General features: G+C 42.0%; 10 protein-coding genes, 1 long non-coding RNA gene, 1 other non-coding gene and 1 pseudogene across 42 annotated transcripts in view; 7 read left to right on the top strand and 6 right to left on the bottom strand.

Moving 5' to 3' along the window:
- LOC140478693 (U2 snRNP-associated SURP motif-containing protein-like) overlaps nt 1-65,079 on the bottom strand; it is an 83,622-nt gene extending 18,543 nt beyond the window's left edge. The window contains exons 1-22 of one of the 6 annotated variants that reach the window (XM_072571989.1): nt 64,967-65,079; nt 63,682-63,746; nt 60,798-60,931; nt 48,466-48,562; nt 44,378-44,492; nt 40,840-40,961; nt 38,758-38,825; nt 38,533-38,648; nt 36,792-36,824; nt 36,626-36,708; nt 35,523-35,688; nt 32,663-32,871; nt 28,891-28,934; nt 18,014-18,118; nt 17,831-17,897; nt 17,583-17,740; nt 15,231-15,393; nt 11,677-11,756; nt 9,294-9,381; nt 8,232-8,366; nt 8,049-8,105; nt 4,290-4,449 (exon numbers count right to left, since the gene is read on the bottom strand). In XM_072571989.1, the coding sequence (XP_072428090.1) occupies nt 4,290-4,449; nt 8,049-8,105; nt 8,232-8,366; nt 9,294-9,381; nt 11,677-11,756; nt 15,231-15,393; nt 17,583-17,740; nt 17,831-17,897; nt 18,014-18,118; nt 28,891-28,934; nt 32,663-32,871; nt 35,523-35,688; nt 36,626-36,708; nt 36,792-36,824; nt 38,533-38,648; nt 38,758-38,825; nt 40,840-40,961; nt 44,378-44,492; nt 48,466-48,522 (2,026 nt within the window). In that variant the 5' untranslated portion in view covers nt 48,523-48,562; nt 60,798-60,931; nt 63,682-63,746; nt 64,967-65,079. Of the gene's footprint in view, nt 1-4,289; nt 4,450-8,048; nt 8,106-8,231; nt 8,367-9,293; nt 9,382-11,676; nt 11,757-15,230; nt 15,394-17,582; nt 17,741-17,830; nt 17,898-18,013; nt 18,119-28,890; nt 28,935-32,662; nt 32,872-35,522; nt 35,689-36,625; nt 36,709-36,791; nt 36,825-38,532; nt 38,649-38,757; nt 38,826-40,839; nt 40,962-44,377; nt 44,493-48,465; nt 48,563-53,807; nt 53,827-60,797; nt 60,932-63,681; nt 63,747-64,966 lie in introns of those variants that run through there. The other 5 variants (XM_072571992.1, XM_072571988.1, XM_072571993.1 and 2 more) reach the window with 5 other exon arrangements.
- Nucleotides 65,080-65,089: 10 nt separating this feature from the next.
- Nucleotides 65,090-162,499, top strand: LOC140478694 (procollagen C-endopeptidase enhancer 2-like). Of its 4 annotated transcripts, XM_072571995.1 has the most exons (14): nt 65,090-65,319; nt 74,675-74,792; nt 95,361-95,533; nt 97,576-97,732; nt 99,631-99,697; nt 117,741-117,978; nt 119,655-119,760; nt 134,685-134,940; nt 138,460-138,584; nt 145,132-145,268; nt 148,390-148,538; nt 156,133-156,216; nt 158,328-158,495; nt 161,898-162,499. In XM_072571995.1, exons 6-14 carry the CDS (start codon nt 117,902-117,904, stop codon nt 162,026-162,028), a joined length of 1,233 nt encoding a protein of 410 aa, XP_072428096.1. In that variant the 5' UTR covers nt 65,090-65,319; nt 74,675-74,792; nt 95,361-95,533; nt 97,576-97,732; nt 99,631-99,697; nt 117,741-117,901; the 3' UTR covers nt 162,029-162,499. The 4 variants fall into 4 exon arrangements, with proteins under 4 accessions (XP_072428096.1, XP_072428095.1, XP_072428097.1 ...); XM_072571994.1 differs by lacking the exons at nt 74,675-74,792; nt 99,631-99,697; XM_072571996.1 differs by lacking the exons at nt 74,675-74,792; nt 95,361-95,533; nt 97,576-97,732; nt 99,631-99,697.
- LOC140478696 (large ribosomal subunit protein uL5-like) lies at nt 69,674-70,390 on the bottom strand (annotated as a pseudogene).
- A 3,938-nt stretch (nt 162,500-166,437) lies between the features above and the next one.
- trpc1 (transient receptor potential cation channel, subfamily C, member 1) lies at nt 166,438-261,037 on the bottom strand. Of its 7 annotated transcripts, XM_072571976.1 has the most exons (15): nt 260,833-261,037; nt 247,221-247,372; nt 247,027-247,128; nt 245,898-245,999; nt 239,994-240,196; nt 229,927-230,058; nt 220,220-220,415; nt 218,240-218,576; nt 215,924-216,025; nt 204,246-204,385; nt 195,299-195,442; nt 180,932-181,107; nt 179,725-179,926; nt 172,682-172,876; nt 166,438-168,716 (listed from the first exon to the last, which is right to left on the bottom strand). In XM_072571976.1, exons 1-15 carry the CDS (start codon nt 260,957-260,959, stop codon nt 168,489-168,491), a joined length of 2,538 nt encoding a protein of 845 aa, XP_072428077.1. In that variant the 5' UTR covers nt 260,960-261,037; the 3' UTR covers nt 166,438-168,488. The 7 variants fall into 7 exon arrangements, with proteins under 7 accessions (XP_072428077.1, XP_072428079.1, XP_072428080.1 ...); XM_072571978.1 differs by lacking the exon at nt 215,924-216,025; XM_072571979.1 differs by lacking the exon at nt 245,898-245,999.
- On the top strand, nt 260,801-342,037 carry LOC140478692 (uncharacterized). 3 transcript variants are annotated; one of them, XR_011960844.1, is made up of 3 exons: nt 260,801-260,911; nt 318,454-318,678; nt 321,400-322,951. It is a non-coding gene; the product is annotated as an uncharacterized lncRNA (long non-coding RNA). The 3 variants fall into 3 exon arrangements; XR_011960843.1 differs by lacking the exons at nt 260,801-260,911; nt 321,400-322,951 and adding exons at nt 261,001-261,425; nt 341,831-342,037; XR_011960842.1 differs by lacking the exon at nt 260,801-260,911 and adding an exon at nt 261,001-261,425.
- On the bottom strand, nt 307,454-487,278 carry LOC140478691 (plastin-1-like). Of its 3 annotated transcripts, none has more exons than XM_072571986.1 (16): nt 487,075-487,278; nt 391,349-391,457; nt 387,546-387,709; nt 380,404-380,533; nt 357,306-357,438; nt 355,744-355,825; nt 354,553-354,718; nt 353,607-353,749; nt 346,032-346,124; nt 342,311-342,503; nt 328,435-328,513; nt 318,183-318,297; nt 314,506-314,639; nt 312,266-312,389; nt 309,732-309,856; nt 307,454-308,400 (listed from the first exon to the last, which is right to left on the bottom strand). In XM_072571986.1, the coding sequence occupies exons 2-16, from the start codon at nt 391,416-391,418 to the stop codon at nt 308,268-308,270; spliced, it is 1,884 nt and encodes a 627-aa protein (XP_072428087.1). In that variant the 5' UTR covers nt 391,419-391,457; nt 487,075-487,278; the 3' UTR covers nt 307,454-308,267. The 3 variants fall into 3 exon arrangements, with proteins under 3 accessions (XP_072428087.1, XP_072428086.1, XP_072428085.1); XM_072571985.1 differs by lacking the exon at nt 487,075-487,278 and adding an exon at nt 465,828-465,922; XM_072571984.1 differs by lacking the exon at nt 487,075-487,278 and adding an exon at nt 465,643-465,821.
- On the bottom strand, nt 433,567-433,638 carry trnag-ucc (transfer RNA glycine (anticodon UCC)). The gene has a single exon. It is a non-coding gene; the product is annotated as a tRNA-Gly (tRNA).
- paqr9 (progestin and adipoQ receptor family member 9) lies at nt 476,095-477,105 on the top strand. The gene has a single exon (XM_072571806.1). The coding sequence runs from the start codon at nt 476,095-476,097 to the stop codon at nt 477,103-477,105; it is 1,011 nt and encodes a 336-aa protein (XP_072427907.1).
- A 725-nt stretch (nt 487,279-488,003) lies between the features above and the next one.
- On the top strand, nt 488,004-574,703 carry atr (ATR serine/threonine kinase). Of its 2 annotated transcripts, XM_072571974.1 has the most exons (47): nt 488,004-488,168; nt 493,712-493,803; nt 496,581-496,748; nt 498,285-499,186; nt 501,392-501,588; nt 502,920-503,111; nt 504,342-504,553; nt 507,224-507,379; nt 508,509-508,704; nt 509,924-510,186; nt 511,770-511,963; nt 512,297-512,397; nt 512,908-513,079; nt 518,117-518,287; nt 520,528-520,722; nt 521,819-522,004; nt 524,135-524,227; nt 524,309-524,439; nt 528,890-529,033; nt 531,191-531,284; nt 531,778-531,903; nt 532,197-532,403; nt 534,913-535,026; nt 536,278-536,393; nt 536,811-536,931; nt 537,504-537,641; nt 538,379-538,586; nt 540,409-540,587; nt 542,020-542,184; nt 542,985-543,076; nt 543,996-544,087; nt 545,775-545,952; nt 546,040-546,225; nt 546,965-547,124; nt 550,447-550,629; nt 551,280-551,422; nt 555,386-555,483; nt 555,577-555,815; nt 560,875-561,009; nt 561,663-561,863; nt 565,923-566,066; nt 566,964-567,114; nt 569,685-569,841; nt 570,324-570,477; nt 572,049-572,200; nt 572,356-572,461; nt 573,199-574,703. In XM_072571974.1, exons 1-47 carry the CDS (start codon nt 488,110-488,112, stop codon nt 573,370-573,372), a joined length of 8,037 nt encoding a protein of 2,678 aa, XP_072428075.1. In that variant the 5' UTR covers nt 488,004-488,109; the 3' UTR covers nt 573,373-574,703. The 2 variants fall into 2 exon arrangements, with proteins under 2 accessions (XP_072428075.1, XP_072428076.1); XM_072571975.1 differs by lacking the exons at nt 488,004-488,168; nt 493,712-493,803; nt 496,581-496,748; nt 498,285-499,186 and having other exon boundaries at nt 501,455-501,583; nt 573,199-574,701.
- Nucleotides 574,704-585,432: 10,729 nt separating this feature from the next.
- Nucleotides 585,433-708,135, top strand: xrn1 (5'-3' exoribonuclease 1). Of its 5 annotated transcripts, none has more exons than XM_072571971.1 (45): nt 585,433-585,558; nt 587,974-588,056; nt 597,287-597,519; nt 603,603-603,700; nt 608,908-609,017; nt 610,124-610,234; nt 611,007-611,092; nt 611,484-611,571; nt 614,032-614,200; nt 614,300-614,367; nt 615,042-615,173; nt 620,026-620,116; nt 620,713-620,833; nt 621,880-621,969; nt 623,500-623,656; nt 627,536-627,655; nt 628,348-628,517; nt 628,645-628,765; nt 633,727-633,816; nt 634,213-634,316; nt 640,738-640,869; nt 641,875-642,037; nt 644,335-644,448; nt 646,436-646,534; nt 647,724-647,839; nt 648,385-648,531; nt 653,379-653,468; nt 654,019-654,154; nt 655,023-655,079; nt 657,287-657,419; nt 663,819-663,888; nt 665,185-665,407; nt 666,712-666,840; nt 667,455-667,583; nt 669,079-669,220; nt 672,949-673,046; nt 673,345-673,461; nt 675,036-675,173; nt 686,323-686,491; nt 691,651-691,814; nt 698,031-698,144; nt 698,296-698,407; nt 699,383-699,540; nt 701,793-702,109; nt 707,420-708,135. In XM_072571971.1, the coding sequence occupies exons 2-44, from the start codon at nt 587,982-587,984 to the stop codon at nt 702,102-702,104; spliced, it is 5,496 nt and encodes a 1,831-aa protein (XP_072428072.1). In that variant the 5' UTR covers nt 585,433-585,558; nt 587,974-587,981; the 3' UTR covers nt 702,105-702,109; nt 707,420-708,135. The 5 variants fall into 5 exon arrangements, with proteins under 5 accessions (XP_072428072.1, XP_072428070.1, XP_072428074.1 ...); XM_072571969.1 differs by having other exon boundaries at nt 666,709-666,840; XM_072571970.1 differs by lacking the exon at nt 585,433-585,558 and adding an exon at nt 586,984-587,108 and having other exon boundaries at nt 666,709-666,840.
- A 4,088-nt stretch (nt 708,136-712,223) lies between these two features.
- On the top strand, nt 712,224-813,340 carry gk5 (glycerol kinase 5). 3 transcript variants are annotated; one of them, XM_072571965.1, is made up of 16 exons: nt 712,226-712,780; nt 728,635-728,728; nt 737,317-737,392; nt 750,751-750,844; nt 757,590-757,721; nt 763,338-763,413; nt 766,340-766,401; nt 766,605-766,678; nt 768,984-769,044; nt 770,659-770,785; nt 772,282-772,386; nt 789,403-789,497; nt 802,337-802,440; nt 809,466-809,525; nt 809,717-809,850; nt 810,892-813,340. In XM_072571965.1, exons 1-16 carry the CDS (start codon nt 712,652-712,654, stop codon nt 811,047-811,049), a joined length of 1,581 nt encoding a protein of 526 aa, XP_072428066.1. In that variant the 5' UTR covers nt 712,226-712,651; the 3' UTR covers nt 811,050-813,340. The 3 variants fall into 3 exon arrangements, with proteins under 3 accessions (XP_072428068.1, XP_072428067.1, XP_072428066.1); XM_072571967.1 differs by lacking the exon at nt 809,717-809,850 and having other exon boundaries at nt 712,224-712,780; XM_072571966.1 differs by lacking the exons at nt 728,635-728,728; nt 737,317-737,392 and having other exon boundaries at nt 712,224-712,780.
- Nucleotides 813,341-819,590: 6,250 nt separating this feature from the next.
- LOC140478686 (transcription factor Dp-2-like) lies at nt 819,591-1,021,547 on the top strand. 6 transcript variants are annotated; one of them, XM_072571960.1, is made up of 13 exons: nt 819,591-820,355; nt 855,935-856,055; nt 866,918-866,984; nt 942,713-942,816; nt 960,397-960,518; nt 970,127-970,174; nt 985,731-985,893; nt 988,828-988,971; nt 999,092-999,160; nt 1,002,298-1,002,449; nt 1,003,737-1,003,903; nt 1,015,882-1,015,981; nt 1,019,394-1,021,547. In XM_072571960.1, exons 2-13 carry the CDS (start codon nt 856,044-856,046, stop codon nt 1,019,587-1,019,589), a joined length of 1,344 nt encoding a protein of 447 aa, XP_072428061.1. In that variant the 5' UTR covers nt 819,591-820,355; nt 855,935-856,043; the 3' UTR covers nt 1,019,590-1,021,547. The 6 variants fall into 6 exon arrangements, with proteins under 6 accessions (XP_072428061.1, XP_072428060.1, XP_072428062.1 ...); XM_072571959.1 differs by having other exon boundaries at nt 819,594-820,355; nt 988,825-988,971; XM_072571961.1 differs by lacking the exon at nt 970,127-970,174 and having other exon boundaries at nt 819,600-820,355; nt 988,825-988,971.
- An 18,179-nt stretch (nt 1,021,548-1,039,726) lies between these two features.
- Nucleotides 1,039,727-1,109,498, bottom strand: atp1b3a (ATPase Na+/K+ transporting subunit beta 3a). Its single transcript, XM_072571957.1, has 7 exons — nt 1,109,095-1,109,498; nt 1,088,571-1,088,699; nt 1,072,541-1,072,648; nt 1,072,266-1,072,459; nt 1,072,125-1,072,181; nt 1,041,319-1,041,396; nt 1,039,727-1,040,443 (listed from the first exon to the last, which is right to left on the bottom strand). Exons 1-7 carry the CDS (start codon nt 1,109,204-1,109,206, stop codon nt 1,040,276-1,040,278), a joined length of 846 nt encoding a protein of 281 aa, XP_072428058.1. The 5' UTR covers nt 1,109,207-1,109,498; the 3' UTR covers nt 1,039,727-1,040,275.
- Between the last annotated feature and the right edge of the window lie 13,109 nt (nt 1,109,499-1,122,607).

Genomic DNA, 1,122,607 nt, shown 5'->3' with positions numbered 1-1,122,607 from the left:
AGGCAGGGAGGGAGGGAGCGAGAGGGGCGGGGAGGGAGGCAGGGAGCGAGGGGGCGGGGAGGGAGGCAGGGAGCGAGGGGGCGGGGAGGGAGGGAGGGAGCGAGGGGGCGGGGAGGGAGGGAGGGAGCGAGAGGGGCGGGGAGGGAGGGAGCGAGAGGGGCGGGGAGGGAGGGAGGGAGCGAGAGGGGCGGGGAGGGAGGGAGCGAGAGGGGCGGGGAGGGAGGGAGCGAGAGGGGCGGGGAGGGAGGGAGCGAGAGGGGCGGGGAGGGAGGGAGGGAGGGAGAGGGGCTGGGAGGGAGGGAGCGAGAGGGGCGGGGAGGGAGGGAGCGAGAGGGGCGGGGAGGGAGGGAGGGAGGGAGGGAGAGAGGGGCGGGAGGGAGCGAGAGGGGCGGGGAGTGAGGGAGCAAGAGGGGCGGGGAGGGAGGGAGGGAGGGAAGGGAGGGAGGGAGCGAGAGGGGCAGGGAGGGAGCGAGAGGGGCGGGGAGGGAGGGAGGGAGGGAGCGAGCGAGAGGGGCGGGGAGGGAGGGAGCGAGCGAGAGGGGCGGGGAGGGAGGGAGCGAGCGAGAGGGGCAGGGAGGGAGGGAGCGAGCGAGAGGGGCAGGGAGGGAGGGAGCGAGCGAGAGGGGCAGGGAGGGAGGGAGCGAGCGAGAGGGGCAGGGAGGGAGGGAGGGAGGGAGCGAGCGAGAGGGGCGGGGAGGGAGGGAGGGAGGGAGCGAGCGAGAGGGGCGTGGAGGGAGGGAGGGAGGGAGCGAGTGAGAGGGGCGTGGAGGGAGGGAGGGAGGGAGCGAGCGAGAGGGGCGTGGAGGGAGGGAGGGAGGGAGGGAACGAGAGGGGCGTGGAGGGAGGGAGGGAGGGAGGGAGCGAGAGGGGCGTGGAGGGAGGGAGGGAGGGAGGGAGCGAGAGGGGCGTGGAGGGAGGGAGGGAGGGAGGGAGCGAGAGGGGCGGGGAGGGAAGGAGGGGAGGGAGGGAGAGGGGCGGGAGGGAGGGAGAGGGGCGGGGAGGGAAGGAGGGGAGGGAGGGAGAGGGGCGGGAGGGAGGGAGGGAGGGAGAGGGGCGGGAGGGAGGGAGGGAGGGAGAGGGGCGGTAGGGAGGGAGTGGGGCGGTAGGGAGGGAGTGGGGCGGTAGGGAGGGAGTGGGGCGGGAGGGAGGGAGTGGGGCGGGAGGGAGGAGTGGGGCGGGAGGGAGGGAGTGGGGCGGGAGGGAGGGAGTGGGGCGGGAGGGAGGAGTGGGGCGGGAGGAGGGAGGGAGGGACAGGGAGGGCGAGACGGACAAGGAGGGAGAAAGAAAGAAAGAAAGAAAGAAAGCAAAGAAAGAAAGAGAGAAAGGAAGAGAGAGAAAGGAAGAGAGAGAAAGGAAGAGAGAGAAAGGAAGAGAGAGAAAGGAAGAGAGAGAAAGGAAGAGAGAGAGAGAGAGAGAGAGAGAGAGAGAGAGAGAGAGAGAGAGAGAGAAGGGGGTATAGAGAGAGAGAGAGAGAGAGAGAGAGAGAGAGAGAGAGAGAGAGAGAGAGAGAGATAGAGAGAGAAGGGGGTATAGAGTGAGAGAGAGAGAGAGAGAGAGAGAGAGAGAGAGAGAGGGGGAGAGGGAGAGGGAGAGACAGACAGACAGAGACAGGAGGGGAGAGACAGACAGACAGACGGAGGGGCAGGGAAAGAGAGAGAGCACGCGTGTGTGTCAGGGGGAGAGAGAGCACAACAGGAGGAGAGACAGCGTGACAGGGAGAGAGACCCAAGAGACAGCCACAGACAAGACACAAACAGAGCACAAGTGTGAGAGAATGGGCGAGCGTGCCAAGTTTATTTGTACAGATGCATGGCCTGTAGCATTATTTACTCGCTATCCCCACAGAAGGATGGTTAGAATCTAAATCTGCAGAATTTAAGGGCAAGTGGGAACATCGATATCAAATTAGCTTAATGACAGGGACTGGTATGGTAGTTAGGCAACTATCAGACTGGATGGTCATTTATAATATGTCCTGCAAGGTCAATTGTGGGTCCATTATTGCAAACAATTTTGGACTTGAAAGCAGCATTATAAAGTTTGAAAATGCTATGAATCACTAGCTTGCCCAGTTGGAGTTGCATCCAATTTTAGATATCACACCTTAGGAAGGAGGGAAAAGTTACAGGGATGACAGATTATAGTTCCCTGTGTCGACAGAGTAAGCCAAGCTTGGTTTCCTCACAGCAGAGGAGGCTGAAAGGAGATTTGATAAGTGTTTAAAATCATGGAGGACGTGAACAAACAGAAACAAATTGTTTCTAATGGCAAAGTGCTGTTACTCAGAAGGCAGAGTTAGAAAAACTGGCAAAAGAACTAAACAAGATAAGCAACAGAAATCTTTTACAGAACACGTGGCTGGGATTTGAACTGCACTGAATGATGGGATGGCAGATAAAATGGTGACCCCTCCATTAGAATCTGGCTAAATATATGGAGAAAAACAATTTAGAGGGTAACGAAGACATAGTAGAGAAGTGGAACCAACTGGATTGCTCGTACAAAGAGCTGTTGCACAACAACTGGTCAAATAGAGTCTGACCCAAGCCATTTTCTTTGCTCAGAAACTATGCAAGATAACAGACTTTATGAGGAAAGACAATCTGCTGAAATGGACAGCAGTATGACAAATGCTGAAATGGACTGTAGCACGGCATATGGAGTTCAATCCAGAGCAGTAAGAAATAATGCTTTGAGGGGGCTAATATGGAAAGCTGGCATACTATGAGGGGCACAATTTTGATTTGTAAAAACACCTGCATATATACATCTCAAACAGTTACAGGATAAATTGATGAAATGGTTAAAAGTATATGTAAATTACTCGAGCTTAACAACATCGAGTTAGAATACAAGAGTGACAAAATCACACCACAATTTTATAAAATCACTGGTTAGGCCTCAGCTGGACTTGGCACAATTCTGGGCATCACATTTCATGATGTAAAGTCTAGGAGAAGTTGGCACCATGTAGGAGGGACATTTTTAAAAGTTCATCTGGTCAACTTGTTTAGATTAGATTAGATTAGATTAGATTCCCTACAGTGTGGAAACAGGCCCTTCGGACAACAAGTCCACACCGACCCTCTGAAGAGTAACCCACCCAGACCCATTTCTCTCTAATGCAGCTAACACTCTGGGCAATTTAGCACAGCCAATTCACCTAACCTGCACATCTTTGGACAGTGGAAGGAAACTGGAGCACCCGGAGGAAACCCACACAGACACAGGGAGAATGTGCAAACTCCACACAGTCACCCAAGGCTGGAATCGAACCTGGGACCCTGGTACTGTGAGTCAGCAGTGCTAACCACTGAACTACTGTGCCACCCCTTGTTTGTCGTTCATCCTTAACTTCCCTTGAAATGTGCAGCTTGCTAAACCATTTCGGAGACATGAGGAGCCAAACCACATTGCTGTGGGTCTGGAGTCAAGTGTGAACCAGACCAGGTAAAGATGGCACTTTCCTTCCCTAAAAGACATTAGTAAACTAGATGGGTACTTAGGACAATGGTCGCCATTAGACTAGCTTTTCAATTCTACATGTTTTTAAATTTAAAACTCACCACTGCCATGGCAGTATTCAACCCATGTACCCAAAACTCTAATCTGGGACTCTGCATAACAAGTCCACCACTATGCTGTAACCTCCCCTCAAGCATCAGTTATGAGGAGAGGTTGGAATGGTTAGGACTACATTCCTTGAAGAAATTATGGTTACGAAGTGGCCTAATAGAGAGATGTTAAAGATGAGAGGTTGATGCTCCTCATGCAAATGAGCAGGTCAATAACCAGAGGTTATAGGTCGAAAATCTTTAACAAAAGGTTCAGAAGGGAGTAAAGATACTTCTCCTGAACTGAGTTGTCAAAATCTGGAGTGCTCTACCTGAAAAGGTGATGGAAGTTGATTCCATTTAATAATTTTGTTGGGAAGTTGACAAGGCACTTAAGGATACGTTACGAACAATCAACAGGAAATGTGACTAAACAAGTCTGTTATTTCTAAGGACCAAGACAGGCAATATGGGTCAAATGGCATCCTTTTGTACAATAGATCCTATGATGCAATGGAGGTGATGTCTCTTTGGTACTCCTTCACAATTAGCTGATCAAAATCCTGGAATCACAGGCAAAATCCCTCAATTGTTAATTTAAAACTTAATTGAAATTGCTGTGTCCTCATCTCCTTTAAACCAATATGGGACACAGTACAGCCAAGGGAGCTGAATGGAATTGTATTCACTGTTGTATATATAAATAAAGCAGCAGTCTTGACCAAATACACTTACTGGGAACACCGTCAAGGTCATCATCTAGCATCTTCATAGGAACACCGTCGAGATCATCTAGACCAGAGCCTAGATCAATTGGAACTCCATCTACATCCTCCAATGGGGCACCATCAAGTTCATCCTCAACAGGTACTCCATCTAGTTCTTCAGACTCTGGCTACCAAACATATAATCCACATTATTACCATTACTGCCCCTTAGTCAGGACACATTAGAATTGTAACAGTGTTGTACAGTACAATAGATTTGCAATGATTGATTTCAGAGACAATGCAAAATCTTGTGAAATGGAACAACTATTGAACAATATAAATGGTGTCAGGAAATATGACAAGGTTACAGCTGTAATTTATTTGAAATCTTCACATATCATGATTTGCAAGAGTAGGTTATGATTATCAATAGTTGTTGTACTGATTTTGTAACTTCCTTACAGTATCTTCACAGAATATTAAAAATCACAACACCAGGTTATAGACCAACAGGTTTAATTGGAAGCACACTAGCTTTCGGAGTGACGCTCCTTCGTCAGGTGATAGCCTGATGAAGGAGCAACGCTCCGAAAGCTAGTGTGCTTCCAATTAAACCTGTTGGTCTATAACCTGGTGTTGTGTAATTTTAACTTAGTATACCCCAGTCCAACACCGTCATCTCCAAATCAATCTTCACAGAATATGTAAACCAACTCAAAAACTTCAAATAGAACATTATACACAGCATGATCACATGAATTTGCTTATAAACAGTACCGGAAGAAAGGAAAGTATTACGAGAATACACTTGTACAAGCCTACAACTGAGCAGTGCTGGCTGCTATGTATTGAACTACATAAAATATCACAATGCAAAATTTGGCTGCAGGCTAAAATTCCACAAATGGCCAAAAAAGTTTCAGAAGGGGCAAGTTTCCGCAAGGGGAATATGTTGAGGTAGCACAAGTAATTCTGTTCAAGTTAAAAATTTAGTTTTCTGTATTTGTTAAATTTTCATCTTTTTAAAAAGGAATGTTGAATGGAGGTGAACAATAAAAATTGTCATCAAGAGATCTTTAAAAATAATCTGGGGTGATAGTGAACCCCAATCTGAGTGATCAAGTGTGAGAGTAACTACTTACATTTATGTAACTTACATTGCTTCCTCAGACTGATAAAAGTGTCACATACAAAAACTAACTTGAAAGTGAAGTTACTAAGTCCGGCAATCTGCCAGACAACTACTGGTGAACAAACCTCCCACACCACCGGGTTAATATAAATATACCAACCATCTGATGAGACACTCTCATTTATTAAACCAGAGGTGAATATCCAAAACGTAAACATATAAGTAAAGGAACTTTGTCATCTAGCCCTGTCTGAACGGAAGTAGGTTTTTCCACACGTGGCTTAGACAATTCATAGATGACCAGGAAAAGAAGCAGCTTGCCTTAGACAGAACGTGTGTTCAACTAAAATGTAAATAGCATGAAAATGAGATGATTCACATTTGTTGTGATAAGAAATGCAAAGCCATCAAGGAAAATCTGACACCAACTTGTGCTATCTGAATTTACTCATTTGCAAAAGGAAATCTAAAAGTGTCAGAGAAAAGTCAGCTCTTTCACAGGTCCATTTCTGCTGTCCTCACTAAGATTTGGCACTGAAAACACTAATGGCAAAAACCTAGCACATTTTAAACAACAGTGACACACTATAACACCCTAAAAAGTCAGAGGTAGCACTTTCGGCAGCAAGTCAACTATTAACTGTTTGATAAAGTGAATGGGTTATCCAACACTGGGTCGTGTGGAATCTCACACCTTAAGAAAATTCATGCTGCATAACTTTAATTTTGGTCCATCTTAACCTCCTCTCCATTTCATAATCTTTACTTTGCTTCTTGCAGATGATTTTAACATAAAGTTTCTCACTTCCTGGTTTAAAGCCTGTATGTACCAGTGAGGATATCTGAATGGCTGACAAACTTCACTGCTCTTCACTCTTTTGAGACACCACAAATCTCCCAGAGATGACAGGCAGAAATCCAAGGCGAGAAGCTTGGCAATTGTACATCATTGTTTTCAATTAAACAATTTTGTTTTATAATAAATGGTTTATTTTGAGTTAAAGCAGCCCAGTGGAAGTCTCTTTTATTCTAGATAGCAACATCAAACAGAAACTGGCCATTTTTGTATTTGTACTAATTGTTTGACTCATGGAACAGTGAAGCCTGATTGCCAGCACATTCCTTCCGCTACAGAGGTAAGACGGCACACATAGCTATTCCAGAACTCGTGCAAGTGGGTTGTACTTCTTCAACAAACAAACTCACACCTGAACACTTCTCTTAATTCTACACTGTGTAATGAACTCAGAAAAAATAAATCTTAAATTAGATTTAGATTTTCTTTTAGCCCTTTCTAGCCATAAGAGTCAGGCATAAATTACATCTCTCCATGAACTAGAAAAGCATAAAAAAGATTTGCTGTCATTTCAGTAGCACGGAACTGAAAATAGGAAAGCAACATTTAACTTATATAGAAATATTGGTAGGTCACAGAGTTAGGAATAATGCAGGAGAAAGTGAGGACTGCAGATGCTGGAGATCAGAGCTGAAAATGTGTTGCTGGAAAAGTGCAGCAGGTCAGGCAGCATCCAAGGAGCAGGAGAATCGACGTTTCGGGTATGAGCCCTTCTTCAGGAATGAGGAAAGTGCGCCAAGCAGGCTAAGATAAAAGGTAGGGAGGAGGGACTTGGGGGAGGGGCATTGGAAACACGATAGGTGGAAGGAGGTTAAAATGAGGGTGATAGGCCAGAGTGGGGGTGGGGGTGGAGAGGTCAGGAAGAAGATTGCAGGTTAGGAAGGTGGTGCTGAGTTCGAGGGTTGGGACTGAGACAAGGTGGGGGGAGGGGAAATGAGGAAACTGGAGAAATCTGAGTTCATCCCTTGTGGTTGGAGGGTTCCTACACGGGAACCCTCAGTCCCAACCCTCGAACTCAGCACCACCTTCCTAACCTGCAATCTTCTTCCTGACCTCTCCGTGCCCACCCCCACTCCGGCCTATCACCCTCACCTTAACCTCCTTCCACCTATCGTGTTTCCAATGCCCCTCCCCCAAGTCCCTCCTCCCTACCTTTTATCTTAGTCTGCTTGGCACACTTTCCTCATTTCTGAAGAAGGGCTCATGCCAGAAACGTTGATTCTCCTGTTCCTTAGATGCTGCCTGACCTGCTGCGCTTTTTAGGAATAATGTAAACAGCTTTGTCCCATGCTATAGAAAGAATGTAGACATACTAGAGCAGGTCTAAAGATTTATTAGAATCATAACAATGCTGAGATTATATGCATCAGGAAAGGCTGAATAGGCTGAGGCTCCCTTCTCTTGAAAAGAGAAAATGGAGTGTTCTGATTGACATCTTCAAAATTCTGAAAAGCTAGACAAATAAATTATGTCCACTTGAAGGAAAGATCAGAATTATGGGCTATAAATATTAAAAAACCTCACTGATAATAATAACAAGGAATTCAGGTGAAATTTCTTTAACCAGTAATTAAAACATGGAGCCTTTTTCTTAACCAATAATCGTTGAAGTGAATAGCAAAGGTGAATTCATGAAGCTAGAAAAGCAAATGAGAGAGAAGGAAGGGCAAGCATAAGCTGATAGGGTCAAATGACACGGTCAAATGAGAGGTGCGGAAAATAAAAATCAGGCAAATGAGCTCTGGAAGTCATCAAGAACACAGTTAAAATGAATGGATTATCAAGTAGTTAGCTACCTGGCGTTTAGAAACTTCTTTTATTTCTTCAACATCCACAAGTCCAAGGTAGATATTCTAGAAATTAATAATAAACGGTGTCAACAGAAATGAAAAGAACATTTACACATTTTAATGTGAGCCCTGGTCAACAGCACACCAACTAGTGTAATAAATAGAAGTCCAGTAGGCAAAAATAAGTACCTGAGGTTTGCAGACTTCTTTATTTTCTTCCTCAAGATCTACAAGTCCAAGAAAGATATTTTGGAGTTTAATGAGGAATGGGTCAGGGTAAACTGTCCAATCTTCCCATGCTCTAAAGCAACCCATCACTCTTTGCTGTAAAACAAATGGGAATACTTCAACATATTACTATCAATTGCAGTGCCTAAAAGTCTTTCCGGTAGCTTAAGACAAAAACGATCAAAAATGTTAAAATTCACACTTGTAAAATCGACAGTCTTTCTCAGAGAATGAAAACTTAAATACCATTCGCTGCATTTATATTTGCCACACCCCAAAACCTGTCTTCTTTGAATCATTCAAAAAGATCACAACTCTCACTTCAATTTATATTTACTCAACATGTGTACTTCAGATTGTGTTCATCTTCTGTCTGTTTCATTTAATTTCCTTTGCTGGAAATAATTCTCTTTATTCAATATCATCTTGTTTCTCCTGTTTCTGTTGTCTCCACTGAAATGTTAGTTACTTCAGTGTCATTAACAAGTAAAGATTTGACATTCCTAATACCTTTAGAAGATTGTTATGATTGTTTACTTCCCCAAATAGTGCTCTGCAAGCATTTCTTTCTCTACATCCTCAATTAGCCTTTTTCCCCATCTTTCAGCTTGGAGTAGTATCAGTAAAGCAGCAATAGCTCATTTAATCTTTGGGCATATAACTATGCAATACTTTTCCATTATCCTACATCTACACACTCAACTCTCCAGCATTGGTCACTGATTTGCAAATGGAAGCAGGAATGCTCAGAAACTGCTCAAAAAGCAATCTTAAACTTTACGTAAAATAAATCAAGACCAAGTTGATAAAACGTTTTAACCTCCTAGAGAAAATCAAACTGCAGTTTTAATGTAGAGCATTAGAAATTGTTAAGCTGTGTGTACAATTAAACAGAGTTAAAAAAAAGGTAGATTAAAAAGGTCCAAAAGGAGGAGCAGAGCAGCAATCCATTTGGAAACCGATTTTGCAACCTAATCATTTGTAACATTTTGAAATGAGTATGACCAAATGAAAAATCATTACCTTAAAATTTTCAGACTGCAAGTGACCTTGTATTGACTTGTAGGTTGCATTAAGATTTGCAAATATCTGGCACAACTTAGATTCAAAACTGTAAGAGAAGCAGAAGTAGTAATGTTTGCTAAATCAAAAATTAATCAAACATTTGATCCCTGTGAACTTGAGCCCATTCTCAAGTAGAAAATAATTTATACTATAGACTATTAATATATTAAAATGTCACAGGCAGTTCATGAGACCCTTACGAATAAAATTTCACATGAAGCAACATGAGATTGATAGTCAAAAGATTGGCTAAAGACAAACAGCGTTTTGAAGGAGGAAAGGGAGGTGAATGGGTGCACAGACCAAAATGGTAAAAACAAGCACTTCAGATGCTGGAAACCAGAGTCTAGATTAGAGTGGTGCTGGAAAAGCACAGCAGGTCAGGCAGCATCTGATTTTTCCTGCTCCTCAGATGCTGCCTGACCTGCTGTGCTTTTCCAGTACCACTCTAATCTAGGCACAGACCAAAATTCAGAGTTCAGTACCCAGACAACGAAAGGCATGTCCACCAATGGTGATGCAATTAAAATCAGTGATGCTCAAGAGATTAGAAATAGATGAGTATACAGTTCTTAGGGTTGTGGGACTGAAAGAGATTACAGAGATTGGGAGGACCAAGGTGAGGTGAAAACAAGGATGAGAATATTAAAGTGGGGGTCGATTCTCAAGAACCACTATAGGCGACCAAATATGTTGTTGATTAGTGAACGTGTATTGATACAAATAAGATATGAACTGAAGATGTTTGGATAACCTTAAATATAATTGTTGATGTAACTACAAGTGAAATGTAAAAATCACCATCATCTACTTTCATTCAACATTTTCACATTGTACCTAGTACCTTATCACAATAAATATGGTCACAATGGCATGCATAAATTTGTGCATTAAAAACTCTGCACAAAGCAAAAAAAAATCAGAAAATAGTTCCACCACAGCATAAAACACAGATCATCTAAGTCCAATCATTAAGTTGCATGAACAAAATGTGACACTTGTACCATTATAATATGCGAAGTCAAGGCAGATTACAGGATTATCTAAAATAGATGTAAGTTTGTTTGCTGAACAGGAAGGTCTGTGAGCAAACTTACATCCAGAACCTGAACCTGAGCTATAAATCTTCTCTAAACTCGCTATAATCTAAGATAATTTAAGTATCAATTTAAACTTCTTTTGCTATTGTAGCCAAGTTAATATTTTTCCAGCATTCATTAGAAGTTGATCAGTTATGAATGCTGCTATGCTCACATCCTTCGAAACCCTTCTTAAATACCTTTTCAATGAAGCAAACATCTATTCTTTGCTACCACTCTTCTTTCGTTTACTTTTTACCTTTCCTGTGAAGCAGTTTAGAATCTTTTTCTACTTTTAAGCACAGGTGATAATTGCCAGCTATTCCATCTGTTTCCCACTAAACCTTTTACTTTTAGCATCTGGTTCCTTGATTTCAATAACTAATCTGAAAACTAAACAGACTGAAAACCCCCAAAACACTTAGCAGCCATGATGTGGGATTTTGACTCAATATACCACAGCTATAGAAACATCATAACAGTTGCTGCTGATAAAATCAGTCTGGGTCATAAATGGGATTCATCACATTGATATTGTTGGATATTCCATAACGCATTACAGAATTCACATCAAATATCTGAAGTGCAATGCAAAATTTTATTAAAACATGTTTGAGCACCTATGAAAAAGTCTTCTTTCAATATGAAAATTTGAACACTGCATTAAACTTCCTGTGGGTGAAAGATACACAAGAACAAGAACTATTCAACAGATGGTCCTGACTTAACAATATTCCCACCCACAGATCTTCATAAAATATACGTACGGAACCTACTCTCTAAATCACCATGCTTACCCAATCCTTCTCCAATTTCAAAAGCAATCCAAACGTGATTTTTAAAGAAATTATACTTTAGCAACTCTTTGTTTTGTGTGTTTTTCCCCTGATTTGGTAACCATTTTCCCCCCATTGTTCCACAGAGTTCTTAACTGTCTTCTGAGCGTTGCAACACTCAGTAAAGGCAAGACAGCACTGCAATATTTTGAAGAGGGCAAGTCATGACAACAACAACACCACAAAAAAAAACTGCAGATGCTGGAGGTCTAAAATCAAATAAAGTGCTGGAGAAACTCAGCAGGTCTGGTAGCATCTGTGGAAACAAAGAGTTAACTTTCAATTACAAAATGAATTGTTTAGAACTCATGACAAAGCAAATCATTACAATATACCTGGAAAGAATAATTTCCTATTTAATTATTCATGATGTCAAATAAGATAGTTAGAGGTGAAATATTCAGTTAAGACAATACAAATACTTACAACTTTCTGTAGTACGAGGCATTTGCGACTTTGGCGGAAGAATTGTACAATACATCTGACACCAAATAAAGTCTGGCAATCTGGAATTAAAAGAATCTGATTTTACTTTAGAATGCACTGTTTGGATTGAAGTACACTGCTGTGGCACAAATCTTGACAGAAGTGCCAACTAATACCTGCTTTCAATTGTCATAAACAGCTGAAGGAAAAGCACTAGAGGGCAGGACCAGAGCGGTGTTCTACTCAATTGTGATTTTTCTGGAACTGTTTAAAGCATAATCTAATAATCATCAATACGTGCAGGAAGCAACCTACCTTATGGACTGTATTCAGTCGCTTAATCTCTTCAGATAAAGTTAATAAAGAACCAACTTGCTAAACAAGTAAGACTCAAGCTCACTTTGGTTCCCAAACACAAAATAGTGTTAACTTTCCCAAACCATAGTTTTGGAGGCCAATTATGAACTCTACATCCTCTTTTAGAGTTGTCACATTTAACACCGTTTCATCATGATTCGTCCCACTGTCAAGTGGCTGTTCCTGCTTTTGACCTCTCCAATTTGAGGTTGCTTCCTAGAGATAGGTTGCAATCCGTCACCTCTCCCCATGCCTGAACTTTTGATTAGTGGCCTCCCCCCAGAGTGGAGCTTAAGGCATTAGTGCCCAAGAAAATGTAGGGGGTGATAGATTCTCAGGGGAATGTAGCACGAACAGCCAAGTTTCAGGTATCGAGACTGACTCTAATGAAATGAGGGGTACGTCAGGTTTCAAGAGATTGATTGTGTGAGGGACTCTCTAGTCCAAGGCACAGACAGAAGTTTCTGTGGTCAGCAGTGAAAAATCAAAATGGTGTGTTGCCTCCCTGGTGCCAAGCTCAAGAATATCTGAAAGGGTGCAGAATGTTCTCAAGGTGGAAGAGGGCCCAGCAGGAGGTCATTGTATACATTGGAACCAACGACATAGGAAGGGAAAAGATGAGATTCTGAAAGGACAATATAGAAAGTTAGGCGGGAATTTAAAAAGGAGGTCCTCAAGAGTGGTAATATCTGGATTACTCCAGGTGCTACCAGCTAGTGAGGACAGGAATAGGAGGATACAGCAAATGAATGCATGGCTGAGGAGTTGGTGTATGGGAGAAGGATTCACACTTTTTGATCATTGGAATCTCTTCTGGGGAAGAAGTGACTTGTACAAGAAGGACAGATTGCACCTGAATTGGAAGGGGGACTAATATACTGGCAGAGGCATTTGCTAGACCTGCTCGGGAGGATTTAAACTAGTAAGGTGGCAGGGGCGGTTACCCAGGCAGTTGGTGAGGAAAGAGATCAATCTGAGACTGGTACAGAGCGAGTCAAACAGTCAGGGCAGGCAGGGACAAAGCAGGGAACAAGTTCAGACTGATAAATTGAATTGCATTTATTTCAATGCAAGAGGTCAAACAGGGAAGGCAGATGAACTCAGGGCAATGGTTAGGAACATGGGACTGGAATATCACAGCAGTTACATAAACATGGCTCAGGCATGGATAGGACTGGCAGCTTAATGTTCCAGGATACAAATGCTACAGGAAGGACAGAAAAGGAGGCGAGAGAGAAGGGGAATGGCATTTTTGATAAGAGATAGCATTACAGCTGTACTGAGGGAGGATATTCCTGGAAACATATCCAGGGAAATTATTTGGGAAAAATCAGAAAGGGATGATCACCTTACTGGGATTGATCACCTAGTAGTCATACAAATTTGCTTCTCAACTTCCGTAAGGATATCTCTGTTATCTGTGAGAATAATAGGGTGGTTATGGTAGGGGATTTTAACTTTCCAGACATAGACTGCGACTGCCATAGTGTTATGGGTTTAGATGGAGGCATTTGTTAAGTATGTACAAGAAAATTTTCTGATTCAGTACGTGGATGTACCTACTAGAGATGGTGCAAAACTTGACCTACTCTTGGGAAATAAGGTTGAGCAGGTGACTGAAGTGTCAGTGGGGGAACACTTTGGGCCTGCTACCATAATTCTGTTAGAATATTAGAGACCTTGGAGAGCAGGTTCATAGCTTCTTGAAAGTAGAGTTGCAGGTAGATAGGATAATGAAGGCGGCATTTGGTATGCTTTCCTTTATTGGTCAGAGTATTGAATACAGGATAAAAACAATGACTGCAGATGCTGAAAACCAAATACTGGATTAGTGGTGCTGGAAGAGCACAGCAGTTCAGGCAGCATCCAACGAGCAGCGAAATCAACGTTTCGGGCAAAAGCCCTTCATCAGGAATACAGGAGTTGGGAGGTCATGTTGCAGCTGTACAGGACATTGGTTAGGCCACTGTTGGAATATTGTGCGCAATTCTGGTCTCCTTCCTATCGGAAGGATGTTGTGAAACTTGAAAGGGTTCAGAAAAGATTTAAAAGAGTGTTGCCAGGGTTGGTGGATTTGAGCTACAGGGAGAGGCTGAATATGCTGGGGCTGTTTTCCCTCCAGCGTCGTGACCCTATAGAGTTTCATAAAATCATGATGGGCATGGATAAGGTAAATAGACAAGGCCTTTTCTCTGGGGTGGGGGAGTCCAGAACTGAGGGGAAAAATATAAGAGAGACCCAAGGGGCAACATTTTCACGCAGAGGGTGGTGCATGTGTGGAATGGGCTGCCAGAGGACGTGGTGGAGGCTAGTACAATTACAGCATTTAATAGGCATCTGGATGAGTATATGAATAGGAAGGGTTTTGAGGGATATGGGGCAGGTGCTGGCAGATGGGACTAGATTGAGTTGGGATATCTGGTCGGCATGGACAGGTTGGACTGAAAGGTCTGTTTCTGTGCTGTACATCTCTAGGACTCCAAGGTCTGAGCTGGGCAGTTTTAATGATCAAACTCTAGAAACTCGTCTTAAGCTGCCATTTATGGAGAGGCAATGGTCTAGAGATATTACCAGTGAACTGTTAATCCAGAGATCCAGGTAATGTTCTGGAGACCTGGCTTTGAATCTTGCCATGGCAGATGGTGGAATTTGAATTTTGAATTTAAAAATCTGGAATTAAGAGTCTTTTCCTAAAAGAAAGTTTGGTTTTAAAGCGAGAAACCACTGTATCATAAAGTAGTTGCTCTTTTATCCACCAATCTCCAATATACATTCAGGAGCGAAGTAAACCCATGCATGAAAAGTGAAACAAAAACAGAAATTGCTGAAGAAATTCACCAGGTCTGGCAGCATCTGCGGAGAGAGAGCAGGGTTAACATGAGGAGTTCATCTTCAAAACATTTCAAGTAGAGTCACTGGACTCAATATGGTAACTCTGCTTTTTCTCCGCAGATACTGCTATAACTGCAGAGTTTCTCCACCAATTTCTATTTTTGTTTCATATCTTCAGTGTCTGCAATTCTTTGTTTTATTTACATGCACAAAAAGTGTCTGATGAAGCAGCCAGAGAGATTTATAGTTAGCACTGCAAAAAACTCCATATCCTGGTGGACAAAAATATTTGCTAAATTAAAAAGTGGATTTCACAAAAGCACTTCAAAGTAATGTCATATCTATTACAATTAGAGGGAACAAACCTTTTTAGGTAATGGAGTCTTCAATATGGACAAAGATTCTGCAATACATTCCACAATTTCTTCAGCAGCCTCCGCATGATTCAGACAAAACACCATAGCATCACCAATGTCATTTTTACGTGGAGTCAGTCCTCGCAAGAGTTCCTCTAATTTATCCCTCTGACTTAAATAAAACATTAAACATCTTAACAATTATAAGGTAATCTTCTGTAATTTCCACTTAACTATTCATTTCACCACTTTAAATAAAACTGACATGCCAAGTCGACAGACAATTGTCAAAAATCAATGGTTATTTTCAGCCCATTGAAACTGAAGAATCAACATATTTTGATGGTCAATATCTTTGGCTTTATTAGAGCACAGTAAAGAACTAAGCAGCTGCTTCAGCATTCCAGGGAAATTGCAATCTATACATTTCAAGATACTGCTTCTCCAAGCCAGCTATGTATCAACTTGATATAATTTGACAGGCAGCAAACAGCTGGTAAAGTCTAGCCTTAATTCAACTGCTTGATTAAAGTTACCAGACAGTTCAATTTAAGCAATAAATTCTCACTTTGATATAGCTCTTGTTGCTCAAATGATTTAATACTTTCAAGCCATACAAAGCAAAAGTATTCTAAGAGGTACATCACATTGGCTTTAACTCAATAATACCCGAAAGATAAACGTTTCCCCACTGGGCTAATTGATTCTCCAAATTGCTAGTCACAGGCTGAGGAGGAGATTGGCAATGCTTCCAGAAAAATCAAATGAAGGCAGGTATAGATGTAAGCTTGCTCACTGAGCGAGAAGGTTTGTTTTCAGATGTTTCGTCACCATACTAGGTAATATCAACAGTGAGCCTTTGGTGAAGCGCTGATGGTCTGCTCTGCTTTCTATTTGTGTGTTTAGGTTTCTTTGGGTGGGCGTAGGAATGAAATGACCAAAGAAACCTAAAAACACAAATAGAAAGCAGGATATACCACCAGCGCTTCACCAGAGGCTCACTGATATTATCCAGCATGCTGACGAAATGTCCGAAAACATACCTTCCCACTCGGTGAACAAAGTTACATCCAGAACCTCAACGTGAGCTACAAATCGTTTCAAAAACTGCAAAGGCAGGTATGTAAAAAGGCTTGAAAATGGGAAGGATACAATGGATCAATGAGCTCAAGGTTGAACCCTAGAAGGCAGCTGAGTGAGCATCATGTCAGCATGCATCCCAGGGAAACAAAAGACAGAATCCACACTATTGGCACAACTTGGCACGAGCCAGCAGGGGCTAGAACATTAGAAAACTACCATAAGTGTCAGAGATCCGAAATAAAAACATATAATACTGGAAAACATTCAGCAGATCAAGTGGCATCCAATGTGAAATTTCTGGTCAATAACTTTTTTCTCACACATGGAACAGATTTACCATCTTATAGACAATTACAAAGTCAGGTAAGGGATGGCAGCAGAAGGGGAAAGAACAAAGCAAAGATTTGAGTGGAGTGGAGGATGAAAGTAATTAAATGATAGATAGTGGCACAAGGCAAACAGGATGGTAATGCACAAGTAAAGAAACGAGATGGGTATAGAACATGACCACTTTCTTTCTGCTTTGCACCAATAATCCTTCTCGTCACTTGATGAGCCCTACCCTCCACCTTATTACAAACCCTCATTTTGGTTCCTGCCTCTCTTCTCCCTAACTCTGAGACTTGGTTATAAACAGTTAGATTTCAAAATTCTTCTAACAGCAGAAAGTGAAGCATCAGCTCAGGACCTGCATACACTGATGCTGCTTGACAGGCTAAGTTCCAGTAGCATTTTACGTTTTTATTTTTAAAAGGGCAGTAAATTGATGAGAGAGACACGATGGATGACTGCAGGTCAGGCCCCAGGCAACCCGAATACAAAACAAAGTAATCAAGAGCCTCCGTGGGAGGACTGTAGGAGCCAGGCTAGTATATTCAAGCTAGGTCACTGCAATGCAGAGGCAGCAGAACTGGAATGTAGTCTTGCGTAGCAAACAACCTGGGAACAATCTAGTAGTGAATTATGAGCTGCAATTACCTGATTGGTCCATTCAGTGACAGTAGACACAAGCCAGTCTAAAAATATCACACTGATATACAACAAACTGTAAACTACAAGAAACAATAGCAAAGGATCAAGTAGTGAAAGAATATAAGTAAAATCTTAACAATCGTTGCTTGCTACAGCAGTAAAGATATTTCTAAAATTCAATTGTTAGTTATATTCTCTCATCCTTTTCTAAAACTTGAACTTAATCTGTGGCTTTGCAACATAGTAAATTAATCACAGAACTTTTCTCAAAATTATTAAATATTACAGAGTATTTGCATAACTTACTCTTCCTTCAACTGCCCCTTTTTCACATTCTCCTCAGCACGTGATTCGGTTTCTTCTAATATTTCTTGTAAGTATGGGTTCAGAGGTGGCGGTCGCCAAAATGACCCATTCTTGAACATACGGAAATCCAGAGTTCGCCACTTGGTTGGTGAATCACCCTGTTAAACAGGTAGCATTTTACACAGATCAGTATGATAGAATCTTATCTTGTAAATATTTATTATTTCTGAATTAATAAAGTAGTATACCTGCAGTATTGAATACAATTTCCATCTGTAATAGACATGGGCTGGGCTTTGATTTTCAAAAAGGAATCTGAAAAATATAACAGTATTTCATACAAAGCTCAGGCATACAAAAATTGATTAATAATTCAAGATTTTTGTAGGTAATGGATAAAAAAAACAATCCACTGTTACTGAAATATAAACCTGAACATGGGGTTGCTAATTTCTCTGTTCATAATCATGGCTTCGAACATTGGTCCTTCACGCACCACAAATTCGATCATCCGATGAATAACACACAATAAGTTCCTAAACAAAACAAAATCAAGATACACCTTTCACAAAGTGATCACCATCTTAACAAGCTAAAGAATTAATCCATATGATAAACAATTTTCTAAAACATAGGATGTACTTTCAATAACAAATCTAGTAAACAAGCAGCATTTTAATTGGTTTTGGCAACCATCTGGGAAGCAAAATGACTAATGTTTTCCAGTAAGAAAAATTTTAATTTGCAAAGGCAAAATGCATCCGTTTCCCCAGTCTGAATTTGTTCTTGAAATACATTTTTTTTTCTGCCAGTTATGCCCACAGCCTACTCTTTAAAAACTTACAATAGTATTGATTTGACAGTTAATTACGCATCTTTCTAGGAAATAAATGTTAAAAGTTATTTTTGAACATTTAACTGTACCAGCAGTGGCTCGAATGAAGGGCTTTGCACCAAAACATTTTCAGCTCTCCAGAATATATTGAATAGAGAAGTTAATGGGATCAAGTTTCATATACTGTATTTCATTAATCACTTATATTTTGTATGCATTACTTTCTAGACTTTGAAAACAAGTGAAAGATGGAACACATTAAAGAAAAGTACGATAATATTCCAACACAAGCACGTTTTAAAACTTGTAACTAGATTTCTGAACAGGTTGTAGCCTTGGCTAACAATTTTCATTTGTTAAATCCAAGTTTAAATTTTATTTTTTGTGATAACACTATTCATTTAATTTTAGTGCTCAACTTAGTGGAGAAGGGATATCGATGAAATAAGATACTATTCAACTGCAGTTATCCTGGTGTTTCATTGAAGGAATTATATTATAGTTGCTTTGACAATATTAACTTATTTTGCAGTTTCTAAACAATTTTCAAAATAGGTTTTTCACCATCAGGCCATTTTCAAGTATAGAGCCTACTTAAAATATTAGTTATTGCCGACTTTAAATTCCTATTCCAAGAAGTGAACATCAGCATTAATCAATCTGATTACCAATCAGTTGTTTGCAAGCTCAAGTGTTGAACCAGTTTTAGATGGCAGTCACTGATCATACTTTTGTAGAACTGAACAATAGTAGCGTATGGGACTGGAGAGACAATGTGTGTATTGGAAACGAGACTGCAGTCTTAAAATACTGGAAGAGATTATGTCTGCCTCATGGAGAGCATTTTAGTTTGTATCTTAATTTTATCACTTATTGCAGCTATCTTCCATAGCAAATATAAATCTGGACAATAATCAGAACTTAGGCATAACTTTTTTTAAAAATCAGAAATTACAGGAGGCCATTCAACCCATCATGCCTAGACTCGTACTTCAACCTGAGCTTTCTACTCAAAATTTCCTGATATCTTTTTAAACTATTAAAATTCTTCCACTTTCAAGTCTAACTGTGTTTACCTCAATGGTAAATTGTACCAAAGCATCCTACATTTTAAGAACTCGTGTGAAGATATTTTATTCCACCTTCCTCAGCCAGTATTCTATGACTACTCTTCTGTTAAAGGATAAAATGCTGAAATTTAAAACAAAATTTGGTTGCTGTTCAGGTTAAGTAGGTATTTTAAGCAACCAGTTTAGTCAATACTCAAAATGTTAGCTTGCGCTCTCGTCATTGATGCTGTCTGACTCGCTGTGATCTCAGCACTGGATTTTTGAGTAAAGATGCATGTTCATTCTTACAAATAGAACTTCCCATATGCAGATTATTTTGATCTTGGTCATAACTTTCAGGAGAGGAAATATTACCAACACAATTAAGAGCAGGTTCAGTCCAAGGACAGGGTTTAAAGGCTACAAATTAAAAGCCAGTTTTCTAGAGATAACTTCATCTTTGAACTTCTTAATGCTACAGAACAGCAAATATTAGCAAGAAAACACTCAACATCAGCCACGACGTGTCTAGAAATAGTCAACTGTACACTTCTGTAAAAAGATATGGAAAATCGCGTCCCATTTTATAGATGGTAGAATGATCAGGTGCTGAAGAAATTAATAAAATAAAAGTTACTGCCTACTTACATAAATGCAATTGCTGAGGTCACAGGGAACACAAAGGCCTGTAAAATGTGAGTGACGGAAATAAAAGGTTATGTTTCTCACCTATTCTAATCCCACGCTGACAATACCACTTGCTACCTTTCATAATTGTGCTACGGAATCAATTTTTATTCCATTTGCTAGTAACACAGTTCCATGACCAGTTTGAGAACTGTGGACGCTGGAAATCTGAAACAAAACCAGAAAGAGCTGGAGAAACCCAGCACCGCTAGCAGTATTTGTGGACAGAAAACTGAGACAACATTTTGTGTCCAGTAAACCCTTTACCAGGAATATGGAGAGGGAAGGGCACTGAGAGATAAATAGGGGTGTGGGGTGGTGCTGGGAGAAAGGTAGGTGGAATGCAATAGGTGGATACAGGTAGGAGGTGATTGTGATAGGCCAGTGGGGAGCGGATAGGACAGAAGGAAGTTGGAAGGTAGGACAGTGCCAAGTTGGAGGGTTGGATCTGGAATAGGATTTACAAACTAGTGAAGTCAATGTTGTTGTGTGGCTGTAGTTTTGTAGGGTGGAAGAACAGCTCATCTTCCACCTTGGGACCCTCCAAACACACAGCATCAACATCGTCTTCACTAGTTTCTGAATCTCCCCTCCGCTCACCTCATCCCAGATCCAATTCTCCCAACTAGGCACCACCCTCTTGACCTCATCTACCTATCCATCTTCCTTCACATCTATCTGCTCCACCCTGCCTACCGACCTATCACAATCACCTCATACCTGCATCCACCCATTGCCATTCTTCCTACCTTCTCTCCCCCCATTTCCCCTCCCCCCGACCCCGCTATTTATCTCTCAGCTCCCTTCCCTCCCCACATTCCTGATGACAGGCTTACGTCCAAAATGTCAGCTCCCCTGCTCCTCAGATGCTGCCTGTCCTGCTGTGCTTTTTCCGGCACCACACTCCCGACTCTGATTCTCCAGCATCTGCAGTCCTCATTTTCTCTTGGTAGACAGTAGACGAAGGAGATTGGTAGAGATGGAGCCAAGAGAGACAAACAGCAGTTGGGCATAAAACAAAAGGACGGATAATAGTGAATTGGGGAGAAAGAAAAATTGATTAAAGGGACCATTAGTGGGTGAAAATGGTTTGGCTGTGATAAAAGCAGCCCATGTAACGATAGGGCCAGAGGTGTGGGGATGGGTAAAGGACATGGAAGATGGTTTTCACACCCTAAATTTGCTGAACTCTATATTGAATTCTGAAGGCTACAGAGTCCCCAAGCAGAAAATTAGATGCTGTCCTTCCAGCTTGCACAGAAACTCGCTAGAACAATGCAACAGGCCCAAGACAGAAACGTTGGCCAGGGAACACGGCAGTAACACAGTTCCTCCCACCGCCCCCACAACCATCTTCAGCATATATACCACCTTTTCCCAGATGCAACCAGTTCTGAAGAAGCGTCTCCAAACCCAAAATGTTGTCTCTGCTTTCTGTCCACAGATGCTGCCAGACCTACAGTGTTTCTCCAGCTACTTCTGTTTTTGTTCCACTACTAGTTTATTAATTCAGCTGAATCCAACAGGGAAGAACTACAGCTTCTTTCCACAATGCAATGCTTCACAGAGGCACGAGCCAACCTGGTGGGTGAGCTCTTGCTAAGGAAAAATGTCACAAGACTGGCAAACCTGACAAACACACTGCTGCAAACTCCTGAACACTTACATCTATCATTTAATAATGACTGCAAAAATGGTAACAGAAATATATATTTAAAACACTTGGAAGACACAAGGCGACCATGCAGCACTAGGCAAGCCCCTCAAAGTAAATTTTGTACTATTTTATCAGTTCCATTTATATGAAGAAACTTGATATTTACTGCATAATCAAGGAAGAATGCTCCCTCCTCTTTTTAAAAATATATTTCTTCAACAGCAGGATGATTAAATCAGTCTGATAAGACCACATTCCTCTCTGATGAAGAACATATGGAGAATATAACTGGTCTCTGTCAGCTGTGAGGAGAAAGTGAGGACTGCAGATGCTGGAGATCAGAGCTGAAAATGTGTTGCTGGAAAAGCGCAGCAGGTTGGGCAGCATCCAAGGAACAGGAAAATCGACGTTGCGGGCAGCAGCCCTTCCTGAAGAAGGGCTGATGCCCGAAACGTCGATTCTCCTGCTCCTTGGATGCTGCCTGACCTGCTGCGCTTTTCCAGCAACACATTTTCAGCTCTGTCAGCTGTGAGCTCAGTTAAGGGGCGTGGGACGGTTTGTACATCTTCATTTACCACACGTCAAGTACAGAGCTGAACTCAAGTTTATCCAGAGCTAATAAATTTTTAAAAAACTTCCACAGAATCAGCAAAGATCTGTCCAACCCTTGCATTATTAGCAGACTACACATCCTGATCAAACTGAGAGCTCCTGCTATCTGGCCAGTTTCTGACAACATTTCAGTCTAATGTTGGAGAGGATCCATGAGAAACTAAAGGGGAAATTTGACCTCAATCCTTTACAGAAAAAAAAATGATAAACCAGGTATAATTTAATAACTTGTTTAAAGAAAAATCAGCACGTACTACCAGTGTACACATTTTAGATATATTATTTGTATAAGTGAAATAATATTTTAGTCTACTTTAGTTATAAGCATAACTTTTAGACTGAGTAACACCACAGTTCACACAGATTCAATAATTAGGTGAATCGAGTCACAATCACTGAAATCTAAGACAATAAAGTAAACAATACCAAACTTTTTCAACAGGATGGCAGCTGGTGACTCATGGAGTTTTGCAAGGTTGGGACCACAACTATTCATGTTATGCTTTAACAAGGTGGACAAAGGAACTGAAGACATTGTTGCAATGTTTGCAGGTGACACAAAGATAGGTGGAGGGACAAGTAATATCGAGGAAGTGAGAAGTTGAAGGAGTCCAACAGGCTAGGAGATGGGATGAAGTAGCAGCAGATGGAAAACAATGTGGGAGTGTGAGATGTTATATATCTTCATAGGTAGAACAGAGGTGCAACTTATTTTCTAAGTGAGGAAAGGTCTTAGAAATCTGAAGCACAAAGGGACTTGGAAGTCCTAGTTCTAGATCCTCTTGAAGTTAACATGCAGGTTCATCTGGCAGTTAGGAAGGCAAATGGAATGTTAGCATTCATTTTGAGAGAACTAAAATACAACAGCAAGGATACATTGCTAAAGATGTATAATCATAGTATTCCTACAGTGTGGAAGCAGGCTATTCAGCCCATCGAGTCCACACCAACTTCTGAAGAGCACCTTACCCGAACCTACCCACTACTCTATCCCTGTAACCCTGCATTTCTGCTAACTCACCTGATCTGCACATCCCTGGTCACAATGGCCAATTTAGCATGGCAAGTCACCTAATCTGTACATCTTTAGATTCTGGTCACAGTGCATTTAGAATATTGTGAGCAATATTGGGCCCCATGGGGTTATGCTGGCATTAGATGGAGTCCAGAGGAGGTTTGCAAGAATGCTCCCAAGGATGAAGGACTTGTCATTTGAGGAGTGGTTGAGGTATCGACGAAGTAAGATTTTTTAGGTGGTGATGGTGTGTCCATTTGAGAGTTACAAAATATAGAGGACTGGATCGAGTGGATGTGAAGAATATGGTTCCACTGGTAGGACAGATTAGGACCACAGGTCACAGCCCAGTGAAGGACAACCCTTTAGAATGGAGATTAGGATGAATTTCACCAGTCAGAGGGTGGTAAATCTGTCAAACGCATTACCACAGAAGGTTTCTGAGGTCATGTCATTTGAGTGTATTTAAGACAGAGATAGATAGGTTCTTGATTAGGAAAGGGATCAAAGGCAGGAGAATAGGGTAGAGAAACATATTAGCCATAATCAAATGGCAGAGCAGTCTTAGATTAGATTACTTACAGTGTGGAAATAGGCCCTTCAGCTCAACAAGTCCACACCAACCCAGCAAAGCGCAAACCACCCAGACCCATTCCCCTACATTTACCCCTTCAGCTAACACTATGGGCAATTTAGCGTGGCCAATCCACCTAACCTGCATATTTTTGGATTGTGGGAGGAAACTGGAGCACCCGGAGGAAACCCACGCAGACACAGGGAGAAGGTGCAAACTCCACACAGAGAGTCGCCTGAGGCGGGATGGTCAAATGCTCTAATTTTACTCTTTGGCCCAACACAAAAGTGAGTCAGACATTATAAAAATTGATTCATTCCTATCATTAGAAAGCAATGATCGTAATACAAAAAAAAACTTTGCGTTTATGGATTATATCTAATTCTCACCTCAAAATATTACCACTTTTGTTTGCCCCTGCTCACATGCATCAAACACAGGAGTCCCAATCTAATATTTGCAAGCAAACACTTTTCATCAACCTCCTAACATTTTTTAGTCCTTTATCTTCTGTTCCCTCTCATCAAGCCAGACATTATGTCCCAAGTGAAATGTTTAGAAAATCTACACCAAGCTATATGAATACAGGGGAATCTCTATTATCCAAAAACCAGATTATCAGATTATCTGAAGGAGACCTTGAGGTCCCAACAGAAACCTTACATCAAAGAGCTGTGTCCAACACTGATCGCGACTTTTGTTTAGTGATTAAAAGTGCCGCCGAGAACAGTCCTGGACTGGTGGGAACGCAGGCACCATCTCTAAATGACTGACCTCCCACCCCCCCTCTTTTTCTCTCTCTCTCTCTCACTCCACACTTTCCCTGGAGTTCGACACAGACGTGTACCTTAAATTCCACTCTTCTCCACTTAATCTCCTAAACATTGTGCAATACAGGGCAATGTGGAAGCTGGCAAAAAGTTGCAGTAAAAAGGTGTGCATGTACGTGTACGTGCGCTATTTGGAGACTCCCCCCCCCCCCACCACCAAAAAAGCCGGAATCAGTCTTGTTGTTGGTGTCCAATCCAGCTGCCCCAGAGCGGGAGCAAGGGCGGAAGGGGGTGGGATTGGAGGCAAGGGCAGACAGGGGTCACACAGGGGGTGGGTGTGGGCGGGGTGGACAAGGTTGGGTGCAACAGCGAGTGCGGTGTTGGAGAGGTGGGAGGGCAGGTTTGGAGGTGGGGCTGGACAGGATGGGATTGGGGCAGGAGGGCGGGGTTAGGGAGGTGAGAGGGCAGGTTTGGACAGAGTGGGGGGTGGGGGGGTTGGGCAAGGGCTCACACGCGCGCTGTGCTGCTGCTAGTCTCCTGAATGCAGAGCAAACATAATAGAAAACTCCAAGTGCCGGTGGAAAGGCATTGAATCGATTAACCAAATAATCAAATATCCAAATGAAATAGTGCCCAGCCATCTCGTTCGGATAATTGAAGTTCCTCTGTATTAGCCATCATTTGTGAGCATCTGATGAATGCCAACAGCTTGATGATTCTGCCACCAATTTTCCATCCTATATACAAGTTCAGGCTCTATTATTGTCATGTCCTGGTGCTGTTTCTTGTCCCCATATGGACTTGGCAAGTGAAAATCCACGTCATACCACTGTGGAGCTACTACAACACTCAAAGTCATGCTGAAAATAAATTAGGGACATTACATAAATTTGTTTGGCAGTATAGCACTTGAGTAATGCCAAAGTTTTTCACTTTGCACCCACCAGGTGGGTTGACACTGATTGGTCACACTGTATTATTTCAAATTGAACAAAATGGGTGACAGCCAGTCCTAGGTCATGTCTCAAGACAATGTCAAGCTCAAAAATGTCAATCTGTCTGGTTTAAATTTAACCAAAGCTTGACAGTGACTGTCAGTCATCACCTTACTGGTGTGTTCTGCATGGCATGCCTTCACCAAAGTCCAATTGCTAAATCAGGACTTTCTTTTCATACAGTGTAAAGACATTGCTCTCCCTTTACACTGGGATTTCTTGTAAAGTGTCCTAATGACTGCAAGGTGCAAAGCTTTTTTTTTCCACCAATACTAAAATTTAAATAAAAACATTAATGCATTGAATTTTACAGCCAGTTTCTCCTTTACTTGTTAGGAACCATTCCACTACATAAAGCATTGCAGCTGTGATGGGAACTAACCTGGTAAACAAAAAGACGATTTCTTTTGCAAATTAATTTTGTTTACTATCCTTAGAATTGGCTGATTTGAGAGAGCACATCAGTTTAAGTATCTGATACTCAAAAATTTTTAATTCTTGTTCCTCTAACATATAATTTGCAAATTCAGTGTGATCTAGGAATTTAAACTTAAATCTTGTTCATGACCCATGTTGGTTGCCATTATTTTAAAACATTCTTATTCAAACCCTGTTCTCAAAACCAGATATATTTACTCAGCTAATGGTTGTGAAGCAATTAATGACGTAACTTATCCACCCAGGCATTATATTTTACGTAGCCACTTTTGAAATGATAAATGCAAAAACATTTACATATTAACGTTCCTCTGAAATATTTGATAGAATGTATTTACTACAGTTTTGACTGGATTTTCTTTGGTGGGTGTTCCGGGGGTGGGGTGCATAATTGTGCTGAAGTGACATTTCTATTGGCAGTGAGGGAAAACACAGATTTGATAAACCCAGTAATTTTGTACAAACTCACTTCCATTACACAATGCCTAAAGTTGACTCAGTGAAACATAAAACTATGAACTGCCAAAATTACTCTGAAAAGCAGTCAGCATAAAGGAAACAAATATCAAACCACTTTCACCCAGTGATACTTTCTTAATACTTGCAGATCAGCATCCAATTCTTGTTGGCCATGAAAAAAATTCAATATTATATCATATAATGTCTTGAGTTTTTCAAAGATAGAGCATCATTTTTAAAATGCAACAGAAATGTGCGGCTAGTTTTCTAATCAGCTGAGAAACATCCAGTACCCTCAGATTTTTCAAGTCAGTAATTTTCACTAACAAAAATCACCAACAGGTAGTGAAGGCAAGTGGATGCATGGGAAACTAAGTATTCATCTCCATTCATAAAAGGCCAAAAATTCATTGAAAACTACAATTTAATTGAACAAGATAGTGACAAGACCATAAAATGTGATAATATCAGATCCAATATAATTGGCAGATTTCCTGAAGCAACTATTCAAGGCCGAAAGTTGTCAAAAGGTACATTGTGTGGATCTCATTGGTCTAAAACTAAAATCTTAATTGTGGTAGCCAACAAATAAAGGATCTTTAATTTAGAAAGTGATTCAACTAGAGTCAATAAATCTGGTCGTACAATGACTCTTCAAAATCTGAATACTTTCCCAATCGATTCTGTGGTGCTTTGCTCGGGTCCCTCGCTGCAACAGGCAGTTCAGCTTGTGCTGTTCACCACGGCCAAGGTCAAACGTCATGAAGAGTTTATTTAAAAGATCAATGCCGATCACACTGTCAAATTCTGGTGATGGTCTTCACTAAGAATTTTGATGAATGCACACTGCATGGCAAAGTTCTGATTCAGCTGAGCAAGGGAACACCGCTACAGGTTCGTTTTACCATCCTCCACCCCATAAATATAGTTCGAAACATAGCACATACAGCTAATCCTGTGATCTGAAGACAATGAGGTTGCACCAAAAAAAAAAGAGATGCAAAGGATATTCTGCAATCAAAATAACCTCCAACCTTCAACTTGCATATTTCAAGAAGGACCCATATCTTATACGATGCAATGGACAAAGACTGTTTCCACCTAGCTTCTCAGCTTTGCAAATAATACCACATTCAGTCTTTTGAGATAATTGTTCTATAGACCAATCACAATTGATTTGAAATAGTTTTGAACTGTCAATGGTTACAATAAACTTATTGCAATTTTACTGAAACTGTTAGAAAAATAGCAAGATGTTAAAAGCTCAATTACAAAACGTTAGACTAAAAACACTGCCATCTAAATTAAATTCAACTATACAATTAATTTTGAAACTTGGTTGTTAAGTGGGAACCATCAGTAAATTCAGTTTCACTTCCCATCAAGACAGTGATCCAAATGAACTTGATGCAGCAACAAACGCCATGCAGTTTGCACCACAGTAACCAAGTTTGTTCCAATTTTGACTTGATTTAGACATTATATTTAAAGCCAGTTAGCAGGGCCTAAAAATGACAAGTCAATTGAAATACCTCAAAGTATGTAAAATGAAATGAATATGGAGACATCTCATTGAAGTTACTTAGTAATTCCTAACAAACGTTTAAATTATATTTACCAGCAGCTTGCAAACACCTTGATTAAAATATAAATAAAATATAGGTTTCAGAGCTTAATAGTGAAAACTTCAAACTAAAACAGGGCTTTTGCATGCAACCTTTTGATGAATTCAATCTAACCAGATCCAACTGTTGTCATTCTCAGTTGCAAATTGTACAGTGAACCCAAATCCATGTAGCTCTGTTCTAACTGTACATTCAACATGCTTAGAAAAGAGGGAGATATATTTTACAGGGAAACCAGTGTTTTTAACCAAAAAGAAATTGTGGCTAATTTGGCTTCAGCATGGATACCTGCAACCAACCAAAATGCAAATAAATGTTGTACACACTCTGTAGCTTATGGAAGTTATTGAAGATGCCAATATTACAATGATGCGCTGCAAACTGACAGAATGAGCCCTGTAACGCGAGTTCCCATGATAATGAATCCTGCAAGCAAATGCTAAACGTATGTACCCAGCCCCAAACATTCAAGGGAACCATTGCTCAGCTATCCAGAAACTTAGCCCAAAGCATTTGATTCATGTGAGAAGTCAATTTAAACAAGGGATATTTTCCACTAACAGCAATGAAAAATGAATGAAGAAATGTGTACCTTTCTGTTGGGATAACCACTTTGACTATGGCGTGCGACAGAGTCTGTATATGAAGTCATATCAGATAATAAAGATAGGATATATGAGTATTGGCAACTTAAGCAGCAAGTATACAAAAATATAAATACAAATGCATTTTAAAATCCTTCAAGAACCTAACATTTATGTTATGACTCTTAAGTTAAAAAGGTACAAAATGTACTTAAGACAACTGAAATGAGTTAATATTGAAAAACAGGGATAGAAATAACTGTAGATATTTGTCTTGACTATAGAAATGGCATTAGAGCTAGGACAAATCACAGATCAGGAACTTGTAAATAAGAACCAGTCCAGATGCTTTTAAAGAGAAGTTATATTTTATATCAAATCCAAATACCACTAAGTGGTGAGGTACATTCATTTATTTTGATGGGTCACAGGCATAACACATGCTTGAGTTATTACTTTACCATGTTGACATATGAACATTAATTGCTCAACTTGGAAATAGTTAGATACACAAAATTCAATTTGTGACATCAAGAAGCATGCAATCCATTCACTGAAAGCTTATAGGTTACATCTTCTTGAAAACGGTCACATCCTACATAGCTTATTTCTATATTTTCTTTCTCAAGCACCACTTTCAAATTATAGGACAATCTAATATTATTTATACAATAAAAATAATAAATTTGAAATTAAGCTTATTTATGGGGTCAACAAAAAAATACTGAAAACCTTAAATGCCAATTAGTAATCTCAGACGCTGTCCCAGACCTAATGCACAAAGTTAGTCAAAAGAAAATATCTAAACAGCTGGTCAAATATTTCTAAAAATGTATAAAGTCATCATGAGAAAACTTCAGGCAACTAATATACAAATTTCTCAGACGTTGTTTGATATTAATTTCTTCGATGAATTAATTCAATGATTTTAACGTTAAAAATTTTCCATGTTAAAATAGATCTTCCAATTAAATGCCTGGAATAGGGTCACCTATTTATTACTAAATTACAATGCAAATAAGTCTTTAGATTTTGTGGACAGAGGTAGAAGTTCAGAAAAAGTAAGTACAACTGCATAAGTTGAAGCATTAAACTAACACCCCTTCTCACATTTGCAGCCTCTTCTTTGCTAATAAGAGCAAATTCTAGAGTTTTGCTTCTTGTCTAACCACCTATGCAAAACCAGCCCCATAAAAGACAGGCAAGCTTTTTTTATTAACAACCCCTCACAGCATTGAAGGAGTTACTCCCAATGATAAATGATTTCAGAGGAACCTCGATTATTCGATTATCAGTTATCGGAATTTCAGATTATCTGGAGATCTCAGGTCCTGATAGAAACATTACATCAAAGAGGTGTTTTCAACACTGATCGCATCTTTTGTTTAGGATGATTAACAATGAACTCGGGTTACTGAAATGCTGCCAAGAACATTCCTGGACATCGATGGGAGCCCAGGCACCGTCTCCAAATGACTGAGTGCCCACTCTCTCTCTCTCTCTCTCTCTCCCAACACTTTCCCTGGAGTTCTACACAGGGGTGACCCCCCCCCATCCCAGATAATTTGCCCAACATTATCCTGTACAGGGCAAAGGTGAAATTTGTCAAAAGGTTTCAGTAAAAGGATAGGGGTAGGGGTATGTGTGTGAGGGAGGGGGGAGGGGGAGATTTGGAGACTCACTCCCTAAAGGCAGCAGCAGTCTTACTGTGGGTATCCAGTATGGCTGCACCAGAGGAGGTGGGAGTGCACAGTGGTGGGAGGGGTGGGGACATGGACGGTGTGGGTGGAATGTGGGTGGGAGCAGGGATGGATGGGGGGCGCATAGTTAGACGGGTTTGGGAGGGTTGGACGGGGGCATGGGGCAGACTGGGCGGCATGGTTGGGGGCGGATGGGGGGCTGAGGTTGGACAGGGGCAGGATTGGGGGTGCGGACGGGAGGGGCGGAGTGGGTTGGGGTGTCGGGTTAGGGTTGTTGGATGGGGTGGGGGATTGGGGGTGTGGATGTGGGCTCCTGCGTGTTGTGCTGCTGCCTAGTCTCCTGAACGGGGAGAGGACTTGGCAACACATTGCTGTGTCAATCCCATTGAACCAATTGGGGGTGGGAGGCTTCAGCAATGCAGGTCTCTTACACACGTGTGTCTGCTCAGAAACAAACCCTGAGAGAGAGAGGGGGAACAAGGCAGGCAGAGCAAAAGAAAAAGGAGAAAGTGAGGACTGCAGATGCTGGAGATCTGAGCTGAAAATGCGTTGCTGGAAAAGTGCAGCAGGTTAGGCTGAAAAGCGCAGCAGGTCAGGCAGCATCCAAGGCGCAGGAGAATCGACATTTCGGGTATGAGCCCTTCTTCAGGAATGAGGAAAGTGTGCCAAGCAGGCTAAGATAAAAGGTAGGGAGGAGGGACTTGGGGGAGGGGCATTGGAAATGCGATAGGTGGAAGGAGGTTAACCTCCTTCCACCTATCGCATTTCCAATGCCCCTCCCCCAAGTCCCTCCTCCCTACCTTTTATCTTAGCCTGCTTGTCACACTTTCCTCATTCCTGAAGAAGGGCTCTTACCCGAAACGTCGATTCTCCTGCTCCTTGAATGCTGCCTGACCTGCTGCGCTTTTCCAGCAACACATTTTCAGAGCGAGGAAAAAGTTAACTTCAGAAATCTGAGTCCCAGAGAAGAGGCATTGAATCAATTAACCGAATGATCAATTATCTGAATGAAATACTGCACGCCCATCTCGTTCAGATAATCGAGGTTCTTCTATATATCATTGACTATCTGTACTCCAAGTCAAAAACTAGGAACACCGTACTGTAGTAGCGCATTTCATTAGAAAACGGAGTATTTAGGAATAACTTTTAAAATCAGCTAATGCATGTCAAACTCAAACTGGAGAAATCATCAGCAGCTTTTTCGAAGAAAAAGGCTAGCTGATGGAAGTAAACATCTACCAGATATTTTACGCAGAAATGGGATTTGGGGTCTGGGGTAAGTAATGAAAATTACTAAAAGCTAAATGCAAGATTTCTATCTCAAGAGAGGATTTCAAACAGAAATAAAAAATAAAAAGCAAGGGTTTAAACAACTCGCCCTCCCTTACTGGAGGATACATTTAAAATGTCACTATTTTGCACAGATATATTTTACAGAGACTATGATGGTCTCAAAGTTCGCTTAATAAGGTTTTGGGATTAGATATTTGCAGAGTTGTCTTTTCTCGAGTAGAAACTTTGCTAAGCTCCCTCAGGTGAATGGGCAGAATCCCATAGACGTAAATTGTGTATGACTTGTGGAAAGAATGGGCTTGATGAGTTGAATGGTCTTTTTCTCATTCCCTGTTAAAGTGATCATATTCTCTTGCACTTTAAAAAAAATTCAGGTGTTATATAAATACAAATTTATTCTTTCATACCTTTCATTGGACAAGGGAGGTTTAATTAAAAATTAAGGGTCTCTGGGTGTTAATATTTGTATCAGAAATCTATTTAGCTAGTCTACAGGTTCTAACCACTATTACCGAGCTCTAACAACCACTCTCCCATTTTAAAAGCTTTGCAGAAATTCATTCGTTTAGACCCAAAATATAAAAGTTGATTTCTATCCCTGAATGCTAGCAAATTGTGCTAACTAATGCAGAAGACAAATTGAATAAAACTTTATCATGCTGTTCATTATCATTTATTTTACTTTTATTTAGAACTCTGTCCTAAAACCATGATTGGCAAACACACAGTTCAATTGCAGTAACAACTATTCCAACAGTGTCCTCACCTAGACTTTTCAAATTACCTTTTCAAAATCATCTTGATTTTTCGGTGGCATCACTGGAGTTGTAGGATTCTTTAGCCTCTCCCGTGGTTGGGCATTGAAAGGTAATCCAGAGGGGGGTGGTGGTAGAGTCAATTCCCTCATAGCAGGTGGAATATAAATTGGGTGAGGAGGAATAGGCACAGCCTTACCCCAACCCAGCTTCATTTCAAATTCCATAATGATCTTCCCTAAAAGAGAACAAACTTTGTAAACTGAAGTATGGATGCAGAGTTAGGTGCTACTTAAAACTATCAATGCACAGCATTTTGGTTTATTTTGAAGATATGTCTAATCTAATTTTAAGCAACATGTCACTATTCTACCTCTGTATTCTGATCCTAAATGCACAGTTGAAAAGGAACGAGGACAAATAGGTTTTTAATTCAATCAATACTCTCATACCAGTTCTTAGGAAGTAAGATTACCAGAGGAATTTTGACTTTCTTCAGCTGGTTAAGAGTCAGCCTCCAAGCATTACATGCTTTATCGCCACATTTGCTTTACACAAAGAGTTCTTCCACCTGTGGTGTTAAATCACCTGTGGAACCTGGGACTATACCAGTACCAAGGTGTGACAATACCGTAACTATTGAGCCCCTGGAAATAACTCTGATTAATTACAAGTCCCATTTTGATTTCACTTTTTCAAAACTACCATCTGCACTTCCATCACTGCTGCCTTTCTTACTTCTTTCCATTTTGGTCTCTTCACAATTTGTGTGGCCTTCATCCTACAACATTTTTTTTCCCCCTCTGCCCATCCAGTATTTATTTCAAGTTTTTGTTTAACCCTGCAACCATAAAGGACGACTTAGGAAAGCATGTTAAAAGCCACAGCAGTGACCAACACATCTGGAATGAAATGGGGTAAGAATTGCTTTGCTGTGGCTGCTCAAAGGTGACAGATGGAGCTTTCTGCACCCCACTGGTTGCTACCAGTGTATGCCTGTTTGAACCTTCTCAATCACTGCACTGGATTGTTCCCAATAGTTAAGGTGTTCCAAGGTCAGATAAGCCTGAGGAGAAACACCTCTTACATTTCAATTAGTAAGGAATATTCCAAATGCGAAGCTAGCATTTGTGATTCACCAGAAATTATAAAGACAGTATCAAATGAAGAGAAACATGTTTTATATAGAGAGACAGGTCACAATATTGCCTTTTTTTCCCCATTCTGTCCAAAGAATGACTAAGAACATTAATAAAGAGGGAAAGGTTAGAGTATGCAAGAAAGCTAGCCAGAAATATAAAAAGAGAGTTTCTATAAATAACTAAATATGGCAAAAGTTAAAGTGAGCATTAATCCTATAGAAAGCAAGACTGAAGAATTCATAATGGAAAATAAGAGAGTGACAGATGAACTAAACAAGCATTTTTCATCAGTCTTGATTAGAGAGGAGAAAATTAACACCCCAGAAATAACAATAAATCGGGAAATGGAAAAGAGAGAGAAACCCTGGAAAATGCCAATCATCAAACATGTCATACTGAGTGAATTGTTGGTGACGTATGCTGACAAACCTCCAGGTCCTGACAGACTTCATCTTAGGGCCTTAAAAGAAGTGGCGTGCAAAATAGTTGAAGCATTAGCTTTAATTTTCCAAATCTCCCTCGATTCAGAGTCCGTCCCATTAGATTATAAGGTAGCAAATGTAACTTTCTTATTCAAAATTGAGACAGAAAGCAGGAAGGTACTAGCAGTCAGCTTATCATCTATTACAGTGAAAATGTTAAAAGATGTTACTAATGTAGTTATAGTCAAGCACTTGGATAAGTTCATGGTAATCAAGCAGAGTCAATGTATTTTTTGAAAGGGAGTTCATGTTTGACCAATCTGATGAAATTCTTTGAGTAGGTAAAACCGGTTTGAAAGGGGAATAGTGGATATACAGTATGTTGATTTTAAGAAGGCATTGGATATGGTGACACAAAGGCTTTGCAAAAGATAAAAGCTAAATGGTGTAGGGGGAAGCATAATTGCATAAACAGAAGATTGACTGGCTAACAGGAAACAAAGTAGGCATAAATGGGTTTTTGATTGGAAGATCAAGATCCTGCAGAGTCTTCACAGATGGATGTGGAGAACCTAGTCTAGGAGTCACTCTTTAAAAATCAAGATCACCCATTTGAAACTGTGATTCCGTAATTTTTTCTCACTTGGATGGTCATGAGTCTTTGGAATTCTTTCCGAAAAGGTGGGAGAAGCAGAATCTTTAAAGATTTTTCAGACAGAGGTATATAAATTCAGCAAGGGATGAAAATATTATCAAGAGTAGGCAGGAATGCAGAGTTGAGGTCATAATCTGATCAACCTTGATCTTTCTGAATGGTAAAATAAACTTGAAAGGCTGATTGGATGACTCTTGTTTTTAATTCATACGTTCACCTGTTACCTCCCTTAAAGACTGTAATTAGTGAGGAAAGTGTATAATGAAAGCAGTCAACTTTAAAACAACCTGCTAACAGAAATTGATATTTTGCCAGACAATGGAATTTAAAAACATAGTAATACTTCAGTCAACAGATCAAAATGCCACCAAATCCATCCAATTACACAAAGCAGAGAGCATAACGAGTATATGACACAACAGGAACAAGAGTAAAGAGGAGCAGCCAACAATGCATCACAGCAACTGTGAACAAAGTCAAAATTTTAGCACAAGGGTACAAAAGTGAGACAGACAGATACATGTAAAATTGTAGCCAGTGCAGAATACATAAAGAATTGATCATTTTCTGAAATTCAACCTGATAATTACACAAAACACATTTTGCAAAAATAATACTTCTCACATGATTACACATTGATAAGACAGCAAGTTCATTTCTAACATCTCACCATTCAGATTTTTCAAAGCTCGTTCAGCGTCTCTCCTGTTCATATAAGCTACAAATCCGCAATTTCTCTCCCTGGCTCTTTCTTCTTCTGTTCTGGGCCACATAATTTTAACACTAGCCAAGGGACCAAAGCGTCCAAACTCTTGACACAGCATTTCTTCATTCATCTGTGTGTAAGAATGAAACATTTTATGTAAACCAACTAAATTTAGTGATTAGATGAAATAATTTGCTACAAAGCAGCAAAATAACTTCTCACCAGTATAAACCGTTCAGACCTATAAATTTAAATTAATTTATATTCATGCTCTGTGAGAATACAAGTATGTCATGCTAGATGTATTAAGTAGCTTCAAATAAACATTAAAGCTCCTTTGAAAGAATTCAGTAGTGTTCTTAAAATTAATTTGTCATTAACTCTTTTTAAAATGTACCGTTTCGTGAACTTGGACACAACTACTGTATTCTAGCAAAATTGTATATTCTTCAAGTTTATTCACCATCCCATGATTTTAGATAAAAAAAATTCATAAATGCTGGCTTGGTCAGAATTTGTTGCCATCCCTAAACATCCCATGTGGAGCTGTCCCAATGACCAAGAGTCTTTGCAGAGAGCACGTAAATAACCACATTGTTGTAGGTCTGGACTCAAACATGGGCCAGACCTCATATGGTTTATTCTTACTTGATTGAAGTTTCTGTTAGTAGTTTTTTAAAAATGAAATGCACTAGATACACATTACAATTACTAGTTTTTCATTTATTTATTTTAGTCAACATTTTAAATGTAAAGGCAGGCCCAATCCCAAGAAATGGAGCTCAAAGCAGGTGGACAGGCAGCAAACGGGGATAAATCAGCAGCAACAAGAGCTAACAAACCAAATGCAAGTGTTACACCCAACTGATGCAAATAAACATAACTGTACGTTTAGCACAGACCACTCAAATTCCAGAGAACCAGACTAAATCAATGGACAGGTTATATCAATACAGGTCTGACATGACTGTTTATTTTACCACACTAATATAATTTACTTCAGAATTCCCATTTAAAACTGTGCTTGACTCTTTGACAGGGTAACTAAGAACATTTTTTTTAATTACCTTCGGATTAATGTTACCAATATATAAATTAGTAGTAGTTGGATCGCCTGCATCATGAGAACCAGGAGTAAATTCCTCAAGTGCTAAAAGACAAAACAAATTAGTAAAATAAGATTGTATAAGAAAGAACGTTTAACACTTTGAAAAACGCTGTAGCAATAGTTACCATTTGTTTGCCTGTTTCTCCTCGAAGATTCAGCTGGAAAGAGACATAATATTTTGTTCAGTGTGTTTACTTTCAAAAAGGGCAAGACTTAAGGTACAAAACGTACTACAGCCACAAATCAACAGTACCTACCCCAAGATCAGGAAAACTATTTCATGCAAATATAAAGGAGACCCAAAACAGAATTCCAATGAACCAAACCACTTCCTCTTTATTCCTATGAACCAAACAACACTTGGATAAAATTCCACAGGCAAGTATAAACTGTGTTACAGTTTTTCCTGTGCTTGCTACACAATGTTATTCCACTGCCAAATGCATCAGCCAACTGACATTTGTATCATTGTATGTACACAAGTTTTAAAAATAACAGGAAGTATAATATTTTCTCACCAGCAAGTAAAAATGAACAAGATACAATTGACAAGTGAAGGCCACTAAAGTGACCATCAAGACAGCAAAAGAATTAATGTTATGCATGATAAATCGATAGGTAGGTGGAAATGTGGAAAAGAGTCCAAAACATTTATTAGGTTCAATGGCCTGTAACTATTCATAAATATTCTCCAATCAGAGAATCTGAATTGAAAACCAGGAGCTGTGGATTATTACACATAATCCAGCTGTGGATTATTACACTGCTTGCAGTGTTATATAATTTAAGATTATGTGTTCTTCTTGACTTTACACAGCACACTTGCCAAAGATATTTTGGAACACTTCAAATTTAGAATTAAAAATGAAATGAACTATTCATCAACAATTGGATATGAAGGTACTCTTTCATGTGTAAAAATTTGTGTCCACTAACCCTTTTGGCAGAATTTCAATAGGGTATGTTGAACAAAAAAAATCACAATCTTAAGGGATACTCAGAAGAGCTGCTCAACACTTAAGGTAGTAGCATTTTAAACTGCTCTCATGCACCTCCTAGTGTTTCAGTATAGAATGGCATTCAAAATAAAATACTATAATATTAAAGTAACTCAATGCTTCAATCAGCAAATCAAAGATAGCTACAAACGGACTTTTATTAAAAAGGGAGAATATGCCAATTTGCCAGAATGTACCACCATCAGACAAAATTTTCTTTCTGCTCCAGCACTTTCTTCATTAACTTCTTGGCATTATGTACTCAACTGTTATTTGTAAAATAAAAAAGTGGAATGTTATGTGGGACACTAAAGGAACAGTGTAAACTTTGATTAAAGTCTGATTTTTTTCTTAAAACATGCACTATCGTGGGGAGAATCTTTGTTTCCTGAATACTCACTAGAACATTTTCCAAGCTTAGTTTTAAATCACAATGGTTACTAGACAGTGGGAAAACAATTATAAAGTTAATTCAGATGTCATGTGACAACTTGGGAGAGTTAGCAACACTAAAAGGTAAAGTCACCACAGTTTTATCAATGGTGGGTGGTTGAACTGGAGGGTCACCACACCTCAGGTGAGAGAGAGAGAGAGAGATTGGGAAGAACAGTCCTTCATGGCAACTTCAGCCTATACAGGAATTGAACACATGCTGTTGATGCCACTCTGCATCACAAACCAACCATCCAGCCAACTGAGCTAAACCAACCCCCATCAACAACAATTAAACTGCATTGCTCCTGATTCACAGGCTTATATACTTATGGAACATAAAAAGATTGCAAGTCTGACTTAAAAGGACCCAAACCATTATTAAAAATCAGCCTTTTTAGATTGGCTTACAGTTCTGGTACAAGATTTTACTCACAAGAGCGGCGATTTTGTGTCGACTCTTCCGATGGCAGAGGCTCAAATCGACTAGGTCTGAAAGGAGCATCCTTACCCACTTTTGTTTTCTGCCGTTCATCACGTTCTTCTTGAATTCTAAAACCATATCCAAAGTATATTTTCCAAATAATGCTAATAGATTTAACTCTTCATTTAAGAAAGGATATCAAAACATCTTTTTTGAAATTGGCTAATGCTGACTTACTGTTTTAATTCCTCTTTGAATAACTCCAAGTTACTTTTTTTCTTCTCCTTTTCGCCCTTCTTTAAAGGCTAAAAGAATTCAAATAGTATTATTGAAATTGATTGAAAAATTCAATTGTAATTCAGAAGTCAGGAAATACATCTGCCTGCACGGGGTGATAAAATATGAAATACACAAAATGCATTAGATGCCAGCTAAATTAATTTTGATCCAGAGCTTGGTTGTTCAGAAAAGAGTATAACAAGACCTAGATTCAAGGAAAATGGAAGAAATTAAGGTATTAATCAGCAATGCTATCATGAAACGGCGAAACAGGTATGAGAGGCTGAATGTTTTCACCTGTTTGCAAGTGTGTTAGTCACAACTGAAAAAATACCACACTTTCTGAACAGTAAATGGGATCTTTTGCAACACCTATAGTAACCTAGCAGTGCCATACTACTAAACTTTCAGGTTCGCTCACGCATTCAATTTCTGAGGTAGGGTTTGAACCCACAACTTTTGAATTAATCCTAACTGGGAGATGGCAAAACCCTTTAACCACTGAATAAAGAATCAGTCTCTGCTTGTTTTAAAGATCAAAATAACATGTTTAAAGTGCTCCATGTTCAATGAATGACTTTCCACACAGAGGGATGTGGACAGGTTAATAGTGTGGGTAAAAACTTAGCAGATGGAATATGTGGGAAAATATAAGGTTATGCATTTTGACATGAAGAAATAGGGAAGTTGCATAATTACTGAAATGGAGAAATGTACAGCACAAAGAAATTTAGAAATCCTTGTGCATAAAACACAAAAAGCTAGCATACAAGTCCAGCAGGTAATAGTGCAGGCAAATGGACCGGTGGTCTTCATTCCAAAGGGAATGAAGCATAAAAATAGGAATGTTCTGCTAAAGTTATACAGGACATTAGTTACACCAAATTGAGCATACTGGTGAACAGTTTTGGTCCACTCATCTAAAGGAAAGATATACAGACATTGGCGTCTGTCCAGATAAGTTTTATTTGGCTGATACGCTGGCATGGAGAAATTTTCATATGAGATGAAATCATGTAGATTGGACAGTTGGGCCTGTACTCATTGGAATTTAGAATAATGAGGTGCAACCTTATTGAAACAAAGATGATTCTTATGGAGCTAGACAGGTTAGATGCAGAGAGGTTGTTTTCTAATGAGGGAGGCCAGGACCGAAGGGAAATTATCACATAATAGGGGTCACCCATTTAAGACAGTGATGAGAAGGAATTTCTTCTCAGGAGGGCAGTGAGTGATTCTGTGGTATTATTTATTGCAGCGTGATGCTGAGATTGGGTGTTAAGAATATTGAAGGCTGACATAGACAAGTTTTTGATTAGTATGGGAATCAAGGGTTATCAAAAAGGCAGTAAAGTGGAGTTGAAAATTATCAGCTCAGCCATGGTCTAATTAAATGGCAGAGCAGAACAGATGGACCAAGTGACCTATTCCTGTTCCTAAATCTTACGTCTTCTAAATGGACACTTTTGTCAGTTAGACGAGTTGAGAACACATGCACTTCAAACAGTGGTCAGTAAACATCCTGAATGATTTACTGCACTAACCAAGATAAATTAATCGAGTCAATACAGTAATCCAAGAAAGTCATTAAGTACATTTTGATTAACACTTTTAGTTTTTAAAGTTTCAGTTTAACTTGAGGGATTAGGCTAAAGATTTACTTCCAACCCCTCAACTAATACTGTCGTTTGAGGAAAGATTAGAAAGCATGTGGCAACATATCAAATCCAATAAATTTACACTTTTTAATTCCCATGAAAACTGTCTAACTTCTCCACCCTCCCTTAAAAAAAAAGCATCTTGTCTGCACTGGCCAACTGCAGAATGGTTGGATGAAAACTTGATGCAGGGACTAGTTTATAAATTATCTCTGTATAGGAGAATTCCAGTGTGATGACCCAGTTTATAGCATTATTGTAGTGTCATACAATCTGTAAAGATTATCTGGAGCTATGCACAGTTCCACATTCTGCAAACTTAGAAAAAAAATTAACTTATCAGGATTCATTAATTATACAATGATCAATATCAGATACTTACTGGCTTCTTGGGGTCTGATGTGAAAGATGGTGAAGATGATTTCTCTGGTACTAAACTCTTTACCTCTGGAACCCGTGTGGAAGGTTTATACAATTTTCCTTTCTGTTCCTCCAATCGTTCTTCTAAGTGTGAAAACAAAACCTTATGAAATAATTGCTAAGTTCAAATGTGGCACTGAATACAACTGCATCAGTTGATGATTGCCAGCTAACAAACTAGCATAAGTCATGATTATTTCATTTATTCATTTAGCAAATATAGAATTGCTGAACCAAACCTCATTTGTTGAGTTTAAGGTGATTAATCCACTGTTCAACCAGTAGGAGGGAAGGTCATCAATAACTGAAACATTGTTTGTGGGTCTCTCCACATGTGCATAATGTGCTTTTGACTGAAGCTACAACAATGGAGGTTGGCTACACAGAGGTCCTGTCATTTCATAAACCATGGTAGTTCAAAGTCTGCCATTTGACAAAGGGGATTTATCACAAGGAGCATGTCAGTGACTTTGTGTTTTCTGATTCCTTGGTCCAAAAATTATTTGCTGATAGGTTTAAAGGAAAGTTACTCTGCACTGGGTGTGGAGGTAGAAGGCAGACAACAGATGGACTGCACAGGTGATCATGGAGTCTGTCATTATCAAGTCCTGAGAAAAGGCTCTGTTGCCAGTAATAAGCCTGAGCAGGCAGAGTCTGTATATAAATAAGTGAATAAAAGCTGTGGGGAGGAATGAGAAATTTTTGTTGCTAGTTGTAGCATGTTGTGTCAGAATTTCATGACATACTACAGGTCATACATCACCTGGCTGGAGCATCTTAAAAAAACTGACCACAGCTCCTGACGAGACTCTAGTAATTTCAAACTTCAATTAAGTCAACATACATAATGCTTTTTAGAATTGTTGGAGGAGTAAGACAACTTGATAATTTGAGATTCCAAATGATTGAGAATTTTTTGTTTGTCTTTTCATAGGATGACTGGTACCCAGGTTTCCATCCTGATCAACTTGTACAAGGCAAGTCAACACAGAGCTCCAACAAATTAAATTTCCAGATCATCTTTTAACAGACAACTTGCCATACACTTTCTTTCTTACTGCACCTCCATTTTGTTCAGCTTGAACATGGATCACTAACAGGCTTCAATAGGAATAGAAGAACTTTAAAACAGGCAAATTTCAGATTACCCGCACAATCAGATAACAAATTATATCGTGCACTTCTCAGAGTCATTAAATCTTCAAAATCAGGGAGCTATGGACTTGAACCCCAAGATCCCTTTGTACATTAGTGCTGTCAGGATCCTGCCATTAACTGTATGCCAAGCATCGCAAGAACTAGAAACACAAGAGAAGTAGTAGTCCGTTCAACTTGTTGAGCCTTCCCTGCCATTTGATATGATCAAGACTGAGTAAACATCAATGCTTTTCACCCAGTTCATTCCCATCATCGTTCATGCCAATGGTAATCAGAGGTCTAACAACGTCTACCTTCCACATACACAAAGACTGACCTTCCGCAGCCCTCTAGGATAGATACTCCCAAAGGTTTATAACCCTGTGTGTAAATAAATCCCTCATCTCAGACACAAGCATTATAGGGCTATCTTTAAATTGGCCCTGCCCTGGTTCTAAACTTCCCAACCAGATGAAACATCTTACCTGCAACTAACCTGTATATTACTTTAGGTTTCAATGAGATCAACGACCATTTTTCAAACCTCCAGTGGATACAGCCCCAGTTTGCCCAACCTCACTTCAGAGGACAGTTTTACCAAACTGGGAACAAGTCTGGTAAACTTTTGTTGCACTCCGTCTATGGCAATATCGTCTTTCCTAGAATGAGGAGACACAGTACTCCAGGTGCAGTCTAACCAATTTCATATACAAACGAAGCAAAATTTCACTACTCCTATACTTTAATCCCCTTGCAAGAAATGATAATGTTCATTGGCCTTCCCAATAGTGTGCTGCACCTGCATGTTAGCCTTCATTGATTTATCAACAAGGTCACCATGGTCCCTTTCCACATTGACACTTTGCAACCTCCTTTATTTTAAGAAATACTCTGTATAACTGCTCCTCCTCCGAAGTGTCAATTATCTTAGTGTTTTAGAACCCAGGTCGAACATCACATACACACCTTACTGTCAACTAACTGCTAAATTCAGATTCCGCAGAGCAGCTTTGTGAAGCAGCTCCATGAAACTATGTGCCTCTCTCTCTCTCCAGGATGCAAGTTATTAAGTCTGGCTGGAGATATCCCTTCTCCTTGAAACTCTATTGATTATTAATTGGGATTTCTTTTAAAGATTATAAAATTGGTTAGAAGTTAAAATAAACTTGCAAACAACATCATAAACATTTCCAAAGCAAAGCTGGAATTAAATATCAGAAGAGTGAAAAGATCCTAAAACTCTTTGAACCCATTGAATGATCACATAAACCAAAACCACATTGTCTTTATCGGAATAAATTCTTACCTATATGGAAAAAAATTGGAGTTTTACCAGGGAAAAGAAGTTCAAGCCTTGACATCTGCATCGCAAAATAACCTACCCTAATTAGAGTCATAGAGATGTACAGCGTGGAAACAGACCCTTCAGTCCAACCCGTCCATGCCGACCAGATATCCCAACCCAATCTAGTCCCACCTGCCAGCACCCGGCCCATATCCCTCCAAACCCTTCCTATTCATATACCCATCCAAATGCCTTTTAAATGTTGCAATTATACCAGCCTCCACCACATCCTCTGGCAGCTCATTCCATACACGTACCACCCTCTGTGTGAAAAAGCTGCCCTTTAGGTCTCTTTTATATCTTTCCCCTCTCACCCTAAACCTATGCCCTCTAGTTCTGGAATCCCCAGGGAAAAGGCCTTGTCTATTTATCCTATCCATGCACCTCATAATTTTGTAAACCTCTATAAGGTCACCCCTCAGCCTCCGATGCTTCAGGGAAAACAGCCCCAGCCTGTTCAGCCTCTCCCCAAAGCTCAAATCCTCCAACCCTGGCAACATCCTTGGAAATCTTTTCTGAACCCTTTCAAGTTTCACAACATCTTTCCGATCGGAAGGAGACCAGAAATGCACACAATATTCCAATAGTGGTCTAACCAATGTCCTGCACAGCCGCAACATGACCTCCCAACCCCTGTACTCAATACTCTGATCAATAAAGGAAAGCATACCAAACGCCGCCTTCACTATCCTATCTACCTGCAACTCCACTTTCAAGGAGCTTTGAACTTGCACTCCAAGGTCTCTTTGTTCAGCAACACTCCCTAGGACCTTACCATTGAGTGTATAAGTCCTGCTAAGATTTACTTTGCCAAAATGCAGCACTTCGCATTTATCTGAATTAAACTCCATCTGCCACTTCTCAGCCCATTAGCCCATCTGATCAAGATCCTGTTGCAATCTAAGGTAGATCCTGTTGTAATCTGACTGTGAAAGGACTTCTTATATAGCCAATTTTAATAAAGTTGTATTTCACCTAAATCATTGAAAAACAATTTGCAGACAGTTCCTATACTCACCTCTTGTCGCATTTACGATGCCACCTCTAACAAACGCTTTTACTTTACTGGAGTCAGCACCCTCAAAGGAGGCCAAAAATTCCTCATATATTTCAGCAGCTGCCTTTTCATCTTCCTGAAGGAAAGTATTTAAGATTAGTCTCTTACATTTGTGACCTTATTTTTATTCACTGTTTCACAAAAAGTACACTTAAGATTATATAGCCAATAAGAAACATGCACTATTGGTTTCAATATTGGTATTTGACAGTGAATAGAATGAAATTCCTGAGGAAGTTGTGATGTGGGTACAATTACAACATTTAAAAGACATTTGGATAGGTACATAAATAGGAAACATTGGAGGGATATGGGCCAGGAGCAGGCAGGTGGGACTAGTTTAGTTTGGGATTAAGTTCCTCATTGGACTGGTCGGACCAAAGGGTCTGTTTGCATGCTGTATGATTCTACATATGCACATATACTTAAAACATGCAAAAATTAATGTAAAACAGAGAAAGAGGAAATCTAAAGATTTGTTTGAAAATGAAGAAAAAAGTACATGCATCATTTATTACATTATCCTTGCTATTAATACTATGAATACTTCTTTTAGATATCTAAAAAATTAGAAAGAGTCAAGAGTAGGCATTGGACCACTGGAAAACAAGGCTGCAGAAGCAGTAATGGGGAACAAAGAAATGACAGAGGAACTGAATAGATACTGTGCATCAGTTTTCACAGTGGAAGACACTAGCAACATACCAGAACTTCAAGACAGTCGGGCACAGGGGTGAGTCTACGTGTCACTAAGGAGAAGGTGCTGGGGAACTGAAGGTGGACTATACCTGTGACAATACTATGATGTATTTTGTCCTTTTTTTTGAAAAAGAAGAGAAATTGAGACAGAGATGCCGATCAGTTGCCCCAAAGCTAATAGACAACTTGCGAGGCCTTCGGCTTTGTTTTTAAAGTTGGAACAATAGAAGCAGCCTGAATGGGTTTCTATAGAACAGGATTTTTTTCAGTTTCAGCCTTCAGTAGCAGTTACTGTGGTCGTGAAACTGCATGTGGAAGCTCTTATTCCTCACTGCTACAGCTAAAAGCTGAGTTTCTCTTCCTGCCAGAATTGTATGTGAGACAATCTATTTTACTGAATTTGCCTTTGCCAAAGGCATGATATGGTATGTTACTAGATTGGAACAGTTAATTAGCAGTGATTAACATATATTATTTTGTTAAGCATCGATAATTAAAGTTAAGCCAATTCTTTTATTTTGTCTGTATTTTACATATAGTGTAAGAATAAAGCATGTTTTGTTTCAAGCCTAGTAGTCTGGCCAATCAAACTGCATTTGAAACACAATGCCTTACACTTACCTCTAAAATGAGAAAAGATTAGGGTCTAGGCTATCTTCTTACGATATTTCGAGGGGCTTTGCACTGTTCCATAACACACCCCAGAGTTCGGAGGGAGATAGCTGAGGAGATTGTAAAGGTGGTGATCTTTCAGGAATTACTGCAGTCAGGGTGGATCCCAGAGGACTGCAAAATGGTTAATGTAACACTTCCGTTTAAGAAGGGAGGGAGACAGAAGATAGGACACTGGAGGCCAGTTAGCCTGACCTCAGTTGTTGGTAAGATTTTAGAGTCCATTATTCAGGAAGGAGATTGCAGACTACTTGGAAGTGCATGGTAAAATAGGACTGAGTCAGCACAGCTTTGTCACGGGAAGGTCATACCTGACAAATCTGTTAGAATTCTTTGAAGAGATAATGACCAAATTAGACAAAGGAGAGCCAGGGACATGATCTAATTGAATTTCCGGAAAATCTTCACTAAGAGGCTGCATAGGAGGCTGCTAAATAAGGTCAGAGTCCATGGTTTTAGGGTTAAGGTACTGGCATGGATAGATGATAGGCTAACAAGCAAAAGACAGAGTAGGAAAAAAATGGGTCTTTTTCAGGATGGCAGCCAGTGGGTAATGGAGTTTTGCAGGGGTCTGTATTGGGATCACAACTATTCACTGTATGCATTGACAATCTGGATGAAGGAAGTCAGGGCGTTGTCGCTATGTTTTGCAGATGACACATAGATGGAGGGACAGTAATATTAAGGAAGTGGGAAGGCTGCAGAAGGACTTGGACAGGGTCAAAGAGCGAGCAGATGGAACACAATATGGGAAAATTAAGGTTATGCACCTTTGTAGAAACAATAGAAGTGTAGACTATTTTCTAAACAGGAAAAGGTTTTGGAAATCAGGAAGCACAAAAGGATATTGAAGTCCTTTTTCAGAATTCTCTTAAGGTGCACATGCAGATTCAGTTGGCAGGTGACAAATGCGAATGGAACTTTCATTTCAAGAGGGCTAGAATACAAGAGCAAGGATGTACTGCTGAGGCTGTACAAGTCTCAAATCAGATGCATTTGGAATACTATGAGTGGTTTTGGACCCTTGATCTAAGGAATGATGCGCTGGCCTTGGACAGGGTCCAGAGGAGGTCTGCATCAATGATGCCGGGCATGAAAGGGGCTTCTCATACGAATGGCGGTTGAGGACTATGGGTCGGTACTTAATGGAGTTTAGAAGGATGAGGGGGTATCTGATTGAAACTTACAGAATACTGACAGGCCAGGATAGAGTTTCATTTGCTTTGATTTACCATTGTCACATGTACAGAGATTCAGTGAAAAGTATTGTTTCTATACTGTATAGACAAATCACACCTTACATACATACATGAGGGTAATAGAATAGAATGCAGAATATATTTTACAGCTACAGAGAAGGTGCAGAGAAAGGTCAACTCTCATGTATGAGAGGTCCACTCAGAAGTCAGAGAACTGCAGGGAAGAAACTGCTCTTGAATCTGTTTGCACATATTTTGGTACGACAGAGTGTACATGGAGAAGATGTTTCCACTTGTAAAGGGACTGGGACCAGAGGGCACAGCCTCAGAGTGAAGGGATGACCCTTTAGGTGTGAGTTGAGGAGCAGTTTCTTCATTCAGCTAGAGGGAGGTGAATCTGTGAAACTCATGGCCTCCACTACCTTCTGTGGCAAAGTCATTGAGGGCACTTAAGGCAGAGCTAGATAACTTCTTGGTTAGTAAAGGGATGAAGGGTTACAGGGAAAAAGCAGGTGAATGGAGTTGAGAAACACGTCAGTCACAATCGAATGGCAGAGCAGACTCGATGAGCCAAATGGTCTAATTTTGCATCAATATCTTATAATCTTATGCTTGTTCCTTAACAGCGAACTAAAAAAATACAACAACTGGAGCCATGTAGACCTAAGTACCCAGACCTGTGCCTAATTAGATGATCCTGGTTTGAATGGAGTTTTGGTGAAAAAAAATATTTTCCATCAACTTGTTTGGACACATTATGACAATCCTAGACTTCCAAACTAGATGCAGGGACACAACTACAATGCTCACAGACTGATTTGTTTCTGCAAACTCCTTGCTTACAGATTTATTTATCAGGATTGTGGAGGTTTGAACAAAAAAAAGTACAATCACTGATCACCAGTGATCCTTGTCATAAAATGCAGAATATCAGACATTGGATTAGGAAAAGATAGCTAAATCACGACAGCATCCTCGCTTCCCTCCAAAGTCAGTGAACAATCAATGCAGGAAATAAAGAACATTTGTTTAAAATAACTCTTTATTGAATCAGTCCCTCAAGAAAAGTTCAAAGAAATCTGGAAAACAGAGAAAAAGATATTCTTCAGGATATTGAATGTACAATCAATAATGAGGGAATTCTGTTCCCAGTATAAAGTTGTTTTTTTTAAAAAAAACTGCAAACTAAATATCTGACCAGGTTGATAAGCAACTCAAGTATGGGAGGTAAAATATGACACACTTGCTAAATATTTATAACTAATATGAAAAATATGAAAAACCAAAGCTGCTGAAAAGGAATTTGATTCATTGAGAAAAGTTTAGACCATTTGGCAAAACTATTTTTTCTGTTTTCAGATCTAACATACCCACTGTACGTTTTCAGAACATCTTTCACAACTCAGATTTGTAGTATTTTCCTTTTTTTTAAGTATTTTCCCCCTGATCTGCCTTCCATATATTCTAGAGATTTCATACCTTCTTTTTAATTTCCTCCTGCTCCTTTTTACTGAGAGTCCTCTTTGGGGCAGTCATTTTGTCAGGGCTCTAGTTTAGTTAATTAATCAGAAACACACTGGGGAAGAGAAAACAAGATGATCTTCATCACTGACGACTAGTAAATATCTAGAATGAAATCCTCATGAATTCTGAACTTTACACAGAATTAAACATGCAAGTAATGCTAGTAGCTAAATTCATAAAATAGACATTAACTTTATCCACAGAAACTACAGGTATTACATAGATTTGCAGTACCATACAAGTTAACAGTTAGAAATAAGAAAAATAAAAGAAGTTTTCTGTTAACGACAAAACAGGTCAATTTTTGATAAAAACCCTTCATCAGAATCCAGTTCAGACGAAAAATACACCCCATATTTTTCTTTGCAGAAGATGAGAGCCATGCTGTGCAATTCTAACATTTATATTCGCTACTTACCTCCACCAGAATTCAGTTTTTTTTTAACAGCAATGTGGCTCAAAATTACATAAAAATATAGAAGTATGATCAACAACTGACAAATAACAATGGTCCATAATTTTATTTTCTAAAAGTAGTGTTTAACAAAATCTCTCCTGTTTGGTTCAGATCTACCGCACCCAGTACGAGAGTGTGGGGTGCTGGAAAAGCACAGCAGGTCATGCAGCATCCAAGGAGCAGGAGAATCGACGTTTCAGGCTGGAAGCCTTAATCAGGAATGAGGCTGGGAGCCGCAGGGGTGGAGAGATAAATGGGAGGGAGGGGGGTGGGGCTGGAGAGAAGGTAGCTGAGAGTGCAATAGGTGGATGGAAGTGGGGGTGAAGGTGATCGGTCGGAGAGGAGGGTGGGGCAGATAGGTGGGAAGGAAGACTGACAGGTGGGACAGGGCTGAGCTGGAAGGTTGGAACTGGGGTAAGGGAAATGAGGAAGCTGGTGAAGTCCACATTGATGCCCTGGGGTTGAAGGTTCCCGAGGCATAAGATGAGGCATTCTTCCTCCAGGCGTTGGGTGGTGACGGAGTGGTGATGGAGGCAGCACAGGACCTGCATGTCCTCAGCAGAGTTGGGGGGGGGGGGGGGGGGGGAAAAGAGTTGAAATATTGGGCCATGGTGAGTGGGGTTGATTGGTGCGGGTGTCCCGGAGATGTTCTCTGAAGCACTCTGCGAGAAGGTGTCCAGTCTCCCCAATGTAGAGGAGACCGAATGGGAGCATCGGAAACAATAAATGACGCGTGGAAGTGCAGGTGAAACCTTGATGAATGTCGAAGGCTCCTTTGGGGCCTTGGGTGGAGGTGAGAGGGGAGGTGTGGGCACAGGTTTTGCAATTCCTGCGGTAGCAGGGGAAGGTGGGTTCTAAGGGGGCATGGACCTGACCAGGTAGTCGGGGAGGAATTGGTCTTTGCTGAAAGTGGTGGGGAGAGAAATAATTCCCTGGTGGTGAGGTCCATTTGTTGGTGGTGGAAATATCGGTGAATGATGCAATCTAGGCGGAGGTTGGTAGGTTAGAAGGTGAAGGCCGGGGCGGGGTTCGGTCCTTGCTGCAGTTGGATGGGTGGGGTTAGAGGGTGAGGTGCAGGACGTAGATGAGATACTTTGGAGTGCATCCTCAACCACATGGGAGGGTAAATTTTGGTCTTTAATGAAGGAGGCCATCTGGTGTGTTCTGTGGTGTAACTGGTCCTCCTGGGAGGAAATGTGGCGGAGAAATTGGGAATACGGGATAGCACTTTTGCCGGAGGTAGCTGTGGGAGTCGGTGGTTTGTAAAAAATGTCAGTGTTAAGTCGGTCATCGTTGATAGAGACAGAGGTCCAGGAAAGGGAGGGAATAGTCAGAAATGGTCCAGGTGAATTTAAACCAAAAGAGAAAATGCTGGAAAATCTCAGCAGGTCTGGCAGCATCTGGAAGGAGAGAAAACAGCTGACGTTTCGTGTCTAACTGACCCTTTGTCAAAGCGGTCAGTTAGACTCGAAACATCAGCTCTTTTCTCTCCTTACAGATTCTGCCAGACCTACTGAGATTTTCCAGCATTTTCTCTTTTGGTTTCAAATTCCAGCATCCGCAGTAATTTGCTTTTACCAGGTGAATTTAAAGTCAGAGTGGAATGTGTTGGTGAAGTTGATGAATTGTTTGACCTCCTCAAAGGAGCACAAGGTGGCGCCGATGCAGTCATAGGAGGAGGTGTCTTCAAGTTGGCGCCTGGCTTCAGCTGGGTAGAGGTTGGTGCACCAAACTACCACTGCATCCCCTTTGTCTGCGTGTTTGATGGTGAGGTTGGGATTGGAGGGAGAGGAGGGCTGCCTGTTGTGAGGGCGAAAGGTTGGAGTGGGTGAGGCGGTTGGAGGTTGAGATGGTCGATGTCATGGCGGCAGTTTGAAATGAAGAGGTCAAGGGCGGGTAGCAGGCCAGCACGGGGTGTCCAGGTGGAGGGGGTGTGTTGGAGGCAGGAGGAGGGGTCCTCAGTGGGTGGGCGGGTGTCTTGGTTAAAAAAGTGGGCACGGAGGCGGAGGCAGAGGAAGAAACGTTTAAGGTGGCAGCGGGTGTTGAATTCATTCATCTGGGACCATAGAGGGATAAAAAGTGAGGCCTTTACTGAGGACTAAATGTTTCTTCTCAGTGAGGGGGAGGTCTGGGGGAATGGTGAAGACAGGGCAGGGATGGGAGCTCGGACTTGGAGTGCAGCTGGAGTTCGAGGTGGAATGGGAGCTAAACACGTCCTCCTACCGCCCCCTTGACCATGACCCCACTCCCCCCATCACCAAACCATCATCGACCAGACCATTCACAATCTCATCACCTCAGGAGATCTCCCACCCACAGCTTCCAACCTCATAGTTCAGAACCTCCACACTGCCCAATTCTACCTCCTACTCAAGATCCACAAGCCTGACTATCCCGGCCGACCTACTATCTCAGCCTGCTCCTGATCCACCGAATTGATCTCCACCTACTTCGATCCTGTCCTATCCCCCCTGGCCCAGGAACCCTGCACATACATTCAGGACACCACGCACGCCCTCCACCTCCTCCAAGACATCAATTTCCCCGACCCCCAAAGCCTCATCTTCACCATGGACATCCAAACCCTCTACACTTCCATTCGCCATGACCATGGCCTACAAGCCCTCCGTTTCTTCCTCTCCCGATGTCCCCACCAGTACCGTTTCACTGACACTCATTCATTTGACTGAACTGGTCCTCACCTTCAACAATTTCTCCTCTGAATCCTCAGACTTCCTCCAGACGAAAGGGGTAGCCATAGGCACCTGCAAGGGCCCCAGCTATGCCTGGCTCTTTGTCGGCTACATAGAACAGTCCATCTTTCAGAGTTACATCAGCACCACTCCCCACCTATTCCTCTGTTACATTGATGACTGCATTGGCACCACCTCGTGCTCCCACGAGGAGGTTGAACAGTTCATCAACTTCACCAACACATTCCACCCCGACCTTAAATTCACCTAGACCATCTCTGACACCTGCCTTCCTTTCCTGGACCTCTCCATCTCCATCTCCATCAATGATGACCAACGCAACACTGACATTTTTTACAAACCCACCGATTCCCACAGCTACCTGGATTACACCTCCTCCCATCCTACCTCCGGCAAAAATGCTATCCCGTATTCCCAATTCCTCCACCTCCACTGCATCTGCTCCGAGGAGGACCAGTTCCACCACAGAACACACCAGATGGCCTCCTTCGTTAAAGACCGAAATTTCCCCTTCCACGTGGTTGAAGATGCGCTCCAATGCATCTCATCCAAGTCCCACACCTCCACTCTCGAACCCCACCCCTCCAACCGCAACAAGTACAGAATCCCCTGGTTCTCACCTTCCACCACACCAACCTCCGCATAAATTGCATCATCCATCGACATTTCTGCCACCTACAAATGGACCCCACCACCAGGAATATATTTCCCTCCCCATCCCATCCGCTTTCTGCAAAGACCGTTCCCTCCGTGACTCCCTCGTCAGGTCCACGTACCCTAACAACCCATCCTCTCCTCCTGATACTTTCCCCTGCCACTACAGGAATTCCAGAACCTGTGCCCACACCTCTCCTCTCACCTCCATCCAAGGCCCCAAAGGAGCCTTCCACATCCATCAAAGTTTCACCTGTACTTCCACACGTCATTTATTGTATCAATTGCTCCTGATTCGGTCTCCTCAACATTGGGGAGACTGGACGCCTTCTCGCAGAGTGCTTCAGAGAACATCTCCGGGACACCCGCACCAATCAACCCCACCACCCCATGGTTGAACATTTCAACTTCACCTCCCACTTTGACGAGAATATGCAGGTCCTGAGCCGCCTCCATCGCCGCTCCCTCACCACCTGACGCCTGGAGGAAGAACACCACGGGACCCTTCAACCCCAGGGCATCAACGTGGACTCCACCAGTTTCCTCATTTCCCCTCCCCCCCCCCCACCTTACCCCAGTTCCAACCTTCCAGCTCAGCCCTGTGCCCATGACTAGTCCCACCTGTCAATCTTCCTTCCCATCTATCTGCTCCACTCGTCTCACCTTCACCCCCAGTTCTATCCACCTATTGCACTCTCAGCTACCTTCTCCCCAGCCTCACCCCATCCCATTTAACTCACCACCCAGAGGCTCCCAGCCTCATTCCTGATGAAGAGCCACTGCCTAAAACGGCTATTCCCCTTCTCCTCGGATGCTGCATGACCTGCTGTGCTTTTCCAGCACCACACACTCTCGACTCTGATCTCCAGCCCTCACTTTCTCCTAGTTGACTGCACCCAGTATGCACAGAGTTTTATTGGGGGTTCTTTGGAAAGAACACAAGTAACTCCGCAGCTGTGCAGAGGCCAATAAGCTACAGTTACCAATAATATAGTTAGACCAATAATATCGCTAATCCTACTGGTACCTATAATTGGCAATGTATTAATTTTCTGTTAATTGTAAGTCCCACGATATTTCATTCATCTAGTTTCCAAAACAGAAAACGCCTGGGAAGGTCAATAACTTCAGCAACTGCACTAAAATACCATCTCAGTCAAGAAAACATTGTAATTGGCACTGAAACCCCTCATACGCACGATGAAATGATCTTCAGCAATATTTGCAAGTAAGGGATTCAAATTTCACAGCTGCATACTCTAGTAATAGAATGGAAAAACAAACTCGGCTTCCTCTGCTGTCCTCACATTTTCTAGTACATCTCCAAATTAGATGTTTTTCGATATTCATGTTTCTCAGTTTGGTAAATACAAAATACCATTGTACCTATCAAAGTAACACAAACATGCAAAGTAGAAAACCCAACAAAATGTACAAACAAATCACTGTCATGCATGCTTGAAGTTACTTACTGTAATACACAACTGCTTTGGTTTCTGGCATCTTTCAGAAAAGAGGTTTTGCCCAACTCCAGCTTTCAGAAATTTTCCAAAACAGTTGATATATTATTCCTGTAGTTAAGGACTGTGTAATGATATCTGGAGATAATGAGCAATGCCTTTAAACTAGCTTCCATCCATACTTCTATCCTCCCCCAAAGTGAGCAGAGAAACCGAAAACCTCAGATGCCAGCATCTACTTCACAGACCATCTTGACTTCCCCTGCTCTGGCCTCTCAAAACATATGGTTAGGAATAGCAAGCAAGGCCGCTCCATTCAATGTGCCACTAATCCTAATTTCTGCAGACCTCCAGTACAGGAAATTCTAGAATAGTACTTACAGGTCGACATAAATGTTCTAATGACAAAACTTTTGAACCAGTAAGATGAGGTAGGTAATGAAGGGATTTACAAGAAATGAAATGTATCAAAATAGAAACTGGAGCAAGAAAATAAACAAACTGCCAGGGAATACAAGTGGTTAAAAATAAAGCTAAAAGAATAACCAAAAATAAGCTAAAATGACGCACAAAGTTTGTCCAGTCTGTAAGGTTTGTACTTCGCATGGTTGTCATAAAAGAGGAACTTTGAGGCAATAAAATATTGCATGGCATCAAGACATGGCAGAAATTACAGAGATACGGCTACAGAAAAGTCAGAACTGCTAAACATGATAGGTTATAATATCTTAAAAAAGATAGATGAGAGGAAATGGTTTTAGTCTTCCCAATATTTAGTTGGAAGAATTTTGCGTTCATACAGCACTGGATGTCAGACAAGAGAAAAATTTGTGAAGATGTTGTAAGACGTGATGTAGTCAGGTATTGTCAAGTAACGTGAAAGCTTACAATGCATTTTGAAAAGTTGATGCTGAGAGGCAACATGTAGACCAGAAGCAGAAGGGGACAAAGTTACAACCTGGGGGACAACGTTAGAACTTAAGAGGACAGAGGTTAACAGCTAATAGCAAGAAGAGAACCCAACGAAGGTTACTATTTTAAAAGTAAAATTAATTTATTCATTATTTTACAATATGCATTGAATGGTAAGGTCCTGCGTAGTGTTGCTGAACAAAGAAACCTGGGTGCAGGTTCATAGCTCCTTGGAAGTGGAGTCGCAGGTAGACAGAGTGGTGAAGTGGTATTTGGTATGCTTGCCTTTATAGGTCAGTGTAATGAATATTGGGGTTAGGAGCTCATGTTGTGGCTGGACAGGACATTGGTTAGTCCACTTTTGAAATATGGCATTCAATTCTGGTCTCTCTGCTATAGGAAAGATGGTGTGACATTTTAAGTGGCTCAGAAAAAAATTTACAAGGATATTGTCAGGGTTGGACAGTTTGAGCTAAAGGGAGAGGCTGTATCGGTGAAGTATTTTGCCTGGAGCGTTGGAGGCAGAGGGGTGAACTCAGAGGATTATAAAATCATGAGTGGCGTGGATAGAGTGAATAGCCAAGGTCTTTTTACTTGGTTAGCGAGTCCAAAACTAGAGGGCATTGGTTTAAGGTGAGAGGGGAAAGATTTTCAAGGGACCCAAGTGGCAACTTTTTTGCAGAAGGTGGTTTGTGTATGGAATAGCTGCCAGAAGGGGTGGAGGTTAGTACAATTACAACATTCAAAAGGCATCTGGATGGGTATATGAATTGAAACGGTTTAGAGGATATGGACCAAATGCTGGCAAATAGGACGAGATTAATTTAGGATATAGAACATAGAACGTGGAACATAGAAATATACAGCGCAGTACAGGCCCTTCGGCCCTCGATGTTGCGCCGACCGAAGCCTACCTAACCTACACTAGCCCAATAACCTCCATATGCTTGTCCAATGCCCGCTTAAATGACCATAAAGAGGGAGAGTCCACCACTGATACTGGTAGGGCATTCCATGAACTCACAACCCGCTGAGTAAAAAATCTACCGCTAACATCTGTCCTATACCTACCACCCCTTAATTTAAAGCTGTGTCCCCTAGTAACAGCTGACTTCATTAGCGGAAAAAGGTTCTCACTGTCAACCCTATCTAAACCCCTAATCATCTTGTACACCTCTATCAAATCTCCCCTAAACCACCTTTTCTCCAATGAGAAAAGCCCCAAGTGCCTCAGCCTTTCCTCATACGATCTTCCTACCATACCAGGCAACATCCTGGTAAACCTCCTCTGCACTCGTTCCAATGCCTCCACATCCTTTCTATAATATGGCGACCAAAACTGCACACAATACTCCAGATGAGGCCGCAGAGTCTTATAAAACTGCAACATGACCTCAGGACTCCGGAACTCAATTCCTCTACCAATAAAGCCCAGTACACCATATGCCTTCTTCACAGCACTATTTACCTGAGTGGTAACTTTCAAAGATATCTGGTCAGCGTGGACAAGTTGGACTGAAGGGTCTCTTTCCATGCTGTACATTTCTGTGACTCTATGACTATGATGTTGCAGGTTAACACTGGTTACAACTGGATGGATAAAAGTGCAATGAGCAAATTCAGGAAAGAAAGGCTGGATAGGGGGGCAATTGGTGGCATGGATAGAAGGTTTTTTTTGAAGAGAAGCTGAAAATAGACTTGAAGAGGATGTCACCACCCAACAAGAAAATATGATTCACAATATTGTTAAAATTGCAGCAGGGAAAGTAAGTTTGATGGTCAGCAAATCAATATTAACAGGTTCAAGGAAACAAGAGGTGGGTCTGATGAATAAGATGAGCTCATGAAAGGGAAAGAAGATACAATAGAAAGACAAGTTAGGCACGAGGAAATCAAAGTTGTGATTGGTGGGTTAGAAAGGAGGTACTGGAGGATTGAAAAACTGCCAATGTGACACCCATACTCAAAAAAGGGAGGCAAAAAGTAAAAAAAATGGGTCAATTGGCCTAACATCTGTTGTTGGATTCAATTAAGGTAGTCATAGTAGGACATTTGGAAAATTGTAATCTAACCAAGGAGAGTCAGCATGGCTTCGTGAAAGTGAAGTTGTTTAGTTTATTAGAGTTTTTCAAGGAAGTTTCCAACAGAGTGGGAAGTGGTGAGACAGTAGATGTATTTGGACTTCTAGAAGGCATACAACAAAGCATCTTATAAAAAGGTTAAGTCTTACACTAACAGCCAACAGTGTTAGACGTAGTCTTTGACATGGATAGAGAATTGGCTAATGGGCAGGAAATTGCCATTGGGGATAAGGGGTTCTTTTTCAGGTTGGCAACCCGTAACCAATGGAGTTCCACAGCTTTCCAATACATATTAATGACTTGGAGGAAGGAAGCAAATATACTCCAGGAGGAAGTGAGGACTGCAGATGCTGGAGATCAGAGCTGAAAAATGTGTTGCTGGAAAAGCGCAGGTCAGGCAGCATCCAAGGAGCAGGAGAATCGACGTTTCGGCCATAAGCCCTTCTTCAGGAATGAGGAAGGAGTGCCAAGCAGGCTAAGATAAAAGGTAGGGAGGAGGGACTTGGGGGAAGGGGCGTTGGGAATGTGATAGTTGGAAGGAGGTTAAGGTGAGGGTGATAGGCCAGAGACTGGGTGGGGGGGCGGAGAGGTCGAGAAGAAGGTTGCAGGTCAAGAAGGCGGTGCCGAGTCCGAGGGTTGGGACTGAGATAAGGTGGGGGGGGGGGGGGGGGGGGGGGGGGGGAGGGAGGGGAGGAGGGGAAATGAGGAAGCTGGAGAAATCTGCATTCATCCCTTGTGGTTGGAGGGTTCCTAGGCGGAAGGTGAGGTGCTCTTCCTCCAGCCAAGTTTGCGGACTACAGCAAAATAGGTGGAAAGACAAGTTGCTCTGGGAATACAAACAATTTAGAGAGAGATACTAATAATTAAGTGGACAAAACATTGACAAATGGAGTATAATTGAGGAAGACGTGAGTTCGTTTATTTTGGAAGGGAGAACAAAAAATATTATTTAAACGGAGAAAAGCTACAACACGAAATGTCTTGAGGATAGTCATGCACAAGATACACAAAGCTAGCACACAGGTGCAGCATGTAATCAAGGCGGCTAATGGAATCTTATTTCATGGGGTTGGAATATGAGAGTAGGGAAGTGCAACTGTACAAGGTACTAGTGAGACCACATCTGGAATACTTCGAACTGTTTTGGGTCCTCTTATTTAAGATATTGTTTCATTGGGAACAGCTCAGAGCGATTTCCAAGAATTATCCCCGGTATAGTGGGATCGTCCTATGAGCAAAGGCTAAACAGATTGGGGCTTTACTCACTCGAGTTTAGAAGACTGAGAGGTAAACTCATTGAAACATATAAGATTCTCAAGGGGCTTGAAAGGGTAAATACTGAGGAGGATGTTTCCGAAATAGACGAATCTAGGACCAGAGGACAAAGGACACCAATTCCAGATGGGATGAGGAAGAATTTCTTCTCTCAGGTGATCATCTTTATAACTCCCTGCCAGAGAGAAATGTGTGAACAGATTCCTTGCATATATTTAAGGTTGAGATGGATAGATTATTGATCAGTACTTGAATCCAGGGTTACAAGAAAAATGCAGGAAGTGGATGTAAGGAATATCAGATCAAAGTCCAGTTGAATGGCAGAACAAGCTCCAAGGGTCCAATGGGCAAAAGTGAGGAGTGCAGAGTCTATATTAGAGTGGTGCTGGAAAAGCACAGCAGGTCAGGCAGCATCCGAGGAGCAGGAAAATCGACATTTCGGGCAAAAGACCTTCATCAGGACTGAAGGCAGGGAGCCTTCAGGGTGCAGAGTAAATGGGAGAGGGTTGGGGGTGGGGAGAAGGCAGTAAAGAGAACAATAGGTGAAATGGAGGTGGGAATAAAGCTGCCTGACCTGCTGTGCTTTTCCAGCACCCCTCTAATCTAGACTCCAAGGGTCCAAAGGCCTACTCCTATTCCTAATGGAAATATATCACTGTTCCTTTATTGTTGCTGAGTCAAAATTCTGGACTCCTTCCTTAATGGCTATGCGGATCTACCTACAGCACGTGGTTCAAGGCGGCCACTTACCACCAACTTCTCAAGGGCAACTCAGGGTGGGCAATAAATTCTGGCCAACCAGCAACACTCACTTCCCAGGAGAGAATAAATTAAAAGCTGCTATTTGCACAAGAGAGCTCTAAGTTTAGACTACCATGTGCTTGAATAAATCCTTCCTAAAATCAATCCTGAAAGATCTGGCTTTAATTTTTAAACTATGCCCTCCATTTCAAGTCATTGGGGAAAGATTGAGAGGGGAAAGATTTAAAAGGGACCTAAGGGGCATTTGTTTTAACACAGGGTGGTGCATGTATGGAATGAGATGCCAGAGGGAGTGGAGGAGGCTGGTATAGCTCTATCATTCTATGACTTTCAACCAGCAGCAATAATCTTGCCCTGTATGTTCCACCTAACATCTTTAACCTTGATTAAATCAGCTTATTATCACCTAAATTCATAGGAACGTAACCCGAAGTGTTGTTGTGCTCCATTGTAATAACGTGGGAGGGCAGCCCAGACAATAGAATGTAAGAGAGGCAGTGAATTAAAATGATTGAAAGTGGACGGCACGGTGGCACAGTGCCAGAGACCCAGGTTCAATTCCCGCCTCAGGCGACTGACTGTGTGGAGTTTGCACATTCTCCCTGTGTCTGCGTGGGTTTCCTCTGGGTGCTCCGTTTCCTCCCACATTCCAAAGATGCGCAGGTCAGGTGAATTGGCCATGCTAAATTGCCCGTAGTGTTAGGTGAAGGGGTAAGTGTAGGGGTATGGGTGGGTTGCGCTTCTGCAGGTCAGTGTGGACTTGTTGGGCTGAAGGGCCTGTTTCCACACTGTAGGTAATCTAATCTTCATATATTGCCCTTCAGTTCCACACACTTCCAGTGTGAACTGGACATCACTGCAAAGGGACTGTCTCCTCCACATCATCCTGACCCATCCACAACCACGTGCTCCAATTCTCAAAACAAGTGTCTGAAAATGCACAGAAGCAACAGTACCCCCCCTTTTAACAGACGAACAAGGGAATATCGGAACAGGATCAGGTATGTATTTCATCAAGCCTTGTCCACAGTCTAATGTGATTATGGCTGACCAAACACTTCAATGTTTTTTACCCACAGTCGCCCCACAGCCCTTCACTCCATAAGTAATCAGAAATCTAGGAGAGAGTTCAGAACAGATTTACCAGGATGTTGCTGGGCATGGAAGCTTTCAGTTATAAAGAAAGGCTGGATTGAGTCATAAATTCAAAGAGATGTACAGCACTGAAACAGTCCTGTCGTCCAACTCACCCATACCAACCAGATATCCCAACCTAATCTAGTCCCATTTGCCAGAACCTGGCCCATATCCCTCTAAACTCCTCCTATTCATATACCCATCCAGATGCCTTTTAAATGCTGTAATTGTACCAGCCCTCCCACCACTTCCTCTGGCAACTTATTCCATACAGGCACTACTCTCTGCATGAAAAAGTTGCCCCTTAGGTCCATTTTAAATCATTCCCCTCTCATCTTAAACCCATGCTCTCCCTACCTCACCTCAGGGAAAAGACCTTGTCTATTTACCCTACCCATGCCCCTTATGATTTAATAAATCTCTATAAGGTCACCCCTCAGCCTCTGACGCTCCAAGGAAAACAGCTCCAGCCTATTCATCCTCTCCCATAGCTCAAAATGTCCAACCCTGGCAAAATGCTTGTAAATCTTTTCTGAACTCTTTCAGGTTTCACAATATCATTCCTACAAGGAAGGAGATCAGAACAGCACACAATCTTCTAAAAGTGGTTTCAATATGAATGTCGCTTTCAAATTAAATGTAAAACACTATCATATTATAATCACTTTTTTAAACAGTGCTTTTCTAGCAAGGTTTATTTATTAGCTCTTTCTCATTATCCCTACTAAGCCTAAAAAACCTGACCCTTAATTGGTCACTCCATGTACTGCTCCAAAAACAAGTCCTACACACTCCAGGAATTCATTTCCACAACACCAGTGCTAATCAGCTTTACCCAGTTCTGGATGTAGGTTTGCTCACTGAGCTAGATGGTTCGTTTTCAGATGTTTTGCCACCATTCCAGGTAACATCATCAGAGAGCCTCCAGTGAAGTGCCGGTGAGTTGATTTGGACCCCATCTACCATCCTCTGAGAAAAAGAGCCAGAAATTACATCACCAACCCAAGGAAACGCAAAACACAAATAGAAAGCAGGACATAACACCAGCTCACTGATGATGTTAACTAGAATGGTGATAAAACGTCTGAAAACGAACCTTCCAGCTTAGCGAGCAAACTTACATCCAGAACCTCAACCTGAGCTACAGATCCTCTCAAAACTCGCTAGCTTTACCCAGTCTTTATGCAAATTGAAGTCACCCACTATTACTGCGCTATTATCTGTATTATATGTTCTAATATCCAATTATCAAGCTCAACATTAACAACACAGTTTGGCAGTATCTACCTAAAAAGAATCTGTTCAAAAGTCTTTTTGCACTCGAAATATTGGGTGCTTCTCTCTCCAGATGCTGTCACATCTAATTTTTTTCAGGATTTTCTGTTTTTATTTTCAGATCTCCAACATCCACAACATTTTGGTTTTGTTACCAGTATAGTTTTGTAGTTGATTAAAATCTCCCAGTATTTGCTGCTCACACAGTTTCTCAATTCAATTCAAACTATCACTGTAACAGTTCTAAATTTCAAAAAACAATTCTATTCATTGATAGCTGAATCTACACCATGAATAACAACAGATCAGGATTTACCTAAATATGAACGCAAACGTATACCAGTCTTTTAGACTATTGCATGGACTTCAAACTTTGACAAAGCTTGACTCATTCTTTGAGGAATGATTCTTATCTTAAAAGTATACTTTTTCCCAAATTTCCCACACCACTTGATTAACCAATGAATGTATGATTCCTGGCAAACTCAATATAATTAGAAATCCTATAGAAATACAAGTTGACAGAAATTCTGCTAAAAAACACACTCTAAAAACCACTCTAGAGTGGTGCTGGAAAAGTACAGCAGTTCAGGCAGCATCCAAGGAGCAGGAAAATCGACGTTTCGAGCAAAAGCCCTTCATCAGGAATAGAGGCAGAGTGCTTGCAGGGTGGAGAGATAAAGGAGAGGAGGGTGGGGGTGGGGAGAAAGTGGCATAGAGTACAATCGCTGAATGGGGTGGGGATGGAGGTGAGAGGTCAGGGAGGGGGGTGGGGGAAGTTCCCACCCTACCTCTTGCAAAAATGCCATCCCGTATTCCCAATTACTCCGCCACTGCTGTATCTGTTCCCAGGAGGGCCAGTTCCACCACAGAACATACCAGATGGCCTCCTTCTTTAGAGACCGCAATTTCCCTTCCCACGTGGATGAAGATGCCCTCCAACGCATCTCGTCCACATCCCGCACATCTGCCCTCAGACCCCACCCCTCCAACAGTAACAAGGACAGAGCCCCCCTGGTGCTCACCTTCCACCCTACCAACATCTCCGAGACACCCGCACCAATCAACCAAACTGCCCCGTGGCCCAACATTTCAACTCCCCCTCCCACTCTGCCAAGGACATGGAGGTCCTGGGCCTCCTTCACCGCCGCTCCCTCGCCACCAGACGCCTGGAGGAAGAATGCCTCATCTTCTGCCTCAGAACACTTCAACCCCAGGGCATCAATGTGGACTTCAACAGTTTCCTCATTTCCTCTTCCCCCACCTCACTCCAGTTCCAAACTCCCAGCTCAGCAGTGTCCCCATGACTTGTCCTACCTGCCTATCTTCCTTTCCACCTATCCACTCCACCCTCCTCCCTGACCTATCACATTCACCCCCACCCTCATTCACCCATCGTACTCTTTGCTACCTTCCCCCACCCTCCTCCCTGACCTATCACCTCCATTCCCACCCCCACCCCCATTCACCCATCCTACTCTTTGCTACCTTCCCCCACCCTCCTCCCTGACCTATCACTTCCTTCCCCACCCCCATTCACCTATTGTACTCTATGCTACTTTCTCCCCACTCCCACCCTCCTCATTTATCTCTCCACCCTGCCTCTATTCCTGAAAAAGGGCTTTTGCCCGAAACATTGATTTTCCTGCTCCTCGGATGCTGCTTGAACTGCTGTGCTTTTCCAGCACCATTCTAATCTAGAATCTGGTTTCCAGCATCTGGACTCCTTGTTTTTACTTAACAACACAAGTCCAATCATAACAGATCCAAATCTTAAATAATTAAAGCATAAACCACTCATCTCTTTTCCTTTCATTTACTGTTGCACAAAATTATTACTACACAGAGCCTTCCCAACCCTGGCCATATTTCCACAAAATACAAAGGTACCGAAACTTTCCTTATGATTCTCAATAATTTTTTTGTTTTGGTGCAACTTCAGAATGATTCCTTTCAATGCAACATAAAAGTTTAATATAAACAAAATTTAAAAATAATCACTTACACAGCTTTAAAACAAATCACATTGACAACTTCTATTTCAGATATGTTCCTCCTAACTGTACAAAACTAGTCCAAATGTATGATTTCCATACCGCATTTTATACATGCAAAAAAAACTCAGCCCAAGCCAGTTCTTTGATCAACTTTTCAGATATTTATGAACCATTGAAGATTTTAGACTAATTGCATGTAAACTCCTTGATTCAAATGCACTCAAGCATCCAAATATTAAACTAATGAAGATATAAGAACTACTCAATATATTTCTGATCAAAGATTCTCAGAAAAACAACTTCTGAAGTAAGCATGGCACACATTAAATCAACAGAAACTGAGGACAATTTGCTGTATAATATTCATAGCAGTGTTCAAATTCCAAGCATGATATATCTATTGAAAGCTATTTGGAATTTAAAACATCTCACATGAATAGTTCCTACCTTTTTATAACATACAAGCTCATATAAGTTTGCAGTCGGAAAGCTCAGCAATGCATCACTTGCACCTGTGGGGAAATATCAAATATCTTAAATAAATATAAAAAATGGCAAGCAATCTACTTTCTAAGCAACTAAACTACCTTAATTCACGAAGTACTGGTATGTTGAGTGTAAATATGTGGAATATTGGGATATGAGACCTCCAATCTTAATTCTTTCCCAACTACTGTGCAATCAAACTTTGCCAGATCAGTCTGAAAGTTCAAGAACAGCAATCACACTAACGAATGAGGCAAAAGAAAAGTAAGAGCTACAGTTCACTTCTGAAAAGCTGTTACTGTTGCTGCAATAAACAAATCTGAAACATTTATTGAACGATGCCTATCAGATCACTAAATCATTATGCAAAAGGCACGAGACTTTCTGGAACAAAAAGACAGACTTCAAAACGTACCAAACTTGAAGATGGCATGAATGAGTCTAAATTAAACTTAATGGTTGAACCATTTCAACAGAAACATCTGAAGCACTGAGGTACCCTTTTCAAAAAGTTACCTAGCCATGTATAGGAATCCAGAAAAAGTGCAATGACAGAACATGCATTCCCTTCTGTCCTGGAGTGACCCTAATAGCATTATTTCTGAATTTTAAAATATTCAAACTGACTAGCTTTATAAGTGGAAAGTGTAGTATCGAAGCTCAATATTTATTTTTGGCACTGCAACCAAGCATGTTCTTGTAGAAGTGTGACAGAGTTTCAGAAGTAACTGGAGCAGTGCAGTAGGCCTGATCCGTGCGACCCCGGGAGTTGTAAGAGATGGGCGCGGACAGTCGCCTTGTGCTTATATTCTCACGTCGGTATAAAGAAATACCGAACAATAAAAGGGGTGTGAGTGGGTTGGGGAGACATTTCTCTACAAATCGAGAGTTTGGAGATGCGGCTGCTGCAGGAGGCGGGCATCTTGGCCCTGGCCCTGCCCCTGCCCCGGGACTGAATGACGGCGGCAGAATCAAGAGTGTGGTGTGTGTCCCACAAAACGGGGGCAGAGGAGTCGCTGGCCCGTCCATCCCCAGACACACACACACACACTACCAGCTCAGGCCGGAGGGCCCAGGCCTCCTCGCGTGTACCAGCCGTTGGGCCTGACCTCGACACCGGACCGGACCTCCTAGGCTTCCACCAACAACAGGATGAGAAAGCACCCCCCCAACCCCAGGACGCGAAGGCCGGGTGTGTGTGTGAGTATAAGAGAGTGCGGCTTCTCACGGGTCCCCGGTCGCCCACCTCACAGCCGCTGCACACACCGCGTCTCTCCGAGCTCCGCACTGTTTTGTCCGCCATTTTCCTTGCCCGCCGCCGGATCAATCGAGCTCCGAGCGCAGACAGGCATCGATTGGGGAGGCGCCCACGTGACCCGCCACACAGCGCGCACGCGCGCAGCTCGAGCGGTAAGGGAGATAACCGTCGCCGTTGGCGCCATCGGGGACCTGTCTCTCGGTCACCTTTCTCGTCAGGATGTGTCCCCCCCCCCCCTCAGGGCTGCAGCAGGAGCTCCCAGGAAAGAGACGAGGCTGCGTCCGGACTACACCGGCCTCCAGCACCGTAGGATATTCTCTTTGACAGGCCCCCCGGGACAGGTAAGGCTGAGGGGGAATTTGACTGACGCCGGGCTCAGGGAGATGTACAGCCCGGACACAGGAGCCGGTGTTGGATTGGGGTGTACAAAGTTAGAGATCATATAATAGCAGATGATGGAGGAGCAGCGCTCCGAAAGCGAGTGGTTCCAATTAAACCTGTTGGACTGTAACCTGGTGTTGTGTGATTTTTAAACTTAGCACGGAAACAGATCTTGCTGCTTGTCCACTCCAATCTAAACAGCTTACTTATGGTGGGTAAAGACTACTTCTGCTATTCAAGGTTAACTTTTACAAATGTGTAGCTATATTCCTTCATTTTTTTTAACTAGAGTCACTGAGCTGCACAGCATGGAAACAGACCCTTCAGTTCAACCCGTCCTTTCTAACCAGATATCCCAGCCTAATCTAATCCTATTTGCCAGCACCTGGCTCATATCCCTCCAAACCCTTCCTATTCATATACTCATCCAGATGCCTTTTAAATCCTGTAATTGTAGCAGCTTCCACCACTTGCTCTGGCAGCTCATTCCATGCGTGTACGACCCTCTGAAAGAATTGCCCCTTAGGTCTCTTTTAAATGTTTTCCCTCTCACCCTAAACCGATTCTGTCTCTAGATCTGGACTGCCTCACTCCAGTGAAAAGACCATGATTATTTACGCTATCTGTGCCCTCATGATTTTATAAACCTCTATAAGGTCACCCTGTTTCCTGAAATAACTGGGCCAAAACTGTTCACATTACTGCAGGTCTGGTCTCACCAGTGCTTTACAGAGTTGCCCTAAGACACATGTGCTAAAGTCTTATACTGCAAACACCTTGAATTAGAGTCGATAAAAAGTGGAGCTGGAAAGGCCTCTGATCCTGCAGGGAAAACAGCCCCAGCCAATTCAGCCTCTCCCTGTAGCTCAAACCCTCCAACCCTGGCGACATCCTTGTAAATCTTTTCTGAATTCTTTCAAGTTTTGCGTTGTACAAAGTTAAAAATCACACAACAACAGGTTATAGTCCAACATGTTTAATTGGAAGCACTAGCTTTTGGAGCGCCGCTCCTTCATCAGGTGGATCACTTTTGCAACTTACTTCCTCCAGCATGGAGACCAGAATTGCACACACTATTTCAAAAGTGGCCTAATCAATGTCCTGTACAGCAGCATCATGACCTCCCAAATCCTATACTCAGTGCTCTGACCAATAAAGGAAAGCATTCTAAATACCTTCTTCACTATCCTATCTGCCTAAGATTCCACTTTCAAGGAACTAGGAGCCTGCACTCCAAGGTCTCTTTGTTCAGCAACACTCCCCAGGACCTACCCATTAAGTGTATAAGTCCTGCCCTGATTTGCCTTTCCAAAATGCAGCACCTCTACGTTTATCTAAATTAGATACCATCTGCCACTCCTCGGCTCATTGGTTCATCTGATCAAGATCCCATCATGCTCTGAGGTAATCGTCATTGGCCACTACAGTTTTTATTTGAAGCAAAGAACGCTAAGAGGCAAATGATTGAGATTGTGTTCCTACATAAGGATAATACTGAAGGTGTTCTGATTGAGTGAAAGCAAAAAAAAAGCTGAAGCTCCGATGAAGAGTCATCTAGACTTGAAATGTTGACTTGCTGTCTCTCCATGGATGCTGTGTGATCCGCTATGATCTCCAGCATTTGTTGTTTTCAGTTCAGATTCCAATCTCTGCAGTAATTTGCTCCTGCATTGTGATCTGATTGAGGCCAAGTTGTTTTCCTAGCTGCAGAGAAAACTGAGGGTGATCTGATCTGAGGACAGCATGGTGGCTCAATGGCGATCACTGCTGCCTCACAGTGCTAGGAACCCAGTGTTGAGTCCAGCCTTGGGTGCAAAAGCAGAAGTCGCTGGAAAGGCACAACAGATAGAAGGTGAGGACTGCAGATGCTGGAGATCAGAGTTGAGTGTAGTGCTGGAAAAGCTCAGCACGTCTGACAGCATCTGTGAAGAGAAATCAGTTAACTTTTCAAGGTCTTCAGGGTCACTGGACCTGAAATGTTAACCCTGATTTCTCTTCACAGATGCTGCCATACCTGCTGAGTTTTTCCAGCAACTTCTGTTTTTTGTTTCTAACTTATAGCATCCACAGTTCTTTCCATTTTTATCCAGCCTCGGGTGACTGTATGTGGAGTGTGCACGTTTTCCCCGTGTCTGCGTGGGTTTCCCCCAGGTGCTCCAGTTTCCTCCCACAGTCCAAAGATGTGCACATTAGGTGGATTGACCATGCTAAATTGCCCATAGAGTCCAAGAATGTGCAGGTTTGGTGGATTTGTATTTAGGGTTACAAGGATGCTTTTTGGAGGGTCAGTGCAGATATAATTGGTCTCTTTCCTTGATGTAAGGATTTTATGATTGAAGTTGGGGTGGTGGGGGGTAGCATGGATCTGATTGAGGCCAGGAATGCTCTCCATAGTGTCGCGAAAGTTGAAGGGAGATCTGTTTGAGGTCAGGATTGTTTTCTTTATAACTGAGAGGGTTGAGGGGGGCTTGATTGAGGTTATTTTGCTTGGTGTTGAGAGTGTGGTGCCGGAAAAGCACAGCAGGTCAGACAGCATCCGAGGAGCAGGAAAATTGACATTTTGGGCAAAAGCCCTTTATCAGGAAGCCTTTTCCTGGTGAAGGGCTTTTGCCCAAAATGTCGATTTTTCTTGCTCCTCGGATGTTGCCTAACCTGTTATGCTTTTCCAGCACCACTCTAATCTAGACTCTGATTTCCAGCATCTGCACTCCTCACTTTTACCTGGTTAACCTTTTCATGTAGAGGGTGGTGTATACATGGAAGTGGTAGAGGTGGGTACAATTACAACATTAAAAGGTATCTGGGTGGGTATATGAATGAGAATGGTTTAGAGGGATATAGGTGAAATGCTGACGAATGGGACTAGGTCAGATTGGGATGCCTGGTCAGTGAGGACAAATTGGACTTATGGTTCTGTTTCTGTGCTGTACGACTCTATAACAGTGGAATTAAGTTCACAATCAGATCAGCCATGACTTCATTAAATGGTGAAGGCTGAATGACTTACTGCCACTCCTGTTTTATGAGATTGTGCATCTTTCCCACACCAGTTCAAACAAAGTATCTGTTCCAGAGATGAGTGCACTACCACTGCACAACAAAGCCCTGCAGTGCCTGGAATGAGCTGTCCATATAGAGTATAACAACCAGGGTAATAGAGTCTATAATTAAAGATAAGACCTCGAAAATATTCAGCTGATAGAGAAAAGCAGCATGGATATGTAAAGAAAAGGTCACTGCTTACAAAAATGATTGTACTTTTAAAAGGTCACTAAAGTTTTTAGTACTGAAGTTTTTATATTTTTACATGTTCCTAAACTTGGCATTGAAGACAAAACTGCAAATGATCTAAAGCAGCAACAAACACTTCTGAGGAAGAGACACTGGACCCAAAATGTTAACTCTGATCTCTCTTCACAGATACTGCCAGACCTGCTAAGCTTTTCCGGGCACTTCTGGTTTTGTTATTGAAGACAAACTGTTCGCTCAGAAATTAACTGAGCAGAAGGAAACAGATAGTAGAGAAAGAGGGCATGTACTCTCATTAGTTGGATGTGATTAGTGGTATCATAAAAGAATCTGTACCAAGTTCTCAGCTATTTCTTGTGCACGTTAACAAGTTAAATGATGAAATATGAAGCTACATATCTGCATTTTCCAAAGACATAAGGATAAAGGGTAGGGCAAAGTTGTAATACTCTTACTAGACCGTAGGGTTGCTCTGTCATTAGAGAGAGGTGACTGGTGGTAGTTTAACCTGAGCGTCGTCATGCCTCAGACATGGGGGCGATTGAGAAGAAGAGTCCTTCATCATGACTTCAGTTGGTGTGGGAATTGAGCCCATAGTGTTGATGTCACTCTGCATCACAAAATAGCCATTGAGCAACTGAGCTAACCAGTCCAAAGAGACTTGTCCAAGTACATTATTTTATGTTAGTAATCTATTAAAAAGGCTAATTAAATTATTTGAATCTAAAGGAACAGAATAGAAGGGGTAGAAGTTATGTTTCAGCCTCACAAAGCCCTGATTGAACTACATTAGGGTACTATGAACAATACAGCTTAGAAAGGATATATTAAGAGAGCATACTGCATGAATTTGGTACTTGGACTCCAGAAGTTAAACTGAGAGATTCTTGGAATTTAGAAAATTAAATGTTGATGAGATTAAGATTTCTCAGGTATTAACGGAAATAGATAGGGAGAAACTATTTCCACGTTAGGGAGTTAAATGACTGAGTCAAAAGATTAGAGACAGAATTTCCAGGAGTAAAAATGTAGAAATACACTTCACAAACAAGTTGGAATTCTCATCTGTAAATTGCAGTTGAAATTTTACATTTATTCATGGGATGTGGGCACCGCTGATTAAGCCAGCATTTGTTGCCCATCCCTCTTTGCTCATGAGAAGCTGGTGGCGAGCTGCCTTTTGTTTTCTCACGTGTTACGAATTGATTTTATTTCTTTTTCATGTTCTCTTCAAATTACTTTCCAGTCAGGAGGATGCCATCATATTTTTGCTGAAACCACTTCATCGATTTTTCCTTGGGAACCTTGGTGTTTTGAACCCTTTCTACCTTTTTTCCAGAAATGCCAAAACCAGGTCATCCATGACCACCTAGAAATCCACACTGTAAATTCCAATACTAGGATCATACTTGATGCCCAGATCAACATGCTTCTGGATACCAAAGCCAAAGTTTCCCGTTTTCCAGAAGTTACTCTACTTTAGTTCATATTCCCAAACCTTTAGATTTTTCTCTAGAATTTCCTCAGCTTTGGGTCCTCAGATTGTGCAATGAACAGCAATCTTCTCATTTCTTCTAATACCAAATGTTCACATAATTTAGCAAGCTTTGGCAAATAGAGATCTAGCTGGTGAGTCACTCCAGGACTTTAGCAGCTCTGGTGAGTCTGTCACCACTTACACCTAAGCAGATTTTCAAACATAGGCTCCTTTTGTGGAGCTCACGCATAGGATTTTCCTTCTTTGCACCCTCCAGTCCCGCAGCAGCTCAACAGTGAAAGTGTGAACAGCCTGTAGAAACGATGAAAATAACAATATATTTACAAGTCTGGATTCTGAGTGGATGTGGTATCTGTCAAGTGGGCTGCCTGTCTTCAATGATATCAAGCTTTTTGAGTGTTGTTGGAGAGACAATCATCCAGGCAAGTGCGGCTGTATTCCATCACACTCCTGACTTGTGCCTTGCTGATGGTGGGCAGGCTTTGGGAGTCAGGGAGTTATCCGATGCAGGATTCCTGACTCATATATAGAATACTATATATTTCAATGAGATTGCTTTTCATTCTTCTAAACTCCATTGAGTAGTTCCAGCCTGTTTAGCCTTTGTTATAAGACAGTCCCTCAATATCAGGGATCATCCTAGTGAACCTTCTCTAAACGGCCTCCAATTAAATGATATCTTTCCTTCGATAACTGTGCTAAAACTGCTCACAATACTCCAGATATGGTCTCCAGTTGCAGTAAGACTTAGCGTCATAGAGTCTTTTACTTTAACCCCCTTGAAATAAGTGTCAATATTCCATTAGCCATTTAAATAATATTTGGGTGTGTTCTAGTTGAAATAGCGTATCTTTCTTTACCTTGTCAAATTGTTCATAACTCTTAATACCTCAATGAGATCACCTCTTAATCTCTTCTGCTCCAAAGAAAATAAGCTCCATTTCTCTAACCTTTCATTGTATCTAAAATTCCTCATTCTTCGAGGAAATCTCCCTCGCACTCTCTCCAGGATTTTAACATCCTTTCTTTTAATATGTTCAGTCTGACCAATGATTTGTAGATGTGTAGCATCACTTTCTAGCTTTTATACTCTATGCGTGTATTTATAAATCTCAGGATTCTATAAGCCTTCTTAATAGCTGTTTCATTTGCCTGGATACCTTCAGAGAATTATGCATTTGAATCCAGAGGCTGTATTGTCTCTCCATGTTTCGTCTACTAAAATGTGTTACCTCACATTTCTTGTTGTTGAAATTCATCTGTCAGGTTTTAGCCCATTTGGCCAACTTGTCAAATATTGCGGCACAGTGTCTCCGTGGTTAGCACTGCTGCCTCACAGCACCAGGGACCCAGGTTCGATTCTAGCCTTGGGTGACTGTCTATGTGGAGTTTGCACATTCTCCCTGTGTTTGTGTGGGTTTCCACCCACAGTCCAAAAATGTGCAGGTTAGGTGAATTGGCCATGCTAAATTGCCCGTATTGTTAGGTGAAGGGTTAAATGTAAGGTTGCTCTTTGGAGGATCGGTGTGGACTTGTTGGGCCGAAGGGCCTGTTTCCATACTGTAAGTAATCTAATCTAATCTAATCCCTTTGAAGTTGCTCTGCACATCCTCACAAATCACTATTCTCCGTAGTTTTGTATCATCTTCAAATTTAGAGGTTTGGCCCTCAACACCCATCTCCCAAATTGTTTATATAAATCAGAAAAAGCAAGAGTCTCAACACCAATCCCTGGGCAACAACACTTTCAACACATCACTAGTCTGACAAATGCCCATCTATTGTTACCCTGGTCACTGTCTTTTAGCCAACATCTAATCCATGCTGCCGAGGACCCATCGTTTCCGAAGACTTTTTGATTTGCTATACAAACTGCCATGTAGCAGCTGAAAATTCAAATACACAATATCCATAGCACTGCCCTCATTCATTCTGTCTCATCTCATCAAATACAGGTCATTTTGGTATAATTCAATTGTTGCATTCCTCTGCAACCTCATGCTGTAGAAATTCGCGCTATGAAAATCTGATAGAGAAGATCACGGTGTAAAAGATTGCCTTAGTGAGCCCCAAAGGAATAAGCAGGGCAAGCTGCTCACTGAAGCAAAGGTATGATAAAGGTACGAAAGGAGTACTTTGCTTCTGTCTTTATCAAGTTAGAAAGTGGTGATACTGGTGAAGTTGAAAATGTGGGTGTTGAGCGACTAAGCGGTAGTAAAAGATAAAGTGATATACAGAGGTGCTAATAAGGCTGGCAGCACTCCAGGTAGAAAAGTCACCAAGCCTGGGTGGGACGCATCCTAGTTTGCTAGGTAACGAAGCAAATTGTGCACCTGTTGACAGAAAATTTTCAGGCCTTGCTGAATACAGGATTAGGCCTAGAAGACTGGAGGACTGTAAATGTGACACTGTTGTTTCAGCAAGGGACAAAGGATAATCCAGGAAGCTGCAGACCTGTCAGCTTGACATCAATAATGGGAAAACTGATGAAAATCATAATATAGGATAAGATAAATACACTCTTAGAGAAAAATAAGTGAATACTAGACAGTCAACATGGCTTTGATAAGGACAGGTCATGTCTAAAAAATTTGGTTGAGTTACAAGTTGTTCTGGTGTAACACACATTTTATCAAAACAGATTGGCTTTAATGTGATTGACGAATAGCGGACACTGTTTGGATAATGCAAACTTTGTACTGAATGAGCTATTCAAACTTATGAGCAAATAAAGAACCACCAAAACTTTACAAGGGTTAGAAATACAACTTCAATATCAGACAAGGTTTCTGGAAAATGCATCAGCTCAGATCACACTGTCATTACTTTTCATGGTATTACATTGCAAAGGGTAGAAACCAGGTCAAACCAATGTAAAACATCCCAAACATGCAGGAAGATACTGAAGAGGAACATTCTAACATTGAAGATTATGCAGTGATGTTGAGTGATAACAACCAAATTGTAAAGCAAATGCAACTAGAAACAACCTGTGCCTCTCTGGAGGGAATACAATCAGCAGGTCAGGACAAGTTGCCAAACTTCCAAAGCATATGTTGAAGCTTGAAATGTTAATTTTGTAAACTCTGTATAATCTGTTTTTATATTTGACATAGTGATAAAAATACATCTTTGTACAACCACGTGTTTCTGTTTGCGACATGATTTGGAGATGCTGGTGTTGGACTGGGGTGTACAAAATTTAAAAGTCACACAACACCAGGTTATAGGCCAACAGGTTTAATTGGAAGCACTAGCTTTCGGAGCGTCGCTCCTTATCAGGTGGTTGTGGAGGACACCGTTGTAAGACACAGATTTTATAGCAAAAGTTTTACAGTGTGATGTAACTGAAATTATACATTGAAAAATACCTTGATTGTTTGTTGAGTCTTTCACTTGTTCAAATACCATGGTAGTTTCACTTCTTTCATGCGTAAATCACGACATTTTTTAAAAAGTTGCATTCTCAGGTTAACTGTAACAATTGGTGTTAGCTAGACAATATGTTGAAGGTTCTGGATTAGTGGTGCTGGAAGAGCACGGCAGTTCAGGCAGCATCCGAGGAGCAGTAAATCGACGTTTTGGGCAAAAGCCCTTCATCAGGAATATGTTGAAAGTGTTAGCCCCCTGTGTTCTGTGCCATAATGTTTAGACTGATTCTAATCTAAAAAGTGAAATAACAGAGTCTTACATGAATTCATGCAGTTTTTGAGCAAAGTACAATGTAATTCTGCACATAATCACCCCACAAATGTATATGTATATGTGTGCATGTGGGTCTTTGTGTGTGTGTGTCTGTCTGTCTGGGTTGTGAGTGTGAGAGATTGTGTGTATGTGAGTGTAGAGTATCTTATGCCTGTGAGGGGGTCCATGTGTATGTGTGTGTGTCTGTAGGAGTGTGTCTGGGGTGGGGGGCGTTGAGAGTGTATATTTATGTTTGTGTGAGTGTAGAGTGGTCTAAGTCTGTGAGAGGATGCATGTGTGAGTGTGTGTCTATGTAGGTAGTGCAATGCTGGTCACCTGTAGTGTGACATGAACCCAAGGTCCCAGTTGAGGCCCTCCCTATGGGAGCGGCACTTAGCTTATCAGCCTCTGCTCGGCTACTTTTCACTGCTACCTATCCCGAAGTCTGCCTTGAAGGATGGTCACCCGAAAGTCTGAGGTAGAATGTCCTGGACCAATGAAGTGTTCCCCAACTGGGAGGGAACACTCCTGTCTGTTGTTGTGCAGTGCCCATTTATCCATTGCCATAGCCTTTGCTTGGTTTCTCCATACCTCAGGGCATCCTTACATGCAACGTATAAGATAGACAATGTAGGCTGAGTCACATGAGTACTTGGCGCAAACATGGTGGGAGGTGTCCCCACGTGTAATGGTGGTATCCATGTCCACACTCTGGCATGTCTTGCAGCGCCTACCGTGACAAGGTTGTATTGAGGTGTCCTGAAAGCCAGACAGTTTGTTACGAACAGTGATCTGTTTGAGGTTTGACATTATTTAAAGGCAAGCAGTGGAGGTATGGGGAAGGTCTTGGCGAGGTGCTCATTCTCCTTGATAATGTGTTGCAGGTCACAAAGAACATGGCGTAGTTTTTCAGCTTCTGGGAAGTACTGGACAATGAATGGTACCCTATCAGTTGCAGCACGTGTCTGTCTCCTGTGGAGGTCACTACGGTTCCTTGCTGTGGTATGTCGGAACTGGCGGTCAATGAGTTGAGCATCGTATCCCATTCTTATGAGGGTATCCCTGAGTGCTTCCAGGTGCTGATCACGTTCCTCCTCATCTGAACAGACCCGGTGTACACGTAGGGCTTGTCCATAGGGGATGGCTGTTTTAATATGATTTGGGTGGAAGCTGGAGAAGCATTGTGAGGTTGTTTGAGGTAGAGTGTGGTGCTGAGGTGTCCATCCTTGATGGAGATGCACGTGTCCAAGAATGAGACAGATAGTCGAGAGTAGTCCATGGTGTGTTTGGTGGAATGAGACTTGTTGATATCACTGTGTAGTTTCATCAGTGACTCCTTGCATGGGTCTTTCTGGTTGGTGCAGATGAGTTGGACCAAAGGATCTGTTTCTGTGCTGTATGACTCTTATGTTCCATGTAACAAACAATCCTATTGGAAGGATGTTATGAAACTTGAAAGGGTTTAGAAAAGAGTTACAAGGGTGTTGCCAGGGTTGGAGGGTTTGAGCTATAGGGAGAGACTAAATAGTCTGGGGCTGTTTTACGGGTGGCACAGTGGTTAGCACTGCTGCCTCACAGCGCCAGAGACCCGGGTTCAATTCCCGCTCGGGCAACTGCTGTATGGAGTTTGCACATTCTCCCTGTGTCTGTGTGGGTTTCCTTCGGGTGCTCCGGTTTCCCCTCTCAGCCCAAAGATGTGCAGGTTAGGTGAACTGGCCATGCTAAATTGCCAGTAGCGTTAGGTGAAGGGGTAAATGTAGGGGAACGGGTCTGGGTGGGCTCTCTTCGGAGGGTCGATGTGGACTTGTTGGGCCTAAGGGCCTGTTTCCACACTAAGTAATCTAATTTCTGTGGAGTGTCAGAGGCTGAGGTTTTAGAGGCTTATAAAATCATGAGGGGCATGAAGAGGGTAAAATACAAGACCTTTTCCCTGAGGTGGGGGAGTCTAGAACGAGAGGGTATAGGTATAGGGTGAGAGGGGAAAGATTTAAAAGAGACCTAACAGGCGATGTTTTCAAGCAGAGGGTGGTGCGTATATGGATTGAGTTGCCAGAAGAAGTAATAGAGGCTGTTACAATTACAATATTTTAAAAAAGCAATGGATGGGTTTATGAATGGGAAGAGTTTAGAGGGATTTGGGCCAAGTGCTGGCACATAGGACTAATTAGATTAGGATACTGGTCGGCATGGACAAGTTGGACCAGAGTCTGTTTCCATGCTGTACATCTCAATGACTACATTTTTTTAGGCCTTAATAGATGACACATTTGAAAGGAGAAGTGAATGAAATGATAATATTTTAGACTCTAAGAATATTATTACTTTAAATTAAGTTCTTGATACACCTGAAGCAATTAAGACAAAAAGAATGAACCAGAGAGTAGCTGCTGGTGCCAGCCGAATGCTATGAGGGTTCAAATGACGAATTGCACCATTATCCAAAACCTTATGCCATTCAAGTGCAGCTCTCCATCCCTTTCCATCGTTCTGTGTCCCTAATGCCCAATCACTCTTTAGTCTAAGTAGGTCACTTGGAGGGGAGGCCTGGAACCTTTCTGGGACAATGTCCAAGTTCTCTATCTCTTTAATGGTTTTTCTTGTTATTAGAACGTCATCCAGGTAAATGGTGACCTAAGTGAATTTCTAATTAAATAACCAGAAGTCTTCCAGGAAGGTCTCAGGACTATCAGAAGAGTTAAAGCCACCTTGCAAACTGCCGAGAAGCAATTTCATGAATCCCATCTGGTACCCTTTGCCTTACAGGTAAATGTAGAGGCAGAAATCAGAAGGCTGGTAAATGAAGGAATCACCAAACCAGTTCTATTTGTGAAATTGGCAGCACCGGGTGTATCAATTTTAGGGAACATCTCCGAGACACCCGCACCAATCAACCAAACTGCCCCGTGGCCCAACATTTCAACTCCCCCTCCCACTCTGCCGAGGACATGGAGGTCCTGGGCCTCCTTCACCGCCGCTCCCTCGCCACCAGACGCCTGGAGGAAGAACGCCTCATCTTCCGCCTCGGAACACTTCAACCCCAGGGCATCAATGTGGACTTCAACAGCTTCCTCATTTCCCCTTCCCCCACCTCATCCTAGTTTCAAACTTCCAGCTCAGCACACTCTCCTTGACTGGTCTGGAATTGTCAAACCTGCCTATCTCCTTTTCCACCTATCCACTCCACCCTCTCCTCCTTGACCTATCACCTTCATCCCCTCCCCCACTCACCCACTGCACTCTATGCTACTCTCTCCCCACCCCCACCCTCCTCTAGCTTATCTCTCCATGCTTCAGGCTCACTGCCTTTATTCCTCATGAAGGGCTTTTGCCCGAAACGTCGATTTCGCTGCTCGTTGGATGCTGCCTGAACTGCTGTGCTCTTCCAGCACCACTAATCCAGTAGTATCAATTTTGAAGCCCAATGGGTCAGTTTACCTTTTGTGGGAATTTTAAACAAGCTGTAAACTGCTTTTGTGTAGTAACTTCATAGAGGCCGGTATTCCAGAGGGTATTCAGGAGAGTTCATACACTGGAAAATCCACCAAGTCTGGTTTGGAACAGTTAAATTGCTGAGAAAAATCAAAATAACCAATCAAAAGCAAACATCTGGTTAAATGGTCATCTGGCTCTAATGGAGGTCGATACCGGCGCAGCCATATCAGTGATTGCAGAACCAGGTTTTAACATAATTTACTCTCAACTCGCAGCCCTTAAGTTTAAACAAGACCTCAGCAAAGCTGAGAATCTATACTGGGGAGCCTTTACAGATTAAGGGTACAACTTTGGTTCTGATGTCTTATGAAAAGCAGCTGGTTCAGTAACCACTGATTGTGATAAAAGGCTTGGGCCCAAGCTTGATATGGTGAAGTTGGTTGTGAGAAATTCACCTAGATTGGCTCAACATTTTCCAAATAGAAAATAGTTGCCTGAGTGAAGCATGATTTGGAGATGCTGGTGTTGGACTGGGGTGTACAAAGTTAAAAATCGCACAACACCACCAGGTTATCATTCAACAGGTTAAACTGGAAGCACACGAGCTTTCGGAGCATCGCTCCTTCATCAGGTGGTAGTGGAGGGCTCAATCAGAACACACAGAATTTATAGCAAAAATTTACAGTGTGATGTAACTGAAATTATACATTGAAAAATTGATTGTCTGTTAAGTCTTTCATCTGTTTGAATGCCATGATTGTTTCATTTCTTTCATGTGTAAATCACAAAAGCTTTTTTAAGAAGTTGCATTCTCAGGTTAGCTGTTAACAATGGTGATAGCTAGACAATATGTTGAAGGTGTTAGCCCCCTGTGTTCTCTGTCTAAGCCATGATGTTTAAATTGATTCTAATCTAAAAAGTGAGATAATGGAGTTTTACATTAATTCATGCAGTTTTTGACCAAAGTATAATGTAACCCTGCAAGGACTATAACCTGGTGTTGTGAGATTTTTAACTGAGTGAAGCATGTTCCTGAAGGAACTTGCTTGCACTAGTTATCTTTTGAGTTGGAATAATAAATTCCCCCACTGTGTTTCTGACTGGGAAGCTTGGTTCCTTTGACCCTGCCGTTCAGGACTGGGCCCAGTATGTGGAAAGAATGTGTTACTTTTTCTGGACAAATGACATTCTGCCAGACAAAAAGTAACGAGTAATTCTGCTGACAGCCTTTGCAGCTGCAGCTTAGTCTGTTAGGAGCCTAACTTTCCCTGAGGAACCAGATACTAAAACCTTTCAAGAATTGACAGATAGAACAAAGAACAGTACAGCCTTCGATGTTGCGTCACCCTGTGAACTAATCTAAGCTCATCCCCCTTCACTATCCCATCACCATCTATGTGCTTATCCAAGGATTGTTTAAATCTCCCTAATCTGGCTGAGTTAACTCATGCAGTTAAGGAATGTCATGACCCCGAACCTCCTCTAATTTTGAGATGTTTTCATTTTTACTTGGCAATTCAAGAACTAGGAGAATCCATATCAGGATTTTTGATTCGGTTAAGACGACTGGCAGAAGTTTGTGACTTAGTTTAACCCTTAATGAGATGCTTAGGGACCATTTGGTTTGTGGGATTAACAATGTAACTATGCAAAAACGCCTACTAACTGAAGCCCAACTGGATTTCAAACTGGCGCTACCACAGGCTTTATCAGTAGAAATATGGAAAGTGGAGCACGTGAGTTGCAGGGAATTCTGATGTAAGTGGATATACTCGCCAGAATTGCACAGCCTAATTCAGGACATATCCTGATCAGAGGGGCTCCAGGTCGGTCCACAGCAAAACTCCAAAACAAAGCCAAGCGTTGTCCAAATAAAAGTTTCTTTATGATCCGGGTCAGCAAGCCATTGTAACAATTCTAACAATTGAGGAAAAAGAGTTCTACATCCAAAGTGAGTAAGATCATTCATAGCCAGTATCCAGGAGAGTTCATACCCTGGAAAGTCCACCCGAATCTAGTCTGGAGCAGTTAAATTGCTCAGCAACATCAAAATCGGAACTAATCAAAATAAACCTGGTTAAACGGTCATCTGGTTTGCCTTTGTGGGGATTTTAAACGAATGGAAAGCACGTTTCACAATTGGATAAATACCCAATCTCATTCTCATCATCACTGACACCAACTCCACAGAGGCCAGTATCCCGTCACCAAGTCATCCTTTATTTAACCATGGACTATTCTTGACTCTAGTGTTGCACTCTGATAGCTGATTTCGAAGAATAGAAAATACTTTTTTTAAAACCATGGATTGTGTTGCCCCTTTTCCAGTACTTCAACTTTGTGGATTATTTTATAAAACTTATACTTTCATCCTTTTATATTCTCATTTTTTTAAAAAACTGCTAACAAAAGGGAACACTTCCTAACGCATGATCCATGGGAATAGGCTTTCATCCATTCTGTGCTGTTATTTTGAAGTGTTTTTAATTGGTTTAATTCAAATGAATTACATTGGACTTTCATACAGTACTTTAGGAATATTTTTGTGATTTTACAAGGTCATTGTTAAAAAATTTTAATAGGGCAATACATCAATACAGTGGAAGACCCATAGTTTTCTTTTGCAACAAAGTTAAAAATAGGAGATGTCAAAAACCCTACAGAGTAGACACTCAAGATAAAGAAAAGAACCAATCAAAATAAACATCAGGTTAAATGGTTGTCTGGTTCTAGTAGAGGTTGATACTTATGCAATCATATCAGTGATTACGGAACCATTTTAAAAAAAACTACAGATGTTTGAAATCTGAAACAAAAACTAGAAGGAATGCAAAGTTTGGGAGAAGGCTTTGCAGCACTGCAGCAGAGATAAATTGAGGGACAAGGTAATTGTTGACCCTAAGGATATCAGTCAATCAAGATTACAAGACAATAAATTATTTTAAGATTTTTAACAGCACCGCAGTGAAAAAAGCAAATGATGTTTACAGCTCTGGAAACAGAAGTATATTGACTTCAATATTCGCTATCTTCTTGAGATCATTTGACCAGCCAACATTTTAAATAACCTGCTTATTTTCACCAGTGCTATGGAGTAACTGGCATATGAGTTGTAACCTTTAAAAATTCTGAACAAGTCGTTGACTATTTTTCTGGGATCACTGCGCAGGCTCTCCCTGCCATTTCTAGTGCTGAATTATAATCCCAATGATTATAAACTGAAGTATATTCCAACTGTTATGTCACGGGGTAAACCTGCCTGCTTAATTTAAACCAGCAACACAGAAAAGATTTATCCTGTGCAGTAATCTGTGAAACTTCAAGAAGCCAAGAATGATTTAAAGTAAAAATTAACAACTAAATAGCAAGTATAACAGTAATTAACTAACAACTATTTACAACTATAACCTTCCTCTAACCTATCTTTTACTTTCCCTTCTGTAATACCAGTGCAATAAAACCCCCAATTAAGATTGACCAAAAAATTCAAATTTTCAAAACCAGCCAGATGTCGAATCTTCTCTTTATATCTTCCTCCATCATCTTCTCAGAGATTTCTGTTTTCCAGGTTACAGATCGATAAAGGCATCTTTAAGAGAGCTATTCTCTGGGCAGTCTGCAGATGCTGATGGCTTGGCAGTTCTCCTTCAACTGTTCAATCTTCCCCAATCTTATACCCCCAATGTGCCATTGGCTTTCAAGATTGTCAATATACTAAATTCAAACTTGATTGGAGATTGATATTTTTCAGGCTATAATTTAAACTGATTGGCCTAATTCAAAATTTGTTTTTATCTCCAGGCAACCAGCTACCCTGTCTTCTGGACCACATGTTACATTGTACCTTATTCAGAACACTTGGTGCTATCAGATAGTTCTGCTAGCTTTTAACTCTCTCAAAGGTACATTTCACCCACACCTTCATAACACTTCACCCTTAAGAAAAAAATAAATCATCATCATAAAAAGATGGCTTCATTTATTTTTTTATTTTTAAAATACACTACCCTAACATACCAATAACTTTTACGTTCACCTTAACTTCTTCCCATATAACTGTATGTAACACTAAATAAGTACAAATCTCAACTTTATCAGTTAAATCCACAATAACACATCTACGATTACATTCTTACAACCCACAGCATACATGATGTTTAAAAGTCTAACATAAGACTCTATCAAAATAGTTTCATATTATCTTTAAAGCATTTGAAGAATATAAACTGATTGTGATCTGTGTACATAACCGTCTCTGACACATTGGTCGTGACATATATGTTAAAATATTGTAAGGCCAGTACCAAACTCAATAGTTCTTTATTGATCGTAGATTATTGCCTTTGGTGGATGTTGATATTCTTCAAAAAGTAACCAACTGGCAGTTCAATCCCATCCTCATCTTCCTGTAGGAGTACAGCTCCAACTCCTACGTCACCAGCAGGTTTTGAAAAATTTGGTGCAGCTAAAACTGGTTTGGTGGTCAGTATCGATTTGAAATGGTAAAATGCCTTCTGGTATTGTTCTGTCCACTGAAACATTTTGTTCGCCTTCAGCAAATCGGTTAATGGTGCCACAACACTGCTAAAGTTTGGAACAAACTTATGATAGAATCTGCTGAGTCCTAAGAATCAAGGCACCTCTTTCTTCAGGGTTGGTTGGGGAAATTCCTCAATGCCCTTCTTTTTTGCATGGGGTCAACCTTCCATGACTGATGATATGCCCAAAGAATATTACTTCTGTTTTTACAAATTCAGTTTTATTTAAGTTTATCACCAGTTTTGCTTCTTGTAGTCATTCAAAGAGCTCTGCCAACTGTACCATGTGATCTTTCCAGGACTAAAGATTACTATATCATCCAAATAGACTGCATAGTTTGTTAACCCAGCCACAGCTCTGTTCATGAGTCTTTGGAATGTGGCACATGAGTTCTTCATTCCAAAGGGCATCACTTTTTAAACTGATTTAACCCATTTGGGGTTACAAACACAGAAATTTATTTTGCCGTCTCTGATAAAGGTACCTGCTGATAACCACATATTAAGTACAACTTTGGTGATATAACTGACTTGTCCGACTTTCTCGATACAGTCCCCCAATCTAGGAATTGGATAGGAGTCTGATCTTGTAACAGTATTGACCTTATGATTATCCATGCACAATTGTTGAGTCCCGTCCGGTTTGAGAACTAAGACGATCAGTGAACACCACTCGCTCTGGCTTGGTTCGATGATGTCCTCGTTGAGCATGGCCTCCACCTCCACCTGGACCTGTCTGGCTTCGAAAGGATTAAGCCAATAAGGGGTGTTTTATTGAAGTAGTATTCCCTACATTTACTTTATGTACAATAGCATAAGTCCTCCTCATCTGATTCTTACATATGTCCTTATACGACAGTAACAAATCTTTCAACTGCATTCTATGCTCCTGAGACAGATAGCTTACTAACCTGTCTCACTCTGCAAGGATTTCTTCATTTTTTTAATCTATTCTGAAGCACATCAAAATCCACATCATTTGGATTTGATTCCTCATGCTGTGGGGTAGTAAATAACACCTGTTTCTCCTGTTCTTTCTCTTTGGTATGATACAGTTTCAACATGTTCGTAACAGCCGATATCTTTTATTTCTATCTGTCATTTTAACTAGATAGTTCACCTGACTCAATGTTTTCTCAAATTGATAAGAGACCACTAAACCTGGCCTTTGAAGGGATCTCCTACCACTGGTAACAGTACTAACTTCCCTCAGGAAAACATCCAAATATCGGAGCTTTTATCTGCCACCTGCTTCATTCTATACTGCACCCTCTTTATGTGCTGTTTAGTTAACTCCCCTACTTGATTTAGTCTCTCCCTCACCTCCAATACATAATCTAAGTGTGAGAGCTCCAACTTTGGTCCTGTCAATTTTTCTTTAATTAATTTCAAAGGCCTCTCCCTTCATTTCTGAATATTAAATCGAAGGCAGTGAACTGAGTAGATTCATTTGGGGCATCTCTAATGGCAAACAATACGAATGGGATACCTTTATCCCAATCATTCGGGTAATCCTGACAATATACTCTCAACATGGTCTTCAAGATCTGATGCCAACTTTCTAAAGCTCCCTGGGATTCAGGATGATTATACACTGGATTTAAAGTGCTGTATACCTCAGCTATCCATAACCTCCTTTAACAGTCTAGCAGTAAAATTTGATCCTTGGTCTGACTGAATCTCTCTGGGTGGCAATTTTAAGAGCCATTTCTCTCTCTTTTAATTTGATCAGCCACAAGTCACCAAAATTAAACAAATTGACTCACCTATGTTTTATTTAAAGATCTAGGACACTAACCTGCAAGCGTTTAAATCTGCGGGGATTTTTCGTACCCCCAAATCTATTCAAGTCTGTCTAAACCAGTTCAAATCCCAGGTGAGCCCCCAAAGTATTACGACACAGGGTAACCCCTCCTGCTTAATTTATACCAGCAATACAGAAAAGATTTATCCCGTGCAGTAATCTGTGAAAATTCGAGTGGCCAAGAAGTATTTAAAGTAAAAATGAACAAATCTATTTCTTAAAGTATAACAGAATAATTAACTAATAACTATTTACAACTCTTTCCTCTAACCTATCTTTTATTTTACCTTCGATAATACTAGTTGATAAAATTTCCTGATTACGATTTACCAAAAATTCAAATGTTCAAAACCAGCCAGATGTTGAATCTTCTATTTGGACCTTCCAGTGACTTCTTTTCTTCTTAGGGACCATGCTTCACAGGTCACAGATTGATAAAGGTAACTTTAAGAGAGCTATTTTTCAGGCAGTCTCTACATGCTTGGCAGTTCTCCACCCAACTGTTCAATTTTCACCGGTCATGTACCCCCCAGAGCATCGGATTGTGTCATTGGCTTTTAAGATTATTAATATACTAAATTCAAACGTAATTGGAATTTGGTATTTTTCAGGGTATGATTTAAACCGATAGGCCTAATTCAAATCTATTTAGTCATTTCCAGGCAACCAGCTAATCTAGCTTTCAACCAAGTGTTACATTGTTACCGTATTCAGAACACTTAGTGCTGTGTCAGGTAGTTCTGCTAGCTTTTAGCTTTCTTAAAGATACAATACACCACCATCTCCATAACAGTATCACTACTTTCTCTCTTAATCTCCATCCTGTTAACTTGACTTTGCTGACTAAGTCGTAACTTCTCAGGTTCAAATTCTCTCTCCTTCCGTCCTTCCGTCCTTCCGTCCTTCCATCCATCCATCCATCCATCCATCCTTCCCTCCCTCCCTCCCTCCCTCCGCCGCAAATACACCAAAGCGTGTGAGCAATCCCACTACAATACCAGCTGTTCGTCCGTCCCTGGTTTAAACCCAAACCGAAGCCCCCCACCGACCTCAAAAGTAAGGCCCCATCCTTTCCGTCTAAACGTCCTTGGCAAACCTGAGAACCAGCTTCAAATCCCAGAACCTCTTTAGCAATGTTAAGAATTATTTCTCTCACTTTTAATTTAACCAACCACAAGTCACTGAAATTAAACAACTTCTCCCACCTTCGTTGTAATGAAAGATCTAGGACAGTAACCTGCAAGTGTTTAAGTCTGCTGGGATTTTTCATACCCCCAAATCTATTCAAACCTGTCTAAACCAGTTTAAATACCAACAATGAGCCCCCAAAATGGTAAATCCTCCTGCATAATTGAAACTAGCAACACAGAAAAGATGTATCCCATGCAGTAATCTGTGAAAATTTATAATTAACTAACAACTATTTACAACTCCTTCGTCTAACCTATTTTTTACTTCTGTTTCTATTTTACTAGTGTGATAAAACCCCCAATTAAGATTTACCAAAAATTCAACTTTTCAAAACCAGCCAGATATCAAATCTTCTCTTTATAACTTCCTTGGTCGTCGTCTTCTTCGGGATTTCTATTTTACAGGTTACTAATTGATAAAGGCACCTTTAAGAGAGCTATTCTCTGGGCAGTCTGCAGATGCTAGTGGCTAGGCAGTTATAACATCATAAAAATGTACAGCACGGAAACAGATCCGTCAGTCCAACCCGTCCATGCCGACCAGCTATCCCAACCCAATCTAGTCCCACCTGCCAGCACCCGGCCCATATCCCTCCAAACCCTTCCAATTCATATACCCATCCAAATGCCTCTTAAATGTTGCAATTGTATCAGCCTCCACCACATCTTCTGGCAGCTCATTCCATACATGTACCACCCTCTGTGTGAAAAAGTTGCCCCTTAGGGTCTCTTTTATATCTTTCCCCTCTCACCCTAAACCTATGCCCTCTAGTTCTGGGCTCCCCGATCCCAGGGAAAAGACTTTGTCTATTTATCCTAACCATTCCCCTCATAATTTTGTAAACCTCTATAAGGTCACCCCTCAGCCTCTGACGCTCCAGGGAAAACAGCCCCAGCCTATTCAGCCTCTCCCTATAACTCAAATCCTCCAACCCTGGCAAGATCCTTGTAAATCTTTTCTGAACCCTTTCAAGTTTCACAACATCTTTCTGATAGGAAGGAGACCAGAATTGCATGCAACATTCCAACAATAGCCTAACCAATGTCCTGTACAGCCACAACGTGATCTCCCAACTCATGTACTCAATACTTTGACCAATAAAGGAAAGCATACCAAACGCCTTCTTCATTATCCTATCTACCTGTGACTCCACTTTCAAGGAGCTAGGAACCTGCACACCAAGGCCTCTCTGTTCAGCAACACTCTCTAGGACCTTACCATTAAGTGTACAAGTCCTGCTAAGATTTCCTTTCCCTAAATGCAGCACAACAAGGAAGTTTTTACAATTAGGTGCGCACAACAAGGAAGTTTTTACAATTAGGTGCGCACAACAAGGAAGTTTTTACAATTAGGTGCGCACAACAAGGAAGTTTTTACAATTAGGTGCGCACAACAAGGAAGTTTTTACAATTGGGGGAAGGGAAATTACGATACTGTAAGACAGGATTTGGGGAGCATACGTTGGGAGCATAGGCTGTCAGGGAAGGATGTGGTGGAAATGTGGGACTTTTTCAAGGAGCAGATACGACGTGTCCTTGATATGTATGTACCGATCAGGCAGGAAAGAAATGGTCGTGTGAGGGAGCCTTGGTTGACGAGGGAGGTGGAATGTCTAGTAAAGAGGAAGAAGGAGGCTTACATAAGGTTGAGGAAACAAGGTTCAGACAGAGCAGTGGAGGGATACAGGATAGCCAGAAGGGACCTGAAGAAAGGGATTAGGAGAGCTAAGAGAGGGCATGAAAAATCCCTGGCGGATAGGATCAAGGATAACCCCAAGGCATTCTATGCGTATGTGAGAAACCTGAGAATGACGAGAACGAGGGTAGGTCCGATCAAGGACAGTGGTGGGAGACTGTGTATTGAGTCGGAAGAGATAGGAGAGGTCTTGAACAAGTACTTCTCTTCAGTATTTACGAACGAGAGGGACCGTATTGTTGAAGAGGAGAGTGTGAAACGGACTGATAAGCTAGAAGAGATACCTGTTAGGAAGGAAGATGTGTTGGACATTTTGAACAACTTGAGGATAGACAAGTCCCCCAGGCCTGACGGGATATATCCTAGGATTATGTGGGAAGCAAGAGAGGGAATTGCAGTACCGTTGGCAATGATCTTCTCGTCTTCACTGGCAACTGGGGTGGTACCAGGGGACTGGAGAGTAGCGAATGTTGTGCCCCTGTTCAAAAAAGGGAATAGGGATAACCCCGGGAATTACAGGCCAGTTAGTCTTACTTCTGTGGTAGGCAAAGTAATGGAAAGGGTACTGAGGGATAGGATTTACGAGTATCTGGAAAGACACTGCTTGATTAGGGACAGCCAGCACGGATTTGTGAAGGGTAGGTCTTGCCTTACAAGTCTTATTGAATTCTTCGAGGAGGTGACCAAGCATGTGGATGAGGGTAGAGCAGTGGATGTAGTGTACATGGATTTTAGTAAGGCATTTGATAAGGTTCCCCATGGTAGGCTTATGCGGAAAGTCAGGAGGCATGGGATAGAGGGAAATTTGGCCAATTGGATAGAAAACTGGCTAACCGGTCGAAGTCAGAGAGTGGTGGTAGATGGTAAATATTCAGCATGGAGTCCAGTTACAAGTGGAGTTCCGCAGGGATCAGTTCTGGGTCCTCTGCTGTTTGTAATTTTTATTAATGACTTAGAGGAGGGAGTCGAAGGGTGGGTCAGTAAATTTGCAGATGATACAAAGATAGGTGGAGTTGTGGACAGTGAGGAGGGCTGTTGTCGGCTGCAGAGGGACTTAGATATGATGCAGAGCTGGGCTGAGGAGTGGCAGATGGAGTTCAACCCTGCCAAGTGTGAGGTTGTCCATTTTGGAAGAACAAATAAGAATGCGGAATACAGGGTTAATGGTAGGGTTCTTGGTCAGGTGGAGGAACAGAGGGATCTTGGGGTCTATGTACATAGATCTTTGAAGGTTGCCACTCAGGTGGATAGAGTTTGTAAGAAGGCCTATGGAGTATTATCGTTCATTAGCAGAGGGATTGAATTCAAGAGTCGTGAGGTGATGTTGCAGCTGTACAGGACTTTGGTTAGGCCACATTTGGAGTACTGTGTGCAGTTCTGGTCGCCTCACTTTAGGAAAGATGTGGAAGCTTTGGAGAGGGTGCAGAGAAGATTTACCAGGATGTTGCCTGGAATGGAGAGTAGGTCGTACGAGGATAGGTTGAGAGTTCCCGGCCTTTTCTCGTTGGAACGGCGAAGGATGAGCGGTGACTTGATAGAGGTTTATAAGATGATCAGAGGAATAGATAGAGTAGACAGTCAGAAACTTTTTCCCCGGGTACAACAGAGTGTTACAAGGGGACATAAATTTAAGGTGAAGGGTGGAAGGTATAGGGGAGATGTCAGGGGTGGGTTCTTTACCCAGAGAGTGGTGGGGGCATGGAATGCGCTGCCCGAGGGAGTGGTAGAGTCAGATTCATTGGCGACCTTTAAGCGGCATTTGGATAGGTACATGGATGGGTGCTTAATCTAGGATAGAAGTTCGGCACAACATCGTGGGCCGAAGGGCCTGTTCTGTGCTGTATTGTTCTATGTTCTACCTCACATTTATCTGAATTAAACTCCATCTGCCACTTCTCAGACCATCGGCCCATCTGGTCCAGATCCTGTTGTAATCTGAGGTAACCCTCTTCGCTGTTCACTACACCTCCAAGTTTGGTGTCATCTGCAAACTTACTAACTGTACCTCTTACGCTCACACCCAAATCATTTATGTAAATGACAAAAAGTAGAGGATCCAGCACTGATCTTTGGGGCACTCCACTGGTCACAGGCCTCCAGTCTGAAAAACAACCCTCCACCACCACCCTCTGTCTTCTACCTTTGAACCCGTTCTGTATCCAAATGGCTAGTTCTCCCTTCATTCCATGAGATCTAACCTTGCTAAACGCCTTACTGAAGTCCATATAGATCACATCTACTGCTCTGTCCTCATCAATCTTCTTTGTTACTTCTTCAAAAAACTCAATCAAGTTTGTGAGACATGATTTCCCACACACAAACCCATGTTGACTATCCCTAATCAGTCCTTGCCTTTCCAAATACATGTACTTCCGGTCTCTCAGGATTCCCTCCAACAACTTGCCCACCACTGAGGTCAGGCTCACCGGTCTATAGTTCCTTCGCTTGTCTTTACTGCCCTTCTTAAACAGTGGCACCACGTTTGCCAACCTCCAGTCTTCCGGCACCTCACCTGTGACTATCGATGATACAAATATCTCAGCAAAAGGCCTCCTTCAACTGTTGAATTTTCCCCAGTCTTTTACCCCCGAAGCATTGAATTGTGTCATTGGCTTTTAAGATTGTTAATATACTAAATTCAAACTTGATTGGAGTTTGGTATTTTTCGGGCTATAATTTAAATTGATTGGCCGAATTTGAATTTTGTTTTGTCTCTCGGCAACCAGCTACCCTGGCTGCTGGACTACATGTTACATTGTATCTTGTTCAGAACACTTGGTGCTATCAGGTCTGCTAGCCTTTAGCTCTTAAAGGTACAGTACACCCACATCTTCATAAAACTACTATAAAGGTGACTATCTACGTTTAATGGCATCACCAGTGTCTGACTTGGCCCTTACCTAACTGACAAGCTGGTAGAAAGAATATGTGTGAGACTAACAATTTGTCAATAATAACCAAACGAGGCACATATTACCATTTCAGTCTCCATTTTGATCCCAGCAAAATCCAGGGGTTCCAGTCGAGCTTCCAAACTCATGCCAGTTTCTGCTTATGTTGAAATTATCTCGGAGTTTGCGGGAGAGAAAATAGAGAAACAAAGAGACACCATCTTAACATTCACAGTTCAATTCAGAAACAATTCTTTACAGAAGAATTAACAAGGTCGACGAAATGTTGGCCTTTTTCTGAAGAGTGCTGGCATATAAAGAAGTGGAATTTATGTATAGTTGTACAGAGGTCAGATCAAACTCCATCTGGCATAACTGCATTCAGTTCCAGGTTTTGCACCTCAGGAAGGTTATATTGATCTCAGACTTAACAACTCCACTGCTCATGAGCCTGTAGTCTGCGTTTGGTTGGACTTGACTGGCAAGACTTATTGTGGCCTGAACTGCAAGGACAGAGTTCTCTGGACTCTGGCAGGACTAAGAACCTGACTTATTGTGGCCAATCCACTTGACTGGAATCGGACGAGTCCCTTGTGATGGTATCCCCTGGATGACTGCAGTTGACCTTGACCCCAATGAAGACTTCTCCCCTTTGACGTTCAGACATGGTCATTTTCTTGGCAACTTGCTTGGGAACATTAGCAGTAAACACCAATTGTTGTGACAATCCATTCATACTACCTGCTTCTGTGACAAGTGACCCCACCGCACTACCACCATTCCAAGCATGGCATTCTGGAAGTACAGGGAATGAGGCCATTCATCATTTTCTGCATGTCCTTGGCGGAGTGGGAGTGGGAGGGGGAATTATAGTGTTCAGCCACAGGCAGTGGGTTGGTCATTGTGTGTGTCCCAGAAATGTTCACTTAAACAATCTGCAAGTTAGCGTCCAGTCTCTCCGATATACAGGAGACCACATCAGATGCAACGGATGAAGAAGATGATGTGTGTGGAAGTACAGGTAAATGTCTGTCCGATGTGGAAGGATCCTTTGGGGCCTTAGATGGAGGTTATGTGGTGGGGTGGTGTGTGGGCACAGGCTTTGCACTTCTTGCAATGGCAGGGAGGATTGGTTGGTGGGGGACGTGAACCTGACAAGGGAGTCATGGAGGAAATGGTCTCTCTGAAATGTAGATGGGGTGGGGAGGGAAATATATCTCTGGTTGTGGGGGTCTGTCTGTAGGTGGCAGAAATAGCAGAGGATAATGCAATATATTTGGAGGTTGGTGGGGTAGAAGGTGAGGATTGGGGGGCTTCAGTCCTTGTTGGAACTGGAGGGGTGGGATTCAAGGGCAGAGGTGCGGGAAGTGGAGGTGATGCGCTGAGGGCATTGTTGATCATGTGGGAGGAGAATTTCTGTTCTTTGAAGATGGAGGCCATCTGGGATGTTCTATGGTGGAATTGGTCCTCCGGGGAGCAGATTTGACTGAGGCGGAGGATTTGGGAATAAGGGATAGTGTTTTTACAGAAGGCACGATGGGAGGTTTAGTCCAGGTAGCTGTGGGAGTCAGTGGGTTTGTAGTTAATGTCCATGTTGAGTTGGTCGCTGGAAATGGAATGGAGAGGTCCAGTAAGGGGAGAGAGGTGTCTGAGATGGTCCAGGTGAACGTGAGGTCAGGGTGGAAGATGTTGTTGAAATTGAACTGTTCAAACTCCTTGTGGGAGCATGAGGTAGCGCCAATATCAGTCATCGATGTAGCGGAGGAAAAGGTGTGTACTCGTGTAGATGCAGTGTAGATGCACCTTGTGTCTGTACAACTAACTCCCCCTCCCATTCTGCCAAGGACATGGAGATCCTGGGTGTCAAACATCACCAAACCCTAACCACCTGACGTCCGGAGGAAAAATGTTTCATCTTCAGCGTTGAGGCCCTCCAACCACATGGGATCAATGTGGATTTCACCAGTTTCCCCATTTCCCCACCTCCCACCTTATCCCAGTCCCAACCTTCCAACTTGCCACCATCCTCTTGAAAGGTATATCTGTCCATCTTCTTTCCCACCTATCTGCTCCACCCTCCTCTCTGACCTATCACTTTCACCCCCACCTTCATCTACCTATCACATTCCCAGCCACCTCTTTCCTCGCCCCCCAGCCCCACCTTCCTCCCATTTATCTCTCAGTCCCCTTGGCCCACAAGCCTCATTCCTGATGAAGGGCCTATGCCTTAAACGTCTATTCTCCTTCTCGGATGCTACGTGGATCGCTGTGCTTTTCCAGCACCACACTCTTTGACTCTCCTCTCTAGCATCTGTAGTCTTCACTTTGTCCCACAGTATCCCACAGTTCTTGATAGATCAGTTATGGAATAAAATCTGACACTGAGCCACAGAGGAAGATATTAGTGTAGATTTGGTAAGTTTTCAGGTGCCAATTAAAGGAGAACAGAGAGGTAGCAAGGTGGAGAGCTTTAGGGAGAGAATTATAAAGATTTGGCTCTCAGCAATTGAAGGCAGTAATGCTAAAGTGATTAAGGTTGGGAATACTCAAGAGACCAGGATTAAAGGAGCACAGAAACCTCAAAACATTATAGGATGGAGGACAAGGAGACATGCCACTGTGAAGGGGTTTCAAAATAAGGATGGGAAACCTTAAAACTGACCTAAAATGAAAAACAGAAATTGCTGCAAAATTCAGCAGGTCTGGCACCAAGTATGGGGAGAAAGCAGAGTTAACATTTCAAGTCCAATGACTCTGATGAAGTTCTGTTCATTCTACTATTTCTACTTTAATTGATATATATGAGAAGGATACAAGTGTATAAATACTTGAGAGTTGTCTCACAAACTTGATTTGAGTTTTTTTGAAGAAGTAACAAAGAGGATTAATGAGGGTAGAGCAGTAGATGTAAGGTGTTTGACAAGGTTCTCCATGGGAGATTGGTTAGCAAGGTTAGATCTCACTGAATACAGGGAGAACTAGCCATTTGGATACAGAACTGGCTCAAAGGTAGAAGACAGAGGGTGGTGGTGGAGGGTTGTCTTTCAGACTGAAGACCTGTGACCAGTGGAGTGCCCCAAGGATCAATGCTGGGTCCTCTACTTTTTGTCATTTATTTAAATGATTTGGATGTGAGCGTAGGAGGTACAGTTAGTAAGTTTGTAGATGGCACTAAAATTAGAGGTGTAGTGGACAGCGAAAAGGGTTACCTCAGATTACAACAGGATCTTGTGAGATGGGCCAATGGTCTGAGAAGTGGCAGGTGGAGTTTAATCCGAGGTGCTGCATTTTAGGAAAGCAAATCTGAGCAGCACTTATACATTTAATGGTAAGGAGCAAGGGAGTGTTTCTGATCTTGGAGTGCAGGTTCACAGCTTCTTGAAAGTGGAGTCGCAGGTAGATAGGATAGTGAAGAAGGCGTTTGGTATGCTTTCCTTTATTGGTCAGAGTATTGAGTACAGGAGTTGGGAGAAAGTGATGACTTAAGAAGGGCTTATGCCCGAAACGTTGATTCTCCTGTTCCTTGAATGCTGCCTGACCTGCTGCGCTTTTCCACCAACACAGGAGTTGGGAGGTCATGTTGCATCTGTACAGGACATTGGTTAGGCCACGAATATTGGAATATTGTGTGCAATTCTGGTCTCCTTTCAATTGGAAAGATGTTGTGAAACTTTAAAGGGTTCAGAAAAGATTTACAAGGATGTTGCCAGTGTTGGAGTATTTGAGCTATAGGGAGAGGCTGAATAGGTTGGAGCTGTTTTCCCTGGAGCGCTGGAGGCTGAGGGGTGACTTTATAGAGGTTTATAAAATCCTGGGGGCATATATAAGGTAAATAGACAAAGTCTTTTCCCCGGGGTGGGAAAGTCCAGAACTAGAGGGCATAGGTTTAGGATGAGAGGGGAAAGATATAAAAGTGAACTAAGGGGCAACCTTTTCACGCAGAGGGTGGTTCGTGTATGGAATGAGCTGCCACAGGAAATGGTGGAGGCTGGTACAATTGCAACATTTAAAAGGCATCTGGATGGGTATATGAATAGGAAGGGTTTGGAGGGATATGGGCCAAGTGCTGGCAGTTGGGACTAGATTGGGTTGGGATATATGGTTGACATGGAGGGGTTGGACTGAATGTTTCCGTGCTGTACATCTCTATGACTCTACGTACCTTACCATATGAAGAATGAAATTAATCACATTATGCAAACTAAATCAGAGATATTTCAAGTTGCTAACATTATTTTAATGACAAAGTATCATTAACTAAAAAAAATGCCTCCTCAATCAGTAGTGATGCCCATGCTGCATTTTTAACAGTTGTGTGTATTACTGCCCATCTCAACATGTCCACTAGATGGCAGACGAACACCTTGCCATCATTTCCCATCTCTTTTATACTATTAGTGGGAAAATCAATGTAAAATGCTGATGAATCATCCAATAATGACAGGGGAAAACTACCAGTATCCATCCATAATTAGAGGACTTTTGTGATATTAAATCTCAGAATCACAGAAATGTGATGGCTTGAAGGAGACCATTCAGCCCATCATGTCTGCACAGGCTCTTTAAGTGAGCATCATTATTTATCAATCTCCTGATTTTATCCCATACCCCTGTATACTATTTTTATCCAAATAATCACCCATTTCTCTCTTTTTATCATAAGTCTGTTGTGTGGCACTGCATCAAAGGCATTCTGGAGGTCAACCACCCTCAAAAAACTCCGGCAAAATAGTTAAACATGATTTCCTCTTTAAAAATCCACGCCGATTCTTCCTAGTCAACCCACCTTTTTCCATGCAATTGCTAATTCTGTACCAATTAATTGTTTTTAGAAGCTTCCCCACCACTAAAGTTAAACTGACATTGGGTTTTAATTATTGGGCTTATCCTTACAACCTTTCTTTTTTTATATATAAATATTTTTATTATAAATTTAACATTTTTACAAGTTTACAAAAATAAACAAAACTCTCAAGTACAAACATTGATATACAATTAAATCTTAAATATATAATAACCAAATTTTAACACAAGAAAAATACCGAGAAAAAAAAAACTCAACTAACTACTAATCTAACCTACAACTAACCAGAGTGTATAATGAAGTCTCTTACATTATTCAAATAAGAGAAAGAAAAAAAACCCAACAGATAACACAGAAATTGGGTAGTGAGATACATGCTCGGAATGTGTTAACATCAAATGTAACAAAACCCGTATTCGTGTGGGATTCCTCTCCCAAGGTGCCCGGACCAGCCAGGTTTGTAATCTCAATTAAATAAAAGCCCTTGTTAGGATAGCCGAAATATCTGTATTCAAAAAATTCAAGAAGGGCTGCCATATTTTATGAAATAATTTGGTCTTTCGGTGCACCATATTTGTAAGGAAGTCAAGGGGAATACATTCCATAATTAATCTGTGCCAGGGGGGCCCACAGCCACCCAGTTTACCAAAATATTTTTCCTTGCACAGAAAGAAAGAATAGAAAATAGTCTCTTCCCGTGCATATCCAGGGAGGGTAAGTTCGAAAAGCCCAAAAGGAGAGATACAGGGTCCACTTTAATTTCCATTCCTAAAATTTCTGTCAGAGTACTTGCTACTTTAGTCCAGTATCTACGGATCTTATGACAGGTCCATAGGCAATGTACAAGAGTGCTCATCTCTATTTTACATTTGGGACACATTGGAGATGCTCCTGCCTTAAATTTTGCCAAATGATCCGGTGCTATATGGGCCCTATGAAATATCTTCAGCTGGATAGCCTGGGTTCTGTTACAGATGGTGATTCTTCTGGCGTTTTCCCAAATGTCATTCCACGTTTCTAGAGATTTCTAGTCCCAAATCCTGATCCCATGTTTTAAGCAGATTGTCCATATCTCCTGATACTTCATTATGTAGTAAATGATAAATAGTACTGACGGAAGATACCCCCATTGGTCGTAGTACTCTACATTCTCTATCTGATTTATAAAGACTATCTAATAATGTCTTCTTCTGTATATAATCTCGAATTTGGAAGTATCGAAAGAGGTCTCCATTGGGTAATCCGAATTTCTGATGCAGCTGTTCAAAGGACATCACGACCCCCGAGACATGAGATACCTCTGGACCTCCAGAGTTTAAAAGTGGCATCTGTAAACGCCGGTTGGAATCCCCATGCTGCCACTATCGCCGCATCGGGGGATGTTTTATGTGAGTTGCCCTCATTTTGCCGCATTATATTCCAAGCTTTAATTGTGTTTAGTATTACAGGGTTTTTACAGTGATAACCGGAATGATTTTCCTCTTGTCTGAAAATAAAAGGTTAACAAGTGGACATTTTACTTGAGAAGCCTCGATGTCCAACCAGATTGATTGCGGATCAGACAAGACCCAATCAGCTATGTAACTTAACAGGGAATTTAACTGATATTTCTTAAAATCTGGGAAGTCCAATCTTCCCCTTGCCTGTCAAAGCTGTAGCTTCTTCAGCTTAATGAGGGGCCGTCTATGATTCCAGATAAAGGAACCCAACTAGCCATATAATTTACATAGTGCCAGCTCGGCAGCGTCACCGGAAGCATTCTCATAGGGTATAGGAGACTGGGCAGGACATTCATTTTAATTAGTGCTATTCTACCCAGCCAGGAAATTGGAAGGTCTCCCTATCACTGGAGGTCCTGCCTTATCCTTTCCAGTAAATGCACAAAGTTAGCCTTGTATAACTGACCAAATATTTAGGCATTTTTATTACCTCAGTATAAGAAACCCTCCAGGGACCACCGAAAGGGAAAGTGGGATCCGTCCACTCAGTGGGGTATCATAGCAAGGCCACCCATTGGCATAGCCTCTGATTTTGAGAAGTTAATTTTATAGCCTGAGAATGCGATAAATGTATTAATAACTTGGATTAAGCAAGGTACAGACATCAGAGGATTATTAAGGAATAGAAGAACATCATCTGCATAAAGGGTAATTTTATGTTTACCTGTACCAATCCTCGGGGCTGTTATATTAGGATCAACCCGTATAGCTTCTGCTAGTGGTTCAATTATTAGTGTAAATAACAATGGCGAGAGAGGACATCCCTGATGGCAGCCCCTACCCACACTGAAGCTATCCGAACCTAATCCATTGGTAACCACAACTGCTTTGGGATCACTATACAATGTTGAGACCCATTTGGTAAACACCTTTCCAATGTGTAAAACAAATATGACCATTCAACCCTATCGAATGCCTTTTCCGCATCTACTCCTGGTATCTTTCCCTGAATCACATTCAAAACCCTTCTAATATTATTGGATGAGCTATGGCCCTTAATAAACCCTGTCTGATCCTCCTTTATGATATGTGGCAATACCCTTTCTAGTCTCAGTGCTAACGTTTTAGAAAGGATTTTAAAATCTACATTTAGCAAGGATATTGGTCTGTATGACACACAATCTTCTGGATCCTTTCCTTTTTTAAGGATAAGAGAGATATTTGCCTCTTTCAGCGAAGGCGGGAGACAGCCCTGACTGTATGCATAGTTATACATGTCCATAAGTGGACCAGTCCATATTCCTGTAAATTCTTTATAGAATTCAGCTTGAAAACCATCTGGGCCAGGTGCCTTACCACTCTGAAGTTGCCTGATTGCGTCAAGTATTTCTTGGACTGTTAGGGGAGCATTTAAGACCTGTTCTGGAGTTAGGTCCGGAAAGGTCAAATTTTTAAAAAATGATTGCATCCTCCTAGTCCTGTCTTCACAATCCTGCGATTTATATAAATCAGAATAAAGTTTTCTAAAGATTGCATTCATCCTTTTATGATCATGAGTCAAAATACCCGTACTTTCCTTGATAAACGTGATAGTTTGAGGGGCCTTTTTTCTCTTTGCAAGAAATGCTAAGTATCTACCCGGTTTGTCGCCAAATTCATATAACCTTTGTTTGCAAATAATATTTCCCTCTTAGCCGTTTGGGTAAGCATGGTGTTTAGAGCTGTCCTAAGGGCCGTAATCCTTTGCAATTTAATAATAGAAGGTCTATCAGCGTATGCTGTCTCAGCTGCTTTTAAGCGTCTTCGAGCAGACGCTGTTGTTCTCCCTTTAATTTTTTCTGGGTCGCTGAGTAGGAGATGATCAAACCTCGCGCGTAAGCTTTGATGGTCTCCCACATCATTGATGGGTTGCTAGCCGTACCTGAATTAATTTCTAAAAAAGTTTTAAATTCTTGAGAGAAGTACTTAACAAATTTACTATCTTTCATCAGGAAGGGGTCCATATGCCAATGCCAAGGGGATGTCCCATTGTTCCTCGCTTTGATTTCCATATATACAACAGCATGGTCGGAAATTGCTATACTACCTATTTTACAGGATGATATGGAATTTTAAAAAGTCGAGGGGGCAAAAAACATATCAATTCTGGTAAGACATTTATGTGGATTGGAGTAAAAAGAAAAATCTCTGCCCTGTGGATGAAGACATCTCCATACTAATCCTAATTCTTTGTTCAGATCCACCAATTGTCTAGATCTGGGAGATACTCCTGCATTACTCTTGGGAATCCTATCTATTTCTGGATCCATAATACAATTAAAGTCTCCCCCTATAATTGTATGACGGGCACCAAGAGCCATCAATTTTGAGAAGGCTTCCGTTATAAATTTAAAGGGGTGTGCCGGGGGGCAGTACAAATTTAAAATCCCATATTCCTCTCCATTTATAAGGGCTTTAATCAGAATATATTGTCCAGATTCGTCTTTTATCTGATTTAGGATCTTGAAAGGGAAATTCTTCCGAATAAGAATAACAACTCCCCTACTTTTTGAGCTAGAAGAAGAAAAAAAGGCCTGATCAAATCCACCCTGTCGTAATTCAAGTGTTCTTTATCCAACAGGTGTGTCTCCTGTAGGAGAGCTATATCAACTCTTTCTTTCTTGAGATTTGATATTATTTTCTTCCTTTTGACTGGCGAATTACTCCCCTTGACATTCCAGGTGCATCATTTAACCGACTGATCAACCATAATCGTCCGGGCAAATCCGAGACCCCTCGGGAGGGGAAACCCTGTCCAAAACATCCCGAGCATAGAGCATATAAAATTCACAAAAATAAAGGCTCTCTAATACACCCACAACAGTATAACAAAAAACTATTTCTAAATAATAAAAAACGTATTTAAATGGAGATTTTCCCCCTTGTTCCCAGGAGATGTCACTTCCTTTCCAAAGGTCCATTGTATCCTCTCCCAACCAAAGCCGCACCCTTGACCCAGGCGCTCCTCAATAGGATGAGGAGAATTCAAATATACTACAAAGCTAGAGTTAACAGTGAGCACCCTACCTCCAATCCCCCACCCACACCAACACCTGGATATATTTGGTAATGTTAATACCATGTATAAACATATGTAACTATAAAATTACAACCTCAACAAATAATAATTAAATATAATAATACAAAATAACAAGGGAAAACAACCCCGCTCCTAGAGACAGAGGTAAAATAGAATAAGGTAACCACTTCCCCCCACCAACATATATATAGAATAATTTAAAAAAACCCGGGGGGGGGAGAAAATCGTTAAATAGAGAACAAATAAATAAATCCCTCTCTCCACCCCCCCAAGATAATATTCAACAGTAAGGTTAAAAAAAAAGAAAAGGGGGGGATATAAACCGGAGTGGGGGGAAGGCAAACCAACATGCATTATCTCTTACAATTTATCTAAGAGAGTCCAAAAATTCCTTAGCCTTTACCGGCGATCCGAAGTTATACATGGATCCTTCATAGTTAAAGCGTAGCGTCGCTAGGTAGCGTAAGAAGTACTGAATATTTAAGTCCCTTAAACACTTCTTTGCTTCATCGAATGCCTTCCTCTTTTGGACCAGAGCTGGGGAAAAGTGCTGGAATAACATGATCTTGGATCCTTTATAGATCATGGCTTGAGAATCTTTTCCAAGATTTCTAGAGGCTTCTAGAAGTGGGTGGCATGGTGGCACAGTGGTTAGCACTGCTGCCTCACAGCGCCAGAGGCCCGGGTTCATTTCCCGCCTCAGGCGACTGACTGTGTGGAGTTTACACATTCTCCCTGTGTCTGTGTGGGTTTCCTCCGGGTGCTCCGGTTTCCTCCCACAGTCCAAAGATGTGCCAGTCAGGTGAATTGGCCATGCTAAATTGCCTGTAGTGTTAGGTAAGGGGTAAATGTAGGGGTATGGGTGGGTTGCGCTTCGGCAGGTCGGTGTGGACTTGTTGGGCCGAAGGGCCTGTTTCCACACTGTAAGTAATCTAATCTAATCTAATCTATCTGCCTCTCCTTCCAGCTCTGCAGCCGGAACAGGACCAGGCGGGGACTCTGGGCTCGAGCCGGGCCCGTGTATTGCAACCTGGGTAGGCCCATTCTTCCCTTACCTGGCCTGATCCAGCCTCCAGATTTAACAGCTGTGGCAACCACTGTTCGAGAAACGCTGTAAACTGGCCTTCCTCTTCCCGTTCGGGAAGGCCCAGCAAACGAATATTTTTTCGACGACCTCGATTATCGAGGTCATCAATATGATTCTCTAAGGTCCGGACTCTTAGAGAATCATATTGATGACCTGATCCACGGCCGATTGCACTATAGTTTCGGAGGTCGTGGCCTTTAGCTCTGCCCCTCTGACTCGGCGCTCGATTTCCTTAATGTCTCGGTCGTGCTTTTGCAGCGCGGTTGAGAGTGAGTCCCATCGATTTTGGGATTCTTCAATAAAAGCGTCGAGCTTCGCATCCAGTTTGGAGATTATTTCCGTGAGGCTCGCCACTGTAGGTAAGTCCCCCGGGGCGGCTGTGGACGCCTCAGCTGCAGCTGGAGAGGGTGGGGGAGGGGTTCCTGCTTGCTGAGAGCTGCGGGCTCCCTTCCCTTTAGTCATTTTTACTGAAGATTAGATTGTTTAAATTTAATACTAAGCAACTAATTAGATTAAACAGCTATTTTAAATGATTTGGTGAGTGTGATGGGGGCGGGTGACCCACTTTGCCCAAGTCTTGGGAGGAGCACTGTCGACTCAGACTTGCTGGGTCGCCGCCATCTTGGATCCCCCCTACAACCTTTCTTAAAAAAGGTGATAATGTTTACAATTCTCCAGTCTTCTGGCACCTCCCACAACTCCAGGGAAGACTTAAAGATTATGGCCAATGTCTCTGCAGTTTCCATTCTCACCTCCTTCAATATAAATGGATGCATCTCATCCAGTCCCAGTGCTTTGTCACGTTTAAATCTGACCAACACCCTTACTAATTTTAGACCTTTCTAATGATATAATTTCCTCCTCTGTCACCATGGTTTAAGTAGCAACTCCTTCTTTGGTAAAGACAGAAGCAAAGTATTTATTTGACATTTCAACCATGCCAACAGCCTCAATGCTTAACCCCTTTCTGCTCCCTAATCAACCATGCTCCTCTGATTACCAGTATTTTGCTATTTATATTCTGGTAAAAGATTTTTGGATATCCCTTCACAAACTGTGATTTACAGAATTAGGGTTATGAAAAAAAATTATCTCATTTATAATCTCACTCGATTAAAGACCTCTGAAATGGTAACCTAAAATTTTATCTTACTACAATGTGGAGTGGGGAAGTGGTTAACTCATTTGGCTGGATGGCTGTTCTGTGATTCAGCATAAGACTAGCAAAAATGTAGCAGCACTTACTTTGGGTATCATCCATACTTAGAAGACCTTTGTGACATTGAATTGTAAAATCACAGAAATACTATGGCTAGGAGGAGGCCATTCAGTCCGTCATGTCTGCACTGATTCTTCAAGTGAGCATCATTACCTTGTGTCAATCTCCTACTTTCTCTCCACTTCCTTGCACACTGTGGGGTTCAGTTTCTGCACTGGCTGAGGTTACCAGGAACGATTCTCTTTCTCTTTCTCAACCTTTCTCCTGAGGTTAAAAGACCACCAATTATCTCTCTCTCTCTGATGAGAATGCAGTGCTACGGTCTGGCAAGACTATGATGACCTTATCTTCCATGAGCATAAGTGACTTAAGTTATGATCAGGATGAAAATATTTTGCTGACACATCAGCTAAAGGCTGTACATCTGATTCTAAAGCCCATCTGCTAAAAGAATCAGTATAACATTGTTTTTGAGATGCAGGAGGCCACTTGAAAATAGCACACATTGATAGGATATTCATTTTGTCAGATTAACATACCAGATAACATACCAGTAAGTCTCTGGCAGAAATTTTCACCAAACCCTTAAGCAGAAACTGGATAACTTGGACAAGCTGAGAAAATAACTTGCATAAGAGTTCCCGCTGTGAGTCTCAAACCCAACACAGGCAAGCACACTGGATGACACTGAATACCACGGAAAAAAAAGTAACATTGCAACATCTCTGCCAGCAGGTTTCCCTTTGTTTAAAAAAAGGCTTTATGCATTGAAAGGCTCTGTATTCTTTGGCAGCTGGTGAGGAAAATAATGAATGTAAAAGATTCCTGTCAAAAGAATGAGCTGATGAATTCATAGGGCACACTGGTGTCTAGGCATCTGGGAAAAATCATCTGAATTAAAATTAGTTAAACGTGGTTACCAAAAAAATTAAAGCAGCTAGATTTTTAAAATTCTTTCATGGCATGTGAAACTTCTGGAAAAAGCAGCATCTGTTGCCTGTTCTGAAATGCACTTGAGAGGGTGAATGTGAGCTGCCTTCTTGAACTGCTCCAGTCCATCCAGAATAAAGGCGAAATATTACAACTGCTAGAAATCTGAAACCAACAAAAAGAAATTTTGAGAAACTCAACAAATCTGGCAGCATCTGTGGAGAGAGAAACCGTGTTAATGCTCTGAGTCCAATGTGACTCTTCTGCAGCACTCAACTTATTCAGGTAAGTCATATCAAACCTGAAACATTAACTCTGTTTCTCTCTCTCTCCAGATGCTGCCAGATCTGTGGAGATTCTTAAGCATTCTCTTTGCTATTTCAGTACATGAAGTTTAAGATACCCACAGTGCGATTAAGTAGAGCATTCTAAGGCCCGTAGACTGTGAAGGAATGGTGATATAATTCCAAGCCAGGATGGTATGTGGTTTGGAGTTGAATTTGCAGGTTTCCATGCATCTGATAGTCTTGTCCTTCTTGATGACAGAGGTCGCAAGTTGAAAGGTACTGTTGAAGAAGCTTTGCTGAGTTGCTGCCATGCTGCTTGTAAATGGCACACACATCTGCAACAGTGCAAACAGTGGAAGGAATGAATGTTGAAGGAGATGAATTGGATGCCAGCCAAGTGGGTCATTTTTCCCAATTGGTGATGAGTTTTATGAGTGTTGTTGGAAATGCAGCCATTAGGCAAGTGGGCAGCACTCCAACACATTCCAGACTTATATCTTGCAGACGGTGGACAGGCTTCGAGGAGTCAGGAAGTGGGTTAATCACAGAATTCCCAGACTTTGACCTGCTCTTGTAACCACTGTATTTATATGAGTGGTACAGTTCAAGTTTTGGTCAAAAGTGAATCCTAAGATGTTGATGATGAGTATTTCACCAAACACAATACTGTAGAAATGATCAGATTTTTACCTTGTTAAAGGTAGTCTCGGCTTGTCATTTCCCTAGCTCATAACTGCTGCTTATCAACCCAAACCTGAAATTTATCCAGGTCTTGCTGCATATTGGCATGGACTACCTCAGAATCTGAACAATGTATGATCAGAAAACATTCCCACATCAGACCTTAATTTGGAGGTGAAGTCATTGATGGGGCACATGGGATGGTTAGTATAATATAGGGAAACTCCTGGAGAGATGGTTTGGTGGTAAGTCTCGGGTCATTCTCATTCATTAAACTCATGAAAAATGCAGATATGCACAGGAAATTAAACACAACTGAAGAAACAATTTGATCTGGCTTGAGCACACTAAAAGAATAAAAAACAGAAACTGCAGGAGCAGTTGATAGATTATCAACAGATATGAATAAATATGATTGAGCTACTGACATGTGGATGTCATCACGTAAGGGATTACTGTATACATCTACTTTCTACTAATCAACAGTACTTCTCTTAGCATTTCCTCGCACACATTTTTTTCTCCCCTTTTGGGGAATTGCTGGAAGGATTGTTGGTGGGTGATTATTAACCCAGTGAATCTATCATAGAGTCAGAGTCATACAGCATGGATACAGACCCTTCAAGGTTTTGGAGTGCAGGTTCATAGCTCCTTGAAAGTGTAGTTGCAGATAGACAGGATAATGAAATAGGCGTTTGGCATGCTTGCCTTTATTGGTCAGTGCATTGAGTACAGGAGTTGGGAGGTCATGTTGCAGCTGTATAGGACATTGGTTAGGCCACTTTTGGAAAAGTGCATTCAATTCGGGTCTCCCTATTACAGGAAGAATGTTGTGAAATTTGAAAGGGTTCAGAAAAGATTTACAAAGATGTTGCCAGGGTTGGAGGTTTCGTAGGCTGAATGGGCTGGAGCTATTTTCCCTGGAGCACGGAGGTTAAGGGGTGACCTCTATAGGGGTTTATAAAATCAAGAGGAACATGAATAGGGTGAATGGACAAGGTCTTATCCCTGGAGTAGGTAGTCCATACCTAGAAGACTGAGAGGAGAAAGATTTAAAAGGAGTCTAAGAGGCAACATTTTCATGCAGTGGATGGTACGTGTCTGGATCGAGCTGCCAGAGGAAGTGGTGGAGGCTGGTACAATTGCAACATTTAAAAGGCATCTGGATGGGAATATGAATAGGAAGGGTTTGGAGGGATATGAGCCAAATGCTGGCAAATGGGACTAGATTTATTTAGGATATCTGGTCGGCCCATGAACGAGTTGGACTGAAGAGTCTGTTTCCCTGCTGCACGTCTGTGTCACCAGTCCATGCTGACCATGTTCCCAAACCAAACTAGTCCCACCTGCCTGCACTTGGCCCATATCCCCCTGAACCTTTCCTATTCATGTATTTGTCCAAATGTCTTTTAAATGTTGCAACTGTACCTGTATCTAACACTTTCTCTGGCAGTTCATTTCACACACAAAACACACTCTTGTGTAAAAACGTTTCCCCTCATATCCTTTGTAAATCTTTTGTCTCTCACCTTAAAGCTATGCCCCCTAGTTTTGAACTCTTCCTAAGGAAATGACCCTTGTCATTCACCTTATCTATGCCCCTCCATGATGTTATAAACCTCAATAACGTCACCCTTCAACCTCCTACACTCCAGTGAAAAAAGTCCTCGTCTTTCCAGTCTATTTTTATATCTCAAGCCCTGCATTCCTGACAACATCCTGATCAATCTTTTATAAACCCCTTCCAGTGTAATAATATCCTCCCTATAAAAGGGCAACCAGAACTGTACACTGTACTCCAGAAAAGGCCTCATCAACGTCCTGTACAACCTCAACATCACATCCCAACTTTTATATTCAAAGGTCTGAGCAATGAAAGTAAGGATGCTAAATGCCATCTTAACCACCCTCTGCAGCACCTGCTCCCAGGAGGACCAGTTCCACAACAGAACATACCAGATAGCCTCCGTCTTCAAAGACTGCAATTTCCCCTCCCACATGGTCGATGATGCCTTACAACAAATCTCCTCCACTTCCCACACCTCCGCTCTCGATCCCCACCCCCTCCAATCACAACAAGGACAGAACCCCCACAACCCAGTCCTCACCTTCCACGACACCAACCTCCACATACATCGCATTATACTCCGCCGTTTCCACTACCTACAAACAGACCCACCACCAGGGATATTTTTCCCTCCCTACCACTATCTGCTTTCCGTAAAGACCATTCCCTCTGTGACTCCCTTGTTAGGTCTATGCCCTCCACCAACCCACCCTCCCCTCCCGGCATCTTCCACAGCCACTGCGAGAATTACAAAATCTACACCCATACAGTCCCCCTTACCTCCGTCCAAGGCCACAAAGGAGCCTTCCACATCCGTCAGAGATTTACCTGCACTTCCACACATGTCATCGACTGTATCCGTTGCTCCCAATGTGGTCTTCTCTACATTGGGGAGATGCTTGTGGAACACTTCAGAGAACATCTCTGGGACACCCGCATGAAACAACCCCACATTCCCCCTCCCACTCCGCAGGACATGCAGGTCCTGGGCCTCCTCCACTGCCAAACTATTACCACCAAATGCCTGGAGGAAGAACGCCTCACCTTTCGCCTTGGGACCCTCCAATCACACGGGATCAGTTTGCTCATTTCCCCTCCCCCATCTTATCCTTGATCCAACCTTCCAACTTGGCACCGCCCTCTTGACCTGCCCTACCTGTCCATCTTCCTTCCCACCTAACCACTCCACTCTATAACCTTCACCCCCTACTTCATCTCCCTATCACATTCTCAACTACCTTCCTTCCAGCCCCACCTACCCCCTCCCATTTATCTCTCTGCCCCCTTGGGCCACCCCTTCATTCCTGATGAAGAATTTATGCTCGAAATGTCAATTGTCCTGCTCCTCAGATGCTGCCCTGACTGGCTGTGCTATTCCAGCACCACACTTTGACTGATCTCTAGCATTTGCGGTGCTCACTTTCTCCCTTCTTAACCACCCTGTCTACCTGTGATGCAAATTTCAAAGAATTCTGTACCTGAACTCCTAGATCTCTCTGTTCTACACCCCAACCCATTGCACTACCATTCATTGTATAAGTCCTGTCCTTGTCCATATTTCCAAAATCTTGTATCATCAATTCATCTTCTGTGATCCATGGCACTGATGAAATGCATAGCCATCATGATATTCCTTCAGTTGAGATGAATGATTTTCATTTGGTAAGAGCATTTCTTTTTGGATTCTGCATTAAGTTGTCATATGGTTAGCATTTTCATTGGCTTCAATATATTCTTGGCTATTTAAAAGTTTAGCCCTCTTGAATTTCCCTCTCAAAGAAACTGTTTGTCTAGAATTCAAAGCCCTCTATGGTCACAGATCAGACATGACCCAAAGCTGCATTTTGGAGTTGGTTAATTCAGTTGGCTGGATGGCTGGTTTGTGATGTAGAGTGATGCCTACATCGTGGGTTCAATTCCTGCACTGGCTGACGTTACCAAAAAGAACTCTCCTTCGCAATCTCTCCCCTCACCTGAGGTAGGTGTGGTGATCGTCAGGTTAAACAACCACCACTGCCTCTCTAATGAGTCTCTCCTATGGTCTGGTAAGACTGTGTTGAGTTTAGCTTTTTATTCAAGCATGGAGGGAAGCAAGTACTTCAGTCAACGTGAAATTTAAGCTCCCAGAATAGAATACAAAGATTTTTATATGAGCAAGTTATTAGTAGTTACATATACTTGCAAATAGCACCTAAATAGTTAACACTGTTTAAACAATCACCTCAGTATTTGAGAGTACACAAACCCTGAATGCCTCAAGGGCACAATCAATACTGTATCAAATTACTGAATCTTAAACTGTTACCATCAGGGTAAAAACTATGACGGCAGATGCTGGAAACGACATTCTGGATTAGTGATGCTGGAAGAGCACAGCAGTTCAGGATTTTACTGCTCCTCGGATGCTGCCTGTTACCATCAGGGACCTTGCACAGATTCCTGGGCTCATTTTCACAATTCTGATAAGGCTTAGTTACATTCAGGCTTGTACACATTTAGACTTGCTGATTTTTACATTCATGAGAATTCTTGTGGTTACCAAATCTTATGATTTGGAGATGCCGATGTTGGACTGGGGTGTACAAAGTTAAAAATCACACAACACCAGGTTATAGTCCAACAGGTGTAATTGGAAGCACTAGCTTTCGGAGCGACGCCCCTTCATCAGGTGACAGTGACCATCACCTGAAGGAGCGTCGCTCCGAAAGCTAGTGTGCTTCCAATTAAACCTGTTGGACTATAACCTGGTGTTGTGTGATTTTTAACCAAATCTTATATTACACTCTTTACTCAATCTTTTAAAGTTTATTCACCTCTGCCCTCCTTCCCTGAGGGTGCTGGAGTACAGTTCCAGGGATTCTGAAGTTTACAACTGAATATCTATCTATTAGAATTCTCTAATTTTCACATGTAATCACAAAAAAGTGCTTAATTGCACAAGGATCCAAATACATGTAGTTCTCTCCTAAAATATGGAAACGAATGGATACATTGACACTAAAGCAGCTATAACACAATCCATCATTACACTAAGCTGCAGTGCCCAAATGTAGTTTTATGGCTGCAAATGTCCACATGATCAATTCCTAATTTTGTGTGGGTTCACACAATTCATGTAAAGATCCAAATAAGATCATAAGACCATAAGAAATACAAACAGGAGTAGGCTATTTGGCTCCCCTAATCTGATATTCCTCACATCAAATTGCCTGCACCTCCCCATAATCCTTGATTCCCCTACCGACTAAGAATTTATTTATCCATCTTGCCCTCAAACATACACTCTGACCACATAGATGTCTGTTGCGAGGAGTTCCAAAGACTCAGCTCACACAATTTCTTCTGAGAGAAGAAATACCTCCTATCTCAGTCTTAAATTGGGGTCCCATTATTCTGAAACTATACCCTCTGGTCCAAGACTCTTACATGACAGGAAATATCCTCTCAGCATTTACCCTCTCTTTAAGAATCCTACATGTTTCAATGAGATCACCCCTCATTCTTCTAAACTCCAATGAGGAGAGTCTCAATCCATTTAGCCTTTGCTCATAAGATAATCCCCCCATACCAGGGATCATCCCGGTGAACCTTCTCTGAACTGTTTCCAATGAAATAATATCTTTCCTTAAATAATCATCAACTCCATAATGGCTCAGAAACACCAATGTACATATGTAATAATATCTGCACATTTTGTTTCCATTCAAGTGGAATAGTGCAGAGGTGGTCAATGAACTCACAAAGCAGGAGAAATGAAATAAATGTATTATAGCTTTATAATAACTGGAGATTGTTGCCATGCTAAGAATTCTAGGATTAGATATACCAATAAAAAGACTGATCCAGAATCTAATGATATGAATAGATTGTGTTGAACCTCGTATATCTAAATGGTTGGCAAATCGTCTTGTACGCTTCTTATCCATCCCTGTTAGATCTCATATTTTCAATAATAGTCCAAGTTGTGGAGCAGATTCCGTTGATCTTTTCTGTGAAACACAGCTCAGTTACAGCACACAGCCTAAAAGGCACACAAAACACTTCAGAATGTCTTATACAGTTCAAACTTCGAGCACACGTCTCCCTTTGATTACTGTTGGTCAGAGGCACCAAGTTATCCCTCTGATATTGGTTCACTGGTACAGCATTTTACAGAGCAACCTCAATTATCCAAACAACACAGGTGGGAAGTATTTTTTCGGATAATCAAATGTTCAGATAACCAAGGGTGTACTGTACACAGTTCAAGCTTGCCTCAATGTATTTAATCATATCACTGAACAACAAAGAGGTGGACAGGCTTGTGGTCCACCCCGATGCTTCATGATGTTTTCCCAGACTTTCTTATCTTTCTTCTTGAGGCTTTTCACAATGGATAGTGTATTCATAAAACATGGAACATAGAACAATACTGCACACTACAGGCCCTCAATGTTGCGCCGATCTGTGAATTATTCTCAGCTCGTCCCCCTACACTATCCCAAAATCATCCATGTGCTTATCCAAGGATTGTTTAAATCTCCCTAATGTGACTGAGTTAACTACATTGGCAGGTAGGGCATTCCACGCCCTTATCACTCTCTGAGTAAAGAACCTGCTTCTGACATCTGTCTTAAATCTATCACCCCTCAATTTGTAGTTATGCCCCCTTGTACAAGCTGACATCATCATCCTAGGAAAAAGACTTTCACTGTCTACCCTATCTAATTCTCTGATCATATTGTATATCTCTATCAAATCCCCCCTTAGCTTTCTTCTTTCCAATGAGAACAGACCCAAGTCTCTCATCCTTTCCTCATAAAACCTTCCCTCCAGACCAGGCAATATCCTGGGAAATCTCCTCTGCACCTTTTCCAATGCTTCCACATCCTTCCCGAAATATGGAGACCAGAACTGTACACAATATTCCAAATGTGGCTGCACTAGCGTTTTTTATAGTTGCAGTATGATATTGCGGCTCCGGAATTCAATCCCTCTACCAATGAAACTTAACACACCGTATGCCTTCTTAACAGCACTATCAAGCTGGGTGACAACTTTCAGGGATCTATGTACATGGACTCCAAGATCCCTTTGCACATTCACACTACCGAGAATCTTTCCATTGATCCAGTACTCTGCCTTCTTGTCATTCTTCCCAAAGTGCATCACCTCACATTTAGCTGCATTGAATTCCATTTGCCACCTCTCAGCCCAATTCTGCAGTTTATCCAAGTCCCCCTGCAACCTGTAACATTCTTCCAAACTATACACTACTCCACCGACTTTAGTGTCATCTGCAAATTTACTAATCCATCCACCTATGCCTGCGTCTTAAGTCATTTATAAAAATGACAAACAGCAGTGGTCCCAAAACAGATCCTTGTGACAGAACATTCAAGTAACATTTGCCAACGGCAGCATGTTAACTGCTAATTAATTAGATACTTGCCTATCACTCCAGGAACTTTTAAATTTCTCATTACAGGGAATACAAAGTTTTGTGATTACACCTGAAGTTAGAATTCTTTAGCTAACAAGTTGTGTCTTAATGTGTTCATTCAATCTACATTTCAATGTCTGCTAATCTGTACTCTTTCCTCCCTGTAGTGATAAAGGGGAGGGGAATCACTTTTACTGTCTGAAACTGGTTTAAATCTCTTCCTCTAATGCTTTTAGTGATTTGTTTGTACATATATGGTTCTATAACTACTTTGCAATCTATATCAATGATTATCAATATTGTAAAAGATGGATTAAATAATTCAAGATGAACAACTAATTAGTGTGAAACCGCAGTTGCACATTCTATCTCATTTAAGTTATCTTAATTATACAGAGTTACTATTGTTCTACTTGTGAAGACAATATGAAGCAAATATTTTCCCATATGCTCCAACTACTGTCTTGGTACCTCAGGAATTTAAATTCAGTTAATAAATGAATTTGGAATAAACCAAGAAATAAACCAAGTGTCGGAAAAGCCCTAATGTCCTATAGGGCCCTTGTGGAGCAGTGGTAATGTCCCTCTAAGTCTGAAGACCTGGGTTCAAGTCCCACCTGATCCAAAGATGTTTCATAACATCTATGAACAGGTTTATTTAAAAAAAACCTTCACTCTCTCTACCCTTCCCATACCTTTGGTGTCATTGATTCCTGACTCTTCTATGAAATGGCCTCGTGGATCTTTCGATTACGATGCAAAAATACAACAAAAATAAAACTGGAGAAACCAGCTGGCATCAGTCAAGGCTCAGACACACCAGCCCTCTGTCAATCCTCCAACCTAATATCTGGGACTTATGTTAAAAATGGTAGAGCTGTCCAGACTAGTCAAGCAACAACTTGGTATAATCAAATAATACATCATAGACAATGTCCCAGACACAAACATAACTATTCTGGGTACATCCAGTGCCAGGACAGGACATAACCAGCAGAAATGGCAGCATAGTGGTATATAGTCAGGAGGGAGTTGGCTCTGGATACCATAAGGTCTCACGATGTCACGTCAATATGGGCAAGGAAACCTCCTAATGATTAACCATCATTTAGTTGATGAATTGTTTGGAAGTATTTGTTGTTGACTTTGACTGAGCTGGAGATTTTCAATTATGATAAGAGATTGGACAGAAGTGAGGAATTTTCCTTAGAGCAGATGAGACTGAGGGGGGTGGGATGACATGATTATGATGTATAAAATTATGAAGTGCATAGATAGATAGGAAAAAAAACTGATCCCCTTTTGGAAGGGTCAAGAGATTTAGGTGATGTGAAGGAGGTTTAGAAGAGATAGGAAAAACTTTTTCACCCAGAATGTGGACCTTGCTGCATGTAGGGGTGGTAGAGGCAGAAACCATCATAACATTCAAGACGTATTTAGATACACACATGCAAGACATACAAAGTTGGAAAACGGGATTAGACAGTTATAGGGTCATAGAGTTACACAGCATGGAAATAGACCCTTCAGTCCAACTCGTCCGCACAGACCAGATATCCTAAACTAATCTAGTTGCATTTGCCAGCATTTAGCCCATATCCCTTTAAGGAGAAAGTGAGGACTGCAGATGCTGGAGATCAGAGTCAAGAGTGTGGTGCTGGAAAAGCACAGCAGGTAAGGCAGCATCTGAGGAGCAGGAGAATCGACATTTTGGGAATTCCTGATGAAGGGCTTATGCCCGAAATGTTGATTCTCCTGTCCCTCAGATGCTGCCTGACCTACTGTGCTTTTCAAGCACCACACTCAACCCATATCCCTCTAAATCCTTCTTATTCATGTACCCATCCAGATGCCTTTTAAAGGTTGTAATTACACCCAGCAGATACAACTATTCCTCTGGTAGCTCATTCCATACTTGCACCACCCTCTATGTGAAAAGGTTGCCCCTCGGGTGCCTTTTAAATCTTTTCCCTCTCACCTTGAATCTATGGTTTGGACCCTCTGGTTTGGACTCCCCCACCCTAGGAAAAAATACCTTGATTTTGACTGGCACAGACTCGTTGAGCCAAAGGGCCTTTTTCTATGCTGCAGATCTCTGTAATTCTAAGTATTGAGGATAGCAAGGGCACAGAATGTAGCCTGAAGAGGTAATTCAATCTCTTTCAGCAAGTCTGGCTCAGTAGCACGATAACTGTCTGGGCCAACTAAGTTCTGAACGGCACAGTTACCAGATTTGCCTTGCAATAGGGTGGTGAAGTAACTAACATGATGGCACATTGATTTGACCTCATCCTCACTAATCTATTTATCGCTGATGCACCTGATGAGAGTATTGATGGGAGTGACCATCGCACTGTCCTTGTGGAAGTAAAGGGCATACTCCATCATATTTGTAACACCACCATCTGTTAAATCAGATACATTCAGAACACATCTAACAGCTCAAAACTGGGAGTCCATGAAGTGCAGGAACTGAATTGCAATTTATCGTGAGCCTCCATATGTAATCTTGAGCCTCCAAATGTAAACTTGAGCCTCCATATCTCTTAACCCTGGTTCAATGAGAAGTGCAGGGGAGAATATTAGGAGAAACAAAAAGGCAGGCAAAAAATAAGGAGCCAACCTGGTGAAGCTACACAAAAAGAATACATATACTTCTTTCCACCCCAGTACTCCCTCCACACTTCACATCAACTCTGATTAAGAGTCATTTTAAGGGCAGCACGGTGGCACAGTGGTTAGCACTGCTGCCTCACAGCGCCAGAGACCCGGGTTCAATTCCAGCCTCAGGCAACTGTCTATGTGGAGTTTGCACATTCTCCCCGTGTCTGCGTGGGTTTCCTCCGGGTGCTCTAGTTTCCTCCCACAGTCCAAAGATGTGCTGGTCAGGTGAATTGGCCATGTTAAATTCGCCATAGTGTTAGGTAAGGGGTAAATGTAGGGGTATGGTGGGTTGCGCTTCGGCAGGTCGGTGTGGACTTGTTGGGCCGAAGGGCCTGTTTCCACACTGTAAGTAATCTAATCTAATCTAGACTTGAAATGTTGGCTTGCTTTCTCTCCATGGATGCTGCCTGACCTGCTATGACATAGAAATATACTGTAGTTCTTTCACTGTCACTGAATAAAATTCTGAAATTCCCTGCCTAACTACAGGAGACAGTGTGAATGTCTTATCAAGGGCAGTTAGCAATGGGCAATATATGTTGCTGGCAAACCCTAAAGTTCATGAATGAATAATTTAAAAATTTACAATATCCTCAAGGCCTTCAAAACATTTCAGAGCCAATAAAGTACAGCTGAAGCACTGTAATTTAGGTAAATTGATCAAAATACATGTAAAATACCTTGTGGCTATAACAGTTTTATTGCTTGACTGGGAAGATGTTTTGTCTTTATTCAGAATGTGTAACAAAATTCTGTAAATATAAGTCAAAATTAATATACACCTATTCATGCTTCCAACCATCTCTGAAGTGTCTTGGGCCTTATTACTCCATATTTATTACAAGGGTGAAGATTAGAGTGGTGCTGGAAAAGCACAGGAGGTCAGGCAGCATCCGGGGAACAGGAAAATCGACATTTCGGGCCAAAGCCCTTCATCAGGAAGGGCTCATTCCTAATCTAATCTTGACTCTGATCTCCAGCATCTGCAGAACACACTTTCACCTTATTACCAGGGCGGTCTTGTGTCACTGTTCATGATCTGGGGCATTGGAAATTTGAGGAACTAAACTAAGAAACGGCAATAACATTAGAAAATAATAGAAGAACCAAGTGAGAGAACAGCTTAATATTTTCATTTCATACTAATATCTCATGTTAAATAAGAATGAAAGGGATAGAATTCTAACGGATATCAAAACTGGATAAATCAGATCCCAGAGTGAAGTATGCCTTGATTAACCCTAACTTTCGCAGTAACTTTACTTGAACAAATTCACAACATTGTGCCAGTGTACTTTGAACAGAAAGAATAAAATGTTTATTAAATAACAAAAACACATCAACTATATTACACTAGACAAAAAAAGTTGGAAACGTTTCACTACAAACAGAAGAAAATGGTTTTAACTCATAATGTTCCTTTCATCCCGGCAAAACCCTTGCAAAAACCAAACCCCTATGTTCAAACACTATCTCCACATTAAGGATCTTTGTGCAAGCTGGCACAGCTGCAATTGGTTTCCTTCCTTTGAGATACTTCAAACAGACTCAATAGTACCTAAACCTCAGAGCAAACATGAGTTCTCTAAGCTCAATCTCCAGAAATATTACAGGATTTCTTACTAGAGAATTTATCCCTCCTGCCTCCACTCTCTGGCACACTCACACACACTCTGTGATTGCCTGAATACTTCTGGATTTTAAAAAATCTCTGTATTCTTGGACCCCTCTTGTTCGCAACACCACAGTATTTTCTACCTTTGTTTCTAATCCACTAAATTAGCAAGATTCATCTCTTCATTTCAAGGGTTGGAAAACATGTACTCAAACAGGCTTTATACTTACAGGCACTAAGCTCACAAAAATAACTTTTAAAACAAACTAAAGCCATGTCCCTCCTTCTTAACACACAAAATACGCATTGAATTTAAATTTCTCCACTGTTCCTCACAGATAGGAATCAAAGGAGATAGATACAGTTCAGATTCTTCAGGTTTAAGAGATCAAAGTGTACGAAAAGAACGTAGGAATGGGGGACTAGATTGATTATATTGAATGGTGGAGCAGCTCAAAGGACTGAAACGCCTACCCCTGTTCCTGTGTTCTCATAGGATAAGGCCAATCAGATAACCCTATTCATTTTATCATCGAGATCCTGCTTTAGGAAGGAGTCCATTCTGATCTAAACAGAATTTCTCTACTTCATGCTTTATATTTACATCTTCTAATTCTTTCTGATTTTGCATAAAACATTTAATGTTTTCATTGATGCACCACTCAAAAGAATCTTCCTCTAACAATTGCTTTTTGAAAGATTGTAGAGGCTTCCCTCATCTTGCTCGTGATTATAATTGGGAACCACTAAATTCACTAGATGTGACAAATATTTTGATGCCTGAATTTTGTTAAAGCAGATATCTTTCTGCACTGATCAATTTGCCCTGCACATTTATTAAATATTTCCTTTTGTGTGAAACAAATTCTGCTTTCTTAGAGCCAATTGCAATCACAAATACAGACTCCATGTTTAAGTGTTTTTAATCCACTTGTGGGATGAGAATGTTGTTGACTGGCCAACACTTATTGCAAGTCATGGTGCTGGAAAAGCACAGCCGGTCAGGCAGCATCCGAGGAACAGAAGAATTGATGTTTCGGGCATAAGCCCTTCATTACTTTCTCCAACATTTATTGCATGTCCTAGCTGCTCATGAGAAAGTGAGCTGCCTTCTTAAATCACCGCAGATCACGAACTGTAGGTAGACCTACAATAATTTTAGAAAGGCAATTCTGGGATTTTGACTGAGTGATAATGAAGGAATGGAGATTTGGTTCCAAGTTAGGATGGTGAGTGTTCTGGAAGGAAACTTGTAGGGAATGGTGTTCCCATGTATCTGCTGCTGTTGTCCTTAGAAGTGGTCATGGGTTTGGAATGTGCTGTGTAAGGATCTTTGGTGAATATCTGCTGTGCAGTAGATAGTACACACTGCTGCTACTCATTGTTGGTGGTGGAGGGAGTGGATGCTTGTGGAATATTGCCTGCAATTCTGGTCTCCTTCTTATTGGAAAGATGTTGTGAAACTTGAAAGGGTTCAGAAAAGATTTACACGGATGTTGCCAGGGTTGGAGGATTTGAGCTATAGGGAGAGGCTGAACAGGCTGTGCCTGTTTTCTCTGGAGCGCAGAGGCTGAGGGGTGACCTTATAGAGGTTTGCAAAATTATGAGGGGCATGGATAGAATAAATAGGCAAAGTCTTTTCCCTGAGGTCAGGGAGTCCAGAACTAGAGGGCATAGGTTTAGGGTGAGAGGGGAAAGATATAAAAGAGACCTAAGAGGCAACTTTTTCACACAGAGGGTGGTATGTGTCTGGAATGAGCTGCCAGAGGAAGTGGTGGAGACTGGTACAATTACAACATTTAAGAGGCATTTGGATGGGTATATGAATAGGAAGGGTTTGGAGGGATATAGGCCGGGTGCTGGCAGGTAGGACTAGATTGGGTTGGGATATCTGGTCGGCATGGACGGGTTGGACCGAAGGGTCTGTTTCCATGCTGTACATCTCTATAACTCTAAGAAAAGAGTCATAGATTGGTGCAGTAGCAGATAGTGAAGGGGACTGTAATTGGGGATTGGAAAGTTGGGCAGAGAAATGGCAGATGGAGTTCAATCCAGGCAAATGCAAGGTGATGTTCTTTGGAAGATCTAATTTAAGAACAAACCATACGGTAAATGGAATTGATGTACAGAGAGATCTGGGTATTCAGGTCCATTGTAACCTGAAGGTGGCAATGTAGGTTGATAGAGTGGTCAAGATGGTATATGGTATGCTTTTCGATTAGTCAGTGTCATGAGTTCAAGGTGAGAGGGGAAAAGTTTGAGGGAGCTATGTATGGAAAGTTCTTTACTCAGAGAGTGTGGTTGCCTGGAACGTGGTAGAGGCAGGCACAATAGTATCATTTAAAATGTATCTAGACAGATACATGAATGGCCAGGAAGCATGGGGATACAGATCCTTAGAAAATAGGTGGCAGGTTTAGGTAGAGGATCTGGATTGGCACTGGCTTGGAGGGTGAAAATGGGTACTGCAGATGCTGGGGATTAGAGTCAAGATTAGAGTGGTGCTGGAAAAGCACAGCAGGTCAGGCAGGAACATCCTGTCGATTTTCCTGCTCCTCGGATGCTGCCTGATCTGCTGTGCATTTCCAGCACCACTTTAATCTTGATAGGCTTGGAGGGCCGAAGGGTCTGTTCATGTGCTGTAATTGTTTTTGTTCTTTGAGTCTGCACCAATCAAAAAACATCGAGTCTGCTTTTCCAGCGCCACACTTTTCAACACCAATCAAAAACGACCTAAATATTCTAATCCCATTATATTTAGTTCCGTCGTCTAAATCAAAGAATGTATTATAAATAGCTGCGGTCCAAGTACTGATCTGTGCAGTAAACCACTTGTCCCTCCATGCCTTTCAGAAAAAGACCCGTTTATTCCTACTCTTTGTTTAGTGTCTGCCACCCAGTTTTCTATGTCAGTACACCACCCCCAATCCCATGCACTTTAACTTTACATACTAATATCTTAAATGGGACCTTATCCAATGCGAAAGTAAACCACATCTAATGGTTCTCTCTTATCAACTCTATTAGATACATCGTTGAAATATTCCAATGTAAATATATATTATCTTTATCCAATCCTGCACCGTCTTGCAAGTGCTCTGCTGTTAAGTCTTTTATAACGAATTCAAAGCATGATCGATTTTGAAAGGGGTACAACTAAGTTTTTTTGGAAGGAAGAAAATGTTATTACAGTTGTCCATTTCAGTCAGCACGGCGCCTTTATAAAGATCCTCGATTAATTTTCGCCAGTTCTGCAGAAACCCCTATGGGGATTGAAGGGACTACTCCGCCCCGATTCCCGTTTCAGTTTGGGTGTGAGCCAAAGTGACCTTCAGTGTACACAGGGCTGTCTCTAAAAGGGAAATGGAAAAACACGGAACTTAGCAAGTCAAAGTCAACAGACGGTATAAAAGTCCCTGGTTTGGTTAATCTCTCGCCCTCTTCTGTTGAGTAAGGAGCTTTTCTTTTCCATTGTGAATCAGAGTACATCCTTGAGATTTTCCCTCTGAAATTTCGATGTAGAGTTTTTTTAAAAGTGGGAGATCCCAATTGAACCTGTATGTGTTTTCAAAATTATATTATTTGAGTGAGGGCTTTTTTTTTAGGGCAAAGGAGAAGGCACTGTCTCCTCCTCTGAAGAGACGCAGTTTACTTTGGAGCCGGCGAGCTGCTTGATTCGTTCAGGAAAGGCGCAAGAGGAGAGGGGCAAGAGGCAGCACCAAGACCCGACCCCCCATCTCTCTCCCCCGGCCCCACAGTGATCACCATGAAAGCCGCCGCCTTCCCTTACCTCGGGCTGTTGTGCGCCACGCTCGTCTCATGTCAGGTCCCGCCAGGAAAAAGGTAAAGAAGTTTTTTTCAGCAACAACAAAAAGTTCGTAAACCTTTAGCCCAACCTCGGTGATTTTGTTGTTTGGTAAATGTCTGGAGTCGCCCGATCTATATTTGTACTGGAAATGAAGTTTGTTTTTCCAAAAAAAAATCATTATCTTAACTGTGTTTCACATCGTCGACATTTCTCTGTCATCCCGGTTTTAAGAAACTTGTCGCAGGATTGGTTTAAGGTTGGTGGTCTCAGTTCTAAGTGAAACCTGATGATTGTTTGTTTTAAAGACGCGATTAATGCAATGTGGCTTCAACTCATCCTCTGTTCCCTCACACTGGACTCTCAGTTCCTGGACTTTACTTGCCTCCTGGGAGTTTTACTTGCTGACACCATAGATTGTTGTTATGGGGTAGAGGTAAGCAAGCATACAAAAACAAGATGTCAGAAATTGTACGTGAGAATTAAAGAAAGTTTGAGAAAGCGACTTAACAGAGTCAGGTGGCACCCACTGCTCGCTCCGTATCCATACACCTGAATACTGGGAGTGCAACAATATTGGGAGAGAAAGCTGAAAACATTTGATTTTGTGACATACTGTAATGAATGTATAAAATCAGACATATAACTTCCTTATACTGCCTGTTGTTTTAATACATGTATAGGATGTAGGCATTGCTGGCAGAGCCAGCTTTTATTGCCCAACCTTAGTTCCCCTTGAGAAAATGAAGATCTAACATCTTGAACCTCTGCAGTCCATGTGCTATATATAGGTAGATCCACAACGCTACACTTGCAGGTATCTGCTGCCTTAATGCAATGTAATATGTCCAGGGCAAAAAAAGAGTTCTGTTAATGAAGTGGTTTATTTTTATGCAGACTTGGTATAACTATGTCACCATAATGAATTATATGTAAGATGTGAAGTATGCTGATAGTGAACATCCATGTTGCTGATTTGCTAGACCAAGGAAACCTCATGCAAATTTGAAAAACTATATTGTAAAAGAAATACTAACAGGTATGGTGACTTGGCTTTAAGACAGACTTGGAATACACTTCAGAGAATAGATATCAAAAAATCTAATTACTTCTTGAGCTTAACTGAGCTCCTGCAAAAAATCTGAAACAGATACAGAAAATGCTGGAGAAACTCAGTAGGTCTGGCAACATCTGTGCAGAGAAAACAATGATTATTTTGAGGCCTGTCAGCCTTCTTCAGAACCGAAAACAGCGAGAGAAAGATGATATTTATGCTGATCAGCATAAGGATCACTGGAGTAGAAGCATTAACACTCTTTTCTCTCCACAGATCCTGCCAAAGCTGTTGAGTTTCTCTAACAATTTCTGTTTTGTTTGTCAGATGTCCAGCATCTGCAGTTCATTGCTTCATTTATCAAAAAGGTCTAATTGTTTTTGATGTTAACAGAACCCTGGCATTTAGATTACTAGCTTGTTATGTCTGCAAGGAGATCAAGGTGGAATATAATGGTGTCTGATACCATCGAGTGCATCATGATTTGCAGCAAATTCCTTGCTTAGTTTAATAGCAAATAGAGGAATTTGATAGGGATGTGTTGGATTCATAGTGGTAGTAAGTAGCATCATTCTCAGGCTTATATCTTCTGAAAAACAGCATAAATAAAGCATAAAATTCAGTTATTTGCAAATTTGATGTCTTTTGTTGCCTTTCCAGGAACTTTAAATGTGGAGGAGTACGAAGTGGACAGTCAGGTTTCATCGGAAGTGAGGGATTCCCTCGACTTTACCCACCCAACAGTAAATGCACTTGGAAAATCACGGTATGAATTGGGACTGTCATGAATACAAGCATATATTCGATTGCAAAACATGCTTTTAAATTACTCAAAAATGAATATATTTAATGGAACTGGACATAGTAGAATGTGGCTAAACCAAATTCATTTAAGAAACCATTATAATATTACAGCAAATAAAATATATCTAACATTTTCTAATTGTATATTAGCAATAATCTATCTGTTAGCATAGAGTCATAGAGATGTACAGCACAGAAACAGACCCTTCGGTCCAACCCATCCATGCCGACCAGATATCCCAACCCAGTCCAGTCCCACCTGCCAGCACCTGGCCCATATCCCTCCAAACCCTTTCTATTCAAATACCCATCCAGATGCCTTTTAAATGTTGCAATTGTACTAGCCTCCGCCACTTCCTCTGGCAGCTCATTCCAGACACATACCATCCTCTGTGTGATAAAGTTGCCCCTTGGGTCTCTTGTATATTTTTCCCCTCTCACCCTAAACCTATGCCCTTTAGTTCTGGACTCCTTCACCCTAGTGAAGAGACTTTGTCTACTTATCCTATCCATGCCCGTCTGATTTTATAAATTTCTATAAGATCACCCCTCAGCCTCCGATACTCCAGGGAAAACAGCCCCAGCCTATTCAGCCTCTCTCTATAGCTCAAATCCTCCAACCCTGGCAACATCCTTGTAAATCTTTTCTGAACCCTTTCAAGTTTCACAACATTCTTCCAATTGGAAGGAGACCAGAATTGCATGCAGTATTCCAACAGTGGCCTAACGAATGTCCTGTACAGCCTCAACATGACCTCCCAACTCCTGTACTCAATACTCTGACCAATAAAGGAAAGCATACCAAGCACCTTCTTCACGATCCTATCTACCTGCGACTCCACTTTCAAGGAGCTATTAACCTGCACTCCAAGGTCTTTGTTCACCAACACTCCCTAGGACCTTAACATTAAGTGTATAAGTCCTGCTAAGATTTGCTTTCCCAAAATGCAGCACCTCGTATTTATCTGAATTAAACTCCATCTGCCTCTCCTCAGCTCATTGGCCCATCTGACCAAGTTTGTAATCTGAGGTAACTTCTTCGCTGTCCACTACACCTCCCATTTTGGTGTTTGAAGGAGTTGTGTTATTTTGCTGATGAGTTTTCCAGGGGGCTCAATGTCTGGAGTAAAGGCACAGGCAATAGTGGCTCGAGGATGATCGAAAACGATGAAGCCATTTGGCTGCAAGTCAGTGCCGGTCTAGCCTTTCAGCCAAAACTATTTATGATCATCCCAAAAGCCTGCTCCTTCCCATAACTACTTATTGTCTTCCTTTTCAAATATCCCTTTCAGTCATGTTGTAGTTTGTCTCAATTACAACTTGACCTCCGCATTTTAATGATTCCATATCTGCCAATATTCTTCTAATTCCTCCTGTTGGTTTTCTTGTGATCATCCATATTTTGTATCTCTTGTTTCTGATCCATCAATGTGGAGAAAAATTCTCATTTATCCTTTAAAATATTTCATCATTTTGAAAATCTTTTCAGATCATACTTTAAGCTTCTTTGTTCCACTAAGAAAAATTGTTCTAGGAATGAATTTGTGGGGAACATTTGCTATGGGTGTCATCTAATTTCAGTCTTTTTCTCACATTGACAGTGATCTTGATGTAAGAGCATGTGACAATCCAATTCTTTTTCCACCAGCCCCAGCTATGCCTAAGTGCACTGTATAGCCCAGACCAGTGTTCATTCGGTTCCTGAGCTTAATAAGGTGACGGTGGAACTTAGTTGCCAATCTCCTGCTCTGTCTGGGTATGAGGAACACAGCTACTGAAACTATTTGAGCAAAAACAATTTCTACAGAATCACAGAATCCCTACAGTGTGGAAGCAGGCTATTCGGCCCATCAGGTCCACAGCATCCCATCCATCTATACTCTACCCTTGCCAGGTAATCCTGCATTTCCCATGGTTAATCCACCTAACCTGCACATCCCTGGACTCTATGGGCAATTTAACCTGGCCAATCCACATAATCTGCATATCTTTAAACTGTGGGAGTCAGTTGCCTGAGGCTGGAATTGAACATGGGTCCTTGGCTCTGAGGCAGCAATACTAACAACTGAACCACCGTGCTTCCCCAATTTGTTTTAACTGGAAGTGTATTAAATCTTCACAAAAGGGCCATTCTTCCCTCCCTCACTGCTGACCATAACCACACAATGAGCCTCAAAACGCATGCATGGCATTTGCTTTCATTTTCTTTCTTCCCCTTCCCTTTGCATTTTAAAACATTTAATTTTCTCCCTTTATAGGTTCTTCCACACCATGTACCATTCCAAGCCAAAAGAGTGGGCAGGAGGCCTGTTCCTGTTCTCTGCCAAAGCCGCTTTTGATCAGCTAGGAGGTATGCAAAAGTGGCCTGCAGTGTTTTCCCACTAACCTTCTCTCCCTCTGAACAATTATCAGACATTTATTCAGCACCTACTTGTCAGCAGAGTTGAAGTGGAAAATTTACCCACTCCGTGTACCAGTGGTTGTCATTCTTGGTAAACACTTTTACACTGGGGTCATGACAAGCACTGTCCTCCTGCCTTTGGTCACACTGCTTAATATAAAACAATCTGGTTTCCATTCTTGTGGCAAGGTCTTAGGTCTGAAATGTCGATGGCCAGCTTCAGTTTCACCACACAGATGCTGCCTAGTCTGTTGAGTATTTCCAGTCATTTCTGTCTTTGCTATTCTGTCCAGTTTGCATGAGTTCAAAGAGCTGAGGTCAGAGTTTAGAAAACAAATGTCGCCATCTGTTTCAGCCAGGAACTGTGGTACAGGTCACAGCAAAAAGGCACCAGTGCTCCAAAACCATAAGTGACATATTCCTAGAGCCAAAGTAGCATTGTACAAGTGGTTCAAAGTATATTTGAGTGTACTTTATTTTGAATGTACTCTCTGCTACAAAGTGGTTCTGGGTCATACAAAACTAGAAATTTCTGGAAATATAAAGTAGAATGAATGATAATCATCAGAAAGCAAAGAGTTCAAGCTTTGGGATGTCATTTAATCAGGAAGATAGGTTAATATCACACCTAGGGGTGGTGAAAGAACATAGAACATTACAGAGCGTACAGGTGCTTCGGCCTTTGATGTTGCACCGACGTGTGCAACCAATCTGAAGCCCATCTAACCTACACTATTCCATTTTTATCCATATGTTTATCCAATGACCATTTAAATGCACTTAAAGTTGGCGAGTCTCCTACTGTTGTAGGCAGTGCGTTCCACACCCCTATTAGTAAAGAAACTAGCTCTGACATAAATCCTATATCTGTCACCCCTCAATTTAAAGCTATGTCCCCTCGTGCTAGCCATCACCATCCAAGGAAAAAGGCTCTCACTGTCCATCCTATCTAAACCTCTGATTATCTTATGTCTCAATTAAATCACCTCTCAATTCTTCTTCTCTCTAACAAAAACAGCCTCAAGTCCCTCAGACTTTCTCCATAAGACCTTCCCTCTACACCAGACAACATCTTAGTAAATCTCCTCTGAACCCTTTCCAAAGCTTCCACATCCTTCCCATAACATGGTGACCAGAACTGTACACAATACTCCAAGTGTGGCTGCACCAGGGTTTTGTACAGCTGCAGCAAGACTTTGTGGCTCCAAAACTCAATCCCCTTACCAATAAAAGCTAACACACTGTAAGTCTCCTTAACGCTATCAACCTGGATGGCAACTTTCAGGGATCTATGTAAATGGACACAGATCTCTCTGCTCATCCACACTACCGAGAATCATTCCATTGATCCAGTACTCTGCCTTCTTGTCATTCTTCCCAAAGCGCATCACCTCACATTTAGCTGCATTGAATTTCATTTGCCACCTCTCAGCCCAATTCTGCAGTTTATCCAAGTCCCCATGCAACCAAACTGTCCAAACATTCTTCCAAACTGTCCACTACTCCACCGACTTTAGTGTCATCTGCAAATTTACTAATCCATCCTCTATGCCCTCATTTTGGTCATTGTAAAAATGACAAACAGCAGTGGCCCCAAAACAGATCCTTGCAGTACACCACTAGTAACTGAATTCCAGGATGAATATTTCCCATCAACCATCACTCTGTTTTCTTTCAGCTAGCCAATTTCTGATCCAAACCGCTAAATCTCGCTCAATCCCATGCCTCCATATTTTGTGCAATAGCCTACCGTGGAGAACCTTATCAAAACACCTTACTAAAATCCATATATACCACATCAACTGCTTTATCCTCATCCATCTGTTTCATCACCTTCTCAAAGAACTCAATAAGGTTTGTGAGGCACGACCTTCACAAAACTATGTTGACTGTCCTGTCCTTAATGAACTTATTCCTCTCTAGATGATAATAAATTCCCTGTCTTATAACCTTTTCCAACACTTTACCCACAATAGAAGTAAGGCTCACTGGTCTATAATTACCACGGTTGTCTTTACTCCCCTTCTTGAACAAGGGGACAACATTAGGTATCCTCCAGTCTTCTGGCATTATTCCTGTAGACAGGAATGGCCTTGTGGTATTATCGCCGGAATATTCGTCCAGAAACTCAGCTAATGTCCTGAAGACCTGGGTTTGATTGCCACACGGCACGTGATGGAATTTGAAGTCACTTTTTAAAAATCTGGAATTAAGAATCTACTGATGACAATTATGGGGGTGAAAAGAAACATTGAAATTAAATGAAATGAAACAGGACAGATCACCTGGCATTGACTTAGGTACTAGAAAAGACAATGGTAGAAACAGCCCTGTCAGCCCGGCAAACTACTCCTTACTATTATCTCAGAACTAGTGCCAAAATTGGGTGAGCTGTCTTATAGACTTGTCAAGCAACAACCTGACAGTCATACTGACAGAGTCATGCCTTACACACAATGTCCAAGACACCACCACCACCATCCCTGAAAGCCTCCTGTCTGACCAGCAAGGAAAGACCTAGCAGAAGCGGTGCCATAGTCAGAAAGCAGTTGACCTGGGAGTCTTCAAATTTCAGTCAGAATTCCATGAAATCTCTTGGCTTCAGATTAAATATGGGCAAGGAAACCTCCTGCTCAGAGTCAATTACTGTCCCATCCATCTACTCTCAATCATCAGTAAAATGATGGAAGTTGTCATCAACAAGGCTATCAAGCAGCAACTGCTCAGCAATAACCTGCTGACTGTTACCTAGTTTGGGTTCTGCCAGGGCCACTCAGCTCCTGACCTTGGTTCAAAGACAGACAACAGCTGAATTTCAGAGGTGAAGTGGACTGACAGCCCTTGACATTAAATCTATATTAGACCGAGTGGCATTAAGGAGCTGCAGTAAAACTGGAATCGGTGGGCATCAGGACAAATCCTCTGCTGGTTGGAGTCATAACTGGAATAAAAGAAGATGGTTGTAGTTGTTAGAGGTCACTCATCTCAGCTCCAGGACATTGCTGCAGGAGTTCCTCAGGGTAGTGTCTTACGCCCAGACATCTTTGTTGCTTCATCAATGACCTTTCCTCCCTCATAAGGTCAGAAGGGGGGATGTTTGCCGATGATTGTACAATGTTCAGCATCATTCATGTTTCCTCAGATAACAAAGCAGTCCATGTTCAAATGTAACAAGATCTGGACAATATCCATATATGGCTGACAAGTGACAAGCAACTTGCACACTACACAAATGCAAGGCAATGACCAACTCAATAAGATACAATCTAGACACTGCCCCTTGACATTCGATTGTGTTACTATAACCAAATCCCCCCACTATCAAATATCTGGGGATTACCATTGATCAGAAACTCAATTGGACTCACCCTGCAAACACAAGTCCAGGCTATAAAAGCAGGTCAGAGACTAGGAATAGAGAAGCAATTAACTCACTTCCTGAAGGCCTCCCTCCCCAAAAAACGAAAGGCCTATCCATCATCTAAAAGCTGCACACTCCCCATTTGCCTGTTTGAGTGCAGCTCCAACAATACTTAAGTTTGACACCATCCAGGACAATGCAGCCTTTATGATTGGCACCACATCCATGACCATCCACTCCCTTCACCACTGGTGCTCAGTGCACACTGCAGAAATTCACCAAAGAGTCTTAGACAGCACCTTCCTAACCCACAACTACTTCCAACTAGAAGGGCAATGACAGCAGATTCTTGGGAACACCACACACTGCAAGATCCCCTCTAAGCACTCACCATCCTAATTTGGAAGTATATCGCCGTTCCCTCACTGTGTCACTGGGTCAAAATCGTGGAATTCCCTCCCTAAGGGCATTGTGGGTTTACTTGCAGCACACTGACTGCAGCAGTTCTAAAGGGCAGCTCACCACCACCTTCTCAAGGGCAACTAGGGACAGGCAATAAATGCTGATCCAGCAAGTGACATCCAAGTCCCAAGAGTGAATAAAAATATAGCACAGAACACAACTTTTACCTTCTAATGGTAATGTGCTGTGTATTTCCAAGATTTTTTCTGTTTAAAGGAGATTCTCACATTCAGGGGATTTTCTTTTTTGTTAGTGTTCAGGTGTTATTTTTCACTAGCTTGGAGTCTTTGCAAATAGCATCAAATATCAGCCAAAGTGTAGAATGAATGTCACTTGAAAATATGTGTGGCAAATGGGGAAGATCTAAGATTCCAGATATCCACAGGAAATTACAGCTATGGAGAACTATAGGCTTAAACATACAACCAAATACTTTGTGACAGTGTCAATATTTCAGTGCAATTTTTCATTCTGTTTTCACCATTACGTGTTAGATATGGTATTTTCTTTTCCATGAAGGAAGTTAGCAAATAGACTTGCTGCTCTCCAACATTTTTTCTCAAGCAATGACTCATGTTGAAGTTTAGTTCCAAGGACACCCACACTCCTCTGGTTCCTTGCCCATGCAATATTTCTTTAATAACTCACTGATGATCTTTACAGAACTTCAATAATCTAAGCAAAAAAAATTCCCCAAAAGCAAATTTTTCTCCTTTTTATTCCTTGATTCTATCAGCATTTGTTGTTTTGAATAAAAACCCCTTTAAAAAATTATAGAATTGAAGAATATCAGAATTTTACAAAATTATGCTTAAGCAATTAAGATGATCTAAGAAACTGGATGCAATATCGGCAACTTATTTATGTAGCACCTTTTACTGTGTTAATATGACCCAAGGTGCCACACAGGAGCATTATAAAACAAAGTATGTCACACCAGGCTATGTAAGGTGATATTAAGTCAAATCTCCAAAAGGTCAAATGGTCAAAGAGGTGTTAAGAGGCATCTTAAAAGAGGAATGCAAGGGAGAAAGGTGGAGATTTGATGGAAATAATTTTGGAACTTAGTGCCTCACCAACTGAGGTTCAATATTAGTTGAGAAATGGGAAAATTGAGGGGATTGAAGGCTGATGAATCCCCAGGGCCTGATAATCTACATCCTAGAGTACTTAAGGAAGTGGTTCCAAAAATAATAGATACATTGGTGGTCACCTTCCAGGATTCTATAGACTCTGGTACAGTCTCTGCAAATTGGAAAGTAGCTAATGTCACTCCTGTATTCAAAAACGGAGGTTGAAAGAAACCAGGGAACTACAGCCTAGTAAGTCTAATCTCAGTAGTGAGGAAAGTTCTGAAATCTATTATCAAGGACTTTTATAGTGGAGCATTTAGAAAACAGTGACAGGATCAGACAGAGTCAGCATGGATTGTTGCAGGGGATATCATGCTTAATAAATTTGTTGGAATTCTACGAAGATGTAACGAGTAGAGTTGACAAGGGGGAGCCAGTCAGTCAATGTGGTATATTTGACATTCAGAAAGCATTTGACAGAGTCCCGCATTAGAGAATATTGTGCAAGATTAAAGCATGTGTGATTTGGGGAAGTATTTTGAGGTAGATAGAAAACTGGTTGGCAGAGAGAAACAAAGAGTAGGAATTAATGGGTCCTTTTCAAATTGGCCAGCAGTAACTAGTGGGGTGCCACAGGGATCAGTGCTGAGACCCCAGCTATTCATAATATACATTAATGATTTGGATGAACGAACAAAATGTTACATCTCAAAGTTTGCAGATGATACCAAGTTGGGTTGGGGTGGTGTGGTGGTGGGGGGGGGTGGGTAGTCAACTGTGAAGAGGATGCAGAGATCCTTCAGCATGCTCTGGACAGGTTGGGTGAGTGGGCAAATCAATGGCAGATGCAGTATAATTTGGTATAAATATGAGGTTGTTCACTTAAGAAGCAAAAATAAGAAGGCACATTCCAACCTGAATGGCTGTAAGTTGGGAGAGGGGAGTGTGCAGTGGGACCTGGGTGTCCTTGTGCACCAGTCCCTGAAGATAAGCATGCAGGTGCAGCAGGTGGTAAAAAAGACAAATGGGATGTTGGCCTTCATTGTGAGAGGTTTTGAGTACAGGAGCAGGGATGTGTCATTGCAATGACACAGGGCCTGGGTGAGGTCACACCTAGAATATTGCATGCAATTTTAGCCTCCTTTTCTGAGGAGGGATACACTTGCTGTCAAGGGAGTGCAGCAAAGGTTTACCAGGCTGATTCCAGGGATGGCAGGACTGAGGAAAGATCAACTAGAACATAGAACGTTACAGCGCAGTACAGCCCTTTGGCCCTTGATGTTATGCTACCTGTGAAACCAGTCTGAAGCCTATCTAACCTACACTATTCCATTTTCATCCATATATTTATCCAATGGCCAGTTAAATGCCCTTAAAGTTGGTGAGTCTACTACTGTTGCAGGCAGCGCATTCCACAACCCTACAACTTTGAGTAAAGAAACTACCTCTGACATCTGTCCTATATCTATCACCACTCAATTTAAAGCTATGTCCCCTCATGCTAGCTCTCAAAAAGGCTCTCACTGTCCACCCTATCTAACCCTCTGATTATCTTATATGTCAGAATTAAGTCACTTTTCAACCTTCTCCTCTCTAACGAAAACAGCCTCAAGTCCCTCAGCCTTTTCTCATAAGACCATGCCTCCACACCAGGCAACACTCTAGTAAATATCCTCCGAACCTTTTTCAAAGCTTCCACATCCCTCCTATAATGACCAGAACTGGTTCTGGTGACCAGAACTGCACGCAATACTCCAAGTGCTGCTGCACCGGAGTTTTGTACAGCTGCAGCATAACCTTGTGGTTCCGAAACTCAATCCCTCTACCAATAAAAAGCTAACACACCGTATGCCTTCTTAACAACCCTATCAACCTGGGTGGCAACTTTCAGGGATCAACGTAAATGGACACTGAGATCTCTCTGCTCATCCACACTACCAAGAATCTTACCATTAGCCCAGTACACTGTATTCCATTACTCCTTCCAAAGTGAATCACCTCACACTTTTCTGCATTAAACTCCATTTGCCACCTCTCAGCTTATCTATGTCTCTCTGTCACCTGCAACATCCTTCCGCACTATCCACAACCCCATCGGTCTTGTGGTCATCAGCAAATTTGTTGTGGTTCTGTTCGCCGAGCTGGGAATTTGTCTTGCAAACATTTCGTCCCCTGTCTAGGTGACATCCTCAGTGCTTGGGAGCCTCCTGTGAAGCGCTTCACAGGAGGCTCCCAAGCACTGAGGATGTCACCTAGACAGGGGACGAAACGTTTGCAAGACAAATTCCCAGCTCGGCGAACAGAACCACAACAACGAGCACCCGAGCTACAAATCTTCTCCCAAACTTTGATCAGCAAATTTACTAACCCATCCTTCTATGCCCTCATCTAGGTTATTTATAAAAATGATAAATAGCAGTGGCCCCAAAATAGATCCTTGCAGTACACCACTAGTAACTGAACTCCAAGATGAACATTTCCCATCAACCACCACCCTCTGTCTTCTTTCAGCTCGCCAATTTCTGATCCAAACCACTAAATCTCACTCAGTCCCATGTTTCAGTATTTCATGCAATAATCTACCGTGGAGAACCTTATCAAAACGCCTTATTGAAATCCATATGTACCAAATCATGCTTTATCCTCATCCATCTGTTTGGTCACCATCTCAAAGACCTCAGTAAGGTTTGTGAGGCATGACCTACCCTTCACAAAACTTTGTTGACTATCCCTAATCAACATATTTCTCTCCAAATGATGATAATTTCCTATCTCTTATAACCTTTTCGAACACTTTACCACAACCGAAGACTCATTGATTTATAATTACCAGGGTTATCTCTACTCACCTTGAACAAGAGGACAACATTTGCTTTCCTTGAGTCTTCTGGCACTATTCCTGTAGTCAAAGACAATTTAAAGATCAAAGCCAAATGCTCTGCAACCTCCTCCCTGAATTCCTAGACAATCCTAGCATCCATCATAGGGGACTTATCTATTCTCACACTTCCCAGAATTGCTAACACCACCTCCTTGTGAACCTCAATCCTGTCTAGTCTAGCCTGAATCTCAGTATTCTCCTCTAAAACATTGTCTTTTTCCAGTGTGAATACTGACAAAAAAAATTCATTTAGCACTTCCCCTATCTCATTGAACTCCACCCACAACTTCCCACTACTGTCCTTGATTGGCCCTAATCTTACTCTAGTCATTCTTTTATTCTTGATACACCTGTAGAAGGCTTTAGGGTTTTCCTTTATCCTACCTGCCAACGATTTCTCATGTCCGCTCCTGGCTCTTCTTAGCTCTCTCTTTAGGTCTTTGCTGGCTAACTTGTAACGGTCAAGGTTAGGACTGGGTTAGGATTGTTTCGCTGAAGTTCAGACAAATGAGGGGGGATCTCAGAGACGTATAAAATTCTAACAGGACCTGACAGGGTAGATGCAGGGAGGATATTCCAGATGGTGGGTGTGTCCAGAACCAGGGGTCACAGTCTGAGGATTTGGGGTGGACCATTTAGGACAGAGATGAGACATTTCTTCATCCAAACAGTGGTGAGCCTGTGGAATTCATTACCACAGGAAGTAATTAATGTCAAAACATTGAATGTATTCAAGAGGCAGCTAGATAGAGCACTTGGGGCAAATGAGGTTAAAGGTTATGGGGAGAAAGCAGAATTAGGCTATTGAGTTGGATGATCAGCCATGATTGTGATGAATGGTAGTTCAGGCCTGAAGGGCCGAATGGCCCCTGCCCTGATCTTCCATGTTTCTATGAAACATAGCCACCAGTGGCAAGAGTGATTTTAAAATCAGAGATGCTCAAGAATTGAGTATTCGGTACCTTGGATGGTTAAGATGGTTGAGACCAAGGAGGAACTTAAAAACAAGAATGAGAAGTTTAAAACCTGCTTTACGAAGTGACCGTGCAGTAGTCAGCTGTAAATATAGGACTGCTTAAGTTACTGAATATGGACACTGATGGTGGTCCCGGCATTTAGATCTTAATGGAGGAATGCATTTAATCAGTTTCAAAGAGCTGCTTGCAAGAGGTAATGGAGAAATTTAAAGAGAGAGGGCTTAATTCAATTTCCTCCTAATGTCAAACCTTATAATTCTCCCTCTGTCTTCAATATTGTCACTCATTTATGTTCTATGAGCACCACTTTTTAATCAGAACTTAGGAATTCCTTATTTGTTCCCTGAATGTTTCAAAGAGTTTATGCAATGAATAACTCAGCTGTGCTGACCAAAAGGTCCGATTGTGGTGAATCCATTGTGCTGAAGTGGTGATGGTGGGAATGCTATAATTGGAATCAGTTCCTCTGTATTAAAAAGGAGAAAATGTAGTCCTTTTCCCATTTGCATCAAGAACTGTCTGCTCATAAATATTGGGAGAGGACAGAATAAGCTTGGCTATGGCCCCTCACATAGTAAAATAGCCCACAAATGTTCATTGTAAAAGCTCCCACATGGAAGTCTACTTGAAGCTGCTTTTAAAAAAGATTCATTTAAAAAAGTATCTTTCAAGACCTCAAGACATCCCAAAAAGCTTTACAGCCAATTAAAACCATAGTCAGTGTTGTAATGTAACTACCAGAAGGTACAACAGAAGTACTGTTTTGTACAATGGTACTTCTGTCTTTATTGCCTGAAGTACTTTTCTGTACAGGTCACATTGGACCACTGGGTAACTGTAGATGTGGTTGTCCAAGTCCTGCTGTTTAATGATATGTTTCTGTAAAGGTGTTGGCCTGCAGCAAGCTTCTCTCCCAGTTATTACCCAATACTGTTTCCCAGTTAACAGTATAAGCTTTTCTCTCTGCTTTTGCTTTAATTCACTAATGGGTTGTGAGTATTGCTGGCAAAGGAAATATTTATTACCCATACCTAGTTGCCCTTGAAAAGGCTGTGGTGTGCCACTCTTGAATGACTGTATTGACACCCACAGTGCTGAGAATGAAGGGATTTCCAGAATGTTGACCCAGTAGGTTATTAACTACTGAGCTCAGCATGGTGTGTGACTTACAGGAGAATTTGTAGTGGCACTGTTCCAATACAACTGCTGCCCTTGTTCTTCTAAGTGGTAGAGATTGTGGATTTTGGAAAGAACTGCCAAACTGGACTTGGTGACTTGCTGCATTGCACACACTGCTGCCACTGTGTGCTGCTTGTGGAAAGAGTAAGTGTTTAAGTGGTGGATGGGGTGCTGTCAGGTGTGTGCCTTGTCCTGGATGATGATAAATTTGTTGAGAGTTAGAACTGCACTCATCCAGGCATGTAGAGAGTATTCTATTAAATTCCTGACTTGTAAGTGATAGACAGGCTTTCTGATGTCAGATGGTGAGTTATGCACCACAGAATTCCCAGACTCTGACCTGCTCCTGTACTTGAATTTTTAAATGTCATAATCAGTTCAGTTTTTGCTCAATGTGATATCCTCCCTGAAAGGAGAATTCCCAATAGTGATTCAGCAGTGGGAATGCTACTGCTTTTGAAGGGGAGGTGGTTGGGTTATCTCTTTTTGGAATAGTCATTGACTGGGACTTGTGTGATGTGAACATTGCTCGTGTTACATCCATCTGTTAATTAAACTAAACACCCAGAAAAGCTCACCTTGCCTTGTAATCTGTTAAAATATGAGTGACAGAAGTCCCAAATTCCAGTATTTGAAGAAAGTAATATCAATTTATTCATTAACTCTAAAAGTGAACATTAAAGAACAACTATTCACAACTCTAAGCCGGCCTTTCTCTTAACTGCTTATTACCTGCCTCCAACTCTAACAATATACTGTTCCAATAAAACACTTATTAAAATTACATCAACTTGATTGTGAGGTTTAAAAGAACCTTGGATTGCCTCATTAGAGGAGAGAGAGCTGACAGGAGGTCACAGCGAAGGTTGTCATGACTATGAAGAGTTTTTAGAAGGCAAATAAGAAATATGTTTTTACGTATTGGTGTGTCAGTAACTAGAAGGTCGAATCCAAGATCAACACGACAAGCAAAGGAAATAAAGAACCACAACAGCCCAGATATCCTGATCTTTAAATAGTTTAAATAGAGACCGGACATATCCCCAGAGGTATGAGTCAGGACATTTGGAAGTCCTGGCATAGTGACACGTGGGAATTATCTGGGTGGCTTAAACTTCCAGTGGGGAATTACCCTGCATTCAGATACCTCCGATTAAACTCAGATATAGATTTTGTAACTTTGGAAGGTTCTGATTCATTTACCTGGATAGTTACTCAGGAAATGTCAGATAGATAAAATCCAGTTTTTGTCAGTCTTAAGGGCCAAACAGAACAGGTTTGGAGTCGATTGAGAGTCGGCAAGACCTTGGTTCAGGTCCCACCTTCTCCAGAGTTATTTTCTAATTAACCTGTTATCACATCTCAAGAGCAGCATTCCAAGGGTCTTTTGCAATGGCAGTGTCTTTGCCTGTGGGCCAGGAGGCCCACGTTCAAATCCCAACCTCTCCAGGAATGTGTCATAACATGTCCCAACACCTTGACTAAAATAATAGGAGTAGTGTTCCTACCATCAGGCAGTGGAGATTCCCAGTGGAGGGCTCTCTACCCAGGACTACTTCCATTTTCCATTGGTCTCCTTGGGTGGTGGTGTTTGGATGTAGCAGTTCCATGCAATTGTAGTATGGGTGGTTCTTGGATTCCTGGCCCAGGGGTTCATTTTACAGGCCTGTGGAGTCCATGGACCAAGTATATGTTGGCTGTGGGAGACAATATACCCCTGTTTAATTACTTAAAGAATCTTTTGTTATTTTTATTGTTTGCGCTTCAACCCAGTGCTCCTGATCTTTGGGTACCCATTGCAGTGCTGAGGGAGTTCAACATACCACCTCATAAGCCTGCTCCTGCCCTCCATAATCCCGTCTGACTACTCCATCCCTGCAACTCCCCCTGACTCAAATTCACCATCTCCCAGTCACTCTAATATGCTGCCACTTCAACTACACTGCCAATCTAACCACTGACCTCATTCTCACTCATCCACTCATAGACTGGAAAGTTTTTTTCAATATCCCAAAACTTTTGAGAGTGTTAATGAATGTAACTGAATACAGCAGCCAGGAGACCTGGTTTGGATTCCCCTGACTAGCCAGCTATACAAAGAATGAGCCCAAAAGTAGGTCCGTTCCACATTTCTGAAGAGGCCTGGTAGGGAAGTTTAAACTCAAAATGCATGTCGTGAAAAACAGTAGTAAAGTAGCAATCGAAAAGTGATGGTCACAGCACAGGAGTTTTGAGTCTATAATCATGGGAAGAGAATTATTAATATCTTTTTAAAAAGAATTTAAATAAAAGTACCTTTTAAAACAAAGCAAAGTATTAATGTGGAAGTGCAAGGCAATAGGGCTAAATAGAGTTTGAGTTTTGAGTTTTTTATCTGCTCGTGTGTCACTGGCAAGGCCAGTAGTTATTGCTAAATGACTTGAGGTTATTTCGGAGGGCAGTTAAGAGTCACTGTCTCTTTGTATGTTTTTTTCCTAGTTGACCCTTATGACCTCTCACTGTATTTGAGTGACAGCTATCAATGATTCAAGTTTTAATGTCATTACCTGCAGGTACCAAAAGGCCGAGTGGTAGCTCTGAATTTTCGCTTCCTCGATCTGGAACGGGACACACTCTGCAGATACGATTACATTGATGTCTACAATGGACACGTCAATGGCCAGCGGTTGGGCAGGTTTTGTGGTACATCAAAACCTGGAGCCATCATTTCAACTGGCAACAAGATGATGGTACAGATGGTAACTGATGCCAACACTGCAGGAAATGGTTTTGTTGCTATGTACTCAGCAACTCGGCCAAACCAGAGAAGTAAGGTTATTTCATTCCTGCTGACAGAATAAGCATTATAAATTCATGGCTAATGTAGAAATGTCAGTATAAAATATAAATTGCCTCAATGGTGGCAGACCCGTCTCTGAGGCAAAGGTTGTTGCTTCAAGCCTGGCTTTTAAGACTTAAGAACGCCATCTAGTCCAGCTCTTCTGTGCAGTCCTTTCAGCTGAAATGTTAAAGCTTAGAAGTTAAAGGTCATGATGTCACTATTTGAGGAAGAGCAAGGGGTTTATCCTAACCAATGTTTATCATTTAACCAAATCACTGAATTCTCCTTACAGTTTGTGCACAAATTGCCTATGTTTCCTTATTATGCAATAGTGTTACAACATGGGGTAAACTCTCCTGCTTAATTTAAAACCAGCAACACAGAAAAACTTTATCCCGTGCAGTAATCTGTAAAAATCTGAGTGCCAAGAACTATGTAAAGTAAAAATTAACAACTTTATTTCTTAAAGTATAACAGCGAATAATTAACTAACCACTATTTACAATTTCTTTCTCTAACCTATCTTTTACCTTCCCTTCTATAATACTAGTCCAATAAAACTCCCAATTAAGATTTACAAAATTAACACTTTATATCTCAAAACCAGGCAGCAGTAGATTCTTGTTTTCAGATCTTCTTGTGTTTTCTTTTCTCCTTGTTAGGAATTTCTGCATTCCAAGTTACTAATTGAAAGCATATTTTTAAGAGATTTTTTTTCAAGCAGTCTGTTACATGCTAAGCCTTGGCAGTTCTCCTCTCAACTGTTCAATATTCCCCTGGTCTTATACCCCAGAGCTTTGGATTATATCATTGGCTTTAAGATTGTCAATATACTCAATTCAAACTTGATTGGAAATTGATATTTCCTTTGGGGTATAATTTAAACTGATTGGCCGAATTCGAATTTGTTTTTGTCTCCAGGCAACGAACTAATCGAGTTGTTCGACCCAATGTTACGTTGTTGCTTTATTGAGAACGCTTGGTACTGTGTCTGGTAGTTCTGCTGCTTTTAACTCTCTTAAAAGTACACCCGCATCTTCATAACAATAGTGACTAGTTTTCAAAGGTATTTTCTTGGCCCTGAATGAAGTTTCCATGGTATTAGAAGTCAGGCAAAATGTAAAAAAGACCCTGAATTGGCTGTCACCTTCTTTAGACAATTATAGTGTAGAGGTCTTATAAATGCTGCTTTAATTTTACTAATTGCTGTGGACTATATATATGTGTGAGAGAGAGTGAGGACCAAAATACAGACAACTTCTTCTGATACTCACCAGTAGAACCTACTTAATGAACAACCCAAATTAAAGTGCCCTTTTACGTAGACATTGAGAGCAGAAAGCACTGTCACACAAAACTGACAATGAATAAATTGGTTACTTTAGCATCTCTCTTTATGGAGCTTTCTTTAATGTTTCACCCAAGTTGCTGCTGTTGATGTGTTTTGATGTATAATATTGTCAAAATATGCAACAACAGGGAAGGATGGGAATAGAAACCACAGCTGAGCTTAATCTTTTCCTTGTTTGGTGAACATTGCACCTATAGTTCCAGCAAACGTGATGAATGATGGCAGGAAGAACTCTGCTCCATTTTATTCTTCTGATCCCAAGACCAATTACTCAGTTCAATTAAAATGCCCTTTCCAATGATCCAACTGAAATAAATGAACACCAAATACTTGGATTTGCTAAACTCACCTCTTCATTATCTAGTCTATGTTCCCTCAGCCTTCCAGACTCGCTTGCGTGCATGTTCACTCATAATTCCATCTCAGCTTCTCTACCCTCTGAATTGCTTGTAAGGATTCTATTCCCCTGCCAATCTAGTTTAAATCCATCCAAACACAATAACATAACCTCCCCATGAGACTGTTGGTCTGAATCCTGTTCAGATATAACCTGTCCAACTTGTACAAGTCCCACCTCCCCCAGAAATGGTCCTAACGCTTCAGAAATCCAAAGTCGTCCCTCCTGCACCTTCTCTCTGACCAAACATTGATTTGTTCTATCCTTAATCTCACTACTGCATGGCACCAGGAATAATCGAGAGATTACTACTTTTGAAGTCCTGCTTTTTAATTTCCTGACCTGGAGTGCTTAATGTCTGAAATACTAAGCATGCAATGTCACATCCATTAGTAACCATTAACACCATCCAGGACAAAGCAGCCCCACATCCACAAGCATCCACTCCCTCAACCACTCTCACTCGGTAGCAGCAGTGTGTACAATCTACAAGGTTGACTGCAGAAATTCCTCAAAGTTCCTTACATAGCATCTTCCAAACCCACACTTCCATCTAGAAGGGCAAGGGCAGCAAATACATGGGAACACCACCACTTGCATGTGCCTCTCCAAGCCACTCACTATCCTGACTTGGAAATATGTCTCAGTTCCCTCAGTATCACTGGGTCAGAATCTTGGAATTCCCTCCCGAGGGTGTTGTGGGTTTACCTATAACATATGGACTGCAGTGGTTCAAGAAGCTCACCATCACCTTCTCAAGGGCAACTACGATGGGCAGTGATGTCTGTGTCCCATGGGTGAATGAAAAAAATATATGCTGCCAAGCTTACTGAGTACCTCCAGCACTTTGTTTCTTGTTAAAACACTACCTTGATTGTCTTGATTTGTGCAAAAATTGAGGTGAAAAGGCAAATTTTAAACACGGTCTAATTGATATCTGAACATCAGTGTTTTTCAATTACCTCTGTAACTCCCTAAAGTTTGCTTTCAGGACTTCATTTCTTCTTCTTCCTATGTCACTGGTCCCAAAGTGGGCTGTGACCTTCGGCTGTTTGCTGTCCCACTTCAGAATGCACTGCAGCTGTTCCATGAAATTGTTGACCCTGGCATCTGGTGGGCAAATTACTATCTTGGAGTCGTATCTATGACAACAGATGTGCCTGTTTATCTGCTCTCTAATAAAATCCCCAACAAGTATTGCCCTTCCACACTTATTCCTCCTCCTCCCTGAGTAACTGAACCATCCACAGTGGCATAAAATGTATACCAACTCTATAAACCCCACACGGGGGAGACAACACATTGGGATAAAATAGTACTTAGACCTCTATACTAAATAATGTTCGACAGGAATGTAATGCTTAATTTAAATAGGCATAGTTGCTAAAAGCAGTTTAATACCAGCTAATGCATCAACTCTAAGAACAGTCCTGTTGGTTTTGATATTAGTGGGATGATTAAAATAAATACGCATGTGCTAGCTTAAGCTCATTTTAGAGTAGTTACTGTTTTGTTGGTGATTGGGACGACTCTTGTACAATGGAGAGCACCTTATTAGGCGCTGCAGAGCTGGCATCAGCAGAAAGCACCAAATATCAAAGGGCTGTAAATTGACTTGAGGGTGCTGAAGTATAAGGTGTTAGAACGATGATTTTGCCACATGCTAAAAAATTCTGCAATACAAGTACAATGATTTTTTTACTTTGAGTGCTCATTGTTGAATGGATAGTTTGTAACATTTTTATCTAATCCCTACAGATGATCAGTTTTGTGGTGGTCATTTGGAAAAATCACCTGGCTCCTTCAAAACACCCAACTGGCCAGACCATGATTACCCAGCCGGAGTCTCCTGCTCATGGCACATAGTGGCACCCAAACATCAGGTAATGGTGACTAAATATGTAACAATGCCTTATCTCATGATCTAAACCAATCATATGACTCCTTCCACAAAGTCTTAGGGGAAAAAGAGCAGCTTGGATATGGGGAATGAGTAAGGACATAAAGATGAATTGGACAACCTTTGTCGAAGAGCTGGCACAAGCATATGATGGGTTGAATGACCTCCTTCAGCCCTGTATAATTCTATGATTAATGAATTGATTAGCTAAGTGAACGATTTGTTTTTCTGTGGGCTGTATGATCTTAGTCAAGACCAGTAAAAATTTTTTATTTAAAAAAAATCTGAATTCACAGTTTCCAGTTCTCAATCACTTTTTGGTTTGGAATCGCAGGTTCATGGATGGAGATTAGCCATTTAAGGAGAAAGTGAGGACTGCAGATACTGGAGATCAGAGCTGAAAATGTGTTGCTGGAAAAGCGCAGCAGGTCAGGCAACATCCAAGGAACAGGAGAATCGACGTTTCGGGTATAAGCCCTTCTTCAGGAATGAGGAAAATGTGTCCAGCAGGCTAAGATAAAAGGTAGGGAGGAGGGACTTGGAAGAGGGGCGTTGGAAATGTGATAGGTGGAAGGAGGTCAAGGTGAGGGTGATAGGCCAGAGTGGGGTGGGGGCGGAGAGGTCAGGAAGAAGATTGCAGGTTAGGAAGGCGGTGCTGAGTTCGAGGGATTTGACTAAGACAAGGTGGGGGAGGGGAAATGAGGAAACTGGAGAAATCTGAGTTCATCCCTTGTGGTTGGAGGGTTCCCAGGCGGAAGATGAGGCGCTCTTCCTCCAGCCGTCGTGTTGCCATGGTCTGGCAATGGAGGAGTCCAAGGACCTGCATGTCCTTGGTGGAGTGGGAGGGGGAGTTGAAGTGTTGAGCCACGGGGTGGTTGGGTTGGTTGGTCCGGGTGTCCCAGAAGTGTTCTCCGAAACGTTCCACAAGTAGGCGGCCTGTCTCCCCAATATAGAGGAGGCCACGTCGGGTGCAGCGGATGCAGTAAATGATGTGTGTGGAGGTGCAGGTGAATTTGTGGCGGATATGGAAGGATCCCTTGGGGCCTTGGAGGGAAGTAAGGGGGAGAGGTGTGGGCGCAAGTTTTGCATTTCTTGCAGTTGCAGGGGAAGGTGCCGGGAGTGGAGGTTGGGTTGGTGGGGGGTGTGGACCTGACGAGGGAGTCACGGAGGGAGTGGTCTTTTCGGAATGCTGATAGGGGAGGGGAGGGAAATATATCCCTGATGGTGGGGTCCGTTTGGAGGTGGCGGAAATGACGGCGGATGATACGATGTATATGGAGGTTGGTGGGGTGGCAGGCATCAGCCATCATTTCCGCCCCTCACCCACGACCCCACCAACCTCCATATACAGCGTATCATCCGCCGTCATTTCCGCCACCTCCAAACGGACCCCACCACCAAGGATATATTTCCCTCCCCTCCCCTATCAGCGTTCCGAAAAGACCACTCCCTCCGTGACTCCCTCGTCAGGTCCACACCCCCCACCAACCCAACCTCCACTCCCGGCACCTTCCCCTGCAACCGCAAGAAATGCAAAACTTGCGCCCACACCTCCCCCCTTACTTCCCTCCAAGGCCCCAAGGGATCCTTCCATATCCGCCACAAATTCACCTGCACCTCCACACACATCATTTACTGCATCCGCTGCACCCAATGTGGCCTCCTCTTTATTGGGGAGACAGGCCGCCTACTTGCGGAACGTTTCAGAGAACACCTCTGGGACACCCGGACCAACCAACCCAACCACCCCGTGGCTCAACACTTCAACTCCCCCTCCCACTCCACCAAGGACATGCAGGTCCTTGGAATCCTCCATTGCCACACCATAGCAACACGACGGTTGGAGGAAGAGCACCTCATCTTCTAACCACAAGGGATGAACTCAGATTTCTCCAGTTTCCTCATTTCCCCTCCCCCCACCTTGTCTCAGTCAAATCCCTCGAACTCAGCACCACCTTCCTAACCTGCAATCTTCTTCCTGACCTCTCCGCCCCCACCCCACTCCGGCCTATCACCCTCACCTTAACCTCCTTCCACCTATCCCATTTCTAACGCCCCTCCCCCAAGTCCCTCCTCCCTACCTTTTATCTTAGCCTGCTGGACACACTTTCCTCATTCCTGAAGGAGGGCTTATGCCCGAAACGTTGATTCTCCTGCTCCTTGGATGCTGCCTGACCTGCTGCGCTTTTCCACCTGCACAGATTAATCGGACAAGCTGTAGTTTATTTCTTTTGGATATGGCAGGCGTTGCAATCTCAGGCAAGACCTGTAACTTTTTATGTAAAAAACATTGTGAAATTCCAGTTATTTGTTCGAAGAATGAAACCCTCCAAGAATTCACGATTTAAAGCAAAATAATGTTTTTAACGTGACACAGTAAAAACAACGCAGACCCTAAATAATATATTGGATAACCATGTATACTTGCAGACTCAGAATCAATATAAGTTAAACCTGAATTAAAAGCCAAATTATGGTTAATTTAAAATGGAAAATATACATTAAATGGCAGAGGCAACTAATCACATGCATTGGCTTGGTAACTCATTCATCATGTTTTCCAATAGTCTCAGTCACAGATTCCTTCAACAGGCTTGTCTTCATCACTAGGAATTTCAGCTTCTCTTCCAATAAGATTTGGCCTGATTCCCAGCCAACACAAGTACACAATCAACCTGGGTTCCAAAAGTATCGGTTTCACAAAAATGGTATGTGTCTGCAGAATCTCCTCCTTCTGGATACTATAAAACCACCAGCTGTATCTTCAAATGCCTTCGTTTAGTCTATGCTCAGCTCCTGGAGCTAGCCTTAGCTATCCCACATCACTGGGACCATCATCTGAAGCTGGATTGTTCTGTGTTCTTTCATATGGTTTCAACCAGGTTTGGTCAACCCAAATAAAAACGTGAAGGAGGAACTCAACTGGTCTGGCAGCATTTGTAAAGAGAAAATGTTTCAAGTCCAGTGACCCTTCTTCATAACATTTCTTGAATTTGTTCAATAAGAGAGTCATGAATCTTGGAATTCTGTACCCATAGTTCAGCCAGAGATTGCCGAGCAGAGATTGATATATTTATAGATATTAAAACCATCCAGTAATATTGTGGGCAAATGACATTGAAATCAGCTGTTAACTAGTTGATTAGATTAGATTAGATTACTTACAGTGTGGAAACAGGCCCTTCGGCCCAACAAGTCCACACCGCCCCGCCGAAGCGCAACTCATCCATGCCCCTACATTTATCCCTTTTTACCTAACACTATGGACAATTTAGCATGGCCAATTCACCTGACCTGCACATCTTTGGACTGTGGGAGGAAACCGGAGCACCTGGAGGAAACCCGCACAGACACGGGGAGAATGTGCAAACTCCACACACTCAGTCGCCTGAGTCGGGAATTGAACCCAGGTCTCTGGCGCTGTGAGGCAGCAGTGCTAACCACTTGTAGAACAGAATGGAGGGCCTGATTGGCCCAATTGGCCTATCTTAGTTTTATTTCCTGTGTCTTCCTTTGTGTTCCTTTTCAATTAGGAGATGGGCATATTAGAAATGTGGAGCTTTATCAAGGAAGAGCTCCTGTGTGCCCTAGATAAGTATGTACCTGTCAGGCAGGGAGGAAGCTGTAGAGCGCGGGAGCCGTGGTTTATGAAGGAAGTGGAATCTCTGGTCAAGAGGAAAAAGGCTTATGTTAGGATGAGATGTGAAGGCTCAATTACAAGGGTTGAGGGTTACAAGGTAGCCAGGAAAGACCTAAATAAAGAGCTCAGAAGAGCCAGGAGGAGATATGAGAAGTTGTTGGTGGATAGGATCAGGGTAAACCCTAAGGCTTTCTATGGGTATTTAAGGAATAAAAGAATGACGAGAGTAAGATTAGGGTCAATCAAGGATAGTAGTGGGAAGTTATGTGTGGTGTCAGAGGAGATAGGGGAAGCACTAAATGAATATTTTTCAACAGTATTCACTCTAGAAAATGACAATGTTGTCGAGGAGAATACTGAGATACAGGCTACTAGACTAGGTGGGATTGAGGTTCACAGGAAGAGGTATTAGAAATCCTGCAGAGTGTGAAAATAGATAAGTCCCCTGGGCCAGATGGAATTTATCCTAGAATCCTCTGGGAAGCCAGGGAGGAGATTGCCGAGCCTGTGGCATTGATCTTTAAATCGTCATTGTCCATAGGAATAGTGCCAGAAGACTGGAGGATAGCAAATGTGGTTCCCCTGTTTAAGAAGGGGAGTAGAGACAACTCTGGTAATTATACACCAGTGAGCCTTACTTCAGTTGTTGTTAAAGTGTTGGAAAAGGTTATAAGAGATAGGATTTATAATCATCTAGGAAAGAATAATTTGATTAGGGATAGTCAGCACGGTTTTGTGAAGGGGAGGTTGTGCCTCACAAACCTTATTGAGTTCTTTGAGAAGGTGACCAAACAGGTAGATGAGAGTAAACCGGTTGATGTGGTGTATATGGATTTCAGCAAGGCGTTTGATAAGGTTTCCCACAGTAGGCTATTGTACAAAATGTGGAGGAATGGGATTGTGGGAGGTATATCAGTTTAGATCAGTAATTGGCTTGCTGAAAGAAGATAGAGGGTGTTGGTTGATGGGAAATGTTCATCCTGGAGTCCAGTTACTAGTGATATACCGCAAGGGTTGTTGTTGGGTCCACTGCTGTTAGTCATTTTTATAAACGACCAGGATGAGGGCGTAGAAGGCTGGGTTAGTAAATTTGCAGACAACACTAAAGTTATGGATAGTGACCAAGGATGTTGTAGGTTACAGAGAGACATAGATAAGCTGCAGAGCTGGGCTGAGAGGTGGCAAATGGAGTTTAATGCGGATAAGTGTGAGGTGATTCACTTTGGTCGGAGTAACCGGAATGCAAACTAAAATTCTTGGTAGTGTAGATGGGCAGAGAGATCTCGGTGTTCATGTACACAGCTCCTTGAAAGTTACCATCCAGGTTGACAGGGTTGTTAAGAAGGCTTACAGTGTTTTAGCTTGTATTAATATAGGGATCGAGTTCTGGAACCATGAGGTTATGCTGCAACTGTACAAAACTCTGGTGTGGTTGCACTTGGAGTATTGTGTACAGTTCTGGTCACCGCATTATAAGAAGGATGTGGAAGCTTTGGAAAGGGTGCAGAGGGGGTTTACTAGGATGTTGCCTGGTATGGAGGGAAGGTCTTACAAGGATTGAGGCTGTTTTTGTTAGAGAGAAGAAAGTTGAGAGATGACTTAATAGAGACATATAAGATAATCATAGGGTTAGATAGGGTGGACAGGGAAAACCTTTTTCCAAGTATGGTGACGGTGAGCATGAGGGGACATAGCTTTAAATTGAGGGGTGATAGATAAAGGACAGATGTCAGAGGTAGTTTCTTTACTCAGAGAGTAGTAACGGTATGGAATGCTTTGCCTGCAACGGTAGTAGATTTGCCAACTTTAAGTACATTTAAGTCGTCATTGGACAAGCATATGGACGTACATGGAATAGTGTAGGTTAGATGGGCTTCAGATTGGTATGACAGGGCAGCGCAACATCGAGGGCTGAAGGGCCTGTACTGCGCTGAAATGTTCTATGTTCTAATTAGGTTTTATCTCAAAGCCTTAAAATGATGAATTCCAACAGAATAGTAGTAGTAGGGAGTTTGTATCAGCACTATGACACATGGAGTCCTGCAGAAAGGAAGCATGCCCAAAGAGTCGAGAGACGTTGAGAGCTTTACTGTGTACTGTGCTGAATCTGTCTTTGGAGCGCTTGATGGTGACAGTGTGGAGAGAGCCTTGCTTTCAGTTTAAAAGAGTAGAGACATTTATTGTCTTAATGTGCCCTTTTGTAATCAATATCATGCAGTTTTACAAGTATCTTGCTCGCTCATTGTGTAGCTTGATTGTGATCATTGCATCATGTACATTCTGATTACACAAAAAGAGAATACCATGGATGCTGGAATCACTCTACAATCAGGGAGCATCTATGGAAAAGAGAAACAGTTGTTGTTTTAGGTCAACGACCTATCAACTGAACTTAATCTTTTGCTTTCCTGGCACCTACTGCCATATCTTTACCACAGTCTGAGCAACAAGATAATTTTCTCAATTATGTGGTGGCTTAACCAATGACCCTTAAAGGGAATGTTGGGGCAAAAAAAATGCTGGAGTCCACAAATGTTACATAAGTTTAAACATGTTCACTTTTGAAAACTAACTTTGATGCAGAGTCAGGACAATTTCATTATCTAAATCACTGTTGGCATTATGTATCTTTTAGCAAGATGTCTGTTGATTTAATAATACTAGTTCACAGTGAATTGTATTAGGGGTAATGGGTGTTTGCATATCAATGACTTGCATTCTATTGAAAGTTAATAATGCATTGTCTGAATAAATAATGAACGAGATAATGTTGCAAGTTTGAGTTCAGTAAGCAATGAAGATCTCCATATAAAAATAATGACACTGCAGTTGACCTGTGTGCAGAACTGGTATTCAAAATTTGATATTCATTACTTTCCATCTTTAACAGATAATTGAGTTAAAGTTCGAGAAGTTTGATGTTGAAAGAGATAGCTACTGTCGATACGATTATGTTTCCGTATTTAATGGTGGTGAAAATGATGAAGCAAAACGAATTGGAAAATACTGCGGCGACAGTCCTCCAGCGTAAGTGATCTTACATTAGTTTTGCACGTATTAGTGTTTACTTTGTCATAGAATCATGGAATACTATGGCACAGAAGCAGGTATATGGTCTGTATCAGTTCTCTCCAGCCTGTCCCCTCCCCTGTTCTTTTCCCATAACACTTCAAATTTTATATCTTTATCCAATTCCATTTTAAATCTTCCTCCACCACACTCTTATGCAGTCAATTCCAAATACAAACATTTTACCTTTGATTTTTAAAAAATTCATTCATGTTAAATCTGTGGTCTCTAGACTTGTATCCTCCAACAAAGGGAACAGTTTCTTCCTATCTACTTTTGGATTATTCATCATTTTAAACATTTTTCTCAAATCTTGTCTCCACTTCTCGAAAGAGAACAATCCAGGTGGGATGGTGGTGTAGTGGTAATATCTCTGGACTTGTAATTCAGAGGGCCAGGCTAATATTCTCAGAACCTCGGTCCAAATCCCACCAGCTGTTGTCGTGTAACAACATTGCCCCTTCCTGTTGACTCATCACTTGCTTGACCCCACTTCTGCAAGATTTGGGAATGCAAACCTATCAGTAGGGCAAGTGATTCTTAAAATCATATTCTTTCAAGAAATAGCTGAGTACATTGGATACTGCAAAGGCTTTAACCCCTGGGTCCTGACAGCATTTCAGCAATGGTACTGAAGATTTATGTGGTACTGAAGATTAATGTTCCAAAAGAAGCCATGCACCTAGTTAACCTATTCTGATGCATTCTTAATGCTGACATCTAACTCAATAATGTGAAAAATTGCTCAGTTATATTTTGACCATATAAAGCAGAGTAAAATCCACACAGCCAATTACCACCCCATCAAAGGGTTATCAACAGCAGAATCAGGTGGCAATAACCTTTTCATTAATGTTCTGTTTGTGTTTCACCACATTGTGTTTCCACATGGCTCATGACCTCATTCCAGCTTTTGTCGACATGTGAATGAAAGAGCTGAGCTCACTAGGGGAAGTGAGGGTTACTGTCCTTCCCATCAGGGCAGAATTTTACCAAGCATATCTTCAAAAGCTCTGGCAATGGAAGTTGGGGGAAGATAGTTGTAGTTATTGGAGGCTCAGCATCACAGTCCCAGGACATACCTGCAGGAGTTCCTCACGGTAGTGTCCTTGGCCCAGCTGTCTTTAGCTGCTTCATCAATGACCTTTCCTTCTTCATAAGGTTAGAAGTTGGCATGTTCACTCAGTTGCAAAATGTTCAATACCATTTGTGATGACTCCAATACTGAAGGAGTCCAAGTCTAAATACAATAAAACCTGAACAGTATCCAGGCTTGGGTTGAACAGTGGAAAGCAATATTCCTGCTAAACAAGTGCCAGGTAATGGGTATCTGCAACAATATCCTTTGTTATTAGATGGTGTTACTATCACTGAATTCCACCCCCCCCCCCCCGCATCAATGTCCTGGGGTTATCATTGAAAATAAACTGAACTGGATAAGCAATACAAGTACAGTGGTTACAAGAGCAGATCAGGCCAAGAAAAATTGTATTGAGTAACTTGCCTCTTGACTCCCCTTCATCTACGTGGCACAAGTTGGAGTATGTTGGAGTGTTTCCCCATTTGCCTGGGTGAGTGTTGTTCTAACAACACTTAAGAAACTCAACACTGTCTAGTCCACTTGATTGGCACTTGTTTAAGACATTTAAGTATTTGATCCTTCGACCACTGATGCAAAGAAAGACCCTCAGCATCTTCCAAATCCGTGACTTCTGCCATCTAAAAGGATAGGGCCAGGAGATACATAAGAACACCACCACCTGCAAATTCATTTCCAAGCCACTCACTATCCTGACATGGAAATATATTGCCCATTCTTTCACTGTCACTCCCAAGACACTGTGGGTTTACCTATTTTGTGTGGGCATGCTGTGATTCAAGAAGGCAGCTGACCACCGCCTTCTCAAGGGCAACATGGGATGGAAAATAAATACTGGCAATGCCTGCAATGTTCACAGAGTGAATAAATTAAAGATTCCGATCTGATCCCTAAGAACCCTAGAATGTTTTATGCAACATTACAGTCTTCAGCTCTCTTGCTCTTTTATATCACTTACCCTTCAGTGGGTAACTAAAGCTCCAAACCTGTCACCTGACAGTCTGACATGTGCATTATCTTCTTATTGATACTGTTTTGTTATGACTGAATTATATTGGAAGTGTGAAGAAAATTTACGTCTGGAGAGATGACAATTGATAGATTTTCTAACAGTACAGTGCTCGTGTGTTCATGTCTAGAACTGTGCACATAGTGAGCCCCTGATCCTGGCTCTGATCATTAGGAGAGAGGAGGAGAGTAATTCAAATATCTAAAGGAAGAAAACTGTCAGGGGTCCATCATCAGGATATCTATTTTGGCCAGGGAATCATGCATGGCACTCAGGAATTTGAATAAGTCCCTTCATATAAATTGGAGTATGGCAATCAGAGTTGTCTTCTGGTGCAATTGAAGGACTTGGGGTCCTGGGCTGAGGGAAGTTTTGGGTTCTGATGCTTGTTTGGAGTGGAGGAAATGGGAGCCTTTGAAGCTAATCATAGGGTGGGTGTATGGGAAGGGGGAAGTTTTAATTTGACCATGGTGAAGTCTGAAGCATTTTGAGAACTACAGTTGTGTGTGAAAGGCCACGTGGGGCAGAGGGTAAGAAAAATGAGGGGGAAGTCAGCATCTGGGGTGAGGATGAGGGTTTGTCGCACAGCTCATAAATGAACCAAGTTCTCATTTGAATGTAACTGTTGGACTTCCTGAAGTTCTTTAAACCCTGGTCACCAGAGTTAAATCATGACCATGGGATTGGAAATCATGGCCATATTTAAAGCATTAACCCACCCCCTCCAGAATGAGAGAGTCACCCAACTACCTCCTGCCTCAATACAGCCAGAAAATGTGTGGAGATGGGGGTGTGGGAGACAGGTTTAGCCTGATTTTTCAGAGTTTAACCTGACCCAAATCCACCTGCGTTTTTTTTTGAATGGCTCAAACCTTTCTGCAGTTATCATGATAGTAAGTTATTGCTTAACCAGTCACCTTACGTTACAAACTCCATTAATTGTGCTTCTCTTTTTCTTTGCTGTGGTCTAGGCCAGTTCTGTCCCAGGAAAATGAAATTGTCGTGCAGTTTCTTTCGGATCTTAGTGTCACCGCTGATGGATTTCTGGCTCATTACAAATTCCGGTCAAAAAAGTTTCTCAGCACAACAACTTCTCCGGTCACAGCTGCAGTGACAACCAGTAAGTAGCCAGCTAAGTTATTCCTAAACATTCACAGACCTCAATGTGGGAAGTGTTTAAGTGTTTTGGGATCATGTTATACACTAAGCATAAATAGAATATGCATTGCCCTTTCACTGACAAAATGTTCAATAAAGCCCCGAGCTTCAGCAAAACAGTCAGCAAGTTGCATGTTGATTTTGGGTCACATACCTGGAATATTCACGAGTAGCTGAAGCTGCCACAATGTTTACTGGAGTACCTTTCTGCGCATTGATTTACTTCACTATGAAAGAGACAAAATTTATACAATGTTTTCCAATGTAGCTTGTTTCTTCCTCAATTATGCCCATCAAGGAAAAATCCATACACAATCTAATGTATTCAAAAAGAATATGTACCCAATGAACACAAGCCACTGATTTCTCAGCAACAAACCCAAACGAGCAGACAAAACACCTCCAGAAACCCTAGTCACTCTCCACTACATCAAAGACATCTCGGAAATGACTGCCGGACTACTCAGACCCCTTGGCATCATGGTAGGCCACAAACCCTATTCCCCACTCCCCCCACCCCGGTTTGCACCTTGCCTACTCCCCCCTCCCCCCTACCCCCCCACCTCAGTCTGCACCTCCCCCACTCTTCCCCCCCACTTAGGCTGCACCTCCCAAACTCTCCGCCCCCCCCTTGGGCTGCAACTCCCCCTGGGCTGCACCTTCCCCATTTCCCCCCTCCTCGGGCTGCAACTCCTTCCCCCCAGGCTGCACCTTCCCCCTCCTCCCTGCCCCCACCCCCTGTCAGGCTGCACCTCCCCCACTCTTTTCCCCCCCCCCACCCCCCTCCTTGGGCTGCACCTCCCCCACTCTCCCCAACCTCCCCCATCACCTCGGCTGCACTTTCTCCCCTCCTCAGGCTGCAGATAGTGTTTTTTTTAAATTTAATTTAGTTTCATATTTGATATGATTTGGAGCTGGAGTACACCAATCAGTCCCTTGATCTGCTCCACTATTCAATAAGATCATGGCTGGTCCTGCTTATCCCCAATAACCTTTGACTCCCCACCTTCATCAAGAATCCATCTATCTCCACCTTAAATATATTCAAAGGCTCGGCTTCCACTTTTGATGAAGAAAGTTGCAAAGACTCATCCCTCTGTAAGAAAACAATTCTCCTTATTTCATGGATAGTTGCATTGCTGAAATTTATACATGGTAGTACACTTGCCACTGCTGGTTCAGTTATGTCGGCCAGGTAAAATGTCAGCTTTGTCCGTGTCAAATTACAATAGTTGCCTTGCATTATTAATATACCAATGCAAGGTGTCGCTGACCAACTGTATGCAGTTAATTTAGCAGTTGTTAGCAGAGTTCAAACAATTTGGTTAAGACTGTATCTTTTATTCTTGTGTATTTTTGATTTTGAACTGAAATTTTAAAAAATGACTTTTTAAAACCCAACGATTGTGGAAGGCATAGTTGTCTTCCTAAAAGAAGTTACAAACACTCGCTAAAAGCACTGTTTATACTGCTGCTTTACTCAGCCAATGAGGGAGAAGCAGGTTGCACATGAGCTGGCATTGAGGGATGTCTACAAAGTGAGATTCAGCCAGCAGCAGGTAGCTGATTGGTTTGTGTGACCATCTGCTTACCAACAACAATGTGATTAGCTCTTGGCTATGACAATATTGCCAGAAGTTTTTGGAAGGGAAGGTGCTATCTCTCTCTAAAACATATCTGAAGTCTGAAGAAAGCCAGTCTTCCCCTACCAGTTGCTGATTACTTTTAACAAATAAATTACTTTATAATTTGTGAACCAGTCACTCATGCAAGAAGTAAAAGAAACCTGGAGAAGAGATTGAGGAACAGCAAGTCCTGGGTAAGCAAGTGATTACCTCAATGAAGCCTGTGGACAGGGACCACTGAAATTTTTTTTTCTCCTTCACCCATCAGTGTTTTTATCTGTCTGTATATGTTGTGTGTAAGAGGAGATTTATAAGAGGTTTATAAAATCATGACGGGCATGGATAGGATAAATAGGCAAAGTCTTTTCCCTGGGGTGGGGGAGTCCAGAACTTGGAACAGGTTTAGGGTGAGAGGGGAAAGATATAAAAGGGACATAATGGGCAACTTCTTTCATGCAGAGGGTGGTGCGTTTATGGAATGAGCTGTCAGAGGAAGTGGTAGAGGCTGGTGCAATTGCAACATTTAAGAGGCATCTGTATGGGTACATGAGGGATATGGATGAAATACTGGCAAATGGGACTAGAATAGGTTGGGATATCTGGTTGGTATGGACTAGTTGGACCAAAAGGTCTGTTTCTGTGCTGCACATTTCTTTGAATCTATGTACTCAAGGATGCCCTCATAAGAACGGGGTACGATCCTCAACTCATCGACCGCCAGTCCCGATGTGCCACAGAGAGGAACGATATTGACCTCCTTCGGAGACAAACACAACCTGCAACTGACAGGGTGCCCTTCATTGTCCAGTACTTCCCAGGAGCCGAAAAACTATACCATGTTATTCGCAGCCTACAACACATTATCAATGAGGGTGAACACCTCGCCAAGACCTTCCCCACATATCCACTTCTTGCCTTTAAACAACCACCAAACCTCAAACAGATCATTGTTCATAGCAAACTGCCCAGCTTTCAGGACAATGCCATACAACCTTGTCACAGTAGACGCTGCAAGACGTGTCCGATGTCGACACGATACTACCATTATGTGTGGGGACACCTCCCACCATGTACATGACAGATACTCATGCTACTCAGCCAACGTTGTCTCTCATACGCTGCGGGCAAGGATGGCCTATGGCATGGTATATTGGTAAGACCAAGCAGAGGCTACGGCAATGGATGAATAGATACCGCACAACAATCAGCAGACAGGAGTGTTCCCTCCCAGTCGGAGAACACTTCAGCGGTCTGTGACATTTGACCTCGGACCTTCGGGTGACCAACCTCCAAGACGGACTTCGGGACAGGCAACAATGAAAAGTGGCCGAGCAGAGGCTGATAGCCAAGTTCACTACCCAGGGGATGGCATCAACTGGGACCTTGGGTTCATGTCACATGACAGGTGACCCCATTTGCACTACACACACACACAGATGCACACACTCTCCTACAGACCCAGAAACTAATGCAGACCTTCTCTCATATGCTCACACATACACTCCCACTGTCACAAACTTATATCTCTTTACACTAACACACACACTCACAGATACTCAACCCTGTCCCTCCACGCACACACCCACATACAAGTTTGTGGGGTGAATTTGTACTTACAGAATTACATTTTACTTTGTTCAAGAACTGCATGAATCCATGTAAGATTCTGTAAATCTGTTTTTTAGATGAGAATCAGTCTGCCCATTGTGGTACAGACAGTCTCACACAAGGCACCTCACACCTTCAATGCATTATCTGGGCCGACATGACACCAACTGTTAAAGTTTACTTGAGAATGTAACTTTTGAAAATGTTTTGCGATTTACGTATGAAAGAACTGAAACCAACATGGTCATGCTAAAAATGTGAGACTTAAATAATCCAGGTCTTTTTCAGTATATAATTTTGGTTACATCACACTGTAAAAGTTTGCTATAAATTCTGTCTTACAATCTAATACTCCACAACCACCTGATGAAGGAGCAGCTTTCCAAAAGCTTGTGCTTCCAAATAAATCTGTTGGACTAAAACCTGGTGTTGTGTGGTTTTTTTTAAATTTTGTACACCCCAGTCCAACACCAGCATCTCCAAATCATGACTCTAATAGTGTTAGAGTTTTAAATGGTAGCATTATGTGTCAACAGCTCATTGTAGTTTACCTGTAGCTAAAATCTATTTTTTTAATAATAAATAGTAGTTCTTGTTAAGTACTGAAATCTGGTCTGTGATTTCTGTTTGCTTGGATCTAAAAGACCAAATAATTTGCAAACTTGTGCATGAGAATCTTTTAAAGATAAAACCTTTTATAAGAATTCTGTGCTTGATTTTCAGTGTGTTATCACAGTGAGGTGTGACAATCTCTATGTATGTCCTTCAGAATTCAGTAACAGGACTTTTGTTCTAACTCCTCTGTCAAGCTTGGTTTTTATTTTGTAGTTTTCTTTGGGCAAATGGTATCAGTTGTGGCAAAAGCTTCTAGCTGTCTGACTTCATCCACACAATGTGTTCCATTCCCATTTTGGAAAGCCTGTTTACCCTCTGGTTAGATGTTGTTCCACTTGTTTAGAGCCTGTCTTGCTGTAAATTTCAAGTACTAGCTTACCCCTTGGTGTTGTTGCCACTACTACATCTGTCTTATGTTTGATTGTGCTCTGTTTTAGCATCTGGTGGCATCTTTGGAGCCAGATTCCTTGCACAGGTTCAATGCCCTTTCATGTTACATGCTTTGAACACATCTTGGAAATTAGGATAACTTTGTGGTGGGTGCAAAAGACTGCATTTGCCACAGTTTGCTTGCTTTTTGGGTCCTAACTTCAGTGTTAATGCTGTTAGCTATAATGGTGCTTGCAGGTATTGTTTCCTGGCTAAAAGAGCTTTTGTGCATTCTGCTGTGTGCTAGCAGTGAATCAATGCTGTGACTTTCTTTTTTTGTTTTTTTTCTTCTTTTTTTCCCCCCAGCGCCCATGTCGTGTGAATGCAGGTGTTTGAATCTAGGACACAATGAAGAACAACGAGTGCATAAATCTTTATTTATATTCCACCACTAGGAAGAAAGGAAACACCAGAGTGGCCTGTAACAAACAGTGCCCTTCTCAACAAAGGGCAATACTAAGTGAAAAAAAAATGAAAGGGAGGGCAGGGATTAAATCAAAATAGAGTCTGAGGGGGAAATAAAACACTCCACACCCTGCGGTGCTCACCTCTTCCTGAAAGTCTCAAGGGTGTTGGTAAACACCATGGGCTCCTTCTCCAGGGACACCTGGACCTGAACGTAACTGCGGAAGAGGGGCGGGAACTGGCCATAATGACCCACTCCATGACCTGCTGCCTGTAAGAGTTTATGGCCAAGCCCAGGAGCAAACCCACGAGGAGATTGCTGTGACGTTTGATTTGTTTTAAAAAGACATTTTTGAGACACTGATAAGTGTTGAAGCAATTGCCAAATCCATGAACTGCTCCAAAACTTTTCTGAGAAGCTGTAATTGCTGCTCTTGTGGGGGCATCTACTGACAAAGTGTTCCATTGAAACCTGTGGCTGTTGCTGGTATGATATCAATTCCAGGTGATGAATTCTAAAGTTGACCCTTAAGTGCAGCTGATGAACTAGCATTTTCCATTGATTTGCAGATCTTTCTGGTCCTGTTCGATAAGCCTGAGGTAATAGCTCTATGTAACCCCTCATAACGGACTGCTATTAGTATTTTCATGGCCTGTTTAACCAGCTCTGAAGTGCTTGGTCTATGAAGTTTAGCTGCATTCTTGGTTTAGAGTTTGAATTGAGATAGGGTATTGGCCGACTTCCAGTTCATGGTGGGGCATTTGGCATCCATCCTTCTGTTTGTTTACTTTATCCAGACACAATTGAGATGCAGCAACATTTCAGTAATCCAATTGCAATGGGGACACTCTGCATGTACCCTCAGCAGCGTTTCTGCTGTCCTCTCTGCTTTCGGCTTTTCTATTTTTTAAAATTTACTTTGTATGCACTCCTTGTGTGTCTTAGCACTGCATTTAATTTTTTTTTCTATTTTTGGCTTGAAACTTGTTTTAGGTATGTTTTATTGACTTGCACTCTTTCCAAATGCAGCATGTTTTTTTTTCTTTGTTTAGACTATGGGACTAACTCCCAAAATTTTGATTAGTAACTAGATACTAGTGCAACTGTGAACCAGCTGGCTGTATGTATGGATTAGGCCAATTTTAGGTACTCTGTTTGTGAAGAAGCCTTTATTGTATTATATGGAATGAGCTGCCAGAGGAAGTGGTGGAGGCTGGTACAAGTGCAACTTTTAAAAAGCATTTAGATGGGTATATGAGGGAAGCAAGGGTTTGGAGGGATATGGGCCAGGTGCTGGTAGGTGGGACTAGATTGGGTTGGGATACCTGGTCAGTATGAACAAGTTGAACTGAAGGGTCTGTTTCCATGCTGTACATCTCTATGACTCTATGACCCTCTTCCTGCCTTTTAAGGTAGCACTGATATGTTCTCTCCTTATGGACTCTGGTAATTGATTCTACTTTAATGACTGGCTCCACTGTCCCTAAACTGTGTGCTGATCCTTAATTTTTGGTAACCACACTATAAGCCTGACCACTTCCTACTTTAGACACCACTCTTCAGTGTGTCAGATTACTTAGTTTGAACGGATCTAAAAAGACAATGTACCTCGCTCTCCTGCAAGTCAAAAGAAATATTAGTAATAAAAACAGCTAAACATAGATTGCCAGAGTGTTCAGAGTTTACCAAAAACAGGAGATTTGTCAGCTTATTATGGACCCCCTCCAAACCATTACAAGAAACGAGCCCGGAACCTAACTTGCTAGTTGTTTAAAACAGTTGTAAAGTAGATATTCCAGGATTAATGCAGCTGGTCAAACCACTTAGTTTTAAACAAAACACAATTTATTTACAACATTACTGAATGAAACACAAATGAAAGAGAACAGAGTACAGAATAATGTAACGTATATTAAAACCATGTAGATTACCCCAACTTAATGATGCTGTTCCAAATACTTGCTACAATCCCCATAAACACCCCTTGGCACAAAAAAAAATCAAACACAGGGTCTTAGAGGAGAGATGTCAGAGAGAGGGAGGATCAACATGGATCTGCTTCTTTGGGTCCAGCAGCTTCAAGACAACTATACGCTTGCAGTTAACAGCCAAACCAAACCAGAGAAAAGCTCAGCTGGGAGAACTGGCCACTCCTCTTTCATTGTACAAGTATTTATTTTAAAAACTTTAAAGCCTTTTGCAAGTAGATCAACCCCAGACATTTCAGAGCGTGTGTCTTTATGATCTCCTGAAAAAACATTGATAACCTAAACCTTGTTAAAGAAGCGAGTTGTATTTAATTGGGGAGGCTGCAATAAATCTTATGAACTACTGTTAAATTGATCCAAAGTGATCTATTTTGAATATCTGAGGCTCTTGTTGATAAGCGATGAGTTTCTACCTTGCTTACCCTTCCATCAATATAACCAGGATCTGTTTTACAACTTCCAGGGTTCTCTGAGCTCACTTAATGTTTCGTCCACCAGCAAGCGCCACAAAATCCAGCCTCTAAGTTATTAAGCAGGATGTGAAAAAATCTGTAATATTGTTTTGTTTTACAATGTTTGAGCTACTCATCTTAATCATCATTACCATATAATCCATGGAATACTGTGTATACAGTTTTTGAGGTGAAATGTTTGATCAAAGATGTGTATACATTGATTTTCACAGCTTTTACTATATTTTCCTTGAAGTAGGAGACATTTTGACTTTGAGACTTAAACTGTAGTTACAATAATGGTGACAGCATAATAAAGCTTATTTTATCTTCTTCTGAAAAATAAACATATTCTAAACTTGTGTCATGAGGAGAAATAGTTTCTGATTATCAGTGCCTGACAAACTGAAAGTTGTTTTTTTTTGTTCTTTAGCAGTGAAACCTACCATACCCCCATGCCAACTGAAGTGTAAAAAAACTGGAACATTGCACAGTAATTACTGTGCTAGTGACTTTGGTAAGCCAAATATTTTCCCTTGCTAGTAAGAACATTCTTGCCTGTGTATCTGTGAATGGAATAGTTAGTGTTTTTCTCCCATATACAATCTTCAACTCAGTCATTTCTATATTCCAGTCTCAGGGGCTTTACATAAATCCTTTCTAGTGAAATAGGGAATTATGTTTACAAAAAGAATGGATTCACAGTATAAAAACAACACACCAAACATGGAGTGAACTGTCAGTGTGAACACTGACAGTTTACAGAGAGGTGTTTATTCATTTACAACCTTTGGCACATTGAACCATTCCCTCTGCCTAAGGTACAATGGTGCATTTGTCATTTTGCGATCACAGCTTAGATTGCAAACTGAGTCAAATAAAATGACTTAATATTTTCAGGCCCAAAAATTACGATTTTTCATACACTTGGCATAGCCCTATTCACCCAAGATACATTATACGGACAGGAGTTGTCACACTCGATTTCTCACCTCTACTAACAGACATTTTTCTTCATTTATAACTGGGGGCAATGGATTAAAGGAAGCGATACAGAGCTGTTCTGCAAAGAACTTGTTGGGGGGGGGGGGGGGGGGGAGGGCGCGCAGTTGCAGACAGAAGCATCCAAGTCAAGTCTTTGAAGCCTGTCATTCTAGTTGTATTATCAGGTCATGTGGCACTGTATTAGCACAGGCCGGGAGATTCCAATGTAATTTGCTGCTCTCAGCTAGTGCAGCAACGTTTGAAAGAGGTTGTTGTGAGGATGTTGGTAAAACAACATGTATTACCTTGAGAAGATGAAGGGTGTACCTTCTTCATGGCTAATAATTATATTTCTACTAGAATGGCTCACCAAACTACTTCTAAAGGCATTAAGACAGTCATTTGATGTAAGTTTGACTTACACTTAGACCAAACATGGAGTGAACTGTCAGTGTGAGAGAGGTGTTTATTCATTTACAACCTTTGGCACATTGAACCATTCCCTCTGCCTAAGGTACAATGGTGCATTTGTCATTTTGTGTTCACAGTTTAAATTGCAAACCAGATTTACTTCAAAACTAAGATTTCTGTAAATAATAAACCTAACCCAGCATCAAATCACCAGATTTGCCAAATTAAATTTGTTTGATTTCGTGGTATTTGAACACTCAACTTGTGGTTCCTAATCATATCACCATGCTCCTTGTAGGTGCTACAACAGACCTCAGCATCACTGTCCGCATCCTTTTCTACTTGTAAACTGAGGGATGTGCACCAGATTAAATCTGTTGGGGATGGGGTGTATACCAATATTGCATGCTGGCTGACTGCTCAAAAGATAAATGTGTAAGAAGCAGGTTCTACCAGAAGTGCTCCATGTAGTTGGTTGTTTTCATGTTAGCCCCTCATTATCATGGGAGATGCGGACAAGAGAAAAATCTTTACAAAAGGATCCCTATTCCCAACTGCTCTGTAGTACCACTGTTAGTAAATTTAATTGGGCCAAATGTAGAAGTAAGTTTGAATGTGATGTTTACATCAAGTCAGGCAGTCAAATCACCATAGTCCCACCAGACCATAGGGCTGCTCTCTCATTAGAGACACAGCAGGAGGTGAGTTAACCTGAGGGCCACCATACCTCAGACAAGGGCAGAGGTTGAGAAGGAGAGTCCTTCATGGTAACCTCAGCTAGTGATGGAAATTGAACCCACACTGTTGGCATCACACTGCTTCACAACCAATTAACAAACTATTCAGCCAACTGAGCTATACCAACCCCAATTAGTTAGTGTCACACCACAAAGTGAATCACTATTTGCCTGAGGTATCAGAGATTAAAAAAAAGGAGAAAATTAGAGATAAAGAAATTCACTCTTTTCAGAAGAAATACTTCCACAAATTTGTCTTAAGCCATGTTCTTGTCATGTCCAACACTGCTAAATGAAGCTAGTTTTTCCATCAGGATTTGTTTGTGGATAATGAAGTGCTGTTTGTTTTACCCATACTCTTACATTGATAATTAAAACTGAATAAAACATGACATTAAAAATCATGGTTTCAAAATCTTATTATCCTGAGGTGGTTGGAAGAGCAAACTTTCACTCGATTTTCATTTTAATTTTAGGTATTTTTTCTTTCTTTCAGTGTTAACTGGCACAGTTATAACTGCTATAACACGCAACGGCAGTATTCACACCACCATATCCGTTATTAATATTTTCAAAGAAGGGAGAATGGCAATTCAGCAAGCAGGGAAAAACATGAGCGTCAAAATAATTTCAGTCTGTAAAAAGTGTCCAATTATTAAACGAGGTAAGTTTCCCAGTTGGAAAGCTCATATTTGTTCTATTATGCTTAATGATTAGCCTAAATTGGTGAACACCTCAGTTAAAGGAAGATTGTCAAATAGAAGCCTTAAACATTTATGCTAATATTGTCAAAGAAGAAAAGATTAAATAAATTGAAAAACTGGTGGCTAGGTGAATCTTGGTATTTGGCTGCAGAAGGAAGGGAAGAAATAGTGACAAAAGCAGTTTCTTTCCAGGGAAATAAATGCTTTAACCCTGCAACCAGTTGCCTTCACTAGTTGTGTTATTTTCAGATACTTCTTCAGGCAACAACACCAGCTTTTAATAATGTGAATTAAAATAGCATAATTCAGAACCAATTAACAATCACTTGGCGTTTAATGATAGTGCAAATCATTTGCTACAGTAATCCTCCTGCTGTTCTCTTCTAGCTTTATCTTTTCTGTTGGAATTTGTTCTGTTTTGTTTTTTTTCTCCTTTAAAAGATTAGATTAGATTCCCTACAGTATGCAAACAGGCCATTTGGCCCAACAAGTCCACACCAACCTCTGAAGGGTAACCCACCCAGACCCATTCCTCTACCCTATATTTACCCCTGACTAATGCACCTAATACTATGGGCAATTTAGCATGACTAATCAACCAGTACATCTTTGGACTGTGGGAGGAAACTGGATCACCCGGAGGAAAGCAATGCAAACATGGGAAGAATGTGCAAACTCCACACAGACATTCACCTGAGGTAGGAATCAAACCCAGGTCCCAGCGCTGTGAGGCAGCAGGTCTAACCATTAAGCCACTGTGCTGCCTGGATCTCTGCCTCAAGCACGTCCTGTTGTGAAGTAATCCATGTTCTTAACAACGCTACAGTTTTTCCCAGACATCTGACTGCTTTCTTTAAATGTTCTACATGTATTAAGCCTTTCATTCATTCTGAAGAGAAAATGACATTTCCTCTATTTGCCTATTTTTGAAATAAACAAACTAATCTTTCGAATCTTCTTTTGCCTTGGTGCAAAAGATCCTGGAATACTGTGTACATGTTACATAATTTGGAATCTGGAGTGAAAACTGCTAGAATCAGGCTCATCGGTTGACAAAGTCACAGAATGAAATGTTAACAGTATCAGGATTTTGCATATGTCACAGCTGTAGTTTCCAATATCTGGTTTGATCCAGGTTAATCTGCAAACTCTGTGGTTTTAATGATCTTTCAGCAACTAAAGTACACTAGATCTTAGCAATATTTTGTGTTTTTATCACTATTTCTTTATTCTTAAATAGTATTTGTCTTTTTATAAAGCCATGAAATAAATTTGATGTTTTATGTATCTGCATTTATAATTCTTGGAATATTGAATCCCTAAACCTGGTCATTCATCCATACCCTTCATTCCTTTTCATTCAGCATCCATTCCAATGCCAAAATTTATTACTTCTCACTTATGTCAACTTGGATCCATCACCCGTCTGCTCACTCTATAATTTATCCATGTTTCCCTGAAGTAGTTTACAGATATTACCATTTACTTTCTGCATTCGTACCATCAAACAAGCCTCAAAATTGTATTTTCTCTATATCCAGGTTCAAATCATAGAACCTTACAGTGCAGAAAGAGGCAGTTCAGCCCATCAACTCTCCAAAAAGCAGCCCATCCAAATCCAGCCCTTACCCTCGCACTGCACCCCTGCATATAGCAAGGTCAATCCATCTAACCTGCGTACTTTTTGACAGTGGGAGGAAACCGGGAAACCCGGAAGAAACCCAAACTGACAGGGGGAGAATGTGCAAACTCCAAACTCAAGGCTGGAATGAGGCAGCAATACTAACCACTGAGCCACATTTATTTTTATAAATCATCTATGTATAAATAATTAAAGCAGATTTAACTCAATCAGCTGTACTGAATTTTTAATTTTAAGATACAAGATTTCACTACTGCACCACTGTTCAACTGCACTTTCTATACTCCTTATAATTAGTAATATTAGGAAGTATATGCAAGTGCAAGGATTGTGAACGGTATACCTGACAAAACCCTTGTTACTACACAGAATATGTGTTTATTCTTTTTTTGTTATAGATCACAAATCTCCTGCTGATCCATCAGATAACTTCTCAGCCAAACCAATTTGAGTTCGATTACTGTTTCTTTCACTGAATGTTGCCTTATTTTTTCAGTCCAACTTTTGACTTCTTCATTAAACATTTTTTTAAATTGAAAATAATTGTGGTCCCAATTGTTCACCTACTCTCCTGTCTGTGCTTATTTCATTTTCCAAAACAGAATCATGAAATACTTCTTTCATTGGACTAGAGGTATATCGAATGCAACAGTAATGACAAATTGCATTTATATACTGCATCTAACATAGAAAGAAATCTCCAGGTATTTCATAAACCTCTTCCCAATGGGCTTAGGTCTGTCCTCTTCTGAGGCACAGTCCACCTTCTATTCCTTTAATCATATCGATCTGTCTGGTAGCTGCATTGATGATTCTTGAGACACAGTGGTATTCTCCCCTTCTTTTGAGCTAGGAGACCTGGGATCCAGTCCCACCTGTTTGAGAACTGTGTCATAACAGCTCTGAACAGATTGATAAGGAAAATATCTTCAGAAAAGTAGTGCCACGTTAATGCAAAGAGCTGCAAAATAGATAGTTACATTGACACAGGATTTGTTGGATATTACATTGAGATACAGATTATCCCATGTGTCTTAAGTTGTCTATCTCTGTCTCATTTTGAGTGGTGCTGGAAAAGCACAACAGGTCAGGCAGCATCCGAGGAGCAGGTAATTGATGTTTCGGGCAGAAGCCCTTCATCAGGATGTTCCTGATGAAGGGCTCCAGCCTGAAACGTCGATTTTCCAGCTCCTCCAGCCTTCTGACTCATGGCAGTCACATTCGGAATAATACAATGCAGAAATCTTTCATCCTGCCTGATGCTACAAAATTCTAGTCACTTGTTGTCTAACAGTAGAGATCTCCTGCCAAAGTGGAACAAATGAATTAGTCCTGGCCATGTTGAGATCCACGATGAACAACATATCACAACAAGATCCCTTGCATAGCCATTCTTTTATGTGTCATTTAAAAATGCAGATAAAGTTCACCTGAATTTCCACTTGTATCAAACTCTCAAAGAATCAATAATTTCTTTCGACTCACTTTGCACAGATAATGATTAAAAGGAAGAAAAAGTTCCATTTAACCTCAAAAATTAAATTCCCTCCAAGATTAATCTCAAAATTCTAGAGTCTTTCTGTTTGAGATGTCCCACTCAAATAAAAATACTATTCAGAACATCTAACGACATATCTTATAATAATTAATTACCTTGTATTGTCAAAAATTCATTCAATGATAAAGTTCTGCTTATTAATGTATTTTCACTATCTTGCAGGACTGAATTACATCTTCATGGGTCACGTAGATGAAGCAGGCAGAGGTCAAGTGTTTCCTAATAGCTTTGTCATGCCCTACAGATCAAAGAACCAAAGGTTTCTGAACAACGTAAAGAACAGACGATGCTAAACACACAGTAACAGCAAAGACTTTATTTTCCATTTATGGTGCTGGTAATCGATACAGATAGTTTTCTTTAATTGATTACAAACTGCACTTCTTAACAAGTGGTTTTCTGCTGGCAAATAGAAGCATTGAAATGTAAAGTTGGTGAAATGTGTCCAACCAAAGTGCTGACAAGAATTTGGATGCCTGTTACGAATATACCAATCCTTGTACTAGCAAAAATAAAGTCTGCACAGAATGATTAGCCCCAAAATCATGTTGCATTTGGAACTGTCTCCTTATTTATAACAATGCTGACAGAGATTGAGTCAAATGTTTATCTTATATACTTATATATTGTAATAGATTATTATATAGGACTTAAGTGCAATAATGAAATACAAAGATGACTGATGATGTTTTATAACTGATTTGTTTGAAATTGGTGTTTGTTTTTGATTTTGTCTTTCTCAGTCACTCTTTACATTATGTATCTGCTGCTTAATAAAAACATTTGTTTTGAACTGCTGAATTTCCAAAAGTTGCCATTTCAATAACAATGTCAGATTATTGTATCTTGTGTACAATAAGATGAACAACCTAAGGGTCTTCAAGGCTTTGGTTATCTGGAAGGTCAGAAGTTATGCTGACCCTTACTATGTTAAACCAGTCTTACCTCCCTGTCTGCAGTTAATTCTGAGACTTCAAGCAGATAGAAAACAAACTGATGAAATAGATAGAGACCTGGTAGTTCAAATTTAATGAAAATAAATATGAAGAGATACAGTTTGGCAGTTGGAATGAGCAAAGCCTAGTTAACTTATGTTCATTCAAAGGGGGTGCAGAAACTAAGAAACTGGCAAGTTTGAACACTCAAATTTTTAAAGCTGCTCTGACAAGATGAGAAATCTGTAAAGAAAAATGCATGTGTAATCCTTGACTTTATTAATACAGGCAAAATACAAAAGGAAATTGTATCAAGTTGTTGTTCAGCAAGTTTTAAGCCTTGCCTGTAAGTTCTTTGCCCCCATTCTGGACTCCAGATTTCAGTGAGGGTATCAACACCTTGCTGCAACTGTAGAAAAAAAGTTATGAAAGTGATCCCAGGGATGAGGACCTTCTGTTAAGTGGAGAGAATGGAGAAGCTGGATTTGTTCAGTTTTGAGTATATTTCAGAGAATCAAACAAGTATATAGCATGAAAACGGGCCTTTTGGTCTAACTTGTCCAAGCTGACCAGTTTTCCTAAACTAATCCCATTTGCCTGTGTTTGGCCCATATCCCTGTCAGTCTTTCCTATTCATGTACCTGTCCAGATGCCTGTTAAAATGTTGTAATTGTACCCAGCTTTATCACTTCCTCTGGCAGGTTGTTCCATGTATGCACCACCCTCTGTGTGAAAAAGTTGCCCCTCCAAACCCTTTTAAATCCTTTCCCTCTCACCTTAAACTAATGCCCTCTGGTTTTGGACTTTCCTCGGCTGGGGAAAAGACCTTAGCTATTCACCTAATCTATGCTCCTTGTGATTTTATAAACCTTGATTATCCCTCAGCCTCCTACAAGCCAGGGAAAATAGGTCCCAGCCTAGTCAGCTTCTCCTTACAACTCAAAACCTGCTACTCTCAGTAACAGAGTAATATGGAAACAGGCTCTTCAGCCCAAACTAGTCCATGCTGACTATGGTGCCTACTCAGCTAGCTCCAATTGCCCAGATTTGGTCTATTTCCCTATAAACCGTTCCCATCCATGTACATCCAAATGCTTTTAAAATTTTGCTCCCTCAACCACTTTCTTTGGCAGCCCATTCCATATCCGCACAACTCTCTGCAAGAAGAAATTGCCCCTCAAATCTTTTATCCTTCTTAAATCTTTTCCTCCTCACCTTCAACTATGCCCTATAGTTTTCAAATCCCCATTCCTGGGAAAAAGAGAATATGATTTCATCCTAGCTATGCCCTTCATGATTTTACACATCTCAATAAGGTCACCCTCATTCTCCTACGTTCCAATGAATAAAGTGCTATCCTGGCCAACTTCTCCCAATAACTCAGGCCTACTAATCCTGGCAACATCCTCGCAAATCTCCTTTACACTCTTTGCAGTTTAACTATGCCTTTCCTATACAGGGTGATTAAAACCAGACACAATACTCCAAGTGCAGCCTCACCAACAACTGTAACAAAATGTTCCAACTCCTATACTTAATGCCTTGACCAATGAAGGCCTTCTTCACTGTCCTGTCTACCTGTGACACTGCTTTCAAAGAACTATGTACTTGTACTCCTAAGTCCCTCTGTTCCTAACACTCAACAGGACTTTTACCATTTACTGTATAAGTCCTACCTTGGTTTGACTTTCCAATGTGCAACATCTCACACTTATCTGTATTGAATTGCATTTGCCAATCCTCAGCCCACAGAGGGGAATATGATTAAGAACTCACTGTAATTTTTGATAACCTTCCTCACTATCAATGATAGCTCAATTTTGTATTATCCGCAAACTTACTAATCATGCCTTGTACATTCACATCCAGATCATTTATGTAAATAAGAAATAACAGAGGTCCTATCACCAACAGCTGTGACACACCATTAGTAACAGGCCTCCAGTTCCGAAACAACCTTCAACCAGCACCCTCTGCTTCTCACCATTCAGCTAATTTTGAATCCAATTATCTAGGTCTCCCTGGATCCCATTCTTGTAAAATTTCTTAGCACCCTTTCCAGTTTAATAAAATCTGCTCTGTAGCAGGGTGACCAGAATTGTAAGCAGTACTCCAAATTTTGTAGGAATTTACAAAATCATAAATAGCTTTGATGGAGTAAATGAGAAACATTTTTCAGTAGCAGAAAGGTCAGTCATCAGGGAACTTAGGTTTAAGGCACAGAGAACTACTTATGTCATGACTTTTAAAAAATTTATTTCCATCACAAACTGTTGTTAGGTTTAGCGTATTTATAAACATTGTTGTGATTTGTAAAGTACTGTCTGAAGGGATGTTGAAAGCAAGTTCAACAGTAACCTTCAAAGAGAAATTGGATAAATTCTTCAAGGAAAAGAAAATACAGTATTGTGAGGAAAAAAGTAGGGAGTGGATGGCTCTTTCAAACAGCTAGCATAGACAATGGGAAGAATGGTCTCCCTTTCATACTGCATTACTTAGTGATTTTAATAATGACCATGTAGGATGAGTGAAATACACAGGAGGCAAGTATAATTGGAGAGATATTTGAATTCCTATCCCTAGAAAATGAATACAATCTCCAGTTATGTGGTATAGAAATTCTGCTGAAGTATTTCATTATCTTCAAGTACTTTAATTAAAATCGCGTTATTTATAAAATTTTATGATGTGGCGGTGTAGACGAGGGTGGACAAAGTCAGAAGTCACACAACACCATATTATAGTCCAACACCATATTATGTTATAATATCACCAGCCCCGAAAGCTTGTGATTCCAAATACACCTGGTTGTAAGTTTGCTCGCTGAGCTGGAAAATTTGTTTTCAGATGTTTCATCATCAAATTAGGTAATATCATCAATAAGCCTCCAGTGAAACACTGGTGGTATGGCCTGCTTTTTATTTATTTAGGTTTCCGTGGGTTGGTGATGTCATTTCCTGTGGTGATTTAATTTCCTGTTCTTTTTCTCAGGGGGTGATAAATGGGATCCAAGTCAATGTGTTTGTTGATAGAGTTCCGGTTGGAATGCCATGCTTCTAGAAATTCTTGTGCATGTCTCTGGCTTGTCCTAGGACGGATGTGTTGTCCCAATCGAAGTGGTGTCCTTACTCATCTGTATGTAAGGATACTAGTGAGAGTGGGTCATTTCTTTTTGTGGTTAGTTGATGTTCATGTATCCCGGTGGCAAGTTTTCTGCCTGTTTGTCCAATGTCATGCTTGTAACAGTTCCTGCAAGGTATTTTGTAAATGACATTAGTTTTGCTTGTTGTCTCGATAGGGTATTTCAAGTTCATAAGCTGCTGTTTTAGTGTGTTGGTGGGTTTGTGGACTACCGTGATGCCAAGAGGTCTGAGCAGTGGCAGGACCTCTTGGCATCATGTAGTCCACAAACCCACCAACACACTAAAACAGCAGTTAATAAACTAGAAGGACCCTATCCAGACAACAAGCAAAACTAATGTCATCTACAAAATACCTTGCAGGAACTGTTACAAGCATGACACTGGACAAACAGGCAGAAAACTAGCCACCAGGATACATGAACATCAACTAACCACATAAAGACATGACCCACTCTCACTAGTATCCTTACATACAGATGAGGAAGGACACCACTTCGACTGGGACAACACATCCATCCTAGGACAAGTCAATCAAGAGGCACGCATGAGAATACCGAGAAGCATGGCATTCATTCCAGCTGGAACCCTATCAACAAACACATTAACTTGGATCTCATTTACCACCACCTGAGAAAAAGAACCGGAAATTACATAACAACAGGAAATGACATCACCAACCCAAGGAAACCTAAACATATAAATAAAAAGTGGGTCATACCACCAGTGTTTCACCGGAGGCTCACTAATGATGTTACCTAGTATGGTGACAAAATGTCTGCAAACAAACCTTTCAGCTCAGCGAGCAAACTTACATCCAGAATCTCAACCTGAGCTATAAATCTCAAAACTCGCTAAAACAAACCTGTTGGACTATAACCTGGTATCACGTGACTTCTGACTTTATAAAATGTTACTAAGTGGCAACCCAAATCTTATCCATAATTTTACATCTTTCAATTTAAAGATATTGGCATTTCAAATGCAATTCTTTGCAAATTTATCACACATTCTAATGTGATCGTAACTCCTAATTTCACTGTAATTAAAAAAACATTTGAAGAATAATGTGTTCCCACATTAATACATATACATTTACTTATATTAGTGAAGGAAGGAACCCCTAGAAGGTTAGAGATTTGAATTCTTCAGTTGGAAAAATTATAATTTGCATTCATTAAATGTCAACACTGAAATGTATCAGAGTGTATAATTTTGCCAATGAAGGCAATGTACTCTTTGGAATATAGGAACAGAAGTAGGCCATTCAACCCCTCCAGCCTGCTCCACATTCAATCAAATTGTAGCTGAAATTTCGAGAGGACCAAGAAGAAAGATGAGGTCTACGTGATGTCTTCAAAAAATCTTCTAACCCTGTTGAACTAACACCTCAACGCAGAGCTTCTGCTCTGTTCTAGTCTTAGCCTTGAATCATAAGTAACCTTTCATAAGGTCTCATAGTACATTCATACCCTATTATAACCCTATTTTGGAAATAGGGAGAGGCTTCAGAAATCTGAAGCACTAAAGAGACTGAGGAGTCCTAGTTCAGGATTCTCTTAAGATTAATATGCAGGTTCAGTTAGCAGTTAGGAAGGCAAATGCAATGTTAGCATTCATTTCAGGAGGGTTAGAATAGAAGGAATACTGCGGAGGCTGTGAAAGGTTCTGTTAAGACTGCATTTGGAATACTGAGAGTAGTTTCAGGATCCATATATACAGAAGGATGTACTGACATTGGAGGGGGTCCAGAGGAAGTTTATAAGTATGATCCTGGGAATGAACAGCTTGTCATATGGGGAGTGGTTGATGACTCGGGGTCTGTATTTGATGGAGTTTAGAAGAATGAAGTGGGGAGGGAGGATACTCAGCATCTGTGCCCATTATATTCTTATTGGATCACCTCCAAAAATTCAGTTACTGAATTATTATGATCACATAAAAAGCTTCCTATGAGAATGCACATTTTAGCAGAGCTGACATTCTTCACCCCAAGAGAATTGTGAAAAATATATTTTCAATCTTCGTTAAATACAAGCTGACACAATACACCATAGATATTACTGCATGCAAATATGCAACACTGCTGTATTATCTCTGAACAGAGTTGAAATTGCTCATGCTTGATATTTAATGAAAGCCTTCATATGATCATTTGAAATTTCTTTGCAATTTTAATGGAAACGTTTAAGTCAAATGGACAGTTCCCTTTGTTAAAATAACTTATATAAGAATGAATGGGAACTTGTTAATGCTTTCATTATGAATGTAAAGCATGTTTTCACATCCTGTGTCTTTGATCTGCCTTGTGGGTTTCTGAAGCATTTTTGGAACATCCAGCATAACCACTGATGAGTCAGCAGTAGGGTCGGGAAAACAAAATTTCTTAAAGGGAAATAAATACCAGGAGCATTCTCCTAAATAACAAAATGGCAGTATCTACTTAAATTATTGACAATCATTTGTGCGGCAATATCATCCAAATTAGAAACTCCATATGTATAGTAACTATATATTTCAGCTTGAAAATTTACGAAAATAGATCACATTAAATCAAATATTGAACAAACCATAACTATCTGATGATGACAGTTGATGACAAAGACATCCTTTCACTTAGTTTCATACTTACAACATGAATGAAACACACGTCAGCATCTAGTGCCTTCAAATGCTTTTTAGTTCCGTGAATAGAACATGGCATATTTTGCTGTCCTGAAGCCAAGAAGGTCTCTCATTTCATTGCGAAACTTGGAAAGGTCCTGGCGCAGTTCATTCAGATTCTCTTCAGTCGCTTGGTCTGTGCTATGCATCTTTTGCCTCATTGCAGTAAGGTAACGATGGACCAAGCAACACATTACTTTTTGGTAATTTTGATCTCGTTTATGCTTGAGAGTCTTCCATTCCTTGTTCGACAGAAAAAAAGAAGAGTGTATCTTACGGTTGAGACCAGCATTTATCATATGGAGGAACTTAATTAAGATGCTTCAGAGCATTTGCTGTGTTATAGGCACTATATAATTGCAAATTATGATTGTGACAATAAAAATGTTAGTTACAAGTATGAACCGGTATAGATTTACATGTTTCTAGATTCTTCCTTGCCATGTATTATACTCCAGCTAATGAAGCTCAATTACTAAAAGCCTGTGGTGAATTAACTATTAATGCATTAGAATGACTCTCCCTGAAGGTTTGACATCTTCCACATTAGCCCTGCTGAGAATGTAAACCTAATTTGTTTGAAGCAGAGCAAGATTAATAAAAAATGCACAGCCCAGTGATACCAAAAGTAGTCAATAAATTCAATCAACTGCATAATAGAATTCCCAGTTAAAAGGTGGAAATAAGAAACATTCCCAACATCAATAATTACAATTAATTTGTATCCTAACATATTTATCATTACCATTGCAACACTCTAGTGATGTAAAACTCACAATATTTTGTCCAAGATATATCATTTAGATGGCCGCTGTTCTTACCAGGGAAGATGAACAACTGAATACTATACCTCTCATCATCTTCACACCTTAGTCCTGCTCTCAATTAATAACTTATGCTCTAGGAATACAGGGGGGTCATTTATAATGTACAGTTGGTGACATGGTGGTAGGTAAGTCAAATGGCAAGTCAGATATCACAAGTCACAAATCAATAATCATCCTGTCTAAGTAAATGCTTAGTCTTCATTCAACATTTGAAAAACCAGACAATCCATTCATTACCACATTGCTGTTAGGGAGATCTAGCTCTATACAAAGTGACTGCTGCACTTTACAACTGTGAGTAAACTTCAAAAGTAATTATTGAACTGTAAATTTCTTTGAGAAGAATGGAGGTTATTAAATGTGCTTATATAAAGTATTGTTTTCTTTTATTTATAGACTTCCCTATAAAACTATAGGAATGAATGTCAGACCATAGGATGTGTACGTGGTGTACTCTGGAGCTTCAAGACATTATCTACTCTTTCAAACTGAAAGTAATGGTTCCTTGACTTATCCCCATCAAACACTACCAGGTCGAATACAGCACAGGGTTAGATACAAGATAAAACTCCTTCTACTCTTTTAAACTTAAAGTGAAGTACCTTCCCCATCACAGTGACACACTGGCGTTGCAGTGAGGGATTGCCAAACTGTCGGAAGACCAAGTTGCATTCTGGCTGTTTAGTAGATATAAGAACAGCCTTGCATTAGATTAATTCCCCTATTATCCTTGTCAGCTGAAATAACTCCAAAGAGGCCTGTATCCCGTCACCAAGTCACCCTTTATTTACACATGGACTGTCACTGACACTGATCTAGCTCTCTCAGAGCCTGTTCTCAGAGTGAACAGAGCCTCTGACACTCCTGTCAACCAGGGCTCTCTGATTGGGGCTGTGAAGCTGGTCAAATCAGGGAACTCATACAGAACACACTAGATGGCCTCCTTATTCAAAGACCGCAAATTCCCATCCCATGTTGTCAATGATACTCTCCAGCACATCTCATCCACTTCCCACACCTTTGCCCTCGAACCTCACTCCTCCAACAGCAATAAGGACATAATACCTCTGGTTCTCACTTTCCACCCCACTAACCTCCAGATAGACTGCATTATCCTCCGCCATTTTCACAAACGGACCACATCAGAGATATATTTCCCTTCCAACCCCATCTGCTTTCTGTAAAGACCATTCCCTCCGTGACTCTCTTGTGAGGTCCATGTCCCGCACCAACCCACCCTTCCCTCCTGGAACCTTCCCTTGCCACTGCAAGGAATTGCAAAGCCTGTGCCCACACCTCCTTCACTTCCATCCAAGGCCCCAAAGGAGCCTCCACATGCATTAGAGTTCTATGTGCACTCCCACACATGTTATTTACTGAATCCATTGCTACATTGGGGAGACAGGATGCCTCCTTGCAGGACGCTTCAGACAACATCTCCAGGTCACCCGCACCAACCAACCCCACCACTCCATGGCCAAATATTTCAACTCCCCCTTCCAGTCCGCCAAGAACATGCAGATGTTGGGCCTCCTCCATTGCCACATCCTAACTACCCGATGCCAGGAGGAAGAATGCCTCATCTTCCACCTTGGGACCTTCCAAACATGGCATCAATGTGGATTTCACCAGTCTCCTCTTTTCCCTTCCCCCAGATTATCCCAGATCCAACCTTCCAACTCAGCACTGCCCTCATGACCTGTCCATCTTCCTTCCCACCTATCTGCTCCACCCTGATCTCCAACCTATCACCATTACCCCGACTTCCAACAACCTATTGCACTCGCAGCTACCTTCTCCCCAGCGCCACCCCCCTCCCATTTATCTCAACACCCCCAAGCCCACAAGGCTCATTCCTGATGCCCGAAACGTCAATTCTCCTGTTCCTTGGATGCTGCCTGAGCTGCTGTGCTTTTCCAGCACCACACTCTCGAGTCATATTCTATGATGTCCATCTGGCTGACCTTGTTACAATCACTGTAGCAGCATTCATCCTTCAACAAGTATCATCAAATGGTCTACTTTCTTCATTACTATCATCTGTTATTTATGCAATGTTGTATTAGATTAGATTCCCTACAATGTGAAAATAGGCCCTTCAGCCCAACAAGTCCACACTGACCCTCCGAACAGCAGCCCACCCAGACCCATTCCCCTATATTTACCCTTGACTAATGCACCTAACACTTTGGGCCAATTCACCTAACCTGCACATCTTTGGACTGTGGGAGGAAACCGGAGCACCTGGAGAAAACCCATGCAGACACGTGGAGAATGTACAAGCTCTACACAGACAGTTGCCCAAGGTGGGAACTGAACCCCGGTACCTGGTGCTGTGAGGCAGCAGTGCTAACCACTGAGCCACCGTGCAACTGCCTAGGAACAAAAGGAATCCAAAAGCTGCAATCTGTCTTGGGATATCCTTAGCACATAAATACTCTTATATACATGCATGTCTTTTTCATTGAGGTATGGCCTTTTAGAACAAAGAACACTACAGCATAGGAACAGGTACTTCGACCCACCAAGACTGCACTAACACATGATGTCTTTCTAAACAAAATACCTTTTGCCTCTACGCAGTCCATATCCCTCTATTCCCTGCCTATTCACATACCTGTCAAAATGCCTCTTATACATTGCTATTCTATCCACTTCCACCTCCAGCAGCACATTCCAGACACATACTACCCTGTGTGTAAAAAACCTGCCTCTCACATCTCCTTTAAACATATCCCCTTTTACCTTAAACCTAATAAATGTCCCCTAATAAATGACATTTATATCCTGCGAAAAAGACTCCAACTATCCATTCTAACCATGTCTCTCATAATTTTGTAATTTTACTTGGAATGTAATGTGATTCACATGATTACCTAATAGGTAGACATAAGCCTTGAATAAATTAAATTTACAGTCACTTATTAACATCCAAAGTTAAAAGTGGTTCACCTAATGAAGGAGCAGCGCTCCGAAAGCTAGTGCTTCCAATTAAATCTTTTGGACTATAACCTAGTATTGTGTGATTTTTAACTTTGTACACCCCAGTCCAACACAGGCATCTCCAAATCATTATTAATATCCAGTATACAACACGTGGACAATCAGAAACTGACACACACAGCTCATTATACAAGATTGAAGCAAGCTGGCTGTTAACTAATGTGGAGAATGTTGTGCATTTTTTGTATTATTGTTCAAAATTAAGAAAGGATAGATTTAACATTACAGATGTGTTTCTGTCTCTCAGCACTTGTTTTTCACAAAGGAGATCAGATTATTTGGTGAGTTTAATGACTGATCACATTTTCCTCAGATTCTATAAATTCTCTGTCATTGAACACTCTATGACTGACACATTGGATTTGCAGTTTTCTTACTTTAAGGCTATTCTGACGTTTCACTTTTCCAGCGCTGGTGTGAGAGCAGATCCATTTGTTAAGACTTGTGAAGAGATAGCAAATGGTTTTCGGGGAAGGAATGATATTGAATGGTGGCGGTAAAGTACATTTGTCATCAAAGTAGCTCAGCCACAGTTTTGCTCGGGCAAACTTCCATTCCTTGTCTTCATGATTCTTGAAAAAAATATTTTAAAAAAAACAATGTTAATTCATTGTTAAAGTATTGTTTAAAATATTTTAATAGGCTCTAGCCAAGCTATTCTAGTACAGCAACATTAATGGCATCTGCACAGCAATGTAGAAAATTGACCAGATTTGTCACACCCTCAAAAAGCAGGATAAATCTAAACTGGCCATAACCATCACATCAGTGTTCTCTCACTTATTAGGAAAGAAATGGAAGGTGTTATTGACAGTGCTCTCTGCCAGCACTACTCAACAGTAACCAGCTTACTGAAGCTCAGTCTGAGTTCCATTAAGCCTACTCAACTTTTGACTTGATTACAGCCTCTGTTTAAACATGGACAAAAGAGCTGAAGTCAATTCATCAGTGGTAGAGATCATTGACTGGACCAGCATTTATTGCCGATCCCTAGTTCCCCTCAAGATGCTGGTGGTGTGCAAACTCTACACATAGTCGCCCGAGGCTGGAATCGAACCTGGGTCCCTGCTGCTGTGAAACTGCAGTGCTAACCCCTGAGCCATCATGCCACCTTATTAGGGTCATTGAGCAAAGAAACAGACCTCTCAATCCAACTCGTCCATGCTGACCAAGTTTCCCAAACTAAACTAGTTCCACTTTCCTGTGTTTGGTCCATATCCCTCTAAACCTTTCCTATTCATGTACCTGCCCAAATGTCTTTTACGTGTTCTAACTTTACCTGCATTGATCACTTCCTCTGGCAGTTCATTACACATGTGCACCACCCTGTGTGTGAAAAAGTTGCCCGTCAGGTCTCTTTTAAATCTTTCTCCTCTCACCTTAAACATTTGCCCCTTAGTTTTTGAACTCCCCTACTCTAGGGAAAGGACCTGATATTTTACCTTATCTATGCCCCTCATAATCACTGCTGCAGTCCATGTGCTGCAGGTAGTGTCACCAATGTTGTTAGGAAGAGTGTTTCAGGATTTTGACCCATTGATGCTTAAGGAACAATGATTTTTCTAAATCAGGATGAGGAGTGACTTGGAAAGACATTTGCTGATGATGCTGCCCTTCGATTCCAGTTCTGGGTCTGGAAGGTGCTGTCTAAACAGACAGTAGCAGAAACAACAGCACTGTTCCTCAGGGGCCAGGACTGGAGGGTACATCTCGGGCCAAAAGCTAGGGCTTGTGGCTCTATGGGGCTCACTATGCTCAAGCTGGAGGCTAAAAGCAAGGTCTGAGATTTCTGCTTGCCCTGCTACTGTCACCATCAAAGCTACAATTGATCGAGTGAATTATCAAAGAGTTCTAGCAAAACTGGAATCAATGGGAATTGGGGGAAAACTCTCTGGTGACGAGAGTCACACCTAGCACAAAAGAAAATGGTTGCGGTTGTTGGAAGTCAATTATCTCAGTTCCAGGAGATCAAGAGTTCCTCAGGGCAGAAATCAAACTATTAACAGATGTTATTAAACACCTCTGGAGCAGGTGGGACTTGAAACCAGAACTCATGCTCAGAGGAAGGGACACTACTACTGTAATACAAGAACCCCTAGTGCCTCAGAGTATTCCCCATCCTCAAATAGATATTCCTCAACATTTCTGTCTTAAATATGCTTTTAATCTGAGATTATACCTACTCTGGTCCAAGACTCTTCCACAGAGGGAGCAACTATCTGCAGCTACCCTGCCAAGTACCTCAAAACTCTTCTACGTTTCAATAAGGTTGCCTCTCATTCTTCTAAATTCCGATGAGTCCAGATCCAACCTACTCAATCTCTCCTGAAAAGACAGTCTGGGCATACTTGGAATCAGCCAAGTGAACCTGCTGTGGAATGCCTCCATGCCAGGATATCTTTTCTTAGTAAAGGACCCAAAACTGATCACAGTTTTCTTGTTATGATCTGACTTGTGTAGTTTTAGCAAATCCTCCCTACTTTTATACTCCATTCCCTTTGAAATAAAGGAGTAGAAAGTGAGGACTGCAGATGCTAGAGATCAGAGTCTGGTGCTGGAAAAGCACAGCAGGTCAGGTAGTATCCGAGGAGCAGGAGAATCGACGTTTCAGGCATGAGCCCTTCATCAGAAATCCTGATGAAGGGTTCATGCCTGAAACATTGATTCTCCTACCCCTTGGATGCTGCCTAACCTCCTTTGAAATAAAGGCCAACATTCCATTTGCCTTCCCTATTACCTACTGCCTTGGATACCAGCTTTTTGTGAATCATATATGAGGTTTCCCAAATCCCTATTCTGAATCTTTCTGCAGTCTTTCTCCATTCAAATAACATTCAGCTCCTCAATTCTTCCTGCCAAAGACCATAACTTCACATTTCCCCACATCATATTCCATCTGCCATGTATTTGCCCACTTAATTAACCTGTCTACATCCTGCTGCATACTCTAAATTGTCCTCATCACTTGTCTTCCCAGTTCTTTTTGTGTCACCCACAAATCTGGCTACAGTACATTCACGTTCTTCACTCAATTATATCCATTAAAATATATTGGAAGTAACTACTGCCTTCTCCAAGATAGCTAGGGACAATTAATGCTGGCCTAGCCAATGATGCCTGCATACCATGAATAAATGGTAAGATATCAAAAATATTTCCATTCATGCTTCCCATGAAGATGACAAATTCAGAGCCAAGAAGACTGGAGTCATGTCAAACTTCTTTCTTTCAATGCCACTTTTTCTCCAAGCCAGACGTGACAGCAAATGGTCTCAGGTGGTTGATTTTACTAGAATCATAGAATCCCTACAATGTGGAAACAGGCCCTTCAGCCCAACAAGTCCACACTGACCCTCTGAAGTTTAACCCACCCAGACTCATTCCCCTACCCTATTGTCCTCTATTTACGCCTGACCAATGCACCTAACCTACACATCCCTGAATACTATGGGTAATTTACCTTGGCCAATCCACCTGACCGGCACATCTTTGAATTGTGCGAGGAAACCGGAGCACCTGGAGGAAACTCACGCAGACACGGGGAGAATGTGCAAACTCCACACAGTCACCCGAAGTTAGAATTGAACCTGGGTTCCTGGCGCTGTAAGGAAGCAGTGTTAACCACTGAGCCACCGTGCTGCCACTAAACAATACTCCATATTTGACCTGAGTCTGGTGGTCCAATGGGAGATAAAAAACCCCAGATGCAGCGAGAATGCAGGAAGAAAAATGTACCAGACATGCTTTGCAACAGTAAATTGATGTGCTTAAACTCCTAACCATAATCTTAAAATATCAGTCATGTTACTTACAGTTCATGGGTGGGCGTTGATGCATCACAAGATAATAACCAAGTTATGCCATTTATAGGATCCAAAACACAATTATCTGCTTAAGAGGGGAATGAGTAAGCAGAGACAGAGATAATAAACCCTCAATTGAACAACTTAGCAACAGTTTGGCTGACATTATTTGGATGCCATCTGTAGAATGAAATAGATCATAGTGGAGTAAAAATAATGCTGATTACAGCTTTCAGCTGAGATTATGGAGGGTTTGTTAAATTTCTGGAAATAAATTCCAGAAAGCTTTCTCTTCTTAGAATTCTTTTTCTCTCAGGAGAACAATTACATTAGCGTGCCAATAACAGCCAAAATTTAACAATTTCTAGTGGAGTCAATAAATCTTTTACAGATTCTCTCTTTCAATGCACATTTTTTAATTCATAAGTGAGTTCAGTTTCTGAACAAACTGTGAATAAACTTGAGTCTTTTTTTTGACAATCTTTTGAATTATTTACAATGTGGAGTTGATAAATAAATGTTTAAATGATAAATGTACATTCCAATCCAAAGATGATAATATCCTGGATGCCCATAATAGTGAAGTATACAAGTGAATACGTACAGAACACTTGGTTCACACGATCTCTTGGCTTAGTTTTAATCACATAAATGGCACTGAAATTTAGAAGAATGAGGGGCAACCTTATTGAAACATGCAAGATTCTTCAGGGATTTGAAAGGATAGATGCAGAGACATTATTTCTGCATGTTGGAGTATCTAGGATCAAAGACCATAATCTCAAATAAGGAGTTATACGTTTAAGACAAAGAAAAGGAGGAATTTCTACTTGCGGAGGGGAGTAAATCTGTGGAATTATTTGCTAGACAGCATTGTCTAGGCTAGCTCATTAAGTATACACAAGGCTGAGCTAGACTTTTAAACAGTAAGTGAATCAAGAGATATGGGGAAAAGACAGGAAAAAGTGTCGAGGATTATCAGATCAGCCATGATCCCTTGTGTGCCAAAGCAGACTCCATGGGCTGAATGGCCTACTTATGCTCCTACATTTCATGGTCTTATCAATTTTCAAAAACAGAATTTCTGACTGTTGTTTCAATGTTTTCATACATCACTCCAGAAGTTACAGGATTCCTTCCAGAGTGGCAGCAGTACAATATTTGCAGTTATGATAAAACATTGAGGTTCAAGGCAATTGTAATGGACCGTTTGCCCTGTTTCTGGCAGTGAAGTTTGTGTGCTCATTTGACAGTATGATGCAGACAATCACAGATACCAACTTTTGTTACGCAAAATGGGGTGTTTTCTGACTGAATTTGTTTTAAGAATATCAGGAAGTAACTGCTCAGAAAAATGTCGGAACATAATTTAAGGAACAACTGGTGGAAGGGTTTTTTGAAATAATCTTTCATGGGGTGTAAGTCATCACAAGCAAAACCAGCATTTGATCACTTACCATTGAACAACACTGAGCTGCTCGATTACAGAATCATAGAGTCATTACAGCACGGAAACAGACCTTTCAGTCTGATCAGTCTATGCTGACCATAATCCCAAACTAAACTTGTCCTACTTGCCTGCCATTGGCCCAATTCCCTCCAAATATTTCTTATTCATGAACTAATCCAAATATCTGAAACACTGTAATTGCATCCACATCCAACATGTCCTCTGGCAGTTCATTCCACACAATATCTGAAACACTGTAATTGCATCCACATCCAACATGTCCTCTGGCAGTTCATTCCACACAATATCTGAAACACTGTAATTGCATCCACATCCAACATGTCCTCTGGCAGTTCATTCCACACAATATCTGAAACACTGTAATTGCATCCACATCCAACATGTCCTCTGGCAGTTCATTCCACACAATATCTGAAACACTGTAATTGCATCCACATCCAACATGTCCTCTGGCAGTTCATTCCACACAATATCTGATACACTGTAATTGCATCCACATCCAACATGTCCTCTGGCAGTTCATTCCACACAATATCTGATACACTGTAATTGCATCCACATCCAACATGTCCTCTGGCAGTTCATTCCACACAATATCTGATACACTGTAATTGCATCCACATCCAACATGTCCTCTGGCAGTTCATTCCACACAATATCTGAAACACTGTAATTGCATCCACATCCAACATGTCCTCTGGCAGTTCATTCCACACAATATCTGAAACACTGTAATTGCATCCACATCCAACATGTCCTCTGGCAGTTCATTCCACACAATATCTGAAACACTGTAATTGCATCCACATCCAACATGTCCTCTGGCAGTTCATTCCACACAATATCTGAAACACTGTAATTGCATCCACATCCAACATGTCCTCTGGCAGTTCATTCCACACAATATCTGAAACACTGTAATTGCATCCACATCCAACATGTCCTCAGGCAGTTCATTCCACACAATATCTGAAACACTGTAATTGCATCCACATCCAACATGTCCTCAGGCAGTTCATTCCACACAATATCTGAAACACTGTAATTGCATCCACATCCAACATGTCCTCTGGCAGCTCATTCCACACAATATCTGAAACACTGTAATTGCATCCACATCCAACATGTCCTCTGGCAGCTCATTCCACACAATATCTGAAACACTGTAATTGCATCCACATCCAACATGTCCTCTGGCAGCTCATTCCACACAATATCTGAAACACTGTAATTGCATCCACATCCAACATGTCCTCTGGCAGCTCATTCCACACAATATCTGAAACACTGTAATTGCATCCACATCCAACATGTCCTCTGGCAGCTCATTCCACACAATATCTGAAACACTGTAATTGCATCCACATCCAACATGTCCTCTGGCAGCTCATTCCACACAATATCTGAAACACTGTAATTGCATCCACATCCAACATGTCCTCTGGCAGCTCATTCCACACAATATCTGAAACACTGTAATTGCATCCACATCCAACATGTCCTCTGGCAGCTCATTCCACACAATATCTGAAACACTGTAATTGCATCCACATCCAACATGTCCTCTGGCAGCTCATTCCACACAATATCTGAAACACTGTAATTGCATCCACATCCAACATGTCCTCTGGCAGCTCATTCCACACAATATCTGAAACACTGTAATTGCATCCACATCCAACATGTCCTCTGGCAGTTCATTCCACACAATATCTGAAACACTGTAATTGCATCCACATCCAACATGTCCTCTGGCAGCTCATTCCACACAATATCTGAAACACTGTAATTGCATCCACATCCAACATGTCCTCTGGCAGTTCATTCCACACAATATCTGAAACACTGTAATTGCATCCACATCCAACATGTCCTCTGGCAGTTCATTCCACACAATAAGCATTTACTTGCTGGCAATATCTTTCTAAACAAAGATACTTCCCTCCTCTTCATTTTTGACCATCATTTTCATTCCTTTTCAGGATTAGCAAAAAGTTCAAATGCACTTCAGCTTTTTCAAAAAAATTATGTCTCTCTACTCTGACATTTGGTACAAATTTCAGACAAAGAAAAGTGAAGGCAGCTTACATAACAGCATAGAGCCACTGGGATGAATGGCCTGATATAAATTCTATAAACAACTTACAGCAATCATCTGGAAGCTTTTGTGTAGCATTGCCACCAGCAGTTTAGTCAGGACAATCACAACCACCACGTTGTATGTGCCAATGATGAGTGCTCCAACAAAAGATTGCAGGTCATCAGTGTAACTGAATCTTGTGACAAACAGTGCCACATGTGCCAGGGAGAAAATATACCAAAATAGGGCATAGCAGGTCCCAACAAACCTGGAGGAATAAGACACAGTGAATTAATGACTGCCTTGCCATACTGAAAAACAGAAGACGAAAAATTAAAGTGGACTCCATCTAGATATTGAACACCCCGCTTCAGAATTTCCACTAGACACAACAGGACTTACATTAGCAGATTAGCTGAGGCAGGTCTACCTGAATTGGCATTTGAAGTCTTTCCCTGGGCACCGATACAGGAGGATGAGAAGAGGGACACTGATCAACATGATGGTTAGAGCACCAAAACCGGCAAAGTACAATATTTTTCACTTTGTGCATGGCATAAACTATCTGTAGTTGGGACAGCAGTTTTTTTATCAATGCCATTGGCACTACCATAAGAATGGCATAAAGATGACTCCTTATGGTACTGCATCCTTTCTCTGTGGGGAAGTAGTTAACCTTTGCCAGGTCTTTGGAGTGACACATGGAGAGTATAAACCAAGCTTATGAGAAATTGCATATCTAACCATGAAAGTGTAGCTCTAAACCATCCAAGCATGATTATTTTATAGTACAATTCCTTCCTGTTTTGTAAAACAGTCTGCAATATGATATATTAGAGGTAGCCTGACATTTGTAGATTAACCAGAACATAATTTGATGTAGTAATTCCAGCATTTGTAACAAAATGCTTAATTTCTTCCCATTCTCCTCCCCTCACCTTCCTCTCTTCTCACCCACTCAGTGGAGTCTGAATGCTATTAAAGCTTGAGAAACAGTTGAAACAAGAGACATGGGGAATTAAAACTTCTGAAGCTTCTCCTTCCCAATCCGTTGAAAACTCAATGTGAAAAATAAAACAACGGCTGTACATTAGGAGACCAGCAAGTAAAGATAGATGCAATTACCAGGAAAATCTTGTTTTCTAATTTGTAAATTAGTGCTTGAAAAAAAATGTAAAGTGAAAAATACCATGTCGTAACACGCTATTGCAAAGACCTGAACGACAAATAAAACATGAAACAACGCTGGTCACTAAATTCTACTTAAACTTACGAATGGAAGGCTACGTTGCTCTGTTGCTCACAGAAGATTCCAGAACAATCCTTGCCTTCCACCATCGAAAACTCCTTATCGTACAACTGAGTAAGGCCGATGGTGAAAGAGATCAGAACAAGCAGAAACATTCCCAAGAACTTTCCAAAATCTTGCAACATTTGTCCCATGGAAATCTGATCAAAAATATTGGTTACAGATTAGTAAATGATATGGATATTAAAAAACAAAAAAGAGTTTTGTTCAGAGAATAATGGCACTCATCAAAATGTTTTAAAAGGGTTCAAATGTAATAAAACCTTGAGAAATATGATCCTGAACCCTGTGCTCAATTTATAATGGGCACAGGGGGACAAAGCACAAACTGATTCAGAAGTTAATGCTAAGGGAAAGATGGAACAAGAAAATAATTACTACTGGTATTCACAGGTCTTCTGAGATTGAGCTAAATCTTTACATTTCATCCATGTATTGTTAACATGATTTGAAATAAGTGCCAAAAATTGAAATACTTTAGCTATAAATCCAAAAATTGAACAATGTTGATAAATGGGAGCAATTTCAGGGCAGTAACCCTTAGTGTCCTCAAAAGCGTTTTTCCAGCTTTCAACCTTTAAATTGATAAACCAGTTGTAATAATGAGATTAGATATCACATGTCTACCACCACTAATACTCAATAGTAGCAGTGTGTACATGTATAAGATGCACTGCAGCAATTCACGGATGATCCTTCCAAACCTACGACCACTGCTATCCTGAAGGACAAGGGCAGCAGGTATATGGGAGCAGTACCACCTGCAAGATCTCCTCCAAGCCACTCGCCCTTCTGACTTGAAAACGTATTGCTATTCCTTCAATACCACTAGGACTCATAACAGCACACAAACCAACAGCCACTCTCAGACAACAACTCACCAGGACGAAGGACCCGATACCCAGCATGAGCAAAACCAATGTAGTGTACAAAATCCCATGCAAGGACTGCACAAAACACTACATAGGACAAACAGGAAGACAGCTAACGATCCACATCTATGAACACCAACTAGCCACGAAACGACATGACCAGCTATCCTTAGTAGCCACACACGCAGATGACAAGCAACATGAGTTCGACTGGGACAACATTACTTTTATAGGACAAGCCAAACAGAGAACAGCCAGGGAATTCCTAGAGGCATGGCACTCATCCACAGATCCAATCAATAAGCACATCGACCTGGACCCAATATACCGGCCACTGCAGCAGACAGCTGGAACTGACAACTGGAAGCGGCAGATACAAATCACTATATATGCCGGAGGAAACATCACAGAAGCGCTTCACAGGAGGCTCCCAAGCACTGAGGATGTCACCTAGACAGGGGATGAAACGTCTGCAACACAAATTCCCAGCTCGAACAGAACCACAACAACAATTAAAATGGATGGCAATTTAAGGAAATAGAGTGTTAAAGGGAGGGGTGGGAGTAGGAAGGAGTTCAATAGCAATGGCATAGGGCTGGTAAGCTGCATCCTTCCTGTTTCTGTGGACAATTTGGTATCTGGATCAGGAATAGTGCTGAAAAACAACGGACAATTTTTCCCATTCGCGGGGGAAGATACTACGTGACCTTCCCAGATGGCAAATAGCTACCACACCACAGCAGTGGTGGTATGTAGCCCTCACACGACCCTTTAAGTATCCACTAAGGGCCTTAACAAGCCTGCAGGTGGGAGACCATCCTTAAGCTTTGCCTTGCATTAATTATTGGAAGGCTGGAAGGTGACAGGATCTCCACCACACACTCACTCACTCTCTCTCTCTCTCTCTCTCTCTGAATCACAGCACTTCGCAGCTCTAAATTCCACTCTGCATATCCTGTAGCATTGCCATTTCGTTTGACTTTGGTTTTTCTGTTGGTGATTTAATTGCCTCAACTCAAGCGGTTTGGGCATTCACTCTGCTTACCTCTTTATATTTGCTCAAAAAAACCCTATCTTTCATCATGTCATAACAGTCTGCATTAACTTAATTTCTAAGTTAAATGACTTTTGATAAGACGTTTTTCCTCAATATAATGTTATGTCCAGTACAGCTGTAACATGACCTCCCAACTCCTGTACTCAATATTCTGACCAATAAAGGAAAGCATACCAAACGCCGCCTTCACTACCCTATCTACCTGCGACTCCACTTCCAAGGAGCTATGAACCTGCACTCCAAGGTCTCTTTGTTCAGCAACACTCCCTGGGACCTTACCATTAAGTGTTCAAGTCCTGCTAAGATTTGCTCTCCCAAAATGCAGCACCTCACATTTATCTGAATTAAACTCCATCTGCCACTTCTCAGCCCATTGACCCATCTGGTCAAGGTCCTGTTGTAATCAGAGGTAACCCTCTTCGCTGTCCACTACACCTCCAATTTTGGTGTCATCTGCAAACTTACTAACTCTAACTCTTATGCTCACATCCAAATTATTTATGTAAATGACAATAAGTAGAGGACCCAGCACCGATCCTTGTGGCACTCCACTGGTCACAGGCCTCCAGTCTGAAAAACAACCCTCCACCACCACCCTCTATCTTCTACCTTTGAGCCAGTTCTGTATCCAAATGGCTAGTTCTCCCTGTATTCCGTGAGATCTAACCTTGCTAATCAGACTCCCATGGGGTACCTTGTCGAACGCCTTACTGAAGTCCATATAGATCACATTTACCGCTCTGCCTTCATCAATCCTCTTTGTTACTTCTTCAAAAAACTTAATCAAGTTTGTGAGACATGACTTCCCACGCACAAAGCCATGTTGACTATCCCTAATCAGTCCTTGCCTTTCCAAATACATGTACATCCTGTCCCTCAGGATTTGCTCCAACAACTTGCCCACCACCGATGGCAGGCTTACTGATCTATAGTTCCCTGCTTGTCCTTACCACCCTTTTTAAACAATGGCACCACGTTAGCCAACCTCCAGTCTTCCGACACCTCACCTGTGACTATCGATGATACAAATATCTCAGCAAGAGGCCCAGCAATCACTTCTCTAGCTTCCCACTGAGTTCTAGGGCACACCTGATCAGGTCCTGGGTATTTATCCACTTTTATACATTTCAAGACATCCAGCACGTCTTCCTCTGTAATATGGACATTCTGCAAGATGTCACCATCTATTTCCCTACAGTCTATATCGTCCATATCCTTTTCCACAGTAAATACTGATGCAAAATACTCATTTAGTATCTCCCCCATTTTCTGCGGCTCCACACAAAGGCCGCTTTGCTGATCTTTGAGGGGCCCTATTCTCTCCCTAGTTACCCTTTTGTCCTTAATGTATTTATAAAAACTCTGGATTCTCCTTAATTCTATTTGCCAAAGCTCTCATGTCCCCTTTTTTGCCCTCCTGATTTCCCTGTTAAGTATACTCCTACTTCCTTTATAGTCTTCTAAGGATTCACTCGATCCATCCGGTCTATACCTTACATCTGCTTCCTTTTTCTTAACCAAACCCTCAATTTCTTTAATCATCCATCATTTCCTATACCTACCAGCCTTTCCTTTCACCCTAACAGGAATATACTTTCTCTGGATTCTCGTTATCGCATTTCTGAAGGCTTCCCATTTTCAAGCCGTCCCTTTGCCTGCCCCCAATCAGCGTTCGAAAGTTCTTGTCTAATACCATCAAAATTGGCCTTTCTCCAATTTAAAACTTCAACTTTCAGATCTGGTCTATCCTTTTCCATTATTATATTAAATCTAATAGAATTATGGTCACTCGCCCCAAAGTGTTCCCCCACTGATACCTCAGTCACCTGCCCTGCCTTATTTCCCAACAGTAAGTCATTATTACTAAATTATGAATAAACTGCTACACCAGGGTGACATTAACCTTTTAGAATTGAGATTCAAAGACTTCACCAACTCAGATCTGGTTAAGGCTCAAACTGCACAAATCCAGCACAGTATTTGGGCATAATTCTGTCAAATCAACTTGTCTTTGGGACTCTTTATATCATCAGCAGAATTGATGTGTAAATGCAGTTCATGGAGGAGAGAGGCATCAATGTACATTTGATTTTCTTTCTCAAAGACAATTATTAAAAACCCCTCATTCACCATTAATTATTGATACTGGCGAAATTGGCTTAATAGAATCCCAAATGACACTTTAAATGAATCAATGGTGAAATATGAATGTGTACTCCTACTTTCTTATAGTGGCCTCCTGGTTGTTTGTACACTTTTGACAGTGTTGACTTTTTAAAAAATATTCCCTTAATAGCAGTCCTATTTAATTAATAACATCTCAAAAGGGATGTTTTGACTGTGAAAGAAATCGCTTGAAATCATAAAACACTCAGGTCTGTGACTTTTTTTTTACAAGTTCCTAGTCCTACTGGAACACAACCAGTACTTATCTGGTGCCTGCTTATTTTTAGAATTCCAAAAGCCGCAAATATCGTGTGGGCTAGTGTGCTTGGTGCTTCATTACGAGCTGTACTGCTGGAGATTTGAGTCTTCATGAAGGATAAATGCATCAAAACATTACAGGAATCTTATTCGATCTCGGTGTAGGAGTGTGCTGAATCTTCATTTTACATAATCTAACAGAAACGCTTAAACATTGAAGTTACTGAATATTAATCATAACAATGCTGACAAAATAATTTTTCTACAAAATTAAAAGGGAGACGCAAGGTTGAGTGATAGAACACATCAAATGCATGATTTGCTCCCCTGCATTACATCGGCTTCCTCCAAGTACTTATTTCTATTAGATTTATACCATTTCTTGTTCCCTATTACCCACAAGTTCTCAGTTGATAGTTATAGAGTTATACAGCATGGAAACAGACTCTTTGGTCCAACTCATCCATGCCTTTCAGATATCTTAAACTAATCCACTCCCATTTTACCAGCATTTGGCCCATATCCCTCTAAACCCTTCCTTTTCATGTACCCATCCAGATGCCTTTTACATATTGTAAGTGAACATAGCTCCATCACTTCCTCCGCCAACTCGTCCCATACATGCAACACTAGCTGTGGGACAAAGTTGCCCCTCAGGTCCCTTTTAAATCTTTTCCACTCACCTGAAACCAATGCCCTCCAGTTTTGGACTCCCCTACCCTGGGCTATTCACCCTATCCATGCACCTCATGTTCCAGAGAAGAGAGCCCCAATCTATCTTTCCTGAATTCTTTCAAGTCTATCAACATTCTTCCTTCAGAAGGGAGACCAGAATTGAACACAGTATTCTAAAAGTGGCTTTTCCAATGTCCTATGCAGCCACAATATGACATCCTAACTCTTACGCTCTACGCACTGAACAATGAAGGCAAGCATACCAAATGCCTTCTTCACCATCTTATCTATCTGCGACTCTACTGTGGTGCCGTAATTTACATTCATGAGCCTTGCCAATGTTGCCCATGTTAGATTTGGTGTTAGTTATTCTTATTCTTCACTTCAAAGGCACTGTTGTTGTTGGCATCCTTCCCTCTTGGTAAGATGGTGGGGATGGGGTTCTTTCATATGACACTCCAACGTTGATGGCTGAAGAGACCAATATGTGGAAAACAGATTCAACTATAAAATGCCACATGTAATGTTTATCAGATGCCATTGTGGGACATCATTTTTGTGTTATTCCCTGTTGCCAAACTGTTGTAGCCAATGATCATCAGGGCAGCACATGCTAGCCCACAGGTGATGTCATCATTTCTTATGTTGCTAACTGGTACCTCCCAAGCATGTGAGAGAAACAATTTTTAGGGCCTTTGTGTTGCACTTGGAAACATCCTTGAAATGAAGCTCTGGGCATCATGCTGGCAATATAGCTCTATCTACTCCAACACACAGAAAATGCTCACTATGTGATTTTCTTCTTTTCCTGTGAACAACTGAAATCACTTCTGCTTGACAAATATCAATATACTTGCAAGATTTGGCTTCCAGAGGATTGTCACATTCTTCATTTTGTTCTTCCAAAAGGTTCTCAGAATACTTCATAAACAGTGAAGATGAAAATTGTTTTGCTTCCTTTTTTGATAGATTTAATTTTTTTTGCTTAATTAATTCACAGGATATGGGTGTCACTGGCTGGACCAGCATTTATTGTCCATTTCTAATTGCTCAAGAAGGCAGTAAGAGTCGACCACATTGCTGTGGGTCTGGAGTCACATGTACGCCAAACCAGGTAAGGATGGCAGACTTCTTTCCCTGAAGGACATTAGTGAACCAGATGGGTTTTTCCTACAATCAACAATTATTTCATGGTTGTGATTAGACTCTTTAGTCCAGATTTTTTCAAAGTTTGGGAGAAGATTTGTAGCTCGGGTGCTCGTTGTTGTGGTTCTGTTTGCCGAGCTGGGAATTTGTCTTGCAAACATTTCGTCCCCTGTCTGGGTGACATCCTCAGTGCTTGGGAGCCTCCTGTGAAGCGCTTCTGTGCTGTTTCTTCCGTCATTTATAGTGGCCTGTCTCTGCCGCTTCCGGTTGTCAGTTCGAGCTGTCCGCTGTAGTGGCTGGTATATTGGGTCCAGGTCGATGTGTTTGTTGATAGAGTCTGTGGATGAGTGCCACTCAAACCAGGGTCTTGATAACTGGCAGCTTGACATTATTCCACACAATTCTGTGAATCAATCAATGGCGATAAGCTACTTTTTCCATGCGTGAAATGATTTCTACATCTAACCATTTCCAGCCAGGTCTTTTTAGCATGATCAAAGTCAGAGATGTGACCACAGTCTTGGTTTTCTTCACACTTATAATTCAGCAGAACAAGTTACATGCACCAGCCTTTGTGGCAGATTTCCATGTAGCTCTATCAGCATTGTCACAGAGTCATCCAGCATGGAAACAGACCCTTTGGTCAAACTCATTAATGCCGACCTGTTATCCTAAATTAATCTAATCCCAATTGCCAGCATCTGGCCCATATCCATCTACACCCCTCCTATTCAGGTATCCATTCAGATGCCTTTTAAATGCTGTAATTGTTTTAGTCTCCACCACTTCCTCTGGCAGCTCATTCCATATACACACGACCCTCTCTGTGAAAAAAGTTGTTCCTTAGGTCCCTATTAAATCTTTCCCCGCTCACCTTAAACCTCTGCCCTCACGGTTTGGACTCCCTTACCCTGGGGAAAAAGACCTTGGCTATTCACCCCATCTATGCCCCTTATGATTTTATTAACTGCTACAAGGTCACCCCTCAGCCTCCAACGCTCCAGAGAAAGTAGCCCCAGCCTATTCAGTCTCTCCCCATAGGTCAAATCCTCCAACCCTGGCAACATACTTGTAAATCTTTTCTGAACCTTTTCAAGTTTCACAACATCCTTTCTTTAACAGGGAGACCAGAATTGAATGCAGTATTCCAAAAGTGACCTAACCAATGTCCTGTACAGCCGCAACATGACCTCTCAACTCCTATCTCAATAAACTGACCAATAACGCCAAGCATACCAAATTCCTTCTTCACTATCCTGCCTAGTTGTGACTCTACTTTCAAGGAACTACGAGCTTGCACTTTGTTCAACAACACTCTCCAGCACCTTACCATTTAGTGTACAAGTCCTACCCTGATTTGCCTTTCCAAAATGCAGACACCTTGGTTTTATCTAATTAAACTCTATCTGCCACTCCTCGACCCACCGGCCCATCTGATCAAGGTATTCTCTAATCACGATGTATTGTGCTTTTGTCTTCTCTTTCAGTCTGGACAGACTGTAGAGGCCGTCCTTGGACCCGGAGTACAGGTAAGTTCTTTTCACACCTGCAAGACGACAAACGCCACGGGTGTGAAGGGGAAAATACCAAATAAAGTAGGAGCTAAGACACAGGCCTGTTTCATTCCATTCTATACTCAGGAATTGTCAGAGGTGTTGCCATCGAAATATATATATTACACTGAATTTTGTCCTGGAAAGAATGAACAGGTAATTTCCACAACATCTTGGAGACTCCTGCTATGCTGTCAGTGTCAGAAAAGTAAGGTAAATAGGTATATTAAAAAAATTCTAATCAACCAGAGATGTTATGATACACCTGTGGCGCAGAACCCTGGGTATCCTGGCCAGCAACAGGGACTACCAAGGCAACACAACAGTTCCTCACATCACTACCTGCCTTCGTGGGGTTTGAATCCACATCCTCAGAACATTAGCTTGGGGGTCTAGTTACTAGCTCTGTGACATTACCAACACACCTCTGCCCACATCCTATTCTCTCTTTCTTCTTCAGCAGTTCCTCAGGATGGATGATGATTTGCTTCCACGCTGGTTTGACAGTTTCTAGACTGACCAATAAGTTAAACGCAGGACAGGTGGTGCTTGTAGGTTCAGGTAGATTAGTCTTTGTGTTACGACATGGGGAAGCACACCTCCCCCCTCCCCCACTAATTTAAGCCTGCAATACAGAAATTATTTAAACCTTGCTGTAATCTGTTAAAATTCGAAAGGCAAAGAACTATCCCAAAAGTAAAAATTAACTACTTTTTAACAAGTCTAACAGAGAATAATTAATTAACAACTATTTACAACTCATTTATCTAAACCTATCTTTTACCTCCCCACCACCCTCCCCACCCCACAATACTAGTCCGATAAAACTGCCGATTAAGATTTACAGAAAAATCCAAATTTCATAACCAACCAGCTGTCAAATCTTGTCTTGGTATCTTCCTCTGTAGATTTGCTCTCCAGGTCGGTGCTGATGTATTTTCCCTGCGCGAACTCCTTCTCCACGCAGGTACCTCTCAGAGAGTTCTTAATAGTAACCTACATCTATTGGTCTTTTGGCAGTTCTCCTCCAACTGTTCAATTTTTTTCTCAGTTTTATACCCCAAAGCATCGGATTGTTTCATTGGTGTTAATATTGTCAAAATACTAAGTTCAAATTTGATTGGAGTTTGGTATTTTGGGGCATAATTTAAACTGATTGGCTGAATTTGAATTTTTTTTTGTCTCCACGCAACTCAGCTAATCTAGCTGTTTGACCAAATGTTACATTGCCACCTTGGTGCTGTGAGAGATAGTTCTGCTAACTTTTAACTCAAAGGTACAGTACCCCTTACACCTTCAAAACATTTGAAGGTTCATGAGTCTTCTCCAATTCCTCTACTTTGCCTCTGCTTGCTCACAACGAAGTCTCATTCCCCACTATTCCCCAAAGGCAAGAAGAGGGTCTGTTTGATGATATGTTTCAAAAGAAACTGTTAATCGGATTTCTCAAATGCTCCAGCAGATACTTGGTCCTACACTTGACTTTCTGTTGGCGCATGGAGATAAGGTCCACTGTACCTCCGGCAGGACAGAAATCATAGGTCTGTGCATCTGTATATACTCCATCTAAACGTAGATGACTCTTTTAAGCAAGATCCGAGGTCAAGTGTTCCCAGTGTTGCAAAGAAATGCGACATCCCCAGCATATGCTCCCATCTCCTTTAATCTTTTTTGCACAAGATCATTTTTGCATCACATATGTCCTGTGGGATGGATCCGACCTACCATCAGTATAAGAGATCCTGAAAGCATGACAGGAGATGTGACTTTGTAAACTTCAGCAGTTTGGCTGGGATTTCATCCTTGATGAAGGAGGGGCTCCTGCTTTGTAAGCAGTCAGTGGCCTTTTCAAGTTCAAAAGTCCGGGCACTTTGCCTAACTCAAGCATGACAGGAACCATAAAAAGACAAATGTATTTTGTGAGGCATCAGCATTCTCTTATTTTCTTCCCAGCACTGTTGAAAGAAAACCATTGAGTACAAGGCCTATTTACTTTCTCCTTCTCTCTGTGGATATTGACTGTCTAATACAGTTTCCCACAGTGGCCTGAACTGCAACCATGTGCTCAAAATGTGAGGAAACTTGGGCTTTGTTACTATAGCATTCAGAAGAGGAATCTCTCAGTATCATTTTGATTGGGATTGTGGCGCCTGACAGGAGCTTCAGGAGTAGTTGCTGTATTTGCCACGTTTCTGCTTTTACACAGGTTTTCAGAGGCAGTACTAAAGCAAATCTTTTCTCAAACGATGAGATGGAAGGTAAAAAATATTTGCAAGAGGAATCAAAACAACTAAAACCAAACCAGAAGTCTGAGTTTGAAACTCAATTCTGGACATTTTGGTTGGAGGAAATCTTTTGCTTTTTGTGAAGACGTATCAGGTCAGTCATGGGGAATGGGCATTTCTAGGTCAGATCAGGGAATGGAGAATTTATGGAAAGTATATAAGTACATCATTTGTGTTAAAGGGTTGAATCTCTGGCCCTACAGGTCAGGAACTCTGGTATACTTCAATAGTTACATAAAGTCGAATGGAGTGCTTTGGAGCCTCTAGAAAATTGCACTTTGTTCCTTTCTAACGTGTCAGACATTCACCCTCCAATTTCTTGCTTATTAGAAGGTATAGGTCATAGTCAGAGCCATGACTCCCAATCAGTCTCTACGTCCACCTAGTCTGAAGACTGATCTCCCTGTTTTCCTTGAATGACCAAGTCTCTGAAAGGCTAATATGTGCTCATGTACAGTAATGTACATTCTGGTATAACGCAACAATTGTGTTCCTTTTCAACCCCGCACTATAGAAAATCGTGCTGGAGAAGACTGCTATTGAAAATTGCTATACCTGTTCAGTAGAGAGTTCATGTTATCCAAACAGCGCCCGCAGTTCATCGATTGCATTATAGTCAATTTGTGTTGTTTTGAAGATATGCCAGGTCAGTCATGGGAATGGGCATTTCTGGGTCAGATCAGGGAAATGATTAGTCCAGAATTTGAGGAAAGTACTTAAGTATATCAGTTGTGTTAGATTTCTGGCACCTCACTGCCCATCAGGAAGTCCAGTACGGTTGAACAGTTATGAAAAACAGAATAGAGTGCTTAGGAGCCTTGGCATGGCTTTTTATGGAGGGGGGGGGGGGGAAGAGGAGGGAGAGCATGACAGTAGAGAATAAATGGTAGGTGGAGGTAGAGCTCAAAGAAAAAAAAAAGATGAACAAAATCGGAAGTTACCGAAAAAGCTCAGCAGGTTTGGAAGTACCAGTGAAGAGAAATCAAAGTTAATGTTTCCAGCACGGTGACCCTTCCTCAGAATGGGTCACCAGACCAGAAACGTTAACTTTGATTTCTCTTCATACATGGTCTCAATCCTGTGAGCTTTTCTAGCAACTTCTATTTTTGTTTCTGATTTACAGCATCCACAGTTCTTATGGTTTTTATTTGAAAGAGAAGAAAAGTTGGACAAACGAATGGATTACAATTTGTAACAATCAGCCTAAATGAATGAATAGCTGCTAATGGGGACTATTAGTGGTTAACAATGGGTTGTGTGTAATAGCAGACCTTGTGATAACAGAGGAGTTGGGCTAAGGACATGGGAGAAGATGCGTGTGGGGGATGGGCTAAGGACATGGGAGAAGATGCGTGTGGGGGATGGGCTAAGGACATGGGAGAAGATGCGTGTGGGGGATGGGCTAAGGACATGGGAGAAGATGCGTGTGGGGGATGGGCTAAGGATATGGGAGAAGATGCGTGTGGGGGATGGGCTAAGGACATGGGAGAAGATGCCTCAAGCCTGAAAATTGTTGAACCAATATTGAATCCAGAAGGCAGTAGAGTTCCCAAGCTGAAAATTTTAGTAGTTATTCATTCGCCCAGGATGATTGTTATCCACTCCTTTTGTCTGTCCAATTGTTCTCTGTCCCTTTGGGCTCTATCTCCACCTATTGTTTACTCTTTACCCATTCCTCCCCACCCTATCTTCTGCATAAAAAAATTTTTTCCTAATTTGGTCAGTTCTGAGGAAGTGTTACTGAATCCAAAATGTTACTTCTGATTTCTCTCCACAGATGCTACCAGATCTATTAACATTTCCAGCAATTTCTGTTTCCAATTTCCAACATCCACTGTTCTTACATAGCCCTAGCATCGGAATGGCCTATCATCTTATTCTAATGGTATATTTACTTATTTGCATTTGATCTTTGAAAGTTACTTTTAAACGGAGACAGCTAATTTATTATTTTTTTTAACATTGTGCGCTAGAATGTATTGAGATTTCTATCCTTACATGATATATCCTATAGCAAGTTTTGGTTGTGAAAGTTTATCATTTTAATTTCTTAATTTATGCCTGCTAAAACTGAGCCAAAATACAGAACTTTCATTCACATAATTCCTCAATTTGAGGACATCCCAAAGTGATTCACAGTCAATAAAGATTTGCAGTTAGTAAAGTACTTTGGGACTACAGTCACTGCTGCCATTTATGGGAGCTGCAGCCAATTTGCATCCAACAAGGCTTTACAAATAGAAAAGGAATAAAAAAAGTCAGATAAATCTGCTTTTGCGACATTGGTTGAATGAAAAACATTTGCCTATGAACGAGCAAAACCTCTCTGTCCTTCTTCAAATAAGATAAAAAAAATCACACGATACCAGGTTATGGTCCAACGCATTTATTTAAAGCGCTACCTTTCGGAGTGCTCTGAAAGCTAGTGTTTTCATATAAACCCATTATATCAAAACTTGGTGTCATGTGATTTTTGACCTTGTCCAACCCAGTCCAACATTAGCACCTCCACATCATGACTTCTTCAAATAGTCATGGTCCATTTATACGCATCTGAGAGGGTAGTCAGATTCTCCATTAAGAGTCTTACTTGATTTTTTAAAAATCGCCTCCAACGGTGCAAGGCTTCACTCTTTCGTTATAGACCTCCTTTTATCTGAGAACATTCCTCCTTCCCATGCAGGTACAATCAACAATTATTTTAATAAATGATTGATAAAATTATTGGAAGGAAGATATGTATCTTCCTCAAATGTAGTTCACTGAATAAAAACTAATTACCTGGGACTACCTTGCCCCCTCACATTTTTTTTTGATGTTTTGTTGGCATGTGGCTTAAAGGCTACACAGTCTAAAAGGTGTTTACTTCTGTGGCTGTTATGATCAATTGAATTGAAAAACATCATTCAAAACAAATGCAGCCAGAAATTAGTCAGCAGCTCCAAAAAGGAATGTGATGTGGAAACAGCACAATGTAGATGAAACTATAACACAAATGACAGCAATGTCAAAGCTTAAAACACACACACTGCAACATGCCCTCTGCTCCTTCAACAAAAAAGAGTTGTCCCTTTATTTTAGCAGTTACTTACTAAGATATAGACTGTCTAATTTATGAGCCAAAACTTTATAGAAAGTCACATATATAGTAACACAGCTACAAAAACTCCTTAGACAGAAAAGTGGTCATGCTCACAAAAAAACCCACAAAATCATTGAAACTTTAGGTGTGAAGTTTAGCCAGGGTCAAAATATTTGCAGTGCAAATATTTTTAGTATAACAGTACTTGCTATATAAACTGTTGATTTCAAACTGACTAAAGGTGATGGCAGGAATAGACAATGCCCATACTGTTTCTGTTTGAGATTTAGAATTCAGGTCAGGCCGGTGCTCGAAATGGCAAACTGAAGCACATAAGGCTAAATGGTATTATCTCAAGGCCTGTATACAAAGTTTGTATCTTTTATTCTACAGGCTTCCTTATCACTGCAATGTCATGAACGCAAGATGCACAGGAGATTTCAAGATAGGAGGGAAGAAAGGACAAATCAGAGTGCAGGCCAACTTTTCAGATTTCCTGGCAGCTGGTTATCCAGAAGAATTGATGGACAAGTCAGATCAGGACCCCTTTGTGGGACAGTCTAGGACCAGACATAAATTCTCAGATGAAAGAGTCTCACAATTGAGATAGAGATGAGGAATTTCTTCTCTCAAAGTTGTGAATCTATCGAATTCTTTGCAACACAGAGTGTTAAGGCTGAGATAGACAGATTCTTAATCAGAAAGGGAATTAAGGACAATGGGGAAAAAGCAGGAAAGTGGAGTTGAAGATTATCAGATCAGCCATGATCTCACTGAATGGCAAAGTAGACTCTGCAGGCTGAATAGCCTATTTCTGCTCCTATGTCTTATGGCCTTGGTCCACAATGTGTGTTAAAGAGAAGGAAAAGTGACAAAACAAATCTTTTAAAAAAAATTCTTTGATTATGTAAGATAAAGAGAGAGGGGAAAATAATAAACAATGTTCAGAAAATGAAGAAGCAAAAATGCTAACACACACAATAGTGAGGTGTTGCAAATGGGTACAACATATACAGGATCTCAACTGTGTGTGGGATGAGCAAGAAAGGTAGTGCATGCACTGGCCTCGATAGACAGAAGATAAATTAAGAGAGAACAAATCAAGCAAGGACAATTGGTTATTTATTTCACTGACTGGTTCAGAAGTACTGTTATCATAAACCTAATTATCTACCCACAACTTCGAGCACTGTGTATTATGCAGGGTGCAAATAATTAGATAACATGAACACAATACCTGCAATGGTCCAAGGATGGAACTAGTCGTGTACATAAAGAAAAGCCGTAGGTAACTGAGAATGTTGCCAAAAGCAAACAGACCCTCTGCCACTAAAGTGGGATGGAACGCATCCCAATCCTTCCTGTCTCCAATCGCATGGAACTAGAGAGACATTGGAAAATTTCACAGTTTGCACAAGAAATAATGTGACTTAGAGATTACATTTCCTTTTCAAAAATAAACATGCAATTATTAATCCAAAAATATAACCATCATCCAACTGTAACCACAATACTTTCCTTGCATATTTATGAAGGATATTCAATTCTATCTAGTTATGATACTGTGTTTCATGGTCAATGTCACAATTTCCACTGTAGTCCAGGCAACCAGCTAATATCTGAATGCTTCTGTAGAAGCTTGGTAAATAGGCAAAGGGACTTGCAGTTGTTGCATTTTCAAAAACCGCTGTCACCAGTGCATGATGTTCTGGTTTGGCTAATTTGTGACCACAAATCCTCCTTTATTGCAAGAAAGAATAGGGAGCTTTTGCATTAACTAGCTAGCCATAATTACCAATGAGTCTCGAGAATATTTATGTTCTCTTCAGGCAGTACTCCACAGTCTCCACTTAGAGACTGCATGACGTGATCAGACTGGGGGGAGTGCCATGTAACATGAAAATTAACTAACTTCTTTAGAGTATCATCTCACACAATATCTGCCCCAAACCTTATTCCCCTCACCCAGAGTTAATCATTATATATTCACTGGAATTCAATGTTAAGCAAGAGTGAGATTATCCATTTTGGGCTGAAAAGGAATAGATCAGGGTACTTTCCAGATAGTATGAAGTTAAATACAGTGGATGTCCAAACAGACTTGAAGGTTCAGGTGCACAGACCTATAAAATGTTACGAACAGGTGCAGAAAGTAATCAAGAAAGCTAATGGAATGTTGACCATTATATCTAAAGGACTCGTGCATAAGGTTGCAGAAGTGATGCTGCAGTTATACAAAACCCTGGTTAGACCCTACTTGGAGTGAACAGATTATTATCTTCCCCTCTCTCTTTACCTTACATAACAGATCTGGGCATCACACCTAAGTAAGGTTGGATTGGAGGGGATACAATGTACGTTTACAAGAATGATACCTGGATTTCAGGGGTTACCTTATGAGGAGGGAGTATATAAATTAGGCCTGCTTTCTCTAGAATTTAGAAGGTTAAGGGATGATCCTATTGAAGTCTCCAAGATATTAACAGGAGAGTGTAGATAAAAATGAACTATTTCCACTATTTGGAGCTCCTAGAACTCAGGATCATAGTCTAAAAATTAAGGTCAGACCATACAGAGAGAGGTTAGAAAGCATTTTTACACATAAAGGATGGTAGAAGTTTGGAAGTCTTTTCCAGAAAAGGCAGTGGATGCTCGATCAGTTGTTAATATTTAAATTTGAGATAGATACATTTTTGATAAGCAAGGCTATTAAGGGATATGGGCCAAAGGTAAATATATGGAGATAAGCCACAGATCAGCCTTGATCACACTGAATGGAGGATCAGACCGGAGGGTCTGAAAGGCCTACTCCTGATCCTATATATTACAATTACCACTACCAGGCTCCCCAAAGGTCATTGACTTTACAAATGCAGGAGACTTCACAGTCTTCCTAAAAAGCACTCTCTTCAGACATGAAAGAATGACAGCTCTTCTCTTGGACCACTGTTCACTTTGATTCTAATTCTTCTGACCAAGATTCTTGATTTTGGTAGATGCTTAATCTCTTGGATATCCTTTAGAGAGGATGTTGCTCTGGTAGACCAAGTTATTGGGCCACTACCGTAAATGGAGTATCTTTAATCTCCTGAATTCCCTTTGCAAAAAAAAAACCACGTTGACTCAACCATTTGCTCCTTTAATCTCATTAATGTTCATCAGAAGATTATAGCTGCTTTATTTAAACAAGTAGTTTTGTGTTTGCAATGATCTTGACTTCTGGACCATGCAATTCACTTTTAATTAAAACAGGCAAATGTTTCACAGTGTCATGGATCTTCAGGCCAGGAGGTAACAACTTATTTTTGATGAGGTCCTAATTCTTTGGAAACTGGATTGGCTTCCAAGGACTCATATGCAGCTCAACTCTACTTTGTTCAAGCAAATCTAGAGGGCATAGGTTTACGGTGAGAGGGGAAAGATATAAAAGGGACCTAAGAGGCAACTTTTTCGCGCAAAGGGTGGTGCATGTGTGGAATGAGCTGCCAGAGGAAGTGGTGGAGGCTGGTACAATTACAACATTTAAAAGGCATCTGGATGGGTACATGAATAAGAAGAGTTGAGAGAGATATGGGCCAAGTGCTGGCAAATGGGACTGGATTAATTTGGGATATCTGGTCAGCATGGTCGAGTTGGATCAAAGGGTCTGTTTCCGTGTTGTACATCTCTATGATTCTATAACCTTTTGAAGCCATTCTCTTACGCCCTTATCAGTAATTTCATCAGATTCTGTCTTCAGTTTGGGTTCTGCTATAAGTATAGGAAGCATAATGAAGTCTTTGACTGTTTGCTCCTTGTCTGATTGGTTGGTTTCTGAAGCAGTTGTTCTCTTGTCTCTAGTTAAATTACTCCAAGGATGTTGAGGTCAGGGCATATTTGTAGGTTCAAAAATGAAGAGTGCGAACTGTGAATCATAGAGCTAGCCAGAGACCTTTCCCCAGGGTAGGATTGACTGGTACGAGAAGTCATAGTTTGAAGATATTAGGAGGAAGGTATAAAGGAGAAATCAGAGGTAGGTTCTTTACACAGAGTTGTGAATGCATGGAATGCATTGCCTGTTGAGGTGATGGAAGCGAAGTCATTGGGGACATTTAAGCGACTGCTGGACATGCACATGGATAGAAGTGAGTTGAGGGGTGTGTAGGTTGAGTTACTATATTTTACATTAGGATTAAGTTTCGGCACAATATCGTGGGCCTAAGGGCCTGTTCTGTGCTGTACCTTTCTATGCTCTATGTATTTTCAACTCTTGTACACTGTTTGTTTTGTTCTTGTAGCATACCTTTAACCTTAGGAGTTGTTTCACCTGGACCATATAGTTTTATTCTCGTAGATTGTAACCTTAGCTTCGTCAGCCATGGTATCTGATTTCACGGTTGTTCCAGTATCAAGCTTTAAATTGACAAGATATTCATTGACATAAATAAGGTCCATGAAAGTTAACTTGATTAAATTAGTACTTTCATTCAAAACAGCACGTTCGTTGAGAAATACCTCTGGCATCTTTTCTAATGGAAGTATGTCACCTGATGAGGGCAACTTTTCTTTGAATAGTAATGGGTGCTCTACTCTGTATACGAGTGTATGTGAGACCAGCGTTTCTGCTGTCCTGAAACTGTCTTATGTCTGTGTAACGTCTGGGAGCAATCTAAAGCTTTACAGACACAGCATTCGTTTTCCATGGCTGGACATTGTCTTTGCCTGTGTCGCCTTTTTGTCTCACAGAGCTGACAATGACTCTTAGCACCTGCTGTTTGGCTTACTCTTCATGTTGGTTTGTCACATGCATCTTTAGAGTACCTATACTTTATAAAATCAACAGACACTGTTGCTCTCCTGAGGTAAGGATCTTCTTCTCTTAGGATCCCACATTATTTGGACAGTCTGCTTCAAAATTAAATCTACCACTGAGTGCATGAAGTCAAAGTTTCATCAAGCGTTTCAACAAATCTGTCTCTTATGAATTCTCATTTTGAAGCTCATTGTTCAATATTTTCCACTAACCTGTAAATACTTTTTATCAAATTATCCACAGATTATCCTAGAAGTTGAATGCTTCTGCAAAATCTTGTTCATTCAATGATGCTATTTGCTCTTGGACTGAAGTAAATATCAAAACTTTCAGGTCATTGTCATAAATATAAGCTCTCTTTAGTATTCTAGAAATTAATAGCATCATATGCTATAGGACCTATAAACACAATATTGCATTAACTTGTTCAGCTTCAAATGTAGCGTTTAAGGCAACTCTGTACCTTATGAACGGTCTCCTCCAAAATGCAATTTTACAAGTTCTGAAGAATGGTCACTGGACCCAAAATGTTAACTCTGCTTGTTCTCCATAGATACTGCCAGACCTGATGAATTTCTCCAGGAATTTCTGTTTTCATATCCCATTTTATGTTCTTTCTGGTCCATCTCTGACTTTGAATCTTTGTAGAAGTGATATTTCTCTTTGTTTTTCCCTCAGTGCACTTCGAAATTCTTATTACAATGAAGCGGTTTTAAATCTGCAGCGTTTTAATACCACTTGTTCTGCTGTTCTTTGAGACTAAATGATTTTGTTTAATCAATGTTGTTTGACTTCAGTTGTAAACATTGATAGATACTGTATTACAACAATATTGTAATGTGTCGACTTGTCTACTGCAATTAAAACAAACCAAATTCTTTAATAGATCTCTAAAAATTCAGTTAAATTATGTTTTGTGGTAACTTGCTGCTTCCATGCTTTTAAATTCTATTTCACTGTAATACCTTCTCAAACATTCACTGTGTTTGCCCACTTTCTGTAGCCAAGGTGCAGTTTTCCCACTTCCTTAGAGGCTGAATGAACACTATCCTGACTTTCACAACTGAAAACACAATACACTTTCTTCAGAAAACTTTTTAAAATTCTCTGGCTTTAGCCTTTATAAATCTTCCTGTTGAAAATGTGGTTTAATTATTCAGTGCTGGTTCTTTGAAATCTAAAATTTCTTCTGACATCCTCCTCTGCCTTAACGTTTCCTCAAATGTCCCTAAACCCTTCCTTTACTGGCTAAAATAAAATTTTTGAGTATTCCAGATATTGTAGCCCTGGTAGAAATTACTTTTCCGGCATTTTACTGTCCCGTCCAGCTTTGCCTTGACAAGTCTTCTCGTAATGACATTTAAGTTTGCATTTGAGAGGTGAAAACTGCAGTTGTTATTTAAAAACTCTTTTGCTTTCTCTTTCTGGTCTTTGTATTGTTTTTGTAAAGATTGCCCCCTTTCTCTCAGGAATTTGTAAATTTAGTTGTGGTGCCTTCCTTGTTTCCTGCAGACCTCTAAAGAGTTATGGGGAATGAGTAGGAAAGTGGAGTTGAGGCGTAGATGAAATGAGCCATGCTCATATTTAATGGTGGAGCAAGCTTGAGCAGCTGAACTGCTTACATCTGCTTCTATTTCTAAAGTTCCCATTTACCAAGGCCTCTGTCTTTTTCTCCGTGTGGCTGGCATTTTCTCTTCCTCTAGCCAACTCAAATATCTTAGCTCTCCCACAAACCTCTTGGTGAAGATTTGACTATGGAGTGCTGAAGCTCCCCTGTTGCTACTATCAGTTTTCATTTTTCAGTTGACTGTGCATTCTTAGAGCAGGAACATTCTTAAAGTGGTAATTCAATTTTCTTCAAAAATCTTCCTCTTCTTTCTTCAGAGTCAAATAAATTAAACCTAAGCTGACCACCATATTGTGATCACACAATGTCTTATTTTCAGACACCACTTCCACCCGCATTTGGTATTCTGTTTGGATACAGTAGTGAGCAAAGATCTTGATTTAGTGACCTAATCGTTTGTGAGCATTTGTTAAATAGTGATCATAACATGATCGAGATCCACGTAATGCTTGTAAGAGACAAGCAAAGATCAGATTCTAGAATTTTGGATTTAAGTAAGCAGATTTTAATGGGATGAGGCAGAGACTGTCCACAGCAAACTGGGAGGCTCTGCTAAATGGCAAAACAACCCAGGAACAGTGGAGGATGTTCACAGAAACACTTATTGCTATTCAGAAACAGCCATGGACATCTGAGGTGGTAAGGGACAGCATAAAATTAAAAGGAAAGGCTTACACATACATAAACAATAGTACAGATCCCACAGAACAGGACAAATACAAAGATTAATAAGGACCGCAAAGCGAGTGGCTAAAAAAGGAGTATAAAAAGGAAACTTGAGAGGAGCATAAAAGACAATAAGAAGACATTTTATAATTATATGACGGAAAAGCAATAGTGAAGAGTACTATTGGCCCACTAAAGGCTTAGAGTGGGGATATTATTAATGGTCAAGGGGAAATGACAGACAGAGTCATAGGGATGTACAGCATGTAAACAGACCCTTCGGTCCAACCCGTCCCTGCCGACCAGATATCCCAACCCAATCTAGTCCCACCTGCCAGCACCTGGCCCATACCCTTCAAACCCTTCCTATTTATATACCCATCCAAATGCCTCTTAAGTGTTGCAATTGTACCAGCCTCCACCACTTCCTCTGGCAGCTCATTCCATACACGTACCACCCTCTGCATGAAAAAGTTGCCCCTTAGGTCTCTTTTATATCTTTCCCCTCTCACCCTAAACCTATGCCCTCTAGTTCTGGACTCCCCAACCCCAGGGAAAAGACTTTGCCTATTTACTCTATCCATGCCCCTCATAATTTTGTAAACCTCTATAACGTCACCCCTCAGCCTTCGACATTCCAGGGAAAACAGCCCCAGCCTGTTCAGCCTCTCCCTGTAGCTCAGATTCTCCAACCCTGGCAACATCCTTGTAAATTTTTTCTGAACCCTTTCAAGTTTCACAACAGATTGTTTTGTTTTGCAATCACAGCAGAAAAGGTTGTTATTGCTTGTTGCAAATCCCAAAGAAATTAACAGAGGATTAGGACAGGGTTCAATAAAATTAACTGAAGTGGATCATGAATAATGGTAAAGTTAATGGAAGAAAGAATGCCAAATTTCCAAGATCTGATGGTTTCCATCCACAAGTATCAAAGGAGCAAGGACAGCATAATAAAAGATTATGGTCGGGGCACTGATAAGGTTCCTGCATTCAGGAGTGCTACCTCTGGACTGGAAATCTGTTTATGCCACTCTGCTCTTTAAGAAAGGTGATAGAGGGAATCCAGGGAATTACAGACCAGTTAGCCTGAGATCTGTGTTAGGAAACTTTTAAGAGTCTATAATCAATGACAGGGTAACTGATCACTCAAAAAATTACAGACAATCTGGGTGAGTCAGCATGGATTCAGGAAGGGTAAGGCATGCCTGACAAACCTCTCAGCGTTTTCTGTGAAGTGGTGACAAAGGTAAGTTGACGGATGCTATTTATATGGACTTCCAGAAGGCTTTGACAAAGTCCCACCCAAGTGACTGTTAGCTAGTGTCCAAACCCAAAGAATTGATGGCAAATTATTAAAATAGGAAATTGATTGAGTGGCAGGAAATAGAGATGGAATAATGGATAAGTACTCAGTTGGCAAGATGTGACTTGTGATATCCCACATGTATCTGTGTTAGTGCTTCAATTATTCAAAGTATTTATAACGACTTGAATAATGGCATAAAAAGTCAAATATCCAAATTTGCTGACAACATAAAATCGGGCAGCATCGTAGATGATGAGTTCAAAATAACAACAGGATATTGAAAGATTAGGAGAATTGACAAAGCTGCGGCAGATGGATTTTAATATAAGCATGTGGGAGGTTAACCATTTTAGACCAAAAAAGGATATATCAGGATATTTTTTATTTTTAAGAGGGCACAAAATTAAATACAATGGATGTCTTTGGGAGTTCAGGTGCATGGTTCTTTAAAATGCCGTGAACAAGTGCAGAAAATCATCAAGAAAGCTAATGGAATGCTGGCCATCATATCTAAAAGGGATGAAAAATGTGTTGCTGGAAAAGCGCAGCAGGCCAGGCAGCATCCAAGGAGCAGGAGAGTAGATGTTTCGGGCATAAGCCCTTCTTCAGGAACCTTTAAAGGGCTGGAGCATAAGGATGCAGACATTATGCTGTAGTTATACAAAGCCCTAGTTAGATCTCTCTTGGAGCACTGTGAGCAGATCTTGGCACCACAACTTAGGAGGGACGTTGTGATCCAGGAAGGAGTTCAATGCAAGTTTAATAGAATGATACCTGGACTTCGGGCGTTCAGTGATGAGGAGAGATTAAACAAATTCGGCTTTCATTCTCGAGAATTTAGAAGGTTAAGGGGTCCTCCCCAGAGCTGCCTCCCCATCAGTGCCCCCTGCTGGTGCCCATCAGCCAGCTCAGATGATACAGATCCAAAATCCTGTGGATGCTGGAAACCTCAACCATAAACAGAGAGAGTTGGAGAAACTCAGCAAGTCTGGCAGCACTGGAGGGGAGAGAAACAGAGTTCTCTGAAATAGAACAGAATAGAATCTCTACAGTGCAGAGAGGGATCATTCAGCCCATTGAGTCTTCACTGATCCTCTGAAGAGTATCCCTTCCAGACCCAACTCCCCAACTCATACCACATCACCCCACATTTAGCATGGCCAATCTACCCAACTTGCACATCTTCAAACTCAGCAAAAACCTACACAGACATGACAAGAACATAGTAACCCCACACAGACAGGCATCCAAGACTGGAATCAAACCTAGGACCCTGGAACAATAAAACAGCAGTGCTGACCAATATGTCATCATGCCGCCCCAAGGAAAATAAACTCCCCAAATGTGGACTGCCATTCTGACCTGTGAGCAAATGTCTAAACGAAAACCATGCTCGCATTTTCTGCACAATCTCCGCTGGCAGCATTGTGTAGCATTAGTAACAAGATTACATGCTGACTGTTGAGTAAGGTGTGTAATGAGAGGAAACAGAAGTGGCAGGGAACAGTTGAAGAAAAGGACAAAGCAAGATACTTAAAAGCGGGGGAAATAACATAATTAAAATTATTGACTGGAATTCTCACAAGGCAAATTAAAGTATAACATTTCCTTTTGTCCATCAGTAAGTAGGATACAGACTATTTAATACTTGCAATGGGCAGTGATCTTGTGCAGGTAACTTCATAATCAGATTCTCCTCTATTTATTTAATTTTTGCAACATCTCCTTTCAGTCAATGAGTAAGCAGTTCTCACATCCAAACAGAACCAGACTCACCCTTCTCCCTTGTTTACCTTATTATGAGCCACAATTTTGAGAGCAAATGTTGCTAAATACAACGAGTTCATGACAAAACTGAGTTGATTTCGAGATTCCTCCATAAAATCTTCAAGTCCATCATACCACAGTCTCTTCACGTCTGACCACACCATTCCTAGAGATAAATTGTACATTAGCACATTCCAGAAGTGAAATGATACATTCAAACTACTGAGTCAACAACATCTGAGTTTACAAACTGCATGCAGAGAATAATGAGTGCGTTAAAAGGAATCCCTAGTGTGGAAACAGGCCATTCGACCCATTAATTCCACACCAACCCCTCTTAAGAGTATCCCACGCAGATCCCCCCTGCAATCCTTGTAACCCCGCATTTCCAATGGTTAATCATTTAACCTGCACATCCCCGGACACTAGAGGCAATTTAGCATGACCACTGTGCCGCCCATCCTTTCAGCTTTTCATCTCTTATGGAGTTTTTCTTTTGCTTAGATTAGATTCCCTAAAGTGTGGAAACAGGCTCTTTGGCCCAATAACCCACCTAGACCCATTTCCTTCTGACTGATGCACCTAATACTATGGACACCTGACCTGCACATCTTTGGACTGTGGGAGGGAAGCAGAGCACCCAAAGGAAACCCACGCATACACGGGGAGAATGTGCAAACTCCACACAGACGGTCGCCCGGGGCTGGAATCGAATTTGGGTCCCTGGCGCTGTGAGGCAGCAGTGCTAATCACTGAGCCACCGTGCTGCCTGCACACGCAGAGTCAACAATAATAATTTATATAACACCTTTGATGTGGTGAAAACGTCCCAAAGTCCTTAACTAGAACTTTTACCAAACCTATTTGACAGAAAGGTACAAATTAGGACCATGTGACCAAAAACCTGGTCAAATGGAACAGTTTTAAGGAGCAGAGCAAGAAGGGCTTAGGGAATCAAGACTGAGCATAATCATTAGGTGTAATTAGAGTGCAGAATATGCAGATGTAATTAGAGCTATTTTAATGTCAAACATTCTTGCCTTATGATGCTTCAATTAAACATTTACACCCACACTTGCCATTTGAGAGTTAAATCCTGCTACTCACGGTGGCAACTTCAGCATCTTGAGAGTTCAGGAGAATGTAAACAACTTAAGTCGGAAGCTGCCATTATGAATATTGATGTTTAAACTGATACAAGAACAGCTAGGACAAAGTGTATACGGACAAATTAATTTTTAAGAATCACTATGATGAAATTATTTTTAATCAGATGGCTAGTTTTTGGCCTCATTCACAGAAAAGACATTTTGCGTCAACAATGTTGCATTTTGCTTATGCAGTGTACAGGATTCAATATTCTTTTTAAAAGTAACTCCACATCTCTAGGGGTTCATAACCAGCATGCGCCAAGGTCTATACTCCTAACATTCAAACACAAGTAACAGTGTTCTGTTTGTACTCATTTCAAGGTGTACCTAATGAGAATTGAGTACCTGGTTTATAGAAATATACATCAAATCCCTACAGTGTGGAAACAGGCCATTTGGTCCAACAAGTCCACACCGACCTTCCAAAGAGTATCCCACCATACCCACTCCCTGATCCTATTACTTTACATTACCCTTGACTGACACACCGAACTTACACATCCCTGGACACTAAGGGCAATTTAGCGTCACCAAATCACCTAACCTGCACATCTTTGGAGCACCCAGAGGAAACCCATGCAGACACAGGGAGAATGTGCAAATTCCACACAGTCACCTGAGTCTGGAATCGAACCCGCATCCCTGGCGCCGTGAGGCAGCACTGCTAACCACTGAGCCAGCATGCCGTCCCTTTCTCAGTGTTAATACAGTAATACTTGCCAGTATTCAATCATTGCAATGCAGCGCTTCTCATTTTTAAAAACTGCATTATTTTAATGAAGAAACATACTGAGAGCAAAGATAATGTTTTTGAAACAGTAAAACATCTGGATAACTTATTCTGTAGGGTTCATGCAAATTAGATAGCATTTAACTGGAATTAAAACTGAACTTTATTTCTAATCAACCTGTTCAGGGATGTTATTACACACCTCTGGGATCTGAGCCTGGGACTCCCAGTCCAGGGATGTGTGCTCTACCACGGTGCCACAAGATGGCCCTTTACATCTACTGACTATATCTTATTCACTGATTGAATTATACTAAACTACTGAATATTCTAATTTTAAATTTACATATCACATTTAGATGCATGGATTAATACTATTTTCCTAATAAAAGCATAATACTGCTGGAAATAACACTGGAAATCTGAAATAAGATCAGCAGTCCTTGAAAAGCTCAGCTTTTGATCAAAACTGTGGGCAGAAAAATAGTTTACATTTTGAGTCCACTGTGACTCTTCTTTGGAAGACTATTTTTCTGCTTTGCTCAACATCCAGAAACGCTTCAGTACTGCCCTGCCCAAAAACAGCTGATCTGAAAGAGTATCCACACCATTTTGAGGCTTAACTCCAAGTTCTCAAACTTCTTCCAACTACATGATTTTCTTCTCTTAATGATCCTTGCCTGGTCACACACCATTGGCAGTTGTTGAGAATGTTTTGCTTGAAAAGCACAGCAAGTCAGTCAGCATTCGAAAAGCAAGAAAATCGACTTTTTGGTGCGGAGCCCTTCATCAGGAATGAGGAATTGGCATTGGCAGCCAAGTGGCAGCTCTGATATTACGCTTCTTACTTTCAAAGTGTCTGAAAAAAAATCTCTTCTAGGCTCTACTCTTAGGTTTCCTTAAAGAGTCTCCCTTTATGTTCTCCCTCTATGAAGTCTCTTTCCACATCAAATACTTTCAGACATTCACTTATATGAAGGGTTCAACAAAATGTAAGTGTTGCCACACCTTCCTCCTCTCTCAGACTCCTGGAGAGGTAAAACGTCAGTCCTGTGAATGCTCCATAGTCAACATTCTCCCCATACTCCTGGAGTGTTTTTGGTCCTCAGTATGATATCTCTTCAAATCAGCACATTCAAAACACAGGGAAGGAGTTAAAACTGTGCCCCATCAAAGATGGTTTTGCAATCCATATGGTCACTCTGAAAACAGCAAGTCTGGTTTACAATACCCTTTCTGATTACTTACCAATTTTAATATAAAACTAATAATTTGAAAGAGAAACAAAATTAAGAATCTTTTCTAATCATTGTAGCTCATATTGAGACAGCTTTTCTATTAACAGCACTTATCTCTAGGAGTGATAACTCTTCATAAATTCTAAATCTATTATATCAAATGAGATTTTCAAAATGCTCAATTAAAATCTTTCATAGTGAGGTTAAAGTCATTTCATGTAAAGACTTAGGAGGCAGAAACATAAAACATAGCAGCAGGCCATTCAACATGATCATGGCTAATTCTCTATCTCAACATCACATTGTTGTTTTCTTCACATACCCCCTCAGCACCTTTAGCATCCAGAAATCAACATCTTCCTTAAATATATTCAGTAAACACTTCCATAGCCCTCTGTGGTAGAGAACTGTACAGATTCACCACCCTCTAAGTGAAACTATTACTCCTCATCTTAGTGCTAAACCAAATCATCTGCTGACATTTCTGCCACCTCCAAAAAGACCCCACCACCAGGGATATATTTCCCTCCCCACCCCTTTCCGCCTTCCGCAAAGACCGTTCCTTCCGTGACTACCTGGTCAGGTCCACACACCCCTACGACCCACCCTCCCATTCTGGCACTTTCCCCTGCCACCGCAGGAACTGTAAAACCTGCGCCCACACCTCCTCCCTCACCTCTATCCAAGGCCCTAAAGGAGCCTTCCACATCCATCAAAGTTTTACCTGCACATCCACTAATATCATTTATTGTATCCGTTGCTCCCAATGTGGTCTCCTCTACATTGGGGAGACTGGGCACCTCCTAGCAGAGCGCTTTAGGGAACATCTCCGGGACACCCGCACCAATCAACCAAACCGCCCTGTGGCCCAACATTTCAACTCCCCCTCCCACTCTGCCGAGGACATGGAGGTCGTGGGCCTCCTTCACCGCCACTCCCTCACCACCAGATGCCTGGAGGAAGAATGTCTCATCTTCCGCCTCAGAACACTTCAACCCCAGGGCATCAATGTGGACTTCAACAGCTTCCTCATTTCCCCTTCCCTCACCTCATCCTAGTTTCAAACATCCAGTTCAGTACTGTCCCCTTGACTTGTCCGGCCTGCCTAGCTCCTTTTCCACCTATCCACTCCACCCTCCCCTCCCCTCCCTGACCTATCACCTTCATCCCCTCCCCCACTCACCCATTGTACTCTATGCTACTCTCTCCCCACCCTCCTCTAGCTTATCTCTCCATGCTTCAGACTCACTGCCTTTATTCCTGATGAAGGGCTTTTGCCCGAAACGTCGATTTCGCTGCTCGTTGGATGCTGCCTGAACTGCTGTGCTCTTCCAGCACCACTAATCCAGAATTTGATTTCCAGCATCTGCAGTTATTGTTTTTACCTTAGTGCTAAATGGTCTCCCCAGTATCCTCAGACCACAATCCAGTGTTCTGGAATTACCCCCAACCCTAATCCCAAACCTGCCCAGAAGAAACATGCAATTGGTAGATTTCTGTCAGAAGTTTATAAGTTTTGCTGAAATCTCCTCTCATTCTTCTAAACCTTAGTGAATATAGGTCCAAGTAACTCATTCTCTCCTTGCATGACAATCCTGCCATCCCCAAAGTCAGTCTGAGATTCTTCACTGCAGTTCCTCTATGACAAGTATATCTTCTGTTAGGCAAGGAAAGCAAAACTGCACACAATACTCTTCGTGTGGTCTCACCAAGGCCCTGTTCACTCGCAGTAAGAATCCCTGCTCCTGTACTTAAACCCTCTTGCATTAATGGCCAACATTTAAGATGCCTTCCTAAGTGTTTGCTGCCGCTACATGCTTGGTTTCAGTGTCTGGTGTATAAGCAGACCCAGGTTCCTCTGACATTAGCCTTTCCCAGACTGCCACCTGTTTTTCATACCAAAGTGGACAACCTCACATTCTTCTATGTTATACTGAATCTGTTACAGATGTCCCATTTGTATGACTTGTCTAAATAGCTCTGAAGTCTCTTTTCATCCTCCTCACCCTGCCTGTGTCATCAGCAAACTTAGAAATATTACAGTCGAGAGTGTGGTGCCAGAAAAGCACTGCAGGTCAGGCAACATCCAAGAAGCAAGGGAATTGACATTTCGGGCATAAGCCCTTACTCATTCCTGATGCTGCCTGACCTGCTGTGCTTTTCCAGCACCACACTCTCGACTCTGATCTCCAGTTCCTGTAGCCCTCACTTTCTCCTCAGAAATATTACACTCAATTCCCTAATCCAAATACATATTGTGAATAGCACTGATCCAAGCACTGGAACCTGTGATACGCCACTCAATGACCCACTTACTCCTATTCTTCTTCCTGTCTGCCAGCCATCTCTCAATCCATGGCCAACAAGAACGAAGAACAGTACAGCACAGGAACAGACCCTAGACCAGCATTTGATATCTTTCTAATCTAAAAACCTTTTGCCTCGATGCAGTCAGCATCCCTCTATTCCCTGACTATTCATGTACCTGTCAAGATGCCTCTTAAACATTGCTATTGTATCCGCCTCCACCACCTCCTCTGGTAGTACATTCCAGGCACTTACCACCCTCTGTGTAAAAGAAACTTGCTTCTCACATCTCCTTTTACTTTAAACCTATGTCCCCTCTTCATGGACAGTTCTACCCTGGGGAAAAAAAACTCCAATCATCCATTCTATCCATTCCTCTAATCTTGTAAACTTCCTTCAGGTCACCCCTCAGCTTTGAACATTCAAGTGAAAACAAACCAAGTTCGTCCAATCTCTCGTCATAGTTAATACCTTCCCAACCAGGTAATATCCTAGTAAACTATTTCCATATCCTTTCCAAATCCTCCACATATCCTTCTGTAGTGTGGTGACCAGAACTATATCCAAATTTCCAAATGCTGGCATATTACTCCCAAATCCATGCCCTTTGATTTTGCAATTGAAGTATTGAAGGGAGTTTCTCAAAATGGAGAAAGGTGACCAGTGCTGTTCCACAGGGATCAGTGCTGGGGCCACTGTTGTTTATGATATACATAAAAGACCCGGAAGAGGGCATTGGTGGTCTGATCGGTAAGTTTGCAGATGACACTAAGATTGGTGAAGTAGCAGAAAACATATGGGACCGTCAAAGAATACAGGAGAATATAGATAGACTGCAGAGTTTGGTGGAGAAGTGGCAGATGGAGTTCGATCTGGGCAAACGTGAGGTGATGCATTTTGTAAGGTCTAATTCTAAAATGAACTATACTGTAAGTGGAAGAGCCTTGGGAAAAGTTGATGAGCAGAGCAATTTGGGAGTGCAGGTCCACTGTACCCTGAAGGTGGCTGCACACACGGATAGAGTGATAAAGAAGGCCTATGGTATGCTTGCCTTCATCGGACAGGATATTGAGCATAAGAGCTGGCAGGTCATGTTAAAATTGTTAAAATGCGGTTCGGCTGCGTTTAGAATACTGTGTACAGTTCTGGTCACCAGATTACCAAAAGGATGTAGAGACTTTGGAGAGGGTGCACAGAAGCCTTACAAGGACGTTGCCTGGTACAGAAGGTGCTAGCTATGAAGAGAGGTTGAGTAGGTTAGGATTCTTTTCATTAGAGATAAGGAGATTGGGGGGGTGGAGGGGTGGGGGGCATTTGATTGAGGTCTACAAAATCATCAAGGGTATAGACATGGTGGATAGAGATAAGCTTTTTCCCAGGGTGAGGGATTCAATAATGAGAGGTCACGCGTTCAAAGTGAGAGGTGAAAAGTTTAAAGGGGATACATGCGAAAAGTACTTTACACAGAGGGTGGTAGGTGCCTGGAACGTGCTGCCAGCAGAGGTAGTACAGGCAGGCAAGGTAGACTCATTTAAGATGCGTCTGGAAAGATGCATGACTAGGTGAGGAGCAGAGGGATACAGATCCTTAGAATGTGGGCAATAGGTTTAGACAGTGAATTTGGATCGGCACAGGCTTGGGAGGGCCAATTGGCCTGTTCCTGGGCTGTAAAGTTTCTTTGTTCTTTGTACAAAGAGATCTTGATCAATTGGGTCAATGGGTTGAGGAGTTCAATTTGGATAAATGCGAGGCATTACATTTTGGTAAAATAAAGAAGGGCAGAACTTATACAATTAAAAGTATAGCCTTGTAGAATAGAGCTCAGGTACATAATCGTTTGAAGTTTGCATCACATGGAGACAGGTGGTTACAAGGCATTTAGCACACTTGCCTTCATTGCTCAGACCTTTGAATACAGGAGCTGAGACCACATGTTGAGGTTGTACAGGACATTAGGGAGGTTTCTTCTGGAACACTGACCAGTTCTTTTCACCCTGTTATAGGAAGGATATTATTAAGCTGAAGAGGGTTCAGAAAAGCTTTACCAAGATGTTGCTGGAAGTGGAGGGTTTGAGTTATGAAGAGAGGCTGGATAGGCCTTTGTTTAGATTTGAATGTTCGCCTGGCTTTTTGTGCCCAATCTCCTGAACCTCTAAACTCACAGCGAGAGTGCTTACACTACAGTCAAGGCTAACTGCATTAACAGTACAACCAATAGTGGATTACAAAGTAACAGTAAAATGAAAAATCCATATTAATCTAATACTCAAATTACAAACTAAAAGCACAACATTACATTTAGTTAAATATGCTACATCACAGTGTTAGTTTCTTTCAAGATACAATGTATTAACACAACTTTTCAGTTACTGCTTACTGCTCAAATTAGCATTTCCTATGTAAACAGCAATACCAAGAAATTATGTTTAAGAACATATGCAAACAAACATAAAAGTAGGCCTCTTAAAAAAAAAACTTCATTCATAAAGTGCCAAACCCTTGAAACCTGTGTTGACTGTTACCCTGTTACGTCTGCCCTTTCCATCTTGTGTCATACTTTAATGGTACTCCTCTTTCACAAGACAGCAAATGCCTTCCATATCTACATTGTGAATGATGCAGAAAAAAACTACGACATAAAAGATCATCACCAGGACATATTTCTATTGCACAAACAATGGTTCAAATATATCTGCTTAATAACATTCCTGAAATATGCACCTTTTCAGGGTTTTTTAAATGTGGTACAATGGCAGCATGCCAGTGCCAGGAGCTATAGTTCAAGGAGATAGTCTTTACTTCACGGGACTCAAATATTCAATACAAGTCCCCGACAAGGAAGACACAGGAATAGGAGGAGGCTCGTTCAATGCCTTGAGTCTATTCCCATTCCCTATTATATCACAACTGAACTGTACACAACCTCAATACCCATCGATACTGTGCAACCTTTCATAATATTGTCTAGTATAAATGTATTAATTTATTTTTGAAGGCTTCAACGTACCACCAGTTCCACTAACAAGTGTGAAGAGGTGTTTCCTGATTTCACTCTTGAATAGCCTAGCTTTTATGGTCTTATTGTCAAGTTCTGTTTATTCCCCCCGAGGTAATAAATTCACTGTATCTAGCTTATCAATTTTTATTTTCATCATTATCAGTTCCTCAATATCATTTCTCAGTCTTCTATACTCAAGGACGCAGAAAACAAATTTATGCTGCCAGACCTCAATGCAACTTTTAAGTCCCAGTATCATTCTAGTGAATGTGCATTGCATCCAATCAAAGCCAACGTATTATTCCTGAGGTACTGTGTCCATAATTCAACACAATGCTCCAGGCAGAATCTGACCAAGGCTGTCTACTCTGAAACAATAATTACCTCACCCTTTGTACTCTAGCCTCCATGAAAGAAAGGCCAATATTTGATTTGTTGCTGATTACATCTTGTGCCTATCTCTTTACTCTTCCACAGTTTGTTTCTCATAATTTGTAAAATACCTGATTCTTCTTTCTTAGATCCCATTTCTTCATCAGCCATTTTGGCTAGACATTTATATGGTCTAATCTGCACCTTGGATTCTCCAAGGATATCATTTTCAAAAAAATTGATCTTTTTTCTTGTCGATGACTGTTTAGATCTACATTTAGAGGTATATGCTCTGTTAATGTCATGGGATGTTGCACAGGTGATCAAATGGACATAGAATATAGACAATTTCTGACACACGATACTTTTGGAATGTCATACTTTCATAATACACTGTGAGCTTCCTATACTGCACATCAGTACACTCAATTTAAAGCATTCGCCAGTATTTTAAGGCAGGGCATCTGTTGCAGCAGTTATGCAAGAATGAACCACAAACTGACTGCTTTCGGTTGGAACCAAACATTGTCTCTTCTCATGTTCTCTCCAACAAATTAAATCATTTTTAGCAGGGGTCTCTAACCAATTATCACATATACCCTCTCTTTGAGTCGATATATTTAGGACAATTGCAGGGCATTCATCTTTGTCCAGGTGAAAATCTGCCAAGCACATACTCTGGACCTTGCTCAAGGCCAAGCTTGAGCAATCTTCATATTCACATACAAACGTATATAAGGGAAAATTGCAGTGGTTTGTGAAGGGGTAAAGTCACCCATAGTCTTACCAGACACAGGGTTGCTCTCTCATTAGATAGAGACAACTGGTGGTGGATTAATCTGAAGGTCGCCATGCCTCAAGTGAGGGGAGAGGTTGAGAAGGACAGTCCTTCATGATAACCTCAATCAGGTAGGAATTGAACCCACACAATTCACATCAAACCAGCTGAACTTCTTTTTAAAAATGGAGTGTGACTATTTAATTACCAGAAGTTTGACAAATTATAATTTAATAACTATAACCTGTGCAACAGAAGACTTAAAATGCTAATAATTTTCCAGTGGGCAGTACGGTGGCTCAGTGGTTAGCACTGCTGCCTCACAGTGCCAGGGACCTGGGTTCGATTCCCACCTTGGGCGACTGTCTGTGTGGAGTTTGCACATTCTCCCTGTGTCTGTATGGGTTTCCTCCAGGTGCTCAGATTTCAGGTCAGGTGAATTGGTCATGCTAAATTGCCCAAAGTGTTAGGTGCATGACTCAGGGGTAAATGTAGGGGGTCGGGGAATGGATCTGGGTGAGTTACTCTTTGGAGGGTCGGTGTGGACTTGTTGGGCCAATGATCTGTTTCCCCATTCTGTATGGAATCTAATCTTATCCCTTAAATGATTTCAAAGATTGTACTTCAAGTTTTATATTTGTTCCATAAAACAAAAAAATCAAATAGTTTGTCCATGCTTTGAAAATGCTGAGAGAATGTTTCCACTCATGGGAGAGTCTTGGACCACAGGGCATAGTTTCAGAATAAAGGAGCACCAATGTAAGACTGAAATAAGGAGGAGTTTCTCCTCTCAGAGAGTTGAATGTGGAACTCCTCACCACAGAGAGCTGTGGGGGCAAAGTCCTTGGGTATATTTAAGCGGAGATAGATGCTTGATAAGTAGGGGAATCAAGGGTTATGGAGTAAAAGCAGGAAAGTGGATGTGAAGAGTATCAGAATAGTCATGATCCTACTAAATGGCAGAGCAGAGTAGGCTCAAAAGACCAAATGGTCTACTCTTGTTCTTATTTCTTGTGGTCTTATGTTCATTCTTGGGAACTAATAATAGAGCCGTGAAATAGTTCACTACAGTGGAATCTTGACATGATTTCAGAATGTGAAGTTTAGCGGTCAGTACAGATTTTTCTAAAGGGAATTTGAATGATTCAATGCCTCCAGTATTCCCTTGTTATAACGTTAAAACCTTGCAGCCACAATTAGATAGATATCATAATCCCATTCCTGTAATGTGTATGAATCTACATTGAGAGCTGAAGGACCTGTACTGTGTTGTTCTGTTCTATGTTTTAAAATCTACCATTTATCTAAGAACTACAAAAGTTTACAGTCAGCCTGGATGAATTATCTGTGTGGTTCCATCCTCCTGTCCATTTCCCACAAGCTTAAAAGATTTGTTTAACACTATTTAACCAGTTCAGTTTACAAAAACTTTCAATTGAATTCTGACATTGAGTCTGAAGAACGAAATCAAAGTTCACCGAAAGTAAATTTGACTTCGGGCAATAGCATTATCGTTCCTATATGATACATCGCTTGTAATTTTTATTCTCCATAAAGTCAGTGGACATTTCTGAAAGGAATAATATACTTTGATATTTTCTCCATTTGTGAGTTATGTGTTTACAGCAACAATATGCAATGCAGCATCTCAGCACGGTTCCTTTAACCGCATCTTCTAAATGTGCAATCTCTACACCTAGAGGGACAAGGGCAGCAGATGTATGGGACGATTGTCACTGCAAACACTCTTTCACATCACACACAATCTTGACTTGGAACTATATCATCCTGTCTCAGGATTAAAATCCTGGAACTTGCTAACAGCACTGTGGTTGCATGTACACCACATGGACTGCAGCGGTGCAAAAAAGCAGTTTATCACTAACTTCTCAAAGGTAATTAGGGTAGATAATAAATACTGGCCTAACCTGTGATACCCACATCCCACAAACAAATAAACTCAGGCCTTATCTGCCTGTTCAAACGAACATAACCCAACCCATAATGCTTAGTTGAAAAAGGGAACTTATTTATTCTAGCTCAAAATTATCCTTCGAGCAACATCAGTGAAAATATATCAATTGCTTATTCATCCTCTTGCAATGTACAAATTGGCTCCTGTTTTCTCACTTAACTTGACTGCACTTGCAGTGTTATCTATTTGACTGTAAAATGTTTTGGGATGTTGCAGACATATGATAAGCCACTGAATAGATGTGGATTCTTTGTTTTCTGAAACGATAAAGGAAACAGAAGGTAATATTTGAACATTAAGAGCTGTATATAAAAAGAAAAACTGTTGGTTTAAAATGATGGGCTGCAAGTTGTGAAGTGTACTGGAGCATATGCAAATTTTTAAGATGTCCATTAATATGTTTATATTAATTGTTTGATTGAGAAAATATGTATAACAGCAAGAAATAGAAAGACACTGGATACAGAGAAGACATAACAAAGAATTATACAACCACAAAAAAGAATGCTTATATCAAACGGTCAAATGTTCAATTATAAATAAAATGGTGGAAGTCCCTGCTATGTTACTAAGCCATATTAAATGTATTTATGTATATAACTGCGGTATGAGTGGAACTAATAACATTTACTTATCTATCTGCAGTGGATTAAGAAAAACAGTATTTATTTATTTTCCTGGAAGCCAGGAAAAAACACTTCACTCTTTCCAGGTACACCTCTCAATAGTGTTTTAACAAATTCTTTCAGCAGCTGTGAGCAACTCCACTGCTCTATCACAAACTCCCCCGCAATAGCGAAATCACCAATCCACCATCAGGACGACAAGCAGTACTTTGCAAAAAGTAATACACCCCAGCTGCTAGCATCCAAATGTTAATTACCTGCTAGTATATGCTGCTCTTTAGAATTATAATATTTCTGCATGCATTCAGATAATAGGTTAAAAAAAAAGCTAATTGACTAATACTGGTCCATTATGGAGATAAATTTCATAATGCTATTGCCTGTGTGGTACATTCCTCTATACACTTAAATCCTGTATCAAAATCAGTTTTGTGTTATTATGGAATCATACAGTATAAGAGGTTGTCATTTGGTTCATTGTGCCTGAACCTCATCTTTGAAATTTATCAATTATCCCACTTCCCTGCTTTTTCCCCCCCCACAGCCCTTCAAAATACTTCCTTTCCATGTTTGTATTTTATTACCGATTGAAGATTACTATTAGAACTTTTTTTTAATCAAGCTCTGAATACAAACTTTGCATTCAACAGGAAATAACAATCAATCCTTAAATATGAAAACCCACCAAAACTAAATGCTTGTTAGTGAGATTGAAGTACTGAGGCATTGCTGGAAATTGTCAGTATTATCTCATTGTTTCAGTTTCTCTCCTGTAGAATTAAAGAATTATCTTATTCTGAAGCAAAGCAGTTTCAACTATAAATTGATACAAACTCAGTGAAAAACATGGGTATGAATTTCGAGAATTGAACTGAGCTATTCATTGTTGCAGATAGATTAGATAGTGAAGGCGGCATTTGGTATGCTTTCCTTTATTGATCAGAGTATTGAGTACAGGAGTTGGGAGGTCATGTTGCAGCTGTACAGGACATTGGTTAGGCCACTGTTGGAATATTGCGTGCAATTCTGGTCCACTTCCTATCGGAAAGATGTTGTGAAACTTGAAAGGGTTCAGAAAAGAATTACAAGGATGTTTCCAGGGTTGGAGGATTTGAGCGATAGGAAGAGGCTGAACAGACTGGGGCTGTTTTCCCTGCAGTGTCAGAGGCTGAGGGGTGACCTTATAGAGGTCCACAAAATTATGAGGGGCATGGATAGGATAAATAGTTGTTTCCCTGGGGTCGGGGAGTCCAGAACTAGGCATAGGTTTAGGGTGAGAGGGGGAAGATATTAAAAAGACCTAAGGGGCAACCTTTTCACACAGAGGGTGGTACGTGTATAGAATGAGCTGCCAGAGGAAGTGGTACAATTACAACATTTAAAAGGCATTTGGAAGGGCATGTGAATAGGAAGGGTTTGGAGGGATATGGGCCGGGCGCTGGCAGGTGGGACTAGATTGGGCTGGGATATCTGGTTGGCATGGACGGTTTGGACCGAAGGGTCTGTTTCCATGCTGTACATCTCTATGACTCTAAAACTCAATTCAAGGAGGTGCAAGCACATTTATGTAAAACTTCTCTTTTACCTCCCAACAGGTGATGCAGAGTAAAACAAATAAGATACACTACTCCCTATCAGTGTCAAATTAGTTCACGTACTATTAAACTGTCCTGAGTTTAAAACTATAACAAATTAATTGAGTTAAAGTCGTACTCACTGACAACTATCTAATCTATGGGCAGGTAGAGTGAAAGAGAAAGCAAGACATCGATGTGACACAGCCAGTGAGAGACAGCAAGCAACATCAAGTGAAACAACAAACTAGATCCATTATAACTTGATTACCAGTTATCCATGTAATCAGGAGGTAGTCGATCATCTCTAGTGCTGGGCCCATCGTGTTTTTTTTGTCTTCGTTGTACACCAGTGAGTATAAGTTCAATAACAGTAGAAATGTAAAGTATGATGCACTGTGAATGATGAATTTCATAAAAGGAGTGTGAATAATTCGTCCTACTCGAGACTTTGGTGCTAGCAGGTAAAAAAGGGACAACACTGGCCACAGGGTGGCAACTGAAAGAACAGTCAGAATCTTCTTACAGGTGTGCTTCCGCCTGTAGCCTGCCATCTGCCCAAACCAGACTGTGTTCAGAAACTGCTGGCAATTGGACTGAGCCACAAACTGTAGGATATATAGAAAAATGGAACTCAGTACAGTCAACTGTAGACTTAGAAGCTTACACTATAATTCTCCACCTCATACAGTACATTTACTGGACATTACTTCTTAACATGAATTCATTTATGAAAACAGTATTTCTCTTGGAAATAGAGCAAGAAGTGAGGCAATTTGGTTGGACGCAGATGCTGAGAGTCCTTGGGTAGGTCCAGTTTAGGGCATAAACCCCTATCCGCGACTCATGGTGTTGGGAAGGTTCGGGCGGGAAGAGTGGGATTCCCACAGTGGGACATTCCCATCCCTGATAGCATCATCAATAGGATGGAGTAACATAAATATACAAAGGGCTGATAGCATCCACAAAAACATTCTGTACCGCTGGCTCCCCTTTTCCATCTCTCCTTTTGTTGGCCAATATCCAAGATGCAAAATGCCTTTTGGCATTTTTAGAATAACATAATCTACCCATGACTCTTGATTCTTCTACTAGGTCACCTATCCAGGTCACCAGCAAAGGGTGCCCTGTATGAAAGCTGCTTGAGAGGTTCTGTCCACTTCTTTATATTGATGCATTTCTTTTCATTCTTCAATGGAATGTAGGCATTATCAGTCAGACAAGCATTTGTTATCCACCCCTAATTGAACCAGACAGGTTAATAGGGTATTTAAGAACGCATACGGGATATTTATGAGTCAATGGACAGATTATAAAAACAGAGCATTAATGCTGGAGCAGTACAGAACTTTGGTTAGGCCACAGCTGGAGTATTGTGTGCAGTTCTGATCACCGCACTACAGGATGGATCGGATTGCTTTAGAGAGGCTACAAAGAAGATTCACCAGGATGTTGCCCGGAAAGGAGCATTTCAGCAATGAAGAGAGGCATATAAGCTCAGGTTGTTTTCTTTGGAGCAGAGAAGACGGAGAGGGGACTTGATTAAGGTAATATATGATTATGAGGGGCATGGACAAGGTGGATAGGAAGCAATTGGTCCCCTTAGATGAAAAGTCAATAACAAGAGGGTAGAAGATTTCAAGGGGATTTGTGGAAACTGTTTTTCACCCAGAGGATGATGAGAATTGGAGAATGCCTTGCCTGACAGAGTAGTAGAGGATGGAAACTTAATAACCTTCAAAAAGTAACGGGATCAGCATTTGAAAGATCACAATAGTCAACTCTATCGGTTAAGTGCAGGAAAGTGGGATTTACATTGATAGGCTGGTGCAGACTCGATGGGCCAAAAAGCCTTTTCTGTCCCGTATGATTCTATGAATGTAGTGGCTTACTAGGCCATTTCAGAGAGAAGTTAAGTGTCAACCACATTGCAGTAGGCTTGGAGTCACATGGCCAGGCCAAGTAAGGATATTACACACCTCTGGAGCAGGTGGTCAAGCCTCCTGGCACACAGGTAGTGAGAATACCACTGCACCACAACAGCCCTAAGGAGAGCTTTTCAATTAGCTGAATTTAACTTCAACCAACTGCCATGATGGGATTTGAACCCCTATTGCCAGAATGTGGGTCTCTGGACTATTAGTTCAGTAACATTATCATCACACTACTGTCTCTCCAATATTATTTACATACTTTTAATTCTCTGCACAACTGAGTAGCAACGCTGCTATACAGATTTTAGAATATATACCTCTTTTTGGTTGTACTTAATTGCTAGTTTAAGTCGGCTTAGGTTCATCCTCTCCTCAAGCAATCCTCTCTTGTCAATAGGTTCATCGCTGGATGTATGATTTAAGATAACCTCCAATTCACGGGAATTCCGTGCCTGTGCTAGGAGATCTTTTGCAAAGGTCTTACACTGCTGTGCTAGCTCCTCATAGTCATTCCTGAAAATATTTACAAACAAATTGGTTTAAACATATTTCAGTCACATTAATCATTAAAGGAATGTTCAATGTGTCAGAAGAGAGAAAACACTTGAATTTAAATAGACTTTTTGCATCTGCAGGATATTGTAAAGCATGTTATCTAATGAATTATTTACAAAGTTTAATGTCTGCTGATTTGAAGACAAATGCAGCAGCCGAGTTTGGTATAGCAAGAACTCTGAACTAGAAGCAGGAGTAGGCCATCTGGCCCCTCGAGCCTGCTCTGCCATCCAGTAAGATCGTGGCTGATCTTCATGGCCTCAGCTCCACTTACCTGACCTCCCACCATAATCCTTAATTCCTCTACTGTCCAAAAATCATCTGTCTTAGCTTTAAAAACATTTACTTAGGAAGCCTCATCTACTCCACTGGGCAGGGAATTCCATAGATTCAGGGCTTAAAGGTTAGATATTACAGTTGAGAGAGGAATGCTGGCTACAGAGTTCCAGAAGAACTCCCAGTTCTCATTCAAATAACTCAATGAGTATTTTACATCGAACCAGACAAGAAAATGGTGTTTGAATATCAATGTTGTGCGTCTAAATCCCACTCCAGTAATGTGAGCACATTATCACTGACTGCTAAATCACTGCAATGCTAAGGGTGGGATGCATTGGTGCAGAATGCCAATTTTTAAGACAAGATCTTTATATTGATACAAAGTGCGCTCTCTCAGGGCATAGGTAGTGACAATACTAGGAGAACTGCAAGAAAGTTATTCTGCTGTTAAAGCCAACATTCATCCTTCAAATAACCATTGGAAAAAATAACAAATTATCTGGTCACTTATCTTACTGCTGTTGGTGTGGTTGCTGCAGGGACAATAATTTAAAAGTATTTTTACAGACAATGGATATTTTGGGATATTCCAAAAGCGCAAAAGACATTTCATAAAATACTAATTCTTGCTATACCAGATAACCCCTGGCACTACGAGCTAGTGAGGCAGGAATAGGAGGATAGAGCAGATGAATGCATGGCTGAGGAGCTGGTGTATGGGAGAAGGATTCACATTTTTGGATCATTAGAAGCTTGTTTGGGGTAGAAGTGCCTTGCATAAGAAGGACGGATTGCACCTAAATTGGAAGAGGACTAATATGCTGGCAGGGAAATTTGCTAGAGCTGCTTGGGAGGATTTAACCTAGTAAAGTGGCGGGGGGGGAGTGGAATTTTTGATAAGGGATACTAGTACAGCTGTGCTGAGGGAGGATATTCCTGGAAATACATCCAGGGAAGTTATTTGGGTGGAACTGAGAAATAAGAAAGGGATAATCACTTACTGGGATTGGATTATAGACCCCCCAGTAGTCAGAGGGAAATTGAGATACAAACTTGTAAGGAAATCTCAGCTATCTGTAAGAATAATAGGGTGGCTATAATAGGGTACTTTGACTTTCCAAACATAGACTGGGACTACCATAGTGTTAAGGGTTTAGATGGAGAGGAATTTATTAACTGAGTACAAGACAATTTTCTGATTCAGTATGTGGATGTACCTACAAGAGAAGGTGCAAAACCTAACCTATTCTTGGGAAATAAGGCAGGGCAGGTGACTGTGGTGTCAGTGGGGGAGCACTTTGGGGCCAGCGACCATAACTCTATTAGATTTGAAATAGTAATGGAAAAGGATAGACCAGATCCAAAAGTCGAAGTTTTAAATTGGAGAAAGGCCAATTTTGATGGTATGAGGTAAGAACTTTCAAAAGTTGATTGGAGGCAGATGTTCACAGGTAAAGTTCGGCTGGAAAATGGGAAGCCTTCAGAAATGTGATAACGAGAATCCAGAGAAAGTATATTCCTGTTAGGGTTAAAGGAAAGGCTGGTAGGGAAAGCTGGATGACTAAAGAAATTGAGGGTTTGGTTAAGAAAAAGAAGGAAGCATATGTCAGGTATAAACAGGATAGATCGAGTGAATCCTTACAAGAGTATAAACGAAGTAGGAGCATATTTAAGAGGGAAATCAGGAGGGCAAAAAGGGGACATGAGATAGCTTTGGCAAATAGAACTAAAGAGAATCCAAAGAGTTCTTACAATACATTAAGGACAAAAGGGTAACTAGTGAGAGAATAGGGCCCCTCAAGGATCAGCATGTCGGCCTTTGTGTGGAGCCGCAGAAAATGGGGGAGATACCAAATGAGTACTTTGCATAAGTATTTACTGTGGAAAAGGATATGGAAGATATAAACTGTCGGGAAATAGATGGTGACATCTTACAAAATGTCCAGATTACAGATGCAGAAGTGCTGGATGTCTTGAAATGGGTAAAGGTGGATACATCCCCAGGACCTGATCAGGTGTACCCCAGAACTCTGTGGGAAGCTAGAGAAGTGATTGCTGGGCCGCTTGCTGAGATATTTGTATCATCAATAGCCACAGGTGAGGTGCCGGAAGACTGGAGGTTGGCTAACGTGGTGCCATTATTTAAGAAGGGTGGTAGGGACAGCCAGGGAACCATAGACCAGTGAGCCTGACCTCGGTGGTGGGCAAGTTGTTGCAGGGAATCCTGAGGGACAGGATTTACATGTATTTGGAAAGGCAAGGATTGAGTATGGATAGTCAACATGGCTTTGTGCGTGGGAAATCATGTCTCACAAACTTGATTAAGTTTTTTGAGGAAGTAACAAAGAGGATTGATGAGGGCAGAGCAGTAGATGTGATTTATACGGACTTCAGTAAGGCGTTCGACAAGGTACCCCATGGGAGACTGCAAGGTTAGATCTCATGGAATACAGGGAGAACTAGCCATTTGGATATAGAAGTGGCTTAATGGTAGAAGGCAGAGGGTGGTGGTGGAGGGTTGTTTTTCAGGCTGAAGGCCTGTGACCAGTGGAGTGCCACAAGGATCGGTTCTGGGTCCTCTATTTTTTTGTCATTTACATAAATGATTTGGATGCGAGCATAACAGGGACAGTTAGTAAGTTTGCAGATGACATCAAAATTGGAGGTGTAGTGGACAGCGAAGAGGGTTACCTCAGATTACAACAGGATCTGGACCAGATGGGCCAATGGGCTGAGAAGTGACAGATGGAGTTTAATTAAGATAAATGCGAAGTGCTGCATTTTGGGAGAGCAAATCTTAGCAGGACTTATACACTTAATGGTAAGGTCCTAGGGAGTGTTGCTGAACAAAGAGACCTTGGAGTGCAGACTCATAGCTCCTTGAAAGTGGAGTCGCAGGTAGATAGGATAGTGAAGAAGGCGTTTGGTAAACTTTCCTTTATTGGTCAGAGTATTGAGCACATAGGTTGGGAGGACATGTTGCGGCTATACAGGACATTGGTTAGGCCACTGTTGGAATATTGTGTGCAATTCTGGTCTCCATCCTATCAGAAGGATGTTGTGAAACTTGAAAGGGTTCAGAAAAGAATTACAAGGATGTTGCCAGGGTTGGAGAATTTGAGCTATAGGGAGAGGCTGAACAGGCTGGGGCTGTTTTCCCTGGAACGTCGGAGGCTGAGGGGTGACCTTATAGAGGTTTACAAAATTATGAGTGGCATGGATAGGATAAATAGACAAAGTCTTTTCCCTGGGGTCGGGAAGTCCAAAACTAGAGGGCATAGGTTTAGAGAGGGGAAAGATATAAAAGAAAGCTACAGGGCAACTTTTTCACACAGAGGGTGGTATGTGTATGGAATGAGCTGCCAAAGGAAGTAATGGAGGCTGGTACAATTGCAACACTTAAGAGGCATTTAGATCGGTATATGAATAGGAAGGGTTTAGAGGGATATGGGCCAGGTGCTGGAAGGTGGGACAAGATTGGGTTGGAATATCTGGTCAGCATGGATGGATTGGGCTGAAGGGTCTGTTTCCAAGGTATACATCTCTATGACTGTATAACTCTGGATGGTGGGCAGGACCACAACATTATGGTCAATAAATTTTCAAAATTGTTTTTTTAATATGAATATTTCTGACATTTGCTCAGTGTTTTGAGAGATTGCACTCTGCAGAGCTGTTCCACAAAACCAGAGGTCAGCGGCCTCAGCTATGCGATTAATAAAGAGTTTACCAAAAAAAGCCCTCAATGGAAGCCCTCATAATCTGTGATTGTAAAAAAAATGGTGGCAGTGGGAGTGTGGGGGGAAAGAGTCATAATTAGTTTCAATAAATCAAAGGAATTGATCATAGAACAAACAGGGTACACATTAGTGACGAAGACAAATTTCTACTTCAATGAGTAATTGGAGTTACAGAGGTCAACCTCACTGGTGGTTTGTTTTTATGCAAACCATAGTTTCATTTTTGTCTTACCACAATCTGATTATTATATATCCTACATTATCTAAATAAAGGCTCCCACTATAGTAGAATGTGTATGCCTCACGATGGATGAGTTTCTACAACATCATAAATTGGAATTTATGGTGAAGGGACTGTTTCCACACTGTAGGGAATCTAATCTAATCAAAATTGTTAGAGAAGACAAGCTCATGTACCATATGGCGAGAGTGAAACTTTGATGTCAGTAACAAAGTACAGCCAAACTTAACAACAACAGAACAGGTGCTTCCTGGTAGCACCAGGAGACCTTTATGGGATATGGACAAGGTCAGCATTTGTTACCTATCTAATTGGCCTTGAACTGAGCATCTTGATAGGGCCATTTCAGAGGGCAGTAAAGAGTTAATCACGTTCTTATGGGACTGAAGTCACATGTAAATCAGATTGGGAGAGGATGGTAGATTTCCCTCCCTAAAGGACAACAGTTAACCAACAATCAATGATTGCTTAATAATCATTCCCTATACAAATTCCACCAGCTACCATGGTAGGATTTGAATCCACATCCCCAGAACATTAGCCAGGGCCTCTGAAATATCAGTACAGTCAGGTGACAACTGTTCCACTATCTCTCCAAGGAAGTCAAACTGTACTAGCAGCAATAGATTTTCTTGGCAATATTAAGGAGATTTTTATTAGCAATATTCACAGAAGACCTTGATTCATGTCCAGTATGTTGGGGTCACTGCTGAAGATGATCTTTCACTGTGGTTCTTTAAGTATATTAAAGGAAAAAGAATAACTAGAGAGAGGATAGGATCCCTCCCAAGGACCAAAGCAGACATGTATGAGTAGAACCGCAGGAGATGGACGAGGTCCTCAATGAATATTTTTCCTCCATGTTTACTGTGGACAAAGATATGAAAACTTGGGAAAAGTTAGTGGTCATATCTTGGGAACAAATTATATCACAGTAGAGGTGGTGTTGGATGTATCAGTATGCATGAAGGTGGATAAATCTCTTGGTCCTGACCAGATATATCCAAGAACACTGCTAGAGGCTAGAGAAAAAATTGCAGGGTCCTTGGGCTGATATTTTTATATCATCGTTAGCCACGGGTGAGGCCACAGAAGTCTGGAGGGTAGTGAATGTTGTGCCCTTTTTCAACAAGGGCTACAAAGAAAACCCTGGGAACTAGAGACCAATAAGCCTAACATTTGTGGTGGGTAAGTTCCTTGAGAAAATTCCGAGAGATAAGATATTTGGAAAAACAGGAGAAAGTGAGGACTGCAGGTGCTGGAGATAAGAGTCAAAGAGTATGGTGCTGGAAAAGCACAGCCAGTCAGGCAGCAATCGAGGAGCAGGAGAGTTGACGTTTCGGATTCCCATGTGGTCAATGATGCCCTCCAGTGCATCGCCTCCACTTCCCATACCTCCGCCCTCGAATACCACCCCATCAATTGCAACAAAGATAAAACCCCCCCGGTCCTCACCTTCCACCCTACCAAACTCCAAATACACCACATCATCCTCCGCCATTTCCACCACCTACAAACAGACCCCACCACCAGAGATATATTTCTCTCCCCACCCCTACCTGCATTCCGCAGAGACCATTACCTCCAGTTCCACGACCCCACCAACTCACCCTACCCTCCTGGCACCTTCCCCTGACATCGTGAGAAGTGCAAAACCTGCACCAACACCTCCCCCTTCACCTCCATCCAAGACCCCGAAGGATCCTTCCAAATCCAACAGAAATTTACCTGTATTCTGAGAAGAGTATCAAGAAGATGAAAGCCAACACAGTATCAGGTGGTCACAACAAAATTCGGAAAACACTTGACAAGACACGTTTCAGCATCTTGCCACCAAAACCATTCAGGTAGGTCAAATATTTGAGTCACATGAATTTAGAATGAACTTTTCATTAATGGCTGAATATCTTTCTGAAACAACCCAGTTACAACCAATTCTAATTATTAATCTCCATGATTTGAAACACATACAGGACAAATAATGGAATCAAGACTATCCAAATTGATGCCACTGCATTAGATCCCACTGCATTAGATCCCATCTAAGTCATTGGTAAAAATTTAAAATATTGAGAACCTAGCACAGACCGTTTATAGGGCACCACTCTTCACACCCGGCTAATCTGAATAAGGAAGACCGATTTAGATATACAATGGTTGGCTGGCAGAAAACCACCTTCTATCCAGGCTGCTATATCACTCTGCACAATATGAGCTCCTGATATGGGCCGTGTGCTGGCAGGTGGGACGAGATTGGTTGGGATATCTGGTCGGCATGGATGGGTTGGACCGAAGGGTCTATTTCCATGCTGTACTTCTCTATGACTATGACTCAATGACTTCCTCACACGTCATCCACTGCATCCATTGCGCCAAAGTGGTCTCCTCTACATTGGGGAGACAACTTGCAGATCGTTTCTGGGACACTCTCACCGACCAACCCTACCGTCCTGTGGCTGAACACTTCAATTCCCCTTCCCACTCTGCCAAGGACGTGCAAGTCCTGGGCATCCTCCATCACCAAACAGTAACCACCCAACACCTGGAGGAAGAACGCCTCATTTTCCACCTTGGAACTCTCCAACACATGGGATCAATGCGATTTCACCAGGTTCTCCATTTCCCCTCCCCCCACCTTATACGAATCCCAACCTTCCAATTTGGCATCACCCTCTTGAATGTCCATCTTGCTTCCCATCTAATGTGCTCCCCCCTCCTCTCTGACCTATCACATTCACCCCCACCTTCATCAACCTATCACATTTCCAGCTACCTGCCACACGCACCCCCCCCCCCCCCCCACCCCAGCCCTACCCCCTCCCATTTATCTCTTAGCCCCCTTGGCCCACAAGCCTCATTCCTGATAATGCCCGAAACATTGACTCTCCTGCTCCTTGGATGCTGCCTGACCAGCTGTGTCTTTTTAGCACCACACTCTTTAATTTGGAAAGACAGGGTTTGATTAGGAGCAGTCAGCATGGCTTTGTGCATGGGAGATCGTGCTTCACAAATTTTTTAGAGTTCTTTGATGAAGCGACCAGGAAAGTTGACGAGGACAGAGTGGTAGATAGACATAGTCCATGTGGATTTCAGTAGGGCCTTTGATAAGGTTCCACAGGGTAGGCTATTCTGGAAAGTTAGATCAGAATGAATCCAGGGACAGCTGGTAAATTGTATACACAATTGGCTTGATGATAGGAAGCACAGGGTAGTAGTGGAAGGATACTTGTCAGACTGGAAGCCTGTGACTAGCAGACTGCCTCAAGGGTCAGTGTGGGGCCCATTACTGTTTGTTATCTATATCAATGATTTGGATGAGAATGGACAAGGCATGATTAGTAAGTTTGCAAATGACACTAAAATAGGCAGTATTGTGGACAGTAAGGAAGGTTGTCAGAAATTGCAGCAGGTCCTTGATCAGCTGGGGAAGTGGGCTAAAAAATGGCAAATGGAGTTTAATATAGGTAAGTTTGAGGTCTTGAATTTTGGAAAGTCAAATCAAGGTAGGAGTTTCATGGTGAATGTTAGGGCATTAGGGAGTGTAGTGGAACAGAGGAATCTTGGAATTCAGGTGCATGGTTCTCGGAAGGTGGAGTCACAGATAGACAGGACAATGAAGTCGGCTTTTGGCATACTGGCCTTCATCAGTTAGGGCACCAAGTATCAAAGTTTGGAAGTTATGCTGCAGTTGTACAGTAGGCTGGTGAGGTCGCACTTGGAGAATTGTTTATGTGCAGGTGCTGCTGTTGGATTGGAGTGGACAAAGTTAAAAAAACACACATCACCAGGTCATTGTCCAACAGATTTATTTGGAAGTACACGCTTTCAGAGCACTGCCCCTTCATCATAGCTACCTGACGAAGGAGCAGCGCTTCAAAAGCTTGTACATCCAAAGAAACCTGTTGGACTATAACCTGGTGATGTGCAATTTTTAATTTAGAGAATTGTGTTCAGTTTTGGTTACCTTGTTATAGGAAGAATGTTATTAAGCTGGAAAGAGTGCAGACGAAATTTACAAGAATATTGCTAGGACTCAACGGTCTGTGTTATAGGGAGAGGTTGGTCAAGCTAGCACATTTTCTTAAGAGCGTAGGAGCCTGGGGGGGGAGCTCTTATAGCAGGATAAGTGGATAGGGTAAGTGCACTCAGCCTTCTTCCCAGGGTTGGGGAATCATGGAGTAGAGAGCATCAGTTTAAGGTTAGAGGGGAAAGAATAAAAGGGAACCTGAGGGGCAACTTTTTTTTACATGGAGGATGGTATGCCCATGGAATGAGCTGCCAGCAGAAGTTGTTGAGGCTGGTACATTAACAACATTTATGGACAAATACATGGATAGGTGAGATTTAGAGGGATATGGGCCAAGTGCAGGGAGATGGTGTTAGCATAGGTGGACATTTTGGTCGGCATGGACTAGTTTGGGCCAAAGGGCCTGTCTCTGTGCTGTAGGATTCTATGACTGTGCGCCAAAAATGGAGGGGGAGAGGCAGTGAAATAAGCAATCTCTCTAAGTAGATAATAGAACTAAGTACAGCTGTTAAAATTGGATTAAAAAATGCAGCGAAAATTGAAGCATCATAATGGACAGCAGGTGCTGGGGAGGCACAAATGATCAAGAAAGAAACATAAAAGGTGCATAAGCACAATCAATAAGATAAACACAGGATGCAAAAGTTACTGAAAGAGAAAAATATGAGAAAAAATACAGATGAAGTCAAGAAAAAGTATCAAGAAGCAGACTTTAAATGTTTGAGGTGTTAAATGCAAGGTACAACAGGTTAATTGTTAAGCCATTGTGGTCTCTGTCATGTGCCTGCAAGAACACAGCAGTGTCAGTTTTGATGCACAGTAGGGAAACTAAATAAAGATTTTGTGCTTCCTTGCAGTTGTACAATTTGTATGAAATTTTCTGATGTGTTAATAATTTTCTTCATTTGCTTGTGGTCAGCTTCCTTGATATTTTCTTTGAATGATCCAGGCAAAATACAGACAAAGAGTCAAAGTTTTGACACAGTAGGGAATATGGAGCCCAGATTTAATAAATCACATTAGACGTAATATTGAGGGATAGGAGAAGGGAAAAGTATATCCGTTTATATATGAATCCACACAACTATCCTGTGTTTGTTATATATTTGTTGATTTCACTATGATTGAATGTTAATGCTTATATTTTGGGTATTTTACATCACTTCTCTCTAACATTTGTACCTAAATTCCACCTCCACGAGGCTCAGTTCCTTCAAATCTGCGCTGAGTTCAAAAGCTCTTAGTATAGGATCCTCCTCTGTCAGCATGATCAACGATGGACTAGACAGGCAGCGGTAGATATCAAGACGGAACCTACAAAAAAAAAAATTCTGTACTTCACTGCATTCTGCATATTGTTTATTCCCAAACATTATTCCAATTTTGAACATCTGATATTTACAGCTTCATGAGACTTTGTCACTTGCAAAGTATTTTTCACAACGCCAATGCACGGCAAACACTGTATATAATTATCATGCAGGTTCATTTAGAGTCATAGAGATGTACAGCACAGAAACAGACCTTTCAGTCCAACTCATCCATGCCAACCAGATATCCTAAATTAATCTAGTCCCATTTGCCAGCACTTAGCCCATATCCCTCTAAACCCTGCCTATTCATATACCCACCCAGATGCCTTTTAAATGCTGTAATTGTACCAGCCTCCACCACTTCCTCTGGGAAACTCATTCCATACGCACACCATCCTTTGTATGAAAACATTGCCCCTTAGGTCTCTTAAATCTTTCCACTCTCACCTTGAACAATGCCCCCGAGCTCTGGACTCCTCCAACCCAACGAAAAGAACTTGTCTATTTACCCTATCTATGCCCCTCATGATTTTATAAGGTTACTCCTCAGCCTTGAGGACCGCTCCCAGGAACACAGCCCTAGCCTATTCATGATGTGGAAGTGCTGGTATTAGACTGGGGTAGACCAAGTTAAAAATCACACAACACCAGGTTATAGTCTAACAGGATTATCCCAGCTCCCAGCCCTGCCGAGTTTTCACCATCCCTCCAGACCGCCTCCTCATTGAGGACAAACGGTCAGTCCTCAGCAAAGGACTCACCTCCATCCCCCTGCGTCCACGCATCAATGAATTTAATACACGCCGTTATGTTGAACAATTCTTCCGTCGCCTCCACCTCCGAGCTTACTTTCACAATCAGGATTCCCGCCCACCTTCCGGGGACCCCTTCGCCCACCTCCAACACGCTGCATCCACCTGGACACCCCGTGCTGGCCTATTACCTGCCCTCGACCTCTTCATTTCCAACTGCCGCCGGGACATTAACCGCCTCAACCTGTCGTCCCCCCTCCCCTACTCCAACCTCTCACTCTCACAACGTGCAGCCCTCCAATCCCTCTGCTCCAATCCCAACCTCACCATCAAGCCAGCGGATAAAGGGGGCGCAGTGATAGTCTGGTGCACTGACCTCTACGCCGCTGAAGCCAAACGTCAACTCGAGGACACCTCTTCCTACTGCCCCCTCGACCATGACCCCACCCCCCATCACCAAACCACCATCTCCCAGACCATACAGAACCTCATCACCTCAGGAGATCTCCCACCCACAGCTTCCAACCTTATAGACCGGGAACCCCGCACTGCCCGGTTCTACCTCCTTCCCAAGATCCACAAGCCTGACCACCCTGGCCAACCCATTGTCTCAGCATGCTCCTGGCCCACTGAACTCATCTCTACCTACCTCGACACTGTCCTATCCCCCCTAGTCCGGGAACTCCCCACATACGTTCAAGACACCATCCACCTCCTCCAAGACTTCCGTTTCCCCGGCCCCCAACGCCTCATCTTCACCATGGATATCCAATCCTCTACACCTCCATCCGCCATGACCAGGGCCTCCAAGCCCTCCGTTTTTTCCTCTCCAGACATCCCTAACAGTACCCTTCCACCGACACTCTCATTCGTTTGGCTGAACTGGTCCTCACCCTTAACAATTTCTCCTTCAAATCCACCCACTTCCTCCAGACCAAAGGGGGAGCCATGGGCACACGTATGGGCCCCAGCTATGCCTGTCTCTTTGTTGGCTACGTAGAACAGTTAATCTTTCGTAATTACACCGGCACCACTCCCCACCTCTTCCTCCGCTACACTGATGACTGCATTGGCGCCACCTCGTGCTCCTGCGAGGAGGTTGAGCAATTCATCAACTTCATCAACACATTCCACCCTGACCTTAAATTTACCTGGACCATCTCTGACACCTCCCTCCCCTTCCTGGACCTCTCCATCTCCAGTAATGACGATCGACTTGACACAGACATTTTTTTTTTTTACAAACCCACCGACTCGCACAGCTACCTGAATTACACCTCTTCCCACCCTACCTCTTGCAAAAATGCCATCCCGTATTCCCAATTCCTCCGCCACATCTGCTCCCAGGAGGACCAGTTCCACCATAGAACACACCAGATGGCCTCCTTCTTTAGAGATCGCAATTTCTCTTCCCACATGGTTAAAGATGCCCTCCAACGCATCTCGTCCATTTCCCGCACCTCCGCCCTCAGACCCCACCCCTCCAACTGTAACAAGGACAGAACGCTCCTGGTGCTCACCTTCCACCCTACCAACTTTTGCATAAATCAAATCATCCGCCGACATTTCCGCCACCTCCAAAAAGACCCCACCACCAGGGATATATTTCCCTCCCCACCGCTTTCCGCAAAGACCGTTCCCTCCGTGACTACCTGGTCAGGTCCACGCCCCCCCTACAACCCACCCTCCCATCCTGGCACCTTCCCCTGCAACCACAGGAACTGTAAAACCTGTGCTCACACCTCCTCCCTCACCTCTATCCAAGGCCCTAAAGGAGCCTTCCACATCCAAAGTTTTACCTGCATATCCACTAATATCATTTATAGTATCCGTTGCTCCCAATGTGGTCTCCTCTACATTAGGGAGACTGGGCGCTTCCTAGCAAAGTGCTTTAAGGAACATCTCCGAGACACCCGCACCAATCAACCACACCGCCCCGTGGCCCAACATTTCAACTCCCCCTCCCACTCTGCCGAGGACATGGAGGTCCTGGGCCTCCTCCACCTCCGCTCCCTCACCACCAGACGCCTAGAGGAAGAACGCCTCATCTTCCGCCTTGGAACACTTCAACCCCAGGCCATCAATGTGGACTTCAACAGTTTCCTCATTTCCCCTTCCCCCACCTCACCCTAGTTCTAAACTTCCAGCTCAGCACTGTCCCCATGACTTGTCCTACCTGCCTATCTCCTTTTCCACCTATCCGCTCCACCCTCTCCTCCCTGACCTATCACCTTCATCCCCTCCCCCACTCACCCATTGCACTCTATGCTACTTTCTCCCCACCCCGACCCTCCTCTAGCTTATCTCTCCACGCTTCAGGCTCACTGCCTTTATTCCTGATGAAGGGCTTTTGCCTGAAACGTAGATTTCGCTGCTGCTTGGATGCTGCCTGAACTCTGTGCTCTTCCAGCACCACTAATCCAGAATCTGGTTTCCAGCATCTGCAGTCATTGTTTTTACCTCCAGGATTATTTGGAGGTACAAACTTGCAGAGCGCAGCTTCTTCATCAGCTAGCTAGTGGGGCAGGGTCATAGAACACAGAATTTGTAATAAAAGTTCAAAGTGCCACACAACTGATCCGATGTATGAACAAACCTAGATTGTTGTTAAGTCTTTAAACACTTAGAAAGGGGATGCAGGTTTAAATTGATTAATATGTAAATCGCGGAACTCTTTTTAAGTCACAGTCCCAAGACAAAGGTTTTATAAAAGAAAAGGTGACATCTCAGCTCAGACATGCATGAAAGGTGTAAGGTTAGAGTCTGTATCCCAACCTTCAGTCAGACTGGCTCTAATTCCAAAGTAGGAATTTATTGAACAGACGATGCTCAACTCATCGATCGCCAGTTCCGATGTGCCACAGCGAGAAACCGTATTGACCATTTCAGGAGACAGACACAGAATACGACTGATAGGATACTCTTCATCGTCCAGTACTTCCTAGGAGCGGAGAAACAACGCCATGTTCTTTATCACATGAACTGACTGCCTACTGATTGTGTACTTTTTGAACAAAGTAGAATGTATCTGCAAATACAAATTTACCCCATAGACATGTGTGTGTGTGTGTGTGTGTGCACACGCGCCCATATGTGGGAGAGAGAGAGAGAGAGAGAGAGAGAGAGAGAAAGTGTGTGATTGCACATGTAAGAGTGCGTGCGCACATGCTTGACAGTGCATGCATACGAGTGTGATGGAGTATATGCCTGAGAGGGTGTGTGTGAGTATATGTATGTGTTTGAGAGAGAGCATGTGTATGAGAGGCTCTGGGATCATGTGTGAGTGTGATCACGTGTGTATGAGTGCTTGTGTGAGAGTGTACAGTGTGGAGGGGTCACCTGTAGTGTGACATGAACCCAAGATCGCAGTTGAGGCCATTCTCATGGGTACTGAACATGACTATCAGCCTCTGCTCGGCCACTCTACATTTCTGTGTATCCCAAAGTCCACCTTGGAGGACGGTCACCAGAAGATCCAAAGCCAAATATCCCTGACCGCTGAAGTGTTCCATGACTGGGAGGGAACATCCTTGTCAAGGCGACTGTTGCACCGCGTCCATTCATCCGTTGTCGTAGCATCTGCTTGGTCTTGCCAATATACCATGACTCGGGGCATCCTTGGCTGCAGCGTATGAGATATACAACGTCGGCTGTGTTGTGAGTACCTGCCGCGCTCGTAGAGGGTGGTGTCCCCATGTGTAATGGTAGTATCCATGTCAACACTCTGACATGTCTTGCAGTGGTTGCTATGACAGTGTTGTATGGTGCTGTGATCAATGTTGTCCTGAAAGCTGGGCATTTTGCTGCGAACAATGATCTGTTTACGGTTTGGTGGTTGTGTAAAGGCGAGAAGTGGAGGTGTAAGGGAAGATCTTGGTGAGTGCTCATCCTCATTGATAATGCAAAGAGCATGGCATCATTTCTCCGCTCCCAATACTGGACAATGAAGGATATCCTATTGGTCGTATCCTCTGTCTGTCTCCTGAGGTGGTCACAATGGTTTCTCACTGTGGCACGTCGGAACTGGTGATCGATGAGTTGAGCATCGTTTGTTCAATACATTGCATTAGCTGTATGACATTAAGATCTTTTACTCTAAATACTGTATCCTATGATCCTGCCCCCCTAGCTACCTGATGAAGGAGCAGCACTCTGAAAGCTTGTACCTCCAAATAAACCTGTTGGGACTGTAATCTGGTATTGTGTGATTTTTTTACTTTTCCAGCCTATTCAACCTCTCCCTATAGTTCAAATCCTCCAACCCTGCCAACATCCTTGTAAATCTTTTCTGAATCCTTTAGTTTTACAACATCCTTCCTATAGTAGGGAGTCCAGAATTGTACACAATATTCCAACAGTGGCCTAACCAATGTCCTGTACAGCTGCAACATGACCTCCCAACTCCTACACTCAATACTCTGACCAATAAAGGAAAGCACACTAAATGCCTTCTTCACCAACCTATTTACCCGAGACCTTACTTTCAAGGAACTATGAACCTGCACTCCAAGGTCCTTTCATTCAACAACACTCCCCAGGACCTCATCATTAAGTGTATAAGTTCGATCCTGATTTGCCTTTCCAAAATGCAGCACCTGACATTTATCTAAATTAAACTCCTCGGCTCATTGACCCATCTGATCATGATCCCATTGTACTCTGAGGTAACTTTCTTCACCGTCCACATTTCTATTTTAAGACGTGGAATAGTAGATAAATTATTAACATTCAGCACTGTGATCATATGCAGTAAACCTGGATAACTTTGATAAATGGCAATTTACATTTACACCACACAATGCCAGGCAATGACCACCTCAAAGACAGAACCTCCTATATCCCTTGACATTCAATGGTGTAGCCATCACCAAATCCCCCAATACCAACATCCTGGTGGATGTTGGTATTGACCAGAAATTGAAATGGAGCAAGACAAGAGCAGGTCAGAGACTTGGAATTCTTTCCTGTAAATCACCTCCTGACTCCCCAAAGCATGTCCCACCATCTACAAGGCACAAGGCAGGAACGTGATGGAATACTCTCCACTTGCCTGGATGGATACTACTGCAACAATATTAAAGAGGTTTGATGCCATTTGGGACAAAGCAGCCCACTTCATTGACACCACATCTACAAACATTCACTCCCTCCACCCAGACTCGATGGCAGCAGTGTGTGCCATTTTCAAGATACACAGCAGAAATTCAGCAAGATTTCTTAGACAGCACTTTTCAAATCCACAACCACTACCACCTAGAGGTTCAGGGGCAGCAGACTGATTCAGGAACAAATTTGTTGCAAGTTCCTCTCTCAGACATACAGTATCCAACTGGGAGCCATATCACTATTCTTTCAATGTCACTGAGTCAACAAGTTCAAATTCTTTTGCTAACAGCATGGTATGTATCCTTATATCTCAAGAACTGCAGTGGCTCAAGGATTTAACTCACCACCACTTGCTCCAGGGCAATTAGGAATGGGAAATAAACTCTGGCTTGGCCAGAAATGCCCACATCCCATGAACAGACTTTTATAAACTTAACTAGATATTGGGCCCTATATTTCAGATTTTTCAAATCCAAGTGGTCTAATGCTGAACAAATTACAATCTGGCCAAGTATTTGTCTTAATATCTTCTTTTCCCTTTCTGTGCAGAAACAAACTTTGGAGATTCTAGCTGACTATACTGATCCACACATTATGGTTTATTCCTACACTATTATAGAAAATTTTGTTTGAAATACTGGTCTCCACATCTAGCAGAACCTCAGTGAAGCCCTCTACACAAATACCTTTATGAAACCATGTACTTAATCTTCCACAGTGAAACTTTGAAAGTCAAATGCAGTTTTCAGAATTCAAAGACACCTCATGAAGGACAAATGAAGAAGATCCCTAGCTTCAATCTCCCACAATGCTTTGACTTCAACACAGGGGCATGATTAAGAAGTTTGCAGCTGATACTAAAATTGGTAAAAACTGGTCCCACACCATTCTGACTTGGAAAAATATTGCCATTCCTTCACATTGCTGGGTCAGAACCCTGGAATTCACTCCTTAATAGCACTGTGGGTCTACCTACAGCATGTGAATTACAGCGGTTCCAGTGATTGTAGCTCACCACAACCTTCTCAAGGATTACCAGGGATGGGCAATAAATGCTGGCCAGTACCAAAGTCCATGTCCCAGAAAATCACAGAAATTGAGAATTTTAGCCATGAGGAAATGTGGGATAGGCTGGAGTTGTTTACTTTGAATAGAGGAGGCTGAAGGGAAATCTGACTGTGCATTACACTATTGAATGTCAACCCTATCCACAACCATAGTTACATGATTCGCCAGAACACTGGCCCCAGCATAGCCTAAATAAAGGGGTCTAGATTAGAGTGGTGCTGGAAAAGCACAGCAGGTCAGGCAGCATCCGAGGAGCAGGAAAATCGATGTTTTGGGCAAAAGCCCTTCACCAGGAATAGAGGCAGGGTGCCTGCAAAAAACAGTATTGCCTCACTATACTTTTCCCAATTAATACTATATTTTTCTTTTCTCCAACTCAACTCAAAGGTAGAAGACAGAAGGTGGTGGTGGAGGGTTGTTTGTGGAGTGTTCTGGATCCTCTACTTTTTGTCATTTACATAAATGATTTGGATGCGAGCATAAGAGGACAGTTAGTAAGTTTGCAGATGACACCAAAATTGGAGGTGTAGCAGACAGCAAAGAGGGTTACCTCAGAATCTGGACCAGATGGGCCAATGGGCTGAGAAGTAGCAGATGGAGTTTAATTCAGATAAATACGAGGTGCTGTATTTTGGGAAAGCAAATCTTAGCAGGACTTATACACTTAATGGTAAGGTCCTAGGGAGTGTTGCTGAACAAAGAGACCTTGGAGTGCAGATTCCTAGCTCCTTGAAAGAGGAGTCGCAGGTAGATAGGATAGTGAAGGCGGCGTTTGGTATGCTTTCCTTTATTGGTCAGAGTATTGAGTACAGCAGTTGGGAGGTCATGTTGCGGCTGTACAGGACATTGGTTAGGCCACTGTTGGAATACTGCGTACAATTCTGGTCTCCTTCCTATCGGAACGATGTTGTGAAACTTGAAAGGGTTCAGAAAAGATTTACAAGGATGTTGCCAGGGTTGGAGGATCTGAGCTACAGGGAGAGGCTGAACAGGCTGGGGCTGTTTTCCCTGCAGTGTTGGAGGCGGAGGAGTGACCTTATAGAGGCTTACAAAATTATAAGGGGCATGGATAGGATAAATTGACAAAGTCTTTTCCTTGGGGTCGGGTAGTCCAGAACTAGAGGGCATAGGTTTAGGGTGAGAGGGGAAAGATATAAAAGAGACCTAAGAGGCAACATTTTCACGCAGAGGGTGGTACGTGTATGGAATGAGCTGCCAGAGGATGTGGTGGAGGTTGGTACAATTGCAACATTTAAGAGGCATTTGGATGGATATATGAATAGGAAGGGTTTGGTGGGATATGGGATGGGCGCTGGCAGGTGGGACTAGATTGGGTTGGGATATCTGGTCAGCGTGGACGGGTTGGACCGAAGGGTCTGTTTCCATGCTGTACATCTCCATGACTCTAACTTAAGATCACCTCTCATTCTTCTAAATACAAATATAGTCACAACCTGCTCAACAATTCCATTCAAGAAAACTCTTTATTCCACAAAGCTTTTCTGAACTGCTTCCAGCGCAATTTTATCCCTCCTTAAATAAACAGAGCAGAAAGATTCATTGTACGGAGAATAGGATCTCATTAACATCTTGTACAGTTTTGAGAAAACTTGCCTACTTTTGTGTTCTATTTCCTTTCTAATAAAAGCCAAAATTCCATTTGTCTTTCTAATTATTTGCTCCATCGCAATTCAGTTCCAAAAACATGACATAATCATAGATCACGTGGGAAACTGCCAATTTCCCAATTCATAGCACTCATTATAGGGATCAGTTAACTGAACAACTCGTTTGTGATGCAGAGTGAAGCCAACAGTATGGGTTCAATTCCCAGCTGAGGTTACCATGAAGGATTCTCCTTCTCAACCTCTCCCCTCAAGTGAGGCATGGGAACCCTCAGGTTAAACCCCACTAGTGTCTCTGCAATGAGAAAGAAGCCCTATGGTCTAATTAGACTGTGGCAATTTTACTTTTTTCTAACACTCTATTAAGAAACAATATTACAAACCTCTTCTAACTTACATTAATTCTGTGGCTTTAAAGATGGCCTGATGGAGAGCAAACACAAATTATGAATATAGATCCTTACAATTCGGAAGGATGACATTCAGCCAATTATGCCTGTGCCAGCTCTTTAAAAGAGGATCCAATTACTGCTGCACTTAATGAATATTACTTCACAGAATGTGTACATTCTTGGCAAAGCTCGAATGAGTTGGCCATTCTTAGTTGCCCTTGAACTACTTAAAACCAAATGGTTAAGGTATTCCACAATAATGCAGAATGGGATGGTGACGGCCTAGTGGTATTATCACTGCACTGTTAATCCAGAGACTAGGTAATGTTCTGGAGACCCAGGCCTGAATCCCACCATGGCAGATAATGGATTTTGAATTCAATTTTTAAAAATCTAGAATTAAGAGTCCAATAATGACCATTGTCAATTGTCAGGAAACCCCTATCTGGTTCTCTAATGCCCTTTAAGGAAGCAAACTGTCATCCTCACCTGGTCCAGCTTACATGTGACTCCAGACCCACAGCAATAGGATTGACTCATAATTTCCCTTTGGACAGTTAGGCAGGGGCAATAAATGCTGGCCTAACTAGTGACTCCTTTATCCCGTGAAGGAAGAAACAAACAAAATGTTAGATAGGAAGTTCCAGGATTTTGACCCAATGACATGTCAGGAGGATATGCAACTTGGAAGGAAACTTGAAGCTGTTTTATCACCTGTTACCATGTTTGTGAGGTGTTGTCAAGAAGCCTTTGGGAATTGTCTCCTCCTTCTCCATATCTGTTTTCATTCTACAAGTATTTATCCAATTATCTTTTTGAAGTGATTACTGATTCTGCTTCTTCCACTTACCCAAGAAGTGCATACTTCAGATTTGCTTTTAACTGTGTCCAAATTACTTCTACATACACGTGAAATTTAAAATATGTATCTAATATAACTGTGACAATTAGAAATCTAAACACATTCGTTATATCTTAATATGTTTTACTAACCTAGAATGGCGTAGGCTATCCTTCTTGTTCTTTGCATTACACAGTGTGCATTCACATCCTACTGCATGTGGTCTTGGTAGTGAGAGGTCCTGTTTGAGTAACATGGTCAGGATCTCATAGTTATTACGATGAGCAGCAAGGATAACAGGAGCCACATCCATTGTAGTTGAGTATTCGGGATTCTGAATTCTCTGCATTAATTTCTATTTGGACAAGTTCCAACAAAAGACAGAGAGCAAAATTAATAAAGTGCATAATTGTAAACGAGTACATAACAGTCAAGGATTTATTATGTTTAATGGATTTTGTGATCAACTGAATTGTCTGAAATATAACAAGAACAGGTTAGAAGCCTTGATTAACTTCTTGACAGAGAAAGATTAGAACACTGAGCTTTGAAAGAGTGAAATGCACAACAGGACAGGACTGTAGCTGATGCTTTTAAATTGGAAAATGTTAAATGTCAAACATTTGTATCTGCTTTAATCATAAATGTTGCTGAATAAAGTACTTGAAAAAATTGTGCAATTTACTATCGCATATTTAACAATAATCTAATGATAAGAAAAATCTTTTTAAATAAACTATGTTCAAACATACACACTTTTCATTTTTGTCACAGTTTTTAATCAAGAAATCTCCAATTTATTTGCAAGCACTACTTTCTATCTCTATTAATAATAGTCTTGAGAACCAAAATGAAGAAGGTAAAAACAATGACTGCAGATGCTGGAAACCAGATTCCGGATTAGTGGTGCTGGAAGAGCACAGCAGTTCAGGCAGCAACCGAGGAGCAGTAAAATTCCTGATGAAGGTTTTTGCCCGAAACGTCGATTTTACTGCTCCTCGGATGCTGCCTGAACTGCTGCGCTCTTCCAGCATCACTAACCCAGAACCAAAATGAATAAGCAGGCAAGTTTGCAATATATTGTTTAACATTGTAAAACATGCAATCAAAAGATTTCAACCTTTTCAAATTATTTATTAAAATATTTCTCATTAATAAAGGTTTTATTTTTAAAATTCTATTTGCAAACGGCAGTGATTAACAATTATGTCAGTGTCATAATTCATTTTGGAAAAAGGAGAATCCAACATTTAGGAGGCTGCATTTTGCAGCTAGAAGGGCCTTTATTCAACACAGGATCTTCATGCACATTCTTTAGGGCCAGTAGGTGGGTCTCCAGGATGAGTAAATGTGTCAGGCTCAACATGACATTAAAATGGAACAGTATAGCACAGGAATAGGCCCTTCAGCCCACCATGTTTGTGCGAATCATGATGGCACTTTACATTAATCCCATCTGTCTGCACATGGTCTGTATTCCTTTATTCCCTACCTGCTCATTTGTCTGTTTAAACGTCTCTTAAGCATCGCTAACTACCATCTCCCCTGGCAGTACATTCCAGGCACAGACCACCCTCTGTGTAAAAAAAACTTACCTCGCACATCTCCTTTAAATATTCTCCCTCTCACCATAAACCTATGCTCCCTGGTTTTGGATATTTCCACCCTAGGAAAAAGACTCAATCTATCCACCCTATCCATGGCTCTCATAACTTCTCACTTCTATCAGGTCTCCCTTCAGCCTCGGATACTCGAGCAAAAACAAACCAAGTTTGTCCAACCTCTCCTTATAGCTAATATACTCCAATCCAGGCAACATCTTGGTAAACCTCTTTTGCACCTTCTCCCTAAAGTGAGGTGACCAGACTGCACAGAATACTCCAAATGTAGCATTACTAAAGTCTTATACAGGTGCAACATGATTTACCATCATGTATACTCAATGCTCCAACCAATGAAGGCAAGCATGCCATACGCTTTCTTTATCAACTTATCAACTTGCTTTGCCACTTTCACGGACAAAACTTCCAGTGCAGATCACAAAAGAAACTGTGAAATGATATTTGTGATGTCTAACCATTTTCATTGCTTGAAATGAGCAGATGAAAAGTTAAGTTTCTTGGCAAGTGTAATTCTTTAGATTTTTCTCAGACAAACATGTGCACATAGTTATAACCGCATTTACTTTCGGATAGATATACCATCCACAGTGACGTGATTTTAAAGATAATTTATCTTTAACACCTAAATGAGGTACACAAGGTGCTAATGGGGACTGATGAAGTAGTTATAGAGTGGACGTTTCCTCTTATGGGGCAATCTACAACAAAGATCACAGTTTTAGACCAAGGGGAGGTGGGCAGATTTAAAACAGAGATGGGGAGGAACTACTTCTCCCAAAGAACTGTGAATCTATGAGTTCACTACCCAAGATTGCAGTGGATGCCAGCACACTGAATAAATTTAAGGAGGAGATAGACATATTTTAATTAGTGAGAGAAAGTGAGGACTGCAGATGCTGGAGATCAGAGTCAAAAAATGTGGCGTTGGAAAAGCACAGCAGGTCAGGCAGCATTCGAGGAGCAGGAGGATCAGAAATGCGATGAAGGGCTAACGCCCGAAATGTCGATTCTCCAGCTCCTCCAATGCTGCCTGACCTGCTGTGCTTTACCAGAGTCATATTTTAATTAGTAATGTGTTAAAGGGCTATGAGGAGCAGGCACGAAAGTCGAGTTAAGAGCAAGATGAGGTCTGCTATGATTGTAATAAATGGTGGAGCAAACACAATGGGCTGAATGGCCTATTCCTGCTCCTAGTTCTTATGTAATTCAACCTATGATAGCACTGCAGCAGCAGACACAATGCAGTTTATGGAAGGGATCTTTCAAACCTCCTTAAAATTAAGATACTGTCACACTTAATAAAGGGTACGTTTGAATGGTCAAAACATAGCATAGGAAAACAATGGTCTGAAGTCACATTCTGAAATTATGACCAACACATATTTTAAGTCAGAATTGTACATATTTATCAAGTTTCTTTGCTTGAAAATGTACAATAAATCTCACAGTTTTATGGGAAAATTGGTTAAAAAGCACAAAGGACTGCTACTAATAAAAAGATACACTTCTTGACAAGGTTTTGTGGAACGTACCAGTATAAGATCTTCCATCGCCAAAGGCAGACCCAAAACACTGCATCACAATCTCCACCACATGATTTGGAGATAAGTCAAGGAGGCATATTCAAGATCTACTCCAACTGGAACAAGGATGAATCCCCATGCTGTTGGCACCAATCTGATCCTGAATATCCGTCCAGCAATTTCCAAACTGCACACCCCAAGGTGTCCAAGTTGCTATGGCAACATGTACTTTTACAAGCATAGAGTCATTGAGATGTACAGCGTGGAAACAGACCCTTCGGTTCAAGCCATCCATGCCGACCAGATATTCTAATCCAATCTAGTCCCACCTGCCAGGACCCTGCCCATATCCCTCCAAACCCTTCTCATTCATATGCCCATCCAAATGCCTCTTAAATGTTGCAAATGTACCAGCCTCCACCACTTCCTCTGGCAGCTCATTCTGAAGTTTAATCTGAATACTGATTACAGATGCTCCAATACTTTTCCTATCACACGGTTTTTCAGGAATAATCTTCCCTGCTGTTACCCACTTGCCACCAGTGTATGTTGAAAGGATGTGCAGATTGATATTCGACCTGTTTGGCATTATTATGAATGTGCGTTCCTTGCACATGGTATTGGGGGCAAAGTACTAACTTGGATTGAAAGTTGGTTGGCTGATAGGAAACAAAGAGTAGTGATAAACGGCTCCATTTCAGAATGACAGGCAGTGACCAGTGGGGTACTGCAGGGATCAGTACTGGAACCGCAGCTTTTTACAATATATGTTAATGATATAGAAGATGGTATCAGCAATAACATTAGCAAATTTGCTGATGATACTAAGCTGGGTGGCAGGGTGAAATGTGATGAGGATGTTAGGAGATTACAGGGTGACCTGGACAAGTTGGGCGAGTGGTCAGATACATGGCAGATGCCGTTTAATGTGGACAAATGTATGGTTATCCACTTTGGTGGCAAGAACAGGAAGGCAGATTACTACCTAAATGGAATCAATTTAGTTAGAGGGGCAGTACACAGAGATCTGGGTATTCTTGTACACCAGTCAATGAAGGTAAGCATGCAGGTGCAGCAGGTAGTGAAGAAGGTTAATAGCATGCTGGCCTTCATAACAAGAGGAATTGAGTATAGAAGCAAAGAGGTTCTTCTGCAGCTGTACAGGGCCCTGGTGAGACCTCACCTGGAGTACTGTGTGCAGTTCTGGTCTCCAAATTTGAGGAAAGACATTCTGGCTATTGAGGGAGTGCAGCGTAAGTTCACGAGGTCAATTCCTGGAATGGCGAGATTACCTTACACTGAAAGACGGGAGCGACTGGGCTTGTATACCCTTGAGTTTAGAAGACTGAGAGGGGATATGATTGAGACATATAAGATTATTAAAGGATTGGACACTCTGGAGGCAGGAAACATGTTTCCGCTGATGGGCGAGTGCCGAACCAGAGGACACAGCTTAAAAATACGGGGTAGACCATTTAGGACAGAGATGAGGAGAAATTTCTTCACCCAGAGAGTGGTGGCTGTGTGGAATGCTCTGCCCCAGAGGGCAGTGGAGGCCCAGTCTCTGGATTCATTTAAGAAAGAGTTGGATAGAGCTCTCAAGGATTGTGGAATCAAGGGTTATGGAGGTAAGGCAGGAAGAGGATACTGATTAGGGATGATCAGCCATGATCATATTGAATGGTGGTACAGGCTCGAAGGGCAGAATGGCCTACTCCTGCACCTATTGTCTATTGACTATTAGGTCACAGAGCTTTCGGGAGCCTTGACAATACCCATTGCACCCAAAAGCCTCTAGCACAAGAAACTTGTCCTAAAAGGATGAATCAATCTACTGCTGGAGTAGCAATTATTGAGTGAGGCAAGGATTAAAGCAGTAATATCATAACTGATCACGCACCTTTTTGAAGCTGTCACTTTGCAGTGAAAGTTCATAAATAGGCTAGGGCTGTTTTCCCTGGAGCATCGGATGTTAAGAAGTGATCTTACAGAGGTTTATAAAATCATGAGGGGCATGGATAGGGTAAATAGACAAGGTCTTTTCCGTGGGGTGGGGAGTCCAGAACTAGAGGGCACAGGTTTAGGGGGAGAGGGGAAAGATATAAAAGAAACTTAAGGGGCAACTTTTTCATACAGAGGGTGGTGCTTGTGTGGAAAGGGCTGCCAGAGGAATTGGTAGAGGCTAGCACAATTGCAATATTTAAAAAGCATGTGGATTGGTATATGAATCGGAATGATTTGGAGGGATATGGGCTGGGTACTGGCAGGTGGGACTAGACTGGGTTGGGATATCTGGTCGGCATGGATGAGTTGAACCAAAGGATTTGTTTCCATGCTGTACATCTCTATGGCTCTATAACAGAATTAGACCATTTGGCCCATCAAGTTTTCTCCGCCATTTGATCATGGCTGAAATGTTTCTCAACATTGTTACCATAGCTCCAGAGGACCATACCTCTCTTATTAGCCACAAATAGTTAATTAATGCTCAGTTTAACCTGAGGGTCACCACAGCTCAGGCAAGGGACACTGGTACAAGATTTGAACCAAGTATTGGTTTCATTTTGCATTGCAAAACAGCCATTCAGCCAACTGAGCTCAGTGACTCCCCCCCGACACCCCTACCCTTAGTCCCTGCTAACTCACTGGGACACAGTTACTACCAAACAAATGACACGACATGGAACTGTGGAGTCCCTGTTTATTGAGAAAAAATGGCTGCACAAGCAACAGAGACAGTTGTTTTGGAAAAACACCAATGTAGGTTTACTGGTGTAATTAATTGTACAGGATTTCTGTTTAGTCAACATGGCAAGTAGCAGAAACAGTACTTGTTATGTAACTGTCCAAGACCCTGTTTATTCAGCAGAGTAAGGGTTCAAGAGCTAGAGATAGTATTTGTTGTACTAACTGTATAGTGTTGCTGTTCAATCCAAAGGGAAGGATCAATCAATGGTCTGTATTTGCTGGTGTTACACAAAATCGACATTGATTCTTCTGTAAACATCTGGAACTTGAGCCAAATTAAATAAGTCAGATTTTTCCATGAATTCTACCTCATTTTTATTTATGTTGTAATCCACAAGAAAGTGATGTTAAAAAACTTGCCATTTCAGATAAACCTTTTGCTATTTGTTAATTTAGTTGCAAGTGCTTTATTAGCCATTTAGTTCACTGCAGTGCAGCCTAAGACAGAGATGAAGGTTTCCCCTTTTAGTTTGAAGCCAGTTTCAAAAACTGGCAAGTGCCATTTCCTTTGACAAGTGATGTTCTTTTTTAGAAGGACTTACTTTTCTACAGTACAGTACGCCTTTGATTGAGCACTAATAAATATAGCAAAAGCTTTTACTTTTCTTTTTAAAAAAAAGTCCAGCAGTCTGCCCTCCCAAATGACACACCACCCTCAATCAAGACGATAAAACGGCAACATCTGCCCATTGAGTTAGACCGAAGGATCTGATTCTGTGTGACTCTATGACTATGTGTACCCTTTTGTTATTTAAATCGCCATTAAGAAGCTTACAAAACAGACAGAAAACCAGTACTCAGACCACTGAAGTGCTGTTTCCTCTCTGCTTCATGCTTCCACAAAATACCTTGCTGTATCCACCCACTAACTTTGTGTGATTAGTGCACAAGTAACCCAATGCCCTCTGGATCTTTCACATTTTGAAACAAATTCCAATTTCCATTCATCGTACCAAAATGAATAAACCCATATTTCTGCACATTATATTCCACTCAGTCACCATCTCGCCTAATCACATAACCAAGTCTATACCTCTTTGTAACCTTCTGTGTCCTCCTCACAGTTTACTCTACCACCCAGCTTTGTATGGTCAACAAACCTGGCTGGAATACATTCTATTGTCTCATCAATGTCAATCACATAAATTATAAGTAGTGGATATCAACAGTAATTCTTGTGAAATGCTAAGGGATATCACTTGGCCACCTGCGAGCAGGAGAAGGGATCAATCATTTGGCAAAACATGCAATGGAAATTACACAAAGTATATAAGTAATCATAATTCACTAACTGCTATAGTTGGCTTTGATGAACGTCGGGGACGATGATTGAGAAGAATATCAACTGCACCAACAACCTCAGAGTTAATTGCCACAAGCAGAGCATCCGTGGTCTAGAATGAATGAAAATGTTACTCAACGTTTTAAAATTTATGTTTAAAACAATTACTGTAAAACACATTTAAGCAACAATAAATATTGGAACCTGGCAGCCATGGTCCAAGAGAAGCTGCAGGATATCCAGATTCTCATTTTCAATGGCAATGGTAACTGCATTTCTCCCCAGAACATCGACACAATTTATATTCAGCTCGCTGAATTTCTCATCAAGCAGCTTTTTGACCATGTAATTATCTCCTGAAGTGTACAAAAGTCACAAATGTTAAAAATTTATATAGTAAATAAACTCTGTATAGCACTAAAATAAAACATAGGCATTGCCTGGTGGTATAATCGCGAGACTATTAATCCCGGACCGAGGAAATGTTTTGGCAACCTGGATTCAAATCCTGCCATGACAAACAGTGGAATCTGAATTCAAAAATAATCTGGAAATAGGAAGTTAATGATGACCAGGAAACCACTAATGATTGCCTGCAGAAAAAAAAACCTCACCTGGTTCACTAATATCCTTTTGGAAAGGATGTCTGCCATCCTTAACTGGTTTGGCCTTCTCCAGACTCACAGCAATGTGGTTGACTGTTAACTGCCCTCTGGGTAATAAATGCTAGTCCAGCCACTGATGGCCACATCCCATGAATGAATTTTTTAAAAACAAAAAATAGGAGACATAGGCCTACCAGTCTGCACCACATTCAGTATCAGCAGTCACAATTTCTGACTTCACCTAATGAAGTCAGAATGCTCCAAAGCTTGTGATTTCAAATAAACTTGTTGGACTATAACCTGTGACTTCTGACTTTGCCCACCCCAGTCCAACACCAGCACCTCCCCATCATGGCTACCATCAATACAAACTGATGGGTCAAAGTGGAGGATCTTCAAAAAGATCATGCATATCGACGACCTCTTCCAACGAAGGTCCAGCCCTCCGAAAGTTTGCGATTTCAAATAAACCTGGTGGACTATAACCTAGTGTCATGTGACTTCTGACTTTGTCCATCCCAGTCCAACACCAGCACCTCCATATCACCCCAGTCGAATACCATAACCTCCACATCACATTCAGTATGATTACGGCTGATCATCCAACTCAGTGTCCAGCTCCTGTCTTCTCCCACTGTATTTTCAATAATTTTGGATGATGCTAAGGGCAGATAATGAGACATAACAGTGCTACAGAGTGGAATATAAAACTGTTATGTTTGAAAACTGCATCTAAAAATTAAAGTAACATTAAAGGGTCACATGACCTGTTCCAAAGTCTGCCCGATTACCCACTACCTGCTTCCACTTATTGCCTTCCCACCTACCTTCCCCCCAGCCCCATTCCCCACCCATCTATTTATCTCTCAACCCCTTCCCCTCCACATTCCTGAAGAAGAGCTTATGCCCAAAACATCAATGTTCCTGCTCTTCGGATGCTGCCCGACCTGCTGTGCTTTTCTACCACCACATTTTTTGACTCTGACTCTCCAGCATCTGCAGTCCTCACTTTCTCCTGACAGCAAGTCTGGATGAGCTGATTATTAGAGATTAAATGCAACGCAGATTTTTTTCACTGGGAATAAAGTGCAAGGTGCTTATACTTAACACTTAGTGGCAGCAACCAGTCTTCACTTGGGGGCATCACAGTAGCTCAGTGGTTAACACTGTTGCCTCACAGCACCAGTGACCTAAGTTCAATTCCAGCCTCAGACGACTGTCTATGTGGGACTTAGACATTCTCCCTGTGCCAATTCTCCCACAATCTAAAAGATGTGCAGGTTAGGGGGACTGGCTGTGCTACATTGTCCATAGTATCCATGGATGTGCATGCTAGGTGGATTAGCCATGGAAAATGGAGTTACAGGGATAGGGTAATGCTCTTCAGAGGGTAGGTGTGGGCTCAATGGGCTGCTTCCACACTGCAGAGATTCTATGAACTGTGTGCTTCAAAGTGTCCATTTACCAGCAAATTTGAAAGGAAGTTGGAGTCCCTGAGATAGCTAATCAGCATCTCTACCTGGATACAAGGCCCATGTGAATCACAGTTCAAGTGATAGGCTTTGACATGGGAAGGGTATTGAGAAAGTCATTGTGATAGTAGGTTCCTGAACTTTCTAAAGTAACACATGCAATCCAGTCTGGCAGGATGGCGGGGAGAGAGATAGAAAGAGAAAGAAAGAGAGAAAAGGTAGAAGCCAAAGATGTCCAAGATTCATAGCTGAAATGTAGGTGGAAACTCATCTCCAGATTGAAATCACCAGTTTTGCTCTGTTAAAACAAAGCTGGAAGATTTACCTAACTAGTGGTAGACAGAGAAGCTCAAGTCGTTCTCTCACCATAAAGGGCAGTTTTGGAGTTCGAAGTTACCAGACTGAGAAAGAAAGGGACATAAACCTTCAGGTGATAAGAATCATTTTGTTCTGGTTCTGGGAGAATCAAATGCCTACTTATAGAGTCATAGAGATGTACAGCATGGAAAAAGACCCTTTGGTCCAACCTGTCCACACCGACCAGATATCCCAACCCAATCTAAGGACAGTGTAGCACATATCTGTGAAGTGTGTTTTCTTGGTGTGTCAAATATAAAAAGGGGATATTCCACTGCATGATTTCAACTATAAGTTGCATACAAAGATTATATTTTGCTGGAGTGATTTTTATCTTGCTATCAGAACGGTGTTAACACATGAAACCTTGTTTCGTCTTGCTTCTAGCTATCAACTGGAAATTTGAATTTCTTAAAAGTTTCCAGTCTCTGGAGTTTGAACTAACACATTCCAATTAATGGAATCCTTCATGGATATTCCTTCTTTCAAACATTTTGCCACATCAAAAGGCTTGCAATAAATGCAAGCTGTTGTTAGTTTGCATGCATGAAGTTTGAATCCAAATATTCCAGCTCCATGACTAACTCATGAGACTATAATCCATGTAAGATGGTGACATTTTCAATACTTTATTACAATCCAGTTACGTACAATTAGCTTTACCTTTAAAGAGGAATACAAACTCATTTTAGCCACAAAACTTCACATTCTTAAAAAAAAACTTTATTGGATATTGAACAAATTAAATAAAGGGAGTACAGTTCAGTTAACAATCCAGCTTATGCAGAGATATGCTCTACCACTAGGTTTACTTCTTACCTCCCCAGAGAATTCTCTTTTATGATACATCACCTAACAATTTATTTACTTCAATAGAAAACATTCATATCCCTTTGAAAACATTTTTTTCTAAGTTCCTGAGAATAGCTCGAGCTGAGGGGAGGTAAAACTCTACCACGCCATCTCTCAACTGTGAATGCCTCACTCCCTTCTGTTCTGGTTAGTTTTCAATATTTCCAAGCAAACCTGTTGGCTCATTTTGCTGCCACAAGACTCAGTGAGGGCTATTGTACATACTTCCATTAGTTTCAAAGTTACCAATCTTCAAACTTCTGTTCCCTCACAAACTTCTAACTGAGATGAAGTCTCACATATATTCCATGTGATGAACAATGATTTTTTTTTGTTTGATTTACAGTGGAGGCCTAGTGAATGGTCATTTATTTTGGCTATTTCTTAGTGAGCCACATAAGGTCTAACTGCAGCTATTGAGATCAGATGGTTATGTGTCCCTTTATATAGCTTCAAAAAAACAGATGCTGGAAGTCAGAGTCGATAATATGTTAGCTGGAAAGGCAAAGCAGGTCAGGCAGCATCAGGGGAGTAGGAAAGTCAACATTTCAGGTAGAGACCATTCATTGGGACTAAGCTATATTTTTGATTTTTTACAAAGTGGGAGGGCCTTTTTAAAAATATTTTCCCTTTCATTTTGTTTTCAATTAGGTAATGCATTGTTTCTTGCCCTCCCTGTCTCTTATTCTGACTTTTAAGTGTCAAAAATATTAGCTGGCCCTTGGATGAAGAATAACACATATTCAGGGGTGGAGATTTCAGTTACGCACTTTCATGAGACAAAATACATCAACTCCAGAGCCACAGATGTCTTTGATATATAGAGGTCAGGACATCCATGAGGTACTGGCATCTAGGGTGTAGGAGTGGTCTTATTTCCTTTCCGTCTCTGCTACTGCACTGCTTCATTATTAAAGGGTTTGGATCAAAGCTCGATGCAGTTTGAACGGCTGGTAGGTAACTCTTCCCAGTCACGAATGTAAATGTGGCATTCTTCTAGGAGGGCTTTAGAATAACTTTAGCATTTTCACTGTCCTCCCCAGAAAACACTATATTTAATATTAAAAATCACACAACACCAGGTTATATAGTCCAATAGGTTTAATTGGAAGCACTAGCTTTGATTGCTGATCTTTCATCAGGTGATTGTGGAGTATAAAATTGTAAGACACAGAATTTATAGCAAAAGTTTACACATCTAGCAGTGTCTACTGTGACAGAGTTGTATGGAGTTGTCCTGAAAGCCAGGCAGTTTGCTACAAATAATGATCTATTTGATTAAATTAGATTACTTACAGTGTGGAAACAGGCCCTTCCGCCCAACAAGTCCACACCGACCCATTCCCCTACATTTACCCCTTCACCTGTTTGAGGTTTGGTAGTTCTTTAAAGACGAGCAACAACTGACAATTTCTGAGCACCGTCCTACAACTCATCCGTTTTATCCTCAATTACAAGGTCTTCACCTTTGACAACAGGTTCTTCATCCAGACACACGGTTCAACCACGGAGACCAATATGCCAACATCTTCAGGCACAAATCTGAACAAGACGACTTCTCTACGCAGGACCTCCAACCAAAACTATACACCAGGTACATCAATGACATTTTCTTCCTCTGGACCCATGGCAAGGAGTCACTGATATCAACAAGTTTCATCCCACCAAACTCACAACGGACTACTCTCTACCATCTCATTCTTGGACTCCTGTATCTCCATCAAGGATGGGCACCTCACTCTACCGCAAACCCACGGATAACCCCACAATGGACAAGCCCTACGCATCCACAGAATCTGTTCAGATGAGGAGGAACGTGACTAGCACCTGGTGTACTCAGGGGTGCTGTCATAAGAACGCGGTATGATGTGCAACTCATCAACCGCCAGTTCCGACGTGCCACAGCGAGGAACCGCAATGACCTCCTCAGGAGATAGACACGTGCTGCAACTAACAGGATGCCCTTTGTCGTGAGGTACGTCCCAGGAGCCGAAAAACTTTGCCATGTTCTTCACAGCCTGCAACGCATCATCAATGAGGATGAGCACCTTGTCAAGACCCTCCCCACGCTTCCACTTTTCGCATTTAAACAATGACCAAACCTCAAATAGTTTGCCACGTACAATGATCTATCTCATATGCTGCAGATAAGGATGCCCTGAGGCATGGTACATAGCGGAAACTGAGCAGAAGTTATGGCAATGGATGAATGGGCACCGCATAACAATGAACAGACAGGAGCGTTCTCTCCCAGTTGGAGGGCACTTCAGTGGCCAAGGACATTCGACCTCGGACCTTTGGGTGACCATCCTCCAAGGCGGACTTCAGGACAGGCAGCAGCGATAGCAGAGACTGATAGCTAAATCCGGTACCCATAGGGATGGCTTCAACCTGGACGTTGGGTTCATGTCACACTACAAGTGACCCCATTGCACTCCACCCACATACACACAATACAAGTTTGTGGGGTGAATTTGTACTTGCACAGTTACATTGTACTTTGCTCATAAACTGTATGAATCCATGTAAGATTCTGTTAATTCATTTTTTAGATTAGAATCAGTCTAAACATTATGGCACAGACAGCAGCACAGATCGGTGCTAATACCCAATACATTGTCTAGGCTGACACCAATTGTTAAAGTTCACTTGAGAATGTAACTTTTTTAAAAAGGTTTTGTGATTTACATATGAAAGAAGTGAAACTAACATGGTCATTCTAACAGATGAGAGACTTAACAAACAATCAAGGTATTTTTTCAATGTATAATGTCAGTTACATCACACTGTAAACTTTTGCTATAAATTCTGTGTCTTACAATCTTATACTCCATAACCACCTGATGAAGGTGCAGCCCTCTAAAAGCTAGTATTTCCAATTAACCTGGTGTTGTGTGATTTTTAACTTTGTACACCCTAGTCCAACTTTGGCATCTCTATATCATGACTATATTTAAGAGTTGAGATGCAGCGGAGGAGATACTTTTCAGCCATCCAAACAGAGTATTTATCACAGCTGATTTTCTTTGTATGTTTGTCAAGCTGGCTCTCCCACTGAACTCAGAGAACAAAGTGGAGGCAATGCCTGTATAATCTCTTTAGGGCTGTCATATGTTACTGTTAGCCCATGTCTCATTGCAGTATAGGAGTAATTAGATAGGGGAGACAGTGAAAGACTTTTTCCTAGGATGATGACATCAGCTTGTAGAAGAGGGCATAACTACAAATTGAGGGGTGATAGATTTAAGACAGATGTCAGAGGTAGGTTCTTTACGCAGAGAGTGGTAAGGGCGTGGAATGCCCTACCTGTTAATATAGTCAACTCAGCCACATTAGGGAGATTTAAACAATCCTTAGATAAGCACATGGATGATTTTGGGATAGTGTAGGGGGACGAGATGAGAATAGTTCACAGGTCAGTGCAACATCGAGAGCCAAAGGGCCTGTTCTGCGCTGTATCGTTCTATGTTCTATGAGTACTGTTAGAATGGCCACTTGGGCTTTTGTTGACCCAGAAAGAATGTTGTTGTCAAATGCTCAATGCAATAGTTTGTAAAAGGCAGGTGATCCAGCGTTGGATCCCATGGTTAATTTTGAGCGAGGTAGCTAGCAAGTCATAGGAAGATTGCAACATATTCTCTTTCAATATAAATGTGAGGACGAAGTTTTGATTGACCAGGACTGGGCTGATAGGATTCCAACTGTTTTGAGTTGGTGATTTGAAACAGACACTTTAAAAAATCTGAACTAGTGTCAAGAATGGCTGTGTGATTGCCCTCCTATGATTGAGGGTGTGTGTGTGCGTATATACGTGCACAGCAGGCTGCAAATACCCTGACTTAAATACAGGCAAAGGATTTCCAGTAGATAAGTTAAGACATGTGACTTCCAAGCATCCTAATGACGTTTCAAGTTCAGAAACCACTCATTTCTTTTCAAATGAACCAATATCCACGATCCTTTCAATATATTCTCAAAATGTTGGCAGTTTACAATATGTCTTAACATTTTATTAATAAATTTACTATTCATTTTGTGAATGATATTTTATCTAATAGGAATAGGCCATTCAACTCACACTTGCTGCTTCTAATTATTGAAGTCTGCATTCAGCACTAATTTTATTCAAGCATCACATTTAATTCCTGCGCATTTTCCAAGTCACACTTTGCAGAAAATAAAGAGTACCCTTTTAGCAGGAGTCATGTTAGGGACAAGGGCTAATATCTATAAATAAATGAACAACTAAATAGTTAAAGTAATGAATTACTGGTGGGAATATAGAGCTCGTTGTACCAGAATGACAGAGAGAGAGAGAGAAAGAGAGAGAGAGACACAGAGAGAGAAAAAGAGAGAGAGAGAAAAAGCTACTTAGGTTATTATCGTTTTTTTGAGCCAACTCATTTGTATACCCAAGTGTGACACCTGAAAAACTGCTACAGCTTTTCTCTTGAATAGCCTCTGAATTCTTAACGATTTCTGAATCAACTGCATCTGCAAAGGTTCCAGTGACACCACACGTGTTAGTGATGTGTGTGTGTCCACACACCACACCAGGACGCCAAATGAAAGCCATCTTGAACATCTGAAACTTTATCCTTCTATTGTCTCTTTCCCCACCCCAGCAAGAACTTTAATAAAGAAACTTGATTGATTTTTAACTTTTTCTAAACTCAATATAAGTATATACACTTGGTCACAATGCTAAGTGAATAAAGCGTTTAAATTCATGTTGCAACTAGTAGAATGGTGGAAAAAGAGAGACAGTGATTGCAACAAAATAAAAGTAGAATGCACAGAAACAACCAACAAATGATGAGGAAATGGTACCAAACAGAGTGCTAAATTAATCACTCCAAATAGTCCTCACAGATTCTTTCAGCTGCAATCTTGAATTCTACTATTACTGATACACAAATTACTGGAAAAAAATCTAAATAAAAATAATGATAAATAAGACACAAGATAAACATAGCACTGAAACAGCCATTATGTGTCTTAAAGATTTCCTTTTGAAGACCTGGTGTCACACTTAGGAAAATAGAATGAGATTCTGGGCTTTATCACTCTTCATTGAAGAAAAACAAGATGACAATTTTGATAGTTCACAGTCCACATTTATGCCTCAGTGCATGAGTTGCAAGGCGGATGCAGAGATGTTGCAGTGTGATTTGGACAGGCCGATTGAGTAGGCAAATGCATGTGGATAAATGTGACGTTATCTATCTTGGTAGAAAAAATAAGAAGGCAGATAATTATTTGAATGGCTGTAAATTGAGAGACAAGAATATTCAATGAGATGTGGGTGTTCTCATGCAAAGTTTACTGGAAGTATGCCTGCAAGTGCAGCAGGTAAACTGTATGTTGGCCTTCATAGTGAGAAAATTTGAGTACAGGAACAATTATTCAGGGCATTGGTAAGGCCACTCCGAGAAAGGTGTGCAGTTTCTGGTCTCCCTATCTGAAGAACGAAGTTCTTCCTAAAGAGGGAGTGCAGTGAAGATTTACCAGATTGACTTCTGGGATGGCAGGACTGACTTATGAGGAGAGCGCAAATTGGTTAGGATTGCATATATTGGAGTTTAGAAGAATGAGGGGTATCTTGTAGAAACATACAAAATTCTAACTGAATAGACATATTGAAAGATCTCCAGACAACAGGTCATAGTTAAGGATAATAGGTAATAATTTTCCGACTGAGGTGAGGGAAAAAATCTTCACCAAGAAAGTTCCGAGACTGAGGAATTCACTGTTACAGAAAGTGGTAGAGGCCAAAACGTTGTGTTTTCAAGGAGGAGGTAGTTTTAGCTCTTGTGGCTAAACTGACCTCAGTGGTGGGCAAGTTGTTGGAGGGAATCCTGAGGGACAGGATGTACATATATTTGGAAAGGCAAGGACTGATTAGGGATAGTCAACATGGCTTTGTGCGTGGGAAATCATATCTCACAAACTTGATTAAGTTTTTTGAAGTAGTAACAGAAGATTGATGAGGGCAGAGCACTGGATGTGATCCATATGGACTTCAGTAAGGCGTGCGACAAGGTTCCCCATGGGAGACTGATTAGCAAGGTTAGCTATCATGGAATACAGGGAGAACTAGCCATTTGGATACAGAACTGGCTCAAAGGTAGAAGATAGAGGGTGGTGGTGGAGGGTTGTTTTTCTAGACTGGAGGCCTGTGACCAGTGGAGTACCACAAGGATCGGTGCTGGGTCCTCTACTTTTTGTCATTTACATAAATGATTTGGATGTGAGCATATGAGGTACAGTTAGTAAGTTTGCAGATGACACCAAAATTGGAGGTGCAGTGGACAGCAAAGAAGGTTACCTCAGATTACAACAGGATCTGGACCAGATGGGCCAATGGGCTGAGAAGTGGCAGATGGAGTTTAATTCAGATGAATGTGAGGTGCTGCATTTTGGGAAAGCAAATCTTAGCAGGATTTATACACTTAATGGTAAGGTCCTAGGGAGTGTTGCTGAACAAAGAGACCTTGGAGTGCAGGTTCATAGCTCCTTGAAAGTGGAGTCGCAGGTAGATAGGATAGTGAAGGCGGCATTTGGTATGCTTTCCTTTATTGGTCAGAATATTGAGTACAGGAGTTGGGAGGTCATGTTGCGGCTGTACAGGACATTGGTTAGGCCACTGTTGGAATACTGCGTGCAATTCTGGTCTCCTTCCTATCGGAAAGATGTGGAAGTCCAGAACTAGACGGCACAGGTTTAGGGTGAGGGGGAAAGATATAAAAGAGGCCTAAGGGGCAACTTTTTCACGCAGAGGGTGGTACGTGTATGGAATGAGCTTCCAGAGGATGTGGTGTAGGCTGGTACAATTGCAACATTTAAGAGGCATTTGGACGGGTACATGAATAGGAAGGGTTTGGAGGGATATGGGCCGGGTGCTGTCAGGTGGGACTAGATTGGGTTGGGATATCTGGTCAGCATGGACAGGTTGGACCGAAGGGTCTGTTTCTATGCTGTACATCTAGGACTCTATGAGCAAGGGATTATGGGGGGGGAAGAATTGGATTAGGGTAATGAGCTCAATGATCAGCCATGATTATGTTGAATAGCAGGGCATGCTCAAGGGGTCAAATGGCTGACGTCTGCTCCTACCTTCTGTGTTTCTATGTAAGCCCAGAGTTTGGCAAATTAAGGACCTCATAGCCTATATTTTAAAAATTTGCAGATGTCTCCAGCATTAATGGAACTTCCACTCACCTAAGTTTTAATCTCTTGACCACAGTTAAAAAAAATCTAAATTGACATTAATAACACAGGGAACATACTTATACTACCACAACAGCTACCAGCTACAAGGACAATGAGGTAGATTACACTGACAAGATCCCTTCCAAGCCACACATCATTTTGACTTGGAACTACAACACACTGGTTCTTCACTGTGGCGGAGCAATACTCTGCAATTTTTTACCCACAGCATGTGGGTGTAGCTACAGCAAGTGAACTACAGTGGGTAGAGAAAACAGCTCACCACCACTTATTAAGGCCAATTAGAGATAGGCAACAAATATTGGCTTAGTCACCAACACTCACATCCAATGAAAGTATAAGAAAAAATACAATCTTCTTGGATCATCACATAATTGAAAACCTACAATAAGGAAACGTTATTTATTTTCTCATTAAAAATTGTGGTAAGCTATACCCAGAGATACTAGGTCAAATCACGCCACTGTAATTAAGAACCTGCAAGATCAAAAGAAAGTCAGCAATTCACCATCTGCATAATCTGATTAATATTGTTGGCTCCCTATGAATAACAGGGAACCGAAATTCATTTGCTGACCATTTAAAGTTCTTTTGGTAGGGTGTGTTTTTTCACAATGCATTCAACCAGCTGGGTGATTTCTGAAGTCAGAAAGAAAATACTGTGGATACAGGGAATCCAAAATAAAAACAGAAAAGTGTTGGTCTGGCAGCGCCAGTATACACAGATTTAGACCTAATGAATCTTCTTCAGAGTCATTCCTCTTTAGACAGCACTGTGGATCTACCTACAGCAAATGGATTGGAGTAGTTCTAGAAGGCAGCACACCAGCACCTTCTCAAGGTGGAATGGACAAGTGCTGGCCCAACCAGCAAAACTCCCATCCTGTGAAGGAATAAAGAAAGAACAAAATTTCTGAAGTCAGCTATGAATTAATGGATTTGGAAGATATATATATACTGACAGATATCCTTCCCAAGAAAACATTAATGAACCAAATTATCAATCGTTTAACTGATATAATTGCAATACGGAGGTTAATTTTACATTCCAGATTTACATTCCATGACAGGATTTGAGCCCAGTGCAATACCAATGAAATTCCAAGTTCAGTGGACATTGCCATTTCTAGACACAAAGCGTGGTAGAGGTTTAAAACTCTTCTACAAACGGCAATGGACGCTAGATCGTTTGTTAATAAAAAAAATTATCTATCTCTGATTTAAAATTAAGTTAAGGCATTAAGGGGTTTGGGTCAAAGGCATGCAACGTAGAGATAGGCCTCAGATCTGGATGGTGAAACAGACCTGAGAGTCTGAACAGCCCATTCTTCCTATATCTCTAATAAAACAGTGAGATTCCAAGTTCAGTGACATTGCCAACCTTCCACCATCTTCCCACAATGATAAACCATAAATTTATTTATTAAGTCATCTGTACCATTCAGTTGGAAGACTGTTGGGTCATATGGTCTTTATGATTCAGTTACTGCAAACAAAAACAGTCCTAAAATGCACATAACTCATACACTGCCCTTGCATAAACATTGGCAGAAAATATTCTCTCCCGCCCACTATTCTCTATGTTAAATGCACAATTCATCATTGGAAATGACTTCTGACTATAAACAATTCTGGTGGTTGCAGAATTTCCAAAAAGCTTTTATCTTTGGCCTTGATGTGTGTGCGCGCGCCTTGTTTACCATCTCCAATTTTGTCACATTCTATGGCAGCAGGAAGTGGCTGGGGTTGTGGTCAAAGTTTATCAGAATGAAAAATAAAACAGAAACAATTGTTTTTTTCCCTCTTGACCAATCTCTTAGAAATTGGAAAAGTGGAAACCACAGGTCAGTGCTCTTTAATGAGTGAGTAAATCACACTTTCACCAACATTTTCCTGAGACAAGGAATTTGATGTCCTCCCTTGGAATCCCACATCCCCCCAAGAGGACAGCTCCCCGCGTGGGTCAAGGAGGACAGAGAGCATTGAGAGTTGGGGTAGTGAGGGAGTGAGAGAGCAGGAATGGGGAGTGAGAGCAGGAAGGGTGACTGAGGGGGTGCGAAGGGGTGAATGTGGGGTTGGGGTTGGGGTTGGGGTAGGGGACAGGAGTGGGTGGGGTGCAGGCAGTAAAAGAAGTGCGTGAGTGAGAGTTGATTAGTTGGAGGGATTGGAGTAGGTTGGAGTTCGGCGTTTGAAGGTTTTGGGGACAGTGATGTTTGGGGGGGTGGCAAGTTTGAAGCGTTCGGGATGGTGGTGAGGGTGAAGCTTTCGGGGGAGGGGCGGCGAAGTTGAAGGGTTCGGGGCTCGGGGGCAGGGGCTCACGGGGACGGCGAGGGTGAAGGGCTCAGGGGTGGGGATGGTGAAGGCTACAGGGGAGGGGATGGTGAAGGCTACAGGGGAGGGGCGGCGAGGGTGAAGCGGAAGAGGGTGAAGGTATTAGGGTGCCGGGGGTAAAGAGTTGGGGTATGAAGGATTGGGGGAGGGGAGTTGAGTGAAGAGAAGAATTTGGAAGGGTGGAGTGGGTGAGAGATAGGGGGTTTGGGGGGTGAACGGTAATCAGGTTTTGGGTAAAGGGGTTTGGAGTGAAGGGTAAGGGGACTGGGAGTGAAAGTTGGGGGGTAGGGGAGGTGAAGGTTTTAGGGGATGAAGGAGTTGGGTAATGATGGGTTGGGGGGGTGAAGTATAAATGGGTTTGCGGGGTGAAGTGTGGAAGGCAGGGGAGGTGATGAGGTTGGGGGGGGGGGGAGGTGATGAGGTGGGGGGGGAGGTGATGAGGTTGGGGGGGGGGGGAGGTGATGAGGTGGGGGGGGAGGTGATGAGGTTGGGGGGGGGGGGAGGTGATGAGGTTGGGGGGGGGGGAGGTGATGAGGTGGGGGGGGGGGGGGAGGTGATGAGGTTGGGGGGGGGGAGGTGATGAGGTTGGGGGGGGGGGGAGGTGATGAGGTTGGGGGGGGGGGGAGGTGATGAGGTTGGGGGGGGGGGGAGGTGATGAGGTTGGGGGGGGGGGGAGGTGATGAGGTTGGGGGGGGGGGAGGTGATGAGGTTGGGGGGGGGGGAGGTGATGAGGTTGGGGGGGGGGGGAGGTGATGAGGTTGGGGGGGGGGGGGGGAGGTGATGAGGTTGGGGGGGGGGGGGGAGGTGATGAGGTTGGGGGGGGGGGGGGGAGGTGATGAGGTTGGGGGGGGGGGGGGGGGGAGGTGATGAGGTTGGGGGGGGGGGGGGGGGGGAGGTGATGAGGTTAAGGGGGAATCTGCCGGTTGTTGATACGGCGAGCGTGCCCCGTTCCCAAGCGGGCCTTACCTTTCTCACACGCCAGAAGGAAGAGCTTCTCATCGATGGTGGTCTCCTCCTTGACCTGCCGCACATCCTTCAGTGTCAGGTATTTGTTGGGTGAGGAGGACTCGGTGCTTTGGTAGAGACTGGCCATTGTTCACCCCCCCTCCTCCCGCCTCTCGGGGCGGCCAGTACGAGCGGCGGAAAACCGCCCCTCCGCCCGCGCGCCCACTGACCCGGCTCTGACCCTCCCCCCCCCCCGGGCCCCGGCTCGCGCCGCTGCCGTGCGCCCGTCACATTCACCGCCTTCTGTCCCTTTGGTTCGTGCCCGAGCCCCTGGGAGAAGATGTCTCCCGGTTTTATAAAAAAAAACTGAAAAGCAATTTATTATTTTTATCATCGGAGCAAAGCGCCGACGAGACTGCTGCGCGCATGTGCATTCCCGCTATCCCAGTGTCTTCTTTCCGTCGTCGTACTGTTAATTTTTCCACAAAAAAATGAAGGGGGGAATCTCCAGAGAAACCTGTAAAATTCCGACAGGACTAGTCAGGGTAAATGATGTTCCCAATGACCAGGGGGTCACCGTGCAAGGACGTGGACTTCGAACATTTCAGACTGAGGTGAGGAGCCATGTCTTCACCCAGAGTGGTGAGCCTGTGGAATTCTCTACCACCGAAAGCCATTGAGGCCAAAATGTTGACTGTTTTAAAGGAGTGAGGTATAGGTCTCACGGTAAAAGGGATCAAAGGATATGGGGAGAAAGTGGAAGCAGGGGACCGAGTGGGAGGATCATTCATCATCATCATCATCATCATTAAAGTAAATCCATAGAGGCCAGTATGCCATCAACCAGCCACCCTTTATTTACACAAACATAGTACTTGAAACTGGAAGATTTCCTTGGAGCTTGTCCCCAACTTGAGAAGAATCCCTGAGACTCCTGTTGATATCATTGGCGCTGGTTAACAACCCCAATTGGAAACTCATACTCAACAAGATTCATCTGGCCAACCTCATTCCAATCACTACAATCATACTAAATGGTACAGCAAATTTGAAGGGCCAAATTGTCGACTTTTTTTTCCTACTTTTTTTTCTGTTTCGTTTTTTCTCTCACACTTTTCTTACTTCCTCTTTACTCATGGGTTTTTTAATTCTATCTGTGTCTCTGTTTCAGTGCAGACGCAATGAGCTGAATGGTCTCCTTCTGTACCATAACAATTGTGTGATCGTCTTGCATGTCATCTGTCACTCCGTGACTGTTTTTTGCCTGTCTCTCTCTCTCTCTTTTTTAAAGAATTTCCACGTTCCATCTCTTTCTGTACTCCCTGTAATTTCACACTTTCAGTTTTGTGCAGGTGAAAACCTAGATGTTTCCCTTAGGTTATTGAAAGGTCTCCTTTATTCTTTGAAATTTTGTTCTTACAATATGAGGAAGGTAGTGAGCTGTGACTGAGGAGGAATCTAGGAAGACTTGGCTGGCTCGTCACAACTGAAAAAGGGATTGTGGAGAACCCTGAGTTCAACAGGAACAGCATCTAACCATTTTGGGAGTGGCCATTTTGGATAGGGGCTGTGAAGTCAAAGTGTGAATTTTGATGAGCATCAGGTTTTGCTGAGCAGGACAAGCAGCATCAAGGTATGTAAAGATAAGATTTTTCATTTTCTTTCAGAGTCATAGAGATGTACAGCATGGAAACAGACCCTTCTGTTCATGCCAACCAGATATCCCAACCCAATCTAGTCCCACCTGCCAGCACCCGGCCCATATCCCTCCAAACAATTCCTATTCATATACTTATTCAAATGTCTTTTAAGTGTTGCAATTGTACCAGCCTCCACCACTTCCTCTGGCAGCTTATTCCATACACGTACCACCCTCTGTGAAAATGTTGCCCCTTAGGTCTCTTTTATATCTTTCCCCTCTCACCCTAAACCAATGCCCTCTAGTTCTGGACTCCCCAACCCCAGGGAAAAGACCTTCTCTATTCACCCTATCCATGCCCCTCATAATTTGTAAACTTCTATAAAATCACCCCTCAGCCTCCAACACTCCAGGGAACACAGCCCCAGCCGGTTCAGCATCTCCCTATAGCTCAAATTCTCCAACCTGGCAACATCCTTGTAAATCTTTTCTGAACCCTTTCAAGTTTCACAACACCTTTCTGATAGGAAGGAGACCAGAATTGCATGCAGTATTCCAACAGTGGCCGAACCAATGTCCTGTATAGCCACAACATGACCTCCCAACTTCTGTACTCAATACTCTGATAAAGGAAAGCATACCAAACGTCTTTTTCACGATTCTATCTTCCTGCGACTCCACTTTCAAGGAGCTATGAACCTCCACTCCAAGGTCTCTTTGTTCAGCAACACCTTACCATTTAGTGTATAAGTCTTGCTAAGATTTGCTTTCCCAAAATGCAGCACCTCACATTTATCTGAGTTAGAAATTCCATCTGCCACTTCTCAGCCCATTGGCCCATCTGATCAGGATTCTGTTGTAATCTGAGGTAACCTTCTTCGCTGTCCAGTACACCTCCAATTTTGGTGTCATCTGCAAACTTACTAACTATACCTCTCATGCTCGCATTCAAATCATTTATATAAATGACGAAAAGTAGAGGACCCAGCACCGATCCTTGTGGCACTCTGTTGGTCACACGCCTCCAGTCTGAAAAACAACCCTCCAACCCCACCCTCTATCTTCTACCTTTGAGCCAGTTCTGTATCCAAATGGCTAATTCCCCCTGTATACCGTGAGATCTAACCTGGCTCACCGGTCTCCCATGGGGAACCCTGTCAAACGCCTTACTGAGGTCCATATCGATCACATCTACTGCTCTGCCCTCATCAATCCTCTTTGTTACTTCTTCAAAAAATTCAATTAAGTTTGTGAGACATGATTTCCCACGCACAAAGCCATGTTGACTATCCCTAATCACACCTTGCCTTTCCAAATATATGTACATCCTGTCCCTCAGGATTCCTTCCAATAACTTGCCCACCACCGACGTCAGGCTCACTGGTCTATAGTTCCCTGGCTTGTCCTTACTACCCTTCTTCAACAGTGGCAACATGTTAGCCAACCTCCAGTCTTGAGGCACCTCACCTGTGACTATCGTTGATACAAATATCTCAGCAAGAGGCCCAGCAATCACTTCCCTAGCTTCCCACAGAGTTAGGGTACACTTGATCAGGTCCTGGGGATTTATCCACCTTTATGCATTTCAAAACATCCAGCACTTCCTCCTCTGTAATATGGACATTTTTCAAGATATCACCATCTATTTCTCTACATTCTATATCTTCCATGTCCTTTTCCACAGTAAATACTGATGCAAAATATTCATTTAGTATTTCCCCCATCTCCTGCAGCTCCACACAAAGGCAGCCTTGCTGATCTTTGAGGGGTCCTATTCTCTCCCTACTTACCCTTTTGTCCTTAATGTATTTGTAAAAACCCTTTAAATTCTCCTTAACTCTATTTGCCAAAGGTCCATGTCCCTTTTTGCCCTCCTGATTTCCCTCTTAAGTGTATTCCTACTGCCTTTGTACTCTTCTAAGGATTCACTCGATCTATCCTGTCTATTCCTGACATATGCTTCCTTCTTTTTCTTAACCAAATCCTCAATTTTTTTAGTCATCCAGCATTCCCTATACCTACCAGTCTTTCCTTTAACCCTAACAGGAATACACTTTCTCTGGATTCCTGTTATCTCATTTCTGAAGGCTTCCCATTTTCCAGCCATCCCTTTACCTGTGAACATCTGCCCCCAATCTGCTTTGGGAAGTTCTTGCCTAATATCGTCAAAATTGGCCTTTCTCCCATTTAGAGCTTCAACTTTTAGATCTGGTCTATCCTTTTCCATCACTATTTTTACTTTATTAGATTTATTCTAATCGTTACTAGAGGGCGGTTGCATGCTCCTCCTGTGAGATGTAGGAGATCAGGGAGAATTCAATTGTCCCTGACAACTGTGTCTGCAGGAAGTATGTCCGCTTGCAGCTCCTCGCAGAGTGCGTTGTAGGTTGGCAGTAGGTTGCAGCAGTGGTTTTATAGATTGGAGCTTCAGGGATGTGGCCACACCAAAGGTTCAGCCAGATAGATGGGTGACCATCAAGAGAAGCAGGCAGGTACTGCAGGAATTACCTTTGGCCATTCCAGTCTCAAACAAGTATTTTGTTTTGGATAATGTTGCGGCGACGGTGGAAGGGAGGTGGTGGGGGAGGGTGTGGCTTCTCAGGGGAAAGCGCCAGCAGCAGCCAGACCAGTGGCACCACAATTGGTTCTGTTGTACAGCAGGGAGGGTCAAAGTGTAAGCAAGCAGTAGTGATAGGGGATTCTATAGTCAGGGGCACAGATTGGCATTTCTTTGGCTGCTAGCAAGACTCCAGGATGGTGTGTTGACTCCTTGGTGCCAGGGTCAAGGATGGCTCTGAGTGTGCACAGGACATTCCAAAGAGCAGTAGGTCAGCATGTGGAGTTAATTTTTTTTTTTTTTCTTTCTCTTTCTTTTCTTTTCTTTTTTTTTCTTCTTTTTTTTTTTCTTTTTTTTTCTTTTTTGTGGCCAGTCACAACTCCAGGGTGTTGGTGGACACCGCGTGCTCCTTCTCCAAGGACACCCGGGGCATGTGGAGTTATTGAGGAGTAGGAACAAGTTTTGTCAAATAAGTCCAATCAGAAGAACAGACAGGGGCATCCAATCAGAAGAACAGACAGGGGCAGGTTAATATGAGCTGACAGTTTGAAGTGTATTTATTTAAATGCAAGGAATATAACAGGTGAGGCAGTTGAGTTTAAAGTCTCAACTAACAACTACAATGTTCTAGCCATTTTAGAAGCTTGGCTGGGAGAAGGACGGGACTAGCAGTTCAACTTTCCAGAGTTTTGATTTTTCAGGCCTGATGGAGATGGATGTAAAAGGGTGGAGGAGCTGCATTACTGATTAAGGAAAATGTCACAGTTGCATGAAGAGAGAACATCTAATCACCATGAAGAACAAATATGAAAGAAGATGTAAAGATGTAAAAACATCAGAGTTGTCATAGTCACAAAAACAGAAAGTGCTGGAAAACCTCAGCAGGTCTAGCAGCATCTGTGGAGAGAAATCAGAGTTAACTTTGTGAGTCTGGTGAGCCTTCTTCAAAGCCGATGGTGGCTTGAAAAAAGTCAGTTTTTAAGTAAAAGATAGATTGGGGAGAGGGGGGTAAGGAGTAAATTATAAGTGGAGAGAGAGCCCTCCTCGGATGCTGCCTGAACTGCTGTGCTTTTCCAGCACCACTAATCCAGAATCTGGTTTCTAGCATCTGCACTCATTGTTTTTACCTAAGAAAGAAAAACAGTTAGACAGACAAAGGAGTGGGTAAAGGTCAGCCTAGGCAAACGAATGAATAGCTGCTAATGGGGACTCGTAGTGGCTAACAATGGGTTGTGTGTAATACCAGACTATGTGATAACAAGGCCTGGTATGTTAGGAATGGGGTTAGGACATGGGAGAAGATGCCTCAAGCCTTAAAATTATTGAACTCAATGTTAAAACCAGAAATCTGTAGAGTTCCCAAGTGATAAAAGAGATGCTGTTCTTCCTGCTTGCCCTGAGCTTCACTGGAGCACTGCAGCAAGTCTGAGACAGAGAGGTTGGCCAGGGAATAAGGCAGTGTGTTAAACTGTCAGACCACTGGAAGCTCAGGGTCCTTTTTGTGAACAGAATGTAGGTGTTCTGCAAAGCGGTCGCCTAGTCTATGCTTCATTTACCCAATGTAGAGGAGATTATATTGTGAGCAGCGAATACAGTGGACCAGATTGAGTGAAGTGCAGGTAAAGCCTGGACACTATGGGGCAATTCAGCATCGCTAATCCATCTAATCTTCACATCTTTGGACTATGGGAGGAAACCGGAACACCCAGAGGAAACCCATGCAGACACGAGAAAAATATGCAAAGTCCACAGGCTTGAGACAATGTTGAGTCATTATTCAAGGATGGATGATTTGCTGGTGAAGAGTGCACTCCTGATTTTAGACTAGATCATTGATGATCCAGCTTAAGATGTTTTGGCGAAGATGACCCCATCCTGAGGAACAACTGCATCCATACCTTGGAGGATAATCATTGTAGCTTTAAGAACCGCAACTATCTTCTATGTATCAGTATGATCCCAATGACTGGAGGTTACTTTCCCTTGTTTTGTGGTATTCCTGGATACCATGCTGAATTAAAGGATACTTTAGTGCAAAAGATTCTTGCTTCATCTCTATGGAGTGAATGCGTGTCATTCATAGAGTCACAAAGATGCACAGCACGGAAATAGACCCTTTGGTCCAACGCGTCCATGCCAACCACATATCCTAATCTAATCCCATTTGCCAGCATTTGGCCCATATCCGTCTAAACCCTTCCTATTCATATACCCATCCAGATGCCATTTAAATGTTGCAATTCTACCAGCCTCATCACTTCCTGTGGCAAAAACGAGGTTAAAAACAATGACTGCAAATGCTGGAAACCAGATTCTGGATTAGTGGTGCAGTTCAGGCAGCATCCAAGGAGCTTCGAAATCGATGTTTCAGGCAAAAGCCCTTCATCAGGAAAAACTCCACACATGCACCACTCTCTGTGTGAAAAGGTTTTCTTTAGGGTCATTTTAACTTTATCCCCTCTCACCCTAAACCTATGCCCTCCAGTTCTGGACTCACCCACCCATGCAAAAGACCTTGTTTATTTACCCTATCCATGCCCCTCATGATTTTATAAACTTCTATAAGGTCACCCCTCAGCCTCCGATGCTCCAGGGAAACAATGTAATAATTTTGAGATTGGAAGAATGTAATTTTTTGTTGGGGAAATAATTAAATGTCAGAATTCAACTTTGACAGATAAACTCTTATTTATAGCCTTTGCTTTTCTTCCATTAAGATATTTTCATCATTACGTGTTTTGAGGATGGCCTAGTGATATTAACACGAGACTATTATTCCAACAACTCAGACAAAGTTTTGGGGACCTGGGTTCAAATCCCACCATGACAGATGGTGGAATTTGAATATGATAGAAAAATGGAATTAAGAGTCTAATGCTGACCATTGACGATTGTTAGGAAAAACCATTATTTAACTAATGTCCCCTAGGAAAGGAAATCTACCTACATGTGACTCCAGACCCACACCATTGTGGTCGACGCTCAAATCCCTCTGGGCAATTAGGGATGGGCAAGAAATACTGGCCTAGCCTGTAATGCTTACAGCTTATAAATGAATTTTTAAAAATTTGTCCATCATTAAAATATATTTGTGGGACATCTCTGCTCAGTGGATGATCCTAGATGTCACCAAGCGCAGCCTCATGTTTCAGAGAAATAAAGACTATTTTGTTAAAGTTCTCTGATTTGCAGGCATTTTGGGACCTCAGACTTTATCTCCCACTGTCATATTTTTTTATGACACTTTTATCTTAATAATTCAAAAGTCCACATTCAGATGGAGATGCAGTTCAACACTAATAAGTGTGAGATGATCCATTTAGGGACGTCAAACCGTAAAAGGGAATACACAATAAATGGATATATACTGAGATGGGTAGATGAAGTGAGAGAACTTGCGATGCAAGTGTACAGGTCCATAAAGGTAGCAGTATTAGAGGCATAGAGTTGTACAGCATGGAAACAGACCCTTCAGTCCAATGCATCCGTGCCGAACATACATTTCAATCTGACCGAGACCAATTTGTCAGCATTTGGTTCACATCTCTCTGAACCCTTCCTATTCATATACCCATCCTGATGCCTTTTAACTGTTGCAATTGTGCCTGCCTCCACTAAATCTGCAGTTTCTTTGTCCCCACCACTTCCTCTGGAAGCTTGTTCCATGCAAGCACCACCATCTGCATGAAAAAGTTACCCTTCATTTCCTTTTTAAATCTTTCCCCTCTCACCTTAAAACCTATGTCCTCTAGATTTGGACTCCCCCAACCCAGGAAAAAGACCTTGGCTACTCCTGCTATCCATGCCCCTCCTTGATTTTATAAACCTCTCAGCCTCCGACACTCCAGGGAAAAAAGCCCAGACTATTCAGCCTCTCTCTCAACCTCAAACTCCCCAGATCTGGCAACATCTTTGTAAATTTTCTCTGCACTCTCTAAAATTTAACAACATTCTTCTAATAGAAGAGCAACCAGAATTGTACACTGTATTCTAAAAGTACCCTCACCAATGTTAGGGTGAGGGTACTTATGTACAGTTCTAACCCTAACCCTAACCCTAACCCTCACCAATGTCCTATACAAGCACAGCATGACCTCCCAGAGTACTCAATGCTCTGACCAATGCTTTTTTCACCAAATAGGACTGCAGATGCTGGAGATCAGACCTGAAAATCTGTTGCTGGAAAAGCGCAGCAGGTCAGGCAGCATCCAAGGAACAGGAGAATCAACGTTTTGGGCATAAGCTCCTGAAGAAGGGCTTATGCCCGAAACGTCGATTCTCCTGCTCCTTGGATGCTGCCTGACCTGCTGTGTTTTTCCAGCAACACATTTTCAGCTTTCTTCACCAAATAACCTGAGTAACGACATGGTGCACATTCCTTATATTTACAATCTACACTGTAATGTAGTTAAACCATTATAATTTCTATTATAAATATTATACCATGATGTCAGGGAGTTAGAAATTGAAAAGCACTAATTTAAGATGACAACAAAGAGGGAGAGGTTTTGAGTTTGCTAGTATAGTGGCTGCTAAAACGTTGAAACAATCCCACAAAGAATCCCACAAAGAAGTGGAATTCACACACTAAAGAAAAAGTGGATAAACGGCTTAAAATGAAAAGGCTATGGGATAGAAAGTGGGGATGTATCTAAATAGCCAACTCTTTCAGATGGTTCCCATAAATATGATAGCCCTCTTCTGTGGTTCTACTGTTCTCACTTTAACCATATTCCGCTGTGTAGCATAATTGCAATTGGTTACTATATATTAGCCCTTGTTATTATTAACTATTGGGTGTCAGTTAGCTCAGTTGCCTGGGTAGCTAATGTCTTTTAAAATTATGCCAATAGCATTGGTTCAATTCCTGTTTCAGCTGAGGTAGACTTTGAAACTGTTTCTTTGCTCTTCCTCCATGAAAGGAAGATTGTAAAGAAGGCATGTGGCATGCTCTCTTTCATTGACAGAGGTACAGAATACAAAGGAGGGATATAATGATGAAACTGTATAAGACACTGGTGAGGGAACAACTGGAGTATTATGTACAGTTCTAACCCTAACCCTAACCCGAACCCTAATTGGGGAAGAGGAAACTATGGTGTGATTAGACATGAGTTAGGAAGCATGGATTGGGAGCAATTATTCCATGGTAAAGGCACTATAGACATGTGGAGACTGTTTAAGGAACAGTTGTTGTAAGTGATGAATAAATAAGTCCCTCTGAGACAGGCAAGAAATGGTAAGATAAAGGAACCGTGGATGACGAGAGTGGTGGAGCTTCTCGTCAAAAGGAAAAAGGTAGCTTACATAAGGTGGAGGAAGCTAGGGTCAAGCTCAGCTCTAGAGGATTACAGGCAGGCGAGGAAGGAGCTCAAAAATGGTCTGAGGAGAGCCAGGAGGAGGCACAAGAAAGGCTTTGGATTAGGGAGAACACAAAGGCATTTTACACTTATGAGAGGAATAAGAGAATGGTCAAAGAAAGAGTAGGGCCGATCAGGGATCGCATAGGGAATTTGTGTGTGGAGTCTGAGGAGGTAGGGGAAGCTCTAAATGAGGTTTTTGCTTCTGTCTTTACGAAAGAAACGAACTTTGTAGTGAATGAAACCTTTGAAGAACAGGTGTGCATGCTGGAATAGATAGAGATAGAGGAAGCTGATGTGCTGAAAATTTTGTCAAACATTAAGATTGACAAGTCGCCAGGCCCGGACCAGATTTGTCCTCGGCTGCTTTGGGAAATGAGAAATGCAATTGCTTCGCCACTTGCGAAGATCTTTGCATCCTCGCTCTCCACTGGAGTCGTACCTGAAGACTGAAGAGAGGCAAATGTAATTCCTTTCTTCAAGAAGGGAAATAGGGAAATCCCCGGCAATTACAGACCAGTAAGTCTCACGTCTGTCGTCTGCAAGGTGTTAGAAAGGATTCTGAGGGATAGGATTTATGACCATCTGGAAAAGCATGGCTTGATTAAATTCAGTCAACATGGCTTTGTGAGGGGCAGGTCATGCCTCACAAACCTTATCGAGTTCTTTGAGGATGTGCCTAGAAAAGTTGATGAAGATCGAGCAGTGGATGTGGTGTATATGGACTTCAGCAAGGCATTTGATAAGGTTCCCCATGGTAGGCTCATTCAGAAGGTCAGGAGGAATGGGATACAGGGGAACTTAGCTGTCTGGATACAGAATTGGCTGGCCAACAGAAGACAGCGAGTGGTAGTAGAAGGAAAATATTCTGCCTGGAAGTCTGTGGTGAGAAGTGTTCCACAGGGCTCTGTCCTTGGGCCTCTACTGTTTGTAATTTTTATTAATGACTTGGATGAGGGGATTGAAGGATGGGTCAGCAAGTTTGCAGACGACACAAAGGTTGGAGGTGTCATTGACAGTATAGAGGGCTGTTGTAGACTGCAGCGGGACACTGACAGGATGCAGAGATGGGCTGAGAGGTGGCAGATGGAGTTCAACCTGGATAAATGCGAGGTGATGCATTTTGGAAGGTTGAATTTGAAAGCTGAGTACAGGATTAAGGATAGGATTCTTGGCAGTGTGGAGGAACAGAGGGATCTTGGTGTGCAGGTACATAGATCCCTTAAAATGGCCACCCAAGTGGACAGGGTTGTTAAGAAAGCATATGGTGTTTTGGCTTTCATTAACAGGGGATTGAGTTTAAGAGTCGTGAGATCTTATTGCAGCTCTATAAAACTTTGGTTAGACCGCACTTGGAACACTGCGTCCAGTTCTGGTCGCCCTATTATAGAAAGATGTGGATGCTTTGGAGAGGGTTCAAAGGAGGTTTACCAGGATGTTGCCTGGACTGGAAGGCTTATCTTATGAAGCGAGGTTGACTGAGCTCTGACTTTTTTCATTGGAGAAAAGGAGGATGAGCGGGGACCTAATTGAGGTATACAAGGTAATGAGAGGCATAGATAGAGTCGATAGCCAGAGACTATTTCCCAGGGCAGAAATGACTAACACGAGGGGTCATAGTTTTAAGCTGGTTGGAGGAAAGTATAGAGGGGATGTCAGAGGTGGGTTCTTTTCACAGAGAGAGCATGGAATGCATTGCCAGTAGCAGTTGTGGAAGCAAGGTCATTGGGGACATTTAAGAGACTACTGGACGTGCATATGGTCACAGAAATTTGAGGGTGCATACATGAGGATCAGTGGTTGGCACAACATCATGGGCTGAAGGGCCTGTTCTGTGCTGTACTGTTCTATGTTCTCTATGTTCTAATTAAACTGCATTCAAATGCAGTCTGACCAGAGCCTCATACAGCCTAAGCAGTACATCTCTGCTGTTGTATTCTAGCCCTCTCTAAATGAACTAACATTGCATTTGCTTTCTAACTGAACCTTATAACCCTCCAATCCCAGTAATATCCTCGTAAATCCTTTCTGCTCCCTCTCCAATTTAATAATATCCTTCCTGAAGCAGGGTGACCAGAACAGTACACAGTACTCTAAAAATGGTCTCTTGTACTACCTCAACATGAAATCCCAACTCCAGCACTCAAATGGTCTGAGTAATGAAGGCAAGCATGCCAAGAGCCTTCTTTATCAACCTGTCTACCAGAGATGCAACTTTTAAAAAATGATGTACCTGAACTCCTTGGTCTCTCTATATGACAACACTCTCCAGGGCCCTACCAGGTAACTATATAAGTCCAACTCTTGTTTGTCTTACCAAATTGCAACACCTCGCATTTATCCAAATTAAACTCCATCTGCCATTCCTCAGGCTATTGGCCCAAGTCACCTGCAAACCTAGCCATTGAAGGTTTTGAAAACAAGGATCGAATTTTTTAATTGAGCCGTTGTTTAACTGGTTAGCCAGTGTGGATTAGGGAGCATAGGACTGATAGGAGAACAACGTGATGAGAATGAAGATGAAAGCAGCAGAATTGAGAGTGTGGTGCAAGAAAAGCACAGAAGGTCAGGCAGCATCCAAGGAGCAGGAGAATCGACATTTCGGGCAAAAACCCTTCCTCATTCCTGATGAAGGGCTTATGCCCAAAATGTTGATTCTCCTGCTTCTTGGATGCTGCCTGACCTGCTGTGCTTTTCCAGCACCACACTCTCAACTCTGATCTCCAGCATCTGCAGTCCTCACTTTCTCTGATGTAAGCAACAGAATTTGAATGAGTTTTATGAAGGGTAAAATGTTGGAGACAGCCTAGAACATGTTGAAATGGTAAAATCTAGAGGTAATGATTGAATGTTTCAACAGCAGACAGGTTGTTTCAAGGGTGACTGAGTATTTTATGAAGATGGTAATTGGCAACAACAGTAATTAGAGAAAGATGTCATTAGAGACTAAAGTATGACATCAGTATTGTGAACAATGTTTTCAACCTCAATCAGTTACCTGGCAGAAGAACATTGTCAGTGGCTAAGGAACAGAATTTATCAAAGGGGTCAAAGATGATGGCATTCACATAAATCTTTAGTTGGAGGAAATTTCTGCTCAAGTTAGTCAAATAGTTTGACAATTTAGAGATGGGGTTGAAGTGGGTAATGATCAGGTGTGGGAGGGGCTAGATTCTAATTAGAAGGATTCAAGATTCGAGTTCCAGAAAAGATAGGCTTGGATTTTGGAGGGCAAAAAATTGTTATTGGGCTTTGGATAGGGATGGGAGATGAATTGTTGCTTGCAAGGGCAAAAATATCAAAGGTTGGAAAAGGTTTTAAGAAAAGTGATGACAACAGATTTGAAGGAGACAGTTACTGAAGAGAGAGGGAGAGAGAAGTGAGTACTATTTAGTCAAATAACTCATTGTGTTTAGCTTTTAAAATATTCTGCTTGGATGGTTTTTTCAAAGATATTGGAAGAAAGGATAGAGTTAGAAATTCAAAACCTTTTTAAATGCTCTGCACAAAAAGGAGAGGAAACAAATTTAATAATTTATGAAAGGGAAGCAGATAAATAATTGAAAAACATAGGTAAAGAGCAGGTGAATGAAAATCAGTGAACAGGTTTCTTTCAGCAAGTTGTCACAAGTGTAATGTATTCTATACCTTCCATTTCACTGCATCACATAAAGGTCTGTTTATTTTTCATTGGAGAATATCAGGAAGACATTTAGCACTTAACATTATTACAGAGAAAAATAGACACACCTGTCGTTATTGTTGCATGCTCTTGTAAAGCAGAAATCCCAAAGTTGACAACTGCTCCATTAGGTGTTACAATAGATCTCGCCTAAAGATTCACCATTGAAAGATTTGTAATATGAACTTATGAAGTAAAAGTTACTCAGTCAGCCCCTCTGCCATTCAATACGATCATGGCTGATGTGATTATAAACTCAAATCCACTTTGACTCCCTTGTCAGTCAAGAATCTCTCTAGCTCTGCCTAAAAATAATCATGATGTGGAGGTGCTGGTGTTGAACTGGAGTGGACAAAGTTTAAAAAAAATCACACAACACCAGGTTACAAAGACTATAACACATAGTAGAAGACTCACGCCACTCCACTCCACCCAAGAATTCCTGAACACCATCAAAGACCCCAAGATAGAAGAGGATGAAATAATGGTCTCCTTTGACGTAACAGCCCTGTTTACATCCATCAACATCAACCTGGCCAACAGACTACACTATTAGAAGAACCAAAGACACATACACCTTACACCAGCAACTTCATCAGCAAGGGCAACATTGTCAATGTGGCGGACCTATGCCTTACTACCCACTTCAAGACAAACCAATGGAACACCCATGGAATCTCCGATATCATGGGTTCTTAGCAGAGGTAGTAATGCAGAGACTTGAACAAACAACTCTGTCAACCATCCAATCCAAACCCCGCTACATGGATGACACCTTTGTCATCACTAAACAAAACAAATTAGAGGAAACCTTCAAGAACATCAATAATACCCTTAATGGCATAAATTTCACAAAAGAGGAGGAAAGCAACAACAAACTGCCATTCCTAGATGTTGCAGTAGAGCGAATAGCCAATGGGGAACTTCAAACCAGCGTCTACAGGAAAACAACACATGCCAAATACTGAACTACAGAAGCAATCATCCCAACACCCACAAACAAAGCTGCATTAGAACATTATATCAAGGAGCCACTACACACGGCAGCACAGGGAAAATACAAAGAGCAGAGGAAAATTACCAATACAGGGGTACATCAATTATCCAAATACCAATTATCTGAAAATCGGATTATCTGAAGGAGATCTCGAGGTCCTGACAAAGACGTGTCCAACACTGATCGCGTCTTTTGTTTACAGTGATTAAAAGTGCTGTTGAGAACAGTCCTGGACTGATGGGAACACAGGCACCCTCTCTAAATGACTTACCTCCCACCGCATCTCTCTCTCCCTCCACACTTTCCCTGGAGTTCTATACAGGCGTGTACCCTAAACCCCTCCTTCCCCAGATAATCTCTCTAATGTTGTCCTGTACAGGGCAAAGGTGGAACCTGTCAAAAAGTTGTGTGTGTGTGTGCGTGCTATTTGGAGACTCACCCCCCGGGGGAGGGCAGGGGGCGGGTTTGGGGGTGAGCGGGGGGGGGGGGGGGGGTGTTGGGGGCAGGGGGTGGTGTGGTTGGGGGTCAGATGGGGCGTGGGCAGGGCACGGGTGATGTTGGGGGCGGTTTTGGGGTGGATGGGGGGCCAGCAGGCAGGCAGGCAGACGGTGATCAGGGTGGGCGAGGGCTTGCACGCAGTGTGGTTGAGCTAGTCTCCTGAATGGGGAGCAGACTTAATACAAAACTCCGAGCCCCAGAGGAAAGGCATTGACTCGATTAACCGAATAATCAATTATCAAAATGAAATAGTGCCAGCCCATCTCATTTGAGGTTCCTCTGTATAGTGTATTCAAAAAGAGCAGTGCTCAATGAATACAGTCCACTTAATACTCAACAACAAATCCAAACAAGCAGACAAAACTCACCCAGAATCCCTAGCAACTCTTCCCTTCATCAAAGACATCTCAGAAATGTCTGCCAGACTACTCAGACCTCTTGGCATCATGGTAGCCCACAAACCCACCAATACACGAAAACAGCAGCTAATGAACCTAAAAGGCCCTATACAGATAACAAGCAAAATGAATGTCATTTACAAAGTACCCATCATTAACTGTAACAATCACTACATTGGACAAACAGGCAGAAAACTAGCCACCAGGATACACGAACATCAGCTAGCCACAAAAAGACTTGACTCACTACCACTAGATAGGAAGGACACCACTTTGACTGGGCCGACACTTCGATCCTACGACAAGCCAAACAGAGACATGCATGAGAATTCCTAGAAGCATGGCATTCCAACCAGAACTCTATCAACGAAGACATAGATTTGGAAACCATTTACCACCCTCTGAGAAAAAGAACATGAAATGACATCACCAACCCAAGGATACCTAAATACATAAGTAGAAAGTGGGACATAATACCAGTGCTTCACCAGAGGCTCTGATGATGTTAACTAGTATGGTGACAAAACATCTGAAAACTAACCTTCCAGCTCAGCGAGCAAATTTATATCCACACCAGGTAAGAGTCCAACAGGTTTATTTGGAAGTACTAGCTTTTGGAGCACTGCTCTTTCATCAGATAGCTGTGGAGCAGGATCATAAGACACAGAATTTATAGCAAAAGATTACAGTGTCATCCAACTGAAATGATATATTGACGGCACGGTGGCACAGTGTTTAGCACTGCTGCCTCACAGCGCCTGAGACCCGGGTTCAATTCCCGCCTCAGGCGACTGACTGTGTGGAGTTTGCACGTTCTCCCCGTGTCTGCGTGGGTTTCCTCCGGGTGCTCCGGTTTCCTCCCACATTCCAAAGATGTGCAGGTCAGGTGAACTGGCCATGCTAAATTGCCCGTAGTGTTAGGTAAGGGGTAGATGTAGATGTAGGGGTATGGGTGGGTTACGCTTCGGCGGGGCGGTGTGGACTTGTTGGGCCGAAGGGCCTGTTTCCACACTGTAAGTAATCTAATCTAATCTAAACCTAGATTGCTGTTAAATCTTTCACCTTTTAGAATAGGTTGCAGGTTTCAGTTCATTGATCTGCAAATCCCAGAACTTCTTTCCAGTCACATTCTCGAGTTAACTTAAGGTTTTATAAAAAAAAGGTGACATCTTAGCTCAGACAATGCATTAAAGGTGTGACGTTAGAGTCTGCCCGTATCCCAATCTTGAGCCAGATGGGTTCTATTTCCAAAGTAGGAATTTATAAAATATTACATCGATTACAAAACAGAATATATCTGCAATTACAATTCTGCAAATGCAAATTCACCCCATAGACTTGTATGTGTGTGCATGCACGCAAGGGAGTGAGGGAGAGTGTGAGTGTGCGTGTGAGAGTGTGTGTTTGTTTATGTGTGTGCTTGGTAGAGTGTGTGCGTGAATGTGATGGAGTATAAGGCTGTGAGAGGATGTGCGTATGGGTGTGAGTATGGCAGGTGTTTGCATGTGTGTCTGAGAGAGAGCGTGTGAATGAGTGAGGGCTTGTGTAAGTGTGTGTATATGTGTTCTTGTGTGTGTCTGTGAGCGTAGAGTGGTGGGGTCACTTGTAGTGTGACATGAACCCATGGTCCCAATTGAGGCCATCCTCATGGGTACTGAACTTGGCTGTCAGCCTCTGCTCGGCCACTCTGCATTGTTGCTTTTCCTGAAGTCTGCTTTGGAGGATGTTCAACCAAAAATCTGAGACTGAATGTCCCTGACCGCTGAAGTGTTCCCCAACTGGGAGGGAACGTCCCTGTCTGGCAATTGTTGCACAGTGTCCATTCATTCGTTGCCGTAGCGTCTGCTTGGTCTCGCGAATGTACTATGCCTCGGGGCATCCTTGCCTGCAGCATACGAGATAGACAATTTTGGCCGAGTCATATGAGTACCTGCCGCGTACATGTTGGGTGGTGTCCCCATGTGGAATGATGGTATCCATGTCGACACTCTGATACGTCTTGCAGTGATTGCCATGACAGATTTGTACAGTGTTGTGGTCAATGTTGAGGGCTGGGAGAAAGTGAGGAGATGCTGGAGATCAGAGCTGAAAAATGTGTTGCTGGAAAAGTGCAGCGGGTCAGGCGGCATCCAAGGAGCAGGAGAATCGACGTTTCGGGCATAAGCCCTTCTTCAGGAATTCCTGAAGAAGGCCTTATGCCCGAAACGTCGATTCTCCTGCTCCTTGGATGCCGCCTGACCTGTTGCACTTTTCCAGCAACACATTTTTCAGATGTTGAAGGCAGGACAGCTTGCTGCGAACAATGGTGACCCCACTACTCTATACACATACACACACATTCTTACGTACACACACTCATGCAGACGCCCTCTCATTCACATGCTCTGTCTCACACACACACACACACACTCACAGACTTATACTCCATCACACTCATGCACACACACTCACATGCTCACACTCTCTCTCCCTCACATACACGCACATGCACGTATAAATCGATGGGGTGAATTTGCATTTGCAGAATTGTAATTGCAGATACATTCTATTTTGTTCAAAAAGCACACAAACTGCAGGCAATCAATGTAAGCAGTCAATCCATTTAACATTTTATAAATTCCTACTTTGGAAATAGAACCAGTCTGGCTCAAGATTAGGATACAGACAGACTCTAACCTCACACCTTTAAAGGTGAGACGTCACCTTTCTTTTATAAAACTTTTAAGTTATCTCGAGAATGTCACTGGAAAGATGTTTTGAGATTTACATATGAGAAAACCAAACCCTGCAACCCATTCTAAAAGATTAAATACTTAACAGCAATCTAGGTTTGTTCAATATATCATTTCAGTTACATGACACAGATCTTTTGCTGTAAATTCTGTGTCTCATGATCCTGCTCCACAGTTACCTAAAGGAGCAGAGCTCCGAAAGCTAGTATTTCCAAATAAATTTGTTGGACTATAACCCTGTGTTGTGTGATTTTTACAAATACTCAATGGGCTTGTCTCCACAGATGATTTGGTTTATGCGAAGGTTGGTAGGGTGGAAGGTGAGCACCAGGGGCGTTCTGTCCTTGTTACGGTTGGAGTGGTGGGGTCTGAGGGCGGAGGTAAGCGAATCATCCACCGACATTTCCGCCACCTCCAAACAGACCCCACTACCAGGGATATATTTCCCTCCCCACCCCTTTCCGTCTTCCGCAAAGACCGTTCCCTCCGCGACTACCTGGTCAGGTCCACGCCCCCAAACAATCTACCCTCCCATTCTGGCACTTTCCCCTGCCACCGCAGGAACTGTAAAACCTGCGCCCACACCTCCTCCCTCACCTCTATCCAAGGCCCTAAAGGACCCTTCCACATCCATCAAAGTTTTACTTGCACATCCACTAATATCATTTATTGTATCCGTTGCTCCCGATGTGGTCTCCTCTACATTGTGGAGACTGGGATCCTCCTAGCAGAGCGCTTTAGGGAACATCTCCGGGACACCCGCGCCAAACAACCAAACCGCCCCGTGGCCCAACATTTCAACTCACCCTCCCACACTGCCAAGGACATGGAGGTCCCGGGCCTCCTTCACCGCCGCTCCCTCACCACCAGACGCCTGGAGGAAGAACGCCTCATCTTCCGCCTCGGAACACTTCAACCCCAAGGCATCAATGTGGACTTCAACAGTTTCCTCAACTCCCCTTCCCCCACCTCACCCTAGTTCTAAACTTCCAGCTCAGTAACTGTCTCCATGACCTTGTCCGGACTTGTCCTACCTGCCTATCTTCTTTTCCACCTATCCACTCCACCCTCTCCTCCTTGACCTATCACCTTCATCCCCTCCCCCACTCACCCATTGTACTCTATGCTACTTTCTCCCCACCCCCACCCTCTTCTAGCTTATCTCTCCACGCTTCAGGCTCACTGCCTTTATTCCTGATGAAGGGCTTTTGCCCAAAACGTCGATTTTGAAGCTACTTGGATGCTGCCTGAACTGCTGTATTCTTCCAGCACCACTAATCCAGAATCTGGTTTCCAGCATCTGCAGTCATTGTTTTTACCTTGAACTGGCCTCCTGTTGGCCCATTATCTCAACTTAGGATAGAATGTGGCTGGCAAATAGACAAAGGTAATTTCATCGTATTCCTAAAATGTCCAACTGTCCTTGTCATCAACCTTTATTTGTTTTTCATATTTTGGGAAATACCATCATTTCTCCTCCTTAAGTAGTAAACTCACCCAAATAATTTATCCAAATTATATTTAATTTTCCATGTTCTTGTCCAGTCACTATCTGAATCCTCTTGAAGCCTCTTTTCATCTTCCTCGTAGTGCATATTCTCAACTAATATGTTACCAACAATCTTGGAAATACTATATTTCATCCCCACATTCAAATTACTTGTGTGAACTGTGACCAGCTGGGGCCCAAGCACTGAATCTTGCTGTACCCTGGTCACAGTCTGCCAATGGGCGGCACGGTGGCACAGTGGTTAGCACTGCTGCCTCACAGCGCCAGAGACCCGGGTTCAATTCCCGCCTCAGGCGACTGACTGTGTGGAGTTTGCACGTTCTCCCCGTGTCTGCGTGGGTTTCCCCTGGGTGCTCCGGTTTCCTCCCACAGTCCAAAGATGTGCAGGTCAGGTGAATTGGCCATGCTAAATTGTCCATAGTGTTAGGTAAGGGGTAGATGTGGATGTAGATGTACATGTAGGGGTATGGGTGGGTTACACTTCGGCGGGGCGGTGTGGACTTGTTGGGCCGAAGGGCCTGTTTCCACACTGTAAGTAATCTAATCTAATCTGAGAATAGCCCATTTATTGCTACTCAGTTAACAAATTTTCAGTTCATGCTAGTGTATTACCCAATGCCATGTACTCTAATTAGGTTTACTAACCTCCTTAGGACCTCATTGAAAGCCTTCTGAAAACCTAAATACACTGTATCCACTGGTTCCCCTTGTCTATTCTGTTGATGACATTCTGTCACAAAGCTAGTCCCTTTTTTTCAAAAACTGTTCCTTGGCTCAAGGACACTCAGTTCTTGATTGTTTTTTCCAGAGGGCCATTAAACCGGGCCAGACTTTGATCAGTCTGGTTTGGTGCAGAGATGAAAAGGATTTTGAGAGGCCTCTTGTTTATATATAAACAGATGAGACTTCAGGCCAAAGTTGCCATGCTTTAAAAGTGACCTGTATAATGAAAGGGGAGTGGTCAGCTCTCTGACTGAGCTGAGCTGTTTTTAGTTCAGTCCTGAACTGGAAACTCTATCTTTTCTGCCCTTCAACCTGTCAGCATATGTTCCATTTATACTGGTTTTTAAAGGGAGTTTGCTTATTGGCTCTGTTGTGTGTATTCGGAACAGCATATTTAAGTCTAGTTGGATAGGCTGAGTTCTGTAGGGGTTCTTTATCCTGTTCTTCGTGTTTCATTGTGTACTGTTGTGAATAAATTTTTTGTCTGTTTTAAAATCTAGTAGTCAACCGAGCTATCTTCCTCCAGGTAGTTTTCACTGTACACTTAACAAAATAAATTGCAAAGTTAGGTCTAGGGCTGCCTGCTTAAAAATGTTTTGAGTGGTCTGGCCTAGTCCACAACAATTCTCAAAAAACTCTTCTCAAAAGTTTGTGAAACATATTTGCCTTTCATTAATCCATGTTGACTCTGCCCAAATAGATCAGTATGTTCTAAGTATCCAATTATTTAGTCATTTATAATAGATGCTAATACTTTCCCTACTACTGACATCAGGCCAACAAAGTCACTACATTGATTCCAGAGATGAGGGGTTTGTCCTATCAAGGGAGATTAACTCTTTAGGCCTGTACTCTGTGATGAATGAAAGGAAATCTAATTGAGATATAGAGTCATAGAGATGTACAGCACGGAAACAGACCCTTCAGTCCAACCTGTTCATACCGACCAGATATCCCAACCCAATCTAGTCTCATCTGCCAGCACTTGGCCCATATCCTTCTAAACGCTTCCTATTTATATACCCATCCAAATGCCTTTTAAATGTTGCAATTGTACTAGCCTCCACCACTTCCTCTGGCAGCTCATTCCATACACGTACCACCCTCAGTGTGAAAAAGTTGCCCCTTAGGTCTCTTTCCCCTCTCACCCTAAACCTATGCCCTCTAGTTCTGGATTTCCCCCACCCCTGGGAAAAGACTTTGTCTATTTATCCTATCCATGCCCCTCATAATTTTATAAACCTCTATAAGGTCATCCCTCAGCCTCCAACCCTCCAGGGAAAACAGCCCCAGCCTGTTCAGCCTCTCCTCCAATCCTGGCAACATCCTTGTAAATCTTTTCTGACCCCTTTCAAGTTTCACAACATCTTTCCGATAGGAAGTGGACCAGAATTGCATGCAATATTTCAACAGCAGTCTAACCAATGTCCTGTACAACTGCAACATGACCACCCAACCCCTGTACTCAATACTCTGATAAAGGAAAGCATACCAAATGCCTTCTTCACTATCTACCTGCGACTCCACTTTCAAGGAGCTATGAACCTACACTCCAAGGTCTCTTCTGTTGAGCAGCACTAAACGGGATTGACAAAGTAAACATGGAGAGAATGTTTCCTCATGTGGGGCAATCTAGAAAGAGAGGTCATAATTTTAAGGTATAGGGTAGCCGATTCTCAAAAGGTCATGTATCTGTGGAATTCACTACACCAGAGTGTGATGGGTGTTAGGACAATGAATACATTTAAGGAGGAAATAGACATATTTTTAGTTAGTACTGGATTGAAGTGTTAAGGAGAGCAGGCAGGAAAATGAGGAAGCTGAGATGAGATCAGCCAGGATCATATTCAATGGTGAGCAAGTTTGAGGGGCTCAATTGCTTTCTTCTCATGGTTCTTATGTTTTTTTCCCATTTTTTCTGTCTCCATTCTTAAACAGTGGAGTTAAACTTGTATATTCCAGAATCTAAGTCTTTTAGGGCTTTTCAGGAAAAGGATAAGATGGCCTTTGCCTATTTGACAACCACCTTCAATCTTAAGTCAGGATAATGTACTGAATGGATGCTGGTTCAACTGAGGCATGCAAGAGAACATGGATGAGATTGGGATTGATGGGTCTTTAGTACTGTGGATTAGAAGTTGGCTAAAAAGTAGGAAACAGAAGGTAGATATACGTGGTAATTTCTCAATCTGAAGACAAGTTCAAAGTGGTGTTCCCAAAGTTCGATGTTGGGATCCTTGCTTTTTTTGATTTATATAATTGATTTCGAGAGAGGCGTTAAGGGAAAAATCTCTAAGTTTGCAGCTGATGCTAAGAATACTACAGAGAGTAGTGAATTGTCAGGCTGACAAGGAGCAACTTCAGAAGGACATTGATAAGTTGGCCAAATGAATTTCATTACAGAGAAATGTGAGGTAATGCATTTTGATGGATGAAACACGGAGAGACAATACAGGTTCAATGGTCCAACTTTGAGGGGAGTACAGGAGCAGAGGGACCTCGGGGTTCAAACCTTCATGATTCTCTAAGGTGTCCTGGCAAATTGAAACAGTTGTTAAGAAGGCTTATAGGACCCTGGGATTTATAAATAGAGGCAGAGTAAAAAAGCAAATAAGTGATGCTACATCTCTATATTATCAATGGTCAGACCACATTTAGAGGTTTGTGATCTGGGTACCTTATTTAAGGAAGGATGTTAAAGCTCTGGAGAAATTGTAAAGGAGATTTACTAGAATGATACCAGGAATGAGGGATTTCAGATACAAGGAAAGATTAGAGAAACTGGGCTTATTTTCTTTGGAGCAGAGAAAATTAATTCATTGAGGTGTTCAGAATTATGAACAGTTTTGGCAGGGTAAAGGAGTTGGTATCTCAGTAGCTAATGGTCACAATTTCAAGACTGACAGCAGGAGAGCTAGGAGTGAGATGAGGAGAAATATCTTTACTCTGAGTTGTCAGGATTTGGAATGCGCAAAGAATTATATCACTAATTGTTGTATTCACCGTGACAACGCCTTTCCCACTCGGAGATCACTTGCTAAACAATCAGCGCTCCTCCTCTCATAACAGTTTAAAAGTTGTTTTGGTAATTCTCGTGCAGTGTGTTGATGAGTGCAAGGTGGAAAGTTTTTTAAAAAATTTTTCAGCAATATCTACACCCCTCCAAATTAGGTGGCTCATTTTTCCAATAATAATTGCTTCACCATTCGTGGCTGTACCTTCAGTTGCTTAGTCGCCAGGTTTGTGAATTTTGTTCCTACATTTTTGTCCCTCATGTTCCTCATTTGCAAATCGCTTCAACACATCCCTCATTAGCCATATCTTTGGTCATAGAGATGTACATCATAGAAACAGACACTTCAGTCCAACTCGGTCATCTGACTTAATGTATCCTTAGGTAGCTCAGTATCATACTATGTTTTACGATGCTTCTGCTAAATGCAGCATGTAAATTGCTGTCGTGATTACACTTGATATTATCTCTTTGCTGTGATGTAACCTGGCTATCGCGAAAAACCAACATCAATGCAAGCTGTTTATTTGTTAGGGTCACATATTAGCAAATATGCTTTCATTAGACTTCTAATAACATCAGCAACCAAAAAGAACCAAACATTAAAACCTGTAAAAATGTGTGCCCTGAACTAACAGTTTGCAAAGTTTTTTTTTCTGCAATGTGAAAATAACTCAAGATTCATGATATTGAGTAAGTTGCAGAAGTCAGCAAATGTAAACAATACAGATTGCGGCAAATGCCATGTAATATCACCAAGACCAGCACATCAAATTGTTGTAAATGAAATTTGCCTCCATGAGGCCCAGGAGTTCTGATCCAAGATCTATTGGCACAGACCCCAATGGAACCAAGCAGCTTGCAAATCTGGTATTGCCATCTCAGTTCAGGATTGTGGTTTGGGGCCAAGTAGTTTCCATAAGTCGGCTGCCTCTGCATTCAGGCCTCTTCAAACAGCTTTGTGTAGATGCCATATGGTGCAATTAGTCACCTGTTTTAAAAGGTAGTCTGTCCCCTCTTAAAAGGAAGCTGCACTGAATAGCAGTAGACTTCCTAATGCTGGTTCTTCCATTTTAAAGAAGGAAAACAGAACACAAATATTCACAGCAGGTCTCAGGGCCACAACTGTAGTGCTAGATATGCACAGGAGAGACACAATGGCTCTTTAGGGGCGAGGAAGGTAATGGAGCTTAGAGATCTGTTCCGAGAGTTCAGACCCAAGGATCCCTTAAGTGGTGCCACAAGAAGTAAAATGATGGAGTCAGAGGTTTACAGCACGGAAGCAGGCCCTTCGGCCCAACTTGTCTATGCCATCCAATTTTCACGATTAATCTAGTCCCATTTTCCTACATTTGGTTCACATCCCTACAGACCTATCCCATCCACGTGACTGTTTCTTAAATGACAAAATTGTACTCAGCTCCAGTGCATTCCAGACCGTAACTACTCGATGTGTGGAAAAAAAATCCGTCCTCACTCTTGCTTCATTCGCAGAACACATCCAAGCAAATTTCATCTTTGATTAGTATTAGTCACTCCCGTGTCGAAGATTTTTAAAAGCTATTTTTAAAGCATGTGCTTTTCACATAATACATGCTGGTACTGTTATCTCACCTGATGGTCCACATCAGCAAATGCATCTTCACATGACATGTCCTAACCATCACAGCCTGAACCTGACCTGAGTCAGGTCCAAACCCCAGATACACAACGACACCAATGTTGTTAGTCTCACAGCTTTTAATTACTTCCTCTGTATGATTCCAGTTTTGCAGCTTTGGCAGACACAGTGCAGAACAATCACTTATATTCTGCTTTGTCTCTTGAAAGACATATGCCTGAACCATGCATATGTCTGACTGATCTTCTCAATATGTGCATCATGTTATCGGTATGCATTGACACAAAACACACCTCCTTGATGATGGAGGGCAGAATCAGCAAGTTGGTGCCACAAGCCAAAATTCACACTCTTAGTGTCATTTTGTTTTCAAATTTTGAATTATAGTTTTTCTAGCTGAGAGCAGAAATATAGAATCCTGATGAGTTAGAGGCTTGGATAGCTAAGTCATCATACTTGAGGGTTTAAAAGGATTAAAGATACAATTAATGCCTTACAGAAAGGTCAAACCAATGATCAAAGTTAGTACAGAATATTCCAAACCAAATCAGGTATCAATGGACTGGAGGATGGCTCATGTTGTGCCTTTATTTAAGAAAGGCTGTAAGGAGAAGCTTGGAAACTATAGACCTGTGAGTGTGACATTAGTGGTGGGTAAGGTGTTGGAGGTATTTCTGGAAGATATGATTTGCATGCTTTTGGAGAGGCAAGGACTGTGACCAGCAGTGTACCACAGGGATCAGGAGGGAGTCCACTTTTGTTTGTCACTTATATAAATAATTTGGATGAGAATATAGGAGGCATGGTTTGTGAGTTTGCAGATGACACCAAAATTGGCGGTATAGTAGACCGTGAAGAAGGTTATTTAAGATTTTAAAGGGATCTTGATCATTGGTTAATGGGCTGTGGAGTGGCAAACAAAGTGTAATGTGGATAAATGTGAGGTATTGCATTTTGGTGGAACAAACAAGAGCAGGACTTACACAATTAATGTTAGGGCCCTGGGTGGTATTGTAAAACAGAGAGACCTCCGGGATCAGGTTCATAATTCTTTGAAAGTTGAGTCACAGGTAGATGGGTTGTTTAAGAAGGAGTTTAGCATGCTGGCCTTCATTGCTCAGACCTTTGAGTGTAAGAGTTGGGATGTCATAGAGTCATCGAGATGTATAGCATGGAAACAGACCCTTCAGTCCAAACCGTCTATGCCGACCAGATATCCCAGCCCAATCTAGTCCCACCTGCCAGCATCCGCCCCATTTGCCTCCAAACCCTTCCTATGCATATACTCCTCCAAATGCCTTTTAAAGGTTGCAACTGTACTAGCCTCCACCATTTTGTCTGGAAGCTCATTCCATTCACGTACCACCCTCTGCCTGAAAAAGTTGCCCCTTAGATCTCTTTTATATCTTCCCCCTCTCACCTTAAGCCTATGCCCTCTCGTTCCGGACTCCCTCACCCAAGACTTTGTCTATTTCTCCTATCCATGCACCTCATAATTTTGTAAACCTCTATAAGGTCACCCCTATAGCACAAATCCTCCAACCTTGGCAACATCCTTGTAAATCTTTACTGAATCCTTTCAAGTTTCACAACATTTTTCTGATAGGAAGGAGACCAGATGTGCATGCAATATTTCAATGCAACCACAATATGACCTCTCAACTCCTGTACTCAATACTCTGACCAATAAAGGAAAACATACCAAATGCCTTCTTCATTATCCTATCTACCGGTGACTCCACTTGTACAGGTCACTTCTACCCCAAAAGAGATTCCAATGATCCAAAAATGTGAATCCTTCTCCTATGCACCAGCTCCTCAGCCATGCATTCATCTGCTCTATCCTCCTATTCCTGCCCTCATTAGCTTGTAGCACTGGGAGTAATCCAGATATTACTACTCTCAAGGACCTCCTTTTAAAATTCCTGCCTAACTTTCTGTAATCTCCCTTCAGAATCTCAACCTTTTCCCTTCCTACCCCTAACACAATTGATCTCTTGGAACCCGACGTACCCCTCATTGCATTAGAGCCAGTCTCAATACCAGAAACTTGACTGTTCATGCTATGTTCCCCTGTGAATCGATCACCCCCTACATTTTCCAAAACAGCATACTTGTTTGAAACAGGGATAGCCACAGAAGACTCCTGCACTAACCGCCTACCTCTCTTACCTTTCCTGGAGTTAACCCTTCTCCGTGACTGTATCTGTGACTTTTCCCCCTTCCTATAACTGCCATCCATCACATACCCGTGCTGTTGTAAATTCCTCATTGCCTCCAACTGTCTCTCCTACTAATCCCTTCGATCTGATAATATTTGCAACCAATGGCACTTATTGCAGATATCATCCACAGTAACACGTAAACTCTCCTTAAACTCCCACATCTGACAAGAAGAGCATATCACACTACTAAAGGCCATTTTTGTTCCTTCACTATCTACAGACCCAGAAAATAACACTGTCTTATTCCTCTACAAAACACCGATCCAGGTTAAAATGAATATTTTATTCATTTATATTTTAAGTTTAATCAAAAACTGTCAGCCCAAAAAAACAAATAATCAAGAAAGAACCCACTCTACTCACAATGCAGACTTTCTGTAGGCCACACTTAAAAATATTCACTTATCTGATTCTGTTCTATGAACTTTACCCAACAGTTTCTCCAAGATCAGTTGGGAATTTCACTGTTTGTTAATCTTCCCAGATGCATTCTGATGTCCAGCGATACATGAATTCAAACAGCAAAGGCAGTAACTGTCCAGGTTCACTGTGGTATCAGTTTCTTTCTTTTTCTTTTTCTTTTTTTCTTTCTTTCTCTCTCTCTCTCTCTCTCTCTTGCACTGACTTCACCATGTGCTTCCTTTGTCTGTACCTCTCCCTTTTAAAATTGCTGTTGTTTTGACTTATTTTCTCCAAACTATTGCAACTTTTTCACTGGAAAATAACGAAATCACTTCCTGTGATCTATTTAATTTCATTTCCCACTAATAAAGCAACACTGTGCACTCTGCCCATCCTTTCAAGAGGATATGTATCCTTGAACATTTAGTTCCCAGCCCTCATTTCCTTGCAGCCATGTCTCTTGAATATCCACAACGTTGTCCTTGCCAATTTCAATTTGGGCTACAAGCTCATTTAACTTTCTTGTATACTCCGTGCACTTAAGTACAATAATCTGCTTTGCAGATATAGAAGTGTACTGTACCCTTAAGAGAGTTGAAAAGCTAGCAAGGACTGACAAAGCACAGAGTCCTGAACAAGGATCCAATGTAACATTTGATCGAAATCAAATCAAACCAACATCTGGGTTGCTATGAAACAAAAAAAACAAATTCAATTTTGGCCAGTCAGTTTAACATATGACTCAAAATACCAAAATCCAATCAAATTTGAATTGAGCATTTTGATAACATTAAAACCAATGAAATGATCCAATGTTTTGGGGTTATAAAACTGGACATTTTGAACAATCAGGGGGAGAACTGTCAAAGATCGACAAATGTAGACTGCCAGCTGAAGAGCTCTCTGAAAGGTCTTTGTCTGTGGTGAGTCTGCTCAGCAGAACATCAAGGCTGATCTAGAGAGAATCTACAGAGGAAATTCTATAAAGGAGAATCAGCAAAGCTGACTGGTCTTGAAACGTGATTTTTTTTTTGTAAACCTTAATCAGGATTTTTTTATCAGACTAATATTGTAGAGTGGGAGGTAAAAGATAGGTTTAAGAGTAAGGAGTTGTAGATAGTTGAAGGTTTTAATAATCTTTGTTGGACTTACCAAAGTTGTTTATGTTTACTTTAAATAGTAACGTCTGGGATAGTTCTTTGCCTCTCAATTTTAACAGATTACAGCACGAGGTGAATGTTTTCTGGTGTGGCTGGTTTAAATTAGCAGAGGGGTTTACCTCAGTCCTATATTGGCTGTCCCACTTCACATAGTTACCCCATAACAGCTTTGCTGGATGTCAGATTCCTGACCCTTTCCATGCTCTCTGTCCTATTATTTGTTCTGCAAACATCTGCAATCACTGCTAAGCCCTCCCCACCGTTAAAATCTTCTACAATTTTCTATGTAACTGAACCCCCTCTACCATTCAGTATTATGATGTTGAAGGCACTTACTGTACCTTTAAGAGGGAGTGAATGCTGGTCTGCACTGAGAACTGATAAGAGCAGTCTCAGAATGTACTGGAAAATTGAAAATACGGAACATTTGGCTATGAAATGGATAACTGAGTTGTAGTTGCTGTTTTGACAACAATTCAAATTTAACCAGTTTAAATTATGTCCCAAAATACTAAAACCCAATCGAGTTTGAACTTATTGCTTTGTCAACATTGAACCAGTGAGACAATCCAATGTTGGGGATTTTAAAAAGGCAGGCATTTTGAAAATCAGACAGAGTAAATGCTATTGAGATAGACCCAAGACATTGAAACACTCTCTCTCAAAAGATACTTTTTCATATGAAACATATTCATAATAAAAGGAAGCTGGCAACCCAGGGAGATCTTCAGTCGGAAGACAAAACACAACAAAGACAACAATCGCTGTCTGGTTTTGAAATTAAGTTGATGTAATTTTGTTAAGTGTTTTACTGGAACATATATTATTATAGAGTTGGAGACATAATAAGCAGTTAAGAGAAGGGGGGGGCTTAGAAATGTGAATAGTTGTTGTTTAATCTTCACTTTTAGAGTGAAAGAATAAATTGATATTATTTTCTTTTAGTAGTGGAATTTGGGAGTTCTCTGTCACTAATATATTTTAATAGATTACAAGGCAAGGTAAGCCTTTCTGGGTGTTTAATTTAATTAACAGAGGGGTTCACCGCCATGTTGTAACAGTTTGGGGGTTTGGGTCCAAGATTTGGCAGGTTTAGATAGATCCAATCTGAGATTTGGATAGATATGAACAGATTTAGGGTACAAAAAAATCCCAGCAGATTTAAACACTTGCCGATTAGTGTCCCAGATCATTGAATAAAACGTAGGTGAGACAATTTGTTTAATTTCGATTACTTGTAGTTGGTTAAATTAAAAGTGAGAGAAATGGCTCTTAAGATTGCTAAAAAGGTTCTGAGGTGTGAAGATGATTCCCAAAATTGCCAAGACAGTTTAGAAATACAGAGGAAGGACATACTTTTAGAATTAGCAAATAGGTTAGAATTGGGTTTAACCAGAGACAAAAGGAAAGCTGAAATTGTAATGGAGTTGGTCAAGCATTTAGGATTATCAGAGAAACAAACAAGTTTGTTTGTCCGGGTGCTCTGGTTTCCTCCCACAATCCAAAAAATGTGCAGTTTAGGCGAATCGACCATGCTAAATTGCCTGTAGTGTTGGGTGAAGGGGTAAATATAGGGGAATGGGTCTGGGTGGGTTACGCTTCGGCGGGTCGGTGTGGACTTGTTGAGCCGAAGGGCCTGTTTCCACACAGTAAGTAATCTAAATCTAATCTAAGTGGAGTAGAGTTAGAAAAACCTAAATTGCAAATGAGGCAGATGGAGTTAGAAGATAAAGACACAGATTGAGAGAAAGAGAGAGAGAAAATGAAAGAGAGAGAAGATTCTTAGCTGAGCAAAGAGAAGAAAGAGAAAAACTGAGAGAAAAAGAGAAACAAGAAAGAGTAAGGGAGAGAGAATTTGAACTTCAGAATTTACAAATTAGTCAGGACAATTAAGTTAACAGGATGAAAATGAAGACAAAAGTAGTGATGTATACAAATATGTTAAAAACATTGCTACATTTTGAGGAGAAAGATGTTAAAGCCGTTATTTCATTTGAAAAATCGGCTAGGCGGATGGAGTGGTCAGAGGACTTATAGGTAAGTTCAGACTAAGCTGGAAGGCAGAGCAAGTGATGAATTTGCAGTGCTGTCAGATGAAGGGTCAAGAGATTTTGCAGATGTCAAAAAGGTTACTTTGAGTGCTTATGAATTGATACCAGTAGCGTATAGACATGGTTCAGAAACATATAGAAGGAACCAGGTCAGACTTTTGTTGAGATTAAAAGAATTAAACATGGTAATTTTGATAATTAGGGGAGGGCCTTAAAAATAGATAAGACCCATGAGGTTCTGAGTGAGGTTATTCTGCTGGAGGAGTTTAAAAACTCACTTCCAGAAATGATAAGAATTCTTGTGAATGAACAGGAAGTGTGAAGAGCAGCACAGATGGCAGATGCATTGGTGCATAAGGCAAAGTTTAGCTTCTTGGAAAAAGTGAGGAACCCTCCAACCACAAGGGATGAACTCAGATTTCTCCAGTTTCCCCTCCCCCTACCTTGTCTCAGTCCCAACCCTCGAACTCAGCACCACCTTCCTAACCTGCAATCTTCTTCCTGACCTCTCCGCCCCCACCCCGGCCTATCATCCTCACCTTAACCTCCTTCCACCTATCGCATTTCCAATGTCCCTCCTCCCTACCTTTTATCTTAGCCTGCTTGGCACACTTTCCTCATTCCTGAAGAAGGGCTCATGCCCGAAACGTCAATTCTCCTGCTCCTTGGATGCTGCCTGACCTGCTGCGCTTTTCCAGCAACACGTTTTCAAAATTTAGCTTCTGGCAAGAATTTCATCCCAAGAGGGATGTAAATTGGGAGAAGGGGAGATTCTACACTGTAAAACAAAGATTACAGCACACTGGTAATAGCTTACCACAGTGGAAAAAAAAAAGTCCTAAGAGGGTGAAAAGGAGTGTTTTCACTGTGGTAAAGTGAGGCACGTAAAGTCACAGTGCTGATCATTAAAGAAAGGCACTATGAGAAAAGATGTGGTAAAAGAGGCTAAGCTAGTGGCATTAGTGAAAGTAGTAAAGGAAACCCCCCCCAAAAAAGTTGAGGAGCTGCAGGAGAGTTCACAGCCTAGGGAGGGAATGGGTTTTGAGTTAGCGCCTGATCTCTATAAAGACTTTCCTTCTGTGGGTAAAGTTTACTCAGGAAGAACAGGGGAAGAAACGAAAGAAATTTTAATTTTGAGCGATACGGGATATAAACAGTTTCTAGTAGTACGCGATGAACATATTTGCACTCTTTCTGACATGTTATCCCAGAGAGTGGTAATTTGTGGGATAAATGGACAGAAATGCAGCATTCCCCTATGTAAGATCAGATTTGAGTGCCAAATGAAGACTGGGGAAGTAACAGTGGGAGTGATTGACCGAGTGAAGGAGAAAGTGAGGACTGCAGATGCTGGAGATCAGAGCTTAAAAATGTGTTGCTGAAAAAGTGCAGCAGGTCAGGCAGCATCAAAGGAGCAGGAGAATCGACATTCAGGCATAAGCCCTTCTTCAGGAAACTTATGACCGAAACGTCGATTCTCCTGTTCCTTTGATGCTGATTGACAGAGTGTCAGTTCCAGGAATACAGTTTGTTCTTGGGAATGACTGATCAGGATCCAAAGTGGGAGTGACAGCCCTTACTGTGGAGAAGCCAAAGGAAGCCCAGGAAACTGAGGAGTTAAAAGAAAAAGAGTTTACCCAGACGATGTAGTAACAAGACCCACTATCATAAGTCACAGCAAGAAGCAAAATCTAACGAGAAAGATAAAGGAATCAGAATGTACTCCTGAGGGTTATTATCTTAAAGATAGAATCCTAAGACAAAAATGGAGACCATGGCAGGATAATGCAGAGGAGAAATGGGCAGAAGTGCACCAGTTTATGCTGCTGATAGCATACAGACAGGAAGTGTTATGAGTAGCACATGAATTACCGGTAGGAGGTCACGCAGGTGTAAGGAAGACACAGGCTAAAGGACAAAAGCATTTCTGTTGGCCTGACTGCACAAGGATGTAGTTAAATTTTAATGTACATGTCATACATGCTAAATGGTAGGTAAGCCAGAGGCAGTAATAAAACCTGCACCTTTGTTGCTGATTCCCACATTCAAAGAACCTTTCACATGTGTTATGATTGATTGTGTAGGTTCCCTTCCTAAAGTTACTAACCATAATGGATACATCTACCAGATTTACAGAGGCAATTCCATTATGGAGTGTTAAGGCAAAAACAGGCGGTAGAGGAGTTAGTAGCTTTGTTCACGCGGTATGGGCTGCCGAGATTTAGTCAGACCTAGGGTCTAATTTTACTGCTAGGCTGCTTAAGGAAGTCATGGTTAGCCTAGGCATACAGCACTTCAAATCAAGTGCGTATCATCCTGAATCCCAGGGAGCTTTGGAAAGATGGCATCAGACCCTGAAGACCATATTAAGAGTATGATTGGGATAAAGGTATCCCGTTCTTATTGTTTACCATTAGAGATGCTCCAAACAAATTGACTCAAGTTTACTCCCTTTGAGTTAATATTCGGACATGAAGTGAGAGAGCCTTTGAAATTAATTAAAGAAAATATGACAGGACCAAAGTCAGATATCAATTGTGTATCGGAGGTGAGGGAGTGATGAAATTGGGTAGGTCAGTTAGCTAAACAGCACCTGAAGAGGGCACAACATAGAACGAAGCAGATGGCAGATAAAAACTCTAAACTTTGGACGTTTTCTAATGATGTATTAGTATCATTACCAGTGGCAGGAGAATCCTTCAAAGCTGGGTTTAATGGTCCCTATCAAATTGAGAAAAAGTCGTCAGCTAAACAATCTGGTAAAGGTGCTGGATAGAAAAAAGCTGTATTGGGTATGTCATGTGAATATGTTGAAACCTTATTATAATAGAGACAAGGAGCTGGAGAAACAGGTATTAGTTACTGCCCCACAGCGTGAGGAATCAAATCTATATGTTGTGGAGTTTGATGTGCCTCAAAATACGTTAAACAATGAGGAAGTCCTTGAAGAGTGGGATAGGTTAGTGAACTATCTGTCTCAGGAGCAAAGAATCCAGTTGTCAGGTTTTCTTGGAGCAAGATGAGGACATATGCAGGAATAAGATGGGGAGGACTAATACTATTGTGTATGAGATAGAAGTAGGGAATGCCGTTCCGATAAAACAACACCACTATAGACTTAATCCTTTCAAAGCCACACAGGTTCAAAAGGAAGTGGATTCGATGCTCAATGAAGATATCATCGAATCAAGTAGAGTTCACCGATCGTGTTAGTTCCCAAACCTGATAGGACACAATGATTTAGTGAGGAGTATTGGAATATCAAGGCCATAACATAATTGAACTCATACACAACACCAAGATTGGAGGACTGTATAGAAGAAGTTGGACAAGCCAGTTACATCACAAAGTTGGTCTTACTGTGTAGCTATTGACAGGTACCTTTATCAGAGAAAGCGGTAAAAGTTTCTGCATTTATAACCCTAAACGGCCTATACCAATTCAAAGTGATGCCTTTTGGAATTAAGAATGCACCAGCCACATTCCGAAGACTCGTGAACAGAGCTGTGGCTGGATTAACAAATTCTACAGGTTATCTGGCTGATGTAGTGGTCTTCAATGAGTAATGGAAAGATCACATGGTACAATTGGCAGAGCTTTTTGAACCATTAAGAGATGCAAACTGATAATAAACTTAAAGAAAACAGACTTCACAGGTGACGTTCCTGGGACATAACGTCGTTCGTGGAAGGCTGTCATGACCCAAGGAACTCCAAGATGAAAGCCATCAAGGTATTTTCATGACCAGTATCACACCAGAAAGAGGTACTTCAATTTTTGGAACTAAGCAGATTCTATCTGTTCCACTAACAGATTTACTAAAGAAGAATACAAAATTTCAGTGGACAGAACAATGCCAGGAGGCATTTGAGAATTTAAAGCAGTGTGCCAGTTTTAGCTACACCAATTTTTTTGAAAACCTTCAAAGTTACAATCGATGCTAGTGATATAAGAGTTGGAGCTGTACTGCTACAGCGAGGTGATGATGGATTTTGTACAGAACATCGGTAAGGCCTCTTCTGGAGCATTGTGTCCAGTTCCAGTCACCATTATACGAAGGATATTATTAAACTTCGAGGGCTCAGAAAAGATTTACCAGGATGTTGATGGGAATGGAGGATTTGAGTTATAAAAATAGGCTGGGACTTTTTTTTTACTGGACCATAGGAAGTTGAAGGGTGACCTTACAGAAGTTTACAAAATCATGAGGGACACAGATCAGGTAAATAGCAATGATCTATTCACTAAGATGGGGGAATTCAAAACTAGGAGGCATTTTTTTTTAAGATGAGAAGAGAAAGATTTAGAAAGGACATGAGGGCCAACTTTTTGTTTTACACACAGAGTGGTTAGTGTGTGGAATGAATTGCCAGAGGAAGGATGCAGTAAAGTTACAACATTTAAAAAGACATTTGAATAAGTACATGACTAGGAAAGGTTTGGAGGAATATAGCCCAAATGCAGGCAGGTGGGACTAGTTTAGTTTGGATACATGGTCGGAACATGGTTTGGTTGGACAGATGACTCTAGATTGGGCAGCATCTGTAGAGAGAAAGCAGAGTTAACGCTTCAGATTCAGTGACCCTTCTTCAGAACAATTTTTAAATAGCTGCTAATGGGGATCATTAGTGGCGGACAATGGGCTGTTTGTGGTGGCAGTCTAAGGCCTAGTGTGTGGTGTTTGGGGTAAGGACATGGGAGGTGGTGCTCAGGCCCTAAAATTTTTGAACTCAATACTAAGTCCAGAAGGCAGGGTTCCAAGTGGAAAATGAGGTGTTGTTCTTCCAGTTTGCTCAGAGCTTCACTGGAACACAGTAGTAGGCCCAATACAGAAATGTGGGCCAGGTGGTATGTTAAAATGACCAGCAACCAAAAGCTTAGGGTCATTTTTGTGGGCAAAATGTAGGTCTTCTGCAAAGCAGTTAACCAGTTTGCACTTCATCTTTCCAGTGTAGAGGAAACCACATTGTGAGCAGCGAATGCAGTAGACTAGACTGAACGAAGTGCAGGTAAATTGGTGCTTCACTTAGAAGGTGTGTCTAGTACTTGGACACTGAGGAGTGAGGAAGTAAAAAGGCAAGTGTTACATCTTCTGCGATGACATTGGAAGATGAAGAGCAAGGAGATAGGGTAGTGGCCCAAGGCATCCTGGAAGGAACGATCCCTAGGGAATGCTAACAAGGGAGGAGAGGCGAATACCGTACATACTTGAGTAATAGTCGATCTCATATAAAAGTCCTATTTTTGGACAAAATAATTTGGAATTTTCCATATATCGTATGTAAAAGTTGACCCTAGTTCTTCACAGACAACAGATCAACATCCTGCTCCAGTTTTCCAGCCTGTTGGTTGTTCTGCTCTGTTCCCGGTCTTCCAGTCCGCTGGCTGTTGTGTTCTGCTCCGGGTTTTCAGAATTACCATAATTATTTTTGACCCCTTTATTCATTTAGGGATCAATTGGGCTTCTGCTAATGATATGGTATGAATTTCAGCCCATCAAAAGTTGTATCCATGTAATAGTCAACTCCATAAATTTAATCTTAAAAAGTAGTCAAAAAAATTCAACTATTACTCAAGCATATACAGTATATGTGTGGCATGGCATTCAGCTGGAGGTGATGGAAAAGGCCGCTAATGATCCTTTGGATGTGAATAATGGTGGGATGGTAAGTGAGAACAAAGGGGATGCTATCACTGTTGTGTGGGGGAAGACAGGAGTGAGTGAAGTAGTGTGGGAGGTGGATTGGACATGACAGACGGCTCTGTCAACCACAGTGGTGGAAAAAGGTAGACATTTTGAAGGTCTCCTCGTCAAAATTGGTATCATTAGAACAGATGTGATGGAGACATAGGAACTGGCAGAATAGGAGAGAGTCTTTATAGGAAGCAGAACATGAAGATGTATAGTCGAGATAACTGTGGGAGTCATGGGTTTGTAGCGGTCTATTCCCAGAAATGGAAACAGATATCAAGGAAGAGAAGGGAGGAGTCTGAGATGGACCAGATGAAGGTGAGAACAGGGTGGAAATCGGAAGGAAAATTGATTAATATTTCCAATTCTTGACATGTTCCGGACAGAATATTCTAAGTGTCATTAGTAATGATAGAGATGTAACTGCTTATATTATGTTTTGTGCTTGAACTCAAAATAAAAGAAAAGGTTCTCTGAAGAAGCTGGTTTCAGTGGTGTTCCCATAAATGTTATGAGGGATTTATATGTTCAAATACTATATGCATCAGTCTCTAGAGTAGTTCTAGCTAACAGATCTAGTTAACTATTTTTGTTTTGCACTGAAATGTATTCTCATTTGCAACTTCAATTTCTTAGTGGTGTATAGCTGAAAAGATTTTGTTGAAGCTTTTCAACAAAACATAGGTTTTAATACCATATGAACAGAAGTAGGTCCTTTTGCCAATCAAGTCAGCTCCATCATTCAACAAGATCATGGCTGATTTTAATCAAATTAGATTATTAGATTGGCAGAAAAAACTTGGCAGCTGTCAATCATCATTAACTGCTGCATTATTCATGGAAATACAGCTGCTAGAGTCTAATTGCTACAGCAGGATATTTAAATACTTTACATTATCAATACCATTACAGTAGCAACATAACATTGTTCATTCTTTCACAGGATGTATCATCACTGACCAGTGATGATACATCACTTATTACCCATCTCTTATTACTCAGAGGGTAGTTGGGAGTCAACCACATTGCTGTGGGTCTGGGGTCATATGTAGGCCAGACCTGGTAAAGGCAGCAGTTTCCTTCCCTAAGTAAAGTTAATCAATGATATTTTAATATTCAGGGTAGATGTTCAACATCCCAACCAGGTATAGTCACTATCGATCAGTTGCAGTTAAGACTTTCATTAAGCCTGGGGTGGAAATTGTACAACTAGGAGAAAGTGAGGACTGCAGATGCTGGAGATCAGAGCTGAAAATGTGTTGCTGGAAAAGCGCAGCAGGTCAGGCAGCATCCAAGGAGCAGGAGAATCAACGTTTCGGGCATGAGCCCTTCTTCTGAAGAAGGGCTCATGCCAGAAACGTTGATTCTCCTGCTCCTTGGATGCTGCCTGACCTGCTGCGCTTTTCCAGCAACACATTTTCAGTTCTGGGAATTGTACAACAGCAATTTCATGCTTGAGTAACATGTTGCAAATCATAGCTCCATGTCTCCATGTCACCTGTGTATTTGAGAGATAGTGTGAAGACAATGATTGCAATATTTTTATTTTCTATATGATATATTACAGCTGGCAAATATTGGATTGGTTGACAGTGAGGTAGAAGGTGTTGGATTACAGGGGGATACAAATGCATTGGTCCAAACAGGCAGATCTGTGTCAGATGGAATCTAACCATGTCAATGTGACATGATGCACTTTGGAAGAAGGAATAAGACAAGGGACTACTCAAATAAATGGCAGGACACTAGGAAGTTTAGAGGAACAAAGGAATCTTGGGTGCTTGTCTACATATCCCTGAAGGCTAATAGGGTAGTTAGGAGTGTTCCATATGCCTTCCTATCAGTCATGGCATTGATTAAGAGCAAAAGGTTATGTTGGAGCTAATCAGAACTTTGGTCGGGCCACAGCTGAAAGGACTCTAGTTCTGGTCACCATACTATAGGAAGGGCATGATTGCACGGGGTGTGGGGAGGGAAACAAAGGAGATTCACCAGGATGTTGCCTGGAATGGAGCATTTCAGCTATGAAGACAGGCTAGATAAGCTCAGGTTTTCTTTGGAGCAGATAAGTTGAGAGGGAACCAGATTTACATAGACAGTGAATAGAAAGCAGCTGTTCCACTTAATCAAAGGATCAATAATAAGGGGACATAATTTTAAAGTGAAAGGCAGGAGGGTGGTGGTAGTCTGGAATGGACTGCCGGAGAGGGTAGTTGAGGCAGGGAACTTCAAAATTTTTAAAAAAGTACTTGGAGGAACACTTGAAGTATCATAACATTCAAGGCTTTGGGTTAAGGTTTGAAAATGGGGATTAGTGTAGGTAGTAGAGTACATTTGGCAGTACAGACTTGATGGATCTCTTCTGTCCTGTACGATTGAGTAAAAATTTGGTTTTCCTTTTATGATGGTGTATCTTGCGAATTGTTCTGATGAGTGAAAGATGAATAGCTTCAACAAAATGTGTCTTTTCAAGCAATACACCAGTACTGTACTGTCAAATGACAATTTCCTAGTTGATGATTTGTGGAGTTTACAATTATTTGGACAGTATGTGCACTAGATATTTAGACTTTAAGAGGCTTCCTAACTATAGGATGAAGATCATGAATGCTCAAGATCTGAAAGTTTCTTTCTGGGACAAAAACCATAATATCTATAACAGAATGTAACAAAGATGTCAATGTCTGGGATAATGCTGAAAGACAATAGACTTACAGAAGAAACCCAGCAGACCATCAGACAGACAGTAGCAGCAACACCAAGCAGGAAGAAAGAAGGGAACACCCTCAAAACACAGGAAAGGAAAGCCCTAGAAGGATTCAGAAAAGATAAAAATATTGTAATCCTACCTGCAAACAAAGGACGAATGACCATCATCCTAAACAGAACACAGTACATTGAAAAAGAGAATTTTTTTTCACTCTACTCACAAATACCAACATCTACCAGCAGATGGAGATGGACCAGATTCCACAGCTAGAAAACCGTAACACAGCAGAACTGAAGAAACTCCACAAATCACGTGAAATTAACAAGGCGGACCTCCAAAGAATAAAACCTGATGGATCCAATACACCCCACTTCTACGGATTACCTAAGATACACAAACCAGGGGCCCCCATCAGAACCACAGTCTCACTTCCTGGCATACCAACATAGAGACTAGCAAAGGAACTGAAATACCTAGTTGTAAACGGAAATACCTAGAAGACAACTCATGCCACTCCAATAACTCCATTCAAGAATTCCTGAACAAAGACACCAAGATAGCAGAGGACAAAGTCATGATCTCCTTTGCATTTACGGCCATATTCACATCAATTAATGTCAACCTGGCCAAAGAAACACGGACTTCACTACTAGACAAACCAAGGACACAAACATCAGACAGCATCAACTCCATGCAAGGACAGCATCCTCAAACTAGTAGACCTGTGCCTCACTACCCACTTCACCTTAAAACAACAAGACCTACAAACAAATCACCGGGACACCCATGGGATCACCAATATCAGGATTCTTAGCAGAAGCAGTAATGCAGAGATTTGAATGAACAGCCCTCCTCACAATCAAACCCAAGCTTTGGGTCCGCTATGTCATCATGAAATGGAACAAATTGGAGGAAACCTACAATATCATTAACAACATCCTTATTGGCATAAATTTCACCAAAGAGGAAGAGAACAACAACAGACTTCCCTTCCGAGATGTCACAGTGGAATGAACAGTCAAATGGAGAACTACAGACTAGCGTATACAGGAAAGCAACACACACAGACCAGATATTCAACTACTGGAGCAATCATCCCAACATTAGAGCTTCATCAAGACATTATTTAAATGGGCTACAACACACTGCACCACCTAGGAACTACAAGCACAAGAAAAATACCTATACAGCATGTTCAAGAACAACGGATACCCAATAAACAAAGTCCACCAATTCTTAAACAACAAGCCCAAACAAAAAGACACAACATGTCCAGAGATTCTAGCCACACTACCATACAATGACGTCTCAGAGATGACTACCAGACTACTCAGACCCCTTGGCCCTTGACAGAAGCCCACAAACCTACCAACACACTGGAACAGCTACAGATGAACCTAAAGGACCCCGTATCAACAACCAGCAAAATGAATTTAATTTACATAATACCCTGCAAGGATTGCAACAAAGTCTACATCGGACAGACAGGCGAAAACTAGCCACCAAGATACATGGGCACCAACTAGCCACCAAAAGATATGACCAGCTATCATCAGTATCCTTACATACAACGAAGAAGGACACTGCTTTGACTGGAACAACACATCCATCCTAGTACAAGGTAAACAGAGGCACATACAGGAATTCCTAGAGGCCTGGCATTCAAACCAGAACTCAAATCAATAAACACATCGTTTTGGACCCCATTTACCAACCTCTGAGAAAAAGAACTGAAAATGATATTACCCACCTTAACAAACCAAGACACAGAAATAGAAAGCGGGACAGAACCCCAGTGTTTCAATAGAGGCTCACTGATGTTACCTAGTATGGCGACAAAATATTGGAGAACAAACCTACGAGCTCAGCAAGCAAACTTACAACCTGAATCATAAAAGCTGTTTACTCAGCCTGATTTTAATCAAGCACATGTATTAAATTCTCCATCAGACAGTTAGATAACAAACTTTAATTTCCAGCACTGAAATGGAGCTTTCACTAAAGTGTAGCTTTTTCCATGCTATTTGATCAGAATAATCGTTTTTATTCCAGATTTCCAGCATCTGCAATTCTTTGTTTTATTTTTATGTTCTCAGCAGGTTTTCAAACAATGTATTGAAAACTTTTCAATTATCTGATCAGAATAAGGTAATTCTGCCACTTCCACCCAATAATGACCTCTCGCAGCTCATATTGCCAGCTTTAATGCATCAGCCAAGATTTGTATGTTACCTAAGCATAAAATTGATGTTGCGCAAGATATATAAATATCTGTAAAGATATACACCTCATAGAGAAACCACCCAAGTCAGAATTTAAAAAGGTGAAGGATAATCTGACCGAAACCTTCACGATATTAACAATAGATAGATAAACTATTTCCACTGATTGGAGATTCTAGAACTGGGGGCATAGCCTGAGAATTAGGGCTAGGCGGTTTAGGAAGCATGTCTACACACAAAGGGTGGGAGAGGTTTGGAATACTTTTCCAAAACAGCAGTGGATGCTAGATCAGTTGTTAATTTCAAACCTGACAGTTCAAGTTTTGTTCAGCAAATGTGTTAAAGGATATGGATTAAAGGCAAGTACATGGAGTTACAGAACAGCGATGATATCATTTAATGGTAGAACAGGATCATGGGGCTGAATGGCCTACTCCTGTTCCTATGAAAATCAAACTAGAGGGCAAGTTGAACATCTACCCTGAATATTAAAGTAACACTGATTATTGATTCTACACTGCACTGTGATCTCTATTAGGGCCATTGAAAAGGTGAATAAGAAGGGTATTGTTCCTAGGATGGCGAGTTCAAATCTAGAGGGTATATTTTTAAGGTGAGAGGAGAAAATTTTAAAAAGGACATGATGGCAACATTTTTATATAGAGTTGTTAGTGTGTGGAGTGAACTGCCAGAGGAAGTGGCGAATGCAGATGCAACATTTTAAAAACATTTGGATATGTACATGAATACTAAAGATTTGGAGGGATATGGGCCAAACACAGGCAAGTGGGACTAATTTAGTTTGAGAACAGGGTCAGAACATGAACTAGTTGGATCAAAGGGTCGGTTTCCATGCTGTTGGACTTGATGATTCTATTTAAGCAGCTTGCTGTAAATTGCATTTTGAACATTTTGCAATAACATCTCCAAAATAAAAATGGTAAAATCTCATCAAAAGCAATGGAGTGTGCAAAAAAGCTAAACCAGTCAAACTATAAACATTTTTCATTAAGCTATTGAGACCGTTAGAATGATCCTCAGGGGAAGTTGCTGAATCCAGACATTTCGGCTCAGAGATAGGAATGTTATCATTGCACCATTTGAGTCCTAGGCTGTGCACCATAATTTGAATCAAATTTCCAAACCAGTTACACTCCTAATAGGAGCCACAAAAAACAATACATTATATTTGGATGTAGTTACTCCAGTTCATGAATTGGTATTGTACGCAGAGCACAATACTACAGTGTTAGCAACTGCTGAGAGTACACTTCCTGCATTCAAAAGTAAGTTGATCCAAACAAATTTTAGAGGAGAAAGTGAGGACTGCAGATGCTGGAGATCAGAGCTGAAAATGTGTTGCTGGAAAAGCGCAGCAGGTCAGGCAGCATCCAAGGAGCAGGAGAATCGACGTTTTGGGCATGAGCCCTTCTTCAGGGATGAGGAAAGTGTGCCAAGCTGGCTAAGATAAAAGGTAGGGAGGAGGGACTTGGGGGAGGGGCGTTGGGAATGCGATAGGTGGAGGGAGGTCAAGGTGAGGGTGATAGGCCGGAGTGGGGTGGGGGCGGAGAGGTCAGGAAGATTGCAGGTTAGGAAGGCGGTGCTGAGTTCGAGGGATTTGACTGAGACAAGGTGGGGGGAGGGGAAATGAGGAAACTGGAGAAATCGGAGTTCATCCCTTGTGGTTGGAGGGTTCCCAGGCGGAAGATGAGGCGCTCTTCCTCCAACCGTCGTGTTGCCATGGTCTGGCAATGGAGGAGTCCAAGGACCTGCATGTCCGTGGTGGAGTGGGAGGGGGACTTGAAGTGTTGGGTTATGGGTTGGTTGGTCCGGGTGTCCCAGAGGTGTTCTCTGAAATGTTCCGCAAGTAGGCGGCCTGTCTCCCCAATATAGAGGAGGCCACATCGGGTGCAGCGGGTGTGTGTGGAGGTGCAGGTGAATTTGTGGCGGATATGGAAGTGTCCCTTGGGGCCTTGGAGGGAGGTAAGGGGGGAGGTGTGGGCGCAAGTTTTGCATTTCTTGCGGTTGCAGGGGAAGGTGCCGAGAGTGGAGGTTGGGGTGGAAAGTGTTGGTAAAGTGGATGAACTGTTCAACCTCCTCGTGGGAGCACGAGGCAGCGCAGATACAGTCATCGATGTAGCGGAGGAAAAGGTGGTTGGTGGTGTCAGTGTAGCTGCGGAAGATGGACTGTCCCACATATCCTATGAAGAGGCAGGCATAGCTGGGGCCCATGTGGGTTCCCATGGCTACGCCTTTGGTTTGGAGGAAGTGGGAGGATTGGAAAGAGAAGTTGTTCAGGGTGAGGACCAGTTCAGTCAGTCGAAGGAGGGTGTCAGTGGAAGGGTACTGGTTGGTATGGCGGGAAAGGAAGCAGCGGAGGGCTTTGAGTCCTTCGTGATGGGGGATGGAGGTGTACAGGGACTGGATGTCCATGGTGAAGATAAGGCGTTGGGGACTGGGGAAGTGAAAATCATGGAGGAGGTGGAGGGTGTGGGTGGTGTCCCAAATGTAGGTGGAGAGTTCTTGGACTAAGGGGAACAGGACCGTGTCGAGGTATGCAGAGATGAGTTCGGTGGGGCAGGAGCAGGCTGAGACAATGGGTCGGCCAGGGTGGTCAGGTTTGTGGATTTTGGGCAGGAGGTAGAAACGGGCGGTGCGGGGTTGTGGGACTATGAGGTTGGAGGCGGTGGATGGGAGAACCCCTGAGGTGATGAGGTTATGGATGGTCTGGGAGATGATGGTTTGGTGGTGGGAGGTGGGGTCATGGTCAAGGGGGCAGTAGGAGGAGGTGTCTGCGAGCTGGCGTTTAGCCTCAGCGGTGTAAAGGTCGGTGCGCCAAACTACTACCGCGCCTCCCTTGTCTACCGGTTTGATGGTGAGGTTGGGGTTGGAACGGAGGGAGTGGAGGGCTGCACGTTCCAAGGGTGAGAGGTTGGAGTGGGCGAGAGGGGTGGAGAAGTTGAGGCGGTTAATGTCGCGGCGGCAGTTGGCTATGAAGAGATCGAGGGCGGGTAAGAGGCCAGCACGGGGTGTCCAGGTGGATGGGGTGTGTTGGAGGCGGGAGAAAGGGTCGTCAGAGGGTGGGTGAGAATCTTGGTTGGAGAAGTAGGCACGGAGGTGAAGGCAGCGGAAGAATTGTTCGATGTCATGCCGCGTGTTGAACTCGTTAATCCGGGAGAGTAGGGGAATGAAGGTGAAGCCTCTGCTGAGGACTGATCTTTCATCCTCAGAGGGGTAGATCTGGAGGGATGGTGAAAACACGGCAGGACTGGGAGCTAGGACCTGGTGTGGGGCTGGAGCTGGGAGTGGGGGTGGGGTTGGGCCTGGGGGCGGTATCAATCAATATACCCAAAACATTTTCTAATCATTCATTGCTTACAATTCCTGCTACAAAGAACAAAACAACACATGAACATAAAATCCAAGTCTCACTGAACACAAAATGTACAAAGACGAGCAAGAGTAAGCCAATCAGCCCTTAGCATCTGCTCCACCACTCAATATCATCATAGCCGATTGTCCAATTTATCAGTCTATCCCTGTTTATCCCCATCTCCTTTAATGACTTTAACTAAGTGCCATATCCAACTCCTTGAAATCAAATAATGTTTTGGCTTCAACTCTTTTCTGTGGCAGAGAATTCCATATACTCAACTTTCTGGGTTAAGAAATTTATCCTCATCTCAGTCCTAAATAATCAATCCCATATCCACAAAATCTGACCTCTGGTTCTAGACTACCCCACCATCGGGAATATCTTTCCTGCAAATATCAGGTTTGGTTCTGTCAGAGTTTTATAGGTTTCTATGAGATTTAGATTAGATTAGATTCCCTACAGCGTGGAAACAGGTCCTTAGGCCCAACCAGTCCAAACCGACCCTCCGAAGAGTAACCCACCCAGACCCATTTCCCTCTGACTAATGTGCCTAACACAATGGCCAATTAGCACAGCCAATTCACCTAGCCTGCACATCTTTGGACTGTGGGAGGAAACCGGAGCACCCGGAGAAAACCCACGCAGACACAGGGAGAATGTGCAAACTCCACACAGTCGTCCGAGGATAGAATCGAACCTGGGACCCTGGTGCTGTGAGGCAGCAGTGCTAACCACTGAGCCACTGTGTTTCCTTCTCATTATTCCAGGAATCAGTCCAGTCAACCTTCTCTGCAGTGCCTCTATCACAAGAGCATCCTTCCTCAGAGACCAAAACTGCACGCAATATTCCAGGTGTGGTCTCAGAAAAGCCCTGTATAATTGCAGCAAGACATCTTCGTTCCAGTTCTCAAATCCACTCGTTACAAAGATCAACATTTCCTTCTTTACTGCCTGTTGCACCTGTGTGCTTACTTTCAGCCACTGCTGTATCAGAACACTCTGGTCTTGTAGCACATTCCCCTCTCTCAATTTATAGCCAGCCAATAAACTGCTTTCCTGCTGTGCTACCAAAGTGGATAACCTCACACTTATCCTAATTTAGAACCGTATGAGTTTTTAAAAGATCAAAAAACCATAAGAAATAGGAACAGGAATAGGCCATTAGGCCCTTAAAGCCAGCTCCACCATTTAATAGGATCATGGCTGAGAAGAAATTCTTCCTTATCGGTCTTAAGTTGGCATCCTTTTATTCTGAGCTTATGTCCTCTGGTCCTTGACACCCATAAGGAGAAACATGCTCTCAGCATTTATGTTGTCAAGTCCCTTAAGAATCCTACATGTTTCAATGAGATCACCTCTCATACTTCTGAACTCCGTGAGTAGGCAGTCTCAACCTGGTTGTTTGGATTAGTGGTGCTGGAAGAGCACAGCAGTTCAGGCAGCATCCGGGAAGCAACAAATTCGACGTTTCGGGCAAACGCTCTTCATCAGGAATCCTGATGAAGGGCTTTTGCCTGAAACGTTGATTTCGAAGCTCCTCGGATGCTGCCTGAACTGCTGTGCTCTTCCAGCACCACTAATCCAAAATCTGGTTTCCAGCATCTGCAGTCATTGTTTTTAAACCTCGTCTCAACCTGTTTAACCATTGCTGATAAGGCAATCCCTCCAGACCAGAGATCATCCTAGTGAACTTTCTCTGAACTGCTTCCAATTAATTATATATTTCTTTAAATAAGTGGACCAAAACTGCTCACAGTACTCCAGATGTGGTCTCACCAGCATCTTGTCCAGTTGCACTTCCCGGTGATAATCCAAGCCCCTTGATAGGAGGGCCAACATTCCATTAGCCTTCCCGATTCCTTGCTACACCTGTGTGCTAGCTTTTGGTGTTTCATGTAAAAGTCCCACAAGCATATAATGTAGGCAATTTTTCCCCCCAAATTTCACCAAGGAGCAAAGTGAATTTTAGAAGTGTTTTCACTCTGGTGAAAGAAAATAGTTTAATTATCACAAATCATGAATAAAAGACTGTGATGTAAAGTGCCGCAATTCATAGAAATGCTGATTCATGCATGTAATCTCTTATCAAATGTGTTATAGATTTATTAGGATTAAAAGATTTTTAGTCACATACGAATTCTACATCATTCAGCTTTGTGGAGATCGTGACCAATGTTGTACAAGTTTGTGAACACTGCGACATGACTACTTGAAGCCATGTGCTCGGTTGGCACCACTGTACCTCCTCAATAACACAGCATACCTGCACATGTCTAAATAGCAACTATATACTTATCATAGGGCAGAAATGATGGCAGAAGTTAAAAGTTGCAATTCAATCTCAGGACACTGCATATACTCAAACTGGTTAAACCAAAAAATAGATTGTGTTACTCCAAGAGAACCACAGACTGAATTACAACTCTGATTCTACCACAAAACCAATTGTACATATTTAAATATTTGCAAATTTGATCATAATAGAAGTCATTTACAAAACAGCAGCTATTTTCAAAAAGCAGGTCAATCATGAATATGCTCAAGTACAAGAACTTTGTATACATGTTTTACATTGTAAGCATTACAGGACATAACACAATTGTCTGGTGAATGATGCACTATAAATAACAAACAGAAGTAAGAGTTTTAATCTTAACAGCAACCTGGAAAATTAAATACAGGAACATTTAAAATACACAAATAATAATTTAGTGCTCAAAAATGAAAATGATTTCTAGTTAGTGTTTTGCTTCTGAAATTGTTCCCAATGATATTCTCTGCTGAAAACAGATCAAAAATAAAATAACAGATAATTGTATGAATTACAGGATGCTGAATTGGTTTGATATGGCAGACAGGATCAATGTGAACAAGGTTCTCAGCTCTCTTCACACCTTTTTCAATCCCTTTCCCATTAAGCAAGCAAAGACAGTCATAACCATCTTTGGCTTCACTTCCACCAGATCTTCAGGCAATGCATATACACGAGTGCCTATCTTTCGTGCTACTGAAATGGCATATCTGAAAGAGATAAGCACATCATAATTGAATACTCTTTTATGAAGCGAAGTGCTACTTCAAGACAGACTGTCTTTTGTTGCTCATCCCTGCATTTCAGCTTCCAAGTTTTGCCTACTCCACATTTTGTGCAGTGCTCCTTGTTTATAATTATATGCATTGCTTTCAAGTGGGAAATAAAATAATGGAGAGTTTCCCACCTGTGTTACTGATTCCTTGAACATTTTAATAATTGTTTTCCACACTTAATAAAATCTTTTCTGATATTTCAGTTCAGAACTAATTACCACTACAAAAGTTAATGCAAAAACCAGTAACTCCTACTCAACCTTAAGCAACGAAATCAAATTGTAAATCTTAAAACAGTAAAAACAATTGAAAATAAAATGTCTGTCTGCCTCATCATTCACACTAAATTGACTTTGGGAGATGGGGTGAGAAGAGATGGTAATTGCATTTCAAGCAGCCTTTTCTCCTGTTTACGGATCAGTAGAAAGACTGAGTGAAATACATAAATTCTGTTGAATTTTGTTTTAGTTTAATACAAGCAAATCTGGTGGATAAAAATACAAAGAATCAAAAGGACACCTAATAGCTATTAGGTGCTGTTTTCCAGATGAGACTTTAATCTGAGGCTGCGTATACCCTCTCAGGAAGATGTAAAAGATCCCATAACACAAGAGTCGGTTCTGCTATAATGAGTGTTTCTTCAACACAAATTGGCTATAATGCAATTGAAGAATTTAGACCATTATTTGCAGAACACAAACTTTCCTTACTTGTATTGCCAAAACCAATTCCAGTTCCATTGGTTTAAATGGTGCTGCTATTGCGCGATTTTCTTATAACGCAGGATTGCACAGGAACGGAATTGTCGTGTTATATCAGAACAAACTGTATTCCAAAGAGGAGTAGTGGAGAGTGGAGTTGTCTCTCTCTCTCTCTGCTGCCCATTTCCCTCCACTACACACCCCACCACCACCTCCAGCCAAAATTTATTCCTCAAAAATAGATTATCTGGTGAGTGTATTTTCATGGGAGCTTGCAGAGCGCGAATTGGCTCTTTCCTATACTGCAAATAGTGATGACACTTCAAAAGTATTTCACAAGCTGGGAGGCCCTCTAGCATGTAGAGTGATCCTGAAAGAAGCTGTATAAATGAAAGTCATTTTTAAAAAAAATTGTATAAACCAGATCTATCTTAACCAGAATTTGCCTAGTTTTACCATTATCCAACAAAATAGTCTCAAAGCAGTTGAAATTCAACACAGAATCTATTTAAAGTAACTGTAATGGAGTAAAGCAGAAGGAATTACTATTCATGATCAACTTACTTAGCGTTGTTTAACTTGTCAATATCAGAGAAGTCAGTCTGTTTCACCAGCTCGTAGCGAATTGTATTAGGTGCAATAGCATCGATCAAGTCTATAACAGGCAAACTGGTGCAAATGCACTTATCCTGGAGGATAAACAACATCAAAAAAACATCAAAGTAGATGATACAGTGGAACCAGTTTAATTGTAACCAGTCAAGACAATCTTGCAAATTATGATAAAACAATAGTTTCAATAAAATTGAATACAACAAAAAGGTGGCCCAATAATAACAAGCTTCATTTATCTACAAACACTTACATTGTACACGAATGATGAATACGGATAACACCTTGAAATAGAAAATTAGATGCCCATATTGGATCAAGTTTCATTTATGTTGTAAAGACCTGTGATTTTTAAAAAATGGGCATTGATCAAAAGGCTTCAAATTCTACACACATTCTTCCAGTCCAAAACAAGCATCAAACCTTTCACCACCTCTTCGCTCAATGAATCAACACAGAGTGTAGAGTGCACAGCATACCTTCCTAACTTTGTGAATTTCTAGTTCTAGTGGGTCTTATACGAAGAATGAAGCACTGTGTCAAGTCATCCATGAAATGAAAGTATAAAACTCTGCCTCATTCAAACAGTCAAGAACCCATTCCTCATCATCCTCAACTTCTTCTGAAGTAAAGTTTTCTTTGCTCTGTATCTGGTTCCCTTTGTCCTTATCCACTGATCCAGGTTGATCCCAGTTCCATAAACACTTAAATCATTTCCCTCCCTTCAAAACACTTCTTGTATTAACACTTTCTATCTTTGTAATGTCCTCCAGTCCTACAACTCCCAGAGAATTTTTGGTCTTGTCATCTCCACCTTCCTTCATCCCGCCATGAGCAGCAGTACTTTCAACCATCCAGCCTCAAGCTCTGATCCTCTTATAATCATTACAGAGGCATGGCTGTAAGATCATTTCGTTAATTCATCTACGTTGAAAACATCGTATTCAGGATAAAATAGATAAGTAAACTGCACAAATACAGGTTAATGAGCATGATCTTAAAGCCATTGAAGAGACATGGTTGGAAGGAAATCAAAGCTAGGAATGAAGTATTCAGAGGTATGTAACTTTTCAAAATGACTGTCAGGAAGGAAGGGATGGCGAGGTAGAATGGTTAGTTCTGAATGGAATAAGTATGAAGCAAGAACTTATTGTGGATCAGAACCCATGTGGGTGGAGGTAAGAAACAGACAAGGGAAGAAGGCACTGATAAGAGTATCCTTTAGGGCCCCTAACTGTAGCTATGTGATGAATCAGATAATGAGGGCATTTCATAAAGGCAACATATTAATCATGGGTAACTTTAATGTTCTTTAGATTGGGATAATCAGATTAGCAGAGGAAGCCACTGGGAAGATTTCTTTGCGTATTTGGGACAGTTTCCTAGAATTTAGTGTTATGGATCGAATGAGGGATCAGGTTATTTTGGATCTGGTGAAATGTCATGAGGCAGGCTTAATAAATGATGTCAGTGCAAAAGCTTCTCTCAGAAATAGTGACCAGAGCATGGTAGAATTTAGCATTCAGTTTGAGGGAGAGGAATTTGGGTCAGAAACAACTGCTAAACCTATATAAGGGTAATTACAAAAGAATGCAGGCAGAACCGGCTGGAATGGACTGGGCAAGGAGATTAGCAACAAAGACACTTGAGAAACAATGGCAGACACAGCAAAGACATATCCCAGTGAGAAAGAAGGAATCTACAATGGAGATTTGATGGATGAAAGGCCTCTTCTTCACTATGATTCTATGATACAATAGCCGAGTATTCAGAAATGCATAATGTGATCAAGCAGGAGTCAGCATGGCTTTATGAAGGGGAAATCATGCCTGATGAATTTATTAGAATTCTTTTTGAGGCAACAAGCAGGACAGATAAAAGGGCAGCAGTGGATTTAATATATTTGGATTTTCAGAAGGTGTCACACATTAGTCTATTTAAGACGACATTATACTGCCAGCAGTTTTATTCTCCTTATTTAAGGAAAGGTGGAAGTAATTCAGAGGAGGTTTACTAGGAGTTATACCTGGAATGAGTGGATTGTCTTTTGAGGAAGGGAGGGCTTGTTTCTATAGAGTTTAGAAGAGCGAGAGGTGACTTGATTGAAGTGTGTAAGATCCTGAATGGTCTTGATAAGATTGATGTGAAAAGGATGCCTACAATTGTGGGGAAGAGTCCAGAGCTAGGGACACTGGTTTAAAATTAAGGATCACCTTTTTACAGCAGAGACGAGGGGGATTATTTCTGAGAATTGTGCAACTTTGGAAATGTTTTTAAGGCAGATTGATATTTTTGTTAGGCCACAGAATTGAAAGATTTTTAGGGATATAGAGATTGTGAATTTCTAAACATAAAACAGATCAGCCATTATCTTATTAAATGGCAGAACAGGCTTGAGGCACCGAATGGTCAACATCTGATTCTAATTTCATACGTTCATATAAAGCCAAATTTATAAACGTAAGTACCTTATAGTTTGCACTTACCTTGAAGCTAGTAATTGAGCTTCTTTTCTTTGCTTTTGCTAAAGTTTCATTTACCCATTTTATAATAATTTCATCTGTCACCTTGGACCCATCTCCAAGTTCTGATAGCACCTTCAGAGTGTACCTGAAACAATAAAATTGAAAAGTCAAAGATTAACCATTTCAGCCACACAAAAAAAAGGAAACTTTTACGGTGTATCCCTCTTATAATTTTCATTAGAAGAAAAGCAATTATGATTTCCGTAATCCAACAAACCAGAAATAAGAATCTAATAACTATTCGAGTGCTGTGTACAGTTCTGGTCACTCTGTTATGGGAAATATATCATTAAACTGGAGAGGCTTTAGAAAGATTTACCAGGATGTTGTTGGGAATAGAGGGTTTGAGATAGAAAAATAGTTTGGGACTTTTTTCACTTGAGTGTAAGAAGTTGAAGGATGACCTTATTGACTTTATAAAATCAAGAGAGGTATAGCAAAGGTGAATGACAAGGGTCTTTTTCCTAGGGTGGAGAAGTTCAAAATTAAGGGGCATATTTTTAAGGTGAGAGGAGAAAGATATAAAAAGGACATGAAGGTGAACCTTTATTTTAAAATGCACAGAGTGTAATTTGTGTATGCAATGAACTGCACAAGGAAGTGGTGGATGCAGGTACAATTATAACATTTAAAAGGCATCTGGGTAGGTATATGAATAGGAAGGGTTTAGAGGGATATGGCCCAAACACAGGCAGGTGGGATTAGTTTAGTTTGGGATTATGATCAGTGTTGACTAGTTCAACCAAAGGGCCTGTTTCCAGACTCTATAATTGAACAGCACTTCATTTAAATCCAGAGAGAAGGATGCGTCACCAAATGTGCTTTGCCATAGACACTAAGAGAAGGTGAAATGGTCAAAATACAAACTTTCATCATCCAAATACCTGTTCCTTTATTTATTATAAGGCATCATAACCTGCCATATCAACAAAAATCACGGGACTAGAGTCACAGATTCTACTTAGGAAAAAATATAAATACTTGAAATGTGAAAAGAATAAAAATAAACTTAAAATATCAATACAGAGGAACCTGGATTATCTGAAGGACGCGGACAGGCAATATTTCGTTCGGTTAATTGAATTCCGGGTAATTGAATGCTGGATAACATAGTTTAGCCGAGCATTGGGACCTTGCGATCTTGCCGGATAATCCGATAGTCGGATAATTGAACGCCAGATAATAGAGGTTCCTCTGTGCTGGTAAGGTTAAAAGTCACACAATACCAGGTTATCGTCCAACAGGTTTCTTATACTTTCAAATAAACCTGTTATTATAACCTGGTGTTGCATGATAAAGGCTTGCGTAAAGATTTGTAGCTCAGGTGCTGGTAGCTATGGTGGTGGGTATGTGCCATTCTTAACTTTGTCTACCCCAGTCCAACACCGGCACCTCCACATCACCAATACTGCTAGTCAGCTCTGGTTGCAATACAGGCAAAATACTGCAGATGTGCAGAAAAAACTCAGTAGATCTGGCAGCATCTGTGGGGAAAGATACAGAATAAATGTTTTGAGTCTGGTGTGGGTGAAGTTGAGTCACACGAGACTCAAAACATTTACTTTGTCCACAAATGCAGCCAATTTTGTTCACAAGATGGTTAATGTGTGGTTAAGAATGATGCCAACAGCCCAGGTTCACCAGAGCTAAACAGGAAACCTGAAAACTACTGCAAAAGAAAAGTTCAAAATGACACAAAAGCAGATAATGAGTCAAGAACCTACCACTAGGTAAAGCGTGTGTGATGAACCTTGGAATGAAAAATGAATTAATCATACATTATTACCCCTCCCTGATGGAAGTGCTTTTCAAAACTTGGGATGGTGTGTACACAATTGTCTCAAGTCCCGAAAAAAATGAAAATCTAGTGTTCAAAAAATCTAATGTTCAAAATTTCTCAGGATATACCAAAGGAATTTAGCCGAGATAATAAAAAACTGATGCAACAGCATTTAAGAGCAAATTATATTCTGTCGTCGTTGTGGGTATGTTGTATAAATCAAGATTTATTTATTCGTTCTATCTTAACATCTTGCCAAAGAACATTTCTCGAAACAAATCAACTTAGCTTTCAGAATATTGATGTTTCTGTTTAATTCAAAATCCACACACAACCCCGAAAGAAACATTTGAAAAAAAAGTGAGCATAATATTTGAGTTTTAAAAACATGCATCACTGTATCAATAAAGGATTCCCTCACCTTCTCATGAGCTGCCAAATAAGTGCCAGTGTAAGTGTTTGATTGCCATCATTCAGGTCTTGCCCACCAATACCCACAAGGGAAAAGGCAGCTTTGTTTTTCCCCAGTTCAATGGCATAGTTGCAGTTTTCGATCTAAAGACAGCAAGAATACACATCAGATTCAGTTGTGACTTAAGCTTATGCAAATTAGTCTCCAATGCAACAATTAGGAATGGGGCAGAACGATTTTCCTGGGCTTTCAGCAAAAATTGGAGGGGGGGGGGTTGAGAACTAAATCTGCACACACTTTTAAAAAAATTCATTACATACTTTAAAGGAAATAAATTTTGAAGGAAACATTTCAGAAGTTATTTTCATTCGACTACCATCTATGGATCTTAAGACATTGCTGTCGAAACTGGGCATACAGTAATGGAGGCTTCATAAGCATGAATTCCAATGCACGCTTGAAGTTGAATTTAATGGTGAAAAGGTGGTGTGATGCCAGGTAGGACACCAGAGCAACAACTAAGTCATAGCCATTTCTAGGAACACAAATATGATTCGGTACACTTTGGGAAATTCTCTGTTGGTACAGAGCCCCTATCCCTTTAAGAGCGGAAATACCATCTCCAAGAACTGCTGGCAAATTAGATGGCTGGTGGCTCTTCAGTGCTAGCAGCACAACCAGATACATTGTTATGCGAACATCTTGCTGCAGTACGTGAACACTAACTTCACAATATTATGACTACAGCAATTCTTCAATCTGCAAACGCTTTCTGATAATCTGAAGGAGAGACTTCCAAAATGCTCATTGGTAAAGATGTGTAGAACTAAGCCATGCATTTAAGAAAGATTGGTGGTTCTAGCTCAAGATGGACTAGCTCATTTTCTTAAGGCAGCAGTGGAAAGTCCTGCAATTGGTCTTAAAAGTATTCAGCTCAAGGAGCAGCACACTAAATATTTTTGGGGGAAGATACTGGAGTACTTCTGTTTCCAATTGTTATCCAGAAACCAGCTGAAAAATCAATATGAAGACAGGATTGCCTCAGACTTGGTCCTCTAAGTTCAAATACTTCGTTGATAATAAACATCTTACTTGACACATGAAGAATGGCCACTTGCCTGGAGGTACCGGAGAATATCTTGTGGATATGCATGTCTAATCTACTAAATTAGGAAACAATACTTTGAGACTGGGGATGAAATTTGGAAAATTTCTAAACAAAATGATTTAGATGCCAACAATAAGTTTATAGATATGCAGGTGGGTATTACTCATTGGATAAAATGTACAGGTAAGCATGTTTAAGGTTTCCTAAGCCTAATCATTTGGTTCAGAGAGTGAGACACAATGGACATCACAATATTTCTGTTTGCTACTTTTGGGTAATCAAACTTTTACAAAGAAATACTCGAGTATCAGTCCCATGTAATAAAGATTCAGGAGATTTACTGCTCCAAGGCAGACTATAATCTCTGCAGCATTGAGGAGCCAGTATTCCATATTTACATAGAGTGAGGAGGTCACCTATCTTTCACGATCTCTGGAGACACTGCTGCACCTTTGGTTGCACTTTCAGCCCCACACTGCTGAACTTTGGCCACCGTTGTGGAGTGGGAGTGATGGGCAGATCAGATAACCTCATTGTTAGCTTGTTCGCAGCTATGTCCAAGAAGGCTGTAAACAAGTACCCGCACTGGACAGTTGACCCAATTGTTTGTCTCTCTCTGGTGTGGTTATGTCTGAGCCTGGGAGTCCTTCGAGAGGAAGTATAAAATGTTGACTACTTTGCTTGAGGCATCTGCATCATCTGCATTATTACTTCCCAAAATACTATTTTAAATTTTTTTTTTACAGTTCCCTTTTAAGAGATTGTCAACTAGCTAACTTGATGATGCAAATTGTTTACTAAAGAGAATATAAAGACACCTGGGTATGGAGTGCATCAGCCTCAGGAGTGTTATTGTAATTTGATAAGTTTCCTTTGCAGTTTCTCTTTTGTTGCAATGCTGCCTGAAGAGCTGGCTCATTAGTTAATTAGATTATTTCTTTAATTGCTGTAATCTAACAAATAAAAAAAGGATATTGACACTGATTGTGGGAGCTAAACAATTGTAATGTTTTACTCTGTAAATAAATGTAAAACAGAGTCAAGATTGATATTAGCTCCTATTGGACTAGAACAAGTTCAACATTGTAGAATGTTTGCCCAATGCTGTGGGTCAGAATCCTACATTCTTTTGATGAAGCCCAAGTGGGACTGGGCTTCTTTTGGATGAATTCATGCCACAAAGCCATGCAAGTTATCTTGATAGATCTTATCACACATGATTAACACTCTATCCAGCCCTATGGTATTTGTCATGTCTGATTCCAGCCCCAACTTCCCAGGACAACTTGTCACTCCAATCCCCATCTTTAAAAAGGCCACTCTGCACCCAGACATACTGGCAACCTGGTATTGACCCTCATGAGCAACAATGTCACAGCAGCCACATAGGCATGCTACCAATGGCTGATACTCTTTTGCACGTACAATCCCTTTTCTCACCCTCATTGCTGTTTGACCACCAAGCCACACACTTCATCTGTCCTTAGCTATAGCCCATCTGATTAGCCTCTAAGTCAGCACTGCTCTGTCATCAATGCACTCTGTGACCCATAGCCTGGCATTGTCCAGTAAGAGAACATCTCACACAGTCAAGTAATCCATCAAATCCAAAACATGAGCTTTTCATTTTTCAAATAGCAAAGCAAACAAAAAATACTGATAGAAATTAAAACGAAAACAAAACTTGCAGGAGGAACTCAGCAGACCTGGCAGATCTTTGGAATTTTTTTCTCCCCAACAGAGGCTAAAGTTCAGTCTGACAGCACAAGCCAGATTTTGGAATCATGACCAATTAATATTTTACAGTTCACAGTTTTCTACTGCACCCAGCTTTCATCCATTGACCTTTCATCCAATCACCCACTCCATCACGTAGCCTATCACGCCCTCCGATGCTGTTTTGAACATTCAACACCAGTGTCCAAACACACCGGCGAAGAGGGACACCAGTTCAACTGGGACCATACATCCATCCTGGGACAGGCTAAACAAGGACACACATGGGAATTCCTAGAGGCCTGGCATTCAAACCGGAAATCCATTAACAAACATTGATTTGGACCCCATTTATCAACCTGTCAGAAGAAGAATCGGAAGTGATATCACCCACCACAACAGACCAAGACTCAAATAGCAGTGAGACAGAACACCAGTGCTCCATTGGAGGCTCACTGATGTTACCTAGCATGGTGATGAAACATCCGAGAAGAAATCTTCCAGCTCACCGAGGAAACTTACAACCTGATCCACAATCGGAGCTAAAATCTTAGCTAAAATCGCAAACATAGAGGTACTCAGTGACACTGATGGTAGGTTATATTATACACTTATAATATCTAATTTTATGAATAAATCTTAAATGAAGTCAAGATTGACATCTGGTCTTTTCCTTCAATAAACTGAAAGAAATTTAACAAGCTCTTCCAGTACCTTTATAGGATAACAATGACACCAAATGATAACACAGTTAGTGTTCACGATTCAAATTCATGCTTAGTACAAAGACAATCAATCCTTAAAAATTAGCACAATTAGTGTTCTCAGGTTGATTTAAAAAGAGATAATAAAATGAGCTTACCTTCTTCATGTTAGCCCCAAGCTGTGGATAGGGAGGCCTGTTGACACGGTTCCAATCCACTGGTACAGTGACATTCTCATATAACTGGAATATTACTAAGCCATCAATCAGGTCACTGGATTAAAGCAAAACAGCAAGTAAGCATTTATGTACAATTTACAGAAATGTCAAAGTATAATGATGAAATATAACCATGTGCACTGTCTCTGATCGGTCATGTCTTGTTGTATTTCTGATTTCTAACTTGCAATTTTGTTTCCCTTTTTATCAGATAAACCTGCTCCAGTGAAGAAGATGGCATGCCACACAAAATTTCTTGATTTGATCAAGGGATCTGGTGGACACTAACAAAGCAACAGCTTTGTTGCTCATTACCAGTTGTTGAGAAGTGGGTGGCAGATCTTTCCTTTCAACTCTTTCAACTGTTGCTCGTGTTTCCATTATTACAATTCATGGATTTCTGACCCAACCGTTGGTAAATGATGCATTCTCCCAGGTATTAGAATTCAGCTAACATACATGTATGTGATTTGTGCACAATAAATGTCTGATCTTTAGAATTTGGGAAAGGAAAACAAATCCAACAAAAACTCCAGCCTTGCTCAAGAACAATGTTGACTCTCCTCCATGACTCAACACCATATCACAGGGAGGTCATGGCCTACCATTATTATCGCTAGACTTTTCATCCAGAGACCAAGGTAATATTCAGGTGGCACAGTGGCTAACATTGCTACCTCACAGCACCAGAGACCTGGGTTCGATTCTGGCCTCAGACAACTGTCTGTGGAATTTGCACATTCTCCCTGTGAATGAGTGGATTTTTTCCCGGATGCTCTGGTTTCCTCCCACAATCCAAAGATGCGTAGATCAGGTAAATTGCCCATAGTATTCAGGGATGTGTAGGTTAGGGGCATTAGTCAGTGAAAGTGTAAAAGTAACAGGGTAAGGGAATGGGTCAGGGTGGATGGTCTTCAGAGGGTCGGTGTGGACTTGTTGGGACGAACAAGCCATTTCCACATTGTAGGGATTCTATGATTTCTATATTCTGGGGACCTGGGTTTAAATCTGGCCACAGCAGATGGTGGAATTTGAATTCAATAATTAAAAAAAAAGGAATTAAGAGTCTAATGATGACCATGAATCCATAGTCAATTGTTGAAAACTCCCATTTGGTTCACTAATGTCCTTTAGGGAAGGAAACTGCCTTCCTTATTTGGGCTGGCCTACATGGGACTCTGGACCCACAGCAATGTAGTTGACTCTTAGCTGCCCTCTGGGCAATTAGGGATGGGCAATGAATGCTGCCCTAGCCAGTGATGCCCACACCCCACCTAGTAACTGCACTCTGTGTCATAGAGATATAGAGCATAGAAACAGACCCTTTAGTCCAACTTGTCCATGCCAACTAAATATCCTAAATAAATCTAGTCCCATTTGCCAGCAGTTGGTCCATATCCCCCTAAAAACTCTTCCTATTCGTATGCCCATCCAGATGCCTTTTAAATGTTGAGAAACTCACCAGCACTTTAACAAATGAATGCTATGAAATACACCCAAAGGCATGACCGTCTGATGAAATTCCCAGTGCAATGGGATTGAGTGGCATGCTACAGGACTCTTTTCAGTTATCAACTGACTGGATACCTCTTTGTCAAAGGGCATTCAGATCACAGACTTGAGAGAATTGTTGAATGTTTATTGGGTTTCTAGATCTTTGTATCCTCATTAGCCATTGGAGAGGTCCCAGAGGTCTGGCGAGTAACTAATATTGTTCCTCTGTTCAAGGGAAATGAGGATAATCCAGGAAACTAGAGACCAGTGAGTGTCACATCCGTGGTTGGGAAATTATTGGAGAGAACCTTTAGCGATAGGACTGGTGTGCATTTAGAAAGCATGGCCTAATTAGGGATGGCTATGTGCAGGGCAGGTCATGTCTAACTAACTGGATTGAATTTATCAATAATGTGATTGATGAGGGTAGAGCTGTGGATGTTGTCTACATGGATTCTAGTGAGGTTTTCATCAAGCTCCCTCATGGTAGGCTCATCCAGAAGGAGAAGATGCATAGGATCCATGGTGACCTGGCCGCATGGATTCAGAATTGGCTTGCCCATTGAAGGCACAGGGTAGCAACGGAAGTGTTTTTCAGGCTGGAGATCTGTGAATAGTGGTGTTCCGCAGGGATCTGTACTGGGACCTCTGCTGTTTGTGGTATATATAAATGATTTGGATGAAAATGTAGGAAAGTGGGTAAGTCAGTTTGCAGATGAGACAAAGATCAGTGGAGTCGTGGATAGTGTAGAAGATTGTAGAAGGATACAGATCAGTTGCAGATATGGGCCGAGAAATGGCAGGTGGAGTTTAATTTGGTTTGTGTGAGGTGTTGCACTTTGTACTTTTCCTTAACATTGGATCTCCCACAGTTAGTGGCATGACTCTGAACAGCACTGATGTACAGAGGGATCTTGGGGTTCAAGTCCATAGTTCCCTGAAAGTGGCCACACAGTAGATAAGGTGGTAAAGGTGGTATATGGCATGCTTGCCTTTATTTGTTGGAGTATTGAACACAATAGTCAGGATGTCATGTTGCAGCTTTAATCACACATTGGTTAGGCCACACTTGATAGAGTGTCGCGTTCAATTCTGTTCACCACATTACAGGAAGGATGTGAAGGCTTTAGAGAGGGCACAGAAGAGGTTTATCAGAATGCTGCCTGGATTAGAGGGTATGAGCTACAAGGAGAAGCTGGAAAAACTCCAGATTGTTTTCTCTGGAGCAATGGGGCTGAGGGGAGACTCTATAGAAGTCTATAAGACTATAAAATGCATGGAAAGGGTTGACAGTCAGAGTGTTTTTCCCAGTGTTGAAATGTCAAAAACAAGGCAGGACATGCATTTAAGGTGATGGGCGAAATTTCAAAAGGAAAAGCGAAGGGCAAGTTGTTTTACAGAGAGCAGTAGGAGTAGGGAATGTGTTGTGAGGAGTGGTGGTGGAGGCAGATACAGTAGGGGTGTTGAGACATTTAGATAAGCATTTAGATATTTAAGGAATGGAGGAATATGGACCAAGGGCAGGCAGAAAGGATTAGTTTAATTTGGTGTCATTTTTGGCACAGTATTGTGGACCAAAGGGCCTACTCCTGTGCTGTACTGTTCTATGTTCAAGTTGTAACAAACCTTCGAGGTTACCAATTGTCTGCTTTTGCTCCCACAGTTCATCATGAACATCCACAGAATACAATGAGTTCTACATGGGTGAGAGATTAATTCTGCCAGTTTACAACGATCAAAATATAAACCAGAAGTGGTTTAAATAGTGCATTATGCAGTATAGGCAGTTCTGAAGAACCATACTGGAGTGAAAATGTTACCCAAGTTTGTCTCTCGACAGATGCTGCCAGACCTGCTGAGTTTCTCCAGCATTCTCAGTACTTGTTTCAGATTTCCAGCACCTATAGTGTTTAGCAGACTTATACACTGATGTATTCCAAAATTCTATTAGCATTGTCATGTTGTCTAGACATAAGTCTGATAGGAGATTAATTTTCTAAATCCCTTTCCAAGCATGTTTATAATCATGTGCTTTTCCATTCAATGTGGAACTGTGTAAATCAGTAAGGTAACATAGGGTGATGGGGAAAAGGCAGGAGAGCAGAGTTGAGGGATTTTAGCTTGGCCATGAGGAGCAAACTCAATGGCCTATTTCTGCTCCTACATCTTATGGTTTTAACTGTCAGAGTTAATTTAACTTATCTGAAAGTTGCATGACTAATGCAAGTCAGTCTGCAGATCATAAACAACATCCTTCGTTACCTCTCCCACACTACAGAAAACATTTCATAAAATTCTGCTTAAGTGCTTGAAAATTGCAAAATTGTGAACTGAATTGGATGAAGTAGAATAAAATAAAATAAAAGAACTGCAATTCCTGGAAATCTGAAACAACATGTGCTGGAGAAACTCCGTGGTTCTGGCAGTATCTGGAGAGAGAAAAAGCAGAGTTAAAAGTTTAGAGTCCAGTGACCATTCATGCAAATGCTTTTTCCAGCACTGTTTCTGCATGATTGTGACTTTACTGCCGATCTTTTTTTTTTACAAGAATATGTTCAAGGTATTGCAAATAAGAAGAGATGTGGTAAAGTTAATTTAGATAATGGACTCTTAGATGACTGAAGTATGTGTTTTGTAAAAGGGGTGAAGAAACTTCAGGCATGCCTCCTGTATATATGGACACCATTAAAATAAGGGAGCAACTTTGGGTTGGACAGTGACGAAGATCATAAGGATACAATAATCATACAAAAAGTAAATAAAATTCTGCTCTTAAAATTTGAGGAGGGTAGCTGTGTTGTGGTGGTGTCATTCAACGATCATTCCTGAACCACAAGCGATTGAATAACACTGCTGCCTCACAGTGCCAAAAACCTGGGTTCAGTTCCAGCCTTGGATGGCTGTGGAGTTTGCATGTTCTCCCTCTGTCTGTGTAGGTTTCCTTTGGGTGCTCCAGTTTCCTCCCACAGTTCTTTTTTTTTGTGCAGGATAAGTGGATTTGCCATGCTAAATTGCCCTGCAATATCCAAGAATGTGCAGGATACATGTATTAGCCATAGGAAATGCAGGATTACCTGGAGAGGGTGCAGAGTTGGGGCATGGTGGGATGCTCTTCAGAGGATTGGTGCAGACTTGATGGGCTGAATGACTGTTTCTATATTGTATGGATTCTGTGATTCTATTGTTTTGGGTCATGGATTAAAATCCCACCTTGACAGATGATGAAATATGAATTCAATAAAAATTTGTAATAAAGAGCTCACCCAATGGTGATCATATTACCACTGTAGTCAAAACCCATCTGTCTCATTAGGAAAGGAATACTGCCATTCCTTCCTGGTTTAGTCAACATGGTCCCACAGCAATGTGGTTCTCTGGGCAATTAGGGATGAGTAGTGAATGATGGCCTAGTCAGTGATACTGACAACCACTGATAAACAAAAAAAATACTGAAAGTTAAACTTGAAGTGTTTTGTACTTTGTTCATATAAGCTTTGACACATCTACAATTAGAATATTGCATCTAAACTGCTCCCAGATCTGGTGAGGAAGATTGAGGAGTCAGAGTCATAGAGATGTACAGCACGGACACAGATCCTTCGGTCTAACATGTCCATGCCAACTCAATCTAGTCCCACCTGCCAGCACCTGGCCCATATCCCTCCAAACCCCTCTTATTCAAATACCCATCCAGATGCCTTTTAAAATGTTGCAATTGTACCAGTCTCCACCACTTCCTCTGGCAGCTCATTCCATACATGTACCACCCTCTGTGTGAAAAAGTTGCCCCAATGGTCTCTTTTATATCTTTCTCCTCTCACCCTAAACCTCTGCCCTCTCGTTCTGGACTCCCCCACCCCAGGGAGGGTGTCTATTTATCTTTGCCTATTTATCCTATCCAAGCCCCTCATGATTTTGTAAACCTCTATAAAAGGTCATTCCTCAACCGCCAATGCTCCAGGGAAAACAGCCCCAGCCTATTCAATCTCTCCCTATATATCAAATCCTCCAACCCTGGCAACATCCTTGTAAATCTTTTCTGAACTCTCAAGTTTTGCAACACCTTTCTGATAGGAAGGAGACCAGGATCGCACACAATATTCCAATAGTGGCCTAACCAATATCCTGTACAGCTGCAAGATTACCTCCCAACTCTTGTACTCTATACTCTGACCAATAAAAGAAAGCATAGCATAGGCCTTCTTCATTATCCTATCTACCTATGACTCCACTTTCAAGGAGCTATGAACTCCAAGGTCTCTTTGTTCAGCAACACTCCCCAGGACCTTACCATTAAGTGTATAAGTCCTGCTAAGATTTGCTTTCCCAAAATGCAGCACCTTGCATTTATCTGAATTAAACTCCATCTACCACCTCTCAGCCCATTGGCCCATCTGGTCAAGATCCCGTTGTAATCTGAGATAACCTTCTTCACTGTCCACTACACCTCCAAGTTTGGTGTCATTTGCAAGCTTACTAAATACCTGTTATCCTCACATCCAAATCATTTATATAAATGACAAAAAGTAGAGGACACAGCACCAATCCTTGTGGCACTCCACTGGTCACAGGCCTCCAGTCTGAAAAACAACCCTCCACCACCACCCTCTGTCTTCTACCTTTGAGCCAGTTCTGTATCCAAATGGCTAGTTCTCCCTGTATTCCATGACACCTAACCTTGCTAACCAGTCTCCCATGGGGTACCTTGTCGAAAGCCTTACTGAAATCCGTATAGATCACATTTACCGCTCTGCCCTCAGTCCTCTCTGTTACTACTTCAAAAAAACTCAAATCAAGTTTGTGAGACATGATTTCTCACGCACAAAGCCATGTTGACTATCCCGAATCAGTCCTTGCCTTTCCAAATACATGTACATCCTGTCCCTCAGGATTCCCTCCAACAACTTGCCCACCACTGAGGTCAGGCTCACCGGTCTATAGTTCCCTGGCTTGTCCTTACCACTTTCCGAAACAGTGGCACTACATTAGCCAACCTCCAGTCTTCCGGCACTTCACGTGTGACTATCGATAATACAAATATCTCAGTAAGAAGCCCAACGTACAGTCATGTCTCTTGCAGTCACAGTCATATGACATAAATGACCCACAGTTTTCTGAAGTTGCTTACGTAATGAGGCCAAACTTTTCACCATTTCTTTTGACACCAGTTACAAAGTCTTTTCACATGTATCTGCCTCTCAGTTATTTGCAGGACAGACAGCTGGAGAAAGTAAGTGTAGAAGTTTGCAACAGTTCGAGGATAGAGTGTTTACTGAATAATCTAACGATTTTTTTAACCTTTGTATTGTCTACAAATGTGAGCATGCTTACAGTTTGTTTTTACATCCAGATCTTTCTTGATAGATTAGAATCAGCAAAGGTCAAAGTGTAACATATACATGGACTTTAGTAAGGTGTTTGAGTAGGTTCCCCATGGTAAACTAACAGAGAAAGTGAAGTCACATGGTGTGCATGGTGTTCTAGCTAGGTGGATAAAGAATTGGTTGAGCAACAGGAGACAGAGAGTAGTAGTTGAAGGGAGTTTCTTGAAATGGAGAAAGGTGACCAGTGGTGTTCCACAGGGATCAGTGCTGGGGCCACTATTGTTTGTGATATACATAAATGATCTAGAAGAGGGCACTGTTGATATGATCAACAAGTTTGCAGATGACACGAAGATTGGTGGAGTAGCAGAAAACAAAGGGGACTGTCAAAGAATACAGGAGAATATAGATCGACTGGAGAGTTGGGCAGAGAAGTGGCAGATGGAGTTCAATCCAGACAAATGTGAGGTGATGCATTTTGGGAAGACTAATTCTAGAACGAATTATACAGTAAGTGGAAAAGCCTCGGAAAAAGTTGATGAGCAGAGAGATCTCGGAGTTTAGGTCCATTGTATCCTGAAGGTTGCTGCACAGGTGGATAGAATGGTCAGCTGGAAAAGCGCAGCAGATCAGGCAGCATCCAAGGAGCAGGAGAATCGACGTTTTGGGCATGAGCCCTTCTTCAGGAATGAGGAAAGTGTGCCAAGCAGGCTAAGATAAAAGGTAGGGAGGAGGGACATTTGGGGGAGGGGCATTGGAAATGCGATAGGTGGAAGGAGGTTAAGGTGAGGGTGATAGGCCAGAGTGGGGGTGGGGGCAAAGGTGGAGAGGTCAGGAAGAAGATTGCAGGTTAGGAAGGTGGTGCTGAGTTCGAGGGTTGGGACTGAGACAAGGTGGGGGGAGGGGAAATGAGGAAACTGGAGACATATGAGTTCATCCCTTGTGGTTGGAGGGTTCCTAGGCGGAAGATGAGGCGCTCTTCCTCCAGCCATCGTGTTGCTATGGTCTGGCGATGGAGGAGTCCAAGGACCTGCATGTCCTTGATGGAGTGGGAGGGGGAGTTGAAGTGTTGAGCCACGGGGTGGTTGGGTTGGTTGGTCCAGGTGTCCCAGGTTCCGCAAGTAGGCGGCCTGTCTCCCCAATGAAGAGGAGGCCACATTGGGTGCAGCAGATGCAGTAAATGATGTGTGTGGAGGTGTAGGTGAATTTGTGGGCAGATATGGAAGGATCCTTTGGGGCCTTGGAGGGAAGTAAGGGGGGGAAGGTGTGGGCGCAAGTTTTGCATTTCTTGCGGTTGCAGGGGAAGGTGCCGGGAGTGGAGGTTGGGTTGGTGGGGGGGGGGGGGGGGGGGGGGTGTGGACCTGACAAGGGAGTCACGGAGGGAGTGGTCTTTTCGGACCACTGATAGGGGAGGGGAGGGAAATATATCCCTGGTGGTGGGGTCCATTTGGAGGTGGCAGAAATGACGACAGATGATACAATGTATATGGAGGTTGGTATGGTGGTTGGTGAGGACCAGTGGGGATCTGTCCTGATGGCGATTGGAGGGGCGGGGTTCAAGGGCGGAGGAGCAGGAAGTGGAGGAGATGCGGTGGAGAGCATCGTCGACCACATCTGGGGGGAAACTGTGGTCGTTGAAGAAAGAGGCCACCTGGGTTGTTCGGTATTGGTTCTTGATATCCTTCCATATCCGCCACAAATTCACCTGCACCTCCACACACATCATTTACTGCATCCACTGCACCTGATGTGGCCTCCTCTATATTGGGGAGACAGGCCGCCTACTTGCAGAACGTTTCACAGAACACCTCTGGGACACCCGGACCAACCAACCCAACCACCCCATGGCTCAACACTCAACTCCCCATCCCACTCCACCAAGGACAAGCAGGTCCTTGGACTCCTCCATCGCCAGACCATAGCAACATGACGGCTGGAGGAAGAGTGCCTCATCTTCCGCCTAGGAACCCTCCAACCACAAGGGATGAACTCAGATTTCTCCAGTTTCCTCATTTCCCCCACCTTGTCTCAGTCCAACCCTCGAACTCAGCACCACCTTCCTAACCTGCAATCTTCTTCCTGACCTCTCAGCCCCCACCCCCACTCTGGCCTATCACCCTCACCTTAACCTCCTTCCACCTATCGCATTTCCAACGCCCCTCTCCCAAGTCCCTCCACCCTACCTTTTATCTTAGCCTGCTTGGCACACTTTCCTCATTCCTGAAGAAGGGCTCATGCCCGAAACGTCAATTCTCCTGCTCCTTGGATGCTGCCTGACCTGCTGCACTTTTCCAGCAACACATTTTCAGCTCTGATCTCCAGCATCTGCAGTCCTCACTTTCTCCTGGATAGAATGGTCAAGGCGGCATATGGTATGCTCGCCTTTATCGTATGGGATATTGAGTAGAAGAGCTAGCAGGTCATGTTAAATTGTACAAGACATTGGTTCGGCTGCATTTGGAATACTGTGTGCAGTTCTGGTCGCCACATTACCAAAAGGTGTGGACGCTTTGGAGAGGGTGCAGAGAAGGTTTAGGAGGATGTTGCCTGGTATGGAAGGTGCTAGCTATGAAGAGAGGTTGAGTAGGTTCGGATTATTTTTATTAGAAAAAAGGAGATTGAGGGCGACCTGATTGAGGTTTACAAAATCATGAAGGATATAGACAGGGTAGACAGAGATAAGCTTTTTCCCAGGGTGAATGATTCAATACCGAGAGCTCACACATCCAAGGTGAGAGGTGAAAAGTTTAAGTAGGATACACGTGGCAAGTACTTTACACAGAGGGTGGTAGGTGCATGGAAGGTGTTGCCAGCAGAGATACTAGAGGCAGGCACACAGTAGATTCATTTAAGATGCATCTGGACTGATGCATGAGTAGGTGGGGAGCAGAGGGATATAGATGCTTAGGAATTGGACGACAGGTTTAGACAGTGGATTTGGATCAGCACAGGCTTGGAGGGCCGAAGGGCCTGTTCCTGGGCTGGAAGTTTTCTTTGTTCTTTGTCAACTTGTATTTAATATAACACATCTATACCCCCTGACTGACACACCTTTGTAAACCATCTTTTAGCCAACTCCTTTGCTCTACTTTGGATCTACTTTACTTCTAGTTTTGTGCAAAACCATTCATATCGAATCAATCAAGAAATTTGTGAAAGCTCAAAAAAAAGTGTCAGGGACTTCATAGTTGTTTTATTTGGCTTATCCTTTATCAAATCAAGGAGCGTTATCAGAGAGGAGAACATTTATCAAACAATGAGCCAAGACTGGATGTACACAACAGTAGGTTCCTCAGTACGGAAAACTTCATAGGAGCAACAGTTTTAAAATTCTTAACAGAAGAAACATCAATCTGAAAATAAACATGCTTTACCTGTAAAGGTGATTGACAAAGGGACTCACCCCCTGTGAATTTATCCAGTTCCTGAAGGTTCTTTCTTCCCTGGATTCACCTAAAACAGTACAGGTGGATTAATGGAAAAAATACAACTGAAACATGTGGGAAAAACATCAAGGAACTTCAAAGGCTAGTATAATTTTATTGGTCTTTGTCACTTTGATGCACCTGTTCTGTCTACAAGTCACATCCTACTGGCTCCTTTATCAATGTTATAAGTTAAATACAAAAGAAACATAATTCTTCTCCCCCTCCCATAATTTACTTTCAAGATTAGCTTTGCCATTATGTTAATCACTTATTTCCATTAAAATTTCAAGCAAGGGCAGACGTGTGGTTCGATGTTAAAATCCCAAAGCTCCTGAGAGAGACCATGCTGCTACAAACAGCTTCTCATTATTTGACCTCTTATTGAAATGTATTGATGATGTGGAAGTGCCAGTGTTGGACTGGGGTGGATAAAGTTAAAAAAAAATCACACAACACCAGGTTAGAGTCCAACAGGTTTATTTTGAACTACTAGCTTTCGGAATGCTGCTCCTTTATCAGGAAGCTGTGGAGCAGGATCCTATCCCACTAGTTACCTAAAGAAGCAGGTTGAACTATAACCTTGTGTTGTGTGAAATATATTGAACAGCCAGGATTTATACAGTAGAATCAGAGGGTCTCACAACAGAGTTTGGACAATACAAACAAACAATCATTTGGTTGAGTAGAACTTGTGAATTGCAAGTTATTCATCAGGACAATACCAATATAAAGGGGACCAACGTTTTATACTCTATAAGTGTACAAAATATTTTTTTCCTTTAAGTTAGTATCTCTTGTGCATATCCTAATGAGTGCTAAGATACAAAACTTCAATAAAATGTGTATTTTTTCACTAGAACTCAAAATAAAGAGACCAGTTGTTAAGTGATGCAAAAGGATCTTCCTGAGGCCACTTAAGGCTCTCACATAATTAATTCAACCTCAGCAAGGGAGGCAATGGCCTGGTGGTGTCAATTAGATTAGATTCCCTACAGTGCAGAAACAGGCCCTTTGGCCCAACCAGTCCACACTGACCCTCCGAAAAGAGTAACCAACCCAGGTCCATTTCCCTCTGACTAATGTAACACTACGGGCAATTTAGCATGGCCAATCACCTGGCCTGCACATCTTTGGACTGTGGGAGGAAACTGCAGCATCCAGAAGAAACCCACGCAGACACAGGGAGAATGTACAAACTTCACACAGACAGTCACCTGAGGCTGGAAGCGAACCTGGGACCCTGGTGCTGTGAGGCAGCAGTGCTAACCGTGCCATCACTAAACTGGCAATCCAGAGACCCATCTAACATTCTGGGGACCCAGATTCAAATCCCGACATGGCAGATGGTGTAATCTGAATTCAATAAACTCTGGAAGAAAGATTCTAATAATGACCGTGAATCCATTGTCAACTGCTGGAAAAACCCAGCTGGCCAACATGCGACTCCAGATCCACAGCAATGTGGTTGACTCTTAACTGCCCTCTGGGCAATTAGGGATGGGCAATAAATGCAGGCCCAGCCAGCAATGCCCTCATCTCATGAATCAATTAAAAAAAAGCTATTGGAGGTTCTTTAACAACGTGATATGTGTTAATTCTCTTGCAAATGCACCTCTCAGTTGCCAGAAATTAACTATTAAGAGTGTGGAATCGTATCTCTTAAAATGATATAATAGTTACTTTGTGTATTTCAACAGTGACTCCACAACTGTAAAGCATTTTCAGATTACCTGATGTTATGTCATGAGGTTATATCTTCTAGATGAGAGATTAAAAAAATAGGCTTGCAACTAGTGGAAGATATCAGTAGGTCCTGCTGCAAAACAGATCATTCCACGTGTGCGATAACAACGCTTTAAAGTTGTGTGAGAGAGAGAGCGAGCGAGAGCACCAGAAAGATATCTGGAGAGGTGCAGGTTGTAGAGACTTTGGTTTAAAACCCACCAAGGCAGCTCGTGGAATTTGAAAACTGAAAACATTATGGAATTCGTTCTCATAATGAAACTAGCATCAGTTATCATAAAAACACATTTAGTTCTCGAATATCCTTTAGGGAAGAAAATTGCAATCCTAACCCAGTCCGGCTAACATGCGACTCCAAATCCACAGCAATGTGGTTAACTCTTAACTGCCAAGTCCAAGGGCGATCAGGGATGGACAACAAATTCATGCTAATGATGCTCACATCCAACACAAAAAAAGGACTTTGTTGGACTTTTTTTCCCCAACTTCCCACTCTTAATTCAATCTATCCCTCTCATTTCTGATTCATAACAGGGGATTGACATTACAACGCTAGGTACTGAGTCAATATTCTGGATTAGTGGTGCTGGAAGAGCACAGCAGTTCAGGCAGCATCCAAGGAGCTTCCTGATGAAGGGCTTTTGCACGAAACGTCGATTTCGAAGCTCCTTGGATGCTGCCTGAACTGCTGTGTTCTTCCAGCACCACTAATCCAGAATCTGGTTTCCAGCGTCTGCAGTCATTGTTTTTACTGAGTCAATATTACCTGCCAGGTTTGTCACATGAAAAACCATGGCTGGATTTCACAAAGGGGACAATTTACACACTCTAAACAGAGTTTCAGCTGCCATTTTTTCTGTTTGTTCTTTCACAGGCTGTGGGTGTTGCTGGCAAGGCCAGCATTTGTTCCCCATTTCTAATTACTCTTGGTTTCCTCAGTCCATTTCAGGGAGCAGTTAAGAATCAACCACATGGCTTTGGGTCTGACGTCACATGTCGGCCAGACCAGCTAATGAGTTTGGATGTAGGTTTGCTCAGCGTTCTTTCCAACAATCTAACCTAAATGAGTCACAGAGATCTACAGCACAGAAACAGGCCCTTTGACACATCAGGTCCGTGCTGGTCACAATCAACCACCTAATATTCTAATCCCATTTCCCAGTACTTGGCTCATTGCTTTGTATATTTTGGCATCCGAAGTACACATCTAAATATTTCTTCAATGTTACTAGGATTTCTGCCTCTACCACTTTACAGGCAACAATTTCCAGATTTGCACCACCCTCTGAGTGAAAACAAAATTCCTTACATCCCCTCTAAACCTCTGCCCCTTCCCTTAAATCTGTGCTCCCTTGTCATTAATATCACCACCAAGGAAATAATTTCTTTCTCGTCTATCTGATCTACAATCTGCAATTTTATACATCTCAAGCTTCTCTGCTCTTAGGAAAACATCCCCAGTCTGTTCAATCTCTCTTTAGAATAAACTCTCCAGTCCAGAACACATTCTGGTAAATCTCTTCTGCATGCTCTTCGATATAATCACACTTTCTCCCATAACAAGGATTCCAGAATGACAAAATACTCTGGCTATGGCCCAACCAACGTTTCATACAGTTCCAGCATAACCTCCCCGTTCTTCAGTTCTGCCCAGCTTATGAAAGCGAGTATCCTATATGCCTCTTAACTACTTTATCTACCTGCTCTACTACCTTGAGGGAACGATGGACACATACACAAAAGAAACTCTGATCCTCAGTACTTCTCAGGATCCTATTGTTTTTCATGTATTACTGTGCCTTGTTTGTTCTGCCCATGTGTATCACCTCATACCAGTCTAGACTGATTCCATTTACTGATCAGTCCATCTATATTCCCCTGCAGTTTAAGGCTATCCTGCCTACTGTTTACCGCCCCATCACAATCTGCAAACTTACTGATCAACCCCATATGTTCAAGTCTAAATAGTTTATACACATCACAAACAGCAAGGGTCCCAACCCTGATCCTTGTAGGATAAGCTTCCAGTCACAAAAACACCCCTTTGCTCCCTGCCAGTCAGCCAATTGTGGATCCAGTTTGTCAAATTTCCCTGGATCCCATCGGCCGTTCCCCAGTCTCCCATGGATGATCTTACCAAAAGCCTTGCTGAATCCCAAATAGACTGCATCAAATACATTACCCTCATCTACATACCTGGTTACTTAATTGAAAGATTCAGTTAAGTTGGTCAAACATTACTTACCCTTAACAAACCATGCTGACTGTTCTTGATTAATCCCCATCTCTCCAAATGTAGATTAATGCAGTGCCTCAGACCTACTTCCAATAGTTACCCCACCACGGAGGTTACAAGGATTGGCCAGCTGCTTCCTGGTTTCTCTCTTGCTCCCTTCTTGAATAATGGTACTACATTCGCTGTCCTTTAGTCCTCTGGCACCTCTGGCCAGGAAGGAATTTAAAATGATTTCCAATTATTGCCAGTGAACAATTAAAAAAAAGGTCAGGCAGCATCCTTGGAAAGATTCTCTCCCTGAAACATGAACTTTCCACAGATGCTGCTTGACCTGCTGAAAACTTTCAGCATTTCCTGGTGAACGAAAACCTGCAGTTACATGCAACAAATGATTTTGCAACAGTACAAGAGGGTGGTGGAAACAGAGTTTGTAGGATATTACTTTTTAGTTTTATTTTCAAATTCATCTAAGTGTAATTCTTCAATAAAAACGTTCTCCACATTGAAGAAATATAGAATGTAAGAACTAGGCTCAGGAGTAGGCCATTTGGCCCATCAAACCTGCTCTGCCATACAATAAGATCATGGCTGATCTCTTTGTGGACTCAGCTCCACCCTCTCATCATATCCTTTAATTCCTTTATTGTTCAAAAAATATTATCTTAGCTTTAAAACATTTACTGAAGTAGCATCAACTTCTTCACCTTTGGGTGAAGTTTCTTCTTAATTCCTAAATCTGCTTCCTCTAATTTTGAGGCTATGCCCTCTTGTCTTAGTTTTACCTACCAGTGGAAACATCCTCTCTACTTCTATCTTATCTATTCATTTCATAATTTTTATATATTTCCACAAGGTTCTCGCCTCATTCTTCTGAATTCCAATGAATATAATCCCAGCCTACTCAGTATCTCCTCATAAGCCAACTTTGGAATCAACCTAGTGAAAATTCTCTGCACCCCTTCTAAGTGCCAGTACTTCCTTTCTTAAGTAAGGAGACCAAAACTGTATGCAGTACTCCAGCACCCTGTACAACTGCAACATAACATCCCTGCTTTTAAACTCAATCCCTTTAGCGATGAAGGACAAAATTCCATTTGCCTTCCTAACTACCTGTTGTACCTGCAGACCAACCCTCTGTGATTCATGCACAAGGACACCCAGGTCCCTCTGCATAGCAGCATGCTGCAAATTTTCCATTCAAATCATAATCCTTTTTACTGTTACTCTTATAAAAAGATATGACTTCATTTATTAACACTGTATTCCATCTGCCAGACCTTTGCCCACTCATTTGAAGATCTATGTTCCTCTGCAAAGTTTCACAGTCCTCTGCATACTTTGCTGTGCCACTCATCTTAGTGTCATCTGCAAACTTTGACATACTATACGTGATCCCCAATTCCAAATCATCACTGACCCCAGAGGTACACCACTAGTTACTGATCGCCAACCAGAGTAGCGCATATTTATCCCTACTCTTTGCTTCCTGTTAGTCAACCAATCCTCTATCCATGCTAATACTTTACCCATAACGCCATGCATCCTTATGTTATGCAGCAGCCTCTTGTGCAGCACCTTGTCAAAGTCCTTTTGGAAATCTGGGTACACCACATCAACTGGGTTCCCGTTGTCCACCTTGCTTGTAATTCCAAAAGATTTGTTAAGCACAACTGCTGTTCATGAAACCATGCTTCATCTGCCCAACAGGACAATTTCTATCTAGATGCCTATTGCTATTTCTTCCTTGATAACAGACTCAAACATTTTCCCCACTACAGAGGTTAAGCTAACCAGTCTATAATTCCCCATCTTTTGTCTACATTCCTTTTGAACAGTGGCATCACATTTGCTGTTTTCCAATCTGCTGGAACTGCCCCAGAGTCCAGTGAAATTTTGAAAAATTACCACAAGTACATTTGCTATTTCTCCCGCCATCTCCTTTAGTACATTGGGATGCATTCCATCTGGGCCAGGAGACCGGTCTATCCTTAGCTCCATTAGCTTACCCACCACTAACACTTCCGTAATAATTGTTGTTTCCAGACCCACACCTACCTTCATCTTTGTCAATTACTGGCATGTTATTAATGTCCTCCACCGATACAAATTACATGTTCAATGCCTCAGCCATTTCATCATATCCCATAACTAAATGTCCCTTCTCATCCTCTAAAGGACCAATGTTTACTTTAGCCGGTCTTATTTATTTTATATAATTATGGAAACTTTTGGTATCTATCTTTATATTCTGTGCTAGTTTTTTCTCATGTTCTGTCTTAGTTTTCCGTATAGATCCTTTTGTGGCTTTCTGTTGACCTTTAAAGTTTTCCCAATCTTCTAGTTTCTTGCTGTTCTTGGCCACTTTATGCCTCCTCTTTCAATTTGTGATAGCCTCCCTTATTTCCTTTGACACCCATGACAGATTTCCCTTTTTCTTACAGTCCTTCCTTTTCACTGGAATATACTTTTGCTGAGCACTTTGAAAAATTGCTTTGAAAATCCTCCACTGCTCGTCAATTATCCACCATAAAATCTTTGTTTACAGTCAACTTGAGCCAAGTCCCCCCTCATTCTATTGTAGTCTCCCTTTTTTAAGCACAGAGCCCTGGTATTGGATTTTACCTTCACACTCTCCAGCTGTATTCTAAACTCAACCATACTGCGATCACTCCTTCCAAAAGGATCCCTAACTATGAGGTCATTAATTATTCCTGTCTCATTACACAGGACCAGATCTAGGATAGCTTGCTCCCTCATTGGTTGTATTACATACTGTTCAAGAAAACAATCGCGGATACACTCAACAAACTACTCCTCAAGGCTAGCTTGACCAAGCTAGTTTGACCAATCAACATGTGGGATTAAAATACACCATTTTTACAGGCATATAGGCCTGTATGCCTGTAAAAAAAGCATTTGTATAAACAGGCAGATAACTTTTAGTTTGTCAATTAGCTAAGAAAACATACGCTTAAAAAAATTTTAAAAAATTTATGCAGGTACACATATACACTTCAACACTTTCACTGTCCTACATCTATACATTCCCCCAGGTACACAGGGTGAAGATGGAGTTTCCTCAAACCATGGCCACAAAAGTCTTCATATTTTTCCCAATAATTACAGATAAAATATTTGCAAGTGTATCAAGCCAAATGCACACTTATTTATTTTGCAAAGTGGGAACTATTCTGCAAATAATATATTTCCAATTATAAAATTCAAATGATTTTTCAGACACATTAATTGCAAATTGGCAATATATTACATTAGCGTGTTTTTAAAAACATATGCAACACAAAGTATCATTTCAAGGCACATAAAGACTGCATGCTGAAAGTCGTTATGAAAATCCAGAGGAACAAGCAGGTTTTAATGATGCATTATTTGAATGAATAAATTATTTAAAAAATCACTAAAATTATAGTTTTATTTTAAACCCGATGCAGACTCAATCCAAGACAAAGAAGCACTTTGTACAGTTTATATTTAAATTATAATCACAATTGGTCTTCTAATCATACTTCTTCAAAAAGGAAGAATAAACATAATAATCCTTTTTAAATTAGCAGAGTTGGGGATGGTCCTGGGAGCTGAGCCACTTAAAATATTGAGATAATTAGGAGAGGGAAAAACTGTGTGAAGGACACGTTTGTACGAACAACCCTCCAGTAACAGCCAGTATTGTTGATCAGTTTTATAATTAAGAAACAGATAAAAATCTGATACCCACTGTTTAAATTTACTTGGGCAGAAAGTGAAATAATTTTCCATAATGCATCCTTAATTTTAAACACGTGTAGTGGGTGCTTTTGTTGTTAGCAAATCAACAGAAAACACTCAAATTGTTGTACAACTTCAAAGCAAAAAGTTAACATCAGCCGGATGCTTTTCCATCGATATCAACTTGTCATCAGTCCAGATAGTTGAGATTTCACAATGCTGAGAAACATTGGACTATATATTATATCACTATTATTCGATCTTTGGGTTTTGCTAACTTTCAGAAGTATGTACAACACTAGAACCACACAATGGAACGTTTGCTTTGAAACGGTTTTTCAGTCAATACTTCCCTACATTCACATGTTAACGAAGAACAACTTAAAAATTAATAAAAAAGCATTGTCATGCTCTGCTACTGAGTGCAACAACTCCGGCAGTTTCTATGAAGGCAGCAAGGAGCCCCCCAGAAAATGCCCTGCTGAAAAAGCAAATCAACAGTTAACAAAAAGAGAGAAGACAGAGCACAGGGAAGTTGGGGATGTGGATGCTGTGGGGGATGAGTGTTCAAGGCTGATAGAAGAGGGTAGTGACAGCACAATCAGCAGCTTGAATTACAGTACCTACAATGGGAGGGGTCAATTCTGCATTCACCAAAGCACATAGGAATATAAGAAAAGCAAAAATAAAACAGACTTTGAAGCAACCTGACAACTAGCATACTCTTCTAAACATTCATATAGTTTCTCAAAAACACACCACCATAATATATTCAATTAGTTATCACAGCAACAGCTGAAAAGATTTATAAGGATGTTGCCTGGGTTGGAGGGTATGAACTGTAGGGAGTAGCTGTGTAGGCTGAGGGGGGCTATTTTCCCTGGAGCATCAGAGGCTGAGGGGAGACCTTATGGAGGTTTATAAAATCATGAGGGGCATGGATATGGTAAATAGACAAGGTAATTTTCCCCAGAGTGGGGAAAGATTTAAAAAAAACACCTAAGGGGCAACGTTTCACACAGAGGGTGGTAGGTGTATGGAATGAACTGCCAGAAGTAGTGGTGGAGGCTGGTACAATTACAACATTTAAAAGGCATCTCGGTGGATATATGAATAGGAAGGGTTTGGAGGGATATGGGCTGGGTGCTGGCAAATGGGACTAGATCCGTTTAGGCTGTCTGGTCAGTATGGATGGGTTGGATTGAAGAGTGTTTCCACGCTGTATGACTTTATGACTGAAGCTTGTGCACTCTTGCATAGAGGAAAGAAAAGGCAATTCCTGCTTTTGTATGTTGAAAAATTTCTAACTGTTTCACATACACAGCTATTTCTCAGGAACAATAACTGTGATATCAAACACGAACGTCATTTTGCACCAGCAATTTTCCACAAACAGCAACAAGACGAGTGACCATCTCCTTTTTGGGGAAACAAAAACAGAAATTGCTGCAGAAGCTCAGCAAGTCTGGCAGCATCTGTGGAAAGAAAGCATACTTAACATTTCAAACTAGTCCTGAAGAAGTGTCAAAGGTCTTGAAATATTAACTCAGTATCTGATGCTGCCAGACCAACTGCATTTCTCCAGCAATTTCTGTTTTTGTTTTAGATCTTCAGCATCTGCAGTTCTTTATTTTTCAGTTTTGACTTGTGCAGGAAAGCAAATCTTAGGACTTATACACTTAATGGTAAGGTCCTAGGGAGTGTTGCTGAACAAAGAGACCTTGGAGTGTAGGTTTATAGCTCCTTGAAAGTGGAGTCGCAGGTAGATAGGATAGCGAAGGCAGCATTTGGTATGCTTTCCTTTATTGGTCAGAGTGTTGAGTACAGGAGTTGGGAGGTCATGTTGCAGCTGTACAGGACATTGGTTAGGCCATTGTTGGAATATTGCATGCAATTCTGGTTTCCATCGGAAACATGTTGTGAAACTTGAAAGGGTTCGGAAAAGATTTACAAGGATGTTGCCAGGTTGGAGGGTTTGAGCTACAGGGACAGGTTGAATAGGCTCGGACTATTTTCCTTGGAGTGTCGGAGGTTGAAGGATGACCTTATAGAGGTTTACAAAATTATGAGGGGCATGGATAGGGTAAATAGACAAGGTCTTTTCCCTGGGTTTGGGGAGTCCAGAACTAGAGGGCATAGGTTTAGGGGGTGAGGGGAAAGATATAAAAGAGACATACGAGGCAACTTTTTCACACAGAGAGTGGTACGTGTATGGAATGAGTTGCTAGAGGAAGTAGTGGAGGCTGATACAATTGCAACATTTAAGAGGCATTTGGAAGGGGATATAAATAGGAAGGGTTTGGAGGGATATGGGTCGGGCACTGGCAGGTGGGACTAGATTGGGTTGGGATATCTGGCCGGCATGGACAGGTTGGACCAAAGGGTCTGTTTCCACGCTGTACATCTCTATAACTAAACTGATTGAGGAAGGATACCAGTCAGGAATTCTTTCCTTCAATTTGAAAAGTGTCAGGATATCTAACAGTCAACACTAACTACTCTGTCATACAACACAGAAACAATCCCTTTAGTCCAACTCGTTCACGCTGACCAAGTTTCCCAAACCAGACTAGTCCCACTTCCCTGCATTTGGCCCATATCCCTCTAAATCTTTCCTATTTGTGTGCCTGTCCAAATGTTTTTTAAATGTTGTAACTGTACCTGTACCTGCACGGACCACTTGCTCTGGCAGTTCATTCCATACATGCACCACCTACTGTGTGAAAAAGTTGCTCCTCAGGTTCTTTTTAAATTTTCCCCCCCACCTCACCTTCAAAATATGCCTTCTGGTTCTGAACTCCCCTACCCTAGGAATTCCCCTGATCTACGCCCCTCATGATTTTATAAACTTCTATAATTAGAATTAGACTTTATTGTCACATGTATTCAAGTACAAGGATACAGAAGTACAGTGAACATAGAACATAGAACATAGAACAATACAGCACAGAACAGGCCCTTCGGCCCACGATGTTGTGCCGAACTTCTATCCTAGATTAAGCACCCATCCATGTACCTATCCAAATGCCGCTTAAAGGTCGCCAATGATTCTGACTCTACCACTCCCACGGGCAGCGCATTCCATGCCCCCACCACTCTCTGGGTGAAGAACCCACCCCTGACATCTCCCCTATACCTTCCACCCTTCACCTTAAATTTATGTCCCCTTGTAACACTCTGTTGTACCCGGGGAAAAAGTTTCTGACTGTCTACTCTATCTATTCCTCTGATCATCTTATAAACCTCTATCAAGTCACCCCTCATCCTTCGCCGTTCCAACGAGAAAAGGCCGAGAACTCTCAACCTATCCTCGTACGACCTACTCTCCATTCCAGGCAACATCCTGGTAAATCTTCTCTGCACCCTCTCCAAAGCTTCCACATCTTTCCTAAAGTGAGGCGACCAGAACTGCACACAGTACTCCAAATGTGGCCTAACCAAAGTCCTGTACAGCTGCAACATCAAAAGTGAAAAGTGTATAAAAGTATTGTACCTAAGATGGCACTGGGAGCAAAGTATAAAACTAAAGAAATAAAGTTAAAAGTTGAACATTATAGTGACCCATCAGTCTCCTACGCTCCAATTGAAAAAGTCCCAGCCTATCCAGCCTCTCCTTATAATTCAAACCCTCCAGTCCCAGCAACTTTCTTGCAAATCTTTTCTGAATCCCCTCCAACAGAATAATATCCTCCTTGTAGCCGAGTGACCAGAACTATACACAGTAACTCCAAAAGTGACCTCAGGGCCATTGAAACATCAAATGTGTATTACTTAATACTTGAATTTCAAAATTGGTTGGTGGAAATGCTAGTTTTCATCAACACTAGACACTAGAAAGTGCTTATAAATTGAAGTCTCTATTAAAGTGCTATATAGCCATTTTAACTTATAACACTGGGCCAAAATGTCTCATATGTTATAAAAATGGGCCTTTGAATCACAATGTGCTGGTTCAAAGTCACATAGGTACCATACCAACTTCAAGGTTCCTACTCAGTACCTTAGCAGGGGGCGCAGAATAGTGTGAAGTCAGTGCTACTTAAAAACCAGACTGCAGCTATTAAAGGTGAAACACATTCAAACGGCAAGATATACTGATGTTATTTGAGAAGAGCGTGTGACTAAAGATTAACCTGCTTTTTACAAAAAAGAAAGCACAACATGGCAGAGAAAGGGCTGCCAGATATTCTGATGGAATTAAAATAAAATGTCCTGGTTCAACAGCTGGACACATTGCTACACCATATGTTTCAGTTCATCTTTGTTATTATTGTACCTTGGAACTGAAAAATGATTGGTTGACCCCGGGTGCCACATCAAACGATATATTGAAAGTGAGGAGTCAAAAGATGTAGCTTGTAACCAGGAGCTGGACAAGGGTGCGATGAATGAATTTCATTCGAGCTGTTATGGTCTTGCTCAATTATCCAACACTTTATCATGTCAAGTAACTTGCTGATATTAATCCTCTAGGTTAATTCTAAACATAGTCATATGGGTAAAATATTAGAGCAATAAGAACATATTGAACCTGGTCACCCTCATAATGGGAGAGATCTGGTGAGGAGGGCAAGATAATTGGAGAAAAATATATGGAACATAAGACAACTGAGGAAACCAAGTGAGTTATTAGCAATTAAGTACTGTGTCAGCTTAGCTGATAGCTGCCCTTTGTCACTCAAGCAAATGATTCTGCTGCAAACTCTCGAAGTATGCACCTTAAATCATACTGAAATGAATACTGGAAACTTGAAATTTTTTTTTTCCTCCCCCCATTATGTTACTTATTTTACGTAGAAGCAGTACAGCACAGGAACAGGCCCTTCGGCCCTCCATGTTTGTGCTGACCATGATGCCATTCTAAACTAGATTAGATTAGATTAGAGTGTGGAAACAGGCCCTTCGGCCCAACAAGTCCATACTGACCCGCCGAAGTGCAACCCACCCAGACCCATTCCCCTACATTTACCCCTTCGCCTAACACTACGGGCAATTTAGCATGGCCAATTCACCTAACCTGCACATCTTTGGACTGTGGGAGGAAACTGGAGCACCCAGAGGAAACCCACGCAGACACGGGGAGAATGTGCAAACTCCACACAGTCAGTCGCCTGAGGCGGGAATTGAACCCGGGTCTCTGGCGCTGTGAGGCAGCAGTGCTAACCACTGTACCACCGTACTAATCCCACAAACTAATCCCACCCACCTGCACATGGTCCATATCCCTCTATTCCCTGCCTGTTCATGTACTGGTCGGAATTATTTCTGCTACCAAGACAGGCAATGTCATCCCTCCCCCACCCCAACTGTTAATCCGATTTTAAACAAAACCTTTCAAAAACTGAGAAAATCGATTTTAAGAAAAGTTAGTAAATGGGTAGGGTATGGCTCAAGGAAGAACTGATTACTTTTTGGTGAAAATGCAGATCTGGATCCTGGAATTTGATTTTAAAGGATCTTTAACACCAAGAGATAGGGTAAACAGATTGCCTTAGAGTACTGTGGATTGTCTTAGTTACCATGGTGGAATTAAAAACACGAGCAGAGATTTCAGAACAGATTACTGGATCTGGACTGACCTGAAGCCAGTTCAGCAAGATGGAAGCTCTCAATAAAGAGTTTGCTGTTTTGTTGTTACAGAGAGCACCAATTAGGCAGGAAAGGCATCAAGGAAGCCCTGTATAACTGTAACAACAAGATTAACAACACGGTGAAGGACTGCACTCCAAGTATCCCTCTTCATTTGTTTAATTATGTTATTTTTAAACGTGATGTTTAAGTTCATTTTTGTTATTACTGTACCTTGGAACAGAAAATGATTGGATAACATACAATTAGGTGCCACATCGATTGACATAATAAAAGTTAAAGATGTAACTTGCAATGAGTTTGTGTGTAAAACCTACCCATGCATCATTCATGTAAATAATGAACAGTTGGTCAAAAGAATAGAACAAGAAAACAAGACACTACAGCAGTAAAGGAATAAACACAACAATAAAAACAATGATCCCCTCTTGGGGTAATGGTGGAGGTGGGGGGTACTTCCCTTTCAACTTGGGCTTTCATTTTGCATCCAGACATTCATTCTCCACACTTGACATGACACAACTTTCTTACCTTCCAACAAGGTGAGGTCATAGTCCTTGTTTGGCTTGTGCAATGCTGGATATTTATTGAACAGGTTGGCGACAAAGGCCAAGTTGAGTTTAGGATTACCACTGACAACATCGACTGGAGTGACAAACTGTCTACAGCCTAATTTATCAGCTTCTTGTAGCATGGCCTCTGCCCTTTTAAGATCATCTTTTTCCTGTAAGATCATGAAAAATGCAAAATCAGACAACAGAACTGTTTCTTAGCAAGGAGAAAAGAAACAAAAAAAGGACAAATTTCTAATTTTTTTAAGATTCCCCACAATGTGGAAACAGGCCATTTGGCCCAACAAGTCCATACTGACCCTCCAAAGAGTAACCCACCCAGACCCATTTCCCCTTGACTCACGCATCAAACACGATGGGCATTTTAGCATGGTCAATCCACCTAACCTGCACATCTTTGGATTGTGGGAAGAAATAGAGTGTCCAGAGGAAACAGAACCCCGAATAGCAGTAGGGAAATTGAAGAACTCATAGGCCGTCAGATTTTGGAAAAATGCAGATGTAGCAGGGTTGTTGTTATGGGTGACTTCAACTTTCCCAATATCGACTGGAACCTCCTCAGTGCAGATGGTTTGGATGGAGCAGATTTTGTCAGGTGTGTTCAAGAGGGTTTCCTTACTCAGTATGTAGACAGGCCGGCAAGGGGAGAGACCATTTTGGATGAGGTGCTCAGCAATGAGCCAGGACAGGTGTCAGATCTCGCAGTGGGAGAACACTTTGGTGACAGTGACCACAACTGCCTCACAATTACCATCGCCTTGGAGATGGAAAGGAGCAGTGACCGAGGGAAAATATTTAATTGGGGAAAAGGAAATTATGACGCTATGAGACAGGTGTTGGGAAGTACAGATTGGGAGCAATTGTTCCACACAAAGGGCACAACAGACATGTGGAGACTATTTAAGGAGCAGTTGTTGCCAGTGATGCACAAATTTGTTCCTGTGAGACAGGCAAGAAGGGGTAAGATGTGGGAGAAGATTTGTAGCTCGGGTGCTCGTTGCTGTGGTTCTGTTCGCCGAACCGGGAATGTGTTGCAGACGTTTTGTCCCCTGTCTAGGTGACATCCTCAGTGCTTGGGAGCCTCCTGTGAAGCGCTTCTGTGCTGTTTCCTCCAGCATTTATAGTGGCCTGTCTCTGCCGCTTCCAGTTGTCAGTTCCAGCTGTCCGCTGCAGTGGCCGGTATATTGGGTCCAGGTCGATGTGTTTGTTGATAGAGTCTGTGGATGAGTGCCATGCCTCTAGGAATTCCCTGGCTGTTCTGTTTGGCTTGTCCTATAATAGTAGTGTTGTCCCCCAGTAGAACTCATGTTGCTTGTCATCTGAGTGTGTGGCTACTAAAGATACAGAGAACAGCGGACAGCTGGAACTGACAACCGGAGGCGGCAGAGACAGGCCACTATAAATTCCTGAGGAAACAACACAGAAGCGCTTCACAGGAGGCTCCCAAGCCCTGAGGATCTCACCTAGACAGGGGACGAAACGTCTGCAACACAAATTCCCAGCTCGGCGAACAGAACCACAACAAGGGGTACAATTAAGGAGTCTTGGATGATGAGAATGAGGAACTTCTCATCAAAAGGAAGAAGGCAGCTTAAGTAAGGTGAAGGAAACAAGGATTGAGCACAGCTTTAAAGAATTACAGGCTTACTAGAAAGGAGCTCAGAAATGGACTGAGGAGAGCCAGGAGGGGGCACAAAAACAGCTTGGCAAGAAGGATTAGGGAGAAACCAAAGGCATTTTACTCATACATGAGGAACAAGAGAATGATGAGGGAAAAGGTAGGACCCATCAGGGATAGCGGAGGGAACTTGTGTATAGAGTCTGAGCAGATAGGGAAAGCCCTAAATGAGTGTTTTGCTTCAGTTATCACCAAGGAAAGGGACATTGTTGTGAATGAGAACTTGAGGATCTGGGATACAGGCTTGAACAGATCAAGATTGATGAAATTGATGTGCTTGAAATTTTGGCAAACATTAAGATTGCTAAGTCTCCAGGGCCAGACCAGATTTATCTTAGGTTGCTCCGGGAAGCAAGAAAGGAGCTTGTTAAGCCACTGGCGAAGATCTTTGCTTCCTCACTCTCCACAGGAGTCGTACTGGAGGATTGGAGAGAGGCAAATATTGTTCCTCTTTTCAAGAAGGGGAATAGGGAAATCCCTGGCAATTGCAGACCAGTCAGTCTTACGTCTGTGGTCAGCAAAGTTTTGGAAAGAATTCTGAAGGATAGGATTTATGACTATTTGGAAAAGCATAACGTGGTTAAAGGTAGTCAGCACGGCTTTGTGAGGGGCAGGTCATGCCTCACAAATCTTATCGTGTTCTTTGAGGTGACGGGACAGGTTGACGAAGGTGGAGCAGTGGATGTGGTGTATATGGTCTTCAAGGCATTTGAAAGGGTTCTCCATGGTATGCTCATTTATAAAGTCAGGAGGTATGGGATACAGGGGGATTTGGCTATCTGGATACAGAATTGGTTGGCTGACAAAGCAGAGAGTGGTTGTAGATGGAAAATATTCTGCTCGGAGGTCAGTGGTGAGTGGTGTCCCGCAGGGCTCTGTTCTTGGGCCTCTGCTCTTTGTAGATTTTATAAATGACTTGGATGAGGAAGTTGAGGGGTGGGTTAGTAAATTTGCCGATGACACAAAGGTTGGAGGTGCCATTGATAGTATAGAGGGCTATTGCAGGTTGCAGCTCAACGTAGACAGGATGCAGAGCTGGGCTGAGAAACGGCAGTGATGTACAACCTGGATAAATGTGAAGTGATGCATTTTGGAAAGTTGAACTTGAATGCTGAATATAGGATTAAAGACAGGATTCTTGGCAGTGTGGAGGAACAGAGGGATCTTGGTGTTCAAGTGCATAGATCCCTCAAAGTTGCCACCCAAATAGATAGGGCTGTTAAGAAAGCGTATGGTGTTTTGGCCTTCAGTAATGGGCGTCAAGTTTAAGAGTCGCGAGGTTTTGCTACAGCTCTACAAGTACCTGGTGAGACCACGCTTGGGAATATTGTGTCCAGTTCTGATCGCCCTACTATAGGAAAGATACAGAGGCTTTGGAGAGGGTGCAAAGAAGGTTTACCAGGATGCTGCCTGGACTGGAGGGCTTGTCTCACAAAGAGAGGTTGACTAAGCTTGGACTTTTCTGTGTAGAGAAAAAGGAAGAGAGGTGACCTGATCGAGGTGTACAAGATAATGAGAGGCTTGGATAGAGTCAATAGCCAGAGTCCTTTCCCCAGGGCAGGACTTACTGGCATGAGGGGTCATAATTTGAAGATATTAGGAGGAAGGTACAGAGGAGACGTCAGAGGTAGGTTCTTTACGCAGAGAGTTGTGATGCATGGAATGTGATGCCAGCTGTGGTGGAGGAAGCAGGGTTATTAGGGACATTTAAGTGACTGCTGGGCATGCACTTGGACAGCAGTGAATTGAGGGGTGCGTAGGTTAGGTATTTTATTTTAGATTAGGAATAATCCTTAGCACAACATCGTAGGCCGAAGGGTTTGTTTTGTGCTGTACTTTTCTATGTTCTATGAAACCCACACAGACACGGGGAGAATGTGTAAACTCCACACAGACAGTCGCCTGAGGCTGGAATCGAACCCGGGTTCCTGGTTCTGTGAGGCTGCAGTGCTGACCACCGAGCCACCGTGTCACCTGATGAATAGCAACAAGATAAACTTACATGTAAACCTGCCATTTCAATCTCAACCATCATTTCATCACTTTCTCCATTGAGTGCAATCTGGCTGAGTAGATGGAAATAAGCCTTGGAATCCTAGACACAAGTGAGATATTAAAACAAAGTGAGATCATAGGGATGAAACAATCTCTGAAATTACCAGGGAGGGTTCGAGTTTGTTAAACAAGAAAATCTCAAATTCAATTCATATTTTTCACATGCTCAGATATGAAGCCCCTCTTGCTTCAAAATATTGTTCAGTTTGTATTTTAGTACTCCAGGAAGTATTTTGCATTGTTGACACACCAACTGAAAACAACCAATCATCACATTTCAAAAGCAAAATACTGCTGATGCTGGAGATCTGAAACAAACACAGCAAATGGGGAAGAAACTCAGCAGGTCTGGCAGCATCTGAGTGGGGAGAGAGGGGGAGGGAGAGAGAGGGGGAGAGAGAGAGCGGGAGAGAGAGAGCACGAGGGGGGGGGAAGAGAGAGAGAGAGCGAGAGCGCGAGAGAGAGAGAGTGAGAGAGAGAGAGAGAGAGAGTGAGAGAGAGAGAGAGGGAGAGGGAGCAAGAGAAAAAAAAAGTGTGAGAGAAGGTGTAAATTGGAATGACAGTGAGATGATCAACGCTGTTGTCAGAAGAAATGAGCTAATGATCTGAAACTGGTGAACTGACTCCTGATGTCTGCAATGCTCCTGAGTTTATGTTGAAGTTTAATGGAACATTAAAATGTCAATGCATGGATACACTGAAGAATTAACACACAAATAAAGCTGGTGGACGGAATGCAGTTTGTTTGGATTGGAATGCAATCATTTACACATGTCTGACTTAGTCTGCCATAGAGTGAGGTGACTTCTGCATAAATCTTAAGTTTCACTCCATTAAAGTTCTTGTTTTAAACACATTGCTGTGTTGTACACAAAGCATGGTTGGTGAGTTTGGAGAAGATTTGTAGCTCAGGTTGAGGTTCTGGATGCAAGTTTGCTTGTTGAACTGGAAGGTTTTCAGACATTTCGTCACCATACTAGGTAACATTTTCAGTGAGCCCCCGCTGAAGCACTGGTGCTATGACCAGCTTTCTAGTTGTGTTTAGGTTTCTTTAGGTTGGTGATATCTTTTCCTATGGTTATGTAATTTCCTATTTTTTTTCTCAGAGGGTGGTAAATGGGTTCCAAGTCAACGTGTTTGTTGGTAGAGTTCCAATTGCAATGCCATCCTTCTAGGAATTCTCGTGCATCTCTCTATTTGGCTTATCCTAGGATGGATGTGTTGTCCTTCGTTATCTGTATGCAAGGATACCAGAGAGAGTGGGTCATTTTTTTTGCGGCTAGTTGAAGTTCATGTATTCTGGTGGCTAGTTTTTGCCTGTTTGTCCAATACAGCATTTGTTACAGTTCTTGCAAGGTATTTTGTAAATGATGTTCATTTTGCTTGTTGTCTGTATAGGGCCTTAAGTTAATTTACTACTGTTTGTGTGTTGGTGGGTTTCTGGTGCCAAGGGGTCTGGGTAGTCTGGCAGTCATTTCCAAGATGTCTTTGATGTAGGGGAGAGTGGCTAGGGTTTCCAGGAGTGTTTTGTCTGCTTGTTTGGGATTGTTGCTGAGAAATCGGCAAACAGTGTTTATTAGATACCATTTTTTTTGTATATGGTGTGTTGGTGATTTTCCTCTACTCTTCTAGTTCCTCTGTGCTGCAGTGTGTGGTGGCTCATTGAAATAATGTTCTAATGCAGCTTCATTTGTGGATGTTGGGAGAATTGCTTCTGTAGTTCAGTATGTGGTCTGTAGGGGTTGTTTTCCTGTAGATGCTGGTTTGAAGTTCCCCATTGGATGTTCGCTCTGCTGTGATATCTAGGAATGGCAGTTGGATGTTGTTTTCCTCGTCTTTAGTGAATTTTATGCCAGTAAAGGATATTATTGATAGTCTTTAAGGTGTCCTCTAATTTATTTCGTTTAGTGATGACAAAGGTGTCATCCACGTAGCGGACCCAGAGTTTGGGTTGGATAGTTTGTTCAAGTCTCTGTAATACTGCCTCTGCTAAGAACCCTGATATCGGAGATCCCATGGGTGTCCTGTTGTCTACAGGAAGATTTGCAGAACAAGCACAAGTCACTACATTTTATCACGATTGGGAAGTGATGGTTTCAAAATATATTCCACTCCAAATATTTCTGAAAAGCAGGGGAAAAAAAACACATGGAAGAAATTGTAAAAGCTTTGAAAGCACACTTTATTTTCCAAGGAAATGTTATGTATCAATAGTACATATTCAACACCACAAGGGAACAGAGTGTTATGAACCAGACTAAACCCCCTCATAATATATTAACATAGCCTAGATCCTAACTTTTTCTTATTTTGAAAAGTGTAAAAGTAAGATGTTGCATTCCAGATGCAACTCAGTTGGTCAAACTATTGGATTTAAAGCAAAACATACTTTATTCATCCACTATAGTTAAAGTACAACAAAAAGAGGAAGGAATTGGAATAACTTAAGTGTATTGGAAAACCTCACAGAGTAATAGATACTGTAATTATTACTAACTAACTGTTCCAACACAGTAATTATCCCTTGTCACAAAGGCAAATTCAAAAAAAAAAAGTCTCTGTAGCAAGAAGAGAACCCCCAGCTTTTGGCTGTAAATGAGAAATAGTAAAAATAGCTTCCACTTCAAGGCCCCAATAGCAAATGCTGTAAACTAAAAACCAAATATCCTGGTTCTAGGAGAGTTTCACCACACTCATTCAGGCTGCTTCTATAGTTCCATTTAAAAAAAAACCCATGGCCTCGCAAATTGTTTACTCTAGTGGCTCTGATAGACTGCTTGGTACCTTTGCCTTAAAACTTCTCAAAACAAAAGACAGAATAACCTCTTAAAGCCATTGATTAATATGTAACATTAGCTCAGCTTGTAAAATCCCATGTATTTATACAATTAAAGAATGATCCCATTAGAAACAGGACTGTATTAAGTATGAGGGATACAAAAGTAAAAGCATACCTATGGGAAGACGACAAACTTACACCCAAAAGAGCAACTGACCTGTGTAAAAGTGCAAAGGTTTTATGAATCAACAACTACAGCACATTTAGCAGAACAGACCTGGTCTTGCATGATATGGACAGGTCCTCCGGCCACACGGCACAGCACAGCACAGCACAATGTACAGGATGTAAAAGAAGGCATGTCCAGCACGGGGTAACCAGCGTTCTCGCTGCAAGAAGTTGAATTGTTGTATTCACAAATGTATGTGTAAAAAGAAACACAATCAGCAGCTACAGTTGATCAGTGGGAGAGATAGCGGCTGAAGACTCCAACCAATCACTATACACTAAATAACAATTCAGTTGAGTCAGGTCAATAGGTGAGACATGGTTTGTGATCGTGAGAATGTGGACGAGCAGAAGAAGAAATCAAGTCAACATAACATGCCAGATGGTGCATCATGGGACCTCCACAGATCTGTGCGAAGTGGCTCAACATATGATCCAAAAACTGGATCTGGGTTGGAGGTTTCTAGAGGGTTGGTGCAGTTTCAGTGGGCTGAGTGGTCTCTTCCTACATTTAGGGAATGAATGATTCTAAGCCATTGCTGTCCACAATCAAAATCTAGCATGACTGCTTCACCTAAAGATGAACAAGAAAAATTATAATTAAAGATGCCTGAAGTCAAGGACATGGGCCATGTACTGACTGCAGAGGGTCTTCACCCAGATCCTGAAAAGGTGACAGCTAGGACAGCAATGCAACAACCTACAGAGGTGAAAGACTGCAACAATTTGTTGGATTTGTCAGTTATTTGATAAAATTCTGGCCCAATTTGTTGCTAGGATGTCGACCATTACACCAACTCACCGCCAAAGATGTGCAGTGGAATCGGGGGGGACAGGACACAAAGCAACATTCACTAAAATCAAGCAGCTAGTGCTGAAACACTAAGTAAATAAGTCACCCTGCAGTGTGATGCTATAGAGACAGGGCTTGGAGCAAAGACAAATCAGTTGTATTTGCATCCAGCGCACTAACACAAAGACAGTACAACTAGACTGAGAAAGTGTAAGTGTACCTAGCCATAATATTTCCTTACGAACACTTTCAATGCTTTGCAAGTTACAGACAAAGTTATAGTCAAGTCTGACCACTAGTCACTTCCAAGCTTTCTCCCCATGCTGCAAAACTTCCTGTCAAGAAAGTTACTCTGGTTAGTGATGTCATCTGGATGTGACATACAGGCAAGGATAGCAGAGGGACGTTGCAGTCACACACTCTAAGGAAGTGGAGGGTTCTTCAACAGAGTACAGGATCTTCCAGATTTTCAATGTGAAACAGCAGCACATGTTCTGGAAGTCATCAACCCAGCAGAGCAACTGAATACAACAAACAAGTGTCTTCTTCGAATCAAGCAAACTATCCAACAAGATGCAAACCTCCAACTGTTGCAACAATTCACAAGAGCAGCAAGAACACACCTGCTGCCTTAAGTGATGTTGAGCATGCAGAGATGAATTGCCAACCCAAGATTGCAGAAAGGAAAGAAATAGAGTGTCAATATTCCCTAAGTGTGTCCATGCAAACTACCAAGAAATTGAACCAAGTCTGAGGAAAGCAAGAAGTGTGCTCCACTGGCCAAATATGAGCAACAAAAAGCAGGGAGCACATATGCCAGTGCCACGCAGGCTAAAGGGCCACAGATGACACATGATATCTCAGTCAAGATTAGAGTGGTGCTGGAAAAATACAGCAGATTAGGCAGCATCTGAGGAGCAGGAAAATTGACGTTTCGGGCAAAAGCCCTTCATCAAGAATTCCAGCACCACTCTAATCTTGACTCTAATCTCCAGCATCTGCAGTACTCACTTCTGCCTACATGATATCCCAGGCCAACCATGAAAGCTGGGAGTAGACCACTTCACACTTGCAGGAACTGACTACCTTCTCACGGGTAACTACTATACTGACTGTTGGGAGGTGGACCAGTTGACATCAATGACTGCTGCTGTGATTGTCAAATGCTGAACAGTTCAGCTGTTACAGTATTCCTGACATTGTCTTGAGTAACACTGGCCTTCAATTCACGAGTGAAGTATTTGGTTGCTTTGGGAAAAATTGGGCAATTCAACATCACACCACTTCCAGACCGTGACCTGTCAAACAGAAAGGCCAAAGGGGCAGTAAAAATCATGAGAGGTCGTGATCAAGATGTATACAGGGCAATCCTCAGGGAGGAGTAATGCAGCTATTGAAGATGTGGAAAGTACAAAGTCTAATGTGATGCTGCACGCAAACTGCTCTTCCAAGAACAGAAAAGGCTGTGGAGGCCAGAAATAGTAATATGTAAGTGAAAAAGAATCAAAGTGAATGGCAGAAAGCTCAACTTTCATTTTAACAAGATGGCCAAAACACTGTCAGGGTTGGGTCTTGGAGAGCCATTCAGGGTACAAACATTCAACAATCTTAACAAAAGCCAGCCCAAGAGGCAACTTGGGACCAACGTGGAACAGTTGTCACTTGAACCAGATGCAGTGGAAGTGACAGCTCAGCTGTCATAACCTCAGGTACATGTCCCCAACAACAGTAGCTGTTCCTCAACTGCTTGCATCTGATCAGGAAGATATGAGTGCACCATTTAGACAGAGAACACAACAACCATCAGATCTAGAGATCCACAGCAAACCAGCGACAGCCACCACAGCATCAACAAGCAACACAGGAATGACTCACCTTGGCTAATGAACAGCCAATGATAACAACATGGAAAATAAAGAGACCATCGTGATTTAAGGAATGCGTGTCTTAGGGAAATGCAGAGACTGATGGAAAATGCAAACCGACAAAAGGTGTAAGTACAGAAAGCTATGGAGATTGTAACATGGGTGAGCAAAAACATGCGTCTTAATGCAGCCCGCTTTTCTTATTTTTTATAAACACGGACATTCATAATCATGTACAAATGCCCATTCTAGCTTGCTGTAGTCATGTGACTTCTACTATGTGGCACTCTCCCTGTAGACAGACATCTCAAGCTTCACTTCAATAATGTGCTTGTATTCAACATACTGCTGTGCTGCATACTCAAAACTGAGGTGTTCTACAAAGCAATCGTGCAATCTGTAGGTGGACTCCCCAGTGCACAGGAACACACACTGTTAGCAGTGATTACAGCAGATTCTGTAGAAAGTAGCAAAACACTGATTCACTTGCAAAGCACGTTGGATATTCTGAAAGGACTAAAGGCATAGGTACTCAAATGTTACGTGCCTGAAAATAGTGGCTCTAAATAAAATGACTCAGTAAATTAGAGGTTGTCACAGGAATTCATGTGAACGCCAGAGTGATGTTCCGTTGAACATTTATTGTCTGGTAGAAAAATCAAGTTCAACCTAAAGTACTGTACCATACATGTTCAGCACAGTGTATTCCCAGCTGAAACAGCTTGCAAAACAAAATATATTACTAACTATAAAAGAAATACATGACTATATACCTCTTCTGCAATGGTGTATTTTGGAGAGAGAACTTGCATTTTTAGATTGACAAGTCACCATCTAGTGGCAGATGTTAGTCAGTGCAGGCAGTGTGAGGTGGCCAGTGCAGAGAATGCTGGAGAAACTCAGCAGAAACAGAATTAATACTTGAAGTCTGATACTGGACTCGACCTTAAACCAGTTTCTCTCATCATAGGTGCTGCCAGACCTAGAAAGCCTCTCCAGCATTCTCTATATGCATCAGATTCCCAGCATTCACAGTATATATAAAAACTCTTTTAACCAGCACCTTATAAACCGGCATTCTGTATTACTGTGAACTCTGCAATGTCGGAGTAGTTCGTTGTTGGTGTGTGAGTCAGAATCCTAGAATCCCTTCAGTGTGGAAACAGGTCATTCGGTCCTTTGGGTCCACACCAACCCTCCAGAGACCATCCCACTCAGAACCATTCCCCTACCTTGTCCCAGTGACCCTGCACTTCCATGGCTCAGTCACCTCACCTGCACATCCTTGGACACCATGGGCAGTTTCCCATGGCCAATCCACAGACCTGTACATCTCTGGACTGCAGGGGGAAACCAGAGAACTCGGAGGAAACTCCCGCAGACACAGGGAAAATATACAAACTCCACACAAAGTCGCCCAATGGTGGAATGATCCACTGAACCGGACCTTTGTAGAATGGACAATGACAGCAAAAGGATTCCTATTATGGTTTTAAGAGGGAGGGAAAAGGGCGAGAGTGGAAATGAAGGCAACAGAACTGAACCAGGTGAAGAGCCTGGTTTCCTACAGCAGTGGGAAACCCTCAGATTAGGAAAAGGAAAGTCATATTGCAAGGTTTGGAATGGAGCGTGATATTGTCAGAACTTGGAACAAAATTTTCCCTCAGAAATTCTGAGTGTTAAATCCAAATCATCCTTTTTGTAATGAGCTCCTTGACCCTATATTAAAAAAAGGTCAACAATTCTACCAAGCCTATCTAAGAGCAGAGACAAAATTAGCCTCAAGATATCTGACAATTAAATGTGAAAATGGCCATAGAGTCTGAATGTGGAAACTTTTTGTCAAAACACTAGTACCTTAATATCTTGACTGAAGTTGCTGATTTTATGATACCCTGCGTTTTCAAGATGGTAATTGACCCAACGTAAAAGCAGATCTTCAGGTGAAAGTTTCAGGAGCTCCTCCAGCTCCTCACCTTCCTTGAGCAGAGTAATAAGTGCTGAAATCAAAGAATAAACAGTATCAGCATCTGACAATTCCTCAGATTGACAAATACAATTTTCATACAGAAAAGGCCATCACAAGCTAGAAACCATAAGGGCAACTGCTTTGATGTAACTTAGCTTCAAAAGCGGAGGGTAATATTTATTACTCTGGTTGCCAAGCAGCCTTCAAAATTACACGCGGCTTTGTGAGCTTCATCATTGCTCAGCACCTCAAAGACATTACCTTAGAGACAGACTTGGTAAAGGGACATCACCACACCCGAGGAACTGCTGAAAAGTATTTTAGATCACTTAGTGTGGAAACAAACCCTTCGGCCCAACAAGTCTACACCGCCCCGCTGAAGTGCACCCACCCAGACCCATTCCCCTACATTTACCCCTTACCTAACACTATGGGCAATTTAGCATGGCCAATTCATCTTTGGACTGTAGGAGGAAACCGGAGCACCCGGAGGAAACCCACGCAGACACGGGGAGAATGTGCAAACTCCACACAGTCTGTCACCTGAGGCAGGAATTGAACCCGGGTCTCTGGCACTGTGAGGCAGCAGTGCTAACCACTGTGCCACCCACATTTATCATAACGAAATGCACACACATGAACAACTCCTCTCTGGTCATGATGACATCATCATAGTCTTTGTCACACAGAAATAAATTCCTGGAAATGAACAAGGTACTTCTGGATTCAATCCAAATACCATCTGTTATCCCCTTAAATGGGTATGCATTTGCTTTTGAAGACATTGGATTCTGCCAGATCAAATTGCAGAAGCCACCTATATTTCTTGTTTACCTTCATTCCTGGTAATCTGAATATCAGCAAAGAGGCCAATTTTTATGATCTGCCAGAGGAGGCCGAGCACAAGGTGATGTCTCCCTTCCTTCAGATCTTGTGCACCAATGTTCACCACAGTACAGCCAATGGCAGAAGCAGAATTCAGGGCAAGGTTCAGGTTCTCCTGCGAGAGAATGAATTAGTGCTGTGATATATTCAAACAAACACACTGTTTCCAAAACAATAATGATGCATACACAAAACACTCCTTTTAAAAATCGGTAGCTTACAGGTGTGAAAAACAAAACAAAATTTCGAGAAATACTGTCAGTTCTACACTAATCATGGAGAACTATAAATAAAATTTATTAACCATGGCAGTCAACTAAACATGAAAGATATCCCTCTATATTTATTATCCATATGTTTAGATTAGATTAGATTCCCTACAGTATGGAAACAAGCCATTCGGCCCAACAAGGCCACACCCACCCTCCCCCATTCCCCTCCATTCACCCCTGACTAATGTACCTAACACTATGGGGAATTTAGCATGGCCAATTCACCTGACCTGCACAATTTTGGATTGTGGGAGGAAACTGGAGCACCCGGAGGAAACCCACGCAGACACGGGGAGAATGTGCAAATTCCACACAGACAGTTGCTCAAGGCTAGAATCGAACCTGGGTCCCTGACGCTGTGAGGCTATTGATATTAAAAACTTTAACAGTACAGCAAATTTTGTTATACCTGGTAACCCATGAACCAGCACTCTTGACAAACCGACAAAAATGATATACCTCAAGTACTGCAAAGCTTTGACTGTATTGTCACACCGTCTAAGTGGTCAGTTGAGGATGCAGGTGAGAAGACTCTCTGCCAATACGTTTTATTTAAGACAAAGTTGCATCATTATTTAAGTGATTTATGCTGTAAATAAAGTATATCAGTGATGTGTATACCTCCACATTATGTTTTTATTACTTAGTGTGTATTTTTACATTGATTATGTGAACCTCTCGATTATCTGGAATAATTGATCAACAGGTAAACTCCTGGTCCCACAGATGCCAGATAGCAAAATAAATTACTACATCTTCAAAAATAGGTATCGGTAGGCATCTGTAGCTGAAATAAACAAAATGTCAATATTTCAAATGCCTTAAAAAGGTTTGATTAAACAATGGCTGCTGGTGAGATAGTACTTACAGAAATAGTGAATGGAGTTAATTTTTTCTTGTTGATCACACGGTCATCAATTGTGTCCGGCTGGGATAAGTTTATCATTTTGCTGGATAGGAAAAAGAAAGTACTTTTTGGTGTGAACAGGTTAAATCATAAACCAATTTGGAGAAACGTTTTATGTTTAGTAATTGTGTAACACTGCCCCAATTTGAAGATGTGTTTCCAGGAACATAGTATGTCAATAAATCATAACAATTAAACATTGACATGGCCCAACACTACCAACCCACCATGACAAAGTGAACCCGTTAATGTCAGCCTGATCAGTGGAGAGAAAAGTGGGTGGTGTGACTTGAAGGGTAGTGGATAGAAAGAAAGAGCAGTTCTCCAAAGTTATTCTGGCAGCTATTGAGAAATCTTGGAGTCACAGTTAACCCTGTGAAGAGTCTTCTATTGGGTGTCAATTTTGGCCAGGAAAGAGCTGAGGAACATGAAAAATATCACACAAGACAGTTCATCAGTAGGTTAAAATTTGCTGTGATAAAAATGACCCATTGCACAAATAACCTACATATTTTACCTTGCTGCTGAAGAAAACATTTTATGTCATCTCAAGGGAGACTAGGAGCCTGAGAGCACAGCCTCAGAGTGAAAGGATGACCCTTTAGGACTAAGCGGAGGATGAATTTCTTCAGCCAGAGGGTGGTGACTCTGTGGAACTCATTCACAAATCACTGGATATATTTAAGACTGAGGCAAATAGGTTCTTGATCAATAAGGGGATCAAGGGTTACAGGGAGGAGAAGGCAGGATCATGGGGTTGAGAAACACATCAGCCATAATCGACTGGTGGAGCAGACCCAATGAGCGGATTGCTCCAATTCAGTTCCTATGTCTTATTGTTTTATGGTGGTCAGGAAAATGGCAAATCCGATTAGGAAACAGGCAGCTGGGTCAGCTCTGGAGGTGGCAGTAACTGAAGTGAGGACGTGATGCTGGTGTCTGGGGGTGTGGTACTACACAGGAAAGCAGTGACTGCTGGGGAGGGGGGAGAAATTCCCAGCATTCTCTTTCAATGTAAACGGAAGGAGTCTTCCACACATTCTGTTAAGTTCATTTTAGAATCTTGCCTGTTTGGATAAAGTCAAATCCGCAAATATATCAGAACTAGCTCCCTCAGTGTATGTCAATTTTGTAGCAGATGATTCATACAGATATTACACCCCTAACTTGCAAATGCAAAAATTATAAATGGACAGTCTTTAGCAATATGGTAGGCAGCATCAGTCTGACGCAACAGAGTGTGTGTACTTCCACCTGAAACATTGGAGACATAGGATTAAATTTCATGGACTCGTGTGGGATTAATGGAGCACCTTCCTGCAGGATATATCAATCAAAACCTGTCTCAGTCTTTGAGCAGTGAGTTACAGAACAGCACAGACAGACAGCAAGGAGCATGTCACCTGCTTGGTTCCTTGGGCAAAGACTAATTTAAAGAAAAAACAAAACGTTACCAGCATCTCAAGGTTCAATTTGTGACACCTTAATTTTATCATAATAAAAATGTAAAGAAAATAATTTACCAGAGAAGAATTCCATCACCAACTGCACTAAACAGACGGTCACTACTGGCATCCATAGGAATCAAGTGTCTACAATCTGGATCACCTTCTAATGCTTTGTTAATCCAATTAACAAAAGCAACCTTCTCCTCCTCTGAAAAGTAATTACAAGAGCAGCCTTCAGTTAATTATGATCACCTTTAGTACAACATAGAAAATAATGGAGAGTGGTGAGATGGAGGAACATGTGAAGCACAGTAGTTTCAAAACAGCAATTCACTAACGTCGGCCTTGAGACTAATTATCTTCATTCATCAAGTATGTCATAAGCTGAAGTTGGATTTGAACCTATAAATCTTCTAGGTTCAAAAGGTGCTGCCAACTGATCACTATGAACAGCTAAACATAAAAGAATCATTCAAAGAAAACAGCTGCACAGTTCACAAAATCGAAGACTGTGGATACACATGATAAAAATTGAGTTATTTCATTTTTCAACAAATCAGTCTTTGTAAAAATCAACAGTAGTCACTTTTCACAGCTGGAGGGTGCTAATTGCAAAGGACATGGGCAATCTCAATTCAGCACCATTTTCCTTGTTGACTTCATCAAGGTTCTGGGGTTGCCAGTGAACAGAAGCCTGTCTGAACTTGCCTTCTAAATACCGAAGTTACAGAAACAGGCCAGTGGCTGGGAATCCTGCAATAAATAATCCATCCTCCTGGCTCCCCAAAGCCTATCCATCATCTACAAGTCACAAGTCAGGGGTGTGATGGAATACTTCCCACTTGCCTGGACTGGTGTAGCTCCAGCAACATTCATAGTTAAAAATCACACAACACCAGGCTATAGTCCAACAGGTTTACCTGGAAGCACTGGCTTTTGGAGTGCTGCTGCTTCATCAGGTGGTTTGTGGAGTATAAGATCATAAGACACAGAATTTATCGCAAAAGATTACACCTTTAATGCATTATCTGAGCTGAGATGTTACCTTTTGTTATAAAAGCCTTGAGTTATCACGAAAAGGTGACTTAAAAGTAGCTCTGGAGTTTAGATATTAAATGAACCAAAGCCAGCATTCTAAAAGATGAGAGATTTAACAATCCAGGTGTGTTCAATGTATGACACTAATGTTTTGCTATAAATTCTGTGTCTTCAATACTATACTCCACATGAAGGAGCAGTGCTCTGAAAGCTAGTGCTTTGAAATAAACCTGTTGGACTATAACCTGGTGTTGTGTGAGTGTTTTATCTTTGTCCACCCCAGCCCAACACCAGCTCCTCTTAAATCATAACAACATTCAAGAAGCTTACACTAATTTTCCAAGCCCCACACCATCTGATTTGGAATTCTCGCACCCCTTACATATTTTCACATGGCCATAAATCTGGAACTTCCTTCCTGACAGTATTATCCAAACCTCATGGACGACAAGGAGGTTAGGAGTCACTCACCATCACCTTCTCAAGGGCATGTAACAAATGCTGGTGCTGATAATGATGCTCAGATCACACTAACAAAAAAAAAGAGAACATTCCTCGAAGTCTCGTAGCCAACTTGAAGTATTTTCCTTTTGACTCATAAATCTGTACCTACCGTGATGCATATAGTTTCAGGGTATTTTATCTTTCAGTTGAGAACATAATACAAACAATATTATAAGAGTTTTCAAACATATCGTCTGCCTTGCACTGAAAACCGATGTATTGTTATTAAGTTATGATACAAAAATCAAGCCTGAAGAAGGACTTTTGACTATTTGAATGTTAAAAAAAAACTTGCCTTTTGAAAATAAATGGTAAAATCGATGCTCCTGTTGCTGGAAGTGTATGAATAGATGCCATGATATTGCTGCAACCCAAACCAAACTTTTGGCATTTAGCTCTCACTAACCATTCGGTGGTGAACTCCATTATCTATCCACATTACAATTCCTGTTGCTAACAGGCATTTGTAGTGGTCGGAACAAAGGCCAGTTGGATCTGATGGCAAGATCCTTGATTGGCCCAGATTAACAACTCCAATCAGGGAGTCCTGGCTGACAGATATAAACAGAAGGTGCAGAAGGTGGTCTCAGTAAAGAGCCTCGTTGGTCACAGCCCATGGACAGTCTTCGTTAATAAAGTGTGACTTGCTGATGGGATACCAGCCTCTATACAGTTATTTCACATATCTATATTCAACTTCAAGATGCAGATCATGCAGCAATTAAAAATCATCCTAATCTGGGCTAACTAGGAGTCTCTGCTCCTGTTTAAAAGACTTCACAAAATCCAATTACTGCCCTGGACGTGTAAACCAGCGCAGAAGGTCATCCCTCTCTTGCAACTTAGAATCCAAAGCAAAAGGCTAAGGTCCATTGCGCAATATCACCAAAGCTAAAGAGAATACACAAGAGAGTACTCAGGGCATGGTTAGGAACATGGCACTGGGATATCACAGCAGTTACGGAAACATAGCCCTGGGATGGACAGGACTGGCAGCTTAATGTTCCAGGATACAAATGCTACAGGAAGGATAGGATGGGAGGCAAGAGAGGAGGGGGGGGGGCATGGCATTTTTGATAAGGGATAGCATTACAGCTGTGCTGAGGGAGGATATTCCTGGAAATACATCCAGGGAAGTTATTTGGGTGGAACTGAGAAATAAGAAAGGGATGATCACCTTATTGGGATTGTAGTATAAACCCTCCAATAGTCAGAGGGAAATTGAGAAACAAACTTGTAAGGAGATCTCAGCTATCTGTAAGAATAATAGGGTAGTTATGGTAGGAGATTTTAACTTTCCAAACATCGACTGGGACTGCCATAGTGTTAAAGGTTTAGATGGAGAGGAATTTGTTCAGTGTGTACAAGACAATTTTCTGATTCAATATGTGGATATACCTACTAGAGTAGGTGCAAAACTTGACCTACTCTTGGGAAATAAGGCAGGGCAGGTGACTCAGGTGTCAGTGGGGGAGCACTTTGGGGCCAGCGACCATAACTCTATTAGATTTGAAATAATGATGGAAAAGGATAGATCAGATCTAAAAGTTGAAGTTCTAAATTGGAGAAAGGCCAATTTTGATGGTATAAGGCAAGAACTTTTGAAAGCTGATTGGAGGCAGATGTTCGCAGGTAAAGGGATGGCTGGAAAATGGGAAAGCCTTCAGAAATGAGATAACAAGAATCCAGAGAAAGTATATTCCTGTCAGGGTGAAAGGGAAGGCTGGTAGGTGTAGGGAATGCTGGATGACGAAAGACATTAAGGCTGAAAATGAGTTGCTGGAAAGAAGCAGCAGGTCAGGAGCAGGAGAATCAACGTTTCGGGCATGAGCCCTTCTTCAGGAAAGTACTTACCCCACACTCTGGGTTCCTCAAATGTTCCAGAACTGCCTAAAAAAATGAAGGGTTTGGTTAAGAAAAAGAAGGAAGCATATGTCAGGTACTGACAGGATAGATTGAGTGAATCCTTAGAAGAGTGTAAAGAAAGTAGGAGTATACTGAAGAGGGAAATCAGGAGGGCAAAACGGGGACATGAGATAGCTTTGGCAAACAGAATTAAGGAGAATCCAAAGGGTTTTTACAAAATATATTAAGAACAAAAGGGCAACTAGGGAGAGAATAGGACCCCTCAAAGATCAGCAAAGCGGCCTTTGTGTGGAGCCGCAGAAAATGGGGGAGATACTAAATGAATATTTTGCATCAGCATTTACTGTGGAAAAGGATATGGAAGATATAGACTGTAGGGAAATAGAGGGTGACATCTTGCAAAATGTCCATATTACAGAGGAGGAAGTGCTGGATGTCTTGAAACGGGTAAAGGTGGATAAATCCTCAGGACCTGACCAGGTGTACCCGAGAACTCTGTGGGAAGCTAGAGAAGTGATTACTGGGCCTCTTGCTGAGATATTTGTATCATCGATAGTCACAGGTAAGGTGCCGGAAGACTGGAGGTTGGCAAACGTGGTGCCACTGTTGAAGAAGGGCGGTAAAGACAAGCCAGGGAACTGTAGTCTAGTGAGCCTGACCTTGGTGGTGGGCAAGTTGTTGGAGGGAACCCTGAGAGACAGGATGTACATGTATTTGGAAAGGCAAGGACTGATTAGGGATAGTCAACATGGCTTTGTGCGTGGGAAATCATGTCTCACGTCTCACAAACTTGATTGAGTTTTTTGAAGTAGTAACAAAAGAGGATTGAAGAGGGCAGAGCAGTAAATGTGATCTATACGGACTTCAGTAAGGTGTTTGACAAGATTCCCCATGGGAGACTGATTAGCAAGATTAGATCTCAAGGAATACAGGGAGAACTAGCCATTTGGATACAGAACTGGCTCAAAAGTAGAAGACAGAGGGTGGTGGTGGAGGGTTGGTTTTCAGACTGGAGGTCTATAACCAGTGGAGTGCCACAAGGATCGGTGCTGGGCCCTCTACTTTTTGTCATTTACATAAATGATTTGGATGTGAGCATAAGAGGTACAGTTAGTAAGTTTGCCCATGACACCAAACTTGGTGGTGCAGTGGACAGTGAAGAGAGTTACCTCGGAATACAACAGGATCTGGACCAGATGGGCCATTGGGCTGAGAAGTGGCAGATGGAGTTGAATTCAGATAAATGCGAGGTGCTGCATTTTGGGACAGCAAATCTTAGCAGGACTTATACACTTAATGGTTAGGTCCTAGAAAGTGTTGCTGAACAAAGAGACCTTGGAGTGCAGGTTCATAGCTCCTTGAAAGTGGAGTCGCAGGTAGATAGGATAGTGAAGAAGGCGTGTGGTATGCTTTCCTTTATTGGTCAGAGTATTGAGTACAGGAGTTGGTAGGTTATGTTGTGGCTGTACAGGACATTGGTTAGGCCACTGTTGGAATATTGCGTGCAATTCTGGTCTCCTTCCTATCGGAAAGATGTTGTGAAACCTGAAAGGTTTCAGAAAAGATTTCCAAAGATGTTCCCAGGGTTGGAGGATCTGAGCTACAGGGAGAGGCTGAACAGTCTGGGGCTGTTTTCCCTGGAGCGTTGGAGGCTGAGGGGTGACCTTATAGAGGTTTACAAAATTATGAGGGGCATGGATAGGATAAATAGACAAAGTCTTTTCATTGGCATCAGGGAGTCCAGAACTAGAGGGCATAGGTTTAGGGTGAGAGGAGAAAGATATAAAAGAGACCTAAGGGGCAACTTTTTCACACAGAGGGTGGTACGTGTATGGAATGAGCTGCCAGAGGATGTGGTGGAGGCTGGTACAATTGCAACATTTAAGAGGCATTTGGATGGGTATATGAATAGGAAGGGTTTGGAGGGATGTGGGCCGGGTGCTGGCAGGTGGGACTAGATTGGGTTGGGATATCTGGTTGGCATGGACAGGTTGGACCGAAGGGTCTGTTTCCATGCTGTACATCTCTATGACTAAGTTAAATTAGCAAGTCGTGATCCAGAGGTCTCAGGTCTAATGTTTTAAAATGCACCAGTCTCCACAAGAAGTAGAGGTAACTTTCCACATTCCTGAGGAAACTCAGGATTAAGGGAACTTAGAACTTCAGTTTGCAGGTGTATTACAAAAAATTAGCAAATGCTTTGGTCAGTCCACAAATATTAATTTTACATGTGCAACAAGCAGTCTTAACCAGTGTATCATTATTCAGAGGCTGTTCAACATTACTACAAGGTAATGAGTATAACAAAATCATTGGCAGTTAGATGTTACTTTGAGGTATGAAATATTATGAGGTCTTCATCTGCAGTTGCTGGCAAGCAGTGTGACCAAAGGTGATCAAAGAAAGCTCACAGGGGAAGGAGGACAGGCTGCCGTTACATGGTACTGACAGGCAAGAGTCCAGGTTGAGGGGAGTGGGCGAGAGAAATAGTGAGAGACACAATCTTGAGGTGCAGTGGGGCACTGGCCTATTCAGGTCATGAGGAGAAAGTGAGGACTGCAGATGCTGGAGATCAGAGCTGAAAATGTGTTGCTGGAAAAGCGCAGCAGGTCAGGCAGCATCCAAGGAGCAGGAGAATCGACGTTTCGGGCATGAGCCCTTCCTCAGGAATGAGTGTGCCAAGCAGGCTAAGGTAAAAGGTAGGGAGGAGGGACTTGGGGGAGGGGCGTTGGAAATGCGATAGGTGGAAGGAGGTTAAGGGGAGGGTGATAGGCCGGAGTGAGGGTGGGGGCGGAGAGGTCAGGAAGGTGGTGCTGAGTTCGAGGGTTGGGACGGAGACAAGATGGGGGAAGGGGAAATGAGGAAACTGGAGAAATCTGAGTTCATCCCATGTGGTTGGAGGGTTCGTAGGCAGAAGATGAAGCGCTCTTCCTCCATCCATCGTGTTGCTATGGTCTGGCGATTGAGGAGTCCAAGGACCTGCATGTCCTTGGCGGAGTGGGAGGGAGAGTTGAAATGTTGAGCCACGGGGTGGTTGGGTTGGTTGGTCCGGGTGTCCCAGAGGTGTTCTCTGAAACGTTCTGCACGTAGGCGGCCTGTCTCCCCAATATAGAGGAGGCCACATTGGGTGCAGCGGATGCAGTAATTGATGTGTGTGGAGGTGCAGGTGAATTTGTGGTGGATATGGAAGGATTCCTTGGGGCCTTGGAGGGAAGCAAGGGGGGAGGTATGGGCGCAAGTTTTGCATTTCTTGCGGTTGCAGGGGACAATAGGTGCAGGAGTAGGCCTTTCAGCCCTTCGAGCCTGCACCGCCATTCAATAGAATCATGGTTGATCATTCCTAATTAGTATCCTCTTCCTGCTTTATCTCCGTAACCCTTGATTCCACAATCCTTGAGAGCTCTATCCAACTCTTTCTTAAATGAATCCAGAGACTGGGCCTCCACTGCCCTCTGGGGCAGACCATTCCACACAGCCACCACTCTCTGGGTGAAGATGTTTCTCATCTCTGTCCTAAATGGTCTACCCCGTATTTGGAAACTGTGTCCTCTGGTTCGGCACTCACCCATCAGCGGAAACATGTTTCCTGCCTCCAGAGTGTCCAATCCTTTAATAATCTTATATGTCTCAATCAGATCCCCTCTCAGTCTTCTAAACTCAAGGATATACAAGCCCAGCCGCTTCAGTCTTTCAGCGTAAGGTCATCCCGCCATTCCAGGAATTGACCTCGTGAACCTACACTGCACTCCCTCAATAGCCAGAATGTCTTTCCTCAAATTTGGAGACCAGAACTGCACACAGTACTCCAGGTGTGGTCTCACCAGGGCCCTGTACAGCTGCAGAAGAACCTCTTTGCTTCTATACTCAATTCCTCTTGTTATGAAGGCCAGCATGCTATTAGCCTTCTTCACTACCTGCTGTACCTGCATGCTTGCCTTCATTGACTGGTGGACAAGAACACCCAGATCTCTGTGTACTGCCCCTTTACCTAAATTGATTCCATTTAGGTAGTAATCTGCCTTCCTGTTCTTGCCACCAAAGTGGATAACCAGACATTTATCCACATTAAACTGCATCTGCCATGCATCTGCCCACTCACCTAACTTGTCCAGGTGACCCTGTAATCTCCTAACATCCTCCTCACATTTCACCCTGTCACCCAGCTTTGTATCATCAGCAAATTTGCTAATGTTATTGCTGATACCATCTTCTATATCATTTACATATATTGTAAAAAGCTGCGGTCCCAGCACGGATCCCTGCAGTACCCCACTGGTCACTGCCTGCCATTCCAAAATGGAGCCGTTGATCACCACCCTTTGTTTCCTATCAGCCAACCAACTTTCAATCCAAGTTAGTACTTTGCCCCCAATACCGTGCGCCCTAATTTTACTCACTAACCTCCTGTGTGGGACTCGATCAAAAGCTTTCTGAAAGTCCAGGTACACTACTGGATCTCCCTCGTCCATCTTCAGAGTTACATCCTCAAAAAATTCCAGAAGATTAGTCAAGCATGATTTCCCCTTCATAAATCCATGCTGACACTGACCTATCCTGTTACTACTATCCAGATGTGTCATAATTTCATCCTTTATAATAGACTCCAGCATCTTTCCCACCACTGAGGTCAGACTAACTGGTCTAGAATTTCCTGCTTTCTCTCTCCCACCTTTCTTAAAAAGTGGTATCACATTAGCCACCCTCCAATCCTCAGGAACCGACCCAGAATCTATCGAACTCTGGAAAATAATCACCAACACATCCACGATTTCCCGAGCCACCTCCTTCAGTACCCTGGGATGTAGACCATCAGGCCCCGGGGACTTATCAACCTTCAGACCTCACAGTCTCTCCAACACCAATTCCTGGCAAATATAAATTCCCTTAAGTTCAGGTCCTTCAGCCACTGTTACCTCGGAGATTGCTTGTGTCTTCCCCAGTGAACACAGATCTGAAGTACCAATTCAATTCTTCTGCCATTTCTTTGTTCCCCGTAATATATTCCCCTGTTTCTGTCTTCAAGGGCCCAATTTTAGTCCTAACCATTTTTTTGCCTTGCACATACCTAAAAAAGCTTTTACTATCCTCCTTTATATTTTTGGACAGTTTACCTTTGTACCTCATTTTTCCTCTGCATATTTCCTTCTTAGTAATCCTCTGTTGTTCTTTTAAAGCTTCCCAGTCCTCAGTTTTCCCACTTATCTTTGCTATGTTATACTTTTTCTCTTTTAACTTTATATGTTTCTTAACTTCCCTAGTCAGCCACAGCCACCCATGCCTCCTCCTGGGATCTTTCTTCCTTTTTGGAATGAACTGATCCTGCATCTTCTGCATTATACAAAGAAATATCCGCCATTGTTCCTCCACAGTCATCCCTGCTAAGGTATTGCACCATTGAACTTTGGCCAGCTCCTCCCTCATAGCTCCATAGTTCCCTTTATTCAACAGAAATATTGTCACTTCCGATTGTACCCACTCCCTCTCAAATTGCAGATTGAAGCTTATTGTATTATGGTCACTACTTCCCAATGGCTCCTTCACTTCGAGGTCCCTGACCAATTCTGGTTCGTTGCATAATACCAGATCCAGAATTGCCTTCTCCCTGGTCGGCTCCAGCACCAACTGCTCTAAGAATCCATCTCGGAGTCACTCCACAAAGTCTCTTTCTTGAGGTCCAATACCATCCTGATTCTCCCAGTCTACCTGCATGTTGAAATCCCCCATAACTGTAGTAACATCTTTGCAACAGGCCAATTTCAGCTCCTGATTGAACTTACAACCGACATCCAGACTACTGTTTGCGGGCCTGTAGATGACTCCCAAGAGGGTCTTTTTACCCTTAGTATTTCGAAGCTCTATCCACACTGACTCTACATCCCCTGACTCTAGGTTCCCCCCGCGCAAGGGACTGAATATCCTCCCTTACCAACAAAGCTACCCCACCCCCTCTGCTCGTCAGTCTGTCCTTACGATAGCACGTATAGCCTTGAATATTCATTTCCCAGGCCCTGTCCACTTGAAGCCACGTCTCAGTTATCCCCACAATATCGTATCTGCCAATTTCCCAAAGAGCCTCAAGCTCATCCATCTGATGTCTAATGCTTCATGCATTCATGTATAGTATTTTTAATTTGTTACTGCCCTGACCCTTCCCATCAACCCCTATTTCACTCAACCTTGCAGCATGATCCCTTTCCAAGTTTGCTGCCTCATTGATACGAAGGTGCCGGGAGTGCAGGTTGGGTTGGTGGGGGGTGTGGACCTGACAAGGGAGTCACGGAGGGAGTAGTCTTTTCAGAACGCTGATAGGGGAGGGGAGGGAAATATATCCCTGGTGGTGGGGTCCATTTGGAAGTGGCGGAAATGACGACAGATGATACTATGTATATGGAGGTTGATGGGGTGGTCGGTGAGGACCAGTGGTGTTCTGGATTAGTGGTGCTGGAAGAGCACAGCAGTTCAGGCAGCATCCAAGTAGCTTCGAAATCGACGTTTCGGGCAAAAGCCCTTCATCAGGAATAAAGGCAAATCCACACTTCAGGCTCACTGCCTTTATTCCTGATGAAGGGCTTTTGCCCGAAACGTCGATTTCGAAGCTATTTGGATGCTGCCTGAACTGCTGTGCTCTTCCAGCACCACTAATCCAGAATCTGGTTTCCAGCATCTGCAGTCATTGTTTTTACCCAGTGGGGTTCTGTCCTGGTGGCAGTTGGAGGGGTGGGGCTCAAGGGCGGAGGAGCGGGAAGTGGAGGAGATGTGGTGGAGAGCATCGTCAATCACATCTGGGGGGGAAATTGCTGTCTTTGAAGAAGGAGGCCATCTGGGTTGTACAGTTTTGGAACTGGTCCTCCTGGGAGCAGATGCGGCGGAGACAAAGGAATTGGGAATATGGGATGGCGTTTTTACAGAGGGCAGGGTGGGAGGAGGTGTAGTATAGGTAGCTGTGGGAGTCGGTCGGCTTATAGTAAATGTCCGTGTCGATTCGGACGTCCGAGATAGAAATGGAGAGGTCTAGGAAGGGGAGGGAGGAGTCTGAGACGGTCCAGGTGAATTTGAGGTCGGGGTGGAAGGTGTTGGTCAAGTGGATGAACTGTTCAACCTCCTCGTGGGAGCACAAGGCAGCGCCGATACAGTCATCGATGTAGCGGAAGAAAAGGTGGGGGGTGGTGTCAGTGTAGCTGCGGAAGATGGACTGTTCCACATATCCTACGAAGAGGCAGGCATAGCTGGGGCCCATGTGGGTGCCCATGGCTACTCCTTTGGTTTGGAGGAAGTCAGAGGATTGGAAAAGAGAAGATGTTCAGGATGAGGACCAGTTCAGTCAGTCGAAGGAGGGGGTCAGTGGAAGGGTACTGGTTGGTACGGCGGGAAAGGAAGAAGCGGAGGGCTTTGAGTCCATCGTGATGGGGGATGGAGGTGTACAGGGACTGGATGTCCATGGTGAAGATAAGGCGGTGGGGACCAGGGAAGCAAAAATCATGGAGGTGGGGAGGGCGTGGGTAGTGTCCCGAACGTAGGTAGGGAGTTCTTGGACTAAGGGGGACAGGACCGTGTCGAGGTATGCAGAGATGAGTTCGGTGGGGCAGGAGCAGGCTGAGACAATGGGTCGGCCGGGGTGGTCAGGTTTGTGGATTTTGGGCAGGAGGTAGAAACGGGCGGTGCGGGGTTGTGGGACTATGAGGTTGGAGGCGGTGGATGGGAGATCCCCTGAGGTGATGAGGTCATAGATGGTCTGGGAGATGATGGCTTGGTGGTGGGAGGTGGGGTCATGGTCAAGGGGGCAGTAGGAGGTCGTGTCTGCGAGCTGGCGTTTAGCCTTAGCAGTGTAAAAGGTCAGTGCACCAAACTACTACCGCGCCTCCTTTGTCTGCTGGTTTGATAGAGAGGTTGGGGTTGGAACGGAAGGAGTGGAGGGCTGCACGTTCCGAGGGTGAGAGGGGGGCGACAGGTTGAGGCGGTTAATGTCGCGGCGGCAGTTGGCTATGAAGAGATCGAGGGCAGGTAAGAGGCCAGCATGGGGTGTCCAGGTGGATGAGGTGTGTTGGAGGCGGGAGAAGGGGTAGTCAGAGGGTGGGCGGGAGTCCTGGTTGAAGAAGTAGGCGTGGAGGCGAAGGCGGCAGAAGAATTGTTCGATGTCTCGCCGCTTGTTGAACTCATTAATCCGAGAGCGTAGGGGAATGAAGGTGAGGCCTCTGCTGAGGACTGATCTTTCATCCTCAGAGAGGGGTAGTTCTGGAGGGATGGTGAAAACACGGCAGGGCTGGGAGCTAGGACCTGGTGTGGGGCTAGAGCTTGGAGTGGGGACGGGGTTAGGCATGGGGGCAGGAACAGAGATCGGCGTGGGGGCGGGGTTAGGCATGCGGACGGATATCGGCGTGGGGGCGGGGTTAGGCGTGGTGACGGAGATCGGCGTGGGGGCGGAGACGCATGCGGCGTGGTCGTTGGTCATGAGCATGGTTTGCTCCTTCTGGTCCCATCAAACATATTAACAATATGGTGAGAGCCTTGTGATATTGCCACCAGACTGGAAACCTAGAGACCCAGCTAATGTTCTGGGGCCTGAGTTCAAAATTGACTGTGGCAGATGGTTGATTCTGAATACAATAATATCTGGAAATAAAACTTTAATGACATTGAAACCATTGTTTGTCGTCATAAAAGCACATCTGGATCACTAATGACAAAGAATTGCCATCTTTATCCAGTTCTGGCCTACATGTGACTCCAGACTGACAGCAATATGGTCCACTCTTCATTGCCCTCTGAAATTACCTAGCAAGCCACTCATGTCCTTTCAACCTCACAAAATAAACTAGTTGTTGCTGTGTAGTTTTAAGGCACTGAAAAAACGCAATGATAACTTCAGCCATGTTGACCCTGCAAAGATCTGGGCATTCTCAACATTGACACCAAACTCCCTGAATTTTTTTAAAATTCTCTCATTAGGTGTAGGTAAAGTTGGCTGGTTGAACATTTGTTGCCTGTCCCTAGTTGCCCTTGAGAAGGTGACGGTGAGCTGCCTTCTTGAATTGCTGCAGTCCAAGTCCTATGGGTAGGCCCACAATGCCCTTAGGAAGGGAATTCCAAGACTTGGATCCAGCAACACTGAAGGAATAGCAATATACTTCCAAGTCAGGATGGGGAGTGGCTTGGAGGGGAACTTGCAGGTGATGGTGTTCCCATGTATCTACTCGCCTTCTGGATGGAAGTGGTCATGGGTTTGGAAGATGCAATCTAAGGAGCTTCAGTGAATTTCTGCAGTGCATCTTGTCCATAGCACACACTGCTGCCACGGAGCGTCGGTGGTGGAGGGAGTGGATGCCAATTATGTGGGCTGCTTTACCCAGACTGTCAATCTTTTTGAGTGTTATTGGAGTAGTGTTCATCAAGGCAAGTATCTGTAGCCTTCAACCCTTTCTGGACATCCTATGGAGAGAATCAAATTAGTTGGAAACAGGCTTCTTGATGCTTTGGTCATCTGGAGGAGGCAGAGATGTTCTTTGTTCCCAAGGGTTCTGCCATTCACTGTATAATTTCCACCTTGTACCTGGCCTTTCAAAATGCATCACCTCACATTCGCCCAGATTAAACTCCATCTGCCATTTTTCTGCCCATGCCTCCAACTGATCTGTATCCTGCTGTATCCTCTGACAATCCTCCTCACTATCCACAACTTCACCAATCTTTGTATCTTACTCTGCAAACTTACTAATTAGACCAGCTACATTTTCCTCCAAATCATTTATCTAGATCACAAACAGCAGAGGCAGCACTGATTCCTGTGGAACACCATGAATCATAGCCCTCCATTCCAAAAAGCATCCTTCCACCACTACCCTCTGTCTCCTATGACTAAGCTCATTCTGTATCCATCTTGCTAGCTCACCCCTGATACCATGTGCCTTTACCCACCCTTATATCCCAGGCCCTGTCATGACATGGCTTGCTTTCACCACATCCTCTCACTCACGCTCGAAACATTGATTCTCCTGTGCCTCGGATGCTGCCTGAAGGCTGTGCTTTTCCAGAACCATATCCTTTGACTCTTGCTTTCATCACAGCCAACCCATTTTCACTTACTCAGAGTCAGTAATACAGCATAGAAGCAGATTTATCAGTTCAACCGGAGGCATTGCATTTTGGTAAAACAGAGGGCAGAACGTCTATAATTAAAAGTCGGGCCTTGAGTAGTATTCTAGAACAGAGACCTAGGAGTTCAGGTACCTTAGAGTATAGGAGTTGGGACGTTATGTTGAGGTTGTACAAGATATTGGTGAGGCCTCTTCTGGTGTATATGCCCAGTTCTGGTCTCCCTGTTATAGGAAGGATATTATCAAGCTAGAGAAGGTTCAGAGTAGATTTACCAGGATAATACGACAAATGGAGGGTTTGAGTTATAAGGAGAGGCTGGAACTTCTTTCACTGGAGTGCACAAGCTGAAAGGTGACCTGAGAGGTTTATAACATCATGAGGGGCATAGATAAGGTGATTGGCAGGTGTCTTTGTCCTAGGGTGGGGGACTTCAAGACTAGGGGGCATGTTTTTAAGGCAAGAGGAAAAAGATTTTTAAAAAGACACGAGGGACATTTTCTTTCTAAAAAGGAGGTACATGTATGCAATGAACTTCCAAAGGAAGTGGTGGATGTGGGTACAATTATAATGTTTAAAAGATATTTAGATAACTACAAAAATAAGAAATATTTGGAGGAATATGCGCCAAGCACAGGCAGATGGGACCAGTTCAGTTTGGGATTATTTTCAGCATGTACTGGTTGAACCAAAGGATTTGTTTCTGTGCTGTGACTAAAATCTGATCCAAAATATTCATTTAATATCTCTCCCATCTCCTGAGGTTCAACACAAAGTCAACCTCTTTGATCTTTATGGGACCCTCCTGTCTCTCTAGTTGATCTCTTGGATTATCCTTAACCTTATTTCCTAAAGCGCTCTCATATCCTCTTTGCTTTCCTGATCTCCCCCTTAAGAATGTCCCTACACCCTTTAAACTGTTCAAGAGATTCGTTTGAACCTAGTTATCCATATCAAATAGGATTCTTTTTCATTCTTGACTAGAACCTCTATCTTTATTCATCCATTGTTCCCTAATCCTACCAACCTGACCTTTCCCTCTCACAGCAACATAACGACTCTGAACTCTCATTATCACACTTTTAAAAGCCTCCCATTTATGAGATGTCCCTTTACCTACAGTCTACTCCAATCAACTTTTGGAAGTTCTTGGCTCATGCCATTAAAATTTGCCCTTCTCAGTTTAAAAACTTTAAATTTTTATTGAAGACTAATCCTTTCCCCTAACTACTCTAAAACAGAGTATTATGATTATTGGACCAAAAGCATTCCCGTACTATCAATACAGTCACCTGTCCTGTCTTATTTCCCAAGACAAGGTCAACTTTTGCTCCGAAGAAACACTTACACATTGAGAAAAGTTTCTTTATCAAAAGACATTTAACTAATTTTCATCATCCAAATCTTTAACATTGGTAGTCCCAATCAATGTTTGGAAAATCAAAATCACCTACTACTACCTTATCATTCTTGCATATGCCCGAGATCTCTACATATTTGCTCCTCAATTTCCCTCTGACTATTGGGAGCATCTATACTACAATCCCATCAAGGTGATCATTTTGCTTCTATTTCTAATTTCAAGCCATAGGTTTTCAGTGGACAACTCTTCAGAAATATCTTCACTGGTTACAGCAGTAATGTTTTCTTTCATCAAAACCGCCAGCCCCCCCACCAATCTCCTCTTTTGCCCTCTTTCCATCCTTCTACCTATTCATTGTTGACTAAGTGAAGGAAGATGAAAAGTTCAATAGATGATAATGAAGACAATCTGCCTAACATTTTTCTTCTCTCTTTCTCTCTCTGGGCTCCATCTCCAACTATGTGCTCACCCCATCCCATTATCAGCATTTACAGAGGGACCTTGATTATCCAAAGGACACAGGCGGGTCTATTTCATTCGGTTAATCGAATGCTCGATAACATAGTTAGCCATGTGGCGGGGCCTTGCAATTTTGTTTGGATCATCCAAAATCCAGTTAATTGAAAGCTGGATAATGGAGGTTCCTCAATTACCCAAACAAGACAGTATTTACAAAATGTTGCATTAAACGGATGAGGAATAGAATTTTCTGACTTCAATTGAAATGCACTACCTTGAGGCCTTGTTCAGATAATCCGAAATTTGGATAATTGATGTTCAGATAACTGAGGTTGTTCTGCATACCACATTTTTCAAAATGCTGTCAGATCTGAAGAAGAGTCAGTGTTCGGTCTGTCTCTCCACAGTTGCTGCCAGACCTGATGTCCTCCAGCAATTTCTGGTTTTGTTCCAGACTTCAACCAATTCAATTCACTCCACTCCACATCAATAAACAGTTGGAAGCACAGGATACTGCAAAAGGCTATGGGCCCTGACAACATTCTGGCAATAGTACTGTAGACTCGGGCTCCAGTAGTTGCTGCTCCTTAGCTAAGCTCCTCCAGTACAGTTACAACACTGATATCTACCTGACAACATGGAAAATTGCCCAGGTATGTCCTGTCTGCAAAAAGCTGGACACAGCCAATTCTGGTTCCATCAGTCTACCCTCTATCATTAATAAAGCAATGGAAGGTGTCATCAACAGTGCTATCAAGCAGCACCTGCTCAGCAATGCTCAGTCTGGATTCCACAAGGGCCATTCAACTCCTGATTTCATTACAGCCTTGGGTTCAAACATACACAAAACAGCTGAATTCCAGCGGTCAGACAACTGCTTTCAATATTAAAGCTGCATTTGACCAAATGTGGCATCAAGGAGCACTGGCAAAACTGGAATCAAGGTAGAAAACTGAAAACTCTCTGCTCATTGGAGTCATACCTGGCACGTAGGAAGATGCTTGTTATTGTTAGAGGTCAACCATCTAGGTTTGGGCTGACATGTAGCAAACAACATTCGTGCCACAAAATTGTCAGGCAATGACCTTCTCCAACAAGAATCAAATCATCAGCCCTTGGCATTCAATGGTGTTATCACCACTACCAACAGCCTGGCATTGCCAGTGGCCAGAGACTGAACTGCACTAGCCATGTAAATATGGCAGCCACAAGACCAAGTCAGAGGCTAGGAATCCTGTAATTCACCTTCTGACCTCAAGGCCTGCCCCACCATCAACAAGGCACAAATCAGGAGTGTGACAGAATACTTCCCATTCACCTCGATGGATGCAGCTCCAACACCACAAGCAGCTTGACACCATCCAGGACACAGCTGCACATCCACAAGCATCCACTCCCTCCACCATCAATACTCAGTAGCAGCAGTGTGTACCATCCACAAGGTGCATTGCCGGAATTCACCAAGGCTCCTCAGAATACCTTTGAAATTCATAACCATTAACATCTAGAATGACAAGGGCAACAGATACATACAAACACCACCCCAGCAAAGTTTTCCTCCACTCACCATCCTGACTTGGAAATTGATCGCTGTTCTTTCAGTGTCATTGGGTCAAAATCCTGGAATTCCCTCCTGAACGGCAATGTAGAGCTACCGACAGCACATGGACTCTGGTAGTTCAAGAGAACTGCTCAGTACCATCTTCTCAACTGGTATCTATTGATGGGTAATTAATGCTGGCCCAGTCAGTGACACCCCCATCGGACAGACGAACCAACCTTTGGCAACAGCACAACCCGGCACTGATACAAATTACACGACCATTGAAATGGCAAGATTCTGTGACCAGTTACATTCACAGCTAAATCATATGTGGTACTTTCGGACAAGTTAATGCCTGGGCCAGTCTAACCACGAGTATCCCTTATTCCCAATAAAGGGCTTATGCCCGAAACGTCAATTCTCCTGCTCCTCGGATACTGTCTGACCAGCTGTGCTTTTCCAGCACCACACCCTCAACTCTGATCTCCAACATCAGCAGTCCTCACTTTCTCCTAACCACGAGAAACCCACCATAAAAGTAATCCACATTACAGCCATTATTACAGCTAGTGCAGAGCAAACATTCCCTGGCAACCAACATGGTAACTTTGAAGCCAAGTTTCCATGGCTTTGAGTCCTGCTTAGAGCTGCAATTGCAGTTTCCAATGGAAAATGTCGACAGGCTAATAGGACTGTTCAGGATACAAAGAATGAATAATTAAACAATAACAAAATGAGTTTTGGCTTTGTTTTTCTAATGCAGCTCATACATTTGTACAAGTATTTCATATCCATTTTTTTGTTGGTTTCTCTTCAGTATCCCTTATATAGGGGACTACATCATCATCATCATTCTTTGCTTTCAGAGACGAGGTGATTTTCCAAAACATGCTTGCTGAAGGCTTTTTCCAGTCTCCAACATTAAACTTTACGACTATTGCACTATCCTGCACAGTTCCATTATGTATCACAGAGGGTCAGGCAGGGTTCAGGAGTAGCACCATCTCAGACTTCAAGGTGCGTTTTCTTCCACCTCAAGAGATACAACTCCGGAAGGTGGACAGTTGGAGGCGCTGTCCTTCAGCTCAGACATTAACCCTTGCATGGTTCTGTTTCTGAGAAAATAAAGTGACATGCTCCTCAATATCCAAAGCAATATCTATCCTACAGCCACTATCTAAAGCATATCATCTGCCCATTGTCTTTGTGGAACCTCAGGTTTGCAAATTGATTTCCTGATTTCTACATTACAACAGGGACTACACTTCAACAGAAGTTCATTGGTCATAAACGCATTGAGACTTCCAAAGGGCCCGAAAACCACTGTCAATGCAATTCCTCTTTTCCTATTTCAACAACATAGGGCAGGAATTTACCAAGTAGCAGAGTTGTCCTTCTCTGCCACTCTAGAGTGGGTGGAGAAAGAATGCCCCCTGATCCTAGCTGCTCCTCAATCTTGTAATTCTTCGAGGAATTTTATTCCTCTAAAGATACCTGGTGAAGTGGGTCCATGAGGGAGGCATCTTATACTCGACCCTGCCCTCCTAACAGGATAACCTGACGCGGACTTTCTCCTATCAGTCTCAACCGAGGCCATGCAGGACACTACTCTTAATCGGTCATTAAAACGGCCATTAGAAAGATTCCATTCAGGAGAGCATGAGCAGGCCATGCAGGGTGAAATGGTAAAGGTTGGTGGGTGGACGTCCCTGACCCCAAGCCCACAGTGATCCATAAAACACTGCCCTCCCTCTTAGTCTTTCTTGGAGGTTGGAGTCTGTTGGGTCTGTTTGGAAAAGCCTTCCTCTGATTCCTATTCTTCAATAATTTTTTATCCCTAAACAGATGTGGAAATGATTACCTGTAACCAAATTTAATTTGATTTTCAGAGATCAGAAGGAACATCCCAGCGGCTGCACAGAAAGCAAAATTATTCATGGAGAGCTTGTCAGAGAGTAAACCAAGAGCTTCCCTGGTGCCCGACATATCCTCCACAACCCTGATTCACTGTAGCCATGAATTAGATTCACACTGGAGCCTCTACATCAACAAGAGATAGCGTTCCAGGCAACAGTACCAGTAATTTCTCCAAACAGCAATAGTTTGGTTCCCAATAGTGCACACAGACTTCTTATTTTAATATACATTAGATATTGACAGGTAGCTGCTGTGCCTGTTCCTGGAATAGACCAAAGGATTCAATTTAATCAGTAATAGCTCTTTCTAATGCTGTTCTCGTAATTATCTTCAGAAGACTGACAGTTCCAACATAGCTGTCCGATATTGTATTTGTGTTGGTGGGTGGGGTGGGGTGGTGGTGGTGGGGATGGGGGTGGTGGTGTTGGTGGGTGGGGTGGTGGGGGCGAAGCTATGCCACAAAGTTAACTTCCTCCATTGCTCTTCAATGGATCTTCTTTTAATTAAACAGAGGGGCAAGAAATAGTTTGTTGCCTGGAATAACTGTTTCAATAAAATACTTTTTCAAAGACTGGGTATTGGTGGCAACTCCTTAAAAAGGTGAAGCACAGAAGTTAATAAATTTACGCAGAATATTGATGATTGCAAGTTGACTCGAAAGATGAGTCAGTGACAGAAGGACTTTGTGTGGTCGACATTCAGAGCCAAATCATTAATGATAGCAAGCAGCATCAGCATTATACGTGCTGACTCATCAAGGTCTCCAATTCATCTTTGATTCTTATAATGAGTATTAATCCATCTAAAATGAATCAACGTATTGAGAAAACAAAATAAAAACCAAAATATCTGCGGGTACTGGAAATCAGAAACAAAAACAGAAATTGCTGGAAATGCTCAGCAGTTCTGCTTTCTTTCCAGAGATGCTGCCAGGATTAATGCTCCAGGTCCAGTGACCCTATCCCAGGACTGGCATATTGAGAAGGCATTTTGTGTATCAGGGAAAGATCTGCAAACAGTGATATGCGCACCAACTGCTATTCATGGGTAGTTGTGGAGGATAGGAAGAGGAGTATTGCTTTTTTTCCATTTAGTCTAAATATTAGCTTTAAAATTGGTATTTGTAAGACAAGCTAAATTCCTCAGCAGCTCCATTTCATGGTACTTAATAAAACAATAACTTGCATTTATCTAGCACCTTTCACACAGTGCAAATGTTCCAAGGTGCAACATTGTGTCATTATTAAACAAAATTTGGGCATGTCAGGAAATGTTGGGGTATATGTGAAAAATGTGGTCTGAAAGATGAGTTTTAATGGGTGTCACTAAAGAGAGTTAGAAAGGTGGAGAGATGTGGGAATGGACTTCAAAGTTAAGTTCACCAATCGTGGATATTTAGACAGAGGGTACACACCTTGGAGGGCAGCAAAGCTTGAAAAGGGTTATAAGGACCAGCAGGGGTGAGGCCATGGAGACTCCTGAAACATGAGAATTAAAACAAAACACATTGTTTAACTGAGAGCCACTGTCGATCAATGGGTGAACTGTCCTTGGAGTTGTGAACAGTCTCACGTTTAATCATGGGAAGCATATGGGAGGCTAGTTAAAAAAAAAACAGTAGTTACCTCTACACTGGATTATTTCAAAAGAAACGAATGAGGAATTCAGCAACAGTTGTGATAAGGCAGATGGAGTCAGGTGAGTGTAGAAATGTGTGGTTGATGTGGCTATGAATTCAGAAACTCATTGCCATTTAAAAGTCTGATAGCAGTCAGTCTCTGGGGAATCACGAGATGAGTTACAAACTGCAGTCTTCCTAGCTTCTGATCTGCTCTTGTAGCCAATGTGTTTATATAGCAAGTCCACTTCAGTCCACCTCAGTTTCTGGTCAATCATAACTCCCAGGATATTGATCATGGGAGATTCAGTGTTGGCAAAGCCACTGAATGTCATGGGATAATCATTAGATCGTTTCTTATTGAAGATGGTCAGAGTTTGGTTTGCATGTGTTACGAATGTTATTTGCCACTTGCAAGCCTGGATGTGGTCCAGATCTTGTTACATTTGAACATAACTGCTTCAGTGTCTGAGGAGTTGTGAATGGTGTTGAACATTCCACAATCATCAGTGAACATCCCCTCTTCTGACCTTAAGGTCTTTGACGAAGCAGCTGAAGATGGTTGGGCCGAGGCCATTACCCTGAGAAACTCCTGCAGAGATGTCCTGGAGCTGAGATGACTGATCTCCAACAACCACAATCATTTTCCTGTGTATTAACAGTGGAGAGTTGTTCCCTGTCTCCTAATTCCATTTAATCCCAGTTTTGCTAGGGTTCCTTAATGCCACACACAGTCAAATGCAGCTTTCAATGTCAAGGGTGGTCACTGGTAATTCTGTTCAAATAAAATTCTCAAGAAACTATAGTAAACTGGTCAAACAGGACTTCCCTTCATATATCCATGTTGACACTGGCCAAACTGAATTATTTTCTGAACATACAGTAATCAAACTTGATAACAGATTATCGTATTTCCCCGACTAGTGATTGCTTGCATAAAGGGGAGGGAGGGAGAGACAGACAGACAGAAAGAGAAAGAGAGAGAGAGAGAGAGAGAGAGAGAGAGAGAGAGAGAGAGAGAGAGAGAGAGAGAGAGAGAGAGAGAGAAAAAAAGAGAGAGAAAAAAAGAGAGTGAGAGAGAGAGAAAAAGAGAGCAAGGGAGAAGAAAAAAAGAGAGAGAGAGAGAGAAGAGAGAGAGAGAGAGAAAGAGAGAGAAAGAGAGAAAGAGAGAGAAAGAGAGAGAAAGAGAGAGAAAGAGAGAGAAAGAGAGAGAAAGAGAGAGAAAGAGAGAGAAAGAGAGAGAGAGAAGAGAGAGAAAGAGAGAGAAAGAGAGAGAAAGAGAGAGAAAGAGAGAGAAAGAGAGAGAAAGAGAGAGAAAGAGAGAGAAAGAGAGAGAAAGAGAGAGAAAGAGAGAGAAAGAGAGAAGAGAAAGAAAGAGAAAGAAAGAGAAAATGAAAGAGAAAGAAAGAAAGAAGGAGAGAAAGAAAGAAGAAGGAGAGAAAGAAAGAAGAAGGAGAGAAAGAAAGGAGAGAAAGAAAGAGAAAGAGAGAAAGAAAGAGAAAGAGAGAAAGAGAGAAAGAGAGAGGGAAAGAAAGAGAGAAAGAAAGAAAGAGAAAGAGAGAAAGAGAGAAAGAGAAAAAGAGAGAGGGAGAGAAAAAAGAGAGAGAGAGAGAGAAAGATAAAAAGAGAGAAAGATAGAAATAAAAGAGGGAGAAAGAAAAAAAAAGGAGGGAGAAAGAAAAAGAGGGAGAAAGAAAAAGAGGGAGAAAGAGAAAAGGGAGAAAGAGAAAAGGGAGAAAGAGAAAAGGGAGAAAGAGAAAAGGGAGAAAGGAGGGGAAGAGATAGGCAAGGAAAAAAAAGAAAGACAGAAAGAGAGGATAAGGAGAAGAAAAAAAAAAGGAAATAGAAAGGATGAAATAATTTGACAATCTGCTTTGACTTCAAATGATCAAGTGCAGAGTCACAACTGGACTAACAATAAAAAGTGTATTAATCAAATCATGAAGCTGCATAAAACAGTTTCTAAATATTCTTCATATCAATTGTGCTTTCCATGTTGGACAGTTGCATGTCACCAAATAAATAAAGCCAAGGTTTACATTAATGAAGTATCTGTCAAAATCGGCTTCTCTTCTGAAAGGTCACAACAATGTTGGCTTTAAATTCTGAAGGAACATAGGGACAATGTTGCAGCAAATAAAATGTTGTTGCCCAAAGCCAGTGGCAAGAGATTAAGAAAGCACAAATGGCTCATTGGTTATTTATGAAGTTCAAACTGACTTCGACAGAGACTTGGATCTTTGCAATGCAGCACACAATGTGCCCATTAAAGGAGCAGATAATATTAATGTGGAAAAATGAAAAAAATGTATTTTCTTTGATAGGTGTCACAAAGGCGACCATAGCCATGCTTCAGAGGTAATATCAAGCTATAAAAATAGCCAATGAATTATAATGCCCCTTCACAAATTAAATGGGAATATTTTGAATGGTTGATTGAGCATGCTAAACAACTCTATTCATAATGTACGTATCTCTACTCATAATCACATGATTCAATGAGTGCCATTGCAATGTAGTCAATTTCCCCCGAAATTCTGGCCAGGATTGACAAAATCCACATTCTTATTACTGTTCTGTTAAAGAATATTCTCCTGGATTGCAGGTTGAATCATGCTCAGTCCAATCAACTGGACCTGGACTTGAACTCTGATTTCAAAAAAGAATATCCAAAAAACTAAATGTGCTAGATGGAACTCGCTATTCACCCCATTCCCAAGAACTGCTGAGACAACTGGTCAAGTAGTAAACACACTGTAGAAAGTTACAGATGTACCTTCATAAGAATGCTGCGTTCCTTCACTGGAGCGGTCAGACATTCCACCAATTGCACAAATTCCCTCTTTCTTGTTGATGACTTTCCTGAATGTTTTGCTGATCTCTTTGTCTTTCAGCTCTTGGAAAACCTGAAAAGTTACAAAACAAAAAAGTCAGTGAAATGTTCTGGTTGGCACAACTGCTGTGTATTATGTAAATTTGTGTGGTCTTCTTTCAACGTTGCAGACCATATTCACCTCTCTATATCAGGAGACTAAACGTTGACTGGGTGGCTGCTTTACAGAACATCTCCATTGAGTCTGCGGGCATGACCCCAAGATTCCAGTAGCCTGTCATTTACACTCTTCACCCTTGTCCTCATTCTAAACTCTCCCTGTCCTTGTTCTAATGCGGAGTTCCAATTACATTCAGCGTATGCCTAAGGTACAGCATCTCAGATGTCTATTGCAGCCTTCCATACTGATTACCAAATTTAACAATTTCAGACTGCAATCTCTGTACATTTTGTTTCTTTCAGTTTTAAACTAATTTCCTCTTATTTAGCTTTAGATGGCAGTCACCATTAGACTTCTTCTAGGCACTTTTGTTTCCTTACTGTCCCACTATTGGTCCCCGTGACCCCACAACACCAACCTTTTGTTACTCAAGCTCTTCTGCCCTCCACCCGATCTCAGATCTTCTGTTCTGGTTTAATTATCACTAGCTAAATCAATGGCATTCCTAACTTTTCCCAGTTCTCAAATTTTTATTGACCTGAAAACATTATTTTTACTTTTCTCTCAACAGATGCTGTAAGTACAGTATTTCCAAATTTTCTTATTTATTATCACCACCAGTGAAGGTAGGATCAGGTGATGTTCTTACCCAGTTAGTCTGTCTCACAGTGTAAACAATATTCCTCAAAAAAACCAACAGACCAATTTAACTGAAGTGTGGTATACAGCAAGGAAAGGACTTCCGCGAATCTGTGAATCAAGACCCAGGAATTACTTTGAAATCATTAAGTGAACTGCCTTTTTCTTCTAGAATAGTGTACATCATATTTTAGAATGTTGTCTACTGTATGAGCTGTGAAGGAATTCATCATGCGAGCAGAGTTTTCACAGCAGATTGGATATAGATGCACCGAAGCCTCCTTACGGTGATGGAAGTTCTTGATTTAAAAAAGAAATTCTTTTCAGCTCTGCAGTTACAGACCATCGACCAGGAAGGGGATAAACTCAAGGAGGAGCTGCACAGTGGCAACAATTAGTGAGCATGGTGGAAGAGGCATATGTTCGATACAACCTCTGCACTAGTTTCCGGTTTGTCACATTATTTCCAGTGTCAAGATGTTATTATGCCCTGGTGTCACAAGTTTGCTGTTCCCATCAATCCTAGAGCAAAACATGGGCATGCCTAAATATATATACACAACATAATCATATTCACCAAAAAAACATAGGTGCAATTCCAAATTGCATTTTCCAGTTCTGTTCTTCAAAGCATGCTGCAGGTAAATTACCATGTACTACACAGATAAATAAAGTCAGATGTACAGCATGGAAACAGACCCTTTGGTCCAATTCATCCATGCCAACCAAATATCCGAAATTAATCCAGTCCCACTTCCCAGCATTTGGTCACACCTCAGCGTCCCATGCTCCAAGAAAATAGCCCCAGTCTATTCAGTCTCTCCCAATAGCTCAAACCTTCCAGTCCTGGCAACGTGCTTGTAAATCTCTTCTGAATCGTTTCAAGTTTAATCCTTTTAAATTTATTTCAGCCTGCACAATTTCAAAATCAATTTAAGATTTGTTTCCTTCATTAGTTCTTTGCAACAGTTTGCAATCCAACAGAAGGTGATATTTTCCCTCAACTTTTGTTGTGCTCTGACTAAACCAAACTCCCCATCCTACAAATCCAGCAGAAATGGCCACAACTAAAAAGAAAGACCTATAGCACTGCAAAGAGCAGTCAGCAAGCTACAGGTACAGGGAGGGGCAACACAGGAATAGGGGAGGACCGTGCATTGACAATATTTGGGAACATAGCCCAGAGGAGCATGTAATATTCAAAATCAGAGGATCAGCGAGCTGGACAACTGGTTTACAATGCAGAGTAGAGTAATGTCGACAGACTAAACAGCAACTGAGTTTACCACGGAGGACACTTCTCAATTTCTCCCCTCACTTGAGGCATGGTGACCCTCAGGTTAAACCACTACCAGTTGTCTCTAAAGACAGGCCCTATAGTCCAGTAGGACAATGGCAACATTAATATTTTTAATATTTCAAGTAAACACAGAATTATTCACTAACCAGAATTCAGAATTCTACCCAGAAGAAAGGTAGAAGACAGAGGGTAGTGGTGGAGGGTTGTTTTTCAGACTGGAGGCCTGTGACCAGAGGAGTGCCACAAGGATCGGTGCTGAGTCCATTACCCTCTTGGATGTGACTTGGATGTGAGCATAAGAGGTACAGTTAGTAAGTTTTCAGATGACAGCACAATTGGAGATGTAGTGGACAGCAAAAAAAAGGTTACTTCAGATTACAACAGGATCTCGATCAGATGGGCCAATGGGCTGAGGAGTGGCAGATGGAGTTTAATTTAGATAAATGTGTGGTGCTGCATTTTGGGAAAGCAAATCTTAGCAGGACTTATACACTTAATGGTAAAGTCCTAGGGAGTGTTGCTGAACAAAGAGACCTTGGAGTGCAGGTTCATAGCTCCTTGAAAGTGGAGTCACAGGTAGATAGGATAGTGAAGGCGGCGTTTGGTATGCTTTCCTTTATTAGTTGGAGTACTGAGAACAGGAGTTGGGAGGTCATGTTGCAGCTGTACAGGACATTGGTTAGGCCACTTTTGGAATATCGCTTGCAATTCTGATCTCCCTCTTATTGGAAGGAAGTTGTGAAACGTGAAAGGGTTCAAAAAAAGATTTACAAGGATGTTGCCAGGGTTGGAGGATTTGCACTATAGGGAGAGTTTGAATAGGCTAGGGCTGTTTTTCTTGGAGCATTGATGGCTGAGGGGTGACCTGATAAAGGTTTACAAAATTATGAGGGACATGGATAGGAAAATAGACAAAGTCTCTTCCGTGGGGTGAGAGACACCTAAGGGGCAACTTTTTCACACAGAGGGTGGTACGTGTGTGGAATGAGCTGCCAGAGGATGTGGTGGAGGCTGGTACAATTGCAACATTTAAGAGGCATTTGGATGGGTACAGGAATAGGAAGGGTTTGGAGGGATATGGGTTGGGTGCTGGCAGGTGGGACTAGATTGGGTTGGGATATCTAGTTGGCATGGACAAGATGGACCAAAAGGTCTGTTTCCATGCTGTACATCTCTATGACTCTAAGTCACAAAAACCAAGAGTTTGATCATGACCTGTATTTGGCTTTAAAAGGTGCAGACCCTTTTGTTATTTTAAACATGAAGACACTCAAAAGAAACAAGAGCTGAAGGTTCCCACCAATAGCTGGAATTGCAGCATCATCAATTACCCAAAAACGTCTCAGACTTTAAGGACTGGTCACTAGTGGTTCAGAGGAGGAAAAGAAACATCAGCTGGACAGGGCCATCAAGCCAAAAAAGCTGATTTTTAAAATTTGACAATGGATAATATGATGAACATCAGGATGAATCGTGAAATCACACCGAGCTTAGAAGATTCAAAAGCTAAATAAAACAAATCTGAGAGACATTGCAATTACAGGATAGACAGAAAAATGTTGCAGGAAGTAGATTTAAGCATGACTTTGCAAATATTAAAAAATAAATCTCAGTATATCCATCTCACTCCAGCTATGATTTTACATTATTAACACGGAAACCAATTTTCCTCCAATTGGTCTTCAAAAGGCAATGTGGATATTACATAAAGCAATATGTACTCCATAGGTATAATGCCCTTCCCTGCTTTCTCAGAACAGAGCATATCCTGACTTAGCAACAACAATGTCACAGTGGATTGGTGAGTTGAATTTCTCAAAACATGCAATTTTAACGACCAATGAAGCCTCATACTTCAATTTACAGGTTAGTGCATATTGCTCTGTAAACAATGAAAAGTATGTGATGTAACATGCAAGGAACGAAGTGTACCCCAGAGTAGGAAACCAAATATTTTAACCAGTTGTCCTGACGATAATATATTTACATACCATACAGCAATTGTGCCAACCAGAACACTTGTTCCCTCCTAAAGATAAATGATCAAAGATGAAAGGGAAACAGAAGAATGGGTCCAGATTTGTAATATTTGCACGTCTTTTGCAATTTGTTTGTTAATTTCCTTAACATTATTCCACAAAATGCCACAACATCGAATGTTTACAGATAATAAACAAATCCCATTGTTTTGTCAGCTGATCTGTAACAAACTAAAGGGAGGCCAAACAGAAAAGAGATTGTGTTTGGGCTTAACAAGAGGAACCTGTGGGACATTCACTCCCGAGCATGTTAGCACAAATACTCATCATATTTCAGAGAGGTTATAAGCAGGGTAATGGTACCGTAACATTGGTCAACAACGAGGCTGGATCGTCTTTCGGTTGGACAGAACTTGAGTATTACTTTTAAAAAAGCATTACATCATAGCTACAGACCCTGAATTCATCAGACCAGTTTGCAAAAAATACCAATCTAGAAGGAAAACAACATTTACAATGCAGGAGAGGACAGCAATGACCGGTTAGCAAGTGCACAGTGATTGGTTAAGGCACTGTCATGGTGAATGCACCAGTGAATGATGACTGACAGTTATCTGCCAAGAATTACATTTTAGAGATGAAAAAACTGCAGATGCTAGAATCCAAGGTCGACAGGCAGGAGGCTGGAAGAACACAGGCAGCATCAGGAGAAGTCAACGTTTCGGGTGTCCTGAAGAAGGGTTACAAGCTTTAAATTTTAAACAGCGAAGATTAACTGATCAAAAAAGGACCAGAGAATGGCTGTCACCTATTTTATTGGGTTTGAACAGCACAGTATTTGTGCATATTCTGTATACAAAAATCATGAACCTGTGGAATAATACATGCAGTTTCCAATTGAGCAAGCATGGCACATTGCCAGTCAAAGTGATAATTCTAAATTGGTGATGTATTTCTTTAAACACTATTATTGAACAAATATTGTTGAACCGTAGAACTATATCAACTGTCAGACAGTTTGATTTGAGATTTGCAAGCATGGGATGGTTACACACTTTGTTTGCAGCAAACAGCTGGATGGACATGCTATGGTTTTCTATTACATTGGTATTTCTTGAGAATTTCCATGAAGTAAAGGCAAAGTCACAATGGCCAAAAAGTGTGGTGCTGGAAAAGCACAGCCAGTCAGGCAGTATCTGAGGAGCAGGAAAGTCAGTGTTTCAAGCGTGAGCTTATGTTCAAAATGTTGACCCTCCTTCTTCTCCTTGGATGCTGCCTGACCTGCTGTGCTTTGCCAGCTACACACTTTTTGATGCTGAACTCCAGCATCTGCAGTCTTCACCTTCACAAAGTCACAACAGTCCTACTAGGCCATTTGCCTTCTTTTTATTGTTGTGGTTCTGTTCGCCGAGCTGGGAATTTGTGTTGCAGACGTTTCGTCCCCTGTCTAGGTGACATCCTCAGTACTTGGGCGCTGCAGGGAGTGGAGTGCATTATTTCCCCCTCCAACTCTATTTTGATTTAATCCCTGCCCTCCCCTTCACCGTTTCATCACACAGCATTGCCCTTTGATGTGAAGGGCAGTGCTGGTCACTGGCAACTCGGGTGTTTTCCTTTCTTCCTGGTGGTGGAAACTGAATAAAGATTTGTATGCCTTGTGTCTCTCACCTGCGCACGTGAACACACACAACATGGGTGCTGGGGAAAAAATAAGCACTACTGCAGTTCGGCGGTAGTGTAAAAACAAACAAAAAAAGAACAGGAGTGTCAGACATCGCAGTGTTCACTCGCTAAATAAAAAAAAAACACCAACTATCCACGAAATGACACGACCAGCTATCCTTAGTAGCCACACACGCGGATGACAAGCAACATGAATTCGACTGGGACAACACTACTATTATAGGACAAGCCAAACAGAGAACAGCCAGGGAATTCCTAGAGGCATGGCACTCATCTACAGATTCAATCAACAAACACATCGACCTGGATCCAATATACCGGCCACTACAGCGGACAGCTGGAACTGACAACCGGAAGCGGCAGAGACAAACCACTATAAATGCCGGAGGAAAGATCACAGAAGCGCTTCACAGGAGGCTCCCAAGCACTGAGGATGTCATCTAGATAGGGGACGAAATGTCTGCAACACAAATTCCCAGCTCGGCGAACAGAATCACAACAACGAGCACCCGAGCTACAAATCTTCTCACAAACCTTGAATGCCTTCTTTTTAACCATGTGATTAATTCAAACTACACTTTCCATGACCATCAGCTCTAGACCACACACCATCCTCACTTGGAACTATAAATCATCATTCATTCCCAGGCAGTAGATCAAAATCATGGAATCACTTCCTAATGGGGCTCTAACTATAACTAGACCAGTTGGAATGCAATGAAGTCAACAGCTCTCACCCCTTTCTTCGGGTCTATTAACTGGTGATCTCTTCCACTTTTAGAGAAATTGTTTTCTTTAAGTCACCCTTCCACAGTCTTCCATCTTTTTGAAGGCCAATTGGGAAGATGAAGAGGAGTCAGGTCAGGGCTAGATATGCTCTAGAAGATGTTCAACAGCTGGGAAGCTTTGCAGTCGGAATATGGTGTGGTATAGGTAAAAGAAAAATTAAACAGCATTCCTGAAATTTGTCTCCTGTGAGAAAGGATGAGGAATAGAGTAAACAGGGGGGCTTGAAAGAATCATAGATTCAAACCCAGACCCAATGTAACCAGCAGTACTCCGGGATGACGATGACAAGAGAAAAGAAGCATGACTCAAGTAGGAGATCAGATCAAAACACAGACAGATGATCCCAGAAGAATCCAAAGTAGAAGTAGAGGTAGTCAAAAGGAACCAGGGCTATTTCACTTGGTTTACAATGCAACTCTTGGTTAGTTGCTGTAGCAGCACAATTGCAGCACCACAACTTTGGAAATGTACCAAAAGGACATATAACAAGAAAACAATCTACAAATGGCTGAAAACAAACACGAGGTTCACTCACCGAGACAAATTCTTCAAAACTGATCTTTCCATCCTTGTTGTGATCTCCTACATTAAGGATCTGTTCCACAATTTCACGCACCTTGTACCCAGGTAAAGGAAGGTTTGCCTCCTTAAAGAGATCTTGAAGCTCGTAATCACTGACGTAGCCAGAATTGTCAAGATCTTTTGAAAAGAAAATCCTCAGGTTTAACGCAGTCTGCAGCACAACAGCCAATATGATGTACACATCATATTCATCCAGTGGTCATCTGTGTGTCCACCCCTGCCCCACCCACAGTTTGAAAAGATTAATAATTCAATTAGCATCATGTTTAGAGTTTATCAAATACTTTCAACAAATTATGCGCACTGATTTGGAGATGCCGGTGTTGGACTGGGGTGTACAAAGTTAAAAACCTCAACCATTACAACCCTATCATTCTTACAGATAACCGGAGATCTCTCTCCATACTTGCTTCTCAATCTCTCGCTGGCTCCTGGGGACCCTTTCTTCTTTCTCAGTTCCATCCATACAACTTCACTGGATGATATCCCAGGAGTATCTTCCCCAATTACACTGATGATATTACAGTTTAAAAAGAGGTGTATTTTGATCTTTTTTTGTAAAATATAAAAAATAAGGTTGCGAGAGAGGTGGCAAGCTGTCTACTCAGAGCCATTGGCGAAAACAGTTTGAGGCACCTTGGGGATTTTTTGAAAGTTGGAATGAGAGGCAGCCTGAATGGGCAGTGCAGGATCCCACTGAACCAGGATTGTTAGTTTATTTAGTAGCAGTTATTGCTGGCTTTTGAAGTTGAGTGGAACCTGTGGAATATCTCTCCCCACATCTTACACAGAAACAGATACAGACACACACAGAGACACCGGTTTGTCCTGACATTTTTCCCTCCTAGACTGGAGGATTACATGTCAAACAACCTTTTTTTTTAAAAACTGATTTTATCTTTACCAAGGGTATGTTTATGGAATATTACTATAAAGGAACCTCGATTATCCAAATGATGTGGGAGGGGTGTATGTTGTACGGTTAATCAAATGCTGGATAACAGTTTAGCCAAGCAGCGGAACTTTGCAATCTTGCCAGATAATCTGACATTTGGATAATTGAATGCTAGATAATCAAGGTGGTTCTGTATATTGAAACAGTTACTGTTTAGTGGTTAAATAATCTAATATTCTGTTAAGGTTTCCAATAAAATTAAGTTATTCCAATTTCTTCTTTCTTTTGTTGTATTTTCACTATAGCATATGAAAAAAGTGTGTTTTGCTTCAAATCTGGCAGTGAGACCAATTGAATTATATTCAGATCACAACACCTTTAAAATAAGAAAGAATTAGAGTCTAGACTATCTTCTCAATATATTTTGAGGTGGTTTGGTCTGGTCCATAACAACTGCTGTAATGTCAGCCCGAACCAAAAATGCCACTCCGCCTTCAATATTGCCCCACCACCACCACCCCCCATTTCTATCCTCCCTATAACATCTACACTCCAGAACATTAAACTGCCATTCCTGTCCATCCCTGAGCCACATTTCTGAAGTAGCTGTGATATCCCAGTCCCATGTTCCCAACCATGCCACAGTGAATGTTAAGATCTGGGAAGCACTGACGATCAGGTCTGAATGCCCACTGGTCTCTTGAGATATTGGGATAGGTGGATAAAGTGAAGGTGGTATATGGGATACTTGCCTTTATTAGTCAAGGCATAGAGTTGAGAGCAGGGAGGTGATGCTGGAACGGTGTATAACTTTGAGTCGGGCAAAGCGAGAGTATTGTGTGCAGTTCTGGAATCCATAATCTATAAGGATGGAATTGCAATGGAGAGGATACAGAGTAGATTTATCAGGATGGTGCCTGGGCTGGAGAGTTTCAGTTATGAAGGGAGATTGCACAGACTGGGGTTAGTTTCCTTACAACAGAGGAGAATGAAAGGGGTCACAATTGATATGGATGAAATTATGAGGGACTCACATAGGAAGGAACCTTTCCTCTTAAAATGGAAAGATCAATGACCAGGGGGCATAGATTTAAGGGAAAAGGCAGAAGGGAAAATCTTATTCACCCAGAGGACAGTGGGAATCTGGAATTCGCTGCCTGTAAGGATAAAGTCATAAGTCACACAACACCAAGTTATAGTCGAACAGGTTTATTTGAAATCACAAGCTTTTGGAGCACAGTTCCTTTGTCACTTCACCTGATGAAGGAATGGCACTCCGAAAGCTTGTGATTTCAAATAAAACTGCTGGACTGTAACCTGACGTGGAGAGACTTCTGCCTTTGTCCACCTCCACATCATGGCCTGTAAGGATGGTAAGGGCAGAAAACCCTCAGCATTGAATGAGTATTTAGATGGGCAATTGTGATACCGAGGCTATGGGCCAAGTGCTGGAATAACAAGATTGGAATATTTAGATGGTTGTTTTGACCAATGCAGAAATCATGGGCTAAAGGGCCTTTCGGTCTGCTGTGGATGTTTGATTTCCACCTTGAACTATGAAAGGCAAGTCAGACCAAAAACAGAAATTGCTGGAGAAACTCAGCAGGTCTGGCAACATCTGTGGAGAGAAAGTCGAGCTCACGTTTTGTGTCCAGAGACCCTTCTTCAGAGAAGTCAGATCAGTGTCTCACACACCAGTTTTGCTCTCTGGGCTGAACTAATATGGCTATTCCTGCTAGACCACCAGTGCACAGAAGAAACTCTTGTACAGTACAGTGTGCAGCTATAGCTAGAGTCTAGATTAGAGTGGTGCTGGAAAAGCACAGCAGGTGAGGCAGCATCCAAGGAGCAGGAGAATTGACGTTTCGGGCAAAAGCCCTTCATCAGGACTGAAGGCAAGGAGCCTCCAGGGTGGAGACATAAATGGGAGGGGGGTGGGGTGGGGCTGGGGAGAAGGTAGCAAAGAGTACAATGGGTGGATGGGGGTGGGGGTGAAGGTGATAGGTCAGAGAGGAGGGAGGAGTGGATAGGTGGGAAGGAAGATTGGCAGGTAGGACAGGTCATGAGGATGGTGCTGAGCTGGAAGGTTGGAACTGGGATAAGGTGGGGGGGGGGGAAGAAAAGAGAGAAAGAGAGGAAATGAGGAAACTAGTGAAGTCCATATTGATGCCCTGGGGTTGAAGTGTTCCGAGACGGAAGATGAGGTGTTCTTCCTCCAGGCATCAGGTGGTGAAGGAGTGGCAGTTGTTATGGTTGGAGGGGTGGGGTTTGAGGACGGAGGTGCAGGATGTGAATGAGATGCATTGGAGAACATCTTCAACCACGTGGGAAGGGAAATTGTGGTCTTGAAAGAAGGAGGCCGTCTGGTGTGTTCTGTGGTGGAGTTATAACTCGAGGTAAAGGTGGGCTGGAGCCACATCGTGGAGGTTACCTGCAGGCAGTGCTGTGTTGGTGAAGCCCAAGGTGGTTCACTGAAGGTGAAATGGAAAATTCCAGTCGGCGTCTGATCCATGGAACTGTCTTTAGAATAATTATCCCTGATTCCTATCCCTCATCACCATTCTCCCCATTCAACTCAGCCTTCTTGTGAGGGCAGGAGGACCTGATTGTCTAGTGTCCAATAACACTATCTTCCACACGCCTTATCAAAAATCCTGCCTCTCTGCTTTCTTGCTGGCTACAACAAAAGGGCTTTTTTTTTCCAAATCATGCATTGATCAATATTTCATTCCCACAGTATTTTCTTAAAAGGTCAGAAGGTAATTAAAGTGGCTCAGACACAAAGGGCTTTTGTTTATTCAAAACGTAGCGAGAGGGGACACAGTCTCAGTTTGTTTCAATAAAACAGACAGAAACCATACCTATTTTGTTAAAGGCTTCCTTCATTTCCTCCAGTTCTTCCCGAGAGATGTGAGTTGTGTGGTTTTCCATTTTTAACCAAAGTCGACGGCTTTCTTTACGATCTCTGACCTGATTTCAATGAAAGATCAATTCAAAGCCTTTTAGTTCTTCAGATATGGGAAAAACAAAATGCACAAGAGAACAATCTGTTTTGAAAAGGTGTGTCTGTTTGTTTAAAAACTCTATCATCAAAGTAAGACTATTACTCATGACTAGTTATTGTGTGATAGTTGGCCCTTTCACAATCACACCAAGAACATTGACTGGTTCAAAACTACTAGATTTCTCCAGTCTTTCTAAAAGGCTGAGGGTGCTTTCTGAAGTCAGCTCCTAACATTATAATGCCTTTCTTTGTAATTTGTACATGAAAAGCATACTAATGTCTGCCCCTAAAAATGACCAGGTAAAACTTTAGCAACTCACCTCATGTGTTTCATCCTTTCCTTATCACAAACTGTTGTTTACCAGCTAGAGGATGTCATTGCCTAGTATGGGCACAATATTATTCTCCACCCATTTTTAATATATTTCATACAAAGCTGAACTTACCACAAAAGAAATTACAAAACTTATTCATAGATCCCTGAAGTCAGCACAGCACATGATCAGAATAGTTGAGGCATTATATGGGACACTTACTTTCATCAGTTGAGACAGAGAGTACAAGATCAAGTACATAATGTTGGAGTTGTACAGAGCGTTAGGCTACAAATGGAGTACTGCGTGCAGTTCTGGTCACCTCACTATAGGAAGGAGGTGATAGTACTAGAGGAGGTACACAGGAGGTTCGCCAGGATGTTGCCGAGGCTGGAGAAAGAAAGAGAGCTATAAAAGGAGAGATGAGATGGACTTGGATTGTTTTCTTCAGAGCAGAGAAGATTGAGGGGGAACATGATTGAGGTGTGTAAAATTATGAGGGACATGGACAGGGTGAGTAGAAAGCTGTTGTTCTGCTTCATTGAGGGGTCAACCACAAGAGAGGGCTGGTTAAGGTTAGGGGCAGGAGATGCAGAGGAGATTTGCGAAAAAAAAACTTTTCACTTAGCAGGCAGTGTGAATCTGTAATGCACTGCCTGGGAGGAGAAGGCAGGAGGAGATGCTGGAAACCCACAATCTTTACAAAATATTTGGATGAGCACTTCAAACATTATAACATTCAAAGATTTTTGATAGGTACAGGAAATTGGGATTAGCTCAGTTTTAGCGGAAGTCATGTCAGTTCAGACTTGATGGGCTGAAGGGCCTTTTCTGCATTATATGATTGAAGAAGATGGGAGCAGCACGGTTGCCTCACAATGACAGGGATCTGGGTTCAATTCCAGTCTCAGCCGACTGTCTATGGAGTTTGCACATTCTCTCAGTGTCTGCATGGGTTTCCTCTGGGAGCTCCGGTTTCTTCCCACAGTCCAAAAATGTGCAGGGTAGGTGAAATTGACCATGCTAAATTGACGATAGTGTTCAGGGATGGGTAGGTTAGGTGCATTAGTCAGGGGTAAATGTAGAGTGAAGGGGAATGGGTCTGAGTGGGTAACAGTCAAGAGGATGGGTGTGGACCTGTTGGGCTGAGGGACCTGTTTCCACAGGGCAGGGATACGGTGATTGAACAGATCTTGCGAGGAGCTGTGGCTGAAGTACTGCTAGCCCTCAACTTTAACAGTGAAGTCTAGACTTGGTGGAAAGTAGATGATCAGTGCCAATGATTAATAAAAGGTTATGCTGCAACCACGTGACAATCTGCATTATTATAGGTCTGTGGAGTTTGACTACATTCTGTCAATAGTACTAACGGCTTGGGCTACAGATCCAGCCACGCCCTAGCCAAGTTTCTCCAGATTGGTGACAACATTAATATCTACCCAACAATATGGAACATTGTCCAGCTATGTCCTGCTCTCAAAGAGCAGGGCAAATCCTGACATGCGTTTTGCCTCCAGCACAGTAATTTTACCTAATGCTTACATTATCCCTCATAACATAAGAAACCAAGACATGGGTAATGTGGTACTGAAAGATCCAACACACCTTTATAATAACTCTAATGTACACCAGTGTTATCATCACTGGCTCATTCTACTATTTAGCTATTCAGCTACAAAAGGTAGCTTCAAGAGATTCGAGTTAAGCTGGATTCTGAGACCTTTACACCCTCAGCTTACATTCTATGAAATAGTGACATCAAGAACAGGTCTCTGAAAGAGGTGCACTGATAAACCAACTGTGAGACATGACTCAACAAATTCAACATGGACAATTACCACCTCAGCCAACAGCCAAGTGATGGAAGGTGTCATCAATAGCACTATCATAGAGTAATAGGGACAGACAGCACAGAAACAGACCCTTTGGTCTTACTCATGCATGGCAACCAGATACAGTACAACCTCAATTATTCAGACATCGATTATTTGAATTTCAGATTATTCAAACAAGATCTCAAGGTCCCAATGTTTGGGTAAACCGTGTTATCCGAACATTCGATTATCCAAACAAAAAACTCCCCACTCATGTCATTCAGATAATCGAGACTGCCCGGTGTACTAAATTAATCTCGTCTCATTTGCCAGCACTTGGTACATATCCCTCCAAGCCCTTCCTATTCATATACCCATCCAGATGCCTTTTAAATGTTGTAATTGTACCAGCCTCCACCATATCCTCTGACAGCTCATTCCATTCATGCACCACCTTTTGCATGAAAAAGTTGTCCATCAGATCCCTTTTAAATCTTTCCCCTCTCACGGCACGGTGGCTGAGTGGTTAGCACTGATGCCTCACAGCACTATGGACCCAGGTTCAATTCCAGCCTTGGGCGACTGTGTGGAGTTTGTACATTCTCCTATACCTGCGTGGGTTTCCTTCAGGTGCTCAGTTTTCCATCCATGGTCCAAAAATGTGCAGGTTAGGTGAGTTGGCCTTGCTAAATTGCCCAGAGTGTCCAGGAATGTGTAGGCTAGGTGCATTCATCAGGGGTAAATGTAGAGTGAAGGGAAATGGGTCTGAGTGGGTTGATCTGCAGAGGGTCTGTGTGGACTCTTTGGGCCCAAGGGCCTGCTTCCACAATGTGGGGATGCTATGATTCCCCTTAAAAACTTATGCCCTCCAGTTCTGGAGTCCCCCACTCCATGCAAAAGACCTTGGTTATTTACCCTATGACCCTCAGGATTTTATAAACCTCAATTTCCAATGTTCCAGGAAAAACAGCCCTAGTCTATGCAGTCTCTCCCTATAGCTCAAATGTTCCAACCCCAGTAACATCCTGGAAAATGTTTTCTGAACTCTTTCAAGTTTCACAACATCCTTCCCATAGCAGGGAGACAAGAACTGCACACAGTATTACAACAGTGGCCTAACCAATGTCCTGTACACCTCCTATACGCAGTGCTCTGACCAATAAAAAGGGAAACATTCCAAATACCTTCTTTGTTATCCTATCTACCTGTGAATCCACTTCCAAGGAAATATGAATGTGCACTCCAAGTTCTCTTTGTTCAACACTTCAATCAGCACTTGCTCAACAATTGAATTGTTCACTCATACTGACAAGTTGGGGTTCAACCAGGCTTATTTGACCTCTGACCTCAATGAAGGCTTGCCTCAAACATGCATTAAAACAACTGAGCAGAGGAGAGAGTGACAACCTTTGACATGAAAGGAGCATTTGACAGACATCAAGGAGCCCAAATGTGCAGTCAATAGGAATCGGGGAGATTGATTCCAACAATGGGACATACTTGGCACATGGGAAGGTGGGTTGAGTGTGGGGTGCTGGAAAAGCACAGCAGGTCAGGCAGCATCCAAGGAGCAGGAGAATCAATGTTTCGGGCATAAGCCCTTCATCAGGAATGAAGGAGAGCTTATGCCCGTTAAGTCAAATCTCCTGCTCCTCTGATGCTGCCTGACCTGCTGTGCTTTTCCAGCACCACACTCTTGACTCTGATCTCCAGCATCTGCAGTCCTCACTTTCTCCTAGTTGATTTCCACATGGGAAGATGGGTACGACTGTTGGAGGTCAGTCATCTCAGCCCCAGGACATTTCTGCAGCAGGCCTCAGTGTCCTCGACCCAACAATCTTCATTAATGACTTTCCTGTCATCATAAGGTCAGAAGTGGGGATGGTCAGTGAGATTGCACAACACTCAGAACCATTCATGACTCCTCAATACTGAAGCAGTCAGTCAGTCAATGCTCAAATACACAAGACCTGGACAACATTCAGGCACAGGCTGATAAATGGCAAGTAACAGAAAATCCATTCCTTGTCCCATCACATTCAATGGCATTACCATAGATCATCCCCCATTATCACATCATGGGGCTACCATTGGCTAGAAACTGAATTGGACTAGACGTATAAATACAGTGGCTACAAAAGCAGGTCAGAGTTGCAGTAAGTAATTCATCTCCTAACTTTACAAAGCCTGCCCACCATAAACAAATCCCAAGTCAAGAACGACAACAGAATAACACCACTCGTCTGAATGAGCACAGCTCCAACACTCAGGAAGCTTGACACCATCCAGGATAAAATAATTCACTTGACAAGGGCCATATCTCATTCTTTAAACAGGCACTCCCTTCACCACAAACAGGGGTGGCAGTGTGTACCACAAGATGCACTGCACAAACTCAGACTCCTCTGACAGCACCTTCTAAACCCACAAACTCTGCCACATACAAGGACGAGGACAACAAATACATGGAAACACTACCATCTGCAATTTCCCCTTTGTCCTGGATGAACAAATCTATTGTCATTGCTTCTCTGTTGCTGGGTCAGAATCCAGGAACTCTATCTGTAACAGCTCTATGGGTGTTCAAGAAGAAAGCTCACCACCAGCTTTCTGAAGGGCAAATAAAGGAAGAACAAAAGATGCCCATATCCTGTGAATGAATAAGAGACATTTTACAGACAACAGGAATCATCCAGTTCCAGCAAAGCCTTTTCATTTGTATGTTCCAAACACTGTCTTGCCCTTAGTGATTTCAGGCCCTATTTCTGATTCCAACATGGAACCAGAGCAATGCTTTATGCTTCTCCAAACTATGGCTGACCAGGTAACCATAAACTTATACCAGCCCAAGACCATTTTATTGTTTCATGGTGAGTTCAAGTAAAGTAGACAGAAAACAGTGGAGAGGCAATGGTGTTATCAGCCTCATTTCTGGTGAAGGGCTCTTGCCCGAAACATCGATTCTCCTGCTCCTCAGATGCTGTCTGACCTGCTGTGCTTTTCCAGCACCTCTCTCTCGATTCTGATCTCCAGCATCTGCAGCCCTCACTTTCTCCTAGTTAGACTGTTTATCCAGAGACCCAAAAAAAATGCTCTGGGGATCTGGATTCAAATCCTGCCACAGCTGATGGTGGAATTTGAATTCAATAAAAATCTGGGAATTAAAGAATAATGACCATGACCATAATGATAATGACCATGAATCCATGGTCCCAAAAAAACCCATCTTGCTCATTAACGGGGGAAGGAAATTGTCATCCTTACCAGATCTGGCCTATTTGTGACTCCAGACTCACAGCAATGTTGTTGACTCCTAACTGCCCTCTGCCAATAAATGTTGGGTTGGCCATAGACACCCTCACTCCATGAATGAATAAGAGGAATCCTAACTGATATGAACTAATGTCACATTTTCATGCCCTGTCCAACTGCCACACAAACCGCTATCAAGTGTGATTCAGTGAAGTAAAGAGGGCCAAAGGCTCCAAGTGCAGAAGCAGTGAATCAAATCGCTGGAGGAGGATGGGACGGGGTAAGGGTGCCCCATAGTCTTGTTTGGGAGAATGACAGTTTCCAAGTGACAAATTCGACACTTGCATAAGTATTAACGTGCAATTTTTAAAAAACTTTAACCTACCTTTTTCATCAGCCTGTTCAGAGACATGACGACACGTCTTGGGAGTAGGTGGGGCATGAACCTAGGCCTCCCGGTCTAGGGGCAGGGACACTACCACTATGTCACAAGAGGGCTCCTAACAGGTTTATCTTAAAAAAAAAAGCCACATGTAATGTAAGGCTGGCATTGAAAGAGACTAATTGTTCTAATATGCAAAATGGTAGAGTCTGCATGATCCAAAGCACTTCTTGGTAAAATTATGAAAAACTTTTGTACATTCAGTTGTCTGTTAGGAAACGCCAGAATGCAAGTCAGAGTTTAATCATAATCCATCTGGATTTTGTGAATAATTTTAAGGCAACTTCTGTTGCGTTATTGCTGTTTACTGGAGAAGATTTCACCTTGAATTACTTCAAAACACACAAATGAAAAAAAGTAAGATTGTCTGACATGACATCATTAAACAGTGCGATTAAGCAATATATTAAAAAGGAGCAGTCTGCAGGAACATTTTCAGAAAGCCATTCAAAAATAAACTGTTCTATTTGTGACATTGGTTAGGCCACGTTTGGAATAGTGTGCACCATTCTGGTCTCCCTGCTTTGGAAAGGATATTATGAAACTTGAAAGAGCTCAGAAAAGATTTTCAAGGATGTTATCGGGGTTGGAGGATTCGAGCTATAGGGAGAGAGGCTGAATAGTCTGGGGCTGTTTTCCCTGGAGTGGAGGCTGAGGGGTGACCTTATAGAGGTTTATAAAATCATGAGGGGCATGGATAGGGTAAATAGACAAAGTCTTTTCCCTGGAGTGGGAGAGTCCAGAACTAGAGGATAGAGGTTTAAGGTAAGAGGGGAAAGATTTAAAGAGACCGGAGGGGCAACATTTTCATGCAGAGGGTGGTGCTTGTATGAAATGAACTGCCAGAGGAAGTAGTGGAAGCTGGTACAATTACAACATATTAAAAGGCATCTGGATGGGTATATGGATAGGAAGGGTTTAGGATATTAGATTAGATTACTTACAGTGTGGAAACAGGCCCTTCGGCCCAACAAGTCCACACCGACCCGCTGAAGCGCACCCACCCAGACCCATTCCCCTACATTTACCCCTGCACCTAATACTACGGGCAATTTAGCATGGCCAATTCACCTAACCTGCACATCTTTGGACTGTGGGAGGAAACCGGAGCACCCGGAGGAAACCCACGCAGACACTGGGAGAATGCGCAAACTCCACACAGTCAGTTACCTGAGGCGGGAATTGAACCCTGTGAGGCAGCAGCGCTAACCACTGTGCCACCGTGCAAAGTTCTGGCAAATGGGTCTAGATTAATTCAGTATACCTGTTTGGCATGGACGAGTTAGACCGAAGGGTCAATTTCCATGCTGTATATCTCTGACTCTATGACAAGAGGGTCTCATTTACAATTAATGCCTGGTGCTCATTCCATCCATTTGCAAGTCCCTTCATTCCAACCAGGAGGTTGGCTCCTGAAGTCCTGACACTTGCGCTAATGAGTTCTGGCATCTGTGCAATTACATTAAGTATAATGCGGAATGACCATCAGAACATCTGCTTCCTGTGTAATAGCATGGAACAAACAGTGGTACAGGGAGCACTGGTCAAATGGAAACGGTGGAACAATGGCCACAAATCTGACTTTGAGCACATAGCACTAGAGCTCACTACCCTTTACCATAATGTGTCTTTGAGAGAGCAGACTGGCAGCATCATATGACATCACCAAACTCTGCCCAATCCACTCCTGAGCAAACAGGTGACACAGGTCCCACCTGGGCCAATGTTTTAAAAAAAAGTCAATAAAAAGGGAAGCGCTGGGTTTACATGCTGCCAGTCTCAATGGGAATGGGTGGATCATTTGTCACATCTGCTCCACCCAAAAATGGGTGTGAACAAACTTTCAACCCTTAATATTTATACTTTATATCATGTTCAGTAAGAGCACGTGTAGAGTTAACGTATTACAAAGATCTGTCAGACCCACAGTCTGCTCATTAAAAAGCTGTTATACTTTCCACAGTATAGCAAAAGTGCCAAATATATTAGTTGAACAAAAACAATATAAAAGGGAGCCACTCAATAGAAGCAGTGAGGCAGTTCTGTCGTGGAGTCAAAACGTATCGTGCTGGGAAAAGCCTAGCAGGTCAGGCAGCATCTGAGGAGGAGAATCGACGTTTCAGGAATAAGCCCTTCATCTCCTATTCTTCGGATGCTGCCTGACCTACTGGGCTTTTCCAGTGGCACACTTTTTGACTCTGACTCTCCAGCAACTGCAGTCCTCACTGTCTCCTAGTACAGTCGTGGAGACAGGGATGGAATGTGGTACTTGTAAACAGTGATGTTGTGGTCAGGATAGACCTGCTATTTAGGCAGAGGTTGTTATGACCATGAGAGGGGACAACATGGTCTTGTGTCATATGCAAACTTGGCAACAGTGCCCTCAATGCAATGAGCCATGAATTTAATTCATTTCTCTACAGAAGCTGCCTGACCTGCTGAGGTTCTCCACTCGTCACTCAAAAAGGAACCAGACCAGGAGGGCATAGATTTAAACTGATTTGCAAAAGGATGCGAGACAAAACACAGCAAGTCTGGTGGAGGCAGGCTCAATTGGTAGAATCAACAGAACATTGCTGAAAATAGTGTGCAAGATTATGGAGAAAAAGCAGAGATTAACATGAGGTAATGCTGCTTATTTGAAGTGCTAGTGCAGACACGATAGGCTAAATGGCCTCCTTCAGTGCTGTAACACATCTGTAATTTTCTGCTTTGATTCTTAAGTGCTGCAAATTTACAAAACCAGTTCTTCCAGGTACTGAGCTGCTCAAATATATTTCCTAACAATTGCAAGACAAAAAATGTTTAAAAAGATCCTTCACAAGTTGTTTATCTCAACGTTAAATGCATCATATTTTATTGCAACTTTCAAGCATGTCTGAACTACATACTCATAGATTAATGGCTTCCTTTCCTGCTTCACCAATCAGAGACACATCGCCTAAACCATCCTTTAATGCTTTGTCAGAGATGTACAGCACAGAAACAGACCCTTTGGTCCAATTTGTCCATGCCAACCAGATACCCCAACCTAATCAAGTCCCATTTGCCAGCACTTGGCCCATATCCATCTAAATCCTTCCTATTCATATACCCATCTAGATGTCTTTTAAATGTTGCAATTGTACCAGCCTCCACCACTTCCTCTGGCAGCTCATTCCATATATGCACCACCCTTGGATTGAAAAGGTTGCCCCTAAGGTATCTTAAATCTTTCCCCTTTCACCCCAACTCTATGCCCCCTAGTTCTGGATTCCCCTACCCGAGGGAAAAGACTTTGTCTATTTATTCTCTCCATGTCCCTCATGATTTTAATAAACCTCAATGAGGTCACCCCTCAGCCTTCAACACCCAGGGAAAACAGCCCCAGCCTGTTCAGCCTCTCCCTCAAATCCTCCAACCCTGGAAACAGCATTGAAAATCTTTTCTGAATCTTTTCAAGTTTCACAACTTCCCATTGCAGGGAGACCAGATTGGCATGCAACATTCCAACAATGGCCCAACTAATGTCCTGTACAGCCACAACATGACCTCCCAACTCCTGTACACCATACTCTGACCAATAAAGGAAAGCATACCAAATGCCTTCTTCACTATCCTATCTACCTGGGACTCCACTTTCAAGGAGCTACGAACCTACACTCCAAGGTCTCTCTGTTCAGCAACACTCCCCAGGACCTTACCATGAAGTGTAGAAGTCCTGCTAAGATTTGCTTTCCCAAAAATGTAGCACCTCACATTTATCCGAATTAAACTCCACCTGCCACTTCTCAGCCCATTGGCCCATCTGGTTAAGATCCTGTTGTAATCGGAGGTAACCTTCTTCATTGTCCACTATACCTCCAATTTAGTGTCATCTGCAAACTTACTAACTGTACCTCTTATGCTCTCACCTAAATCATTTATGTAAATGACGAAAAGTACAGGACCCAGCACCGATCCTTGTGGCACTCCACCAGTCACAGGCCTCCAGTCTGAAAAACAACCCTCCACCACCACCCTCTGTCTTCTACCTTTGAGCCAGATCTGTATCCAAATGGCTAGTTCTCTTTGTATTCCATGAGATCTAACCTTGCTAATCAGTCTCCCATGGGGAGCCTTGTCTGACACCTTACTCAAGTCCATACAGATCATGTCCACCACACTGCCTTCATCAATCCTCTTTGTTACTTCTTCCAAAAAACTCAATCAAGTTAGTCAGACAGGATTTCCCACGCACAAAGCCATGTTGACTATCCCTAATCAGTCCCTACCTTTCCAAATGTGTACATCTTGTCCCTCAGGATTCCCTAAACAATTGCCCACCACCGACGTCAGGCTCACTGGTCTATAGTTCCCTGGCTTGTCCCTACCACCTTTCTTAAATAATGGTACTGCATTAGCCAACCGAGTCTTCTGGCACCTCACCTGTGACTATCAATGATACAAGTATCGCAGCAAGACGCCCAGCAATCACTTCCCTAGCTCCCCAGAGTTCTATGGGACACCTGATCAGGTCCTGGGGATTTATCCACCTTTACCCATTTCAAAACATCCACCACTTCCTCCTCTGTAATGCAGACATTTTTCAATGTCACCATATATTTCCCTACATTCTATATCTTCCATGTTCTTCTCTGCAGTAAATACTGATGCAAAATACTCGTTTAGTATCATGTCCCCTTTTTGCCCTGCTGATTTCCCTCTTAAGTATACTCACTGTTTTTATACACTTGAGGATTCACTCGATCTATCCTGTCTATACCTGACATATGCCTCCTTTTTCTTCACCAAACCTCAATTTCTTTAGTCATCCAGCGTTCCCTGTACCTACCATCCTCTCTTTTCAGCCTAACAGGAACATACAGTCTCTGGATTTTCGTTATCTAATTTCTGAAGGCTTCCCATTTTCCAGCCTTTCCTTTACCTGCGAACATCTGCCCCCAATCAGCTTTTGAAAGTTTTTGCCTAATACCATCAAAATTGGCCTTTCTCTAATTTAGAACTTCAACTTTTAGATCTGGTCTATCCTTTTCCATCACTATTTTAAAACTAATAGAGTTATGGTCGCTGGCCCCAAAGTGCTCCCCTACTGACATCTCAGTCACCTGCCCTGCTTTATTTCCCAAGACTAGGTCAAGTTTTGCACCTTCGAGTAGTACATTCACATACTGAATCAGAAAATTTTCTTTTACACTCTTAACAAATTCCTCTCCATCTAAACCCTGGACACTATGGATGAAAAGAAATAAAAAGGGTATGCTGTTAAAGTGAAACAATAAAAGTGCAAGGATGTTTATGTGAAGCATTATGTTGGTACAGATCAGTGTGGCCTATGAATCTTTCAGAGCTGCACATTGTACATAATTCCATGCAAATCCCACACAAACATTGTGGATGCTTAACGATACTGTGAGATGATCGAGCAAACTATTACCAATAGTTCAAAGAGGAAGCTCGCTATTTCATCCACAAACAACTTGAGGTGGTCAAAAACACTGATGTACACCCAAAAGAAGGAATTAAGAATTAATTTGAAAAATAAGTGTGGAGTTGTTAAAAATAACCAATGATGTCTTAGCAAGTAATTTCAAATCACTCCGTGCCTTTTCTTCAAAGTTAAAAATCACACAACAGCAGGTTATAGTCCAACATATTTATTTGGAATCACTAACTTTCAGAGCACTGCTCGGTGTCATCCGCAAAGTTTTTGATCATACACCCAACATTCAATCTGGGTCACATGTTTACTCAGATTGCTATTATATGTGGTTGACTGACTGACTAGTAGACTGCTGGCTGCTTGCAAACAGACTTATTGATGAACGAACAGAGAATAGGCTGGGGATCTCTTATCTTGAAGAATTTCATGTCGTGATGGCAAAAAGCTAGCTTAAAGGCATAGTGGCCTAGATCTGAACAATAATACAATAGAGTGCATCACCAATACATGCCAAACCATTGATTTCACCTTGGAATCACTATGTGCAAAAACAAAAATTTCCCTGAGCTTCCTGCTGCTTGCCACTTCAACGTACCACCATGCTCCCTGGCCAACATCTGTGTCTTGGGAAGAACAGCATCTCATTTTCCACTTAGGGAAACCCTTTAGCCTTCAGGACTCAATATCAAGCTTGCAAATGATAGGGCCACGTCCTACGCCCACACCAACACCCCAGGCCCTGTTATGATATGGGCTACTTTTAGCACAGCCAACTAATGGTCCCTATTGTCACCTTGTCTTCTTCCCTGCTTACTATCATCCAGCCCTGCGCCTGCCTAACTTACTTTCTCTCTCTCCATGCTCAGTTTCCACCTACAAACTCAGACATTGCTGGAAAAACTCAGCAGGTCTGGCAGTATCCATGGAGATAAAGCAGAGTTAATGTTTTGTGTCCAGCAATTTCTCATTTTCTCCCGATTGCCAGCATCTGCAGTTCTTTGGTTTTCAGTCTCCAGTTTTCCTTTACTCCTTTCTGTCCTCCATCCCTACCATCAGCATTTATGCCAGCTTCTCGAGATCCTATTGGTTCTGAAGGGGTGCTAGACTGAAAATGGGGTGCATGTTTGTGCGCACATGCATGGTGTCCCTACGTACATGAATGTTATTTCATGGATTTTCAGTGGAAAGTGTATTACATGTGTATGGAACACTCTTACACTCTTAGCATTTTTGGTAATGCTACACAAATCAGCAAACTCTATATTCGAATGGGGAAAATATGTGCAGTTATGTGAAAGGTTGGAACACAAAAATCCCAGGCTGACTGCTTGAAAGCAGTATTGAACAGATATTATAACCTAGTAACTGGTAAATCTTTTCTGAACCATCTCCAATTTAATCACGTCCTTCCTATAGCAGGGTGATGACAACTGTACACAATACCCTAGAAGAGGCCTCACCAACATCCTGTACAACCTCAACATGTCACACTCCTATACTCAAAAGGTCTGAGCAATGAAGGGAAGCATGCTAAATGCCTTCTTAATCACCCTGTCAACCTGTGACAAATTTTTTAAAAAAGGTACATTCTTGAACCCTTAGGTCTCAGTCTTCTTACACAAGTGAAAGTAGGGCTTTGATTAGTACTGCAAGTCCTGCCCTGGTTTATTTCACCAAAATGCAACACCTCACATTTATCCACGTTAAACTCCACCAGCCACTCCTCAACCAATTGACCCAACTTTTCAAGATCCCTTTGTAATCTTGGATACCCTTCTTTACAGTTGACTATATTGGTGTCACCAATTTTGGGGTTATCTGCAAACTTAACAGCCATGCCTCCTACACTCTCATGCAAATCATTTATGTAATGTGGACTCAGAACCAATCCCTGTGGAACACCGCTGGTCATAGGCTTCCATACCAAAAAAATAACTAACTGTCTCCTACTGTCAAGTTAACTTTGTATCCAATTGGGAAGCTCACCCTGAATGACATGTAATATAACTTTATGACTAAAGCCTTTGATAAGATTCCAACATCTGTCACTCTGCCCTCCAAACCTTGGGTTACTTTCTCAAAGTACTCAATCAAGTTTGAGACATGATTCTTTTACATAAACCCATGCTGACAATCCATAAATCAGTCCCTGCCTCTCCAAATGCACGTAAATCTTATCTTTTAGAATCACCAACAACTTACTCACCGCTGATGTCAGAGTCACAGGTCCATAGCTCTCAGCTTCTCCTTACCGCCTTTCTTAAATAAAAGGCACAACAACCTCCAGTCCTCCGGCACCTCACCGGTGACAGTAGCTGATACAAATATCTCTGCTAGGGACACCATAATTCATTTCCTAACTTCCCACAACGCCCTGGGATACACTTGATCGACGATATCAATTGAATGTGACTTTCAAGGTGTCAATAAGTGACTTTAGATGAATTAAGTCTGTGCTCTGACTTGACAAAGCAGGAATCCTTGTATGAGAAATTGTAATAAAAGCTTCCTCTTCTGACACTGAGCTATTCATTTTAAGCAGATGCTTCTCAAATTCATTTCCTCCTGGCTGCAGCACAAACAATTAGCAGTAGAATTTTCACAGCCGCACAAAGAACAAAGCAAGTGCGTGCTTACATTGCCGGGAGACCAGAATTTGATACCAACTCCCAGGACCAAAAGAGGACACAGAATTTGACTGCTCAAACAGCTCAATAACAACACTGGACTAACAAGATTTGGTTGCTGCTGTAGGATAGGCAGCTGACTAAAAGGGTCATTGGGCTGAGGAGTTTAATTTGGATAAACAATATATTAGATTTTGGTAAAATAAACAAGGGCAAGACTTGTACAATTAATGGTCATTCCTGATGAAGGGCTTTTGCCCGAAACGTCAATTTCGCTGCTTGTTGGATGCTGCCTGAACTGCTGTGCTCTTCCAGCACCACTAATCCAGTATATTGTACAATTAATGATCAGGCCCTGGGCAGTGCTGTAAAACATTCAGACCGAGGGGTTCAGGTACATAGTTCTTTGATATTTGCATCACAAGTAGACAGGGAGGTTAATAAAGCATTTAGCACGCTTGCCTTCATCACTCAGACCTTACAGTACAGGGGTTAGATTAGATGATTCCCTAGTGTGGGAACAGGCCCTTCAGCCCAGTAAGTCCACACCGACCCTCCAAAGAGTAACCCACCCAGACCCATTTCCCTCTGACTAATGCACCTAACACTATGGACAATTTAGCACAGCCAATTCACCTGACCTGCACATCTTTGGACAATGGGAAGAAACCGGAACAAACCTATGCAGACACGGGGAGAATGTGCAAACTGCACACAGACTGTTGCCCGAGGCTGGAATTGAACCTGGGACCCTGGCGCTGAGAATCAGCAGTGCTAACCACTTAGGCACCATGCCGCCCCACGGGATGTCATGTTGAGGTTGGGAGAAAGTGAGAACTGCAGATGCTGGAGATCAGAGTTGAAAAGTGTGGCGCTGGAAAAGCACAGCAAGTCAGACAGCATCCAAGGATCAGGGGAGTCGACGGTTTGCACATAAGCCCTTCATCAGGAATGTTGAGGTTGTACAGGACATTGATGTGAGCTGCTACTTGTGAAGAAGTTTGCTGCCACTTTCAACTGTAGGAAACTACAGGACCACCTGGTCTAGTGCAGTAGAGGGAAACCACTGCCTTGCCTGAAGAGTTCTTTGTACAACTAAACATTTGAATTAGGAGCTGCAAGTGGCCATTCAATAAGATGAGGGCTGACCGGTTTCTGTTCGGAACTCCATATTAGATTAGATTAGATTCCCTACAGTATGGGAACAGGCCCTTCGGCCCAACAGGTCTGCACCAACCCTCTAAAGAGCAACCCACCTATCCCCCTACCATTTGCCTATGACTAATCCACCTTACACTATGGGAAATTTAGCATGACCAATTCACCCTAACCTGCACATCTTTGGACTGAGAGGGGAAACCGGAGAACCTGGAGGAAACCCACACAGACACAGAGAATATGCAAACTCCATACAGACAGTTGCCCGAGCCAGGAATCAAACCTGGGTCCCTGGCAGCAGTGCTAACCACTGAGACACCGTACCACCGAGACACCGTACCACCCATATGTTCATGAAATTCTGATAACCCTCAAGTGCCTTGTCTATCAAGAATCAGTTGACATCTACAGTAAAAATACTCAATGACCGTTTCCACCAGCTATTTTTCCACATCATATTCTAGCTGCTACAATTTACTCACTCACTCAATCCAGCCATCTCCATCTGGATCCTCTTTATGTCCTCTTCACAACATTTAGCTTATTGCATGCTCTGATCCATATTGTTCAGCGATTTTCAGCAAGTATTAGGTCTCGTACCTTTGAGATTCTAACCTATTCTGCCCACAAATCCATATAAACACCATCACAATGCACAACATTTATGACACTCCTCAGTACTGACCCTTGCAGGCCCATATACAACAGTTTCATACTGTATTTTAAACACCTAACCCTAGAAATAAAGAAAAAATGGCAGTCCAAAATGGGACAGTGACCACCTCTGATGATGCTGTGACTTGAAGAAGCTATTTTGTCTTGTTGTTTTTAAAGACAGGTTGTAAGGCAGAGGTCATTGAGTGGTACAGCATGGAAACAGAGCCTTTGGTCCATGCCAACCAGATATCCTAAATTAATCTGGTCTCATTTTCCAGCATTTGACACATATCCTCCTAAACGAAGTAGGGTCTCCCTCCCTCCCTCCTCTAACCTTATTAAGAGTCCACAGACTTGCCATAGGAAGAGGGTCTAAGGAAGTTTAGATCGAAGAGTGAGGCTTCAGCTCAGGAATCTTGATAAGGAGGTTGAGTAAAGAGATTACACCACAGTTGAAGAGGGTGAAGACATGACTGCTCAGCTGGTTCAGTGTGCTACGTGTTTGATGTGGCAGGTCAACGACTCTGGTGTGTCTGGCTCGTATATGTGTGGAAAGTGTGCGCACATTCAGCAATTGACCGAGCATATTGCAGCACTGACGAAAGAACTCGAAGACCTTAGGCTCATCTGAGAGAATGAGATCTTTCTGGACAAGACCTTCAGTAATGTTATTACACCAATCATGCCAGAAGAGAGCAGAAGAGTGCAGACGATGAGGAAGGCAGAGAGGAGACAGGTGCAAGAGACGCTGGGAGAAGTACCTGTCAGGAACAAGTTGAAGCTTTTGGACACAGTAGAGTCTGATGACACTGCCAGTTCGCAAGGCGGCCATGTTTGTCAATCAAAAGTTGCCGCAGAAGCAGAGCGGAAGAGTCGGACATCGCACAGAGCCGTGGTAATAGGGGACTCCATCGTGAGAGGAACTGACCGGGGTTTTTGTGGCAGCAGACGGGATTTAAGGATGGTGTGTTGCCTTCCTGGTGCTAGAGTGAAAGACATCGCGGACAGAGTGCAGGACATCCTCAAGGACGAGGGTGAAGAGCCAGAGGTGGTGGTACACGTCGGCACAAATGATGTCGGGAAGAAGAGGAGGAACATACTACAGCGAGACTTCGGAGAACTAGGAAGAAGGCTAAAAAGCAGGACGTCCAAGGTGGTTATCTCCAGTTTGCTTCCAGTTCCTCGGGCTGGTGAGGCCAGAAACAGGGAGATAATGGACTTGAACGTGTGGTTGGGGAACTGGTGCAGGAAGCAAGGTTTCAAGTTCTTGGATCACTGGGGTATATTTTATGGTAACCATAAATTCTACAAGAGAGACGGCTTGCACCTTAATAGATCAGGGATCAGCATTCTGGCAGGCAGGTTTTCTGCTGCAACACCGCTACATTTAAACTAAGTAGCGGGGGGGAGGGGACAAGCTGGATGTTTAAAAAGGAAATTGAAGGGGTAGTTAGAACAAGAGAAGTCAAGAAAGACAACTGTATCAAGGAGGCAGAAAACTGGAAAAGGCATCATGCTGTAAGGTTGAGTGAAATAAGGGTTGAGGGGAAGGGTGAGAGCAGTAACAAATTAAAAATTCTATATATGAATGCATGAAGCATTAGACACAAGGTGGATGAGCTGGAGGCTCTTTTGGAAATTGGCAGATACGATATTGTGGGGATAACTGAGACTTGGCTTCATGGGGACAGGGCCTGGGAAATGAATATTCAAGGCTACACGTGCTATCGTAAGGACAGACTGACGGGCAGAGGGGGTGGGGTGGCCTTGTTGGTAAGGGAGGATATTCAGTCCCTTGCGTGGGGGGGCTTAGAGTCAGGGGATGTAGAGTCAGTGTGGATAGAGCTTCGAAACACTAAGGGTAAAAAGACCCTCATGGGAGTCATCTACAGGCCCCCAAACAGTAGTCTGGATGTCGGATGTAAGTTGAATCAGGAGCTGAAACTGGCTTGTCGCAAAGATGTTACTACAGTTGTTATGGGGGATTTTAACATGCAGGTAGACTGGGAGAATCAGGATGGTATCGGGCCTCAAGAAAGAGACTTTGTGGAGTGCCTCAGAGATGGATTTTTAGAGCAGCTGGTGCTGGAGCCGACCAGGGATAAGGCGATTCTGGATCTGGTATTGTGTAACGAACCAGAATTGGTCAGTGACCTCGAAGTGAAGGAGCCATTGGGAAGTAGTGACCATAATACAATAAGCTTCAATCTGCAATTTGAGAGGGAGTGGGTACAATCGGAAGTGACAATATTTCAGTTGAATAAAGGGAAATATGGAGCTATGAGGGAGCAACTGGCCAAAGTTCAATGGTGCAATACCTTAACAGGGAAGACCGTGGAGGAACAATGGCGGATATTTCTGTGTATAATGCAGAAGTTGCAGGATCAGTTCATTGCTAAAAGGAAGAAAGATCCCAGGAGGAGACATGGGCGGCCGTGGCTGACGAGGGAAGTAAAGAAACATATAAAGTTAAAAGAGAAAAAGTATAACTTAGCAAAGATAAGTGGGAAAACTGAGGACTGGGAAGCTTTTAAAGAACAACAGAGGATTAGTAAGAAGGAAATACGCAGAGAAAAAATGAGGTACGAAGGTAAACTGGCCAAGAATATAAAGGAGGATAGTAAAAGCTTTTTTAGGTATGTCCAGGGCAAAAAAATGGTTAGGACAAAAATTGGGCCCTTGAAGACAGAAACAGGGGAATATATTACTGGGAACAAAGAAATGGCAGAGGAATTAAATGGGTACTTCAGATCTGTGTTCACTGGGGAAGACACAAGCAATCTCCCTGAGGTAACAGTGGCTGAAGGACCTGAACTGAAGGGAATTTATATTTGCCAGGAATTGGTGTTGGAGAGACTGTTAGGTCTGAAGGTTGATAAGTCCCCGGGACCTGATGGTCTGCATCAGGCGGCTCGGGAAATCGTGGATGCGCTGGTGATTATTTTCCAGAGTTCAATAGAGTCGGGGTCGGTTCCTGAGGATTGGAGGGCGGCTAATGTTGTGCCACTTTTTAAGAAGGGTGGGCGGGAGAAAGCAGGAAATTATAGGCCAGTTAGTCTGACCTCAGTGGTGGGAAAGATGCTGGAGTCTATTATAAAGGATGAAATTACGACACATCTGGATAATAATAACAGGATAGGACAGAGTCAGCATGGATTTATGAAGGGGAAATCATGCTTGACTAATCTTCTGGAATTTTTTGAGGATGTAACTCGGAAGATGGACGAGGGAGATCCAGTGGATGTAGTGTGCCTGGACTTTCAGAAAGCTTTTGATAAAGTCCCACACAAGAGGTTAGTGAGTAAAATTAGGGCGCACGGTATTGGGGGCAAAGTACTAGATTGGATAGAGAATTGGTTGGCTAATAGGAAACAAAGGGTAGTGATTAACGGCTCCATTTCGGAATGGCAGGCAGTGACCAGTGGGGTACCGCAGGGATCCGTGCTGGGACCGCAGCTTTTTACAATATATGTAAATGATATAGAAGATGGTATCAGCAATAACATTAGCAAATTTGCTGATGATACAAAGCTGGGTGGTAGGGTGAAATGTGATGAGGATGTTAGGAGATTACAGGGTGACCTGGACAAGTTAGGTGAGTGGGCAGATGCATGGCAGATGCAGTTTAATGTGGATAAATGTCTGGTTATCCATTTTGGTGGCAAGAACAGGAAGGCAGATTACTATCTCAATGGTATCAAATTAGGTAAAGGGGCTGTTCAGAGAGATCTGGGTGTTCTTGTCCACCAGTCAATGAAGGCAAGCATGCAGGTACAGCAGGTCGTGAAGAAGGCTAATAGCATGCTGGCCTTCATAACAAGAGGAATTGAGTATAGAAGCAAAGAGGTGCTTCTGCAGCTGTACAGGGCCCTGGTGAGACCACACCTGGAGTACTGTGTGCAGTTCTAGTCTCCAAATTTGAGGAAAGACATTCTGGCTATTGAGGGAGTGCAGCGTAGGTTCACAAGGTCAATTCCTGGAATGGCGGGATTGCCTTACACTGAAAGACTGAAGCGACTGGGCTTGTATTCCCTTGAGTTTAGAAGACTGAGAGGGGATCTGATTGAAACGTATAGGATTATGAAAGGATTGGACACTCTGGCAGGAGGAAACATATTTCCACTGATGGGGGAGTGCCGAACCAGAGGACACAACTTAAAAATACGGGGTAGACCATTTAGGACAGAGATGAGGAGAAACTACTTCACCCAGAGAGTGGTGGCTGTGTGGAATGCTCTGCCCCAGAGGGCAGTGGAGGCCCAGTCTCTGGATTCATTTAAGAAAGAATTGGATAGAGCTCTTAAAGATAGTGGAGTCAAGGGTTATGGAGATAAGGCTGGAACAGGATACTGATTGGGAATGATCAGCCATGATCATATTGAATGGCGGTACAGGCTCGAAGGGCTGAATGGCCTACTCCTGCATCTATTGTCTATTGTCTATAAACCCTTCCTATTCATATACCCATCCAGATGCCTTTTAAAACACTAATTGTACCAGCCTCCACCACTTCCTCTGGTAGCTCATTCCATACACTCACCACCCTCTGCGTGAAAAATTTACCCCTCAGGACCCTTTTAAATCTTTCACCTCTCATTCAACTAAACAGAGGCAGGCAGCTGTGCAGGTATACTGCTCCATCTGTTTCACTTCATGGTAACTGCTTTCTCTCTCTCCTCCGTTTCAAAAAGTGTCGTTGTTTTGATTTTTAATCCCCAAAAGATCCAAAACAATGCCACAACTTAAAAAAAAAACTGTCTCTAAAAATGTAAACAATTTGTGAAGGCTTATGGTTTAAAAAAAAATTTGGAACAGTGGAAGCAGCCTGAGTGGGGCCAGCTCTCACAAACAAGGCTTTCTAATTTTTTTTAAAAGAAAGTTTTTAGGTTTAATTTTAGGCAGAAAGCTTTGGGATATTTTCTTGCTGGTTTGGAGAATTCCATGCGAGAATCTGTGTCTGAATTGGCCTTTTTGCCAAGAGTTGGGTTTATGGGAGGTTACTATATGAGAACAGTTCATGAGTAATGCACTGCAGTGGTCAGCACTGCAGCCTCACAGCGCCAGAGACCCGGGTTCAATCCCCACCTCAGGCAACTGTCTGTGTGGAGTTTGCACATTCTCCCAGTGTCTGCGTGGGTTTTCTCCAGTTTCCTCCCACAGTACAAAAATAATGTGCAGATTAGGTCAATTAGCCATGCTAAATTGCCTGTAGTGTTAGTGAAGGGTTGAAAAATATGCTGCTGGAAAAACACAGCAGGCCAGAGCATCCGAGGAGCAGGAAAATCGACGTTTCAGGCATAAGCCCTTCTTCCTGAAATGTCCGAAACTTCAATTCTCCTGCTCCTCGGATGCTGCCTGGCCTGCTGCATTTTTCCAGCGCCACATTTTTCAACTCTGGTATTCCAGCATCTGCAGTCCTCATTTTCTCCATGTTAGTGAAGGGGTAAATGTATGGGAAAGGGTCTGGGTGGGCTGCTCTTTGGAGGGTCGATATGGATTTGTTAGGCCAAAGGGCCTGTTTCCACACGAAGTAATCTTATCGGTACCGTATCTATTATTTGGCCAAATTTTCCAATAGTTGTTATTCTAAATTCCTCTTCTTTTTGTTTGTATTTTAACAATAGTGTTAAATAAATTGTAATTTGTTTAACATTGAGTTGTTTGACGAGTTGCTTCACATCTGGAACACAGCATGAAGGTACCTTCTTCAAAGATATTGAGGAGGTCTGGTTTGGTCCACAACACACCTCAACTAAACAATTTTTTGGAAACATTTTTAATCATTTCAAATCGAGGCAGAGATTTGCATAAAGAGAGCTCTATTGATTCTACTTAGGATTTTGGATTAGTGGTGCTGGAAAAGCACAGCAATTCAGGCAGCATTGGAGGAGCAGTAAAATCGACGTTTCAGGCAAAAGTCCTTCATCAGGAATATAGGCAGATCTCCAATCTTCAGGCTCTCTGCCTATATTCCTGATGAAGGACATTTGTCCGAAACGTCGATTTTACTGCTCCTCGGATGCTGCCTGAACTGCCGTGCTTTTCCAGCACCACTAATCCAGAATCTGGTTTCCAGCATCTGCAGTCATTGCTTTTACCTAGTTGATTCTACGTAGGAGTACTTCTTTGATACACTGACCTAGATGTAGTATTAGGTTTCAAAGTAACAAAAAAAAATGAAGTTGAAAGTGAAAAAAATATAAAATGTCTATTTCCCATGGCGGAATGATTCAGTTATGAACTACCCGAGGCAGGGACCGAGAGAGAGATGATATTTCACAAGTGAAAGTTGACAATCCTAATGGAGTTAAAAATCTCAACACCAGGTTATAGTCCAACAGGTTTAATTGGAAGCACACTAGCTTTCGGAGCGACGCTCCTTCATCAGGTGATAGTGGAGGGCTCGATCGTAACACAGAATTTATAGCAAAAATTTACAGTGTGATGTAACTGAAATTATACATTGAAACATTGATTGTCTGTTAAGCCTTTCATCTGTTAGAATACAGTGATAGTTTCACTTCTTTCATGTGTAAATCACAAAACCTTTTTTTAAAAGTTGCATTCTCGGGTTAGCTGTTAACAATGTTAACAGACAATCAATGTTTCAATGTATAATTTCAGTTACATCACACAGTAAATTTTTGCTATAAATTCTGTGTTACGATCGTGCCCTCCACTATCACCTGATGAAGGGGCGTTGCTCCGAAAGCTAGTGTGCTTCCAATTACACCTGTTGGACTATAACCTGGTGTTGTGTGATTTTTAACTTTGTACACCCCAGTCCAACACCGGCATCTCCAAAATCAATCCTAATGGAGTGTATGTGGGATCAGAACTCAGCTCAAGATTAAAGAGGTGAAATAGCAACCAGATGGATAAGGTCAAACAGTACTCAGGAATGGGCACTGAGTCAATAGTGAGACAAGGGGGATTTGTAGCAGAAACAGCTTCTATCTTCTCAATATTTAATTCAACCAAACATTCGCTCAACCAGCACTGGCTGTCAGACAAGCAGCAGGCAATACTTTATTTTTATAGTAGCTTAGACATGCTAAGCTACTTATAAAAGTCCCTATTAGGAATGTTTCAATTTCCAACAACAGTTCACACTTGTGTTAGTCCATCATGTGAAAATACTTACTCCTGAAGAAATCCTTTCGCTATTCTATAATACAATATGCCTATAAAACAAAAACCAGCCGTTGGACATTCAAGTAACTTGGAACATGAGCATTTCCACAGAAGTCAATGTGTAAAAGTACTATGATAAAAGTGCACAAGATAAATTGGTCTATTGCACTAACAGAACTCTATCTGACACTGAAGATTTTAATCAAGAAAATCCCAGCTACAGTCACTGACCAATACATAGTGAACGGATCATTGCAATAATCGACTCAAGAGTTAGAAGCAATGCCCTCGAAGGACACGTGGTGCTTAAGAACAGGAAGCAGCTACTCAGCCCCTTAAACCTCCTCCAACTTTCACACAATCATGACTGATCTCACCTCAGCCTCAACTGACCTTCCTGCCCACTCTCCATAACCCTTCAAACCCATCACTCTTTAAAATCTGTCTTCTCCTTAAATTTACTTCATCCATAAATGCACTGCACTCTGGGAGCAGGAAGTCCACAGATTTATGACCCTTTGAGGGAAGCAATTTCTCAGTTTTAAATTTGCTACCCTTATCCTAGAACTATCACCTCGCCTTCTAGATTGCCTCACTTGAGGATAGTCATGATTTGGAGATGCCAGTGTTGGACTGGGTTGTGCAAAGTTAAAAATCACACATCACGAGGTTATAGTCTAACAGGTTTATTTGGAAGCACTAGCTTGAGCGCTGCTCCTTCATCAGGTGGTTGTGGAGAATAAGATTGTAAGATACAGAATTTAAAGTAAACGTTTACAGTGTGATGCAACTGAAATTATGTATTGAAAAAGACTGGGATCGTTTGTTAAGTCTCTCACCTTTTTGAATGGCCATGACTGGTTTCAGTTCTTTCATAAGTAAATCGCAAAACCTTTTTTAAAAGTTAAGTTTTAAGGATGTTACAAGCCACAAGGCTGAGATTGAAGTCCCAACGACTACAGAAGGTGTGGGTCATATCACGACTGAATCAATTGAAAATTGCGAATGAATAAAATGGTGGGGTCTCCAACTGGATGCCTATGCATCTTGATGGATTTCATGGGAACTCAAAAGGTGAGACCAAATCATGATTATCCACAATTTAAAATGCCTTGCCAACATTTGTGGCATATACATTAAAAAGATATCAAATAGTTATCTTCACTTTGGAAGGGGAATTTCAGCACAAATGCCAACAGAGTAAATGAGAGAAGACAAAGCTAACAACAATAGGATTCAACTGATATAACATTTAAAACAAGTAAAGCCAACTATGTTAGCATAGGCTGGATTGTTTAATTGTAGAGCTGTTCAAAACTTTAGCAGGTCATTGGACTAGATGGAGACCGAATTCTTGTTTGGCAAACTTGAAAATCTGTTAGATATCCATACAGCCTGAGATGACAATGATAACTGTACATTCCACTGTGTATCCATTCCCACAATTGGATGTTATTTTGCCTTGTGATAACAGATTTGCTGAAGTCAAAAAATTGTTACTTCTCCAAACACTGCTGCTGCACCCCCACTCAAAATCAAGGCCAACACAGTGAAATACTGGCAGTGTTTACAAAGAAGAGATTGAAATCACAGCCTAGTCCATTTAAAATGGATGCAGATTCTCCATAGCTCCTATTCAGAAGAGTAGTAGTGTTTATCAGTCAACAATTAGCACTGAATTAAAAAAAAGATTGGCTGGTCATTTATCAGTAGGATTGGACAGAGTTTAGGCAAAAGGGAGTATTGCAGATGCTGGAGATTCGAGTCAAGAGTGTGGTGCTAGAAAAGCACAGCAGGTCAGGCAGCATCCAAGGAGCAGGAAAATCATCATTTCAGGTGAAAGCCTTGCTCCTCAAAACCTGAATGCTATATTTGTCAGCCAAACAGCAGTGGCTCCATAGTTTTTTTTAAATCTATGCATTTGAGAGATTGGATGTCATTAACTGGCTGGTATTTATTGCCCATCCCTAGCTGCCCTTGAGGTGGGGTGAGCTGTCTTCTTGAACTGCTGCAGTCCACCTGCCGTGGGGACGCTTCAGACAGCCTCAAATAATGAGACATAAATGCAAGTTATGGGAAGACAGAAGGAATAGTAGGCAATTTATGTTACGGAGCTCACCACATTCAAATCATTAATACAGATTGTGAAAAGTAGGAGTTCCAAACACTGGTGATTGCTGACCCCAATAGCCAACCTGAGAATGACCATTTATTCTTTGCTCTGCCTGTTAACCAACCCATGCTGGTACATTGACAGAATAGAAATGCTTCAGATTTTTGGGTAACTAAACTGATGTGGAAAATCAAAAAGTACCATATCCTCTGGATCCCTCTTCCAGACTCTGCTGGTATTCCACGAGATCTGGCAATGATTTTCCCCTTTGGAATTTGATGTTGACCGTCCAATCAGACAATTATTTTTACAACATCCAGGATTTACATGTGAAATGTTGAATACTTCTGAAACACTTCTGCACAAACCTTTCTCTACAGTAACACACAACTTAGTGGGGAAAAAAGTGTTTTGTACAGTTTGTCTATTGAAAAATATCTTATTGCATCATTCAATCATCTCAAAATCCTTGACATCACAAAAATAGAGTTCCTTTGGAGTCTAGCTCCTGCTGTTACAAATAGTGTTTGGCAACAAATCACTAGGAATAGTAAAGGTGATGAACCTTTGTTTCTGATGAAATGAATCAAAATAGCTGTGTTTTTGTATTACACCTTCACAGTGTACTATTAGTACAGCTGAAGGAGGAAATGTTGAGTGCAACAATTAACTGAGGTAGACAAGCAAGGAGGCTGGAAGAACACAGGAGGTTGAGAAGTCAATGTTTTGGGTGTAACCCTTCTTCAGAATTAACTGAGAAACAGAAGCTAGAATTCACAAAAGCTTTTCAGCTGCTTGCACTCTGGAGTTTGAACAAAGAGGATGCATCATACAATGGCAGGATTGGCACCAACAGCTGTTATTAAAAGGTGCAAAGTCTACTTCCCTATGACTTTTCTCTCCAGCTTGCTTACAGAAGTCTGCAGTAAATTGCAAGTTCACTCCTGTTGTTAGTGAGCATTGATTGAGCCTTTTTCTATTCATTTATGGCATGAGTGATGAAGTCAAAATGAATTGCCCTACACTAAATTGTACTTGAGAAAAAGTGGGGATTTCTCCTTGAAATCCTGCAGTCGGGTGCACACATGTGGACACAGCACTGTCAGGAAGGGAGCTTCACCATACTGACTTATATTGCTGCTGTTTTGCTGTCAATATCTGATGGAAATGAGTCATATAAAGGATACAGAGAGACTTGGAAAGAGGTTTAGACAAGCAGAGTGATCAAGTGCTTCGCAGACAGAATAGAATGTGGATATCATGTGTCATATCATGTGCTATGTCAGGACGATGTGAGCCTTGAAGGGAATGTACCGGTAATGGTGTCCCACACATCGGCTGCCTTTGGCCTTTTTAGGTATGTAGGTTGCAGGGTTGGAAGGTGCTGCACTAATGAGTTGCATATCACAAAGTCATAAAGGATGAAATTAGATACCAATTTGTGAATACCTGAACTTGCCATAATACACACGAGTAACACAAGATGGACACCAAATCACAAAGTCCATAGGAGTTCTAATACCTGCATACAGGAGAGAACAGAAATACTCTACCCCAGGGAAAACTGCAGCCGTATACAAAATTGAAATAGCCCTACCATATTTGGCAATTGCAGGTTTTGATAAAATAAGAGCCAGATTAATGATTTTATTTCTTGTAGTCACATTAACTTAAGTACAGTGAAAAGTTTTGTTTTGCGAGCAGTACAGGCAGATCACAGCAAACAGGAATACAGGGAAACCTCCATTATCTAAACACCAATCACCTGAAAATCGGATTATTCGAAGGTGACCATGAGGTCCCGATAGAAATATTACAAAGACGTGTTTCCAACTCTGATCGAGTCTTTTGTGAACAGTGATTAAACAGGCACCGTCTCCAAATGATTGGCCGCCCGCCCTCTCTCTCTCTCTCTCTCTCTCCACATTTTCCCTGGAGTTCCACACAGGGGTGGCATTGTCAGCAAACTTGCAGGTGGAGTTCATTCGAAATTAGAGTACTCAGTGGGTGTACAAGGCATACAATAGGGGGGCTAAGTTTGCATCCTTGCAGGGTGCTAGTATTGAGGATTATTGTGGAGGAGATGCTGTTGTCTATCTTAACTGATTGTTGTCAATGGGTCAGGCAGCTTAGGATCCCATTACAAAGCATTGACATTCTTTTCCATATTGCTCTCCTCTTTTTTTCCCAATATCTAGAATCCCTACAGTATTGAAACAGGCCCTTTGGCCCAACAAGTCCACAGTGACCCTCTGAGCAGTAACCCACCCAGACCCACTCCCCTATCTTATTATCCTATTCTTACCCCTGCACCTAACACTATGGGCAATTGAGCATGGCCAATTCACCTAACCTGCACATCTTTGGACTGTGGGAGGAAACCAGAGCGCCTGGAGAAAACCCAGATGTGCAAACTCTACACAGACAGCTGCCCGAGGCTGGAATCGAACCCGGGTCCCTGGCGCTGTGAGGCAGCAGTACTAACCATGAGCCACCGTGCCACCTCTCCAAAGCTTCATTTCAGATATCCTGAAAATCAAGAGACACCTTTTGTTTTTTTAAAAAGGCTTCAAGGTCAAATATTTCTTTAACCCCACCACCCATCCCAAAGAAGTTTAAGAATATTAATTTCAGTCCCTAAAAACAAGCCTTTTTTGTTTGAAGAAACAAAATCCTAAATTTGCACAGTGATGCCAGAGAATTGCAGTTTGGAGTTTAGCAAAATGAAATCGATGTGGCAGCTCTGACAAATCTGTACTGACGATCCCAGATCAATACCCACCTTTTCAAGTATTGATTAATCCTGTCTCTCAGACTTTTTCCAATGATTTCCCGACCACTGACGTCAGACCAACGGGTCTGGAATTACCTGCCCTATCCCTGCTTCCCATCCTGAACAAAGGAACCACATTAGCTATTCTCCAGACATCTGGCATTTCACCTGAAACCAAAACATTAAAGGTCTCCACTAGGACCCCAGCAATCTCCTCTTTTACCTCCCATAGCTCCTGGGATACATTTACGTTGAGGACCCTAGGTGGTGTCACAAGCTGAAATTTTGGGGGCGGAGAGCTAAGAGGCATCTGTAGTTGCTGTAGTGATTGTAACAAGGTCAGCCAGGTGGATCGCATTAAATAGGAGTTCCCAAATTGGACCAGGTTAGCAGCCCCAATCAGGCAGCCTTGACTGCCAGGTATAAACAGGAGTGTCCCAGGCAGCGGGCCGTGGAGGGGGTCGTTAGGGCCGACTGCCTGCCCCTCTTCTGGGGTTACGTTAGAGCCCGGGTGTCCTTGGAGAAGGAGCACGCGGTGTCCACCAACACCCTGGAGTTGTTCAGGGAGAGGTGGGCGCCGCAGGGAGTGGAGAGCATCATTTCTCCCTCCAACTCTATTTTGATTTAGTCCTTACCCTCCCCTTTACTGTTTTGATCACACAGCATTGCCCTTTGGTTTGAAGGGCGGTGCTCGTCACTGGCCACTCGGGTGTTTTCCTATCTTCCTGGTGGTGGCAATTGAATAAAGATTTGTGCACTTTGTGTCTTTCACTGTGTCTCACACCTGCACACACACACACACACCATGGGTGCTGGGGAAAAATAAGCACTACCGCGGTTAGGCGGTAGTGTGGGGGTTAAATAGAAAAAAAAAGAAAAAAATATAAACAGGATTCTTGGAAAAAAAAATAAACAGGAGTGTCAGAGGTTCTGTTCACACGGAGAGCTGGCTATGAAGGAGCTGGATCAGTGTCAAAGGACTCTCCTTTTGATTTTTTTTTAAAAAAAGAGGAGTGTCAGAGGTTCTGTTCACTCACAGCAATGTGGCAGTCTGACCGGTATCGAATACTATGCCCGTGTAATTAACAAGTAACTTTATGATGGGATACCAGCCTCTCTGGAGTTTTCAGTTGCCATTGTAAAAGTTGCAACAGCCGTCTCACACTGACTGAGAGGCTCTCACTTACACAGGACCACCTTCCTACCCACAGGCTTCCCTTCTCCCCTCACAATTCTCAAGTTTGAACACAGAGTCATGTTGGGAGATATAGGGAAGTGCTGCCATATGTGCTCCAATTGCAGAGCACTATGTCACTCTTGGATTTCTGGATTCCATTCAGAACTTTTATACAAAATGTAAGAGTAATAATGCCACCTTTTTCTTCAATATACAATAAATTTGATCATTTGCCAAACAGTGAGCAGTTAAGCTTAATACAACAGTAATTCAATTAAGCAATAACTCAGTATTTAAACACATTTTCTATCTCCAAACTTAAACTGTGAAAGTTGCAGGGTTGCTGTAATACCAGGAGTTAGCTGACATGACTCCAAGCAAGCTTCTCTGGGCACAACATCTAATCACATGACGAACATTAATCTGGAATTTTCTAACAGCAGCATACCTGAACTGTTTGACCTTTGCCACTAACTATTGTGTCTGTGCTTTCAAGCAAGTTAACATGTAACATGCCAAAAGGACTCAAGTTCAGAACCCCAATGCTCATTGAAAGCAGTTGAGCTCTGTGCATTAGCCTCAGGAAGATCAAAGAATCCCTACATTGTGGGAGCAGGTCATTCAGACGATGGAGTCCAAACCAGCCCTCCAAAGAGCATCCCACCAAGAATGCTCGCACTGCCCCTATCCCTGTAATCCTGCAATTCCCATGGCTAGTTCATCTAGTCTGCACACGTCTGGGCAGTGTGGGTAATTTAGCATGGCCAACCTACCCTAACCTGCACATCTTTGGGCTGTGGGAGGAAACCGAAGCACCTGGAGGAAACCCACGCAGACACGGAAAATATGCAAACTCCACACAGTCAGTGGGGGAAATTCAACCCGGTTCCCAGGTGCTGACTACTGAGCCAAGGGGTGGAGAGGGGTTTTCCAGACAAACGTACCTTCCTAAAATCAACAAAATTATAAATAGTTTCTCTGAAGAATGTACTTAGTTACACAAGAACCAATGTATTTTCTTAAATCAACACCTCATTGGGGTAGCACACTGGAAATCAAGCTCTGCTCTTCCTGGGCTCAATATGAAAGTTAGATATTTTATCAAAGTACATAATTTACCAAAATGGACAGACCCAATCTAAAAAGAAAATACTGTCCAGGTTGCTGGACTCACAAGAACTGCTGTTTATTACAAATAAGTGAATTCTAACCACAGGTAAGCAACCATGAACTGTTGACCTATAACTCTACCAGTTAAAAAACTCAACACCCCACTCCCTTTAATAAACCCTCACACACACAGGGAAAAAAAAAGTGTTACAGGTGGAAGGAGGAAAGAAAAAGGGAAGGAATTCAATGGGCCTTATCCACAGCATTCAATGAAAATGATCCTTTTGCTTTCCAGGATTTTCTGTTCTTCAACCTATCACCTCCACATTCTTTTCACTTCCTTGCACGCAGCACACGGTAAGGTGATTCTCTAACCCTCAGCTGAGCACAGACCTCATTCCTGTCAGCACCTTCAGGTGTACTGCAGACATGAAGCAGCAGCTCAATGTGCTTTTAAAATCACTTCAAACCATTCACTTTGAAACTCTCAATTTTAGACAAAACTCAAGAATTATTTCAGCATCATTCTCAATACTGAAGACTGACAGAAAGTAACAATTCAATAAGATCACCATATTCTGAAACTGCACTAGTATCTACCTTAACCAACTGTATAGTTGCTATAAACCATGGCCAGTGACTTCCAGGCATTTAAAATTAAATTTCTATTTCCACACCAAGTAACAAATCCTCCTCTCCAATTCTTTGCATTGTTGTTCCGACAGATTATTCTGCTTTTATTTGTAGGTTAATGACTATTAATACTTCACTATGCAGCATTACCTTTAAAAATAAATTAATTCATATCCTCCATACATGCTTCTTGCATTCAGTCAATAACCTTTCCAGCAACTCAAAATTCTTTACAAGTTCATCCATAAAGAGAACAGCGCATGATGGGAATGAGTGGTTTGCTCAAAAACAACACGAGACCTCAATTACAACATTGAGGCTGTTCATGCAAAACTTCAAATTTCAGCACAAAACAGGATGCAGCAGGAGATGAAATTCTGACCTGCTCTCTCTCTGCTGTACAGTGCTATTAACATTTGGCTCCAATTCAAGCTTCTGACTTTCACACCGGCTTTTCTGCTACATGTGACGATGCGACCATGTGACCATCGTAAGGAAGGCAACCACGCACTTGACAGTGATTTACCAGGATAGTTTCAGGGATAGGGAAATTACATTTAGTTAACAGATTACAGAAATTAGGACTGTTCTTAAGCAGAGATCACAGAAATCACACATTACAGAAGAGGTTCCTCAGCCCATCAAGTCTGCACTAACTAAACTACACTAGTGCGACTTTTCAGCACTTTAACCAGAGCCTTGGTCGTTATGACATTTCAAGTTCTTATCCACATGCTTTTACAAAGGCTATCAGGTTTGTGGCCTCCACAACCCTGCCGGGCAGTGTATTCCATTCCAGAGGAGATGTGGTGGACATGTTTAGAATAAAGTAAGATCAGCTTCCACTGCGAGAGGGTCAGTAACAATTCAAGGTAAGTGACGAGAGTCACTGGGGTAACAAGCATGGTTTATTCTTTACAAGACAACTGGCCTTGTGGTGTTATCACTGGACTGTTAACCCAGCGACTCTCTGGCGACCTGGTTCCAAATCCCGAAGCACGTATGGAGGATAATATTTTTTTTACAAAGGTAATGCCACATAGTGAAGAATTAATAATCATTATACCGCAAGTGAAAGCAGAATAATCTGCCGAAACAATGGAAAGAATTGGAGAGGAGGATTTGTCACAGTGTAGCAATAGAAATTTAACCTTAAATTTCTGTAAATCACTGGCAATCATTTATAGCAACTATACAATTGGTTAAGGTAGACCCTATGCAGTTTCAGAATATGGTAATCTTATTAAATTGATACTTTCTGTCAGTCTTCAGTAAAACCGGAATTCAAAAAAAATCTGGTGTTAAGAATCTAATGATGAACACGAATCTACTGCCGATTGTCGGAAAAAAAACTTAATGTCCTTTAAGGGAAGGAAACTGCCATCCTTACCTGGTCTGACCTACACGTGACTCCAGACCCACAACAACGGGGTTGATTCTTAATTGCCCTCTGGGTAATTAAGGATGGGCAATAAATGCTGCCTAGCCAGCAATGCCCTGATCCCGTGAACGAATAAAGATTTTTAAAAAATCAATGATCTGCACTTCTGAAAGTGGTGGAGGCAAATTTAGAATGAACATTTGAAGGGAAATTAAAAGAAAACTTAAGAAAAACATTATGAGATGAATGGTCTCCTTCTCTATCGTTAAGATTCTATTATTCCAACCAGTGATAATGACAGCATCAAGCCACTTCAATAATTACTGACCACCAAGTAAAACACTCAACTAAAATATTTGCTGATATCATCTACTGTCCTTGGATTCCTTCGCTTTAAAATAAACCAATAGCTTTCCATCCACAGAGTCCAACTGAAGTGATGTGTGAACTGAAAACAAAAAAATGCTGGAGATCATAGCAGGTCAGGCAGCATCCACAGAGAGAACAAGCTAACGTTCAGAGTCCAGATGACCTGAAGTGTCAAAAGCTCTCCATGGATGCTGCCCGAACCACTGTGACCTCCAGCATTTTTAGTTCAGTACAAATTCCAGCATCTGCAATAATTTGCTGTTATGAAGTGATGTGTGTGTGGGTTAGGCAGGAAGAGAGAATCTAACAGTTTTGGAGCATCAGCAAGCAAAATTCATGCAAAGAAAAGTTGTTAAAAAAAAACTAAGGGCCTTTTTTATTTGTTCATGGGATGTAGGAACTGCTGGCTTGGCAAGTGTTTATAGATGTGAACTAATCCCTAATTTCAGATCCATACTTTGTTACCCAGAATAAGAGGACAGCTATTCCTATTTTCTTGAATAACTGCACCTTTACCATGTAGGGACAACCACAGTGCTGTTAAACAGCAAGTTCCAGGGTTTTGACTCAATGACTACGAGGGAAGGGTTACACGATTCCCTATCCAGATAGGGTGAGACTCAGTTCCCATGTATCCACTGCCCTTGTCCTGTGAGGTAATAAAAGGTCACAGATTTGGAAGGTGCTGTCAAAGGGTTCTTGGTGAGCCACTTTCATCCTCCTTGTCTATGGCTCACACTGTTGCCTTTATGCTTTGGGGGAAAAAGGCAAGGAATGTTCAAAGTAGAAGATGGGGGCCAATCATGCAGGCTCTTTTGTTTTGTGAAGTGTCAAGCTTCAAGTGTTGATAGAGCTGCACCCATCCAGACAAGTTTGGTGTATTCTCTCACCTCTTGACTTGGGCCTTATAGATGCTGGACAGGTATTGACCAGATAGGAAGTGACCCCCTGGTTGCAGAATTCCTAGCCTAGAAAGAAAAATTTCTAGGGGCAAGCAACTATTAGTGGTTAGCTTTAAAAAAAAAAGTCAAAAATAGACAAAAAAAACTTTGACAAATTGGAGTATGGGAGAAAGCTCGTTCGAAACTTAAAAATCAGATAGAGTTCCTCTATATATTTTGAAAAGAATCAAAAATCAGCTTTGATCCTTCAACAAAAAAAGTGTTTCCTAGGGGAATGAACAATGGAAAATGAGGACATGGCAGATGAATTGAACAAATATTTTGCATCAATCTTCACCATAGAGGATAAAAAGTAACATTCAAGAAATAGTTATAAATTAGGAAATGGAAGGAGGAAAGGATTCAAATTTACAATCACCAGAGAAGAAAAGGCACTGAGCAAATTGTTTCAGCTGTGGGCTGACAAGTGTTCAGATCCTGATGGATTTTGTTCCAGTTTATTAGCATAATTGGCCAGTGAGTGAAATTGTTTGTAATTATCCAAAGTTCCCCAGACTTGGGGGAAGGTTCGACTGGATTGAAAATTAATGCGTGTACTTATTTTATTTGACAAACCAGAGCAATAGCAATGAGGAAACTACAGGCCAGTTAGTTCAATATTTCTCATGGGGAAAATGTCAGAAGCTATCATGACAGACATTCTGGCAGAGCACTTGGAAAAGTTCACAATAATCAAGCAGAGTCACCATGGTTTTGCAAAGAAAAAGTCATCTTTAACCAATTCCTTTAGTCTGTGGAAGGGTCACTGCACATGAAACATTAACTTGGATTTCTTTTCATAGATGCTGAGCTTTTCCAACAACGTTGTTTTTAGAACAAAGAACAATGCAGCTCAGAAACAGGCTCTTACACCCTCCAAGCGTGCATTACCACATTTTGCCCTTACATATTAAATCTGTCTTCACTTAACAGGATCCTTACCCCTCTATTCCCATCCTATTCATGTATTCTTCCAGGTGTTTCTTAAATGCTGCTAATGTGTCTGCTCCCACCACCACCTCTGGCAGCATGTTGCAGGTATTTACCAGCCTTTGTCAAAACCTTGCCTCGCACATCTCTTAAACTCCCTACTCCCCCCCCCCCCCCCCTCCCTGCATCCCCACACCCTCTTCCCCCTACCCCACCCCAACCCACCATGCCTTGAACCTTTGTCCCACTCTATCTATGCAATTCATGCAATCTTAGAAATTTCTATCAGGTCACCCCTTAACCTCCTATGTTCCAGTGAAAACAAACCCAGTCTACTCAACCTTTCCTCATAGCTAAAATGCCCCATATCAGGCAACATCCTGGTAAATTTTTCTGTACCCTATCCAAAGCATCCACATCCTCTAGTAGTGTTATGAACAGAACTGTACGCAATATTCCAAGTATGGTCCAACAAAAGTTCTATAAACTGCAGCATAACTTGCCTATCCTTATTTTCCAATGAAGACAAACAGGTAGACTTTTTTTTAAAAACTAATTTAACTACCTGTGCTGCCACCTTCAGTGATCTGCAGACCTGCACACCCAGATCCCTCTGCATATCAATACTTTCAAGGGTTCTGCCATTCATTGTATAATTTCCACCTGTACTTGACCTTCCAAAATGCATCACCTCATGTTTGGCTGGATTAAACTCCATCTACCATTTTCCTGCCCATACCTCCAACTGATCTATGTCCTACTGTATCCTCTGATAATGGTCATTATCCACAACTCCACAAATCTTTGTATCATCTGTAAATTAACTGATTAGACCAGCTACGTTTTCCTCCAAAGTACTTTATGTTGAACACGATCAGCGATCCCTCCCAGCACTGATTCCTATGCATCACCACTAGTCACAGCCCTCCATTCTGAAAAGCATCCTTTTATCGTTACCCTCTGTCTCCTATGACTAAGCCAATTCTGTTGCCAGCACACCCCAATACCATGTGACTTCACCTTTTCTACTCGTCTGCCATGAGGGACCTTAAAGCTTCACTGAAGTCCAAGTAGACAACATCAATCATTTTTCCCTCAATCATGCTCATCACCTCCTCAAAACACTCGATCAAGTTACCAGGGCAAAACCTCCACCACACAAAATCACTGACTATCACTGACAAGTCTATTTGCTTCTAAATGCATATAGATCTTGTCCCAGAGAATCTTTACCAATAATTTCCCTACCACCAATGTGAGGCTCACAGGCCTGTAATCGCCTAGATTATCCCCGTTTCTCTTCTTAAACAGTGGCTATTTTCTGGTCCTCTGGGACCTCACCTGTGGCCAAAGAGTATCCCTTCTTTGAGGAACGAGCTTGTGGTGGATAAAGGGGAACCTGTGGACAGGTTGTATGTAGGTTTTCATAAGGTAGCTGATAAGCTATCATGACAAAAAAGTTAGTGCAGAAGATAAAAATGTATGGTGATGTGTGCAACATGAATTAGAATACTGGCTATCTCGGAGGAATCAGAAAATAGGCATTAATGGTTCACTTACTGGTTGGAAAATGTAACAAATGGCATGTCACAGGATTGGTTCTAGGGCCTCAACTTATATAAAATGACATGAAAAAGGGACCAGAAGGGATGGTTGAAGAATTTGCTGATAACACAAAACTAGGAAGAAAAAGAAGTTGCAAAGGGAACACACAAGGGAAGCTAGAAGGATAAACTGAGGGCTGCAGATGCTGGAGAGTCAGAGTCAGAAAATGTGGTGCTGGAAAAGACAGCAGATCAGGCAACTTTCGAGGAGGAGAGTCGATGTTTCAGCCATAAGTCCTTCAATCAGGAATACATCCTAATGAAGGGCTTATGCCCAAAATGTCGGCTGTCCTGCTGCTCAGACGGTGCCTGACCTGATGTGCTTTTCCAGCACCACACTTTTTGGTATAGGGAAACTATAAATAAAAGAAAAAAAAGGTATAGCTGGCTCGTGTGCAAAGATATGGCAGATGGAGTACATTGGACAATTACAGATTTTCTCAATTTGGCAGCAAAAACAAAAAAATAAAAATGCAGATTACTTAAATGCAAAGAGACTGCAGAATTGTGAGATACGGAGGGATTTGGCTGTCCCCATGCAGGAGTTTTCAAAGGCCAGTTTACAGAAACAGCAATGTGGAGGTCAATGGCTAAGCCAGGGATTTTATTGACCATCCCTAATTGCTGAGAGTACAGTTAAGAGTCAACCACAATACTGTAATCATAAAAGCTAACAGCATATTATTGTTGATTACAAGGGAACTTAAATACAGAAGTAGTGGGATAATTCTTCAGTTATACAGGGCAGTCACAAGACCACATTTGGAGTACTGTGTACAATAATGGTCTCTTTAATTAAAAGGAAAGTAAATGTGTTGAAGGTAGTTCATAAAAGGCTTACTACATGAATAACTGGAGGTGGAAAGGTTGCCTTATGAGGAACTGCTGGTCAGGGAAGGCTTATGTCCACTGGAGTGTTGAAGACCAAGAGGTGACCTGATTGTTCAAAATCTTGTATGTTTCAGTCTTGAACAGGAGATATTTCCATGTGTGAAAGAAGCTTGCACTAGGAGTCATCATTTAAGGAGAAAAAGGACCATTCACTTCAGGCAGAGATAAAAGGGAGAATTCCCCCACCCAAAAAGAGTCACAAATCTTTGGAAACTTCATGTTTAAGGCAGAGGTGGAAAGATTCTTGATAAGCCAGGCCGGCTGGGGAGGGGGTGGGGTCATTATGGAGAGCCAGGATAAAACCCACTAACTGAGACAAAACTAATTCCATAGGTCTGTGGGAGAAGGCTGATTGGGTAGACTAAAAATGTTTGACAATAAATAAATACATTTAAACAAAGTAAATTTTGAAAAGTTTAATATTTCCCATTAGTAAATCAAAAAAAATCAACATGAAAGATATATTGGTAGGGTATTAAGGAAATTGAAAACTATATCAGTTTAAAAGGGGAGGGATAGAATGTTGCAAAGAATAGTAATACACCCTGTGCACTCAAGGATGGAGAATACTTTATAAACAACTATTTGGAAGCCCTTCGCTCTTCCTAAAATTTTGGTTTTCAAGAATCGCAAAACGGGAGAAATAGAATCTGAAAGTAAACCAGCACAGAAATCAATAAAAAGAACGTTTGCACATACTATAAAAATAAGAGTGGTAAGGAGAAAAATCCAGATTCATTAATGCCCTTTAAAGGAAGGAAATCTGTCATCCCTATGGGGTTATGGGGATAAGGCAGGAACAGGATACTGATTGAGGATGATCAGCCATGATCATAATGAATGGTGGTGCTGGCTCGAAGGGCAGAATGGCCTACTCCTGCACCTATTGTCTATTACCTGGTCTGACCGACATGTGACTCTAGACCAACAGCAATGTTGTTTATTCTTAATTGCCCTCTGAGCAATTAGGGATGAGTAATACATGTTGCTGTAGCCAGCGATGCCCACATCCCATGAATTGAAAAAGAAAAAGGCAGAAACATTTAGTCAAAGAGGTTTACAGTATAGAAAAAAGGCCCTTTGGCCATCAAGTCTAATCTGGCAAAAAGCAACTTAACTATTCCAGTCTAATTTTCCAGCATCCAACCCATAGCCTTGTATGCCTCGGCACCACAAGATCACATCTGAATACTACCTGAATGATTGGCCAGAGAAGGTTAAAGGAAATCTGACAAGGTTGAACATTAAAAAATATGTGTTCATAAATATAAATTGGGAAATCTATTTCCACTGTCTAGTGAGTTACCAAAGTATCACCGAAAGGATGAATGTCTACAAAAGTTTTAGTTCACAGAAAAATTTGACCAAACTATTATTTAATTATCCATCATTTCAACAATGAATAAAAATGGCATGCACATAAAATACAAATCTATTTAATATCACAATTTAACAATAAAAATCAAAATTAAAATACCATAATACTTTCAATTATGGTCTTGCAGAAGGGCAAAGGAAGTCATTTTAAAATATAGTTTGGTAAGTTTGCCCTCTATCTCTGCTTCTCTCAGAATCGGAAGAAAAAGGGAAAATGGTCAGAGTCAGATCATGTTGAGTGAAAGAATAAAACATTTATGGGACAGGAGACTCTAATGATTCAAATGGAAACTAAACAACACACAGCCCAATTAAAGCAACCATCATAATCCTCCACAACCTTGTGAGGAATAAGCAGGAGATAAAGTGGAGTGACCTACAAAGTCAATTGGACAAACAGGGTTTCTGATTCTTGCTACTTGTGTGAACTTTGTAATAAATAATCATGTAGGTCAGGAGTTTGCTTGTATCATTCCAAGTGCATCAGGAGCAGATTTTCCATGCTGTTCAGGGTCACATGCTGTATAGGTAGAATCGTGCCCATCTATATTCCACATTACACATCGAAAAAACACCAACTTCTTGAAGTTGTTGAAATGAATTTACTGTTGCTATTCAAAGGGAAGATTTAATCAGATCCAACAGAGGACAGCAGTGTATTCATATTCATCACTATGTTGCAGAATCAATATGCTGTTTTCTGTTCAGCCAATTAATGACAAAATTCAAGAATTTTCTGCAAAGGAGGAATGGGGAGTATTTGAAAGCATTCCTGGATAAATGTGTAAAAGCCAAGGTTGAAATACAACAGGGCCAGTTTTACAAAACAGATTTTTGTTTCGTTCAACTTTTTAATTTTTCTTCTATAAATCTCACAATATATACATTGGAATACAAACAAAGCATTGCTGCAATTTAAATTAATAAAACAGATTCTGAAAGTAACATTTAAATCTGATTTTAAATGATGCCAGGTTATTGAAACATTTGGATTGAGGAGCCACAGTCTTCATTCACCATCACGGAGTTACCATTAATATTGGAGTTTTGGGATGATATTAGTGCTCAGCAGGCATTCAGCATAGGGGAAGTAACTGCAATACCTTCAGGCATTATGAATATTTGATTGGAAGTTTTCCACTTAATCATGTCACAAATGACAAACCAACCACTTTGTCTAAATTCCCCTTTTATCATCACATCACTGTCCATCACACATGCACTCATCTCACTTTTATTAGTTTCCAAGGAAACTTATTTCCATGCTCTATTCATGGGAACAAGTTTAATCCCTTTCCTTCAAGCGATATATCTTTTCTCACGACTCCTTCCACATTTCAACTTGCTTTCTATTTTACATGTCTCCATGTTGCTTCTTCACACAACAAAACCAACATAAACCCCATGCAAGTCAATTGTTCTTTTCAGAAATTCTAACTCCCTTTGCACTTTATATGCAGGAAATACTTGCATACAATACTGGGGAAAACTGTAGGTTTGGAGTAGGAAGACCTAAAGTGATCACCATTTCTGCTCTGGAATTGCTATCTCCAGGGCTGAGTAAATTGGACACTAGCGAGTAAGGCTTATCTGAACAGGCAAATCACAGGAGATGGCTCCATTGGATACCAAGATCCTTTCCTGCTCTGACGAGGAAATGGAAATCTCAAGAACACAGCCTCAAAATGAAAATGATTTGTCTCACTCAAACAGCTATCCAAGAGTTTCAACAGTATATAATTCTATGTAGGTGATCCATTAGCCAGGGATTCACTTCAACACCTACATATTTATTTACAGAGCCACATTTATTTGTAAGTACATATAGATTGATTCCAGGTCTATTACCACCTGGAATTCTATGTAAGTAACAAATTTCAAAATGAGGAATAATTTATACTGCATAAGAGATGGGTACTGATTGGTTGGTTGACAAATCAAGAGCTTTACAGAACTTCCCTTTAGGTTAAGTTGGTTTCCTCCTTTAGAGGTAACTTAAGTTATTTTACAATCCTCCTCAAATTTCAAATCACTCAATCTTCTCAAACAATCACGTTTGTGGTATGTTGTCAAAGACATTCCCAAAATTGATATTAACTGCAACAGCTGCACTTCCTGAATCAAATAGGTCTGTTGCCTCTTTAAATAATTCTGCTTATCAAGCATAGTTATTTTTTCTGAAATTTGTGAGGTTTTCTAAATCTTTTCCCTTTACTTTGATAGACAGCATTTCATCTGAAATTAAAGATGCAAAATTGTTCCCCCCAATCACAACTGTTGAGCAAATTAATTAGTCTGTAGATAGTTAAATTAGCCAAGTCTTTTCCAGAAAAGAGAATGTTATAGATGCTGTATTGTTTACTCTCCAGAATTAACACTCAGTACAATCCAGAAACATAATAAACTTTCCTTGGTGAATTCTTCTCTCATCTCCTTCGGAATCCAAGGATATTTCCTGACAGATCTCTGTCCTTTGTCTCATTAAGATTTTTGTCATAAAGGAAGACCATGTCCTTTTATTGATCATAAAAAAATGCTGGCTTTGAGATGCATAATTAGTTGTTTGATAGAACAGAGTTGGAGTATTGCTGTAATAAGAGATAGATGTTAGCATTGAGTGCGCACTAGCAAACAGGTCCCTGCTTATGCAAGCTTCTAGAATGCATTAAGTGAAATGAACTTGAATAGAATTGATTGCCAACCAACCAATTGAGCTCCCATCTCTCAAGTAGTATAAACTTTTTCTCCCTCAGAAAGTTATCACTCGTACTGTTGAAACTTTTTGTCGTCAGAAATGACATCTCTTTTTTGGCCGACTCACACCAGAAGAAGATCGGCTGCATCAATTTTGATGAGTTTCGTGAAGGGTTACTCTCTGTAAATCTCAGACAACACCTTCCAAACCCACAACCACTTCCATCTTGAAAAACAAGGGCAGCTGATGCATGGGAACATCACCTTCTGCATGTTCCTCTCCAAGCCACTCACCATCCTGACTTGGAAACATATCGTTGTTCCTTCACTGTCGCTGGGTCAGGATCCTGGAATTCCCTCCCTAAGGGCACTGTGGGTTAACCCACAGCAGGTGGACTGCAGCAGTTCAGGGCGGTAGCTCACCACACCTTCAAGGGGCAACTGCAGGCAATAAATGCTGGCCCAGCCAGCAATGCCGACATTCCACAAGAAAATACACACAAGTAAAATTTCCATTTCCAGCACAGAAAACAAATGGGAGTTACCCTGTTTCCAAGTGTTTTGGATGCTGTCCTCAAGATCTCAGGTTGCCTCAAATTCAAACCAATGTTGATCCAATTTATTTGTCTTCTATCACCCACTGCAACGGAGCTCTTGACCCTGTGCTCGACAACACTCAGTTTACAGCGACAGTGAAGCTTCCATCTCAAACAGGTGACTATGCCTGGAACTATTTGCACTCAGTTTGGGATCTGCTAGTTAACATTAAAGTTTGTAAATATCTTTCTAATAGAGGTCATAGATCCCCAAGACATGAAATTCATAGCTGTGGTTTAAAAAAAAAGACATTTCTGAGAAAAGAATTAGATTCCCTACAGTGTGGAAACAGGCCCTTCAGCCCAACAAGTCCACACCGACCCGCTGAAGCGCAACCCACCCATTGCCCTACATTTACCCCTTTACCTAACACTATGGGCAATTTAGCATGGCCAATTCACCTGACCTGCACATCTTTGGACTGTGGGAGGAAACCAAAGCACCCAGAGGAAACCCACGCAGACACAGGGAGAACGTGCAAACTCCACACAGTCAGTCGCGCGAGTTGGGAATTGAACCCGGGTCTCTGGTGCTGTGAGGCAGCAGTGCCACCGTGCCGCCCAAGGAGCAATCTGACAGACCCGGTTTACCACAGAATGAAAGATTTATTTCCTCGATTTATCCCAGTGCCTTACCTTTAAAAGGCTGCTTACAAACCACAACACTGTGATGGCCGGGAATCAAACCCAGGTCAACTGCTTGGAAGGCAGCTATGCTCACCACTATACCACCATCACCCTGTTGTTGAAACTTTTTTTTTCAGCTTGCATTCATCAGAACAGAACTGCAAGAATGCCAAAGCAACAAATTATATTGCAAGAGAGAGAAAAAAAAAGTTCTGATTTGTTGAAAAGTACACCTTGGCTGGTTGAGATGTTGCCAAGGAAAATGCACCAGAAGCATACCTGCCGAGCTTCCATTTAAATTCAAACTAAGCAAACAAAAGGTGGTGTTTTGGTGAAGGCATTGGCTGTCCAAGATATATAGCTGGAAAAAGGAAGTTTGAGGATTTTCTTTTTGTTTCAAAAGGACTGGACCTAAATGCAACTATATTTAGCTTCTAGCGCACCTTCACTACACAGTTGGTAGTGTAATTCTTAGTATAATTGGGATTGTTCAGCAAGTGCTGTGCAAGCACAGGGATACATCTAACGTTGAACACATGCCCAGAATTTTAGAAGGACAGGCTGGTTGACAGCAGTCAGCACTCTGCTTGTTGTGAATTGACGGAGCCAAGATGCTGGATATGACCTGCTGGCTGTTGGCACACGTGGCCCACATACTAGTCCTACACCAGCACTGAACATCTTTCTGCAGCGTTGCTAGCAACCACTAATGATGTGACCGCATAAAACATGAAACTTAGCATTCTTGCTACTTTGTCCTGGTGAGTGAAAGCCTTAAAACCCTTTTTTTTTCCTCCAAAATCAGCAACCACCATTTGACTAGTACCTGAAGCATTTTTCCAGTCGGTGTTAAATTGATATGCTTTCGGTAATGGGTGGGCAGCCGCTGGAATTATACTTCAGGTGCTCCAGTGAAAAAAAAATCAACTGGGAATTGGGAAAATATCATCTATTTGTTTCCAATTTTAAAATGGTTTCACATTCAAACTAATCTGTTAATTCAATTGATCTCCAAGGAGAAAGCTGGTTCCAGTGTGTCTTATTAAGTCTATTTTTTGATTAGTGCAGCAGTTTATGCATTAACATCAGCTTCATTACCTTTGCACTAGTCTGGTTCTCAAAAAAATAACTTAGATTATTTGATGCAAGATATTTACAAGAAATAAAATTACATAATAATATCCCCTGCAAAACTGATATACAGCCACAGCAATTTTACTTTAAAACCATAAGACATTAAATTATTCGTCAAAAACATTTTCTTTTCTAATCCAAGGTTTAAACAGAGGTGTTGACAACATAAACCAAAGTTTGCACTCAAATTTATTGCCTCACGCACTTGGCTGTTCGTTGTGTAATAAATACATTTTAAACAGACACAAAAGAATGTGACAAGGAGCTGCTAACTCATGGACTTTCACTTCACCCTCAAAAAATATTCTACAATGGCTGTTTTTGCATAAATATATCCTTGGCAAATGAAGTCCGATGGAAGTGCGTCTCCCAAGAGCTACAGCAATCAGATTTCCCTAAATTACTAAATTATAAGCAAATACAAGCTCGGGCCAGAACAAATGTTATGTTTGAAAAACCAAGAGGGGAAAATGGGAAGTGAACACAAAACCAGCTACTTACAAAAATTCACGTCACAGTTGCAAGGAATGTTTAGTTTCTGCCACATCCTGCTGTGAACACATCCCCGTGCCCCCCCAATTGCATCAGATCAAATGTCATCATCCTCTGAGTGGCAATCGTAAATTCAATGCAAATACTTCAGAAAGTCAGTGAATTCTGAGATGTATAACATCTGATTTCGGTAGGCACAATTCAAGTTGAGAATGACCCTGAGCAGCACCTGCAATTGCAATACTTAAATGAACCAGCTTTGTCAGCCATCGGTGATAAAGAATTCCACAGATTCATTACACTCAGACAAATTCCTTTTCATCTCTGTATTAAATGTGTGATCCACCTCTTATTCCGAGATTATGCCTGCTGGTCCTAAACTGTCCCAAAAAGAGGAAACAACCTTTTTTAATCTATGCTCTCAAGTACCCTAAGAATCTGAGGAAGGGTCACGTGACCCGATACATTAACTCTTGATTTCTCTTCACAGATGCTGCCAGAACTGCTGAGCTTGTCCAGCTATTTCTGCTTTTGCCCTAAAAGTCTCGTACATTTCAAGAAGTTCACCCTTCATTCTTCAATATTCGAATGAACACAGTCCCAGTCTCCCCAACGTCTCCTCATAAGACAGCTCCTCTATCCCTGGTATCAGAGCTGAAAAATGTGTTGCTGGAAAAGCACAGCAGGTCAGGCAGCATCCAAGGAGCAGGAGACAAGTTTCCTAAAGAAGGGCTTATGCCCGAAACGTCGATTCTCCTGCTCAGTGGATGCTGCCTGACCTGCTGCACTTTTCCAGCAACACATTTTTTGGCTCTGATGTCCAGCATCTGCAGTCCTCACTTTCTCCCATCCCTGGCGTCAGCCTTGTGAACCTTCTCCAGTCTCACTCCAGCACCAGTAAATGTTTCTTGAGATAATGGAACCAAAACTATTCACAGTATTCCAGCTGTGGTCTGACTAGTGCCTTACACAGTTTTAGAAATACCTCCCCACTTTCAAACTCAGCAGGTGGTTCAGTGGTTAGCACTGCTGCCTCACAGCGCCAGGGACCCGGGTTCAATTCCAGCCGTGGGTGACTGTCCATGTGGAGTTTGTACATTCTAACTGTGTTTGCGTGGGTTTCCTCTGGGTGCTCTGGTTTTCTTCCACAGCCCAAGATGTGCAGGTCAGATGGATTGACCAGACTAAATTGCCCATAGTGTTCAGGGATGTGTTGGTTAGATGCATTAGTCAGGGATAAATGTAGAGTGATAAGGTAGGGGGAATGGGTCTGGGTGGGTTACTCTGAGGGTCAGTATGGACTTGTTGGGCTGAATGGCCTGTTTTCGCACTGTAGGGAAGCTATGTTATACTCCATTTCCTTAGAAATGGATGGTAACATTCCATTGGCCTTCCCCATTACCCATTGAATTTATATACTCGAGATTTTTATTACTTATGCAAGACGACTACCAAATCTCTCGGTGCCGTAACCTTATGCAGTCTTACTCCATTCAACTACCATTCTGTTCCTGTATTCAGATTTGATTTATTGTAGTCACATGTACCCAAGTACAGTGAAAAGCTTTTGTTTGCAAGCAATACACGCAGATCAAAGCAAACAAGGACATAGAGATCTTAGGGTGATTAGACAGAGTCAGGTATACAGGGTTACACTGCAAAGGAGGTGAACAAAGCAAGAACAACATTAATCGAAGTTAGACAGTTGATTCATCTGTCTAATAACAGCCAGGAAGGAGCTGTTCCTAAACCGGCTGGTGCGTGTTTAAGCTTCTGTGTCTTCTGCCTGATGGAAGAGGTTGTAGGAGAGCGTTACTGGGATCGGATGGGTCGTTGATGATGGTGACAGCCTTTCTTCCTGCTAAAGTACATAACCTCACATTTCCCAAACGCCGAGTCTTACCCGCCCACTCAATCCCTCTGCAGACTCTGACACAGTCACGAGCTGCCATCCTACTTCGTTTTGTGTGTCATCCACAAACGTGGCTAAAGTGCATTTAAATTTCCTCAAAGTCATTAATTTTAACTACGGAGTTGCAGTTAGAAGGATAGTGAAGGCGGCGTTTGGTATGCTTTCCTTTATTGGTCAGAGTATTGAGTACAGGAGTTGGGAGGACATGTTGCAGCTGTACAGGACATTGGTTAGGCCACTGTTGGAATTTTGCGTACAGTTCTGGTCTCCTTCCTATTGGAAAGGTGTGAAATTTGAAAGGGTTCAGAAATGATTTACAAGGATGTTGCCAGGGTTGGAGGATTTGAGCGATAGGGAAAGGCTGAACAGGCTGGCGCGGTTTTCCCTGGAATGTCAGAGGTTGAAGGGTGACCTTATAGAGGTTTACAAAATTATATGAGGGGCATGGATAGGATAAATAGACAAAGTCTTTTCCCTGGGGTCAGGGAGTCCAGAACTAGAGGGCATAGGTTTAGGGTGAGAGGGGAAAGATATAAAAGAGACCTAAGGGGCAACTTTTTCACGCAGAGGGTGGTACGTGTATGGAATGAGCTGCCAGAGGATGTGGTGGAGGCTGGTACAATTGCAACATTTAAGAGGCATTTGGATGGGTATATGAATAGGAAGGGTTTGGAGGGATATGGGCCGGATGCTGGCAAGTGGGACTAGATTGGATTGGGATATCTGGTTGGCATGGACGGGTTGGACCAAAGGGTCTGTTTCCCATGCTGTACATCTCTATGACTCTATAATTGGGGCACCTGTGCTACTCCACTAGTTACAGGTTGCTAGCCCAAACATACCCACTTTCTCAACTATCTGTCTTCTGTTAGTTAGCCAATCATGTTAATATACTACCTCCAACAATCTAGCTTCTTATTTTCTTAATATAGTCTAATGTTGAACAGCAGGCTATTTCACAAACCCTAAGAAGGGGGCAAAGATTGGTGGCAAAGTACCAGATTCACAGAAAAGAGAAAAAAATGACTCAAGACTCCTGGATGATCAGTTAAGGAAGGAGTGGATTTATATTAATTGACCTCGGATAGGCAGCCTGGGGTCAGGAGGTAGGAACCAAAGAGTTAGGCTGAGATTTTGGGGTCAGTGGCAAATTTATGCCATTTGACTTTTGAAAAAGCTGCCCCCAAAAGATCTAGCAGTCCGTATAGCATAGGGAACCCTCTTCCTGAAGTTAATTTAATTCTAGCATGGTCAAAGGAATTTCCAAGCACCTGGCAACACCACTTTGTTACTGAACAGGATAAGTATCCACTCGAAAGAAACCAAAAAGTAAAAAACATTATCTCTACTTGTAATTAAATTTTACAGAGTCCTAGTCACACAGCGTGGAAACAGACCATACAGTCCATGCTAATCAGGAATCTTTAACTGAACTAGTCCCATTTGCCTCTAAACCTTTTCAAGTCATATAGCAAAATGTCCAAATGTCTTTTAAATGTTGTGATCGTACCTGAATCGACCATTTCCTCTGGCAGCCTCCGATACTCCAGGGAGGAAATAAAAAGTCCCAGCATCTCCTTAGAACAGACCCTCCATTTCCTGCAGCATCCTGGTTAATGTTTTTTGAACCCTCTCCAGTTTAATAACATCCTTCCCATAGCAGAGGGACTAGAATTGTATGCAGTGAATACTCAGAGGAGGATGGGGGACAAGGAGAACACTTAAGAGGGAAATCAGGCCATAAGGGGACATGAGAAAGCTTTGGCAAATAAGATTAAGGAGTATCCAAAGAGTCTACAAAAACATTAACAGCAAACGAGCCATGGAGAAAATAGACCCCTTAAAAAGATCAACGAGGGTGACTATGTATGGAACAACAGGTGATGGGTGAGGTACTAAGCACAAAGTAGTAAGTGATCAAAGTATACTTGGAAATAATTTTAATACTTCAATTTCTACTTTAAAGATGTGGAATTTAGCATAATAGAGAAGTCTGACATTCTACAAGTCTGAACGTAGATTTTCAGGGCCAGCCAATCTATTCAGTGATACCTGATACCTCGGTACTTTGTTAAAGATTCACTTACACGTCATGCAATGAAGCATAACTTTTGCAAGGGTCTTTACAGCAAGACCAATAGTGGAAAAAGTGCATGTTCTCATCAGTGCAGTGGTTTCTCATTCATTGAAGAATGGAATTACTTCACTGCACTGATTGTGAAGATGCAAGTCAGTGACAGAAAATTCCAGTTTCAGTGCTTAACTGCACATGTTGAGTCCACAAGTTACTGTCAGATTCAAAAGAAACAATGGCAATAATCATTGGCAGCTGCATGTGTCATCAACAGAACTACAAAACTCAACCATTAGTTTTTCCATAGAAATTTGGTAATCTATTTTCATGAAAACAGGATGTGGGATTGAAACACAATTAAAAAAGGATAGAATGAAATATTTAAAAGTGCATCTATTTTAAGCACAGCAGCTGTAATCGCAAAACAAAAGGTTTGTTATCTTAAAGGCAGTACAGATTACAAACAAGGCCATTGATTTACAAGTGTAAAAGTCAAGTGGGTTTTTAAAGTTTTATTGTTGTATTGGTGGTTGAATTCCATTCACTTACAGTACAGGCCACAAGTCAAACTGTTCACTTCTTCACAAGATACTACGTTTGACTGGTATTTGGTGAGTTTGTACACTTTTTCAGGCATAGCAATTGATGAACATATCCAAAATATTTACTATTACCAATAATAGTAAATTTGCAAAGAAAGGAATTTCTTGACCTTGCATTGGGGGACTAAGCACTATTGTTGCCAAAATTTCTGCCTTGTAATTTCTATTACTACAGTGCTGAGAAAGGCCATTCAGCCCATTGAGTCCATACCAACCCTCTGAAGATTATCCCATCCAGACCCACCCACCCCCCTAACCACACATTTTAACATGGCTAACCCACCCAGCGTGCACACCCCTGTCACCATGGGGTAATTTAGCATTGCCAATTCACTTAACCTGCACATCTTTGGACTGTGGGAGGAAACCGGAAAACCCAGAGGAAACCCACATAGACACGGGGAGAGTGTGCAAAATCCACACAGACAGACTGAACCGGAGTCCCCGGCACCGAGGTAGCAGTACTGACCACTGTGCCACCCTCAGTTCTCTGCAATTAATCCAACTGCTTAATACTAGACTAACAGAGACTGGGAGATCAGTGATACACAATGGATCAGCACAAGAAGGTATACTGCACTTAGAGGAATTTCTCAAGGTCGGCTTGTCGTCAAAAGAAGGTGGAGAGGGCTGTGGGGGAGACGCAAAGAACCGACATTGAGATGCAAAGGAATCTTATTGCCAACATAATAGATAAAAAAAGGGGTCATGCACTTGGGTCACCCAAGTCAGAGTGAAACAAAATGTTATTAATTAGCAATGTGCATACTAGCAAACAATAGTTTGCTTAATGCAACCAAAAAAAGTGACATAATCTTGATGATAATGTCTCAATAAATTTTAATAACTAATTCTGAACTGCTTGGTTACTACTTTTATATTTCATATTTCCAGCATCCACAATTTTTTTTTAAAAAGTGAATGTTTGTGAATCTTGGCAGCATGGTTTCAATTAAAGGTTTTACATTATTTACTGAATTAGACACTGACCTATTACTGCAAGCATTCAGCTGACACACAGGAACAGTGAGATTCCATTGCCTTCTCTCTCAAGCTACTTCCCCTCCCTCAGACAACCAAGTTGAGATGAAGATTCTTACAAGACACCTTTTTAAAAGTGGAATTGGAATTTAATACAAAACACTGGATATGAAATCTATCAAAACATTGTCATTTCAGAAACATCAATCCAAAGCAATGGACGTTGAATTGAAGTCCATTTTTCCACTTATAAAGAGCCACTCAGTGCTACATTATTCTATTCTTAATACATATCCTTGACAGTGAATCACTGTAGAGATGATCTAACTATTAGCATTTAGCACAGGATTTTAAAGAACTATTTTGACCCTGGCATTGCTGGTTAGTCAAGATAAAAAAAAAAGTCTAGCACTCTCCACACAGCTTCCACAAACAAAGCACTTGCTCAAAAGCAAAATACTATAGCTACTGGAACTCTACAATAAAGACAAAAAATGTTGGAAACACTCAGTAGATCAGGTAGCATATCTAAAGAAAGAATCAAAACACATACAAGATTATGGGCTAGGTTCTGGATAATGGGACTGGAATAGCCAGGGTGGTTGCTTTTTAATCAATACAGATTCGATGGGCTGAAGGACCTTTACTGTGCTATAGATATTTATGACTATGGCTTTATGTATGTATCAAGAGAGTGTGGTGCTGGAAAAGCACAGGTCAGGCAGCATCCGAGGAGCAGCAAAATAAAAATCGATGATTCGGGAAAAAGCTCTTCATCAGGGCTTTTGCCCGAAATGTCGATTTTCCTGCTCCTCAGATGCTGTCTGACCTGCTGTGCTTTTCCAGCACCACACTCTTGACTCTCATCTCCAGCATCTGCAGTCCTCACTTTCGGCTCAAATGTTTGTATTCCAGGGCAGAACAGAGAAAGGCTCAAAATAGAGAAGGGTTGAAGCAAGCACTTCAAGTTGGGAAGAAGAGGAATGAAGGAAAGAGAAAGGGCACCTCAAATGATTGAGTTGATGGAAGTAGCGATGATAGTGCCAAACAAAATGTCATGTTAATTGAACTGGCAGTGCAATTAGAAGGGATTCAGGGAAGCCGTATGTGGCAATAACTGAACCACTTTTGGAAAATGGGAGCAGTGATCACGATCTGGAACATGAAATCAATGTCCAGAAGGCCATGAAATGCCAAGTCAAAATTAAGGAGCTATTCATAGAATTCTTAAGTGTTGAAGCAGGCTATTCGGCCCATCTTGTCTGCACAGCCCCTCTGATCAGCATCTTACCCAGACCCACCCCACCATCCTATCCCTGTAACCGTGCATTTCCCATGGTTAATCCATCTAGCAAGAACATCCCTGGACACTACTGGCAGTTTCGCATGGCCAATCCACCTAATCTGCACATCTTTGGACTTTTCTTGGAGTTTCATTAAAGCAGTGCAAGAGATTGAGGAGAGAAAAAAAAAGGTCACAGCAGGAATAATGACTAAAGTTGCACTATTCTCATCTGAAGATCCAAAATAAAAGTATAAATCTATGAATTATGCAATCAATGCCAACTAGCCATTCAACTCTATTCTTTGAAACCAACTGCAACAATTCATTCTGGAGATTTGTCATATCTGAATGACTTGCATACGGAACAAAAATAACACTGTGCAAATAAAATACGCTGACAAAAGGCAAACCTGAAATTTGATTAGATTTTTGAATTTGATTATCACCATCCAAATACAAAGAGCAGATAATTAGAGCTCCAAAACCCTCCATATCTACAGTCAACAATATCCAGGCTAGCAGATATGAAGTGCATTGCTCAGAATGGAATACATTTCTGGTGCATTAACTCCATTCTCACAACTGACCAAGGTATATGCTCCATTGTCTGGTTTGCTCATAGCTCCTCCTCCAGTGGGTAATCAAATTCAAGATTCCTGATGAAGGATCCTGACCTGAAATGTCATCTTTCCTGCTCCTCCAATGCTGTCTGCTCTGCTGTGTTTTCCCCAAGTACATATTTTATCGACTCAAGATTTGTTGTTGCACAGAAGGACCGTAATTTAAAGCCATAAGGCAGGATTCGGGTCAGGAGGCTAACAACAGGCTCAAATGAACATATGGTGAACTCTCAATGCTGGAGAACCAGTATCTGGTCCTCTGACCTGGAAAAAAACTGCAGGTGGTCACTGCAGCTAATGGATACAGCGAAGCAACTTCACTAAATGAGAATTTTTTTTCCCAAAATGTGGCTGGGTTTGTAGGGCTGTGCCTCAACAAGGAAGCCTATAGCTGCCCGATTAGGCAGAAAGAACCTCAAATGCCTGTGTACCCTAATCAACCACCAGGAGGCCTCCTCCCATCAGCTCGCCCCAATACACTGGTACTCAAAGTGAGGCGCTGGAAAAGCACAGCAGGTCAGGCAGCATCCGAGGAGCAGGAGAAAAATTGATGTTTTGGGCATAAACCCTTCATCAGGAATTCACTGGTAGCCTTTCCATCCCAGAAGTGGCCTGGAGTAGAATTGTGCTGCCAAACTAGTACAAAGTTATGGACATCGCCACCTCAAAATGTTCTGTCCAGAAAGTGACAATGCCAGGTTTGTTCTCAAAAATATTGCCAATAAAACTCAGAATAAAGGAACACCCAATTTAAGACTGAGACAAGGTAGAATTTCTTCCCTCAAAGTTGAATGCCTTGCCACGGAGAGCTGTGGTGCTGAGTCTTTAAGTATATTTGAGGCCAAGATAGATAGATTCTTGACCAGCACAGGTATTCAAGATTTATGGGGTAAGGGGGTAGGAAAGAAGAATTGAAAAATGTTGGATTAGCCATGACTGTATTGAATGGCAGAGCAGGCTGGAAGGACTGAACAGTCATCTTGTTGCTATTTCTTATGGTCTTACAGGTAGTAAGAAAGACTTGTATGGTCTATCTGCTAAAATATAAATACAGTATCAGTTTTTCGATTAATTAATAAATCTGGATTCGAAGAGGCTGCATTGGTGATTACTTGAATATCCACTAACAAACTGTCTTACAAAGCAAACAATTGTACAGAAAACAAATCTATTCCCATGTGCATACAACCTGGACATTGTATTGTCCTGAATATTTGTGAAACTGTTCTTAACTCAAATATTTTAACTAACCTCACTGCATATTCTATCTACTTTATAACATTGTACGTACAGATTGAATTCAGTCCCAGCAACTACTTTTCAGAGAATTTGACTTTTTGTTCCAGACATTTAACATCTTTCATTGAAAAAGACTAGCTCACACATCATGACCAATCACTACTTCATTCACTGACTGACAGACTGTGACAGAATTAAGAGGGGACATAGTTACAAGTTCAAGGTGCGGATCAGGAGCCTCAAAGTAATTTTTATTATTTAATCTTCAAATTGTCAAGAGAGGTCAGACATGGTAAAAGTCAGCAGTGTCTGAGTCCAGTGAAGCATAATGTAATGTACCAAGCAAATTAACTGTTCATTACTGAGCGTTGGCGACTTAAAACATTTTCCATGAGTTAAAACTCTAAAAAGGGGCTGTATTAATTTTAAATTCTACTTCAACTTACTTATGACATAAAACAACTTTTTATAATGCACTGCTCCAGTCGAATGGCATACATCATCTTTAATGTTAAATTTAATTTTAATCAAATTGAGGAAAATTACAGCATATCAGATAGAACACTGCAAAGAGCAGACTTTTCTCAGCCCTCAGAAATGGCAGTGGATGGACAAAGCCAGGAAAGTAAATCAGAAAACCATGGTTGGATGACTCCCTGTTTCCCACCTCTGCGCAAGATTACAAGGAGTAGACTGCCCTGGGATTTAGCAACCTTATAGGTCCAATTGAGGTCCCATTCAAGGCATTACTCCATGTCCAGAGAATCTTTCTGGTATTGTGATTGGCTACTCACTGAATCCACAGCCCAGCAATGACTTTGATGCAACCTTCTACAGCATGGCAGGTCAAAGGGTTATCAAAACCTACTCTCACTGCACCTGGCAAAAAGCTGTGCTCCAAAAGCTGCTGTGATTTCAAATAAACCTGCTGAACTATAACCTGGTGTTGCGTGACTTCTGACTTACACTCAAACTCCCAGTGGAGAGCCAAAGCGCAAATAGCCACAATCAATTCATGTGGAGGAGCTCGCCATTCACACTGATGACCTAACAGTGTTGAGCCTTTGTGGAATAAACCTATCCGAGCCATCTAAGAGCATCTATCTCTACAGTGAGTTGCCCTCAGTTTCATTTACGAGCCTGAGCAGTGCCCATCCCTCTCAGGGAGGCTGCAGTTTCAGGAGCTGGATGGTAAAGGCAGCCTGTTAATTGGTTGTCTCCCAGTAGATCATGCTGTGCGTGGATGTCAGATGTTGGATTACCAGCCCTGGTCCTTGACTGTTTCTGAAGGTTTCCAACCATTTTCTCATTGGGTTGTCCGATTGGTGATTGTGAAAATAATAGGTGCACAAAAACAAGGTTTTTAAAAAATATAAACTCATCTTTACTTTTATCATGAAGCAAGACATCCTGTTACTAACAGTGCATCGCGACTTAGTTTAATATAAGAAATTTCGAGAGGACCCTCGATCGATGCCCTCTGCTTAGATGGCTAACTCGGAATAAAAAAGGTTATCTATTTAACCACACAAATCTTCATAGTAAAAACTCAATGTACAACGCACTGATTTTACTGTGGTCATGAGAGCAGAAGTGTCAGCATTCTCTATGGTTATTTGATTGAATCTGTCAGAAAAGTTCATGTGAGCACAGGATAACAGATATCCAGAAGTTGCTGTTAGTTACTCTATAGTTCTACAGAGGCTGTGCTATTGAAGTGTCTGATGAGTGAAATCCCTCAGTGATCAATGGATTGATAAGAACTTCCACTCCAGCCCACAGTATCACCGTCATTGTCTGCAAAAAAATGCGATTAGGTTAGATTAGATTCCCTACAGTGTGATGCATTGTTAAAGCAAGGTATAACCTTTTGTTTGAACACAGAAACACTCAGTGGCCCTTGGAACACAAGGGAGCAGACGAGGTGGTGGTCTGGCAGGGAGAAATCAGTCAGGGTGCCCCCACATCTGGTTCCTGGCAGCAGGAGCACAGTCCAGATTTAATGAGAAAAGGGTGGGAAGGATTTGTTGCAGGAAACACTCCATGCTGATAACAAGTTTCTCGATTCAGTTTGTTAAGGAGTAAAATCACACAAGACCAATTATCCGAGCCCACCAGAAGTTAATGGAGCCCGCATGGATCTCCTGTGCTCATAAGAGTCACCCCAACAAATCCTGTCCAAATTTGTCAAAAGCCTGTGGGGGTACCTTGTTCACAGGTAGTTATTGCCCAACATCAGTAGCAGCAGAAAGGAGAGAGAGGTTGCTGATAATTTCCCTTGCCCTTCCAAGCTGGTGATACCATTCCCCATGAGCACCATCACATTTCATCTCTCTCCCCCTCCAAGAATCTAGCAATGATCACAGCTGACTGGAAGCTCCCATGGGGTGAATTCCCATCACACTGAGGGGATCGACCAAGTGGGAATCCTGGTGCTGTGCAGGTTTGGATTGAAATAGTGTAGTTCTCTTGTGGAAAGGCAGCTTGGGTTTCCCACCAGTTCTCCAACTCATGTGCAGAACCAAGTCAATTTCATATACTTGATACATATAAAATTAAATGCACTTGACTAAAGGTCACATAACAAGTACAGCTGATACAAAATTTGGATTCATACATTAAGGAATATCAGAAATGACAGGTCTGACATTCTCCAGCACCCCTTATTTTGTGAAATTGATTTTGAAATTAGAATCACTCACTAATGAAGTGTGCTGTAGACAGAAGCAAGCAAGACCAGCTGCAATTACAATGTCATTGCCTTGATGCCCTTTAAGTTGAGGCTTCATCTTTAATGCAGCTGAGTTTTCATATGCAAACATCATGCAAACAAGGACGTCACATTTTAATGAATAGTGCATTGCTATCAATTGTTAGCAATAAAGAGAAAAATGTCATTGCATCTACAAACGACCATAATATTTAGTAAAGCACAGTAATAATTAAACTAGGCTGACCGGCATCTCGCAAATTAATATTCAATCCTCTTTAAAGTCTTGTTACCCTTTGGAAAATTGCTATTTCATATATTCAGGGGCTGTCAGAAGGCAAGTGGAATGTTAAAACAACTACATTCCCAAGTGATTGGTTTCACTAAAGGGTCAAACAGATTTCAGGAGAGAATTCTGAAATTCCAAAAACTTCAGAATTCTAAAGGAGGTCAATGTCCAAAGATGCAGCTGCCAATCATGAGGCAAAGGAAAGGGGAGGAGTCTGCATAAAATGCCTTCAAATCATTTATAATTAAATGTTTAAAACAGCTTGTATTTTTAATCAAACCAATTTTTTGATGTGTTACGAATTCCATCAGAGTTGCTCAAGGATCAAAGCTTGAGGAGATCACAGGGATAGGTAGGACAAGGCCATTAAGAGATTTCAGCAAGAGATGACCGATTTTCAGTTTGAGACATTGGAAGTCTTGTGGCCAAGTCAGCAAAATCGAGAGTGATACACAAATGAGACTTGGAAGACTTTGATTGGTCACACTCATTGAAAGACACCTCCCAGTCATAAAATCTTCTTGACTTGACGTGAGAGCAATGTACCCATTCCTGGCCACCATCCCAAGTTTGAGCCAGACAAAGTTGCAAACTTGGCATTCTATTTTATAGTAATCTGGACTTCAAACCCCATATTTGTTAACAGAGCAAGTAGTTAAATAGGTGATTGGGCTTAACTGTTTGACGAAATTGACTGGGTAAGTGTGAATGGAGAATGAATGGAACTGGTGTGTGAAAGAAGCTTCAAAACTGAGTATTTAATAAACTCCATCCACAAAGGAAGATGTCTTGCAATCCATCTCACCAACTGACTTGGATCTAGATTGACATTGGTATTAGGGGATGGTTGTAAAAGGTTACGGTTGGAATCTAAAATTGCTTTTCAGACAGAAGACTGTATTTGGAGTTTCTGTGGAGAACGTCTGGACCTCAGGGTAAACCTTATTTTTTAATTCACTTGTGGGATGTGGGCGTCAGCTGGGCTGCACTCATTGCCTGTCTCTAGTTACCCTCAGTGTGTCAGGATATGATTTCCCACTGAAGTTTTGTAAAGCTGTACCATACAAATCATTAGCAGAGGGATTGAGTTCAAGAGTCGTGAAGTGATGTTGCAGCTGTACAGGACTTTGGTTAGGCCACAGTTGGAGTACTGTGTGCAGTTCTGGTCGCCTCACTTTAGGAAAGATGTGGAAGCTTTGGAGAGGGTGCAGAGAAGATTTACCAGGATGTTGCCTGGAATGGAGAGTAGGTCGTACGAGGATAGGTTGAGAGTTCTCGGCCTTTTCTCGTTGGAACGGTGAAGGATGAGGGGTGACTTGATAGAGGTTTATAAGATGATCAGAGGAATAGATAGAGTAGACAGTCAGAAACTTTTTCCCCGGGTACAACAGAGTGTTACAAGGGGGCATAAATTTAAGGTGAAGGGTGGAAGGTATAGGGGAGATGTCAGGGGTGGGTTCTTTACCCAGAGAGTGGTGGGGGCATGGAATGCGCTGCCCGTGGGAGTGGTAGAGTCAGAATCATTGGCGACCTTTAAGCGGCATTTGGATAGGTACATGGATGGGTGCTTAATCTAGGATAGAAGTTCGGCACAACATCGTGGGCCGAAGGGCCTGTTCTGTGCTGTATTGTTCTATGTTCTATGTTCTAAATCAACAAGTAGGAAGCTCTGCCCCATTACCATAGTTTTGGGAGCGGCTTCTGAATGCCACATTGCCAAATTTGGCCTTGATGCTCAATCACTCTCAAATCACGTCCGGCATTCAGTTCCTGTGTCCATGTTTCAACCAAGGCTATATAGTGAGGTCAAATGCAGAGTGGTCCTGGAGGAACCCAAACCAGGCTCAGTGAGCAGACCATTGCTGAGTGCTACTTGACTGTGTTGTCAATGACCCCTTCCATTACTTTACTGATGATCAAGAGTAGTTTGAACAGATAGTAATTTACTGGGTTGGATTGATCCTGCATTTTGTGAACAGGACATCCCAGAGCAATTTTCCATTATTGGGCAAATTCTGGTGTTGGAGTTGTGTTGCAGTCTCACTAGCGGAGAGACTATTTCCAGAGCACAAGTCTTCAGTACTCCAGAATGTTGTCAAGGCCCATGAACATGGCAGTATCCTGTGTGTTCAGGGAATTTTTGATATCACATGGAATGAATTAAATTGTATGGAGGAACAGCATCCATGATCTTGAGAGCTTGGGCAACACAGTGGCTTGGTGGTTAATCCTGCTGCCCCACAGCACCAGGGGCCCAGGTTTGATTCCACCATAGAGTGACTGTCTGTGTGAAATCAGCACATTCTTCCCCACCCCACTCCCCCATCACCCCTCACATCTGTGTGAGTTTCTTCCCACAGTCCAAAGTTGTGCAGGCTAGATGGATTGGCCTTGCTAAATTGCCCGGTGTCCAGAGATAAATTAGGTTAGGCATGGGAAATGCAGGGTTTGAGGGATTGGGTAGGGGGTTGGGCCTGGGCGGGGTGTTCTTCAGCAGGTAGATGTGGACCTGATGGGCTACATGGCTTGCTTCTGTACGATAGGGATTCTATGATTCTACAAACCTCAGAGGGAGGACAAGTTAAAATCAATAGCTCGGTCTGGCTGCAGACAGATACAAATACTTCATCCTTATCTTTGATACTGATATGCTGGGCTCCCTCATTGAGGACAAGGATATTTATGAAGCAGTCACTTCTTGTTAATTGTTGAATTTTCCACTGCCTCTCAATTGGGAAGTCCCTCCCAAATGAATTACTGAACATTCTCTGGACTGCTTCAAAAAGTGTCACGATGCCTTTCCTTAAAAAAAACCAACCAAAAACAAACTGTTCACAGTATTCTCGATGTGATTTAACTTGAGCCTTGTACAGTTTTAGCAAGCCTGTCTTTTTTTTTTAAATATACTCTATTCGCTTTGAAATGGAACCAAGCTTTCCATTTGCCCTCCCTCTTAAGTACAAAACACGGATGCACATTCCCTGTGCAGCAGCTTCTGTTTAAATGATATTCAGTTTCTCTATTCTTCCTGCTAAAGTGCAGAGTCAATGGGCAATAAATGCTGGCCAGCCAACAATACCCATAATTGCACAAATGAATAAAAAAAACGTCTTCCCCAATATAAACCCTGCCTTATTTAAATAGCCAATTCGAAGATTGCCATATGAAACATATATAAAGACTAGCCTCATATCTTCTGGATCACTCAATACTGGAAAACGGTTTGAATTTTAGGACCATGTAGGAGATAGTCAACCTTATCTGACAGATGGATGCGTGCCGAAAAAAGGTACTGCTTTTGGGACATCCAAAACTTATGGCTCAGACTCTCAAAAAGAAATCTGGTGATCAAAGTATCCCCCAGTTGCAAATAAGGTGGTCTTGAAGTTCCTCTTCGCGCTTTTAAAAAATTCCCTCATGGGATGTGGGCATCGCTAGTTCTGCCAGCATTTTTTGTCCATCTCCAGTTTCCCTCTAAAGGTGGTGACAAGCAGCCTTCTTGAACTGCTGCAGTCCATGAACTGTGGATAGACCCACAATGTTGTCAGAGAGTGAATTCCAGGATTTTAACTCAGCAATGATGGGACAGCAATTTGTTTCTGATTTAGGATCATGAGTGGCTGAGAAGAGAATTTGCAGATGGTGATGTTTCAATCTATCTATCTATCTGCTGTCCTTTTCCTTCTAGGTGGAAGTGGTTGAGAGTTCAGAAGATGCTGTCAAAGGAGCCTTGATGAATTGCTGTGCATCTTGTAAATAGCAGCAGCAGCAATGTGTCTGAGCAAGATGGTGGAGGGAGTGAATGTTTGTGGATTTGCTGCAAATCAAACTGACTAGTTTCTCCTCAATTGCATTGCTGGAACTGCACCAATGCAGGAAAGTGGAGAATATTCCATCACACTCCTGACTTGTGCCTTGTAGATGGTGGGCAGGCTTTGGAAAACTGGAAGAGAGTTACTTGCTGTATTATTCTTTGCTTGTGACCTGCTCTTGTAGCCGCTGTATTTAAACAGCTAGTCCAGTTCAGTTTCTGTACAAAGTTAACCCACTGAATGCTGATAGTGGGGATTCAGTGATGTTCACACCATTGAATGTGAAAGGATTGTGGTCAGATTACCTTTTATTAAAGATGGTCAATGCCAGGTATTTGTGATGCGAATGTTAGTTTTCACTTTTCAGCCCAAGACTGGATGATTCCAGATCTTGCAGTATTCAGACAAAATCTGCATCAGTATTCGAGCAGTCTTGAATCATCCTGAACATTGTATGAACGACAATGAACATCTCTATTTCTGACCTTATGATGGAGGGAAGTCATTGATGAAGCAGCTGAAGGTGGTTGATCTTAGGACACTACCCTAAGGAACTCCAAGACGACCTGGGTTCAAGTCCCACCTGCTCCAGACACATGTCATAGCATATCTGAACAAAATCGATTAAAAAGCATTTTCACACACATCATCTCTTATGCTTCATAAAACATACCCTGAGGAACTTCTGTAGAGATGCCATGGAGCTGAGATAACTGACCTCCAACCAAGTGGCATCTTGCAAGATATAGTTTTTGCAAGGTTGAAAAGGAAGTACTCCAGAAACTATTAAAACACTAGGAGATCTTGCAGGAAAACTATGGAAAATGAAATAAAAACATGTCGATTGAAAGGACCTCCATTTGATGATGTACTGAACTTAAATTCACATTACATAAATGACAACGCATCTCTGACATTAAGTAATTTGTTACATCTCTCCTTCTTGGATGTGTGACAGAAAAGTGTACGCTGAACCATTCCTCCCAGTTTAAAATTCTTCAATAAACCAAAAGTTTCTTTTAACCTGCGAATTTGCCTTGGTTATTTTTAAATTGGATTTCACAGACAGGATTTGTGGAAACACACCATCAATTTTCAACTGAAGAAATTAATAACCATGTTACAGTACAGAGAGAGAAAAAGGAAAACAAAAATAACTTTACCTCCTTGTCTATAACAATATCAACTCATTCCAATAAATGAGGAAGGTCCTTATGGAAAGAATGCTTTGCATTGGGTAAGATACTGGTCAGTTTAAAATTGTGATTTCATAATTAAACTAGTTGTACACTCAGACCAGATGCCAGTTATGATGTGTAGGAACAAATAACTGCAGATGCTGGAATCTATACTGAAAACAACAAATGCTGGAGATCACAGCAGGTCAGACAACATCCATGGAGCGAGAACAAGCTAACATTTTGAATCTAGATTACTCTTCATCAGAGCTGAAGTGAAGTGTGGAGGGGCACAGCATTTATGCAATTGATTGGGAGGGGCAGGGGTGGTGAGTTTAGGGGGCTAATACAGAAAACATGTTGATAGTTCAGATTAAGTCAGTCAATTATAACATACTGAAGCGGAGTACTCTGATTAACCATGCCCTTCAAAGTTAAAAAAAAATCAACACAAGTTTCCAGTATTGGGTGACCCAGAAGAAATGAAGCTAGTCCTTTTGTATACTTCACATGCCAATTTTCCAGATGGTTATTTGAATAAGGCTAGATTTATTGATTGTATTAGATGCATTATGAATCAAATAGTGTAGTAAATTTGAAACAAAACTGTAAGTATAATTATCTCATTTAGCTCCTCATCTGGTTTGCCATGCAAAGGTAATGTCAACAGTATGGGTTCCAGGTGAGGTCACCATGCACAACTCTTTCTCAACCTCTTCCCTCGTCTGCGCTGTCGTGACCCTCAGGTTAAACAAGCAGCCCTATGGTCTGGTAGGACTACGGCAATTTTACCTTTTCATTCTTTATCTTGCCGTACAATTAAAAAAAATGTTTCAATAGCTTTGTTTAAGGATTTTTTTTGTGTCTTCAAAAGGTTTTATTTAAAAGAGGAATAAATTAAATTAATGTAAGTTGTTAAACAGGTGGCAGCATCTGTGGAGAGTCACTGGACTCAAAACATTAACTTTTTTCTGCACAGATGCTACCAGATTTGCTGAGTTTCTCCAGCAATTGTGTGTGTGTGTGTGTGTGTGTGTGTGTGTGTGTGTGTGTGTGTGTGTGTGTGTGTGTGTGTGTGAGAGAGAGAGATATAACTACCTACTTCTTATTTCACATTGCTCAACATAAGGTATTTTAACTGCTGTAAAACTCATTCTATAATGATATAAAGGGGTATTTCTGTCATGCAAATAGTTTACTATTTTATTGCCCTTAAATTGTGCAAAGTTAACTCATATACCTTTGTGCTATTCTGTGGACTAGCTACGTACAAATGTCTTGTGCATTAGTCCACAATTCCTCTGTTGCTTAATTTTATACCAGTCAATATTTCAATGACAACATCAGTAATACTTAGTGCTCATTAACCATCAGCAAGATTCAAGTGCCTAATGCCTTCCAATCTTTCAATCTGATACTCATAATAGGTTGGCCAAAGATAGCATTTATAGATTGATAAAAAGAAAGCTATTCAAATATTCGTCTTTCTTCTCTACATCTTATGCCCCACCATGGGAAAACAAGAGCTAAAGTCAATCAAGGTGTGTGAAAGTGACCACACATTACAGAATTTACAAGTCAGACCACGATAATGGTCTTTAACCAGCTTCTGGCAACTCTTAGTACATTAAAGCAAATTACAAATATGATCCACTTTCCACATTGCAATATGGTATTTTACTTTTAGAAAGTTACACACAGGCGTGCAGATAATGAACAGAACAGATGGGAAAATTTTGAACCTATGCCACCTTCAATCCAAAACCAAGATAATGTTAATCTCTGTCAGACCTATGTATGTTCACTCCGAAACCGGAGGTGCAAGCCAGTGTCAACACCTCCTCTGAATCTTAGGAGCAAAATGGGCCTTCTGCCAAACCCCAAGAAAAGTATGTGTGTGTTGTCCTCTTCCGACCAGATAATGGCACAATAGCTCCCACACAGAGCAACAGCCCCTTCCACATCACATGAGCCTCTTCCCTCTGAAGGCAGGTACAGTCAACAAATTTTATCAGCACCACCAACATGCTAGCTCAGCCTTCGACTTACTGAAGGAAAAAGTAAGTGAGGTCTAGATCTCAAACGGACATGAAGATCATAGTTAACCGGGCTTCAGTGATCCCAGTGCTCCTTGGTATTTCAGTCTGAGGATCTTTATTCTGTCTTGGGATACAGGTGTTCCATCCTCAATTGCCCTGGAACAGAGTGGCTGGCTGAAGCCATTTCTGATGGCAGTTACAAGTCAATAAGATTTCCATGGATAAGGAGTCACATATAAAGATGGCAGATTTTCTGCAATTCATGAACCAGTCCCTTTTTTTAAAATTAAAAAACAATTGTCAATGATGTCAGGTTACCATTAGCTGAGCTTTTTAAAAAATAACTAAATTTCAGATATATTAACTGAATTCCAATCTCACCATCTACCACGGTGGGATTCAAACCCTTGCCCGTACAGTATTAGCCTCTGGATCCAGTGACAACACAGCACAGCCACCTCCTGCCCCTTACAGTTAATACTGTAAGAGGTGACAGGAATACTATCAGTAGCGGCCAGGCGAGATCCTCCAAATCCAGTGGCGAGAAAGGCAGTACAATAGCAACAAGCTAATTTCCCCAACTAATCACTCACTCAGTTCACTGGCAGGACAGATCATATCAGGAGTGTGCCTAATGGATTTCCCAACTAAGTACTCTACTTCAAACCTGATCACAGCAGGGGATTCCAGAACAGGACAGCAGCAATACTTAGGAAATGTTCTCACAGCCTTAAAAAAAAGGGGCAAAAATCTCCAATTCTTGGGACCAAATTGGGAAAGGCTTATTCAGCAAGACCCCAAATATACAAGAGACTTTGTTGGGAATGCAGAGGGGTGACTTGGAGGTGCCAAAGAGAATGCACAAACTTCCAATCGTACCTACCCAACCCTTTGAGCATTACCTGCCCTACACGCAGCAGAACTTAAGAGGTGACGCTTCAGATTTATCAGGTAATTCAGAACCCATCAATTTGGAATGGACGCAAATCATCCTTGATCAGAGAGGCTGCCTGAGGAGAAGTAGCAAAATCCACAATAATTAGATCTTAAAAAGCATGGACTATGTCTGAACAAACCTTCTATGAAATAAGGTTGCTACCAGCAGTTTGATTCATGACCCTTTTAAAAAGAAGTCAATCCTGCCTACTGTAAATCACCCACTACCTCAGCATGTAAATTGCACACATACCTCAGTTGGAGGACAGGCAGCTGCCAGGTATTACACCTGAAATGTAACCCAAGTTGGAACACCTGGCATCTTCTCCCTTTTCTCTGCTCAATGAGCCGCAAAAGATAGTCAATTATCATTTCTAAGTGAGTGTCTGCCAGATCAGGGAATTCAGCCAGGAGACTCCCAGTGCACTAATGTAATTTCACAAAATTAAGTTACATCCAAACAACCTCAAGATATAGCTCCCACTCAAAACTAAATGCAAGAGGCTGCTTTTAACATTCTGGGAACCTGCACCCTAAATTCTGTTCTTCAATAACTGTAAGGGATCAATTCTGATGAAAGATAATTGAACCGCAATGTTATCTGTGTTGCTCTCTCAAGAAATGTCGCCAGATCCAATTTGCAGCAACTTCTGTTTTTTATTTCAAATTTCCAGCACATGAAAAGAATAATTTGTCAATACTATCCACCACTACAATAGTAACATTTCTGCTACTCTATTTACAATTCTCAGGACTTAATGTAGTTTTGTACCAAGTCAATCACAATCAAAATAACTTATTGAACCTGCAATAGAAAAAAAAAGTGCCCTCTTAATCCAAACAAATCCGAATTGTTTCAAGTGAAAGGTTTTATCATCAATTGACTTTTTGACAGAGGAAAACCCAAGGCAAGAACATCTTCACTCAATGGATGATAAACAGGAACAGGAACCCGGAATGATTTTTCTTTGTCCAAACCCAAGGCACTGAGATCAATTGTAGCACTCCTGTTGCCCAGTAGCTAACCAACTGGATTGGATCAGACATCAAGCCCAGGGCCTTCTAATCATTGAGGTCCAGCAACTCATGGTCTCAGCCAGTAGAGCAATTGAGAGAGCTTTTGATTCCACTTTAAAATAGGCAACAAAAATACATTTGACCAAGTAATTAGACAGAATTAGTTATATTGTGGTGGAGTCTGGGAAAAGGTAACAATCTATATTGCAGATGTCTTGATGCAGGGTCAAACACTACCTTCTTACTTCAGCATGATAAATACTAATTATTTTCAGATAGACTTCACTTTTCCCCTCTCCCCCTTGAGGCTGATAGAGAGAACATTATCATACATCCCTTCCTATGACGGTGTAAAACAATCTATTTTAATATTAACATTAACCCTATGCATGAAAGATTGGAAGCAGTAAGCTCAATTCTCACTCAGTTGATATGTTATACTCAAAAAATTTTGTGACTACCTTAACTATAAATTTCTGCAATAAATATGTCTTATCAAAAACCTTTAACATGAAAGTTCTGCAGTCTTCCCCAAAGTTTCCCCTTGGCAAAAGAATACTGGTTGAACCAAAAGGGTCTGTTTCCATTTTAGATGATTTGATGACTATGTCTCTATGCTGTTGACCTCATTCCACCAATCTCACTGTGAAAAGTGCAACTATAGGCGACTATACCGTGTATTTTTCCAAGGACTTCTGGGAATTTTCCTGCCCTCTATCCAAAAAGCTCAGAGATTTGATGTTGAATAGGATGAGGTTTGGGAAAACAAAAACAAACACACACACACACACACACACACACACACAGTCTGGAATCAGCTAGAAGACTGAAGTCATTAAGAGTTTCAATCAACATGATCAAAAATGGGGATAGGACTCTATAAGGCATGGAGCCTGCAACAGGGTCAAGTCTTTCCAAAAGCAAATTGTAGCTTAATCATAATTAGATATGGAGCAAGAAGTCTGACAACAAAGATACATTAGAGGTATTGGTGGAGGCACAGAATTGACTGAAGTCAGCATATGGGAGAAAGTGAGGACTGCAGATGCTGGGAATCAGAGCTTAAAAATGTGTTGCTGGAAATGCGCAGCAGGTCAGGCAGCATCCAAGGAGAAGGAGAATCAACATTTCGGGCTGCGCTTTTCTAGCGACACATTTTTAAGCTCTGAAGTCAGCATATGCAGAGACTCATGATATACAAGATGAAAAGGTTTGTATCCTTAATTTCAAGGCCAACAACTCTCCCACTCCCTTGTGCTTGGGAGAGAGAGAAGGTAAATTAGAAAGTGCCAGCAACTGACTACCACAGTGCATTGCTTTACGGAAATAATAAACAAAACTGTCACAGTAGGTACTTGCTACAGATTTACTCTATCAAAATGGACAATGGAAAGCAAGATTGGAACAGTTCATCGGTCACAATACTTCAAGGACAGGAAATGAAAAACGTTAAAGAATGTCATTGGTTCATAACATCCGCATCTCTAACCAGTAACATTTGTTGCAATTCAGAACTAGTTACATTTATTTAAAGAATTCTCTGATCCAGATATTAGCAAAATAACTAATAGTTTTACTCAAATTTTAAAAAATTGACAACAATGTGGCTTATTTTACACTGCATACTAAAATACGTTTCCAAAGTATGATAATGAATCAGACGAAAGATTTACTTTGCTCTGAATGGTAACTTTGAAAAAAAAACAAAGCATGTCAAACAACTTGCTCACGTGTTTTGCTTTGCCTTGAGAAATCCAGGTGAAAAAGTAGTGTCTGTATAGTGTCTTGCATAATCTCAAACTATCCCACTGTGCTGTATAGTCAGAGAAGCACTTCTGTTGTTGTGTAGAAAAAGGTGTAGATCATGTGTGCACAGGAAAATCCCACCAAGAAATAACTGTGATTAAGTAACTTGTTCAAGTGATGTTGGTCCAGAAAGAAATAAAGCTGGAAGCTTTTGAATTTATCCAACATCATATCAATTTAATTGCCCATCTAAAATGCAGAGTCTTTGATAATACAGCATCTTTGTCAGTCTACAATTTGTGTTCAATCCTCTCAACATACAACCTTTTGACAAGTGACACCATTCAGCCACACTAAGTTATAATTTGAGTGAAAAGGCACCAAAGTTGCAAACAGCTAGAAAGAAAATATTAAGTAGAGATTTTGAACACACCAGCCATTTTATTGGAAATAAAATTGTAAAACCTTCAGCAACATGCAGGTTAAGTATTATAGAATTGGATGATCGTGAACACCACAACAAAGACTGGTTATGTCCCCTTAGACCTTGCTAAGTTACAATTTTCTATTCCAAAGATGCTTCTTATGCCAAAGTTGTATTACCACCCAGCAAGAGTCTCCACGATTGCAAGAGACCATATCAATTTATGTACTTAGATTGTCAGAGTCATATTATTCTGGCAAAACCCGTGGAGCCTGAAGCTTGGAATTCCACCACATATCCAAATCAATCTCTCAAATTGTTATAATGCAGAAGGAAACCAAATAGATGTATTTTTTCCACCATAAACTGGATAATCACCAGCTAACATTAGAGAGGAACTGGACACACTCTTAGTGGGATGCAAAATATGCTTCATGCTTGAGATTGAAATATGTTACATCAGCTGCACATGGGTACCTAAGTGACCAGTAATGGATTATTGTAACATCTTATAGGCAAAAGAAACATGTCCCACATTCCAGCTTTCTCACTGAGAAAACAGTCAACCAAACCATGCCACATTCCCATGACAATCCTGACTAAAGTCAACTTGCATATTTTGAACTTAAATCAGTTAGCTGACAAAGTTAATCGTTCCTGCTGTACCAACTAAGCACCCTCTTCTCATGCTATAGAAATTGTTGTTCCAGTTCTAAAGTTGATATTCTTGCATTTCAATCCTGTTGCGTGCAAGACAATAACCTTCACCTTTATGTTTCTTTCAGCAATATCTTGCAATATCATAAAGCAATAGTCAATACCAATTTGAATTTAGCATCTTTCACATCCTACTATTGCAAAGACACTAACAGAATTAGTATTGTAGAGCTGCCACATCAGTCAGATCTGACTCGAGCTGCTCCTTTGTTATAGGAATGCGGTGGCATGTAAACTCACTTCAAGAGTTGGATATCTCCAGGTTGACCAGCAAGCTTAAATGGCTGAAAATTATAGATTAGATTAGATTTAATTACTTACAGTGTGGAAACAGGCCCTTCAGCCCAACAAGTCCACACCGACCTGCCAAAGCGCAACCCACCCAGACCTATTCCCCTACATTTACCCCTGCCCCTAACACTACGGGCAATTTAACACAGCCAATTCACCTAACCTGCATATTTTTGGACTGAGGAAGGAAACCAGAGCAGCCGGAGGAAACCCACACACAGACACGGGGAGAATGTGCAAACTCCCCACAGTCAGTTACCGGAGTCAAGAATTGAACCCAGGTCTCTGGCGCTGTGAGGCAGTAGTGCTAACCAATGTGCCACCATGCCGCCCACTCCAAATTTAATGTTTTTTTTTCAAGTTACCTAGAGCATTTTAATTCAATTAGATTAAGGTTAATCTGCACCTTACTTGAAATCACCCACCATATTCCTCAACATCCTTATTTATATTAGAACAATTTATATATTCAAAACATGAAATAGGCACTATTTGAATGCTCTTCAATAAATTTATTACCAGATGAAGAGTCAGTTTGTCATTTACAATGATATTTTCACACTCAGCACTTTCAAATCACAGAAACTTAAAAATACCAAACCATAAAGATAAAACAGGAACATGCAATTTACCAAGTAAGTAACAAGGCACTGCACCAAATAACAATGGTCCTTGAACTTATTGCACAACTTTCCCAGGAAACCATTCACATTTTATCTCCAAAATATCTACATTACCATTCCAAGCTGGAAAACTTTGATCAATACCAAAGTGAAAATTAACCATGCTGATTCATCTAGTTTCCTTTCCAATGCATTTATAGAAACACAACATAAAGCAGGAGTTAAATTGATGACAACTTCATACACCAATTGCTCACACTGCAAGATTATTAATCATGCAGATCTTGGACAATGTTTAAAGGTTTAAGGCTGAAGTCAAGACCATCAGCTCCTTTAGAGTCAGGAAGCTGATTGCAGGAGAATTTGTGGCCATGCAGAATTTCAGCTAGATAGTAATTGACTTGCTGATAAAACTGTTGCTTATTTGTATGGTATTCAGGTACCATATTCTATTGACTTAGTGTTGAGTTCTGAGATAACATACAGTTTATGTGCTTCATAACCTCAAATAACGATCATCTCACCAGAGCTCTTTGTAGGTGAGCTTGCAGCATGGATAGGTACCTGGGACTTCGATGTTGTGGCCATTTCGGAAGAAACATGGATAGAAACAGGGTTAGGAATGGACACTACAGGTTCCAGGTTTAGATATTCCATTAAGAACAGGCAAGGCGGTAAAAGAGGTTGCGGGGGGTGGGGGGGGGTGGCTGACCGTGAAGGATAGTAAAACAGTGGCTGACGGAACTTTTGACAAGCACTCATCTACTGAGGTAGTGTGGGCGGAGGTTAGAAACAGGAGAGGAGAGGAGAGGAGAGGTCACACTGCTTGGAATTTTTTTGAAAGGCCTCCACAGAGTTCCAGGGGAGGTAGAAGAGAGGATTGGCAAAATTATGCTGGGTAGGAGTGAAAGGAACAGGGTAGTCATTGTGGGGGACTTTAACTTCCCCAACATTGACTGGAAATGCTATAACTCTAGTACCTCTGATGGATCAGTTTTTGTCCAATGTGTACAGGAGGGTTTCGTGACACAGTATGTCGAAGGACCGACAAGAGGGGAGGCCACACTGGATCTGGTGCTTGGTAATGAACCAGGCCAGGTGTTTGATTTAGTTGTAGGTGAGCACTTTGGAGGGAGTGACCATAATTCAGTTACGTTTAGTTCCGTGATAGAAAGGGATAGGTACATGCCACAGGTCAAGAGTTACCGATGGGGCAAGGGCAGTTACAATGCGATTAGGAAAGAATTAGGATGCGTAGAATGGGGTAGCAAAATGCAGGGGATGCAGACAATGGAAATGTGGAGCTGGTTTAAGGAACAGATATTGCGTGTCCTTGATAGGGATGTCCCAGTCAGGCAGGCAGGAAGTGATAAGGGAAGGGAACCGTGGTTTACTACAGAAATTGCATCTCTTGTTAAGAAGGAGGCTTATGTGTTGATGAGGCAAGATGGTTCAGATGAGGCGATGGAGAGTTACAGATCAGCTCGGAAAGATTTAAAGAGAGTTAAGAAGAGCAAAGAGAGGACATGAGCAGTTCTTAGCAAATAGAATAAAGGAGAACCCTAAAGCTTTCTATAGGCATGCGAGGAATAAAAAGGATAACTAGGGTAGGAATAGGGCCAAAGACAGAAATAGGAAGTTGAAAGGGGACCCTGTGGAGATCAGGGAGGTGCTAAACAAATATTTCTCATCGGTGTTCACTCAGGAAAAGAAGAATTTTGCAGAGAAGAAGAATGAGGTACGAGATATTAGACAAGAAAGGATCAAGGTTAGTTACGAACAGGTGTTATCAATTCTAGAAGGAGTGAAAGTAGACAAGTCCCCTGGACCGGATGGGATTTATCTGAGAAGCTAGGGAGGGGATAGCAGAGTCTTTGGCTTTGATCTTTGAGTCATCATTGTCTACAGGTTTAGTACCAGAGGACTGGAGGATTGCAAATGTTGTGCCCTTGTTCACGAAGGGCAATAGAGATGACCCAGGTAATTATAGACCAGTGAGCCTTACTTCTGTTGTAGGAAAGGTTTTGGAAAGGATTGTAAGAGATAGGCTTTCTAATCATCTAGCAAGCAACTATTTGATTTCAGATAGTCAACATGGTTTCATCAAGGGCAAGTCGAGTCTCACAAACCTCAGAGTTTTTTGAGAAGGTGACCAAGCATGTATGAAGGTAGGCCAGTTGATGTGGTATATATGGACTTCAGTAAAGCCTTTGATACGGTTCCACAAGGTAGGCTGTTGGAGAAAATGCAGATGCATGGAATGGAAGGTGATTTAGCAGCTTAGATTAAAAATTGGTTTTCTGAAAGAAGGCAGTGAGTGGGGTTGATAGAGAATATTCAGTCTGGGGTCCAGTTACTAGTGGTGTGCCACAAGGATCTGCTTTGGAACCACTACTGTTTGTCATTTTTATGAATGACTTAGACACAGGCATAGGTGGATGGATTAGTAAATTTGCAGATGACACTAAAGTCGGTGGAATAGTGGACAGTGTGGAAGAATGTTACAGGCTGCAGAGGGACTTGGATAAACTGCAGAATTGGGCTGAGAAGTGGCAAATGGAGTTCAGTGCAGCTAAATGTGAGGTGATGCACTTTGGGAACAATAACAGGAAGGCAGAGTGCTGGGTAAATGGAAAGATTCTTGGTAGTGCAGATGTGCAGGGGGATCTTGGAGTCCAGGTACACAGATTAGATTCCCTACAGTGTGGAAACAGGCCCTTCAGCCCAACAAGTCCACACCGACCCTCCAAAGAGCAACCCACCCAGACCATTCCCCTACATTTACCCCTTCACCTAACACTACAGGCAATTTAGCATGGCCAATTCACCTGACCTGCACATCTTTGGACTGTGGGAGGAAACCGGAGCACCCGTAGGAAACCCATGCAGACACGGGGAGAATGTGCAAACTCCACATAGACAGTTGCATGAGGTGGGAATTGAACCCGGGTCTCTGGCGCTGTGAGACAGCAGTGCTAACCACTGTGCCACCGTGCTGCCCCTGAACGTAGATCCCTGAAAGTTACTGTTACAGGTTGATAGTGCTGCTAAGAAGGCATACGGTGTGTTCGGTTTCATTTGTAGAGGGATTGAGCCGCAACATCATGCTGCAACTATACAAAACGCTCGTGTGGCCACACTTGGAATATTGTGTACAGTTGTGGCCGCCATATTCCGGGAAGGATGTGGAAGCATTGGAAAAGGTACAGAGAAGATTTCCCAGGATGTTGCCTGGTCTGGAGGGAAGGTCTCATGAGGAAAGGTGGAGACACTTGGGTCTGTTCTCATTGGAACGAAGAAGGCTAAGAGGGGATTTGATAGAGACATACAAGATGATCAAAGGATTAGATGGGGTAGACAGTGAAAGTCTTTTTCCTAGGATGATGATGTCAGCTTGTACGAGGGGGCATAACTACAAATTGAGGGGTGATACATTTAAGACAAATGTCAGAGGCAGGTTCTTTACTCAGAGTGGTAATGCCCTACCTGCCAATGTAGTCAACTCAGCCACATTAGGGAGATTTAAACAATCTTTGGAGAAGCACAATGATGATGGGATAGTGTAGGGGGACAAGCTGAGAATAGTTCACAGGTTGGTGCAACATAGAGGCCAAAGGGCCTGTTCTGCACTGTATCATTCTATATTCTATGTATTGATCTTTTATGTTTGTGTATCCCCATCTAACATATAAACCTGATTAGATTGTTTTAAATCAATTGGATCAATATTAAAATGAAAATCAATCATGTTTAGTGATCTAGTTTCCTTTCAATTGCATTTATAGAAACACTTATAACTCAGTTTGGTTAGTGGTGTAAATTCAGATCTGCCATCACTTATTATGTTGTGATACACCAACCGCTGGGTTGCTAAAAAGCTGTAATATCATTTCATCTGATGCACTGGACTACATGTGGAAAAAAGTTTCAAACTAATGGAAGGTCTGCCAATGATAATACCTTGCTCTGGGACTGACTGTGGAAACAATAAGTTCAGCATTAATCTTCCACAATAAGGGGATAAGGTTGATAACTTGGGTGTTAGAATTTAAAACTGGAAAACATGTACCGAACTCATTGCACACGTCTCAAGATTTATTTTTTCAGCAGTATGTTGTATGACATACAGACGTCCTGTCTTGCACAGGTGACACTACATTTGATATTTAATTTGAATTCCCAGTGCACTGGAGTCACCTGTGATAATGGAAGCAAATCTCAGGAAACTTCTTGGCAAAATGGAGACAGAAATGGCCCTCAAGTAAATAGTTAGCCTGCAATCACAAACAGCTGAATCTGGTGAGTCTTTCAACCAGAGTGGTGAGCTGTATCCCAATATGGGACTGGATCCTAACAGAGTCAAAAGATCTGATCCAAACTGTCTGGCTTGAACATACCAATCCCACCTAGCCACATCATAATAATCATAAAAATGTACAAACATAAAAGAACTGGAAGCAGGAGTCCAATTCAGCCTCTTGAGGTTGCTCTGCCATTTGAGACAATTATGGCTGATCTCATATCTGCTTCAACTCCACTTTTCTGCCCGGTCTCAATAACTCATTAACCCATTACTAACTAATTTTTAAAAAATAGATCTCTCTCCTTAAATTGATTCTGTCAATTCGACAATGTTTCAAGTACTTCAGTTTATAATAGTCACAGATATAAAAGAGTACAAAATTACATCAATGAGCATCTTGGTACATCTGATAATAGTAAGACCACTTCAATAACATTTACATTCTAGGAGTCGACCTCGTGCGTTTTAACTTTATTCACTGGCCAGCCTGTGAACTCTTTGGAGTGGATTCCGTTAGCAATATAGCTGACTCAACATTACACTTAAGTAAAAATGGAGCTTATTGGTGGAGAAGCAAAAAAGAAAATGATTTTGCAAATCATAAAGCTTAAATACTCAAAAACACAGTACTGATCTGATTACTTAAGTTGATCATAGGGCACAACAGATACTTACAAAATTCAAAGGTTCACAGAATCTCCCACTTGGTTATAACTGGGAACATGTGAAACATATCAATTTTCAGTATTTCATAGGGTACATCAAGAAAATGTATATGGTATAAGCCAGAGTGATAGGAAAGATCAGGCTTGACTAAATACAAAAGCTCTACTTGTTGGAAAACAAAACTGCTTTGTAGCAAATTAAAGTGTTTATGCTCGCCCCCCGCCCCGGACAGGGCCAAAGTTTCCTCTACCGCCACCTCTGCCCACCTGAACACAAAAAAAACACAAACTCAGTACAGTTGAGGCAAACTGCAAGCTGAAGTCCATCCACTCCATGTAGTTCCAAAACTGCCACGCTGCTCCTTGGCATATGGATGCTGTCCAGCATTGTCAGACATGCATTAGGCAATAATTGCATTTAACCGTGAAACACTAGTTTGATGCTTCGTGCCCATAGGACTTTTAAAGATTTGGGTGTAAACTTAACTGGGAATTTACCACATTAGATTTTTACGAAACTGAGTGCGCTCTTCTCAAAGGTAAATGCCACTCCTCAAGGATGCTCTCTCACTGTTCTGAGAAATAAATTATTTAAACTTGGGCTGGCGGGGGATTAACCACAGCGTCTAAATTTTCGTTGGAAGAGCTTTGCATCGCTTCGAAAATGATTAGATCCCCTTGCAAAGTGTACATTTACACGCGCAATATTTTCTTCTCTATATCACCGGTGAAAAAACAAAATACTGCGATTAACTCAAACCTTTATAGACTATTTTTTCCCTGTAAGTTTCCAGGAAAAACTAAAAACTTTTTTTTTAAAAAAAGAAGCTGCTCGGTGAAACAAGAGTAAACAACCATAAATTCATTTCATATACAATAAACCCGTCATTAAATAGGATTCCTGTCCAAAAAGGATTGGCCTGAGACTATATTGCCAAACAGAGTCCAGGATCTTAGATGCACACTATTTTAATGCAAATAATCGCCCTCGAACGGCCTCAATCGGAGCTGCCGCAAAACACTTACAGGTTTGGAACCGCCTCTCAAGTGAGATCCGAACTATCAGCAACAAGACCGAAAGAGAAAAGTTTTATCGGAACAATCGTCAATTAGGTGCGTCCGCTAAAACTAACACCCAGCCGGCGCCCTAACTCAAGCGATTCTGGAACTTTTGCAGCAAAAAACGTTGGCAGAATGGACCGGGGACTCACTGTGTGGAGGAAGCTCGGCTCCCTAAAGCAGGTGGAAGGAAGGCTGGTGCAGAAACACAGTAAGAGCGTCGTCCCGGCTCCACCGCTATTGTCAGCTTTATGTCCCGCCCCCTGCTCCAGGTGCTCCCTCCGTACACGTCCATCAAAGGCACCCGCCAATCAGGCTCGAGTGCCCGAGGGAAGGAGGCAGGGCTACAGGTAAGTGGGCGGAGCAGGTGACGTGAGCAGAGCTCGTGAGGGACGGTTGCCATGGCCGACCAAGGACGCGCCCGCTGAGAGAGGCGGTGATTGTCGCAGCCGGGAGCCTGCCTCTCAGCCTCAACCCGGCTTCCCCACTAAAGAACCGTAAGCAAAACCGCACCACGCCGCCAAAAAAACCCGAGAGCCTTAGAAACAAAATGTTTCGGAAAGGCCCGGCAGGTTCGCGATTGAAAAACACAAACAGAAAGCAAGACTCCTATAGATGGGTCCAAAACAGAAATTGCTGGAGGAACTCAGCAGGTCTGGCAGCATCTGGGGGGAGAAAGCAGAGTTAATGTCTCAGGTCTGCTGTCTCTTCAACAGAACTGTCACTGAAAAGCTTACCTCTGCTTTCTCTCTCTACAGATGCTGCCAGACCTGCTGAGTTTCTCTAGCAATTTCTGTTTTTGTTTCTGATTTACAGCATCTGTAGTTCTTTGTTTTATTTGTGTGATGGAGAACCACTGCTTACTTTTTTTATTCGTTCATGGGATGAGGGTGTTGTTCACTAGACCATTATTTATTGCTCATTCCCTAATTGCCCAAAGAGCAACTACATTGCTGTGGGACTGGAATCATATGTAGAGTCAATATTAGAGTAGTGCTGGAAAAGCACAGCAGGTCAGGCAGCAGGAAAATCGACATCATGAAGGGCTTTTACCAGAAACATCGATTTTCCTGCTTCTTGGATGCTGCCTGACTGCTGTGCCTTTCTTGACTCTATCTCCAGCATCTGCAGTACAAACTTTCACCTGGAATCATCTGTAGGCCAAGCCAAGTAAATACAGCAGTTTCCTTCTCTAAAGGAGAGTCAGAATTCAGATGGGTTTTATCGACAATCAGCGATGGATTAATGGTCATCATTATATTTCAGATTTAATTTCAGATTTTTATTGAACTCAAATTCTACCATCTGTCACAGTGAAATTTGAACCCAGGATCCCAGAACATTAAGACCATAAGACATAGGAGTGGAAGTAAGGCCATTTGGCCCATCGAGTCCACTCTGCCATTCAATCATGGCTGCTGGGCACTTCAACTCCACTTACCCGCATTCTCCACGTAGCCCTTAATTCCCCGAGACAACAAGAATCTATCAATCTCTGCCTTGAAGACATTTAGCTCCCGGCCTCCACTGCACTCTGCTGCAATGAATTCCACAGGCCCACCACTCTCTGGCTGAAGAAATGTCTCCGCATTTCTGTTCTGAATTTACCCCCTCTAATTCTAAGGCTACGTCCACGGGTCCTAGTCTCCTCACCTAACGGAAACAATTTCCTAGCATCCACCCTAGCATACAATTTCCTAGCATACATGGGTCTCTGGAGTAACAGTCCAGTGGTAATACCACCAGGGCACGTCAGCCCCTATGAATTTTGTATCTGAATCAACACCAACATTTCAATGGATCTTCTGGCAGCCCCATAAGTGTCCAAGACTTGAATGGCTGAGAAACCCCAGTGCTCCATGTTCTGATATTTCAAGCGAATGGAAAAGATGCCACATCTCCCCCCAGCATTCTATAATAAAGATCATATACTTCTCTTGTATGCCAGGCACCCACAACAAATTCTTTCTGTTACGTTCCTTCAAAACCGAAACCAAAATGCTAGAGAAACTCAGCAGGCTTGTTTGCACCAGTGGAGAGGGATCTAAAGTTTACTCTTCTTTGGAAAAAGATTTGAAATGCCAATTCCCAACAGTCACATGGGACTGGAAACGTTAACTGTTTCTTTCTCTGTTGATGCTCAAGACCTCTTGAGTTTCTCCAGCATTTTCTGTTTTAGAGTCATAGTTTGTAATAGCATGAAAAGAAGGCCATTGACCTATAATTTCTGCACAGGTTATCAAACATCCATCTATTCTAAATCCATTTTTCAGCACTTGGCCCATAGTCTTGTATGCACTAGCATTTCAAGTGCTCATTTAAACATTTCTTAAATGTATTTAAGGCTTTCTATCTCTGCTCACTCTTTTAGGCAGTAGGTTCCAGATACGCACATCCTTCTGGGCGAAATTTTTTTCCTCAAATCCCTCCTGCTCCTTTATCTTAAAACTGCACTCCTTGCTTATTGACACCTAGAACATAGATCAGTACAGCACAATTTTGGGCCCTTCAGCATCTGATGTTGTGCCAAACATGACACCAAATTAAACTTATCCCTTCTGCCTGCCCTTGAATCATATCCCTCCATTTCTTCCAAATTCATGTGCTTATCTAAAAGTCCCTATCATATCTGCCTCCACCATTACCCCTGGCAGTGCATTCCAGACTCCTACCACTCTGTGTAAAAAAGCTCGTCTCTCACATCACTTTTTCACTCCTCTCCACGCCCACGCCCCCCCCCCCCCCCCAACCTTAAATGCATGGCCTCAGTGAGAAATGTTTCAATTCTGAAAAAGTTTCATTCATCTCTTGAAATATCTGTGCAAGAGTCACTTAATAGCTGCAGCAAAACTGATAATCAAAAATATTTTAAAAGACATAAGCAGTAAGGATTTCCCCATTTGTGTAAAATTGTGTGAAACACTAAAAAAAAACATATCATTAAGTGATTGCAATAAAATGAAGATCAACAAACACAAGAAATAATTCAAATAGTGGAAGTACCACAGTACACAAACATCAGTTCAAATCCAAGTCCCATTTGCTCGCTATTTGATGGGCTAGTGGAGCAGTTGATGGTTGAGACAACGGGATACATTAGATCCTGGTTGGAGAGCACATTACTCATTCTGGATGAAAAGGGAATCAGGGGACAGAGACATTCCTAGGCCATTATGTTATGCCTTCTAACAACAGGTTGAAAATGTTAATTCCACCTTCTATATAAATACATATGACCCATCAGACCAAGGATTGGAGAAGGTGAAAGGATTGATATATTTATCAAATAAAACTAAATAAATTAGGTTTGACATTTCATTAGTTGTCAGTACACAAAAGAAGACTCACAATTGCAATACTGGTAGCCTCTGTTATTGCATTCCTATATTTATTCTTGTCTTTTTCCTAATAGAGGTAACTATGTAAGTATGTGGATACAGTACTATTTACAATGGATATTCTAACATCTAGTGGAAACTCACAGGTACTGCATCATTTACACACCCAGGTACCTCTGCTCCTGGATCCCTTCAGAATCATTTGTCCTCTATACTTTATATTTTCTCTCCATGATCCCAAAACCTATCACCTCATATTTCTTCACACTGAACTTCATCTGTGACTTATCCGGTCACTGTACCAATTCATCTGTATCCTTTTGAAGTTGTAAACTATTCACCTTACATTTTACGATGTTTCCAAGTTTTGTTCATCCACAAATTTTGAAACTGTGCCCTGTGCATCAAGGGCAGACCGAATAAATCAGAAAAAGCAAGGGTCCCAGCACTGACCCCTTGAGAACTTCACCACAAACTTTTCTCCAACCTGAAAAATACGCATTAAACATTTCTCTGTTTCTTGTCACTCATCTAAAGTTATATTCAGTTTGCTACAGCTGCTTTTAATTCCAAGATCTCTAACTTCATTCATTGTTAATAGAGTCATAGAGATGTACAGCATGGAAACAGATCCTTTGGTCCAACTCGTCCATGCCTACCAGATATCCTAACCTAATCTAGTCCCATTTGCCAGCACTTGGCCCATATCCCTCTAAACCATAAGACATAAGATATAGGAGTGGAAGTAAGGCCATTCAACCCATTGAATCCAATCCATCATTCAATCATTTCTTATGGGCATTTCAATGCCACTTACCTGCACTCACCCCGTAGCCCTTAATTCCTCACCCAATCAAGAATTTATCAATCTCTGCCTTGAAGACATTTAACGTCTCAGCCTCCACTGCGCTCCGTGGCAATTAATTCCACAGGCCAACCACTCTCTGGCTGAAGAAATGTTTCCTCATTTCCATTCTAAACTGAGCCCCTCTAATTCTAAGGCTGTGCCCACGGATCCTAGTGTCCCCACCTAAACACATTCCCAGCATTCACCCTTTCTAAGCTATGCATTATCTTGTAAGTTTCTATTAGATTTCCCCTCAACCTTCTAAACTCTAATGAATACAGTCCCAGGATTCTCAGCTGTTCATTGTATGTTAGGCCTACCATTCCAGGGATTATCCGTGTGAATCTCCTCTGCACAAGCTCCAGTGCCAGTACGTCCTTCTTGAGGTGTGGGGCCCAGGATTGGACACAGTATTCTAAATGGGGTGTAACTAGAGCTTTATAAAGTCTCAGTAGCACATTGCTGCTTTTACATTCCAATCTTCTTGAGATAAATGTCATTACATTTGCTTTCTTCACCACGGATTCAATCAGCAAGTCAACCGTCACAGAATCCTCGACTAGCACTCCCAGATCCCTTTGTACTTTGGCTTTATGAATTTTCTCACCATTTAAAAATAGTCCATGCCTGTATTCTTTTTTCCAAAGTGCAAGACCTCACATTTTCTCACAACGAATTTCATCAGCCGTTTCTTGGACCACTCTCCTAAACTGTCTAGATCTTTCTGCAGCCTCCCCACCTCCTCAGTACTACCTGCCTGTCCACCTAACTTCGTATCATCAGTGAACTTTGCCAGAATGCCCCCAGTCCCCTCATCCAGATCATTAATATATAAAATAAACAGCATCAGCCCCAACACTGAACCCTGCGGGACACCACTTGTCACTGGCTGCCATTCCGAAAAAGAACCTTTTCTCCCAACTCTCTGCCTTCTGTCAGACACCAAATCCTCAATCCATGCCAGTAGCTCGCCTCAAACACCATGGGCCCTCACCTTACTCAGCAGCCTCCCGTGAGGCACCTTATCAAATGCCTTTGAAAATCTAGGTAGATAACGTTCACTGGGTTTCTCTGGTTTAACCTACTTGTTACCTCTTCAAAGAATTCTAACACGTTTGTCAGGCATGACCTCCCTTTACTAAATCCATGCTGACTTGTTTAAATCTGACCCTGCACTTCCAAGAAATTAGAAATCTCATCGTTAATGCTGGATTCTAGAATTTTACCAACAACTGAGGTTAGGCTAATCAGCCTATAATTTTCCATCTTTAGTCTTGATCCTTTCCTGAACAAGGCAGTGTAACAGCGATTTCCCAATCATCTGGGACTTTCCCTGACTCCAGTGATTTTTAAAGATTACAACCAACGCCTCTGCTATCTCTTCAGCCACCTCCCTCAGAACTCTCGGATATATCCCATCCAGGCTCGGAGATTTATCAATTTTTAGACCTTTTAGCTTTTCTAGCACTTTCTCTTTTGTAATGGCTACCATACTCAACTCTGCCCCTTGACTCTCCTTAATTGTTGGAATATTACTCATGTCTTCCACTGTCAAGACTGACACAAAGTATTTATTAAGTTCTTCAGCTATTTCCTTATCTCCTATCATGAGCCTTCCTGCATCAATTTGGAGCACCCAGTTTCTACTTTGGCCTCTCATTTGTTTCTTATGTATTGAAAGAAACATTTAGTATCATTTCTAATATTACCGGCTAGCTTACCTTCATATTTGATCCTCTCCTTCCTTACTTCTCTCTTTGTTATCCTCTGTTTGTTTTTGTAGTCTTCCCAGTCTCCTAATTTCCCAGTGCTCTTGGCCACTTTATAGGCCTTCTCTTTTTCTATGATACATTTGTCAGCCATGGCTGTCTAATTCTGCCCACCCCATGTAATCTTTCTTTTCTTTGGGGTGAATCTCTGTACTGTGTCCTTAATTACACTCAGAAACTTCTGCCATTGTTGCTCTGTCTTCCCCACTAAGCTCTGCTTCCAGTTGATTTTCGTCAGTTCCTCTCTCATGCCCCTGTATTTTCCTTTACTCTACTGTAACACCATTACATCCGATTTTGCCTTCTCTCTTTCAAACTGCAAACTGATCTCTACCATATTATGATTGCTGCCTCTGAAGTGTTCCCTTCCTTTAAGATCTTTTATAAAGTCAGGCTCATTACATAGCACTAAGTCCAGAATAGCCTGCTCCCTTGTGGGCTCCATCACAAGCTGTTTCAAAAAGCCATCCTATAAGCATTCCATGAATTCCCTTCCTTTGGATTCACCAGCAACATTATTCACCCAGTCCAATTGCACCTTTCTTTTCATATACCCATTCAGATGCCTCTTAAATATTGCAATTGTATCAGCTTCCACCACTTCCGTTGGCAGCTTATCCCATGCACGCACCATCACCTGCGTGAAAAAGTTTCCCTTAAGTCTTTTTTAAAATTTTTCCCTCTCACCCTAAACGTATGTCTTCTAATTCTGGGTTCCCCCACTCCAGGGAAAAGACCTTGTCTATTTACCCTATCCATATCCCTCATGTCCTTTATAAAATCGATGTGTTTATTGATGGAGTTCCAGTTTGAATGCCAGGCCTCTCGGAATTCCCATGCATGTCTCTGTTTAGCCTGTACTGGGATGGATATTTTGTCCCAGTCAAAGTGGTGTCTATCAATAAATACATTGATTTGGACCCCATTTACCAACCTCTAAGAAAAAGAACCAGAAATGATATCACCCACCTGAAGAGACCAAGACACATAAGTACAAAGTGGGACAGAATATCAGCACTTCACCAGAGGCTCACTGATGATCTGGATGTAAGTTTGCTCACTGAGCTGGAAGGTTCATTTTCATCACCATACTAGGTAATGTCATCAGTGAGCCTTCAGTGAAGCACTGGTGTTAGTGACCTGCTTTCTGCTTATATGTTTAGGTTTCCTTGGATTGGTGATGTCATTTCCTGTGTTGATGTCACTTCCTGTTCTTTTTCTCAGAGGGTGGTAAATGGGGTCCAAGGTGATATGTTTGTTGATCGTGTTCCAGTTGGAACACAATGCATTTAGGAATTCTTGTGTGTGTCTCTGTTTAGCTTGTCCTAAGATGGATGTGATGTCCCAATCAAAGTGGTGTCTTTCTTCATCCGTATGTAAGGATACTAGTGAGAGTGGGTCATTTTTTTGCGACTAATTAATGTTCATGTATCTTGGTGGCTACTTTTCTGTCTGTTTCTCCAAAGTAGTATTTAATTACAGTCCTTGCACGGTATTTTGTAAATGACATTAGTTTTGCTTGTCTGTATCGGATCTTTCAAGTTCATTAGCTGCTGTTTTAGTGTATTGGTGGGTTTGTGGGCTCCCATGATGCCAATAGGTGTGAGTAGTCTGGCAGTTATTTTCGAGATGTCTTTGATGTAGGGGAGAGTGGCTAGGGTTTCTGGACATGTTTTGTCTGCTTGTTTGGGTTTGTTGCTGAGAAATCGGTGGACTGTATTCATTGGATACCTGTTATTTTTGAATACACTGTATAGGTGATATTTAGCTGTATAAGTGTATGATGACAAAACGTCTGAAAATGAACTTTCCAGCTCAGCAAGCAAATTTACATCCAGAACTTCAACCTGAGCTATAAATCTTCCTAAAACTCACTCACCGATGATGTTGCTCATTTTGGATTAGTGGAGCTGGAAGAGCACAGCAGTTCAGGCAGCATCCAAGGAGCTTCGAAATCGACGTTTCGGGCAAAAGCCCTTCATAAGGAATAAAGACAGTGAACCTGAAGTGTGGAGAGAAAAGCTAGAGGAGGGTGGGGGTGGGGAGAAAGTAGTAGAGAGTACAATGGGTGAGTGGGGGAGGGGATGAAGGTGATAGGTCAGGGAGAAGAAGGTGGAGTGGATAGGTGGAAAAGGAGATAGGCAGGTAGGACAAGTCCGGACAAGTCATGGGGACAGTTACTGAGCTGGAAGTTTAGAACTAGGGTGAGGCGGGGGAAGGGGAAATGAGGAAACTGTTGAAGTCCACATTGATGCCCTGGGGTTGAAGTGTTCCGAGGCGGAAGATGAGGCCTTCTTCCTCCAGGCATCTGTGGTGAGGGAGCGGCGGTGAAGGAGGCCCAGGACCTCCATGTCCTCGGCAGAGTGGGAGGGGGAGTTGAAATGTTGGGAGAGTATGAATTTTCTACATCTTCAGGAGAATTCATACTCTCCCAACATTTCAACTCCCCCTCCCACTCTGCCGAGGACATGGAGGTCGTGGGCCTCCTTCACCGCCGCTCCCTCACCACCAGACGCCTGGAGGAAGAAGGCCTCATCTTCCGCCTCGGAACACTTCAACCCCAAGGCATCAATGTGGACTTCAACAGTTTCCTCATTTCCCCTTCCCCCACCTCACCCTAGTTCTAAACTTCCAGCTCAGTAACTGTCCCCATGACTTGTCCGGACTTGTCCTACCTGCCTATCTCCTTTTCCACCTATCCACTCCACCCTCTCCTCCCTGACCTATCACCTTCATCCCCTCCCCCACTCACCCATTGTACTCTATACTACTTTCTCCCCACCCCCACCCTCCTCTAGCTTATCTCTCCACGCTTCAGGCTCACTGCCTTTATTTCTGATGAAGGGCTTTTGCCCAAAACGCCGATTTCAAAGCTCCTTGGATGATGTTGCTCAACATGGTGACAAAATGTCTGAAAACAACCTGCCTGCTCAATGAGCAAACTTACAACTTATAAGTCATAGAAATATACAGGACAGAAACAAACCCTTTGGTTCAACTCGTCCATGCTGGCCAGATATCCTAAATTAATCCAGCCCCATTTGCCAGCATTTGACCGATATCTCCTCAAAACTTTTCTATTCATACGTCCATCCAGATGCCTTTTAAATGTTGTAATTGTACCAGCCTCTTCCACTTCCACTGGCAGCTCATTCCATGCATGCACCACTCTCTGTGTGAAAAAGTTGCCCCTTAGGACCCTTTTAAATCTTACCCTCTCACCTTAAATATATAGTCTCTAGTTTTGGGCTCCTCAACTCTGGAAAAAAGGCCTTATTTGCCCTATCCACACCCCTCATAATTTTATAAACCTCTATAAAGTGACCCCTTGGACAGTGAGTAAAGGGTGTGTTTACATCAGTATTACGGACCAGGAAGCCTCAGTTGCCATCTCCAGTCTATAGGGGAGGAGCAGAGTTATCACCAACATGGGCCTCAGTGACCGAAGGCGAGACAAAAGAGCAATTGAATATAAAAAAGAACACAGAATGCTGGAGGTACTCAGCAGATCATCTGTGCAGATAAAAACAGTGATAACAGTTGGAGTCCATTATGATTTGGAGGAGTTGGTGTTGGAGTGGGGTGGACAAAGTTAATATATCACAGAAGACCAGATTATAGTCCATCAGGTTTATTTGGAAGCACTAGCTTTCTAAGCACTGCTCCTGCACCAGGTGGTTGGAGCAGCGCTCAAAAAAGCTAGTGCTTCCAAATAAATCTGTTGGACTATAACCTGGTCTTGTGTGATTTTTAACCGAGTGTGTTCTACAGACAGACATGTTGAGTGTCTCCAACATATTCTACTTTTATTTCAGATTTCCGCATCTGCAGTATTTTCCATTTAATTGAGCAATTGGGTTACCCACTGATCCCAATCCGATGTAACACACTGAGGAGCACCTTGTGGACAGTAACACAGGCATCATCCTTCCAAGCACCGATGGGGGGTGGGGGGGGGGGGCGAATCCCTGTCCTTTTTAAATATGGAACAGTGTTTACCTTTCGCGTCGTTTACCTTTATTATTTCCACAGCTGAGAGTACAACAGAATAAAACACCCAACAATGCAGCCTCCAAACTTTCATGATTTGTAGATGCCGGTGTTGGACTGGGGTGTACAAAGTTAAAAATCACACAACACCAGGTTATAGTCCAACAAGTTTAATTGGAAGCACGAGCTTTCGGTGCGCTGCTCCTTCATCAGGTGGTTGTCGAATTTGCTCAACATCTTTTGTGACATCACACAGAAGAGTCTGACAACAGCAAGTGTATATCACGGCTCTGCGGAATGTCCCTGCCAGTAGAGGCTGCCCCTCACCTCTCTCAGAATGTTGAACAGATATGTCTTTGCAACTCCCGTGCCTGTGTAGCTACTGTAAATACAAAACACCGTCATGACCACCTGACACTGGAACTTCTCACGCCAACTGTTAGCCTCAATAGCAATAACACCTAACTCCACCAGGATGTATCAAAGGCGGAGGATCGATTTTCTTGCCTGTGAAGAAATACCTTGTGAAATGCGAGAGTGCTTTATCGTTTCAAGATACCGAAGGCCGAATTCTACAGTAACAGAGTGCGTGTGTTCTGTCCTGCAGCCCACAAACGAAACATTTAACTTTTGGACTCATTACATGCCGTTGCTATTTTTTCTGTATCGCTTTCATCAGATACTCTTCAAGAACGAGGAGCTTTGCTATGACCATCCATTCCTTTTACCGATGTGGTGTTTTGCCTTTGGTGTCTCAATAATCTTTGCTGAAAGTTGTGCCGCACATTTATTTAATTCTGTCTCACAGCAGCTCCGTCAAATCTTCTACTACATGGATTACGTCGCCTTCAATCTCTATGGGTTTGGATCCGCTATCGCCTGTTACTATTATATATTCCCACTGCTGACTGTCATGAACCCTATGCTGCTGGAAGGGAATGGACTATGTACAGAATACAGTCATGTGGTCAAATTTTACTCTGCTTTCTGTATTCCTGGGACATTCTTGTTGCTCGTTATTTGCACTATTGCCATTTGCAAAACTTATATTGACTGGGCACAAAATCGCTACATAATCAGGGCAATTGTATTTCTCATACCACTCAGTGTGTCAGTGCCCATACTCATAGATATTTTTTATTTTGACCTTCCTTTGAAAAATCCACACGTATTTTTTTATTTTTGGAGACAGCGCACGTGGCTTCTGCTCGCAATTATGTTTAACGTGAGCAGAATTCCAGAGAGATTTTGGCCGGGCCAGTTTGATGTGATAGGACAGAGTCATCAGTGGTTCCATTTGTTTAGTTTCCTGACTGTTTATGACCAACTCTGTTATTTGGAATATGGATTCAACACTTTGGTTGAATCACCGCCAATGATCCCGAAGTTTGCCGACACAATGGGCGCAATGTTCCTTTTATTGCTGAGCTTTTTACTGGTGATTAAGGGACTTGCTAAGCAGTCACCTGTTTACATATATAATTAATAAAGTTTCCAAGTTGTGGATTTGGGCGATAAAACGATTGTGAACCCAACACGTTTTGCCTACTGCTAGGAATACTGCAATTGTTTCCCATATTTCATCATCTCTTAAAGTTTTAGATTTCCTAACAGCAACGAGGTGAAATTTTTTATCGGCATGGGTCAAAAGAATTTATGATTGAGGTTAAATTTTGTATGATGTACAGCAAGATGGCTCATTTAATCCCCTCTTATTCCTCCATGTATTGTTAAGAGATGTTTTGTAAGTGTTCCTTATCGGCTTAGCTTCCCACTCATATAAGGATTTAATCGGCAAATTTCTTCCATTAGAAGGCAATTTGTACTTTTCCTATTATTTTCAAATATTATTCAACTGTAAATTGGCTTGAATATTGTGATTCCACCTAGCAGGGTCAATCTCTCTGGCAGATGATATCTCATCCTTTATTATAACATGATTGGGGCAGCACGGTGGCGCAGTGGTTAGCACTGCTGCCTCACAGCGCCAGAGACCCGGGTTCAATTCCCGCCTCAGGCGACTGACTGTGTGGAGTTTGCACGTTCTCCCCGTGTCTGCGTGGGTTTCCTCCGGGTGCTCCGGTTTCCTCCCACAGTCCAAAGATGTGCAGGTCAGGTGAATTGGCCATGCTAAATTGTCCGTAGTGTTAGGTAAGGGGTATGGGTGGGTTGCGCTTCGGCGGGGCGGTGTGGACTTGTTGGGCCGAAGGGCCTGTTTCCACACTGTAAGTAATCTAATCTAATCTAAATAAGGCTAAGAAAATATTGGTAAAATTATAGAGTTTTGTGAGACTTCACCTGGATTAATATGTAAAACTTAGATTCTGTACGTAACAGAAAGACATTTTTCCCTCAAGAGGGTGCAAAGAAGGTTCAATGGATTGATTTCTGAGCTGAGATGGTTGACCTTATTAATTTGAACTTATATTATGTGACGCTTAGAAGAATGAAAAGTGTCAGAACATGGGGTCAGCTATTTCTCAATATGATATTTCTTCACTCAGACTTTTAATCTTTGGAATTCTTGATCTCAGAAAGTATGGACACTTTGTTAATAGGTATATTCAAGAATGAGTCAAAAAGTGTGGTGCTGGTAAAGCACAGCTGGTCAGGCAGCATCCGAGGAGCAGGAGAGTCAACATTTTGAGCCTAAGCTCTTCATCAGTCTCATGCCTGAAATGTCGACGCTCCTGCTTCTCAGATGCTGTCTGACCGACTGTGCCTTTCCTACACCACACTTTTTGACTCTGATCTCCAGCATCTGCAGTCCTTACTTTCTCCATATTCAAGAATGAGTTTAAAACAATTTTGGATTCTATGGGGGCATGATCATAAAGAAAGGCAGGGCAGGCTAATCTGAAGAACCTTTTGCCCCACTCCTCATTCTTTAGTTTGTTGTGAGTAGGAAATTAATTTCCATTTTTCCATGTGAAACAACTTATGTCATACCTTAGCCAAAAGTATAAAAACATAGGAAAAGTTTTCTTTTTTATTCATTCATGGGATATGGACATCACTGGCAGCATTAATTGCTCATTCCTAGTTGCCAGTCAATCACATTGGCTGTGGGTCTGGAGGCCAGACCAGGTAAAAATGACAGTTTCTTTTCCTAAAGGATATTAGTGAATAAGATGGGATTTTCCAAGAATTGGTAACAGTTTCACGATCATCATTTCACTCCTAATGCCAGATTTTTAAAATTGAATTCAAATTGGTCAAGACTGATTTTGAACCCAGGTCCTCAGAACATTCTCTCCATCTCTGGATTAATAGACAGCGATAATAACATGAAGCCATTGTGTCCCCTAAATCTGTTTCTTTAGATATTTAAAGAAGACTTAACAAAATAACCTAATGCTATAGAAATGAGCCTGGGAAATTAATAAGAGGACATAGAGAGGTGGCAGACAAATTTAATAGAAACTTTGCATTGATCTTCATTAGAGAGGATACAAGTAATATCCTGGAAATAGTTGTAAACCAGGAATTGACAGTGAGTGAGGAACACAAGAAAATTACAATTACCAGGTAAGTAGTACTGAGTAAATCGTTGGAACTATGAGGTGACAGATCCCTAGGCCCTCATGGATTTCATTCTAGGGTTTTAAAGCAAGTAGCAAGTAAGATATATAAAGAAGAACTGTGGATGCTTGGAAAACAGAAACACAGACAAAAACCAATATTGCTGGATAAACTCAGCAGGTTTGGCAGCATCTGTAGAGAGGGATCAGAGTTAATGTTTCAAGTCCACTGAAAAAAAGAAGTGGGAAACATCCTTTCCATATCTATTCTATCAAGACCCTCAGGATCTTACATGTTTCACTCACTGTTCTAAAACCAGCAAAGTTTGTGCAACATTTCCTCATAAAACAAAACACACATGTCACGTATTAGTCTGGTAATCCTTCTCTGTTAATGCATTTACACTTCTAATGTATTTACATCATTCCCAAAATAAAGTGACCAATACTGTGCACAGTACTCCAGATGTAGTCTAGTTGGTACCTTGTATAACTGAAGCATAACTTCCCTTCTTCAGTATTCAATTCCCCTCACAATAAATAATAACATGCCTTTAGCGTTCTTAATTACTTGCTGTACCTGCTATTAATATTTTATGATTCATGAACTAGGACAGCCAGATCCCTCTAATTCTCAGAGATCTGCAATCTATCACCATTTAGATAATATGCTTCTTTTTCATAGACCTTGCAAAAATGGACAATCTCACATCTTCTGACATTTATACTTCCTTTACAAGATCTTTGCCTATTCACTGAATTCATCCTCTTGTAAGCTCAAGTCCTCTTCAAAACCTGCTTTCTTCCCTATTTTTAGTAAACATACTTCTGTTTCTTCATTGAAGTCATTGATATAAATTGTGAACAGTTGAGGTCTCTACACTACTCCCTGTGGTACACCATTTATTACATCTTGCTAACCTTTAAAGGACCCATTTATGCTTACTTTCTGCTTTCATTTAGTAAGATGGGGAGGAACAGCGACAGCATATCACTGATTGTTAATTGAGAGATCTAGGAAACATCTCAGGGACCTGGGTTTCAATCCTGCCATGGAAAGTGGTGAAATTTGAATTCAATAAAAATCTTGAACTAAAAGCCGAGTGAAAACCACAATTCCATTTTGAACTGTCAGACCCACTGAAACAGGTTGACTCTTAACTGCCAGCAATGCCGTCATCTCATGAATAAATAAAAAAAAGGCTTTTTTTTTCATGTCCATAAGACCATAAGACATAGGAGTGGAAGGAAGGCCATTTGGCCCATCGAGTCCACTCCCCCATTCAATCATGGCTGATGCGCATTTCAGCTCCACTTACCAGCGTTCTCCCCGTAGCCCTTAATTCCTCTAGACAACAAGAATCTATCAATCTCGGGCAACAAGCAACTCACTACACCATGAGCTTTTATTGTTCATGATAACTTTTGACATGGCACTTTATCAAATGTTTTTTGGAAATCTTAGTAGCATCCATCCACAGCTTGTTAGTTCCTCAAAGAACTCCAACAGATTGGTTATACGTAATTTCCCTTTCACAAAACCACGTTGAGTCTTCCTGATTAACTTGAACTTGCCCTGCTGTAACTTCTTTAAGAATTGCTTTTAACATTCTCCCTTTGACAGTTGTTCAGCCAACTGGCCTGTAATTTCTTGCTGTCTGTTCCCTCCTTTTTTGAACTTCATACCTTCCAACCTAATGGGACCTTCCCAGAATGAAGTTTTGGAAAATTAAAACTATTTCCTCAATTTTCTTACTAATCACATTTTTATGACTCTTATGACAAAGTCATTAGGATCCAGGCAACTGTCAGCCTGGAGTTCCAACCATTTACTCAGTACCACCTCTCTGCCAAATGTGATTTTCCAGAACTCCTCTCTCCCTTTCTTTTCTTGATTTGTTGCTACTTCTGGGACATTACTTGTTATCATCTGTAGTGAAGGCTGATGCAAGACACCTGACAGTTCTGAAAAAGTGTCACTGGACAAGAAACATTAACTCTCATTTCTGTCCACAGATGATGACAGATCTGCTGAGTTTTTCCAGCAATTTCTATTTTTGTTTTTGTTGTGAAATACCTGGTTAAATTAATATGCCACACATACATATTACCACAAAATGTCAAGCACAAAATGAGTCTCACATACACCCAGAGTGCCAAAGCCTGTCAGGTATACCTAATTTCCAGGTATCATTACAACATGAGGGTCTTCCCAATGTACAATGAATGTCATATACGCAAATGGCACCAGAGACTAAGAGATGCAAAATGAATTCTACAATCACATGCTATATAACTGAAAGAATTATACCCAAACTGACTCTCAGTATCAAGGAGTGAAAGATTCTGGTGAATGAATCCATCAGTGACAAATAACATCATAGGATAGTCAGTTTGGAATAAATCTCATATACCTGTACACAAATAATAAGAAGAGGTTCAGAATTTCCCAAACTCCATTATACTGCCAGAGAGTGATATGTACACAGCATTTACATTTGCAGCACCAGAGATCGATAGGTATAGAATAAACCAACATTCACATACAGCATGGGACACAAGTATTGTGTTTGTTTTACTGCTTTGGTTATGCAAATATCTGCAGTAAATATCCATATGGCTGCTGAAGGCTAAAGTTTAGTTCCAGTTCATGAGTTAATATTTTTGTTATGCATTGCAGGATTCCTAGCCTCTGACCTGTTCTTGTAGGCATTATATTTATATGACTGGTCCAGTTTACATTTTGGTCAATGGTAATTCCTGGGAAGTTAATTATGGGGATTCAATGATTATGGTGCCATTGGGTGTCAAGGGGTGATGATTGGATTCTCTCTTGTTGGAGATGGTCATTGTCTGGGACTTGTGTGGTGCCAACGTCACTTGCCAGTTTTCAGCCTAAACCTGAAAGTTGACCAGGTTTTGTTGCAATTTCCTATGGATTGCTTCAGTGTCTGAAGAGTTCATGAATGGTTCAGAAAATTGTCTAATGGTTGGTAAATATTCCCACTTTTGACATTTTGATGGAAAGTTGATGGAAAGATATTGATGAAGCAGCTAAAAATGGTTGGGTCAAGGATACACCCTGAGGAACTTCTGCAATTATGTCCTGGAGCTGAGATAATTGACTTCCAACAACCACAACCATTTCCCTTTGTGTCAAGTAAGACTCCAACCAATGGAAGGTTTTATCTGATTGCCATTTGCAAGGGCTCCTTGGTGCTACTCTTGGTCAGATGCTGCCTTGATGTCACCTCACCTTTAGAGTTTGCTGTTTTGTGCATGTTTGGACTATGACTGTAATGATGTCAGAAACCAAACTGAGAATCAGTGAGCAGGTTATATTAAGTGCCAATTGATAGCACTGCTGACCTTCTTCCTGACCTCTCCGTCCCCACCCCACTCCAGCCTATCACCCTCACCTTGACCTCCCTCCACCTATTGCATTCCCAAAGCCCCTCCCTCAAGTCCCTCCTCCCTACCTTTTATCTTAGCCTGCTGGACACACTTTCCTCATTCCTGAAGAAGGGCTTATGCCAAAAAAGTTGATTCTCCTGTTCCTTGGATGCTGTCTGACTTGCTGCGCTTTTCCAGCAACACATTTTCAGCACTGCTGAAGAACCTTCCATCACTTTGCTGACAAATAAGAATGAACTGATGGGGCAGTAATTGACCAAGTGTATTTTTTTATGGACAGAAATACCTGAGCAATTTTTGACATAACCAGGTAAATGCCAATGTTGGATACGTGTTAGAAGCATAGTTATAAAAATACAATGCCCTATAAGGAAACAAATCTGCTATCCTTACCTGGGCTGGACTAAATGTGATTCCTGACATGCAGCAATGTGGTTGACTCTTACACCACCTTTGAAATGCCTGAGAGTAACTGTGGTATACAAGCTGTTTAAGGACGGGCAATAAATGGCTATCTTATCAGTAAAACCAATATCCAGTGAATAAAGGAAATCTGTAGCACTGATGAATTATACACAATTCCAGAGATTGACACTTTTTAAAAAAATTCTTAGTCATTTACCATTGGATGTGGATGTTGCTTGCTGGGCTAGTATGTATTGCCCATCCCTAGTTGCTCTCAAGGAAATGGTGAATTGTCGTCTTGAATCGCTGCAGTCCATTTGGTGTAGGTATACCCACAATGCTGTTAGAGAGGAAATTCCAGGATTTTTGACCCAGTGATACTGATTGTACATTTCCAAGTCAGTACGGTGATGGCTTGGTGGGGAACTTGCAGGTGGGGGTGTTCCTGTGTATCTGCTGCACTTGTCCTTCTCACTGGATGTGGTTTTGGGTTTGGAAGGTGTTATTTAAGAAGCTTTAGTGAACTTCTGCAATGCATCTTCTCATGAGTACACGCTGCTGCTACTACTGAGTGTTGGTAGTGGAGGGACTGAATGTTTGTAGATGCAGTGTCAATCGAGTGTGCTGCTTTGTCCTGGAGGATGACAAACTTCCTTAATATTGTTGGAGCTGTATACATCCAGGCCAATGGGGAGTTATTCATTACAATCCTGACTTGTGCCTTGTAGGTGATGGATAGGTTTTTAGGAGGCAAGCACTACTCCTACATTTCATGCACGGTGATCGGCATGCCAATTATGGAAGCTGCTGCCATGCAAGGACCTCAGCAATTGGTCAGAAGTGGGTTATTTTTTTAAAATTAAATTCCCTAGAGTGGAAACAGGCCCTTCGACCCAACAAGCCCACAATGACCCTCTGAAGATCAACCCACCCAGACCCATCTTTCTCTGACTAATGCACCTAACACTATGGGCAATTTGGCATAGCGAATCCACCTGACCTGCACATCTTTGGATTGTAGGAGGAAACCAGAGCACCGGGAAGAAAACCACAAAGACATGGGGAGAATGTGCAAACTCCATACAGACAGTAGTCCAAGGCTGGAACTGAACCCAGGTCCCTGATGCTGTGAGGCTGCAGTGCTAACCACTCAGTCACCATGCTGCCCTTGTCACCTGTTGCAAGACTCTTCGTCTCTGACCTGATCTTGTAGCCACAGAACTTAGATGATAATTCCAGTTCATTTTTTGGTCAATGACAACATGACACAAAACTTGGAAATGTAATAATGAGTTATGAATGCAAAGTAAAAACTGCAGATGCTAGTCATAGAGATGTACAGCATGGAAACAGACCCTGCGGTCCAACCTGTCCATACCAACCAGATATCCCAACCCAATCTAATCCCACCTGGTGATCTGAAATAAAAACAGAAAGTGATACAAAAACACATCTGGTCAAACAGCTTCTGAGAGAGAGATTGAGAGGTAATGTTATTCACAGAGAACAGCACAACTTGCAAGGTTTCCTCCAGGCTATTCACCAAGTTTGAAAATTCTTCTGTTGCTGGGTCAACGTCTTGGAGCTCCTTCCCTAACAGCATTGCATCTGCCTATACCAAATGGACTGCTGTGATTGAATAAAGCAGCTCACCAACATCTTAAAGGCAATAAATTCCGTTAATGTGTAAAAGAAAAACCTGCAGGATAAATAATTGCCATTACAAGGGAATAAATTCTATTAAGGGGAAATCATATGGAAATTATATGAATTTACTGAGAATTTGAGTCATTTTCACCAAGAGTGGATATTTCTCAGTGTCATTTGACACAGTGAATTGCTATAATTATTGGAGGTGGATCTTGGAAAAAAATCTCAAGAATAGGCTGCAGACAATAATTCTTATTAGTGATCCTCACAGATCAGAGAGACTTGAAATCAGTTATTGATAACTTTCTAGAGTTAAATTGAGAGAAGTCTTGGAGCAAAGTGGCAAAGTCCCTACCACTGAACCAGGAAGTAGTGGTTCCAGTCCCAACTGCTTCAGAGATGTCAATTTTCCAGCTCCTTTGATGCTGCCCGACTTGCCGTGTCTTTCCAGCTCTAATTTTTAAGCAATATGTAATAAGATATCCCTCAGGATCTTTCCCTTCACGTAATCTTCATTATCATAGAGTTTGCAACTGCCTGTGTAATCTCAACACTGAGATAATTTGAGTTATTTCTGTGAGAACAAACCAGATATTCAGAAGGTGTCTATAAAGTGTCAGTGAAACAGTTAGAAACTGAGAAAGTTGAGGAAGGGCTGTTCCTCCTTTGACATTTATTGAGTCATAGAGATGTGCATCATGGAAACAGATCGTTTGGTCCAACTTGTCTATGCCGACCAGATATCCTAACCTAATCTAGTCCCATTTGTTAACACTTGGTCCAGATCCCTCTAAACCCTTCCTATTCATGTACCCATCCAGATGCCTTTTAAATGCTGTAATTGTACAAGCCTCCATCACTTTCTCTGGCAGTTCATTCCATGCATGCATCACCCTGTGTGTCAAAACATTGCCCCTCAGGTCCCTTTTAAATCTTTCCCCTCTTACCATAAACCTATGCCCTCTACTTCTGGACTCCTCCAACCCAGGGAAAATACCTTGTCAATTTATCCTATCCATGCCCCTCATGATTTTATAAACCTCTATAAGGTCACCCCTCAGCCTCTGACTGTCCAGGGAAAACAGCCCCAGCCTATTCAACCTCTCCCTATAGCTCAAATCCTCTAACTCTGGCAACATTCTTGTAAATCTTTTCTGAACCTTTCAGTTTCCAATAGGAAAATTTCTAATAGGAAGACCAGAATTGCATGCAACATTCCAAAAGTGGCCTAACCAATGTCCTGTACTCAATGCTCTGAACTCAATGCTCTGACCAATAAAGGAAAGCATACTAAACACCTTCTTCACTATCCTGTCAACCTGCAACTCTACTTTCAAGGAGCTATGAACCTGCACTCAAAGATCTTTTTGTTCAGCAACACTCCCTAGGACCTTATCACTAAAGGGTATAAGTCCTGCTCGGATTTGCTTTTCCAATATGCAACACCACGCATTTATCTAAATTAAACTCCATCTGGCACTCCTTGGCCCATCTGGAGTACTCTGAGGTAACCTCCTTCACTGTCCACTACACCTCCAATTTTGGTGCCATCTGCAAACTTACTAACTGTACCTTTTATGCTCACATCCAAATCATTTATATAAATGATGAAAGATAGTGGACCCAGCACTGATCCTTGTGGCACTCCACTGGTCACAGACCTCCAGTATGAAAAGCAACCCTCCACCACCACCCTGTCTTCTACCTTCAAACCAATTCCATATTCAAATGGCTAGTTCTCCCTGTATTCCATGAGATCTAACCTTGCTACTTCTTCAAAAAAAAAAGCTAAATCAAGTTTGTGAGACATGATTTCCCACACACAAAGCTGTGCTAGTGATCCTTATTCATTCCCTGCCTTTCCAAATACATGTAAATCCTGTCCCTCAGGATTCCCTCCAACAAAGTGCCCACCACCAGTCAGGCTCACCAGTCTATAGTTCCCCAGTTTTTCCTTACCACCTTTCTTAAATATTGGCACAATATTAACCAACCTACAAAGTGATGAAATGAGTTCACCTTTCGTAATCCATGAGATTCTTTGTGAATGATATTTTCAAGTGAGACTTCCTGCCTTGCCCATTGCAACAAGCACAGCGGTATTAGCTCCCAGAAAATCCAGACCATTTATTGCTCTCCATATCCCAACATTTCCCCAATTTCCTCACACAAGTTACTACCACCAGGCATTTCCAATACATTAGACCATTAATTCCCATCAGATATTTCCCATAGATTATTCCAATCACTCTGATCAGGTGTTGCTAACTGATTACCAAACTAACTCGCATAATTTAAAGATGAAAATAATTTATTAAATCCCTCAGTTTCATCATACACCAACAATCCCAGTGGTTAGATCCACTAACCTCTGATTTTCAAGATTATTACTCCCCAATTCCCCTGCACCATCCAGCCCAGGGGACGATTTGATGAGTTTATACTCAATGAGCTAAACTACTCACATTTCTAACGGATTTTACCAACAGGCATTTCTCCCGCTCTCGACCGCGTTCAAATTTAGCGCGTGCACCTCGAGTGCACGTGACCAACGGACGAAACCAATCAGACAGCCCCGCCCGTGCGGCTGATCCGCGGACGGCAGGCTGAGCCAATCAAAGAGCTCAGATCCGTGGAGGCGTCACTCACACCGTGAGGTTGTGGAGACGGACAGGCGCACGCGATAGAAACCACGCTCGTGACCCCTGAGTGGGCGTGGCGATATCAAAGCGAGGCCGGACTGGGCTCCAATGTGAGAGCGGGCGGCGCACGTCGGGTGCCATGAGATGGACGTGATTACCCACCCCGTGCACTGAATGGGCGGACCCAGTGATAGTGCCCGCCCCTGTGCACTGAGTGGGCGGACCCAGTGATAGTGCCCGCCCCTGTGCACTGAGTGGGCGGGAGTCAGTGATAGTCCCCGCCCCTGTCCACTGAATGGGCGTGGGTCAGTGATAGTCCCCGCCCCTGTGCACTGAGTGGGCGGGAGTCAGTGATAGTCCCCGCCCCCTGTGCACTGAGTGGGCGGGGGTCAGTGATAGACTCCGCCCCTGTGCACTGAATGGGCGGGAGTCAGTAATAGTCCCCGCCCCTGTACACTGAGTGGGCGTGGGTCAGTAATAGTCCCCGCCCCCTGCGCACTGAGTGGGCGGGGGTCAGTGATAGACTCCGCCCCTGTGCACTGAGTGGGCGGGGGTCAGTGATAGACTCCGCCCCTGTGCACTGAGTGGGCGGGGTCAGTGATAGACTCCGCCCCTGTGCACTGAGTGGGCGGGGGTCAGTGATAGACTCCGCCCCTGTGCACTGAGTGGGCGGGGGTCAGTAATAGTCCCCGCCCCCTGTGCACTGAGTGGGCGGGGGTCAGTAATAGTCCCCGCCCCCTGTGCACTGTGTGGGCGGGGTCAGGCCGGTGGCGCGGTTTTGTGAGCGCTCTGTGAGAACGGGAATAAATTTAAAGTGAAACCGTTGAGCGTCTTCGCGAGGTGGGTGTTTTTGACAGGATGTGTGAACAGGGGCTGGAGATGGCCTCCATCCTGCCGGCTCTGCGGGAGTTGGAGAGGTGAGCTGTTTTCGTGTCTTTGCCTTGCTCCCGTGGAGCAGAGAGAGACTAGGCCCCGCCATCAGTCACCTGTAAAAGTGGGACATCTCAGTGTCTGAGCTGACCCGACCTGGATACCTCCTCACTGACACCTTCCACATTAACACTTCAACCTTATCTCAATCAGAAACATACCATCCGATTGATTCATTGTCAAATCTGAAGTGTTTTATTTGAAGTGCTCTGCTAAGTCTGATAAGAAATAGGACCAGGTGAAGGCTGTTGGGTCCACCGAGTCTGCCCTAGTTTAATGCTTTTGACCACGTTTTGGAGGAAAATTATACATTTGATTGATGGTACTGTGATCTTGACTCTTGGTTAACGCGTTATTTTATTTCTCGGTCAGAAATCTTAAGACATAGGTTTATTGAAGTCACAAGCTTGCAAGGTGCTGCTCCCTCGTCGGCTGAAGTGAAGGGAAGCACTCAGGCACAGAATTTGTAGGCAGAGAGATCTCAAATCATCTTATCTCCAATGTGAATCAAAACATCAATCTGAGAGACGAAATGATGCTAGGCATCAGAGTCAAGATTAGAGAGGTGCTGGAAAAGCTCAGCAGGTCAGGCAGTATTCGAGCAGCAGGAAAATCGATATTTCAGGCAAAAGCCCTTCATCAGTAATTCCTCATTCCTGATGAGGGGCTTTTGGCCGAATCATCGATCTTCCTGCTCATCGGATGCTGCCTGACCTGATGTGCTTTTCCAGCATCACACTAATCGTGACTCTGATCTCCAGCATCTGCATTCCTCACTTTTGCCCTGATGCTGGGCATCAGCCTGTTCTGAGATTTTATGACACATCTCTGAACTGGTGGGACTTGAACCCAAGCCTCCTGGGCTACTGCACCACAAGAGCCATTCAAATGTGCTTTTGTATTTACTGTGTATCTTGTTTAGATAATGTCTAGATATTATAGCTGTGGCTTCATCACATCTGTGCCATTTGGATGTGTGATTGTGGCTTGGATTCTGGATTCATTTAAGAAAGAATTGGATAGAGCTCTTAAAGATAGTGGAGTCAAGGGTTATGGAGATAAGGCTGGAACAGGATACTGATTGGGAATGATCAGCCATGATCATATTGAATGGCGGTGCAGGCTCGAAGGGCTGAATGGCCTACTCCTGCATCTATTGTCTATTGTGCAAAATCTAGTCTCAGAAGTAACAGCCCTGATGGAATTTTCTTTCAGATGAGAAGTTAAACTTTTTGTTGTATGCCAAAAGATCCTATGGCACTCTATTGAAGGAGACCTTGGGAGCTCTGTCTGGTGTATTGTTAGTGCATATCTACTGAACAATATCTCTCAAACAACTGATCTGGTAAACTTTTCATTCATGACATGTAGGTATTGCTAGTTAGACTAATATTTATTGCCCATCCCTAAATGCCCAGAGAGAAGTCAACCATGTTGCTGTGGGTCTGGAGTCCCATAGGCCAGACCAGGTAAGGTTGGCAGTTTCTTTCCCCAAAGGGTTCCAAATTTTTATGATATTCAAGTTCTACCATTTGCTATGGCGGTCTCCAAACCTGTATCCCCAGAACATTATCTGTATCTCTGGATTAACAGTCCAGCAATAATACCATTAGGCTATCATTTCCCCTAATATCACATTACAGTGCATGATTTTATTAAAAGAAAGTAGGCTGTGGCACTAACTGCTTTCCAAAATCTATTTAATTGGCTGTAAAACAATGCAGTGTTCTGAGTTTGTAGTAAGCATGACTTTCTTCCTCCTCAGGATTGTATGTTGATGTCAGACAAAATGGACAGAAGTCCGAGGAAAAATAGAATCTGATAAGGGGTGGGATACTCAAAGCAGTTAGAAGATCATTGAAACTCTCGAAGAAGTAATAAGGATTTCAATGACCATTATGAAGGAAGGTAACATGACTGATGGAAATAGATGGCCTTGTGATTTGGAGGTAAAAACAATGACTGCAGATGCTGGAAACCAGATTCTGGATTAGTGGTGCTGGAAGAGCACAGCAGTTCAGGCAGCATCCAAGGAACTTCGAAATTGACGTTTCGGGCAAAAGCCCTTCATCAGGAATAAAGCCTGTGATATAGAGGATTTAAGGATGAAAACCTTGATTAGGATGGTGGTGAGGTTAACAACAGGCTGGTTTAGCTTCTGGCAGTGACAAAAGTGGTGATGGAGAGATAAAGATAGCTGATGGGGTGAGAGAAAATGGTTTTGATGTTTCCAGTATTTAAATGGAGGAAATTTTAGTTAATCTCATTGAATATTGGACAGGCATTCTGGCAGTGGAAGGATCAGGAGGTGGTGGAGAGTGGAGCTTTGTACCATCAGGGTGTGTGTGTGTGTATGTTGTCTGCCCTGTCCTGGAATGATGTCACAATGTACATCAATGAAGGAAATGCTTAAGAAGATGATTGTGTCAAAGATAAGTTGTTTCTTGAGAGGCTGTTGTTGCTTTTGGATCTGTGAACAGAAATAAATAATTTGTAGTTATGTATTGTCTTTCCCATGACTTTGCAAAATGCATCACTGCCAATTAAATACTTTTACATAACTGAATAAATTATGACAACAAACTAGTGCTCTGCAATATTCCACAAACAGCAATGAAACAATTTACTAGATGCAGTCTTTTACTGAAGTTCTTTGAGGACCAGCTGTTTATGATCCCAGCTAATGGAACTGACTTGTTCAGTTAAATGCAGACTGAAACCTGGCTTGATAGATTTGCTTTGGTTTTAATGAGATGATTTTTCAATGGAACAAAAACAGGAAATACTGCAGATTCAGATTTATCAATAAAGCAGAATATCATTGAGAAAAAGAAATGAAGATAAACTTGAGTGAACATTGTTGCAGAGTGATAGTGTCCGTATCCTGAACCAGCAGGTCCACGTTCAAGGCCCACCTGCTCCAGAAGTGTGTATTAACATCTCTGAACAAATTGAATAGAAAAACAGATTAAATAAAAAAAACAAACTACTTGGGTATATTGTTAACTTATAGATTTTTGTTTTTAAACCAAAAATATAATTCAATCTATTAATCCCAAAAAAACTCTCCTTTTCCAAGACTCAAACTGTGGAGAATTCTCTTGTATATCACACGAAAGGCTAAATTTAATTAGTTGTAGTTTATTGTCCCTGTCTTCAAAGTCTGAAGGCTCTGTTTGGACACTTGAACCGTTTCAGGATTTTAACCAAACAGTTTTGAACTTTTAAATTCAACTCCTTACACTGGGTTAGCAGTATCCTAAACCACCACCCTTTCTCAGGAGCAACCTGTTTTACATATTAAAGTTTACCCAAGACTTCTGCAAAACTGCCCAATAAAATCCAAAAGCTTTTTTTTTCCCCCCTGAGGTTTTGGTATTTCCCCCAAGCCCCCCAAAAAATCTGGAATTTATGATCTTGAAGCCAAATTCACTACACTGTTTATTTTGTTTGCTTGTAAATTCTCCCAATGAAAACAACCTCATTTATTCTCCAGGAAGTCTCTCTCTCATACTTTTGTTTTCGAAATAATCACAAGTTAATCATTAAATCCCCTCAGAAACACTGAAGCCTCGTATGCAATTGGTTCAAAATGAGAAAGTCCAAAATAAATGGTGTTAAAATGGGATGCATGTACTGGCACCCAAGGCCATGTTCATGAGCAGCAATATCTCTCATAAACTACTTAAATTAAGGGTGTCAAGTACGGGTTGGTGGAAAAATGTGTAAGAATATATTGGGGTTAAGAAGAATTAGCACATTAAGCCAAGTAGAATTGTTAATTTTTAATGATGTGCATGGATGTGTGCTTACACAAGTGGAAATAATTGGCTGAGTGTGCAATTGGCAGTCATCAGATCATTGATGCTAACAAACATATTGATTGAAATATATATATCTATCACCTTACATCACACAACACACTGGGAAAATTTCCCTCTTCTTTGAGTAGAGCTATGTATGTTCACCAGAGCAAGGTCCACACCTTGGATCTAATGCTTGATCTGAAAGATGGCATGTCAGAAAGTATAATATGATTTTAGCACTGCAGTGACATGTGGCTATAGGTTCAGTGTTCCAGTTTCTATAGTTGGTCCTGCAGTCAATACTCAGAAGTATAGCTCCAACCATTGAGCCAAGTTAACATGGAAAGTAGATGACCAGGTGAGAAGAGTTCCACTGAACTGGATGAATAGACACTGCAGTTAGTTGTGTCTAAACTAGCAGAAATGTTGAGGAGGAAGTGAAGAGATATAATGTACAATGGTCACACACACTGAATATAATTTGTGACTTGGTTTAGATTTGTTTTAATGTAACCTGAAGTTAAAAGAAGGGATGCATGTGGATTTGGGAAATATCAGTACTTGCAAGGATTTAAAAGAAAAAATTGGAGATGGAGCAATATTTTATAAGAACATAAGGATAGTGGCTGAATGGCCTATTCCACCTTTGTTGGGTAGGCTTGAATAGTGTTATGAAGCAGGCCGTACCTCAATATTTTAAGAATGTAGCCTAAACTCTAACCCTTCTTATTTTAAAGGCAGATATGAAGTGGGTGTTCGGGTGTGATGCAGTTGGTCAAACTACTCGGCTTTAAGCAAAACAGAATTTATTTAAACATTACAGTTGAAACATGAACGAAAGAATATGGAATTTAGAATAACTTGACTATTGGAAAACGTAACTAACTCGATACAGCAACTTAACTAAGAAGCTGTTCCAATCCAGTAACATTCCATAAACACACCCCTTGGTAAAAAGGTAAATTGAAATACAGATTCTTACGGGTAGGAGGGAACAACTTACAAAGAGATTTCAGAGAGAAAGTCAGTAATTTTCTGCTGAAGCTTGGACCCTGTCTGGATCTTGTGCCTGCTACAGCTAAAACAAACTAGAAAAAACCTGAACTGGGAGAACTGGCCACTCCCCTGCCATTTTTAAACTCTGCCTTTACAACCTCTCTTGAAGAAAACCAAGGACAAAATAACCTTTTTAAAGTGACAGCATTGTCACAATAGAAATGGAACTGGTGATAAGGGGATCTGAGGTATGGCTTTGACAAAAAGAAGGAGAGGAGTGGAACAGAGTGAGTGAGTTCAAATGAATGTGTTGGTACCAAAGAATTTGTAAGATTGTTAGAGCTGAGTGGAGTAGACATAAGCGAAGTTAAACTTACAAATAGAAGTATACCAACAAAGTGGAAATAATTGTTTCCTGGTGACTTGGTGATGCTAAATGACAAGTAAGTTTCTGAACTTGAATTTAAGCATATCATGATATATTGTAAGTCAAGAGAGTGGCGCTGAAAAAGCGGAGCAGGAAAATCAATGTTTTGGGCAAAAGCCCTTCATCAGGAAAGCCCCTCATTCCTGATGAAGGGCTTTTGCTGGAAATGTTGATTTTTCCTGCTCCTGGGATGCTGCCTGACCTGCTCTGCTTTTCCAGCACCACACTCTTGACTCTAATCTCCAGCATCTGCAGTCCTCACTTTCTCCATAATATGTTGAAACCTGATTTCCCCAAACAGTGCCCGCCCAGAAGATTACAATACTGTGGTGCAGAAGCCAAGACAGATTCTTTGTCAGTTTGTTGACAAAATGCTCACAGATGTGGATGTTGGTAAGTACATTCCCCCTACTCCTACACTTATCATTTGTAGATAAAATACAATGTGAATTATTCATATTTTGGTTTTATATTTAAAGAAGGAGTTACTCAAGCAGCTTATGAGAAAAAGTAATTAACTTTTAATTCTAAATCCCATCTGCAGAAGATCTCTTTCCAGGCATCTGTCTGTCTTATGAGATGATGAACTATGTAACTTTTGGGTTGAATGTCATCTGTTATGACATTCCCAAACATTTTCTCACTGTGACCTCATTTTGAGGCTTGAAATTGTCTTTACCACTGAGGAAGAACTGAGAAAGCAGGAACACAACTGTAATAACTTGATTGGAACTTGATAGCAACCATTGCTCCTTGGGAGCTCATGACCCCAAAATGTTAGCGCTCAACCCCACGAGGTCCTGACACCTAACTTTGGGAAGTCATGCTATAGAGGCTGATTCTTGAGTGGCAGTCCTTTCTGCAGCTAACAGAATTGCACATGCCTCAGATTCACTTTTTTCCCTCCTGTCCCCCTCTCTTCTGCCATCTGATCATTTCTTTTGACCTCTGCATTTCCTATACTTGTTTTTTACAGGGTAGAAACTAGGAGACAGAGATGTAAGGTAAAATGGGGCAAGTTTCAAGGAGATGTGAGAGGAAAGTTATATTTTACACTGAGGGTGGTAAGTGCCTGGAATGTGTTGCCAGAGAAAGTAGGAAAAGAATAGACAATAGACAATAGACAATAGACAATAGATGCAGGAGTAGGCCATTCTGCCCTTCGAGCCTGCACCGCCATTCAATATGATCATGGCTGATCATTCCTAATTAGTATCCTGTTCCAGCCTTATCTCCGTACCCCTTGACTCCACTATCTTTAAGAGCTCTATCCAATTCTTTCTTAAAAGAATCCAGAGACTGGGCCTCCACTGCCCTCTGGGGCAGAGCATTCCACACAGCAGAAGATACAATAGCAATGTTTAAGAGGCAACTTGACACATACATGAATAGGCAGAAAATAGAGGGATACAGACCACGCAGAGCCAGAAGGTTTTCAGTTTAGAATGGCATCACGTGTCGACTCAGGCTTGGTAGGCTGAAGGGCTTGTTCCTATACTGTATTGCTCTTTGTTCTTCTTTGTTCTTTGACAGGCAATACCTTGTTTAAAAGCTATTACTATGGAGGGTTAAGTTAAAAATCACACAACACCCCCAGGTTATAGTCCAACAGATTTATTTGGAAGCACTAGCTTTTGGAGCGCCGCTCCTTCATCAGATGATTGTGGAGAATAGGATCATGCTCACAGAATTTATAGTCAAAGCAGTCCAGTGTCATGGAGCTGTGATTCAGTAAACAATCTGAGATTAAAACTTTCGTCATTTGTAATGGGATATGCTGGTTTCTGTTCTTTGATATGTAAACCTCAGAACTTCTTTTAAATTACATTCTCAAGATAGCTCAGGTTTTTAAACAATGGGTGTGAAGTCTGTGTCCTAATGCTATGTCAAACTGACACAATCCTCCATAACTTGGAGGGTTTATGTTCTTAGCTCAGTTTGGGTATAGGAAATTCCTGAATCTCCAAGTATGAGTGGAAGCCAGTCTATAGATTGCTGTCCTGCATTTTGTAATTAGTTTGAAGTTCAATAGTGCAGTCATGCGTGGCCTCACGTTTGAGGGACAGCATGTATGAAATATTACCCTATCCAGTTAAAAATAAGGATATTGGTTCTCAAGGGATCTGACAGGATTAGAAAATCGTTCATTCCACAACTTCTCCTCGACTTCTAAATGTTGGTTTCCCAAGAGTATGGGAGCAGAAATCCATAAACTTGCTGTTAAGTGCCATTTTTTGCTGATTTTATTTTTTAACTTTTCTGCCACAATCACTTAATTTTGATTTTTAAAATCATCATGTGCCATCAAAACTAGATTTGTTCTTAACAACTTATCTAACCTTCCAACTGGAAAAGTTCAAAATTAGATTTGCAAATTGAATTTTGTTCTTTGTATGTGGTCTGTTTCATTGCTAACCCCTACAATGAAGTAATTTATTAAATTCAGGTTTTTTGAATAAGAAACTAATTTGTAATGTAATATATACTGCTAAATTATTTTCTGGTTTTCAAGGATTTCAAATTTGCCATTTTAAAGCAATTGTTTTGCAAATAGTGAAGATTTAACTGACAATATCAAGCATCCTGGTTGTCAATTGTAATGGTGACTGCTGACAAAATTATTGCCCAGGTATTTCCCCACTGATCCTACAATAACTACATTGTTGCTGTATAATTGCTTTATTTACAATTATCTGTTAATTGATACTTAAACTTTGTCAGCCATAACTCAGTTGATACTGACTCACTTCTGTGTTCAAACCTCACTCCAGGACTTGAGCCCAAATATCAAGGCTATAACTCCAGTGCAGCTCCAAGGAAGCACTGCACTGCTGGAATAATCCCCCTTCGGATGAGATAGTAAACTAAGTCCCATCTGCTTGCTTAAACTTAAGACTCCAAGACCCTCTTCTTAAGAGGCAGGGAGTTATCCATACAGTTTAGGCCATCAGTTATTCCACAACCGACTTCACAGAAACAAATGATCTCGTCTTCATCTGTTTTTGGGAGTTTGCTCTGTGCAACTAGACTCCTGTGCATCATTTATAATGGTGACCATGCTTAAAAGTTTATCATCGACTGTAGAGTGCTTTGGGATTTCTGACTTTGAAAGCTGTATAAAAAAAGTCTGTCTTCTTCTTTAGTAATTTACTTTTCTGTTGAAATTTCAGTTGCTTTGGAGCTTTCGAAGAAAACTGATTCTCAGCCAACATGTGTGATGTTGTTGGATTTTATCCAACACATTATGAAATCCTTTCCTCTTATGTTTGTAAACATACCACAAAAGCCAACTAAACAAATTCAGCAGAACAGTAGTGATGATGAGTGCAGTTGTATTGGTGAGTTTATACACAACTTACAGAAAAATTGGTGCAATTGTGACACTAGTATTACAGATTGATCTTGGCTATTAATCTTCTAGTAATGTAAATCAGATTTTGATACTTTATTTTTGCAGTCTGTTGACAAATTGACTTTAAATGATGCAAAAAAATGTAAAATAACATTTCAATAAAATCAATAACTGCTTTATTTGTTCTGTTTTGTTTGAATTTAAGTAAAGATCCTTCATGCCAGGTACAAATGCAATGTAACATGGTATTTCAGCTATGACTTTTGAATACTTCACCTAAGACAAAAAAAATCAAAAATGTTTTACCATTGGTCAGTTTCTTGTTATGTTGTATTAGATTGAAATATCTGGTTTAAAATTGATATATGCCGCAAAAAGACCCATAGCAAGTTAGATTTCTGTTTGACACACATTCAGTTATCTTTTCCATGTTTTATTAAATAGAATGAGTTTTAATAGTTTGTTAGAACTGCATTGAGGGTGCAACTTTATAGTTTCCTTCCTTTACGGAATTGGTTTTTCTGAATTGTTATTTTATTTCAGTGATGGTGGTGAGAATCCACTGGTTTGTTGCTTTGATTACTAGATTCCCTACGGTGTGGAAACAGGCCCTTCAGCCCAACAAGTCCACACCGACCCTCCGAAGAGTAACCTACCCATTCCTAATTCCTTCTGACTAATGTATCTAACACTATGGGCAATTTAGCATGGCCAATTCACCTGGCCTACACATATTTGGACTGTGGGAGGAAACCCACGCAGACATGGGAACATGTGCAAACTCCACACAGACAGTTGCCCGAGGCTGGAATTGAACCTGGGACCCTGGAGCTGTGAGGCAGCAGTGCTAACCACTGAGCCACCACGCTATCCCTATGTTTTATAACAATGAAATTCCATTACCAATTGCAGTTGATCATAATCAGTAAAATGACAAACTCAATTTGTAAATACACTTTTGAGGAAGGGTCCTGAAACATTAACTCTAATTTCTTGCTGCAGATGTTGCCAGACCTGCTGAGCTTTTCCAGCAATTTTGATTTTTGATAAATACACTACTATTATTCCACAACTGCCCAGGTCTGTGTGAATGAATTGTTCTCAGCTAGGGTAGTAATGTTGTTGTTCTATGATTTTTAAATGAGAACCCTTTAGCAACTTGCTGCTCTGTGACAGGGAAACATAGGACCAGGGAGCTCCTGTAGGCCATTCAGGCTCATTAAGCCAACTTACCCATTTACAGTACAGTGACACAGCACTTTGGAGCCTGAATACTGAGTTGAACACCAATTGCTGCACTAATCTATGAAAAATGATAGAAGTATAATAAGTATAGATTGCAAAAATGTTTCTGCCATTATATTTGTTTGTAATAGCCTACAGTTGCTGAACCTAGGAAATTGCGCCAATATTGTGATTACAGACTAAACCCAGACTAAGTCTTTCGATCTCTAATTCGATAAGATGTGTTTAATCTGTTTTTGCAATATTTGATCTGAACAGACTTTTTTTTTCTTTAAAGGTTTCAGTAACTGGATTATAACCAGGCTTCTTCGGATTGCTGCAGCCCAAAACTGTCAAGTGCTTCATGACTGTGTTGCAAAGATTATACTATCTTTGCTTTGGCTGTTCAAGAGCAAGAATCCCTTTATATTTGGAACACAAACCAAGGAACTATTGGGCCTCTTTCAGGATTTGATTTCTTTGAGGGAGAAGAACCCGATGATGTACAATAAGCAGAGTTTGTTTTTCCAGCCATTCATAGTTAATCGTTTTGTTGTGGCTGAGAGAGAAGATGCAGAGTATCTAACCCCTGCACCCCTTCAGTTATCCTGTGTATTACAAGTAGAATCGTTGGAGGTCATATTACTTCGAATACTTTCATCAATTCTTTCGAGTGTGTTTTGCAGAAGACAGAGACTAATATTGTGGGAAATAGGATGCTCTCTTTTAGAACATGGCAGTCCCAGGATTAAGGGTATCGTGTTGTCCTTGTTAACAAAGTTGATAAACCTTGGAGGACCACCACCAGAAGAATTGGCAAATGTGTTCTTTACAAGTTTGATTGGTCTCTTGAAACTGTTTAAAGAGGCTGACAGAGCAGAATTAGAATTGTATGAAGAGCCATTTGCGTGTTTGGTCAGAGCACTCTTTCCTGTTACTGCTGAGCATCATGCAAGCTCATTCACAATAGAACCCATTTACCTTAATATGTTGATGGAGAAACTAAGTGTGTTTATTAGAGATGGCCTGTTAAGGCTCATTAATTCTGATAAATTGAGATCAGCGCTATGTCAAATATTTCAGCACTTTTTGATGTTTGCTCCATCAGGACTGGTGTGTGCTGCACCAATACAAAAGCAACGTATACACCTAATATGCACAGCTTTAATTGAAATGATAGGAACTGAACCCAAGCAAGAGGTAACTTATTTTGTTAATCCTTGTGTCCACTTGTTTCTAATCGAGCACTTAATTCTGTTTTTAAAAAAAAAAGTTTAGAAGTGATATAAAGCAAAGTCTTTGTCAATGACTTTCTGTTATCAATAAGACTGAGGCAGCATAGTGCAGTACTACCAAAGTTATTGCCTTTCAGTTGAAGTGATAAAATTATGTTCTGGAAGCTCTCAATAGTTCAAATGAAAGTAATAGTACTCATGTTTTAAAAAAAAGACCAGTGCATTGTTATATTGTTTTTCTTTAACCACCGTAGCAAAATATATTAAATGGCCCATGTTCTCATTCATGTTTTTGAACATATTAATTAGAAGTAGACCATGCAACCCATTCAGCCTGCTCTTTTATTCAATAAGCTCATGACTGATCTGAATTTGATCCTAAATCCATATATCTGCCTTCCACAAAAACCTGCTTAACAAGAATCTATCTATCTCTGCCTTTAAAAACATCCAAGAATTCTGCTTCCATCACCTTTTCCAGAAGGTTCCAAAGACAGTCAATTCTTTGAGAGAAAACATTTTGCCTAATTTCAGTTTTGAATGGGAAACTCCTGATTTTTAAACAGTGACCCTTAGTTTGAGATTCTCCTGTAAGAGAAAACATTCTCTCCACACCTCCCCTGGCAAGGCATCTCAGGATTTTACATGTTGCAATCAATTTACATCTTACTCTTGTAAACTCCGTCAGACTCAAGCATAGCCTGTTCAACCCGTCCTCGGGTGAAGCCCACCACACCTTTTTTGAACTGTCTCCAGTGCAATTGCATCCTTCCTCACGTGAGTGTGTGGAGTCTTGCGTTGTGCAAATTAACTACAGCATATATTTGCTTTGCTAACGACTGAATGTCATAAGTGCCGTTTGTGTTCTTTGCCTTGGGTAAATAACTCGATGCACCAATCCTAGCTTGCTCGCACCACCCTCTTTGCCTCCCTAAGATATTGGACTTAAATTATATAAATTAATGCCTGGCTTTTGCATAAAATGCAGTGGCACTTAAATATGTGCCCCTAGGAATGTTAAGATTTCATTTATCATTGCTGACTGTTTCTTTAAGTCGTATGTTGCAAGAATTTGACTCCACTAACATCACATCTTTAAACCAATGGTGTGAAAGCTATTGCTATTCAAGAAGGTCACCCACCACTATCTTTCTCTGGTTCAATTTAGGGATGAACAGTAAATGCAGCGTTGCCAGCACAGGTCAAAAAGAAACAAAAGTATTTAATCAGCGGATAGTGGTATTTGTAACACTTGTTAAATTGAACCATCTTGCATAAAACTTTATAAAAAAATTGTTGGAGATACTCAGCAGACCAGATAGCATCTGTGGAAGTAAACAGAGAATGTTTCAGGTGGATGACCTCTTGTCAGAACTGAAGAAAGATATAAATGCTAGCGGTCTTAAGCCAGTGATAGGCAGGAGGGAGGAAGAGCAAGAGGGAAGTTCTTTGATAGGGTGGTGCGAGGTAGCGGTTTCTTGAAACAAAACCAAAACAGTGGTAATTGGTACAGGTAAAGAAACAAATGTTGTTGTGTCCAAATGAGCTGCAAATTGTTGCGTAGCAGCTGTCCAAACATAAGAAGAAGGAACAAAGAAATTAAACTAGCAAAGCAGCAAAAAAAGACAAAACTGGGGCAGAAGTGATGATCTGAAATTGTTAGACTCAATGTTGAGACCTGAAGACTGCAGAGCCTTGAGTCAAAAGATATGAGTTGCTATCCTTGAAATTGCTTTGAGGTTCATTAGAGTACTGTACTATACCATTGATGGAAAGATCAGCTGAGGAGCAAGATGGAGAGTTGAAATGACCAGCTCCAGGAAGCTCTGGTTACTCTTGCTGAATTAATTGAGGTATTTTGTAAAGAGGTTATCCAGTACGTGGCTGGTTTCGTCATGTGGAGGAGACTGCATTGTGAGCAGAAATTGCAAGATAGTAAATTGAAAATTTTACAAGTAAATCCCAATTTCACTTGGAAGGAATGTTTGGGTCCTTTAATGATGAGAAGGGAAGAAATAAAAGGTCAGATCTTACATATCCTGTACTTGTCATCATTAGACTTGAGAAAGGTTGTGCAAAATATCACCATTGAGAGAATGCCATCGCTGTTTTACTACATACATAATTTTCTTTGTTTGGTAACTCATAATTTTGGTGCATTGTGTTTCAGTATTTATTAAGTTGCTTGTATATTGCAATGAGAGCTGAGGGGATGACTGTTATCCAAGAAATGTGTGATCGGACCCGGGCACAATTGATGCAGATTCCTGAAACAGATGGAGGGAATAGCAGCGATGAAGTTCCTGAGAAAAAGCCACGTTTGAGTTTTACTGCACAGTGCATGCAGAAAACATTCAGACCAGCTGAGTATGGATGATATTTGTTAATATACTTTTAAAATTTGTTCAGTGATAACCATTTTCTTTGATTCTTATCAACCACAAATCGTTAAACTGACAAAACAGTTCAACATAAGATATGCCATCTGGCCTTTCTCTGTTATGGTTGACCAATGAAGGATGTGTTTGAGCAGACTTGCTGTTTTTCCCATCCATTGCTCTGCTTCTAAGAGTAGATTGTGGTTGAAACTTCTCATAAGGGAATTTATATGGCGTTAACTGGGTTGTTACGGTGAAATACTTTATTTCCTCCAACCTACAATTGTCCAATATCTCTGCACTCTGGCTCCTGAAGCATCTCTGGTTTGCTTCTCCATTGGTCGCTGTGTCTTTGGCTACCTTGGCCCGAAATTCTGGAATTCTCTCCCAAATTCTTTCCAGCCCTCTGTCTGTGACCTGCCATAATATCTTATGTTGCTCAGTGTCACAGTTTGTTTGGTCATTGCTACCATGAAGCACCTTTCCATACTCTACTGCATCAAAGATGTTACTGAAATGGAAGTTGTTCTTATCCATCCACTTTGTCGATATATTTGGGGAAACAGATACCAACTTCCACTCTGCAGTGTCATGAACATTCACCTGAGAATTGATATATAAAGAGCATGTAATTCTCATGTACATCTTCAAAAGAAGATTTCTCAAACCAATTTCAGGCACAACTTTCACCCCCACCAACAATCCTCCCAAATAAAAATCAGAAAACGGATATAAAGTGGTGGTCAAAATTATGAGTGTACAGAAAATTGAAGTTTCTACTCAAGATGTTGTAACTGTGAAAAATGTACCACTGTGAAGTAGTACGATATATTAACAGCATCAGGTAGGAGAATGTATATATGTTACCACTGCATGTATGGTTGAACTTTTCAAAGTTCACAACTTGCTGTACTGACCCCAGAATGTTTTTGGTTTTGAACAAATTCTGAGTTCAGCATCTTGCTCAAGTTGCAGCATTTTGTGACAAAAATAATCACTTCTATAATTGTCAGCATCCACAGTAGTGTCTTCTCTCTTCCTAATTCCAGCCACAAATTCCAAGCAGTGTTTTTGAGTGGTCCTCCCTGTTGGCTTTGGTGCATCTTCCATTGTGTTGTTGAAACCTGAAGCAGCCAAGGTTTATGTTTGACAGATCCTTACTTTGAAACCCCCTCTCCCCTGCCATTAGTATTGCAAACAATTGTTCACAGAAAAACATCTGATTTTTTCATGGATATAGCTCCAGTATATTTAGTTTCGGATAAGATTTTTACATTTTTAGTCATGCAAATCTGTTAACACAATGTTTATCTCTTGTAGATCTGGTCCAGTGGAAATGAAATCCAAGAGCAAATTATGGTGGACAATGTGCAAAAAGTTGATGTCATTGACCAATTTACTGGAGAAGGTTCAGTCACATGAGAAGGCTGTAACTGTGTTGGAGGGTATTGTAGTTACATTTCAGTTGGCTGCTCTATGTACAGCATTCTGTGACCAAGGAATTTTAGATAGGTACAAAGTATTTATGATTTCATGTTTATTCTGTCTCTCAATTATATTGATCCTTGTATACTTTATCTACTGTAACATTCTGACCATGGGGGAATTGCGCAAAGAAATGTTCAAAAATAAACATCTATTTTGGTACTTGTAACATCTTGCAACAAATAACAACCATGTGCTCAAGTGGGAACCCAGTGTTTATTAATATGTGAGCATAATTATCAAGTTGCAAAGCCACTGATAGTGTATACTCACCAAATTCACTCAGGAAACTTTCAAAGATGGAAACTAAGATAGTTTCAATGAAAGTTCATGCCATCATAAACGCAAAGAATTCTTTGGATAAGCAGTATGCCCTTGTGCTTCCTCAAGTAGATTTCATATAGTTTCAACATTCAGTCCCTCTACCACTGACACATTGGCAGCAATGTGTACTGTTGACAAGATGCAATGCAGTAGCACCTTACAAACCCACAGGTTCAACCACCTGTTAGGATAAGGGTGACAAATGCATGGGAACATCACAACCTCTAAGTTGTTCTCCAAGGAATATGCCATTCCAACATGAAACTACATTACCATTTTTTTTTAGGGTTGCTGGGTCAAATCCTATAGCCTCCTCCCTAACAGCACTGTAGTTGTACTTGTACCATCAGTGAAGGTGCTGGGTTTGGACTGGGGTGGACAAAGATAAAATTCACACCGCACCAGCTTTAGTCCAACAGGTTTATTTGAAAGTATTAGCTTTCGGAGCGTTGCTCTTTCATCAGGTAGCTGTGGAGCAGGATCATAAGACACAGAATTTATAGCAAAAGATCAGTACCATGCAACTGAAACGATATATTGAACAAACCTAGATTGCAGTCTAGGTTTGCTCAATACATCATTTCAGTTGTGCGACACAGTAATCTTTTGCTATAAATTCTGTGTCTTATGATCCTGTTCTGCAGCTACGTGATGAAGGAGTAGTGCTCCACAACCTAGTACTTCCAAATAAATCTGTTGGACTAAAGCTGGTGCTGTGTAAATTTTAACTATATACCATCAGGATTGCAGCAGTTCAGGTAGGGAGCCCATCACCACCACCTCCAGGAACATTAGGGAACTACAATAAATGCTTGCCTAACCAGTAAAGCACACAATGGATGATGATAATTGCCTTTCATGATTTATTCATTTTCAAATTTGACTTGCTTTCATTAGTACAGACATTGCAATCTTTTTGTTCAATTCTGACAGAAGCAAAATAAATGATGTGGCCAATGGGAAGGTACAATGTTCCACAGGAATTTCATCAATGAAAATACAACTGGTTTGGATAAATTTTGAGATGTTTACTCAAGTCCTGGAATATGGAAAAAAACAACTGATTATTGGTTCCAAAGATGATGAATTAGAACAGTTAGTCAGCAGATTAATAAAAGTAATTGATGCTGCAATCTACTTGCAAGGTAGGTGAAGCTGACATTTAATGCTAGTAATTTCATGGGAGAAGTATTGATGCTATAAGGTGCACCAATACTTGCTTATTTTGATTAGCATGTAGTGTTTCTGATGCAACTCATGAGCTGAAATACAAACATGGCTAAGACTGAATTTAATGTATCTGGCAATTTCTGGTCTAACAACAGGAATTGTATTAAATAAAATTTGAGGTTGTGTAAAAACCTAACCATTTTGCTAATGGTTAGGGGAGGACGGTGCCCCAATCTGGCCGACTAGTTTCTTGAGTATTCTGTTGGTCAATTTTTCAATGTACCAATTCCATTTTGAACAAATTTTTATGTTGGTGCTTCCTTTGGAATCCGAAAATATATACAAGGTAGATAAATGGTAAAATCTGAACAGGAACACTTTATTGACAATGCTCACCCCTCCACAGATGGTTCTCGACTGGGCCCAAGTGCTGCCTCTCCAGGTCACCTGACCAGCTCTCTTAAAGGGATAGCACCCCACAACTACCTACTACATAACCGTAATAAATGAGCCATTACCCTTGTCGACTGTACATCAGCTGTTCTGGGTAAAACAAATTAGGCTGGCACTTCAATACAATTTTCAGGGCATGCTACATTACCAGAGGCCTATCTGATCTCTGTAGATGTAGAAGATTATGTGGCACTATTTTGAAGGACATACAAAGAAGGAGCAGAATTAAGCAGTCAGCTCCTTGAACCTACTCCACCCCTGTAATAAGATCATGGTTGATTAGATTGTAACCTCAACCTACAGTTCCGCCAATCCCTGATAATTTTTCATCCCTTTGCTAAACAAGAATCTGTCCAGCTTTGCCTTAAAAAATATTCAAGCGACTCTGCTTCCACTGCCTTTTCAGGATGGCAGTTCCAAAGACTCGTGACCCTCGTGAGGAAAAAAGGTCACCTGTGTTTTAAATGGGTGACACCTTTTTAAGCTATTACCCCCAGTTCTAGATTGTTCATTAATAGGGAACATATACTCCATACCTATCCTCTTGTGGCCCATCAGGATCCTATACATTTCAATCAAGTTGCCTATTTCTCTCCTGACTCCGGCAGATCAAAGCTGAACAATACCCATTCCAGTTAATTGTCTGATAAAGCTTCCCTCAACTGGTGACCAACACTATACACAGGACTTAGGAGACCGAGGGATGACCTGATAGAGGTTTATAAAATGATGCAGGGTATAGATAAGGTGAATACCAAAGGTATTTTCCCTAAAGTAGTGGAGTTCAAAGCCAGAGGGCATAATTTTAAGGTGAGAAAAGAAAGACTTAAAAGGGACCTGAGGGGCAACATTTTCATACAGAAGCTGGTTATTTGTGGAATGAACCGAGGAAGTGGTAAATGCAGTACACTTAGAATATTTAAAAGTCTTCTGGACAGGTATCTGAATAGGCAAGGTTTAGAGGGGTATGGGCTGAATGCAAGTAAATGGGACACGTTTAGTTTGGAAATCCTGGTCAGCGTGGAAGAGTTGGATTGAAGGGTCTGTTTCCATGCAGAATGATTCTATAATTTCAAATATTGCCAATCTTTAATTAGGTTTGAGGAGTCTTGTGGTTATGAAAAGTGGTACATAAATGCAATCTTGTTTCACAGTTGATGTGCAAATTTTAAAAAATCAGTTTTGCTGCTAGGTTTTATTGGTGAACAATTGCGGATAATTGAGTGAAGTGTCCTTGATGGTTCATTTTGTAATTACGCACCTGGTCACTAGCTGTTTTCCAAGGATCGGTATTTAGCTTGCTCTGAACACTTGATTCAATCTGTCAAGTCAGTTCGGAAAGAAAAAATTTAGCTTGTCTCCTTTCCCTTTATTTCCAGAAATTTGTGTTGTACATACATGTGCCCGAAAATCTGAGCGTGTAATCTTGCTTTCCACAACTTTGAGAACAGTGCTTAATTGGTTTGTGGCAATTCATCTGTTCAATATTTGAGCCACCGTTCAATTAGTTTGTTGGCCTTGCAGTACCAGGAATCTGACTGAATATTGATTATCAGTGTTCTGGGAATATCACTTCAAATTCCTGATGAGAATAGGAGTGCTCTATTGTGATGGATCTGTGGTTAAATGATGTGCAAAGCTTAGATTACAAAAAAAAAGTGTTTAGATACGTTATTGATAATGGAAATATATTTAAATGTATTTAAGAGTCAAAGAAAATATGTGAATAGCTGAAGGAGGTAAGTAAGATGAAAATGGCAAAGCTGTGGCTATGATGATTTAAGAATCTTGAAGGAAATGACTGTCTGTGGAAATGCACTCCAGCGCAAGTTACAATTGATGTTAAAGAATTGAAGCTTCAAAAATTTTGTACATCATAAACCATTTTTGTACAGGATTTGAACTGTATTACGTTTTATATCCATAATATTTCTAATCTACATAACATCGAATATGGTTGTTAGAAATGGCTCAAAGTTCCAGTTTTTACGTGCTGAGTACTTCAACAAATGTAAGTAATTATTGATAGAAATTATTCACATCTTTCCTGCAGTATTTGCTAAGGCATGATTATCTGTAGTTTCAATAAGTGATATTTAAATTCATAAACTGAATTTAATTTGCTTCAAAATAAATCCTGTTATGACACTATGCATTTATGTAGTTAATTTTTAGATTTTATTCTTTACCAGCTGGACAAGGTCAGGTGGACGAAGTTGCACTTCAGACACTTTGTGACTTTTTGTCATTACCATGGATTCACAAACACAGCACTGATGCAGCTTTCAAATCTGTTGACTTCAGTTCTGAGCTGGTATCCCTGAGTCAGCATTTGTCAAACAGTTTCTGTAAGTATGATAAGTCCAACTAAGATTTATTCAAAGGTAGAAAATATGCATTCTCATATTGTGCGAAGCACTAATGAGATATATTGGCTTGCATTACTAAAGGAGTAGATCAGAGAGAAGAGGGAAATAGGTGTGTGAAAATTTCCCTCTCTATGTGAGGGGAATTGGAATGCCTTAGTGTGTGTAAATAGAAGTTGATTGATAAGATGAAATTATAATAACGTCAGACAGTGGGAGCTGAAGCCGCTGGGTGAGGCACATAGGTATGGTAACAATAAAGACTAACAGGCTCCAGTAAAGTAGGAACCTAGATGAAGAAAGAGTGAGTCCAATGTAAAATGGGCTCCTTGTGTTAATTCACTCCTGCACAATTATGAGGACCATGCTAGTTTGAATGGTATAAAGTTGGTATTAGATAGTAAATAGGATTAAGGAGAATCCAAAAAGATGTTATAAATACATTAAGGACTAAAGGGTAACTAGGGAGAGAATAGAATCCCTAAAAAAATCAATGAGGCAGCCTCTGTGCGGAACCGCAGGAGATGAGAGAGATACCAAAGGAGTATTTTGCCTCCGTGTTTACTGTGGAGAAGGACATGCACTTTAACAATTGTGGCACAGACAGCCTCACAGGGAGTTAACATCTTCAATACCTTATCTGGGCCGACATGACACCAATTGTTAAAGTGCACTTGAGAATGTAACTTTTAAAAAATGGTTTTACGATTTACATATGAAAGAACTGAAACCAACATGGTCACTTCAGAATTTGAGAGACTTAACAAACAATCCAGGTCTTTTTCAATATATAATTTCAGTTACATCTCACTGTAAACTTTTGCTATAAATTCTGTGTCTTACAATCTTATTCTCCACAACCACCTGATAAAGGAGCAGTGCTCTGAAAGCAAGTGCTTCCAAATAAACCTGTTAGACTATAACCTGGTGTTGTGATTTTTAACTTTGTAAGCCCCAGTCCAACACCAGCTCCTCCAAATCATAAACTAATTTAGGATATCTCATCAGCATGGATGAGTTGGACCAAAGGATTTGTTTCCATGCTGTACATCTCTATAGACTTTTTAATAAATTTTCTAACTGCGGTTTCTGATTCTTTTGTGTCCCACAGCACACCAGAACCAGGCAAAATGTGTGTACCTGCTTTCTCTGCTGCATGAGATATGTCCTGAATGGAGAACCGCAATACACAGATGGTCTTTGCAGAGTTCCAGTGATGTCACCTGTGCGGGTTCTGTGCGAGGATTTCCCGTACTCCTGCATTATCTAGGTGTAAAGTCACACTCTTTCATTGAGGAGCTTCTCTTGTATGTGTTTTTTAATATTGAAAATTAACAGAAAATGTTTTTTTTCTGACTGCTTGATAGTAAACTGTAGATGATTAATCCAAATGATTACTTCATCATAAACGTCATCTTTGTGAAATAACTTTCTATATATTTTTATAATTAATGTTGTGAAACATATTTAAGTAAAGTTATGGTAGAATGGCATAGTCAATCATTATTTCTGAGTGTTATTTAGCCAGAAGTATTGGCCAATCAAGGGATAGGCTAAACATTTTTCAGCCCATCCACTGTAAAAGTGAAAGTGCAAAATTTAGTAAGTCTTCAAGACTAGTCAACTAGAATGGTTCATATTTGATTGGTGGAAGGTGGTGTTGAGGTAGAAAGCAGCCAATTCGAGTTGACCAGGACAGTCGTGGAGGAAGACTAGGACATGAACCTTCAATGATGAGAATGGACTTCTAAAAATTGAGGGAATGCTGTAGGCATAGCTACAGTTGACTGACAGAATGTTGGACATTCTACTGAATGTTTTGGGATATTCTTTTATACATCAGCTTATTTACTTCTGTAAAGCAGAAATTTGTTCATCAGAAAAGTCAGTGAATTACTGAAACATTATGACATAATGTGCAGTTGGTCTGCACAACTAATTTCGATATGTATAAATGTCAATTCATTTCACAAATGGTTGGAGACAAAGGAGTCAAATATTACACCCAATCAGATACTGCAAATCTATTATTCTGCCCTCTTTTAACTTCTCTGTAGAATTGCATGACACCTCCTCTATCTGGTACTGTTTTAGAGTTTAGATTTGCATCCTTTTCTCTTCTAATATATTTCTTGTTTTCATTCTTTATATCACCATAGTCACTCTGTCAGCCACCATGATCCTACAGTATGGAAGTCGGTTTCTAAATCTCTCCATCTTCAACTCCTTTAATAATTCCTTTACTTACAAAAATGATTTATCCACCTGTTCTTTTGGATTCCTTTCTGTCATGCTATTTCAATGTTCTGTACTTCTTGGTGACAGTTATTTTTTCTTTAGCTGTACATCTCTATGATTCTATGACTTTACATAGTGAATCGTCTGATATGTTCTTCTAACATGAAAATTATTGGGCAATTATGATCTATTGTTGTCTTTATGCGATTTTTATGCCTTTGTTAGAGGACGGCATGCAGGAAATATAGTTGTGTGACAACCTCATAATTTTTTTTAAAAATCTTTCAGAAACAAACTTCAAGATGAGTCCAATTTGATACGTGAAGAATTAGCCAATAATGTTGGAAAGTTAATCTGTGTGCTTTCAAGCAAATCAGAATTGTTGCTTCCCACCAACGACTTACCACTTACAAATACAGATTGTGAACTCCTGTGCCATAATATCTCTGTACGGAGTGAATGTACACTGGCTGGACCAACAGTTGAACCTTCTATTCTTATTCCATTCCTTGTGCTAATTCAGAAGTCAATGCCTGCTTCAGTAAAACGCGGTGAGTGTTAAATCCATTTCGAGAGTCCTGCTTTCTGAAAGAAAGTATGGTCTGCACACTAAGCGCAATTTTATACTCAGACAAATATTTTCACACTGGACAAATATGTTGCATTTGGGCGAAAATGAGGACTGCAGATGCTGGAGATCAGAGACATGATCAGAGTGGTGCTGGAAAAGCACAGCAGGTCAGGCAGCATCCATGGAGAAGGAAAGGAGCCCTTCATCAGGATTCCTGAATTCTAAATATGGTCCGTTTGTCATTTTTCAAAAATTTTAAACTATATCAATGATTACTCATCTTACTTACGGAGGGCAGAGGTAATTTTTTTAAAACTTCTGGTTATCTATTTGTCTGCCAACAATGTCTTAAAAAATCTAATGGATGGATTTTAATGAAACTTGGTCCCCAGGTGGATGTGACCCAAGACCCTGGAAAATAGAAAGTGGAATGTCCCACTCATGAAAGGATTGAGAATCAAAGCAGGGGTGGAGGGAAGTAATTTGTTTTTGGAAAAGCAAAACTAATTGGGTAATTAATATCTAAAATGCACTGCCTGGGAGTGTGATAGAGGCATGTTCAGTTGAAAGCTGAAGTTGTTGTATGCACTACAGTAATCATTGTTGTCTTCCCAGTGTTATTTTCTGCCTCCATAGTATGGATTCTGTACCTTCTGATCTACGATTATTTCTTGCCATCATACTTATTCCATCCCACATGAACAAAGCCAATCCACCACCCTTTCCTTCTAACATGTCTCTTGAAAAGTCCCATACCCCTGAATATTTTGTTCCCAGCTTTGATCTCCTTGTAACCCTGTCTTTGTAATGGCTGTAAGGTCATGCCTATTAACTTCTGTTCATTTATTTTGTTCAGAATACTATGTGCTTTCCAGTAAAGAGCTATTAACTTTTCCTTTTTACAACTTTTTCCCTTTTGACATATTTACTGTTGTTTTTCTATGTATACTGTCCTTATCTGTCCCACTCTGGGTATTGTTATCCAAATAGTTGCCCTTTAATGTTGCGATATCCTTTTGTTTTTTAAGCCTTCATTTCCCCTCTGCCAAACCTTTCTCCAAGTAGTTTAAACTCTACTGCCCTGTATTGCTCTGTGTGCTTACTCAATGTAAGATAAAGCAGCTTAACAGTTCACTTTACAAGTTGAATATACTAAGGGTTTGTTTGATACCCATTTGGAGACATTAAGGGAGACACTTCTGAAAGGTTGAACATCTAGCCAAGCTTACAAAGGGCATTATTATTAAGTCTTGGACTTAAGCTTTTGTTTGAGTTGATATAGGTCAACTTCGATAAAGGTAATATATATATTTTTTAAGAACTATTGATTAGCTTTAAAGCTGCATCTTTAACTTTTTGATGAAATTATCTGAATACTTGAGGTGCAAAGAACAAAGCTTCTGGAACCGTGTGCTTGGAGTAAAGTTAATATGAGAAACCTTTGCTGCTAGTTAAAAAGTTATGCAGCTAAGTCCAGTCTTCGGGAAGAAGAAAAAAATATCATGTTAGATTCTGTTTTGTCAGTACTTTTTTTAATATTGATGTTGCTGATTTTCCCCTCAGCTTTTATAAGCAACATTCCGTATCTATGTAAACATGTGAATTTGGGGAAAACTGGCTCGGATACCAAAACCATTTATTGTGCAATACTGAACCTCATGAACGATCCAGATAAAGCTGTCAGAATTGCGTTTAGTGAAAAAATACATCATTTGTTAAATTCTCAAGAAGTTGAAGAACAAGGTTTACTGAAAGAGGTGAACAAAATCAGATCTTGAAATTAAAACAATTACGTCGGGATATTTTTGTTATTTTGAAATAATAATTTGTAACATATGCATTGTACTTTTTAATAACCATTAGCAAGTTTCAGCTTTAGAAATATTAATCAGAAGCATTACAATTTGTGGATGTATATCCCTGTTCTAAAACCACAATGAATTGTTTTGATGTGTTCGTTTGGAACATGTGGAGTGTTTAATCACATCTGATTTTGAGTCACTAGTGGCTGATGTGTTTGTGGTGCCATTGAATGTAGAATTACAAATTAATAAAGTTAACTATTGTACTGTTTTTAAATTTAACATTAGCTGCTTGTATCCAAGCTGAAGGAGGCATATGCAAATGCTAAGATTTCAAGAAATAATGAACTAAAAGATACACTAATCATTACAACAAGAGAAATTGGACGGTAAGTAATAAATAACATGAAGTTTTACTTACCTTGACAAATGTGCTGTTGTAAATTGGGCAGAACAATTGAAGCTGCATATATTCCAACCAGAACGATATGTAAAAATGTTTTACAGGTGTGTGGATAATGCCTTCCCCATGCTCTATCATGATATTATTATCTCATTATATCTTGAAATTACAGAGTAAAGCAGTAGGCTTGTCTTAATTTTGACCAAGGTTGGATTTACACTGTTGTTCTTTTCTGAGCTTCTCCTAAAGTTTGACAGAGGAAAAAAAAAGTAATAGAATTGACAGTGTTCTTGTTGGATCAGCCAGGCTCCCTTCATGGAACTTAAAATTCAATAACCAATCACTGACATGGAAGAGTGTAAAAAAAATCCATCCTTGTTTGTTAACCTGCTCTTTGCTCTAGGTATAAGTATTAACAATTTTATCAACAGTCAAAGTATTTACTTATGCAAGATTATATATGCACTATCTTTCTCTTTTAAATATTGTAAAACAGAGCTGCCAGAGGAGATTTGGTTCCATTGGCCCTTTTGCACCTATGCCATTGTTTGCTGTCCAAGTTCACATTTGTTGCGGGTGCTGCTTATACAGAGATCAGAGCACTAGCTGCAGCCAAAGGTATGAAGCTGCAAGCTTTCTTCAGCCAGTACAAGAAGCCCATATGCCAGGTGAGACTAACTAGATACAGCTAATGAGCTTACATGTCGATTGTATAGTATTTGCTTGTTTTCCTGTAACATTTTGGGTCCATTTGCCACTTTTTGACAGAAACACTGCTTTAAACAGTTCTTTCCAAATTTTCATGTTGCATTTATTAAACCAGCCCACCCTTAATTCTGAAAGATAATGTCCATTGATCAAAAGAAAGAAGAGCTGTTGTTTTTGAATACTGTCTTTTATTCTAAATGGCAATCAAAGTAGTGTGCAATAAAGCAGCATAGTAACATTCAGTAAACATTAAAACATGAAAGCTTGTGTTATAGTCCAACACATAAATATGAATAGTTGAGTTTTTAAAATACTTGATAATTTTGTATGTCAATGGCCAAGCTCTTCTTATTCCTCTGAATTAAACATGTAGTGGAGTCCCTCTCCTCAGCAGACAGTCATCAACCCTTATTCTAACACCCCCGGCCTTTTGTCACTAGTCCAGAGTACAAACTCCAGAGCCTCAAGTAGTAAGTCCCAAAGCATGTGCAAGCTATCAGTATGTTTTAATCTTTCGTTCCAGAATAGACTGATGTGTTTTTTTTCGCATAAAAGTATGGAACTGTACCCTACTTTTAATCTCAAATCTCCAATAATCTTTCCTAATTTTATTTTTGTTTTCTGTATATTAAGTCAGTGTTACATTCATATTTTTTAATCAACCTGTTCAGAGGTGTTGTTACACAGGTGTTGCTTAAACCCACATCTCCTGGCTCAGAGATAGGGACAGTACCACCATCTCACCTACAGTGTTATATTCACTATCTTGTAATTAATCACAAACAGATGAAATTATAATCAGTCAAACACCTCAAATCTATCAATGCATGTTAACATTAGTTAGATGTATACTGATTTTACTTGATCTCTCGATATAGTTTCAGCTTCAAAAGTAGCAATGAATATCAGAATTGTAGCAGGGTAGGCTATTAAATACATCCTGCCTGGGTTGATACTACATTCAATCTAAAGGCAAAGTACCATAGTCTTAACAAACTGTAAGGCTGTTCTCCCATGTGAGAGAGAGAGAGAGATGACGGTAGATGATTTAACTTCAGTTAGCTAGCTTCTTGCACTTACATTTTATATTCTAATTTGGTTAGGCTACTGTTGGAATATTGCATGCAGTTCTGGTCATCTTCCTATCGGAAAGATGTTGTGAAACTTGAAAGGGTTCAGAAAAGATTGACAAGGATGTTGCCAGGGTTGGATGATTTAAGCTATAGGGAGAGGCTGTACAGGCTGGGGCTGTTTTCCCTGGAGCGTCTGAGGCTGAGGGGTGACCTTATAGAGGTTTACAAAATTATGAGGGGCATGGATAGGATAAATAAACCAAGTCTTTTCCATGGGGTCGGGGAGTCCAGAACGAGAGGGCATTGGTTATGGGTGAGGGGAAAGATATAAAAGAGACCTACAGGGCAACTTTTTCGCACAGAGGGTGGTATGTGTATGGAATGAGCTGCCAGAGGATGTGGTGTAGGCTGGTACAATTGCAACATTTAAGAGGCATTTGGATGGGTATATGAATAGGAAGGGTTTGGAGGGATATGGGCCTGGTGCTGGCAGGTGGGACTAGATTGCATTGGGATATCTGGTCGGCTTGGATGGGTTGGACAGAAGGGTCTGTTTCCATGCTGTACATCTCTATGACTCTATGAATCTAGTTTGTGTTGTACAACAAGCAGATATGAGCAGTTACAAAGTAAAGTCTGAAGCTGCCGCTCACCTTCTCAGTTCAGTTGCATGATTTCCTGGTCAGTCGCTAATTTATACTTGCCTTTCTCTGCCTATACTAAGTTGGTGCACCAAAATCCCAGATCCACTTGGAAATACCTCCCAAGATTGCTAAATTTTCAAGCAGCAAATGGGTGCAAGTTCTTCTCCCCACAATAACTCTATTTCCTTTGGTAGAGGGGAGTTTGTGATTCCATAGGGGCCTTGACTCCCAGTTTGTGAATTCTTGGACTAGAGAATGGAATTTAGAGCAGGGGTGAAAATTATTTCTTCCGTCCTCACTCAATATCGAGGAGGAGGAGGAGGTGTTGGGTGTCTTGTCAGAAACTTTTGTATCCTATTCAACCACTGGCAAGGTGCCAGGGATAATTCTGAAAATTACAGACAGTGTACCTCACCTCAGTGGTATTGGAAAAGATTCTTAGGGACAGGATTCACTCACATTAGGAAAAGAATGGACTTATTAGGGATAGTCAGCATCATTTTATGCTGGGAGGTGTCGTCTCTCAAATTTAAGTGCATTTATTTGAGCAAGTGACAAAGATCATTTAAGAGTAGGGCAATGGATGTTGTGTACAAAGGGATGTGTGAGTCAAAGATTGATGTGGGAGAAATGGGTTTGAATTCGTGGGACATTGGCACCAGTACTGGGGAAGAAGGGACCTGTTCCAATGGGATGATCTTCACCTGACAGTATCCTAGTGAATCACATAACTAGGGCTGTATACAGAGCTTTCAAATAAATGGGAGCGGGTGGCCGGAGTCAGTTATAGGGGAAATTAGCAAATCCAAATTTAAGGACGAGGTAAGAGTGCAGAACTCAGGAGAGGTTATTAAAATCTCCCAGCACAGATACAAATAGGACAGAGTGGTATGGAAAGGGTTAATAATCAAACTTCAAGCACACTGGACAAACGAATGACAATGAGAAGAGGGATGGTCAATACAGGTCTGAAGGTGTTATGTCTGAATGCACGCAGTACAAGGAATAAGGTAAATAAGCTTGTGGCGCAGATTGAAATTGGCAGGTATGACGTGGTGGGCATCATGGAAACATGGCTGCAAGATGATCAGGGTTGGGAGCTGAATACTCAAGGATATACATACTATTGAAAAGATAGGCAGGTGGGCAGAGAGGGTGGGATTGCCTTATTAGTAAGAAATGAAATTAAATCAATAGTAAGAAACAAAGTAGGGTCAGATGCTGTAGAATCTATGGGGATAGAATTGAAGAACTGCAAAGGTGAAAAGAAAGAGTTGGAGTTATGTCCAGGCCTCCAAACTGTAGTCAGGAGCTGGGGTGCAAGATAGACCAGGAGATAGAAAAGATGTGTTGGAAAGGCAAAAATAGATTGAGAATGGGGTTGAGAAACTTATCAGCCATGATTGAATGGCAGAGCAGACTCAGGCTGAATGGCCTAATTTCTGCTCCTATGTCTTATGGTCTAACATGGACTTTACTAAAGCAGTTGACAAGGGAGACTGGTCAAGAAGATTCTCATATGGGATCCATGGTGAGTTAGTAAGTTGGATAGAAAATTGGGTTTGTTATAGAAGCCAGAGAGTAGTTTTGGAAGGTGGACTTGTGACTGGGGGGTTTGTGACCAGTGGTGTTTCGCAAGGATCAGTGAGGAGCCTCTGTTGCTTGCAATATATGTTGGTGGTCTGATTATTAAGTTTGCAAACATGAAAATTGGTAGACTTGTGGATAGTGAAGAGTATTGTTAAACGATATAGATCAGTTAGAAGGTTGGGTGGAGAAATGACAGCTGGAGTTTAATACAGACTAGAATGAGGTGATGGGAGGTCAATTGCAAGAGGAACGTATACGGTTAATAGCAGGACTCTGAGGAGCATTGATATACTGAGGGATCTTGTGTCCAAGAGCATAGTTCCTTGAACATGGCAGCACAAGTGGATAAGGTGCTAAAGGAGGTGTATGGAATGCTTGCCTTCATCAGCCAGGGCATTGAGTATAAAAGCTGGGAAGTCATGTTGCAGCTATATAAGACTTCAGTTGGGCCATATTTGGAGTATTGTGTGCAGTTCTGGTTGCCACACTGTAGGAAAGATACGGAGGCTTTGGAGAAAGTATAAAAAAGATTTGCCAGAATATGGCCTGTATTGGATTGTTTTTGCTAGAGTGTTAACGGCTGAGAGGTGACCTGAAAGAAGCATATAAAAATTATAAGAAATGTGGATAGGGTCACAGTCTTTGGCCCACAGTGGAAATGCCAAATGTTTGGTGTCACAGGTTAAGATGAGAGGGGGAAAGTTTAAGTGCCTGGAACACGCTGCCGGGGGAGGTGGTAGAAACAGATGCAATAGCAAAGTTGAAGAGGCATTTACACAGACACATGAACAGGCAGAGACTAGAGTGGTATAGCCCATGTGCAGGCAGGTGGGATTAGTTTAGAATGGTATCATGGTCAGTTCAGATATGATGGGCTGAAGGGTCGTTTCCCGTCTGCACTGTTGTGTGTTCTGTGTTCAACAACCACTATCATATTAACCTTCTCCTTGTTTGTAAAAGGTAAAGTCTTACTAGGCCATAGGGCTGCTCTGTCATTAGAGATGGTGGTTTCACCTGAGGGTCACCATGCCTCAGGCGAGGGGAGAGATTGAGAAAGTGACTCTTTCGTGATAACCTCAACTGATGTGAGAATTGAACCCACACCGTTGGCATCACTCTGCCATCATTGCAGCCACCCAGTCAACCTGAGCTAACCAACCCCAATCATCGGTAACCACATTGTAAATGCGCTGATTAGTGCATTTGGTGTGCTGAACTCTTTGGATGCGTTTAATATAATCGCTTGTTTAGATAACATTGGATTATTGAGATACCTCACAGGTAATACATTGGCTGGAGGTTTGACAGATGTTTTCTGAATGAAAGGTCTTTTCTTTTTCTGTGCAGTCATTCCTTTGTATAATTATTTCTCTTGTAGTCACATGCACATATAACTTGGATACTGCATCTTGTACCATTTTAATTTCTGGTAAACAAGGGCAAGTGCAGAAATATTGGTTTTATGTTTAAGAATCATTCTAAAATGTAGCCAAATAATGTGCAAACTTGTATCTTCTGCAAGTCTGAGGCTATTGGATATGCAGAGTGTGATTTTTTTTTTAATACTGGTATGACCAGTGTATTAGACTTGTGTTAATTTTAAATACTGACACGATTTTAAGAATTCAATTGTGCAATCTAATTTATGGATTAATCTGCTGTTGCTAATATAAAGTTTCTTCTTTTGCAGTTTTTGGTGGAGTCATTACATACAAGGCACCTGGCAGCCAGTTCTAGTATTGAAGGTCAGAGTAAAGAACAATGCCAGCGTGAGGCAGATCACCAGCGGCAGATAACACTTGATATCTTGTCTGAAGTAGCTCACGTGTTCGATTTTCCAGATTTGAATCGCTTTCTCACGGTATGTAAATATTGAGTTTCTTTTAGAATGGTAACTATTCCGTAATGAATACTGAAAAAATGTTTAAGACAGTAAAATTTCATTGCACGGTATTGAAGAAAAATATTTAAGCATCAACAACAAAACATAATGTTCAGGTAACATCATAGCAACTGAAAAATGTTTAAAACAATAGTCAGAATAGATTCAGGTGTGATGTTCTCCCTTGGTTGGGGTGTCTAGAATTTGGCACAATTTAAAGATAAGGGGAATGTCGCTTAGGTCCAAGATGAGAATGTATTTTACTCAGAGGGTTATGAATCTTTGGAATTCTTTGCCAAAGAAGCTTTGTGACTATGTTTAACGTATAAATTGATAGATTTCTCATTACCAATGGCATACAGATTTATGAGGGCGGAATTGTTAAAAACGCAGCGAAGTGTTGAAGCAGATGTGATCATTTGAATAGAAGGCGGGCTTGATGAGCTAGAAGGCGTACTCCTGTTCTCACGAGGAGAAAGTGAGGATTGCAGATGCTGGAGATCAGAGCTGAAAATGTGTTGCTGGAAAAGCGCAGCAGGTCAGGCAGCATCCAAGGAACAGGAGAATCTACGTTCAGGAAGGCTGATGCCCGAAACGTCGATTCTCCTGTTCCTTGGATGCTGCCTGACCTGCTGTGCTTTTCCAGCAACACATTTTCAGCTCCTATTCTCACGATCCAACAATTTGAATAATTAATTGTCCCAAGGCAGTTCAAAGAAGCAGTAAACAAGACACTCAGACCCAGAAGGAGATATGAGAGCACTTCGTTTGGCAAAAGGTTAGATTTTAAGGAGTGTTTAAATGGTATGGAAGGGCAAAATGTGTCAGCGCAGCCATAGAGGGCTGAAGGGTCTGTTCCTGTGCTGTATTGTTCTTTTGTAAAGGGAAAGGAGGGTGGTTGCAAGGCAGTGGGGTGTAGGGAAGCTATTATCTGGGCTTAGGGCTAGGACAACTGAAGGGATAACTCTCATTGATGGAGCAATTGAAATTGGCGTGCTCAAGAGACCAGAATTAGAAGTATAGATATCTGAATGTTATAGGGTTGGAAGAGACTGCAGAGATAGAGAGGGGCAGGACCATGGAGGAATTTGAAAACAGGGGTGAGACTTTTAAAATCAAGACATTACTTGATGTAATGTAGATAGAGAAGCGAACATGAGGTGATAGGCGAATGTGACTTTGTGCAATTACTTTGTGGCACCCAAGTTCAGATGACCTTAAGCCTACAGAGGGTAGAATGTGGAACATGAGACGTGACTGACATAGAGACTGTTGAAGATAGAGAGTGTAAACGTTGGTTCCAGCAGCAGTTGAGCTCCGGCAGGAGTGAAGTTGAGCTGTGTTATGCAGATGGAAATAAGCAGTTTTATTGTTGCTACAAATTTGAGATCAGAATCTCAACTTTGGATCAATAATTTAGTTAACCTCCTTGAGAATTTGAGATGTTAATTTTCATTTCATATACCTTTTTCCAGAGTTGAGCTTTTGTTGGGATTTGTTGAAATGAATAGAGCAAAGTCAAATATAATTGAAACTTTGGACAACAGTTTGATTTTTGTTTTGTCCTTGTATAAAAGTTTTTTCCCCTTCCCTGCAGATGGTGTCACACCTCTGTGGGCGGCACGGTGGCTCAGTGGTTAGCACTGCTGCCTCACAGCACCAGGGACCCAGGTTTGATTCCAGCCTCAGGCAACAGTCTGTGTGGAGTTTGCGCATTCTCCCCGTGTCTGTGTGGGTTTCCTCTGGGTGCTTGGGTTTCCTCCCACAGTCACAAAGATGTGCAGGTCAGGTGAATTGGCCATGCTAAATTGCCCGTTTTATTAGGCGTATTAGTCAGAGGAAAATGGGTCTGAATGGGTTACACTTCGGAGGGTTGGTGTGGACTTGTTGGGCCGAAGGGCCTATTTCCACATTGTAGGGAATCTAATCTAATTTTAAAAATGTCGTGAGGCTAGGGAGAGGAAATCACACTTCTCTGAACATAGATGGAAGCTTGACTTTCTCTTTTTTAGATAAATAAATGAACTGAAGTGGTTGAATGCAGAGGTGGCTTATAGACACTCATACAAATTAGGGTTATTTAATAATAAATTGAGAAATTGTGTCACACTTCAGTTCCTAAGACACTGTAGTTCTCCCTTAAGTCAGCACTTACACTGTCAAAGGACTATTTTTCCATCTGAGCTGGAGTATAATGTAAATTACACTTTATTTTCCAGCGTACCTTGCAATCTCTGTTGCCGTACCTGGCTGCAAAGGCCAGTACCACTTCTTCATTGCTGATCCGGACCATAGCAAAACAATTGAATGTCAATCGGCGAGAGATATTGATCAACAACTTTAAATACATTTTTTCCCACCTGGTTTGTTCCTGCTCAAAGGATGAACTTGAGCGCGGTCTCCATTATCTCCAGGTAAAACCAGTGTGTTTGTGTTAAATAATGAGGGCTTTAAATATGGCAGTGTGAGTTAAAAATCATCTGGTAGGACCAACTTATGAGGAATGATTATGGCATTCAGTAGGGTATTAGATAATTATTTAAAGAGAGACAATATTCAGGATTGCGGAGAAAAGACAGGGGAATGGCTCTGGGTCATGGTGCAAAATCAGCAATCCAGCATCGACATGATGAGACGAATTGCTGTGTCTTAATGATTCTATGAAGATTGAAGCTTATGATGTGAAATTGCTGATTTAGTGTTGAGTCTGAAAAGTTTTAAAGTGCTTTCTTGAAAGGTTAGCTTCCTTTCCTCAATTTTTACGTTGAATTCCATTGTGATGGTGTCTGAAGGTGAAAAGCTCTTCAGTCATTCACTTTGAACTCCCTGCCCTTGTCCTCCTGCACTATTCCTCTTCCTGCCTTTTACCCTCTTGCACACCTTCATTTTGTTCTTTCTCCTGTCTCCTTTCCCCAGCTTGGTCCGTATTGAATACCTGTGACAGCTCCAACTTTTTCTGGTTCTGATGGAAGGTCATCAAACTGAAATAGTAACTCTGTTTCTCTTTCTCTACGGGACTGTTTCTGATTTATTTCAAATTTTCAGATTTTTACTTTTCGTCAGCTTTGTACTGTAAAGTTGTCCGATCTGTCATGATGGACCTGAGAAAGCCTACGCTGACTCCTGAAATAGCAGGCAAACTTCCAGGTTTCACTGCTTCATTGATCTATCTGATACAATATAGATGGGAGTCAGGAAGTGGTGCAAATCATCCAATACCTTCTCTGGAGACCTGTAAAACATTATTGTGAACCATTTTTAAAGATAACTTGTTACTGGAGAAATATATATCCTTTCAGCTTTCAGAAACTCTTGGGTTTATTGTTCCTTTCCTTCTAATTTTTGACTTTAAAATTTGTTTTACTAGTACTTTTTGGCAAAATGCATCCCTCTGCAACCAACGCATAACCAGTTTTTTCCAGTGACAGGACAGAAAAGTTTCATATTGTGCATTGTTTTACGGTCCAGAGTTCTTATTTATTTCTTCTTACTGCTGTGTTCTGTGTTTAGAATGAAACAGAGCTTGAACTAGGCAGCCTTCTCAGACAAGATTTCCAAGGGTTACATAATGAACTACTGCTGCGTATCGGAGAGCACTATCAGCAGGTTTTCAATGGACTGGCCATACTGGCTGCTTCTGCTTTGAGAAATGATCAGTGCCAAGCACCCAGAGACATTACTTCAGCAGAGTTAATGGTAAGGAGTTGTAGGTCATGCCCATCTGTTTCAGATTCCTCTTGTAGATAAGCTGGTTTCAAAATACAGGCAGATGATCTAGAATGTGATAGTTGCGTTCCTGTGCAACCCAATTTATACAAAAATCGCACAGTACAAACAACACTTGAAGTGTTGGTGATCTAATCATGTTACAGCCAAAACGCACTTTAAAATTTTAAAACACTTTAGAAACAGTGTTCTCTGTTCACCCAATTGCCTTAGAGCCAATTTGTTTTAACGATAGATGCGTTATAGCAGAACTGCCTGTACAAAATACTGCCAGACCTCTCACCTTGACTCGTCAACCTTGTTTCATTTAGTTTTGTTTATAAAATAGCACAAAATATCCATTGAGCACTCCACATAACTTGTCACAGATTTGCACATCCCATATGTGCACATCACTTTTTCCTCAGATCTTTGGTGCACCACAACTGGGGACTTCTTCTTTTGTATCTATTCCCTGTGCTCTCGCCCTTGATCCTAAAATCCCTCTTTTTTTTTTTCCTATCCATCTCTCTGACCTCCAACCACTCCTGTTCCCACCCTCTGTACTTGCCTTTAAAATCCCTCATGTCCATTGTCCAACTGACTCCTGCTGCCTCTTGTTTTTCTTTCCTTCTGCACTCTTGACGTGTTTGGGACTTCAGCTACTCCCTGCACTGATCAATGTCTGCCACAAGGTGGAGTCTGGTATTTATTTTTGCATTTATGGTCATTTTTTGTTTGTTTTACAAGTGCCAGTTATGAAGAAAGGCATTTAGAAATGTGTAACTGTTTAACTTATAATATTTTATTTCCTTTCTGATGAGAAAGTTGTAAAAGTGTGTAACTACAGTTTTTCTTTAATAGTAATATGTCTCAAATTATTTCACCTGGGAATGGACAGTGCTTCAATGAATGCATTAGTATTTTTTGGGGGGAAACATTCTGCACTAACTCGACTTCATTTTTAATATTGATTCCTTTGGGAATCTGTGACCTCAATTTTAAGGAACACAAGTACAAGTTTGAGAGGACAATTCCTCGCTTAAGGTTGTCTCTGAGAACCTGAAAAGTGCAACTCTTTAATCATAGACCATAGAATCCCTACAGTGTGGAAACCGGTCATCTGGCCAACAAATCCACACCAACCTGCTGAAGAATAACCCACTCAGACCCATTCCCCTACCTTATTACCCTACATTTTCCGTTGACTCATGCACCTAACTTACACACTGAACACTTTTGGGAAATTTAGCATGGCCAATTCACCTGACCTGCACATCTTTGGACTTTGGGAGGAAACCAGAGAACCTGAGGGAAACCCATGCAGACACGGGGAGAATGTGCAAACTCCATACAGACAGTTGCCTGAGGCTGGAATCAAACCTGGGTCCCTGGCACTGAGCCACCGTGCCGCCCACTTACTGGAGAGAGAAACAGAATTTAAAACTCTTATTACCTCCTGCTCACTGCTTGTCCCTAAGGTTCACCCTTTCCAACTTTCTGACCTGCTCCCATTCACCACTTCCCTGCCTGACTCTTCCACTTGCTGCCTCTTATCCTGAAGCTGTCACTCTGAGCAAGGCCTCAGGTGCGGGCCAGCAAGAAGGAAGAAATGATTGAGGAAAAGAGAGGAGCTGCGAGTGGGAGGTTCATGGAGGGAAGCTATGAATGACAGCTGGAGAGGCCTCCCCAACAAGATGATCAGATCATGTGTACTTCACTGGGCTCAGCAGGAAACATTGCTAAAGTTAAATTGCCAAACCTGTTGCATATATATCTTCTGTTATATCCATAAAACTAAAGTGAAACAAAACTGACTAAGGCAATCTTACATTACATCCTGTATCATAATTAAAATCTTGTGACCTATGATTAGTAATCTAATGACAAAGTGGTCCTTCAATGAAAAACATTTGACAAACCCTGCTCTCATACCCTGTTAAAAATATTTTCGAATCAGTCTATTCAGAGATGTCATGGCACACTTCTGGGATAGGTGTAACTTGAACTGGCCCAGTGCGAGGTAACGAACATTAGTTTAGCCAATATTTGAATAAACTTCATCTGAAATGAAAACATTAAGAACCTGTTATTGATTTTTTTTTAAAATTATTTTTCTAGGCTGACTACTTGCAACCAAAATTGTTGGGGATTCTCGCCTTTTTTAATATGCATCTACTGAGTTCCAGTGTTGGAATGAATGATAAAATGATGGTAAGTAAACTCTTATGGTCGTCCTATGGTTTGAAGAACTTGAACAAAACCAGTTATTAATGATCTGTTTTATATTTACAGGCCATGAATAGTTTAATGTCGTTAATGAAATTGATGGGACCAAAACACATTAGTTCCGTCCGGGTAAAGATGATGACCACTCTGAGGACAGGCCTGCGATACAGAGATGAATTTCCTGAGTTATGCTGCAGGTTTGTTTTGAAGGATCGTTTGAGTGAAAAGGAATGCAAAGTTAAATTTCATTGAAGTTTTAACATTAAAAGTTGTGTTTAAAAAAAAAAGAACTGATCACTGCTGAATAGAAATATTACCCTGAAAGACTGCTTGATGTCTTTTTGCATTCTTTCGATGGGAATGGAATGAGACAATTTGTAACCAAGGCCTTGCATTGCAATCCAAATGCAGGAAGACCTCAACAATATCCAGACTTGGTCTGAAAAGTGACGAGTAGCATTCATGCCACACAAATGCCAAATAATGAGACACGCAATCTAACCACCATTCCTTGACTTCAGTGCAATTGCCATTACCGAATCGCGCACTATCAATATCCTGGGGGTTACTATTGACTAGAAACTCAACTGGACTAGTCACATAAATACACTACAAGGCCAGTTCAGAGGATAAGAATCTTGCAGTGAGTAACTCACTTTCTGATTCCCTAAAGCCTGACCACCATCTGTAATGCACAAGTCAGGAGTGTGATGAAATGCTCCCCACTTGGCTGGATGAGTGCAGCTCCAACAAAACTCAAGAGGTTTAACAACATCCAGGACAAAGCAGCCCCCTTTATTGACACCACGTTCACAAACATCCACTCGCAGTATCATGTACATTTAGTGTCAGCAGTGTGTACTATCTACAAGATGCATTGCAGAAATTCACCGAAGATCCATAGTCAACACATTCTAAACCGAAAATCACTTCCATCTTGAAATAACAATGGCAATAGAAATGAGGGAACACCTCCACCTGCAAGTTCCCCTCAAAGCTACTCAACATTCTGCCTTGGAAATATATCTGTGTTCCTTTGTGTTGCTGGCCTAAAATCCTGGAATTCCCTCCCTCAGGGCATTGCAAGTCTACCTACAGCAGGTGGACTGCAGTGGTTGTAGAAGGCAACCAACCATCAAGGGGCAACTGGAGATAGACAATAAATGCTGGACTAGCCAGCGATTACTACGTATGTATTAAAAAAAAAACTTTAGGTTTTCTAAATTCCCTACATCCTTACACTAATCTCTTGACCAATCATCCCCGTGTTGTTCAAATACTTTGACTCTTGACCAATCAATGTCTCAGTTTTAAAATTGTTACCTATGTTTTCAATTCTGACCATGGCTTCACCTCTTACTAGCTCTGTAAGCTCTGATCCACATCCCTCTGAGTTATAGAGTCATAGAGATGTACAGCATGGAAACAGACCCTTTGGTCCAACTCGTCAATGCCGACCAGATATCCCAACCCAATCTAGTCCCACCTGCCAGCACCCGGGCCATATCTCGCCAAACCCTTCCTATTCTTATACCCATCCAGATGTCTTTTAAATATTGCAATTGTATTAGCCTCCACCACTTCCTCCGGCAGCTCATTCCATATATGTACCACCATCTGAGTGAAAAAGTTGCCCCTTGGGTCTCTTTTATATCTTTCCCGTCTCGCCCTAAACCTATGCCCTCTAGTTCTGGACTCCCCCACCCCATGGAGAAGACTTTTTGTTTATTTATCCTATCCATGCCCCTCATGATTTTATAAGCCTCCATAAGGTCACTCCTCAGCCTTCGATACTCCAGGGAAAACAGTCCCAGCCGATCCAGCCTCTCCCTATAGCTCAAATCCTCCAACCCTGGCAACATCCTTGTAAATCTTTTCTGAACCCTTTCAAGTTTCACAACATCTTTCTGATAGGAAGGAGACCAGAATTGCACACAATATTCCAACAGAGGCCTAACCAATGTCCTGTACAGCTGCAACATGACCTCCCAGCTACTGTACTCTGATCAATAAAGGGAAGCATACCAAACACCACCTTCACTGTCCTATCTAGCTGTGACTCCACTTTCAAGGAGCTATGAACCTGCACTCCAAGGTCTCTTTGTTCAGCAACACTCCCTAGGACCTTACCATTAAGTGTAGAAGTCCAGCTAAGATTTGCTTTCCCAAAATGCAGCACCCCGCATTTATCTGAATTAAAGTCCATTTGCCACTCCTCAGCCCATTGGTGCATCTGATCAAGATCCCGTTTTCATCTGAGATAACCTCCTTCGCTGTCCACTATACCTCCAATTTTGGTGTCACCTGCAAACTTACGAACTATACCTCTTATGCTCACATCCAAATGATTTATATATGAAAAGTAGTGGACTCAGCACTGATCCTTGTGGCACTCCACTGATCACAGGCCTCCAGTCTGAAAAACAACCCTCCACCACTACCCTCTGTCTTTGAGCCAGTTCTGTATCCAAATGGCTAGTTCTCCCTGTATTCCTTGAGATCTAAACTTACTAATCAGTCTCCCATGGGGTACCTTGTCGAACACCTTACTGAAGTCCATATATATCACATCTACCGCTCTGCCCTCATCAATCCTCTTTGTTATTTCTTCAAAAAACTCAATCAAGTTTGTGAGATGTGATTTCCCACGCATAAAGCCATGTTGACTATCCCTAACCCAGTCCTTGCCTTTCCAAATACATATACATCCTGTCCCTCAGGATTCCTTCCGACAACTTGCCCACCACTGACGCCAAGCTCATTGGTCTATAGTTCCCTGGCTTGTCCTTACCACCCTTCTTGAACAGTGGCACCATGTTAGCCAACCTCCAGTCTTCCGGCACCTCACCTGTGACTACCGATGATACAAATATCTCAGTAAGAGGCCCATCTAATCCTGGCCTATTGATTGTTGATCTTGTCTGGGATTGCCTTAGTTCTGTGCTCAACAGTACCCTCCTTAAACCCCTTTATATCTCTTACCTCTTTTTTGGACTCTCTTTATGACCTAGTTCTTTACTAAACATATGGCCATCTTGCCTAACATCAGCTTATTTGTCGATCAAATTTTGCTTTCTAACTCACCTTTTCAAAGCACCATATAAATATATGCTGTGACTTAACTGAAGCAAAATCAAATTTGAGATGACAGTCAGAACACAGAGAGCCAGGTGAAAATCTTGATAGAGTGTTCAACCAGTATGTCAGTTCCATCTATGGCATTAAAACAATGAAGAAACAGTTGTAGAAATTAAAGAAGAAAGCAGTGACATGGCACAAAGCTGGCACATAAGATGACTGAGGGCATTTGCCTGATTAGTCTGAGCTGTCTTTGAATTAAATTATGCAATGGGATTGTCCAATTTGTATTCTAAGCTTCTAAAGATATATGGCATTTCTATGAGCAACGAAGCTATTTATGGGTTGTATTGGTAGCTTTATAAGCTTCAGGGTATTGACACACATTAGCAGCAATGTACAAGCTAAACTGCACATATCTGTAAGAATAATAGGATTGTAATGGTAGGGGATTTTAACTTTCTAAATGCAGACTGGGACTGTCATAGTGTTAAGGGCCTGGATGGGAAGGAATTTAAGTGTGCACAAGAAAAACTTTCTTTTTAAGTATGTGGATGTACCTACTGGAGAAGGAGCAATACTTGACCTACTGTTGGGGAATAAGGTAGGGCAAGTGACTGAGGTATCATTGGGGTAACACTTTGGGGCCAGTGATCATAATTCTATCAATTTTAAAATGGTTATGAAAAAGATAGAACTGATCAAAAAGTGAAAGTTCTAAATTGGAGTCAGGCCAATTTTGATGGTATTAGATAGGAACTGTCAAAATTTAATTGGGGAGGCTATTCACAGTTAAAGGGACACTTGGGAATTAGGCGGCCTTTAAGAATGAAATAACAAAGAGTTCAGAGATGTTCCTGTTGGTGTGAAATCTAAGGCTGGTAGGTATATGGAATGCAGGATGACTAGAGAGACTGAAGTTCTGGTCAAGAAAAAGGAGGCATAGATCAGGTATGGACAGCTGGGATCGAGTGAATCCTCGAAGAGTATAAGGGCAGTCGGAATATACGTAAGAGGGAAATCAGGAGGAGAAAAAAAAAGAGACATGAGATAACTTTGGCAAATATCGTTAAGGAGAATCCAAAGAGATTCTATACATATTAGGGCAAAAGAATAACCAAGGAGAGATAGGGGTCCCCTAACGATCAGCATGGCCGACTATATGTGGAACCATAGGTCATGGGTCTGATGCTAAACAAATATTTTACTCAGTATTCACTGTGGAAAAGGATTTGGAAACTAGGGAGCTTGGAGAAATAAATATTGATGTCTTTAAAAAGCTCATATTACCGAGGAGGAGGTGCTGGAGGTCTTAAAATGCTTAAGTTGTTAGGTGAGTAATTGGAGGAGATTTATTTTTCTCTCATGGAGGCCTGGACAGAATTGTATGGAACAAAATCTTGAATTAATACCTTCCCACTTTCCTACTAACTTATTCTATTCTTTATTAGAGTTTTGCGAGTTGCTTTAACTTTTCTCATTGGTTTTCACAGCTTATTACCTCTTTCATAACATTTTAACAGGTTTCTTCCTTAATGGCATTCTGTAATTTAAATCTTTTGCTTTCAGAGCTTGGGATTGCTTTGTACGATGCTTAGATCCTAGTTATCTGGGGGCCCTTCTCAGTCAAGTGATTGTGGCTTTGCTGCCTTTAATGTCGATTCAGCCAAAGGAGACAGCTGGAATATTTCACTATCTTATAGTGGAGAACAGGTAAACTAATTCCTGTATTATTTGCTTAATTGTTTTTATTCATTCAGCTGGCATTTAGATTGCAATCAGTGTCCCAGGTTTTGCAGTGGTTTTAATGGGGAAACTGAGGTTTCCTGATGAAGGGTTTTTGCCCAAAACATCGATTTTCCTGTTCCTCGAATGCTGCCAGACCCGCTGTGCTTTTCCAGCATCACTCTAATCTCGACTTTAATCTCTAGGATCTGCAGTACCCATCTCCACTTAATGAGGAAGCTATCAATGCTAGCTCCCTTAGTCCACTGAAGCTGACACCAATGTCTGAAGTCTATAAATGTACAGTTAAACAAGAAAATCTAGGAGTTGCTGTCAGTAGTTCTATGCTCCTCCAGATGATGTACTGTTGAGAAATCTCCCTTTTCTCTCTACATCCCACAAACTCCAGCAAGCAATCTGCAAATTGATTAAAATTTTTAGCCTGTTATTTGTTGTGAAAATACTTGAAGTTGCATCTTGTTGTAGGGGATTATAAACTGGATATTAATGCATGTAATGTTCATAATTGCTACTGAAAAAACTTCCAGCTCGGAAAAGCTCATTTTAGATTTGTGCAATGTCAAGTTTCTGTGATAATTTCCACATCACTTTAAATGTTTGTGAAACTTTAAAATAATATTTTTGGGTCTAACTTAATCCAATCAATGTTTATATTGCAACTCTACAATTTAAAATTAAAAGTGAATCTTTTCAGTGCATTTACTATCACCATCTGTAGATGCCTGAAGATCCTCTTTATTTGACACTAAGTTTAAACTGCTATGAGGACAGAAAAAAGTGCTGCATAGTGATCACAAAATCCTCAATCAGAGGCAAGTGTTGTTGTTTTATTGCTGATGTAAAAATGTATCCGAGTGTCATTGTTATAAAAGGCATGAGCTTGAGGTAAAATTATTTTTTGATGACTTCGTGAATAACAGAACAGACGCATACATTGAAATTGTGATCTCACCTCTGTCTGTTTTCCTATTGTAGGCAACATTTTCACGGATCCAAATCTATATTCTGACATTGAGTACAAATAATTAACTCCACCTCCCAACTTTGCAACTGTTCAGTGATGCCTTTTGCATCTCTGATGTTTATGTCCTCTTCAAGTGTGAAGTACCTTGTGATTCTGCTACAATGAAATCATTGCATAAATTCAGTTGTTCGTTGTCATTGTTTGCAATGTTACTGCAAAAAGCTATCCTGAAGAAGACTTGCATCCATATACTACGTTTAATACCATCAATGTCTTGAAGCACTTTACAACTAATAATAAAATGCCTTGTATTCTCAGTTACAGTGCAGCAGAACAGTTGTGTGCAGCAAATTCTTGCAAACAGGAATGACCAAATAACTTGTTTTGTGATATTGATTGATGGATAGATATTGTCAGAATAGGGGACATAACATCCCTAATCTTCTTTCAAATTAGAGGTTGTACATCTGGCTTTTGGTATAACTTGTCATCCAAGCCACCCTACCTCTAATACATAGGGTCCCTGGTTTATGAGCATCCAACTTATGAATGCAATTTTGTACAAGGATCTAATTTTATAGAGCTGAGTTAGGAGTATTCCTGGATTTACGAATGGATCCTTTATACTGTTTTGCATTGTATTATGACTTGCTTACAAATCAACTTACAAATGAATTCCAGAAAGGGACTCCTTTACAACCCAGGGACTGCCTGCACCGAACTAATACGTTGGCCTTGATTTTTCTGCTCAAGCCCAGAGTGGCACTTGAGCTTTCTGTGTTTGGCTGGATTGAGTAGATGAAGAGAAGCTATACCTGCTTAACAAAGGAAAAAAAAGCATGAGAGAACATAGATTTAAAATGATGTGCAAACAATGCAAAGCTGATGTAAGAAAAAGCCTTTTCACTCAGTCAATGTTTAGGGCCTAGGGTGCTCTGTCTGCAAATGTGGTGGAGGCAGGTTTGATTGGGGCATTCAAAGGGACATTAGATGATGATTTGAGTCAAAATAGTGTTCAGGGATATGGGAAAAAGACAGGCAACTGTCACTAGGCATTGGACCGATGACTAACATGGCATGTGCAGATGTGCACTAAGCAAATTTAAATTTGCTAAAACTGCTAAGTTGCAGCAAATCTTTTTTTTTTGTTGCTATTTCAGAGCTGAAGTAAAAGATTTTCTCCATGAGATTTACTTTCTGCCAGAACATCCTGATTTTACTGAGATCCAGAAGGTTCTGCAAGATTATAGAAAGGTGAGCCTTTTATTTCAGTGTGCTAGTCATTGATTGCCTGATTAAAGTTTAACTATAAATTACCCCCAAATAGTATGGAGATTTCACACGCTAAAATAAAAATGTGATCTGTTCTCAAAACACTCAATGGAAGCTTGGCAGAGGTGCTGAGAAATGTGCAAATTCGTACTTCCAAACATAAGATTGGTCTCCTCTCCAAAGGTACTACGAGACTTTTGCTACAATCCTTTCTGTTTGCTGATTAATCCATCAGTGAACTAAATCATTAGTGAATTAAACTGTTTTAAAAGAACCCAGAAATATTGCTTTAGCTGCCAAGTAGTTAACAAACTTCAGAAATTCAAAACAAAAACGGAAATTGCTCAAGAAACTCATCAGGTCAGGCAGCATCTGTGGAGAGAAAGCAGAGTTAATGTTTCGGGTCCAGTGAACTGTCTTCAGAAATTAGATGTCTTTGGTGTTAACATTCATTTCACCAATTTCTGTTTTATAGGAGACTTCTAAAAGCACAGACTTACAAACTGAACTGCAGCTTTCGATGCGTGCTGTTCAGCATGAGAATGTAGATGTCCGTATACATGCACTGACCAGTTTGAAGGATACTTTGTTCAAGAAGCAGGTATGCATGAATGGCTTTAAGTCTTCAATGAATTCACTGATAAGAAAACCATGTATGCTAAATTCAAGATTAATAGTGGCAGAAGCACTTAATATTGCAGTAATGACAGATATAACAAGTTATAATGTATTACATTTTAACACCATAAGCAAACAAGATGTTTCTAAAATGTCTCTCTGGTTCCTCAGCACTGGCTCCACAGAGAGGGTGATTCTTTAACACTAAGGAAAATACATTCTGTTTGAAGACCATGTTAAAATAGGAAAACTGTAAATGTATTATATGTATTTTAGGACCAGTTGGTGAAACTTGCCACAGACAGTGAGACAGTGGAACCTATTATCTCTCAGCTGGTGATGGTGCTTCTGAAGGGCTGCCAAGATGCAAATGCACAAGCTCGACTTCTCTGTGGAGAGTGTCTTGGTGAGTTGGGAGCAATCGATCCCGGCCGATTGGACCTCATGACCAGTAACACAGAGGGAAAAAGCTCCACGTTTGTGGTAAGGGATCATTTGAATTGGAGTGTTGTCTTGAAATAATTGTGAAGAAATGTATTGTAAGATTCTATATCATTTGAAACAAGGATGTATCACATAGATATTTTCAATTTAAATTAGTTTCTTTATTGTTAATGTTAATCAGAAGATGCTGCTGAGCTGTGACTGCGGTTTTGCCTCATGCTTCCAAGTGAGTTGTTGAGTGATAGAGATGGACAGCATGGAAACAGACCCTTTTGGTCCAACTCGTCCATGCCAACCAAATATCCTAACCTAATCTAGTCCCATTTGCTAGCACCCGGCCCATATCCCTCTAAACCCTTCCTATCCATATACCCATCCAAATGCCTTTTTAAAAGTTGTAATTGTACCAGCCTCCACCACTTCCTCTGGCAGCTCATTCCATACACGTACCACCCTCTGCGTGAAAAAGTTGCCCCAATGGTCCCTTTTATATCTTTCCCATCTCACCGTAAACCTATGCCCTCTAGTTCTGTACTCCCCCATCCCAGGAAAAAGACCTTGTCTGTTTATCCCAAGCAATGTCATTGAGAGGTCAAGATTTATTTCTTGTGCCCTTTCCCCTCATGCAGGAAACTTTCTCTTTGCCTTCTCTGTCCAATCTATTTTCCCTCTTCCCTGCAGCCCTGAAGAAGGGTTAAACTCAAAATGTTGACTTCTTCACCTCTATGCTGCCTGTGTTCTTCCAGCCTCCTGCCTGTTTATTCTGGATTCCAGCATCTGCAGTTTTTTGTCTCTAAGTAATACTAGCCTGACATGTTTTGTGTGCCTCTAAATAGAGCTTGAGGACATTGATACTTGAAAATGAACATACTCAATGGATTTTTAACTGTTTTGCCTTCATTAGTTAGGCTTCGGCTGTGGTACTGTGTTCAGTTGTGGGCTATGTAAGTCAGATGGTAAGTAGAGGGGAGGAAATGGCTTAGTGGTATTATTGCTGGATTGTTAACCCAGAGACCCAGATAATGTTTTTGGGATTTGGGTTCAAGTCTTGCCACGGCAAAAGGTCCAATTTGGATTCAATAAATATTCGGAATTAAGAGTTTAAGTGGTTGGCATGGTGGCTCAACGGTTAGCACTGCTGCATCACAGTGCCAGGGACCTGGGTTCAATTCCAGCCTCAGGTGACTATCTGTGTGGAGTTTGCACATTCTCCTCATGTCTGCGTGGGTTTCCTCCGGGTGCTCCGGTTTCCTCCCACAGTCCAAAGATATGCAGATTAGGTCAATTGGCCATGCTAAATTGCCCAGGGGGATTTGTAGGTTGGGTGCATTAGTCAGGGGCAAATATAGGGTAGGGGAATAGGTCTGGGTGGATTACTCTTCGGAGGGTTGTTGTGCAGTTGTTGGGCTGAATGGCCTGTTTCCACACTGTAGAGATTCTTAAAAAAAAAATCTCCATTACAAGGGAGGGTACAGTATGTTTTACTAGAATGTTACAAGGAACTTCAGTTGGTGGAGGAAAGGAAGAAACAGTTGTAATTTTCTCAAGCAAAGAAGATTAGGAAAAGATTTGACATTGATGTTCAATTTATTAACAGTTGGATGGAGTAAATAAGGGAAAACTGGTGCAGCAACCAGAATATACAGCTTTAAAATGATAGAGGAAAGAATGCAACGTTGAGAAAATTCCTTATTTTGTGGAGGATTGTTGCGATCGGGAATGTAATGCTTGAAAAGCTGTTGACACCAGGTTCTACAGAAACTTTAAAGGTATTTGGATAGATCCTTGAAGGAAAAACACGACCAAGCTATGGGACAAGAGCTTGACACTATCATAGAGAATACTTCAGAACTTGTTGAAATGTGAACTGTTTCTCTCCCCAGATACTGCTCAACCTGCTGAGTTTCTCCAATATTCTCTGTATCTGTTTCAGATTTCCAGCATCTGTACTTTGTTGCTTTCATTTTCGGGGTTTGAAACTAATTGGTTAGCTTTCATAGAGCCCACCCAGGTTTGATGAACAGACTGTTCTCAGTCAGTGCTGTAACACTGTGTGGTTCTATTTACATCAAAGTGGTAATGTTTGCATTGTCTGGTAATTTGTTCCACAACAAATTCAGCCGGAGCTGAAGAACCATTTGGTATTTTAGTTAAAGAATGCCTCAAGTAATGTGCATGAGAAGAGAGCGAGAAAATAATTAAAAAGGTTAGTAAGTAGTTTCGAATGTAGTGAACTTCAAAAGGGTGTTCTTCAATTTTCAACTATTTTCAACCTCCGTTCACTGAAAATTGATGCATTATGTCTGCTGGGTTGAACTAAAATTATTTGAAAAATAAGGCTTTGACTTGAGCATCTTTAGTTGCTTTAAGTTATTTTTTATATTTTAAAATAAAGTTTTTAAAATAAAGTTTTAAGATAAATTTTAAAATCATTTATGATTTTGTTAAAATGAGTTGAATTTGTGTAATGTCCTTATTGGGGTGATCAAATGTTAAAGCAAAATTTGCAGTTAATGTACTTGTTTATTTGTAATGATTGTTACAACAGGCTGGTGTGGAGGACCCCAATTTTGCCCATCATCTGCTGATTGAGTTGACAAGAGCCTTCCTTGCTTACGCAGATAATGTTCGCGCTCAGGACTCGGCTGCTTATGCCATTCAGGTACAAAAACAGCTGCTTGTCTGTACAGACTTAATAGAGACCTTTTATGTAATAACAAGCCAGATTATTTTTAGAGAGAGCACATTAGCTAACTGCTTTCTCAAATTATTTACCAGAAGGAGCCGAGAAGAATTTATACAAACTAGGGAGCGAGAAAGAAAGAAAGAAGAATTATGAATAAGCCATATGTTCATGATTAGGAGTAAAACTTTAATGGTGTGTCATTCATTTAACCACTAACTGTGTTTATGAGCTCAGGTAGTTGGTAAATCTCTCTGTAGCAATAGCAAAGAGAATGCTTCAGCCTTGGCCTTTTTTCCTTTGGGTAAAATCTTATCCAGAAAAAAAAACAGGATGTGAACATCAAATAACACATGGTTTATAAAGTGAAAATTAGTGATGTGTTCATTTTGTATTGAAGTACAAGAAATCCTCTAATTTTTTGTTTGGTCACCTCTGTTCTTCCCCTCTTCAACCCAAAGTATTGACTTAATGGTAGAGTTACAACTGAGGCATGGAGTGTTAGTGATGGCATTTAACTGCTGAAAGGAGGACACTTCAGCCAAATCCTATTCTGGCATCCCCAAAGATATAGTAGACATATGGAGACCAAGGTGTTAAGTTGTGAGAGAGTAGCTAGCCGAGATGTGATGAATTAATTGCATCCTTCTCTGCAAATATTTGGGACATATTTGATTATGCAATCTAAGACTAGTAAACCGAGCACAGATCACGAATCAAACCTGGGTGGGTCTGCTAGGTGTGGTTTATCAACTGTACATTCATGGGCTCAAACAATTTTTTATAAATCTGGATTATTTTATTAAATTGACATTGAGCTGGTGATTTGGAGCACGGGTTATTATAACAATCAAGATGTTGAGTCATGTGTCTAGTTACAATTTACTGGCCTTTCTGAAATTTGTGATTGGCATTACAGCAGCTGAGTGCTTGAATATAACCAATGATAGAGTTGTAACTTTTAGCATTGCATGTAATCTGGGTGAATCCTATCAAGAGGAATTTTCATTGGGGCCACTTGGCCTAAGAGTTACTTCTGTTTTAATGGACCTGTAATTCTCATTATCCGAATTGGCACCACAAGTCGATTTAACTATCATCTCATTGAAACTGGTGGGAGTATTAGTATCTTACTTAGTAAGGGATTACTTTTAACATTTCATAGATTTTGTTAGTGTAGTTTAGGTATGGGGACATTTTACTAAAGGTCGATTAAAATTGAACTTTCAGGAGCTGCTACAAATATATAAATGTAAGGAAGGGAAAACAGATTGCCCAGGACGCAGGTTGTGGAGGAGCTTTCCAGAGCATGTTCAAGAAATCTTGGAGCCTCACTTAAACACCAGGTGTGCAGTATTCTCTTGATACTTTTACAATGTGTGTGAACTGACAGCGTATTTTGGCCACAGTTGTAGTTTTTAACATCATGGTTCAGCAGTGGAAATTTGAAGAGTCTCACCTACACCTGTCAAGTTATGGATAGCTACCAGGTGAAGCTGGATTGTGGCTCAAGTCCTCTGAAGTCCTGTAAAGAATTTTCTTTATCTTTGTGAGAAATCCTTCTTTTTGCTCTTTGCCTACAGTCAAGTTCCATTTTTTTAAAAAATATAATCAACTGGGGGTTTGTGAATAAAATGTTTTGCTGATTACCTCTAATAAACAAAAAGTATCACAGTAAGATTTACATGTAAAGTTATACATTAACTTTCAAGATATTGAAATGCACCAATTTTAAACAAAAGTCAGTTGTTTTGTTTATACAGGTATAAAAGCTCCCAGAAGACTTGCAACTGGGTCAGCATTAAGAAGCCATTTTATCTTGGTAAACATGACAGAAATTTTGCAGAGTGGTCAGCAACGTGGGCAGGATACCTCATAACCAAGGTGAGCATATCGATCAGGTTAGAGTACAAAACACCTCTTAGGAGTATTTATCTTGCTAGTTATTTAGAACCAAGTATAAGTCTAGTTTGTAACACTAAGTCATTAATTTGTAAAATTTTCTGTAACTGTGGATGCTAAAGCCTTCATTGTTGCTATACTAAAATAGAACAGTTCCAACATAATGTAAACGCCTGAGCCATTGTTTCGTGCTTGTAGATCTGTTCTTGCCTTGCATAAAAATACTATCAAAATGTACTTGATAAGAACATAACATCTTCAAGCAGCACGAGCAATAACATTCCTAAATGGTGGACTCACTATGGGATTATGATCCATGGTAGGATGAAAAGAGGGCACTCGTAGGTTAAGTTTTCTGATTGCTAATATATCCAGAGGTTCCCCTTTTAGTCTGTGGTGTGACCTCCCTATTTCCAGTCTGCTACCTCTGCATCTTATAATCTTTAAATTATGGAACGACTCCACAAAAATGACCTGAATTCACATCTAGTAATCTTCTTTTTCTCTTAATTCTCAGTACAAGCTTTGATAAATATCTCAATGTCTTCTTTCAGGTTCGAAGTGAGCTAGCCAGAAAAGTGTTTGACTGTTGCAGCTTTATTACGAAACATGATTTTAAAGTGACAATCTATCTGCTACCTCATATCCTAGTATACGTTTTGCTTGGGTGTAATGAAGAGGATCAACGTGAAGTAAGGAACCAATCAATACATTTAAATTCTTACAGTTAATATTCATCTAACAAAGATGATCCTAATTTGTTTAGTTTTCCTCAAGAAAAATACCTGTAAAATCATATGTTATTTAGCTGGATCTGTATAGAGAGGAGAAGGGCAATGCACTTGTTAAGTATTTTTAGATTTTAAAGATTGGTCGTGCTCTGGGGACTAACCTGAAGTATACTCATTCAGCAATCCCTATCTTGTTATAGTGTGTAAAAATATAATAAAGTTTATCTGGATCAAGCTATCATCCAATATTTGGACATTTGATTGACAAAACAAAAATTAGCAATTACGCCAGTCCATGAAACAAAACTTCCAAATTTTAATTTGAGGACATGGGTAAGAAAAGATTGGCTAGCGTGTATTTCCAGAAACAGTATTTTAAAAATTTGTTTTTTTTTGGAAAGAAACTAATTGGATGAAAATAAAACTAGAGTGAATAAAATTGAAGTGTTTGTGTTTTAAATTAAACTTGTTTGAATTGTTTCACTTGTGGGCAAGATTGTAAAAGAAAGTGTGTCTGAACAATTTCAGTCATTTTTTTAAATCTGTTGGCAATCTGAGTTGAAATGTTGAGCATGTGGTCGCTCAGATCAATGTTGGATTCAGCTTCCGTCTGACAAGCCCTCTGCTGAAGAATTACTGATGTTTAACTGAAAGTGGCAGTAAATAGTGATGAATTTTTTTAAAAAATTATTCTGCAGGTTTATTCAGAAATGATGGCTGTTCTAAAGAATGACGAGGCTTCGGACAGGACTTTGCAAGACAGTGCATCAGATCTGAGTCAGTTGAGTACTCAGACTGTTTTCTCTATGTTGGATCATCTGGCCCAGTGGTCCCGACATAAATTACAGGCTCTTAGCTCTGAGAAAAGTGGGAGCAGATCTAGTAAAGATAGAGGGGGACCTAATGGTGAGTCTTTAAAAGTAACATACTTTTAGTCATCGTTCAGAAGCTACAGCTGAGTGAGACATGTCTGTAGCCGTTTCACAATGGAAACTATACTGCATAGTTTAAAAAAAGTTACATACAATTGTGTTACTCTCTGGTTAAAAACTACAAATTGTTACTCCGATGAACTTGAGGTAATTATATTTCCTATTTTCTTGTGTATGAACTTTCTGGCTATTGTTGTGCACTTACCCAATGATTCTTTGACAAAAGAATGAGGAAGTAAAACATCTTTTAAAAAGTCTAAATTGTCCATTTTAAAATGTAGAAGTGAATGATTTAATGCAGTATTAAGTATTGGTAACTATCCTTACTTTACCTGAATCTCTAGGTGAGGTTATATGTATGTATTTATTCCCAAAATATTTGTTAGCGAATGTTTTCTGTCTAACATGAAACAGGATAGCAAAACTAATTAGTGTAAGTTCTGATATAATTTCAAACTCTTGACTGTAATGCACTGACAGAGAGAAGAATAATTAATTGTAAAATTGCAGGCAGGAAGTACCATTGTATTGTGCAGATCTGTTCTGCTAGTCAGGTCACAGCTGAATGTAATCAGCATCATGTGATTCCTCATGAGAAATCTTGTTTTTTCATTTCATTTTAACAAGCTGTTAATTACATTGATGCTCCTTTTCAAATTCTAATCTCAAAATTCGCCAAAAAAAATCAGTATATCAGATTTTGACATAAGTAAAAAGTGTTTTGTTCCAAAATTCAAAACCTTGTCACTGAAATGAAACTCTTTCCTGGCTATACATATTCTGATTTTGGCTGAATTTACCATAAGATGTTGTAGCAGATGTAGGCCATTTGGCCCATCAAGTCTGCTCTGCCATTCAGTGAGATCATGTTTGATCTAAAAATCTTCAATTCTCTTTCCTGTCTTTTCCTGTTTTTCCCTTGATAGTTTCTTTTTATTTTGGAGGATAGCCTTTCAATGAAATGTAAGTACACAATTCTCCAGATTTTGTTTCAACAATAAAATGAAAGCTTATTACACAAAAGGAATGAAGGTAAAATTGAATGAACCAAGCTATTTACATAAAACACAATTTGAAATATTGCAAAATATATGGCAAAACAAAATCCCATCTACTCCTTCACCATCACCTTACAATAATCAGGTACCAGAGTTCTGAGACCTGACCAGGGCAGGCCTTTTATAAACTGAATCCTAAAGCAAAAAAAATTCCTGATTCTTCCAAACTAAAGGAAGTTATGCATTTCAATATTTGCTCCCTCTAATGATAAAACCTTCACAATACAAACAAATCCTATTATCACTCCAGGAGGACCCCAGTTATATGCTTTCTGATGCACATTGGTTTAAATCATGACTCCAGAAATACTGACATTTTAATTTTTAAATCCTCTCATACGCATGGATCAAAACCCACATGCAACAAGTTCAAAATCAAAACGCGGAAGTAAATTTTTAATACAAAACGTATTATATAACAAATCCTTTATATGTCTCTTGCTGCAGGAGAAGCACAGGTGTGGGTGGAAATATTTTTTTTATTTCATGCATCAATGATGAGAGATTAGTGATGCAATGAGAACTTTGTTGTGAAACCAGAATAACTATTATTTCACTTGGTTAATTGCATGATGGATTGATGTATGTGACTAAAAAAAAACTGGCTGATGTAGTTAATTTGACTGACGGTTTATATGCTAATTATGTAGAAATATCTTGAAGGATGTTTTCTTTTGTGTACAAAATACTAATCCAATAAATTTGTTTACCACGAAACTGTTTGTTTTTTTGTTGCAGTTTCAAGCTCAGAGTACAAAGAGTATCAAAATGTCACCTCTTTTCTGGACCTGATACCCCAGGATGCACTTGCTGTTGCTTCATTTCGATCTAAGGCTTATACTCGAGCAGTGATGCACTTTGAATCCTTCATCACAGAAAAGAAAGAGAACATTCAGCAGCATCTTGGATTTTTACAGGTTAAAGGAATAAATAAGTAGTAGGAATTTACAATGTGGTCAGTACTTTAGAAATCTGGAAACAAGTTTGAAATATTTGAGGTTCAAAGAAACCTCTGTAAACTTATGATTAACCTGAAAATGCAGTAAACATTTCAGTATTCTACAGAAAATTTGCACTCTGTTAGGTCATTCTTTATGGTTTTCAGACTTTGTAAGGGAGTGTAATTCTCTTATAACTCATGCCCCATTGTAGCGCATTGTTCCTTGAATGACATTTGAATGGCTTCTGTTAAATACATACAATAAATGCATGTCATTCTGTTATGATGCTCATAGGCAACCTAAATGTGCAGGTCTTCTCATCTACTCTCAGTTGCCTCCCTCCAAACTTGCTGCACTCTGTTCTCTTCGGTCTAACCCTGACTTTGGTATTGAACCTGCCAAAAAGAATGGTGCTGTTGTCTGTCATGCTGACCTGTACCTGGCAGAGGCTGCTTGCCAAATCTCAGATACTGGCACCTATCTTCCCTTGACCATGACACCACCACTGAATATCAAGCTGTTGTTTCCAAGACTGTCACTGACTTCATCTCCTATGGAGATTTCCCCTCATCCCCTGAGCTTCCCACCTCATTGATCCCCAACCCTGCACAGCCTGTTTGTACTTTCTTCCCAAACTCCACAACCATGACCACCTGGTGGACCCATTGTTTCAGCCTTTTCCTGCCTGACTAAATTTATTTATTCCTATCTTGTCTCTAATTTATCTGCCCTTACTCAACTTCACCCCTCTTCTATTAGTGACTATAGAGACATAGAAATCTACAGCACAGAGAAAGGCCTTCGGCCTATCTTGTACATGCCAGTCAAAAACACCATTTACGGTTGTAATCCCAAATTTTTCTGATGCTTAGTTGGTTCCACAATTTTTAGTTTTTTTGGTCCTAGCTGCTTCCTTTTCACCAAGGACGTGCAATCCCTTTATACATCAACTCCCCCATCTGGATGGTCTGAAGGATCTCTGCTTCATCCTTCAAAAGAGACTTGCACAGTCTCCATATGCCACCACCCTCCTCTGCCTGGATGAATTCATTCTTATTTTGAATAAAAGAAAACAGAAGTGCAGGTTCTGGAATTCTGAAAAAGCATAGAGCTGCACTTATACTGCAGGCCTGGCAGCATCTGTAGAGAGAGAAATAGAGTTGATGTTTCAAGTCCAGTGATGCTTAGTCAGAATCTGAAACATGATCTCGATATATAAATTATTTTCTTTCATATTTTCAGCATACACAGTATTTTGCTTTTCCTTTGAGTGAATGCATTGTGTAGAGAAATTTTAATTCTGCATTTGACAAGAGCAGAACAACACCTGTGCAATGAAGTTGATTTTTAAAAAATGTGCAAGTATTTTTGTGGCACAGTAAGGACACTTTTCTTGTTCCAAATACAGAAGCTATATGCAGCAATGCATGAGCCAGATGGTGTAGCTGGAGTGAGTGCAATCCGTAAAGGAGAGCGATCTCTCAGAGAACAGATTTTAGAACATGAGAGCAGTGGACTGCTGAGGGATGCTACAGCATGTTATGACAGAGCTATTCAGTTGGAACCTGATGAGGTAAATGCCAGAAATGACTAACTCAATAAAAGTGCACCAATGTCCACTTTTTGACAAAAAAAATTGTAACCAGAATTTGTGTTTAAATTTTAATTTTAGATATTGATTTAAATGTTTAATTTCCATTCACACATTCTATCTTGCAAGTTCATTATACTTGGTCTGTGAATCTGTGGATAAATGATATGGTATTGAGCCCTTTATGCTCCATGCGTCCGAGGTTACTCTGTTTGGAATTCAGTTAACTCATGTAATCTGAGGTGCCAATGGAGTTCCTAAAGTGTGTCCATGTTGGATAATCTTAGAAACCAGACACAGGTGCTGCAGTTTGCGCATGGATGGATTGCAGGTGAAGATACTTTGTGGCTTGGTTTGTGATTTTCTCAAGGTATTCAGCACACTATGAATGTGAGCAGTAACACTTCCAACTACTTTCTTTTCCAACCCATTGACATCCTTTGTGAGAAAACATCTGGCCCTTATTCAGCATCTCCACATTGGTAGAATGATGGAAATAAAATTCCACTCTGTCCGTGACTTAATTCTGTTGAAATTTGAAATATTTGTGATCAGTATAACCTAAATAATAGGCGGAAGTGGGTACTGCAGATGCTGGAGATTAGAGTGGTACTGGAAAAGCACAGTAGGTCAGGCAGCATCTGAGGAGCAGGAGAATCGATGTTTTGGGCAAAAGTGTTTAGGTTAGATTCATTCATGAACATACCTAAATAATGTTTGAGATATGTATGTGTTTGTTGAAAGAGATCCTTTGAAAGTGGCTTTTTTTTTTCTTCAATCAGATTATTCATTATCGTGGACTGATGAAATCTATGCTTGGGCTTGGCCAATTGTCCACAGTAATCACTCAGGTTAATGGAGTACTCGCAAGCAGGTATAATTTAATCAGCCCTTTAAATCCATTGCTTTTGCAAATTGCTCAAATCACATTCATATTACTAAGTTATAAAAGTTAAAATATTGTTAATATTTTTAGACAGTCAAGTCCTCTTGACTGAATATGGATATTGATATCTTTATCATTAATTTATCAATGTTTCAAATATAGTGTTCTGGCCCTTTAATCATCTAAGTTTTATAAAACAAGCCAACAAGTAAAACAAAAGTGAAATGGACATTGTATGGCACGGCTTCCCAAATCTCCCTCACACTCCCCTTTAGCTGTTAGAATGAGGCTAAGGTGGTGTTGGAGTCATAAAGCACTATCTATCTCTCCAGATCTTTCATTCGCGTTCATTCTCATGCTCTAAATTATTCGCTATCCCACATTCTAATTCCTTGCACTCATACATTCTCTCTCTCGCTCTCGCTCCTCACCCCCATCTTCATTCTGTCATGCATGCATACTTTCGCACTGTCACACACTACCTCTCCCTCTCTCTCTCATAATGGGTCTTGTTCATTTTTCTATCATGTCCATACAACCAGATTGTGTCAAGGGTGGGCCTCACCCATAGAGGAGGGATCACCACCACAGTAAACTCCCCAAATCAAACGAGGATCTTCTTCACCCCTTACCACCCAGTCCTGATCTTACACCCTCCCCAGCCTTGATCTCCCAACTCTGCCAAACCTCTGTTTACTCCCTGCTAACAATCCCAATCATGACCACCACCAACGCCCCCCCCCCACTCCCAACTCTGGCCAGATCAATCTCCCTCTCAATCTGGACACACATGATTCAAAGCTGTACCTAGTGTAGATACCTCTGTATTAGCACAAATGAAAACAATTCACTCTTATAAGAACAAAAACTAACCTGTTATACGTTTACTTTTCACTATTGTTCACAGGCCTGAGTGGACCTCTGAATTAAACACATACAGAGTTGAGGCAGCGTGGAAGCTCACACATTGGGACTTGCTGCAGAATTATGTGGCTACAGGTAATAATTGAATCAAAATAAATTGGATTAAAATGTATTAACCATGTGTAAGATATCTCAAATGAACATTGGATTTCTAACACAATTCTGGCCCGCACCACCGTAATATCTTTGTGGTTACCTGCATTCAATTATAATACAGTTCCATCTGATTCCAGCTTCTCCTTCTCAAAGTGCAGGGAGAATTCTATCATATCATGGTCACTGCTCCCTAGGGGTCCCTTGACTTTAAGTTTTCTAATCAAGTCTGCCTCCTTACCCATCACCAAATCCAGAATTGCCTGTTCCCTTGTGGGCTCTACCGCAAGCTATTCCAAAAAAGACTAAGACGTTCCACAATTTCCTTTTCTTAGGATCTGCTACCAATCAGTTTTCCCACTCCATCTACATATTGAAGCCCCTCCTCCATGATTATTGTAAGAGTGCCTTTCTTATATGCCGTTTCTAGCTCCTCATTAATTTTCTGCCCCACATCCTGACTGCTGCTATGAGACTTGTACATAACTCCCATCAGGGTATTTTTTCCTTTGCAGTTGCTCAACTCTACCCTCTCAGATTTTGACTCTATCTTTTCTTGCTATTAATTTCATTTCAATTCTTACGAACAAGGCAACCCTGTCCCTCTCTGCCCATCGTACTTGCCAATTTCAGTCTGCGCTACGAGCTCATTTACCTTGTTTCACGATCTGCATGGATTTAAGTACAGCACACTCAGCCCTCCATTAATTGTGCTGCTTCTTATAGTTATTTTCTTACCTGCTGTGCCTGAAGTTATGTTTCTGATTGTTTCCATACTCTCCGACCTATTACTTGGTTTGGAAACTTTAATAACCTCTGCTGAGTCCTCTCCCGGCTTTAACTTTTTCCATAATTTTCCATGCAACTAAACCCACCCCACCACAATTTATAGCCCTAGTTATGCAGTTCACCAGGACTCTGTTCTCTGGTGGAACCCATCCCATTGGATCAGCCCCCTTCTTCCCCAGTATTGGTGCCAATGTCTCATGAATTCAAACTGGTTTCTTCCACACCAGTGTTTGAGCCACACATTCAGCTCTTTAATCTTGTTGACTCTGTGTCAATTAGCTCATGGCTCAGGAGGTAATCCAGAGATTACCACCTTTTGGTTCTGCTTTAGTTTGGCCCCTAGCTGCTCATTCCCTTTGCAGAATGTCTTTCCTCTTTCTGACCATATTGTTGGTACCTAAGTGGACCATGACAATTGTATCATTTCCCTCCCACTCCAGGTTCCTCTGCACCCCAAATAAGATATCCTGAACCCAGGCATCAAGCAGGCAACACAGCCTTTGGGACTGTTGGTCCTGGCCACAGTGTCTATTTCCGTGGCTATATTATCCAACTACACTTTTCTTTTCTCCCCATCTTGGATGGTTCCCTGTGCCGCCATGCTATGGTCCGTTTGCATATCCTCCCAATAGCCCCTGCTCTGCTCTGGAACCTTCTGGTCTATCCTAGGAACCAGAATATAATTCAGATCCAAATTATGGTGTTTGTAATTTTCTTAACTCTAACATTAGTGCCTTTTAAATTTAAATACTACCTTTGGTAGTAATTGTACAAAGTACAAAAATGTGTGACTGGCAACCTCTAACGATAACTTTAAGTGACCCTTGTGACATATGTCTTTTGACTTTGTGTAAGATCAGCTGTAATAATTTTCTTTTAGAAGGGAAATCCTGTTCTTGGAGCGTAAGACTTGGACAACTGTTGCTCGTTGCTAAACAGAGCAACGCAGAGCGTTTCTATGAACAATTGCAGGTTACCCGAGCAGAACAGATTGTGCCTCTCTCTGCAGCAAGTTTTGAACGAGGGTCCTATCAGCGTGGTTATGAGTACATCGTCAGGTACTATTAGGATTGACCACACTTGTAGATATTTTTGCTCCAACCATATTATACAATTCTAATTTTGAGTAATTTTCCTTGACCCAGATTGCATATGTTGTGTGAGCTGGAGCACAGTGTCAGAGGATTGCTTCACCAGGAATTTGGGGAACATCATAAAAAACAAGAACATCCTCTCAACTGGCAGGCTCGGCTAGAAATGACTCAGAATTCCTTTCGGGCTAAGGAGCCCATCTTGGCCCTACGCAGAGCACTGCTCCATGTCAATAAAACGTATGTTGACATATCTTATTTATAATTTTATATAGAGAACTACTTAGTCTAGAAATGGTGCATTTGCAATTTGGTGATGATTTGCTAAGTTAGGAAAGTCTTTCTGAAGTCTAGATATTGCATATTACAACAATATGCATTTGTATCTCCCAATGTTATGGTTAGATTATTTCTAAATCATGCTTCAGGCTGAGCCAACATGTAAAACCAAATGTGAAATTAATCCTGAAATTCCTGGGAGGCCATACATGTGTTCCTGGACTCGACCAAGTGTTTCTACAATCTCCGCTGTCAATGCTATTGGAAGATCTCAATTAACTTGAGTTGTATTAATCGAGAATAAGTACAAAATACTATGGATGCTGGAATCTGAAACAAACACAGAGAATGCTGGAGAAATTCAGCAGGCTTGGAAGCATCAATGGAGTGAGATTGGGACCTGGTATGTCTCCTCTTCAGACTGCCTTTGGTTCTGAAGCAGGATCATACCCAACTCAAAACATTAACACTGATCTCTCCACAGATGCTGTCAGACCTGTGGTTTTCTCCTGCATTTTGTGTTTCTTTGTGTTAACAGAGGCCTGGAAATGGGTTTAACACGTAGGGATGGTTATGTAGCTAAGGCAAACAGTTTCCTTTTGTATGGACTTATTTGATGTTATTTTGAAGAGATGCTAAAGCTATTGTGTTTTCTAATTCTTTTTAAAAAGTATTGATTTTAATCTGTGATTGTAAATAGGACAGACTACAGTGAGCTGGTTGGAGAATGTTGGCTGCAAAGTGCCAGAGTTGCCAGGAAAGCAGGTCATCACCAAACTGCATACAATGCTCTTTTAAATGCAGGCGAATCCAAATTACCTGAGCTTTACATTGAAAGAGCAAAGTGGCTTTGGTCCAAGGTATGTCTAATATTAACAAAGTGACACCACTTGCAAGTTTTACTTGAGGGATGTAAGGGAAGTCTAATGCAAGTTGCACTCAGATGTTTGCAGGCATCAGTAACCACTAATTATCTCAACTTATTCCAGGAAAAAAAGATACTGGTGATGAGTTGATAGTTAGGCCTTCTTTGTGAATTATATAAATTGAGATCACACTAGTTCTTTCATAATCTATTTACAAATTTAACACCTAAAATCAGCTGCTTTTGCAACTGCCTCAACTCAGCAATGTTGAAATTCTCTTGGAAGTCGAGGGTTGATAGTTCAGTTGCAGTCCTGTTTTTCCCCCTTTTCTGTATATTTCAGCTCATTCTTAGCTACAGCTAGGGCAAGTGATTTCTTAGATTGTTAATTGATATATTTATGATGTGGAGATGCCGGAGTTGGAGTGGAGTGGACAAGGTCAAAAAGCACATGACACCAGGTTATAGGCTACAAGCTAATTTGAAATTTTATGCTTTTGTAACTCAGCTCATTCCTCAGGCCTGAGGAAGTAGCTGAGCTTTGAAAGATTGCAATTTCATATTAACATGTTGAACTAAAATCAGGAGTCATTTGCTTTTTTGCTTTTTGTTATATTTATTTGCCATTTGTGAGTTTTTCATTTTTGTAAGCAGTGATACGTATATGTGCAGTTTTCATAATCTCAAGTGAAGTCTAAAGTTAGCCAGGAGGTAGATGTTAACACTTGTTAACTCAGTGTTAACACTTCCTATTTTCAAAATGGAGTCTGCTTTAAAATGTGTAAGGGTCATTTTATAAAAATTGTTTTTAAAAACTTTAGATTGAAATGAGAAAGAGCTGTTTTAAATTCAGTGTTTGATAGTGGCTGTAGTTTCACAAATCAAGTAACCTGACTCCCATGCCAGCCTAAACAACTGTTTGATCAAGTTTTGTTGGTAATGAAAGGGGTGTGCAGTTGTAATTTTGCTACCAAAGAAGTTGGTTGATCTGTGGACAAGTGACGAGTTATCAATGACAGAGACTCTTGCCTGCCAAAAACTATTTGATTGGAACAGCTTGGAGCTGAGGATAAATTACAGCGAGATAGAAGTGTTCATCCCTAGTTCAGGAGTGGACACTGTTCTCTGCAGTCAAAACTCACTGTGAACCTGAGGAAAACCAGTTTACCTTTTCTACAACAGTTCTGTATGTTATTACTTTTAAATGATGAGTCAGGTACTTTTTGAGTAAACTGGCCATCTTTTATCTCTTACCAATCAGTGGAAGCATTCGAAGAAAGATGACTCAATGTGCTGGCAAGCAGATGGATCATAAGGATAGTCTCAATAACAACCTTGGAAACAAAGACGACAGAACTGTTTTTCCCATTTTTCCACTCAACCCATAACCTATTCACCCTGTCAGTTTGTCTGTGTGTGTGTGTGTGTGTGTGTGTGTGTGTGTGTGTGTGTGTGTGTGTGTGTGTGTGTGTGTGTGTGAGAGAGAGAGAGAGAGAGAGAGAGAGGGGGAGTTTCAAAGAGGATTAGAGTTTTAATTAGGGCTGTTTTTGCTATTAGTTTATAACTGCCAGTAGCTAGAGTCTAATTACTTATAGTAAATAGTGATTCTTGTTCAGTTCAAAAACTGGTCCATGCTTTCTATCAATGAGTCTGAAAAATCAGGTAATTTTAGGAACTTTGTGTACTTTATGAAATGTTTAAATTCTGGAAGTAGCAGGGCTCGATTTACAGTGCACTAAACCAGTGAGTTGTCACAAGTGTAACTTTGCAGATGTATGTCCTGACCTAGTGACTGTAATTTTACAAATGTTCTCTTATGAATACAAAACAGAATGACTGCTGTAGTTGGTAGTCATTAAACTGTTTCTTTAAATCTGCAAGGATTTATTCAGATTTCAGATTTCACTTTCCATTAAAAACATTCTGCAGTTCTTATTGAACACCAGTTGGAGGGTTACTTTTCTGACTAAAGGCCTATGACCAGCAGTGTGTCGCAAGGATCAGTTCTGGGTCCACTAATTTATGCCATTTATACAAATGATTTGGATGTGAACATAGAATGTATATTTAGTAAGTTTGGAGATGACACTAAAATTGGAGGTATAGTGGGCAGTGAAGAAAGTTACCTCAGAGTACAGCAGGATCTTGATCAAACGCGCCAATTGGCCAAGGAATGGCAGATGGAGTTTAATTTAGAGAAATGTGAGATGCTGCATTTTGGAAAGGCAAATCAGGGTGGATCTTAGATACTTAATGGTAAGATCCTAGGGACTGTTGCTGAACAAAGAGACTTTGGAGTGCAGGTTCATAGCTCCCTGAAAGTGGAGTTGCACGTACATTGGATAGTGAAGAAAGCATTTAGTATGCTTGCCTTTATTGGTCATTGCTTTTAGTGTAGGGGTTGGGAGGTCATGTTGTGGCTGTATAGGACATTGGTTAGGCCACTGTTGGAATACTGCTTGCAGTTCTGGTCTCCCTGTTATAGGAAGGATGTTGCAAAACTTGAAAAGGTTCAGAAAAGATGTACAAGCATGTAGCCAGGTTTGGAGGATTTGAGCTATAGGGAGAAGCTGAATTGACTGGGACTATTTTCCCTGGAGTGTCAAAGGTTGAGGAGTGACCTTGTAGATGTTTATAAAATCATGAGGGTCATGGATAGGGTAAATAGCTAAGGTCTTCTTCAAGGGTTGGGGGAGTCCAAGACTAGGGGACACAGGCTTATGGTAAGAGGGGAAAGATTTGAAAGGGATCTGAGGGACAACCTTTTCACACAGAGGGTGGTACATGTATGAAATGAGCTGCCAGAGGAAGTGGTGGAAGCTGGTACAATTACAACATTTAAAAGGCATCTGGATGAGTTTTGAATAGAAAGGGTTTAGAGGGATATGGCCAAATGCTGGCAAATGGGACTAGACTTGCAAGAGGATATCTAGTTGTTTTGGATGAATTGGATGTGCTGTATATCTCTAGGACTAATCTTACTAGAAGATCTCAAACTGTAACATAAAGAATTTCATGTTTTTCACAACAGTGATTCTCAGTTCACCTCAAGTAACATACTTGGTTTCAGCTCCTCAAAATCAGTTCTGTGCTGAATGTTCATGCTTGCTCAGTACTTACTTTGCATTATTGCTACAGAGTCAGTTTATTCTTTAAATCAGGATGAGAGTGAAGTGTAGGATCTGTTGGTGAAAGAACAACATGTTGATCTCTTAGTATCGAAAGAAAATTGAAGTCCACGTTGAAAAACTAATTCCTCTTGATTATAATTAATTATTTAATACTGTGTAATGAAATTCCATTGAATTTATTTCTAGGGTGATGTTCACCAAGCATTGATCGTCCTGCAGAAAAGTGTTGAGTTGTGTTTTGGAGATGCAGAAGCTGAAATTAGTGATGATAAAAGCTGCTTAATAAAGGGGAAAGCTGTGCTGTTGGTTGGACGTTTTATGGAAGAGACAGCGAATTTTGAAAGCAATGCAGTTATGAAAAAATATAAGGTAACTGAATTACAATTTATGTTCGTATCCCAATGATTCTGAAACTGAATTAATTCCAATTAATACCAATCTTGTGAAAGTCCTCCCAAAAGAATTTTAATTTCTCTTAAAATTAAAAATAAATGTGACTTTTTTATTTGCCCCTCCTCAGACAACAAATCTCCAATCTCTGCTGAAATATTAGGATATATTTTTTCCATACATAAGATTAAGTACAAATGGAGAACCCCACAGCTCACTGCGGAGATTGGCTAAAGAATTCATCTTCGTCGAGCACTATATTGGTGGATACCTAAAGTTAAACCCTGGTGTTTGATATAAAATATGAGCTTAATATTGGAGGCGTGGACTTATAACATTTCAAATTTCATTGTATATTTAAGACATATATATAATTTTAACTATTAAAATTGTCAGCATCTCAAAGTAATCAGAACTGTCACGCATTGATTTAATTCTGAAAAGTTTCATTGGCTCTGATGACATCATTATTCCATTTCATAAAGATTGAATATGTGACAACTTTAGTATGCTTTTATTTTCAATTATTTTATGATTGATAGTTTACAGGTTTATTTTTTTTTAAAAGAATGCTTAATTATTTTCTTGGTTCATCCTTCAGTATGACAAATCAATTTCCATGTTTGCAGGAAGTAACCACTTTGTTACCGGATTGGGAAGATGGACATTTTTACTTGGCAAAATACTATGACAAATTGATGCCAATGGTAACTGATAACAAGATAGAGAAGCAGGGAGATTTGATTCGCTACATCGTCCTTCATTTTGGCACGTAGGTGTCTGATTTAAGTGAAGATTCTGCTCGGTTGGCTGTTGTGCGGTGCAGTTGGTCCAATCCCCATATATTCTGTAAAAGATCATGGAGGCCTGTCCTTTTACCTGGTCCCAGGATTGATGAGGTGGTGGCCTCAAGCTATATAAGCATTTCTCTCTCTCCAACAGAGGTGTAGATTCATCAGGTTCTCCATGTACTATGGATAATTAATTACAGTACGTTCTTCATGAACAAATGGAGAATGTGAGTTAAAGTATTTGGTGTTGAGAATTCAGTATCAAATGAGTAATGCGTGAAATGGGATTTTTTTTTCCATTTGTGTACCTTAGAGACATGTTAATCTCAATTCTAGCACTGGGTGTTACAAGTAAACATTCTTCATTAATTCATGAGGTGTAGGCACTGCTGGAGGTTATATCTCTTGGATCCAGAAGATCAGAAGTTCGGTTTCTTGAAAACCAACCATACTGGATTGCCCATAATGTGAGGGGCATTAGTCAGAGGGAAATGGGTCTGGGTGGGTTACTCTTCGGAGGGTCGGTGTGCACTTGTTGGGCCAAATGGCCTGTTTCCACACTGTAGGGAATCTAATCGAATCTAGAGTTGCTGGCCCTTGGGAGTTGAATTCAAAATCAAGGAATAGTATGGCATGCAGTCTCGTTATAATATTTGTGTAACCAATCCACTTTTAGAGAGCAGTCATTCTTCCACTCCCAAACAACACCCTGTCCCAGTAAAATTCTGTCTGTCTGTCTGTCTCTCTCTCTCTCTCTCTCTTTTTACTCGCTTTCTCTCTCTCTCTCTCACTTTTTCTCTCACGCTCTCTCTCGCTTTTTTTCTCTCTCTCGCGCTTTCTCTCTTGCGCTTTCTCTCGCTCTCTCACGCTTTCTGTCTCTCTCTCACTCTCTCGCTGTCTCGCTTTTTCTCTCTCTCGCTGTCTCGCTTTCTCTCTCACTCTCTTGCTTTTGCTCTCTCTCTCTCTCTCGCTTTCGCACTCTCGTTCTCGCTTTCGCGCTGTCTCGCTTTCTCGCTCTCGCTTTTTCTCTCTCTCTCTCTCTCTCTCTCTCGCTTGCTTTCTCTCTCTCTCTCTCTCTCACTTTTTCTCTCTCTCTCTCTCTCTCTCTCTTGCTGTCTCTCTTGCTCTCTCTCTTGCGCTCTCTCTCGCTTTTGCGCTCTCTCTCGCTTTTGCGCTCTCTCGCTTTTGCGCTCTCTCACTCTTTCTCGCGCTCTCTCTCTCTCTCTCTCTCTCTCTCGCTTTTTCGCTCTCTCTCTCTCTCTCTCTCGCTTGCTCTTGCTCTCTCTCTTGCTCTCTGCGCCTCCCCCCCCCCCCATCCTTAATAGCCACACACGCAGATGGCAAGCAACATGAATTCGACTGGGACAACACTACTATTATAGGACAAGCTGAACAGAGAACAACCAGGGAATTCCTAGAGGCATGGCACTCATCCACAGATTCAATCAATAAGCACATCGACCTGGATCCAATATACCGGCCACTACAGCGGACAGCTGGAACTGACAACCGGAAGTGGCAGAGACAGGCCACTATAAATGTCGGAGGAAAGATCACAGAAGCGCTTCACAGGAGGCTCCCAAGCACAGAGGATGTCACCTAGACAGGGGACGAAACGTCTGCAACACAAATTCCCAGCTCGGCGAACAGAACCACAACAATGAGCACCCGAGCTACAAATTTTTTCACAAGCTTTCTCTCGCGTTTCTCTCTCACACACTTTCTCTCTCTTTCTTTCTTTCTTTCTTTCTTTCTCTCTCTCTCTTTCTTTCTTTCTTTCTTTCTTACTCTTTCTTTCTCTCTTTCTTTCTTACTCTTTTTCTCTTTCTCTCTTTCTTTCTTACTCTTTTTCTCTTCTCTCTTTCTTTCTCTCTTTCTCGCTCTCGCTCTCACTCTCGCGCTCTCTCCCTCTCTCTCTTTCTCTCTCTTGCGTGCTCTCTATCAAATATTTGAGACAACATATATTTATGATGATACCACAGTGATTCTGAAACAATACTAAAATAGTGAAAGTCCTCTAGCATCAGGAGGGCTATGTGGTTCTAATTTAAATATTTCAAGAAAGATTGACTTGAAGAGTTGGTGCACATATCTTCTGAACGTAAGAAGGTTTGTTTAAGAATCCTCTTGCAAGGATGCCTGCCTTGAAGAAGTTTTTCTCCTCTCTCGACAAGAATCTCAGGGAGTCCCTCTCCCACTGCAACTCCCAGGTCATTTCCTCTGCCCTGAAGCTCTTCAACCATGTCCTGAAACAAACTCCCTACCACAGCCACATTTGCTTCCTCCCCATGACTTGTCCAACCTGCCTATCTTCTTTTCCATCTATCCACTCCACCCTCCCGCCCCCCCCCCCGACCTATCACCTTCATCCCCTCCCCCACTCACCTATTGTACTCTATGCTACTTTCTCCCCACCCCCACCCCCCTCTCGTTTATCTCTCCACTCTGCAGGCACCCTGCCTCTATTCCTGATGAAAGGCTTTTGCCCGAAACGTCGATTTTCCTGCTCCTCGGATGCTGCCTGAACTGCTGTGCTCTTCCAGCACCACTGTAATCCAGAATCTGGTTTCCAGCATCTGCAGTCATTGTTTTTACCTTGTTTATAAACTAGTTTGACCTAAATCCTAATTGGAAGATTTCATTTCCACAGCAGAATATACAAGTTCTTTTAAAAATAAATTGATCTTTTTTTTAGAGCTCAGCACTGAATCTCCATGTTTCTCAAGTCTGAGGAATAAACTGCATTGTTTTTGACGTTTATTACTTCCAAGAATGCCCAAACTTGCTTTTTAATTTCAATTAACTTTAACAGCTTGTCATAGTAAATAAAACTAATATTTTATTATTTTAATTTTTAATAACTTATTTCATGGATTCTAAGCAATAAATATTCCCTATGGAACAATGAGAAAAAGTTCCCTCTTTTTTACAATGTATAAGATTTCTTTTTCACTTTTTTCTCCTCCTCCTGCAATAATTTTACATTCATTTTTATATGTTCTGTAAAATTGCAAGTTCTTTCAATCCTGAAATGGACCAATTTTTGAAGAAGAAAAAAATACATATTTCATCATTTATGTCATCATGACGTACAAAATACTTAATGGTCAATTTACTATTGAGATGTAGTTATTTTGTAAGTAAACAATGTAGCCAATTAGTGCATAGCAAGGTCCAATAAGCAACAAATAAATACTGAGCAATTAGTCTTTTGACGTTGAGATTGAGCTGGGAGTATTGACAATTACAGTGGGTAAAAGCTCTCTGCTGCTTTTCAAGAAAAAAAGTGCTAAAGCATCATTCTGTTTATCTAAACGAGAACCTTGGTTTATGCTTAACTCCTGGAGAGTGATTTACATTTACAAACTGCTGATTCAATGAGAGTGTGACCAAATGAGTCAAGCAAACACTTAAAAATAGAGACTGAACATTGTGAACTCCTACGTTTGTGTTCAAAAAGTTAAATTGTATTCCTGAATAGAAGTTCCTGTTTGTCCAACAGAATGAATGTACAGATGACCAAGGTCACAAAATAGGTTTTTATTTTGTTTAATTTTGCACATTAACTGACCTCTAGGTATGGGTCTAGATTAGAGTGATGCTGGAAAAGCACAGCAGATCAGGCAACATCCAAGAAGCAGGAAAATCAATGTTTCAGGCAAAAGCCCATCTCTGATCCTGATGAAGGGCTTTTGCTCGAAACGTCGATTTTCCTGCTCCTCGGATGCTACCTGACCTGCTGTGCTTTTCCAGCACCACTCTAATCTAGACTCTGGCTTCCAGCATCTGCAGTCCTAGTTTTTACCTACCTGACCTCTAGATATGTTTACGTAATTATGGTAGTGTTCACAAATTAAAATATACATAGTGACTTGGTATATAAAGTTGTTTAGTTAATGCTATATTTATGTAATGCTTATTGTGTTTCAAATATTAAATGACAGTTCACTGCGGTTTGGAAATCAGTTCATTTACCAGTCTATGCCTCGAATGTTATCACTGTGGCTTGATTATGGAGCAAAAGCCTACGAGTTGGAAAAAGGTCAGAATACTTGAATTTATATTGATGTTTGCATTTTCACAGCAAATATTTTCATAATTTTTTTAGTTTGATCCAAAATTGTTTTCTGTACAGCATCTGGACGTATTGCTGATCGTATTGCCATGAGAACAGATCTTGAAAAGATTAACAAGGTGATAGAGGATCACACGAACCACCTGGCTCCCTACCAGTTTCTGACTGCATTTTCACAGCTGATTTCACGGATATGCCATTTCCATGATGATGTGTTTGCTCGTCTGAAGGGCATTATTGTTAAGGTTTTCCTAGCTTATCCTCAGCAGGCTATGTGGATGATGACAGCTGTTTGCAAGGTAATTGGATGATAGTATTTCAAGGTATAACTTCCAAATGAATAGTGTTATTTATAATCAGAGGATATAGGATTCACTGTCACTTAGAGCGTTTCAGTTAAGTAGCATAGATGTTTTTCTTTCCTGTCTCCAGGTAAAATAGCTGGAGCTTCCTTCCTAACAGCACTGTGAGTGTACATTCAAGGAGGCAGCTCATCATCACATTCTTAAGGGTAATTAGGAACGGGAAATAAATGCTGACGTAGCCAGCAAAGCTTACGTCCCAATAAAAATCAAGGTGAAGTTGATAGCATGAGAAAGTACAAGAGGACCCACATCTGAAGTTTTATTGCCAATGGATCTGGTGGACTGAATAACAACTCTGAAAATTAGTGCTATAAAATTCAACTAACTGTTTTAATGTTGTTCAATGGCTGAAAATTAGTAAAGACAAGATGGTAAAAAGCTATTTATACTTAAAAGTGATATGTTACCAGCACTGTTTGGGATACAAGTCAGAATACTGAGGGAAGTAAGGTAGACAATTGCAGAGGTACTGGTCAATCCTCCCTCGTTACAGAGTGTATCAGAGGAAAATTACAATTATGATGCCTTTGCAAGGATAAACTCAAAAAATTCAAGCTAGTCAGTTTAACTTTGATTTTGGGAAAGCTTTATTAAAAAATGTAATCTCTGACAAAGTTAACAGTTACTTGGACCAGTGTAGCTTAAGTAAATAAAGCCAGCACAGATTGTTAAAGACAAATCATGCTCATAAGCATAAATAAAAGCAAAACAAAAGAGCAGAAGTTGACCGTTTGGCCCCTCTGGTCTAGTCCATCATTCAGTAAAACCTTGATGATCTGTTTGGCAAAAATGAGAATGTGGAATTCAAAACACAATGATTTCAATGCCTAGCAAGAATTTGTCCATCCATGCCTTAAAAGAATTCCATGGCCTCATCTGTACCACCTTCTGAAGCAGTGTGTTTGAAAGGCATAGAAAGCTCACAGGGGGAAAACAAATTCTCCTTCACTCTGTCGTGAAAGAATTACCCCGTAATTTTAAACGAATGTTCCCCAGTTCTGTCTGACCAAATGGAGGAAACAACCTCTTCATTGTCCACCTTCTCAAGACGATTCATGATCTAATACACTCCAATATAGTCACCCCTCAAACTTCTAAAGTCTAATGGAAATAAGCCCAGCTTGTCCAATCTCTAATTGTAAAACAATTCCGTTAATTCAAGGTATCCAGTAAACCTCTGAACTGCATCTAGTGCATTCACACTTCTCCTACATAAGGGTACCAAAACAGACAGTGTTTTTGACGAGGTAGCAGAAAAGGGTAATGCAGTTCATGGCTGCATTTTCAAAAGACGTTTAATAAGGATTTGTCTAACAAACTTGAATAACTTATTCACAGATGGATAACTGCACAAAATTGTGGAGTTGACAGCACAGTGGTATTATCACTAGACAGTTAATCCAAAGATTCAGGTAATGTCCAGATACAAATCTGACGATGGCATATGGTGGAATTTAAGTTCAGTAAAAATCTGCAATAAAGACCAAATGATAACTATAAATCCATTGTTGAGAAAACCAGTCAGGTTCACTGATGTCCTTTAGAGAAGGAAACTGCCATCCTTACCTGGTCTGGCCTATGTGTAACCCCAGATCCACAGCAATGTAGTTGACTCTTAACTGCACTTTCGGCACTTAGGAATGCACAATAAATGCTGGCCTAGCCAGCGTGCCTTCATGAATGAATAAAAAAGATAACAATTTCACAAACATTTCCAAAAAAGTCTGGGCAGTTTTTTTTTAATTCGATGATAGAGCCAGAGAAATGTACAGCATGGAAACAGACCCTTTGGTCCAACCTGTCCATGCCGACCAGATATCCCAACCCAATCTAGTCCCATCTGCCAGCACCCGGCCCATATCCCTCTAAACCCTTCCTATTCATATACCCATCCAAATGCCTTTTAAAGGTTGTAATTGTACCAGCCTCCACCACTTCCTGTGGCAGCTCATTCCATACACGTACCACCCTTTGAGTGAAAACGTTGCCCCTTAGGTCCCTGCTAGATCTTTCCCCTCTCACCCTAAACCTATGCCCTCTAGTTCTGGACTCACCCACCCCAGCGAAAAGACATTGTATGTTTATCCTATCCATGCCCCTCATAATTTTGTAAACATCTAGAAGGTCACCCCTCCGCCTCTGACGCTCCAGGGAAAAACAGTCCCAGCCTGTTCAGCCTCTCCCTATAGCTCAAATCCTCCAGCCTGGCAACATCCTTGTAAATCTTTTCTGAACCCTTTCAAGTTTCACAACAACTTTCCGATAAGAAGGAGACAGAATTGCATGCAATATTCCAACAGTGGCCCAACCAATGTCCTGTACAGTTGCAACATGACCTCCCAACTCCTGTACACAATACTCTGACCAATAAAGGAAAGTATACCAAATGCCTTCCTCACTATCCTATCTACCTGTGACTCCACTTTCAAGGAGCTATGAACCTGCACTCCAAGGTCTCTTTGTTCAGCAACACTCTCTAGGCCTTATTAAGTCCTGCTAAGATTTGCTTTCCCAAAATGCAGCACCTTGCATTTATCTGAATTAAACTCCATCTGCCACTTCTCGGCCCATTGGCCCATTTGATCAAGATCCTGTTGTAATCTGAGATAACCTTTTTTGCTGTCCACTACACCTCCAATTTTGGTGTCATCTGCAAACTTGCTAACTCTACCTGTTATGCTCGCATCCAAATCATTGATGTAAATGACAAAAAGTAGAGGGCCCAGCACCGATCCTTGTGGCACTCCACTGATCACAGGCCTCCAGTCTGAAAAACAACCTTCCACCACCACCCTCTGTCTTCTACCTTTTGAGCCAGTTCTGTATCCAAATGGCTACTTCCCCCTTTATTCTGTGAGATCTAACCTTGCTATCCAGTCTCCCATGGGGAACCTTGTCGAACACCTTACTGAAGTCCATATAGATCACATCTACCGCTCTGCCCTCATCAATCCTTTTTGTTACTTCTTCAAAAAACTCAATCAAGTTTATGAGGCATGATTTCCCACGCACAAATCCATGTTGACTATCCCTAATCAGTCCTTGCCTTTCCAAATATGTGTACATCCTGTCCCTCAGGATTTCCTCCAACAACTTGCCCACCACCAACATGAGGCTCACAAGTCTATAGTTCCCTGGCTTGTCCTTACCACCCTTCTTCAACAGTGGCACCACATTAGCCAACCTCCAGTCTTCCAGCGCCTCACCTGTGACTATCACTGCTACAAATACTTCAGCAAAAGACCCAGCAATCACTTCTCTAGCTTCCCACAAAGTTCTAGTGTACACCTGATCAGGTCCTGGGGATTTATCCACCTTTATGCGTTTCAAGACATCCAACACGTCTTCCTCTGTAACATGGACATTTTGCAAGGTGTCACCATCTATTTCGCTACTTTCTATATCTTCCATATCCTTTTCCACAGTAAATACTGATGCAAAATACTCATTTAGTATCTCCCCCATTTTCTGTGGCTCCACACAAAGACCGGTTTGCTGATCTTTGAGGGGCCCTATTCTCTCCCTAGTTACCCTTTTGTCCTTAATATATTTGTAAAAACCCTTTGGATTCTCCTTAATTCTATTTGCCAAAGCTATTTCATGTCCCCTTTTTGCCCTCCTGATTTCCCTCTTAAGTATACTCCTACTGCCTTTATACTCTTCTAAGGATTCACTCGATCTCTCCTGTCAATACCTGACATATGCTTCCTTCTTTTTCTAAACCAAACTTTCAATTTCTTTAGTCATCCAGCATTCCCTATATCTACCAGCCTTTCCTTTCACCCTGACAGGAATATGCATTCTCTGGATTCTCGTTATCTCATTTCTGAAGGCTTCCCATTTTCCAGCCATCCTTTTATCTGCGAACATCTGCCTCCAATCAGCTTTCCAAAATTCTTGCCTAATACCATCAAAATTGGCCTTTCTCCAATTTAGAACTTCAACTTTTAGATCTGGTCTATCCTTTTCCATTACTATTTTAAATCTAATAGAATTATGGTCACTGGCCCCAAAGTGCTCCCCCACTGACACCTGAGTCACCTGCCCTGCCTTATTTCCCAAGAGTAGGTCAAGTTTTGCACCTTTTCTAGTAGGTACATCCACATACTGAATCAGAAAAGTTTCTTGTACACACTTAACAAATTCCTCTCCATCTAAACCCTTAACACTATGGCAGTCCCAGTCTACATTTGGAAAGTTAAAATCCCCGACCATAACCACCCTATTATTCTTATAGGTAACTGAGATCTCCTTACAAGTTTGTTTCTCAATTTCACTCTGACTATTCGGGGGGTCTACAATGCAATCCCAATAAGGTGATCATCCCTTTCTTATTTCTCAGTTCCACCCAAATAACTTCCCTGGATGTATTTCCAGGAATATCCTCCCTCAGCACAGCTGTAATGGTATCCCTTATAAAAAACACCATTCCCCCTCCTGTCTTGCCTCCCGTTCTATCTTTCCTGTAGCATTTGTATCCTGGAACATTAAGCTGCCAGTCCTGTCCATCCCAGAACCATGTATCTGTAATTGTTATGATATCCCAGTCCCATGTTCCTAACCCTGCCCTGAGTTCATCTGCCTTCCCTGTTAGGCCCCTGGAATTGAAATAAATACAGTTTAATTTATTAGTCCTACCTTATCCCTGCCTGTTTAAGGTCATATGGATGATGGTTTTTGCCCCAGTTTCCTCCCACAGTCCAAAGATGTGCAGGTCAGGTGAATTGGCTATGCTAAATTGCCCATAGTGTTAGGTGCATTAGTCAGAGGGAAATGGGACTGGGTGGTTAACTCTTCGGGGGGTCGGTGTGGGCTTGTTGGGCTGAAGGGCCTGTTTCCATACTGTAGGGAATCTAATATAATCAAATATTAAGCAAACAAAGCCAGTCTACACATCAAAAACAAATGTGAAATGATTTGCTAGTTTCACTTTTTCCATGTTGTTAATGAAATAGACATTAATGCTTACACAATGAGTGTTTTGTTTTAACAGTCATCTTATGCGACACGCGTTACCAGGTGCAAGGAAATTCTACAGAAGGCCATTAATGATAAGAGCTGTTTAGGCAAGTTTATAGGAGATGCCACTCGTCTCACTGAAAAATTGCTGGAATTGTGCAACAAATCGGTATGTGCTTTAGTATTTCATGGAATATATGCTTATTTGTTTACAAATGTGCTGTTCTGTCAAAGCAGTAACAAATTATCATCATAGTCAATTATGTTAAGATAATTCTGCAATCTTCAATTCTTGAGGAAATCTCTCGTCATTGGAAATTTAAAAAAAATGTTTTTTTTTGGGAGGTATGTGAGCCGATGTACAAAGCCTGAATTATATTGTGTTTTAGAGTTGGTTTGTCATGTGGTTGGTCTCAGGAACTGCTCTGTGGTGAAGGACTTTTTTTCTCATGGAAAAAAATGTTTGGAACTGACTTCTGCAAATGGCAGTTGATTCTTCTTGCAATTATTACTTGAAAACATGAGATTGATAGAATTTTTATTAGCCATTTACCAAAGAATAGGGGCCAAAGACACTCCGGTTTTCATCATGTGATTGAAGAGCAGAACTGTCTTGGGGAGGTGGAGTGGGTTTAATGACCTGTTTGTGTCTAATGTTCCTAATTTTGGTCACAAGTATGTCATTTTATTTGTTAACATCTGTCACTTGTTAATTTGCTGTTGTTAGATTTTTTGCAGATTAATTAAAAGGTTCACATTTTTAAATATGTTGCAACATTTAAAACATTTTTGTGGATTTTTTTCCAATATTTCTGTTTGTAGGTGGATGGAAATACCACAACATTAAGCATGAATGTTCACTTCAAATTGCTGAAACGACTGGTGGAAGAGCCTGCTTTCAGTGAAATCCTCATTCCTTTACAATCTGTGATGACTCCCACTCTACCATCAACTGCAGGCACTCATGCAAACCATGACCCTTTCCCTGGTCACTGGGCCTACATCGCTGGTTTTGATGACATGGTAATTTGTCAATTTGCTCTTGTTTTATAATGTTAGCCCTCATTGACATTGTTGATCCAGCATGCCACACATTTTGGTTGAGAAGAACAATTATGTGTAATTCAGGTAGCATTTCTCATCTGCATTGTGTTATGATCCCAGATTTGGAGATGCCAGTGTTGGACTGACGGGACAGAGTTAAAAGTCACACAACACCACATTATAGTCCAACAGGCAGCTCCTCGAAAGCTAGTGCTTCCAAATAAGCCTATTGGACTATAACCTGGTGTTGTGTAATTTTTAACATGATCTCAGATGATAGCAATGCAGGGCAGATTAAATTTCTGAAAGAACCCAAGCTTGGTGGACCTTAAGTTGTACTTGTGCAATTTGTTTACCATGGAGGTCCATCAATGAACAGTTTCAGAAGAGACTTCTAACGTGCTTTTAATAAAATAACATAAGTTTGTTACACAAAGGAAAATATATGACAACATCGATTTTAGCAAAACAAAAAAAATTCAACCCAATGGGTATCAATATCCTTTATGAACGTACAAACCAAGTGAATTATCAGTCCTATCTTCACTTCAATTTTTTTTTACTCAGCTATCAAGACAATAAGCATTTCTTTTTCAGTGACTTCCGCTACATGCACCAGTAATTCTGTAAGTTACTGTCTCTCCCTTTGACATACAGGCTGATCCACTGACATTTCTTACTAACTTTGAGGGAAAAAAAATTGCTAAAACAGCTTAAGGCTTCGTTCAGTTCTGATGGCCTGGAGTCTGCCAAAAAAGAACTAGCTTTCGGCTATGATGAAATTGTTCTTCTGAACATTGTAAACATTAAACAACTAACTCCCTTGGTAGCTTTTTGAATCATTTAACTTAAATCACATGTTTTATTGGAAGTTCTGTTTGAATTCACTTGTTTTTTTATAAAGGTTAGATTAGATTCCCTACAGTGTGGAACCAACACTCCGAAGAGTAACCCAGCCTGACCCATTTCCCTCTGACTAATGCATCTGACGCTATGGGGCAATTTAGCATCGCCAGTCCACCCAACCTGCACATCTTTTGATTGTGGGAGGAAACTGGAACACTTGGAGGAAGCCCATGCAGACACTGGGAGAATGTGCAAACTCCACACAGACAGTCGCCCAAGTCTGGAATCGAACCCGGGTCCTTGGTGCTGTGAGACTGCAATGCTAACCACAGCCACTGTGCTGCCGTTACTTCCACAGAATTGACTTAACACTTTTTTTTTCTCCACTTTTTAATCCAAGATTACAAATATTACTAATGTACTACAAATGTACATCACAATTGCCATGAATTTATTGATTCTTTGAAAACTTCTGTCATCTACTTCATGTTGCTGTTGGATGTTGTTGGCAGTTTGCATATTCTTGAAAAATAACTCCCACAAATTTTCACCTGAACATTTCTCCCTTTTTAAGCCTTTTGGGAGCACCTGGTTGAAATGGACCAAACTCTATGTTAACGACCTTATCATCTTGTAAACATACTATGCAGTGCTCAGATACCAGGAATCTCAATAATTGGTGGCTGTGACAATCATATCCTTTTTAACGATCATTCTAAACACCATGTCATTTCTTCAAATTGTGAAATCAGTCACTACTGCTTCAACTTTTATGGCTTTGAAAAGGTGGATGCTAGAAAATTGTTTCTGTTAGGCGAGGAGACTAGGACCCGTGGACACAGCCTTAGAATTAGAGGGGGTCATTTCAGAACGGAAATGCGGAGACATTTCTTCAGCCAGAGAGTGGTGGGCCTGTGGAATTCATTGCCACGGAGTGCAGTGGAAGCCGGGACGCTAAATGTCTTCAAGGCCGAGATTGATAGGTTCTTGTTGTCTAGAGGAATTAAGGGCTACGGGGAGAACGCTGGCAAGTGGAGCTGAAATGCGCATCAGCCATGATTGAATGGCGGAGTGGACTCGATGGGCCGAATGGCCTTACTTCCACTCCTATGTCTTATGGTCTAACTATTGATTTGTGTCAACGCAAGTTTTTATTTGCTTTTTACGTGAACAATGCGTTTCCCCCCCCCCCCCATTCGAATAAATCACTCTACTACATCTGGAGATTGCTCTTTACTACTTGAGCTTAACAATTGCTTTTGCGTCCAGCTTAATTTTTCAGCCATCAGCTTCAGGTTCTCCCTTTGCCATTGCAAGTATCCTCACTGGTGGCTAATTTGTCAGTAATTTCTGCGCTTTTTTTATTCGTCATGTCTGTCTTTCGTTATGCTCGCTTATGATGTTGATGCAAACCTTGTTTGGATTGGGTATGACAAGTTACATGGATTCTATACCTGGGGTATGAATGGTCATATGCACAGTACATTAGCTAACTGGGACCAACTAGACTTCAAGTAACATCCACAAAATGTAATGTTCTGAGAAAGGCTCACTCGACCTGAAATGTTAACTCTGATTTCTCTCCACAGATGCTGCCAGACCTGCTGAGCTTTTCCAGCAGTTTCTATTTTTGTATCTGTTATGTTCTATTGGATGACCCTGAATATGTTCGTGACCGTTGGCTTGAAATTTGTTCTGATAATAGACAATAGACAGTAGACAATAGATGCAGGAGTAGGCCATTCAGCCCTTCGAGCCTGCACCGCCATTCAACATGAGCATGGCTGATCATTCCCAATCAGTATCCTGTTCCAGCCTTATCTCCATAACCCTTGATTCCACTATCTTTAAGAGCTCTATCCAATTCTTTCTTAAATTGGATGCGCCAGGAGAGTCAGGGTGGGAGTGTAGCCAAAAATGTATTGATATTACAAAAGTTAGTCCTGTAAACATCTATGAAGAGACCTTGGCTGCTACTACCGCAAAGTAGAATTTCTTTCCAGGCCCATATCTCCTGACATTTCTTACTAACTCTGGGAGGAAAAAAAACTGCTAAAACAGTTTTAGGCTTCTTTCAGTTCTAATGGCCTGGACTTACAGAACTAGCCTGGACTCTCACTGTTTTCAAAACTGTCTTCTAAGCTTTTCAACTTAATGCAAGCACCACTTCTTCTCGGGGCTCAAGGAGTTAATTGAAGCTTGTTAAAAATAACGTGTGAATGCAAGTTATTGGAGCAAATTACATCCTGACATAACTTGGATTTGTGTAGACTCTTAAATGTAATTAAATATACCCATGTGCTTCACAGAGGTTTCTCTGGTAAATAAAAGGCTGAAGGGTGACCTAATAGAGGTCTTTACAGTTATGAAGGAAGGGTTTAAATGATGTATTTTCTGATCCTTAGGGAAGACTAAAACCAGAAATATAAATCCAAGTTAGCCACTAGAAAATATAACGGAGAATTCAGAAGAGTTTTCTTCCTCAAGGAGTGGCAAGAATGTGGATCTTGCAACCAGAGGAGTGCTTGAGGCAAATGGCGTTGATACATTTATAGGAGAGCCAGATAAGGGGAATGAAATAGAAGGCAATATGATAGGGTTAGATGAAGAGGGGTGGGAGGAGGCTCATGTTGAGCATAAACACCAGTATATATCCATTAGGTCAAATGGTCTATATAAACAACATAAAGCTCTTGAGAAAATCAGGAGCGAGTTAATATAAATCTCTGAATGTTGGTAAAGGGGAGCAAAACTTGAATTTTTGTAAAATCTTGGTTGAAGAGATTATAATGTACATCTTAGACAATTTGATGCCTAGGGCTTTGGAATTGTATCAAGACCAACATTTATCACACAGGTCATTCTGCTATAATGTGCACTTCATTAACGTAAATTCGCTGTAACGTGATTGACAAATTGAGGATACTGTTTCTAAAGCATGAACTTTTAAAACATGTATTGACTGTGACACAATTACATCACCAACATTTTAAGCATTGTTTCTAAAGTGTGATTTTTCTATAATGCAGGGTTGCTCAATAACACAACCATCGCATCATGGAAGAACTACCTGTATACATCATTATTTAATAATATAGTGACTTCACAATCGTTGCATATTTTCTGATAATGCAGAATTTGAATATTTTACAGACCATTGCATCCTGACGTTTTCACTTACTGTTGTGTTAGGTGGAGATCCTAGCCTCTCTTCAGAAGCCAAAGAAAATCAATCTTAAGGGTTCTGATGGAAAATCCTACATTATGATGTGTAAGCCCAAGGATGATCTCAGGAAAGATTGTCGCCTCATGGAATTTAACTCTCTAATTAATAAGGTATAGTATTTTTGTATGTTTAAGTCAGTGCACATTTGGAAATCTTGCAAAGTGTTCAGAAGATTAACTAAATCTCAATGCAATGTTTCACAAATGCTTTACAGGGCGAATGTGAAATTTACAACCGCCCAAATAAAATGAGCTAGCCCTTATGGCATTATGAATTATTTTGATAAAGAAGGATGTGATTGGCAATTTTGGTGTTTATCACAGAATTTTAAAATATAGCTTCTGTTTCATATAATTCTCAAAAGCTGTGTAAATTCACTTGTAAAGCCCAGCAGTCTTAGAAACCCTCCATGTTTATGTAAATAAATTGCTGCTTAGGAGGTTATTTAGCTTAGGGTGTAAACTGTCAAATATAACTGGCCAACCTGAAAAATATAGATTTTAATGTTAGGCTGATTTGATGGAGCTTTGTTATGTGATCTTGGGTGGTGTAGACAAAGATGGGACTTCAGAACTTCCTTTTCTTGGAAATTTACTCATTTTTGGTGAACCTTTCCTGGAAATTAACTAAATTTGAGTAAAATATGTGAAGGAATGAGCTGTATTTGTACATTTCTGCATACTATTTCCACGCACATACAGGCTGGTAACCTCATGATTATCAAATTTTTGTACTTGTTGACTCTCATATTATTTCCTTTGCTGTCATGAGTTTATTTTTTAAAAATGTTTTTCAAATTGTTGGCCCTACATTCCTTTAGCTGAACAACAATGTTATGTGTGTGTTCGCCAGGAGCATGTTTGTATTTCAAGAATCACTGACCCTAAAAGTTTGAAAACTGACTTTTGTCTTTGATTTTGAATCTGCTGCTTTGAAAATAGCCAGCTGAGCAATGACTGTGAGGTTAAAAATCAGCTCGTTGACTGTTGATTTCTGATAATTAACAGTGCTTACGAAAAGATGCAGAGTCTCGCAGGAGAGAACTTCACATCAGAACATATGCAGTCATTCCCCTGAATGAGGAATGTGGTCTTGTTGAGTGGGTTAACAACACTGCTGGCTTAAGACATATTCTGAATAAGCTGTACAAAGAAAAAGGTAATGACTAAATGTATCAGAAGTGTGGCTTGTTGAAGTTACAATAACTAGATGCTGTTGACTTTGATACAATCTGGTCAATTCAAGTGTGCTCTAAGGTACTTGGAAAATACACCTAAGTTACAATTTGTATGCTTTGTATATTAAAATTAGTTTTGCCACAAAGGGAAACATTTAATGGCAACAAAAGCTAAGTGATGCAATTTTAAAGGGGCTGCAGGAACACTTCTTTTTTTAAAAAAAAGAGGCATGCTTGGCTCCATGAACATCGCAAGTAAACTTTTACAAAATAAAAACAAATTACCAAAAAAGAGAGAATGCTGGAAAATCTCAGCAAGTCTTGCAGCATCTGTAAGGAGAGAAAAGAACTGACATTTCGAGTCTAACTGACCCTTTGTCAAAGCTTATATTAAAAAAAAGGAGAAATAGGGAGGTATTTATACTAGACCGAGAGAAGAGAGAAAGGAAAGCAGTGAAGGTGGACAGGGGGAGAGAGACAAATGAAAATCCTGTCGGAGAGAAGAGCAGTACTTCTTCAGGGTAGGCATTCCTGGAAGAGCCTCTCTCAGCCTATTATAAATACCTCCCTATTTCTCCTTTTTTTTTATATAAGCTTTGACAAAGGGTCAGTTAGACTCGAAACATTGGCTCTTTTCTCTCCTTACAGATGCTGCAAGATTTGCTGAGATTTTCCAGCATTTTAACTTCTACAAAATGTTGGCACTGCTGCAAGTGGAGAATTGTCTAATTCTGGGCAGCACAGTTCAAGAAAGATGCAAGCCCTTGGATAATAAGCAGAGTTGTTTTACACAAATAATACTTGAAAAGTAGCACAGTGGAATGATACAGAAACTCGAGTGATCTACTTTGAACATCAGGGAAGATTTAACAGAGATGTTCAAAATAATAAATAGCTTTGCTTAGGATGAGTAAGGAGGAGGAAATGTTGTCAGTGAATCAAGGCTGTTAAGTAGGGGGACATGGATTGAAGGCAATTAGGAAAACAACTGCAAGCATGAAGGAAGTTTTTTTTTTAAATCAGCGTGCTGTTACGGTTTGGAATGTCATGCCTAGGTCAGATAAAATGCTTCAATAATAATTTTCAAAGGGCAGTTGGATTAAGGGCAAAGACAAGAAAGTGGGGCGAATGACTAATTCTTTGAAAGAGCTGGCACAGGCAAAATTGTTCTTGTCATGCAGCATTGTTCACTGACTCCTGATGAAGGGCTTATGCCTGAAACGTTGATTTCCCCTGCTCCTCAGATGCTGCCTGACCTGCTGTGCTTTTCCAGCACCACACTCTCGACTCTGATCTCCAGCATTTGCAGTCCTCACTTTTTCTCTTGATGTTCTTAAGCAGTTGGTACAGTTGGTTTAATTCACAAGAGCGGTTGGTTTATTTCACATTACTGTGTTGCCATCACAGTATATTTTGTTAATGAACCAAATGTATCACTTGGCTTCTCTGTGTACTGTTGTAAACCCTACTCTCCACCAGCCTTCCTTCCATTCTTTATCCACACTATATGGGCTGCACGGTGGCACAGTGGTTAGCACTGCTGCCTCACAGCGCCAGAGACCCGGGTTCATTTCCCATCTCCGGCAACTCTGTGTGGAGTTTGCACATTCTCCCCGTGTCTGCGTGGGTTTCCTCCCATAATCCAAAAATGTGCAGGTTAGGTGAATTGGCCATGCTAAATTGCCTGTAGTGTTGGGTGAAGGGGTAAATGTAGGGGAATGGGTCTGGGTGGGTTGCGCTTCGGCGGGTCGGTGTGGACTTGTTGGGCCGAAGGGCCTGTTTCCACGCTGTAAGTAATCTAATCTAATATCACAGTACGGACTAACCACAAAGCTGTAGTAATGTTTTGTTCTCTACTTTGGTGTTTTGGTCAGAAATTGAAAAGTGCAGTTTAGGACAATATTTGAAAAGTAAAGGAGAATAACTTCGCTTAAATATCAGCACTGAGACATGAATTTTTAAAAGGAAAGTGACTGTATGTAATTGCAACCATTGCCAGTGCATGATGCTATTTCCTATTTGTATGTGTAGGCTTAACTTCTTCCAAAAAGTGAGGAGGATTATACTTGCATCCAACAAACTAATTTTCAGCACAAGACTGCAGAAGTGAAAGACTTTGAGTTAGTTATTATTCTTCACTCATGACCCCTTCACTTGATCTTGCATTCTTTACCTGACACCTTTGTCTCTGGAATTTGATGGTATAAGTTTTCCACTGCATAAAGTGATGATTCAAGACCAATACTATTTCTTCCTGCCACAGTTGAGTGCCTCAGTTTAGTATAGCATTTCAATCAACTGAATTGAAAACTCAGACAAGAATGGAAGTATAACCTTACTCACTTGAATCTGGTAGATTTTTCGTAATTTTTTAACCATCAGTGACTAAGACCATTTCAGTGACCATGTTTGACAGTGTTCCTTAAGCAAAAGGTAGTTAAATATCTCTTCAGTTGTAATGCCAAACTCTTATATGAACACATTTAGATGACTGTACTTTGATTTTGTGATTGCTCTTGGTATTCTAAGATTTGAACATGGTTTGTTACAGGTGTTTACATGATTGGTAAAGAACTGCGTCAGTGCATGCTGCCTAAGCAAGCACCTTTGGAGGAGAAATTATCTGTGTTCAAGCAGCAGCTTCTGCCCCGTCACCCTGCTGTCTTTCATGAATGGTTCCTTAGGACTTTCCCTGATCCAACTTCATGGTCAGTTTCTTAAATCCAGAAGAGCTATAAGGGCTTCGGGATATCTGTCTCATAATATTTTTACTTCTTTTTAAATCACTCCTTGGTGTACTTTATGACACTTTTGTGGGAGAAGGTTGTTGTAGTAAAGGGAACTAAATTTATTGTGTAACCATCTCCGATTCAGTTACCATAGAATTTTGAGCAATTGTTAGCTTGGTTGTGAGGATCCATCACTCTTAAGACAAAGGTTAAAAACACCAACTGAGAGGTCATGAGCAATGGATTAGTCATTGTATATCTTGGGAAGATAATAAGATCGACCATTGGATTATTAGTTACAAAAATGACTGACTGCCAGCCAAGTTATCATGATTGAATGGTTAATAATTAAGTTTTCAGAATAGTATTCAATACTAACTTGTGTCATATATCATACATATAGTTGACCATAGATGTGTTATGTTATGTTGAAACTTCGATCTTCTAATTTTTCCAATTAGGTACAGCAGTAGATCAGCTTACTGCCGTTCTGTTGCTGTGATGTCAATGGTTGGCTATATTCTGGGTCTAGGTGACCGCCATGGAGAAAACATTCTGTTTGACTCTTTAACGGGAGAATGTGTTCATGTGGACTTTAACTGCCTTTTTAATAAGGTAATTCTTTTTTGGCATTCTTCTTCTAAAATATAATATAACATAATATTATGAAGTCACACAACTTAATAATAAAGATTCTATTACAGAGGCTCCTCAGTTTGTGTTCAGCCACAAGTCATTTCAGGCTTTTAGCTCATGCAGTGAAGAGATGCTTGCTGCTGACTTCAAAGAAGACTGCTCACAAAGGTCTGACAATCTCTGCAGCAACACCTTTTTTGATGTTACATAGATAGGTGACATCTTCAGGGATTTTCTGAAGTTATCAAACAGACTAAGCAACCAATTACATATTTAAATTCTCACCAAAAACAAACCAGAGAATGAAAAGCACTTGATTATTTCTCATTTTTCCATCATTTGCATATAGCAAAATAAAGGGGGCAGTGATAGTCTAGTGGTATTGATATCACTATGAATCCAGAAACTCAGCTAACCTTCTGAGGCCCCAGATTTGAATCCTGCCATCGCAGATGGTGGAATTTGAATTCAATTTTTAAACATCTGGAATTAAGAATCTACTGGTGACCATGAAACTGTTGTTGATTAGCAAATAAATCCATCTGGTTCATTAACGTCCTTTAGGGAAGGAAATCTGCCATCTACCCCTTGGCTGGCTTACATGTGACTCTGGACCCACAACAATGTGGTTGAGTCTTAACTGCCCTCTGGGCAATTGGGGATTGGTAATAATTGTTGACCTAGCTGGTGATGTCCTCATCTCGTGAATGAATAAAGAAAAAGAAATTGTGACATGCATGTGGGATTGAAGTCGAAGCTGACATGTTTGGGAATATTTGGGATAATGAAATTTGGCATTCCGCCTATGTCCAGTTACCATGGCAAGATCAGGGAAGTTGCTTGCATACTAATTATGAATTTGTATATCGTTAAAGTTCTATTTACACCTAATCCAACAATGCACAGGTTTTGCAGTATTTTTCAGCAAAACTCATTGCACCAAATGGGAGTTAATGTTTAATTTAGACAATTTCAGAAGTTATCCATCTGCATCGCTGTATCCTGTGGAAGAACAAGAGTCTGTTTTACAACAATATCTGGATTTATATTTTTAACTGCCCATGAGCTGATGGCAGAGTTACTGTCAGTTTCACGGTTACAATGACACTCAATGCTGACAATTCAGACACCATCACACGACAAATTCTGTGCTACTTACTGACGTGCAGCCCACTGGTAGTCATGGCTCAGCTCTGCAAAAGACTTCAGATGCTCTTGTCTGGACAGAAATATCCATCAGTCTGTTTCAAGAAGGAAGTAGTTTATATCCAAGCCAATTTCCTGCTGTTGTTTTAACATTAGATGCAGGTTTGCATACAATTCTATCATTGTCTGTGCAGTGCTTTTCGGATGACCAACTTGATGTTAAGTCAACTAAAATGTCTGTCAATCTAAATGTATTAACTTTTCAAGAAATTGACTACCAAGGCATTTAATCGAGGTCTAAATCTGTCCACATTATGTTTTCAATGCTGCAGTTCAATGGAGTGAAAGATAAAGGGCTTTTAAATATTTGGTGTTTGCAAACAAAAAAGTTCTCATTTTCTTAGGGGGAGACCTTTGATGTTCCAGAAGTTGTCCCTTTTCGCCTCACCCACAATATGGTCCATGCCATGGGCCCTATGGGGACCGAAGGTTTGTTCCGCCGGGCCTGTGAAGTGACTTTGAGGTTAATGCGTGATCAACGAGAACCTTTAATGAGGTAAAGCTGCAGAACTTGACAAGCTAAATTATAGTTAAAATTATTTCCCATATGATTGTTGACTACTTGTATAGGCTTTAATTATAAATATTGATTGTTTCAACTTCTATTTATCTGGTGTCCTCATTGTCAGAGCAATAAATTATTTTTTTCAGTGTTCTGAAAACTTTTCTGCATGACCCACTGGTGGAGTGGAGTAAACCAGTAAAAGGAAGTACAAAAGTTCAACCCAATGAAACTGGGGAGGTAATCAATGAAAAGGTCAGTGACAGAATGTCTTCCTTAAGTTGTGATTTGGAGATGCCGGTGTTGGACTGGGGTGTACAAAGTTAAAAATCACACAACACCAGGTTATAGTCCAACAGGTTGTAAGCATACTAGCTTTCGGAGCGTCGCTCTGACTATCACCTGATGAAGGTGCGTGCTCCGGAAGCTAGTGTCCTTAAGTTGATTCTATAAAAGAATTCAGTTTTCTGACTGTTCTTTCCCTTCTATCCTTATTCTACACTGATAACTACAGCTAGATCTATTGCTCTTCAGAAAATCGTAATTGCTACTTTGCTTTTAAAAAAAAATCATAGAACAATTTTACAGATCTGCTCAGCAGAGTTTGACGAACCACTACTTCCTGATTTACTTTGACTTTAATCATTTAAATCCTCAGTGAATTGTGGTCCTTTGTTTTGCATTGTCTATTTTGGTGAAGTAAAGAGCTACAAAACTTGCAAGATTATTTTTCTTTAAATATCTATTGAGTAGCTTAAAAATGTTAAATGTGTGGTAGCATGCAACGTCACAAGTAGAGTTGTTTGCCTTTTATAAAATAGAGACATTTGATGGAAACTACTCCTTTCAACTGAAAGTAGTCACCTTTGAGATTAAAGCAAATTCTGCTGCAGCCTGTCACAGAAGAAGAATGATTGCTGATTAAAAGTGGATCAATTTAAAAAGAGAGATGATAAATGTTTTGACTCTTGGTATCGATTTGCTTCTTTTAGGCCAAGACCCATGTTCAAGACATAGAAAAACGACTACATGGAGTGATTAAGACGAGAAATAAGGTGAAGGGCTTGCCTTTATCCATTGAAGGTCATGTTCACTACCTTATTCAGGAAGCAACAAATATAAATCTCCTGTGTCAAATGTATCTGGGCTGGGCCCCATACATGTGATAGCATTCACAAAAATCTGCAACTTTGGTATCAGGATGAAGGAAGGAATTTATTTGACATCATTTATTCCCTGCATTAAACAGCCACCATCAATTGCTAATCTTTCAGGAAGCTACTTTTATATCACTGCAGTACACCTTTTGCAGTGATTTTCATTTGGCAACTTATTTCAGAAAGAGAACAATATATTCTTGGCAAATAGTTCGCATGATAAAGATCAAGACTATATGGGATTCTTCTTCACTTCCAGAAGCCGTCATAAACGACACAGATTTTCTTTACTTCTACTGATTGCATGGCAAACCCGAACACCTTGAAATTTGTGGGTATCCCAGAGACTGAGCAAGAAAGGACAAATGGTTTGCTTATGTGAATACTGGGAACAGGTTCAAAAGATTGAACTTCAGTTACTTCAGTGAGGCCAGAGACTGCAGCATGCTGTCAATTTTATTATAGACATTGCAAGAAGAGCATTGGTCACCCACACAATTTATTAATTTGAATGTGACTTTTTGTTAAGTTATATTAATAGTCCTCCATTAAGATTGAGAAAAATTTTATAACTGACGAAGCTGTGGGATGCTGAAATACAAGGAAGTGAGCAACCCTCTGCATTTGAGTGGAGATTGAAGATCTTTGCATATCTGTAAGAAAAGTGAAATACCACCTCCAATGATTCCATTAGCTCATACATGGTAGGTGACACTGAAGTCAGTGTTGGGTTAGTTTTGTTGTTTTGATTTTAAATGTCCTCCTTTGGTATCTGTGTGCAATGTTTTTGGTGCAGGTGACACCAAGTCATGATAGTTAATTATGTCACGGTTCTACTTGCAACTTACAAATATGAAACGTTGGAGGAAAATATGCACATTTGTTGAGAAGTACTTTCATGTAGCTATTTTGTGTGCCATTTCAAGGTTAGTTGTAAAACCTTGACAACAGAAAAAAAACTTCTGAAAAATATTTGTACAGGGCTGTACGATCTGAAATTGCATGTTTTGGACGAGACTTTCTATTTTTATGTTCACAATCTTGGTCCACATTAACGTGTAAAATAAACATTGAATAGAAACTTACTGTCTTTTTAGAAGCCAACATTTTCACACTCTCTTGTAACACTCAGCAGCAGTGTTATAACCTTTCCACTAACTATATTCATTCATCAAAAATATTGTTTGTCAAAAAGGAATATTGCTTGACACCCTGTAGCACTTTGTACCAAAGTATGACATCAAAATACAGCTTCATGTTATCAGTCTCTGTAGATAGCCGGACACTACCAAAGTGAGAGATGCTTCTCAACCATGGAAGAGAGCATCCATTTTATAAAAGCCACGTAGCCACTTTAGAATACATAAGTATAAAATGGAAGAAGAGTCATATTGGGCTCAAAACCTTAACTCTATTTCTCTGTACACAGGTGCTGCCAGACCTGCTGAATTTCTCCAATTTCTTTTTGTCACTAAAGAATATTGTTTACTCTCCTATTGTGGATTGTCAGTTATTCTAAGTATAGTTAAAGTACAGGAGAACATTCTTTTGACTGAAGAAAGAGGTGCAAGGTGTTTGGTATTTGTTTAAAAAAGTGTACTTCAGAAGGTATTTTACAAAAGAAAATTTGTATAGCATCTTGCAAGTAAAATGTCCCAAGGTACTTCAGAGGAAAAATATCAGTTGAAAAAGAGTAACGCCAGATATTCAAACAGGCGACTAGTTGTCAATTTTAGAGTGTCTTAAAAGGAAGGCAGAGATGTTTAAGAGAAAATTTTAAAGAAGTTTTGGCCTCAGCAACTGAACCAAGACTACCAATGGTGCTGATGAGGATCATAGATACATTAGGGGACAGAATTTCAGTAAAACTGTTTTCTGAGAATTGCAGGGCAAGAAAACGTGACAGAGATAACGTGAGGCAAAGCCATTGAATGATTTGGGCACACTGAGAATTTTAAAGTGAGGTGTTACTGACCTTGAGCAAATATGGACCGGTGAGCACTGATGTGCTAAGGGGGCTCTGTACGTGTGGAGTTACAGGCAGTGCAGTTGATTGAATCAGCTGAAATTCACGGAAGATTGAAGCCTGACCATTGAAATTGAAATATTTGAGGCTAGTGGAAACAAAAACATGGATGAGAATTTTAGCAGCTGAGCTAAAGTAGCAATGGAAGTGGAAGTAAACTGACTTGTTGGTGATGGAGAGTGTATGTGAATGGTAGCTCAATTTTGTGTCATATAGGAGGGCAAGGCTGTAAACAGTGTGGACAAATCTTATGTAATTCATCCAGCAGCAAATGGCTTGATCTTCATATATGTCTGAATGACTGTCGATCTTGGTATATGGGATATATGGTCATGAAGGTTTGTTCGGATTTGATAGCTTTTCATTCCTGTCCCCACTTCACTTCTGGTTAATTTATACAAATGAAAACTAATAGCTTTGGCCTGGCATGTAATGGCCATATCCTGTGAATGAATAAAAAAGAATTGAATAAATTCAAGATTGCTTAATTCAAACCAGGAGCTGTCAGGAATTAAAATTTTAAAATCTTATGACTGACTGACAGTTATCAGTCAGAGATACGCCAGTTGTTTCGTTAATATCCTTTCAAGCATAGGGTTAACTGGGCTAAGGAAGGCCTCTTCGAAATGAACTGAACAAATCCATCTTCCAAATGACACAAAACTGAACATCTGTGACAAATAGAAGGGCTGTAATGTTGACACCACATGCACTGTGATGAATCATCGATTTTGTTTGTCAGAGTTGCTTATAAAATGCTGTGTAGTATGTATCTTAGCAGCAGCTTTGACATTGCAACAGCCATTTTCATCATGTAAACGCAAACCAATTTTATTATAATTCTAGCCCAGATAGTGTGGATGTGTTCAAATGGGTGTGAAGCAAATAAAGGTACAGGCAATAGGTGCAGAGTTGTTAAGGCTGCTTTGGCATGAACTGAGTTGATAGAACCTTTGGAGCAGTGTTCCCTGATGAAGAAACACCCAGAATCATACAGTATGTAAACAGGGCCCTTTTTCCAACTAGTCCATGTCAACCAAGTTTCTCAAACTAAACCAGCCCCACTTACCTGTGTTTGGCCCATATGCCTCCAAATCTTAACTTTTCCTGTACTTATCCAAATGTATTTTAAATGTTGTAACTGAACCCGTATCTACTACTTCCTCTGGCAGTTCATTCCAAACCCCAACCCCACACTGTCAAAGGAAAGTTACCTCTTGTGCCCTCTTTAAATCTTTCTCCTCTCACCTTAAAAATGTGCTCTCTAGTTTTGCACTCCTTCCACTCCAGGGAATAGATCCTTGCTATCCACTTTAACTATACCCTTCATGATTTTGTGAAGCTGTATAAGGTCACCCCTCCACCTCCTATGCTCCAATGAAAAAAGTCCCAGCCTATTTTTATAACTCAAACCCTCCATTCCTGGCCACGTCCTGGTAAGTCTTTTCTGAACCCTCTCCAATACATTTTGATTTGTAAATTTGACTCGCAACTTTCCAGGGCTGCAATGAAATGAATTATCCACAGCATACTTGCTGCCAAAGCTAAGTACTTCTAGAACCTGCAATATTTTGCCTTTTTACATATGTTTGCTGACCTGGCAAGAGCTTATTATAATAATGATTAGCTTCTTTGATAAAGTGGACTTTGATATGCAACAATGTTATTCCCTTTCTCATAGCTACACCGCATGTTAAATAAGGAAGTTTTTTTTATACACACTTAAGAAATTCCTCCCCATTACAAGCCCTTAACACTGACATTATTAGTCTGTATTTGGAAAATTAGAATCCCCCACCATTACTATTATTCTTACACACATCTGAGATCTCTCTATACATTTGCTTCTCAATTTCCTGCTATTGGGGGTCTTATAACAATCCCAACAACATACCTTTCATATTTCTCAGTTCCACCCATTTAACTTGACTATACGATCTCCCAGGAATATCCTCCCAAATGACAGATGTAATGTTATCCTTAACAAAAACACCACATCCCTCCCTCTTTTGCCTACCTTTCTATCCTTCCTATAGCATCTATACCCCGGAACATTAAGCTGCCTGTCCTGTCCATTGCTTAGCCACATTTCTGTAATAGCTATAATATCCCAGTCCCATGTTCACAATAATGCTTTACGTACATCTGTCTTAGCTGTTAGGCCTCTTGCATTGAAGTAAATGCAGTTTAATTTATCAGTCTTGCCTCGTTCTCTGCTAAGCTCTTGTCTGTCTTGACTACTTGACTTACTTCCCCTTACCTACTGTACCAGACTCAGCCATTTCTCTCTTCTCAAATCACTTTGGATCCCCCTTACTAATTTAAATTTGGAGACACTGGTGGACTGGGGTGTACAAAGTTAAAAATCACAACACCGGGTTATAGTCCATCAGGTATATTTGGAAGCACCAGCTTTTGGAGCACTGCTCCTTCATCAGGTGGTTGTCTTTTTAACTTTGTAGTAATTTAAAGTCTCTCGAGTAGCACCAGCAAATCTGTCTGCAAGGATATTAGTCCCCTTTTAGTTCAGATTGAAGCTGTCCCTCTTATGCCGGTCAATGCTCCAAAACTGTGAATCCTTGCCGCTTGCACCAGCTCCTCAGCCACACATTCTTCTGCTCAATCCTCCTATTCCTACTCTCACCAGCACATGGCACTGGGAGTTACTACCCTCGAGAACCTACTTTGTAACCTCCTGCCTAATTTCCTATATTCTCTCTGCAGATCCTCTTCCCTTTCCTACCTGTATGGTTGGTACCAATATGCACGGTAACCTTCTGGTAACCCTGACCACTTTCAGGATACTCTGCACCTTCTGAGACATCCTTGACCCTGGTTCCAGGGAGGCAACATACCATCCTGATGTCTCACAGCTGGCCTCTGAAACATTTGTCCATGCCTCAGACTAGAAAAGATTAAAAATCATGTGACACTAGGTTATAGTCCAGCAGGTCTATTTGAAAGTACAAGCTTTCGGAGCGCTGCTGCTTCATCAGGTAGCTAACAAGCTACCTAAAAAAGGAGCAGCACTCCAAAAGCTTGTACTTTCAAATAAGCCTGTTGGACTATGACCTGGTGTCATGTGATTTTATTTTAAACTTTGTCCACCCCAGTCCAATACCAGCACCTCCATATCAGGCTAGAGTGTCCTCTATTACAATTGATTACTGTAATGTCGGGTTCCAAGCAAAGCCAGAAACCTGGCTCAGTGCTATATTTCCCTGAGAGTCATGCTTTTCCCCCACCAACTTATTGCATCCAAAACAGCATATCTCTTTGAGATGGGGACAGCCACAGGAGACACCTGCACTACCTGGCTACCTCTCCTACTTTTCTAAGCAGTCAACCATCTATCTGCAGTGTCTCCACCTTCCTGAAACTGCCATCCATCACACCCCTTTGCTCTTGGCTCTTGTGAACTCCTCATTTCCTCTAACTGCTGCTCCAACCAATCCATGCGGCCTGATAGGATTCGCAAACAAACACACTTCCTGCAGATATACTCTCCAGGAACATTCAAATTCTCCATAATCTTCCACATCACCCTACTGAAAGCCATTTCTGCCTCTTTAACAATCTACAGAACCAGAAATTACCTTAAGACAAACAGAACACTATTTGCTCAAAAATAGTGTTAGCACAGTCTTACTGATCAAAAACGCTGCCCTGGGGTAACTTTATACCAATCCTTAATATTAAAGACTAATCAAGAGAGATCACAGTATAAACATGAGGGAAAAAAATGCCCACACCTTCCTTCGATTTACAAAAAAAAATAAAATTTAGAAGTTTTAGAAATCTTAAATTCAAACACTTAGCTGCTCAGGCTCAAAAACCAAAGGTAGTTCTCCTCCTATAGTTTCAGAAAGTGGTGTTTTTCCTAAATCAGTGATACCAATACAAATGCACCTGAAGCTATTAGGCTTCCCACATCAATTTTGAAACTTCACTGCTTGTTTGTTATTTCAGTGAAAGAGGCCTTGGCAATTTCTCAGTTTGACAGCTGTGAAATAAAATACCATCTCCAAGCCTTGTGGAATTCTTCAGTCTCCAACCGTGTCATGGGTGCTCCAGTAACAATGCACAACAAAACAATAGGATACAACACTTCTATTCACAAGTGAGCAATTAAGAGAAATTGATTGGCAATTGTAAAAAATGTTAGGAAAGAGATTTTGTTTTGTTTGTTTATATATGCAAGCATCATAGACCAGGTTAGCATTTATTGCCCATCCCTAACTGCCGTGATAAGCTGTTGCCTTGAACTGCTGCAATCCTTTGGATGTAGGATTATCCATAGTGCTATCAGGGAATTCTAGGATTCTGACCCAGCAACAATGAAGTTCCAAGTTAAGAAAAAGAGTGGCTTGGAACAGAAATTGCAGTTGGTGGTGCTCCCATGCATCTCCAGCCCTTAGTTTACTAGGCAGTAGAGATCACCGGTCGATGAAGACTTTGTAGTTGCTGCAGTACACTTTGTAGTTGGTACATGCAACTGCCACTGTGAGCTAGTGATGTTGAAGATAATGGACAGGATGTTATTCAAGTGGGCCGTTTTATCCTGGAGTGTGTTGAAGTTTGTGAACTTTATTGGACTGTACCCATTCAGGCAAGTGGGGAATATTCTATCACACTCCTTACTTGTGCCCTGTAGATGGTGGACAGGCTTTGCAGAGTCAGGAAGTGAGTTACTTGCTGCTCACCTCTGGACTACTCTGTAACCCCACTATTGGCTAATCTGGTTCAATTTCTGGTCAGTTATCATCCCCAGGGTATTGTGTTATGGATTAGGCCAGACCCTCACAAAAAGTTTCAAGAGAATAATCTGGACTCTAGCTGTTCTAGTTGTTTTAAGCAGGTGTATAGTGGATATTCCAGAAGTGATGCAGCTGGCCCAACCACTTAGTTTTAAACAAAACATAATTTATTTGCAATATTACCGAATGAAACACAAAAAAAGAATATAGAATAACTTAACCTATCTGAAAACCCAACAGACTATCCCAACTTAATAATGCTGTTCCAAATTCTTGCAATAATCCCCAGAAACACCCCTTGGCAAAAATGGTGAAATCAAACATGGTCTTACAGGAGAGAGACAGATGGCAGAGGGATTGAGCATAGAACATCTTCCATGTAGCTGTTCCTTGGACCAGCAGCCTCAAACAGACTGACTACTTTCAGTGAACAGCCAGATTGCTTAAAACACAAAACCAAACCAGAGAAAAGCTGAATTAGGCCAATCCCCCTTCATTGTACCAGTGTTTTTTTAAAACTTTAAAGCCTTTTTCCTGAGGCAGTATCTGCTAGCTATTATCAAACTGGCCCTAACAGCCTACAAACCTAGACTTTTTGGATTTGCTGCTTTTATGACCTCTGGGGGGGAAAAAGGCCAAGGACAATATAACCTTGTTCAAGGAGCAGCAGCATCACAATTGATCGAAGTGGTGGGGAGGGGGAGGGGGGGGGGGGGGTTGGAAATTCAGCAATTGTGATGCCATTGAATGTCATGGAGAGGTGGTTAGATTCCTTTTTGTTCATATATTTTGTTCATTATTAAGATTTAACTTTGTGGTAAGTTTAATGGATAACAAATATCCAAATGCAACAAATTTTGCAAGGCTAGATGCAGTTATCTTTTCCCCATCACAAGTTGCTGACTAATTTGTACCTTTCTGGCATGCATCATTCACATTCTCCCAGCAAATTCTTAGCCATTCCCTTTATGATGCTCTCCCTTATTATTTGCACATTTTTCTTAGATTAACTGTTAACCTCTCATGGAGTTAAACTTTCTGCTAGATGTTTTTTCTTGAAAAGCAACATAATTCTCTTTATTGGTCTTTCCATTAAACAATACATTATTATTTTACCTCTATCTGTCAGTATTTTTCTTAATTTAAGAATTAGAAAATGCAAGTAAATACTAAGTTGGTCAGGCAGCATCAATGAGGGGAAAAATAGAATAAACATTTAATTTGAAATGAAATATTTTTCCTTAACTGCATCCTCATTCCCTCAGTTGGAATAGGCTCCGATCTATTACTTTGGTATTTGTACTTTTCTTCTGTCTCATTATCTTGAGCCATGTTGTTATAATTTGTCTACATCACAAATTAAAAACAATAAAACATATTTTGTTTCATGATAAAAGTCATAGAATGATACAGCACAGAATAAGGCTGTTTACTTCATTGTGCTGGAGCCACCTTTTTGAAGCACCCACTGCTTTCTCCTCTGATTTTCCCATTCAATTTTATATCTAATTCCAAAGATACCCTGAACCTATTTTCAGTGGCATTGTGGCAGGTCAGAACAACTCCGTGATGAGAGAGGGATAGGTTCCCCCATATGTCTCTGATTCTTTAGCTACCTCTACTGAACTTTTTTTTTTGTTTAGTGCAGTGGTCTGCACAGTATGATAGCGAGGGTCTTCAGGTGATCATGATCTGGCCCAATAAGTGCATTACCAACACAGAATACAACAGCCATGGTCACACAGCGGAACATAGAATAATCCTCATCCCTGATATACACATGACATCACACCATCAACTTGTGTACCATGCATGAGTTGTCATCTTATTTTTATAAACAAGACCTTATGGCACTGCTGATTTTGTTTGATAGATACACTTGTAAAATAGGTACAATTTTTGGAAGCTAAATCATCTCTGTCCCAGGATTTCCTCAGGGAAGTGTCCTCAGCTTAACTATCCTCAGCTGCTTTATCAGTGACCGTGTCTCCATCATAATGCAGATGTTTGCTGATGATTGCACAACATTTTGTAGATTCTGCAACTTTTCAGTTAGAAATTAAGTCTATCTCCAATAAAATTGATTTGAACCATCTTGAATTGACACTCTCACTGGCATTACTATCACTGAATTCCTCTGTTGTCAACATCTTAGAACATAAGAACCAGGAGCAGGAGTAGGCCATCTGGCCCTTTGAGCCTGCTCCGCCCTTCAATAAGATGATGGGTGATCTTTTCCTGAACTCAGATCCACTTACCTGCCCTCTCACCGTATCCCTTAATTTTTTTATTGTTCAAAACAATCTTGGCTTTAAAAATGTTTACAGAATGTGTATCGACTACTTTACAGGGCAGGGAATTCCATAGATTTACAACCCTTTGGGTGAAGAAGATTCCTTTCAATTCCTAAATCTGCTCCTTCTAATCTTGAGGCCCTCATGTCCTAGTTTCACCTGCCAGTGGAAACATCCTTTCTCCTTCTATCTTATCTATTCCCTTCATAATTTTATATGTTTCTACAAGATCCCCATTCATTCTTCTGAATTCCAATGAATATAATCCCAGTGTGCTCAGTCTTTCCTCATAACGTAACCCCCTCAAACTCCGGAATCAACCGAGTGAAACTCCTCTCTAGTGCCAGTACATCCTTTTCTCAAGTAAGAAGACCAAAACTGCACACAGTACTCCAGGTGTGGCCTCAACAACACCCTGTAAAGTTGCAACATAACTTCCCTGCTTTTAAACTCAATTCCTTTCGCAATGAAGGACAACATTCCATTTGCCTTCCGAATTACTTATTGTACCTGCAGACCAACCCTCTGTGATTCATGGACAAGGACACCCAGGTCTCTCTGCAGAGCAGCATGCTGCAACTTTTTAACATTCAAGTAATGGTCCTTTTTACTGTTACTCCTACCAAAACGGATGACTTCACATTTATTAACACTGTATTCCATCTGCCAGACCTTTGCAGAGGAACATAGATACTTTAAATGAGTGGGCAAAGTTTCACAGTCCTCTGTACACTTTGCTCTGCCACTCATCTTCGTGTCTTCTGCAAACTTTGACACACTACTCGTGGTCCCCAATGCCAAATCATCTATGTAAATTGTGAACAATTGTGGCCCCAACACCGATCCCTGAGGCACTCCACTAGTTACTGATGGCTAGCTAGAATAGCACTCATTTATTCCCACTCTGCTTCCTGTTAGTCAACCAATCCTCTATCCATGCTAATACTTTACCCGAAACACTATGCATCTTTATGATATGCCTCTTGTGCAGCACCTTGTCGAAGGCCCTTTGGAAATCTAGGTACACTACATTCCTGTTGTCCATCTTGCTCGTAATGTCTTCATAGATTTCCGAAAGATTTGTCGCGCACGACCTGCCCTTCATGAACCCAAGCGGCATCTGCCCAATGGGACAACTTTTATTGAGATGCCTTGCTATTTCTTTCTTGATAATAGACTCAAACATCTTTCCCACTATAGGGGTTATGCAAACCGGTCTATAATTCCCCATCTTTTGTCTACTCCCCTTTTTTAAACAGTGGCGTCACATTTGCTGTTTTCCAATCTGCTGCGACTGCCCAGAGTCCAGCGAATTTTGGAAAATTACCATCAGTGCACTTGCTATTTCTCTTACCATCTCGCACCCTGGGTTGCATTCCATTAGGGCCAGGAGACTTGTCTATCCTTAGCTCCATCAGCTTGCCAAATACAACCCCTTTTGTGATAATGACTGTTTCCAGGTCTTCACCTACCTTCGTCTCTTTGTCAATTACTGGCATGTTATTAATGCCCTCCACTGTGAAGACCAACACAAAATACCTAATCAATGCCTTGAATGTTTCATCATATCCCGTAACTAAATGCCCCTTATCATCCTCTAAAGGACCAACGTTTGTGTTAGTCACTCTTTTTCATTTTAGATATTTATAGAAACCTTTGCTATCTGTCTTTTATATTTCTGTGCTCGTTTTTTTTTTCTCATGTTCTTCTTACTTTTCTTTATAGCTCTTTTTGTGGCTTTCTGTTGACCTTTGAAGTTTTCCCAGTCTTCTAGTTTCATGCTGTTTTTGGCCGCTTTGTATGCCTTCTCTTTCATGTGGATAGTCTCCCTTATTTCCTTAGACACCCTGGGCAGATTACCCATTTTCTTACAGTTCTTCCTTTTCACTGGAAGATACTTTTGCTGAGCACTTTGAAAAATTGCTTTGAAAGTCCTCCACTGCTTGGCAACTGTCTACTTTAGCTAAGTCTTCCCTCATTCTATTGTAGTATCCCTTGTTTAAGCACAGGACGCTGGTATTACATTACTCTCCATCTGTAATCTAAATTCAACCATAGTGTGATTGCTTCCCATTGGCCAGAATCAAAACTGAATCAACAATACAAATAATGTGGGTCGAAGAGCTGAGCTCAGACTCTCAATTCTGATATGATTGGCTCAAAGCCTTTCCACCAAGCACAAGTCCGGAATCAAGAGAATATGCCTGGGTGAGTCTAGCTCTAACAACATTTAAGAATCTTTAAAGCAATCAAGTGGAAATAAAAGACAACTGTCTTGATTGGCAATCATCCCACCAATTTAAGTACTCAATCTCTCTAATGTGATGAACTTCTATGATAAACAGTACCAACTCAGCAACGCCCCTTCAATAGCATCTTCTAAAATTGTAACCTCTGTTATCGTGAAAAGACAAGAGCAGCACGTGCTTAGGAACACTACCTCCAAGTTCCCTTTACCAATCCTTCTCTCATACAGGGTGACTGATGCATCATTGGTAGTGATGGGTGTTCCCAAGTTTTACCTCTGCATTAGTAAACACCGTCTGGGCCTAAACCAAGTGTAGAAGCATCAGGTAAGTAATAGGCAGCCCAACAGAATCTTTCTTATTCCCCAACTCCCCCTCTTCAACTAAAGTCTTCCCTTAACATGGCCCACCAAACAAAACCAGATGGTAATGCCAGTGAATGTCAAGGCAAAGTGGTTAAAATTTATTTTATTGGAGATGATCTTTGTTCAATTCCCCAAATACGGATGGGTAACACATGTTGCTGTTGCTCGTCATGTCCACATCTCATGAAATAATTATTGCAAAAAAATAGTAATTGTTCGAAATATTAAAATGTTCAATGAACATGTTTTGCAGCAACAGTACGGACTTCAAACATGAATTTATCACAGTTAGTGTGGACAAACAGCAAGATATTTTGTAGGTTTGGTAAATTGCTGAGAGGTTTTTGGTGAGGAACAGGATGCCGGACCGAAAGGTCTGACTCCGCCAACTGGAGCATCGAGGGGGGACTGACAAGGCAGGGACACAAGCAGCCCGGACTGATCCAAGGGTGACACCGGGTCCCGACCAGGGATTAGAAACGGATTAATTTTTTAAAAACACACAAGGTGAAGTGGAGCGGGAGTGTCTCTCTGTAAATACTCATGGCGCTGTGCCGTCAGGGAGCGGCTCCCCGCCGCTTTGTGACCGCGGACCGCAGCGGCGTCAGCGGCGGAGAGGGAGGGGGAGAGGGGTCACCGCTTCCCGTAGGCCCCGGGACACGGAGAGAGGGAACAGGGGAAGGGAGAGGGGGAAGGGAAATAGAGGGGGAGAGAGAGGGGGGGAAGGGAGAGAGAGAGGGGGGGAAATAGAGGGAGAGAGGGAGGAGGGAAATAGAGGGAGAGAGGGAGGGGGAAAATAGAGGGAGAGAGGGAGGGGGGAAATAGAGGGAGAGAGGGAGGGGGGAAATAGAGGGAGAGAGGGAGGGGGGAAATAGAGGGAGAGAGGGAGGGGGGAAATAGAGGGAGAGAGAGGTGGGGGGGAAATAGAGGGAGAGAGAGGTGGGGGGGAAATAGAGGGGGGGAAGGGAGAGAGAGGGGGGGAATAGAGGGAGAGAGGGGGGGAATAGAGTGAGAGAGAGAGGGGGAAGGGAAATAGAGGGGGAGAGGGGGAAGGGAAATAGAGGGGGAGAGAGAGAGAGGGGGGGAAGGGAAATAGAGGGGGAGAGAGAGAGAGAGGGGGAAGGGAAATAGAGGGGGAGAGAGAGAGAGGGGGGAAGGGAAATAGAGGGGGAGAGAGAGAGAGGGGGGAAGGGAAATAGAGGGGGAGAGAGAGAGAGAGAGGGGGGGAAGGGAAATAGAGGAGGAGAGAGAGAGAGAGAGGGGGAAGGGAAATAGAGGGGGAGAGAGAGAGAGGGGGAAGGGAAATAGAGGGGGAGAGAGAGAGAGGGGGGGAAGGGAAATAGAGGGGGGGAGAGAGAGAGGGGGGGGAAGGGAAATAGAGGAGGAGAGAGAGAGAGAGAGGGGGAAGGGAAATAGAGGGGGAGAGAGAGAGAGAGAGAGGGGGAAGGGAAATAGAGGGGGAGAGAGAGAGAGAGAGAGGGGGAAGGGAAATAGAGGGGGAGAGAGAGAGAGAGAGAGGGGGAAGGGAAATAGAGGGGGAGAGAGAGAGAGAGAGAGGGGGAAGGGAAATAGAGGGGGAGAGAGAGAGAGAGAGAGAGGGGGAAGGGAAATAGAGGGAGAGAGAGAGAGAGAGGGGGAAGGGAAATAGAGGGAGAGAGAGAGAGAGGGGAAGGGAAACAGAGGGAGAGAGAGGGGGGAAGGGAAATAGAGGGAGAGAGTGAAAGTGGGGGGAGAGAGTGAAAGTGGGGGGAGGGAAAAGGAAAATTCAGAGAAAGAGTGGGAAAAGGGAAATAGAGATGGAGAGGGCAAAGGGAAATAGGGAGAGAGAAGAGAAATAGGGAGAGGGGGAAAGGGGTACATAGAGAGATGGGGGGAGAGAAAAAAGGGTAATAGAGTGGGGAGAGAGAGAAAAGGGAAACAGAAAAGGGGAAGTGGGGAGAGAGGAAGAAGGGGAAAGAGAGAAAGACAGACGGAAAGAGAAAGAAAAGGGAAATAGAGGGCAACAGAAACAGAGACACAGAAGGCGAAAGAGACAGAGAGAGAAACAGAGACACACGGTGAGAGGAAATAGGGAGACGGAGAGGGAGGGAGAACGAGGGAACCAAGACAGGGAGAGACAGGCACTGGGAGAGTGGGAAGAGAGAAGGAAGGAGAGATTGGGGTGGGGGGAAGAATGGAAAGAAGGTTGAGAGAGGCAGTGAGGTGGAGAAAGACTGAGACAGAGAGGGAGAGACAGAAGTGGGGGGACATGGAGAGAGAAGACAGCCAAGGGAGTGGGGTGACTGAGAGGGAGAGAGAGACTGATTGAGGGACAAGAGAAACTGAAGAACAGCAAGCGGGGTATAGAGGAGAGAAACAAGTGAAATGGAGAGTGGGACAGAGAGAGACTGAAGGACCAGAAAAGGGGGACAGAGAGATGAAGACAGATTCAAGAGAAGGTCGGAGGAGAGATAGAGAAAGGGAACAGGGAAGAGGCTGAGAGATTGAGGCAAGAAGACCTGGAAGGAGAGAAATAGTGGAAAGAGGGATAGAGAGAGAGAAACGGGGAAGGGAGATGGGATGAGAGAGAGAGAGAGACTGTGTGGTGGGAGAAAGATGGGGGAGAAAGAGGCAGGGAGAAACAGGTGAGGGGAGAGGGAGAGAGAGAGACTGGAAGGGAGACACGAAAAGACATGAGAAGAGATTAGGAGAATGGAGTGAGAGATGGAGAGAGGGGAGACAGGGAGGAGGAGAGAGATGGACAGATAGGGGTACTGAGAGAGGTAGTGAGGTGGCGCGGAAAAATGTCAGAAAGGGGGAGGAGTAAAAAGAGGAATGGAGAGAGAGGGAAGAGAGAGAGCTAGAGGCAGCTCAGGACTCTCTTCACACAACTGTTGCCATTGCAACACTTAGACTCCCTCTTTCTTGCTCCATTTTAAACAGCTCCAACAATGGGTGTCCCCAAGTTTTACCGCTGGATAAGCGAACGATATCCATGCCTGAGCCAAGTGGTGAAGGAGCATCAGGTAAGGTAGCCTCACAGACACTATAAGTTTGAATAATATTTCTTATCCCCACCACCCTGAACCCAGAGCCTCACCTTCAACGTTCTCCTCAACCCAGAGTCTCACCTTAAAAACCCCCCTTCTCAACCTGGAGTCTCACTTCTTCAACAGAGAGCCTCATGTTAAACTTACCCCCTTCCCCTCCTCATCAACCCAGAGCCTTCCTTAAAACCTCCCACTCCACTCAAACCAGAAACCTGCCCTCAAACCTTCATATCCAATTTCCAGGCTTTGGCTAGAACTAAGCATTCAACAACATTATTATAGTTTAAAATGACATTTCCAGTTTTTGTGTTTTGTACTTCAATTATTTCATGGTCACCCCTCTGAGAGAATTTCATGAAGTAAGTAAATTAGCAAGTATGGAGGAAGCTCTGAATTCATTATTTTTGTTTAAGTATTTTGTTTCTAAGTGAACCATTGTACATTGTCAATGATCCAAACTGTCACAATTCAAATGTACACTCATAATTGAATGATTCTTTTGGAATTTAATATTTCTTTCTCCTGTTCCCTGTTGTTTTTCTCTTTGTACTTGTTGCTATGGCTGTCAAAGAATCTATGTTCCATTATATTTTAAGCATTCTTGTACAATTGTGAAGGGAATTAGACTCATCTCCATGAAATGTTACATGCTTTTCTCATTTTCAGTCAGCTTGCTTTTGGGTTCTTCTTTGCTATTTAGTTATCTGAGCTGCCTGTGCCGTGTACTAATGTTTGAAGTTGTTTATACATCTATTTTCATCAATGAATGTACATCAGCCTTGCTAACCTCAGACAGAGGTATAATCATGCAGACGTTAGCAGTTTAGGTAGATGTTTTCACTGATGAAATCGCAATGTTTTGTAGCCCAAGAAAGTGCTTTGTGATGTAATTTTGTCATAGTTTGTATTTTGCTAAATCTCATTTCTACAGAGGTATAATAATATTTGCCATAATATCTACCAGTTTATTTCTGCCTAATCATCCAGAGTAAATGGCATCTGATTTGTTGGGAACGATGGGCCATGTTATTCGAGGCTCTGTGCCCCATCAAGTTTGGACCAACATAAATAAAAAAACACTAAATCTACACCAGTTCCACTTTCCAGTACAAGGTCCATAGCCTTGAATGTTATGACCCTTCAAGTGCTCATCCAAATACCTTTTTAAAGGTTGCAAGGTTGCTCTTCTCAACTACCCTCCCAGGCAGTCCATTCCAAATGCCGACTAACTTCTGGAAGTAAAAGATAATTGTTTCCTTGGTAGGGCAGCCCAGTGGCTCAGTGGTTAGCACTGCTGCCTCACAGCACCATCGATCCAAGTTCGATTCCCACCTCAGGTGACTGTGTGGAGTTTGTACATTCTCCCCGTGTCTGCTTGGGTTTCCTCTGGGTGCTCCGATTTCCTCCCACAATCGAAAGGTGTACAGGTTAGGTGAATTGGCCATGTTAAATTAGTCAGGGGTAAATATAGGGTAGGGGAATGGGTCTGGGTGGGTTACTCTTCGGAGGGTCAGTGTGGACTTGTTGGGCCAAAGGGCCTGTTTCCATACTGTAGGGAATCTAATCTAATTCCCCTCTGAACCTTCTGCCTTGATACTGACCCTTCAACTGAGGGGAACGGTTGCTTTCTGTTCACCCTGTCAATGCCCCTCATAATCTTACACATCTCTCTCAGCACCCCCTCAAACTCATCTGCTCCAAAGAAAATAACCTGAGTCTTTCCAACCTCTCTTCAGAGCTAAAATGCTCCATCCCAGGCAATGTCCCAGTTAATCCCCTGTGCATCTCTCCAGTGCAATCACATCCTTCTGCAGTAACCAGAACTGTCGTCGTCGCCTAACCAAAATCCTATACAGGTTCTTCATGACCTCCTTGCTCTTATAATCTGTGCCTCAATTGATAAAGACAAATGTCATCTTAATCATCCTATTAACATGCCCTTCCACTTTCAGGGACAACTATCCCAAATCCCTGCGTTCCTCTGAGCTTCCAAGTGTCCTGCCATTCATTGAGAGCTCCCTCTTCTTGTTACTACTTGCAAACTGCATCACCTTGTCAATTATCTTGTCAACTTATATTTTTTTCCCAAATCTAAACAGGAATGTTGACAATAACAAAATACTACAGATGCTGAAAATCAGAAATAATGACAAAGGTACTTAGCATACCTCTCATTTTCTGTGGAGAAAGAAACAGAAATAACATTTCAGGTCCGAATGTTCTGATAAAGATAATAAACTGAAACATTAACTGCCAGACTTGCTAAATATTTGCAGCATTTTTTTTATTATTTCAAAGGTATTGGTATTGAGGAAAGGAGCCTTTTCCTGTTCCTAGAATACTGAATTTATTATTCCCAGTTTAAGTTTAGGAGAGCCAAACACTTACTACTTTATGTTCAGTATTTTAATTATCTAAACTGCCTGTAGGACCAAAAAAACTATTTTACATTATTGTCAAAGACACCTTGAGCTAGTGTTTGAGCTTTGGTTTTAAATTCAACATTTTCAATGTTCAAATCTAATGCAAGACTGTGAAATCCTCAGGGCACAAACTGCACTCAATATATGAACACATTCCAGTGTCTGAAAGCAAATGCACATATAACTTATTCTTATCAGTTATGCTCAGGAAATTATAATCTGATCATAAATGTCCGCACCATGTGTTTTGCTGAAATTTGTTGAATTGTTGAGTTAGTTATTTCCTTTATAATGAGAATTTTAGAGGAATTCTGCAAGTTGAGTGTTTGAACCTGGGCTGCAATATCGAAGTGCAACATTGGTCTTTACTTTTGCAGGGTAGCTCTGCGTCAGTCTTTGTGCCAAAGGCACTCTTTCAGGTGTCTTAATTTAGTTCTTGTAATGACTTTCTCCAGTGAAATTTATAAAAAGAAACTTGAACCCCTTCAGTATTAATTGTTAGTATTTTATTCTATGTTTGCTGTTTTCTGCATAATTACATCATACCACTGATATTACTTACCTCAGAACTAAATGCCTTTCCAAAGAGGTGATGCTTTGGTTCTGGAGAAGCTCGTGCGAATTGGTTGCTTTGTGGAGCATAACTGCATCTTGAAATTTCTATTGATTGCATGTGGTATAGATTTCCTCTTTCCTGATGTTAATTTTAATTTGGCACCAATCTCTCTAAGCATCTAACAATAGTGATAGCATCAAGCATTCTAAACAGCCATTCGCCTGAAAACATTTTCATGAACATCAACCCTGGGAACAAAAACCGTTCACTTCTGCTTACATTTTATAAGGAACAAAATAAATCCGATATAAACATGGGATTATATAGAAACTGAAATGTCCAAGACATTATTTAGAAACTCAAATTTTTATCATAATGCAAAAATGTGATGTTCATAAATGCACCATTTGTTTTCCAAGGTCATACAAAATCTTTAGTATTCTAAGGTTATTATTACTGCTTTTAAAGCAGTTACGCCTCATTCAACAAGGTGTAACTTTCCGAGGATTTTTACAGTGAGACAAATAGTGTAAATGGGGAATTACATTTAGTTCAGTGATTTTAAATTACTTATTGTCTGGGAGCGGTGGTTCAGCAGTGCACCCAGGGAAATTTATAATCACTGGTGATAACTTCTGGATTTTTGCATTATTCTGTGTATGCAGACTCCAGACGTTGTTGTTGTAATAGTGATGGAAACCATTGACAGCTTCACCATTGATACTGCCTTTGAATCCAAGCAACTAATTGTCAAAAATTACAATTGAAGCAAGAAAGTTTCTGATAAAATATATGTTACATCATTTTTTTTTAAGTTTGATTAAAGCACCAGTCGGGGTGTGCGCAATTCATTCATGTACAATCTGATGCAAGACAGTGAAATAGTTGTTGAAATATATGGCAATCAAATCAGTTGGATTGGATCAGATCAGAATTATCAGAATGCAGCTTGGTTAAGTAATTGGCAAAGTTCCCAAAATAACAGCTGTTTGAACATGTTCACAAATAGTTTGTATCTTGTACTGTTGTGGCAGTTATTTTTTGTTGCTGTTGCTACCATTAAGAATTCTGTTTTGATGGGTTTTTTTAAAACTGAGAAATAGTTTTGCTCCTCCAGTCCATCTCTGCAAAGCATTACCATTGATGGTTCGTGGATTTAATATCTACTTTAACAAACCACTCTTCACAGATGGGCAATATAAAAGTGATTTTTGACAAAATGTTCATATTCTAATTGCTCAACTCTGTCTAATCAAGAATGCTGGGGCCAATTATTTTTTTACTTCGTGTGCGGTTGAAATCAGCTAACTGAGCACAGTTAGAGAATTTCAACCTTGGTCTTTCCTGTTTATATGGCTGAGCTAGGTTAATGTCATCCTCATTCGTTAAGCTGTGAAAAGCTGGCAATGTGTTTTTTTTGGTCGATAACAGGATGTTTAGTTTTGGGAGCATTAGACAAGAAGAAATTACTTTATTGATACTTGATCATCATTAATTGTCATAATCTGTTTGCTTATTGGGCAGCGCTTCTAAACTAGCTATGTTCTGTTGTTTTTCACGATTATTTTTGTCTTTCTCTAAGTGATGATGTACCAGGTATCACTCCACAATATATTTCAAATGATCAGCAGCCATCAAAACACTTTTGGTCGAATCAATACTTTTATTGCAACAGTACTTCTACAAATAAAGGATTTTGAGTTGTATTTTTACAAAATAAAGTTAACAGAATCAAAAGTTCTCATGTTGGAAAAAGTTATGTAAAGGTGACTGTGTGTCAAAGCAAGTCCAGGAATATAAAGACAAATGTTGTCAATAGACTGTGCTTATGACTTGTTACAGTGAGAGTCATGAGCACGGAAACAGACCCTTTGGTCCAACTCATCCACGCCGACCAAGCTTCCCAAACTAATCTAGTCTTATTTGCCTGCGTTTGGCCCATAGCACTCTAAACCTTTCCTTTTAATGGACCTATGCAAATGTCTTTTAGAGATAACTACCTGCATCCACCACTTCCTCTAGCAATTCATTTTTTGTACACACCACCCTCTGTGTTTAAAAAGTTGCCACTCTGATCCCTTCTAAATCTAGGTAAAAGCAAGGACTGCAGATGCTGGAAATCAGAGTCAAGATTAGACGTGCTGGCAAAGCACAGCAGCTCAGACAACATCTGGGGAGCAGGAAAATCGACGTTTCGGGCAAGAGCCCTTCATCAGGAATAGAATCTTTCTCCTCTCATCTTAAACCTATGCTGTCTACTTTTGAACACCTCTACACTAGAGAAAAGAGCTTTGCTATTCACCTTATCTATGCCCCTTGTGATTTTATAAACTTCTGTAAGGTCATCCCTCAACCTTCTACGCTTTTGTGAAAAAAAGTCCCAGCCCCTATTCAGTCTGCTCTTACAACTCAAGTCTCCAGGCTGGTAACATCCTTGTAAATCTTTTCTGAACCATTCCAATTTAGTAATATCCTTCCTCTAGCAGGGCGAACAGAACTGTACACAGTACTCCAAAAGTGGCATCGCCAACATCCTGTACAACCTCAACGTGATGTCCAATTCCTTTTTTCAATGGTCTGTGCAATGAAATGCAGCATGTCAAATGCCTTCTCAACCACCCTGTCTACCTTTCAAAGAGCTATGTACCTGAACCCCAGCTCTCTGATTGATAACACTGCCCAGGGTCCTACCATTAATTGTGTAAGTCCTGCCTTTGTTTGTCTTAACAAAATGCAACACCTCATATTTATCCAAATTAAATTCCATCTTCCATTCCTTGGCCCATTGACCAAATTTATCCAAGATCCCTTTAAAATCTTAACTAACGTTCTTCACTGTCAGGAAGTTTTGAAGTCTGATTGATGACATGTTTGCTGCTGATTGAAAAGGCAGATTTACAAATGCGCTTAATACTAATTGAGGAATGACTCTCTTTCTTTGTGATCTGCCTATTATAATTTAAGTGTCTATTATTGAAGATAACAGTTGCCTCACAACTTATTTTGTTCTATGACACCATCCTTGAATCAAATTCATGCTTCTTTGCAATTTTAAATCACTTTCTTTTGAGTCTCAATTTTTGTAGTGGTTATCTTTTGAAATTAGGTTATATAGAAACTCCAGAGGGTATAGAATCTTCTATAGAATCAGTGCTGGCGTATTCTTTTAATATGTATGACAAAATCATTTTTGAAAAAATCCTTAAATGTGGTTGATCTTCATTCTAATTGTAAAACATAGCTTTTGAATGATAACTTGAATCAAATCATTAAGCCAGAAGTGTCACGTGGATGATCCATCTCTGCCTCCCCAGATGCCAGTCATCACCAAATTCAATTCATTCCACACGATTTCAAGAAACCATTGGAGATATTGGATACTGTAGAGGCTGTGAGTCCTGACAACATTCTGGAAATAGTTCTGAAGACTTATGCTCCAAGACTTGCTGTACCTAAGGTGCTCCTTGCCATTAGAGTCTACCCAGCAATGTGGAATATTGACAGGTATATCCTGTAGTCAAAAAGTAGGACAAATCCAACTGGCCAATGGCCATTCCATCAACTTACTCTCAATCATCAGTGAATTGATGGAAGATATCATCGACAGTGCTATCAAGTAGTAGTTGCTTAGCAATAACCTGATCAGTGATACCCAGTTTGGGTTCAGCCAGGGCCACACAACTCCTGACCTCATTACAATCTCCAACATGGACCCAAGAGCTGAATTCCAGAGGTGAGAATGACAGCCCTTGACATCAAAGCCACACTTGACTGATGTGGCATCGAGGAGCCCAAGCAAAACTGGAATCAATGGGATTCAGGGAAAACTTGTCAATGGTTGGAATCATACCTGGCACGTAGGAAGGTGGTTATGGTTGTTGGAGGTCAGTCATCTCTGCTGTTTGGTCCAACCATCCTCAGCTGCCTTACTCCGAGATAAGGTCAGAAGTGGGAATTGGTAATGGATGATTGCGCAATGTTCAGCACCATTCGCAACTCCTAAGATACCGAAGCAGTTCATGTACAAACGCAATAAGATCTGGACGATATCCAGGCCTACGCGGAAAGGTGGACTACACGAATGCCAGACAATGACCATCTTCAATAACAGGTAATCTAACAGTTGCCTCTTTACATTCAGTTATGTGACCATAACTGAATTCCTCACTGTCAACGTTCTTGACCTTATCATTGACCAGAAACTGAACTGGACTCACCGTAAAAATGAAGTGGCTACAGAGGCTAGGAACGCTGAAGGATATAACTCACCACCTGACTCACCAATGCGTATCTACCATCCACTAGGCACAAGTCAGGAGTGTGATGGAATGTTCTTCACTTGCCTAGATAAGTGCAGCTCCAACAAGACTGAAGAAGCTTGACACCATCTAGGACCGAGCTGCCTGCTTCATTGGCCCCACATCCATAAACCTTCAGTCACTCCACCACAGACATTCAGTAGCAGCAGTGTGTAGCATCTACATGACGCACTGCAGAAGTTCACCAAAGATCCGTGACAGTCTTTTCCAAACCCGATACTGCTACCATCTGGAAGGACAAGAACAGCAGAGATGTTGGAATATTACCACTTGCAAGTTCCTCTCCAAGCCATTCACCATCTTGACTTGGAAGTCAATAAACATACCCTCAATGTCCACTGGGATTCCCTCCCTAAAGGCATTGTGGGTCAACCTACTGCACATGGGCTGCAGAAGGTCAAGAAGGCAGCTCAACACCACCTTCTCAAGGGCAGCTAGAGATGAGCAATAAATGCTGGTCAAGCCAGTGACACTATGTCCCACATACAAATTAAAATTAAAATACAATTGCCCTGCTATTTTGTCACACTTGACTAATTTCATCATCTCATCCACCTGTCCTATGTCATTCCATTCCATCCCACTCAATAATCACAGCCTGTTGTTCATGGGAACCATCTCTTAACCACAGAGTGTCTTTTGTTGAGCTGTTTTTAATTTCCTTTTTTTCTCGCCAGCCCCCATATTGCTGGATGACAACTGGTGGTAGAGGGATTTTGAGGCTGGATTATGAGGTATATTCAAGGTTGAGGTAGATAGATTTTTTTAAAATCAGGAAAGGAATCAAGGGTTATGGGGCAAAGGCAGGAAAGTGGAATTAAGGATTATCAGGTGAGCCATGATCTCATTGAATGAAGGAATAAATTCATTGGGCTAAATGGCCTGTTTCTGCTCCTGTGGTCTTAATAGCTCTGGGGTCTGCCCATGAACAGGCCCTTAAACAAACTAATCTAAACAGTTCAGACAGATGGAAACTTAGTGTTATTGCTATTGTTGTTCTATTTGCACGTGGATCTTTTTGTATTCTTCCATTCTAGCTTCCCATTCAAACTCAATGCAATCTGCATATTGTTTGGTGATCACTGCTGTCTTGCCTGGAGAGCACCACTGCTGTTGAATGGGTCTGGTTGCAGCATGGAGGTCACTTCATTTCCAGTGCAAATGTGGGGACAGTGTATAAGACATTATGATGGAAGCAGTTGACTAGTTCAGTCGTAAGATTTTTTTAATATACTGTCGTCAATATTCATATATTGTGGAAAATAGCTTGGCAGAAATTAATTGTCATCAAGTGTATCTGACATTCCAGAGCTGGTACTTTTACTCTCTGTGGTGCATGTTGCTACAGAATGACCCATTTTTCAAAAAAAAAGATTTACAAACCATGTGAGGCCACTTTAAATTTAATTTGTAAACCGCATTGCTGTGCAACTGAGAGAAAGCTTGCCCAAAACTCGGGGTCTGACTAATTTCTGGTTGACTTGCTGTTAAGTCCAGGATTAAAAGTGCGGGATAGGAGACTCATGTCATGGCTAATGTAAAAATCTCACTCTTGCCAAGCCAAAATAAGCAACCGAGATAATAACTTGTGGATTTCTCTACCTTTCTGGTCAATGCAGCTGACATTTGCACAATATCGAATGTGGATGTTATTTTCTGTCCTGTTTGTTAAATATTTTGTGTTGAATGTATAAGGATTTTACCAGTTCTTTGCCACAAACCAAAAATGACTACTACTCCAAGATTAATTGAATGATATAAAATGTAACAAAATAATAAGGTCACTTTATTTACTAAGGCTGTGGAATAGGGGACTTTCAATTTGGAATATGAAACTTTGTTAATTATTGCTATTAATACTAGATGATTCACTCATTGATTATACACTCCCCGACTTCAATTTTGCAGATTCCGGAATTTGACAATCTCTATCTGGATATGAATGGAATTATTCATCAATGTTCTCACCCAAATGATGAAGATGTGCACTTTCGAATCTCTGAAGAAAAAATTATCGCTGATATTTTCCACTATGTGGAAGTCTTATTTCGCATCATCAAACCAAAGAAGATCTTCTTCATGGCAGTTGATGGTGTGGCTCCAAGAGCAAAAATGAATCAACAACGTGGCAGACGTTTTAGGTAAGAAATTGTTTTGTGGGCAGTTAAAACTGGTCAAGGCACTTGTGCGATGCTTTGCACATTTATTTCTTAAGTAGCTGAGTCATAAAACCTAGGACTATCCAGTCAGTTAGTTTGCTATTAATGGGTAAGTCATTAACCCTGGGCGAAGGGATGAAAGCATATGGAGTTCTTCCTCCCAGTTAATATCCAGTGACCACTGCTGCAGTGTGCTTCTGTGCACACTGAGGACAAGAGTTGAGATCAACTCTAATGCCTCCTGTGACTTCTCAGACTGCCAGTGTTTAATTTATCAGATCCCATGTGAATATTGGGATTGGCAAAAAAAACAAAGAACTGCAGATGCTGGACATCAGAAACAAAAACAGAAATTGCTGGCAAAGTGCAACAGGTCTGGAAGTAACTGCGGAGAGAAATCAGAGCTACTTTTTGGGTCTAGTGACCCTGCTTCAGAACTGATGCCACTTTATAAGGCACTAATTCACGCATTAGGAAGGCTGTCAGTCCAAGAAAGATATCCGAAAACAAAATAACTCAAGTGCTGGATATCCAAAATGAAAAATGGAGATACTGGAAATATTCAGCAGTCAGGCAGAGAGAAACGAGGTTAACATTTCAGATTGAGTTTTCTTCTGAACTGCTTGGTATGGGATTGAACAATGGTGATGCCATTGAATGAAATGGTTAGATTTTGTCTTGCTGGTTATTGCATTACATGTGTGGCATGGATCTTGTTCAGCTCTTGTTGTATCCAGACATGGACTACTTCACTAACTGAGGAATTGAAACTGTGCTGAATGAACCTTGTGCAGTCATAACTTAACTGATGTTATGAAGGGAGTGTCATTGAGGAAGCAGCTGCAGCTGACTGGGTATAGGATGTTATCCTGAGAAACTTTTGCAGCGATGTGCTGGAGTTGAGTTGATTGATTGGTGGTTGTTGTGAGGATCTAAAATCTGGATTTAAGCTGTTGTCAGGAGCAACCATTTAATGCATGCTTTTACTAACTACAAAATGGCTTCTCAATGCAAGTAGCATAAAGTAACATAATAAAATGTCTTCAGGCTGCAAATTAACACTACATTTAAATTGACTTTTCACCTTGGTAAAGGCTGTATTCCTGCCTTGCTGAACTAACTGAATCAAATACAAAGCAGAACAATGGACTCTTCAAGTATAGAATTAACAAAATTAGATAGGACATTACTAACCATCCTAGCTAACCTTGAAATGCAGGTGGGAAGAGATATCATTAGGTTAACCTGCTGTCCATATGTCATTATATTACACATTATTGGATTTACTCTGCACTTAAGGCTATACTATTTAAGAAACATATAAAAATTGCCTTTGTTCCAAATGAATTGCATAGTTTCTCCAAGGAACACAGAAGCTTTTAACCACTGTGTTGCTGGACAAACCTGTGCCCAGCCATTATTCATTAAAGTGTGAAATCTTGCTGTAGTAGGCCATACTCCTATTGTTTATTTGACCAATCGTGGAACTGAGAGACCCCTCCTGGGGAGTTGAGATCTTCAGTTGGAAGCTATCTTCCCTTGTGGCGACTATAATCAGTGAAGAGTTTTTCCTTTTAAATACAATCAGTTTAAATGTTGATAGGGTTTATCAATGTTATGTTCTGTAAAGGGCTGTTGCTTTCAACTCAGAAATTCAGCTCTTTTCCCCAGATTTGGATAGATGTTGAGTGGCCTTTGGGGAATACAAACAGTTGAAATGTTGTAAAGTTCTATGAGTTTTGCTGTATTTACTGACTTCAGCCTTTGCTTTAGAGCATATGGAGTGAGTCAAATTGCCTGAAGACTGATGTCTTTGAGGGTGAGGACCTCAGGAGGAGCCTGAGGTGAAATGTTCACTCAGTGCTTCTTGAAGATGGTGACTAATGCTTCAAACTTGTCTTTTACTTTGATGTGCTCGGCTGTTCCATTATTGATGAAGGGAATGTATTTGGAGCAATTTGTCAGCAATCATGTGGCTTACGTGTATGGTTGTCTGCCTAATTCCGTGTCACTACTCATGGGTTCTGTGGTTTCTTCTGTGGCTGATGAGTCTAAGGATGACTGACTGCCTCTATACACAGAATCTTGGCATCAGCACGGATTTCAATCATTGAAGCCATCCAGCCTTGGGCAACCAAAGGTGGCAATCACAGATTGGTTCGCCATGTCAGTTTCAACCTTAGATGAGAACCTAGAACAGCATCTCCTACCACACATTTGGCAGGTGTTTCCAGGAGGTGGAATTGATCCTTGTTCTCAAGGTTGCTGACATTCCTTTCTCTGGTTCCTTTACTGGAACTCCTCTCATAGATGGTTGTTCTCAAAGAATTGTGTCCCTCTCAGTCAGTTTCTTCTGAACAGTGGTTTCCAGGTTATGATGTCTGTTACATTTCTTTTGTAAACCTTCAGGGAATCCTTGAAGAGCTTCCTTGGTTCACCTGTCAGCTGAGTGCCTTGCATGAGGTGGGTGAAGAAGACCTGCTCTGGCAGTCTGAACTCTGTATCAGAAACACATAGCCAGCCAGCGGAATTGGTTTCGCTTCGTTAGGGCCTTGATGTTAGTGCTGTTGGCTCCTTCAAGGACACAGATGTTAGTATGCCTGTACTTCCAGCTGATGCAGAAAATCTGTCTCAGACTGTTGCTGTTACTTCTCAAGGTGGCCTTTGGTTGCCATCTATACATACTCCAAGTTTGGGAGTCATATAGAAGAGTTGGAAGGATGACTGACTGCCTCTATACACAGAATCTTGGCATCAGCACGGATTTCAATCGTTGAAGCCATCCAGCCTTGGGCAACCAAAGGTGGCAATCACAGATTGGTTCGCCATGTCAGTTTCAACCTTAGATGAGACGTGACTCCTCAGTTGGAGGAAATCTTCCATGTTGGGAAACATTTCTCTGTTGATCGTAATAGAGGGAGAGATTGAAACTTGTCCTGGGAAGGTTTAGTAAATCGTTGTCATTCTTGAGGTTGAAACTGAGACCAATTAGTCCATATACTTATGTGAAGGTGTTAAGTGAGGCTTGAAGATTCTCCTTTGAGTGGAGATGACATTGTCATCCACGTACTGAAGTTCCATGACTGATGTCAGTGTTGTTTTCTTCTTGGGTTTAACTGATCGCGGTTGAAAAGTTTTTCATCCATCTCATAGACATCACATCTCAGGGAAGCTTATTTTTGACAAGATAAAGAATGGATTTCAGCTCCCCACTGCCATCTCAAGGACAGCTAGAGATGGGCGATCAATGCTGGCCTAGAGACTGGTCACCCACATCCCATGAACAATTAAGACATCCTTGTCTTGGATGTGACGAAGGGACAAGCCATATTGTATCTAGTAATGGACCTGATTTAATTAAGTGACCTATTTGTGTCTGAGCATTTGTCATATAATGATCATAAAATGATGGTGTTTCATGTAGCATCGAAAAGAAATAAGCAAAAATTGGACACGAGAATTTTGGATGTAAGGAAGGCAGATATTAATGGGATAAAACAGGGACTGTCCACAGTAAACTGGGAAGTATTGCTAATGAATAAAACAACTCAGGAACAGTGCATGAAACATTCAGAAGGAGTTTGTATCCATGAGAAGTAAAAGCTCCATCACTCAAAAAGAAAACAGCCATTGACATTTGAGTATTGAGGGACAGCATAAAATGAAAAGGAAGGTCTTGTTAAATTGCAAAGAACAGTACAAAACAGAACAGAATGGGACAAATACAAAGACCAACAATGAGCAATAAAGTGGCCTATAAGATACATAAGAGACAATAAGCAGAGACTTTATAGCTATATAAAGGGAAAGCAGTGGTTAAGAGTCCTATTGACCTAATGAAGGCTGAGTGTGGGGATATTATCAATGACCATGGGAAAATGGCTGACATGTCGAATGGTTATTTTGCTTCAGTATTCACAGCAGGAAAGGAGGCAGTCCCAAAGAAATTAGCGGAGGATCAGGAGCAGGGTTTAAATAAAATGAACTGAAGTATGTCCTCAATAATGGGAAATTGATGTAAATGAGAGTTACATATCTCTGGAACCTCATGGTTTCCATCCATGGGGCATTAAAGAAGATGGGAGAGCACATTACCATTGCCCTGACCATAACCTTTCAAAGTTCCCTGGATTCAAGAATTGTACCCCTCCATTGGAAATTTTCTCATGTCATTCTGCCTTTTAAGAAGGATGACAGAGGGAAACCAGGGATTTATAGACATTTAGCCTGACATCTGTGGTGAGAAAATTATTGGAGTCTGTACTGAAGGACAGGGTAATGGATCGTCTCAGAAAATTTCAGCTAATTGGGGAAAGTCAACATAGATTCACGAAGGAGGAGGTGAGGACTGCAGATGCTGGAGATCAGAGTAGAGCGTGTGGTGCTGGAAAAGCACAGCAGGTCAGGCAGCATTTGAGGAGTAAGAGAATTGAAATTTCGAGGATGCCTGATGAAGGGCTTATGCCCGAAACGTCGATTCTCCTGCTCCTCAGATGCTGCCTGACCCACTGTGCTTTTCCAGTACCACAGTCTTGACATTGATTCACGAAGGGTTGATCATAACCTGACAAACCTGAGTTTTTTTGAAGAGGTGATGGAGATAAGTTGATGAATGCTGTTTAAATGAATCTCCAGAAGGCTTTTGATAAAGTCCCACACAAAAGGCCATTAGCTAAGGTGCAAGCCAAAAGAATTGAGGGCAAAGTACTGACCTGAATCAGAAATTGGTTGAGTGGCAGGAAACAGAGAATTGGAATAAAGGTTAAGTGCTCAAATTGGCAGGATGTGATTAATGGTGTCGCAAAGGGATCTGTGTTGGGGGTTCAATTATTCACAATATTCATGAATAACTTGATTATAGCTTTAAAAAGTCAAATATCTAAATTTGCTTATGATGCAAAATTGGGCAGCATTGTAGACAGTGTTGACGACAGCATAACATAACAACAGGATATGATAGATTAGGTAAATGGGCAAAGCTGTGGCAATGGATTTTTATATAAACAAGTGTGAGGTTATCCATTTCAGACTAAAAAAGGACAGGGCAGGGTTTTTAAGAAATCACAATGTTAAATAAAGTGGATAACTAATGAGATTTGGGGGTTCAGATGTATAGCTTTTTAAAATGCCATGAACAGATGCAGAAAATAGTCAAGACGGCTAATGGAATGCTACCCTTCATATCTCATGGGCGGGAGGATAAGGATGCAGGCATAATGCTGCAGTTATGCAAAAAGCTGGTTAGTCCCCACTTAAAGTACTGTGAGCAGGTCTGGGCACCACACCTCAGAAAGGATGTTTTGGCCCTGAAGGAAGTTGAAAGCAGGTTTATGATATTTTCTGGGATCAGATTATGAGGCGAAATTAGACAAATTAGGCATTTATTATTGGGCTATGCCATACTGGAAAGGAAATTCCTGTGTAATGGGTACAGTAGGGGATGATAGGGTATGCTTTAGAAAGGATCAATAACTGCAGTTACGATTATGGACTTGGAGCTGATATTATGTTGCTTGGATTGTCCAGTGCTGCCTATATGAATATGCCTGTAAATGTCAGCCTCCCATCGCCCCACTCTCTCGACATGAGGGCCCTAGCAACTGGTTGTAATTTATTAATGTGTCATGTTTTCGCTGTGTGTGGGTTAGAAAGCAAGGAGTCCAGCTTCTTGCTTATCACTGAGTTAATCAAGGTGTTGAAATTAGGAAATGCGTCACGTGAAAAATTATTTTTGACGCCTTGTGTACACGTGCTGGTAGACAGATAATTGCCTATGGAGAAAGTGAGGGCTGAAGTTCTGAGTCAAAATGTGTGGCACTGGAAAACACAGCAGATCAGGCGGAATCCGAGGAGCAGGAGAGTCAATGTTTCGTGTAGAATGTCAACTCGCCTCCTCCTTCCTTATAATCCTCTCTCCGCCCATGATAATTATTGGAGAAGGGGGAAACATACTAATTGTTTATGCTCACTATGCTTGATCTCACCCCCACCTCCCGCCATTTATGAATAAGTCTGTCTTTTGCTCTATATGATTCATTGTAATGTAATAATATTCTTAAATGTAGATCAGCAAAAGAAGCAGAAGAGAAAATTAAAAAAGCATTAGAGAAAGGAGAAACCCTTCCAACAGAAGCCAGATTTGACTCCAACTGTATCACCCCAGGTAATGGTCAATTATAATTACTTTTTCTCAATTATATTTACTTCTTCAGAATAAATACATCCGTTATAGATGATAACCTATCACTCATGGAAACGTAATGGCATGAATTTATTTCCCATAATCATCGTTTTCCACAGTTTGAGTATTTATAATCTGTATTGTGGAAATTTGACAACTACTTCATCTTGTGCAGCGGTCAAGTTTTTAAAAAAATTTACTCTTGTAACATATGCATCTCTGGCCAGGCCAGAATATATTGCCCATCCCTCATTACATAGAGGGCAGTTGACAATCTGGAGTCACATGTAGGCCAGAGCAGCTAAAGATGGCAGTTTCCTTCTCTCAAGAAGTTCAGTGAACCAGATAGGTTTTTCCGAAAATTGGCATTGGCTTTGTGGTCATCATTTAGATCCTTTATTTCCAGATTCTTAATTATAGAGTCATAGAGATGTACAGCGTGGAAACAGACCCTTTGGTCCAACCCGTCCATGCCGACCAGATATCCCAACCCAATCTAGTCCCACCTGCCAGCATCTGGCCCATATCCCTCCAAACCCTTCCTATTCATATACCCATCCAAATGCCTCTTAAATGTTGAAATTGTACCAGCCTCCACCACGTCCTCTGGCAACCCATTCCATACACATACCACCCTCTGCGTGAAAAGGTTGCCCCTTAGGTCTCTTTTATGTTTTTCCCCTCTCACCCTAAACCTATGCCCTCTAGTTCTGGAATCCCCGACCCCAGGGAAAAGACTTTGTCTATTTACCCTATCCATGCCCCTCATAATTTCGTAAACCTCTATAAGGTCACACCTCAGCCTCCGACGCTCCAGGGAAAACAGCCCCAGCCTGTTCAGCCTCTCCCTGTAGCTCAAATCCTGCAACCATGGCAACATCCTTGTAAATCTCTTCTGAACCCTTTCAAGTTTCACTACATCTTTCCGATAAGAATGAAACAAAAATTTCACACAATATTCCAACAGTGGCCTAACCAATGTCCTGTACAGCCGCAGTTCCACCATCTGCCATGGCAGGATTTAAATTCAGGTCCCCAGAACATGAGCTGAGTTTCTGGTCTAATGATAACCCTCTTTTATTAGATTGATTTTTCCAACTGCATTGTGTTTCTGATTTCATCTGACACAATGATCAAGATAGAGAGATTACCTTGTCCTTTCTAACCTTTGGACATAGGCAGATAAGCATTGGTCAGTTTTTCCTGGACCAGTACCAATTAGTGAGAATTCTGAGCTTAAATTGAGGCTTTCTTTCATATAATAGACCTTCAACTTAATGTCAAAGCTCAAGTAGAAATAAAGCAACTTTTTTTGGAAAGGTGGTTGTGAATTGTAAATATAGAAGAAACTATTTCTGCATGAGTCAATGCAGTGCTTTTATTTGGCTTTTTGATTTTTAGGTTAACAATATACAACAAAGTTCTGATGTATTCTATAAGACCTTAAGACATAGGAGTGGAAGTAAGGCCATTTGGCCCATTGAGTCCACTCCGCCATTCAATCGTGGCTGATGGGCATCTCAACTCCACTTACCCGCATTCTCCCGTAGCCCTTAATTCCTTGTGACATCAAGAATTTATCAATCTCTGCCTTGAAGACATTTAGCGTCCCGGCCTCCACTGCACTCTGCAGCAATGAATTCCACAGGCCCACCACTGTCTGGCTGAAGAAATGTCTCCGCATTTCTGTTCTGAATTTACCCACTCTAATCCTAAATCTGTGTCCACGGGTCCTAGTCTCCTTGCCTAACGGAAACAATTTCCTAGCGTCCACCCTTTCCAAGCCATGTATTATCTTGTACGTCTCTATCAAGTCTCCCCTTAATCTTCTAAACTCATGTTCTAATTCTAAATGTATCATGTTCTTTGGAGATTAGAAAAACATTGTAATAAGAGTTTTAAACTAATATGCAACATTGTAATTTCCAACAGATGTTGAAATGGCCAGAAAGTTTATCAAAAGTTATTGCATTCAAAAAGTTAAAGACTATAGGTTTTGGAAGTGGAAAACAAATAGATTCTGGATGTGCAATTAAAACAGGAAAATTCTGGAAATACTTGACACTTCTGGCAGCATCTGTGGTGTCAGAAACAGAGTTAATGTTTCTTTTCATTGATTATTCGTTCAGGGAGGATGTGACCATCATTGGCTAGGCCAGTATTTATTGCCCAGTCTTCCACATTGCAGTGGTCTGGAGTCACAGACAGGCCACACCAAGTAATGACAGCAGTTCCCTCCCCTAAAGGATGTTACTGAACCAGACGGGTTTTTCCTACAATCTAATGATATCGTCATTAGACTCTTCCATGTTTTCTTTTATTGAATTCAGAGTCCCATTTATCATGGCAGGTTTCAAATTGAGATCCCCAAAGTGTACCTGTGTCTCTGGAATAATAAGATAAAAACAATGACTGCAGATGCTGGAAACCACATTCTGGATTAGTGGGTGCTGGAAGAGCACAGCAGTTCAGGCAGCATCCAAGTAACTTCGAAATCGACATTTCGGGCAAAAGCCCTTCATCAGGAACAAAGGCAGTGAGCCTGAAGCGTGGAGAGATAAGCTAGAGGAGGGTGGGGGTGGGGAGAAAGTAGCATAGAGTACAATGGGTGAGTGGGGGAGGGGATGAAGGTGATAATTCAGGGCGGAGAGGATGGAGTGGATAGGTGGAAAAGGAGCTAGGCAGGTAGGACAAGTCCGGACAAGTCATGGGGACAGTGCTGAGCTGGAAGTTTGGAACTTGGGTGAGGTGGGGGAAGAGGAAATGAGGAAACTGTTGAAGTCCACATTGATGCCCTGGGGTTGAAGTGTTCCGAGGCGGAAGATGAGGCGTTCTTCCTCCAGGCATCTGGTGGTGAGGGAGCGGCGGTGAAGGAGGTCCAGGACCTCCATGTCCTCAGCAGAGTGGGAAGGGGAGTTGAAATGTTGGGCCACGGGGTGGTGTGGTTGATTGGTGCGGGTGTCCCTAAAGCGCTCTGCTAGGAGGCGCCCAGTCTCCCCAATGTAGAGGAGACCGCATCGGGAGCAACGGATACAATAAATGATATTAGTGGATGTGCAAGTAAAACTTTGATGGGTGTGGAAGGCTCCTTTAGGGCCTTGGATGGAGGTGAGGGAGGAGGTGTGGGCACAGGTTTTACAGTTCCTGCGGTGGCAGGGGAAAGTGCCAGGATGGGAGGGTGGGTTGTAGGGGGCGTGGACTTGACCAGGTAGTCACGGAGGGAACGGTCTTTGTGAAAGGCGGAAAGGGGTGGGGAGGGAAATATATCCCTGGTGGTGGGGTCTGTTTGGAGGTGGCGGAAATGTTGGCGGATGATTTGGTGTATGCGAAGGTTGGTAGGGTGGAAGGTGAGCACCAGGGGCGTTCTGTCCTTGTTACGGTTGGAGAGGTGGGGTCTGAGGGCGGAGGTGCGGGATGTAGACGAGATGCGTTGGAGGGCATCTTTAACCACGTGGGAAGGGAAATTGCGGTCTCTAAAGAAGGAGGCCATCTGGTGTGTTCTGTGGTGGAACTGGTCCTCCTGGGAGCAGATCCGGCGGAGGTGGAGGAATTGGGAATACGGGGTGGCATTTTTGCAAGAGGTAGGGTGGGAAGAGGTGTAATCCAGGTAGCTGTGGTAGTCGGTGGATTTGTAAAAAATGTCAGTGTAAAGTCGGTCGTCATTAATGGAGATGGAGAGGTCCAGGAAGGGGAGGGAGGGGTCAGAGATGGTCCAGGTAAATTTAAGGTCAGGGTGGAATGTGTTGGTGAAGTTGATGAATTGCTCAACCTCCTCGCAGGAGCACGAGGTGGCACCAATGCAGTCATCAATGTAGCAGAGGAAGAGGTGGGGAGTGATGCCGGTGTAATTACGGAAGATCAACTGCTCTACGTAGCCAACAAAGAGACAGGCATAGCTGGGGCCCATACGTGTGCCCATGGCTACCCCTTTGGTCTGGAGGAAGTGGGAGGATTCGAAGGAGAAATTGTTAAGAGTGAGGACCAGTTCACCCAAATGAATGAGAGTGTTGGTGGAAGGGTACTGTTGGGGACGTCTGGAGAGGAAAAAAAACGGAGGGCTTGGAGCCCCTGGTCACGGCGGATGGAGGTGTACAGGGATTGGATGTCCATGGTGAAGATGAGGCGTTGGGGGCTGAGGAAACGGAAGTCTTGGAGGAGGTGGAGGGTGTGGGTGGTGTCTCGAATGTATGTGGGGAGTTCCTGGACTAGGGGGGATAGGACAGTGTCAAGGTAGGTAGAGATGAGTTCAGTGGGGCAGGAGCATGCTGAGACAATGGGTCGGCCAGGGTGGTCAGGCTTGTGGATCTTGGGAAGGAGGTAGAACCGGGCAGTGCGGGGTTCCCGGATAGCCCAACGTTATTAGTTAGGTCATTGCTTCCCCTGTCTCACACCTGGTAAGCCTGTTTCACGAAAGTCATTATGCAGGAATTTCCATTCAGCTATGAATAGAATAAACTATTCTTTATTGTCGTGGTATAAACAAATAACATCTATTAACCTGAACACACTCTGTCTCTTCATGGATACTGCTACTCCTGCTGAGCACTTCTCGTCTTTACTGTGACAATATTTGTGGCATCCCCAAATGTGGTTGTCTTATTTTAAATTAAGTGTCTTAACACTGAAGTATCAATATTCAACTTGACTCCATGACAGTAGAATTCCACTATTAGATTCATCATCGGTTGCCGTTAATAATGAGTGGTTCATGTACAATTCATATGTGATACTACTTCAGGACTTCAGTGACAGCCTACAGATAAGAGCTGTGAAAGGTGCATGTTTCAGATTCATGTGCCACTGTACCACATTAGGTTGAAACATGTATAAGCAGATGTTAAAACTATATATGTTTTATGTCTGTATTTTCCCATTTTAGACTCATGTGGCCATCACGTTTGCTTTCTTTACTGAAAGAGGGACAAGTTGAGATGAGGACTTCTTGCTTCAGTTACATTGAAACAATGGGGTTTTTTTCGGGTTCCTCTTGTGGACCCTAAGACTTGTTGTTAGGTCTTGTTCCGCCTCTTACTCTTCAAAATGAATTATAATACCATACTTTTGTTCTGGTACTGGTTGTATTAGTGAGAGTCCTGGAGCTGTAACTCTGGAATGATTGAGATTTCTTTTCTTGTCCCTTGGTTATGCAAAATAGGACTTTTAATCTTTTTCCATACGTTCTATTTTAGGTACTGCTTTCATGGCCAGGTTACATGAGCAATTAAAGTATTTTATAAACTCGAAGATTTCAACAGATAAATCCTGGGAAGGTGTGGCTGTGTACCTGTCGGGTCATGAGGTAATTAAAAACAAACTACTGTAAATACTCGAGTGATAGTCGAATTTTTTTACTTCTTTTTAAGGTTACATTTATGGGGTTGACTGTTACATGGAAACTGCATTTGAGGGGCTGAAATTCATACCCGTCTAAATTCATACCGTAGCATTAGCAGAAGCTCAATTGATTCTCTAAATGAATGAAGAATAAAAAACAATGAATTATGGTAATTCTGAAAACCCAGAATGAAATACAACAGCCAGTGGACTGTAAGACCAGGAGTGGAGAGGAACAACTGGCAGACTAGAGAGCTGGAGCGGTACGTGACAGCTGGAACACTGACTCATAAACGTTGATCTGTTATCTATGAAGAACTCGGGTCGACTTTTACATGAGATATATGGAAAATTCCAGGTTATTTGGCCAAAAATATAGGGTCGACCTTTACATGAGATTGACAATTACTCGAGTATAGACAGTTGCTTAAAATTGTTTCTTTCCTCAAATCGATTTTTCCAATGAGTGGAGAATAAAAACAAACTCTTCTAAATTGACATGAGAATAGACTGGCAGGCCCTAATTTCTGTAGGAACCTTGCCAGAGTGCAGCTTTGCTTAAACGTGCATTAGGAATCAGAAAATATAATGCACGAAATGATACTGGAAAGATGAACAAATGTATGCAATGGATTTCTCATGATTACAACTTCCGGATGACTTCCATTTCTTGTGCATTTATAATCAATTGAAATCCTGTTTACACATTTGAAGAGCAGATTTAATGAATAATATCATTGGTGTCAGTGTGTTTTGTGCAAATAATTTGTGTTCAGAAATATATTTATTTGCTATTCTGTTACTTGGTATAAAATGTTAACCGATGTTCATGAATATGTTAATAGGTGCTCTTTGTTTTGTATTTTTGCGCTCAATACTTTACTTCTCATATGTTGGTCAGACAATCAATATTGAATGACATTCAGTCCTTTGGTTTTTATTGTTAAATGGTTGAAGTTTATCAGCAGTTATTTTTCCAAACGGCCAATAGGATTAATAAATAGAATTAAGTATGTGACTATTCGTTTCAATATCTATTTCGGTATTCTAATATCCTATTTCTACTGCTAGACCCCAGGTGAGGGAGAACACAAAATTATGGAATTTATTAGAGCTGAAACAAGAAAACCTGATCATGATCCCAATACAAGACACTGTCTATATGGACTGGATGCTGATTTAGTATGTATGACAAAATACTCTTAAGAAGGAAAAATGTTATTTAATCTTATGTCTATTTTTAAAGAGCACAGTATGTCTCTCCCAACCCCTCTCACCCTCCAGTCTAACTTTCTTTCTGTCGTTAACCCACTTCACCTGAAGATTACATTTGATGTTAACTCTGAATTTGCAAAACTGCAGACCATGCCCTGTACAGTTCTGTTTTTCCTGAATGATTATATTATGAACAAAATCCTTGAGAAGCTCTTTCTAAATTGTGATATGGACAAGATAAAGAGAATTTCAGTTATTGATATTATTTTACTGCAGAAATTACATTTGTTCTGTTAATTTTCCTGAGAGGGCTTTTTTTTCTATTGATTTCTCTGTTATTGGGATCTCCATAACCATCATGTAGCTGAAGTAATCAGCTAAAGAGTTGCATCATTTTAAGATTGAAGTATGTGGTCTCCTATTTGCTACCTGTCCACAGTAATATGACTGATAAAGTCTGATAGAGTTGGTGTTCTGCTGTCATATCTTTAGTACTTCAAGAGAAACAACTTATTGTTATTATTATTAGTTTTTAATCATAGCTTTTATTTTATACAATGTTATAAAATCCTTGTACTAATTTTTGATAGTGTTTCTTTGCAAGAATACATGGTTATTGAACACTTTTTGTTTTTTGCATAATTTCACTGCAATCAGGATAAGGTTTTTGATCATGATTACAAGCAGTTTTAAAGAAATAATTGTGCAGCTAAATTAATAATATTTATGTTTAATGAAGATTATGCTTGGATTAACAAGCCATGAACCAAATTTTTCCCTTTTGAGGGAAGAAGTTCGATTTGGTGGCAGAAAATCACAGAAAAGGTAGGATTTTTTTCTTTTATTTAATAAAGTCCTTTAGACTTGTAATAAAGATCATTCTGTTCCTGTCTTTAGAAATGTACAATTTCTTCAATTTTCTTTCTTCTTCTTCTCTTCATTGGCGTTTTCTTTATCAGCACATATTACTTATCAAAGTGTGTTTAATACTCTTCTGACAATGGGGAATATAGCAGTATTCTGGGCTCACCAGCCCTTTCCTTTCTGAGAAGAAAATCTTTGGATTCTGCTGGATGCTTTCCTATTACGGTGTGGCTAAAATTTACAAAAAAGCTTTGTGTACTTTCATATTCCTGATATTGCAGGTGCTAATTCATTCTTCACTATGTTGAGTTTTATTTTTTAAAATTGTTAATTACATTTATGTTTGCTTCAGGATTACTGCCGTTGAAGAAACTACGTTTCACTTGTTGCACCTTTCCCTAATGAGAGAGTACATTGACTATGAGTTTTCATCTGTACGGGTCAGTATATGGAAATTGAATGTGTTTTTCAAGAAAACATCAGCGTTGAATTGCCATATATGGTCATGATCTGGAGATGCCGGTGTTGGACTGGATGTACAATGTTAAAAATCTCACAACTCCAGGGGGTTTAATTGGAAGCACTAGCTTTCAGACCGCTTCAACTCTGACAACCACCTGATGAAGGAGCAGCGCTCCGAAAGCTAGTGCTTCCAATTAAACCTGTTGGACTATAACCTGGTGTTGTGATTTTTAGCCATATATGGTGTAAGGGTCAATGATGTGGTAATTAGTTTTGCTGTTATCTCCCCTTTACATGTATCATTCAGTTGCCAAACTGTTGATCAGAGAGGTTAAGAGGCAAGGTGTGTAATGTTTCTTTCTGGTGGTATTAGGAACTTAGTTTGCTATTATAACATGCTACCTGCAGTCCATGGCTATTTCCTAATACCTTCCGAAAAGTGCTTCAACTAAAATTCTTCACACATTTTCTCTGAGCAGCATCGTGATGATAAAGGTGGGGAACAAAAGTGAACTGAGAGACGGGACTATGCAAGTAAATATACCTTGCAATAAAATGCACGAAGAACTGGCACGTTAATGATTCTGTTCACATTATCTAATTTAAAATGTGATGGACTGTGAATATGAATGATATTAAACATTTATTTTTAAAGGAACTGAATTATTTACAACTTGACAATATCTTCTGCCACTGCTACTCTACAGCTGTGCACTACCATTTGCACAAGCCGAATTAAGGTTGACCTTTAATCTATAAAGTGCTTTGGGTCCATGTTGTGGGCTGAAAATGGGACTGTGAAACTTGAGTACCTTGTCATAATTCTACTAATTGTGTTTTTTGTTAGTGTGTGTGTGTTCAGGTGTATAATTGGTCATTACTTTTAATGAATGATAACACAGCAGTGAAAAATTGATTAATTTTTCAATATCTGTGAATGATAAAAGGCATAATATTAATTTGTGTTTTGTGCATTTTTCAAAGGAAATTATTTTGAATTAATTCCTCAATTTGAACTCCTGCAAATTTTTAACAGATTTTTGAATGGATTTCCTTTAATCTCTATCCACCACACTCTCTGAGGCAGAGAATTCCACATCCTAGCTACTCACTGGTTTCCTCATGTCTCTTTTTACTCTTTGCCATTCACCTCAAATCAGTGTCCACTGATTATCAACCTTTCTGCCAATTGAAATAACTTCTTCCTATCTACTCAGTTGAGACCTATCACAATTGGTGAGTTTTGAGAAGATTTGTAGCTCAGGTTGAGGTTCTGGATGTAGGTTTGCTCGCTGAGTTGGAAGGTCAATTTCCAGACATTTCGTCACCCTACTAGGTAGGGTGATGAAACCCAAACATATAAATAGAAAGCAGGAATCATCAACAGTGCTTCGCCTGGAGGTCACTGAAGATGTTGCCTAGTAAGCATCTGGAAATGAACCTTCCAGCTCAAAGAGCAAACCTACATCCAGAACCTATCACAACTTTGAGCATCTTTATCAAATGTCCCCTCTGGGTTTTTCTTTCCCCTTCTAAATAGAACAGTTCTAGCTTGTCAAACCTATCCAAGTAACTGAAACCTCTCAGTCTTCAGTCGATTCTTGGAAATTATTTCTGCATCCATTCTGCATCCTTCATATCCTTCCTAAAATGTGGTCTGTTTTCCTGTTTGAGCATTGCCTATTTTGATCACCCAATTCACGGATTATTCAGAGCTGTAAGGCTAAATTGTCTATTTCAATGGAAAGTGTCTGCTGACTCCAAATATCTGATGATAAATTCTGACTCTGAATACTCACCTCTGATTGATTTAGCAACATAGACATGACTTTTTAAAAATAAATTAACATTCTACTGTAACTGTGTTTTTAATTTTCACATATATATTTTATTAATTTTTCATTTTTAATGATTTGTTAGGGGTTTTATCATTCTTTATTTAAGCCCTTTCAGAGATTTTGTTGCTGTTACACATGTATCTGTGTGTCAGGCAACACAGCCATTTCAGTACTCCTAAAACCTTCCAACAAGTTGTCACAAGCCAACTCCTTGGGGATATGAGATTGATCTCAGGATAACTCCGATAACTTTGTTTCTTCCCTTCATCACTGGAGAAACAGCTGGTTCTTGCTGCTTGCTAGTTCTGGGTTTTCAAGAATTGGCTATGATGATGATTATATTGCTGAAGTTAATAACAAGCCAAGACCATTGAGATGGTACTCTTACCAGCATTACAGCACTTGTTCATGTTAGTTGTTCAGTTGTTGTGGTAAGTGTACCATTAAATAATTGGCCTTTAGAGTTGGCCTTCCTAAGAATGAACAATTTTTCTACTTGCAGAAATTTGCCAATTCAACCCAGTACTATGTGTTGTTACAACTTCTTCAGAACTTTGATTACCCTTAAATAAATTGTTTGTTCTTGACTTCCATTAACAGGACAAGATTTGTTTTGAATATGACGTTGAGCGAATAATTGATGACTGGATATTGATGGGGTTTCTTGTTGGTAATGATTTTATTCCTCATCTACCTCATTTACACATCAATCATGATGCACTGCCTTTGCTATACAAGACGTACACTGAGGTCCTACCAAGTCTTGGAGGTGAGCGCATTTAGCAACATACTCTACAGTAAATTTCAAACTTATTGATTCATAGGCAAAGAAAAGCTTTGTTGTGAAAAACTATTTTCTTTTGATCAGGATATATTAACGAAGGTGGAACATTAAATTTGGAACACTTTGAGAAGTATCTTGTAAAACTGTCAGAGGTAAGCATGGATTGCTTGTACATTTTTTTGTTGAAATATTTGTGCACTTTGTCTAACTTAGCCTGAAAATGTGCCTGAAATAATAACTCAAAAATATAATCAGCATTGATTCAGTAATAAAGGCAGGTATGAGAAAGTGATGGATGCGGTACAATTACACCGTTGGATAGATACATGAATAGAAAAGGTTGAGAGGAATATGGGCCAGGAGCAGGCAGGTAGGAGGGACTAGTTTAGTTTTGAATTATGTTCAACATGGACTGGTTGGATCAAAGTACTGTTTCCTAACCATATGACTCTATGTGCAACTTATAGTTGGGTCCACTTATCTTGATAGCTTTAAAAAATACACGTTTGGCACAATGATACCAGTTTCTGCACTTCCAAACCTGACTTAGCTCTCATAATATTTTCCAGAAATAACAGCATATTGGTATGAAATTCAGTTGCTGGCATTTTGCATTAAAAACAGCTAATGCAGAATAAACTCAGCATGTCCAGCAATATCTTGAGAAAGAAACAGTGTTTTAAGTTCAATATGATTCCTCTTCAGCACTCATGAGGGTGTTTAACCTTAACTGGATTCACTTTGTATGTTTTAGCAAGTGAAACATTTCAATAAATACTATTTGAGCATTTTTGTTCCTAATTAAACATGATATGTTTAATTACAGTTTGATCGTGAACATTTTAGTGAAGTTTTTGTGGACTTAAAGTGGTTTGAAAGTAAAGTGGGTAAAAAGTATCTAAATGAGGCAGCAGGCATTGCAGCGGAGGAAGCAAAACGACGTAAAAAGAAAAACAAGGTATATGTCATCTTACACGTCTTCAGGTACTCTTTACAACTGAAACTTTCAAGTAATTGTTGTTATTTTGTAAAGGAAATACTTCTGTAACAAAAGGTATGTGATCTATGTTTTTTTTTTGAGTTTTGAACTTTAAAACTAGTTTTGAACACATGGCATGTGGGTTTTGGTGTGTCTGTATAAGGGGGTTTAATGCTTAATTTGATAGCGTCCCAGGAATGTTTTGCAAAAGTGAGTTTATGGAGTGCGAATTGGAGTTTACTTGAATTCGGACGGTTTTGCAAACAGAGTAAACATAAAAGGATCTGAAAATAATTTTTGTTTTGCTCAGGGGAAGCACCTATAACTTGGAAAACATTTGGTTTCGGTTCGCAACTCCTTGCTGAGATTGGATGTGTGAAACCATTTATCCTAGTTAAAGGAGTTAGTTTGCAACTGTTAGGAAATATGTTAATATAGTGTTAGGGTTCTAGTATAAAATTTACAGAGCAGACATGTTTGGTTAGAACTCTGAAGAAGTTATTTGAAGCTGTAAAAACTTAACCTCAGTTGTGTTATGAGGATACTGTGCCCTTTAAAAGGTGTCCTGTCGTGTTTCTCTTGCAGAGAGATGTTGTCACAGTGGTGCTGAAATGTCTATGTCCGAAGCAGTGGGGGAACAGCTTTGAGCTCATTTGTTGATTTTTCTTAAATTAGATAAATGAACCATGAGTGGGTGGAGTCTGGCGCTCTCAGCCCCGTGGTTTTAGTTTTGCTTTATGTTGGGATTTAGAGTTGACTGTGGAAGAAAGTTGATATAGCTCTCTCTCTCTGCTGCACGATTGTTACTTTTAGTGTTTCTTTCTCCTGGAATGCAGAAGAGATAACGTGAGGTAGGTCTGTTTTGCTGAATTTGCCTTTGCCAAGGGTTTTATGGAATGATGCTATGTTGAAACAGTTAATGATTAGCAGTTAATTAGTATTTTTTAAAAGTATTTCATTAGAGTTATTGTTATGCCAGTTCTCGTTTTATTTGCTTTTTAACTCTGGTGTGTATTGAGTAAAGCCTTGTAGTTGACCAATTAGAACATAGAACATAATATAGAAAAGTACAGTACAGAACAGGCCCTTTAGCCCACGATGTTGTGCCAAGGATTACTCCTAATCTAAAATAAAATAACCTAACCTGCGCACCTCTCAATTCACTGCTGTCCATGTACATGTCCAGCAGATGCTTAAATGTCCCCAATGACTCTGCTTCCACCACCACAGCTGGCAATGCATTCCATGCATTCACAACTCTCTGCGTAAAGAACATAGCTCTGACATCTCCTCTATACTTTCCTCCTAATATCTTAACACGATGACCCCTCGTGCCATTTAATCCTGCCCTGGGAAACTATCTCTGGGTATTGACTATCCATTTCTCGCACTACCTCGTATACCTCGATCAGGTCACCTCTCTTTTCCTCCTTCTCTCCAGAATCATAGAGTTATAGAGATGTACAGCACGGAAACAGACACTTTGGTCCAACTCAGTCCATGCCGACTAGATATCCTAGCCTAATATAGTCCCATCAGCTAGCACCTGGCCCATATCCCTCCAAATCTTTCCTATTCATGTACCCATCCAAATGCCTTTTAAATGTTGCAATTGTACCAGCTTCCACCACTTTCTCTGGTAGCTCATTCCATGCATGTACCACCCTCTGCATCAAAAGGTTACCCCTTAGGTCCCTTTTATATCTTTCCCCTCTCACCTTAAACCTATGCCCTCTAGTTCTGGACTCCCCTACCCCAGGGAAAAGATTTTGTCTATTTATCCTATTCATGCCATATTTTGTAAACCTCTGACACTGAAGGGGAAAACAGCCCCGGCCTGTTCAGCCTCTCCCCATAGCTCAAATCCTCCAACCCTGGTAACATCCTTGCAAATCTTTTCTGAACCCTTTCAAGTTTCACAACATCTTTCCAATAAGGAGACCAAAATTGCACGCAATATTCCAACAGTAGCTTAACCAATTTCCTGTGCAGCCGCAACATGTCGTCCCAGCTTCTGTACTCAATACTCTCACTGATAAAGGAAAGCATACCAAATGCCAGAGAGAAAAGTCCAAGCTTAGTCAACCGGTCTTCGTAAGACAAGCCCCCCCCCCAGTCCAAGCAGCATCCTGGTAAACCTTCTTTGAACCCTCCCCAAAGCCTCCATATTTTTCCTATAATAGGGCAACCAGAACTGGACACAATATTCCAAGTGTGGTCTCACCAGGGTCTTTGTCGAACTGCAGCAAAACGTCATGGTTCTTAATCCCGATCTCTCTGTTAATGAAAGTCAAAGCACCTGCTTTCTTAACAACCCTATCCACTTGGTTGGCAACTTTGAGGGGTCTATGCATTTGCACACCAAAATCCCTCTGTTGCTCCATACTGCCAATAATCCTGTCTTTAATTCTATATTCAACATTCATGTTCGACCTTCCAACATGCATCACTTCGCATTTATCCAGGTTGAACTCCATCTGCCATTTCTCAGCCCAGCTCTCTGACCAGTCTATGTTGCGCTGCAGCCTGCAACAGCCCTCAATACTATCAATGGCACCTCTAACCTTTGTGTCATCTGCAAATTTATTCACCCACTCCTCAACCTCCTCATCCGAGTCATTTATAAAAACGACAAAGAGCAGGGGCCCAAGAACAGAGCCCCGTGGGACACCACTCACCGCTGACCTCTCGGCAGAATATTTTCCCTTTATGACCACTCCCTGCCTTCTGTCAGCCACCAATTCTGAATCCAGATAGCCAAATCTCCCTGTATCCCATACCTCCTTACGTTATGAATGAGCCTACTGTTGGAAATCTTATCAAATGCCTTGCTGAAGTCCATGTACACCACATCCACTGCTTGACCTTCGTCGACCTGTCTCGTCACCACCTCAAAGAACTTAATAAGATTTGTGAGCCATGACCTGCCCCTCACACATCATGCTGACTGCCTTTTAATCAAGCTGTGCTTTTCCAAATAGTCATAAATCCTATCCCTCAGAATTCTTTCCAAAACCTTGCTGGCCACAGATGTAAGACTGACTGACTGCTCTATAATTGCCAAGGATTTCCCTCTTCCCCATCTTAAAAAGAGGAACAACGTTCTCCTCCCTCCAATCCTCTGGAATGTTCCCCGTGGAGAATGAGGAAGCAAAGATCTTCGCCAGTGACTTAGCAACCTCCTTTCTCGGTCCTTGGAAAAGCCTAGGATAAATCTGGTCTTGTCCTGGAGACTTGCCAATCTTAATGTTTGCCAAAATTTCCAGCACATCAATTTCATCAATCTTGATCTGGTCAAGCCTGTTTCCCAGCTCCTCAAAGTTCTCATTCTCAACAAGGTCCCTTAGTGAAAACCAAAGCAAAAAACTCATTTAGGACTTTTCCTATCTGATCAGACTCCACGCACAAGTTCCCTACGTTATCCTTGACTGGCCCTACCTTCTCCTTGATCATTCTCTCATTCCTCACGTGTGAGTAAAATGCCTTTGGGTTCTCCCTAATCCTTTTTCATGCCCCCTCCTGGCTCTCCTCAGTCCATTTCTGAGCTCCTTTCTAGCAAGCCTGTAATCCTCTAAAGCTGTGCTAGATCCTTGCTTTCTCCACCTTACATCAGATGCCTTTTTCCTTTTGGAGAGAAGCTCCTTTGTTCTCATCATCCAAGTCTTCTTAATCTTACCCCTTCTTGCCTGTCTCAGTTGAATCACATCTGGAATTCTGCACTTCACACTTGCCTTTAAATAAGTTAAAATGTCGGGTTGAGGCCATCTCCTTGATATATTCTGAAGGGGTTTGATCTGCCACATAATAGTGTGAATACTTAAAGAAGAGGCTATCAGACTCTCAGCACTGGCAATTAAAAGCAATGGTTAGATCAGAGACAGTTGTGACAGAGAAGGGCATTGTCTCTGGTATTTGAGTACTGCAAAAGGGATGAGGTTTGAAAAGGTGGAATTATTCATTGTGTCCAGCAAATCCCAGAATATCTGTCCATAATTTAATTCATATCATTCAGGCTTGTCATGATATGCTGTCTAATGCCTTCTCTCACTCGCTGCTCAATCGCAGTATGGAACCTGTGCTGCGTTGACTATTTATTCAATTGCCTCAGTCTGTTGATATAGTATGAGGCAGGCATTGCTAATGCAGAGAGTCAGAAGGGCTATATTTTTAATCAACCCGTTTAGATGTGTTATGATGTACTTCTCGTGCAGGTGGAACTTGAACTCACTCCTCCTAGCTCAGGGATAAGTAAGAGTCATAGGATAATCTGACTCAAATTCAGGGGTATCACTAGCTTGAAATTTAATCCACATAATTGATTCGATCTGAACAGTCGATTTCTCAAACTCATCCTTCCCTGGTCATTAAACTACTTGCAGAATGATGATCATGATTTAATTTATTCAGCAGGGAAATATAAATTTTTCTGACTTGAGTTTGTTTTCAAATCTGTCCAACATCACCAATAATGTGCTTGAACATTACATTATTAATGTTTGTTTATTGGAGGGTCAGCTATTGAGGTTTAAAATGCAAGTTCAGAAAACTGCTCGAGTGCAGATATTTGGTTTGAAAGTTGCAATTTATTCCTTCATCTATAGCTATTTTGAGTGATTTTAGTTTGATCTGATAATGTTTGTTATATAATGAATGGGAAGTGTAATCGCTGCAGAAGTAGAAAGTGGTACCATTGAGCATTGATTCAATCTAATATTGTTGTCTGTTGACAACTTGTGAAGGGGTTAAGCCTCTATATTTAAGGTGAAGTTGGTAGCATTTCGCTTTTTTACTGAGTGGAAAAACACAGGTTATGTTTTTGTTTTATTTCCAGGTTCGTGAAGACATGTGTTTAGCTGTATTAGATGAAAGTGGAAATGAGACAACAGCCAGTTCAAACCTGAAGACTGAATTCAACCACGATGGTAAACATGAGACACAAATAAGCATTTGACACTTTGAAGTGCTGACAATTATTATATAGCAGTGTTTCTTAGGATCTCAGTGAAGCATTTTGGAAGAGGAATCTGTGCAGATCTACCTCAGTTTCCTGAGGAAAGTGAACACCATGCACCACTATCTACATAGCCTTGTGCAGCAGTACTAACCAATCTTTTCCCATTATGACCCCATTTTGAAGCTTGAAAATTGTTGCAACTCCTCTCTGAAACCTGCAAGAGTGGAATCAAGGAGAGGGCCCTTTGAAAATGGGTTATGTCAGAGTAGGAGGACACTGATGGGCAATCAAGCTGTGTGACATTCTCCAAGTATATCAGTTTCTCTCCCATTAATTTTCGGTATTCATTTTTTAATTTGCTTATACCTAGTAAGTGTCACCTCATTGATGTTTTTTCCAGCTTCTGTTCTATCTTAATACTTAGATTTATTTTCAGTTAACTATAACAACTTTTTCTTGTGAGATAATATATTCAGTTTTTACAGTCCGTGTAATGAATTTAAATTGATTTCCGATCTCATTTTACTCAATGTCTTATACATGGTGTATTTCAATCATTTCCAGAGCTATTGGAGGACAACAAAGATGATGACAATGAAGATGAGAATGATTTGTTTGAAACAGAATTCAGGCAATACAAGAGAGTTTATTACATGACGAAGATGGGTGTAGAAGTTGTTTCTGAGTAGGTGAATTTTGTTTTCCCTCGAAATAGAGTTTATTTAATATGATTATACCCTATTTGGAATTAAAAATGTTTTCTAAACAGAGAGTGCAGGTTTTAGGTTGAAGGCGGCCCATGTGTTGGACACTAGTGTTCCACTCCAGTGGGAACAGAGAACACATAAGGGGAAGTGTTTTGGAAAAGGAGTATGTGGATTGCTTCTTTGTTGACTGCAGAAGTCTAGATGCACTAAGAGGTGAGGTGGCAAGCAGTTGTCTCCACCTCCAAAAGTTCTAGGGAAATCTATCCAGAGGGTTTGAATGTACCCTTGAGTACAGAAGCTCGAACACATCCACCAACAGGTTCAAGAACAGCTTCTTCCTTGCCACATTAAACTGCTGAATGGACCTCCCTAACATCAAATAATGTTGATCTTGCTTTGCGCACCTCCTGTGCAGCCGTAATCTTGTATGCCTCACTCTGTCTAAGCACCCAATGATCTGTATGTCCCTGTTTTCAATGATCTGCCTGTACTGCTCACAAATCAAAGAAAGCTTTTCACTGTACTTAGATAATTTGACAACAGTAAATCCAATCAAAATTACAATCAAATTGAGACTCCATTCTCATAATCTTATGATCTGCCTACAGAGGTGTAACAGAGAATTGGTACACCTGTTGTTAAACTCCACTTACATAGTGGGTAGCTTGGCTACGGCTGGTGTTTGTATTGATCCATTTCTATACTGCTAGTCTAGTGCCACAAACATTGTTCCTGTTCACTCAGTACACGTGGATCTTCATTGAGAAAAGAATTGAGCTTGACATGAATGGCAAAGTAAGTCACTGCCACTTGCTGTTGAAACTCTCAAATGAAGGATTATGAGGTGGGAAAGGCACTGAGAAACATCTTAACAGAAGGATAAAAACATCTATCTGCTGAAAAATCTGATTCGGAATATGCAGAAATTAGCGCCTCCACCCAAATTATTCCTCAATAAAATAGCAGAATTCAGATATTTCTATTGTTTGGCAAAATTTACTAATTTTCTGTTGTCTTCCAATAGTGAATTTCTTGCTCAGCAAGCAGAATGTTATGTTCAAGCAATACAATGGATTTTGCACTATTATTACCACGGTGTGCAGTCCTGGAGCTGGTAAGTATTTGCATGGATATCTTTAAATATAAGTTTTTACTCATGGTTTGCATTGAATCTGTTTCTTACCTCTTGTTGTATTAAACACCACCCTTCTATTTTCTGGACTATAGAGATTTATTCTTGAGTAAGAGATGTACACTTAAATTTGTGCCCAAATATTAAATGAGGTTCAGTGTTTTGGAAGGGTTTACTAAGAATAGAATTTCTAATGAATAGTACAAACTGCAATTTATTTCGCTGATCTTTTCATCTGAACTGTAACGAAAAATTGCTCACTGTCTTATTGCTGTTCCCAAATTTGACCAAATTTGAAATGAGAAAGGGTAATGTTACTTATACATTTCTTAGAATCCCTTACAGTGTGGAAGCAGGTTATTCAGCCCATTGAGTTCACACCGACCCTCTGGAGAGCATCCCACACCCCTGCCCTATCCCTATCATCCTGCATTTCCAATGGCTAATCCACCTAGCCACCCTATACACTATGGGCAATTTAGTATGCCAAATCCACCTAACCTGCACATCTTTTGGACTTTCAGTATTTCATGTTCATGCATAACTACTCCAGTTATGGAAACCATATTCCCGTTATATTAATTCACGAAAATAAAATAAAGCTGCTAATATTTCATCTTTTAATATGATGTTCATAGTGAGACTTGAAATCTCAACCTTCTGAGTTGTAGGTGTTAATGTTATCAAGTTAAAAATGCTGTCCCTGGTTCAGTCAGATAACTTTGCATGTTACAATATATTAATGAGGCTCTAGTTCTGAAGTGAGAAGCATTTCAAATTTGTAATAAAGCGTCATAACTTTCTGATCTGATGTTAATGTTTTAAACAATAAGATAACATGGGTGAGGACATGACCCAGAACTTCCAATGGCTGGTTTGCTGTTTTTGCGGAGTATATTGAAGTTGTGCATACGGAAATTTTCCTGTAGCTGATTCCATGAGAATGATCTGAGGAATTGAAATTTCCTTGGGTCAATAACCCTGCATTTGAAAATATTCCTTAATGACCGAGAATTTAGACCATACGATACATGAGCAGAATTGGGGCCATTTAGGATGGTCCATCATTCGATCATGGCTGATGTGTCTCTCAACCCCATTCTCCTGCCTTCTCCCTCTAACCTTTGATCCCTTCTTAATCAAGAACTTATCTATCTATCTCTAAAATACACTCAATGATTTGGCCACCACAGCCTTCTGTAGCAATTTGGAGACACCTGACTCACTTAAGCTTAATAGTTACTCAAGAAAAGTTAGAGGATTAAAAGCCTGCTCTAATTTCAGCAGAACCGCCCCCCCACCACCGTGTAGCAATTTTCTTTGAAGTCCTTGGACAGCCTTAGTTGAAATTTATTTCATTATTAGTACATACTATTAGAGATCTACCAGCTAATTCGAGTTCCCTTTAAAATATAAATTAATTCTAAAGGTAGCCCTAAAGATAATAGGTTGGTGATTCTGTATTTCACAATTGGACAGTGTATGTAATTGAATCCTTGTTTCCCTGTTTAGGTACTATCCTTTCCATTATGCACCTTACCTCTCTGACATCCGTCATATCAGCAAGTTGAAGATAAAGTTTGATATAGGGAAACCATTCAAGCCATTTGAGCAGCTTCTGGCTGTTCTTCCAGCAGCCAGCAAAGATCTACTACCCAACTGCTATCAGGTAAGAGGACTCTTAGAAGGTTTTCGCATTGATGGCATTTTCCTTCAGTGTTTTACACCATGCATTATTTGCACTATTGACCATGGCTACTCATCTCATCAAAGATGAACTGCCCTCTGAAAGTATTGAACACAGTCAACATGGAAAACCTTGAGCCTCAGTTGTCTCCATGCCAAAGCTAAACTAGGCTCCACAGATACTAATTTGTTATTATTGTACTATTTTTCAAACCATTCTTGATCTCTTCAATTCTGCATACAAGAAGTTCGACCATTTCTCAAGTATTGTTAAAATACCCAGTCAACCAAATATTCCACGTCCCTTACCTGTTTAACAAGCAACTGTGGAATATGTTAAAAATCTCACAACACCAGGTTATAGTCCAACAGGTTTATTTGGAAGCACTAGCTTTCTGAGCGCTGCTCCTTCATCAGATGGTTGTGGAGAATAAGATTGTAAGACACAGAATTTATAGCAAAAATTTACAGTGTGATGTAACTGAAATTATATATTGAAAATGACCTGGATTGTTTGTTAAGTCTCTCATCTTTTAGAATGACCATGTTAGTTTCAGTTCTTTCATCTGTAAATCGCAAAAATTTTTTCACAAGTTACATTCTCAAGTGAACTTTTAACAGTTGGTGTCATGTCGGCCCAGATAATGTATTGAAGGTATTAGCTTCTCTGTGAGGCTGTCTGTGTCACAATGGTCAAACTGATTCTAACCTAAAAAACAGATTCACAGAACCTTAACTGGATTCATGTAGTTTTGAGCAAAGTAAAATGTAATTCTGCAGTACAAACTCTAACTTCACATTGAATTGCTTCAGAGAACATTTCCGGGACACGCACACCAATCAACCCCACTGCCCCGTGGCCGAACACTTCAAATCCCCCTCCCACTTCATCAAGGGCATGCAGGTCCTGGGCCTCCTCCATCGCCACTCCTTTATCACCTGATGACTGGAGGTAAAACGCCTCATCTTCTGCCTCGGGCCATGGCATCGATGTGGATTTCACCAGTTTCTTCATTTCCCCTTCCCCCACCTTACCCCAGTTCCAACCTTCCAGCTCAGCACCATCCTCATGATGTGTTCCATCGAACGTGTCAATCTTACTTCCCACCTATCTGTCCACCCCCCTCTCTGACCTTTCACCTTCACCCCCACCTCCATCCACCTATTGCACTCTCAGCTACCTTTCCCCCCAGCCCTACCCCCTCCCATTTATCTCTCCATCCCCAGGCTCCCAGCTTCATTCCTGATGAAGGACTTTTGCCTGAAACATCGATTTCCCTGCTCCTTGGATGCTGCCGATCTGTGGTGCTTTCCCAGCACCACACTCTTGACACAACATGACCTCCCAACTCCTATTCTCAATACTCTGACCAATAAAGGAAAACATACCAAACGCTGCCTTCACTATCCTATCTACCTGCAACTCTACTTTCAAGGAACAATGAACCTGTATTTCAAGGCCTCTTGGTTCAGCAACACTCCCCACGACCTTACCATTAAGTGTATAAGTCCTGCTAAGGTTTGCTTTTCCAAAGTGCAGCACCTCATGTTTATCTAAATTAAACTCCATCTGCCATTCCTTGGCCGATTGGCCCATCTGATCAAGATCCTGTTGCAATCTGAGGTAACTTTCTTCGCTGCCCACTACACTTCTAGTTTTGGTGACATTTGCAAACTTAATAACTATACCTCCTATGTTAACATCCAAATCATTTGTATAAATAATGTAAAGCAGTGGACCAGAACTGATCTTTGTGGCACTCCACTGGTCACGGGCCTCCAGTCTGAAAAACAACCCTCCACCACCACCCTCTGTCTTCTACCTTTGATCCAGTTCTGTATCCGAATGGCTAGTTCTCCCTGTATTCCATGACATCTAACATTGCTAACCAGTCTCCCATGTGGAACCTTGTCGAACGCCTTATTGAAGTCCATATAGATCACATTCACCGCTCTGCCCTCATCAATCCTCTTTGTTACTACTTCAACAAACTCAATCAAGTTCATGAGACAAGGTTTCCCACACACAAAACCATGTTGACTATCCCGAATTATTGTATTGTACTCGAGTACAGATGACAATAAAATCTAAATCACTGGATCAGTTGCACCAGTTCAGCCTTCTCAAAACTGCACCAGCAAGTGTTTGTTAGCAAAAGATTGAGTTTACAGAATAGACACAATCATCATGTGTATGTACCGTAGTAAAACTTGGATTGTGTATCAGTGACACATTAGGGCACGAGAGAAATTCCACAAAAAATGTTGTCACTTCATCCTGTTAAAAACAATGGAAGGACCCTGAACAAAATCCTCAGACCAGGTCACAAACATTCAGGTAAACCTCCTGCAAACTCAATTTTGATACACACCAAGTCCAGATGACTGAAATCTCCCCACTAGGTTCTGTGCTTTAACTCTGAAATGGCCCATGTTTTTAGGGAGGTAAAAGATAATGTTTCAGAGACACTCTGAAACTCTTGTTGAAGCACACTGGCATTGATTTTAATGATTGGGCTACCAATCACATAGAATGATGACAACTTTTCCATCGAACAGCATGTTTTTCCCTTTGCCTTAGTAATAGGCAGAGAAATGGCAGATAAAGAATAAAATTCTGCAACCCACTTGAGAACGTACCCAAATACCTGTGGGTTGAGAAAACAACGAGCAAAGGCAGAATACTGGGGATGCTGGAAATCTGAAACAATCATAAAAAGTTCTGGAGAAACTCTGATCTGGCGGTATCGATGGAGAGAAAAATGGAGTCTAATATGATTGCGAAGAGTCATATTGTGCTTGAAACGTTAACTCTGTTTCTCTCCTCATAGTTGCTGCCAGACCTGAGTATCTCCAGCATTTTTCTAAATTCATTTGAAGAACAGCTTGTTTAGCCATATTAAGACTTAAGGCAAAACTTAAGGCTTTGTGAGTGGATGTGATCCTCAGACTGCTGCTGATAATTATTTATCTCATGGACACAGTACGATCAGAGCTTAAGCAGTATATTCAGTGTTTGGTTATTTGGTGTAGCCATTGTTAGTCTGTCTTTACCTACTTTCGTCCTCCCTATCTCTCATAAGAATGTAAGAGCAAGGAGCAGGAGTAGGTAATCCACCCTTGAGTCTGCTTCACCACTTAGTATGGTCATGGTTATCCTCATTCTGGCCTCAACTCCATTTTGCTTGCCTGCTCCCCATGACTCTTTCACCCATTACCAATTTAAAAAATCTGTCCATGCCTCCTCCAGTTTATTCAGTATTGTGGTATCCACCAGACTCTGGAGTAATGAATTCCACAGATTCATGCTCTTTTAAACTCTTGACCGCTGTCACTCTCAGCCACTCTCCCCTTGATTGTGCTCAACCATCCTGACTCTCACTTTCAGCTCCCCTCAATGTTGGCTGCACTTCCTTGCTCCACCCTCTGCTCATGCACACCCATATGTGAGTTTGTTCATTCTTGCTCTCTCCCTTGCCCCTCATTCTTTTCTTCCTCTTACCTCCACTACTCTGTGGACCATCTTCCTTTTTCACTCCATCTCAGATTTTGTGCTGTCTTTCCTCTCCCATTTTCTCTCTTTTCTACCCTGTCTCTGTATGACATTTATATGAGATGAATGAAAATCTCATTCTGGTCTCTTTATTTAAAAATCTAGCCATGCCTCCCTCAGTTTATTCAGTATTATTGCATCCACCAGACTTTGGAGTCGTAAATTACAGATTCACATTCTTTGTCAGGAACTGCAGTTAAAAATGACCTGATGACAAGACAGAAGGAGGAATGAATATCAAGTTAGAAGATAACCTTCATGCATGGAATGCATAAAATAACTATATAATTTTTATTTTTCTATTCTCAGTTTTTAATGACTGATGAAGCTTCAACAATCATCGAGTACTATCCTCCAGATTTCAAAACCGACCTTAATGGCAAGCAACAGGAGTGGGAAGCAGTTGTTCTGATTCCATTTATTGATGAGGTGAGTAGCACCATGCATTATCAGATTGTATGGCAGCAGTGTGTGCTACCTATAAAATGAATTGCAGAAATTCATTAAAGATCCTTAGACAGTGACTTCCAAACCCATGACTACTACCATCTTGAAAAACAAGGGTAGCAAATACATGGGAACACCACCACCTGCAATTTCGTCTCCAATCCTGACTTGGAAAAATATCACCACTCCTTCACTGTCACTGGGTCAAAATTCTGGAATCCCTCCCTAAAGGCATTGTGGGTCAACCTACAGCACATGGACTGCAGCGGTTCAAGAAAGCAGCGCACCCCCACCTTCTCAAAGGGCAACTAGGGACAGGCAATAAATATGGTCAGCAGTGACACCTGTGTCCCATGAGTGAATTTTTTTAAAAATCAGACTGTTGTAAACAAAAACAATCAAATGGTTCACTAATTTTATTTTGGGAAGAAAATCTCTCCTATTCACCCAGTATGTGCTTATATAAGAACGTAAACTCCGAATTAGCCCAGCAAACCTCCTGAGATGCACTCAAGGTACACTTGTGGAGGGTAATTAGAGATAGGAGTAATTGCTGGTCTCGGAAAACACTTGCATCCCCTTAATGAATTTTAAGCACTCTATCTCTGTCTACAATCGTTTAAACAATTTTCATAGCATTTTATTCATTTGTAAATGCTACCAAACCTTTTCAGAAACGATTACTGGCAGCAATGGAACCTTGTAATAGTGATCTTTCAGAGGAAGAAAAACAACGTAATAGACACAGTAATTGTGTCAAGTTTTGGTGGGATAAAGAAATTGTCTTCAAATATTCATCACCATGGCCAGAAAAATTTCCAGATGTGGAGCAGTGTCATGCAAGGTAGTTACTTTACATGCAATAACAAATTTTACATTGTTTCCTGAAGGATTGTTCTGTGGACTAGATTATTGCTATTTAACCTCATTGATAGCATATTTTAATTTAGTTTGTTGGGCATTTCTTTCAGACATGAAGAGATTCCCATGGATGCATGGAAAGTAGATCTCAAGTGCAATAAGAAGCATGTCACAGAGAAGGGATCTTTATACTTCTGTGGGTTTCCAACTCTGAGACATATTAAGCATAAGGTAAACTTCCCCTCTGATGTGAAATTTCTGTTTGTTGTATATGTTTTAATTTCTATCCTTGCTGCAATTGTATTTGTGATTTAGCAGGTTTTGGTAGATCAGCAATAGTGCACACATAAATGGTGAGAGTGTAACAGAAATTCGTAATTTCAAATCAAAGTAGGTGTATCATCCTGCTGTGGATGACTGTGGGTTGCTTCCTTGGTGACTAACTGCTTAAAGTACATGGAGCCACTCTGCTTTCAGACTCAGTGGACCTTTGGGCCTTTTGCTATGGGGGTGGGAAATCCAAGAGGAATGCATATATATTTTTCTTAAACTGTTTTTGGTTGGGCTTGAAGCATTTGTATCCATACAGTGTGCTCCTTTTCCATGGCTGTGTGAGGGTTTCTGCTATTTCTGATGAAAGACTTCGGCCTGAAACGTTGATTCCCCTCCTCCTTGGTTGCTGCCTGACCTGCTGTGCTTTTCCAGCACCACACACTCGACTCTTACTGCTTTGAGAGGTTACTAGTTTTGTCAGTCCAAATCAGTCACTAATCTGATCTCAATTACATTGACTTTAGAGTGCAGTGCAGAGGTTAATTTGATTAGAAGGTATTTTGTTGTGAGTGGGCAGGTGAACCGTATAGCTGACATCTATAGAAATCCATCACTGCACTTGTTAATAGAAATTGATAAAATGTAAAGGATTCTCCAAACGTACATTGTCTGTTATGCATGTATTTCACTACTGTTGTAAGTTTGTCATTATGCTCACTTAGAAGTCCCAAAGCATGTGCTTGGATTGTGACTATGTTTAACCAGCCTAAGGCTGAAATACTCAATACTTCAGAATACAGATATCTTGCATCTTGTAAAGCTAGATCCAGTATGTTTATCAAAATAAAACAAGATGTGAAGCAAGAACAAATTGCTGGTGAAATTCAGCAGGTCTGGCAGCATTTGTGGAGAGAAATCGGAGTTAATGTTTCAGGTTGAGTTTCCTGACTCAGGTTGAGCAGGTTGAGTTAACCTGAAATGTTAACTGATTTCTCTCCACAGATGCTGCCAGATCTGCTAAGCTTTTCCAGCCTTTCTGTTTTTGTCACAAAAATAATTGAACTCAATGTGAAGGCCCAGAGGCGGCAGGGTCCCCAAGGAAAATTGGATGCTGTTCTTTGAGCTTGCTCTGAAGGTCACTGGAACACCACAGCAGACCAGCAACAGGAATTTTGTCTTGGGAACAAGGATCTGTTGGAGTGACAGGCGACTGGAAGCACTGGTCCTTGTCACGGATGCAGTATAGGTGATCTCCGAAATGAATCCCAGTCTATGTTTTTCTCCCCAGTGTAGAGCAGACCACTCTGTGAATAGTGAATGAATACAGGTAACTTGTTGCGTCACCTGAAAGGTATATTTGGGGCCTTGGATGGTGAGAAGGGAGGAAGTAAGTGGGCAGGTGTCAAACCTCACATGATTACACGGGCAGATGCCATGTCAGTGTGGAGGCATATTGTAAATGGAGTAGGACTGGACCAGGCTGTCCCAGAGGGAATGCTGACAAAGGAGGACAGGTGAGAATGTGTCTGGTGGTGTTTCCAGCTCTGCGTTCCTGCACTGGCTCCAGTTATGCCTGTCTCTTTGTGGGATACACGAACATTCCTTGTTCCAATGCTATTCAAGACCTCACCCACAACTCCTCCTCCGATACCTCGATGGGCACTCTATAGTGCTGCTTGCCTTTTTCATTCCGAACTGGAAACATTTTTAAATTTCACTTCCAATTTCCCCTCTGCTTTCACCTTTATTTGGTCTATTTCCAACTCCTCCCTTCATTTCATTGACATCTGTTTCCATTTCTGGGGATAGGCTGGCCACCAATATCCACTGCAAACACACCCACTCCCACAATTGCCTGGACTGTACAACCTCGCACCCTGCTTTCTGTAAGGATTCACAACCCATTCTCCCAGTTTCTTCATCGCTGTTGCATCAGTTCTGATGATGCCACCTGCCACATGGGAGCCTCAGAAGCGGTCGCCTTCTTCCTCAACTGAGGATTCCCTGCTACCATGATTGACAGGGTCCTCAGCCATGTTTACCCATCCCCCACACCCCTTCTCTTCCCTCCCACAGCAGCAATAGGGTCCTCACCTACCACCCACCAGCCTCCATTTCCAAATAATTTATTTGTCACTTCCAAGGGGTTGCCATGACTCGACACACATTCACTCCCCTCCCTTGTCAGCATTCCAGAGGAACCATTCCTTCCAAGACACTATTTCCACTCCTCTTCCATTCCCAATGTCTCCCCACAGCACCTTCCTGTGTAATTGCATAAAGTGTAATGCCTGCTTGTTTTCCTCCTCCCTTCTCAACATCCCAAGGCCCCAGACATACCGTCCAGGTGAAGTAGTGATTCACCTGTACTTCATTCAATCCAGTTTACTGTATTTACTGTTCACAGTGTGGTCTGCTGTACACTGGGGAGTCGAAATGCAGGCTAGATAACTGCTTTTCAGAACACCTATATTCTGTTTGTAAAAATGACCCTGAGCTTCCAGTCATATGCCATTTCAACACATGACTGTGTTCTTAGGCCAGCATTTCTGTTGCATAATATTTTTCATATTTTCTATTGAGTCTGAGAGTAATTTAGCCAAGTCCAAAATAATGGTCTTGAATTGAGCAAAGAAATTGTGTAGGTATGAGTCATGAGCTCGCTTGGAGACATTGATCATATTTTTAAATCAAATTTCACAATGGAAAACATTTAAAAGAAATAATTTATGATTCCCAATGATCATCCATTTTGTTTAGGATCAAAACACCCATTATGGATGAGAAGGTAGAGAAAGTTGTAGGTTTTTATCATGCTGGCCAAAAGAGTAATAAGCTTGAGGATTTGGAAAATCTGGGCATTCAGCAAAGACTCTCAAAGAAATTAATAGAGAAAATGGAATAGAAAAAAAACACAAGCATAAAAGCAAAGGGGGTGGCCCAGTGGCTCAGTGGTTAGCTCGGCTGCCTCACAGTGGCAGGGACCCAGGTTCGATTCCAGCCTCAGACAACGGTGTAGAGTCTCCCCGTGTCTGCATGGGTTTCCTCCCAAGTGCTCCAGTTTCTCTCACAGTCCCAAAGATATGCAGGCTAGGTGGATTGGCCATTCTAAATTGTCCATATTATCCAGGGATGTACAGGCGAGGAGGGTTAACCATGGGGAAATGCAGGGTTACAGGGATAGGGTAGGGTGAGTCTGGGGGGGACAGTGTTAACTTGGTGGGGCGACTGGCCTGATTCCATACTGAGGGGGGACTCTATAAAAAAAAATCAAGTTGCTGCAATTTCTCTAGGGAATTAAAATGAAGAAATTGATGAAAGTAAATTTGAATCCCTTTAAGCTATAAACAGGAGAACTCATAATGGAGAAAAGTGCAAATGTTTCATACTTTATGTCTGTCTTCATTGTAGGAGACACAATATTAGGAAAGAAGTGAGGAGAAACAGTTTTAGGAAGAATGAGGGACTTATAAAAGTAACATAAGAATAACTCCTAGTGACGTTCATGAGTCTCAGAACTGACAAATCCACTGAATGTGATGACCTACAGCCTAAAGTTTCTTAAACTGTAGCTGCAGAGGTAACAAATCCATTGGTTTTGATCACCCTCAATTCCCTAGGTTCTAGAGCAGACCCCATGATTTGGAAGGTAGCAAATATAGTCTCACCATTATAGAAAGGAGAGCGAGGTAACAGAAGATTGAGAGCCAGTTATACTGCTATGAATGGTAGGGAAAATCCTAAAATCTGTATTTACTGAAATGATAACTGAGCACAACAAGAAGTATTAAAAAGAGTTGACATAACATTTATAAAACAGAAATGGTTTAACAGAACTGTTCGGATTTTCTTGAATTCTCTAAGTATAGATATGGGGGCCCAATGGATGTACTTAGATTATCAAAAAGCATGCGAGTTTACCACATGAGGTTTTTACAAAAAAAAAACTAATGGGACTGGGGTAAATATATCAATATGTATTGAGGATTGGTTAGTAAACATATGTAACAAGTCATTTTGAAATGACAGGGTAGAAAGTCTGTGGAGTGTCATAATGATTGGCGCTTGAGCCTCAACTGCTTGTAATCAGTGTCACTCTCTTAGATGTGTCATATTCAAGTTTGCTGACATTAGGTGGGAAAAGAACATAAAAAGGCTGCAACAAGACAAACAAGACCCAGCACTTCAAAAGCTAGTGCCTCCCAGTAAACCTGTTGGACTATAACCTGGTGTTGTGTGATTTTTAACTTTTTCAACCCCAGTCCAAAACCAGCACCTCCAACTCATAATGGACTTGAACCATTATTGCTGTTTCTCTCTGCACAGATGACCTGCTGAGTTTCTCCAGCATTCTCCGGCACCTCCGAATCATAAAGTAGAAAAGCAGCAGATAGCTTAAATAATGAGAAAATGGGAAATCTAGGTATTCTGAAGAACCTGGGTGCCATTCACAAGTCACAAAGTTGGCATGCAGATCTAGCAGTAATTAGAAAAGGAAAACGTAAGTTTGGAGCAAAATATAAGTTAAGTGTATTTGGGGAATGGATAATAGGACTGAAGCCAGTCAAGAATGTAGTTCTCATCAAAGGAAATCTCTGGTCGCCCCAAAGTTTGATTACCCAACCGTAATTCCCCATTCTGCTGGCTTATTATTGACTACAGAAGATGTTGGATGTTAAAAGGATTGCAGTTACCTGATTAGAAGACCCAGTGTGGCATCAAGTACTGTTGACCCAAGGAAAATATGCCATGCACAGACAGGTGGGACGAGTTCAGTTTGGGAACCAGCTTAGCTGGTTGGACAGAAGGGTCTGTTTCCATGGTGTATGACTCTGTGTAAGTGAGCTTTTCTTTTTGCACATTATATTTATTTTTAAGCAAACCTGTATAAGGAAAATGCAACTTTGTTATTTTTGCAGTTCTACTTAGCGAAAAGTGGAGTTCAAGTCTTCCAACAGCCAAGTCGTGGAGAAAATATGCTTTTGGAGTTATTGCCTACGGAAGGGGAAGTATGTACTAGATTATAAAGTGTTCACCAAGACTGGAATATAACTAAATTTATAACTAAAACTGAAAACAACATTTCATTTGACCTCAAAACTATTTGAACTTTTCAGAACAAGTTGTATCTACTTAAATAATATTGCTTATTATTTAGTTTTACATGCAAATTAATTAACTCCTGTTTTCCCTAAAGTTGACCTTTGCAAGATTAGATTTGAATTCAAAAGTGTGTATCTTATTAGTATTAAATTTCAGGAATTTCTTCTGGATTTCTGCACCATGTTAGAAATTAGATTTGTTATTTTCCCTGGTGAATTATGAGAGATTATTGAAAGGGGGTAAAATAGTTTTGAAAAGCCTGATAGTTAAGACTAATGTACAAATAACCCTTTCACTTTCAGAATGTGGATGATGTTGCTAACCAGGAGCTTGGAAGGTCTGTTTATTTGAATTGGCCTTATCTTGAGGAAGCTCGAGTTGTTGCTGTGTCAGATCAAGAAATGAAGTAAGTATTCCCAATGAGATTTGATTTGATTATTATTATTGTCACATGAACCAAATCCAAAGAGAGAGAGAGAGAGATGTAAAACGGGTTGGCAGACAAGAAGATTATTGGTAATAAACTAAGATAGACAAGAGGCTGAATAAGACAATGAGAGCTAAGAGTACAAGGGAATGGGTAGGCTGTGATATTCACTGTTTCTTGGAATAGAACATTTGACTATTGTGGGTAGGATGTGAGCAATTTGCCATTTGTCACTTGTAGTTAGAGTCCTACAGCACGAAGACAGGCCCTTTGGCCCAAACTCGTCCATGCTGGCCAAAATGTCTATCCACACTAACCTCATTTCCCTGCACTTGGCTCATATCCTTCTAAACCTTTCCTATCCCAAGTATTTGTCTAAATGCCTTTTAAAATGTCATTAATGTACCCACCTCAACCACTTCCACTGGCAGCTCATTCCATATGCATGCCACCCTCTTTGTTTAAAAAAAAGTTGCCCCTCAGATTCCCTTTTTTTATTTCCTCTCTAACCTTAAACTGTTGCCCTCTAGTCCTTGATTCCCCAACTCTAGGAAAAAGACTGAGTGCATTCACCCTAACCATCCCTGTCACAATCCTATACACTTCTATAAGATCCCCCCTCAATCTCCTATGCTGTAAAAAAAAAAGTCCTAGCTTATCCAACCTCTCCCTGTAACTCAGACCTTTTGAGTTCTGGCATCATCCTTGTAAATTTCTTCAGCACTCTTTTTTTTTCCCCAGTTAAATAACATTCTTCCTTATAGCAAGGCGACCAAAACTGAACACAATACCCCAAGTGTGGCCTCACCGCAACATTCTTTTACTCTTAACTTTATGACTCAAAAGTGTTACAAAAGTGGAACAAAACTAATCTTAATCTGTTGGTTTACCCCAATTTTGTTCAAATTATTTCCCTTATTTTGACCAGAAAGCAAAATGTGTAGCTGCTAGAAATCTGAAATTAAAAATTGGAAATATTCCACAGATAGAACAACATTTTGGGGAGAGATATAGTTAACATTTTGGTTGTTCCTTTAAAAGGTCATGATTTGAGACATGAACTCTTTTGTGCCATAAAAGTGAAATTTTCTTGGGCTGTTTGTCCCTGACAAATTCCTCACAATTGGATTAAACAAACTCAAATTCTCTTTCAAAGCTGTGCTGATTACAGGATTGACTAGATTTGTGCTGGTCTACCTCTTACTCAGGATAGGGCTCTGTTGTGAGTTGGAATTTGGCTCAGTTGGTTGCATATGTCAGCTCTGAGCACAGGAAACAACATCAAGGAAGCTGAAGAATTGTTAAAATCAGCAACTATATGTTATAATCAGAACAAAAAGAGCAGGAGGAAAGCACCAGGTGATCTGTGGAGAGGAACAAAGTTAACACTTCAGGCTAATGATCGTTCATCGTCCCAGTTTTCTCAAACTTGTGGAGACTGTTTTGCACGTTTACACTTTTTGCTGCAAGGCCATTTGTGAATCAAATTCTCCATTGAATTTCAAGAACCAAATCAAAGCCAGATTGTGCATTGAAAATTTGATTTTAAATGCTGAAAGCTTAAAAAGCTAACCATTGAGTCCAATGAAGACTGGCAGCTTGACTTGTGGCAGCGGACCCTGTGGCAAGCGAAGAAGACCTATGAGAGGATTCACCCTGACCTGAGAAAATCACCTTCGTGGAAGAGAGCCAGCCCAACCCAAAGGTCTGAAGGGGATAGCTGAGGAGATTGTAGAGGTGTTGGTGGTGATCTTTCAGAAATCATTGGAGTCAGAGAGGGTCACAGAGGACTGGAAAATGTCTAATACAACACCACTGTTTAAGAGGTGAAGGAAGCAGAAGACAGGAAATTGTTAGGCATTTAGCCTGATCTTGGTCATTGATAAGATTTTAGAGTTTGTTGTTAATGATGATATTGTGGAGTGTGTGGAACTGCATGGTAAAATAGGGAGGCGACAGCATGGCTTTGTCAAGGGGAGGTCATGCCTGACAAATCTGTTAGAATTCTTTGAGGAGGTAACAATCAAGTAAGACAGAGGAGAGTCAGTGGATGTAATCTAGTTGGATTTCCAGAAGGCTTTTGGCACGGTTCCACGCGGGAGGTTGCTAAGAAAAGAAACAAAATCAGAAATTGTTAGAAAAATTCAGCAGGTTTTGTAGGTTGTGTGGAGAGAAAACAGAATCAACATTTTGGGTCCACTGACTCCTCTTCAGAACTGATTCTAGTTGGGGAAAAGGTTGGTTCATAGGCCGGAGGAGGGGTGGAGGGAGGAGAAAAGATTAATCGATAGGTGGAGATGGAACACAAAGAGAAAGAGAACAACTGTTGGGCAGACAAAGAAATGGGTAAAGGTCAGCCTGAGAGAATGATTAGCTACTAATGAGAACTGTTGTTTGTGGTAGCAGTGCATGTGATGACATGGACTGGTGTGTGGGGGTTGGGGTAAGGAGATGGAAGAAGGTGCTCAGGTCCCAAAATTATTGAACTCGATATTGAGTCCAGAAGGTTGAAGAGTTCCCAAGTGGAAAATAAGGTGTTGTTCTGTAGCAAGCCAAAGACTGAGATATTTACCAGGAATATGGTGATATGTTGAAATGGCCGGAAACAAAAGCTCAGGGTCATTTTTGCGGAAAATACATAAGTGTTCTGTAAAGCGATCGCCTAGTCTGCACTTCATCTTCCTAATGCAGAAGAAACCACATTATGAGCAGTGAATACAGTGGACTACATTGAGTGAACTACAGGTAAAGCACTACTTCACCTGGAAGGTTTGCCTGGGACCTTGGTTAGTGAGGAGAGGGGGAGTAAATTCACAGGTATTCTGCGATCAAATTGCTGATGAAGTGTTAATGTTCGAAGCATCGACTCTCCTGTTGGATGCTGCCTAACTGGCTGTGCTTTTCCAGCAACACAGTTTTTGACTCTGATCTCCAGCATCTGCAGTCCTCACTTTCCTTTAGGTATTGTGCAATGGCATGGGAAGGTACTGTGTGGCTGGGGTGGGGGGGGGGGGGGGGTGCTAATATCGCATTAACTTCCTAAATGCCAACTGAACCTGCACGTTAACCTTAAGAGAATCCTGAACTTGGACTCCCAAGTCCTTTGTGCTTCAGATTTCTGAAGGTATTCCCCATTTAGAAAATACTCGACACCTCTATTCTTCCTACGAAAGTGTCTCCATAATCTCACACGTATTCCCTTTCCCCACTCTCCTAGCCAAGTCCTTCTGGTAGTCTCCTCACTTCAATGAAACCTGCCCCTCCAGCTATCCATGCGTCATTTGAAAACTTAGCAACAATATAAGGTTGTCTGTCCAGATCATTGATGTACAATATGAACAGTTTGTGGTCTCAACACTGAGCCCTGCAGGACTTCATTAGTCACTAGCTGCCATTTTGAAATAAAGCTCTTTTTCCCCATTCTCAGCCTTCTGCCACTTGGTCAATTTTTTATTCATGGCAGTACCTTACCCCTAACACTATGGGCTCTTAACTTAGTCAAAAAAACAAAGAACTGGATGATGGAAATCAGAAATAAAATCAGAAATTGCTGGAAAAATTCAGCAAGTCTAGCAGTATATAACAGAACATAACCGCACAGTACAGGCCCTTCAGCCCTCAATATTGTGCCGACCTGTGGATCCAATCTCAAGCCCATCTAACCTATACTATTCCATTCTCATCCATATGTTTATCCAATGACCACTTAAGTACCCTTAAAGTTGGTGAGTCTACTACAGTTACAGGTAGGGCGTTCCATGCCCTTATTAGTTTCTGAATAAAGAAACTACCTCTAATATCTGTCCAGTATCTATCACCCCTCAATTTAAAACTATGTCCCCTCATGTTAGAAATCACCATCCAAGGAAAAAGGCTCTCACTGTCCACCCTATCTAACCCTCTGATTATCTTATATGTCCCCTATTAAGTCATCTCTCAGCCATCTTCTAACAAAAACAGCCTCAAGTCTCTCAGCCTTTCCTCATCAGACCTTCCCTCCACACCAGGCAACATCCTAGTAAATCTCATCTGAACCCTTTCCAAAGCTTCCACATCCTTCCTATAATGTGGTGACCAGAACTGTATGCAATACTCCAAGTGTGGCTGCACCAGAGTTTTGTCCAGCTGCAGTATGACCTCATGGCTCTGAAATTCAATTCCTCTACCAATACGCCTTCTGAACAACCCTATCAACCTAGGTGGCAACTTTCAGGGATCTATGCTCATGGACGCAAAGGTCTCTCTGCTCATCCACACTACCAAGAATATTACCATTAGTCCAGTAATCTGTATTCCTGTTACTCCTTTCAGAGTGAATCACCTCACACCTTTCCATATTAAGCTCCATTTGCCACCTCACAGCCCAGCTGTGCAGCTCTGCTATATCTCTCTGTAACCTGCAACATCCTTCGGTACTATCCACAACTCCACCGACCTTAGTGCCATTCGCAAATTTACTAACCCATCCTCCTACACTCTCATCTCAGTCATCTATAAAAATGACAAACAGCAGTGGCCCCAAAACTGATCCTTGTGGCACACCACTAGTAACTGAACTCCAGGATGTTCATTTCCCATCGATCACGACCCTCTGTCTTCTTTCAGCTAGCCAATTTCTGATCCAAACGACTAAATCACCCTCAATCCCATGCCTCTGTATTTCATGCAATAGTCGACCATGGGGAACCTTATCAAAAGCCTTACTGAAATCCATACATACCACTTCAACCACGTTACCCTCATCCACTTGTTTGGTCACCATCTCAAAAAACTCAATAAGGTTTGAGAGGCACGACCTACCCTTCGCAAAACCATGTTGACTATCAGGATTCTCTTAAGGTTAACGTGCAGGTTCAGTTGGCATTTAGGAAGTTAATGCGATATTAGCATTTGTTTCAAGAGGGCTAAAATATAACAGCAGCGATATATTGCTGAGGCTGTGTAAGACTGTGGTCAGACTGCACTTGGAATATTGAGAATAGTTTTGGGCCCTGTATAGGATGAATAGAACATAGAACAGTACAGTGCAGTACTGGATCGTTGCCCCTCGATGTTGTGCCGGCCTTCTATCCTAGTCCAAGATCAGACTAACCTACATCCCTTCATCGTACTAACTTCAATGATAGGTTGGCATTTTGTTTTTGATTTGAATTGTAGTCACATTAATCTAAGTACAGTGAAAAGTTATGTATTGCGAGCAGTACAGGCAGATCATAGCAAACAAGGACATACAGATTATAGGGTGCTTAGTCAGAGCGCGGCGTACAAGGTTATGGATGAACAGGAGGTACACAAAGCAAGATCAAGGTTATTTGAAGTTAGAGATGTCCATTCAGCTGTCTAACAACATCAGGGAGGGTCCAGATGAGATTCCTAATAATAATTCCAAGGGCTTGTCATATGAGGAGCGGTTGAGGACCCTGGGTCTATACCCGATGAAGTTGAGAAACCTGAAGGGTAAATCTGATGGAAACTTACTGAATATTGAGAGGCCTGGATAGAGTGAACGTGGAGAAGATGTTTTCACAAGTAGGAGAGATTAGGAGCCGAGGACACAGCCTCAGAGTGAAGAGATGACCTTTTAGAACTGAGACCTTGAGGAATTTCTTCAGCCAGAGGGTGGTGAATCTGTGGAACTCATTGCTGTAGAGGGCTGTGGAGGCCAAGCTATTGAGTGCATTTATAACAGCTCTTGATTAGTCAGGAAATCAAGAGTTACAAGGAGAAGACAGGAGAATGGGTTGAGAAACAGCCGTGACCAAATGATGGACCAAACAGTCTACTTTTACTCCTATATCCTTTAGTCTTGTAAGTCTGTTATGTTGTTTAATGCAATTTTAAGGCAATTTAAATTCATAAGTCCAAATACTTCATTGCATTGAGGCGGAATCACGAACTACTGGTTACTAACTACACAAAAGCTTGGAAGAGCATTTCAACAACAATATGAAATTATTAATCTCCTATTAAAATTTGTTATGTTCATGCTGTAGTGCACTTAGTTATCTTTTTGGCTTTAAATGTTGGCAAACAAACATTGACCAGAAGATACTGCTATGTCTTTACAACTAGTCCACATCTGCAGCACACTCGAGCTTTTTGGAATGTCACATGATAGTGTATTTCCCAGGAAATGTTTCTTTCGATCAAGAACTGGAACGAATAAGAACTATGTCAACTTGACTATCAGACCATTGTGTTGCTGTCTCATTAGAGAGAGAGAGGACTGGTGCTGGTTTAACTTGGGGGTCACCATACCTCCGGTGAGGAGAGAGGTTGAAAAGGAGAGTCCTTCATGGTAACCTTAGCTGGTGTGGGAATTGAACCCATGCTGTTAGCATTACTCTGCATTGTAAACCAGCCAGCTGAGCTAACCCTAATTATCTGACTGATTTTATAGATATTATTTAGAAGAACCTGCAGGTGTTCAGAAGGTATACACTGAGAAATCTCCACCACCCACTAAAGTGGTTTACCTTGGAGGCACTGAACAAAGCATGTGGCACAAAGAAGTACATAATGTAACTGAATTGTAAGTAAATATAGGCATGTCAGATTATTTTTCATATTATTTAAATACATACATTTTAGCCAGAAAGCTTACAAAGGGAAGCAGTGTCGCTCCGATAAGGATAAACCTTACCAGTAAGAATCAAATAAGTAGAATGTCCCTTTTTTCACATTGTCCTTGCTTTCACTTTATTCTGTCCTTCTGTGAATTATCCAGTCAGTGTAAAAGGGCTAATCGTACCTTATTCATGGGGGCTCATTGTCATCTGTTAGTGCAATAAGGTAAATCACTGACATTCATTACTGTGTTTGGTTGGGACAGCAGAATGCAGCATGGGCAGATATAGTGATATAATTGAAGCACTTTCTCAACCGAGGTTAGTAAATATTGACAGGTTGAAACAAAGTTGGAGAGAAGCTTACACAGAGTATTGACCTGTTGGGCTAAGTGGGCTGTTTCTGTGCTGTGAAATTGTATGTAAATTCCATGTGGAGAAGATGCAGAATTCTAGCTTTTTGTCTCCACCAGCAGGAGCTGAGCAGCACTACAGGTTATAAAGTGCGCATGAACAGTATATTGAAGTACTGGCGGCACTACATATATCTTTTAACGTAGCTGTAGAAAGGTTTTAGTTTGAGGAAAATGGTGCACAGTATGTAGTACGAGATAAAACTAGCCATTGAGAAGGCTCATAGAGTACTTCACTTTGATGTTTCCTCCCATTATTGAGGGTAAACAATAAAAGCAGACATGCAGAATGTGTTTGAACCTTTACTTAGAATGTAAATTATTAGATATGTTATGTTTTGAATAGCCAAATAAACTCATGCACTAATTATAAAACTTGCTGCGTAACTACATGCCATGGTGGCTTGTGTACATTGTTCTGGTATCACAGCAACCCTGCTGCGTGGGAATGATTGATTAATTAAATTTCTTAAGGCCTCTATCCAAATCAGCTCAATTTATTTACTATTTTTTTGAAGATTTTTAAATCCATGTCTTTTTAAAACAAAAACTTTTCAGTTACCACAAAAGGAAAGGAATCCTCATCAATGAAACGTCGGTGCTTGTGTATGCACAGCTTCTCACTGGGCGTCGATACGTATTTGGCCATAATGGTGACGTTACCTTAGAGAAGGAATGGTCAAAGCAAGTACTACCATTTGCTCACCAGACCATTGTGAGGGTACGGATTCAAAAATAAAGAGTACAGTGTTGCTAATCAAATAATATTTTGCTTTGTTTGTCAGTGTGGTGTTTTAACACCTTGCTGTGGTTTTATTGGTTCTTTAAATGTAATCTTATTTTGGTGTGTACAACCCTGATTTACTGGAGAAGTTAAGGATTGCATTAGATTAAAAGAAGCAGCTTCCAAAGTTAGAAGCCTGAAGATTAGAAGAGTTTATTTTTTGTTTAAAACAAAGCAAAAGATCTTTAAATTGATCAGGAAGGACAAATTAGAAGTTGAATCTAAACTCGTGAAACTTATTAAAGCAGATTTCAAGAATGTCAATAATAGCAAAAGGCATTTTGGCTCCCTTGGAGACAAAGGTAGAGAAATTATATTGGGGAATAAGAAAATAGCAGAATTAGTGGCCTAAGGCATGGCAGGTGTGGTGTAACATGGTTAAATGTGAAATGATACACTTCAGTGTGAAAAACAGGCATTTAAATGGTGATAACTTGGGAAGTATGAATGGACATAGGGAGCTGGGTAAACAATTAGGGTGGCAAATGGTATGTTGGCCTTCCTTGCGAGAGGATGAGTGTTCAGAAGTAGGGATGTCTTGCTGCAGTTAAACAGAGCCATTGAGACTGCATATAGATTACCGTGTGCAGTATTGGTCTCCCTCCATAAAAAAGGATATATTTGCGAGAGAGGGAGTACAGTGCGTGCTCACGAGGTTGAAACTGGGGGTGGTAGAATTGTCCAATGAGGAGAGATTAGTTCAATTGGGACTGTGTTTACCAGAGTTTGGAAGGATGAGAGGAGATCTGATTGAGATATGTAAGGTTTTCATAGGACTGGACAGCTTGGATGTTGGGAAGATGTTCCCCCTGGTTGGAGAATCTCGAACCAGGAGACACAGTCTTAGGATATAGAGGAGGCCATTTAGGACTGAGATGAGGAAACATTACTTCACTCAGCAAATGGTCAGTCTGTGGAACTTGCCACCACAAGAATCTGTGGAGGCTGGGCCACTAAGTATATTCAAGAAAAAGATTGATGGGTTTTAAATATTAAAGACATCAAGGGCTTTGGAGAGAAAGTGGGTTTTTGGCGTTGAGATAGACTCAACCATGATCATATTGAATAGTGGAGCATAATGAAAGGTCTGTTCCCCCCCAGTTTCTAATTTTCTGTGTTCAACGCATATACTTTGTTCTGTGTCACAAGAAAAGGCACACAAAATAGCAGAAATTGAGAAACCATGGATCTTTTAAGAGAGAAACTTAGAGTAATTAGTTTTAGTGAAGTTTTTCTGACTAAAACCTGACACTTTTAAGTTTCTGATGACCTACATCTGAGAGTCTGAGGAGGTGGCCACAGTGGTGGTGAATGCAGAGAATGTAACAGGCTGAATGGATAAACTGGAATTAATTGATGTAGATAAGATAAATTACATATAAATTACTTAAATGAAGGGATATATTGTAATGTATTCAAGTCCCAAAGCTAGGTGGGAATGTAAGTTGTAAGGATAATGAGATGAGCTAGAAAGCTAAAAAGCTATAAGGATAATGAGAGGATTCAAATGACTGGGAAAGAATGTAAGTTGGGATCTTTTGAGTGAAATTGGAAAAGTGGAATATTTCTTAAAGAATGGCGAAGTGATTTGGGTGTGCCCTCTCACACAGAAGGACAAATGATATGTTAGTTTTTATTGCAAGGAATTTGGAGATTAAGAAAGTCTTACTGCAATTAAATGAGGCTTTGGCAAGACTGCATGGGGTATTGTATATAGTTTTGGCCCATTACCTTTGGAATATTCTTTTTGGATTAGTGCAACAATGGTTAATTGGATTGTAAAGATTGGGCCAAAATTTAAACTCTTAGTACGAGAGCTGACTCATTTAAACATATAAAATTCTTAGAAGCTTTGGCAGAATAGCTAAGAGACTGTCTTCCCTGGTTGGAGAGTCCAGAACCTTGGATCATAATCATGGGGGAGGGAAGTTGACCATTTAAGACTGAGATGTGTAATCATCTGTATATTGAGAGAGATGGGTCTTTGGATTCTCCAGCGCAAAGATCTGTCGATGCTCACTTGCTGAGCCTGTTGAAGACAGACATTGAAAGAATGGAGGGTTATGATGAGAGAGTAGGAGGTCATGATCATAATGAATAGTGGAGTAGGTTTGAGGGGCCATATGATGTACTCCTCATTCTTATGTTTTATTGATAGGTTATAATTCTGATTGTGAAACTTATGAATTGTCTGAAAGTGATGTAATAATTTCTAAATGAACTTTTTTTTTCAGAACCTTAAATCATTTGATTCCAGTTTCTCTCACTTCAGTTCATTGGACGAATTATTTCCACCCCGGATTAAGGTGTTCATGATGGGAACACCCTACTATGGCTGTATGGGAGAGGTCAGTTAATTTTGGAACAGGAATTCTAACATTGTGTGGGTTATTTGTTGTTATAATGAAGATGTACTTACTTCAGAAGTAAGGCTGTTTAAAATTGTTTGGAAATTCCATGATTTAGCTTTTTACTTAACAAAAAAATTTTTACTTTCTTCTTTCAGTGCTTCAGTGGATGTACAGGGTGAATAGAAATTAGGTCTTACCTGACCATAGGGCTTCTCGCTCATTTGAGAGAGATGCCTGCTGGTGATTTAACCTGAGGATCAACACATTTTAGGCAAGGGGAGATTAGATTAGATTAGATTCCCTACAGGCCCTTTGGGCCAACCAGTCCACACCGACCCTCCGAAGAGTAACCCAACCAGACCCATTTCCCTCTGACTAATGCACCTAACACTATGGGTAATTTAGCATGGCCAATTCAGCTGACCTGCACATCTTTTGGAAACTGGAGCACCCGGAGGAAACCCACGCAGACACAGGGAGAATGTGCAAACTCCACACAGACAGTCATCCGAGTCTGGAATCAAACCTGGGACCCTGGTGCTGTGAGACAGCAGTGCTAACCACTGAGCCACCGTGCCACCCCACAGTGGCTTAGAAGTTGAGTAGGAGAGTCCTTCATGGTAAACTCAGCTGCTGCAAGAATTGAACCCATGCCATTAGAATCACTCTGCATTGCAAACCAGCCAACTGACCTAAACCGATGCCCACAGGCTGAATAACTGAGTCTTAAAACCCTGAGAGATCCTAGTTTCATTTACCAACCTTTTGATCTTGACTGGAACACTAGCATATGTGCAGCAGATAACAACTCCACTTTTGAAATCATGGAGTGGGGCTGAAATGAGGATACATTTATCAGGTTCCTGATCACTGTCGAAACTCTGGCATGGAACTGGAGAAAAGGATAGTGATCAGTTGTGTTGTCCCCATTTAAGTAAAGCCTGCCAATACTCACTGACGAACTCCTTTGTGAATAGTGATGATTTCAGTGCAGTATTGATATGGAATCCTTATCCATAGGGCTGTATTTTAGTAACAGACTCCAATCGTAATATGCCAGTCTATTTATAAACTCATGAACTTGAATAGATTGCATTCTGTATTAGCTTTACATGCATTGATGAAATTGAGTTTGCGTATGAGCAAGCAGATGGGAACTGTGTCTGTATGTTTAGGATATTATTACATAAATATCTCAAAGCACCGTACTTAAAATGAATTACTTGACTTGGATAGGTACATGTGACAGCCATATTCTACCTAACAAAACCCAACCCAGCAAGCATGGCTAGTGCTAATCAGTCATCAGCATTCAGTTGAACAGGAATTTGTGATTCAGTTTAATGTCTCATTGCTAGGTTGACATTGCTGACAGTACAGCATTCACTAAGATGCATTGGTGTGCATAATGTGTTAGAAGTAGATCATGAAGCCTGTAATATTTTGATAACAAAACAAGGATGCTTTAAACAAGCCTACTTGACATTCTGCTTTGAGCATGAGTGAATCTATTTTGAGATCTATGTTAGTTTGGTCAGGTGGCAAGACTATCAGCTGAGTGAAATGATTGAGATTCAACCTCCATTCCAAGACTTGAATCAAAGGTAAAACTTCATTACAGTACTGATGGGCTGCTGCATTATTGTCGAGTGCCATCTTTCAAATCTCTTGCCCAACCCCACCTGACAGATTTTGGTCATCATTTCTCACATTGCCATTTGTAGAATCTTGCTCTGTGTGAATTGACTGTACTATTAGACTCGAGAGCAGTGATGACATCTCAGGAAGTCATTAATTTGATGCATTTAAAACTAATGCAATGTGCAAGCTTTTTAATCTTCTTCCTATAACTGTTATCGGTTATAACCATTTTCTTAGATGGATTGTAAGCCAGTAAAATGAGACACATCAGGTCAAGAACATGCTTGTAACATATTTTGAATCAAAAATTACGCCTGAAGCTATAGCTTGAGTATTTTAATAGGTTCAAGACTCTTCTGATGTTGTGAAAGATGGCCGAATCCGTGTGGTTTTCACTGTTCCATGTGAGCCACAGCTAGATGGAATCATACAAAACCAGCATGTAAGTACAAAACGTTCATTTGCTGACTGTCCATAAAACCCACTGTCAATAAGTCTTTCAGCAAAGTTGGTTGACCTGAAATTTCTACATAGGTACCTTACAGACATGACAGTTAAAACGCTCTACATTCTTTCCCACGATGGGGTTTAATAGCTTGTGGATTCCATCTGAGTCTTGTTCACCTGTTGTGTTGTTCATTTAAAAGTTGCATACTTGCACCGTAAGCATATGTAAATTTTCACAGCAATTTGCAAGAGATAATTATGTGCCACACCTAGACCAAAAGATAGCTATGACAAAGAAAGATAGAAAATACAAACAGAAGTAGGCCATTTGGCCCTTCGGGCCTGCTCCACCATTCAGTATGATCATGGTTGATTATCCAGTTCAGTTCCCTGTTCCCACTTTCTCCCCAAACCTTTTGATCCTTTTAGTCCTAAGAATTGTATTCGCCTCTTTATTAAATACATTTAATGCTTTGGCCACAACCAATATCTGTGGCGTAGAATTCCAGATACTCACCACAGTCTGGGTGAAGAAATTTCTCCTCACCTCAGTCCTAAATCACTATCTTTGCCTTAGACTGTGACCGTAGTTTTTGGATTCCCTGGTCATCGGGAACATCCTTCCTGCATTACCCTGTTTAGTATTGTTAGAATTTTATAAGTTTCTAAGTGATACCTCTTCTCCTTCTAAACTCCACTGAAGATACTCCTAACTGATCCTGTCTCTATTTATATATCAGTCTTGCCATCCAAGAATCAGTTTGGTAAACCTCTGTTTCACTCCCTCTATACCCAGAACATCCTTCCTGAGATAAGGAGACCATACCTGTGTATAGCAATCCAGGTGTGATCCCACCAAGGCCCTGTATAATTGCAATAAGACATCCCTGCCCCTGTGCTCAAATCCTCTTGCTGTGGAGCTGAGCATACCATTTGCCTCCTTCATTACCTACTCTGGATCTCCTATCTCTCCCACTTTTCATGGAGATTATGTCACTCTGAGTAAACGTCAAACCTAATTGTCCATGGACTAATTCTTTAATCATTTCTTTGGTTGTATTCTAAGCATTCTTAAACATTGAAGTATTTATTTCAAGAATTTGCACAATGGGAACTATAATTATTTAAGTAATTCTATTTCAAACAAGCCATTTCATATCTAAGAATATTTTACTTTGTTCCAGAAATATTCCACAAAATATAACCCTGGATACGTTTTGGCCAGTCGACTTGGAGTTACTGGGTATCTTGTTTCAAGGTTAACGGGAAGTTTATTTATTGGGAGAGGATCAAAGCAAAAGTAAGCACGCCTTCTTTGATACTTCCTATGTGTTTTTGTTGATTTTCTATCGCCACAAAATATTTGCATGTAACTTATATAATGATAGCAATATTGGCTGTGTCCACATGACAGAATTGGATTAATCATCACGGTCTGTGATCGTACACTCAAGAATACTCTATTCGAGACTTGCATCACAAAATACTAGTTAGTAATTCAGCTTTCTGGTTTTAACTCTGTTGAGGAGATGGAAGTTTTGTTAAACGTATTTTCTGCACATAAAATGTACTACAGCGGTCATTTTAGGCTGGTAAGTCTGCAGGTTGGGATCTTTAAATGACTACATTTGGCACATTATGTGTTGAAGATTAATTTTGATTTGGGTTCATTAACAGGTTAAGGGCCAGTAAAATTCCTGAGGTTGAAATGTCATCAATGTGCCTTGGACCTGTCTCCAGAGCACAAATGCCAATACCAGTTAAATGTGAAATGAATCCTTCGGCTGGAATTGCAATATGTAAATGCTACTTGGTTTAATCAATGTAATACCTTCGTTTTCCCAGTCCTCTTGGAGAGCAGAAAATAAATGTTGGCCTGAACCTGAAGTTTAATAAAAAGAATGAAGAAGTACCTGGTTATACAAAAAAAGTTGGGAATGAATGGCAATATTCTTCTGCAGTTGAAGAAATTCTGAATGAATACCTAGAAAGGTAAATTATATTGTATGCAATTAATTGTTTTATTAATTGTAATTGCATAAAACATAGGAGCAGGATTAAGCCATTCAGCCTATTGAGTCTGCTCCATCGTTTGATCATGGCTGATACATTGTTCAACCCCATTCTCCTGCCTCTCCCTGTAACCCTTGATCCCCTTACCAATCAAGAACCTGTCTACCTTTGTCTTAAACACACTCAGTGACTTGGCCTCCACAGCCCTTGCCGCAATGAGTTCCATACATTAGCCACCCTCTGGTTGAAGAAATTCCTTCTTGTTTCAGTTTTGAAGCTGTGCCCTTGGGTCCTAGACTCTCCAACTACTGGGAGCATTTTATCTACATCCACTCTATCCTGATCCCTACCCACTGTGTAAGTTTCAATTGGATCCCCCATCATCCTTCTAAACTCCATTGAGTACAAACCCAGAGTCATCAACCACTCACTATATGAGAAGTCCTTCAGCCCGGGATCATTCTTGTAAACCTCCTCTGGGCCCCCTCCAAAGCCAGTACACCCTTCCTTTGACACAGGGTCCACCATACTGCTCACAACGTTCCAAACCCTGTCTGACCAGAGCCTTATATAACCTCAGCAGCTCATCTCTTCTGCTGTTGTGTTTTAGCCCTCTTGCAATGAATGCTAACATTGCATTTGCCTTCCTAACTGCCAGCTGTACCTGCATGTTAACCTGAAGAGAATCCTGAACTAGAACTCCTAACTCACTTTGTCCTTCAGATTTCCAAAGCCTTTCTCTCTATTATTCCTACCAAAGTGCATGACCTTACACTTTGCCACATTGTATTCCATTTCCACATCTTTACCCACTCTCCTAGCCTGTTCAGGTCCTTCTGCAGCCTCCTAACCTCCTCAACATTGCCTTCCCTCCACCTATATTTGCGTCATCTGCAAACTTAGCAACAGGTGCCCTCAGTTTCTTCATTCACTCCTTAATATATGATGTGAATGGTTGTGGTTGCAACATGGACCCCTGTGGAACTCCACTTGTCACTGGTTGCCAGCCTGAAAACAAACCCTTTACTGTCTGCATTCTGTCATTTACATAACTGATTTGGATGCAAGCATAAGAGGTACAATTAGTAAGTTTGCAGGTGAGACCAAAATTGGAGGCGTAGTGGACAGTGAAGAGGGTTACCACAGATTATAACAGGGTCTTGACCAGATGGGCCAATGGGCTGAGAAGTGGCAGATGGAGTTTAATTCAGATAAATGCGAGGTGCTGCATTTTGGGAAAGCAAATCTTAAGCAGGACTTATATACTTAATGGTAAGGTCCTAGGGAGTGTTGCTGAACAAAGAGACCTTGGAGTGCGGGTTCATAGCTCCTTGAAAGTGGAGTCACAGGTAGATAGGATAGTGAAGAAAGCGTTTGGTATGCTTTCCTTTATTGGTCAGAGTATTGAGTACAGGAGTTGGGAGGTCATGTTGCGGCTGTACAGGACATTGGTTAGGCCACTGTTGGAATATTGCTTGCAATTCTGGTCTCCTTCCTATCGGAAAGATGTTGTGAAACTTGAAAGGATTCAGAAAAGATTTTCAAGGATGTTACCAGGTTTGGAGGATTTGAACTATAGGGAGAGGCTGAACAGGCTGGGGCTGTTTTCCCTGGAGCGTCGGAGGCTGAGGGGTGACCTTATAGAGGTTTACAAAATTATGAGGGGCATGGACAGGGTAAATAGACAAATCCTTTTCTCTGGGGTCGGCGAGTCCAGAACTAGAGGGCATAGGTTTAAGGTGAGAGGGGAAAGATATAAAAGAGACCTAAGGGGCAACTTTTTCACACAGAGGGTGGTACATGTATTGAATGAGCTGCCAGAAGAAGTGGTGGAGGCTGGTACAATTTCAACATTTAAGAGGCATTTGGATGGCTATATGAATAGGAAATGTTTGGAGGGATGTGGGCCAGGTGCTGGCAGATGGGACTAGACTGTGTTGGGATATCTGGTCGGCATGGAGGGGTTGGACCGAAGGGTCTGTTTCTATGCTGTATATTTCTATGACTCTATGACAATCCTGTATCCATGCCAGTAACTTGCCCCTCACACCATGGGCTCTTATCGTACTTAGCAGCCTCTTGGGTGGCACTTTGTCAAAAGGCCTTCTGGAAATCCAAATAGATCATGTCCCCTTGCTCTCCTTTGTCTAACTTGCATGTTACTTCCTCTAAGGATTCTAACGGATTTGTCAGGCATGACCTCCCCTTGATTCAGCCCTACTTTACCATGCACTTCCAAGTACTCTGCAATCCCATCCTTACAAATGGACTCTGAAATTGTACCAGTGACAGAGGTCAGACTAACCAGCTTATTGTTTCTAATCTTGAGTTTTACCTTATTTATCTGGTGCAAAATGCTTCTTGTAAATGAAAGTGTGCTTTTGTAGAACTGAAACTCTCCTGGTACCCAGTTACAGCATTGAATCCAAACCTCATCTTCTAAAATTTGATTGCTGACATGAGGCAGGATTCATTCATTCTTAAGTATTCCACCCCGTGGAGGATTTGGTCCGTACACACGTATCTTTTATTATGACCTTGACTGAAGGGTGTACCACTGCTGATATTATCAGGATTGTTACTACAACTGGCTAAATGGTTAAAACCTCACAATGCTCAAATTTCCAATTGACATTAGATTTGGACTCAAACTCAAGTCAACATTTGAAAAAGGTGCAGGGTAGCGACCAGTATTCTTGTGAAGGGTAGGCTGTGCCTCACAAACCTTACTGAGTTCTTTGAGAAAGTGATCAAACAGGTGGATGAGGGTTGATGTGGTGCAAATGGATTTCATTAAAGCATTTGATAGGGTTCCCTATACAGAGGCATGAGATTGAGGGTGATTTAGTGGTTTGGATCAGAAATTGACTAGCTGAAAGAAGACAGAGGGTGGTGGTTGATGGGAAATGTTCGTCCTGAAGTTCATTTACTAGTGGTGTACTGCAAGGATCTGTTTTGGGCCCACTGTTGTTGGTCATTTTTATAAATAACCCAATGAGGGCACAGAAGAATGGGTTAGCAAATTTGCAGGTGGTACCTGCAAATTGCAAATTTGGTAAGAGTTGTGGGTAGTGCTGAAAGATGTTGCAGGTTACAGATGGACATAGATAAGCTGCAGAGCTGGGCTGAGAGGTGGCAAATGGAGTTTAATGCGGAAAAGTGTGAGTTGATTCACTTTGGAAGGAGGAACAGGAATACAGAGTACTGGGCTAATGGTAAGATTCTTGGTAGTGTGGATGAGCAGAGAGATCTCGATGTCCATATAAATAGATCCCTGAAAGTTGTCACCAAGATTGTTAAGAAGGCATACGGTGTGTTAACTTTTATTAGTAGAGGGATTGAATTTCAGAGCCATGAGGTCATGTTGCAACGTTACAAAACTCTGGTGCGGCCTCACTTGGAGTATTGTGTACAGTTCTGGTCATTGCATTAAAGTAATGATGTGAAAGGTTTCCGAGGAAATTTACCAGGATGTTGCCTGGTGTGGAAGAAAGGCTGAGGGACTTGAGGTTGTTTTCATTAGAGAGAAGAAGGTTGAAAGCTAATAAAGACATACAAGATGATCAGAGGATTAGATAGTGAGAGCCTTTTTCCTTGGATGGTGATGGCTAGCACGAGGGGACATAGCTTTAAATTGCTAGATATAAGACAGATGTTAGAGGTACTTGCTTTACTCAGTGAGTAGTAAGGGCGTAGAATGCCCTGCCTGCAACAGTAGTGGACTCACCAAATTTAAGAGCATTTAAATGGTCATTGGATAAACATATGGATGATAATGGAATAGTGTAGGTTAGATAGGCTTCAGATTAGTTTCGCAGGTCAGTGCAACATCGAGGGCTGAAGGGCCTGTAATGTGCTATAATGTTCTGTGTTCAAAGTTTTTCTCTGAACAACATTGTTAAATCATATTATCTGATAGATATCTCATTGCCCTTGATGTATGCAGATTTCTTATGTAATTCCTGCATTGACATTTCAGAAGTAACTTTTTGTGAACACCCAATCAATTGATTTGAGAGTTTGGATCTTTATATTCATTCAGAGAAAGTGCACATCACTGGCCAGGCCAGCATTTGTATCACCCCTCCCTAAATGTTAAGAGTCAGGCATGTTGCTGTGGGTCTGGAGTCACATGTAGGCCAGACCAGGTAAGGATGGCTGTTTCTTTCATTAGTGCACCAGATGGATTTTTCTGACAATCAACAACAGTTTCATGGTTCTCATCTCACTTGTTAATTTCATGGTTTTATTCAAATCAAGTTCTGTGATAGGATTTGAACCCAGGCCCCCATCACGTTACATGGTTCTATATGATTAATAGTCCAGGGATGATAATGCTAGATTATTGCTGCCTGTTCTTGGTCAACACAACACAATTACCCAACAAATGAACACATTTTATACTGTTCTCTTTATGCTAACTGGGACATTAGAATGATGATTAACATTAAATGAATGAAGCAGGGTGGGGGAGGTTTTTTTTTGCTTTGAGTTACTAACTTTTATTTCTGAAATGCTGGACATTTAATTTCTCTATTGTCCAAGATTTTGTAACTGAAGAAGCTGTGCCTAGATACCTTTTGTTTCTAAGTTGGCGCTGTAATTGGCGACGTATAAACTTTTCACTGTGCTCATTGAGTATAAGGCCAATTCTAATTCTAAATTCATGTTTCTGTACTGTTAAGTTCATCAACGTACTGTACTCCCTTCTCTAATTCTTAGGTTTCTTCCCTCAGGGTTCGTCTTGTGGGTAAGCCAACTGTGTGTTGAATACATTTTAGGTTGTAGTAGCAAAATAACCATTTAAATGGTGCTTTACATTTTAGATTCCCAGAATTAATAAGCTACATTGCCAACAACAGTCAAGAAGATTTGTACTATGAGGATAACATTTGGTCTGGAGAGGATGTAAATGGGTGAGATATTTTACTTTGTGCTTTAAAAGTACCTGTGACCACGAGATTTGACGTTTCGTGCATAAGCTCTTCACCTGCTCCTCAGATGCTGCCTGACCAGCTGTGCTTTTCCAGTGCCACACTTTTTGACTCTGATCTCCAGCATCTGCAGTCTTCACTTTTTCCTTTAAAAATCAATTTAGATATAGCTGCAAATAATTCAATGGATTTAATACTCCCCCTAACCTTTCAAGTATTTTAAACATGATCTTTGAGGCCTGTGTGATTGAAGGTTTAATCATCTTAGTCTCCAAAAATTCCAATATTCTTCTTGCCATGCTAAAGATTAATGCCAGTGTAACAGGAGTTGACTGTTTAACCCCTCAATTGAAGCAGGAGGAGGCCATTCAGCGCCTTGAGTCTGCTCCATTATTCAGTATGATCATGGCTTCAATACCCTAATCCCATCCTGAAACTTTCAACTCCCCAGTCTGTTGATTTTAGGCATGAAACTTTTCTACTGTGCGTAAAACTAAGTGTAAAAATAAAATTGCATTTAAATTTTAAACAGCGCTGAGAAAGTTCAAGAAATTGGAGCCTGGTTGAAAATGCATCCTGTCAGTAGTCTATCAAGAGCATCATGTGACTTGAACCTACTTGATGCAGCAATTATTGAAAAGATTGAAGAAGAGGTGGAAAGATGCAAGGTATTTCCTTTTGATTTGTAAAACAAATAAACAGATCAAAAAGGTCTAATTTTTGGTTTTGTGATTTTAATTCTTTTCTCCTATCATTTTTGGGCTACTGAGCTGAGTCCTGTTGTAATTTGGTCTTTGTTCAGATGTACATTCCACAGCACAGCTGGATAGTGACAAGAATTTTAAAAATCCTGGTTGATTTCAGTTCTTTCCCTACCAGTTGTTGGAATCTACTTGTTGCCCCAGTCAAGTAGGCATAAGGCAGAAATGGAACCTTAAACTGATATTAATTTCATTACAGAGAAACCAAGCAGGATTTTTGATTGTCTGCTATTTTCTCTTCAGTTCCATGGACTTGCAGTCAGTTGCCTGATCAAGAAGGGAGGCAATAGAGCTGTTCTGTTCCCAGTTCTGTCAGTCACTCTGTGAAACCAGCTGCTAAAATGTAAATAGGAGTACACCTAAAAACTTAACATTGATATTCCTTTTACTCTCAAATTTTTCAGGATTATCCCAGATTAGATATCTGCGTTCAGGTAAACGATGGAGCTGATTGCCTGGGAAGAACAGTTTCCTTTTTTTATGCCCCCAAGATGCATGCTGTTCTGTGTAGGGTCAGCTCACCAGTGCTCGTCATTATCTGGTTTCTGTGTTGTTTGTCCTGAAATCTATTATTAAAATCAATATACAATAACCTATTTCCTTTTGTCACAAAATTCATAATCCACAATTTATATTTAAATGTTGGATTTAAAGAGCAGAAGTGTTTATTGAGCAAAAATCAAGTGGATTTATCGTGGATATTTTTAATAGAACAGCAGTGCTCAAAAGTTGAAGGCCCTGAACTTGATGTCAGTATTTCCTTTACTATTCTTAGCAAAGAAGAAGTAACAAGAAAGTAAGAGTGACTGTGAAACCACATTTGTTATACCGGGTAAGTTGAGCTCTCCTGTTTAATCAAAGTCTACTCCAATGTTTGAAAAGATTGCAATATCACATCCGAGGCGAGGTAACTGAACTTTAACTATGTACAAACTTGATATCCATGTCAGTGAATACTTGTAAACTGACACTTTACAATTAATGACCAAAATTTAGACTATGGGAAGATTTATTTTGTCTGCTATTAATAATAAAGTAGTGCATGTGATGATTACATAATGCTTGTGCTATAAGTACTGGACAATGGAAATTCTCCCCTTAATAAGAAAGATTTTGGTAAATACTTGAAAAATGGATTAGCTATTTGAAGCAATGGTAGGGAAAAACAGGCAAGGATAATCCTTTCAGTTGTTACGTGTTGTTGGATGGTATTTAATGACTGTGGAGAAGTATTTACTCAACATGGCTGGGGCACTTTTCAATATTATCCTGCAATTAAACCTCCTGGAAATGTACACTGCGAAGTTATGTTTCCTTTGGCATATTTCCATATTTTGCTATTTGCATCTCATCGAAGGCTAAATCAGCAATGTGCTTCCAAATGAATTTTTAAAAATACAAGCCACTGATAAATTCCAGTCTGAACTTAAACAGCTCTGTAAATGGATGTTTCACAGGTTTTGCACTAAGAATAAGAGTGAATGGGCAAGGTAAAGTTAGCAACAGATCAAAGTTGGCATGTTGAGCTACAAGCAGATAACTATAGGTGGAATGAAAAGCATAAATAGGAGAACCACTCATTCAGGTAGCAGTTGTCAGGGGAGATAAAATGACTAGTTGGTTTCATTGGTATGGCTTCCAGAAACCTAAGGATTCCATTCACAATAAAGATCGGCAGGGGCGGGGTCGCATAAAACAACAATATATCCTAACATTTCTCTGAGATCTCTGGTACCATGCAATGTCTTCTTCCAGAGCTGTTGGTACAAGTAGCCCATCAAGATCTGTTAAGTATTGTAGAGATCTCTTGTCAGAAATTCCCATATAATGACCAGGGGCGGGCTCAGCAGTTAGCAGTACCGCCTCGCAGTGCCAGGGGCCCTGGTTCACTTCCAGCGTCGACTGTCTGTGTGGAGTTTGCACATTCTCCCTGTTTCTGCATGGGTTTCCTCCGATAGTCCAAGGATGTGCAGGTTAGATGGACTGGCCATGCTAAATTACTCCATAGTGTCCAGGGATGTGCAGGTTAGGTGGATTAGACATGGGAAATGCAGGGTTATGGATTCGGGGGTGGTACTGAGTGGAATGCTCTTTGAGGGGTTTGTGTGGACTCATTGGGCTGAATGCCCTGCTTCCACGTTCTAGAGATTCTATGATCAGTCTTGCTAAGATGGAGGAGGAGAAAGTGAGGACAGCAGATGCCAAAGATCAGAATCAAAAAGTGTGCTGGAAAAGCTCAACCGGTCAGGTAGTATCAGAAATTATGAAGAGCTTATGCTCAAAACGTTGACTCTCCTGCTCCTTGGATGCTGCCTGACCGGCTGTGCTTTTCCAGCACCATACCTTTTGACTAATATGGGAAGGGGTTACTGTGGAGATGTCATCATAATAATTAATGGTCAGCCCCATGGGTTATTTGCCTTCACTGTTCTTGTGACTAGCATATTTGGAGCATTGGTAGAGGCCTGAAATTAGGTCTCCAGTCCATTCTCTTGGTTGGGATAATCACCTAATAGGAAACCTAAATCAATGTTCTCGCTTATCTTTGAATTTACCAGGTGGCCTACTTCATGTATATCTGTTGATATGACTATGATTGTACCTCATGCCTGCCAGCCAGTTGTTTACCACTGGGCCTTCTCCAATGTCCATATTACTGCAAATGTAAGGACTGTGCAACCCTTACCTGTGTCAATGTTTTCTTCTGAAACTGGTGAACACGCACTGTCAACAGGCTTATGAAAAGTAACAAGGAGGCAGGAAGTGGGAAATATACATGTGTTAGAAGGAACAAGCTTGTGCCTGGGATAAGTTCAGACCTAGGTGAATGACTTGAACAAAACTTGATGACCAAAATATGCAAGCACTGAAGTAGAATATACTGGAGTCTTCCTGGACTTTTGAAAGTTTGCAGCTTTATTATATTCCTGAATAAAATGTGTTGGATTTGCTTTTCCTTTATATAAATTAAATAGCATTTAAACATCTGGGACTTTTCAAGGTTTTCTTTTCTTTCTAAGTTTTTATTTCCCTACACAGCCTCTGGAGCAGCAGCATGGTATAGTGCCAGACAAAGATGCAGAGTACCTTTTATTTGATCGTGTTGTGAATGTGAGGGAGGACTTCTCTGTTCCTGTTGGTCTTCGAGGAACCATCATAGGAATGAAAGGAGGTGAATTTTAAGAAGCATTACATTTAAAGAAAGTTAAAAGGCCATGAGTTCAGATGGAAGAATGCTTGCCTTGATTTATTGTACTGAGCATGTTTTAGGCTCAGCTGTTTTTGATTTGTTCCAAGTTCAATTTGTTCAGGCCAGAGATGGATTCTCTTCACTCTAGGCTTTATTTATGGGAAACAAGTTGTTGTGACCAAATGACTAACTTATTGTTTTGAGATGTGGTTGTCTACAGTAAAGACAGCACTTGTTGCCCATTCCCCAATGCCCTTGACCTGAATGGCTTGTGAGACCACTTCAGAGAAACAATTAAGAGTCAGTAACATTCCTGTGGGTCTAGGGTCATATGTAGACCAGATCAGGTCTCAATGGCAGATTTCCTTCCCTGAAGGACATCAGTGAAACAATTTTTATTACAATTGATAATAGTTGAATGAACTAGTTTTCACTTTCAAATGCTACCAGCTCCTGTGGTGTGATTTGAATCTCTGTCCCAAAGCATTAGCCTGGGCCTATCAATTTTCTAATCCAGTATATCATCATCTTCTCCATTGTAATTCATAATGATTCTCTTTATAGAGATGTTGTCTACTGCTTTAAGTCATTTTGGAACCAAAATTAAACATTTTATCTACCTTTTAAATACTTTTCTTTCTGACTTCCTTTAAATTCACAATTATATTTACTGCATGCCTTAGATGTGGAACAACATTTTGGCCAAACTATATACAGAATTCATTTGATCAAGCAATATTTGCTTTTATTTATTCATGGAATGTGGGTGTTGCTGGCTGGTCCAGCAATTATTGTCCATTCCTAGATGCTTTTGAGAAAGTGCTGATGAGCTGCTGCCTTGAACCTCTGCAGTCCATGTGCTGTAGGTGGACCAGCAATGCTGTCACGAAAGGACAAAGTCAGAAGTCACACAAAACCAGGTTATAATACAAAGGGTTTATTTGAAGAATTCAGCAATGGTAATCCCATTGAATGTCAAGGGATAATGGAGAGATTCTCTCTTGTTGGAGACAGTCACATCTGCCATTTGTGTGATTTGTAAGCTGCATGTCACTTCTAATAGCCTGGCTATTATCCAGATCTTGCTGTGTTTGGAGGTTCACTGCTTCAGTATCTAAGGAGTCACAAACCAATCATCGGTGAACATCCCCACATCTGATCTTATGATGGAGGGAAGGTCATTGAAGTAGCTGAAGATAGTTGGGCCAAGACTCTGATGAACTCCCTGCAATAATGTCCTGCACCTGAAATGATTGGCCAGCGATAACTACAACCATCTTTCCATGTGCCAGGTTGATACCAATCAGTGGAGAGTTTCCCCCTTGACTCCTATTGACTCCAATTTCACTAGCACTCATTTGAATCGGGGCTGAGTGAGCCTGGCAGAAACCAAAATCAGCATGAGTAAGCTGGCTATTGCTGAGCAGGTGCTGCTCGATATAACACTGTTGATGACATCTTGCATCACATTACTGATGATCAAGACTAGACTAATGGGATGGTAATTGGTCGGGTTAGATTTGTCCTGCATTTTGCATACAGAATGTACCTGGGCAACTTTCCACATTGTCAGGTGGAAATATGTTTTTCCCTCTTGTTGGTTGTAACTGGAACAGCCTGACTAGGTTGCAGCAAGTTCTGGGGCACTCATCTTCAGTACTATTGTCAGAATGTTATTAGGGCCCACAGCCTTAACCGTATCTAGTGCCTACAGCTGTTTCTTGGTGTCACATGAAGTGAATTGAATTGACTGAAGACTGGCATCTCTGATGCTGAGAGCCACTAGAGGAGACTGAGATGGATCATCCACTTGGCATTTCTGGCTGAAGGTTGTTTGCAATGCTTCAGTCTTTCTGATATGGTGGCCTCCCCCATCATTGAAGATGGGTTTATTTGTGGAGGCTCCTCCTCCAATGAGTTGTTTAATTTTCCACCACTGTTCACGACTGGATTTGGCAGGACTGCAGAGCTGAGATATGATCCATTGATTACGGAATGATTTAGCTTGTCTATCATTGCTTAAGCTGTTTGACATGCAAATTGTCCTGTAGACCCCTCATTTTTAGGTATGCCTGGTGCTGCTCCTGGCATGCCTTCTGGCATTCTTCATTTGACCACAGTTGATCCCTGGTTTGGTGAAAATGCTAGCAAGGTTGCAGATTGGATTAGAGTATGACTCAGCTGCTGCTGATAGCTCAAAGCTCCTTGTAGATAATCATAAGCTAAATCTATTCAAAATCTGTCCCATTCAGCACACAACGTGATGGAGGGTATTCTCTATGTGAGAGCATGACTTAAAACATAGGAGCAGAATCAGGCCATTCAACCAATCAAGTATGCTCTGCTGTTCAGTCATGGCTGATATATTTCTCAAACCCCAATCTCCTGCCTTTTTCCTCTAACTCTTGATCCCTTTTCAAATTATGAACCTATCTATCTCTGTTTTAAATACGCTTATTGGCTTTGCCAACAAAGCTGTGGAGGCCATGAGTACTATAGATGCACCACCCTCTGGCCATTGAAATTCCTCCTCATCTAAGTCCCTTTATTCAGAGGCTGTGCCCTTGGGTCCTAGTTTCTGCTACCAGTGGAAACATCATCTTCACATCCACGTCTTGACTTCCTGTCTAAAAGGACTGTGCGGTGGTCACTCTTACTGATTCTGTCATGGACAGATGTATCTCTGGCAGGCAGGTTGGTGAGGATGAGGCCAAATATGTTTTTTCCTCTTGTTGGTTGCCTCACCACCAGCCACAGATCCAGTCTAGAAGTATGTCATTTAGGACTTGATTGGTTCAATGAGTGGTACTGCTGCCAAGTGACTCTTGGTGATGGACATTGAAATCTCCACCCAGAGTACATTTTGTGCCCTTGCCACCCTCAGTGCTTCCTCCAAGTGTTGTTCAACATTGAAGCACACCGATGGATCACCGATGGAGAGCAGTAATTGGTAATCAGGAAGTTTCCTTGCCCAGGTTTAACCAAGTGAAACAAGAGTTTGTGTTATTCAGAGTTATTGTTGGTCTACCATCACAATTCTGTCCTAACTGTATATCACTGTGCTGCCACCTGTGCTTGGTCAGTCTTACTGTTGGGATAAGGCATACTTCGGGATGGTGATGAGGTCATAGTCACACTGATAGAATCAGAGCTTACAGACAATGTCAGGGTGTTGCTTGACTAGTCTGTGACAGAACTCTGGCGACTGATTGTGTGGAGTTTGCACATTCTCCCCGTGTCTGCGTGGGTTTCCTCCGGGTGCTCCGGTTTCCTCCCACACTCCAAAGATGTGCAGGTCAGGTGAATTGGCCATGCTAAATTGCCTGTAGTGTTAGGTAAGGGGTAGATGTAGATGTAGGGGTATGGGTGGGTTACGCTTCGGCGGGGCGGTGTCGACTTGTTGGGCCGAAGGGCCTGTTTCCACACTGTAAGCAATCTAATCTAAAAAAAACTCTCTCAGGTTTACAAGGTTTGTGAAGGTTTGTAGCTCAGGTTGAGGTTTAGGGTAGGTTTGCTCACTGAGCTGTAGGTTTGATATCCAGACGTTCCATTACCTGGCCAGGTAACATCATCAGTGGCGACTTCCAAGTGAAGCGAAGCTGTTGTCTCCTGCTTTCTATTTATATGTTTGTCCTGGATGGGGTTCCTGGGGTTTGTGGTGATGTCATTTCCTATTCGTTTTCTAAGGGGTTGATAGATGGCATCTAGATCTATGTGTTTGTTTATGGCGTTGTGGTTGGAGTGCCAGGCCTCTAGGAATTCTCTGGCATGTCTTTGCTTAGCCTGTCCCAGGATAGATGTGTTGTCCCAGTCGAAATGGTGGTTTTTTTCATCCGTGTGTAGGGCTACGAGGGAGAGAGGGTCGTGTCTTTTTGTGGCTAGCTGGTGTTCGTGTATCCTGGTGGCTAACTTTCTTCCTGTTTGTCCTACGTAGTGTTTGTGGCAGTCCTTGCATGGAATTTTGTAGATGACGTTGGTTTTGTCCATGGGTTGTACTGGGTTTTTTAAGTTTGTTAGTTTTTGTTTGAGTGTATTGGTGGGTTTGTGTACTACTAGGATTCCGAGGGGTCTGAGTAGTCTGGCTGTCATTTCTGAGACTTCTTTGATGTATGATAAGGTGGTGAGGGTTTCTGGCTGTGTTTGGTCTGCTTGTCGTGGTTTGTTCTTGAGGAATCTGCAAAAAAAAAATGCAGTGCGCAGATTCCTCAAGAACAAACCACGACAAGCAGACCAAACACAGCCAGAAACCCTCACCACCTTACCATACATCAAAGAAGTCTCAGAAATGACAGCCAGACTACTCAGACCCCTCGGAATCCTAGTAGCTCTCAAACAAAAACTAACAAACTTAAAAGACCCAGTACAACCCATGGACAAAACCAAGTCATCTACAAAATTCCATGCAAGGACTGCCACAAACACTACGTAGGACAAACAGGAAGAAAGTTAGCCACCAGGATACACGAACACCAGCTAGCCACAAAAAGACACGACCCTCTCTCCCTCGTAGCCCTACACACGGATGAAAAAAACCACCATTTCGACTGGGACAACACATCTATCCTGGGACAGGCTAAGCAAAGACATGCCAGAGAATTCCTAGAGGCCTGGCACTCCAACCACAATGCCATAAACAAACACATAGATCTAGATGCCATCTATCAACCCCTCAGAAAATGAACAGGAAATGACATCACCACAAACCCCAGGAACCCCATCCAGGACAAACATAGAAAGCAGGAGACAACAGCTTCGCTTCACTTGAGGTCACCACAGATGATGATACCTAGTCAGGTAATGAAACATCTGGATATCAAACCTACCGCTCAGCGAGCAAACCTACACCCTATCTCTCAAGTTTGGCATTAGCCCCCAGCTGTAAGTAAGAAGAAGAAGAGCTTTTCAGGATCAACAGGGCGTGGCATTTCCAATTGGTTCCAGGTGGTCCAGCCCATTTTATTTCTTTTTGGACACTTTCTCGTGGTCATTATAACCGGCTTGCTAGGCCATTTCAGTGGGCAGTTAAGAGGCAACCACATATGCTGTGGCTCAGGAGTTCCATGTTGGCCAGATATGGTAAGGATAGCAGATTCATTCCCTATAGGACATTCGTGAAACAGATGAGTTTTTAACAACTGTTAATATTAAAACCTTAATATTTTCATTGAGTTCAAATTCCATTGCCTTGTTATACCTGGGTTTTCTAGACATTACCTGGGACTCTGGATTAATAGTCTGGCAATAATATCATTAGGTCATTCTCTCCCTGTTAATTGGAATTCTCAATGATTAATTTCTCTTTCTTTTAACATCTTTGCAGTATATTTTTATTTTCTTTCTTGTTCCTTGCTATTTCCATTGGATCCTCTTCCAAACATTTTTTCCTCCCTCTGGCTATGGCCATAAAATATCATTCCCAATTGGTGTTAAATGCTCCAATTGTTATTAGAGAATTCATCCAGACATGTCCTGAAGCTTTCTAAATGTGGTATCCCATAGGTTTACACATTTTATCCCTTCCTGGTCCCCTTCTCTTGCCTGCTTTATTTTAGCTCTTGCCTCAAGCTGTTCCTTCCATTATTTATTCACACCTGATCCTAACAACATTTGCTAGTTCTTATATGATGATCAGACATTCATATGATCATATTACTATAGATGTTACTTTTCAGCATCCTACATAAATTTAGTTTTTAAATTGCCATCTTCTGGGATTCTTAACCCTCTTTCATGTGTATTTTTTTCTTGATTCAGAGTAACAACGTATGGCGTAATCATTTAATATGTCTTAAATTTTGGGAATTTTGTGTATTGATTGAATTAGCGTTTTTAAAAAAATTAATAACAAACAGCGGGGCTGCTGTAATTTTTGGTTAGGATCAGACAATCTTATCAAAGTACCTCAAATAAAAGCAAAATACTGAGGCTGCTGGAAATCTGAGGTAAAAGCAGAAAATGCTGGTGAAACTCATCAGATCCGGCAGTATCTTTGGAGAGATGCTCAGTGGTGTCCCGAAGAGGTCACATTGGACTTGAAATATTAATTCTATTTTTGTCTCCAAAGATGGTACCAGACCTGCTGAGTTCTTCCAGCATTTTCTGCTTTCATTATCAAAGTACCTGTTTTCCCACTTCCTCCACCCACTGCTTCTGCCACCATTTTTGTGCTTTGTAATGGTCAAGATTTGATAAAGTTCTGTTAGAATTGTCTTGAACAAGTTAGATTCAAAACCATCCTTATTTGAGACTAAAACTATATGTACCTTTATTTATTGAGTAATTAAAATGTAGACATTTTTTGCCAGATTGTTAATGTATTCATTTGAGGTATGTAACCATTATTTTCATAAATGTTTTGAACTTGTCTGCTCTGTTATGTAGCTGAGAGAGAATCTGATGAATCTTTTGAAGTGTTATTCGATGAGGAATTTCCAAGTGGACTTACCATAAGGTTTGTATTTACTAACACCGTTGATTCTTTAGGGAAATGTATACATTTACTATTTTCTTTGTGCAAGTGATTAGTAATACATTTAGGGTTTTATTAAAAGCTTTTACTAAGAAATTGATTTCTTTAATGGAAATATAAGTGAAAATTGACTTGCCTTTTTGATGAATATAATTCAACATGGAGTAGGTTTGTTTTCTGATTTTATTAATAAAATGTGGGGGCGCTTGTTATGAAGATGTGGGTGTACTGTACCTTTAAGAGAGTTAATAGCTCGCAGAACTACCTGATAGCACCAAGTGTTCTGAACAAGATACAATGTAACATGTGGTCCAGCAGCCAGGGTAGCTGGTTGCTTGGAGACAAAAACAAATTTGAATTAGGCCAATTTAAATCATACCCCAAAAAACAAACAAACCAATCTACAATCAAGTTTGAATTGAGTATATTGACAATCTTAAAAGCCATTGACGCAATCCGATGCTTTGGGGGATCTAAGGCGGGGAAAATTGAACAGTTGGGAGAGAACTGCCAAAAGACCAACAGATGTAGACTGCTAGTCAGAACTGTCTGAGATGTGAGTGTGTGTTGCTAGAAAAGCACAGCAGGTCAGGCAGCATCCAAGGAGCAGGAAAATCGACGTTTTATGCCGGAGCCCTTCATCAGGAATCAGTGTTTCCTAATGAAGGGCTCCGGCCCAAAACATGGATTTTCCTGCTTCTCAGATCTGCCTGACCTGCTGTGCTTTTCCAGCAACACACACTCTCAACTCTGATCTCCAGCATCTGCAGACCTCACTGTCTCCACTGACTGTGAGAGGTAGCTGTCTAGAGGATTTTGCTCGGAGAAGAATATCAACACCGATCTGGAGAGCAAATCTGCGAAAAGAAGATTTGACAGCTGGCTGGTTTTGAAATTTGAATTTTTCAGTAAATTTTACTCGCGGGTTTTATCGGGCTAGTACTATAGAAAGGAAAGTAAAAGATAAGTTAGAGGAAGGAGCTGTAAATAGTTGTTAGTTAATTATTCTCTGTTATACTTGGTTTCTTAAAGTTGTTAATTTGTACTTTAAATAGTTCTTGGCCTCTCGAATTTTCACAGATTTCTGCACGGGATAAATCTTTTCTGTGTTGCTGATTTAAATTAAGCAGAAGGGTTTACCCTGTGTCATAACAGTGTTAGTGTTGTTGCTTTTATTGTCACAGTTTGTTAGCACTTTGAGAAATTGAATGTGTGACTCGAAATAAGAAATAGGCTAGTTCAAATTTGAAACCATTGATGTATTACATTTGCTTTTAGATGCTCTCCTGGCAGAGGTTATAGACTCCCAAAGTGTGCCTTAATCAATCTCAGTTATGGGAACCGCCTGGAGTTTGGAGGCCAGAAAGCAACAGCATTGTTGAAGCCTCAACCAGCACCTATACCTCAACATGCTATGTATCCTTCCTCACAGTCTGGTGCTCAGAAAGTGTCAACAGGAGGCCTGAACCACTCCCCACGCTCCCTCTTTGTACCAACACAGGTGAAGAAACATGAACATTAATAAAATAAAAACAAAGTGCTAGAAAAGCTCACCAGGTCTGGCAACATCTGTGGGAAGAGAAACAGTTAATGTTTTGAGTCTGATAACCTTTCTTCAGAACTTCTGTCATTTTTTAAAAAAATTCACGATGTCCATCATATACAGTATTTCACTTTCTTAATAGATATTAATGAACTGATTTGACCAAGAACCAAAAAAATACCACAGATGCTGGAAATCTGATCTGCCTGTAAAGCATGTAGGACCGTACTGCACTGTAAATCAAATCAAGTCAAATCTGAAATGCTGGAAACACTCAACTGGTGAGCTGTTTTGTTGCAGGGAAAAAGTGAATTTGTAAGTGTAGATAGATGGTTCATTACAAGGATTAGTGAAGATTTTAGTTAATAATCTACATGGAAATGTTTGACTCACCCATCATTTGAACAAATCTCCTTTGCCCTTGTTGAGTGGTTACAGCCTTTTGTAAATCCACAAACCTCTTGATTTAGTGACATACTGTTGATGGAGTTGTGTTGAGATTTACTCACCATGCTGGAAGAAACATTACTTGAGTGGTTACACTGACATGCTTAGCCACAGTTCAGTAGAAGTCAGTTTGCATCAGCATTTATCACTTACTGTAATTGAGTGTTCATAATCTGCACTTCCCTCTGTTAGTGTAACCTTTAGTTCTCTTGCCCTTCATGTTTATTTATTTGCCTCAGTTCTCTGTGATTCCAAGTTCCACATTCTAACTATATTCTGGCTGAAGACTTTGTCCTGAATTCATTAGTTATGACTGCCCAACTTCTATCTATGACCTCTAGTTTTGGTCTTCCCCAAAACTGGAAGCATTTTCTCTGCCTACCCTAATAAACACTTCCATAATCTTGATGACAGTCGGGTGACCCCTCATCTGAATTAGTTTTGCCGTGAAAATAAAGAGTAAAATGGATCTGAATCTGTTTTGGAGTTGGTAACCTTCTCTTAAGTCAGCATGAATGTACTCTTTAAATTTTGTGTCAGGAAGTTTGTTTACAAAGGTCATGTAGACCTCAGTTGCTATGAACTCTCAAGATTTTAATTGACCGTTGCCAGTTATGAAGGTCACTGGAATGAATCTTAAACATATTAATGTTTAATATGTTGGTGTAGAATTATATAGTCCGAATTTGGACAGAGTTTTTTTTTGAATTGTTATGAAATGCTGATGTAGAATTACATAATACACATTTGGACAGAGGTTTTATATAAAGAATTTTAAGGGGTGCTGTACACTTGTGAATATTATTATTTAGCAGCTGAGTGGAAGACAACTATACCTCAGGGCAGAAAATCAGAAGAATCATGTTAACCATCAAAAAGCAAATGGACCATCTAATTTTCATCAAAATATTGAAAACCAGCACCAAGGAGGATCTGCTAAGCTGGTAGGGAAGATGTTAATTATTTGAAGCTGTTGTTTTGTAGTTAATAGACTTTTAAAAAAAAATAGATTAATGAGTTTTGCACTGCTAATGCTTCTGTTGCCATACCCCTACCCTGATTGTGCATGTCATGGATTAAAAAAGTTCTGCATTTGCCCCAAGTAGGGAGAATAGAATATTTTTGCTATGTAGTCACATTACCTGCTAGTCTAATGGTCCCTGATGATAAATGTTAATTTGCTGAATTAACAGTTCTTGTTCCTGTAAGTGAATTGAGGTTTGTTTCCATGCTAGTTATGCTCCTAATAGCAAATAGCCATTAATTTGCCATTTACCGATGATCTTATTGAAAGTCACTGATGGGTATGAGAAATGAAAATGTCACTCTGATATATTAGAAGGCAACATAACCTCTTATTAAGACAGTCAGCTAATGTTGTAGTTGTTGTGAGCCTTTTTGTTCATAGAACATTACCGACTAATTCAGCATTCTTATTACAGCATTATTTTGTACTGTACTTTTAAATGTTGAGTGGAATTCCAAAACTAACACAGATTCCTTTTCTTATGGCAATTGATTTACTACTTGAACTGAAATATGTTTTCTTGATGTAAAGCCAGAAGACGAATTCTCCACTGTATGGCAGTCCTTGCATAGCAATTTTGGACCTACTCCCCACTCCATACAGAGCAATTCCCGCACTACAGATTTACCCAGTAAACACTCTTCGGCTTTGCAAGAAAAGGTAAACATAGTTCTCAAGTCAAGTCCAAATCACTAACATTTGACATGATTCAACAATAGTTCATTCAATATGCTTCTGAAGAAGTTTAGAACAGTGTTAAAATGAATAATCCAAGTTACAAATCGCATCCAATATATTTTGTATGCTAGAGCAAATTTCCTCCAATTAAATATTAGGGGGTCTCAAATCACTGTTTTCAGTACCCCTTCCAAACTTCATTCCCTCCCTTGTGGCTGCATCCCTCCCTCCGGTAACAGTCTGATTTGAAGTCAGTCTGGTGCTATATCATAACCTGAGATGAGCTTCTAATCTCATAGTTGCACAAGAATTAATACAGCATAGATTCCCCTCTGTAATATTGCTTGACTTCTTTCCCTTTTTAAGCACATCTGCTGAAATATTCATCTGTGCCTTTGTTTCCACTAGAATCAACTATTACCAAGGCACATTTGATTGCTGTCTCACAATCTACGGTCCTTAAACTTGTAATTATCTGAATCCTTGTTCCCTTTTCTCATTTGTAGCAAATCCTGTTTTCCCTATCACTCCGAGCTTGCTGATCCATTTTGGTTTGTGTTTAAGCTACACCTTGATTTTAAAATTTCCATTCTTGTTTTGAATTCAACTGACAAAATCAGGAATTGCTGGAAAATCTCAGCAGGCCTGGCAGCATCTGTGGTGAGAAAGAGGAGTTAACATTTTCTGATCCAAAGAAGGGTCACCAGATCTGAAATGTGAACTCTGCTTTCCCTCTGCAGGTGCTGCCAGACCTGCTGAGTTTTACCAGCAGTTTTGGATTTTGTCTGTTGAATTTCTAGCATCTACAGTTCTTTAGTTTTTTTAAATTCTAAGGGCCTTGTCCCCCCCCCCCAATCTCTGTAATCTTTTCAAACCCTAGAACTATCTGAATATCTGAGCTCCTCCAATGTTAACCTCTTTTACATTCTGAATTATACTTGCTCCATTTTCAATGGCCTCTACTTCAAGCTCTGCAGTTCTTTTATTACACTACTCTTACCCTGACTTTGTTCCTCCTCAAAATCTACTTCTCTGACTTGCATTTTTGGCCATTTGACCTAACATCTTATGTGATTTGGTGTCATACTTTGTTTAATGACACTTTAATGACGTTTGGGATGTTTCCTTTTATTAAAAGGCGTTATATAAATACAAGTTGTTTACTAAAGGGTGTACTGTTTCTTAATGGAGGCTACAGCATGTTAGTACTTTTGATGTACAGGGTAAAATATCTTGTATGGAGTTGACAGAATCATGAAAATTGTTGAAATCAAAATATGAAAATCATAAAATCCATTGTATTAGAAAGATTACCAAAGTTTTAAAATTTTTATAATGTCCAAACCATTTTTATGCTGGCTAGCAAAAGGTCCATCACACTGGGAAGCACTGTGATACAATGTACATTAAATTGTGCAGTATGTTATTTTGGATCCAGTGTATATGCTTATTTTTACTCTTCCATCTGCCCTTCCAGGCTGTGACTGAGCCAGCATCTGTTTCAGGGTTTCAGTTCAAAAATCCCCATCCAACAGAAAATAAAATGCGACCATTCAAAATCGATGGCCAGCAGAAACAGAAATGGGGATCATCAGAGCAGCAGGCATGTGCCAGAAAAGGTAACCATTGCAAATGGGCTTATAAAATCATTGAACTTGCAGTACAGAAGGAGACCATTTCAACCCCTTGTGTATGTATCAGATCCCAAAAGAGCCCTATTCTCTCGCCCTATCTCGAGGGCCCTACCTCGTAGCCCTCTGAATGCATCACTTTCAAATATATATATCCAGCTCTCATTGAAACAATGTGACAATGGCAAAAATTATTAGTTGAAATAAAGCCAGTTGATTGGTAGGTGATTTAATGTTTCAGAAACTATTGGCAACTCGCATCTATTTTGAAAATTTTCTAATTTAAGTTAATGTTGATAATGTTATTTATTCAAATAAATCTTGTTACTTCGCTGTGATGAATTAGTACGTTTTGACATGTCTTTTTTTAGTTTTGAGATTATCAACTAGTGAAGGGTCTGTTTTCAAATAATAATGCAATTTGAAATTTCGAAACCCTCAATGATAGTTTCCATGGCCGGAATTACTACCTTCATGTTAGAAGTACTAATCTGTTAGGTGAAGTTCCCAGTATTGTTTATTCTGACTCTGTTTGAATGATGAAATTCAGTGCAGGTGGTGATTGTGGGTGCATTACACTGTAAAACCTGTGGAGAGGAGTGGAAATAAATGTAGGATTTAATCTCTCACCTTTCACCAATAGTTTAGGATTTGAAATTATCCATCAATGTTTCGTCCTACAAATTTTGACCAGATTCATTTAAACAATTTGGTCTTTCGTTATATAAGTTTGTTTCTTTCGAAATTGCTCACCATTCCCTGATATCAAAACATACATTATTTATCTTAAAAACAGAAATCAGCTGAAAACATTCAGCAGGCCAGCAGCAACAGTGGAGAGAAACAGTGTAAAACAGAAAGAACTGAGGATGTTGTAAATCAGAAACAAAAACTGTAATTGTTTGAAAAGCTCAGCAAGTCTAGCAGCATCTGTGGAGAGAAATTAGAGGTAAGGTTTCGACTAGAGTGACCATTCCTTAGTTCTAAGGAAGGGTTGCTAGACCTGAAACATGAATTCTGATTTCTCTCCATAAATGCTGCCAGACCTGCTGAGCTTTTCCAACAATTCCTGTTATTGTGCATAAGAGAAATAGTGTTTCAGATGAGTGCGCTACTCATAATTCTAACAGTGGTAATAGTCTTTTATTGTTAAAAAGAAATGCACAGATATTTTTCTAAGTGAGAGCATTGTCCAGAGTATTGTGTATAATTTGGCCTTTCTTATCTAAGCAAGGGCAAAATTGCATTCGAAGATATTCAAAAAAGGTTCACTTGACTCATTACTGGGAAGAAGGCGTTATCTTGTATGGAAAGGTTGAACAGGTTGGGCCCTATCCCTCGGTGTTTAGAGAGATGGGGGGGGTGAGCTGATTGAAACATGTAAGTTCCTGAGAGGGCTGAGCAAATGCCGAAAGGATGTTTTCCTTTGTCGGAGAGTCTAGAGTTGGGAGATATAGTTTCAAATAGTGTCTCACATTTAAGACAGTTGAGGAGAAATATTTGCTATTAAATAGTCTACATCAGAGGGAGCTGTCTTTCAGGATCCTTGAATATCTCTAAGGCACAAGTAGATTGATTTCTTTGTTATTTAAGCATGTCAGGGATATGTAGGAACCTGGATTTGAAGCTGCAATCAGATAGCTATGATCTCATGAACTGGCAGAGCAGGCTTAAGGGGTGAACTTTTGTGTTCATATGATTAACTTTTAACGCAAATCTTAAATAAGGTGAAGTTCACAAGTACAATTTCAAATTCTTCAACTTTGTCATTCAAAATGGAGTATTTTAAATAATCATAATGAAATGGGCTTTGACATTATTAAAATACTCTTGTGAAAGTGATGAATAATATGGAATAAATTGATATGGGCATGATAGTTTAATGTATCAAGAGTTCTGAATCAGTACTTTTTTGAAGTTGTTGGTTATACTTTCGAAGAGGTAATGTTTGAAATTTGAGCTAGCACGTTATATGTTAATACTTCATATGTGCGTTACAAAGAATATAGGATGTTCTTGTTCAGATGAGAGGAAACACATTATTAAGATGTCCTGTGACGAGTGAGGTTAGGAATAGGAAGATAATATAATTAAATATATGGTTAAAGAGCTTGTGTAAGAGGGTATGTGAATTATTGAAGTCTCCTTCAGGGCAGGAGGGACAAGAAGAATGATTGCACCTCAACTGGAGGGGCACCAATATCCTGGCAGGGAGATTTACTAGTGCCATTCAAGAGCATTTAAACTAGTGTGGCAGGTGGGCAGTAAGTGAAATGACTGAGGAGGAGTCAGAAACCAAGGCCGGTAAGGCTAAGCTGATGGGGTTACTGATCCTAGCAGGACTGATAGTCTGAGGTATGTTTGTTTCAATATGAGAAGTATGACAAATAAGGCAAATAAACTTAGAGCTTGGATTAATAACATATAACTATGGTGTTGTAGCTGTTACAGAGACTTGGTTGAGAGAGGGTCAAGACTGACAGCTCAACATTTTAGGATTTAGATGTTTCCCAGCATTGAGAATATCACTGCTGTACTGAGGGAGAACACCTTGGAGGGCTCTTCCAGTGAGGCCACATGGGTACAGCTCAGGAATAAGAAGGGTGCAATCACTTTGATGGGATTGTACTACAGACCTCCCAACAACAAGCAGATGATGAAGGAGCAGGTATGTGAGCACTTTTATGGAAAGATGTAAAAACAACAGGGTTGTTCAGGTGGACGGTTTTTACTTCCCCGCTGTTGACTGGAATTCCCTTATTGTCAGGGTCATGGACTGGTGGAAGCTTGTTTAGACAAATCTGAGGTGACCTGAAATTCTAAAAGGCCACTTGTAATGACGGTTTTAAATACGACAAGTATAGACAATAACTTCAGGTCTGCAGGAGCCAATTTCACTTTGTGAACTTTCTCAGTTTCCATTTCTGTCTTTGTTGCTTCCTTGCATTTTCAACATTGTGTCACCTGAAATAACTCCACAGAGGTCAGTATCTCATCACCAAGTCACCCTTTATTTATACTGTCTGCGATACTGATCTAGCTCTCTGCAAGTCGGGGCTCAGAGTGAACAGAGCCTCTGACACTCATGGTTATATGTGTCAGCCAGGGTTCCCTGATAGACCAGATTAACAGCCCTTTCCAGGGAGCTCATTCTATGAAGTCCACCTGGTTGACCTCATTACTATCACTACATCAGCACTCCCAGCAAGCAGAACATGTGGTCGCTTCCTGCAGTTCATTTCTGTATAGAATTGTAGACGGGTAAGACAGCACACAAAGTACTCTTAAGTAGATTAAGTGCTGTGACCTGTACTAGAGGGTAACTCATCTCTAAAGAGCCCAATGAACAAATATTGTATTCACAAACGCAAATTCCCATCATAAAGCAAGGAACTGCGGATGCTGGAAATCTGAAACAAATAAGAAATTTCTCAAGAAATGCAACAGGTCTGGTATATTCTGTGGAAAGAAAACAGAGTTAACATTTTGGGTTTAGTGACCCTTCAGAAGATTTAGTAACATTAACAAATTCCCATTTTTTCTCCTTTCGTTAGTATTTTACAAGCCATTCCACTGCTTCATCTGTTTAATTTCACTTTATTCTTACTAAATATGATTTATATGTATTTTTGTCTTCATTCTGACACAGTTCTATACTTGAAATATTAATTTATTTTGTACTTCAGAGTTAAAACTCTCCATTTTGTTTTTTCCAGCAAAAGAGGATAACTCTGAAAATTTCAAGGCCAGAACTCACGGACCTGAAAACTTTGGCCAGACACAGCTATCTGTTTCCAAACTACAAAGTAAACAGGTAATATTCAAATATTAGAATTTTAACTTGGAAATGTGATGTTCTGAAGTCCAGATTTAGCATGTATACATTTCAGTATTTATAAGACCCAAGTCTGAAGGGATGTTACTGTACTTTACATTAAATGGTCTTTGTGTTCACTTTTCCATTAAATTAGCCAAAGGCTGAAGATGTAAACTTTTACTCGTTTAGTTTTCTTTAAGGTAGAGAAGGCATAAATCTTAATCTTAATAGGACTTTTAATTTAGGCAAGCTGTATTTGAGTTGACAAGCACAAACTTGTTGTGAAACATTGCAGGCATGTGCTAGCAATAGTAAGCCATGTATGAAGATTCTAAGACGGAATGAAGACTCAAAAGAACAGAAGTCTGCATTATTAAATTGTCAACAGTCTGCATCATTAGAAAGGAATAAGGTAAGCACCCCCTTGCTTTCTCGGTTTAAAGAAGGCACTGAACATTAAGTGTGGTAAACTGAAATAAAAGTGGAAGGGCAGCATGAAAGAAAATCAGCTATTTATTTATCCCTCGGTCATCTATAGTTGATCTATAGCATTGTGCTGGAAGAATGTAAGGCAGCTGTGATCTTTGGAAGGAATTGTGATACAGCATGGAATGATTGAACCTTTGTGATTTTATGTGCAGGCTGCATCAAAAGAATCCATTCCTTCTGGTGGGGGACTATAAGATAAGGAGAGCATAATTATGTCAAAAGTAGAACTAAGCTGTTTGACAGCGTTGTCAGAATCTGATTTTTCACATAATTGATACACAAAATCACAAGTTTCCCTCTGCTTTTCTTGCCTCGGACACCTCCCCAACCCAAAAGAAAATGCTAGGTCAAGGCTAGGTCAATTGTAAATGTACAATGGTTGATAAATGTTTCTTAGGTGATGCTATTGGTGAAACCAAAGTGAGTAACTAGAATAGAAATGATGATCAATTATAGTCAAATTTAATGGTAGAACATGCCAAAGGAAGTGAATAGGCTTCTGTGCCTTAACTTGTTTTCCAAATTGGCCTGTTCAGAGAAATTATCACCATCCTTGAGCAGGGCCCCTAAGCCAGCGGCAAGGACACTCTGTTGTGCCACAAGAAAGACCTACTTCTGTTCCTTAATTTTTAAAGTTTTGTTTAATCTATTTTTCTAATCAGCCTGTTCAGAGATGTTATTATACATTTGTTATTCTGTTTTTGTTTCTGATTTCAAACATCTTCAGTTCTTCTGGTTTCCAATTTAAACAGAGTTTTTTATTTTTCTTTGACCCAACCATTCCCCAACAATTTTTCAGACACAATGCACGGAAACTTAATTTTTTTGACTATCTTAATTTACATGTGTCTGTGTGTTTATGTCATTGTCTTATGTACATTTTAGTTTAGCTTTTAAGCCACTTGTTAAAAGTTAACATGAAAAGTTTTTTCTCTTCCGAGGTGTACTTAATGATCTGGAGGTGCTGGTTTGGACTGGGGATGTACAAAGTTAAAAATCATACACCAGGGTTATAGTTCAACAGCTTTATTTGGAAGCACTAGCTTTCGGAACCATCTTATGAAGGAGCAGTGCTCTGAAGGCTAGTGCTTCCAAATAAACCTGTTGGGCTATAACCTGGTGTTGTGTGATTTTTAACAAGGTGTACTTAAGCTTTGTTTTGAAACAGTTTGACAAACTGAACTGTCACAGTGAAGCTTTTTCTATAGCAATGCTGGTTGTTTTTCTGATATAGCCCTCCTGTTCATACTTCAATTATGAAAATGCATTGTTTGCAACAAAAAAATTGTTTTGCTGATATTGTCCATTTAGACATGGCAAACTATGCTGTATGCTTTCTAGTCTCTTATTTATCTTACTGTACTGTAATTTTAAAACTTATTTTAAACATTTTTTCATTTAATTTTGATTCAAAAATTCCTTAACAATTCAAGCCATTCTTTATAATTCTACCGTTTTAGTTGAAATTGCATTGAATGTTATGTAATATATTAACAGGTACCATCCGAGTTTGAGGAACCATTAGTTTCTGTAAGATGCCCTGGTGAACAAGTAGGAGAAGATGTACAAGGCTCACAGTCCAAAGAAAGTGAGAGAATCAGTGGAGAACCTCTATCCCCGCAATCTTTTGCCATGGTAGGCATTGTCATCTTTTCAATCGCATGTTAGCAGCTTTTTGTTTGGACTTAAAAACATTTCAAGAAGAGATCTGTGATAACTGCTATGTTAGTGTAACTATCAAAATTTTTTTTGTTCACACTCAGACTGTGGGCTTGATCGCTAGCCTAGCATTTATTGCCCATCCCTAATTGCCCAGAGAGCTGTTTAAGAATCCATAGAATCCCTACAGTGTGGCAACAGGCCATTCGGCCCAACACGTCCACACTAACTCTTTGAAGACCATCCCAGTTTCACCCTCCTAACCTATCCCTGCAACTCCCATTGCTAATCCGCCTAACCTGTACATCCCCAGACACTATGAGCAATTTAGCATGGCTAATCCACCTTTCCTGCACATCTTTGTACTGTGGGAGGGAACCAGAATACCCGGAGGAAACCCACACAGACACAGAGAGAATGTGCAAACTCTACACAGACAATCACCTGAGGCTGAAATTGAACCCAGGTCCCTGGTGCTGTGAGGCAGCATCACTAACCATTGAATCAGCATGCTGACCATTCAAAAGGCAAAGACATTTCTCGGCAATTATAGTTACTTATCATTTTGCTGAAAGGGTAAATGTGTACATTTCCACACTGACCCTCTGAAGACTCTCTCACCTCTTTCCACCGCCCCCCACCTATCCCTGTAACCCTACGTTTACCAACCAATCCACATAGCCTGTGTGTCCCTGGACACCAAGTGTCAACTTAGCACTGCCAATCCACCTAACCTGCACATCTGGAAGGTAACCGGAACACACGGAGGAAACTTATGTAGATTCAGGGAGAAGGTGCAAACTCTACAGAGACAGTTGCCTGAGGCTGGAATTGTACCTGGATCCCTGGTGCTGTGAGGTAGCAGTGCTAACCACTGAACCAGTGTGCTGCCCACATAAAAGGTAAAGACATTTCTCAGCAATTTGCTGGAAGATTAATTCTGTCAGTTTGTACATTTCTGGCATCCAGACAAAGAAATTCAGTATTGATTTTCTGCCAGTTTTGTTTAAATTAAGACTATTTTGCATCCAGACTATGTTATGCACTTGCTAAATGCAAGCTGCTACTTTTTTTCTGTGGTGCGACATGCAAATGATTTGTCCATCACAGTCCCAGCATCAATCTGTTCTGTAAGCAATTCCTCAGTTACACAGGATATTTTAGTTTTAAAAATAGTACTGGTTTACCAGGAATTCTTCCCCAACTAAATATCTTAACAATCAAAGTTTTTTTTCAACAAAAAGCTAATCAGTGTGTGCAGTATTATCTATTTTGGGTCCTGCATTATACTGTATACTTAGTCTAGAATTACACTTTTAAGATAATAAATAGATAAAAACTGATTATATTGGCGTGTACAGTAAAAGTTGTCAATTTGTTATATTTGCTGTCAGAAGTTTGTCAGTGCCAGAAGCCTAAACTTTATAGGCTGAATGGTTAGTGTTTGCAATGTGCATGCTTAGTTCAGTTAACTAGTCAAATAGTACTGCCTTTTATAAATCCCACTGCTCAAATGTGACTTGAATGAAAATCTGGGATGCTATTTCTTTACAAGCAATATGGATTGTCTCTTTGGCAAAATGTTGGTGAACCAAATTGATGACAATATTCCAAATGTTTAGATTAGATTAGATTACATTACAGTGTGGAAACAGGCCCTTCGGCCCAACAAGTCCACACCGACCCGCCGAAGCACAACCCACCCATTCCCCTACATTTACCCCTTACCTAACACAACAGGCAATTTAGCATGGGCAATTCACCTAACCTGCACATCTTTGGACTGTGGGAGGAAACTGGAGCACCCGGAGGAAACACAGACATTGGGAGAACGTGCAAACCCCACACAGTCAGTCGCCTGAGGCGGGAATTGAACCCGGGTCTCAGGCGCTGTGAGGCAACAGTGCTAACCACTGTGCCACCGTGCCGTCTATAAACAAGCTCAATTAATCACCAGTGAGGTGAAACATGGAGTTCAACACTGTTAAATGTGAAGTTATGGAATTAGTTAGGAGAAATGAACATGAGCATTTAATAATAAATAGCAAGGTACTTGAAGTAATCACTTAGAGTTCTGGGGATTTTGTTGGATGCACTGTCAGCTCATTTCTCAAGTGAATGAAGAAGGCAAATAGAAAGTTACGTTTGTACCTGAGGGGATTACTTACAGATCTAAAGCTGTTTTGTTGAACTTGTGGTCTTCGTGAAGCTGTTTCTGGAGTTTTTTATTGTATCTTTTATTAAGGAAATGTTGTATAATTATTGGAGGGAATCAAAAGTTTCCCACAAAGACAATTCTTAACTTCAATAAGCTTGATTTTCAAGGAAATATTGCCCACTCTATGACTAGAAAAGATAAATACAGGATGAAGGTTCCTGATGACCAGGGAGACCTGAACTGGGGGGGTCACAGTCGAAGGATATGGGTAAGCCATTTAGGACTGAATTAAGAAGAAATTTGTTCACCAAGAGAGCGGGAAGTGTATGGATTTCTCTGCCAGTGAAAATAGTTGAGACTAAAATATTGTATGTTTTCAAGAAGGAATTAGACATAGTTCTTAGGATGAAATAGTTCAAAGAGTAAGGGAAGAAAGCAGGAGCAGGGGACGTGAGTTGCATGATCAGCCACGAGCATATTGATTGACAGTACAGGCTTGAAAGGCCAAATGGCCTGTTCCTCTGCTGTATTCTTTGTTTCTATGTCCATGTGTCAGTCACCTAAGGAAAAACAGAAGTGGTAAGTTAGATCATGATCTTTAACATTTTCGCAGATATGAAACTTTAGTTACTAGGGTATCAGATGAATATAAGATTTGTAAAAATAATATGAGGTTTGGAAGTCTGCAAGATGGACAATTGGTCTCCACCCAAACTGTTACCATCAGTATTTTTTTTAAGTAACTGGAAATAGAATTATAAAATCATAGGTTATGGCAGAGAAAGATTTTGTTTAGTAAATCATGTCCATGCTGGTTGCTTGGGAGAACAACAAGTAAAACAAAATAATAATGTGCTGTACAGTATCTGATAGAACTGAGAAAAATGTCAGAGGGTGCAGAATAACTTGTAACTTTTTTTTTTGATTTTTGTAATATGTTCCAATATGGTCCAGCAGCAGAATGTCTTGTGCTTGTATACATAATAGTTGTTTTGAGATATAAACAATAGAGTTGCTTGCGTGGGTTGTACTGCTATAACAATTGAAGGGAGAGTCTGAAGTAAAGTGCCTAATTGGAAATATCTTGCAAACAGGTGTTGCAGAGATGTTGAATGTGGTTTAAATTAAGAAAGTTTTAAACTACCTTTTACATGTTGTTTGGTCTTTCTAATAATAAAAACATCCTTGGTTGGGTGACTAATCAAAAAATAAGCTATGTCAGATTACCTGCAGAGATCCATTTACATAGCTATGGTTTAATTTGTCTGCAGTTAGTGAGGAAATTGTTTTCCTGAACAAATCAAAAATATTACTATCAGCATCTTTGGAAAAATTCCACAAATGTAACTGAATTCTTTTATAGAGTCATCAAGCCAAACAACATGGAAACAGACTCTTTGTTCCTATTTGTCCATGACAATCTAGTTTCCCAAACTAAACTAATCCCATTCGCCTGTGTTTGGTCCAGATTCCTCTAAACCTTTCCTATTCATTTATCTGTCCAAATATCTTTGAAATGTTGTAACTGTACCTGCATCCACCACTACTACTTCTGGCAGATCAGTCCGCGTATGAACCACCCTCTGTGTGTGAAAGAGTTACCTGTCGGGTCCCTTTTAAGTCTTTCTCCCCTCGTTTTAAAATTATGCCCTCTGGTTTTGAACTCCTCTACCCTAGGGAAAAGACCTTTTGCTATTCACATTTCCTATGCCCCTCATGGTTGTATAAACCTCTATAACGTCACCCCTCAACTTCCTATGCTCCAGTGAAAAATGACACATCCTATCTAGCCTCTCCTTTATAACTCAAACTCTCCAGCCCTGGCAATATCCTTGTAAATCTTTTCTGAACCTTCTTCAAATTAATAGTATCTGTCCAAAGCAAGGTGCTCAGAACTGTACACAGTGCTCCATAAGTGGCCTCACCAAAATGCTGTACAGTTGTGTCCCATCACCTATACTCAGTAGTCTGAGCAATGAAAGTAAGTGTGCTAAACACCACCTTAACCGCCCTGTCTAACTCTAATGCAATTTTCCAAGAACTCTGTACCTGAAGTCTCCAGGTGTCTCTGTTTGACAAAACTATCCAGGGCCCTACCATTAATTGTATAAGTCCTGCCTTTGTTAATTTTACCAAAATGCAAGAGCTCACATTTATCCAGCTTAAACTCCATCTGCCACTCCTCAGCCCATTGATCAAGATCCCATTGTAATCTTAGATAACTTTCTTCGCTGTCTGTGATACCACTAATTTTGATGTCATGTGCAAGCGCAGTAACCATGCCTCCTAAATTCTCATCCAAATTGTTGAGGTAAATGACAAACAACAGTGGACCCAGCAATGATCCCTGCAGCACCCTGCTGATCACAGGCCTCCTGTCCAGAAAACAAGCCTCCACCATCACCACCCTCTTGTCTCCTGCCATCAAGCCAGCTTTGTATCCAATTCAATAGGGTGGCACAATGACACAGTGGTTAGCACTGCCAGGAACTCTGGTTCAATTCCACGTTTGGGTAACTGTCTGTGTGGAGTTTACATGCCCTTTCTGTGTCAGCATGAATTTTCTGAGTTTTCTCTGGGTGCTCCAATTTCCTCCCACAGTCCAAAAATACACATGTTAGATAGGTTGTCAAAAACTATGGCGCTGGAAAAGCACAGCAGGTCAGGCAGCATCCAAGGAGCAGAAGAAACAACGTTTCGGACCTAAGCCATTCATCAGGAATGGGGTGGCGATGAGGGAAGGGGGCTGAGAGATAAATAGGAGGGTGGACGTGGGGTTGGGGGAAGGTAGCTGGCAAGGCAATTGGTAGGTTCAGGTGGTGGGGGGATGTTGATGATGATAGGTTGGAGCGGAGGGTGGAGTGGATAGGTGGGTAGGAAGATGGACAGGTAAGATCATGTCAAAATGGTGATGCCAAGTTGGAGTGGGGGATCCGGGATGAGGTGGGAAGAAGGTAGATCAGGAAACTGGTGAAATCAACGTTGATGCCGTGCGGGTTAGAGGGTCCCAAGGTGAAAGATGAGGCGTTCTACCTCGAGGCACAGGTGGCTTGGACTTGCATGTCCTTGGCTGTGGGAGGGGAGGTTAACGAGGTCAGCTATCGGACAGTGGGGTTGTTTGGTGCATATGTCCCAGTGATGTTCCCTGAAACGTTCCACGAGTTGGTGGTCCTGTCTTCCCCGATGTAGAGGAGACCATATCGAGAGCAATGGACACAGTAGGGGAGGTGTTTGGATGTGCAGGAAAACCTCTGTCAGGTACGGAAGGATCCTTTAGGGCCATGGATGGAAGTGGGGGCAGGTTTTACATCTCTTGCGATGGCAAGGGAAGGTGCCGGGTATGGGGGGAGGGTTAGTCAGGGCGGGGACCTAACAAGGGAGTTGCGGAGGGAATGGTCTCTGCGGAATGCTGATTGTGGTGAGGAGGGGAATATCTCTCTTGTTCGGTAGGTTGGCCATGCTAAATTTTCCAGGGATGTGCTGGCTAGGTGGATTAGCCCTGGTAAATGCAGGGTTACAGGGATAGGGTAAGGGTTTGGGTAGCATGTTCTTCAGAGGGTGGGTGTAGACTCAATGGGCTGAATGGCCTGATTCCCCACTGTCAGGAATCTGATTCTATGAATTGGCAAACTCCCTGAATCCCTTGTGTAATGTATGTCTCGTATCTACACTTGAAATAATATAAGCTCGAACTTAACAAAAACAGTGCCAGTGAGGATCATAAACTGCAATGGTGTTTTTATTGAAAGAGATTAGTGACAATGGTAATGCAGACCCTGTCAGTCAAACAGACTTCTCCCATGGTATTCCACTCCAGATGTTAGGGCTATTGTATTAAAATCTCATTTTAAGATCTGTATATTGTTGAAGTTATTATGAAGTTATCATCATCGTCTTAATATCGCCCCTTGCTGGAGACTTGGTGACCCTCAATTTAAACCTATACCAGTTTTGTGTCTCAAGTGGTTCAGTAGGATCGTGGCGACTAACACGATACTGCAAGTCACCTTCACGTTGGAAAAAACCTGGTGGAAAAGGATTTTTCTTTTCATCCATACATAAGCACTAGAAGCCAAAACTGAACGGGTGTGTTGTGTTTTGGCTTGACTTGTATAGGTTTGAGACAGTTGTTACTAACAACTCCTTGCATTTTTCTTGGGATAATTCAAACTGAAGACTGTTGTGTGACTTAGAAGTATCTTCAACAATAGCACTTAGTATTGAAGGAACCAGTTTAATGTTGATTATTTTATAATAGATGCAAAGTATTTTCAATCCATTGTGAGAAACAGAATATCATCTTCAATACATTCTCAGAGTTATCTTATTAACCCATCTATTGGTTTAAAATATTCTTGTGTTTATCCATATTAATTACTCGGGCATTCTATTCCAGTTGTATTGAAATAACGTTCTGCTCCCATGGTGAGTTAAGAACATAAGATATAGGAGCAGAAATTAGGGCATTCAGCCTATTGAGTCAGCTCCACCATTCATCATGGTTGATAGAAGAATGGGGTCGAGAAACTGCTTTCTCCCCATAACCCTTGATCCCTTTGACAATCGAGAATTCGTCTATCTCTGTCTTAAATATACTCAATGACCTGGCCTTCTCAACTTTCTGTGGCAGTAGATTTACCACACTGTGGTTGAAGAAGGTTCTCCTTCTCTCCCTTCTAAAGGATCTTCACTTTATTCTGAGGCTGTGCCCTCGTGGTCTCGTCTCTACTGTTAATGGAAACATCTTCACAGTGTTCACTGTGTCCAGGCCATTCAATATTCTGTAAGACAATAGGTGCAGGAGTAGGCCATTCGGCCCTTTGACCCAGTACCACCATTCATTATGATCATGGCTGATCATCCACAATCAGTATCCTGTTCCTGCCTTATCCCCATAATCCTTGATTCAACGATCTCTAAGAGCTCTATCCATCTGTTTCTTGAAAGAATCCTGAGACTTGGCCTCCACTGCCCTTTGGGGCAGAGCATTCCACAAATCCACTACTCTCTGGGTGTAGAAGTTTCTCCTCAACTCCTGTTTTAAATGGCCGACCCCTTATTTTTAAACTGTGTCCTCTGGTTCGGACTCACCCATCAGCGGAAACATGCTTCCTACCTCCAGTGTGTCCAATCCATCAATAATTTTATACGCCTCAATCAGATCCCCTCTCATCCTTGCTGCCATTCTGGGAATTGACCTCGTGAACCTATGCTGCACTCCCTTACTAGCCAGAATATCCTTCCTCCAATTTGGAGACCAAAACTGCACACAATAGTCCAGGTGCAGTCTCACCAGGGCCCTGGTGAGCAAGTATAGACCCAGAGTCCTTGAATGTTCCTCACCTGTTAAGCCTTTCATTCCTGGGATCATTCTCGTGAGCCACCTGTGGAACCACTCAAGGGTCAGTACATCTTCCTGAGGTATGGGGCCCAAAATTAGTCGTGATACTCTAAATCTGGCCTGACCAGATCTTTATAAGGCCTCAGAACTACGTTGCTGATTTCACATTCTAGTCCTTACAAAATAAATGCCACCTTTGCATTTGCTTTCCTAACTACTGATTCAACCTGTAAATTCACCTTAAGAGAATCCTTTGCACTTCAGACGTCTGAATTTTCTTCCCATTTAAAAAAAAGTTCATGTCTCTATTCTTCCTACCAAAGTGTATGACCTCGTACTTTCCCGTGTTGTATTCTATCTGCCCTCTTTTTTGCCCACTCTCCTAGCCTGTCCAAATTTTTCTGCAGCCTCTCTACCTCCGTACTTTCTGCCCTTTTGTATCATCTGCAAATTTAGCCCGAATGTCCTCAGTTCCTTTATCTAGGTCATTAATGTATGAAGTGAAAAGTTGTCCCAGCACTGACCCTTGTGGAACACCAGTAGTCACCAGTTGCTATCCTGAGAAGGACCCAATCTTCTATCCATGCTCGTACCTTGCCTCTAACACGATGGGCCCTTATTTTATTCAGCAGCCTCCTGTGCAGCACCTTATCAAAGGCCTTCTAGAAGTCCAGTTAGATAACATCCATTGACTCTCCTTGGTCTAACCTGCTCATTACCTCTTCGTGGAAGTCATAACAGATTTGTCAGGCATGACCTCCCCTTGATGAAACCATGCTGACTTGGCCCTATTTTACCACGCAATTCCAAGTATTCAGAAATCTCATCCTTCACAATGAATTCCAGCATCTTACCAACAACCGAAGCCAGGCTAATCGGCCTGTAACTTCCCATCTTTTGCCTTACTCCCTTCTTAAACTGGGGGCGGTGGGGGGGCACGGTTACATTAGTGATTTTGCAGTCCTCTGGGACCCTGCCTGATTCCAGTGATTCCTGAAAGATCACCACTAATGCCTTAACTATCTCTTCAGCTATCTCCTTCAGAACTCTGGGGTGTAGTCTAGTCCAGATGACTTATCCACCTTCATGCCTTTTCAGTTTTTCTAGCACCTTCTCCTTGGTAAAGGCCACCATACTCCTCTGGCTTCCCATTGCCCTTTGCCACATTATATGCTTTATCTTTTGCTTTTATGCTGTCCCTGACTTCCCTTGTCAGCCATGGTTGCCTCATCCTCCCTGTACCATGCTTCTTTTTCCTCAGGCTGAACTTTTACTGGGTCTCTTGAATTACTCCCAGAAACTCCTGCCGTTGCTGTTCTACTTTCTTTTCCGCTTGGCTCTTTTCCCGTCAATTCTGCCCAGCTCCTCCCTCATGCCTGTGTAGTTGTCTTTATTCAACTGTAATACCATTACATCTGATTCCACCTTCTCCCTCTCAAATTGCATGGTAAATTCTATCATATTATGATCACTGCCTCCTAAGGGTCCCTTCACCTTAAGCTCCCTTATCAAATCTGCCATATTGCACAATACTAAATCCAGCATTGCCTGTCCCTCATGGGCTCCACTGCAAGCTTCTCCAAAAAGGCCATCTCATTGACATTCCACAAATTTCTTTTCTTGCAATCCACTACCAACCTGATTTTCCTCGTCCACCAGAATATGGAAATTCCCCATGATCACTGTAACTTTGCTTTTCTTACACACTCTTTCTATCTCCTGGTGTATCTTGTGCTCCAAATCCTGACTACAGTTTGGAGGACTGGACATAATTCCTATTATGGATTTTTCTTACCTATGCAGTTTCTCAACTATACCCACACATTCTGCATCATCTGACCTTACTTCGTTTCTTGCTATTGATTTTAATTTCATTTCTTACTAATGTGGTAACCCCACCCCCTCTGCCCACTTGCCTGCCTTTTTGATAGGATGTGTATCCTTGGATATTTATCTTATAGTCCTTATCCCCCTGCAGCCATATCTCCATGATGCCCACCATGTCATACCTGCCAATTTGGTTCTGTGTCACAAGCTTGATTACCTTATTCTGTATACTGCGTGCATTCCAACTGAACACCTTCAGTACTGTATTGACTGTCCTTCTCCTCATTGTCACTTGTTTGTCCAGTGTGCTTGAAGTTTGATTCCTGACCATTTCCAAATGCTGTCCTACTTTGTGTGCTAGAGTTTAATAACCTCTCCTGAGTTCTCCTTTCCTTTCACCTTTTTGCATATTTTTCCATGCAGTTGAATCCAACCCCACAGCTGAAAATGTGCTGCTTAGTTTCCTATTGGCCATTCCTGTTTACCCTTTCCATTCGAACATTGGTCCCAGCTCGGTTCAGGTGGAGACTGTCCCAACAGTACAGATCCCTCCTGTTCTAATACTGATGCCAGTGTCCCATGGAAAGGAACCCCTCTTTCCCACACCACTCCTCTAGCCACGTGTTTACTTCCCTTATTCTCGCGTCCCTATGCCAATTTACACACGGCTCAGGCAGTAATCTGGAGATTATAACCCTTGAGGACCTAGTTCCTGATAATCCCTGAACAGGTCCTCCTTCCTAGTCTTGCCTATGTTGTTTATCCTGATGTGGACCACAACACCTGGATCCACCCCCTCCCGCTCCAATATCCTTTCAAGCCGGCCAGAGATATCCTTCACCCTGGCATCGGGCAGGCAATATTCCATGTGGGACTCTCTATCCTGTTTACAAAGGATGCTGTGTATTCTCCTAATTATCGAATCCCTTACACAACTACCCCCTGACTTTTTGCTACCCCTCTTGAATGGCCTCCTGTGCTATGGTGCTGTGGTCAGCTGGCTCATCCTCATTTTAGCCCTGTTCCTCATCCACATAGAAAGAAAGTACCTCTTGCGTGTTGGACAGGTCAAGAGTGTGGCTCCTCTGTTCCTGAATAGGGGGTCCTACCACCTGCTTCACTTGTAGTCCACACCCTCTTATCCCTGGCCACTGGCCGAATTTGTGATACTTAATCTACCAGGTGTAACTGCCACCTGAAACAGAGCGTTCAGGTAACTCTTTCCCCCCCCTCATGGATGTGCAGCAGTGTTTAATGCTTAGGATTCCAGCTCATCAATTCTGAGCTGAGGTTCCTTTAGCAGGAGCACTTGCTGCAGATGTGGTCTTCCATTTGTCATTGTTATGGACAAGGCCAGACCCCCTCAAAATGTTTCAAGAAGGTAGCCCAGACCCTAGCTTTTCTACTCCAGCAGCTGTTTCTCTCTGTCCCCAGCTAAAACTAAAGCCAACGAAAGAAAAATCCCTCAACTGGAAGAAGTGGCCACTCCCTTTTCATTGTATAAGTGTTTAATTAAAAAAAACACCTGAAAGCCCTTTTCCTTGATCGTTGCCTTAGGCAGTATCTGTTAGCCATAATCAGTGACTTAAGCCCAGACAAATCAGAACCTCTGCCTTTTACAACCCCTTTTTTAAAAACAAGGACAACATGACCTTGTTAAAGGAGCAGCATTGTCACATATTCAATTAATAATTTGGATGTTTTCTTCACATCTTGATTTTATGGATGCAGGAGAAACTATGTAGAATCGATTCATTTTTTTCTCATCAATGTAATAAATATTTTAATTTTTCTCTTAGAAAGGAACACAGATGTTGAAGGAAATTCTGAAGATCGATGGTGCAAGTGCAGCCCCTCAGAAAGAAACAAATATATCCTCCAATATTAAGCAAGAGAGCTCTCCGATGTCCACTGTCCTTCGTGAGAAACCAGGATACACCCCACACCAACGTCCAGTGAAAAAACTTGGTAAGTAATACATCCCATTTGAAATGACTGTGTGCTGGACACATTTTTAGTTTCATTCTACCAAAGACCAAACACATATATAAAATTATGTGGCCTTTTCTGGTAATTACAAAACTAGTGCAGAATTACCAGTAACTCCCAAAGATGTGTGTGAATTTGATTCCCAGTCTCAATTTACATTCAAACTTTTTTGCTTGGCAGTGGGAAATCCTGCTTTGCCATCCATCTATACAAACCACTGTGCCCTTGTACTTTTGAAGTGAAGATTGAAAGATCTGCTGTGAAATATATCAGGAGTAGGAATGGGTGGAATTTATGTTGGATAAATGCAAGGTATTACACTTGGGTAAAACAAACAAGGGCAAGACTTTTACAATTAAAAGTTGGGCCCTAGCTAGTGTTGTAGAACAGAGAGATGTGGGGATTCAGGTATATAATTCTTTGAAGTTTGCCTCACACAAACAAGATGGTTAAGAAGGCATTTAGCACACTTGTATACATTGCTCAGATCTTTGAGCATAGGAACTGGGGCATTATGTTGAGATTGTACAGGACATTGATGAGGCCACTTCTGGAGCACTGTCCAATTTGGTTGCCCTGTTAGAGAAAGAATATTATTAAGCTGGAGAAGATTGAGAAAAGATTTACCATGATGCTGCTGGGATGGAGGATTTGAGGTATAAGAAGAGGCTGGATGGGCTGGGACTTTTTTTCACTAGGGTGCATTAAGGTGACCCGTGAGAACTTCATAAAATCTTGAGAGGTACCGTTAAGGTGAATGGCAGGTAACTTTATCCCAAGGGTAGTAATTTCAAGACTATGGGGCATATTTTTAAATTGAGAGGAGAAAAAGTTTAAAAAGACTAGGAGCAGTTTTTTACACTGAGTAGTTCATGTATGGAATAAACTTTCAGAGGAAGTGGTGGATATGGATACAGTTACAATGTTTAAAAGATATTTAGATAATGAATACGAAATGTTTGAAGAGGTATGAGCTAAGCACAGGCAGATGGGGTTCGCTTAGTTTGGGATTATGGTCAGAATGGATTGGATGGACCGAAGGTCTGTTTCTGTGCTGTAGGATCTCTGACTCTATCGTCTGTAGACCATTTATGCCTATCTATTATTAACTAGTTCCAGGGTTATATTGAATTTGTTGTATATCCCTACAATCATGTGGAGTGGATGACAATGTGAAAGTAATTTTATCATCAGTGACCAAGATAATATAGTGTTAAGTAATCAAGCATGAAATAATCAGGAGAGTCTGCCACCTTACCCCCACTCTTTCCCCCCACCCCCTTTCCCGTCTCCCCATCCCCCACCCCTCTTCTTTCCTTTGCAGTTGCGCGCTTCCTCTCCCCCGCTCTCTCTGTCCTTCTGTCTCACACCCCCGCCTGCCCCGTCGCTTTCACGCTCTCTCATGCAACATAGAATAGTACAGACCCTTCAGCCTTCGATGTTGTGCCAACCTCTTATCCTTCTCTAGGCTCAGACCAATCTATATACCCTTCATTGTACTATCTTCCATGTGCCTATCCAAGAATCGCTTAACTGTCCCTAATGTGTCTGACTCTACTACCATCACTGGCAGTGCATTCCATACACCCACCAGTCTGTCTGTAAAGAACCTGCCTTTGATATCCCCTCCCCCCCCCCCCAACCACCACCACCACCAAAACATTCCTCCAATTATCTTAAAATTATGCCCCCTCATAATAGACATTCCCACCATGGGAAAAAGGTCTCTGTTTATCCACATTACTTATGCCTCATCATCTTGTACACCTCTATTAAGTCACCTCTCATCCTCCTTTGCCCTAGCGAGAAAGGCCTCACCTCCCTCAACCTTTCTTCATAAGAAATGCCCTCCAGTCCAGGCAGCACTCCTGGTAAATCTCCTCTGTACCTGTCTAAAGCTGCCACTTCTTTCTTATAATGAGGCAACTAAAACTGAACACAATATTCCAAGTATGATCAAACCAGGGCTGTATAGAGCTGCAGCATAACCTTGGGGCTGTTAAACTCAATCCCCCGTTAATGAAAGCCAACACAGCATTATGCCTTCTGAACAACCCTATCAACTTGGGGGCAAGCTTGAGGGATCTATGGACATGGACCCCAAGATCCCTTTGTTCCTCCAGACTGCCAAGAATCCTGCCTTTAATCCTGTATTCAGCATTCAAATTCAACCTTCCAAAATTAATCACTTCGCATTTCTCCAGGTTGAACTCCATCTGCCACTTATCAGCTCAGTTTTACATCCTGTCAATGTCCCGTTGCAACCTACAACAGCCCTCCACACTATCCACAACTCCACCATCCTTCATATCATCAGCAAACTTACTAGTCAACTCTTCCACTTCCTCATCCAAGTCATTTATAAAAATCACAAAGAGCAGAGGTCCCAGAATCAATCCCTGCGGAACACCACTGATCACCAAGCTCCAGGCTGAATATTTTCCATCTACCACTATCCTCTGTCTTTGTATGGGCAGCCAATTCTGCATCCAGACAACCAAGTTTCCCTGTATCCCAGGCCTGCTTACTTTCTGAATGAGCTTACCAAGGGGAACCTTATCAAACACTTAGTTAAAATCTGTGTACACCACGTCCACTGCTATACCTTCTCACGCTCTCCCCGCCACCACCTCACGCTGCCTTTATCTCTCTCCTGCTCTCGTACTGTCTTTCTCTCTCTCCTGCTGTCTCGCTATTGCACTCTCTTTCTCCCGCACTCTCGCATGCTTTCTGTCTTGTGCCCTCTCTCCGGCTCTCGCGCTCTCCCTCCCGCTAGTCTTCTGTCCCGCTCTCACTAGCTCTTATCTCCTGCTCCTGCTGTCTCCTGCTCCCATTCCTGCCTTCTCCCTCTCCTCTAAATGCCTGAGTGCACTTTGTGCAGTTTGGCAATGTTTATGTGGGTAACTTGATGACAGTAAATGATAACAGGCTTTGAAAATGCAGGAATTGTTATCAGATTAAATTTATTCTTATCTTACAACCATCCTCATGCATGCATTTCAAACAGGCATCACAGTGAGACATGATAATCCGTACAGTTCACCCTGCCACCAATAACACAAAACTGGGTGAGAGGGTGGAATGTGAGCAGGATGCAGGGATTGTAACTTCATTGTAACTTTGGCAAATTGAGTGATTATGGTACAATAGATAATGTGGATAAATGTGAGGTAGCAAAAATAGGAGTATGGATTTTTATCTGAATGCCAACAGATTGGGAGAGGGAGAAATGCAACAAAATCTTGACATCCTTATTCACCAGTCACTGAAAGGATGTGTGCAGCAGCTTGTAAAGAAGGCAAATGGCATTTTGGCCTTCATAGCTAGACTGTTTAACTGCAGGAGCAGGGATGTTTTGCTGTAATTGTACAGGGTCTTGGTGAGATCATACCTGGAGTATTATCTGCAGTTTGTCTCCTTATCTGAGGGAGGATGTTCTGATGATGGAGGGCGTGCAATTAACGTTTACCAGACTGATTCCTGGGCTGAAAAATGTGTTACTGGAAAAACGCAGCAGGTCAGGCAGCATCCAAGGAGCAGGAGAATCGACGTTTCGGGCATAAGACCTTCTTCAGGAATCTTCAAGAAGGGCTTATGCCCAAAACGTTGATTCTCCTGCTCCTTGGATGCTGCCTGACCTGCTGTGCTTTTCCAGCACCACACTCTTGACTTTGATGTCCAGTCCTCACTTTCTCCCAGTTGATTTCTGGGATGCCTGGACTGCTGTAGGAAGAGGGACTGGATCAGTTTGGACTATATTCACTGGAGTTTAGAAGAATGAGGGGTAGGGGGGATGTATCTCACAGAAACCAACAAGGCAAGACCAGGTAAATGCAGGATGAATGTTCCCAATAACTAGGGAGCCCAGAACCAGGGGTTGCAGTCTTAAAGATACGGGGTAAGCAATTTAGGAGTGAGAGGAAGAGAAATTTCTTCACCCAGAGAGTGGTGAGCCAGTGGAATTCTCGACCACCGAAAGCAATTGGTACCAAAACATTGAATATTTTCAGAAAGGATTTACATATGATTTTTGGGGCTAAAGAGATTAATGGGTATGGGAAGAAAGCACAAAGAGGTTACTGACTTGGATAGTCAGCCATGATCATATTGAATGGTGGAGCAGGCCCAAAGGACTGAATTGCCTATTCCTCCTATTATCTGTTTCATTATATTTCTATTGGTGCCATGAGGCAAATTCTTGCCACAGATCATGTGCCTTATTCAATCTTTTGATTACCTAAAGAACTATTTTGCAAAGTTTCTGTTACCCAGAAAGGTTAATTGAGTAAATCTCATGTCTTCCAGTTTAACTGTTGTCACAAATATGCAATTGTTAAGACTCTTGTGGCACAGTGGTAGTGTCCTAGCCCCTGGACCAAGAAACCGGAGTTCAAATCCAATCTGTTCCAGAGGTGTGTAATAATATCTCTGTCCAGGTTGTTTTGAGAAAATAGGTTATCTTAAACAAGAGCAACCACTCATACTGGAAATCAATTATCAATGATTTGACATCAATTTATGTTCAGTTTATTATGAGTGTTTTTGTCAAGTTGAGTTTGTTGAATTACTGAAATCAATAACAAAGACAGAAGTTGTTCATCACTAACACTTTTGATGTTCTTTAAATCAAAGCTAGTCCTTTTATCCCACTGGCATATCATTAAAAAGTAAGTTATTTTTAAAAAGGAATGGTGGCTCAGTGGTTAGCACTGCTGCCTCACAGCACCAGGATCCCGGGTTCAATTCCAGCCTTGGGTGACTGACTGTGTGGAGTTTGCACATTCTCCCCATGTCTGCGTGGGTTTCCCCCAGGTGCGCTGGTTTCTTCCCACATTCTAAAGATGAATTGGCGAATTGGTGATGCTAAATTGCCCATAGTGTTAGGTGCATTAGTCAGAGGTAAGTAGGTCTGGGTGGGTTACTGTTCGGAGGGTCGGTGTGGACTGGTTGGGCCGAAGGGCCTGCTTCCACACTGTAGGGAATCTAATCTGAAAAAACTTTAATTATAAGTAACTATAGTATTAGATTCGATGTGTGTACAGTGTTGGATTTTATATTCAATTCCTATTGTTGGCAAAATTCTTATCTCTGTCTCTGTGGAAAATAGCTTAAACTGTATTTTATCTTTTATTCCCCAGCTGCACAAATGAACAAACCTCACGGTTTGCAGAGTGGAGAACTGTCAGGGCATTATCAAGGACGCCAGCAACCTCCTTTATCCACTTCAGTGTCCGAGTTGATCACCATTTGTGCTAGAATTGGTCTACCACATCCAGATTTTAGCTTCATCAAGAGCCCACAGGTTGGAACAAATGTGAATTTACAATTTACCAATCGGCTACAGTCTTGTGAATCGGAAAGCAACTTGCAAAAAAAGACAGACCCCGATTTCCAAATGTCTCACTTAGGAGCAATGGTGGTGACAAATGCAATCCCACACAGGTGTATTAATACTTCATACTTCCAAATGGCTATTTTATATTATCCTGCACTGTGTTCCAACTTGCATACAATTCGAGTTGTGAATGGAATCTGTTCACAATGCAGGAACTACCTGTGTTCTTTTACTGATCAAAGGTGAAGCTGATGATCAGTTCACTATTTCAAGTTTTACCCTTTGAATTGATTTGGCAGGTGCTAAAGAATTTCTTGTTGCATTTCTTACCAGTACTAAAACATAGTTATGGTAATTAAGATCGAATTGCCAGGCAAACATTTGTCCAAATCACTGCTATTCAAGGACACATTATTTTAATGATCTTTATAAATGTTGTGGTTCTGTTCGCCGAGCTGGGAATTTGTCTTGCAAACGTTTCGTCCCCTGTCTAGGTGACATCCTCAGTGCTTGGGAGCCTCCTGTGAAGTGCTTCTGTGCTGTTTCCTCCAGCATTTATAGTGGCCTGTCTCTGCCGCTTCCGGTTGTCAGTTCCAGCTGTCCGCTGTAGTGGCCGGTATGTTGGGTCCAGGTCGATGTGTTTGTTGATAGACTCTGTGGAGGAGTGCCATGCCTCAAGGACAGAGAACAGCCAGGGAATTCCTTTGCAAGACAAATTCCCAGCTCGGCGAACAGAACCACAACAACGAGCACCCGAGCTACAAATCTTCTCCCAAACTTTTGATCTTTATAAATCTATTCACAATCATGATTTATTCCACAGTAAAATCAATTGCTCATAGAATTCCAGTTTGAACTGTGTAAACAAATGTTGAATTTATCTGTGTTATCTCATTTTAGTGAGTTCCATTCTTGTTAATATTGATACTGATGCTGCCTCTGTTGATCTGAGCTCCTGGATTGTCATCAATCCAATGCAAGGCAGTTAGGATTTCAGTCAATTGTACTTGTGGTAAATAGGCTAGTAAATCAGTCTGGTAAAACAGACATTTTGGAAACTTTACAACTTTCAACTTTTTAAGAAATGTGTTTATTGAAGTTTTTAACAGTCCAGTGGACATAAGGCATAAGAAATAGGTGCAGCTGTCAGCTGTTTGGTGCCTCAGTCCTGCTTTGCCATTCAAAATGATCATGGCTGATCTGCCCCAGACCTCAACTATTCTTTCACCCCAGCTCAGGACAGCAATGAACTCAGCTGTTGTTTCAAAAATCTATAACCCTTCTCTATAAATACTTTTCAGTAATTTAGTCTCCACCATTCTCTGGTGATAGAGAATTTCAGACATTCTTGACTTTATGGGTGAAGTCGTTTATTTGCATTTCAGTTTTAAATGTCCTTTATTCTGTAACTGTGTCCTGTAGTTTTGAGATTACCCCCTCCCGTGAAACCGTCTTCTCAATATCTACCCTGTCGTCGCCCCCTCAGAAAAGATAGTTAGCTTCAAATCTTGCGTGTATTTTTGGATTTCTGCTGTCCATAAGATTGGCCAAGGTTCAAATCTATGCTGTAAATAATTTATTATCCTTAATTATGCAAAATGTATTTTCTCATGAGAATTTGTCAGTAAAGGAACGTTTTGTTATTTTGGATTTTTTTAACATCAGAAATTAGCTTGCATTTATACAGCATCTTTTAGAACTTCAGGATAATCTGAGGTGCTTTACAGGCAATAGAATGTGTTTCAAACATTGTAATGTTAGAAAATATCAGCAATTTACACACAACTAAGTCCCACAAATTGTGACGAGCTAAGTGACTGAAAATCTCTCTCGGATATTTGTAGAAGGATAAATTATAGCCAGGACACCAGGGGAATTAATTCCCCTTGTTCTTCTTTGAGTGTCTGGATTCATTCATGTCCACTGGACAGTATTTCATTTCTCATCTGAAAAACAGCACCTCCAAAAATGTCGCACCTCCACAACACTGCACTGAAATGTCAGCCTTGATGATATGCCAAAGTCTTTGGAATTGTACCAGAATTCTGTTTTTGACCGAAATGAGTGTGTTACCATTGGCCCATTTTGAAATCTAGTAATGTATGTAAGTGCGCCATCTGAATTAAAGCCAAAGTTGCTGACTAGGTGGCGCTACTAGGCAATTAGATGAATTTAGTTATTTTCATTGATTGTTATCAACTTAGGCTTAGATTGTGTTTATAAAAAGATTTTAAGCAATGAAGGATATTTGCAGATATTTAAATTACTCTGCATTCAAGTACTTTAGAATGTTGATCAAGTGTAGCCTGTGTCCAGTGATGTGATTATGTAGTCCATGGTCCACGTATTCTAAGTAGAATGTCATTTTAGTTTTAAAATTAAATTTGAACTGTGGAAAATGGGATTCAGGAGCAGTTGAAGCAGATGGTAATGTGTTACACTTAAAAGGTTGGGGTCATGTTGCTTTAAGAGGTGAACAATCAGAAAGATAGGATCAGAAACAGTAAGTGGGTTTGCTCAGCTAAAGACATGCTGTCTACATTGGATTGTTATTCGTGCAAGCAGTGTGTGTGTTTGGGTAGTGATTGTAATGAGGTCAGCCAGGTGGACCTCATAGAATATGAGTTCCCTGATTGGGGCTGTAATTCCATCTAATCAGGGAGCCCTGGCTGACAAGTATAAAGAGACTTGTCAGAAGTTCTGTTTACAATGAGAGCTGACTCTGAGCCAGCTGGGTCAGTGTCAAGGATATCCACACGTAAATAAAGGATGACTCTGTGATGGGATGCCAACTCTGTGGAGTTATTTTACTTTACTTTGAGAGTTAAAATTTAAAAAATCAGTGAACTCTTAAAGCCTTTAAGACTCAATTATTTTATCAAATCAAAGAAATTGTAAGTAAATGAGAGATACTTAACCTAAAAGTATCTTCTGAGCAGGCTGTGTTGTAGTTGTGCTGGGCAGAGCTGAGGTGGGTTTCTCTGGTTTTAGTGATCTGGGTTTGTATTTGTTGGAACAGATTATTAACAATTTAAACTGGAATTCTGGCTTCAAGCACCATGAATGTTGCTGTTAGCAGACCCCAGTGCAGAATTAAAATCGTTTGGTGTCAACAAGATTTGGTAATCCTTTTAGATTAGATTGCCTCCAGTGTAGAAACAGGCCCTTCGGTCCAACAGGTCCACAGCGATCCTTCGAAGACTATCCCACCCAGACCCATTTCCCTCTGACTAATGCATCGAACACAATGGGCAATTTAGCATGACCAATTCACCTGACCTGCACAACTTTGGACTGTGGGAGGAAACTGGTGCACCCAGAGGAAACCCACGCAGACACGGGGAAAATGTGCAAACTCCACACAGACAGTTACCCAAGGCTGGAACCGAACCTGGGATCCTAGTGCTGTGAGGCAGCAGTGCTAACCACTGAGCCACCGTGCCATCCTTATCCACATTGTCACTCACATCTAGGTGGGAATTGTTTTGATTGGTCAATTCAACCATGGGAATTTGGAAAATAGAAATAGGTGTTGCCGTTTGGCCTATCAAACCTTTTCCACCATTCAACAACATCATAACTCATCCTCTACCTCAATGCCATACTCCTCTCTCATGTAATCCTCTAGTTTCCCACTGATCTTTGCCACTTTGTGTGCATTAACTTTCAATATGATACTCTCCTTTATTCACTTAATTATCCATGGCTGATTATCCTTTTCCTACAGTCCTTCCCTTTGGCTGGGATATACTTCAGTTGAGCACTGAAAAATCACTTTGAAAATCCTCCTCTGTTCCTCAGTTATCCCATCATGTAGTCTTTGCTCTCAGTCTACCTTAGCCAACTCCTCCCTCATCCCATTGTAGTCTCCTTTCTTTAAGAACAAGAGACTGGTATTGGATTTTACCTTCTCACCCTCCATCTCTATTTGAAATTCAGCCATACTGTGATCGCTCCTCCCTGACTATAAGATCATTAATTATTCTTGACTCATTACACAGGACCAGATCTAGGGTTGCTTGTTCCCTTATAGGTTCTATTGCGTACTGTTCAAGGAAACTATCGTCAATATTTCTATGAATTTCTCCTCAAGGATGCCTTGACTAACATGGTTTGACCAGTCAATATGTCGATTAAAATCCCTCATAAAAAGTGCTGTTCCATTTTAACATGCTTTAGTTATTTATTTGTTTTTTGCCTACCACACTGCGATGTTATTATTTGCTGACCTATAGACTGTCTTTCAGTGAATTTGCCATTTGCAAATTTCTGCCCTCATTGGTTCAACCTTTTTCTCCATAGAATCTATGTCATCTGTCAATACTGCCCTGAGGTCAGGCTTAAGTATCAGAGCTAAGCCACCTCCCTTTTCCTTCCTATCTGTCCTTCCAAATAGTCTGATACTCCTGGATATTTAACTCCCAGTAGTGACTACCCTGCGACTATATTTCTGTAATGGCCACTAAATCATACTCACTCATGATGATTTGTGTCATCAATTTGTTTACCTTGTTTCGAAAGCTGCGAACATTAAGGTAAAGTGCCCTTATGTCAGTTTTAATACCTTCCTTTTTGATTCTTAACACCTCCACCAGAAGAACCTTTATTTTGAAACATGCTCACTTTTTCTGTCCACTACCTAGTTTCCACTCATCTTCGTGCTACATTGCTCAGTTGTTTCTTACTTTTTATTTATAATCTCGATTCTCTTTTTCCTTAATCCCTCACAAACTCTCGCTGACTCAGAGCCTTCCCTTGGATTTCCATCCACCTGCCAACCTTGTTTAAAGTCCACCCAACAGCTAGCAAAGCCATCTGCAAGAATATTGACCCTGTCCCTCTTGAACAGATCCCACCTTCCCCAGAAATGGTCTCAATTATTCAGTTACAATGAGAAAGATCGTGATTTGGAGATGCCGGTGTTGGACTGGGGTGTACAAAGTTAAAAATCAAACAACACCAGGTTATAGTCCAACATGTTTATTTGGAAGCGCTAGCATTTGGAGCGTTGCTCCTTCATCAGGTCGTTGAAGATGGTGCTTCCAAATAAACCTGTTGGACTATAACCCGGTGTGTGATTTCTAACGATGAAAAGGATCGTTCTTTAATGACAAATGGCAATGGTTATGTAGTTCCCATAAAGTCAGTTTTTTAAATTCCAGATACTTACTGAATTCAAATGTAACCTTCTGCCATGATGGGATTTGAATCCCAGTACATAAGCCTGGCGTTCTGGATTGTGAGTCTTCCACCTCCCCTTAAGGTGTTTCCAATAGCAGAATGGAAGTGGGTGCTGATCTGTACTGCACTGCTGTTACTTAAGAATAGTGATGAAGACTTGCTTGTTGGATCAATGTATTTGAAGTATTAATTTTAACTGCTATATGTTTTAAGCTATATTTCAGCCTGGGGGGGGATATATATCAAAGGAGTAAATATTATTTTAAATAATTGCTAAATACAGCAATTAATGATTATGGATGTTGAGCAAAATAATTCGCAATAAGAGATTTGAAAAATTTGTTCAAATACCACTAATAATAAACTACTCGCGCCTCAATAATGCTGTATGATCCTGATATCTCTAGTGGCTAACTGATACTGTGCATAGTGGTAGAGGTGCTGAATATTTGGAGAGACCATACTTTTTAATGGTTGTGGAAGGTAATAATCCTTTCTTTGGAACATATGGTTTGCTACAATAATAGACAAAATAATTTATTTTATGCGGTAAATTGGAAGAGAAATTTATTGTTCATAAAAATAAATGCAGATTCTTCCATTGAAGTAGCACCAATATTGAAATAATTTCAGCTCGTGGGAAATTAGATATTCTTAACAGAGTCAGTAGGTCTGGCAGCATCTGTAGAGAACAATACAATTAACATTTTAAATTCAGTGACAGTTCACCAGGACGTTGCTGGACAGTTTTTCTCTCTCCAGATGCTGCCAGACCTGCTGAGTTTCTCCAGCACTTTGTGTTTATATTTCAGATCTCTAGCATCTAAAATTCTTTGTTTTATTTACTCTTAAGAGCACATTTTATGTTTTGATCTGGTTATTCTGGTTATCTTTTTTCATCTTATGTTTACAAAATGCCTCTTTATAATTGCAACCATTTATCCACTATTACATACACAATTCAACTACTGGTTGTTAATAAAATGCTCTTGTTTTCTTTAGGGCCTGACTGTTTGTCAAGTAAAGTTAGCAAATGGTTTGCTTGTGCATGGACCTCAATGCCAGTCAGACAGTGAAGCACAGGAAAAGGCTGCAGCGTTTGCATTACAGCGATTGGTACAAACAACATCCTTTGCTATTTTCAACTTGCTAATATGGCAGTTAAGATTTCAGCTTACTTAATCTACTATTTTACAAAGAAAGATACCTGTTGCTATCTCATTTCAGTTGCGGTATTTATTTGCTATTTTAACTTCTGCTCATACAGCATGCCACAGGACAAAATGTTCCCCTCCCTCCAAATATGTTTTCCGGTTATCAACCAGTTACAGGAGCTGTACCACCACCTGTCATTCCACCATCCTTTGGTCAGACCCCTGGTAAGAAATATCTGATAATTAAAATCTTAGCATACATTAATAATTGTAGCTTTTCCATTTCAGTTTTGAGTAACCTGTGGTACAGAAGTAGTGAGGTATTGATGTTTTAGGAAAATGTTAAGTAGGCCCTAGAAATTTATGAAATAATGCAAAAAAAAACTTTTGTTAATATCCACTTGTCTACATGTACTCCTTAGCATTGCTCTTTTCTTGAGTTTTGGGGTACTTTAGCACAGGAGAAAGTGAGGACTGCAGATGCTGGAGATCAGAGCTGAAAATGTGTTGCTGGAAAAGCGCAGCAGGTCAGGCAGCATCCAAGGAACAGGAGAATCGATGTTTCGGGCATAAGCCCATCTTCAGGAATAAGCTAATGCCCGAAATGTCGATTTTCCTGTTCCTTGGATGCTGCCTGACCTGCTGCGCTTTTCCAGCAACACATTTTCAGTACTTTACCACAGGCAACATCATTCAGTTTCTGTTGGTTTTCCGTGTTTGCCATGACTACTATATTGAAATTTTAGATGTTGTGTTTAGTAAATTATTGAATTAGAAATGTAATTTAACAACAAATTTTGTATTACTTTTTATAATTATCTTGTTCCAAGGAAAGCTGTTATCCAAAATGGTTAAGGGTAGTTTAATACCATAATAGTCACTGGGTGCAGGTTGGTCTTGTCTCCCATGTAACTTTGCTGAGGTTGTGCTATCACTCCGGAAAAATGTCAGTTTATTTTTTAGTAATATCCAGGGAATAAAATTTGAAAGCAACAGACCAAACATAGCAAGCAGGGAAAGATATGGAAATGAAACTCAGCAAATCAAATCACTCAAGAGTGAGAAATTGTGTGAAATGGAAATTGGAACTGTTAAAAATTAAAGTAATAAATGAATATAAGAGGATGGGAACAGTCCATTTTTAAAACATTCCCAAATGTGAAATAATCTTATAATATTTGAATGTCTTTCAATCCTCAGGCAGTCTGATGTCTGCAGCTCCTAATGGATATGGTCCTATGCCTTGGACAACTTTGATTCCTCCCCCACTGTACAATAGCTTTCAGATCCCATATTCAGCAAACATCTGTCCTGGAGGAGTGCTTATTGGTACTCACAATCAATTTGTGCCTTTGCAGGTAGGTTTCCATGGCTTTTTGTGTTAACACTGTGTTCGCTGCCATTGAGAGGAACTGAAGCAAGAGGTGTTTTGAAATATGAAACAGATCACAGACAAAAGGCATAGTCTCTTGCTTGATATCCAAACAATGTCTTGGATAAGTCATCTTGTTGTATTTGTGTACTCAAGTGCAGATAAGATCCCAATTTACATAACATGACGCCTCATTTTGGGAGGAACATTAATCGCATAGTCCTGCAGATCATAGGTTTATTCTTTCATGAGAGAGAGAGAGATGACTGGGTGGTAGTCTAATCTGAGGTCAGCACACCTCAGGCCAGGGGAGATGTTGACCAGTAAAATCCTTCATTGTAACCTCAGCCAGTGCAGGAATTGATCCCATGATGTTGGCATCACTCTGCATCACAAACCAGCCAATCAACCATCTGAACTAATTATTGGCTTTGAATTAGTTGTGTTTAAATCCTCAGCTGGTGGGAATGGGTTGATTGGCTACTTTTTTAAACTGATGCCTATTTGGTTTCTGTTGCATTAGGGCGTGGGGAATAAACATTCCATCAAGTCTCTGAACTCTCATTGCATGGTGCTTTAAATGTTTTTTAAAATCCAAGAACATTTATTAATGTAATCCCTCTTCTTAAATACTTCAACTTGCAGAAATTTGCAGTATTCATTGGCAAGGCAACCAATCTATGAATAAAAAGCAGATAAACATCTACAGTTCTTTTCATGGTATTTTAGGGAACAACATTGACCAGAATACCGGAACAACACTCTTCTTGAAATAATGCTTTAAGGTTCTTTCGTGTTCACTTGAGCAAGTAGACAGGATACTATTTTAATATTTCAAACACACAGCACATTTTTTTTAATCCTGCACTGAATTTTCAGCTTAGATTTCATGTTTAAGGCCTAGGAAATGTAATTCCATGGGTAGGGTAAATAGGCAAATTCTTTTCACTGGGGTCGGGGAGTCCAGAACTAGAGGGCATAGGTTTAGGGTGAGAGGGGAAAGATATAAAAAAGAGACCGAAAGGGCAACTTTTTCACACACAGGGTGGTACGGGTATGGAATGAGCTGCCAGAGGAAGTGGTGGAGACTGGTACAATTGCAACATTTTAAGAGGCATTTGGATGGGTATATGAAATGGAAGGGTTTGGAGGGATACGGACCGGGTGCTGGCAGGTGGGACTAGATTGCGTTGGGATATCTGATCAGCATGGACGGATTGGACAGAAGGGTCTGTTTCCATGCTGTACAGATCTATGACTCTGTATATAAAAATTCTTGAGGTATGAAGTGCTTCTTTTCTGGGAACGAAGAGAAGGCATTTGTTGGTTCAGTAATGTCATTCTTATTTCAGACTCTGTGGTTTGAGTTTAAGCTCTCCTCCATCCTGATGGTAAAAGACCATTAGAAGTGGGAGTAGCCCATATGACCTCTTGAACCTGCTCCTGTCTTCCTGGCTAATGCTTGGTCTGAACTCCATTTTCCCTCCTGTCCACCCCTCCATGCCTCTTGATTCCCCAAAAAGACCAAAAATTTGTCCTTCAAAGTTGACATTTCAGTGCAGGACTGAGTAAATGCTGCAATGTAATTGGTGACAGTCGTTGGGTTAAGGACTCCTACGTATGGTTGTAAAAGACTTGTGGCAAAGAAGAGCATATTAGATCTTCCAGTGACTTGAATAATAATTATCTCTCAGATAACACAACTAAAACAGGTTTGTGGATAATTACCTGATTTTTTTAAATGACAGATTTCCTTGCAAATTAGAAACAAATGATAAGTGAGTCAAAAGTAGTTCATAACTGAGCAGTTTAATTATCCTAATAAAACGAAAGAAGTAAAATAAACATTCTCATACTCTGTCTGGCAACCCATATTTTAAAATCAACTAGGAGAAAGTGAGGACTGCAGATGCTGGAGATCAGAGCTGAAAGGAATGAAGGGCATATGCCCAAAACGTCGATTCTCCTGCTCCTTGGATGCTGCCTGACCTGCTGCACTTTTCCAGCAACACATTTTTCAACCCATATTTTACAAAGGCTACGTCACCCATGTCTTGTAGATCTCATGTCAAAAATGCAGAATGATGTCATCTTGTACAAATCTTTCATTTGGTGACCTGAGTTTGATTTGTGGAGTTTGCTGCCTTGTAAAAGTAAAGACCCTATAGTCTAAATTTTTTTTATTTCACTGAAACATTTGTTGTAGTTATCACCATGTGTGTTTTTCTTCTTTCAAAGGTGACCAAGAGGAGGACCAGCTTTAATAAAACACATGATGACAAGGACTATAATCATTCAATTCAGCAAAAATTCAGTCAACCACCACCCATGATGGACTTTTCAAATACATCATCACATGGGTATCCTTCTGCGAGCACCTCAAGAAATTTTTTTCAGCCTGGTCGAACAACCCTTGAATCCCAGAGTAAAGCAATTGTACAGACCCCTGTTCAACCCCAAGGGCAGCAAAGGCCAATGGCAGGTTCATCGGGTAAACGCAAGCACAGGAAACTGGCAGTCAATTTTGGAGCATCCCGACTGCCGCAGTAGCTAAGGTGAATCTAATTACACTGTTTTTGAAATTTAGTTTCATTCACAGTAATTTTTTGAAAATTAGTCTTGATCTGTTGATTTCGTTTTCATGCAATCATGAGCTTTCCTAATTTCCAGATGATCCTCGTTAATGTTGTTAAAGGGTGGAACCTGTCTCCACTGAAAGGTGGCACTTATGGAGTATTCTACCGTCCACGATTGTTCTTCCATTCCATGTATTTGAAACAAGCATTTTTTGTGAAATATTCTATCTTTTATCCTAAGTCAGTTTGAGTGCTGTACTAATACATTTTCACATTTAAATAAAATTTTCTCCAGCAGTGACCAGCTGCTGGAATAGGCCATAAACTGCCTGCAGTTTTTGTTGATCTGAATTATATTTTTTTTCTGTTTCCAATATGCTTTCCTGTCTTGCTTGCCATACTTTGCTCTATGTGTCATGATGCATTGATAACAATCTCTGTCTCAGTGTCAGCAAAATTAAAGAACTGGTCATTGACTTCAGGGACAAAGGTGGACATCAGTGGAGCAGAGGTTGAGAGAGTTGAGAACATCACTTCCTAGGTCAGTTCGATAACCGATAACCTGTCCTGGACTTGCTACATAGATGTGACAGTCAGGAAGGCACAACAAGGCCTCTTCTTCCTCAGGTGGCCTAGGAAATTGGGTGCAAACTGAACTTTTGCCACCTCTTACAGGCGCACCATAGAAAGTATACTGTCTGGGTGCATAATGATCTGGTACGGCAACTGCTCTGCCCAGGACCGTAAGAAACTACAGAAGGTTGTGTGTACAGCTCAGACCATCACAGAAGCTAACCTCCATTCCACAGAGGAAAATGTGAGGACTGCAGATGCTGGAGATCAGAGCTGAAAATGTGTTGCTGGAAAAGTGCAGCAGGTCAGGCAGGATCCAAGGAGCAGGAGAATTGATGTTTCGGGCATGAGCCCTTTTTTAGGAATGAGGAGAGTGTCCCAAGCAGGCTAAGATAAAAGGTAGGGAGGAGGGACTTGGGGGAGGGGCATTGGAAATGCGATAGATGGAAGGAGGTTAAGGTGAGGGTGATAGGCCGGAGTGGGGGTGGGGGCGGAGAGGTCAGGAAGAAGATTGCAGGTTAGGAAGGTGGTGCTGAGTTTGAGGGTTGGGACTGAGACAAGATGGGGGGAGGGAAAATGAGGAAACTGGAGAAATCTGAGTTCATCCCTTGTGGTTGGAGGGTTCCTAGGCGGAAGATGAGGCGCACTTCCTCCAGCTGTCGTGTTGCTATGGTCTGGCGATGGAGGAGTCCAAGGACCTGCATGTCCTTGGTGGAGTGGGAGGGGGAGTTGAAGTGTTGAGCTACGGGGTGGTTGGGTTGGTTGGTTCGGGTGTCCCAGAGGTGTTCTCTGAAACGTTCTGCAAGTAGGCGGCCTGTCTCCCCAATATAGAGGAAACCACATCGGGTGCAGCGGATGCAGTAAATCATGTGTGTGGAGGTGCAGGTGAATTTGTGGCGGATATGGAAGGATCCCTTGGGGCCTTGGAGGGACGTTGGGGGGAGGTGTGGGCGGAAGTTTTGCATTTCTTGCGGTTGCAGGGGAAGTTGCCGGGAGTGGAGGTTGGGTTGGTGGGGGGTGTGGACCTGACGAAGGAGTCACGGAATGAGTGGTCTTTTCGGAACGCTGATAGGGGAGGGGAGGGAAATATATCCCTGGTGGTGGGGTCCATTTGGAAGTGGCGGAAATGATGACGGATGATACGATGTATCTGGAGGTTGGTGGGGTGGTAGGTGAGGACCAGTGGGGTTCTGCCCTGGTGGCGATTGGAGGGGTGAGCCTCAAGGGCGGAGGAGCGAGAAGTGGAGGAGATGCGGTGGAGAGCATCGTCGATCACGTCTGGGGGAAAATTGCGGTCTTTGAAGATGGAGGCCATCTGGGTTGTTCGGTATTGGAACTGGTCCTCCTGGGAGCAGAACCACCACCAGGGATATATTTCCCTCCCCTCCCCTATCAGCGTTCCGAAAAGACCACTCCCTCCATGACTCCCTTATCAGGTCCACACCCCCCACCAACCCAACCTCCACTCCCGGCACCTTCCCCTGCAACCGCAAGAAATGCAAAACTTCTGCCCACACCTCCGCCCCCCCCCCCCCCCCCCACTTACTTCCCTCCAAGGCCCCAAGGGATCCTTCCATATCCGCCACAAATTCACCTGCACCTCCACACACATCATTTACTGCATCCGCTGCATCCAATGTGGTTTCCTCTATATTGGGGAGACAGGCCGCCTACTTGCGGAACGTTTCAGAGAACACCTCTGGGACACCCGAACCAACCAACCATCCCGTGGCTCAACACTTCAACTCCCCCTCCCACTCCACCAAGTGCATGCAGGTCCTTGGACTCCTCCATCGCCAGACCATGGCAACACGACGGTTGGAGGAAGAGCGCCTCATCTTCCGCCTGGGAACCCTCCAACCACAAGGGATGAACTCAGATTTCTCCAGTTTCCTCATTTCCCCTCCCCCCACCTTGTCTCAGTCCCAACCCTCGAACTCAGCACCACCTTCCTAACCTGCAATCTTCTTCCTGACCTCTCCGCCCCCACCCCCACTCCGGCCTATCACCCTCACCTTAACCTCCTTCCATCTATTGCATTTCCAACGCCCCCCCCCCCCCAAGTCCCTCCTCCCTACCTTTTATCTTAGCCTGCTTGGGACACTCTCCTCATTCCTGAAGAAGGGCTCATGCCCGAAACATCAATTCTCCTGCTCCTTGGATGCTGCCTGACCTGCTGCGCTTTTCCAGCAACATATTTTCAGCTCCATTCCACAAACTCCATTTACACCTCTTAGTGCCACGGAAAGGTTGCCAACATCGTCAAAGATCCATCCCATCCCAGTGATGCTCTCTTACAACGTCTCTTATCGGGCAGAAGATACAGAAGCTTGAACTCACACAGCAGCAGTTTCAGCAACAGCTTCTTCCTGGCTGTTATTGGACTGATGAATGGTCTCTCTAGCTTCTAATACTGTTGATCCTGTTAATGCTGATCTTTCTTCATGTACCTCCTGTGCAGTGTAACCGTGTATGCCTCACTTTGTCTAAGCACCCCATGATCTCTCTGTCCTTGCTTACTGTGATCTACCTGTGTTGCTCGCAAACAAAGCCTTTCACTGTACAAGGTACATATGACTACAAGAAATCAAATCAAATATCAAGCCAAAAAGAAATTCTGCCTATCTCATAAACAAGTAATGTGGTGATATGAATTTCTTTACCAGTGTGATGATAGGTATGTCGGCCTAGCTTTCCAAAAACTGGCAGTTCGTACAAACAGTATATCCATTTGGCTGTTAGTAAAAAGCAAAATATGATCGTACTCAACCAACTTGCGCTTGCAAAACACTCAACACTGTCTAACGTTAAATGTGATTCAGCGATTGGATACCACTTGCTCTATAATGCCAAGTATGTGACAGATTGCACAAACAAACCATTTAGAATCATGGGTCGGGTGTGTAGCATTGCGAGAAGTTACATACATTAATACAAGCGTCATGTTTTTGCAGACAAGAAGAATGTGCATACCTACTCTGCCTGTTTCAAGTCAATAAAATATATGACACCATTCTCTGGCTCAGTTCACAGGCTAATATCATGACCAATCGGTCAACCTGCCTGGTTTAAAATTTAAAGCTTGATAGTTAACTATCAGTCATCATTAACTGAGACATTTGCCAGAGTTTACTTGCCAACTTCTCCTTTTGTACAGTATAAATGATGATTTCCCTGTTTCTGTGGCATTTCCTGTGAATTAATGATGACTGACAGTTGATAGATATTTCCTGTTTGTTGCCTTTCTTTCAGTATGGATTGTGCACTGTACTCAATTGCAAAAGCATGATATCACGTCATGTTGCCATTTTTCTAGCTTCACCAATGCTAATCTCATACATGGTCCAGCTAGAAATCTTTGATTTTCGCTTGCGAGACTGATAATAACTTCCCTGTACTGGTAGATAAGTCTCAACTGAGAGAGAAGTGTAGTCAAATCTTGTCATTTTTAATATATATTCTCATGTGAGTTCCAAAAATTTAAATAGTAATGATTTAATTTTTGTTATAACAATATTGGTTTTGAATTCAGCTTGAGATCTGTACCTTGACATTTCTACCCTTCTACTGGAAGTGGGCAGAAACTCTAATTCTGAATTTAATTGATTCCAGTTTATGATCTGCACTGTGATGTAACAAATTATGACTTAGTTTTGAATTTATTTCTTTTAGTTAGTTTATCACAGCTTAAAATGTAGAATGAAAGACTACATGTAGTATTCTGAAGCTTGTGGATGGTTCACTTTTAAAATTAATGTTTGTAGTTCTCATTTCCTTGGTAGATTATTCCTTATAACCTACTAAACCAACTTGTTAAAGTTTGAAAATTGCTTGGTCATCTGGCTAAAGCTGTTTGCTTATTAATTACAGCAATGATTGAAAGCATCACACTCTGCCTGTCCACTTAGAAATTGTTGGTCTGAATGAGTTTCTCAGGGTTCTCAATGATGTCCCTGTTTGACTAAACAAAATTATTCAGAATTTCTTTTTGGAAATACATGGTTAATTTTATTTTGTAAAAGCAATGACCCATTAATACTGCAGTTCTATAAGTCCACATTATGATCGGTACTACTTTATTTTGTGTCACTTTTCCTTACTGGTTTAGTTAATGGTCACATTTTATGTATTGGAAATATAGATCCAACCAGAATAGTGTGTTATATATTATTTTGTACCGATATTTCGTTCCTATTCTTTGTCTTGTCTTGTAATTGTTGATTTCAAAAACAGAAATTGCTGGAGAAACTTAGCGAGTCTGGCATCCTCTGTTTACAAAGTTAATGTTTTGAGTTTGGTATGATGTCTTTAGCATGTGTTCTGAAGAGGAGTTATTGGACTTTAAATGTTAACTGTGTTCTCTCTCCATGAATGGTACCAGACGTGCTGTGCGTCTCCAGTAATTTCTGTTTCCATTTGATTATCAGCACCCACAGTTCTTTGCTTTAATGTAATTATTGAGTCCAGGTACTTTGAATTTTGTGTTAAAGTGGTGTAATTTATTGTTTAAGATCCAGAAATTTAAACGCCCTTGTGTTTGCTGAAATGCTTTTGTTTTAAGACCCAGGTTGTTAAAATGAGTTATGACTCATGCTAAAACCAGTGCTTTGAAATATTGAAATATTTTCTAGAAATGTCCTAAGCTGTACCGAAATGGTGAAAATACTGTAATTGAAAATGGGCATTAAATTTTAATTGTGTTCAATCTTTTAAAAGGTACTCCAGATCCATGTTTCGTGTCATCCGATGCCCCACGTTTGTCCACATCTGATACCTTGTGAAACTACCATCCGTCATCCAGGGATCATCTGAATCTCCTACTGCAATATCTCATCTCAACATGTGTGATCATTTTCGTTTATATAAATTTCAAGTAATTTTCATTTTTATTCAATGTAATCAATTATGTCCAGTGTACAGTTAAAACACCAAAAGTCTGATTGTGTTCATGTAAAACAATATATTTTATATGACTAAAGAAAAATTCATCTTCTGCTGTAGATGTTGTAGAAAGTGCTTTCAAGATTGTTTTATAGAATCCGGAAAATTTCAAATCTACTGCCTGATTTGTAGGTTCTATGCATTTACTTGTAATCTTTTTGTTTTAGAATACTTTAAGAATTTTAACTTTATGACACAAAAAACATTTTAATGTTTATCAATGTTAAAATTATTTTGCTTTTATGAGTATTCTTAACATTGTATTAAAGCCTTTTCACATGAATCACATTGGACTAAGAAAGATGTACAGTGAAGACATTGGTGACACATGAATCATATTTATTGACAAATGTGGACTTTTTACATTTTATGTATTAAACAATGGAGATATTACTGGCTAATAACAGTACAATTCAATGTTGCACTTTCTGCTGACGTGTAAAGGCAAGCTCAATATTACAAATAAAGCATTTTGTTACAAGTGTTCAAAATGTGTTGCTGACATTCTGTTATTTAGTAATTTGTAACAACTTGGGAAGTGTAGGGTTAAAAGAAGTCTCATGTTCTTTTACTGAGCGCATGGAAATTTTATCTGAACTCTGTGCATTTACTTATTGTGCAGGGTGTAATTTAACCTCAGAATCTAATATGTACTGAACTCTGCCAGGATGGTTGATTATAAATTCTGTGTCACTATTTCACAAAATTATTTTACAAATTGTGTGGTTCACCTAGTGTCTGTTTCCCTGTTTCTACACTCCAATTTGTAATTTCTAATCTACAGAAATTGAAACGGTGGAAAACAAAATCATTGTTAGGTATGTAGTCAATGTGGCAACCAGTTTAAGTGATGTAAACAGTAAGAATGTTGAAATGTTTATTCCCTTGTTTGAAGAAAGGTACAATGGACCCAGGAGGTGAAGGGAGATTAATTTACCAGTAAAATGGGAACTTTTATTTTTTTCTTTCAAACAATATAATGACTGGATTAATCTATATCTACAGTTAAAGCGCATAAAAAAATGGAACACTAATCTGGTCATTAAGTGCAAGATTAGATTAGCTAACTCTTGTGGCAGGAAAGATGAGTGTTTAACATGAAGTTTAAATGTAGAAAAATCTGCATTGATGGTATAGATTGGCTTGATTGCAAAAGTATTGTGTATTTTCACAATTTACAGGCCCAAAAACCTTAAGTTAGAAAGCTCATTGATCAGAAATATTGGCTGTGTTTTGTTCTCCCCCCACAAATGCTGCCAATCCGGCACAGAATTTTAAGCAATTCTGTTTTATCACTTAAAATTGCAGTTAGCCATTCAGAGGTGATGTTAGAAAGCACTTCAACTAAAGCATCATAGAAACTTGGAATCCTTGCACCCCCCTCAAAAAAAACTTATACCCTTTACAAATTATAATGCCAACTTAAATATTGTTGGCAAGGATTGTAAAAGCACAGCAGGTTTGTGGTGTTGAGATACAAATCATCAGTGATCTAACAATGGTCAAATAGGCTAGAAGGGAAGAATGGCCTACTCCTGTTCACGAGTTCCACCCAACAATTCATAATACAGTATTCCAATTTGCCAGTCGACATGACTTAAAAGTAACCAGTGTTACAGTATGCTACATTTTAGTGAAAATACACTATACTTTTGCAATCAAGCCATTCTATACCAGCAATGCAGATTTTATGGGGGGTTTTTCTACATTTGAACTTCATGTTAAACACTCATCTTTCCTGCCACAAGAGATAGCTAATCTAATCTTGCACTTAATGACCAGTTTAGTGTTCCATTTTTTATATTTTCATTATCACCAAGGTTATTATTGCAAAACCACAGATCAAGGACAGTAAGTCATCCTGGAATGTTGGAACTCATGCCAGTTTACTTTGCATTGATGACTTTCATGTTGTACAGTTGAACTTTTAAAAAATCATTTTTTTTCTACCAATCCTAATATTTGCAGTGTGTGTGTTGAGGGGGATGGGGCACTTTATTTTTCTGTCTTTTTACCTCTCCAACAAATGTATCGTGTTGAAGTATCCAGTGAATACCACAACACAGTATTATGAAGACGGAGAAATTACTATTTTGATTGGAGACATCCCTAGGCTCGACAGCTGTGGAGATTTAGGTCTTTTTGAAGATGCAATAAATTAAAATATGAATAAATTGAGGAAAAATGCCGGGTTAGGAATAAACAGCCAAAGGTGACATTAACATCAAAATGGAAAATGCATAGAAGACCATTGATCTTGGTCTGTTTCTCGGAGCTTTATCTTTATATGACTTCTTAACCCTTAGAATCATAAGAAATTGGAACAGGAGTAGGCCATTCGGCCCCTTTAACCTGCTTTGTCGATTGATACTGGGGAAAAAAAATCTTGTCAGATATCATCTTCAGTTGACCCAGTTATAGCAGCTTTTTGTGGTCATTCACAGTTTTTTGGTTTTGTGGGGAAGTCCTTTCAGATAAAATCGCGTATTGGTGTAGTTTAAGTTAGGTGACATGCTTTTGTTCTGACCTTCCTACCAGAGGAAATAATTTATTTCCATCACTGTCAACTTCTTTGATCACTTTAAACAATGTTGATATAATGGTGAGAAGTGGAATTTTAAAGTTGATTTGCCTGAGGAAGGTCTGGTAAGGAGATGTTGGAAAAGACATGGGTGGTGAGCATGTGGGAATCCCTATGAGATAGATTGAGTTAATGAAATGCTAGTGTTGTGCAGGTCAAGGGAATTGGCCATGTTAAATTGCCCATCGTGTTGGGTGCTTTAGTCAGAGGGAAATGGGTCTGGTTGGGTTACTCTTCGGAGGGTCGGTGTGGACTGGTTTGGGCCAATGGGCCTGTTTCCACATTGTAGAAAATCTAATCTAATCGAGATAATTGAATTTGAAAACTGGCAGCATTTCTAATCCTCTTCTGAAGAAGAGTCCTAGAACAGCACGGAAGCAAACCCTTCGGTCTAACTCATCCATGCTGACCACGTATCCTAATCCCATTTTCCAGCACTAGGCCCACATTCCTCTAAATGCTTCCGATTCATGTACCCATCCAGATGCCTTTAAATGTTGTAATTGTATCAGTCTCCACCACTTCCTTTGGCAGTTAATTCCAGGCTCAGACCACCCACTGTTTGAAAAAGTTGTCCCTTAGGTCCCTTTTAAATCTTTCACCTTAAACCTATGCCCTCCAGTTTTGGACTCCCCTACCCTGGGAAAAAGACCTCTGCATTTAAATCTGTTCTTTTCTCCACAGATGCTGTCAGACCTGAGTTTCTCCAGTAATTCATGTTTTTGTTTTAGATTTCCAGCATCCATAGTATTTTGCTGCATTTGAGATGATGACTGTTCCTTATTCTGTGAGGATTTAGATAGATCCACAGAATTGCATTACTCACGGGAAGACTTGCATTGAAGTCGAAACAAAATCAGAGGTTGCTGGAAAATCTCAGCAGGTCTGGCAGCACCTATTGGGAAAAAGCAGGGTGCATTTAAGTAGCACCAAGGACAAGTCCTGACGTGCTTCCAAGCCAATGGTGTCCATTTGTGGAGTGTTGTAAGGTTGGACATTTTTCAGTGAGGGAGCCATTGACACAAAACTAAATTTTCCCTGGAGCATCAGAGGCCTAGGGGTGACCTTAGAGGTTTATAAAATCATGAGGGGCATGGATAGGGTAGATAGAGAAGGTTTCTCCCCTTGGGGCAGGGTGTTGTCTAAAACTAGAGGGCGTACATTTAAGGTGAGGGGGAAAGATTGAAGAGGGACCCTACGGGGCAGTTTTTTCATGCAGAGGGTGGTGTGTGTGTGGAACTTGCTGCCAGAAGAAGTGGTGGAGGTGGATACAATTGCAATATTTAAAAGGTCAGAAGTCACATGGCACTGGATTATAGTCCAATATAAGTTTATTTGAAACCATAAGCTTTCAGAGCATAACACCAGGTTATAGTGCAACAGTTAAAAATCACACAATACCAGGTTATAGTCCAACAGGTTTAATTGGAAGCACACTAGCTACGACCTGGTGTTGTGATTTTTAACTTTGTACACCCCAGTCCAACACCGGCATCTCCAAATAGTGCAACAGGTTTATTTGAAATCACAAGCTTTTGGAGCGCTGCTCCTTAGTCAGGTGGACTGACATCACCAGAAAAGAAGCTGCGCTCAAAAAGCTTGTGATTTTAAGTAAACCTGGTATCGTGTGACGTCTGACCTTGTTTCCCCCCCCCAAAACCAGCACCTCCATATCCTGTTTAACATTTAAAAGGCATCCGGATGGGTTCGTGAACAGGGAGGGTTTGGAAGCATACGATGGCAAATGGGACAAATTAATTTAGTTAAAAATCACTAAACACCAGGTTATAGTCCAACCGGTTTATTTGGAGGCGCTGCCCGATAATCTGCTGGGTTTGGGGGGGGGGGTAAGGTGTGTTTCACTAGCGACTGCAAACGAGAACATCAAGCGATGGCTCTGCGCCGGGCACCTCCCCTTTCACATGGGCTGATGCGCTGCGTCACAGGGGGCGGGGCGAAGGGGTGTGGGGGGTGTGGAGGAAGCAGCCGTCCCTTCACTGGGGAGGGGCTCCAAACGATCAGCTCGTTAGGGACACGGCAGCGCGATGGTGTTGAGTGGCCGGGGATCCCGCTGTGGGGCAGGCCCAGCGCGAGGATGCGAGTGTTTCACTTGGATACATTTCCTTTGATACAAAGTAACAAACTCCCTGGTTGTTGCTACTTTGAGCTGGAGACATCTCGCTTCTCTTGTGGTTCAACCCCCCTCCAACCTTAGATTTTCTTTTTAAAGCACCTGTCTCGTTGTTGTTGTTTTTGTCAGTGTTTCCTCTCCCTCTCACGCCCCCGCGGTTTTTATTTTTAATCAGCCAGCCTTGTTTCATGGCTCCCCGCCTCCTGTGTGTCTGAGTCGTCCCTCCCGCGGGTTTGGGGGAAGTGTCCCGGCTCCCAGCTCCCAGCTCGGTCTCTCTCTCTCTCTTTCCCCCGGGATGGGGTCTGTCCGAAATGGCCTTCGCCGGAGTGACACGTACGTTCTGGCCGTCGATGTTGGCTCCACGTCGGTCAGGTGCCACGTGTATGACCCCGCCGCCAAGATCAAAGGGTCGAGTAGTCGGCCGGTAAGATGGACCGGGGTGAAGGGGGTGAGGGTAATATCTCTGAGTCTGAAACGGTAACCTGGGCTCTCCGGTTCACGGAGACGGTTCTCAGTGAGACCTGCCGGCTTCCAGGCAACCTCAGCCCGTTGTGTCGTTTTATACTGAGGGGTGGGGTGCGTTAATATCATTATTTAGCTTCATTAAAGTTGTGGGTACCGCCTCGGCGGTTGTGAAGGGCGCCAACTTTGTAAAAACTAAAGTTAATTCAGATTTTATTGAGAGTTTTGTTTTACGTCGATGTTTTCGGTGTTCTCTTTGGGATGGACAGCAATGTTCACTGTCGACAATGTTAGGAGTATCTAGTTGAGGGCGGGATATTGCACTGACTGAGGTTACTTTAAAGCACCGACCTCTAGATTTCGCCTCCAGGCGAGGTGAGACCTCCAGTTAAACTATCTCCAAGTTATTTCTCTTTTTCACACACACACACTCCGAGAGCAGTCCTAGTGCTGTGGTGAGTTTTTACCATAGTGGTTTACTCACCCATGCACCTATCGATTTACAGTTCACTAGTTAATCTCAGGGTATGAGAATTGATATTTCAAATGTAATGCAATCTTTGATTAACCAGGACAGACTATTTGTATTAATGCAGGCAGTAATTTGAAGAGAGCAGCTGTAAGTGCGATAATAAGATTATGAAAGGATTAGACACTCTGGCAGCAGGGAACATGTTTCTGCTGATGGGTGAGAACCGAACCAGAGGACACAGCTTAAAAATACGGGGTAGACCATTTAGGACAGAGATGAGGAGAAACTTCTTCACCCAGAGAGTGGTGGCTGTGTGGAATGCTCTGCCCCAGAGGGCAGTGGAGGCTCAGTCTCTGGATTCATTTAAGAAAGAGTTGGATAGAGCTCTCAAGGATAGTGGAATCAAGGGTTATTGAGATAAGGCAGGAACAGGATACTGACAAGGAATGATCAGCTTTGATCATATTGAATGGTGGTGCAGGCATGAAGGGCTGAATGGGGGTAAAAACAATGCCTGCAGATGCTGGAAACCAGGTTCTGGATTAGTGGTGCTGGAAGAGCACAGCAGTTTAGGCAGCATCCAAGGAGCAGCGAAATTGACATTTCGGGCAAAAGCTATTCCTGATGAAGGGCTTTTGCCTGAAACGTCGATTTCAAAGACAAAGGGCTGAATGGCCTACTCCTGCACCTATTGTCTATTTCCTGGCTATGTGTCAGCTAGGAGAAAGTGAGGACTGCAGATGCTGGAGATCAGAGCTGAAAATGTGTGGCTGAAAAAGCACAACAGGTCAGGCAGCATCCAAGGAGCAGGAGAATCGACCTTTCGGGCATGAGCCCTTCAGCAAGCCTAGTAAAGTCTAACCTGCAACTATTGTAATGTGATATGTACCTTGTGCTGGTTTTAATGTTTTTCTCTCCAAATTCAGGACCGTGACTAGAGTAACACTGGTCTACAGGATCTCTCCTAATGTTCCTTTTTTTCAAAAAATAATTCCACACACTATAATTTTGTAGCTGCAAGTCACCTCATTTCTGTGGCCAGTAAAGAAATTTCCTGACTCATCGAATTACGGAATGCAGTGCAGAAGGAGGCTATTTGGCCCATCGTGGCTGCACTGGAACGAACTCACGAATGAGAGGTTTTCATTCATAAAGTCTGAGAGATGTACAGCATGGAAACAGACCCTTCGGTCCAACCTGTCCATGCCGACCAGATATCCCAGCCCAATCTAGTCCCACCTGCCAGCACCCGGCCCATATCCCTCCAAACATTTCCTATTCATATACCCATCCAAATGTCTCTTAAATGTTGAAATTGTACCAGTCTCCACCACTTCCTCTAGCAGCTCATTCCAGACACATACCACCCTCTCTGTGAAAAGGTTGCCCCTTAGGTCTCTCTTATATCTTTCCCCTCTCACCCTAAACCTATGCCCTCTAATTGTGGGCTCCCCAACCCCAGTGAAAAGACTTTGTCTATTTACCCTATCCATGCCCCTCATAATTTTATAAACCTCTATAAGGTCACCCCTCAATCTCCAACACTCCAGGGAAAACAGCCCCAGCCTGTTCAGCCTCTCCCTGTAGCTCAAATCCTCCAACCCTGGCAACATCCTTGTAAATCTTTTCTGAACCCTTTCAAGTTTCACAACGTCCTTCCGATAGGAAGAAGACCGGAATTGCACACAATATTCCAACAGTGGCCTAACCAATGTCCTGTACAGCCACAACGTGATCTCCCATCTCCTATACTCAGAATTCTGACCAATTAAGGAAAGTGTACCAAACGCCGCCTTCACTATCCTATCTACCTGCGACTCCACTTTCAAGGAGCTATGAACCTGCACTCCAAGGTCTCTTTGTTCAGCAACACTCCCTAGGACCTTACCATTAAGTGTAGAAGTCCTGCTAAGATTTGCTCTCCCAAAATGCAGCACCTCACATTTATCTGAATTAAACTCCATCTGCCAAGTCTCAGCCCATTGGCCCATCTAGTCCAGATCCTGTTGTAATCTGAGGTAACCCTCTTTGCTGTCCACTACACCTCCAATTTTGGTATCATCTGCAAACTGACTAACTGTTCCTCTTATGCTCACATCCAAATCATTTATGTAAATGACAAAAAGTAGAGGGCCCAGCACTGATCCTTGTGGCACTGCACTGGTCACAGGCCTCCAGTCTGAAAAACAACCCTCCACCACCACCCTCTGTCTTCTACCTTTGAGCCAGTTCTGTATCCAAATTGCTAGTTCTCCTTGTATTCCATGAGATTTAACCTTGCTAATCAGTCTCCCATGGGGAACCTTGTCGAACGCCTTACTGAAGTCCATATAGATCACATCTACCGCTTTGCCCTCATCAATCTTCTGTCTGTCTTCTTCAAAAAACTCAATCAAGTTTGTGAGACATGATTTCCCACACACAAAGACTATCCCGAATCAGTCCTTGCTTTTCCAAATACATGTACATCCTGTCCCTCAGGATTCCCTCCAACAACTTGCCCACCACTGATGTCACACTCACTGGTCTATAGTTCCCTGGCTTGTCCTTACCACTCTTCTTAAACCGTGGCACCATGTTAGCCAACCTCCAGTCTTCCAGCACCTCACCTGTGACTATTGATGATACAAATATCTCAGCAAGAGGCCCCGCAATCACTTCCCTAGCTTCCCACAGAGTTCTCGGGTACACCTGATCAGGTCCTGGGGATTTATCCACCTTTCAAGACATCCAGCACTTCCTCCTCTGTAATCTGGACATTTTGCAAGGTGTCACCATTTATTTCCCCACAGTCTATATCTTCCATATCCTTTTCCACAGTAAATACTGATGCAAAATATTCATTTAGTATCTCCCCCATTTTCTGTGGCTCCACACAAAGGCCGCCTTGCTGGTCTTTGAGGGGTCCTATTCTCTCCCTAGTTACTCTTTTGTTCTTTATGTATTTGTAAAAGCTCTTTGGATTCTCCTTAATTCTATTTGCTAAAGTTATCTCATGTCCCTTTTTGGCCTCCTGATTTCCCTCTTCAGTATACTCCTACTTTCTTTACACTCTTCTAAGGATTCACTCGATTTATCCTGTCTATACCTTACATATGCTTCCTTTTTCTTAACCAAACCCTCAACCTCTTTAGTCATCCAGCATTCCCACACCTTCCACCCCTCCCTTTCACCCTATTAGGAATATACTTTCTCTGGATTCTTGTTATCTCGTTTCTGAAGGCTTCCCATTTTCCAGCCGTCCCTTTACCTGCGAACATCTGCCTCCAATCAGCTTTCAAAAGTTATTGCCTAATACCATCAAAATTTCTCCAATTTAGAACTTCAACTTTTCGATCTGGTCTATCCTTTTCCATCATTATATTAAATCTAATAGAATTATGGTCGCTGGCCCCAAAGTGCTCCCCCACTGACACCTCAGTCACCTGCCCTGCCTTATTTCCCAAGAGTAGGTCAAGTTTTGCATCTTTTCTAGTAGAGCCATCCACGTACTGAATCAGAAAATTGGCTTATACATACTTAACAAATTCCCCTCCATCTAAACCTTTGACACTATGACAGTCTCAGTCTATGTTTGGAAAGTCAAAGTACCCTACCATAACCACCCTATTATTCTTACAGATAGCTGAGATCTCCTTACAAGTTTGTTTCTCAATTTCCCTCTGACTATTCAGGGGTGTCTATAATACAATCCCAATAAGGTGATCATCCCTTTCTTATTTCTCAGTTCCATCCAAATAACTTCCCTGGATGTATTTCTGGGAATATCCTCCCTCAGCACAGCTGTAATGCTATCCCTTATCAAAAACATCACTCCCCCTCCTCTCTTGCCTCCCTTTCTATCCTTCCTGTAGCATTTGTATCCTGGAACATTAAACTGCCAGTCCTGCCCATCCCTGAGCCATGTTTCTGTAATTGCTATGATATCCCAGTCCCATGTTCCTAACCATGCCCTGAGTTCATCTGCCTTCCCTGTTAGGCCTCTTGCATTGAAATAAATGCAGTTTAATTTATTAATCCTACCTTGTCCCTACTTGCCCTGACTGTTTGACTCGCTTCTGTTCTCACCTGTACCAATCTCAGATTGATCTCTTTCCGCACTATCTCCCTGGGTCCCACCCCCCCCCCCTCCCCCCCCAACCACCTTACTAGTTTAAATCCTCCCGAGCAGCTCTAGCAAGTTTCCCTGCCAGTATATTAGTCCCCTTTCAATTTTGATGCAATCCGTCCTTCTTGTACAGGTCACTTCTACCCCAAAAGAGATTCCAATGATCCAAAAATGTGAATCCTTCTGCCATACACCAGTTCCTCAGCCATGCATTCATCTGCTCTATCCTCCTATTCCTGCCCTCACTAGCTCGTAGCACAGAGAGTAAACTAGATATTACTACCTTTGAGGACCTCCTTTTTAAATTTCTGCCGAATTCTCTGTAATCTCCCTTCAGAGTCTCAACCTTTTCCCTTCCTATGTTGTTGTCCACATTGGAACCAATGACTTCTTGCTGGCCCCTCTCCCCCGTGAGAACATTCTGCACCCTGTCTGAGACATCCTTGATCCTGGCACCAAGGAAGCAACACACCATTCTGCTTTTTCGCTGCTGGCCACAGAAATGTCTGTCTGTACCTCTGACGACAGAATCCACTAACACAATTGATCTCTTGGAAGCCGTCGTACCCCTCGTTGCATTAGATCCTGTCTCAAAACCAGAAACTTGGCTGTTCGTGCTACGTTCCCCTGAGAATCTATCACCCCCTACATTTTCAAAACAGCATGCCTGTTTGAAATGGGTATATCCACAAAAGATTCCTGCCCTAGGTGCCTACCTCTCTTGCCCTTCCTGGAGTTAACCCATCTATGTGACTGTATCTGAGATTTTCCCCACTTTCTATAACTGCTATCCATCACATACTGTTGCTGTTGCGAATTCCTCATTGCTTCTAACTGTCTCTCCAACCGATTTATTCGATCGATAAGATTTTCATCCAACAGCATTTATGGCAGATGTGATCCGTAGTAACCCTTAAACACTCTTTAAATTCCCACATCTGACAAGAAGTACATATCACTCTATTAAAGGCCATTTTTGCTCCTTCACAATCTACAGACCCAGAAAATAACCCTGCCCCAGGTTAAATTAATAGTTATGGCTTGTATTTTAAGTTTAATCAAGAGACGCATCTCCAAAAGCATATAATCAAGAAAGAACCCACTCTACTCACTATTGCAGATTCTCTGGAGGCCACACTTAAAACAACAATTAACTTGTCTGATTCTGTGCTGTGAACTTCTCCCGATAGTTCCTCCAAGATCAGTCGTGAGTTTCACTGCTTATTAATTTTCCCAGATACAGTCCGATCTAGGCAAAAATGAGGACTGCAGATGCTGGAAACAAGAGTTCAGATCAGAGTGGTGCTGGAAAAGCACAGCAGGTCAGGCAGCATTCATTTTCCTGCTCTTTGGATGCTGCCTGACCAGCTGTGCTTTTCTAGCACCACTCTAATCTTGGGGCCGTTTTCCCTGGAGTGTCAGAGGCTGAGGGGCGACCTTTTATAGAGGTTTATACAATCAGGAGGGCATGGATAGGGTGAATAACCAGGTCTTTTTCCCAACTAGGGGAGTCCAAAATGAAAGGGCATAGGTTTTGGGTGAAAGGGGAAAGATTTAAAACTGACCGAAGGGGCACCTTTTTCTAACAGAGGGTGATGCATGTATGGAATGAGTTGCCAGAGGAAGTGGTGAAGGCTGGTTCGATTACAACACTTAAAGACATGGATGGGTATATGAATAGAATTTAGTGATATGAGCCAAATGCTGGCAAATGGAACCAGGTGAGGTTGGGATATCAGATATGCATGGATGGGTTGGAGCAAAGAGTCTTTTTCAGTGCTATATATCTCTATGATGCTATGTATGAGTAGAGCATTTAGAAATACATTAACATGATCAAGCAGTGTTAACTGCTTCACAAAGGGGAAATCATACTTGAAATTGAGTTTTGAGGAGGAAACAAGCAGTCTGGATAAAAGGCAAGCAGTGATGAAATACATTTCAGTTTTGAGCGGGTGTTTTTCAAGCTACTGCACGTTCAGTTGCTTAATAAATAGCAGCTCATGTTATTGGAGGGTCTCTGTTGACATAGGCTGTAAATAGACTTACAAACATTAAATTGACAGTGCGGTTAACAGGTTCTTTTTCAGGTTGGTGAACTGTAAACAGTGGGGATCCACAGGGATTGTTGCTGGGTCTATCGTTATTTCCAATATATAATGATGACTTGGAAAAAGGGAGTCAATGTACTAGAGGCTGATTTGCAGGCAACACCTAAATAGGTGAAAAGACCAAGTTGCGAGAGAGATGCAAACAGTTCAGAGAGATGTTGACAGGCTAAGTAATTGGACAAAATGTTGGCAAATTGAGTTTACAGAGGAACCTCGATTATTTGAATATTGGATTATCCGGCAAGGTCCCAAAGCTCAGCTAAACTGTTATCTGGCATTCAATCATCCGGAATTTGATTAACTGAACAAAATACTCTCCACCCATGTAATTCAGATAATCGAGGTTCCTCTGAATGTGGGAAAATGCCAAGTTGCTTGTTTTGGAAGTGAGGACAAAAGAACAATACTATTCAGATGGAGAAAAATTTCAGCAAGCTGCAACACAAAGGGACTTAAGAGAACCTTTACGACAGGGACAGCAGGAAATCAGGAAGGCTAATGGGGTGTTGGTCCTTATTGCAAGGAGTAAAAGATGAAGGAGGACAAAGTTAAAAAAAATCTCTCAACACCAGGTTGTGGTTGAACAGGGTTATTTGGCAATGTTAGCTTTTCAGATTGCTGCTCCTTCAGGTGGTTGCGGAGTATAAGATTGTTAAGACACAGAATTTATAACTAAAGTTTACAGTGTGATGCAACTGAAATGATAGATTGTTTAAGTCTCTCGTCTTTCAGAATGACTATGCTGGTTTCAGTTCTTTCATATGTAAATCCTGAAGTTTTTTAAAGTTACATTCTCAAGTGAACTTTAACAATTGGTGCCATGTCAACTCAGATTGAAGGTGTGAGGTTAAAGTCTGTCTGTCTGTCTGTGCCCCAATGTTCAGACTGATTCTATTTCTGCAAAAGGGATTTACAGAATCTTACATGGATTCATGCAGTTTTTGAGTAAAGTAAAATGTAATTCTGCAAGTACAAATTCACCCCAAAAAGGTGTGTGTGTGTGTGTGTGTGTGTGTGTATGAGCGTATGAGAGAGAGCTTGCATACGAGTCTACAGGAGTATGTAGTAACCATCCTCCAAGGTGGACTTTGGGACAGGCAACGACACAAAGTGGCCAAGTAGAGGCTGATAGCTAAATTTAGTGCCCATTGGGATGGCCTGGGTTCATGTCACACTACAGGTGACCCCACTACACTACACACACTTGCGCACATGCACACTCCTGCACACTCTCAGACCCTCCCTCATACACACGTTCTCTGTCATACGCTCACATATACACACCCCCGACACTCTCACCCACACACGCACCCTCACAAATGTGTGTGCACACACATACACACCATGGATGCACGAGCACAAGATTGTGGGGTGAATTTGTACTGCAGGATTACATTTTTATTTTGCTCAAAAATTGCATGGATCCGTGTAAGATTATGTAAATCTCTGTTTTAGAAATAGATTCAGTTTGAATGTTGGAGTACAGAGAGACTGACTTTAAGCTCACATCTTCAGTATGAAGATTATCAGCTGACGTGGCACCTATTGTTGAAGTTCATTTGAAAATGTCACTTCATTAAAAGTTCTGGGATTTATCTCATGGTCCAGCATGGTCATTGTGAAAGATGAGAGAATTAACAAACTATCCAGTTCTTTTTCGATGAATAATTTCAGTTACATCACCCTGTAAATGTTTGCTGTGTTTTATGATCTTATTCTCCACAGCCACCTGCCGAAGGACAAGCGCTCTGAAAGCTAATGCTTCCACATAAACCTGTTTGACTCTAACCTGGTGTTGTGATTTTTTTTTTAACATTGACCACCCCAGTCCAACACTAGCATCACCACATCATGAGTACGGAGGTTTTACTGCAATTGTAGAAGGTGCCAATGAGACCACATCTGGAATCCTGTGGGCAGTTATAGCTCTTTATTAAAGGAAAGAGATCATTGCATTGGAGGCAGCTTAGAGAAGGTTCACTGGATGATCCCTGATTGTCTTATGAGCATAAGGTTAAAATGGTTGGGACTCTACTCACTTGAGTTAAGAATGAAAAGCGATCTCTTTGAAACTAACAGGTTTCTTAAGGGGCAGTATCCTTGTATATATTTAATGCTATGATCAATAGATTCTTGATCAGTTGGGAAGTCAAGGGCTTTGTGGAAAAGTCAGGAAAGTGAAGTTGAGGAATGTCGGATTGGCCGTGATCCTCCTGAATGGTGTAACAGTCCAGTAGAAATGGGAGAGTTGGGATAAGGAGGATGTTTTCAGGATGGTGGAGTGCTGCCCGAGGGATCATTGGGGCCACTGTTATTTACAATGTCAATGAATGATTTGGCTGAGGAATGGACTACAGCCAATCCTGCAGGTGACACACAATTAGCTGAAAAGGCAGGTTGTGAGGGGGATACATACAGTTTCGAGAGATGTTTATTGGTTAATTAAGTGAACAAAAAGTTGGCAAATGGACTATATTCGTAGAATCCCTACAATTTGGAAGCAGGCCATTTGGCCCAACAAATCCACACTGACCCTTCAAAAAGCATCCCACCCAGACCCATCTACCCTACTCCTGTAACCCTATTTCCCATGGCTAATCCACATAACCTGCACACCTTTAGACTGTGGGAGGAAACCCACACAGACACGAGAACATTCAAACTCCATGTGGATAGGTGTCTGAGGCTGGAATCGAACCCAGGTCCCCCTGGTGCTGTGAGGCAACTGTGCTAAACACTGAGCTACCATGCTGCCCCCAAGTGTGAGGTTACGCACTTTAGCAGGACAAGTACAAGAGCTGAATTATATATTATGTAAATGGAGAAATCCGCAGAACAGCGGGATTTGGGAGTCCTTGTCTGTGGATCGCAAAATACTAATCGCCAAGTTCACCCGATAATAGTTGGAATGCAGTGAACGTCTTTGGTCTGCCTATCTTAAGAAAGAAATACTGGAGATGGTCCAGGAAAGCTTCATTAGGTTAATACTGGGTATGGAGGGATTGTCTTATTCGAAATCTGGAATAGGAGAAGGCCAAATCTCCTCCACCATTCAATATGATGATGGCTGATCATCTACCTCAGTCTCCCCAAACCCTTTTGGTCCCTTTAACTCGACAGCCTATACTTCTGCTTGAAATCACTCACTGTTTCAGCCTCCGTTTCCTTCTGTGGTAGTACACAGGTCACATCCTGACAATGAAAGGACTTTGTTCTGATCAGGATGTGATAAGCCCAGAGTTGTAAATGGGGAGACCATGGCCAACAGACATAAACCTGGTGCATTGATTTGTTCGGGTCATGAAGTCTCTTTGTAATTTGTCAAAGTACAAACTTTCCCACAAACTCACTGCAAAGGATGGTCATTGGATTTGAGATTCAGAAATACTAACTTGACCTCGTAACAAATGCCTTACTTTATTCTCTATCAGGATGTGTGTGTCACTGGCTGGATCAGCATTGATGAACCATTCTCAATCGCTGTTAAGGTGGTGCTTCTGCACTGTCGTATAAAATCATGAGAAGCAGGCCGTTCAGCTCATTGTGGCCCCTCTGCCATTCAGTGAGCTGGTGGGTGATTTGATAATCCTCAACTCCACGTTCCTGCCTTTTTCCTATAACTCTCGATTCCTTTCATGGTTAAAAATCACGAACTCAGCCTTGATTATAGTTTAATAACGGTGCCTTGACATCCCACTACAGCAAATAATTCCACAATTCACTACTTGGATAATATTGAAGGGACAGCAGATAAGCTTATCCTATTTGCCATGTTTCTATGGTTTTTAATTCAGTCAACTTCATTTGTGTTTTTTTTAAAACTTGGCAGCTGAGCATTAAGCTAATTTCCAGAGGGTCACTTGATTCACTACCCATGATGGAGATGTTGGACATGGCAAAAAAAATGTGAGGTTGTGCACTTTGGTCGGAAGGACAGAGGCATACTCTGATGTAATACTGTATCCAGTGCCCAGTTCTGTTCCCCTGATGTAATACTTAATTCTGTGCTCTGTTCTGTTACATTGATATAAAGCTGTATCGTGCATCCTGTTCTGTTACCCCTGATGTAATATGGTGTCCTGTGCCCTTTTCTGTTTCCCCTGATGTAATATTGTCCTGTGCCCTGTCCTGTTACCCTGATGTAATATGGTGTCCTGTGCCCTGTCCTGTAGATTAGATTACTTAGTGTGGTAACAGGCCCTTTGGCCCAACAAATCCACACCGACCCTCCGAAGAACAACCTACCCAGACCCATTTCCCCACATTTACCCCTTCACCCTAACACTGTGGGCAATTTAGCATGGCCAATTCATCTAACCTGCACATTTTTGGACTGTGGGAGGAAACCGGAGCACCCGGAGGAAACCCACGCAGACACAGGGAGAATGTGCAAACTCCACACAGACAGGAATGAATCGGGTTGGTGGTTGGGAGGGAGGTTATTGAAATTGGAGAATGCAATGTTGAATCCTCTGGGCTGGAGGGTAGGCAGGCAGAGGATACGGTTTTGTTCCTCCGATAGGAGCTGTAGTTTGTTTTGGCAATGGAGGAAGCCAAGGATGGTCTTGTTGGAAAGTGTGTGGTTGGGGGAATTGAAGTGTGCGGTGATTGGGAGGTCTGCACGCCCAGCTGAGATGCTTGGTGAGCCATTCCCTAAGTTTACGTTCAGTCTCCTTGATGGAGAGAGGACCCTATCGGGAGCACCTGATGCAGTAAATTAGATCCAGTGGCAGAGCAGACTTGATGGGCTGAATAGCTTAATTCTGTTTCTACAGCTTATGGTGTCTTGTTCCAACACATTGCACATTTGTAGATGGTCCACAATCTCTTCCACTCTGGCGTAATCTTGCGTTTATGTGTATTTATACTGTTTGGAGCAATGGAAATGTGAAATGGTTGGTAGCACTAACAGTCCAGAATACAGTCAGCAAAGTACGTTCACCCTGTCCAGCTGATGGCAGACATACTCCTCATTGAGGGTCAGAAAGACCCTTTTTTGACCTGGCAAGTTGTAGCAAAATTTCATCAGGGTGTTGAGGTCACTAAAAAAGCTTTACGGATGTCCTTATGGATCATTGCGCATTCCCAACTTCCCAGGATTTTCATTGCCACCACTGTTGCTGATCCAGATCCTTTATCTTTCACCCTTGTCTTCAGGGCAGCTCCTCAACACATGCTGATATGGTCTCTCATGCTTTTGGGGTGATGTTCAGCAGGGAGATATCCAAGACCTGTGAAAATATCCTTCTACTTTAGTAGAATTTGTTCAGCAGTCGTTGGTTTAGGGGCCTACCAAGGGTTGCAGATCTCTTTGGTAGGTGTAGAATGACTAGTCCAAGCCTTATTATTGTCCCAGCTGGGATAAGTAGATGTTGCTGAATACCTTTGACTCTCAAATGCTCATACTTTGCAAATGCAATCCCATAGTGATGTAATTTTAAAGACCTAACAGATGGACATTTCCTGTCCTTAAAAGCAGCTGCTTTCCACTCTTCTGCATTGTGCTCCAACTTATGTACAAATCAACTTGAGGGGCAGACTCCTGAACAAAACCTGTTCACAATCCAGGGAATGCATATACCTGGAACTTCAGATCTTCTTTCTTCTCATTGCACTGGGCTGTTAGCTTCAATTGCTCTCTTGTGATCAGTAGCCATTATAACCTCACAGCTTTGGTCTTGATGACCCAGAATGCAATGCTCATGATGTCACAGATCCTGGATGTCAAGGCCATACTTGGCAGAGTGTAGCATCAAGGAGCTCAAGTGAAACTGGTTTCAGTGAGGATCAAGAAAAAGATTTCTGCCCAAAGGAGTCATACCAAAGTAAGGTGGTCAGTCATCTCAGCTCCAGGTGTCACTGTAGGAGTTCCTCAAGGTAGTGTCCTAGGCCCAACCATCTTCAGGTGCTTCATCAATGACCTTCTCTCCATCGTAAGGTTGAAAGTGGGGATGTTTGCCAATGATTGCACACTGTTCAGCACCATTCGCAACTCCTCAGATACTGAAGCAGTCCATGCTCAAATGCAGCAAGATCTGGCTAACATCCTGGCTTGAGCTGACAAGTGGCTAGTAACATTCACACCAGACAGATACCAGGCTATGACCATCTCCAACAAAACACAATTTTAACTCTTACCCCATGAGGTTCAATAGTGCGATCATTGTTGAATCCCCCAGTTTCTGGTCAATGGAACTCTGAACAGAACTGGACCATCCATTTAAATATAGTGGCTACAAGATCACATCTGAGGCTGGGAATCCTCTGACTTCCCAATAACTACTTAGCATCTGCAAATCCCAAGTCAGTGTGATGGAATATTCCCCACTTGACTCGTTGGGTTCAGTTCCAACGATGCTTAAGAAGCTTGGCACAATCCAGGATAAAGCTACCCTGCTTAACTCGCACCCTATTAAATACTTTCAATATTCATAGTCTCTATAATTCATAAATGCTGCTCTGAAATTATCTTCCTGATGAAGGGCTTTTGCCTGAAGCGTCAATTCTTCTGCTTCTGGGATGCTGTCTGACAGGCTGTGCTTTTCCAGCACCACACTTTGATTCTGATCTCCAGCATCTGCAGTCCTCACTTTCTCCAAAACCTTCCAAGCACAAGTCTTTAACCACCCAGAAGATCAGGGCAGCAGATGCATGGGAATGCAATCACTTGCAAGCTCCCCTCCAAGCCCAAACTGTTTTAAGTTGGAACTATGTTGCAGCGTATTCGCTGTCGCTGGGTCAAAATCCTGCAATTCGCTTCCTAATGTCATTGCGTGTCCCTTCAGCATATGGACTGTTGCAGGCAGACTGCTGAAGAAGACAGCTTACTCCAACTTTCTCAAAGGCAATTAGGGATGAGCTGGAAATGCTGGTCTAGCCAGTGATGCACATGTGCCATGAATTAGTTTGATTTGAAAAGAAAGGTTAAATAAAATTCCACAAATGATGGACAAAGTTAGAAGTCATGTGATGCCAGGTTATAGTCCCAACAGGTTTATTTGAAATCACAGGCTTTCGGAACGCTGCCCCTTCATGTGAAGTGATTTTGTCTGACGAAGGAGAAACATTCTGAAAGCTTGTGATTTCAAATAAACCTATTGGACTAGAATCTGGTGTCATGTGACTTCGAACTTTACAAAGTTGTTTGTTTCAGCTAACGGTTAAATCTCTAGAATTGTGAGAGAGGTTTGGAACAATTCTGTGTAAACTGGGTGACAGTCAAAGTCGGTTACTCTCAATGGAACTTAATGCAGTTTTATAACACATTCTATGGTTACAATATATGTACAGTTCTTTTCAAATCTGATTTGGATGGAGTTCTCTCCACTGTTTTGTAAACTAATTTGAATTGTTTTTAAAGTTTCCAAATGAGGTTGAACTCCCACTTCTGTGGGAGTTTTTGTTTAAAATAATAATGACCCTATTCATTTGCACAAATGCCTGGTCTCTTCAATCTAGCTTAGAGACATTTTATAATGGTCACCAGAAGGTCATGATTGAGACTCTGCTAAAGGCATGTTCCAGCTTGAATGCAGTTATCAAGTGTAGAGTCTTAATGACCTTGGGTGAATAATTCTGACCAATAACAGTTTATGAAATACTATGCTAATTATGCAGTTATTTTAAGGAGTGCACAGTGATTATTTTGTTACAAATCTTTCCATTGTGATTTTTTCAAGATATTAAAACAGATTTGTATAAGGAAATATTCACATCAATGTGACAAACTTAAACTAAAAAACAGATCACTAGCATCAGAGAAACTAAATCCAACTCTGAAAGTAAGTCTTCTAGCCTAAACATGAGAATCATGCAGAATACCCACATTCCATTGTTCTGCTGCAATTGCAGAATGGAGAACTACATTTTAAAATCACAAGCATCACTGGAATAATGAAGTAAAATGCCTATGCAGATTCCATTACAATTCCTCATTTTTCACTGCGTCCCTTAGTTTATCCCTTATCTATCTCACTAGTTGTAGCCTCAGAAACCTCTTGACAGTTTGTCAAACATATTATTTCTTCCATAAATCTATAATTGTTTCTTCATTAAGTTAATGGTAACACTGATGAAAATGAATATTACAGTGCATTCCTCCAGGAAAAGGTAGAGACACTATTCGAGAGAGATGAATGGTGGCGAGTTGAGCCTGAGGATCACCACGCCACAGACTAGGGGAGAAGTTGAGATCAGAGTCCTCCTTGGTAACACAGCCAGTGTGGGAATGGAACCCACGTTGGTGTTGCTCTGTATTACAAATCCACCATTCAGCCAACCAAGTTAACTGACTGACTGACCCTTTATTCTTACAGAGCCAATATTGGTTAGTCTGCATAATCCATGAAGTGTAAACTTGATGCAAAACACTGAACTTTTTTGATTTGATTTATTTATTATGACATGTTCTGAGATACAGTCAGAAGTATTGCGTGCTATCCAGGCAAATCCTACCTTTCCATTATTACATCAGGGTAGTAGAACTGAATGCAGTACATAGTGTTGCAACTACAGAGAAGGTGCAGAGAAAATCAACTTACTATTTGAGAAGTCCGATTGTAAGTCCGCCGAGGAGCTGTTCTTAAATTTGTTTGTGTGTGTGTATTCAAACATTTGTATCTTCTGCCCAGGGAGGAAAGTGTATATATAACCAGGTTTGGAGGGGTCTTTGGCTGCTTTCCTTCAGCAGCGAGAGATGTAGATGGAGTCAAGTGCAGCTTATGAGACCAGTTTCTTGGGAACTCATTTCGTTTAGCTCCCAACCCCCAATCAGGTCTTGCTCCCAGTTTTCTTTACATCATTGCAGTTGGTGCGGATACACCCATGAGCTTTTTCTTAATTCTACATCTCCATATTTCACAATTGCTGGTGTTCAAGTGACAAACACTGGAAAATGAGCATTAAATGATTTGCATATGTTAAAATTTTATCAAGTCTCGTTGATTGCGTTAGTGATTTGTTAAAGTTGATTGATCTTTTAAATGGTTGGTCTTTGATTTAGTTTTTGAATATCTGAAGTTTGTTCTGCACTGCTGTATACTGATCATGTAACAATTGATGCTGTGTAAATATCTTTTTAAAAGTCTTTTTTAACTTCGATTGTTGCTATCAATTTTGCCAAACAGATAAGCATGTTGTATCCCAAGCCTGGTTGGGTGGAAGTGAATCCAGACGAGATGTTTGAACAATTTGTTGCTGTTGTTAAGGAGGCGGTTGAAGGTAAGAGGGGGGAGATTTGTTTTTTTTTTAGTGGTATAGTGGGGTGGCATGGTGGCTCAGTGGTTAGCACTGCTGCCTCACAGCAGCAGGGTCCCAGGTTCGATTCCAGTCTCAGGCGACTGTTTGTGTGGAGTTTGCACATTCTCCCCCATGCCTGTGGGTGCTCCGGTTTCCTCCCATAGTCCAAAGATGTGCAGGTCAGGTGAATTGGCTGTGCTAAATTACCCATAATGTTAGGTGCATTACTCAGAGGGAATTGGGTCTGGGTGGGTTACTCTTTGGAGGGTCGGTGTGGACTGGTTGGGCCAAAGGGCCTGTTTCCATACTCTAGGGAATCTAACCTAATGGCCATGCTAAATTGCCCATAGTGTTAGGTAAGGGGTAAATGTAGATGTAGGGGTATGGGTGGGTTACGCTTCGGCGGGGCGGTGTGGACTTGTTGGGCCGAAGGGCCTGTTTCCACACTGTAAGTAATCTAATCTAACCTATAATCCATATTGGAGGTCCAAAAAAACTGGCTTTGTTCCTTAACATTTTATGGGAAATTGTCCTTTCTTGTGAAGCCAAAAACAAAATATCTACTCAATTCTTCTGCCATTTCTTTGTTCCCTGTTGGATTTCTCCGTTCCTGACTGTAAGGGACATACATTTGCCTTCACTGATCTTTCTCACTTTGCATGTTTAAATAAGTTTTTACTGTCCATTTTTATGTTCCTTACACCTTTACTCTCTCTTTTACCCCTCTTCATCAAACTTTTGATCTCTTGTTGAATTCTAAACTGCTCCCAGTCCTCAGGCTTGCTACTTTATCTGGCAATTTTATATGTCTAGTCTGATACGATCACTAATTTCTTTTGTAAGCCTTAATTGAGCCTCCTTGCTTACTTTTGCACCAGCTAAGATTTGAATTGTTGTATTCATGCGTTAGCTCCTTTTAATATTAGCCACTGCCTATCCACTTCCATCCCTTTTTAAGTAATTAATCCATCGTCGTCAACTCCAATCCCATACCCTCATAGTTCCCTTCTGATTTCGATTCAGGAACGTTGTTTTCAATTTAACTTGTTTTCCGTGTTAATGAATGAATGTCACTTTTCCTTATGGACTCTTTGCAACAAGGTGGTTAATTTATCCTTTTCTCATTGCACAATTTGGAGGAACTTCACAAGCTCAGTGGAGGCACCTCAAGGCACAGCAACCAATGGTCACCTGATAATTTGGAATGCACAAGGTCAGAATACGAGAATGGAGATATCTTTGTGGGTTGGGCTAAGATTTGAGAGAGAGACTTCAGACTTTCTCGAGGGATATGGGCATCATTGGTGAGGTGGTCACCTGTGCCCATTCATAATTGCCATTGAACGGAGTTGTTTGCTCAATTATTTCGCAAGGCAGTTGGGTCAACTATACTGTTGTGGCTGAGAGTCACATGTAATCCAGGCCAGGTCGATTTCCTTCCTATAAAGTGTATGGGCTATGTAGGGCAGTTGTTATCTCCCTACCTCTGGACTAGCATGCCAGGGTTCAAGTCTGGCCAGCTCTAGAAATGTGTAATACGTGCTTAAACAGATTGGTTTAAAAAGATGTTAGTGGGGTGAATTAGTTTTGGCAGTTGCAATGTTTTCACAATTACCATGACTGGCAGTAGCTCCCAGTTTCAGATTTTTTTTTTAAAACCAACTGATTTTCAATTCCAACAGCTGCTGTGGTGGGGATTGAGCCCATATTTCCAGAGCATTAGCTTGGGATTTTGGATTATAGACCCAGCGATGTTACAACTATGCAATTGATAGATTTGAAACCAAGGAAGGGAATTTCTTAGTCAGGGTGTTGTTTGAGTTAAAGTCATTATAAGTGAGAGAACACCGGGCTGATAGGGAATGGGACTTGCTGCAGGCTAAGCCATGGAATCCAGAGGTAGACCTCCAGTTCACCCTACCTTCTGCAAAAATGCTATCCCGTATTCCCAATTCCTCCGCCTCTGCTGCATCTGCTCCCAGGAGGACCAGTTCCACCACAGGACACACCAGATGGCCTCCTATAAAGACTGCAATTTCCCCTCCCACGTGGTTGAAGATGCCCTCCAATGCAATTCATCCATGTCCCACACCTCTGCCCTCAAACCCAACCCCTCCGACTGCCACAAGAACAGAACCCCCCGGTCCTCATGTTTCACCCCACCAGCCTCTGAACACATCGTATCTTCCGCTGACATTTGCACCATCTACAAACTGATCCCACCACCAGGGAAATATTTCCCTCAAAGTTTGGGAGAAGATGTGTAGCTCAGGTGCTTGTTGTTGTGGTTCTGTTCGCCGAGCTGGGAATTTGTGTTGTGGACGTTTTGTCCCCTGTCTAGGTGACATCCTCAGTGCTTGGGAGCCTCCTGTGAAGCGCTTCTGTGATCTTTCCTCCGGCATTTGTAGTAGTTTGAATCTGCCGCTTCCGGTTGTCAGTTCCAGCTGTCGGTTGCAGTGGTCGGTATATTGGGTCCAGGTCGATGTGCTTATTCCCTGAACAGCCAGGGAATTCCTAGAGGCATGGCACTCATCCACAGATTCTATCAATAAGCACATCGATCTAGACCCAATATAACGGCCACTGCAGTGGACAGCTGGAACTGACAACCAGAAGCGGCAGATTCAAACCACTACAAATGCCATAGGAAAGATCACAGAAGCGCTTCACAGGAGGCTCCCAAGCACTGAGGATGTCACCGAGACAGAGGACGAAACGTCCGCAACACAAATTCCCAGCTCGGCGAACAGAACCAAAACAATATATTTCCCTCCCCACCCAATTCCGCTTTCCATAAAGACTCTTCCCTCCGCGACTTGCACATCCACCAATGTCATTTATTGTATCCATTGCTCCCAATGCGGTCTCCTCTACATTGGGGAGACTGGCCATCTGCTTGCAGAGCGCTTCAGAGAATATCTCCAGGACACCGCACCAATCAACCCTACCGCCCTGTGGCCCAACATTTCAACTCCCCCTCCCACTCTGCCGAGGACATTCAGGTCATGGGCCTCCTCCACCACCAATCCCTCACCACCAGACGCCTGGAGGAAGAACGCCTCATCTTCCGCCTCGGAACACTTCAACCCCAGGGCATCAATGTGGACTTCAACAGTTTCCTCATTTCCCCTTCCTGCACCTTACCTCAGTTCCAACCTGCCAGCTCAGCACCGTCCCCATGACCTGCCCCATCTGTCAATCTTCTCACCTATCTGCTGCACCCTCCTCTCTGACCTATCGCCTTCAACCCCACCTCCATCCACCTGTTGCACTCTCAATTACCTTCGCCTCCCCCACCCCCTCCCATTTATCTCTCCATCCCTGAGACTCCCAGCCTGAAGGACCTTTGCCCAAAACGTTGATTTTCCTGCTCCTCTGATGCTGCCTGACCAGCTGTGCTTTTCCAGCACCACTCTAATCTTGACTCCAGTACATATGGAGGATAGCCTATTCAAAACCAGTCGAGTGTGTTGGCACAGTTGAGCCCTGATGGAAGGAAGACCCGAATAAAGATTTCAACAAAACATGAGCTGAGCTGGAACCTGAACTTGGGAGTGTCAAAGAACTCAGAACTTAAAATTTCACAAGTTTTCTTCCATACCAGTGTTTCCTGTTTATCTGATTCAAGTAACACACAGAGCAGATAATTTTGCAACATCATTGGAGACTCCTCCCAAGTCTGTACTGCCTTTCTTTCCTATTGAGCAATGCTGGTCTTTGGTCATTATGCTTGGTGGCCCAGGGAAAGTCTGAGGTTCTCCATGTGGAGAAAACTTGGCTGTGGTTCCAGGAAACTTTCAGAGGGCAGAGAACTTGGGCCAATAGCTTGTGTAATCAGAATTTGTTTAAAGTTGAAGCACACTCAAAGCAAATCAATGGATAGTGCAAATCCACAAATAGAATTAACAGGGTGGCATGGTGACTCAGTGGTTAGCACTGCTGCCTCACAGCACTAGGGTCCCAGGTTTGATTACAGCCTCGGGCGACTGTCTGTGTGGGTTTCCTCCGGGTGCTTCGGTTTCTGCCCACATTCCAAAAGATATGCAGGTTAGGTGAATTGGCCATGCTAAATTGTCCATAGTTGTTAGGTGCATTAGTCAGAGGGTGGTGAGTTACTTTCCGGAGGGACGGTGTGGGCTTGTTGGGCCGAAGGGCCTGTTTCCACACTGTGGGGAATGTAACCTAATCATAGAATAACTACAGTGTGGAAGCAGGCCATTTGCCCCATCGAGTCCACACTGACCATTCCAAGAGCATCTCGCTTTCAGCCCCCCACCCCACATACCGTCTTTGTCCAGTATTCTCTGGAATGTCTCAAAGGAACCTGCCTTCTCTGCATTTCGACGCAGTGCATTCCAGACCCTAACTACTCACTGAGTGATTAGATTACTTAGTGTGGAAACAGGCCCTTCGGCCCAACAAGTCCACACTGACCCGCCGAAGTGTATACCACCCAGACCCATACTCCTACATTTACCCCTTCACCTAACACTACGAACAATTTAGCATGGTCAATTCACCTAACCTGCACATTTTTGGACTGTGGGACGAAACTGGAGCACCCAGAGGAAACCCACACAGACACTGGGAGAATGTGCAAACTCCACACAGACAGTCGCCTGAGGTGGGAATTGAACCCGGGTCTCTGGCACTGTGAGGCAGCAGTGCTAACCACTCTGCTGCCCTGTTAATTCTAAGCGGATTTGCACTATCCATTGATTTGCTTTGCGTGTGCTTCCCTAATTTTTCCCTCATTTTTCCCTCATCACTTTTGATCTGTCTGCACATCACTTTTTTTTTTCAAATCTCTGCCCTCTTATTCTTTTTTACAATCAGGAACAGCTTCTCACTGTCTACTCCACCCATTCCCCTTCATGATTTTGTAAACTTCTAACAAATATCCTCTCAGTCGCCTTCTCTGAGCAGAACAGTGCCAACCTCATCAATCTGTTTTCATTATTTGAAGTTTCTCATTCCCAGAACTGTTGTTGTAACCCCCTTCTACACTATGTATAATGCTACATCTTTTACAAAATGTGGCACCCACAGCTGCACACTCTGCTCCAACTTGAGGTCAAAAAAGTGTCTGTGCAAGCTTATCTGATTTTTTCCTTTTCAGTTTCCTTGACCGGAATTATTAGCTTAAAGGAGGATTTCTAAAGTATGGTATAATGTAAATTTTCAAGTTTCTCTCTTTCACATTTCAATCTAGAGCTGCACTTAGTTGCAAGGGCAGGAGGGAAATTCCACTCCTGTAAATAAATTAGGTTTAAAAATAAAGGGATGATTGACCAGGTTTTTGTACAGAAGCCAAAGCTTGGAAATTTCCTGTCAGCCTCTATATAAAGGGCCCTCCCATGCAGTATTGTTGGGCTAGTTGTGATACGAGAGTTAATTTGCTCTGATCTGCAGGAAATTGGAGGCCCCGAGGCTAGGGTGGGATGTCTCTGTTCTACATGTAGAGTGTAAATGATTTTCCATTTCCATCCCTGGGCATTCAGAGACATTTACATGGCCATCTCCTCTTATTCAGAGGTAATTTACATTTGCATCATCATCCTCTTCAAGATCAATAGGACCATTGCAGTTGGAGTTTTGACTACTCCCTGTAGTTGAAGGTGATTTGCAACAGATTTGGCTGTTCAGGGGTGATTTATGTTGTTTCTGGAAATGCTGTCACTGCATTGTGTCTTGAGGGACATGTGACTGTGGGGGAGTGACTGTCATGTAAAGATTTCGTACAAAGGAAGGACTGTTTCCTTTGTTCGGGGACACCTCTCGACATGTTTTGCACGCGTGGCGGAGTGTGTTCAGGGTTTCTCCCCAGCTTGTACTTGTCTAATAAAATTTTGGTTGTTCACAGAAATCAGTGTATTGCAGTTGCATCAAGTGTGCAAGAATCTCAGGAAAAAGAACTTAACATAGTGTTATAGAATGGAGGGAACTGGGGTTCAGGTACATAATTCTTTGAAATGTGCATCCCAGGTAGATGGGCTGGTTGAAGTATTTAGTATACTTGCTTTCATAGCTCAGACCCTTTTGAGTACAGGATTTGGGATGTCATGTTGAGGTTGTACAGGATGTCGGTGAAGCCTCTTCTGAAGTACTGTGTACTTCAGAATTGGTCTCCCTGCTGTAGGAAGGATGTTATTAAACTGGAGAGGGTTCAGAATAGATTTACCAGGATGTTGCTGGATATGGAAGTTGGAGTTGGAAAGAGGGGCTGGGACTATTTTAGAGGTAACGTGGGCAAGGTGTTTTTAACATGACTTTCAAAAATTTCCCAAGTCCAGACTATGGCTCAAGAGTCTTCTAACTGGTGGTAAACCATGTGTCTTTGACATTGGCGTACCTCCATGAAGATTGCAAGATGGATGTGTTTACTTTGTCAATGGAACTGACTGTTTTGGGATTGTAGGATGTAGCTCTGATCCTATGCTGTGCCAGAAAAAACAGCTGATGCTGAGGAATTCCTCTAACTGGGACTCCCACTCTTGTTGTAGGCCCCTAGTGACGGCCTCCGTGGAAATTTTGAGCCATTTTTTAAATGATCCTTGACAATAGCCGGTATCCTTTTTAGATTAACTGAAGAAAGACTTCTTAATTTGAAGCTACAAGAAATGCAAGAGCTGTCACATTGACATTTTGTGGATCAGTTAACAGGAATGGAACCCGTTTAGATTGTCAATTTCATTCTTCCATTTAAAGTCAAGTTTGCATTTAAACTGTGTTTTGACCTACTCCACTGTTTATGCCATTCACGATTTAACCTGAAATGCAATTTCTGTTATGCATTTGTCCCTTTTTAGCGGGTTTGTATACATTTCCTGATGTCTTGAAATTGCTTTTCATCAAATTTGCACACGTCTTACCCTGCTAATGTTCGAGTCCTGCTTTAATCAAATCTAATTTGTTTTGGCTTTCAGAAACTATTTGCAAGGTGAAATACCAAAAGGTCCTGGAGGATTTGAAATTTGTTTTTCCTTGCTTATTTGATAACTAATTTGGTTCAGCGTGGCATTGTTTGCATCTTGATAAAAATATTATCTTGTGAAGCAAAAATGACTTTGCCAACATGGAGTGAGAAAAAGTTAAAAGTTGATGTTCTGCTGGTTTTGATAATATCAGTGAGGATGATTACATGCTGTCTTAAATACTGTAAGACATGGTTCATAGGAACATTATGGAACAAAGAATAAGTGGTATAGGAAGATATTATGTCAGCTGATTTAAGATTTTGCTGACTGTGCTAGGTTTGAAGGAATGTCTTGAAGAGCATGAGACAGAGGGTGGGGCAAGAGTTAATTCCAGAGCTCAGAGCCTTGGCAACGGAAGGTGTGGCCCCCAATAGTGGAACCATTTCACATCAGACCTGACTATCAAGTTTAGTTGTCTTAATATGGGGTTTGAGTAGATTTCAGCGATATGGATAGGTGTAATTACTTCAAAAATAGCTTGAATATCAAAACAGAATTTTAGTTTTTTTTTTGTTTAATTAACCCTTCAATATCATCTCAAACAGACTTTGAATTCAAACTTTGAAATGACGTACATGTTTAACTGGATTGTATGAAATTTTGTTCAGCGATTTGAATAGACTAATGTCTGTTGTAAGTAGTGAATAAAGGAACTTCATATGAATGAGTTAGGCTAATGCAGCATAGATTTCAAGGCTGAAATTGTCTGTTGCTGTTCTGATACAATATTCTGTATTCAGGGCAGTTTCTTTCTAGCTGGTAAACTATTCACATTGACTTCTTCTGGTGCTCTGTTTCATTAACTACTCTGTGCATTTGTCTCTCATAAGAGACCAGCCCGATGGTGTTTAGGGACTATGGCGAATTTACTTTCACCCGCCAGGGATCTTACCTGGAATCCTGGGCCAGGTTACTTGGGTGATGAAGGAAGCTTGATACGATTTGTTCTTCACATTTGGAGAGACTGTTTGTAGTTCCATAGTCAGAAGTAGGACTTGACTGAAGATAGATTCTTTTTTGAAAGCGCAGTTCCATTGTTATCACCTTCCCCTCCCTCGCAAATGCCGTTACTCATCCTTGGTTAAACAGGGTGGGAACTAACTGGAGGTGTGCCACGCTTTATCTGAATACCTCAGTAGCGTTAAGTTCCGAGCCACATTTGGACCTTCCCATTGCTTCAGATTAGCTGTCAATTAAAACCTCAAAGTTTTTCTAGCCTAGTTCATGCATTTCTTTAAAATGAACCCTGTGTTTTTTTTTTGTGCTTCCTGGGCAGCACGGTGGCACAGTGGTTAGCACTGCTGCCTCACAGTGCCGGAGACCCGGGTTCAATTCCCACCTCAGGCGACTGACTGTGTGGAGTTTGCATGTTCTCCCCGTGTCAGAGTGGGTTTCCTCCGGGTGCTCCGGTTTCCTCCCACAGTCCAAAGATGTGCTGGTCAGGTGAATTGGCCATGCTAAATTGCCTGTAGTGTTAGGTAAGGGGTAAATGTAGGGGTGTGGGTGGGTTGCGCTTCGGCGGGGCGGTGTGGACTTGTTGGGCCGAAGGGTCTGTTTCCACACTGTAATGTTATCTAATCTAATCTAATCTAGATTCTGGATTGAACATTAAGCAGATGGTGGCCCTTGGCATTTCAACACAGAGAGCAACATTTGTCACTTGGGACAAGTAAGTATTTGAAGAGATTAGCATGCCTTTAGCTGCAAGCTTTGATTGGAATGGAACCAGCTTTAAATCTACAATTGCCATCTAAGAAACTTGTTTTGTTGAGGAATTGCAGAGATTTTCACGGAGGGAATAAAAACCAGACACAAATCACTCTTTTATTTTGCTTTCTGCTTGTTTCCAGAAGGTTTTCTGTGTCCTGTAATCCTAGAGATGTAAAGAGGCACTTTTATCCCTCCACCCTACTCGCAAAAAAAATACATAATTTTAGAACAATGAGCCACCTTGTTTCACCGCCATGTAAACTTGCCAGGACTGAAACAGCAGCTCATCCACTAGTGCATCAGTTATGCCTGACCTTTAAGAGGTCACACCTGGAAGATATTATCAATCAGATTCATCAACAAAACATCCTGCAGCTTGCAAAATGAATTGCAAGTGGTCATATTTTTCTCATTGAAAGAGAAACTTCCTAATGTTCTACCTTTCAACCAATCTGAGTGAAATTTGGTATGGAGTAACGTGATATTTAGAACAAATCTGTGGCGTACAGTTGTCCTGGTCCACTTGGTGCCCACTAAATATTACTGACAGTCAATTAAATAAATAGCATTTACTTTCTCCAGTAATTTTGTTAGTGAACCTGTGGGGCACACATGGTTGTGTTACAACCATCAGGGCTGAATGCCATAGTGGGGAGGTTACAGTAGACTGTGGCTTTAAGGATATTGACAGGACCGCATCCTTACAAGACCCACTGTGATTAATATATAGAACAATAATATTTTTGGACTTGAAGTTTCTTGAGAATTGCATACAGGCAAAGCATGTATTTACAATGTGATTGCCAGCAAAAGAGTTGACCATTCCGTCCCATCAGCCAGCTCTTTAATTCAGCTGGTCTGTACCTGAACTCTCCCTGTCTGCCTTCGTAACTCCTGACTGATAAATGTCTTCTGGTTTCTGTCTCTGAAACTCCAATTAACGAAGTCGTTTTGGGGGAATTGAGTGTCAGACTTCTACTGTTCCTTGTAGAGGCAGTTTTTAACCAATACAGAACAACCTTGATTATCCAAACGACACTGGTAGGGAGTATTTTGTTTGAAAAACTGAGAGTTCCGATAACGGATTGTTCAGATAATGGATAGCGTTTTTATGGGACCTTGAGATTTTGTTCAGACAATCTGAAATTCAGATAATTGATATTCAGATATTTGACTATATTTCACTGCATTCCCCAAATATTGTATGATCCGATCTTTGTCATTTAAATACTTCATTCTGAATACTCTTTCAAACTCAAGAAATTACAAGCTTTTTAATGGAACTTTGATACATAATGTAATGCTCTAACTCCTGGTATCTTTCAATGAAGCAGTGTAGAAGCAGAGCATCCTGGTTCTATCCTTATGCATTGCTTTTGGGTGTGGAGTGATTATTGTGAGTGTTGCTAAAGCCAAACGGCAATGGTTAGTTGAGTTCCTTTGGGTTAAAGGAGGAGCGTGAACCAGTTTTTTTTTTATTTTTTGTGGAGATTTTTTACATTGAAACTTTCAAAATCTGCTTGTATAATGGCCCAGATAGAAGTGCAGTTCTTTGTGGGCAGGACAGTAGTGCTGTTCTGCAGTAAGAAACTGCACTGTTGGTATTGACTATTTGATCACTTTACAATAAGGAAGTTAAACATGACATTCTGATCTTCACGTTGATAGCACCAGAGCTGAACTGAGGTGATGTATAAGGCTAAACACAAAATGTTCCACCTTCAGTATTTTTATTGGAAAGTTTCCCCATGAAGCAGTACTTATGGTTTAGTTTTGTTAATGCTGTGAGAATTTTGCATTAACATATTATAATGGCAAGGTTTGTAGCTCAGGTTGAGGTTTAGGTTGTAGGTTTGCTCACTGAGCTGTAGGTTTGATACTGGATTAGTGGTGCTGGAAGAGCACAGCAGTTCAGACAGCATCCAAGGAGCTTCGAAATCGATGTTTCGGGCAAAAGCCCTTCATCAGGAATAAAGGCAGTGAGCCTGAAGCATGGAGAGATAAGCTAGAGGAGGGTGGGGGTGGGGAGAAAGTAGCAGAGTACAATGGGTGAGTGGGGGAGGGGATGAAGGTGATAGGTCAAGGAGGAGAGGGTGGAGTGGATAGGTGGAAAAGAAGATAGGCAAGTAGGACAAGTCCGGACAAGTCATGGGGACAGTTACTGAGCTGGAAGTTTAGAACTAGGGTGAGGTGGGGGAAGGGGAAATGAGGAAACTGTTGAAGTCCACATTGATGCCCTGGGGTTGAAGTGTTCCGAGGCGGAAGATGAGGCGTTCTTCCTCCAGGCGTCTGGTGAGGGAGCGGCGGTGAAGGAGGCTCAGGACCTGCATGTCCTCGGCAGAGTGGGAAGGGAAGTTGAAATGTTGGGCCACGGGGCGGTGTGGTTGATTGGTGCGGGTGTCCCGGAGATGTTCCCTAAAGCGCTCTGCGAGGAGGCGCCCAGTCTCCCCAATGTAGAGGAGACTGCATCGGGAGCAACGGATACAATGAATGATATTAGTGGATGTGCAAGTAAAACTTTGGATGTGGAAGGCTCCTTTAGGGCCTTGGATGGAGGTGAGGGAGGATGTGTGGGTGCAGATTTTACAGTTCCTGCGGTGGCAGGGGAAAATGCCAGGATGGGAGGGTGGATTGTAGGGGGGCATGGACCTGACCAGGTAGTCACGGAGGGAACGGTCTTTGTGGAAGGCGGAAAGGGGTGGGGAGGGAAAGAAATTCCTGGTAGTGGGGTCTGTTTGGAGATGGCAGAAATGTCGGTGGATGATTTGGTTTATGCGAAGGTTGGTAGGGTGGAAGGTGAGCACCAGGGGCATTCTGTCCTTGTTACGGTTGGAGGGGTGGGGTCTGAGGGCGGAGGTGCGGGATGTGGACAAGATGCATTGGAGGGCATCTTTAACCACGTGGGAAGGGAAATTGCGGTCTCTAAAGAAAGGAGGCCATCTGGTGTGTTCTGTGGTGGAACTGGTCCTCCTGGGAGCAGATCTGGCGGAGGAATTGGGAATACGGGATGGCATTTTTGCAAGAGGTAGTGTGGGAAGAGGTGTAATCCAGGTAGCTGTGGGAGTCGGTGGGTTTGTAAAAAAAAAAAATGTCGATGTCAAGTCGGTCGTCATTAATGGAGATGGAGAGGTCCAGGAAGGGGAGGGAGGTGTCAGAGATGGTCCAGGTAAATTTTAAGGTCAGGGTGGAATGTGTTGGTGAAGTTGATGAATTGCTCAACCTCCTCGCGGGAGCACGAGGTGGCGCCAATGCAGTCATCAGTGTAGCGGAGGAAGAGATGGGGAATGGTGCCGGTGGAATTACGGAAGATTAACTGTTCTACGTAGTCAACAAAGCGGTGTAGCTGGGGCCCATACGTGTGCCCATGGCTACCCCTTTGGTCTGGATGGAAATACTACCCCTGTTCATGACTCCTCCCCCATTCCCCCCCAACATCACAACCCACTCCAGTTATAGGGTTCCGCCCCGACTCCCAGCTCTACAACCCACACCAGCTCCCCAGCCTGCCGGGTTTTCACCATTTCCCCCCCCCCCCCCCCCCCCCCCCCCCCCCCCCCCCCCCCCCCCCCCCCCCCGACCTCCCCCTCACTGAGGACGAACGATCAGTCCTCAGCAAAGGACTCCCCTTCATCCCCTCTGTCCATGCATCAATGAATTTAATACACGCCGTGACATCGAACAATTCTTCCGTCGCCTCCGAGCTTACTTTCACATTCAGGACTCCCGCCCACCTTCCGGGGGCTCCTTCGCCCACCTCCAACACATTGCATCCACCTGGACACCCCGCGCTGGCCGATTACCTGCCCTCGACCTCTTCATTTCCAACTGCCGCCGGGACATTAACCGCCTCAACCTGTCGTCCCCCCACCCCTACTCCAACCTCTCACCCTCACAACGCACAGCCCTCCAATCCCTCTGCTCCAATCCCAACCTCACCATCAAGCCAGCGGATAAAGGGGGTGCAGTGGTAGTCTGGCGCACTGACCTCTACACTGCTGAAGCCAAACGCCAACTCGAGCATACCTCTTCCTACTGCCCCCTCGACCATGACCCCACCCCCCATCACCAAACCACCATCTCCCAGACCATACACAACCTCATCACCTCAGGAGATCTCCCACCCACAGCTTCCTACCTCATATTCCGGGAACCCCGCACTGCCCGGTTCTACCTCCTTCCCACGATCCACAAGCCTGACCACCCTGGCCACCCCATTGTCTCAGCATGCTCCTGCCCCACCGAACTCCCCTCTACCTACCTCGACACTGTCCTTTCCCCCCCTAGTCCGGGAACTCCCCACATACGTTCAAGACAACACCCACTACCTCCACCTCCTACAAGACTTCCATTTCCCCGGCCCCCAACGCCTCATCTTCACCATGGATATCCAATCCCTCTACACCTCCATCCGCCATGACTAGGGCCTCCAAGCCCTCCGTTTTTTCCTCTCCAGACGTCCCCAATAGTACCCTTCCACTGACACACTCATTCGTTTGGCCGAACTGGTCCTCACCCTTAACAATTTCTCCTTTGAATCCTCCCACTTCCTCCAGACCAAAGGGGTAGCCATGGGCACACGTATGGGCCCCAGCTATGCCTGTCTCTTTGTTGGCTACGTAGAACAGTTGATCCTCCGTAATTACACCGGCACCACTCCCCACCTCTTCCTCCGCTACATTGATAACTGCATTGGCGCCGTCTCGTGCTCCTGCGAGGAGGTTGAGCAATTAATCACCTTCACCAGAACATTCCACCCTGACCTTAAATTTACCTGGACCACCTCTGACACCTCCCTCCCCTTCCTGGACCTCTCCATCTCCATTAATGACGACCGACTTGACACTGACATTTTTTACAAACCCACCGACTCCCACAGCTACCTGGATTACACCTCTTCCCACCCTACATCTTGCAAAATTGCCATCCCATATTCCCAATTCCTCCGCCTCTGCCGTATCTGCTCTCAGGAGGACCAGTTCCACCACAGAACACACCAGATGGCCTCCTTTCTTTAGAGACCTCAATTTCCCTTCCCACGTGGTTAAAGATGCCCTCCAACGCATCTCGACCACATCCCGCACTTGCGCCCTCAGACCTCACCCCTCCAACCGTAACAAGGACAGAACGCCCCTGGTGCTCACCTTCCACCCTACCAACCATCGCATAAACCAAATCACCCGCCAACATTTCCGCCATCTCCAAACAGACCCCACCACCAGGAATATATTTCCCTCTCCACCCCTTTCCACCTTCTGCAAAGACCGTTCCCTCCATGACTACCTGGTCAGGTCCCCCCCCCACAACCCACCCTCCCATCCTGGCACTATCCCCTGCCACCACAGGAACTGTAAAACTTGCACCCACACCTCCTCCTTCCACATTCAAAGTTTTACTTGGACATCCACTAATATCATTTATTGTATCCGTTTCTCCCGATGCGGTCTCCTCTACATTGTGGAGACTGGGATCCTCCTAGCAGAGCGCTTTAGGGAACATCTCTGGAACACCTGCACCAATCAACCACACCGTCCCGTAGCCCAACATTTCAACTCCCCCTCCCACTCTGCTGAGGACATGGAGGTCCTGGGCCTCCCTCACCACCAGACGCCTGGAGGAAGAACGCCTCATCTTCCGCCTCGGAACACTTCAACCCCAGGGCGTCAATGTGGACTTCAACAGTTTCCTCATTTCCCCTTCCCCCACCTCACCCTAGTACTAAACTTCCAGCTCAGTAACTGTCCCCATGACTTGTCCGGACTTGTCCTACCTGCCTATCTCCTTTTCCACCTATCCACTCCACCCTCTCCTCCCTGACCTATCACCTTCATCCCCTCCCCTACTCACCCATTGTAATCTCTGCTACTTTCTCCCCACCCCACCCTCCTCTAGCTTATCTCTCCACGCTTCAGGTTCACTGCCTTTATTCCTGATGAAGGGCTTTTGCCCGAAATGTCGATTTTTGAAGCTCCTTGGATGCTGCCTGAACTGCTGTGCTCTTCCAGCACCACTAATCCAGAATCTGGTTTCCAGCATCTGCAGTCATTGTTTTTACCTTGTACGTTTGATATCCAGACGTTTCATTACCTGGCTAGGTAACATCATCAGTGGTGATTTCCAAGTGAAGCAAAGCTGTTGTCTCCTGCTTTCTATTTATATCTTTCTCCTGGATGGGGTTCCTGGAGTTTGTGGTGATGTCATTTCCTGTACGTTTTCTGAGGGGTTAATAGATCTGGATGCCATCTGTGTGTTTGTTTATGGCGTTGTGGTTGGAGTGCCAGGCCTCGAGGAATTATCTGGCATGTCTTTGCTTAGCCTGTCCCAGGATAGATATGTTGTCCCAGTAGAAATGGTGTTTTTTTTTCATCTGGGTGTAGGGCTATGACTGAGAGAGGTACATATCTTTTTGTGGCTAGCTGGTGTTCGTGTATCATGGTGGCTAACTTTCTTCCTGTTTGACCTACGTAGTGTTTGTGGCAGTCCTTGCATGGAATTTTGTCGATGACATTGGTTTTGTCCATGGATTGTACTGGGTCTTTTATGTTTGTTAGTTTTTGTTTTGAGAGTGTTGGTGGGTTTGTGTGCTACTAGGATTCCGAGGGGTCTCAGTAGTCTGGCTGTCATTTCTGAGACTACTTTGATGTATGGTAAGGTGGTTAGGGTTTCTGGCTATGTTTGGTCTGCTTGTCGTGGTTTGTTCTTGAGGAATCTATGGACTGTATTTTTTGAATATCCGTTCTTCTTGAATACATTGTATAGGTGGTTCTCCTCTTTTTTTCGTAGTTCGTCTGCGCTGCAGTGTGTGGTGGCTCGTTGGATTAGTGTTCTGGTACAGCTTTGTTTGCGTGTGTTGGGATGGTTGCTGGTGTAGTTGAGTATTTGGTCAGTGTTTGTCAGTTTTCTGTATACGCAGGTTTGTAATTCTCCCTTGTCCTTTCTTTCGACTGTGACGTCCAGGAATGTGAGTTTGTTGTTGGTTTCGTCCTCCTTGGTGAACTTTATGCCTGTGAGGGTGTTGTTGATGATGTTAAATGTCTTTTCTATCTTGTTTCGTTTTGTGATGACAAAGGTGTCATCTACGTAGCGGACCCAGATTTTTGGTTTGGTTAGTTCTAGTCTTTGCATTACCACTTCTGCTATGAATCCTGATAGCGGAGATCCCATGGGTGTGCCGTTGGTTTGTTTGTAGACTATGTTGTTGAAGGTGAAGTGGGTGGTAAGGCACAGGTCCACTAGCTTCATGATGTTTTCGTTGGTAATGTGATTGATGGTGGTTGGTGTGTGTGTGATGGTCTCTTCTAAAAGTGTGGTGAGTGTTTCCTTTGCCAGGCCGATGTTGATGGAGGTGAACAGTGTTGTTATGTCGAATGAGATCATTGCTTTGTCTTCCTCTATTTTGGTGTTTTTGATGATTTTTAGGAATTCCTGGGTGGAGTGGATGGAGTGCTGTGACTCTTCTACTCGGTACTTCAGTCTTGCGTGTAGTTCTTTGGCCAGTCTGTAAGTTGGTGTTCCGGGTAGTGAGACTATGGGTCTGAGGGGGGCTCCTGGTTTATGGATTTTTGGTAGTCCGTAGAATCGTGGGGTGTTGGTCCCGTCTGGTTTCATTTTCTGGAATTCCGTCTTGTTTAATTGTCCGGAATTGTGTAATTTTGTTTCCTCGTTGTGGGGTCGGGTCTAGTGCCACCTGTTGGTAGGTGTTGGTGTCTGTGAGTAGTGCATTGGTTTTGTCTTTGTAGTCCCTTCTGTTCAGGATGACTGTGAGCCGACCTTTGTCTGCAGGTAATATAATGATGTTTTTGACTTTTTTGAGATTTTCTAGGGCTTTCTTTTCTTGTGTGTTCAGTTTGTTTCCTTCCCTCTTTCGGCTCAGAGTAGGTGCAACTGTCTGTCTGATCGTTTGTTGTGTTTCTTCTGTGAGTTTGTTGTCCTTCAATGTGGTTTCTAATGCCGCGAGGAAATCCTTCTGGTCAGCGTCTCGGTAATTGAAGTTTAATCCTTTTACTAGTACTGCTTTTTCTGTGTCTGATAGGGTTCAGTCTGATAAGTTCTTTATCCATGCCCCTGTGTTATCGGTTTTGTCTTTTTTTGTGAGTTTGTCAAGTTTTTTCTTCAGGTCCCGACTTTTCTTGATCTGTGTTTGTCGTTGTTTGGTGTTTATGGTTCGTTCTACCGCGTCTGTCCATTCTTGATTTGTTGCTTCTTTGAATAATGGTTTTTGTCGCGCAGTTTCCTGATTGTATTTTCGGAGTCTGTGGTGGGCGTCATTGATTAGTTCTCTGAGCATTCTGTGGCCGTTTTCTTCTGTTAAACTTCTGGCTTGAGGTGTTTTTATCAGCGGTTTATATTGGAGACATTTTGGCAATACCTGTTTTCTTAAACATTCATGCAGGAAGTACAGTTGTTCACAGGTGGAACTCTCTCTGATGGCATTCCTTTCCCATCTTCGGGCAAGTTGTAGCGTGTTGCGCCCATGGGTTTTTGCAAGGTTTGTAGCTCAGTTTGAGATTTAGGGTGTAGGTTTGCTCGCTGAGCTGTAGATTTGATGTCCAGACGTTTCATTATCTGGCTAGGTAACATCATCGGTGGCAACTTCCAAGTGAAGTGAAGCTGTTGTCTCGTGCTTTCTATTTATATCTTTCACCTGGATGGGGTTCCTGGGGTTTGTGGTGATGTCATTTGCTGTTTGTTTTCTGAGGGTTTGATTACTGGCATCTAGATCTATGCACAGTTTTGGACAATGAAACAAGACAGAATTCCAGAAAATGAAACCAGATGGCCCACAATTCTATGGACTACCAAAAATCCATAAACCAGGAGCCCTCCCACCACCACCACCACCACCCAACCGCCCCCCCACAAGTGCCTCAGCCTTTCCTCGTACGATCTTCCTACCATTCCAGGCAACATCCTGGTAAACCACCTCTGTACCTGTTCCAGTGCCTCCACATCCTTCCTATAGTATGGCGACCAAAACTGCACACAATACTCCAGATGCGGCCGCACCAGAGTCTTCTACAACTGCAACATGACCTCAGGACTCCGGAACTCAATTCCTCTACCAATAAAAGCCAGTACGCCATATGCCGCCTTCACCGCACTATTTACCTGGGTGGCAACTTTCAAAGATCTGTGTACATGGACACCAAGATCCCTCTGCTCATCCACACTACCAAGTTTCCGACCATTAGCCCAGTACCCCATCTTTTTGTTACTCATACCAAAGTGAATCACCTCACACTTAGCTACATTGAACTCCATTTGCCACCTTTCTGCCCAGCTCTGCAGCTTATCTATATCCCGCTGTAACCTGACACATCCTTCCTCACTGTCAATAACTCCACTGACTTTCGTATCATCCGCAAACTTGCTCACCCAACCTTCTAGCCCCTCCTCCAGGTCATTTATAAAAATGACAAACAGCAATGGTCCCAAAACAGATCCTTGCCGAACACCGCGAGTAACTGCACTCCAAGATGAACCTTTACCATCAACTACTACCCTCTGTCTTCTTCCAGAGAGCCAATTCCTAATCCAAACCTCCAACTCACCCTCAACGCCATACCTCCATATTCTTTGCAGTAGCCTATCATGGGGAACCTTATCAAACGCCTTACTAAAATCCATATACACCACATCTACCGCTTTACCCTCGTCCACCTCCTTAGTCACCTTCTCGAAGAATTCAATAAGGTTTGTGAGGTACGACCTGCCCTTCACAAAACCATGCTGACTATCCCTGATCACATTATTCCTATCCAGATGTTCATAAATCCTATCCCTTACAATTCTCTCTAAGACTTTGCCCACAACAGAAGTGAGACTCACCGACCTATAGTTACGAGGGTTATCCCTACTCCCCTTCTTGAACAAGGGAACCACATTTGCTACCCGGAACACCAACTTACAGACTGGCCAAAGAACTACACACAAAACTGAAATATCTAGTAGAAGAGTCTCAGCACTCCATCCACTCCATCCACTCCACCCAGGAATTCCTAAAAATCAAAAACACCAAAATAGAGGAAGACAAAGCAATGATCTCATTCGACATAACAACACTGTTCACCTCCATCAACATCGGCCTGGCAAAGGAAACACTCACCACACTTTTAGAAGAGACCATCACACACACACCAACTACCACCAATCACATTGCCAACGAAAACATCATGAAGCTGGTGGACCTGTGCCTCACCACCCACTTCACCTTCAACAACATAGTCTACAAACAAACCAACGGCACACCCATGGGATCTCCGCTATCAGGATTCATAGCAGAAGCGGTAATGCAAAGACTAGAACTAACCATCAAACCAAAAATCTGGGTCTGCTACGTAGATGACATCTTTGTCATCACAAAATGAAACAAGATAGAAGAGACATTTAACATCATCAACAACACCCTCACAGGCATAAAGTTCACCAAGGAGGAAGAAACCGACAACAAACTCACATTCCTGGACGTCACAGTCGAAAGAAAGGACAAGGGAGAATTACAAACCTGCGTATACAGAAAACTGACAAACACTGACCAAATACTCAACTACACCAGCAACCATCCCAACACACACAAACAAAGCTGTATCAGAACACTATTCCAGCGAGCCACCACACACTGCAGCAAAGACAAACTTCGAAAAACAGAGGACAACCATCTATACAACGTATTCAAGAAGAACGGATACTCAAATAATACAGTGCGCAGATTCCTCAAGAACAAACCACGACAAGCAGACCAAACACAGCCAGAAACCCTAACCACCTTATCATACATTAAAGAAGTTTCAGAAATGGCAGCCAGACTACTGAGACACCTCTGAATCCTAGTAGCACACAAACCCACTAACAAACATAAAAGACCCAGTACAACCCATGGACAAATCCAATGTCATCTACAAAATTCCATGCAAGGACTGCCACAAACACTACGTAGGACAAACAGGAAGAAAGTTAGCCACCATGATACATGAACACCAGCTAGTCACAAAAAGACACGACCCTCTCTCTCTCCCTCGTAGCCCTACACACGGATGAAAAAAACCACCATTTCGACTGGGACAACACATCTATCCTGGGACAGGCTAAGCAAAGACATGCCAGAGAATTCCTAGAGGCCTGGCACTCCAACCACAATGCCATAAACAAACACATAGATCTAGATGCCATCTATCAACCCCTCAGAAAACGCACAGGAAATGACATCACCACAAACTCCAGGAACCCCATCCAGGAGAAAGATAGAAAGCAGGAGACAACAGCTTCGCTTCCCATTGAGGTTGCCACTGATGATGTTACCTAGCCAGGTAATGAAATGTCTGGATATCAAACCTACAGCTCAGCAAGCAAACCTACATCCTAAACATTATAATGGGTTATAATTCCTACACAAGTATCCTGTACATGATGAAGATGTGAAGGAGAATTGTCCAAATCATTAATGTAATTGCCAGACCAAGTTAAAGATACCTTATTCCGTACTTCACCTCACTGGGCCACATTCAACATTTCTTCGAGAGATTCATCATTAAGATATGAGATAGTCTAGTAGAAGTGACTAATTAAAGGTGTTAAGTGTGCTGATTTTTAGTCAAATGCAGTACATATCATTTTTCGGCTGTAAAGAGTGAGTTTTCCCAGTTTAATCATACACGTCTACTGCATAGCAAAAGACCCTTCGGCCCATTGAGTCTGCATTGGTTTTAAAAAAAAACCCACCTAACTATGCTAATCCCATTTTTCCAGCAGTTGGCCCGTAGCCTGTGTGAATATTTAAATGTGATGAGGGTTTCGGTCTTTGCCACAGTGACAGGCAGTGTGTTCCAGATTCCACTAACCTCTGGGTGAACAAGGTTTTCCCCCATACCAAACCTCCTGCCCTTCTCCTTACATCTCTGACCTCCAGTCATGATTGTCCCTCAATGGGGCAAGTTTCTTCCTACCCATGCCCTTCATAAAACTGTGCATCTCAATCATGTCCCCTCACAATCTAGTGTGGAACCAGTGTTGGTTTCCAGTGTTCGGTAAAGTTGCTGCAAAAATCCCCCCCCCCACCCCCCGGAAAGATCTGACATGATGTGGGGCTGTTCGTTATAAAGGTACAGATTGAAATTGTCGTATAGTTCCTATTTTTGGCCTGTTGACTGAAGATGGTTTCACAGATTTCATCAGTGCAGCTTTTCCAGCTGCCTGAGAGATATTTGGTATCATGGTTCCTGGTTTGGTGAGGTGGCTTATTTGCTGGGATTGAGGTGCAACAGTTACATTTATTTATTATGCCAACAAATAGCTGATGATATGTGAAAATTGCTAACCGCACTCGGTGTGTTTGGTATCGCAACACTTTCAGTGGGAAGAAAGCACTTAATAATATTTCAAATTAATTTCCTGTTATCTGAAACACAGCTGCTGCTATTTTTTATCAAAAGCTCATTTTATGGTATTTGGAATTTTGGAGTCATGTGCTGGGCGTGTACGAATACATTTTCTAGTTTATCATTGGCCAAGTTTAGTTCTGGGTGTGGGTTATAATACCATGAGATATAGGCACAGGTGTAGGCCATTCAGCCCCTCAAGCCTACTCTACTGTGCAATAGGATCATGGCTGATCCAATATTCCTCCTACCCTTTCCCCATTTGCCTGGAATCCCCTATAGATGCTTGATCAATCTCTTTCAGCCACTCATATACACAAGGACTCCAGCCCTACAGTTCTCTGTGGCAAGGAGTTCCAAAGAGAGACAAACCTCCAAGAGAAGAAATTTCTCCTTCTCTTGGTCTTAAAATCAAAAGCTTCCTGTTGCTTAATGTCCCTTTAATCAACCCTTTGTCTTTAAAGTTTTCTGCATATCTAAACACTCTGAAAGTAGAGAATTTTCATTTCCATTTTGTTGGAGAGGCCCAGAAGGAAATTCTGGCACTATTTTGTTTTCTTACATATGTGATATGCTCCTATATCCAGAAAACTACTTGTTGTCTTACTGAACCGTCCTGTCGTAATCTATCAGTCAATCCTTAAAACTATACTTACCGGGAGTGTGGTTCGGACAACTGGGGCAATTATATTGTAGTCTAACAATGTTGCAAACTTAACTTCTCTCCATTTTTTAATGGGATTCTATGTAGAAATGGTTGTATGATCAACATGTTACTGTTCACCCAAAAATCTTTTAAATTATCTGTGGAAAATGTGATGTCTTTATACCTGTACAACACATTGCAGTTGAGCTGTCTGTAATATTTCATCATGGGAATTGATAGTCTCACTGAGATCATTGCAACTGTAACATTCTTTATCCAAATGTTCTGTATCCCTTTTAGGACAACAGGAAGACCCTTTCATAACTTTATCTGTTGGCAAGACCTACGAGCAGTTGACCTTGTCAGATCGTGGAACAAGTCATTTTTACTTTGGGTAATGTAGTCACGTTATAATTCATGGAAGTTACAAGCCGAGTGCTGTACTTTGAGGACAAGGCGTACTAGATACTGGACAGCAAATTGATGAATGACATTTGTTGTTTCAGTTTTGATTTGCGTATTTCATACACAAAATAATGTTTTGTAACCTCTGCATTTAGATAATGATGTGGAACAACTTGTAAAGTTTTGAAGAAAGATCACTGGAGTCAAAACCTTAAGTCACTAAGAAATAGGAACAGGAGTATGCTGTTTGGCCAGCAGTAGGATCATGGCTGAACCAACACTCCTCACGAACATTTACCTCCCATTTCCCCTTAACCCTTGGTTCCCCTGCTATTCAAGAATCTATCTCTACCTTAAATATGCAAAAGTATAGTACCCCTCAGCACTCTATGGCAAGGAGTTCCAAAGACATCCAACCCTCAGGAAATCCTCTTCATCTCAGTCTTAAATTGTAACCTTTTTTATTCTGCAACTCTCCCAGGAAGAGAAACATCCCCTCAGTATTGACCCTGTCAAACTGCTTAAAAATCCTGTTTATTTCATGAGATCACCCTCATTTTTCTAAACTCCAGTCAGTGCAGTCCCAGCCTGTTTAGCCTTTGCTTGTAAGATAATCCCTCATACCAGGCGTCTCCAAGTGAACCTTCTTTGAACTGCCTCCAATAAAAAAGCATCTTTTCTTAAATAACGTGACTAAAAGTGCTCTGTGCTCCAGTTGTGGTCTCACCAGTACCTTGTACAATTTCAGTAAGACTTTACTATTCTTGTACTCTATTTTTTTCTTCTTTGCATGCTGCCAGACCTGCTGAGTTTGCTAGTTTTTCTGTTTTTTTTTAAAAGTAACTTGCAACAGTGATCTTTGGTGTTATAGACCAGACCAAACCCACCCCGCCCCTTTAAAATATCTCCAGAAAATAATCTAGTTCCTAACCATTTCTTGTTTTAATAGTAACAGTAAGGCGTTGCATTCCAGATGCAATTTGATTGGTCAAACTATTCAATGTTAAGCAGAATGCCCATGTATTTAACCATGGTGTAAAAATAAAATAATTAGCTTAATATCACTCTGTTGAAATGCTTAACCAAATTATATGTATGTTAACTACTGCTAGTTCACTGTTCCAAAACAGTAACATCAGGTGGTTGAAGGAGCAGCGCTCTGAAAGCTCATCCTTCCAAATAAACCTATTGGACTATAACCTGGTGTTGTGTGATTTTTAACTTTGTACACCCCAGTCCAACACCGGCATCTTCAAATCATGCTCATTTTATTAAGTGTTTACAGTAACAGTTTTGTTTAGAAGGTTATCTGATCATTTGTTCAATGTCATGCACATTTTATAATAGTCACCACCTTTTTGATAACCTGGTCTGATTCAGAGAAGATGTTAACGTGGTAATTAAAACAGCATATGAGCACTTGCCTTTGTCAGTCGAGATTTTAATCATAAGAGCAGGGAGGTTGTGTTGGAGCTGTGTTAGGTCTCAGCTGGAGTACTGTGTGCTGTTCTGGTCAATACTCTATAGGAAGTATATGATTGCATCGCAGGGGGTGCGGAGGAGATTCACCAGGATGTTGCCTGGCATGGAGCATTTCGGAGATGCAGATGCTGGATAAGCTCAGGTTGTTTTTTTTTTGGAGCAGGGAAGACTGAGAGAGGACCTGATGGAGGAGGATAAGGTTGAGGGCCATGGACAGTATGGATAGGAAGCAGCTGTTCCCCTTTTATTGAAGGGACAATAACCAGGCGCATAATTTTAAAATGAAAGGCAGGAGGTTTAGAGAGGAATTGAGGAAATATTGTTTCACCGAGATGATTTGGAGGGATCTAGAATGCCTGGGAGGGGAATTGAGACTGGAAACCTCAACCTTTTTAAAAAATACTTGAATGAGCACTTGAAGGGTCACCACAAGGCTATGGACCTCGTGGGGCTAGTGCAGATTTAGAGTATTTGTATAGATGTTGGAGACTCGATGGGCTGAAGGGCCTCTCCTGTACTGTGTGCAGCTTTGATTACGGTGCAGAAAGAAGCCATTTGGTCCATTATGCCTGTGACAGTTCTATGACCCAGCACCAATCTCCTGCATTTCCCCATATCCCTGCACACCATTCGTATCCAAATAATCATCCAATTCTACCATCTCGCCCTTGCATCATTTGCATGTATCTTAAATCTACACCCACTTGTTCTTGTTTCTTTTACATGTGGGAACAGCTCCTGATCTACTTTGTCCAACATGTTGTTGATTTTTGAAAACCTCAATCAGATCTCCTGTCAGCCATCTTCTCTCCAGGGAGAGCAGTCCCAACTTCAGCTGAAGTTTCTCATTCCTGGCATTGTTCTCATAAATTGCTTCTGCATTCTCTCTGATGCATCTTTGCTGTAATGTGGCTCCCACCTGGAGTGGGAATTTTGTGCAAATTTCTAATGTTTGACAGGAACAGGAGAGCAAGGGAATGAGCAAGTGCCAGTTCAGAAATCTGAACCTTGACAATTCTTCAGTCAAGTGCTTTGGTCAGCCTCAAACTGTAGCTCTGTTTATAGAGCCATAGAATCATGCAACATGGAAACATACTCTTCGGTCCAACTCGTCCATGCCAACCAGCAATCCAACCTGACCTCGTCCCATTTGCCAGCATTTGACCCATATTCCTCTGAACCCTTCCTATTCATATACCCATCCAGATGCCTTTTAAATGTCATAATTGTACCGACCTCCTCCACTTCCTCTGGCAGCTCATTCCATGTACACACCACCCTCTTTGTGAAAAGGTGACCAACACCACCCCCCCCCGCAACCCCCACCAAGTCTTTTATTAACCTTTCCCCTCACTGTAAATCTACGCCCTCTAATTTTGGATATCACCCATCCTGGAAAAAGTCCTTGGCTGGGAAGCACCTGATCTGGTAGCAGCATTTATCTATCTTTCTACGTTTTAAGACCTCCAGCCCAATCTCTTCTGCATTTTGGATACTTTTCAAGATATCACTGTTTATTTCCATGTCCTTGTCTGTCGTAAATATTCATGTGAAGCACTTGTTTAGTATCTCACCTCTTTCCTTTGGTTCCACACACAATCTGCCTTGTTGATCTTTAAGGGACTCTGTTTTCTCCCTAGTTACTCATTTGCTCTTTAATGTATTTATAGAATCTCTTTGAATTCTCCTTAATCCTATTTGCCAAAGCTGTCTCATGTCCCCTTTTTTGCCCTCCTGATTTCCCTCTTCAAATACAATCCTACTGCCCTTGTACTCCTCTCTGGAATTCACTCAATCCCAGCTGTCTAAATCCGATCAATGCCTCCCTCTTTCTTGACCAGAGCCTCAATTTCTTGAGTCATCCAACATTCTCTACACCTATCAGCCTTGTTCTTCACACTAATGGGAACATACTGTCTCTGAACTCTCGTTATCTCATTCTTAAAGGTCTCCCACTTTCCAATCATCCCTTTATCTGTGAATAGCTTCCCCCAATCAACTTTTGAAAGTTCCTGTCTAATACCGTCAAAATTGGCCTTACTCGGAGTTAAATTTTGGATCAGTTCTACCAATTTCCATAATTTTTAGTTTTAAAATAGTACGATCGCTGACCCTAATGTGCTTCACCACTGACACTTCAGTCACCTGCCCTGTCTTTCTTCCCAACAGAAGGTCAGATATTGCTCCTTTTCTAGTAGGTGCATTCACATACTGAATAAGAAAGTATTTTTGTACGTGCTTAACAAATTCCTCCCTATCCGAGCCCTTAACACTGACAGTCCCAGTCTGTGTTCGGGAAGATACAATCCCCTACCACTACAACCTTATTTTTCTTACAGATACCGGAGATCGATTTCTAAATTCCCCATTGACTGTTTGGGGGGTGGGGGGCGGCATATAGTACAATCACAACAGCATCCCTTTCTTATTTGTCAATTCCACCATATAGCTTCACTGGATGATCTCCCAGGAATAACCTGCCTAATTACAGACGTAATGTTTTCCCTCACCAAAAATGTCACTCCCCCTCCTTTCTTGCCTCCCTTTCTATCCTTCCTATAGCATCTACATCTTGGAACAGCTAAGCTGCCACTCCTGACCCTCCCTGAGCCACGCTTCTGTAAGAGCAGTGTTCTCCCAGTCCCATTTTCCCAAACATGCCCTAAGTTTACCTATCAGACCTTTTGCATTGAAGTAAATGCAGTTTAATTTATCAGTCTTACTTTTTTTCCTGATGAAGGGTTTATACTCAAAATGTTGATTCTCCTCCTTCAAGGCTGCCTGGCCTGCTGTGCTTTTCCAGCACCACATTCTCGACTCTGATCTTCAGCATCTGCAGTCCCGCCTTCTCCTTACCTTGTCCTTTGCTGAGCTCTTGTTTGTCTTGACTATTTGACTTGCTCCCTTTATCAGCCTCAGCCATTTCTCTTTTCACTTATCTCCTGCACCCCAGACCACCCCCCGCCCCCCATTAACTTTAAAGCCTCATGAGTAGCACCAGCAAATCTCCCTGCAAAAATATAGGTCCCCTTCCAGTTCAGGTGGAAACCATCCCTCTTATCCAGGTTAATTCTACCCCTTGAGATCCCAATGGTCCAAAAATATGAATCCTTGCCCCTGCTCCAGTCCCTCCATCTCACATTCATCTGTTTTATCCTACACACTCCAGCACGTGGCACTGAGAGTAATCCAGATATTACTACTCTACTTTGTAACCTTCTGTCTAATTTCTTGTATTCTCTCTGCAGAACCTCTTCCTCTCCCTTACTTATGTGGCTGGTTCCAACATGCACAAATTACTGAAAACCAAAAATAAGATTTGTTGGTGCTACATATTGAAGCTTTAACATCTATGGGATGGTGGGGGCTGGGGGTGCAGGAGACTAAGAGAAAACCAAACGTCGGATGGATCAGTTTTTGTCCAGTGTGTACAGAAGGGTTTCCTGACACAGTATGTCGAAGGGCCGACAAGACTGGAGGCCACACTGGATCTGGTGCTTGGTAATGAACCAGGCCAGGTGTTTGATTTAGTTGTAGGTGAGCACTTTGGAGAGAGTGACCGTAATTCAGTTACGTTTAGTTTAGCGATGGAAAGGGATAGGTACATGCCACAGGGCAAGAGTTATTGATGGGGCAAGGGCGATTACAATGCGATTAGGCAAGAATTGGGATGCATAGAATGGGGTAGTAAAATGCAGGTGATGCAGGCAATGGAAATGTGGAGCTGGTTTAAGGAACAGATATTGCGTGTCCTTGATAGGGATGTCCCGGTCAGGAAGGGAGGAAGTGATAAGGTAAGGGAACCATGGTTTACTACAGAAATTGCATCTCTTCTTAAGAAGAAGGAGGCTTATGTGTTGTTCTCATTGGAAAGAAGGTGGCTAAGATGGGATTTGATAGAGACATACAAGATGATCAGAGGATTATATAGGGTAGACAGTGAAAGTCTTTTTCTTCGGATGATGACATCAGCTTGTATGAGGGGGCATAACTACAAATTGTGGGGTGATAGATTTAAGACAAATGTCAGAACAGGTTCTTTACTCAGAGTGGTAAGATTACAACAGGATCTTGATCAGATGGGCCAATGGGCTGAGAAGTGGCAGACTGAGTTTAATTCAGATAAATGTGAGGTGCTGCATTTTGGGAAAGCAAAGCTTAGCAGGACTTATACACTTAATGGTAAGGTCCTAGGGAGTGTTGCTGAACCAAGAGACCTTGGAGTGCAGGTTCATAGCTCCTTGAAAGTGGAGTCGCAGGTAGATAGGATAGTGAAGAAGGCGTTTGGTATGCTTTCCTTTATTGGTCAGAGTATTGAGTACAGGAGTTGGGAAGTCATGTTGCAGCTGTACAGGGCATTGGTTAGGCCACAGTTGGAATATTGCATACAGTTCTGGTATCCTTCCTATTGGAAAGATGTTGTGAAACTTGAAAGGGTTCAGAAAAGATTTACAAGGATGTTGCGAGGGTCGGAGGATTTGAGCTACAGGGAGAGGCTGACCAGGCTGGGGCTGTTTTCCCTGGAGTGTCGGAGGCTGAGGGGTGACCTTATAGAGGTTTACAAAATTGAGGAGTACGGATAGGGTAAATAGGCAAAGTCTTTTCCCTGGGGTGGGGAAGTCTAGAACTAGAGGGTATAGGTTTAGGGTGAAAGGGGAAAAATATGAAAGAGACCGACAGGGCAACTTTTTCACACAGAGGGTGGTGGGTGTATGGAATGAGCTGCCAGAAGAAATGGTGGAAGCTGATACAAATGCAGCATTTAAGAGGCATTTGGAAGGATCTATGAATAGGAAGGGTTTGGAAAGATATGGGCAGGGTGCTGGCAGGTGGGACTAGATTGGGTTGAGATATCTGGTCGGCATGGACGGGTTGGGTCAAAGGGTCTGTTTCCATGCTGTACATCTGACTCGATGACCTGCCAATGTAGTTAACTCAGCCACATTAGGGGGATTTAAACAATCCTTGGATAAGCACATGGATGATTTTGGGGTAGTGTCGGGGGATAAGCTGAGAGTAGTTCACAGGTCAGCGCAACATCGAGGGCTATGGGCCTGTTCTGCGCTGTATCGTTCTATGTTCTGTAACAGACTCTGCTCAAAGCGCAGAACCAGCACAATCCTACTGCTCTGGGATACCATGATATTAAACATCAATCAAAAGTGGAATTACTTAAAGACATCTGATTGGGTATATGAATTGTATATCTTTGGAAAGTAATTGGTTGTTTTCCTTCCTTGCTTTCATTGTAGGTGGTTCATAAATCCAGTGGGTTACTCCATTTTCTGACCAGGAAGAAGCGCTTCCTAGCTGCGAGTGTGATCCATTTCTCTACCCAGCATGTATCCATTCGTCTAGCCTGGGTTCTCCAAAATATCAAGCAGGTATGAACACACAATGCCTGGCGTTGGTGGCTGCTGAGAGGGCACCCTCCCAGCTGTTACACTGCGACTGTCAAAGGGTATTGAAAATATTTTTGCTTCGTGGGTATTGTGTTCTTTTTTTTAAAAAAAACTATTGAATACCCCAGGCAACAATGCACAGTCCACCATAATATAATTGTATGGGGAAAAACAGGCAAGTGGTCGGCCAAGCCAAAACATCATGGTTAGGTCTTAAGTGAAAACTTTCATTTTCTTAATAGAATCTCTCTGGTGTGGATTCAGGCTATTTGTGCTCTTCCAGCACCACTAATCCAGATTGCAGGCTATTTGGCCTGTCGAGTCCTTGCCGTCCCTCAGAGTATCCCACCCAGACCCCACCACCAACCTATTCCTGTAACCCTGCATTTCCCATAGCTAATCCACCTAGCCTGCACATCCCTGGTCACTGTGGGCAGTTTAGCATGGCCAATCCACACAGACATGAGGAGAATGTGCAAACTCCACACACAGTCGCCTGAGGCTGGATTCAAACCTGAGTTGCTGGCACTGTGTGAGGTAGCAGTGCTAACCACTGAGCCACCTGCTGCCTGAATCTCGATAGTATCTTTTGGAATCTCTAATCCTTAAGCACCTTTTTATACACAATGACTATTTCAGACATTTTGATTTCTGAAGAAGGGTCATTGAACTCTAATTATATTTCACTCTCCACAGGTACTGTACAACTTGAGTTTCTCCAGCAATTTTTGTTTTTTTGTTTCCGATGTGGTGTTACCTTTTGGTGATATTGGAAATTATGCAGATGTTTAAAAGCCATACACATTTCCATGTAATTTAGCTCACCATTTGTCTGGAAAATTTCCTTTCCACTCAAGAATCTGTTTGTGTTTTTGTAATTTTAATTTCTTGCAGACAAGTCAGACTCTACCTACCCATACGATCTCAGACCTTTCCTTCCATTGCTCTTGTATCCACTTATAATCCATCTGATCGCAGTCCACAGCCAGTTTGTATTGTTTAATCTGTGTATTAGTTTAACCCCTTGGTTACTCTAACATTAATCCCAAACATTTAGTGACGTAGTGTACGTTTTCAGTGCTACAGTTTCAATTTCCTCCTCTGGTATTAGTGACAAAAAAGGTTGCTTTCCTGAGTTTAAAGCCTGTAGCATTGTTACTGTCACTAAAGTCACCAGAAGACCATTGAGCTCCTGCTTATTCAAGACAATGATTTGTACTTTAACTTGGCAGTCACCACACCTCAGGCAAGGGGATAGGTTGAGGAGAGTCCTTCATAATAACCTCGGCTGGTGTGGGAATTGAACCCATGGTTTTAGCATTATTCTGCATCATAAACTAGCTGTCCAGCCTCCTGAACTAAAACAACGCCCTCGTGTGACAGCCTTAAATAAACTAAAGAACTGTAGATGCTAAATATCTGAAACGAAAACAAACAGCTGGAGAGCCTCAAACAGGTCTGGCAGCACCTGTGGGAGGGAAGAGAGAGAGAGAGAGAAATAGAGTTAATGTTCAGAGTTCACTGACCTTCAGCCTTCAATGTTTTAAGAGATTGTGGGGCCTGGGTAAGGTTATGAATGAATGTACAGCTCTCCAGTGGCACAAATGGGAACTAAAACTTCTCACCTCACGTTGCATGTCCTGCACATTTCACCCAGCAGCCTGTATAAGAATGGGACAAGGAAAGGCCATTCAGCCTATCAGCTGTGTCCATGTCACTGAGCTGCTGTGTTCTGTGAGCAGCAACGAAACAACCAGAGAGCCTCCATGATCTACATGTACGTTTTTGTAAGAAGTGGCAGAATCTCTAAGTTTTTTTTAAATTTATTCAGAGGTGGGATATTACTGTCGCTGGCTGAGCCCAACATTTATTGCCTCTCCCTAGTTGCCCCTTGATAGGGTGGGGGTCAGCTGCTTTCTTGAACCGTTGCAATCCGCCTGCTATGGGTTGACCCACAATACCCTTTGGGAAGGAATTCCAGGATTTTGATCCAGTGGCAATGAAGGGACAGTGATCTATTTCCAAGGTGGGATGGTGAGTGGCTCGGAGGAGAACTTCCAGGTGGTGGTGTTTCCATCTGCCTGCTGCCCTTGTCCTTCTAGATGGAAATGGCTGTGGGTTTGGAAGTTGCTGACAAAGGATCTTCGGTTAATTTCTCAGTCCATCTTGTGGATAGTACACACTGCTGCTACTGAGCGTCAGTTGTGGAGGGAGTGGATGTGGTTCCAATCACGTGGGCTGCTTTATCCTGGATGGTGTTGGAGCTGCCCCCATCCAGGCAAGTGGGGAGTACTCCATCACACTCCTGACTTGCACCTTGTAGCTGGTGGACAGGCTTTGAGGTAGGAGGTGAGTTACTCACCGTAGTGTTCCTAGCCTCTGTCCTGCTCTTGTTGCCACTGTGTATTTATGTAGTGAGTCCAATTGAGTTAATTAAATACGTAAGCCATCTAATTCATCACAGACTGAGGTAAATGGGGAAGTAGTGGCATATTGCTAATGTGACTGGATTTGTAAATCAGAATGTCAGGTTAATGTTCTGGGAACGTGGGTTCAAGTCCCACTATGACAAATGGTGAAATCTGAAAGAAAATAATCATTTAATAGCAATCGTGAAACCATTATCGAAGGTCATATAATATCCTTCAGGGAAAACTAGCTGCCATCCTTACCTGGTCTGGCCTACACATGACTCCAGGCTGAAGAGACCACCTCTGGCCAATTAAGAATTTGTGTTCTTTTTTTCATTCATGAAATGTGGGTGTTGCTGAATAGATGGGCAATAAATGCTGAATGAGCCAGTGATGCACAGTGCCAATGAAAAAAAACAAAAATAAGTTAACCTTTCAGAATTTTGAACTGGCATCTGAATAGAGCAATAAGTTGCTCCAAGTATATCACTGTTTGTTCTCCAAGTTTGCCCTCTGACCCATGCTGCTAATGTCCCTTTAAGAGCATGTACATTTTAAGCTTTAGTGTTCTGCAGGTCACAGGCACTCTACCCAAATCCAGTCTCCACAAATAGCGTTCCCCTTAACTACGTGAATGTAATAGTTATTTAATAAAGGATTTGCATATTTTTACTTTAAAAATTCTATAAATGTCAGATTAGCTGCAACCTCTGATTATTGCTTTCAATTTTTTTAAAGCATTCTTGAAGTTATTTTGCAAGTTTTTACACCATGTATAATTGCACTAACTGAGCACATTTTGTGCAAAGCTTTCTTCTTCTTCAGTCAGTGCTTTGACCAAATTAGATTTCACCACCTTAGTGGATAGAGTGTTTTACTACACTTTTTTTTTAATCTAGTTTCAGGAAGGTTTATCTCCAACTCTCTAGGTCTTTGGATAACTGCCGTAAGAGAAGGTCCTCTTTTGAGATGAGCTTACTTTATCTATAAAATTTCAATGCACTGTTATGGAGGCTTCAGTAATGGTTTCCCACGGTAAACTTGTGAACAGTTCCTCATTTCTGCTACGCCAACAAATTGCCATTTCTTTCAAGTGAAGATGATTTCAACCCCAAGCCTTATAATCAGAAAGGAATCCCCTAACCAGAGGGATGACTAGTTAGAAATATTGACGTGATGAAAGGTTTTGATGGTGGTTTGTGGAGAGAGTATTTTCTTTTACAGGGCAAAGAGAGATGTAAGATTGGCAAGAAATCCAACAGGCAGTTGAGTAGAATCTCCAACACTGTGGGATGATAATGTGGAATTTAATGGGTGAATTGGAGAGTATAGATACATCTTAAGGGGGAAGCTGGATAAACACTGTCAGAAGAGATGGTTAAGATGGTCTATTTACATGATGAAAGATGGGAGGAGACTGGAATATGTTGTATTTGAGTCTGAAAGAGTTAATATTGAAGTGCCATAAACTTCATCCACTTTGGTGATCCATGTATTTGTGGGCAGAACAATTCAGAATCTGACAAGTATCTGATCCTCCTAAAAGTCTAATAATGTCTATTATATCAAAGTAACCTGAAACTTGCAGTGAATTAGATGTCACTAACTACAAGGGTCACTTCTAGTTAGACCGGGAAATAGGTTTCCTCTGCCAGGCAACACCTAGCAGTTCCTGGGAGTTTCCTCCACTTTGACAATGGTGGCAGCAGCTCAGTGGGTGTTGGGCATGGTCATGTGACCGATTGGACCATAACACAATGGATTGGTATCACTTAACATTCTCTGTGGCATATTTAGTGTAATCTTATCTAAATGTTTTGTGGGGTTAGCTGTTGTCTGGTTTGCGATGCAGTGTGATGCCAACAGCATGGTTCAATTCCCGCACCGACTGAGGGTACCATGAAGGACTCTCCTCCTCAACCTCTTCCCCTCGTTTGAGTTGTAGTGACCCTTGAGTTAAACCACCACCAGTCATCTCTGTCTGACAGCAGTCCTATGGTCTGGTCGGGCTATAGTGATTTTTACCTTTTCTAAATGTTCTGTCCCTTATATTCAAATTCTGCTGAAATTTCAATCCCTAAGCAGATTTTAAATCAATCTTATTGTGGGATTGCATAATTTGCTTGACCTGACTTCCTGATCTCTGTGCCATTGTTAAATAAAGGGAGTGCCTGTCTTCTCTGGCTCTGAGTAGGTGAACTGTCTTGTCTGTAAAGAGGTCATTTTAGGGATTCTTCACAGTATTGTGGTGGGGGAGGGGGAGATTTCTTTCCAAACACACAACCCAATTGTTGTATCCAATCCTGGGGTTGAGTGCACATCCTGAAGTTATGGATCTCTTTGAGGTATGTTCCCCCTCTACTGGATAATATTATACAGGTGCTAATGTAATTTGACTGTCCCCTCTCAAAACTCTGTCGCCTGTCTTAAAATGGAAATATCATACTCTGTTCCAGCACGGCTACCAATTCGGGGAAAATAGCAGAGGTTATGGGGAAGAAAATTGATCATTTTGTTTGAAATGCCGAACGTCATCCATTGCAGAAAGGGACCGTTTCCTTTTTGGAATGTTCAATCAGCCATGATCTTATTGAATGGCAGAGGAGGCTTAAGGGGCTGAATGGCCTACTCCTGTCCTCATTTCTCCCAGTTTAGCATCGATCAGAGGCGTACCTCACACTGTCTCCGTTTTTAATTCAAGGTATAGCTCTTCTCAGGACAGGACTCTGGATGCAACTTTCTGGTTGTAATTACCTGAACACCATGTGTGTTTGTATTTGAGAATCATTTTGGTGAGTTACACTGTGCTGTCTTTAACAAAAACAGAAATTGCTGGAAAAGCTTAGCAGGTCTGGCCGTATCTGTGGAGAGAAATCAGAATTAACGTTTTTTGGTCTAGTGACCCTTCATCAGAGCAGGACCCAAAGCGTTAACTCTGATTTCTCTCCACAGATACTGCCAGACCTGCTGAGCTTTTCCAATAATTTCAGTTTTCGTTTCTGATTTCCAGCATTCTCAGTACTTTTTTTATTTTGTGCTGATTAACTGTTTTGAAGACAAACTATATCACTTAACACGTGAGGGACTTTCATGATGTTAATAGCCCAGGAAAGGAAGAGAGGGTTGATGTCACAAGTGAATGTTATTTTGAGAGTGCTATATATTCACTGTAGACATCCCCTTACAGGTTCAAGATGCTGTTATTGAAGAAAACTGCTGTTTTGGTACCATTGATACATGGTTGCTATACAAATTGACAAAAGGTAAGCTTTATCTTGAAGGCAAAATGTCAAGTAACTTAATTCTAAAGGGCATTGAAGCAGCACATTCAATACAATGATTTGTTCAAATCTACTTGAAGCCAAAATTACGAATTGCTTGTTCTGTAATTTTGTATACAATCCACAAACACTTAATACATATCAATCGGGTGAGTGTGCCTGTTTGTGATGTGTAAAACCTCATATTTGACTCAAAATTCTCCATGTTATAATGCAACCAATGAAACATGCCATAGTTCCTAGAATGCATAAATGACTTTGTTATTTCTCAAATAAAATATCCTAGTTGTTCCGGAGTACTGTTCCGGTTCTTTAGAGCACCTATATTGGCCTTTTACTTTACCCACTTTCTAAGTATCTCTAAGTAAAATCGATAATCAAATCAAGTTTTGAACAAAGAAAAGGGGAAAATAAAATCCTACTCATATCTTCCAGTAAGTCCCCTTGCACAACTTCTAAACTTTCCACACTGCTTCCTCCTCTCTTTAGAACCTTTTTAAAAATGTTTCTGTTTTTCAAGTTTGATCCTTAAACTCTGGTAATTTGTCTTCAATGCTAATGATCTGACTGAGCATCCCAACTCTTGGCTATGGGCCATTGTAGTAACAATATTGAAGCCTAATAATTATTGTTCATTGGAATATTTGTAAGTAAAGATGTTTTAACTTAGTAATCCTTTGCAATTTCCCGCTCCCATCTGTATTACTTAGTATCCTTATTATCAACTCCAGACCTGAATGTACAACAGTTTTTGTTCCATCTTTATCAACATTTACGATGCATATAATGAAAACTTGAAACCCTAGAACAGTATCCTTTATACCACTCTAATGCTTTCATACATATAAATAAAGATAAAGTCACCATCATCCTCGTGGACCAGAGGGCTGCTCTTTCATCAGGGAGAGATGACTGGTGATTTAACCAGAGGGTCACCACAACTCCCATGAGGCAAGAGGTTGAGAAGGAGAATCCTTCGTGGTAACCTCAGGCCAATGCAGGAAGTCTGAACCTGCTTCAGGAAGACCACTATCATCCTGATGCCAAAATAAAAATCAGGCCTCAATGACTATCACCCAGTGGCTCTGACTCCATAATTATGAAGTGCTTCACGCTGTTCATCATGGTTCACATCCACCCCAGCCTCCCACGTTGCCTTGATCCTTTGCCAACAGCACAACAGGTCTGCAGAAGCCATCTCCCTCTCTGTACACTCATCCCTGGAACATCTCTATAATAAGGCTACCTTGATCAGACTCCTCCTTATTGACTACAGTTCTGCCTTCAACACGATAATTACAAATAAACTCATTTCTAAACTCTGAGACCAGGGTCCAGCTCTCCCCTTATTAACTGGGTCCTCAACTTTCAGATCTCGTGACAATACCTCCTCCACCATCATCCTCAACACCGGTGCCCCCCACAAGGCTGCATACTCAGCCCCCTACTATACACCTTGTACTGTGTGGCCAACTCCATTCCAACTCTCTTTACAAGTTTGATGACACCATTGTGGGTTGATCTGAAACAATGACAGGACAGAATACAGGAAAGAGATTGAGTGCTTCGCGACATGGTATAATGACGACAGTCTCTCCAAAATGAAGAAGCAGAGTGGAGGGCACACCCCTATCTGTATCAATGAAGCTGAGGTGAAGGTGGTTAAGAGCATCAGATTACTGGGAATGACTATCACCAACGTTGATCTGCCCTGGTCCACCCATGTTGATACACTAGTCAAGAAAGCACAACAATGTCTCTACCACCTCAGGAGGCTAAGGAAATTCAGCATGTCCACAAAGGCTCTTTCCAATATTTCTGGATGCGCAACAGAAACCATCCTGTCTGGATGGATCATTGCTTCGTTTGGCAACTGCCCTTCCCAAGGCTGTAAGAAACTACAGAGAGTTGTGAACACAGCCCAGTCCTCGTGCAAACCAACTTTCCATCCACTAACTCCATCTATATTTCCCATTGTCTTGGGAAAGCGGCCAACATTGTCAGGGCCCACCCACCCTAGTTATACCCTCTTTCATCGGGCAGAAGATATAAATGTTTGAATAAGTGTACAAAGAGCTTCTTCCCTGCTGTTATCAGATTTTTGAATGGACCTGTCAAATGTTAATGTTGATCTGTCTCTGCACCTTCTGCAGCTGTAACATTGTATTCTGCACTCTGTTCTGCTGCCCAGATGCAGTTTGTATGGTACAGTCTGCCTGTGTAGCACCCAAAACAACATGATTCACATGTTCTGTGATGCAGTGAAAAATCAGTTGAACCCACCCCAGTGATGGTCTGCATCACAAACCTGTCATTCAGCCAACTGAGGTAACCAACCCCTCCCATAATATATAAATATACATCAATATCTTTCTTATTAGCGATTTCCTCAAAATCTACATTAGTCAGACAAGACGCATCTGAAAAACAAACCGCTTTATTAATTCACAGGATGTGGGTGATGGTGGGTTTATTGCCCATTCCTGGTTGCTCTTGAGAAGAAGGTGGTGGTGAGCTGTTGTTTTAACTGCTGCAGTCCCTTTTCTATTCCTTGACTTCACTGGAACATTTCCACTGCCTGTTCATCCTTATTGGTCTACGTTTATCCATCTGTAAATTTTGTTTCTTTCATCATTGTTAACCCTCTCCCCTCTCCCCATTTCCAGTCCTTCCTAAAGACTATTTAATCCATAATATTAAACTTCTGATAATGACCAGTTTGTAGTTCCCTCTCAAGAATGCTTGTTTGCTGTGTTAAAGCCTTTGAGCTGAATCTAGGCTTCCGTGCCCATCCTATATGACCAATAATTGAGATATTATAAGATGTTTCTTTAATATCAAAGGTTAAAGTTAATATGCTGACAATTTCCATTTTAATTATGTTACCTGTGCTGTTCTTTATACGTAGGTGCTGTTTATGCTACAGATTACTCCAATGCAAGTACTACAGCAATGTTTGATCCTTATCAGGTATCTTGACTTTTTTTTTCCTCTAATTAAGCTAAAAATTCACTTTCATTCCATGAGGAATATTTCTAATTTGAACATAAATTTCAGTTTATAGGTGTTCAATTGTGCTAGTTTTAAAGGTACATTGCATCGAAATTTCTTCATCTGAAGAAACAATTTAAGGCAGCATGCAAGATTATAACAGTTGGTGTTTATCATTTTAGTTGTGTTGGAGTAAATTCCTTGCAAACCTTCTTTCTGTGCCTGTGTCCATCCTCCCTCCTGTGAAGGATACCAGGTAAGAGTCCTGAACTAAATATCACCAATGTTATATTACCGCTACACTGCAGACTAGTTAAAATCATTGCCTGACATTTGACAGATTTTGTGATTCGGACTGAAAATTGAGTGGAATTAAAAAGTTGCAGTTGCAAAATTAACTGCATGCGGAATGAAGGGCAAATAGATGCTGATAGCATAGAACTTGATTATTTCATGAAATTCAAATGAACTATGGATGAAGAAGGTCAAGGATAGTCAAGCCCAAACCTAGAGGGGAAAGATTTAAAAGGGACCTAAGGGGCAACTTCTTCATGTGTGTGTATGGAATGAGCTGCCAGAGGAAGTGGAGGAGGCTGGTACAGTTACAACATTTAAAAGGCATCTGGATGTAGGAATAGGAAGGGTTTAAAAGGATGTGGGCCCAAGTGCTGGTAAATGGGACTAGATTAAGTTAGAATATCTAGATGAGTTGGACCAAAGGGTCTGTTTCCATGCTGTACAACTCTGTGACTATCTGAAACAAAAACAAAAATTCCTGGAGAAACTCAATAGCTCTGGCAGCGTCTATGGAGAGAGAAAGCGGAGTTAATGTTTTGAGTCCAGTGACCCTACTTCAAAAGGTCTCTGAAGAAGGGTTACAGGATTTTAAAAAGGGTCGTGGTTTTAAAGATAAAGGGTGAACCTTTTAGGACTGAGCTGACAAATTTCTGCACAATAGCAGTAAGCCTGTGGAATTCGATACCACAAAGTGGTTGAGGCCAATACATTGAGTTTGAGAAAGAGGTAGTCACAAGGGGTCAAATGGCCTACTCCTCCTGACTCTATTTCTGTGTAATTGAGTAACACGTAAAGGAGAAATTGAAGAAACTAATTTCTTGTATCCGTATCTCAGTTTACCTTGGTGGCTCTAAAATGGAATAAATATTCATTTGTATCCAATCAAATAAAAGGATGATGCCAATAGATAAGATATTAAAATAAATCTTATTCGGTGCTCTCCCTGTATCTTAAGGTACTCCTCACATGTCTATAGAGAAAGGTTTAAGGAGAGAGTATGACATTGGAGAAATACCTGATTTTTAAAGAGGCATGGGTAAGAATTGTTGAAGCTGGGAGAAACTTCATCCTGTAGTGGAAAATAAATTCTTTTTTTTTGCACCTCTTTGTACCTCAATGAGCATCACTTACTGAATGTAATGCCGTCCATAATTTTAAATAAATGACGTGAGTTTAGGCAAATGTGTACTGATACCTTTTGTGAATTTTTTTTTCCGAGCTGATTGTAATTTACAATTGTCCTCTTTCATCCAACCTAGGATGTTGCATGTCAAACATGCAAACATCTCAGCACAGGTCCTGACTCCTCAGATGCTGAAGGAGCCCCTGTCCAAATGGTGCGAGATATGGACAGTATCCAGGCTTAAGCAAATGATAATCATGCTCCACAAACACCAGACAATAACGATCTCAAATCCAACCACCACCCCTTGACATTCAATGGTGTTACCATCACTGAATCTGTCACTATCGACATTTCGAGGATTACCATTGGCCTGAAACTGAACAGGAATATCCATCTGAATACAGTGGCTATGTCAGCAGGTCAGAGGCTCAGAATACCAACAGAGAGTAGCTCCTCTCCTGACTCCCCAAAGACTGTCCATCATCTGTAAGGCACAAGTCAGGAGTGTGATGGGATGCTCCCCACTTGCCTGGATGGGTGCAGCTCCAACAACACTCCAGAAGCTTGACACCATCCAGGACAAAGCAGCATCCTTAATTGGCGCCACATCCACCAGCATCTCCTACCTCCACCACTGACACTCAGTAGCTGCAGTGTGTATTATCTATAAGATGCACTGCAGACATTCACCAAATATTCTTTAAATACCACCTTCCAAACCCATGGCCCCTAACCGTCTAGACTGACAGGGGTGACGGATGCATGTGAACACTACCCACCTGCAAGTTCTCCAACAAGCCATTCGCCATCCTGCCTTATACGTTTATCATTGTTTCTTCAGTGTTGCTGGGTCAAAATCCTGGAATTCCCCCTCTAAAGGCATTGTGGGTCAACCCACAGCACATGGACTGCAGTTGTTCAAAAAGGCAGCTCATCCCCACCATTGCAAGGAGGGGGGGCAACTAGGGATGGGCAATAAATGCTGGGCCCCGGTAGTGACGCCCATGTGCCATGACTGAATAAATGAGAAGATACTTACTGACATTTCAGTAACTAACTTGATATTTAAACTCTTGTACATTTAAAAAAAATCATATAACTCAATTAAAGCAATGCATTTTCTCTCCCAATATTTTAGTTGCAATTTTGGATACACGGATGAAAGTATATTTGGAGTCCCTATTCAGATAATGGCTTTGGTAAGTGCTGCAGAATATTAAATATTCTGAAATAATTTGATAATTTTGTACAGAGTGCCAAATCGTGTAATATCCAAGGACTCTGCTCTGGATTCTTCGTTCTCATTGCAGTTTTACCAATATGTAAAGAATATGGTTTCTGTTCAGCAGCTGCTGTGCATTTATTACTGAGCCCTTAAAAAATTGGAAAGGCGTAGAATATAATCTTATGTACTTCCCAGACATTTGACAAGAGAAATGAATAAAATTTCATGCATTCTCCATGTTTCAAAGGATAGATTTTGAAGTGACTGTTTGAAGTGATGGTTAATTGGTATAATCTGCTCCACCAATCAATAGCACAACGGCCGATCCAATGTTTCTCTTGTCCATTTTTCTGCCCTTTCCCCATAACCCTTGATTCCCTGACTGATCAAGAATTTGTCTCAGCTTTGAATATACACAAGGATTCTGCCTCCACAACTATCTGTGGTAAGGGGTTCCAAAGGCACTCAACCATCTGAGTTGAAATTCCTCCTCATCTCACTCAATCTTGAAACTGTCTCTAAATTAGCAACTTGAATATTTTGTCCTCTTTGCATGACAGAAATACTTACCTGAAAACTGCAGATGGCGCACACATTGTTTGAGTATTGAGTGCTTGTTGTATTCCAAGTCATTATCCCATTGAATAGGATTTCCATAAGACACAGGAGCAGAAATTAGGCCATTCAGTCCATAGAGGCTGCTCTGCCATTCAATCATGGCTGATAAGTTTCTCAACCCCATTCTCCCAATTTCTCCCTGTAACCCTTGATCCCCGATACTCAAGAGCCTATTTATCTCAGTCTTAAACATACTCAGTGACCTTGCCTCCACATCCTTCTGTGGCAGTGAATTCCATGGATTCCCCACTCTCTGGTTGAACAAGTTTCTCCTTATCTCCATTCTAAGAGATCTTCCTTTTACTCTAAGGCTGTACTCTCGGGTCCTGGTCTCTCCACCAAAGGTAACATCTTCCTAACATCCACTCTGTCCAGGCCATTCAGTATTGTGTATGTTTCGATTAGATACTCTCTCTCATCCTTCTAAACTCCATCAAGTATACTCCCAGAGTCCGCAAACAATCCTCACTGGTCTTCATATTTCCTGTCTCTTTCTGCCAGTGATTGGGGGACATTTATGGTTGGCAAGAGGAGAATGGAAAACAAATTAATTGGCTTTGGGACAGGATAAAATCATGGAATCCCTGTACTGTGGAAACAGGCAAGTGGGTCTGTACAGACCCTCTGAAAAGCATCCAACCCAGACCCATCCAATTCCCCTAATCCTGCGTTTTCCTATGGCCAATCCACCTAACCTGCACATCTTTGGGATGTGGGAGGAAATCCACACAGACATGGAGAGAATGTGCAAGACTGGACTTGAACCTCGGTCCCTGGCGCTGAGAGGCCACTGTGCCATGGATTTGATGGTATCTACAGGGATATGTGAGCTTTCCGGTTCTCCCAGCTGAAAAATAAGGAAGCTGTGTGGATTGTGAAAAAGTTAAATTGTGAAGGCAAATAAAAGGGATTTGTCAAGCAGTTGTACGTCAGTCCTGGTGTCAGTCCTCATTCTTTTTACTATATCCAGGCAGCAGATCAACAGGCAGCCATGTTTGGGGAGTGCTGCTTTGAACCAGGAGATGTGAAGCTCACCATGGGAACAGGCACTTTCATGTCTATCAATACTGGAACCAAGCCACATGCTTCTGTAACAGGTACAGCAATCTGTTTTAATTCTTTCATCACATCGACTCTCACTCAGTCATGTCATCGTGAAACAATCGGTAATCCTTTGGTGTGAAAGTTATTGTATGACAGTTATATAGAGCAAGCAACCTATCGTAATCTGTGCAGTTCTTTGTTTTATTATCATTATCCAATCGTTCAGGGACAACCTTGTAATTTACAAACATGTCCAAGTTGTGGCATCGTATGTCAGTGGTGATGTTTAGATTCTACGCTGTGTGAAGTTCCAAGTTCCAAACAAAGACACAACACGAAGCCAGCCTTATTCCTGTTTTGGCCAAAGTAGGCTGCCAAACCCCCAAGAGTGGGTGCCAGGCTTGGTAAGAATATTAACCTGGGATTTTCCATTCCAACGCCCAGTTGGTAAACCCTGGCCTGAATCCTGTCTTCAGTAATGAGAAATAACATTTGTGATGGAGCAACAAATGCTGCTTTCAAAATGGGCTGAGCTCACTCCACAGAGGGGAAAGACAAGAGTCGGGAGTGTTTTGTGGCCAGGAACACTCCTCCCTCCCTCTTCTGAAACTTAGTAAAGACAAGACCTCCACATAAATGATCCAGTAATTAATGGACACAGAACCCCTACTCATTTAATCATAGAGATGTACAGCGCAGAAACAGACCCTTCAGTCCAACTCATCCATGTCAAATAGATATCCTAGATAAATCTAGTCCCATTTGCCAGCATTTGGTCCATATCCCTCCAAACCCTTCCCATTCATATACCCTTCTAGATGCCTTTTAAATGTTGTAATTAGACTAGCCTCCACCACTTCCTCTGTGTGGAAAAAGTTGTCCCTTGGGTCCCTTTTTAAATCTTTCTCCCCTCGCCTTAAATCTGTGACAATTGGCAGGTTGTTGAGGCGGGAGAGCCAATCAGAGCCCTTCTACCTTCAGAGCAGCACCTGTTTTTAGTAAAAGTCACTGAGAACACCTCACCAACAAGATGCCCAATCATCACAGCACTCATTTTAAAATAAAACACTCTCAAAAACAAATAGCCAGGCCACCATTGTGGGGTGGAGTCAAAGTGGCTCTGAGGTGGGCAGGTCTAGTACCTGAAGGCAGCCATCCAATAGGCTGGGGTGCCAAAGCACCTGGTAGGCAGTCAGCCTGGCCCGGCCTGGGTGAGGGTACAGCCAAAGGCTGTCCTCGAGGAGACCTCCCCACCAGCACCTCCATACCCTGTGCTATCTGCTTCAGTTACTTACTCACATTTAATTCCACCAGAGTCTATGATAACACCATTTAGTTTGACAAAGCCAATGTAGGGCTGATAAGAGTGGTGACCATTGTGGACAGATATTGAAGTGACCGTGAAGATGGAAAATGTATTAGTTGAAGCAAATGCTAGAAGTTTGGTAACGGCTGTATTACCTCTCCAAGTAAAATGTAAATGTGGAGCACAACAGAATGAGAATTGTTCAGATATTGAATCAATCTTTTTATAATTTTATTAATGCAGGCCTTTATCCATTGGTTGGATGGAAGATTGGGTCTGAAATTACATACATAGCAGAAGGAAATGCTTCTGATACCGGTAAAGTAATCCAATGGGCCCAGCAGCTAGGTAAGGAGGGTTTGGACTGAGGTGCATTTTATTCCTGTCTTTAGGGAACACATATTTAAATCTTGTTTTAGAGTTCACCATTACTACCTCCTGTTCACACACTGGCTGAGCAATATCTGTTAGACACTTCCTGTTCTGCTATCATGCAGTAGTTCCAGGAAGGTGTGGTGGCTCAATGGTTTGCACAACTGCCTCACAGTGCCAGGGACCTGGGTTCGGTTCCAGCCTCTGGTGACTGTTTGTGTGGAATTTGCACATTCTGCCCGTATTTGCATGGGTTTCCTCCCACAATTCAAAGATGTGCAAGTTATGTAATTGCCCATAGTGTTCAGAGGTGTGTAGGTTAAGTGCATTAGTCAGGGGTAAATATAGAGCCATGAGTTTGGGTGTGATACTCTTTGGAGGGTCAGTGTGGACCTATTGGGCCGAAGAGCTTGTTTCCACTTTGTAGGGATTCTATGATTCCGTTCTCTTGTACAATCCAGTGTTATTAAAAAAATTGGATAATATCACCATTTAAACTAATGGGGCTGGAATCTTGTTATAAACAATGCATGGTTTAAAACTTTGTACTTTAGAAACAGTGTCCCCAATTCGTCAGTCATGTTATAGCAAATTTGTGTTAACAAAACATGCATTTTAGCAGAACGACCTGGATGTCAATAAAAACAACTTTTCTTTAATGAAGTGATGATGCAAGACTATGTTTCCCTTACCAACTTTTTGTTTTGTGAAATCATTTTTGCACGATAAGGTATTTTAAGTGCTTGCCATTTTTTTTGTCATCCTCTAGTTATCAAGCATTCCCATTTCTAGTATTGAAAGGGTTAAAGCAGAGCCATGATCCCTTTCTTACCCTTTGTTCAATCAAAAGAACAAATTTGCAGTGATATTTTTAAGGCACAGGATGCCCTAAAGCAGTTCCTAACTAATGGATTTTTTTTTGTGTGGAGTCAATATTATGTAGACAGATGTGAGACACAGCTGTGCACAAGTTCCTATGCTCAGAGAATCAACGAGCAGGTTAGCATCCTGTTTCAGGGCGAAAGGTTGCCAGCAATATTGAGAACTCCCTTTTTGTTTTCACACCAGACATGTCAGGCCTAAAGACTAAACCATTGACCATGCAGCACTGTCAGTTCTGTGCTGCTCATGATCAAAGCTGGAGTAGGATTTAATTCGACAACCCTTTGACTCATAACTGCCATCTCATTAATAGGTGAACACAACTGCATTTTGACCTTTGTGTTTCTACTCCACTTCCACAAAATCACCCCAACTCAGCAAAAAAATTCAATTTTATCAAGATTTGAAGATGCCAGTGTTGGACTGGGGTGTACAAAGTTAAAAATCTCACAACACCAGGTTATAGTCCAACAGGTTTAACTGGAAGCACAGTGTGTTGAAAGCTGGTGTGCTTCCAGTTAAACCTGTTGGACTATAACCTGGTGTTGTGATTTTTACTTTCCAATTTTTCAATTCATTGATCACGTTTGTTTGTGATCATATCATGCTGATGAATTTGCAATGTGTTCTCTCTGTGTACTGTTGAGAAAGCAGTTGTTGTTAACCTGGGGTGAGTTGAAAATAGATTAACCAGGATGTTGCTGGGAATGAATGGTTTCAGTTATAAGGAGAGGCTGGATCCGCTGGGACATTTCATTCACTGGAGTGTAGGAGGTTGAGGAGTGACCTTGTAGGGGTTTATAAAATCATAAGGGACATGGTTAGGGTGAATAGCAGGTGTCTTTTCCCTAGAGTGGGGGATTTCAAGATGGGGGCACATTTTTAAGGTGATAAGAGAAGGATTTTAAAATGACATGGAGGAAACTTTTGCACAGTGGTTCGTGTGTGGAATTAACTGTCAGAGGAAGTGGTGGATACAGGTACAGTTACAAATTGTAAAAGGAGTTTGGATAAGTATGTGAATAAAAAATGTTTGGAGGGATATTGTCTATATTCAGGCAGGTGGACGAGTTTAGTTTGGGATTATGGTCTGCATGGAGGAATTTGACTAAAGAGTCTGTTTCCAAGCTACATGACTCTATATAATTGGTCGTAATTCTCCAGCTTGTACTTTTAATGAAGCTCTTATTGCATGTTCATGTTATATATCATATACCCCTGGCCATAGATACCTTTTTTTATAGCATCGTTGTTGTTTTATCAAATTAAGATGTTTTTAATATCTATATCCCAAATGCCTTTATTAAAATTCATTCATGGGATATACATGTGTCACAGGCAATGAGTTTAAAAGTCGCATTATATTCACACTGTTTCTTGATTCACGCCAGTTACCACCTCCAATAAACTCTTACCTGGTTTGTTAGGCACAATCTGATTCCTCATTTCTATTTGGTTGAAAATCTAGAAGATAATCAGAACAAAGTTTGGTAGAAGATTTGTAGCTCGGGTGCTCGTTGTTGTGGTTCTGTTCGCCGAGCTGGGAATTTGTCTTGCAAACGTTTCGTCCCCTGTCTAGGTGACATCCTCAGTGCTTGGGAGCCTCCTGTGAAGCGCTTCTGTGATGTTTTCTCCGGCATTTATAGTGGCCTGTCTCTGCCGCTTCCGGTTGTCAGTTCGAGCTGTCCACTGTAGTGGCCGGTATATTGGGTCCAGGTCGATGTGTTTGTTGATAGAATCTGTGGATGAGTGCCATGCTTCTAGGAATTCCCTGGCTGTTCTCTGTTTGGCTTGCCCTATACCCAACATGAGCAAAACTAATGTAGTGTACAAAATCCCATGCAAGGACTGCAGAAAACACTACATAGGACAAACAGGAAGACAGTTAACGATCCGTATACACGAACACCAACTAGCCACGAAACGACACGACCAGCTATCCTTAGTAGCCACACACACAGATGACAAGCAACATGAATTCGACTGGGACAACACTACCATTATAGGGCAAGCCAAACAGCGAACAGCCAGGAAATTCCTAGAGGCATGGCACTCCTCCACAGACTCTATCAACAAACACATCGACCTGGACCCAATATACCGGCCACTACAGTGGACAGCTCGAACTGACAACCGGAAGCGACAGAGACAAACCACTATAAATGTTGGAGGAAACAGCACAGAAGCGCTTCACAGGAGGCTCCCAAGCACTGAGGATGTCACCTAGACAGGGGACGAAACGTCTGCAACACAAATTCCCAGCTCGGCGAACAGAACCACAACGTCTTCTAGATCTTTCAGAATTCTATCCTTCGTTACGATTAAGAACATAATTGGGCAGCATGGTGGCTCTCTGGTTAGCACTGCTGCCTCACAGTGCCAGGGACCCAGGTTCAATTCCAGCCTTGGGTGACTGTTGGTGTAGAGTTTGCACATTCTCCCGGTCTCTGCGTGGGTTTCCTCCGGGTGCTCCAGTTTCACAGCCCAAAGATGTGCGGGTTAGCTGGATCGGCCATGCAAAATTGCCAGGTTACAGGGATAGGGTTGGTTGGGGGGGTGGATGGGGGTGTGGTATGAGGGGGGAGGGATGCTGGCGGAGGGCCGATGTGGACTCAATGGGCTATGTGGCCTGTCTGTAGGGATTCTATGATCATTCTCCTTCTCTCAGTCCTAAATGGTATCCCCCTTACTTTTTAACTGTGCCCACTGGTTCCAGGCTCCCAACCAGGGGAGACTTCTTAGCTGCATCTATATCCCTTCAAAGTATTTTGTAGTTTTCAACGAGATCGCTTCTCATTCTTTGAAGCTCGCGAGAATATAGGTCCAGTTTGTCTAATCTCTCTCCATAAGAAAGTCCCAGCATCCTGACAAGAAGTCTGGTGAACTTTAGTTGCACTCTGTGGTAATGATATCTTTCTTGAGATAAGGAGACTAAAACTGTTCAGTGCTCAAGCTGCTTACTGTTTGATTTAAGGGTTTGAGTGTCCTTGTCAATTTGCTCAACTACACTTCAGACTTTTCTTTTAAAGAAATATTCTGCACATTAGTTTCTCTTCTACCAAAGTAAGTAACCCCATTTTTCCACATTATATTCCATCTGCATGTTCTTGCTGACTCTCGAAACCCATCCAAATGCTCCTTAGAATGTTTTGTCGTCCTGACGATGCACATTCCAGCTGAGATTTGTACCATCTGCAAATTTTGGAACATTTGGTTTGTTTCCCAGGTCCCAATTAACATGTGGTATGAAAAGCAGGGACCAAAGTACTGTTCCTTATGATACTCCACCAGTCAGAGCCTGACAGTATGAGACTGACCCATTTCTTCCTGCTGCCTTTTCTGTCCATTAACTGATCGTTGATCTGTGGTGAAAGTGAGGACTGCAGATGCTGGAGGTCAGAGTTAAGATTAGAGTGGTGCTGGAAAAGCACAGCAGGTCAGGCAGCATCCAAGGAGCAGGAAAATCGACGTTGTGGGCAGGAGCCCTTCATCAGGAAATGTCCCTGTCCTGCCTGAAACATCGATTTTCCTGTTTGGATGCTGCCTGACCTGTGCTTTTCCAGCACCACTCTAATTTTGACTCTGATCATTGATCTGTGTCAGTAGGGTACCTCTTATGCAATGTGCTTTCATTTTAATGACCAACCTCCCATGGGGAACCAAAAAGCCCTTTGCAAATATAAAAATACTGCATCTGTCAACAGTCCTTTATCAATTTCCTTGCATCAACCTGAGACAAGTCCAGCTGGATCTGCTTCCCTGGTCTTTCCCCTTGCTCCTTTCTTATGGGGTAACATTTGTAAATTTCTAATCTGCAGGAATCAATCCATTTAGCACGCAAAACAATACTTTTCACGGTATTACGTGCAACAGTAGTAAATCGAATCAAATCAATCCACGCTGTGTGGGATTTTGACAGATAGTTACCAATGCATCAACTTGCTCTCTAGCCACACTCTGGGATTCTGGGATGGAAACTATCAACTTTCAGCCCATTAATTCTTCCCCCCCCCCCCCCCATATGCACCATATTTGTAAGGAAGTCAAGGGGAATACATTTCGTGATGAGCCTATTCCAATTCGAAAGTCCTGGAGGGCCCTCAGCTACCCAGTTTACTAAGATATTTTTCCTTGCACAAAAGGAAAGAATGGAGAATAATTTCTTCCTGTGCACATCCAGGGAGGGAAGACTAGAAAAGGCCAGGAGAAGAGATACTGGATCCACCCTAATTTCTGCTCCCAACATTTGTCAGAGCATTTGCTACTCCGACCCAGTATTTGCAGATCTTGTGACATGTCCATAAGCAATGTGAGAGAGTGCCAATCTCTATTTTACATTTAGGACACATTGGCGATGCTCCTGCCCTAAACTTTGCCAATCGTTCTGGTGCTATAGGAGTCCTATGGAGCATCTTTACTTGAGTAGCTTGGGTTCTATTATAAAGATCTTTCTGGCATTTTCCTAAATGTCGTCCCATATTTCTGAGGAGATTTCCAATCCCAATTCCTGATTCCATGTTTTAAATAATCTTTCCATGTCTTCCAGTACTATGTTATGTAGTGAATGATAGAGTGCTGACCAAGGGTAAACCTGTTGGCCACACACTCTTTGTTCCCTATCTGATTTATAAGAGCAATCTAATAATGTAGTTGTCATCTGAATGTAATCTTGAATTCGGAAGAACCAAAAGAGGTCTCCATTAAGTATTCTAAATTTCTGGTGTAACTGTTCAAAAGACACCATAACCTCTCCATCAAACAGATCCCCTAAGCAAGAAATACTCCTGGACCTCCAGGGTTTAAATGTGGTGTCTATCAGCACCAGTTGAAAACCCCATGCTCCCACTATAGGAGTATAATGGGAGGTTTTTGTGCGTTACCCTTGTTTTGCCATATTATCCTCCAGGCTTTAATTGTGTTTAATACAACAGGGTTTTTATAATGGTCCATGATGGCTCTCATTTTATCTAAAAATAGGAGATTAATAAGGGGGCATTTTGCTTGAGAGGTCTCTATGTCCATCTAGATTGATTGATTGATTGGGTTTCATGTGACCCGCAATCAGCTATGTAGCTTAATAGGGAACTCAGCTGATACCTCCTAAAGTCTGGAAAATCCAGCCCTCCCTTTGCCTGTGGAAGTTGCAGCTTCCTTAACTTAATAAGAGGCTGTCTGTGTTTCTGTGTTTCCAGATGAAAGAACCAAGCCAACCATATAGTTTGCACAATGCCAGCCTTGGAAGCATTCTAATAGGGTACAGAAGACTGGGCAAGATCTTCATTTTAATTAGAGCTATTCTGCCTAACCGGGGTATTGGAAGATCCCCAACCCCCCCCCCCCCCCCCCCCACCAACGTTGAAGGTCCTGCCTTATCCTCTCCAATAGATGTACAAAATTAGCTTTATTCAACTGGCCAAATATTGGGGTGATTAAAAATGCCTAAATATAAAAAACCTTCCAGGGACCACCAAAAGGGAAAGTGAGATCCATCCGATAAGTGAGACATACTAGTGAGACCACCCATTGGCATAGCCTCCGATTTTGTGAAATTAATGTTGTAACCTGAAAACGCACTAAATAAATTAATTACTTGGATCAGGCGGGGCACGGACATCAAAGGATTACTAAGAAAAAGGAGAACATCTGCGTAAAGGGTAATTTTACGTTTACCCATACCAACCCACGGAGCTATTATATTAGAATCAGCCCATGTAGCTTCTGCTAGTGGCTCAATTATTAACGTAAATAACAACAGTGAGAGAGGACATCCCTGACGACAGCCCCTACCCACACTGAAGCTATCCGAGCCTAAACCATTGATAATCACAGCTGCTTTGGGGTCATTATACAATATTGAGACCCATTTAGCGAATACCTTTCCAACACTGAACTTTTCCAGTGTGTAAAACAGGTATGACCATTCAACCCTGTTGAATGCCTTCTCCCCGTCCTATGCGACTACTATTCCTGGTATTCCTTCCTGATGACAGACTTGAATCACATTCAAAACCCTTCTAATGTTATTAGATGATCTACGGCCCTTGATAAACCCCGTCTGGTCCTTTTTTTATGATATATGGCAATACCTTCTCCAGGCTCAGTGCTAATGTTTTAAATTTTTAAATTTACATTTAATAAAGATATTGGTCTGTATGATGAGCAATCTTCTGGCGCCTTTCCTTTTTTTTGAGAATGAGAGAGATATTCACCTCTCAACGACGGGAGGAGGCAGTCCTGACTATATGAGTAATTATACATGTCCATAAGTGGACCAGCTAGTACTCCTGTAACTCATTGTAGAATTCAACCTGGCATCCATCTGGACCAGGTGCTTTACCACTCTGAAGCTGTTTGATTGCGTCAAGTACTTCCTGGATTGTCAGGGGAGCATTCAGGATTGACACCTGTTCCAGGGTTAAGTCCGGAAACGCCAGGCTTTTAAAAAAGGATTCCATCATCTTAGCTCTGTGTTCACAGTCCTGCAATTTATACAAATCAGAGTAAAACTCTCTGAAGATTGTGTTGATCCTTTTATGATCATGAGTCAAAGTATCAGCACTTTCCCTAATAGACGTGATAGCTTGAGGGGCCTTTTGTTTCCTTGCCAGGTACGCAGCGACTTTTCTTTTTATTCTAATCTATGTTAGTGTCACACTAGAATTGATATGTTTTTTGCTCCCTCTACTTTTCTGAATTCCACACTGTCCTGTAAAATAGGTAATACAATAATCTCTGATCATGTTGCAGTGTAAATGGAAACCAGGTTTGTCACCATACTCACACAATCTTTGCTTTGCAAATAATATTTCTCTCTTTGCCGTTTGGGTAAGTGCAGTATTCAGGGCTGTCCTAAGGGCTGTAATCTTTTGTAATTTAGCAACAGCAGGTCTATCAACATACTTTATCTCAGCTGCCTTCAAGCAAGCCTCAAGTAGTTGCTGCTGTTCTCCCTTTGTGTTTTTTTGGGTCGCCGAGTATGAAATAATTAGACCCTGCGCATAGGCCTTAATGGTCTCCCATATCACCGACGGGTTACTGGCCATACCAGAGTTAATTTCCAAAATGGTTTTGAATTCTTGAGAAAAATATTTTACGAATTTACTATCATTCATTAAAAAAGAATCCATACACCAATGTTGGCGGGGGGGTCGTTTCATTGTCCTTAGTCTTGATTTCCATTTACACTGCAGCATGATCAGAGATTATTTATTACCTATTTTAGAGGATAGTGTGGAATTCAGAAAAGTAGAGGGGGCAAAAAACATATCAATTCTAGTGTGACACTAACATTGATTAGAATAAAAAGAAAAGTCTCTGCCTCGCGGGTGAAGGTACCTCCACACATCTACTAATCCTAGTTCCTTATTCAAATCCGTGAATTGTCTGGATCTAGGAGATATACCCACAGTACTCTTGGGTATCCTGTCTGCCTCCAGGTCCATAATACAGTTAAAATCTCCTCCTATAATTGTGTAACAAGCCCTGAAAGCCATCAGTTTGGAGAATGCTTCTGTTATAAATTTGAAAGTGTGTGTCGGAGGACAATAAAGTTTAAAAATCCCATACTCTCCATTTATAAGGGCTTTGATCAGTATATACCGTCCAGATTCATCCTTTATCTGACATAAGATTTTGAAAGAGAATGAGAATCTGAATGAGAATGACTATTCCCCTACTTTTTGAACTAAAAGATGAAAAGAAGGCCTGATCAAATCCTCCCTGTTGTAATTTCAAGTGGTCTTTATCCAGTAAATGTGTCTCCTGTAAGAGAGCTATATCAACCCTTTCTTTTTTGAGGTTTGATAGTATTTTCTTCCTATTGATTGGTCAATTACTCCCCTTGACATTCCAGGTGCACCACTTAATCGAATGACTAACCATGATCGTCCAGGCAAGTCCGAGACCCCCCCCGCCACCCCCACCCTGGGAGGAAGACCCCCACCCCCACAACCAAAACACCCCGAGCGCAGACCGTAGAAAATTCACAAAAATGGAAGTTCTTTAAAGCACTCATGCCAATATAGTGAAAAACTATTTCTAAATTAAAAAAAACACCTTTAAAAGGAGACTTTTCCCCTTGCTCTCAGGGGGGAATCACTTCCTATCAGTAAATCTATCTTATCCTGTCCCAACCAGCACCCCACCCTCAACCCAGTCACCACATAGTGAAATAAAGAAATTCCAGTGTGCTATAAAGCTAAAGTTGAAAGTGATCTCCCCACCCACACCAACGCCTAGATACATTTAGTAAAAATAATACCAAGTATAAGCGTATAAAACTATCAAGTTACAATCTCAGCAGGTAATAACTAAGTATGATAACAGAAAAAGAAAACTCTGCTCATAGAAAGAAATGAGGTAGGACAGAGCAAACAACTCCCTGCCCCACACACGAGTCAACTAAACCGCCCGGCTTATATAAATAAAAAGTAAATTGCATACTGGAGAGTAAATAAGCGCCCCCCCCCCCCCAAAGATGATATTAAACAATAAAGGAAATAAGAAAAAAAAGGTAGACTGGGGGGAGGGGTGTCCAAACAGTCTCATTGACCACACTGATTAATTCTTAGTCTGTTTAAGAGAGTCCAAAGATTCTTTGGCCTTCTCCGGTGATCCAAAGTTATAGACAGATCCTTCGTGGCTAAAACGCAGTGTCGCTTGGAAACGTAAGGAATACTGGATGCTTGAGTCCCTTAGTCGCTTCAAATGCCCTTCTCTTGTGGACCAAAGCTGCAGAGAAATCCTGGAACAGCATATTCCTAGATTCCTTATATGTTATGGCTTGCAGATCCTTCCCAAGGGTTCTGGAGGCTTCCAGAAGCATTTGCTTCTTTCTGTAATACTGAAGCCAGAACAGGACCAGGTGGGGGCGCTGGTCCAATCCGGGCCTGCGTATAGCAACCTGGTGGACCCACTCTACCTGCACCTGGCCTGATCCAGCCTCCAGCTTTAACATCTGAGGGAGCCACTGCTCCAAAAACACTGCAATCTGGCCTTCCTCTTCCCATTTGGGAAGGCCTAGCAAACTAATATTTTTTCGGCGACCCCGATTCTCGAGGTCATCGATGTATTCTTCTAAGGCCTCGAGAGTCCGGACCCGGCCAACGCCCGACTCTGGAGCAGCTTCCGAGGTCACTGCCTTTAGCTCTGCCCCTCCAATGCGATGTTCAATTATTTTTTCAATATCTCGGTCGTGCTTTTGCAGCGTGACAGAGAATGATTCCCACCTGGACCTAGATTCCTCAATGAAGACATCAATCTTCTCCTGCCACTTCTTAATTAAAGAGATCAGCCTTTCCAATGTAGGTAAGGTCCCCCGAGGCAGCCGCGGATGTCCCCGCTGCTGTGGGTGGGGGAGGGGTTCCTGCCTGCTGCAAGCTGCAAACATTCTTTCCTTTAGTTATTGTAGCACTGCACCAAACTACTCAAACTAGATGCAGAATGACCGTGTGGGCGGCACAGTGGTTAACACTGCTGCCTCACAGAGCTAGAGACCCGGGTTCAATTCCCACCTCAGGCGACTGTCTGGGAGGAGAGTTTGCACATTCTCCCCGTGTCTGCGTGGGTTTGCTCCAGTTTCCTCCCACAGTCCAGAAATGTGTAGGTCTGGTGAATTGGCCATGCTAAATTGTTCGTAGTGTTAGGTGAAGGGGTAAATGTAGGGGAATGGGTCTGGGTGGGTTGTGCTTCGGTGGTCGGTGTGGACTTGTTGGTCCAAAGGGCCTGTTTCCACACTGTAAGTAATCAAAAAAAAAATTAGGTAAAAGCTATTTTGAAAGGTTTGGAAGGTGTAATGGGTAGCCCACTTTGCTGGGACTTGCTGGGACACCACCATCTTTGATCTCCCTGACTCTGCTTTTAACAGGGTAAAAATAAGGACTGCAGATGCTGGAAACCAGAGTCTAGATTAGAATGGTGCTAGAAAAGCACAGCAGGTCAGGCGGCATCCGAGGAGCAGTAAAATCGACGTTTTGGGCAAAAGCCCTTCAGGAATAGAGGCAGGGTGCCTGCAGGGTGGAGAGATAAATGAGAGATAAAGGGGTGTGGGGGTGGGGATAAAGTAGCAGAGAGTTCAGTGGGTGAATGGGGGTGGGGTGGAGGTGATAGGTCTGAGAGGTGGGTGGAGTGGAAAGAAATATAGGCAGGTAGAACAGGTCATGGGGATGGTGCTGAGCTGGAAGGATGGAGCTGGGGTGAGGTGGGGGGGGAAGGGGAAATGAGGAAACTGGTGAAATCCACATTGATGCCATGGCATTGAAATGTTCTGAGGTGGAAGATGAGGCGTTCCTCCTCCAGGCATCTGGTGGCGAGGGAGCAGCGTTGGAGGCGGCCCAGGACCTTTATGTCCTTGGCAGAGTGGGAGGAGGAGTTGAAATGTTGGGCCACAGGGCAGTGTGGTTGATTGGTGCGGGTGTCCCAGAGATGTTCCCTAAAGTGCTCTGCTAGGAGGCGTCCAGTCTCCCCAGTGTAGAGGAGACCGCATCAGGAGCAATGGATACAATAAATGATATTGGTGGATATGCAGGTTAAACCTTTATGGATGTGGAAGGCTCCTTTTGGGGCCTTGGGTGGAGGTGAGGGAGATGGTGTGGGTGCAGGTTTTGCAATTTCTGCGGTGGCAGCGGAAGGTGCCAGGATGGGAGGGTGGATTGTAGGGGGGGCGTGGACCTGACCAGGTAGTCACAGAGGGAATGGTCTTTGCGGAAGGCGGAAAGGGGTCAGGAGGGAAATATATCCCTGGTGGTGGGGTCTGTTTGGAGGTGGCGGAAATGTCGGCGGAAGTGTTGATTTAGGCGAAGGTTGGTAGGGTGGAAGGTAAGCATTAGGGGGCGTTCCGTCCTTGTTACGGTTGGAGAGGTGGGGTTTGAGGGCAGAGGGATGGGATGTGGACGAGATGCGTTGGAGGGCATCTTTAACCATATGGGAAGGGAAATTGTGGTCTCTAAAGGAGGCCATCTGGTGTGTTCTGTGGTGGAACTGTCCTCCTGGGAGCATATATGGTGGAGGCGGAGGAATTGGGAATACGGGATGGCATTTTTGCAGGAGGTCGGGTGTGAAGAGGTGTAGTCCAGGTAGCTATGGGAGTCAGTGGGTTTGTAAAAAAAAAAATGTAAGTGCCAAGTCAGTCGTCATTAATGGAGATGGAGAGGCTGTGTTGGTGAAGTTGATGAATTGCTCAACCTCCTCGCAGTAGCATGAGGTGGCGCCAATGCAATCATCAATGTAGCAGAGGAAGAGGTGGGGAGTGGTGCCAGTGTAACTACGGAAGATGGACTGTTTTACGGAGCTAACAAAGAGACAGGTATAGCTGGGCCCCATACGGCTGCCCATGGCTACCCCTTTGGTCTGGAGGAATTGGGAGGATTCGAAGGAGAAATAAAGGGTGAAGACCGGTTCAGCCAAACGAATGTGTGTGTCAGTGGAAGGGTACTGTTGGGGACATCTGGAGAGGAAGAAACAGAGGGCTTGTAGGCCCTGGTCATGACAGATGGAGGTGTAGAGGGATTGGATATCCATGCTCAAGATGAGGCATTGGGGGCCGGGGAAACGGAAATCTTGGAGGTAGTGGAGGGCATGGGTGGTGTCTCGAACGTATGTGGGGAGTTCCTGGACTAGGGGGGATAGGACAGTGTCTAGGTAGGTAGAGATGAGTTCAGTGGGACTGGAGCATGCTGAGACAATGGGTCGGCCAGGATGGGTCAGGCTTGTGGATCTTGGGAAGGAGGTAGAACCGGGCAGTGCGGGGTTCCCGGACTATGAGGTTGGAAGCTGTGGGTGGGAGATCTCCTGAGGTGATGAGGTCTGGGAGATGACGGTTTGGTGATGGGGGGGGTGGGGTCATGGTCGAGGGGGTGGTAGGAAGAGGTGTCTTCGAGTTGACGTCTGGCTTCAGCGGTGTAGAGGTCGGTGCGCCAGACTACCACTGCACCCCCTTTATCTGCTAGTTTGGTTGTGAGGTTTGGATTGGAGCAGTGGGAGTGGAGGGCAGCGCGTTGAGGGTGAGAGATTGGAGTGGGGGAGGGGGCTGGACAGGTTGAGGTGGTTAATGTCCCAGCGGCAGTTGGAAATGAAGAGATCGAGGGAGGGTAATAGGCCATCACGGGGTGTCCAGGTGGATGGAGTGTGTTGGAGGCTGGCGAAGGGGACCTTGGAAGGTGGGCGGGAGTCCTGATTGTGAAAGTGAGTTTGGAGGCAGTGGAAGAAGTGTTCGAGGTCACGGCATGTACTAAATTCATTGCGTGTGCGGAGGGGGATGAAGGTGAGGCCTTTGCTGAGGACTGATCGTTAGCCCTCAGAGGGGGAGGTCTGGGGGAATGGTGAAAACTCGGCAGGGCTGGGAGTTGGGGCCTGGTGCGGCTGTGGAGCAGGGCTGGTAACAAGTGGGTATGGTGGTGGAGTCATGAGCAGAGGTGGTATTCCCCTCAGGGTTCTTTGGTGGGGTGGGGGGGGGGGGCGCGCACACGGGGATAGTGACAGTGGGATCTGTGGGGGGGTGTCAGCAGAATGCAGGTAAGAGGCTTTGGTGGGGGCGGGGACCCACATTCGGTTTAACAATTTTTTTTCTCTTCTCTGTATCTCTGGAAGCTTTTACAGTTTTTTCTGTATTTTGCTAGATTGTGTTTGTGTTCAGTTGCTTCCTTTACTTGTCAGTTTCTTAGTCTTTGTCCATATTACTCTATAAACTTCCCAATCCTCAGATTTATGACTTATTTTCTGCCCACTTTTTTTAAGCCTGATTTTAAATTTACTACTTTCCTTCGCCTCCTTTGTTAGGTACGGTGGTGGTGGGTGGGTGGGGGGGGAGGGGGGGGGGAGGAGGTTAACTCTCCTTTTCTGATGTTTTGCCCCTTGAAGAAATATAGTTGTTGTAGACTGTGTAATAGCTTTTAAATACTGTCCATTGACTGTGTATGTTTATACATTTTTAATATTCTTCCCAATCCAGCTCAGCCAACCTGTGCCTCATGCCTTTTTAGTTTATTTTATTCAAATTAAAAACCCATCTTTCAGATCAAACTCCCTCACTTTCTGACATAATATTCTATTGTATAATGGTCTTATCCCTAAAGATTATTTTAAGACTATTAATTAAGCCTTTTTAAAGAATTTCATCATATTTGATCTCAAATAGTATATCTTATAGTTGGGTTTTCAATATCCTGCTCTAGAAAACCATCTGTAACACACTCCAGAAACCTGTCCTCCATCATTTTAATGCCCAGATAGCTTACTCTGTCTGTCTGTATACGGATTGAAGTGATCCATGTTGGCTGGTGCATGTGTTACACGTGCTACAATCTTCCCTCATCTCCTGATTAATGCCCCACACAATCACACTAATGGATGGTTTATAAATCACTCTAAACAGTGTCTGCTGACCCTTACTGTTTTTAGTTTCACCCAAGCTGATTCTGCACATTATTGTTCAGACATGAGATCTCCCTTACTGACGTGCTAATCCCATCCCCTACTATCATCACAACTCCACTTGCTTTCTCCTTTCTCGTCTGTCCATCCTAAACTTTGAATATTCAAGGCTGTTCTGTTCCCAGTTCTGGCCATTATGCAGCAATATTTCTGTAATGACACTTGGATCATACACAAGTATCTCTGTGTTTAGATCATTACATGTAGTACTCAAGTAGAAAGCCCTTGACTTGTCTTTTTGACATCATTCCTCATTTGAGGCATGCTCCATGATTAATTTTGTTTCACCTGTCTTCACATCTCCTACACACTTTTATTTTCCCTATTTCCAGCTAAACTCCCACCCAATTTGGGTTACCCTTCTGGTTCCCATTCCCCCAACAAATTGGTTTAAACCAGATCCTTTAGCACTCCCAAATCTCCCTGTGAGGATATCCGTCCCAGTTATTGTTGAGATGTAACCCATCCAGTTTGTACGTGTACCACCCACCCCAGAACCGATCCTAGTGCCTCAAGATTCCGTAGCCTTCCAACCCCGTCTCCACGCCAGTTCTCCAGCTGCTAACTCAGTCGCTCAATCCTTCTATTCTTACGATAACTAGCACATGGCACTGGGACTAATTCTGAGATTACTGCTTAAGGATCTGCATGTTTTAAAAATTTCCTTTCTAACTCCCTGAAATCTACCTTCAGGACCTCCATCCTTGTCCCTACGTTTCTGACTGGGAGCAGGAGTAGGCCATTTGGACCTTTTGAGTCTGCTGCCCCATTGTGTGGTCACAGGTGATCCTCTGTCTCATTACCATACTCCCACTGTCTCTCCTTACCACTTGATGTCTTTTAAAGTCATCTCTCTCTCTGTCTCTTTCTAAAATTGAGTCATAGGCAGTAGGTTGTGAGAATCTCCTTTCCCATGGTAGACGTGTCTAAGACCAGAGATTTAAGGTGAGGAGCAAGTAGCTTAGAGATCTTGAGAATTTTTGGTTCACCCAGAGGGTGGTGGCTATATGGAAAGTACTGCATAAGGGTGTTAAACGTAGGTACTTTCGCAAACAATTAAGAAGCATCTGGATAAACACTTAAAATGCCAAGTGCTGGTAAATGGGATTAGTGTAATTTGGTGTCAGTTAGTCATCATAGATATCGAGTCATGGAGATGTAGCATGGAAACAGACCCTTTTGGTCCAAATGGTCCATACTGACCAGATATTCTAACCCAATCTAGTCCCACCTGCCACACCCGGCCCATATCCCTCCAACCCCTTCCTATTTATATACCTATCCAAATGCCTCGTAAATGTTGCAATTATACCAGCCTCCACCACATCCTCTGGCAGCTCATTCCATACACGTACCACCCTCTGCGTGAAAAAGTTGCCCCTTAAGTCTCTTTTATATCTTTCCCCTCTCACTCGAAACCTATGCCCTATAGTTCTGGACTCCCTGGCCCCAGGGAAAAGACTTTGCCTATTTACCCTATCCATGCCCCTCATAATTTTGTAAACCTCTATAAGCCTCCGATGCTCCAAGGAAAACAGTCCCAGCCTATTCGGCCTCTCCCTATAGTTCAAATCCTCCAACCCTGGCACCATCCTTTTTTCTGAACCCTTTCAAGTTTCACAACAACTTTCCAATAGGAAGGAGACCAGAATTGCACGCAATATTCCAACAGTGGCCTAACCAATGTCCTGTACAGCTGCAATATGGCCTCCCAACGCCTGTACTCAATACCTGTGACTCCACTTTCAAGGAGCTATGAACCTGCACTCCAAGGTCTCTTTGTTCAGCAACACTTACCATGGACCTTACCATTAAGTGTCTAAGTCCTGCTAAGATTTGCTTTCTCAAAATGCAGACCTCACGTTTATCTGATTTAAACTCCATCTGCCACTTCTCAGCCCAGTGGCTCATCTGGTCAAGATCCTGTTGTAATCTGAGGTAACCTTCTTCACTGTCCACTACACCTCCAAGTTTGGTGTCATCTGCAAACTTACTAACTGTACCTCTTATGCTCACATACAACTCATTGATGTAAATGACAAAATGTAAAGGACCCAGCACCGATCCTTGTGGCACTCCACTGGTCACAGGCCTCCAGTCTGAAAAACAACCCTCCGCCACCACCCTCTGTCTTCTACCTTTGAGCCAGTTCTGTATCCAAATGGCGAGTTCTCCCTGTATTCTGAGAGATCTAACCTTGCTAATCAGTCTCCCATGGGGAACCTTGTTGAATGCCTTACTGAAGTCCATACAGATCACATCTACCACTCTGCGCTCATCAATCCTCTTTGTTACTTCCTCAAAAAATTCAGTCAAGTTTGTGTGACATGATTTCCCACGCAAAGCCATGTTGACCATCCCGAATCAGTCCTTGCCTTTCCAAATACATGTACATCCTGTCCCTCAGGATTCCCTCCAACAGCTTGCCCACCGCTGACGTCAGGCTCACCGGTCTGTGATTGGCTGAAGGGCCTGTTTCTATGCTGAGGTTGAGATTTCTAAGATTGACTTGATTTGGAGAACGAGACGAAAAAAAGTGTTCCTTTTGGCAGATGGTACAAGAGCTAAGGGATGCTGAAGGTTTTGGCAAAAGATGCAAGAGCAATGTGAATTAAGTGACAATGTTTTTAATGTCCTAAAGCACTCAATCCATCCTGCTTCACTTGGTCTGGTCTTTTCCAGGTTTATTCTCTGATGTTGCTGAAACTGAAAACATAGCACAGGAAGTCCCCAGTTCAGATGGTGTGTTCTTTGTCCCATCATTCAGTGGATTACAGGTAAATGTGCACGATGGATATGTGTGTTTTGTCTGACAACAGTCGCAAAATCCATGCGATTAATTTAATTCAGTGCAATACCTTGTATCATAACTTTCTGTTTAGTGAGCATTGCACTGTTTTATGGAAACGAAATATAATGATTGATTTCAGAAGTGTATTCATTTTTACACTGCAACTGTCACAATGTGATTAGAATGTATACCTCCTTCACTTTGACACACAATTCTCTCAATATCATTGACTAAGACTAAAGGGCATTGCTTCTAACTTGCATGAGTCTGCCTTCGACAAACACTGTGCTACTTTTGTTTAATTAACATGACCAAAACTCAGTCCTAACATGACTGCATACATGTTCTAACCTACATTCTCCCTCATTTTGTTTCTACTGCATGAGCCTCAGAGGTCCATGACTTTGGGAATGGGAAGTTAACACATCACTCCAATTGGTGTATGGGGACCCTCGGAGCTATTTAAATGTCTGAATACGCTAAATTATTAAAGATCCGGGATTTTTACTTATGGGGGATAATGGAGCATTCATTTCTTCTTAGCTGTCTGTTCCTGTGAAATCTGCAGTGTAACACCTGAAACTTCCCAGTCTGTGTGACTTGCTAGCACATTTATGCAAGGCTTGAAAATCCCATCTCTTTCCCAACACCTTTCTTTCCCCCCCCCCGTACCCCAACCCCTCTTCTCTGTCTCTGAGAGACTTGCTTGGTCAATATCCTGGAATTTCTTATGAGGGACTGTTGTAGGAGCACCATCAGCAGTAATACAGCAGGGACTCTCAAAGGGTCAATTTCACAGGTCAAATGGATATAATCAATATTCCAAGGACGGGTCACTCAACCCAAAGTGTTGTCTCTGCTTTCTCTCCACAGATGCTGTCAGACCTGCTGAGCTTTTCCAGCAATTTCTGTTATGGTTGGCACACAGTAAGCAGGGAGCTCCCAACAATCATTGCTGGAAAAGTTGCCAGGCTGGTCACTTTGATGTGGGTCTGCTGGAATGAGGCTGTTACATGAGTGTTCATCATTCATTGAAGCTCCTCAATTAACCCACAGGCAGTGAAAACCACCCCACCCCTCAAAAAACCAGTAGATGCCATTGATAAGACTTTGAGTAAGGTGAGCGATAGACAAGCTGCCCTTTTTGCTTTGAATAAACCCCTGCCTTAAACTGATGACTGAGGGCTATAAAACCTACCCCCATCCAATTCTCAAAATGTGTGTACACAAAAGCATTCCAATCTCCCGAGTTATGTTTACAAATGATTATGTCCCATTAGAAATAAAACTTTGGTCCTAAATTGGAAAAAGAAAGTGAAGAAATGCAGAATTGATGGTAATTATAGATAACGGGTGTGGTAATTCTCACTTATTTTGACACATTCTGGGAACTGATCAGTCCTTTTCACAAGGTCAAATGGTGGAGCAAGTGCTGAGGATGCAAGAGGTAGTGGGATTGTTGCCGACCTTCTCCACGGGGCAGCATGGTGGCTCAGTGGTTAGCACTGCTGTATCTTGGCGCCAGCGTCCCAGGTTTGATTCCAGCCTCTGGCGACTGTCTGTGTGGAGTTTGCACATTCACCCTGTGTTTGTGTGGGTTTCCTTCGGGTGCACCAGCTTCCTCCCACAATCCAAAGATGTGCAGCTTAGGTGAATTGGCCATGCTAAATTGCCCATAGTGTTCAGGGATGTGTAGGTTAGGTCCATTAGTCTGGGGTAAATATGCGATAATAGAGTGGGGGAATGGGTCTGGGTGGGTTACTCTTTGGAGGGTCAATGTGAACTCGTTGGGCTGAAGGGCCAGTTTCCACATTGTAGGAATTCTATGATAAGACCACTATGGGCAAGAGCCAACTGACTTTTAAATATGATTTCAGTAATGAGTTTGAAGTATATTTTCCAGCAATATAAGTTTTTTTCACATGTTCTTGCTATCAACTTTAAAAGGTTAAAAATCTCTCAACACCAGGTTATAGCCAGCAGGTTTATTTGGAAGCACTAGCTTTCAGAGTGCTGCTCCTTCAGGTACTGTTTGGGAAGGATGACAGGGCACAGAATTTATGGTAAATAAACCTGTTGGACTAAACTTGGTGTTGTGTGATCTTTAACCTTATCCACCCTAGTCCAACACCAGTACCTCCACATCGCAAATTTACCAGGGTCGCTTTACCTCTGTTTCCCACCAAGCACTGATCTCTAATAATCTCATTTGTATATCTGCTTCCCTACATTTGCCTCCCCAAAAGCAGGCATGTCTTCCATCAACTCAATCCTCATTCCCTCCCTAAACCCAAATATTTGCTAGAGCTGCTCTGGAGGGTTTAAACTTGTAAGATGGGGGTGTGGAACCCAGGAAGACAGTGAGGAAAGAGATCAGTCTGAGATTGGTACAGTTGAGAACAGAAGCGAGTCAACCAGTCAGGGCAGGCAAGGACAAGGCAGGACTAATAAATTAAACTGCATTTATTTCAATGCAAAAGGCCTAACGGGGAAGGCAGATGAACTCGGGGCATGGTTAGGAACATGGGACTGGGATATCATAGCAATTACAGAAACATGGCTCAGGGATGGACGGGACTGGCAGCTTAATGTTCCAGGATGCAAATGCTACAGGAAGGATAGAAAAGGAGGCAAGAGAGGTAGGGAAATGGCCTTTTTGATAAGGGATACCTGTGCTGAGGGAGGATATTCCTGGAAATACATCCAGGAACGTTATTTGGATGGAACTGAGAAATGAGAAAGGGATGATCACCTTATTGGGATTGTAGTATAGACCCCCCAGTAGTCAGAGGAAAATTGAGATACAAACTTGTAAGGAAATCTCAGCTATCTGTAAGAATAATAGGGTGGTTATGGTAGGGTACTTTGACTTTCCAAACATAGACTGGGACTGCCATAATGTTAAGAGTTTAGATGGAGAGGAATTTGTTAAGTGTGTATAAGACAATTTTCTAATTCGGTATGTGGATGTACCTACTCGAGAAGGTGCAAAACTTGACCTACTCTTGGGAAATAAGGCAAGGCACGTGACTGAGGTGTCAGTGGGGGAGTACTTTGGGGCCAGCGATCATAATTCTATTAGATTTCAAATAGTGATGGGAAAGGATAGACCAGATCTAAAAGTTGAAGTTCTAAATTGGAGGATGGCCAATTTTGACGGTATTAGGCAAGAACTTTGGAAAGCTGATTGGGGGCAGATGTTCGCAGCTAAAGGGACAGCTGGAAAATGGGAAGCCTTCAGAAATAACATAACAAGAATCCAGAGAAAGTATAGTCCTGTCAGGGTGAAAGATAAGGCTGGTAGGTATAGGGAATGCTGGATGACTAAAGAAGTTGAGGGTTTGGTTAAGAAAGAGAAGGAAGCATATGTCAGGTATAGACAGGAGACATTGAGTGAACCCTTAGAGTATAAAGGAAGTAGGAGTATACTTGAGTGGGAAATCAGGAGGGCAAAAAGGGGACATGAGATAGCTTTGGCAAATAGAATTAAGGAGAATCCAAAGGGTTTTTACAAATATATTAAGGACAAAAGGGTAACTAGGGAGAGAATACGGCCCCTCAAAGATCAGCAAGGCGGCCTTTGTGTGGAGCCACAGAAAATGGGGGAGATACTAAATGAGTATTTTACATCCGCGTTTACTGTGGAAAAGGATATGGAAAATATAGACTGTAAGAAAATAGATGGTGACACCTTGAAAAATCTCCATATTACAGAGGAGGAAGTGAATCCTCCTGAATAGATCTCACTGAATACAGGGAGAACTAGCCATTTGGATACAGATCTGGCTCAAAGGTAGAAGACAGAGGGTGGTGGTGGAGGGTTGTTTTTCAGACTGGAGGCCTGTGACCAGTGGAGTGCCACAAGGATCGGTGCTGGGTCCTCTACTTTTTGTCATTTTACATAAATGATTTGGATGTGAGCATATGAGGTACAGTTAGTAAGTTTGCAGATGACACCAAAATTGGAGGTGTAGTGGACAGTGAAGAAGGTTATCTCAGATTACAACAGGATCTTGATCAGATGGGCAAATGTGCTGTGAAGTGGCAGATGGAGTTTAATTCAGATAAATGTGAGGTGCTGCATGTTGGGAAAGCAAATCTTAGCAGGATTTATACATTTAATGATAAGGTCCTAGGGAGTGTTGCTGAACAAAGAGACCTTGGAGTGCAGGTTCATATCTCCTTGAAAGTGGAGTCGCAGGTAGATAGGATAGTGAAGAAGGCGTTTGGTATGCTTTCCTTTATTGGTCAGAGTATTGTGTACAGGAGTTGGGAGGTCAAGTTGCAGCTGAACAAGACATTGGTTAGGCCACTTTTGGAATATTGTGTGCAGTTCTGGTCTCCTTCCTATCAGAAAGATGTTGTGAAACTTGAAAGGGTTCAGAAAAGATTTACAAGGATGTTGCCAGGGGTGGAGGGTTTGAACTACAGGGAGAGGCTGAACAGGCTGGGGCTGTTTTCCCTGGAGCGTCGGAGGCTGAGGGGTGACCTTATAGAGGTTTACAGAAATATGAGGGACATGGATAGGGTAAATAGACAAAGTCTTTTCCCTGGGGTCGGGGAGTCCAGAACTAGAGGGCATAGGTTTAGGGTCAGAGGGAAAAGATATAAAAGAGACCATTGGGGCAACATTTTCACGCAGAGGGTGGAACGTGTATGGAATGAGCTGTCAGAAGTAGTGGTGGGGGCTGGTACAATTGCAACATTTAAAAGGCATTTGGATGGGTATATGAATAGGAAGGGTTTGGAGGGATATGGGCTTGGGTATTGGTAGGTAGGACTCTATTTGGTTGGGATATCTGGTTGGTATGGACAGGTTGGACCAAAGGATTTGTTTCCATGCTGTATGTCTCTGACTCTGTGGCTATGTTATCATCTCCTTAGAGCTCTGTCTATTTACCAGCCTTTTTGTCAGTCAATCTAATTTTTAAACCATTTATTCATGAGATGCGGGTATCCCTGGCTGCACCAGCATTTATTACTCCTCTGTAATTACCCAGAGGGTAGTTGAGTCTCCCACGTGAGTGCGAATTTGTAATCATTTGATTTCCTTTCCTAAAGGACATTAGCACACTAGGTGTGTTTATGGAACAGTCGATAGTCGCAGATTGACATTACACTAGCTTTTTATCCCAAATTTTTATTGACTTCAAATTTCACTATCTCACTGGGATTTGAACCCACGTCTCAGAACATTAGCCTATTCATTGATTGCTGGTCCACTGATATCTCACCCACACCATGATTCCCCATATATTTCTCATCCTGTTTCAACATTTATTTTTGTGTGTTTTACACATCTGTGGTGTTTTGTTTTTAAAATTCACTCATGGGATGTGGGCATCTCTGACTGGGTCCAGCATTAAATGACTGACTGTCCCTAGCTGCCATTGGGAAGGTGGTGGTAGTGCAGAGGGGGTGGGGTTGCCTTGTTAGTTCAGAACAATATTAAATATGGCACTGAATGACATAGTGTCAGATGATGTGGAGTCTGTGTGGGTGGAATTGAGGAACCACAAAGGCAAAAAAACCGTAATTGGAGTTATGTACAGACCTCCTAACAGTGGTCAGGACCAAGGACGCAACATGTACCAGGAAATAGAGAAGGCATGTCAGAAAGGCAAGGTCACGGTGATGATGGGAGACTTCAATATGCAGGTGGACTGGGTAAATAATGTTGCCAGTGGATCCAAAGAAAGGGAATTCATGGAATGCTTACAGGATGGCTTTTTGGAACAGCTTGTCATGGAGCCCACAAGGGAGCAGGCTATTCTGGACCTAGTGCTTTGCAATGAACCAGACTTTATAAAAGATCTTAAAGTAAGGGAACCCTTAGGAAGCAGCGATCATAATATGGTAGAGTTCAGTCTGGAGTTTGAAAGAGAGAAGTCAAAATCAGATGTAATGGTGTTACAGTTAAATAAAGGTAATTATGAGGGCATGAGAGAGGAACTGACAAAAATAGACTGGAAGCAGAGGTTTGCGGGGAAGACGGTAGAGCAAAAATGGCAGGAGTTTGTGGGTATAATTAAGGACACTGTACAGTGGTTCTTCCCCAAGAAAAGAAAAATTATCCAGGGAGGGATTAGACAGCCATGGCTGACAAAGGAAGTCAGGAAATGTATTAAAGAAAAAGAGAGATCCTATAAAGTGGCCAAGAGCACTGGGAAATCAGAAGATTGGGAAGGCTACAAAAACAAACAGAGGGTAACAAACAGAGTAATAAGAAAGGAGAGGATCAAATATGAAGGTAGGCTAGCCAGTAATATTAGAAATGATAGTAAAAGTTTCTTTCAATACATAAGAAACAAACAACAGACAAAAGTAGACATTGGGCCACTTCAAACTGATGCTGGAAGGCTAGTGATGGGAGATAAGGAAATAGCAGGAGAACTTAACAAGTACTTTGCATCAGTTTTCACAGTGGAAGACATGAGTAATATCCCAATAATTAAAGGGAGTCAGGAGGCTGAGTTGAGTATGGTTGTCATTACAAAAGAGAGAGTGCTAGAAAAGCTAAAAAATCTTAAAATTGATAAATCTCCTGGCCCCGATGGGATACATCCTCGAGTTCTGAGAGAGGTGGCTGAGGAAATAGCAGAGGCATTGGTTGAGATCTTTCAAGAGTCACTGGAGTCACGGAAAGTTCCGGATAATTGGAAGATCACGGTTGTAACCCCATTGTTCAAGATAGGATCAAGACAAAAGATGGAAAATTATAGGCCAATTAGCCTAACCTCGGTTGTTGGTAAAATTCTAGAATCCATCATTAAGGATGAAGTTTCTAAATTCTTAGAAGAGCAGAGTCTGATTAGAACAAGTCAACGTGGATTTACTAAGGGGAGGTCATGCCTGACAAACCTGTTGGTATTCTTTTGAAGAGGTGACAAGTAGGTTAGACCAGGGAAACCCAAAGGATGTGGTCTATCTAGACTTCCAAAAGGCCTTTAAGGTGCGACACGGGAGGCTGCTGCGCAAGGTGAGGGCCCATGGTGTTCGAGGTGAGCTACTGGGATGGATTGAGGATTGGCTGTCTGACAGAAAGCAGAGAGTTGAGATAAAAGGTTCTTTTTCAGGATGGCAGCCGGTGGCGAGCGGTGTCCCGCAGGGTTCAGTGTTGGGGCCACAGCTGTTCGCATTATATATTAATGATCTGGATGAAGGGACTGGGAGCATTCCAGTGAAGTTTGCAGATGATACGAAGTTAGGTGGACAGGCAGGTAGTACTGAGGAAGTGGGGAGGCTGCAGAAGGATCTAGACAGTTTGGGAGAGTGGTCCAGGAAATGGCTGATGGAATTCAACGTGAACAAATGCGAGGTCTTGCACTTTGGAAAAAAGAATAAAAGCACAGACTACTTTCTAAACAGTGAGAAAATTCGTAAAGCCAAAGTACAAAAGGATCTGGGAGTGCTAGTCGAGGATTCTCTAAAGGTCAACATGCAGGTTGAGTCTGTGATTAAGAAAGCGAATGCAATGTTGTCACTTATCTCAAGAGGGTTGGAATATAAAAGCACCGTTGTGCTACTGAGACTTTATAAAGCTCTGGTTAGGCCCCATTTGGAGTACTGTGTCCAGTTTTGGTCCCCACACCTCAGGAAGGACATACTGGCACTGGAGCATGTCCAGCGGCGATTCACACGGATGATCCCTGGAATGGTTGGTCTAACATATGAGGAACGGCTGAGGATCCTGGGATTGTATTCATTGGAGTTTCGAAGATTAAGGGGAGACTTGATAGAGACGTACAAGATAATACATGGCTTAGAAAGGGTGGATGCTAGGAAATTGTTTCCGTTAGGTGAGGAGACTAGGACCCGTGGACACAGCCTCAGAATTAGAGGGGGTAAATTCAGAACAGAAATGCGGAGACATTTCTTCAGCCAGAGAGTGGTGGGCCTGTGGAATTCATTGCCGCAGAGTGCAGTGGAGGCCGGGACGCTAAATGTCTTCAAGGCAGAGATTGATAGATTCTTGTTGTCACAAGGAATTAAGGGCTACGGGGAGAATGCTGGTAAGTGGAGTTGAAGTGCCCAGTAGCCATGATCGAATGGCGGAGTGGACTCGATGGGCTGAATGGCCTTACTTCCACTCCTGTCTTATGGAACCTCTGCAGTCCATGTCCTATAGGTAGATTCACAATGCTGTTCAGGAGGGAATTCCAGGGTTTTGACCCAGTGACCCTGAAGGAAGTGCAATGTTTCCAAGTAGGATGGTGAGCGGCTTGGAGGAGAACTTTCTGGTGGTGCTGGTGTTCCCATGTATCCCATGTTCCATCCCTTGTCCTTTGAGATGGAAGTGGTCATAGGCTTGGAAGATGCTGTCTGAGGATCTTTGGTGCATTTCTCAGTGCATCTTGTAGATGATACACACTGCTGCTTCTGAGCATTCGTGATGGAGGGAGTGGGTGTGGTGCCAATCAAGCAGGCTGCTTTCTCCTGGATGGCATTGAGCTTCTTGACTGTAGGAGCTGCACCCATCCAGGTAAGTGGGGAATATTCCATCACACTCCTGACTTGTGCCTCGTAGGTGATGGGTGGTTTATGAGTAGTCAGGAGGTGAGTTACTTGCTGCAGTATTCCCAGCCTCTGACCTGCTCTTGTAGCCACTGTTTGTAATGTGTCCAGTTGACATTCTGGTCAATAGGTTTGGAAAGTGCAGTCTCAGGATCCTTGATGCATTTCTGCAGTGCATCCTGTAAATGATACTCACTGCTACTGTATGTTGACGATGGAGGGAGTGGAATTTTGTAGAAGTGTTGTTTGATGTCAGAATGTGCTGGGCAGGCCCATGTCTCCCTTCTATGGATCAGGATTATATTACAACGCCATTTTTTGATTTGCAAACACATCACCTTCATCTTTTGAAAGAGAAAGAAGTCATTTTAAATGTCTGTTCAGCAACTACCAATCTCTCAAATTATTTTGTCACAAAGGTTTTGAAAGTTTGGACTGAAGACTATTTTAACAATCACAATTTTCAAAGAAAACATTCAAAGGAACACTTACAACATTGGGTCTATATAGCTACCTCAAACAAATCATAATACGCAGTACTCTGAACTGCAGGCTAAATATCACTCGCTAATAACTGGCAACTGAAACTTATTTTGATTTATGTTGAACTTGGTGACTTTAGAGGTAAGTCCAATTTGGGAGAATGGTATATTTTGTGTTCCTGGATGGACCTCTACAACACCTTGTAAAACATTGGGCTTTGATTAGCCACAAGCAATCCCAAGTGCTGAATTTCCACTGATTTTCATTATTTTTATTCTTTGATCAGTTTTGCATTGAGCTGAAAATGACTTTGGGACAGCTTGTGGTTAAAGGCAAAGAACTGACCAGATGAGTTTGCTTTGTTTGTGAGGCTAGGCCTAGAGGTTAATTGCAGGCTGGGTCTTGATTTAAAAATATTCGAACAGACAGTGAACCCAGGAAGAGCATTTTTCAGTAGATAGCAGCAGTTGGCTATTAACAGGTCCGTGCCTGCAAATTGGATCCGGCAAGTCTGGAGGAGCCACTGTATTCAAGCAGACGGCTGACATTGAATGATAATTGGGGCCTTGGGAAGAGGCTCTCCGGGTGGAGCTGGATTAAAGTTGTTTTTTTTAAACTGTTTTCTGAGATGGTTCTGGGCTACTGCTGAGACAGCATGAAGATTTAAAAGCTCCCTGCCTAATCTGGTACACTAAATCCCAAGAATAGAAAGCTGAGTAAGAGATATTGCTGCCTGGGTGAACTGAGAAAGTGACCCTGATCAATGTTTTAGGAAAGGGACCGAGGAATTCACATTTCTGACTGTGAAGTAATACATGGTGATGGAGATTTAAGTCACCTGGGTCGAAAAGTGTGGCGTTGGAAAAACACAGCAGGTCAGACAGCATCCGAGGAGCAGGAGAGTCGACATTTCGGGTAGAAGCCCTTCATCAGGAATGTGGAGGGGGAAGGGGGCTGGGAAGGCGATAGGTGGATGCAGGTGGAGGGTAATTGTGGAGCGTGGGTTGGTAGGGGTGGGGAGGGAGCGTGGACCTAACAAGGGTGCCAGGGAGGGAATGGTAAGCTCGTTAATATTCTCTCTGCAAAAGTTATTTTCTATCTCCTAAATAATCACATCTTTCATTTAAGATACAAAACCTGTGTCTGGAAATTATTTTTGCACAAAGTCTTGGATTGGTTATCCAATCCCGTTAGAAACCATCACAGCAATTATTTGGGGTCTTCGGTTTAATTTGGCTGGGTTGCAAATATCAAGGTAGAAAGGCTGATTTGCTTCAGCTGTTAGCTTCTCGGTTGTAACACGGGAGACCTGATGGTCATTATAAGCATTGTGTTAAGAGAGAGTCTCACTCTTTTTATTTGCCATATGTTTTTGGAACAAAAGCTTTTTTTTATTTCAAAAATATACTTTATTCATAAAATGATTTGATGGTCTGTACATTTGGTCATGCCATACATATGTCCACATTTACAAACACAGATTTGAATTTATCCTTGTCATATACAGGTCTGTGCATTTTTCAATCTTATACATATATTTGGCTGAGGCATCAGCAGAGCCCAAAAAACGTCCGCACTGCTCATCAATATGAAGCCTCAAATTTACTTGTGACTTACTACTGTGCTCTGACTTCAGTAGCTACAGTACCCCTCTTTCCCTCCTTTCAGCAGAGATGATTAATGCACAGCCATATTAGCAGCTCAATCACCAAACATTGTTGGTCAGCTTAGGTCTGGCAGCATCAGTGGAGAGAAAACCAAGTTACCTTTTCAGATCCAATGACTCTGTCAGAATAGTAGTTTAATATAGTCTTAAAGTTACTCATTAACTGTTCAATAGGACCTTTGCTATATAAAAACCAAAAAGACTGGATACTGCAAATTTGAGACAGAAAGAAATTGCTGGAAAAGCTCAGCAGGTCTGGTAGCATCTGTGGAGAGAAATCAGAGTTAACGTTTCAGGTCCAGTGACTCTGAGTTCTGACAAAGGGTCATTCAACCAGAAACCATCTAGAACATTTCTGTATTTCGAGTATATTTTAATCCTTTTAAGGAATGAATAACTTTGCATCATGAAAACTATGCGTTTTATTTGTCTCTGGTCTTTACAATGGATTACTTAGCACTTCTTTATAATAGGCTGAAAGCAGGAGCCCACCTTTTTTATGGTATTTCATTTATGGCAATTATTTTACCTCTTTTGAAATCAACTAGGGCATGGATGTTGTGCTCACTAATGTATAACCAATGGATTTCCTGGTAAACCTAATTTTTGCTGCCTGGTAGTCAGGAGCTGCTTTTCTTTTTAAATCTGTATTTCAAACGATTTATTTATTTTCTGTAGGTTAAAGAATTACTTTCAACTGTTTTACACAGCAACTATAGCCCCTTTAATAACTGTTAGGACTCTATATTAAAACATTCTGCATGGATTGGATGTGTTTTTGCTTAATATTTACAAACAAGGACATAAAGATCCAAATGAATGGATGGAAAAAGATAATTTTATAAGTGCAAAAATTTTAGTAAGACCGTTTACAGCTTTCCATGGAAACTGCATTAAAATGCTGCTTCCAAGGTCATGTTTCTCGTACAGTTTGCCCAATAAAACTGATCATTAGCCATCAGTTTATAGTCAAACTTCAGAATCAGAGAATTATTTATTTACTAAATACGACTGACTTATCAAATAACTGATGTTTCTTTGCAATGGTGGCTTCATAAAAATGGCAAATAATTAACTTGCTTATGCTATTTATTGAGTTTCAAAAGTTGAGTTGGAAAAGCCACAGAAAACCTTGGCCAGTTGTGGTGCATTTAAATGTCCGATCAGCGTTAAACTGGATCATGGTTTGTGGGTGTGCAGCAGGCAGAGGTGTTTTGTTTCAGCAGTTGTTCAGTTTGTCCAATCTCCCATCTTCACATCTGAAGCGAAATTACAATCTGTTTTATAAGATAACTGCAATTGAGCTCACAGTCTTAAGATTGTGTAACTTCAGAGTATTAAATTACTTTTAGCATTCAGTTTTAACCTGTTTGAACAGTGTATGTAATCCCATAGTCATGGTGGAACCAATTCTAACATTATTGCATGTCTATTGGACATTTAGTTTATAATCCTTTTCTTAAACCTTCTTTAACTTTCTTACTTGGAGAAAAAATGAATCTGAAAGTGCCTGGACCCACTGATAATCAATAAATGAATGTTTGTCAGCTTCTATTTGCAGTTTGATTTTTGAAGTGTAACCACTGTCTTGTTGTAATATGCAAGCATGTCTCACAGAAGAACTAGGTTCTGATCAGTGACAAACGTGGTATACTTCGCTTCACTTTTCCTTCCCCTGTTAGCATGTGAACACTGAGCCTATTGTGCTGGTCCACATGATGCCCTGGCTGAGCTTGACATAGATCAGTAGTCAACTCTGAGGCTGACCTTGCTCAGTGCCACATCAAGTAAACCATTTACTCACCAATGTGCTATGGAACATTGCATTGTAGTTTTTTCTGCCACTGAATCAAATACTTCATTGTAGTTTACACAGCTAACTATGAGCAGATTGCTGAGAACTAATTAATAATGTGTGGATTGTGTATAAATGGAGCCACCTTAATTCTAAACACCCGTTAAGGATGTAAACTGATCCACCCTGTCAATTACAGAAGTGACAGCCTTTACAAAAAGATATAATTTTCCTCCTTTCTTTTATGCTGCCTCTCACTGTCTTCTGTAAGTCATTTTTAAAAATTTAATAATCCAATATACTTTATGTGCACAGTATTGAAGTGTGTATTTCTATTAATGAAATAAAAATGTTTTGTTTTGGTCAGGCTCCTTTAAATGACCCAAATGCTTGTGCATCATTTTTGGGACTGAAACCTTCAACGACCAAAATTCATCTGGTACGAGCAATACTGGAGTCCATTGCCTTCAGGTGTGTGGTACAGATATGGTCCATATATTATTTGAATACTATGTCGTGCCTGAAAACATTACTACCTCCGTGTCATGATAGTCTGCCCTCTTCAGTCTATTGTGTACATGAACAGATTGTGGAGAAGAAGCTAGACTGATGCAAATTGTACAAACAGTTGTACTCTATACTGAAACATAGCCAAGACGTGAAAGTTTTCTTGTGTATCAATTTTAGGTTTTGGTTTTGTGCATTTTCAGTTACAGACTTGTTGCTGGTATCGGGGCAATAGTCATTCCTAAACCCAACAAATGTAAGCTTGAAACCACCTTGTCTGTTCATGGCTGGCGAACTTGCTTGTATTTATGGTGAACTGCATTTCTGGAAAGATAAATAGGGGGCAGGCAACAAACAGACTAGTAGATGAGTATATCCAGCCACTACTTAGTGATTGTTCCAATGGCCATACATCCTGAAGCACAAATGCACACTACACCACTTAAATCATTTGTCCCCTTTTGTATTTTGAGGTTTCAGTGATTTTTGCCATGTTTCACAAACAGACCTCCTGCCTCAACCGAGCATTCCCCAGCACCACAGTGGACAGGGCCCTCAGCAGGATCCGTACTATCTACCACACTTCAGCCCTCACCACCTTCCCTCCCTCCCAACTCTCCCTGTTAGCAATAGGAGTCAACCTTGTCCTTACTTACCATTCCATTGGAATCCACATCTAGAGGATTATTAGCCACTATTTCTGCCACCTCCAGTGAGATGCGATCCTCGGGCACACATTCCCCTCCCCTCCCTTGTCTGCTTTCCACAAGGACCATTCCGTCCGGGTTACTCCGGTCCACTCCTCTGCTCCCCAGTCGCACGCACGCACACCCTGCAACTACCAATGGTGTAACACCTTCCTGTTTACATCTTCCATCCTCCGTATCCAAGGGCCCAAACATACCTTCCAGATGCAGCAGCACTTTACCTGCACGTCCCACAATCTGGTCTCCTGCATTCACTGCTCACAATGTGGTCCCCTCCACACTGGGGGAAACAAAGCAGAGACGAGGTGACTGCTTTGCAGAACACCTACATTCTACCCACAAAAAAGACCCTGAGCTTCCAGTGGTCTGCCACTTCAACACCTCACCCTGCTCCCTGACTAACCTCTGTCTTGGGCTCGCCACAGCGCTCCAGTGAAGCTTAGCACAAGCTGAAAGAACAGCACATCATTTCCATCTGGGAACTTTACAGCCTTCTGGACTCAACATTGTGTTCAACAATATTAAGGTTTGAGTCACCTTCTCCCATGTCCTTACCCTGACCCCCAGGCCTTGTTATCATATGGAGAAAGTGAGGACTGCAGATGCTGGAGACCACATTTTTCAACTCTGGTCTCCAGCATCTGCAGTCCTCACTTTATCCTCGTTGATCTTAACCTACTGCGAATCCTCTTGCAAGGATGCCTACCTTGAAGAAGCTCTCCTCCTCCCTCTACAACGATCTCAGTGAGTCCCTCTCTCACTGCACCCATCCCCCCCAGGGCAACTCCCCTGCTATGAAGCTCTTCAGCCACGTCCTGAAACAGACTCGCAGGGGAACACCTCTGGGACACCTGCACCAACCAACCCAACCGCCCCGTGGCTGAACACTAACACCCCCTCCCACTCCGCCAAGGACAATGCAGGTCCTTGGCCTCCTCGATCACCAGACCTTGACCACACGACGCCTGAAGGAAGAGCGCTGCTTCATCCGCCTAGGAACCCTCCAACCACACGGGATGAATGTTGATTTCTCCAGCTTCCTCATTTCTCTTTCCCCCCCCCGCCCCCCCCCACCCCCCACCCCCCACCTTATCTCAGTCCCAACCCCTGGATTCAGCACTGCCCTCTTGACCTGCAATCATCTTCCCGACCTCTCTGCCCCCAACCCCCCCTCCGGCCCCTCACCCTCACCCTCACCTTCCACCTATCGTAATCCCAGCGCCCCTCCCCCAAATTCCCTCCCCCCTACCCTTTATCTCAGCCCGCTTGGCACACCAGCCTCATTCCTTGTTATCACATGGTCTGTGATAACAAGACCATGTGATACTCACTGAGATCGTTGTAGAGGGAGGAGGAGAGCTTCTTCAAGGTTGGCATCCTTGCAAGAGGATTCGCAGTAGGATAAGGTCAACGAGGATAAAGTGAGGACTGCAGATGCTGGAGACCAGAGTAGAAAAATGTGGTCTCCAGCATCTGCAGTCTGTTTTTCTAGCACCACATTTTTCAACTCTGGTCTCCAGCATCTGCAGTCCTCACTTTCTCCATATGATATGATCATTTTTGAGTGGGAGCAGCGGCCGAGGAAAAGCGAACCCGGGAGACTACAGCTAAGGTAAGACAGTTTGTTTCAAAATTACTTACCTGTAGCTGGCAGCGGAAGTGAGGTTGGAGCGCATAGCTGGGCGGGAAGGTAAGTGATTAGTATTTGAGTGGGTGTGTTCTAGACCCCAGGTCCTACTCCCGTAGGGCCTCCCTCCCACCCTCCTCCTCTAACCTAACTTTAAAGTCCACAGGTTATTGACTCAGTGTTCTTGTTTTTGGAGACAAAGTGTACAGTCATGGCAGCGCAGGCGGTGGAATGTTCCTCCTGCAGGATGTTTGAGGTAGGGGTGACCACCGATACTCCTGCCGACTTCGTGTGCAGGAAATGCAGTCAGATCCTGATCCTCACCGAACGAGTTAGGGAACTGGAACTGGAGCTGGATGAGCTGAGGATTATTCGAGAGGCTGAGAGGGTGATCGATAGAAGCTACAGGGACATAGTTACGCCGGAGAACAGAGGTAGCTGGGTAACAGTTCGAGGTGGGAAGGGGAAGAAGCAGGCAGTGCAGGGTTCCCCTGTGGTCGTTCCCCTAAAAAATAGGTATACAGCTTTGGAAACTGTTGGGGGGGACAGCCTTGCAGGTGTAAGCTGCAGTGAAGGGGTCTGTGGCTCTGAGACTCAGAAGGGAAAGGGGGAGAGGAGGAGAGCGCTAGTTATAGGGGACTCTCTAGTTAGAGGGACGGACAGGCGGTTCTGTGGACATGGGCGAGACTCTCGGATGGTTTGTTGCCTCCCGGGTGCTAGGGTCCGAGACGTCTCCGACCGTGTCTTCAGAATCCTTAAGGGGGAGGGTGTGCAGCCAGAGGTCGTGGTACACATTGGCACCAACGACATAGGTAGGAAGAGGGGTGGGGAGGTCATTCAAGAGCTCAAGGAGTTAGGCTGGAAGCTAAAAGCTAGGACAGACAGAGTCGTCATCTCTGGGTTGTTGCCGGTGCCACGTGACAGTGAGGCAAAGAATAGGGAGAGAGTACAGTTGAACATGTGGCTGCAAGAATGGTGTAGGAGGGAGGGCTTCAGATATTTGGACAATTGGACTGCATTCTGGGGAAGGTGGGACCTGTATAAACAGGACGGGTTGCACCTGAACCAGAAGGGTACCAATATCCTGTGGGGTAGGTTTGCTAGCACTCTTCGGGGGGGTTTAAACTAATTTGGCAGGGGGATGGGATCCGGACTTGTAGTCCAGCAAGTAAGCTAGCTGTGTGTCAGGATGCCCAAGACTGTAGGGAGGCTGTGGAGAAGGTAGCACTGACAGGGACTACTTGCGGACACAGAGATGGGCTCAAGTGTGTTTACTTCAACGCAAGGAGTATCAGAAATAAGGTGGGTGAACTTAAGGCGTGGATCGGTACCTGGGACTACGATGTTGTGGCCATCACGGAAACATGGATAGATGAGGGACAGGAATGGCTGTTGGAGGTTCCTGGTTACAGATGTTTCAGTAAGATTAGGGAGGGTGGTAAAAAAGGAGGGGGGGTGGCATTGCTAATTAGAAATGGTATAACGGCTGCAGAAAGGCAGTTTGAGGTGGATCTGCCTCTGGAGGTAGTATGGGCTGAAGTCAGAAATAGGAAAGGTGCAGTCACCTTGTTGGGTGTTTATTATAGGCCCCCCAATAGCAGCAGAGATGTGGAGAAACAGATTGGGAAACAGATTTTGGAAAGGTGCAGAAGCCACAGGGTCGTAGTCATGGGCGACTTCAACTTCCCAAATATCGATTGGAAGCTCTTTAGATCAAGTAGATTGGATGGGGCGGTGTTTGTGCAGTGTGTCCAGGAAGCTTTTCTAACGCAGTATGTAGAATGTCCAACCAGAGGGGAGGCCATATTGGATTTGGTACTCGGTAATGAACCGGGACAAGTGGCAGGCTTGTTAGTGGGTGAACATTTTGGTGATGGTGACCACAATTCTGTGACTTTCACCTTGGTTATGGAGAGAGATAGGTGCGCACAACAAGGTAGATTTTACAATTGGGGGAAGGGAAATTACGATGCTGTAAGACAGGATTTGAGGAGCATACGTTGGGAGCATAGGCTGTCAGGGAAGGATGTGGTGGAAATGTGGAACTTTTTCAAGGAGCAGATACGACGTGTCCTTGATATGTATGTACCTATCAGGCAGGAAAGAAATGGTCGTGTGAGGGAGCCTTGGTTGACGAGGGAGGTGGAATGTCTGGTAAAGAGGAAGAAGGAGGCTTACATAAGGTTGAGGAAACAAGGTTCAGACAGAGCAGTGGAGGAATATAGGATAGCCAGAAGGGACCTGAAGAAAGGAATTAGGAGAGCTTAGAGAGGGCATGAAAATTCCTTGGCGGATAGGATCAAGGATAACCCCAAGGCATTCTATGCGTATGTGAGAAACCTGAGAATGACGAGAACGAGGGTAGGTCCGATCAAGGACAGTAGTGGGAGACTGTGTATTGAGTCGGAAGAGATAGGAGAGGTCTTGAACAAGTACTTCTCTTCAGTATTTACGAACGAGAGGGACCGTATTGTTGATGAGGAGAGTGTGAAATGGACTGTTAAGCTAGAAGAGATACCTGTTAGGAAGGAAGATGTGTTGGACATTTTGAACAACTTGAGGATAGACAAGTCCCCCGGGCCTGACGGGATATATCCTAGGATTATGTGGGAAGCAAGAGAGGAAATTGCAGTACCGTTGGCAATGATCTTCTCGTCTTCACTGGCAACGTGGGTGGTACCAGGGGACTGGAGAGTGGCGAATGTTGTGCCCCTGTTCAAAAAAGGGAATAGGGATAACCCCGGGAATTACAGGCCAGTTAGTCTTACTTCTGTGGTAGGCAAAGTAATGGAAAGGGTACTGAGGGATAGGATTTACGAGTATCTGGAAAGACACTGCTTGATTAGGGACAGCCAGCACGGATTTGTGAAGGGTAGGTCTTGCCTTACAAGTCTTATTGAATTCTTCGAGGAGGTGACCAAGCATGTGGATGAGGGTAGAGCAGTGGATGTAGTGTACATGGATTTTAGTAAGGCATTTGATAAGGTTCCCCATGGTAGGCTTATGCGGAAAGTCAGGAGGCATGGGATAGAGGGAAATTTGGCGAATTGGATAGAAAACTGGCTAACCGGTTGAAGGCAGAGAGTGGTGGTAGATGGTAAATATTCAGCCTGGAGCCCAGTTACAAGTGGAGTTCCGCAGGGTTCAGTTCTGGGTCCTCTGCTGTTTGTAATTTTTATTAATGACTTCGATGAGGGAGTCGAAGGGTGGGTCAGTAAATTTGCAGATGATACGAAGATAGGTGGAGTTGTGGACAGTGAGGAGGGCTGTTGTCGGCTGCAGAGGGACTTAGATATGATGCAGAGCTGGGCTGAGGAGTGGCAGATGGAGTTCAACCCTGCCAAGTGTGAGGTTGTCCATTTTGGAAGAACAAATAAGAATGCGGAATACAGGGTTAATGGTAGGGTTCTTAGTCAGGCGGAGGAACAGAGGGATCTTGGGGTCTATGTACATAGATCTTTGAATGTTGCCACTCAGGTGGATAGAGTTTGTAAGAAGGCCTATGGAATATTATCGTTCATTAGCAGAGGGATTGAATTCAAGAGTCGTGAAGTGATGTTGCAGCTGTACAGGACTTTGGTTAGGCCACAGTTGGAGTACTGTGTGCAGTTCTGGTCGCCTCACTTTAGGAAAGATGTGAAGCTTTGGAGAGGGTGCAGAGAAGATTTACCAGGATGTTGCCTGGAATGGAGAGTAGGTCGTACGAGGATAGGTTGAGAGTTCTCGGCCTTTTCTCGTTGGAACGGCGAAGGATGAGGGGTGACTTGATAGAGGTTTATAAGATGATCAGAGGAATAGATAGAGTAGACAGTCAGAAACTTTTTCCCCGGGTACAACAGAGTGTTACAAGGGGGCATAAATTTAAGGTGAAGGGTGGAAGGTATAGGGGAGATGTCAGGGGTGGTTCTTTACCCAGAGAGTGGTGGGGGCATGGAATGCGCTGCCCGTGGGAGTGGTAGAGTCAGAATCATTGGCGACCTTTAAGCGGCATTTGGATAGGTACATGGATGGGTGCTTAATCTAGGTTAGAAGTTCGGGACAACATCGTGGGCCGAAGGGCCTGTTCTGTGCTGTATTGTTCTATGTTCTATGTTCTATAACAAGGCCTGGGGGTCAGGGTAAGGACATGGGAGAAGGTGACTCAAACCTTAATATTGTTGAACACACTGTCCATCGTTAGCCACTAATAGTCCTCATTAGCAGCTATTCATTCTCTTTGGTTGACCTTTATCCACTCCTTTGTCTGTTTAACTGATCTTCTCACTCTTTGGGCTCTATCTTTACCTACTGTTTACTTCTCAACCTCCCCACAACTTCTGCATAAAAACAGACTTTTTTGCAGCTACCATGAATTCTGCAGAAGGGTCACTGGACCTGAAACATTAATTCTGATTTTTCTCCACACATGCTGCTAGACCTGCAGAAACTTTCTAGTAATTTCTGTTTTTGTTTTTGACCTGTATTCTCTGTAATCTTTAAGATTTCTGTAAATTCCTTTTTAGGATTAAAAGCACTTCATAAATTTTGATCTCTAGCAGCACAATCTGTATGAACTCCATAAATTTGCAACTGTTGTGTTTGTAAGTTCAATGTAATTTGTTTTATTTAAGCACTTTGTATTTCAAGTATTTTTGATCATGTTTTGTTTCATTTAGGAACAAACAACTTTATGACACAATGCTGAAAGAAATCCATATTCCAATTACATGCATCAGGTATCTGACACTTGTTCATTTATGTGAAGTATTTTGCATTAATTAAAAAGCTGGATTTTATAATTAACCGGTGAAAATTGCAGATAGCTGGGGTTGGAGAAATTGATGAGGCTATTTGTTGGCAAGCTTTTCCTGACACGCTTTGGATTATGTTTATGTAGTTTATGCTGGTGAATGTTTGTTGTGCACAGGGCAGATGGCGGTATATGCAGCAATCGGTTTGTCATGCAGCTTACTACAGATCTGCTCATGTGTGATATCGAGAAACCAAAACGTGTGGATATGTCCAGTCTCGGAGCAGCCTTTTTAGCTGGCCTTGCAATTGGTATGTCAGAAATAAGGGGCTTTTCAATGCTCTCTTTCATTAGAGAAAATTCTTTCAATTATTTTCAGAAATCAGTTTTTATTTGTAACATGGCTTTCTGTTGCGAGTTCTTAATGTGACGACAAAGTTTGAAATTTCTATTTGATTTTAGGAACAACTTTATGAACATAAATGCCTTTTAATATATATTCCCTCACACTCCAATTTATCTATTTTAATGTTTCCCAATCCCTCCCTCTTTCTTGCCTTTTTAATTTATTGTCTGTCTTCATTGTTGTTGTATCTTTTCAAAGTTAATGTTGCCAGGTTTGGAGGGTTTGAGCTATAGGAAGAGGCTGTATTGCCTGAGGTTGTTCTGGAGCATCAGAGGCTGAGGGGGTGACCTTTTAGAGGTTTATAAAATCATGAGGGGTATGGATAGGGTAAATAGCTAAGATCTTCCCCTGGGTGGGGAAATCCAGAACTAGAAGGCATAGGTTGAAGGTGAGAGGGGAAAGATTTAAAAGGGCCCTGAAGGACAATTTTTTTTCATGCAGAGGGTGGTATGTGTATGGAATGAGCTGCCAGAGGAAGTGGTGGAGGCTGGTACAATTACAACATTTAAATGACATCTGGGTGGGTATATGAAAAGAACGGTTTAGAGGGATATGGGCTGGGTGCTGGCAAAAGGGACTAGATTTGTTTATGATAACTGCTCAGCATGGACAAGTTGGACCAAAGGGTCTCTTTCCATGCTGTACATCTTGACTCTTTAATACCAATCTATTACAAAGTGGGTAACTGGGCACTCTGTATCTAGCAATGAAACTGTGCGTGAAAATAACTTGATTATTATTTAAGATTCTTAAGAGTTCTCTTGACATTTGTTCTTATATTTATCCCTTATGATGATAAGACAATGGGCACAGATCACATTCTTACTGTTCTGACGCACAACTTTGGATATTCATACATGATGGATTTGTACCTTTATTCATGAAGTGCATGGAATTTTGTATATTTCTTGATAAGTTTAAGAGAAAATGTTTAATTTTGTTGCAGGGTACTGGGGCAGCAGAGAAGAACTGAAGACCATAAGATCTGTGGAAAAGATTTACAAACCACAAGATGTGTTACATCACTATAAACCCACCGTAGAAAACTGGGAACTAGCTGTACAACGATCTATGCACTGGTACAATAAAACCAAACAGGAGTGAATTATTTTCTTTGAATAAAAGATGGCACTGACAAGTTTTCTTCTGTAAATGTTCCAGGTTCATGTTTGTATATGACTCCCATCGATAAAGTCTCCTGATGTATCTGAAGGGCGAATTTGAGAATACTGTGAGCCTTGTTTTAAGTTTTGTAATAGAAATAGTTACCGAAATACTTGCTGGTTTAAACCATTTGTGCCTGCAATAGTACATACTGAAACAAAATAATTCCTGTTTCAAGATATTTTAAATGTTTAAATCCTTCCTGGCACCCTCACAAGTCAGCTTGCATCTCAGTGGGTATGAAGATGAAAAGCTATGATTTTGATGGACTGTATTGGGAATATCTGGCACTGGCACTGCTGACCCTTGAGCCTATGACCCATTTATTGAAAGTCATGTGCACTATGACCCCCCCCCTCCCACTCTGCTTACTGTGTGTTTAGGCGGCTTTAATCACTGATCTTTCTGGTACAGAAGAGTCTTCTGAAAATATTAATAGTTTTCATGTCCAGACTAGAAGTTCAAAATCTATGTTGTTGAATTGGAAACAACCTAATTCAGAAATTAACGCAAAGGGGGAGAAAGGAAGGGTTGGTTTCTATAACAGGTGGCCGGACACAACTTTAATACACTTCACCAACACTTCTCTGGTGTAAGGTGATTTGTAACATCCTAAGACAGTGCAAGACTCTATTAAAATGTAAGTCTTTTGTTCTTGTTGGGCAGCAAGTCAAATCTCTACCTCTAAATATTTTAATCTGCTATACATAATTGTGCTTTATTACTGCTACCTGAAATGTAAAATATCACAGAATGGCACTTTCAACTTACCAATGTGTGCCTTATTAAACTTTTTAATTGTAGTTGCTTACATACTGATACAGGTTTTGACTTCCACTTCAAAATGTAAAGTAATTTAAATTAAACAACAAAAAAATTGAGGTCTTGAAAATGTTTCTCTGCAGAATTTCAATGCAGTGCTCTGGAAAGCATTTAAGATACATAATTTTTTTTTTAATTGTTCACATTGCATTTACATTTCTAAAAGTGTCTCATTTTTAACTGGTTAACGCACCTTCAACAATCGAATTCCAGTTGCTTATGAAGCCAGCACTGTAATGGTCTTCAGCAACTACTGTACTGCATTTTATAGTTTAATCTTAGTGGAGTTATGAAATTTGTTTGAAGCATTGCTTAACCATTTCCTCATGTTCCTATTACACTAAACACTTCCAGTATATGGCCAGTAAGGTGGACTTCAGTTCAATTACAGTCAGTACATTCCAGTTGAATCGCTGCTTTCCCTCCATTCGGATCTTGTATATGGCTCCAGTAATAGTTGTCTGTAGTAACAGTAAATGCTGCTGTCTCATGGGATGATGCGGTACGGACTTGCAAAATTTATTTTGATTTGTGCTTGATTTGATTGCACTTAGTTCCATTTGGTGAAGTCATCAGTTGAGCCATTCTGGGCTGCTGTTGTGGAGCTGTTAATTCAAAAACATCAAACAAGGTCTGCAAACCTACCATGGTGTCTCTTGGTAGAAAATTTCTGTCTCTTCATAGAGCCTTGTTACATCAAATGTTTTAAGTACAAAGAATCCTACTCATATGTTCGAATAAGTAAACTCAAGTGACATCTATTTGTATGAATCAATGTGCAGAGGCAAGGGTAAATACGACAGGGGGTGAATTCTTGCACATTTTATTATTCACTTTGTTTCTGTTCTGAAACTGCTAATTAAGTACAAGAATGTAAAATGTGTTTTCAAGTCATCAGGAAATGTTTCCTCTTTCCATTCATGGCACTGCTGTATAGTAAATCAGATCCAAAATAAATACAGCAAAGCTGTGTCTCCAGTGTTTAACATGAAGTGATCCCCACAGGAATGACAGTATTATTTCCAACCTGAGGTTTCCATCCTTTTTAAAAAGTTAACCTAATATTTTATCAGCATTTCCATTAAAATGAATACATCTTAGTTAAATTGCACATCTAATTCACAAATACATGTTTTTTTTTGGTTTTAGAAATGACATCTAAACTGTGATCAGCAGATGTGTTCAATGTGCTCTGTTGAGATTGACGTTTTAATTTACAGTCACATTATTTGTAAGTTACTTTGAAAACCTGTAATCAAACTTGGGTACTTCATCCATCAAACAAAAACGCTAACAATGAGTTATTGTTTAATAAATAGCGATATCTGTCCACCCATTTTATTTTATTATGCATTATTGTGTAAGTAAAATGTTGGATATTTTCATGAATTAAAAAATTATTAAAAGTTCTGAGTATCTTGCATTCTTCTGTCCTTAGAGTTTGAAATTTAGAATCATCAATGATGCTTTAGGGTTTTCTGATAGAAGTTAAAAGATTAAAATTGGCAGTAATTAAATTGTTTATTCAATCATATGCAAAGTAACAAGTGCAGGTCACTCTCCTTCGTCTGCTCCCCCATTCAATGAGATTAGCTTTGATCTGATTTTTATCTTCAACCTTTCATTCCTGCGTAGCCTGATGATCTTTCATCCATTTGGTAAACAAGAATCAATCTACCTCTGTCTTTAAAAATATTTAAAGATTCTACATTCACTGCCTTTTGAAGAAGAGAATTGCAAATCCATGGGATGTGGGTACCATTTTCTAGACCAGCATTTATTGCCCATTCTTAATCACTCCGGCGAAATTGGTAATAAGCTGTCTCTTGAATTGTTAAAAATCACACAACACCAGGTTATAGTCCACAGGTTTAATTGGAAGCACTAGCTTTTGGAGCACTGCTCCTTCATCAGGTGGTTGTGGGCCACCCGCTGAAGGGGCAGCGCTCCGAAAGCTAGTGCTTCCAATTAAACCTGTTGGACTATAACCTGGTATCATGTGATTTTTAACTTTGTATACCCCAGTTCAACACTGATATCTCCCAATTTCAAGTTGTTGCAGTCCTTGTTTAGTTAACACCCACAGGTACCATGACCAAGGGAGTGAAGAACATCAGTGAAGAAGTAGCCGTGCAGGATGTTCAAGGATGGTGAGAGACTTGGTCCCATGCAGCTGATATCTTGTCCTAGGTGATAGAGGTTGCCAGTTTGGAAGGTTATATTGAAGGAGCCTTGGTGTGTTTGTATATTAGTGTATTAATTACCTAGACAGCTTCGTGCATTAGGAACTAGTCAAAACGGTAAGCAGCATCTTTCACAATGTGAAAGATCAGAGAAACTCTGAAATCTATAGATAGAAGAATGAAGATTAATAATACTTTCATAGATTATTTTTAATCAATTGTGAATTTTATTTTTGGATATGTATACAATCATGGAAATGTTTTGTAATAAATGACTTTAATGTGTGGGATATTCTCTCCTTCATTCCAAAGGGCTGTTACCTGTCACATGGTCCCCTTGAGAATATTGCATGCTGTCCATTCATGGTTATCCATTCTATTAGTGAGCATAATGGTGGCTCAGTGGTTAGCACTGCTGCCTCACAGCACAAGGGTCCCAGGTTCGATTCTAGCCTCAGGCGACTGACTGTGTGGAATTTGCACATTCTCCCCATGTCTGCGTGGGTTTTCTTCAGGTGCTCCGGTTTCCTCCCATAGTCCAAAAATGTGTAGATCAGGTGAATTGGCCATGTTAAATTACCCATAGTGTTTGGTGCATTAGTCAGAGAGAAATGGGTCTGGGTAAGTTACTCTTCAGAGGGTTGGTATGGACTTGTTGGGCCGAAGAGCCTGTTTCCACACTGTAGGCAATCTGATCTAATAAAACCTGCTGAAATTACCACGAAGGATTCTCCGTGCTCTCTCCCCTTACCTGAGATGCAGTGACCCTAGGTTTTAATCACCACCAGTTTCTCTAGAAAGCAGCCTGGTGGTCTGGTAAGATGCTGCAGTTTACCTTTTTTATTTATTCTGTTTATATTCAGGGATTTGAGTGGCTGCACCTAGGTTCTTTTGATTTCTGCAACTTCTGGGTATCAGCTTTGCTTTGAACAGCAGCAAAATAGTTGCAGCACTGTTTACTTGTGTGTGTTTAGCAGTGTTAATTGACTTTATAGTCCTCGAGCTCAGAGTAGTAGTAGCTTTTGAAATTTTGTTTTATTTTTCCCTTATGGCTTTGTTTGCAAAGTTCTTACATTATGCTTTGCTCTCCATGGACCCCAGTTGTGCCTGTCTCTTCAGATACGTGGAACAGTCAACCTTCCATAGTTACACTGGCACCATTTCCCACCTTTTCCTCCGCTACATTAGTGACTGTATTGGTGCCACCTCATGCTCCCACGAGGGTTGAACAGTTCATCAACTTCACAAACACCTTCCACCCTGACCTCAAGTTTACCTGGACCATCTCAGACACCTTCCTGGACCTTTCCATCTCTCTTTCCGGCGACCAACTCAACACAGACATCTATTTCAAACACACTGACCCCTACAGCTACTTGGACTGCACCTCCTCCCACCCTGCCTCCTTTAAAAATGCTATCGCTTATTCCCAATTCCTCCACCTCTGCTGCATCTGCTCCCAGGACATTTCCACCCCAGAACAACCCACATGGCCTCTTTCAAAGACAGAAATTTCCCCTCCCAAATGGTCAACAATGCCCTTCAGTGCATCTCCTCCACCTCCCATACCTCTACCCTTGAACCCCACCCCTCCAACCACACCAAGCATACAACCCCTTGTCCATCCCAGTCCTCATCTTCCACCCCGTTAATCTCCGGATACAGTGCATTATCATCTGCCATTTCCACCACCTACAGTCAGATCCCACCATCAGAAATATATTTCCCTCCCTACCCCATCAGCATTCTACAGAGACCATTCCTCCGTGACGCACACATTATGTCCTCACCAATTCACCCTCCACACCCAGCACCTTCCCTTGCCACCACAAGAGACTCAAAACCTGCACCCAAGCCATCTCCCTCACCTCCGTCAAAGGCCCCAAAGGATCCTTCCACGTCTGGCAGAGATTTTCCTATACATTCAAACATCACCTCTACTGTCTCTGGATTAGTGGTGTTGGAAGAGTACAGCAGTTCAGGCAGTATCCAAGTAGCTTTGGAATCGACGTTTCGGGCAAAAGCCCTTCATCAGGAATAAAGGCAGTGAGCCTGAAGCGTGGAGAGATTAGCTAGAGGAGAGTGGGGGTGGGGAGAAAGTAGCAGAGAGTACAATGGGTGAGTGGGGGAGGGGATGAAGGTGATAGGTCAAGGAGGAAAGGGTGGAGTGGATAGGTGGAAAAGGAGACAGGCAGGTAGGACAAGTCCAGACAAGTCATGGGGACAGTTACTGAGCTGGAAGTTTGAAACTAGGGTGAGGTGAGGGAAGGGGAAATGAGGAAACTGTTGAAGTCCACATTGATGCCCTGGGATTGAAGTGTTCCGAGGTGGAAGATGAGGTGTTCTTCCTCCAGGCGTCTGGTGGTGAGGGAACGGCGGTGAAGGAGGCCCAGGACCTCCATGTCCTCAGCAGAGTGGGAGGGGGAGTTGAAATGTTGGGCCACAGGGCGGTGTGGTTGATTGGTGCGGGTGTCCCGGAGATGTTCCCTAAAGCGCTCTGCTGGGTAGTGCCCAGTCTCCCCAATGTAGAGGAGACCGCATCGGGAGCAACGGTTACAATAAATGATATTAGTGGATGTGCAAGTAAAACTTTAGATGTGGAAGGCTCCTTTAGGGCCTTGGATAGAGGTGAGGGAGGCGGTGTGGGCGCAGGTTTTACAGTTCCTGCAGTGGCAGGGGAAAATGCTAGGATTGGAGGGTGGATTGTTTGTGGGCGTGGACCTGACCAGGTAGTCGCGGAGGGAACAGCCTTTGTGGAAGGCAGAAAGGGGTGGGGAGGGAAATATATCCCTGGTAGTGGGGTCTGTTTGGAGGTGGCAGAAATGTTGGCGGATGATTTGGTTTATGCGAAGGTTGGTAGGGTGGAAGGTGAGCACCAGGGGGTTCTGTCCTTGTTACGGTTGGAGGGGTGGGGTCTGAGGGCGGAGGTGCGGGATTTAGACGAGATGCATTGGAGGGCATCTTTAACCACGTGGGAAGGGAAATTGCGGTCTCTAAAGAAGGAGGCCATCTGACTACCAGGGATATATTTCCCTCCCCACTCCTTTCCGCTTTCCACAAAGACCGTTCCCTCCGTGACTACCTGGTCAGGTGCCATGCCTCTAGGACAGAGAACAGCCAGGGAATTCCTGGAGGCATGGCACTCATCCACAGACTCTATCAACAAACACATCGACCGGGACCCAATATACCGGTCACTACAGCGGACAGCTGGAACTGACAACCAGAAGCGGCAGAGACAGGCCACTATAAATGCTGGAGGAAACAGCACAGAAGCGCTTCACATGAGGCTCCCAAGCACTGAGGATGTCACCTAGACAGGGGACAAAACGTTTGCAAGACAAATTCCCAGCTCGGCAAACAGAACCACAACAATTACAGATTACTTTTTATTTGGAAAATATACTTTATTCATAAAAGGAAGTCTTTATATACATACAGTTAATAAAGCTGTTCAGATCTGTATGGTCTTTACTTACAGAGGAGAAATAAAACAAACGTTTGGCTTTCTCTATACTTAGAATTAACCTACAGGCATTTATCTGAAGCATTGAGAGGGTCCGATACCTATCCAGACCCCCATTGTACTTTGGCAGAAAGACATTAGACGGTGGTCTTTCCCCACTCTGCCTTGGCAGCTGCTGCCCTAAGCTTTAGTGCATCCCTCAGCACATAGTCCTGGACCTGGGAATGTGCCAGTCTGCAATACTGTCTGGGTCAACTGCAAGACCAACAAGTTTCAGGCAGGCTAAAGAGCATCTTTTACTGAGTTTATGGTTCTCCAGACACAGTTGATGTTTGTCTGTGTGTATCTCAGGGAACATACTGTAGAGCACAGTCTTTTAGCATGGATCTGCTTGGGACAAACCTCCAAAAAAAAACCTTCCTTCAGATGTCCTTTGCATAGGCACATTCCAGAAGATGTGTGACAGTTTCAACTGCAGCCACTTTGAGGCAGGTGTGTGGGGACATAAACGATCTCATAGGTCGTGCCCTTCTCACCACCAGCCAACTGATGACTGTAAGATCCTCTGAGGGAGTGGGCTGGGAGGACCCCTCCCTCTAGGTGGCTGTTGGGTGTCCACTTGGGGGTGTCTGTGGGTGAGTCTGTATACCCCACCTCTATGGTCTGTGTGGGTGGGTCTGCATAGTTTTTACACCCCCTACACATGGGGTTTTTGGGGTGTCTGGATGTACCCCCTGTGGGCTGGAGATGGGTCAGGATTCTCCTTGTCGTTGGGTCCACTTTGCTCATCATTCTAGCTTTTTAATTGCAAGTGTTGGGTTAAAAAAACTGCAGATGCTGGAATTCAAAGTAGACAAGCAGAAGGCTGGAAGAACCCAGCAAACCAGGTAGCATCAGTCGGTGGAGAAGACAATGTCTCTGGTGTAACCCTTCTTCCGGGGCTGTGTGGCCAATCAGGAGACACGAAAGGATGGCTCAGCCAATGGGGAGTGGAGGTTACGAGTGCTGGTTTGGTGGCTCTGCCCCGCCTCCCCTTCTCTGGCCCGCCCCAACGCTCTGCCCCGCCTCCCCTTCTATGCCACGCCTACTCCAGCCCCGCCCACTTCTCTCTGCCCACCTCCCGCTTATCCTGTCCCTCCCCTTGAGCCGTCCCTTCTTCCTCCACCCTTTCCCTCGGCCCCGCGCCTACTCCGCCCCGCCCCCACACTGACACCACTGCCACGCCCCCTTCCCTCGGCCCCGCCCCTACTGCGCCCCAGCCACTCTATGTCCCGCCCCATCACTTTCCCCGCCCCCTCTATGTCCCGCCCCATCACTTTCCCCGCCCCCTCTATGTCCCGCCCCATCACTTTCCCCGCCCCCTCTATGTCCCGCCCCATCACTTTCCCCGCCCCCTCTATGTCCCGCCCCATCACTTTCCCCCGCCCCCTCTATGTCCCGCCCCATCACTTTCCCCGCCCCCTCTATGCCCCGCCCCACCAGTTGCCCCGCCCCCTCTATGCCCCGCCCCATCACTTTCCCCCGCCCCCTCTATGTCCCGCCCCATCACTTTCCCCCGCCCCCTCTATGCCCCGCCCCACCAGTTGCCCCGCCCCCTCTATGCCCCGCCCCATCACTTTCCCCGCCCCCTCTATGCCCCGCCCCACCAGTTGCCCCGCCCCCCGGTGTCCCCGCCCCGCCCCCACAGTGTTTATTTTCTTTCTCCGGGTGTGTTTGATGGTGATTATTTGGCGGGCCCTGTCCGTGTGAGTGTGAGGGCAGCGGGGCCTGTTTCTGAGAGGAGACCCTCCCGCCGTCGACCCTCTGTCAGGGAGCCCCCTGCCCCCTGCCCCCGGTCAGACACGGTGATGGTGATGTCCACTGTCGGGGAGATCAGGTTACCCGCTGTCTGAGGCGGGGGCGGGCCTTCGACAGACTTCTGTCTGGTTCCACCCCCCCCCCCCCCACCCCATCCCCTGGAACCGGAACGATCATGAGCTGTGAGTGTGGACACAGTGAGTGTGGACACAGTGAGCTGTGAGTGTGGACACAGTGAGTGTGGACAGTGACAGTGAGTGTGGACACAGTGAGCTGTGAGTGTGGACACAGTGAGTGTGGACAGTGACAGTGAGTGTGGACACAGTGAGCTGTGAGTGTGGACACAGTGAGTGTGGACAGTGACAGTGAGTGTGGACACAGTGAGCTGTGAGTGTGGACACTGTGAGTGTGGACAGTGACAGTGAGTGTGGACACAGTGAGTGTGGACAGTGACAGTGAGTGTGGACACAGTGAGCTGTGAGTGTGGACACTGTGAGTGTGGACAGTGAGCTGTGAGTGTGGACACTGCGAGTGTGGACAGTGACAGTGAGTGTGGACAGTGAGCTGTGAGTGTGGACACTGTGAGTGTGGACAGTGACAGTGAGTGTGGACACAGTGAGTGTGGACAGTGACAGTGCGTGTGAACAGTGACAGTGAGTGGTGACAGTGCGTGTGGACCGTGACAGTGCGCGTGGACACAGTGAGTGTGGACAGTGAACTGTGAGCAGTGAGCTGTGAGTGTGGACAGTGAGCTGTGAGTGTGGACAGTGAGCTGTGAGCAGTGAGCTGTGAGTGTGGACAGTGAGTGTGAGCTCTTGAGTGTAGAGCGTGAGTGTGTAAGCTGTGTGTGCAGAGTGAACTGTGAGTGTAGAAGGTTTGCTCAGAGTTTGAGGGAGGGAGGAGGCCCTCTGACATATTGTGCCAGCTGACTGCTGCTGCTAACGTCTGGGACACTTGTTGGAGCAGGCACCAAAGGTGGTAAGTGACAAAGGCAATTTAATCTTATCTTCTTTCTCTTTTATTTTTACTAAAACAGAGACATGGGGGCAGCCCATCTCTGCAGGGCACTGCCCCCAGAATGAATGGAGAAGATGATTCGTCCCTTTCTTGTTTATCTGATTCCTGACATGGGGGATCCTTCATGTCTGGAATTAGATTGGATTCTGTTAGTATATTCAATATGGTTCAGGAGAGTGATAGGGGATCACATTGAAACCTGTAAAACTTTGGCAGGGCTAGACGGTAAACTCAGGAAGGATGTTCCTTATGACCACAGAGTCCAGAACCAGGGATGAGGAGAAATTTCTTCATCCAGAGATCCTGTGGAATTCTCTGCCACAGAAAATGGTCAGGTCCAAAACATTCAGTGTTTTCAACTAGTTATATATAGATATTAAGACAAAACCATTAAAGGCCACAGGAGAGGGTTGGAGGATCAGTCATGATCATATTGACTGGCAGAGCAAGTTCAAAGGGTCAAATGGCCTACTCCTAATCCTATTTTCTGTATTTCTTTATTTTTTGCTACCTTGTCTCCTGGTGCATTCTTGGAGGTGTATCTTGCTGCTAGTATCCACATTAAATGCACATTCAGTTGTTTGAGGCATCAGTACTGTATTTGCATAGCCTCACTTTCCTGTTGTTTTTCATGGTTAAGTTGAACTACAGGTTTGGCGATTTTTAAAAAAAAAATAGGAAATCCTTTTCTCTGCATAAACAAAATGTTTCAGATGTTAGAACTCTGAAATGGAAACAGAAAATGAGGAAATGCTGTTGCATGTGCAGAGAGAGAAAAGTTTCAGCTTGTTGACATTTTTCACCAGTGTCTTTTCTGCAATTTGGACGATGACAGTGATATTTCGAAATTTCCCTTCAATATTTCAGTGCAAGAACAATAGCTCAATGAAATCTGCAGAATTAGGCCAGACACGTTTTTCCTGTAACAAAATTGCTGAAGCCCTCAACCTCTGCTCTTTCTACTTCTGTGAGGATGTTTCTAACATCCTATCTCTAGATTGAGGCTCAGTTTGTAGTATGTTCACCTCTGAGTTACAAGGTTTTGGGTTCAAGGCCCACTCCAGGTTTGGGAACAAACATGATAGCTGACATGGCAGTGTAATCCTTGTCTCGGTTATGAGATTTTATACTGATGCCCTATGTATCTGCCTTCTCGGGTGGATATAAAAGATCCCATGCTATTTTGTCTGAAGAAGAGCAAGGGTAGTTATTCCCAATGTCATTAAAATTTTAGCTCTTTAGGAAATGACATCACCAACCCAAAGAAATCCAAACATATAAATAGAAAGCAGGAATCATCAGCAGTGTTTTGTCCGAAGGCTCACTGAAGATGTTACCTAGTGTGGTGTCGAAATGTCTGAAAATGAACCTTCCAGCTCAGCGGGCAAACCTACATCCAGAACCTCAACCTGAGATACAAATCTTCTCAAAACTCGCTAATGTTGAAATATTACAGAACCATGGAGATACTGAAGATCTGAATCAAAACAGCAGACACAGATAGCAACAGTTAAGATGCATTTAGACAGACACACAAACAGTCAGACAGTAGAAGGATATGGATCATTTGCAGGCAGTTGGGATTCATTTAAATGGCATTCCTGTGCTGTACCATTCTGTGTTCTTTTATAATTGCTGGAGAAATTCGGCAAGTGTGGCAGCATCTGTCGGAAGCAGGCAGAGTTAATGTTTCGAGTCTGGTGACAGATCTGATAAAGAATAACACTGTATAATGGTGTAATGTTCTGCCCTCTTACATGGGGTTCTGTACTCATGTTTAATCAGGCCTCTGTTGGTAAAAAGCAAAGGCAAGGTCACCATAGTCTTACTGGTGCAAGAATTGCGCCCATACTATTAGCATCACTGTGTATTGCCAACCAGCCATCTGGGCACTTTTGGAATACTTTGTTCAGTTCAGGTCTCCATCCTATAGAGAAGATGTTCACCTTGAAAGAGTTAGAAAAAATTTACAACGATGTTTCTGGAGTTGGAGGGATTGAGCTATAGGGAGAAGCTGAATAGGCTGGAGCTATTCCCTGGAGCGACAGAGGCTGAGGGATTACCTCTATAGAGGTTTATAAAATTATGAGGGGCATAGATAAGGTGAACAGCCAATGTGTTTCTCCCAGGGTAGGGGAGTCCAAACCTAATGGACACAGTTTTAAGGTGAGGGGGAAAAGATTTAAAAGGGATGTAAAAGGCAACTTTTTCACGCAGAGAGTAGTGCATGTATGGAATGAGCTACCAGAGGAAGTAATGGAGGCTGGTACAATTACAACATTTAAAGGCATCTGGATGGTTAAATGAATAGGAAGGGCTTAGAGGAATACCGTCCGAATGCTGACAAATGGGACTAGATTAATTTAGGATATCTGGTGGGAATGGATGAGTTGGACCAAAGAGTCCATTTCCATGCTGTGCAACTCTGTGACCTCCCTTCCCGCTCCCCCGCCCCACCTCCTTTAAAATCGTTATTGTCCTTCTGGACCGTAGGGCTGATTTCTTTTTAGAGATTGTTGGTGGTTTAACCTAGGATCCCCATGCCTAAGGCAAGGGGTGAGGTTGAGAAAGAATTGAATTGAATTTATTGTCACATATACCAAGGCACAGTAAAATGCTTTGTCTTGCGAGCAATACAGGCAGATCACAAAGTTAAGTAGCATAGTTAAGTAAATAATGGGTAAAAATAAACAAATCATGTGCTTCCTTCATGGTAACCTCAGACAGTGCAGGAAGTGAACCCACATTGTTGGCATCACTCAGCATTGCAAACTGGCCACTGAGCCAACTGAGCTAACCAACTGTGGTAATTAAAATAAGATTAGGTATTTCAGATTTCCTCTAAGAATTGAATGGCAACTGAATCTCTATACCTCTCATATCTGAATTACCTGTGATCTCTCTGAGATGGTAATGATATTGAAGTACGATAAACATGGAACCTCTTGCATAAGCATTTCTACAAAAATTGAAATAACTGAATTTCATATGAAGTGATAAGACAATGGATTTGTTATCTACAATGGTTTGTAGTTTTGGATATTATATTTGAACTTTATGATGAGTAACTTCCTGCCGTTAATTTTATTTTTAAAACTTGGATCGAAGTTAATGCTTAACTCAGGTTTGTGTGTATATTCCTAAATGGTTTTCCTAGCTACTGCCGCATAAGGCACTAAAATGGTGTTACAAAGATTACCTCTGTAAATCTTTGCAAGGGATATGGTAAATTAATCCCATTTCTTTCAAAACATTTATAATTAGAACATAATACCATTGTCCGAACTGCCAGAACCTTCTGGAGTAGTGAGTACAACAGGGAGAGAGTGTCACGGCGTTATTGTACTGTACCAGGTTCTGCTTGCTTGGCAAGCAAGCGAAGTCAGAGGATAGGTTGAAACACACAGGTACAGTCATCAAAGTGTACCGACATGCACATTGATGTGAAAGGCTTTCAGGAAATGGTTTGAAACTTAGTTGGTGTTTGTATCTGACAGTTAATTGAAATGATTGTGATTGATCTCACAACAAATTGAAATTAAGTGCATCAGGTTTGTCAGATGAGACTGATTTACACTATTATGGAGTAATGGAATTGTTGTGGATTATTATCTTGTTTGTGGAGTTTTCATGTTGTGAAATGTTCTGTTTCACAATATGAGACTTTCATCCATTGATAGCACAGTAACAGTAACGCATGTTAATGGCACAATCAAGCTCAGCACTGTCATTCTTTCAGTCTAATGTCCATTTCAAAGCACTGTATGAAGTTCAATCTCAAAGTGATTAGACTAATGAAGGAGAGTTAAATTGTCATTTGCCACCCTCTGAGAAAAAGAACAGGAAATTACATCACTAACCCAAGGAAACATAAATAGAAAGCGGGTCACTAACACCTGTGCTTCACCAGAGGCTCTCTGATGGTGTTACCTAGTATGGTGATGAAACGCCTGAAAATGAACTTTCCAGCTCAGTGAGCAAACCTACATCCAGATTTAAATTATGATGGAGTAATCAAAAGAACACCATTCGTATTTGCTGGAACTATTATTTAGTGTTGTGAAGGAAGTGCTTTACATTGACTACGCAGTTATTTTCTCACCTTTCGGTAAACTCTCCGCTGGTTAGAGTCATACTTGGCATGTAGAAAGATGGTCGTGGTTGGAGGTCAGTCATCTCAGCTCCAGCACATCCCTGCAGGAGATCCTTAGGGTGGTGTCCTAGGCTCAACCATCTTCAGCTGCTTCATCGATGACCTTCCCTCCATCATAAGGTAAAAAGTGCGGATGTTTGCTGATGATTGCACAATGTTCAACACCACCTCAGATACTGAAGCAGTCCATGTTCAAATGTGATAAGATCTGGACAAGCTCAGGTTGACAATTGACATTTGCACCACACAAGAGCCAAGCAATGACCATCTCCAATAAGTGACTAACTAACCACTATTCCTTGACACACAATGGTGCTACCATTACTGAGTCCCCCATTCTAAACTTCCTTGGGCTTGCCATTGACCAATAATTCAACTGGACTCATCCTATAAATACAGTTGCTACAAGAGCAGGTCAGAGCTTAGGAATACGGTGGCGAAAAACTCATCTTCTAACTTCTCAAAGCCTTTCCACAAGGCACAAGTCAGGAGTGGGATGGAATATTTCCCATTTGCCTGGATGGCTGCAACTCCACCAACACTGAAGAAGCTTGACACCATCCAGGGACAAAGCGTTCTGCTTGATTGGCACCATATCCATAAGCATCCACTCCCTTCACCACCAATGCTCAGTAGCATTGTGTACTAGCTAGAAGATGCACTACAGAAATTCACCAAATATCCTCAAACAGCACCTTCCAAACCTAGGACCACTTCCTTCTGAAAAGAAAGGGCAGCTGATATATGGGAACACCATCACCTTCAAGTTCCTCTTTAAGCCACTCACCATCCTGACTGTTCCTTCAGTGTGGAGCTTAAAAATGTGTTGCTGGAAAAGCGCAGCAGGTCAGGCAGCATCAAAGGAACAGGAGAATTGACGTTTCAGGCATAAGCCCCTCTTCAGGAAACTTCAGTTCCTTCAGTGTCACTTGGTCAAACTCCTGGACCTCCCTCCGTAAAGGCATTGTGGGTCAACCTACAGCACACGGACTGCAGCAGCTCAAGAAGGCAATCTTCTCAAGGGCAGCTTGGGATGGGTAATAAATGCTGGGCCCATCCAGTGATGCCCACATTTCATGAGTGAATTTTTAAAAAGGCAAAAAAAATGTGAAAATGGAGGACAATCAAAGACGAGTCTTTAAAGTGGGTAGAAATAAATGGAACAATTCAGCCAGAGATTCCGAAGTAACATTTTTTAATGTTGCATACACACTTTGGAAAAATCCCTGTTATGTTTGGAAGACAATAGGTAGCAGTGACCAAACCAAGCTCATCTCTCGTATTCTGTGCTAGTGGCTTGACATTAAATGACTTGTCTTAGAGGAAGTTCACTTGGTCAATTCTCTGGAGGTTTGAAGACTTAGTCTAGAGTTTGCTGGGAGTAGATTGATAACTGTGCTGCTGGGTATGACCCAAAGGAAGGGAGTACAAAAAGCCCTAAAACTGAACTCTGAGCTGTTGGGGACTCGCTATGCTCAGGTCAGGGCTCGGGTGAGACTGGAGCTTGGCCAAAGGGTAGCACCAGTTCTGCCCTGCCCTTCAAGCTTCTGACTGGGTACTTTGGGGTTTCCCAATCAGTAACCAGCTGCATAAAGTTTGCAATTACAACAACAATGGTTGCCACCCATGCAATGATACAATCCCAGCATTTGGTCATTTCATTTCAAGCCTTCATGCATTTCACAACCCTGAATCCAACACTGGCCAAGTGCACCCTGTTAACTGCTGGCTTATGTTTAGAATGACATGCTATGATCACACTAACTCAAATATCTGTTTCCAAAAGAAGATATAATCCTCCTTAGAAGCTACTGGCTCCTGATTCACCTGGTTGAACCTCTGCTTAGGAAACTTAATGCAGAGCTGGTGAAATTTATAAATCTACCCACAGGATGTGGTATCAGGAAATGCCTAAACATTTACAGTCAGACTATATATTAAGACTGATGTATAAGAATATCATATTTGATATGTGAAATGCCATCTTTGTTTGTTAAATGGAAATTATTTCTGATTACCTTTAACTCATTGGCTGGCTAATTGATACCCTGGCAGGAAGGCCTATGATAATGGGTTTATTATGTGGAAAGTTTGGCCAGCACATAACAGTAACTGTTTTCACTTAGATTGCTTTTTTTAAAAAAATGTGTTAGTGAACCTTGTTGTGCGTTTAAACCTAACTATCAAAAGTGCAGGACTAAAGGAGTGCTGCATTGTTGAGGGTGCCATCTTTCAGGTGAGCTTTTGTACCATCTTGCTTCTTTGAAGAAGAACAGAGATTTTGGCTAATATTGCCATATCAGTCTTGAAGCATTAATTCTGTCTGTCTCAGAGACTGCCAGTTTCTCCAGCATCTTGTATGTTTATTTCTGACTTCCAACATCTGGAGTATTTTGCTTTTATTTCAAGGTGAATATGTTTATTTGAAAGTGCACCCAGTTACTTCATAGCTGTGCAGTGGAGGTAGGGGAAGAATTGTAAAAGGTAACCAAAGTATAGAGTTAGGTATGAGAGAGTCTTCTGAAAGGTGAAGAAAGATGTGTTGAGGTGAAGGACTTCAGAAAGAAAGTTCCTGAATACAGTATGCAGATGACTGAAGGCTTTGTTTTTGATGGTGGAAGATGCAATGAAGACGAGAATCAAAATCTGAGTCTATACCACAATTCAGTGCTAGTTGGAGCTTTCACAAGTCCAGTGGATGAGGATGCTAATGTATCTGTAATTGACCAAGAGGGTTTTAAATGCTATGCACTGGGGACAAGAAGAAAATGAAGTAGCTAAAGGCAAGAGTGATGGGGAATGGAAACTAGGCCTAGAACTCCATGGGTCACAGCATGGGAGGAGATGGCCTAGTGTTGTTATCCTTGGGCTATTAATCCAGAGGCCCAGGTAAAGTTCTGGAGACCTGGGTTTGAATGCTGCCTTGGCAGATGGTTGAACTTTAATCCAATAAAAGTCTGGAGTTAAAACTCTAATGATGACCATGAAAGTATTGTCGTTTGTCAGAAAAACTCATCTGGTTCACCAATATCCTTTAGGGAAGGAAACTACCATCCTTACCTAGTCTGGCCTCCGTGTGACTCCTGACCCACAGCAATGTGGTTGACTCTTAACTGCCCTCTGGGTAATTAGGGATGGACAATAAATGCTGGCCCAGCCTGTGCTCCCCTCATCCCCATGAATGAATTAAAAAGAATAAAGTAAAACAAAAACACTTTTTCCAAATACCACAAATCTATCAGGTTTTAAACAGAAGATCTATTAACCACACTTTTTAATAAATACAACTATTGGTTTGTTATACAAAAAAGTATTTAACAGAGGTGCAATAATTGGTTAACATAGTCAGTATATGCAAATACAAATGCTTGACCCTCTATATACCCCAAAGCACATTCTCATTCTTGCTTTTGTTCTCTCTCTCTCTCTCTCTCTCTCTCTCTCTCTCTCACTTTCTCATTCTCTCTCACTCACTCCCTGGTCAGGAAAAGAGAAAACACACCAGATTTCTCCACAGAGATTAGCTTCCTTTAAATAAAGAGCCGAATGTTTACTGTTAGAGGCAAATGGATAAAGCTTAGAATGATCCAGAGGGGGCTTTTGTGGTGTTCTGAGTCAGGAGGCCTAGGTTCAAGTTGCACCTTCTCCAGAGATGTGTCAAAACATTCTTGAATATGTTGTTAATATACCTAGAATAATCCAGAGTCTGTTGTTTTGATGTTCTGTGTTTTCATTTTAAATCGTGCAGCACAATGAAAAGTAACAACTAAGTCAACAGAAAACACTTTTATGTATATTCAGGGATCAGAGCAATTACAAAAGTGAATTTTTTTTTGACATTCTTGCAGGGTTGTGATTGATGTTAGGTTCTCCATATGCAAGTGAAAGATTAGCATATTAACAGTCAAATGCATTCAGGTGAGAAGCGCTCCATTTGTGAGGACCGCAAATCTGTGAGTGAAGGAAATATTGTTGTTAGATGAAGTGAAGTTTTAACGCCACGGGTTGCATTGAGCTCTGCTATGTAGTGCAAAATGCACCTGTGTTACTGGCTGTGTCGAACTGTCAGAGAGCTTGTGGTACTCTTACTTTTAAAATGTGATGTTCGGAGAACAACTGCGGGCAATGCAATAGTGGCCCCCAGGGAAAATTGCTGAGAATAGTTGTCAACTCTACAGACATTCTTAAAGCAGGGGGATATTTTGGGTCATGGAAGCTTGCGTGAATGTTCAATGAGAGTACTGAAGCCCAATTGCAAAAGCATATCGGTGATCGAGATGATGAAAATCCCAAGTGCACAGGAATATTCCTCTGATTTGGATTTATTGTTGGTCAGATTTTGTGAGCAAAAGATGGAGATTTTCATCTTGTTCTGGACTCAAACGTCCTGAAGTTTAATAAGGAAGAACTTTAACGATGATAGAATTGTTGATATTAGTGAGTTTTGAGAAGATTTGTTGATATTTCAAAGTGTAGCTAGGAGTCTGGGATGTCAGCTTTGGGTATGTTGTAGTGACCAGTTGGAATATTATGATACTGTAGCATTATAGAAAGTAAAATAATGCCTTAAGTTGAGCATGACCAAAATAATTAAGTGTGCACTTTGAGAAGGGGGTCGTCAGCAATGTTACCCCAACAAGAATTCAACAAATTCAGAAGAGAAAATACAGTGAATTGACAGTCCCTCAGAAAATATTTAAAATGGGTTCTTGCCAACATAGTTTGATGTACTCTGCCCTGAATGCAGGGAACATCATAGGAAGTGTTCTATATAAAGAATCTTGCAAAATACAAGATATCCAGGGGATGCAGCTGGCACAAAGATTAAATAGATCATACCAAGGATGAGGGGCTTTTTCTGTATGGTGAGACATGAGAAACCTTTTTTTAGAATATAGAAGCATGAAAGGAAATTTGATCAAGTTGCTTATTGTTATTGTTCTTATGAAGAGTTTCCACTGAATGATAAGTTAAAGGTTAATTAAACACATTAAAGATAAATTTATTACAAGACATTACTGGGGCTTTCTTTGCGTTAAAGGCATATAGTTAGTGTCAAGAAATTATAAATATCACAATTAAACAAGTAATAATAAGACAAAAGAATACTACTTAGCAGAAGAATGTACCAGTGTGTTTCTATGGTACACATTAAGACCTGTTACTTGAGTTCTTCATGACAGATGTGAAGAGGTTAACATTTGAAGTCAGATCCAGCAGCTGTGGTGGTTTTCATAGTTGAATAAATAGTGTTTTCTTATACAGGTAGAATTTGTAGAGCAGCATAGAGAGAGAGGAAATATCCTAGCCTCTGGTTCTGCAGGTGCAGCACTTTTAACAGCCCAGTTATTTTCCAGAAGACCATGAGCTTTCTCTGGTATCTTCTTCTTCTCTCTCCTTCTCCATTCTGTCTACTTCAAGAGATGTTTTCTTCCTGAATAGTCCAAGTTGCCTCAGCATCTTGCCTTTTTGAATCATTCTTAGCTGATACTCTAAAATGGCTGCTGTTACTCCATGACCTTTAAATGTGTATCATATGTAAGTAGTTTGATTCTGTTTAATCTAAACTTATTTTGCATAATAAGATTCTGTTGTATTGTTAAAGCCAAATCTCCAGTATTACATGTGACAGATCCCCTTTTTCAATAAGTAAAAGAAAAATAATCTTTCAAACTAGATTTCAGTCTGATATCTGACTTGTCCAAGAAGAACATCATCTGGGGTCATAACAGTTGTTAGAATGTGAATTCATTGGATTTAAGAGGGACCTGTGTCTTTCTTTTTAAAGTGATGGGTACAAGATAGTTCTGGACATAAAATGGCTGTGTTGTGGTGAGGTTTATTGTGCTGAATTTGAAAATGACTTTGAATATTGCTATTAGTTTTCTGAAAGTGGAAAACATAGTAATGGATTCTTTGAAATTTTTGATTAAAACTAAACTGAGAGAATTAGCTGTTAAACTGAAGATAAAAGTAAAAGCGGGATCTTGTAAGAATGAAATACTTGAAGCGATTGTCCAACATTTAGAATTGGAAGAAGGAAACCTGAAATTGGGGTGTCATAACTGGAATTAAGCCAAAATACGGTTAGAAATGAACAACTTAGAGAGAAAAAGAAAAATTAGAAGATTTATACTAGACGAAAACATCAAAGGGAGAAAGAAATTAAAAGAATTGAAAGTTAAAAGAACTTGATCTCCAAAGAAACGGAGAAAGAAACAGGGATAGGGAGGCACATAGGGTGGGTAGCACTGCTGCTTCACATCTGCAGGGACCCGGGTTCGATTCCAGCCTTGAGCGACTGTCTGTGTGGAGTTTGCACAATCCCCCCTTGTCTGCACGAGTGCTCCAGTTTCCTCCCACTGTCCAAAGATATGCAGGTTTACGTGGATTGGCCATGCTAAATTGCTCAGAGTGTCCCAGGATGTGCAGGCTGGGAGGATTAGGCATGGGAGATGCTTGTGTGGACTGAATGGCCTGCTTTGCCACACTATGGGATTCTATGAGTCCCTGAAATTAAAGATGCCTTAGAGCAAAGAGGGATTGAAGAGCTGCCAATTTTAGAGAGCAAGATGTTTGAGTGAGGGTATGTGCCTTTAAGAAGGATTTGTCTGTGCTGGTTCCCTTGAAGGGTGGGTGTCTGCTCAAGGAAAGCAGAGTAAATTGCTTTGGTCTTTTTAAAAATTAGACAGCAGAAGCATGAGTGGGTGGAGTCAGACTCATACAGACCCAGGGATTTAGTTTTGCTTTTGGTTTATGAAGTTGGGGTTTTGGTGTTGAAACAGATAGATACAGCTTTCTCTCTATCTCTCTCTCTCTCAGCTGCTAGATTTATTCCTTCTCTTGGACTGAAGGAGATAGTAAGTGAGCAAATCTGTTTCCCTGAATTTGCCTTTGCCAAGGCAAGGGGACATCAGGAAAGGGAGAAGGTGTACTGTATCAATAGTATAAGGAGAATGTATCCTTAGAATGTACTAAAAAGAGTGGATGGTTCAAGGCAGTCTTGAAAATTCGTTTTCAAATATTGTCGAGGAGAATCAAACCATTGGAGGTTCTGAGTATTTTATATCAAAAGCAGAGGTATCTCCTGTCTCAGATTAAGGAGGTAAACCCGTAAAGATATTGAGAGATATGCAAGTCAGTCACTGATGCTGGTTGATGAAGGAGAAAGTGTTAATTCGTGGTTACAAAGTCGTCCCATTACACCGAGCTGGATTAAAGAGTGACTTGGCAAATGGAGACGTTTTGTGGAAGTAGTGAAACAAGTTCATATAGAGTGACCTTTTTTTTTGAAAATTAATTTTTGTGGTATGCAGGTGTCACTGGCTGGGTCAGCATTTATTGACCATCCCTAGTTGCCCTTTTGAGAAGGTGGGGGTAAGCTGCCTTCTTGAACTGCTGCAGTCCACCTGCTGTGGGTTGACCCACAATGCCCTTAGGGAGGGAATTCCAGGATTTTGACCCAGTGACACTGAAGGAAGAGCAATATCTTTCGAAGTCAAGGTGGTGAGTAGCTTGGAAGTGCAATCATTGGCGAGAATGTGCACTTCAGACTTTATGATGGAGGGAAGGTCATTGATGAAGCAGCTGAAGATAGTTGGGAATAGGACACTATCCTGAGGCACTCCTGCAGAGATGTCCTGGAGCTAAGATAACTGACCTCAGTCTCTAGTGGTTTTTTCATGTATCTGCTGCCCTTGTCATTCTAGATGGTAGTGGTGCTGGGTTTGGAAGGTGCTATCTATGGATCTTTGGTGAATTTCTGCAGTGCATCTTGTAGATAGTACATACTGTTGCTACTGAGTGTCAGTGGTGGAGGGAGTGGATGTTTGTGAATGTGCTTGTCAAACAAGCAGACTGTTTTGTCTTGGACGGTGTCAAGCGTCTTGAGTGTTGTTGGAGCTGCAGGGAAGTGGGAAGTGGATAGTTCCCTGGATAGTTGGGAATAGGACACTATCCTGAGGAACTCCTGCAGAGATGTCCTGGAGCTGAGATGACTGACCTCCAAGAACCATGACCATCTTACTATGTGCCAGGTACGACTACAACCACTGGAGAGTTTGCCCCCAATACCCATTGATTACAGTTTACCAGGGTTTTTACAAATACACTAAGGACAAAAGGGTAACTAGGAAGAGAATATGGCCCCTCAAAGATCAGCAAGGAGGCATTTGAGTGGAGCCGCAGAAAATGGGGAGATACTAAATGAGTATTTTGCATCCGTATTTATTGTGAAAAGGATATGGAAGATATAGACTGTAGGGAAATAGATGGTGCCATCTTGCAAAATGTCCAGATTACAGAGGAGGAACTGCTGGATGTCTTGAAATGGGTAAAGGTGGATAAATCCCCAGGACCTGATCAGGTGTACCCGAGAACTCTGTGGGAAGCTAGAGAAGTGATTGCTGGGCCTCTTGCTGAGATATTTGCTTCATCGATAGTCACAGTTGAGGGGCCGGAAGACTGGAGGTTGGCTAACGTGGTGCCAATGTTTAAGAAGGGTGGTAAGGACAAGCCAGGGAACTATAGACCAATGAGCCTGACGGTGGTGGGGAAGTTGTTGGAGGGAATCATGAGGGACAGGATGTACATGTATTTGGAAAGGCAAGGACTGATTAGGGATAGTCATCATGGCTTTGTGCGTGGGAAATCATGTCTCACAAACTTGATTGAGTTTTTTGAAGAAGTAACAAAGAGGATTGATGAAGGCAGAGCAGTAGATGTGATCTGTATGGACTTCAGTAAGGCATTCAACAATGTTCCCCATGAGCAAGGTTAGATCTCATGGAATACAGGCAGAACTAGCCATTTGGATACAGAACTGGCTCAAAGGTAGAAGACAGAGGGTGGTGGTGGAGGGTTGTTTTTCAGACTGGAGGCCTGTGACCAGTGGAGTGCCACAAGGATCGGTGCTGGGTCCTCTACTTTTTGTCACTTACATAAATGATTTGGATGTGAGCATAAGAGGTACAGTTAGTAAGTTTGCAGGTGACACCAAAATTGGAGGTGTAGTGGACAGCGAAGAGGGTTACCTCAGATTACAACATGATCTTAACCAGATGGGCCAATGGGTTGAGAAGTGGCAGATGGAGTTTAATTCAGATAAATGTGAGGTGCTGCATTTTGAGAAAGCAAATCTTAGCAGGATTTATACACTTAATGGTAATGTCCTAGGGAGTGTTGCTGAACAAAGAGACCTTGGAGTGCAGGTTCATAGCTCCTTGAAAGTGGAGTCGCAGGTAGATAGGATAGTGAAGAAGGCGTTTGGTATGCTTTCTTTTATTGGTCAGAGTATTGAGTACAGGAATTGGGAGGTCATGTTGCAGCTGTACAGGACATTGGTTAGGCCACTGTTGGAATATGGCATGCAATTCTGGTCTCCTTCCTATTGGAAAGATGTTGTGAAATTTGAAAGGGTTCAGAAAAGATTTACAAGAATGTTGCGAGGGTTGGAGAATTTGAGCTACAGGGAGAGGCTGAACAGGCTGGGACTATTTTCCCTGGAGTGTCGGAGGCTGAGGGGTGACCTTATAGAGGTTTACAAAATTATGAGGGGCATGGATAGGGTAAATAGACAAAGTCTTTTCCCTGGGGTTGGGGAGTACAGATCTAGAGGGCATAGGTTTAGGGTCAGAGGGAAAAGATATAAAAGAGACCTAAGGGGCAACATTTTCACATAGATGGTGGTATGGGTATGGAATGAGCTGCCAGAGGAAGTGGTGGAGGCTGGTATAATTGCAACATTTAAGAGGCATTTGGATTGGTATATGAATAGGAAGGGTTTGGAAGGTGCTGGCAGGTGGGACTAGATTGGGTTGGGATATCTGGTCGGCATGGATGGGTTGGACTGAAGGGTCTGTTTCCATGCTGTACATCTCTATGACTCTTGATGCCACACTTGGTTGAATGCAACCTTGACTTCAAGGGCTGTCACTGTCACTTCAACTCTTTTGTCCATGTTTGAACCAAGACTGTAATAAGGTCAAGAGCTGAGTGACCCTGGCGGAACCCAAACTGGGCATCACTGAGCAAGTTATTGCTGAGCAGGTGCTGCTTGATAGCACTGTTCATGACACCTTCCATCACTTTATCGATGATCGAAAGCAGACTGATGGGGCGGTAATTGGTTGGGTTGGATTTGTCCTGCTTTTTAAGTACAAGAGATACTTGAGCAATTTTCCACATTGTCGGGTAGATGCCAGTATTGTAACTGTACTGGAAGAGCTTGGCAAGTTCTGGTGCTTGAACATTCAGTACTATTGCTGGAATTTGTCAGAGTGCATAAACTTTGCAGTCACCAGTGCTTCCAACCATTTCTTCTGTTAGAGTCATAGAGATGTACAGCATGGAAACAGAGCCTTCGGCCATGCTCTGTGGAGGGTTGGTGTGGACTCGATGGGCCGAATAATCTGCTTCCGCACTATGGAGATTCTGTGATTTTGTGATTCTATGATACTCATAGCTTCCATAGGCTAGTTCCCGTCTGGGGCAAACAGTTGTGCAGACCCATCATTTTGGTACAACAAACGAGGTAGGACTTACACAATTAATAGTAAGGCCTTGGGTATTATTGTAGAATAGAGGGACCATGGGTTGTAAGTACATAATTCTTTAGCATTTTGCATCACACTTAGACAGGTTGGTTAAAAAGATGTTTGGCACAGTTGCTTTCATTGCTTAGTCCCTTGACTATAGGAGTTAAGAAGTCATGTTGGGTTGTATAGATATTGGTGAGGCCTCTTTTGGAATATTGTGTCCAGTTCTGGTTGCCCTGTTATAGGAAGGATATTATCAAGCTGGAGAGGGTTCAGAAGAGATTTACCAGGATGGTGCTGGGTATGGGAAGTTTGAGTTATAAAGAAAGGTTGGATAGGCTGGGACTTTTCTCACTGGACTGTAAGAGGTTGAGGGGTGACCTGATAGAAGTTTATAAAATAATGAGGGGTATAGATGGAGTTTATGGTAGTTATCTTTTCTCTAGAATGTTGGATTTCAAGAGTAGGGAGCACATTTTTAAGATGAGAGGAGAGAGATTTAAAACCTTTTTTGTACACAGGGTGGTTCGTGTGTGAAATGAACATCCAGAGGAAGTGGTGGATGTGGGTACAATTACAATGGTTAGAAAGCATTTGGACAAGTACATGAGTTGGAAAGGTTTGGAAGGACATGGGCCAGGAGCAGGCAGGTGAGACTAGTTTATTATGTTCGACATGGACTGGTTGGACTGAAGGATCTGTTTCCGTGCTGTATGACTCTATGACTATGACTCTGTGGTCCAAGTGGACAGTCCCTTCCCAAAAGATTGGGATTTGGCCCATGTACCACCATTTAAAGGGAAATTGGAATGTCTGTTTCCCATGTGTAACAGGCAATGAAGTGCTGCCAGTAATACATAAGGGCTCCCCAGTGCATTTGTCCAATCTAGCCTTGATGTCTGGCAGCTTAAAGGTAAGATGCCCACCAAGTTCTTTTAAAGTTTGCTTCACAACAATAAATACAGTGGCACCTGTGTCTATCTTCGTGTTTAGGGAGTGGCAATTCACTTGGAGTTTTATCTTAATTGGGACTACTTTGGGAGCAATGATGTATTTTAGCTGTATCAATTCTTCATCATTGAGTTAATTGATTTCCAAAGACCCGAGTGGGTTTGTCATTCAGCCTGAATGGTACATGTTTTGCCTGTTTTGGTAGCCTTCTCCAGGGTGAACTCTGTGACCACAGTGGATGTTCTTGTTTCTCACTGAATTGTGGAAAAACTTCCCATCCAGTTCTGGAACCTTGCAGCCTCCAACACCAATTGCCCTTCATTGGCAACAAACAGGAGTGTGGGTATCATCTGGTGGGACTTGTCTATGCACCATAGGATCACCCAAGGTTGGGAACGGTACTGTCTATGCACACCTGAAGGTCCCAAGCACCTTTTCCTGTGTTTTTGTGGGAAAGAGTCAATTCTATGGCTTTCTTGGGGTCCTGATCTGGTTCAGTCAGTAGCTTCCTTTGGGTTGCAATGTTATTCATTCCACAAACAAAGCCTTAACATTTCCAGAAGTGCTGACCCATACACCGTGTCCTGCCAGTTTCTGTCAAGTATTCAATAACTGGTTTCCCAGGAGGTCTTTGCTCCTGCTAAACTGTATTGCTGCTGTATAGCAAAAGGTTTGGGGTCATACTGGTCCACTGTTATTATCTATCAGTTCGTCTGACTCCGGGACTGCCAGGTAGATGCTGAAAATCGGGGACCATAAACACTCAGGAGGATGACATTTTAAGAGTGGTCCCCTTCTTTCCTATTTGCCTGAAAAAACTACCTAATTTGTCAGCATACTGGGACCAATCCTCCACACCCACATCGTAAAGTTCCAGTTTACCAAAGAGCAGCATTTTCCATTTTTCTCCATCATGGTCTTATTGGGTTCGTTGAAAAGCAAGGCTATCCAAAACTTTTCTTAACTCTCGTTGCTAATGTAATAATTCAGAAAGGCCGACTGGAAAGGAACATTGTTGATTGTTGAACATCATAGAGTCATCGAGATGTATAGCATGGAACCAGACCGTTCGGTCCAACTCATCCATGCCGACCAGATAGCCCAACCTAATCTAGTCCCATTTGCCAGCACTTGGCCCATATCCCTTTAAACCCTTCCTATTCATATGTCCACCCAGATGCTTTTTAAATGTTGAAATTGTATCAAACCTCTATAATTTCATCCCTCAGCCTCCAGTGCTCCAGGGAAAACAGCCCCAGCCTATTCAGCCTCTCCCTATAGCACAAACACTCCAACCTTGGCAATATCCTTGTAAATCTTTTCTGAACCCTTTCAAGCTTCACAATGTCCTTAATGCAGTGAAATAGAGCCACTACTCATGGCATACGTAGCCTAGTCCCATCCTGGGACTGGCCGCCCTTATATTTTTTCTGTAGTTTTTTTCTATTTCAACCTGGTCAGAGATTAGATTAGAATCCCTACAGTGTGGAAACAGGCCCTTCGGCCCAACAAGTCCACACCGACCCTCCGAAGAATAACCCACCCAGACCCATTTTCCTACATTTACCCCTGACTAATGCATCTCACACTATGGGCGATTTAACTTAGCCCATTCATTTAACCTGCACAGCTTTGGACTGTGGGAGGACACCGAGCACCCGGAGGAAACCCACGCAGACACAGGGAGAATGTGCAAACTCCACACATACAGTTGCCCAAGGCTGGAATTGAACCCAGGTCCCTGGCGCTGTGAGGTAGCAGTGCTAACCACTGAGCCATCGTACTGCCCCTTCTTACATGCTCCTAGATCAGAGGTAGGGACACTACTACTGTGCCATAAGAACCACCAGGTCTGTTTTTGTTTCGTTTTTTAAATATCTGAAAGTAGTATCACATGCAACCAAATGGTCTTTCCACCACCAAATCACCGTGACGTTTTCATCCTATTTCAAGAATGTAGGATTGCATTTAGCCAATAAGGTATGCACCATTTGCCACAAAAATTGACTTGCTGAAAGGATATTGGCTCGTTCTGGTGACTGATACAGCCAAAGAAATATCAGCTTTTGTAATTCCAGATGGCGTTTATCAATTCAATGTCTTGGTGTTTGACATAAAAAGTGACCAGTAACATTCAAGCGATTTCATGCAGTGGGTGGTACGTGTATGGAATGAGCTGCCAGAGGATGTGGTGGAGGCTGGTACAATTGCAACAGTTAAAAGGCATCTGGATGGGTTTATGAATAGGAAGGGTTTGGAGGGATATGGGCCGGGTGCTGGCAGGTGGGACTAGATTGGGTTGGGATATCTAGTCGGCTTGGATGGGTTGGACTGAAGGATCTGTTTCTGTGCTGTACTTCTCTATGACTCTATAACCAATTAATCCATTGAAGGAATATGTAACTGTTTGCATCAGTAATTTGATTATTTTTAGTCAAATATGGAAACAACATTTATATCAATTGTTTGATGGGCTCCAAAAAGTCAGTTTGGTTATAAATCTGACAAAGAGTGAATTTGACAAAGCAAAATTGATTTACTTGGCCACACTGTGGCTCAGGGCCAGGTAGCACCTTCAGAAGGGCAATGAAGGGCTAATTTGGATTTTCCCATGCTTTTGGAAAAAATGTGAGTATTTCCATGATGTTGGCATGAATGGATTTTATCGCATTTTGTCCTGAGTTTCAGCATTTGTCATTGCACCTTTAATGCATTGTTGAAGAAGGCACAAAATTTGAATAAACCTGTGTGTCAAAGTGCCATCGATAACCCAAACTCAAATACTGTTCTGACAACTGTGCCCAATTATGAGGAGGTATCCAACTGGCCATTGTTTCCAGCAACAAGGGTTTCAGACAAATACACAGAATGCTGGAGAAACTCAGCAGGTCTGGCAGTATCAGTAGAAAGAGAAACAGAGTTAATCTATCAAGTCTGATATGAGTCTTCCGAACTGAAGTCCTTCCAAAGACCTTGCCACTTAAACAGAGAGCTGTCTGGTTCCCTGGTCCTAGTCCCCCCTTCTCAATTTTCTAACAAACTAATTCAAATGGTGGGCTATTTATTGGTCTAATGTATTGCATTCCAAATAGATAAGTGAGAACATTATAGACAGATTTGAATTTTTGTGCTTGACATGGCTTGGACTTCAGCAATTTGCCCAGCTGACCAAACAAATACCATACAGATAGAAAATAAGATAAAGAGTTAAAATTTGGGAAAGAATCGAGAGTAAGAAATCACAATCCCTGGAGAAAAGAGTCTTTTAAAGGGCTTTAATACAGAACAACTTTAATGGCCCCTTAGCATGCTCTGACTTTCCATGTTGCAAATGTATTTGGTTGAAAAGTGTAGCACAGGAAAAGCACAGCAGGTCAGGCAGCATCTGAGGAGAGTCAATATTTCGGGCATAAGCCTTTCATCAGGAATGCTCCTTGGAATTCTCCTGCTCCTCGGATGCTGCCTGACTTGCTGTGCTTTTCCAGCACCACACCTTTCGACTCTGATCTCCAGCATCAACAGTCCTCATTTTCTCCTGGTTGCTGCAAATGCATAGTCTGATACTTAAATGGGGCCTGGAGGTGGATTTGGAGGATGAAAGTGCACTGAGTATTGTTTCTCTGACCCAAATAAAGACAACTTATTAAAATCCCAAATTCTGCTTTACTACTTTCTTCAAACTGTCTACACACTCAAACTATAATTCCTAAGTTTTATAGTAAAAGTAGATTAACAGTGAAAGATGAATCGATTCCTTTTCCTTTAAGCCCTCATTTTCCTGGCATGTGCAGCATATGCTACTTTGTTTTATATTGATTACATCAATGTAGGGAATGTAGTTTTATTTTACCAGAGAAGTGGAAAGCGGCCAGTTGTGTAAATCAGTCAAGGGATGTACTGAGCTGGAAGTGCATTCTGTAATCACTAGCAACTGTTACAGTGGAATGTGAGAAAGAGGACTCAGTCCAATTTTTTTTTGTCTCTTTGCTTTGAGTAAAGAAATAAAAATTCTTGGGGTGTGAATAAAGCTGGACTGAGATCATTGGAAGCTGATATGTTTGTGCTTTGTTCAGTGATGGGATTGAGGCAAAGTCCCTTTGAGTAATGGTAACAGGTGGTATGTCAGAAGCTTGCAAGGAAAGGTAATGGAACAGCAGAGCACAGGAACAGCCCTTCAGCTTACGAATCCCATCTGCCTGCATGTGGTCCATATTCCACTATCCATCTGCTTGCTCAAGATCCTGCGAATCAACTAGGAAGAGACGCACCAACACCAACGCCCTCAACCAGGCCAATATCCCCAGCATCGAGATACTGTTCATCATTGATCAGCTACGATGGGCTGGGCACATCATCTCCATAACCGACACGAGACTCCCCCAAGCAGGTGCTCTCCCCCCAGCTCTGAAACGGCAGGCGAGCCCCAGGTGGAGACAGGAAGTACTTAAGGGATACCCTCAAGGCCTCACTGGGGAAGTGCAGCATTCCCACAGACACCTGGGAATCACTGGCTTGAGACCGTCCAAAGTGGAGTAGGAGCATTTGGGAAGCTGCCGAGCACCTCGAGACTTGCTGTCAGAAAAAAGTGGAAACCAGGGGGAGCAGTGTAAGGAGCGTGCTGCCACACCAACATTCCATCCACTCCTTCCCCAGACCCCAAGTGTAGCAGAGTCTGTGGAAGCCACATTGCACTGTACAGCCATCTATGGACTTGCACTGAGGGTGGACAAGAGTCACCCTTGTTTGCGAGGGACCCCCTGTGATGCTGATGATGCTTCTCTGCATCTTCAGGAGTCTGTCTAAATGCCTCTTAACCTGAATCAGAGGTTCTAGCATTGGGTATTTTATTTTGTGATGACACCTGTCCTTTCATTTCAAATGATCAAATTTCTTTAAAAATCTAAGTGCGCTAATGCAGGGGTTTTGAACGGACAGCACTTCTTCAATTGGAACTTCACAAGAAACCGTGTAGTTCTGAACCCCAGACTTGCTTCAGCATGTCAATCTATAGCGACTTGATGAAGTCTGCAGTGTCACAGAGACGCTGCCTTTGTTACACACTGATTAATGCACAAGTTTATAAGTGCAAGGAATGAATCTTCCTATTGTATTTTGGCAACTGAACATTTAGTAAAGCAATTGTGCCAGAGATCTGGAATAAAACTTGCCAAATACCTCTAAAATATAAAGTGAAATTTCTATCTTGTTTCACTCCCCCTCATCTAGGTGCACTGTACCATAAATTATTCCCCCAGCTTTAAAATCGCAGGTAGCCTTCTCCAGACCTCCAGGTGCTCATGAACTGGTCATTGGGATTCTTCCAAGAACAGCACAAGCCAATTTGCTTTTTAATCTATTTATTTATACTTACTTTTTTTAGAGAAACAGTTTTTGTTGTGCTTCCTGAGGTGCCAGTTTAAGTAATAACCCACCATTTGTGGCACTGATGCCAGTAAATGTGATAGTCCGCAGGTACCTTGGATGGGTACGCCACCACCGTTACAGTGTGGAGGACTGCATACCAAGGAAGTCAGTCCGGGTGTTCCCCAACAGGAAACCCTGGATGAGTCAGGATATACAGAACCTACTAAAGACCAGGTCTTCAGATCAGGAGACCCACTCAAATATAAGGAATCCAAGTATGACCTTCGCAGAGCCATTAAGACAGCCAAGGACCAATACCAATCCAAACTAGAGATCCAGTCACACACTCGGCGACTATGGCAGGGACTGAATGACATCACAGGTTCTAAAAAGAGACAGTGCAAGATAGCAGACAATGACATATCCTTCCCACATCGTCTCAACGCCTTCTATGCTCGCTTTGGGCAGAATTTCAGCGGAGAGATAATACCTATTCTGAGAAGACCTGACAAACCTATCCCAACAGTCACTGCATCAGAGGTCAGATCAGTTTTCCTTCATGTGAATCCAAAGAAAGCGATGGGACCAGATGGATTACCAGGCCGTGCACTCAGAGCATGTGCAGATCAACTTGCAGAGGTCTTCTCGGACATCTTCAACCTCTCCCTGCAGCAGGCCACTGTCCCTGCCTGTTTCAAGAGGGCCAACATCATCCCTGTGTCTAAGAAGACTCATGCAGCATGTCTCAATGATTACCGCCCAGTGACCCTAACTTCGGTGGCCACGAAGTGCTTTGAAAGGCCGGTCACGGCATTAATCACCTCCAGCCTCCCCATTACTCTTGACCCAATTTGCCTATCAGACCAACAGATCCACGTCAGATGCCATATCACTTGCCCTTCACTCCTCCCTGGAACATCTTGACACCAAGGACAGGTGTGTAAGAATCCTACTCATTGACTACAGTTCAGCCTTCAACACTATTATCCCCTCGAGGCTGATGACAAAACTTAGTGATCTCAGACTCAGGCCCACTCTCTGCAACTGGATCCTCAGTTTCCTGACCCACAGGCCACAATCAGTGAAAACTGGGGACAATATTTCATCCTCACTAACACACAAGACTGGAGCCCCCCAGGGGTATGTACTCAGCCCCCTACTGTACTCACTGTATACCCATGACTGCGTCGCCAAATACCAGACTAATGCCATTTACAGGTTCGCTGATGACACCACCATAGTCGGTCGAATCTCAGATGGCAACGAAACAGACTACCAACGGGAGGGAGATGACCTGGAAAAATGGTGCACTGAGAACAAACTAGCTCTCAATGCCGGCAAAACCAAGGAACTCATTATTGACTTTCAGCAGGATGTTACTCATGCCCCCCTTACACATTAACAGCACTGGGTGGAACGAGTAGAGAGTGTCAAGCTCTAGGGAGTGGTCATCCACAACAAGCTTTCTTGGACTCTTCATGTGGATGCACTGGTTACAAATGCCCAACAAAGTCTCTTCTTCCTCAGGCAGCTGAGGAAATTTGGCATGATGGTGAATACCCTTGCCAACTTTTATATGTGGGCCATCGAGAGCATTCAGTCTGGATGTATCACTACCTGGTGTACTATACCATTCAAGATTGGAGACGGTTACAGAGAGTGATGCACTCGACCCAGACAATCCCAAAGGCCAGCCTCCCATCTATACAATCCGTCTACCAGGCCCACTATCAAGGAAAGGCCGCCAGCATTCTCAAAGATCCATCTCACCCTGGCAATGTTTTTCTACAACCTCTACCATCAGGTAGAAGGTACAGAAGCCTGAACACACACACACACACACACACACACACACACACACACACACACACACACACACACACACACACACACACAAGCCGGTTTTGTAACAGTTTCTACCCTATTGTTGTTAGAATACTGAATGGACTCAGAAACTCTTAGCATTCACCTGCCCCTGTGTTTTTGTTCTTGCTGCTGTTTCCCTATTATTTACTATCTATGTAACTTAACTCTGTGATCTGCCTGTATTGCTCGCAAGACAAAGCTTTTCACTGTGCCTTGGTACACGTGACAATAAATTCAATTCAATTCATGTTAGACTGCACCATCCGAGCACGGTATGTGTGATAGAGTAATAAGATAGCACTATCAGTCCTAGTGAAGTCCTACCTCTTGTAAAAGATGAAATTGAGGTGTCAATTTAATTGCTGGCTACAACTCTGCCTCTGCTGAACCTGTTCTAAAGGAAAAGCGTATAATCAGGATTTCAATAATGCCATTTGCTTGTGTTTACAAACTGTGACTAGGTTTTGATGGGGGGGAGCAGGAGGTGGTCATTAGAGAAAGATGCAGCTTTAGTCTTTGGTAGATTCCCTTTCTTCTCATTGTGCCTCAGTGATAGGCTGCTGTCACCCACCTCCTGTGAATTTTCAACCCAGTAGTTTTGATTGGCTTTTTTGGAATGCATTCTGCACACCGAGTGCCACATTAAAGACAACTGATGCAAACTAATAATGCAAGTCTGCAATAGAATCATTGATTTGTAAATCGACATTCATCATTGAGCCCACTTTTTGCGGAAGGCCTGGCCTCATATTCCAGCTTCATTGACCATCTGCTCATTTTTTTTCTCTGAATCAGAAGAGATAATGGCAGATGGTAAGGTCAGAAAGTTCATATTCCTTGGTTACACAGTGTCTGCTGTTCATAAAAATGTGTGGTGGCTGCCTATTGCTCTGAGCATCTTGTGAGGTTATGAGAACAGCAGCGATTTTGGCGCTGTCTGCTCCAGATAGAATATTCCGGGTCAGTGGCAACAAATCTTTTTTTATTTGCTAATAACCCATCATAATGAGAACCATAGCATAATGAATGAATGTTCTCTCTGCACTCAATATTGAACAATGCTTGATGGAAAATGGTCTAAAATATGAGCATTGTTTTCATCTCATGTTCTACATACTGTACTGAGTAATACAATGACATTTGTTGTTATATTTGAAAGAGCGTTACACACAGTTTTAGTAATATGTCTCTGGTTTTATTTCTTTATCATACTCTAACGCTGAAGCAAAATAATTCAGGTGTTTAACCCAGATCTGCCTAGCACTGTAATGCTATGAATTTGCATAGCTTGACCTATTGTTTGAAATTTGCACTAATATCTTTCAGAAAGAAGATTTGTTGCTTTTTTTTGTTTTTGTCCATCCTACAGTGTGGGGCTTTAGTAATGGGAATGAAAGAAGTGAAGATTCATTGAAACACACATTTCTCCTTGATCTACAGGAAGGCTAACCACAGGTTCAATAATTGACAAATGGATCTGTATAAACGTGGCATCAATTATGTCTAATTGACTGTCGTCTGCACTGTTCAATTTCAAACAGTCCTGCCCTATTTTCAGTTGAAAGAATAAAGTTGTGCACTTGAAATTCATAAAATGAATTTGAGTTGTTAGAATTTTTCACACACTCAGGAATATTTATCAAATGTTTTTCAATTGCAAAGTCACTTCTAATGATAGATGAATAGGCCTAAGGCCATCCTGTCAGATGCTGAAAAGTCTCCCTCAGTCTCCCTCAGATAACTGGATTAGTGGGTGCTGGAAGAGCACAGCAGTTCAGGCAGCATCCAACGAGCAGCGAAATCGACGTTTCGGGCAAAAGCCCTTCATCAGGACTTTTGCCCGAAACGTCGATTTCGCTGCTCGTTGGATGCTGCCTGAACTGCTGTGCTCTTCCAGCACCCACTAATCCAGTATTTGCTTTCCAGCATCTGCAGTCATTGTTTTTACCTCCCTCAGATAACAGCAAGTTATCTCAAAGGTTTATGTCACAGTTGAAGTTAGTTGTTTCATGCTACTACTGTGCAGTAGCAACATGAATGGTGTGTTGTCACTCTCAGGATGCTACCATCATGCCAAAAAGACAAATGAGTAACATGGTGTATGATTTGCAGTGCCAGAATGATGCTAGATATGTGGGCTGTGTGATGCAAAAGGTAGTGTTTCCTATCAAACACCATTTCTCTTCTGCTGTTTGCAACAAGCAAGGAACTGACAGTGCTCAACCTTTCAAAATTCAGCATTGGGACGTATCTCTGTCTGTGGACATTTGCTACATTATCTTGGAATTACTCTTAACATCCAGTTTAGGATTTTCAGGTAGTCTCGCAGTATGTTGCGTTCTTGTTTATACTGGAAGCAACTTACATTTAATGCAAAGAATCTTGTTCTTTGCAGACAGAAAATGTACAGAATTGAATAAAAATGAAATACTGTGTGTGTTGGAAGTCTGAAACAAATATAGAAAATGCTGGAGAAACTCGTCTTCTGAGTAATACCAGAGTCTAAATGTTACCTATCTTTCTCTTTCCACAGCTCCTGCTGGACCTGCTGAGTTTCTCCATAACTCCTGTTTGTTTCAGAAAATCTACACATACTGCTCCTGTTCCAACTCACCAAAGTAAATGGCAGTCATTGGCTGGTTCATTTCTCTTGGCAATGTCTTGACCAATCAAAGTCAACCTGCTTGGTTTAAAATTTAAAATTTAAACCAAGCGAAGCAGTTAACTGTCAGTCATCATTATTTGGTGTATTCTGATAAGCCTGTACCAATCAGAATCCACTTGCCAACCAGTTAGCAGTCTGTTCACATATAAACGTTGATTTACCCCTTTAGATATTTGTTGCGAATTGTCATGAATGACAAACAAAGAAGCTTTGGCAAAATGTCCTTTTCTTTTGTAAACAATATTCATGCTTAAAACTACTGCAAGTATTTTCTTTAAGCAGTGCAGATTTACAAGATCCACAGTGCATGATTAATTAGAGAACTAATTCATGGAGTTTAGAAGATAAATTTTCAAAGGTCGGGATCTTTGAAACTCATGTGCCTAAACTTTGTAATGTTTGTACGTAGTAGTTGAAACAAATGTCAGGATTATGGGATCCCTACTGTACAGATAGAGAGGCTACTTCAGTCCGTTGAGTCTGCACTGCCTGTCCGAAGAGCATCCTACCCAGACCCATCGTTTCACCCCATGGCCAAACCAATCAACCTGCTAATCCCTGGACAGGGCAATTTAGCATGGCCAATCCACCTAAACTGCACATCTTTGAACTGTGGGAGGAAACTGGAGCACCCAGAGGAAACCCACACATGTATGAGAAAACCCTAGGCTGGAATCAAACCCAGGTCCCTGGTTTTAGTAGCAGTGCTAACTACTCTTCCATCATTCCAACCTTAAGGATCAGGATTGGAAATTGTTTGGACTATACTTGGCATCACAGCCCTGGCTCCAAACCATTTTAATTAATCTTAGAAGTATTAATACAGTTGACAAAGACAAGCAAGCCTATAATATATAGGTCAGATATGGAATAACTATTAGATAAGTAATGTGAGAAGGAGCTACCTAGAACATGTTGAAATCAGGAAAAATTGCTCCATTCTCAGTGTCTTCTTTCAGCCTGCTTTGTCCTGGAATGTGGCAAGCACTTTGAGTGCTGTTAGAGTTGCACTCATCCAGGTAAGTGGGAAGTAGTCCATCTCACTCCTGACCTGAGTCAAGGTTAGGTAGCCTCAATCATGTGGCACTGGGAGTTATAACCAAATAGAGATAATCAAGGCTAGCAGTCGTGTAGATGGATACATAGCAGTTCTGATGTTCCTGCAGACCCACTGCAGTTTATTCCTTCTTCCTTGAGATGTAACATGTTTTAAAATCTTTTTGAAGTCATTGTTCCATCCATTATTTTACACTATCTCTTGAGTTAAATTTCCAACTCTGGGTTATGCTGCTTTCTGTCTCACATTCAGTATGCCTTTGTGAGACATGCTCTTAATATAATCACTGTATCAACATGTGACTGGAGGATATAAAGATCACCTGCTCCAAGTTCCCTGTATCACTTGAAGCATAACACTAGTTAAAACCTCCTCCTCTGTTTTTATCCTATAGATTAAAAATGACCCAGAAACTCATGTGCCTAAACTTTGTAATGTTTGTACGTAATAGTTGAAACAAATGTCTCTTAGATTTATTAATGGCATGCTATGCTCTTATGTTTTGAGAGATAGCATAGACATTGCACCATCTAGAAAAATACCCTGCTGGCGGCAAACTCTTACCAGGTACTGTTTTATACTTCTGAATGGACAATCAATTGGTTTATTTTAATCTTTTAGATTATCCTAGAAGCATAGAATTTTATAGTACAGAATTCAACCCATCGTGTCTGTCCTGGCTCCCAAGACAGCTACCCAACTGGTCACCTGAGGATTCTATAAGCCTTTGTAACAGCTGTTTCAACTTGCCTGGTCACCTTCAGAGATTTATGCACTTGAACCCAGAGATCCCTCTGCTCCTGTACTCCCCTCAAAGTTCTGAGGAAGGGTCACTGGATCCAAAATGTTAACTCTGATTTCTCTTCACAGATGCTGCTATGCCAGCTGAGATTTTCTAGCAACTTGTGTTTTAGTTTCTGTACCATCGTGCCTGCATTGTTTTTCCATGTTACTTCTAACCAAATACATTAGTTCGCATTTCTCTGCACTGAAATTCATTCGCCAGGTGCCCACCCATTTGGCCAACATGTTAATGTCCTTCTGAAATTGCTCTGCATCATCCTCACAATTCACTACTCTCCCTAGCTTAGTATCCTCTGCAAATGTCGATATTTGCCCTCAATATCCCCCTCAGAATTGCTTATATAAATCAGAAAAAGCAAGAGTCCCAACACTGATCCCTGGGGAATACCACTTTCAACTTGTCTCCAATCTGAGAAATGTCCATCTATACCTACCCTAGGTTTCCGATCTTTTACCACCTTCTCATCCATGCTTCCTAAGACCCTTCAATCCCAAGCCTTTCTAATTTGCTAACCAACCTGCCCATGTGACACTGTGAGAAATGCTTTCTGAAAGTCCAAATACACAGCATCCATAGCAGCACCTTCATCCACTGACTCTGTCACCACGTCAAAGAACTCAATTTGGTTTGTCAGACATGATCAGCCCTTGACAAAGCCACGTTGACTGTAACATTTCTCAAAGTGTATGTTTATCTTATCCTGTATTATGGCCTCCATCAGTTTTCCCCACTAGTGACATCAAACTGACTGGTCTGCTGTTTCCTGGGTTATCCTTTGCCCCTTAGTGAAACAACAGCATCGCATTTACAATCCTCCAGTGCCCTTGGACTAATCCTGTATTCAGAGATGCCTGGAAAATGTCTGTCAACAGGTCTTAAATTTGCTCCCTTACCTCTCTCAGCAAATGAGGATGCATCCCATCCAGGCTTGGTAACCTCTCTACCTGGGCGCTGCCAGCTTTTCCAGCATATTTTCTTTATCCATCCTAATTTATTCAGTTGCTCAACACCCACATTTTCAACTCGGCTATTGTTACCATTTTCTAATTTGGTAAAGATGGAAGTAAAATGCTCATTTTGACCTCTGCACCCTATACCCTTTCTTTCAGCTCCTTATGGGGCCTACTCTATCCTTCACTAATCTTTTACTATTATAATCCTATCCTATTCTAATATTTCCCTTCTAGTATTGTACACTTTATAATTCTTCCTCCCTTCGACATTCCAACCCGGCATATTGAAATCAAGATTCTTGGTATCCATGGGTGAATTTCTCCATTTAATTATCATTTATAAATGTTTAGTGCAGAATTCCTTTTGTGTGCAACTTAATACCTCCACTTAAAAAAAGGTGGTTAGAAAATTTCACACAAATGTATTAAGCGATTATCCCATAACATAATGACCTTACTCTCCTACTGTTTCACATTATTTCCATTGTTCGCTTTATATTTTTATGTCTTTCCTACCCACCTTTTAGATTCTCAGCCATAAGGCTGTAGTTTATGAAAGTGGCAAGGATCCCTACTAGGGCTCGAAATAGGGGTCAAGGAAAGGCAAAAGCGTTTTAACAGTCACTGTGACCCAGTAGGGCCATATGCTGTTGGTAGCAGTCAATTGAGTGGCTCCCATTGGAGTTGCCATTGCTATTAAGGACATCCTGCCACCCAGTCCCAAGAGCCTCTGGCCAAATGCAAGTGTCAGCAGTTCTAAGGCTGCCACTGGACGTGTCAACCATTGCTGGGACTGCTCTCACAAGGTGAGAGCAACCCTTATGTGAGGAACAAGAGGATGGCCAGAGTGAGGGTAGGGTCAAAAAGTGGGGTGGTGGAAAAGCTCCCCTACCTCCTCCAACTCCAAGCACAAGTTCCCTCCACTTTCCCTGATCAGCCCTACCCTCACTCTAGGAGAAAGTGAGGACTGCAGATGCTGGAGATCAGAGTCAAAGCATGTGGCACTGGAAAAGCACAGCAGGTCAGGCAGCATCCGAGCAGCAGGAGAGTTGACGTATGATGAAGAGCTTATGCTCAAAACATTGACTGTCCTGCTCCTCGGATGTTGCTTGACCAGCTGTGCTTTTCCAACACCCTACCTGTGCCTACACCTCCTCCCTTACCGCCATCAAAGGCCCCAAAGTAGCCTTCCACATCCATCAAGGTTTACCTGCATATCCACCAATATCATTTATTGTATCCATTGCTCGCGATACAGTCCCCTGTACATTGGGGAGACTCGATGCCTTCTCGCAGAGCGCTTTAGGGAACATCTCCGGGACACCCGCACCAACCAACCCCACCACCCCATGGCTGAACACTCCAACTCACCCCTCCCACTCTGCCGAGGACATGCAGGCCCTTGGCCTCCTCTATTGCTGCTCCCTCACCACCCAACACCTGGAGGAAGAACGCCTTATCTTCCACCTCAGAACCCTTCAACCCCAGGGCATCAATGTGGACTTCACCAGTTTCCTCACTTCCCCTCCCCCAACCTTACCCCAGTTCCAACCTTCCAGCTCAGCACCGTCCTCATGACCTGTTCCACCTGTCAATCTTCCTTCCACTTATCCGCTCGACCCTCCTCTCCGACCTATCACCTTTGCCCCCACCTCCATCCACCTATTGCATTCCCAACTACCTTCTTCCTAGCAGCACCCCTCCCCTTCCAATTTATCTCTCCACCCTCGAGGCTCCCAGCCTCATTCCTGACGAAGGGCTCTGGCCCAAAATGTCAATTTTCCTACTTCTCGGATGCTGCCTGACCTGCTGTGCTTTTCCAGCAACACACTGTCAACTCTGTTTCGAGTCTGTCAGTTTTGATAGAATGTACCTGCATTTCTGATGTATCAGTAACAAAGTGAACTGTCCCAACAAAGTTCTAAGAATTATTAGCAAACAAAAGCTGACTTTCAGCCCTGGGGCAGGTACCCACTTATAAAAGAGGTGAGTTCAATGCAGCTAAATGTGAGGTGATTCACTTTGGGAAGAATAACAGGAAGGCAGAGTACTGGGTAAATGGAAAGATTCTTGGTAGTGAGGATGTGCAGAGAGATCTTGGAGTCCATGTACATAGATCCCTGAAAGTTTCCACCCAGGTTGATAGTGCTGTTAAGAAGGTATACGGTGTGTTAGGTTTCATTCGTAGAGGGATTGAGTTCCGGAGCCGCAATATCGTGCTGCAACTATACAAAATGCTGGTGCGGCCACACTTGGAATATTGTGTACAGTTCTGGTCCCCATATTTCAGAAAGGATGTGGAAGCATTGGAAAAGGTGCAGAGGAGATTTACCAGGATGTTGCCTGGTCTGAAGGCAAGGTCTTACGAGGAAAGGCTGAGAGACTTGAACCTGTTCTCATTGGCAAGAAGAAGGCTAAGAGGGGATTTGATAGAGACATACAAGATGATCAGAGGATTATATAGGGTAGACAGTGAAAGTCTTTTTCCTAGGATGATGACGTCAACGTGTATGAGGGGGCATAACTACAAATTGAGGGGTGATAGATTTAAGACAGATGTCAGAGGCAGGTTCTTTACACAGAGAGTGGTAAGGGCGTGGAATGCCCTACCTGCCAATGTAATCAACTCAGCCACATTAGGGAGATTTAAACAATCCTTGGATAAGCACATGGATGATTTTGGGATAGTGTAGGGGGACAAGCTGAGAATAGTTCACAGGTCGACGTAACATCAAGGGCCGAAGGGCCTGTTCTGCGCTGTATCGTTCTATGTTCTGTGAGTTTTCACGAGTGGCTTAAAGGAAGAATGGGAAGTTGAGAGGTCGAAAGGCTACGGGAAGAAATTTGAGATATTGGGGATGAGTGTGTTTGTTGTAGTTTATTATTACGCATCAGTTGTCCCGTATGTTGCTTTTCTCAGTGCAAACTTTTCCTGTGACAGCGTGTTTTGTAGAATAGCTGTAGGTTGGGGAGACATCTGCTTGACCAGAATTGCGTACTAATTTTACTTGTTTGCTGTGATCTATAAAGAATGATGTGGGTGGACTCTATTCATATTCATTTTCAGTAAGAAATATAGAGTCTGTATTTGTTTTGGTGTTTTGAATAGGTGAGGCCTGAAGTTAAAAGAATTCTGAGTTGATTGGCTTTGCAACTTACACTGTGTACAGTGGTGTCCAGGTGCACAAAACCAACTTGGAGGTCAAATTCCACTTCAGATTAAAGGAAAAAAGACTATGGACTGAATGCACATTGTGGTGTTATGTTGCCACCTGCTTACTGTTAATTTTGGGATGGTCATTTTGGCAGTGAGCCCATCTTTTGGTAATGCTCTTACTTTCTTTTGAGTTGAACAATGATGTGAAATGTTGGACGCATTTTGAAGCAGGAAGTAATACTTCTTATGTTAAAATAATGTACTGTCACAAGTTTCTTGTATATAATTCAATACATAAAACATGAGATGTATAGAAAATAGGAGCACAAGGAGGCCACTTGGCCCTTTTGAGGCTGGTTTACTGTTCAAAATTATCTTGGCTGACCATCCAACTCTGTACCCCGTTTCCACTTTTATCCCCCATACCCTTTTATCCCTTTAGCCCTAAAAACTTTCTCTAACTCCTTCTTGAAAACGTTCAGTATTTCTGTGGCAGAGAATTCCACAGGCTCCCCACTCTCTATGTGAAGAAATTTCTGTTCTTCTCAGTTCTAAATGGCTCGACTCTATATTCCTACACTGTGATGCTGGTTCTGGAGAGAGAATTATTCATTATTTGTGATATTCATGCAATTAAAGTTGATTTAAAAAGAATCTAATGGTTGAAACTTACATAGAATAGTCATATTTGATGGGAAATTTGACTTTGAAGTAGTGGTGTTAAGTGTGGCCTTAGTCAAATTATATGCTAGGCAATCTTTATTGAAACCGTACTTAACTGTTACGACATGGGGTAAACCCCTCTGCTCATTTAAACCCGACACACAGAAAAGATGCACCTTGTGCTGTAATCTGTGAAAATTCAAGAGGCAAAGAACTATCTCAAGAATCACTGTTTAAAGTAAAAATGAAAACTTTAATTTTTTAAAAGTCTAACTGAGAATAATTAACTAACAACTATTTACAACTCCTTTCTCTAACCAATCTTTTACTTTCCCTTCGACAATATTGGTCTGATAAAACCCCCAATTAAGACTTACAGAAAAATTCAAATTTCAAAACCAGCCAGCTGTCGAATCTTCTCTTTGTAAATTTGTAGATTTGATGTCCAGGTCGATGTTGATGTTTTTTCCTGTGAAAACTCCTTCTCAATACAGGTACCTCCTCAGAGAGTTCTTATTAGCAGCTTACATCTGCTGGTCTTTTGGCAGTTCTCCTCTAACTGTTCAATTTTTGTTTGGTTTTATACCCAAAGTATCGGATTGTTTCATTGGTGTCAATTTTGTCAAAATACTGAATTCAAACTTGATTGAAGTTTAGTATCTTGGGGCATAGTTTAAACTGATTGGCCAAATTTGAATTTATGTTTTTTGTCTCATTGCAACCCGGGTACTGCTAGCTGCTGGACCAAATGTTCCATTGTACATTACCCAGCACTCTGTGTACTTGCTAAGTCCTTCAACTCTATTAAAGGTACAGTACACATCTGCACCTTCATAACATAATCCCTCTATGATTTACTTATCTACATTCTGTATGCCTTCTGAAAGAAATGACAATGCAGAAATTTAGACAAAACCATAAAAATGGAGCCACCAACCCTGACTTTGGAAGGCATTAATTTGTCACATTCTGCAATCTGTGACATCAAGGGACAGAATAAGGCCAGTTAACAAGAGGTCATACTGTACAACACTACAGTAAAATTCCATGCAATATTCTGTAAATTTCAATGAGATTTTGTCCCCAAGTTTTCCTTCACCATATAAAATGGACAGACTACTTCACAATAGGCCTGGTTCGGAAGAATCTGTGGTATAAAATTCCACAGATTCACAATGCTCTGAGAAGATAAATCTCCTCCACAACTCTGCCTTAAATGGGTGCTTTCTTACTCTGAGATTATGCCCTCTGACCTTAGACTGTCCCACAAACAGAAACATATTCTCTGCATCTATCCTGTCAAACGTCCTATGAAACATAGGAGGTTCTTCTATGTTTCAATAAGGCTGTCTCTCATTTGTCAAAACTGCAATGAATAGAGACCCATTCTACTCAGTCCTTCTCTACCTGCATCAGCCAAGTGAACCTTCTCTGGATTGCCTCCAATACCAATGTATCTTTTGTTAGAAATGGGGCCCAAAACAGTTCACAGTGTTCCAGTTGTGATCTGACCAGTGCCTTGTGTTGTTTCTGCTGTTCCACACTCTCTCTGAATAAGCTTGGATAAAACAGCAGAAGCTTTTGAAACGTGTATTAATTTCAGCATCAAGTGACAGATTATTGGTGATTGTGGAGCATTGTTATGTAAAATTATCACAATCTCCAGTGTCATGTTGTCAGTGCTGGTTGATGGCAATATGGCAAACATTTAGGACTGTGATATTTACCTTTATGATCCTAATGGTCAGACCAAACTCCTTACAAGAATTAATCTATCTATTTGTCGCTGAAGGTATTTCTCAGTACGAAATTAAAGCATTGTCAGTGGAGAGTTACTCTTGATGATAATTTGCCACAAGTTTGTCTTGTATGACAATGAATATCAACTTTGTTTTATGAGGTGGATTGTACATTAGTTCAGAAGGAATACGTACTTAACTTCTTTCTTCGGGCGGCACAGTGTCACCGTGGTTAGCACTGCTGCCTCACAGTGCCTGAGACCCGGGTTCAATTCCTGCCTCAGGCGACTGACTGTGTGGAGTTTGCACGTTCTCCCCGTGTCTGCGTGGGTTTCCTCTGGGTGCTCTGGTTTCCTCCCATAGTCCAAAGATGTGCAGGTCAGGTGAATTGGCCATGCTAAATTGCCCCTAGTGTTAGGTAAGGGTAAATGTAGGGGAATGGGTGGGTTGTGCTTCGGCGGGTCAGTGTGGACTTGTTGGGCCGAAGGACCTGTTTCCATGCTGTAATGTAATGTAATCTAATCTAATCGACATATAAGGATATAAAGGGGAAATAATAATGCAGTGCTAATGTACTGAACCTGCACCCCAGAGGACCAGCGTAGTGTTCTGGTGATATGGAATCAAATCCCAGCTTGTAGAATTTAAACTGAATTGATATATTCTAAAAAAAGCTAAAATAGAAAACCTAGTTTCCTTAATAGTGACTAATAAATCATTGATACCCCATATGGTTCACTAATGTTCTTTTAGGGAACAAGATCTGCAACTTTATTTGAGTTGACCTGCCTATGACTTCAGACCCAAAGCACATAGTTGACTCTTAAACAGCCATGCCAGTGATATTCACATCTCCTGGAAGACTTTGTTTAAATATTTAAAGTTGGAGCTGCAGCAATAATTTTACATAATTGTTGTCCTTCAAGTTCTTAACTATTGTCAGTTCCATTCATGAAGGGATGTCCTACTCCATGGTGAGTGTAATGATGTGCATCAATTACAAAGACATTTCTTCAGCTAGTATGGAGGCTGCAACACAAAAATGTTGTATTTGAATATCAAATGTCTGATCAACACAGTTGTATCATTCATGACCATCACCCATGGCTGTAATAATTGAAAGCAGTAACTGGCCGCTTGACTGGTTGGGAATGTTTGAACAGTGTCATGAAAGTGTAGTTATGATCATAATGCATAATCTACAGAGTACAGCAAAGTGCAGCTCCAACCAGAGATACAAGATACTCTGCATTAATTTGTTTTTTTTTTAGTATTTTGTGTTCCTTCACCAGTTTGCAGAAACCTTCCTTCACTGTTAACTTTGTCGTCTTTCCAAGATATTTAACTTTTGCCTCATTTCAACACAGCCAGTTCAATGTTACCCATTCCTGAGCCATCCAGGTACCATTGCAACTTTGTGCTTGAAGCCATTTTAACCCTTCCATGATTGACTCAACTTCAATCTTTACTTACATCTTTAAACAGTCTTTATTTTAAGTGAGAGTTTTTTTTTCTGTTTAAGAAGTTCCTGGAATGATCTCTATATTTCAGCGTTGTGGTTGAGTCAATTTTTGCAGCTGTGTTGGTAGCTTTGCTGGTTTGATTATTAAAACAAAGTCTTATTTCCAACAGACCATCCTGTTGCTGTAAATGAAGCTGCCTGCTGGAAGCGTCGCTTTTGTTTACATCTGAGGGTTTTGGAGAACTTTGGACCCAGTGCACCTCCTTTGGTGCAGGTACAATGGCGAAACATGTAAGTGACAATAAACCTGTAGAACAGCAGACCCACGTTTGGTTAAAGGTATGGAGATAGCTGAAGACCAAATGTTTTTAATCGTCTCCTTGAACCTATTGTTTTATGCAACAGAAAGGATGTACGAACAGGATTTTAAGATGTTCTTTATATAAATTTCTTGTACATAAGTCAAATGGTTTCACAAGGCAATTCTTTTGCCTAATGATTTCTATTTTAACTTTTACCTTCTGCTCCTGTGAAGTAAAATTTTATACTACTACTACTACTTGTTAAAATGTAATCCCCTGAATTAAGTTTACAACTTTTTATGTTTAGCTAGGGCTACAGTTCAGCTTCATTATTAACTCAATTCGTACAGCCCTCATTAAACCAAACTTCCCTCGGCCGTAGCAGAGTCTCCAATCTGGTGCTTTGCTGCGATTTCAATATCTTATTAAGAGAAACAAAAACGTTTGGTCTAAACTTGATGTGATTTTCACCCTTGCAATATTTATTTGACCATTTATTAGTTAACCTCCTTTAGATTTTTAGTTTATTTCCCACTCACCCAATCCCACCTCTTCTGCAGTTACATAATATTCCTCAATAGAAAGCAGGTGACATTACTTCTAGATTGGAATCACTACTGTAGACTGACCAGTTGCTAAAAGTGATTAATATTATTAATACTTTCCTTCTTTAATTTCCATACTTCTGCTACCCAAACTCTTATTGTTTTACTTCAGATTGAAAGCTCATTGTGTGAATTCACTTGACTTTGCTACATAATAGTCAAATGGTCTTACTTTCTTGTTTCAATCTATTCAGGCGATTCTTTGCTTAATGATCTCATTTTAAGTTTTCCCTTCTGCTTTTATTTTGCACTATCGCGAGAAAAGCTAGGCCCGTAAGCTTCTGCTAATGGGAACCATTTGACTAGGAATTCCTCGGTTAAGGTCCCTAACAATAAGGGGAAGCATCCCATCTGAGGTGAGCTGTACCCTCCTTCTCTCCAGACTTCACTCCAATAAAAGCAAAATCACAATCTATCTTAATGTGCGGTGTTTTAAAGGACAAAAGTAATGTGCCAGTAAACTATTCAATTATTTTTTAACCAGGGTAGTCTTCCATTTATTTATACACATACATACTGAGAATAACACAATTTGTTTGGTACCATCTCACAAACCTACAATCCTGATAGAAGGAATAACAAAGATCAGTACAGCACATGAACAAGCTCTTCAACCCACCAAGCTTGCACAAATATGATGTCTTTTTAAATTAAAAAGTTTTTTTCCTCTACATGATCTGTATCTCTGACTATTTGTGTGTATGTCAAGTTGCCTCTTAAAAGTTGCTATTGTATCTGCCTCCACCACCTTCCCAGGCAGTGCATTCCAGGCACTTACCACCCACTGTGTAAATGAAAACCTGCCTCTCACATCTCAATCCAATCCAAAGATGTGCATGTCAGGTGAATTGGCCATGCTAAATTGCCCATAATGTTAGGTGCATTAGTCAAGGGTAAATGGGTCTGTGTGGGTTTCCTTCGGGTGCTCCGGTTTCCTCCCACAGTCCAAAGATGTGCAGGTCAGGTGAATTGGCCATGCTAAATTTCCATAGTGATAAGTGCATTAGTCAGAAGGAAATGGGTCTGAGTGGATTACTCTTCGGAGGGTTGGTGTGGACATATTGGGCCGAAGGGTCTGTTTCCAAACCGTAAGGAATTTAATCTAATCTAATCTTAAGGATGTCACCTAGTAGTTGACATTTCTACCCTTGGAAAAAGACTCAGACTATCCTTTCATAATTTTGTAAACTTTTATTAGATTATCCCTCAGCCTCCACCATTCAGGTGAAAACAAACTAAGATTGTCCAATCTGTCCTCAAAACTAATGCACAACAAAACAAGCAACTTTTTGGTAAGCCGTTCCTGTACCCTCTCGAAAGCCTCCACATCCTTCCAGCAATGTGGTGACCAGAACAAAATGTGGCCTAACTAAAGTTCTAAACAGCTGCAGCGTATTATATCTATGCCCCATTGTGGGTTAGCATTGCTGCCTCACAGCACTAGGAACCTGGGTTCGATTCCAACCTCTGGTGACCGTCTGTGTTCAGTTTGCAGACATTCTTCCCGTGTCTGTGTGGGTTTCCTCCAGGTGCTCTGGTTTGCTCCCACAGTCCAAAGATGTACAGGTTAGGTGAATTGGCCATGCTAAATTGCCCATAGTGTCTAGGATGTATAGGTTAGGTACATTAGTCAGGGGTAAATGTAGAGGAATAGGGGAATTGATCTGTGTGGCATACGCTTCAGAGGGTCGGTGTGGACTTGCTGGGCTGAAGGGCGTGTTTCCACACTGTAGGAATTCTATGACCGATGAAGGCAAGCATACCATATGCTTTCTTGACTACCTTGTTCACTTGTGTTGCCATTTCTAGGGAACTGTGGACCTGTTAATGCTCCTAAAGCTTCTGCCATTTATACTTTCTTCCCAACTCGGCGAACAGAAGCACAACTATGAGCACCCGAGCTACAAATCCTCTCACAAACTTTCCTCCTGCATTAGACCTTCCAGAATGCATCACCTCGCATTTGTCCACACTAAATTCTATCTGCCATTTCTCCACCCAAGTCTCCAGCATATCTGTATCATTCTGTATTCTCTGGCAATCCTCCTCCCTATCTGCAGCTCCTCCAACCTTTGTGCTGTCTGCAAACTTACTCATCAAACCACCTACATTCTCCCCCATATCATTTATTATGGGCGGCACAGTGGTTAGCACTGCTGCCTCACAGCGCCAGAGACCCGGGTTCAGATCCCACCTTGGGTAAGTGTCTGTGTGGAGTTTGCACATTCTCTCCGTGTCTGCGTGGATTTTCTCCGGGTCCTCCGGTTTCCTCCCACAAGATGTGTAGGTTAGGTGAATTGGCCATGCTAAATTGCCCCTAGTGCTAGATGAAGGGGTAAATGTAGGAGAATGGGTCTGGGTGGGTTGCTCTTCGGTGGGTCAGTGTGGACTTGTTGGCCCAAAGGGCCTGTTTCCACACTGTAAAGTTACCTAATCTAATCTAAACACTACTGGTCACAGATCTTAGTCAGAAAAACACCCTCTCTGTCTTCTATGACCAAACCATTCTTACCAGCTTACCGTGGAACCCCATGTGACTTTACCTTCTGTATCTGAAGTAGAGGGTCCTCCAAGTTACCTTGAAGCTTCACTCTGTGTTGGACTTATGCTAGTTTCTTAATTGTCACCAGATTAAAATACAGGAACCCCTTTGTTACAGCATTGAAGAAGTACCACCACAGGAACATTAATGGTTGAATAAGAATGAACTGCTCAAGTGCAAATAGATGTGGACAATTAATGGCTACCAAAATGTGCATCCCAAAGAATGAATTTTCTTTTTAAAACCTTGCTTTCATTTTAGGGAATTTCAAAGCCCACAACTCCACCCCCCCCCCCCCCAAAAAAAAAATTAACTGCATAATTTCAGGATTGAATATTCCCCATTTCTTTTCCAAATGACGTTGTTCACACATTATCAGTAAAGTTATAGCTTACAAACTAGAAACCAGTAAGAAGGTCATTAAAGTTAGAGGTAGATGGATTCATACTAGAGAGGGGATCAAATGCCATCAATGGGGGAGTGAGAGAGATGGGATTGTAACTTTGAAAAACAGTCAGATTAGCTGTGACCTTATTGACTGGAAGAGCAGGCGTGAGTGGTGAAATGTCCTACTATTGTTTGTATGTTAGATGGCAACACCTTCATTTTATTGTGGTATTCTCTCTTCCCCTCTCTCTAATTTTCCCCTCATGGTACAAAAGGGAATTGGATAAGCACCTGAAGGAAGTAAATTGTTGGGTATTGGGGACAGGATAGAGAAGTGAGACTAGCTAAATTGCATAGAGCTAGCACTGTTTCGAAGGATCAAATGGCCTTCTTTTGAGCTATAACTGTTCAATAATTCCACCATGATCCTAACCGGCTGAGATATTTGTACATCACCAATATGGATGTTTTCACCATTGAGAGCTTATGCTTCCACTGCATTTGTGAATTCTGACCCTAAATCTTGCTATCACTACTTCTATCCCTCTTCCTCAACAACTTCCTCTCTGATCCCAGTCCTGGCTACTAAGCCTCATTTTTCTTAGTTACTCAGGGTCACATTCTGTTTGAAATATTCCTGTGAAATGCCTTGGAATGTTTTTTGTATATTAAAGGCACAATGTAATTGCAAGTTTTTTTATGCTTCTTTGTTGGAATAGTTTGCCCTTGTTAAGCAGACTGTGAGTCTGGCAAATTGGGCTGTATTGAATGGTGGCCTGTAAGAGTGCAAAATTAGGCAAGAAGGGGTCTTTAATTAAGTGACATTCTCCTCCTGCGTCCTGATCCCCACTTGCAGAGTCTCATTACTTGATACCATGCAACGTTGCCACTTGTCCTGACTGATCAGAGGATTGGTAGGCCAGCTTTTCACACTATTGGTACAAGACATGGCTGCTCGCTTTCTCTCCAGTCTCCTTCCAGGCTGCTTTGATCAATCAGAAAGGTCTCCTATTGCCAATCCCTGGGGAAGAGCACCTCCTATCATGCCCAGGATTGCCTGCAAGGAAGCACTTTGAGCCCTGAGGCTGCAGTCTGACTGTTGGCAGGCATTTTGACTTAACGTGAGAATGGAATAGACATTGGAGAGATTGGGGTCCAAGAGGATTATCTCCCAGGTGAAAGAGGACAATGATTTATGGAAGAAATCAACGGCGATGGAGGCTGTGAGTTGGAAATGCAAGGAAATATAAGACATGGTCCCAGTTCTGCCTGATGGCAGAGACTAGAGGACTGCAGAGGCAGGCCTTTTAAAGCCAGCCCAATCTGAAATTGATGGCAGGACGACATTTCCTGCTCAGCCCCACTGTGAATTTGCAAGTCCAATTCGCACCGTACTTCTGGGACCTGTGACGGGTTTCAACACGTGAACATAAATGACATCCCCTTCTAGTCTGTAGTTGGAAGCTATGTTCCTTCAATTAAAATTTCACAGTTTCTCATCGTGGAAAAGTTTTTTAGTTCACCTTTCTTCAATCTCAGGTTGTCCCATGGTATTTTGCAGTCAATGAAAGATTATTGAAGCCTATTCAGTAATGTTGGATGGTCCACCTATTGAAACCCGAGGATACGACTCAGGCATTTTTGGTGGAATTTCTCTGGCGTATTTGTATGTCATTGATACATGGTCCAGGTCTTGCTGTAGTACAATGTTGTGGTAATGACAACAGTTCCATATGCCAGGGCTTTAGTTGACTTGTAGAGGGCTTTCTTGTCAACCACTAGCTGTAACTTGTCCAGGAATGAGATGGCATGGCTGATGCAGCGTTGAATCTTTTGAAAGAAGTGGTTTCAATGATATGGGAAGTGCTCAACATATCCCAGAGTATCTCCTTCAAAAATCCTTGTCTTTCATGAAGCCAGCTCCACAAGGAGTCAGGCAGAAACCCTGCCAGCTCAACTACAATGCACTTGGATGCTTTATCTGGATGGTTAATGAGTGTCTCCCACTGGGTCTTGGTTTCTCAACTCTCAAATGGCAATGTTCTAAGGAAAGTAAAATAAATCACTACAAAGATGCATTGATACCATGCTTCAAGGAGAGGTTAGTTGACATTGATGGCAGGAAGGAGAGTCCTATAATCTTTCAAAACATTGACAACTTGTGCATCAAACTTTGGATCCAATTGTTTAATGATGAGACCGAGCAGCAGCAGAGAAGGAAAGGAAGAACATCCTATAGTCTGTATCCCACTGTCTTATGGGGTGCCCTAGTCCCTGTGCTCAAGTACCAGCAGGTCAAAAATTGGTCTGTTCAGACGCGTGAAGACCCACAGAATGTTAATGACCCTGAATTGATAGCATTCACCAAAGATCCTTAGTCAGCACCTTCTAAAGCCACAACCACATCTATCTGGAAGGAACAAGGGCAGATGGGGACTTGCAATGGTGTTCCCTCCGAGCCACTTACCATCCTGACTTAGAAATATGTTGCCAATCTTTCAGTATTACCGGGTCAACATCCTAGAATTTCTCTCTAGAGCATTGTGGGCCAATCTACAGCACGTGGACTGCAGCACTTGAAGAGACAGCTCATCACCCCATTCTCAAGGACCACACAGACCACCAGTGATGCTCACGTCCTTTTAATTTTAAAAAAGGGGGAAAAAGCCCTTCTGTTGAGGAGAAGATAAACGAAACCTGCTGCATATTTCTGATTTAATTTTGCAAACTAGTCAAATGGAACAGTTCGTGATTGCAACCAATGGATGCTTTCTATTTAGGCTTGTATGTGAAGGAAAACCTTCTGAGCAAAGATTTCATTTGGAATTCTAGAAATACATTTCGTAACATTGCTTTTGAAGAAAAGGTGGGAAGAAAATGAGAAAAGCCGAAAAAGTGAAGAACAGTGCAGTCTCTCTTTTGTGATTGCCTTGCCTTTACTTTTAAGTTGTATGTTCCCAATCATTTTAATCCATCCATAAATTTATCAGACACATCTCAGTACATGACTCGAAGACCATCTAATTCACACATTATACAGTGTTGCTTAATTTATTAATTTAAACTGCCTAACCTCTTGAACCATTGTTAGTGTTGGCTGTTAAAATAATTGTGTAAACTGAAGTCTTAAATTGAGGTACTGAGTGTGTTTTGTTCAAACTGGTTTGTGCCAGTCAAGCGATTTAAATTTTTTTTTGTGTAAGCATTAATTCAGTGGAAGTTGCAATTAAGGTTAACCACAGCTAAATTGTTCTAGCACTTGAGATTCAGTTAACAATAAAGAACCAAGTTGTAAGGCTAGTTGGCAACTTTCTTCAATACTAAGATAACCTTATTGAAAATTAAAAATATCTGTTTCTCCATTCATCTATTCCCATAGAATGTTTTCCCTTAAGGTTTTCTATCTGTTCAGCCAAATCATGCATTATCACTTACTGAAAACAGGATATACCTCTATCAGTATTACTGTTTAACTGCTTAAGTACTTCCTACAAAACTTATTTTTTGAAAAGTTGAAATAAACAATGTATTTTCCCTTGTCATCTTCAGAGAGATAATCTGCTCAGTCCCGCTTACAGACCAATTAAACATGAGAGGGATTGTTACTGTTAACCTGAATCTTGATTCATGATAATGATGGGTTCGAGGAGCTAAAAATTATACGTCCTGAAGACTTGTGTTTTTAACATTAGACTGAACCCAGCTGCATCCAGACATATCTTCCGTTGCTCACACCTGCCTACTAGTGCACATTTTTTCCTCTTATCTTCTTTCAAATAAATTGGTATTATTTAGATAATTTCAGTTTCTGCTAGTGAAGAATGTGTAACTATACGTCCTTTAACAAAGGTTATATCGTGTGGTAACTTTTGAGGTTTCAAGTGAAGGCCTATTGGTGAATGTATGCAATGGGGTTAATTAAACTTTGATAATTTGCAGTTGACTACATTATTTTGGTAGCTGCTATAATGGAAAGGTACATGTGTGCAAAAGCAAACACATTCTCAGTGAAACCAATTTTTAAAATTCAAATAACTTTGCTTCACGTTGGCCAAGTTGTAGAATATGAGTCTTTGATTTGGCCAGAGCTAGTGTAGCAGAATACATGGTGGCTCATTGGTCAGGACTGATGCCTCACAGCACCAGAGTCCCAGGTCTGATTTCAGCCTCGGGCGACTGTCTGTGTGGAGTTTGCACATTCTCCCCGTGTCTGCCTGGGTTTCCACCGGGTGCTCCGGTTTCCTCTCACAGTCCAAGGATATACAGGTCAGGTGAATTGGCCATGCTAAATTACCCACAGTGTTAGGTGCATTAGTCAGAGGGAAAGGGGTTTGGGTGAGTTACTCTTCGGAGGGTTAGTGTGGACTGGTTGGGCCGAAGGGCCTGTTTCCACACTGGAGTGAATCTAATCTAATCATATTAGATATGGACAAAAAGCTTGGTTGAATGTAAATTGGTGCTGCAGTTTTGGAAAAGTGGGTTTGTGTAGCTGTACTGTTGATTTTGAAACACTGTATTTTAAGCTTGTGGACTGCAACCTGCAACTTCCTTTTTTAACTCTCCCACCCACCAAGGAAACTTAGAGCTTAGACATTATCACAGCATGACCTCGGAAACACGTGTGTTTTCATAGCTCCAATTTTGTTTTTAAACAATATTGTCCAAACTGACCATTTTGACAGCAAAACTTTGTAAAATGTGTGTTCAGCTATTGTTTTTCTGCTGCCCCCTCAAAACCCAAGCTCATCCCAAACTCTAAGGCATATCCTAACTTGCACCAAGTCACATTTCCACTCTGTGCTTGCTGACCTATGTTGACTCCTGGTCCAGTATATCCTATTAGCTTTAAAATAGTGTTGGAAAAGGATAGACCGGATCTAACTGTTGATGATCTAAATTGGAGGAAGGCTAATTTCAAGGGTATTAGACAAGATCTTTCAAAAGCTGATTGGGAACAGATGTTCGCAGGTAAAGCAACGGCTGGAAAATGGGAAGCCTTCAAAAATGAGATAACACAAGTCTAGAGACATATTCCTGTTAGGGTGAAAGGAAAGGCTGGGAGATGTAGGGAATGCTGGATGACTAGAGAAATTGAGGGTTTGGTTAAGAAAAAGAAGGAAGCATTTGTAAGGTATAAACAGGAGAGATTGAGTGAATCCTTAGAAGACAGGAGGAGTATACTTAAGAGGGAAATCAGGAGGGCAAAAACGGGACATGAGATAGCTTTGGCAAATAGGGTTAAGGAGATATCCAGATGGTTTTTACAAATACATTAAGGACAAAAGGACAACTAGGGAGAGAATAGGGCCCGTGTGCCTATGTGTGGAGCTGCAGGAGATGGGGGAGTTACTAAATGAGTTATTTACATCAGTGTATACTGTGGAGAAGGATATGGGAGGTATAGAATGTGGGGAAATAGATGGTGACATCTTGAAAAATGTCCATATTACAGAGGAGGAAGTGCTGGATGTCTTGAAATGCATAAAAGTGGATAAATCCCCAGGATCTGATCAGTTGACCTGAGAACCCTGTGGGAAGCTAGAGAAGTGATTGCTGGGCCCCTTGCTGAGATACTTGTATCATCGATAGTCAAAGGCGAGGTGCTCGAAGACTGGAGGTTGGCGAACGTGGTGCCACTGTTTAAGAAAGGGTGGTAAGGAAAAGGCAGGAAACTATAAACTGGTGAGTTTGACATCGGTGGGTGGCTAGTTGTTGGAGTGAATCCTGAGGGACAGGATATACATGTACTTGGAAAGGCAAGGACTGATGAGGGATAGTCAGCATGGCTTTGTGCATGGGAGGTCATGTCTCATGATTGAGTTTTTTGAAGAAGTAACAAAGAGGATTGATGAGGGCAGAGCAGTAGACATCATATATATGGACTTCAGTAAGGCTTTTAACAAGGTTCCTCATGGGAGACTGGTTAGCAAGGTTAGATCTCACGGAATACAGGGAGAACTAGCCATTTGGATACAGAACTGGCTCAAAGGTAGAAGACAGAGGGTGGTGGTGGAGGGTTGTTTGTCAGACTGGAGGCCTGTGACCAGTGGAGTGCCCAAGGATCGGAGCTGGGTCCACTAGTTTTCATCATTTATGTAAATGATTTGGATGTGAACATAGAAGGTATAGTTAGTAAGTTTGCAGATGACACCAAAATTTGAGCTGTAGTGGACAGTGAAAAAGGTTACCTCAGATTACAACGGGATCTTGATAAAATGGGCCAATGAGCTGAGGAGTGGCAGAGGGAGTTTAATTGAGATAAATGTGAGGTGCTGCATTTTGGAAAAGCAAATCTTAGCAGGACTTATACACTTAATGGTGAGGTCCTAGGCAGTGTTGCTGAACAAAAAGATCTTGGAGTGCAGGTTCATAGCTCCTTGAAAGTAAAGTCACAGGTAGTTGGGATATTGAAGAAAGCATTTGGTATGTTTTCCTTTATTGGTCAGAGCATTGAATATTGAAGTTGGGAGGTCACGTTGCTGCTGTACAGGACATTGGTTAGGCCATTGTTGGAATATTGCATGCAATTCTGGTCTCCTTCCCCTCAGAAGGATGTTGTGAAACTTGAAAGGGTTCAGAAAAGATTTACAAGGATGTTGCCAGGGTTGGTGGATTTGAGCTATAGGGAGAGGCTGAATAGGCTGTGACTGTTTTCTCTGGAGCATTGGAGGCTGAGGGGTGACCTTATAGAAGTTTATAAAATCATGAGGGGCATGGATAGGCTCTTTTCCCCGGGGCAAGGGAGTCCCAAACTAGAGAGCATAGGTTCAGGGTGAGAGGGGAAAGATATAAAAGGGACCTAAGAGGCAACTTTTTCACACAGAGGGTGGTATGTGTATGGAATGAACAGCCAGAGGAAGCGGTGGAGGCTGGTACAATTGTAACACTTAAAAGCAACTGGATGGGTATATGAATAGGAAGGGTTTGGAGGGATATGGGCCAAGTGCTGGCAAATGGGATTAGATTACCTTAGAATATTTGGGCAGCATGGATGAGTTGGACTGAAGGGTCTGTTTCCGTGCTGTACAGCTCTATGACTCTATGATTCTATCCTCAATTTTAAAACTTTCATCTTCAAATTCAAATTCTATGGCCAAGCCCTCCCTGTTTGTGTTACTTCCTCCAGCTGTACAATCCTTGGTCTTAGCAGTTTTCCTCAATTTATTTAAATCATATAGCTAAATCACTTAGTTCATGTGCAAATTATTCAGTATTTCAGAATACAGAAAAATACCCTGAGAATGGATAACCAAGAAGTTGCAAAGAACCTTGCCATTCCTAATGGTATGCTATTCCATCCTCTATCCCCCTCTTTAGGTTGCAATAATTAATGCCAATGGAGATTTGAAAGGATACACAGACCAGAATCTTTTTCCAGTGAAAGGTAAGTGGAAGTTAAATACATAAAAGCACAACTTACACGAATTAAAATTGAAATATTAAGCAGATGTCTCATTTACAGGCTGGAATTGTATTTGAAGGACACATCTGTCATATTTATAAGTAACCAGCTTCAATGGTGTGTCTTTCACTTGGAACTGATTCTTCTAGACTCATTTCAAAGGAATGCTGCTTTCAGTGGAGATTAGATTTTATTTGGAAAAAAGTCAAGAATTGGATTCTGTTAACTTAGTAGGAGTTTTGAACTTCATTGAGAACTTAAGATCTCTGATGATGTTTGAACTCTGGATCACTACGTTAATCTGTGTGGCCTTATCTAGTCGATCTGTTCAAAATACTGTACGTTAAAAAGCATTATCCTTAAGTTCATTTAACAGTGTGCTATATATAAGTGACTTACATCAAGGTAAAGAAGATGGTCTCATTTTATCATAGTTACTTTAAAACGTGCTTGCCTCACAGTAAAAACCTGAGTCAAGTGACGTGTTGGCTGTTCCGTCGTAATTTGTATCAGAGGCTACTGTCAGTTTATAATACTGGCACCTATTCTCTTATTGTTGAAAAGTGTGTTGCTGGAAAAGCGCAGCAGGCCAGGCAGCATCCGAGGAGCAGGAGAATTGACATTTTGGGCATAAGCCCTTCTTCAACCAGGACTCTCGCCCACCCTCTGACGACCCCTTAAAAGGACAACCTATTCTCTTATGCCCTTTTCCTGGAAATGGAGAAAGCAGGGAATGGGATTACAGCAACAGAAATTGCTGAAAAATCTCAGCAAGTCTGGCAGCATCTGTGGAGAGAAATTGGAGTTAATGTTTTGGGTACAGTGACCCTGCTCTGAAGGAGGGTCAATAGACCTTAAGTGTTAACTCTGATTTCTCTCCACAGATGCTGCCAGATCTGCTGAGATTTTTCAGCAATTTCAGTTTTTGTTTCAGATTTCCAGCACCCGCAGTTCTTGTGGGTTTTTTTTTTGTCTAGTAGTAAGATTAATTTTGGATTGCTTTGGCACAGATCTGCTGGGCCAAGGGATCTCCAATTAGGCAGCATGTCCAAGAGACCCTTTTAATACTAATGCAAGTTAAATGATATTAAATAGTTATCTGCATATAGCATTCACATTGACAAATGAATGGTTAAAGTTAGTACAAATTGGAAGTGATCCAACAGGCAACCTGCAGAAACTGAGTGCTAATGTGGATACAGCTGAATCCCCTCCAATCCACCCTAAGCATGGCATATTTGACCAGTCAGTAATAACTCTGCTAATATGGTTCTTCCTTTCATAGATTACCTCCAATCTAACTGAGTTGACAGCAAGCTGACTGCATACACTAAGATTGGAAGAATTCATTTTTGCTACTTAGCCTATTTCCATAAATGGCTGTTGCTATGAAGAAAAGCAGAGAAAATTCCCAAGGAACTCTACTGATCTACCAGGGAACAGCAACCTTCTCTTTGCTAGATGCTGATTTACATCCGTTAGTCTTCGCAAATTTTTTTATCAACTGAGTAAATTGAAGATAGGGTATCACTTGTCACTATGAGCTCTCAGCATTTAATCTCAGAGAAGCACTAAGTGTTACAATTATCCCTGTGCTCTGAGCACCTTTCTAAAATGATAAATCTAATCTGCCATTTTTTGGGAATGGGTAAACACATAGAGTCATAGAGATGTACAGCATGGAAACAGACCCTTTGGTCCAACCTGTCCATGCCGACCAGATATCCTGACCAATGTCCTGTACAGCTGCAACATGACCTCCCAACACCTATACTCAGTACTCTGACCAATAAAGGAAAGCATACCAAATGCCTTCTTCACTATCCTATCTATCTGCAACTCCACTTTCAAGGAGCTATGAACCTTCACTCCAAGGTCTTTTTGTTCAGCAACAATACCTGGGACCTGACCATTAAGTGTATAAGTCCTGGTAAGATTTGCTTTCCCAAAATGCAGCTCCTCATTTATCTGAATTAAACTCAATCTGCCACCTCTCAGCCCATTGGCCCATCTGGTCCAGATCCTGTTGTAATCTAAGGTAACCCTCTTCGCTGTCCACTACACCTCCAATTTTGGCGTCATCTGCAAACTTACTAACTGTACCACTTATGCTCGCATCCAAATCATTTATATAAATGACATAAAGTAGAGGACCCAGCACCGATCCTTTGTGGCACTCCACTGGTCACAGGCCTCCAGCCTGAAAAACAACCCTCCACCACCACCCTCTGTCTTCTACCTTTGAGCCAGTTCTGTATCCAAATGGCGAGTTCTCCTTTTATTCCATGAGATCTAACCTTGCTAATCAGTCTCCCATGGTGAACCTTGTTGAACCCCTTACTGAAATCCATATAAATCACATCTTCTGCTCTGCGTTCATCAATCTTCTTTGTTACTTCTTCAAAAAACTCAATCAAGTTTGTGTGACATGTTTCCCCACACAAAGCCATGTTGACTATCCCGAATCAGTCCTTGCCTTTCCAAATACATGTACTCCTGTCCCTCAGGATTCCCTCCAACAACTTGCCCACCACCGAGGTCAGGCTCACCGGTCTATAGTTCCCTGGCTTGTCTTTACCGCCCTTCTTAAACAGTGGCACCACGTTTGCCAACCTCCAGGTTTCCGGCACCTCACCTGTGACTATCGATGATACAAATGTCTCAGCGAGAGTTCCAGCAATCACTTTTCTAGCTTCCCACAGAGTTCTCAGGTCAACTGATCAGATCCTGGGGATTTATCCACCTTTAACCGTTTCAAGACATCCAGCACTTCCTCCTCTGTAATCTGGACATTTTGCAAGATGTCACCATCTATTTCCCTACAGTCTTTTTTTCCCATATCCTTTTCCACAGTAAATACTGATGCAAAGTATTAATTTAGTATCTCCCCATTTTCTGTGGTTCCACACAAAGGCCGCCTTGCTGATCTTTGGGGGGCTCTATTCTCTCCCTCGTTACCCTTTTGTCCTTAATATATCAGTAAAATCAGATACTAGCCTTTTGACCTGGACTTTTGCTACAAAGTAAACTACCTTTGTTATGGTGAGAATGGCAGATAATCCTGGAAATTGCAAGTCTCAATCTGGCAATTCCCATTTTCATGGGGGTTGGAAATGGGATTGGGTAAGGGCTTATGTGGTTCATGGTCACAGCTGGCCACTTATATCAATGTCTATCTCCACTGCAATGTGATTTTTTTTTTAACAAGAGTGTACCCCAGCGGTATGAAATCTGAAGCATGCAGAGTATATCTGGTCAGAGAAAGTCTGAACCTTGTGGATTTCTTTGATAGCTGAGGTATTCCTGTGGAGAGGAAAGATCCATCTTTCGATATGACACTCCGATACATTTGGAGGAGGTCAGATCACCTTTCGAATGATTAAACGTAAACATGAAAATGTGCAAGAAGTGCATAAACTCATTGACTGCCTTTCAATAAGAAGTTAATGTGGAATCTCATTTTCAATTTTCAGTGCAGATGTAGATACATTCCTCATTACCATGGTGATGAAAGATTATTGGGGAAATGTAGAGTTAAGATCTGATCAGCTACAGTCTTATTGAATGGGAGAGGCTGGCTGAACAATTCTGCACACCCAAATTCTGGTGGCAAAAACAGTCCTTAAATTTACACATCGGTGTGGAAGTTGTTTCTTCAATATAGATACATATTTAGGCCAAATCATTCTGCTGTGGACTGGATGGATACACTATAGAGTAACAATGTTGAAATGCTTCTACAAGACACAGAAAGATAGAAACTGATGTTGTGGTTCTGTTCGCTGAATTTGTGTTGCAGATGTTTCGTCCCCTATCTAGGTGACATCCTCAGTGCTTGGGAACCTCCTGTGAAGCACTTCTGTGTTGTTTCCTTCGGCATTTATAGTGGTTTGTCTCTGCCGCTTCCGATTGTCAGTTCGAGCTGTCCGCTGCAGTGGTCGATATATTGGGTCCAGGTGGATGTGTTTGTTGATAGAATCTGTGGATGAGTGCCATGCCTCTAGGAATTCCCTGGCTGTTCTCTGTTTGGCTTGTCCCATAATAGTAGTGTTGTCCAATAGTCTTTGTAATCATTAATCATGAAAAACACAGAAATAGAAAACACACACCGGATCATCAACAGGAATCAGGTTCACTAGAGAGGAAGAAAAGGACAACCGACTCCCATCCCTAGACGTGATGATACAGAGAACACCAAACGGAGAATTCACCACAAAGGTTTACAGGAAAGCCACACACACAGACCAAGTCCTGAACTACGAAAGCAACCACCCCAACACACACAAAAGAAGTTGCATCAAGTCACTGTTCAAAAGGGCCACAACACACTGCAGCACACCAGAACTGCAAAAAGAGGAAGAAGAACACCTATACAATGTATTCGCCAAAAATGGATGCCCCCACAATTTCATCAACAGATGCCTAAGGGAAAGAAAAGGGAATGAGGACATGCCGCAACCCAAAGGACTAGCCACACTACCATACATCAAGAACATTTCTGAACTGACAGCCAGACTACTACGACCACTAGGACTCATAACAGAACACAAACCAACAGCCACTCTCAGACAACAACTCACCAAAACGAAGGACCCGATACCCAGCATGAGCAAAACCAATGTAGTGTACAAAATCCCATGCCAGGACTGCACAAAACACTACATAGGACAAAAAGGAAGACAATTAACGATCCGTATCCATGAACACCAACTAGCCACGAAACGCCACGACCAGCTACCCTTAGTAGCCACACACGCAGATGACAAGCAACATGAGTTCAACTGGGACAACACTACTATTGTAGGACAAGCCAAACAGAGAACAGCCAGGGAATTCCTAGAGGCATGGCACTCATCCACAGATTCAATCAACAAACACATCGACCTGGACCCAATATACCGGCCACTGCAGCAGACAGCTGGAACTGACAACCGGAAGCGGCAGAGACAAACCACTATAAATGCCGGAGGAAAGATCACAGAAGCGCTTCACAGGAGGCTCCCAAGCACTGAGGATGTCACCTAGACAGGGGACAAAATGTCTGCAACACAAATTCCTAGCTCGGCGAACAGAACCACAACAACGAGCGCCCGAGCTACAAATCTTCTCTCAAACCTTGAAGTTGGAAACTGAATTAAGAATATTGTACAAGATTTTTGTCTTTGTCACCACAGATCCTCTCAGCAGTTGACATTGCAATCCATGTTCCCTTTCATTTGCACATACCTTTACTTTACAGATAAACAGACCTTAATGTTCATATTAGGCTTTTGAATTGAATTGAATTTATTGTCACGTGTACTGAGGCACAGTGAAAAGCTTTGTCTTGCGAGCAATACAGGCAGATCACAGAGTTAAGTGGCATAGATAAGTAAATAATAGGTAAACAGCAAAAACAAAAGCACAGGTACAGGCAAATGTTAAGAGTTTGTGAGTCCATTCAGTAATCTAACAGTAGGGTAGAAACTGTTTCAAAACTGGCTGGTGCCTGTGTTCAGGCTTCTGTACCTTCTCCCTGATGGTAGAGGTTGCAGAAAAACATTGCCAGGGGAACTGTGACAAAAGTGCTAAAAATAGGCATGATCCAGGGTCCAGGAGATGAAAACTGAATAAACGCAAACCATCAAAAAAGAATTTACTGTAAATGGCACTGGGTGAATACAAAAATTGACGTTGCTTACAGTTAATATTTTCAACCCTGCCCCACATTTTACTCCTGTTTACATGCTTAAGATCATAGGAACTGGAGTAGACCATTTAGCTGCTTGAGCCTTTCCACTGGGTAGTGAGATTCTGGCTGTTCTCCCACTTGATGTTTTGTGTCAATCACTTTAATACCGCTGGCTGATAAAAATCTATAAATTGTCATTGCTTAGCCATTGGAGTACATGCAATATTTCCAGTAAATCTCCTACTGAGATTCCTACTGAGGCTAATATATTCTTCTAAAGTGTGGCACCCAGATCTGCTGGCTGTACTCGATCTTTTTAAAACAATTCATTCATGGGATGTGGGCGGCATTGGCTCTGGCAGCATTGGTTGCCCATCCCTAGTTGCCCTCGCGAAGGGTGAGCTTTCTTTTTGAACTGTTACAGTCCCTGTGATGTAACGACACCCGCAATGCTACTAGGGAGGGAATTCCAGTATTTTGTGGGTTCGAACAAAGGTTTTGTGCAGTTGAAACATGACTTTACCCCACTATTCTATCCCTCTCGCTATACAGTATAGGCCTTTTTGTTAATGAACCCCAAACCTCAGTACCTCCCTTGTTTCTAATGTTTGGTCAATTCATAAATACCCTTGTTCTATCCTTTTAAATCCCAAACAGATGACATCACATTAGCATTTGCTGACAGTGAGATCTATTTGCCACCTTGTTACCCGTTCACTTTAATCTATCAATCCTTCCGCAATGTTGCATTTCCAGCTAAACTGTTAGAACACCACCTATCTCGCCATCAGTAAATTGGGATATGTGACTTTCTTTCCCATCATCTAATTTGTTCATCAGTAAAGTGAAGTCTTGTTTTATATCTTCAAGTTTTATTTAGTTTCGTGAAATAATGAGGAATGCTTGGGAGGATCAGCAGGCTGATTATTAACCGATCTACGCTACATCATAAACAATCGCTTTGAGGCTCCTGAGATCTAGACTGGGACTTGAATGCAGATCTTCGAGAAGCAGGACCATTACTTGCTAAGCCACAAACACTCACTATAGTGAACATTGAGAGGCCCAAAGTGGATCTTTCCAGGACTCCAGTAGTCACATCTTGCTAATTAGAGTGCTGGTATTTTATCCCAGCTCTCTATCTTCTTTTGCTCAGCTAATTGCTTATACAGAGGAACCTCGATTACCCGAACGAGATGGGTGGGCACTATTTTGTTCAGATAATTGATTATTCGGTTAATTGATTTCCTCTGGGGCTCGGAGTTTTCTGTGAAGTCTGCTCCCTGTTCAGGAGACTAGGGAAAAGCACAATGCATGCAAGACCCCACCCTTCCACCCGCTCCCACCCTGTCCCCAATCCTGTCCCCCCAACACCATCCAACACTACCCCTCCATTTGCGGCCCCACCCGTCTCCACCCTGCACCCCATTCCACCCTCACCCATTCCAACCACCCTCCCACCCCAGGGCAGCCAGACTGTACACCAACAGTAAGGCTGCTGCTGCCTTTGTGGAGTAAATCTCCAAATAGCGCACGCACACCCCCCCCCCCCCCTTCCCACGCACACACACACTCCCACACACCCACACACACACTGTACAGGACAGTGTTGGAGAGATTATCTGGGGAAGGGGGGTTTAGGATTCACCCCTGTGTAGAACTCCAGAGAAAGTGTAGGGGGGGAGAGAGAGAGAGCGCGAGGGACGTCAGTCATTTGGAGATGGTATCTGGACTGTCCAGGACTGTTCTCAGCAACATTTCAGCAAGCCGAGTTCGTTTTTAATCATTGTACCTGGAAACAAAACACGAGATCAGGGTTGAAACAGCTCTTTGATTTAATGTTTCTATCAGGACCTTGAGATCCCCTTTGGATAATCCAACATTCGGATAATTGATATTCAGATAATTGAGGTTCCTCTGTATTTTGAAACTAAAGAGCAGCTAAAGAATACAAGATTCTTAACAGAGAAGCATCAATAGTTAGTGAGGTACTGAAGGTGTCTGAGTCATCTGTCATGATAACAGCAGTTAGAATTCTAATGTGCATACTAGTACAGCTATGACTCAAACCATTTGAGCCTTGGTGTAATAGATTTCCATAACTCTCTTAACAGATCTTGTGATTAAATTCGCATCTTAGTAAATATACATTTGATTCATTGTTGGTAATAACTGACAGTGTTATAATTAAACTGAGCAATTCTAATAGTCTCTTTAACAAAGAGATTAAGAGTTACTGCCATAAATTCACTGCTTGATTTCTGTACTGAGTATCAACTTTGCTCAGTAAGTGTCACTTCTGCTTGGAATCAGATGTTTGCTCATTCAGACCTCAAACCAAGAATTGGTGCTTATAAGCTACACTAAGCTTCTGCCAAGGGAAGTGTAGATGTTTCAAAAAGCACATTAAACCAAGGTCCCTCCTGCTTGTTAGAGAACATTTAAGATCCCAATGTACTGAGGAAAATCTTAGATTTCCATTGATGTCTCAGTTGATTTTCCTGCAACATCTTGACCACTATCTAGAAAGTTTAAAAATCACACAACACTAAGTTATAGTCCAACAGGTTTAATAGGAAACACTAGGTTTCATAGGAGCGGCGCTCCGAAAGCTAGTGTGCTTTCAAATAAATCTGTTGGACTATAACCTGGTGTTGTGTGATTTTTAACTTTGTACACCCCAGTCCAACACCAGCATCTCCAAATCATGACTACTATCTAGAAACATATCATTATTATGGATGAGATGAATTGATGTTTTGCAAATTTCATACAACATTCACCTACATAAATAAGTCATCAGTGCTCAAAGTAAGTTACGGTTTGTTGAAGGATAACATAAATATGTGATCGTGACAAGGGCCGTGAGAGTTGATACATTTAAAAGAATAAGTGTTACTCTGACACATGAATAAAATAAACTTTTCGGTTAAGTAGGTAATACAGTAACAGAAAATCTCTGTGGGTATGGATTTTACCGATTAGCTGTGCATTTCTGAAGGGGAAAGGTAATTGAGAGCAACACCACTGACTGATGAAACACTAATTTAACATGAGAAACCGATGCCATTGATGGGAAGATGCAAAACGTGGTTATAGGGGTCCCATACTTAGGACAAATGGCAATTTAAGACTGGGGATCTCTTATAGAAAAGGATGGAGAATTAAATACATTTATTCAAATAATTGGAATCCATGTTAGAAAGAAAGAGCAATTTTATAATCACATTTACCTTTCACAGCCAATGAAGTCAATACTGTCAATGAAGTATATTTCACACAAACAGTTGCTTTTGTGAACTAGGGAAATACAGCAATTAAATTACATGCAACAAATTCCACAAACAACTGTAAGATAATTACCAGATAATCTGCTTTCAATGATCTTGTTTGAGGTGAGCTCTTGCTTTTTTAAATATTATGCCATGGGATGTTTGATATTCACTTGAGAGAGAAAGCCTTTTAACATCTTATTTCTTTTAATGCAGCCTTTTAATGCTGCATTAAAATGTCAGCCTAAATTATGTGCTCAAGATTCTGCCGTAGGACTTGAACACATGACCTTCAGAGTCCAAGATGTTTAGACTACCTATAGTGTGGAAACAGACCCTTCGGTCCTACCAGTCCACACCGACCCTCCGAAGAGTAACCCACCCAAACCCATCTCCCTCTGACTAATGCACCGAACACTATGGGCAATTTAGCATGGCCAACTCACCTGACCTGCACATCTTTGGACTGTGGGAGGAAACCCACGCAGACACTGGGAGAACGTGCAAGCTCCACACAGACAGTCGCCCAAGACTGGAATCCAACCTGGGACCCTGGTGCTGTGAGGCAGCAGTGCTAACCACTGAGCCACCATGCCGCCTAAAGATGAGATTGCTACCCCTGGTTAAAGGTAACAGTGCAGGAGAAGTGATACTGAAATTGGCTGGTAATAAATGGGAATTATGGCAATGTGAAGATTTCAGGAGAATCGAAACAGGGTAATGCAATGGGCAAAAGGTGGCAGCTAACGAAAAACTGAGTTTCATTGGACAAATAATAATGTAAAGTATGTGGTAACTTCCATTGAAGAGTTAACATCAGCACAGATGTGATGAGCTTCATGACCGCACACTCTGCAATGATACTTCTGATGAGCCGGGTTTGTGATGTTACACTTGGCTATCTCGAACATCATAGTGACCTAAGCTGTTCTGTACACATTATTGCATTGTGCAGAAGTCACATGTCGGTGGCACAGGTGAAAATCTCATAGCTTGGGACAATAGCTACAGGAAGTTTCTACCTGGAATCCAGTTATGAAAATGTGCCTGTACATCCAAGATTCAGTGTCTGTCATGATTGAGTTGCAGATGGATGGGTGCTGAAGTCTACCAGTCTAACTGATCATTTGCTGATTGGTGTGGTCCAATGCAGCATCCAAGAGGGTGATAAAAGTGTGTTGTCCTATTCACGACTCACTCTTGTTATTTACTAATTAGTTAGCACGAGTACCCCGATCTGCAGTTGTCTTCGTAACCAACTTGTGAGTATCTGCATTTGGGACTGGAAGGAATGCAGGTTGCATCTGAGTTTCGTTGAGGTGAAATTTTGGAATTAAATCAAGCTTCTATGACAGGTTTAGTAATATGATGTCTGAGCTAGACGGGTGTGCAATACTTTATGCTGCTGTTTAAATAGTAAGTCTGACTCACTAGTTGAACCCGAAGGGGTAGACTTGTCACTGATGGTTGGAATGTTTCCACTTGGTCCTCAATGGACAACGGGCCAATGACCTGTTGGATAGTTAAGCAATTAAAGAAAAGAAGAGTCTGAGTTATTTTTTTCTGGTATGCTGTGTGGTTTTATACAGTTAAGTACCATCTGTACCTCTACACGCACGCACAGACATCCATCAGTCTTGACTCTGCTCAGCTCTGAGTAACTTATGTGGAATGAAATAACGACTTGCATTTATATAGCGGCTTTAATGTAGTAAAACAAGGCCTACATTGGGAAGGATGAGTGTATATATAGTTTACCATAGCTACTGCCACACAGGATGTCATTGATGACTTTGTTAAGGGCAGTAACAAGAGGGGTTCAAACATAGAGTTTTGAGAAAGATTGGGCATGTTTTGGGGCAAATAGCATGACCAATGTGTTTGTAATGGATTGGGGGGGGGGGGGGGGGGGGGTGCTGTTGGTGTACTTTGGAATTGGAACAGCAATTTGCAAGGTGGCAGAGGATTCAAGTATATCTTTTGAGAGAGTGAGTGGTGATGACAGATTTGCGATGATAGGTCCATTATGTTGGGAGTGGCATCTGCTAACATGGGAACTAGTAGAAAATAACACAGTTTTGTGTTAACAACATTGGGGGAGAAGTGCATGGGTCTTCCGTGGGCAAATGAATCTTTAGAAAAATGCCAAGTTAAGGTGTAATCTTAAGGAAGAGTGTGATGCTGGAAAGACACAGCAGGTCAGGCAGCATCTGAGGAGGAGGAGAGTCAATGTTTCTGGCAAAAGCCGTTCATCAGGAATGAGGCTGGGAGTCTTGTGGGTGGAGAGATAAATGGGAGGGGGGTGGAACTGGGGGGGATGTTGGCTGAGAGTGCGATAGGTAGATGGAGGTGGGGGTAAAGTTGATAGGTCGGAGAGGAAGGTGGAGTGGATAGGTGGGAAGGAAGATGGACAGATGGGATGGATCATGAGGACGGTGCTGAGCTGGAAAGGTTGGAACTGGAGGTGAGGGGAGGTGAAATGAGGAAACTTGTGAAATCCACATTGATGCCCTGGGGTTGGAGGGTCCCGGGTGGATGAATTAGAGCAATTAGAGACAGGAAACAAATGATGACTGCCCCAGTGATACCCATGTCACATGAATAAAATGAAGAAAAATGTACATACATGGCCAAATGAGATGTGGTTAAATTTTTCTTTTAAAGTTCATTCATGGGGTGTGGTTGGGTAAGTCAGCATTTATTGTCCATCCCTAATTGTCCTTGACAAAATGGTGTTGATGCCTTCTTAAACCATTGCAAACTATTTGCTATCAGTAGATCCACAATGCCATTATGAAGGGAGGTCCTCTTAGACTTGAGGAGGCAGAGATGAAGCTGTACTGGGAAAAATGACTGAATTGAGAGAGAGAGGGTGGTCAAGCTTTTTTTCATCTTGTATGAGATGGAAGTCAAGCTTTTCAAAGGTAGAGATGAAGGTGATTGAACTTTGGCAAGTCAGTAATGTCCCTACAGGAGGACTGTCCATCTGTATTAAACAATCCTTAGTAACTGGGGTAGTAATGAGGTGATAGGTTTTCTTGACCTAGTTACCAAAGATAAGATTAAACGTCCACCATATCTGTGTTCAGTGTTGAGTATTCATGGTTTTGCCCTTTTAATTTTGTAACCTAAATTTGTATTGTCAGTAGAAAATTTTGGAAGGAACATCATACTAGTAAGGTTTGTGTATTTTTTTATTGAATTACTTCAGTTATTCCAGCTTTTCTCCTCTACCTTTTATAAACCAATTGGATGCTGCACCGGGAAGATTTTTTGGATGACAAATGGTTAAATGTTCTATCTTGGGATAACTATGTTTCAAGTGATGGGGTGGAATCTAAATTAAGAGACAAAATATTTTATATCTAAGTTGCCTCATTGTTTATTTCAAGATTCTTGTAAAATATGTTTTGTTAATCTTATGATTAAAGTGAATTGGTTATGACGATTAAAAGAGATAAAATGGTGTTACATCTTGGATACTTGGTCATTAGAAAGACGACATCAGGCACCCTATCTTTTTAGAGTCATAGAGATGTACAGCATGGAAACAGACCCATTGGTCCATGCCGACCAGCTATCCCAACCCAATCTAGTCCCACCTGCCAACACCCGGCCCATATCCCTCCAAACCCTTCCTATTCATATACCCATCCAAATGCCTCTTAAATGTTGCAATTGTACCAGCCTCCACTACATCCTCTGGCAGCTCATTCCACACACATACCACCCTCTGCGTGAAAAAGTTGCCCCTTAGGTCTCTTTTATATCTTTCCCCTCTCATCCTAAACCTATGCCCTCTAGTTCTGGAATCCCCAATCCCAGGGAAAAGGCTTTGTCTATTTATCCTATCCATGCCCCTCATAATTTTGTAAAGCTCTATAAGGTCACCCCTCAGCCTCCGACGCTCCAGGGAAAACAGCCTCAGCCTGTTCAGCCTCTCCCTGTAGCTCAGATCCTCCACCCCTGGCAACATCCTTGTAAATCTTTTCTGAACCCTTTCAAGTTTCACAACATCTTTCCGATAGGAAGGAGACCAGAATTGCACGCAATATTCCAACAGTGGCCTGACCAATGTCCTGTACAGCTGCAACATGACCTCCCAACACCTATACTCAGTACTCTGACCAATAAAGGAAAGCATACCAAATGCCTTCTTCACTATCCTATCTATCTGCAACTCCACTTTCAAGGAGCTATGAACCTGCACTCCAAGGTCTCTTTGTTCAGCAACACTCCCTAGTGTATAAGTTCTGCTAAGATTTGCTTTCCCAAAATTCAGCACCTCACATTTATCTGAATTAAACTCCATCTGCCACTTCTCAACCCATTTGCCCATCTGGTCCAGATCCTGTTGTAAATTGAGGTAACCCTCATCGCTGTCCAATGCACCTCCAATTTTGGTGTCATCTGCAAACTTACTAACTGTACCTCATATACTCGCATCCAAATCATTTACGTAAATGACAAAATGTAGAGGACCCAGCACCGATCCTTGTGGCACTCCACTGGTCACAGGCGTCCAGTCTGAAAAACAACCCTCCACCACCACCCTCTGTCTTCTACCTTTGAGCCAGTTCTGTATCCAAATGGCTAGTTTTCCCTGTATTCCATGAGATCTAACCTTGCTAATCAGTCTCCCATGGGGAACCTTGTCGAATCGCCTTACTGAAGTCCATCTAGATTACATCTAATGCTCTGCCCTCATCAATCTTCTTTGTTACTTCTTCAAAAAACTCAATCAAGTTTGTGAGACATGATTTCCCACACACAAAGCCATGTTGACTATCCCGAATCAGTCCTTGCCTTTCCAAATACATGTACATCCTGTCCCTCAGATTCCCTCCAACAACTTGCCCACCACCGAGGTCAGGCTCACCGGTCTATAGTTCCCTGGCTTGTCTTTACCGCCCTTCTTAAACAGTGGCACCACGTTTGCCAACCTCCAGTCTTCCGGCACCTCACCTGTGACTATCTGGTGAGGTATCTACAAATATCTCAGCAAGAGGCCCAGCAATCACTTCTCTAGCTTCCCACAGAGTTCTCGGGTACACCTGATCAGGTCCTGGGGATTTATCCACTTTTAACTGTTTCAAGACATCCAGCACTTCCTCCTCTGTAATCTGGGCATTTTGCAAGATGTCTCCATCTATTTCCCTACAGTCTATATCTTCCATATCCTTTTCCACAGTAAATACTGATGCAAAATATTCATTTAGTATCTCCCCCATTTTCCGCGGCTCCACACAAAGGCCGCCTTGCTGATCTTTGAGGGGCCCTATTCTCTCCCTAGTTACCCTTTTGTCCTTAACATACTTGTAAAAACTCTTTGGATTCTCCTTAATTCTATTTGCCAAAGCTATCTCATGTCCCCGTTTTGCCCTCCTGATTTCCCTCTTAAGTATACTTCTACTTCCTTTATACTCTTCTAAGGATTCACTCGATCTATCCTGTCTATACCTTACATATGCTTCCTTCTTTTTCTTAACCAAACGCTCAATTTCTTTAGTCATCCAGCATTCCCTATACCTACCAGCCTTTCCTTTCACCCTGACAGGAATATACTTTTTTGTTCTTTATCTGTAAGTGTTATCACTCACAACCAAACAACTTTCCCACAACCAAATTACCTCAATTTCTTTTCATTTTTAAAATATTAACAACCACCAGTAATCACTTGCACCCTCTCTTCTGCATGTAATTAAGGAGGAAACAGCTGACTGATATATTGTCAGAAATTGGGTATGCTTTCAGTCCCATTTAATTGCTGAATCATTACAGCAGATCTGATGTGACACATTTTTTAAACTAGACATGGCCAAGTACAGTAATACATTTATAACGTTGCATCTGACAGAACAGAAATACATAGCAGTGTAGGTCAGTGTCTTTACCTTTAGACCTTTAATGAAACTGAATTGAACTGCACTACAGTACACAAAGAATATCTAAAAGAATCTTGTTGGCTTACTCAGTAGTTTTGCTAATGTGGCACAGATTCAGTGTTTGTGTACAATTCATACCCATTATACAGTTTTTTTTTAACATTGGAATAGTTGTAATGGATAAATTACACATTCAGTGTCAGCTGGTAGCAATCTTGCTGTGCCAGATTGTTGAGAGCTTAAACTTCTAAATAATCCACTCCTCCATAATATGGTGTGAATTCCATTTTTTTTTGGTATGGCTGTACTTGCATATAACTGCAGAATTGTTCTAGTACAGAAAGAGGCCATTCAGTCCATCATGTCTGTACTAGTTCTCTGAAAGAGTGTTTCACACAATGGAGTGATTAGAAATAACTCACTATGGTATGTGCAGATGCAGTCAGGGTAGGACAGGACAGGTCATTGGTAACATCTGCACACTGCCGATAATGTCATTGCCATCCAGTCATTGTTAGCACATAGGCTGCTGATACCCTTCCCCATTGATTGTCTAAGTTATTTATTGTTGGTGGCATGCTGTAATGTTCCCAAGACGCACAATAAAGTTCTTTACAAATGTTTTCACCGTGTTTGTTTTTCTGTCCAAACCTGTTCTATTTGTATACAGATACCTTAAATTGTAATACACTTTTGATGAAACTGCACATACATGGACCTGACTGTGTGTAAAGTTTTTGGTGTGGATGAACAAAGTGATCAGTTTTTCCTTTGCAAACCTAGTCCTTGATGCTTATCACAGCAGTTGGTTCTGACATTTGTTTGGTTCTTGTGCAATTAAAACATAACCTGTTTGGATACTTATAACTAGCAAGAGCAGCTTTCAAATGGAAGGACATTATATTGAAGGGCAAGGTTGTAATTATATTTTTCGTGACAGTTCTCTGTAGCGTTTTGTTTGTTTTGACATACTTTGAGATGTGAAAAGGAGTTGGGATGTTATGTTGTGGCTATACAGAATATTGGTTAGGCCCCTTTGGGAATACTGCACGCAATTCTAGTCTCCCTGCCTAGGAAAGATATTGTTAGATTAAATTAGATTCCCTACAGTGTGGAAGCATGCCCTTCAGCCCAACATGTCCACATCGACCCTTCAAACAGTCACTCACCTAGATCCATTCCCCCTCTGACTAATGCACCAAACACTACGGGCAATTTAGCATGACCAATTCTCCTGACTTGCACATCTTTGGACTGTGGGAGGAAACCGGAGCACCCGGAGGAAACCCACACAGACACGGGGAGAATGTGCAAACTCCAACAGATAGTCGCCCGAGGCTTTAAAAGGTCAGAAAAGATTTACGAGAATGGTGCCAAGTTGGAGAGTTTGAGGTACAAGTAGAGGCTGGGCTTTTTTTTCACTGGAGGCTGAAAGACGACCTTCTAAATGTGTATAAAATCACGAGGGGCATGGATAAGGTGAATGGCCAAAATCTTTTCTCTCGGGTAGGGGAATCCAAAACTAGAGGACATGGGTTTAAGGTGAGAGAGGAAAGATTTAGAAGGGATCTAAGGGACAACCTTTTCACCCAAAGGTTGGTCTGTGTATGGAATGAGCTGCCAGAGGAAGTGGTTAGAGACAAAAAAAAACTGCAGATGCTGGAATCCAAGGTAGACAAGCAGGAGGCGGGAAGAACACAGCAAGCCAGGCAGCAGGCTGGTACAATTACAGCATTTAAAAAGCATCTGGATGGGTATATGAATAGGAAGGGTTTGGAGGGATATGGGCCAAATGCTGGCAAATGGGACTAGGTTAATTAGGCTATCTGGTTGGCATGGACGAGTTGGACCGAAGGGTCTGTTTCCATCTCTCTGACTATGACGAAATGTAAGCTGTTTTCCTGGCCAACTTTCATCCCACAACCGAAGCAGATTAATTGATCATTAATCATACAACTGTATATAAAACTAGAGTTGTTCTTTAAACATAATCCACACCCTTTGAACTGTGGTTTGCAATGTGCTGAGGGTGTGTACATGTAAGCGTGTGCAATTTCTGCCATCACTATCTACCCTTCCCCCTGCCCCTGCCTCCGCCCCCACCCCCACCCCCAGCAATCTCTCCTGCAAGGGTACATGTCCACAGCTGCTGGTCTGTGTCTTGCCAAGTTTTTTAATTTGTCTTTTGTGGAGAGAACCTAAAGCTTTCCTCTTCAAGGAACAATCTCGAAAGTTATCCCGAGGTATCAGTACATTATGATAAACTACTTTTGTTTAATTCAGTGCATTTTGTGCTTCAGGTTGCACTCTAAAGTGATGGTACAGTTTTTTTGGTATGCCCCTCCTATTCCTTATCTTGCTTTATTTTTGTTAGCAGGCCTAGATTTTGTTCATTTAAATAGCCATCTTAATTGGCAAGAGTAATAGTAATCTAGAGACAATTTTTTGTTGTGAAATATTGTAAATTTTGTGAAGACCTCAAGAGAGGGTGAAACATTTATCTCACATTTCAACTTCAATTGTCAGTGTTCAGAATAATATTTTTTTCTTGAATTGTGAATGTACCTTTACACTGTGGTCAAGATATGTAGAACTTGTCACTTGTTTTTATGTTTGTCTTCTCTATTGGTGTCCTTCCTTCCTCAGAGTATAGCTCCACGGTTTGGAAGTACCACGAACAGACAAGATACATAAAGTGCCTCTCAAATATATTAATAAAATCAGCTTATACATTTGATTTGTAGAAGTAATTTATTTCAAATCTTGAAAGACCGGACAATCTTTGTACACGCTAGCGTGTTCCAAAATTTTGGATGAACTATGGCGCAACACAGTCTAATTGCTTAATGATAAAGTGCGTGCAATGAGATCGACAGTGCAAAAGCTTGCACACCTTTTCCTTGCACTTCAGATGCTGGGGGGCCGTCTAGAAAGTTTTTGTTCAATTCTTTTTTTTTGAGTTCAGATAGTTCTAGTTTATCAACTACCAGTAACGTATATCTGTCAAATCATTCTTCACAATGTAGTTAGAAATGCTGATGTTATTCTTGTTATGTTATTTGTCCTCTGGGGTGGGGTCCATACAGGATGTTTTATGTAGTTTCTATATCAGGAAGACTGTCTTGTGGCAGAATTTGGTACATTAAGGAAGTGTTTCAGTGAGGGGTGTGACCTAGAGAAGGCACTTCTACAGTTTCTGTATTAGCAAGCAGATACCTCAGTCCACAGTGGAGTGTATTAGTTTAACCTTATTATTACAGCTCAGCTGACAAATGGGAATATGTAGTTGATGGAAAGTTGTTGTAACACAACCACTTCAGAAAAAAATCCAAATGTTTGTATTTATATGGCACCTAATCACCTTGAAATGTCTTAGTTTTGAACATGAATAATTTCATAGCAAGTAATATTCGCAGCACACAAATGCCAGGCAATGACCATCTCCAACAAGAAAGAACCTAACTGTTGTCTGTTTACGTTCATTGGCATCACCCTCACTAATTCCTACAATATCAGAATCATGGGAGTTATCATTGACCAGAAACTGAACTAGCCATACAAATACAATGGCTACAAGAGCAGGTCAGAGGCTATGAACCCTGCAGCGAGTAATTAAAAACTCATCTAATGGCAACCATGTAACCATTGTCCAACTGGTTCACTATTATGCTTTAGGAAAGGAAACTGCTGTCGTTCCCTAGTCTGCCCTACATGTGACTCCATACTAACAGCATGGTTGACTTTTTAAGTGCCCACTGAAATAGCCAAGCATCCACTCAGTTGTATCAAATCAGCTACAAAGAGTCAATTAATGAAATTGGATGGAGCACTCAGCATTGACCTGGGCAATGGAGTAAGCACATCTAGGCAGTCAACCCTGCAAAGTCATCCTAACAAATTGCTGGTGCTTTCTGCCAGAATTGGTAAGTCAAACAACAGCCTGCATAGTCATGTTCACAGAATTATACCTTGCGGTCAATATCCCAGACGCCACTATCATTGTTCCTATTTTCCCACCTGCAGGACAGCCCCAGCGGAGGTTGCAGTAGCTAATTGCTCTGGAAGTCATTAACTTTGATTTATGGCTCATAAAAGCTTACGGTATAATGTCAAATATGGGCAAGGAAGCTTTGTGCTGATTACTACCAACTACACTTCCTTGACTCCTCTATGTTGAACGTCACATTGAGGAAGCACTGAGGATTGCCATAGTACAGAACGGACTCTTGGTGGGTGGTTTCAATGTCCAGTGCAGCTGCTCGCTGCAGCAGAATTACATTCAGCATCTATAACTTCCTGGTCTGGCCTATCCCTTCCCCCTTTACCATACATATAAGCAGTAAATGTAGCCTGCTCAGTACCACTCACATCCCAGAAATGAATAATACATCTACCTCCCTATCCACCATGCTTCACTACAAAACTGGATTAATCGGACTTGAACAACATTTCACAGTTCAATGTTTACTCACTTTGATGTGGTCATATTTGTCCTAGAATTAATTTCCTATGTCCTCTTACTTTCTTTTCTCTGTTTATTGCAATTTACATTTTCTAATTTCACTGAAAGCACAAGTGTCCCTGCATGAATATACATGGAAATTAATGTCTTGGGCATGCTTCGTGCATCTCTGCCCACCCATAACACACTTCCCCCTCTCAAATATATTTCCTTTTGTGTCCACCTCTGTAAAAACAAAACTATCTCCCAATTCACTTACAACTTTACTTTCAAAATCCCAATTGTCTAGCCCCTGGTTCTCCCCTTACCATGATGTGTTTACCCCTACCAATGTGCTCAACCACATATTCACCTCCACCTTATAATGCCCTTGTCTCCAGTAAATCCGGCAACATTTCTCTGGAAATGGCCCTTTATTTTTTGTATACGAATTAAGACGTGGGGCATGGGCATCATTGGCTGGCCAGCATTTATTGCCTGTCCCTAGTTGCTCTTGAGCCCTTGCAGTCCAAACACTGTAGGTAGACCCACAATGATGTTAGGGAGGGATTTCCAGGAGTTTGACCCAGCAATACTGAAGGTGATATATTGCCAAGAGAGGATGGTGAATGGTTTGGATGGGAACTTGCAGGTGGGTGGTGTTTCCATGTATCTGCTGTTCTTGTCCTTCTCACTGGAAGTGGTACTAGATTTGGAAGATGCTGTCTCAGAATCTTTGTTTGAATTTCTGCAGTACATCTTGTAAATGGTATATATGCTGCTACTGAGCATTAGTGGTGGAGGGAATAGATGTTTGTGTAGGATGTTTTGTCCTGATCTTGTTCCCAAAAATTGTAGATCCAAATGCAAATGGCAGAGATCTGGTTTATGTGTTGCTGGAAAAGCGCAGCAGGTCAGGCAGCATCCAAGGAGCAGGAGAATCAACGTTTCGGGCATGAGCCCTTCTTCAGGAATGAGGAAAGTGTGCCAAGCAGGCTAAGATAAAAGGTAGGGAGGAGGGACTTGGGGAGGGGCTTTGGAAATGCGATAGGTGGAAGGAGGTTAAGGTGAGGGTGATAGGCCAGAGTTGGGGTGGGGGCGGAGAGGTCAAGAAGAAGATTGCAGGTTAGGAAGGTGGTGCTGAGTTTGAGGGTTGGGACTGAGACAAGATGGGGGGAGGGGAAATGAGGAAACTGGAGAAATCTGAGTTCATCCCTTGTGGTTGGAGAGTTCCTAGGCGGAAGATGAGACGCTCTTCCTCCAACCGTCGTGTTGCTATGTTCTGGCGATGGAGGAGTCCAAGGACCTTCATGTCTTTGGTGGAGTGGGAGGGGGAGTTGAAGTGTTGAGCCACAGAGTGGTTGGGTTGGTTGGTCCGGGTGTCCCAGAGCCGGCCTATCACCCTCACCTTAACCTCCTTCCACCTATCGCATTTCCAATGCCCCTCCCCCAAGTCCCTCCTCCTTACCTTTTATCTTAGCCTGCTTGGCACACTTTCCTCATTCCTGAAGAAGGGCTCATGCCCGAAACATCGATTCTCCTGCTCCTTGGATGCTGCCTGACCTGCTGTGCTTTTCTAGCAACACATTTTCAGCTCTGATCTCCAGCATCTGCAGTCCTCACTTTCTTCTAAGAGACCTGGTTTAGCCACTTATCTCTGGATCTTGTTGCCTATTAAGTACTATAAAGATCTGGATCATTGTGAAGTGCAAAGATAATTCCTGACTATTTTTCTGTACTGCAAACCCCATCCACTGCAGCCTCCCCCTCTCTGTTAGGGGATGTGGATTTCTTTGTTATTAAGATTGACACCACTTTTTAAAAACCTTTCTTAGTTGCTTCCCTCCTTTCTCCTAACCCTCTGGGAAAACACCCCTCAGATTTTCCCTGCCCTAAGTTCAAAAATGGTTTCATTTTAAAAAATATTCTGTCTGACCTTCCTCTTGCCCTCTGCAATTTGATTTTGTCAATGAAACCAACCTCCTACTCCCATAACCCTTTTCCCACTTAGCAGTTGACTGCCCAGCTCTACATACTGGTTTCCATGTTAACTGTCAAGAGTGTGGTTTGGAAAAGCACAGCAGGTCAGGGAGCATCCAAGGAGCAGGTTTCTGTGCTTTTCCAGCACCACACTCTCGACTCTGATCTCCAGCATCTGTAGTCCTCACTTTCTCTGTGTTAACTGGCAAGCTTAATACTTGTCCCTCCTTTAATACTGTCCCCCTTTGCTTTTATGTATGCCACCTTCACCCCCTCAAAATCTTGCCATTTATTTTGATTTGTTCTGGGAATGTGAGCTTCCCTGATGAGGGCAGACATAGTTGTCCTTGAGAAGGTGGTGGTGGTGAGCTACTTGCTTCAGTCATTACCATCCTTATGGTTCCCTGCTCCTGTCACCTTGCTGCCTGGTAGGGGTCACAGGTTTGGAAGGTGCTGTTCAGAGAGATTTGGCAGCTGCATTCCTTTTAATTTCTCCAGCCGCTGCGTAGACTTCCAAGGCCCATGGCAAATGGTTGCAACGTATCTTGTAGATGGCATGCACTCCTCCATCTGTCCACCGATGTTTGAGAGAGTGAATGTTTGGTGAATGGGGAAGTCAATCATGCTGGCTTCTTTGACCTGGATGGTGCTAAACTTCTCAGGCATTATTGGAGCTACACTCATCCAAGCATGCAGGGATTACTGTGGGAGGGCAGTCGTCAACAGGAGGTTTCCATGCCCAGGTTTGACCTGACATCGTGAGACTTTGAGTGGTGTGGAGTCAGGGTGGCTCCCTTTCTTTGGAGGGACCCAGGAAGTGTGAAGAAATCTGGATCATGATGAAATGTGACTTGGTAAGTAATTGTCAAGCTTGGGTTTGATTAGCTGTGGAACAGGTTTCCCAATCATAGCAGAAATCCCCAGAAATGAGTCAAGAGAACTTTGCAGGGTGTGCCTTTGCTTTGCCAGTGTTTAGTTCAATACCAGCTGCTTTGTCTCACTTTACTCTTTTCTGACTTTTCTAAAGTGGTTGAAAACCCAAGTGGCTTCTAGTCCATTTAATTAACAGTCAACCATATATAACTTGCGGGAGAAAGTGAGGACTGCAGATACTGGAGATTAGAGTTGAAAAGTATGGTGCTGGAAAAGTGCAGCAGGTCCGGCAGCATCCGAGGAGCAGGAGAATCGAGGTTTTGGGCATAAGTCCTTCAGGACATCAATCATGCTGGCTCCTTTGACCTGGATGGTGCTAAACCTCTCAAGCATTATTGGAGCTACACTCATCTAAGCACGCCATTCCTGAGGAAAGGCTTATGCCCAACATGTCAGTTTTCCTGCTCCTTGGATGCTGCCTGACCTGCTGTGCTTGTCCAGCATCACACTCTTGACATATATTACTTGCAGGCAGACTAGGTAAAGGTAACAGATATTGTTCCCTGATGTAAACCAGATGGTTTATTGTGAGTCAATAGATCACAGGGACTAGGAGAAAGTGAGGACTGCAGATGCTGGAGATCAGAGTCTAGTAGTGTGGCACTGGAAAAGCACAGCCGGTCACAGCGCCTGCTCTGCTTTTCCAGCCCCACACTTTTCAATCTCAATAGATTACAGCCCTGCGTTTCTGTTTAGCTTCTAAAAAGTGACAGTAAACTTCTTCATTGCTGAAATAGACTAACTGAGGTTCATCAATATGCAAACGTTTTGCTGGGTACTGCATTTTAATGGCGTCAGGATTGAGGTATACTCAGTTTTTCAATATTATTTTATGCATTAACCTATTTATAATTTTAACATTAATTGAATTAAAAACACATCGTCTTCACTTACCACATATCTGTATGTCACTGAAGTGTGAGTTGAAAATAAAATATCTTATGTGTATTAAATCATTAGCATGCATGGCAAATTTAAAAGGAGCATTTTATACATAGAGTACTGATTATTTACCATGATCATTTTTATTCAACAAATACCCACTTTCTATTTCAGTTGCAAGAACCATGACATAGATGTGTTTAAGAAAGCCCTGCCTAACACTATGCATTGTGCATCACATTTTGGGTGTCATTCTTGTATCATTCATTTTCAGGTTGGTATTTCATTATCACTAGACACAGGTTTTCACCAACCATAGTGCTTAAACAGTCCCAATTAAAGTCATAAATTATGTCCCATGTAATAGTGACCATGGTATATTATTCTTCCTTGATCCAAGCCTTTACGATACCCAGTCCATCATCTTCTCTAATACCTATTGTTTATCATCCATGTGAGCTTGCTCTCACTCGGTTCCAAACTTGCTTACCAAATCATTCCTTTTCTCAAAGTTTTCACAAATACGACTTAGAAACTGGACATTAAGCACCTCAGTCCATTTTGGTTATTACCTCTACTGAGAAAATAGTTTGAATCACATATACCTACCTTGATTTTGTATCCATTCAACCCAATCTCTTTCATCCAGCTGCCTTGAAAGTAGACACAGTTTCTGTCTAAGCCCTAATATTGGAAATTAATTCTCATGCACTCAAGTCCATGTAAAGAATATTCTCCTGCCCTCTAAAATCAATTGCATTGGTTCTGCTGCATCGAAAGATCTTGCAGCCTCTCTCTGTGCAGGGTTTCCCATGTAAGTAAAGACAGAGAGAAAAAAAATGATATTGAAAGCATTTAATATTCAAGTTTCCTGCACTTGGCAGAGGGAAGTAAAAGGACTGATTAAGAAGCACTGTAAACAGCAAGGATTGGAGTGGGAGAGGGATGTTGTTTTCTTTTAGATACTTCTTTTTAACCCACTTACAGATAAATACTTGAGACAAACATTTGTCTGCTACCTTGATTGAAACTGTTAACAACTTGTGAAAGCCTCTTAAGTTACACGTTCAATTGTAGAGGGTGTTTTGTGGTGGTGGTTAATAGATGAGAAATACCATAGCTGATTTGGTAATGGGGTCAAAAAGCAGAATGCACCAGAAAAATTACCATGGAACAATAGAACAGCATGTATTACATTGAGGTTCGCGAATAAGATCGGCGCAGCTGCACCAAGCACAGAAAAAAAACGGAGAAATTCAGCAGGCCTGCTGTTTGTGGCTTTGTTCAGAACAATTTCAGTTTTGGGGATGGGAGAGAAACACCAAGCTTAAAGAGATTCAAATAGAGTTGCAAGAAGTCTGAACACAAACTTGGGAGGTGACAACTCCATCCTGGAGAGCAAGGATTCCAAGGCAGCAATAACTTAGTGAGGGGAGATAAATCGAGGATTTTTTTATTTAAAGAAGGACTCGAGTTTAGATCACAACTTTCACAATCACAGGATCATATGTAGCATTTTACAGGCAAAGAAATACTTCTGAAATAAAGCCTCTGTTGAATGCAAGAAACATACCAGCCAATTGTGTACACCAACCTCATGCAAATAATGATATAATGATGATCAGCTAATCAGTTTTAATAATGATATTGATAAGGGAGTAAATATTAGGCAGGATCCTGGGGATAGCTATCCTGCTCTTCTTCAAAATAGTGTGAAGGCCTTATTTTAGTCCGCTGGATGACCAGAATGTGCTTTGAAAGTCTCATCTGAAAGATGGCATCTTCAACACTGCAGCATCCCTTCAGTGTGATACTGGAATATTGGCTTAGATTATTGTATGAGACTTGAATCTGTATACCCTCCAATTGAGAGGACAGTTTGAATACCCACTGAACAACAGCTGACATCCAAGTACAGGGTGACGATGGAAGAGAAGTGGTTGTCATTGAAGCTAGAGAACCATTGACAGTATCAGCTTTGAGTGAGCCAAGGAGGACGGGTGTACAATCAGGGGTTTACGAGAAGTTCGGATGGGGGTCAAGTATATAGTTGCTCAGTCTCCAACACCAGGCAACTCCTTGCGAGCTCCCTACAGCAGATCTTATTCTAAGATTTCTTATAACTGTTCTACACTTTTAAACCTAAATTCTAACTCTGTATCTTGCTAATGTTGATCTTGCTTTGCACACCACCTGTGCAATTGTTACCTGTATGCCTCACTCTGTCTAAGCACCCCATGATCTGTCTGTCCTTGTTTGCCAAAATCTGCTTGTACTGCTCGCAAAGCAAAGCTACTCACTATATTTAGCTACACGTGACTACAATAAATCAATCAATCAATAAATAAATCTCCTTGTTGAAATGGGATAGCAGAAGAATAATAGAGTGAGAAATATGGATGCTGTTGATATTTTGTCAAGGATGAACACTAAATTGGTCTGGCTGACCTGAACAAAAAACTTTGTACTTTTTATTTAATCCCTCAAAACTGCAATGTGCCATCTTAGATTATGTGCCAATTATTCTGGTTTTTATTCATTCTGGGATATGAGTGGCCCTGGCTAGGCCAGCATTTATTACCCTTCCTTAATTACGTGGGGCAGTTATCAGACAACCACATTGCGGTGGGGCTGAAGTTAGGTGTAGCTCCCACACCTCCTCCCACCCTGCCCCCTGTAAAAACGCATCCCATATTCCCAATTCCTTTGTCTCCGCCGCATCTGCTCCCAGGAGGACCAGTTCCAATACCGTACAACCCAGATGGCTTCCTTCTTCAAAGACCGCAATTTCCCCCCAGACGTGATCGACGATGCTCTCCACCGCATCTCCTCCACTTCCTGCTACTCCGCCCTTGAGCCCCGCCCCTCCAATCGCCACCAGGACAGAACCCCACTGGTCCTCACCTACCACCCCACCAACCTCCATATACATCGTATCATCTGTCGTCATTTCCGCCACCTCCAAACGGACCCCACCACCAGGGATATATTTCCCTCCCCTCCCTATCAGCGTTCCAAAAAGACCACTCCCTCCGTGACTCCCTCGTCAGGTCCACACCCCCCTCCAACCCAACCTCCACTCCTGGCACCTTCCCCTGCAACCGCAAGAAATGCAAAACTTGCGCCCACACCTCCCCCCTTACTTCCCTCCAAGGCCCCAAGGGATCCTTCCATATCTGCCACAAATTCACCTGCACCTGCACCTCCACACACATCATTTACTGCATCCGCTGCACCCGATGTGGCCTCCTCTATATTGGGGAAACAGGCCACCTACTTGCGGAACGTTTCAGAGAACACCTCTGGGACACCCGGATCAACCAACCCAACCACTCCGTGGCTCAACACTTCAACTCCCCCTCCCACTCCACCAATGCATGCAGGTCTTTGGACTCCTCCATTGCCAGACCATAGCAACACGACGGTTGGAGGAAGAGCACCTCATCTTCCGCTGGACAACCCTCCAACCACAAGGGGTGAACTCAGATTTCTCCAGTTTCCTCATTTCCCCTCCCCCCACCTTGTCTCAGTCCCAACCTTCGAACTCAGCACCACCTTCCTAACTTGCAATCTTCTTCCTGACCTCTCTGCCTCCACCCCCACTCCGGCCTATCACCCTCACCTTAACCTCCTTCCACCTATTGCATTTCCAACGCCCCTCTCCCAAGTCCCTCCTCCCTACCTTTTATCTTAGCCTGCTTGGCACACTTTCCTCATTCCTGAAGAAGGGGTCATGCCCAAAACGTCGATTCTCCTGCTCCTTGGATGCTGCCTGACCTACTGCACTTTTCTAGCAACACATTTTCAGCTCTGATCTCCAGCCCTCTCTTTCTCCCTAAGTTAGATGTAGGCAAGACCAGGTAAAGATTTTAGATTAGATAACCTATAATGTGGAAACAGGCCCTTCGGCCCAACACATCCACACCGACCCTCCGAATAGAAAACCACATCCCTATATTTACTCCTGACTAATCCACCTAACACTACGGGCAATTTAGCATGGCCAATTCACCTAACCTGCACATCTTTGGACTGTGGGAGGAAACCGGAGCACCCAGAGGAAACCCACACAGACACAGGGAGAATGTGCAAACTCCACACAGACCGTTGCCTGAGGTGGGAATTGAACCTGGGTCTCTGGCGCTGTGAGGTAGCAGTACTAACCACTAAGCCACCATGCCGCCTATTTCCTTTCCATTACGCCACTATGTCCCTTAAATATCCTAGACTGAAACTTGAACCTTACATCCCAAGGGCATAGGGGAAATTATTGTTAACTGAGACAAATGGGTGAATTTGTTAAATAGTCCATAGATACTTCCAGTTGACATTTTCACTGAAAGAATGGATAATTTAGCAAGATACTAGAACATTGTTGGCAGTGTGGAACCATGCTCCAGCAAAACTCAGCAACTTCAAGACAACAGCTGAGAAATGGGAACAAAAATAGTTGTGCACCACATAGTAATCTAAAAATTGGCTGAAATTTCCAGAATATATTTTAAAAGTTATGCTTTGTTTTATTTAATAAGCAAAGCTTACTTTCCTGGATATGATCTGGTACAACGTACAATGAATATACATTTCACAATAGTGGCAGAAACACGCTTTGAGGTCTGTATATAGTTGTCCTGTTCTATATATGTTAAGGTCAGGGATTCACAGTGATTGGGAAATCAACCTCACAAAGGGCAGATGTTTCAATAGGCTAAAGCAGCAACTTCCTCTATGCAGTGTGCAGAATGCTAATGCCTGTCACCTTGGCAGTGTGCCCAAGGGTTGGTGCACAGGTTGCTGAACAGCTGACCCACAAAGAGGACTCACATCTCCTGATGTATCCCATGCAACACAGGGCAGGACCTGGGTGGAATAGAAGTAATTGAGTGAAGTTACACAAAAGATGTCGTTCGCTTATGGAAGGAGGTGATTTGTCACCAGTGGAGTAGTTTGCCCAACTTCCTTGTGCTGTTAGGTCATACTTCGAAATAGTTGGCATCCTGTTCTGATGGACTGTATAATCTTCTCTAGGTATGTAAAAAGGAAAAGATGAGCAAAGATAAGCGTGGGTCCATTACAGGTAGAGACAGATTGAAATGGCAGAGAAGCTCAGAAAGTACTTTGTGCCTATGTTCACGGAAGAAGGCAGCAGGAAGGCTCCCTGATCATCTTTAACAATTCTGTTCAATCTGCAGGCACTGTTACGGAATTAAAGCTCGCAAATGTAAGGAGGATGAGAGAATGCAGGAACTACAGACTTGTTAGGAGTAGTAGGGAAAGTACTTGAATCTATTATGTAGGATGTCATTACAGAATAGTTAGAACGCAAATTTTTGAGTTTACAGAGTCGACATGAATTTACGAAGGAGAGACTTGACACACTTGAGAGCTCTTTTGAGGATGTTACTAGCAGAGTTAGATTAGATTCCCTACAGTGTGGAAACAGGCTCTTCGGCCCAACAGGTCCACACCGAGCCTCCAAAGAGCAATCCACCCAAACCCATTCCCCTACATTTACTCCTGACTAATGCACCTATCATTATGGGCAATTTAGCATGGCCAATTCACCTGGCCTGCACATCTTTGGACTGTGGGAGGAAACCCACGCAGACACGGGGAGAATGTGCAAACTCCACACAGACAGTTGCCCTAGGTGGGAATTGAACCTGGGTCCCTGGCGCCGTGAGGCAGTAGTGCTAACCACTGAGCCACCGTGCGTACACCAGTTCACTTGGCACTTAGGAAGGCAACTGCACTGTTGACATTCATTTCAAGAGGGCTGGAATACAAGAACAGAGATTTACTACTGAGGCTGCATAAGACTGGTCAACGCTGAAAATGTGTTGCTGGAAAAGCGCAGCAGGTCAGGCAGCATCCAGGGAACAGGAGAATCGACGTTTCGGGCATCAGCCCTTCTTCAGGAATGAGGAAAATGTGTCCAGCAGGCTAACATAAAAGGTATGGAGGACGGACTTGGGGGAGGGGCGTTGGGAATGCGATAGGTGGAGGGAGGTCAAGGTGAGGGTGATAGGCCAGAGTGGGGTGGGGGCGGAGAGGTCAGGAAGAAGATTGCAGGTTAGGAAGGCGGTGCTGAGTTCGAGGGATTTGACTGAGACAAGGTGAGGGGAGGGGAAATGAGGAAACTGGAGAAATCTGAGTTCATCCCTTGTGGTTGGAGGGTTCCCAGGCGGAAGATGAGGCGCGCTTCCTCCAACCATCGTGTTGCCATGGTCTGGCGATGGAGAATTCCAAGGACCTGCATGTCCTTGGTGGAGTGGGAGGGGCAGTTGAAGTGTTGGGCTACGGGGTGGTTGGGTTGGTTGGTCCGGGTGTCCCAGAGGTGTTCTGTGAAACGTTCCACAAGTAGGCGGTCTGTCTCCCCAATATAGAGGAGGCCACATCGGGTGCAGCGGATGCAATAGATGATGTGTGTGGAGGTGCAGGTGAATTTGTGGCGGATATGGAAGTGTCCCTTGGGGCCTTAGAGGGAAGTAAGGGGAGAGGTGTGGGCGCAAGTTTTGCATTTCTTGCGGTTGCAGGGGAAGGTGCCGGGAGTGGAGGTTGGGTTGGTGGGGGGTGTGGACCTGACGAGGGAGTCACGGATGGAGTGGTCTTTACGGAACGCTGATAGGGGAGGAGAGGGAAATGTGTCCCTGGTGGTGGGGTCCATTTGGAGGTGGTGGAAATGATGGCGGATGATACGCTGGACATGGAGGTTGGTGGGGTGGTAGGTGAGGACCAGTGGGGTTCTGTCCTGGTGGCGGTTGGAGGGGCGGGGCTCAAGGGCGGAGGAGCGGGAAGTGGAAGAGATGCGGTGGAGGGCATCGTCGACTACGTCTGGGGGGAAATTGCGGTCCTTGAAGAAGGAGGCCATCTGGGTGGTACAGTTTTGGAACTGGTCCTCCTGGGAGCAGATGCAGCGGAGACGAAGGAATTGGGAATATGGGATGGCGTTTTTACAGGGGGCAGGGTGGGAGGAGGTGTAGTCTAGGTAGCTGTGGGAGTCGGTCGGTTTATAGTAAATGTCCGTGTCGATTCGGTCACCCGAGATGGAAATGGAAAGGTCTAGGAAGGGGAGGGAGGAGTCTGAGATGGTCCAGGTGAATTTGAGGTCGGGGTGGAAAGTGTTGGTAAAGTGGATGAACTGTTCAACCTCATTGTGGGAGCACGAGGCAGCGCCGATACAGTCATCGATGTAGCAGAGGAAAAGGTGGGGGGTGGTGCCAGTGTAGCTGCAGAAGATGGACTGTTCCACATATCCTACAAAGAGGCAGGCATAGCTGGGGCCCATGTGAGTGCCCATGGCTACTCCTTTGGTTTGGAGGAAGTGGGAGGATTGGGGAAAGAGAAGTTGTTCAGGGTGAGGACCAGTTCAGTCAGTCGAAGGAGGGTGTCAGTGGAAGGGTACTGGTTGGTACGGTGGGAAAGGAAGAAGCGGAGGGCTTTGAGTCCTTCGTGATGGGGGATGGAGGTGTACAGGGACTGGATGTCCATGGTGAAGATAAGGCGTTGGGAACCGGGGAAGTGAAAATCATGGAGGAGGTGGAGGGCGTGGGTGGTGTCCCGAACGTAGGTGGGGAGTTCTTGGACTAAGGGGGACAGGACCGTGTCGAGGTATGCAGAGATGAGTTCGGTGGGGCAGGAGCAGGCTGAGACAATGGGTCGGCCGGGGCAGTCAGGTTTGTGGATTTTGGGCAGGAGGTAGAAACGGGCGGTGCGGGGTTGTGGGACTATGAGGGTGGAGGCGGTGGATGGGAGATCCCCTGAGGTGATGAGGGTCTGGATGGTCTGGGAGATGATGGTTTGGTGGTGGGAGGTGAGGTCCTCATCACCTCAGGGGATCTCCCATCCACCGCCTCCACCCTGATAGTCCCATAACGCCAGTTGTGCCCCAGCTCTGCCCCAGCTATGCCTGCCTCTTCGTAGGATATGTGGAACTGTCCATCTTCCGCAGCTACACTGGCACCACCCCCCACCTTTTCCTCCGCTACATCGATGACTGCATCGGCGCTGCCTCATGCTTCCACGAGGAGGTTGAACAGTTCATCCACTTTACCAACACTTTCCATCCCGACCTCAAATTCACCTGGACCATCTCAGACTCCTCCCTCCCCTTCCTAGACCTTTCCATTTCCATCTCGGGTGACCGAATCGACACGGACATTTACTATAAACCGACTGACTCCCACAGCTACCTAGACTACACCTCCTCCCACCCTGCCCCCTGTAAAAACGCCATCCCATATTCCCAATTCCTTCGTCTCCACCGCATCTGCTCCCAGGAGGACCAATTCCAATACCGAACAACCCAGATGGCCTCCTCCTTCAAAGACAGCAATTTCCCCCCAGACTTGATCGACGATGCTCTCCACCGCATCTCCTCCACTTCCCGCTCCTCCGCCCTTGAGCCCCGCCCCTCCAACCGCCACCAGGACAGAACCCCACTGGTCCTCACCTACCACCCCACCAACCTCCATGTCCAGCGTATCATCCGCCGTCATTTCCGCCACCTCCAAATATATCCCACCACCAGGGATATATTTCCCTCCCCTCCCCTATCAGCGTTCCGAAAAGACCACTCCCTCTGTGACTCCACCGTCAGGTCCACACCCCCCACCAACCCAACCTCAACTCCTGGCACCTTCCCCTGCAACCGCAAGAAATGCAAAACTTGCACCCACACCTCCCCCCTTACTTCCCTCCAAGGCACCAAGGGACACTTCCATATCCGCCACAAATTCACCTGCACCTCCACACACATCATCTATTGCATCCGATGTGGCCTCCTCTATATTGGGGAGACAGGCCGCCTACTTGCGGAACGTTTCACAGAACACCTCTGGGACACCCGGATCAACCAACCCAACCACCCCGTGGCTCAATACTTCAACTCCCCCTCCCACTCCACCAAGGACATGCAGGTCCTTGGATTCCTCCATCGCCAGACCATGGCAATACAACGGTTGGAGGAAGCGCGCCTCATCTTCCGCCTGGGAACCCTCCAACCACAAGGGATGAACTCAGATTTCTCCAGTTTCCTCATTTCCCCTCCCCCCACCTCATTTCAGTCAAATCCCTCGAACGCAGCACCACCTTCCTAACCTGCAATCTTCTTCCTGACCTCTCCGCCCCCACCCCACTCCGGCCTATCACCCTCACCTTGACCTCCCTCCACCTATCACATTCCCAACGCCCCTCCCCCAAGTCCCTCCTCCCTACCTTTTATGTTAGCCTGCTGGACACATTTTCCTCATTCCTGAAGAAGGGCTGATGCCCGAAACGTTGATTCTCCTGCTCCTTGGATGCTGCCTGACCTGCTGCGCTTTTCCAGCAACACATTTTCAGCTCTGATCTCCAGCATCTGCAGTCCTCACTTTCTCCTCTAAGACTGGTCAGCCCACATTTGGAATATTGTGAGCAGCTTTGGGCCCCAAATTTAAGGAAGAATGTGCTGGCCTTGGAAGAGGTCCAGAGGAAGTCTACAAGAATGATCCTGGTGGTGAAGGGCTTGCCATATGAGGACTCTGAGTCTGTACTTGATGGAGCTTAGAAGGATGAGGGGGAATCTCGCTGAAACTTACACTCTATCCAGGTGTCTCTGTATGTGGAGAAGATGTTTTCACGAGGAGGAGAGAGTAGAAGCTGAGAGAATGGCCTCAGAGTGAAGGGACGACTCTTTAGAACTGAGATGAGGAGGAATTTCTTCAGCCTCAAGGTGGTGAATCTGTGGAACTCATTGCCACAGAAGGCTTTGGAGGCCAAGTCATTAGTGTATTTACAACAGATAGCTGGATAGGTTCTTGACTGGTAAGGGGATCAAAGATTATGGGGAGAAGGCAGAATAAGGTTGAGAAACATACCAACCATAATTGGATGATCAAGCAGACTTGATGGCCTGAATGGTCTAATTCTACTCCCATATCTTCTGCTCTTGTGGAGTTTTAAAGCAATTTAAATGCAATTCAATGTACTGAAGTTACAAGGTTGCCTTTGGGCTAGCTTTTTATTCCAATTCTGATTCACACTTAGATTTCAAGGAAATTTGAAGCCATATCCCCAGAATATAACCTGGGGTTCTGGGTTACTAGCACTGCACCACAGCTATTCCTTCGAGCTGTAATTTGTGGCACTTCTTATCACCTGACTGATTTTCTGGCCTGAGAGTTGCCTGAATTGCTTAATAATCTGTAAGAGGCTTGGAAGTGAGAATTGGTGACATGTAGTAGAATTTGGAGGATGACTAAAAGATGGTTAAGTTATTGGCAGGGATTCTGAGGGATAAAAAAATGTAAGGACTGATTACACAAAATCAGCATGGCTTTGTCCTTGGGTAACTGTGTTTTCACTAACTTGATTGTGTTTTTTGGAGAGGTCACAAAGAAAATTGATGAAAGTAGAGCAGTAGACGTTGCCTGTGTGGACTTCAGCAAAATGTTCAACAAGGTTCTGCATGGTAGACTGGTCAGTAAGGTTAGATCACGTGGAATCCACAGAGACCTAGCCAAATGGATACAAAATTGTCTTGAAGACAGGAGATAGAGGGTGGTGGTGCAGGGTTGTCTTTCAGACTGGAGGCCTGTGACCAGTGGTGTTCCACAAGGATCAGTGCAGGGTCCAATGCTTTTTGTCATTTATATAAATAATTTGGATGTCATCATAGGAGGCATAGTTAATAAGTTTGCTGATGACACCAAATTTGGAAGTGTAGTGGACAGTACAGAAAGTTACCTCCGAGTACAACAGGACCTTGATCAGATGGGGCAATGGGTCGAGGAGCAGCAGATGAAGTTTAATTTAGATAAAGGTGAGGTATTGCATTTTGGTAAGGCAAATCAGGGTAGGACTAATACACTGAATGGTAACTTGCTGGGGAGTATTGCCAAATAAAGAGACCTAGGAGTGCAGGTTCATAGTTCCTTGAAAGTGGAGTCGCAGGAAGACTGGGTGGTGAAGAAGTTGTTTGACACGCTTGCCTTTATTGGTCAGTGCATTGAGTATAGGAGTTGGAAGGTTACGGTATGGCTTTACAGGACATTGGTGAGCCCACTTTTGGAATAATACAGTTTAGTGCAGCTCCAGTGGCGCGATCGGTCAGTGTGCGGTACTTATTTGTCAATATGGAGGCGTGTGCAATGCTGAGGTTGTGTGTTCGAGCCTCACCTTGAGTAGTTTTATGGGGTGACACGGTGGCTCAGTGGTTAGCACTGCTGCCTTACAGCACCAGGGTCCCAGGTTCGGTTCCAGCCTCTGTGTGGAATTTGCACATCCTCCCCTAATTGTTTAAATCTCTCTAACGTGGCTGAGTTAATTACATTAGCAGGTAGGGCATTTTACGCCCTTACGACTCTCTGCGTAAAGAACCTGCCTCTGACATCTGTCTTAAATCTGTCACCCCTCAATTTGTAGTTATGCCCCCTTGTACAAGCTGACGTCATCATTCTAGGAAAAAGACTTTCACTGTCTACCCCATCTAATCCTTTGATCATCTTGTATGTCTCTATCAAATCCCATCTTAGCCTTCTTCGTTCCAATGAGAACAGACCCAAGTCTCTCAGCCTTTCCTCGTAAGACCTTCCCTCTAGACTAGGCAACATCCTGGTAAATCTCCTCTGCACCTTTTCCAATGCTTCCACATCCTTCCTGGAATATGGGAACCAGAACTGTACACAATATTCCAAGTGTGGCCGCACCAGCATTTTGTATAGTTGCAGCATCATATTGCGGTTCCGGAACTCAATCCCTCTACGAATGAAACCTAACACACCGTATGCCTTCTTAACAGCACTATCCACCTGGTTGGCAACTTTCAGGGATCTATGTACATGGACTCCAAGATCCCTCTGCATATACACACTACCAAGAATCTTTCCATTGCCCCAGTACTCTGCCTTCCTGTTATTCTTCCCAAAGTGCATCACCTCACGTTTAGCTGTATTGAACTCCATTTGCCACCTCTCAGCCCAATTCTGCAGTTTATCCAAGCCCCCTGCAATCTGTAACATTCTTCCAAACTGTCCACTACTCCACCGACTTTAGTGTCATCTGCAAATTTACTAATCCATCCACCTATGCCTGTGTCTAAGTCATTCATAAAATTGACAAACAGTAGTGGTCCCAAAACAGATCCTAGTGGCACACCACTAGTAACCAGACTCCAGGCTGAATATTTTCCGTCAACCACCACTCGCTGTCTTCTTTCAGAAAGCCAGTTTCTAATCCAAACTGCTAAATTACCCTCAATCCCATGCCTCTGCATTTTTTCCAGCAGCCTACCATGTGAAACCTTATCAAAGGCTTAACTGAAGTCCATGTACACCGCGTCAACTGCCCTACCCTCATCTACATGCTTGGTCACCTTCTCAAAAAAACTTAATGAGGTTTGTGAGGCACAACCTGCCCTTGATGAAACCATGTTGACTATCTGAAATCAAATTGTTGCTTGCTAGATGATTAGAAATCATAATCCTTTCCAAAACCTTTCCTACAACAGAAGTAAGGTTCACTGGTCTATAATTACTTGGGTCATCTCTACGGCCCTTCTTGAACAAGGGCACAACATTTACAATCCTCCAGTCCTCTGGTACTAAACCTGTCGACAATGGCGACTCAAATGTCAAAGCCGAAGGCTCTGCTAACTCCTCCCTAGCTTCACAGAGAATCCTCAGATAAATCCCATCCGGTCCAAGGGACTTGTCTACTTTCACTCCTTCTAGAATTGATAATACCTGTTCGTAACTAACTTCGATCCTTTCTAGTCGGATATCTCGTACCTCATTCTTCTCGTCTACAATATCCTCCTTTTCCTGTGAAAACCGATGAGAAATGTTTGTTGAGCACCTCTCCGATTTCCACAGGGTTCACAATCAACTTCCCGCTTCTGTCTTTGACTGGCCCTATTCCTACCCTCGTCATCCTTTTATTCCTCACATACCTATAGAAAGCTTTAGGGTTCTCCTTTATTCTATTTGCTAAAGACTGCTCGTGTCCTCTATTTGCTCATCTTAACTCTCTCTTTAAATCCTTCCGAGCTGATCTGTAACTCTCCATCATCTCATCTGAACCATCTTGCCTCATCAACACATAAGCCTCCTTCTTCTTCGTAACAAAAGATGCAATTTCTGTAGTAAACCACGGTTCCCTTACCTTATCACTTCCTCCCTGCCTGACAGGGACATCCCTATCAAGGACATGCAATACCTGTTTCATTTACATGGATATTGCTGGGACTGGAGGGTTTGAGCTATTGGGACAGGCTGAACAGGCTGGGGCTATTTTCCCTGGAGCATCGGAGGCTGAGGGGTGACCATATAGAGGTTTATAAAATCATGAGGGGCATGGATAGGATGAATAACCCTAGGGTGGGGGAGTTCAGAACTAAAGGGAATACGTTTAAGGTAAGATGGGAAAGATTTAAAAGGATCTGACGAGTAAATTTTTCACACAGAGGGTGGTGTGTGTATGGAATGAGCTGCCAGAGGGAGTGGTGGAGGCTGGTACAATTACAGCATTTAAAAAGCATCCGGATAGGTATATGAATATGAAGGGTTTAGAGGGATAAAGACCAAATGCTGGGAAATGGGACTCGGTCAGATTGGGATGTCTGATCATCATGGATGAGTTTGACCAAAGAGTCTGTTTTTGTGCTGTATGACTCTTTGACTTGATATTGATGATTCCCACAACCTGAGACTGGTCAGGTTGACTGGGTCCGTTGGAAATATCAGGTTACAAGTATCTTCTGGGGGTATCAAAAACAGCAGTTAAACAAATAATCCCACCTTCTGTGCAATTTTGGAATACTTTTCCTCATCTTTGACCTGAATCTGAAAATCTGTATTTCCCATATTCGCTGCACCTAAGAAATAACTTGTGCTTAATACTAAATGAAAGTCCATGGTATTATTTCATCCTTGCTATTGCTAGTTAGTCTGGGTCTTCTCTTTATTGGTGGACCTGCTGACTATGGTTTTGTTTAAGTTAGATTGGGTGATGGCAGGGGGAGTGAAGGTGAGCAGTAGTCTACCTACCTCCAGCCTGTACCCTCACTCCCCTTGACAAAATAACTAGCTTATATCACAATAGTATTTTATATTCCCCCTCCATAGATTTTCTGTAGCATGTAACAGATAAAAACAGTAAAATAATGTTTATGAGTATTTAAACATATAGATTTGGAGCAGATAAAATGTTTTGTTTTTATGTACTGAATTCGTTTCTGTCGCAAAACTAAATCGAAAAAATAAGTTTTGATGGATCTAATGTTGGATCAGCATTCAAAATGCATATAGCAATCTTTAATTTTTTTAGCAAAAGTTCTAATGATGTTCCATTTTATTGACATGATGTGTTTACTTCCTGAGTGGCGATTTTTTTCCTTAAAAAAAAGGAAAGGGAAGAAAGTCTTGGATTTAAGACTGATTACCTGCTTCCAATTTGTAGACACATAACAAGAGTTGTCTTGTATTGCTCAGTGTAGCCTGTATACTGGGCAGACTGAAGTAGCTGATGTAAGAATCGTAGATTGCATCTCTTATTTTTTACCTCCCAGCTGCTAACCTTTCAGTGGGCAGTGATGCAGTCATTTGTGGGTTTTAAAACAATATGCACACAGTATATATTTGCAGTGTGGACAGGATGCAGTGAGAGATGTGTGTTGATATGGGAGGGGGTGCCTGTTGTTGATTGATACAGTCTGCAGGAGTCTCAAGTTTCCATTGAATGCTAACAAAGACTGGAGAGTATTCTGTTGGGTACTGCAGTGAGAGCATGCTTTCTGAGTCCAGGTAAAAGAGAGAGCTTTTATAATTTATCATTACTACAGCAGCCTTAACGTGAGCAATACCTTCATCCCCTTTGTAGCTTAGATTCAGCGATCCGAGAGTCGTAAATAGCTTATTGCCCCAGTTGCAAAGCATACTGGAAGTTTCAGTTTAAGCAAAGTGCATAGTGTGGAGGGGGGGAGGGGCAAAGTTAAAGCCTAGCTTGCAACAGAAATAATTTTAAAGAGTGAAAATAATTTCCACCAGCTCCACAGGGCATTGTTTTGCCTTCCGAAAGATCTGTCTGCTGGTTTACAGAATTAAACGTTGGTTTTAGAAGCACGTTCAGAACATTGTCATGGTGCTGGCAACAAAAGGTGCTTCTTGAGTAAAGTACATTAAGAAGTTTCAGTTTCCGTGCATGATATTTCTAAAAGAAAAATCTGGCACATTCTCTGAATATGCCAGTCTCATACTGTTCCTACAATATCTTACATCAACGGTGGTGTTCTTTTGTTCAGGGCATTTAATGCAGTGGAATAGTAGTTGGTGGTCAGCTGTATTCTAATGAAGTTGAGCTATTGTTTGTTCATAAAGGAGCTAGTGCATTCCGCTGCCCTTATGGTTTATTGTCAGGCAGTATATGTGTGTGTTTATGTGTGTATGGAACTGTTTGATATCTGCCACTTGGGCTGTAGGTTGGCAAATAAAATATATCTGCATCTCTCTCTCTCTGCCCCCCCCCCTCCACGCCACCTGACATATACCTACATAAATCTGTTGGTGGAAGTGAAATTGTGTTCATTATTTGATCAAGTAAAAACCAGTGGTATTTTTCAAAGGATTGTGTGTGAACACTTTGTTTTTTGGTACATTGAAAACCAAATTTAACTGCAATCCTTTGATATTCATACATCATGATTATAACATCATGTATATTTTGGATTAAGTTATATTAACTGCTAGAAGTTGCAGAGAACTTTGTAAGTGAGTTTCCGTGTTTCAATTTATTTTTGTTTGTACCTCTACATCCCCTAAAGTGGGGTGAACTCCTGAATTTCCATCTTGTATTGCTGTTGGTCTCTGTCCTGCAGTGGGGAAGTTGGGCGAGGTAAGGGGTCAGGGGTAGACAGAGTTGCCTCACATCTCCTCATCTCCCCAACCCTGTGTGAAAGTACCTTGATCAGGAATTGACTGAATAGAAAAATTACAGGCACATGCATGGTATACCAACATCCTCTGAATTAGGGCCTTCTAACACTGCTTCTGATGATGTCAGAACAGATGTGATTTTTCTTTCATTTTGAAGTCATTATATTTTGAGTTTCAGAATTTAATTTTCTTTTTTATTAAAATGGTTATGCGTTTTGATGTTTTATCTGTTGAAATTAGCTTAGATATTGCAGATTTCCAAAGAACAACCTCCTCCAATTAAGAAGAACAAAAATCAACCAGTCTTCTTTGCTTCTGGTTGCTAGGTAGTGACCCCTGCTGGAATGACTGTTGGGTGAGAACATACGCTGTGCCACAGCCCAATAGCTTTCTGGAACATTTGTGCAAGAATAAGTGACATACCTGGGCAAGGTGCTTGGGAGAACTGTTGGCACATGCCAATAGTAGGGATGATTTTGACAAAAAACAAATTAAGTAGTGATTTTTGCCACAGCCACCTGATGGAGTGTCATTCCAAAAGCTAGTGTGCTTCCAATTAAACCTGTTGGATTATAACCTGGTGTTGTGTGATTTTTAACTTTGTACACCCCAGTCCAACACCAGCATCTCCAAATCGTGGATAATGTTTTAATTCATTTAGGGGATGTGGACATTGCTGTCTAGGTCAGCACATACTGCCTATCTCTGATCAACCAGAGTGCAGTTAAAAGTCAGTCACATTTCTGTTGGTCTGGAGTCACATGTAAGCCAGGTCAGATAAAGATAGCAGATTTCTTACACCAGAGGACATTATACTGATTCTTATGAAAATCAGCAGTGGTTGAATGGTTATCATTAGACTGAACCTTTATTCCAGCATTTTTAGTTGAATTCAAATTCATGGTGGGATTCATTCCTATATCCTTAGAACATTATTATTGACAATAATAATTCTCACCCATTGTGTTGACATTATTTTGGGGTCGGGCTTGTCAGGTATGCAGTAATCTGCTACCAAAATGCACACATGTTCAAAGGCAAAAGATCTGATGTATATCCATTTCAGAGACCTCAAACCAGAATGACAGCAAATCATCCTTGATTCAGAGGAACCGCCTAAGAGATAGCATATATTGTCAGTGAAAGGGTAAAAAATATTCATGAGCACTTCCCTGAAAGGATGGCGAAGCTCAAATTCACAACCCCAGAGTGTGGTCGATGCCGGAATGCTGAATAAATATGAGGAGGAACAGGTTGCAATTTTTAATTAATAATGTGGTTAGCACTGCTGCCTCACAGCACCAGGGTCCCAGTTCGATTCCCACCTCGGGCGACTGTCTGTGTGGAGTTCGCATGTTCTCCCCGTGTCTATGTGGGTTTCCTCCGGGTGCTCCAGTTTCCTCCCACAGTCCAAAAATGTGCAGGTCAGGTGAATTGGCCATGCTAAATTGCCCATTGTATTAGGTGCATTAGTCAGAGGGAAATGGGTCTGGGTGGGTTACTCTTCGGAGGATCAGTGCGGACTGGTTGGGCTGAAGGGCCTATGTCCACATTGAAGGGAATCTAATTTAATGGGTTAAAAGGTTATGAGGAGCGGACAGCAAAGTGGAGTTGAGGCTGAGATGAGATCCATACTGAATAGCAGAGCAGGTTAGAGTGACTGAATTACCTCCTGCTGCTCCTAATTCTATGTCTGATGTACCAGCAATTTATTACTGCTTATAGTATTTTGCTCTTCTTTGCAAATAGAAGCAAAATACTACAAATGCTGGAAATCTGAAATAAAAACTGATGATATTGGAGGAATTCAGCAGGTATGGCAGCATCTGTGAACAGAGAAATACAGTTACCGCTTGGAGTCTGATTTGACTTCTTCACAACGTTCTGAAATTCAATGAATTTGAATTGAATGTTCAACTTCTGAATCAGAGTAACTTTGGACTTGAAATGCTAACTCTGTTTATCTCTCTCCACAGATGCTGCCAGATCTGCTGAGTTTCTCCAGCAATTTCTTTTCCCCCAAGTTGGCTGTTGAGTTTGTTTACAGAACAACAAAGGCTACACTGGCCATGTAATTCACTGTGTGTGAAGTACTGAAGGTGTTTTGTGTAATTAACTTTAGTTCTGCTGGCTTACATTGTTATCTTAGTCCTTTTTAGAGAATATGGCCTTCCAATTCCTGCTCAGGTAACCATTATTCTAACTTAAATGCCTTTCAAAGGAAGAATTCAGGAAATGCAAGACCTGCTACTTGTTAATTATAAGTAAGAAGCTAACGTATTGAAAGATTTATAAGGCATAGATATGTGGCAGATCAGACAGCAGTCTCAAAATAAAAGCAGAAAGTAATCAAGAAACTCAGTGGATCTGTTGTGTACCAAAGAAAAGTCTTATTGGACTTGAAATTAAGTTAAAAATCATACAACACCAGGTTATAGTCCAACAGGTTTATTTGGAAGCACTAACTTTCGGAATGCTGCTCCTTCATCGTGTGTCTGGTGGCATAGTAGCTTGGTGGTTAGCAATGCTGCCTTACAGCGGCAGGGGCCCGGGTTCAATTCCCACCTCTGGCAACTGTGTCTGTTTGGGTTTCCTCCCACAATCCAAAGATGTGCAGGTGAGGTGAATTGGCCATGCTAAATTGCCCATAGTGTTAGGTGCTTAGACAGGGGTAAATGTATGGGTCTGGGTGGGTTACACTTCGGAGGGTTGGTGTGGATTTGTTGGGCCAAAGAGCCTGTTTCCACGCTGTACGGCATCTAATCTAATCTAACCACCAGTCCAATACTGGCATCTCCAAATCATGGACTCAAAATGTTAGCTTTCTTTCTCTTTCCACAGATGCTGCCAGATTTGATGAGTTTCTCCATCACTTTTTACATTTTTATTTCAAATCTCCAGCATGTGCAGTACTTTGCTTTAGTTTTAATAGTCTCAAAAGTTGTTTGCAATAAGCCTGTGTAGTTCTATGTGGCCAAACTTTCATGCATATTTGCATGTCTGTTAAATGTGGCTGGAATTGTGCTCCAAGGTCAAAATCCAATATTTTAGGTACATCTTTCCTTCCCCTCCCCTTGTTTCCTGTAAATATTTTTGGATTAAAAAATTTATTTCCCCATTTCTTTGTTGCAATCTCAGAGGAAAGATCAAAGATTATTTATAGCCTAATGTTTTCTGCCCTTTGAATCCCGTCCTTTCATGCTGTTACAATTCAATTCTGTGATTCATCTTTATAACTTTATAGTTATTCATCTTTATAAATTTGTGTGAAATGGTTTAATTTTCTGACCTACATGTTATGTACTGGACGTAGAATAAGTAACTTGCACATGTGATGTTACCATTTTGTTTTGAGTGTTTTCAGAGAGGTCTTGGAAATGGTGAAAGCCTGAAGTGATTGATTTTTGAAAATTTCTTCAAGGAATGTGGGTTTCGCTAGCTAGGCCACCATTTATTGCCCATCCCTAATTGTCTAGAGGTCTAGAGTCAACCACATTGCTAGAGAGTCAAGATTAGAGTGGTGCTGGAAAAGCACAGCAGGTCAGGCAGCATCCGAAAAGCAGGAAAATTGATGTTTTGGGTAGGAGCCCTTAATGATGAAGGGCTTTTGCCCGAAACATCAATTTTCCTGCTCCTTGGATGCTGCCTGACCTGCTGTGCTTTTCCAGTACCACTCTAATCTTGACTCTGATCTCCAGTCTGCATTCCTCACTTCCACCATGTTGCTAGAGACACATGCTGGCAGATTTCCTTCCCTGCAGGACATTAGTGAATCAGATGGGTTTTTACAACAATTGTAAGTGCTGATATAGTTGTTGTGAGGCCGGTTTTCCATTCTAGATCTTTTAACATTGAACTCAAACTTCACTAACTGCCGTGGTCGGATTTGAACCCTTGTTACAGAGCAGTGTCCTAGAGGTTCTGGAATACAAGTCCAGAGAAATTATCACGACACTTCCCCTTCGGATATTTTTCACAGATCAGTTCATGAGGCCAAAGATCATCTTAGACTACAGAAATCTCTGTGGAACAAGCAATGGTGGAAAGTACAGGAAAGAATCCTTCTGCTATTATGCTATTTCACTCTGCAGCTGTTAGATCATATCCATTCAGGTGACCTCTGCAGCCACCTCTCCTTCCAATGCCAGTTTGAATCAGGTTCTGACAGTGTTAGCAGAGAGTTGGGAAATCTTGGATTAACCTTCAAGGGTATTTAAATGCTCATTCGCAGCTGACGCTTTAGACAGGTGCTCACGGTGTACTACATTTTCCAGTGAGGCGTTAAACTGAGGGCCCCCTTTTTTTCAACTCAAAACAGACAAAAAATGATCTCATGAGATTTGGGGGCTAAATCCTGACCATTAGAGCAAGATGTTTGAGCTGTTCTTTTGCAAGCCCTTTTTTTACTTTTCATTCACAGAATGAGGGTGTCACTGACCAGGTCAACATTTAATGCCCATCCCTAATTGCTCAAGGGCAGCTAAGAGTCAACCATATTGTTGTGGGTCTGGAGTCACATGTAGGGTAAGGATGCCAGTTTCCTTCCCTAAAACCACATGGACATTGAGATGATTGACCTCCAACGACCACAATCCTTTGTGCTAAGCATGACGACAACCAGTGGAGAGGTTTCCTGGAATTTCTGTTGGCTTTGATTTTGCTATAGCTTCTTGATGCCACACTTAGTCAAGTGGTGCGTTGATGGTGAGAGCAGTCATTCCCATCTCAGCTTTGGAATTTACCTCTTTTGGTCTTAGACCAAGGCTGTAATGAGGTCAGGAGTTGAATGGACCTAGCAAGACCCAAGCTGAACATCAGGTGAGACCCCTTCCATCATTTTCTGATGATCAAGAGCAGGCTGAAGAGCAATAATTGGTGAAATTGAATTTGTCCTGCTTTTGGTATATAAGACATACCTGGGAAATTTTCTACATTGTTTGGTAGGTGCCAGTAGTGTAGCTGCATTGGAACATCTTGGCGAGGGGAACAGCAAGTTCTGGAGCACAAATCTTTAGAGTTGTTGCTGGACTATTGTCAAGGCCAATAACGTTGCAGCAGCTAGTGCCTCAATGGTTTCTTGATATTGTGTGGAGTGAATTGAGTTCGCTGAAGATTGACAACTGTGGTGCTAGGGAGCACTGGAGGAGGCCAAGGTGGATCATACCCTTGGTACTTCTGGCTGAAGATTGTTGCAAATGATTCAGCCTTTGCTGGGCTCCTCCATTATTGAAGAGGTTTATGAAGCCACCTTCTTCAGTGAGTTGTTTAATTGTCCAGTACCATTCACAACTGGATGTGCCAGGACTGAAAAGTTTAGATCTGATTCAGTAATTGTGGAACTGTTTGATTCATCTAGCACATAGATGGATGGGGTCTTTCCCAGGATGGTGATGGCGGCGTCTGGGAAATTTGTCTGCAAACCATAGATTTCTAATTGACCCACTCAGACATGTTATGATGCACTTTGGAGCACGTGACACTTGAAATGGAGCCTCTGACCTAGAAGTAGAGACGTTACACCACACCATATGAGCCCTTTGTATGTAAGGTATGGTTCTATGAGGATGGTTATGTCATTCTATCGCTCGAGGAATCTATGAGATTACTCTCTCAATTTTGGTGCATAGCCCACAGGTATTTGTAAAGAGGACTTTATAAGATCAGCGGTACTAAACAAGCCATTGTCATTTCCAGTGCCTGGTCATTAGCAACATTCCCTCAAATCTTTTGGAGATTGTCCAGGTTTTGTGCCTGGGCTTCTGAAAGCAGAAACCATCCATTAGCATGCCAGTCTGAATGTACTGAGCATCCCACAGTCCCCACAGCTAGAAGGTAGCATTTGTGGTCAATCGATTTAATTCCTTTTTAACTTTTTCGTAGCAGGTTGATACAACTGAACAAAGGCCTTTTTAGGTGGCAGCTAATAGTCTGCTACATTGCTTTCGGTTTGAAGTCACATGTACCCCAGACTAGGTAAGGACAGCAGATTTCCTTCCTTAATGGATATTAGGGAGCGAGATGATAGGGCAATTGATGTTAATATCATGGTTAGCTTTCAATTCCCAGAACTTTATTCATTAATTGAACTTAATTGCATAGAGTCACAGAGCTGTGTAGCATAGAAAAAGACCCTTTGACAATGTTGACCAGGTTTCTTAAACTAGGCGAAAGTGAGGACTGCAGATGCTGGAGATCAGAGTTGAGAGTGTGGTGCTGGAAAAGCACAGCAGGTCAGGTAGCATCCGAGGAGCAGGAGAATTGACATTTCGGGCAAAAGCCCTTAATCAGCAATTCCTAAAGTGACTCCCATTTGGCTCATATCGTTCTAAACCTTTCCTATCCATGTAACTGTCCAAGTGTCTCTTAAATGTAATTGTACTCTCCTGTACCACTTCCTCTGGCAGCTCGTTCCATATTTTTCTGCTGTAGTGTGATTTGCATTCATGTTCCCAGTGCAATAGCCTGAGCCTCTAGATTACCATTGCAATGACATACTGCTGCATCATGGTCTTTCCTGGCTGAAGCTTGCTGTCCATTTGCCAATTCACGTCAATTCCCATTCACCCATCACCCCGTGCTGCTAATGTGCATTGGCCTCTATCATAACTCTTCCAATTTAAAAGTCTCATCCTTGCATTCAGATCCTTTGCGATGTTGAACCAACCTATCTTTGAAACCTGTTCCAACCTCTGAGGTCTCTGTGCTCCCTCGTTCTGGCCTCTTGTACGTTCTTGAATATTGTTTTTCCACACTGGCAGCTGTGCTTTCAGCTGCCTCGGTCCCAAGCTGTGGAATTCTTTTCCTGAAACTATCTGCCTCTCTATCTCTTTCTTTGGCTTCCTTTCAGACGTTTCTTAAAACCTACCTCCTTCATCAGGCTTTTAGTCACCTGTCTGTCCTCAAGAGACTTGCTGTCAAATTTTGTTTGATAGCAGGAAGCATCTTGAGGTGTTTTGCTACATTTGCTGTGCTCTATAAATGTAAGTTGTTGAAATAGTGGATCATCAACTGTGTTTGTCTGAATCATGCTTGTGTTCGCTATAGCCTCTCACAATACCGTCAGTGCTTAATGAGATGAAGCTTTTCAAAATTGCCTTATTAAGCCTTGATAATACAGCATTTGTTTTTTCGATACCCGTGCCAAAAGTATTAATGTCATTCGTCCCTTCTGCTACTGGAATTTATTTTATTTAACTGAGTGTTTGTGTCAATGCCATTCTTTCTCCTACAGTCTGTATTCTGCTTTCTTTCCAGCCCCATCAGTAATGCCTCTGTGTTGATTGTTGTGGATGTCATCTGTACTGATAGGCTTATTGAGACAGGTGGTAGTTTTTCTTGCTTTCTGGGCATTCCACCAAAAAGCAGCTGCTCCAGCAGTCAGCAGCTTTTTTGGTCAGTGCCAACACATATTCACCACCTGTGCTGGCATTCAGACCATGGGCTATTGCACTTGGAGTCCTGCTGCCCAAGCAGGTGTTCCTCCTGGACAGTTGGGAGTGTGTGGATCCTCAGAAGGGATTTCAATGCTTTATGATCTACACATTCTGAAACTTGGCTTAAAACTTTTAGCAAATTATCTGAATAATTTAATATGAGACAGAAAATGAACAATCTGTCTCAAGCAGTAGGGCTTTGATCCCACAACTTGATGTTTTCAATTTGCTTGTGAGACATTTCTCCCAACCACCTCATTGTATGACTGTAAAATCTGGAATATTGGAGGCAACGACGTTACTTTTGGAAATGTTTCGTAGATGTCTATTGAAGAAGTAACCAGGCTACAGGATGAACCAGTAATCTCTTGTTATTAGGTTGCAGTAAGGGTGGGTGGTGTTGGGAGTGGGGGGTATTGGGAACTGAAGACACCCCTGCAGTGTGAGCGGGCAAGAAATTTCAGAGCCAGGTCTTGTCGTCTTTTCCCCAATAATGAACACTTGTTGAAAGTCAGTTGCGAAGTATGGGAATGAACATTACAGGCCTTTCTTTGTTTTGATCGATATTTATTTCACATTGAAATTTAAATGACATTGTATGGCAAGGGGAGTGGGTTGCACTGGTTTTATGGAGATAAGTGTGAGAGAACTGTGTATTGCCATGAGCAGAAACAATGGAGAAAGAAATTTAATGAGTTGTAAATCCAGAGATGATTTGGCAGCAGCTGCTTATGTTCATTCAGCTCCTCCATTCTGCTGTGCTGTATAACCTAGATGATGTCATGATTACTTGCTGTATAAAAATTATCACCACATAAGATTCCAATAGACAGGGTGTTTTCTTTCTGTGAAGGTAAGGATCAAAAATGTCAGATTAGTTAAGCATTTCATTCCTCCGTTTTTAAAAGTTTCTGGTGAATTACTCATCTTTTCTATTTAACTTGAAAAGAAATAATTAAAGTGACGCCTCTGTAAGTTGCTGAGACTTGAAGATTTGCAAAAAAATGAACTGCTTTTTGGCATTTCTCAATGTGAGGTGATTCACAGCTGGAGCATAAATGTCTCCCTAATTGGTTCTGCTCCTGTTTTATTTTAAATGTCATTGCCCAATGCAAGGCCCAACAAGATTATAAATAAATAAAGATCTACAAATGATAAGTACTATAGCTTCAGTAAACTTATTGTTACCAAATAGCATCTGTCACAGCTGCTTATCAAATTAGTTTGGTTTCTGAAAGAAAGAAAATTTGAAGATTGGTGTTCACAAATGAAATGACAGATCACCTTGCTTTACTGGCTTTTGATGGTTCAAGGGCTGGATTTTCGGAAGACATTCACGATTCAGTCCAATCCTTACAACCCATTTTCGTCATTCAGGAGGATCTTGCAAACATCTTAACAAAGTCATCTGCTGAGAGTTTACCCCATCGAGAAACATTAAGAAAAGTCCAGCCCTTCTGCCTTTATTGAAGCTGTAATTCATTTTCTGTCGGCAGTGTCACAATCCTGGCTAATCTGGTTTTTTTCCACCGAGAACAGCATATATCTACTATGAAGGGGCTTTTTGCAATCATTGTACAACCATAGTGTCTGCTTCACCTGCCTTGCTGTAAACCAGTGGAATTCTTTACCACTGAGTCCTTTTGAGGCTGGGTCACGAACTATATTCAAGGCTGAGGCAGACAGAATTTTAATCTGTCGAGGAATTGGGGACACATTACCATCTCTGACTAACCCACTATCAGTTGGGGTTATCATTGACCAGAAACTGAACTGGACTTGCCATAAAAGTGCATTGACTGTAAGAGTAGGTCAGAAGTTAGAAATCTTGCAGTCTGACATTCACCTCTTAACTCCCCAAAGCCTGTCCACCAATGACAAGGCACAAATCAGGAGAGTGATTGAATACATCCTTAAAACATCCACTCTCTCCACTGCCAGCACTCAGTAGCAGCAGTTTGTACTATGTACTAGATGCAGTATAGAGTAGGGTTTGTCAGACATCACCTTCCAGACCTATGACAGCTTCTATCTAGAAGGACCAAGGCAGCAGATACATAGGAACACCATCACCTGCAAGTTCTCCTCAAAGCCACTCACCATGCTGATTTGGAAATGTGTTGTTTTTCCTTCAGTAATGCTGGGTCAAAACCCTGGAACTCCCTCCTTAATGCCATTGTGAATCTACCAACACCAAATGGGCTGCAGCAGTAAAAAAAAGGCTACTCGCCACCAACCTCCCATGAAGGAATTTTGAAAAAAGCATATTCCTTTGCTTGTTCGTAATATATGAAGTACAGACCTTACACAGCCAACCTGCATTTGGAATCACATCTAACTGTAGCACAGTTATTGGGGCAGCTTTTGCTGGACAATCTTGAGTGCACTAATAATTATACTAACAACAATTTTAAGATAATCAGACAAGCTTGTAAAGTGACTCATTTACGCTTGCTGGAAATGATGCACATTCATAGACAGGGATCCTTTCTGCACATGAAACAAGTGTTGCTTGATGGCATTTTGATGACACCTTCAATTATGTTACTGAGAATCAAGAGTGGATGGATGGGGCAGTAATTGGCTGGGTTAGATTTGTCCTGCTTCTTTCCACATTTGACAAAAAGACCAAAGAGCAGCAGATGCCAAAGGTCAGAATTCTGGAAAATCTCAGCAGGTTTGGCAGCACCCGTGAAGAGAGAAACATGTTAATGACGCTTCAGAACTGTAGTTGTTTCTGTACTGGAACACCTATTCAGTCAGTGCATCATTTGAGACATATTGGCCTTTATACTTGGCATCATAGGTATTCATATACAACACGACTCAAGCTAGTTGCCTGCAGAATGTATTTATGGACTGATAGCAACCCTGTGAGTGGAAATACTCTTGTGGCATCTGCAGCATCGTAATAAAAAGGAATATGTTAAAACCTCGTGCTTCTTTGCTATTCACTGAGATAATGGCTGAACTGATAATACTCAAGTTCCATTTCCTGCCGTATCTCCACATTTTTTTTCTGGAATTACCTGAAAGCTTGCAGATTCAGTAATTCCTCATTGCTTTGTCCACGGCAAAGTCTCGCCTAATCCAGAATCAACTTGCCAACTACTTTTTCTGTTGCAGTGTAAGTTGTGATTGTCTGAAATTTAGCAACTTTGTATTTGTCCTGATGAAAGCAAGGTGCAATGCTTCGACATATTTCTCATTGTAGCACTGCTCCCGATCAGTACTTCCAAACGACTGTAGAAATACACTTGCAGAGGCATGGGGATAAAGCGGGGAATGGGACTGATTGGATAGCTCTACAGAGAATTCGAGGCTGAATAACAGTCTCCTGGGCCATTCCTGGTTGAGTCTTTAAGTGTGACTCCAGACCAAAAGCAAAGTATTAGACTCTTGGAATGGGCAATAAATGCTGGCCTAACCAACGATACCCACATGGCATGACTTAGTGAAAAAAAGACACTGTGAAGATAAACCTATTTATGTCCTTACCTCAACTGTTTCTCATCCACGGTGAACCTAAATTTTGTATTTTGGATTATCCAATGTTTTCCGTAGGGAATAATCTGCAGCATGAGACTGGGTTATGAGAGAACAGGAGAAACTGTATATATGCCTCTGACAAGAAAACTAAACTCTAACAATGTAGTGAACACTTTGGTGATCATGTACATTTTTCAGGAATGCAAAGTAAATGCACAAAAATGATACAGGGTTGTTGGCTTGGTCGTTGCTCATTATTGCAGTCTGCGCTTCTCTTGCCTATTTCTCTAGCTGCAGGATGAGACAAGTCCTGGAGGCTGTTTGCTGTGCAGTGCCTTAGCTAAGTGCTCATTATTTATGTAGGGACTGTGATGATATGTGTTGTCATTCTGTTTTACCATAAGATCATATCAACTCAAAGCATAAGGAGGCCATTCTGCCCCTGGTTTTTGAAAGAACATTCACCCTCAGTCCCATATCGCCATCTTGTGCACTCTATAAATGGATGTAGGATTGCTTGCTGAGCTGGAAGGTTCGTTTGCAGATGTTTCGTCACCATACTAGATAACATTATCAGTCAGCCTCCGGATAAAGCACTAGTGGCATGGTCCGCTTTCTATTTATGTATCCTTGAAGATTAGATAACTTACAGTGTGGAAACAGGCCCTTCGGCCCAACAAGTCCACACCGACCCTCCAAAGAGCAGCCCACCCAGACCCATTCCCCTACATTTACCCCTTTGCCTAACACTATGGGCAATTTAGCTTGGCCAATTCACCTATCCTGCACATTTTTGGACTGTGGGAGGAAACCAGAGCACCTGGAGGAAACCCACGCAGACATGGGGAGAATGTGCAAACTCCACACAGACAGTTGCCTGAGGCAGGAATTGAACCCAGGTCTCTGGCGCTGTGAGGCAGCAGTGCTAACCACTGTACCACCATGCCACCCAGTTTGTGTTTAGGTTTCCTTGGGTTGTTGGTGTCATTTCCTGTGGTGATGTCATTTCCTGTTCTTTTTCTTGGGGGTGGTAAATTGGATCCAAGCCAATGTGTTTGTTGATAGAGTTCCAGTTGGAATGCCGTGCTTCTAGGAATTCTCATGCATGTCTCTGTTTGGCTTGACCTAGGATGGATGTGTTGTCCCAGTGTCAAAGTGGTGTCCTTCCTTATCTGTATGTAAGGATACTAGAGAGAAGGTCATGTCGTTTTGTGGCTAGTTGATGTAACTCTGTAAGTTTCTCATCCTCAAGAGGTTGTACAAGTTAGTTATAGAACCAACTACCACTACCTTTTCAGGTAAAGTATTCCAGATCCTGACAACTCTAAATGAAACCATTGCTCCTCGACTTCCTTAAGATCTTTTTGACAAAGATTTTGAACCCACTTTCCCTGGTTATTGACCTAGCGATGAATGAAATGATTTTCCCGTCCTCCCGTTAATACTTCTTAACCTGAAAAGTTCGCTGAGATAGCCTTTTAACCTTCCCTGTTTGAAGGGGAACAGTTCTAACTTTTCCAGCATTTCCTCATAACTGCAGTTCCTCATCCACAAGAAGAGACTGTTACCCCACGTCTGTGGTTTACTGGGATGTACAATGAATGAACCCAAACTTTATGTCACCAGATAGCCATATGTGAGTCATTTAAGCAGGATTATGATAGAAGATTGCTGGTTTTCCCCTTTGTATCTCTGAGACAGTAGAGGCTCCCTTCTTCAAAAAAACTCTTACTCATTATTGAAGAAATTAATCAGTCCTTTCTTTTAGTTTTAATCCACAACTGTTCTGCTCAAGCAATGTAGAGGAGATAGTCTGAAATGGCCCAGCCTGTAATACACCAGAGAATGTTAGCACATTTGAATGAATGCCTACCCAATGCTAATGTCCTAACTTAGATTTCCAGGTTCTGCTGGCTGTTCATTACTTGCCCTTAGCACAAAAGTGGCAACGAGCAGAGAAGGGGCAGGGTCCTGATCACATTTCCTCAGTTCCACCCAGTTATTGCTGCCTGTTTGAAGAGGTTGAAGGTAGGAAGTAAACTATGACCTCTCATTTGGAGACAGCAAGTGCTGTTAATTGTTCTGCAGTTGTCATTTACAACTGTTCTCAAGAGCATTGTTTGTTTCGTTACGTATCTTATTCTGTATGGGTTGTGAAATCACCCTGTTTTTGTCACTTATCATCTGTACTCTTGTAAGTTGAATTCTTTAGACCGGTGTTTTAGGCTGGATGTCATGGGATTGACTTTTACATGAGTAAGTTATGGAGGGGTTGGCAAGTAAACTTGATTTGCAATCAAATAACTGCCTCAATAGAATGAATTAAAAGTCACTGCACTATAATCTGATCATTTTAATAACTTGAAAAAATGAAAACTAAAATTAAACCGTTATAATCATCAGCTTACCTAAGCTTACTTTCATTTGTATTTATAATGTGAAATGTTGGTGTTTTGACTCTTGAAATAACCAAGGCTGAGTTTTACACAGCATATATGAATAATTGCGCTCTTAGGACAAACGATAGAATTCCTACAGTGCAGATAGAGACCATTTGGCCCATCAAGTTTGCACTGACCCTCTGAAGAACATCCCACCCAAACCTATTCCCCATCCTCATCCCCTATAACCCTGCATTTACTGTGGCTAATCGACCTAACCTGCACATTCCTGGATACTGCGGGACAATTTAGTATGGCCAATCGACCTTGAAATGTGGGGGGATGCTGGAGTACCTGGCAGAAACCCACGCAGACACTGGGAGACTGTGCAAACTCCACACGGACAGTCGCCCGAGGGTGGAATGGAACCCAAGTCCCTGACGCTGTGAGACTGCAGTGCTAACCATTGTGCCACTGTGCCACCCCAGGGTTGACTTTCATGAGTATACATGATAATCAGTCCTGCTCTCCCCAAGATCACAGTCTATGACTTTTGCTTGCTTCTTGATAGATTTCTGAAAGCATTTGATAAGATGCCAACTAACATGCAAGTTTAGGTATTAGGCAAGTAAGTAGAATATTGGTGTTTATTTTAAAGGGAATGGAATATAAAGATAGGGAAGTCCTGCTAAAACAAATAAGATAGTAGTTTGACAACGTCTTAAATACTGTGAATAGATTTGGTGCCCCCGTAAGGAGTGATACACTGGTATTGTAGCAGTCCAGAATTGAGTAGACTGAGTGAGATGCACCAGTGGGAGAGTTATAGGATCAAAGGGCATAGTCTCAGAGTAAGGTGTCACCCAGTTAGGACAGAGATGGGTTTCTCCTCACAAAGAATAGTGAATGTGTAGAATTCCTTAACCACAGAGGGCTGTTGTGGCTGAGTGATTAAGTATATTCAAGGCTGAGATAGAGGTTTTTAATCAGGAAGGGAATCGAGTTGTTGGGGAAAAGGCAGGAAAGATCAGCTATGATCTTATTGAATGGTGGAGCAGGCTGAATGGCCTACTGCTGCTGCTATGCCTCGTGGTGTAGCGGGTTACTTTGGCAGGAATAGAAGATTGGCTAGCTAGCAGAAACTGAGATTCGTTGTGAAAAGCTCTTTTTCACCTTGGCAAGAAAGATCAGTGTTGGGGCCTTTAAAAATGACTTGAATGAAGGAACTGAAAGTAAGGTAGCTAAATTAGCTGAAGACACAGAAATAGGTAGGAAGGTAAGTTGTGAAGAGGGCATAATGAGGCGACAAAGGGTTATAGATAGTGAATGGGTAGAGATCTGGCAAGTGCAGTATAATTTGGGGAAATGTGAAATGGTCCATTTAGTGAGAGATTGTGGAGCTCAGGATGCGGAGAGATCTGCGTGTTTAAATACAAGAATTACACATGCTTAATATACAAGTGCAGGAAGTAATTCAGAGAGCTGACGGTCTGTTATTTTTATGGTGGTGCAATTGAATATGAAATTTTGGAAGTTTGTTCAAGACCTGGTGAGACTGCAACTAGAGTACTGTATACAGTATTGGTCTCATTTAAGAAAGGATGTCAATGTCATAGAGATGTACAGCGTGGAAACAGACCCTTCGGTCCAACCCGTCCATGCCAACCAGGTATCCCAACCCAATCTAGTCCCACCTGTCATCACCTGACCCGTATCCCTCCAAACCCTTGCTATTCATATACACATCCAAATGCCTTTTAAATGTTGGAGTTGTACAAGCCTCCACCACATCCTCTGGCAGCTCATTCCATACCAGTACCACCCTCTGTGTGCAAAGGTTGCCCCTTAGGTCTCTTTTATATCTTTCCCCTCTCACCCTAAACCTATGCCCTCTAGTTCTGGACTCCCCGACCCCAGGGAAAAGACTTTGACTATTTATCCTATCCATGCCCCTCATAATTTTGTAAACCTCTGTAAGATCACCCCTCAGCCTTTGCTCCAGGGAAAACAGCCCCAGCCTGTTCAGCCTCTCCCTATAGCTCAAATTCTCCAACCCTGGCAACATCCTTGTAAATCTTTTCTGAACCCTTTCAAGTTTCACAACATCTTTTTGACAGGTAGGAGACCAGAATTGCTCACAATATTCCAACAGTGGCCTAATCAATGTCCTGTACAACCACAACATGACCTCCTAACTCCTGTACTCAATACTCTGACCAATAGAAGAAAGCATACCAAACGCCGCCTTCACTATCCTATCTACGTGCAACTCCACTTTCAAGGAGCTATGAACCTGCACTCCAAGGTCTCTGTTCAGCAACACTCCCTAGGACCTTACCATTGAGTGTATAAGTCCTGCTAAGATTTGCTTTCCCAAAATGCAGCACCTCGCATTTATCTGAATTCAACTCCATCTGCCACTTCTCAGCCCATTGGTCCATCTGATCAAGATCCTGTTGTAATCTGTGTTGGAAGGTTTACTGGAATAATACCTGGCATAGACAGGTTGCCTCCTGAGGAAACCTTGGACAAACTAGACATATAAACGCTGGACTTTACAAGAGTAAGAAATGACTTGCTTGAAACTTAAATATCTGAGACGTTTTATGTTACTTTCTCTAATGGATGCTACCTAACGTGTTGAGTATTTTCAGCATTTTGTGTTCTTTTAATTTATTAGGGATATTTATTTTTACTAACTTGCTTGAAGTTAATTGATAAAAGAAACCATTACATGAACTGGCAATGGAAATGTTTCCAACAAGAATTGTATAATTAAATGGAAGGTTGGGGGGGGCATTTGTAAGGCTATAGAGCATAGGCCTAGGAATGGGACAAATGTCATAGCTCTTTTGCACAGGCGACAAAAGATATCATAGGCTGAATCCTCCCGTGCTGTGTCATTCAGTAATTCTATTACTGTATGCTGAAAACATTGAGAAGAAGTAAAGCTACAGTGTGGTAATAAATGCACTTTTATGTAGAGCTCATTTCTGGGCTACCTGTATTTTTTAATTGACTGTGGTGTAATATGTTTGTTCTAAATGTTTTGTGAAGTATGTCATACTGAGGTGAACATCAAACCGTGACATCAGATCTCAAAGATGCAAGGTGAATAGCCTGCTTAACATACATTGAAAGCAAAGCAAGGCCTAGACTTTTCTTACAGGTGGGGGAGAATAATAAATTTTACTTTATTTTCCTTGGTTTTTTTTGTTTCCTCTCCTGACTTCTAATCCCCAGAGAACAGAACCAAAAATGTAGGCAATGTCTTCTCGCCATTATTTCCAAACAGTGATTCAACATTCCTCTGAAACTAACTGCTGGCCATGGGATGATCTTCTCCACTATGAAAGCTTGGAAACTGAGCGAGCCACCATCGCATTATTTTAGGCCTCTCCGTGTCTTTCTCGTGGAACTTTGAACAGCCTTTCAGTAGAATTAATCTAAATGTTTATAATCCACGTGAGCTTCATCGCACCCTATCATTCTGCTCCTTTCCCCCTTCTGTGGTTTGGCTTAAATTTACTTTTTCTCCCAAGTTGATTTTTCATCGCTTAACAAATAAGCTGTTTCGTTTTGGGGGGAGCAATTTTCGTTTTGGGAGGAACAGTGGAGGGTTAGTTGTGTGTGTTATCTGAACATCAGAATCCTGAATTAAATGCAAGGAAAGCATGTCCTTTTTGTATCCTGTGTCAAGTAGCATCACTGACCAAATTTTCAGTCAGGTTTTTGTATTACTGTTAATGCTGAAAAGGTATGCTTCACCTTTTTCCAGCCAGCAACAAAAAAAACCTTTAATTAGGTGGCAACAGGTCAATAGACAAAAGGTGCAGGAGTAGGCCATTCTGCCCTTCGAACCTGCACAACCTGCACCACCATTCATTATGATCATGGCCATCATCCTCAATCAGTATCCTGTTCCTTGCCTTATTTCCGTAACCCTTGATTCCACAATCCTTGAGAGCTTTATCCAACTCTTTCTTAAACGAATCCAGAGACTGGGCCTCCACTGCCTTCTGGGGCAGCGCATTCCACACACCCACCACTCGCTGGGTGAAGCAGTTTCTCCTCATCTCTGTCCTAAATGACCTACCTGGGACTCATCTAGTATTTGGGCTAAGTGAACAAGATCACAAAATCTCTGTCACATTCTGTGAACCCTTCCTTTAGATTCTTGCCTTGCCGACCACTCTTGGCCACCCTATGTCCTCTACATAGTTTGGACTTTCACAATAATCTGGTGGAAGATGATATAACTTGCCTTATCTAGTACACCTTTTTTCTAAATTCCTCTTCAATTCAGCAGGAGCTAGAATTCTGCTACCTCAGAAGTATTTGTAGTTTTCTGCCTTGAAGGTCAAAACCAAGAGAAAGTCCACCAATAAAAGCAAGGCTGGCTTGAAAAATTTGTACAGACTGAGGATACTGTTTAATAGTTATTAACAAAAATCAGAGTCTGAAAGCTGCAAAAGCTCAGCCTTTTTAATGATTTGGGTGAGAATATAGAAGGCATGGTTAGTAAGTTTGCAGATGACACCACAATTGGTGATACAAAGGACAGTGAAGGAGGTTATCTAAGATTACAAGATATTTTAATCAAAGAGGCCAACTGGCTGAAGAGTGGCAGATGAAATTTAATTTGGATAAATGGGAGGCATCACATTTTGGTAAAACAAACAAAGGCAGAACTTACACAGTTAACGGTAGGGCCCTGGATAGTGTAGTACAGTCCGAACTAGGGGTTCAGGTCTTTAATTCTTTGAAATTTGCCTTACAGGTAGACAAACTGGTTAAGAAGGCCTTCAATGCTCAGGCCTTTGAGTTGGGATGTCATGTTCAGATTGTACAGGATGTTGGTGAGGCCTCATTTGGAATACTATGTGCAGTTCTGGTCACCCTTCCTAATAATAGAAAGAATATTATTAAAGTGGAGGGGGTTCAGAAAAGATTTACCAGGATATTGCTGGGAATGGAGGGTTTGAGTACAAAAATAGGTTGAATAGACTGGGACTTTTTCCACTGGAACGTCGGAGGTTTGGGGGTGGGATTCGCCTTTTATACAGGTTTATAAAATCATGAGGGGCATAAATAAGGTGAATGACAAAGGTCTTCTCCCTAGAATGGGGGAGTTCAAACTAAGGGGCATATTTGTAAGGTGCGAGGAGAAAGTTTTAAAAAAGACATGGGGGGGAATGTTTTTACACAGTGGTTCATGTGTGGAATGAATTGCCAGAGGAAATGGTCGATGTAGATGCAATTACAACATTTTAAGAGAGATTTGCATGAATACATGAATAGGAAAGGTTTGGAGGGGTTATGGGCCAAATGCAGAGAGGTGGGGCTAGTTTTTTTTGGGAACACGTTAGGCCAGGATGAGTTGGACTGAAGGGTCTGTTTCCTTGCTATATTACTTTATATACAGGAGATAATTGCTAACTAAATTTGAATTTGATAAGGGGGTTGATTGAAGATGAAAATATTCAGCAGTTTGCCAGCACCTGGAAAGGTGACAGATTAATTGCCCATCAAGACAAAGACTGTTCAAAGTGCTGTCTGAAAACACTCTTCACCCACCCTCCCCAACAATGTTCACCATTCACCTCACACCTCAGTGCTCATCATCAGCCCTTTTGTTCATCTTCAGTTCATGATGGAAAATGTAGACGTGGATTCTAAGCTTATATACTCAGCTCCCGTCTCCATCTGCCTCTGACGCCAAGACCAGAAGGTGCAAAACCTCATGCATAAACTGGTAAGTGGGCACTTCAGTTGCAGTCAGTGACAGGCATACTTGCTCATCTACAGACAGAAAGATCTGGGCCATAAAACTGCATATGTTTCAACAGATAAACCTATCCCTGTCAAAGTTGACCTTCCAGCTACTTCCTAAATGCATTTACCCACCCTGTTCCCACGGCTTTAACTTCTTCTTTCATAAGCATATTCAATTTAATGTTTAAAGGTGGGCATTGATTTTTGTATCAGTCACTGGTCCTGAAAGTGGATGCCCCAACCTCAATACTGCACGAAGAAGTTTCTGCTGCTCTTAGTGCAAAATCTCTTGTATTTAATGTTGTGCCTGTTTCTAATTAATTATTGAATGCACTCCACTTCAATGTATCATTTATACATTTTATAAATGCGGGGAGACAATAGCCTAGTGATACTATCACTAAACTATTAATCCAGAGACTCAGGCAATGTCCCAGGGACCTGGGTTCAAATCCCATTATGGGTACTGGTGGAATTTGAATTCAAAAAAAGCAATCTCGATTGAAGAATCTAACGATGATCATGAAACCAATGTTGATTGCTGGAGAAGCCCATCTGGTTCACTGGAAGGAAATCTGCCATCCTTACCTTGTCTGGCTACATATGACTGCAGACCCACAGCAATATGGCTGACTACCCTCTGGGCAATTAGGGATGGGCAATAAATGCTGATCTGGTCAGTAATGCCCACATCCCATGAAAGAATTTTCAAAAAAAATTTAAACACCCAAACTCTAGGTGACTTCCTTATTAATCTGCATTGCAATCTGTGATCATAGTGCAGTCTTTTGACGTGGTGACACAGTTGGCTTATATAGGTGTGTCTGTTTTCAGTGAAATGAAAGATTGTTCTTTTCATTCTTTTAATTGTTTGTTTATGTTGGAATATGAGTAGCGATTGTACAGAGCAGAGGGGAGGTGCAGTTGCAATCCAGCTTCAGGAGAATAATGTAACAATGACATGTCAAAAATGGCATGCATGAAATGCGCAGCAAATTAAACAGTGCAACAGCTCTCACACTATCCGGATACATTTTCCTGGCTGAGCTCAGTGTACCCAAATGGTTCTGCATTTAATCCCTGGACTCGTGCTGAGATTATTTACCTACATTTTGAGGTTCCACTGTTCGATGTTTCTGGGTGAAACTGGGGAAGATCAATCAGGGTTCAAGCACAGAAATGAGGTACATATTGTTCCTGAAAAAAGTTGTCAGTGTCCAAAAAAAAACAACAAGAATCTGTGGCTTTGTGGCTTTTGGAATATAGGTTGATGCCTTTTCATAACCAGAAAGCTGAATTTCAGGAGGTCCTACTTGGCTCATTATTAGGGCCTTTGCTTTTTATGGGGTATATCAATGATTTTTAACTTTAAACCTAAAGAACATAAATTAAGAAATTTGCAAATTATAGTAAAATTGATGTTGTTGTTGAAAGTGAAAATATCAGCGATCTGTTCAGTGAGCAAATTGAATTCAGTTAAAGGAAGAAAGTGTCCAGAAATCCCTAAGCTTTGTAGGTTGGTTAGAGAAGTAGGTTAAGGCGGAGGGATACGGGATACCTTATGAGCTGAGGCATATGATAAAAGAGCAGAAAACTGCACGAGAACTGCATTAAAAAAAAGTTATATTTAGTCTGAAGTACTGTTTGCAGTTTTGGTTTGCGTGTGACAGGAAGGATGTTATTACACGAGAGGGTACAGAGGAAATTTGTGAGGCTTTAGCCAGAACTTGAGAATTTTAGCTATGAGGAAACGTTAGATAGATTGGAGTTGATGGCATTGGTAAATACAAGGCTGGGGAGATATTTAGATGAGTCCAAAATTAGGAGCCTAAATGGTGTGGAGAAGAATGACCTATTTCCCCAGGGAGAGAAGCCAGTGATTATTGGGTGTGCTTTTAAAATAATTGGTGGAAGGATGAGAGAGAAGATGAAAAGAAATACTTTGACTCAGAGGGTATTTGGTGTCTAGAATAAATTAGCTGAAAGGGTGACAGAGGCACAAAAACCCTGTCTTTTTAAATAATGCTTAATTATATATTTTAAAATAAGTTAACTGTTGTATAAAATGATGGTTCCAAAAGAGTACATGTTGAAATTGCCAAAGCTCGACCCAGTCTGAAGATGGAACGTGGTCTTTGAGTGGAGAATAAGTCAGTCTTGCACAAGATCCCAATGGAGAGAAACATTGCTTTAATTATGCTCAGTTTTAACGTGAATTGCTCCTTGCTATAATGTAAAACACTCTGTCTACCCTGTCATGTAACATGATCTTTTCTTTGTTAAGACTCTCGTGCTCTCTTCTTTACCATTTGATAATTAGACAGACCCTAAGCCTGAGCAGTTAAAAGTAGGATAGAGGCTGTTGTGGCCTAGTGGTAGTGTCCCTAAAGCTGATCCAGGTCCAGGTTCAAGTCCCATCTACTCCAGAGGTGTATCATAATGAATCTGAGCAAGTTATAGTCATAGACAAAACAGAGATAGCTGGAGAAACTCGGTAGGTCAGAGAACATCTGTGGAGAGAAAGCAATGTCAATGTTTTGGATCTTGTGCCCCTTCTTCAGAATGGTTGGCAGTGGGGGAGGGGAAAGAGTAAATGACAGGTGGAGCTGGAACCCAGAGATTGAGAGCAGCAGTTGGGCAAACAGAGAAATGGATTGTAATGAGCCAGGGAGAAAGAAATGCTGCTATTGGGACCATTAATGGGAGAAAATGGGTTGGCTGTGGTGAAAGTAGCCCATGTGATAACAAGGATCAGTGTGTGGGAGAAGGGGAAGGATGTGGAAGAAGGACCTCAGGTACTGGGATTATTGAACTCGATATTGAGTTCTGAAGGCTTCAGAATTCCCCAAACAGACAATGAGAGTTTTTACAACATGGAAAGAGGCTCTTTGGCCCGTCATTTCTATACTGGTCATTGACTATACTTCTATATAGAGTCATAGAGTGTTAATTCTATGTGTTAATTAAAAATATCTGAAAAGGAAGGCTGGCCACCACACTTTACCAAAATTTGAGAGGTTGGTACCCAGAACCTGATATAATGTAAATTACAAGGCTCCGGAGCTTGCGCTAGTAGGCGGGATTAAGTTTTTATAGCTGGCGTTAGTGTGATGGATCGAATAGACTATTTCTGTTCTGTAAATTTTTTTTCAAGTTGAATTAAAGTTTGAAGTCTGACCAATTCCACTGTGACAAATGGATTTGGTTCAGAATCTCAAAGAAGGTTATTATAAACTCAGACATTCACACAAGTTATTTTACTTTTAATCAGGAGGATGAAATGATTTATTGATTTTGGATAATGTCTCTTGCTGCAAGTCTAATTTTGAGGAATTTTAAGATTGATTATGGATTTATGATTTCAGAAACTGGATTGAAGTTATGATCTTGAGCTGCCATTCATATTTAACATATTAATTTTAAATGTTTTAAAAACGTTAACATATTAATTTTGCTTTTTCATTTGCACTATGGTAGATAGGAATTTTTAATCACCATTCCCATCGATTTGCTTTTAATATGAATTCAGCAATCCATCTGTTGGAAAAAACTGAGAGATCATAGTCATCAAGATCCACAGTGCAGCATGGCTCATCTACGGCAGTCAAAAACAGCCACCTTAACTATCCTAATCCCATTTCCTAGCACCTAGTCCATAGTTTATTATGCATTGGCATTGCAAGCACATATCCAAGTAGTTCCTCAATGTTATGAGAGTTTCTGCCTCTACCACTTCTACAGGCAGGGAGTTTCAGATTCTCACCAGCCTCTGGTGGGGACATCCATCTCCACTAAACCTTCTGCCTTTATCTTAAATAGAATCTCTGCAGTGGAAGCAGGCCACTTAGCCCATCAAGTCAACACTGACCCCCAAAATGAATCCACTCAGACTCACCCTGCCATTCTATTCCTGTAACCTTACATTTCCTGTGGCTAATTTGCCTAACCTACACAACCCTGGACACTATGGGCAATTTAGCATTGCCAATTCACCTAACCTGCACAGTTTTGGACTGTGGGAATAAACTGGAGCACACGGAGGAAACCACACAGACACAGAGAGAATGTGCAAACTCCATATATACAGTCGCCCGAGGGTGGAATCAAACCTGGGTCCCTGGCGCTGTAGGGCAGCTGTGCTAACCACTGAGCCACTGTGTTCATAGAATAAATAGACAAAGTCTTTTCCCTGGGGTCGGGGAGTCCAGAACTAGAGGGCATAGGTTTAGGGTGAGAGGGGAAAGATATAAAAGATGCCTAAGGGGCAACTTTTACACGCAGAGGGTGGTATGGGTATGGAATGAGCTGCCAGAGGAAGTGGTGGAGGCTGGTACAATTACAACATTTAAGAAACATTTGAATGTGTATATGAATAGGAATGGTTTGGAGGGATGGGCCGGGTGTTGGCAGGTGGGATTAGACTGGGTTGGATGATCTGGTCAGCATGAACGGGTTGGACCGAAGGGTCTGTTTCCATGCTGTACAGCTCTGTGACTCTATGAAATGATGGATTGTACAGGATTTGAACCTGGGACTTCTCGCATTTCAACAACTTACAAGGCCCTAAATGCAAATCCTACACCTAACCCAACAAGCCATCACCACATCTATGTCCTCTGGTCAATGATCCCTCTATCAAGGGGAACAGTTTCTTTCTGTCTACCCTATCTACATGCCTCATAATTCTACACACTCAATCATGTCCCCTCTCAATTTCTGTTCTAAGGAAAGCATCCCCAGTTCTGAAGAAGGGTCACTGAAGAAATGTTAAGCCTGGTTTCTCTCCACAGATGCTGCCAGACCTGCAGAGATTTTTCCCGCAAATTCTGTTATAGACATTAGGTGCAGGAGTAGGCCATTCAGCCCTTCGAGCCAGCACCACCATTCATTATGACCATGGCTGATCATCCACAATCAGTATCCTGTTCCTGCCTTATCCCCATAACCCTTGATCCTATTATCTCTAAGAGCTCTATCCATCTTTCTTGAAAATATCCAGAGACTTGGCCTCCACTGCCTTCTGGGGCTGAGCATTACATAAATCCACTACTCTCTGGGTGAAGAAGTTTCTCCTCAACTCTGTTCTAAATAGCCTACCCCTTATTTTTAAACTGTGTCCTCTGGTTCTGGACTCCCCCATCAGCGGGAACATGCTTCCTGCCTCCAGAGTGTCCAATCCATTAATAATTTTATATGTTTCATTAATGATTTCATAGTTCTAGTCTGTCCAATCTCTCTTCATCACGGAGAGTCTCCTGCCCAGCCAGCATCCTGGTAAATCCCTGTACCCTTTCCAATGCAATCACATTCCTCCTATAATGTGCATTCCAGAACTGCACACAATACTCTAGCTATGGCGTAACCAACCAGCATCACCTCCCTGCTCTTAAACTCTATGCCTCAGCTAATAAAGGCAAGTATACCATCTCTCTTTAACCACTTCATCCACCTGTCCTGGTATTTTAACAGACTGGTGTTCATGCACACCCATGTTCTTCTGATTCTCAGTGCTCTCCAGGGACCTACCTTTCAAGATGTCGTCCTTTGCCCTGTTTATTGTGCCCAAGTGCATCACCTCAATTTATTCAGATTGAATTCCACTTATTTGCCACTGATCAGCCCACTTGAATGGCCCATCTATCTCTTCTTGTCGTCTAAGGATATCCACCTCACTACTTATCACCCACCAGCTTTTGTATCATCTGCAAACTTATGATCAATCCCCCTACATTCAAGTCTAAATCAGTTTTGTAAACCTCAAACAGCAAGGGCCTCAGTGCTGATCCCTGTGTGATCCAACTGGACACAGACTTTCAGTCAGGAAAAACATCCCTCGACCATCACCCTCTGTATCTGATTTATTAAATTTCCTTGGATTCCATGGGCACTTGCTTTCACTATCAGTCTCTCAGGCAGGACCTTATCATAAGCCTTTCTGAAGTCCAAGTAGACTACTTCCAAAAATATTACCCTCGTCTACACATCTGGTCACCTCTTCGAAAACATGCAACAAATTGGCCAGACATAATCTCTCCTTAACAAACCCATACTGATTGCTCTTTATTAATCTGTCCTTTTTCAAATGCAGATTAAATCTGATACCTCAGAATTGCTTCCAATAATTTTCCCACCACTGAGGTTAGTCTTACTGACCTGCAGTTTCCTGGTTTATCCTTTGCTTCCTTCTTGTTATAGCAGTACCACATTGGCTGTCTTGCAGTCCTCCAGTCCACTCTTCTGAATTCAGAGAGTGAAATAACTCCACAGAGGCCAGTATCCCATCACCAAGTCACCCTCTATTTACACATGAACAATTTTTGACTTTAGAACTGCCTGTGCAGAGTCAGCTAATAGAGTATCAATATCTCTGACACTCCTGTTTACAGTTATCAGTAGGGCTTCTTGTTAGACCAGGTTAACAGCCCCAGTCAGGGAACTCATATATTCTATGAGGTCCAGCTGGCTGATCCTGTTACAATCACTACAGTCTTTTTAAATATAGGAATAGAGGAGCCTGTAGACATAGAGAGGAGAAAAGTCTTTGAAGAGATTTAAAAACAAAGCTGAACTTTTTAAATTTGTGAAACTTGAGGAGCAGGAACCAGCACGTAACAGTTATTCCTCACAAGTACCAAACATTCACTGTCTTTTCTTTATTCCTTGATGGGAAGTGGGTGTACACTGACTGGCTCAGCATTTATTTCCCATGTCCAGTTGCTCTTGATCTGAATGCAGTTCAGTGGCTGGCAGTTCTGCAGTGAGTAACTCCCCTCTCTTCCAAAGCTTATCCATGATAGAAATCTTCACTTACCTGGCTGTGTGCAGCTCTAAAAAGCACTCAAGAAGCTTAGTGTTATCCGGGACAGAGCAATCTACTTGATTGGCACCACATCCATCACTTTAAACAATCAATCCCTGAGCAACAGTAGGCTGTCAAGTGCCATACTAACTGCAAGCTGCACTGCAGCACAATACTACATATTCTTCATCAGCATTTTCCAAACTCATGATCTCTGCAGTAGAAAAAGCCCAAGGGCAGGAAGACACATGGATTGTCACCACTTGTAAGTTCACCTCGAAATATTGTTTCAAATTGAATCACAATGGTGAAATGTACAGTTCACAGCAAGTGATTTGAATGTGGATTGTGAGTGTGGTGGAAAATAGGTTCATCATGGGTTTCAACAGGGAACTGGATAAACAGTTTACAGAGTAATAGAGAAAGGGTAGGGCTGTGGGACCAGCAGTTTTCCTCTTCTGTCCAACCCTGCCCCCACAGAGGCAGTGTATCTTCAATGCACGACCACATATTCAGGACAACAGCTCTCCACCCCTTCTCAGTGGTAATTAAAGATAATTAAAAGATAGGCAGCTATCCTGAAGGTCATGGCACTACATGACATAAACCAATAAATAAAACAGTCAGAGCAAGCCTTGGTGAGAGTGTGATGCAGACTTGAGGATAGTAGCCTGCTCAGTCATTCTTTAAAATAGTTGATTCTGAAGGTAAGTACGTCAGGAACATGTTCTTGAACAATTGGGGTAAGACAGACCCCCAGTGTGAATACTCGGCAGAAGTGGGTACTGCAGATGCTGGAGATTAGAGTCAAGATTAGAGTGGTGCTGGAAAAGCACAGCAGGTCAGGAGTGACCTCATTCCTGATGAAGGGTTTTGGCCCGAAACATCGATTTTCCTGCTCCTCGGATGCTGCCTGACCTGCTGTGCTTTGGGGCACCACTCTAATCTTGACCCCAATGTGAATACTTCGGGGGCTCCACAAGTAATGATGCGTGGTCTGAAGAATAAGCCACTGCTGGAAGATGCTTTGACTACAATTGCAACCACTGGTGGAACCAAGCAACAGCATTCCCATGGGTATAAATTTTGGAGCTAAGGAGTGTGAAGAAGAAGGCGATGTTGGTAATGGAACAGCAGATGGGAACAAAGAGCAATAGCATTTTGTGTTGCCCAGCTGGATCTGGTGATGGATGGCTAAACAGTTCACACATCAGGTATATTCAAGCCTGCAGCACTTGGACTCTGAAGAAGCAAAGATGGAGCCCACTCCAAGGGGATGGATAAGGATCAAAGACAGTAAATATTCTATTCTGGCAAAGTCCATCATAGTAGATAGAGAGCTATCTACTATGATTATCAAGTACATAGGAAGCTAAAGGCTAGGTAATTGACAGTCTGAAAAGAGGTGAAGGTTGTGATTAGGGGTGTTTTTGTGTGTGATTGAAACCATGTCATTGGTAGCAGTGGGAAAAGTCCCCACAACACCCATGAAAATTCACTCGCTGGGACAAAGAAAAGCTGGTGCCAGAAGTTGATTGGAAGAGCCCTTTCCTTTGTTTGCTGCTGATTAAATCCAGTAATGCACCTACCAGCAGCAAATATGGGAAAGAACTGGCCTCTGGTTGTAGGAACAGCGAGAAGTGAGTCACTGGGGGATTGCCTTCTGGGATGAGGGAGCCAGCTGATGTTGTGCCAAGGGAAGATAAGGGGACAAGAGCAGGCAACTGGCTGTGGTCTAGGAGCCAGCAGTACTTTGCCAGGGCTGGGAGCAACTCTCTTGCCAAGACTGGGAGCTGAGGAAAGCTGAAAAACCGAGGGACTGTATGTGGTGAGAACAATAAAACTGCAGAGAAGAGAGAGTAGTTTCAAACTTGTTAATGAAGGAGCCCTCCGCTAACCAGGAAAATTTATAATCACTGAGTTATAAATCACTTTGTAAATTAATGTGAAATCCGCAGCTGAAGGCTGTATACGTGTTGGAGCTACCATGTGGGGAAAACTATAGTCTGTGCTATTGAAGTGAACACTGTCAATTGTTCATTAAAATCTGCGATTGAAATCTAAAATACATTAAACCAAAGCTAGTAACTACCTGGTTAAAGTATTCCTACTTTGTGAATATGTATTGGAAATACATCTGATATGATCTCACTAAAGGTGTGTTTAAGATGAGTTTTTTGTGTGAAGTGTGTATCATTGTGTGTATATGTGCTCTGTTGCTAACTTATGCCACCTTTGTACTGATTTTAATATGGTGGTATCTAGGAAATTAATGCATTCCTTATGTGTTGTGGTTTTGATAACTTTTGAGAATATTGAATGCTTCTAATTCTGATTTTGTGAGATTCCACATAACTCAATATATTAGCACAAATACCAAAGCATATGACTGTAACATCTAAACCAAGAGGCCTTGGTCCAAGTCCTGCCTGCTCCAGGCACGCGTAATGGCATCTCTGAACAGATCAATTAGAAAACAAGAATTGCTGAGTTAGTGTGAATGAAGATCTCCAAGGGAGCCCTTGGGGAAGGCGGGGTACAATATTTTATGCCTTGATTAATTGAATATAGGAAATAACAAGTTTATGGGAGTGCCTTGGAAAGGGTCTCAAAAGAGACATTGGATCTATAAAAGAAAGCAGAGTAGAAAGTACAAATGCAGCTGCTGACTTGTCGAATTGTTATCAGTTATTGAGACAGTGTTCTGTTCCCCCTCGAGTGCCATGTTGAGCTTTCTCTGGAAGCAAGTGAAGTCCCCTATGATCTGGGACTTCTGTAGGTCTTCAGACATTTTGAATGACCTACACATCGGCATCTGGACCTGTGTATAAAGTTGCTGTTTCCTGCAGGCTTTTTAGTTCAATCTCTGACAAATTAGAGAGGGAAAGCAGCATGATTTGTTCATTATGCGTTCACATACTCACCTGCATTGCATGGGAACAAAGTCTAATCTGTCTCGTCCCAATCTTGCACTATAACAGTACCTTGCGGTTGCAGATAGATAGCACTGAGCATGACCTTGTGTTGTATCAATGTCAAAAGACCTTCCACAAAGCATTGGTTCAGTTTTTGTTGGGCTAATGCTTGTGTTTGTTGCTTTTCAGTTCAAACTTATTCATTTCCTGAGTTGGTTCAAATTCTTTTGTCCTACAACATGTGTAAGCTGCAAACATCAGAATATTAACATATTCCCAATGCTGGGAGGTCTGGCATTGTTTTAAGATTAGGCGATGCCCTTTCTGGACACACATGAGACTTTATTTTAGATTGTGAGATTTTGGAACTCTGCTTCAACAGAAGGTTGTGGGTCATTGAAAATTTTAAGACAGAGCTGGATAGATTCTTAGTTAATATCTGGAGTCTGATATGACTTTTTTTTTCAGAACCCTGAACTTCTGAAGAATCAAAATGTTAACTCTCTTTCTCTCCACAGACACCACCAGATCTGCTGAGTTTCTCCAGCATTCTCTGTGCTTGTTTCAGATTTTCAACATCTGCAGTGTTTATCTTTTATTTGCATGGATAGATTTTTGTTAGGCTGGGGAATCCAGAGTTATCAGGCTGTAGATAGCAATGTGGAATTTGAAACTCAAATATTTGTGCAACAATCTTATTTAATCTCAGGCACTCTCCAGGAGCCAACTAGTCTATTTCTTCTCCTGTTTTGATGTGGAGGTGCCGGTGTTAGACTGGGTTGAACAAAGTCAGAAGTCACTTCACCTGACAAAGGAGCAGCGCTCCAAAAGCTTGTGATTTCAAATAAACCTATTGGACTATAACCTGGTGTCATGTGACTTCTGACTTTCTCCTATTTTATATTGGAAACATTTTTGGAACTGTCAGTCTACACCAATTGGTACCAATTATTGAACACTTAAGAAAGTGCCATCATACAACCTTATCCCCTGAAGACAAACTTGAGCTAAACAAAAATATATGTCTGCAAGTAACAGGAAAGAAAAATATTTTTAAGGCCATATGGTAACACCATTAGTCAAACAAATGCAACCAAAACAACCATATGGTGTACAAGTAAAGAAGGCAGTGCCAACAGACTCTTAGCATATGGTCCAGACATCAGAGGGTGACCACAACTGGACTGTGGTGAAAAGACCTGGCACACCCTTTGGTGCTGGTACATTGAGTGCATCAAAACTAAAGTAGTTGGATCAGCATGTCTGCATCGCCATCTACCAAAGGCTTTTTGTTTTAAAAATTATTTTAGGAAATCTATTTCAGAATGAACTGAGCTTTGATGTACATGTGGAAGGGAAGGAAAAGGGGTCATTTAGATTAAAATGCATTTCCCTTTGAGAGCCCAGTAACATGGAGGAATGTTCCATTGTTGAAGTGTTCAACAGCTGGACAGCAGCTACATTGTGAACTTGCTGTTCGCTGATTTTATTAATTCTCCCATTTCCTCAGGAACGATGGTTGGAAGTTTCCAGGGAATACTGGAAAATGTGCGCAGACTTCTTCATTCCCCACACTTCCATATAAGTAAAGATGATCTCTTCAGTGGCAACAAGTGACCTCATTGAAAGCTAATTATTTTTATTGATCTAAAATGTGAAATAAAGTGCACTGCACTGGGTGGCAGCAGAAGGTCACCTAAGATATTGTATATGTTTAACTTCAAGACCCTTTCAAGTGACCGGGATCATGGTTAAAACTATCCTGACTGCAGAAGCTTCATTGTTAACATACTGACGGATAATGCCAGAGGCATTTCTGCAATTTTTCTGGAATTTCATTTCAATTTCAATTAATGGTACTATTTGCTTCAAATATTCTGAATGAAAGGGGCACTGTCAGGGGTCTGTTTAACTACCTAAGAATGAGATGTTCAAAAATATTAAATAAGTGTTTGTCCTACTGATCCTTGAGTTGAGATAATTTGGCATAAATATTTACAATTCTTTGTTTCTTTTAAAAATTTCTATACTATGACATGATATCTTTCAGGTGAGCTAATTGAACTCTTCAAAATCTCAGTCCATTAGCATATAAACTTGAAGGAAAGGCAGCTCCATCAATATCTCCTAGGACTGGTTTTAAAGTCCCATGTTCGTGCTTTTTCCTTACAAAGAAAAGGAAGAATGGCTTTTGTATATTTGTTCTTTCTTGCCTTCTGAAACATTTTTGTAAACATTATTTGTAAAGTGATCACAAGCATTCTGCCTTTGCCCCAGGTCATTTACAAGCATCAATGTTCTTTTATTGAACAGGAATGTGAGCACTTGTCAGGATTTTCATTTACATAAATCCTTGGACTGCCTGTCTGAGCAAAATGATACCTTTAATTCTGTACAACAGCTAAAGTGTCATAGCTTTTCAGCTTGATTCACAAGTTATCAAATTTGAGTCGCTTTGGGAGAAACCTGCAATTAACCTGAGCGAGAAATATATATGTATTGTTTTCATTCCTAATGCCCCAAAGTGTTTATTCATGTGGTGACATAGCTCCCTGGACTGCAGGGAGTATACACAAATGGTCATTACTCTAATGTCACAGACATGGAAGATGCAGAAGGCCTCCTTGTGGGCCTTCTCCTGGGCCTGACCAAAATGGCCATTAATCCAAGCCTTTGCGGCCTTCTGGGCTTGTATATTTGGTTCAACAATTCTAGGGCTTGAGGCCATGTCCTTACCTCAGCCCCCACACACCAGGCCTTGTCATCCGTCACGTGGGCTGCTACTACATACAATCCATTGTCAGCAACAGATAACCCCTCCATTTGCAGCTAATCATTGCTACCAGACTGACTTTTAACTACTTCTTTGTCTGTCCCAAGTATTTCTTTCTCTCTCTGTCTCTCTGGGCACGAACTCCAATCATTTACTCTTCCACCACCCCTCACCCCATCTTCTGCATACTAACTTTTTCCTAGCTATTGGCCGTCCTGAGGAAGGGTCTCTCTCCACAGATGCTGCCAGACCTGCTGAGTTTTTCCAGTAATTTATGATTGTTTTTGTTTTACTTTTGTTTCTCATTTCCAGCATCCACAGTTTTTTTTTGGCCATTAATCAGTCCAGACTGTGAACTGTGGAGAGGTTCATTAGTACCTGACTGTCTACCCTCTTCCATGGTTACATCCATGCTTGAGTGTCCATTGTGAGGGCGCATGCAGTGTTCGCTGACACAAGAAAAGCCTTTAGTGACAGATGGGCACTGCAGGGCCTGGGGTACATTATCCTGGACAATGTTATTTTGGTTTGCCAAGTTTCCATTCTATAAGGTTATATTAACCACATGTTGCTTCTGTCACTACAGTGGCCCGGTAGGAGCTATTTTACCAATTAAAGTTAGTTATTTTAAGAGTTGTAGCTATGGTTGTATTCAGCTACTGAAGGGAATCATAGCTAAGTTTAATCCTAAACCAACCAAGCTCATGCACATGTCCATTACATTTGAGAGGTAATTTTTGTTAAAAACTGAACAAGAGAGAGTGAGAGCTGCCATCAATTTTAGTATTTTGTCTTCCTGACTGAAATTAATTAATAGTTCGTTGACCAAAAATGAAACTTGGCATCTTGTTACCTGCATAGCTTCATTGAACTTTGCCTTTAACAATTCAGTCCATTAGGAGAGGTGGCAAACAGTGCTTCCATCAGAAGTAGCAGCTACACTCACACATGCTCTGCCCTTGAAGAATTCTCTTCTATATTGCAATATCTTAAAGTTATTTACTTTTGTAAATAATCGTATGCCACAGTCTCTGAAAGTACTTCAGTTATCATCAGTTCCAGCTTCTCTTAGAGGTAAAACATTCATATATTGCACAGTTTGTGTTCCTTGCATGCTTGACCATCTTAAAACAAGTTCAATGGGCACAGATCATGTGCTGAGAAAATTGACTGAGAGTCTTCTGGAGACTTGACCTCTGAGCACACATCAGACAGCACAGTCCAAAAAGATGCTTTGCTTCAGGAGTTTGAGCTAAATTAGTTCAATAGCATGCATTCTAAAGCCATTTACTTCATCAGATCAAAGAAACCATTGCATATGAGAAATAATTAACCTAAAGGTCTGTTTGTGAACATCCCAGAGCATAAGACTTTATCATGGAGTTGGATGGGATGTTGGAAGATCCTCTGGTTTAGGTTATCTGGATGTTTAGTGAGAGTTTAGTTGCAGCTTGTTTTGGTGTGTGGTGCAGGTCACTGAGACACGATAGCACGGTAAATTACTGATTGTTAGGCTGGCATTGAAAGCAGCGAAAAAGCTATCTTCATCCTTTGGTGCATGGAATGCAGGTCGGTAATCTCAGTTTGGCTTAATTCAGGAAAAATTAGTTGGAAGAATGCCTATCTTGAGGCTTGTGGAAAAAATTGACAGTGGTCCCCTCACCCTAACCTTAACCCTATCTCAGAATATTGTAGCAGCAGAAAACAATCAACAGATTAATTTGGAAGGTTTGCGAATGTGATCAGAATGATGGACTAAGGCATCCATCATCATGAATGAATATGTGAAAGTTTACCTCTTGAGAATAGATGGGACTAAAGGTCTAACTCTAGAGTGAACTATACTATAAATAGAAGAGCCTTGGGAAAGGTTGATGAGCAGAGAGACCTGGGAGTACTCAGATGCATGAGTAGGTGGGGAGCAGAGGGATACAGATGCTAAGGAATTGGCCAATATGTTTAGATAGAGGATCTGGATCGGCACAGGCTGGGCTGGAAATTTTCTTTGTTCTTTGTAAAGATCATAAAATAATTTCAGGGATATACCTTTGGGTGATCTTTGCAAAAGTAAATAACTTTAAGATGTTGTAACATGAAACATTTTTTTGGGAAGGGTTGGAAATAAGTAACATTAATGGCACAGTGTTAACTTAATCCTTTTTGCTTTAATTAATTGATTCTATAGACAGTAAAGTTTGTGTTCTGTTTAAAAAGAAATGTGAAATCGTTGTCATTCTGCTGATGTAATTTCTGGGTGTTCCGATTGCTGTTTATAAGCTAAATGGCCTTTAACTAGAGCCTAACCTTTGAATCCAATCCTGTCAGATTTAGATATAGGGTTCAATAATGGTTGTTTTTAGATTAGATTAGATTACTTACAGTGTGGAAACAGGCCCTTCGGCCCAACAAGTCCACGCCGCCCCGCCGAAGCGTAAGCCACCCATACCCCTACATTTACATCTACCCCTTACCTAACACTACGGGCAATTTAGCATGGCCAATTCACCTGACCTGCACATCTTTGGACTGTGGGAGGAAACCGGAGCACCCGGAGGAAACCCATGCAGACACGGGGAGAACGTGCAAACTCCACACAGTCAGTCGCCTGAGGCGGGAATTGAACCCGGGTCTCCGGCGCTGTGAGGCAGCAGTGCTAACCACTGTGCCACCGTGCCGCCAGAGCCATTAAGTTGAATTAATGCTTCTAGCTCATTTGTTTTATTTTTTGTCTTTCTGTATCTGTGTACGAAACTCTTACCTAAGTAACTGTCCCAATCTTGCTGAACCTTTTCCTCAAATGTTTCGACTATCTCGATGACCTCTCCCCTCTGGATTTGAGGTGACCCATTCAGTAAATGTGATTAGCTGGAGGGGTGTTGTTTGTCATCATTTAGCAGGAGGTTTTGACTCAGTCACCCATGTCTCCTTTTGCAGTCATGGGGCAGTGGGCAACAATAAAATAACTCAACCAGAGGGAGGAATTAAAACGCAAACTTCTTAAAATGTGTCCATCAGCAAATCTATGCAATAAAACTATAAATGCTGGAATTTTCACATAAAATCAACTTATGCCAAGAAAGGATCTTTTAATTATTCCAATGCCCTGCCAAGATTATTCAACAAGGACACCAGCTCTTCACCTTAATGCACTTGCCATCCTTTTTTTTTGCTTTGGAGTTAATGATAACTGAATTTGACTAGCCAAACTACCAAATACCTTACAAGAGTATCAGCCTCCAGATTGGATTTTCACTAGCTGTGAGTGAATGAATTAAACCTTTCTTACCAATGATTACAGAAGTTGTTAACAGTCTTGAACTGATAGTTGTTTATTAACCTCAGAATCATAGTCAGCACGGCACAAGTTTAAGCATTGAGTTTACAACTGATTAATAGATATGTTTAAGCAAAACAGAAAGTGCTGGAGACTTTGTTGCTGTTATTTTTGTTGGTCTGGTTGATTACCAAACTCTCTTTGTGATTTGATTTGCCAATGTCATATAATTCTGCATTTAACTGCTGGATAGCTATAAAATTACAGTGGACTTTGATATGCATTGGCGAAATTAATTTAGGTTTAGGCCCCTCAGCTGATTGACAACCTAACAGCAGTAGCCATGAGTCTGTGGGATAGGTTAAAGCCTATATATTTTATTGGCATAAGTTCTAAAATTTATACGGTTGTCACTTTTCATGAGCTGATGCAGATGTTTACTTTTCCTTTCTTGGATGGATCCTGAAAAATACCAGTGATGAACGTTAGTCTGTAGAGGAGCTCTGTGTGTGCTGGTAGCTGAACCTGGCTTAAGTTTCACCAGTTTTGATTTCAAGGATATTTATACATTTAAGTGACACACACAGACCTGCCTGTACCTGGCTGGATAAGGTAAAACAGTGCCACCTTTCTGTTGAGAGTGGACTTTGTGATTTATAGAGGCACAGAACTCCTGAACCTTCTCCAAAAAGGCCACTGCAAGAAATTCTAAAAGTGCCTCAAACGAAACTTAAGAACTGAGAGCCATAGAATGAGGTGTGGGATCACAAACAGTGGGCTTCCACAATACTTTAAAGAGAAAAGCCATAAATAATTACATTTTTAAGCCTCTATTCTAATATGTGCTACTTAGATTGGTTTCATGGAGGTGAAATTTTCTTGTACCAGTCACTAATTCACATAGACCCTTCACGGCCTCCAAATAAATACAGCATTGGCACTAGATGGTGGCTGGTCATTACCTTGTACTGTAGTTGCTCAGCTAAAAGATAAATTGATGCCAACAGACTCGAATGAGGTGGGGCATCTTTAGAACATAGAACATTACAGCGCAGTACAGGCCCTTCGGCCCTCGATGTTGCGCCGAACTGTGAAACCAATCTGAAGCCCGTCTAACCTACACTATAGATCACAGAAAATAGTTTCCTATAAAGAATCAATGGACCTGTTTTCAATTCTTTGCAAGGAATGTTTTCCTTGTAAAAGTCTTCACAATTTAATTAGCAACAATCCTTTCCCTCCTTAATATTCAGTCTGATTATTAACTTTACTTGGGCGCCACGGTGGTACAGTGGTTAGCACTGCTGCCTCACAGCGCCTGAGACCTGGGTTCAATTCCCGTCTCAGGCGACTGACTGTGTGGAGTTTGCACGTTCTCCCCGTGTCTGCGTGGGTTTCCTCCGGGTGCTCGGTTTCCTCCCACAGTCCAAAGATGTGCAGGTCAGGTGAATTGGCCATGCTAAATTGCCCATCGTGTTAGGTAAGGGGTAGATATAGATGTAGGGGTATGGGTGGGTTACGCTTCGGCGGGGCGGTGTGGACTTGTTGGGCCGAAGGGCCTGTTTCCACACTGTAAGTAATCTAATCTAATCTAATCTTACTTTGAATTCTCATTTAAGGCAATTATAGCACGCGTTGGGTTTTTTTAAATGAGAAAAACAGGTCAATGTTTTGCATTGTTTTGTAAACCAGTCAGAAATGAAAGCTAAAACCCTGTGAAGCATCCAGCATTTTTTGGTTTAATTCTAGCATGTGATATGGTCCTACCACAGATAAAGTACATCAAAAGTTGTCTATAGAAGAAGAGGGATTTGATGTGTATCTTAGATAGATTATCAAGAATCTGTTAAAGCCATTGGTGATTGACTAATACATTTTGGTTTGGTCATTTATTTCCAGATAGTATATCCATGGTTGCAGCATCAGTTTCCAACATTGTTTCTCAAACCAAGATCTTACCTAAAACCTTAGGCCTAGCAAACGTGAATGTTGCACCCCAAATGGTAAGTATGGTACATTTTCACCGTTCAGTTGCTTTGTAACTAACATCGACTGTCTATGAGTTAGTGATGAATGCAGTATAAAATATTCGTATGTACAAGACTACTGCGATGTATAATCTTTAAAGGTTCAGAAAAGAACTGAAAACTGGCACAAGATTAATGAAGAAATACCAATTCAAAAGGAACGGGACCTGGCTAAACAAAGTAGTGAGCTGGAAGAATGCAGGTTTGCTGGTTCATGGTGACCTGGTCAGAAGTCACACAATACCAGGTCATTGTCCAGCAGGTTTATTTAGAAAAACTGGCTTTCAGAGAGCTACTTCTTCGTCAGGTCATCTGATGAGAAAGCAGCGCTCCAAAAGCTTGTAATTATAACCTGGTATTGTGCAATGTCTGACTTTGACCACCTCAGTCTAACACCATTACCTGCACATCATGATGACCTGCACAAGGTATCTGTTTGACAGAAAGAAAGTCTTGGGAAGACAGCGCAGAGGATCACAGGGGAGAAACAATAAAATGCATTTCAGTGACTTGGAAATTTAGATTGCCTTTTGTTTTGAGTGTTTTATCTAGGTTGAACAGTTTTGCAGTGACCTGTTATGTTTGAAACACTGTGCTTTTATTGTAAGTGCAAATTTGGAGCGAGGTGAGTGAACGACCTTGAAAAGTTTTCCTTTTGATGAATGTAGATCTTGAAGACCAAAATGTTCAGTGCAGGTGGACTCTCTGATTCCAGCCGTGGACTAATAGACTGAGTATTATCTCCCGTCTCCTAAGATTATGGACAGGTTTTGATAAGGTAGGTAGAGGAAGACTGCTCCCATGAGCTGATGGTGCATGGACTCAAGTACCAAACTTTGGGTGTGAAGGATTGCAAGGGAATGTGAAGAGCATTTTGTTTACTTAGTGAGTAGCAATGACCCATAGCTTCCTGACAGAGGAAAAAGAGATAATGAGGGATTTCAAAAGCATTTAAGGAAAACAAATTTGCAGGACAACACGGGTGAGAGTCAGTGGAATGGGATGGACTTGATTGCTTTAAAGAGAGCTGGCATGGAGTAAATGGGCCAAGTGGCTGTATGACTTTGACCCTTACCCCACAAGTTGAATCCTTAATGTGAGTCAAGGAGAAAATGGCATTTTATCAAACCTGGGTTCAATTCTATCCTTATATGCTAATGGAAACAAGTTGGCTCATGTTCATGGGTCACAGAGTCCATTGACAGAAACTAACAATTTATAACTCAAAGCGTGGATCCAGAAATATTTCAACCAAACCCAAAAAATGTAGAATTTTTCAAATAGTTAACAAGTAAAGGAGCTTTGTAAAGCAAATTAAAGGTCAGTATAGAACAAAATGCAGTTTTCCATGCTGCTAACTTCTCGTGGATACAATTTTTTTTAATCCTATGTATCTTCTTGTTTGCTTCTTAATCTTTCAAACAATGCAGGCAAATTATCTCACCCAAGTGCACTATCCTTCTGAGGATCACCACATTTCTATACTTGCCTTGTTTTAATATGTTAAAACAAATTTTTAAGAGTTACCAGGCAATATCTGTGATACAGTAAAGTCATTCATTGCTTTTGACTAAAAGACCTGATGTTTAAAACTTATATTTAGCTGCTCAGAACATTTTTATATATAGTTGCTCTCACAGAATCGACAGCATGAAGAGACAAGAAAGAGAAGCAAGTAGGAACTTTGAATAAGAAATAGGTTATAGAGAAACTAAACACCATAAATAACATTTCATTAACTTGGAAAGAAAAAAGCAACAACTGCAATAATTTAAATTTCTTTTTAAAATAATTCAGTTAATGTTGTCTTAAATTGTTTATTTTTATGGTTAATTTTTTCTAAGACTGCAGCATGGCTGGCTAACATTTGAATAGTTTTCCTGTTTATATATTGGTCTCCATATCTGTGCCACACTTGAGATGAGAACTTTGCTGAGCTCGAGTTCCAAGAAATGGGACTTCAATAACTGCAAACTCTATCATTACCAGTGAGGTTGAGGAAGAGGGTGTTTGGCAGATAGATAAATAGAGGACTGGAGGGTACAGGAGAGGGTTTAAGGCAGGGCAAGGTTACACAGGTAGCGTGGATGAGGTCATGGAGTGAGGAAGCATGCAGAGCCTTGATGGATGCCAGATTGATTATTTGGAAGATCAAAGTTGAGTCATAGAGATGTACAGTATGGAAACGGACCCTTCGGTCCGACTTGACCATGCCGACCAGATATCCTAAATAAATTTAGTTCCATTTTCTAGCATTTGGCCCATATCCCTCTAAACCCTTCCTGTTCAGATACCCATCCAGATGCCTTTTAAATGTTGTAATTGTACCAGCCTCCAGCACTTCCTCTGGCAGCTCATTCCATACACGCACCACCTTCTGCATGAAAATAATTGCTCCTTAGGTCCCTTTTAAATCTTTCTCCTCTCACCTTAAACCTATGCCCTCTGGTTCTGGACACCCCCACCCCAGGGAAAAGACCTTGGCTGTTCACCCTATCCATGTTCAGATGAAGAAATTCAGGGCTGTCTGAGTGCTCATTCCTGATGAAGGGCTTATGCCCGAAACATCAATTCTCTTGCCTGACCTGCAGTGCTTTTCCAGCACCACACTCTTAACTCTGATTTCCAGCATCTGCAGTCCTCACTTTCTCCTTATTATTGGAGACGTCAAATATTGGGAGTGATGAAAGCAGTCTACAGTTAGTTTGCATGTAGGAGCTCACCTTGTGAGCCTCACCTCACCTCCTGGAGAGGAGTGTACAGTAAGTCAGTGTCACTGTGAAGCAGACAGAAAGAAGTGAAAGAGAAGGTTAACAGCAGGAGATAAAAACCAGTGGCACACAATCCCTTCATCCTTTTCCTTCCTGTCAGTGCCAGAGTGTGATGGTCCAGGAAAGCAGGGAGATGATTGGTGGGTATTTCTATATCTCTTTATATTGGTCAAGCAAGTGATATCAGAAGACGTCATTATAGTTGAAGGGTACAGTTAGGAAATTCACTTTTAAAATATTTAATATCCAAATTAATTTAACAGAGTAGAGATGGTTGTGCAGGTGATGTGTTGCATCTATAATATTTGGGAGCTGGTGGAGTTGAGTGCACACTGGCCACGTCTGGAGCAGTTGTTAGCTGCTCAAAGAACTTCAGCTCAGAGTTGAAGAGCTAGAGTCCGAGCTGCGACCATCAGCTTGTCTGCCTTCAGTCCCATTTGTTCGTCAACGCTTCATCGAGAGACTGTTATAAACCCAACGCAGTGGGACAGCTCTCTCTTTGCCTTGTGTTGGTGCCACTGTCCCATGAATTGGAGCCCAATTCTCTAACTCCAGTCTTTTAAGCCATGTACTTACCCCTCTGATCTCATTTACTGTAAATTAGTTACCATATGACTTTGTCAATAATCCTGAGATTACTACCTTTGTGGTTTTGTATTGAAGTTTAACCCAAGCTGCTTGCAGTCTCTCAGCAGAACCTTTCTCCTGCTTCTGTCTATCTCATTAGTACCAACATGGGCTATGACAACTGGATTCTTTCCCTCTCTCTCCAAGTTCCTCTCCAGCCCAGAAGAGGACTTGTCCTCAACTTTGGCATCAGATGGGCAACATATCCTTCAGGACTCTGTCTTTGCTGCAGAGAAATTTTCTGTTCTCCTCACTTTGTTAGCCCCGTTACTCATATATTTCTCTTCTTTCCTAATCTATTTGAATGGTGCTCGAGATCACAGTGCTTTGGTCAGTTCATTCATCTTCCCACAGACGTTGTTCTCATCCACACTTGGTGCAATAACCTTGTACCTGTTGGACAAGGCCACTGGCTGTGACTCCTACATGGATAAATTCTGGACCCCAATGGCTGCCTCAATGCATTGTCACGCCCTCCCGCCTCACCGTGGACCATATAATTAATCCCTGGGTGTGACTGTCTCCTGAAAAAAAGTAACCATGTAGCTCCTCTCTCTCTTTGATGTAATGCAGTGTCTGCAGCTCGGACTCGAGCTCCTCAGCTCTGAGCTGAGGATCCTTGAGCAGCTAACGCTAGCTGTAGTTGTGGATTCCATTGGCACCCACCACCACCTCCATATTACAAATGCAACATGAGATGAGTTTCAATGTGAGGTGAAACACTGATAGAAAAAACATCGAAAGACAATATAAAGTAGGGGGTACAATTCTAACAGGGGGTGCAGGTGTAGAAGGACCTGGGTATATATGTGCACAGATCATTGAAGGTGGCAGGAGAGCAGTTAATAAAGCATACAGTTTCCTCAGCTTTATAAATAAAGGCACAGAGCACAAGAATGGGAAGGTGATGTTGAATTTGTACAAGACACTTGTTAGACCTCAGCTGGAGTATTGTGGGTACCACATTTATAGCAAATATGTGAATGCATTAGAGAGAGTTCAGAAGCAAATTACAAGAATGGTTCCAGGAGTGAGAAACTTCAATGATGACGCAGATTGAAATAGTTGGGAATGTTCTCCTTGGAGAGAAGAAGGATGAGAGGAAATTTGATAGGGATTTTCAAAATCAAGAGTGATTGGATTGAGTCAATAGGAAAGAGCTGCTGTGGTTCAAAAGAATGAAGAACAAGAAGGCACATCTTCAAAGTGATATGGAAAAAACAACAAACATATTGTGAGAAAAGTCTTTTTAACACGGTGAGTAGTTAGGGTATGGAATGCACTGCCTGGAAATATGGTGAGGGCAGATTCAATTGTGGCATTTAAGAGAGCTTTGGATTTTTTTGGATAGAAATTGTGTGCAAGGATGTTTGGAAAAGGCAAGAGATTGGCATTAGGTAATGATCCCCATTTGAAGATCCACTGCAGGCATGACAGGCCAGATGATCCTCTGCACTGTAATAATAATTCTATTATTTATTCATCGACAGACATTACATGCAAATATGCTTTTATTTTAAAAATTCCTCCAGGATGTATAGATATACAATAGCAGATGTATGTCTCCAGTTTGACTGCCTACACCCTGGAGGTTAAGTCCAGATCCAGTAAGTCCTCACATCACATTTTATAAGACACAGGAGCAGAAGTTAGGCCATTCAGTCCATCAAGTCCGCTCCGCCATTCAATCACGGCTGATAAGGTTCTCAAGCTCATTCTCCTGCTTTCTTCCCATAACCCTTAATAATGAAAAACCTATCTATCTCTGTCTTAAAAATACTCAATGCCCTGGCCTCTACAACCTTCTGTGGCAGTGAATTCCAGAGATTCCCCACTCTCTGGCTGAAGAAGTTTCTCCTCATCTCCAGTCTAAAAGGGCCTTTCCTTTACTCTAAGGCTGTGCCCTCGGGTCCTAGACTCTCCTACCTATGGAAACATCTTCCCAACATCCAGTTTCTCCAGGCCAGTTCCTCATCTGTTAAGCTTTTCATTCCTGGGACCATTCTCGTGAACCTCCTCTGGACACACTCCAGGGCAGGTATATCCTTCCTGAGATATGGGGCCCAAAACTGTGCACAATACTCCAAATGTGGTCTGGCCAGAGCCTTTTAGAGCCTCAGAAGTAAATTCCTGCTCCTATATTCAAGTCCTCTCAAAAAAGAAGCCATCATTGTATTTGCTTTCCTATTTACTGGCTCAACCTGCAAGTTTACTTTGAGAGAATCCTCAAGTAGAACTCCCAAGTCTCTTTGACTTCAGACTTCTGAATTTTCTCCCCATTTAGAAAATAGTCCATGCCTTTTATTCTTCTTATCAAAGTGCATGACCTCACACTGTACTCCATCTGCCACTTCTTTGCCCACTCTCCTAACCTGTCCAAATCTTTCTCCAGTCTCCCCACCCCCCAAATGCTACCTGATCCTCTACCTACCTTTATATCATCTGCAAACTTAGCCAGAATGTCCTCAGTTTCTTCATCTGGATTGTTAATGCATAAAGTGAAAAGTTGTAGTCCCAACTCTTGAGACTTGCAGAACACTACTAGTCACCAGCTGCCATCCTGAGAAGGACCCTTTTATCCCCACTCTCTGCCAGACAGCCAAGCTTCTATCTATGCTAGTATCTTGCCTCTGACATCATGGGCCCTTATCTTACTCAGTAGCCTCCTGTGCGGCACCTTGTCAAAGGCTTTCTTGGAGTCCAGGTAGATAACATCCATTGGCTCTCCTTGATCTAACCTGCTTGTTACTTTCTCAAAGAATTCTAGCGAATTTGTCAGGCATGACCTCCCCTTGATGAAACTGTGCTGACTTTGATCTATTTTATCATACACTTCCAAATATTCAGAAATCTCATCCATCACAGTGGATTGCAAATCTTACCCACAACCAAGGTTAGACTAATCGGTCTGTAGTTTTACATCTTTTGCCTTGCTCCGTTTTTAAACAGCGGTGTCATGTTAGCGATTTTCCAGTCATCTGGGATTCTTCCTGGTTCTAGCGATTCCTGAAAGATCACCACTATCATCTCCACTATCTCTTCAGCTATCTCCTGTAGAATTCTGGGGTGTAATCCATTTGGTCCAGCTGATTTATCCACCTTCAGGCCATTCAGTTTTTCTAGCACCTTCTCCACCATACTCACCTCTGCCTCTGACTCTCTTGAAGTTTTGGAATATTACTCATGTCTTCCTCCGTGAAGACTGACATGAAGTAATCATTCAGTTCCTCTGCCATTTCCTTGTTCACTACTGCGATGTGTCCAGCATCACTTTCCAGCAGTCTAAGATCCACTTTTGCCTCTCTTTTGCCCTTTATATATCTAAAGAAACTCTTACAGTCTTCGTTGATATTATTGGTTAGCTTACCCTCATATTTAGTCTTCTCCCATCTTATTTGGGTTTCCTCCGGGTGCTCCGGTTTCCTCCCACAGTCCAAAGATGTGCAGGTCAGGTGAATTGGCCATGCTAAATTGCCCGTAGTGTTAGGTATGGGGTAGATGTAGGGGTATGGGTGGGTTACGCTTCGGCGGGGCGGTGTGGACTTGTTGGGCCGAAGGGCCTGTTTCCACACTGTAAGTAATCTAATCTAATCTAATCTAATCTAATTTCTTCATTTTTGTTGCCCTCTGTTGTTCTATGTAAGCTTCCCAATCCTCTGGTTTCCCACTGCCCTTTGCCACATTATATGTTTTCTCTTTTGCTTTTATGCTATCCCTGAATTCTCTAGATAGCCATGTTTGCCTCTTCTTCCCTGTACCACGCTGCTTCTTCCTCGGGATGAATCTCTGCTGTGTCTCCTGAGTTATCCCAGAAATTCCTGCCGTTGCTGTTCCATTGTCTTTCCTGCTAGGCTCCTCTCCCAGTCATTTCTTACCAAAATGCAATTCCATGCATTTAACTAAATTGAACTTCATTTGCCACTCTTCAGCCCATCGACCCAGTTGATCGAGATCTCTTGGTAATTGTAGATAACCTTCTTCACTGTCCGCTATGCCATGGATCTTGGTGTCATCCGCAAACTTACTACCCGCGCTTTCAAAATTCTCGTCTAAATCTCCGTCTTGCTCAAACCCTCCTATCTCTGCAACATCTTTGTAAACCTTCTCTTCTTCCTGCTTCCTGCCCTGGCTCCTAAGTTTTCCTCCATCTAGCAACAAGAGATGAGAACTCGGGAAAATTACCATCACCAGAGACATGGTAGCAAGTAAATTGTTGGAACAGCAGGCTGCCAGATGTCCAGATTTTGATGCATTGGTTTTAATTTTTCAAAACTCCCTTGATTCAGACAAGGTCTGGAAGATAAAGAATATAACTCCTTTATTCAAAAACAAGGAAACTACAGGCCACTTATTTAAACAAATGTTACAGGCCACATGTTAGAAATGATTATGAAAGAGGATATCTGGTTGGCATGGACGGGTTGGACTGAAGGGTCTGTTTCCAAGCTGTACATCTCTATGACTCTATTAAGTTATAGCAGAGTATTTGGAAAAGTTTCAAGTGATCTTGACCATATGGGCCAATGGGCTGAGAAGTGGCAGATGGAGTTTAATTCAGATAAATGCGAGGTGCTGCATTTTGGGGAAAGCAAATCTTAGCAGGACTTATACACTTAATGATAAGGTCCTAGGGAATGTTGCTGAACAGAGACCTTGGAGTGCAGGTTCATAGCTCCTTGAAAGTGGAGTCACCAGTAGATCAGAGCGTGAAGAAGGTGTTTGGAATGCTTTCTTTTATTTATCTTTTATTGGTCAGGGTATTGAGTACATCAGCTGAAAATGTGTTGCTGGAAAAGCGCAGCAGGTCAGGCAGCATCCAAGGAGCAGGAGAATCGACGTTTTGGGTATGAGCCCTTCTTCAGGAATGAGGAAAGTGTGCCAAGCAGGCTAAGATAAAAGGTAGGGAGGAGGGACTTGGGGGAGGGGCATTGGCAATGCGATAGGTGGAAGGAGGTTAAGGTGAGGGTGATAGGCCGGAGTGGGGGTGGGGGCGGAGGCGGAGAGGTCAGGATGAAGATTGCAGGTGAGGAAGGTACCCTTCCACTGACACCCTCCTTCGACTGACTGAACTGGTCCTCACTCTGAACAACTTCTTTCCAATCCTCCCCCTTCCTCCAAACCAAAGGAGTAGCCATGGGCACCCGCATGGGCCCCAGCTATGCCTGCCTCTTCGTAGGATATGTGGAACAGTCCATCTTCCGCAGCTACACTGGCCCCACCCCCCACCTTTTCCTCCGCTACATTGATGACTGTATCGGTGCTGCCTCGTGCTCCCACGAGGAAGTTGAACAGTTCATCCACTTTACTAACACCTTCCACCCCGACCTCAAATTTACCTGGACCGTCTCAGACTCCTCCCTCCCCTTCCTAGACCGCTCCATTTCTATATCGGGCGACCAAATCAACACGGACATTTACTATAAACCGACCAACTCCCACAGCTACCTAGACTACACCTCCTCCCACACTGCCCCCCTGTAAAAACGCCATCCCATATTCCCAATTCCTTCGTCTCCGCCGCATCTGCTCCCAGGAGGACCAGTTCCAATACCGAACAACCCAGATGGCCTCTTTCTTCAAAGACCACAATTTCCCCTCAGACGTGGTCAACGATGCTCTCCACCGCATCTCCTCCACTTCCCGCTCCTCTGCCCTTGAGCCCCGCCCTCCAATCGCCACCAGGACAGAACCCCACTGGTCCTCACCTACCACCCCACCAATCTCCATATACATCGTATCATCCGTCGACATTTCCGCCACCTCCAAACAGACCCCACCACCAGGGATATATTTCCCTCCCCTCCCCTATCAGTGTTCCAAAAAGACCACTCCCTCCGTGTCTCCCTTGTCAGGTCCACACCCCCCACCAACCCAACCTCCACTCCCGGCACCTTCCCCTGCAACCGCAAGAAATGCAAAACTTGCGCCCACACCTCCCCCCCCCCCTTACTTCCCTCCAAGGCCCCAAGGGATCCTTCCATATCCGCTACAAATTCACCTGCACCTCCACACACATCATTTACTGCATGCGCTGCACCCGATGTGGCCTCCTCTATATTGGGGAGACAGGCCGCCTACTTGCAGAACGTTTCAGAGTACACCTCTGGGACACCCGGACCAACTGACCCAACCACCCCGTGGCTCAACACTTCAACTCCCCCTCCCACTCCACCAAGGACATGCAGGTCCTTGGACGACTCCATCGCCAGACCATAGCAACACGACGGCTGGAGGAAGAGCGCATTATCTTCCGCCTAGGAACCCTCCAACCACAAGGGATGAACTCAGATTTCTCCAGTTTCCTCATTTTCCCCTCCCCCCACCTTGTCTGTCCCAACCCTCGAACTCAGCACCACCTTGCTAACCTACAATCTTCTTCCTGACCTCTCCGCCCCCACCCCTACTCCGGCCAATCACCCTCACCTTGACCTCCCTCCACCTATCGCATTCCCAACGCCCCTCCCCCAAGTCCCTCCTCCCTACCTTTTATCTTAGCCTGCTGGACACACTTTCCTCATTCCTGAAGAAGGGCTGATGCCCGAAACGTCGATTCTCCTGTTCCTTGGATGCTGCCTGACCTGCTGCGCTTTTCCAGCAACACATTTTCAGCTCTGATCTCCAGCATCCGCTGTCCTCACTTTCTCCTATTGAGTACATTAGTTGGGAAGTCATGTTGTGGCTGTACAGGACATTGCTTAGGCCACTTTTGGAATATTGCGTACAATTCTGGTCTCCTTCCTATCGGAAGGATGTTGTGAAACTTGAAAGGGTTCAGAAAAGATTTACAAGGATGTTGCCAGGGTTGGAGGATTTTAGCTATAGGGAGAGGCTGAACAGGCTGGGCTGTTTTCCCTGGAGCGTCGGAGGCTGAGGGGTGACCTTATAGAGGTTTACAAAATTATGAGGGGCATGGATAGGGTAAATAGACAAAGTCTTTTCCCTGGCATCGGGGAGTCCAGAACTAGAGGGCATAGTTTTAGGGTGAGAAGGGAAAGATATAAAAGAGACCTAAGGGGCAACTTTTTCATGCAGAGGGTGGTACGTGTATGGAATGGGCACCAGAGGATGTGGTGGAGGCTGGTACAATTGCAAAATTTAAGAGGCATTTGGATGGGTATATGAATAGGAAGGATTTGGAGGGATGTGGGCTGGGTGTTGGCAGGTGGGACTAGTTTAGGTTGGGATATCTGGTCGGCATGGACGAGTTGGACTGAAGGGTCTGTTTCCATGCTGTATGTTTCTATGACTATGACTAATCGGGTTGAGTCAGTGTAGTGTTATAAAAAGTAAATTGTGTGTAACAAAACTTTTCAAATTTTTTGGGGCGGTCTAACATGTGCTTTGGGGAAGGGAAATCAATGGACGTACTTTACTTGGGTATCCAGAAGGTGATTGATAAAGTGCCACTTCAAAGATGAAATAATAACTATTTTCTAATCAGCCTGCTCAGAGATGTTATTACATACATCTGGAACAAGTGGGACTTGAGAAAATGGGTAGTGTAGGAGGTAGCTTATTGGCATGGATGGAAATTCAACTAACCATTAGGAAGCAGTGAGGAGGCATAGTTGTGTCTTTTTCAGGTTGACAAGATGTAAGGAGAGATGTGCTGCAGGAATTCGACCCGATCTCAGTTATTTACAATTAACGTAAATGATTTGGATGAAAGGACAGCAGCTATAGTAGCTAGGTTTGCTGACCATCCAAAGGTAAGTAGGAAGAGGATATGAGGCCAGTACAGGATATACAGGCTACAAAACTACAGTAATTTGAATGAGTGTGGAAAAATATAGCAAATGAAGTGTGATGTGGGAAATTGTGGGATTGCCACATCGCCAAACCCTTATCACCTGCATCCAGGAGTAAGAACGCCTCATCTTCTGCCTTGGGACCCTCCAACCACACAAGATCAATGTGGATTTCCTCAATTCCCCTGCCCCATCTTCCAACTTGGCACCACCCTGTTGAACTGTCCTACCTCTCCATCTTCCTTCCCACCTATCTGCTCCACCCCGCTCTCCAACCTATCACCATTACCCCCACCTCCATTTCCCTATCGCACTCTCAGCTAACTTCCCCGCAGACCCAACCCCCTCCCATTTATCTCTCAGCCCCCATGGTCCATAAGCCTCATTCATGATGAAGGGCTTATACCCAAAACATCGATTCTCCTCCTCTCTCCTTAGATGCTGCCTGACCTGCTGTGCTTTTTCAGCACTACACTCTTGACGAAAATGTACGATTGTCTATTTTCGCGAGAGATCTGGATGTCCTTGTGCCTAAATCACACAAGGGTAGGATGCAGATGCAGGAAATAATCAGGAAAGCTAATAAAAAGTTAGAATTTATCACAAAGAAAATTAAATACGTACGAACGGTGTATATTGTATTGGAGTACTGTACTTAAAGATGTATTGCTGGAAAAGTGCAGCAGGTCAGGCAGCATCAAAGGAACAGGAGAATCGACGTTTCGGGCATAAGCCCTTCTTCAGGATTCCTGAAGAAGGGCTTATGCCCGAAACGTTGATTCTCCTGTTCCTTTGATGCTGCCTGACCTGCTGCGCTTTTCCAGCAACACATTTTTAAGCTCTGATCTCCAGCATTTGCAGTCCTCACTTTCTCCTGGAGTACTGTACTGGTCACCTTATTTTTCCAGTAGAAACCTACGATTCACTTAAAGTCATTTCACTTAAGGTTTTCAGGAATGCCACCAAACTTTAAATGAGGACTTGCTGTGATAGCTCATACAAATTTTCTCTTCCAATCTCAGGCTAAGTATGATCACACTGGCCTAATATATTCTGCCTCGTATTACTGTTGGATTGAGTTATTAAGTTCCTGCCCAGTGTTCAGATATGATTTGGAGATGCCAGTGTTGGACTGGGGTGTGCAAAGTTAAAAATAACACAACACCAGGGTATAGTCCAACAGGTTTATTTGGAAGCACTAGCTTTAGGAGTGCTGCTCCTTCGTCAGGTGGTTGTGGTTGTCGAGTAAAGATTATGCCTTACACAATTCTGTGTCTTACAATCTTATGCTCCACAACCACCTGATGAAGGAGCAGTGCTCCGAATCATCCCTGATGAAGGGACTGTGCCCGAAACGTCGATTCTCCTGCTCCTCGGATGCTGCCTGACCTGCTGTGTTTTTCCAGCACCACACTCTCAACTCTGATCTCCAGCATCTGCAGTCCTCACTTTCTCCTCCTGACACAATAATGCCAACTCCCAATATCTAATGTCCGACTTTTACATGATTTATAGCAAATGCCATGTGACACAACTAAAATAACACTGAACAAAAGCATGTTCATTCCTCTGTTAAATGGTAGCCAAAGTGTGGAGGGGCTGGTTTTGGACTGGGGTGAACAAAGTTAAAAATTACACAACACCAGGTTATAGTCCAATGGGTTTATTTGGAAGCACTTGCTTTTGGAATGCACTGCTCCTTCATCAGGAGCAATGCTCCAAAAGCTAGTGCCTCCAAATAAATCTGCTGGACTATAACCTGGTGTTGTGTGATTTTTTAACTCTGTTAAATGGAACCTGTAATGATTGGTAAAAGCAGGTGTTCATGTTTCCCCCACCAGATGGCAGTAAAGTTTCTTTCAAGCATTTTATTGTAATCCACTCAACTAGTGAGCACATTAGTTGCTTTGAATTATTTTGACATTTCACTCACATTTTCTTGCAGGATATGCTGTAAATGCTGAGTAATTATCTAGGTTTAACTATTTTTTTAAAAAAAATTACTCTAAATATCATTAGTTGATCTCTCTCTCTTTGAATGTATTAAATTATTGACTTCCAAATTTGAGTGTTGGAGGATATCTTTAATTTGAAGATGGTGCTTCATTGCCTTCCCACGTGTAAAGTACTGTGTTGTGACCCCTGGTGGGTCTGTGCTACTGGTGGAATAGTGATTGTGATGGTTAGCCTGTCATTGAACATGGGGTATTACATCGAGGTCACACCAGGTGAGGTTAGCAGCTTTCCTTCAATTAGGGAACCAGACGGGTTTTCACAATCAGTGACAGTTTCACAGTCACCATTACTGAGACGAGCTTTAAATTTCAAAATTTTTGTTCAATTAATTTAACTCCAAGTCTACCAGCTGCCATGGTCTCCAGGATGTGCCTGGCGAAATGTCTGTAAGGTGTGATTCGGTGAGTATGACTGTATCAGGCTGTTGCTTAACTAGTCTATGAGACTGCTCTCTCAATTTTGGTATATGTCCCCAGATTTTGGTAAAGTGGGTTTTGCACCATCAAAAGGACTGTGCTTGCTGTCATCTTTTCTGATTAGGAGGTCGATGCCAGGTGTTTGATTTGGTTTCATTTCTTCCTTTAGATTTCATAGTGGTTTGCTCGGACTTAGTGGCTTGTTAGATCCTTTTAGAATGCGGTTAAGAGTCAGCAATGTTGCTGTGTGTGTGGAGCCAAATGTAAGTCAGACCAGATAAAGATGGCAGATTTTCTTCTGTCAACAGTTGTCATTATGCAAACTTTTAATTTCAGATATTTTTTAAATTTACATTTCACCATCTGCCACTTTTTGGGATGCAAACTCATCCCCAAGATATTTGCCTGCAGTTTTGGGATTACTAGGCCAATGATATTCATCACTGCGCCACCACACCCCAAACTTTGCCTTGATCCTTATGTCCCACTCCTTTCCATTAACTTAAAAACTCTTATTTTTATTTCACTTCAGTTCTGATGATAGGTCATTTAGACTTGAAGTATTATCTATGGTTCTCATCGTAGATGCTAGCTAATCTCTTTAGTATTTGTACTATTTTTCACTACTTCACATTTCTAGGAACAGCAATAATGTTTTTTATGCTGCTGTCCTCAGTTATGTATATTCCATTATGATACGATAAGTTAACACTGATAAATCGCCATAATAAGGCCTCAGCCAATTTTCAGTGCATTTCATTAAAGATAACTTATTATTATTATTCGATAATAGCTGCTTTCAAACTTGATTTACTCAAAACAATCTCAGTTGGATAAAAGAAGGGGTCATCACCTCAATAATATGTTAAATTCTTGAGAATTCCATCAAATTTGTTTACCTAAGAAAGAAGATCTTTGGGTTTTCACCAGTGTCAACATGGGTAAAGCGCAATACGAAATCAAATGATCCTGTGTTGAACGGGAATGTTACTCTAGACTTCTCTTGGGGAGCTCCCTCCCTAACAGGATTGTGGGTCAACCTACAGCACATGACTGCAGTGGTTCAAGAAGGTAGGTCAATATCATCTTAAGGGCTACTAGGGACGGTCAATAAATGCTGACCCAGCCAGTGATGTCCACATCCCATGTGTGAATAATAATTAAAAAAAACATATTTCTTCCACTGAATTGCTGTTATCTCCAAGCCAGCTAAATTGGACTTCCTCAAATTTGGTGTTTATTGAGTTGATCAATTACCTAAATAAATCACATCTCTTGGCTCATTTTTCTAAGAGGTTTATTTTAATTGATTCTTCTGAAATATAAATATCTTTGGAAAATGAGACATTGAGTACACATTTATTGTTGACACAACTTGAAACACAGTGTAGCACAATATAAGGATCTATCATTAAATTATTCATGGCTATTTTAATTTGAAATCCACATACTTTGCTTGTTTTTAATTCATTGATCTGATTTCCCCCTGTTTCCGGCATATTTTCTATTTGATGGGCAGTTGCATAATTACTTGCCTGATGAGGTTCATTGCTCATATAATAATAGGATTACATAATCTCTGCTGGAGCAGGATCGCTTCTGCATGAACAGCTGGTCACGAATATTTTCACTGTTACCCTGCAAGACCATGCACCTTAATGCAAAGCCTTCAGATTGTTTTTGGCCTGTCACTTTCTTTGTAGACTTGAGCAACAAAGCAATTTTATAGGTATTGAATAATTCAGCTTCCCACTTTAGAGGAATAATTAGATTCCAGTTCTGATTGAATACTGAAATAGTATGATGCAGTGATTTTGGTGCAAGTTAATGCAGTAGCTTTCTGCTGTCGCTAGACGATGATCTTTTCAAGTATGCACTGTAGTGCACACAAATAAATAAAATCCTGGATTGTATTTCTTTGCAGCAGTTATTTCTCAACGTCGCTCCGCCACAACAAAAAATGTTCAAAACTTATGTCGTGCTCACAAAAAATACATATTGAGAGTTAGAGATACCTGCAAATGTGAAGTTACTGTATGTTTTGGTTTTGTATCTTCTCCTGAATCACCTATTGCCACACACTGTAATTCAAGTAATAGAACAGGCTGCAGTAATGTTGACCAGTCGTCTAATTTTACTTTTCTTCTTTAGTGCTAAGTGCTTGGATCAAAAACAGCTAGTACAGTTAAGTACAGGAAATCGCTGTGCAAGCCCATTTCCTCGAACCTAATGGCACTGTGTGGTAGCACTTAAATGGACTCCACATGTACTATTCTGGTTTGCTGCACTCTGTTATTGCTTATCACACTGGAGAATGTCAGTCAGTACTGGGAACAACTTGTACTGGTGAGTGTAATGTGTTAATGCTGAGAACTCTCAGGAGGAAGTGTACTACTCGTTAAAGCGAGGATAAAGTTATTTCTCTTTAAACCCAGCAATTAACATACATTAACCCAAATAGTGGAAGAATTACAATGCGCAACATTTGAATCCACATACTAGCTATCTCTGCAACTTCACCACTTATGACCAAAACAGCATTCAGATCGGACACTGCTTCAGAACGTAATTAATGTAGATTTTTGTTGGCAAGGGAAGGTTATTGGGAATAGATGGAAATGTGAAATCTGAACACAAACAGATCTTATTGAAGAGAAGAGTAAGCCCAAGGGGCAGAATGGTCTACTTGTGCTCCTCGCTTGTATGTTTGGATATAAACTACACCTGTGACTATAGGCTTCAGTGCCTGTGTGCTGAATCTATATTCTGCTTTCTCAGGAGCAGACTCATTGCCTTGGTTTCATTTGTAGATGTTTGAGAATGCTGACCAAAACCATAAACATCAAGAGCTAGTTCAACAGTCCTAGCTTACCAAAACTAAAATTGTGCCACTGTTAAACTATAGTTTAACTGTATACTCGGTTGGAGATTTTTTAAAAAACTGAAATAAGAATAAATGTAAGGTAGGTAAAGTTACCATAGTCCCAGAGACCACAGGGCCGGTGTCTCATTGAGAGACAACTGGAATGAGTTTAACCTGAGGGTCACCACTCCTCGGGGTAATTGTGTCTATAAGAACAAGGGAAAATAGCTACCAAGAAATCAAGGGTTAACTTTAGGGAAACTTGAATTGTTTTGGCTTGTTTTTCTTGATGCAGGAAAATGAAGAGCCATCTAATCAGGGTGTTTTAAGTAGACTCGATCGTGGAAATAAAGAGAAGTTTGTATCTCTCCCAGTGGGGGAATCCAAAAGAAGAGGCCATTAGGGAGACAGTGACGTAGTAGTATTGTCACCGGACTAGTATTCCCGAACCTGAGGTTCTATGGATATGGGGTTCAATTCCACCATGACAGGTGGTGAATTTGAATTTAATAAAAAGACAATCTAATGATGACTATGTAATTATTATTGATTGTTGTCAATATCCAGTGGTTCACTGATGTCCTTGAGGGAGGGAAATCTGCCATGTTTACCTGGTCTGGCCTACATGTGACTGCAGACCCACAGCTGAAACCAGTTGACTCGTAGCTGCCCTCCACACAATTAGCAATGGGCAATAAATGTTGCCTGGCCAGTGATGTCTACAGTCCATGGAAGAATTTTTTTTTTAATTTTAAAAGCTGTATGTAATTGGAAAATGTATCTTCACACAAAGGTAGCAGAAGTCTGAACCTTTTACCCAAAGGGCTGTGGACATTGGGGATGAATTGAAGCTTTCACAGCTCTCATCAGCAACCCCACCCCCACCCCAGGGTAAAGCCCGTTCTTGTTCTGGTGTTGGTAATTTCCAGCTGTACCTTTGTCCCTTCCGAGTTGGGATATTGGCATTGTATCTTCGTAAATAACAGAGATGATATGCTATTATTTACTACTTTGTATGCATACTGTTACAGGTTGTTATTAACATGGTAGAATCTTGAGTATCTGCTCATTTAACAAGTACAAAATGTTTTCTCCTTTGTGCTTGTTGTCAACAGATCATAAGCACGCCACAGCGATTGAGCAACTCTGGGAGTGTCCTAATCGGAAGTCCATACACCCCCACCCCAGCCATGGTTACTCAGAGTCATGTGACAGAACCATCTGGCTGGGTTACAGGGTAAGCATTAACCTTCTCTTGAAAGATACGTGTCCAATTCAGGAAGTAACCCTGAAAAAGCATCTGCTGAAAATTAAATGTACTGTCCAACAAAACTCTTACAACCAAATACGTTTATGAACTGAAATTGCATTTAATCAGGAATATGAACTTAAATATTGGATGTGGACGATTTTGTCCGGTTGTGCTTTAAGATGGCACAGTGATATCACGGTGTGTTCGGAAAAAGTACCCTGAGATCAGTTTAAACTAAGACCGGTGCTGTTTGAGATGGTAGTGGATATGAGGTGGTAAGGGATAATAGCTGTGTTATTCGGAAGGGAGACTTCTAATGAAGTGAAATGCCTCGACTTTGTTTCCTTTCTGCAGGCAGCGACAGTACTGTGGCTTAAGAGGTGTATTTTGTCATGGTTTTTTTATAAAGGAAGGTTGTGACAGAGGTGACTGGCAGTCTGCCCCAAAGCCAGTAATGTCAACATTGTGAAGCCTTGAGTTTTATCTTAAGTTGGAACAATAGAAGCAGCCTGCATGGGTGGGATCAAGATCCCACAGAATCAGGATTTTTAGGTTTAGTTTTCAGTAGTGGTTACTGGGTTTGGAAGCTGCAGTATTTCTCTCCCTGCTACTCTGCCTCTAAGTTTTCTCTTGATGTTTTTCCTTCTAGACTGGGGAACTGCATGTGAGGCAATTCATTTTACTGTATTTGCCTTTGCCAAGGGTGTGTTTGTGGGATGATGCAATATTGAAACAGTTACTGTTTAGTGGTTAAATAATCTAATATTCTGTTAAGTTTTCCAATAGAAGTAAGTTATTCCAATCCTTTCTTTTGTTGTATCTTAACTATAGTGCATAGATAAAGTGTGTTTTGCTTCAAGACTGGTAGTTTGACCAATCGAATTGCATCCTGAATGCAACACCTGGCACTTGCCTTTAAAACAAGCCAAGGTTAGGGCCTTGGCTATCTCCTGCGTATATTTTGAGGGGGTTTGGTCTGGTCCATAACAAGGTACATTAGCATTAGCTTGGGGATGAAATTCTCTAAGAAAATTATTATAATAGTGGATACTTAGTGTAATAGAAGTAAAATGTCCCCCTTGACAATTTTGCAAATTTGATCTTTATGTACTGTTTCTCCTCTGTCTCCTATAACTGTCTCCTAGTGAACATGTGTGCTTGCAGAGCAGCGCAGTCCAATGGAAATTGCTGAAATATCACTTATGATTGTGATCCATAATAGAATGACAGAGCAGACTCAATGGGCCAAATAGCCTAATTCTGTTCCTATATTTTATGCTATGTTGGGGAATCTATTTCACACACATTGCAAGCAATTAACACTTTCAGTATTCAAGGAAATAAGATGATCACAGTGATTTGAAACACACTCTCACACTTAGCTTTTTGTCTTACCAACAAAAGCACCAGATAGTAGGATGGAGCTGCCCTTGGAGTCCTGAACATTGACTTCGGACCTCGTGAAGTCTTTTGACATCTGCTCAGACATGAGCAAGGAAGCCTCCTGCTGATTTCCACATACCATGGCTGATGAGCCAGGACTTTTCCATGTTGAACACAACTTGGAGGAAACACCCAGGTGACCTCGGTGTCTATCAGCAAGAGTGGCTCGGCAGCAGTACCTGTTGATTGAACTGGTCGGGTCCTAAAGGACATCGCTGTTGGACTGGATCTGTGACAGGAGTTGAGGGCATCAACATGGGGGGGAAAGCATACTTGACCTCATTGTCACCAATCTGCCAGCTGCAGGTGCATCTGACCAGTATCTGTAAGAGTGACCACCATTCTGTCCTTGAAATTCTGCCTTCACATTGAGGATACCTTCCGTCATGTTGTGTGGCACTATCACCACGCTAAATTACCATCAAACCAGAGGGTCAATCCTGGTTCAGGGAAGAGTTCAGGAGGACGTGCCAGGAGCAGCAAGAGGCATACCTTTTAAAAAAAAAAAAGTGTTAACCTAGTGAAGCTACAAACAGAATCCTTCAAAACAACATAAGCAGTAAGGTAAAAACAATGACTGCAGATGCTGGAAACCAGATTCTGGATTAGTGGTGCTGGAAGAGCACAGCAGTTCAGGCAGCATCCAAGGAGCTTCTTGGATGCTGCCTGAACTGCTGTGCTCTTCCAGCACCACTAATCCAGAACATGAGCAGTAAGGCAGCTCAGGGATTCCACAATCAACGGATCAGACGTAATCTCTGCAGTCGAGCCACATTCAGTTGTGAATGGTGGTGGACAATTAAACATTTCACTGGAGGAGGAGGCTCCACAAAGATCCCCATCCTCAGTGATGGAAGAGCCCAGCACGTCACTGCAAAAGATAAAGCTGAAGCATTCACAGCATCACAGATACCAGTCTTAAGCCAATTCAATTCACTCCACATGATGCCAAGAAATAGTTGGAGGCAATGGATACTGCAAAGGCTATGGGCCCTGACAATATTCCGGCAGTTGTACTGAAGACTTGTGCTCCAGAACTTGTCATTCCCCTTGCCAAGCTCTTCCAATACAACTACAACACTGGCATCTACCCGAGAATGTGGAAATTGCTCAGGTGTGTCCTGTACACAAAAAGCAGGACAAATCCAACCTGGCCAATTAATGCCCTATCAGTCTGCTCTCAGTCATGAGCAAGTTGACAAAATTTGTCTATAAACAGTGCTATGAAAATCATCTGTTCAGCAATAACATGCACGCTGGTGCTGAATTTGGGTTCTTCCACGTCCACTCAGCTCCTGCCCTCATTACAACCTTAATTTAAAGGGGCAGCATGGTGGCCTAGTGGTTAGTACTGCAGCCTCACAGCACCAGGGACCCGGGTTCGATTCCAGCCTCGGGTGACTGTCTATGTGGAGTTTGCACATTCTCCTCATGTCTGCGTGGGTTTCCTCCGGGTGCTCCGGTTTCCTCCCACAATCCAAAGATGTGCAGGGTAGCTGAATTGGCCATGCTTAAAAAATTGCCCATAGTGTTCGGTGCATTAGTCAGAGGGAAATGTAGAGAAATAAGGGTATAGATCTCAGTAGGATGCTCTTTGGAGGTTTGGTGTGGATTTGTTGGGCCGAAGGGCCTGTTTCCACACTGTAGGGATTCTAAGTATTATAAACATGGACAAAAGAACTGAATTGTAGGAGTGACTGTCCTTAACATCAAGGCCATGTTTGACTGAGTGTGATATCAAGTAGCCCTAACAAAACTGGAATCATTGGGAATTGAGAGAGGGAGGGGGGGGGAGGAGGAGGAGACTCTCAAATAGCTGGAGTGAAACCTACCATGTTGTGGTGTTTGGAGGTCAGTCATCTCCGCTTCCGGACATTTCTGCTGGAATTCCTCAAGGTAGTGCCCTAGGCCCAACCATCTTCAGCTGACTCATTTTGCAGGAAGTTGGATCAGAAGTATGAACCCTGATCTTGTTGAATTGCAAATCGGCTTAAAGGGCTGAATGGCCAACTCCTGTTCCTACTTCTAACATCCTGATGGAAGGGGCTCATTTAACGTGAATACTAAGCAAGACCTTTTGTGCTGAATGCCTTACGTTGTAAAATTCTTCTGTAGAGCCACGTCTGGATTCCCAACAATCTTGGGTGCAGTTCTAGCTGATAACCACGTCACCTGCACTCTGGGATTTAGTTTGGAATTGTTCTAAACTGCGTGTTGTGGGTTTGTTAGCTAGTGTACTGTGCCAGTCCAGTTTGCAAACAACAATTAAGTACGTGGGATGAAAGGTCTAACTCCCTTGCAGCTGAGGATATCTGATGAAGGAGTGCTGTACTGCCTTTGGTGAGCAGAATAACAAACCTGGTTTAGTGGAGGACACTACTGCTGTAATCAGAATGTCTGGATTTCCAGCCAGCTGAAGTGTCAAAGCCATGTTTCTGATCTTCATTTGTTTCTTGGTGCAAACAAGAGGGAGTGTGTGCCTGCAGGACAGAGGACGAAAGGTCAGCAGAGGATTTGTAAGATTCACCCCCACCTCCGCCTCCCCACTCTCAATGCCTCACCCAGGAAAGTGCCCACTACAACTTTCCCTGTGAAATGTTTGATTCTTGTTGACACTAGCAGCCCCACATCATACCTTGTCAGTTTCCTGCTGCGAATGAATATCGCCTGCATGTTCTACCAGGATCACTCTGACTTGTGACTCAGTAAAGAAGCATATCTTTCACAATGGTACTGCAAAAGCAGCTAATGTTTCTCCTTTGAGCCAGTGCAGTGATGATTCCAAATTCCATTTCGTTTTGTATCTTGTGCAGTATTACCAATAGTTTCTCCTACTATGGTCAATTCCAGTCATTTACCAGTGACCATTTTACACGTATTTGACAGAAACAAAATGTAGAAGTATTCTTTTCTCTCTATATTTAATTATGTTGCAATCGATGAGCACAGTTCTATTTTGCCTCATAGAACAAAATCAGATATCAATGCTGCATTAATGTTTTCTGTATTTTTAAAACAAAGTTTACTACTTGCATGGTCTAAACAAAACATGGCAGAATCCAGCAATAGATGTGTGCACAGTTTGGTTTGTGACTGTAAACTGGGATTCTCTTCAATGTGATCATTCTGAGCAACAATGGTCTAATTATAACTACCCTCAACAGGAAAGGAAGATGTGCTATTATCTAGCACCTTTCACACATGGTGCCAGGGCACCTAAAAGCATTTTCACAGCCAACAAATTACTTTTTGAAATATGGTCACTGTTGTAATAAAGGAAACGCAGCACCAAATTTACAGACAAGAACCTCCTGTGAAAGCAGTGGAGCTATGAGCTTCTCTGCGATGATGGTTGAGGAATAAGTGTTGGCCAAAACATCGGGGAATACTCTCAGCTTAGGACAGTATCCAGTGTCTCTCCTCTTCCATCTTCTCCTCCTTCTATTCCTTCTTTTTCACCTCTTACTTTTAATTCTTATTATTATCTTTTACAGCTACCTGACCTTGTTTCTGTGAAGCTAATATCATGTGCACTCATTAACACATCAATAGAAGTCTCTTTGGATGTGGCAGCATTTGTTGCGTCAGAATAGTCAATGCAATGGCATTGTATGTTCTCTAATTTCTGCTTTGCCTCTTGTTTTATTTGAACTTGCAAAATTTTGCTCATGACTGACCAGAATTATATTCCTTCCTGTCCTCATTCATTTGTGACTGAGAGGAGCTGGTGTTGGGCTGGGGTAGTCAGAGTTAAAAATCACACAACAGGTTATAGTCCAACGGGTGGTGTTGTGTGATTTTTTAACCTCATTAATTTAATAAAAGCAAATACTCACCCCAGCCCAGTACATACCAAAACATTCTAGATTCCAGTTCTTAACCTGTACTGAACTTGTAGGTGAGGGTGCAGTAATTATTTAATAGCTGGAGGCAGAACGGTCAGAAGGTTGATGAAACTCCTCCTCCTGAGTGTTGTGATGCTGCAATTTGTTTGTCCTGCGTGGATCTTGATTGTGATTGCAACTTGCTCTGCTCTGAGGCTCAATTTCAATTTTCAATTGAGCTCACCTGCAAATGTCCATCTTCCTGCTTGAGATACTGGGGGACATGGCACGGTGGCTCAGTGGTTAGCACTGCTGCCTCACAGCACCAGGAATGCAGGTTTGATTCCAGCCTTGGGTGACCACCTGTGTGGACATTCTCCCCGTGTCTATGTGGGTTTCCTCCGGGTGCTTCACTTTCCTCCCACAGTCCAAAGATGTGCAGGTCAGGTGAATTGGCCATACTAAATTGCCCGTAATGTTGGTGCATTAGTCAGAGGGAAATGAGTCTGGGTGGGTTACTCTTTGGAGGGTCGGTGTGGACTTGTTAGGCTGAAGGACCTGTTTCCACAATGTAGGGAATCTAACCTAATCGAATCTCCTCAAGTATCTCGGATGAATCAGCATCAACAACAGGGCCAAGGGGTTGTTTATAAACCTAGACTTTTTTCTGCTCATGAATAATCTCTGACCTGATGTTCTTAGTCAAATATTTTTTGAATCATCGATACGGTTGTATAAAACCAGTGAAGATCTGATCTACATTTTTACCCACAGCTCAAAAGCTGGAAGGTAGAGGTTTTGTTTTGCTCCAATGTTGGAAATGCTGAGGAACGCCCCCGAGAGGAAGCGAATAAATGATTTTCATAGTGGGAGTTGAATTGATATGAGGAAAGAGCAGTAGCAAGGGAGTAGGTGCAAGGATGATTCCAGGGGCTAGCCCAGGCACTGTGACCTCACCTCTGATACTAGAGATTGCTCTGCAAAACTAGAGGTGATAGCTTACAGTGTTCAATGTGACTAGTTTTGTGAGGGGCTTATAACTGTTTGATGCAAGCATTAAATTTGAAGAAACATCGAAGCCCTATTCTACAACACTGACACCCTCGTTTTGGTCTCCATGTTCTCTTACATACATACATGTATCCAGATGTACTCCCCATTACCCCTAGGGTGGGTACCTTCATTCAAACTGCAATTTTTGAAACATGATGTAGTCTGTGCAATGTCGGATTATTGCATATTTATAGAATAGAATCATAAAATCCCTACAGTGTGGAACTAGGCCATTCAGCCCATCAAGTCCACATTGCCCCTCTGATGAGCAGCCCACCCAAATCCACATCCCGCCCCTATTCCTATAACCCTGTATTTCCCACAACTAACCCACCTCACGTACTCATCCCTGGACACTATGGGCAGTTTAGCATGGCCTGTCCATCTAACCTGCACATCTGTGGGAGGGAGCAGGAACACCCGGAAGAAATCCATGCAGACACAGGAAGAACATGCAAGCTCCACACAGATGGTCACTCGAGGGTAGAATCAAGCCTGGTTCCCTGGTCCTGTAAGACAGCAGTGCTAATCACTGAGCCACTGCCCGTACCACCCTTCATTTCACTATTCTTTCACTTGGTTTACAAAAGATTTCGGATTCTCTTTCTTTGTTAAAATGCTGATCTTCTCTAATGTTCCCTTGGGCCATTCCATGAGGAGATGTTGAGCAGAAACTGGGAATTAGAGAAAACATTTTGAAACTTAAGGCTTTTCATTAGCAGAAGCCCTGGAACATACTCACTAATCCATCTTTTCAGTGAGGAGTGGATATAGAGAAGGAAAATAAATTGAAACAAGGGATGAAATAATGTTAGCTTTTATTGATAGAAAGCTATAATACTGCAGATGCTGGAATTCTGAAATACAAACAGTAGATGTTGGAAATACACATCAAGAGCGGGTAACATCTGTGGAGGGAGAGACAGAGATGACATTTTAGGTCTGTGACCTTTCATCCATACTGGGAAAATTTAGGAATGTAATAGGTTTTTAGTGAAAAGGGAGAGTGGGAAGAAGAACAAACAGGAAGTCCAATAGAGAGTAGGAGAGGTTAAGCAAAAGAAGACTTCATGGCGCATGGCCAAATGGAGTAATGGGGCAAGAAGCAAATGATGTGCCTATAAGAGGTGTGAATAGCAAGATCATTTGAAAGCAAAATAATGGGAATGAGAGGGAAACACGGGAGAAAATGAATCAAAACAGGGGAATCATTTTAATTCTCCGCCGTACCTCCATTCTGACCTTCTGTCTTCATTGTCCCAGTGAAGATCAATGCAAAATTAAGGAATGGCACCTCACCTTTCTACTGGGCACGTTTACAGTCTTCCATCCTAAACACTGAGTTCAACAGGTTGAAGACTGTAATTTCTGCCCATGGTTTGTTTTGATTTTCTTTGCTGGCTTAGTTTCTTTCCTTCATTTCTCTTGTATTTCTTTTACTTTGTATTCACAGGCAGCCAGGTCTGGTATGTTACATTGCAGGGTTCACACTAATAGCAATTGGATATCTTGATGTAATGTTGTGCTGTGGAACATAAATACCAGCACAATCCTTCGGGCCAAATGCTACTTTCTGTTTTTTTAACATGTTGTAACACTGAATTGCCATTTTGGAATTAAGAAAGGGAAGAAGCAAAGTGAACGTTGCTAATTTGGTACAACTGACAAAGATGTTACCTTGGAAGTTATTTTATTGTCTTTTGTTAGCACATGTTCACTGTTCAATGATAATCTGTTTCCTAGAATTGTCATTAATTTATCCATTTGAGAGATTTAAAAGTTCTGGATGTAGGTTTGCTCACTGAGCTGGAAGATTCATTCTCAAACGTTTTGTCACCATACTAGGTGATGTCTTCAGTGAGTCTCTGATTGGAATACTGGTGGTGTAGTCTGCTTTCCATTCATATATTTGGGTTTCCTTGGGTTGGTGACATCATTTCCTGTGGTGACATCATTTCCTGTTGTTTTTCTCAAGGATGGTAAATGGAATTCAAGTCAATGTGTTTGTTGATAGGGTTCCAATTGGAATGCCATGCTCGTAGGAATTCTTGTGTGTGTCTCTGTTTGGCTTGTCCTAGGATGGATGTGTTGTCCCAGTTGAAGTGGTGTCCTTCCTCATCCGTATGTAAGGATACTAGTGATCCCATTTACCATCCCTGAGAAAAAGAACAGGAAATGACACCACCACAGGAAATGACATCATCAACCCAAGGGAACCCAAACATATAAATAGGATGCAGGCCACACCACCAGTGTTTCATCCGGAGGCTCACTGAAAATGTTACCTAGTATGGTAACGAAATGTCTAAAAATGAACCTTCCAGCTCAGCGAGCAAACCTTTATCCAGAACCTCAACCTGAGCTACAAATCTTCTCAAAACTCGCTAGACTTAAAAGTATTAAGGTTGTGGGGAAGCAGTGAGGAAATGTGGTAGTTCCAATGTAGACTAACATCTGCTCAAGACCAAGAATGAAATGACCACAGTCTGTACTGAAGTTTCTGTAACTGAGTTTCTCTTGCTTTGAAGAAAAGAAATCTGCAAATAAATTTGTGCAGCGTTTCTATTAATTTTTATAAATTGTCAGCTGCAGGTATTAACAGGTTTTTGTGTTTTGATTTATGTTTTTGGCACCATTGAGCTTACAGGAGCACCAAGATCAGCATTTGTTAATCTGCAGACCCAGGAAACTCAAAACAAACCTAAATTAGCAAGTAAGAAATACAATTCCTAATGAATTGTTTGGGTTAAGTGGAATTGCTTGACTTGGCTTAAGGGTTGGAAAACAGCTGTGGACTATAATTTTAGATTCTTACTCTTCTAAGCAGACCAAAAGAAAAGTCATCAGGGACTATTCACCATCAAAGATACTGTGCATGTTCTTGACCCCTATTGTTAGCTGCTGAAGACCATGAATGACTGGGAAGGAATCTAGTTACTGTCCCATATATGTACTCAATTAAACAGGCTTTACTACTTCACTGGTGGGTAGTTTTTCTAAAAACATTCCGCAACATGGTATAAAATATCTCAAGGGTAGTGTTTTAGTTTCTGTTGAAAGGCTACAGGTAGAAATGCAATTTGAGGATTTCATGTTTGTGCATAAATATTTATGGAGAATAAAAATTCCTGTCTGCTGTACTGTTTAAGAAGCCAGCAGAAGACGTCTCTATTTTAGTGTACCATAGAATTTTACAGGCTATTTTTATATATTCTATTACAAAAGCTATCCTTTTTTTCCTTAAACTTCGAATTGGCTTTTTCTTCCTTGCAGGAGCAGAAAACGTACCCATGAATTTATTGAATCTGATTTTTCAGACAAGTAAGTACATCTTAAAATTTTAAGAGATCCTAATGATTACTTCCCCATTTTTATGAAAAAATTATGTAAACTTTTTTTTTTAGACAGTGCACTCTCTCAGGCATGAGAGTGCCTTGTCCATTTTGATTTATTTCCTGTGACTAAAAATAGCTGTTCTTTCAGAGGGCTGTAACCTTGTTGCACATGAATGCTAGAACAACTGTCATGAAACAAGTCTCCAGAGAATAGGGCATCTGGTCTTTTCCTTTGCACAGTCACATCGCAGGAGGCTTTCCTGCAACGTCCATGTGCACTTGGAAGAGGTGTCCATATATAGATCATAAAGCTTTGGGAACTAGTGTGTTTGCTGTGATTTGTCCTCAATCATTTAGTATTTGTGTACCATATTTGCATGTATATTTTTCATGTCTGAAAGTATTAATGTTCATAATATCTGTAATTTAGATTTAATAGAAGCAGTTTCTGCTATATGCCTTTGTACTTTTCAATTATAAAAGCAAGAAAATATTTTTGTGTTACTAATATGGTAATTAATTAATGCAGGCAAAACCTAGAATGATTTCTAACAATTTAGTTTGTGCACCAGCATGTAATTTGACTTAAGGAAAGTCATGTTTAGCAGACCACATCGCAACTATTTTGTTTGCATGTCCTCAATCCAGACAGCACAACTCACCCGTGGTGATATTATTTCAGTGCATCTTTTACTTATTGCAGCTTCACAAAGTGGAGGTGGGGCTAGTGATTGGGTAAATTCAGTTTCTTGCATGAGCAGAAAGTGGTACAAATATCTTACATAATCAATGCGTGTGGAGCCTTTTTGTATCTCCAGTCGTTACAACAGCTTCTTGTTTGTTAGCTTGGTGTGTTTGTGAATCTGCTAATCAGATTTAATGCCCTAACATTGTGAAGCACAATGAAAATCTTGGGTGCCTCGCTAAACAAGTTTTAAATATTTACAGATCCACTGACTCTGCAACAAATGTAGTTCTTAAGACAAAATCGAAGTAATTTTGCAGAAGGGTCTGTGTTTTGATTTAAGCTTCAACAATGGGGTTATCATGAATGCACAGATTTGATTCCTGTAGATTGTAACTTAATTATAGTCACACGTCAGTGCAAAACCAATGGGAAAATAGTCCATTTCTGATTTTAAATTGGAAAGAAATGGAATTCTTTTGAACAGTTTTTATTCAGAATGAGTTATAATGATTCAAATCTGCAGTGGTAAAATTTGCGAGCAGATTATATTTAGTTTACTACAACCCAATTGCTTTCTTTCCTTAAAATTTCCTGTTCTAATTTTCAGTTTCCACTTTAACGTAAGTCATATTAGAAAGCTGTTTTAATGTGACTGTCTAATTGGTCTCTTTGAATCTATTATTCATTTTCTTGGATAATAAGATGTTTATTATAAATCCCTTTCCTCCTCTATATAAGCTGTTAGAATTGAGTGTATATAGACTGGTCACACAGATTAATATTGCCACTCTTGATTTTATCGACTTGGGGTTTGATCCCCAGCCCAGGTCAGGAGCTGAGGTGGGTGGAAGCTGAAAGTAACCCCATCAGCTGGTGTAAAACCCATCCAACTTTCATCTCCTCCTGGACAGTTTTTGTGCAGGCAGAATGTGATGGCATTAACTGTCTATTTGAAGTTGGTATCAAACACGGTTCTTTGAACGCCATTTGAAGGAATGGACAATCCCTGAATCACCATGGTCCCAGTCACAGCCAGTTTATGTGCACAGGATTGGCCTGCCAGCAGCAGTAGACTTAAGGTTCAGTCCTCCAGACAGAGATACAGGCTTTTCCACCAGGCAGGGTGTAGCAATGATCATGTAGAGAGGCTTCCCCAGTCACAGTGGTAGTGTGGCTACAAAAGCTACTTTTGCAGGGATGGCACGGTGGCTCAGTGGTTAGCATTGCTGCTCGCAGCGCCAGGACCCCAGGTTCGATTCCTGTCTCAGGCAACTGTCTATGTGGAGTTTGCACATTCTCCCTGTGTCTGTGTAGGTTTCCTCCCACAGTCCAAAGACATGCAGGTCAGGTGAATTGGCCATGCTAAATTGTCCATAGTGAAAGGTGCATTAGTTAGGGGTAAAATTAGGGTAGGGGAATGGATTTGGACAGGTTACTCTTTGGAGGGTCGGTGTGACTTGTTGGGCCGAAGGAACTGTTTCCATAACGTAAGGAATCTAGTCTAATTTTAAAAGTTCTAACGAAGAGAATACATGATGAACCGTGGGACTCTGGGAAGCATGGAGAATCAGAGGGACCTTGGTGTGCATGTCCACCATTCCCTTAACTTAGCAAGACAGGTAGATAAAGTGGTTAAGAAGGCAAATAGGATACTTGTCTTTAATAGTCGAGGCATTGTATTTAAGAGCAAGGAGGTGGTGCTGGAACTGTATAAAACATTGGTTAGGCCACAGCTAGAGTGTTGTGTGTAGTTTTGGAATCTACGTGTGACAGAGACCGAGTAGACTGGAAAAAGCTTTTCTCCTTGATAGAGGGATCAATGACCTAGGCCCATAGATTTAAGGTAAAGGGTAGGGGGTTGAGAGGGGATGTGGAGAAATGTTTTACACCCATAGTATGATGGGAATCTGGAACTCACTGCCTGTAAGAGTGGTACAGGCAGAAACCCTGTAACATTTAACAAGTATTTAAATGTGCATGGCAATGCCAAGGCTCACAAGGCTATTGGTCAGTTGCTGGAAAATACGATTAGAATAGTTAAGTGCTTGTTTTTGACCAGACTAGATTCAGTGGGCCAAAGGACCTTTCTCTGTACTGAGGACCTCTATGACTCTAAGTTGGCAATAGGGCACCTCCTTCACAAAGCACCCTATACTTTACTGACCCTCTGCTGCAGCTTTGGAATAGAGGGTCCTTCTATTCCCTCTATTTGTCTACACAGAGAGAAGTTGTTATTATTGCAACATGACACCAAGCCCTCTAACCCCTCCCTATATTCTGATTCATGATTGTTTAATATGTCCTACCACAGTGGTGTCAGCAGGAAACTTGTAGGTGGCATCTGTTTGGAACAAATGTTAAACTAGCCTGAGTGATCTCTTTACTGGAGATAAGCAGAACCTGAACCGGTAAGGACGATAGTTGAAGACTGACCTCGAGTCATAGAGACCTACATGGGACAGAGACCGAGTAGATTGGAAAAAGCTTTTCTCCTGGTCCTTCCAAAGCTGAACGCCTTTCTGATTGACCCACCTCCAGCTTCCGAGAGCCTTTCTGCCAACCTTAATTGCATGTGTCCTTCAGGACATTGATTGGCCAGGCCAGGGCAATTTACAATGAAGGGTTGTTTTTTGAACGGAGGCCTGTGACCAGCGGTGTTCCACAGGGATCTGTACTGGGTCCATTTTTGTTGTCCTTTGTGTAATTGATTTGGATGAGAATTTAGCAGGCACCGTTAATAAGTTTTCAGGTGATACTAAGATTGGTCGTATAATGGACAGTGAAGAAGATTATCAGAGAACACAAAGGAATCTTTATCTAATGGGCCATTGGACTGAGGAGTGACAGATGGAGTTTAATTTGGATAAATGCGAGATGTTGCATTTTGGTAAAACAAACAAGGGCATTGGGCAGTGTTGTCAAACAGAGACTTAGAGTTCAGGTCTTTGAAAGCTACATCACAGGTAGGCAGAGTGGTTAAGAAGGTATCTAGCACACTTTCCTTCATTGCTCAGACCATTGGGTATAGGAGTTAGATTGTCATGTTGTGATTGTACAGGACATTAGTGATTGTACAGGACATTACAGGCCACTTTTGGAATACTGTGTATAGTTCTGATTGCCCTGCTATAGGAAAGATATTCTTAAATTGAAGAGGATTCAGAAAAGGTTTACCAGAATGTTGTCAAGATTGGAGGGTTTGAGTTATAAGGAAAGGCTGGATAGACTAGGATTTTTTTTCACTGGACCATTGGAGGCTGAGGGGTGACCTTTTATAGAGGCTTATAAAGTCATGAGGGGCAAAGGTAAGGTGAATAGAAAACGTCTTTTCCCTAGGGAGAGGAAGGTCAAAGCTAGGGAGCATATTTTTAAAATGAGAGGAGAAAGATTTAAAAGGGACTGGAGGAGCAACATTTTTCATGCAGACGGTGGTTCATCTCTGGAATGAACTGCCAGAGGAGGTGATAGATGCAGGTACAGTTTCGACATTTAAAAGACATTTGGATAGGTATATGAATAGGAAAGATTTAGAGGGATGTGGGCCAAATGCAGGCAATTGGAACTAGTTTAGTTTTGGAAATTTGGTCGGCATGGACAAGTTGGACCGAAGATTCTGTTTCTGTGTTGTAGGACTCTATGACTCGAGGTCAGTCTTCAACTGTCATCCTTACCGGTTCAGGTTCTGCTTATCTCCAGTAAAGAGATCACTCAGGCTAGTTTAACATTTGTTCCAAACAGATGCCACCTACAAGTTTCCTGCTGACACCACTGTGGTAGGACATATTAAACAATCATGAATCAGAATATAGGGCTTGGTGTCATGTTGCAATAATAACAACTTCTCTCTGTGTCGACAAAACTAAAGAACTGATCATTCTCTTCAGAAAGAAAGGAGGAGAATACACTCCCATCCACATTAATGGAGCGGAGGTTGAGCGGTTAGAGAGCATCACGTTCCTATAAGTGACAATAACCGACAATCTGTCATAGACTTACCATGTAGATGCGATGGTCAAGAAGGCAAAACAATGCCTCTTCTTCCTCAAGCAGCTCAGGAAATTTGGCCTGTCCATAAGGACCCTCACCACCTTTTACAGATGCACCATTTAAAGCATACAGTCAGGGTGCATAACAGTCTGGTACACCAACTGCTCTGCCCAGGACCGTAAGAAGTTACAGAAGGTTGCATGCACAGCCCAGACCATCATGGAAGGCAACGTCCCAACCTTGGACCCCATTTACATGTCTTATTGCTGCAGAAAGATTGTCAACATCATCAAAGACCCATGCCACCCCAGTAATGATCTCCTATAACTGCCTGACAGAAGCAGAAGATACAGGAGCTTGAACACCAGCAGGTTTAAGAACAGCTTCTTCCTTGCCATTAATAGACTGCTGAATGGACTGCTCTAACCTCAAATAATGTCTAGCACACCCCTTTTGCGGCGTAACCTGTATGCCTCTATCTAATTTTTTTTTCACCCTATGATCTGTCTGTACGACTCTTAGACAAAGCTTTTCACTGTGACAATAAATCAAATCAAATTTTATGTATCTGGGCAGAATGAAAAGTCGATCCAGTCTAGAAAAGAAGGTAAATTAATTTTGACAGAACAAGTCTGCCCACATGTAACACTCAATAATCACTTTGGATAAACTGAGAGAAATTTATATAGTTTTGTGAGACACCAATAACTTGAATTAAAGACATTTTAAAATATATTTCCAAGTATAAATAATACCATGACAGGTAACAGGTCTGGCAAAGTTCTGGGAGAAAGTGAGGACTGCAGATGCTGGAGATCAGAGCTGAAAATGTGTTACTGGAAAAGGGCTTATGCCCGAAACGTTGATTCTCCTGCTCCTTGGATGCTGCCTGACCTGCTGCGCTTTTCCAGCAACACATTTTCAGCTGGCAAAGTTCTGACCAATTTCCCAATTTCTCCATTATCTTGAAACGTCGAGTGCTATAACATGATCCTAGGGCAGCGGATCCAGAATTCAGTATGTTTTAGAGGGTTGTTCAAAGTTGTCCACAGCAGCAGAAGTGACTTGCAATTGTAACTGACCTACAAAAGGATGGTATCTTTACAATCAGTTGCACAGCCAAAATGAATGGGAGAAAAAAGCAAACTATATCCTCCTAAAGTAGCTTTACATTTCTAGCCTCGGAAATTGTGTATTCTTGAAAGCAAAAACACTTCCAGTGACAGCCAGTAAATTTCCAAGTGTGGGATGGGTGCATATACCTATCACTTGTAATAGAATTGTTTGTTCGGTTGTTTAATCCCTTCCTTCATTATATTGCAACTGCCTGACGCTGCAGTGTAAAATGAGGAGCCCGACGTACAGGGAGCTGTAGATGACTGACAGTTATCATGGCCCTGTATTCCTAACATTGGTCCTCAAGAAATGCATTTTTGACATTGTAGTTCTTAGGAAAAAATGGTTGTGTGCCAAAAAAGCAATTGCACAAGAACATTTGCTTAATACAGTTTTGGAAAATACTTAATTACATGTACAATTTGTTAGGGCAAGGTTATGTTTTCTATTTTAGATATTTTGTTTTGCTGTGCCTTTTTCTTTTCTAGCACATTTGTGGCTGTCCTGAGGCACACAGTCACTCGTGTAATACTGTTGTCTTGCATGAAAACCTAATAATGATGCTCAGTTTAATTTCCCTTTGCAGTGTGCATCTGTTCCAGCCACAACATGAAGTGATGCGTTTTATTCTCCTCCTGTTTTTGCTTCCTGAATTATTGCTGAAATTAAATAAGCCCAAGATGAGCTGTCATTTATACTTTAGCCAGTAACAAGTTTACCATGTCCTGAAAATTAACCTAATACTTTTCCTTCCTTGAATAGAAACTTATTAAATATTAATAACAGTGAAAATGAAATCTTACTTCATTATGGTGATGTGGTAGCTGCACTAAAGGGTTGTACTCAGCAACTGCCTCATACATCATTATGAAATGGCAATTCAGCAAACCCTCTAGGGCATTAACAAATTTAATTAAGATTTCAGCATTCTTTGTTAATGTAGCTTTATTTCTTTTTTTAAAAAGAAAGTGGGAGATTCCCAGAAGTATTTCCCCTCTCGAGTAGCTTATTGCAAGGTGTCGCCATCTTATTGCCTTATTTCATTCATTAGTTCACGCTGTTATAGGTTACAATATCCTGAACTGATTTCTTTTAGCAGTTGAATGGTTTTCTTTGCCACCTAGCAACTACTCAACTTACTGCACAGGGGTTAGCTACTGGAGCTGCTTACTAACACATACCATTTCTTTCAGTGCAAAAGTAGTTTCTTAAAGAGACAGCAACCATGTTGTGTTGTTATCTGTAGCCATGTGTGATCCCTGCTTTTCACAGTTTAGCAGGAACAGTTTTCACAAAGTAAACTTAGTACATGTTATTTTAAAACAATACATATCAGTTATTCACATAGGAGAATGTTTTAAATGTGTGTAGGTGTCTGGTTTTGTTTTCATCGATCCTGGCCAGTTTCTAGTGATAGGATACTTTTTTTTTCCCTAATGCTACACTATTTTCCTTTCAATACCGGGTGGTGAATGGGGGGGGCTTGTGCTCTCTAACCTTGCAATCCAATCCACTTATCACCCAAAAAATCACCAGGTTGAAATGCGGATTGTGCCTTCCTTTTGCAGATGCTGAAGTGGAACTTAGTTGACTAGCACGTCCAGCATAGTTGTGACTGCAGAGTGTTTGTGTACGGCTGCTTGATCAGCATCTTCTGTATAACTAGCCAGTGTTGAAAGAGTTGAAAAGAAATTACAGAACTTGGAAGATTCTAAGATATACTTCCTTAAAGATAAATAATATTGTCTACTGTGGACTGAAAATGTATTGGAAAACCAGAAGGGGATAAAGACAGTTTGTTTTACTGATATGCCAGGTTTTAGATCAGTTCCCATTTGGGAGGTAAATTAGTAGTTTTTGTGACAAAATGTGGTGATGTTACCTTTTTGTTTTAATCAATTTCAGTCTGCTTTCAAGTAATTCAGTTTTGTAGGAAAGGTCAACACAAATGATTATTTTCACCTTCCCATAGAATGTGAGGAACAGTATTATTTGTTTTACCTATGCTGCCAAAGATACAGATTTCTGAGAATGTGTGAACAATTGGGTAAAAAGAATCATACGTGTGATAGATCAGGAGAAGGATTAATACATAGATACATGTATGTAATCACAGAGGAGATAGTAAAAGAGCCTGTGCCACAAACATAACCTTTTCCATATACAAAGGCAAGGTAATGAATTATTTAGATATGTAACGGAGAGAAAATAGGATGCTTTTTCTGGAAAAGTGAGAGTTTAGCTGTAGTCAGAGATTGTTTAGAAAGTTGGATAGTACATTTTTATAGTGGGAATTCAATTACGTTCTATCTATGTTCTTATTTCTGCAGGCATGCCTAATGTAGAGCAGTGAATTCCTCTTTGTTAGTTATAGTACATAAGACCATAAGATGTAAAAATGGGAATAGGCCATTCGGCCCATCAAGTCCACCTTGCCATTCAAAGAAATTATGGTTGATATAATACATCCTTAGCTCCACATTCCTGCCTTTTCCCCATAGCCCTTAATTCCCTTAATGATTAAAAATCTATCTCCGTCTTGAATGTTCTTATCAGCACAGTTTCTAAAGACCTCCAAATAAAGAATTCCATGGACGCACTACCTTCTGTGAGAAGACATTTCTCCTTATCTCTGTATTCTGAGATGGTACACTCCCACACGGGGAAACAACCTTTTCACATCTGCCCTGTCGAGGCCCCCAAGTATCTGGTACATTTAATCAGGTTACATCTCATTCTTCTGAACTCCAATGAGTACAGGCCCAACATAATTAACTTCTCCTCATAAGACAATTGCTCCATTCCTGGGATCAAACTAGTGAACCTTTGACTTAAAAGAACTAAAACTACTTACAGCTTAACTCGAGACCTGTATAGTTTTAGCAAGACATTGCTTTTATACATACGAAAGTGGGTACTGCAGATGCTGGAGATCAGAGTCAAGGTTAGAGTGGTGCTGGAAAAGCACAGCAGGTCAGGCAGTATCTGAGGAGCAAGAAAATCGATGTTTCAGGCAAAAGCCCTTCATCCTTCATGGTGATGAAAAACATTGATTTTCCTGCTCCTCGGATGCTGCCTGACCTGCTGTGCTTTTCCAGCACCACTCTAATCTTGACTCGTGTACTTTTATACTCCATTCCCTTTTGAAATAAGGACCAAGATTCCATTAGCTTTCTGTATTTCCTGCTCAACTTAGATGATAGTTTTTGTGATTTATGTACAAGATGCTGAAGTTCCTCTGTTCTGTGGCTTTCTGCAGTCTTCCTCCTATTCCATATCATTCAACTCCCCTACTCTTCCTGTCTATGTGCATAGCCTCACACTTTGCCACACTACATTCTATCTGCCAAGTTTTTTTGTCCCCCACTCCCTTAACTTTTTCTGTATCCCTCTGCAGACTCTTTGTGTCATCCTCACTATTGGACTTATATCATTTTTTTGTAATGTGCAAACTTGGCTACAGTACATTCACTTTCCTCATCCAAGTCACTAATAGAAAGTGTAAATAACTGTGGCCCAGGACTAATCCCTGTATCATTCCACTAGTTGCAGCTTGCCATCCTGAAAGTTCCCTCTCTGAACACAAACTTCTAGCTTCTATTAGTTAGCCAATCTTGTGTCCATGAGTCTGTTGATCAGTGGTTTCTGTTTCGGTTGCAAGAGTTCCAAGTTTTCACCTTACTTAATAAGCCCCCAAATTTAAATGCCTACTCTGTATTGCATAAAGATATGTTTCTAAAACACCTTCAAGACAGAAAATAACTAGAGACTCCCTTCCTCCTTAACTTGAGTACTTGACACTCCATATTTGGAGCTATTCCGTATGTGCTAACATACCCTGAAAAGGTGTGTGTACTGTTAGGTTGCCTTGGCAGCCACAGTTTTTTTTATTGTGAGCATAATTATTCAGACAATGTGATCTGATTTCTCACCATTTGAGGTTAACAAAAAAAAACAACTAATTGCACCCCTGTTTGCTATTACACAAAGTGGATCTGTTTTTCTTTGTACGAAATAATGTGGGAGTAAGGTTCTTTTTAAATTGTGGGTCATGACGTAAATTACAGTTAATTTGTTCATTCGTTTTGTACAGCTACAGTCGGCAAAGTGCGTTGGCACATTTACTTATAACCTGACATGCATGTATAAAGAATCCATCAGTGCCAACTGAATGTGGAAAAATAAGTCAGTGGTTTTTGACTATTAGTTTGGATCAAATGCACAGATTTTTATTTCAGGTACAGTACATCACAACTGGTGATTGCTATTAATATTGCTTAAATGTGATCCGTTTCACTTGTTCAAAAACTTGAAGGGCATGGCGAAAGAGGAAATATAAGCGTGGATAGTTGATTGATGGATGTGAAACAAGTGCAAGTTTTATTAAACAGCACAGATCACGAGAAAATGTTCATGAAAGCAGAATAGGGAAACTGATGACAAATCTAACAATGCAGATGAAAATGATTTCATGCATTTTGAAAGGAACATCCTACTTTTGTGATACTTTTCAAATTCTCCAATCAATCCAAGTATTTTACAGAAGCGTAGGCAAATGCAGCAGCCAATTTCTCCCAACAAGGTCCAAGCAACAGCACTTGGGAGAAATTAGCAATCAGACTGTTTTGTTGATTGGGAAACATGCTGCATAAATACCTAGAAGAATGTCATTGGGTCATACAGCATAGGTACAGACGCTTCAGCCCACCATGTCTGTGCTGACCCCATTTACCTGCACTTGATCCATAGTCTTACTATACCCTGGCATTTTAAGTGCTCATCCATATGCTTCTTAAATGTAACAAGAGTACCTGCCTCCACCACCCTCTCAGTTAGAGATAAAAAAACTGCAGAAGCTAGAATCCAAGGCAGACAAGCAGTAGGCTGGAAGAGCACAGCAAGCCAGGCAGCATCAGGAGGTGGAGAGTTGACTTCTCTACTTCCTGATGCTGCCTGGTTTGCTGTGTTCTTCCAGCTCCCTGCTTGTCCTCCACCTTCTCAGGCAGCATGCTTCATGTTTTTACCGCCGCCATTTTCAGATTTCCTCTAAATCACATCCCCCTCACCTTAAACTTATGCCTTCTGGTCTTAGATACATCTGTCATGGTAAAGAGATTCACATAATTTATTCTGTTGTAATTTCAATCAGATGCCTCCACAGCCACCTATGCTCCAGAGAAAACAAGCCCATCCTATCCTGTCTGATCTCATAATTAAGAATTTTCATCCCAGGCGCATGCTGGTGAATCTCCTCTGCACCCTCTGTCATGGGGCTGAATTTGGTGTTTTGGATGTGTAGAGAATGGGGTAGGTTAGGGTTAACAAAAAGGAAGAGATGGGGTGGTTTGTCTGTAAGGGGAGCGAGAGCCTTTGAAAGAGGGATCTCCCCTGATAAGCCACGGGCATTCCCAATATTGGTGCTCTTCAGAAGGCAATCCCAATTTTGGTGATTTTCAGAAGCGCACAAATAAGAGTTTGGGAGATGTCCTGAGGTATCATCAAGTCTTGTGGGGTCAGGAATATTAAGTGGCTTGATACTGAGCCTAATTAGCCAATAAGCCAGTTTCCCACATTACCCATCCCTACCACAGACTTTTCAAAGATCAGTTTGTCTTCAGACAGTAATGGGATGTACAGCCTGCTGTGTGACAATGGTGGCTATCCATCACCAAATCTAAACTGAATCCTGTAGTGATTGGAACAAGGTCAGCCAGAATATAAATTCCCTGATTGGACCAGATTAACAGCCCCAGTCAGGGAGTCTTGGCTGACAGATAGAAACAGGAGTACCCCTTTGAGCAGGGCAGTGCCACTGGCCATTTGGGTATTTCCTTTCTTCCTGGTGGTGGAATATAAATAAAGATTTACACACTTGTTGTTTTTCACGGTGTCTGACACCTGCACATCCGCGACATGGATGCTGGGAATAAATAAGCACTGCTGCTGCTAGACAAAAAAGAAAAAGGAAAGAGAAAAAACAGAGAAAAGAAAGAAAATTTAAAAAAACAGGAGTGTCAGAGATTCTGTTTACTCTCAGTGTAAGTAGAACCTCTGGCAACTGACTCTGAGGAAGTCGGAGCAGTGTCAAGGACAGTTCACATGTAAATAAGGGGTGACTCGGTGATGGAATACCTGCCTTTGTGGAGTTAGTTCAAATCCAACCCATGGAATATTTTGTATCTACTAAACCAGTAGTTCAGTTTAACATGTGTTATAAGAGAGAGCACCCTCTGACTATCCACCACTCCCCAAGTACAGTACTGAAATGTTAGCTGAAACATGAAAAGCATGGAGGCATTTGAAACTTAAGAATGTAAATACTTATTTCCTTGAAGTATGAGTGCAGTTAGTGCTATGAAAACAGGTAGTTTTTTTATTCGATTGTAGGACTTGGGTGTCACTGTCTGGCCAGCATTGATAGCCCATCCCTATTTGCCCCTTGAGAAGGTGGGGGTGAGCTGCCTTCTTGAATCGCTGCAGACCACTTGCTGTGGGTTGACCCACAATGCCGGCAGGAAGGGATTTCCAGGATTTTGACCCAACAACAGTGAAGGAATGGCGGTATATTTCTAAGTCAGGATGGTGAGTGGCTTGGAGGGGAACTTGAAGGTGGTGGTGTTCCCAAGTACCTGCTGCCCTTGTCCTTCTAGATGGAAGTGGTCATAGGTTTGAAAGGTGCTGTCTAGGGATCTTTGTTGAAATTTCTGCATTGTATCTTGTAGATAGTACACACTGCTGCTACTGAGTGCCAGTGATGGAGGGATTGAATATTTGTAGATGTGGCGCAAATCAAGCGAGTTGCTTTGTCCTGGATGGTGTCAAGCTTCTTGGTTTTTGTTGGGGCTGCACCCACCCAGGCAAGTGTGGAGTATTCCAACATACTCCTGAGTTGTGCCTTGTAGATGGTGGATAGACTTCGGGTTGTCAAGAGGTGAGTTACTCGCCGCAGTATCCCTAGTCTCTGACCTGCACTTGTAGCCACTGTGTTTATATGGTAAGTCCAGTTGAGTTTCTGAGTAATGGTGACCCCAAAAATGTTGGCAATGGGGGATTCAGTGAAGGTAGTACTGTCGAATGTCATGGGGCGGTGGTTAGAGTGTCTCTTATTGGTGATGGTCATTGTGTGGTGCGAATGTTATTTACCACTTGTCAGCCCAAGCCTGGACATTGTCCATATCTTGTTGCATTTGAGCACGGACTGCTTCAGTATCTGAGGAGTTGTGAATGGTGCTGAACACTCTGCAATCATCGGTGAACATCCCCCACTTTTACGACAGAGGAAAGGTCATTGATGAAGCAGCTGAAGATTGTTGGGCCTAGGTCACTACCCTGAGGGACTCTTGCAGAGATGTCCTGGAGCTAAGATGACTGACCCTCCACAGTCACAACCATCTTCCTTTGTGCCATTCTAACCAGTGGAGTGTTTGCCCCTTGATACCCATTTTTTCCAGTTTTGCTAGGGCTCCATGATGCCATACTCTGTACAATGTGGCCTTCATGTCAAGGGCTGTCATTCTCACCTCACCTTTGGAATTCAGCTCTTTTATCCAGGTCTGACCCAAGGCTGTAATGAGGTCAGGAGCTGAGTGGCCCTGGAGGAACCCAAGCTGGGTGTCACTGAGCAGATTATTGCTGAGCAGGTGCTGCTTGTTAGCACTGTTACTGACCCCTTCCATCACTTTACTGATGATAGAGAGTAGACTGATGGGATGATAATGGGCCAGGTTGGATTTGTCCTGCTTTTTGTGTACAGGACATAGCTGGGCAATTTTCCACATTGTCAGGTAGATGCCAGTGTTGTAACTGTACTGGACGAGCTTGGCTAGGGGAGCGGCAAGTTTTGGAGCACAAGTTTTCAGTGCTGTTGCTGGAATAGGTTATCAGGGCCCATTGCCTTTGCAGTAACCAGTGCCTTCAACCATTCCTTAGTATCACGCGGTGTGAATCGAATTGGCTGGAGACTGGTATCTGTAACGCTGGGGACCACTGGAGGAGGCTGAGATGGATCATCCACTTGGGTACTTCTGACTGAAGATTGCTGCAAATGTATCAGCCTTATCTCTTACCCTGATGTGCTGGGCTCCTACATCATTGGGGATGGGGATATTTGTGGAGCCTCCTCCTCCAGGGAGTTGTTTAATTGTCCACCACCATTCACCACTGGATGTGGAAGGACTACAGAGCTTACATCTGATCCATTGGTTGTGAGATCGCTTAGCTCTGTCTGTCATTTGCTGCTGATACTGTTTGGCAAGTAGTCCTGTTTGGTAGCTTCATCAGGTTGATACCTCATCTTCAGATATACCTGGTGCTGCTCCTGGCATGTCCTCCTCCACTCTCCATTGAACCAGGGTTGATCCCCTGGCTTAGTGGTAATGGTTGAGTGGGGGATATGCCGGGCCATGACATTACAGATTGTGCTAGAGTACAATTCTGCTGCTGTTAATGACCCACAGTGCCTCATGGATGTCCAGTCTTGAGTTGCTCGATCTGTTTGAAGTCTGTCTCATTTAGCACGGTGATCATGACACACACCATGATTGAGGGTATTCTCAATGTGAAGGCAGGACTATGTTTCCATAAGGACAGTGCAGTGGTCACTTTCACCTGTACTGTCATGGTCAGATACATCTGCAGCCAGCAGATTGGTAAGGATGTGGTCAAGTATATTTCTTTTCCTCTTGTTGGTTCCTTCACCACCTATCACAGACCCAGTCTAGCAGTTTTATCCTTTAGGACCAGAGCAGCTAGATCAGCCACGCTGCTGCTGAGCCACTCTTGGTGGTGGACATTGACATCCCCCACCCAGAGTACATTTTGCGCCCTTACCACCATCAGTGCTTCCTCCAAGTGTTGTTCAACATGGAGGAGTTCTGATTCATCAGCCGAAGCATGAGACTTCATGGGGTCCAGAGACAATGTCAAGGACTCCCTGGGCAACTCCCTCCCGACTGTATACCACTGTGCTGCCACCTCTGCTGGATCTGCCCTGCCAATAGGACAGGACATAACAAGGGATAGTAATGGCGGTGTCTGGTGTGTTATCTGTAAGGTATGATTCTGTAAGAGTGACTATGTCAGACTGTTGCTTGACTCATCTGTGAGTCATCTTGACTCATCTCCCAATTGCGGCACTAGCCCCCAGATGTTGGTAATGAGGACTTTGCATGGCCGACAGGGCTGTTTGTGTTTTTGCCATTATCTTTTCCGGTTCCAAGGTCGATGCCAGGTGGTCTGTCTGGTTTCATTTCTTTTTTTGTGATTTTCTAGTGATTGATACAATTGAGTGGTTTGTGAGGCAATTTCAGAGTAAACCACATTGCTGTGGATCTGGAGTCACATGTAGGCCAGACCAGGTGAGGATGGCAGATTTCCTTCCCTAAAGGACATTCGTGAACCAGATGAGTTTTTCCAACAAATTATAATGGTCTTATGGTCATCAGTTGACTCTTAATTCCAGATTTTAAAAAATTGAATTCAAATTCCACTATCTGCAATGCCAGGATTTGAACCCAGGTCCCCAGAACATTATTCTGGGTTTCTAGAATAATAGTCATGCAATAATACCACTAGGCTATCGCCTCCCCAGACAGTGGTATTGTGGTACATAAGTGGTACTGTAACTGTGACAAAAAAAATAAAAATACAAGGTTAAAAAGGCTTTGCCTGTACTCTTAGTTGCACACATCAAATAAATTTAAAAAGCACTGCATAAGTGAAGTGTAAAATCTGCTGTCATTTCTTGTTTTAGCAAAAGAAGCAAAAAGGGAGAAAAGAATGGAAAGGGATTACGACACTTTTCAATGAAGGTGTGTGAGAAGGTGCAGCGGAAGGGAACTACCTCGTATAATGAAGTGGCTGATGAGCTCGTGGCAGAGTTCAGTAATTCAAGTACTCACATGTCTTCAGATTCTGTAAGTCGGAGAATCCTTCATAACAAGTCAAATTCCACTACGATCAGTTCAGTTAATAATCTCATTTATGGTGTCCCTCCTTACCCATTTGACTTTCACATTTAAGAACAATGTACTGTAAAGAAATCTTCTGTAGCACTTATGTCAGCTGATCCCTACACATCTAATCTCTCATTCTAAGCAGTACCCTGCATGTAGTGCTTTTAACCCTATATTTTATAAATACCATAAGCTGGGTTATGATTTGCAATGCTGAACAATGTGTTTTGTAAAGCAGTGTGATCTAATAAGTAAATATCCTTGCTAACTCTGTAATAATTTTGTGTAAATCTGTATATGGGTTTGTACATACTCCATGGGTGTCATCCATTTTTTTATCCAATTGCATCCCTGAACATCTCCAATAGTGGTATTCTGTACCTGTGTTGTGACTTCCAGAGAACCCTTGTGTGTCAATCTTTATCTTCTTTCTCTTCCATGTTTCGTGCTGCCTTTCAGTGTTATCTAAAGACATAGCATCTGGTTTCATGTGTGCACTGACTGCAGTCGGTTTTAGCTCTCCAGTTGCTTTCTCAGTCCCTTTGCTATCTCTGTATCATCAGCCCATTTGCCTGACATTTCATTCTGAATAAAATGCAGTTTGCTCCAACTAAACAATGCAGGCATGTTGGGCTGAATGGCCTCCTCCTGTGCCATAAACATTCTGTAAACATCATCAGGAAACAAATTCCTTAACTTAAACATCCAGTCTCAACCCTCTGCTTAGCGACTGACCTTAGTTGAAGTTTGCAAACTTTGTCCTATTGACCCCCATATCCTCTTCCATCATAAAGGCCACCTACAAACCATGCTGGAACTCTGCACATATTCCCATTTATCTTAGTCCAACTGTTATTGAAACAACTTTCATGTTTTTGTCATTGATGCTTCCAGGCTTAATTATTCCAATCCTCTAGTGACCAGACTCCATGTAGTTAAGGTGATCCAAACCTCTTCATCCTATATGCTAAACCTCAGTAAGTCCTGCACAAGCATCAATACTGTGCCCCCTGGATGGATGCTAGTTTATGAATATCTCAATATTAACATTCTCATTCCAATGATAACATTTCTCTACAGTCTCTTCCTTTATTATCCTTGTGATCTCCTCAAGCGTTGCCAAGAACCCCCATGGCGTTGCTAGAACTTGGATTCGCTTGTTTATCTTCCACTATTTTCAGATGATACAACACTGAGTGGGAGGATGCTGAGATGCTCCAATGTGGATTGGGCAGGTTGAGTGAGTGGACAAGTGCAAGGTCGATGATGTATAATGTGGATAAATATAACATTTTTGGTCGCAAAAACAGGAAGGCAGATTATTATTTGACTGGCAATAAATTGGGAAAGGGTGAGGTGCAGCGAGCCCTGGGTGGACTTTTACATGAGTTACTGAAGGTAAGCAGGCAGGTGCAGAAAATGGTGAAGAAGGCAAATGGTATGTTGTTCTTCATAGCAAGAGGATTCAAGTATAGGAGCTGGGATATCATGCTGAAATTGTACAGGGCCTTGGTGAGACCACACCGAGAATATTGTGTGCAGTTTTGGTCTCCTTCTCTGAGGAAGGATTTTCCAATGATGGAGGGAGGATAACGAAGGTTTACCAGACTGATCCCTGGCACAGCAACACTGACATATGAAGAGGTGCTGGATCACTTAGCACTGTGTTCACCGGAGTTTAGGAAAATGAGATGCAATCTCTAAAATTCTAACAAGATTAGACAGGGTAAACACAGGAAGGATGTTCCCAATGACCAGGGGAGTCCAGAACATGGGAGTCACAGTCTATAGACACTGAGTCAGCCAATTAGTTAAAAATCACACAACACCAGGTTATAGTCCAACAGGTTTATTTGGAAGCACTTTCTTTCGGAGCGCTGTTCCTTCATCAGGTGATTGTGGAGGACACAATTGTAAGGCACAGAATTTATAGCAAAAGTTTACAGTGTGATGTAACTGACATTATACATTGAAAAATCCCTTGATTGTTTGTTGAGTCTTTCACCTGTTCGGATACCATGATAGTTTCACTTCTTTCATGTGTAAATCACAAAACTTTTTTAAAAAGGTTACATTCTCAGGTTAACTTTAACAATTGGTGTTAGTCAGATAATATGTTGAAGGTGTTAGCCCCCTGTGTTTTCTGTCTGTGCCATAACGTTTAGACTGATTCTAATTTAGAAAGTGAGTTACCAGAGTCTTACATGAATTCATGCAGTTTTTGAGCAAAGTACAATGTAACTTTGCAAGTACAAATTCACTCCACAAACGTATATGTATATGTGTGTGTGTGTCTGTCTGTCTGTCTGGGGTGGGGGGTTGTGAGTGTGAGAGAGAGCGTATATGTGTGAGTATAGAGTGTCTAAGTCAGCCAATTCGGGCTGAGATGAGGAGAAATTTCTTCAGCCAGAGAATGGTGAGCCTTTGGAATGGTTGAGGCCAAATGTGGAATGTTTTCAAGAAGAAATTGGATATAGTTCTTGGGGCTAAAAGAATCAAAGGATATGCTGAGAAAGTGGGAAGGGAGGGGACCGAGTTGGATGATCAGCCATGATCACATTGAATGGTTGAACAGACTCAAAGGGCTGGCTGAATGACATCCTCCTATTCCTAGAACACATTCACAAAGATCTTGGAGCGCCTTATAAAGCAACCCTCTGTTACCTAACTCAGATTAATCTAATAATGAACCTGATCCACAGATCTTCAATTAAATTTAGAACAAGTTTTAAAGAGAATTTAGCATTTATGGCATTAACATTGTTGTAAGTTGAAATAAAGGCCTGCACAATAACATTTCAGAATTATGTGGTTTAGTTGTTCCAAATTAATGAGTAAATTCAAAGAAAGGTTCATCTTTAAATTTGGTTTGTTTTGCACGTCCTCTTTCAGCAGGCTTATGATCAAAAGAACATTCGGCGCCGTGTTTACGATGCACTTAATGTACTGATGGCTATGAACATAATTTCTAAAGAAAAGAAAGAAATACGATGGATTGGGCTTCCCACAAACTCTGCTCAGGAATTTCAGAATCTCGAGGTGAGTTTATTTGGGTCGTGTTGAAATATCAACTCGTATCCACTCCGAGTGTACGATAAGGCTTACATTTGCTCAGAACTTAGCAATTCAAAGCATTAAGAATCAGAACAGTTGGATCAGACAAAGCTGCAAATTGGTTTAGTTCATCCCAGGAAGGTAATTTTATAACTTGCCCAAGATTCAGTAGATAGTTTTTCACACATTTGTTTTGTGTTCAGTTGTATTTTTAGTGTCAACTATGATTCAGTGGACAGCACTCATCTGTGTCAGAAGATTGTGGATTCAAGTCTCAACCCAGAAACTTGAGTTCATAACCTGAGGCAGAGTCAGCACTGAAGGATTGCTGCACTGTCTGAGGGTACCCCCTTTTAGAAGAACTGTTAAACAGGCACGCTGTTAGGTGGATGTGAAAATTTCCGTAGCATTGTTTTGTACAACAACAGGGGAATTCTCCCAGCTGATCTTTATCCCTGGTCCAGTGTCATTAAATAGAGGGACATTTTTGTAGACAGTCAGTACAGTTTGGCTGTTGTGTTCTTCTGTTACTTGATCATATTTTAGACTACTCCAGCTATAAAATGCTTTGGGTTATCCTGAGATTATGATGGTTTGATATAAATACAAACATATTTCTTTTTTTACCACGGATGTTTCTTGCCTAGAATGCTTGCACTCCTTTGTTAATTTCTTAGCTTCAGGCTTTTCCTTCCATTATCCCATGTTTTGTTCTCTTTATGGTTGATAAATATGTTTCCACAGCCAAGAATCCAGGCTGCCTATGTTCTGCCAAGATGGTTACACTGTTAATCTTTTAGTAGCTACTAAAGAAGTATAGGAGAGTACCCTGGCTTGACTCCCTCTTTGACTCTAGCTTCTCTGTGCAATAGGTCAGGACCTTCACTGACTTTGGCCCCTGACATGATGACTGAAACAGAAAATCACTTGTGTGGGAAATTGTAAGCGTAATTCTGTGTTTTACCATTCTGTTGCACTGTTGGGTGATATAAATTAGACTGCTTTGCTAGGTTGCCTACAGCACCTATCTTTAATTATTAGCACCATATGTAGTGGAAAGCATTTTATTATGGTATCTAATAATTTAGAAACACTGGAAGGTGTGGGATGAAATCTCATTCCGCAATCTATTTTGGTCACAAAACTAAGACCTCATAAAATCCCCAAATGTATCTGATTGTCCTTTAAATGTTTCTATGTTTCTTTTATTCTTTCATGGGATGTGGGCACCACTGGCAAGGCCAGCATTTATTGCCCTTCTCAAATTGAACTGGGTAGCTTGCAAAACCACTTCGGAGTGCCGTTAAGAATCAGACGAAGTGCTATGGGTTTGTAGTCGTCTATTGGCCAGACTGCATAAGGAAGACAGATTTCCTTCCCTAAAGGACAATGGTGAACCAGATGATAGCCAATGATACTTTTCATGGCACCATGACTGAGGCTGGCTTTCCAATGGACTGCAGCAGTTCAAGAAGGCAACACCTCAAGAGCAATTAGGGATAGACAATAAATTCTAACCTAACCAGAGATATCCATGAATAATTCTTATAAGTTTTCTATTAATTGCATTTAAATTTCAGCAACTGCCATGGTAGGATTTCAACTTGTGTCCCCAAAGTATGAGCCTGGACCTCTGGATTACTACACAATACCACTGCCTTCAGCAACTGTCCATGTGGGAAGCTTCCTTATGCAGTCAGTTCCAGAAATTCAGCACTCACTTAGCATCTCGAAACAGAAAGTATCTTTGGCACACCCCTGGAGCAGATGGCGTGGTAGTAGTTTGGCGCACCGACCTAAACGCCAGCTCGCGGACACCTCCTCCTACTGCCCCCTTGACCATGACCCCACCTCCCACCACCAAACCATCATCTCCCAGACCATCCATAACCTCATCACCTCAGGGGATCTCCCATCCACCGCCTCCAACCTCATAGTCCCACAACCCCGCACCGCCCGTTTCTACCTCCTGCCCAAAATCCACAAACCTGACTGCCCCGGCTGACCCATTGTTTCAGCCTGCTCCTGCCCCACCGAACTCATCTCTGCATACCTCGACACGGTCCTGTCCCCCTTAGTGCAAGAACTCCCCACCTACGTTTGGGACACCACCCACGCCTTATCTTCACCATGGACATCCAGTCCCTGTACACGTCCATCCCCCATCACGAAGGACTCAAAGCCCTCCGCTTCTTCCTTTCCCGCCGTACCAACCAGTACCCTTCCACTGACACCCTCCTTCGACTGACTGAACTGGTCCTCACTCTGAACAACTTCTCTTTCCAATCCTCCCACTTCCTCCAAACCAAAGGAGTAGCCATGAGCACCCGCATGGGCCCCAGCTATGCCTGCCTCTTCGTAGGATATGTGGAACAGTCCATCTTCCGCAGCTACACTGACACCACCAACCACCTTTTCCTCCGCTACATCGATGACTGTATCCGCGCTTCCCCGTGCTCCCATGAGGAGGTTGAACAGTTGATCCACTTTACTAACACCTTCCACCCCGACCTCTAATTTACCTGGACCATCTCCAGACTCCTCCCTCCCCTTCCTAGACCTCTCCATTTCTATCTCGGGTGATCGAATCAATACGGACATTTACTATCAACCAACCGACTCCCACAGCTACCTAGACTACACCTCCTCCCACCCTGCCCCTTGTAAAAACGCCATCCCATATTCCAATTCCTTCGTCTCCGCCGCATCTGCTCCCAGAAGGACCAGTTCCAATACCGAACAACCCAGATGGCCTCTTTCTTCAAAGACAGCAATTTCCCCCCAGACGTGATCGATGATGCTCTCCACCACATTTCCTCCACTTCCCACTCCTCCGCCCTTGAGCCCCGCCCCTTCAATCGCCACCAGGCCCGAACCCCACTGGTCCCCACCTACCACCCCACCAACCTCCATATACATCATATCATCCGTCGTCATTTTTGCCACCTCCAAACGGACCCCACCACCAGGGATATATTTCCCTCCCCTCCCCTATCAGCGTTCCGAAAAGACCACTCTCTCCGTGACTCCCTTGTCAGGTCCACACCCCCCACCAACCCAACCACCGCTCCCGGCACCTTCCCCTGCAACCACAAGAAATGCAACTCTTTCTCCCCCCCCCCCCTCACTTCCCTCCAAGACCCCAAGGGATCCTTCCATATCCGCCACAAATTCACCTGCACCTCCCCACACACCATTTACTGCATCCGCAGCACCCGATGTGGCCTCCTCTACATTGGGGAGACAGGCCGCCTACTTGAGGAACATTTCAGAGAACACCTCTGGGACACCCGGACCAAACAACCCAACCACCCCGTGGCTCAACACTTCAACTCCCCCTCCCACTCCATCAAGGACATGCAGGTCCTTGGACTCCTCCATCGCCAGACCATAGCAACATGACGGCTGGAGGAAGAGCGCATTATCTTCCGCCTAGGAACCCTCCAACCACAAGGGATGAACTCAGATTTCTCCAGTTTCCTCATTTCCCCTCCCCCCACCTTGTCTCAGTCCCAACCCTCGAACTCAGCACCACCTTCCTAACCTGCAATCTTCTTCCTGACCTCTCCGTCCCCACCCCCCTCCGGCCTATCACCCTCACCTTAACCTCCTTCCACCTATCGCATTTCCAATGCCCCTCCCCCAAGTCCCTCCTCCCTACTTTTTATCTTAGCCTGCTTGGCACATTCTCCTCATTCCTGAAGAAGGGCTCATGCCCGAAACGTCGATTCTCCTGTTCCTTGGATGCTGCCTGACTTGCTGCGCTTTTCCAGCAACACGTTTTCAGCTCTGATCTCCAGCATCTGCAGTCCTCACTTTCTCCTGTATTAACATAGTATATTTTAACTCTAATGCTGAATGAGTACTTTGTGTCGATCTTCATGGTCGAAGACAAGGATTTTCCCAAAAATTCAAGAGAGTCTGGGTGCAGCAATGAGTATGGTGGCCATCACCAAGAAGAAGGTGCTAGAAAAACTGAAAGATCTGAAAGTGGATAAACCACCTGAACCAGATGGGTTACACCCTAGAATTCTGAAGGAGATAGCTGAGGAAGTAGTGGAGGCATTAGTTGTGATCTTTCAGGCATCACTGGAGTCAAGGACGGTTCCAGAGGACTGGGAAATTGCTAATGTAACCCTTCTGGTTAAGAAGGGAGTAAGGCAAAAGATGGGAAATTATTCCGACTAGCCTGACCTCAGTCGCTGGTAAGATTTTGGAGTCCATTGTGAAGGATGAGACTTCTGAATACTTGGAAGTGCATGGTAAAATAGGGCAAAGTCAACATGGTTTCATCAAGGGGAGGTCATGTCTGACAAATCTGTTAGTTATTTGAGAAGGTAACAAGAAGGTTAGACCAAGGAGAGCCGATAGATGTTGTCCATCTGGACTTCCAGAAAGCCTTTGATAAGGTGCCACACAGGAGGCTGCTGAGTAAGATAAGGGCCCATGGTGTTAGAGGCGAGGTACTAGCATGGATAACATGGCTGTCTGGCAGAAAGCAGAGAGTGGGAATAAAAGGGTCCTTCTCAAGATGGCAGCCGGTGACTAGTAGTGTTCTGCAAGGCTCAGTGTTAGGACCACAGCTTTTCACTTTATATGTTATCATCTAGATGAAGGAACCGAGGGCATTCTGGCTCATTAATGTGTAAACAGATCAAAATCCTGAAGCCAGCAACATTGCTATTTTTATAAAATGAATCAATAGTTGCTAGTTTGAGAACATTTAAAATCTCAGATAAGCAAAACAATTTTCGAGAAACGTATGATTTTTGCAGCCAGTGAGTACTATATGCACTTGCCACCAGACATTCATAATCTCCTAATCTTCAGAAATAATTTTGAAGATCAATATGTGAAGTCCAGCCTCCAAAGGATTTCTTCTGTAATGTTAAAAATTACACAACACCAGGTTATAGTCCAACAGGGTTATGAAGCTTTTGAAGACTTCCCCACATAAAGGTGCAGCACTTCGAAAGCTTGTGATTTCAGATAAACCTTTTGGACTATGATCTGGTGTCATGTGACTTATGACTTTGTCCACTCCAGTCCAGCACTAGCGCCTCCACATGGTGGCCCTTTAGGATGTATGCATTTCAACTGAGAAAAAGTGATTGTATTTGCCAGGCTACCATCTGCAAAACGCACTTAAGGTTTACTGTCTGTTGCCAGTTGGTTGGATTTAAGTCATATCAAGAATGCCATGGCTTTCAACTACTTGTAGAATTCCCTCTAAGTCGCCTCACAGGATACCAAATATCTTGCATCTGAACAACATTACAGTTTCCTGCAACAGCCTCACTCTCTAAGATTCTCTAGCTAGTGCCAAGTTTTAGGCAAATCTGTGTCAGTCCCAAAGCCATTTTACTGGCGAAGCACTCTTAGAACTGTGGACGAGAGGGAACTTACACTGAATCTTACTTCAACTTAGTATTTCCCATGTATCAAGACACAGGAAGCAGACACAACTTTTCAATCTCTCCTGTCTGTTCATGTTCACTGTGTCAATCTGAACTAAGTTCACGCTGAGGCCCATGGAATAATGGCAAGTCAATCTAAACCAGAACTTATGAACCTTTTTGTCTTTGAGTTGTCTCTCCCATGTTATAAATAATTCACAGTCTCCTATAACACAACATAAGTACTTTTATGGTGTATAAAATAGACAGGATGCAGAGCTGGGCTGAGAAATGGCAGATGGATTTCAACCTGGATAAATGCGAAGTGATGCATTTTGTAAGGTCGAACTTGAATGCTGAATATAGGATTAAAGACAGGATTCTTGGCAGTGTGGAGGAACAGAGGGATCTTGGTGTTCAAGTGCATAGATCCCTCAAAGTTACCAACCAATTGGATGGGGGTTAAGAAAGCATATGGTATTTTGGCTTTCGTTAACAGGGGCATCGGGTTTAAGAGCCGCAAGGTTTTGCTTCAGCTCTACAAGACCCTGGTGAGACTACACTTGGAATATTGTGTCCAGTTCTGGTTGCCCTACTATAGGACAGATTCAGAGGCTTTGGAGAGGGTGCAAAGAAGGTTTACCAGGATGCTGCCTGGACTGGAGGGCTTGTCTTACGAAGAGAGGTTGACTAAGCTCGGACTTTTTTCGCTGGAGAACAGGAGGAATAGAGGTGACCTGATCAAATTCTTCAAGGTAATCAGAAGCTTGGATAGAGTCAATAGCCAGAGACTTTTCCCCAGGGCAGGATTGACTGGCACGAGGGGTCATAGTTTTAAGATATTGTTGTGGTTCGGTTCGCCGAGCTGGGAATTTGTGTTGCAGACATTTCGTCCCCTGTCTGGGTGACATCCTCACTGTTTGGGAGCCTCCTGTGAAGTGCTTCTGTGATCTTTCCTCCGGCATTTATAGTGGTTTGTCTCTGCTGCTTCCGGTTGTCAGTTCCAGCTGTCCGCTAGAGTGCTGGTATATTGGGTCCAGGTCAATGTGCTTATTGAATGAATCTGTGGATGAGTGCCATGCCTCTAGGAATTCCCTGGATGTTCTCTGTTTGGCTTGTCCTATAATAGTAGTGTTGTCCCAGTTGAACTCATGTTGCTTGTCATCTGCACGTGTGGCTACTAAGGATAGCTGGTCATGTCGTTTCGTGGCTAGTTGGTGTTCATGGATACGGATCGTTAGCTGTCTTCTTGTTTGTTGGATGTGAGGAACAGTCCATCTTCCGCAGTTACACTGGCACCACCCCCCACCTTTTCCTCAACTACATCGATGACTGTATCGGCGCTACCTCGTGCTCCCACGAGGAGGTTGAACAGTTGATCCACTTTACTAACACCTTCCACCCCCACCTCAAATTTACCTGGACCGTCTCAGACTCCTCCCTCCCCTTCCTCGACCCCTCCATTTCTATCTCAGACGACCGACTCAACACGAACGTTTACTATAAACCGACAGACTCCCACAGCTACCTAGACTACACCTCCTCCCACCCTGCCCCCTGTAAAAACGCCATCCCATATTCCCAATTCCTTCGCCTCCACCACATCTGCTCCCAGGAGGACCAGTTCCAATACCGAACAACCCAGATGGCCTCCTTCTTCAAAGACCGCAATTTTCCCCCAGACGTGATCGACGATGCTCTCCACCGCATCTCCTCCACTTCCCGCTCCTCCGCCCTTGAGCCCCGCCCCTCCAATCGCCACCAGGACAGAACCCCACTGATCCTCACCTACCATCCCACCAACCTCCATATATATCGTATCATCCTTCATCATTTCTGCCACCTCCAAACAGACCCCTCACCAAGGATATATTTCCCTCCCCACCCCTATCAGCGTTCCAGAAAGACCACTCCCTCCGTGACTCCCTCGTCAGATCCACACCCCCCACCAATCCAACCTCCACTCCTGGCACCTTCCCCTGCAACTGCAAGAAATGCAAAACTTGCACCCACACCTCCCCCCTCACTTCCCTCCAAGGCCCCATGGGATCCTTCCATATCCGTCAGAAATTCACCTGCACCTCCATACATATCATTTACTGCATCCGCTGCACCCGATGTGGCCTCCTCTATATTGGGGAGACAGGCCGCCTACTTGCGGATCATTTCAGAGAACACCTCTGGGACACCCGGACCAACCAACCCAACCACCCCGTGGCTGAACACTTTAACTCTCCCTCCCACTCCGCCAAGGACATGCAGGTCCTTGGACTCCTCCATCGCCAGACCATAGCAACACGATGGCTGGAGGAAGAGCGCCTCATCTTCCGCCTAGGAACCCTCCAACCACAAGGGATGAATGCAGATTTCTCCAGCTTCCTCATTTCCCCTCCCTCCACTTTTCTCAGTCCCAACCCTCAGACTCAGCACCACCTTCTTGACCTGCAATCTTCTTCCCGACCTCTCCGCCCCCACCCCCTCTCCAGCCTATCACCCTCACCTTAACCTCCTTCCACCTATCACATTCCCAACGCCCCTCCCCCAAGTCCCTCCTCCCTACCTTTAATCTTAGCCTGCATGGCACACCCTCCTCATTCCTGAAGAAACACTTATGCCCAAAACGTCGATTCTCCTTCTTTGATGCTCTCTGACCTGCTGCGCTTTTCCAGCAACACATTTTTAAGCAATTATCAGCTCAGCCATGTTCACGTTGAATGTAGAGGCCTTATCATATAGATGGTAACATATTGGCATGGATAGACAATTGTCTGACCAGTAGGAAGCAGAAATTTAGAGAAAAAATGGATGTTTTTAACAGCCAACAGGATGTCACAAGCAGTAGGCTACAGGGATCCGTGCTCAGGCATGGTTTGGATGTAGGGGCCAAAGGTATGGTAACTAAATTTACTGACAGCACAAAGGTGGGTAGGAAAGTGAGTTGTGAAGGGGAGATGAGGTTATACATTTTTCTACAAAGAATAGAGGTGTAGAGTATTTTCTAAATTGGGAAAGGCTTTGGAAATCTGAACCACAAGGAAACTTGGGAGTTCTAGTTCAGGATTCTCTGAAGGTTCAGTTGGTGGTTAAAAAGGCAAATGCAGTGTTAGCATTCATTTCAAGACAGCCTGAATACAAGAGCAAAGGTGTACTGCTGAATCTGTCTAGGGGTCTGGTCAGAATGCATTTGGAATACGTGAGCAGTTTTGGGCCCCGTATCTAAGGAAGGATGTGCAAGCATTGGAAGGGGTTCAGAGGACGCTTACAAGAATGATCCCAGAGATGAAGGGCTTCTCATATGAGGAGCGGTTGAGGACTCTGTGTCTGCGTTCGATGGAGTTTAGAAAGATGAGGCAGGGATCTGATTGAAACTTAGCAAATACTGAGAAGCCTGGATAGAGTGGATATAGGCAGGCTGGGCCTGTATTCTCCAGAGTTTTAAAAAGTCAAAGGTGACTTAACTGAAACGTTTAAGATACGAAGGATACTTGACCGGGTGGCTATGGAAAGGATGTTTCCTCTGTGGGAGAATCAAAAACTGGGGTTCATCGTTTAAAAATAAAGACGTATCCATTTAAACCAGACCAGGAAATATTTTATTTCTGAGAGGATTTTATGTCAAAAGGCAGTGGATGCAAAATCTTTAAATATTTTGAAGATAAAAATGGATAGCTCCTTGATTATCAAAACAATGAAAGATTATTGGCGATGGACAGGGACATAGATTTGAGGTTAAAATCAGATCAGCCATAGTCCTACTCAATGGTAAAGCAGACCTGAAGGGCTGAGTGGCCTGTTACTGCTTCTAGATCTTCTAGTTTTCAGTTGGTTAGTCCGAAAGCTCGGAATTGCCTCACTGGACCTCTGTTTCTTTACTTCTCTGCACCTTTAAAAGTCTCGATAAACCTTGCTTGTCATTACTTACCTAGTTCAATAGTTATCTGTCTGACATATCCCGTGACACTCTTCAGTGTCAAATCAGCTCTGAAAATGCTTAGTTGAAGCATCTGTGGAGGGAGGATGTGTTGGAGGCACCACTTGAATGATATCTACATGCTGCAGGCATCTTGAATTGCTCAATTCAATAAGGGAAAAGTTAGCTTCACGGCAACATCAAAACACCCAAAGTAGACACTGGTCTCAGTCAGTTCTGAATTCTTCAGTAGGTCTAATAGGATATTTTTGAGTTTTGTGAAAAGTTCCTATAAGCGGACAGATAGTATTATCCTTCACTTTCCGATATGTCTGCTTGTATTTTGTGCTTCCTCTGTTTCTGCAAATTTGAAAAGTTCCCCTCAACAAGATTTAAATTCTCTTATGTTTCTTGAAAGATTTTCTTTCTATCGTGTATTCAAATCTTGCCTTCTTGTTCCCTGAGCGCTCTCTGGCTCTTCAGTGAGAATCCAGTGACTCTGAGTGGCAAGTGATTTGGCCAATCCGTTTTCCAACCAGCACCTTAACAGAATCCCTACACCTTAACTACGTGATGCTGTGTTCTTAATCATTCCAAAAATGTCCAGTCAACCCTCCGGGAAGGTGGAATCCACTTGATCAGTTTAAAAATCCTTAACTGCGAGGCCTGTTTTGTTGGATCCTTTTGAAAACTTGTGGCAACCTCCCTATTGCCCTTCCCATTAGGAACCCCTATTCTACACCAGTACCATTCCACTATGCTTTACTTTGTGTTCTAATAGTAGCAGTTTAATTTTCAGGTGGAGAAACAGAGACGAATAGAACGAATTAAACAAAAGAGGGCTCAGCTTGAAGAATTGATACTGCAGGTAACAGACACAACTATGTCCATATAAAATCTATTTAGTTGTTTGACAGAATAATTGCACCAGCAGTGCTCATGTTTGTGTTTGAAGTGTAACTAAGCCTTTGAGTCCTCATGTCGGAATAAAGATGAAGGGAGTAAATTAACGTGGACAGGTTTTTGTGAGAGGTCCGTATTGCATTATGCCACTACAGTGGAATAATGCATGAATGTGAGAGTTACATTACTCGGGTTTGGCAATTGTTGTGCTGTGCATACTTAAGCCTTTAACTTGTTGGCTGTTCAAATAGATTTGTTGAGAGAAAAATCTAGTATTTTACTTCCCTTAATAATGCGGCATTTGTAATTGCAAGTGTTAGTAATTGATTGGCCTATTTGTTAAGATCCTCCACCATACCCTTAACACACAAGCCATGTTCCATCACTGAGATTGCAAGTAAGGGACCTGGTCTCAATCTTACAGTGTTACCTCTGAGCTGCCAAAGAGAAAATATCTTAAAGTCACTTTTTTTCTCTTTCTTGATCTCATCCATCCTTCTCCCCAATATGTGGCTTGCCTCCATTTGTATCTTTTCTCATTTGGCAGCTTAGAAGCTATTGTGTGATATTAGCCTGAAATCATCAGCAAATTAAAAAGAAAAAAACAACAGTACAGCACAGGAACAGGCCCCAAGGCCCACCAAGCCTAGACTGACATCTGACACCTTTCTATACCTTTTGCTGCTACTCAGTCCATATCCCTCTGTTCCCTGCCTATTCATGTATCTATCAAGATGCCTCTTAAACATTGCTATTGTATCTGCCTCCACCACCCCCTCTGGCAGCACATTCCACCACTTTCTGTGTAAAAAACCTACCTCTCACATCTCCTTTAATCTTTCCCCTTTTATCTTAAACCTATGTCCCCTAGTGATTGACATTTTTACCTGGGAAAAGGACTCCAACTATCCATTTTATTTACGCCTTTCATAATTTTGTAAACATCTATCAGGTCATCCCTCAGCCTCCGACGTTCAATTGAAAACAAGCTGAACCTGTTCAATCTCTCTGCGTGGCTAATACCCTCCAGACCAGGTGACATCCTGTTAAACCTTTTCTGTAGCCTCTCCAAAGCCTTCACATCCTTCTAGTCATGTGGGGACCAGAACTGAACACAGCTTTCCAAATGTAACCAAATTAAAGTCCTATCCAGCCACAACATGACTTGCCAACTATGATAAAAATCAAAAGAACTGCGGATGCTGTAAATCAAAAACAAAAACAGAAATTTCTGGAAAAGCTCAACAGGTGACCCTAATTCTGATTTCTCTCCACAGATGCTGCATGATCAGAATTTGCTGGAAAAGCTCAGCAGGTCATGCAGCATCTATGGAGAGAAATCAGAATTAGGGTCACCTGCTGAGTTTTTCCAGAAATTTCTGTTTTTTTGTTGCCAATCTTTATACTCTGTGCCCCAACCAATGAAGGCAAGCATGCCACGCGCCTTCTTGACCACCTTTCCTAGTTTGTCAGTTCTTGTTATAACTCCTTTGGTCACTTATCATCCATTTTCTTCCTTCGACACTCTTGGAAAGTACCATAGATGTTCTTCCACAATATTGATGCATTTAAATAAAAATAGTTAATCTTCAGATTCTGTTGTGGAATTATATTTGTGAGACATTTGCCACTATAATGATACATTGTTTTGTACACTATTTAAAAGGCAATATCCAGTTTATTAGATGCGTATGTCACGATGCAATTTGTGACTGTTCTAAATTGTAGCACCTAATGTGAGTTATTTCAATTCCATCAAGTTCATTACAAGCCAGTATTTGAGAGCTGACCAAGTATTATACTACAGCAAGAACTCTGTCTAATAAATGCCCTTTCATTAATTTGAAATGTCTCTCAATAATAAAAAAGACATTAAGAACCTGCTTGATTTCACACTTAATAGTACACATTTTCCCCCTGAACTGTTAGACAAAACCATCATCTTGTAATTCAATTTAATGCTTCCAAAGATTTACTGCTGTCCAGAGAGAGATTCGCAACATTTATGTGTCATTTTGCTGATAATTTGCTTGCCTATACATTTAAAACTGCTGTGCAGTATTTTTCTTCCTGTTCAAGATGTTACAATGTGACCATGACTGACCCAAGAGCTCCTAAACGTCTAATGTTACTATTGGTGGAATCTAACAGCCTGGTGGTGATGAGTTTTGATAAACTGTATGAGGAAAATCTGTTTTATTCTGCTGGAGAACAAATGTTGAAAGGTCAACATCACTTCCCCAGTGAAAGGAAATAATCTCTCTATTTCCTTCATGAAGACTCTTCCAAATCCACTTGGGTTTCCAGTAACAGCAACTTAAAATTACCAGTAAGAAAGAAATAGGTTAGAAGGGAAAAAATTTTTTTATCGAACATTGTTGGAGCATGATATGATCTGCCCAGACAGTGATTGAGACAGAGATTACTGCATGTTTTAATTGATGGTTGAATGATTATATCTCAAAGAGGATAGTCAAGGGTTTTAGGGAGAGGGCAAAGCAATAGGCAGTAGACATGGTGTCCCAAATGGCCTACTTCTGTGCTGTGGTTCTCATACTTCCACATTCCCTCTTCCTAATCAAAAAAAACAAATTTAGATTATAATCTCACCATGCAGGAATTAGATTTGCAATCGGTGACAGCTAGGTAAACCCCATTGTACAATTGTCTTTTTTGACTTGCTCAGTCTCATTCATTTAAATTATCTCATCAACTGATGTTTTTATAAAAATAATGAGACATTGGCACATCTAAAACTCTTGCACAAAGCAGGTTTAATTGATTGGCTGTGTAATGAATCATTAATTTCTAACATTGTTCTAATTAATGCTTTCATGTGTCAGCCATATGAAAGCACTTCATGTGGTCTTTGTGAACCTCACATTCATCGAGCTACCTGTTTCCTCCCTTCCTGCCTTCCTTTTTGATCTATGATAATAGGTCCTTTTCATTTTTTAATGTGTTTTATCTATGCCTCCTGTTCTTCCAAAAGACTATTTTTGTATTGCTTCCGATTTTACATTCTGGTAATTTTAGTCTAGCATTTTATTTTTATTCAGTGATTGAAATTTGAAGCTTTCTTTTCTGTTTCCCACTTTACAGCAAATAGCCTTCAAGAATCTAGTACAGAGGAATCGACAATCAGAACAGCAGACACAGAGTCCTCCTGCACCAAACTCAACTATTCAGTTGCCTTTCATCATCGTCAACACCAGCAAGCGAACTGTCATAGATTGTAGCATCTCCAGTGATAAGTATGTATCTTTGCTCTGTGGAAGTTTAGTCTCAAGTTTAGTTTAACTCACTTCATCGATTTGTTCATATTAGTTAACCTGTCTTCCAAGCCACATTGTTTGTATCATATGATAAAATACAACAAGAGCTACTTCCCCTCGGGCGCTACATCACAAAATCATGAATAGACTCCAATATTACACACCAGATGTGAGGAGTCATTAAATTGAGAAGTTTATTCTGACAGTTTAGGATATCACCAAGACTAGAAAGCAAACAGGCTAAATCAAGATTGATTCAAGTAGACCATTTGCAAAACTACAAATGATGTGGCCAATGTTCGATGTTATCACATGATTGGACAGCACTAGCTGAACAATCCAAATGATGCTAAGAGTCACTCATAACCAATTTAAAGCTATCATACAGGCTCACAATGTGGTTCACTTACACTAGGTAGAAGTGATATATATTCACAGATACGGCTTTGTCCAATGCAGGCAGAGGAATCAGAAAGATGCATTACATCTGTTTTTTCAGTGGGAGGCATTGGACTAGTGGTATTATCGCTGGACTGTTAACCTAAAGACCCAGGCAATATTCTTAAACCTGGGTTCGGATCCCACCATGGCAGATGGTGGAACTTGAATTCAGTAAATATATCTGGAGTTAAGAACCTAATGATGGCCATTGTCAATTGTCAGAAAAACCCATCTTGTTCCTTTAGGGAAGGAAACTGCCATACTTACCTGGTCTGGCCTACGTGTGACTCCAGACCCACAGCAATATGGTTGACTCTTAACTGCCCTCTGGGCAATTAGGGATGGGCAATAAATGCTGACATAACCAACAATACCCTTGTCCTGTGAATGAATTTAAAAAAGCATAAACTTGGAGGACCACTATTCCCTGGTGCATTCCCCATGGCAATGGCTTCACCAGTTGAGTTGTCTGATTTGAATTTAAACTTAAGCCTGGCAGTTAACTGTTTCCTCATGAATTCTCCGTCATAACATCTCTGTCAATCAGAGCCAATTTACCAACTGATCAGCACCCTCTTGCCATGCATTATGTAATATATTCCCTTTGAGTTGATCTTGTGAGTCTGGCCTGATAAATGCAAAACTGAAAACTTTAGCAGCATTGCTATTTCTCAGCTGTACTCAAGTTCTGTTTGATCAAGCAATTATTCTCTTGTATATTTCAATACCAAGCAAATGTCAATGCACACTGAATACCTGTGATTTTATAGTCACCTGCTGTACATATTTCATTTCAAAGTATTTGCTTCTTGTGAACTCTCTCAGGTTTGAATATCTATTCAACTTTGACAACACGTTTGAGATTCATGATGATATTGAGGTGCTGAAACGTATGGGAATGTCCTTTGGGTTGGAATCGGGTAAATGTACTCCAGAAAATCTGAAAACTGCCAACTCATTGGTGCCAAAGGTTTTGCAGCCCTATGTTGCAGGTCAGTAATACTACAGCATGTTTTCTTTTTAAATGACTGACTAATACATCACTCAGAGGAACCCCAATTATCCAGCATTCAATTATCCGAATTTGGATTATCCGAACAAGATTGCAAGGTCTCATTGCTTGGCTAAACTGTTATCCGGCATTCGATTATCCAGACATTCACAAAATACTCCCTGCCTGTTTCGTTCGGATAATCGAGGTTCCTCTATATATGTAAAATAGATCAATTGTTTTTTTTTTTGGCTAAACCGTTGTCTTTCCTGTTGTGGACCTTGCTTGTCAAGAAATATTTTAAAATGCTTTTGACTGGCATCATATAGGCCTTTTTGAAGAGAGGCAGCTTTGATCAACTTGGCCTTAGTGTATTAACATCCAGGCTAATCTTTGAATATTATATGTTTCAACTAACTGCAGAATCATCTTTACAAACAAAAGCTGATAGCCACTGCTCCGTACTCCTGAAATAGAAAAAAAAGTCTCACTTTCTTCAGGAAGATGAAAAATATCATGCAAATACCAAACATTGTAAATGGTTCAGAGGGAAGTAAAATCTAAAAAAAGAAATTTCATGATGCAGTCTATTAGTGGTTAGGCCAGCTCACTCTCAAATATCTTTTACTCATCACACACCCACATTCCTCCTTTTATACAGCAAGATCCTGTTTAATGGATCACTCTAATTGCTGTAAAAATAACAGTGAAGCTACTCACCATATTGAAAAAGTAAATTGGAAAGTAACTTCCTTTGACAGTGGGTATGCAGTTAAACACAGAAATTAGGAGGTTGCAGCTTGAGTTGACTTGCTCCTGCAGAAGGTGAGATAGACTGCTCTCTCACCCACAGGCTCTCCATTCAGATCATGATAGATGTGCAGTTGAGTCTCATAGGAGTATCATAGAATTCCTACAGTGTGGAAGCAGGCCATTCAGCCCATCGAGTCCACACCGACCCTCCAAAGAGCATCCCATACAGACCCACCCTATCCCTGTAACCCTGCATTTCCTGTAGCTAATCCACCCTAACCTGCATATCTTTGGACTGTGGGAGGAAACTGGAGCACCCGGAGGAAACCCACCCAGACATGAAGAGAATGTGCAAACACCACAGAGACAGCCGTCCGAGGGTGGAATCGAAGCAGGGTCCTCTGTGCAGTGAGGCAGCAGTGTTAAACACTGAGCCACTGTACCGCCCCATGGAGCTAATGCGCTACATGATCATTAAATAGGCTGGAAAATGTTGGGACTCTTAGAGTCCTAGAGATCTGCAGCACAGACAAAGGCCCTTTGGCTCATCGTGTCCATGCCAGACAAAAACAACCACCTAAGTATTCCAGTCCCATTTTTCAACATTTGCCCCATAGCTCTGCATACCTTGGCATCACAAGTGTACAACTAAAGACTTTTTAAATGTAATGAGGGTTTTTACCTCTTTTTTTTTTCCCCCTTCCTTTACAGAGAGTTCAAGTTTCCCACCAGCCTTTCCGTGAAAACGTTTTCCCACATCCCCTCTAAACCGTCTGCCCCTTATCTTAAATCTCTGGTTGCTGGTCATTGATCCCTCCACAAAGGGGAAAAGTTTCTTCCTGTCTCCTCTGTCTATGTCCCACATAATTTTATACATCTTGCTAATGTCCCCTATCAATCTCCTCTGCTCTAAGGAAAGCAACCACTGTCTGTCCAATCTCTCTTCATAATTGAAACTCACCAGCCAAGTAACATCCCGGTAAATCTCCTCTCCACCCACTCCAGTGCTATCACGTCCCTCCTATAATGTAGATTCCAGAACTGTACACATTACTCCAGCTGTGGCCCCACCAGCGTTTTATATGGTTCCAGCATCACCTCCCTGCTGTTAATTCAGTGCCTCGACTAATAAAGGCAAGCATCTAATCTGCCACCTTAACCACTTTATCCACCTATCGTGGTACCTTAAGGGGTTGGTGTACATGCACACCAAGGTCTTTCTGATCCTCTGTGTTGCCGAGGGTCCTACCGTACACCCTCTATCCCCTTGACTCATTTGTGCTGCCGTTTTGCATCACCTGACATTTATCCTAATTGAATTCAATTTCATACAATCCCGAATGTGCGGAAACAGTCCATTTGGCCCATTGAGTCTGCACTGACCTTCCAGAGAGCATCCCACCTAGACCCAGCCCCCCTCCTTAAACCCTGTAACTCTGCCTTTACCATGGCAAACCCACCTAACCTGCACATCCTGGGGCCATGGGATAAACTGATGCACCCAGCAGAATCCCACGCAGACACTGGAAGAATCTGCAAACTCCACACAGGCGGTCACCTGGCATTATAAGGCAGCAGTGCTAACCACTGAGCCACTGTGCTGCTGTTCAGCCCATCTAGTCCGTCAACAGCCTTTTGTAGGAGAAAGTGAGGACTGCAGATGCTGGAGATCAGAGCTTAAAAATGTGTTGCTGGAAAGCCTTTTGTAGTCTAAAGCTATCCTCCTTACTATTTACTATCAATTCTACATCTCTCTGAAAGAGGAAAGCCTAGCTAAGGATAGTGCTGCACCAAGAAATGAAGTTGCATTTATACAGTCACGGAATATCCAGAAGTACTTTTTAGACAACAGATTTATTTGAACTGTGTTTATTCTTGCGGTGATGATAAGTGCTGCAGCTTGTTTGCACACAGGAATGTTGCCCAAAAAGCAAATAAATTAATGGACAGCTAATCAATATTGAACATGAAATATTGACCAAAGATACCAACAACATTTCCTGATTTTTTTTTCCCATGTGTACTATAGGATCTTTTGCATTTACGAAATACTTGGACCCCCCTTCCAGCAGCACTGCAGATGTTCCTAAATTACATCAGTTCAAAAAGGCAACTCCCCAGCACCTTCTCCAGGACAATTAAGGAAGAGCATTAAAAGGCCATGTCCCAAGAACATAACCGCAAACTGCCTTAATTTAAGATATTGACTAAAAGATGACACCTTTGACAATACAGTATCCCCATTAAATTAATTGCAAAGGAACATCTCATCCAACTTTAGTGTGTCAGAGTTTATTTAAATCCCTTTGGAATTTTTGCCCATTGCATTCAGAGAGTGAAATTCTGCCAGAGCAGTTCTAATTGTTAAAGATCTGCATGCTGGCATGGGATTTCTCTCTGGTATCCTGGCCAACTGCACTCCTTCAACCAGCATCATTGAAACAGGTTATCTGATCATCAGTTACACGGGTGGCACAGTGGTTAGCCCTGCTGCCTCACAGCGCCAGAGACTTGGGTTCAATTCCTGCTTCAGGCGGCTGACTGTGTCTGCGTGGATTTCCTTCAGGTGCTCTGGTTTCCTCCCACAGTCCAAAAATGTGCAGGTTAGGTGAATTGGCCACGCTAAAATTGCCCGTAGTGTTAGGTGAAGGGGTAAATGTAGGGGAATGGGTTGCACTTCGGGGGTCGGTGTGGATTTGTTGGGCCAAAGGGCCTGTTTCCACACTAAGTAATCTAATCTAATTGCTGTTCAGTGGGACCCTGTTCATAAATTAAATGCTGCATTTCAACAATGACATTTTGCATAGAGGTATCCTGAATTTGTAAACAGTGCTATCTACTACATCTTTCTCAAGTTGCATTCTGTGATTAACTTATAAATATCATTGTGATCTTGGATCTAAGGAATTACGTATGCATTGAGTGGATGAAACATATCATTCTGTTGAGAGTATGCATTTATTCAGTGTTAAGATACAAAGAATGCCTCATTAATGCAAATTGCAAATGACTTGCAGAAGTCACGTTTTAAAAACAGGTCTTAATTATTGTGTAGCTATTAAAAGTGTTCTCCCTCCCTATAAAAGGTCTGGGAAAACAAAGGTACTACAGTCATAAATTCTATTGTGACATTGTCAGTTTCAATAGCCACTTGGCTTTAAATAGATCCCATCACTGCTGCTATGAATGCTCTTTTTGAACAGGCCTGGCTCATACTGAAACAGTGCTTTGAGGCAGTTCTGTTTCCTGGAATTGTGATGGCACCCCATTTATTGCCTTTTTGAACTGATTTGCAAATTTGAAAATGTTACACTGGCACCCCATTTTCTCATGTGCCAATGCTGAATATTCTTGATTTTTACAGCTGATGAGGGAATGTATAATTATCTGCATCAGCTCTCACAGTCAGTTAATTTTGTTGACGCTGCATGTATTTCAGTAGATTTTTTTATTGCGGGGGTGCGGTTAGTGTCTCTGAGCATATAATTGCCAGCTAGAGAAAGGAAATACTAAGAGAAATTCAAGGCTTTGTCAAAAACCGCTTTGTTCCATTAAGGTAGGGGGTGAAGAAACAGAGGCTATTTAGTTCCAGCAGCTCCAGCAGCTACCATGGCAACTCTAAGTAACCCATTCCCAATTGACATTCAGAGAATGTTCTTTACAGTTCTGTTCTTTTCTTCTGAATTTATTATCATTTATTTTGTGCCTGCTAAAAGCTACTGAACTCAAATTCTGCTGAGTTTTTATTTGTGGGAAGCAATCTTGAAGGTGTTTTAATAGTTGTGTGTGAAAAACAGGGCAACCACAATTAGAACAAATATTTAGGGCAAGTCTCTGAGCATGTTAGACACAGCACAAAAAATGTAGGAAGCTGTATGCATTTTGTTATATAACAGCTGTAGGTTAATTAGAATTTGGATCAGTTCACAAGGAATCGAGCAAGTTGCGCTGTGACGCAAACAAGGTATTAATTTCTACAAATGTGGGGTGATCAGGAATGTACTTAATATTGCAGAGCTATTTCCAGTGAAAATGATTCCAGGATGTGTGAGAGACCATTCTGAATTCACCCTGTTCACTGTGTGAGCAAGGTCAGCAGTGTGACTACATCTTCATAATAATTCAGTTGGTAACTGCTAGCTATGATCTTCCATTTTATCGAAGAAATCAACAGTACAGTATAAGGCCAATCAGCCCATCATACTTGTACTGGTACGTATCTAATGAATCCCTATCTCTTTTCCCAAAGCTCTGCTGCAGGTTTTTCCTTTTAAATATGTCGATGGTTCCCTCCCAAATGTTACTAGTAAATCTTCTTACACCACTGTTACACTCGATGATTGCGACAACTGATTTTGGAGGGACAAAAAACTTCTGAGTTCCCTCTGGTACTTTTGCCGATTTCCTTAATTACCTCTATTAAATCTCGTAACCTTCGATGCTGTAAGAAGAACAATCACAGCTTCAGTATTTTCTTCCTTTTAACAGTAGTTATTCAATCCTGGTATTGTTCTGATAAGTTTCCTTTGCAGGATGTAACTCGTGGAGCAGATAGATATTTAACTTACAAAAAAATGTTTGATAAGGTCCCACAGAAGAGGCTGGTGCCCAAAATTAAAGCAGAAAGGATTGGGCATAGCATGCTGGCGTGGCTTGAGAATTTGTTGCCAGTCAGGAAGGGGAGAGTGAATAAATGTGTCTGTTTCCAGATAGTGGGCAATAACTAATGGGGTCACAGCAAGATTTAGTGTTTGGTCTCCAGCTTTTCATGATTGACATCAATGACCTGCATGAGGGTACCAAATGCAATGTTTCAAGTTTGCTGACAGCACAATACAAGACTCTTCGATCCAACTTGTCCATGCCGACCAGATATCCTAACCTAATTTAGTTCCACTAGCCAGCCCATATCCCTCCAAACCATTCCTATTCATATACCCGTTCAGATGCCTTTTAAATGTTGCAATTATACCAGCCTCCACCACTTCCTCTGGCAGCTCATTCCATATACATACCACCCTCTGTGTGAAAAAGAGGTTCCTCTTAAATTTTCCCCCCTCTCACCCTTAACCTATGCCCTCTAGTTCTGGACTCCCTCACCCCAGGGAAAAGACCTTGTCTATTTACCCTATCCATGCCCTTCATGATTTTATAAGCCTCTATAAGGTCTACCCTCCACCTCCGATGCTCCAGGGAAAACAGTCCCAGCTTATTCAGCCTCTCCCAAAGCTCAAATCTTCCAACCCTGGCAACATCCTTGTCAATCTTTTCTGAACCCTTTCAAGTTTCACAACAGAAGAGACCAGAATTGCACACAATATTCCAAAAGTGGCATAACCAATGTCCTGTACAGCTGCAACATGACCTCACAACTGCTGTACTCAATACTCTGACCAATAAAGGGAAGCATACCAAACACCTTCTTCACTATCCTATCTACCTGCGACTCCACTTTCAAGGAACTATGAACCTGCACTCCAAGGTCTCTTTGTTCAGCAACACTCCCTAGGACCTTACCATTAAGTGTATAAGTCCTGCTCTGATTTGTGTTTCCAAAATGCAACACCTTGCATTTATATAAATTAATCTCCATCTGCCACTCCTTAGCCCATTGGCCCATCTGATCTGATCAAGATCTTGTTGTAATCTGAGGTAACCTTCTTCACTGTCCACTACACCTCCAATTTATTATTATATCTCCAGTGTTTAGTATGAAAAACAAGAAGGCTGAGAATTATTTAAATTGTGATGTATTGAGAAGTATGAGTACACAAAGGCATCTGAGTGTCTATGAATGTAAACAGGCAGATGCAGCAACCAGTTAGGAAGCCAAGGAGTATATTGGCCTTGGGTCTGGCAACATCCATGGAGAGACAGCAAGCTAACGTTTTGAGTCTCGTGCCTCGTTACTTAAGCTCTGATGAAGACTCATCTGGACTTGAAACGTTAGCTTGCTCTCTCTCCATGGATGCTGTCTGACCCGCTGTGATCTCCAGCATTTGTTGTTTTCAGTTCAGATTCCAGCATCTACAGTAATTCATTCCTACAATATATCGGCCTTTATGGCAAGACAATGAGTTCAGAATTAGGGATGTTTTACTGCAATTTTACAGTGCCTTGAAGAGAACTCATCTGGAGTATTGCACGCAGGTTTGGTCTCTTCCTGTAAAAAGATATACATGGCATTGACAGAGTGCAGCGGGGGGAGGGGGGGGTTCATTCGGCTGATACCAGGAATGGCAGGGGTGTTGTATGAGGGGAGGTAGGTTCAACAGGGCCTGTATTCATGAGACAGAAAACTGAAAGAGCTATGGATGCTGGAAATCATAAACTAGGCTTCTGAAGAAAGGTCACTGGACCCCAAACATTCATTCTGCATTCTATCCACAGGTGCTACCAGAACTGTTGAGTTTTTCTAGCAGTTTCTGTTCTTGAAAGCTCATGAGAGTTTAGAAGGATGAGAGGGGATCTGAATGAAATTTAAAAATTCTGACAGGGCTAGACCAACCTGAGGGAGGGGCTGAATTCTCTGGTTGGAGAGTGTTAAACCAGCGGGTACAGTCTCAGGATGTGGGCTAGGCAATTTAAGACTTGAGATGAGGAAACATTTCTTCATTGAGAGTAGTCAACCTGTTGTATGTTCTACCACAGAAAGCTGTAGAGGCTGGATCACTGAGTATATACAAGAAAGAGATGGATAAATCTTTAGGTAATGAAGGCGGCGAGATCTCTGGGGAGGTATTGGGAATATGGTATTGAGATGGACACGATCATATGATGGAGCAGCTCAAAGAGCCAAATGGACAACTCCTGCTCCTATTTCTTTGTTTTTAAACAATGTTATATTTTTAAAAGGCAGCCCTACTTTATCCCAGAGCAGCCATATCTAATGTTGGTATGCTTCATTAAAACAATGCAGTTAAATAGTTTTTTTAAATTTCAGTTGTTAAAAAATCAAACTTGTTATCACAAATCTCGTTTATTAATAGAGTAGATTACTATGCTTTTGATTTAAATACCAATTTTCAGCTGAAGCTGTTTGCATATCTGATGTGAAAATAGTCTTGTCCCAATGATGCTGTAAATCTCAAAGTTGGAAGTCACATGACACAAAGTTTTAGTCCAACAGATTTATTTGAAATCACAAGCTTTTGGAGCGCTACCCCTTCGTCAGGTCACCTGAAAGGTTGTAATTTCAAATAAACCTATTGGACTGCAACTTGGTGTTATGTGACTTCTGACCTTGTCCATTCCAGTCCTCGGAGAAAGTGAGGACTGCAGATGCTGAAGATCGGAGTCAAAGAGTGTGGTGCTGGAAAAGCACGGCAGGTCAAGCAGCATCCGAGGAGCAGTCGACGTTTCAGGCATAAGCCCTTCATCCTGATGAACAGCCTACACTCAAAGTCTACTGTCCTGCCCCTCGGATGCTGCCTGGTCTGCTGTGCTTTTCCAGCACTGCACTTTTTCACTGCAGTCCAACACCAGCATCTCCACGTCATCTCAGAGTTTTAGTACGCGCTGAATTGTTGGAAAGGCTTCATCTTGCATGTTAAATGATTGCACTTTTAAAATATGTCGTGGTGTTTTAGTGAGTCCATGATTCCTCAGTCTGAAGGCACTTGCTGAAAGTTGTTGGATTGTGACTGGATTATTCTCCACAGGAAGCAAGTGGAAATCAGAGGGTGAATCAGTCCTTGCTGACATTTCAATGCGTTTTTATCTCGTAAGAGTATTGTCATTAGGATTTCAGTAGACTGTACTAATCAGCTTGCGAAACTGTAAACTGTGAAGACAGGGGGTTGGATTATTTTTAGTAGTTTTACCCTATCATACTTGGTTGTATCTGGCAGAACTATCTTGAGCTCAAACATACAGACAAAGGACTGTGGTGACAAGTCTATCACTTATTCTGATAGTGGGTGGAAGAAATGTGAGGCGCTTATTAAGAGATTCACACAGCAAAGGCATTATAACAGCATTAATATTTATTGATTTGTGCAATTTTCTCTTTAACTACACATATCTATATGCTAATTAATTGGCAGGTTGTATTGGCAGACCCTGGAAGGAGATAACTAGTTCGGTGTCTCAGAAATTATACTGTCCACATTTGCAAAGGTGCCCTGAACAAGTGCGGAAATCGCTTTATCCCTTACTTTATACATTGTACCACGGAGGTATACACTCAGTTACAGAGGATGTATCTCAAAACCACCAAGAAATACTCATCCATCCGTAGAAGGAAGGGAAGTAGCGTTGTGTGATGATTCATGTATTTAGGAAGTGCAGTTTCTGCAGATCGAAGATGCAGGAAAAAAAGCAAGAAGAAGGATAGCGATGGGAAAGGCCATTTCCCACAGATTGGAGGATGGCAAATGTAACCCCAGTATTTAAGAAGGGAATGAGAAAAAACAGAGTTATAGACCAATGAGCCTAATATCAGTCGTTTGGAAAGTGCTAGGTTTAGTATATTTTTAAAAAAACATGATAGCAGAGCATTTGGAAAGCTTTTAGGGATTGACAAAGCCCACATGGGTTAATGCAAAGGGTTTACAATAAACCTGCTGGAGGATTTTTTGAGAATGTAACTAGTAGAATAGATAAGGGAGAACCAGTGGATGTGGTGTATAGAGATTTTCAGAAGGCTTTTGATAAGGTCCTTTATCAGTGGTTAGTGGGCATAGTTAGAGCACACAGGATTGGAAATAATATATTGGCATGGATGATAATTTGTTGAGAGACAGGAAACAGAGAGTGGGAATAATTGAGTCTTTTTCCAAGTGACAGGCAATGATTAATGAGGTACCACAAGGATCAGTGTTTGGCCCTCAGCTATTCACAATATATATATATATATATATATAAGGGACCTGGATAAAGCAACCAAATGCACCATTTCCAGATTTGCCGATGACACAAAACATGACAAGATAGTGAGTTGTGCGGAAGATGCAAGGAGGGTTCAGAGTGACTTAGACAAGTCACATGGCAAACACGTGGCAGATCCAATAAAATACAGCTAAATGTGAAGTTATACACTTTGATGTGAAAAACAAAAAGGGAGAGTACTATTTCAAAAAGAGACAGGAAACATAAGGAAGAGAATGTGCATGATCGATGGATTAAAACTTACAGAAGTTATTGTCAAATTAAGGGAATGGCTTAGCATTGGGAGGCCTGTAAAGACTCCAGTGAACCGACATCTGCCTTTGGGCAGGACGCACATGATGTTATCCAGGTTTAAACCAGATGCGCATTCTTAGAAAGCCACAATTATTTGAAAAATAGATTTACTAACGGTTTGGTAACTTAGAAGTTAAAATATATAATTAATGTTGGAGTGCTGTTTATATCAAAGTCCTATTTGGAACTGCCGATGTTGGAACTACTCCTATAAGCGATGCTTCTTTTGGCACTCTCCTCCCTCTGTCTGAAGCATAGTACATCCTGAGGGGGGGTAGACCTACTGGACAGCTGGGTTAGACCCCAGGCTTCTGACAGCTGCACTGTATCCTGTTGATCAGGTAGTCATAGCAAGCAGACATCTAACCAGATTGAAAATTTAGCATATGACATAATGACGTAAGTGTGGTCAAGCGCGCATTTCTCCATCCCGGATGTGCCAAGTAAAGGCTAAGAGCACTTGAAAAGGGAAGGAATATTTAGATTAGATTAGATTACTTAGTGTGGAAACAGGCCCTTCGGCCGAACAAGTCCACACCGCCCCGCCGAAGCGCAACCCACCCATACCCCTACATCTACCCCTTACCTAACACTACGGGCAATTTAGCATGGCCAATTCACCTGACCCGCACATCTTTGGACTGTGGGAGGAAACCGGAGCACCCGGAGGAAACCCACGCAGACACGGGGAGAATGTGCAAACTCCACACAGTCAGTTGCCTGAGGCGGGATTTGAACCTGGGTCCCTGGCACTGAGAGGCAGCAGTGCTAACCACTGTGCCACCGTGCCGCCCTAAAGTAGTGACCAAAAAGTAATTGCTGGTCATTTTTGTGAGTCTGGTATTGATAGATTATAGAATTACATGGTCAGAGCAGTGCAGTTGCCTTTGGTTTTATGTTATACAAAGATTTTGTTTTTAAAAAGGAACTACCTTATGAATCTAAATGATCTCGGGTCGCAGTTACTTTCAGATTAGCATCCATGGCAAACAGTTTCAGCTTTGATCATGCTAAACTGTCAGTATGAAACCAGGGTAGGAGTAACCTAACTTCAAACCAAAGTTTGAGAGGGCAATTTTATGCAACTTTGACTTGCAGATTTCTGCAGTGAGTTCCAGTGTAGTGTCCAACGTGCATTGGAATGCTTGGGGGAGGTGGTGTCTGCTAACCTTTTTGGCCCTTGGTAATTTCTCTTAATCTCACTTAAATGTTTATGGTAGAAGCTCTCTCATTGTGCTCCCTAAGTACTTAACTTGATGACTGTAGGAACAGTGCTGTGCCCACACCTGCAGTTCACTCAGGCGTTGTGAAAGCAGCTCGAGATTACAGTTGCTGGTCTCGGATTGATAGCAGAACTATGTAAATATATGTCAAGATTAGAGTGGTGCTGGAAAAGCACAGCAAGTCAGGCAGCATCTGAGGCGCAGGAAAATCGATGTTTCAGACAAGAGCCCTTCATCAGGACTCCCGAAACGTTGATTTTCCTGCTCCTCAGATGCTGCCTGCCCTGCTGTGCGTTTCTAACACCACTCTAATCTTGACTCTGATCTCCAGCATCTGCAGTCCTCACTTTGGCAGTGTGAATATATCCCTAATGATGCATATTATACCATTATCGGCTTGGAAACTGTGAAAGAGTTGGTTCAACAGTAGCATTCCTTCCCCTCATGCTTATTGCAGAGACTTGAGCACATGATCAAGAGTGATGTTTCAGTGCTGCACAGGAGTGTTGCATTATCTAAGCTGGTATCTCTCAGAAAATACAGAAGCTTTTCTACCTGCTTAGGCGAATGTTAAAACATCTCATGGGAATGATTGAAGGAGAGTAGAGAAGTTTTTTTTTCTGGTGTCCTGGATCAATGCAAGTCTTTTACTTACAGCATTGCATGATGGAATGAAATGGAGTTCTGCCAACCACAATGGACTCGCATCGGTCACTCCCATGTTGATTTTACAATGTGGATTTTGAAGCATTAGTTTATGCAGTGCTCGCTCTATTTTCCCTGATGTAGAATTATAACCTGGCTGTTATTTTTCTGATAGAAATGGCTGACGGATCATCCTGGGTAAACAAGGAAGTACCTACAGATCTAATACAAACTGCCTCAGCTTTATCTACACCTGGCTCCATTTCTCAGTCAAGGTAAACTGCTCATAAATAAAATTGTAAATACATTGGACAATAGGAGATATTGAAATGTAAAATGAGTTGATAACATTTGACAATGGGAAATTTCTGGCTAACCTTTTGAACACCACTGTTCCTTCTCCATTGTAATTTCTGCAAATTCTTAGAAGTTGGTAGTCCTTCATCTCTATTGTAATCCTTTTGGAGTGCACAACATTGAATGCATATTGTTGAAATGCTAGATTTAAGTCTAGTGTTATCGAGAACTTAGATCTAGTATTATCTAGAACTTGGATCTAGTCTTCTATAATGAGAAATTAATTCATAATAGTGTTATAAAAGATAGATAGGAAATAGTGATGAATACTATGATAAAATGTTCAAGGTAAACAAGTTAAGTTTGAAAATGGTGTAGTACATTCTGAAACCAGGATCTCAAATTCAAAAGACAATTATGAGTAGAAAGTTGACTTTTGCATTGAAGTGGTATTGTCTCTATCAGTGTGTTTTGGAGGTGTGGAATCAAGTCCAACCTGCTTTAGAAGTGTTTCATAACATCTGAACAGGTTGTGTTATGGTGGGTTTGAAAAAAATACATTAAGAGATTTGATGGTGGATAAGCAATGGCTGGTATTAAAAGAATTAACACTTGCTTTTCAAAAAAAAGCACAAATTTATACAAGGTAAAAATGCCTAACAGGCAAACCAAGAGAGCTATGGCTAACAAGGGAAGTTAAGTATAGTATTAGATCAAACGTAAAGGCTTATAAAATTTCCAAACAAAAGTTGGAAACCTGAGAATTGGAACAATTTTATAATTCAGCAAAATAGAATAAAAATAATTGATAAAAAGAGAATAGAATATAAATGTAAAATAGCAAGAAATGTACAAGTCTTTTAAAAGCTTGGTATAGCTATGCAAACAGGATATGGTTCGCAAAGACAAATGTGGGTCCACTACAGGCGAAGACAGGAAGGTTTATAAGCACAATTAGAAAAACTACGTAAATACTTTGTGTCTTCCTTCAAAAAGGAAGATACCAGAAATCTCCCTGAAGTAGGGCTTTTGTAGAGTGTGGATTTGAAAGATATTATTAGGAAAAGTAAAGGTATATTGGAGAAATTATCAGGGTTGGAAGTTAACAAATTTCTGGGACCCAGTGATGTTCACTGTTTGTTAAAAGAATTGGCTACAATGATAGACGATACATTGGAGGTGGTCATCTTTCAACATCCTCTTAATTCTGCAACAGTATCTGCAGATTAGAAAGTTATAAATGTAAACCCCCTGTTCAAGAAAGGAGGCAGAGAGAAACCAGGGAACTACAGACCTGTTCGCCTGACATCACTAGAAAGGAAAATACTAGAATCTATTATTAGGGAGGTGATTATTGTTTAGAATGTCTAGAAAACTAATTGTCTGAATGGATAGAGTCAATATGGATTTATGAAGGAAGCAGTCATGTTTGACAAAACTGATAGTTTTTGAGGATATTACTAGCAGTGTTGATGAGAAGGAATCAGTAAAGGTGGTATATTTGGACTTTCAGTAGTCTTTTGAAAAAGTCCTACACAAGCACCTATTTAAAGCAAAATTAAAGCACTTGCGATAATGTAAGGGCATGGATTAAATCAACTAGGTGAAAATGAGGACCGCAGATGCTGGAGATTAGAGTCGAGAGTGTGGTGCTGGAAAAGTACAGCAGGTCAGGCAGTATCCGAGGAGCAGGGAAGGTCATGAGGGCGGTGCTGAGTTGGAAGTTTGGATCTGGGATAAGGTAGGGGGAGGGGAAATGAGGAAAGTGGTGAAATCCACATTGATCCCGTGTGGTTGGACAGTCCCAAGGTGGAAGATGAGGCCTCCAACTTCCATCCAACTCAGCACCGCCCTCATGATCTATCCATCTTCCTTCCCATCTATCCGCTCCACTCTCCTCTCCAACCTATCACCATTACCCCCACCTTCATCTACCTATCACAGCCTCAGCTACCTTACCTCCCCATCCCACCCTCCCTCCTTTATCTCACCACCCTGACAGCTCACAGCCTCATTCCTGATGAAGGACTTATGTCCAAAAGGTCAACTCTCCTGTTCGTTGGATGCTGCCTGACCTGCTGTGCTTTTCCAGCACCACGCTCTCAATTAGCATGGATTGAAGTTTGGTTCACAGGCAGAATGCAGAGAGTAGTAATTAATGGTCATTCTCAAGTTGGCAGGCTCTGAACAGAGGTGTACAGCATAGGTCACTGCCACAGTACCATGCCCTCGCAATCGGTCTCCGTGATTTTCATCTGGAGACCATTTGTAATAATTCCAAATTTGTATATGATTCAAACAACAGTGAGAATATGAACTGTGAGAAGGACACGAAAAAGGCATTTAGACAGACTGAGTGAGTGGGCAAAAGCTGGCAGGTGGGCTTTAATGTGGATAAGTGTGAGGTTATTCACTTTGGTCAAAGGAACTGAGGTGCAAGGTATTTGCTGAATTATGAGAGATTGGAAATCTTGATGTTCAAAGAGACCTAGGTATCCTTGATCAGAAATCATTGAAATCAAACATTTGGAAGGCAGATGGTATCACAAGAGGATTTGAATAAAAGACCAAAGAAATTGAGCTTCACTTGTATAGAGCATTGGTGAGGCTGAACCTGGAGGATTGTCTGCAATTCTGAACCCCTTACCCAAAGGATATACCAACCACAGAGAGACTGTAGGAGAAAGTGAGGACTGCAGATGCTGGAGATCAGAGCTTAAAAATGTGTTGCTGGAAAAGCGCAGCAGGTCAGGCAGCATCAAAGGAACAGGAGAATCGATGTTCACCCGAAACGTCAATTTCCTGCTCCTTTGCTGCCTGACCTGCTGCACTTTTCGAGCAACAGAGAGACTGTAGTGGAGGTTCCCAAGACTGATTCCTGGGAGATTGAGAGATCTGTTCACTAATGTTTACAAGAAGCGGAAGCGATCTGATAGAGTCTTGAAAAATTGTTCCAGGCATCGATGGAGTAGGTGCAAAAAGGATGTTGACCCTGATAGAGTCTAGAGCCAGGGGTCTGAATCATTTAGGATTGCAATGAGGGGAAATTTTACTGGGATGATGTTGAATCTTTGAAATTCTCCATCCCAGAAGGCTGTAGAAGCTCAGTCATTAGGTAAATTAGAGAATGAGATTGATCTATTTCTTGTTACTAGTGATCTCAAGGGAAATGGAAATAGGTTGGGGAAAATTCTGTTGATGTAGACACATAGGTATGTTATAGAATAATGGGGTGGGCACAAGGGCTAAATGGCCAACCCTTGTTCCTGTGTTCCAAATATACAATAGAAATTGCTTTTAGTTTAGCACTTAGGTGCAAAACAGGCACTTTATTAAAATTTACAAAGGCTGTGCTGTGTGAGTGTTCACTTTCTTATTTCAAACCAACAGTATTAACCCTGGATTATCACTTGATGTGGAAGTTGCCTTAGCAACTGGACACCTCCTTGCTCCAGAAAGCCGCCACTCGAGCAGCATTGCATCGCACTATGAATCACGAGGTGAAACACCATGCTCGTTTAATGATGATGATGAAGATGATGACGATGATGAAGATGACTGCTCCTCACTTGTCGAAGGGGAGTAAAGAGTGTGCTGGCATACTTTCTCAAGCTGCTCACATGCTTTTTATTAAAGCTGTACTGTACGATGTTTCACCATCCACTGTTGTCATCCTTGTGACTGACCCCTTGCAGACTGAAAGCCAAGGGAGAGAGAAATGGACAGCAATTCTGTGTGAATGTGCAGAATCCTATGATGCAGCTTTCAGTCTGTTGTGATACATTATCAGATTCAGTTAAAAAATGATCCAAAGCTGATCAGCTGGCACAGTTTTAATAGCTGCTATTTTATTTTTGTTCTGGTTTATTTTATGCTTCTACTCTCTCCCTTTACTCCTGTCCTTTGGAAGCTGGTAAGGGTACACCCCCTGGTTGTTTCAGCGTGTTTTAAGTGTATCTTTTGCTTATACGATTGAGTTGTGGACTTAGGATATGTTGAGATAAAGCAAATTGTTTTGGTAATTTTACAATTTATACATGGTTGGGATAGATACGTGTTTGGAGACTGTTGCAGTTTTGAGTTCCTGACTTGGAAATATCTAGATTGCATATACTTCCAATCTGAAATCCTGGGTTTGTCCAGTTCTGTCGCAAGGGAGATCCAAAGAAATACCAAACCCTGATGTTGATGGAAGCTAATATATGACGTTTATCTCAAAGAAAATGAGTATGATTAAGTTTGTAGTCTTAAATTCACCTGTGTGAATGATTTATTTTACATATTGAGCAACAACTCAAATGTAACATTCCTCAACAATGACTTTCTTTCAGAAACTGAGGATAATGAGTCACAACTGCTGATCGAGTCAGTTATTTCATACAAAGGAATTGATCAGCAGCTTATTAAAGTACATCTGCTCCTCCGATGGCACTGTGAATCTAGCTGTAGTCTGTTTTATCCACACGGATTGAGATGGTGCCCAAGGTTGGTACCCAGACATAGCTAATCTTCAGGTGGCTGTAGTTTGAATCCAGCCAGCCTGAATTAGACAGAGTATTGGCTAGACTTTCTGGTTCCGATTGCTGTGTACTACATCCCATTCGGGTGTACATAATTGGAGATCAAGTGGGGCAGGATCAGCCTAGATGTCATCCATGTGTAGTCTAAAAGTCCACCAATATTCAGGTGTTAAAGACTGCCTGCAAATATTGATCACCTGGAAAAGGGGCCATGGCATGACTTCGGACCCCGAGGCATTTGGCCAGGTAAGGAGACACCCATTTTCAAGAGAGGAGGAGAAAGGAGAAAACTATATTTTTTGAAAAATCCCTTCTGATTTTGAACTTTTGTACATTTGACTTTTTTAAACAATATTTTGTCAAGTGCTATTATCTAGTCTTTCCATCATATTTCCAGGTATCATATTTTATACTATTCTTCATCAGCCCCTTCTTTTATAACGAGATAAAAATGTAAGCTATGTCGAGAGCAACAGTCAGAATATGCAACTGGATTTCAATAACCTAGACCATGCACTCACTCACCAACCTCTCCTTTCAAAGTCAGCCTGTCTCCAGAAGTCAACCCATCTTTCTGAACCCATCTGGGTGAAATAGGTCAGGGGGCGTGAATAGAAGGCAGGTGCTGATGACAAGCAGCAGCCTACCTTACATTCCAACCAGCGTTCTCTTCTATTGACAACACTTCTGCCCAAGACTGATTTCACCCTCATTGTGTTTTTGTAAATAATTTGCCATGTTATTAATTTTTGATTCAAGTTTTATATCCACTTTGTAGAAATATGTTCACTGTACATATATATAAAACATTCTTCAGTTCTGCTGCAAATAGGATGTTAAGGTATACGTTTTGGTATGGTTTAAATTAAGGGCATCATTGTTGAATGTGCTGATGATCATACCTGCATGGCCTTTGGTGATGGTGCAGCTACCTGCTTCCTGTGTTTTCAGGGAAAAATATTTCCACAATGAACTAAAAAAAAATTTGTATTGTAGAACATGGAATAAAATAATTTAAAGACAACCATGTGGGAATTGAATGAACTTCTTTAAATGTGTAAATTTTCTGCATATTAGTTGGATGGTATGTTGAGAAATTTTGTTGAAAATTGCTCGCACATGAAGCTGTTATATGTTCTACTCTGTTTACATCGAAACATAACCTGAGTAACAGCTGGGCTGGTGCTACAGCGTCTGGTGTAGCTACCGATTCTGGGAGGAAGCAGGTATGTTCTCTCCTTGTTGTTTTTCTCCCAGTTAAGCTGTAAAATGAAGGAAAATATAATGCTTTTCATGCCCACCACACATCTCAACACCTTTTACGGCAATAAACTACTTTGTTGAAGAGTCATCACTGATGTAATGTAGGAGATGTGGCATGAACACAGCAAACACGCACTAACAGCAGTGTAAGCATGAGCAAACAATCTGATTTGGTGTTGTCCTTTGGGGGATGCATATCGACCGGGATTCCATGAGCCTGACCTGATCTTTTTAAGTCTGATGTTGCAGGCTCTCTCACAGCCAGATGGCGTCTTGCTTTATCCTGTCATCCTGTGGAGCTGTTGGTGTTGGACTGGGATGGACAAGGGTCAGAAGTCACACAACACTCCGAAAGCTATGTGATTTCAGATAAACTTGTTGGACTATAATCTGGTGTCGCCTGATTTCTGTCTTTATCCTGTCATCAGAAAGGCAGCATTTCTGCAGGAGTCAGTTTCCATTTCTGTGCTCTAAAACTCTGGAGTTCCTTGTGAGAATTTCTGACTGACAAGGGACAGTAGTCTCAAGGCAGCCCTGGCACATTTGGTCATAAAGTATAAAACTTAGAGGCGCAGCATATCTGATGGACTCAGGTTGTCACACCAGAATTACATTGACACACCTCTTCTGTCTTATTTCTCATGCTCTCTTTCCCCCTCCAATGCACAAAGGAAATTATAGCACTTGCTGTTTCACCACCCCTCTCCCGAGATTCTTAAATGAGATGTTTTATTTTGTCTAGTTTGAAATTTGTTTGTTATTTCGATGTGATACGCAAGATTGTTTGACATGCAATAGATCTTAATCTGTAGAATTGGTTATGATTATTATAGTTGTGACAGATGATTCAGTCTATTCAATGATTCCAGATGAGCATTACTTGATAAGTACATATTCAAATGCTCACCAAACCTTCCCTGCTCTCCCCCCCCCCCCCCCCCCCCCCCCCCCCCCACACACCTCACCCCCCCCCCCCCCCCCCCCCCCCCCCCCCCCACACACACACACACACACACACACACCTCAGCATTATGAGAGCATTTGGTTTCTATATTTTGGGACCATCTATTTCATTATCATAGACAGTCCTAATAACTACAGTCAGCTAATTTGGCGGCTGTTTAAATGTGAGCTCTAATTCCTTCCAGTTTCACAATATGTGATGGGCTGATTGCATTAAATTGGTTAAATAGCTAGAGGAAAAGAACAGAACTGACCTCGAGCTGAAATGAGTCACATTTCAAGGTTAGACTGAACCCACATTCAGAATTTGAAGGTCACTGAGAAAATGTTTTTGAAAAGTACAATTGCATAGCATGAATCTTTTACTGAAGCAGAGATCAAGACATGTTGAGACAATATAAAAGGAGATTTGTTCTAATTTGGCTTTGTGTTTTTGTGCTTGAACTGTTTGCGGTCCCTAGTGCAGAAAACCAGAGGGTTGTTCCAATTTCCACTCACCTGTATATTGAGATCAAAGGGTCATGACAATATGAAAGGATGTCATTCAAATCACGGAACTCTCTGTAGAAACCTGGTCAGTTTTATTCTCCAATCTACCCTATATAAAACCTGCTTTCTTCATGTGTCTGTCCAATTTCCTTTTGAGGAGAGTGTGCTCTAATTTTTGGAAGCTAATGGAATGAAGTGCAGAAAGTGTATCATTTAAGACCACACCGAAACAGACGGGTTTAGTGATGTAGAACTATTGATCTTCAAAGTGAGTCAGATAGCAAAGGCCATTAACAAAAGCATCTGATATTTTATAAATGGGGAAAAAGCAACATTGAATTTGTATAAGACTTGGAATGAATTGCAGTTGAAGTTTTGTATGTTCTTCACATTTTCTGTTTTCATTGCTGATTTTTGGAATTCATAATTTTTGCTTTGCTTTATCTGAATATAGTTATCGCCTTTCAGTTCAACCGGCCGCCCTAACAGCAATTCTTTGAATCCCTTCACAAACCATTTCCTAGTTTACCTTAAGGTGCAAGCCCTGACTATGACTCTAGATTAGATTAGAGTATTTACAGTGTCCACACCGACCCTCTGAAGAGTAACCCATCCAGACCCATTTCCCTGACTAATGGGGAACACTATGGGCAATTTAGCATGGTCAGTTCACTTGACCTGCACATCTTTGGACCGTGGGAGGAAACTGGAGCACCTGGAGGAAACCCACGCAGGCGTGGGGAGAATGTGCAAACTCCACACAGTCACCTGAGGTGGGAATTGAACCTGGGTCCCTGGCACTGTGAGGCAGCAGTGCTAACCACTGAGCCACCGTGCCACCCCATCTACCTGTCATTTCTTTTCCAATTCAGTCATGGAACATAGAAGTCAGTGGATAGGCCGATAGTTACTGTCTATGTATAGTCATGTGTAGGCCACACCCAGGTCAGGACAGCAAGATTTGTAGCTCAGGTTGAGGTTTAGGGTGTAGGTTTGCTCACTGAGCTGTAGGTTTGATATCCAGCTGTTTCATTACCTGGCTAGGTAACATCAACAGTGGTGACATCCAAGTGAAGCGAAGCTGTTGTCTCCTGCTTTCGATTTATACCTTTCTCCTGGATGGGGTTCCTGGGGTTTGTGGTGATGTCATTTCCTGTTTGTTTTCTGAGGGGTTGATAGATGGCATCTAGATCTGTGTGTTTACTTATGGCGTTGTGATTGGAGTGCCAGGCCTCTAGGAATTCTCTGGCATGTCTTTGCTTAGCCTGTCCCAGGATAGATGTGTTATCCTAGTCAAAATGGTGTTTTTTTTCATCCCTGTGTAGGGCTACGAGGGAGAGAGGAACATGTCTTTTTGTGGCTAGCAGGTGTTCATGTATCCTGGTGGCTAACTTTCTTCCTGTTTGTCCTACGTAGTGTTTGTGGCAGTCCTTGCATGGAATTTTGTAGGTGACGTTGGTTTTGTCCATGGATTGTACTGGGTCTTTTAAGTTTGTTAGTTTTTGTTTGAGAGTGTTGGTGGGTTTGTGTGCTACTAGGATTCCGAGGGGTCTGAGTAGTCTGGCTGTCATTTCTGAGACTTCTTTGATGTATGGTAAGGTGGTTAGGGTTTCTGGCTGTGTTTGGTCTGCTTGTCGTGGTTTGTTCTTGAGGAATCTGCAGACTGTGTTTTTTGAGTATCCGTTCTACTTGAATACGTTGTATAGGTGGTTCTCCTCTGTTTTTCGTAGTTCGTCTGTGCTGCAGTGTGTGGTGGCTCGTTGGAATAGTGTTCTGGTACAGCTTTGTTTGTGTGTGTTGGGATGGTTGCTGGTGTAGTTGAGTATTTGGTCAGTGTTTGTCGGTTTTCTGTATACGCAGGTTTGTAATTCTCCGTTGTCCTTTCTTTCGACTGTGACGTCCAGGAATGTGAGTTTGTTGTCGGTTTCTTCCTCCTTGGTGAACTTTATGCCTGTGAGGGTGTTGTTGATGATGTTAAAGTGTCTCTTCTATCTTGTTTCATTTTGTGATGACAAAGATGTCATCTACGTAGCAGACCCAGATTTTTGGTTTGATGGTTAGTTCTAGTCTTTGCATTACCGCTTCTGCTATGAATCTTGATAGCGGAGATCCCATGGGTGTGCCGTTGGTTTGTTTGTAGACTATGTTGTTGAAAGTGAAGTGGGTGGTAAGGCACAGGTCCACTAGCTTCATGATGTTTTCGTTGGTAATGTGATTGGTGGTAGTTGGTGTGTGTGTGATGGTCTCTTCTAAAAGTGTGGTGAGTGTTTCCTTTGCCAGGTCGATGTTGATGGAGGTGAACAGTGTTGTTATGTCGAATGAGATCATTGCTTTGTCTTCCTCTATTTTGGTGTTTTTGATGATTTTTAGGAATTCCTGTGTGGAGTGGATGGAGTGCTGTGACTCTTCTAGGTATTTCAGTCTTCCGTGTAGTTCTTCGGCCAGTCTGTAAGTTGGTGTTCCGGATAGTGAGACAATGGGTCTGAGGGGGGCTCCTGGTTTATGGATTTTTGGTAGTCTATAGAATTGTGGGGTGTTGGTCCCGTCTGGTTTCATTTTCTGGAATTCCGTCTTAAGTTTAATTGTCCGGAATTGTATAATTTTCTTCGGAGATATGTAATTTTGTTTCCTCGTTGTGGGGTCGGGTCTAGTGCCACCTGTTGGTAGGTGTTGGTGTCTGCGAGTAGTGCATTGGCTTTGTCTATGTCGTCCCTTCTGTTCAGGATGACTGTGAGCCGACCCTTGTCTGCAGGTAATATAACGATGTTTTTGTCTTTTTTGAGGTTTTCTAGGGCTTTCTTTTCTTGTGTGTTCAGTTTGTTTCCTTCCCTCTTTCGGCTCAGAGTAGGTGTGATAAGTTCTTTATCCACGCCCCAGTGTTATCGGTTTTGTTATCCATAACACAGGCGTGGGATAAAGAACTTACCAGACCAGTCCCTATCAGACACAGAAAAAGCAGTACTAGTAAAAGGATTAAATTTCAATTACCGAGACGCTGACCAGAAGGATTTCCTCGCGGCATTAGAAACCACATTGAAGGACAACAATCTCACGGAAGAAACACAACAAACGATCAGACAGACAGTTGCACCTACTCTGAGCCGAAAGAGGGAAGGAAACAAACTGAACACACAAGAAAAGAAAGCCCTAGAAAACCTCAAAAAAGACAAAAACATCATCATATTACCTGCAGACAAGGGTCAGTTCACAGTCATCCTGAACAGAAGGGACTACATAGACAAAGCCAATGCACTACTCGCAGACACCAACACCTACCAACAGGTGGTGCTAGACATGACCCCACAACTAGGAAACAAAATTACACAATTCTGGACAATTAAACAAGAGGGAATTACAGAAAATGAAACCAGACGGGACCAACACCCCACGATTCTACAGACTACCAAAAATCCATAAACCAGGAGCCCCCCTCAGACCTATAGTCTCACTATCCGGAACACCAACTTACAGACTGGCCAAAGAACTACACGCAAGACTGAAATACCGAGTAGAAGAGTCACAGCACTCCATCCACTCCACCCAGGAATTCCTAAAAATCAAAAACACCAAAATAGAGGAAGACAAAGCAATGATCTCATTCGACATAACAACACTGTTCACCTCCATCAACATCGACCTGGCAAAGGAAACACTTACCACACTTTTAGAAGAGACCATCACACACACACCAACCACCATCAATCACATTACCAACGAAAACATCATGAAGCTTGTGGACCTGTGCCTTACCACCCACTTCACCTTCAACAACATAGTCTACAAACAAACCAATGACACACCCATGGGATCTCTGCTCTCAGGATTCATAGCAGAAGCAGTATTGCAAAGACTAGAACAAACAGCCCTACCAACCATCAAACCAAAAATCTGGGTCCGCTACGTAGATGACACCTTTGTCATCACAAAACGAAAGAAGATAGAAGAGACATTTAACATCATCAACAACACCCTCACAGGCATAAAGTTCACCAAGGAGGAAGAAACCAACAACAAACTCACATTCCTGGACGTCACAGTCGAAAGAAAGGACAACGGAGAATTACAAACCTGCGTTTACAGAAAACTGACAAACACTGACCAAATACTCAACTACACCAGCAACCATCCCAACACACACAAACAAAGCTGTACCAGAACACTATTCCAATGAGCCACCACACACTGCAGCACAGACAAACTTCAAAAAACAGAGGACAACCATCTATACAACGTATTCAAGAAGAACGGATACTCAAATAATACAGTGCGCAGATTCCTCAAGAACAAACCACGACAAGCAGACCAAACACAGCCAGAAACCCTAACCACCTTATCATACATTTAAAGAAGTTTCAGAAATGACAGCCAGACTACTGAGACACCTCTGAATCCTAGTAGCACACAAATCCACCAACACTCTCAAACAAAAACTAACAAACTTAGAAGACCCAGTACAACCCATTGGTTTTGTCAATGTCATCTACAAAATTCCATGCAAGGACTACCACAAACACTACGTCGGACAAACAGGAAGAAAGTTAGCCACCAGGATACATGAACACCTGCTAGCCACAAAAAGACATGTTCCTCTCTCCCTCGAAGCCCTACACAGGGATGAAAACAACCACCATTTCAACTGGGACAACACATCTATCCTGGGACAGGCTAAGCAAAGACATGCCAGAGAGTTCCTAGAGGCCTGGCACTCCAACCACAACGCCATAAACAAACACATAGATCTAGATGCCATCTATCAACCCCTCAGAAAATGCACAGGAAATGGCATCACCACAAACTCCAGGGACCCCATCCAGGACAGACATCTAAATAGAAAGCAGGAGACAACAGCTTCGCTTCACATGGAGGTCGCCATTGATGATGTTACCTAGCCAGGTAATGAAACGTCTGGATATCAAACCTACAGCTCAGTGAGCAAACCTACACCCTAAACCTCAACTCTCAGGACAGCAAGTTTCTTTCTCTATAGGACATTGGTGAACGTGATAGGCTTTTGCAGCAATCAACAGTAGTTACATGTGATCACATTAGGCATGCCAGAACTTTGAGAGTTGGGGGGCAAGCGTGAGTGTAGTGGCCATCACTAAGGAGGTGGTGCTGGGAAGCTGAAAGGCCTGAAGGTGGATAAATCACCCAGACCAGATGGACTACACCCCAGAGTTCTGAAGGAGATAGCAGAGAAGATTGTGGAGGTGCTGGTGGTGGTCTTTCAGGAATCAGTGGAGAGGGTAATGAGCAGGTTAGACAAAGGAGAGTTAGTGGACATGACCTATTTGGATATCCAGAAGGCCTTTGACAAAGTACCTGCAAGGAGGCTGCTAAAGATAAAAGCCCATGGTGTTAGAGACAAGGTACTGGCATAGATAGAGAATTGTCTGGCAGAGGCAGAGAGTGGGGATAAAGGGTCTTTCGGGATGGTAGCCAGTGAACAGTGGAGTTCTGCAAGGGGTCAGTATTGAGACCACAACATTACACATCACTGAGATTATTGTTGCTAAGTTTGCAAATGTCAAAGATAAGATGGAGGGATGGGTAATGTTGAGGAAGCAGTGAGGCTACAGACAGACTTGGGATAGGCTAGGAGAGTGGGCAAAGAAATGGCAAATGGAATACAATGTGGCAAAGTATGAGATTATAACTTCTGTGGGAAGACTAGAGATGTAGACGCTTCCACAGGGAGTGGGCCCCTGGCGGGGGCATGGCACGGGCTGAGAAGCCCAGAGTGGGACACACTCTCTGGGGCACGGTGTGGGCCGGTGTAGCCAGGAGCAGGACACTCTCTGGTTAGACTGTTCTCCATAGCTGAGAGGAAATTTGATAGAAGTTTTTAAAATAGTGAGCAGGCTGGATAGAGTTGACAGGGAGATGCTGTTCCTGCTCTTAAAGAGAAAAAAAGGGCATAGATTTAATGCCATCTGCAAAAGAAGTTAGGACAATGCCAGAATAGGTGCTTTCACTCTAAGTCGTTTGGGTAAAAACTGCACTATCTGCAATTTCATAGGTTCAATAGAGATATTCAAGAGGGCATTGAATGATTATTTGTTTAAAAATATGACGAGGTGATGGCCTCGTGGTATTATTGATGGACTGTTAATCCAGAGACCCAGCTAATGTTCTGGGGACCTGGGTTTAAATCCTGCCACGGCAACTGGTGAAAATCCAGTAAAAGTATGGAACTAAGACTGGAATGATGACCATGAATCCACGGTCAATTGTCGGAAAAACTATCAGGTTCATTGGGAGGGAAGCTGCCATCCTTATCTGGGTTGACTCTTAACTACTGTCCGGGCAATAATGGCATCAACATGATGCTACCATGAAATGCCATCTAGCTCATCGTCCCTTCAAAGTGGTCTCACATCTATAATAATGGCACTCTCATCCCTCGAATGAATGAAAAGAACTTTTTTTAAAAAGTATGCAACAGTGGGCTGTAACGACTGCAATTCTGCCATTTGTATTGCTGTTCTTGATCATTTAACTTCATTGCCGTTTGAATTATTTTACTCTTTCCTCGTAGATTCTTCGTATCCTTTCTTACTGTGGACTCCTCTGCTGTCTGTATACCTCTTTCCCAACCTTTGATGTTCCCTTCATCCTTGGAGTCCCACTAATATTTACTTTGCTCTTTGCTGTTAGTGGAATATAATCTCCCCTCACTCGGAGTGCCTTTGAAAAATATTTTCCACTTTTGTTTGCCGATGTTTCTGATTTTATTTTCCCAGGTTCCATTCTCCCGACTGTATTATTGTGAAATGTTATATTACAGGAACTCTATTGTATCTGAAGAGAGTAACCAGAGTTGAAAGGTTCAGTAATTACTAAAGTCATCACTGAGGCTTATCTCAGTTATGACTGTGGTCATTCAAGGAGGCCATGTCTCCTCAGCTTGCCCTGCACTCGATCTGTGGTTCCCCTCAAACTGCACATTGTGTTTTTCTAATGGACAGAGAAGTCCAACCCAGGTTGGATCGAGAAAAGGTCACGACAGGTATTTACTGGATATTGTTCCAACACTTACATTTTTTTTAAAGTTGGTAACACTTCTGTTGCCTGACCACCTCTCAATCCTGCTAACAAATTATCCACTAATTCCAGGAGCCCTTAACAATTAGAAATGAAAACCTTTCAAGTGCAAAAATAACACAGAACTGTGAATGCTGGAAGTCAGAAACGAAAACAGAAATTGCTGGAAAAGCTCAGCAAGTCTGGCAGCATCTGAGGAGAGAAATCAGAGATAACGTTTCAGATCCGGTGACCCTTCCTCAGAACCTTTCAAGTACATGTTGTCTTCTAATTTACTATTGGCTAAAAAATACTAACAAAATAACGGCCTATCACTGCATTTCAGAAATTTCAGTTACTCTTAACAGGATTACATCACCTATGGTCATACTTGGCTTTTTTTTAAAAGGATATTTTTGAAAAAAGTATATCTCAATTTGCAATTTTGTATGTTTCTTTGCATAATCTTCGCTAAGCAAATTGTTCCACTGCTTATAAACGAACCACAGGATGACTAATATGTCAATATAAAAACAACTATGTTATCATATAAAGTTGCCCTAATCCCAACTGATCATAGGACTGCTCTCTCATTAGAGAGAGAGACAGATACAATTGTGGTGATTTAAACAGGTCACCATGCCCCAGGAGAGGTTGGAGAAGGAGAGTCCTTCATGGTAACCTCAGTCGGTGCAGGAATCAAATGCAAAGCTGTTGGTGTCAACATAAGATACTGAAAAGTGGCACATAAAGTTTATGTGTGCATATATAAAGCAGTGGGAATTAGGAGAAAATCCCTTTCTGTACAGTAATAACAACAAACTGTGAGAATACATTGTTCCACCAAATTTCAAATGTATTTATGAGATATGGAACAGAAAATATTGCAATTTTACATCATAGATTTATTTGGTCTGCATGTCAAGGGATACCTTTTACACAATGGCTACACATTTGAATTGTTAGACTGACCTCAAAGATGGCCAGATCATAGATATGATGGGGGTCTGCTTATCCTATTATTATACTTTAACCTTTTGTACTAACTGAAAACCTTAATTTACAGAGCGTTTGTTGTTTCAGGTTGCTGCTATTATTTAATAGACTTTTGCTTGGTGTCAAACCTTGTTCGAAGACACACCTGTGAAACCTTTGGAATGTTTGATTTAATAAAACTATACACGGGCTTTTTTGATTTGAGTACTGTCTCACATCTTTGCAATTTCAACTTTAAATACAAGATACCAAAGCTACAATCTCTGTGTCAGGAATAGTGATTCAAATTATTGCACATTGCTTACTGAAAGTTCAGGAAAACACAATTTTTCTCCTCTGTTAGCAATTGAAATTTTTAACTCTTGTTCACACAACTTTAGGCCACTCAAGTTGCCTCTGCTTTCGATAATTGATCTGCTAATTGAACACAGAACAGATTGATTGAGAATTGTTCTTGGTCTGACTGACAGATCCATATCCTTGCTGTGCTTCTGGAAACAGGAATTTTCAATCTAGAGTCCTAGAGATGTGCAGCACAGAAAGAGACCCTTTACTCCAACCTGTCCATGCCAACCAGATATCCAAAATTAATCTAGTCCCATTTGCTAGCATTTGGCTCTAAATCCTTCCTATTCATATACCCATCCAGATGCCTTTTAAATATTGTAATGGTACCCTCCTCTGGCAGCTCATTCCATGGATGTAGATTTGTTTGGGCTGGAAGGTTCGATTTCAGATGTTTCACCACCATGCTCGCTAACATCTTCAGTGAGCCTCCGAATGAAGCACTGGTGGTGTAGCCTGCTTTCTATTTATATGTTTGAGTTTCCTAGGGTTTGTGATGTCATTTCCTATTCTATTTCTCAGGCACAGTTAATGGGATCCAAGTCAACATGTTTGTTGATAGAGTTCCGGTTGGAATGCCATGCTTCTACGAATTCTCATGCGTGTCTCTGTTTGGCTTGACCTAGGATGGATGTGTTATCCCAGTCAAAGTGGTGTCTTTCATCATCCGTATGTAGGATACTATGGATGAGGAAGGACACCACGTCGACTGGGACAACACATCCATCCTAGGACAAGCTAAACAGAGACACGCACGAGAATTCCTAGAGGCGTGGCATTCCAACTGGAATTCTATCAACAAACGTTGACTTGGACGTCATTTACAACCCCCTGAGAAAAGAACAGGAAATGACATCACCAACCCAAACATATAAATAGAAAGCATTAAACCTCAGCAGTGCTTTCTCCAGAGGCTTACTGAAGATGTTACCAAGTATGGTGACAAAATGACTGAAAATGAACTTTCCAGCTCAGTGAGCAAACCTACATCCAGAACCTCAACCTAAGCTACGAATCTTCTCAAAACCTGCTAGCTCATTCTATACATACATCACCATCTGCGTGAAAAAGTTGCCCTATAGGTCCCTTTTAAATCTTTCCCCTCTCACCCTAAACCTATGCCCTCTGGTTCCCCCACCCCAGGGAAAAGACCTTGTCTATTTACCCTATCCATGCCCCTCATAATTTTGTAAACCTCTATACGGTCATCTCTCAGCCTCCAACGCTCCAGGGAAAATAGCCCCAGCCTATTCAACCTCTCCCTGTAGCTCAAATCCTCCAACCCTGGCAACATCCTTGTAAATCTTTTCTGAACTAGTTGTGGAGATTATCCTTTAACCAAGTCTTCATGTAATTTTGATAGTGAGATAGGGTGTCACAGAATTAAGTAATTTAAGCTATCCAATAGATTAATATCCACCATTAGGTTATTTTTTATATAGCCTGGATCTATAAAGACTTCATTTCAAAGGAGCACAAAGAACATAGGGATTTAGAAGTCCTGTGGCTTTGGCTCGAAAATCATCTGTTAAAAACTGAAATACTGTTGACTGAGAAGCTAAAAAAAATTCTGAAAGTGTTCTAAGTTTCAGGGAACACAGGTTTGAGGTCACCATCTGTGAGACCTTGAAACCCATTCAAGGAGAGATGATAGTTAACATCTGGACCAGGGAAAGGAAAATCATGGGATAATACCATTGGGTTCATTGGTCATTTAAAGGACACTGAGTGAGGCTTGAGAACCAAAAAGGATTTAGACAAATAACAAAATTAAACTCAACAAGTTTCACAAGGACAGTTGGAGTTACAAGGATATTTTTCTCAAGTCACAAGAGCCATAGAGCTGAAAAGCATCGAAGCAGACCTTTCAGTCCAACTTGTCCATGCCAATCAGATATCCTAACCTAATCTACTTCTGTTTGCCAGCACTTGGCCCATATCCCTCTAAACCCTTGCTGTGCAGATACCCATCCAGATGCCTTTTAAATGCTGGATCACCCTTTTCTTGAAAATGTTGCCCCTTAGGTCCCTATTAAATATTTCCCCTCTCAACTTAAACCAATACTCTAATTCTGGATTTCCCCCACTCCAGGGAAAAGACCTTGTCTACTTATCCTATCCATGATTTTATAAACCTCTATAAGGTCACCCCTCAGCCTCCGACGCTCCAGGGAAAACAGCCCCAGCCTGTTCAGCCTCTCCCTATAGCTCAGATCCTCCAACCTGGCAACATCCTTGTCAATCTTTTCTGATCCCTTTCAAGTTTCACAACATCTTTCCGATAGGAAGGAGATCAGAATTGCACACAATATTCCAATAGTGGCCTAACCAATGTCCTGTATAGCTGCAACATGAGACCCCAAATCCTGTACCCAATACTCTGACCAATAAAAGAAAGCATACCAAACGCCTTCTTCACTATCCTATCTACCTGCGACTCCACTTTCAAGGAGCTATGAACCTGTACTTCAAGGTCTCTTTGTTCAGCAACACTCCCATTAAGTGTATAAGTCCTGCTAAGATTTGCTTTCCCAAAAATGCGTCATAGAGATGTACAGCATGGAAACAGACCCTTTAGTCCAACCTGTCCATGCCGATCAGATATCCCAACCCAATCTAGCCCTACCTGCCAGCACCCGGCCCATATCCCTCCAAACCCTTCCTATTCATATACCTATTCAAATGCCTTTTAAATGTTGCAATTGTATCAGCCTCCACCACTTCCTCTGGCAACACATTCCATACACGTATCACCCTCTGCGTGAAAAAGTTGTCCCTTAGATCTCTTTTATATCTTTTCCCTCTGACCCTAAACCTGTGCCCTCTAGTTCTGGACTCCCGAACCCCAGGGAAAAGTCTTTACCTATTTACTCTATCTGTAACCCCTCATGATTTTGTAAATTCTATAAGGTCACCCCTCTGCCTCTGACCCTCCAGGGAAAACAGCCCCAGCCTGTTTAGCCTCTCCCTATAGCTCAAACCCTCCAACCCTGGCAACATCCTTGTACATCTTTTCTGAACTCTTTCAAGTTTCACAACATCCTTCTGATAGAAGGGACATCAGAATTGCAAACAGTATTCCAAAAGTGGCCTAACCAATGTCCTGTACAGCCGCAACAACTCCCAACTTCTATACTCAATACTCTGACCAATAAAGGAAAGCATACCAAACGCCACCTTCACTATCCTGTCTACCTGCGATTCCACTTTCAAGGAGCTATGTTCAAGGAAGTTGTTTCCAAAGATCAAGAGTTACTCAGGAGAAAAATGGTAACTAAGCATAAAATGGATTAATATTAGGAAAGAACAAACCCACATGTTGAGATGTTCATACAATTTAAGGTGTAGGTTTGCTCACTGAGCTGTAGGTTTGATATCCAGACGTTTCATTACCTGGCTAGGTAACATCAATGGCGACCTCCAAGTGAAGCGAAGCTGTTGTCTCCTGCTTTCTATTTATATCTTTCTCCTGGATGGGGTTCCTGGGGTTTGTGCTGATGTCATTTCCTGTTCATTTTCTGAGGGGTTGATAGATGGCATCTAGATCTGTGTGTTTGTTTATGGCATTGTGGTTGGAGTGCCAGGCCTCTAGGAATTCTCTGGCATGTCTTTGCTTAGCCTGTCCCAGGATAGATGTGTTGTCCCAGTCGAAATGGTTTTTTTCAACTGGGACAACACATCTATCCTGGGACAGGCTAAGGAAAGACATGCCAGAGAATTCCTAGAGGCCTGGCACTCCAACCACAACGCCATAAACAAACACATAGATCTCGATGCCATCTATCAACCCCTCAGAAAACAAACAGGAAATAACATCACCACAAACCCCAGGAACCCCATCCAGGAGAAAGGTACAAATAGAAAGCAAGAGACAACAGCTTCTTTTTCAGGATGGCAGCCGGTGACGAGCGGTGTCCCGCAGGGTTCAGTGTTGGGGCCACAGTTGTTCGCATTATATATTAATGATCTGGATGAAGGGACTGGGGGCATTCTAGTGAAGTTTGCCGATGATACGAACATAGGTGGACAGGCAGGTAGTATTGAGGAAGTGGGGAGGCTGCAGAAGGATCTAGACAGTTTGGGAGAGTGGTCCAGGAAATGGCTGATGGAATTCAACATGAACAAATGCGAGGTCTTGCACTTTGGGAAAAAGAATAAAAGCACAGACTACTTTCTAAACGGTGAGAAAATTTGTAAAGCCAAAGTACAAAAGGATCTGGGAGTGCTAGTCGAGGATTCTCTAAAGGTCAACATGCAGGTTGAGTCCGTGATTAAGAAAGCGAATGCAATGTTGTCATTTATCTCAAGAGGGTTGGAATATAAAAACACCATTGTGCTACTGAGACTTTATAAAGCTCTGGTTAGGCCCCATTTGGGGTACTGTGTCCAGTTTTGGTCCCCACACCTCAGGAAAGACATACTGGCACTGGAACGTGTCCAGCGGAGATTCATACGGATGATCCCTGGAATGGTAGGTCTAACATATGAGGAACGGCTGAGGATTCTGGGATTGTATTCATTAGAGTTTAGAAGATTAAGGGGAGACTTAATAGAGACGTACAAGATAATACATGGCTTGGAAAGGGTGGATGCTAGGAAATTGTTTCCGTTAGGTGAGGAGACTAGGACTCGTGGACACAGCCTTAGAATTAGAGGGGGTACATAGAACATAGAACATAGAACATAGAACATAGAAAAATACAGCGCAGTACAGGCCCTTCGGCCCTTGATGTTGCGCCGACCGAAGCCTACCTAACCTACACTAGCCCAATAACCTCCATATGCTTGTCCAATGCCCGCTTAAATGGCCATAAAGAGGGAGAGTCCACCACTGCTACTGGCAGGGCATTCCATGAACTCACAACCCGCTGAGTAAAGAATCTACCCCTAACATCTGTCCTATACCTACCACCCCTTAATTTAAAGCTGTGTCCCCTAGTAACAGCTGACTCCATACGCGGAAAAAGGTTCTCACTGTCAACCCTATCTAAACCTCTAATCATCTTGTACACCTCTATCAAATCGCCCCTAAACCTTCTTTTCTCCAATGAGAAAAGCCCCAAGTGCCTCAGCCTTTCCTCATACGATCTTCCTACCATGCCAGGCAACATCCTGGTAAACCTCCTCTGCACTCGTTCCAATGCCTCCACATCCTTCCTATAATATGGCAACCAAAACTGCACACAATACTCCAGATGAGGCCGCACCAGAGTCTTATACAACTGCAGCATGACCTCAGGACTCCGGAACTCAATTCCTCTACCAATAAAGCTCAGTACACCATATGCCTTCTTCACAGCACTATTTACCTGGGTGGCAACTTTCAGAGATCTGTGTACATGGACACCAAGATCCCTCTGCTCATCCACACTACCAAGTATCCGACCATTAGCCCAGTACCCCATCTTTTTGTTACTCTTACCAAAGTGAATCACCTCACACTTACCCACATTGAACTCCATTAGCCACCTTACTGCCCAGCTCTGCAACTTATCTATATCCCGCGGTAACCTGCCACATTCTTCTTCGCTGTCCACAACTCCACCGACTTTCGTGTCATCCGCAAACTTGCTCACCCAGCCTTCAAGCCCCTCCTCCAGGTCATTTATAAAAATGACAAACAGCAATGGTCCCAAAACAGATCCTTGTGGAACACCGCTAGTAACTGCACTCCAAGATGAACCTATACCATCAACTACTACCCTCTGTCTCCTTCCAGCCAGCCAATTCCTAATCCAAACCTCTAATGCACCCTCAATGCCATACCTCCGTAGTTTTTGTATTAGCCTGCCATGGGGTACCTTATCGAACGCCTTGCTAAAATCCATATACACCACATCTACTGCTTTATCCTCGTCCACTTCCTTGGTCACCTTCTCAAAGAATTCAATAAGGTTTGTGAGGCACGACCTGCCCTTCACAAAACCATGCTGACTATCCTTGATCACATTATTCCTATCCAGATGTTCATAAATCCTATCCCTTACAATTCTCTCTAAGACTTTGCCCACAACAGAAGTGAGACTCACTGGCCTATAGTTACTAGGGCTGTCCCTACTCCCCTTCTTGAACAAGGGGACCACATTCGCTATCCTCCAGTCCTCTGGCACTATTCCTGTAGACAACAATGACATAAAAATCAAGGCCAATGGCTCTGCTATCTCCTCCCTAGCTTCCCAGAGGATCCTAGGATAAATGCCATCAGGCCCAGGGGACTTATCTATTTTCACCCTTTCCAGTATTCCCCGGACCTCTTCCCTACATACCTCAAAGCCATCCATTCTAATCACTTGTGACTCAATATTCACATCAGCAACAACATCCTGTTCCTGAGTGAATACTGACGAAAGGTATTGATTTAGTGTCTCTCCAATCTCCTCTGCCTCCAAGCACAACTTCCCACTACTATCCTTGACTGGACCGATACCTACCCTAGTCATCCTTTTATTCCTGACATACCTATAGAAAGCCTTTGGGTTTTCCCTAATCCTACCAACCAAGGACTTTTCATGTCCCCTTCTCGCTGCTCTTAGCTCTCTCTTCAGATCCTTCCTGGCTACCTTATAATGGCTACCTTATAATGGTCACCATTCTGTACAATAGTTTTAAAAATATAATGTGCAGTAATTTGAATCACTGTTCCATCAAAAGAGACAGATCTAGTCATTTGTCTTTAAAGTTGAAATTGCACAGCTGTGGAACTAGTCAGATGAGAGGATAATGTTCAAACGATGCAAAAATAAAACAGTGGTCAGGAACTACTTAGACCTTTAAACAAAAACTATATTTCAAGGTTTCTCAAAGAGGTTTGCGGCACAGTGGTAGTGTCCCTACCTCTGTGTCAGAAGGTCCAGGTTCAAGTCTCACCTTCTCCAGGGGTATATAATAACATCTCTGAACAGCTTGGTTGATAAGTAACTGTGTCTGAGCCTCTAGATGCTCTTGTTCACTGAGCTGCTGACATTTGCCTGTATTGTGGTGCTATGGTTTAGTGTTTGGTTCTAGCCCCCATTTGCTCTGTAATGACATCACTGATCAGGTTGATTAGAAATACCTGTCACCAGTTTTAAAGGTCAGGATTGGCCAAAAGCTAATAGTGAATTAAGAATCCTGCCAGGGATGACTATATTTCAGATTGGTCTGGTCCGCATGCTGGGTGGGCGATGTGGATGCGGAGGGTCCTGATTTAGGTATGTCTGACTTACAAATGTGATCTCATACGGGGATGCAGTATAAAGAAGTGACATACAAACTGCTTCTTTATATTGTCCTGCGTTGAGCTCCCACTTGCGATTAAATTGACTTGCACTCAGACCCGAGGATGGAACCACTCACAGCCTGTATTCATTTTTCTCAGTGTGTGTGTCATAGAGATGTACAGCACGGAAACAGACCCTTCGGTCCAACTCGTCCATGCTGACCAGATACCCTAAATTAAGTGCTTTGATATATTTTACCATGAGGTAATGTTTTGATCAGTGAATGTTTTATTTTTTTTGAAGTGTGTTAAATGCTTACATGACGGCATTTTTAATTAAAATGAATGTATATGGCTGGAATGATCTCATTGTAACCACACCTATGGTTTATTTTTTATGCATTTTGTGGGAACATTGCTGAGCCAGCATTTATTGCCTGTCCCTAGTTGCCCCTTGAGAAGGTGGGGTTGAGCTGCAGTCCTTCTGCTGTGCGTTGACCCACAAAGCCCTTAGGGAGGGAATTCCAGGATTGGGACCCAGTGACAGTGAAGGAGCACTGATATATTTCCGAGTCAGACTGAACCTGAAGGTGGTGGGTACTCCTGTGTATCTGCTGTCCTTGTCCCTCTAGAGGGAAGTGGTGTTGGGTTTGGAAGGTGCTGTCTGAGGATCTTTGGTGAATTTCTGCAGTTCACCTTGTAGATAGTACCCACTGCTGCGATTGAGCATCGTGGTGGAGAGAGTGGATGTTTGTGAATGTGGTGCCAATCAAGTGGGTTGCTTTGTCCTGGATGGTGTGCTGAGTGTTGTCGGGGCTGCACCCATCCAGACAAGTCTATCCGAGAGAAACTGTTTATTACTGCTTTAAAGCCTTCTGCTCAAGAGGGAAAGCAAAATGTAAAAACACCAGTCCATATCCCCAAAAAAAGTTTAAAATCAGTTTTATTTTTCTCTTCTTCATACAGGTTTTAAGGCATCTGCATGAAAGACATAATTCTGCAAAGGTTATAAAATCATTTACGGCCAGCCTGGGATATCGTTTGATCTTGTTTCCTAAACGTTCCATTTGTCTATGTGAAAGTTAACCTGTGTTAAGTCCATTAAATATGTACACAGCAACAGCACATCAAGCTTCAGACATACACTTGGGGCAAAAATCACAGCACAAGAAGGACAAAGACCGCCATTATTCCAAGTTATAATTAGAGCTATTTACAGGTCCCTTATTATGGCATGATGTCTTAAAATGTGCGTAAATTGATCCAACAGGGGGTTGGGCTGGGGCAAGGCAGGCAGCTATATATTTAGGATTTGTTTTAACACTTGATATCTGGAAGCACAACATGATGCTACCATAAAATGCCATCTAGCTCATCCCCCCTTCAAAGTGGTCACACATCTACAATGGCAGGTCCAGCGCATTATAACGAAACAAGACAACAAAGTAGTCATCGTGCAAGCTCTCCTGCTCATGCTATTCGGTCACGTGAACTCTGAAAGCTACTCGACCCAAGAATCGGTCCCGATCATCATCGTTTTTCAGGTTGGTTCCAGTGATTTTACACTCAATCATTAAATCCTTGTTGGTGTCATTGGTACCCAGCATTAGTTTTACAGCAACCAGAGGCTGAGAGTAGTTTACCTGCAAGGAATGACAGAAAAAAGAAGAATCAAGTGATAGTAACTTTTAATATCAACTGTTCTGAGTGTCTTTGCCTCTATTGGAGTTGGACAGATAATTTCCTAACGTCAGAAAGGGAACCAGCCAGGTCTGACTGGCTCAGGAAGACTAACTTTCACTCACTAATTTCACAGTTGAGTCTGTGGTGCTGGAAAAGCACAGCAGGTCAGGCAGCATCTGAGAAGCAGGAGAATCCTACTCTCAACTGATCTCCAGCCCTCAGTTTCTCCTCACTAACTTACAAACTGATACGGAAACATTGGAAAATCAGCAAAACTTTTTATTTATTGTCACTGGCCAGCCCAGCATTTCTTAACCATCCCTAATTACCCAGAGGGCAGTTAAGAGTAATCACATTGCTGTGGGTCTGGAGTCACATGTAGGCTAGACTGGGTAAGGATGGAAGTTTCCTTCCCTAAAGGACACCAGAGGCGTTTTTTCCACTCTCCCCCCAATAATCTGCGATGGATTCGTGGTCAACATTAGACTCTTTATCCCAAATTTTTATTGAATTTAAATTTTGCCACCTGCCGTGGTGGGATTTGAACCCAGGTCCCCAGAACATTATCTGGGTCTCTGGATTAACAGTCCAGCGATAATGCCACTAGACCATCGTGTCCCGTTCACGTGCACAGTCAGGAACGGGGATTAGCCTTTGGTTTGGAGTATTGCTGTACCTCTGATCCATTTACGACTTTCTCCACATTCCTCGAAACCTTTAACTAACAAAAATCTATTAATAGTCTTCTCAGAAATTTCACATTATTTGGCATGAACACAATAAGTGTTAAACACATGAGCACAAAAAGGTAGCATTGAAATTCAAACACACTTACGTGGGCTTTTTTGCCGTAATATGGATAGTACATTTTATCAAATGATCCAAAGTACTTTATATCCACTTGTGGCTCTTTCTGTAAAAGAGAAGCAAGAAGTGACAATCCTTTACTTCAATACTATCAGGCGTTCTGAGTGGCCTAAGAAATATATGATAATTTAAAATAAACAAACTATGGATTTAGCAACACAGCTGATATTGAACGTGCTAGTTAAGTGAGTTCAGGCAGTCTCCTGGACCCAAGCAGAATAAAGGGCTCCAATCCTGATAAAGGGCTTTTGCCCCAGTGTCGATTTTCCTACCTTGGGGTGGCACAGTGGTTCAGTGGTTAGAACTGCTGCCTCACAGAACCATGGTCCCAGGTTTGATTCCAGGCTCGGGCAACGGTCTGTGTGGAGTTTGCACATTCTCCCCGTGTCTGTGTGGGTTTCCTCTGGGTGCTGCGGTTTCCTCCCACAGTCCAAAGATGTGCAGGTCAGGTGAATTGGCCATGCTAAATTGCCCGTAGTGTTGGGTGCATTAGTCAGAGGGAAATGGGTCTGGGTGGGTTACTCTTCAGAGGGTCGGTGTGGGACTGGTTAGGCCGAAGGGTCTGTTTCCACACTGTAGGGAATCTAACCTAATCTACTCCTCGGATGCTGCCTGACCTGCTGTGCTTTTCCAGCACCATTCTAATCTAAACCCAAGCAGAATGAATTCCAAGTGATGACCAGTTATGTCTGTTTAGTCAGGCTAAGGGAGGGAAAGGAATATTAAATGATATTTATCATTCCTTGGTGGTCACTTATAAATCAAAAAGCCACAAACTCGCTACAGGAGATAATTACAGCATACAAATTGAGAGCAAACGTCACTTGATGAGTTGATACTCCACTGTCTCTGATTGCTTAACTCCCCAGTCCAGAATCAGAAGTTACTGATAGAGGGAACGCTGCCCTCAGTAACCTCTCCCTCCCTTGCTCATCAGGAATCTGTTACCCTCTGAAGAGGACAGCCTGCAAAGCCTCTCAACCTGCTCACAGGAAATGAATTCTCATCTTTGTCTTAACTGGACGACCCGTTAAACAAATCACGCAAAGTACACATCCTTTCCACAACCATCTTGTAACAATCCCTGAGAATTATACACATCTTACTCTTCAAACTTCAGCTGATAAAAGCCAAGCCTGACCAACCTTTCCTCATAAAGGAACCCATTCATTCCAGGTAATTATCTGATAAATGCCCCAAAGCATTTCCATCCTTCTTTAAATAAGGAGACTAAAACTCAGCAAAAGAATCTCAATGTGGTCTCACCAAGGCCCCTAAGTATTACTTCTCTACTTTACAGTTCATTTCCATGTTGACATTGTGCCGGACAGAAAAGGACCCACTAATGTTTCCTCTCTGTTTTCTGTTTGCTAACTGATCCTCTATCCATGCCAATGTGTTCCTCCTTTACAACATGAGGTTTTCTGCAATGATCTTTGATTTGACACCTCATCAAATGCTTTCTGGAAATTGCACCACTCTTTATCCACAACACATTGCTTCCTGAAAGAACGCCAATAAATTGATTAAACAGGATTTCCGTTTAACAAAACCATGTTGACTCTGCCTAATAACTGTGAATTTTTCCATGTATACTGCTATAACATCTTTAATCATAACTTCTAACATTTTACCTATAATACATGTTTTAAGTTAACTAAGCTCTAGTTTCCTGCTTTCTGGATGTAGGTTTGCTCACTGAGCTGGAAATTTCATTTTCAGACGTTTCATCACCATACTTGGTAACATCTTCAGTGAGCCTCTGGACGAAGTACTGTTGGTGTTTCCTGCTTCCTATTTATTTGTTTGGGTTTCCTTGGGTGAACCATTTACCATTCTAATGAAACCTTTAAAGAACTGTTGAACGATTAAAGCCAATTCAGCAATAATCACAACAGCCAATCCTTTTAGGATCCCAGGATGAATTCCATCAAGACCCAAATAGTGTTCCCTCTAATTTTCATTCCAGCCTTTGAAGTCTGTACTCAGCAGCGATTTCCAGAATTGAAAATCACTGTGCCAGAACCTCGGAGTGGTTTAGATGGAACGTACCAGCAATAACTAACCCATAACTCCAACAGTTTACTTTGTACCATTTCCCAAGTGACCACGATTTTCTTGAGTTCCTCCCTCCCTGCCATTTCCTGATTTACAGCTGTCTCAGGGATGTTTCTTGTCTTCACAATGGAGGAGACTGATGCAAGAAAAATCAGTCCAATGTGTCTGCTACCTCCTTACTTTCCCAGACTTAGGACATCCTTCTTTACTGTGAGAATCCAACGTATCAGTGGAGTCACCCCTCTACCTTCTACCTTTCCCAAATGTCCTGTACACTGTACTAAATCCAACCAACATTATGAGATTATCTCTCAGTGTATCTCTGCGGAGGTGCACTCAGAGAAGGAAAAGGAAATTAACAGCTGAGCTACTCAGTGCTAACCATCCAAGCTCTCGAATTTATAAAATCCTAAAGTTTAGATTCTTTCATTTGATATTTATAACATGAATACACACATCTCATCAAAAGTAATTAATGTCTCAACTTTCAATTTGGAATTTTTTCCTTCAAGAGCACACCTTCAGTTTGATGTGAAATTTCTGTCTTGCTAACACAGCACCAGCACTTATTCAAAATGAGTGCCAAAACACAGAATAATGTAAACATCAGGCTCCTAAAATTTAAACCAGAAAAGCACCAATAGGATATTAAAAAGTAAATCATCTCAATTGAAAACTTCTAAATTCTAAAACTTCATTTATGCAAAAGTGAATCTGAATTCTAATATAGAGGTGACATTTTATTCATGGGTGAGACTGAGTTAGACACCACCTTTACAGCTTAAAAATGTGTTGCTAGACATTCCTGAAGAGGGGTTTATGCCCGAAACGTCGATTCTCCTGCTCCTTTGATGCTGCCTGACCTGCTGTGCTTTTCCAGCAACACATTTTTAAGCTCTGATCCCCAGCATCTACAGTCCTCACTTTCACCCACCTTTACAGATCAGTAAAGGACATCCCAATAAGAAATAATCAATTCCATCTTTCTCTTGCAATGTTGCTTAAAAGACGTTAACTCTGTAGAAACTCATCTGCTACTATCCTTTTTCTATAAATGTCAAATCTCTGTTCTGCTTTAGCTTTCTTCTGTAACTCATTCCATGTATAAATCAAATGGGTTTGGAAGAGCAATTAAACACACAGAGACTACAAAGCAATATAGATACAGAGTATAATGTGAGAACCTTGTCATCGAGTCAGAGTCATTGAGCTACAGCTTAGTAAAAGGCCCTTCAGCCCATCGTGTGTATTCCAGTCCAAAGCAGCCACCTGACCATTCCAAACCCATTTCTCAGCATTATGTCTTGGCACTCCAAGTGCACATCCAAGTGTATTTCTCAGATATGATGATGGTTTCTACCTGAACCAACAATAGCATCCTCTGGGTGGAAAATCTTTTCCTTGCTTCTCCTCTAACCCTCCTGCCCCTTATCTTAAATTTATACACCCTGGTCATCAATCTCTCTATCAAGGGGAGAATGTTCTTCCAACCTCCCCTATCAATGCCCCTCATGATTTTCTCCATCTCAATCATGTCCCTTCTCAGTCTCCTCTGCTCTCAGGAAATCACCCCCAGCCTGTCCAATCTCTCTTCATCACTGCAACTCTCCAGCTCAGACCACATCCTGGTAAATCTCCTCTGCCCCCTCTCCTAGTGCTATCACATCCCTCCTATAACGTAGATAGTAATGAACCAACATTTAATTCCAAGTTGATTGAGTTTTAAATTCCATCACCTGCCCTGGTGAACACAATCCCAGAGCTTTAGCCTCGCTTTCTGGACTATGAATCCAGTGATATTCAGCAACTGCCTGCGTGAAGTTTGTACATTCTCCCCGTGTCTGTGTGGGTTTCCTTCGGGTGCTCTGGTTTCCTCCCACAGTCCAAAGATGTGCAGGTCAGGTGGATTGGCCATGCTAAGTTGCCCATAGTTGGTTAAGGGGTAAATGTAGGGGTATGGGTCTGGGTGGGTTGGTCTTTGGAGGGTCGGTGTGGACTTGTTGGGCTGAAGGGCTTGTTTCCACACTGTAAGTAATCTAATCTAATCTAATCATATTCCTAATACACTATTATCTCCCCTCCCCATTTGTGAAATTATCTGTTTTGACAGGAAGAAGAAAAATGATGATTTTATTTCAATGGTATGAGAGAGAGAGAGATTGTAGAGCTCTGAAACACAGACAGATCTGGTGCAGGTGTCCTAGAGGATAAATTGCAAATGCAGGTAAGTGAGTAATGAGGAACATTAAAGGTATGTTCTTATTTATTGTGAGGGGAATGAAGGGAGGTTATGCTTCAGTTATACAGGGTATTGGTGAGACCACATCTGGAGCACAGTGTTCCTGAATTTACAGAAAGATGTAGTGCACTGGAACTAGTTTGGGGAAAAGTTTACAAGACTAATTCTTGGAATAGGTAGGTTATCTTCTGAGGGAAGGGTGGATAAACATGACTTGTGTTGACCAGAATTTAGAAGTGTAAGAGCTGAGTGAAATGAAACATACAAGATCCTTGGGGATCCTGGCAGGATGAATGTGGAAAGGAAGTTCCGTCTTGTGGGAAAATCTAGAACTAGGGGTCATGGTTTAAAATTAAAGGGTCACGCATGATAAACTGATGAGATAGGGCGGATGTTCAGAACCTCGCTCCCAGGGTGGCAATGTCAAATACCAGGGGACATAAGGTTAAGGTGAGAGGGGTAATGTTTAAAGGAGATGTGTGAGGTAAGTATTATTTTTACACAGAGGGTGGTAGGTGCTTGGAATACACTGTCAGAGAAGGTGGCAGAAGCAGATATGACAGCAACATTTAAGACGCATTCAAACAGACCAATAAACAGGCAGGAGGTATAGCAATACAGACAATGTGCAGACAGATGGGACAAGTTCAGAATGGCATCATGGTGGGCCGAAGGGCCTGTACTGTTCTATATTCAATGACAAAAGATGTGAAGACATGTTTTCTCCCAGAGTCACGAGTTCTTCAAACTCTCTTCCTCAAAAGGGAGTGGGAGCAGAGAGTATTGATGAGCACAGAGTGATAGATTTGCTGGGAGAGCCAGGAACGTTGGGCTGTGGTTACAATCAGACCAAATCAGCCATGACTTTCCTGAAGGGAGGGGCAGGCTTGGAGAGGTTATGTTTAACTCCTCGTTCCTATGTTCAGAAATATGAACCTTGTGAATTGAAGACAGACTCTGGCTGGTGGTTCTGTGAGTTGTTGCAATATGCTGCACTCTGAAGGAGAGTAATAAAACGCCCAATGAGTTAATCAGTTTTGGTTTATTTTAATCTGTTAATTTTGCTTCTAATTATGTATTTAATTGATATAATTACTGCATCAATCTCTTTCAAAGTTTTAATACATCCAAAATTGAATCCAGCTTAAAACCTATTTCTGGATATATACAAATCATGTTTGCGTTCAGCATGATTAAGTACATCGTGTTTAAATACTGGGGGTCAGTTAGTTCAATTGGCTGGATGGCTGGTTTATAATAGTGATGCCAACAGTGTGGGTTCAATTCTCACACCATCTCAGGTTACCATGAAGGACTCTCCTTCTCAATCTCTCCCCCCGGCTGGGGTGTGATGACCCTCCAAGTTAAACCACCACCAGCTTTCTCTCTCTCTCTCTCTCTCTCTCTGTCTCTGTCTCTCTCTCTGAGTAGCCTATGGTCTGGTCAGACAATAGTGACTTTACCTGTTTAAATACTCACACACCATTTGAACATGTGAAAATATCTGCACGGAAATTGGCAGATCGGTAGAAGAGACTTCATGTTGATTAATACATAACCTAAACCAAATTAACGGATTAAAATAAACCAAAACTGGTTAACTCATTGAGCGTTTTATTACTCTCCTTCAGAATGCAGCTTAATGCAACAACTCACAGAACCACCAGCCAGAGTCTGTCTTCAATTCACAAGGTTCATATTTCTGAACATAGGAATGACGAGTTAAACATAACCTCTCCAAGCCTGCCCCTCCCTTCAGGAAGGTCATGGCAGATTTGGTCTGATTGTAACCACACCTCCACGTTCCTGGCTTCCCCCAGGAAATCTATCACTCTGTGCTCGTGAAGACTCTCTTAATGCTTGAGGGAGGATCTCTGAAAGCTGAAATCGCATGGTGGTTTTAGTCAATGAACTCCAACATGGCCATAACTACAGCCTGATAGAAGTTCATAAAATAATGAGGTATAGACAGAGTTGATGGTAGTTATCTTTTCCCTAAATAGCTCAGGTAGATCCATCGGTCAGCACTGAACACCGACAGTTACTGTCAGTAAATTTATACTTCCCTCTGACAACGCTGTGGAGTCTCAAAATCATCACTGTTTCACTATCAAAAACATGTAGCTCATGTTCTACAGAATATTGTTTCAGTGAACCATGAGGTAAGAATCAATTTTATTCACGTTGAAAGTGGCCTGTGCACAGAATAAAGGGGTAGCGATTTAAGACTGAGATGAGGAGGAATGTCTTTTCTGCCAGGGTTGTGAGAATTCCTTGCCGCAGAGAGCTGTGGGGGCAGAGCCCTTGTGCATATTTAAGGCTGAGGTAGATTCTTGATGAGTCGGGGAATCAAGGATTACAGAGAAAGGACAGGGAAGAGGACATGAGGAGTGTTGGATCAGCCATGATCCTACTGAATGGTGGAGCAGGCTTGAGGGGCCGAATGGCCTACTCCTGTTCCTGTTTAAAGTCAGAGAGTCATACAGCACAGAAACAGACTAACCAGTATGTGCCAAACTAAGCTAGTCCCATCTGCCTGCTCCTGGCTCATATCCCTCCAAACGTTTCCTATTCATGTATCCATCCAAATGTCTTTTAAATGTTGTAATTGTACCCACATCCACCACTTCCTCAGGAAACCATCTTCTGTGTAAAACATTTGCCCCTCATATTTTTTACATTTCTCTCCTCTCACCTTAAAAATGTGCCCCCTTATCTCGAAATCTCCCATTCTAAGGAAAAGACACCTACCCTTAAGTCTATCTATACACCTCATTACTTTATAAACTTCTATCAGGTCATCCCTCAACCTCCTACACTCCAGTGAAAGTAGTCCCAGCCTTCCTTTATAACTCAAACCTTCCGCACCCACCAACATCCTGGTCAATCGCCTCTGAACCCTCTGCAGCTTGGGAGTGTGTCCAGATCTACAGAAGAGTCAAGTGGCACATTATACAATAAAACAGTGAGTGGAGGACAGGGCATAAGCTCAGTCACTGACCCACTCCCAATATTTTCTTGATGGAATCTGCACTGAGCCTCTTAAACAAATGCAACAGTATTCTTTCCCCAATTGTTAAACTTCTAGATCGATCCGTTAACTCTTGAACTGAGTGATGCTGAATGCTGGGTAATTCTCAGGCATCTCTCTTGATTGCATGAACTTAAAGGTGTCCCAGGAAACCTCCATAGTACGTATGCAACCTGCTCCCTCACCACAACACCCACCCCTCCCCACCCCAACCCCACCCCGCTGTCCAATCTGAACACTTCTCAATGTCTTCTCTGAAACTAAAAGGGGGAATAGCTGACTGTTTCAGTGCCTTCAGGTTCCACAGCCAGATTGGTTGATTAAGTATTTCAGTTTTGAGAAACTTTAGCAGAGAGGGGAAGACTCAAATTGCAGGAAACCATCAAGCAGAGCAAGTAAACAAAACTGACACGAGGTTCTAGCACTGCCTCAATGTGACGGTGAATGTTGCCTGACAGGACCTTGGTTAGGCCACTGTTCGAATATTGCGTGCAATTCTGGTCTCCTTCCTATCAGAAAGATGTTGTGAAACTTGAAACGGTTCAGAAAAGATTGACAAGGATATTGCCAGGGTTGGAGGATCTGAGCTACAGGGAGAGGCTGAACAGGCTGGGGCTGTTTTCCCTGGAGCGTTGGAGGCTGAGGGGTGACCTTATAGAGGTTTACAAAATTGTGAGGGGCATGGATAGGATAAATAGACAGAGTCTTTTCCCTGAGGTGGGGGAGTCCAGAACTAGAGGGCATAGGTTTAGGGTGAGAGGGGAAAGATATAAAAGAGACCTAAGGGGCAACTTTTTCACACAGAGGGTGGTACGTGTATGGAATGAGCTGCCAGAGGATGTGGTGGAGGCTGGTACAATTGCAACATTTAAGAGGCATTTGGATTGGTATATGAATAGGAAAGGTTTGGAGGGATATGGGCCGGGTGCTGGCAGGTGGGACTAGATTGGGTTGGGATATCTGGTTGGCATGGACAGGTTGGACCAAAGGGTCTGTTTCCATGCTGTACATCTCTATGACTCTATGCACTGGTAAACAGTCCATCATCCTCCACATTCTACACCACAATTTGCTTCTTGTTTAAGCAATACCTCAAATGGCTTTTCATTGTGTACCTCTGCTGTATTTCACTTTACATAATAACTCCTTGCGACGTTACTTTTGACAGTATCTGGAAACCTGGAAGGCAGTAACAATCTGTCCAGTCCACTGGCTTCACACTCTCTACACGATCTGAAGGAACCAAAACTCTCACCAGCTGGATGCACACATGCCGAAGATTTTTTTTAATCAGCTCTCTAAATACTAATGAGATGTCCTGTGCCTCACAACAATCGGTCTCACAAACTCCTTCTCTTCAAAAAAGCAGCTGATCCATTCATTCATTCTCACCCAAATTCCTTGCCAGGTTTTAGAAGCTCCAAATGCCCCAATAAATTGAATAAGCTCCTTCACCCTCAATGTACACTCATCACTTTCCAGCCGTGACTACAGCCCTGTTCCTGTGCTGCTGATAAAAGACACCTATTGTCAAAGCTTCTTGTTTGGAGCTCACTGGGAAGAGCATAACTTATAGAAGCAGAATTAGGCCATTTGGCCCATCAAGTCGATCGTGGCTCATATGTTTCCCCTGCTTTCTCTCCATAATCCTTGATCCTCTGACTAATCAAGAACCTATACCTCTGTCTTAAATACACTCAATGCCTTGGTCTCTAAAGCCCTCTCTGCAGCAATGAGTTCCACAGAGTCCCCATAGTCTGGCTAAAGGCATTCCTCCTCACTTCTGTTCTAAAGGATCATCCCTTCAAGTTGCAGTCTCTCCTACTGGTGGAAACATCTTCTCCATGTCCACTCTATCCAGGCCTCTCAATATTCTATAAGCTTCAATCAGATCTCCTTTACTTATCTAACCTCCACTGAGTACAGACCCAGAGTCCTCAACCTCTCCTCATATGGCAAGCTCTTTAACTCCAGAATCATTCTTGTGAACCTCCTGTGGATCTCCTCGAAGGCCTGCACATCCTTCCTTAGATACTGGCCCAAAACTGCCCACAACGTTCCAAATGTGGTCTGACCAGAGTCTTATACAGCCTCAGCAGTACATCTCTGCCCTTGTATTCTAGCCCTCTTGAAATGAATGTTTACATTGCATTTGCCTTCCTAACTGCCAATGTTAACCTGAAGAGAATCCTGAACTAAACTATTTTAGTTTCAGATTTCTGAAGCTTTAGAAAATAGGTGGACTCTATTCTTCCTACCAAAGTGTGTAATCCCAACATTTCCACATTGTACTCCACCTGCCACGTCTTTGCCCACTTCCTAGCCTATCCAAGTCCTCATCACCTGCCTTTTCATCTTTATTTGTGTCATCTGCAAACTCAGCAACAGTGCCCACAGTTCCTTCGTCCAGATCGTTAATGTATAATGTGAATCGTTGTGGTCCCAACACTGACAGCTGCAGAAGGAAAATGACCCCTTTATCCCCACTCTCTGACTTCTGCTGGTCAGCCAATCCTCTATCCATGGCAGTACTTTGCCCCTTTAACACAACATGGACCCTTCTATAGCATCCTCCTGCACAGCACCTGGTCAAAGGCCTTCTGGAAATCCAAATGGATCACATTCACTGTCTCCCTGTTGTCTAACTCACTCATTACCTCCTCAAAAATTTGTTAGACATGACCTCTCCTTGATGAAGCCATGCTGACTCAGCGCCATTTTACTCTGGTCCAAGTACTCTGCAATCCCATCCTTAATAATGGACTTAACAACAAAGATCAGGCTAAACAGACCAACATTTGTACTGTATACAGTATGTTGCTGGCCATTATATTGTACATAATGTTAGTATTTCCCTTTAATTGATATTCTTGCAAATTGCCCTGGTGTACGTGATGTATAAAACATTGACAAGCATGTCTTTTTTTCTCAGTACTACTCAAGTTCTGTATTACCAAATCTCTATTTACACTATTTATAATTTCCTCTATTCCACCATCAACAATTACCATATTCCCAGCCACTATAATGTTATCTCATCTCTGCTTTCAAACACCCCCTCAATCCCTTTGTGTTTTGCTACCTTCTCCATGCACACCCACACCCCTATTAACCCTTTCCAGCCATGTCCAAGCAAGTTCAAGGAAACAGGAGCTACGATTCAGAGGATGAAGTGTTGTACAGTTTTGAGATTGTTTTGTTAAACTATACAAGGCACGAGTCAGAATATGCCTGGAACACAGTGAACATTTTTGGACCCCTTATCTCAGGAAAGAAGTGTAGACATTGGAGGCAGCCCAGAGAAGGTTCACTCAGCTGACCCCAGGTATGGAGGTGGCCTGTACTCACTGGAATTTAAAAGATTGAGAGGTGACCTCATTGAAACATTCAAGCTTCCAAGGGGAGTCAACAGGAGAGGTTGTTACCCCTTGTGGGAGAGTCGAGGACCAGACAGCATCATCTCAGAATAAGGGGTTGCACATTTAAGACCGAAATGATAAGGAATGTCTTCTCTCTGGGGGAGGGTGGGGAGTGAATCTGTGGAACTCTTTACTGCAGACAGCTATCGAGGCTGGGTCATTCGAGGCTGAGATAGACTGCTTTCTAATCAGGAAGGGAATCAAGGGCTATGGGGTAAAGGCAGGAAAGTGGAGTTGAGGGTTATTACATCAACTGTGATCTCATTAAGTAGTGCATGGGCTGAATGTTCTAATCCTGCTCTTGCATCTTACAGTGTTAAATGGGAATAGTTTTCAAGGCCATTGATACAGAGACGAGTATACATTTCAGATTTCTTAACTGAAGTTAGGTTTCACGAGATGGTGGGATTTGAACTGCAGTGCCTGAGCTTTAACCTTGAGTTGGATTAGTCCCCCAGTGACATTGTCACCAACCCTCCCTCTCCCTTACTGCCTCATTATGTACGTTTGTAATCGAAGCGTAATCTTGAAATGGAACGTTTGTACTTGAACAATTTCAGTGCTACAGCATGCAATATCAACATGAGTAAAGAAAATCAAAACTTGTTAATGGACACTGTTCTGTAAGTTGGGTACACAGAATACTTGATTTGCCTTTGTGCAGCTTACATGGTCACTGAATGTTAGACCCCCTGAAGTTTTTCATGTTATCAAATAATACTACCCCACCGCAAGTTTGCAGAATGGAAGTAAAATGACATGACCATCAAAACTAAAATTAGAGGTCTCCCCTTCCTAGAATTTGTGAAAGAGATGGCAAGAGAAATAATGTTCCCTGGCAAGACGCAAACTCCCTCACCAATGAAGTGCTGGTGAAATGGTCCAATGGAGACTTACTTGATTTGCCAGTATTTTAGGCCTTGAATTGGTCAATTAATGGCCACACAAAGGCCTCAAACCACCACCTGCCAAACAGGTGGGAAAAATGGCCAGTTTCCCAACTGGAAAACTGGAATTAGTCTCTGGAAACCAGGGTTTCCTATTGACCATAGAGTCAAACAACCCTTTTGTCCAACTCGTCCATGCCGACCAGATATCCTAAATAAATCTAGACCCATTTGCCAGCACACGGCCCATATCCCTCCAAACCTTTCCTGTTCATATACCCATCCAGATGCCTTTTAAATGTTGTAATTGTACCAGCCTCCACCACATCCTCTGGCAACAGCTCATTCCATACACGCACCACCCTCTACATGAAAATGTTGTCCCTCAGATCCCTTTTAATCTTCCCCCTCTCACCTTAAACCTATGCCCTCTAGTTTTGGACTCCTCCCACCCCAGGGAAAAGACCTTGTCTATCTACCCTATCCATGACCTTCATGATTTTATAAACCTCACCCCTCAGCCTCCGATGCTCCAGGGAAAACAGCCCCAGCCTGTTCAGCCTCTCCCTATAGCTCAGATCCTCCAACCCTGGCAACATCCTTGTAAATCTTTTCTGAACCCTTTCAAGTTTCACAACACCCTTCCTTTAGCAGGAGGACCAGAATAGAATACAGTATTCCAAAACGCCTATACTCAATACTCTGACCAACAAAAGAAAGCATATCAAACACTTCCTTCACCATCCTTTGTGCCTGTCATTCCACTTTGAAGGAACAATGAACTGCACTAAGGACCTTACCATTAACTACATGAGTCCTATCCTGATTTGCTTTCCCAAAATGCAGCACCTCACATTTGTCCAAATTAAACACCATCTGCCACATCTTGGCCCATCTGATCAAGATCCCGTGGTACTCTGAGGTAACCTTCTTCGTTGTCCACTACACCTCCAATTTTGGTGTCATCTGCAAACTTACTAACTGTACCTCCTATGTTCACATCAAAATCATTTATGTAAATGACGAAAAGCAGTGGACCCAGCACCGATCCTCGTGGCACTCCACTGGTCACAGGCCTCCAGTCTGTAAAACAACCCTCCACCACCACCCTCTGTCTTCTACCTTTGAGCCAGTTCTGTATCCAAATGGCTAGTTCTCCCTGTATTCCATGAGATCTAACCTTGCTAATCACTCTCCCATGGGGAACCTTGTCGAATGCCTTACTGAAGTCCATATAGATCACAGCTACTGCTCTGCCCTCATCAATCCTTTTTGTTACTTCTTCAAAGAACTCAATCAAGTTTGTGAGACATGATTTCCCACGCACAAAGACATGTTGACTCCCTTTTCAGTCCCTACCTTTCCAAATGCATTCCTTCCAACAACTTGCCCACCACTGAGGTTAGGCTCACTGGTCTGTAGTTCCTTAGCTTGTCCTTACCACCTTTCTTAAACAGTGGCACCATGTTAGCCAACCTCCAGTCTTCTGGCACCTCACCTGAGGCCATCAATGATACAAATATCTCAGAAAGGAGAATGACAATCACTCCCCTAGCTTCCCACAGAGTTCCGGGGTACACGTAAATAGGTCCTGGGGATTTATCCATCTTTACGCATTTTAAGCTATCCAACACCTTCTTCTCTGTAACAGGGCACATTTCAAGATGTCACTATTTGTAGATTAGATTAGATTCCCTACAGTATGGAAACAGGCCATTTGGCCCAACAAAGCCACACCAAACCTCCGAAGAGTAACCCACCCAGACCCATTCCCCTACCCTATATTTAAACCTCATTCATGCACCTAACACTATGGGCAATTTAGCATGGCCATTTCACCTGACCTGCACGTCATGGGAAACCGGAGTACTTGGAGGAAACCCACGCAGACACGGAGAAAATGTATGAACTCCATATAGACAGTCACCCGAGGCTAGAATCGAACCCGGGCCCTTGGATCTGTGAGGCAGCTGTGCTAACCACTGAGCTACCGTGCCACCCAATGTAACAGTGGGTTTTGTTTGCCCCCAATCTGTGCGCAGTTAGTGGCATTGTCTCTGACTCCTCTTCCAGCAACACCACTTCACAAGAAATCATTTACCTTCTCACCAGCGCATTTCCTGATGACTAGGCCTCAACTAACAGCCTCCAGTCAGTGGCATCTGCCAAAGGAGAGCTCCACATTGCTGGTCTGCTTTTACCAAGCTGATGGGCTCGCAAATGTTTAAAATCTCGCTCATTAGCGATGTGGGTGTCTCTGGCAGATACAAGGGCAGCAGATACATGGGAACACCACCCCCTGCAAGTTCCCCTCCAAGCCCCTCACCATCCTGACTTAGAAATATATCACCATTCCTTCACTGTCACTGGGTCAGGATCCTAAAGTTCCCTCCCTAATGGCATTGTGGGTCAACCCACAGCACATGGACTGCAGCAGTTCAAGAGGGCAGCTCACCCCCAACTTCTCAAGGGTAATTAGTGATAAACAAACACTAACCCAGCTTGCAATACTCACATTGCAGGCATGTTTTTTTAAAATGGTTCATGGGATATAGGTATCACTAGGTAAGGCCCATTTATTACCCATCCCTAATTGCCCAGAGGGCAGTTAAGAGTCAAGACATTGCTGTGGGTCTGGAGTCACATGTAGGTCAGACCAGATAAGGATGGCAGTTTCCTTCCCTAAAAGATGTTAGTGACCCAGATGGGTTTTTCCTGACAATAGTCACCATTTAGACTCTTAATTTTAGAATATCTTGGAATTCAGATTTCCCCATTAACTATGGTGGGATGCAAACCCAAACCTTTCCTATTGATGGACCTATCCAAATGTCTTTTATTATATGTTGCAATTGTGCCCACAGCCATCACGTCTTCAGCAAGTTTATTCCACACACGACCACTCTGTGTAAAACATTTGACGCTTGAGAGGTCTTTTTTAAACCTCTCTCATCTCACCTTAAAAATGTGTCCCCTAGTGTTGAAATCCTCCATCCTAGAGAAAAGACAGCCACCATTAACCTTATCTACACCCCTCATTATTTCATAGACCGAACCCCAGATGTGGCCGACTGCCAATAATTTACAACATATTGAGTAAACATAAATTAAACTATTAATCAAATTCCACTCATCAAATATCAGCAACTGCACCTGCTCATCAGGATATAGGCCACAAGTTTGAAGAATCTCCTCAGTACATTTACATTTCCACAAAGAAGGTGTGAGACTAGGAGAACAAACTGACTCTTAATGGATTAATGTTGCTGGGACATAAATGGAGAGAGAGTTCAACTTTGTATTTTGAATCAGGCCCCTTGCCAACTATAAATACAGAGAAAACCATCTACACTAAATGTGGGAAGACATGAAAAATCTACCTTTGAAGACGCATCCATAACGCCGCATCATAAAATCATGTTTTCTCCAATGCAGCTGAGAGCTGTTAGCTTTAATGGCGAGACTTGCTATGCCTCATCACCAAAGATCTGGGCTATCCATGGAAACCGTTATCTAATTCAGCAGAAAGTCAAAGCCAACTAAAGCAGGTTGCTATGAATTAGGGCCAGCAGTAGGACATTCTGCCCTTAGTCTGATCCACTATTCAATATGATCATGGAACCCCCTACCCCCACCTCACCCCCCCCCCCCCACCCAAAAACCACCACCCCACCCCCACCCCAACTCCACATTTTCACCTACCCAGCCCCCACCCACCTAAGTTGGTGCACTTTGGAAGTATGCAAAGCCAAGTAAGTCATGAATTATATTCTTGGTCACCATGACAACCATCCAGCACTGCAGTTTGACTCGCTAAACCATTCCGCCCTCCTCCAGCAATCATTTCCTGTGGTCCCTTGTGCACAAGCTAGCTCAGTTGGCTCAGTTGGCTCCTGGACAATAATCAGGAACAGTATCTTTAATAACCATGAGATAATCTTCAGCATCACTTCTGTCTTGACTGGAGTATTGGATGTGCTAGAACATTCTCCAACTAAACTTTTGAAAATTAATCCTTTTCTTAGACACCCTACTAAAAGCTGAGAGTTTTTCTTTCAGTTACTCACAGGACGTGACTGTCGTTAGCTGGGCCAGCACTTTTGCCCGTCCCTAGTTGCCCCATGAGAAGGTGGGGGTGAGTTGCCTTCTTGAACCACTGCAATCCATGTGCTGTGGTTTGTCCCACAATACCCTTCGGGACGGAGTTCCAGAATTTTGACCCAGCAACAGTAAAGGAACGGTGATGTAGTTCCAAGTCAGGATGGTGACTGGCTTGGAGGGGAACTTGCCAATGGCTGTGTTCCAATGTATCTGCTGCCCTATGTTTTAATGATCATTGCTAGGAATAGCTTAGTTTGCACAGTATATTGTACATAAAATCTGGTCCACTGGGGTGGATGGGGGATAAAGCATTCCAATTTAACAGTCAGACAATCTCTATCCAATCTCCATGTGCCCTGCTCCCAGTCCAACATTGGCACCTCCACACTACCTACAAAGTTGTGGAACCCATTTTGTATACGTCTCAGGCAAATGCTTAAAAAAAATGAGATCAACTTCCTGAATATGTAAATTATGGACCAAACACCTGTAACAGTATCGCAAACAAACCCATAAGATTCTTTGACCAAAGGCACAGTTGAGTTCTGGAACTTTCTTCTCCATAAGAACATGTCTGTATGAAGCCAGGAGTGCTGCTGTGATTCCCTGTGTTACACTCGAACCTCCCCCCAATCCTTTACTGCCTGCAGCCCACTCAGAGGGTCCCCACTTATAAAGGCAGGCAGATGGATCCTGGTACCTCCCTGGTACAGGGAGTCTGTATCAATAACCTATCAGAAATGTAGCTCAGTCTTCTTGATCCTCGGGTACATCTGAACATTAGCATGGACCAATGAGACTGTGTAAACAGTTTCTGTTCTTTACAATTTTACACTAGCCATCTACATTATGCTAACTCCTTAGTAGAAAGGGCGTGAGCATATTGAGAGCGATTTGCTTTCATTGTGCTGCCTTAACTTAGTCTTAAACAAAGAGAGCAACAAAATGACACAGAATCAAACGGGAATCTGCTCCTTCAGGGAAGAACATTTTCCTTTTCTTCCTCACCCATTCCCACAACGTCAGTGACAAGATGGCTGCCAGGGTAATCGAGAAGCTCCACCTGTTGGGGACCAGGCGATCAGTCTAACCAGAAGAACTCTGGAAATAGCACTCCAATGGCCACTGGTATAATTAGGAGCATGCAGGAATAGGAGTAGGCCGTTCAGTCCCTCAAACTGGTTCCACCATTCAATAAAATCACGGTGGATCTGTGGTCTAACTCAAACTGTTTTTTCTCTTCTATCCCTTAATATCTCTGCTTCACAAAAGTTTACCCCTCTCAGACTTAAAACTAACAATTGATCCAGCATTATTGGTGGAAATCTTGTATGACCCTTTGTATGTAGAATTGCTTCCTAACACCTCTTCAGAATGAGGCCTGAACCTGAAACGTCGATTCTCCTGCTCCTCGGATGCTGCCTGACCTGCTGCGCATTTCCAGCACTACTCTAACCTTGACTCTAATCTCCAGCATCTGCAGTCCTCATTTTCACCTACCTCTTCAGAATGTCTGGCCCTAATTGTTAGGGTCTATTCCCTTAATTCTACAGTCCACAAATAGCTTATCTTTATCTACCCTGTCTTTTCCTGTCAATGTCTTGAAGATTTCTGTCAGATCACTCCTTAACCTTCGAAATTCTAGAGAAAACAGGCTTCGACTGGGACAACACTACCATTATAGGGCAAGCCAAACAGAGAACAGCCAGGGAATTCCTAGAGGCATGGCACTCACCCACAGACTCTATCAACAAACACATCGACCTGGACCCAATATACCGGCCACTACAGCGGACAGCTTGAACTGACAACCGGAAGCGGCAGAGACAGGCCACAATAAATGCCGGAGGAAACAGCACAGAAGCGCTTCACAGGAGGATCCCAAGCACTGAGGATGTCACCGAGACAGGGGACGAAACGTTTGCAAGACAAATTCCCAGCTCGGCGAACAGAACCACAACAACGAGCACCCGAGCTACAAATCTTCTCACAAACTTCGAGGTATAATTCTTGTAAACTTACACTGTACCCCACCCCAAGGCCAATCCAATCTTATGATGCCCAGATATTCGCTCCAAGTGGGATCTGAACCCCCTGTGACTATTGCACCTCCCTCCTTCTCCCTCCCCTCCTGTACGGTCAGGCTGCTTTTGGCACCACAAACACGCCTCTGACTGCACTCCCCTGAGCAGTCCACACCTTCATCAGCTTCCAAACTGGACATCAGAATTGAGAGAGAGACATCTCCTGTAATTCTGTATTCCTGTAATCCCTGACTGTTTCCTCTTTTGATAGTTTGGGCACCCATTCCCTTCCTTCTTCTAGGCTGTCACGTCTGCAGGGTGATCCTCTCTCTGTATGTGCTATCAACCTACACTCAGCATCACACATTAGATTAGATTCCCTACAGTGTGGAAACAGACTCTTCGGCCCAACCAGTCCACAGTGACCCTCCAAAGAGTAACCCACCCAGACCCCTTTCTCTCTGACTCATGCACCTAACACTATGGGCAGTTTACCATGGCCAATTCACCTAACCTGCACATCTTTGGACTGTGGGAGGAAACCGGAACACCCGGAGGAAACCCACGCAGACACAGGGAGAATGTGCAAACTCCACACAGACAGTCACCCGAGGCTGGAATTGAACCTGGGACCCTGGTGCTGTGAGGCAGCAGTGCTAACCACTAAGCCACCGTGCCACCCCAAATGTCCTACAAAGTCTCCAGTCACTGTCTGGACCCCAAGATCGGGGTTTTGTATAACTGCAGCATCACTTCTGCAACCTTATGCACGAGTCCTTTAGATATAATGGTCAACATTCCATTAGCTTTCTTGATTACTTTCTGCACCTGTTCGTAACATTTTATAGGTCTGTGCACCTGAACCTTCAAGTCTGTTTGGACATCCACTGTATTTAACTTCATACTATCTGGAAAGTACCCTGATCCTTTCTTGCATCAAAAAGTTTGCCTATTTTGGAACCCAGCTGCTTTGATAGCTCCTAGTTTGACCCAGGCAGCTTGGCTACACGGTAGTAAACAGAGGATCCACTGCAATGATCAATCCAGCTCACACTGCTAACTCCAAAACCGCAGCTTCCATAACGTTCCATCACTGGGATCCAACAAAAACCTCAGGGGAAATCAGGGAACAAATTTGAGAAGCTGACCCAACATGTTCGTCAACATTTGGTCAGAAAATGTAACATTTTCTTGAGGGACAGGAGCACAATGGTAATGTCAGTGGGCTAGTAATCCAGCTGTGCAGATGAATGGTCCCAGTCACACAAGTTCAGACTGCATTATGGCATTTGGAGATATTTAAACATCTGAACAGAGGAGGTGGCTCCACAGATATCTCAATGTTCAGACCGTCAGTGCATCCAAGTGAAAAACAAGACAGGCAGAGGCATTGAAACCAATATCAGCCAGAACTGCAACTAGGTGATCAACCGGCATCTTCTGGTAAAGTTTCCTGAACCACAGATGGTGGTTTCCAGTGAATTCAATTCACTTTGTGTGATACCACAGAACGGTTCTTGGTGCTGGATGACAGAAACAGTTCTGAGCCTTATCCCAGATGGAGTACTAGACACATCCCTGGTTTCAACTGAATATGCCCAAGAACATGAAATGCTCCTCCAGTCTGCACAACAAACTGAACAAACTCAATCCAGCAAGTCATTGTCTTACCAACTGACTCAGAGTTATCAGTAAATGGATGGAAGGTGCAATCAAGCAGCACTCAAGAAGAAATAACCTGCTCCCTGATGCTCAGTTTAGTTTCCACCAGAGGCACCTTGCTCCAGAATTCACTACAGCTTTTCCCTAAACATCGTCGAAAGGGCAGGATCCCACAGGTTGAGGGATGCTGGGTGGGTGGGAGGACTTCCACATTGCACATGATCAACTGTAGCATCAAGGACCCCTGCCAATGTTGGTGTCAGTGGGTATGTGGGAAAACACTGCAGCTGGTTAGACTCATATCGAGCAGAAAGGAAGGATGTTGCATTCCCCAAGATCCATTAACAAAGCGTCTCTGCAAGAGTTCCTCAGGGTGGTACCCTCAGCCCAGCCATCTTCAATCAACCTTTCCTCCATCATAAAAGTCAGAGGAGACGTCTGTTGAAGACTGCACAATGTTCTGTACAATTTAGGACTCCTCAGATTGCTGAAGCACTCCACGCCCACACAGTGAACAACCTGAAGAGGATTCACATTTGTGCTGGTGTGGACCAAGTCCCATTTGTGTTTCACAATTGCCTGGCAACGACCATCTCCAGCAAAGAGAATCAAACCATTTCTCCACAACACATTTCATTACTGAGTCTCCCACTATAAAGGTCAGAGAGGTCACTGGCAACCAGACCAGCTACATGTCTGCCGTGGCTACAAGAGCAGGTCAGAATCTGGGAATCATATTGACAGTACCTCACCTGCCACCCTCTGTCCATCATCTACAGACCAGCAGTCACAAGGGAGCTATCTGGGGGACAGCAGCTGTGACACTCAGGAAACGTGACACCATCCAAGGTAACGTTGCCATGCATCACCTTAACCATTCACTCCCTGCATCACCAGTACACAGAGACAGTAAGGTGTAAGTGTGCAATGTCACAAAACTCCTTTGACTGTAGCATCCAAACTAGTTGCCTCTAACAGGACAGATACAGCCCCTACATGGGAGCTCCATCACTTGCAGGTTCCTCTCCAAGGCAATTATCATCCTGACCTGGATCCCTGTCAGTGTAACACAACCCAGGAATACCATCTCCAACATGGTGATGGTGCAATGTAAGCTGGCATGGTCTGGAGGGCATCAACAAGACTGCCCACTCCCAATTTCTCTACGTCATTGGGAGTGGACCAGCCACTAATGCTCACACTTCACAAACAAAACTAAATATCTCCAAAAAGAAAGTAAAGGCACTGGCACACTGCGCACAAAAACTATTCGATTCACATACTTCTTCTGAAAAGATGTCTCAAACAGTAGTACCTGTATATACAGTATACATAGACATTCCTGAGTGACATTTCTGTACAAAGCATTTTACAAATTATGGCCAGAACATGTTCCCCAGTGATAGAACGAAGTGGGCAGATGAAAAAGGGGGGTTTAACCACCTTGTCCTCTAGGCCACCACCCTCCTCCCTGGCCCACAAACTCTTGCAAACCTCTCCTTACCCCCTCCCCTACACCACAGTAATGGGCGGTATTTACTGGGACAGAGTTAATGGGCGGTTTTTACTGTGGCAGCTGTCACTTCTCAGAGTCCAATGATCCAGGGACGATCTGTAGTGAATTCCTTTGAAGTAGCTGTCATTCCCAATAATGCTGTCGGAACTCCCAGCTTGCCAGCAGCCAGATGCTCTGCGAGCAGGATTTACAGACACCAATGTCATAACGATTTTGAGAAGATTTCTCGCTCAGATTGAGGTTCTGGAAGTAGGTTTGCTTGTGAGCTGGAAGGTTCATTTTCAGACATTTCGTCACCATACTAGGTAACATCTTCAGTGAGCCTCTGAATGAAACACTGGTGGTGTAGTCCGCTTTCTATTTATATGTTTGAATTTCCTTGAGTTGGCCATGTCATTTCCTGTGGTGACATCACTTCCTATGGCAATGTTATTTCATGTTCTTTTTCTCAGGGAGTGGTAACTGGGATCCAAATCAATGTGTTTGTTGATAGAGTTCCGAATGGAATGCTATGCTTCTAGGAATTCTCGTGCGTGTCTCTGTTTGGCTTGTCCTAGGATGGATGTGTTGTCCCAGTCGAAGTGGTGTCCTTCCTCATCTTGAATGGATTGAATTGAATTTATTGTCACGTGTACTGAGGCACAGTGAAAAGCTTTGTCTTGCAAACAATACATGAAGATCACAGAGTTAAGTTGTATAGATAGTAAATAATAGGTAAACAGCAGCAAAAACAAAAACACAGGTACAAGTGAATGTTAAGAGTTTGAGAGTCCTTTCAGTATTCTAACAACAGTTGGGTAGAAACTATTACAAAACCGGCTGATGTGTGTGTTCAGGCTTCTGTACCTTCTCCCCGATGGTAGAAGTTGTAGAAAAAAATTGCCAGGGTGGAATGGATCTTTGAGAATGCTGGCGGCCTTTCCTTGACAGAGGGCCTGATAGATGGATTCTATAGATGGGAGGTTGACCTTTGTGATTGTCCAGGCTGAGTGCACCACTCTCTGTAACCGTCTCCAATCTTGAATGGTACAGTTACCATACCAGGTAGTGATACATCCAGATTGAATGCTCTCGACAGCAGACCTATAAAAGTTGGCAAAAGTATTCGCCGTCATGCCAAATTTCCTCAATTGAAGGATACTAGTGAGAGTGGGTCACTAGAGAACCAAATCACAGCCCTACTCAAAAAACTTCAGAAATCTGGAGAAATAAATAAGACAGACTTCCAAAAAAATGAAACCAGATGGATCCAATACTCCACGCTTCTATGGATTACCCAAAATTCACAAACCAGAAGTCCCCTCAGACCCATAGTCTTGCTACCTGGAACACCAACTTACAGACTGGCCAAGGAGCTACACCAAAGACTAAAACACTTAGAAGGGTCACGCCACTCCATCCACTCCAGCCAACAACTGCTGAAGACCAAAAGACACTAAGATAGAAGAGGATGAAATAATGGTCTCCTTTGATGTAACAGCCCTGTTTACATCAATCAACATTAACCTGGCCAAGGAAACACTGACTACACTATTAGAAGACCCAAAGACACATACACCAAACACCACCAACCTCATCAGCAAGGACAGTATCGTCAAGCTAGTGGACCTATGCCTTACCACTCACTTCACCTTCAACAACAAAACCTACAGACAAATCAGCAGAACACCCATGGGATCTCCGATATCACGGTTCTTAGCAGAGGCAGTAATGCAGAGACTTGAACAAACAGCTCTGCCAACCATCCAACCTAAACTCTGGGTCTGCTACGTGGATGACACCTTTGTCATCACTAAATGAAACAAGTTAGAGGAAACCTTCCAGACCATCAATAATACCCTTACTGGCATAAAATTCCCTAAAGAGGAGGAAAACAACATCAAACTGCCATTCCTAGATGTTACAGTCGAGCGAACATCCAATGGGGAACTTCACACCAGCATCTACAGGAAAAAATACATATGGACCAAATATTGAACTACAGAAGCAATCATCCAAACAACCACAAACAAAGCTGCATTAGAACATTATTTCAATGAGCCACCACACACTGCAGCACAGAGGAACTACACAGAGCAGAGGAAAATCACCTATACTCTGTATTCAAAAAGAATGGGTACCCAATGAACACAGTCCGCCGATTTCTGAGCAACAAACTCAAACAAACAGACAAAACATGTCCAGAAACCCTAGCCACTCTCCCCTACATCAAAGACATCTCGGAAATGACTGCCAGACTACTCAGACCCCTTGGCATCATGGTAGCCCACAAACCCACCAACACACTAAAACAGCAGATAATGAACTTGGAAGACCCTTTACAGACAACAAGCAAAACTAATGTCATTTGCAAAATACCGTGCAAGGACTGTAACAAACACTACATTGGACAAACAGGCAGAAAACTACCTATCCACCAGGATACATGATCATCAAGTAACCACAAAACAACATGACCCACTCTAACTGGTATCCTCAAGAGGAAGGACACCACTTTGACTGAGACAACACATCTATCCTAGGACAAGCCAAACAGGGACATGCACGAAAATTCTTAGAGGCATGGTCTTCCAACCAAACTATCAACAAACACATTGACTTAGATCCCATTTACTACCCCCTGAGAAAAAGAACATGAAATGACATTACCATAGGAAATGAGGTTACCACAGGAAATGAAATCACCAACCATGGAAACTCAAACATATAAATAGAACACCACCGGTGCATCATGCGGAGTATGGTGACGAAACATCTGAAAACGAACCTTCCAACTCAGCGAGCAAACTTACATCTACAACAAATATCACAAACTGTACTCAGGAAGCACTTGATTAGATAATGCTTTGCCCTAGGGATTAACAAGAATTATCCCATTGCTTCCCCAACCACTTGACATGGACCACATCAGGAACAGTAAATGCCACCCAGTAACACCGTCCCAGTAAATGCTGCCCCAGTAACACCACCCCAGTAAATACCACCCAGTAACACCGCCCCAGTAAATACCACCTAGTAACACCTCCCCAGTAAATACCGCGCAGTAACACCGTACCAGTAAATACCACCCAGTAACACCTCCCCAGTAAATGCTGCCCCAGTAACACCACCCCAGTAAATACCGCCTAGTAACACCTCCCCAGTAAATACCGCCTAGTAACACCTCCCCAGTAAATACCGCCCAGTAACACCGTACCAGTAAATACCACCCATTAACACCGCCCCAGTAAATGCCGCCCATTAACACTGCCCCAGTAAATATCGCCCAGTAACACCGTCCCAGGAAATACTGCCCAGTAACACTGTCCCAGTAAATATCGCCCAGTAACACCGCCCCAGTAAATATCGCCCAGTAACACCGCCCCAGTAAATACCGCCCATTAACACTGCCCCAGTAAATATCGCCCAGTAACACTGCCCCAGTAAATACCGCCCAGTAACACCGACGCAGTAAATACCACCCAGTAACACCGTCCCAGTAAATACCACCCATTAACACTGCCCCAGTAAATACCGCCCAGTAACACTGCCCCAGTAAATACCGCCCAGTAACACCGTCCAAGTAAATACCGCCCAGTAACACCGCACCAGTAAATATCGCCCAGTAACACTGTACCAGTAAATACCACCCAGTAACACCGTCCCAGTAAATACCGCCCAGTAACACCGTACCAGTAAATACCACCCATTAACACCGCCCCAGTAAATGCCGCCCATTAACACTGCCCCAGTAAATATCGCCCAGTAACACCGTCCCAGGAAATACTGCCCAGTAACACTGTCCCAGTAAATATCGCCCAGTAACACCGCCCCAGTAAATATCGCCCAGTAACACCGCCCCAGTAAATACCGCCCATTAACACTGCCCCAGTAAATATCGCCCAGTAACACTGCCCCAGTAAATATCGCCCAGTAACACTGCCCCAGTAAATACCGCCCAGTAACACCGACGCAGTAAATACCACCCAGTAACACCGTCCCAGTAAATACCACCCATTAACACTGCCCCAGTAAATACCGCCTAGTAACACCTCCCCAGTAAATACCGCCCATTAACACTGCCCCAGTAAATATCGCCCAGTAACACTAGCCCAGTAAATACCGCCCAGTAACACCGACGCAGTAAATACCACCCAGTAACACCGTTCCAGTAAATACCACCCATTAACACTGCCCCAGTAAATACCGCCCAGTAACACTGCCCCAGTAAATACCACCCAGTAACACTGCCCCAGTAAATACCGCCCAGTAACACTGCCCCAGTAAATACCGCCCAGTAACACCGACGCAGTAAATACCACCCAGTAACACCGTCCCAGTAAATACCACCCATTAACACTGCCCCAGTAAATACCGCCCAGTAACACTGCCCCAGTAAATACCACCCAGTAACACTGCCCCAGTAAATACCGCCCAGTAACACCGTCCCAGTAAATACCGCCCAGTAACACCGCACCAGTAAATATCGCCCAGTAACACTGTACCAGTAAATACCACCCAGTAACACCGTCCCAGTAAATACCGCCCAGTAACACCGTACCAGTAAATACCACCCATTAACACCGCCCCAGTAAATGCCGCCCATTAACACTGCCCCAGTAAATATCGCCCAGTAACACCGTCCCAGGAAATACTGCCCAGTAACACTGTCCCAGTAAATATCGCCCAGTAACACCGCCCCAGTAAATATCGCCCAGTAACACCGCCCCAGTAAATACCGCCCATTAACACTGCCCCAGTAAATATCGCCCAGTAACACTGCCCCAGTAAATACCGCCCAGTAACACCGACGCAGTAAATACCGCCCAGTAACACTGTACCAGTAAATACCACCCAGTAACACCGCCCCAGTAAATACCGCCCATTAACACTGCCCCAGTAAATATCGCCCAGTAACACTGCCCCAGTAAATACCACCCATTAACACTGCCCCAGTAAATACCGCCTAGTAACACCTCCCCAGTAAATACCGCCCAGTAACACTGTACCAGTAAATACCACCCAGTGACACCGTCCCAGTAAATACCGCCCAGTAACATCGCCCCAGTAAATATCGCCCAGTAACACTGTACCAGTAAATACCACCCAGTAACACCGTCCCAGTAAATACCGCCCAGTAACACCGCCCCAGTAAATATCGCCCAGTAACACTGTACCAGTAAATACCACCCAGTAACACCGCCCCAGTAAATACCGCCCATTAACACCGCCCCAGTAAATACCGCCCAGTAACACCGCCCCAGTAAATACCGCCCAGTAACACCGCCCCAGTAAATATTGCCCAGTAACACTGTACCAGTAAATACCGCCCAGTAACACCGTCCCAGTAAATACCGCCCAGTAACACCGCCCCAGTAAATACCACCCAGTAACACCGTTCCAGTAAATACCGCCCAGTAACACCGCCCCAGTAAATACCACCCAGTAACACCGTCCCAGTAAATACCGCCCAGTAACACCGTCCCAGTAAATACCGCCCAGTAACACCATCCCAGTAAATACCGCCCAGTAACACCGCCCCAGTAAATATCGCCCAGTAACACCGTCCCAGTAAATACCGCCCAGTAACACCGTCCCAGTAAATACTGCCCAGTAACACCATCCCAGTAAATACCACCCAGTAACACCGCCCCAGTAAATATCGCCCAGTAACACCGCCCCAGTAAATACCGCCCAGTAACACCGCCCCAGTAAATACCGCCCAGTAACACCGCCCCAGTAAATACCGCCCAGTAACACCGTTCCAGTAAATACCGCCCAGTAACACCGACCCAGTAAATACCGCCCAGTAACACTGCCCCAGTAAATATCGCCCATTAACACCGCCCCAGTAAATATCGCCCATTAACACCGTCCCAGTAAATACCGCCCAGTAACACCGTCCCAGTAAATACCGCCCAGTAACACCGCCCCAGTAAATACCACCCATTAACACTGCCCCAGTAAATACCGCCCAGTAACACCGTCCCAGTAAATACCGCCCAGTAACACCGTCCCAGTAAATACCGCCCAGTAACACCGTTCCAGTAAATATCGCCCATTAACACTGCCCCAGTAAATACCGCCCAGTAACACCGTCCCAGTAAATACCGCCCAGTAACACCGTCCCAGTAAATATCGCCCAGTAAAACTGTCATTCCATGGAAGCTGTCAGACGTACTCAGCATTTCCAACACTTTCTCGACTAGTGGGAGAACTTGTTGAAAAGACAGTGTTGGTTGCTGTCTTCATCAACAAGAGCTGAATCCCAAGAGTAATGGGTCAGTGTCACTTTTGTTGGGGTAAGAGCTGAGAAAGGAAAATAGATGGTGAATGGTCTATCCATGTAGGAATGCAAATACAATTTTATTGGAAGATTAGACACCATTTCATTCAAACAGTGAGGCAGAATTTTCCAAGTTGACAAGACTGGTCATGCTGATGGGATTGATTGGTTGCAGGGGGTAAGAGGGCGGTATGAGTTTCAACTTTGCTTAATTCTTTGCTTTCATTGATCTTCATTTGTTGATGTCTCATTAACTAGTCATCTCCAACACTACATGTATCTTACTCTTTATGCAAGTCACTCTCTGATCCTCTCTCTCACTTTCCACATGTCTCTGACCAATTGCCTCTCATATGGTGTCTTTCATTATAGAAGCCTTCTTAGTATTTTTTAAAATTCATTCACAGAATGTGGATATCGTTGGCTAGGGTAGTAACTAGAGTCCCTCTCTAACTTCCCAGGAGGTAAATCACATTGCTTTGGGTAAGGAGTCACGTGTAGGTCAGACCAAGTAAGGGTGATAGTGAACCACATGGACCTTTCCTGACAATCAACAATGGTTTCATGGTCATTTTCTAATTGCGCCATCTGCCGTTGCAGGATTCGAACCCAGTCCCCAGAACATTACCTGAGTTTCTGGATTAATAATCTAGTGATAATACCATTGGGCCATCCCCATGATGCACTGCTTGTTTCTGTGCTTCTCCCACTTTTCTTTTACTCTCACCTGTCAAAGGCAGCTGGAGGCAGACACGGAACTCCAAATCTTTGGAACCACGGCAAGGATCTTGATGGAACCTGAGGCATGTCATGTGTTCGCTGAGTCGGCGGGTTAAGGGCGAAGGATGGGAGCTGGCACTTAGGGAGCAAGCTTGGGCTCAACGAGGAAGTGGGAAGCTGGGTCTCAACTACAGAACAATAATTTGACCAGGAGCACAGGGACTGATAACCATATAAGCAACATTACATTTATGGTCAAATAGGAACAGAATAAAGCAGATCTGCAGGATATAATTCATAACTAGAGAAAAGAAAATCCTTACATATAAATATTGAATAAGAATGTTATTCCATCAGATAAATACCCAAGTACGAAATCATATCGAAGTACAATTGGAAAACTAAACTTTCAACGTTTTAATTATACAGAGGAATCTTGATAATCGCGAGGTCCCGACGTTTGGCTAAACTCTGTTATCTGACATTCGATTATCCAAACACTCGATTATCCAAACACTCAATTAATATCAGCATTTTAAAACCTTATATAAGTTAGCAATAGATTAGAATTCCAATCAATGTACACATAACCAATATGTAATATCAGAAATGCAAACTCCAGGAACCAAACTCACAGAGGCTCTCTCTGGTCATGGGCAGTGCAACAAGTCTTTATTTTACTTAAATGTCAGAAGGGAAAAGGAAGTTTAGTATGGAGGAAATTGGAAAGATCAATCATAAATTTTAAAAGGTGCAAGTTAAAAATTGGGAAACGAGCTTTGAAATAGGCAATGGGAAGCGTGATTAAAAGAACAAAGTGTTCTCCAAAATGTATAGGAGACGGGAAAGGCTTGTGGTATATTTTCAGTAACTAGGGTAAAAGTTCCTCTCAACTCTACCTCAAAATTATTTGATTCCGAAGAAGGATCACTGGATTCGAAAAAATGACTCTGCTTCTCTCCCCACAGAAGCTGCCAGACCTGCTGAGTTTCTTTGTTTGTTTTAGATCTCCAGCATCCGCAGTTCTTTGTATTATTTTACAGTAGTTGGACTGTGGTATTGCTACTTGTTCAACTCTGATGCACTCTGAAGCTTTGAACTTCAAGATTGGGAGTTCCTTTCATAAATTTCCCCATAAAAGATGAAGATATTTTATCCAGAATAATGGGGGGGGGGCAGAGTAGGGTGCTAGATAGGTGAAAGAACCAACATATCCCTACATGCGTCTGTATATATATATATACACAGAGGCACACACACACACACACACACCTGCAGAAACTGGCAAAGGTTATGTTTCAAGTCTGGTACAACTCTTCTTCAGAACTGAAAGGTGTTGGAAAATGTCTTATACTTTTGAAAGAAGCAGAGGCCCAATGTAAACGACAAAGGGATTGTTAATGGTGGTGAAAGAGAAAGAGAAAAATAGATGTAAAATTGTTGTGAATTCAGTTGTTAAAGGGAGAGAATGGGTCCTTTGTCTGTGTGTGTGTGTGTGTGTGTGTGAGTATGTCAGCATGTGTCTATGTCCCTGTGTCTGTGTCTATCAGTGTGACTGTGTGTGACTGTGTGTGTGCATGCCAGCATGTGTCTGTGTCTATCAGAGATAGCGCAAAAGCAAGAGACAGCGCTAAAGAGAGGTTGAGAAAGGGGGAAGGGAAGGGAGAGGGAGCAGTGCTGAGGTAGAAAACAAGCTTTTGTTGCTGAAGCTAGCATTCTGATTCGTTGGAACAATGAAACAGGCTCAAGACAGAAACATTACCATGGGAGGAGGGTGCTTCATTGTGATGTCACCATGGGAGGAGGGTGCTTCATTGTGATGTCACCATGGGAGGAGGGTGCTTCATTGTGATGTCACCATGGGAGGAGGGTGCTTCATTGTGATATCACCACGGGAGGAGGGTGTTTCATTGTGATGTCACAGTGGGAGGAGGGTGCTTCGTTGTGATGTCACCATGGGAGGAGGGTGCTTCATTGTGAGGTCACCATGGGAGCAGGGTGCTTCATTGTGATGTCACTGTGGGAGGAGGGTGCTTCATTGTGAGGTCACCATGCGAACAGGGTGCTTCATTGTGATGGCAAACAATCAAGAGGACAGGGGATTCCGATGGACAGAGCAGGTTTATCTCCAGCTTTCAACATTCAATTCAATTACTTCAGCATCATGTCTGTTCTGTCATTCTCTCCTCACCCCAGCACACAAACACTCCCATACATACTCACGCATACACACAAACACTCCCATAAAAACACACACACACACACACACACACTCTCTCTCGCTCTCTCTCTCTCTCTCATTCTCTCTCTTTGACACCTTAGTTCACACCATCTTACATTTCTTTTTCTCTTTCTCTACCACATACAACCCCTTTGTCTTTTGCACTGGGTCTCCACTCTGTCAAAAGTACAGAAAACCCATTTTCCAATCCCTTTTAGTTCTGACAAAAGTCAGAGAATCATAGAATCCCCATAGTGTGGAAGCAGGCCATTTGGTCCATTGAGTCACACCACCTCTCCGAACAGCACCCCACCCAGATCCATTCCCTACCCTATCCCTGTATTCCTGCATTTCACCTCTTCGATTGCACATCCTTGGACACTATGGGGCAACTTCGCATGGGGGCCAATCCACCTAACCTGCATATTGTTTTTGAAACATGGACTGTCAGATTTGCTGAGTTTCTCCAGCATTCTGTGTTTGTTTCGGATTTCTAGCATCCGCAGTATCTTGCCTTCTCAACTCTATGGAATGTTTATTGCCATGTTTAACCATGTCCTAAACAGAATCACTGGCAACTAAAAACATGACAAAAGTAGAATGCAACACGGAAAAATAGATTTTTACTAACCTTGGATGTACAGTTTACTACAGGATTACTTCCTCCACCTGCCTCTAACCCAATTATCTAGAAATAAAATTGGAAGATTTAGTTTCAAAAGCAGCTCCTTAAGAATATTTTCAAACAAGATATTTCTTAAGGAATACTTACTCTATTCATTTTAACAAGGACACACGGTTTTCCTTCGTTATAGCCAAAAGTGTTATTGTTATTACCAGAGCATTCACCAAGTGTTGTCCGGTTAAACTGACATGCCTTTTTCTCTGCTATAATATCTGGCTGAATGAGGTACTTGCCGGGGTGACACAGAATGTTTTTTTGTGCTTGTATCAAATCATCATAAGCTATTAAAGAAGAAGCATTGAAACAAGAATGAGTTCAGTAAAAGAGGAACATTGAAAATATTCAATTCAATCAGTACTTACGTTTTAGAAATCCATCAAGAGCACTGATATATTTTTCATAAGATTTATAATCAGATTTGTTAAATACAATTTCCAGGGAAGATCCCACTTTTGGTCTAATCATAAGACCTACAAATAAAGAACATAAACTGCAATTAGTTTGTCAAATTGTACATTAAAGAATATATCAAAAATGTTTTAAATATCCAGCCACATACCCTTTATTTTCAGATCTAGGTGACCTTCTGTGTTTTCGCTGTATTTCAAACAATATTGAAGGTTTGGCTAAAAAGGAAGATACACGGACCCAGATTTTGTGGTATTTTCCAGTGAACTTAAGAGTCATAGAGATGTACAGCACGGAAACAGACCCTTTGGTCCAACTCGTCCATGCCAACCAGATATCCCAACCCAATATGGTTCCACCTGCCAGCACCTTGCCCATATCCCTCCAAACCTTTCATATTCATATACCCATCCAAATGCCTCTTAAATGTTGCAATTGTACCAGCCTCCACACTTCCCCTGGCAGCTCATTCCATACACATACCACCCTCTGCATTATTTCTTTCCAATCTCACCCTAAACCTATGCCCTGTAGTTCTGGACTCTCCCACAACAGGGAAAAGACTTTGTCTATTTACCCTATCTGCCCCTCATAATTTTATAGATGTCTATAAGGTCACCCCTCAGCCTCCGACACACAAGGGAAAACAGCCCTAGCCTATTCAACCTTTCCCTATAGCTCAAAACCTCCAACCCTGGCAACATCCTTCTAAATCTTTTCTGAACCCTTTTGAGTTTCACAACAACTTTCCGATAGGAAGGAGACCAGAATTGCACACAATATTCCAACAGCCCATTGACACACCTGATCAAGATCCTGTTGTAATTTGAGGTAACCTTCTTCGCTGTCCATTACATCTCCAATTTTGGCGTCATCTGCAAACTTACTAACTGTATCTCCTATGTTCACATCCAATCATTTATATAAATGATGTAAAGTAGTGGACCCAGCACAGATCCTCGTGGTATTCCACTGGTCACAGGCCTCCAGTCTGAAAAACAACCCTCCACCACCACCCTCTGTCTTCTACCTTTGAGCCACTTCTGTATCCAAATGGCTAGTTTTCTCTGTATTTCATGAGATCCAATCTTGCTAATCAGTCTCCCATGGGGAACCTTGTCAAATGCCTTACTGAAGTCCATATAGATATGTCCTCATCAATCCTCTTTGTTACTTCTTCAAAGAACTCAACCAAGTTTGTGAGACATGATTTCCAATGCACAAAGCCATGTTGACTATCCCTAATCAGTCCTTGCCTTTCCAAATACATGTACATCCTGTCCCTCAGGAATCCCTCCAACAACTTGCCCACCACTGAGGTCAGGCTCACCGGTCTATAGTTCTCTGGCTTGTCTTTACCGCCCTTCTTAAACAGTGGCACCCATGTTAGCCAACCTTCAGTCGTCCGGCACCTCACCTGTGACTATCGATGATACAAATATGTTAGCAAGAGGCCCAGCAATCACGTCCCCAGCTTTCCACAGAGTTCTAGGGTACACTAGAGACCAGTGAGCCTGACCTCAGTGGTGGGCAAGTTGTTGGAGGGAATCCTGAGGGACAGGATGTACATGTATTTGGAAAGGCAAGGACTGATTAGGGATAGTCAACATGGCTTTGTGTGTGGGAAATTATGTCTCACAAACTTGATTGAGTTTTTTGAAGAGGTAACAAAGAAGATTGATGAGGGCAGAGCAGTAGATGTGATCTATACTGTCTTCAGTAAGGCGATTCGACAAGGTTCCCCATGGGAGACTGATTAGCAAGGTTAGATCTCATGGAGTACAGGGAGAACTAGCCATTTGGATACAGAACTGGCTCAAAGGTAGAAGACAGAGGGTGGTGGTGGAGGGTTGTTTTTCAGACTGGAGACCTGTGACCAGTGGAGTGCCACAAGGATCGGTGCTGGGTCCTCTACTTTTTGTCATTTACATAAATGATTTGGATGTGAGCATAAGAGGTACAGTTAGTAAGTTTGCAGATGACACCAAAATTGGAGGTGTAGTGGACAGCGAAGAGGGTTACCTCAGATTACAACAGGATCTGGACCAGATGGGCAAATGGGCTGAGAAGTGGCAGATGGAGTTTAATTCAGATAAATGGGAGGTGCTGCATTTTGGGAAAGCAAATCTTAGCAGGACTTATACACTTAATGGTAATGTCCTAGGGAGTGTTGCTGAACAAAGAGACCTTGGAGTGCAGGTTCATAGCTCCTTGAAAGTGGAGACGCAGGTAGATAGGATAGTGAAGAAGGCGTTTGGTATGCTTTCCTTTATCATTCAGAGTATTGAGTACAGGAGTTGGGAGGTCATGTTGCGGCTGTACAGGACATTGGTTAGGCCTGTTGGAATATTGAGTGAAATTCTGGTCTCCTTCCTATCGGAAAGATGTGGAAGTCCAGAACTAGAGGCCATAGATTTAGGGTGAGAGGGGAAAGATATAAAAGAGGCCTAAGGAGCAACTTCTTCACGTAAAGGGTAGTATGTGTATGGAATGAGCTGCCAGAGGATGTGGTGGAGGCTGGTACAAATCTTAGCAGGACTTAGACACTTAATGGTAAGGTCCTAGGGAGTGTTGCTGAACAAAGAAACCTTGGAGTACAGGTTCATAGCTCCTTGAAAGTGGAGTCACAGGTAGACAGGATAGTGAAGAAGGTGTTTGGTATGCTTTCCTTTATTGGTCAGAATATTGAGTACAGGAGTTGAGAGGTTATGTTGCGACTGTACAGGACATTGGTTCGGCCACTTTTGGAATATTGTGTGCAATTCTGGCCTCCTTCCTATCGGAAAGATGTTGTGAAACTTGAAAGGGTTGAGAAAAGACTTACAAGGATGTTGCCAGGGTTGGAGGATTTGAGCTATAGGGAGAGGCTGAACAGGCTGGGGCTGTTTTCTCTGGAACGTCAGAGGCTGAGGGGTGACCATATAGAGGTTTATAAAATCATGAGGGGCATGGATAGGATAAATAGACAAAGTCTTTTCCCTGGGGTCAGGGAGTCCAGAACGAGAGGGCATAGGTTTAGGATGAGAGGGGAAAGATATAAAAGAGACCCAAGGGGCAACCTTTTCACGCAGAGGGTGGTGCGTGTATGGAATGAGCTGCCAGAGGAAGTGGTGGAGGCTGGTACAATTGCAACATTTAAAAGGCATCTGGATGGATATATGAATAGGAAGGTTTTGGAGGGATATGGGCCGGGTGCTGGCAGGTGGGACTAGATTGGGTTGGGATATCTGGTTGGCATGGACAGGTTAGAATGAGGGGTCTGTTTCCATGCTGTACATCTCTATGACTCTATGACTAAGACCTGATAAGATCCTGGGGATTTATCCACTTTTATGCGTTTCAAGACATCCAGCACTTCATCCTCTGTAATATGGCCATTTTTCAAGATGTCTCCATCTATTTCCCTACATTCTATGCCTTCCATGTCCTTTTCCACAATAACTTGTTCAGAGATGTTATTCCAGTAGACTTTGTTTTAACTGGCATCTTAATCACCGGCGCTCTTAATAAACATGTAAGACTTATATCCCTCAAATACCACAATGTCCAAGGATTTATGTTGTAAGCGAAGTATAACAGCGATGTATATAACCCTTGCATGACATTTCTATATTTATTGTGTGGCTTTACATTGATTTTAGGAGGAGCTTTGATGTTTTTATGTAGATTTGTTTGAAGGATGTCGATATTTTGATGCTTCACTTGGTCAGGGTTCACTGTGGCGATGTGTACCTCATGACTATCCAGAATATTCGATCAACCAGCACACTCCTGTCCCTTAGGTGCTGGTTAATAAAACGTTTGCTCACTCCGGAGCGGGCAGGACCTGAACCTAAGCTGCCTGGTCCAGAGGTAGGGACATTACCATGGCATCACAAACACACACCACCCCCTCCAAGGGATCTTGGGATAGCAATGACAGCCAAATTGTCAGCATCTGCCATCACTGCATCTGTGAAAGTGAAGGTAGCCCCTTGACTCAGTACATCTTTTCTTATTCTGCCACTGGAATTGCTATCACCGGCCTGTCCTGCATTTATTGCCCGTTCCTAATTGTTCTCAAGCCACCTTCACAAACTGATGTAATCCATTGAGAAAAACAGAGGCTACGTTTCAAGGCAAGAGGTTGTAAAGAATAGCCATATCAGCCTTGAAATCTTAACTCGGTTTCTCTCTTCACACATGCTGCCAATTCCTCCAGCTTTTCAATCATTGTTATTTCTAAACTGTGCAACCACACAGCCATCCAAAACCTCTTCTTGTGCTGCACAGAACACTTTACTTTACTGTACGTGTTCAGCTGCAGAATAGTTTAAAGGATTGCGTGTGACAGAAAAAAAAGGGCATGTTGGTTGCCAGAATAGAGCTTCATATACAAGGTATGTACCCAAAAAGAATTGGCAAGCAACTACTACATGCAATTATCATTCACTTGCAATCCAATATAAAATCAGGAAACATAATTCAAATGTACACAAGATGTGGATGAACAATAGAAATTTGTTGGAAACATAATGGAAATAAAACGGGAAAATGTCAATCTTTTTAGCACGTTAATACCCTCAGTAAGATCAATGAGAACATCTACTCTTAACACTGCAACTTCAAGAATAGACAAACCTCTACACCAATTTCCTTAGAAAGGTCAGAACAAAACTAATTGTGAACATGAGTCATTGCAAACCAGCTGCTAAAGTCCTGTCCTTGCTGCAAATCGGAATATTGTCCAATGAATTAGGTTAGCTCATTCTACACACATTAATAACAACTCAATGCTGCAGTTTTAAAGGTTACATGGATAAATGGATTTGTACATTGCATACTTGGATTTGCCACTCATAAGGCCAGCTTAGACAGTAGCTATTAAACACACAGAAACATGGGGTCAGGAGTGAATTGGTAAAAGTGCATGGATTTTGAGAGTTGGAAGATAGCCAGCTACAGTAAGCAGCAGCAAGGAAGGGACAGACCTTGGACCTGTTATCGAGCAGTTATAGGACCATATGACGTAGAAGATGATTATAGATCATCAACCAATCATGTCTTTCCCACAATTCAATGAGATCATGGCTGATTAGTTTGATCCTCAACGTGTTGTCACCTTGATCATATGCTGAACATATGATCTGATATGATAATCTGAACAATCGGCAAACACATACATACATACAATTGGAGAAAGTGCACCTTCACTGCAGACAGCTGATGAGGAAGATGTTATGAAACAAATTGGATACTGTACAGAACAACCATCAGTCCCAGAGTCCCACTGTTTCCAAGTGAGAGCAATAGATCAGCAATAACAGTTAGCACAGCAACAACATTCCCTGGCAAAGGAACAGTGCTCTAGTGACACCAGATAAACAGACAACGACTTACATACATACCATTAGAAGACCTGCACAATTTAAAAATTATATAAGTGATACATGTGACAGACTGTTGTAAGCAGGTCACAGCAGAATTAACAAAGTTTTCTTCATGAATGACAGTTTTCTTTGATGACCACACACAGTGGGTAATTTGTAACAAATTTGAAAGCATGCAATTACTTTTTGTATTTTATGAAAAGGGGAAGCTTTAAAACAGATGATGGTGAATGGAGAACTCTCCAAGTTGGTAAGGGTGGATAGTAGCAGTCAGCTACCTAACTGTTTCACACAGAATGAAGCAAGGTCTAAAAAGCTGATGGAATTACCGATACAGATTAGATTAGATTCCCTACGCTGTGGAAACAGGCCATTTGGCCCAACAAATCCACACTGACCCTCCGAAGAGTATTCCACCCATACCCATACATTTATCCCAACTAATGCACCTAACACTACGGGCAATTTAGCATGGCCAATTCACCTGGCTCGCACATCTTTGGACTGTGGGGGGAAACCAGAGCACCCGGACAGAATGTGCAAACTCCACACAGACAGTGGTCCAAGGATGGAATCGAACCTGGGCCCCTGGCACTATCAGACAGCAGTGTTAACCACTGAGCCACCATGCTGCACCCCAATTGCTTGAAATTTTAATATACAAAAAAAGAGAATACATAATAACAGTAATTTTGATTGTCTTGCTTTTTTTAAAAATTGTGTACTGATTTATTTATTTATAAAGAATTATCATCGAACATGTTCTGAAAGGATGTCTTGAGATCTAATGAAATGAGAGATAAGTAATGCTATATTAATCAAGGGCTAATTGGGTATGAATAAATCACGAGGAAGTGGAGAGGATGTTTTATGGGATATGATTAACTGAAATAAAGCTCTCACCAAACTCTGTTCAAAAAGTTCTCATGTATAATATTAATAACCAAACTAGTAAATCTTCACTGTTCTGACCCAAATACAAATATATCTTCCTTACACATGGAGACCAAAACTGCAAGATTCCAGATGTAATTGTAACAAGGTTTCTTTAATCCTGTGCTCCGGGTCCCTTGCAACATAACCCATCTTGTCATTTGTTTTCCTGAATACCCCCTGTATCAGGATGACCAAATCCTGGCAAAAAACCAAACCTAACAGACATAAAGGCAAGGCTAATGGGGAAGGGGATTGAGGGTCTGGATAAGCTGCCAAAGATTTTAGCAGCAGGTTGTTGGCAGGTTTGTCCCGCTCCGTACTGGGCATACACCAGGATTAAAAACCAAGATTACAAAACAGACATGGCCTTGGCCTCAAATAAAACTTAGACACTGGATATCCCCACCACTAATTCAAGCCAGTTGCTAGCTTGTGCTAACCTTCTATGTTCCCTGTACAGGCACACACTAGTTTCTGAATATCAACATTTATTAATTTCCGACCTTTAAAAAAAATTTCATTTTTATATTATGACCAAAGTGAAAAACTTGACACATCCCTACATTATACACCATCTGCCATCTTGTTGATCACTCACATAGAGTCAGAGATTACAACATGGAAAGAGACCCTTCGGGTCCAACAATGCCAACTAGATATACTAAACGGATCTAGTCCCATTGACCAGCATACTCCTCCAAACCCTTCCTATTCATATACCCATCCAGATACCTTTTAAATGTTGCAATTGTACCAGCCTCAACCACTTCCTCTGGCAGCACATCCCATACGTGCACAACCCTCTGTGTGAAAAAGTTGCCCCTCAGGTCCCTTTTAAATCTTTCCCTTCTCACCTTAAACCTATGCCCTCTAGTTTTGGGCTCCTCTACTCAAGGAAAAAGACCTTGGCTATTCACCCTAGCCATGCCCCTCATGATTTTATAAACCTCTATAAGGTCACCCCTCAGCCTTCAACACTCCAGGGAAAACAGCCCCAGCCTATTCAGCCTCTCCCTATAGCTCAAACCTTCCAACACTGGCAACATTCTTGTAAATTTTTTCGGAATCCTTTCAAGTTTCACAATATCTTTCCTGTAGCAGGGCGACGAGAATTGCACACAATATTCCAAAAGTGGCCGAACCAATGTCCTGTATAGCCACAACATGATGTCCCAACTCCTGTACTCAATGCATTTATCAATTAAGGGAAGTGTAAGAAATGCCTTCTATACCATCCTGTCTAACTGTGACTCCACTTTCAAGGAATTATGCATCTGCACCCTTCGGTCTCTTATTCTGTTTATATTTCTATACAGTCTGTCTGCTCCCATCCATTGTCACTAATGGAGATTGAAAATAGCTGAGGCTCTTGACATTCAATGACATTATAACTGGCGAATTCACAAGCGCCAACACCCTGGGGATATCACTGACCAGCAATTGAACTGCTCGCATCTTGTGGCAGAATAATAAAAAGGACCAGCATTAATTCTCATGGCAATTCAACAGGCATACCCTGCCAACTTGAAAATACTAAGAATGATTTAGAAATACTGAGAAATATGTTCCCTAACATTTGCCAAATTTATCTATGACCAAGCCTTTTAAACTAATTCACCAATCAACTTTGGTCTACTCAATCCTCCTACTTACATAATTAGCTTTATTTAAGTATGATACTCTAGTTTTGGATTTATGTTCATCCCATCATAAACCCAATGGGAAATTCTAACATATCATTCTTACCCTGGGAATCTCTTACTGTGAGATTACTAATTAACCCCATCTTAATTCAAATGATATGACCTAAAATAGCCTCTTCCTGTTTGGTTCCACTGTGTATTGTTCTAGGAAACTGTCTCGAATGCATCCAATTTACTGGGCCTCGAGACAAAATTTGCAACTTTAATTTGTCCAGCAGCCTGCATGAAGATTAAAATACCCTATCCCACCCCCAGCTCTACCCCAGATTGCAATTTTACAGACTCTCCTCATTTCTTAATTAACATGTTAAATACAATTAAAATTAAATATAATTACAATTAATTACAAAAGAATTAAAATTTGGGGCAGTAAACATATCCACCAGTGTTTCCTGCCCCTAATTATTTCTTATTTCTGGGCCAGAGTGATTCTACTGCCTAGGTGAAAGTGAGGACTGCAGATGTTGGAGGTCAGAGCCAAGATTAGAGTGGTGCTGGAAAAGCACAGCAGGTCAGGCAGCATCTGAGGAGCAGGAAAATTGACATTTTGAGCGAAAGCCTTTCATCAGGACTGAGGCAGGGAGCCTCTAGGGTGGAGAGATAAATAGGAGGGGGGTGAGGGTGGGGAGATGGCATCAAAGAGTACAATAGGTGAATGGGGGTGGAGATAAAGGTGATAGGTCAGAGAGGAGGGTGGAGTGGATAGGTGGGAAGGGAGGTTGGCAAGTAGGACAGGTCATGAGGATGGTGCTGAGCTGGAAGGTTGGAACTGGGGTAAGGTGGAGGGAGGGGAAATGAGGAAACTGTCCCACTTATTGTACTCTTTGCTACCTTCTCCCCACCCCCACCTCCCTCCCATTTATCTCTCCACCCCGAAGGCTCCCTACCTCATTCCTGATGAAGGGCTTTTGCCCGAAACGTCGATGTTCCTGCTCCTCGGATGCTGCCTGACCTGCTGTGCTTTTCCAGCACCACTCTAATCTTAACTCTGATTCTACTGCCTGACCTTTCTGCTCTTTTAAGCAAACCTGAGATCAGGGTAAACACATCCTGATGGGGCACAGCAACAAAAGTCAAAATTAAACCATTAAATGAAACTTAAGTCACAACCACTCCTGTCATACCTATCCATCTCCTGTACCCTAACTCACCATTTCTATCCAAATAATCATCCACTTCCCTCTTGAATGTCTCAACTGAATCTGCCTCTGCCACACTTTCAGACGGGGAACTCCATATGCTAACCACTTCCTTATGAGAAGAAGTTTTTAGATTTTCTCCAGTAGACCCGTATGCCCTGTTTTATATTGTCTTCTAACATTCTTCCGAGTGCACCTCTTCACACTGCTCTGTGTTGAACCCCATCCACTCACTCGACTATGTCCTTCTGGAGCTCCACACTGCCCTCCTCACAGGTCACAATTCTTCCAAGTTTTGTGTCATCTGCAAACTTTGAGATTGTCCCCTGAACACAAAGATCCAGATCATTAATCTATAATCAGGAAAAGCAAGGGTCCAAATACTGACCCCTGGGAAACTCCATGACAAATACTCCATCCACCTGAAATGTATCCATTGATCATTGCTCTTTGCTCTCACTCAGCTAATCTTGTATCCACGTTGCTATAGTCCCTTTCTACCATGATCTATAACTTTTCTCACATCTGTCATGTGACATTGTATCAAACAACTTCTGCAAATCCACATATACTTCACCATGGTGTTCAATCTGTCATCTCCTCAAAAAAAAACTCCAGTGTTAGTCAAACATAAATTCTGCTTCAGAAATCTATGCCAACTCTTTCTAACCAATGCACTTTTTTCTAAATGACTCCTAATTTTATCCTGAATAACTGTATCTAGAAGTTTCCCCACCTCTGGAGTTAAACTGACTGGTCCATAATTGCTGGGATTATCCTTACAATCTTTCTTGAACAAGGCCTTGATGCTTGCAATTTTCCAGTCTTCTGGCACCTCCCCAGAGTCCAGGAATGAATGAAATATTATAATCATTGCCCCTGCAGTTTCTACCCACATGTATGATGTTAACTGGAATGCCTCTGTCCACGTTTTCTTTTCACCCTACGATCTGCATGTCCTTACTCACTATGATCTGCCTGTACTGCTTGCAGACAAAGCTTTTCACTGTACTTAGGTACAGATGACAATAACTCAAAACAAATCAAATAAATCAAATCATACATCCTTCAAATTCCTTGGCTGCACCTTATCCAGTCCAGGTGCCTTGTTAACTCTTAGTGCTAACAGTCAATCCAAGATTTCTTCCATATCAATTTTGGATCCTACTAATGACAAGACTGGTGAGGTTGGCTCGTGGTCTTCAGGAATGACAGATGCATAGTATCATTTAACCCCTGCCATGTCTGCTGCCCCCATGGTGTAAATCTTCTTTTTGTTGTCTAATCAACACTACTCCAGTTTTAATCACGTGTTTTCTGTTTAAAAGCATCTGGAAGACTTTGGGACACCCCTTTAACTTGGCTGCCAGTGCCTTAGAGTTGAAAAATGTGGTGCTGGAAAATGTGTTTTTCCAGCAGCACATTTTTCAACTCTGGTCTCCAGCATCTGCAGCCCTCACTTTCTCCTGCCAGTGTCTTAGAGTCATAGAGATGTACAGCACAGAAACAGACCCTTCAGTCCAACGCATCCATGCCGACCAGATATCCCAACACAATCTAGTCCCACCTGCCAGCACCCAGCCCATATCCCTCCAAACCCTTCCTATTCATACATCCATCCAAATGCATCTTAAATGTTGCAATTGTACCAGCCTCCACCACTTCCTCTGGCAGCTCATTCCATACACGTACCACCCTCTGAGTGAAAATGTTGCCCCTTAGGTCTCTTTTATATCTTTCCCCTCTCACCCTAAACCTATGCCCTCTCATTCTGGACTCCCCGACCCCAGGGAAAAGACTTTGTCTATTTACCCTATCCATGCCCCTCATCATTTTATAGACCTCTATAAGGTCACCCCTCAGCCTCCGACGCTCCAGGGAAAACAGCCCCAGCCAATTTAACCTCTCCCTATAGCTCAAATCATCCAACCCTGGCAACATCCTTGTAAATCTTTTCTGAACCCTTTCAAGTTTCACGCAATATTCCGACAGTGGCCTAACCAAGGTTCTCACAATTCACCTTTGCTTCTCTTATTTACTCCCCCACCCTCTGCCCAGACTTCAGCATTCTTTTTGGTTCTTAAATATATTTTCTACCTGTCATAATCAAACTACTACTTGTTTATTATAATTTCAAACTTCATTGCATTCCAGCGAACGCTGGATCTGTTTTGTCCTACCTTTTTCAGGGACTATATCACAGCTGAAAATGAACCATCTCCTCTCTGAATGTAGCCCATTATTCACTTTTTCCCACCAACATCTTGTTCTAGTCTATCCTCCACAGCTGGGCCCAGGCTAAGGCATTAACCTCAGCCTCTGGCAACCAACTGCATGCCTGGTTGCTGGAAGGTTCAACCAGCTTTCAAAGCCTAATCCTAGCTGGGTTTCTCCCCGCTAATCTCTTCCACCTAGTCTGAAAACAGGAAGATACCGCCCGGCTTTACTACAATGTGTATAGGAATCCTTTCTGAGATAACAGGGGAAGATTCATTCTTGGACCCAGTAACGGGGAACTAAGCAGGGCAGACAAGAGAAACAGAGATAGGGTAATATCTATGTATCTCTAATAATTCTACAATAGATTTTAAGATGATGACAGAGAGAAGGACATAAATCGGAAAAACAAGTGAAAGGAAATTTTCAAGGACTGAAAGCGGAAATTTACAAAATAAAATGGGACAGCTACATTGACCATGCAGAATAACAATGGGAAATATTTAGAATGGGGGAGGCAATGGTTTAGTGGTATTATCACTAGACTGTTAATCCATAGACCCAGATAATGTTCTGGGAATCTGGGTTCAAAGCTTGCCATTGTAGAATTTTAATTCAATTTTTAAAAAAATCTGGAATCTAATGATCACCCTGAATCTATTGTCAATTGTCAGAAAAACCCCATTCTGGTTCACTAATGTCATTTTGGGAAGGAAACTGCCATCCTTACCTTGTCTGGCCTACATGTGACTCGAGACCCACAGCAACAGGGTTGACTCTTAACTGCCCTCTGAGCAATAGATGCTGGTCTAGCCAGTGACACCCACACCCCTTATTTGGTGTGAGACAAAAATATATTCCATTAAAAGGAAAGAACCAATTAAATATCTGTGGGATTATACAGCTGTATAGGAGGTAAGCACTGAATCTTACATTTTTTGGCTAATTAGATTAAGTTTTTTGGAAGGATTCTCACTGTGAGGCATAGCAGGAATTCTTGACATATCTTACCAAACACACCTCATTGACACTGTTCGGTGGTGGTCCTCAGGTTCTACTCAATCCCTGTATTACTACATATCAATCCCAGAGCTCTCCCTCTCAGCAGATATCCACCAAAAGACTGGCATTTCTTGCACTGTCACCATCTTTGAAAGGCTGTTGTGCACCCAGACAAGTGTTGGCAATCTAGTGTTGTCCCTCACCAACAATACAATAGCACACTGTCCATGGCACAGAGCAAACACGGCTGACACATCCTCACACATACAATCCCATTTTCCTTCCTTAGTCTCTAAGGAAAGGTAAACCATGTGGTGTGCTGGTTAAACAGAGACTTTCTGTTTAAGCACCTTCTCCAAATCACAGTTACTTTGTCCCCAGTGCTCACTGGACACCAACATCATCTGCTGTCCATTAGGGTAACATCACATAGAAAGAGGCAATCTCAACAATTCCAAACATGAGTTTTTAGTGATGGCCAGTAATAGGAAACACAAAACAGTGGAGGCTGCAGTTCACTCCCACAACGCAAACCAAATGATGGCATCATTGCCAATGTCTGTTTGACAGTCCATGATAGTACCCGAAGAGTCATTGATGAGACTATTGCTATCTTTATTGTATTACTATAACTTGGATCTAGAGAGCACAAATATCAGTTTTTAGAATTGGTTAAAAGACTAGACAGGTGGGGAAAGAAAAAGAACACAATGTGATATTTTGGGAGAATGAATAAGGTTTTTTTTATTTATTCATTCAATAAATGGAAGTATCACTGCCTAGGCCAAAATTTACTGTCTGTCCCTAAAAGCCAACCACACATAGGAGAAAGAGGTCAGGAAAAAACCCAAATTTCAAAGCAAGTAATGGCTGATGTATGATATGGAATGATATTAAGACTAATTCATAGATAAATCCAATCAGACCCATGACAGAACATTAAACAAGAAAAACAGCAAGCACATTGGTGCCTTGCAGTCTGCTGACCTTTACTGTGAAGGGATGGAAACAAGGAATTAACATTAGCCAGCTCAAGTACAAATGGTCTCCTCTGTGACTCCATCATTTCAACACTTTGGGCTGAATTTTACCAAAATACAGAAAATAAGAGCAGGAGTAGGCCATTCAGCTCTTCGAGCATGGTCTGTTATTCAATACGACCATGGCTGTTCATCCAACTCAGTCCCCTGTTCCTGCTTTCTGCCCATACCCTTTGATCCTTTTAGCCCCAAGAACAATATCTAATTCCTTCCTGAAAACATTCCATGTTTTCGTCTCCATCACTCTCTGTGGTGGTGAATTCCACAGGCTCCCCACTCATTGGGTGAAGAAATTCTTCCTCATCTCAGTCTGAAATGTTCTAACCCAGATCCTTGGGCTGTGACCCTTCGTTCTGGACTCCCTGGTCATTGGGAACACAATTCCTGTATTTACCCTGCCTAGTCCTGTTAGAACTTTACTGGTTTCTGTGAGATGTCTCCCTCATTCCAGTGACCCTTCATCACAGTTCTGAAGAAGAGTAAATGGACCTGAAACATTAACTCTGCTTCCTCTCAACTGATGCTGCCAGTCCAGCTGAGTTTCTTCAGCAATTTCTGCTTCTCTTCCAGCCAGATAAGTGCTGTGGCTACAAGAGTAGGTCTGAGGCTGAAACATCTGTAGTGAGTAACTCACCACCTGATTCCCCACTGACTGACCACCATCCACAAGGCACAAATCAGGACTGTGATTGGATATCCCTCGCAGGTCTGGATGAGAACAGTTCCAATAACATCCACCAAACCTGACACTATCCAGGACTAAGCAGTCCACGATGACACCCTAGCCACGACCTTCAACATTCACTTCATCCGCCACCAATGTACAATGGCAGTAGTCTGTACCATCCAGAACATACAATGCAGTTAATCACCCACGATCCTCTAATTGCACCCCCACAAACCCAGAATCTCTTCCACCTTGAAGATCCAAGGGTATAGATGCATGGGAACCTCACAGCATCCTGACTTGGAAATAAATCGCAAAATCATCGATCCTTCACTGCCAGGGGATCCCAAACCAACTCATGTGGTCTACAGTAGTTCACTACTTTCTTCTCAAGGGTAATAAATGTTGGCCTCATTGGTCATATGCGTAAAGGAATAAGAGAAAATAGAATCCCTACAGTATGGATACAGGCCATTCTGCCCAATGTGTTCACACTGACCCTTCGAAGATTATCCCACCCAGACCCATTGCCTAACCTTATTTACTCTACAGTCCCCCCGAACACTATGAGCAGTTTAGCATGGCCAATTCACCTAATTTGCACATCTTTGGACTGAGAGGGGAAACCCTCACAGACATGGGGAAAATGTGCAAACTCCACATAGACAGTCGCCCAAGGCTGGAATCAAACCCGGGTCCCTGGCACTGTGAGGCAGCAACGCTAACCACTTGAGCCACTGTGCCATCCTCATTAAATATAAATATAAAACACAGAAACACACAGTCAAAAATGGTTAGAGAATTAAAAAGAGTCAGAGTATCTATATTTGCTTCATGTAATTATTGATCATGTTCTCAGGGTCTTGATAACTGTTTGACAATTAATTGATTGTAGAGAAAGTGATGGCTGCAGGGCTTATGCCTGAACCATTGACTCTCCTGCTCCTCAGACGCTGCCTGACCTCCTGTGCGTTTCCAGCACCACACTTCCCGTCTTTCACAATTAATTAATTGAATTTAGTCAATGCTTTTTTTGTTTAGTTTTGAATTAATTGTTAACTTACATACTAAACTATAACTGCTACCCTCACTAATACCAATAACAGAAAAGCTACAATAGGGAGATAGTCTTCTCACTGAGAGGTCCCACAAACAACCAATGAGATGAATGACCCGAGAAACAAAAAAATGCTGGAGATCACAGCGGGTCAGGCAGCATCCATGGAGAGACAGCAAGCTAACATTTTGAGTCGAGATGACTCTTCATCAGAGCTGATGTGAAGTGTGGAAGGGGCGGCCTTTATGCTGTAATGGGGGAGGGAGTGCTGGGGGAGAAAGGATGTTGATCGTTCAGGTTAAGTGATTGGAATGTGAGAATGGCAGGACAGTGGTGTATTTTGATGGGGTTAATGGTAATTGTCTTTTTCCCTACGATGTGGGATTTCAAGAGTAGGGGGCACATTTTTATGGTGAGAGAAGGCAGAGATTTAAAAAAGACATGGGGCAAATCTTTTACACAGGATAGTCCTTGTGTGGAATGAACTTCCTGAGAAAGTGGTGGATGTGGGTACAATTACAATGTTTAAAAGACTTTTGGATGGATACACGAATGGGAAAGGTTTGGAGGGACATGGGCCAGGAGCAGGCAGCTGGGACTAGTTTAGTTTGGGATTATGCTCAACATGGACTGTATGACTCTAATACACCACTGTCTCAGAAATGTATATGCGTTAGCTTAAATTATGTAATTAAATCTTAGAATTGACTTTAACCTACAACCTGTGAAATCTTCTCAGATGCAAATGCAGTCCCATTAATCCAAACAAATGCCATTGTAATGTTAAACAAAACACAATCTATTGATTGTGGATAAGCATTTTATTGGAAGTAATACCAACATGAAATTGTTACCTGGACTAGAAACTCTGTCACGATATTTGGGTGTATAGTCATCCAGCATCTGAAGCATCACCCACATGGTGAAACTGAACAGACCAGCTAGGAAGCCGTAAAAGACCAGATAGAATAGAAAAATCAAAGCTGTACAAAAAGGAAGAAGGGAAAAAAAAGTTAGCATTTATTTCCAAATGCATTTCATTCCTCCTATAGTAATTTTATCGTTCAGACTTTGTATGTTAACACACGTGTTGGAGTAGATGAGTGGTGAGAAACTGGCTCAGCAATTTCTAACTTACCAAATAAACCAGCCATTGGCCAGGGTACCTTTCCACAATACAATACTGCAGCAGTCAGTTCTGAATTTTGAAGGGGAAAGGAAAGAAGGAACAGAGGAGGGGAAAAAAAGGGAAGGGAGGGAGAGAAGGAAGAAAAAAATAGAAAGAAAGCAAAGGGAAGAAAGGGAAATAAAGGAAAGGAAGGAAGGAAATTTATAGAACTCTTACACAATTCTTCATCTCTGTGCTGAACCTCTTACACCACTCTCATTCTCCTCCTTGCTCCCAAAAGGCTGATACAGGGTACCTTCCACCATTTCAAATCATTTCCTGAAATTCCCTACAATGAGGCAGTGCCTGTGTCGGCACCTCTCCGGGAAATATATTGCCTGCCTCAACAACCCTCAGCAGTAAAAGAAATGTCCTTCGTGTCATTGTCCACTCAGTGAGAATCTTTCAATTTTCATTGACTCTGTACAGTCTATAGGAGAAGGCGAAGACTGCAAATGGTGGGAAGTTAGAGTCAAAATCCTTACTTGGCCTATTAAAACAATTAATAATATTTAAAAGTATTTTTGAAACATCCTTTGTTCCAGTAGGAATGGTACCAGCATCCAAAAACTGTAATGAAGTGATTCTACATCCTATTTATAAAACCAAATGTGCTGTTGACTTAGTCTGCTCCACCATTCGATTATGGCTGATACGTTTCTCAACACCATTCTCCTGCCTTCTCCCTGTAACCTTGATCCTCTTGCTGATCAAGAACCTATCTATCTCTGTCTTTAAGAATATCGATGAGTTCCACAGAGTCACCACCTTCCAGTTGATGAAATTCCTTGTCATCTCAGTTCTAACAGGTTGTCTCTTCACTCCGAGGCTGTGCCCTCAGAGTCTAGATTAGAGTGGTGCTGGAAAAGCACAGCAGGTCAGGCAGCATCTGAGGAGCAGAGCCTCATTTCTCCTACTGGTGGAAACATCTTCTCCACGCCCACTCCGAAACTTACAGAGTACTGAGAGGCTGGACAATCTGATACCCACCGCTCCCCCACCCCATCCTTCTTATCTCAACCAAATACAGACCCAGAGTCCTCAACTTCTCCTCATATGGCAAGCCCTTCATCCCTGGGATCATTCTTGTAAATCTCCTCTGGACCCCCTGTGACCAGAGCCTTATACAGCCTCAGCAAACACCTCTGCTCTTGTATTCTAGCCCTATCAAAAAAGATGCTAACATTGCATTTGCCTTCCTAACTGCTAAGTGAACCTGCATGTTAACCTTAAGAGAATCATGAACTGATGGGCCAAATGGCCTAATTCTGCTCCTATGTCATATGAGTTGATCTAGCCACACCTGCATTTTCAGGGAATTAAGTGTGTGAATCCTAATGTATACAATTGGGATTCTCTCTGGAATGCTTGATCTGAGAGGCCATTTTAGATTTGGTGCTCGGCAACAAGCCAGGACAGTGCCAGATCTCGCGGTGGGAGAGCACTTTGCTGACAGTGATCACAACTGCCTCACATTTAGCATAGCCTTGGAGAGTTAAAGGAGCAGTTACGAAAGGGAAGATATTTAATTGGGGAAAAGGAAATTATGACTCTATCAGACAGGAGTTGGGAAGTACAGACTGGGAGCAATTGTTCCACAGAAAGGGCACAGCAGACATGTGTAGACTGTTCAAGGAGCAGTTGTTGCAAGTGATGCACGAATTTGTTCCTCTGAGACAGGTAAGAAGGGGTAAGATTAAGGAACCTTGGATGACGAGAACAGAGGAACTTCTCGTCAACAGGAAGAAGGCAGCTTATGTAAGGTGGAGGAAGCAAGGATCGAGCACAGCTTTAGAGGATTACAGGCTTGTGAGAAAGGAGCTCAGAAATGGACTGAGGAGAGCCAGGAGGGGGCACGAAAACGGCTTGGCAATAAGGATTAGGGAGAACCCAAAGGCATTTTACTCATACGTGAGGAATAAGAGGGAGAAGGTAGGGCCAATCAGGGATAGTGGGGGGAACTTGTGCGTGGAGTCTGAGCTGATAGGGGAAGCCAAAAATGAGTTTTTTTGCTTCGGTTTTCACCAAGGAAAGGGGACTTTTTGTAAATGAAAACTTTGAGGAGCTGGGATACAGTCTTGACCAGATCAAGATTGAAGAAGTTGATGTGCCAGGCCAGATTTATCCTAGGCTGCTCCAGGAAGTGAGAAAGGAGGTTGCTTAGCCGCTGGTGAGGATATTTAGATTAGATTACATTTTTTAGATTACATTACAGTGCGGAAACAGGCCCTTTGGCCCAACAAGTCCACACCGCCCCGCCGAAGCACAACCCACCCATACCCCTACATTTACCCATTACCTAACACTACAGGCAATTTAGCATGGCCAATTCACCTGATCTGCACATCTTTGGATTGTGGGAGGAAACCGGAGCACCCAGAGGAACCCACGCGGACACAGGGAGAATGTGCAAACTCCACACAGTCAGTCGCCTGAGGTAGGAATTGAACCTGGGTCTCAGACGCTGTGAGGCAGCAGTGCTAACCACTGTGCCACCGTGCTGCCCACTTTCACTCTCCACGGGAGTCGTACCGGAGGATTGGAAGGAGGCGAATGTTGTTCCTCTTTTCAAGAAGTGTAATAGGGAAATCCCTGGCAATTACAGACCAGTCAGTCTTACGTCTGTGGTCAGCAAAGTTTTGGAAAGAATTATGAGGGATAGGATTTATGTCTATTTGGCAAAGCATAGTTTGATTAAAGGCAGTCAGCATGGCTTTGTGAGGGGCAGGTCATGCCTCACAAATCTTATTGAGTGCTTTGAAGTGGTGATGAGACAGGTTGATGAAGATCGAGCAGTGGATGTGGTGTTTATGGACTTCAGCAAGGCACTTGATAAGGTTCCCCATGGTAGGCTCATTCATAAAGTCAGGTGGTATGGGATACAGGGAGATTTGGCGATCTGGATTCAGAATTGGCTGGCTGACAGAAGGCAGAGAGTGGTTGTAGATGGAAAGTATTCTGCCTGGAGGTCAGTGTTGAGTGATCTCCCACAGGGCTCTGTTCTTGGGCCTCTGCTCTTTGTAGTTTTTATAAATGACTTGGATGAGGAGGTTGAGGGGTGGGTTAGTAAATTTGCAGATGACACTAAGATTGGAGGTGTCGTCGATGGTATAGAGGGCTACTGCAGGCTGCAGTGCGTCATAGACAGGATGCAGAGCTGGGCTGAGAAATAGAGGAGGAAGAGAGGAGACCCGATCGAGGTATACAAGGTAATGAGTGGAATAGATAGAGTCAAAAGCCAGAGACTTTTCGCCAGGACAGGATTGACTGGTACGAGGAGTCATAGTTTGAAGATATTAGGAGAAAGGTATAAAGGAGACGTCAGAGATAGGTTCTTTACGCAGGGAGTTGTGAATGCATGGAATGTGTTGTCAGCTGTGGTGGTGGAAGCAGAGTCATTGGGGACATTTAAGCGACTGCTGGACATGCACATGGATAGCAGTGAGTTGAGGGGTGTGTAAGTTATTTTATTTCACATTAGGATTAAACCTCGGCACAACATCATGAGCCAAAGGGCCTGTTCTGTGGTGTATTTTTCTATGTTCTATGTTCTATGATTCTTTGCATTTCCCTCCCAAAATGTAGGGCTTTCCACATATCCACATTAAATATTGTCTGCTCCTCTGCTCTGCAAATAAATACACCCAATTAAATCACCCAAATAAATACATATATTTATGAAAGTTATAGGCTTTATATTTTAAAACCGGATCATATTTGTTTACCACAGAATGCCAGGTTCCTCAAAGACCCTGCTGAATTGACTAAGTCAAAGTTAAAAATCACACAATGCCAGGTTATAGTCCAACAGGTTGTATTTGGAAGCATTAGCTTTTGGAGCGCTGCTCCTTCATCAGGTGATTGTGACGCTAGTACTTCCAGATAAACCTTTTGGACTATAACCTGGTGTTGTGCGATTTTTAACTTTGTCCACCCCAGTACAACACTGGCTGCATCAGGACTAAATCAAGGAGAATTAAAACATTAAAGAAGCTGATCCAAATACCAGCCCTGGTGAACACTGGTGAAAATATAGAAACTGAAAATAGGGAGAGTAGTAGGCCATTCAGCCCTTTGATCCTGCTCCACCACTCAAAATGACCATGGCTGACCATCCAACGCAGTCCCCTGTTCCCATTTTCCCCTCATACCCTTTGATCCCTTTAGCTCTAAGAGGTACACATCTAACCCTTTCTAGAGAACATTCAATGTTTTGTCCTCAACCACTTTCTGTGGCAGAGAATTGCACAGGCTCACCGCTCTCTGGATGGAGACATTTCTCCTCTAGTCAGTCCCAAGTGTTCTAACCTTGTCTCCTTTGACTGGTTCTGAACTCCACAGTAATCAGGAACAACCTTCCCAAGTGTCTCCAGTCTAGGCCGGTTGGAATTTTATAGGTTTCTATGGGAGCCCCCTTCATTCTTCTCAACTCCAGTGAATTAAGAAAGTGAATTAACTCCATGGAATTAATAATGTAGAAGCAGGAATGTGATTGTTTTGGGCAACCATTACAAGATTACAGAACATTTGACGCAAGTGACAGCAATTTCAGAAAGTTTAACAAGTCCAGATCCTCTAGACACCTTATGGCTCTCATACTTCCATGTAAAGAAGACTGGTACATTGATTTTAGATATTTGTTCTAATTTAAGATTTTGTTTAATAAAAGATTACAGATAAAGGAAGTTTAAGATCAGCTTCAGTTATCAAATGTAACTATTTCTTGTCCAACACGGACATTTTGTCCCGTGCTCCCTTAGTGGAAGGTACACTAAGACGCAGAAAATAAGCTCTTGATAATCTAAGACAGTATTTATTTCTATAGCATAAAAACTAATAGAATGTTACAGTGCAGTACAGGCTCTTTGGCCCTCGATGCTGTGCTGACCTGTGAAAATAATCGCATGCCCCTCTGACGTACACCATTCCATATGTACGTCCAATGCCCATTATGTCGGCAAGTCTAGATAACTTACAGTGTGGAAACAGGCCCTTCGGCCCAACAAGTCCACACTGACCCACCGAAGCACAGCCCACCCAGACCCATTCTCCTACATTTACTCCTTCACCAAACACTACGGGCAATTTAGCATGGCCAATTCACCTAACCTGCACATTTTTGGATTGTGGGAGGAAACCCACGTAGACACGGGGAGAATGTGTAAACTCCACACAGAGAGTCGCCTGAGGAGGGAATTGAACCGGGTCTCTGGCGCTGTGAAGCAACAGTGCTAACCACCGTGCCACCGTGGCTACTAGAATCACAGAGTCATAGAGATGTAGAGCATGGAAACAGACCCTTCAGTCCAACCTTTCCATGCCAACCAGATATCCCAACACAATCTAGTCCCACTTGCCAGCACCCAGCCCATATCCCTCCACATCCTTCCTATTCATATACCCATCCAAATGCCTCTTAAATGTTGCAATTGTACCAGCCTCCACCACATCCTCTGGCAGCTCATTCCATACACGTACTACCCTTTGCGTGAAGAAGTTGCCCCTTAGGCCTCTTTTATATCTTTCCCCTCTCACCCTAAATCTATGGCCTCTAGTTCTGGACTTCCACATCTTTCCGATAGGAAGGAGACCAGAATTTCACTCAATATTCCAACAGGCCTAACCTGTACAACAGGTCATGTTGTACAGCCGCAACATGACCTCCCAACTCCTGTACTCAATACTCTGAATGATAAAGGAAAGCATACCAAACGCCTTCTTCACTATCCTATCTACCTGCGACTCCACTTTCAAGGAGCTATGAACCTGCACTCCAAGGTCTCTTTGTTCAGCAACACTCCCTAGGACCTTACCATTAAGTGTATAAGTCCTGCTAAGATTTGCTTTCCCAAAATGCAGCACCTTGGATTTATCTGAATTAAACTCCATCTGCCACTTCTCAGCCCATTGGCCCATCTGGTCCAGATCTTGTTGTAATCTGAGGTAACCCCCTTCGCTGTCCACTACACTTCTAATTTTGGTGTCATCTGCAAACTTATTAACTGTACCTCATATGCTCACCTCCATATCATTTATGTCAATGACAAAAAGTAGAGGACCCAGCACCGATCCTTGTGGCACTCCACTGGTCACAGGCCTCCAGTCTGAAAAACAACCCTCCACCATCACCCTCTGTCTTCTACCTTTGAGCCAGTTCTGTATCCAAATGGCTAGTTCTCCCTGTATTCTGTGAGACCTAACCTTGCTACTGTAGCAGGCATGACATTACATGCTCCTGCTACTCTCTATATAAAGAAACTACCCCTAATATCTGTCCTAAGTCTATCACCCCTCGATTTAATATCTCCTTGTGTTAGCCTTCACCATCTGCGGAAAAAGGCTCTTACTGTCCACCCTAGATAACCATCTGATTATCTTTAATTGTTCTTTTTACCAAAATGACATAATTCAGAAATCTCAGTTGAATCCACAGTAAAGATTCTCTCCCACTTGCAATAAAGAAATGGCTGTAGCTCAGAAACCTAGAGTCCAACACAAAAAGACTTGCTTTCCTCTCATTATATTTGCATTTTTACTGAGTTCCACTACAACATACAACTGAAAAGAACTAATACTGTAATAATTCAAGGAAATGTTTAACACTGAAGGTATTAATATTTTATAAACTTAACTTTGAAATGTTCACTCACCAAATTTGGGGTGGGGGGGTTGGTTCTGTCAAAAACCACTACTAGCTAATTTCTAAACAGTATCCTGACAATGAATGTTTACATGGATAATTGTGCTCACATTCTAGTATGAAGTCTAGGTATATAGTAAAAACACTTGCAATTTTTGAACACCATTAAAATAAAAAAAGTTAAACTTCTTTATAAAGCATCTACTTGTTGGGATTAGAGCATGTGTCAGCTTGTGATCTTCATATGGACAAAACTACGAGCAATTCAGAAAATATCCAGAAAAAGACAACCTGTAGCTCAGATAACTTAACTGCAAAGAAAATGGCAAAGAACAATCTCACTGTCTGAAAAATATTAATTCAGACCAAGTAAAAGATAGGGTAAGAGATACAAAGAAACACAGGGATTGTTTCTGCAGAAACAGAAACCTAAAACTGATAAAACTATGATAAGTTTAGAAAATCATGGGCTTACTGCAACTCACTGTTTAAATTTATTCATATCACATGATGGAGCAATTCAAGGAGCTGAATTCCAGCTCCCAACTTGATCATTTGCATGTAACATTAAAGATGCGAATGTAATGACTAGTATCACCACACAAAACAAACACAGGATTCACAGAACTTTGGAGAATAATAATATGCATACTCCTTAGGTCATAGCAAAGATTTACTCACAGGATTCAAAAAGGACCCAAAGGTAAATAAAAGCAGGACAATAAAATTCCTTTTCAAGGCACCTTCTGTTAAAATGTTAGGTCATAAGCTTCCAGTATTTTAATACTAAATTAACACTGATGTCTACTTTTAAAAACATGAAGTTTATTTTCCATCAAATAATTTACATTAAATTCTTCAAACTAGCTTATACACTAGAGTCACTTAATTGTAGCAGCTAATTTGTCTGTAAGGATACATTTGCAGTTAACTTCTTGTAGTATGGAGATAGTGAGGACTGCAGATGCTGAAAAGTCAGAGTTGATAAAGTGTGGAGCTGGAAAAAGCATAGCAGGTCGCGCAACGTCACAAGAGCAGGATGGTGATGTTTCAGGCAGGATCCTGTTGAATGATCTTGCTGTGTTTATTTCCAGCTGCACCTTTTATCAACTTCTTGTGGTATTACATACAGGGAGTTAGAGGAAATGGATAATTGAAGAGACCAGTGCTCATCTCAGTCCCTGTTTCAAGGTGATAAAAGGCCTTTATTTTTAACAAATTTAATATTATGGGTACATAGCAAAATGAACATTAATTCATGGTGTACAGACAGTGAGGTGGTTGGAGTATTGGTGGTTCCTTGTAGGTGACCCTCAGGACCCGTGAGATATAAAACCAAGGCACTACAGTGCCATCACCAGTTCTGAACGTATAACTGCAGCTTTTATAAGCAGCATTCATGACAAGTATGGTACTCTGCATTTATAATGGAAAAAGTTAACGTAAAAATGCAATCAATGTGGCAGGAAGCAAAGCTATTAAAGACAGATATGGTATTGAGCTGGAACTTTAACTGCATGAAAAATTTTTAAAGTATTCGAAAAAATTTGAATTAATTTGCTCGGTATGGGCCAAGTGCTGGCAAATGGGCAAATAGGTTGGGATATCTGGTCGGCATGGACGTGTTGGACCAAAGGGTCTGTTTCTGTACTGTACAAGTCTATGATATTTTCATTTTTTTTTGAGGTCTTGTCTGTGGATTGTTAGAAGTAAATAACAATGAGGCACCGGGATTAAGCTATAAAATTGTACTGTGATGTTGCATTATCAACAATTGACAGGATAAATGCTGAGAGGATGTTTCCCCTTATGGGAGAGTCTAGGACCAGAGTCTCAGAATAAAGGGGCACCAATTTAATACTGAGATGAAGAGGAATTTTTTTCTCTCAGAGGGTTGAGAGTCTTTGGAACTCCTTGCCACAGAGAGCTGTGGGGGAAGGGATCTTGTGTATATTTAAGGCTGAGATAAATTCTTGATCAATTGGGAAATAGAGGGTTACAGGGAAAGGGCAGGAAAGTGGAGGAGGGGAACGTTGGATCAGCCATGATCCTATTGAATGAAGGAGCACGCTTGAGGGGCCGAATGGCCTACTCCTTTGGTCTCTTTAGGTGTTTCTTGTTTGTTTTGTTACGATAACCACAGATTAAAATTTAAAAATGGATGATAGCTATAATACTCATGAATTGTTAAGACAACTAAAATGAAGAGTGAAGTGCTGGGGAAAGTTTTTCATTAATTTGTGGTATTTGGGGACAGGTCCAGTTTAATGTAGATCCACATTGTCTCGACTCACCAATATCCATATAACAGTTAAATGTTAATATTAAATAGATCATTGGATGGTCATCACAGGGTCATCTTCATAAGAACACTTGGTTTCAATGTCTTTAATGCAGTAAAATGTCCCAAGACTCTTCACAGGAATGTTAAAAAATTGCTTACAATCCAAAAGAGGACATGTTAGAACAGGGGACTAACACTTCGGCCAAAAAGGAAGCTTTCAAAAAGTGAGAAAATAATTTTAGATTTTGAGGTCCAGGTGGCTAACAATGCAGCTGTTGAATGAACTAAAGGGATACATGAGAGACACAATGGGCTGAGTGGCCTCCTTTGTACTGTAACATTCATGTGATTCTGTTCCTGGAGAGCCCTAGGACTTTACAAAGACAGGGAAGGGTGAGGTACAGAGAGATTTAGACAACAGGATGGGTTTTTCTGAAATAAAAATTCCTGATGAAAGGAATCATTTTAGTTCAAAGAGGCTGCCAGGTGAATGGGACTTGGTGGAAGTTAAGAAGGAGGCAGCAGGGTTTTGGGGAGTTCAGGTGTATAGAAAATTGGATTTAGTCAGGAGAACATACAAGGAGAACATACAATTAGTAAAGTCAAGACATAACAGAAAGCACAGATGAGTTGAGCAGATACCAGCGATTATCTAGGTGTAGAAGTAAACAGTGTTAATGATGCAGAACATACAGGATATTAAATAAATCCACAAAGGCTGGTATGCAGTCAGGAAGTCACCCTTTATTTACACGTGTAGAGAAGACCCTGATTCAGCTCCCTCTGACACTCCTGTTTATATCTGTCAGTCAGGGCTCCCTGATTGGACCAGGTTAACAGCCCCAAATCAGGGAACTCATTCTATGAGGTCCACCTGGCTGACCTCATTACAAGCGGAAGGGGAGAACCCGTGAATGTTCTGAGGGGCTGGACACATTTTGCTCCTGCTGTGTTTGCAAACTCGCAGCTTTCACATAGTCCAGGGCGACACGGTGGCTCAGTGGTTAGCACTGCTGTCTCACAGCACTAGGGTCCCAGGTTCGGTTCTGGCCGCAGGAGACTGTGTGGTGTGTGTGTGGTGTGTGTGTGTCACCTCCAAGGGTCCATGTATTGCAAACCACACTCACAACTTTCCAATCATCACCCTTGTGTTTGATGAATGCACTCTGACTGGACATCCACAATGACTAGAAACATTGAGCCCATGAAAGGATCAGTATAGTCCAGTCCAGCATTTACACAGCCATGTCCTCAAATGTGGGGGAGCTACCGGTGGCAATTATTGACCCTGTTGGCATTCTGCACTGCCCAACCACAGCAGCAATGCTGGCACCCAACCCTGGCCACCAGACAATTTCTCGCCAACATCTTCATTTTTGAAACGCCCTCGATGACCCTGGTGGGATTCAGCCAGTATCTGGCAATCACCTTTGCTTGGGACAATCACTCTTGCTCCCCATAATAACATGCCACCCTCTCCTTCGATCTGGTCTTGCTGGGTCCCGAAAGGTTTTAACTCTGGTTTGTGATGGCCACTTTTGCTTTCCCCGTCACTACCAGCCGTTTTAGTTTTGCCAGGACTGAATCTTTTTGCATCCATAGTCAGAAATTTCCAGCAGTGATCGGAAGGGTATCCAGAAAGTTTAAGAGCAGAATGGAATTTTCCAGTGGCAGCCATCACCGGTGGTGAACCTGCCAGTGGGAGGCAGCTCAAGGAATCCGCATTAGCCACTTGGCCTCCTGAATAGTGTTCCAACTAGTAATTGTAAGCACTTAGAATGAGAGCCCACCCCTGTGTGTGTCTGTGTAGTGTGTGTGTGTAGGCAGCCTTGTCCTCTTAGAATAGCCCTAGGAGGGATTCGTGGTCTGTCACTATTATAAATCTACATCCACAAAACATATTAGAAGAACTTTCTCACACCCAAGATGACCTCCAAACTTTCCTTCTCTATCTGGGCGTAACTTTGTTCCACACCAGCCAGTATCTGGGAAGCATACGCTATCGGGCATTCCTCTCTACTGGGCCATCTGTGAGCTAACATTGCCTCCCCGTATGGTATCGAGGTATTGGTGCCTTGATGGGACCATATAGTGGGCCTTAGACAATGGCAGCTGTTTCTTCACTTCCTAGTGGGCGGCACGGTGGCACAGTGGTTAGCACTGCTGCATTACAGCGCCAGAGACCTGGGTTCAATTCCCGCCTCAGGCAACTGACTATGTGGAGTTTCACATTCTCCCCGCGTCTGCGTGGGTTTGCTCCGGTTAGGTGAATTGGCCATGCTAAATTGCCCGTAGTGTTAGGTGCAGGGGTAAATGTAGGGGAATGGGTCTGGGTGGGTTGTGCTTCAGTGTGAACTTGTTGGGCCGAAGGGCCTGTTTCCACAATAAGTAATCTAATCTAAAGGCTACGAGACCATTTCCGAGGCTGACTTTTGTTCAATAGCAGGTCAAAGGTGCCAGGTTATGTAAAAATTCACCAACCCAATGAAAGATCTAAGCTCCAGTACAGACATTGAAGCCAAGGTACTTTTGATCACCCTCACTTTATCCTCCAAGGGGTGTAACCCAGTCTTGTCGACTCTGTAGGCCATGTAGGTCACTTGGGGTTCCTGAAGCACACATTTTTCTCTCCTAAAGGCCCAAACTGCCTTGGAGAAGCATTTAAAACACAATGTCCAAGTTCTCTAAATGCTCTTTATTGGTTGCCCCAGTTATTAGCACATTGTTCAGATAAATGGTGACCTAGGGTAGACCTGGTAAAATGTTCTCCCTTGTACCCTGAAAAAATGGCACAAGCCCCCAAATGGCAGTCTTGTATATTGGAGGAAACCCTTATCGGTATTATTTGTAGCATACTTCTTGGAATCTTCATCTCACCGCAACTGCAGGTACACAAGACTTACGTCCAGCTTCCTGAAGGACATACCCCAGTTTTGTACACAAGTCCTTTAAACAAGGGATTGGATGTTCTCCAGCTGTGAGAAAGGGTTTATCACTTGTTTGAAATCTCCACAAAGGCAACTGACTTGTCAGGCTTCACTAATTGGAATGACTGGCGCCACCCAATCTGCAGATTAAACTGGTTTGACGATTCCTTCATTTTCCAGCCTCCTGATGTCTGCCTCTACTTTTGCCCGTTAAGACAAACAACACTGGGTGGGTCATGCAGAACCATGGAGTTGCTTCTTGGTCAGCACGCAAGGTGGCCTTGGCCCCTTTAATATTCCTGAAAAACTTCCGGGATGTAATGAGGACTTCACTCAGGCAGCCATTTTCTAATTGAAAAATGTTGAGCCAAACAAGTTGATTCTTTCTCAGCCAATTTCTCCCCATCAAGCTTGGACCCAAACCTTTTACTCCAGTTAGTGCTAACTAAACGAGCTGCTTCTCATGAGAGACTGGAACCAAAGTTGTAAACTTAATAATAAAGGCTCTCCAGCATAGGTTCTCAGCCAAGTTGAGGTCTCACAAACTTAAGGATTGGAGTCCCGAGCGAATTTTGGTAAAGACCGCATCAGGATCAATCTCCATTAGAATTGGGTGACCATTTAACCAGACGTTTGTTTTGATTGGTTCGGATTTGGATGTTGCTAAGCAATGTAACTGTTCCAAACCAGCTGTTGTTGGACGGTCCAGGATGTGCACACTCCTGGATATTGCCTAGAATTCTCTTACACAGTTAAAGTCTAGTGGGATGCTTTTACTGCCTAGAGTCCACATACCTGAAGAAGAGTTACAGCCAGAAACGTTGACTTCTCCATTTCCTGATGCTGCCTGGCCTGTTATGTTCTTCCAGCCTCCTGCTTGTCTACGTGGGATTCCAGCATCTGCGGTTTTTCTGTCTCTAACTTGAGTCCATATACCAGCAGCAACTACGGTGTCCTGCCGACTCTGATCCTAGAGAAAGTTTTAACCGTATGGCCGAGACTTGGTTTTGTTTTGGAGTTTTGCTGTGGGCTGACCTAGAGTCCTTCTATTCAGGATATGTCCTGACTGAGGCTGTGCAATCATCTTGACTCAAGTGGTGTTCCCAAAACTCTGTCAGCCTGTTAAACGTGCTTACTTCCATTGGAACACCCTGTCACTCATATGTTCCACTTTGCTGCATTTTCCGATGATAATGCCAGTTGTAGTGCCTGTTTTGAGGCAAATTAGACTTCAACTAATAAGTGTTTTTACATGGTTACATCATTAATCCCACACACCAAACAGTCCCTCAGCATCTCGCTTAGGATTAAACCAAAGTCACATACCTCTATCAGCAGTCTTAAACTCCTCAAAAATCCCAATATGGATTCCCTTGGTTCTTGAATTGCTGAGTAAAACCGATATCGTCTCAGGATTAGAGTTGTCTTGGGTTTGTAACATTCCTTAGTTAAATCCATCAACTCTTGAAAGGTTTTAGTATCTGCTGCCTTAGGGAATGTTAGGCTCCTGATTAATTAATCAAGCTGTGGGTCCATACACCATCAGGAGAGTGATTCGTTGCTTTTCGTCTGCTCTAATATCATTTGCCTGGGAAAAAACAACGCATTCTTTCCACATTCTCTGCCTAGTCTTCAACCGCAGGATTGAACAAGTCAAGTTTCCCAAATAATGGCATGATGCCAGAACTGCTTACCCCAACTCAAAGACAACTGTTGCGAACAAATCTCTTCGGGGGCGTGTTTTTCTCTTGTTGCAACTGAAATAGCTCCACAAAGGCCTGTCCCAAGTCCCCTGTCACCAAGTCCCCCTTTATTTATACATGCACAGTACATAACACTGACCAGCTAGCATAGAGCTAGCTCCTAGTGTGAACAGAACTGCTCACAGTCCGGTCAGCCAGCACTCCCTGATTGAGGCTGTTAATCTGGTTCAATCAGGGAACTCCTATTCTAATAGGTCGACCTGTCTGACCTCATTATAAAACAGAATCTCAGCTCATTATCAAAGAGAGCACAAAGTTTACACCTTACAGCTCGATGTACAAGTCAGTGAAGGAAATGAAATCAGTCGCCTGGGAGGAAGGGTCAAAGATAATATGATAAGTGTTTCTGATGTCTATTTGGAGAAACGTCCAGCTCATTTAGGGCTGGGTGTTGGAAAAGCATTCGAACAACGCTGAGGAAGTAAAGGTATTGAGAGAGATGGTGGTGAGTTACAGGAGGCTAGCATCAGCATATATATAGAACCTGAATGTGTCTGAATTATGTTGCTAAGAGCTAAATGGGAAATGGGAAGCATTGTATTTGGGCAACTCCAGAGACAATGGTACAATGGCAGGTTGGAAAATCACTGCCAGTTGTGACTGGATAGAAACAAATAGGAGCAACAGTAGGCCATTCAGCCCTTCCATCCTGTTCCACCAAATCAATATGATCACGGTTGATCATCCAACTCAGTCCCCCACTCCAGGCTTTCTCCCTAGATCCATTGATCTCTTTAGCCCTAAGAATTATAATCAAACTCCTGCTTGAAAACATTCAATGTTTTGCCCTCCACCACTGTCTGTGGGAGTGAATTCCACAGGGTCACCATGCTCTGGGTGAAGACATTTCTCCTCATCTCAGTCCAAAATATTCTAACTCCCTATTCTTAGGCTGTGAATCCCTGGTTCTGGACTCTACAGTCATTGGGAATATCCTTCCGGTGTTTACCCTGCCTAGTCCTGTTAGAATTTTATAGGTTTCTTTGAGAAGCACCCATCCCCAACTTTATTCTTGGGTGGCACGGTGGTTTTGCACCATTGATTCACAGCACAAGGGACTCGGGTTTGATTCCAGCCTCGGGCAACTGACTGTGTTGAGCTTGCACATCCTCCCCATGTCTGCGTGGGTTTCCTCTGGCTGCTCCGGTCTCCTCCCATAGTCCATGTGCAGGTTAGGTGGATGGGTCTGCTAAATTGCCCGTAGTGTCCAGGGAAGTGCAGGGTAGGTAGATTAGCCATGGGAAATGTGAGGGTATGGGGATTAGGTGAGGGGCTAGGTCTGAATGGGATGCTCTGTCGAGGGTCAGTGTTAACTTGATGGGCTGAATGACCTCTTTCTGCACTGTAAGGATTCTATAATTCAATGTTTTGAAACTCCAGCGAAGATAATCCTAACTGATCCAGCCACTCTTCATGAGTCAACAATCAAAGCAATCCCATTTTGTTGTACAGTGAATAAGCAGCTTGGGAGGAGTGTGGGATGATCACCTGCACCAAAGGCTACAGACAGCGTGGGGAGGATGAGGTCCACTATGTCACACTTGCAGAAGATAATATTTGTAACTTTGAGGCAGTTCAGTGCTCTGGCAGGAACTGAGCTTAATTGGGAAGCTTTAAATCTGGAGCTGCAGGGACGATGGACATGTACTTGAGAGGCAACAAGGTTAGGGATGGTATCGTATTTTTACGAAGCCAGAGGATCAGAACTGCGGTTATTTTTGGCAGGGTAGCAATGATAAAAGATTTGAGAACCCCAAAAAGAACCATTTACAAGATCAACTCACCACCAACTTCTCAAGGGCAAATAGGAATGACCAATAAAAGCTGGACCAGCCACTATCTCCCACGTTCTGTGATTTACTATAAAAGGAAAGGACGGGGGAGGGGGGGGGGCAGAAGGGGAAATTGATTGCTCAGCAGTTTGTGAAAGTAGGTCAAGAGGGCAGGGAATACCAGTTAATCCATAATGTATTACAAAGATTTAACAATATCAAAAAAAGTATTGTGTCTTGATAAGCTCCTAACTCAAGATAGCTACCCAGTCCCTTGCAATATATAAGTCTGTCTAAAATGTTAAGTATAGATTTGTAACTGAGAAAGAAATATTTAAATAAAGTATCTGTAGCATAATAAAATCATCTAAAGACACCCTGGAGATCTATGTTCAGTTCTGGTAATGAAAATTCAAAAGGTGTGCATGAAGCGTTAAGGGACTAATCCCAGAAAAAGAGTAATGTGTTTGAAAAAGGGTCTCAGGAAACTTTCAGCCTTGAAAGAAGATAACCAAGAGATGACCTTTGAAGAGCTATAAAGATAAAAGTTAAGTAGTAGAGAAAAGATAAACCTGGAACACTATTTCAAAACAAGCTGAGAGTAGGACAAGAGGGAACAAGTTTAAACTATAAAATAACTGATTTACAACTGATAGCAAGATGTTTTTCTTCATAGGGTTGAACAACACATGAAATTGACTCCTACCTAAGGTTGTGGAGGTAAAACGTGAGGAATCACAGCATTTTGGAGCCAGTTTGCAATGGAGAGGGAGGAAATTGTACAATCTTTCTAACTGGATGAATCAAGATGCGCCGCGATTATGTCTTGCACAGGCACAGACACCCCACGAAGCCTCCTTTATCATCTAAACACCAATGCTAACTTCTCATACTGCATTGTTTAAAATGCACTCTTATCAAAGTGGTCCTGACCAGGGTTATGATACTAATTCATAGGAAGAACAGATTTTTTTTCACCCAAGAACAAAAGCGATTCAAATTACTCCACCACCATCTCAAAGCGGCTAGTTGGAAGGTTGTATCACTGCCTCTGAACCACAGATTCAGGGAATAGCAGTTAATCCATAATGTATTACGAAGATTTAACAAATTCAACAAATTCATCAAATCCTCAATGGCCACAGGAGGTGTCAAAATGATATAACCAAACTGGTTGATTGTTAACCTGCCAATCTTTCCAAAACCCTAAAGGCAGGTAATCAGCCAGAACCGTGTGGTTGGTGCAGTGCAGCACCATCTCTCTGTTATAAGCTTCCAGAGACAAGCTCTGCTCTGGGCTGTATTCTCTGGCAAGTATCCTTCTTGCAATAAAGGGACTGCCAATGATGATGAGCAACAAAGAATGAGAGATAAATGCTAGTCTTGCCCACGTCCTGAAAATTTAATGACATTTAGAACATTATGTGCCACATACAGTACAACAGACAATACAAAATGATAAACCCCCACCTTAGATTCACACATCACACATAGTGTAACCATTGATAAAGGCTATCCAATGACAATATTTCATTTCAAATGAAATAGCCAAAAGGGCAATAAATTCTGAACAGATTAACTGGAAAGGAAAATATTGCGATTAAGGAATTATCCTCAGGGCGTCCCAGGTATTGATTTCATTAATCACTGAGAGGTCAGATTCCTTACCATAGATATGGTTCACCTGAGTGGAGTTCAACTTCACTTTTTAAGCTCCCGCACTTCCTGCTCCTCAGTTCTCCTTCATACCGGGTGCTGTTTGGAGTATACTATTTAAAATTAAGAGTTTCAGTATTCACAGTCTCAGTCAGTGCTCGGGTGTCTCTAGTTCACCTGCCTGTTCAGACCTGGGCAAGTCTGCATTGGAATATTACAAAGCAGGACAATGGGAAAAGGGTGTCAGGGCTTGGGGAGGTGTTAGAAAGTTCATTTTAAAGGAAGGCACAACATTCTAAGAGCGACATTGTTGCTGGCTCTATCCCACCCCACCTGAAATACTTCCTATTTTTGGCAGAGTGGACTGTGTGACTCAGGCTCTTTCAGGGACTGTATCTTGTATAGGGATACCCCTAAAGGAGTCTCCTTCATGATCTAAACAGCAATACTAACTTCTCATATGCCGATGGGGCACTCAACGTAATTAGAGTCGTAGAGATGTACAGCATGGAAACAGACCCTTCGGTCCAACTCATCCATGCCTACCAGATACCCTAAATTAATCTAGCCCCATTTGCCAGCACTTAACCCATACCCCTCTAAACCCTTCCTATTCAAATAGCCTTTTCAATGCTGTTATTGTACCAGCCTCTGCCACGTCCTCTGGCAGCTCACCCATACATGCACCACCCTCTGCATGAAAATGTTGCCCCTTAGGGCCCTTTTAAATCTTTCCCCAAACCCCCTACATGTATGCCCTCTAGTTTTGGACTCCCGTACTCTGGGGAAAAGACTATGACTATTCACCCTATCCACATCCCTCATGACTTAATCAGGTGATGCTCAGCTAGTTTCAGAAATTGCATTTACCACTAACCCCCACCATCCTCCACCTCTGTCATTCATCAGAACAAATTAATTTGTTTTGGGGCCTGAAATCAATCATAAAAAAGGGTCAGATCTCAAGACAGGGCAAAGTAAGATCACACTAACAGATGATAAGTGAATGTTCTTGACAAAGCAAAATTTCTTGGCTCTTGAGTCAGAGATTAAATGTAGACTAAGGACACATAATTTACAAAGGAGCCCCATAAATGAAAACATTTATTCTTAAACAGCAAGGCTATATATTTTTTGGTTCATGATTTTGAATATTCTCCTCCTTCACGCATTCTTCGGGCAATAATTGCTAAAACATCGAAGAAAACAGGCAAGGTCATGATTATTTCACATTGATCCTAAAAAAAAGTCATAGTCAGGCAAAAAGCAAACTATATTTTACATGAATACGGGGTAGCTACAAGTCACTCCTTTTTTTTTACTATGGTGTAGGGAATGACCCTCGACTCTATAAACAATATTATCTTAACTCAAAACAAAAATCCTTAATACTCTTCTAGTAAAATGTTCTCAAATAAGATTTCACCTCCTCTCCCGAAATGATGCATTAAATTCGAAGTTTCAAAAAGTGAGTGAGTTTCTGTGAAGCCCATGAAACTAATCAAATTGATGGAACATTGAGACAAAGCAAAACAATTAACAAATTTATTGCTGGAGCCTTATTGATTTTGTGCAGAATTTCTTTGAATTATTAACTTATTTAAAATTATGCAAGTAATAAAAAGGAGGAAATTTATAGATAAAATCAATTAAAACTTAATGAAGCAACTTGGAATTAAAGACAGACTGTCTTAAACACTAGCTGTTCATGCAGCTTCTTCATCCATAGGGATTCATTTACTTTGCACCAATATCAAGAATTACAGTTCCCTTTCAAAAAAAAATCACTTCCTGGATTCCAAAGGTATAATAACATCTAAATCAAGACCATCAACTAAAAAGAGAGAGAGATGATGCAGGGATACTTTTGAATGGATGAATCTCCCGTATAAAATCAGATGTCAGTCCCCTACGCTATTTCTCAATCATCAAATAAAGACACTATTTTGCATCCAGTTCTATCACGTTTTAAAAAAAATCAAAAGATCAAGTGGAACTAGTCAGCGCTTCGCCCAGATCTAAGGGAATATTAAAACATTGCTCACTCATGAAAAAACAAAGTGGGGGCGGGGTGGGGGGAGGCTGGAGGAAATGCAGCAGCCCAAGTTTACTCCAACGTTAGGAGTTTGCTCACGTTAACACCTCGGCAGCTTCATGATTCACAGGCTTTGCATATAATACGCAGGTTTTAATCCAAAACCTCCAAGCCGCTTTCTGACACCTCGGCTACAATTCATCATTTAATTCTATTTTCCTTCTTTTACCCTCCGCCCCCCTGGACCCACCACTGGCCCGGGGGTGGGGAAGGTGACTGGGAGAGACAGAGAGACGCTCTCCCCTCACTCAGCCCTGGCTCCAGTCACTGCGGGCAAAGCAATTACAGTGGCTCCCCGGCACTGGGTTAGCAGCGAGAGCCAGGGACCTGGGGGGGGGGGGAATGGGGGAAGCACTGCAGCGATCGAGTCCGGGTGGGCACAGGAGGCAGGAACTGGGGCAGGTATCGGGGTGAGGGGGGAAGGGACAGGGGGCAGGTATTGGGGTGAGGGGGGAAAGGGACGGGGGGACAGGTATCGGGGTGAGGGGGGAAGGGACAGGGGGCAGGTATTGGGGTGAGGGGGGAAAGGGACGGGGGGACAGGTATCGGGGTGAGGGGGAAAGGGACGGGGGGGCAGGTATCGGGTGAGGGGGGGAAAGAGACGGGGGTCAGGTATTGGGGTGAGGGGGGGGAAAGGGACAGGGGGCAGGTATCGGGGGGGGGGGGGGAAGAGAAGGTACCGGACACGGGCAGTAGGTTCCGCAGCGGGAGTGGGGAACATAGAGAAAGAACTGGGGGTAGGAGTCGGACACTGGGGGCTGGGTCCAGCACCGAGCATCCGCAATGTTAATACTCTCGCCAGAGACAAGCTTTCACCACCACCACCGTCCCGCCAGAAAAGCAGCTCCGACATTTCCAATCGATCCGCATGCAGCGTTCACACACCCCCACCCCCTTACAGCTGGGTGGGGGTTAACCCCCTCTCCCTCCACACACTCCCCCTTATACCTGGGTGGGGGGGGTAACCCCCCTCCCTATAGCTGATTGATGTTCTGATCAATCTGATGGTGAATATGCAGCATAATGGTGATGGTGGTGACGGTGAACATACACTCGTTCCCGCAGCTCCTTACCCCAGCTGCTGGCGGTCCTGCCCATGAACTGCCCGGTGCCCGGGTTGTAGATAAACTGCTTCCATCCTCCCTCTGCCTCCTCCAGGTCCTTCTTGCCGTCTTTATCGGCCATGGTGTTCACCGAGTAACCGGCCGGGGTGGGGGGGTAGGGGGGAGGAGGGTTCGCCTGTCGGTGCGTGAGAGAGACAGAGAGACCGGGAGAAGGAGCAGGGGATGGAAGGGGGAGAGCAGGAGGATGTCCTTCTGGATGCTGCAGTGACTGGCGATGCTCTCCTCACTCTCACTCTGTATCTGTTTGTCTGTCTGTATCCTCTATTTTTGTTTTCCCCCTCTCTCTATTGGCTTTCCTTCCTTCTATCTATCTATCTCTCTCTTTTCTTTTCTTTTCTTTTCCTTTCCCTTCCCTTCCCTTCCCTTCCCTTCCTTCCCTCCCTCTCTCTCTCCTCCCGCTGCTGCAGTGAATAAACCGCAGCGGCGGCCCCGCGGCTATAAGGCACGACGAGCATGCGCTTTGCGCAAAGTGGCCAGCGCGCGCCGCCGGGCCGACGCGCGCACGCACCCGCGTTGCAGCCAGGCGCGCGGGCGCGCCTCTGTGCCAACCGCAGAGACCTGGAGGAGGGAGAGAATCGCGCGCTCACGCCCGAAAATGTATCCTTTTTTGGGACAATGTAGCAATTCACTGGATACAGTATCCAGCCGCCCCGGGGGATATGGCGCAGATACGGCGGAACCCTGTCTGTCCGCCCGCCCGTCCGCCAGCCAGCGAGCGCGCCCTGCAGCAGCGGAGCAGAGAGAGGGCCGGAAAGTGAGAGATTTCATCTTTTATCCAACGGAGTCTGTGTGGGAGGGACCTCCATGTCTCTGCCGAGCATCAATCTGTAAAAAAAGTTTTTTCTCTATCTCTGTCTTAAGCTTTCATCTTTCAAAAACGCATGTCTGAAAATTAATTTAAAAAGCAAAGGAGAGATCTTTTCTTCTTCCCACCTCTCCTCCGCCCCAGAGAGTTTGTATCTGTCGAGTTTCAATCTTCAGAGGATTCTCTGGATGGGTATATGAACAGGAAGGGTTTGGAGGGATATGGGCTGGGTGCTGGCAGTTGGGACTAGATTGGGTTGGGATATCTGGTCGGCATGGACGGGTTGGACCGAAGGGTCTGTTTCCATCTCTATGACTCTTGACAAAAAAAAGTGAAAGAATGTGAGATTGTTTGTTTAGGGAGTTAGTGGTGAGTTGAAGAGTGTGTTGCTGGAAAAGCACAGTAAGGTCAGGCAGCATCTGAGGAGCCGGATAATCAATGTTTAGGGCATAAGGCCTTCATCAGGAATGAAGCTTGGGGCTGGGGTGAAGATAGCTGGGAATGCTATAGGTAGATGAAGGTGGAGGGGTGAAAGTGATAGATCAGAAAGGAGGGTGGAGTGGATAGGTGCGAAGGAAGATGCACAGGTAGGACAGGTCAAGAGGGCGGTGCTGAGTTGGAGGGTTGGGACTGGGATAAGGTGGGGGAAGGGGTAGTGGGGAAACTGATGAAATCCACATTGATCCCGTGTGGTTGGAGGGTCCCAAGACAGAAGATGAGGTGTTCTTCCTCCAGGCGTCAGGTGGTTAGGGTTTGGCACTGGATGAGACCCTGGATCTGCATGTCCTTGGTGGAGTGTAACTCCCCCTCCCACTCAATCAAGGACATGCAGGTTCTCATCACAGATCTCCAGCATCTGCATTCCTCACTTTCTCCTAGGAGAGGCCTACATGTGAGTTTTGTTATATTTGGCGATTGAAAGCTGAATGTTGGATTATTTAAGGAGTTGGTTTCTCACTTGTTAAGCTAAGTGTTTGATTTTTGCTTTAATAATCATATTTCTTTTTCTATTTTTTGGATGCTTAGTATTAAATCTTTTGGTCAGGGAAATTTGTTATATATAAGGTGCTATTGAGAGCGTGTTTTTATGCTTAATGTCACTGTGAGCATATAAGAGACACTAGTAGGTTTCGAGAAGTGATTGCACAGCAGGATCACTCAAATAGTTGACTGTCAGGAAAGGTAAGAAATTAGTTCAGAATTCTTCTGTGGCTATTCCTTTCTCAAACAGATATTCCATTTTGGGTACTGTTAAATGAGATAATGTCTCAAGGAAAAACAGAAGTGGTAGTCAGACCTCAGGCACTAATTTTACATTAAACAGGGTTTGTCAAAATTTTAAAGAATAATTGTTACAGGGGACTGTCCTGTCAGGGGCACAGACAAAAGATTCTCAGGCAGTGAACGTAAATCCAGGTTGGCATGTTGCTTTCCTAGTGCCAATGTTAAGGGCATGTCAAAACATTTGAAGTATATTGTCAAAAAGGAGAATGAGAGCTGGAAGTTGTTTACATCGGTAGGAATGACATAGCTAGGGAAGGGGTTAAAGCTGTGCAGAGTGAATATAAGAGGTTAGACAAAACAATACATCAAAAGTAGTAATCTCTGGTTTACTCCTAGCTCAGTGGTTAGCACTGCTTCCTCACAGTGCTGGGGACCCGGGTTAAATTCCAACCTCGGGTGACTGTCTCTGGAGTTTGCACATTCTCCCCGTGTCTGCATGGGTTTCCTCCAGGTGCTCCGGTTTCCTCCCACAGTCTAAAGATGTGCAGGTTAGGGTGGATTGGCCATGTTAAATTACCCATAGTGTCCAGGGGTGTCCTGTCTAGGTGAATTAGCCGTGGGGAAATAAAAGGTTACAGGAATGGGATGGGTTTGTTCTTTGGAGGGTTGGTGTGGACTAGATGGGCTGAATGGACTGCTTCCACGTTGTAGGGATTCTATGATTCTGGGGCCAAATTCTAATGAGGGAAGGAATAAAAGGACATAGGAGATAAAATCAGTGGCTGAAGAGAGGGCGCAATGTGCAGGGATTGAGTTTCTTTGATCATTGGGATCTCTTCTTGGACGGAAGAGACCTGTTCGAAAAGGGTGGGTTTCACCTGAACTGGAAAGGGACCTGTCGGCGAGATTTGCTCGTTCTATTTTGGGAGTCTGTAAACTATTAGAGATAGGGATCAGGGTTTCCAAAGTAAAAGTGAAAATAGAAAGACAGATGAGGATCGTTCTGAATCAGAAACGAGCGACTTATTTAGAAAAGACAGACAAGAGCAAGCCAGAGAACGAGGTAACTTGAGGGAGTTAAACTGTAATTATTTCAATGCAAGGGGTCTTACTGTTAAGGCTGGTGAGCTCAGGGAATGTATGAGAACATGGGACTGGGGTGTCATAGCTACTACAGAAACTTGGCTGAGGTAGGGACAGGACTGGCAGCTCAGTGTCCCAGGATTTAGATGTTATAGGAAGGAAAGGAGGGAGAGTGGCATTTTTGATTAAGGAAAACATTACTACTGTAAAAAGAAAAATTATTTCTGAGGAATAGTTTAGTGAAAATATGTGGTTGAAATTAGAAAAAAGAAAGGATGGTCACTTTAGGATTGTACTATAGTCAGAGGGAAACTGCGAAGTGAATATGTAGAGATCTCAAACATATGTAAGAATAATAATGATGTAATAGGGGATTTTAATGTACCACACATTGACTGGGACTACCATGGTGTTAAAGGTTTGGATAGTGAAGAATTTGTTCAATGTGTTCAAGAAAAGTTACTTTATCAATGAGTAAGTAGCAAAACCTGACCTTCTCTTGGGAAATAAAACAGGGCAAGTGACTGAAGTGTTGGTAAGGCAACACTTTTGAACTAGTGTTCGTAACTATTTTAAAACTAAATAGTATTATGGAAAGGGGTAAGTGTTCCAATAAGGTTAAAGTTCTTAATTGGAATAAGTAAACCTTGTAAGGATATGAAACAAGAACTTTAAAAGTTGACTGGAGTTGACTATTCACAGGTAAATGGATGACTGGCAAGTCAAAGTCTTTACTCTAATAGAAAGTGCAGTGGAGTAAATAGAACAGAGCAATGAATATAATGTTCCTGCTGCAGAGAAGGTGCGTAAAGAGCGGGCTGTACCTGAGATTTGAAACTGGACAGATCCAAACAGAAATCTAATAACAGTAGGGGTGGCACGGTGGCTCAGTGGTTAGCACTGCTGCCTCACAGCACCAGGGTCCCAGGTTTGATTCCAACCTCGGGCAACTGTCTGTGTGGAGTTTGCACATTCTCCCTGTGTCTGCATGGGTTTCCTCCAGGTGCTCTGGTTTCCTCCCATACTCCAAAGATGTGCAGGTTAGGGTGAATTTGCCATGCTAAATTGTCCATAGTGTTAGGTGCATTAGTCAGAGGGAAATGGGTCTGGGTGGGTTACTCTTTTTGGAGGGTCGGTGTGGACTTGTTGGGCCGAAGGGCCTGTTTCCACACTGTGGGGAAATCTAATCTAATCTAATCAAAGGAGCTGTTCTTGAATCTATTTGTACTTGAGTTTAAGCTTTTGTATCTTCTGCCCAATAGAAGAGGTTGGGAGAGATTATAACTGGGGTGGGAAGGATCTTTAGTTATGTTGGCTGTTTTCCTGAGGCAGTGGGGCGTTAACGTGGAGTCAATGGATGGAAGGTTTGCATGATGGACTCGGCTGTATTTAAACGAGGTGGTTAGTAATGGAGTAGATGTGTTGGTGTTAATTTTTCAAAATTTGCTAGATTCCACTAGACTGGAAAAAGCAAATGTAGCCCCTCGATTCAAGAAGAGAATGAGGCAGAAAACAGAAACAGTCAGTCAGTTAGCTTCACATGTGTCATGGGGAAGCTGTCAAAATCAATCATCAAGGAGGTTAAAGCTGGGAACGTAGAAAAAAAACAACATAATTGGGAAGAGTCAGCATAGTTTTCTGAAAGGGAAATCAGGTGACCAATTTATTGGTGTTCTTTGCAATTGGATTTCCAGGAGACATTTGACAAGGTACCACATCAAAGGTTTTTGTACAACGTAGACTAAATGTTTTAGGAAATAAAATCTGACCATTGGTAGGAGATTGTTTTCTGCCAGCTAGCCATGGTATGGGTAAAGCAGTCTTTGTCTGAAAGGCAGGAGGTGATGAGTGGGTCCCCAGAGGAGTCTGTGCTGGAGCCTCAACATTTTACGATATGTGTCAGTGACTGAAGAGGAGAGTAAATTCATGGTGATTAAATTTGCAGATTACACAACAGGATGTACACATGAAGAGGTCACAAGGAGGTTGCAGACTGGTACTGACAGGTTGAGCGAGTGTGCAAAATATCTAGCAGGTTGAGTGTAATGTGGGAAAACTGTGAAGTTGTTTACTTTGTTCGGGAGAATAAAAGAACAGAATATTACATAAATGGAAACTGACTGGTGACTTTCATAGTGTAAAGGGATTCTCGTGCATGAGTTGTAAAAATTGAATATGCAGGTGCAGCAAGTAATTAGGAATGCTAATGGAATGTTGTCCTTTATTATGAGAGGAATGGAACATAAAAGTAAGGAGCTTATGTTTCATTTAAACAGGGCATTAGTGAAACCACATTTCAAATACTGTGTGCAGTATTGATCCTTATTTGAGGAAGGATAGATGCTTGCAGGAGGTTTACCAGATTGCTACCTAGAATGAGGAAGGGTCAGTGGTGTTTAGAAGAGTGAGAGATGACTTGATTGAAGTCTGTAAGATCAGGAATGGTGTTGACAAGTTGCATGTGAACGTCATGGGCTTATTCTGACTATTTTGACTTAAGTTTCTGTTTTGTTGAGGTTTTTTTTTTGGAGGGTCCTCTCTGTGAGGTCCAGCGAGATCTCTTGTTGTATCTTCACAAAGTCACCTCATTAACTAAGGACCTCTCCCCAAGATGCCTCCTTGCCCAATTCGAGCTCGATCTTACAGCACGCTGTTCCCAGAGGAACTGGCCACCTGGCAGATATCCACTGAAAGACTGGCATCCTGGCAGCAGTAGCACCATCTGTGAAAGGCTGCAGTGAACTCGGACAGACTTTGGCAATCCCTCATTAGTACAGCAGCCGCAAAGCCACATTGCTGTCATCACATAGGCTGAGCCTCCCTCCCACGGCCAGCCCCATTCTCTCGGCTCTTGTCACTGTTTACTAGACCAGTGCGGACACAAGTGGGCCCAGTGTGAACTCGTGATGGCAGCATTGGAAAGGTTCCTGGCAGTGTCTGTGTCGACTGGAGGCAGAGGCGAGTTTGGGCCCAGTGTGAGACCCAGCGGCTGCAGTGATGGGGTGGGTTCAAAGTGGACTCATGGCAACAGCTGATGGCTTCGGTGGTGTCTGCATTGGTGAGGTCTAACGAACACTCATCGTGGAGAGGGCATTTCTGGGGGTGAACTGGGGTTGGAGAGAGGTTAGGTTTGCACCAGCACCAGCTGCAAAGTGACTTGTGCCTGGCCACCAGGCCCATGACAAAGCACTTAACACCAAGGACTATAAAGTGGGACACTTACTAAAAAACTTTTCTGACTTTATATTCTGTGTTTTGGTTTATTTTTCTATGTTTTAAGGGAGTGCACGTTTCACTGTATTTTGTGACAAAATACACGTGACAATAAATCAAATCAAATCAAACCAGGACACACATTTGTCTTTAGGCACATTCCTGTCTGAACACCCTCTCCAGATTATCCAGTCCCCACTGCCCATCACACACCCCCACCCCCTGCCCCCCAGCTTGTTATTGTTCCGGAAGGCAACATCGCAGACAAGTCAGCAATCAGTCCCATTCCAAACATGAGTTTTTGCTTATAACCTCAAATGGGAACATAGACAACATAAGAGCAAACAGTTCATTCCACAATGCTTCCCAAATCCTGGCGTCATCATTAACGACTGGTTCACATTCTATGATGGTCTGCTACTCCCAGGCCTTATCGACTAGGATAAACTGGATCAGCTCCTTCCAGATGCAGCCTCATCCTCCTCCAGCCACTGCTCCCGCTCCCCCAGTTCCTGAGCTCCCAGCACACCAACATATTCCCTGTTCCCGTTGTTATGATGAAGGGATTATGCCCGAAATATTGACTCTCCAGCACCTCAGATGCTGCCTTTCCTGCTGTGCTTTTCCAGCGCCACACTTTTCGACTCTGATCTCCAGCACCTGCAGTTCTCACTTTCTACCTGTTGTGCAGAGCATGGCCCACTCTGTCTGGACAATACTGGACACAACCACCTGATGAAGGAGCAGCGCTCCGAAAGCTAGTGTGCTTCCAAATAAACCTGTTGGACTCTAACCTGGTGTTGTGTGAATTTTAACTTTGTACACCCCAGTCCAACACCGGCATCTCCAAATCAGGTTGATGGGAACGATAGTCTAACTATTGTTGAGCAATGGTTAGAAGGAGATCAAATTTGGGGAAATAAATATTCAGTCGTATGTTACATTTCAAAAGGACAGGCAGAAAGGAAGGGGTGGAGGGTAGCTTGCTTTGTGTTGGTTGGAAAATTTGGAGTATGTAGAATCCATATGGGAGGAGGTAAAAGATAGTGCAGGAAAGGGGACATTACTCAGAGTAGTCTATAGCCTCCTTAACAGTAGCTGTATGGTAGGACAGAGAATAAGTCAGGATATAATGGGAGCATATATAGGTTAAAGGGGAGAAATGTGGGTTGGAAGCTAAAATTAAGTAAAGGTAATTACAAATCAGTGAGGGCAGCACTAGCTGGCTCGCACTGAGAAAGGAGTTTAGCAGCGAATATGGTTGAAGAACAATGGCAGGTGTTTAAGAAAATAGTTTGTGGTTCACAACAAAGATATATCCCAGAGGAAAAAAGGAATAACCAACCATGGTTAACTAGGGACGTTAAGGATAGCATCAAATTGAAAGAAATAAACCATGCAATGTGGCAACGATTATAGAGGAACCTCAATTATCCGAATATCAATTATCCGAAATTCGGATTATTGAATGAAGATCTCAAGGTCCCAATAGAAACATTACATCAAAGAGATGTTTCAACGCTGATTGCGTCTTTTGTTTACAATGATTAAAAGTGAACTCAGCTTTCTGAAATGGTGCCGAGAACAGTCCTGGACATCGTTGGGAGCCCAGGCACCATCTCCAAATGACTGATCACCCGTCTTCTCTCTCTCACCCCCCACACTTTCCCTGGAGTTCTACACAGGTGTGTATCCTAAACCCCGCTTTCCCAAATAGTCTCTCGAACATTGTCCTGTACAGGGCAAACATGGAACCTGTCAAAAAGTTGCAGTAAAAGGTGTGTGTGTGCTATTTTGAGACTTACCCCACAAAGGCATCAGCAGTCTTACTGTTGGTGTCCAGTCTGGCTGCCCCTGAGAGGGGGTGGAAGGCAGAAGGAGGGCTCACGGGGGCTGGTGAATGGGGGCGCGGAGTTGGATGGCATTGGGGGCAGGGTTAGGCGGGGGGGTGGATGGGGTTGGGAGGACAGGTGGGGTATTGGAGTTTGATGGGGTTGGGGGGGTGGGGGTGGATGGCATTGGGGGCAGGGTTAGGCAGGGGGGTGGATGGGCTTGGGGAGCAGGTGGGGGAGTGGAGTTTGATGTGTTTCGGGGGGGCGGGGGCTCACACGCAGTTGTGCAGCTGCCTAGTCTCCTGAACAGGGAACGGGCTTAGCAAGAGCTCACTGTGTCAGTCCCATTGAACTGATTGGAGGATGGTGGAGGCTTCAGCAATTCTGCAGGTCCCTTACACACGTGTATGTCTGCTCAGAAACAAACCCTGAGACAGGGAGAGGGAGCAAGGTAGGCGGGGGGGGGAAGCAAACCAGAAAACTCCGAGCCCCAGAGAACAGGCATTGAATCAATTAACTGAATAATCAATTATCTGAATGAAATAGTGCCTGCCCATCTTGTTCAGATAATCGAGGTTCCTCTGTAGTGGTAAGTGAGCAGATTGGGGAAGTTTAAAAAATTAACAAAAAAACTTCAAAAAATTGAAAGAGAAAATAAGCTTTGACAGTAAACTTGCAAGTAATATCAAGATATTCAGCAAGAGCTTCTTCAAATATACAAATAGCAAAAGAGAAGCCAAGATGAACATCGGCCCTTTAGAAAATAAGGCTAGGGAAATAACGATGAAGAGCTAGGAAAGAGCATAAGAGCTGAATACATACTTTGCATCAGTCTGCACAGGTAGGAAACATTAATAACATTCCAAACATATGAAATAATCAAGAGCAAAAAGGGGAGAGATAATATGTACAATAACAATCACTAGAAAGTAAGGACAAGAAACTAATGAGGCTAAAGTCTGATAAATCCCCTGGACCCAATGGTATAATTCTCAGATATTAAAGGGAGTAGCTCCAGAAATAGTGAATGCACTGATAATAATCTTCCAGGATCCCTTAGATTCAGGGGGAGAAAAAATCCAGAGGATTGGAAGACTGCCAATGTGTCACACTTATTTTTAAAGGGAAGGAGAAAATAAACAAGTAACTATAGACCAATTAGTTCAACATCTGCCATTGGCAAAATGTGAGAGTCTATTCTAAAGGATGGAATAATGGAGCATTTGGAAATCGGTAATGTGATAAAGGAGAGTCAGCACAACTTCAAGAAGGGAAAAATCATACCTGACAAATTTATTATGACTTTTTGAGGGAATGACAAACAGGATTGATAAAGGGGAAACAGTAGATGTAATATATTTGGATTTCCATAAGGCATTCAGTAAGGCGTTGGGTATTTAATAAGAAAAAAAAATGCCTTGAGTTAGAGGTAGTAATTAGCATGGATAGAGGATTGATGAACGAATAGAAGATAGGGAGTTGGGATAAGAAGGGTATTTTCAGAATGGGGCGGGGGGGGTGATACTGGGGTGGTGGTTCATCCTGTGTATTAAGGGGACACTTTGGACATTCATCCTTGCTAAGGAGGAACATTCCACCTCCCCCACCTCCCCCTCCCCCTCCGAGCCCACACAATGAAAGCTACTGCCTGGATGCTCAGCAAGGCTTCTACAAAATGAGACCATTAACGAAACACTAAGTGGCCACTTAAGGCCCACAATTAGTCCAAGGGCAACCAGGTCACCCGACACCACCACCTCTTCCCAGCCGGTGGTTAAACTGTGGTCAGGACAGCTGGTGAGAGTGGTGGACACATTTCCACGGTACGATATTTGCCTGCCCCTGCCAACAAACCTGCATTAAAATAGTGCTGTGAAATGCAGCCCTATGTCTCCAAAACACCTACTGTGTTGTAACAGAATGACTGTGTTAGAGATTATCGCACAGAGACTGTCAAACAATACAATAGCTGCAGTGAATCCTCACTGACTCATTGAACCCTGCGCAATCTATTACTACATGAAGAATTATATCAGCTCTTCACACCACCCACCAGCTTGTCTAGCGGATTCTGGTGAGGGATTACATCATTCAGCATCTTCCAATTAAATATCGCAGAAGACTGAAACAGTATGGAGTTGTTGTCTCTCACCTCAGTGAGCTAGCACAGTGTGGGGCCATACTATCATTCATGGGATACTTAACCCCACCCAATACTATCCTGAAGAAGGTATTGTACACACTACACCAAGACTGTTGGCATGCTGTCAACATTTATCCCTCAACCAGCACCTAAAATATGCAAAATAAAAACGGAAAAACTACAGATACTGTAATGGCTCTGAGGAAGGGTCACTCAACCCGGAATGCTAACTCTGATTTCTCTCCACAGGTGCTGCCAGACCCGTTGAGCTTTTCCAGCAATTTCTGCTTTTGTTTCTAAAATATACCACCTTGTCATTTACTTAATTGCTGTTTCTGAGATCTTGCTTTACACCAATTGTTTGTTCTGGGTGAACAGCTCCAAAAGGCACTATTTTGGAACAGACTGAGATCGTGAAAGACACGTTAGGAATGCAAATTCTTCCTTTCATAAGTTTTTCTTCACATTTTTGTTAATTTAATTAGGGATAAAACTGTGAAGAACAGTATTTAATTTTGTGACATAGAATAGCAGATAAATGAGGACACAGCCAATTTGCGTTCACCCCTGAGACAGACAGTTCTAATTCCAGGGTGTCTGCCCTGCATTCAGATCCCTTTATTTCCTTTACCTCAGCCACTTGTCTCCTCTCATAGCCGTTAGCATGGTCCCTGCTTTAACCACTGATTCTGACAGTGCATTGTACAGGCTCACAATCAACTGGTTATCATAAACATCTAACATTTAATCTTTGATCTATGTCAGCAATCTCTAGTAGCAGTCTTTTATCTCCTGTATCCTATGCCTAAACAACGTAAACACCTCTGTCAAATCACCTCTTAATCTCTTCAGTTCGAAGGGAAATAAGTCTAACTTCCAACTTTCTCTAGATTTGTATATTTTCATGCAGCTGCTAAGTGGAATCCTAATAAATCTACATTGTATTCCTTTGTTAGCCTTCAAGTTCTACCTACAACACAGAGCTCAAAACTACAGAGAAATCCCAACTCTATTAGTACTAAGGGTTTGTTTCAAATTCATCATGATGTATGGACTTTCATATCCTTTACCTGTTATGTTCAGGGTGAAAGAGTGTGGCGCTGGAAAAACACAGCTGGTCAGGCAGCTTCCGAGGAGCAGGAGAGTCGACGTTTCGGGCATAAGCTTTTCATCAGGAAGCTGCCTGACCTGTTGTGCTTTTCCAGCACCACACTCTTCAACTCTGATCTCCAACATCTGCAGTCCTCACTTTCTCCCTGTTGTGTTTAGGCCCAAGCACTGGGAAGGTAAAATCAGCATGGTCTTAGGTGAGGGGAGAGGTTGAGGAGAAGAGTCCTTCATGGGATCCTAGCTGGATGCAGGAATTGAACTCATGCTGATAGTGTCACTCTGTATCACAAACTAGCTGTCTAGTCAACTGAATTAAACCAATCGATTTAGCCACATTTTCTACTTGAGTTGCACCTTATGTAGGTTGCCAGGTGGCTCAGTGGTTAGCACTGCTGCCTCACAGTGCCAGGGACCCGGGTTCACCTTCAGCCTTGAGTGGGTGACTGTCTGTGTGGAGTTTGCACATTCTCCCCATGTCTGTGTGAGTTTCCTCCGAGTACTCTGGTTTCCTCCCACAGTCCAAAGATGTGCAGGTTAAAGTAAATAGGCCATGCGAAATTGCCCATAGTGTCCAGGGATGTATAGGTTAGGTGGGTTAGCCATGGGAAATGCTGAGTTACTGAGAAAGGATGGGAGTGTGAGTCAGGATGGAATGCTCTTCAGGGGGTTGATGCAGACTTGATGGGCCAAATGGCCTTTTTCCACACTGTATATATCTGGAGCCTGTCGTCTCTCCTGCTGCTCTTCCACATCATTCAACTTTTCCCCTGTTGAATTTATTCTAATAGTTGCATTTTTTGATAAAATAGAGCTTATAAATTGATGGTAAAATCAGTATCAAATAAATGCAACATGAAACATCACGTTATATTGCTCGTATAAAACGTAAATACAAATAGAAATATCTTATTCAGAAATGGGAGAATTTATTGCATGTTGGAAAAATGATAATTGATAACGATGATGACAATCTATTTCAGTATTTTATATTTAAATAGCCAATAGAGCTGACAAGTGATTTCTGATTTATTGAATCTCCTAGTTTTATATTGTAGCATATGCAAAAATAACATTGGGCTGATTCTTACAGCTTTTTGGCTAAGTGAGTTGTGTTGGGATTTTTGGAAGGATTTCCGCTGAGCGGATTTTCTCACTGTACCTGACCAACCTGTCCTCATTAACTGCTCACACTGTCTCTGTGGCATTCCTCACATTTGGTTCTAGCCTCATCTTAATGTCCACTGTCTCCAGAAAAACACACCTTTCAGCAGACCTCCTGGAATGTACCAGCATCCCTTGCACTGCACTGACTATAGAAGGCCATGTGCACCGGACAATCACTGCCAGCCTGGAGCTGCCCTGCACGGTTCCTCATATTTGCCCCGGATGTGGCAGTCAGGGGTAATCGGGGACCATTCAACGGGCAGGAAGCTGGAGCTCCTACTGAATGGGGTGGGACTTCCTGTTCCCCCAGGACCAGCGAGGGAGGGACTTCCTCTTCCCCCAGGACCAGCGAGAGAGGCTGTGACACCAGATGATGGCCAAGCCTGGTTTGAGTTTGCCCCCCAGGTCAGTACAGTCTCAGCCACCTGGAGGATTGCCCGGAACTGTAGGAAGAAGGTCAATGTCCTTCTCCACTCCACCAGGGTCAGTGCCACCATCGTCTCTCTAACACATCACCCTCACTCTATTTCTGCTCCTGCACCCACCTCCCAAGGTTCATGCTCTACCACTCTCACTATCATCTGTAAATTCTTCCCTCTCTCCCACCCCAACCTCCAACACCACTATCCCTCCAGGCCCACTGTCCAATATGGAGGTCCATCAGACTGAGTGATGAGCTAAAGTCACCAGGTTTCTGATTTCCACTTTGAGTCTCCTCGACATTGAGCCTATTTGGTAAGGTAGAAAACTAAAGATTAATGGCGTGAGATGCTGGATTAATAAAGTTTTTAACAATCATTAATAACCCTCAATTGACAACTCACTGCTGTCTAGTGAGAACCTTGTCTCACTGCTCATGAGAACAGAAGGTGGAATCCCCCAATCGAG

The sequence above is a fragment of the Chiloscyllium punctatum genome, chromosome 6 (genome assembly GCF_047496795.1).
Source record: "Chiloscyllium punctatum isolate Juve2018m chromosome 6, sChiPun1.3, whole genome shotgun sequence".
Classification (NCBI taxonomy): Eukaryota; Metazoa; Chordata; class Chondrichthyes; order Orectolobiformes; family Hemiscylliidae; genus Chiloscyllium; species Chiloscyllium punctatum.
The sequence above is the reverse complement of the archived record's forward strand: the minus strand, read 5'-3'. Positions and strand labels throughout refer to the sequence as shown.

Bases quoted from the DNA above. Each gene is read 5' to 3' on its own strand.
- atr (XM_072571974.1), top strand. From the start codon at position 488,110: ATGTGTGAACAGGGGCTGGAGATGGCCTCCATCCTGCCGGCTCTGCGG. The intron at 488,169-493,711 runs GTGAGCTGTTTT...TTCCCCAAACAG, and splicing joins GCTCTGCGGGAGTTGGAGAG to TGCCCGCCCAGAAGATTACA. The intron at 507,380-508,508 runs GTAAGTATGATA...TGTGTCCCACAG, and splicing joins GCATTTGTCAAACAGTTTCT to CACACCAGAACCAGGCAAAA.
- LOC140478686 (XM_072571959.1), top strand. The intron at 866,985-942,712 runs GTAAGTGGAAGT...ATTTATTTCCAG, and splicing joins GAATCTTTTTCCAGTGAAAG to ATAGTATATCCATGGTTGCA. The intron at 960,519-970,126 runs GTAAGCATTAAC...TCTTCCTTGCAG, and splicing joins CCATCTGGCTGGGTTACAGG to GAGCAGAAAACGTACCCATG.
- atp1b3a (XM_072571957.1), bottom strand. From the start codon at position 1,109,206: ATGGCCGATAAAGACGGCAAGAAGGACCTGGAGGAGGCAGAGGGAGGA. The intron at 1,072,460-1,072,540 runs GTAAGTACTGAT...CTTCTTTAATAG, and splicing joins TCTTGATGGATTTCTAAAAC to CTTATGATGATTTGATACAA. The intron at 1,041,397-1,072,124 runs GTTAGTAAAAAT...TCTCTTTTACAG, and splicing joins TAGTAAACTGTACATCCAAG to AAAGAGCCACAAGTGGATAT.
- trpc1 (XM_072571976.1), bottom strand. From the start codon at position 260,959: ATGGCCAGTCTCTACCAAAGCACCGAGTCCTCCTCACCCAACAAATAC. The intron at 216,026-218,239 runs GTAATCAAGTTA...TTATCGTTTCAG, and splicing joins CCTGATTACATGGATAACTG to AAAACAAAGAATCCACATCT. The intron at 204,386-215,923 runs GTGAGAAAACAG...ATTTATCTCTAG, and splicing joins TGCAAGTGCAGTCAAGTTAA to GAATGGTGTGGTCAGACGTG.
- LOC140478694 (XM_072571996.1), top strand. From the start codon at position 117,902: ATGAAAGCCGCCGCCTTCCCTTACCTCGGGCTGTTGTGCGCCACGCTC. The intron at 119,761-134,684 runs GTATGAATTGGG...CATTACCTGCAG, and splicing joins AATGCACTTGGAAAATCACG to GTACCAAAAGGCCGAGTGGT. The intron at 148,539-156,132 runs GTAAGTAGCCAG...TTTGTTCTTTAG, and splicing joins CACAGCTGCAGTGACAACCA to CAGTGAAACCTACCATACCC.
- gk5 (XM_072571965.1), top strand. From the start codon at position 712,652: ATGGGGTCTGTCCGAAATGGCCTTCGCCGGAGTGACACGTACGTTCTG. The intron at 802,441-809,465 runs GTGTGTGGTACA...TGTTTCATTTAG, and splicing joins CTGGAGTCCATTGCCTTCAG to GAACAAACAACTTTATGACA. The intron at 809,851-810,891 runs GTATGTCAGAAA...ATTTTGTTGCAG, and splicing joins TTTAGCTGGCCTTGCAATTG to GGTACTGGGGCAGCAGAGAA.
- paqr9 (XM_072571806.1), top strand. From the start codon at position 476,095: ATGTATCAAAGGCGGAGGATCGATTTTCTTGCCTGTGAAGAAATACCT.
- LOC140478691 (XM_072571986.1), bottom strand. From the start codon at position 391,418: ATGGAAAACCACACAACTCACATCTCTCGGGAAGAACTGGAGGAAATG. The intron at 357,439-380,403 runs GTACATCTGTAA...ATTACTTTTCAG, and splicing joins AACGCAGCATTCTTATGAAG to AGGAGGAGAAGGTTGCTTTT. The intron at 354,719-355,743 runs GTAAGTACTATC...ATTCTCTCGCAG, and splicing joins TAACTCCATTCACTATTTCT to GAGAACCTGAACCTTGCCCT.
- xrn1 (XM_072571969.1), top strand. From the start codon at position 587,982: ATGGGTGTCCCCAAGTTTTACCGCTGGATAAGCGAACGATATCCATGC. The intron at 603,701-608,907 runs GTAATGGTCAAT...GTTCTATTTTAG, and splicing joins CTCCAACTGTATCACCCCAG to GTACTGCTTTCATGGCCAGG. The intron at 663,889-665,184 runs GTTTGTATTTAC...ATTTGCTTTTAG, and splicing joins CCAAGTGGACTTACCATAAG to ATGCTCTCCTGGCAGAGGTT.